A 943,426-nucleotide genomic window follows, 5' to 3' on the forward strand; every position below is an offset into this window, starting at 1 on the left:
CTAGACCTCTCATGCGTAGCTTATGGAAGTGTAAATTATTACAATCACTCAGGAAAACTATCTGGCATTCTTTACTGAGGTTGAAGATAGGCTTATCCTGTGAGCAATTTTACTCTTAAGTATATGCCTAACAGAAATATATGTACCTGTGTACCACAAGGCTGACACACAAGTGTCCCTAGCAACATCATTCATGTTGGCCAAAAATTGGAGACAAACCACATGTCTATCAACAGCAGAATGAATAATAAATTGTGGAATATTCACATAATGGAATGCTATCTGGCAATGAAATTGAACGAACCAAAGTAACACAACAGAGTGGATCCGTCTCACGATGCTGCACAAAAGACATCAAATGCAAGAAGATGCGTTCCTTTGTGTCCTGTATGATTCAATTTATATACAACTCAAAAAAGCAGGCAAACTGCTATAGTGTTTAGGAATGCACACTTAGGTGATATAGCTATAAATAAAATAAGGAAGAGGTTATAAAATTTACTCGTGGTGGAGAGGGAAAGATTAGTAATAGGGAGGGGATATGAGGGGATATGAGGGATCAGTGACGGGGAGGGGATATTAGAGTGTGTTTTTTTGTTCTGGCTACATGGGTATTCAAAATAAATCTGTAGTAATATACTGAGCCATACATTTTTGCTTTGTACACTTTTCTGTATGGATGTTGTCAATCTTGGGTTTATGTTCAGCAGCTCCTGCTGAACCTCTGTGGAAGAGCGATGGGTGCAAATACTATGGAACAGGAAGCAATATATGAGTCCATTCTTATGCCCCATGAGGGATCCACTCTCAGCCTCTCCAAGGAGGAAGTGACTCTTTTCACCAAACAAGGCTTGAAACCCTGGCCCATCTCCAGACCTCGGAAGAAAACGGACTCTTCCAGTCAACAAAACCATCATCATTTGCTTCAGTGGCTACCCCTAAGGAGGAGAGGGGAATGAGGAACCCGGGCTGGGGAGACTGACTTTCCTGGTGGTTTCTTACTATAAGCATATATTACAGTCATTGAAAAAAATTTTTTTAGACATGGTCTTTTTCTGTCACCCAGGCTGGATTGCAGTGGGTTGATCTTAAGCTCACTGCAGCCTCAAACTTCTGGGCTCAAGTGATCCTCCTTCCTCAGCCTCCTGAGTAGCTGGGACTACAGGCATGTGCCAGGCACCCACCTAATTTTTTGTAGAGATGGGATCTTGCTTTGTTTCCCAGGCTGGTCTCAAACTCCTGGCCTCAAGAAATCCTCCGGCCTTGGCCTCCTGAAATGCTGAGATTACAGGAGTGAGACACTGCATCCAGTCTGAGGAGAGAAAAAGAGAGAAAGAGATGATGACAGTGTTAAAAAAGAATGAGGTGAGCAGGGCATGGTGGCTCATGCCTATAATCTCAGCACTTTGGGAGACTGAGGTGGGAGGGTCAGTTGAGCCCAGGAACTCGGGACCAGCCTGGGTAACATAGTGAGACCTCATCTCTATTAAAAAAAAAAAAAAAAAAGAATGAGGCAGAAGACATGAACTGAAATAGAAATCAGATAGATAGGTAGATAGGTAGATAGCCAAGTTCAAAAAGGAAGTCACAGAATGATATACAATTATGTATATATAGGATAATCTGATGATTTAGCAATAAAAATTATATATATATATAAGTATTACAAATTTTGAAACTCATGTCCAGGTGTTCAAAATAATTGACTACTTTGAAATACAACTTAGTGGTAGGAAATAGAGTCATAGTCGATTCTAAGGAAACTCACTCCATAAGATTTTTTCCTCTTTTTATTCCCCCAGGTGGCCTCTGATCTTGGAAGGAAGAGTGCTCAGACAGTGTCCTGCTGCTAGAAGAAGGGTCTCGTCTGGGGGCTGTGTCTGTCCACGCCAGATTCCCTGTTGATGGATGCTCCAGTCTGGCCCCCAGGAGAGGCTCACACCACACCTGCTTCACTGGAGGGATCTCCACTGCTCTCTCCCTACCTCCCAGGTCTCCTGAGCCTCCCTTCTAGCTACTGCAGCGGTCCTTTTATTCACAACAGCAGAGGCGTGTGAGGTTGGCTCTCCCTCAAGCTCTCCTCTAGGACCATGGGACACCCAGTGGCACTGCCTCATGTCCTCTCTGGCCCTGGCAGACCTTGTGGCTGGCTCTATTGTTTCCACACCATGGAGACCGAGAGCTCCTCAGTGGCAGCCACTTCCCAGCCAGGGACCCAGGGGCACAGTTCCACTGTGTTGGTGGATTTCCAGACATTTCCAAGGGAGGGTTCTTTTGCCACCTTCTCGCTCTTGCAGCTTGCTGGGAGTGAGAGCAGCACGTGAGTAGGGGTCTGTGTAGGGTTCACATCCACCAGCCCCTGACTCTCTGACTCCTCCTATTCCTCTGTCCAGACAGTGCATGCCCCAGGCTGGTGGGGAAAAACTCCTCAGCAAGGAAGTTGGTCTCCTGGACTCTGGTTTTTTAATACATAAATGCGAAAATATTTTGATGCCTTTGTTCTCTGCATTTGTGGTCACAACTCTCCCTCAGGGCAACAAGAGGTAGGAAGAAAACGTGAAGAAGAAAGAAATCGACATTTGTCCCTATTATGTGATATCATCCTGCCACCTGTGTGTGGCTGTGGCTGTTGGGGGGAAGATCTGGAAGGAAGCCCAGTGACCCACTCTTGGGGGTTATTATAAGAACAGAAGTGAGCTGGAGCAAGGTGCAGGCAGGGAGAGAGAGAGAGACTTCATTTTTTATCTTATATGTTAGGTTGGTGCTAAAGTAATTGCGGCTTTGCAATTACTTTTAATGGCAAAACCGCAATTGCTTTTCACCAATCTAATACTTCTGCAATGTCTGAAATGTTTGAAATGTTTACAGTAAGTCTATAATCACACATTCTTGCAGTAATTTTGAAATTACAGTTTTTTTGTTTTAAAAGGAAACAAAATTGATAGTACTCAGAGGCTTCTGTGGCTGAATGCAGAAGCACAGGTTAAACTTAGAGGTGGAGGCTCTGAAGGGCATTTTGGAAATATTAATATTTCTCAACAGAGAAATGGATGTTTTCATTCCCATCAGCGTAGTAGTCCCCTTTTTGGAAATTTGTCGTAAGAACTGATCAAAGATGCATAATTAATATACAAAATTTTCATAGTAACATTTATAATGGCCAAAAATTAGGTGCAATAATAGGGAATTCGGGTGAGCTGTGGTGTAACCATGTTATGAGCTACTACATGGTCATTAAAATGGTGATATGGGCCAGACACTGTGGTTCATGCCTGTAATCCCAGCACTTTGGGAGGCCAGGGCGGGTAGTTCACTTGAGGTCAGCAGTTCTGGGTATCCAGCCTGGGCATCACAGAGAAATCCCATCTCTACTAAAAATACAAAAATTCACCGGATGTGGTGGTCAGTGCATGTAGTCCCAGCTACTCAGGAGGCTAAGGCATGAGCATCACTTCAACCTGGGAAGTGGAGGTTGCAGTGAGCCAAGATGGTGCCACTGCACTCCAGCCTGGGCAACAGAGTGAGACTCTGTCTCAAAAAAACAAACACACACAAAAGAGAATAAAATGGTGATATGGAAGAAATGTTAAGTGAATAAAGTAGGGTGCAAATTGCATATGATTCAGATTGATTGATGGGTGGATTAATAGATGAATGCATAAATAGATAGGTGTGTATCAGTCAGCATTCTCCAGAGAAACAGAACCAATAGGAAATATATGTATGTATGTACATATAAAGGAATTGATATTGCAGTCTTGCAGCAGAATTTCTTCTTTTCTGGGAAACCTCAGTTATGTTCTTAAGGCCTTTCAACTGTTTGGATAAAGGCTGTATTAGTCCATTCTTGCATTGCTATAAAGAAATACCTGAGACTGGGTAATTTGTAAAGACAAGAGGTTTAATTGGCTCACAGTTCTGCCGGCTGTACAGGAAGCATGATGCTGGCCATCTGCTTGGCTTCTGGGGAGGCCTCAGAAACTTACAATCATGATGGAAGGTGATGGGGAAACAGGCTCATCCAAGGCCACAGCAGGAGGAAGAGAATGAAGGAGGCTGGGAGTAGGGTGGCACACACTTTTAAACCACCAGATCTCATGAGAACTCTTATCATGAAACAGCACTAGGAGGATGGTGTTAAAACATTGGAAACTGCCCCCATGATCCAATTACCCCCCATCAGGCCCCACCTTCAACACTGGGAATTACAATTCGACATGAGATTTAGGTGGAGACACAGATCCAAACCATGTCAGGGGCCAGCCAGATTATGGAGGAGAATCTTTTCTATCCAAAGTCAACTGATTGCTGATGTTAACCACAGCTGCAAAATACCTTCCCTGCAACATCCAGATCAGTGTTTGATTCAATAATTGGATACTACAGTGTCTTAAAATGCAGGTTTTATTATTATTCAGGTATGGTATTCAGATCAGGAGGCGACTGCCATTGAACCAATGGTTATGCTCACACATCTCATGAGGAGGGGTGCACCATGCCACAGTGGGGACCATGGGAAGGCACACATGGGAGCACCAGGATCTGTCAGGAAGCAGAGAGAGTGAGGGGAAAATGCAGACAAGAGACTTTTTTGTGGTTTCTGCAGGAAGGAATGGGTGAGTCAGGGTAGGCAGGCTTAGGATTGACTCACCTAAATAATTTCACTGGGCTCTGGGGCATGGGGGCTGTCCCTAGTTGCTGACAGCTGGCTCTGGAGTGACTGGAGAAGGGCAGTAGTAAGTAGCCCTGAGTGTAAGAGCCCAGTTTTATTCGTCCATTGTCACGCTGCTGTGGAGAAATACCAGAGACTGGGTAATTTATAAAGAAGAGGTTTAATTGATTCACTGTTCTGGATGGTTGGGGAGACCTCGAGAAACTTACAATCATGGCGGAAGGCACCTCTTCACAAGGTGACAGGAGAATGAGCTGAGCAAAGGGGGAAAAACCTCTTATAAAATCATCACCCCCATGATTCAATTACCTCCCACCAGGTCCCTCCCATAACACATGGGGATTATGGGAACTACAATTGAAGATGAGATTTGGGTGGGAACACAGCCCAACCATATTATCAATAAAGGAGGTGCTTGGGGTGTGGGCTCTAGATTCGTTGGTTTGCCTGTGCAAGGCACTCTAAGTGAATCTCTTGCTATCTCTAGAAATTGACTAAACTTGGAAGAGCCCGTGCCTCCAGGGTTAGCAAGTCCTCAAGATGTTAAAGCATTAGAGTAAAGAAAAGGCGTGATTAATTAAACTAAGCATGATAATAGGCAATTAGAAAAATGACTAGAAAGCGTAAACAGAATTGTTAACAATGGTTATCTCTCAGTGAGCAGTGAGATTGTGTTGTGGAGTATTTTCTTTTCTTTTCTGTCATTTCTACATTTTTTGTATAATCATGAATTGCTTTTCTGATGGGCATGGAGGAGGAACTAGAATAAATCATCATTTTTGGTGTTCAGAGGGACAAAACCATTAAATAGCTAAGCAGCTGCCCTCTAGAGTTCTGCTCCTGTCTGGGCTGGTGGCAGGTGACACAGGTAACACTATGTCCCTGTCCAGCCCTCACTGTCTTCTCTGTCCCCAAGGGCCAGGCTGACCCAAGGATAGCAATACCTTCTCCTTCCTTGCCCGGGCACTCTGAGAAAAAGGGACTCCCTTAGAGGACACTGGGGTGTTTCTTCTGAGGAGCCTGTAAGGAAACCTGGGCTTTCGCAGGGCTGTGTGTAAGCGCGACTGTGTGAGTGCCTGTACATGAGTGTGTGAGTGTGTACAGCTGTGTAGGTATGTGTATATGAGTGTGTGACCAGACATCACAGTGTGTAAGTGTGTGTCAGAAAATATGTATATGTATGAGTGCACACGTGTGTGTGCATTTGTTAGTATGTGTGTACATGAGTGTGTGTGCATACATGTATGTAAGTGGGAGTGACTATGTGTGTGGGTGTTTTGGGGTCAGCAGGCAGGGGGAGAAGGGTGGAAGGCAGGAGGAGGCACAGACACCTGCACTCCAGTGTCCTGGATGAACTACGGTCACAGAACCCAAGAGCCACGGAAGGAGACCAGTCTCAGCGCCCTGCTCTGTCCAGGTTATACCCATGAATTTTCAGGTGCATAACCCCCAGCCAGGAGGTCTGCATGGCTGGCCAAAGAGGCAGGTCTCCACTGTCACTGAGGCCCTCATTACTTCTCAACCAGGAGAGAGGGACCAGCCCCCTCAGGGGACATTTGGAACTGTAGGGGGACATTTCTTGATTGTCACATGTCTAGGGAGGACTCTGATTTAGTAGAAAGAGGCCAAGAATGCTAAATGCCCCTCATAGTGCAATGGGCCTGTGGCAGCTAGGGGGGCTTGGTGGCAGCTGGGGGCTTCGTGCCTGCTGTCTTCCCAGAGCCCTCACTCTATGCTTGCTGGGCCCTGCCTCTGGGGAATGTCAATTAAATGCAAAACAAGACACTGGTGCGAAAACAGTCTCCAGTGAACCTACCCAGCGCCACGAGCATTGCCAAGGTGCAAACAAAAGCACCTGAGGCAATCACACACCAGGAGAGTCCGCGCGTGCCAAATTCCCACCCCTCCCAGCCCCACCCACGTACATCTTCCTGGACCCAGACTGAGTTGACATGAAACAGATGAAACAGGCGGTGGGAGGAGGAGGAAAACAAGGTCTGTCTTTCAAAAGGGACGTCCTTCCCCTCTGCGATGAGAAGGCCTTTCTTCCGGGGAGTCACCCCCAAAGTGCTAAGCCTTCTCTGAGCGGGAGCTGGCCCCCAGTCACACATTATCTTTGAAGCTGACCTCCCGGTGCTGGGGCTGCGAGGGCTTCATGGGATGTCCCAGACCCTTGGTGGGAAAGTATTTGAAGTGTCTGGTGAGGCTGAGCTTCTGAGCAGCTGAAAGTTCTGCATCAGACACTCAGGCAGGAGGCTGGTGTGGACTCCTCAGGTGGGGAAAGGCAGGGGATGGAGAAAGGCGCTGAGCCTTGTCTGAAGTTGAACAGGAGCCAAAATGAACAAGGGGCCAGTGGGCCCTTCGAGGTCCTTGTCCCCTCCCTGCTAGGTTGTCAACCCTGGCAGCTGATCCCCCAGATGCTGGGGAGGCCCCGGGCCCCAGGAGCTTCTGATTCTGACGCTCCTGAAGTCAAAGATGGGGACGTGCCCCCCAGGCCCCCTATCCCTGACAAAAGCAGCCAGAGACACCCACTGAAGGGATTCTCACCCTGTGGGCCCCTCCCCTGGCCCCCCTGTCCTCCAGGGCCCTGCCACTCAGGGTGTGGGCCAGGAACCAGCTTTATCAGCTCCATCTGGGTGCTGGGAAGAAAGGCAGCACCTGGAGCCCCACCCCAGACCTGCAGAATTGGAATGGACATCTTAACAAGATCCCCCCACCAGAATTCAGGTGCACGTGGAAGTTTGAGAAGCACCGCTCCACTGGAGTAAATAAACCCTTTGCCTCTCTCTGGGAAGAAGATATAATCCCTGTCTGGAATAAAAATGCAGTAGAGAGGAAAGTAACCCAACGCAGCATTAACTGGCACAGGACAAGCTTTCTATTCTGCAAAAATGCCTCAATCCTGGTAACTGCTGGTGAGAGTTACTTTATTTTGTTTTATTTTATTTATTTTATTTTATTTTTGAGACAGAGTGTCACTCTGTCGCCCAGGCTGGAGTGCAGTGGCATGATCCCGGCTCACTGTAACCTCCAACTCCCGGGTTCAAGTGATTCTCCTGCCTCAGCCTCCCAAGTAGCTGGGATTACAGACACACACCACCATGCCCGGCTAATTTTTGGACTTTTAATAGAGACAGGGTTTCACCATGTTGGCAGGGCTGGTCTCAAACATTTGACCTCAAGTGATCTGCCCATCTCAGATTCCCAAAGTACTGGGACTACAGGCATGAGCCACCACAGCCAGCCAAGAGTTCTAATATGACGAGTGTTTCCATTTTGGAGACAAAGAAATTCATCTGGGCTTGTGTAGAGGGAGGTTATGAGATTTAATGAAGCCACACACCCCCGACAAACAGATACAGGACTGGGACTCAGGTCTCCTGGAAGGTCAGCAGGCCAACTTTCCACCACCCTGGTGACCATTTATCAGCCACCCCAGTGGAAGGATGCTGGATAGGATGGAGAGTCAGGAAACCTCAAATTGGTCTCAGTTTGGTCCAGGCTTGGCTGGATAACCTTGATCAGGTCAATTAACCTCTCTGGGGGTGGGACCACATGACCTAGAAGAATAATTTCTGCCCTGAAATTATGTGCCTCTTTCCTCTCCAGAGGAGTTCACTAGAGAATATTTCCTTTGTATATTTCAAAAGGTGATTCAACATATCAAAATGCTGTTTACATCCACCCATTACATAAAACATGGCACTTGGATGTCCCTGGAGGTCAACAGGGAAGGAGAGTTAGACTCAGGTTTCATGTGTCACTAACAGGGAGGTGACTGTTGCTCAGTGCTCAAAGCAAGGTCAGGAGGAAGTCTGTCTCAGAAGAAAAGGATGCTTCCCAGGTAACCACAGGTCTCAGTGAATGCCCGCTGGCCATTAACTACAAAATAAACATTCCACGTTGGAGGGAAGCCTCCCCTTGCTCACCTCTCCTCTCCCTCCTGTTTTTGTTGCTTTTGTCCCTGTGACTTTTAAAAAAAATTTAATGAATAAACTTTATTCCTTTTTTTTTTCAGGGTCTGGCTCTGTCACCCAGGCTGGAGTGCAATGGTGCGATCATAGCTCACTGCAACATCTGCCTCTTGGGCTTAGACGATCCTCCCACCTTGGCCTCCTGAGTAGCTGGGACTATGGGTGCGTGCCACCACGCCTGGCTAATTTTTCTATTCTTAGCAGAGATGAGGTTTCACCATATTCCCCAGGCTGGTCTTGAACTTCTGAACTCAAGCAATCCTCCCTCCTTGGGCTTCCAAAGTGCTGAGATTACAGGCGTGAACCACCTCGTCCAGTCAGACTTTATCCTTTTTTTTTCTTTTCATTTTAATCCAAATCCTGCACAAGACTTTCTTCTTTAGAGTGGTTTTAGATTTACAAAAAATAAGTGAAAATAACAGAGTTTCCATATTACACCACCACCAAATTTCTCCTATTATTAACATCTTGTTAATAACTCATTAGTGTGGTAGATTTGGTACAATTGATAAGACAATACTGATACACTATTGTTAACTAAAGTCTATAGCTTCCATGAGGGTTTCCTTTTTGTGTTGTATATTTCATGAGTTTTGACAAACATACGATGATATGTATCCATGACAATATCATAGAGAAGAGTCTTACTGCCTTAAAAATGCCCTGTGCTCCACCTATTCACCCTCCTCCCTCTCCCCCACCACCCCGGCAACCACTCACCTTTTTATTGCCCCTATAGTTTTGCCTTTTTCCAGATGTCATACAGTTGGATTTTTACAGTACATGGCCTTTTCCGATTGGCTTCTTTCACTTAGCAATATGCATTTCAGTTCTTTCCACATCCTTTTGTGGCTTGTTAGCTCATTTCTTTTTAGTACTGACCCTTTCATCTTTTGATATGGGGCTGAAGGTTCTGCAGGTTGGGCCAGGATCTTCATGGGAGACCCTCCAGTGTCTGGCAGTGCAGTCTCAGAACAGCTGCACACAGCAGAGCCTGCCTCCATCAGCTGAGATGTGCCAACATGTGAGGGACAGAAACAGAAGAAACGGGCCCAGGCTGTTGCTAAAGCCCAAACAAAATGGGTAGAAAGAGCTCCAGGGAGAGCTTTTGAGATAGGTTCTTGGCATCCTCCCTGCAAGTGATGCAGAAGCCATCACCTGAATAGAGGATGATGACTTGTGACAAGGGGACCCCTCAGCACCTCCATGGTCCGTCCTGCTCCCTTCCCCCTAACTGGGGAAAGAGAATTCTGGGAGGAGAAAACCCAACTTCCAACCCACATTAAATCACTGTCATCAGGGTCTGAGCTCACCCGCCCATGAGCCATAACAGCTGCCCAGAAACTGGCCGGGAAAAGAGCAGATTGGCTGTCTCCCAGCCCCTCCTCTGGTAGGTGGTTTTCCAGAGGAACCAGACAGTGTCCTGAACACCCCCCAGCATAGGCAGAGTCAGCTTGATCTCATCTGTCTAACTCCCTCCCGGGCCAGGACAAAAGTGTCACTCTGTGCCTGACACCGAGGCCTGATTTGCTCTCACCCCTGCTGTCCCCGTCAATGACTCCCAACTTTCGAGGCCTCATTCCTACCTTTAGTCTTTGGCTGCCATTATTTATCACTGCAAAGTGAACAGAGGAACATGATTTTCACTCAAGGACACCACCTTTCAGGAGGAACTTATCCAAAGTTTTGCAAAACTTGGGCAGAATCAAGGTCTCACCTCCTTCATCTTGGTGGACTCGAGAAGGTCTGGGCTCAAAGAATTTCTGCACAATCAACCAAAGGTGGGGTATAGAGGCAGGAGGAAAACAGAAGACACAGACTGCCCCCAAAAGAAGAAAAGGTCCTTTAAACACCATCTGATAGCTCCTCCGCACAGGGTTTGGTGGAGCTGTTTTTAAAGTCTACATTTAACAATCTGGTGTACCCCAGGCCTGTGTATCTCAGTCTTAATGCCTCTGAAGCAAAAACTACAAAGGTCTCTGATGTTTCTTCTTTCAGACTTTTTTTTTTCCACGATATGAACTTTTTTTAAGGCTCCCGCTTCCCGGTGAACTCGCCTCCATCTCTTTCTCTTGCTGAAGCTGCAGATGTACATTGTGGTAGTGTGAAAAAAGCTAATTAAACTGCAGCGGCTCGGCGGGAGGCACGGAAGGCCCCGCGGAGCACATGGGATGATTGATTTGCACTGTCACACGGCTCTGCTGGGTGTCATAACTTAGTGACAAATCAAGGATTACAGTGGCCCAGAGTAACTCTCTTCCTTTGTTGTTCCATAGACATCAAAGCAGCCAAGGATATTAGTGTTTTTAATAAGTAGCTAAGTCAGGAGTAGCTTACAGTTTGAAATTACTCTATGTACAATTGAAGGTGTTGGGGGAACAGGGGTAAGGAAAACAACAGCTCAAGTGTTATTAGTTAGATTTAAAAAAATTTAATAAAATAAAACAAAACAAAATAAAATGCAGCCCATGCACCAGGAGCAAGTTCTTTGTAGGGGTTGTTGGAGATTTTTGCATTATTTGTGTAAGCCACGTGGAGGCCTGCTGTGGTGAGGCATACCCTCTGGAAATTAGGTTTTCTAGGGACAGGAAAAAAATGACTATCAAAGCCACAGGTCTGGGGGGCTTCATAAGCAAATGGCTTCATCTTAATCAGCACAGAAGGAAGCTGGGAGGGTCACAGTGATGTGTTTGAGGACGAATATCCTGTTCCCCAACAATTAGGATCATAAAATGATTGGGGCAACTCACCTTATCTTGAAAGTACACAGATCCCTGAAGACAGCTGCAGCCAAGGTTTGTTTTTCTTGGGATATTTACCTTCCACCACAGAAGAGAGGCCTGAAAATCAGAGCAAGGTGGGAATCTGAAATTCATTCCTGCCTACTATGCAATTATCATCACTGTGTTGCTAATGGTTTCTCCCTGGATGGGCTCGAGTCGCTCTGGAAGATGCTGCTGGGGCCAGGGCCGTGATGAGATGTTGGAATGGATGGCCACCTCGCTCAGTGGGTGCCCATTTCTCCTTAGTGATTTTAAGCTCGGTTAGCCCTGGACATGGAGAAATACCACCATAATCCCAAGATGCACCCTGAGATGCACACGTTTCCATCGACTGTGGCGCAACCCAGCCCTCTTGGACCCTACCCAGTTGGGAGAGGAGCAAAGGTGACTCAGGACAAGTCTGTCAACCTCCCTGGGCCTCGGTTTCTTCATTCTGCATAATTGGAGATCATCCCTTCTTCCTCACTCACTAGGTTATGAAAATCTAATTAAACAACGCCGGTGGAAATATTTCACAAATTCCTAAGCATTATGCAAATCAATCAGAAAATGGAAGCACAGGATGAAGTCATTTCCCACGCCCACGCTTCGCTGGTGTGGGTGGAGGAAGCCTGTCATGGAATCACCACTGTGGGCACCCATGACAGATTTGAATCTCCAGCAGTATTTTCACTGAAATTCACTTTGGTCTATGTTGTGCATAAAATCCATTTGGGGTTAAACAATGGTCTTGATTTTCTTTTGTGTGTATCTATGAATCTATGCGTTCCTGTTTGCATCATTGTGAACAAAACCCAAAACAATTTAAAATTGCAGTCATATGTTCAGTTTTCATTATTATGAATTAAATGAGGGAATCGGCCAGTTTTACGTAAAACAGTGAGGTTGAGTGAGGCGGGCTTCCCCACACAGAGAGGAGGCTGATAAAACAACACCCATTGGGGGAGATGAGGCTTTAAGGAACTGATGGTCCTTCAAGCAAATTCGCGTTGACTGAGGAGCCAGAGGGGACAGTTCCATCTGAAAACTGGGATCCAGGCCCCAACTAGTTAGTGCCATGGGCAGTGCCAGCATTCCCTGACTCTTTCTCCTTTGGCTTTACCTCAAACACATCACAATTATGTGCATCACACTTTTGCCTACTTAGGGCAGTCCACTATCTAACAGGAGAAGCACCCTGTATTCATCGATGCATCCCACGGCTTGGGCTCCTTCCACGTACGCCAAAGTACTTTGTTTATGTGGATTCTTATTTATTAAAATTGCAGACTTACTTTTTAAGAAAAACTAATAAATTTCTTGTAATGGTTAGAGAAGCTACTTTTGAACCCACCCGGACCTATGTTCCCCTTTCCTAACTACAGAGAGCTTTCTTCAAATGACAGCTTTTCTGGAAAACAAAACAAAACAAAACAAAAACAAAAAAACAACAAAAAACAACCAAACAAAAACAAAAACAAAAAAAACGCTCTGCTTTGTCTGGCAAAGTTGAATCTGCTCATAACACTTTGAACCAGCAATTCTGTTCCCCAGTGTATGTCCATGTGCACCAGGAGGCAGGACAGGGAGTGTTCATTACAGCATCACATGCAATAGTGAAAACCAGAAACTGCCTATATGCCCATCAGCAGAAGGGACAAATTGTGGCATTTTAATACAAAGAAAAACTATTATTTAGAGAAAATATCTAACAGCTGTGGATATGAACATGAATAAATTTCAAAAACATGAAAAAATGATGAACAAAGAAACACATGTCATAGAGGAAGCCATAGCATATGTGTATGATTTCATTAATACAAAGTGCAAAAATGGCAACAGTAAACAATAAATTGATGATGGATACATATGTAAAGAGTGAAACTGTGAGAAGGAAGAAGAAAGGAAACATGGAAAGAGGAAGAGAGAAAGGAAGGAAGGAAGCAAGGAAGGAACAAAGGAAGGAAAGAAAAAGGAAGGAAAGAAAGGAAGGCAGAAAGGGAGAGGGGAAGGGAAGGGAGGGAAGGAAGCGAGAAGTGTTCTCATTTCTGGGGAGAAGTGGTGTCCTCTCCTAACTCAGAGAGTTAGTGTGTTGGGAATGAGAGTAAAAATAATGAGGATTTCCTAGGAACGTGGAGTCCTTAGCATTACTACACAACATTTAGATCTATAGTTAGTAGGTACCAAGAGTTTACTAGCCAGAATGCTTACATAATTGGCTTATTTTCTTCTTCAGTCCTTTGGAGAAACAAAAGAGGACTAAGGTGGTTCACTCCAGAGATGTATTAAAAACAAAGAGCATCTAGAAGACGGTCTAGGGCTAGCAGATGTTCAGGATGGCCTCCCACACTTCCACAATCTCCAACTTGCATCACACACTTTATATATTCAACATGCTGCTCATGAACTCCTCAGATGGGGTGGGGGACATGTGGAGTGTATAAGGACAGGGGAGAATGGGGTCTTAGTTCCGATACAAGAAAGGGGGTGGAGGGAACAATAGGCGGCCCCAGATGGTGGATGGTCTGAGGCTGCCCCTTTGACTGTTAATGTGTGAATGTCAGTGTGAGTCTGTATAAGTGAGAGATGACATACACATGGCATCGGAGCGACTCTCAACATTAAGTACTGTTAGAGATTATAAAGCTAACAAAGAAGGAAGAGATGTACCAGTTATTCATATTATTCACCTTAAAAGCCATCTGCTTATAGAGAGACTGGGAGTGACCACCCAATTACTTACCAGCATATCAGTCTATTTTAATCCTCTGCCTACTACTTAACACTTATCAGTACCTCACATTTTATGATCTGTTTGTGTGTTTGTTTACGGTTGGATTCTCCGAACCTTGAACGTCGTTGCCTGCCACTATTCCCACCGTCAGGAAAGAAGTTTTGTTCTCTTTTTATTCTGTTTTTAAAAAATGTACATATCTTTTTTTCATTTTTCTTTTTTTTTTTTTTTTGCCTCCCAGGTAGCTGGGGCTACAGGCACACACCACCACACCCAGCTAATTTTTTGTACTTTTGTTTTTGTTATTTATTTATTTATTTATTTTTCATTTTTAATTTTTGTGGTTACATAGTAAGTATATATATTTACACAGTACATGAGTTATTTTGACACAGGAATGCAACACGTAATAATCACATCAGGGTAAATAGGGTATCTGTCACCTCAAGCATTTATCTTTTCTTTCTTTTCTTTTTTTTTTTTTTTTTTGGGATGGAGTCTCGCTCTGCCACCCAGGCTGGAGTGCAGTGGCATGATCTTGGCTCACTGCAACCTCTGCCTCCCAGGTTCAAGCAATTCTCCTGTCTCAGCCTCCCGAGTAGCTGGGATTACAGGCATCTGCCACCACGCCTGGCTAATTTTTGTATTGTTTAGTAGAGATGGGGTTTCACTATGTTGGCCAGGTTCGTCTTGAACTCTCAAGTGTTCTGCCCACGTCCGCCTCCCAAAATGCTGGGATTACAGGCTTGAGCCACCACGCCTGGCCATTTATCCTTTCTTTGTGTTACAAACAATCCCATTATACTCTTTTGGTTATTTTTAAATGTACAATGAAATTGTTATTTTTAAAATTTATACTCTTTTAAAAATATTTTAACTTTTATTTTAGGTTCAGGGCTACTTGTGCAGGTTTGAGTTAATCCGAGTGGCATCCCTTGAAGGCTCTCTGCATTAGGATAATATTCAGATATCCAACAACTTTCATCTCACACAGATCTTCAAGAAACATTTTTAAAAATTACCAAGTAAGAATAAGAAAATAAGAATACCCAACATACTGGTAACAGTAATTGTTTCTGGGAAAACAAGCCAAGGAATTGAAGAGTAGGGATTTAAAGATCAACTTTTCACTATATACTGTTTTTTTTATTTTTTTTATTTTTTATTTTTTTTTGAGACTGAGTCTCACTCTATCGCCCAGGCTGGAGTGCAGTGGCGAGATCTTGGCTCAATGCAACCTCCGCTTCCCCGGTTCAAGCGATTCTCGTGCCTCAGCCTCCCAAGTAGCTGGGATTACAGGGGCAGGCCACCGCGCCTGACTAATTTTTGTATTTTTAGTAGAGATGGGGTTTCCCCATGTTGGCCAAGCTGATCTCAAACTCTTGACCTCAAGTGATCCACCTGCCTCAGCCTCCCAAAATGCTGGAATTATAGGCATAAGCCACTGTGCCCGGCCACTACATACTTTTTTAATTGACTATTTTACCAAGCACATGTATTTCCATACTAAAAGTTTACCTTAATTAAAATCTCTTTCTCTTAACTCTCCCTCCCTCTGTGTCTTTTCCTCTGCCTCTGTCCCTGTTTCTTTATGAATTCACCAGAATGAACATTTCAAACTACCTCATTTAAAGTCTCTTGGACCTGACTAATGATGTTTCAAGGGTTCACCTTCAAGTCTTTCCTGCGTTTTCGAATTTAGATAAAATATATGGGTGTTTCTTGGATTTTCTTTTAATCTCCTTCACTGCCTTTTTCCCTGGAGGAGAAAGGAGACATTTCCAGAAGAATCTTGGGAAATGATCTGCTAGTGTGCCCACATCCAGAAGTGATGGCTGGACTTGTTCTGAGCGTTTGTTGCGGTGAACCGCAGCAGGATAAACAAAAGCTTTCTCCTCTCTCTTGCTGATGTCCTGCTGGGTTGGACCTCTGCACCTGAGCACCTCAGCACGAGTCTCCCCAGAGCGGGTCGGTGCCCTCCCGTCTGCACTGGAAAGAGCTCCACTCTCCCAGAAGGAACCAGGTAGAGGGGACTGTCCATCATCCGTGCCAGTTGGCCAAGTTCCTCCCTCAGCGAAATCAGGAAGCTCATAAAAAGACCTTATCTCTGGGTAAGCCATGACTCTTCAGTTCCCACCCGCCTGGCGCCTGGGAAAGGACAACAAAGGGGTGTTGAGAACAATGACCATCTGTAGAGCCGAGCCTGCACCAGCAGAGTCACGGGAACCCCAGGGTCTCAGTGCCTCCCTTCCCCGGCCCCGTGCCTGGCGGGGTCAGGTATCCTCCCTGGTAGACAGGCGGCCCTGGTGGCCATGTGTGCTCTCGGGCTTGTGGTGTTACCCACATCCTATCTTAAGTGTTACACCTCTCCTAAAACAGACTGATGAGTGGCCTAGACTTCTCCTTTTATTTCTTAGAATACTCCTAGTGTCACAGCTCTAGAGTAACTGTGCTATTTCATTTCTTACCACCCCCTTCCTGAACTGGGCTAAAGACAATGTCCAGTGCAACATGTCACACCCTGCCCCTCACTTGCCCCCTGCTCAAGTCGAATCCTCTGTCCACCAAGACCACAGCCCTAGGAGTTAGGAAATGGTTCCATTTTCCTCTGCCTTGCCTGAGCCACACAATTGCCTGTAAATGCCAAGACATCTAGTCCTCTCTCCCATGAGGTGTGGTTTCCCCAGACCCTTCAGGCATTTACGGTACCTCAGTAGGTCTCCAAAGTAGGCCTCCAAACTCCCCCACCAGGGCCCTGATCTCCGCTGAGTAACTTCCTAATCTTTTCTTTACAATTCCCACCTGCTATTTCACCTGTATTTTATTCACCAACCTGAGATATAAATAGATAAGTGTTTTATGGATAAAGAGACTAAGGCACGATTTGTCTAAGGTCATTACGCGTTGCTGACTGAGAGAGAACTCAACACCTTTGACGCCTAACCTAAGGCTTTTTCAATTCTATTACCATTTTGGGCACATGTCACTAGATTTCGGTCCTAGTCCATGTCTCTATTCACATCATAGACTGCTAGGGCTGGGAAAGACTTCAGAGTGTATCCTTGTCTCCCATGCTCATGGTGAAACTAAGCCCCAGAGAGAGAAGTGGCTTCCAAGGTTATGTAATGAGTTGGTGGCCAAGTTCAGATGAAGTGGTTGGGCCAGTCCCCAACTCGGCCTCATGCCAGACCTCCCAGCTCCCTGATGCCAGGATCCAAAGCCCTTTCACTCTGAACCCTCTCCTCCCCTTCCTCCCTGGCAAGGTCAGCAGGTTTGCCAGGCAGTCCTTGGCCTCCTGGCCCACAAGTCCTTCTGCATGGTGCTTGTTGGTGCTGGTACTCTCTGAAGGGGGCAGGAAGCAGGGAGAAAGCCTGGGGGACTCCTGGGGTCCAGGGAACAGAAGGGGAAGAAAGCGTGAGGTGAGAGAGATAGGAAAAAGGACAAAAATTGCAGTCATCAGGGACATGAGACTTTGGCAAAATCCCTCACCATTTATGCTGATTATTGGTTCAGTCCAGAAGAACTAATAAAATGAGAAAAGAAAATAAAAACAAACAAACAAAAAAACTGTATCGGTTCTTTAACACCACCACAAATTACAGGTGATGAAGCAGAATGCTGTTCCCTGGGTCTGACTGCCGTGTGGCTCCATAACTGTACACGTCCTCAAGCATGTCAGATGGACTTGCTGCACGCTGTACTTTAGCAGAATGGTAAGCTGTATCCTACCTGTTCAGTCTTCCAAGCAGGTTGTCTCGGCAACATGGCTAGAGCTTCAGGGTTAGAAGGGACTTGAAAGGATAGACCCCTATTTAAAACAAACCTAAGGCAAAAAATAGTGTCCTTGAGTTTTGCCTGTGGCTCCTTCCCTTTCTGGTTTCTTTCTTTTTTTTTTTTTTTTTTTTTTTTTTGAGACGGATTCTCGCTCTGTCGCCCAGGCTGGAGTGCAGTGGCGCGATCTCTGCTCACTGCAAGCCCCACCTCCCAGGTTCACGCCATTCTCCTGCCTCAGCCTCCCGAGTAGCTGGGACCAAAGGCGCCCACCACCATGCCCGGCCAATTTTTTTGTATTTTTAGTTGAGGCGGGGTTTCACTATGTTAGCCAAGATGGTCTCGATCTCCTGACCTCGTGATCTGCCCTCCTCGGCCTCCCAAAGTGCTGGGATTACAGGCGTGAGCTACCGCGCCCGGCCCCCTTTCTGGTTTCTAAGAGGCCACACTGAGTAGCCAGGGGGCCTGCTTAGGTGACTTATCAGCCCTGAGTTAAGTTCTAGAGAAGCTGGGGTGAAGAGCAAGCTGCTCACTGACCTCTTTCGTTCCTGAGCAAGCGGGGTGAGTCACCTTAAACTAGGGACAGGAGCACCATGAAGCCAGGACGGCAGGGACACGGAGTTGGAAGCATGCAGGGAAAAGGACACTTTCTAGCTTTTGGCCTGGAGGTTGTAAGTTTAGTGGATTTCCTCACCTTCCTTTGATGGGAGGTGTGAAACTGACATCCCTCCCAAATTGTAGCAGCTCTTCCCAAAAGCTGCCCAAGCTATTATGCCGCCCAGTAAACACATGCTTGTTTTGCAAACACAGCTTTAAGACTTATCCTCCCGCCTCCCCTTCTACCAGAACGATGCCCCCAAACTCTCTCATATGTAAATCTGGGAGCCGTCATATAAACCTAGCAGTTATTTCCCTGGAGAGTAAAAAATCTTGTGCAGAAAAAAAAAAAACAAAACCCCACCTAGAGGGAAATACTCTAAATATTAATGGTGATTTTCTTTCTTTGGTTGGTGGGATAAAGCCTAATTTTTTCCCATCTACTTTTTTCAATTTCTAAATGGGCTATAATGAATATATAATACCTTTATGCTATAAAATATAAACTAAAATTTTTAGCAACACTAATTAGCACTGTCGTCCATGTAACAAGAATACAGTGAGCTATCTCCATGCAGACAGGGTCTCGAGAGGGAAAGTTCTTCCCCGAAGGAAAGCAGGTCCTGAACTATATCCCCAGTGCCTTCTGTGAAAAGCTCAGTTTAAGCATGCTTAAAGAGGTTCACATCCTTCAAGAGCTTCTCATTCCCTCCTGACCTCACAGAGACAGGGCCATATGGGGAAAGACAAATCTCGTTATCCTGCTCAGCTAAACGGTGAGAAAACAGAGACTGGTGCAGGCACCCGTGTTTTACTATGAAGTTTCAACAACTGCTTCTAAGTCTTTCTCTGGCTTGCTTCTCTCCCCCATCAGGTATAAATATCCTCAGAAAAGAAATAAATATCTCTTCAGGTAGCTCCAATGCAGTAAATAATTTTAACCTTTAATGTCCTGCACGAGCTCTGATCTTAAATTCTTTAACACATTAAAAGCTTTAGCTACTTTAAACATAGACTTACCAGGGGATTTCTGGAGCAATTCTACTCCTAGGTATATAATTAAGAGAGTTGGAAACATACCTCCACATGAAAGCTTGCATGTGAATATCTATCTGTAGCACCATTATTTATCAGAGCTGAAATGTGGAAACTACATAAATCTCCACCAACTGTTAAATGAATAAACAAAAAGGTTGCATATCCTCACAAAGGAACATTACTCAGCCACCAAAAGGAATGAAGTACAGTCTGTCCTCCTTATCTGTGGGTTCCACATTTGTGAATTCAGCCAACAGTGGATCAAAAATAGAAAAAAAAAAACCAGAAAATGAAAAAAACCATGAAGCTCTAAAATGCAAAACTGAATTTGCCATACCCTAAGTACTACACTGAATCCAAGTGAATGAAGTGATGTGTAGCCTTGTTTCGGGGTATTTATAAGTGATCTAGACATACATGAGACGATGTGCATAGGTTGGATGCAAATATTATGCCATTTTATATTAGGGACTTGGGCCTCTGTGGATTTGGGTTTGTGAAGGGAGTCCTGGAACCAATCCTCCTCCTGGATACCAAGGGATGACTATACTGACGCGTGTTAGAACATGGATGAACCTTGAAAACATTATGCTAAGTAAAAGAAGCCAGTCACAAAAGGCCACATCATATATAATTCCGTTCTTATGAAATGTCCAGAAAAGGGAAATCGATCTACAGAGACAGAAAGTAGACTAGTGGCTTCCAGGGAGGGATTAAGTGGTTGAGGGAAGTAGGGAGTAATAATTCAAGGGACTGGAAGTTTCTTTGTCATCATTGATGAACATATTCTCAAATTGATCGTGTTGGTTGCACAACTCTGCAAATATACTAAAAAGCATTGAGATGTACACTTTCAATGGGTAAATTATATGGTAGGGGATTATAACTTGACTTATTTTTAAAAAGCTTAGCTAGTTTATTCACAAATAAATCACATGCGCACACTTGCATGCAGGTTGTGTAGCAGCTCTGAGGCAGGGCCAGGGAGAAAGTCAAGGTTGAGCCCAGCTCCTGGGCGGCCAGATCAACAATCCATGCAGAAAGCAAACATCCGGCTTAGGATCCAGGAGGCCAGAGAGATGTGCCAAGAAGTCAGAGCAGGCATGGGAGGGCTTTGCAGACATCCTGGAAACCCCTAAGTCAGGTGCACCAGTAAGAGGTGGGAGAGGAGCAACTGCTCAGAAGAAACCAGAGGTTGCAAGAGGGGCTGGATTCTTTTCTCATGAAAAGCAGTGCAGTTCCCTGGAGCCATGCTGGCCCATGTTTTTTCACCTGGACTTGCTTTGCCCAGGGGCTTTTTTGCTCTGGGGTCATGCTCTGTGCCCTAGTTTCTTGGTGCCCTGGGTGGGTTCCCTTCTCCCTGGAAGGCCAACACGCAAAAGGGAAGGGGCAGCAGTCAGATCACCTGCATAGAGTTTTGTGAGGGTTTGCTTTATGGATGTTGATCCCTGTACTTTGGGACATTTTAGTCCTTGAACTAAATTGCAAGCCAGGGACAAGAAGTTCTTTGTACCAGGCAAGGAGCCGATCTTGAGATTCCCTATTTTCCATTAGAGAAAACAGGAGACTGATTCAATGTCACTTCCACACACAAAACCTTTGCACAAAGTTTGCTGCTATGGGGCAGAGAAGGCCAAGGTTAGAATCAAGAGGAAAACCACTCACTATGTGCTAGGCACTGTGCTTTGTAGACATGAACTCATTTGAGCCTCTTAATTATCCTATGATAATTAAGCTTCAGTTTCCTCCTCTGTATAGTGAAAACCAGGCCTCAAGCCTGCAAGTTATTTGAAAGAGTTAAGTAAGGTAATATATGTGAAATTTTCCACCACTCTTAATGCATCAGAAATCTTGGGTCTTATCATTTTACAAGATATTTAGATACTGTAGGCATGCTTTCATTTGGTCCTGGCTGGAAGACATATTATCGATATATTATCTCCTTCTTACAGATGACAAAACTGAGATCAAGTAACCAACCCGTGGCTATACAGAAAACTAAGGAATCATGGAATTAAAACCACCTCACCGAGTGCCCCTCCCATCACCAGGGGTCTCAAAGTTCACTTACGTCTGAACCATGTGGGCACCTGTCAAAAACAAAGAGGCCCAAGACCTACCCCAGACCTATGGAATTCAAATCCCCAGAGTGGGGCCCAGCCACCTGCATTTTTAAATCTTCCTCAGGAGATTCACGTGCACACTATAGTCAGTCTCTGCACTAACAAGAAGAACTAGGCAAGAGAAAACCTAAAGGAAAAAGAAAGAAGTAACCAGAAAAACTAAAGGGTAAAGAAAGAATCTAGAAGATACAACCTGCTTATATATTACAGCTTTTACACAGTTTTTACCAGGTGCAGGGTATGGTGGTAAGTGCTTTGTAAGTCTTATATGAACTTAGTTGAGTCTCAGAGTCACCCTATGACATAGGTGCTATTATTAGCCCCATTTTACAGATGAGAGAATTGAGGTTCAGAGAAGTGATAAGTTATTTGCCCAAAGTCACATAGCCAGTAAAGAAAGACAGGAGATAATTTTTTTTTTTTTTGAGATAGAGTTTCACTCTGTCATCCAGGCTGGAGTGCAGTGGTACAATCTCGGCTCACTGCAACCTCCACCTCCTGGGTTAAAGCCATTCTCCTGACTCAGCCTCCCAAGTGCTGGGACTACAGGCATGCACCACCACAGCTGGCTAGTTTTTCTATTTTTAGTAGAGACAAGTTTTCACTATGTTGGCCAGGCTGGTCTCGAACTCCTGACCTCAAGTGATCCACCCGCCTCGGCCTCCCAAAGTGCTGGGATTATCCAGCATCGTGAGTCATTGCACCTGGCCAGTGAGAGAGAATCTTAACCACCTTGATACACCTGTAGAGAGGAAAGTGAGCCAAGATAATGAGAAAGGAGAAAGGGCAAGAAAAGAGGCACCATGGAAAGCTAGCATGAAGCAAAGCTGTGTCCAGGTCCCAATCTAAGTCTTCAGAAACCCACCTGTGGACTTGGCAAGTTTGAGAATGGGACTTGGGTACCTGTAAAAACATTCATGGTGTGTGGATGGCAAAGCCAGTCCAAATGCTTCCCTGCCACTTGGCGGGGGGCACCCCCCACATTGGCTAAAGTGGTTTGAATGGTGACTCCAAACTCTATGTCCATGTTCTAACCCTCAGAACGTATGAATGTGACAGTCTATGGGAAAGGGGTCTTTGCAAATATAATTAAAGATCTTGATTTTTGAAATTATCCTGGATTATCTGAATGGACTCTAAATCCAATAACAAGTGTCCTCATAAGAGGAGAAGACACAGAGAGGAGGAGAAGATCATGTGAAGATGGAAGCAGAGACTGGAGTAAGCAGTCACAAGCCAAGAAATGCTGACCACCCCAGAAGCTGGAAGAGACGAAAGGAAACTCCTCTGGAGCCTCTGGAGGGAGTGTGGCCCTAACAACATTTTGATGTTGAACTTCTGGCCTCATGTTGTGTTAAGCCACCAGATTCTGGTCATCTGATACACGATATAGCAGCCCCAAAAAACTACACACTGAGCAATGTTCCATTGATAACTGATATATATATATATATATATATATATATATAATTTTTTTTTTTTTTGAGACCGAGTCTTACTCTGTCACCCAGGCTGGAGTGCGGTGGTGCGATCTCAGCTTACTGCAACTTAGCCTGTCAGGTTCAAGTGATTCTCTTGCCTCAGCCTCCCAAGTAGCTGGGATTACAGGAGTGTGCCACCACGCCCGGCTAACTTTTGTATTTTTTGGTAGAGATGGGGGTTTCATCATGTTGGCCAAGCTGGTCTCGAACTCCTGACCTCAAGCAATCCGTCTGCCTTGGCCTCCCAAAGTGCTGGGATTACAGGCATGAGCCACCACGCCCGCCTGGCCTGATAACTGATTTAGTGGACACTGCTGTTTAAGTCTGCCTAGCAACCCTTTTTCATTTTCTCTGGTTATAACTCCTCCCTTTCCCTAGACACCTGTTTCCCAAAACCTCCTGCATGTGATTCTGGTGGCCCATTCTAGACACACGAAGTGCCATTCGTCCAAAACTGGCCAGTCAGAGAACCCCATCTCTTCAGCTACAGTGATTGGTCCAGGGGTGGCTCATGACCCAGGCTGGGCCAATCAGAGTCTTTCTCTAGATTTTTGTAGAAGTGAGCTGTGAGAGTTATACTTCTCTTCCCTTTGGAATTGTTAAGTTGATGCACCACTGAAGGGCATGTTTTTCTATATGGAGAAAGCCCATCCATGTACAGTAGGCAGGAATGAGGCCAATGTGCAAACGGAGACAGAAATGAGCCGTGGAGTTAGAGCGTGAGGGAATCCTGATAGTGTCTAAGTTTTCGGAGCACCTGTAACATAGTACACACCCATTATTAAGTGTGAAAGAATGTTTCGCTCTTAAGTGAAACAATGTTTTGGCTTAGGCTACCTTAAGTTAGCTTCCTGACCTTGCAACCATCAGAGCCTGGACTAACACAAGGGACTTAAAGCAATTGCTGTTTTCTCCAGGCAAAACAGAGGGATCTGAGGATAAACTTTACTGCACCATTTGCATCTCATCCATTTCAGAGAAGTTCTGAGGATAAGATCGAGAGCTAGCGGTGAAGAAAAGATGTGGTGAAGAAAAGAAATGAGAAACATGCTTGAGAAAATCAGTCTCCTTTATCTTGATAGCATCAGGCAGAATGTCCTAAAGACGGAATGGGGACCATTTCCAAGCAGAAGCAGGTTCATTCTCATTTGGCAGAGCATGGAAAAGAGAAGGAAATGAAAAGATTCAGACGGGGAGTCAAGTCAGGCGTGGGCAGAGAGGTCCTGATTCCCCTTTTCATAACCGCACGAAGCTACCTATACATCCAAACACCAGCCTCAGGATCGCAGTGACATCTGAAACTTCATTTAGCCATTTCCTTCCCTGTTCAAGTCTCTTTGGGTTACTCAGCCCATACATTGCTAATTTTTCATCTTTTCAAAGCTCTCCATTGCATTTAAAATCAGAATGCATCCTATTCATCACTTCTGAATTTGAGGGGGTGGATTACAGAGGTCAGCAGGCCCTTTAATATAGAAAGTAAATGAGCAAGCGAAGCCGTGCGTGAACATGTGTGTGCATGTGAGCACACACATAGCTTATTATTTCCTGCCTTAATCCACTTTTCAGCTCCACTGTGCAAGATCACAAGAAAGACTTGGACAGTACCTCTTAGAAAGGTTCCTGGCTTCTCCTTCAAGAAGCTTCTTCCTAAAAGTTGCCTTTTGTAGTTCACCAGGTCTGCTGTGCAGGCTTCAGCCAAGCTAATTACTGGTCAGCCGGCAGTCACTTTGAACTAGTCACACACCAGACGCCCTCCAAGGATCTTGTTTGCTAGGTGACTGTTTTCATACAGTGCCTATTATATCTTCACGTGGCAAAGGGCCTTTCTCTCTCACTTGAGGCAGAGCAGAGAGGAAGCCCCTCCAATTAAAGCAGGGACAAAGAAATGGAGGAAGGCTGGGGCACATGGTCTTCTGACAAGGCTCAACAGAAAAGGGGGTCACAGAGAAACTAAATTTGGCTGCTATAATCCACTTAAAGGAAAAACTAAATCAAAGGAAGAGAGTGTGTGGAATAGGGGTGTGAGCCATTGGTGTCCTTTAGGTATAACCACTAGATTTCCAACCTGTTCATGGCCACCTGTAGAGTTCCCAAGGGAGTTGTGTATAGGTCTGGACGTTTGGATCCTATTCACCTAAGGTAGCTTAGAGTGGGTGCTAGGAAAATAGAAAAGTGTCAGGGGTCATTCCGTTTACCAAATCAGGCCTTTACAAGATAAGCAATAGGGAAAAAATAGTGAAGACCAAAAAGTTGGTGGCATTCAGTCCCAGGCTGTTAATAAATTCGTTATAAATGTGACCTTAATTTCCGAACCAAAAATGAAGACAAATGGTCTTATGACTAGGAGTATACATGGAATTCATGTAATAGAATTTTTAAAATTTGACTGCCCCTGAAATTATAGAGTAGTAGTTCTCAACTAGGGGCAGTTTTGGTGATGTCTGGAGACAATTTTGATTGTCATGACTGGGAGGATAGGGTGTGTGTGTAGTATTGGAATCTCTTGCATAGAAGCCAGGGATACTGCTCAACATCCTCCTAGGCACAGAACAGGCTCCAACAACAAAGAATTATTCTGTCTTAATGTCAAATGTGCCACTGTTGAAAAATCCTGAGTACAGGTTGTATAATTGGCAAACCCATCAGAGCCATCTGATATGGTTTGGCTGTGTCCCCACCCAAATCTCATCTTGAATTGTAGCTCCCATAATTCCCATGTATTGTGGGAGGGACCTGGTGGGAGATAATTGAATTGTGGAGGCGGTTTCCCCAATACTGTTCTTGTGGTAGTGAATAAGTCTCACGAGATCTGATGGTTTGTTTTCCCTTTTGCTTGGCTCTCATTCTCTCTTGCCTGCCACCATGTAAGACATGTCTTTTGCCTTCCACCATGATTATGAGGCATCCCCAGCTATGTGCAATTTTGAGTCCATTAAACCTCTTTTTCTTTATAAATTACCCAGTCTTGGGTTATTTCACACTGTTATCAGCAGTGTGAAAACAGACTAATACACCATACAAGACCGTTTTAACCCCTAGGCAGTATATTCATCTTCCCTAAATTATGAGTGCATTTCTCACTAAAGACCTTGGATGCCTCCTCTCTGAAGAGTAAGATATTTTTCTTACAAAGTCTCCTTTTGGAAATGATGAAGCCAGGCACATTTTAATCATGATTTATCTCAGCCCCAACTACATCTTATTGAACTGAGATGGACAACTGACCCAGGCTATGCCACTCAAATTCTTCCACCAATAATTTATATTCACACAGGGTCTATTAATTAGGAAAGGATAGGATATGCTGCAGCAGTAAACAACCCTCAGATCTTAGTGGATTAAAAAATAATTTATTCCTTGCTCACCTGTTTATTCCTGGCATTACATGCAAAGGTAGGTTGCCAAGTGTGGGGTGGGGGTGGGAGACTTTCTCTCTTCCACATAATCACTCAGGCCCCAGGATGACCGAGGTTCACCCATCTTATGACACTGTCATCTCTACATGAAGCTTCAGGGTTCACCTTAGCAGAGGAAGAAACCACGGAAGGGGTTCATGCTGGCTTTAAAATCTTTGACTGGTAAGTGACACATGCTTCCTTCCTCTCACAGCCCATTGGCCAGAGCTAGTCACATGGCCCCACCTGCTTGCAATGGCGTAGAGATGTGCAGTCTTCCCAAGACCCAAGAGAAGTGAGGAGCCAGTGAGCTGTGAGAAAGTGGGCTGCAAGGCCTGTAGTACCAGGGCTTGAGTGGACATTAGAAGGAGCCAGAACTGAGGTTACAGGAGAGCAGACCTCAGGAGAAAACAGAAGAGGCTGGTCAGAAAAGAGAAAATGAGGCAGGTGTGCAGGGAGAATCAGAGAGCAGGAGGCTCCTGAGAGATCCAGAAAGTAGATGCTTCAGTCTTGGGCAGCTTCCTGCTCTCCAAGTAGCCTGCTATGCTCTGTTTCATGAAAACTCTAGGTCAGTACACCAACACCTTGCTCTGAGCCAGCATGAATAGATTTCTCTTCCTTGCTACCAAAACAGCTTTGACCCATGCTTGCCATTTGTCCTTCTTTAATATGTAATTCCCTGTTAAGATTGTTGGGTTGTGGAAGGAAGCTGGACTCTCACACTAATGGAACTGCCCAAAGATGACGAAACTCCTGGGGTGAGCTTTTCAGAAGAGCCCAACTTTCCAACAGCCCCAGCCTAACACAGCCAACTGAGCCCAGGCAGGTAGCGGCCCCTGAGGCAACTTAAGAGGCTCAGAAGGACAATCCCTATGTCCCAGTGCCACCCCCACATCCAAAAGATGCTGGGCTTTTGGCCTGCTTTGTGCCATGGTGCCCTTCTCAGAATGATGCTTTTAAATCATTTAAATATTTTTAAATGCAAAAAATAAAATACGTAGGATTACAAAGGAAACCAATTACACTGAAAAGCAGTTAAAATATTTTAAAATTGAGACATAGTATTATGTGCACTTGTTAGTATTGCATTTAGAAACTCTAGTGACAGGTTTATACCTATCATAATTTCAGTAACACTGAGAATAAATAACGTCAAGATATTTGCAACGACTGTAACTTCATATGAAAATATTTATTTGTTTTGATGGTAACAAAATCAACAAAATCACAGACACTTTTACTATGTAAATGTTTATTCTGTAAGTGTTTATTATGTGTTATTTTACTATGTAAAACAGTAAAAACCATTTTACTATGGTTTGTTGCCTGCATCTATAATGAAAACGTATGCCAAATTTCCATTAAAGGTTTGTGAATGGAATGATGTATTTTATTATTTAGTAAAAAAAAAAAATACATATTTTGTTGTTAGTGAAAATAAAAACATATTTTCCCAGCCATGTTCATGGACCCCTTGAATTCTATGACCCGTTGGCCATCCATAAACCACAGATTGAGCATCTCTGGCCACAAAGCCCCAGACAAAGCTCAAATAGATTTTCTGAGCAGGAAAACAGTTGATGAAGAGGAAACAGAAATTATTTATTACTGTAAGGCTAAGCAATAAACACTAAACAATGAGTGACACCTAAGGCAGTATTAGTTGATCAGCTTAGTTCTTGTCACCCTCTAGAGACTTGAGTATGAACAGAAGAGGTAAGTCTTAACAAGAACTTGGTGTCTGTAGAGGATGCTAAATCAGAAAACATGAGCGTGGGCTCACTGGGGTGGAACAGCCACTGCCTGCAGGGCTATCTTCAGGAGCAGGGACACACTGGAAGTGCCACCAGACCAAAGGAAGAAATATCTGCCACTAGGCTTCAGGCCTGGCCACTGGAAGGAAATGTTCAAAATGTTCTTCAGAAATTAAGGTGATAACTGAGGAAAGAGAAAAAAAGGTGGGGTGGTGGTGGTGGGAAGTCAAGGCAGATGGAATGAAATTCATGGGAACAAAGTTTGTAGGGTGGGGGTGGGGAGGCTGAAGTCAAATGCCTCAATCACTGCAACCCAACCTCTTCGTTCTTTCTGTGGCTGAAGGCACTTGAAAAAACAAAGATTGTATGTGTTTGGGGAAGAACCGAAATTTTTCTGAACACATTTACAAAAGAAGAAACAATGAACTGGGTTCTAATTTCCCTTTTGCCTCCCTAATCTGCTGGGCCATCTAAGTCAAGTCTTTTCATCTCTCTGGGCCTCGGTTTGCTCATCTATAAAATGGGAGAGTTAGACTAGATAATCTCATGGGCAACCATTTTACAACTTCAGGATCAGCCATCAATACCCTAGCACTGTGATTCCCAATCCTGGCTGCACATGGAACTCTCCTGGCGAGTTTTTTTCAAACAACAAACAAACAAATACTGATGCTTGGGTCCTACTTCCAAAATTCTCATTTAATTGGTCTGATGTGGCTTGAGCATGCAGAGTTTTAAAATTCCCCAAGTGATTCTAACATACAGCCAAGGTTGAGAAACAGTGTCGTAGCACAAATTTGTTAATTAGGTTGACTCTACTCACTTGGGAAAGCACTTTTAGTTGGGTAGAGGACAAAAATCAGACACCTGGGACAGACCAAATGTTCAATAGACTCAGTCATATTGAGACATGGGACCCAGACCCAGAGAAGACAATGGACATCACGTAGGGGTGAGCAGGGAATGAGGTAGTTTTGGCTTGGAATGCAAGGAATGAATCTGTCCTACTAGCTGAATGAACTTGGGCCAGTAACTTCCTTTTTCTGAACCTCCATTTTCTCTTCTGTAAAATGAGCCCTGTGTAGAGGAAGGGGAAACCAACATACGTTAAATACTCCCTATGTGGCAGGCCCTGCCTGAGGTGCAGTACCTATATTATCCAATTTAATTCTCACACTGTATTTGACAGATGAGGAAACTGCTGTTGGAGAGGTTAATTAACCTCTTTCCCCATCTCATTGAGTTACTGCAGGGCCAAATGAGAACAAGTGTCTGAAATAGTGTTGCCACCTTCCACAAATAAAAATACAACATGCCCAATTAGAGTTTTAGATAAACAATAATTTTGTTAGTCTATCTCAAATGTTTTGTCTGACAACTCAAGTTGGAAATCATTTTATCAACTCACAAAGTATCATTTAGAGTTTTATTGGGTTGTTTGGCTTACTAGCAAGAAATTTTTCAGTATTAGGGATATTAACCTCCTGACATGTGTCCTAAACATTTTCTCTAGTTGTGTTTCATTTTTTACTTTGTTTTCGGTGTTTGTTGTACAGAAGTTTTTAATTTTTTATGTTGCCACAAGTCCCAATCTTTTTCTTTATGGCTTATGGCATTTGTGTCATGCCTACACGTTTCCACCCAAATATTGTACAAGTATTCATCAGTGCTTTCTTTGAGTGCTTTCTTTTACAACCTGATTTTTTACATCGAAAGCATCTGGAATTTATTTGGGGGGATGATGGCGCTTCCCCCCAAATGGCTAGCCAGTTGTTCCAATAGTGTTCAATAAATTATCTTTTCCCTTGCTTGTTTGAAAATACCCTTTATCATAGACTGAATTCTGAGATTTACATGTTGATATTTCTGGAACCTCTAATCTGTTCCACTACTTTGTCTTTTCCTTTCTCAGTGACACTATTAAAATAACTGCAATTGTATAGCATGTTTTATTATCTGGGGTGGGGGGAGGGGGCTACTTCTTCCTTGTTTTCCTTCTAAGGATTTCCTGTTTATCCTCACCTTTATATTCTTCCAGATTAATTTTTGAATTATTTTTATCAAGTACCCAAAACACTTGTTGAGGTTTTGATTAATGTTGGGTCGAATTTTCAGAATAGTTGAGAGAGAAAGGACCTCTTAACAATACCGTATGTGCCTATCCAAAAACAAAGGATATCTCTCCGTTTAGTTTCCTCTTTATGTTAGCAGCATTTTCTTCATGTAAGTTCTACACATTCTTATTAAATTTATTCTTAGCATTTGATATTTCATTGATATATTCTATTTATTTTTGCACAAGGTGTTTATCTTTTCTCTCTCTTTCCCTTTCTTTCTCTTTCCCTCTCTCCATCTCTCTCCCTTTTCTTTCTCTCTTCTTCCTTCCCTCCCTTCTTTCTCTCTCCCTTTCTTTTTCTTTCTTCCTTTCTCTTTCCTCTCTCTCTCTTTTTTTTTTGATAGGTTCTCATTCTGTTGCCCAGGCTGGAGTACAATGGTGTGAAGCTTCAAAATCCTGGGCCCAAGGGATTTTCCCGCCTCAGCTTTCAGAGTAGCTGGGACCACAGGCATGTGCCACCGTGCCTGGCTAACGTTTTTATTTTTTGTAGAGATAGGGTCTTGCTATGTTGCCCAGGCTGGTCTTGAACAGCAATCCTCCCAACTTGGCCTCCCAAAGGGCTGGGATTACAGGTGTGAGCCACCACAGCTGGCATGAGTAGTTTTATTAATGGGAAGAAGACAGGAGTAGCAAAGAGGGAAAGAGAGATAAAAGCAAATTTGGTCAACCTCAGAGTGTTGCCTTTATCTTCCCAAGAAATTCTAGGGAAGGTTCAATTCATGATGGTGACACCCATTAAAGGAAAGATGGTATGTTTGAGGACACCATTTTAAAAACTGGAGAGTCAGAAGAACCAGATACAATTCTCCCACATAATTCTATAATAACAGACTATTTCTCAGCTAAGGAGAGGCCCGGAGCGAAACAACCTGGCCCTTCCCACAGGCGCCCGCCATCTTTGCCCGACCACGCCGGGCATCCCGTTGGCTCTCAGTGAAAGCCCAGCCCCTTCCTGCTGAGGCTCCACTTCCGGTTCGGAGGAGCCAGTGTTCTCTGGAAATTCTCTCTACGGTTTTTCCTCTCTGGGCTTATTTCATGATAATTTGCTCCTCTGAAGGGAGTCTGGCATCTCCCTGACAAACACGTTTGCTGAAAGATTTACATTTTCGATTTCCTCGTCGCCCATTTTCTGACTGCATACATAAAAGAGAATTGTAAATGTTTAGAAAAATCAAAGTTCTTCTTAGACACCTGCAGTTCCACCCAGTTAGTTTTCTCGATAATACACGCCAAGAAAAGGCTGAAGAAATGAGGTGGAATAACCTGGCCATTTTCTTGCTGAGGTTTTCCAGACTTTATTTCCTCTCATTCTTCGAGTAGCTTCAAATTCTCAGGGCAGTTGGGAAGCTTGTCAGATAGAGCTCCCTGCTTTCCTGGGGCTAGAGGTAGTCCTGGGAGCCTCCTGGTCACTCCTCGTGGGTATAAGTGCCAGGGGAGGAAGGGCAAGGACAGCAGCCACTACTGAGGCTTGGAACATTGGCCTGGCCCTGGTTAGGGGCTGGCACTCGGCATGTCTACTAGACGCTGCCTTCCCCACACCACGGTGTAGACTCTCTTGCCAGACCCTGCTTCTGTCCGTCCTTCTCTGCCTATTCCTCTTCTTTCTCTCTCTCTGTTTTTTCTCTCTCTCCCTTCCTTCCTCTTTTTCTCTCTCCCTTCCTTCCTTCTTTCCTCCCTTCCATCCTCCTTCCTCTTTCTCTTTCTTTTCTTTCTTTCTTTCTTTCTTTCTTTCTTTCTTTCTTTTTCTTTCTTTCTCACCCTTTCTTTCTTCTTTCTTTTCTTTTCTTTCTTCCTTCTTTCCTTCCTCCCTCCCTGCCTCTTTTTTCTTTTCTTTTCTCTTCTCTTCTCCTCTCTTTTCTTTTCTTCTTTTCTTTCCAGAGTCTTGCGTTGTCACCCAGGCTGGAGTGCAGTGGCATGATCTTGGCTCACTGCAACCTTTGCCTCCAGGGTTCAAGCGATTCTCCTGCCTAAGCCTCCCAAGTAGCTGGGACGACAGGCCCGTAACACCATGCCTGGCTAATTTTTTTGTATTTTTAGTAGAGACAAGGTTTCACTATGTTGCCCAGGCTGGTCTCCAACTCCTGACCTCAAGTGATCCACCTGCCTCGGCCTCCCAAAGTGCTGGAATTACAGGCGTGAGCTGCCGCGCCGGGTCTCTGCATATTCCTTTTCTTTAATTTACTACCTGTGGGGTGCCAGTGGCTCTGCAGAGGGCATTCAGGGCTGAGGAAGGCTGCAAGCTCTTGACAATTAGCAAACATTTGAGTGTTAATAAAACATTTGAGTGTTAATAAATTCACACTCAGAAAAAGCATAAGCTGGCTTCTCATTTCCATTTTTTCAGATGGGCAAACACAAATGCTGAGAATCTTAAGGCTGTCCCTAAGAAGATGTGGAAGGGGAATGCACTTACTGGTCTCAAGAAGGACCAGTCCTAGACTCATGACCTTGGCCCATTGCAGGGAACACTTGCTGAGTGAGTCTAGGATTTCTAGGCTAAGTGACGCTTGTCTGTGGAACACTGGCGACGAAAGCTGGTTGCACAACTCTCTGCAGGCTCCTTGGACAGTGACTTTCAAACCATCCCAACCAAGATTGCTAAGAGAACCGCACTATTAGGTTTCAAGTTCACATCACATTGCCTTAAAAACCCCATGCTGTTCCTACGACCACACCTACAACTTGCCCTTGAAAATGGAAAACTCCATTCCATAAAACAGGTTTCTTCTTTCAAGTGCCCCACCAGGACCCTTCAAGAGAAGTCTGAACTATCATGAATCAAAATTTCCCATATTTTCCACACCCCAGTTATGAAGGAGTGGACCACATTATGATTTCCCCAGGGCTTATATAAGACATATTTCTATTTTTCACTTTCCATTTAAAGGAAGGACCCTTTTGGTCATCTTAATCCTCTGGGCAGAGACAGAAGAAAAGACCTTATTCTCCAATTATTTTCCCTGTTAGACACAGTTCTTTTGAATGTTACAAAGAAAAGATACAGACCAGAAATATCTTTCCAGGAACTGATTTCAAATGTTGATTCCATATACGCCAAGAGACTGCTGGCATCCACAGCTGCAATCTTCATTGAATAATGCATCAGGAGACAATTAGCAAGAGCTTGAGACTGTTTTGATTGCATGGAGAGTTGGTTTGGGCAGTTTGTGCTATAACAAGGTCTCGACAGTATAGTAAGTTTGGAAACACCAAAGTTAAAGAAAAGAATGAATTCTGGACAAGGACCCCACTCCCATCCCTGGGACATTCACAGTGCTCTTCATTTTTGGCCTACTTATGTACCATTCATGGGTCCCAATTTTGTGCAAGCTTCTTATCCTTCAACCTAGCCTATAAAAATGAGAGCAGCTGGGAATTCGAAGGCAGGGTGATAGGGGAAACAATTTCATGGTTCCTCTCCCTCTCCCAACCTCGTAAGTTTTTATTGCTTCACAGTTCATGATCTCGCTCTTTCCCCCACCTCTCACCACTATCCTTCTGTTCACACAGGTCCTATGGGACACTTAATCTGGAGGGGGATTCATGTTCCTTTGGAATAGCCACTGGATGAGAATAGGCTCAACCAAAGGCCCAGCTAGGAATATCCCTGCCACTTTCAACATTCCCTCCATCTGGCTTACTATGGAGCAATTTCAAGGCTCGCCACAGCTAAGGCTTGGGTTGTTTCCTTGATTTCTGCTTCTCATCTGTTGTACATTCCCCAGGAACAGTCTGGTGATAAGAGTCAGGTAGCAACAATGCAGTGAGTCTCTGAGACCAAAAGATAATTGAAAAATCCCAGTAAGTCCATTCCCTTTGGCCTTGAGTTCACATATGGTCACCACATTAGAGACCTTGTCCAAAAGACCAGCTTGGGACATGGGGTGGAGATGATTTCTGTCGTTAACACAGCCACATCTTCCCCCAAGTCAATGGGCAATCAGAGCTCTGTGTACTCTGATTCATTGCAGGACTGACCATGTCACTGGTTTTAACCCAACATGATGTCCTTTCTAGCATGGTCCTCACTCTAGGAGATAAAGTAGCTGTCTTCATGAGTGATTGCTTCCAGACCCAATGAAGAGAAACTCATGTGTTTGAAATGCCTGCCATTCTTCTCCATTTCACCATAAAGTAGCCAACTTAATTTTGCACAATACTGTTTGATAACAACCACGTGTGTGTCTTCTATATTTATATACTCAGGAAAGGACCTACTTGGTCAGTGTGAGATGATTTCACAAGAAAAATGGAACCAGATGTGACTCCTTTTTATTTGGCTCTTCAAGCTCAAGCATTCTAATTCCAGGGTCAGCCTTTACACGGGTTTTCGGTTACCTTGCAGAAGAGGATCCTTTTACACTACAGCGTTTGCTTTTCCAAGGTCCCTGACAAGCAGAAGTAGGCAAAAGATTTTAGGGAATTTGTTCTCAGCTTAGCACTTTCCAACATTTCCAGGCCTAGAGATTCAGTGGGACAGACTGTATCCTCTTTTGGAATAATGGAACATGCCTGTTCAGTAGTAGACATCCCCACCTTTAATTCAATCATTCTTCCAACTTCCCAGAATGCACAAGCACTTTGGGCCTGGAACTCAAGATCAGATAGTGCTAAAGTGACTCATTCAAAACTCCAAAGCCAAGGAGTGGGCAGGACTGACATCAGAGAAGGTCAGGCTTTACTCCTTTCATCTTGGTTCTTCTTTTCCTAAACAAACAAACAAACAAACAAACAAACTTTCATCCCAACTTGTGCTGGCAGGCCTGCCATGTACAGCGGTACAGTTTGTGCACTGCACAAAAATGCTTACTGCCAAGGGAGCAATTAGGGGCTGAAATGCAGTCCATGCTACACTTATCAAGACATGTACCCCAGAAAGTGATACATCTTCTTGGAAGAAGAAGCACCCCCCATGAAACGCCTCCCCGCCAAAATATTAACTGCTCACCAAGTTGGCAACCGTGTGCGTACATCTTTGCAGCAGTGCACTTTTCTAAGAAGCAGCATGTGCTAGTGGTATCTTGCATACTGGTGACAGCCTGAGATATGAATAAATATGCAAACTGCAGAGGATGTGTCATCTAGTCCTGTGTATATTAGTACTGCTCAATGAGCCACACTCAGCCCCAAGATAAGTCATCTAGAGAGGCTTTAGATGCAGGATAACCACTACATGGCACTTGTGCCACGACTGCTACAGCAGATGTGACTCATAAGTCCTGGAATTCTTTCATAGCCCAAATTCGTCACAATCCTTTTCCACTCAGTGGAGCACTCTGCTCAATCACTACCAATTAAATAGAGTTGGCATTCAAGAGAACACCTATCTGCCATCTGCCCCAGCTAGCTCTTGCCACAATAATGCTCCATAACAAATTACCCCACAACTCAGTGGCTGAAGACAGGAATCATTTATGTTTATTCTCCTATCTCTATGGGAGCTGTGCTTTGGCTAATCGAGGCTGACAGGCCAAGAGTGCTCTGCTTCGAGCTGCCGTCCAGCTGGGCTTGTCTTCTTGCTGTGAGTTGGACTTGAGTCTGCTCAATATGTATCCATTCTGGAGTCTGTGCTGAAAGGTTGCAGCCAGCCAGGGGCCATTCTTCTCATGGCAAGAGAAGAGGCACAAGAGGGCAAGCCCAGCCACACGAGCACATTTTCAGTCTTTGCTTATGTCGCATCCACTAACGTCTCATTGACCAAAGCAAGTGATGCAGCCGAGCCCAAAATCAAGGGGTGGAAAGGATGCCCTCTCACTCCAACATAAAGGCCAGGGTGAAGAATTGTGAGAAAGGCTGGGCATGGTGGCTTATGCCTATAATCTTTGCATTTTGTGAGGGCAAGGCAGGAGGATCATTTGAGCCCAGGAGTTTGATTCCAGCCTGGGCAACATAGTGAGACCCCATCTCTGCAAAAATAAAAAAATTGGGCATGGTGGCACAAACCTGTATTCCCAGCTACTTGGGAGACTGAGGTGGGAGGATTGCTTGAGCCCAGGAAGTCAAGGCTGCAGGGAGCTATGATGGTGCCACTGCACTCCAGCCTGGGTGACAGAGTGAGGCCCTGTCTCAAAAAGAAAAGGGAGCAAGACTTGGAGCTGCCACAGCATCTGTGCCGTAGGCAAAGGGGCAGGAGAAGTATCAAACCACATTTGGTGTGATGTTCCCTGCTTGGCTGGTGCTCCTATAAAGCTGTCATTAAACCCACCTTCCCTAGACAGCCAATCAACCTCTTGGCCTAGGAAGGGAAATAACAGGGAAGGCTGAACTTCAGAGCCCAGGATGAGGGATAGAGTGGCTCTTTATAAAGTCCAGCTGGTGAACCTGGTGAATAATAATTAAGCTGGATCTGAAACAGGTGTTTGCTCTAGGAAATGGGTCCACGTAAATAAGTGAGAGGGCCAGGTGGATTCAGGGTGCTCAAGCTTCAGGGTGTGTGATTTGGAAGAAACAAGAGAGTGAAGGAACAAGAGCAGAAGTGATGGCGGTTTAGGACAGAGCAACCCAGAGCTTGGAAACCCTTGCTGGGCCGCGCCCGAAGGGCTTTTCATTTTCACTCATCAAAAGGAAAGCATCCCTTCAGGCCACAACATCTCTGATGATGGTGACCGTCATCAAGGGTTAATCTAGAAAATTACAGAGCCAATGTCCTGCCCTCCAGGACTTCACAATCTGAGATGGAAACACAAGCAGCAACTCTAAGGAGTAAAATATAAACAAAGAACCAAGATGATGTGAGGCAGACAGGCGGCAAAGGGAGTTCCAGCTGTAGAGAAGGAAAAGCAGGGATCGAACCCAGCAGGCTACTGGGAAAAATGGGCATTCAGAAACTCCTTACGGGAGTGCTGCGCAACCCGAACAAGGATGTGACTTAACAGAGGACAAGGAAGTAGAGGTGAGGGGTGGGGAGAGAGGACATTTACTATGGATCTGGAGAGAAGAGAGTGGAGGGAAGGGGCTGGATCATGAGCTCAGTCATGTGCTGCTCAAATGATGGTCAAGAGCTTTGCACTGGTCTGACAAGGAGGCTTTAGAAGGGTTGTAAGGGGCTGGGCATGGTGGCTTACACCTGTAGAACCAGCACTTTCAGAGGGCAAGGCAGAGGGATTGCTTGAGGCTGGGAGTTCAAGACCAGCCTGGCCAACATGGCAAAACCGTGTCTCTACAAAAAATACAAAAGTCAGTCAGGCATGGTGGCATGGACCTGTAGTCCCAGCTACTTGGGAGACTGAGATGGGAGAAAACGCTTGAGCCCAGGAAGTCGAGACTGCAGTAAGCCATGATCGTGCCACTGCACTACAGCTTGGGCGCCTGAGTGAGACCTTGTCTCAAAATAATGTAAAAAATAAATAAATAAATAAATAAATAAATAAAAGAAGGGCTGTAAGGATTTCCCTATAAGAAAAGTTTAGCTGCCTGTTTAAAAAAAAATTACAATGCTGAGTACAAAACAAAAAGGTTGACAGGAAGACTTGTTACCTCCCAATCGGACATCTTAGAAAAGGGAATTAAAAAGGGAGGAGGTCACCAGGTCTGCATAACCCCCACCCACAAGGACACCAAACCAAATCTAACCCGCCTGTATCCCATCCTAATTGTGTGGATCCATTAGGCCAGGCTCTGTGGGAAGTACTTTATATATTACCACAAAACTGTGAAGTAAGTACTATTATCATCCCTTTCTACATATGAGGAAACTGAGGCTTCCAAAGTCATGTGGTTAGAGAATGCTAGTGCTAGGAGTTGAACCCAGGCCATCTGAATTTAGAACCCACATCCTTAACCACTGTATAATACAAACCCTAAGAGGCTTCACTTGCTTAAAAGACACAACAGACCAGGCCGGGCATGGTGGCTCACGCCTGTAATCCCAACACTTTGGGAGGCCAAGGCAGGTGGATCACCTGAGGTCAGGAGTTCGAGACCAGCCTGGCCAACATGGTGAAACCCTGTCTCTCCTAAAAGTCCAAAAAATTAGCTGGGTGTGGTGGCACACACTTATAATCTCAGCTACTAGGGAGGCTGAGGCAGGAGAATCACTTGAACCTGGGAGGTGGAGGTTGCAGGGAGCCGAGATCGGGCCATTGCACTCCAGCCTGGGCAACAAGAGTGAAACTGTCTTGAAAAAAAAAAAAAAAGACACAACAGACATTGAGTTTACTTTAGCTAGGCCCAGCCAGCAACTGTAGGACGTGTTTGCCAATCAAGATGCCAAAATATGGCTAGGAAGTTTTCAGCCACCCAGAAAATTGATGTGGCCTCATTTTCCACATTGTTCTGAAAAGCATGCTTACTAAAACATCCAAGACCCTTGGGAATGTTCTTTTATCAAATGGGTCCCAGGTTTTTCCCTCTGTGCTGCAAAATCCTGGTGTGTTTTCTTTAGGAGAGAAGTAAAGTGTTAGTGACAGGCAAAGAGAGGCTGAGGGAAATATACTCTTCCCTTTCAAGCCAGGTTAACCAAGTCTGGTTTGTAGGCAGGTGAATCATTGATTTTCCTCTCTTCTCCAGAGAGCACTGCCATAGTTACATGGATAAAAGCCGAGGAATAAAGACAGAATTGAATGGTCTAGGTTGAAAGGAAACTTTTGAAACAGGTTAGAAGCATCCAGTCGGGGGTTGGTTTGCAGTGTGAAATGTCTACTATCCAAGCAAGATGCCCAACATTGTTTAGTTGTGGTTGAGAGAGAGGAAAGGTTACATAATTATCATGCCTTCTGAAAGCTTAAAGGAAACCATTTTCTTTTGTCTTCTTTGTTGTTACTTGCAGCTTGTACCCGCTGTTCTGCAAGTCTGACTTTGAGCCTGGATTTTTCTGAAAGAGTTTAGGGTTTTTGCTTTTATAATGCCAAACTTCACACAACCCACAGTCAACTTTCACTGATGCTGAGGCTCCCATCTTGCAAAGAACCGTCTCAAAATCATCAGAGAGGGACTGACAATGCTAGGACAGGTGGGTGGGAAGGAAGCCACTTTGCCTGGATGCCCGGTGAAGCATGACCTGCTCTGGGACCCTGGGAAATATTCTTGGAGAAACTGTCTTCCAGTAGAGATCAGTCAAGACATTATCACATCTTTCAAGGGAGGTAATTCGTCTTTGGTAAAAAGAAGGTAGAGGAAGGTGGTGGGTGGGACTGCAAAATAGGAAACATCAATTCACATCCACATATATTCTTTGAAGGCCAGAAAATGTACTAAATAAAGCAAAGAACCAAATGCATTTTAGCCAGTTTTCATGAGAACCTCAAGAAACAATCTTAGCAAAAGGTAAGAAAACAAATGAGCAAACTGGGTTTTCTTTCCAGGCCAAAGAACCATAGATTTTTTTTTTTTTTTTTTTTTGAGATGGAGTCTCACTCTATCGCCCAGGCTGGAGTGCAGTGGTGCAATCTTGGCTCACTGTAGCCTCCACCTCCCAGGTTAAAGCGATTCTCAAGCCTCAGCCTCCCAAGTAGCTGGGATTATAGGCGCCCGCCACCACACCTGGCTAATTTTTGTATTTGTAGTAGAGACAGCATTTCACCATGTTGGCCAGGCTGGTCTTGAACTCCTGACCTCAGGTGATCCACCTGCCTTGGCCTCCCAAAGTGCTGGGATTACAGGCATGAGCCACCGCACCCAACCAGAACCATAGATTTTGAATGGAATCAGTTAGGAGAAACAGAATTCTATGCATAAAAGTTTGTGACAGTTGATGTGAGGGCTGCATCCCTGTAGCCCCATGTACTCTCTGAAATAAGCCAGAAAAGTCAAGATAAAGATCATTCTGTGGACCTGTCATCAAAAGAGCACAGACTGGAAGGTGATTTTCCAACACTAGATGGGGTAAGTTGTGTTGAACCATCTGTGCTTCTCCACTGAGTGTGTCTTGTGACAAACTGCAGATATTTGCCAGGTGGAAGATCAAGGTTAAAGATTTGATCTGAGCAAAACTATTTGATCCATCTGGCCCAAGGCAACCCCTCAAGTCTTGGCCGCATTAATGCTGTTCTCACTTGTCAACCAGTTCATGCTCTAATTTGCTCACTTCCTTTTTCTTCTAGGTTTCTTAACACATGAAAGAATTTTCACCCCAGTTCTTCCTCACTAAACTCCATTGTGATTCTCTTTGGAAAATAATGACTCCCCTTCAGCCCTTAGCTGGAGAGACTCAGAGATTGGACCAAGTCACAGAGATCCTTTGGGCTCAGCTTGCAAGACTACTTCACAGGTCAAGCCAAGTTTTGAGGGTGAATGAAAATTAGAACAACCTGTGCAGCCAAGTATGTGGGGGTGAGGACTTTGGGACACACGAGAGTCCTCAGAGCCATCTGCCTGGACTGCAGAAGGAAAGCCTGCAGATGGCAGGGCCACTTCTCATGAGCAGGAATATTGTTTTTGCACTTTTCACTAGTAGCAAATGCTGCTAGTAGCCTTTCTTGCCTACTTTCTCAGGAATGGCACTCTACTTAGCTCTTTCGAGTTGGGCATGTGGCCTGATGACTATATTGACCATCCTTTCTTGCAGCGACTAAGCACTAGCCAATGAGGTACAGGAAGCTGTAGGTGCCATGCTGGGAACATCCTCAAAGGGAAGGGAGTGTGCTCTTATCCTCCCTCTTTCCTCCTTCCTGCTGGCTGCAATGCAGACATGATGGCCTGAACTAGAGTAACACTTTCATTCTATGAGGACAAGGGTCTTACCCTAGGTCTTCAGATTTTTTGCTCTTAGGACACACTTGTTATGGTCTGAATGTCTGTATCCCCCCAGAATTGCTACGTTGAAGTCATGCCCCCCAAAGTGATAGTATTTGGGAGGTGATCTGGTCATGAGGGTGGAGTCCTCATGAATGGGATCCAGGGTGCCCTTATTAAAAAGAGCCTAGAGGGCTAGCCCCGCCCTTCCCTGTGAGGACGCAGTGAAAAGTCACCATCTGTCATAGACAGCCAGAATCCAGATTCCTCATGGGAGAAAAGTAAATGAAGCTTCTTTGTAGTTGAAGAGGCTGCTATTTGGGGCCTTTTGTCCTTTGTGGAAAAACATAAACCTAAATCATCTGCTCTTTGAGGGGAGGGTTAGTGGGATATACACAGTGGCCCTATTTCTGTGATTTTTTTGTCTCCCCAGAGGCTAAAAATAACACATGCATTCTTACGCAATTTGAGCAAATTTTTAAAAGACAAAAATTTTCAGGAAGGCATTCCTTTTTCTCTTTTGTCAGCTTTTAAGATAAAATACCTTCTTACATGCATACATATGTTCACTGCAGCACTATTCACAATAGCAAAGACATGGAATCAACCCAAATGCCCATCAATGATAGAGTGGATAAAGAAAATGGGATACATATACACCATGGAATACTATGCATCCATAAAAAGGAAAAAGGTCACGTAATTCGCAGAGACATAGATGGAGCTGGAAGCCATTATCCTCAGCAAGCTAACACAGGAACAGAAAGCCAAACACCAAATGGCCTCGCTTATGAGTGGGAGCTGAACAATAAGAACACAGAGAGGGGAACAATACAAACAGGGGACTCTCAGGGAGTGCGAGGGGAGGGAGAGCATCATGATAAATAGCTAATGCATGCGAGGCTTAGTACTTAGGTGATGGGTGGATAGGTACACCAAACCACTATGGCACACATTTACCTATGTAACAAACCTGCACGTCCTGCACATGTATCCCAGAACTTAAAATAATAAATAAATAAATAATAATAAAAATATCATGTTCACTTTTCCTACATAATGAGGGGAGCTCTACATGGAAATTCTGAGCCATGGGGTTCACTTGATGTGCAGTTGCACCACATTCTAAACATCGTTCCTGAATTTAAAAGCACAACACAGCACAGAGTTAACATTGATCTTCCCAACACCCCTGCGAGATGAGTGTGGTTATCCCCATTCTGCAGATGAGGAAGCCAGAACATGAAGGAGCTTGGCTATTATTATAATATCATGCTTACCATTTTCAAAGCTTCCCTGTTCATTAATTAGCACATCCTCTCAATAAGCCTGTCAGGTACATAAGTGTACTTTGTCCTCACATCCAAGCACTCCTATATCCTTTATGAATCCGGAACTCATTAGTAATCTTCCAACATCCTCTGAAGCTTGTGGAGTATCTGGAAGAAAGAGGAGTAGGTATGTGGAGGAAGGAAGCTGCAACCCCCCGGGTTAAAAAGGAATGAATGAAGTGGTCGGGTCATGCCTGAAGCAAGATCACAAGATGGTTAAATATCAACCTGTTGTCCAGATCATTAGAATGCCCATCTGGGACTCTCTCTACTTCTACTATGAGCTCCTCTCTCAGAGTCCGATACCAGTTATATTCAGGGTAGGACCTACTACAGCTAGCTCCCCATGAGTGTGTCTTAAATACAGATCCATGAAACATTGCTGTGAGGCCCAGCAAGCCTCCAGCTTCACCTGCATTCTACTGGAAGCACCCTTATTGAAGAAGTACTAAGACCATTCAGTGGTCCCTCCCAACTTCTCTGAAGGTATATTTCAGTGGGTTTAAAATAGACTAGGGAAAGGAAAAACCATCAAGCTATTGATACTCCTCTAATGGCTATAAGTGGTTGAGAAAATGACTGCCAAAAAATCTGGTAGTGGATCCTGCTGTAAAACATGACATGGTACTTACAGCATGCAACATACTGCCATAAATTGTGCAAGCTCCAATGCCATAGGGCATGAAATTTAATTTTTTAGTGAGGGAAGGAAGAAATGGAAATAGTGCAGCCTTCTGGGGGTGGGCATGGTATTCCCCGAAGCACTTTATAAGTCTATAAGGAATTAAATAGTCAAGTTACAGATAACATAATTGGTCATATTACAAGGGAAAATGAATAAAATAGGTTACCATAATTTTTCAGAAGAATGAACTTTAAAAAAATATGTGTTGATTTTTTCCCCATATCTCTACTCCACAGATAATTTCAGCAAGGCAAGAATGTATTATTGATGAATGAGCAAAGATGAATATAATATTATGGCTTAGGATAACACATAGAATTTACTCATTTTCTATGTGATAATGCAAATAATATTATTCTTGCTCATACTTTCTTCATCTCTCCTTGCCTTCTTCCTTGCTAAGAATTTTTTCATGGGAAAAATAAAAAATACCTATCTCTATCAAAATCACAGCTCTTAAGGGCCATAATAAGTCACAACTGGCACAACTCTCAATGATACATCAGTATTTGTAATTCATGACTGGCTTGGCACTCTTACAGAGCTACATTGGAATCCATCCTAATCCGTTGATTAACATAGAGACCAAGAGGATAACCTCTTGCATTCCTTCCCATTATTACGATGTCCATCACCAACAGAATTATGCATCCATTGTATTATGAGTAACAAAGTAACCTGCAACACTTGAAGTAAAAATTGGACCTACTGAGAATGCCTCCTCTAGGCCAAGGCACTCAAAGCGTGGTCCACAAACTGATGTTGGCCCATGAACTGATTTGACTTTGCCACAACATCTTAGATGATCCCAAATGATCAGTGGACTTGTCTCATTGAACAGTGTATAGATCATTTCTGGAGCTGTCTGACTCCCTTGGTGAGTCATTTTGGTGATGCCTGACACCAGTCTTGTGCAGTAGAACTGCATGTTGGTCTGTAATTTGCTGAAAATGAATGCAAACTAAAATAAAATAAGTAACCACAGTGAGGTTAAGAAGCACCATTGTAGCCCATTTTAGTCATGGAACCAATATTCTCTGCAGAGGTGAGTGTCTTGCTGCTGGACAGAGTTGAATATAGAGATTTGAATTTCTTTCTTTTTGAGACAGAGTCTTGGTTTATCACCCAGACTGGAGTGCAGTGACGCGATCTTGGCTCACTGCAACTTCCGCCTCCCAGGTTCAAGCAATTCTCATGCCTCAGCCTCCTGAAGTAGCTGGGATTACAGGGGTGCACCATCACACCCAGCTAATTTTTGTATTTTTAGTAAGGACAGGGTTTCACCATGTTGGCCAGGCTGGTCTTGAACTCCAAGTGATCCGCCCGCCTTGGCCTCCCAAAGTGTTGGGATTACAGACATGAACCATGGTGCCCAGCTGAGATCTGAATTTCTAATAAGTAAACCCCTTTGGGTAAACATGTCCCTCCAAGCTAAGAAGCGGGCATTTGGGAGAGAATGGAATTGATTTAAAGGGGAAGGACATAACTCTCTTGTTCTGGAGATTGCCAGGACAGTAAATGGAACATGAATTGAGTCCATTATGTGGATCAAACCCTAAGCCCAACAAATCTAATTTCCCAGGTACATCCAGATCCCCAAATTTCCACTTACTGGAAATTGTAGTGCAAGGCTCAAAACCTCCCCCTTTATACATCTGTTTACAGACATAATATTTGATCAGAGAGAAGTTTAAGTCAGTTGTTTTGTGATTGAGTAGCTCAAGAATATAACAGGTTTGCTCATCGAGGACAGGTATCAGAGGTGCTTCATGACGGTGTGGTGATGGCGAGCACAAGAACAGTTCTTCCTGGTCCCCATCTTCGTCAATGAATTTCCTTGATCATTTCCTAGGTTTAAATTTGTAAAGGTGAGTTTGCACCAATATGTTCACTCAGGGGACATGCCTCAAAAGGGTGTTTAGAAACTTCCAGCAGCTGGAGGCATGGTATCCAGTGTCATTCTTCTTCACACCACCTGCCAATCCCCTTTGTCATCTCCAGATCCCCAGATCTTCTTTTTTGTTTTTTCTTTTTTTGAGATGCAGTCTTGCTCTGTTGCCCAAGCTGGAGTGCAGTGGCACAATATCGGCTCACTGCAACCTCTACCTCCCCAGTTCAAGTGATTCTTCTGCCTCAGCCTCCTGAGTAGCTAGGACTACAGGTGCGCACCACCACACTGGCTAATTTTTGTATTTTTAGTAGAGATGGGGCTTCACTATGTTGGCCAGGCTGGTTTTGAACTCCTGACCTCAGGTCATCTGCCTGTCTCGCCTCCCAAAGCGCTGGGATTACAGGCATGAGCCACCGCGCCCAGCCTACTCCCAGATCTTCTAATAGCCAAGTTGGAATCAAACACCCAAGAGAAAAATATTTTAAACTACCGTCCAAAAACAGTATGTCTGTAATTAAGAGAAGATTTTAATCTTTAAACAGGCAAACCAACACATGTTAAATGCACAGAGAACCAGACCAAAAAAAAAAAAAAAAAAAAAAAAGCTGAAAACTTGAAACGTTTCATTTTTTTAAATATGCAGATTTCTAAGAAAATGTTCCTGCTGAGGGCATCTTAAATTTTGGCTTAATATTAATTGACAGTCACATCAGTGTGAAAACAGTGGTTTGAAGAAAATTTCTTCGGCCAGAGTGTTACATACTGCTTTGTTCTTTCATACTTTTCAGCAATCAGGAAAGAATGGTTAAGTATCTCTTAGTATTGAATCACAACAGAAAGAACTAAAATTCAAGAATGATCTTAACAGGAATAAGTTGGATACAGTTCTGCCTAGAAATGGGCATGACCCAGAAATGAGAGCTCAGCTTCCTTCCAAGTTTAAACTCCCAGGATAACTAACTTGAAACTAAGGATAAGTCTATTGATTGATTCAGATAAGCTTAATTAAAAATGCTTTTCCTAAATGTACTTTGAACTTGAGTTTTTACAGAGCCCTTCTCTTGAATACCTTATCAACAGGCAGCCAACAGAATCTTCCTTCCCTTCCTTCTTCCTGCCTTCCTTCTTTTGTTTCTCCTTCCCTCCCTCCTGTTTCCTTTCTTACCTTTTCTTTTCCTTTTTTCTTCCTTCTTTTTGTCCTTTCTTCTTTTTTCTTTTTTCTTCTTTCCTTCATTCTTAATCCTTCTTTCTCTTACTTTTACCTTTCTTGCCTTTCTTCTCTTCACCCTTTCCTCTTTTCATCCTTTTTTTCTGTCTTTCCTGCCTATTTTTTTGTCCTTTTCTTTAACCCTTCCTTCCTTCCTTCCTGCCTCCCTTCCTCCCTCTCTTCATCTGTCTCCCTCCCTCCTTCCCTCCCTCCCTTCCTTCCTTCCCTTCTTCCTTCTTTCTTTGCATTATTCTTTCTTTTTTCTGCTTTATTTCTCTCCTTCGTGCTTTTCCTTTTTTATCTTTCTTTGTCAGCTTCCTTTATTTTCTTTCTCTTTGCTTTCTTCTATTACGTCTTTCTCTTTATTCTTTCCTGCTTTTCTTTCATAGCCTTTTCCTTTCTCCTTGCTTAATTTTTTTTTAATTCTAGATGTGTGGGCAAAACACTTTCTCCAAATTGGTTCCATGCAGTACTTATTCATCAGCTCCAAGCTGCGAAAACAAAAGCAAAAAGCTTACAATCACTTCTTATTTCCAAGACAATAAAATGTTTTGATATTATAGAACATAACTTACTAAAATTAGTAAAAACATTGCCCCCTACTAACACTTTCCTTTGAAAACTTGCTCTGTGCAAGTTTCTTTAAAACCTCAGAAGCATTAAATCCTCATTAATATAAACCCAGTGTATTTACGGTGTCAAAATATGTTTTAGAAAAGCCAAAAGCAACCGTTACACAAGTTGCCTCATTATCAATAATCTAGCATTATGCCTTTTATGTGTCATTTCTTTACACAATATACTATCATTGACGACTTTTAGCAAATACATCATGGCAAAGGATTACTCTCATCAGAGGCAGCCTTTGAAAAGGATATGCTAATTTCTAGGGAGCAAGAAAACATCAAAACAGTGCCAGCAAATAGCCAAGGGACTTTTATGTCTTAATATCCCTCAGAAGTGCTTTATCTCCTAGTGCAACGTGTATCATAGTATAAACAGGAAATGAAACAGCCACAGCATCAAAGAAGCGCCAGGCCATGGCTGTAATTTCAGATCAGGTTTAATAAAGGTTATCTATAGTAGGCTAATCAAACAAAAGGGTGCATGTTTTAAAGAGCCATTTGATAATTTCCATTTAAGGTGCCCTATCAAAGAGATCCTAACAATGTCTTAAGACTCCCGCTGAGTCCCAGCACCTCCTTTCCAACACGACTCCCTTGAATGGTTGCAAGCCTATCTAGATCTCCTAATTTTTAGTTGATTCTAATTTTGAGGTGATCAGCTTAACAGAATTTGACTTACTTTCTTGCAGGCCTTGATTTAAAATATATATATATATATATAATTTTTTTTCTGTGTATGTATATATATATTATATATATGAACAAAAGAATCAAAACTGGAACAGAGTGTGAGCACCAAGAGAAGAGTATCTGGAAAGGCACCAAGCAATTATATCCAGATCCACAGCCAAGCAAAGGCAAGTTATCAGGCAAGTTTTTCCATAGAAATACTTGGTGCCTCCAATACGGCACTGAATTTAAGTCCAGCACAGCATCAACTCATGGCTTTCACCAGAGCCTGAACTTGAGAGCAACCACATGAAACAGTCCTTCTTCTACTTATCAGTTAGGTAGAGGAAGTGTCATTAAGTAGTTCAGCCTTCAAGGTTCTGATTTAGGTACCAAAAACGTGTCTTGGTATACCCGTGTCAGTGAATGACCAAGAAAACGAATCCAATTTTCTCTCTGCTCCATACTGACCATAAACGCCTTGACAATCGTAAACCTGAGATCTGCAGACAGAGAGCAGAAGGCAGATGCTTCAACATCGGGCTCAGCCCTGAGCTGGGAGCCATCCCGTGTCTTGGGTGACACAGCACCACACCTTCGCCCCCATGCAACCACTCTGCAGTCCAGCCGGGACTCGGCCCCGCTTCCTAGCTGGGCAGAGAATACCCCTAACATTTGCAAATCAAATGCCTCATTCAGCTCCTCCCAGTTGATGACCATGGAGATGCTGGAGGACAGATGGGCCACCTGTCAAAAAATCTCATCAGGGGAGAGACAGTCAGGAGGGAAAATGTCATCTGCTTAGAGGAGGTCCTGGCTCAGCTGGGGTCCAAGTAAGTCAGTCTGCTGAGTCCTCCCCTCCAGGCATTCCCAGGAAAACTGAGTAGGCTATGGCCAGTCTCTGGGCTTATTCTGTTCCATGGGGGATGTCGGGGGTAGAGTGGGTAGGGGAGTTTCTGGCTGGGGACATCTACACTTTTGGGTCCCCCCACCCCCACCAATGTCCCAGCTGTAAGCCTCTCCAGAAAACAAGGCCTTCCTGCTTTTCCCTAGGCTGTGCCTCCGAGCCCCTCCACAGACCCCAGGGAGGGGGAGAAGGGGGCCCTCAGGCACATGGCCTGCAGCCCATCCATCTCAGCCCATCAGGCAGGCAGGGCTGAGCTGCATCTCCCCACCACTCCCACCCCCCAGCTGTTGCCATGACAGGCCTCTGTGCAGTGGAGATCCAGGCAGCCCAGACACTGGTGGCCAGGGCACGGAGGGTCAACGCCGTGGCTGGGGCAATGCCATATGCCAAGGCCCGCGGCTCCGGGCTCTATCCACCAACAGTCGCCCACTGGGACCCCTCCAGCTCATTGTTGAAGCAGCTGGGGGGCGGGACATTTTATGCTTTGTTGAGAGATAGTCTGCCTTTTTCATCTCTTCCCTAGACCTCTGGCCCCCAACAGAGGCCTAACTATGTTCAGCCCAAGCGCACCAATTGGCTACGAGCCGGGGCTACGTGAGGGCAATGTTGATGCGGCCAGGGTCGCAGAGTGGAGTCAATGGTCCACACCCCCCACTCCCACCCAGGCCCAGAATCTAGCCCCCACGAGCAAAACTCAAGTTTGACAAATTCCCACAGCACAAGCGACCCAACCCATCCGAATTCCAAACCTGTACTGTAATTTCTCCACCCTTATATTCTGTGTGTAGGAATCTGATAAAACAAAAACTCAATCACTCCCACAAACAATGCCTGCTGCCCCATCCATTCAGGGTAACAGATCAAAGGCACCAAGGACAGACAGAGTCATAAACATCAATCTCAATCCCCCAAGAGCTTTATCCCTGGATCTCCACCCCACCCATTACAAACGTACAAATGTGGTCTGGAGGCTCTGGGATGAGTTTCAGGACAAGTGTCTTTACTTTCTGTGCAAGCTGGCCAGGGGAAAAGTTCTAGGGAAAATAAGCTTGTCAAAGTCAATTTTTAAAGGCTTGCTTGTAACTGGAGTGAAGCTTTTAGTTTTTTCCTTCCTTATAACTTAACTTTTAGCCAATAGGGAAGTTGCCTGGCTAATAGGTAAGTTTGTGTCAGTTGGGGCTACAGGAAACTACCTATTACTATCATTTTTAATTTTATTCACTCATTAAGTATTTCTGGAGGGGTTTCTTTTTTTTTTAAGACAAGGTCTCACTCTGTTCCCCAGGATGAAGTGCAGTGGCGCAATCTCAGCTCACTGCAGCCTAGGCCTCCCGAGCTCAAGCCATCCTCCCGCCTCAGTCCTCCAAGTAGCGGGGACTACAGGCGTGAGCCACCATGTCTGGCTAATTTTTTAATATTTTGTAGAGATGTGGTCTCACCATGTTGGCCAGTCTCAAACTCCTGAGCTCAAACAATCCTCCTGCCTTGGCCTCCCCAAAGCACTGGTATTACAGGCATGAGCCACTGAGCCCAGCCAGGGTTTCTTTTTACATAAGCTCAGAAGGACACCTACTAGAGTTCAGAACCCACTCTGTTTTATGTGAATATAATATTCCACTCCTCAGAGGGCCGTTACAGCAGTGGGTCACTCTAATTGCTATACTGCCATGAGAGTTTCTTTGGGGAGTCCAAGCGACACATGAGAACTAGAACTTGGATAGACCTGGATTTCAATCCAGCACTGCAATTCATTATCTGTGAGAGCCTTGATCTCCTCTTCTATAAACCTTATAGGACTGTTGTGAGGATGAAATTGTCAATAATTATAATGGCAAATTCATTGAATTCTTAGTATGGACTAGGCATGGTGCTAGGCACATAAACCTTTCTTATTTAATCTCAACTACACTATGAGATAGGTATTACCATTATTTATATTTCAAAAATGAAACAGGAACAGAGAGGTCAAGCAAGGTGCACAAGATCACACAGCTACCTAATGGTGTAGTTGAGATTTGAACCCAGACAAACATGCATGAACATAAAATTACAATGTGGAGAACAAGTGAAAAAAAGATGGACCTGTGCTATCTGATACATGAAGACAGCACAGACAGAACATGTCCACCATCACAGAAGGTTCTACTGGGGGCCAGGCACAGTGGCTCATGCCTATAATCCCAGCACTTTGGGAGGCCAAGGCAGGCAGATCACCTGAGGTCAGGAGTTCAAGAGCAGCCTGGCCAACTTGGCGAAACCCTGTCTCTACTAAAAATACAAAAATTAGCCGGGTAGGGTGGCAGGCACCTGTAGTCCCAGTGATTCAGGAGGCTGATGGAGGAGAATCGCTTGAACCTGGGAGGTGGAGGTTGCAGTGAGCCAAGATAGTGCCACTGCACTCCAGCCTAGGTGACAGAGCAAGACTCCATCTCAAAAAAAAAAAAAAAAAAAAAAAAAAATATATATATATATATATATATATTACATGAAACCTCAGTGTATTCCATAAACAAAAGTGCCACATCAATTAGCATTTATTAATTTTCTAAAGTCAAATTAGACCAGGCACAGTGTTTCACGCTTGTAATCCCAACACTTTGGGAGGCCTAGGCGGGTGGATCACTTGAGGCCAGGAATTCGAGACCATCCTGGCCAACGTGGTGAAACCCCATCTCTACTAAAAATACAAAATTTATAGCTGGGCATGGTGGCATGTGCCTGTAAGCCCAGCTACTCGGTTGGCTGAGGCACGAGAATCACTTAAACTCAGGAAGCAGAGGTTGCAGTGAGCCGAGATTGCGCCACTGCACTCCAGTCTCCACTGCACTTCAGCCAGAGTAAGACTCTGTCTGAAAAAAGTAATAATTTTAAAAATAAGGTCAAATTAATAACATTTACTAATTACAAAGTCGGTGATAAACATGATTTTTATATATGGTAATTTATATACTACTTATTTTTAAACAATTTTTATTGTGAAATATTACATATGCATATGAAAATGCATAGAAAATAAATGTGGAGCTTAACGAATAATTACAATGTCGATGCCCAGGTAGCCACCATCCATGTGAAGAAATTGAACATTGCCTGTAATTGAGTCTCAATTTCCTTTCCACCCCGCTCCCTGCCCCTTTCCAATCACATCCCCTTCCACCCGCCAGAGTTTTCTGCCATCATGAAGCTGTTTCAGTTGATGAAAACAATGTTAAATTTAGGGTTATAGATGCAAAATCAGCAAACAGCTTGTGAGTTAAGAACGATTTCTAGGGCTACAGTGGCTCACACTTGTAATCCCAGCACTTTGAGAGGCTGAGGTGGGAGGGTCCTTTGAGTTCAGGAGTTCGAGACCAGCCTAGGCAACATAGTGAAACCCCGTCTCTACAAAAAATAACAAAATTATTCAGGTATAGTGGAACACACCTGCAGTCCCAGCTACTCAGGAGGCTAAAGTGGGAAGATTGCTTGAGTCTGGGAGGTCAAGGCTGCAGTTAGCCCTGATCTCGCCACTGTACTCCAGCCTGGGTGACAGAGCGAGACTCTGTCCCAAAAGAAAAAAAAAAAAGGCTTTAACTTTTTACGTGGTTGCAAAAAAAAATCAAAAGAACATTTCATGACACATGAAAATATATGAAATTCAAATTTCAAGGTCCACAAACAATGCTTTATTGAAACAAAGCCATAATCATTCTTTTACATATTGTACGTAGCTGCTTTTCTGCTGCCAGGGCAGAGTTGAGTAATCAGGACATAAACTGCATGTCCCACATGCAATTTATCACCTGGCTCTTTATAGAAAAAGTTCGCCTATCCCTCTTCTAGATGATAACTCATTCTTAAACCAGCCTCAACATCCAATGTATAAATTATTTCTACATTTTCATTTTGGCTATACAGTAATAAAAAACTTTTGATTCACACAGACTAGAGGTTGAGAATGGTTTGTTTGTTACACACCTCACCTTGCAATCTTAAAATACTCTTCAATTTTAAGAGGATCTGAAGACTCAAAAGAGTAGCCTGAAACTTTATTTCCAAGTTGAAATACACACAATATCTTACCTTGGCTTACATTCTTTATCGGAGATATAGAAGTGAAAGAGGAAGCATCTTTAACCTAGGATAAGTGCAGAAAACATCTATAATACCATATTATCAGGACACATATTATGTTTACTCATTATTGTGCAACTGACAAGACAATGCCAAGAACATGCACTGAGCAGATGTGCCTGAGTTCTGTCTGCCAGTGAATGGAGTCGAGCCCACGTCAGCTGTGGCAGTACAAAATTTCATGTGAGCAAACCTGCAAAGCCTGAACTTAGGAAAAAAGCAATTCATTCTTTCTAATCAATGACACATTGACAAGGATTTAAATTGACCTACAGAGACAATAAGTTACGAAAGACATTGGTGGTTTCTGATGTGTTACCATTTGGTAGATAACACTCATGTGTAGACCTGTTGTTTTTGATAACAGTTTTTGAAAGTCTTGATTTTTTAAAATAGAAATTGAATGCAGTGGTTGGGGAACCCCCAGTTACTCACACATGTTCCACTGGAATGTTCCCAGGATGAGAGAAAAAGTTGGGATTTGTTGTTGATGATTCTAAAGTAGTAATTTTCAGAGTCCAAAGATGGAGATGACTCTGCATATCAGAATTGGGGAAGGAGATGTTATATTCATAACACAGACCGCACAGAGTCAAGTCCAACAAAGCCTTCTTCTTGGGGCCTATGTTGTAAAAAGTTAATGAGCTCTGCCCTGGGACAGAGCTGAGCTGTCATTAGCATGCTTTGTGAAGAGAGGAATCAATTAGCCCACGGCAATGGCTCCATCACCTTCCCAGCACCTTCTAGAACGGCTCCTAACACTCCTTCACTCAGCCAACTATCTTTTCCCAGTCTTTTTCTCGGTTCTGTTCTCCAGCCCCACAACTCCACTGTCCTATGGACCACAACTTTCCTGACCTCCTGCTGCTCTTTCCTCTCTCAGTGCCAGGCCCAGCTGCACCATGTCATCTGCAGACTGATTCCAGAGGCCCCTATCCTGTACCAGGTGATGCCTAACAACTGAAACTGGCCCAAGACCATCAGTTCTTGCTCTGTCCCACTCCAAAACTACATTTCCATGGACTGATTCAGTATGCATCCTTGTGCTAGCTTCATACCTTCTGCCGTATATAAGACTCATGAATGGTACTCAAAGATTCTCATTATATTTTTAATGATTAAAATACTATTAATTGACATATTTATTTTAAAATATTATTTAAATTTTAAAATCAGTTCAATATTATTAAAATACTTATTTTAAAAGGAAATGTTATATTCATCCCTTTGATGGAAAAGAAGCAGGACTGCCGTGCATAAAAGATACCTCATAAAAATCAATGCAGTGGGAACAAAGCAACATTAAATTAGATTCTACATGGGTCCTACTTCAGCTGAGGGTTCTAAGCCTGGATCTTGTTCTCTGCCGTTTAAAGGTGGGGGAGATTAACAGGTTAGAGGGGTGTTAAAGCCACTCTCATCCCAGGCTGAGCCTTTCTTCTTGCCTGAGATCAAGAGGATTTAAAGAAAGTTGCAAGGAGGGGTAACTGTCTTGCTCTGTGATTCGACACTATTTAGGCTGTATTCCTTTACAGTCTAAAATCATCTCTCCTTCCTAGGAGTCACACACATCCCATAGATTGGGAAGCAACACACAGGCATACCTCGGATATTGCAGGTTCAGTTCAGACCACAGCAATAAAGTGAGCCACATAAATTTTTCTGTTTTCTCAGTGCCTATAAAAGTTATGTTTACACCATACTGTGGCCTATTAAGGGTGCAATATCATCACTTCTGGGGGAAAAAAAGGCCATAATTAAAAAACACTTTATTGCCTAAAAATGCTAACAATTATCTGAGCCTTCAGCCCGCCATCATCTTTTTGCCTCGATGTTGATGGCTACTGACTCATCAGGTGGTGGTTGCTGAAGGCTGGAGTGGTTGTGACAATTTCTTATAATAAGACAACAATGAAGTTTGTCACATCAATTGATTCTTTCACAAAAGATTTCTCTGCAGCATAAGATGCTGTCTGAGAGCATTTTACTCACTGTAGAACTTCTTTCAAGATTGGAGTCAATCCTCTCAAACCCTGTTGCTGCTTTATCAATTAAGTTTATGTAATCTTTCAAATCCTTTGTTGTCTTGTCAACAATGTTCACAATATCTACACCAGGAGTAGGTTCCATCTCAAAAAACCACTGTTCTGTCAATGGAGCAGAATAGAGAACCCAGAAATAAATCCACATATTTGCAGCCCACTGATTTTGACAGAAATATCAAGAACACACTTTGGGGAAAGGACAACCTCTTCAAAAAATGGTGCTGGGAAAACTGGATGACCATACACAAAAGGGGGGAAGTAGACCCCCATCTCACACCATACACAAAAATCAACTCAAAATGGATTAAAGACATAAATGTAAGACCTGAAACTATGAAACTGCTAGAAGAAAACATAAAGGAAATGCTTCAGGACATCTTCTAGGCAAAGATTTTATGAGTAAGACTAAAGGCACAGGCAACAAAACCAAAAATAAACAAATGGGACTACATCAACTAAAAGCCTTCTGCATAGCAAAGGAAACAATCAGCAGAGGGAAGAGACAACACACGAAATGGGAGAAAACATTTGCAAACTATTCATCTGACAAGAGACTAATTATCTAGAATTTACAAAGAACAGCATAAAGGTAAATAATTCAATTTTAAAATGGGCAAAAGATCTGAATAGACACCTCTCAAAAGACATACAAATGGCCAACAGGTATATAAAAATGCTCAATACTACTAATCATCAGGGACATGCATATCAAAACCATAATGAGATATCATCTTACCCCAGTTAGAATGGCTATTATAAAAAAAGACAAAAAATAATAAATGCTGGTGAGGATTCAGAGAAAGGGAAACACTCGTGCATTGTTGGTGGAAATGTGAATTGGTGTAGTCATTATGGAAAACAGTATGGAGGTTCCTCAAAAAACGAAAGAGAGAACTACCATAAGATCCAGCAATCCCACTACTGGGTATTTATCCAAAGGAAAAAAAAATCAGAATACCAAAGAGTTACCTGCATCCTCATGTTTATCGTGCACTATTCACAAGAGAGAAGATGTGGAATCAACCTAATTGTCCATCAGCAGATTAATGGATACAGAAAATGTGGTATGTATACACAATGGAATACTATGCAACCATAAAAAAACATGAAATCCTGTCATCCACAGCAACATGGGTGAGCCTGGAGGACATGAGGTTAAGTGAAATATGCCAGGCACAGAAAGATAAATATCTCTTGTTCTCTCTCACATGTGGGAGCTAAAAAAAAAACTTGAGCTTACAGGAGTAGAGTAGAATACTAGTTATTAGAGGCTGGGAAGGGTGGGTGAGGGGAGGATAAGGAGAGGCTGGTTAATGGATGCAAAATTATAGCTAGATAAGAAGAATAAGTTCTAGTCTTCTAACACAGCAGTCACCAACCTTTATGGCACCAGGGACCAGTTTTACAGAAGACAATTTTCCCACTGACCAGATTTGGGGTGGGATGGTTTCAGGATGAAACTGTTCCATTTCAGATCATCAGGCATCAGTTAGATTCTCTTAAGCAGTGTACACCCTAGATCCCTCAAATGTGCAGTTCACAATAGGGTTCATGCTTCTATAAGAGTCTAATGCTATCACTGATCTGAAAGGAGGTAGAGCTCAGACGGTAATGCTTGCTGGCCTGCTGCTCACCTCCTGCTGTGTGGCCCTGTTCCTAACAGGCTGGACCGCTATCAATCCACTGCCCAGAGGTTGGGGACCCCTGTTGTATAGCACTATAGGGTATACATGGTTAACAATCATTTATTGTATATTTTCAAAATGATAGAATTTTTTTATTTTTTTATTTTTTTATTTTTTTTGAGACAAAGCCTTGCTCTGTCGCCCAGGCTAGAGTGCAGTGGTTGCGATATTGGCTCACTGCAAGCTCCGCCTCCCAGGTTAAAGTAATTCTTGTGCCTCTGCCTCCTGAGTAGCTGGGACCACAGGCACCCACCACCATACCAGGCTAATTTTTGTATTTTTAGTAGAGACGGGGTTTTGCCATGTTGGCCAGGCTGGTCTTGAACTCCCGACCTCAGGTAATCCACCTGACTCAGTTTCCCAGGGTGCTGGGATTACAGCCGTGAGCCACTGCACCCGGCTCAGAAGAGAGATTTTTAAATGTTCACAATACAAAAAATGATAAATGTTTGAGGTGATGGATATACTAATTACCCTGATTTTATTTTTACATATTGTATACATGTATCAAAATATCACTCTGTATCCCATAAATATGTACAATTATTCCATATCAACTAAAAGGAAAAGAAGTTTTATCATGAGATTGCAGCAATTCAGTCACATCTCCAGGCTCCGCTTCTAATTCTCTTGCTATTTTTCCTACCTCTGCTGTAACTTTCTCCACTGACATCCTGAATCTCTCAAAGTCATCCATGGGGGTTGGAATCAACTTCTTCCAAACTTCTGTTCATGCTGATGTTTTGACCTCCTCTCATGAATCATGAATGTTCCTAATGACATCTACAATGGTGAAGCCTTTCCAATTTACTTTGCCCAAATCCATCAGAGGAATCACTATCTATGGCAGCTACAGCCTTATGAAATGTATTTCTTAAATTATAAGACTTGAAAGTCAGAATGACTCCTTGATCCATGGGCTGCAGAATGGATGTTGTGTTAGCAGACATGAAAACATTAATACCTTTACATATGTCCATCAGAGCACTTGGGTGACCAGGTGCATTGTCAATGAGCAGTAATATTTTGAAAGGAATCTTTTTTTTTTTTTCCTGAGGAGTAGGTCTCAATAATGGGCTTGAAATATTCAATGACCCATGCTGTAAAGAGATGTGCTGTTATCCAGGCTTTGTTGTTCCATTTATAGAGCACAGGCAGAGTCGATTCAGCATCATTCTTATAGGGTCCAGGGTGTTCAGAACGGTAAACTAACGTTGGCTTGAACTTAAACTCACCAGCTGCTTTAGCCCCTAACAGGAGAGTCAGCCTGTTCCTAGCAGTTTTGAAGCCAGGCATTGACTTCTCTCTAGCTACGAAAGTCCTAGATGGCATCTTCTTCCAATAAAAGGCTATTTCATCTACATTGAAAATCTATTTGTTTGGTGTAGCCAAGTACATCAATGATCTGAGCTAGAGCTTCTGGATAGCTTGCTGCAGTGTCTCCACAGCACTTGCTGCTTCGCCTTATATTTTTATGTTAAAGAGATGGCATCTTTCTTTAAACCTTATGAACCAACCTCTCCTAGGTTCCAACTTTCCTTCTGTAGCTTCCTCCCCTCTCTCAGCCTTCATAGAATTGAAGAGAGTTAGGGCCTTCCTCTGGATTAGGCTTCAGCTGAAGAGAATTTTGTGGCTGGTTTGATCTTTTATCCAGACCACTTAAACTTTCTCTATATCAGCAATAAGGCTGTCTCACTTTCTTGTCATTTGTGTGTTCACTGGAGTAGCACTTTTAGTTTCCCTCAAGAACTTTTCATTTGCATTCGCAACTTGGCTAACTGGTTGGCACAACAGGCCTAGCTTTCAACCTATGTCAGCTTTCAACATGTCTTCTTCATTAAGTTTAATTATTTCTAGCTTTTGATTTAAAGTAAGAGATGTGTGACTATTCCTTTCATATGGACACTTAGGGGTCATTGTAGGGTTATTAACTGGCCTAATTTCATTATAGCTGTTTCTCAGGGAACAGGGAGGTCCAAGGAGAGGGAGAGAGGTGGAAGAACAGCTGGTCAGTGGAGGTCAGAACACACACATTTATTAAGTTTGCCGTCTTATATGGGTCCAGTTCATGGCACCCCAAAACAATTACGATAGAAACATCAAAGATTACCAATCACTGATTACAGATCATAACAGATAAATAATGAAAAAGTTTAAAAATTGCAAGAATTAGCAAAATGTGACACAGGGACATGAAGTGAGCATATGCTGTTAGAAAAGTGGTGCTGGCTGGGCGTGGTGGCTCACACCTGTAATCCCAGCACTTTGGGAGGCCAAGGCGGGCAGATCACCTGAGGTCAGGAGTTCAAGACCAGCCTGGCCAACATGGCGAAACCCTGTGTCTACTAAAAATACAAAAAATTATCCAGGCATGGTCATGCACACCTGTAGTCCCAGCTACTTGGGAGGCTGAGGGAGGAGAATCACTTGAACCCCAGAGGCAGAGGTTGCAGTGAGCTGAGATAGTGCCACTGCACTCCAGCCTGGATGACAGAGCAAGACTCCATCAAAAAAAGAAAAAGAAAGAAAGAGAGAGAGAGAGAAAGAAAGAAGAGAGAAAGAAAGAAGAAAGAAAGAAAGACAAAGACAGAGAAAGAAAGAAGAAAAAAGAAAAGAAAAGTGGTGCTGATATATTTTGCTCTACACAGGGTTGCCACAAACCTTCAATTTGTAAATAACACTTTATTGCAAAATGCAATAAAGTGAGGTGTGCCTGTAGTTGCGAGCACAGAGGGCAAGGCTCCAGGACTGCTGCTGCCACTCCTGAGCTCTGTGTCCCTGACAAGTTCTTACAGTTACTGTGCCTTCCTGGTCCCTTCTGGACAAGGACAATAACAGCCTCTACTTCAGAGCGACAGTGCCAGCATTGAAGTTTTTAAACACAGCTCCCATCACATAGTATGTGTGCAACAAATGCATTCATTTATTCAACAAATATTTTGTGGCTACCTGAAATGTGCTGAGCACAGCTCTGGGCATTGGGGATTGTGGCTCATGCCTGTAATCCCAGCACTTTGGGAGGCCGAGGCGGGCGGATCACCAGGTCAAGAGATCGAGACCATCCTGGCTAACACAGTGAAACCCCATCTCTACTAAAAATACAAAAAATTAGCCGGGTGTGGCGGCGGGCACCTGTAGCCCAGCTAGAGGCAGGAGAATGGCGTGAACCCAGGAGGTGGAGCTTGCAGTGAGCCGAGATCGCGCCACTGCACTCCAGCCTGGGCGACAGAGCGAGACTCGGTCTCACAAAAAAAAAAAAAAAAAAAAAAGCCTGAGGAAACTCCCTGTCCTCGCGGAGTCACATGCTGTTATTTAGCTATGACAGCCACAGACGATCTGATGAAAAGCACTTAGATTACTGCTGGTCTTCAGAGTGACATCATTTTAGTCTGTAACTTGAGGCAGGCTTAGGATCTGATGACAGTCTAGTGTTCTGTGCAGTTGTCCCTGCATCATCCTCTCCCCCTAATGCTCTTGTCACTGAGCTTACAGGGGCATCCTTTGTGCATCAACTGAAAGCTTCATGGTAAAGATGCCTGCTCTCAAAAATGAGATCAAAGACTCCAGGTAACCAAGGCAACCTGTGAGAGAGACTCCAGGATGCCGGCCTCCCATTCTGAATCATCTCTGGCTGCAGCTGAGCTGTGTGGCAAATGTTTTCCTAGTGGGGCTGGCATGCTTGAAAGAACAAGGTCTGTGGAACACACAGAACCTTCCCCTTTTCCTCTTGTGAGGAGGGAGGGCCTTACCAATACTGATGATGTCTAAGTTTCAGGACCCCTCACTCACATGGGCCCCTCTGAGTGCTGGCAGGTGCTAGGAGTTCTAGAATGTTCTAGTGGGGAGGAGAAGCCAGGTGGCGATGAAGACACACTTCTCTGTAAGCATTTCTGATACTTCAGTAAAAATTTGTGTTCTTTCTTTTTATTTTTTTATTTTATTATTATTATACTTTAAGTTTTAGGGTACATGTGCACAATGTGCAGGTTTGTTACATATGTATACATGTGCCATGTTGGTGTGAAAAATTTGTATTCTTTCCCTTAAAGAGAGACCCCAAAACCCTTACAGAAGAGAGGGTCTGTAAGCTACAGACCCTAGAAAATCTGAGTTTGGCCCTAACTGGGGGTTCCTAGACATGCTCTCTGGAGGATGCCAGTCCAGGGAAGAGCAAACCATGAGGCACCACAGACAAGCTGGGTGAGCATGGGCAAGCCCCTCTCTGGACAATCACCGGGTAAAGGGGACAGGAAGGCTGGCTTCTCTGAGCCTTCTTGCTCTGTTTGTTGAGTCACTCTTCTCTGCCCTGGCAGGCCCTGGAGCCAGGGGAGCCACAGGCAGAGCGATCACCAAGAGCGTGGCTTCCACACCACTATGAACTGGAGGAAGGTGGGGGCTTCTCCCATCCCAACCCCACTATATGGACCACACCCACCCTAGGCATTACTATGGGGTTTCTGTGCAAGCATTTTCCACAGCACTGTCTCCAAACTGGCAAATAACAATCTAGATATTAATAACCACTTTATATTTTATTCATCAGAGTATGAATTGAGGTGGGCATCTTTATTTTTTATTTTATTTTATTTTATTTATTTATTTTTTTGAGACAGAGTCTTGCTCTGTCGCCCAGGCTGGAGCGCAGTGGTGTGATCTCGGCTCACTGCAAGCTCCACCTCCCGGGTTCACGCCATTCTCCTGCCTCAGCCTCTGGAGTAGCTGGGACTACAGGCGCCCGCCACCACGCCCGGCTTATTTTTTGTATTTTTAGTAGAGACGGGGTTTCACCATGTTAGCCAGGATGGTCTCAATCTCCTGACCTCGTGATCCGCCCGCCTCAGCCTCCCAAAGTGCTGGGATTACAGGTGTGAGCCACTGCACCCGGCCGAGATGGGCATCTTTATAACGAGTATGAGTTGAAATGTGCATCTTTATAACAGGCAGTATACGATTAAAGGTTGCTGATACACACAAGCATGCTCCTGTGTGTGGAACTTTTCTTTCTTTTTTTCTTTTTCTTTTCTTTCTTTCTTTTCTTTTTTCTTTTTCTTTTTTTTTTTTTTTTTAGATGAAGTCTCGCTTTGTCGCCCAGGCTGGAATTCAATGGTGCGATCTTGGCTCACTGTAACCTCTGCCTCCTGGGTTCAAACAATTCTCCTGTCTCAGCCTCCCAGGACACAGGGATTATAGGCAGGCACCACCACGCCCAGCTAATTGTTTATATTATTAGTAGAGATGGGGTTTCACCATGTTGTCCAGGCTAGTCTCAAACTTCCGACCTCAAGTGATCCACCCACCTTGGCCTCCCAAAGTGCTGGAATTATAGGTGTGAGCCACCACACCCAGCCTGTGTGTGGAACTTTCATGACACGTGACATCTCAGCTGAACCAGCCCAAGGTCATTTTGGTTAAGCAACTCAAGGAAATTCCATATAAAGAAGGTGTTGCCGGTCCTGAAGCTTGCATGCATGACTTCATTCATTAGTCTGGTATTTAATACAAAAAATGTTATTTATCTAAATAAATGGATAGATAAATCCCCGTGTAGCAGTGAGGATGTTTTTGGCTACAAACAACAGAAAACTCATATCGAGCTAGCCTAAATACAAAGGGAATTTGTTGGTTCTTATAATGAAAAGCACAAAGGTTGTGTGAGCTTCAGGAGTGGTTTGATCCAGACATTCAAACTATCATAAGGACTCGACTGATTTTTTTCACGAATGTATTTTCTCTGCCCTTTATAATATGTCACTATCTTTGGTTGGGTGCCTAGAGAGGTAGAGTCTGACAGCAGGATTCTCAGAGGCAAGTGGTTTATTTGGGATTCCCATAAAACTCCAGTAGGAAGTGGGGAGATGAGACAGGAACAAGGAAGATGGTGAAAACAGGTGTGTTGTCAAGCAAGTGACCACTAACGGCAACAGGAGCATAACCCATGGAGCAACGCAAGGAGACAGTGTAGAGCGTGCATCTTCAAATTACCCTGCCCAAAGAGCAAGGGAGCAGGGCATTTATCTGCCCATCCCAGTCAGTAGTTATTGGTTTAGGGTAGAGTTCCCTTATAGTAACAGCGATTCCAAAGCAGTCAAAGGCCTCACTCCTCACCCCCCGCAGAAGGAGAGTACAGCTCTCTCCCAGCTTTCCACACCAAGACTGAGAGCCACTCTGACGCATTGATGAATTGTACACCCAATCAATGCTGAACTAACTGTATGGCAAGGGAGGGGACAGGATGTGCTGATTGGCTTAGTGCATAGTAGTGCTGTCTTTCCCCAACCACTACATGGCTTTCCAGCACGGACTGAGGACTTTAGAAAAGGGGAAGGGAAAAGAGGATACAGGCATCTACTACACAATAATTAAGTAATGGTCTGGACTACTTAACAAACACTAGATTATTAAACTCAAAGGCACCAGAGGTCTCCTGTGTGGTCATAGACCAAAATGCTCCAGTGTCAGGCAATAATGCAAATGGTCAAAGTGGGCCAGCAGGAGGCTGCTGTGTTCTGTAGGTGCTCACACCCAGGCAGAATAACTAGACCCTGCACTTAGCCCTGGCCAATGGCTGCCACGTGAGAATGTGGGCCCAGGGGTGCCAGATTCTCTGATATTTCAAGAGTAGCCAGAAATCTGGATTTTTTAAATGAAATCTCCCCATCTGAAATGTTGGAAATGAATTCAAAATGTTTTGGATACTTCATGGGCCAAATGACACACATCTGTGAGCCAGACGCAATCTTGGATTGCCAGTTTGCAGCCTCTGATGCAGATCCACCCCTTAATTTTACAGAAGGGAAAACGGAACGGTTCCAGAGACACTCAGTGACTTACCCAAAGTCACGCAGCTGGTCAGTGGCAGAGCTGGGACTAGAACCGTTGTCTCGCCATTGTGGTTTGTTATAATTGCTGATCAACTGTGCTTAGGAAAGATCCACTCAGTGCCCAAACTAAGGATGGCAAACTAGAACCCCTGGGGCCAATTCTGGCTGGCAGTCTGTTTTTGTAAATAAAGTTTTATTGGAACACTGCCACACACATTTGTTTACATATTATCCATGGCTGTTTTCCCAATACAACAGTGGGATTGAGTCACTGGAACAGAGATCACATGGCCCACAAATCTTGAAAATACTTACTGTCAGACCCTGAACAGAAAAAGCTTGCCAATCCTTGTTCTAGATTCTTGATATTTTTAGATGTCGTAATTTTTGTTTCAGCTACTCATGAGATGTCTCAATGGTCTGAGGATATTATTTAATAACCCAACTGAATGCTACTTGCAATGTGGCAGGTCTGGGTTGCAGGTCCCAGGAAGGAACAGTGATTGAGCCAGGCAGCTGAAGCTTATCCTATGCAAGTTATTCCCATGAGATGATGAAAAGAAAACCACTGCTATCACCACCACCATCAACGATGGCAACAACAGAAAAACTTCTCTCAATAACCCTGAAAGAAAAAAAGAATTAAGAGGCTGGAGTGCAACGGTGTGGGACCTCGGCTCACCGCAACCTCCGCCTCCCAGGTTCAAGTGATTCTCCTGTCTCAGCCTCCCATATAAAGTCTCTTATAAGTAAATAGAAATTTTAGATAAATAGTAGAATTTGGTCATGGCAGTGAACAGCAAAGACACGCGTACGCACACCCCTCTGGAAACAAGAAAATGTGATTTGTGAAGCAATTTCAGAGACTGCTCCAAGCTGCATAAAAATTATGTGCAGCCAATGAACGAGACAGCATTGATGTGGATGAAAAAGTTGCTAAACCAAGTGAGACTCAGCCAGGACTCCCACCTCTTGCAGGAAACATGATCTCAGGAAGGGCTTCTGTCAGGGGCACTTCATCCCCCTGGCTTCAGGCTTCCACCAGGGTGGTGTCCAAGCCTTTCTCCCCACCCACCTCTGCCCTGCTCCTGGGAGCAGGGCTTGCTGGTCTGATTGGTGAGGTTGGCAGGAGAAACCGGGCATACTCAGCTCAGTCCCTCCTGGGCTCACGTTGGCCACAGAGTGGCAGTGCATTCTCAATGCTTCTCTGACACATGGAAGGCTCTCGCCCTGGCAGAGGGGGCCTTTGCCTCTGCCAGGGTCTGGGTGGGTAGGAACATCTAGCTCAGGGATGAAATATTAGAAAGCCCATTGGGGCCATATGCCTAAGCCATGCCTCCAATCCAGCTTCAATCACTATCTCCAGCCATCTGACTCCTGTCTTGATTTGGAACTTGGAAAAAAGGAAAGAGGTGTTATTTATTAGACACGACTGTTTATAAGGTAGCAGTGTTACTATTTCACAGTGCATTTTGTAGGGGAATTATCTTCTACGGCTGAAGTCACAGACTTGGAGATTTTTATGCTCCCCACTCAAATGCCAAGGGCCCTATTGCTGATCTAGAAGCTATCAATGCAGGATAAGAAGCCCAGCCCACAAGATGTTTATCATCTATCCAATAGTTAGTAGATGGTCAATAAGTTAGTTGATGATCAGTTAGTAGATAATCAATAAGTGTTGTTTAATATATTAAATAAAGTATTGAATAAAATATCAGAAAATAATTTGGAACATCATAGAGTACAGGTTTATATATATACATATAATCTCAAATCAAATAGATATTTATCAGGCATTTTCTGTCTGTGATTTAAACCCTGATATAGCTACTGATACACGCTTTCTTTCATCAAATAAGTATGTAAATAAAAGTTCTTTGGGAGGAAAGGAACAGCTTCTCGGGTCTCATCAACCAAGAAGTAAAATCACGTTGCTTCAAAGGACAGGCATGTAGATAAACAACTAGAAAATAAAAAATACTTTAAAAAATCTATATGCTCCTGGCCAGGCACAGTGGCTCACGCCTGTAATCCCAGCACTTTGGGAGGCTGAGGCGAGTGGATCACAAGGTCAGGAGTTCGAGACCAGCCTGGCCAATACGGTGAAACCCTGTCCCTACTAAAAATACAAAAATTTGCCAGGCGTGGTGGCGGGCACCTGTAGTCCCAGCTACTCTGGAGGCTGAGGCAGGAGAATCGCTTGAACCCGGGAAGCAGAGTTTGCGGTGAGACAAGATCATGCCACTGCACTCCAGCCTGGGCAACAGAGCGAGACTCCATCTCAAAAAAAAAATTTTTTTTCAAAAAATCTACATGCTCCTTTGACATCATGCTCTCCCCTGTAACCAAAGGGTCATTCTTCACTTGGAGTCAATTCATTAAAGCTCTCAGAATCCACCAGAATGCATGGGAACTGAAGTGAACATTGTTCAAAGAGCTATTCCTTCTGGTCTTTCATTCTAAGACTCACTAGAACCAAACAGAGTTAGAAGGCTAATTTGGAAGCATGTGTGTATGTGTGGGTATTTATTTCATCAACATTATCTATATAATACACACACACACATATACACATAAATAGCATTTTCATTCTAACTTTTCTGAGCACAAATCAACTGACGGCCAGTGACCGGGACCTTTCTGGGTGGCCTAATAGAAGTGAGATGTGTTATGAAGATACGTAAATGAGCAGCTAATTGCAGGTATATGAGCTACTTTATCTGGAGAACAAATTAGCAATTTGGATCAAGTGCTCTCAAATTCAAAGACTTGGATGCTGTAGTAGGAACCTAGGGCTCTATGCTACAGGAAGAATCAGGATGCAGAAAAAGATGTACTTTTTTAAAAAAAATCAGAAAAAGATACAAGACTGTTGGTTGCTGCTTTATTTATAATAGAGAAAAAAGGTATTGATCTGAATGTCCAACAAGGAGACAACAAGTAATTGCAGGTTTTGCCACTGAAAGTAATGGCAAAAACCGCAATTACTTTTGCACCAACCTAATAGCCAATCAATTGCAATTTGTTTGCATGGGGAGAGGGAGGGGCAGGTGTCATGATGCCTGACCAGAAGGACAGTGTGGCAGAGTGGTTGAGCATGTGACCTCTTAATCAGATTGCTGGTGACCCCTCATGATGTTAACCTAAGGAAGTTAGCTTTTTGTGTTTGGTTTTCCTCATCTGCAAATTGGGGATAATGTTGGTAACTAACCTCATAAGGTTTGGTGAGGATTAATTCACTTAGTACCAGCAGTCCTTAGAACAGTCCCTGGCATGTGATAAGTGATCAGCCATCATTGGCCATTTTATGAAAAATGGGACATTTTGTAGTCACTGGACAGCATGTTTTAGAAAAATCTCTAGTAATACAGGGAATCTCTGTAAGAGCATTCATAAACATTGAGGTCTAACATAAGTACATAAATCTTAAGCTTACAGTCACTGAGTCTGGACACATAGGTAGTCCTATGTAATCTCCACTGCACACCCACCCAAGAGCTAACCACTATTCTGACTTTATCATCATACATTTATTTTGCATATTCTTGAATATCATGTAAATGGACTCAAACTGTCTGGAGACTTGTGTTTGGCTTCTTCTGCTCAACTTCATATCTGTGAGATTCATGCATGTTGTTATGTGTAGCGGAAGTTGATTTTTTAGTGCTGTATAGTATTTCATTGTATGAATGTATCACGTTTTTAAATCTTTTCTACTGCTGCTGGGCATTGGGTTACTTCTGATTTTTGGTTATTATGAATAAAGCTGCTATGAACATTTTTGTACATTCTTTGGTGAACATAAGCACTTGGGTATTACTAGGGAATAAGTTGTGCCCCCTCATTCATATGTTGAAGTCTTTTTTTTTTTTTTTTTGAGACAGAGTCTCGCTCTGTTGCCCAGCCTGGAGTGTAGTGGTGGGATCTCAGCTCACCACAACCTCCACCTCATGGGTTCAAGCGATTCTCATGCCTCAGCCTCCTGAGTAGCTGGGATTACAGGCGCACACCACCGTGCCTGGCTAATTTTTGTATTTTTAGTAGACTTGGCCAGGCTGGTCTCAAACTCCATACCTCAGAGATCAGCCCACCTCAGCCTCCCAAAGTGCTGGGATTACAGGCAGGAACCACTGCGCCTGGCCCCATATGTTGAAGTCTTAACCCCTAGTACCTCAGAATGTGACCATATTTGAAGACAGAGACTTTACAGAAGTAATTAAGTTAAAAATGAGGTGATTGGGGTCAGCCCTAATCCAATATGACTGATATCTTAATAAGAAGAGGTAATTTGAATACACACACGTATAGAAAGAAGTCCATGCAAACATACAGGTAGAGGCGGCCATCCACAAACCAAGGAGAGAGGCGAGGAAGAGATCCTTCCCTCACATCCCTCAGGAGGAACCAGCCCTGACACCTTAATTTTGGACTTCTAGTCCAGAACCATACAGAAGTAAGCTTCTGTTGTTTTAAGTTACCCAGTCTGGGCTGGGTGTGGTGGCTCATGCCTGTAATCCCAGCACTTTGGGAGGCAGAGGAGGGTGGATCACGAGGTCAGGAGTTTGAGAACAGCCTGACCAACATGGTAAAACCCCGTTTCTACCAAAAATACAAAAATTAGCTGGGTGTGGTGGTGCGTGCCTGTAATCCCAGCTACTTGGGAGGCTGAGGCAGGAGAATCGCTTGAACCCAGGAGGCAGAGGTTGCAGTGAGCCAAGATCACACCATTGCACTCCAGCCTGGGGAACAGAGCAAGACTCCGTCTCAAAAAAAAAAAAAAAAAGTTACCCTGTCTGTAGTACTTTGTTACGGCAGTCCTAGCAAACAAATATAGGCATACACCTAAGAATAGAGTTGCTGAGTCATAGAGTATTTATATCAATCATATAATCATAAGCTCTGATAGATACCACTGAACAGCACACAAGTTAAATTTAAAAATCAGGGGAAATTATACATGCTTTATGTTTCCAATTGTATGTGTGTACATAGATATAAATATAGACACATATATATCCAGATAGAAATATAGACAAATAGATATAAGATAGAAGGAAATTTATCTGAAAGTTAACTATAGACTTTTTTTGTCTTTTTAAAAATAACTAACATGGCTCACTTATGTCATATAGAAATGTAATAGTTACTACAATTTTAATAGTGGTCATTCTGGGCGATGTGATTATCAGTGTTTTGTAGTTAGTATTACACCAGTTTCTGTATTTTCAGATTTTTCTACAGGGGACATAAGTTCCTTTTATAACCAGAGGAGGGAACTGTTCCTAATAAAGAAAAGAGAAAAGGCTGAAAGAAAATATAGTAATGTGTTACTGGCATTGACCTCTGGGTTGTGAAACTTGGGATTATTGTTGCCTGTCCTTCATTTTAATTATCTGCATTTTCCATGTACTATAATGACCATATGTTACTGTTATCATGGGGGTGGAGAGAAGAAACGTTCTTCTAGAAAATCAGCAGGAAAAAAACTACAAATCTACAATAAACTACAAATAGAAATCGTGGTAATATATTTCAACAATTGTTGACATACGACAACAATTGTATGATGCACTATTATATTATTTACTAGTAAGAAGAAAAACACTTTTAATTGAACTATAACCCTTCATCAGTTATAAGATGCATACTGATTTCAGAGATGTTCAATTGTAGGGAAAAAATGCATCTCACCACTGAAAACATTCAGTGAGTAGCATCACACACACTATATAAGAAGCAACGTGATTTCAGAGTCCCGGAGCCTAAGCAGTCCTCACCATACCTAGAAGCAGAAAAGATGGAGGGCTGGGAGGGTCAAAACAGAGCCCAGCGGAAGATTGCAGCTGGAGGAGCTGGAATCCTGGCTCTGACCACCACTCCCTGGTGGCCAAGAGGGGAAGGAGTCACCCACTTGCTGCGTGGTTCCCTCCCTGGAGGACACCCACTGACTGGGCAGGGAACTGTGACGTTTAATTGGCTAATGTCTGGAGAACACTTTGAAGATGAAAAGTACCAGGTGGGTATCATCACCATACACTTCTTAAGATGATGCATGAGAATAATCATAAAGTTCTCCCCAACTGGGCCTTTCATCCACGGATTTCAAAGCATTTAGCAAACCTTAATTAACTCTCACAGCACCTCTATGAAGTAAGCATTAATAGCCTCTTACATTAGAGGGACAGAAAGAGGAGGTGAGTGACTTGGCCAGGCCCTCAGAGAGTTAGAGACCAGGTGGACAATACGCGTTCATCAGGCAGGCATGCATTCAGTGTCTCCTCTGTGGCAGGTCTCATGCCAAGCTCTGGGGAAACCCCAGGGGGTGCCAGAGCTGGTCAGTGCCAGCTCGCAATCTCCAGCTGTCAAATTTTCAAGAATTTTGCAAACCAGTTATGAAACAAAGCCATTCTTCAAAGTTAAATTACATAAATGTATAATTAAATAAATTGTATTGGAAACACAGGTAATGAAAGCTCAAAATGTATCACTCCAAATTATTTTACAACTTTCTACTGTTATCTGCACACTTGGGGTTATTCACCTGTGGAATATCTGCGGGGTGGAAATAGTGCAGAAAGCTGTGCTGCTGTGCACTCCTTCCCAGATCCCTGTTCAGTGACGTCCCAGTGGTCCCTTGAAATTGACCACGGTGAGAGTGTTTACACCATGGAAATTGGCAGATGCTACAGACCAGGGCTTGACTTACTGTCCTCTGGACTTCCAGACTTTAAAAAGTGATGGAGAAAATGTTAAAAATGCAGGTTAATATTAAAAGCATGTCATTTCTATAGCCATTACATTGTGAATGGCACACACAAAAGATTGAGGAAAGACTTCCATGCTTCAAAAGCCATTATCCAATTCAGCAAAGAAATCACTCACAACGTCCTAGACAAATGAGTGACGTTCCTACATACATCCTCGTTGTTTCACTTCCATCTTACTCCAGAGCAAGGAAGATATCCCACCAGTCTCCATCAAGAGAGCCAAAAGCCAAGCATGGTCCCTCACCCAGCAGAGAGGCCCAAGATCTGGGACCTGGACAGTAGATGTGTCTGCCCAGTCCAGTTTCCCATCCTGCCACCCCCTAGCCCCCACCACCGTGTGACTATCATAGAAACAACCATTTTATATAACAAAACCCTGCTGCCTTCCTGGCCACATTTGATTGGTCAAAGGCAGGCTCCTGGTCTCTTCCTGAGAAATGTGGGACTGGCACTGAGAAAGACAGCCAGGCCTTCTGGTAGCTGAAGCTGTAAAATATCAATCTACGAAGCTGCAGTAGCCAGGTCACATGGAATCCACCTTACCGATAAAGCCAATCAGGGGAGAGCAGAAAGAAGGCAGCCACAGCAGAAAGATTCAGGGGAGAGACACGATACAGTTTGGCTGTGTCCCTACTCAAATCTCACCTTGAATTGTAATAATCCCCATGTGCCAAGGGCAGGGCCAGGTAGAGATAATTGAACCATGGTGTGTGTGTGTTGTGGGGGGTTTTCCCCCATACTGTTCTCGTGGGAGTGAATAAGGCTCACAGGATCTGATGGTTTTATAAATGGGGGTTCCCCTGCACAAGCTCTGTTGCCTGCTGCCATGTAAGACGTGACTTTGCCCCTCATTTGCGTTCTGCCATGATTGTGAGGCCTCCCCAGCCATGTGTAACTGTAAGTCTATTAAACCTCTTTCCTTAATAAATTACTCAGTCTCAGGTATGTCTTTATTAGCAGCAAGAAAATGAACTAATATAAGATATCTTGGCAATGTGTTGGTCCCTAGATTCCAGGTGGCCCTGAACTCAGTGCTTTCCTGACCTTCTTGCTACTTGGAGTTCAACTCTTCTTTGGATTCTACATTATGCCCCAGTGATATGGTTTGGCTGTGTTCTCACCCAAATTGTATCTTGAACTGTATCTCCCATAATACCCACATGTTGTGAGAGGGACCTGGTGAAAGATAATTCAATCATGGCGGCGGTTTCCCCCATACTATTCTCATGGTAGTGAATAAATCTCACGAGATCTAATGGTTTTATAAGGGGAAACCCCTTTCACTTGGTTCCTATCCTCTCTTGCCTGCCACCATGTAAGACGTGCCTTTCATCTTTTGTCATGATTGTGAGGCCTCCTCAGCCCCGTGGAATTGTGAGTCCATTGAACCCCTTTTTCTTTATAAATTACCCAGTCTTACATATGTCTTTATCAGCAGTGTGAAAACGGACTAATACACCCAGTATTTTTCCAGCAAGTTCCCCTCTTTTGCTAAGCTAGCTGGGTTTCAGAAACTTCAATTAGAATTGTCCTAACTATTATAACTACCAAGGATGCTAAGTTGATTCTTTCAAAAATCTTCACTGGGCTTCTCTCCAAGTTCTTGGTGTGGTATAAAGAAATGGTGGGCATCCAATCCCTGAACACTGAAGTTGACCACCTAGATATACAGCAGGGGGATATACGCATCCCAAAGACAGACAATTGGATAAAACCCAAGTACAAACAAAAAACAATAAAGGTAATTTCACACAACATGAGAATTAGAAGTGAACTTTAAGGCCACCAAATCCAGCGTCTATCTGACATATGAAATGGCTCTAAATTTCGACTTCCTGAAGGATTTCAATCTATTTTCAGTGCGTTCTCATGACAAAAATATTCGTCTAGGTTGAACCAAAATCTGCTTCCCTGTAACTTTGAACCACTGGTCTTAATTATATGCCCTGGAGCTATACAAAATAGATCAAAGATTTCCTTCACGTGATAGCCCTTTAAATATTTAAAGTCAAAATACTATTATTACTATTCCCATTTATTGAGTAATTACTACATGCCAGCACATGGTTATCACGTTTAATCTTCATCACATGCTGAGAGGTAGATGGCATCTGGAGCCTTATTTTACAAATGAGGATACTGAGACAGAGCTGGGGGTGGGAAGGGAAGGGACTAAGATCTGATCATTATCATATGTCACCACCTTCCAGCGAGGCATTCTGAAGAGTTCAAGAATTGGACCTTCCAGGTTGTTCTGAACTTACATATGTCACAATGGGAGGATGGAACATATTTAATAGTTTGTGGGCTTGATTTGTTCCTTTCAATTGTTTAGCTATGTGGTGCATTGGCCTCTATTTGTACTCCCATCCTGAGCCCCATAAATGTTAGGGGTGAGCCTGGTGGGACATCTTCAGAGGGGCTATCTCTTGGTGAACAACAGCTACACATTCCTCTCCATCTCAGCCTCCTACTGCTTACTCTTTAGAGTTCTAGTCTCCTATTTCCCACAAAGGGGGTTTTGCCTCTTATTCACATTTCCATTTAACTGTCACCACCTTCTGCCCCTTCACTCTTGGGTGCTGAAGGCCAGCTGGGTTGAATTCATTCCCAGGTCAACATGTGGGTAGCACCTCAGTTTTCTATTGCTGCAAAACAAACTATCCCAAAACAGACTGGCATAAGGCAGCCATTCTATCATCCTGATGTTATATGAGCAGCAGTGTGAACATGGCAGTGTGAAGCAGGCTGGTCTCTGTTCCACAATGTCTGATGCTTCAGGTGGGAAGACTTGATGACTAGAGGTGACTGGAATCATCTAAAGATATCACTATTCACACATCTGATAGTTGATATCAGTTCAGTTGAGACCTCAGGGTGGTTGTTGGCCTACACTGGCCTCTCTATGTGGTCTTTCCATATGGGCTAGTTTGTCTTCCTTACAGCATGGTGGCTGGATTTCAAGAGCCTAAAGAGTGAGCATTCCTAGAGGGCAAGGTGGAAGTATGTGGTATTTCTCTGCTCTAACCCTAGAAGTCACACAGCATCACTTCAGTCATACTCTACTGGCAGAGGAAGTGAACAAAGGTTTTCCCAGGTTTAAGGGAGGGGATGTGGGCCCCCACTCAATGGGAGAATTGTCACAGTGTAAGAAGAGCATGGCATGGGAGATCCTGTTGTGGTCATTTTGGGAAAATATTATTTTACACAGGGAAGAAAAGAAAGGATGGAAATGGTGCTTGAGACTGTATTCGATTCTCTGTACTAACAACTCCATTGACCATGCCATGTGGGGGTCCTTATTCTGAATTTGCAGGTGAGGAAACGAAGGCTCAGAATAGTTCAGGTTCTTCACTCCTACACTGCTGGTGGGAATGTCAACTAGTACAACCACTATGGAAAACAGTGTGGAGATTCCTTAAAGAATTAAAAGTAGAACTACCATTTGATTCAGCAATCCCACTACTGGGTATCTACCCAGAGGAAAAGAAGTCATTATACAGAAAAGATACTTGCTCACACATGTTTATAGCAGCACAATTCGCAACTGAAAAAATGTGGAACCAACCCATATGTCCATCAATCAATGAGTGGATAAAGAAACTGTGGTGTGTGTGTGTGCACATGTGTGTGTGTGTGTGTGTGTGTGTATGCATATATATGGTCTCTGTTCCACAATGTCTGATGCATATATATATGCATACACACACACACACACACACATATATACACCCTTTATATACCATTAATTCATTCCTTTTCATGGCTGAGTAGTATTCCAACATATATATTTATTTTATATATATACTGAGTAGTATTCCATCATATATATACACACACACACGTATGTACATATATATGATGTGTGTGTGTGTGTGTGTGTGTGTGTGTGTGTGTATATATATATATGTATATATATGATGGAATACTACTCAGCCATAAAAAGGAATGAATTAATGGCATTCGCAGCAACCTGGTTGGGATTGGGGACTATTATTCTAAGTGAAATAATTCAGGAATGGAAAACCAACATTGTATGTTCTCACTCATAAGTGGGAGCTAAGCTACGAGGATGCAAAAGCATAAGAATGACACAATGGACTTTGGGGACTCGGGGAAAGGTTGGGAAAGGGGTGAGGGATAAAAGACTACAAATTGGGTTTAGTGTACACTGCTCAGGTGATGGGTGCACCAAAATCTCACAAATCACCACTGAAGAACTTACTCATGTAACCAAACACCACCTGTTCCCCCAAAAACCTATAGAAATAAAAAATATTTAAAAATAAATAAAAAAAAGAGAAGTTCGGGTTCTTGCCCAAGATCACACAGAAAGTGACAGCATACACCAGTGGTACTCAAACTTTACTGAGTAGCAGAATCATCTGAGGGGCTTATTCAGACACAGATTGTGGGATACCACCCCCAGGGATTTAGATTCAATCAGTCTAGAGTGGGCCTCAAGAATCTGCATCTCCAACAAGTTCTCGCGTGATGCTGATGATGCCGGCCCAGTGACCACAGCTGGAGAACTGCTGGTATACAGTTTTTGAAGCCATACCTGGGTGAACTTCTGCCTCATTATGCTTGTATAGGAGAGCACTGGTATTCCTCACCCAGGACCAGAGAAACAGAAGAATGACTCACGGCCATCATGTCTTTAATTTTTTTTTTTTTTTTTTTTTTTTTTTTGTTGAGATGGAGTCTCGCTCTGTCACCCAGGCTGGAGTGCAGTGGTGCAATCTCGGCTCACTGCAAGCTCCGCCTCCCCATTTCACGCCATTCTCCTCCGGAGTAGCTGGGACTACAGGCACCCACCACCACGCCCGGCTAATTTTTTGTATTTTTAGTAGAGACGGGGTTTCACCGAGTTAGCCAGGATGGTCTCGATCTCCTGACCTCGTGATCTGCCCGCCTCGGCCTCCCAAGGTGCTGGAATTACAGGCGTGAGCCACTGTGCCTGGCCATCATGTCTTTAATTCTAAGAGAAAACATATGTAGCAAGATAAGATTTTCATTATTCCTTAGCCACTTCTCTCTCTCCCTCTTCCACTCACCCTTGGAGTTCTTCAGTAAAACAGCATAAAAGAACACAGACTTTATCAGCATGGTAACCTACCAAAGGTATTCTCTGAGAGGCCATCAATAATAGCAAAAGCAAGGAGGATCTCATTTAGGGCTTCACTCTGAAAAACCAAAGATGTCCTCTTACGCTAATGCTTAAGATTGAGATAAGATGTAATGTGACTATTAGCATTCTTCACGGAATGGGACTCCATGAAGAGAAAGGAGAGGGGCAAAAAAGAAGAGAGAATCTTGAAGAGGAAGGGATATTAAGTAATTGTACGTGCTTAACATCCATTGTTTCCAGATCTTGTATAGGTAAGATCGCATGTCCTGGCCCACTTCCTGTTGGGTGGGATCAGGTGGCTAGTTCATGCCAACTAAGCCAAGAAGAAGTGATGGGCATTGCTTCCATGCTGGGGTAATTGATTGCCAGTGAGAGACCCTTCAGAGCTCTCTTTTTCTGTTAGCATGGTAGCTGGTGATGTTCATGACTATGGCAGCTAGATCAGCCTGGGGCAGAACACCTGCCAACCCACGATGCACACATGAAGTGAGTGAGAAACTAACATTTGCATATTTTAAACTCCTAGGTTTGAGGGAGTATTTGTTATGGCAGCATAGCTAGCCTATTCTAACTGATACAGGAGAAGAGAGAGAAGGAACATCCAGGTGTCTCTCCAAGGAGCATTATGAAGACACCAAAGTAAGACTGATTAGGAAAAGCAAATAAATCCTTTGTATCATGCCCTGGCCTCTGTGAGATTGATGACCTTCTTACAGTAAGACTCGTACGTCTCTTCCAGATTTTACAAGGGCATCTAAGGACATTTGGACCTGCACTTCCTGTCATTCTCCACTGCATCACTTAGCTTTAACCATGTTAAACGAAAGCTAAACCTTCAGAAGACAGATGCCCTCTGAAGTGTAACTTCAATAAGACATCCTGTAGCCAGATTCAAGGCTGAGATCCTGTGACTCCCGCCCCTCACTGAACCCCAGTTCTGGGTCCTAACAGAGCTTGCTCAGCAACATACTCTGTCTTCTGCAGGTTGGTGAAGGTGCCAAGGCTTTGTCGATGCTGTTCCTGCAATATTTCTCCCGCCACCTACTTACTGAGCATCCTTTGGAAGATGCCCAGGGCTGCAGCAGCCGGCATTCATGGCATTCCTGAAAGTATGTCCTGCCAGGCAGGAAAAAGGGGCAGCTTTGTGCTGCTGGGTTCTCAGCTCCCAGCACTGCACCAGCGACCAAGGGGCCTGGTTCAGACCATTGTCTTACTTGATGGACATAGAGGGCCCGAGTTCCAGCAGAAGCAGCTGGGATCCAAGCCTGGATGGCAGAGGGTGGGCTGGAGCTACCCTAACCCCCCCACCTCACCATCTGCCTCTCTGGGTTTCTATTGCTGTCTGATTTTTAAAAATAAGTTCAAATGGAAAACAAAGCAAACTTGTGAAAAACAATGTGAAGTGTTGAAATAATTTACATTTAGAGTCTGACCCAAAAAATGTATCTCCCGATCTTTTGCTCTATAGTCCTATCTTTTTCATCAAACTTTGTAAAGGAGAACAACAACAACAACAAATTATGGCGTGCCTTTAGTGCACTTGGGGTCACTCTAGGAGTCTCTGTTCGGTATCCTCGCACCCTCATAACATCATCTCCAAACCACTCCAGGTTGGAAACATACCCTGAAGCGTCCTGTGTGAACAGTAGCCACCCACCACCGCATTCCCCACATTAGTTATTTTCCCCTTCATGGTCTGCATCTCACCAAGACAGAAGCCAGAAACTTACTTTCCCATCCTCCTCTGCAGCAGGGGCATGGTCATGTGACTTAGGCTTAGCCAATCAGAAGCACCTTCATGGGATATGGATTCAGGAACGCCTCCAAGAAGTGGGCACAGCACAGGATTCATTTAGTAAAGGATGGCTATGTAAACAAACATCCAGCTTCCAGCGTAGACGTGGAGCTTCCAGAGCAGAGGCTGTGGGGGCAGTTAAGTCCCAGGCTCTGCCTGCCTTTCCCAAGGAAAATGACCAGGGTTTTAGGGTCATTTGGACATTGTGTCAGGCTGCAAAGTTTCCAGGCCTGGTTCTCTGGTTTTCGTTAATATTTTTACGTAAATTTCTTCTCTGTTTATACTCTCTAGAGTGAGTTCTGTTGTTTGCAGTTATGAATGTTGACTAATATGATAGTTAACACAGCACACCTGTTATCCGAAATGTATGTTCCCTCTTACGTAGCCGGCCTCATAACAAAGAGAAAGATATTTTCTCAAGGCTCTTCTATCCCCTCCCATCCTGGTGTGGTCCAGAGAAGCATCTGAATTAGGAGGCTTTAGAAACTTTATTCATGGCTGATGTGGTTTGGCTATGTCCCCACCCAAATCTCATCTTGAACTGTAGCTCTATAATTCCCACCTGTTATGGGAGGGACCCAGTACCCCCAGATAATCGAATCATGGGGGTGGTTTCCCCCATACTGTTCTCGTGGTAGTGAATAAGTCTCACAAGATTTGTTGGCTTTATAAGGGGAAACCCCTTTCACTTGATTCTCATTCTCTCTCTTGCCTGCCACCGTGTAAGATGTGCCTTTCACCTTCTGCCATGATGGTGAGACCTCCCCAGCCACATGGAACTGTGAGTCCATTCAACCTCTTTTTCTTTATACATTACTCAGTCTCGGGTATGTCTTTATCAGCAGCATGAGAACAGACTAATACAATGAGCAGACTAATTCCTTCATTCAAAAGATAGTCACTGAGCACCTGCTGTGTTTCAGGCAGGACATGATGATACCCAGGATGCTAAGTTGATCCTTTCAAAAATCCTTATTGGGCTTCTCCCTAAGTTCATGTTGTGGTGTAAAGAAATTGTGGGCACTCAATCCCTGAACACTGAACTTGACCACCTAAGATACAGAGCAGGGAGATATGGGCATCCCAAAGACAGACAACTGGATAAAACCTGCACTCATGTGGCTCATAGTGTGGTCAGGGAGACCGACTTTAACCAAAAAGCCACACACACTACTGCAAAGCTGCAGTTGTGACAGAGCGCTGAAGGAGAGAAAAACAAAGTAACAGGTGCCTACACATGGGAGATTTCACCCTATGCAGAAGGTAAAGAAAGACTCACTTGAGGATATGGCACTTGTGATGGAAACAAGGCTATGTAGTCATCAAACTTCCATTTTCCTCCTGGACACATAGGAAGACCACATTTCTCAACCTTCCTTACACATAGCTGGGCCCATGTGACTAAGTTTAGGCCAGTGGAGTAAAGGCAGAGTGAGGTAAGCCATTTATAGGCTTGGCCATCAAATATCCTTCATTCAGTCTTCCATAGCCACTCACCACCGCATTCCAATTTCTCTTTGAAATTGGCATCCTCCATTCCAAGATGACAGAGCTGTGCAATGGGAAGATCCTGGATCCTTGAGTGTTTGCTTCAAAGAGACACATCAGCCTTTAATAGTACCAAAAAGGCCAGGTGCGGTGGCTCACACCTGTAATCTCAGCATTTTGGGAGACCAAGGTGGCGGGATCACCTGAGGTCAGGAGTTCAAGACCAACCCGACCAACATGGAGAAACCCCATCTCTACTAAAAATACAAAAATTAGCCAGGCATGGTGGCATGTGCCTGTAATCCCAGCTACCTGGGAGGCTGAGGCAGGAGAATTGCTTGAACCCAGGAGGCAGAGGTTGTGGTGAGCTGAGATCATGTCATTACACTCCAGCCTGGGCAACAAGAGTGAAACTCCATCTCAAAAAAAAAAAAAAAAGTAGCAAAAAATAGACTAATTGTGTTAAGTCATTGAGCTTTCAAGGTCTATTTGTTACTGCAGCTTAGCTCATCCTACCCTAACTAATACACAGTTGAGCAGAGAGCTGAATAATGAATAGGACCTAAATATATGAGAGAGGAAGTGAAAGCATTCTAGCAGAGAGAATGGCCCAATGCAAAGGCTTTGTGGTGGGAGCGAGAAAAGCAAGAAGGAAAAATTGGGAAAGGCCAAGGAAGGTGAACAGAGTGAGAGATGGTGGATTCAAGATAAGGCTGCAGTGGTTGGCAGAGACAAGACTGTGCAGCCCACGTATTGGCCAAGCGAAGGCATAGCACCTGCAAGATTCATGCCTGTTCACATTCCCACTGCCCAGAGACTCTGGATGAGGTCCTGTCTGTTTTCAAGAAAGAGACCCTGGAGTTCTTCACTGTTAGCCTTCCTCGCTTTCAGATGCTGACAGCCTTGAGAAGACGCTGTACTTTTCCGTTCTACAGTAAGCTGCCCACATCAAAGCCCAAGAAGCCACAGGCATTTGGGGGAGTTGTGGGTCAGATATTTAATTATTCTAATCTAGAAGTCTATTTTCCCCACACTGCCAAGAACAGAAAGTTCATTTTGGAAAAAGAGGGTAGTTCCTTGGAAGGGCTGAATCTCATCTTTGATCTGCAGAGCTCTCAGACCCACCTCAAGATTTCCAAAGCCCAGAAACCCACAGACACTATCCCTCGCCCACAATAATGGACAAAACAAGAAGCCGCTAGTGCTTGTGGTAGAGGGAGGTGAGGGATGTCTTGGATGTATTTCATTTTTATTTATTTCTAAGAAAAACCACCTTTAAGATGGGAAGATGTGAGTGGACATACATTTCTAAACAACTTTGTTGATCTGATAAATTCAGATAAAGAAATTACTGTAAAAAGATTGCCTCATCTACAAAGCTCAGGACATTTTTTTCCCTTTTGCTGTTTTTTATCTTTGAGAAAGATAATGAAAGAGGAAGCTTGAAACCCCGTTTCCATTGATGTTCGAACACACAACTGCTGGGTTTAAGAACCAGAGGAGATCAAAGGGAATGGGGCCCATTCCAATAAAATTATAGCAGCGCTGGCAGAGGGTGTGGGCTCATTTAGGAACTTGGAGGCAAGGAGTTGTTGACGCACCTTCATCAGAGCTGAGGACAGAAAGAAAAATGCCTGAAATTCCAAGGGATTAATTAGGAGTATAGCTCATAATGTTACAGCAGCTGCACACACAGTTAGCTGATACGCTTCCCTCAGTGAACACTTCAAGCCCTGGATATCAGTACCGTTCGTAGGAAAAATGGATGGTGGTGACTCCCACTTCCAAAGGAGAGTTCTTCTGCCCTGAAAATGTAACTGGCCTAGGCCCAGTTACATTAAGTCTGGGGTGAGAGATTGGGAAAAACAAATAAATTTGGAAATATAGTGGCAAGAAAGGAACCAAAAACGTTTTGGGTTTATATTATATTAAAGTACCAACATTTTGGTATTTCATTAGCCCCATTTTACAGATGAGAAAACTGAGATTCAGAGAGGCTGAATAATTGTGTATAACTGTGCATAGCCACTTAGCCAGCTTTGACTGAATTCTTATTGCTTTCCACTTAAAATGAGTATTCCAGTGGTTTTCCAGCCCCCTTCACCCACCGGTGGGTGGGGCTGCCATACCCAATACCTGACTATCCAGTGTTTAGGCTGTTGGGGAGGTATGACAAATCAGGTGGGAATGTTTGGGAAAAACCCACCTGGGTAGTCCTTGCAAATGCTATCAACGACTACATAAATCTAGTGCTGCTATTAAGAACTGAGTCTCTGTATTAAATAGTAGAGATGTGAACATTCCACACTGCTGTCCTAATCCTATACTCCTTAGTCCATGCCAATTTAAAGGGCACAGGAAGTTGAAAAGCCTAGCCAACCATTTTTATCCTAAACCAGTCATTGCAAATGAAAATATGCACTCAGGGATGCAACTTCTGACAATCAGTTGAAGTAGATTCCACAGAAACCAAATGACATTAGTATTAGCTTAATTCAAGTGTAATCAGGAAGGTGAATTAATTTCAAAAAGAGGGCCAGGCACAGTGGCTCATGCATGTAATCCCAGCTCTTTGGGAAGCCAAGGTGGGAGGATCATTTGAGGCCAGGAATTTGAGACCAATCTGGGCAATATAGCAACATCCCACCTTTACAATTTTTTTTTTAAATAGCCAGGCATGGTGGTGCACAACTGTAGTCCCAGCTACTTGGGAGGCTGAGGCGGGAGGATCGTTTGAGCCCAGGAGTTCGAGGCTGCAATGAGCTATGATCACGCCAGTGCACTCTAACCTGGGTGACAGCACAAGACCCTGTCTCAAATATACATATATATACATATACATACATATACATATACATACTAAAAACATATTTTAAAGCATAACATCCCTGCTTCTTCACCACCTCTTTAATGGAAATAATAATATTATTAACAACTAGAATTTGCTTAGCTACAAAGGGTACTGTGTGTATAATATGCCATTTAAATCTTCTAACAACCTATTGAATAAAGTAATTTACTATCCCCATTTTAAAGATGAGGAAACTGAGACTTGGAGGGACTAAATCATTGTATATCAATGTGCCTAATCAGACAGTGAGTGGGAGGGCCAAGATTTGAATCCCAGTCTATCTGACCACTTTCCTGCCTCTAATACTCGTCAATGCTCTCAGCTGGCTCCCCACCCTGCCTCTCAAGAGGAAGTTCATCAGGTTTCCAGCAATAGAGATTGTAATGATCAAATCAGCAGAGAGGGGGGCAGAATTGACAGATGATTCTAGAGCAGATGATCCCATTTAGCCCTTGAAAATGAAACTTCTCTGAAGAAAAGTAGCCACCCCACCCCCATACTTTAGTTGGTCAACCTACAGTAGAATGAACTACTGAGGAAAGCAGCATTTCTAACTTAGCAGCAAATAACAGTCCAAATTTTAAACAAAACGAGGCGAGGCACAGTGGCTTATGCCTTGTAATCCCAGCACTTTGGGAGGCCGAGGCAGGCAGATCATTTGAGGTCAGGAGTTCGAGACCAGCCTGGCCAACATGGTGAAACACCTTCTCTATGAAAATACAAAAATTAGCTGGGCGTGATGGCACACACATACAATCACAGCTACTCGTGAGGCTGAGGCAGCAGAATTGCTTGAACCCGAGAGGCAGAGGTTGCAGTGAGCCGAGATCGTGCCACTGCACTCCAGCCTGGGCAACAGAGTGAGACTTTGTCTCAAACAACAACAACAACAACAAAAAGTTTACCCTCCCAGGGTGTACTGGCTTCTTTGCATCTTGGAAAAGCATTCACAGTAAAACATATTGGGATTTAATGTTACCCAATAATAATGATAGGCTAAGATAATGTAGTTACCATGTATCGTGCTCTTGCTAAAAGGCAGGCACAGTGATAGGCATTTGAAATATCTCATGCTGTCTATCTAACTCACAACAATTCCATAGGTAAGTACTTCCTTTCATCTCATTTTTCAGATAAGGAAACAAAGCATCCAAGATGTGAAATAATTTGCCAATTTCATACAGCTACTAAGCGGTAGAGTTGGGATTTGAACCTGCATTGTTCCAAAACGTTTCCTCTCTCCAACTACAGCTGCAGTTCCTGTTATGACCTGCTTCTATCCCAATCAGTTTCTCCTGCCCCGTTTCGAGCAAGGCACCACAATCCGGACTTCCTACCCAGAAACCTGAGAGTCTTGTCTTGTCTTCACATTTGGTAGCGCCCACATCTAATCAGTCAACGTATACTATCGACTCTAATTCCATTATCAGTCAAAAGTGTCCCCTCCTGTTTGGATCCTTTACCAGCAGACTACAGGAATGGAAAGAAATCACCACCACCATGAGGGCGTTAGGAATGATAAAAGAGCATTTATGGTCAGGCATGGTGGCTCACGCCTGTAGTCTCAGCACTTTGGGAGGCTGAGGCAGGTGGATCACTTGAGGTCAGGAGTTCGAGACCAACCTGGCCAACGTGGTGAAACCCCATCTCTACTAAAAATAAAAAATTAGTCAGTGTGGTGGCACGTCCCTGTAGTCCCAGCTACTCAGGAGGCTGAGGCAGGAGAATCACTTGAACCCAGGAGGTGGAGGCTGCGGTGAGCCAAGATCACGCCACTGCACTCCAGCCTGGGCAACAAGAGAGAAACTCCATCTCAAAAAAAAAAAAAAAAAGAGCATTTGTATGTGAAAACCACTTGAAACATAACTACAGGTTTAACTTTCCCCATTACAGGCAGGAGGGGAAAAAAAAACACAATAAATTATATTTTGAAATTTTTAAGTCTTACTCCTACTCTCATTGAAAAATACCCCCACATCTCTTGTGGCTATGAAAATTGATACAACCTTTTTGAAAAATAATTTGGCCATATATATCAAGAGCCATAAAAATGTTCATCCCCTTTGACCCGGTAATCCCACTCCCAGGAATTTATCCGAGGGAAATCATTCAAAATAAGAAGAAGAAAAAAGAGCTAGTTGTGTACAGATGTTGGTTACCTCTTTGTAATCGTAAGAATCTAAAAGCAAAATAAATGTAGAATTATAGTGGAATAGTGGAGCCAATTTCAGTGTAGTTAACTCAATGGTATATTAGGCAGTTGCAAAAATAATAAATATGGGCACTAGGTAGAACCTAGGAAAAATACACAGGAAATAATGCCGAATGAAATATATATGTTCTGTAATTATAACTACATAAAAACATATATTTTTACAGATGAAACATGAAAGGGGTCATGGAGGAATGTAAACAATGCATATGATTGATTAGCGGGATTACAGACACGGCTTCTTTGATGCTTTAGAGTTGGATGAAAATGTTATAAAGCCTTTTGGAAGCTCCCTAATGAAGGGAGTGGTGGTGACCATGAGAAGCGACCCCAGCCCCAGACCTGGGGAGGGAAGGGGCTTCCTGCTGCTTTCTGTGCCACGTGTAGGGAGGTTGGCCAGCCCCGCAGACAAGACCATGACTGCTCTACGGTAGGCACAGCCGGCAGAACCCTCAGAGGCTTTTCCCGTCTTGGGCTGGGATGTTGGTTTAGCAGAGTAGCGACAGAATCAACTCCTTGTCTCCCTGGCTTCTGGGTCTGTGAGAGCAACCTGAGGCTCTCATTTTACCAAGGTCGGGGACTGGATACGGACCCTCCCCTTAGGATAAAGCCTGTCCAAGTTCCAAACAGCAAGCAGAAGCGCGGTCAGGCCTCCCAGCCAAGGTGAGGAACCCCAGATAAGGATCCCGGTGAGGGCCAGTGGAAGATCAGAGAGATGCGGCAAAGCTCCCACAGAAAGGATTCAAACCCCAAAAAGCCTTGAGCCTGGCCTCACTGCCCACTGCCCCATCAGGGGGTGATCGAGCGGCAGTGCCAACCTAGTGCCCAGCCAATCTGCTCCTCAGCTGAGCCCACTCAGCCGTCCCACACGGCAGGGCCCTCTTCCCTCTTGCATGCCTCTCCCTCCATTTTATCCTCCTCTTTTCAGCCCTCCTTGACCCCAGACCTGTGAATGACACACACTTAAGGACACAGCATAGTCCCTCAGTGGGACCCAATGCTGAGTGATGAGTGACTCATTAGGAGCAGTCCTTGCAGATGCAGTGTTACATTCATCCATCATGTCCCTGCTGAGCAATTCCAGATCTGGCCATTTGCTGGAGGCATGGTCGAGGCTCTCCCCAGCGCCATCCTGTGAGTAAACACCCCTTCGTCACAAACAGGATGCGTGCCGACACTGGCTTTCATCTGGCTGCACACAGAAGGGATGGAGAATCCAGGCTTTGGCTGATCAAAACAGTGGGCAGGAAGCCAGCAGGGGTCCATTGTCCCTCTCTGCCACCCTGGACTTTGCTCCCACACAGCTGCCTTTGGATTTTTAAACAGCATTTGTTCAGGAGACAGTGTTTTTGCCAAGGCTGGCACTGGACTCAAAGGAGTTGGAAAGTGGGTAGCTCAGAATCACCATGATTCCTCTTAGCTCTTCCCTCTCTTGGCACGTGTCCTCTGCGTCCACAAGAAGATGGACAGGTCCCACTTACCGAGAAACTTGTGGAGAAGAGGCCAGAATTAATTAACGAGAAGATGTTGTTATAAACATTTGCTTAAGAAATGCACTCATTACTTTCACGCCCAAAGATAAATTAAATCAGGCAAATCCAGGAGAGACTAGGAAAGAAACTGCTTCAAGGATATCAGAAAAATGAGGCGTTTCTGCCTATCGTTTATAGATCGGTAGGTCCACCTAAGTTCTCAAGGGCATTTAAAAAATGAAAAGCACTTTGTTTGTTTGTTTGTTTTGAGACGGAGTCTCACTCTGTCACCCAGGCTGGAATGCAGTGGCATGATCTCAGCTCACTGCAACCTCCACCTCCCGGGCTCAAGTGATTCTCCTGCCTCTGCCTCCCAAGTAGCTGGGACTGCAGGTGTGTGCCACCACACTGGGCTAATTTTTGTATTTTTTTGTAGAGATGGGGTTTTACCATGTTGGCCAGGCTGGTCTTGAACTCCTGACCTCAGGTGATCCGCCCGCCTTGGCCTCCCAAACTGCAGGGATTACAGGTGTGAGCCAACACGCCCAGCCCCAAAAAGCACTTTTACATATTCCATTTGAACTCTTCTTATACTTTGCAGCATTTGGTGGTGGTGGTTTTTGTTAATTTAAGGCAGCATTTCTCAACCTGGGCACAATTGACATTAGAGGCTGGATCATTCTTTGTTGTGAGGGACAGTCCTGTGCTGTCAGGAATGTTTAGCAATATCCCTGGCCTCCCCTCACCTGATCATGTTAACACCCCCTCGGTTGTGATGAGCAAGTATGTCTCTAGACGTTCCCAAATGTCCCCTGGGCAATAAAACTGCCCCCTCCTCCTTTGAGAACCATTGATTTAGGAGGAAGAAGAAGTTAAGGAGGAGAAAGTTTGCTAATTCAAAGTAAAATTCAACCTAGCTCCTGCATAAGATCATCACTTCTTTATAAAGAGACAGATTTTTATGAATGGGATATTGTGGTGCTTTATATTGGAGTTTGACTAGAAAGGCAAAGTTTCTAATGCTGTAATCTCCAGAGGAAAAGCATTCACTGGAAAAGGCAAAGCTGTTAACGTTGGTTGTATAGGCACATCTGAAATGTCCCTGCTTTTTAAATGACCCCTGTTTGGGCAGGTTTGCTTACAAACTTACACAGCAGACAAAGTAAGGACATTTCTTTTACGAAAAAAGATTCATCTTATGGCTCCTTGAAATGAGCCCCCTTAGAACTTTTCTAGTTCTTAGTGTTGGGTGTTATTAACTTGACAGACTGTCTAGGCTGCAGAGAAGCTGCGAATATTAATAGAAATGAAGAAAGCATTTATAAAATTCTTATTCACATCAATTTTGTGTAAAGTGATATCTCTCTAATGGTTTTACCCCTGCCTTTTTCAGCTAACATCTATTGGCCAAACTGGGGTTCAAAACAAAGGATCAGGTCTCTGAAAGTATTGCTCATTTTACAGGGATTCACCCTTTGAACACTGTCTGGGCCTAACCTAGACACTCGGTAGTAATGACAAAAGAGTAAAGTATTAGTTACCCATGTTCAAGGTGCACGTGATCTGTTTGGAGAAGCAGAACATGCACTTTTTAACCAACTATGGAAAACGAGTCAGACAACAAGTGAACTCTCCTTTTATGGTTGGCACTGAGAAGAACATTCTTCCAAACAGGTGAAGTAAATCAAAGTAGACTTCCTGGAAAAGGGGGCTTTGAGTCAGGCATGGATCAGCAGAGAGTCTCTGCATACCCCTGCTGGATCCCAGGGAACACTGCTGATCACCAGAGCCTGAATAAGCAGTAACTTCAACCTTCTCACTTTTTCCTCCCCTCTTTCCTGTGCCTGGCAGATCCTTTTCTGGGGGTTGCAGTGGGTATAGCCGTCTCCTAATCATGTGATCGCATCCTCCTGGCCACAGTTGGTTGGTTCAGGGGGTGGGCATCTGACCCAACCTGAAACCATGCAAATTCCCTCCTCTGGGAATTTGGAAAATGAACTACAAGCTTACATTTCCTGTGACTCCAAGTCACATCCTGTTTATCTAGCAAACACATATAATGCTTACTATGTACCAGGCACTGTCCTAAGTGGTTCATAAATACAAATTCATTGAATCCTCATAAAAGTTTTATGAAGTAGATACTATCATTGTCCCTCATTTTACAGATGGGCACACAGAGGTACAGAGAAGTTAAGTAACTTGCCCAAAGACACACAGCTGGTAAGGGGCAGAGCTACTAACCATGTTGCTTGGGGAATTAAAAATAAGCACAGGCCAGGAGCAGTGGCTCATGCCTGTAATCCCAGCACTTTAGGAAGCCGTGGCGTGTGGATCATCTAAGGTCAGAAGTTTGAGACCAGCCTGGTCAACATAGTGAAACCTTGTCTCTACTAAAAATACAAAAATTAGTTGGGCGTGGTGGCGGGCACCTGTAATCCCAGCTACTCAAGAGGCTGAGGCAGGAGAATCACTTGAACCTGGGAGGTGGAAGTTGCAGTGAGTCAAGATCGCACCACTACACTCCAGCCTGGGCAATAGAGAGAGACTTCTTCTCAAAATAAAATAAAATAAAATATCAGCACATCCAAAGCTGGAATCGGGCTTCTCGTCCCATTTCTGTCACTTTCGATTTGCCCTCGCGTAAATTGCTTAGCTTTGCTGCGCCCAGTTTCCTCAGCTGTAAAAGACAAGGGTGGATTACATCAGTGTTTTCCAAAGTGTGGTGTGGTGTAGATACTGGTGGGATGAGAGATTATAATTTTTTTTCATAGCTATATATTTATCTTCATGTATATTAGAAAGGACACATAATAGATGATAGATGGATGGGTAGATAGATAGATAGATAGATAGATTTTACATACATATAGATATCCCCAAACCTGTGGTATCACAAATAGTATTGCTTGAGATGAAACCAGAGTGGGTAGTAACATCATAGTTTAGAAGTGAGTTCAGGAAACAGTATCGTACAATGGGAAACGTGGCCCTTGACGTTCACATGTACCTGCACTGCCTGAGTCAACATGGTTTCAGTGGGGATGACTCCATTCCTGCACGCCAAGGTGCATTTATGACCCAAGCCGGCCACAGTGATTGTCCTGGGGAAGGACACGTGATTCAAGAGGACAAGTGAGGCCCCCTGGGGACTTTTGCTGGGCCAATCAGGAAAGCCTGGTGCTGCCAAGGGCATCTGCCACCACCCAGAGAGGACAGAGGCAAGGCAGAGACACCTTTAAAGGCTGGAAGAGGGAGAGGAGGGCCTGTGAACATGCCATCTAACCTCAGAGCCAGTGGAGCTGGCATTACATACCCCCGGGGTTTTCCCTTACCTAAGGCAACACAGTTTTCTCTGTGCTTTCCACTGACTCTAGTTTGAATTTGTTTTTTGTCCCTTGCTAATAGTTTTGATGAACACAGGTAGGCAATGCAGTCTTAGGATTTAGTGAAGAATTGCTACTTTCTAGTACCAGGTGGTGACACCCAGTTTAAAAAGCCACAATGACTTCAGTGGAGAGAAAGGACAGACATCACAGCTTCCATGCTGAAAGTGATGACTCTGTCTCAGGCAGCATGGGGGAGAGAAGAGAGGCCAATTTTGGCAATGACTATCCTCAGCCTCGGTTTCCTCCTCTGCAGAGTGGGAATAACAATATCTCCTATGAATGGACATCCTAGGGCCAAATGGCATAACAGAAGCAAGCTATCTAATGAAGTTTCTTAAGTCCACAAAAGGTAGCTATTACTATGTTGTGCCAGGAGTTTTATATAAAGTATTGTACCAAATTCCATGTGATCCTCACCACAATCCTATACTTTAAAATCACCAGCTTTACTCCAGAGAAACTGGGATTCAAAGAGGTTGGGTGACTTGCTGTCAAGCAAACAGCCAATAAAGAACAGAGCTGTCCTTCAAGCCAGCTCTAGCAGACACCACCCAAGGCTGGGTGATGGTGAATATCCCAAGGTTTTGGAAGCAAGACTCCAAGGAGCCAGTCATCAGGGGCAAAGGAATGTGAAAGCCACTGGTGGGGGCAAGTGAACCAGACAAGATAGCAGAGGAAATTCCCCGAGAGCTCTCCTTACTTCCTGCCCACTTTGGAAAGTTCCTTGGAAAATCCTGGGGCTCAGATTTGGAGGAAAGTCAGCTTTGTGGAACAAAGGCATAAAATAATCCAGCAAAGCACCCAGCCCCGATGCATCAGGAGGAACTAACATTAATACACGGCCACAGATCCCAGATGTTGTTATGGTTGGATTACACGGACTTGGAAAGTTCAGGCATGAGATGCCTGAATGATAACAATAGAAAACAGATCAAAAGCCCAAAGAAAGAAATCAAGAGAAATGAAAAACAGAAGGAACTGCAGGGGAAGATGAAAGAGGAGAATTATAATTTGACACTGAAGGGGAGCCAGTGTTTAAGGTTTTTCTGGAAGTTGACCCACAGCCAGATGAGAATTTTGTAGCATTATTGGCAGTATGAAGTTACAATCCTTGAGCTCTTTTGTAGACTTTGGGGACCTCAGGGTTAAAAGACTTCCCTGAGAATCTCCTAAATCCACCTCTTCCTTTAAATCATCCTGGAGGTGTTCAGTGCCTGAATCTTCATAGACCTTGTCATATTCAGCTCGTCCATCAATACCAGGGAGAGCAGCAAGGTATAGGAGGAATTGAAGCTAAGGTTGTACAATCCCCCCGGCCACAATCCCATAAGAGTCTCTTTGCTCCAAATGTCAGAAAACTCCCAGTTTCTCGGTTCAGGTAATAGAGAACCTAATTTACACTGACAAACAAAAAAGGAAATGAATTGACTCAGAAAACCGAACAGTTGAGAGAGGTCTAACTAGCTTCAGGTATGGTTTGATCCAGGAGTTCAAAAGATGTCACAGGGCTCAGTATCTCCATTTCACTCCATATTTGCTTTTGTCTCAAGCTCCACGTGGTGACAAAATGGCAAATTTCATATTTGTATTCTCCCATGTTTGAGTCCAACAGAAAGAGAATATGCCTTTCTCCCAAAAGTCTAAGCACTAGGCTCATCAAGACCCGTTGGCTCTAATAGGGTCTTATGCCCATCCCAGTGGCTAGAGGAATATGATGCTCTGATTGGCCAGGCCTGTACCTAGAACTAGTAGCAAAGTCAACTCCATCCCCAGCCTGAGAACGGAGAGTGGAAGACAAGTGTTTCCCCGAGAAAAAGTGAATTGCATCATTAGGAGTTGGTAAATGAATGCTGGGAATCAAAAAATAATGGGTGTCTACTATTTCCCATCCCACCTCTGTCTCCTGCATGTGACTCTCTTTTGCAATTTTCTCTCCTCACAAGAAAATAAGAAGTAACAGCATTATCATCTGGTCCTGAAATATCAATGGCATATACAATTTCTCCTTGTCAATTAAAAATCTAAAGCCCAAGTCATTTTACATTTGCTTTTCCAAAATGTATTAAATTGGATGCCTTTAAGTCTTTATGTACAGTACATAAATAAACAAATAAAAATATACCAGCAGCGGCAGGGCACAGTGGCTCATGCCTGTAATCCCAGCACTTTGGGAGGCCGAGGCAGGCAGATCCCTGGAGTTCAGGAGTTTGAGACCAGCCTGGGCAACATGGTGAAATCCTATCTTTACAAAAAATTTTAAAAATTAGCTGGGTGTGGTGGCATGCACCTGTAGTCCCAGCCACTTGGGAGGCTGAGATGGGAGGATTGATTGAGCCCGGGAGGTCGAGGCTGCAGTGAGCCATGATCACCACTCACTGCACTCAAGCCTGGGATATATATCATCCACATAAGAACCACTCGTTGACATCTGCTTTTGACCATGCAGTGTCTTAAGCACTAGGGGATACAAAAGGGATACAAGAACCCAGTTCCTGTTGCTGAGAAGCCCACACTCTAATAAGGTTTAGGGGAACATTGGCCTTAACGGCAAAATATCAACCTGAAGTTTCTCATTACACTTTTTCAGTTTTTTAATTAAGTCTCTCAGAAAGAGACCTGTCCTGGCACCCTTCCATCCCTCAAATTTTAACCAATGGCTTGACAGTTAATAACATATTTTTACATTTATTTTTGTATCTGAGACTCCCAATATCTCTAGGAGGGTTGATTCTATTTTTAATTGGCATTTTATGGATAAAGGAGAGAAAAGTTCAGACAGGTTGAGTGACTTGCATGGAGTCACACAACTAAAAAGTGATTATACCCAAACTTGACATCCGCTCCCTCATTCCTACCCCTAGTCATGTGAAACTACCTGAAGTCAAAAACATTGTCACTAACGCTGGATACAGAGGAAGCCAGAGGTCCACCAAGAGGCTGTCCCAAGACAGAAGAGCTCAGAAGCCATCTGAGGTCCATGCTGTTATTTTGCATTCTGTACTACTCAAGTCACATGGATAAAAACACAAGCTTTCCTCCATCATTCTCAGCAAGCTAACACGGAAACAGAAAACCAAACACTGCATGTTCTCACTCATAAGTGGGAGGAGAACAATGAGAAGACACGGACACAGGGAGGGGAACATCACACAATGGGGCCTGTCAGAGGGTTGGGGGCAAAGGGAGGGAGAGCATTAGGACAAACGCCTAATGCATACAGGGCTTAAAACCTAGATGACGGGTTGACAGGTGCAGCAAACCACCATGGCACATGTATACCTATGTAACAAACCTGCACATTCTGCACATGTATCCAAGAACTTAAGATAAAATTTAAAAAAAAACTGTAAACCTTCCTAAAATGGAACAAGGAAACAACAGCCTTTATTTCTTTGTTTGGTTGGCCTGTCTACTGGATGCCAGGCTCTGGGCCAAGCCCTGGGATTACCCAGACGCAATGAGTCCCTGTCCTCCAGGAATACACGTTCTTGGGAAGTGGAAGAGAAGGACTCTTGACAAAGCCATGTGATGAAGGCAATGGTTAAGAAGTGCCCAGGCAGCTCAGGGAGCTGGGAGGAATATACCTGCTCAGACTGGGAAGGCTGCAGGAAGAGGGAGAAGGTGGGAGTCTGTCAGGTAGCAGGGTTGGACATGGGAAAGAAGGTCCGTGTGAACTGAAGTGAAGAGTAGGAACAGGGGTCAGGGAGATGAGGCTGGTGATTCTGGCAAAGCTTAAATGGGCACAAAGGAGATGGCCTGACTGACCCTTGAAGGCCATCGGCAGCTCCAAAGAGGACAGAGGCTTTTATTGTTTTGGGTTCCTTCCAGATGCAGTGCAGTAGGTGGGTTGGACATGGGCACGTGTGCAGGTGGAGAGAGCTGTTAGGAAGCTGTCAAAGTTATCCAGGTGAGAACTAATGGCCACCGAAGCTAAGCAGTGCTGGGGCCATGGGGAGAAATACTCAGGTTGGAGAAGGATTCCAGGGCAAGTTCAGACAAGGCCAGGAGGGCTGCTATGGGGGAGCAGGAGAGTGGAGATTCAGATGTGGCAACCAGGGTCCCAGCACAAGTGGCGCTTTTGTGAGAGGGGTGGAGGGCAAGAGAGAGGAAGATATGAGATATTTTATGATGTTTTGAGATTGTGGTGCCCACAGGAAAGAAACGGGACAAGTCCAGTGCGCTGTGGAATACAGAGGAGTGGGGCTTCCAACCTGGGCTGGAAAGACAGCTGGGAGTCATCCCAGGATGTCCACAGCCACGAATGTGAGTGGTGACTAGAGCACTAGATTGAATGTATCACTCAGGGGAGAGTTTACAGAACAAGAAACAGGCCAAGTATAAAGTCCCAGGAGACAAATAAAGGGGTATGAAGAAAACCTGGAGAGAGGGGTGACCTAGGAGCCCAAGAAGGGAAAGCTTCTTAAGGAGAGGGTAATAGTCAAAGCCTGCGGGAAAATTGGTCAGATAAGGACTAAACAGTGCTTACTGGATTTTGCAATAAAGAAGTCCCTAGCTTTGCTGGCAAGCATGTCAGGGAAATGGTGGGACTGGCAGCCAGCACGCAGTTGATGGATAGGAAGATGGTAGGTGATGACATGGCCTTGTGGCTGAGGACAACTCTTTCAGGAAGCTTGGCAGGGAAGGGACGGAGAGAGATAGGGCCACAGGATGGAGAGAGGGTTTAAGGCTTAGAGGTTTAGGCTGTTGTCATTTTAAGAGAGTGAAAGGCTTGGACATGTTTATAGGATGCCTAAGGACCCTCAGCAGGTGGGAAGAGGATTGATTCTGAGTTTAGAAGGCAGGATGCACCTCCTCTTCTGAGGCTGGAGGAAGGAAGAGAAGGGAGCATCAAGATTTAGATAAATGTGGCCGTGTGAAGACAAGATGTCGAGAGAGGTCAGCCTGATAAGCTGGATTTTCTCAAAGAATTAGGGGGCAGAAGTGTTTGCCAAAAGTGAGGGGACAAGCATGGGGTGACCAGGCTAGCTCTGAGACAGTGGTAAAGATTCTGAGCAGCACCAGAGGGGAACAAGAGAGGCAGCTGAGCAGTGCCAGAACCATGGAGCTTAAAGGCTCTGAGGTTCCTAGTGGACCAGAGCAGCCCAGTTGTATGGTTTTCCAATCTTTTGATCTGGAATTCATGGCAAGATCAGTAGGGACTGGGCCGAAATATCTTGCTTATGAAGAAAGAATGAGCTAAACCAATAAAGACAATAAAATTAAATTAAAGAGAAATGTTTAATCTACTCGAGGGAACAAACTTTTCAGCATTTTGGCAGGACCTGTCTACAGTCCAAGTGATAGGATTATATAAAAAGACACTCATCCATTCATTGAGGTAGGTCTGCAGAATTTCTACTTGACAACACCTCTTAACCTGGATTGCTTTACTAAATGCTTTTGGAAGTAAAATCTTCCCAAATGTACCCTAATTTATACTTTTCAATAATTCAGATGGGGCAATGGGAATTACTAAAAATGCCTATCTTAAAATTTAATAGAATTTTACATTTTAACAAATTAATGCTAAGAACTGAAATACCAGCATACTGGAAAGTTAAAGTCACGTAAGGTATGCAGGCAGCACTCTGGATATGTGCTTTAGACTCGGAGCAACAGTCAACGTACCCCTCAACCCAAAACAGAGTCACTACAGGGAAGGACTAGGGAGGGTGAGCAAAGGCCCATCCTCCCAGCCCTTAGGAGCACTGTATTCTGTAAGATAAGAATGAGGGTGGGGGTAGGAAAGAGACCCAACCTCCCTGATAGAGACCACTGAAAGGAGCTGCTGTTAATTAGCAGGCACCCTGGTTGGTGACAAAAGCAAGAGTCCATGTTTATTGAGGATCCCCTCTAGTTTGACTTTGTGCTAAAGAATTTACACTGGGCTATCTTAGGTGATTCAAACAACAGCTTATGATCTACTTATGGTCCTCATTTTGGAGATGAAAAAATGGCGATCTATTGAGGTGTAGGGTACATCTAAGGTTTCACAGTCAGGAGGGGGCAGAGCCAGGACAGAAGCCCAGATTTATCGTTTTCAAGGCCAGAGTTCTAAACCACGGTGCCTTACTGCTTCTAACCTTACATGAAGTCACCACTGCCCACATTTCTGGCCGTCTCAGAGAGGCCCAAGCACCTACAGACAAGCCCATGGGCTTTGAAGCAGGCACTGAGTTCCGAGCATAAATATTAACATAACTGTGTGGGGGCCACTTAGTGACAGGAACTTTCAATGGAAAAGGTGGTTGCTCTTTTCCAAGCATGATATCTTATAGCTGGGGTGCTGTAAGATGTGAGAGAGGGAGAGTCAACAAGATTGTGTGCCCAGCACAAGGAAGGCACTCAGTTATGTCGTAGAGGTGAGAAAAGAGAAGCAACTTTGGCAGGAGGGGAGGAGGTAAGAAAGATTCCTGGCTACTGAGCTTGAGATAGCAGGTTTCTTCTTTCTACAAACATGTATGCAGTTCCTAACATTTGAGTTCCTAACATTCTTAACTGCAGAAGGAACTTATGCAGTTCCTAACAGGTGCCAGATTCTTTTCTAGGCAATGAAATGATTGAGGGGAGGGGGTGGAGACTGTGCCTGACCTCAGAGAACCACAGTCTAGACCAGCAAGGACGGCACCCTTACAATAAAGTATGAAGATGCCATGGCCAAGGACACCTGGGGCATAGAGTATAAAGAAAGAGTGGGAAATTCAGCTTGGGGGTGAGGGTTAGGGATGGACAGATTTTAAGGGGGTTCCGTGAGCCCCACCTGTTTGTATCTATGCCCTTGTGGGTCCCTTCCCCTTGAGTGTGGGCATAACCTGTTAATCACCTCTGGTCTACAGAATGTGGCAAAGGTGAAGAGATGTGCATGACCACGTGTATGTGACTAAGTTTACAAAGCCCGTCTTGTGAAGAGACTTCCTCTTCTTTGCTAGCTTGAAAGAAGCCTGCTGCCAGTTGTGAGCTACCATCCAGAGAAGGCCACATGACAAAGAGCTGAGGGCAGCCTCCAGCTGACAGCTAACAAAAACAAAACAAAACAACTGAAGGCTTTAATTCAGCAGCCTGCAAGGAACTGAATGCCGCCAAGAAACACATGAGCCTAGAAGAAGATCCTTCCCCAGTTTAGCCTCAGAGGAGACTGCAGCCCCAGATGACACCTCTATTGTAGCCTTGTGAGACCCTAAGCAGAGAACCCAGATAAACTGTGCTCAAACTCTTGACCCACAGAAACTTTAAGATAAAGAATGCCTGTTGTTTTAAGCAGCCATATTTGTGATAATATTGTCACGCACCGATAGATAATTAATATGGGGGCCAAAGGGACCTTCCTAGAAGATGGAATCTTAATGTCTTTCTTTCCCAAACTTTAGCCATTTGGCTCTACCTTTCACAGAAAGACTAGTCTATCCTCTAGGGTGATTCCTCTTCTCGGGTTTTTCGAAACAGCCCAGGTTTTATGTGCTATTCCTATTTTCTAAATAAAAGTGATTCCTTCTATGTACAATAAAATTTAATAGAAAATACATCATTCATGTCCTAATTTGTATACCAGTGTAATACATTTTGGTGGGAAAAAAACCCTCGCAATTCAGGAAAACAATTTTTATCAGCCTATGTTTCTTCATTTGGGGTTTGGAAAATACAATTTCACCTTTCCTTTTTCTGACACTGGGGAAAGCCACAAATGTACTAAAGTTGCAGTTTCGGAAACTGAGTACAATGTTCAGGTAAGAAAGTTTGCTGGCTCAAGCAAATGGCATTCTGTCTAAACTACAGGCCAGTTCGACATGATTTCTAAGGAAAGAGAGGCTATTCTTGCCAAGTGGCCACAGTCATGCCTAAGCGTACAGGAGGCAAGCCTAGTTGGCCAACCCAGAGGGAAAGAGAAAATGCAACAAGTTAGATGGTGAGAGTTTCCCAAGAAGTTACTTTTTTTTGAGACAAGATTCTCACTCTATTGCCCAGGCTGGAGTGCAGTGGCTCGATCTCGGCTCACTGCAACCTCCACCTCCCGGGTTCAAGCGATTCTCGTGCCTCAGCCTCCCAAGTAGCTGGGACTACAAGTGCACGCCACCACGCCTGACTAATTTTTGTATTTTTTTTTAGCAGAGTCAGGGTTTCACCATGTTGCCCAGGCTGGTCTCAAACTCCTGAGCTTAGGCAATCTGCCCTCCTCGGCCTCCCAAAGTGCTAGGATTATAGGCGTGAGCCACAGCACCTGGCCAGTTACCTTGGGTTTTGAAAGCAGAAGGGATAGAAAAGAGGCTCTGGAAGAAACCAGGGCAATGCGGATGCTGGATTTCAGGGAGTGCTTGGAATGAAAACAGTTAAGGGAAAATGCAGCCAGATGCTTGAAATGAACTATGGGTATGAGAAGGAAACAGCAGAGAGGAGGGTCTGGGTGTCAAAAGGACACGGGGATAGATGTGCCTGCCTCTGGGACAAAGGAATAGGCAAAGAGCAGGGCAAGAGAGAAAACAAGTAGAGACACAGAGGGCAAAGAAGGAAGAGGACAATGTTGCCCAATGCAAAAGATTCCCAGAAAGATCAACAAGAATATGCAGAAGCAAATGGAGCACCATAACATAAATGCCACAGAAGCAGGGTTTTATCTATTTTGGTCATTGCCATATCCTAGGCCTCAACTCTGTCTGCCACAGACACTCAATAAATATTACTGACTGACTAAACAAAGACTGAAAGAAGTGGGAGAAGATAAAACTAAGATACCAACGGTGAGGCAGAAGAGAGGTTTTACTCAGTTCATCCATCCATCCATTCCATCCACAAACAGTTGTTGACTCTTTTCTTTGGGCTCAGCACTATAATCATCGGGAATAAAGCCACAATCAAAAGAGCCAAGACACCCTGCTCTTGGGAAGTTCACATTCTACTTGGGAAAGACAGGTGTCATACAGGCAAGCAAAGAAAGTAAATACAAAATTTTAAAAATGCTATGAAGGAAGCGAATCAGGATTCAGTAGGGGAGAGTAATTGGGTAGGGGGCAATGAGCATGTGGTCAGAGAAGATCTGGCAGAAGAAGAGGCTGCTGTTGGAGCTAGAATAAGATGATAAGCAGTAGCCAGTTATATGAAGAGATAGTAAAAGTGCATCCCAGTCAGGGTGAACAGCAAACATGGTCTCTGCTGTGAGCTGAATGTTGTGTCACCCCAGGATTCTATGTTGAGACCTAATCCCCTATGTAATGGTATTTGGAGGTGGGGCCTTTGAGAGATAGTTAGGTCATGAGGGTAGATCCCTTATGAATTGGACCTAGTGTCCTTGTAAGAAGAGACATGCAAGAGCTGATTTCTTTCTTGGCTGTGTGAGGTTATAAGAAGGTGGCTGTCTACACACAAGGAGGAAAATGCTCACAGACACCAAATCTGCCAATGCCTTGATCTTGGACTTCCCAGCCTCCAGAACTGTGAGAAATAAATGTTTACTGTTTCAGACATTCAGTCTATGGCATTTTCATTATAGCAACCCAAACTAAGACACTCTCAAAGATGGAAATCCATTTAGGCACACAGAGGGACAGCAAACAGTCCATGTGGGTACAGTAGTGTTCAAAGCGGGGGGGCGTGTAAGGTGAAGTCCTGATGCTAGCAGGAACCAGATGGTGTAAATGGCAAGGAACTTGAGAAGATAACAGGGGTGAATAAATGATGTCATCTGACTTACTTACTTGAAAGTCACTCTTGTGTCAGGGTTGTGAAGGGGCAAAAATAGAAATGAGGAGACAACATAAGGGGACTGATGAGAGAGGACAGTGGCTTCCACCACTGCAAATGGTGGCCCTGGGGAGCAGAGAAGTGGGCAGGCTTATGACCTGCTTACTGTTATTATCGCCCTCATTTCGGAGATGAAGAAATGGAGATCTATTGAACGTACCTTGGAAAAGGAGTGGACCCATCTTGCTGAAATGTTCAAACAAACTGGAAAGGAAGAGAATAGATCAAGAACGGCTGGCATGTTCCTAGCTAAGAACTGGATGGATGGCAATGCCATAGCATGAGATGGGTAAGGGCTGATGGGGACCATGCTGAGGAGGGTGCTCCTTGGGGAGATATGCAGAGTTCCATTTAGGACTGGTTGAGTTGAGATGTCCATTGAACATCTAAATGGAGACGTCTACCCACTTGGGTGGATTGGGAGTTATGGGCCCATATGACACCATGCAGAGAGTGTAGAGAGAGAAAGCCATTGATTTAAAAACAAGGTTTTTTTAACAAGACAGTTTTTTCCAGGCCGGGCGCGGTGGCTCATGCCTATAATCCCAGCACTTTGGGAGGCCAAGGCGGGTGGATCATGAGGTCAAGAGATCAAGGCCAGCCTAGCCAATATGGTGAAACCCCGTCTCTGCTAAAAACACAAAAATTAGCTGGGGGTGGTGACACGTGCCTGTAGTCCCAGCTACTCAGGAGGCTAAGGCAGGAGAATCACTTGAACCTGGGAGGCAGAGATTGCAGTGAGCCGAGATCATGCCATTGCACTCCAGCCTGGTGACAGGGTGATACTCTGTCTCAAAAAAAAAAAAGACAGTTTTTTCCCCCTTTCAAATTAGCTAAAATGAAAAAGAATGGAAAAGACTCTGTTTCTCAGTTTTGGCAAAGATGTGGCAAAATGGACACTCTTTCAAACACGGCTACCAAGTGAGCAACAGAGCAATGTGTATTTAATGCCTTAAAAGTCAATATATCCTTAAACCCAGCAACTACAGTTCTAGGGATTTGGTGGGGAGGGGGGGATGTGGAATGTGCACAAATATGTCTATCCATCTGTATGCTCATGGTAGCTTTCTTTAAATATTGAGAAATAGAGTAGTTCAGTACAATGGAGTACCACACAGCCATTAAAAAAATGATGTGGTAAAATTTTACTATTGTGTCAGAGACAATAACGAAAGATTTTGAAATGAGCAAAGGGGTATGGAATGTCATTTGCATGGAATGCTTCGTGGCATCTAGTGGGCCCTTTGAGGTAATCTGATTCTATAGGTGTCTCCACCTTGCATTGTCTTTGATGAGGCTGTTTTGCAACTCTCCAAGTTGAAAAAAAAAAAAAAGGCAGTCATTCAAATCAATCTTATTCATAGAAATACAAATGAATTTTGCCCTAATTGTTGCTAATTGTTGTCCACCCTGCAGAAAATATGATTCCAAATGTAACATTTTATGGCCGTGGAGATAGTAACCCGCTTTGCATCTGTTAACAAATCATTTTGGATATTTCTGATGGCCTACAGGCTACAGTTTCAATGTGTCCCCTCCAAAATTCTGGTGTTAAAAATTAATGGCAAGTATGCTAGCGTTAACAGGTATGAGCCTTTAAGAGGTGATTAGGTCTTGAGGGTCTCTTGCTCGTGAATGAAATTAAGACCCTTATAAAAGAAGCTTTATATAGCAGTCAGCTCTCTTGCCCTCCACCTTCCCCACATGAGGATACAGCGTTCCTTCCCTCCAGAGGATACAGCAACGCGGTACCATCTTAGAAACAGAGACTAGGCCCTCACCAGCCTTCATCTTGGACTCCCCAGCCTCTAAAACTGAGAGAAAGTAAATTTCTGTTCTTTATAAATTAACCAGCCTCAGGCCAGGCGCAGTGGCTCATGCCTGCCGGGCATGAGCATTATAAATATTATAATTTATAATATAATATAATATAAATTATATTATTTATATAATATAAATGCTACAGACCAAGGACTGGAAAACTATGGGTTGCCAGGCAAATCTGGCCTGCCAACTATTTTTGTAAATAAAATTTTATTGGAACACAGACACGTCCATTTCTCTTCATATTGGTTTTGTACTATAGCAGCAAGGTTGAGAAGTTGCAACAGAGGCCTTATGGCCTGCAAAGCAAAGAATATTTACTATCTGGTTCTTTAATGTTAATGTTTACTGACTTCTGCTATAAATGAAAAACTATTACAAAGCAGGACTCCAAAAATGCATTTTATGTGCATACACAACACACACACACACACACACACACACACACACACACAGAGTCGAAAGTGCAGGAGGGTATAGGTATACAGTAAAACATTTTCTAGGAATCATTGTGGATTTGAACATCTTGCCTTTATACTCCACCCGCCAGTCATGACAGAATCCTCTGAATACTAAAGGGAAGTCCAACCTTAGAATTCTCATAAAATGTTTAATATAAAGTTATTTAAAATGATTCATGAAAGCTGCAAGATGGGGTGGACTTGGAATCAGGTAACTAGTTTGTCCAAGCTTGCCCAAGACTTATCCAGTTTTAAAACTAAAAAGTCCCATGCCCAGAGAACCTCATCACTCCCAGGCAAACTGGGGCCACTGATCACTCCAGCGGGAAATCGTATACTATCGTGGCTTAGGTCCTAGATCTGCTACTCACCAGCCACTTGACACCATTTACCCTGTCTAAGCTGCACTTACTTCAACTGCAAATATATACTCCCCTGTTCTGATATCACCGTGAGTATGAAGTGAGTTAGTGCATGCATGTGTGTTCAGTAAACCATGATGGCAAACAAAAAAAAAAAAGGTCATTATCACTTGGTCCCCTACATAAAATGATGCAACGGCTGGACATTGTGTGACATTACAACATAGATAGGATGAGAGGAAATTACCTAGAAGGTTGTCATGTAATTATAAGGTTACCACATAATATAATTTGTTGTCTAAACCAGGACAGTGTTGAGAGTGGAAGGGGCACCCAATAATGACATTGGCATAACAGGAGTAAACCAAGCCCATCCTGGGCAAGCCTGTACATAGTGTCAGGGACCACAGGGTAACATGGCGTTAAGGCTGGCTTCATGGGTGTCAACCTGTACAGTCACACACGGCCTCACACTCAGAGGGCCGTGTGCTTGGTTTCATGCTCTGATACTTCAGAGCGTGAAAAATTGCTCTTGAAATGCCGTCTTGAAATTCTTAATAATTTTTCAATATGGGGCCTCACGTTTTCATTTTGTGCTAGGCCCTGCAAATGATGTAACCGATCCTGCTTAGGGAGAATCCTACTGGGCAGCGAGACCAGATGGCATGACCTCTGAAACCCATTCCAGGCCTAGGCAGCTAAGCTTCCCCAAGGAGAAAGTTTCAGTTTTAACATCAGCTAGTTCAGATCCCCTGGAGTTAAAAATAACAGTCCATGATGAAGGAAAGGATGGAGGCTGGGGTCCCCAGGCGTCCTCCCTGCCCACTCAGAGCAGATACCGGCCTGCTGTGAGGAGCCTGCCAACACAAGCTCAGAGGTGCTGCTCAGGTTCCACCTCACGCCTGTTTGAACTCTGATTTCATCCGTGGCCAACTTTTCTGCAACCTGGTAAAGGCTTGGGCAACTCAGCAGCCAGATGAACCCTAGAGGGCACTGGAGTGTTAGCCATCCCTCAAAGTTAAACTTACCAATCTGGCAACCCCCAGCCCCACTAATGCTGCGAATGCCATTTATGGGGCTTTCAAGGGCAATAACTGTAAAATCCAGCTCACTGTCTTAACAAACCAGAACAAAGCCGGGTGGCATTGCCAGAGAACTGCAGCTGCTTGCACTGCAACTAAAAAGTCGATCTTAAACTCTGGGGCGAACCCTAGAAAAGACAGCAAGAAGTAAACCAATAGAAAAACCACTCCAGGTTTATTCTGGAGAAGGGAAGGGGCCGTGGACACTGACCGTTTTCAGGTTGCACCTCCCAGAGCCCCAGTCATTCCCATTAGTTACAACAGACTTTCCCAACCCCAGTGCTACTGACTTTTGGGCTGGATCACGCTTTGTTGTGGGAGCTGTCCTGTGCACTGAAGAATGTTTAGCAGTGTCCCTGCCCTCTGCCCAGAGAGGCCAGTACCACTTCCCCCACTCTCCCACACATTGTGACAATCCAAAACTGTCTCCAGACTTTGTCACATGTCCCCTGGGGTGCAAAATTGCTTTCAGTTGAGAAGACCTTGTTTACGGCATAAAAGATCGTCTACATGAATGTTGATTATGGGAATCAAATGAGTTTAGAATGGTTCATCCTCTTAGGACAGTACCTAACAAGTTAAGCACTATATAAGTATTTGTTAAATAAATGAAAAGATTGCACCCCACTACCCCCACCCAGCCCACATGCCAGCAGGAGCGCCCCACTCACCCTACATAGCAATCATTCCATGCGCTTCTCTGTGTCTCTACAGCACCTCCACCTCTATTTTTTGCTTTTGCCTCTATTTATAGCTCTGCCACTTGCTACCAGGGCAAATGTCTTCACTTCTCTGAGTTTCTCAGCTGAAAACAGAACATCTTATTCATCTCATGGAATTGTTTTGATAATTAAATGTGTTCCTGTATGACAGGCACCTGCAACAGTGGCTTGCACACAGTAGGTGCTCAGGGCCTAATGAAGAGGTATTGTTTTTACCACCCAACATTGCCTGACAGGTGTTTGAACAAAAAATGCACCTACATTGCATGGACACTGTGTGTGTGTTTAGGACTAGAAACTTGGCACTGGATTCCAAAGAACAACATGGGATTTTTCTTTCTCTTCCCTCTCTCGCTTATAAATGAGGGCACAGCTGGGTTCTGTGATAAAATGCCCAACTCCACCTGCTCTAGATGTTGCAAAGGTAAGTTTGGGCTCCTATAATTCTGCTCTGTGACACACCTGCTTCTGCAGCTCCTTCCTGGGGTGGGGAGTGGGGTGGGGACACCTGATCATAGGGTGAGCAAGCGGCTCACCAGGACCGAGGGGGTTTCAGGGAGGTGGGACTTTCAGTGCTAAAACCCAGAATGTGCTGGCCCAACCAGGATAAGTTGATCACCCTCCCTGAGAGTTTGGGATTCTATGAGGACTCCTGTCTAGAGTGCAGCGCCACTGCGAGGGTGGTCCTTTATTGTCAGAAACCTCATTCCCAGAAGGAGACATGCAGTGGAAACTGAGCGTCCTCTGCCCTGCGGTGCCCAGCTCCATTCAAGGCAAGCTTGGTCCCTCTGGCTTTCACGGGGATGTGAACACCTTGCCAGGCTCCTCTCTGCTCCTTCCTCACTCCTTGGCACTGGCCTTGGCATCCTCTAGCTGAGCCCAGGTCCTGTCCCTGAAGAGCTGCCGCCCCAGCCCCACTGCCAGCACAACCCCTCCCACCCCACCTGTCCCAGGGCCACCTGTGCTCACTTCGGCTCTATCTCTGCTTGGGGGCCACTCTAACACTGGTTCTCTTTTCACCTTAAAAAGAGTTGCTGGAACCAAACCCCAGTGACTTGTCAGCATTCACGCCACTCCTTCCAAACCCTCCAGAAAGCACACCTGTGGATGAGAGGCGCAATTAACGTTATCAGTCGTGAAGGATCAGAAGGAAAACCCAGTGGCCGTTGGGAATTGTGAGTGCCATAACCACTTCAAGCATTTGGGGTTTTGTTTTATTTTCTCTGGCCTGGAGGGGTGTGGAGAGGGGCCATATATAAGACAAAGCCAGTTTTCTCTTTTTGAGACAGAGTCTCCTTCCGTCACCCAAGCTGGAGCGCAGTGACGCAATCTCAGCTCACTGCAACCTCTGCCTCCTGGGTTCAAGCAATTCTCATGCCTCAGCCTCCCGAGTGGCTGGGACTACAGGTACACCCCATAATGCCCGGCTAATTTTTTGTATTTTTAGTAGAGATGGTGTTTCGCCATGTTGGGCAGACTAGACTCGAACTCCTGACCTCAAGTGATCTACCCACCTTGGCTTCCCAAAGTGCTGGAATTCCAGGTGTGAGCCACTGTACCCAGCCCACTTCAAATTTACCACTCCAGACCTTTGTTCTAGATGGGGAGAACTGGACCCTATGGGAAATCATACGGATCTGAAATTCACCCCGGAAACTGACCTGGGGTGAGGACAACAGGTGGAATGAAACCCCAAGCAGACCCTATAGAGGCAAGGAAGGAGATTGAGACCCTTCTGCAGAAAGCTGTTATGAGCCTAGAATTTTAACTTATGCTATTGACACCATGCCAAGCACCCAAGGAAAAGGAAAGAGAAGAACCTACACCGCCTCCTCCTTGCTAGTGAGTGAGGTAAAATGATCTGGGGAGGAAAAAAAACAAAAAAAATGAGGTGAGAAACACCAGATGGAGCAGAGAGACTGCCCAGAAATTGCTGCTTTTGTCAACCTAGATTTGTTTGCAGGTGAGTGCAGTGTTGATAGAAAGCAAGTCTATTTCCAGAGGGGATCCCCAGGATCTCCTATCAAAGAGCAAGCTCTGGAGCTAGTCCCCAGATGCAGACAGATCTACTGACCGAACCACGATCACTCCAACCCCAATCTCCCAAGAGGTTCTGAGGATACAATAGTTCTCAATCCTTAGGTACACACATTGTTCACAGGGAGTGACTCGGTGGTTATTAATGGCTTATTAGGCTGTTCTTGGAGGTAATTTACATCTCGTTTGAGCCTCTGCTTTTCAGGCATTTTTCTGCAAATGGCTGTAGGCTTTTTTCTAAAAAAAAAAAAAGAAACTAAATCCATTGAATACTCATGCATATTCTCCAAAATGCCTTAAATCAGTACCTAAAACTTGAAACTAGTTTTTCCCCCATTGAAGAAATTATCTGGCCCTGATCTCTCTTACTTGCTGTCCTGTGATTGAAAAGAACTTTTGTGGGGGAATTTTTAAAATAATTGCCACCAAATACTTCAAATGGAATTCAGATAGCAGTCTATTTCACGTTTCATGCTTTTGTGACATTCTTGCTCAGGAATGAATCTTTTATGAAAGGTCTATTTTAAGTTGCACCTTCCAGAACTTTATTTTTGTCTCTGAAAGAAAGAGGCAGAGCAGAACCTGGATTCTTCCAATTCACCGATTTACTGTGAGCTTAGGATTGGCTCTCCTGGGGGTCGGCGGGGTGGGGGGTGATGGGCTTCCAGCAGAGGTGGGGGGCACTGGCTTTGCACTCAGCCTTGCCGTTTTTTTTCAATCAGGCTGTTTTATTCAACTGAAAACAACCCCCCGAGGATTTAAGCACGCCTTCTCGCGCTTTCTCCAGCTCCTCCCTGAAGGTGGAAAAACTCACTTGATCTTAAGCACCAACTGCTGTCCGGTCAAATTTCTCACCTCTGCCAGGGAGCCATGCCTTCGAGTTCCCAGCGCCTCGTGGGGTCTGCAGGCTGGTTGTGGCCTCTGTCAGCGGACCCAGAGTTGTTTTTCCAGGTGTGGGGGAGGGCTTCCCCTGAGCCTTCTCCGCCCACTCCTGTCTGTTCATTCCACAGATTTTTTTACTACCTTCCTTAAGAGAAAGTATCTAAAAACTCATAAATGAGGCAAAAAGACACCTTCATGCCCTTTCCCCAAAGCCACCCTAGCATTGTGTAATAAGTCCTGTGTTAGATTGGGTTCCCTTGATACCGACTCTGAGACAGGCAGGTGCAAGACCAGGGTGTACTGGGGCTGCTCTGGGGAGGAACTCTTGTGGAAAGGGAGGCATGGGTGAGGGTGAAGCTCACCCGCAGTGAGGCTGCCGCTGAGGCCTCAGCCTGTCCCATGGAAAGCTCTGGAGCCCAGGTGGCCATCGGTGTTGTTGCAAATTAAGGCAAGAGCACCAGGCTTTGTATCACCTGTTCAAGACCAACCAGAAGTAAGGGAGGGAAGGTATACACGTGGGGGAGGAAGTTTCCTTCCATCTCAGGTGATTTCCAGGTAAGAACAGAGCTGTAAGCCATCTACCCATATCAGCAGCTGATACTCCCAGCAGCTGTGGGGACAGGGCTGAACCCCAAAGAGGGGATCTGGGTAATACCCGAGGGTCCGTCAATGTGAAGGGATGGGCACTTTGACTTAGTACTTATTGCTGATTAAGGCCCAGATTCTAGATGCTAACTTAAAGGAAATTGCTAAGTTGCAAATAATGTTTGTCTGGTAGAGATGCAAACAATTCCTGTCTGATAGAAAAGATAGCCCCGGGCTGGGCACGGTGGCTCATGCCTGTGAGCCACTTTGGGAGGCCGAGGCAGGGGGATCACCTGAGGCCAGGAGTTCCAGACAAGCCTGGCGAACATTGCGAAACCCCGACTGTACTAAAAATACAAAACAATTAGCCGGGCGTGGTGGCAGGCACCTGTGATCCTAGCTACTCTGAAGGCTGAGGCAGGAGAATTGCTTAAGCCAGGGAAGCGGAGGCTGCAGTGAGCCAAGATCGCGCCACTGCACTCCAGCCTGGGCCACAAGAGTGCAACTCCATCTCAAAAAAAAAAAAAAAAAAAAAAAAGATAGCCCCGAAGGTTATAGTTTCATTGTCCTATATATAGGACATAAACCAGTTTTGAATTTGATTTAGCAAAACCATTTTCAGTACTCCCTCTTTCAATGGCTACATCTACGTGAGTCTGTCATATACTCCTGGGACCAATGTTACCATCCTGCTGGTTTCCTACTCTCTTGCCTCACCCTAGTCCTGGCCCCAGCCCCCATGTTCCCTATATTTGCCTGAGTCATGTTTTCAACATTTTTTTTTTTTCGAGACAGGGCCTTGCTCCATTGCCCAGGCTGGAGTGTTGTGATTATAGCTCACTGCAGCCTTGGCTTCCCAGGCTCAAGCAATCCTCCCACCTTAGCCTCCTGAGTAGCTGGGGCCACAGGCATATACCACCACACCTGGCTAATTTTTTTTTAATTTTTAGTAGAGATTGGGTCTTGCAGTGTTGCCCAGGCTGGTCTCGAACTCCTGCACTCAAGTGATCCTCCCACCTTGGCCTCCCAGAGTGCTGGGATTCCAGGTATGAGCCACTGCACCGAGACATGTTTTCAACTTTGACATCTGTGAGTGCCTCCTCTAGAAACGGTGTTGATGCAGCCACCCTCTGGTGAGCTCTGGTGATTTGTCAGGGTCTGTACCTCACTCTAGATGTGATCAGAGGTAGACACGTGCCTACTATGATCCAGGCGTTGTCCCAGATGCAAGGATGAAGCCAAGAGGCTCTACAGGTGTGTTGCAGCTGAGACCCTAGGGCCAGTCAAAGCTGGGCTCAAACCTCACTGCTCACTGTTAGCCATGTGATCCCGAACAAATGATTGAGCCTGTCTAAGCCTCAGTTTTCATATCCTTAAAATAAGGCTAGTAACAATGAGTGCCTTGAGGAACTAATGCCCATAAAATGCTTTGTCTAGGGAATACTATATTCAATGAATGGCAGATATTATCAATAACCATTCTCTATTTTTATTGTGGTAAAATGTATGACAAAATTCACCATTTTAATCATTTTCAAGTGTACAGTTCAGTGGAATTAAGTCCATTCACATTGTGGTACAACCATGACCACCACCCATCTCCAGAATGTATTCACCTTTCCAAACTGATCCTTTGTGCCCATTAAACACTAACTCTCCATTCCCCTCTCCCTCCAGTCCTGGGTATTCACTATTCCACTCTCTGCCTCTATGAATTTGGCTACTCTGGGTACATCTTATAAGTGGAATCATACACTATTTGTCCTGTTGTGTCTGGCTTTTTTCACTTAGCATGATGTCCTCAATGATGTTGTAGCAGTATCAGAATTTCATTCCTTTTAAGGCTGAAAATATTCCATTGTATGCCTGTATATCACTTTGTGTTTATCCAATTCCTCCATCAACCAACATTTGGGTTGTTTCTACCTTTTGGCTATTGTGGCTAATGCTGCTACGAACACAGGGACACAAATATCTGTTCAAGTATCTTCTTTTGATTCTTTTTGGCATATACCTAGAAATGGAATAACTGGATTGGATAGTAATTCTATATTTAATTATTTGAGAAGCATCCATACTGCTTTCCATAATGACTGCATTATTTCACATTCCTGCTAGCGACGCACAAGAATGTTAACTTTCCCACGTCCTCATCAACACTTGTTATTATTTTCTGTTTTTTGTTTTTTTATAACAGGCATCCTAATTGGTGCAAACTGGTATCTCATCATGGTTTTTATTTGCATTATTTGCATTTTCCTAATGATTAGTGATAGCGAGCATCTTTTCACATGTCTGTTAGCCATTTGCATATCTTCTTTGGAGAAATGTCTACTCCAGCTCTTTGCCCATGACTCTCATTGGGTTGTTTGTATTTTGTTGATGTTGAGGGGTAGGACTACTAGCTCTTCTTTTTTTTTTTTTTTTAATTGAGACGGAGTCTCGCTCTGTCACCCAGGCTGCTCTGTCACCCAGGCTGGAGTGCAGTGCTGCAATCTCAGCTCACTGCAAGCTCCACCTCCCGGGTTCACACCATTCTCCTGCCTCAGCCTCCCGAGTAGCTGGGACTACAGGCGCCCACCAACACGCCCGGCTAATTTTTTGTATTTTTAGTAGAGACGGAGTTTCACCTGGTAGCCAGGATGGTCTTGATCTCCTGACCTTGTGATCCGCCCGTCTCGACCTCCCAAAGTCCTGGGATTACAGGCGTGAGCCACCGCGCCGGGCACTACTAGCTCTTCTTAAGAGGAGGAAAGCCACTCTGTGTCCTCCCAACAAACACTCATACACACACTCCAGGCGATGGCCATAGAGTCGAGCCAATGGGACAGAACCCTGAAACACAAAGCAAGGAAGTGCTGCAGCAGTGCACGGACTTGCCTGGAAATCAGCCCCATGAGTCAGGGGTACAGGCTGTACTCATAAGCGGGATACTCCAGCCAGCCTCTGAGCACACTGGGACATTGGTTTCATGAGTGCAGCACACTCTAACCCAGTGAGATAAGAGGCTACAGATGAAGCAACTCAAATACCAAGACAACTTGGCTCAGCACCCGCTGGGAGAGGACGTGGTCTTTTCACTCCAGCTTCTGTACTGGGCTCGTCAATCTCACCTTGCTGAGAAGCTGAACAAACCCGGGCCTGCTCTTCTCACCCTACCTGATGCCAAGGCGATGAGGTAGCCAGTGACCAGGAATGTCTGAGCTTAAAATAGAGATGCCCTGTGCCAAAATGAAGGCTTTCCTTTGGAGTAAGTAGAAGCACCCTGATGTCTTCTAAAAGTCTGGTCCGGTTTCTTTGGGCCATGCATCTAGCCCAGAGCCTGGAACATTAGAAGGGGTTTAACAAAAGTTGCATAGAACTTTATGGCCCTGGGTGAAACCTGGGGAGAGCCCACAGAAAAGTGACTCTCCCCCTTTGTAATGAAAATCAAGGCACCCGCCTTCCTGAAAATCTGACATCCTCACAGCCATCTGAAATCGTTTCCATGGCAAAGCAATGAACAACACATTATATTCATATTAATTTTCTAGGGCTGCCATAACAAAATACCACAGGCGGGGTGGCTGAAACACCAGAAAAAGTTCTGGAGCCTAGAAATCAAGCTCAAGGTGTTGGCATGGGTGGTTTGTTCTGAGGGCTGCCAGGGGAAATCTGTTCCGTGCCGCTCACCTGACTTCCGGTGGTTTGTATTCTTTGGTGTTCTTCGGCTTCTACTGCTTCACCTCAATCCTGGCTTCACCTTCACGTGGTATTCTCCCTGTGCTTCTGTGACTTTCCATAGTCATCTTCCTATATGACGCCAGTCATACTGGACAAGTGGCCTGTCCTTCTCCAGTACAGCCTCATCTCAACTTAATTACATCTGCAATTACCCTGTTCCCAAATTAGGTCACCTTCTGCAGGACTAGGGGTTAAGACTTCAACATATGAATTTTGGGGGACACGATTCAACCCATAACAGCATCCAAAATCTATTTCAGCCTGTATCAAAACATCTTACGTACCCCTAAATATATACACCTATTATGTACCCACAAACAATTTTTTTAAGTAAAAGAAAATTTAAAAATGAAATCTATATCTGTCACCTCTTTTCATTCGGAAAAGCCACAAAATAGCAATGATAATATTTCCCAAATAATGTTTGCAGAAGGTTTCTTTTCATTTGGGGAATCCCTACCCCCTAGCACAGGCCTTATAGAAAAGGTAACAACACAGGTTTCAGAGTCAAACAGGCTTTGCCTTGAAGCCCGGCCTCACCATTTCCTTCCTGGATGACCTAGAATGTGTTACTTAACCTCTCTAAGGATCAGATTTCTCATTTATATACAGAAGATAAAAATATTGGGTTGGTGCAAAAGTAATTGCAAAACCCACAATTACTTTTGCATCAACACTAATAATCAAATTGCAGAGTTGTTGGGGCAAAGAAGGTAACATGTATTACTAATCCATAATAAAAGCTTAGATGCATCAGTGTGGGAGAATGCTAATTGCCGCCTTTTCTCGTAGCAATAGAGACCCCAATTTTTAGTGGTATATGACTACCCAACTTCTCCATGCTGCTAAGTGTGATCCTGTGGCCAAGTTCAGCCAATGGCATTGAAGTACACGCGTCAAGTGGCAGCTTCTAGGAATCTTCACTAAAGCGAACGCTGTGCACACTCTGACTTTCTTCATTATCTCTTCCACCTGTCTGTTGTTGATGGACATGATGGCTGGAGCTGGAGCTGCCACCTTAGACCATGAGGTGACACTGGGAATGGAGACATGTATGGTGGACCAACAAGACAGAAGGAATCCAGGTCCATAATGCTTCCTAGAGCAGAGCCCCACACCCATCCTGGACCACCTGCCTCTGAGGTTTTATGGGAGAAAGAAACAAATTAGCATCTTATTTAAGCTGCTGTTACTTGGGCAGGGGCGGCCACTATTACTTGGCAGCTGAACCTAATCCTGACTGATACAGTTGGGTCCTTTCCCTGGCTCATACCAAGTGATCCTTAAATGTGTGTTGAATTGGATTATGCCTGTGGTGTTGCATCCAATTTCACAAGTTTCCATAGTTGGACTTCAGGGTTAGGCGTTCTGTCTCTGAAGAGCAGAGGGGCAGGTGCCTCTCCTTCAATCCATGTCCCTGTGCAAGTAGTGGTGAGTTTGTGACTCAGAATAAAAACCCCTCTAGCCCTTTGAGCACAACGGAGCCTGTTACTGAAGGCCTGTGCGGTAGTTTGTTCTATTTGCAGTAGAATGAGGGTGGGTAAGAGGGACGAAGAGAAAGAAGTAGAGAAAAAGCAAAGCAGTTCTCTGTGCCATTCCACTTTCTCTCCCAATCTCCCAGGAATAGGGATACTATTTCTTTTTTTAATATAGTGCTTTTTTTTTGTAGAAATACAGGGTCTCACTAGGTTGCCCAGACTAGATTCAAACTCCCGGGTTCAAGTGATCCTCCTGCCTCAGCCTCCCAAGTAGCTGGGACTACAGGCATGCTCCACCATGCCTGGTGCAGAGTTGCTATTTCTTGAATACAGTTTATATCCATGATTACCAATCCTGCAGGCCAGAGAACATTTACCCTGCTTTGTACACAGTGTTCTACGGTTTGCTCAAGGCTCACAGCTATGGAACCACAGAGCCAGGATTGGAGTCCACGTCTGCTGGGCTTCAAAACCTGAGCTCTCCTCAAACCCACATATTATACATCTCCCCCAAAACCTATCCATCTTGCTGTTTGGAAAAACTTGTAATCCCAGGCCTGCAATCAAGTTGTTCTGAGTTGCTGTGACAGCAGGAGCCCACCACAATCCAGGACACACAAGGTGGCGGAGAGGATGGGCTTCCAAATGCTGGGATATCAAAGTACAAATCCCTGCTCTCCGGCTCAGCATTTGTGTGACTTTGGGTACATTCCTCGGCCTCTCCATATTCATTTCTTCATCTGCAAGCAGTAAGAACACCCATCTCAAGGGTTTTCCATGAAGGCTAAGTTTTAACCAATGTGATAACTTATATAAAGTGTCTGGCAAAAGAAGGAGCTTGTATTAGTCCATTCTCACGCTGCTATAAGGACATATCCAAGACTGGGTAATATATAAAGGAAAGAGGTTTCATTGACTCACAGTTCCACAGGGCTGGGGAGGCCTCAGGAAACTGACAATCATGGTGGAAGGGGAGGCAAACACGTCCTTCTTCATATGGTGGCAGCAAGGAGAAGTGCAGAGCGAGGCAGGGAAAGGCCCCTTTTAAAACCGTCAGATCTCATGAGAACTCACTCACTGTCATGAGAATAGTATGGGGGGAATCACCCCCATGATTCAATTATCTCCCTGTGGTCCCACCACCTGGGATTATTACAATTCAAGATGAAACTTTGGGTGGGGACATAGCCAAACCACATCCGAGTTCAATAAGTATAACTAGTAACTCTCTTCCCCTTGGTTTTTTCTAGAAATTCTGCCTAGTAAGAAATACGCGGGAACACATGGGGCAAATCTAACTGGTCCCTCCAAACCACCCTCAAGCCCTTTCTGCCTCTTGCATGGCATCCTGGGAGAGTGGATAGAGATGAGTTAGAGAATTGGAAGGCCCACGAGCCAGTCCTGTCTCGGCCACTTGCCAGCTGGGTGACCTTGGGCAAGAAATATAACCTCTCTGGAGACCTGGAGATTGCACACTGAAAGAATTTTATAAATGATAAAGGGCTGGTCAAACAAAGATGGTGGCACAGCTCTCAGATGTAGCGTGGGGATAGAAGCCATCACTCCACATGTTTTATTTTTAGAGGACAGCTGGACAAAGGACTCTCCTCCACAAAAGACTAGGGAAGGCAGTTTGGTTAATGGTCCTTCACCCACAGGCCAAAAGGTGAAAGGTCACAGCAAGGCCTTGTCTACCAGGAGGATTCCTGCTGGGAGGCCTGGGGGCTGGCCGCCCTTGCAGGCCCAGAGCGACTGGTTTTCCAACCAAATAAAAGGACACTTTGTATTCAGGATTCTAGGGAAGAATAAAGAGAAGGAGGAGAGTGGCGAGACTGAGGCTCCCAGAGTCTCCCCCTTGCTTCCTCACTAACTGAGCAGAATCCAGTGGCTCATTTAATGGCGGCCATCATTGCTATTATTAGTTAATACCTACTGAACACTATCTAGGGCCCAGCATGGTGCTAGATAAGCACTGTCTCATTGAACCTTCATGACTGCCCAGTGCAAGGTTGATATACATTAATTAAGCTCCTCATTTGGCTGATCTGGCAACTGAAGTTAGAGGCACTTCCCTGCCTGACTCCAGGTATGTGGCATCCTATGTAAATGCTCACCACCAATGTGCCATCCTATGTAAGTGCTCACCACCAGTGTGCCATCCTATTAGTTGTCCATCACCAATGTGCCATCCTATGTAGGTGCTCATCACCAATGTGCCATCCTATGTAAATGCTCACCACCAATGTGCCACCCTATGTAATTGCCCATCACCAGTGTGCCATCCTATGTAGTTGTCTATCACCAATGTGCCATCCTATGTAGGTGCTCATCACCAATGTGCCATCCTATGTAAATGCTCACCACCAATGTGCCACCCTATGTAATTGCCCATCACCAGTGTGCCATCCTATGTAGTTGTCTATCACCAATGTGCCATCCTATGTAGGTGCTCATCACCAATGTGCCATCCTATGTAAATGCTCACCACCAATGTGCCATCCTATGTAAATGCTTACCCATTACCTGCGTGCCATCCTACATAAGTGCTTGCTCATCACCTGCATGCCATCCTATGTGAGTGCTCATCACCTGTGTGCCATCCTATGTAAGTGCTCACCACCCATATGCCATCCTATGTAAGTGTGGCTCATCACCTGTATGCCAACCTGTATAAGTGCTCACAACCCATGTTCCATCCTACGTAAGTGTGGCTCATTACCTGTGTGCCATCCTATGTAAGTGTGGCTCATTACCTGTGTGCCATCCTATGTACGTGCTCACCACCCACATGTCATCCTATATGAGTGCTCATCACCCGCATAACATCTTATGTAAGTCCTCATTACCTGCATGCCATCCTACATAAGTAAGTACTCATCACCCGCATGTCATCTTATGTAACTGCTCATCACCCAAGTGACGTCCTACATAAGTGCTTACTATAGGTCAGGGTGTATCAGTGAAGCACTGAGGAGATAGAAATGATCCTGCAAAGTGCCTGGGTCATAGTCCATGAAGTGGGCAAAGGCCTAACAGAAAGAGGGTCACACACAGGGCTTACAGGACCCCACATCCTATCTCCTCCTTGTTCCTATGCTCAGTTTTGGAACCACCACCCACAAACTACCCCAGGATTCTAGAATCACGGGGTGCAGGGTCTCCTTCTCCCCTCCCCTACACTCAGCCACTTGTCCAGGCCAATCATTCTGATGCAAGGTCAAGCTGCAGGTGCTAGGCTTAGGAGTGACTGACAGTCTTTATTATTGGGTCCTATCACTGAGCGTCGGAAGGCAACCAGTACCAGTTTTGTTACAAGGAAAGGAACAAGACGGAGAAAAGGAGCTGGGTGCAGTGGTGCATGACTGCAGTCTCAGGCACTCAGGTGGCTGAGGCAAGAGGATCATTTAGTCCAGGAGTTCAAGATGAGCCTGGGCAACCTGGTGAGAACCTGTCTCAAAACCAAAGCAAAACAAAACAAAGATCAAGAAAAGGGCAGGTCATTGCAAATACAGAGTGAACTTCTTGGGCATCTTCACTTAACTGGTGATATCACAGGCTCTCATTTCATCCTCTCAACAGTTCTGGGATGTGATTGGTGTCCCTATTTCATAGACAAGGAATCTGAAGATCAGAAAGTGAAGAAACTTGCCTAGGATCACACAGTGAGGAAGTGGGCAAGCCAGATGTCCCATTCCAGTTCATTTCCATCTAGATCTACAGAGCAGGGAGAAGGAAGCCATTAATCAGGCTTGTAATAGATGCTTGTAAAAGATGCTTCCAAAAAGACTTCTAAGAGGAGGGGCTTCTTGGGCTTAGGGGTAAACAGAATGGGTTTGGAAGTCAGGCTGCCTGGGTTTGAGTCCTATCTCCACATTCACTAGCTTCCAGACCTCAGTTTCCTCTTGTAAAAAAAAGGTGATAATAGCAACTACTTCTTGGGGATTGTTGTGAAAATTAAATAAGCAAATGAAGATAAAGCACTAGAATAATGTTTGAAACACAGTAGCCCAGGCACTATTCTATCATTGAAAAGTAATAATATTATTCCCACTATATGACTATTGAAGGAAGATCATAATTTGTTGAGCATCTATTCTGTGCCAGGTACCATGACTGAGGGTATTTCTATTATCACCACTCCACATTATAATACTACAAAGTAAGTGTGGTTATTATCCCCAGATAGAGAAAACCAAAACCCAAGAAGAATATGGTAGCCAGCCTCCACGGTGCTCCTCTGGTATTCATGTCCTGCTGTGACCTTCTCCCACATCAAATAGGGCGGATCCATGTAACCAATAGGATGTGGTGGAAACAAGGGTGCGTGACTTCTGAGGCTACATCATAGAAGACATGGAAGCTCCCATCACTTTCTTAGATGGCTAACTTTGGGGAGGCCAGCCGCCATGTCATGAGGACACTCAAGCAGCCCTGTGTGGAGGCTGGCATGGGGAGAAACTGAGGCCTCTTGTCAATGGCCAGCACCAATTTGCCAAGTAAGTGAGCTGCCAAGGTAGTAGATTCTCCAACTTCAGCTGACGTGTTTACCACAGCCTCATGCAAGACCTGTAGCCAGAACCACCCAGGAAAGCCACTCTTAAATTCCTCACCATAGAAACTGAGAGATTAAAAAAAAAAATTAAGCCTCTCTCTCTCTTCCTTCCTCTCTCTCTCCCCCCCTCCCTCTCTCTCTCTCTCTCTCCCTCTCTCTCTCTCTCCCTCTCTTTTCAGTGATGGGGTCTTGCCCTGTTGCCCAGGCTGGAGTGCCATGGGGCAATCATAGCTGACTGCATCCTCAAACTCCTGGGCTCAAGCGATCCTCCTACCTGAGCATCCTAAGTAGTTTTTTTGTTTTTAAGTCTCTAAGGGTTGGGTAACGTGTTACAGAGAAAATGACAGTGAATACAGAGGATGGACAATATGCATGAGAGTAAGATTGAGATGCAGGTGTGCCTGGCTCCAAGTCCATGCCCATAAACCCTACATCATGAAAAAGAAGGAGAAGGATATTCGGGTTGTGCCATACGCCTTCCTCCCCTAGCCCCTTTAACCAGAGTCCAGCTGGCTGGGGAATAATGGCACACGAAGACACCATGCTGAAGGCTAGAGCCAGTCCAGACCTGGCTCAAGAGGAGAGGTGGGGCTGCCCAGGGGCTGGAGGCAGCTGGCTGTCTGCCTCCCTCCTTGTTTTGGGAGGCCCTGCGGAGAGGAAGGGGTATTCACCTTGTTTGGAAGCTGCCCACTCAGGCCAGTGGCCATGGCAACCCTCACCATTCAGAGCTACTCCTCCAAGCCTGGAACTGCCCAGAGTACCAGCTGCCACCCTCGTATGTACCCACCACGGCCCAGTCTGCCACCTTCCTCCAGGCAGAGCCTCCCACAGCTGCTGGAGCCTCCCCTAGGAGCTCCACTGGGGAGAAGCAGAGGTCCTCTCCTACCCCTTAGCCCTGGGGTCTGGAATTCAACCCTCCCCCACTCTGTTCCCAGTTGCCCTCTGTTTGACAAGAGGAGCTTGGAAACCACCTCGATCCAGTCCTCAAACTCCCCTTCCCCTGTGCCGCTCTGAATTCCAGGCTATCCCCACGATATAGCCAAAGCACCCTGGCTTGCTTTGAAAGTGTCTGGGGAGTTTTTGATCCCCTGAAAAAAAAAGGCATTTATTATCAGAGACTGTTTGTACCATATTTTAGTGTCCTCAAGAGACAAAGAGAATTCTCTCTGCAGTTGAGTAAGCTTCAAAATAGAAAATCGGAGGGTGGGGTAGGTGACGGCCAAAAAGCAATCATTTATCAACCAGCGGGGAAGCAGGGACCGTAAACCTCTTTGGTGGCTGCAGGTTTCATCACAGCCTGACTTATGCACCTGACTCTGGAGAGGAGGTGAGAATGGGGTGTGCAGAAGTCAGTGGGTCCCGCAGTCTTCCCTCCTTCAGCGTTGGTGGCCACAGTCTGTCTGTGGTCACTTGCCCCCACAGCCCCCTGCTCTGCCTTCCATTTATCGAGACCTTTCCCTTGCATTTGCGGAGGGGGAAGAAGCAGAGGTTAGGTTGCTGACATTCTGCACACCCCACAACTCCCCAGAGAAATCCTGGGGCTGATCAGTAGAATCCAGCCACCTTTCACTGGCAGAAGGCACAGTGTTTTTCTCCCTGGAGGTTTTTAACCTGTTACTTCATGTAAGCCTCCTATTGTCAAATAGAGAGAAACTGAGGGGCTTTGGAAGCAAACAGACTTGGGAAATTCTTGGCAAATTCTTAACTCTATCTCTTTGTGGGTGACCTGGGATATGTTCCCGGTGTCCTCAGCCTCTGAGTGCTCTTGGAAGATTAAATGGGATAAACCATGTGGAGTGACCAGTGCGAGGCCCAGCATGTTCTAGAAGCTCAAAGGAATGGCTACCACAAGTCAAGGTAAGGATGCTACCACTTTTCACAGATGACACAACTGAAGCTCAGAGAGGGTGAGTAACAATCCCAAGGTCACAGATATATTGGGTGCAGAGCCCAAACCAGGACCTGGGGCTCCAGGTCTCCAACCACCTTGCCGTTTGTTTCTCTCAATCAGACAGACATTTTCATTCCCATCTGTAAAATGGGGATAGGGATAGTACCTATTTGTAGGATAGCTGGAAGGACAGTGTGGGAGGTGGTCAGGCATGTGGACTCTGGTACCAAGTTCCTGGGTTCAAATCCCAGTTCTCCATCTACGAACTTTGTGACTTTGTGTAAGTTATCGACATCTGGGTGCCTCATCTCTCCCATCTGTAAACTGGAGCTAATATGGATCTAGCTCACAGGCTTGTTGGAGGAATAACTTGGGCTAATAGTCAGTAAACATCCCTCAATAATCTAAAACCCCGCTGCCTGTGGTTCCCACACCCAGAGGTCTAGGCTAACCAAGGCTGGGGCAGGTTTCTGGGAGATGGTGAAGCTGGCTGCAGACCATCCTGACCCCACAGAGGGCTTGGTGGGATGAGGAGAGGCACTGCCCTGGCAGGACTGGGACTGGGAAGGAAGGCCAAGAGGACTGGAGGCCTCTACCCCATGCCACCTTCAGGCAGTACTACCCGAGAATTGTTCCCTCTCTAGCTGAGTGGAGTGTCGGGCATGCGGGCCAAGTTCTTGAGTAACCCAGTTTTGAGCAATTCTCTAAAGGAGTGTTAAGCCCCAGAGGAATGCATGTCGGCTGTGTTGGTACAGCTTCTGGGTTTGATCTCTGTTTTAAAGACATTCATTAATCAGCCTCCACTCTATTTTTAGACAAGTCATGCCTAGCCATCCACCAGACTCTGGCCCCTCTCTGAGACTGGACTTTATTTTCTGATGTAAAAAAAAAAAAAAAAAAAATGAGAGCGAGAAGTGAAGCAATTTTCTTAATGCTCCTTTAAGGAGGGGGTAATACAGAAATCACTTCTCAGCACATCAGCAGTTTGCTAAATTTACACAAAATTAGCTGTCCTGATAAGGCTGTGTTCATTCCTCTATATTTGGGATGTTTTGCCTGTTTTGTGACTGTTTCTTTAGGAGTCAGCTTCCTCTACCAGACTGAGAATAAGCATAGAGTCTGTTTCTCTTGCTGTTGACATGATTTCTTCATTAGCGTCACCAGCATCCAACGCAGTGTCTGGCACCAAGGATTTCCATGAATATTTGTCAGGCGAATGCCCATCCTTCCTGTCCCCATTCCTTCTTTCTCTTCAGCAAGACATACGGCACCTTGAGGGTGGTCTCTGAGGGATAGAGATTTTGCTGGTCCAGCTAATTCTCTTTCCTCTACTTTTCATACAGAAATCCCCTTTCCACTAGGATTTCCACTAGGGACCCATTTCATGTGGTTCAGACAAGGTGAACCTTGTTCACGGGGTCAGACATGTGACCCAGACCTGGCCACAGTTCCCAATCTCCGTGAACACAGTTGGTTCAGACACGGACCCACGAGCTAAGAAAAGCTGATGAGAGCACCCGCAGGAGAGTGAGGTACAGCACAGTTTGGGATCTAGATCTGTGCTGTCTAATACAGTAGCCACTAGCCGTGTGTAGCTATTTAGATCTAAATTTGAATTAACTAAAGCTAAAAATTAACTAAAATAAAATAAAAAATTCAGCTCCTCAATCACATTATTCATATTTCAAGTGTTTAATAGCCATGCATGGCTAGTGGTTACTGCACTATACAGCACAGATATAGGAGAGTTCTATTATGATAGAAAGTTCTGTCGGACAGCACAGAAATTGCCGTTTCTGAACCCAATCCCAAAAGATTTCTTGATCGATCGATCTTCCTTCCTTCCTTCCTCCCTCCCTCCCTCCGTCCCTCCCTTCCTCTTCTCTTCTCTCTCCTTCTCCTGCCCCTTCCCCTTCCTCTTCCTCCTCTTTTTCCTCTTCTTCTTCTTTTTATATTAAGTTTGTTTGAGTTGAGTTTCTATTATATAGAACCCAAATAGTCTTGACCAAGATAGATAGGACTAATTATAGTTCATCAAGCACTCACAGATGCTGAAGTTCATCCAGATGAGATCATTTAACACCCACAGAGTTATTCAGTTTCCAGACAAGCCCTTATCAGTGGATCACAGAATACCAGTTTATCTTCTCAACTTTGACCAGGCAAATATCTCACCCTTTATTCCAGCTATTGATGATTCCAGATAGATGATTGTTTGATAGATAGATAGATAGATAGATAGATAGATAGATAGATAGAGCATCACTCACTCACCTGGCACAGTAATCTTACACCTTTCTTCACTTAATTGCCTCCATTCTGATCTGATATCCAAGTTGTTCCTATTTGCACAATGAAAACCTCCGGCCTTTGAGAAGCAAGGATCTGAGGCTTAATTGGACCCCCTTAAATTTGAGGGCTACCTCAAATTTAAATTAAGGAACTTGGGTCAGTAAGAAAGAGAATTCTCACAAAAATCCCAGAACAGCTCCAAACTCAGGCTTTCCAAAGGTTAAATGAGATGCAGAAAATGACAGGAAGACCAGGAATCAAGACACTGTTCTCTTGCATCTTCTGTAGCACCTGATTATTAATGTGACTCTATCCCCACTACTAACTGCTAGACTCTCAATTTCTATACCTTCAGCTCAAATTTTAAAGAAAGATACTCTGAGGAACCTAATTTATTTCCCCTTACCCCTGCTAAGAAAGTTCCAGACAAGAGCTCCCCATAGGCTACCAGCCAGCCAATGAACTGGTTGCTCTTGGGTCAGGTGCTTTCCTCTGGTCCAATCAGCTGAGGTGGAAGGTTACATGATATCAGGACAATCACAGGTCTGATCTCTCGACAATCACAGGTCTGATCTCTCAGCAGAGTTGGTAGATGGAGCAATGGTTCTAAATATACGGTGTTAGAAAAGTATCAATGGGATCAAGGTTAAATGTACAGACTGTGAGGCCAGACTGGGCTCAAATGTAGTTCTTCTGTTGGTTAACTGTGACCTTGGGCGAGTTATTTCAACTCTTATCTCTAAAATGGGGGTAATAATACTTATCTCACTAGATTGGTTAGCAGAGAGCCTGTTGGCAGCAAGCACACATACTCTGTTAGCTATGTTTGTATTTATTTGTTGAATTTATTATTTTTTGCATTATATGATTAGCCTATTCTAGATACCGAGGAAGTTGTCCACAGAGGGAAAAAATTATACCAAGAAGCAAGAGAGCCTGTTTTCTGACCCCCTCTCAGTCACTTGGTAATTATTATTCCTCAATCTTCACATCTGAGGATATAACTATTTTACCTGACTGAAGACAGAAGGGGTATACCAGATGGTTTCACCAAGATCCATCAAATTCTAGTCAAAGATTCTTCCATTTTAATTAAGCCCATTGCTTCCTGTTTGATCTTCTAAGGGCAGAGAATAACAATGTAAGCTCTGACCATTTAAAAAAATCATCATTCCTGCTCTAATCATCTCAAACCATTCATTCACTGGTCATCCCGGGAAGGTCAACAGCAATCTCCGAAGAGTCTGGTACCACGTCCTCCTCACAAGTCACTGCTATAAGACTGACACTTATCAAAATGTCTGCCCATCTCCACAGAGACGCTCCTAATGTGCCTTGTTTCTGCTTTATGACAATGACCTTGGTTACAGCCAGTTGGTCCAGGAATAGGCACCTGACCCAGTCTGGGCCAATCTGGCCCCCTCTCTTGGGAATGGTGACCAAAAGAGTCTGTCTCAGCAGAAACTGGAAATGTAACATAAACAGTCATAAGCCAGGGGCCTGCTGGCAGTGCCATGGGGGCTAAAGAACAGAAAAGGCTAGTCTACAAAGAAAGAAGAGAATGAAATTGATGTCCAAGAAAACTGGATTCAAGACACCAGAGAGAAAATGAGCCAACCCATTCACACTTCCAGGCCCTTTCTGAGGCATGACAATGTGGCAGAATGTATTTTCCAATATTTTCCATCCCATACGCTCTTCCAGAACCTTGCCACTGCATCAAAAGATGGTGTCTATATCCCTTCCGCCTGAAACGGTGAGCCTTTGTGACTGCTCACACTTCTAGGATGTGGCAGAAGTGACGCTGTGTGATTGCTGAGGCTAGATCATAAAAGGCAACACAGCTTGCACACAGCTCTATCTCTTTGGACACTCATCCTTGGAATGGCAGCCACCATGCTCTGAGGAAGCACAGGTCACATGGAGCGCCCCACTTGGAGACAAATGGAGGCCCCCCAGCCCTCAGTGCTGGCTGAGCAACCAGCAGACAGCCAGCACCAACCTGCCACCAGGTGAGTGTGCCATCTTGAAAGCAGATCCTCCAGTCCCAGTGAAACCAGCCCAGGTAACACCACATGAAGCAGAGGTGAGACTTCCCCACTGAGCTCCATGTAAATTGCAGATTCAGGAGCAATATATGATTGTCACTTAAAACTGCTAAATTTGAGGTTGGTTTGTGAAGCAGCAATAAATCACTAGAACAATGATGTCTCTGTCTTCAATTTACAAAAGACAGCCCTATATCCTTAGAGCAAAGCCCCCATTCTGGCTTAAGCTAGTTCACTTGGGTTTATTTGACCTACAACTAAAGAATGAAAGCTATTGAAGGCTTCTTTTCCCACTTTAAATAGGAGTGAGAGGAGGAAAAGGAAATTAAGGCTCTCTTTCTAATCTGCAGCCCACCACATGCGTTCAGGTACTCAGGTAAGGGTCCTTAGTCTTTTCCACATGTATGTGTATATTTGCATAGCTGGAACCTTAAGCTTTTTTACTCCCTTAAGCATTAGTTATGAGGTTTTGCTCACTGTGGACACTTAACCCCAAAGACGACTGTCAGCCACAGAGTGTTAACAAAACCAAAAGACTCTTTCCATTAAGAACAATGATCCTGGCCAGGCACGGTGGCTCACACCTGTAATCCCAGCACATTGGGAGGCTGAGGCAGGCGGATCACCTGAGGTCAGGAGTTTGAGACCAGTCTAGCCAACATGATGAAACCCATCTCTACTAAAAATACAATAAATTAGCCAGGCGTGGTGGTGGGTGCCTGTAATCCCAGCTATTCGGGAGGCTGAGGTGGGAGAATCGCTTGAACCTGGGAGGCAAAGGTTGCAGTGAGCTAAGATCATGCCATTGCACTCCAGCCTGGGCGACAAGAGTGAGATTCCATCTCAAAAAAAAAAAAAAAGCTGGGCACGGTGGCTTACGCCTGTAATCCTATCACTTTGGGAGGCTAAGGCAGGTGGATTACCTGAGGTCCGGAGTTTAAGACCAGCCTGGCCAATATGGTGAAACCTTGTCTCTACTAAAAAATACAAAAATTAGCCAGGTGCATTGGCATGCGCCTGTAATCCTAGCTACTCTGGAGGCTGAGGCAGGAGAAACACTGGAACCCGGGAGATGGAGGTTGAGGTGAGCCAAGATCACACCACTGCACTTAGCCTGGGCTACAGAGCAAGACTCCATCTCAAAAAAAAAAGAACAGTGATCCTTCCTGGCACAGGCTGCTCTGCCCAGCCCCCGTCACATAACATGTATCACATGACATAGATCACATAACATGCATCACATAACGTACATTACATAACTTTGTCATATAACATATCACATAACACTTAACGTAGCACTGCATCATAGAACATACATCATGTAATGCTGCATCATATACAACACATAATACCACATAACAACATACACACCACATAACACTGCATCATATAACATGCATGATATAACACCACATCACATACCTTACATCATCATATAACACATATCACATAACACTGCATCATATTATATATCATATAACACTGCAACATATAACATATCACATAACATACATCACATCATATAACACTGCAAAATATACATCACATAATACCACATCACATACCATACATCATCACATTACATATATTACATAGCACAGCATCATATATATCACATAACACTGCAACATATAACATACCGCATACCATACATCACATAACATATATCACATAACATGGTATCCTATAACATCACATAACTGCAACATATGTATCACATAACGTATAACACATAACGTATGTCACATCACACATACCACATAACACCACATCACCAGATGTACATACTTCAGTAATTCATTATCTTGTGCAGAAGAAAAAACAAAGATACAAAGTCTGGGTGACCTGGATGTTGCCCCCTAAAAGTCAGAGTCTGAGCCACTGCCAGGGACACCCAGGACTCCTGAGTACCTTTAGGTTGAGCCGAGCCTTCAGCCAAAGGGACTAAGGATCCACCATCAGGAAAGAGGTAAGAAGGAACTGGAAACAGTTGTGGCCCATCAAGAAGTTTCAGCCAGTCAGGATGGATCCACCATCAGGAAAGAGGTAAGAAGGAACTGGAAACAGTTGTGGCCCATCAAGAAGTTTCAGCCAGTCAGGATGTATCCACCACACATGGTTACCACAAACCCCATCATAACAAAAACTCTATGTCATATAAAGATTTCCAAGCCCTGGCAAGAACCAATATACTGAGTTCCAGGGAAATCAATACATTTCAACAGAGTCTTGGTATATATGGCAATGAGATTTGACCCAGTGTCATCTCCAGGGTTGAAGAAATGTTGGAAATGAGTTCCAGGGAAATCAATACATTGCAACAGCCTTGGCATATATGGCAATGAGACTCGACCCAGTATCCTCTCCAAGGCTGAAGAAATGGCAGAGCAAAAAGCCATTGCTATACCACTCTCCTGACCTGGCCATGGAGTAAGGACTAAAATGAAGGCCAATATTAATATGCCGCCTTGATATCTGGTGAGACTGGGAAGATGTTGCATGGCCTAACCACAAGTTCCTCTCCCCACTCCTATGGGAAAGATCCCCCAGCCAGACAACCCTCCTTGGCAAAGGGACCAGGTGCAGTTCCTGCTTATCCTTGAGTAGTGGGTTTCATTTCTCTGCCAACTATGGACTTATTCAAACAAACCAATCACATCCCCTCATGGAAACAAGGGGACACCTCACCCTCTTGATACTACAAAACCTGACGCCCACAGCCCTGTTTGTTACTTCTGTACCTGCCTCAGCATAACCCCTGCACTCAGCTGCTGTTGGGATCATCTGCCCAGGGTCAGGTGCTATGTATTTGGCCATTGCAGTAACCTTAGTGTGGGAGTCCCCTTCTCACCCATTGGTTGAATAGGAGGCAATTAAACCACTGGCCTTTCAAAAAGGTTCTGGTGCTTCCCATCCAGCAGCCTTGGTGGTATTGAGCATCAGGATTCATTGGCTCTGCAGTCCATTCATTCAACAACAGTTATTGCGTAGGTTTTGGTGCCAGGCACTGTCCTCCAGGGCCATATGCCCAGTTGCTGAGACCTTGTCCTTGACCTGTTGTGGACATTAGTCAGCAACATTTACTGACAACACACACCCACCCAATTCCCAATCATTGGGAAGCAATTGGCCTAACAAAACAGTCCTCCGCTGTGGGATGTGTATGGCATGGGGCTGCAGTAAGGTCCTTGGTGCCATATTTAAGCTTCTACATGTTCTAATCCTGGTTCTTTCTTCCCCTCTAGAAGGCTGGAAACTTTTCAAAGAAGAAGAGGGTGAGTTTCTCTGACCATATTAGCCATGAGCAGCCACAGTGAAAGAATTAATGAATTAGTTGCCTTTGCTTATCTTTGCCCTGGACTTCAGACCTCCTTCAGGAGCAATGGAGGGATCCAAAAGCCAACACTGGAAGATGTGGATGGTGCTTCCAGCTCAAGGACGTGGCCTCCAGCAAGTCCCTGAACATCTTTAAGCCCTCACCTGTCAAACAGGGTTGGTGATTACTTTTTTTTTTTTTTTTTGAGATGGAGTCTCACTCTGCCTCCTAGGCTGGAGTGTGGTGGTGTGATCCAGGCTCACTGCAACCTCCACCTCCCAGGTTCAAGCAATTCTCCTGCTTCAGCACCACCCCCACCACCCCCACCCACCCCACCAAGCAGCTGGGATTACAGGCATGTGCTACCACGCCTGGCTAACTTTTATATTTTTTTAAGTAGAAACGGGTTTTTGCCATGTTGGCCAGGCTGGTCTTGAACTCCTGACCTCAAGCAATCCACCCACCTTGGCCTCCCAAAGTGCTGGGATTATAGGCATGAGCCACCACGCCTAGCCAATGATCACATTTTCCTACCTAACTCCCTGGGCTGCTGGGATAGCAGATGAGAATGGGTGAGAGGTTCTTTGGAAAGTGAAGGTGGTGCTGTCCAGCAGCTATGTCAGACTGCTATGGTCTGAGTGTTTGTGTCCCACTACCCTGAGACAGATATGTTGAAATCCCAAGCCGCAATGTGATGGTATTCACCTTTGGGAAGTGATTAGGTCATGAGGGCTCTGCTTCATGGGGTTAGTGCCCTTATGAAAGAGGCCCAAGCGGGCCGGGCGCGGTGGCTCATGCCTATAATTGCAGCACTTTGGGAGGCCAAGGCGGGCGGATCACCTGAGGTCAGAAGTTTGAGACCAGCCTAACCGACATGGAGAAACAACGTCTCTACTAAAAATACAAAATTAGCCGGGCGTGGTGGCGCATGCCTGTAATCCTAGCTACTCGGGAGGCTGAGGCAGGAGAATCACTTGAACCCAGGTGGCACAGGTTGCGGCGAGCCGAGATTCCACCATTGCACTCCAGCCAGGGCAACAAGAGTGAAACTCTGTCTCAAAAAGAAAGAAAAAGAAAAAGAAAGAGGCCCAAGAGAGCTCATTCACTCCTTTCATCACATGAGGACACAGCAAAATGATGGCTGTCTATGAACCAGGAAGCAGGTCCTCACCAGACACCGGATCTGCTGATGTCTTGACATTGGGCTTCCCAGCCTCCAGCACTGTGAGAAATAAATGTCTGATGTTTAGAAGCCACCCAGTTTATGGTATTTTGTTATAGTGGCCCGAATGGTCTAAGACAGGCACCCAGTAGAAGGCAGCCCCTGTGTGTGGGTAGGTTCCACACAAAGGCAAGCCTAGCCCCAAGGTCGCCACCAACAAACCCCAGAGCCATTTTTCCATGGGGTCTGAAAACTGCACCATTAGATGCTGCTTAGTTTAGGACTTTATATTGGGTTGAATTGTGGCCCCAAAAAAGGATGTCTGAGTCCTAACCCCTGGTCCCTGTGAATGTCACCTTATTTGGAGAGTCTTTGAAGTTGCTATTAAGGATCTGAAGATGAGATCATCTTGGATTAACCAGGTAACCCTAAATCCAATGATGAGTGTTTTTGTTTTGTTTTGTTTTGGTTTTGGTTTTGGTTTTGGTTTTTTGAGACACAGTCTTGCTCTGTTGCCCAGGCTGGAGTGCAGTGGTATGATCTCAGCTCACTGCAACCTCTGTCTTTCAGGTTCAAGTGATTCTCCTGCCTCAGCCTCCCAAATAACTGGGATTACAGGTATGTGACACCACACCCAGCTAATTTTTGTATTCTTAGTAGAGACGGAGCTTCACCATGTTGGCCAGGCTGGTCTTGAACTACTGACCTCATGATCTGCCCACCTCGGCCTCCCAAAGTGCTGGGATTACAGGTGTGAGCCACCGCACCCGGCCTATAAATGCATTTTATAAGTTCAAATTGACATTTACTAGTTATCGAAGCTATTCATTGAGAATAGTTAGTGATACAGTTCGGCTGTGTCCCCACCCAAATCTCACCTTGAATTGTAACAATCCCCACATGTCAAGGACTAGGCCAGGTGGAGATAACTGAATCGTGGGAGCAGATTTTCTGTGCGATTCTCATGATAGTGAATAGGTCTTATTAGATCTGATGGGTTTCTAAAGGGAAGTTCCCCTGCACATGCTCTCTTGCCTGCTGCCATGTAAGACACGCCTTTGCTTCTCCTTTGTCTTCTGCCATGATTATGAGGTCTCCCCAGCCATGTGGAACTGTGAGTCCATTAAACCTCTCGCCTTTATAAATCACCCAGGCTCAGATATGTTTTTTTTAGCAGCATGAGAACAGACTAATACAGTTTGGCTATTCAAATAAATGCAAAAATCTGGAATATGGATTATAGATACAGTGAACATATTGCCCAACCTGGGCGATATTAATTAAATGGGATGACAGGAACTGTCCCCGGATGACCAGGATCAAATGACCCTACTTATGCATGACCTTTGTCTTCCATCAGACCCCAGGGCCCGTTAAACTCAAGTCAAATATTTTCTAGTTTCCCAGGCACCTCTGTGGAATCCAGTTTGAAAAACAGCATCTTAAGCTACTCTTGGCCTGCCGAGGAGATGTTATCACATCACCCAACACCCCCAGCAGATGTGAAGATTAGAACCCTGGGCCAGGAATGTCTGAGGAGGGAGGCTGGGGGTAGGTGAGATGGCAGAGGAAGGAATGGGAAGAACAGGAAAAGAGGAAGAATCTGAAAGGTCTGCTGGGGATAGGTTTTGGAGTTCAGGGTAAGAAAGAAGAAAGACTTCACCCAAGAGAGATGTGGAGAGGACACCACCTCCCAAATCTGTGCTGTTCATGAGGGTACCTGACAGTAACCTTGTTGATCCCCCAGGGCAAGCAAACATCTGAGTCTCAGTGAGTCTGGAGGGAGAGCAAGCTGGTGAGGTTCTGCACATCAGGTGTGTTTTAGGAATTATTTGCCAGGCTTTGAGAGAATGTTCTTCAGGCTTATCAACTGTGTTCAGCTTCCATGGTGTATTAAACAAACTGGGTGGTTTAAAACAACAAAAAGAGTTGCTCTTTCACAGTTCTGGAGGCTAGAAGTCTGAAGTCAAGGTGTTGGCAGGACCACACTTCCTCTGAAGGCTCCAAGGAAGAGTGCTCCTTGTCTCTTCCAGATTCTGGGGGCTCCAGGCTGTCCTTGGCGTTCCTCGGTTTGTAGCTCATCACCCCAGTCTCTGCCTCTGCCTTCACATGGCCTTCGCCCATCTGTGTGTCTCTGCGTGCACTCCTATTCTTATAATATAAAGACTACAGTCATTAGATTTAAGGGCCCACCCTAATCCAGTATGACCTTATCCTAACTAATTACATCTGCAAAGACCCTATTTCCAAATAAAGTCACATTCAGAGGTTCTAGATGGACATGAACTTTGGTGGGGGGTGGACACTATTAAACTCACTATGCATTGCATTCATTGGTATTATAGATCAATAACTTATTGGTTTATCCAGTACTGACTCCAGCTAAGGAGAAGGCAAGCTTTCTATAAGCAGAATCTGCTGCTTCTAGTTCCCCCAGAATATTCTCTCTTCAATCCATCTTCTGAACTCTCCATCTTCCTTCTTTAGAGGTCCCCCTTCTCCTACATTCCCTGTGTTCCAAATAGAGCAACCACATGTTCAGGAACTACTCACGCTAAAAACTTGCAGGTCAGTCTCAATAGCTCATGCTCACTCACTTCCGCCACCACCGATCCTAAAACTCACACAAATCCCTGTGTGATTATTCCCATTTCTGTTATTCCCCTCCTCTCTCATTCCTGCTTTATGTCTTTATTGCCGTTCACCTGGACTGCCATGAAAACGCCGTGTCCCCGTCCACTCTGCACTTCATTGATCTCAAATGCAAGACTAGTCACACACTCCACAAGCCCCTTTAGGAATCACTTGAAATAAACCCGCCTCTCCCTCTCCCTCTCCCTCTCCCTCTCCCTCTCCCTCTCCACCTCCCTCTCCCTCTCCCTCTCCCTCTCCCCACGGTCTCCCTATCCCTCTTTTTTCCACGGTCTCCCTCTCCCTCTCTTCACGGTCTCCCTCTGATGCCGAGCCGAAGCTGGACTGTGCTGCTGCCATCTCGGCTCACTGCAACCTCCCTGCCTGATTCTCCTGCCTCAGCCTGCCGAGTGCCTGCGATTGCAGGCGCGCGCTGCCACACCTGACTGGTTTTCGTATTTTTTTTGGTGGAGACGGGGTTTCGCTGTGTTGGCCGGGCTGGTCTCCAGCTCCTAATCACGAGTGATCCGCCAGCTTCGGCCTCCCAAGGTGCCGGGATTGCAGATGGAGTCTCGTTCACTCAGTGCTCAACGGTGCCCAGGCTGGAGTGCAGTGGCATGATCTCAGCTCGCTACAACCTACACCTCCCAGCCGCCTGCCTTGGCCTCCCGAAGTGCCGAGATTGCAGCCTCTGCCCGGCCGCCACCCCATCTGGGAAGTGAGGAGCGTCTCTACCTGGCCGCCCATCGTCTGGGATGTGAGGAGCCCCTCTGCCTGGCTGCCCAGTCTGGAAAGTGAGGAGCGTCTCTGCCCTGCCGCCATCCCATCTAGGAAGTGAGGAGCGTCTCTGCCCGGCCGCCCATCGTCTGAGATGTGGGGAGCGCCTCTGCCCTGCCGCCCCGTCTGGGATGTGAGGAGCGTCTCTGCCCGGCCGCCCCGTCTGAGAAGTGAGGAGCCCCTCCGCCTGGCAGCTGCCCCGTCTGAGAAGTGAGGAGCCCCTCCGCCCGGCAGCCACCCCGTCTGGGAAGTGAGGAGCATCTCCACCTGGCAGCCGCCCCGTCCGGGAGGGAGGTGGGGGGCTCAGCCCCCTGCCCGGCCAGCCGCCCGGTCCGGGAGGTGAGGGGCACCTCTGCCCGGCCGCCCCTACTGGGAAGTGAGGAGCCCCTCTGCCCGGCCACCACCCCGTCTGGGGGGTGTACCCAACAGCTCATTGAGAAGGGGCCAAGATGACAATGGCGGTTTTGTGGGATAGAAAAGGGGGAAAGGTGGGGAAAAGATTGGGAAATCGGATGGTTGCTGTGTCTGTGTAGAAAGAAGTAGACATGGGAGACCTTTCATTTTGTTCTGTACTAAGAAAAATTCTTCTGCCTTGGGATCCTGTTGATCTATGACCTTACCCCCAACGCTGTGCTCTCTGAAACATGTGCTGTGTCCACTCAGGGTTAAATGGATTAAGGGCAGTGCAAGATGTGCTTTGTTAAACAGATGCTTGAAGGCAGCATGCTCGTTAAGAGTCATCACCACTCCCTAATCTCAAGTACCCAGGGACACAAACACTGCGGAAGGCCGCAGGGTCCTCTGCCTAGGAAAACCAGAGACCTTTGTTCACTTGTTTATCTGCTGACCTTCCCTCCACTATTGTCCTATGACCCTGCCAAATCCCCCTCTGCGAGAAACACCCAAGAATGATCAATAAAAAAAAATAAAATAAAAAAATAAAAAAAATTAAAAAAAAAGAAAGTAATAAACCCTCTGCTTCAGAAAAATGTACATAAGCACCTACTGCACACCACACTTTGAGTAGCATGCATAATAATGCAAATTAGTACATGTATAATCAAGACTCCTTCCATCATAATAATTGTACTCATTATTATATCATCTTATTTAATCCCTCCAGCAACCCTACAAGACTGGCATTATCATGCCCCCTTTATGGATTAAGGAAACAACGACAACAAAACAGGTTTGGGCAGTGAAAGTAAACGGTCCAAGGTCATACCACTAGTAAGTAGCAGCAGAGCCAAGATTTGTACCCAGATCTACCTGTGTCTACATTTTTGGCTCTTAAACCAATAGTAATGCCCCACCCCTCTTGTCATCAAAGCAGACAAGATGTCCCCTCCTTGGTTACCCATAGCAAGGACTTCTTTCAAGCACTGTTAACATTTCAATCCTAATTCCTTGTTCACATATTTGTCTTTGGTGTCTTTGAGTTCCCAGCATTTGGGCAATGCCTGGAACAGAGTAGGTGCTTAACAAATGTTTGAGTGACAGAGTTTCTCTTGCGCCTTACTGAGCTGGGCCCCCATCTATCAACTCAGTCTGAGATTAATTGTACTTTATTTTTAAGTCAGCAGGAGACCCCTTCAGATAAGCTACGTAAGCCTGAAGTGGCAGCCAGGCACAGTACTTGGTCACTGGCCAGGGCGGGAGGCTCTCTAACCCAACAGGTGGCCCCCAGCCCAGATCGTCAGGGAGCCCCACCCTCCAGGAGACCGTGGCTGAGTGGCCCATCTGGCCCAGCCTGCGCCTGAGTGCTGAAGATCTTTGTGTCTCCAAGCTGAGAACTGGGTCCCTGCTCCTTGCCAACCATTCACAGGGGAGAAATGATTAAAACACTGGAGAGACTGACTCATGGGGAAATATGAAAAAAACACAATAGTCCCCAAATATGTTTAGCTTGGCCCCATCACAAAGGGGGGATGTGATAAGGGCTCCAAGCTAAAGGGAGGCAACATAAAGGCGGGAGAATTGTGCAGAGCCTGCTGACTGGGAGGGACCCAAGGGAAAATGAAAATGAGATGGAGGGGAATAAAATGGGGCATCGAGTTGGAGGAAAAAGAGTTTCTGGAGCTCAAGGGCATCTTTCCATAAAGAGATCAGAGTTGGGGACCACTGCCAGAGATTTTAAACAACCTCCTCCCCACTGGCCAGGCATTGCCTCCTACTCTGTGCCAGGCATTGCCCAAGTTCTGGGAACTCAAAGACAACGAAGACAAATATGTGAACAAGGAATTAGGATTGAAATCTTCGGCTGGGCGTGATGGCTCATGCCTGTAATCCCAGCACTTTGGGAGGCCAAGGCGGGCAGATCACCTGAGGTCAGGAGTTCGAGACCAGCCTGGCCAACATGGTGAAACCCCATCTCTACTAAAAATACAAAAAATTACCCGGGGGTGGCAGTGGGCGCCTGTAATCCCAGCTACTCCAGAGGCTGAGGCAAGAGAATTGCTTGAACCCGGGAGGCGGAGGTTGCAGTGAGCTGAGATCACACCACTGCACTCCAGCCTGGGCCACAAGAGTAAAACTCCGCCTAAAAAAAAAAAATAGTTTCTGGAGCTCAAGGGCATCTTTCCATAGCGAGGTCAGAATCGGAGACCACTGCCAGAGATTTTAAACAACCTCCTTCACACTAGTGGCTCCTGGCTTTGACAGCAGGAGACTGAAGTCTCATTCATTCCTTCAGCAAACACTTCCATGCCCACTGCAGGCCAAGCACAGTGCCAGGTTCGAGGTTGCTGAGTGACGAAAACAGTGTCTCTACTCTCAGACAGCTTATATTCTACCAGGAAGAAGCAGCCCCTGAGTCCTCTGCCTTAGCCATGCCATCTGCCTAGAACGTTCTTCCACCAGGTATTCATATGGCCACCTCCCTCAACTTGGTCAAGTTTTATTCAGAAAACCCCTACTCCATGGGGCCAACCCTATTTATTATGGAAACTGTCTTACTCTGTTCAGGCTGCTAGAACAAAATGCCTTAGACTGGGTAGTTTAGAAACCACAGAGATGTATTGCTCACAGTTCTGAGGGCCGGGAAGACCAAAGTCACGGGGCCAGCAGGTGCCACGTCTGGTGAGGAGCTTGCTTTCTGCTTCAAAGATGGCACCTTGCGGCTGTGCCTCACGTGGCGGAAGGGGCTGGGGAGCTCCTTCCAGCCTCTCTTATAAGGGCACTGAATTAGTCAGTTTTGCATTGCTATAAAGAAATACCTGAGACTGAATAATTTATAAAGAAAAGTTTAATTGGCTTACGGTTCTGCAGGCTCTACAGGAAGCATGGCCCCAGCATCTGCCTCTGGTGAGGCCTCAGGGAAGGTGAGGCCAGACCCAGTGCATCCCATGGTGAGAGAGGGGGAGGGAGAGAGAGAGAGAGAGGTAGACGGGGAGGAGGAGGCGGACAGTGGGAGGGGGAGAGGGACCGGGAGAGGGGGAGGAGTAGAGGGAGAAAGAGAGGGAGAGGGAGAGGGAGAGAGGGAGGGAGGGAGAGGGAAAGAGAGAGAGGGAGAGGGAGAGTGAGGGAGAGGGAGGGAGGGAGACAGGGAGAGAGAGGGAGAGGGAGGGAGGAAGAGAGGGAGAGAGAGAGACGGAGGGAGGGAGAGGGAGAAAGAGAGAGAGGGAGGGAGAGGAAGAGAGAGAGAGAGGAAGAGAGGGAGAGACAGAGGGAAGGACAGGGAGAGAGGGAGAGAGAGAGGGAGAGGGAGAGAGAGAGGGAGGGAGGGAGAGGGAGGGAGAGGGACAGAGAAAGGGAGAAGGAGAGGGAGAGGGAGAGAGAGGGAGGGAAGGAGAGGGAGAAGGAAAGAGAGAGGGAGGGAAGGAGAGGGAAAGAGAGGGAGAGGGAGAGTGGCAAGGAGAGAGAGAGGGAGGGAGGGACAAAGAGAGAGAGGGAGGGAGAGAGGGAGAGGGAGAGAGAGAGGGAGGGAGAGGGAAAGAGAGAGAGAGAGAGAGGAAGAGAGAGAGGGAGAGGGAGGGAGGCAGAGGGAGAGAGAGAGGTAGAGAGAGAGGGAGAGAGACAGGGAGAGAGAGAGGGAGAGGGAGGGAGGAAGAGGGAGAGGGAGAGAGAAAGAGAAGGAGAGAGAGAGGGAGGGAGGGAGAGAAAGGGAAGGAGGGAGAGGGAGAGGGAGGCAGAGAGAGGGGGAGGGGGAGAGAGAAGGAGGGGGAGGGGGAGAGAGAAGGAGGGGGAGGGGGAGAGAGAGGTAGCCCCCCCCCTACACAGAGGGAGGGGGAGATTCTCAGATACAGATTGGGAGGGAGAGAGAGAGGGAGGGGGAGAGGGAGAGAGAGGGAGGGAGAGGGAGAGAGAGAGGGAGAGGGGGAAGGAGGGAGAGGGAGAGAGAAAGGGAGAAGGAGAGGGAGAGGGAGAGAGAGGGAGGGAGGGACAGAGGGAGGGAGAGGGAAAGAGAGGGAGAAGGAGAGTCAGAAGGAGAGAGAGAGGGAGGGAGTGAGAAAGAGAGAGAGGGAGGGAGAGAGGGAGTGAGAGAGGGAGGGAGAGGAAATGGAAAGAGAGAGAGGGAGGGAGAGAGAGAGGGAGATGGAGGGAGGAAGAGGGAGTGGGAGAGAGAGGGAGAGAGAAAGAGAGGGAGAGAGAAGGAAGGAGGGAGAGAGAGGGAAGGAGGGAGAGAGAGGGAGGGGGAGAGACAGAAAGGGATGGGGGAGAGAGAGGGAGAGAGAGGAAGAGAGGGAGCGAGGGAGGGAAGGAGGGAGGGAGAGAGAGAGGGAGAGGAAGAGAGAGGAAGGAGGTGCCACACTCTTTTAAACAACCAGATCTTGTGTGAACTCAGAGGGGGAACTCACTCATTATCACAAGGACAGCACCAGGCCATTCATGAGAGATCCACCCCCATGACCCGAACACCTCCCACTAGGCCCACCAACATTGGAGGTCCCATTTCAACATGAGATTTGGAGGGAAAAAAACATCCAAACCATATCAGGCACTGATCCCATTCTGGAGGGTGGGGATCTCATGACTTAGTCACTTCCCAAAGGCCCCACCTCTTCATACTATCACATTGGGTATTAGGTTCCAACATATGAATTTGGGGTGGGGGGGACACCAATATTCAGACCACAGCAATCACCTTATTACTGACCACCTTATTCAATAGGGTCACCCACACAAAGCCCCACCATGCCCGCTGCTCCACTTGTTCTGTGTTCTAGGGGATTTCGCACCCTTCAACACACTATGTAATTGCTCTTATTTTGTTTATCATCTGTTTCTTCCCACCTTGGAAAGGCCCACAGGGCCTCAACTGAGGGCTGCGGAAGTGACCTAAGGAACAGACACAGTTATCCTGTCTCAGAGCTCGTCCCCTCCTCATTGTCTCTGTTACCTGTAGCCAGGCCATCTGCAGAGCTGGCAAGCAATGGGACAGACGTGGAGCTGATGCTGGCATTGTCTCTCTGGTTTTGAGTCTGAACCAAGGCTCCTGTGTGAGAGTCAAAACACCTCTTCACATCTCTTGCCTCCTTCCTCAACTCCTTTGGGCCTCTTTTCTTCCAGCTGTCTGGGAGCCAGGCTGAGTTCCCCACAAATGTAAAGCAATCATAAATAATCATCAGGCTAATGAGGCTGGGGGTGATCATGCAGGAACTCCCTGCCACATGACAAACAGCCGGCTGCTGATTTATCATGGGACAGATGTAAATACTCGCCTCTCCCCTGAGCAGGAACACATGTTCTTAGTCATATGGTAGCTGCTGAAAACACCCCATTGGGGTTGTTCACCCTCTGCTGAGATCAGAAGGAGGCAGAGAGGCCCAAGCTTTGCCAGGAATGAATGGTGGTTAAAAGGGGAGGGTTCTTTCTCTTAGCCCATCAACCTGGCCACCAATTAAAAAAACTCAAATAACCAGTGGGTCTAGCATAGGAGTGAAGAGTGAGTTTTAGGCCCAAAAGCTCAGGATGCTTAAACTCCAACTGCCACCCAGTAGGGTGGGACCTCCATTAAGTTGCTTAACAATGCTGAGCCTCAGTTTTCTCCTCTGAAAATGGGTTAATAATAGTATCTTCCCCATTGGGTTGTTGTGAACATCAAGAATGAATGTCAACTGTTTAACACAGAGTAAGACCTTAATAAACGGATGGCTGGGCATGGTGGCCCACACCTGTAATCCCAGCACTCTGGGAGGCTGAGGCAGGTGGATCACCTGAGGTCAGGAGTTCAAGACCAGCCTGGCCAACATGGTGAAACCCCATCTCTACTAAAAATACAAAAATTAGCCGGGCATGGTGGTGCACACCTGTAATCCCAGCTACTCAGGATGCTGAGGCAGGAGAATTGCTCCAACCCAGGAGGCAGAGGTTGCAGTGAGCCAAGATCATGCCACTGCACTCCAGCCTGGGCAATAGAGTGAGACTCTGTCTTAAATAAATAAATAAATAAATAAATAAATAAATAAATAAAGCACAGTTAGTGTCAGCATGCTCCATTGTTAGTCAACATGATTCTTGCTCTTATCCTGGAAGACCCCTTGCTCTCCCATGGGCACCTGATTATGCTCACTCCATCCCATCTTTGTCCTCACCCAGAGCCCCTCTCCTCTTCTCTCTTCCTGTCCAAATTCTAACCATCCCTCCCAACTGCTGCCCCATTTTTTCCAGCCATTCCCGATTTCTCCTTGCCTTGATCTTGTACTGGAAATAGTAAGTGTCTTTTAAACATTTTTTTAAGCCACAGATCCCTTTCTTACAAGGAAATTGCACACAGAAATAAACACAAATAAGACCAATAAAGGCAGAGCTGTGAAGGCAAGGAAAAGTGAGAACTAGAGTCTCTACCATCCATGGACTTACCTTAGGGTTAGGAAGATGAGCCCCGCCCCCTATGGACGTAGAGTGAATGAGATCATTGGATCATGGTGTCACCATGTTCTGCCTTGGACTTTGAGTCAGGCAGCTGCCATCTTCAGCCCATGGTGCACAGTCCTGCCCCTTCACCCTGCTTCATTCCTTTGTCCACCTTTCTCTCTCCTCCAATAAGCTTCTGGGGCAAGAACCATGCCTCCTTCGTGTCTTCCTACTCACATCCCAAAACTAGGACAGGGCTCTGTACCCCCGCAGGCACCCAACATACATCTGTTAACATGAAATGAGATACATCCAGACAGTTTATAAATACACTAAGCAAAGCCTCTCCTCATTATAGATGGGGGTAAACTGAGGCAGGGCCACCCAGGTATTTATCAAGAGAGTCAGCCCTGGAATAGGAGCCCCCAGACGCCTAGCTCCAGCCTCACCCACTAGCCTTGGAGGCTCCCAAATGTAAGTGACTTGCTGTTCATATTCCCTGGCATCCAGCAACCCAAGAATTTTGCTCTTGCTATCAGGAGGATGGAAAGATAGGAGCTTAGGGTGAGTAAGACAAAAGCTCTCTGAGAAAGAACTGTTGCTGTCTGGGCAAGAGAGACAGGGAAGAGAACCCAAGAAGTTTAAGGCAAGAATGATACACGTATCTTGTTAAATGCTAAGTTCTACTGTCCGGGCCAGGGGTTTTGAAGCCACAAGGACTTCCCAGAGGCAGATGGAGGTAGGAGGGAAGCCAGGAGTGTGTACAACGGAAAAGGCCCCAGTGGGGAGGGTCCCAGACAGCCTCCTCCCCTACCCTAGATTTCATCTGAGCAGGTCTGCCTTTATCAGTCTTACTTGTGTTTATTTCTGGGTACGATTTCCTTGTAACAAAGGGATCTGTGGCTTAAAAAATGTTTAAAAGACACTTGCTATTTCCAGTACAAGATCAAGGTGAGGAGAAATCAAGAATGGCTGCAAAAGATGGGGCAGGCGTTGGGAGGGATGGTTAGAATTTGGAGAGGAAGAGGAGAGGGGCTCTGGGTGAGGACAAAGATGGGATGGAGTGAGCATGACCAGGTGCCCACAGGACAGCAAGGGGTCTTCCAGGATAAGAGCAAGAATCATGTTGACTAACAATGGAGAATGGAGAGGGTTGGGTGTGAGAGGGGGTGGGGTGAGGGAAAGTGTAAGGGTGGACCTTCACTCTATTCTCCCGCAAATGCCTTCCTTAGACAATGGCTCCTGATGGGCCTTGTAGATCCAACCAACAAAGCCCCATTCCCTTCCCCATCACACATCCCTAGTTGCCTCTGAGCCACTGCCAGCCTATCAACTATAGGAGGATGCCTTTCTCATGACCCTTTGTCATGAGGTTGCCAGAGTCACCCCCCTCAACTACCTTGCGTGATCACCTGTCAGCTGTGTGAAACTTGATCAGGTGGCTTAACCTCTCTGAACCTCAGGTCCTCATGTACCAAATGGGGTGACAGTGTTGTGAGAATTATACATGAGATAATTTATGATCGCACATACCAAGGTGCCTGGCCCTTGAGGAATTCTCAATAATTACAAGGTAGTTGGCTCTAGAAGACTTTGGGAAACCAAGCTCGGGTTGTGGTTCATTATGGGTTACCATGGAAACCAGACCTAAAGGCTGGAGAACAGACAGGCCTAGTGTGCCCAGAGCACCTAGGCCTGATTCACATTAGGATCTATTTTCTTGAATCCTTAAATGCACCTTAGAGTTCACGCAGGCATGAAGGAATGGCTCCAGGCATTGTCCTCAGCCCCTGAGCAAGGGAGTAAGCCCAGTTCCACACAGGGGCAATTCCTGAACACACATTCACTGCGTGAAGAAAGGGCTGAGGACCTAGCTCTGGGCCGCATGTAGACAGGAGTGATTGATGAGTTTAACTTCATGCATCTCATTGCAGCCTAAAAGGATGTGACAAGTCCGGGCGCAGTGTCTCACGCCTTTAATCCCAGCACTTTGGGAGGCCAAAGCGGGTGGATCACTTGAGGTCAGGAGTTCAAGACTAGCCTGGCCAACATGGCGAAACCCCATTTCTACTAATAATACAAAAAAATTAGCTGGGCGTGGTGGCACACACCTGTAATCTCAGCTACTCGGGAGGCTGAGCAGGAGAATCGCTGGAACCCGGGAGGCAGAGGTTGCAGTGAGCTGAGATCACACCATTGCACTCCAGCCTGGGCAACGAGAGCAAAACTCCATCTCAAAAAAAAAAAAAGATATGACAAAAAGTCAGGTGAACTTGCTGGTTTCATTCTATCCAAGTTGGTGCCTCTCAGAGGTTCCTTGTTTAGTTGACTTGTGCTGGGGTTAATGGAAGATATGCATCACTAACAGGTGCTTTTCACTGGATACTTTGATACTCATCACCAGCCAGCAGATTCCAAGGTTGAACCACTGCTTGTATGTCTGTTCTTAAGTGTTGAACTGATGGCTGCTCTCTCCCTGGTAATAGGGTATCTGCCCCATTGATAGCTATCAGTGGGAGGCACTCAGATGGAACCCGCATAACTACCACTTCTAGCTCTATGAACTTGGCACTGGTCACTTAATCCTCTGAGCTTCAGTTTCCCGCTCTGAAAAATAGGTATGGCGCTGACACAAGCTACTCTGCCTGCCACTGGTTTGCTGGAATAAAATCAAAGGTATAGAAATGGACCTTGGGAGGTCAAGGCAGGTGGATCACCTGAGGTCAAGAATTCAAGACCAGGCTGGCCAACATGGTGAAACCCCATCTCTACTAAAAATACAAAAATTAGCTGGGCATGGTAGCACAAACCTGTAGTCCCAGCTACTCAGGAGGCTGTGGCAGGAAGGTCACTTGAACCTGGGAGGAAGAGCCTGTTCCCCAATCCCTTCCATTTCTATACTTTTTTTTTTTTTGAGCCAGAGTCTCGCTCTGTCGCCACTGCACTCCAGCCTGGGCAACAGAGCAAGACTCTGGCTCGCAAAAAAAAGTATAGAAATGGAAGGGCTTGGAGAACAGGCTCTGTCTCAAGCCCTCATTACCAGTTGGTCAGCTGATCCCACACAACTTATTGTGAAAACACAGTAAGTGTGTTCCTGAGAATTAAGGGGGTGTGGGGAAGAATGCATCTTTCTGATATTCTAAAAGCCACTCTCTAGAGAGAGTAGTTATAAATGCAACACAGAGGCCTTAATACAACTGTAATATACTTGACCTGTTTGTCACATGGTGCTGGCAAATTGCTTAATGTCTCAAGACCTTAGTTTCCCCATGTGCAAAATAAAGGGACTTGGGTGGATGGTTTGCTCCTTGGCTCCAACCTTCTGTGACTATTGATAGGCATTAGATTTTGAGAGATATGAACCATAATGTCTACCATCCCAACACAGTCTGTTTGAGCACAACTGAATTATCTCAGCAAGCACATGCTTGACTTTGGATAGGTTTCATCTCATACTTCCTCACAACAAATTATCTTGCCAGTGAGAAAAGAGAGGCTCAGGGAAGTTCAACTTCTAAGGCCACATAGCTAATAAATGACTGGGCCAGGACTTGAACCTGGACCTGCTTGTCCCAGGACCTGCTTGTCCCAACACCTATGTATCTTCCAAGACACAGTGCTTTTGCCAAGGGACAGAGGTTTTCCAGATTTGCAATGAGATATTTTTATGTTGTTTGGTAGGGAAACCAGATATATATAATAATATATATAAAATTACATATACATTTATAATTATACATAAAATTACATATACATATATAATTATATATAAAATTACATATAATACGTTTATAATTATATGTTATATATATGACATATAGTATATAATATATATTTTTCTATGTTATATTTTATATGTTATATATGTATTTTTGAAACCCTTTAGAAGGTCAAGACTCTTCAGAAGGTCAAGGTCATTTCACGGGTGAATGGTTAATCCCCCCAAGCAACAACACCGTGTGTATAAACTGCCCCCAGAATGCAGCCCTTTCAAGATGGAGAAGGAGGGGCCTCAGGGAGGGCAGAACGCCCAGCGCACCTGCCAGGTCTGTGAAAGAGGAGAGGTTGAAGAAGAAAGAGTAGGAAAAAGCTTTCTTTCCCCCTCAAGTTAGAAAGCGGGCAGAGCAAGAGAGAGAGATCAAAAACCACTAAAGGTCCCTCATGTCAACCTCTCCCTGTTTTAATTAAGCAGAGTCCACACCCCCACCCCCACTCCCTCAAAAATGCTTTGCACTCAGCAAGAGCTGCTTCACAGCAGGTTGCAGTTAAGCCTTCAAACAACCAGCAGCCTCAGGAAATGCCAGCAGCCCACAGGTGCGGGGCGAGGCGGGGCCCCTCCCCTTCTCCGCACCCAGGCCGAGCAGCCACAAGATGGACCAAGGAGCCGCAAGAGCATTCCCTGAACCCTTCTCCACTGGGCCGTGATTCTCGGCAGCGAGCCTCCAACTGCGGCAACCCTCGGTAAGACAGGCATCTTCCGTGGGGACCCAGCCAACACCTACAGACATCCATACATATCAAGCTCAAAAAAAACTCACAAAACAACTCTTGCCGCTGTTATGTGCGATGCATTCACATTTTCTACTCTTTTTTTTTTTTTTTTTTTAATGCTGATTGCAGCCTTTTATATTAGCGTCACGATTCACTGAAGGTTTCCAAACTCATTTTGAAAACGCAGTCTGCTGGATGGAGGCATTAATGTCCTCCAAGTCAGGCAGAGCCTGACCTACTCTCCTTCCTTGCCTCATTAGCTCTACCCAGCCCAGGTCCCCGCTCCAGCAAACTTGCAGCTCTGGAATGTCTTTAGCAACTCCGCACCTCCAGGCCTGGGCCATACACCTTGCTAAGCCTGATGCCCATTCTCCTGCCCCCCTGTTCTTCCTACAGTTGTGACCACCTACCTCTATGTCTCTGAATTTCTTTTTTTTTTTAATTTTATTTTTTACTTCTTCCCTTTTTTGTTTGTTTGTTTGTTTGTTTCTGCTGGGGTTTTTTGTTTGTTTTGTTTTAGACAGAGTCTCCCGCTGTCGCCCAGGCTGGAGTGCAGTGGCGCGATCTTGGCTCACTGCAACCTCCACCTCCCAGGTTCAAGCAATTCTCCTGCCTCAGCCTCCCGAGTAGCTGGGATTACAGACACATGCCACCACACCTGGCTAATTTTTGTATTTTTAGAGACAGGTTTTCACCATACTGGCCAAGTTGGTCTCGAACTCCTGACCTCAAGTGATCCGCCTGCCTTGGCCTCCCAAAGTGCTGGGATTACAGGCGTGAGCCACCACGCCCTGCCTCCTCCCTGAATTTCTCATGTGTAACTGTTGCAGATTGCAAGCGCCTCTGTTCCCCACTGATCACCCTAGGTGTGGCTGTTCTATGGAGACCAGGTTATGAGTCCTCCAGGGCCTGTTTATCCTGTGGCTGGAGTCCTACTAATCAAAGTTTTTCCATCAACATTTCTAAATGGAAGAGAGAAGGCAAAAAGTGGGGTGGGGGTGGGAGGGGCGCAGGAGGAGGGAGGACTGGGCCCTCCCCCAGAGACAAACCCCATTCCTAAGGAAGGAAAATTGCAATTATTGTCAACTTTCTGTGGGGGACCTTCCATGCTTAGCAGGAAGAGGACAATGGTTTTCAGACCCAACATTGATGGCAACACCTGCCTTCCAGGCGGGAGGCAGGATTCCTCTCAGAGGTGAGTTGCTGAGAGATGCCTTGAGGGACCTTCTCAGAAGAGAAAAGCAAGGCTCGCTGGACCTTCCAGAAAGGCAGGAATGAGGGGGAGGCAATGGTTAGCAGCCAGCCACTGGGAAAACACCGTGCAGGGTGGGCCCCTGGGGAGCGGGGGGGAGCTCCAGCGATGTTGAGGAGGGCATGGCGGGTGCATTGGGGGCTTCGTCTATTCCATCAAGCCCACCCAGAAAGGCAGGGCAGGCTCCGTGTCCCACTGGCCAGGTTCAGTCCTGGGACCCTAGACTAGTTACCAAACCCTGCTGTGTTTCTGCTTCCTGGCCGTCACATGGGGACCTGCCTCTTAGGGTTCTGTGAGGACCCAACGGGTTAAGACAAATAACACACTTAGAGCATGGCCAGATACAGGAAAAGTGTTCTATTCATTTTATTTCATCAACACATTAACTCATGGAGGTAATTTTTTTTTTTTTTTTTTTTCCCGAGACGGAGTCTCACTCTATCATCCAGGCTGGAGTGCAGTAGTGCAATCTCGGCTCACTGCAACCTTTGCCTTACAGGTTCGAGCTATTCTCCTGCCTCAGCCTCCTGAGTAGCTGGGACTACAGGCGTGTGCCACTGCGCCCAATTAATTTTTGTATTTTTGGTAGAGATGGGGTTCCACTATGTTGGCCAGGCTGGTCTTGAACTCCTGACCTCAAGTGATCCACCCCCCTCAGCCTCCCAAAGTGCTGGGATTACAGGCGTGAGCCAGTGTACCTGGCCCAAGGTGAATATTATCCCCATTTTGTAGATGAGGAAACTGAGGCTCAGAGGGCCCCAGGAGAAGTGGCCTCACAGAATCCACTACACAAAGAATGTTTATTTAGCAACTGTCACGGGAAAGGCAGGAAATTCAGAGGAGGCTAATAGGCCATTCTGTCCCAGAGAGGTTTATGTTTCTAGTGGGGTGGTGATTGCAAACCCCAGTAAAGTTTTTCTGCTTTCAAAGGGCAGAGAGATCCCAGGGGAAGGAAAGTGGGAGAGGAAGGGGATTTGGGCTGGTTAGAGGAAGCTTTGCTAGAGGAACTAAGCTCCAGGATAATCAGGGTTTGTGATGGGGTGGGGAGAGAAAACCATCAACTCAGAGGCAGAAGAGGTTTTCATAGTATTTGTATCCTCTCTCCTCAGGCTCTGCATTGGCTGGTCCTGATTACAGAAAAAAAAAAAATGATCTGCTTCAGAGTGGGTCAAGAGACCCACGGATTAAAAGCCTCAAATGTATGAGTACATATGGGCACCAAGAAGGGAACAGGCACCGAGGCCTATTGAGGGTAGAGAATGGAAGGAAAGTGAGGAATGAAAAACAACTATGTTTATTACCTGGGTGGCAAAATAATCTGCACACCAAACCCCTGTGACATGCAGTTTACCTGCACCTGTCCCAGTACCCTTGAACCTAAAGTAAAAATTAAAAATAAAAAAGAAAGTTGAAATGACTAATAACAAAAAAAAATTTTTTTAGAGATGGGGGTCTTGCTATTTTGCTCAGGCTGATCTTAAACTCCTGGCTCAAGCGATCCTTCCCCCTTGGCCTCCCAAAGTGCTGGGATTATTTTTAATGACGTTTGTTCATACTTTGTTTGTAATACTTATGGAGATTCTCACCCACCGTTACCAGTTAGCTTTCCCAAACTGTGCTTTAACTGTTGATTTTGTAATAAAAAGCAGTATCTTCAAATAAATAAATAAAATGAACACATTGAAAACACAAACAAAAAAGGCCTCGGTGTAGGTTTCCAGTCTCTGAGTGAGGCTGTATACACTCAGCCAGGGAGGAAAGGATCCATGATCATTGTTAGAGGTAAACATGGAAAAGATAGCACAGTGACAAGCCAGTGGTCCTCAACTTCGGTGGCATATTAGAATACCCTGGGAAGTCCCACTCCATCCCAATTAAGTCCGAATCTCTGAAGGTGGGGCTGAGGCATCAGTAGGTTTTAAAGCTCCTGGGGGCTGTTGTGCAAAGGAAAACTTGAAGCTCTGTTCCTTCATTTCAAAAAGAAAGAAAGAAAATGGAAGTGGCCAGAGCCTCTCTCCAGGCGAGGAACAGAAAGCAGAAAAGAACTGGCTTCTTTTTGTGATCTTGGTCCAAACCTCTTTTTCCTCTCACTGAAGGATTCTCCCAGCAACCTCCAAGCAACCAGTCAAGAGACGCTGCCCTGAATTTTTGGTCCTCAGCTATAGAACAAAGAAGTCTTTGAGGTTTAACAAGAGGCTGCTCAGCTCTCTGGCCCCTGGGCTACTAAGATCTAGATTGGGAGCCTGGACTGCCACATGTGTAAGGGACGGAGCCTCGGATCAGGGCTGCCAGCTGGTGCCCTCCAAAGGCAGTATCTCACCTCCTGCCCACCCTCCTCCCAACCCTCAGGAGGGTGCTTGCAGTGAGATGAGATGCCGCAGGGAATAAAAACCACCAGCACCCCCTCAGCGTCCCTCCACTGTGTCAGGATCACAGACAGTGAGCCCCAGCCCCCAGCCCAGCCCTCTCTCCCCTGGAGGGAAACCAGCTTAAATTTGACTGGTTAGTAGGAATCCCTCATCTGGTCAGTGCCAAGATATCCCCAGCCTCCTGCTCCCTAACCCGGCTCCTCCGGGAGTGCTCTTCCAAGCAGGTGGAAACATAGCTTGCCTGAAGTGGTGATGAATCTCCTCATAGTAGGGGTTGGGAGGATAGGTGGCACTTGGACTAGAATTGGGAATATGGGAGTGGGAAGGGCAGTGGAAGGGGGATTTTGTTCCATTTTTTTTTTTTTTTTTTTTTTTTTTTTGCTTTCTCCAGTCTCAGAGGTAGGAGATGTTGGGCAGCAGTCAAGAAAAAGTTCACCTCTCCAAGCTTTACCATAGGCAACTGGCCACCACCCCTCCTCACTCCAGCGGTTTGAATGGTTTGCTCCTAACTGTGCCCTCTGCATTTGCCTTCATCCATCTCCATTCTTCTTTACGGTCAACATGCCAGGACCCTACATCTTCTCCCACATCAGTTGTTCACAGGGGCTCCTTCCCATGGAGTTCTGTCTAATGGCTTCCCAAACCTGAGTCTCATGGACATGTCCACTCTTCTTGTCCAATATCTCAGGAGCCTTGAATACTGCTGACCACTATGGTTGTAGGGTGGTGGTAGGGTGGTGGTAGGATGGTGTAGGGTGGTGGTAAGGTGGTTGTAGGGTGGTGTACAGTGGTGGTCAGGTGGTGGTAAGATGGTATAGGGTGGTGTAGAGTGGTAGGGTGGTGGAAGGATAGTGTGATAGGGTGGTGGAAGGGTGGTTGTAGGGTGATGTAGGGTGGTGGTAGGGTGGTGGAAGGGTGGTTGTAGGGTGGTATGGGGGTGGTAGGGTAGTTTTAGAGTGGTAGGGTGGTGTTATGGTGGTGGTATGGTGGTGTAGGGTGGTGGTACTGTGGTGTAGGGTGGTTGTAGGGTGGTAGGGTGGTGGTAAGGTAGTTTTAGGGTGGCAGGGTGGTGGTACAGTGGTGGTAGAGTGGTGGTAAGGTGGTGTAGGGTGACGGTAGGGTGGTGTAGGGTGGTGGAAAGATAGTGGTAGGGGGGTGTAGGGTGGTGGTAGGGTGAAAATAAAGCTACATGTATATATTGAGGTCTGGCACACAGTGTTTAAAACATGTTAGCTCTCTCTTCCCTGCGTACTCTCAAGAGTGTATGTATGGTGTTGAGTGTACCCTGGGCCCTGGCTCTGGGTCATTCAGCAATGACTGAGGAGGGCTGGAAACAAGGAGGTGCCTGTGGAGAACAAATCCACTTCTGGTTACTGGTTTGAGACCTGGTAACAGTGGCCATCCCCGACCTTCTTGGGCTGCCATCTTTGAAGACCACCATCCCTAAGGTGAACAGAGATGGTTCAGAGATTTTTCCTTTATCTTTCCATAGAGGAAGTACAACCAGAAGTTGGGATGAGTCGGCCTTGAGATGGAAGAGATTTGAGATACCCCACTTTTCCCAGTGACTGCTTTGATAAGCAGACAGTCTTCCTTTCTCTTTCCTTTGAAGATTTTGGTCCAATTTGCAAAGGAGCTAGTATCCCAGTTGTTTTAAGAATGTATAGTCCTGGAGGCAGACACCAACTGAGAAAATGGAGCACCTAGAAAAAGGCAGATAAGGGAATAAAAGAAATGGCTAAATTCATAATTTTTTTAAAATTATGAGAAACAGAAGAAAATAGTTATGAGCTTAAGTAGGGAAGCACTTCTAAGCACACACATATTAAGAACATATAATGGAAAGAGTGATAGATTTGAATACATTTAAAAAATGTATTTCTCTATGTTAAAAAAACTTTTTTTTTTTTTTTTTTGTGATGGAGTCTTGCTCTGTCACCCAGGCTGGAGTGCAGTGGCGCAATCTTGGCTGACTGCAACCTCCACTTCCTGAGTTCTGGCAATTCTCTTGCCTCAGCCTCCCTAGTAGCTGGGATTACAGGCGCCCACCACCACACCTGGCTAATTTTCCTATCTTTAGTAGAGACAGGGTTTCACTATGTTGGCCAGGCTGGTGATTCACCTGCCTTGGCCTCCCAAAGTGGTGGCAGGCATGAGCCACAGTGCCCAGCTGAAAAACAATTTCTATAGATTAAAAAGAAACTATATATAATTTTATAGGTTAAAAAACAAAGTATTTGAAATATATATAACAAAATTAATATCTTTAATATATAAACAGCTTTTACAAATTAATAAAAAAGGAAAATCCCAGCTAAAAAGTTCAATGCACGTAAATATGCAATTTACAAATAAAGACATACAGATATAAAAAGTATATCCTTTGAGTAATAAAATAAATACAAACTAAAATAACAGTAAAATTCCTTTTTTTTCCCACTTAGCTTATTGTCAATGATTAAAAATAAATGCTTAATGTTGGTAAGATTACGGGAAACAGAAACTCTGATTCAAACCTACTGAAAACATAAAGCTATGTAACATTTCTGGGGGCAGTTTGCCAGTATGAATTAAAACTTTTATATGATTTACTCACGTTCACTCTTAGGAATGTCTCTTAAGAAAATAACTAGAAGTGGCTGGGCGCGGTGGCTCACTCCTGTAATCCCAGCACTTTGGGAGGCCGAGGCAGGCGGATCACGAGGTCAGGAGATCGGGACCATCCTGGCCAACATGGTGAAACCCCATGTCTACTAAAAATGCAAAAATTAGCCAGGCATGGTGGCACGTGGCTGTAATCCCAGCTACTCAGGAGGCGGAGGCAGGAGAATCCCCTGAACCAGGCAGTTGGAGGTGGCAGTGAGCCGAGATTGCGCCATAGCACTCTAGCCTGGCGACAGAGCGAGACTCCATCTCAAAAAAAAATAACTAGAAGTGTATACAAAGAATTGCATATAAAGATGTTAGTCAAAGCGTTCTTCATAATAATTTTTAAATTAAGAACAACCTAGGCCGGGCGTGGTGGCTCACACCTGTAATCCCAGCACTTTGGGAGGCCGAGGTGGGTGGATCACAAGGTCAGGAGTTCGAGACCAGCCTGACCAACATGGTGAAACTCTGTCTCTACTAAAATTACAAAAATCAGCTGGGCGTGGTGGTGTGCGCCTATAATCCCAGCTACTCAGGAGGCTGAGGCAGGAGAATCGCTTGAACCCGGGAGACAGAGGTTCCAGTGAGCCAAGATCACATCACTGCACTCCAGCCTGGGTGACAGAGCAAGACTCCGTCTCAAAAAAAAAAAAAAAAAAAAAAACAACCTAAATGCTGAGGCAGGATAATCGCTTGAACCTGGGAGGCAGAGATGGCAGTGAGCCAAGATGGTGCCACTGCACTCCAGCCTGGGTGACAGAGCAAGACTCTGTCTCAAAAAAAAAAAAAAAAAAAAGGAAAGAAAAAAAAGAACAGCCTAAATGTCTGCAAATAGGGACTTGGTTTAATATAGTTTGGCATAAATAGATAGAATGCTGTACAGCAATAAAAATCATAATTTCACCAGGTGCAGTGGCTCACACCTGTAATCCCAACAGTTTGGGAGGCCGAGGCGGGTGGATTACTAAGTTAGGAGTTCAAGACCAGCCTGGCCAATATGGTGAAACCCCGTCTCTACTAAAAAATAGAAAAAATAGCTGGGCACGGTGGCGGGTGCCTGTAATCCCAGCTACGCGGGAGGCTGAGGCAGGAGAATAGCTTGAACCTGGGAGGCAGAGGTTGCAGTGAGCCAAGATCATGCCACTGCACTCCAGACTGGATGACAGAGTGAGACTCCGTCTCAAAAAAAAAAAAATATATATATATATATATATATGTATATATATAAAATTTCAAAGAATATGAATACACAGAAATATTCACAATATAATATTGTGGAAGGAAGCTGGGAAACAAAGGAAATGTGGTTTATAAAAAACAGGCTGAAGGAAATGGCCAAGAGAAGAGAGTCCTTGAGTGCTCTGCGTAGATCTTTTGTCCAGTCCTTTGGCAGGAAAGGTAGGGCTCTATGATTGACAGCTCATCAGAGTCACCTGGAGTCCGGCAAGGAGGTTTCCCCAGGAAGGGAGCACAGGATAGACAAATATATAGGTCATCTGTGCAATTGAGAAAGTTGATTGTGGTGGTGGCGGCGGTGGTAGTGATGGAGCTTGGGGGCAGGGGGAGATTGAGAAGGTGGCATCTGCAATACTGGAATTCTCAATGACAGTCGAAGCATGTGCTTTACAGTCACCTACAAAGCAGGGTCCTAAAAAGTAATTTTGCTATATTTCCCAAAAGCTTTGAAATAGGAAGAAATCCAAAACTGCTCATTTCCTTATATTTATTTTGTTGTTTAGCATTCTATTTGTTTGCAGCAGAGTCTCAGTCTGACCTCCGAGCCCACCCAGAGGGCCCGGGCGACTGCAGGAGGGCCACTGCTCCTGCCCGCGGAGCTGGAGTGGGGCCCAGAGACAGAGACTGGGGTGTCCACCAGGAGACTCCCAAGGCTCCCAGACCGGAGCTCCGTACAAACCCTGGAGGGCAAAGCGGGGAGAGGGAGCCAAGATGAAGAGCCCAGGAGCCTGGAGAGCAGGAACCCTTTGTCTGAGGAAGCTCCAAGGAAACGGAGGGGACTCCCTGAAGTAGATTCCTTCATGTCTTCAGGGTGGCTTTTTATGCTAAGCCCCACCTGGGATGCTGGTGTGCTGAAGCATTTAGGGAGCTGGCCCAGCAGAGAGGATGCAGGGAAAGCCTGGGGATGGAGGCCAGGAGAACCACAGACCCCACCATCTGAGAGCCTGAAACCAACAACAAACTTGTGGCCAAAGCACAGTGGGTACTGGGTTTTGTACCAGGAGTTTCTGGCTGTATAACAACCCACGCTTGTGGGAAATAATCCATCCCCTCAAGAACTAATCCAGTCTCGCCAGAGCAAGATCTCACTCACGACCAGGAGAACAGCACCAAGCCAGTCATGAGAGACCCACCCCCATGACCCAAGCACCTCCTGCCAGGCCCACCTCCAACACCACCACATTGGAGATCAAATTTCAACAAGAGTTTTGGCGGGGACAAACAAACCCTATCCAAACCATAGCACATGCCATCGTTGAATGCCAGAAACTGAAAGCCTAAGCGTGGCCCTATACAGTCTAGGCCCCTGCTCTGCCAGGGACCAGATTCAGCCGCATGGCAACGTCCCCAGCTGGTTCATGAGCACATTTGAGAAGCACTGAGGATCGTGTTAAACTGCAGGTCTTGATGCAGTATGTACGGGGGAGGGACTGAGATTGTGTTGCTAAATAGATCCTAGATGACCCTGATGTTGCTGGTCCATGGATCACACTTTGGGGGAAAAAGGGGGTCTACTGTATCTGTTCTATGCCCCACCCCCCATTTTGATGAAAGCTGCCCGCATCCCTCTCACTTGCACCACTACCTGGCTCCACCCTCTAAGTGGAGCCCCTCCCTCTCTCCAGGCTCACAGCTTCTCCACTGCCTCCCTCACCCACTTTCACTGACAGGTTCTCAAAAGGCTCATGACAGTCAGGCGCGGTGGTTCACACCTGTAATCCTAGCACTTTGGGAGGCTGAGGCAGGCTGATTACTTGAGCCCTGGAGTTTGAGACCAGCCTGGGCAACATAGCAAGACCCCATCTCTGCAAAAAAAAAATACGAAAATTAGTCAGGCATGGTGGCACATGCCTGTAGTCCCAGCTACTAGGGAGGCTGAGGTGGGAGGATCGTCTGAGCCCAGGAGGTCGAGGCTGCAATGAGCCGTGATTGCACCACTGCACTCCAGCCTAGTTGTCAGAGATCCCGTCTCAAAAAAGAAAAAGAAAAAAGGCTCATGACATTATCTGCTTCATTTTCCTCACCATTTCCCTCCTACAAAAGCCTAGCAATTAGCCTTTGTCTCAGACCTCTCTCTCTGTCTCTCTCCTCTCTCTCTGTTTGTGTGTGTGTGTGTGTGTGTGTGTGTGTGTCTCTCTCTCCCTGCTGAACAGATTTTCAAAAGTCACCAACAACCTCTTAAAAATCCTGCTTATTGCCGGGTGTGGTGGTGCACACCTGTAATCCCAACAATTTGAGAGGCTGAGGCGAGTGGATCACCTGAGGTCAGGAGTTCACGACCAGCCTGACTAACATGGTGAAACCCAGTCTCTACTAAAAAAAAAAAAAAAAAAAAAAAAAAATAGGTGTGGTGGTGTATGCCTGTAATCCAAGCTACTTGAGAGGCTGAGACAGGAGGATCGCTTGTACCTGGGAGGCAGAGGTTGCGGTGAGCCGAGATCATGCCAGTGCACTCCAGCCTGGGCAATAAGAGCAAAACTCTATCTCAAAAAAAAAAAAAAATTCCTGCTTATTGGTCTTTTCTTAGTCCTCTCTAAGAAAGGGGACTTCTGTCCCATTAAATGCTGTTGACCAAACCCCATACAGTTTAGCATAAAATTTTTGCCCTGTTTTGTCCTGATTTCTCCCTACCTCTCAGGCCTATCCCCTTTATTCCAGTTCTTCATTCTCCCTGAAATTGTATCTCTACCTCGAAGTTCAGAGGGCATGCAGAACCAAATCTGCAGCTCCAACTTTTCTCTGAATCTCAAACCATGCATTTCTGATTCCTGAAACTCAAGGTCTCAAAGGACACTCATTATTTTTCCATTTAATTCAGTGGAATGCAATAAACATGTTACTAGGCATTGTGCTGTGAAAACAAACTGACGGAGCCTTCCTCCAAGGGGTTCCTAGAAGCAAACCTTCCTGATACCAGTGGTATGCTGGTAAACCAACTCTCTTAAAGAAAAAATAAAAAAGCCCCAATTTATAACATTTACCAATCTCCACCATGGCTTATTTAAAGCTTCTGCCATAACACTGCTGAACACAGACAGGAAGAGATACGCAGAATCGGCTCTCCAGAGCCAGAATGAGCCAGCTTCAGCACAGCACTGTTGGCCCTCACACAACTACCAGTTATTGTCCCAGTCATCCACCCTCAAATCTTAGAACCAAAGCGTCCTTGATACAATGCTTTCCCATTCACCCTCACATCTAGTAAATCAGCAACTGTGGTGACTTGTACAGCAAGGCCCTAAAACTCTTTGAAGGTAAGCTATGAGAAATTAGAGAAGAAAAAAGAATAAGTGGCAAATGGAAAAAAAGTAGCAAGATGGTAGGGACTTAAACCCAATCACGTTGATAATTACATGAAATGTAAGTGGTCTAAATACTCTAATTAAAAGTCAGAGACCTAGATTTCTTCCCCCCTGGAAAAAAAACAGCAAGAGCCAACTTTTTGTTTTCTACAAAGACACACCTTACATCATAAGACACAGATAAGTAAAAAGGATGGAAAAAGATATAACATGAATGAGAAAGCTGCCAATTGAACAAAATTAACTTCAGAACAAAGAAGATAAGAGACAAAGAGGGATACTTCTTTTTTTCCTTTTCTTTTCTTTTTTTTTTTTTTTTTTTTGATACAGGGTCATCCTCTGTCACCCAGGCTGGGGTGCAGTGCTGCAATCACAGTTCACTGAAGCCTCGGCCTCCCTGGCTCAAGCACTTCTCCCACCTCAGTCTCCCTAGTAACTGGGATTACAGGCACATGTCACCATGCCTGGCTAATTTTTGTATTTTTTTTTTGTATAATTTTGTAATTTTGCATAATTGGGGGGGGGGTTGGTATAGTTCTATAATTTTTTATAGATAGAGGGTTTCACCATGTTGCCCAGGTTGATCTTGACCTCCTAGGCTCAAGCAATACACCTACTCAGCCTCCCAAAGTTCTGGGATTACAGGTGTGAGCCACCACGCCCAGCAGATATTTCTTAATGATTTAAGAGTTAATTCATATGTACACCGATTATACATCCATTAGAAGATTTTTTAAAATAAAACTTCAAAAAGATATATCAATCAGAAATGTATATGCACATAAAGACAGAGCTTCAAAATGCATAAAATATCAACTGACAGAATTTAAAGGCAAAATGAAAAAATCTTCAAATCTACCTAGAGATTTTTTTTTTTTTTGAGACGGAGTCTTGCTCTGTCGCCTGGGCTGGAGTGCAGTGGCGCAATCTCAGCTCACTGCAAGCTCCGCCTCCCGGGTTCATGCCATTCTCCTGCCTCAGCCTCCCGAGTAGCTGGGACTACAGGCGCACACCACCACGCCCGGCTAATTTTTCGTATTTTTAGTAGAGATGGGGTTTCACCGTGTTAGCCAGGATGGTCTAGATCTCCTGACCTCGTGATCCACCCGCCTCGGCCTCCCAAAGTGCTGGGATTACAGGCATGAGCCACCGCGCCCGGCCCTACCTAGAGATTTTAAACCTCTTCTCAGAACTGATAGAGCAAACAGAGAGAAAATTAGTAAAGATATAGAAGACTTCAACCACCCTGCTAACCTAACTGGCCTAATTGACATGAATAGAACACTCCATTGAGCATCAGGAGAAGACATGTTCTTTTCAAATGAACATGGAACATTCAAGACAGACAGTTTGCTATACCATAAAACAACTTCCAATATATATGAGTTGAAATCATAGATTATATTTGCTGACTACAAAAAAGTTAAAATTTTAAAAAGAGAAAAATATGTTTGAAAAACCCTGAACTAATGTGAAACTAAACAAAATACATTTAAATAGCATATAGATCATAAAAGAACTCACATGGGAAATCAGAAAATATTTTGAACTAAATGATAATGAAAATACAACATATCAAAATTTGGAGGATGCATCTAAAGCAGTGATGCTTATAATAGAAAAGAAGAAAGATCTAAAATCAACATTTAAAGCCGGGCACAGTGGCTCACGCCTGTAATCCCAATACTTTGAAAGACTGAGGCAGGTGGATCATCTGAGGTCAGGAGTTCAAGACCAGTCTGGCCAACATGGAGAAACCCTGTCTCTACTAAAAATACAAAAATTAGACAAGCATCGTGGCACATGCCTGTAATCCCAGCTACTTGGAAAGCTGAGGCAGTAGAATGGCTTAGAGGCGGACGTTGCAGTGAGCTGAGATTGCGCCATTGCACTCCAGCCTGGGTGACAGAGCGAGACTCCATCTCAAAAAAAAAAAAATCTACATTTAAGCTAGTAAATAGTAAGAAACTAGTAAAAGAAAACCAAATTAAATCCAAAGTAAGCAAAAGGAAGGAAACAATAAAAATAAGAGCAGAGGCTGGGCGCAGGGGCTCACACCTGTAATCCCAGCACTTTGGGAGGCTGAGGAGGGCAGATCACCTGAGATCAGGAGTTCGAGACCAGCCTGGCTAACATGGTGAAACCCTGTTTCTACTAAAAATACAAAAAATTAGCCGGGTGTGGTGCACACGCCTGTAATCCCAGCTACTTGGGAGACTAAGGCAGGAGAATCACTTGAACCTGGGAGGTGGAGGTTGCAGTGTGCAGAGATTGCGCCATTGTACTCCACCTTGGGCAACAAGAGCGAAATGCCATCTCAAAAAATAAATAAATAAAAATAAAAATAAGAGCAGAAATCAAAGAAATAAAACATAGACTAATAGTTTAAAAACTCAATGGAACCCAACGCTAATTCTTAGAAAATATCAATAAAATTATAAACCTCTAGCTAGACTAGCCAAGGGAAAAAAGACAGAACACACAAATTATCATTATAAGGAATGAAAGAGAGACTTCATTAGAAATCCTACATATAATGAAAGGATAATAAGCAAATAGCATGAACAACTTTATGTCAATAAAGTCAACAATTTAGATAAAATGGACAAATTACATGAAGGAGAAAAATCACGAAATCTAGCCCAATAAGAAATAAGAAGTCAGAAACAGGCCTAATCTATTAAAGAAATTGATTTTCTAATTAAAAATTTTCCCTGAAAGAAAACTCCAGGCCAGGTGGCTACACTGGCAAGTTCAATCAAACATTTAAGGATATCTAATGCCAGCTTCTCTCGCATTCTTTCAGAAAACAGAAGTGAGATCTCTTCTCAACTCATTCTATGAGGTCAGCATAACCTGATACCAAAACCAGACAGCTATTACAAGAAAAGAAAACTACAGACCAATATTTCTCATGAACATGAACAGAAAATTCCTTAACAAAGTATTAGCAATTTGAACCAAGAATAAATTAAAATAGATAATACATCATGACAAAGTGGGGTTCATCCCAGGAACACAGGATGATTTAACATTTAATAATCATCTAATGTAAATCATCCTATTAACAATAAAGGAGAAAAGCCATGTGGTCAACCTGACAGATATATAAAAAGGATTTGATAAAGTACAACTTGCATTCGTAATAAAAATTCTCAGAAAGCTAGAATTAGATAGGCACATCTTCAACCTAACCTACAGTATCTACAAAAAACCATCAGCAGCAAACTTTATGATGAATGACTGAATACTTTTCACCTGAGATCTGAAATGAGCAAGGGTATTTAATCTCATAATTTTTATTTAACATTTTTAACAGGTTCTCATTTGTGCAGAAAATGATTTTAGACATAGCCAATCTTTATGAAACTTAACAATCTAACAGAAATAAGTGAATTCAGCAAGGTTATATGATACAAGGTCAAAATAAATCAATTATATTTCTGTATGCTAGCATAGAACAATTGAAAAACAACGTTTAAAATACCATTTATAATAACATCTAAAAATCCATAAATACCTAGGGATAAATTTAACAAACTATATCCAAAATATATACATGAATATAATTTTGGTAAACAAAAAAAATTACCAAGAGAAATTAAAGAAGACTTAACCAAATGGTAAGATATGTCGTGTTCATGGGTTGCAAGACTTGGTGTATTAGTCCATTCTCACACTGCTATAAAGACACTACCTGAGACTGAGTAATCTATAAACAAAAGAGACGTAATTGACTCACAGTTCCACATGGCTGGGGAGGCCTCAGGAAACATAAATAATGGCAGAAGGCAAAGGGGAAACAAGGCATGTCTTACATGGTGGCAGGAGAGAAGGAGAGAGAAAGTGTCATGCTTTTAAACCATCAGATCTTGTGAGAACCCACTATCAGGAGAACAGCATGGGGGAAATCCACCCCCATGATCCAATCACTTTCCACCAGGTCCCTCCCTTGACATGTGGGGACTACAATTTGAGATGAGATTTGGGTGGAGACACAGAGCCAAACTATATCACTTGGTGGTGTCACTATGTTAGTTTTGCCCAAATTGATCTATAGATTCAGCTCAGTCCCAATCAAAATCCCAGAGGGTTTTTTTTTTTTTTTTTTTTGGTAGAAATAGACAAGATGATGATAACATTTATATGGAAATGCAAAGGACATAAACTGATACCCCAGAATTTTCAAGTATTTTTTTAAAGAATAAAGTTGGATGACTTACATCTAAACTGATGTCAAAACTTATTATGAAGCTAGTAATCAAGACAGTGTGCTATTTGGCATAAAGACAGATCAATATATAAATGGAACAGACCAGAGAATCCAGAAAAAAATCCACACATATATGGTCAATTGATTTTTAATGAGAGTGCTAAAATAATTTCACACAGAAAGAATAGCCTTTTCAAAAATGCTCCTGGAAAAACTGAACATACACATGAGAAAAAAATGAACCCTGAATCTTACCTCACACCATAGACAAAAATTAACCCAACTTCAAGCATAGAGCTAAACTTTGTAAAATCTAATACCACAAAGAATTCTGGAGGAAAAATAGGCAAACATCTTTTTGATCTTGGCACAGGCAAAGATTTTTTAGAAAGGATACAGAAAGCACTATGGAAAAGAAGAAAAATGGGTGGATAAATCAGACTTCATCAAAATTAAAAATATCCACTCTTTGAAGACATCATTAAATAATTATAAAAGACAAAGACTGGTAAAAAATTGAAATACAAATATCTGACAAAAGACGTACCAAGATATACAAAGAACTCTTATACCTCAAAAATAAAATAAAGACCCAATTTTTAAAATAAGTAAAAGATGTGGTCAGACATTTCCCAAAAGAAGACATACTAACAACCAACAGCACACAAAAAGGTGATCAATGTCATTAGTCATCACAGAACTGCAATGAGATGCACTACACTACATAGACACTAGAATGTTTAAAATTAAAAAGATTTATCAAACCTTAGAGCAGATGTGGGACAACTGGGAATCTCATACATTTGCACATATTGTTAGTGGAAATATAAAATGATACAATCACTTTGGGAAACAGTTTGGCAGTTTCTTATAGACATATACTTACATACAAACCAATGATTTCACTTTTAAGAGAAGTGAAAACATATGGCCATCCAGACTTGTAAACAGATGCTTATTGGGCATTTACTGAGAATCTTCTTTTTTTTTTTTAAGACGGGCTCACTCTGTCCCCCAGGCTGGAATGCAATGGCACACTCTCCGCTCTGCTCACTGCAGCCTCAACTTCCCCAGGCCCGAGTTTTTCTCCCACCTCAGCCTCCCGAGTAGCTGGGACTACAGGCATGGACCACACCACATCTAGCTAACTTTTGTATTTTTTGTAGAGATGGGGCTTTGCCACGTTGCCCAGGCTGGTCTTGAACTCCTGAGCTCAACCAATCCACCCACTTCAACCTACCGAAGTGCTAGGACTACAGGTGTGAGCCACCACACCTGGCCCCACTGAACATCCCAATGGATGAATAAGTCTGAAGTAGTAGACTTACTCATAATATCCCCAAATTTGAAACAACCCAAATGTCCATCAACAGGTAAACATGTTATGTATGGTATAATCATGCAAGGGACTAATAACCAGCAATAAAAAGAAACAAACTATTTACGTATACAATAAATCCCAAAACTATGCTGAGCAAAAGAAGCCAGACATGAGGCTGGGGGCGGTGGCTCGCGCCTGTAATCCCAGCACTTTGGGAGGCCGAGGTGGGCAGATCATGAGGTCAGGAGCTTGAGACCAGCCTGGCCAACATGGTGAACCTCATTTCTACTAGAGATACAAAAAATTAGCCGGGCGTGGTGGCGTGAACCTGTAATCCCAGCTACTCAGGAGGCTGAGGCAGGAGAATCACTTGAACCCAGCAGGTGCAGGTTGCAGTGAGCTGAGATTGCGCCTTTGCACTCCAGCCTGGGCAACAGGGTGAGACTCCATCTCAAAAAAAAAAAAAAAAAAAGAAAAGAAAAGAAGAAGAAGAAGAAGCCAGACATGAGAGAGTAGGTGCTAAATGATCCATTCATAGGAAATTCTAGACTTCTTAACAGTGGATGATTTTGGCCTCCGAGGGACATTTGGAAATGTCTAGAAATATTTTTGGTTGTCACGAGTTGGGATAAGCTACTGACATCTGGTGAAAGGAGGCCAGGGATGCGCTAAACATCCTTTAATGTACATGACAGACCCCCACAGCAAAGAATTATCCAAATTATCCACTACTGACCCAAAATGTCAATAGTGCCAAGGCTGAGAAACCCTGGACAAAACTAATCTATAGTGACAGAAAAAAGGTTGGTGATTGCCACTGGCTGGGGGTGGGAAAGTGAGGGTTGATCGCAAAGGGGCATGTGAGTGGAGAAAATGTTTTAGGTCTTGGTTGTGGTAAAAGGGAAGCATTTCATTTTACACAAATTATACCTTGGAAAAATTGACTTTTAGAAAAATGACCCTGGCCGGGCATGGTGGCTCATGCCTGTAATCCCAGCACTTTGGAAGGCCGAGGCAGGTGGATCATCTGAGATCAGGAGTTCGAGATCACACTGACAAACACGGAGAAACCCTGTCTCTACCAAAAATATAACATTAGCTGGGCATGGTGGCGGGTGCCTGTAGTCCCAGCTACTCGGGAGGCTGAGACAGGAGAATGGTGTGAACCTGGGAGGCGGAGCTTGCAGTGAGCCGAGATTGTGCCACTGCACTCCAGCCTGGGTGACAGAGTGAGACTCTGTCTCAAAAAAAAAAAAAAAAAAAAGAAAAGAAAGAAAAATTACTCTGAATGCTACTTCAAAATACTTTTTTTTTTTTTTGTCATTCCCATCCATCAGTTAACTACCTTGTAAATTAGCCTGAGCAAACATCTCAGTAGTGAAGCTATTTTCTTTATTGGATGAGACCTTAGGTACAGAAATTGGGAAACCCCACACATCCCACAAAATTGAATCCATGTTTTCTAATAGGAATTTGAGGAGAGTGGAACCAACAGAGTAGCAAGAACAAAGAAACCTCCCTGTCAGCCAATAGTATTATAGTATCATATTATTACATACATACACATGTGTGTGTATGGAGACACACACAGCCATTTGCACATGTGCTATTTGCATGGTGCCTGGTACAAAGAAAGGATAAAACGAGTGTTAATAACCCGTGCCTCAATGACACATTCTTTATGCTTTTATTTCTACATCCATTGATGGTTTAATAAAGCCAAAAGGCCAGGCACAGTGGCTCACGCCTGTAAACCCAGCACCTTGGGAGGCCGAGGTGGGCAGATCACCTGAGATCAGGAGTTCAAAACCAGCCTGGCCAACATGGTGAAACCAGGTCTCCACTAAAAATACAAAATTAGCCAGGTGTGGTGGTGCGCACCTGTAATCCCAGCTACTCGGGAGGCTGAGGCAGGAGAATCGCTTGAACCTGGGAGGCAGAGGTTGCAGTGAACTGAGATCATGCCACTGCCCTCCATCCTGGGCAACAGAGTGAGACTCTGTCTCAAAAATAAATAAATAAATAAAGCCAAAAGACTATTTAGCCTTTTAGCTAGGATGCAGTCTTTTGGAATGAGGGTACTGTGAAGAGAAGGCAGCTTCTATCAGAATCCTCTCAGAAACTCACCAGTTTTGGAGTCCTTCTCAGTCGTGAGTTGGAATGAGCTCACACTGGCTTCTGAGAGCTGATCGTGGTCTTCTCTTCCAAACTCCCAGTTTAGTGACCTCAAGTTGGTAGTTGGAAATCGACCATGGTGGAAGTCTTTACACCATGGAAATTGGCAAATGTGACACATCAGGGCTTGTTCCCCTGGAGAGCCAGGCGTGAAGTGTTTGCCGGCACATCACTGCCTCTGACTCAGAGAGAAGTGAAATTCATATGGAAGAGAGAATGCACGTGGGTGTGAACATGAACGTTGTGGTTTGAAATTGGTGATTTTTTTCCTCTTATGTCATGAAGACAGTTGGAATTGCCCTGACGATCCATCTTCCCATGAAAAAAAGCCAAGGGGGTGTGGGTGGGGAGCCTGGATAGGTTCCATACAGTATTTTAATAAAAAATTGTAATGTAGCCTGGGGGCTTCTGGTTAAACAAAACAAAATATTTAGTTTAAAAACCTGTTCTTCACATAGAATAAAGGTGAATGAGAGTATAGAGTTGGGTGAGACCTTAGCCACGTTCTCAAAGGAAGGACAGAGAAGCCCTAATTCAGGGAGGGTTTGGCCACAGTCCCTGTGTGATGTGCTTCAGATATTCGTCATCCTGCAACAAGCTGGAGAAGACAGAGGCGTTTTGCTTAAGGGCCCCAGCGTGAGTGCCAGGCAGGGCTGAGGCATCCTGCCCAGCGCTTCTTGCCCCTTACTTCCTGGCTGCTTCTCCAAGCTGGCAAGGTCAGGGTGGATGGAGAGAAACATTTCCCAGAGGCCAGAGTTGCCCATGAGAAGTGGCTCTGCCCTGAACTGTCTCTCATTTTCTGGGGGCCAGACTGACCTGTGAGGCAAAGTTGACTTCTTCCTGATATGGGGAACAAGGAGCTCAACCAGATATCCAAGTGTGGCTCAGCTTTTGCTGACGCTTGGGAGAGAGCTGGGAGCCAGAGACAGTTCTGTGGCTTGAGGGTTCCTCTATGGATTTTATTTAAACCACCTTTTTTTTTTTTTTTTTTTGAGATGGAGTTTCACTCTGTCACCTGGACTGCAGTGCAGTGGTATGATCTCGGCTCACCGCAACCTCCACCTCCCAGGTTCAAGCAATTCTCCCACCTCAGCCTCCCAAGTAGCTGGGATTACAGGTGCACACCACCATGCTTGGCTAATTTTTGTATTTTTAGTAGAGATAGGGTTTCACCATGTTGGCCAGGCTGGTCTCGAACTCCTGACCGCAAGTGATCTGCTCACCTCGGCCTCCCAAAGTGCTGGGATTACAGGCGTGAGCCACTGCGCCCAGCTAAACCATCTGTCAAATGGGATTTTAGGAACAGTGTTGGGTCACTACAAGATACCAGCCCGTGTCCCTGGGCTTGGAAATGAGACCTGGAAAGTTGAAGGCCTTCTCTGAGCCCCATCTGAGGGCGTATGTAGGAGAGCCTAAGCTGCCTCCATTACCCCAGGCAAACAAGGAAGAGCAGAGAGAAGTGGAGAACCCCACAGCCAGGAGACCCTCTGAGCAAGCCAGAGCTGGGCCCAGAATCCAGCCCACAGCCTTTGCCTCTAAAGAACCTGGAGGTGGAAGCATCACCAGCGCAGTCCCCAGCCTCCCAGCACAACAGCCAACAGCGGGGCAGGGCAACCTGCTCTCCTGGGTGGGGCTCGGGGAGGAGACCTCTCTCTGCGGCCTCCTCCCTCTGATAGTGGGACTTTTAAAACTTGATCAAAAAAATAATAATAAATTAAAAAAGAAAAGAAAAGACAGCAAACAAGCACAAAAGAGCAGGCGGGGAAAACCCTAGGTAGGAATCAATGAAGCCTTTCAACCTTCTTCCCTGCAAAAGTCTGCATTTCTCTTGTCTTTGGGAACCCGCTGAATGGCTGGGAAACTGTTTTTAATAAACAAGAGTTCAAACGCTGAGTCTCCATAGCCAACAGTCACGCCTTAAACTCTAAACTTTACATGAAAACTCTCCCAGTCCCTTTGAACTCTCCTTCCCTCTCCGACGGAGCATTCCAGTGTTTATGCATTTTTCGAGATTGCTGGCAGGATTGCGAGGCGCTTTGAATACTTTCCCTCTCTTTAGCAATCTCCTGCCTTCAGAACCCATTAATGCCCCACTCAGCAACATCAAGGTAATGCTTTGAAGTCCCTTCTGGCTACAGGCCTCTCACACTCTTTGGTTACTGTGCAATCAAATAATTAAATGGATTCTCAGGGAAAAAAAAAATCATTCTTTTCCTTGGTAATTAAATACTCCAGGTTGGACAGGAGCGCTGTGTTGCCAAGGGAGTGAGAATCTATAAAGACTCCAAGCCCAGAAGTCTATGCTGATGGCCCCCAGGGGAGAAAAATAATAACAAGCAAGTCAGCTCAATCCTCACTGCCCTTCTTGGCTGGCAGCAACCCTGGCCCACCCCGGGCTCTCCTGTCTCAGGGCCTCCCTTCCTAGGGCTGGGGATGGGGGCGGCGGGGGCATCTTCTTTTGGCCAAAATAAGCTTGTCAGAGACTGTGGCTGCCGGAGGTCAGGGAGCAGGTTCTACTCCCCTCCCAGGGGGATTATGCCCCTAAGGAGGCAGAAGCGGGGCAGGAAGACAGGGCAGAGGGTGGAGGAAGGGAGGGTAAAAGGAGCAGGGGGGAGACGAAAGAAGGGGAAAGAAGAATGAGGAAGAGAGATGCGGAAGGCAGAGAATGGGTGAAGGGGGGGCAGGGAAAGGGGAGAGAAAGAAAGGAAGGAGCAGGGAGAGGGGTGAGGGAGAGGTGTGGGAGGAGGGAGAAAATGGGGGAGGAGGGGGAGTGAAAAACTGTTAAGGTGGCAGCTGTGGCTATTGGTTTCTTTCCTCTCTGTCTTCCACGCCTCCACCAGGGTCTGCTTCTCCCAGAACAGATCTGACTCCCACCCTTCGTCTGGGTAAAGCCCCAACCTGGAAAAGTCCAGGGCAGCCCCTCACCACCTGCTTTGCCCTTATAGCCTCAACTCTCACTTCTTTCCCACCTTCTTGCCCTTGCCCAAACTGCTCTCTCTCCCTGAATTACCCTTCCACTGTCCTCCTGACCACCCCCAGGACCCCCGAAGTCTCAGCTCAGCAGTGACCTTCCTCTGGATGTTCAGACAAGTTTTATTCAAGCAACTTTTTTTTTTTTCCCCAAGATGGAGTCTCGCTCTGTTGCTGGAGTGCGGTGGCTCAATCTCAGCTCACTACAACCTCCGCCTCCCAGGTCAAGAGATTCTCCTTCCTCAGGCTGGGGTTACAGACACCCACCACCACACTCGGCTAATTTTTGGTATTTTTAGTAGAAACGAGGTTTCACCATGTTGGCCAGGCTGGTCTCCAACTCCTGACCTCAGGTGATCCACCAGCCTTAGCCTCCCAAAGTGCTGCGATTACAGGTGTGAACCAGTGAGCCCGCCAACTTTTTTTTTTTGAGATGAGGTCTCACTAGACTCCTAGACTCCTTGCTAGACTCCTAGACTCCTAGAGACTAGACTCACTAACTCCTAGATTCAAACAATCCACCCACCTCAGCCTCCCAAAGTATTGGGATTACAGGCATGAGCCACCATGCCAGGCTATTCAAGCAACTTCTCCAATGAATCATGATCTCTCAATCAGGTGCTCCTCTGGGTTGGGGACCACATTTTCATGGCCTGTTTCCCCACCCCTACCACCCCCTCCACACCCAGCACAGGCCCATGGTAGTCCTCAGCAGGTGCTGGTGATGCTGGCAATGACAGTGATGTGCAGAAGACTACCAAAGAGGCTTAGGTCCCAAGAAGCACTTTTTAAAATGGCCGCTATATACCCTATGCTTTGTTTATGAGCATCTCAACATGGCATCCTCTGTGACTGGAACTTGGAGCATCTCTTCGTCACTCCCGTCTTGTATTCCAAAGTGGCCCATTCCCCCTCTCTAACCATCTCTCCCCATGTGGTGTATGCACCTGAATGTCCAGGAACTTGGGCTCCCTGACATCCAAATTGGCCTTGAGAATAGATCCCCCCCAACCCCTAGGACAGGAGCCATATTATTAGTCAGAATTATTTGCGTTGGCCATGACAAAAACCCAAGACAAATTGACTGAAGAGGAAGAAAAAAAAAGATGACAGGATTTATTGACTCCCAAGGCTGGGCTTTCAGAGCAGTTGAATCTAAGGACCCAAGTAAAGTCATAGGACTTAGTGGATCTTTTTCTTTACCCCCACCCTGCCATCTTGTGGCTCCTATTTCCTTCTTAGTGGCTTCAATCCCAAAATAGGAGCCTTTCATACCATGGCCCCCAGAAGCCTAAGGATTTGGTTATCCCATTTCAGAAACTTCAACAGGGAGAGAGCACCGCATTCTCTGAATTCATGGCACAAGTCCCAGGTGTGACTCTCATTGGAACAACTTAAGTCACATGTCCCTCCCTGGACCAATCACAGTAGCCAAAATGATAAGCTCTACTAATTGGCCAGATCATATGAGCATCTTTGCAGCCGAAGGGTGCTCCCCAAAGGAATACCAAGATGTTAACATCAGGAGGTGAAAACATGGATGTTGGGCCAGCTAAAACAACAGATAACCACTGCAAGAACAAATCTTACTGGTGCCATTTATGGAGATTCTTAGAGGGAGGTGGCTGGGAAGACACTGTGTGTTAGGGATGAAAGGGTAGAGACAAACTAGGATCAGAAACAAGATCTCATCAGATCTTGTACAAAGGTGGAAGGTGTGGAGCAATGGAACCAGGCAAGTAGTAGACAAGCCGAGCAGGTGACCAAGGAGCAGGACCTCCCAATAGGTAAGGGGGCAGGGCAAGGCGGCAAGAACTCCAAGCCAAATTCTGTCCCAGTCCGGAAGTCAATGATACAATTCCTGGGGAGTCAGTAGCCTATCCTGGGCTCAGCCTACCTCCTGCCTCCAAGTGGGAGAGGCTATGCTATGCCTCTTGTTAGAAAAAGTCGAGGCATCAAAGCAGTTCTAGATGGGGGTGGAGGTGGTTTGCAGAAATGTCCACAAACTCTGCTTGAAGCAACGAAAGTCTTCACACATGGAGAAATTTATCCTGAAAAATTATGAGATGCTCAGAACGCTTTATTTGGTCAAGAGAAGATGTCATCTATTGAAAGGAAATAAACCAAAATGTTATCAGATGGTATCTCCGGGTAGTGGGGATTACAGTTGAATTTCTTTGTCTTTTTCATAATTCTATGTGTTTTCCAAATTTTCTACCATGACTATTTATTTTTGTGATCAGGAAAAATACAAATTGAAGGGGGGAAAACATCCTGAAACTGTTCCTATCAAATGCTGTATAAGCCAATCTTTCACGATCATAATCCACTTTTCCATTTATTTTATTTTCTCGCTGTGTCTCTGCTTCTCACCCTGGGTATCCCTCAGTCTGGATAATTGGCCTCTGGCTGCCTGGAAGCAGTGGCTGAAGCAGTCCTATTCCCTAAAGTGAGGTTGGGAGGGGGCCCTGCTTCTCCCAGCTGAGGCTGGGCCAGGAAGCCCTAGCAATGGTTCCCACTGAGCCCGGCTGCTGCTGATGAAATAGGACTCAGATGTCCAGCAGCTGTGACCCTCCCCAAGCTTGGATCCCTCCCCCTCCTCTCACCTCCTGGGCTTCTTCAGGCAGGATGAATGAACAACAAAGGCCTTGTGGCCAACTCAGCCATGCCAAGAAATGGGTGTCATCTGGAGGACGTGTCAGCCCAAACCTTTTATGTTGACAAACCATGTAGATCAGAAGACTAATTGCTTCTTGCTGTCTTCAGCCCGCCAAGGGCTCAACAATGATCCACAAATCATTTATAAATTGATGATCACAAATGACTTTACCCTAGTGGAACTAGACACCCACGCACCCATTGCCTGATTGGGGATGGGATTTGAGACTTAATTTACAAACAAAGGTCCCAGCCAGGACAGGAAACCCTCCCCAAGAGTCAATAAGACCACTCCCACCCTCAAGCAACCCAGTAGTTAATTCCTTCCCTTGGAAAAAACATGGTGGACTCACACTCACAGGCCTGTGCCAGACTCGGAATCCCAGAGGAAAAGAGATTTTGACAGCTAGTGGAAGACACAGCCTCCAGGCCAGTGGTCCAAAAGCCACGGAAGATTCAATGCTTTCAGTGCTTTATATTATCTCCCTGGAAATCTTTGGAGACAGAGATTTCATAGTTTCTCCCAATGACCTACTGCAGAGTTTTATATCCTGGTAACTGAGATGGTTTTTGGAGGAACCATTGCATCTCCTGCTTTTCTTTTTTTTTTTTTCTTTTTTTTTTGAGACGGAGTCTCGCTCTGTTGCCCAGGCTGGAGTGCAGTGGCGTGATCGCAGCTCACTGCAAGCTCTGCCTAATTTTTTGTATTTTTAGTAGAGACGGGGTTTCACCATGTTAGCCAGGATGGTCTCGATCTCCTGACCTCGTGATCCACCCGCCGCGGCCTCCCAAAGTGCTGGGATTATAGGCGTGAGCCACTGCGCCCGGCATATCTACTGCTTTTCATCCTGTTTTGTCTTCCATGAGCATAGAGGGAAAGGCTCAGATCCTATCTTCATCTTCAGCTGGGCAAAGACAGGCAACTTGGATTTTCCAGTTTGGCCCAGGCTGGGTAGAAATGAAAACTAGAGCTGTGTGTAGTAGTCAGGAGAGAGTAAGTCCAAGAAAATCTGGCTTAGCCCGCTCAGGTTTGTGAAGGGAGGTAGGCAGGGGAAATGTAGTTACTGAGACAATTTGCAGGGAGGAGTGCTGATGTCTTGCACGTGATAATGTAAGTTTCTCCTGGAAGTGATGCTTAAAGTTTTGTTTTTTGAAAAGCTGTCCTTTTCTTTTTCTGTTAGGATGGAGAAAATGACAGCTGTGATAATTTCATCAGTCCAGAGATAGACAGCACTCTAGATCACTGTTATGGGTTGAATTGTGTCCACCCAAAAAGATATGGTGAGGTCCTAACTCCCGGTACCTCAGAATGTGGCCTGATTTGGAAATAAGGTCTTTGCAGATGTAATCAAGTTAAGATGAGGCCAGGCCTGGTGGCTCACACCTGTAATCCCAGCACTTTGGGAGGCCGTGGCAAGTGGATTACCTGAGGTCACGAGTTCGAGACCAGCCTGGCCAACGTGGTGAAATCCCATCTCTACTAAAAACACAATATTAGCTGGGCATGGTGGCACATGCCTATAATCCTAGCTACTCAGAAGGCTGAGGCAGGAGAATCGCTTGAACCCAGGAGGCGGAGGTTGCAGTGAGCCAAGGCAGCACCATTGCTCTCCAGCCTGGGCAACAAGAGTGAAACTCTGTCTAAAAAAAAAAAAAAGAAGAAGAAGAAGAGGAAGAGGAAGAAGAAGAAGAAGCCAGGTGCAGTCGCTCACACCTGTAATCCCAGCACTTTGGGAGGCTGAGGCAGGTGGATCGCCTGAGGTCAGGAGTTTGAGACCAGCCTGGTCAACATGGTGAAACCCTGTCCCTACTAAAAAGACAAAAAATTAGCTGGGCGTGGTGGCAGGCACCTGTAATCCCAACTACTAGGGAGGCTGAGGCAGGAGAATCACTTGAACCCGGGAGGCGGAGGTTGCAGTGAGCCAAGATCGTGCCATTGCACTCCAGCCTAGGCGAAAGAGAGAAACTCCATCTCAAAAAAAAAAAAAAAAAAAAAAAAGGAGGGAAATTTGATTTGATTTGGACACAGACATGTCCAGAGAGACAACTGTGTGGAGGGATGCAGGGAGAAGGCCACGTGAAGACTGGAGTTGTGCTGCCACAAGCCAACAAATGTTTGGGGCTACCAGAAGCTGAAAGAAGTAAGGAAGGCTTCTTCTCCCCGAGGTTTCAGAGGGACCATGGCCCTGTTGATACCTTGACCTCAGATTTCCAGCCTCCAGAACTGTGAGACAATATATTTCTGTTGTTCTAAGCCTTCCAATTTGTGGTACTTTGCTACAGCAGCCCTAGGAAATGAATACAGTATTTTAAACAGAAAGTAAATTAATACAGAGAACCTGGCACTTTGAATTTTGTTTAAAGAGTCGACAGAGGCCGGGCGCAATGGCTCATGCCTGTAATCCCAGCACTTTGGGAGGCTGAGGTGGGTGGATCACAAGGTCAGGAGATCGAGACCATCCTGGCTAACATGATGAAACCCCGTCTCTACTAAAAATACAAAAAATTAGCTGGGTATGGTGGCAGGTGCCTGTAGTCCCAGCTACTGGGGAGGCTGAGGCAGGAGAATGGCATGAACCTGGGTGGTGGAGCTTGCAGTGAGCCAAGATCACGCCACTGCACTCCAGCCTGGGCAACAGAGTGAGACTCCGTCTCAAAAAACAAACAAACAAACAAAATATATTTACTCCCTGTCTCATGGATAAATAAGTATGCAATTAAATAATCACAATTTCGTTACAAATTAGAATGCAGGGAAATGAATGAAGGAAGTTCTGCAATGGAGAGGATCAGACGGTCACACACATGGATCCCATAGTCAGAGAAGACCTCTGACATTCGAGACAAAACCTGAAGGCTAAAAGGAGACAAACGTAGGAAAGGGTAAAGGAGGGTGCGTGCCCAGCAGAGGGGCTGCATACACAAAGCTCCTGAGCAGCAGGTCACTTTAGGGCAGTGGACCCCAACCTTTTTGGCACCAGGGACTGGTTTCGTGGAAGACAATTTTTCCATGGACGAGGGCGGCGTGGGAGAGATGGTTTGGGGATGAAACTGTTCCACCTCAGATCATCAAAGCATTAGATTCTCATAAGGAGCACACAACCTAGATCCCTCGCATACGCAGTTCACACACAGTTTGCACTCCTGTGGCGATCTAATGTCACCGCTGATCTGACAGGAGGCAGAGCTCAGACAGTCATGCTCCCTAGCCCGCCGCTCACCTCCTACTGTGTAGCCTGGTTCCTAAAAGGCCACAGCCCAGTACAGGTCTGCAGCCCAGGGGCTGGGGACCCCTGGTTTAGGGGAACAAGAAGGTCAGCCTGGAGGGAGCACAGAGGATTTGTTTTCAAAACTAGGCATTGGATGAGGTGGAGGAGGCCCTGTTCAGGGGCCGTGGTTCTACCTGAGGCAGACCCTTCTAAAACACTCCCTACACACACGTCTCCTGAGCTGCCAGACCTAAGGTCCTATACCGATTCTCCCTGTTTGGGCCCAGAGACTGTACCAAGCAGGCGGCCTGCTCCCTGGGATAATTCTGGTAATAGACAACATTTATCAAAATGCCTTTCTTTTTTTTCTCCAAAAATTAGCCAGGTGTGCATCTGTAGTCCCAGCTACTCAGGAGGCTGAGGTGAGTTGGGAGGATCGCTTGAGCCCAGGAGGTTGAGGCTGCAATGAGCCATGATCATGCCACTGCACTCCAGCCTGGGAGATAGAGCAAAACTCTCAAAAAAAAAAAAAAAAAAAAAAAGCTTTTTTTTTTTTTTTTTTTTTTTTGCTGGTGGTGGTTGTTTGTGTTTGTTTTTAAACCAAGTCACCACTACCCACTTCCTGAGACAAATCATGGAGTAGAGTCTACTCATATCAGATTTCTAAGAAATACAGTTGAGAAAGTGAGATAATAACCACTAAGAAGGACGTAAAGCATTCTTTTGATCCTTCTGTGTAATTTGGGGTGTTTCTATACAACTACATTATCTACTAAAGGTAAAAAAAAAAAGGGAGAGGAACATTTTTCTAAACCCTAAAACAAAAACAACTTTACCTGATTATTCAAGTAGACTGTAATATTTTCTCGGGGGTAATTGCCAATTTCCTTCTTTTTGACAGCATGATGATGACCCTAAAATTTTCTAGAGTGGGGAGAATAAAATGGGATTTTCCCCCCAAAATCCAACATTTCAGACTCTTTCACACAAACTGCCATCCTGGCTGCGAGCCCATAGAGAATTTCCAAGTACTGTAAGGCCCTGGGCTTGATAAAGAAAAATTTACAGATGCTTTGTGGCCAAAGGCTGCCTCCAGCAGCAAGTCTGTTTCCAAATAAAGCAAGCTGCAAACCCACTCTCCCACTGCCTTGGGCAAGAGAGCAGACGGCAGCCCCCAGGTGGTACAGCAGGAAGGCTGTGAGGGTGGATTCCACACGAGGAGCAAATGGTAACAAGTGGGTGAGACCCTCACCCATGTCACTATCACAGCCACTCTAGACAGAGGACTCACGTATTATCCTCATTGAACAAACGAGGAAACCATGGCTCCCTACGCGGCCCAGCTGCGAGTGGACTCAAACCCAGGTCTGCCCGACCCACAGCCTGCTCTTGACCTCTGATCATCTGGTTAAGAATTAATCAGATAAATAAGGCAGCAACATAGGGAAAAGCCCAGGAAGTGAAGGCGAAGTTATGTGATTTGAAGCTAGAGATGAAAAACAGGAAGATCGGGGGGGATTAAGGCAACAGGACGCTGGTGTGCACATGAGTCCCCTGGAGAGGCGGGAAACACGCAGGTCCCGTCTAGCCAATGGAATGGGGTGAGCCTCTGCCTCTCTCAGGCTCCCACGTGAGTCCACTCCATGGTCCTCAGACCACACTAGCAAGAGCCTGGGGGAGGGAGGGAAAGGTTTCTGGAAGAGTTGGGTCTTAAATTATTTGGGGACAAGGAATAGAGAAGCTGACAGCCCAAGCCATGGGTTTTAGCATTTTCTCTGGAGGCACAAATCCCTTTAAGAATCACATAAAAAATATAGACCCTTGCCTCAGAGGAAGGCATGCGCAGGTGATACTGTGAACAGTTTCAAGGGCTCTCAACTCCCAGAAGCACATCCACATGGGATTAGGAGGCCCTAAGTGTTAATATGACAGAGAAGCACAAAAATGGGCCCCTCTTAGAACAGGCAGAAATATACAGTTCCAAAATATATAAGAGCTCCTACAATTCAATAACAAGAAATCTAATAGCCCAATCTTTTTTTTTTTAATTGGAGATGGAGTCTCACTGTGTTGCCCAGTCTGGTCTTGAGCTCCTGGGCTCAAGCGATCCCCCAACTTTGGCCCCCAAAGTGCTAGGATAACCCAATCTTTAAACGGGTTAAAGACTTTAATAGACATTTCTCGGCCGGGGGCGGTGGCTCATGCCTGTAATCCTAGCACAGGATTGAGAGGCCGAGGTGGGGGAATCACCTGAGGTCAGGAGTTCAAGACCAGCCTGGCCAACATGGTGAAACCCCGTCTCTACTAAAATACAAAAATTAGCCGGGCATGATGGCAGATGCCTGTAATCCCAGCTACTCAGGAGGCTGAGACAGGAGAATCGCTTGAACCTGGGAGACAGTGGTTGCAGTGAGCCAAGATCACACCAGTGGACTCCAGCCTGGGTGTCTGAGCAAGACTCCATCTCAAAAAAAAAAAAAAAAAAAAAAAAAAAAGACATTTCTCCAAAGACACACAAATGGCCAACATGTATTTGAAAAGATGCTCAGTGTCACTAACCATCAGGGAAATGCAAATCAAAATCATGATGAGGTATCATCTCATACCTATTAGGATGGCTATTATCACAAAAAAACGAGTGTTGATGAGGATGTGGAGAGATTGGAACTCTTGTATACTGTTGGTGGGAATGCAAAGTGGTGCAACCACTGTGGAAAACACTTCGGAGATTGCTCAAAACATTTAAAATAGAGCCGCCATATGATTCAGCAATTCCACTTCTGGGTATTTATCAAAAATCATTGAAATCAAGTTCTTGCCAGGTGTGGTGGCTCACGCCTGTAATCCCAGCACTTTGGGAGGCCAAGGCAGGTGAAATACTTGAGGCCAGGAGTTCAAGAACAGCCTGGCCAACATGGCAAAACCCCATCTCTACTAAAAATACAAAAAATTAGATGGGCATGGTGGCGGGCGCCTGTAATCCCAGCTACTCGGGAGGCTAAGGCAGGAGAATCACTTGACCCCAGGAGGTGGAGGTTGCAGTCCATTGCACTCCAGCCTAGGCGACAGAGTGAGACTCCATCTCAAAAAAAAAAAAAAATAGAGATGATCAAGGTCTTGAAGAGATATTGGCACTTCCTTTTTTATTGCAGCATTATTCACAATAGCCAAGATGTGGAAATGACCTAAGTGTCCATCGATGGATTCGTGGATAAAGAAAATGTAATATAAATACACAATGGAATACTATTCAGCCTTAAAAAAAAGAGTAAAATCCTGTCATTTGTGACAACACGGATGAACCTACAGCACATTGTGCTAAATGAAATAAGCCAGGCACGGATTGACAAATACTGCAGGATTCCAGTTATATAGGTATCTAAGTCAACTTTGCAGAATTAGAGAGCCAAATGGTGGTTGTCAGGGGCTGGAGTGAGGGGGTAATGAGTTGCTGGTCAATGTGCGTAAAGTCTCAATTATGCAAGATAAATAAGTTCCAGAAATCTTCTGTGCAACACTGTCCCTATGGTTAACAATACTGTATTGTATACTTAAAAGTTTAAGAGGGGCCGGGTGCGATGGCTCACTCCTGTAATCCCAGCACTTTGGGAGGCCGAGGAGGGCAAGATTCACTTGAGGCCAGGAGTTCAAGACCAGCCTGGCCAACATGGCGAAACCCAGTCTTTACTAAAAATACAAAAATTAGCCGATGTGGTGGCACATGCCTGTAATCCCAGCTACTTGGGAGATTGAGGCACGGGAATCGCTTGAACCCAGGAAGCGGAGGTTGCAGCGAGCTGAGATTGTGCCACTGCATTCCAGCCTGGGCAACAGAGCAAGACTCTTGCCTCCAAAAAAAAAAAAAAAAAAAAAGTTTAAAGATGAAAACAGGGGCCAGGTGCAGTGGCTCATGTCTGTAATCCTAGCACTTTTGGGAGGTCTCAGGAGTTTGAGACCAGCCTGGGCAACATAGCAAAACCCCATCTCTACTAAAAAAATACAAAGATTAGCCAGCCGTAGTGGTGGGCGCCTGTAATCCCAGCTAATCAGGAGGCCGAGGCCTGAGAATCGCTTGAATCCAGGAGGTGGAGGTTGCAGTGAGCCGAGATTGCGCCATTGCACTCCAGTCTGGATGACAGAGTGAGACTTTGTCTCAAAAAAAAAAAAAAAAAAAAAAAGAATGAAAACAGGAGATAGAAACATGAGTGATCAACTAGTCCAGTTCTCTCTCACAAATGCACCTTAGAAGATGCCAGAAACCCGCTCATGGCACCCAGAGGGTGGTGGTGCTGGGCCTTCAGTCCAGTTTGTCTGAGGCCCAAGCCCCAACCTCATCACTCTCCTCAATCAAGAGGCCTGAAGATAGAGATGAAAAGCCATCCACAAACCCCAATCTTCACCACACACAATAGGTTGCATCTCTTCATCCTTTTGTCTTGGAAAGAAGTTTACAATTCGGAAAGTGTTGGACACCCTGGTATGAACCCCCATTCCAGCCAGGAGGGGAGGGCACAGCACCTGCATGGTTAGGGACAAGTTCAAGGCATCAGAGCTCCTCCAGCCTCTTGCCAGATGCCCTCACATCCTCGCCTTCTCAGAGGGTAACTCAGGACTCTCCCAGCAGCCTTGACAACTCCTACTACTGCCACCACTCCGAGGCTACTGGGTTCGAGTCCATCCCTACCCCGCATGGCCAGAACCCTGGCCTTTCTCTATGCTGCCGGCCTGACGCCAGTTGGCAGCAGGAAGAACAAGCCAAGCAGATCCACTGCAGACCACCGAGTTCATTTCATGAAAACTCAGCACACAAGAAGTCAAGTCCAACTGCAGTTACAGATCCTCTGTTTTTAAAAAGGGTTCTTCCTAGGACTCCACTAAAAAGACCTGCTTTCCCAGATCTAAAGTATGGCCTGGCATGCAGGCCAAGTGCTCAGGATACAGGGAGGGCACGTTTGTTGAGCGGGCAACTGCCTGCCGAGGTCCTTGGCCACATAAGCACACCTGTCCACCGAGCGGTGCAGAAGCTGCCTGTGTCGCCTCCTCCTGAACCACCTCCTTGCTATGTTCCCGACACCTGACCGGCCCTGAGCCTGATGGCTCACGATAAAATACTGATAGGATTAATAGTCAGCCTTGTTGATCAGCTCCCAGAATGGGGAGGGTGCCTGGCTAGCTTTGATCTCTAAGTCCATTGGCCCCACGTGGACATTCCAGGTCTATGAAACCATCTGCTGAACGGCTTTCATGTCGGAGACACCTGTTGAAACTCCTGGGAGGGCCTCCTCTCATCCCCTGGTCCCCTGCACCTACCTGGCCGGACTGGAGACAATCTGCCCAGGAGGAAGAGGCTGAATGGAGGTGTTACAGGGAAGAGGACCCCCAAAGGAGATGTCATCTACAGCCTGCTCCAAGGCAAGAAAAGCCTCAGCCAGTAGCCAGGTGATTTGAATAAATGGCTTTACAAAACCTCCAGGTGGGTCCAGATCAGGTCAGGGCTCAAGGTCAGAGACGGGCTTGGGCAAGGTAGGAAATCAAGCACAGATGTCTACACACAAAAGGGCCCCTCGGCCCTGTTCCCACCCTGGGGATTCAAAGACGAGGCCAGTGTTTTGAAAAATATAAAATTTTAATAAAGGCTACATCTCTTAATTACAATAATTATTGTACCAAGTAATTTTCCTTAAATGAACTCTTTATAATGCATAATTTACAGTATAAGTAGAACAAAATGTCATGACAAAAGTCATTGAGTACAAGACTTGTAATAAAAAGGCATAAAATATATTTATACATAAACCCCTTTCAAAAAACAAGGGAAAGCTTGAGCCCTCAATATAGGGCGACACACGGAGCGGGTGACCGTGCAGGTACAGGTACTGTACTGATTTAAAGTCAAGCACTAGAGATAGTGGATTAATACTCTTTTGCCGTACACTATATACAGATGTATAGTACAAGTAACAATGGCAAACAGAATGTACAGATTAACTTAACACAAAAACCCGAACATCAAAATGAAGGTGTGTGGAGGAAAGGTGCTGCTGGGTCTCCCTACAACTGTTCATTTCTTTGTGGGGCAGGGGGTAGTTCCTGAATGGCTGTGGTCCAATGACTAATGTAAAACAAAAACAGAAACAAAAAAAACAAGGAACTGTCATTTCCACGAAAGCACAGCGGCAGTGATTCTAGCAGGCCTCAGGGCCCTGGGCCTGGGGAGGCTACATGAGGGGGAGCCTCAGTCACAGGATCAACCTGGGGCCCGAAGGAGCAGGGTTCCCTGCCTCTCCCTCTGCAACAGATCATCCCATCCAACACAACCCCCAAAATGTTGATGATGACGCAACATGGTCAACCCTCAAGACCTTTAAGACAAAACAGAGCAGCATAGGAAAAAAAAAAACAAAACGCACCAATTTCTGCATGTGTCAATGGTAGGGCACCATTTTAAAAAGTCTGTCTAAAACAGTCTGTCTTCACTTGGAGGGACGTAGTGCAAAGCATAATTCCTCTGTTAGTGAAGAAACCATGAACGCACTCCTAGCTCAACTCCTAAGTTTAGTCAGAACAATTAAAACTTCCTGTCTCCCCCTTCCAAGTTTAAAGCAGCATATCCATAAACTGGGGATGGGGGAAATCAACTGTTCTATAAATATCAGTAAGGATTCCTGTTCAGGTAAGCTATACACAGTTTCTCTTAGTTTATGGATTTCAGATCCCTAGGAAGTCATATATTATGTATGGCAGTCTCTCAAATACAGGCAGCATCTTCAATAGCCAAGAGTGGTCATGTTTTTAATAAATAGTTCAGGCTTTTCTTATCTCAGTCAGTACCCAGCTCATGAATCATGAAAATCAACCTCCCCCCGCCCTCCCGAAGGCCCACTGGCCGATTCTTCCTTAGACTTTGTCTTCTTCATTGGTTTAATTTTCCTTCAAAATGTTTTGTCGCAGTTGCTCACAGCCAAGACAGTTCACAAGAGCTTCGGGCTCCAACAGTTCACCAAAGCCAGACCCCAGGGCTCAATCGATCCGCTCCACTTTGCCCAGAATCCGGCCTTCATACATCGGGAGCACCGTCTCATCCTCCCAGATCTCCTCAAACACCGCTCCACAGGCAAACTCATCGCTTGCTTTTTTGAAGTAATACCTTAAAAGGAAAACCAAAAAAGCTTCTTGGTAAACTGCATTTTCCACATTGTTGAAAAGAAAAGCATACCAACATGGAGGACTGAGGTATCCTAGGAATTTGCTATGGCAGGTGTGCCTGTACACTGTTGCGCACATCTGCTTTAAGACGGCAGCTGGGACTGGCCACACCACAAGAAGCAGGTGGGCCGAGATGATGAAGGCCAGGCACCCACTGAGCAGCAGCCTGGGCTGGGCCTGCCACCTGCAATCTTCAACCCAGCACCTCTGCTGTCTCCTGACACGTATACACTGTGAAAAGCAGAGCTGCTTTCCCCCCGCCAACCTTTTTCAGCAGTGGGGTGGGGGAGGGAAGGGAAGGACAAATGCCTGCAGTTCCTTTGCAGCAGGAGCCAAGCAGGTCCTTCAAAGAGACTCCAGACTATCTCCAGGTTCAGCCATCCTGAACCCATCACACCTGGAGAGCCGGAACCTGCCGAAGTCTGTAAAAGGCTGACTTCCAGATGGTTTAGCAGTCCAAAGGCCTCTCGGCCTTCCCATCCTCCAGGTCCCAAGTGCAACACTCCTGGATGGCCCTGGCACAGCCACACAGGAGGCAAGCCAGCCCAGCGCAGCTTCCCAGGGCCGAACAGACGGCACTGGCCCCATGATGCCCTCCCCTCTTCTCCCCATTTCCAGGCCTCTTCTCCCATCCCATCCCTCCAGGGTCAAACACCAAAGGCCCTTCTATTATGCCCGTTGATTAAAGGCTCCTTTCATCCCTCCCCAGCGTTCTTTCTTCTGAGGCTGTTTAATTGTACAGATGCAAATGCCTGGCCTCTCAGGAGTGCCACATTCGGAAACAACTGCTGTCCTCTTGGGCCAGGCCCACCCCTAAACCCCTTCCGAGGAAATTAAGCAAGGGCCTCTTCCTTCCCTGTCCCCAGCCAAGGGAGACCCCTCAGAGGGATTAAACTTGCCCCTGCAAGCTGTCATTTCCAGCCCATAAAGGCCACTCACAGAGGGAAGGTCACAGTCCCCTGGGGGGATGGGAGAACCTTTCAAGCATTTAATTGTGTCTCAGGGTTATGGTTGGGCTTTGTCTTTTCCCTTTAAAAAAAAAAAAATTAACTCCCCTTGGTTAGAGCTCAATTTTTTCCCTCTTTAATAAAGGCAAGCCAAATACTTTCGTAGGAGATAAGGCTAAATACAGTGAACAGCTGGGTTTAGTCAAGGTTCTTTGTTTTTAGCATTCCTGACCCAGCTAATGCAGTGGGGTGAACAACGGCATGGCTCTGACTAGGCAGCACTGAAGACACGTCATGTCAAGGGGTCAAAATTCTCGGGGGAGCGTGAGAGGAGACAGTGAGAAAATGGGGAGGGGCTCTGTGCACAGGAGACTCAGGACAGTGGGGGGAAAAGTCACTTCTCCACATAAGAGGCTCAAATCCCAACGCCACCCTCCGTCAGACCCCTTTGGCCCCAGCTCCGACCCCTCCAGGGTTTACCAAGTTGGGCTTTCACAGCATGTCTGAGCAAACACGCAGCGACCTTTTACATAATTGCAACCTCCTCCAGAGAGGAGAGAGGCCACATTCTCTCAGCCCCACCCCCAGGACTTCAAACACACTGCACTGCCCTCATTTTCTCCAAGAAACAGGCTTTTCCACTGCAACATGCTTCATGTGGCAAACTTTGCTTTCTTCTGACATCTGGCACCAACAGCGTCTGGCGCGTCTGAAGGGACTGTTTGCTTTTTGAACCCCTGCCATGTTGAGATTACTCAACGCATCCCAGGTCCCCCCCACCTCCCACCCCTGCTCCACGGCCCCAACCTCACTGGGTCTTTTTTATTTTTTTGAAGGGGGGATGTATTTGTACAAATTGAGATGTTGAAGCACCAGCCCTGCTGGGAGGGTGAGGCGTGACACCCTGTGTCCCTGTCCTACCCCAGGAGGACACTGAGTCTAGCTCAGGCCCTGCAGAGATAAGGCAGCTGGGAGGGCCTTCCCACAGCCTGATCCACTCAGGAAAGAACTGGAGAGGATCGGAGAGTTGACCATTTGTGCAAGTCTTTGTGCATTAAAGGGGAGGCCAGGGCTTCAAAGCCAGGCTTATTAACTGTGCCTCAGGGAGAAAAAAAAAAAATCAGAGCCAGATGTGGCCACAGCAGCTGAAGGAGGCACTTTCCCCACAAGCCTATGCCAGCGCCACATGGCTCTTCTCCAAGGTCACCTGCAGTTCCACTCGAAGTCCAGCCGAGACAAAGCCAAGATCAAAATGAATCCCCAGAGGGACACACTTGTGTCATTAGTTTCACCTTGTGTCTTTTCAAGATAAAAGCAGCAGCAGCAGCAGCCAGGCCTGTTCCCCCACCCCTTTGATACCTTTTCACAATTGTCTCTGCCCAGGTATAAAAGGGACTATCCAGACCCAGCAACACGCCCTGCTGGCCAGTTACCTCCAGGGGCTCAGTCCAACCTCCATCCCCTCCCCACTCCAAAGAGAATCACTTTGAGCCCCCGCCCAAACTAACTCCCAGATGAAGGTGGCTGGTAAAACTATACAAGGCCTGCTCTAGAGGGGAGGGTGTCTCAGAGCCCTGCAGGTGGACTCATCCCCGTCCAGGAGCCCATGCCCACCTGGCAGGTTACCAAGTGCTATTCAGAGTTTTCCACTCACACCCCTGGCCCTGGTGGCGGCAACGGGTTCACACCTGGGAATAGACTGTGGTCCTGGCACAGGGACAACAGCACACAGCTGAGGAGTTGGAACTCTGTCTTGGGTGTAGACCCCAGAGTGAGCACCTCCTTAAACTAGGGTGCCCCTGTCTCACCCTTGTCCCAGCCTGGAGCCCTAAACCTGGGAAACCTGGGACAGAACTGGAGCAGAATCCACACATTCTCTTGGGCTGCAGGCCATGGAGAGGGGCAAGGGAGGACTCCAGATGAACTGAGGCAGAGTCATCACCTGCTCCTTACGAGGGAAATGATCAAGAGAAGGAATGGCCTAGGGCTGGCCCTCATCCTCCTCAGCTCTTGAACCCTCTCAAGGGCCCTAAAAAGTCAGCATGGACCTTCTCAAGGGCACCTCCGTCCACTCTGCAGACAAGGTAAGGAGACCAGGAAGTTCCCTTCCTGAAGCCCCTGCAGGGGAGAAGGCAGCGGGGCCCAGGCCTGGACAGGAGGAGTAGACTGCCCTATTCACCCTGTGCCCACCCGCAGGTCCAGCCCCTTCTTTGTTATGGACAAAGGCGCATCTCTGCTTCTAATGGCCCATAAAATCCAGGGAGGCTGTTCAGGTGGAAAGGCAGGGTAAGAAAAACACGGGGGACTTTTCCTAGGCATGGTTCCTGACTATTTGGAGCCTTCAATGTGGGGGTCTCTCCTAAACTCAAGCCAGTAGGGCGGCGCTTCCAGACCCTCCCTCCTAATCAGTGTGCCTGTCCCTCTTTTTGCTCCCTGCTCCCCACTCGCCCACAAGCCCCTCAATTGCAGGTAAAGCCTCTGCAGTGTGGCCTGAGCCCCACTCTCCTGTCGGTGCAAGCAGCTGCTCCTTTTCTCTCCTCAGTCTGGTTCACCTGGTGGAAAGAGCCTGGCCAGGTCCCCCAGAGAACCCTCCACGCAGCCTCCCTCTTGCGGCTGCTGCTTCGTTATTGCTGCTAGCGGTGAGGGGAGAGAAGAAATGAGAAGGGAGCCTCCCCCAGCGCCTGCTGAGCCCCCTCCCACCCTGCCCCACCTAGGTCTGCTCAGCCAGGGGAGCTGCTCCAGGCTCTGGCTCTTGGTTCTGAGCAAACAAACTGAGAGCAGAAAAAAGCCACAGGACTCTTACCTATAATTTCCCTTTTTGCTGAGCTGCTCTTTAAAGTGGCCCAGGGTCAAGCTCTGAGCCTTCAGCATCCTCCGGTATGGAATTTCTTCCCCACAGAAAAAGTAAGTGACAACCAACTCACTGGCCTGGAGCGCGTGGACACCTGCCAGTTTCTTTGGCTCTTTGTGACTGAAAATAAGATGGAATGGAACAAGTTTAGCATTTTAAAGCAGACACACATCTAAAGCAAACACACACGTGCGCACATGTGCATAAGTGACAGGGTATCCAAACACTAGGGCTGCAATTGTAAACCCAAAGTGGGGGCTGGGGCAGAGCCCCACATCCCAGAGTCAGGCAGCTCTGGGGGACACACAGTCCAACCCCACATGTGCTGCATGCAGCATGCAGAAAAGGATGATTTCCTTTTGGTTGTACAAATTGGTATCATTTCCCCCACCGCCACCAAATGAAAGTATACGGCGGCCTCTTTCAGGCTGGCATAAATGGGGTGCTTCCTCAAGAAGATGAGAGAAGAGAAATTATCACAGAGATGCCGGGTCTCACCTGGATTGGAGAGTGCTAAAGAGACAAACCCAGAGCAGGACACCTTTGGGATGGCATGATCTCAGAATGCCTAAAGCCCACCCCTTATTCCAGCAGAATGAGAACAACTAATGGGGGTTATCACACAGTCATGTCCATTTCCCCATTTCTTCTGAGATTTTGTAGAATGGCTTGAAAAAAAGGCTGCTAGGCCGGGCGTGGTGGCTCACGCCTGTAATCCCAGCACTTTGGGAGGCCGAGGTGGGCGGATCACTTGAGGTCAGGAGTTTGAGACCAGCTTGGCCAACATGGCGAAACCCTGTCTCTACTAACAATACAAAAAAGGAGCTGGGTGTGGTGGTGGGCGCCTGCAATCCCAGCTACTCGGGAGGCTGAGGCAGGAGAACTGCCTGAACCCAGGAGGCGGAGGCTGCAGTGGGCCAAGATTAAGCCACTGCACTCCAGCCTGGGCAACAGGGCGAGACTCTGTCTCAAAAAGAAAAAAAAAAGTGGCTGGCCCAGACCCAGAGAGCTGGTACACTTAGGGTCAACCAATTGAAACAATGAAAGGGTCCAGGGCAGTGGCCTATTGAGGACTTCAAACATTGCTCATTGCTCAGGATGAAGACACTAAGAAAGAAAACTTGATACAGACCATTTTAGATCTCTTTAGCAGATTTCTTTTTAATTGCACCATCCAGTAATTAAACGAGCAGGCTCCTCAACCTACTTTGAAAGAGACTAAATTTACAAAAAGAATCACTGCCCAATTTGGGGGAAGATATTCTGTCTTCTCCAAACAAAAACACAAGGATGGTCCCCTCCACCTCTGCCACAGTGGAGAATGATCTTTCTGCTCAGGGGTGACAAATGTTTCCAGTACTACTAAATTGCAAGTTGAATGGGGGCAACTTTTCCAGCTGAATTTGAGGTCCCTTCTACACTTCTGCTAATGGCTTCATGTCCCAGCTTTTGATTTGTGTATGACCAGAAAAACTTTTGCTATGATGCATTTGTCGGCAGGACATGGATGGCAACATCTACGTTTACTGTTCCTCATCACTAGCGCTAAAATCAAAGTGATTTTAAAAACCAAAAAAAGTTTCATGAAAATGAAACTCCAGATAGCGAATATTCTGAAACATAAAGCACTCGGCAGATCTCAGTAATGTCAGGTAAAGACACTCACTCTTCTGGAGCCAGGCTTGGATTGGAGAAGGGTGTGGCTCCCGTCTGAACAGTGGCCGAATGATTCCTGTCCCTCTGCTGACTGGCCACACAGCACCTGAGGACACAGCCAGGGCGAGGGATTTAGAGGTACACTGTTGTCCCCAGAGCAATTGAAAAGCAGACAGAAAATTACTATTTGGCCTCCTGAAGAGACACGAACCCGACTTCCATCCTTACGGAGACCCAACCAAGACCCTGGGTTAACAGTGGCTGAAGAGGCCAGGAAGACGTCTTGGAACAGCCATTCTAAGCCCCCCTGGGAGCCCAGGATGGGACATTCTCAGCCCCAGCAAAGGGCTGAGGACTCTTGATCCTCCATCTCACAGCTTCTTATATACTCAACTAACCAGCCTTAAACAATCAAGACATTTGTAAGGAATGGGATTTGTAAGCAATTGCTGAAATTCATTCTCCCAATTCTAGGCATGACTTGCCTCACAGATCCTGGCTTAACTCTAGTAGAATGAACATAACTGAAGGGAACAATTTCTAGAAGCTGGAAAGCAGCAGCTTACTCATCCATAAGTAATTCTTCTTCTCATGGGAGGGTTTGAGACCCAGGCAGAAAGAGAGGCCCTCCCCATTAGCCACAGACCAGGTCTCCACCCAAACCCAATCCCTGCCTCAACCTAGGACCCTTCACTTCCACTCACCGCTGCTTTGGGGGCTTCGACACCTCAGCTAGCCTGCGACAGGCCTCCTCCAGCTGAGCCAGCGTGTTGGGTGGGGTCAGGGGAGGCATCGCAGGGTCCTGGGTGAACAGGTGGGCACGGGGGGTGGTGCGGGGGTGCCCGCTGTTGCCCCCCCACAGATGGTGCCGGCTGGCTCGTTCGCCTGGAGACGAGCGGGCAGACTCCAAGGGGTAGGCCTTTTTTGTGCTTTGGGCACTAAACAAGGAATGAGCAGAGAGAAAACAGAAGGAAAGAAACTGGGTTAGAAGAACTGGAAAATGTGACTTCAATAGAAACTTGTCTATTCTGCTCAGAGAGAGAGTTAAAAAAAAAACTACCATAACATGAACAGGGGTCAGTGCCAAAACATGACATTTTTGTGGTCTGCTCAGTCCAACGTTTAATATTAAGATGGCAGGAGCAAATAGTCACATTTGTATTCCGCGGACTGCAAAAACAGCCATTCCCACAATACCTCCGTACTGAGTGCCCATGACCCTCGCGGCCGCGGCGGCGGCAAGCGGTGTTTACCTATGGGGCTTGGGCTTGCTCTGCCGCTCACTCTCCAGCATCCACTGCCAGACATCCTGCGACCTGTCTCCTTCCTCCCGGGGAAGCTGCAGGGCCCCAGCTCCGCCGGGGGCCCCTCCTTCCCTGGCGGGCAGGGCCAGGCCCGGCTCCGTGCCTTTCCCATTGCGTTTGGGCAAGGTACTGCCTCTGCTGCCGCTGTGGGGAACCAAGAACCACACCCAACCCAGAGACCCGGTTAAATCTCCGGGACTCCTAGAATCAGACAATTCAGCAAGTCGGGGGGCTGGTGACACGAAAGACCCATGCACCTGCTCCCCGCACCCTCACCCGGCCGTGCACTCTGCCGCCCTCTTAGAAACTAAATGCCTGTAATGCGGCTCCCACCTCACACCTGCCCATGGACCTGGCTGGGAGACAAGCCCCACACGGGACACTGCGGTCCGCCCGGCACTTACCCAAACTGCTCGCTGGGCATGGTTTCCGGAGCCTTGGAGTGGCTTTTGCATTTCGAGTAGCAGTAATACTCGCTGCCCCCAGGGCAGAAGCAGTGCACCCGCTGCGTGGCCTCCGCCTCGATCTCCTCCTTGGTCTTGGGGACGGCATGGTGGTGGATGTAGTGGTGGTGGACATGCTTCGTCGTCTGCTTGGTCACAAAGCCTTTGCCCCCGAGGAGGGGGCAGGCGCCCGGCGAGGCGGCCGCGGGAGGCAGCTTGCCACCGGGCGGGAGCAGGGAGTGGTACTGCGAATGGTGGTGGTGGTGGTGGTCCGGGGAGCGGGAGCGGGGGCTATAGCGGCCTACGCCTGGAGACTGGCAGCCAGGGGTCTTGAGGACCCTGGACAGGTGATCGTCCAGTATCGTCTGCGGGTCTTCCTCGTAGCTGCCGGAGGGCAGTAGGGAGAGGGGGTGCTGCGTGGGCGCCCCCTCCCGCGAATTGAGTGTGAGCTCGGAGCCCTCTCTCTCTTCATCCTGAAAGGGAAGACGTCAGAAGGAGAAGTGACCCAGGAAGCAGAAGGGCCAGAGGCCCTGGGGTTGCAACATTCGGCTCCCTACGCAGGAGCACGCACACCCGTGTGCACGCCCACAGCCACGCCCATGCGCACACGCACAGGCCCGCCTACACAAGCACATATCCACACGCATATGCACACCCACACGCAACCCATGCACATGCGCACACAGCCCACGCCCAGGCACACACCCACACGCAGCCCACGCGCATGCGCATGCAACCCACGCACATGCGCACACCCTAACGCACCCCATGCACATGCGCATACACATACGAGCGCTCACGCCGTGGACGGAAGCAGGAAGAAGGCCTAGGCCGCATTACCTCTCGGATCTGCTGCAGGCGCTCCTCCAGGCTGTGGCGGCTCTCCAACTCCAGCTTCAGCTTTTCCAGCCTCGAGATCAGCTCAGCTGCAAAGGTGGCGGGTTCCACGGGGGTCATCTCCTTGGGCAGGCGGTGGGTTCTCTACAGGACGTGGAAAGGAAAGGGAGGAGGCACGTTCAGCAGGCTAGGTGGGCGGTGGCTTGGCCGGAGCTTCCCGCACCAGGCGCTGTGCACCGCAAACCCATGTTCGGGTGTAGAGTGGATGGCAAGGCGGCCTGGGCTGCTCGGGACTTTTATGCGCTAGCGCCATGGCCTCATGGAGAGCCATGGTCCCCACCAGCGTTTGCCTTGGGCAGGAGCAGTTGGTCGCACTCCGAGAGGCCCTGCTTGTTCTTTCTGTAGTACAACCAGCCCATCAGTAGTTACTTTGAAGTAGAAAATCTTCAAAGACTGTTGTCAACCATCAAAAAAAAAAAAAAAAAAAAAAAAAAAAAAAAAAAAAAGGCAGCCCTCTGAGGTGGGGAGGGGAGAGACCAACTCAAGGAATAGAAAGTAGAATCTAAACAGAAAGAGAGTTGAAAATTTAAAAAAATAAGATTGGAAAGGAGGTGGGAGGAAAGAAAGTGGGGGAAAAGGGAGTCAAACGGCCTGGATCAGAGAAGAAGTGGTAATTTATTTCCTGGCCGCACACTGCGCACCTTTGAGGTGGTGGTGTCTCAACACTGTCCTCGATCTCCCTCGTTTTTCTCCTTCCCTCCTCCCTCTCTCTTTGTACAGAAAATGAAGAAAGCTGCTGCAGGCTAGTAGCAGAACACTGCTGAGCTTGGCTGCCTGAAGCTGATCTATCAAGGGAAAAGGGAACATCTCCAAATCAAGTGCAGAATATAAAAAGGCACCGAGTACGCCTGCCAAAAGCAGCAAACAGAGAGAACCCCTGCTGCCCAGCTTTCTGTCCTTTTCCTGTCATCTCGCTCCCCCCACCCAACCCCCCACCTCTCCAGTTGTTCTACCTCCTTCTTCCTAATCTCCCTCTTGCTTAGCTCCTTTCTTTGGGCTGGGGTGGGGGTAGCAGAAAGCTAACTTGCAAAGGCTAGCATCTCCCCCAGCTGAAAAGATGGGCCTTGCCACGGCAACCACTTAGCTGCAGAAACTGGGGAAGAAGAGAAAGGCTCCTGTGTAGGTGGCCATTCTCACACAGGCTGGCTCCTTGCAGCCCCTGATCAAAGCGCTGCCTGATGGAGAAAGTCGATTTGCACACCCCAGGACAAAATCATCTAATTTACAAGCTTGGGCGATAGAACTTTTCTTTGTTAACTCACATATCCCCCAGTCAAAAAAACAATGATAGTATGTCATCAATACTTGTTATCTGTAGAGGGAGGGGATGCTAGAGGTCCTCAGAAAAGCAATTTTAATATGCTAATTTTAAAACAAGGTAAGTCTGCCCTTGTCTGTGTGAGGAGCTTTCAGAGAAGAGCTATAGTTTGTGCACTAATGCAACATGGGTTTAGCAATTCAATGTGTTAATTTTTTAAACACAACATAACCAGACCAATTAGATTCTCTGAAGCTGGCAGGAAGGATTCATAAACACCTGCTGTGAGCTGGGTGCTTTCTTCCCCTCCCCTCCTTGCAACCTGGATCTGAGGCTGTTGTAAACAGCACAGCCCTAAAATGGGAATGTAGATGGGGAAGTTCTCTTGAGTACAGCCATGTGCTGGCTGCTTTAGCAAGCATGGAAATAAAAGCAGAGGTCCCAGAAGAGCCCTTCATCCACCATCTCAGTCACAGGAAGAAGCTGCTCAGGAGATCCTCACTTCTAAACACTTCGTTCATTCCGCATTTGATAGGCACAGACTCACCAGCAGGTACCAAGCCAAGTTCTGGAGTTGGAAAGGAACAGCTACCCTCCAGGGCTTCAGGAGCCAGGAGGAGAAATGGTCAATGAATACATAAATAAATGACTAAAATCACTGACTAAAATGACTTGGAGTCCTGTGGTTGACACAAGAAGTAGAATGTCCCAGTGAAGAGAGCAGGAGGATGTCCCAAGGGGGGGCAGAGGTTCCTTATTCATTCACTCAAATGTTTATTGAGCACCTATTATGTGTCAGGTACTGTTCTAGTCTCTGTGCATACAGAGGTTAACAGAATAGATAAAACTCCCTCCCATCAGAGGGCTTCCATTCTAGTGGAAATACAGTGAGCTCACCAAGCTGTAGAGAAGCATGGATCATCTAGCATTTCTTAGTTTCTGGGAAATAAGTGCTTCAGTTTCTTTCTGATAGGGAATTTTTTTTTTGAATTCAGAAAATGCAAAGGTTCAAAAATAGGTCATCAAACCTCTCACATAGTTGGGATGCTTGTCCCCTCCAAATCTCATGTTGAAATATGATCCCCAATGGTGGAAGTGCACCTAGTGGGAGGTGTTTCGTGCCCTCCCTGCAGTAATGAGCAAGTTTTCCCTGTAGTTCATATGAGATCTGGTTGTTTGAAAGAACATGGCATTGCCCACCACCCCCCCAACCTCAGCTTGCTGTTTCTCCCGCTATGTTACAAACTGGCTCTCCTTCCCCTTGCGCATCATGATTGAAAGCTCCCTGAGACCTTCACCAGAAGCAGATGTTGGCGCCATGGTTCTTGAATAGCCTGCAGATCCATGAACCAAATAAACCTCTTTTCTTTGTTTTTTCTTTTGAGAAGGAGTCTCGCTCTGTCGCCCAGGCTGGAGTGCACTGGCGTTAGCTCACTACAACCTCCACCTCCCAGGTTCAAGTGATTCCCCTGCCTCAGGCTCCCAAGTAGCTGGGACTACAGGCGCACGTCACCACGCTAGGCTAATTTTTGTATTTTTAGTAGTGGTGGGGCTTCACCATGTTGGCCAGGCTGGGTCTCGAACTCCTGACCTCAGGTGATCTGCCCACCTCCGACTCCCAAAGTGCTGAGATTACAGGCATGAGCCACTGTGCCCAGCCGTAAACCTCTTCTTTTTATAAATTACTCAACCTCAGGTATTCCTTTATAGCAAAACTGACTGATACCTCATAATCACATCACTGTGCTCACCATCACAACCCAAAAAACCATGTAATGCCTATTGTCCAGTTCTTTTCTCTCCCTTTGCCCTAGGGGACCTTAGGTACTGCTCTTTTCTACCTTCCCTATACCTCTCCCCATTCCACCACCCATTTCTTTTCTTTAGGACTCAACATGGCAGAAAACAGCTGTCTCCTCACTCCAGACTGTACTCACCGGGAAATGAGGTAGAGACACTTGGCCATTGGCCTTCACACTGCGATGCATTTCTCTCTGGAGCTGTTTCTTACTGCCCACACGATAAGGAGGAATTCCATCTCTAAGGGAAAGGAAAAGACAGAATCCACAGGCTTACGAGGATGTTTTCAGCACATCACATGGGCTACTGTCATATGCCATCTTGAGATCCCGCCGACAGGGCCACATGCTTCCATAGGAGTGTCACATGTCTCCAGATACCATCGGTGCTCCCACAGGGAAGGACCCACCCAAGGTCAAATTTAAATCCTGCCCATCAATCATCTATGGAAACTTGGCTTCCTTGGATGCAGAAGCATCAACTTGGAAAGAGCCTGGAAAGTTAATCTCTCGGACTGTTGTCTTAGAACTGGGTTACACTCCAGCCAGCCCAGGCAGAGCAAAGGCTCCCCTATTTTACAGGTGCCCTAAGTAGGAGATTCTCAGGCCCCACTGGTCCTCCCACTTGTTCCCACTGCTTCAAACCAGGAACCAGTGCCTTATGGATAGGGCCAGGGCAGAAAGTTGTAGGGATAAGAACCAAACCTACAGAGGGCTAAATCAGGCATTAGTGAAGCATGCATAACTCTCCAAGTCAACCTCCTAGTCATTTCCAAATGTATTTCTTTTTATAAACCAGTACAGCGTGATTAATAAAAAGAATATATAACATTTAGGCCCCTTCTCTCAGCTCCAAACCCTACCACCCCCAACCAATGAATTTTCAAAGACACATGACCAATGTGGGCATGAAGAGAAAAGCCCCTACTATGTGGTGGTCTGTGCAATCCATTTAAAGATTAGCACCTACTATGTGCCAGATCTTCTCCTAGGCACTAGGCAAGAGAGCAGTAGACAAAGTGGATACATAATTCAAACAACTGCCCTCTTGAAGTTTACATTCTAATGGGGAGGCACAGGCAATGAACAAAATAAAAAATAGTATGTTAGTGATATGTACTATGAATAAATACACAGCAGGAAAAGGAGAATCACTGGTGAGTGGGTAAGCTGCAAATTTAAATTGGATGTGGGTGTCAAGTCCTCATTGAGAAAGGGACCTTTGGGCAAAGACCTGAAGAAGTATGGGCCCCTATCCATTATATTTTTAAAAACAAAACATTAACAAGTAGAAGAATTTTTAAAAAGCTGCCACTCCAGCTAGTGTTCACTACAACTATGACCTAGAGTTGCCATGATTTTTTCCAGAAAGAATTTCCTTCTTAAAAGCAGAATGGTCAAGGTGTGACTATTTTCCCATTGATGTCCCTTCAGGAGGCCACTTATTTACAAAAGCCTCAGGGTGCAAACATTTTCATAATGAATCATACTTGGAGGCTGTAAATATTGAAATTGGGTGTTTGGCTACTTCCCTTTCCCCAATGTCTGGTTCATCATAGGGTGGAAGAAAAATAGGATAATTAGCAATGTCTAAAAATACCCAGGGGGCAAGCCAGGAGTAACTAGTCAACCTCTAGCTCCTTATCTGAAATGCCCTAGAATTCTAAATAGCTGCATTTTCAGGAAGTCTACTGACCTAGGTCAGAAAACAGGAACACAAGGGACAATGAAGATTCCAATAGATCAACAAACCAATGTATGTTAACCAAACCCTGGCTAAGGAGTGCATAAACGATAATTGCACTGAGGTGAGTAGGGAAGGGAGAGAAGAGAGATCAGTATCCAGAGCAACAACTTACCCCCAAGTGTGAGTACTGCCCCAAAGAAAGGTAAGTATGGAGCAGAGACAGAGCACTGTGGGAAGGATTCGCAGCAGCTGGCTGACCAGTGCTGGAGAAACACGTCTTCTACTCATGACTGAGAAACAGCCTCCTACTCATGAGGCTCGGCACCTGACCAAGCCCACCTAAAGATTATTTATCAAAACTCTGTGTCTTCACCTTGGGTAGCTGAAAACGGGACTTATAAGCATGCCTGGCTTGACCAGAAACCAAATCGCACCCAAGGCAACTGATGCCAACCTGAGAATGCCAGCTCATAGATACCGAGTCCCTACTGTACGTCAGACATTGGACCTATAATCAGACTTCATTCTCATAAGAACCTTAATGAGCCACATTTTACAGATGACCAGAAATGCTCAATAGCTCACCTAGTGTTACAGTCAGTAGCAGATTGACAACTCATACCCAAGCCACTGCTGGACTCCAGAACAGGCATCTGTAACAACCTACACTTGGTCATTTCAATAAGATGCCCTTCCCAGCCCCAATCAGCAGTCAAGCTTCCTGATGGTCTTAATGTGGAGATGCCATTTCCTAAGCCCCACGCAGTCACCTGACATTGATAAGGCATGAGGGGGAAATTTGTGGAATTTTCTGGGAAGTCCTCCCCAACCACCTAGTACTCACTAGCTATGGGGCTCGCCAGGTGGTTCCCAAGCCATGCTGAATATCCCCATCTCTCACCTAAGATACCTTGTATGGTAGGGGTGGCGGTATCCCACAGATTGGGCTCATGCTGGTCTAACCAAATTCTGCTGCCCTAGGGCTGTAAGACAATGTCTATCCTCCATCTCTCTTCTAGGGACTTAGACAGTGGATGACTCTGCTTCAGCCCTGTTCCTGACAGTCTTGGGGGCAGGAGTCAAGCACTCCATGGACCCCACCATGACACAAGTGACATAAGGCTTCAAGAGTCCTAGAAGAGTCCCCCGTCCACCCCCTCCAAGACTCTTGACATTTCCACTGGTAGCTTTCACTCTTCCTTCTCCCAGATGAAAGTCAGTGGTAGAGCTTTTATGCCTCTTTTTCTTCTTCCATATAATAAGGTTAAAAAAAAAAAACAGGATGGGGGTAGGGATGGGGAGGGGAGTAGATAACTGCAATATTGAAGGCAAAAGGAACAAATGATTTCATAAGCACCTCATACCCCGCCCCCCATCCCCCACCACCACCACCACACACACTCCATTACCCAGGGCAGGTGAAGGACTAAACTGCTGGAAAGGCAACTTGTAACCAGAGCAGAAAAGGAAGATGTCAGCCTGTAGAGGCTCAGAAAGGCTTAACAGGCACCTTCAAGGAAATGTGGCTTTAATTCCCTCCAGCCAAGAATCTTCTTCCAAAACAGCCCCTCATTCCAAAAGGGGGCCTCTCTTCTTTTATTCAAGCTCTAAAAGTCTGTGATCAGTTTCCTGGCTGCTCAAGCCTGTGGGCTGGAGAGCACCAGAGTTGTGGTCCCTATACGGTCTCCTTTAATTATAAACATTTTAGTTAACGAGCCTGCTGCCGGGCCCAGCTGTTTCTGGGGAGCATGGTTTTGAAGTGTGGACTCCACTTAGCTGCCATTTGAGCCGAGCCAATTAGCTTAGCCTTTTGACTCCACCGTGCCCGACCTAACCTGAATGTCATTTTCTGGCGACTTTGAAATAGCAGACTCATGCACACATGCGTCCACTCGCATCTTCATTTGGCAACCACTCTGAAGGCAGCCTCTGATCACAGCCAACATCAAAAGCCTGGTTTGTAGGAAAAGGTTAGTATTTGAAGTTCACTCAGATGCATTTCCTGGTGTCCAAAGTAAACCCCCATAAATAAGATATAAAGAAATACAAATAAATAACTCGCGACATTCCCTGTGTGAAACACCAAAAAATCATCTTGTGCTGATTTGGGGACACTCAGAGCTGAAGCAACATACAAACGTAGCTGATCCTGATTACAAGAGCAACTCCTAGCAGAAAGAAGAGACAAAGGCCTCCACACCACTGACTTAGCTTTCATGATTCCTGGCAACATCTAACCATGGCTACACTTGGGCGGCAAAGAGTCTGCTGCTTCTGACATTTTCACCCTCTTTACTCCATCCTTCTAAGCCTGATGCCCTGGAATGGCCCACAAGCCTTCTGCCTCCAGTGCTGCAAGGATTTTGGTGGGAGTCTGGCAGTTAACGTTAAAAAAATTTTTTTTGGCAGGTTGTGGTGGCTCACGCCTGTAATCCCACCACTTTAGGAGGCCGAGGTGGGTGGGTCACGAAGTCAAGAGATCGAGACCATCCTGGCCAACATGGTGAAGCCCCGTCTCAACTAAAAATAGAAAAATTAGCTGGGCGTGGTGGTGCACGCCTGTAGTCCCAGCTACCCAGGAGGCGGAGGTTCCAGTGAGCCAAGATCGCGCCACTGCACTCCAGCCTGGCAACAGAGTGAGACTCTGTCTCAAAAAAAAATTAAGCCATTTCTTCCGAGAATGCAGGTTTCAGAGTAACAGGCTCATAAAACAGCCTTCTCAGAGGCCCAAATGCCCAGCCATCTTTAACAGGACTTTTTACTTAGCAGGAAAACAGAAGTCAGCAGTAGGCTTTGGGAGAAGGCAATGATTTCTTTAAAGCCCCTGCCTGCTCTGCACACTCAGGCCCCGGCATGTGGCTCCCTGGAATAACCAACCAAGTGCAGGCCAGCACTGCCCCAACTTCTACCCAGGCCTCTTGCAAAGGCCCCCAGGACTTAATTGGTTCTGTCGCAAATGAGACGATTGCTTTCCTGGGTTTGTGTCTAATGAACTCCAACCTTCTGGAGTCTATTGAAGGCTGCCTGTGACCCCCTCTCTCCCTCTCCCCCCCTCCCCAGCCCTGTTCCCTCCCCAGCTCCCAGCAGGGCAGCCAGCCCCCCTCCCCAGCCCCTCACAGCCCGCACTGGCCATTGTGACGGGAGAAACAGCCAGGGCTCTTTTCATGCTTTATGGGGCGCTCCTATTCACTTGTTCAAGGAAATTTCAAAGGGGCCTGCTACCCTCTTATCCCCTCTAAGCTTCCCGGGATGAACAATGGGCTGAAAGCGATTCAGTTCAGCTTTTCATCCCCCACACACTTTATTTCTCGCCCGGCGCTCTCATCTGCACGAGGCCTACAATTGGCAGAGTTCTGAAGAGGAGGTCTGATCCCAGCCCTGGGAATCCCGGGTGACCGCCCGGTGCTGGGCAGGATCACACACACCCAGGGCCAGTCGGCCAGAGAACACATTGCATCGCCAAGTCTGCTTGCAGCAGAGTGGGGAGGGCCCCAGAGACCCCCATGCCTGGCACCCAATGGCAGCTTGAGTCAGTGCCAACAAGTCTGGAGACCCTTCTGATGTTTTCTAGTGAGCCCCACTAGAGGCAGCATGAGACAATGCCCAAGAGACAGTGACCCCACATGGATGCCAAATGCACTCCTAATTAGTATAAATGCCCAGGTGGGCACAACTGTGACAGTTAATCTGATAACCTGCGCACTTGATTGGGAGAGGGCACAGAGCCACTCAACACCACCAGGACGAACAGAGCCAACACCATGAGCCCACGGGTCTCTAGGCCTTGCAGCACTTCCTCCTGGCTTCCTGGTTTATTCACTATCCATCCAAGGCAGCTTTGCCACAGGATAGGCTTATTAATACTCACAGGTTCTGCCACCAGGAACCCAAAGGTATCTACTGTGCCCCAAAGAGAAAGCCGCTACATGAGGGACTTGACCTGTTCTGTCTCTGTATCCAAGTGGACCTCACTGAACTACACACTAACCCTTGCCACCTAGAATAGGGACTGGCAAAGGTAACCTTTCTGATCCCTGAAAAGTGGCTCCCCCATGCTTGGAATCCAAAGTGCTTCAGCTAAAGGGGGAAGGGTGAAAGCTTTAAAGTCACCTCTAAATAAAAGAAAGTTTTTCTTCTGGGAAGGGGATAAAAGAAGAGGAAGTAAATGGGGAGGCTGCAGGGGAGAACTTAGAACCTGCTCCCTTCTACCCCTCCCAGAACCAGTCTTTCTAAAAAGCAGTCTTGATTACTAAGAAATATAAATAAAAGAAACCCAAAGTGGCTCAAAGGTCTCATGACCAACCGGTCCTATTCACAGATCTCATGTTGAGAACGCTCATGCCTGGGGGAAGGGCAAAGCGGGCAAAGTACAGGGCCTGTGTCTGGCCTGGACCTGAAGTCTGTCTCAGAGGTGCATGGCTGTGGAAGCACCAGGCCTTATTTCCTCATCTGTAAAGTCCCAAGTATCTGCCTGCCTGCCTTCCTGATTGGGTCTTGGGAGGATCAAACAGAAATAAGTATGGGACTACACCCAAGTTATCTCATCATGAACCCAGAATAACACCTCAATGATGGGGACTGACATGCAGCCAAGGACCAGGAAGCAAGCCAAAAATAGTCTCTAAGAAAACTAAACAGAAGTCTTATCGTCTGACGTAAACTGCATTTGACTTAGGAGATTCACTCAATGCCTTCAATCAATTTCAACTTACTCTTATTTTACACATAATGCTAAGATTCCCACACAATCCACAAAGTAATATATGCTACAGGAGGAATGCTTGCTAGAAGCAAGCACACAGACAGCAAAACACAACAGCAGGGAGAATGAAAAGAGAAAAGAGAAACTTTTCAAAGGGGAAAGGGTCAGATAACCCTATGCACCCTCATTGCCTATGAGAGAAATACCACAACAAAGTACACAAACAGATCTTGATATTATTTGGATAACTGAGAGATAAATTATGCCCTGTCTAATACTATGCAATAATGACAGAGCAAAATGTATTCTAAGAAATATGTCCACCAAAAAATTATCAAAGCACAATTTTTTCAAGTATGGATACCGAAATTTCAGTCAATATGGAAAACTCACTTCTGTGAAACTTCTCATATCTCCATATTGGATGAAAGATGTGTACTTTCCTGTTTCCATATTGGATGAAAGACGTGTACTAATGCCAAAATGCTATTTTTATTAAAATTCAAACTTTCACCTTGAGGATATCTCTCCCTGTACTAACAAGGGAATTTGAGGTAACACAATAAAAGCCACCAGCAAAATAAATAGTAGGTTCCCAAACTCACCTCATCAACTTTCCCTCCAACTGGTCCCATGCCACAGGCCAGGCAACAGGACATTGGCCAGTAAAAACCAGATAGTTTCAAACAAACTGGAATAATAGATGGTCCAGTTTTAGGAAGCTAAAAGGAACAAACTCTAAATAAGTGTGCCAGAACTTACACGGTTCAATGGGTTTGCCTTTCAAAATTGTTCCTTTAGCAGGCGAAATTCTGACTCCAAAACATTGAAAAGCTTTCAAGACCATTTCTGGAACAATGAATCTCAACCGGGTGTTGGGTGAGAAGCCTTTGGGGAATTTTACCCATCCCCTATCCCCAGGCTCCACTCTGGGTCTCCTGAACCAAAACCTCAAAGGACAGCCGGAGACAGGGATACCCAGGCCACAGCTACACATCCCTCCTCATGAGACTCACTGAGGATCACTGCTGTCCATCCACAGAGATTGCCATGACTTGACTTCAAATGACCTAAAATTCAAAATGTTACCTTGACTAAGGGCCTTCTGACCTCATCGGACCACGCCAATGTCTTGGGTTACTTTCAAAAATCAAAGGCTGTCTGCCAAAGATCCAGATCAGACACTACTTTGGAGAGAGCCCCTACTTAGGGTCCTCAGTATCTAACACAGAGTATCTAACACTCCACCCACACTTACTGAATAAACGATGTCCATTTAAAAACAAAACAATGCGGAACATTACACACTGTGGCTCTTTAGAGATTTCTGGCTTTCTCACCCCCACTTGCAATGCCTTTTCCTCCAAAAACAATGAATACCTAAACACAGACCCTTCTAATGCCACCTTGTCTCCCAGCTGTTGGTTCTGCAGACAGGATACCTGGGTTTCTGGACCAGCCAAGCAACTGTTCCCACAGGGACAACCAGATGATGACAACCAGAAGAAGGTTTTTTAAACTCAAGGAATCTATAAATATTCATTCATCCTAATCTTCTACTGTCCTTTAGTTTTTCTTCTGTTACAATATCCTCCCAACTTTCAAAGCTCTAAGCTTTACCCTACCCAGATGACCATGTCATCCTCCTTAATCAGCACCATACCCTTGTCATACTCCCCTCCCACCAAACTGATGTCCATACATGCACAGGTGCGGTCTGCAAAGCCAGCTGAGGATGACAGACGATTCTGGCTAAGTGCTCAGGTGGCATCCACTCCCAAGCAAGCCCACGGAAGGGTGGCCAGGATACTCACACACTGCTGTCCGTCATGGACATGGAATCATCCGTCAGCGCATCACTGGATATCTCACTGTCGTTGGCGCTGGTGGCTGGTGCAAAGACATAGCCAGAACCTATGTGATAAGGATTAACAGGATCGCTCCTCTTGAAGGACCTATGGGCAAAGTACAAAAGTGGTTCAGTCACTGACCCTCACCAGAAACCCAGGTAATCAGGTGACCCCAGGACAACCCAGCACACTATCCCACAATCTGCTCAACGCCAACCTGCTGCCCAGGTCCAGTTGCTCACCTGGGCAGAAAGCAGGGGCCACAAAAGGGAGGCCTCCTGAGCCACCGGTTCACCCTGGGGAAAGCAAGCTGGTTCCTCTGCCCCCAGTGGTGGGTCTGCCAGGGCAGAGAGTATTCCAGAGGCAGCCCAGGGGATCCTGTGAAGCTCTAAATGCACTTAGAGGAAGGAACTGGACTCTGCTTTAGGAGAGGAGGCCATGGAATAGAAGAGGGGAACGAGTCAGTGAAGATGAAATATCTTTCTCTGCTCCACCTCCCTATCCAATCCTGCACCAAAGAATACAATTTCAGGGCCCCAAGACATCTTAAGTACCTAAACTCCTTGTCTGGGGTCTGTTAGCCCAGTCCAGAGATGCAAACAGCTAGAGGCCAGTGTGGCCTTCTCACTTTGACCCTGGGCCCACAGTGAGCTGGACAGACGGGACAGAAAAGTTCAAGACAACGTTCAGGACTCCAATCCCACCTGTGAGCTCTGCCATGAGCCGTTGCCATGCCCCTTCCCCCAACCCCCAGCTTCCTCTCCCCAGGACTGGCTAGTGCAGCAGGATTGAAATGAGCAACACAGCTGTTTCAAAGGAAGGCCCAGGCCCCTCCTCCGGTATCTCCAGCCCTTTTGTTTCAATGGCCTCTGGCTCCTAATTTCACCCTCCTGATCTCCTTCCAGAACAACCAGTGTGCACATCTCCTGCTGGGCCGCATTCCTCTTGTGTCACCAGTGAGGGGCTTAAGTAGCGGGGAGGGGCAGATAGGTCGGCAGGCTGCACGTTAAGGCCTGAAGTCGCAGGAGGCCTATTTACAAAGACCCTGGCATCCTCCACTGGTCCCACCAAGTCTATGCCAGCAGCAAAGAAATCAAGTGAGGGAGAAAAGAAAGGCTCAGAAAAGAGAATATATTCTATTAGTCCACAGCAGCTGGTCTGTAAAGATGGCCGTGGGGTTGGCAAATGAAAAGGACCCAGAAAGGTGACAGTCAGCTGTCTGCACATGTTCACCAAGCTCCTACTCACTTGCTACATGCTGAACTCTGGTCTTCCAGCACCCATGGCCTGGTGGGGGCATGTCACCATACTGTGGGGGTGTCATGAGGGAGGTACGCTCAGTGTTATCACAGGCTCACGAGGAGGGGAGAAGGAGCACTGGACTGTGCCCATTCTACAGATGAGGCCCTTGGAGTCCAGAATTCCAGCAGCCTGCCCAGATCACACAGCTGGAACTGGTGGGCATGGATTGAGTCACGTGGCTCTCAATCAAACTGCCTCCCAATACAAAGACTAGACTCAACATGTTTCCAAGTTCTCACAGAATAAAAAGCAGGAAAGGAGTGCCTTAGTACAGGTAACCCAGATGACGGATAGAACATTTCTAGGAGGGACAGTTGGGGACGGCTCCCTGGGACAGATGGGACTGATGGGACTAATGGGACTAACGGGACTCCCTGGGACAGATGGCAGATGGGACTCATGGTTGAGCAGGAATTTGAGGAGATGACAACCCAGGACTAGGTAAAGGGAAAAAAGGGAAAGGTAGCGAAAAGCTCTCCCTAGACTAGGGAGAGAGAGGGGTCTAATTAGCCAGGCTAAGAAGGCCTGGCAAGGGACGTAGGTCTTCAGTGCAAGGTCATAGTCCTGTCTTAACTGGATGGGGAGGGGCCAGGAGGCCAGGGGACAGCAGGGGTGCCAGGGGACCGGCAGGGAGAAAGCATTCCCATCAGCACATAGGATCCAAGGTCTGTCACCAGACTGGATGGAAAGGAGGGGTAGGTACAGGCAGGGAGCCCTGGGGGAAGCCACCGCCACAATTTGGTGTGAGGGTCTGTCTCAACAGGGGATGGTGGGATGGAAAAGAAGGTAGGAGAGGCAGTCTCTGCCTTTAAGGAGTTTGCGCTTGTTGGAGTCACCAAACACACACAAAAAGTTACAGGGCCATAAACTTTTTAAGCCAGAAGGGACCCCTGTAATCATCACAACCACCCAAGGAGGTAACTTAGCACCATGTGGGCCAAAGGCCTTGTCAGACTTGGCCAGAGGAGCCGGACCACAGCTGTGCCCTGGATCCTGTCCGACTGCATCAAGTCAGATCTTAGAAATATGCTGTAGGCATAGAACTGACCAGAAGGTGCAGACCAGGAGCACTGCACATGAACCCCTCAACACTTTTGACCAAGTGACTTGTGACCGTCACTTGGACACTCTGACCCTGTTCTCATATCTGTAGAGGGCAAGAAGTCTCACGACCTCCTGGGATTTTTTTGGTGAAAATTAAATGAGAACGGTAAGATCTTCCAGGCCTTCCTCCTGGTCCATGTGTCCTCAATCCGGAATTCCCCAACACCAAGGGCAGAGAGGAGTGGTGAGAGTAAAAAGAACAGTTCATTCTTCTGGAGAAGAGAAGGTTGATTCAGTGAAAAAGGCCTCGTAGTTGAGAAGGGGGACTCTCTGTTCAGCATCCCCACTAAAGGAAGAACAAGGGGAAATAGACTTCAAAAGTTAGAGAGAAAAAAATACTTCTAAATGGTCAGAGGAAATCCATAAAGTAGGTGGGGACAGGCTGTGAAATCACCCAAGTCTTTAAAACAGGCCAAAGTGCCCAGCCATCTGGGTGCGTAAGTAAGGCGTGGATACTGCCTTGAAGCAGGATGCACACGATGACTTCCTTGGGGCCTTTTCCTGTTGTTAGGAATCCAGTGATGAGGCCACATTCTGTAAACTCTCAGTAGGGACCAGAAGTCAGAGGCTGGGCACTGCTGCCGGCTTGGCTGCAGTGCTCACTGCTGGGCTGAGTCACAACCCCTCCAGAGGTGGGCACCCACCTGAAGAGCAGGCAGTTGGATCATGGCCTCTGCACCAAGTTCTGAGGTCCTCCAAATGAACCAACAAAGGCACAGTAATTTGGGGGAAATCACAGGAAAATTCCAAGAAAAAACCGAGTGCCAACAAAAACAGAGAGCCCCAGCCAGGCACGGTGACCCACGCCTATAATCCCAGCACTTTGGGAGGCCGAGATGGGTGGATCACCTGAGGTCGGGAGTTCAAGACCAGCCTGACCAACATGGAGAAACCCCGTCTCTACTAAAAATACAAAACTAGCCGGGCGTGGTGGCGCGTGCTTGTAATCCCAGCTACTCGGGAGGCTGAGGCAGGAGAATCGCTTGAACCCGGGAGGCAAAGGTTGTGGTGAGCAGAGATCACACCATTGCACTCCAGCCTAGGCAACAAGAATGAAACTCCATCTCAAAAAAAACAAAAACAAAAACAAAAAACCAGAGAGCTCCCATTTTCTCAACTGCCCTAATTTCCTTCATCATCTTTATCATGATCTATAATGACTGGACACTGGTGTTTCCATGTTGAACACCTGTCCTGTGAAACCAGACTGTAAGCTCCATGAGGGACAGCCCTGTCCTCACACGAATCTCCGACGCTGAAAGTAGTGAGTGGCACGTGGCAGTGACTGAAAACCTTGCTGACTCTCCTTAAAGGACCTAAGACCATTAGATGGGTCACTGGAAAAGTTTTTTAGTTTAACAGGCATGGTGCAACACCAAAAAAGCCAAAACAGCCTTAAATAGCATTCAAACACTCTTTCTTCCATGCCTTCAGTCCTGCTATCTTGGTGGTATTAACACATCAACCATGTCTCCACTGTAAGAGCTATACTTCAACCTCTGTGGGGAGAAAATGACTCAATAGAAAATTCCTTCCTCCCAGCAAAAAAGACACCTAACTCAAACCCTATGTGTGCTCACACGGCTTTGCACTCGTTGTTTAACACATGGATCCCAAAATAAACTTGTCTCCCTTCACTTCCAACATAGAGGACTACTGTGTGACCAGTAATTAAAAATGGAATATACTGCTCTTAACTCAGTTGACTGCAATAAAGTACTTGGATTTTCCCACAATCATAACAAGACAGGGCAGAGAAAGGAGGCAGGGTTGTGGGGAGAGGCAGAGACTCGGTATTTCAGAACCCAGACCTTTGTCAAAAGTGCCACATAATTTTAAGAAAACGGAGTGGGGCTGTTTTCTTGTGATTACTTAAAAAAAAAGGCGGGGGGGGGGGGAGGAAACTCAAACCACGCTACAGTAATTGTACCCAGATGCTTTATTTCCTCAGGACTGTTGTGCTTCCAGTTGCTGCAAGGATTTTAAATTCCTACACAGAGTAGAGGCCTATGCTGCAGCTTCTGCATCAGCCTCACATCCACAGACCTGGTTTGCAACCTCAGTAAGCAAAGGGTTTTCAGCCTGCAGGTGGCAGAGACCCCCGGAACCTTCAGGGAAAGGAGGTGCCGGCTGCTTTCTGTTTTCCCCTATCCTGTTCTTATCTCCTCTTAATGAGATGCTGTGGCCCTGCCCCTCCCCATAAACCAGAGGGGAGCCTCCAGGCAGGGAGCACAGAACTGACCTGACAGAACTGACCATAGGGGTCCTCCTCCTTCTCCTCCTCTTCCTCTTCCTCCTCCTCCTCCTCACGTTCCCTTCTCAAAACAATGCAACTTCAAAAGTATATGCTTCTAAGTCTGTGCGTTCAGGGCTTTCCAAGAGCCCTCTGAAAATTTACTCACAAGGTCACTGCCCAAAAGGCAATACCCTCTTCAACAAGCATTTTCTAAGGCAAGATCAAGGGACACTCGGCAAGGGGCCAGGACTCCAACAGCACTGGGCAACGGGACCTTTTGAAAACAGGCAAACTTTTACAAGTGGATCTTAGCAAACTGCCCTCACCAGAGCTTCCATCCTCTAATTGTGGACTACTGCTTCCAGCATATCTTTCCTATGGCATCATTTTCTTTGATAATTGAAGCCAAGCTTGATTCCAATGGCTCCGCACAAAAACGGGCCTCATCAGCGAGTTCTTTCAGAGAACTGGAAGCAGCACTCGGAGCCAGCAGAGGGCCATCTGCTGGGCCCGACTTCTTTTAAGGGAGGCCAGAGCAGAGGGCCCAATGGGAGGCAGATGAGCCCCACCTTGGGCAGGACACACAAGGGCCCGTGCAGAAAGGCGAGGACACAGGGAGGGCTCTGTGCACCCAGCACCTTATTCTCCTCCCCAAAATAAATGCTGGGCCCAGTGCCCAATCCCACAACCCCCCTTCGCACACACCTCGACACTGTGCGTGTGTGTGTCTGTGTGCCGGGGATTTTACACGTGCTCCTACCAACAAGTTGCTTTTGCTCTAGGTTATTTATAGCCATTGTCAAAAGCCCAGGCATCCCCCTCAACCACTCAGACCAGAGTCCTGCCCTCTGAGGATAATTCCTGCTCTTCCGCCCCAACTATTTATATTAAACCTGACACCAAATCAGTAAGGACACAAACAAGTCGTTAAAAACGAGGCTCCTTTGAGTGCCCGAGGTAAACACAGGGCTTGCAAGCCTGGCCAGTGCCCCAGGCATCCGGCTGCCAAGACCGCTCCTCAGCAGCTGATGAAGAAAGACCATCCTCAGCAGCACTGACGTTTCTGTTCCATTCATTTTACTAACTTATTAAGCCCATCCCAGATGCCAGGTACTCTGCAGAATGAGTGAGTGTGCGGGAGAGGGAAGGGGGGAACTTAAACCTTAGATGGGATCTCTACATTCCAAGAACTAGCTGGAAAAACAGACTTCAGTTCAATAAGAAAGTTGAGGCATGGGGGTCAGGGGGCCACTCTAAAACCTTACAATGGAAAATGGGCTAAGCCAAGAGTCACCCTTTAAAAGTGACATCCCAACCTGGTTGTCCTATTTACATCATCATTACTAATTATACTAATTATAACACTTTGCGGCGGTTCAAAACGTTTCTCTCTACAAAAGGCTTTCATGTTTATTATTTTGGTCCTAATAACAATCCTATGACACAGACAGAAGGAATGGTGCCCACCCATTTTACAGATGGGCACATGCCATTCAGAAAGGCTTCAACACCCAAGCAGTAAGTGGTGGACCGGGCTGGAATGCAAGCCTTTGAATAAGGAGTCAGCAGACCTTTCCATACACTGTGCACACACTCGAATATCTTGCACGTTAAAATGATGTGAGATCATCTGGCTATGTCTTAAATTCTCTTTAAATATGCCCAGTTAAGACATATGAGCTTCAGAGAGTCCTTTAAGATGCTTCATCTCAACCCAACAGTGGGAGAAGGCACACGTGAATCTCGTATGGAAACTCTCAGGTCAATGACAAGCTGTCACCTCTTTATCAGTGATGTCCACGGTTCACAGCCAAGAAGGCAGCCCTGGAAAACAGGAGCTTCTGTCCCTGCCTTCTGGATCTCAAAAGCTTCATGAGTTGCATCCTGGTAATATCCCAGATGAGGCAAGCCCAGGCTGAGTCGCAACTGCCCACCCACAAAGGGGAGGGTTCACAGCAGAGCCCTGCCTGGGGAGGGCGTCCAAAACCACACACTGTGCTATTTACGAAGGTGACACTCTGGTCCCGGCAGTGGGAGACACAGAAGCCCCAGTCAGGAGGCCCCTGGAGAAGCAGCCTTTACCACGGCTCTTAAGTAGTCTCAGCTCTGGCTGCCAGGCTAGAGGGCAAGGAGGCCAGCGCCAGAGGCTTACCCAAATGGTCTCATAATGGGGCGGGCAGGCGTAGCAGGTGCCCGGCGACTGACCTACTGCAGAGGCCAGACCCAGGATCTTCCTCCCAGACAACTTGACTCCACAAGCATAAAGACACTGAAACACCTCCCTGGAACCTGTGTTTCCTTGCAAAAGTCAACCTGGTTCCACTTAGGTGTAGACCAGATGTCTGAGTAAAACTGGTTCCCAAGCCACAAGCGCGCCCCCTGGTGGTTGGAGAACAAGCCCTTCCTCTCCTCGCCAACAGTCAACTCTCTCTGCCGCCCCTAAAATCATGGCCCGCTAGGCTCAGACCTGGCCACCCTGAGAGGCTCAAGATCAACCATCTGGTGCCCACCTCTCTTCCTGCTGCTGGGCACTAGAGACCACATCCTACAGAGAAAGGGAAATCCAGAGGCAGCTATCAGACCGCATCCTGGGCCCCTAACACACAGAGAAATTCACACAGAGAGCAAGATAAATCATTCAGAGAGCAGTCAAGTGCAGCCCCATCCCCTGCCTGTCATAAAACCACACCCCGGAATTAAGAGGCTCATTCTCTTTTCGGATATTTGGAAGTCGGGAGGAGGGGAGAAAACAGAAAAACTCATTCTAACAAGAGGTCTGAAGTTGCCTCCAAAGGTCAAGAATCTTAAGACTTGGCCATTCTGCAAAGAACTATTTGTCTTTGAAGCCTCAAAGAGAAAGTACTCCAGGGCCCCAGTACTCCCGGGCCAAGATCTCTTCTCCATCAGCACTAACAAAATAATCAACTGAAGTCTGACCCTCGGACTCATGAGCATTTAAAACCTGGATTAATATGCCAGCAAGCTCTAAAGGTAAGGGTCCTTCATTTGGGAAAGTCACAGGACCTTCCCTAGTTAGAGGCCTTTCTTGCTGGGTAAATATCTAATTCTACAAAGGGAACCACAAGCTCAGTTAAGCCAATTGCTGGCTCTTATCTTAACAGAAAAGTTCAAAAAAAAATCCCACTTACCCCTCAATGGGTGCACATATTATTTCCTGTGCCTCCACCACAACCCAGCTGCCTCCCTAGCCACATTAATTCCACCCTCTACTGATTAGTGGTGAAGTGACCCCTTCCAAAACCGGCGCTTAGTGGATCTGGTGACTCAGAGGCATCAAAAGCTGCTGTCCTCTCTCTCTCTCTCAACCTCTTCTGAGACACTAGCCCGGGATAATAAGTAACCCACATTAGTGAATACTGCTTGCCACTGTTTGAAGTCAGCACTGGAAGACTGCAGGTATTTACTGTATGTGCATCGCTTTCCCCCTGTTTCAACAACAAAAAGCAAGATCAAAAAGGGTTCATGGCCAGCAGTCCTAACTCAACAGACCTGTCAGTCTCTGCAGCACACCCATCCACCCATCCACCATACTTAAAACATCTGCAAAGTCCACAGCATCAGCCCACCCGCCCCCGTCAAAGTCTTACCTGTATCCACTGTCAACAGTTTCCGTGGACCTCACACTCGCCGTGGCCCTCAGAGTTTTGCTGGACAAGCCAACCACGGTTGGCGAAAGTTTGCACTTGAAGTCGGCACAAGTCCACTCCTCTTCTTCATTCAAGGTGGGGAGATAGCCACACACGACCTTTAGGCTCCCGAGTCCCCCATTACTCATGTAAGCTGTGTTTTCTCCCCCACTCCTCACATATTCGAGGTATATATCAGAAGTCAAAAACATCTGGTAGGCATTTTCCTCCATCACCGACTGGATCTCGGTCTGCGCCTGGTCAAACATGATGGAATCAATCTGCTGCTTCTTGATGCCATCTCTTATGTAGGTCTTGGTGGCAGGCTTCAGCTGCTTGGAGACAATGCTGTTGTTCTCAATGTACCTTTTGTAGATCGCTTTGGCTACTCGTAAAGTTTTGGTATCCTTCAGGTTCATCTGCCTGAATCCATTGCAGGCAAACCAGAAGTCTAAGGTATCCACGCATTTCTCCCTCTCCAGGAAAGTTCGGAACAGGTAAGCACCGTCTTGATCGCCCAATAAGGAGTGTAAGGACTTGGTCCACCGGGTCAGAGGGGAATCCGGAGATGCCCGCCCCTCCGGCTCCCCCAACCCATCTTCGTTCCGCCTGGTGTTGGAAGAGACAGGCATGGGTTTGGTGACCTGGCCCTTGCCCACCCCTGGCTGACACGGTGGGGTCTCCCCTTCTTCCCCTGGCACTGGGGGCCGCGGGGCATCCTCACGGAAGCTGCTGCTGGGGTCCGGGAGGCAAGTCACCAACATAGCGCTACTCATGGTGAGGGAGCTCTTCCCACTGAGTCTGGGAATTTTTCTTCTTCCAGTTCCTCTCAGCAATCGGCGTGGTCTCTCTGTCTCTCTCAAGTCAGCAGGGGCTCATCTGAACCTCCTCTCTGGAAAGAAAAGGAAGGGGGGAGGTGGGGAGAGAGAAAAGGGTATTGATCTAATCAAAACCAGATCTACCCAACATCAAAGCAAGAAAGTAAACAGGCTTTTCAACTCCTCAAATTCAAATCAAGCAACCCAGCTATCTGCGAGGTGCTCATCTAAAGTATCAGGCGCTGCTTTTCAAAAGCGAAATCTGAGCTCCCTGCACACTTTTCGGGGTTGGGGGTGGGAGGGAGCTGTTGGGAAAGAGGCGGGGAAGGTGAGAGGAAGGCAAGAGCTGGGGACGGCAGGGGGACACTGGAGGTGTAAGACACAACCTTCCAAAAACCCACTCGGCCAGGGCGCACGCAGGGCAGCTCAGCCCGCGCCTCGCCTTCCCTCCCTTCCCCTCCCCCGATACCATCAACTCCAAAAAGGCGCACTCCCAGCCGCTAGGCTGTGTGCAGGTGAAACCAATTTCGGTATATTTCCCCACTCGGCCCTGCACAGATAACTCGAGCTCCAAACGTGCCCTTCCCCGGCATCTGGTTCCCATTCTCCCCACCCACCCCCTCCCTCTGCGCTCCCTCTTCCCACTCCTTAAAAATTCAGAAGATCCTGGCCCAAGAGAAGCCCGCCCAGCATAGGCGGATTGGGCTCCCGGACTCCCAGATTCAGCACGCAAACACCCCCTCCCCAACTCAGATTTGAGTGTTCGCTACGCGCCCCCTACCCCCACCAAGAATCCAGCTCAGTCAACACCTCTGTCTTCCCTGACCTCCCCCCAAACCAGAAACCAACTCACTCAGGGGAGACTTTCATCTTCAAACTTTGAGAGAGAGCTGAGAAGCCTCGGAACCGTCGCCCCCGTGCCCCCAACCCACCTCCCGGATCCGCGAAACCTACAAAACTGGATCACCAGCCGTCTCACGCCACTACTGCCTGTGCCAAGAATCCCAAACTCTACTGATTTCAAGCCTGTCTTTTTTCCAAAGAAAAAAGTCTTATCTAACCAATAAACAAGCTGCTTTCCCTAGCACGGAAAAGATCAAACTAAGAAGGGTAGGGGCTGAACGGGGTGCAACCCCGGGCGAGAAGCCAGGGACCCCGGATCTGGGATGGGTGCACGCTGAACCCGACCAGAGCCTCGAGCCGCGGGGCTGGGCGGCGCGGCCCACGGAGAAGTGGGGCTGCCGTTGGCACCGCGCTACCCGGGCGGTGGGAGGTGGAGCGGCCCCGTTACCTGGAAGACGAAGGCCGCCGAAGCCAGGCTCTCATGTCCTCCGAGCCCCTCCGGCCCGGTCCCCCGGCCCAAATGCAACTGAACGCCTCCAGAGCCCTGGCGGGCACACCTCGAGGCCGGAACCCCGGGACACGCCAGCAGCGCCCCGAGCCCGGGCGGGGGGTCGGTCCCCGGCGCCGCCGTTTGCAGAGGCGCCCGCAGAAAAAGCACAGAAAGCAGCAGCCTAGTCCAGAAATGGCGACGCGCGGAGTCTCTGCCTCTCCGCAAAAGGGGCCGGGGCGGCCACGGGCGAGGGGCCCGGGCCGGGAGGAGGGACGCGAGGGACACGGGCGCCCCGGACTTGGGCCGGTCCTGCGCGCAGACTGAGCCTCCGCCAGCGCTGTGGGCCCCTTAGCGCGGACCCGCGGCAGGGAGGGGAAAAGGGGAGGGGGAAGAGAAGTAGGAGGAGAGGATGGGGCGGAGGAGAGGCGGGGGGCGGGGGAGGGCAAGCGGGGGGCGCCGCTACCCTTTCATCCCACCTCCCAAAGGCACTCCCGCGCGCACTCACACGCCGACTCACATCCATAACCGCGACAGCGACGCGACCCCCGGGGGGTATCTGCCCCCTCTCCGCCCCCGCCACTGCCGCCACTCGGATAAGTCTCCTCTCTGGGCCCCCCGCCAACCCGGTCACCGCGCTGGGGAGGGGGCTCCGGCGCAGGGCGCGCAAGGCTGCCCGGCCAAGCCCCCCGGAACGCTGGGCGCCGGGTCCGCCGCTCCCCTCCGCGCCGGCCCCTAGCGCGCCCCGAAATAGCCGGCCTGCCAACTTCAAAGGGCCGCCCCGCACATCAAAGCGCGCGGTCCGCCCGGCCGCCTCGGCCTCGGCACTCACCATTGATCCCCGCGCGCGCTCGGCGGCGAGACCTCGCAGGCGCCCCTGGCAGGGGCCCGGCCCCGGCCCCCGGCTCGGCTCGCGGCGGCAGCCCCGGGCCCCCCCGGGCCGGCCGCGGCGTCGGGGAACATGGGGAGTCGTGCGGCGGGGGAGGGGGTGCGGGAAACAACAATCCCGGGTTCAGAGCGAAAGCCACCGGCCGGGGAGGGGGAACGGCGCGCCCCGCCGCCCCTTTTATGCAAAAGATCCGAGCGGGCCTCCGCCCCCGCCCGGCCCGGCTTTCAACGCAGGTCCTGTTTCCAGCAGTCACTCGGCGCACCAAATGTCCTCCGGGCGCTTCCAACAAAAACTGCGCTGTGGATTTAACTGTGCACTTCAAAGGCGCGAGCCGAGCGCACGGTCCTGAAAGGGAGGTACGCGCCGGCCGCGCCCCGGGCCGCCCCCCGCAGCCCCGCCACCGCTCCGCAGGGCCGCCCCGCCCGCGCCCCCCTCCAGGCCCGGCCTCCGCCTGGCCGGGCCCCCTCCCGCCCCCCGCGCCCACGCCGCGGCTCGGCGCGACCTCGCCCCCTGTAAGAGGGGGGCTTTCTTTGAAGCGGCTCCGCTGGGGCCGAGCTTCCACCCCCACCTTTTACAGCAGGGCCTTCGGCGGGCGCCTCGGCCGCCGGGCGGCCCCGAAATCCATCGCTCTGAGGGGTTATTTTTATTTCCCGGCTCTCGGGCTGTTACTGAGTTGCCAGGACCTTATCAAAGCGCAGCCGGCTCCAGCCGACTCCCCCGGGCCAGGCTCGCGGAGCCAGTGATCCCGCCGCGCCAATCACAGCCGCGCTCGGCCGGCCCGCGCCGCCCGCCTTAAAGGGACAGCGCCCCGCGCCCGCCCCGCCCCGCCCCGGCCCGCCCCCGCCGCACGCTCCGCTCCCGCGTTAACCCTTCCCCGGCCTCTCCTCCGCCCCCTGCCAGCCCCCCGCGGCCCCGAGGGCATTCTCAGCCCGAGTTCTGATTTCTTCTTTTAAGTTCTCCGGCCTCTTTGCTCCCGCCTCCTCCCCCTGCCTGCCCTCGCTCTCCCCGGCTCTGGAATGCAACAGTTTCTGGTAGCATTATGGCCATCGCAAGAACTGCAAGCAAGCAGATTTTTTTTTTTCTATCATCAAACGCTTTTCTACCTCTATTCAAGTTTCCCTGGGAATTTGGGCTTGGAGGACTTTATAAAGGGAGTTCCGGCCCTGGGGTTGGCTGGCCCGCTGTCATAGGGCGGACTCGGGCCCAGCCGCTGGAGGCGTGTGCATGCCTGTGCGCGCTTGTGCACGTGCATCTGAGTTCGGGTAAATATAGGACTGCAGTTGGTGGATGAATTGCGTTTGTGCATGTGTGAAAGTGGGGTGTGAATCCGCCAGTATAGGCCTGAGTGCTAACACCAGTTAGGAGGCATACCTCAGTGCCCTGAAGACCTAGGTCCAGCTTCCTAACCTGCTGGCCATAAGACCCTCGTAGCGGCACACATTGGCCATCTCTCCCAAACAACTGCATACCCGTTACTCTTCCAAAGTCCCCTCTTCTGCCATATGTTACATATTAAACCGATAGGAATATCTTTTTTCCCACTCCAAACGACAAGGCATGCATGCCGTTTTAATGTATCGAAAACTCCTCACCCCATTGTCACCTTTGAATTTCTCCCACATTTGCCCAAAAACGTTTATAAGGCACACACAACCTTCTCTTCTCCGTTAAAATGAGAAAATATGTCACAAACCCAGAGCATTGTGTATTTATTCTGCTGCTGCTATAGAATGATTCCTTATGTTATGAGCGAATAATTAACTTTTCTTCCTTTTAAAAAACAAAGGGCCGGGGACGGTGGCTCATGCCTGTAATCCCAGCATTTTGGGAGGCCCATGCTGGAGGATCATCTGAGGTCAGGAGTTCGAGACCAGCCTGCCTAATATGGCGAAACCCCGTCTCTACTAAAAATACAAAAATCAGCCGGGTGTGGTGGCACGTGCCTGTAGTCCCAGCTACTCGGGAGGCTGAGGCAGGAGAATCGCTTGAACCTAGGAGACGGGGGTGGGGGGGTTGCAGTGAGCCAAGATGGCACCACTGCACGCCAGGCTGGGTGACAAAGCGAGACTCCCTCAAAAAAAAAAAAAAAAAACACACACACACACACACATAAAGGTGTGAACCAAAGAGATCCAAGAAGTGAAAGGCAGAGTCCTGGCCTCAGAGCTGTGCAAGGCTCTTACTCTCCAACTTAATGGATGACGAGCCCTTTTAAATGCGAGATGGCCTGTCATTAGGCCTTCAGAACTTTAAAACATGCAAGAATTGTGGCTCTATCTAGGTATCCATAGAAAAAGAGAAGGAAGAGGCTGGGTGTGGTGGCTCACCCGTGTAATCCCAGCACTTCGGGAGGCCAAGGCAGGCGGATCACCTGAGGTCAGGCATTCGAGACCAGCCTGGCCAACATAGTGAAACCCTGTCCCTACTAAAACTACAAATATTAGCCAGGCGTGGTGGGGGGCGCCTGTAGTCCCAGCTACTCGGGAGGCTGAGGCAGGAGAATCATTTAAACACAGGAGGTTAAGGTTGCAGTGAGCCTGGGCGACAGAGCAAGACTCCATCTCAAAAAAAAAAAAGAAAAGAAAAAAAGAGGAGGAAGATCCACCACCCATGATCTGCTGGAAAGGGGCAGGTGGCAGGACTGTGCGCCACCTGCCCTCAGCCTAAGGGACTGTGACAAGGGACTAGAAAGCTCTTAGACTTTCTAGTCTAAGACTCTGGACTCTGGCTCGTGGGTGCCATGACAGGTGGCCGCTCCTCCCCAAAACCTGCCTTTCGGTGCCCATGGTCTGCAGCTCCAGGCTCTCGACCCCAGGCAGCCAGGTTGGCATAAAGACAGCAGTACCAGCCCTGAAATGTGGCCCTGAAGCCAGCCAGGAAGGCCAGGGAAAGAGTGTGGCCCGATGACTCATCTTTGCCTTAGGACAACTGCTGGTGTGAGGAAACCAGTGGGCTCTAAAAGCCCCGGCCTGCTGGTATTCTGGGGGGTCAGTGGCCCATGGACCCTCTTAGCCACCAGCTCTGAGCTGGCCCAGGGCCAAGAACACAGCCACCACCTTTGGCCACCCCAGGAGTGCCAAGAGTAAAACTGTCACTGTGGTTCCAGGGAGTCTTTGGGCCACAGAGGGTGTTATTACTGGAACAGAAATGTAGACAGAGGGGTATGGATTGCCATAAAAGTGTCTACCATATAAACAACAGTAAAGTCACACACACACACACACACACACACACACACACACACACACACACAATGTGGGGGGTGGGGGAGAGAGAAAAATCAAAACATCTAAAATCAAAATAAACAATGTTCAGAAAAAAGAGGTTTTCAAAAAGGAAGTGGAAACTTGGTCTTTGTGGGTGGTTTTCCTCTCCTCCCAGTTGTCCCCACCGACCCGTCACTGCCTCCCCCAACCAGCCCTAATCACTGTAGGCTCAACTTTAACCAAAGGACTACCTCATTATCCCATGGCTGCGACTGTAGCAAGAGGGGACTGGGACTGGGACTGGGGACCCAGGAGCAAGGCCCGGTTTGGTTTGGATCTTCTCGGTCAATAATAACTGCTCTGAGGGCCGGGGTGCAGTGGCTCATGCCTGTAATCCCAGCACTTTGGGAGGCCAAGGCAGGTGGATCACCTGAGGTTAGGAGTTCGAGACCAGCCTGACCGACATGGAGAAACTCCTTCTCTACTAAAAATACAAAATTAGTCAGGCATGGTGGCGCATACCTGTAATCCCAGCTACTTGAGAGGCGGAGGCAGGAGAATCGCTTGAACCCAGGAGACGGAGGTTGTGGTGAGCCGAGATCGTGCCATTGCACTCCAGCCTGGGCAACAAGAGCAAACTCCGTCTCAAAAAATAAATAAATAAAAAATAACTCCTCTGAGAGCATGGTTTCCAGAACAGGTGCTCGGGTCACTTTAGGGCAGTGACTCCCTCCACCATCACCCCTGGCCTGTCCCCTTTCCTACAGCTTTATATCTGGTGGGACACTTCCCTCCCAGCAGGAGGCTGGGCCAAGTACTGGAAAGCCCTCTCTCTAGCCTCTGGGTCTCTGACTACTTGTTGATAATATTTCTAGAGGAGAATCCAAAGTCCTGTGCTTATAGCAGCCCGTTTCTCAAGATAGCACGTTTTCCATTTTCCCCTTGTCCCTGGCAGCAGCGCTATCATGTGACTTGTTGTAATCCTGCACGGTTGCCTGGAAACTGGAAAGCAAGGTGATGGATTTCTGCACATGCTCACTCGCCCCCCCGCTCCACCTTTAAAGAAAAACCCTACGGAGGATAAACAGTCCACTTTGCCTAAGTGCAGACAAGTTTAATAAAGCAGAGAGTGATTCTTTGCTGGAATTATATACTGGGCTGAAATCCTAGAATCCCAGAAAACAAGGACTAAGGGCTCCCTGGGAGGCATCTGGCCAGATCTCTGACCTTTAGTCAGCCCCACAAAAACCACTGTGGAGGGGAAGTCACACCAGCTGGGACTTCAGAGGAGCTGAGACCCAGGACACTGCTCTCTCAGATTCAGTAACTTTGTCTTTTATTCCTTTGGAAAAGTGCTGCCTTAGACAATGTACCTTTGTTTGGGGAGGAAGGTGAAGAGAGACACAGGTAACCTTTCCTAAGACTGGAGGTTACCTAACCACACGGAGTTTCCATTTGTTCACCTGTAGACTGGAGGAAACCTCCCCTGCAAAGGCTGTTGTGAGCCTGAGCAATACGATAAATGCCTGGCACAGAGCTGGACACACAATAGAACATGGCGGTTATTTTCACAGAGTAAGTCTGTTCCCTCAATAGCCTGTTACCTATTCTGGGAAGAAACTCCCTATCTCCAAAGCAAAGATACCGTCCATTGGGAGTGACGATCTGGGGAAGAATGACCCCAGGAGGCTGACCATAGGGGGCCTAAAGGAGATAAAGGAGGCTGTGCCCTGCTACCATCTTTCAAGGATAGTCCTATGCAGAAAGAAATAAGCCCAGGGGCCATTCAAGAGTTATCTAGTCCAACCCTTCATTTAAGAAACCAGACAAATTGGCTGGGTGTGGTGGCTCACACCTGTAATGCCAGCACTTTGGGAGGCTGAGGTGGGCAGATCACCTGAGGTTAGGAGTTCGAGACCAGCCTGTCCAACATGGTGAAACCCTGTCTCTACTAAAATTACAAAAATTAGCTGAGCATGGTGATGCATGCCTGTAATCCCAGCTACTCGGGAGGCTGAGGCAGGAGAATCGCCTGAACCCGAGAGGCAGAGGTTGCATTGAGCGGAGACTGCGCCATTGCACTCCAGCCTGGGCAACAAGAGCGAAACTCTGTCTCCAAAAAAGAAAGAAAGAAAGAAAGAAATCAGACAAATTAAGCAAAGAGAAAGTGAGATTTCCCCAGGATCACTTTGCCCATATCAGAGATGAGCTGGAACTTCTGAGGGGTCCTGACTCCTGGCCCAGCCTCTTTTTCCTCCACACCATAGTGAGGAGACCCAGGGAGGGGCTGGCTGAGATGGAGGGGGTGAGACCATCTGGAGGTCTTGACTTTTACAACAGGACTAATACATACAATCTGGGATACTTTCCTGAAAGAATCACAACAGGGCTTCTGTCTGAAATCCCTCTAAGGCACGCTTCATCCAGCCCCTACCTGTAGGTAGGTTGCCTTGGCTCTGCCAGCTGGGCTACCCACAGCCTGATCTGGGACAGTTTGACCCACGTCTTTTAGAGTGGCAGCCATTTACATGGGCATCTCCGTGGAGTTGATCCACCTAAGGAGGAATGGACCTACTTCCTCTCCCCTTTGCAGAGGAGGGACTGGGAATGCCAAGGTGGAGATTTTGAAGCCACAAGGGGAAAAGTAAGGTTTCCCTAAGAAATCCCATCTTCAAGGCCAGGTGCAGTGACTCACACCTGTAATCCCAGCGCTTTGGGAGCCCAAGTAGGTGGATCAGCTGATGTCAGGAGTTCAAGACCAGCCTGGCCAACATGGCAAAACCCCATCTCTACTGAAAATACAAAAATTAGCCTGGTGTGGTGGCAGACACCTGTAATCCCAGCTACTCGGGAGGCTGAGGCAGGAGAATCATTTGAACCCAGGAGGCAGAGGTTGCAGTGAGCCGAGATCGTGCCACTGCACTCCAGCCTGGGCGACAGAGTGAGACTCTGCCTCAAAAGAAAAGAAAAGAAATCCCATCTTCAGAAGTGTTGGGGGAATTTATTTGTTGATAAAATATCTTTTTTTAATATGAAATTTAAAACACAGTTAAACAGTAATTTAAAACTTCCTAATTGGACTGACTTTCAAGTGCTTTTATTATGGATTGTAAATAGAGCTGCAAACTGCTGATTTTTTTTCAGCATCTCACCCTTCGTGGTCTTCAAGTTTGGCTTTTAGGAGTTGGCCTGAGCTTGTAACCAGAGGAGAGCACCGATATACCTATATTAAAACAAATCCAGAAAGAGGTTTTGCTTTCTTTTTTCTTTATTATTATTATTTTATTTTATGTATGTATGTATGTATTTATTTATTTTTGTTTTTTGAGATGGAGTCTCGCTGTGTCGCCCAGACTAGAGTGCAGTGGCATGATCTCGATTCACTGCAACCTCCACCTCCCGGGTTCAAGCAATTCTCCTTTCTCAGCCTCCCAAGCAGCTGGGATTACAGGCACCCGCTACCACACCCGGCTAATTTTTTTTTTTTTTTTGTATTTTCAGTAGAGATGGGGTTTCCCCATGTTGGCCCTGTGATTCCCCCATCCTGACCTTGTGATCCGCCTGCCTTGGCCTCCCAAAATGCTGGCATTACAGGCATGAGCCACCGCCCCCGGACCAGAGGTTCTGTTTTCTTAAGTGATCTTCTCCACAGTGAGAGACACCAAAACAAAGGGCGAGGTTGGGGGAGAAAACAGCCCCGAAAGGTCATTTTTAGAAAAGGAACTGGAAAATAGAAAGGAATCCCCCTAAAGTCGTCACGCCAACCTGCGACGCGTGTTCCTAAACCGCCCCCCGTAGACATTTTTCTCACCTTCTGATATCTTATTTTGCTCATTTTAAACAACTTCTGGAAAGCAAAGTTTAGCTGAGCTTGAAATAAGTTGCCTTATTCACCTCTGGGCACAGTGGCTCATGCCTGTAATCCCAGTACTTTGGGAGGCCGAGGCGGGTGGATCACGAGGTCAGATAGAGCCCATCCTGGCTAATATGGTGAAACCCCGTCTCTACTAAAAAAAATACAAAAAGTTAGCCGGGCGTGGTGGCACGCGCCTGTAATCCCAGCTACTTGGAAGGGTGAGCAGGAGAATAGTTTGAACTCGGGAGGTGGAGGTTGCAGTGAGCCGAGATGGCGTCACTGCACTCCAGCCTGGGGGACAGAGCAAGACTCTGTCTCAAAAAAAAAAAAAAAGAAACCTGGGCCACATCTAGACTCCGCCTTCTCCCTCAAACGCCTCCATTCATTCACCCAGCCCTGTTGATTCTGCCTCTAAAAAAATCTCCCACCACCACCTCCTGCTCTGCAAATCCACAACTGCTATCAGGGCCCTTGCCAGGGACAGCCAAATGTTCTAATGATGCTTCACACCTACAGTTTATAGCCCTAACCCCTGACCCCCCTCACGCAGTGCTGCAATGGTAAACGCTGTGCAGTGCAGAGCCACCCATGTCATTCTCCTGCTTCAGATCCTCCCCGGCTGCACATAACCTTCAGGATAAGGCCCAGAACCCTATGTGTGGTGCACAGGTAGCCGGCCCAAGCCCAGGCCCTTTTCCAGCTCTATTTCTTTTTCTATCTTTTTTTGTTTGTTTGTTTGAGATGGAGGAGCCTCGCTCTTGTTGCCCAGGCTGGAATGCAGTGGCCCAATCTTGGCTCACTGGAACTTCCGCCTCCCAGGTTGAAGTGATTCTCCTGCCTCAGCCTCCAGAGTAGCTGCGACTACAGGCGCATGCCACCACGTCTGGCTAATTTTCATATTTTTAGTAGAGACGGGGATTCACCATGTTGGCTAGGCTGGTCTTGATCTCCTGACCTCAGGTGATCCACCCACCTCGGCCTCCCAAAGTACAGGAATTACAGGCGTGAGCCACCATGCCTGGCCCTCCAGCTGTATTTCTTGCTGACACCCCCTTGTCCCTACCATATGCATGGTGGATTGCCTCTCCTTTTCCTCCCTGGCCGACTGCCCTCCCTCTGCCACTTCTTCAGTCCTCTCCCACCTCATCCCCCGAGACCGGGCTAGAGCCCATCCTCCTACTTCTGTGGCATCTGGGGCTCACCTCTAGCAAACACTGTGGTTGATCTACTTCTCTGTCCCACCCACTCAACCATGAACTCTCTGAGGACAGGGACCGTGTTTTGTGATACTTGCATCCCTTGAACTAGATTGTGGGAAGGAGGGACCTGGGCGATATTTAATAGCTGGTGAAACCTGTGTACCGGCCAATCAGAACTGATACCAGCCTAGGGTCTGGAACAGGGTCTTGGAAACCCCCTGCCAGAGTCAAGCCAGTAGTCGCTGTGTCACGAGGAGCTGTGGTTGGCATCCTCTAAGTTGGGCCCTAATGATCCCTGCTTCCTAGTTCCACACCCTGCATACTTCCCTCCCCTTGAGCATGGATAGCATTTGACTCTCTCCTAATAAATAGAGTATGGCTGATGTGACAGCACATCCACTCCACATTAGGCTATCGAAAGGCTGCGATTCCTTCCTTAGGTGCTTTCCCTAGAATCTTGAGGCATCCCTGTTGAGGGACCCGTGTGACGAGGGACAAGCCCTGCCACCAACCAAGTGATCTCAGAAGCCGAACGCCACCTAGGCAAGCCTTGACATGATGCAGGTCCAGCTGCTGGCTTGCTGGTAGCCTCATGGAAACCTCAAGGAGGAGGCACCCGGCTAAGCCATGTCCAGATTCTGGACCCACAGATGAAGATGTATCCTCTGGGGAGGGGAGTGGTGAAAACTGACCTGCTGATGAGACTTCGCCCTGTCAGTTAACATTGCTAATGGTAAGAACCCAGTTGCAAGACATACAGGTTGTGAATCTTTTCTATACTTTATTTTTTTTATGTTTTCTTTTTCTGAGACAGAGTCTCGCTCTGTTGCCCAGGCTGGAGTGCAATGACGTGATCTCAGCTCAGTGCAACCTCTGTACCCAGGTTAAGGTGAATCTCCTGCCTCAGCCTCCCGAGTAGCTGGGACTACAGGTGTGCACCACCATGCCTGGCTGATTTTTGTAGTTCTAGTGGACACGGGGGTTACACCGTGTTGGCCAGGTTGGTCTCAAACTCCTGACCTTGAGTGATCGGCCAGCCTCAGCCTCCCAAAGTGCTGGGATTACAGGCGTGAGGCACCATACCCGGCCCTTTTCTGTACTTTATGAAATGACAGCACGTTGATGGTCAATGACGACAAGCATAAGCTATTGGCAATAATTATCACATATTTGGGCCAAGCCCAGTGGCTCGCGCCTATAATCCCAGCACTTTGAGAGGCCAAGGCAGGTGGATCACCTGAGGTCAGAAGTTCGAAACCAGCCTGGCCAACATGGCAAAACCCCATCTGTGCTAAAAATACAAAATAATTAGCTGGGAATGGTGGCAGGCGCCTGTAATCCCAGCTACTTGGCAGGCTGAGGCAGGAGAATCCCTTGAACCCGGGAAGCAGAGGTTGCAGTGAGCCGAGATGGTGCCACCGCACTCCAGCCTGGGTGAGAAAAGCCAGACTCCATCTAATGAATAAATAAATAAATATCACATATTTGAAGTTCTTCAAAGGTTACTGGAAATTTCTATTGAAATATATCAAAATTCTAATAGATTAAGAAAGAAATATCAAATTATTTTGAGATGTTACTGAGTTACAGGATAGAGACATTTGGTCACACTCAAAAGCAATATTTGCTTTGCCGCCACCTTTTTCTTCCCAAATGGAAAGAACTCACTGGTCTAGGAGGTAAATGTGAATAGTCCTTGCAAGCTATTGCATTCGAATTAGAGGAGAGGAAATGCATCTTCCCTATGGAGCGACTAGGAACCTGGGAGAAAGGGGCTAATAAGAGGATCGTGTGACTTAAATGTGATAGCAAAATTAGCGGGGACATGGGCTAATTCTATGCATGATGATGGTTTTTAGAAAGCAGACCTCGGAGTCCTTGTCATTGAATTTAGATGGGAATTGGTGGGGGCGGGGATTGGCGGGGATTGGGGGAGAGGATTCCTGAATGGTGTGGCTCAGAAAGACTTTGAAGAAATCTTGGTATTTGATGACCCTTTTAATGACAGTGTGCCCTGGGAGTATGTTCTCTAAACAAACAAGGAGAAATGGTCTACAGATCAGTATGGTTGAATGTTAATAGCTTTCTTAGCAAAAACATTGCTATCACAAACAATAAAATGTGTAGACTGGCCAGGCGCGGTGGCTCACGCCTGTAATCCCAGCACTTTGGGAGGCTGAGGCGGCAGATCACCAGGTCAGGAGATAGAGACCATCCTGGCTAACACGGTGAAACCCTTGTCTCTACTAAAAATACAAAAAATTAGCCGGGCATGGTGGCACGTGCCTGTAGTCCCAGCTAATCGGGAGGCTGAGGCAGGAGAATCGCTTGAACCTGGGAGACGGAGGTTGCAGTGAGCCAAGAATTCGCCACTGCACTCCAGCCTGGGCGACAGAGCGAGACTCCATCTCAAAAAAAAAAAAAAAAAAAAAAAGTGTAGATTGAGACTCACCTCCTGGTAATCATGCTCTTTTGGTAAATACTTTTGCTGATAACTTTTGAGTATAGAAAAAGATACAATAATTATTGAAACTAGAAAATCTATCTTGATAGCTTCAATGAATCACCCAAACACCTAAGGGATGTTGGGGGAAAAAAAATTGGTCAGGTGCAGTGGTGCACGCCTGTAATCTCAGCACTTTGGGAAGCTGAGGCAGGGTGGATCGCTTGAGCCCAGGAATTCAAGACCAGCCTGGGCAACATGGTGAAACCCCATCTCTATAAAAATACAAAAATACAAAAATTAGCTAAGGGGGGCAGGGGGAGAGAGAGCATCAGGATAAATAGCTAATGCATGGTGGGCTTAATACCTAGGTGATTGGTTGATAGGAGCAGCAAACCACCATGGCACACGTTTACTTATGTAACAAACCTGCACATCCTGCACATGTATCCTGGAACTTAAAATAAAATAAAAATTAGTCAGGTGTGGTGGCGCACATGTGTAATCCCAGCTATTCGGGTCAGGGGGCTGAGGTGGGAGGATCGCTTAAGTCCAGGAGTTTGAGGCTGCAGTGAGCCGAGATCGCACCACTGCACTCCAGCCTAGGAAACAGAGCGAGACCTTGTCTCCCTGAAAAGTAAAAAAATAAAGAAAACAAAAGAAAGAAAGAAAAAAAGAAAAAATTCAGTGAAAAACAAGTATTGAGCTAGCCCAGCTTTTCAGATAAGGAAGACTGGAGCAAGACATCCCACCAGCTTCAACGGGTCAAGCGGAGTCAGGTTAGGTGACAAGGCACCACCCCCACTGAAACGAGTCTTTCTTTTTGCAAACTGCCTTGTTTTCAAGACGCTCAATTTGTTAAATGCATTCATCTGTCTACCTTTGTATAACTTTTCACAGGAATCCATTGGTTCACAAAGCAGAAAATGATCAAGACCTGGCAGCCTGACTTGGGGGTCAAAAAATACGGTCACAAAGAGCAGAGTGCAGTGAGTAAGGGGCTCCATCCCCACCTTCTCTTCTACTCCAAGGTCAGAGAAGAGCCAGAGCAATTTGTAAGAGCACAGAGGTGTGAAAGGCAGGTGCCAGACGTGGCCTGTCCAGGGAAGGAGGGGGAGGTAGGGTCGCTGTCTGCAGAGTGGATACTCGGAGAATGCCCTTGGGGACACCCTCAGCTGTAGAACAGATTCCCGAGGTCAAGACCAAGAAAGGCACCAGGGCCACCCAGGAAGGGAGTATGGGGCGCCATGGGGTGGCCTCGGGACTTCACCCATTTCCGCTCGCTCAGGCAGCCACCCACTTTGTGCAGGTCCAGCAGCTGCTCCAGCCGAACTTGGCTTATCTGTAACAGACCTGACCCTCCCCCACTCCATTCCCATCCCTTGAACTTTGACCTTTTCTCCCCAACAAAGGCCACCTGCTTTCCTTTCTCTCGCTGTCCCCAGGAGATGCCCTGCTCTGAATTTCCCTGTGAAAAGGCATCAACCTCAAACTCTACAAGACAATGGAGGGTCTTGCATACGCCTAGGGAGGCAGTTGTGCCTGGGAACATGGGGCTGGGCCTTTTCTTGGGGAGCCACGGTGGCACGAGGAAAGCAGGCACCCAAGGCAGCGGGCACTGGGGCCCCAAAGTGGAACCCAAGAGCAGGGTCTCTGCCCTCAGCAGCCCCCAGTCTGGGGGAGGGTGGGAAGAGGACACCGATAATCCCCGTTTTGATATTTTTTTGTGCCACATGATCGGCAGGAAAGGTGAGACAGACACAGGGCACAGGAGAGTTGGAGGCTGTGGGCAGCTGAGAACAGGAACTGCAAAGACCCCAGGCAAGAGGAAGCTCTGCCTTTTCCAGAAACTCATAAAAACTGAGAACCAGGGAGAGCAGGGAGGGAGAAAGGTGAGGTGGGGCAGACTGGCCTAGGCCGGCTTGGCAGAGCACTGTGGGCCACGGGAAAGTGGTGTTTTCTTTATCCCAAAGTGTCTGGATAAGCCAGGGAAGTGTGGCTCAATGGTTCAACACAGAGGCTCTGGAAATGGACGGCCCCGCCTCCTATGGAGAGTCTGTCATTCCTCTGTGCCTTGGTTTCCCCAAGTGTATAATGGAAGGAATGGCAATGCCTGTCTGGTGGGTTGTTGGGAGGATTAGACGAAGAAGTGATGCAGCTGAGCGTGGTGACTCACACCTGTAATCCCAGCATTTTGTGAGGCCGAGGTGGGCAGATCACTTGGGGTCAAGAGTTCAAGACCAGCCTGGCCAACATGGTGAAAACTCAACTCTATCAAAAAATACAAAAATTAGCCAGGAATGGTGGCATGTGCCTGTAGTCCCAGCTACTCGGGAGGCTGAGGCAGGAAAATCGCTTGAACGGAGGAGGAGGTTGCAGTGAGCTACTGCACTCCAGTCTGGGCGACAGAGTGGGACCCCGTCTCAAAAAAAAAAAAGAAAAGAAAAGAAAAGAAAAGAAGTGATGCAGTAAAGCAGTTAGAACCCCCCTGATGCCCAGGGAATACCTGGTAAGGGTTAGACATCTTTAGAAAAAAAACAAAGAGAGCAACCTGGCCTAGGGCCCTGCTCCCCTGGCTGGGGAGGCCCTACAAGTTATTCGGCTCTTAAAGATGCCCCTCCCTTCCCTATAAAGTGGGAATGAAATATGACAGATTTAAGGTGAGGTTTGAATGGAAATAGTCTAGCCAGTACATTTAGTTTCTGAAAGATGTAAGTGCTCAGCTTTCTGGCACAAATGGCTTCCCAAGGCCCGTAAAGGTCTTGGCGCACATTTAATCTTTTCACTGCTCATTGCAAGTCTTCAGCTAGGGGTAGCGGCTGCAGCCAGGTGACCCCTGGTGAGTCTCCATCAGAATGTGCCCACTCCCATGCTCAAGTCTTGCTGTGATGACAGTGGGGACTTCTAGGTACTTGCAAATGGTCACGTGTTCTTTGAATTCAGGAGCCCTGAACCCTGTACAGCATCACAGCCCCCAGCTTTGCTAGGTGCCCCCATCACCACTACCCTCCAGGCCTTCCTCTGGTGCCAAACGCTGCATTGATGTGTTCTATAATTTTTTTTTTTTTTTTTTTGAGATGGAGTTTCGCTCTTGTTGCCCAGGCTGGAGTGCAATGGCGCGATCTCAGCTCACTGTGATCTCTGCCTCCTGGATTCAAGCAATTCTCCTGCCTCAGCCTCCGGAGTAGCTGGGATTACAGGCCTGTGCTACCATGCCTGGCTAATTTTTGTATTTTCAGTAGAGATGGAGTTTCACCATGTTGGCCAGGCTGGTCTTGAACTCCTGACCTCAGGTGATCCACCTACCTCAGCCTCCCAAAGTGCTGGGATTATAGGTATGAACCACCACACCCGGCCTTGTTCTATAATTCTTGTTCCTTCTCCCAAGAGCTGTAAGATGGGCCCCAGGGGGCACCCAAGACCAGGTCCAAAGGGGACAAAGGAGGGGATGCACAGAGGTAGGAAGCCACAGTGAACCTCTCTCGAAGTATTTGCTACCACGTGTCTGCATGCAGCCCGGGCGAGGCTGTTTGTATTGCATATATGAGGTGCTGGGTTTTTCTTTCTTTCTTTTTTTTTTTTTTTTGAGACGGAGTCTCACTGTCGCCTAGGCTGGAGTGCAGTGGTGCGATCTCGGCTCACTGCAAGCTCCGCCTCCCGGGTTCATAGCATTCTCCTGCCTCAGCCTCCCCAGTAGCTGGGACTACAGGTGCCCACCACCACGGCTGGCTAATTTTTTTGTATTTTTTAGTACAGACAGGGTTGCACCGTGTTAGCCAGGCTGGTCTCGATCTCCTGACCTTGTGATCCACCTGCCTCGGCCTCCTAAAGTGCTGGGATTACAGGGTGCTGGATGTTTTCTAAAGGTGCTTGTCCAGACAGCCCAACCAACATGAAGCCATGAAAGTTGCCAGGGCCAAGCCTTCCACTTGTTTTGTATCCAGCACCATGTAATATTAAGAAACAAGTGGGCTGGGCGCGGTGGCTCACACCTGTGATCCCAGCACTTTGGGAGGCTGAGGCGGGCAGATCACGAGGTCAGGAGATCGAGACCATCCTGGATAACACAGTGAAACTCTGTCTTTACTAAAAATACAAAAAAATTAGCCGGGTGGTGGCGGGTGCCTGTAGTCCCAGCTACTGGGGAGACTGAGGCAGGAGGATGGCATGAACCTGGGAGGCAGAGCTTGCAGTGAGCCGAGATCGTGCCACTGCACTACAGCCTGGGTGACAGAGCAATACTCCGTCTCAAAAAAAAAAAAGAAAAAGAAAAAGAAAGAGACAAGTGAGGAAATTAATGAACAAGAAGTAACACCACACTATGGACTTTGGAGTCAGAAAGACAAATCAGATTTCAAATCCTGACCCCACACTGACTAGCTGAGACCTTGAGTAAGTTGTACATCCTTTTTAAGCTTTAATATCACCATCCATAACATGGAGCTAAGGATAAAGACCCACTTTGTGAGGGTATCCTTCATCCGCTGGGTGAAATCATCTGTGAGCTATCCTTTTTTTTTTTTTTTTAGATGGAGTTTCACTCTTGTTGCCCAGGCTGGAGTGCAATGGTGTGATCTCGGCTTACCGCAACCTCCGCCTCCTGGGTTCAAGCAATTCTCCTACCTCAGCCTCCCCAGTAGCTGGGATTACAGGCATGCGCCACCACGCCCAGCTAATTTTGTATTTTTAGTAGAGATGGGGTTTCTCCATGTTGGTCAGACTGGTCTCAAAATCGCGACCTCAGGTGATCCGCCCACCTCAGTCTCCCAAAGTGCTGGGATTACAGGCATGAGCCACTGCGCCCAGCCGGGCTATCCTTTTTCATATGTTTCCCACCTAACAGGTCCAGGATATTGTGGGTATCAAGATAATATATGCAAGCCGGGCATGGTGGCTCACGCCTGTAATCCCAGCACTTTGAGAAGCTGAGGCAGGTGGATCACCTGAGGTCAGGAGTTCAAGACCAGCCTGGCTAACATGGTGAACCCCATCTCTACTAAAAATACAAAAATTGGCCGGGTATGGTGGTGGGCACCTGTAATCCCTGCTATTTGGGAGGCTGAGGCAGGAGAACTGTTTGAACCTGGGAGGTGGGGGTTGCAGTGAGCGGAGATCGCGCCATTGCACTCCAGGTTGGGCAACAAGAGTGAAACTCCGCCTCAAAAAGAAAAAACAAAAACAATATATGCAAGGTGCCCACCACAGTTGCTGGCACAGAGGGATCAGAACGTTTTGCTGGCGTTGTGGTTGGTGTTAGTATCTTCTTCGGAAGTGCTCTAATCCAAAAAGACCACCTTGGATACCTGGCCGGAGTAATCAGGCTGTCCTGTAAGAATGGCTGCTAGGCCAAGTCAGGCGCTCCCGTAGACCCTTGCAGACTGGCCTGGCACCAGCCACAGGGAATCCACTGCCCGGCCCTCAAAGGGAAGGTGGACCAGCAACACAGCTCAGCTCCTTGGCGCCATCTTCCCTCACAAAAGAGCGGCACTGTCTGAACCCTCAGGGCCAAGGAGCAGTAAAAGGCCGTAAAGGCGGAGGGAGGAGCCGCCATAAACTGGAGGCAGAGTCCTTAGCAATTTCCTTTCTGATAAGGGCTTCAATGGTTTGGAGGAGACCTGCTGTGATTCTCTAATCTGGGCTCACGTGCCCTGGATGTTTGAATCCTTGGGTCAGAGTGCACAAAGGGAAGATCAAGGAGGAGAAACCGTCAGAGGGGACAGGAAAGGACAGGAGGGGGCATCCGACGAAGGCCAAGAGGCAAGCTACAGAAGGGGCCGTGGAATAACACCAAAAGGGTGGCTCGGGCGAAGGCCACTTCCTGCACGCCAGGCCCCTGTGAAGGGATCACCTCATTCGCTCTCCCACCCAACTGAGAGTGAGACGGCCCCCCATTACCAACCTATTTTTCAGGAGACCCAGGTTAGAGGCAGGATCTGCTACATCATGTGCAGGGTACAGTGCAAAATGCAAATGTCGGCCCCCTTTTGCACAATTTGTTAGGAATTTCAAGATGGCAACCACAGAAGGTTAAAGCTAGTGGGCGGCCTTCTGAGCGCGGGGCCCTGTGTGACTGCACGGATCTCATGTCCATGAAGCTGGCCCTGTCTAGAGGGGTTGAGACGCTTGACAAAGGTCACATGATAGTAAGAAGCGGTGGCTCTGATGTAAACACAGTGCAGTGGGATAGGACAAAGCCCCGGGTGGGTCTTTAAGTTCTTCCCATCCTTTCTACAAGATGGACAGTGCTCAGAAAGGGTAAGGGAGCTGTTGAGGGTCACACAGCTCCCTGAGAGGTGGGTTCTTCCAGTAAGGCAGGGAATTCAAGATGGGCCATTGTCTTGGAAGATGTCAGTCTCTACTTGCTTAGACAAGCAAAACACACACCCAAAACACACCCAAACCAGGACACCAGCAGCCTGGAAATGCCAGACAAGAAAATGGAAGAAAATATATAATGAGGCCAGGCATGGTGGCTCATGCCTGTAATCCCATCACTTTCACACCCAAAACACGCCTAAACTAGGACACCAGCAGCCTGGAAATACCAGACAAGAAAGTGGAAGAAAATATATAATGAGGCCAGGCATGGTGGCTCACGCCCGTAATCCCAACACTTCAGGAGACTAAGGGGGGCGGATCACTTCAGGTCAGGAGTTCAAGACCAGCCTGGCCAACAGGGCGAAACTCTGTCTCTACTAAAAATACAAAAATGAGCAGGGCCTGGGGGCACACGTCTGTAGTCACAGCTACTCAGGAGGCTGAGGCAGGAGAATTGTTTGAACCCGGGAGGCAGAGGTTGCAGTGAGCCGAGATCATGCCATTGCACTCCAGCCTGGGCAACAGAGTGAGTGAGACTCTGTCTCAAAACAAACAAACAAAGAAAAATCACAACAACAAAAAAATACATATATATATATATATATATATATATATATATATATATATATATATATGGAGTTGTATAGAATTGTAAGCTCATTTTCTGAGCGAGCACGAACAGATAGGAGTGATAACTTTCCTGGCCCTACAGTCCTCTAGCATTTCCATCCCCTTAGACACCCTGCTAGGACAGTGGTAGTGGCCAGGGCTGGAAGGAGCTGCTGCATAAATGTCCTCCAGGATGGAAGTGTGGACTCCACCACCAGGAACTCACCTGCCTTGGGCCCAGGGCACAGGTCTGCCTGTCTTGTACCCTCTTTTGCAGACAGGCGTTTCCTTAAACCCCTGGTCCCGTGTTAGCTTTTCCTTCTCTGAGTAACAAGCATCAGTGTTCGTAGGCCCCCAACTCTGAAGGCAGCTAGTCCGAGCTGCTGTTTTTAAGAGCAGAGCCATCAAACTAAAGTGGCATTTTTATTAATTTTCCGGTTGACTACATGTTCTTATCAATTAAATGGACAGCCAGGAGGGTTAGTGGTGAGAGTCCAGGTTGGGCTCAGAGGCCTACATTCCAGTGCTGGCTCCAGCTCCTTCTGTGACCTCAGACACTCTGGACTGCCAGAGGTCCTCATCTACCCAAGGAGGGGCTTGAACATCAGCCTCTGCCTCCAAGACTCTTATATTAGCAGCTCTCCTATCCCCATTCTTCTTCCTCACTGCATATCTTAGCCTGGGAGGCAGCTCAGCCTCACCTCCAAGGTGGACAGACTCATCGGAGCAAAGACTTCAGAAGGCACCCACTCACTCTTCCTCCCTTTTCACAGCCTGGGTTGTCGTTGGCCTCCTTGGAGGCTGGCAGGGAGAGGAGAGATCCTGGTCTGGGCCTTGAGTCTAGCTCTCAGGTACAGCATTCAAGGACAACAGCAAGGATATAGGCAGATGCTAAGAGGTTGGGACCAACCAATGTATTCCCGCTATCCCTGTGGCCTCTTCCAAAAAGCCATCATACCTCCGCTTCAAGCGAAAGAGCCAGGTTTCCTAAACACTCCTAGAGTTAGTGGAGTCTAAGATGTCATCCTGTAGATTCCTGAAACCATTCCAAGCATGTGGGGTCATGTATAATCATAGGAATTAGGAAATAACATTTATGCCTATAGGGGATTAAGAAAACCATGGCCCCACATGGGAACATTATATAGTCATTGAAATGGTAATGGCGTTGTAATGATATTGGAAATGCTTATGATGTAATATTAACTCTGAAGAGCAAGGTGCAAAACTGGATAGAATATGTACTCAACCAGGTAAAATACATCGAAAAAAACCACCAGGGTCGGGCGCGGTGGTTCATGTCTGTAATCCCAGCACTTTGGGAGACCGAGGCAGGTGGATCACCTGAGGTCAGGAGTGCAAGACCAGCCTGGCCAACATGGTGAAAACCTGTCTCTACTAAAAATAAAAAATTAGCCGGGTATAGTGTTACGCCCCTGTAGTCCCAGCTACTTGGGAGGCTGAGGCAGGAGAATTGCTTGAACCTGGGAGGTGGAGGTTGCAGTGAGCCGAGATCATGCCACTGCACTCTGGCCTGGGTAGCAGAGTGAGATTCCCATCTCAAAAACAAAAAACAAAACAAAACAGCAACAACAACAACCAGTACAGAGGATGGGATTGTGGAACGTTTTTTTTCTTGCTTTTTGTATTTGCATTAGTATGTTTCTGTTGCTGGCCACCCCAGCCCCTTCCTGAAGCCAGGCCTGGCTGGCTATTTTTTGTACCATGTGACCCCCACCCACTTCCCCCTTCCGCCTTCGCAGGCACCGCTGACTGGGATGTCACTTGTGGGTAGCCAGCTATAGGCAGGCCAACACCATGTGACTTGAGTAATCTGGCCTAGAATGATGAGCTGAGTTATTTGTTCAGCTTTCTTCTTGAGCTCAGAAATGTGAACTGGGAAACAAAGAAAAAATTTTGCTCCACTGGATTGAAGCCGTGGAGGGGACCAGAACACTGCTAGAGGAATGGCCACCTTGGGCGAGGGGCTTGTTGAGGCTATGAGGGGGCAGGGGCCAGAGGCCAGCAGAGAAAGCCAAGTCCTGGGGACAGAGAAGTCAACAGCAGCCACCTTGGCCAATTCCCCCACAAGCAACGTTATTCTTGCAACACACCCACATTTTCCCTTCAGGTCAACTGAGAGGGTCTCTGGTCCTTGCAACTGAAAAATGTTATCTTACACCTTCCAAAATTTCTATGGCTCTATACTATTATTATTATTATTGCTTTTGAGACAGGTTCTCACTCTGTGGCCCAGATTGGAGTGCACCGGTGCTATCACAGCTAACTGTGACTTTGAACTCCAGGCCTCAAGTGATCCTCCTGCCTCAGCCTTTGGAGTAGCTAAGACTACAGTGTGTGTCACCACACCTGGCTAATTTATTTATTTATTTGTTTATTTTTATTTTTATTTTTTTTTGAGACAATTTCACTCTTGTCGCCCAGGCTGGAGTGCAATGGGGTGATCTCGGCTCACTGTAACCTCCGCCTCCTGGGTTCAAGGGATACTCCAGCCTCATCCTCCCGAACAGCTGGGATTACAGGCATCTGCCACCATGCCTGGCTAATTGTATTTTTAGTAGAGACGGGGTTTCGCCATATTGGCCAGGCTGGTCTCGAACTCTTGACTTCAGGTGATCCACCCACCTCGGCCTCCCAAAGTGCTGGGATTACAGGTGTGAGCCACCACGCCTGGCCCTGGCTAATTTTTTTTTTTTTTTTTAATTTTTTTGTAGAGATGGAGTCTGGCCACAGTGCCCATGCTGATCCTGAACTCCTGGGCTCAAGCAATCCTCCCTCTTCACCCTCCCAAAGTATTGGGATTACAGGTGTGAGCCACCGCATACAGCCTATATAACTTTTAATAAAATAGAGAACCACCAAAAAGGGAAATCCACAGCATGTCAGGTGACCCTGCCATTTTGGAATGCCTTCTTATACCCAGTCACATACTATAAATTCGCCTGGTCTTGTGTCTTTCAACCAGGGCTATAGAAGAGCTAGAGTTCTAGGCTGTTGGGACATTGTGCACCCCTGGATGTCCATCTGGGGCTTTGCCATTAGACAGTCTCAGCCAGGCCTGTTGGAAACAAACTGCCAGGGAAACTGGGCCTCGTCACCTTTGACAGGCACCTTGGCATTGCCTATCTTGTGCTGATCACATCCTCAGACAACGTTTGGTGGATCCCCATTCTGTACTGCCTCACACACTCTCAGCTCTCTCTCTGTCTCTCTCTCTCTTTTTTTTTTTTTTTTTGATGTTGTTTCACTCTGTCGCCCAGGCTGGAGTGCAGTGGCACGATGTTGGCTTACAGCAACCTCTGCCTTCCGGGTTCAAGCAATTCTCTTGCCTCAGCCTCCAGAGTAGCTGGGATTACAGGCGCCCGCCACCACATCCAGCTAATTTTCATATTTTTAGTAGAGACGGGTTTTCACCATCTTGGCCAGGCTGGTCTTGAACTGCAGGCCTCAAGTGATCTGCTCACCTCGGCCTCCCAAAGTGCTGGGATTACAACTGTGAGCCACTGCGCCCAGCCTCTCTCTCTCTTTCTCTCTCTCACACGCAGACACTCACACACGTGTGCACACACACATGCATATGCTCACACACACACAGATGCTCAGACACACCCAAACCAGGACACCAGCAGCCTGGAAATACCGGACAAGAAAGTGGAAGAAAATATATAATGAGTTTGATAGAACCGGGAGTCCATTTCCTGAGCGAGGGGACTTTTGTGAGTGAGTACAGACAGATAGGAGTGATAACTTTCCTGGCCCTATAAGCCTCTAGCATTTCCATCCCCTCACACACTTCTTCCCTTGAAGTTTCTGTTCTTCACACTTCCTGCTATCTCAGGCTCTTGGCCAGATCTGCGGACTTGAAAGGCACAGCAGAATGGCCTCAAATGTTCTTCCTCCTGGATAAAATGCACACAACCACGCTTACCTGTCTATTAGCGGACTTTCTTCCTATTTGCCTGAAATGTGGATTGCTGAACAGAAGAGGCCCAGGATGAAGTGGGAGAGAGGGACCGAGGAGAAAAATGGGAGGAGTATGGACTCTTCTGGTTTTTTTTTTGAGATGGAGTCTCGCTCTGCCGCCTGGGCTAGAGTGCAATGGTGCAATCTCAGCTCACTGCAACCTCCACCTCCTGGGTTCAAGCGATTCTCCTGCTTCAGCCTCCCGAGTAGCTGGGATTACAGGTGCCTGCCACCACACCTGGCTAATTTTTTGTATTTTTGAGTAGAGATGGGGTTTCACTATGTAGGCCAGGCTGGTCTCGAACTCCTGACCTCGTGATCCACCTGCTTCAGCCTCCCAAAGTGCTGGGATTACAGGCGTGAGCCACCGAGCCCGGCCATCTTCTTAAAGTCTAGCTTAGCGCACCCACCAAGCCTAGTGCACCCACCACCATCTCCCTCCAGGCAGACAGGTTTGATGCATCCCAAAGAAAACTGGCTTTGGTGACCTCAAGTCTGGGCCCATATCCCAACTTCAGCATTTAAAAGCTGTGTAAGGCAGTGGCTCACCTGTAATCCCAGCACTTTGGGAGGCCGAGGCAGGAGGATTGCTTGAGCCCAAGAGTTCGAGACCAGCCTGGGCAACATAGCCCCATCTCTACAAAAAAAATTAAAAATTAGCCAGGCATGAAAGCTTGCACCTGTGGTCCCAGCTACTTGAGAGGCTGAGGCTGGAGGATCGCTTGAGCCTGGGAAGTCAAGGCTGTAGTGAGTTGTGATAGCGCCACTGTACTCCAGCCTGAGCGACAGTATGAGACCCTGTCTCAAACAAAACAAACCCAACTCTGTGAGCTTGAGCAAATTTCTTTTTTCTGATTTTTTTTTTTTTTTTTTTTTGAGACGGAGTCTCGCTCTATCACCCAGGCTGGAGTGCAATGGCATGATCTTGGCTCACTGCAACCTCTGCCTCCCGGGTTCAAATGATTCTCCTGTCTCAGCCTCCTGAGTAGCTGGGATTACAGGTGTCTGACACCACAACTTGCTAATTTTTGTGTGTTTTTAGTAGAGATGGGGTTTCACCAGGTTGGCCAGGATGGTTTCGAACTCCTGACCTCAGGTGATCCTCTTGCCTCAGCCTCCCAGCTGTAATCCTCAGCTGGGATTACAGGTGTGAGCTACCACACCTGGCCTAGCTTGAGCAAATTTCTCACCCTTCCTGGGCTTCACTTTTCCCAGTTGCAAAATGGGAATAAGCCGTTCTGTTACGGGAAGGATAAAAGGAGAAATGGACATAAAGGTCCATGCATACCGCAAGTGACTTTCTTCATCTTAGGGAGTCAGACTGTGGCTGCCTTCCCCTCCCGCTCCCCTCTGGCTTCCTCCTGGGAATATGTCCCTCCCAGGAGGCTGGTGGGGGCTGGGCAGTCACCCCAGGCTAGGGGGGCATCCACCTTGCAAACCCTTCCATAGCAGACTGACTGCTTGCTTTGCAGACTGTCAACGGGCAGCGCAGTCCGGGCCCAGGGAAGGGCTAGTGGCAGCTGCAGCTCTGCGACCAGGCTTGGAAACACGTGTCAAACCCTATTCCAACCAGATGAGGCTGGCCTGCTTCCAATGGCCGCTTTCCATCCAAGGTCTGGCCAAGGGGAGCTTTGCCCAGATCCCCTCCACAGGCAGCCCAGGCAGCAAGTCCTATTTGTTCCCCTGAGTCCTCGGGTCCAGACTGACAAGCTCACCTCTCTATTCCGGAGGCTCTGTTCAGAAGGTCCAAGCCATGAGTCATGCAGCCCTGCACTGCTGGGGAAGGTGGGAAGGGTAGGTGCAGGCTCCAGGGCACACAGCAACTGGAAGAAGCCATCTGCCCATCCTGTAGGTATGGTCCTCTCCCTGACAAGGCTGGTCCTCTCCCTGACAGGCAGGGGAAGGAGCTGGGTAAAAGAAGAGGACGAAGAGATGCTCTCCAACCACCACAACATGGGGCAAACATAGGCCTCCTCCAGCGAAGGGAAATATCCCATATGCAGCAGATGGGCCTGAGGCAGGTGGCCAGAGAGCCAGTGACTTCTCTTTTTGCTGCTTAGAAATGGTGGCTGAAAAAAACACACATGCCACCACCACCCAAAAAAACTAGAGAATGCAGCATACCAGCAAAGAGTCACAGAAGGAAAGGAAATCCAAATGTTTTGAGTTTAGCTATTAAGCATAGTTTCCAGCGAGTGTACTCATGTCTTGAAATGAAACAGATGAAAGCAACATGTGTCAATGGTTGTAGGAAGGCAATAATGTCATCAACAGGAAATAAAGAAATTGAACACTGAAGCCTCAGCCCAGAACTTAACTCTTCTCTTGCCCAGGTCCCCAAGGCTTTCTGCATGAAGACTGAGGACACTTCCTGCAAGACTAGGTCACTGCCTCTCTCCACCTGCCTGGAAGGTCCTTGAGGCACCCCCTGCAAGGATCACGAGCACCTGAGAAGGACTTGCTTTGTTTCTTAAGGGATGTGGCCTTGGAAGAAAGGGAACCCCAAGGGACCCTGGCCCAGCTGAAGAGGAAGCTGCACAGCCTCTCTCTCCATGAAGAGGCTACAAAGCCTTGGCTGTGGGATCACAGTTCCTGGCAGGGACAGTGCTGGCTGCTGGAAGAGCCAGCAAAGCCAAGGCCAACGTGCTGGCACTAAAAGGGCTGGTGGCGCCACCAGGAAGTCCCGCAGGCCCCAGGAGGCTCTGATTGCTGCTCAGGGCCCAGAAGCTAGGAGATCCCTTCTTAGCCAACCCCCCAACCCGAGGCAGAATGCAGAGCGCATACACGGGCCCCTCTGGCCGATCCAAGAGAACCTCAGGAAGAGCAGGGACTTTGGGCCTTGGAAGGTGAGGCTAACGTTCACATGCCTTGAGAGTGGCCGGGATGACTCTTGCAGGCCAGTCTCGCTGGTTGCTTTTATCTCTGATGAATCCACCCTATTTGGCTTTGGGGGTGCCTGACTCACTGTTGACATTGTATGTCACTTGCAAACAATTCATAAAACTTAAATATCAAACAGATCACACTGGATCAAATAGATCAAACAGATCAAGTGGGATCTTGGAGTGAGAGCATTCATGAGTTCAGTTTCAGACCTGGCCTTAGAGCTTTTAGGTCCAGGGGTGCTAGACAGCACCATGGGCTGCACCTGTTCTCTGCATCAGAGTCCTGGGGGAGGTCTACACAAAGCCGGATTCCAGAGCTTTTCTCTGGAGACTCAGGAGGTCAGGCTGAGGGGTCAGCAGCTTAGCCCAGTGATTTTTAGACCACCCTGGATCAAGATAGCCTAAAACAATGGATGTAATTGTCATTACATACAGGTAAAATTAATGGACAGAAATGCCTCAATTCTTTCTCCCATAATTAAGAAAAACCAACCCTAAAAAATATTTGGTAGGTCTTGACACTGAATTCTAGAACAGGATCTTTGGTATTTGCCCAGAAATGTACATTTGGGTTTACTGTACCCATGTGCATTAGTCAGCTTGGGCTGCCATAGCAAAACACCATACACTGGGTGGTTAAATCACAGATATTTACTTCTCACAGTTCTGGAGGCTGGAAGTCCAAGATGAAGATGCTGACGTCTTTGGTTCCTGGTGAGGGCTCTCTTTCTGGCTTGCAGAGGGCTGCCTTCTGGCTATGTCCTGCTATGGCTGAGAGACAGAGAGAGAGCAAGCTCTCTGGCATCTCTTTTTTTTTTTTTTTTTTTAGATGCAGTCTCACTCTTATTGCCCAGGCTGGAGTGCAGTGGCACGATCTCAGCTCACTGTAGCCTCTGCCTCCTGGGTTCCAGCGATTGCCCTGCCTCAGCCTCCCCAGTAGCTGAGATTACAGGCACACGCCACCACGCCCGGCTAATTTTTGTATTGTATTTTTAGTAGAGATGGGGTTTCACCATGTTGGCCAGGCTGGTGTCAAACTCCTGACCTCAGGTGATCAGCCTGCCTCAGCCTCCCTAAGTGCTGGGATTACAGACGTGAGCCACTGTGCCTGGCCTTTGTGTCTCCTCTTATAGGGGCACTAATCCCACCATGAGGGCCCCATCCTCATGACCTCATCTGAACCTAATCACCTCCCAAAGGCCCCATCTCTGAATATTGGGGGTCAGGGCATCAACATGGGAATTTTGGGGAGACAGATTGGGTCCATAGCACCATGTTTCATGGAGCTCCTCTGGGAGCATCACCAGGTTGTTCTGACCCACATGTCAGGTGCCTGCCAGGTGGGCACTGGCTTAGACTCGGGGGCAGTGTCAGCAATGGTCAGACCCGGACTTTTGCTCTTCAGGAGCTCTCATTGTGTGAGAGATCAACATAGAAACAGGGTAACGACCAAGGTGGAGATGTACCCAGGGTGCTAGGGGAGCAAAAGGGGGCACTGAGTCTACTTTACAGGAGATGACAAGGGGTAAAATCAGCTCAAGGAAACTGAGAAGGGCAAACCTGGAAGATGGAACAGCATGAGCACAGGCTCTGAAGCTCGACGCAGCCTTGGGAGAGGGGATGGCTCCCTGTGGAGCCGGACAGTACGTAACCCACAGGGGGCTGTCTGGAGTGGAAGTTGTTGTGGCCAGATCAAGGAGAAACCCAGGGCTCTGCTAGGAGTATGGCCTTGACTTCGCAGATAAATTGTCTTAAACTGGGTAGTGGAGGAGCTACGTAACCTGAGCTGGGTTTTAGAAAGCTCCCTGTTGTGGGCGTGTTGGGGCTGGATGTAATGAGAGGTAGGATTCAGGCAGCAGGGACCCCATGGGAGTCCATTACACGAATGTAAGCGATCATATTTGTTTAGATATTCACATTTTATTTCAGCAACTGTCTTAGATAGGGCTCCCCAGAAACTGACTCTGTGAGGGGAATGCATGTGAATTACTAGGAAAACTGTAAGGAAAATCCTGCAGGGGAGCGAGGGAATGGAAGGGAAGGAAGCCAAGCAAGGCTGTGACACCGAGCAGTGTCCACAGAGGGGGGACTTTGGTTCCACCCATGGGGAAATCTGGAGACAGCGTAGCCCACTGCTCACCACTGTTCTGGCTTGGGGACAAGGGAGCTGGAGGATTTATACCCCAGCATCTGTCCACCACTAGTTAAGGGCTGGGAGGAGATTAAAGGTATGCAGACACTTGCTGCTCTCCCAGTTGCCAGCAAAACACATTCTAGAAGCTTCCACCAGAGAGGCAGCAGGAAACGCTGCGAGTGAAGCAGGAAGAAGCTGGTCTCCAGGGTGGGGTGGGGGTGGGGAGAGAGGGGGTTGGAGAGCAGAGCACTGAGGGCATCTGGTGCCATGTGAGGCTGCCCAGGGACTTCCAGTGCATCTCATGACTAGCCAGGGCCAGCCAGGAATTCCTGCTTGGGAAGTACTTAGTATGGTTCAAATCTAGAATGTCGAGGAAAGCCCAAAACAGGACAGCCGCATCAGCTCCTTTTCCGGGATTATGGGGACTTTATAACTCGAAAAAATTTTTTCCAGCTGGGAGTGGACAAGGGATTTGGCAAGCAAGGAATGACCCCATACTGACCTCACCAGCTAACCGAGAACCACATCAGTGGCTACAATAGGGCTTTGCTGCAAGAATCGGGGCCCATCCAAGGGCTGCCACTGACTGGTTAACTAATGTGGGGAAGGCCAAGTTCCCATCCATCGGTTACTCAGTGCTCTTTATCTCCACAATCACAACGACTCTACCTGCCCTACTCATCTCTAAGATGGTTATAAAGATAAAAATGGGATTCCAGCTTGGGCAAGTTTTCCAAGAATGTTCAAGGCTTGTTGTAAGTCCATAGTATATGCCACTTCTGAAATGCTGAGTAATGTCAGACAAGGGCCAGCAGGGAGAAAAGTGACATTTACTGAATGTCCCCTACAGGTTGGCGGCTGCCTTTGCAAGCTTCATGCAGGTGATGAGAAGGTGCATAGGGAGAACTTTGACCTTCAAGGCTGGATACTGACAGAAACCTTGGTCTGTCCCTGTGGCTGCAGCTATCACTAAGGCATGTGGTCTCCACCCAAAATGCAATTAATCACTGAGCACGGGCGTTACCTCTTCAGACTTGTGAATAAACAGAGATCAAAGACAGCCAGTCAATGAGACTCTGATAGGCCTTTAACCAGGCCCGGTGCCAGCTCGCTGGCCGCCCGCACTCCTGATCCAGCCAGACACACTCAGCCACCCATATGTCAACTGCCTGTCCTGCCCCCCACCCTCCAGGGCCAGGCCAGCCTTCCACAGTGTCCCAGAACCATTGAGCTTCCAGGTTAACCTCTTCCCTGTTATAATGACGCACGGAAGTCACCTTTCTCTTGGAAAACCAGGACTGTGGATGACATGGCTGGGACACCATCCCTTTCCCCCTTCCCCTTGACAGCCCACTGGGTCCTGTCACTGATAGACCCAAAAGCAGAGCATCTCCCTCTGAAACATTCAAATCTGTACCCTAGGCCCATTTACAAAGCTGACTTGTCTGGAGCCTCAAGACTGCAAGAAAACAACGAGACTCTGACTGTAACATCTGAACTGTCAGGGAACGCCTGTATAACCTCTGTCGGCCTCTCTGCCAGGCAGGGTTTATGCCCCACCTCACTGTGGGAACCCTGGTGCCCCAGATGTGGGGATGAGAGTGAGGGGGACGGGGAGTCTGTGCCATGCTCCAGGATGGCCAGGCTCTCCTGGCCACCCCCAGTGTCTACCTCAAAGTCCCCACCCCATTGCACAGCACGGGAACCTGTGCCCACAGCTCTACAGTGTGAGCTCTTTAAGGGCAAGGAAAAGATTCATTCACCTTTGCATTTCCAGAACTTCACCCAAAGCAGGGGCCCAGCACAGGTAGGTGTCTTTCATGCGGGACCCACCACACACCACCGGGAATACTGAGGATCTGAGAGCCTGTGGGACTTGCCCAAGCTAAGCTGGTCAGTGAACGGCAGGGTCTGGACTTGAACACAAGTCTGTCTGACTTCAAAGTCTGGGCTTGTTCCAATACATTACACATATGTCTGAGCTAAGACATCTGGGTTTACAACATCATAAAAATCAAAGGTTGGCAATACGTTCCCAGCATCCAGTTTCACACATGGACCAGTTTTGTCCCAGAGCCAAGGACTGGCGACCCTGGCTTCAGGCACCCCTTTGCTGACAGGAGCTCTGGGGAAGACAGTGCAGAGGGCACTGTCCATGCAGCCTCTCTGGGGGCAAGGACAGGCCATACTACAGATGTTTTCAGTTACCACCAAGTTCTCTCTTCTCTAAGAGGATGTAGGCTGCCTTGTATAATATCTACATTAGTGGCCAGGCATAGCGGCTCATTATAGACATGAGTTACCAGCACTGGGAGGCTGAGGCGGGTGGATCACCTGAGGTCAGGAGTTTGAGACCAGCCTGGCCAACATGGTGAAACCCCGTCTCTAGTAAAAATACAAAAATTAGCTGTGTGTGGTGGCATACACCTGTGATCCCAGCTACTTGGGAGGCTGAGGCAGGAGAATCGCTTGAACCGGGGAGGTGGAGGTTGCAGTGAGCCGAAATTGCACTACTGCACTCCAGCCTTGGCAACAAAGCAAGACCTTGTCTCAAAAAAAAAAATCTAAATTAGCAGATGATTTTCAAAGTTTTTGGATTGGATTGTGGAACAAATCATATCATTTCCCTGTATCAGGCTACATTGAATATTCGCCATAATTTTATTTTATTTATTTTTATTCTTAATTTTGAGGCAGGGGCTCGCTGTGTCATCCAGGCTGGAGTGCAGTGGTGTGATCATGGCTCTTGGCAGCCTTGAACTCCTGGGCTCAAGTAATCCTCCCACCTCAAACCTCCCAAGTAAGCTGGGATGACAGGTGCACACCACCATGCCCAGCTAATCATCAGAATTTTCCAAGAACAAATCAAATGAATGCATAGCCTATCTGTGATCAAGGAGAGTCTATGTTACACACCGCTACACATTACCTGCCCTTCTTCAGGGAACACTCTCTATGATCTCTGATAATCCAGGCACAGTTGGCCACAGTGTTTCTCTTTTCTTTCTTTCTTTCTTTTTTTTTTTTTTTTTTTTGAGATGGAGTCTCGCTCAGTTGCCCAGGCTGGAGTACAGTGGCACGATCTCAGCTCACTGCAGCCTCCGCCTCCCGGGTTCAAGCGATTCTCGGGCTTCAGCCTCCCGAGTAGCTGGGATTACAGGCGTGCACCACCACACCTGGCTAATTTTTGTATTTTTAGTAGAGATGGGGTTTCACCATGTTGGCCAGGCTGGTCTTGATCTCTTGACCTCGTGATCCGCCCACCTCGGCCTCCCAAAGTGCTGGGATTACAGGCGTGAGCCACCACGCCCGGCCACAGTGTTTCTTTCTGAGCTTAAAAAACCAGAAAGGGGGATAAAAGGTTGGAAGTGAAATTTGGTCAGCTAGTTAGATCATGAGTGTTAAAAGGTAATAAAATCAAGGCGGCTGCTGGCTCTGGCCAGAGTCATCTTCCCAATACAGCCTTTCTGCAAAGGTCTGGCAGCTGCAGGGCAGCCACACCACGGTACAAGAGTCAGTTGCAGACGGAGTAGGAGGTCCCCAGCTCTCTCCTGCCCTCCTTTGATTCTTCCACCTGAGGCCCAAGTATGGCTTGTGTCTTGAGATGCTGCAGTCTCTTTCCCTAGGGTACATTTATACTGCTTCAGAGAAGCTTTTGGTGTTTTTGGTTTTTTAAAGAATAGAGACAGAGGCCGGGCATGGTGGCTCACGCCTGTAATGCCAGCACTTTGGGAGGCTGAGATGGTTGGATCATTTGAGGTCAGGAATCAGAGACCAGCCTGGTCAATATGGTGAAGCCTCATCTCTACTAAAAATACAAAAATTAGCCGGGCGTGGTGGCACATGCCTGTAGTCCCAACTACTCGAGAGGCTGAGGCAGGAGAATCACTTGAACCCGAGAGGCAGAGGTTGCGGTGGAGTGAGAATAAGCCATTGCACTTCAACCTGGGCGACAGAGCAAGGCTCCATCTCAAAAAAAAAAAAAGAAGAAGAAGAAGAAGAAATTATTTCAGCCTGACACGGTCCCTCACACCTGTAATCCCAGCACTTTGGGAGGCTGAGGCAGGTGGATCACTTGAGCCCAGGAGTTTGAGACCAGTCTGGGCAACAGAGTGAGACCTTATGTCTACAAAATTTTTTAAAAAAATTAGTTGGATGTGGTGGTGCATACCTGTAGTCCCAACTCACCTGGAGAGGCTGAGGTGGGAGGATCCTTGAGCCCACCTCAAGCTGCAGTGAGCCATGATCAAACCACTGTACTTCAGCCTGGGTGACAGAGCGAGACCTTCTCTCTCTCTCTCTCCCCCACCCTGCCATACATATATATATTGTTTTTTTTTTCCTACAGAGACGAGGTCTCACTCTGTCACGCAGCCCAGGCTGGTCTTGAATTCCTGGCCTCAACCAATCCTCCTACTCAGAGCTAGGGTTACAGGTATGAGCCACTGTGACAGCCATATTTTGTAAGGAATGGAGTGAGGGCTGCAGATGGATGGGCCACAGTCTTCTCAGGTGTGCTGGTGATTGTCTCCTGAGAGCTGGACAGAGGCCTCTGCACTCTACCTGCACTCAGGAAACATTTACAGAATCACACTCTGTGTGGAGCACTGTGTTGCCCTGGTGGGTCTGGGGTGCATTTCCTGGTCCTTGGAGGACTCAGATGGCTCTCTGTAGAAGCCCAAAGGAGGGTTGGTGGGGCTGAGGCATGTTGGCAGTGGTGAAGATATTCTAGTAACCTCCCCCAGCACCCAGCCTTCCCACTGGTTGGGCCTAGGAATGTGGTCAGAGAGCCCTGCCCCGAGTTTGCAGAGAGGCTATAGCTGCCCTGGCAGCTGGTCAAGCATCTATCCATTTCAAAGGCTTTTTGTTAAACTTCTAACAGCCGAAAGGACAGCCTGAAGCCATGCGCCAGGAAGGCCTCCCAATTTTGGTGGCCAGGAAGTCTATTGAGCTCCCCTCCAACCTCTCCAACCCCTAGAATGGAGACCTGAGCTGGGCAATCAGCCCAATAAATCAGGGGATGGCACCCCAGGGGCCATGATGACCCAGGGGAGGCCCCCTCTGGCTTTGGGATTTACTGAAGGGCAACGCACAGGTGTGCAGGGCAAGAAGCCGCCAGGAGGCCTTGGAAAGATGCTAGCCAGGGCTGATGCCAGTGTCATACAAGTGTTGGGTCTCCCTGGGGCAATGTTCTAGTTGGATGCAGTCTTCCTTTCTTCCCCAGGTCCTGTCTGCTCATCCAGCTCTAGCTGTGGGAGTCAGCTCTGCCTTTGGTGGGGGTTCTGCTACTACCAATTCACGGGTGCTCTCCAGGCAAGCCATCTTGGCTTTTGAAATGTTATTTTCTCATTCATAAAATAAAGATGTTGGCCCGGTCACCAGGTCTGCTTCTCTCTGATGGGTGTCAGGGATGTCTCAGAGGATGCAAGGAGAGTGAGAGAGGTGGGGGAAGCGGGGGAGGCCCCTGAGGGATCAAGCCCTCCTCCCACCCACAGGGCTCCCTGGTCCCTGGGGATTCCCAGCCTGCCCTGCAAAGCCTTCATGGGTGCCCTGGGCGCACCCATGAAGACCCAGGTCCACTGACACCAAGAAAGGAAGGCTTTCCTCCCCTCCGCCCCCAAACCTTGTGCCTTTAAGTGTCTTTGTTTGATCTGAATTCTTGATTGCCGTTGTGGAGGGGTGTGGCTGAGTGGGACTTTTGATCTCGCCTCCCCAGAGTTTCTGGGGTCTGGTTTGGCAGAGAAGTTTGGGGTTAGCAGCAGTCACTGCCATCCGTATGAGGGGGGCGCTCAGGCCCAAATTGATGTCAGGTTCCCGGCCGGGCGGAGTGTTACCTGGAGCTTTGAAGCTTGTAATGTCTCCAGACCGTCTTCTCAAGTCAGCGGCTACAAATGTTAATAAAATTAAAGCCACCTGAGAGTTCAGCTGGGCGATCCTTTGAAAGCAAGTCTGTGATGGGTTATTACCCTCAATTACCTAGTTGTCCACTCTCTTCGCTTGGGGTTAAACTCTTAACTCTTCCCTTTGAAGTCATTATCCTTTTATCTATGACTGGACCAAGGAATTTCAGGACAATAATCAATGGAAACTTCATAAGAATAGAAGACCCGGGAGGGGAAAAGGTGTGAATATCCCTTTAACCGTTGGGGGGAAGGGGGATGGGGGGTGGGGGATGGGGGCCGAGAAGGCCCCGTGTCCCCAACTTGAAGAAGTAAAAAAGGAAGTGGGGGTACCTGATAATGACCCAGCGAGCAATTTTCAGATCTTCTAGAAAATAAAGAGAAAACGATAATTTGGGGGCGATCAGAGAGGTGCAGCCCTCATCAAAGGGGAAGGGAAAGTAATGAAGCAAAAAGACACAATTAAAGAATGGGTTTAATTAGGGCTTTGATGTCTGACATGGTGCATGACACTGTTAAAGGGGGAGGGGGACCAACTATTCAAGCGCCAGGAAATGGCTTATTAAAAAGATCCGTCCCCCAAAGACGCTGCCAGAAAAAGGGGAAACTTCCATGCCGCTTCTCCCACCAAAGAGCAAAGTCAGTTTCACTTAAATCCTCACCATCAGGAGGAAAAAACACCACAACTCTTTTTTTTTTTTCGCAAAAGTCTTTCTGGGTTCCCAGAGGCAGCAGCTCTTTCAGGATTATTATACTTGGTGCTGGCCTCTCCCTGTTTAAAGAGAGAAGGAAAGAGAGAGAGAGGAGAAAAGAAGGAAACAAAACAAAACAACAACAACAAAAAAACGGAGCGTGTGTGCACTAACGAATGTTGGCAATGTGTGTTTCATTTCTCCTTTTCATTTAATCCCATTTGGAATGCTTGTCTACACAGAGAAGACGAAAACACAGGGGGGAAGAGCCAGTCGCACTGGAATGAGCAAGAAGCCTTCTCCAGTAACGAGGAGCTGCCCCAGCTTGGTTTTAGATGTGACAGAGCCGCGTCTGCCCCTCCACCGCGCAGCCCGCACCTCTCAGCCTGACACACACATGCACACACAAACACCGCCAGTTGAGGATTTGAAAGCTCACATTTTGCCCTTGTTACAACTCCCCTACTCCTCATTAAAAAAAGAAATAATAAAATAAAAACTCCTTTTATTGTGTGCAACATCTGGAAAGCTCCCTTCTCCATCTGCTAGGTCCTGACAGTGTTTGCAACCACAAAGCCAGCATCTCCTCCTGCAATGTGTCATGAAGGCTGGGGGTTGGAAGCCCTGGTGAGAAAGCCTGGGAGGGGGTCAGACAAACAGGCCTGCCCTCTGCCTGCTGGATGTTGGAGCCAGCACGGGTCCCCTTGGCCTGGGTTCTGGGGTCTGGGCTTCATGTGACTCTGAGTTTAAGGGAGGCAGCCGGTAGCCCCCTGAGTCTGTTCAGACAGGAAGCAATGGCTGAGCATTCTCATGTTCATAGGAATAACTTGAGTCAGGCCCTCCTGCCAGTGCCGGGAAGAAGGACAAACAGCTTGGAGACCCTAATGTGTATGCTTGGGATTCAATTTGAAATGAGCCTGTTGGGTTTTTATTTCAAAACGCTCCTGTGTTGGGTTTTTATTTCCTCTCTCGTATTTACACACACACTCAGCTAGCACTCTGGGAAAAAAAAAAAAAAAAGACAGCAGGTTTTGAAAAGTAGAGTGGTTTATGTGAAAAGATCAAAATGTTTCTCATACTTTCTCCAAAGGCCTAGGGCTCTTTTCTCCCAGGGACTGAACTTTTTCTCAGAGATAGTAATCCTTTAAAGCCTCAGCCCTCATTTCTTTTAGGTCACTCTTCCATTTCTTGGATTTAAAGAAACCAGAGGGGTCAGAGATGTGGACATGTCACTCAAAATGAGCCACGGGGCTCTGGTCATCCTGCTTTGGGGGATGAGGGTTAGTTAGAATGAGAGCCTGAGTGATGATGGGCTGGTGGACAGAGTCACATGATCCAGGCCCAGCCAATGAGAAGTCACAGAAGTTTAGGATGGCTTGAGCAACGGTCAGGGTGGTGATGTCCTCAGCTGTGATGATCTTGGACACAGTGCCTAGACAGATATGCATGTATTTATATGTGAACCAAATGTGCTGGGCTGTCCAGGATGCTATGATGTATCTGCTCCTAATGAAAGCGAATGCTAAAGTTAGCTCAACAAAAAGCAAACTTCTTCAGATCAAGTGTCATTATTCTAGATACCTAAAAGGGGCTTTATAATACAATTTATGCAGACCCTGGAGGAACTTCTACTTGAATTGGAGGGACTCCTTTGCTTTTCTGCCCAAACTACAACTGCTCAAGCATTTCTACTGTGAAGAAATAAAAGATTTGAAAAGCACGGTAAGGCCAGGCACAGTGTCTCATGCCTGTAATCCCAGCAGTTTGGGAGGCCGAGGAGGATGGATAATTTGAGGTCAGGAGTTCGAGACCACCCTGGCCAACATGGGAAAACCTCGTCTCTACTAAAAAAAAAAAAAAAAAAAAGCAAAAAAATTAGCCGGGTAGTAGTGGCCCACACCTGTAATCACAGCTACTCGGGAGGCTGAGGCATGAGAATCGCTTGAACCTGGGACAGGGAGGTTACAGCGAGCCGAGATCGCACCACTGCACTCCAGTCTGGGCGACAGAGTGAAACCCTGTCTCAAACAAACAAACAAACAAACAAACAAAAAACATGGTAAGCCTAAATTGGCCCACATTAAGAATAACTGTAATCTCTCCTCACTTTAGGATTTTCCATTTTATGGTGGTTTTCTAATCTTTGCATTGTAAGATTAGAATTGGAAAGTAAGATATTTGGGGATCCTTATAGCATCTTATTTTCTATGCGGAGGGGAAAAAAACCATTATGGAGGGCCTGGATTTTGTAAAGAGTTTTTAAATGCCCTGGGTTATTCTAAAAGTTTCTTTCCTCACAAAAGGAAGACGTGACATGAAGTATATATAATTTTTTATTTTTAAAATTTTTTATTTCTTTTTGGGACAGAGAGTCTCACTTTTTCGCCCAGGCTGGAGTGCAGTGGCATAATCTCAGCTCACTGCAACCTCCACCTCCTAGGTTCAAGCGATTCTCCTGCCTCAGCCTCCCAAGTAGCTAGGATTATAGGCATGCAACACCACACCGGGCTAATTTTTGTATTTTTGGTAGAGACGGGGTTTCACCACGTTGGCCAGGCTGGTCTTGAACTCCTGACCTCAAGTGATCCACCCACCTCAGCCTCCCCAAGTGCTGGATTACAGGCACAGCCACCATGCCTGGTCTGAAGTATATTTTTGATGATCCGTTTTGGGACAGTCTCATCTTGGCTTCGGATATGCAATTCTGCTGGGCAGAAAGGACTATGGGGAAAGAGGGCTCTGGGCTGGCACTGAGGCCCCAGGAGTCTAGCTGGGCAACGTTGAAGGCTTTCGGGTAAGTGGGGTCAGGGATTGGCTTGATCCCAGCATCATTTTTCCATATTACCCACTGGAATATGCCAATATTTCACCTTTACATAGTGTTGGTGGCGGGGGCTGTTTGTTTATGTGACAAACATTTCTGCAGCAAGAGAAAACGGATGTTAATTACCAAGTGAAGCTAAACCCCAGTTTACGAAGAGCCTTCTCCAAAAGAAGCTGCAGGCTACAGAGAGAAGTCTTACTTTAGGAACCAAGTAAAAGGCTTTCCTTTCATGTTGTTTGCAGAGAGGAAGTCTTCGTTTGTGATGAGAGTAGGTGTCAGAAACAGGCTCCTATTAAAGGTGGTTTTGCTGGAAGCAGGAGAAGGCCCGAAGCCAGGGATATTCTTTTTAATAAGTCCCCGGCCTCAAAGCAGAAACAGGGCCTTGGTCCCACTCAGGGATGGATGCTTCCCGTCCAGTCTCACACTGGAGGTGGGGTGGGGTGCATGTGAGTGTGTGAGTGTGCGTGAGTGGGGGTGTCATTCTGCGGGAGCAGGGGACACTCCAGAATGCTTTTCACTCTCGTAGAAGGCAAGAGTGAACTTAAGACCCACAGTCCCCAGGGTAAGTCACACCTACCGCCCCAGGAATCCGGGCTTTGCAGAGTTTTCTCTATAGGGTATAGCCCGAGTCCATGCCTCACTCTGCCACATACTGACTGAGGATAGGTTTCCTGGGACAAGTTACCCAATCCCTCCATGCCTCAATTTCCTAGCCTGTAAGACAGAGGAGGACTCCTGCATCATAGGATTGGGGACTTATTAGAGGTGGTGTACTGTCTTTGCCACATTGTATCAGGCACTCAGTATACTCATTATTTTCCCCCCCCCGCCTTTTTTTTGAGACAGAGTTTCACTGTTGTTGCCCAGGCTGGAGTGCAATGGCGCCATCTCAGCTCACCGCAACCTCCGCCTCCAGGTTCAAGCGATTCTCCCGCGTCAGCCTCCCGCGTAGCTGGGATTACAGGCATGCGCCACCACGCCCGGCTAATTTTGTATTTTTAGTAGAGACGGAGTTTCTTCATGTTGGTCAGGCTGGTCTCAAACCCCTGACCTCAGGTGATCCACCCGCCTCGGCCTCCCAAAGTGTTGGGATTATAGGCATGAGCCACCGCGCCTGGCCTTATTTTTCCAACAATTCTTCTGTGTGAACAAAAATAGGTAAGAATGGGTTTTGTTTAGGCTCCAAGACTGTAAGCTTTCTGAGAGTAGGAACTGCATCTCACTCTGTAGCCTCAAGTTCTAGCACACTGCTGGGAGTATGATGGACACTAATACACAGTTGTGGTTGCTGTTATAGATCACTGGAGAACTGCTGTTGGTCAGGAGAGGATAGGGGATGAGAACTACAGTAGTCTTTGCTTTACACAAGCATAAATCTTGGCCGGGTGTGTTGGCTGTAATCCCAGCACTTTGGGAGGTCGAGGCGGGTGGATCACCTGAGGTCAGGAGCTCGAGACCAGCCTGACCAACATGTTGAAACCCCGTTTCTACTAAAAATACAAAATTAGTCGGGTGTGGTGGTGCACGCCTGTAATCCCAGCTACTTGGGAGGCTGAGGCAGGAGAATCGTTTGAACCCAGGAGGCGGAGGTTGCAGTGAGCTGAGATCATGCCATGGGACTCCAGCCTGGGCAACAACGGCAAGACTCCATCTCAAAAAAAAAAAAGCATAATCTTACAGGATTGTTAAAATCGGACCCATTACTTTTATCGAACAGATGGCAAACTTTAAGGACAAGTTGAAGTCTGTGTGTATTAAACAGGGGCATCTACTGATAGAGCTTGGAAATGCAACCTCAGTCTGTTAGATGTTGCAAAGGAGGAGGAAGAGGAGGAGGTTCAGAGTTTAAGGATCCTCAACCCATAGAATCAGTAGAAGAGGAGATAAATGTGGAGGAGGCATTTCAACTTAGGAAGAGTCAAATGCTACCAAGTTCTCAAATTGCTGGTAGTCTGCCACACCTGGGCCATTAAGCACATTCAACATGCCACAGACATCCTTCCCACAAGAATCTGATCCTAGGGAGTGCCTCTGCTTGGCCAGCACTTGAGATAAATCTGCCTCCATCTGCCCTGGCTATCTTGTCTGAGCTTCATGACCCACCACAAACATGTAAAATGACTGACTAGGGCACAATTTCTAATGGTGGCACATTAAAAAATGGGATGTTCCAAGAGCGGTTCAGAACCATGGACTTGATGGATGGTCTGATGGACTGAACTAACCAACTGCAGAGGCTCCTCTCCTCCACCTGGAGACAGTATCTCCAGTCTTGCAATAGAAGTCAATGGGAAAACAGTATTCACTTCGTAGTGATCTTTGCTGGAACCCGTGAGTGTCATGCCCTTGCCTTAGTGTTTGCTCTTGGGAAGAGGCGCTGTGCAGATAATCTGATGAGGTTGTCTATTCACTTGTTTCCATGAACAGTTGCTGAACACCTACTATGTGCTGGGCACTGTGCTAAGGACTGAAGCCCTACTAGAGCACCACAAAAGGGGTACTCTAGGGGACACATTTGTTCTCGTGCTCACCTCGTGTTAGAGTCATTGGAGCAATTCAGCAGTACTGATGATCCCTGGCTAGCCAGGTGGCCGTGGCCAAGCCATTTACATTCTCTGTCAATTAGTTGCTTCTTCAGTAAAGTGAGGGGTTGGACTAGATCATCTCCAAAGTCTCTTTCAGCAAAAACATTCTAAGCATCATGCTCTGTGTGGAAAAGAGCAGGTAATCGCCATCACTCTGGATAAACACAGTGTTACTAAAGGGTGGTAATAAATTTTCTCACTGTCTGTCATAATCATGTTCTGCCACATCATCTCTCTTCACACACAGATGTCTTTTTCCTCTATCAAAAGCCTGCTCCCTCCCTCCTGAGCGCCTCATCACTGTTGGTGCCATCCATTCTGGCAGGCTCCTTATTAGAACTGCCAAAGCACTAAGGCCTTGATGCCATGCCTGTCCCCTGACGCGAAGTGAAACAAGTTAGGTACATGACAGCACATCCACTCTTCTCTGAGCACCTCCTGAAGGGAAGGAGGAAGTTGGGCTATTTGAGGTGGAAGAATAAAGACAGGGAGAGTTCTTTCCCTAAAACAGCCACGTTGATGGCACAGTGGCTCTTCCCAGACGTTCCTCGCCTTTGCAGGGCTTCTGATAGTCACCTGATTGATTGCCTAAAATCTGGGGACTTTCCTGGGAGCTGCTGAATGGCATTTGTTTCCATATCTTTGGAGAAGATTATCAGGCATGAGCCTTAACATCTTAGCATTTTTGTAATTAGTATTTCTCCACTGAAATGGAAATGTCTTCTCTCCTACCCTGTTTTACTAGAACATCGTGTAGGGTAGGTCTTCTGTTGTTCAAAAAAAGAGCGACTGTTTGGAACAGTATGAAATATCTTTAAAGGAACAGTCAAATCATCCATTCAACTAAATAGGAGTCAACTCCCCTAGAAATCACTTCCAAAAACTTCTTTGGAGTATGACATTTTCAAAGCAAAATTCTTTTCTTTTTTCAAAATACCACAAGCAATGCATTGAGTTCAGGGAATACTGCCTGCCAAACTTCAATTTTTATATTTAACCTTTCTTCTTCTTTTTTAATGTCTTGCAAAAACATGCTTGAAACTCTTCAAAAACCTTTTCAGCTTGAAAGTTTGTGAGAGAGTCTTAACTGATGAAATTCTCAGTTCTTAGCTTCCCTGTGTCTTCCCTTCCCCCTCCTTTGGTTAAGGAGAAAAATTATTATTGTCTGTTCACCAAACAAGGTCAACTCTAATCAGCCTGGGAAAGGGACTGGCATTCGGTGCTGGCTGCTGACTTTTCACATCTACATTACCTGAGTGACTCTTAATCAGGTCCCAGTGTATCTTTTTAAAACAAAAACTCATAGGTTCTTGGGCCATTAAGAGTGAGAAACCCTAAAATTGTGATTGTGGTAGAAACATGACATTGAACACACCCAACTCCCCCTGTGTCAGGACAAATAAGCATTGTGTAGTCAAGTTCTGCCAAAGAAATTGAAAATATATCTATAAAGTGGAGCTACTGGCTAGTCAGTAGAAGAATTGAACTTTTAAAAAGGTGTTGATAAAATACTTGTTAGAACAGGAAAATTGGATTAGTGGTGGTGTTCTGGGCATGACGTCCTTTGGGCCAAAAAAAGAAAATGATCATGTTGTTCTATTTTTCCCGGGGCCCAGCAAAGCAGTCTCAGCCCAAACATCAGGCCTCTAATCTTATTTTCTTTTTCTCTAGCATGTATTTTATTAACCCATTTTCTCATTTACCCACTCTGAATAGCTCAGTGGGTAGCATCCTTCTCAGAAAGTGAAAACCTCCTTGGAGATGCTGTGTCGAAGCAGAAATGCACACAAACCCCCACCCTAGTTGCAGCAAAGAAAAGCCCCTTCTGTAATCCTGTCTGGTGAATCCACACATTGTATTCCAGCCTGCCAGGAGTGCTCATGCCTTATTAAAACATGGGCCATCAAGGAATGCAGCTGGCAACAGGCTGGCAGCTTGCAAAGTGATTAACATCTAGGTAGGGATGAAAAGAAGTCCTTCCCATCCAGGGCCCAAGGCAAAGGGTTTCCACATATCTGCCACCTGGCAACAAGCTACTGCCCCAAAATAGGATGGGTCCAGAGCTGATGGTCTTTTGAAGGCATCAAAGTGCAGCTTGCCTTGGACTGCATGTTGTAGGGGATCAGCCATGGGTTTAGATTCAGCCAGGTGACCTGTGTTCACATCTTATTTTTGCTACCATCTTGATTTAATGACCTTCGACAGCCACTTTCCTTCTTGGAGCCAAATTATAGGGGTAGTCCTGAGTCATCGATCTCACTGGACAGATGTGTTGTGAAGAATTCTAGACCCTCGAAATAAAGGGTCTAGAATGCCCAGTTCTAGCACCCTTGGAATACAGATGTAGACATAATGTCCCTATTTCAAAGGCAAAGCCTTAAGGTGGGGAATAGGTATGTATCCCTGCTTCCCCACTACCAATTTCCCATTTTGACTTTTGCAAAAGTCTGTCCCATAGTCTCTTTGCAAAATTGAGATAGGGTGGAGGCTGATGAAGAGCTGCACAGGAAGTGAGCTCACTCAATCAAAACCAACAAACCCTCAGTGCCCACTGTATACCCTAGTCTGTGCCAGTTGCTGGACAACACAACATATACATCATGTTGTACTGGGGAAGACAAAACCGCAATGAGTTAACACTACACTTTCACCAGAATGGCTTAAGTTTTAGAAACTGTCAATACCATGTGTTGGCAAAGATATGAAGCAATGGGATCTCACATACCTTGTTGATAAGGGTGTAAATTCGTTCAACCACTTTGGAAAATTGTTTGGCAATACCTGCTAAAGCTAAACATATGTCTGTCCTATGTCCTGGTAATTCTATTTCTGGTACATATCCAGGGGAAATAATTGTACATGTTCACCAAAAGACATATACAATAATATCCATAGCAGCTATATTCACAATAGTTCCAAATGAGAGAACCAGCTCTATTACTGGAACTGGAACTTGACACAATCTTTATGATCTTTGTCTCTTAATCTTTTATACAATTAACATATCCATTCATTCAAAAAATAAGAAAAATGCTGTGGAGGTGATTCTTTTTTTTTTTTTTTTTTTTTTTTTAGATGGAGTCTCACTCTGTCGCCAGGCTGGGATGCAGTGGCATGATCTCAGTTCACTGCAACCTCCACCCCTCCACCTCCTGGGTTCAAGTGATTCTCCTGCCTCAGCCTCCTGAGTAGCTGGGATTACAGTCACATGCCACCACGCCCAGCTAATTTTTGTATTTTTAGTAGAGACAGGGTTTCACCATGTTGGCCAAGATGGGCTCAATCTCTTGACCTCGTGATCCGCCCACCTCAGCCTCCCAAAGTGCTAGGATTACAGGCGTGAGCACTGCACCTGGCTTTTTTTTTTTTTTTTTGAGATGGGGGTCAGAGTATCACTCTGTTGGCCAGGCTGGAGTGCAATGGCACCACCTCGGCTCACTGCAACCTCTGCCTCCTAGGCTCAAGCGATTCTCCTGTCTCAGCCTCCTGAGTAGCTGGGATTACAGGCACGTGCCACCACACCCAGCAGCTAACTTTTGTATTTTTAGTAGAGACGGGGTTTCACCATGTTAGTCAGGCTGGTCTTGAACTCCTGACCTTGTGATCCACCTGCCTTGGCCTCCCAAAATGCTGGGATTACAGGCATGAGCCACTGCGCCCGGCCTGTGGAGGTGATTCTTATGCCTTGGAACATCTAGGATGTGTGTATGTTTCTGTGTGTGTATGTTGGAGGGGGTGGTGTCAAGGAAAATGGCATCCAAGGGGATGGTTGGGTCTGTTCCTATTTGAAATCTTTCTATGCATCTGTGGGGGTATGGCATTGGGATAAACACTGGGGATTCTTCATGGTAGAGACCTCACCATCTGTGCTTCTGAGGCACTGGGGCCAAGAAAGCATCTTGCACAAAATCAAAAGTCAGCAAATGTTGACCTGAACTGAATTCCCTGCTCTCAGAGATCTTATAACATTGTCATAGAACAACAACAACAACAACAACAACAACAAAATTTCACCCAGAAACACTGCAATTTATGGCAAATCATTTAGTCCCAGTTGAAAACAGCTGTGTGGTATGGTACTTTGGGCATTAAAAAATTTACACCTGTCTTAGTCCATTTTGTGTTGCTATACCAGAATACCATAGACTGGGTAATTTATAAAGAAGAAGAATGTATTTCTCACAGTTCTGGAAGCTGGGAGTTCAATATTAAGGTGTTGGCATCTTGTGAGGGCTTTCCTGATGCTTTCTCCCATGGTGGAAGACGGAAGGGGAAAGGGCAAGAGAGCAACAGAGCGAGCAAATGGAGCTGAACTCATTTTTATACCAAAGCCACTCTGGTGATAACTAACCCACTCCTGAGATAACAACATTAATCCACTCATGAGGGCAGAACTCTTATGACCTAATCACCTCTTATTAGGCCCCACCTCCCAACACTGCTGCATTGGGAATTAAGTTGCTGACACATGATCTTTGAGGGGTGCATTCATACCATAGCAACATCTAATCTTAGATCCATCACTAACTGGCTATGTGATATTGGGTAAGTCTCTTCTTATAATTTGGTCTCAGTTTCCTCATCTTCAAATGATGAGGGCCTAGCCATATGACCTAGATTTTCTTGCTGTGGTCAAACAAGAACATGAATGTGTTTGTAGTTCACAGATAGCAAAGGGGTCCTTGCTGACACTTCTGCTTGGGGACTTGAATTGAAGCTCAAAGCTGCAGGGTGACGTTGGCCTGAGTCAGCTTCCTTCCACAGGAAACTTGCAGGTGGTCAGCTGCAGCTCAGCCCGGGCATGAGATCCACTGGGAGGAAGGGGATCCCCTGGCCCACTCACTTCTCCGATGCATATTCATGAGGACAGCCAGTCACCCGAATGATGAGGATGTGTTTGTGGAATCTGTTTGGTCCTTTCTAAAGCTCTAATCCCTTCAGGATTCAAGGTGGCACAGGAGCAGTAGTGTTGATGATGACAATCTGGAAATAGCAGCCATTACTTCTTGAGCACCTCCTGTGTGGCGCGTGGCACTTTATAAACCTGGTGGGTGCCAGCAAAAGCTGACTACGCATCTCAGACTCATCACAATCAAAACCGAGCTCCTGGTTGTTCCTCTCAATCTGCTCCACCTGCAGTCTTCTCATCTCTTTTTGGGAAAACTACCTGCTTTGGGTTGCTCAGGCCAATCATTTTGTTTTTTGTTTTCTTTTTTTTTTTTTTTGAGATGGAGTTCCCTCTGTCACCCAGGCTGGAGTGCAGTGGTGTGAACTTGGCTCACTGCAACCTCTGCCCCCACGTTAAAGCAATTCTCCTCCCTCAGCCTCCTGAGTAGCTGGGATTACAGGCGCCTGCCACAAAGCCCGGCTAATTTTTGTATTTTTAGTAGAGATGGGGTTTCACCATGTTGGCCAGGCTAGTCTCGAACTCCTGACCTCAGGTGATCCACCTGCCTCGGCCTCCCAAAATGCTGGGATTACAGGCGTGAGCCACCATGCTCGGCCAGGCCAGTCATTTTGGAGCTTGCATTTTCTCTGTCACACGACACATCTCATCCATCAAGAAATCCCATCACAACTGATGTGACACCATGGGCTGTGACTGCACTGCTCTTCCAAATGCCTAAGTCGGCCTCTCATAACAATAGTGATGTATTTGCTACCCTTTGTTTTTTAACAAATCAAAGAAAAGGCATTTTAGTGGTTCACTAATTCAATTGACTAAACAAAGCCACACGACCATGGCTTCAGGCCACATCACGCTCAGCTCTGCAATTTTCTAGTCGGTGAACTCGGGCCAAAGCCCCCTTCATAAGTTCACTGTGGTTGCCTTACCCCATCCACCCCAACTGGCCTTGACCTAAGGATGTCCCCAAATGCTTCCACTTTTGCTTTGCTTCTGTCTGCAAATCTCCCCTCCTCCACCTTCCACAAGAGCTTGGGGAGGCTTGGCATTGCGTGGTCTCTTAGGATGAAATTCCTCAAACTCAGTCTCCACAATATCTGTGGGCAGTGTCTCTTCATTTCCTCAAGGATCAGAGAGCGGGGATTAAATCTCATGGTGTCAGGGCTGGAGGATAGCTGACTCTCAACCCAAATCCCTTCTGCCAGCACTAACCAACTCCATAAGGAAAAAGCCCACTTATTACATTGCATTGGGAATTAAGCTGCTGACGCATGATCTTTGAGGGACACGTTCACACCATGATACCTTGGAATATCTAGAGTATGTGTATATTTCTGTGTGTGTATGTTGGAGGGGGTGGTGTCAAGGAAAACAGCATTCAAGGAGATGGCTGTGTATGCTCCTATTTGAAATTTTCCTAAGCATCCGTGGGGACAGGGCATTGGGATAAACACTGGGGATCCTTCATGGTAGAGACCACATCATCTGTGGTGTGTGTCGGGACTCACCATAATTCTTAGGTCACCCATGAGAGATGCTGCCACTGAAGGGGGAGGGGTATTTGAATTGGATACACAGGTTGTAGATTTAAAGGCAATGCTTGCTATGTTTTCAAAACGGAATTTTAAAATGAAGTTTGAAAAGTCCTGTTGATTTTCAATTAGAAAAATTTCATCTTGGGCTGGGCGCGGTGGCTCATGCCTGTAATCCCAGCATTTTGGAAGGCTGAGGCGGGCGGATCACGAGGTCAGGAGTTCGAGACCATCCTGGCCAACATGGTGAAACCCTGTGTCTACTAAAAATACAAAAATCAGCTGGGCGTGGTGGCGGGCACCTGTAATACCAGCTACTCGGGAGGCTGAGGCAGGAGAATCATTTGAACCCTGGAGGTGGAGATTGCAGTGAGCTGAGATCACACCATTGCACTCCAGCCTGGGCGACAGGATGAGACTCCATTTCAAAATAAATAAATAAATAAATAAAATTTCATGTTAACCTCTGGTCCCTTTTGGTCATTATGAAGACACAGTGAATGGTATAACAGGATCTTTATTTAAATGGATTTGGTTGTACAATGCTCCCTGGGATCTGGAAGCGAAGGAGGATGGATCGTAAAGTACTTTTCATTTGAAAAAATGATGTGCTCTGGAGTGGAAGTGAGGACAAGCTGGGGTTGGGGGTGGAAACTTTGAAGGGGTAGGAGGCAGAGGACTGATTCTAGGAGTCAATTTTAGGGATTTTGATAAAAGGTGTATTTGCCTGCCAGCCCCAAATGTCTGCTCATCTTGGGACTCTGAAGAAAGATTTTTTCTGGGCTAGGGTGATGTGTCACCTTGGAGGGGAAGAGGCAGTGCTAGGCTTAGTACAATGAGGGGTAGGGTAGGTGTAATATCCCTATTCTGCAGGCGGAGAGACTAAACTCAGTGTGACCAAGTTGCCTCCCAAGGTTGCAGAGTTAGTCAATGGCAGAACCAGACCTAAAGGCAGCTCAGGCTTGAGTCAGGTCTGAGCCATGCTCTACCCTGGTCAGGTGCGTGCTGGTTCCTTAGGTTTCTTAGGAGCAGATTCTTATCACCCACAGTCCCCTGGCCAGGAATGGGCCAGTCCCAGGCTGAGCCGTAAGTGAAGAGAGTGATGAGGAAGAGTCTGGGTTGTGGGATGGTGGTGTTGGGCAGGGGACGTCTCAGTAGGAGGGCCCTGGATTGAGTGCCTTCCTGTGTATTCCTAAGAACCTGGTGTTGAGACCCCGGGCTTGGCGGGGTGGGGCAGGGCACCAAAGCAGAGAAGCACACTGGAAAAGTAAACGGCGTCCTCCTCCTCATTGCCATCGCTCCTGTCGCCGTGTGTGGGGTGCTCTGCAGGTGCTAGGCCCTGGCTTGGCATGATGGGCACCACTGCCTTTAATCCTACAGCAACCACAGGTTTTCTGACCTAAGGAGTGAGGCTTACGAGGGAGGGGTAGGGGATCTGAGGACAGTGCCTCTGTTTCTTTGCTGGCACCAAGGGCTGGCAGACACGACTGCACAAGTTCTTATGAGAAGTGGGTATCTGGGAGAGCTTCCCTTTAGGCTGGGAGATGCAGAGGCAAGGATGTGTTCCGTTCATTCCCAATGCAAGGGGTAATGAGAGCAAAAGAAGCATCTGCAGGAAAGAGGGCACCACCTGGCAGCTCCAAGTTCACACTGGACTTTGAAGCAGTGCAGGCCCCAACTATTCATTCCTCCCCCATAGACAGCCAAATGGCCATACTGTGCAGGGGGTCCCCTACCTTCACAGATTTATTTCCCCAGTATCAACAGCAGAGGCAGGGACACACCTCATGAACAGCTCATAGGAAACCTCATTCCACCACAAGGCATCCGCTCCCACCCACCAGAAAAGGCTTCAAAGCGGCAACCAAACCTTGATCTAGTGGCCAGTTTGGGCACATTCCCTCCTCCCGGGTGACTTCCTTCTCTATTCTTTATAAGAAATTCTTGTAAAGCTCTATAAAGTCTAAAATGAGGGCCAGGCACGGTGGCTCACACCTGTAATCCCAGCACTTTGGGAGGCCAAGGCGGGCGGATTACCTGAGGTCAGGAGTTTGAGACCAGCCTGGCCAACATGGTGAAACCCCGTCTCTACCAAAAAAAAAAAAAAAAAAAAAAAAAAAAAATTAGCCGGGCATGGTGGCGGGCACCTGTAATCCCAACTACTTGGGAGGCTGAAGCAGGAGAATCGCTTGAACCCAGGAGACGGAGGTTACAGTGAGCTGAGATCATGCCACTGTGCTCCAACCTGGGCAACAGAGTGACACTCTGTCTCCAAAAAAAAAAAAAAAGAAAAACCAAGAAGTGTGACATCGGAAGGTCTTCTAACAGTGGTTCTCATCCTGGATGCACCTTTGAATCATTAAGAAGTTTTAAAAACATTCGCAACCCCAGCCCTGAGCTTTTAATTTAATTGGTCTGCAGTGGGCTCCAGGCCTGGGTGTGTCTTAGAAGCTCCTCAGGTGATTTTGATGTGCAGCCCAGGGTGAGAGGCACTGTGCCCTCTCCCTAAGTTAGTAGAAGTCCTCATCAGGCCCTGCTGCATCATCACGGCTGCTTCTCCTTGAGAGATAACCTCCCAGACTCATTTCTTCATCTGAAAAGAAAAGCTAAGGGACTCTACCTCATAGAATGGCCATGAAGAGGGTTCAGGGAGCAATGCCTGTAAAAGGGCCATGCCCTCCAAAAATAGATGATTTACAATCAGAACTGATCCACACTTGAAAACCTTGAGTTCAAAGTTTTCATGTTTTATGTTGTTCAAGAACAGGCCGGGCACGGTGGCTCATGCCTATAATCCCAGCACTTTGTGAGGCCAAGACGGATGGATTGCTGAGCTCAGGAATTTTAGACCAGCATGGGCAACATGGCAAAACCCCATCTCTACAAAAAAAGAAATACAAAAATTAGCCAGGCATGGTGGTGCACACTTGGGAGCACTCCCATGCTACTTGGGAGGCTGAGGTAGGAGGATCCCTTGAGCCCAGGAGGTTGAGGCTGCAGTGAGTCGTGATCATGCAACTGCACTCCAGTTTGGGTGGCAGAGTGAGATCCTGTCTCAAAAAAATAAAAATAAAAAAGAATAAACACAGCCAGTGACTCAGGAACTGTCTACACCCCGTTTTTCACCTCTGTGTAAACTATAGAAAGTGGGGCTCCAGGCTTATTCTGAAGGAAACCTGCCTCCTGACTTTCAAGGGTTTGGAAGCTGCTGGCTTCTGAGATATGATTTGCACATTATGCTCTCCTGGAGCATTTTATTTTAAGCAAAACGAAAAAGAAATGTAACATTTTGAATCTGTCTTTGGCCACAGAGAGAATCAAGCTTGGAAAAGAGGGGGCTCAGCTTCTTTCCTTCCTGGCTGCCCTAGGAACCAGAAACATTCCATCCACATCTCTCCTCAGCTGTTTTTCCATCATCTCCAAACAGAAAATCAGAGACATCAGCAATGTGAAAGCCAAATCCTATGGGTCTGAGGTGTTGTGAAGGGATCCAGTTTTAATAATGTCCCAGTGTGGGGACATCTGGCTGGACATCAAAGATCTGTTGATTGCTTCACACTTTCCCCACCCATTGCTCAAGGTTAGCTACTTATCTGCTTCCTAAGATTTTGTCATAGAGTTTTGGCGTTACAAAGACCCAAGAGATACAGATCACGGGCTCACATAATGCAATCTCCCATCTCCCACTGCTTTCCTGACACCACTGCTCCAGGACTTAGAGGAATGAGGGCCCGCTACCTTCAAGGACAAGGGAAGACCTACCTCAAATGGTAACTCTAACCTCGCAAATAATGGGAAAGGCTGCAGCTTCCTCATGGATCCTTTCCCAACTGCCCAGAGGAATCTCTCTCCAGAGAACTGGGAGGAAACCAAGGGCCCAGGCATGGAACAATCAACAGTGAGCGAAGCCATTTGGAAGGGATGCCAGGACTCCCCTCTTGCTATTCCCACTCCATTTCTCAAACTCTTACCCAAGAGCAAACTCTTGCACATACCACTGTTTGGGACCCTGGCCAAGTGCTGTTCTCCTATAAAATGTCTTATCAGATGGTTTATGAAATTAAGCTTTGTTGCTGTATCCTACACTTCCAAACACACACTGTTCCCACGGCCATGGCAGACTAAGCCTTTCAACCCTTCTACAACCCAAGACACATAAAATCCTGAAGAAACTAGTAGATGGACATTGGCCCATGAGTGACCATTGTAAAGAAAAAAGACTTGGCTCATCTCACCATGGGTTAAGTTGATGTGTCTAATACTCCACAGTAAGCTGTGGGTGTGTATTTGTCTGTTCTTGCACTGCTATAAATAAATACCTGAGACTGGGTAATTTATAAAGAAAATAGGTTTAATTGGCTCATGGTTCTCCAGGCTACACAGGAAGCATGGCTGGGGAGGCCTCAGGAAACTTACAATCATGGCGGAAGGTGAAGGGGAAGCAGGTACGTCTTCACATGGCCAGAGCCGGAGGAAGAGAGATCTTCTGATAACTCACTCATTAGCATAAGAACGGCACCAAAGGAGAAATCTGCCTGAATGATCCAATCACTTCCCACCAGGCCCCACCCCCAACATCGGTGATTACAATCTGACATGAGATTTGGGTGTGGACACAGACCCAAACCATATCAGGATGTCAGGGAATAAGCAACAGGAAAGAGACTTTGAAGCCAAAAACTTGGATTCTAGACCTAATTTTAGCAACTAGGTAGCTGACCTTTGATCTCAGAAAAATCATTTTACCTTAGAGATTCTCAGCTTTCTCATTTGTAAAAAAAAAAAAAAAAAAAAAAAGTGTGGGGGCATTATTAATACCAGCTATAAGGGTTTGTCCACACCTTTGGGAAAATTGAGTTAATGGATGAAACAAGATTTTTATAATGATAAAGTCAAATGAAAGGGAGGTGGTATGTTTAATTCCTAAGACAGGAAGACATTATAACAAAGGGGACCAATTCTGGAAAGAAATGAAGGCCTTGGGTCAAAGAACCAAGAAAAGGTTTTTTTTAAATATATGAAAGTAAAAGGAAGGAAAACAAGGGAAAGGCTTCTGGTTGGCCACAGGTCAGTAGAAGCCAAAACAATAGACTTTGAGTGGTTGCAAGGAGCAGAAACTCCTCTGTCAGCCTTGAATAGGCGGGTGGCATCACCAGCACATCAGCCCCATTCCTTTGCTAGCTCTGAGCTTTAACTCCTGTCAATGGGAATCTTCTTGGATGAGGCCAGGCCACAGATCACTGGCCCAGTGACTGAGAAGGGGGCTGGGTTGGCTGCAGCTAGAACAGGGGCTAGGGGAAGGGCAGGTCCCCTAAAGAGGGTGCTGTGAGTATGGCAGGTGTCTTGAGATTTAACCTGACACAGCAACCAGGAAAGTATACGTACCCCTAAGCTGCAGTGATACATGTACAGGATCCAGATCAAAGCAGGTAGAACCGGCTGGGCATGGTGGCTCAAGCCTGTAATACCAGCACTTTGGGAGGCCAAGGCAGGCGGGTCACCTGAGGTTGGGAGTTTGAGACCAGCCTGGCCAACATAGTGAAACCCCACCTCTACTAAAAATACAAAAATAAGTTGGGTGTGGTGGCGTGTGCCTGTAATCTCAGCTACTCAGGGGCTGAGGCAGGAGAATCGCTTGAACCTGGGAGGCGGAGGTTGCAGTGAGCCAAGATAGTGCCATTGCACTCCAGCCTGGGTGACAGAGTGAGACTCCGTCTCAAAACAAACAAAACAAAGGGGACAGAACTCATTCATTCATTCTTCAACAAACATTTATTGAAAGTCTACTATGTGCCAATTCAAATTTTATATCTTTGCTTTCAAAGAGCTCAAAGTCCAGGGAGACCCGGAAATAAACTATTATCACACACACAGTGCATTAGGAGCTACGAGAGTGATGTGGACATCACATTGCGGGAATCAGAGCAGACGTTCTTTATCCTGAGGAGGTGATGGTTGATACAAGCTGAGTCCCGAGGAATGGGTGGGCATTAGCCAGGGGGCTGCCTGGAAAAGGTAGCTCCAGACAGAGGGAATGGCATGTGACAATACCACAAGGCATGAGGCCACATGGCCTCGCCAGAAAGCTGTAAGTCATGTAGCAAGGCAGGGATGCCTGTGGGTGGGACAGTAGAGGTGGCTGCTGGGGGTAAGACTCCTTCGCTTGGGAAATACTGAAATTAGTACCTGTGAAGTGCCTGCTAGATGCCAGGCTCTGTCAATACAAAGATGGAAACAATACAACTCTGCCCTTAGGGAGTTTCGTCCAGTTGGGGAAGACATCCAGGCATGGACAATATTGTGTGCATAGGATGTGCTCATTGCCTGCTATGGACTCACAGAGGAGGCAACTCAGGTTGTAAAGGATATTGAGTACTATGATGCGGAGAATGGCCTTGATTAAGATCAGCTAGACCAGGGGCTAGGGGAAAACGGAGATTAAGGAGTGCAGGCAGGAGAGTAACAGGGTGAGAGCTGGGTTCCCAGAAGATAGGCTGGAGACGGTGGGGAAAATGGACAGCAGAGCAGTGAGGCTGCTGAAGAAGCTACTGCAATAGTTGAGAAATCACAGAGGCTTGGGCTACGGTGCTGACAGTGAAGACAGAGAAAAGGAGAAGAGCCAGAAAGCTCTGTAGACGCTTGAACTTGCAGAAGCTGGGAACTAATTAGATGTAAGCATGAAGGGAAAAACAGGGTTCAAGCATCTGTTGGGCTTCTGATGTGGGTAACTAGTAAAGGGGACAAGTTTAGTTCTAGACATTTTGAAATTCAGTCGCTCACTGCGCATGAGGGTGGAGACATCCAGTAGTTAGTTGAAGAAATGGCTCTAAGTTCAGAAGAAAGGCCTGGGTGGGTGTCATAGTTGATGGGTAAAAGTTGAAGCTTGGATACGGAAATGATCCTATATGGAATGAGGTCTACAGAAACCAACAATTAAGGAAAGCAGGAGGCCGGGTGCAATGGCTCCCAGCACTTTGGGAGGCCGAGGCGGGTGGATCACCTGAGGTCAGGGGTTTGAAACCAGCCTGGCCAACATGGTGAAACCCTGTCTCTACTAAAAATACAGAAATTAGCCAGGTGTGGTGGTGGGTGCCTGTGATCCCAACTACTCAGGAGGCTGAGGCAGGAGAATTGCTTGAACCCCAGAGGTGGAGGTTGCAGTGAGCCAAGATCATGCGCCACTACACTCCAGCCTGGGTGACAGAGTGAGCCTCCATCAAAAACAAACAAACAAACAAAAAAAAACAAAAACAAATGCAGAAGAGAAGCCCATAAAGGAGACTGCAATGGCAGAGACATGGAGGCAGTGGGTGGGGGTCGAGGTGAACCAGCCAAAGGAGAAGAGTTTGAGAGAGTAGAGAGTGGAAGAAAGGCAGGTGAGGCAAAACTGGGGATATCCTTTGGATTTGACAATGTTGTAACTTTAGCAAGAGCAGTCTCAGTAGTTACAGGCATGGGAAGCGAGTCTTTAGTGGGTTGAAAAGTAAGAGAACAGTTGGAGAGCGGAGACCTATGTGTAACAGCTTTTAAGAAAAGCATGGCTGAAGGGAAGAGAGTAACCCAGACCATGTCTGGAAGAAGGCGTTCAGTGGGCACCGCTTTTTTTTTTTTTGAGATGGAGTTTCACTCTGTTGCCCAGGCTGAAGTGCAACAGCGGGATCTTGGCTCACTGCAACCTCCGCCTCCCGGGTTCAAGCGATTCTCCTGCCTCAGCCTCCCGAATAGTTGGGATTACATGCACCCGCCACCATGCCTGGCTAATTTTTGTATTTTTAGTAGAGACAGGGTTTCGCCATGTTGGCCAGGCTGGTCTCGAACTCCTGACCTCAGGTGATCTGCCCGCCTTGGTCTCCCAAAGTGCTGGGATTACAGGAATGAGCCACTGTGCCCGGCCTGGGCACCACTTTTTAAGAGGATGATCAGCAAACCAAGTGTGCCCAGGAGGTCCCACAAGTGGATGAAGGATCTGGAAACAATGGCACTTAGGAGCTACTAAAAGAACTGAGGATTCTTCATCTGAGATGGTGGTTGAGGGAGCCTTCTTCAAATACCCAAATGCCTGTCATAAGGGAGAAGAACTCATTTCCTTTTAGGTATTCCTAAAGAGCAGAAATAGGACTAATGGGTAGAAGTTACAGGAAGGACAATTTTGAGCCAATATAAAGAACAGCTTCCAACCAAGAAGCGTTTCCAACAATGAAATGGATTGTCTTGGAAGATAAAAATTTTACCTTTTGACTGGAAGCCTTTAGCTGATTCAAGACCAGCACATGATGATGCTGGGGAACCATCCAGAAGCAGCCTGACTTGGATGCTACTTTTCCATCATCCATTGAATCCCACCCCTCCGTCCTGGGCCTCATTCCACAAGAGACGGAGCCAGAAGTGACCTTAAGGGCTCCTGGCAACCTAGAGATTTTATGAGCCTAAAAAGTTTCTAGGCCGGGCGCAGTGGCTCACGCTGTAATTCCAGCACTTTGGGAGACTGAGGCGGGTGGATCGCCTGAGGTTAGGAGTTCGATACCAGCCATGGAGAAACCCCATCTCTACTAAAAATAGAAAATTAGCAGGGAGTGGTGGCTCATGCCTGTAATCCCAGCTACTTGGGAGGCTGAAGCAGGAGAATTGCTTGAACCCAGGAGGCAGGGTTTGCGGTGAGCCGAGATCGCGCCATTGTACTGCAGCACGGGCAACAGGAGCGAGACTCTGTCTCAAAAAAAAAAAATTCTAATTAAAAGCATGCAAATGAGGAAATCAATCCACTGCAAGCTTCACCTGTGGGCCAAAGCCTGTCTGCTGTCTGTTTCTGTGAATAAAATTGTACTGCAATGCAGATATACATGGTCGATGACTGCATTTGCACTGCAACTGCAGAATTGAGTAGTTGCAACAGACAGCATATGGCCTGAGGCTGAAAACATTTGCTATCTGGCGCTTTATAGAAAAAATTCGCTGACCTCCTCTCTACATCCCTGAGATAGAATGGTTGAACACACTGGTCTCCCAGTCTAAGCTATACATCTAGCTGAGATTTCTCAGCTTATCTTAGACTTAGTATACATCTTTGGGAACCTGAATTTGTAACACAAAAAAAGAGACCAACAGAGACTCAGGCCTGGAGCTGTCAAACAAACCCAACTACAGGCGCATGTTTTATTAGGTTCAGGCTGGGTTACAAATACCAACTGTGCAAGGCAAACTTTGCATACTCCTTTTTTTTTTTTTTTTGAGATGCAGTCTCACTCTCTTGCCAGGCTGGAGTGCAGTGGTGCAATCTTGGCTCACTGCAACCTCCACCTCCTGGGTTCAGGTGATTCTCCTGCCTCAGCCTCCCGAGCAGCTAGGACTACAGGTGTGTGCCACCAAGCCCGGCTAATTTTTGTATTTTTAGTAGAGACGGGGTTTCACCATGTTGGTCAGGATGGTCTTGATCTCTTGACCTCGTGATCTGCCCGCCTTGGCCTCCCAAAGTGCTGGGGTTACAGGCGTGAGGCACCACGCCTGGCCCGCACTCTTAAGGTAGAAACAAAATAGCCAAAGGAGTCCGGCAGCTTCCCTCAAAGGGGGATGAAGGGGCTTTCTAAACCACACAGACTTGGGTCAGATTTGACGGAAGGGAGTTCTAGCCAAATTCAGAGAATGTTTCTTCCTCCTGGGTCTACTCTATGGCTAACAGCGACGCAGACAAGAGTTCTTGTACAGAGTGTCCAAAATCTGCTCTGTACTGCAATCTAAGAGGGTCTGCTCAGCCATGGGCTTCTGGAAGGTGTATAAATAGGCCTACCTTTCTGACCTGAGTTTTCTCTTCCCTGTAACATTGGGATTGGCTGTTTTCACCAGGAAGTGGCCTTTTCTTTACTCCCGTCCAATTCCACAGAAGTCCATGCTCCCTTACACTTGAGAATATGAAGCTGAGCCTGTAGCTACTCTGATGGGGTTGCACTCATGCAAGGCTGGGAAGGACACGCACTGACCTTACATATACCAGTGTTTCTCCAATGGAACACACTGTTCTAGAAAGGGGACAAGTTCTCACTCATCCTGAATCCTGGATCATTACAGCTACTCTTCCTTGAACTCTCAGGTTAGGAGACAGCACTTCTCCTGGGCTCCTATTTAGAACCCTCTTATGAAATGTACCACCAAATCCTATACATTACAGGTATTTATATACCACTTTATTATTTTTTTTCTAGACTGTGACCTCCCTGGGCACGGGACTTCTGCCTAATTCATCTTTGAATCAGTGCCTGACACACAGAGGATGTGTCTTGAATATACACAGAATGAATCATGGAATCTTTTTTTATTTTTTTCAGATGGGGTCTCACTCTGTTACCCAGGCTGGAGTGCAGTGGTACGATCACAGCTTACCACAGCCTCGACCTCCCTGGGCTCAGGTTATCCTCCCACCTCAGCCTCCCAAGTAGCTGGGACTACAGGCATTTGCCACCATGCCCAGCTAATTTTATCATTATTATTTTGTAGAGATGCAGTCCCAGTATGTTGCCCAGGCTGGTCTCAAACTCCTGGGCTCAAGTAATCCTCCTGCTTCAGCCTCCCAGTGTTGGGATTACAGGCATGAGCCACTGCACCTGGCCTGAATCACTAAATCTTTTTTTTTTTTTTTTGGAGACAGAGTTTCGCTCTTGTCGCCCAGGCTGGAGTGCAATGGCATGATCTCGGCTCACTGCAACCTCCACCTCCCGGGTTCAAGCAATTCTCCTGCCTCAGCCTCCCAAGTAGCTGGGATTTCAGGCACATGCCACCACGCCCAGCTAATTTTTGTATTTTTAGTAGAGATGCGGTTTCGACATGTTGGCCAGGCTGGTCTCAAACTTCTGACCTCAGGTGATCCGCCTGCCTCGGCCTCCCAAAGTGCTGGGATTACAGGTGTGAGCCACTGTGTCGGGCCTCACTGAATCTTAAAATCTGCTAAGTAGTGGCCACCTGAATAGGCTACACCAAAGGGAAAAACTGGCCTCATTCCAACCAGGGTCAATCACTCTACAGGGGGCTGGGAGAACTGGGAGAAATCCATCTCATTAGATAATTATGACTGTGCCCAAATTTGTGACTGGCCAGTTTGGCAACACTAGGCACAGGCTGTGTATTCATCTACCTGCAGGATGAATCTTGGATGAAAAATTAAATGAGGCATGTTATTCTTATAAAGCAAAGGAAGGAAATGAGGAGTCTGAACATGAGCGGTGTATTAGTCCATTCTCACGATGCTATAAAGACACACCCAAGACGGGATAATTTATAAAGGAAAGAGGCTTAATGGACTCACAGTTCCACATGGCTGGGGAGACCTCACAATCATGGCAGAAGGCAAAGGAGGAGAAAAGTCATGTCTTACACGGTGGCAGGCAAGAGAGCATGTGCAGGGGAACTGCCCTTTATAAAACCATGAGATCTCATAAGATTTATTCACTATCATGAGAACCAAACAGAAAACCCTTTCCCCATGATTCAGTTACCTCCCACCCGTCCCTCCCATGATTATGGGAGCTACAATTCAAGATGAGATTTGGGTAGGGACCCAGCCAGACGATATCAAGCAGACTGGAAAACGTTCCCTGAGTTGGTGAATGAGAAAGGGAACTGGTTACGGCCTGGGCAGACGAGGTAAAGTACACCATGCCATGGAGAGTGTGCAGCTCCCACAGTGGTATGTGGAAGGCACTGTGCCCTCTGTCGAGGAACGTGGCCCAGTCTGTCACCCAACTTCTCCTAGACGGTGTGGGTCACTTCTTAGCCAACTCCGTCCTCAGAGTGGTACTGAACCGTTGATGAAGGGTACCTATCTGCCAAAGGAGCAGCCACGTGGGCCGCTTGCTAAGCTGATCTGAGGAAAGGAATCTTCCAGACACATTCTTGGAAAGTTCTTGATTCAGCAAAGGCCATTTTCTCTGACTACCCAACAGCTCTACTCTTTCCACCCTTCTTGGGTTATTACAATGAAAAGTTCTACATGTTTTATCTTTATAAAAGTTGGAAGAAGTGAATTTAACAATTCTTGGTTCCAGATTCACTAAATAAAGACAAACAATCCTCCACAAGCTAATTGGTTACCAAGCTGGTAACAAGTTAAATTATTCTTATTTTTTTCTTTCTTTTTTTTTTTTTTTTTGAGACAGAATCTCACTCTGTCACCCAGGCTGGAGTGCAGTAGTGTGATCTTGGCTCACTGCAACCTCTGCCTCCTGGGTTCAAGCGATTCTCCTGCCTCAGCCTCCCAAGTAGCTGGGACTATAGGTGCCCACCACCACGCCCGGCTAATTTTTGTATTTTTAGTAGAGATGGGGTTTCGCCACATGGGCCAGCCTGGTCTTGAACTCCTGACCTCAGGTGATCCGCCTGCCTCAGCCTCCCAAAGTGCTGGGATTACAGGCGTGAGCCACTGTGCCCAGCCTGAAATATTCCTTTTTGAAGGCTTTTCTTCATGGGCTGAACTGGTTGAATTTTCTAAAAATATGAGCTCAATGATGTCGGGCAGAAAATATTACCTTCATATCAGCATTTTTCATTGATCCAAGGGCCTTGGCATTGCATTCAAAATTAGAGTCATCTCTAGAAAATAGTTACTGTGGACTTACTGTGCATGGATGATCTAGAAATCCATTGAATGGTAACTGCAGGAAGAGAAAAATTCCCTTGTCTCCTTCATTGATTTTTCTGCACAATTCTTTGATGCGTCTGAATAGGTTTTTAAAGCTTTCTCTTGTCTGTTGACATCAAGCCAACAAGTTCATTTTTGGAAGTGATGAAACACTGCTTTGGTGGTGCTAAAAATGTCTACATGTTCTCATGTGTTTAGAAGAGAATTTGTTCTAGGCCAGGCACAGTGACTGGTGCCTGTAATCCCACCACTTCAGGAGGCTGAGGCAGGTGGATCACTTGAGGCCAGGAGTTGGAGACCAGCCTGGCCAAAATGGTGAAACTCTGTCTCTACTAAAAAATACAAAAATTAGCTGGGTGTGGTGCTGTGTGACTGTAGTCCCAGCTACTCAGGAGGCTGAGGCAGGAGAATCATTTGAACCCGGGAGGCCAAGGTTGCAGTGAGCTGAGATCATGCCACTGCACTCCAGCCTGGACGACAAAGCGGGACTGTGTCTCGAAACAAAACAAAACAAAACAGAACAAAACAAAAATTAGGTGGACATGGTGGCACGTGCATGTAGTCCCAGCTACTCAGGAGGCTGAGACAAGAGAAATGCTTGAACATAGGAAGCAGAGGTTGCAGTGAGCCGAGATTGCGCCACTGCACTCCAGACTGAGCAACAGAGTGAGACACTGTCAAAAAAAAAAAAAAAAAAAAAGGAAGAGAATTGGTTCTTTTACTCAAACTGAATTGGTTCTTTTACTCAAACTACTGCTTGATTCTGAAACATATGGATTCATCTCATCTGATTGGGTTTGTAGTATCCTATCAAAATTTTTCCTCTTCCATAAATGAGTCTATCACATTCTCTTATAACTGAGGAATTGGCACTTTACATGCTTCAAATACTTTCTGTGTCCTTCACAATTGTGCTCACCATCAAATGAAACCTCTTACTTTGGACTAAATGCGTTATTTCCAAAACTATGGCCTTTCTTGATCATTTCATTGATTTGAAAATCTGCACATCACATTTACTTTCCTTAAATATAGTGAAGCAAGAAAACATTTTAATACTTGAATTTTTTAAAAAATGAAGTGTTGCCAAAAAGATCTGTTTTTTTTTTTTTTTTTTTCCTGATGCTCAGGATGAATCACTAGCAATCTTGACTTTGACTGGTAAGACTGATATAGGTGATAGTAAATACAGGTTTTTGTGGTTAGTAGGGGTCTTAACTCTGGTTAAGAAAAGACCTTAAAGAAGGGACACATAGGACCAGGCGTGGTGGCTCCCACCTGTAATCCCAGCACTTTGTGAGGCCCAGGTTGGGGGATCACCTGAGGTTGGGAGTTTGAGACCAGCCTGGCCAACACAGGGAAACCCCATCTCTATTAAGAATACAAAAATTGCCTGGTGTGGTAGTACACGCCTGTGACCCAGCTACTTGGGAGGCTGAGGCATGGGAATCACTAGAATCTGGGAGGGGAAGGTTGTGGTGAGCTGAGATTGCACTACTGCACTCCAGCCTGGGTGGCAGAGTTATAGCAGCGCAATTTGCAATTGCAAAAATATGGAACCAGCCCAAATGCCCATCAATTAATGAGAGGATAAAGAAACTGTGCTCTATATATACTACGGAATACTACTCAGTCGTAAAAAGGAATGAATTATTGGCATTCACAGGAATCCGGATGGAACTGGAGACTATTATTCTAAGTGAAGTAACTCAGGAATGGAAAAGCAAACATCATATGTTCTCACTCATAAGTGGGAGCCAAGCTATGAAGATGCAAAGGCATAAGAATGACACAATAGACTTTGGGGACTCGAGGTAAAGGGTGGGAGTGGGGTGAGGGATAAAAGACTACAAATTGGGGCCGGGCGTGGTGGCTCACGCCTGTAATCCCAGCACTTTGGGAGGCCGAGGTGTGTGGATCACGAGGTCAGGAGTTCAAGATCAGCCTGGCCAACATGATGAAACCCCGTCTCTACTAAAAATACAAAAATTAGCAAGGTGTGGTGGCGGGCACCTGTAATCCCAGCTACTTGAGAGGCTGAAGCAGAGAATTGCTTGAACCCGGGAGGTGGAGGTTGCAGTGAGCTGAGATCACGCCACTGCATTCCAGCCTGGGTGACAGAGCAAGACTCTGTCTCAAAAAAAAAAGAATACAAATTGGATTCAGTGTATCCTGCTCTGGTGATGGGTGCACCAAATTTTTACAAAGAACTTCATGTAACTAAATACCACTTGTTCCCCCAAAACCTATGGAAATAAATTGAAAAAAAAAAAAGACTGTCTCAAAAAAAAAAAAAAAAAAGAAAGGACAGATAACAAGACTAAGCTGTTCAGCAAGAAGGGTGAGGGGCCGTTTACAGTCAATATCAGCTGCAGGTAACATTTCTCTTTCAAGATGGCCTAAGCGGGCCGGGCATGGTGGCTCACGCCTGTAATCCCACCCAGCACTTTGGGAGAGCGAAGCGGGTAGATAACTTGAGGTCAGGAGTTTGAGACTGGCCTGATCAACGTGGTGAAACCCTCTCTCTTCTAAAAATACAAAAATTGTTGGGGGGTGGTGGTATGCGCCTGTAATCCCAGCTACTTGGGAGGCTGAGGCAAGAGAATCACTAGAATCTGGGAGGTGGAGGTTGCAGTGAGCTGAGGTCGTGCCAATGCACTCCAGCCTGGGTGACAGAGTGAGACTCCACTTCAAAAAAAAAAAAAAAAGATGGTCTAAGTGATTTCTACAGTGTGGCTTCTACATATTAAACACATCACTAGTTTGATAAGGCTGCAGTCATTATCTCTTGTCTATTTATCTGGACGGAGAAGCTAAGCATACAGAATTTAAGTGGCTAGCCTAAAGGCCAACTTAACCAAAGTGTTAGAAATGGAATCTGGCTATCAATACAAGCTCTCTCCTTAAGTATTGTGAACTATACTTTCACTACAAAGAATTTGATAACATGCCTGAAGACGCAGTAGAATTATACCTTCTTTTCTCCATGGTCAGAAGGCAATTAAGTAAAATTCAACTATCCTTAGGGGTGTAATCACTTTACTAATACAGATAAAACCATTATGACCAAGTAGGAATTATAGCATAAGCTCAGCACATAAAATGGAATTATTTAAATTATACTACAGTGAAGCTAGTCAGGAATAAGACTCCATTTATTTTTGGCCTGAACACTTCTTTCAGATGAAGAGAAATGTTACTTCCAGTTTTACATATATTTCTGGGAACGAAACTCAGGGCTTGTCCACAATACTACAATTTTCCTGTGTTGGGATCCTCTCTACTTGAAGTGCCTGGGAGAAAAGCACATCCTACTCAGCAGTGAGTGGTAAGTAGTCTAAAATCAAGCTCACCATCACCCCCAGCATTTCTTAGCTTGATTTCAGCCAATGCCACCTGGCAGAAAAGTGGCACCACTTTTACGATACCAGCCACCGAAAAATCCCAAGTCCATGCTACCAACCTCTCTCTCACTGTTCGGTCTCTGCGATCGACTAGCTAACTGACATGCTTTAAAGTTGCAACTTGGTCTCAACTTCTCTTTTTCCACCTGGGAGAGGCACATTCTATTACTAAAAGAGAAATCCAGGGCTGGATTCATGGTGGCACAGCCCCCAGTTTTTGGTACATCTACTCAAACCATAGTCAATTCTACAGGCGTTCCTGGTAGGGAATGCTACCCCCAACACGCTCTCAAAGCTATGCTACAGTCAGTTTGAGCTGACTGAATTTACCCAACATCTCAAGGGCATCGGGACAAATTGGCTTTCCTTTGCCACTTCTTTGAAGGACAGTTAGCAGATCAAAAGCATTTACTGAATTTACTTCTATAGCTCCCTCCCCACCCCTGGAGACTGTAAAGTACCCAAATGTCCTGTTCTCAATTTTCGTTAGTAGAAAAAGTCATTTTCCCCCTTCCTTCCTCTAAATAAGCTCACAACCTAAACTATTTGACAGAATTGTAATGTCTTGCCTTGCTTTGTAAGTCCCTATTAATAACTTTTAGTGTTGGCATGAAGGAATTTTGGTGCCAAACTATGAAAAACATAAGCAAAGGAAGATATTTATGACTTCTAGACATTGTAGTAAGCATTTATAAAATTTACTAAAGAATTTAGGATATGAAAATGTTTTTATGTAGTAAGAAAGTCTTACCAGTATTTACAGAATTTAACAAGTTTAATTTCCCTTTTAAAGAGTTGTATTATCTTCTGGTGTTCAATACTAAAGCCCCTTACATGGCTGTTTTTTGTTTTTTTGAGATGGAGTTTCGCTCTTGTTGCCCATGCTGGAGTGCAGTGGCGTGATCTCAGCTCACTGCAACCTCCGCCTCCCAGGTCCAAGCGATTCTCCTGTCTCAGCTTCCTGAGTAGCTGGGATTACAGGTGCCTCCCACTATGCCAGGCTAATTTTTGGTATTTTTTTTTGGTAGAGACAGCGTTTTACCATGTTGGCCAGGCTGGTCTCAAACTCCTGACCTCAGGTGATCCGCCCACCTCAGCCTCCCAAAGTGCTGGGATTACAGGTGTGAGCCACCACACCCAGCCTACATGGCTGTTTTTAATGCAATCTTCTCTATCCCCAAAATGTTTCTATAGTTTGGATGTGTGTCTCTGTCCAAACCTCATGTTCAAATGTAATCCTCAATGGTGAAGGTGGGTGGGGCCTGGTGGGAATTGACTGGATCACGGGGGCATATTTCTTTTATTTTTTTCTTTTTTTTGAGACAGGGTCTCATTCTGTTGCCCAGGCCAGAATGCAGTGGGGTGATCACGGCTCACTACAACCTTGACCTTCCAGATTCAAGCAATCCTCCCACTTGAACCTCCCAAGTAGCTGGGACCAAAGGCACATACCACCACGCCCAGCTAATTTTTGTATTTTTTGTAGAGACAGGGTTTTGCTATGTTGCCCAGGCTGGTCTCAAACTCTTGAGCTCAAACAATCCAATTTGCCTTGGCCTCCCAAAGTGCTGGGATTATAGGCATGAGCCACCACGTTGGGCCAACAGGAAGATATCTAATGTATGATTAAGCACCATCTCCTTGATGCTGTCCTTTTGATAGTGAGTTCTCATGAGATCTGGTTGTTTAAAAGTGTGTAGCACCTGCTCCCACCTCCTTGCTCCTGCACCTGCCATGTAAGACGCCTGCTTCCTCGTCACCTTCCACCATGATTGGAAGTATCCTGAGGCCTTCCTAGAAGCTGAGCAGATGCCAGCGCCGTGCTTCCTGTATAGCCTGCAGAACTGTGAGGGAATTAATCCTCTTTTTTTTTTTTTGAGATGGAGTCTCGCTCTGTCACCCAGGCTGGAGTGCAGTAGCACGATCTCAGCTCACTGCAAGCTCCTGGGTTCACACCATTCTCCTGCCTCAGCCTCCTGAGTAGCTGGGACTACAGGTGCCTGCCACCAGGCCCAGCTAATTTTTTTTTTTTTGTATTTTTAGTAGAGACGGGGTTTCGCCGTGTTAGCCAGGATGGTCTTGATCTCCTGACCTTGTGATCCTCCCGCCTAGGCCTCCCAAAGTGCTGGTATTACAGGCCTGAGCCACTGTGCCCCACCCTCTTTTCTTTATAAATTACCCAATCTCAGGTTTATTTTTTTTTATAGCAATGTAAGAATGGCCTAATACAATGTCTTCACAATCATTTGCCTGGGTTAACTATTGTTTGCTTGTTTTTTGAGGGGAGTGCTGGATAATATTAATAAGAGTAGTTTTGTGAATAAGTATACTAACTTGAGGTTAAGTTCTACCTAAATATCAGCTTAAGTCAAAGTTGACATTCTGTTGTTGTTAGAATAAAAATGCCTGAAAACCAATGATAATTCCAGAATTTAATATTAGTAAGGATCAGAAGCAAAAATATTTTACTGAGTGCAGAGGAACTTCTCTCTCAGAGGATCCATTTTATTATCAGGATTTATCCCGAGGGAGGGCTAGCTGGCAAAGTGGCTAACTTCGTTTAGCAACTCTACAAAATTTATAAATTGGTGCAGACTGTAGGATGAGAGAAGAGCTGAAAAACATTTCCCTAAACTTTCGTAAATAATCCAGGATACCAATTCACATGGCCAGGCCTGTATGAGCTCCAGTGATTTTGTGGGTTTAGTGTCTGCTGGAGCCACCCCCCACTGCAAACTGTTATCTAGCATCAAAGGAACTTCCTCCAATCCCTAAGGAACTCTCAGAATGTCTGGTCCACTCGCCACTAAGCTCAGGACTCTAGATGTCTGGGAGCCACTACACTCTTTAGTTTGGACCCTCAAGGAATTTAGATGTGTCCGTCTAACCCACTGCCCATTCTGACTTCCTCCTCAAAGGCAAATTCAAAGGACTTTATCGTCTTTGAAGTACCCTTTGTCTAACCCTGCTGGCCACCCCTCTCTTATCCACTACTTCTCTTTCAAAAACTCGTGCGGTGGCTCATGCCTATAATCCCAGTACTTTGGGAGGCGGAGACGGGCGGATCACAAGGTCAGGAGTTCGAGACCAGCCTGACCAACATGGTGAAATCCCGTCTCTACTAAAAATACAAAAATTAGCCAGGTGTGGTGGCGTGCACCTGTAATCCCAGCTACTCAGGAGGCTGAGGCAGGAGAATCGCTTGAACCGGGGAGGTGGAGGTTGCATTGAGCCGAGATTGCGCCACTGCACTCCAGCCTGGGTGACAGAGTGAGAGCCCATCTCAAAAAACAAACAAAAACCAAAAAAACTCCTTTCCTCAGCTTCCAGAAAGAACAGTGCACTCTCCCCTGGTCCTCTCTGATTCCTCTTCCTCTCCTTTTCTGTTTTCCCCAAGACCTTCCCCTTCTTGGTGAAACCACTGGCTCTCCCAGCATCAACTGTAACCCAGATGTTCCTGGCTTGACAAATCTCTGGGCCCTGACCCCGGTTTCCAGTTGCCTGATGAAGCTCATTATATCTAAACCCAAACTCATCCTTCTTCCCTGACTCAAACCTGTGCCACACACCTTTTGAGGCTAGAAGGCTTGGCCCCATGTCTTCTGAAGCTGGAAGCCTTGGCCCCACATCTGTTTCTTTTTTGCAATCATCTCATTTATTCAGGTGTCATGGTGGCTACTGAATCTTTGCCCCACTTTCCATTCACAGAGAAACGCCTCTCTCACTGACGACTTGGACCAATTTATGGGAATACTGCACACATTGCTTACATTTTTCTCTGCCTGCAGCCTCTTGTCTCTTCTAATCCAGGGGTCCCCAACCCCCGGGCTGAGGACCTGTACTGGTGTGTGGCCTGTTAGGAATGGGACCTCACAACAGGAGATGAGCCGCCTTGGAGCAAGCATTACCACCTGAGCTCCACCCTGTCAGATCAGGGTGGCATTCGATTCTCACAGGAGTGTGAACCCTATTGTGAACTGTGCATGCGAGAGATCTAAGTTGCATGCTCTTTATGAGTCTAATGCCTGATGATCCGAAGTGGAACCATTTTATCCTGAAACCATCCCCACTGTGTCCTACCCCCTGCCCCTACCCTGTTCGTGGAAAAATTGTCTTCCATGAAACTGGTCCCTGGTGCCAAAAAAGGTTGGGGACCGCTGCTCTAATCCACCCCATCTCCGCTGGGTGCGGTGGCTTATGTGTGTAATCCCAGCACTTTGGGAGGCTGAGGTGGGCAGATCACCTGAGGTCAGGAGTTCAAGACCAGCCTGGCCAACATGGTGAAACCCTGTTTCTACTAAAAAATACAAAAACTAGCCAGGCGTGGTGGCAGGTGCCTGTAATCTCAGCTACTCAGGAGGCTGAGGAAGGGAGAATTGTTTGAGCCCGGGAGGCGGAGGTTGCAGTGAGCCGAGATCGTGCCACTGCACTCCAGTCTGGGCAACAGAGTAAGACTCCATCTAAAAAAAAAAAAAAAAAAAAAAAATTCCATCCCATTTCATGCTGTAGCTGGACACATGCTTATACAGCAATTTCTGATGATGTTATTCCCCTGTTCAAATGACTCTAATTGCTCCCCTCTTGCTTATAAAATAACCTCCAAACTTTTCCTGCATGGAGACAATGCATTCTAGTGAAAAGAGCAAAAGTGAGTGAATCAGAGACACAAGGGTTCCAACTGCTGCTTTTGCCAGATGTTAGATATGTGGCCTTGGACAAATTTCCAAACTTCTCTTTGCTTCAGCTTCCCCAAATAGAAATAAGACTTATAAACTTATTGAGAATTGTCATAAAATTAAAACAGCCTTCATTTATTGAAAGTTTATTGCATGTTAGACTTTTTAAAATGCAACACCTCATTTAATCTTCATAACCATGTTCTACTATTCCTCTATTTTCTTTTTTTTTCTTTTCTTTCTTTTTTTCTTTTTTTTTCTTTTTTGAGACAGAATCTCTCTCTGTCACCCAGGCTGGAGTGAAGTGGCGCGATCTTGGCTCACCACAACCTCCGCCTCCGGGGTTCAAGTGATTCTCACGCCTCAACCTCCTGAGTAGCTGAGACTACAGGCATGCACCACCACACCTGGCTAATTTTTGTATTTTTAGTACAGATGGGGTTTTGCCATGTTGGCCAGTCTGGTCTTGAACTCCTGGCCTCAAGTGACCCGCCCACCTTAGCCTCCCAAAGTGCTGAGATTACAGGCGTGAGTCACTGCACCTGGCCTTATTCCTCTATTTTTTAGGATCAGGAAACTCGGACTCAGAGAAGCTAAGCACCCAGCCCAATTCCAGATCCTTAACTGACCTGTGCTGAGGCCTTGCCTAGTACTGCAGGTAGACAGTACATGTAGTTCCCTTTGTCTTCCATAATCTGACTCTGACACACCTTCAAAAGCTTATCTCATGCTAGTTTTCTCCCAGCAGTTGTCATCTCCATGGTCTGAACTACCTGACCGGCTGCGACTCCACCTACAAGGCCCTTCCCTGCATTTCTACCTATTGAAGTCCTACTGCTATCCTAAACTCTAGCTAAGTGTCACCTCTTCCTAGAAGACCTGATTGCAAATGTTCCTGCCTCCCTGGAAATCTCATAATACTTGCCATTTCTCTTACGCAAAGATCATGTTTTCTCTTATATTATCATTTTTTCCCTTTTGTGCATATGTTTTATTTTCCTTCTTGAATCACAAACTCTTTCTGGGCAAGGAGCATGTTGCCAAAGTCTTATTCAACCTTGTTTGCCTTTTAATTCCAGGCTCAGTCCCTGGGACAGATGAGGCACTTGCAAAATTCTGTAGAATATTTAATTTTTGCACAAATTTAATCCAGCTTTGAAGCGTTGAGCTCAATCTACAGTCTGCATGAAGTGAATGTGTTCCTCACGTGTTAGAGGTGATATCACAGGGAGAACAGTAATTACAATGTGAGATGGAGATGGGGCCAATTAGTCTTTCTTCTTTGCCAATAAAAAGGCAGAGAGAGTGAACATTATATGGTTTTAGGCAAAGTACCTGACAGCAGGGACCAGCGGTAGGAGGTCTACTTAGGTTTGCTATCTTAATTAGCCTATTTAAAAAAGATTTCTGGCACTATAAAGATGTGCGGATTTGCCTTTGAAGGTATATGGATTTACCATCACTCTCGCGTGCACGCACACACACCCTCCCACACACACCCCACAATCCAAATAAGACAGTAGAAAGGGTTTTAAAAGAAAACTCTTAATCTACCCCATTTCTATTTCAGCAGCTTCCAAATTCACATGCCCGAATGCAATAAATAAAAATACTGGAGAAGAAAATCAGATAATACAAGTGGGAACTCAGTCAGAGAAAGGTTCTCTAACATTGTAGGAAATATCACTCTAGGCAGAAAACTGCTACCAGATCCTTAACTCTGAGAAAGAACAGGTGGAGACATGATGAGTCAACGCCGCTGAGGCTTCACGCAGCAGCCACCGTGGCCCGGCTTGGGTAAATATTTTTATTACAAACACAGTGATGCGTAATGGGCCAAACGATCAGTCCTGACAAAGATTGCCCACAGGACTGTGACACTGCAGTAGCTGGGAAAGTGGGCTAGAACCCGAGCTTACACGAACCTGACGAGCAGCATCAGGGTTGATGTCAGGTTAGTGACAGCTGCCGTCACCTCACAGGAAGCAAAACTGGGAAATGCAAAATTCAGTTTTGAGAAATCTCAGTCGATGGCAAGACGTTTCTTTAAAAACTGCAAGATTCGCAGGACCCTCCACGATCCTCTTAGGCAAATATTTCTTCTTAAGGAAACAGTGTCTTTTCTATTTTTCTTTCTCCCTCAAACTCTCACAGGCTCTGCTTCTTGGACTGAGCTGAATTCAGTCAAACCAACCGTTTAGATGTCTTCTTTCTTCCTTCCTTCCTTCCTTTTCTTTTCTTCCTTCCTTCTTTCTTTCTTTCTCTCTCTCCTTCCTTCCTTCCCTCGGTCCCTCCCTCCCTCTCTCCCTTTCTTTCTTTCTTTTTTAGAGATGGAGTCTCACCCTCTCACCCAGACTGGAGTGCAGTGGCGCGACCTCGGCTCACTGCAACCTCAACCTCCCGGGTTCAAGCGATTCTCCTGCCTCAGCTTCCAAAGTAGCTGGGATTACAGGCATGCGCCACTACGCCCAGCTACTTTTTGTATTTTTTAAGTAGAGACAGGGTTTCACAATATGTTGGCCAGGCTGGTCCCGAACTCCTGACTGCAGGTGATCCGCCGGCCTTGGCCTTCCAAAGTGCTGGATTACAGGTGCAAGCCACCTTGCCCAGCCTGTTTAGCTATTTTCAAAACACCTGCGGATCACAGGGTTAGACCAATTGTCTGGTGACTGTGGCATTCAGTAAGATGTGGAGAGTTAAGAGAGCAGAGGGGCCGCCCAGCCCCTGCACCTGGCTCCCTTTACACAGTTACCTTCTCCCCCGACCCCCAGGCTCAGGCTGAGAAGAATGAGATCCAGGAGATGGGCTAAGAGGCCAGGAGAGAGAGAACTGGGCTGTGGTGGTGAGAAAGTGAGAAAGCTAACGGGGCAATTAGAAGGCTGATTCATTTGTTTATCTAGATGATTATGCTCTACTTAGTTGAATAGTTTTGAAGTGCTCTGTGGTTCAGGAAATTTCCTCTCAAAGGCTTATCAGGTCCACAGCCTTCCATGTGCCTGACAGTTCCACGAAAGAAGGCTCCTGAGCACAGGGTATGGGTTTTGAGGGACCTTTTAATAATACGCTTGCTAATATAATTAAGTCAAGTAATGCATACCAAACCTCAAGCCGAGGAGAGGTGAAAAAAAATTCAACTAAGGTTACTTCCATCTTTTAAAAGAACAGAGAAAAAAGACATGGCCTCTTAAATATCCCTAACTCAGGGTTTCCCAAGAAGTGTTTCTAAATCCCCAACTGGACCTGTGATTCTAGAAATGCAACATAGATTAACAGAATTTTTGAACAGGAAGGAACTTTTAAGCAATATCTTAGGTTTGGGCTTCTCTGATCAATATTTCACAGAACTCTACAATAAAATATGTGAGTCACAGAAGAAGCTGAAAGATAATTCCATGGATCAAATCATTTTAGGAAATTGCAGATTAAAGAAAGGTAGGCCGGGCGCAGTGGCTTATGCCTGTAATTCCAGCACTTTGGGAGGCTGAGGCAGGCGGATCACCTGAGGTCAGGAGTTTGAGACCTGCCTGACCAACATGGTGAAACCCCGCCTCTACTTAAAATACAAAATTAGCCGGGCATGGTGGCACATGCCTGTAATCCCAGCTACTCGGGAGGCTGAGGCAGGAGAATCACTTGAACCCGGGTGGTGGGGGTTGCAGTGAGCCGAGATCACCCCATTGCACTCCAGCCTGGGCGACAAGAGCGAAACTCTGTCTTAAAAAAAAAAAAAAAGAAAAGAAAAGAAAAAAGAAAGATAAATTGGTTTCTTTAGCAAAGGGTGTGGCAGCTTACAGACGGCAACAGATTCTTTGCCTTTGCTGGGTCTGCGTCCTCCGCCCTTGTCTCTGGGTAGGTTCTGTCTTTGACAGTTGAAGTGATCCTGCCAGTTTCTGGGCACTGGCCTTATGGGGTTGGTAGCTTCAATGTCTGGTCTCTGGCTGGGCTTGCACTGGAGGGCACCTCAAAGCTGCCATTCCCCAGCAGATGGGCAGCATCAGTTGCCCACCATGTGAATGGGTCTTGTGGGCTTGAGCCCTTGCCTCCCATGACTGCCACACCAGCCAACACCTGACTGCACCTGCCTGAAACCCAAGTGAGAACAGCCTAGCTGAGCCCGATGAACCCTCAGCACTGAGCGAGATGACAGGAAGTTACTGTTTAAGCCATTAAGTTTTGGGGTGGTTCATGTTGCTGTATGGCACACAGCTGGCAATCAGCAACTATTTATTTAATGAATGAATGACTGAGTGAGTGACTGAGTAAATGTGAATCTTCCAGAGGGTGATATAGCACGTCACATTTCCTAAATATGACACCTGAACACTTCAAGACAAATTTTGCAGAACAGGGCTTGACGGAATGCTAGTCTGAGAAACAATAAATGAGAAGGTTGAAATGGTAGAGTTTGGGAAATATTGGTCGAGTTATGCCCTTTTATGTTATAGATTAGAAAAGTGAGCCAGACAGGTCAAGAGAATTGCCCAAGGAAACAAAACTAATTGTTAGACTCCACCTGTGAACGAATCTCCTTTCCTAGCTAAAGTAAAGGGTATGGATACAATGGTCTCCCTCCCATAGCCACATTTTAGCTAATTAAATAGATCAGGCTTCTAACTTGGTAGCCCTCTCTTTCTGTTCCATGATAAAGTCTTTGTGTCCAACTAGCCATTTTCCATGAGACCTCTTTTACGTGGCAGACTTCCAAAGATGATATAAGAGTATGAATTAGGCTAGGTGCAGTGGCTCACACCTGTAATCCCAGCACTTTGGGAGGCCAAGGCGGGCAGACCACTTGAGGCCATGAGTTTGAGACCAGCCTGGCCAACATGGTAAAACCCCATCTCTACTAAAAATAAAAAAAATTAGCTGGGCATGGCGGTGCACACCTGTAATCCCAGCTACTTGGGAGGCTGAGGCAGAAGAATCGCTTGAACCCACAAGGCGGAGGTTGCAGTGAGCTGAGATCGCACCACTGCACTCTAGCCTGGGCAACAGAGCAACAGAGCAAGACTGTCTCCAAAAAATAAAAAAAAATAAAAAAATATATGTATTAGCCTAAAGTCTAGATTAAGCGTTCTCAAAATAGCAGCACCCATAGCAACATCTTGGTTCTTTGGTTCTTTTGGTTTTCGGTCCAGTTCATTTGCCTGGACTGGGTGCGGTGGCTCATGCCTGTAATCCCAGCACTTTGAGAGGCCGAGGTGGGTGGATCACCAGAGGTCGGGAGTTCCAGACCAGCCTGACCAACATGGAGAAACCCTGTCACTACTAAAAATACAAAATTAGCTGGGCATGGTGGTCCATCCCTGTAGTCCCAGCTACTCGGGAGGCTGAGGCAGGAGAATCGCTTGAACCCGGAGGTGGAGGTTGCAGTGAGCCGAGATCGTGCCATTGCACTCCAGCCTGCGCAACAAGAGTGAAATTCCGTCTTAAAAACAAAGAAACAAAACAAAACAAAACAAACATTTGTCTGACGGAAATCCTCGCTTAAAATGTAAATGTCTGGAAGAACAGATTTTCAGTGGAATTAGCTATCAGTGAGGAATCCAGATTTTAAAATTTCTTCAGTCTTATGTTACAAATTTAATTTCTCTTCCTCCATATGAGAAGTAAATCACATGATCTGATTTTAAAACAATATAGTGAAGAATGTTAACACTAGCCAGCTCAAAATCTAGGGTATTCCATTTTACTTTTCTTTCTTTTTTTAGACAGTCTTGCTCTGTTGCCCAGGCTGGAGTGCAATGGCGCCATCTCAGCTCACTGCAACCTCCACCTCCCAGGTTCAAGCGATTCTCCTGTGTCAGCCTCCCAAGCAGCTGGGATTACAGGTGCACGCCACCAGGCCAGCTAAATATTTTTTTGTATTTTTACTAGAGACAGGATTTCACCATGTTGGCCAGGATAGTCTCAATCTACTGACCTTGTGATCTGCCCACCTCAGCCTCCCAGAGTGCTGGGATTACAAGCATGAGCCACTGCGCCTGGCCTCCATTTCCACATTTCAAATACCATTACAGCCTATGCCACTGCTTCCTAATCAAGTCTCCAAAGCCAAGAACCACTTCAATATCAGTTGAAAGAAAGTTTTATCTAATTATCTTCATTCCCCACTTTGAATTGACCAACCATGTATCTTTTTCTGGTTTTATCAAAGGGGCTGCCAGGACAAAAGCACATCCAATTTTAAGTAGGCTTTAGTTAGCAGACTTAAAATTGATCATGTATTTTAGTTTCAGTAACTTGCAATTCCTACACCCTTTGATAATTCACTTTAAAGAGCAAACCGTCTTTAATGACAAGGCTTAAAAGAGACGACCTTTCTGAACAAAATATGAAAGCTCAGAAGAGATAGTTCTTTTAAGGAAACTATGAATTAAAATGACCTTGTGTTCTGAAACTTTTCTCCCACCATTTTTGATGTTTTACCTTTCCTTTTTACTCTTAGAAAGCAAGCTAAGACACCACTGCCTTCTATGGATGGTGATGCACTTCAATAAGAGGGCTGTTAATTGTTAATTCCAACTCACAGTTTCTTCTGTCTGCACTGTCTCTGCAGATGCCTTTAATGAGGTTGCTCACCACTGTAAGCATACACCTGTTTCTGAAGAAATCACTGTTGATATGTGACATCACAGGATAATGTTTGAATCTGAGCTATTTCCCTTTAATCACAGTCAATTCTTTTGTACGGTCTAGGAAGCAAGTCCGTCATTCTCTGTTCCCTCAGTCTTCCTGTTTTCTTCATTATGCCCCGATGGCTGCCTTCTGTGAAGTTCATTGTTGAGTGGGGAGGTTGCAAAATCAGAGCTCAGACCCCTGAAAGGGCGCACTGCTTGGTGATGCAGAAATGGTGGACTCGAACAAAATTGTGACATACGTGGATGACTGAATAGCTAACTTTGCTGTTAGCCCTTCTCTTCCCTGACCCCGTAAGTGGATAATAACAAACACCAAGAACCTGGGGTTGCAGAGTGTTTCTTCTGCTTGGCTTGTTCCAAACCCTTTACCAGCCACTACCTGTTGACAATTACGTGTTGAAATAGAAAAAGCACAGGTGGATGACTCAGGTACAGCAGCCAATAATGATAACTTGAGATGTAACAAAATTAGGTACTTGTGATGAACAATTGATCTTCCAGCAGATAAAAGAACAGATGGAATCTTAGATGATTTTATAATAAGGCACAGTGTTTATAATTTATTTCCTGAGCTCTTTCTTTTTCTCCCAGTAGCCATTTCTATACTCACCGCTCAACTCGGTAAGGAATTTCAAACATGCCAAATGCAATTTTTCTTTCTCTTCCTTTATCAGAGAACGTTCACAAAGACATTAGAGTCAACCATCCATTCCTATCACATCCAATCAAAGTGACCTAAAGTTTCATTCCCTTTACTCCCAGACATACATGACATGGTTCAGAAGGGAAACAGGATCTGGGTAATGTCAAAGGTTCACCAGTGTTTGTAATTTCATAACCCTTGAAATGAGGAAAAGAAAGAATGGCAGGCAACCTTCCAAAACACCTACTGATATTTACTCATGGAAAACAAATAGTCTTGAGTGGGAGTTCCAAAGCCAGCATACAATACAATTCACAAGTATTTTCACCTCAAGCACCTAATAACCTTACTAATGAAATCTGGTGAGCTTCAACTTGTTTTCCATGGTCTGTACAGAAAGAAGTACTTAACAGGAATCCTGTAGGAATCTTTCCTTTCAGACTAAATCATAGTCTGAGTACCAATAATCCTCATTTGTTTTAATAGCATCTGCAATGATTTTGCTTTTTCCTAAATATTCTTGAAACCAGTACTATAATTTATTGTATATGCAGGAAAAACCTCATCTTCCAAAAGACAGAGACTTATATTCCTGAGGGAGGTGTCAGGGTGTCTGAACATTACCAGGCTGAGTGGTAGCCCCACAGAGATGAGTTAGTGCAAGAATCCCAGGCCTCCTACTGATGGCCACAGCCCAGCCCTGTTTATGCCAATTCCCTCCCTGGCTTTGGAAGTGGCTGTAAAACCTGTTACTTCCTTATCATCTCTGTGGCTCAGTTACAGTACAAAAAGGGGTAATTAATCCTTGGGCTGCAAACAACAGACTTGGGCGTGGGAAAGAGAAAAGAATTTTGAAAAAGTGTAAATAAACTTTGTGCCCTGTCCTTTTACAGTAAACCAGAGGATTACAGCCCCGCCCATGGGCCAGATTTTTAGAGAGCTCAAAATGCCCATGGCACACACCACACTGCAGTCGAAAGAACTTGGGGCATCCCTTCACTCATTCTCCGCAATTCAAAATTTCCTTGGCAAATGGGTTGACCAATCATCACAGAACAGCTCTTGGGCGTTTGGGTGGGGAGAGGGACCCAGACTTAACCATCCACTCATGGAAGCAACACCATAGTCTCTCAACCAGGCAGTGACCACATGCAAACCGTACCGAGTAAAGCACATTCTGTGACTACTTGCCAATGTGTTGTGTCCTCATAACCTGACCTCACATTTTTTAGGCTTTCTTAAGGATCATCGATTGATATTATAATTAAAACGACAACCATAAAAAGGGAGATCAAGAAAGTAACAATAAAACCACAGCAGCTATCTAAAATTGTTACACCATATTCTGCCTCTACGGTTCCAGGACGTGATTGGAGACCAACAAGACAAATACTTGGACTGATATCAGATGATCCAGCGATTTTATCCTAAACACCAATTCATGCACTAATTATGGATTTGATTGTTGACATGATATAAGGTATATTTTCCCAAAGTACAATTTGAGATTGCTAACATTTGCTTGGGAAAAATATCATATATATGTCACACTTATTTTAGCAAATGAGGTTTGATAAAAAGTAGAAATAAAACTGGTAAGTACAAAATAATATTTTAATAACATAGGAACATGAACATGAAAACAATGTAAACAGGTTAGAATTTTTGATATGATACTACAAACGTGATTTTGATCGTACGCAACTGGTAAAATTCTATGCAAAAGGATTAACAAGGCATATCATAGGAAATCACTTTGCCCAATATAAGCAGTTCTCAGCACATACTCAAATGCACACAAACATGAAAATCGGAAATAAAGGAATGTTAAAAAAATAACTTAGGCAGACACAAATAAAACCACCCCACTAGTGTATGAATGATGCATGTTTTTATGATCTTAATTACATTTAAGGATTTAAAAAATGCCACTGATCTCACAGTTTACAATATCCAAATCTTCAAACCTGCTGGAAGAAGTCCACAGCACAGCCTGGAAATTGCATCCGTTGCATTCTCTCGTGCAGTTACCTGTAAACCAAAAATCGCAGTCACGACTTTCTCTAGGTTTAACAGGTATGTCAATCAAAAAATAAGCTTCAATTCTGGAGAAGTTGATAGGGGTTGAAAAGGCTATTTGATATCAAAATGTCATAATTTATGCTTATCTATAAGGGATCAAATCTTACCTACACCGAGCAAACAGAATCTTTCGAAAAATGTGTGATTCACAAGATCTTTCCTTTTAATTCAAAGCCAAATAAGTAGTTCAGTCTTTCACTGCACAAACAGGAAGGGCGTTTGATGGAATTACAGCAGGTAAACACAATCTATGTTAGTGATGGCACTGGGAACCTTTGACTACAAAAGGTCTCATGCATCCCCAAAAAGAGCACTGAGGGTACTCAAGTCACTGTGAGTGCTGGATCACTGAGCTGTTGGTCTATTCTGGTCTGGAGAACAATGCCAAACCCTTGGGGGAAAGGACTTTGAAGATGTGAGCTATCCTAGCAAGTACTGCATCATCTCACTATCTTAAAGGAAGATCGTGTCTCCTTCACTCCATCACTGGGCCTCAAGACAACATCTTGTCCTCTTGTCCAGGTAAGGCCTGGACCTGCCATGCCCCTGCAGATCCTTCCATCTTTCATCTTTCTTTTTTCTTTTTCTTTTGTTTTTTTTTTTGGAGACAGAGTCTTACTCTGCTGCCCAGGCTGGAATGCAGTGGTGTGATCTCAGCTCACTGCAACCTCCACCTCCCAGGTTCAAGCAATTCTCCTGCCTCAGCCTCCTGAGTAGCTGGGATTATAGGCGTGTGCCACCATACCTAGCTAATTTTTGTATTTTTAGTAGAGACAACGTTTTACCAAGTTGGCCAGGCTGGTCTTGAACTCCTGACCTCAGGTGATCCTCCTGCCTTGGCCTCCCAAAGTGCTGGGATTACAGGAGTGAGCCACTGTGCCCGGCAGATTCTCTCATCTTGTTTTGATAGTACAGACTAAGCACTGGGATGAGAAGGGGGGTGACTTCTTAAAGACATGCTACTTACTAAAAACAAGTCTTTTTCAAAACTTGTATTATATCCAAGCATTTTAATAAAGACAAAGGCCAGACAAGGAGGCTCACAGGTGACACAACACAAACTAATCAGGAGACAAGACACCTGCTTATGGGCTGTACCTTCTGCCTTGATATGTAGTCAGTTCTTCCTGAAGGATGGAAGCTCTCTTTTGCAGAAAATTAACCTAGAAAAGACACCTTGTGTGAGAAGAGGTGGACGTGGCTTACATGTCAATATTGTGCAAATAGTATGGTAAGATTTTATTTAAATTCAGACAATTCCCTAGATAAAACTCAGAGGATTTGTTGAATGTCAATGTTGTGTTTTTTACATTTGGTCACATCCCATCCTTATTGAAAATCCATCAGTTACGACAGAATAAAGTTCAAACTCCTCATTGCAGAGCCATTTTGATCTGGCCCACCCCCATCATTGTGGCTTTACCTGTCCTCACGCCCTGCCCACCACTGCTGCTTCCACACCGTGTCTTTCTCGCTCCGTTGCTCTTTGGCCCAGGCCATTTTCTCTCTTTGGAACACTTGTCTTTCTGTCTCCCATTCATCCTCCACCATTTGGTTTAAATGTCACCTCTCCTGTGGAATCGTTCACCTCCTCCCCAGCTGCTCCTTGCCTCCTAGCCCCAGGCAAAGCCAGCGGTCCCCTCCTCTGTGTTCCTCCCCTCTATTACTGGTACTTCTCAAACTGCTTTGTGGTTATTTGTTTTCATATCTCTTCCCTAAACCTGAGAGCTTCTCTTGGGCAGGAATGACTTTTCTGTCTTTCCACCCCAGTTTCTTTTACAGGGCTGGGCATGTAGCTGGTTTCACTAGCTGTTGAATGAATGAATGAATGAGTGAGTGTAAGGAAAATTACTGCTTTCTGGAAACCTCAATCCATTCTAGGGATTCCCTGAGGTTGGAGAGACAGAACTTCATAGCGGAAAGAGCCTGAGCTTTGTCTGGAGTTAGGCCAACTTTGGTTCAATTCCTGGCTTGCCATCTGTGGCTCTAGGAAAATTACTTAAGCTCTTGATGCTTAATCTGTGAAATGGGATTAATGACAGCTACTTCCCAAGGTTATGAGGATGACATGAAACAACTATAGAAACCGCCTAGTGCAGAGCTCAAAGCAGGTACAACCCCCAGACCGCCATTCTTAGGGGGCTGGAGGAAACTGGGTTGTTTAGCATATTCTCTTAAATCAGACCTTTACAAAGCATTTGATTATTGTGTAGCATACATTTCTGTACTGTTAAAGATGCCTGTATCAGGCGTGGATTCAAAAGCACCTTACACAACCCAAATGGTTTGGGGCCAACTTATACCATGGCTTAATGTAATCAAGAGTCAGTGGTATTTGATCGTTTCAGAATTGTTTATTCTTACGTCTTTGGTCTGAACTGAAACCATGGCAACGGTTGATCCCGAAACATAGTTATGCAAGGGAGTACAGCTGGCAGAACAGAAAATGTGCTTGAAAGAGAAGAAAACACAGTCTTTCTAAGTGGGTGCATCTCAAAGTGGTCCTCCTGGTTTTGCTTATTTGTATAGCACCCTGGTCTTCATTTTATCCAATTGCTCAAGTGACCCATAGGACAATTGATAATTTTGACAGATGCAGGGATTACACTGATTCAACTTCCCTCCCCCAACCATGCTCTGTAATCGGAATTCCAACAATTCTCAAAAAACACAGGCACCTGTGCTTTCAAACTAAATTTGCTCACTGTATGGCCTGTGACTCCTGCGTGCAGCTGCCAACTCTGAGGCCCTATCGCAGCTGGCAGCACTCTCTTTCTGGGTCAGCATCCAGTTTTAGGAGGCTGAAGTGGCTTTTATTACAGTGAAATGATATGAATGATAACAGAAGCCCTGCAGGTGGGTATCAGATTCCTTTTTTTTTCCTCTTCCTAAAAAAACTCCTCTGAAGGCGTCAGGTCCTACATAGCTGACACTATCTGTAGCTCACCTACAAACTTAATGGGTAAACCACACCTGGAGTGGAGATTTTCATGTAAATAAAAATTATTTAACCCTTTGTATGTTCCCATTCTCCTCCACTACTTATTTTTATATGCAGGCGTGAACAAAATTTCATAGCCCTTAGAAGCAAAATCGCAAACAGTAGCATATGGATTGAGATTATGAACATTTCATTTTCAGATAAGAGAAGTTTTACTAGGGGAATATAAAAGGAACAGCTAAAATGTGTTCCACATTTTATCTTACATACTATAAATAGATAACGTGGATATCATCAAACCATATCATTTATTTTATTCATAAATATATTTATTAAGCACCTGTTATGTGCCAGGCAAAGTACTTGATACAGGGAGTAAATAAATCCTTTCCTTCATGGAATTTTTCAAGGAAAAAATATGTCTTAAACTTCAAAGTGGGCTGGGCACGGTGGCTCATGCTTGCAAAATGAGGCTGAGGTGGGCGAATTGCTTGAGGTCAGGAGTTCGAGACCAGCCTGGCCAAGATAGCGAAACCCTGTCTCTACAAACAAACCCCCGTTTCTAAAAATTAGCTGGGCGTGGTTGCATGCACCTGTAATCCCAGTTACTTGGGAGGCAGAGGCAGGAGAATCGCTTGAACCTGGGAGGCAGAAGGTGCAGTGAGCTGAGATAGCACCACTGAACTCCAGCCTGGGTGACAAAGTGAAACTCTGTCTCAAAAAAAAAAAAAAAAAATCAAAGTGTATTGGAGATGTGAATATGTAAACTCTTTCTCATGATACCAACAATACGTAAAACATTCAAACATGTTAGAAGTTTTTCTCACATCGTGAACCACATCACATTTCTTTTTTTTCTCTCTTTCTTTCTTTTTTTTTTTTTTTTTTGAGACGGAGTCTTCCTCTGTCACCCAGGCTGGAGTGCACTGGGCGTGACCTCGGCTCACTGCAACCTCCGCGTCCCAAGTTCAAGTGATTCTCCTGCCTCAGCCTCCTGAGTAGCTGGGATAACAGGCATGCACCACCATGCCTGGCTAATTTTTGTATTTTTAGTAGAGACGGGGTTTCACCACGTTGGCCAGGCTGGTCTCAAATTCCTGATCTCAGGTGATCTGCCCGCTGTGGCCTCCCAAAGTGCTGGGATTACAGGCGTGAGCCACTGCACCCGACCATATATATATATATATATTTTTTTTTTTTTTTTTTTGAGACAGTCTTTTTCTGTCATCCAGGCTGGAGTGCAGTGGTGTGATCTCGGCTCACTGCAACCTCTGCCTCTGGGGTTCAAGTGATTCTCCTGCCTCAGCCTTCCAAGTAGTTGGGATTACAGGCACGGGCCACCACGCCCCGCTAATTTTTGTATTTTTAGTAGAGACGGGATTTTGCCGTGTTGGCCAGGATGGTCTCAAACTCCTGACCTCAAATGGTCTGCCTGCCTCGGCCTCCCAAAGTGACAGGATTACAGGTATGAGCCACCATGCCCAGCCAAGAACCACACATTTCAACAAGAACTATTTAACCTAATTGTTTGAATACCTTGTCATTATTTTGCCTTGAACTTAGAATACATCTTGTTATCTCTAACGACCATGTAAAATACACCAGAATAAAAGTGCTTCTAACATAACTGTGCTTTCAATTTCTCTGCCCTTCTGCACAGTGAGGAATCAGCCATATGCTAAGTGATGGCATTTTGGACCTGATACCAAGAATAAAAGGATGAGGCTATATTGGAAGGTAGACTGTAAATGAATTGAAGTTATAACTGACTGAACTTTTCAATTTTAAGGGTGCTTTAAAGAAATTCTTATTGAGACAGTGAGTTATTAAACAAGTAAGAAAAAAATTTAAAACAAAATGAAAATTTATCCTGAGTAGTAGGTTATGCAATGACATCACATTGATTTCTGGCAACAATTTGGAATCAGATTTATTTGCAAGTTTCTTTTCAGAGTATCCCCTAAATCCTTGGAAAATGCCTTGATTCTAGTAATTACCTGTGATTTTAGGGAGGAAATGGTGTCTTCAAGTTCTTGTCTTAGGGATGCTGGCATCAATCCTTTCAATTTTGTTTCATATTCTTGTCGTATGTAAGTTATCTAAATTGGAAAAAAATTAAGAGTTATCTTTTTACCACATAAATGATTGTTTTGGATTTAAGAAGTCCCAGAACAGATCTGTTCATCACAATGAAAGGTTTGTTACACGCGGTCAGAAACCAGACAATAAAGATGAAATAAGAAGAAAGAGTTAAAAACTGAAAAGGCTACCCAGTCTGACCCTGTGACTCTGAGAGAGATGGTCCCTGTAACAATGCTTTATTTATTTAAAATCCTCATGAACACAATTTTCAGCATCTGATAAGTAAAATAATTTTTCTCTCCTCTTCACTCATGAGGTTCCCCACTATGCTAGCCCTGCAGCCTCTCCTTGATCAGGATGTGAACTCCAACCATACTAAGCTGTCATCTGAGGACAACTCATAGCATGTCTCTGCTTTGATGAAAATACTCCTTGAGGGGGTGGTGGCTCACGCCTGTAGTCCCAGCACTTTGGGAGGCTGAGGTGGGCAGATCACTTGAGCCCAGGAGTTTGAGACCAGCCTGGGCATCTCTAAAAATATATAAAAATTAGCTGGGCATGGTGGTGCACAATTGTAGTTTCAGCTACCTGGGAGGCTGAGGTGGGAGGATCCTTTGAGCCCAGGAGATCAAGGCTGCAGTGAGCCAAGATCGGGCCACTGCACTCCAGTCTGGGTGACAGAGTAAGACTTTTTCCACCAAAACCCCCAAAAATCCCTACTCCTCCAAACTGTCAGGTAGTTGGGGCACTAAATGTGATTCATATAATCATGAAGACATGAATGAAGGAGAATCTGCATAGCTGTGTCTCCGACCCTCTTTGACACAAGTAGACAGGTAGAGTGCACTGGGCATAGGAAGGTTCCTGGTTCCTGGTTTCTTTCTGCCTCCCAAATACTATCGGGCCTGTGTTTAACTAACTGATGCTCACTGGGCTAGTAAAAAAAATAGGTTGGTGGCTCATCCCATTCATCTCTCTCAAGGCTAAAGGAGTGAGTGAGAGGGTAGAAGAAAAGCCTTTGGAAGAATATGCCTGAGCAGGATGAAGATGTGCATGGATGAGGCGTGAATATGCATGTGTAGATATTGGTGTCTTTTTCCAGCTGTGTTTCTGCATTTCTCTTCCACCTACTGTGAAATAGGATAGAATTAATTATTTTAAAAATCTGTTGCATGTGCTGTGCATGACTTAACCAAACATTAAAGCTGAGTTGCAGTGTATCATACCAAGTGATTCATCATACGCACCTGGAAATAGGCAATATACTATGAAAATTGTGTACGACTGAGTTGAGTTGGATAAGCCTATCAATTTGCTGAAGACAATTTAAAATTAACAGTCTTTAAGACCGAACTTTTCTTACACTAAACTGAATTAAGGAAAAAATGTGCTTAACAATTCATTTCATTACCTACTAAAATCCTGTGGCCACTGTTATAGAACATAAATTTTCAATTTTTGGCAAAGTGCTTTTTTTGGGATATGTTATAATCCTGTGACTTATACCTAAAGGAAAAAAAGAAATAATAAAACATGATCTCTCCCACAGATGCAAAGTCTTTGCTGATGAAATATCTGTTGATTCTCCTGTCTACTGATTTTTCTCACCTTCTCTTCTTCAGCTTACCTCCAAGTGAGCCAGTTCCAGCTACTCACTTACTTGAGTCAGTTAGCTGATTCAAATGAAGGAAAAATGCAAAGCAAAACGCATGCTTTATAAACCAGACCTCAGGGTAACATTTATTGAGGGTTCATGGGTTATATATTGACTATTTTTTTTTCTATCACTCAACACTGGTTCTGAAAGTTTGAGTTTCAACTCTTTTAAAAACAACTCATGCATGCGCTATTTCCTTTTTAAACAAATTTTATTCTGTATTTTACTACTGAAATATGTTGTCCTACCCATCCCACCCCACAGTAAAAATCTCATCCAGGCTCCCTATTTCTTTCCCTTATCCCCTCTTCCACCACACCATCCCGGGACAAGTGCTCCAGGATTCCCTGCCCACTGGCCATTCTGGAGTGTGTCCTTTGGGTAGCAATGTGGAAACCACCAGGGCCTTTGTGGAGAAAATGGAGGGGGCTGAAGGAGTCCCAAGAGGGGCTTATTGGAGGGCCTTGGATCCTTGCTCATAGGTGAGCTTGATCTCATCATCTGGACAGGTGGAGGCAGATTCTTCCTGAGCATAGGCATTGCTCAAGTACTGCTGCACGCCCTGGAAGGCCTCAGGGATGGTGAATCCCTGGTATTTTTTTTTTCTTTTGAGATGGCATTTCAATCTGTCGCCCAGGCTGTAGTGCAGTGGCATGATCTTGGCTCACTGCAACCTCTGCCTCCCAGGTTCCAGCTATTCTCTTGCCTCAGCCTCCTGAGTAGCTGGGATTACAAGCACGCACCACCACACCTGGCTAATTTTTTTTTTTTTTTTAGTAGAGATGGAGTTTCACCTTGTAGGCTAGGCTGGTCTTGAACTCTTGACCTCAAGTGATCTGCCTGCCTCGGCCTCCCAAAGTGTTGGGATTACAGGCGTGAGCCATGACACCCGGGCCCCCTGGTACTTCTTACACACCACTTGTACTATGTGGAGCGTTAGCAACAGGTTGCAGTCAGCCAGGGTGAGCTCATTGCCATCCAGAAACTTCCTCTGAGAGATGCCTTCATCTTCAGCACTGGTTTCATCCACTTCTTCTGAGTGGCAGGATATCAAGTGATTGTCTAAAACCTTCAGGGCTTTCAGGAGTCCCTTCTCCAGATTGTCATTGACTACTGGGTTTGAATTCTTGATGTAAGCAGAAAATTTGGCAAATATGTCCTGCTCAGCTGTGTTGGATTCAGGGTTCAGAGCTGCCAGCTTGGGGTACCTAGGAGGGCACAGCACTGCCTACAGAAATTCCTCAATCTTGTTGGTGTCCTTGTGTTCTTCCATGCCATACAGCAGGAATGGGAGCTGCCCTCCTGGGCACAGCTTTTGCACTATCTTGGTCTGCCTCTTGGTGTCAATGATGGTGACATTGAAGGTGACTCCCTTGAGCCACAGCACCATGAACAGTCTCTAGAAGGGGCAGTTCCCAATCTTGGCCCCATCACTGCCAGCCTTCACGAACAATTCAACTTGCAGTTGTTCTTCAGCTATGGTTGCGTTGGGGACCAGAAAGTGGCCATAGCTGGGGGAACTGGGGCATGAACTGTTTCTTACATCCTTATCTGTTTAGAATGTCTATCTGTTTTCCTAAGCTGGCACTCGGCAAGAAGGCCATGTTCCATTTGAGTGCCAAGATGGTGAAGCCCAATGGTGAGAAGCCGGACAAGTTCAAGTCTGGCATTTTCCAGGGTCTTCTGAAGCTGGAGATGAACTCGGACCTCAAGGCTTAGCTCGGTTGCATTTATAATGCAGTCCTTGAGGATTCGGTCTTCTCACGTGAAACTGGATGGCAGCCAGCTCATACAGGTTAATTTGGACAAAGCACAGCAGAACAATATGGAACACAAGGTCAAAACTTTTTCTGATGTCTATAAGGAGCTCATGGGCAAAGACGTTGATTTTGACTTTCCAGAATTTCAATTGTAAACACAAATTATAAAGTATATTCACAGTAGAAAAACAAAAAAGTCTATCCATTGCCTGCATATTTAAAAGACAACTTTGCTGGGTATAAAAATGCTTCAATCCCACTTTCTTTCTCTCATAACTTTGTGAACACAAAGATCAAGTTAGCTAGGCATGGTGGTGTGCACCTGTAGTCCCAACTACTTGGGAGGCTGAAGTAGGAGGATTACTTGAGCCCCTCAGAACATTTCTCCAGTGTTTTCTGGCATTACATATTGCCATGGTAAAGTCTGAGGCCAATCTGATTTTTTTCATGTTGAATATAACTTTCTTTTTCTGCTTGGATGCTATGATTTTCTTTTTCCTTCATTTAGTAACTTCACTGGGAAATGCTTTGATACTAATTATTTTATATTAATTTTCCTGAGACATTGTGTGCCCTTTCTACCTTTACATTGCATTATTTGAACAGAAGTTTCCTTTGTTAGAATAATTACTTGTATTTTATTATATATATATACTTATATGTATTTTTTTCTGTTGGTTCTCTTCTTCAGAGACACAAACTTTGCATGTGTTGACCCTTCTTTGACAATCTCCCATAATTATACATTTTATCTATTATTACTTTTATTTTCATATCATTTTATTTTGAGACAGGGTCTTGCTATGTTGCCCAGGCTGGTCTCCAACTCCTGGACTCAACCAATCTTCCTGCCTCAGCCTCCTGAGTAGTTGGAATTACGTGCATGCATCACTGCACCAAACTCTTCTTATCGTTTTATATCTATTTTATATTTTCATTTCATTTTGTATAATAGCCTCTAGCCTAATTACTATATTTCCTTGGATGGTTTTAGTTATGATTTTTCTATTTTTGTTTCATCTACTATGGTTTCAATCTCTGTAATCTTTTGCTTTTGTCTACCATTTTTCCTAAGCTCTGAGAGATCACTTTTCATCTGTCTGTTGACTTATATCATCTTTAGATATGTCTCTTCTTTTTTCTATTTCTCTATCTCCCTCCACCATTTTCCTTGTGAGAGAGATGTTTAAATGTGTTTTGTGAATGCTTTGACACTGTGAAGAGCTGTTATAAAGAACTGTAATTAGTCTGAACCTTCCTCCTGTAATTTTCCATTTGATATACAGAACAGTATTTGCTTACATTCTTTCTTCTCCTCTCTTTTAATCCAGCAAAGATCATATGCTAGTTCCTTTTTCTAAAAGAAAAATTACACCTCCTTTTTGAATGGAACCAGCTATTTGCTGAGAGTTGAGGTGTGGTGGGGGCAGCTGGGGTCAGGCCACAGCTATGCTTTGGTTTTGTCGTCTTCATTACACTTTGACCAAATCTATGATTTCATTTGCTCTGGGGGCCTATGTCCCTCAGTTTTCAAGTACTTTGGAGGTCACGGCCAAGTACTTAAGCCCTTTGGTTCACGCTTATGGTTGGTTTCTCTTGACTCTCCTTCCTCCTGCCCTGCCCACTATTCACATGTGATGGTTTCTCTCTAGTAGGAGGCTAGGCCATAGAGAGTAGAAGATTGGGTGTGACTAAGGTTGCTCTTTGATCGCCATTATTCCTTCCATCACTTTTCAAATTCAGAAGTTATATTTTCCAACATTTATTGAAGATTCGTGCATTTATACTTCCTGTCTACTCCTTTATTCTTAGTTTTTGTGATTTTAGTGAGTTTGAATGAATTTAAAATAAGCCTCTGGAAAATATGAAATTACCTCATGTGTGAGTGAGACTGTCAACTGGGAAAATATTACTACCCTGAATTCTTAAACTCAAATGCTCAATTTAAAAATCATTATGTAAAGCTGAATCCTGTTACTTCAATAAAGTCATGAAAAACTTTAACCAATCTGTTTTCATTCTATTTATGAGGTTAATAAAATTATCACGAGCAAACATTTACTGAGGACTTTCTGTGTGCCAGGTGTGACTCTCCATGTTTTTATATGGACTTAATCCTTCTGATGACCCAATGAGGGAAGCATAGAGAGGTAAAACATGATTTGAACTCAGGTAGTCTGACTCTCAAGCACATATGATTGTCCACTTTGCTCTACAGTTTCTCAAATAATCCTTCTAAATGCTGAGCTGATTTTTCCACCCCAGGGGGAAGAGAATGCCAGAGACACGTGGGTTAGAGGAGTCTTTGCTACCACGCTCTAGTGCTTTCCCCAGCACAACAGGGGCCAGGGCCAGGGGATGGGGCGTTGAACTGCAGTGCTTCCAGACATCCATCTAGTCAGCGATCTTTTTAAAAATGTGACAACAATAACAATGACAACAACAACTGGTTCCAGAGGACTCCCCACGCCTTCCCATTGATTTTAAAATTTTAGCTTACTACAGATTTATATACGACCAACTGAAGAAAACCTACACAAATGCAACGTATATGTCTGACCTAAAATAAAAGTTTCACAAATTCCCCAAAGAAGCACATATTCAAAAATCCAACCAGTGAAGGATACATGTAAATTTGTCACATGGCAAAATGACAAAAGAAAAGGAAATAATTAGTTTATATTCCTATATATCACTCTTGATTCTTGTTTTTTTTTTTTTTTTTGAGACAGAGTTTTGCTTTTGTTGCCCAGGCTGGAGTGCAATGGCGCGATCTCGGCTCAGCGCAACCTCCGCCTCCTGGGTTCAAGCGATTCTCCTGCCTCAGCCTCCCGAGTAGCTGGGATTATAGGCATGCACCACCATTCCTGGCTAATTTTGTATTTTTAGTAGAGATGGGGTTTCTCCATGTTGGTCAGTCTGGTCTCGAACTCTCGATCTCAGGTGATCCACCCACCTTGGCCTCCCAAAGTACTGGGATTACAGGCATAAGCCACTGTGCCCGGCCTTTTTTTTTTTTTTTTTTCAAGAGACAGGGTCTTGCTCTGTTATCTAGGCTGGAGTGCCATGGCACAATCACAGCTTATTGCAGCCTCAACCTCCCGAGGCTCAAGTGATCCTCCTGCCTCAGCCTCCCGAGTAGCTGGGACTACAGGTGCGTGCCACCATGCCCAGCTAATTTTTTTTTTTTTTTTCCCCATATGGATAGTTTCTCACTATGTTGCCTAGGCTGGTCTCAAACTCCTGGGCTCAAGTGATCCTCATGCCTCGGCCTCCCAAAGTGCTAAGATGATAGGCATAAGCCACCATGCCTGGCTTTTGCTACTGCTTTTCTATCCCCACCTCTGACCCAGGCTGTGTTTAAGGGGAAACAATGAGAGAATGAGAACTTTTACCTGTGGACTATTCATGAACTTGGAACTGCTTGACTATGAAACAATCTGGCCTTACAACAGACCATGAAGCAAGATGAGGTTGAGTGGAGTTAAGCAATGGGTTTGATGGACACAAAATTCCTTTGATTCAAGATCAAAATTTTTACTCATACATGTATTTTATTATTATATTTGAATATTAAATTCATTAGCATAAAGTGTCCTATTATACCAGTGAGTGATGTCTATTAAACACGAAGGTATTCAAAGGCTGGTCTGCTGTGGTTCATTTCCATCCTCTCTCCATTCCCATCATCCTCAAAAAGCACTGTGGATAATCACGTGCTCTTCCACATCCCTCAACCACATCGCACCAAAGAGAGGGGCTTCCCTCTCTCCACCACGGTTACTTCTCTCTCTACCTTCCTTCATCTTCCTTCCTTTAGCAAAATAAAATTAGGAAACTCACTCAGGACATTGTGATAATGACATTTCTATAACTAGTAATGACTCCTGTAAGCTGAGTGGAAATGGGGTCTTTATAACATGGTGCCCATGTGACTAAAGGGCTGTGCCCTGCTCCATGGCAATAGACTGCCCACTTTTCCCTCCAAGGCACGGCACTGACACTATGATTCCCTTAACTTTTAAAGTGAACTGTGAAGACCAAGACCATCCCTAACTAGAGTTTCATGTTCCAATCAAGTAGAACTGAAATCAAGGGTAATCAGACAAATGATCATTTGCATAAATAATAGACTATAAGGTGTATGGAATGTGCAGTTGACTTGAGCCAAAGGGTCCGTAGAGATAAAAATTCAAAGTGACATTGGAAAAAAGGAGCCTTGAAAATCTATAATTTCATTAAAAATAGCGAAGGGAGAACTAAAACATATTTTATGATGTTTTTATTCAAAAAACACCACATTGACCGGGTGGACTGGCTCATGCCTGTAATCCCAGCACTCTGGGAGGCCGAGGTGGGTGGATCACCTGAGGTCAGGAGTTCAAGACCAGCCTAGCCAACATGGCGAAACCCCATCTCCACTAAAAATACAAAAATTAGCCAGGCATGGTGGCAGGCGCCTGTAATCCCAGCTACTCGGGAGGCTGAGGCAGAAGAATCGCTTGAAGCCAGGACGTGGAGGTTGCAGTGAGCCAACATCGTGCCACTGCACTCTAGCCTGGGCAACAGAGTGAGAGTCTGTCTCAAAACAAACAAACAAACAAACAAACACACACACACACACACACACACACACACACACACACACACACACTGTATCAACCAATCATGTCAATATGTCAAAACCATGTCAAATATGTCAACTGGTTTATAATAAAACAAAAACTAAGATGGAAATGTGCAGCTCTGTGCAATCAGCTTAGGCACAGGCCTCAAATGCAAGTTATTTTATTGCAAGCTCCAATGTGCCTAACACGGAATTGTCTTTTGAGGAGCTGAGAAAAGAGGAACCTCCTATTCCATTGCCACTGGTTTATGCTACAGTGGTGGTTTATATGTCTCTGCATAGTCCTTTATTATCATATTTTGAAGTAAGGGTGAAGCAGTTCAGGAAAATAAGTGTGCATGAGGCCAGGTGTGGTGGCTCATGCCTCTAATCCCAGCACTTTGGGAGGCTGAGGCAGGAGTATTGCTTGAACTCAAGAGTTCAAGACCAGCCTGGGCAACATAATGAGACCTCATTTCTACTAAAAATAAAAAAAAATTAGCTGGGCGTGGTGGCATGCATCTGCGGTCCCAGCTACTTGAGAGTCTGAGGTGGGAGGGTCACTTGAGTCCAGGAGATCCAGGCTTCAGTGAGCTATGTTTGTGCCACTGCACCCAGCCTAGGCAACTGAATAAGACCCTGTCTCAAAAAAAAAAAAAAAAAAGTGTGCCCAATATTACTTTACAAAGCCCAACAAGCATTTCTGGGGGCAGTTCAGCAGAGAAAAAGGGGAACTAAGTAAAAATTCTATGGATGTTATCTCCTTAATCTCTTTCCACTTTGCCACTGGTACCATCCCAATCCAGAATACATTCAATACATTCATCTTGCACCTGGATGACTGCAATATTGGTATGTTGGTTTTGCTTTTCAAGCAGAATTTGCTTAACTTTTAAGATCAAAATTAATATCCTGTATATGGCCAACAAGGCCCTGTACTGTCTGGCCCTATCCACCTGCTAACCTCCTGCAACTCCAGAGAGTCACCTGGCCTCTGGAATACCAGACATGTTTGCTTTCTTCCAATTCATTCACCAATGCCCTGTGCTTTTTCTCACAACAGGATGGTTCTTGTTTTTTCTCTAATTCTTCTTTCTTGTTGTGTGGGGTTTTGCCACTGTGTCCATCTGGACATCTGGATGTTGGGGGCCCCTGCTCTGTGGTGATGTCAGGGAGGGTGCAGATCTAGGCACCCAGGGGGAGGGAGCTTGGCCAGACCTTCATGATGAGGCTGTGTTGGGGCCAACTGACTCCCCTTTAGACAAGCCATATAGCCCTGAGTGTGGCAGGCATGAGCTTCATTAGCAAAAACGGGCCCCACACCAGCCCTTGCTTTCAAGCTGCAACCCAGGCTCCTAGCACTTTCCTGGCAAGGAGCACTTCTAGCATTTTTAGCCCCTGTCATCCCTAACACGTTTCCTCCCAGCTGCCTCTGCTTGCTGCTGGGCTCAGTACCTGGAGGCTGTGGCCTCACTCACCACTTGGGTTCTGCTCTGTTTCTACATCACAGAGATGTTCGTCTTGCTTTTAATACCAAATACTGGCCAGGAGCGGTGGCTCATGCCTGTAATCCCAGCACTTTGGGAGGCCAAGGTGGGCAGATCACCTGAGGTCAAGAGTTCAAGACCAGCCTAGCCAACATGGTGAAAACTCTCTACTAAAAAAAAAAAAAAAAAAAAAAAAAAATTAGCTGGGCATGGTGGTGAGTGCCTGTAGTCCCAGCTACTCAGGGAGGCTGACGCAGGAGAATCGCTTGAACCCAGGAGGCGGAGGTTGCAGTGAGCCAAGAAAACAAATCCATCTTTCTAATTCTCTCTCTCGCTCTCTTTTTTTTCTCTCTTTCTCTATATATTTTTTATGTATATATATATTTTATTTCCATAAGGTTTTTGGGGAACAGGTGGTATTTGGTTACATGGGTAAGTTCTTTAGTGGTGATTTGGGAAAATTTGGTGCAAACCATCACCTGAGCAGTGTACACTGAACCCAGTGTATAGTCTTTTATTCCTCGCCCCCTTCCCACCCTTTCTCCCTGAGTCCCCAAAGTCCATTGTGTCATTCTTATTCCTTTGTATCCTCATAGCTTAGCTCCCACTTACGAGTGAGAACATATGGTGTTTAGTTTTCCATCCCTGAGTTACTTCACTTAGAGTAATAGTCTCCAACTCCATTCAGGGTGCTGTGAATGCCATTAATTCATTCCTTTTTATGGCTGAGTAGTATTCTATTGCATATAGACCACAGTTTCTTTATCCACTCATTGATTGATGGACATCTGGGTTGGTTCCACGTTTATGCACCCCTTGTGAATTGTGCTGCCATAAACATGTGTGTGCAAGTATCTTTTTCATTTAATGACTTCTTTTCCTCTGGGTAGATACCCAGTAGTGGGATTGCTGGATCAAGTGATAGTTCTACTCTCTCTTCTTTAAGAAATATCCACACTGTTTTCCATAGTGGTTGTACTAGTTTACATTCCCAACAGCAGTGCAGAAGTGTTCCCTTTTCATTGCATCCACACCAAAATCTATTATTTTTTGATTTTTTGATTATGGTCATTCCTTCCTTCCTCTCTTTCTTTCTCTTTCTTTCTCCTTCCTTCCTTCCTTCCTTCTTTCCTTCCTTCCTTCCTTTCTTTTCTTTCTTTCTTGTCAAGTCTCACTCTGTCACCCAGGCAGAAGTGCAGTGTCATGGTCTCAGCTCACTACAAACTCCACCTCCCAGGTTCAAGTGATTCTCCTGCCTCAGCCTCCTGAGTAGCTGGGATTAAGGCATGCACCACCACTACACCCAGCTAATTTTTGTATTTTTAGTAGAGATAGGGTTTCACCATGTTCGCCAGGCTGGTCTCCAACTCCTGACCTCAGGTGATCCGCCTGCCTTGGCCTCCCAAAGTGCTGGGATAACAGGCATGAGCCACTGCGCCCAGCTGATTATGGCCATTCTTGAGAGTGTAAGGTGTTATACAAATGGCAAAAAATGCTCAACATCACTAATGATCAGGAAAATGCAAATCAAAACCACAATGTGATCTCTTTTTATATTTTATCAATCATTGTAGAGTGTTTGGAGCTGAGGGGGTGCCTGGTAATATGAGCTAATAGAGCCATCTAGTAGAAAAGGACAGACTCTTTTGTAATCTTTTGATTTAATAAAGTGTAGGGATTAAGAGCCCAGATACTGAAACTGGGGTATCTGGAGTTGGGTCTGAGTTGTGCCCCTAATCTGTGTGCTCCCAGAAAGAGTAACTTCTCTGTGCCTCAGTTTTCTTATCAGGAAAATAACTTTTCAAGGCCACCGTGAAGATTAGATGATTTAACACCTGCAAAATTTTTATAAGTTGCACATAATAGATGTTCAATAAACATTAGTTATCATTATATGACTTAATGGAGATTTTTATTATATATATTTCATTATATTATGTATATAGCATGAATTACATTTATATATATATTCCATTTAGCCAATTCTCTATCATTAGACTTTATTGCTATTTCTAATTATTTGCAACATTAGAAATCCTTATAGCAAGTTATTTGCATAAATTAATGATTGAGGACTCCATTGAAATGTTTTTGTATTTTTTAGTATCTGTGGATTGAGAAAGTACCTTACCAAAAGCTCCTATGAATCCAGAATCAATTTTAAATGAATTTATATTTTATAATTCAAAACAATCTATATATATTTGAAAAACAGTAGTGCCTGTTTATCCAGGATACCAACAATGGCTAGTGAGTGTCTTAGTTTGGGCTGCTATAACAAATACCATAGATTGAGCAGATTAATCAATAAGCATATATTTCTCACAGTTCTGGAGGCTGAAAGTCCAAGATCAGGGTGCCAACATGGCCAGGTTCTTGGAAAGGGCTCTCTTCCTGCTTCCAGTTTACAGCAATGTGTATGTGGACCTCCCCATATGGCCTTTCCTTGATGCGCTCTGGTCTCTCTTCCTCTTTTTATAAAGACATTCATCTCATTATGGGGGACCTACCCTCATGACCTCATCTAGATCTAATTACCTCCCAAAGGCCACCTCCGAATACCATCACATTGGGGATTAGGGATTCAACATATGAATTTGGGAGGGGACACAAACATTCATTGTATAGCAGTGTGCATATGAATTTTCTCAGATCCTTGTCAATAACTCTGGTCCACAGGTGGGGAACCATTGCTTTATTGTAAATGACTTAATTTAAGGGAAGGATCTCAGCTCAAAACTCTCTTTCCATCTGGATTTCCACCAATACATAGGAGGATTAAGGGAAAATAACATATACTTCTACTCCTTGTGGATTATTCAGAAACTGTTCTTTGAATGTCTGGCTTAGCAGAATGTGTTAAGTAAAGTGAGTTTGACTGGTGGGTAGATTGAAGGGGGCAGGAGGAGGGGAGGGAGAAAAAGAGGTGACTTTGGAGCATGGCGTGTACTCTGAGGGAGGGTGGACAAGGGCAGGCACTGCAATTGGCCATCTGGTGTAAGAAGAGTGCAGCAAAAAGACACAGGGCTTCTGAAGGGTGGCGAAGGGCCAGAGGAGGTGGGCAGGAGCTGGGCACAGGAAGGCTTGCTGGGAGGGATCAGATGTAACATAAACAGGAATGTGGAGGATGTTTCTGAGGGATGGGCCTTTATGCAGCCAAACGTTTTTGCATAGGCTTTTTAGGGGAATGAGTATATTTTGGTTTCAAGAATAAGAATGAGGGCTGGGCACGTGGCTCATGCCTGTAATCCCAGCACTTTGGGAGCCAGAGGCGGGCAGACCACAAGGTCAGGAGGTCAAGACCAGCCTGGCCAACATGGTGAAAACCCATCTCTACGAAAAATACAAAAATTAGCCGGGCGTGGTGGTGCGCACCTGTAGTCCCAGCTGCTTGGGAGGCTGAGGCAGGAGAATTGCTTGAACCCAGGAGACAGAGGTTGCAGTAAGCCGAGATTGCGCCACTGTACTCTAGCCTGGCAACCAGAGCAAGACTCCATCAAAAAAAAAAAAAAAAAAAAAAAAAGAATAGGAATGAAAGAAATAGTAGTAAAAGATGATGCCAAAAAAATGCTGTAGTACAGGTGAGAAAATGTACCGCCTTCTAAGAAATTCCATTCTTATTGGGGTTAAAGTATCATGTGTTGCCACAGCAACTGCCAAGAAAAATCCGTTTTAAGAAAGGTGCTCTGCTGCAGAGCTCATGTACTTTGATTCTGAAGTATAAAGTGAAAATGTAGAAATAACTGCAATTTTCTTAACAATCTTAAAAATATTCATTTCCCGCCTTTCTTCAATATCATTTCCTCTTCACTTTCTTTATTCTAACTGGCGTCCTCTCAAACTAAGCGTGCAGCGCAATAGGAGTCCTCCATTCCCTGTTCATAGGAACCGTTCCACCGCAAGGGAGTGAAGCCTGCTGCTTAACAGGCCTGGGACTCCAAGGCAAGCGGGTGGCTGGTGCAGGAAGCAGTTGCCGACCTCTGTTGTTTGAAGGTGGCATGAACTAGTTTCTGGAAAGGGTTATATTTTCAGGACCATTTTCTGATCCTGTGGAGAAAAAGGTGGCTTTAGCATGAGTGAATGGTTCAAACCTAGCACTTTAATTAGGTTTAGGTGCTCTAAATCCAGCTTCAGGTAGTTCAAAAGATTCTCTGACACCAAAAAGAAAACAAAGGTCTGGTAAGTCTGCCTCTAAGGATTCACACACAGAGGAAAGACAGAAAATGGATAACATAGTCAAAGGCCAGAAAATTACTAATAAACTGTCTGAATTTGTTCATGAATCAAAGACTTAAATTCTGAATAAGATTGAGGTTGTCACTGGGGTCGTACCATGGCAGCAAAGACTCAGAAGAGGAACTCGGACAGCGATCCATCCTAAAGCACAAATTATTGCGGAAGCCGGGCCAATAGTGATTGGCAAAGGGAACCTGATAGAAGAACAGGCCCTTATCATAAATGCTTCCTCGGATAGTATCACTCTTGACACTGGAGATCCAGAACCAAAACCTATGATCATTGGCACCAATAATGTGTTTAAAGTTGGCGTCATTCCCAAGCCATGGAGATGGGAGATAATAATGTCATTGAATTAAAAGTGTATGTAGGCAGAAATCTAATATTGACAAGTGGCTGTCTCACTGGCGCTTGTTGCAACCTAAACACTTTTGAAGTCATCCCGGAGAATACGGTGATCTATGGTGCAGACTGCCTTTGTTGGGTGCAGGCTGAGCGACCGCAGCCTCAGACACTACAGCTGGATTTCTCGATGAAAATCTTGCCAAATTACCACCACCTAAAGAAGACTACGAAAGGAAGCTCAACTCCAGTAAAGAACTAAGAACAGTACATGACATGAAGATAACATTTTGTCTTTGACTGCTGTCTTTTGAATGGGCCACAGTGTTTATGTACTCTTAGCAGCTCACAGAATAATACATGTTGACTTTATTTTGTAAAATTGGGTTGAGAGGAAAGTAATGGATTTTCATTGTAACTGTCCTTTATAATTCATGTAAAATGTATTATTTTCCTTTATCCTTGCTTCTTTTCTGATAATTTACAGATTTAGCTTTTCTTTTGTTATATAAACTGCTAGCCACAAATTTTAGTTATGTAAAAGACTACCCATTACAAGAAAGGACATATTGTTATGTATTTATATTCTGGCATAAGCTAAACTGAATAAAAATACTGGTAACAGGAAAAAAAAAAGATTGAGGTTGTGATGTAAAATAAACACATGTGAATATTAAAATTTTGGACAGTATTTTGCATATAAGCAATACCCTTTACTTCCTGATGGAGATGGAAAAGCTAAAACCATATTACAGAGCTCCTATTAATAAATGTGGCCTTGGGAGGTACTCATTTAGAATTTCTCAAGACACATGTAGCGGAGATTTTATTCAGCAGCATTCATTCCAGCATTTACTCCAGCATTATTCACCAGTTTTCTGGTAACTGGAATCTACCCCTCTCCCATTCTCTGACCCACCCAAGGGTCAGGGGTAGAGTATGTGACGGGACCCTAAGGCAATCATCACGTCGCATTATCTGGAGCCATAACTATTGAGGGCCTGGTAACATGATCCAAGTCCAGGTAACCAGAGTCACTGACAGTCAAAGGATGCAGACTCTCTCATCCACTGGACTTTCCCCATTGATGTCATTCTGGAATTGTGACAACCATCTTGCTACCACAGAGTAAGAAGTGAACTGAGGGTTTTGGCAATCCAGGGGAAGAATTGAGAAGTGGAGAAAAATAAACTAAGCCCTTTATCAATCTGTACCTAGAGTTAGCCCTGTCTTTGGATTTTTCAGTTTGGGTTAGATTTTCTGTCACTTGCAACCCAAACGGTCTGAATTGAAACAACATAGAATATGCAAAATATTCACTTACATTTATGCGTGTTGCATCTGTTAGACCAGGGGTCAACAAACTTCAGCCTGCAGACCAAATTTGGGACACTGCTTGTTTTTGTAAATAAAGTTTTACTGGAACACAGCCATGCTCATTTGTTTACTTATTGTCTGTGATTGCTTTCTCATGACAATGGCAGTATTGAGTAGTCTTGACAGAGACCTTATAGCTCACAAAGCCCTGAAACATTTGTTATCTGGCCCTTTATAGAAAGTTGGCTGACCCCTGTGACTAGACCAAGCTCCACTAGGTAGGGACTGTGTTCATTTTGCTGACTGCTATGGCCTCAGCATTTAGCATGGTGCCTGGCATATGGTAGCAACTCAATACAATAAATATTTGCTGATGAATGAACGAATCACACAGAGCTTACAACCTTTGGTGTTAAGTCAGTCTTTGTCTCAAAATGACAAGGTCTTCGGAATGTCTACAGTAAACTCATCACACATGCTCTCCCTAAAGACAAAGAGAAGATTCTGTCATCTCAGTATTGCAGTTCTTAATCAGCACAGTGGCTATTAATAAGTAGGCTGGCTTCAAAGCTGAGAAAGTCGGAGGCAAACACCAGGGCCTACGGGGCTGCTGAGATCAAAGAGGATCTTAGAGATTCACCCCGAAGGAGGGGAGTTGGTTTCATCATGCTCTTTCCTCCTCTGTGCTTCTCCAGTTTACTCACTATCAGACTTTTTATATATGGTTGAGATAGTCAATGACTCATGCCTCTTTTCTTCTAAAACCAAATGCCAGCTCCTTTCTTGCTAGAATATATAATTTTGGTCTCATTTCTAATGTTTTTCTTGTTAATAATAACATTCCTAATATTTTTTCTTTCCTTAGGTTGATATATACTATGAATACTCCATTCTTTTAAAGAAGAGCTGGTACAGGTCCTAAAGCAGTTTGAGCAGTACAGCAATTCTACAGGCATGGGATGAGAAAGGCTGAATGTGGAAAGTCTGGACAGGTACATGTTGAAGAACGTGAATATTTGGAGGACCAAGTTTAAACAAGTTGGAAGGAAGCACCTTCTCTATGTTGCAAGGTACATCCCTGAAAGCGTTTGGGGAAAACCTGGGGGAGGGATAGGGTGTTTTTCACTTCTGTTTACAATGTCTGACTTTCCTCTCAGAAAGAGGGTGACTAGGCCTTTTTGGTTGGGGCTGGACTTCCTAAAAAAGGTAGTTTTCATCAACAAAGGACCAAAACCCCAACCAAAGGGTAGGTGAGACTCTTGAGGTTTATAACTGACTTTGTTAATAAAAGACCCAAGAAAACCTATAGAATAAGGCTGATACTCAGTGAGGCTGATGGGGGTTTTGGAGTCTCCCTGATATTTACAATTTATACATAGAAGTAAGGTTGGAGCACTGGACACATAGCAAATGCTTAGTAAATATTGTTTTAATGAGTAAAAGGCTGAACAAAGTTGTTGTTGAATAGGTAGGTGGCACCTTGAAATTATGGAAGGTAGTAAAGGTTATGTCAACAAATTTAGATTGAATGTAGTAAAAAATAGAAAAAGCAAAGAAAACCCCACATTATGAACACCTTATATGTGCCAGATACTGTATTAAGCAATTGCTGCATAATCTTTTACATACTGTGATGATTCTATTTAATTCTTACATACAATTTGGAAGACAGACATTATCTACTCACTCCATAGAGAAGGAAACAGGTACACAGTGCGTAACTGCTAGAACCACGATTGAAACCTGACATCTAAGCCTGTACTGTGCCCATTTATTACTGGGAGGTGGAGAAGGGAATAGGATTGATCTGGAAATATTGTGATGGAATCTCAGGAGAGGAGATTCTGGGATTCAGGGGGGCAGCTGGGAGCTGCTGGAGTGATCTAGGAAAGTGAGGAACTCCTAGTCTGATCTGAGGTGATGGCTATGGGAAGGTCATAAAATAGAAGCTGATTAATTACCTGTCTCATAGAATAGAAGCAAGAGATGAGTTGTATGAGAATATATGCTTCAGCCATGTGCCTAGAAGAAGGGTGATGTTCCTGCAGAGACAAGGCAATGGGTACAGTACAGGGAGTTGGTCTGGGTGTAAGCAGGACACAAGGTATGTTTGGGGGTTTGCATTTACTTAGTTTGAGGAGCAGAGGAAACATTCATAAGGAAATATGCGAGTAGAGCTCAGGAGAAAAGCAGGACTAGAGGCCCAAGAATCACAGGCCAGAAGAAGAAGCTGTAGCCTCGGGAATGGAAGAGCTCTCTGAAGGGGAAAGGGGAGAACAGGAATGTCCCAGGAGCCAAGGCTCATCTATAAGGGACTTCCACATTTAGGATGTAGAAGAAGGAAGCAGAAGCAGGGAATGACCAGAAATGGCCCCAGAGATGAGACGAAAGTTAGGAGAGCGGGGAGCAAGCCTTTAGGTTTCACAAGGGAAGGAGGGAAAGTAGGTGTTAGGTGCTGCCAAGATCAAGGAAAATAAGCAGAAGACCAGGCCATTTCAGTTGCAGTGAGCCAAGATCACGCCACTGCACTCCAGCCTGGGTGACAGAGCGAGACTCTGTCTCAAAAAAAAAAAAAAAAAAAAAAAAAATATCAGACCATTTCTATCCCCTGCCTTGAATATCACCACCGCATAGGAAATAGAATGGTCTAGATAGCAGATTAATCACGACGGATTTTGGTGATCAACAGTGCTACAGATAAGGGGAGTTTAAGAAGAAATTAATTTGTTGATAAACATATAGTTTCCTATTTTAAAGCAAAACTTAAAAGATCCACATCTAACCTTCAGTTAAATATCGTTCAAAATATCTGATTTAGACAGAGAGTTCTGACCTGGTTTGAGGGCATTTTTCAAAAGAGGCAAGCTACGACTGCTCTTTCTTTTCTGCATATTTAAACTCTTGACAATTATAAATAATCTAAACCTCTCCCTCAAAGTACCAATTATCTCCTTATGTTTGAGAAGGCATGTCTTGCCAGATATGGTATTCTATACAAAACACAAAATAGGAAGACAAAGGCAGCCGTTGTCCCACCGGTGCACCCCGGATTTACTTAGGCAGCTCGATGAACGCTAATGAGGATTTTGTGCATGAATCTCCCACCTTCCAGCTAAAGGGAACTGAGACCCCACAACCTCACAGCAGAACATTTCTTAACACCATTGTAAACACTGACTCCATTCAGGAGTTGTTCACCTTTACACAGCAGAGAGAAAAGAATTTTTTGTTCAATTAAAACTTAGGGAGTGTGACGTCATCAAAATACTTCCTTTAGGCTTTCTGAAAGAAAAAAGCTTATACTTTTTACACGAGAAGTAAAAAGGAGCTTCAGAAATACATAACTGACATATAATAGGCCAGGAAGGGAACAGGAGACATCAGTAACTCCTATGTGGGATAATGGAGGCCATCACAGAGGTGATGAGATTTGACTGGGACATTGAAGAATGAGTAGGAACTTTCAAGATGGATGAGAGGAAGAAAAAACTGCTAGCTGAGGAAAGGGCAGGAAGCATAGAGGTGACTGTGTGTGGCATGCTTAGGGACTGTCACAGGGTAGAGTATGGGTGGAGGTCATGGGGTGGGCAGGGGATAAGTGAGATAGGTGGAGACAAGGTGGTTAGGACTTTGAAGCTTATGCCAAGGTACCTGGGCTTTATTCTGAAGACAATGGAAAAACTAACTCAAGGTTTCTGATTGGAGACTAATATACCTTGATTTCTCCTTCCTTCCTTCCTTCCTTCCTTCCTTCTTTCCTTCCCTCCCTCCCTCCTTCCTTCCTCTTTTTTGTTTTCTTTCTTTTTTCTTTTCTTTTTCTCCTTCCTTCCTTCCTCCCTCCTTCTCTTTTCTCTCTTTCTTTCTTCCTTTCTTTCTCTTTCTTTCTTTTTCTCTCTCGTTCCTTCCTCCCTCCCTCCCTTCCTTCCTTCCTTCCTCCCTCCCTCCCTTCCTTTCTCCCTCCCACCCTCCCTCCTTCTTTCTTTCTTTCTCTCTCTCTCTTCTCTCTCTCCTTCCTTCCTTCCTTCCTTCCTTCCTTCCTTCCTTCCTTCCTTCCTTCCTTCCTTCTTCCCTTCTTCCTTTCTTCTCTTTTTTTCTTCTCGTTTCTTTTTCAGACAGGTTCTCACTCTGTTGCCCAGGTTGGACAGCAGTGATGCAACCACAGCTCACTGCAGCCTCCACCTTCTGGTCTTAGGTGATCCTCCCACCTCAACCTCCCAAGTAGCTGGGACTACAGGCGTGTACCACCATGCCTTGCTAATTTTTGTATTTTTTTTTGTAGAAACAAGGTTTTTGCCATGTTGCCCAGCCCAGGCTGGGCAATCTACCTGCTTGAGGTGAGCTCAAGCAATCCACCCACTTTGGCTTCCCACAGCGCCGCCTGGCCATACCTTGATTTCTGTTACAGGAAGAGAAACCTAATGTCACCATCCTGCTTCTAGTTTTTTCCTTCTCCAGCTGATTCTCCACACTGTTGCATGTTTCTCTAAAATGCAGATCTGATCATCTCACCCCAACCCCACTCCCATATAAAAACACTTCTGTGATTTCTTTCATCTGTAGATTAAAGACAACCTCCTTTGCATGGATCATCTAAGAACCTTCTCATATGGTCTTAGACTAATTTTCCAGGACCTTGTGCTCCAGTAATGACTTGGCATTTTCCCCAAAAGTCCCATGTCATGTTGTGACTCATGCCTTTGCACATGCTGTTTTGTGCTCCTCTGCGCCCTTCCTTCCTCTGAACTGGCTAGAGAACCACTCTCCATTCTTACATAGGACCTTCTCCACCACACCCTCCCACAGCCTTCTAGTCACGGTAACCAACCCTTCCACTAAAATGCCTTGGTATTATGTTCATCTAACAGTTACTGATTGACACTTAAGGGGTGTTTTCTATGTATTAGGCACCATAGTGTACTCTTTTGCATATATTATATTTCATTTAATCTTCTACGAATGCTATATGGTACTTTCATGGCTGTTTACATAAGAAGAAATAGGCTTATCCATAGTCACACAGCTACTTGGTACCTGAGTCAGGACCTGTACAAGGTCTTCCTTACCCGAGAGCCTCCGCTTGTACTTCATTATCAGATACTATTATAACTATTGATTTGCACACTGCTTTCTCCTATTAGACTGTGGGTTCCCTGAGAGTAAGTTCTATGTTGAACCGGAGATCAACGTTATTTCAAAAGTATATAAGATTAAATAATTATTCTTTTGAAGTTTGAGACCATTACATGGACTGTTTTTGCCAATGTAAAGACATTTTTGCTAACCTATTATGTAGGCTGGAGTTTGCATGAAGCAGATCATATACAACCACGTAGACCTGGGCTCACTTCATCGGCATTTCATCTGCTCTAGGTGAGATGGAGAAACGGCAGCCAGTTAGTAGTTCATTTTCCATCTTTCAAGAGAGATTGACATCTATATTTTTTTTACACAGCAGATAAACTGGTAATGAATATATATATGTGTGTGTGTGTGTGTATATATATGTTTATTTATTTATTAAAAAATTTTTTTTGAGATAGGGTCTCACTCTGTCACCCAGGCTAGAGTGCAGTGACGCAATCATGGCTCACTGCAGCCTCAACTTCATGGGCTCAGGTGATCCTCCCACCTCGGCCTCCTGAGTAGCTGGGACCACAGGTGGGCACCACCACGCCTGACTAAGTTCTGTATTTTTTGTAGAGACTGGGTTTTACCATGTTGCCCAGCCTGGTGGTAATGAATATTAACTTGGCTTGGTCCACTTAGACATACATGAAAGGACAATTTCTGTTAGAAACACTTACATAAGAATATGAAAAAGATAAGTACACTGTTACTGACTTAGATAAAACCAGTGCAACCTTAAGAAACAGTACTGGGAGAGCAATAGTCATGTTAGATTGAGCAAGAGGCTGCATCTTCTAATCTTTTTTTCATGATTATTTTCACTAGTGTGCTCTTTCAGGAATGTCTCTGTGCATTCTTTATAAAACTGTTGCCCAGATCTTTTTTTAAATCACATCAAACCAAAAAAGGTCAAATAAAGAGCAGGAAGATTTTGTTCTTTCCGTTGAAGGCATTTCTTTAATATTAAAAATGTACTGAAATGTAGAAATCATATTCTGATGATGTCTGAAAAGAATTCATGGTAAAGAGTAAAAAGACAAAGAAAAAAGCTCTCAACAATCACTGGTGGCTGAGGGCCGCAGTATCCTCATTGGGCCAGCTTTTTTCTTTACTTCAAATGGCAGAAAAAATTCACGATTTACAATTAGAAAAAAAATCCTAAACGTGTGTGGATATTACGATGAATGCCACTCTTCATGTTTATTGGCCCACATGGTAAAACACATTATGGTGAAAATTCCAACTTCATCTATAAGTGAAAACAAACAGAAAGGGCATCTTTTCTTATTCAAATAGAGTTCCAGAGGGTGTGTTTTTGCTTTATTTCCAACCATAAGAGGCTCCTATCTGAAGGATCTTTCTGTGTAGCTTGAGTGCCCAAGTTGGCAACTTAGGTCTCTATAACAATTTCATTCCCTCTCTTTATCTTGAACACGTATTTAAAACTGATGTTGGCAGCAGAAAGGCTAAGATTTTAGGGATAAGGGTACTATTTTATCTTGTATGATGTTAACTTTTTTCATCCAGCTTTGAGAAAATTCTTTTTTTCTCCTTCATTTTGATGAACTGAATTAATCTTGCTTCTTTATGTCCTTAGGAAGCTTTAAAATACTAAGACAGGTGAAACCAAGTCCCTGTACTAAAGGTGGCTTATGTGATCTTTGTCATATCCAGTAATCTTCTGTGATCTTTGTCATATCCAGTAATTTTGGAAATAAAAGGGTTGTTGTATTGTAAACTTAGGTTAATATATACTTTAAATGTCCCTTATGGCAAAGTAGATGTTTGATGGAATGAGAACTTTCAGGAGACTTGCCTGAGATTTTTTTAGTCTACACATGGTATAGCTCAACTTAGTTTGTGGATCACATATGGCAACCATAAGAAGTCTGAGAGAAAAAGGGGGGCGGCCAGTAGAAGGTAGGAGCTCCCTATATTTCTTAAACTATTCTGAGCCAATTGGATGGTAGAGACTGGTGGGTAGTTAGGTGAGAAAGTGCTAGGATGGTGGAGCTGCCTAGGAAACCCAGCCTGCAACCCAGCACAGAACTAGACATCTGCATTTTATGCCAGCTTCCTCCTTTGCCTCCCTGAACAATGCTGAATGCCTAAGAGTTGACCAGAAGTAGCCTCTGTTCTGTGCAGAACACAAAGGAGGAATCAAACCCTGTCTTCAAGGAAGTAACAGTTTTGGGGGGAAGCAAAATTAACCTATAAACATAATACAAGGCCGAGGCGGGCAGATCACGAGGTCAGGAGATCGGGACCATCTTGGCTAACACGGTGAAACCCTGTTTCTACCAAAAATACAAAAACTTAGCCAGGCGTGGTGGCGTGCGCCTGTAGTCCCAGCTACTCGGCAGGCTGAGGCAGGAGAATGGCCTGAACCCGGGAGGCGGAGCTTGCAGTGAGCCGAGATCGTGCTACTGCACTCCAGCCTGGGCGACAGAGCAAGACTCTGTCTCAAAAAAATAAATAAATAAAAAATAAAATAAACATTATACATCCAGCTACAGGGAAACTCAGTATAACAGACATTTGGGGAAAGAAAAAGATCTTTGGCCATGGCATTGCTTGGGAAGGTCTGTGGGAGGTGAGTTTTGAGCTGTGCTCCCAAAGCTGAGTAGCAGCTGAACAGGCAGAAGTTTGGCAAAAGGAAATTCCAGGTGAAGGAAAAACCATGAGCCAAGGCGAAAATGAGTGTGGCTGGTGTGAGAGCTGAGCACCCACACTTGGCTGAGGGCTTGACAGGAGATGCTTGGGAATGCTTAGAAATAATATTGGATAGTCCATTAATTAAGTTTTAAGAGAACTTAAAAGTCTGGCAGAGAGATCCAATAAGTGAGTGTGAGGCAGTTGTTTTTCTGAGCAGGGGAATAACATGATGACAATGGTATTTTAGGAAGATTGCCCAGATGTGACGCAGCTAGGAAGAGACCATTTTGTCCAAATCCAAGGTGATTAAGAGTCAAAGATGTCCATGGGGAGAACGGAGATGATGAATACAACTAAAGTGACATTTTGGAGGTAGAAATAACATGACTTGGTGATGAAATAGTTATAAGATGTGACCGATGCAGCAGGTAGAGCCCAAGACAATGAATGCCAAGGTTTCCAGCAGTCTTCCTCTCAATCCTGATAACACCATCAAGGACACAGCATCCCCACTGAACTATCTCTGTTACCTTTGGTTTCCTGGTTTCCACTTGTCTTAGTCAGCTCAGGCTGCTATAACAAAACACTGTGGATTGGGTGGCTTAAACAACAAACATTTATTCCTCATAGTTCTAGAGGCTGGGAAATCCAAGATCAGGGTACCAGCATGGTCTGGTTTAGGTGAGGGCTCTCCTCCTGACTTGCAGATGGCTGCCTCCTTACTGTATCCTCACATGGCAGAGACAGTGCAATATTTCTCCTATGTCTCTTTTTGTAAGGGCAATAATCTCACCATGAAGGCCCTACTCTCATGACCTAATTACCTTCCAAAGGCCCCATCTCCGATACCATCACACTGGTGCTCAGAGCTTCAATATTTTGGCGGGGTGAGAGGCATTAACATTCAGCCCATAACACCACCTCAATTTTAATGCCTTTTATTTCCACACCAGAGATTTTTTTCACCCCCACTTTGCTGTGTCACTGGCCTCCTTTCCATTGGCAAGCCTAGCCCTACACCAAACTGCTGAGACAATGCAGGTCAGGACAGGAGGTACATTAAGAGCCTCAGTCCATCAGCTGCAGACAACTGAATTCTTCTTGCTATTGCAGACCCAGTATCAGGGGCCTCAAGGCCAACTCAAGGGTGTGCTTCATTAACCCAGGTCATATGCATGGGTTTCTGCCATTCCCTCCTGCCTACTGCTCTAGGTCTCTGCTAGAATTAGAGCACAGGGCAGATGAAAGACAAGCCTAGGATACTGCGCGAGGTTCTGTGGAACAGAACTTTCTCTTTTCTTCTGATATGAGCCTGGAAACATAGGCTCAGGAACTGATAGCAGGTATCTTGCAACCATGAAAAGGACAATTTGTGGAGAATGGAGCCAACAATAAGGGAACAGAGTTAAAAAATGGAGAGAGAATAATTGGCTTTTGGTCACATAATTTGAGCTATTGGATTAAGCCTCCCCTGAAGCCAATGCTACTTCTCAGTTGACATGAAGCAACATATTCTTCTTATTGGTTAAGCCATTTGTTCTTCAACCAATTATTTCTAATAAATTATTTGACTGGGGCTGAGATTCCCTGCCAAGGACCTAGACTTTGTACCCTATGAGCTGGCCCCAGCAGTCCCCCAGCAAGGTAGTAAGGGCCACTCGATTTAAACTCTGCCACACCCTACTGGCTGGACTGGATTGCTTTGGGTACTGACACCTGCCCCAGCTCCCAAACCAACTTCCACATCTCCAAATACCTTGCCTACCTCACTGTTCATCTGCATTTCAACTCTGATCACTCAAAACTTGCCTACTTTCTGAATTAATGAGTTAGTTTCCTTGTGTAGTCTCTTGGTGACTTAACCTACAATTTATACACAAAATCATATGTTGCCAGGTTTTTTGGGCCAAATCCGAACTCTGGGAGCTCCCTGACACCTGCATGCTTTATCCCCAGGCTACCGCCTGTTGCTACAGAAAGTAAACAACAATAATAAAACACACACATGCTGTTTCAACAGGGTCATCTAGAAATTCATGCTATTTAACCTCAATGGACCTTCTCCATTGCTGGTCAACCTTTAACTGCTCTCTGTTTTACATAGTGTAGGGGCCTTTTTCATACAATGTCTACCTCATGGGACACCCACATACTTAGTAGCCAACATTACTGACGATCTGCTGATGACTGACCCTGGTGTAATCTAGGGTTCATTGGTCCCTTGTGCTGGGTGAAGCCTTTGGTAATACTTAGGGAGCACCAGAGAAAATAACTTTACACAAAGACAAAAAGTTTAGTTATTTGCTGTATGTCTTAATTGATGCAAGCCATCAAAGTAGGAATTGCAGAGAACAAGGTATAAATCAATAAAATAAGTAAATGGAAGTGATTGAAGGACAGAGCCACTTTAAAGCAAGTGTCGCTCAATTTCCTGAAAACATAACGAAATTGCTTTGCAAAAGAAATCATAATGGTTTGCTTTTAATTTTTCCTAAAGAGCACTAATAACAAATAATGGAAAGTTCAATTGATAATTAAAGAAAAAAAAAACACTTCACTTTTGAGCATTCATGAGGCAGTATTCTTTTCAAATTATTATACTCTGGCAAGGCATACTCAAGGTACTTGGTTCCTTTGTACTCTTTCCCTCTGTATTTCAGGTTTTATATGAATGAAACACAATGAGTAATTCCTTCTCTTTGGATCCTTCAGGATATTATTTAAACACTGGCATCTGGTCTAAGGGAAACTTAATGCTAAGTCAGAGGAGTATTTGAAAAATAGTTTACATCTGGTTTTGTACTACCCATCCCTGGAAGTATGCAGGGAGGGTGGAGGAAATGAGCACATTGCTGGCTCTCTGGGCTGTGGTGCTGGTGGGGCTGGGTCTTTTGGTGTAATGCATACCACAGCATTCCCTTTTATAAAGTGAGGGATTAGTGCCACCTTCTTTGTAGCAATGTCGTGACCTCTATAATGCTTCTTAAATTGAGGACAATGATGGACCCACCAAGCCTTAACACATGATTTAAATCTGATCTGACAGTACTTAAACCCAGAACTCCAGAGGGCTAATGGTTGAACAAGCTTGGGAGAATGTCCAGGGAACAAAATGTAGAAGCCCGATGAATTACGGAGGAATCACAACTCCAGGGCAATGGAGGGGGGAGTAAAATGACATATTCTGAGTTGGTATCTTTTATAGGATTGACTAAAACTGTGGTCCCACTATAATGTGCTAGAAAGCAAAAAAATATATATTATTTTCACTCGTACATCTATAATTTAAGAAGGATATGAGTTTTAACAACATTTGTACTCTTACACACACACACACACACACACACACAAAACCTATCGAGAGGAATCTCTCATAGAGGCTAAAAATTAGAAGCAATAATATTTTAGGGTGGTCATTAATTTTAGGTACAGGTATATAGTATTTTAAATTTCTCACATTTAGACAAACTTAGAAACCTGATTAAAATCAGTTTGTGATATTTGTATACTGAGGATAAACGTAACTTGTAGAACCATGAAGAGCAAAACACTCAATAATGAGTCACAGCAGGACCCATGGAAGCTCACCTAGCAGTGACGTCTGACCTGCAGCAGCCACTGTGCTCAGAGGGAGGCCGACGACTGCGCCACTCCCTTGGGCACTTTTTTTTTTTTTTTCGAGACTGAGTCTCGCTGTGTCACCCAGGATGGAGTGCAGTGGCGCAGTCTCCACTCACTGCAACCTCAGCCTCCCAGATTCAAGTGATTCTCCTGGTTCAGCCTCCCAAGTAGCTGGGATTACAAGTGCCCACCACCATGCCTGGATAATTTTCGTATTTTTAGTAGAGATGGTTTTCGCCATGTTGGCCAGGCTGGTCTCGAACTCCTGACCTCAAGTGATCCGCCCACCTCAGCCTCTCAAAGTGCTGGGATTCCAGGCATGAGCCACTGCGCCCGGCCTCCTTGGGCACTATTCTTAGGGGACCTACTCCATTTCAATAAACTATAAGTTGGTGACAGGGCCAATGTTTATTTTGTTTTTGGCTTGTAAACAATTCACACATCGAAAACATCTCTGCCCTGCTCCTTCACTAATCCCCAGGGCCCTCCAGGTATGTCAAGCTGTTCAATATACACGTTAAGCCTTTGGCATTAAGTCAGGAACTTTCTACCCACATCCAAGAGACCTTATTACCCCTGTGACTTGTATTTCTGCATTTTTCTTTTCCTAACTCAGATCCCCCACCTGGAAGATCTTCTGTTTGTAGTTAAGTACTAAAAGTCTATATAATTCATAACCGCGAGGGCAGAGAAAACTCTAAAACCACCTGCCTGTATGTGGCTTTCGGGAAGCAACATTCCTGTGATCACACAAGCTGAAAAGGAATAAAAGTGCTCTCTCACAACAGCACCAAGTTGAGGTACTTTCCCTTCTTTCCTGGGATGGAACAAGAAGTGTTTCCTTTCTTTTCCATGTTTGTTAGAATTTGGATGGTTTCTATTCTCTCAACTCAGTGTTACTGATTGGCTGGAAGAGTTCATTCCACCCTTTTAGCCAAAGTCACTTTTGAACAGGCTGTTTTCGACTGCCAGGCAAGCACCACACAAAATTGGCATGAGATGCTTTTCTTTGGTTCCATTGGCCTCTCCTTTCTCTCTCCATCACTCCACTTACAGAATCTTGCCCTCCCCATCTAATGCCCCATATTGTCACATTTTCTCCCAGCTAACTTTCTTTTGGTAAAATCTCTAATGTGTGACAATTTCAACGGGTAACTTGCATTAGAAAGCCTCTGATTGTCAAGTAAAGTTCTAGTCTCGCAGTGAATTTTTTTGGCCCCCATCAGTTCAGTTTTCGGCAGGTGGGCAGGGGAAACATTTTGGGAGAGCGGCAGCTGGCCCTTCTCTCCTCACTGAAATCACACTACCAGTTTGACTTCGCCTGGTGTTAAGATTAATTCTTTTACTACTGCCTATTACTGACTCATTTCTCTTTCCTTTTGAAAATATGTTATGACATCGAGCCCCAAATTCAAGTATAAAACTAGATTTGGTGGCAAGAAATTCTCTTCTAAGGAATAGTTTTAGACTTTAGAGTCTGATGAGCCAGACTGAGAAGCATGTGTTACCACAGGGGTATAAACGTAGGGTTGGAGTTTGAAAAAGGGTATGTATAGCCTGGCGATAACAATTTGAGAATCACCACAATAAATGAGACCTGAAGACAATGGGGATAGATGATATCATTGAGGGAGAGAGAATGTATAGCTGGGAAAGAAGTAGGGAATAGATACCAGAAAACAGAGATTATTTACTGTATGGGGAAGGCCTAAAATCAGAAGACAATAGAAGAGATTGAGAAGCTGCTGTCTAAAAAAGAAGAAAAGGCCGGGTACGGTGGCTCATGCCTGTAATCCCAGCACTTTGGGGGGCCAAGGCGGGTGGATCACGAGGTCAGGAGATCGAGACCATCCTGGCTAACACGGTGAAACCCTGTCTCTACTAAAAATACAAAAAATTATCCAGGCATGGTGGAGGGCACCTGTAGTCCCAGCTACTCAGGAGGCTGAGGCAGAAGAATGGCGTGAACCCGGGAGGCGGAGGTTGCGGTGAGCCGAGATCGCGCCACTGCACTCCAGCCTGGGCGACAGAGCGAGACTTCGTCTTGAAAAAAAAAAAAAAAAAGAGAGAAAAATAGAATTATGCTGGGGTAAGAAGTCAATGCAAATTAACCTTGGGAATCTCTTCTACTTGGCTATGAGCTCCTTCAGGAAAAAGACTCTCTTATTTATCTTACAGTCGAAGGCTAATGGCTCCTGGCACATAGTAGGTGCTGAATAAATGTTTGCTGAATAAGTGCCTTCTCTTTTTAAAAATAACCTGTTTGTCCCTTCAGTGGGGCATATGTTCTTTGAGGTTTTTTTGTTTTTGTTGTTGTTGTTGTTTTTTTTTTAACTGATGCTTAAAAGAGGGTCTGAAACTTTTGTGTTCTGTCATTTTCAAAATACCCTCTAATTATACCCTAATAGTTATATAGGTATCATAGCTAGAATTTCCCAACAGGCAGGATTTCAACTCACTGTTTGGGTCCTGTTACTTTCTGTATATTTTTATAACTCAGTTGTAACTAAAAAAAAAAACCCTCATAATTGAAATTCTCAAGAACTTTTCTATTTACTGGCAGTATATTAATATACACAAATGCAAACACATTTATTATTCTTTGTCCCCTATTTAAAAACTGAATAACAACAAGTGTCAACTTTTAAAACCCATCATGCATTCTTCAGGCTTCACCTTAACCCCACCTTCCTCTAGACTTAGAAGCTCCAAAATATCACAGCTCACAGAGAAATAGAGCCTGCAACAATTAACCAACTTAATTTTCACAGATGCTACCATCAATCAATACATATTACATATTAATTTTCACATATGCTACAATCAGTTTTTCACAAGCTTCACTAAAAAGGTCAGTATACACCGAACCAAAAATTTAGCAGTTTTAAGGATTAATGAAAACTAAGTAGATACTACTTCAGAATTATGAATCTGATTGTCAGCCAACTCAGGGTCTAAAACCTTATGGAATGTATTACTACTGTATTTACTGATCATGCAGTTGAATGCCTGCTTTGTACAAAGCACTGTGGTAGTGGGCGGGGGGGGCGGGGCAGACCAAGACTAAGCTCAGTACAGATAACTGGGGAATCAACTCACACTACAGTCGTTGAAAAAATAACCCATTATTATAAAGAAATGCATCAAAACAACATAATAGATTATACAAAGAATATAAATATATAAATATCCACTATTATTTCTGAAAGGAAACTTATTTCTCAGATGTCTGTTAGGGTTGTTTGGCTGAGAAGGGGGGTGGGTAAAACAAATAGTACGCAGCTGGTGGAAAGAGAAGGACTATAAGCAGGTGGCAAAAGGGAAAACAGTAGTCACTGGGGGTCAGGAATCTGAAGGTCATACCACAGGGTGACATCACAGAAAAGAGAGCCCTGACTACACTTTAAGAGCTCCCGAAGGGGAAATTGGGAGGTAGCATCCATAAGGGGAGAAGTACCCCCATGTACAGGGAATGCTACATCTCAGAAAAGAGGATCTTGCACTGTGTCTACGGGAGCCCATGATGAGTGTAAGAGAAAAGGGTCAAAAAGTCTCTTTGTGACTGATGTACGGACAAGAAGAATGGTGTTTCTATCCTGCATATGCAAGAGGACTTGGAGGCTTTCTGTCTCTCATTGGTACAAACTCCCTGAACCAACTGGAGATAAACTCTGTTCATCTTCTATGTGGTGAAAGTTGACTGTGGAACAAACAGACATACTATATACACCAACACACAACATATATATGTGTGTGTATGTATATATATAGTATGTATGTGTGTATGTACATATATAGTATGTGTGTGTATGTATATTTATAGTACTTGTGTGTGTATGTGTGTGTGTATTCCTACTATAATACATTCACTGCCCTCAGAGGAACCTTAGTCTAGTGGAAATGACAAAATATGTCCACAAGTAATTAGAATGAAGGTGATGTGTCTGAACTCAACAAAAGGTAGCTATTAGAAATCCTCAGGAAGCAAACTCTTTCAGTGAAACTTAGGAATTCTCATTAAAGATAAGAAAAAAACAAGGACACATACTATCACTGGTACTACTTGATATGGAACTGGAGGCCTCACCTGTGCAATATGACAAACATTAATAAATAAGGATGAAATACAGGAAGGAAGATACAAACATTAAATCTGTTTAGGAATGATACAATTGCCTACTTAGAAAATTTAAGAAATCAACTGAAAGATCATTAGAAGTAATGTTGGTAAGAGCTCTGGTGAGACAACTGTAATACTCCTAAATACCAGAATTATCCATTTAGAAAAAACAAGGGAAACCCATGAAAAGAAAATATACCATAATATATTTGGGAATAAGTTTAATAAGAAATGTACAACACATCCATCCATATTAGGATAGATTTCAGTTGTAATGAAAAAACTAATGAAATGCAAAGAGATGTAAAGTTCCTGAATGGGAAGACTCAATATCGCAAAGATGTCAATTGTCCTGAGACTAATTCATAAATTCAATACAGTCCCCATAAGACAATCAGTGGGATTAAAAAAAAATGAACTCTACAATCTTAGCCCAAGATTCATGTGAAGGAGAAAATGCTGAAGAATAACTAAGACAATTTAGTTTAAATTTTTAAAAAGATGATGAGAGGAGTCTTCTCTTTATAGATGATATTTACTACATATTAGTACTCTTCAGAAAGGTTTTGCTTGTAATACCTGATTGAATCCTCACAACAAATTCATAAGGTGAGTACCACTATTAATTCATTTTCAAGATAGGGAAACTGAGGCAAATCAAGCAAGTAACTTGCTTAACGTTCCATAGCAAGTAAGTGGAAGTGGCAGAGCTGAGATCTGAAGCCAGGCACTGTGGCTCTGAAGCTCATGCTCTTAAGTACCCTAATAGATGGCTCATATTGGCACAGGAAATCGATAAATGGGAAAGAAGAGAAAGTCCCAGATTCACACACATATCAAAAATTTGATTTTTGAAAATGATGGCATTTCCAAAAAATGGGAGAAATATATCTCAGTCAATACATGGTATTAGTATTAATAACTGGCTATCTATTTGGAAAGGAAACTAGTAAAATCCCTGTATTAGTTTTTTATCATTGCTGTAACAAATTACCCAAAGTTAGCAGCTTAAAACAACACAGATTTATTCCCTCACAGTTTTGTAGGTTGGAAGTTTGAGGGAGCTCAGCTGGATCCTCAGCTCTGGGTATCACAAGGTCAAAATCAAGGTGTCAGCTGGCCTGGGCTCTTATCTGGAGGCTCTGGGGGAGAATTCACTTCTAAGCTCATTTGGGTTGTTGGCAGAATTCACTTCCTTGGCACTACAGGGCTGAGGTTCCCATTTCCTGGCTGGCTGTGAGCTGCGCGTCCCTCTCATCTCCTTGCGACTGCTATTCCTCATCATGTTGTCCTCTCCCTCTTTAAAGTGGCAATGGCGCAATGGTTCTTAGGCTTCAAATCTCTCTAGCCCCCCCGCCCTCTTTTGCCACATTTGCCATGTTCTCCTGCCTCCAGCTGCAGAAAGTTCTCGGCCCTTAGTGGTCATGTGTCTGGATCAGCCCCACCACTTGGATAATCTGGGATCATCTGCCTTTTTTAAGGTTACTTATTAGTAACCTTGATTATATCTGCAAAATCTCTTGCAATGCAATGTGCATAGTCACAGATGCCAGGGACTGGGGTATGGACCTCCTTCAGGGGCCATTCTGTCTACCCCAATCCTTCTCCCACATAATATATCCCACATAACATAACAAATTTGAGGTAGATTAAAGAGTTAAATGTATGAAACGAAACTCTCAAAAGTATAAGAAAATAAAAGAGAATATATTTCATAATCTAGGTTAGAGAGTACCTTCCTAAGCAAGCTTGGAAACCATAGGGAAAAAGATAGAAGGTAATCTTCTCAAAAAATTAAAATATTGAATAAAAAATTAAAAGATAAGCAATTCTGAATTCTGAGAAAGTATTTGCAACTTATCTAACTAACAAATGATTAACATACAGACTATGTAAAAAATAAACTTTCTTTTTTTTGGAGTTGGAGTGTCACTCCATCACCCAAGCTGGAGTATAGTGGCACAATCTTGGCTCACTGCAACCTCCACCTCCTGGGTTCAAGCCATTCTCCTGCCTCAGTCTCCCGAGTAGCTGGGATTACAGGCGTGCGCCACCAAGCCCAGCTAATTTTTATATTTTTAGTAGAGACAGGGTTTCACCATGTTAGTCAGGTTGGTCTCCTGACCTCAGGCAATCCGCTCGCCTCAGCCTCCCAAAGTGCTGGGATTACAGATGTGAGCCACCATGCCCAACCAAAAAATAAACTTCTATAGATCAAATTAGAAAAACAAATCAATAGAAACAATTAGCAATAAATGTGATCAAGCAATTCATGGAAATGCAAATACTTTCCACTCTTAGTAATGAATGATTAGATAATCCATTCCCAGGTCTGTTTCAAAATGTTAGGCAAGGCAGGGAAGAATTATGGGGTCAAGATCCTGGAGATGACATAAAGCAGAAGAATTTGTAAAGCTGGCATGTGGGGACATTTTTACATGGTGGCCTTTGCCAATTCTAGAGTGGTTGGTGAGAGGCTGAGAAGCTGAACAAATCTTTCTTTTAACAGTTTCACACACAAAAAATCCAAAGAGACAAAAATTGCAGTCCAGGGCTCACTCAGGAGGAGTGTCTGATAAAATCCCTATACTTTGGGTGGATTCCAAAGGGCTACACTCTAGGAGTAGGAGTGAATTGGAAATAAACCAGCTCTCTCCAGAACTGAAGTTTAGCTTCAAGTCATCTCAATCTTTGAAAATAAATTAAGGCTATTCAAGATTACAAGTGCCACTACCTGTCTATCTAGAAACAAATCTAAGTTCTCTGGAGGAAATTAACATCATCCTAGGTCTTAAAATTGTTTCTATAAATTTTCATATAAAATATCTGGCACTCAATCAAAAATAGGCAGACTCACAAGAAGCAAGACAACATGCCAAGAGAAACAAAAGACAATGAAACAAGATCCTTGTGAGCTCCAGATCATGGTTACGAGACTTAGACTTTACAAGAACCAAGACATAGGTCCAACAGAATAAGAAAAATGATTGTGAATTTTGATATAGAATAAGTAATTTAAAAAGAACTAAGTAGAAAGTCTAGCTCTGGAAAATATAATAAGCAAAATTAAGAATGAGTTTAACAGTAGGTTAGACACAGCTAAGGAGAGAATTAGTGAGCTAGAGACTGGGTAAAAATAAAATATCCAGAATAAATACAGACATAGGAAACAGGGCTAGAAGGTCTAATATATACATAATTGTATTTCCAGAAGGAAGACAGAGAGATAGAGTTAGACAGAAGTAAAAGTAGAAAAATCTAAATACCGTAACTACTAAAAAAAGTATATCTATAATTAATTACAAATCTTCCAACAAAGAAAAGTCTAGGCCCAGGTGGCTTCATCAGTGAACTCCACCACCTATATTACAGGTGTTCACCACCATGTCCAGCTAATTTTTGTATTTTTATTAGAGATGGGGTTTCACCATATTGGCCAGGCTGGTCTCGAATGCCTGACCTCAAGTGATCCACCCACCTCGGCCTCCCAAAGTGCTGGGATTACAGGTGTGAGCCACCATGCTCGGTACCCCAAATATTTTAAAGGAAGAAAGACTATCAACTTGATACAAATTCTTCCAGAAAACAGAGACAGAATAATTTGTTTTATGAGGCCAGCAAACTTTAACACCAACATCCGATGAGAATATTATAATAAAAGAAAACTATAGGCCAATATCCCTGAGAAACATAGATGCAAAAATCCTAAACAAAATATTAGTAGACCAAAATCCATCTACAGGTTAAAAAAAAGGGATAACAAATGGGATTAATTCCATGAATGCAATATTATTATATTATTAATATTATTATATCAATAACATTAGAAAATAAACCTGTAAATTTTACTGCATTCACTGAATAAGAAACAAAATTCATATGATTACTTCAAAAGATGGAGAAAAGGCATTTAAGAAAATTCAACATCTACTTGTGATTTTAAAAATGGAAAATGAACTCTTACTAAGAATAGAAAGAAAATTCCTTACTGTGATGAAGGCAGTCTATACAAAATCAATTGTATTTCAGTATGTCAGCAACAAACTGTGAGAAAATGCAATTTTTAAAAATGCCATTTAAGGCCAGGCGCAGTGGTTCACGTAGCACTGCACACTCTGGGAAGCCAGGGGTGGGCAGATCACTTGAGGTCAGGAGTTTGAGACCAGTGTGGCCAACATGGTGAAACCCCATCTCTACTAAAAATACAAAAATTAGCCAGGTATGGTAGCATGTGCCAGCTACTTGGGAGGCTGAGGCAGGGGAATCGCTTGAGCCCAGGAGGCGGAGGTTTCAGTGAGCCAAGATCATGCCACTGCACTCCAGCCTGGGTGAAAGAGTGAGACTCTGTCTTAAAAGAAAAAAAAAAAAAAGAAGCCATTAAAAATAGCATTATAATGTGTTAAATAAATAGGAGCAAATCCTACCACCCAGAAGATGTTAAAGATATCTTCATAGAAAATGTAAAACAGAAAAATTAATTAATGTTTAAATAAAGTAGAGGGATATACTATGTTCACAGTAATGACTGGAAGACATTAGAAATTGACAAACCAAGTCTAAAATTTATATAGAAATCAGAAGAACCTACCACTGAAATGTAAACTTCACAAGGGCAAAGATTTTCATTCGGTTTGTTCAGCAACGTATATCCAGGCCATATAGTAGGTGCTCAGTAAATGTTTGGTGAATTGAAGTTTCAAAGTGTCTAAAGAGTTTACAGTAAGAGTTCACGCTGAGCTTCATTCAGTTACCATGGCACATTCTGATATACCATCTCATTTACCTTCCTGTTTATGAAATCACACAAAGCCTCAAAATCTTATATGCTGAATGGAGCAGTTGGGATCATTCGGTTTAGTTTTTCATTCTTTCTTCAGGGCATTCAGGCAAATAAAATCTTAAGCTGAAGAGTAGAAAAATAAGATAAATTGCTGCTCTGGTTTCAACTGGGGGAGCCTGGCCTGGAGCACCACCCCTTGGATTATCAACCCTAAGAAACAGGACAAGCATCTGAACATGATATCTGTGCCCTTCCCAACATGGCTGCTACCTAACTGAGCTGAGAAGAGCCCCCCAAATAAGTTTGTCAGGGCCAAGACAAACAGATTGCAAATTCCTTCTTATTAATAATAAAAAACTGGACAATCTGGCTGTCAGCGTGCTCTTTACCTCCTATTTCTTCTCACCATTTTAGAATAAACCTGTCTGTAAATCTCACATACAAAACCTAAAAAGGATCTTTAAACTATTTATTTTCCTTTATTATAATAGAAGTTCCTAGAGTATAACCACATTTTCTATGCTATTTGTATATACTGAGAGCTAAGTACGTATTAAGTTGCTGGATTCAAAACAAACTTTGTACTTAATAAAATTTAAATGATGCCAATTACATTATATTCTTTACTAATTCTTAGTTTTTCATTTAATTCAATAAGTTACATGCATTTGAACACTTTCTAACTATATATTTTTTCTACTGGAACTATGCCTTCTAATTTTGTATATAAATCCAACAGGATATCTACATGGAACATACATTTAAATGGCCTTTTAAACTTCTGAATTGTCTGTTGCATTGAAAAATCAACTTTCTTTCCTTGTTTCTAGTTTAAACTGACGTACATCTGGTACCTTTAAAACATCTCTACTTCGGCTGGGTGTGGTGGTTCACGCCTGTAATCCCAGCACTTTGGGAGGCTGAGGTGGGTGGATCACTTGAGGTCAGGAGTTCGAGACCAGCCTGGCCAACAGGGTGAAACCAGGTCTCTATTAAAAATACAAAAATTAGCCAGGTGTGGTGGCACACACCTGTAATCTCAGCTACTCAGGAGGCTGAGGCATGAGAATAGCTTGAACCCGGGAGGCAGAGGCTGCAGTGAGCCAAGATTGCGCCACTGCACTCCAGCCTGGGAGACAGAACAAGACCTTTATCTCCAAAAAAGATAAATAAATAAATAAATCTCTGCTTTTTCATTTGTTTGCCAATAAACAATTGCAATTGCTTCTACCTCAAAATAGCCCTTTCTCAACAGAAAAAGGGCTGGACTATAGTAAAAAAAAGGAACTGCAAGTTAAGTGGCCCCTCGGAATGTTTGATACGTTTTTCCAAACATGACAAGCACAATCAGTAGTCATCAAACATTTCTCTCTGCTGACTCAACCCCACCCTCTTTTTAACATCACTGTGTTGATCTCTACTTTCTCTTTCTACCTGTTCACTGAATTCTATGAATTCAGTGCTTAGTAGCTGTCAGAACAGGAAGCCTTGATAGAATACTGTGGGAACATAAACATATATATTCCTTTCTATCTTCCTGGGAAACTATATTTGATCACCCAGGTTAATACTTGATAATTCTATTCTGCTTGCCCACCAATTTTAAAAGGTGGGATAGAACACATCTTGGTTTTAAGTTTCTTCTATTTTATTCTTTAAGAGCCTCCATAATTTACTTGTTTGGAGTAAATCATATGTCTTGATCGAAAACATAATTTTTAATAAGGCTAAAATGAAAGCCAAAACTGTCTTAAAAATTAAACGAAAAGACATGAGACTATACCACAACATTACTCCATTCTAAGAATAGAAGATGAGACCCAGCCCCAAGGCAGGCAAAGCCTGGCTTTGAACCCTCCAGTCCCAGGTCAGAGATCTGTGTGCTCCTGCGGCCCTCCCCGTGGTCTTCGTCATCCGTCAGTATTCATTGCAGGGACGAAGAGCCACTTCAACAATGTAGAAAATGCTTTATGGAAAAACAGCTGCAGTGATGCAGTCGGTGCTTTGCTGACACGTGGATTTGATATGTCAGCAAAGCACAGGATTAAAAACATGCAGCAAGCACATAGAGGATCCTGCCTCTTCTCTCCTCCCGCAGCACACTCAGCCCAGTGAGGTTAAAAACAAAGAGAATCTCAAGAAAGCAAAGATGAAACAGAGCACGTTAACACCAGAAGAGTGCTTTAAGTGATCCTTTAAAAATGGCATTGCAATCATTGTGTATGGTTTTTAGTGAGGGTTTTGGGTACAAGTGTTTGACTTGCTTTGGCGCTTTGCCACCAAAATCTATTAGAATAACTGATTTATAAGAAATATTTTGATAAGATGTGTATTTAATAAAAATACTAATGTCCTTGACACTGTGGTTCAAGCTTTTTTTTTTTTTTTTTTTTTTTTTTTTTTTTTTTTTTTTTTCAGAAAACAGAGGCAAGTGTTCAAACTGTCACGGAGAATAACATGTGGCCAAAATTACATGTGGTTCTATCTCTCATAACAAGTCTTAGAATGATGCATCATACCAGCTGTCTGGGAACAAATGTATTTTGTTGGCATGGGAACAAAAGAATTAGTCTGAATTTTGTAATTAAACTGTGGTTATTAAAATTACTCGAAACAAACCAGAATAATAACCATTAAACATGAAAAGTCAATAAAAGTCTTTGAATTACATTTCTGTTGCAATTCCTGTTTTCATAACGTGCTTTGGGATGAAACATAGCTTTGAGTTGTTAGTACTTTTAAATAGACTTCACTGCAGATGAGTTAGCCAACAGCAGCTAAGACTGTGAAGTTTTAAAATCCTTTATGGAAAATGAAAATTAAAGGCTTGGAAATCTGTAGAAGACCAATTCTTTTTAACAATTGTCACAATTATTGCACAATTGATTTTCTGTCTCTATAGCATCTTCTTCTTTAAGGCTGCCTGTGACTCCATAGATTTGTTGGTTACCCTTGATGATGACTGAGGTGGTTTAAAGATAAGCAGTGCTATCCACTGAAAGCTTTAAGTTTATTGATTTTGGTTCTCCTAATAACCATGCTACTCCTGGATAGATCACTGGGCATTGTGGGAGGCAAATCAACTCTTTGGGAATACAAATGATACTAGTTGTAACGGTATAACAGGCGGAAGGAGCTAAGGAGCTTCCAGAGTCGTCTAATATTACCCGAAAGCTACTTATACTAAAGGGACCAAGTTTTATTCTTTAAAAACCCAGAGACCTAGGAAGGAATCAGCAGAATGCTAAGTTCATCTATAGAGAAAAATCAAGGACTTTTTTGGTGTCTTTTCTGCTTTGGCCTTCTTATAGGAGAGATTTGAAAGAAAAATCTGTCTTGTTTTAGAGGAGAGCAGAAAGGTGGGTGCCACGGGCAGGGCACTGGCATTTTGCTTTCTCTTCATCTTTCCCTGACCTGTGAATGCTTTTTGGTGCTATAATGTCTGAGGAATAGCTGAGGGCCCAGAGAAGCCATGAATGATCCTACCAGATGAAATGACCACCCCGGATGAAAATGATAAAAGAATATCTTTAATATTTGTTTTGATAAAAGTCTAGACAAGAATACACTGAGAAAAAGTCACTTAGAATATGTTTAGGAGGCCCAATACCAAGGGCCTGTGATCAGTACCCAAGTTCAGCAACTTTTGGAACTCTTCGTCCTCAAAGTCCCTGTGGCCTGTGATGCTGCTAATTCTTCCTCCCTCCTTCTCTCCATCTGTCACCCTCCCTCTCCCTCTTTCCATCCCGTCCTTCTTCCTCCCATTAATTCACCGAGCACCATTGGGCCTGATGCTGGGCTAAACGCTGGGATACAAGGATAAACATGACACAGTCCCAGCTCAGGTCCCACCCTCAAAGTGTACCACCTACTGAGGGAGTTTGATGGAAAAAGCTTTAATGCGGAGGGCGGGGAGGTGCATTTTAGTCCGTTCTCACACTGCTATAAAGATACTACCCAAGACTGGGTAATTTATAAACAAAGGAGGTTTAATTGACTCACAGTTCTGCATGGCTGGGAGGCCTCAGAAAACTTACAATCATGGCGGAAGGGGAAGCAGGCACCTTCTTCACAAGGCGGCAGGAGACAGAGTGAGTGAGACAAAGGGGAAGAGCCTCTTATAAAACCATCAGATCTTGTGAGAACTCACTAACACAGGAACAGCATGGGGGAAACTGCCCGCCATGATCCAGTCACCTCCCACCAGGTCTCTCCCTCAACACCAGGGGATTACAATTCAAGATGAGATTTGGGTGGGGACACAAAGTCTAACCATATCAGGGGGCCACAGAAAGTGCTGCAAAGGCACAGATAGATAAAAGTGGGACATCAGGTGGGCAGGGCTGTTTTGAGGATAGGGGCTCCGGAAAGCAAAGGCCTTACAGAGTGATTCAATTCAACAAGCGCTGGTGGATGCCATGAAGATGACAGATCGGGTCCTTACCCTAAGGGGCATAATGTCTAGTAGGAAATTCTCTTTGGTTTTCCTGCCTTTAAATTCTCCTGGCTCTGCTCTTCCTGCCCATTCCTTTTCAATCCTCTTTGCATCCTCCTCTATCTTCTCTGGTCCCTTGGCTGTGACCCTGCCTACCAATCTGCTCATGGCCCTCTTATATCCCTCTATGCTCTTCTTTGTCAATATTATCCACACATTCTGGGCTTCTGCTATATCTGCATCAAGACGACTCTGACATGCTTAAAGTCCTAGGGCTCTTTCTTGACTTCTGGATTCAGATTTTCATTTAAATGCCTCCAAATGAATGTCCTCCTGCTAGCATCTAGGATGCAACATCTAAAAAAATGATAGTGTCATTGTCCACTATATACCAGCTTATCAATTTAAAAAGGCATTATTTTCAACACATTCCTTTCTTCCACTCTCTAAATCTCTATATTCTGTGAATTTTTCCTTTTTTTAATTTTTTTTTTTTTTTTGAGACAGGATCTCTCTCTGTAGCCCAGGCTGGAGTACAGTGGTGCAATCTTGGCTCACTGCAACCTCTGCCTCCCTGGCTCAAGGGATCCTCCTACCTTAGCCTTCTGAGTATCTAGGACTACAGGTGCACATCACCACACCTGGCTAATATTTTTGCAATTTTTTTTTTAAGAGACAGGGTTTCACCATGTTGGCCAGGCTGGTCTGGAACTCCTGGGCTCAAGCAGCCTGCTTGTCTCAGCCTCCCAAAGCGCTGGGATTACAGGCATGAGTCACCACGCCAGGCCTGAATTTTTCTTTTCTTTCTTTCTTTTTTTTTGAGATGGAGTCTCACTCTGTCACACAGGCTGGAGTGCAGTGGTGTGATCTCAGCTCACTGCAACCTCTGCTGCCCGGGTTCAAGCAATTCTCCTGCCTCAGTCTCCTGAGTAGCTGGGATTATAGGCACCTGCCACCGCGCCCAGCTAATTTTTGTATTTTTAGTAGAGACAGGGTTTCAACATCTTGGTCAGGCTGGCCTTGAGCTCCTGATCTCGTAATCCACCCGCCCCGGCTTCCCAAAGTGTTGGGATTACAGGCATGAGCCACCGCGCCCAGCCTGAATTTTTGCTTTTAAATGCATCTTCACATTTACCCTCTTCTTTCTACCCCTTTTGACAATATCCAGCTCAAGCCTTCCGTATTTCTCTTGTGACCAGTGATGTGAATTTTAGGCCATAACCTCTGAATTGGTCTCCTTTCATTTCTTGTTCATCTTCCCTGCTGGACTAATCTTTGTAAAATATAACCTCAGTCATCTAGCACTCCCCAGCAAAGAAAAAGTCCCCCATTGCTGACAACTGCTTTCTAACGAATGACTGAACTGCTCAGCATTCCATCCAGAATTGGCTGCTGGTCCTGACACACAACACAGCGCTCAATAAAGAGTAGACACTCAGTAACAAATGATCCCTCTTCCCTTTTTTTAATGGATGAAATGAACAAAACGAACTTTCTGGTCTTGTTTTCCTCTTCACTGATATCACACCTTCTGGCCAAGATGTTACTCAATGTCCCTTGAACACTCGGCATGTTCTGCTCTTCACTCTGCCCTCTAACTAGAATGTCCTTCCTCTCTGTTAATGCCCAGGCCAGATGTTCCCTTCTCCGCTATAAACAACTATAATCACACACGTTGCATCTCTATGATGTTTGATAGTTTTTGAAGTATTTTTACACACTTTATCTTGTTTTGATGTTCCCAAGAACCCTGTGGGAAGATATTTTACTAACATTTTACTGATTAGGAATCCATTATCCAGAAAGGTTGAGTGGCTTACCCATGATCACATGATTAGTAGTGACAAAGGTGGACTGAGAACCAGCAGCACTTTTCCCACTAGATCACGACAGTCCTTGAAGCCTCTTCTGGTTTCTCTCCCTGTGCCTTGGTGAGGGTATCTGGGACTCTGCAGCCCACGAGGGAACCTCTTTCCCCACCCTGCAACCCCTAAACACACACAATTACCATGGAGACCGTCTTTGGTCACTAGTGTCTCTCCTAAATTAGTTGATGTGTCTAGGCCTTAAATATGAAGTTGGTTGCTGCAAAGCTGTGATCGAAATGTTAAAGTGTGACTTTTAGCTATTTTAAAATAATTTATGAGTCACTTGTGCCTGCACAGTCCAGACCTTTAATGCTTGCAAAACCAGATGAGACTTACAACTAAACCAGCTGGCTGCAAAAAAATACTGAGCAGAAAACCAAAGAGGACCCCGGGGGCAACCCAAGACAGCAAGACAAGGTAGAAGCCAGGAGCCTTCAAGAGAAGGCTGGCAGAATGCTGATTCCTGCCGAACAGCTTTGGAAGGACCCGGCTCCCCGGAGGGCTGCAAGCTCTTGAAACAACCCCAAATTAGCAAGTGCCACACACTGCCTAGGCAGTGGGACCCTAACCTCTTCCTGGTTAAAGATCCTCTCCTTCCTTCCCATAGGATCAGGGAAGACGGAAGGAAGGACCAGTGCTTGCATTCTTTCTGCATATTGTGATTCTGAGCCTCCAAGCCATTTAGTAAAAGAACCAACTTCCAGCTGGGTGCGGTGGCTCAGGCCTGTAATACCAGCACTTTGGAAGGCCGAGGCAGGCAGATCACCAGGTCAGGAGCTCGAGACCAGCCTGGCCAATATGGTGAAACCCCGTCTCTACTAAAATACAAAAATTAGCCAGGCATGGTGGTGGGCGTCTGTAATCCCAGCTACTCGGAAGGCTGAGGCAGGTGAATCACTTGAACCCGGGAAGCAGAGGTTGCAGTGAGCCAAGATAGTGCCACTGCATTCAGCCTAGGCAACAGAGCGAGACTCCATCATTAAAAACAAAAACAAAAACAAAAACAAAACCAACTTCCATTCCACACCTGGGGTCTACATTTTATACACATCCCATTTACTCTATCAGACTGTAAACTCCTTGAGGGCAAAATCTATAACTTATTCATCTTCGTTTCTTCTCAGACCTAACACTGTTTAGCAAAATACACCTGTTAAAAGAATAAAATGTTGAGTAAAAAAAGACTGAGTCTCCTGTGAAACACTCAGCATTGTATTTTATTTATTAGAACATCTCTAAAGTATTGTTTTTTTCTCACTAATTTGTTTAATAAAATATCCTTCTGGGAAACTGAGTGATCAATGTAATTAAAGCTATTCATACTTTCAAATTTTAAGATAGCCAGTTTGAAGCAGGGAATTTTGCTCTGTGTATGTTAATATCCACAGATTGGTATGTTAGAATCTGACATTTTTTGGTGTCTTTGTTATAAATACATGCTTTACACAGTGTTAAGAATAACAAGAAAACTTTTAGACTATTTATTTTCTTCCTTTTCTTTTCTATAATTTATCAAACCAAATTATCTAGTCTCACTGTGAATAACGAAACATTGTTTGCTCCCCATTGTGAATAATGAAACTAAGTGAATTTTAGTTTTACCCAAAATATTTTAATCTGTACCTGCACCCGAGTGACAGATGGCATATATCCATTTTACGCAGTGTTTAACGCAGTGGAAAATAATATTCTGGGAGTAAGCAGACCACTTACAGACCTACCCTGGGTCTGCCACTAGTGTGTTGTACATTAGGGAAGTCACATCCTTCCTGATGACTCAGTTTCTTTGCACAATGAAAAAGTCTGACTCAAGCTCTGATCTCCCTTCTTTGATGAAATTATGGGGTTCTTGCTCAGAATAAACTGGAATTAGAAATTATTACCTCCTCCTATGAATAAAAATAATGGTGATTTTAAATTGCTGTTTATTGATTAGAGAAAACATCACGTTTTTGTAAAGCTGACTTAGAAAATTTATTTTCTGATTCTATTGGTGTTATTTCTCTTGAATCTGCCCAAGGAGAAAGTTAACCCTTTGTGCCCCACAATGAGCACATCTTCCCTGGGGACTCTGTGTGCTGATCTGTCCGCTTGAGGGGACAGAAGGGAGAGTTGGTGGCACCAAGGCATGTGGTGGACAGCAAAGATGCCACCCATCAAGACCTGATGAGAAGCAGCTTTTGGTTTTTAATTAAAAACATAACTTTTACAATGCCTCATTCATTTCTTGTTTTTATAGAATCAAAACATAGACATTTTTCTTAAATGAAAACCAGAAACCATTTAAACATTTTTAAAGCAAGCAAGTTAAAAAAAGCAGCTTAGGATTGTCTTTTGTAATTCTGCCAGTTTCAATTTTGATTCCTTAATGCAACCAGTATCAGGATAACAATATTTGCTTGAAAAGAAAGAGAAGATAGTCCTCAGGGGCTGTTTCAAACACATTTTAGTTGTTCGATTGGCTGATGTGAGGCTAGCTACTGTTATTGAAGTTGCTTTGATGAACAGTGAAAAATACATTCATAATGTAACAATCTCAACATTTTAGATATCCTTAGTAAACTCATATTTAGCAGATCCTAAAAAGTGTCTGTGACAATAGTTCTAATTTTTTTTTTTTTTTTTTTTTTTGAGATGGTGTCTTGCTCTGTCGCCCAGGCTGGAGTGCAATGGCACAATCTCGGCTCACTGCAACCTCCACCTCCCAGGTTCAAGCGATTCTCCTGCCTCAGCCTCCCAAGTAGCTGGGATTATAGGCGCCCGCCACCACGCCTGGCTAATTTTTGTATTTTTAGTAGAGACAGGATTTCACCATGTTGGACAGGCTGGTCTCAAACTCCTAACCTCAGGTGATCGGCTTTCCAAAGTGCTGGTATTACAGGCATGAGCCACTGTGCCCAGCCTAATTCTAATTATTTTTGACTACTTGTGTTAGTGTCACAGATTTAAAGGGGGACATAGGTCAAATTTAGATAAAAGATTAAGTTAAATATGGATGAATAGTATTTGTTAAATATCTATTATTTGTTATGCAGTTTAATTGAAACAACTGGCTTTTTTTTTTTTTTTTTTTTTCAGCTACATCCTAGGACCTTGTGGAAAGAACCCAACATCTCTTGGTTACAAAGATTATGAAATATTCAGCTTTACCCATGGGTATTTCCTGACATTTCTTTGGTAAACTGTAGCCTAATAGAAGATATCAGGAATTAGTGTAAGAAATATTCTAAAAAGCTATTGTCACTACAAAGATGAAAGTAACTTTGATGATCAAAAAGAAGTCAATAAAAAAAGACTGAAAGTAGTTCCTGAATCCTTCTCTATTGTTCATTTGGGATTTCTTAATTTCCCTACTCTCAATATATTATGGAATTTTCTGTGTGAAGTTTTGCCATGAATTAAATTGATGTCAACAAAAGTTTTACCTTAAGTCATATTTTACCACAAACTAGAGAAGCCCCAGTCCTCCAGGGAGCACCTTTTCCTGCCTTTAAGAAGCTTGTCTCTTCTTCTTCTTTTAATTACAAGCATCATCTACAGAGGATGGGGCTCAGTTGACCTTCAGTGACAATTAGACCTGCTGATTTGACATGAACAAATCCATGCTCCCATCCGAGGAGGCATTTTCATCTCTTTGACTTGGCACACGATGGGCAAGTGTGCTGTGCTTGTGTTTCCTTTGCTCGTTGCTTTTCTCTGCCCATGGAAAGTCAATGGCATTTGCTCCTCTACCAGGAAGCAGGAATACAATGTCTGTTTGCCTGCCATCCTTGATAAGTTTACTTTCTCTATCATTGCTATCCAGTTTTTTTTTTATTTGCTAGATATGTAACTTGAAAATTGTCATGGAAGGAGCAAAAGTTTGGAGTTCAGATAAACCTGGATCTGAATACTCTTCTACTACTGTGTGATCTTGGATCTACTGCTGTGTGATCTTGGATGAGTTAATCACTCTGGATTTTGGCATGCTATTCACAAAATGCAGATGATAATACTGATCTTACATGGTTATTGTGAAAATTAAATGAACCAGTATGTGTAACATTTATTGTACAGTGTCTGTCATCTTGTCAGCATTTGATAAGGTATAGTTATTATTAATTTTTTTTTTTTTTTTTTTTTTTTGAGATGGAGTCTTGCTCTGTCTCCTAGGCTGGAGCGCAGTGGCGTGATCTCGGCTCACTGCAACCTCCGCCTCCCCAGTTCAAGCAATTCTCCTGCCTCAGCCTCCTGAGTAGCTAGGACTATAGGCACCTGCCACCACGCCCAGCTAATTTTTGTATTTTTAGGAGAGACAGGGTTTCACCATGTTGGCCAGGCTGGTCTCGAACTCCTGACCTCGTTGATCCGCCCACCTTGGCCTCCCTAAGTGTTGGGATTACAGGTGTGAGCCACTGCGCCCGGCCTAGTTATTATTAATTTTTTATTCTAGTATTATTCTATTTTGTTATCCTATTGTTGGGTGTATTACATAGACATTATATAAAACGTATATGTATATATGTATATTTATGCATCTCATATACATGATATGTACATACATATGTGATATACATATGACACAGAGTTCATTAGAGAGTAGGAAGGAATTATAGGAAGGCAAGTCAATTCAGTAAGTATTAACAGTCAGCATCTATTAGGTGCTTACTTTCATCATTTTGTACAATCCTCTATCGTGGGATCCTGTTTGTAAACATCTCCAGAGATTAAAGAAGAAAAGAAAACCTTCCCTATCAGCCTTACTTTTGTGTTTTCCCTTCCCCCAAATTCAGAATAAGCTAATATAATATGCCAATATTCCTGTACTGAGTTTTACAACCAATGTATAAACATCTGTCAATTCCTATGACTGTTTCTGTACATAATGGATTGGTGGCACTTAGATCAATATTAGCAACGCTACACTCAACAGCTGAGGGCAATGCATTTATAAAGGGTTTCATCAAGATTCATGGTCTCTAGTGATACATGTTGACTTTTTAGTTTAAATTGTCAAAATTACCACTAAGTGTAATTTATTATAACCAGAAGAGTTGGGTGAAAATAATGCTGTCATTTAAAAATAAAATAGGTCATTAGCTATTGTCACAGCCATACTATTCTGGGTTATATTACATTATTTTGAAAAGAATGGAAAGAAAAAGGAGAAAACTAAAATTCAAAAGAAAATGTGATTTATGCCTCTAAGCAAAATAATATCCATTTATTTTGAAATGATGACATAGCAGACACTGTTGGCTGCATACTCAACACTCCATTTCCCCTCCTTTTTGTTCCAGTTTTCATTCTTCTCCCAGTTTCATCACCAGCAGGTGGGTCCTGATTATTCTAGGCTAGTTTTGTATACTCAGTTCTTTAGCCAGGGACTGGGTATGCCAGGCTAAGCATGTGACCTTCTCTGGCCAATGACATGTAAAGGGAGGGGGTAGTTTCCAGGAAAGATTTCCTTACTCATTAGGCCCTAGAAACTGGCAGCCCTTTTCTGCCTCCGAATAGTGCAGATCTGGGCAGAATGCCTGGCACTGCTGCAGCCATCTTGAAGTTGGTTCTAGAATGAAGCCAGCACCGGAGGGAGAGTCATGAGAATGCTTTACTTGTGGACTTCTTGTTCTGTGAGGTAATAAATTGCTTTATTTTTTATGTGAACCATGGGTGGGATATTCTGTTACTTGCACCCAAAGCATCTTAACTGAAACAGGCAATGTGTAAACTTGTTTTTTTTTTTGAGACGGAGTTTTGTTCTTGTCACCCAGGCTGGAGTGCAATGGTGCGATCTCGGCTCACTGCAACCTCTGCCTCCCGGGTTCAAGTAATTCCCCTGCCTCAGCCTCCCAAGTAACTGGGATTACAGGCACCTGCCACCACACCCAGTTAATTTTTGTATTTTTAGTAGAGACAGGGTTTCACCATGTTGGCCAGGCTAGTCTCGAACTCCTAACTTCAGGTGATCCACCCACCTCGGCCTCCCAAAGTGCTGAGATTACAGGTGTGAGCCACTGCACCTGGCTGCACACACTTCTTGACCTAGAGAAAGTAAACAAGAGAGTCAAATAGTAAAGGAGAGGGTACCTGTTCCTGTGACTCCAATTCTTTGTGTTGTAATTTTTTCTCTGCACATCGCACCTGATTAGAACGGTTTTCTAATTCATCTTGTAAAACCTGAAACGGTATAAAATAAAGATATCATTAATAATTAGCACACTTGGAAAAATAGTTCTACACCATGAACTGGCACTAAAAAGGCCTCAGATCTCTAGTTTATTACTCTTGTTCCAAAGCATTCAGGCAAACAATACCAGACTTTTGTGTGTCAGGCCAAGATGTTTTCTGCTTTAAGAATACCTAGTATAAAAAATTCCAAAGTTATAAAATAGACAAATTGGCAGATGTCAATCATATATTAAAATGTCTCATATTCCCAGCACAGAACCACAAGCATGTAATAAAGCATATGTAATAAAGCATAACACTATTGCAATGAAAATGGCTCCCTCAGGACACCTGCAATGTACACTTACACTCTGAATATCATTGTGACGGATAGGAATTGTAATATCTGACCAGCATAACATTTTTCAAAATTATATTATGATAATTTGAGTAAATTATAGCAGCCTTAAAGGAATTTCTTTATAAAGTCAGAGAGGATGGTATGGAACTTGAGGAACTTGTAAGAAATGGAAAGAGGTGAACTCTTTCCTTTGCCAAGTAGCTGTTTGAAATAGCATTCAGGTTAATATGGGAAATGGAAACCACAAAGACCAATAATTACCACTGCATCAATTACTATGTTAAGTAAAGAGATGAACTAGAAAAAGAACTTGTAGTTTCCATGTGCTATTTCTATAATGACACTGGATTGTCCATTCAAACAATCCAATGTAATTACAGAAATACTACATGGAAAGTTACAGTGAGCAGAATGCATGGGGTGGTAACAGCAAAGGTGCCAAATTCACAAAATTCATTTCATCCAGTCAATATTAGTGAGTTCCTGCTGTGTGTCAAGAATTACGATAGGTACTCTAGACATAGCAATGAAAGAAAACAGACCAAAAAAAAAAAAAAAAAAAAAAAAACTCCGGTCGGGCACAGTGGTTCACATCTGTGATCTCAGCACTTTCAAAGGCTAAGGCAGGAGGATCACTTGAAACTAGGAATTCAAGATCAGCCTGGGCAACATAGCAAGATCTTTTCTACAATTTTTTAAAATTTAATTAGCTGGGTGTGGGGGTGCAAACCTGTGGTCCCAGCTACTTAGGATGCTGAGGCAGGAGGATCACTTGAGCCCAGGAGTTTGAAGCTGCAGTGGGCTATGATTGTGTCACTGCACTCCAGTCTGGGTGACAGAATGAGACCCTGTCTCAAAAAAAAAAAAAAAAAAAAAAATCCTTGCATTCACATGCTTAGATTATAATGGGGTGGAGGTAGGCAATAAGCAAACAGTAAGTGTATTATATAACCGTGATGAGTGCAGAAGAAAAATAAAGCAGGGAAGGGGACATTCTGGAGTGGTGTGAGGAAGAGGGGATTGAGATTTTAAATAGATGGTCCAAGAAGGCCCAGCTGGGCGAAGACCTGAAGGACAAGAGAGAGCAAGTCACATGTAAATTTCCACAGGAAGAGCCTTCCAAGCAATAGCCACTGCATGTGGAATGACTCCGAGATGGTATGTTTGTGGAAGCCATAAGGTCACTGTTGAGAGTGATCAAAGCAGCAGCAGTGAAGTCAAGGACATAACAGGGTTCAAGTCACATCAGGTTACGTGGAGTCTTGCAGGTCAAAGGCTTTAGATTTTGCCCAGAGATAGACAGGAAGTTGCTGGGGGGTGGGGAGCAGGTGCTGCTTTCATTGTTGTCTGAAGAGCAGACTGAGGGGCAAGGCAGAGGCAGAGAGCAGGGGAGAGGCCACTGTAACACCAGGAAAGGGAAGATGGAGAGCGGGGCCAGGTGGTAGCAGCTGATGAAGGAAGGATCAGGTCCAGGTATGAAATAGAGATGATGGCCCTGAAGGAGTGGAAGCAGAGAGAGGAAAAAACAGGACCCCAGGGATTCTGGCCTGAGGAGCTAAGACTGCAGTTGGCATTCACAGAGACAGGGCAGGTGTTGGGGGAGAGGAGCCGGAGCTCAGCCTCAGTTGGCTTCAGTTTGAAATGCCTATTACACATCCAGGTGGAGACACGAGTTCAGACACAATGGCTAAATTAGTGTCCATTAAAGATTCCTGCAAACACAATGCCAGTCTTTTTTATGTCCAGATAAACAGTGGTTCTTAACCTTTTGGGAGGTTCTAGACTCCTTTGAGAATCTGATGAAAGCTATGTAGTTACTCCCTAGAAAGAGAAAAACCATAGTTTTATGATTTTGCCTCTCACTGTAGGACATTCATAGATTGCCTGAAGCCCATCTGTGAATGGACCCCAGGCTAAGAACTAATTTAAAAAGTGAAATGGTCTGTGAATGAGCTTGCATGCTTTAGGGTGTCTTTGATATTAGACTTGATCATAAATCTACAACTCAACCAGGTCTGAGAATGAGCTTGGAAATCTCTCCATTCTTGAATTGTCTATAATTCTGTTGTTGTGTTCTACTTCCAAAAGGATGAATGCAATAGTTCCTGTGCTTGTTGATGAGGTAGCCTTTCCCCCACCCCCTACTTTCATAGCTACCAACAAATAGGATCTTATCAGCTTCTTTTATTGCATAATTGGGGAAAGTAATGATTACTGTATTGGGAAGAATAGTTATCTATTTTTTTTGTCACCACTTTTTCCTGCTCTCTAATCCATCCTCACACCACTGTCAGAGTGAACTTCTTAAACTTAAATCTGATTATGTTGTTCCCTGACTGAAATGCTTAAACAACACTCCAGCCCCGCTGAGAGACAGCTCTCACTCCTTAGCACAGCATACAAGGGGCTTCATCAACTGGCTTGGTCTCCAGCCACGCTGTGCCGTAGGAAGCCTTGGCATGCCGTGCAGATGTCATTATCAGCAATAACAACAGGAGCTATCATCCACGGAGTGGATTTTATTTTTAACCCTTACGACAATTTTGTGCACCCAGTATTATTCCATCTATGTTAGAGAGGATGTAATTGAGGCTCCATGCAGTTAACTACCTTGCTCAAGTCCATGTGGTTAGCAGTAAGACACTGCACTGGAATTTTTTTTTTTTTTTTTTTTTTGAGACGGAGTTTTGCTCTGTCACCCAGGCTGGAGTGCAGTGGCACAATCTCGACTCATTGCGACCTCCACCTCCCGGGTTCAAGCGATTCTCCTGCCTCAGCCTCCAAGTAGCTGGGATTAAAGGCATGTGCCACCACACCCGGCTAATTTTTTATATTTTTAGTAGAGACGAGGTTTCACCATGTTAGCCAGGATGGTCTCGATCTCCTGTCCTTGTGATCCACCCATCTCAGCCTCCCAAAGTGCTGGGATCACAGGCGTGAGTCACCACGCCTGGCCTGGACTGGAATTTTAACATATTTTTGTAACTTCAAATTGAATATGTTTGTGCTACTCCATGCTGCCTCTTTCCCACTCTGTACTGATTTTCTCTTTTCTTTGCCTGGAAGTCCCTACCGCACCTACTCTGCTCAATGATGTAATTGCCCTAATCTATACAAGAGCTAAGTATGGACTTCTCTGGGCTTTCATCCATCTAGTGTTTAAGAGAATTAATTTACATGTCTGGGTGGCATGCAACTGCAGCTCAGGGCTCTCCTCTCTTCATCTCTGCAAGCCCAGTGCCAAGCCAGCTCAATGCCTGGTACACAGGTGACACTGAATTCATGTTTGTGGAAGGAACTCATAAACATTTGAACTCTACTCCCTAAAGATATTTACTTCAATCATCAGGGCTTCTGACTGTCCTTCATGTGGCACATTTAACCAAAGGTGATTATGTGTCCTGAGACACAAAATACACAAATATATCCTCCAAATGTCTATATCTATCTCTGAACACACACACACATATCATAATGATAATAATTGATAATATATTATCTGGTTTCTGCTACAATAAAAAATACTCCTTTAATTTTATTTCACAGAAGAGAAAGATGGCATGCCTCTCCCTTCTCTTAAACGAAGAGTTGTTCCCCACTTCCTGGCTTCTCTCCCTCCTTGCCTTCACCTGCAGAACCCTGAGAGTGCTACACTCGGCGTCCCACACCCTGCCCCATTCACTACATACCCCGTTACACCTGCCCCCTGTCCCCACTGCTCTCCTGAGTCAGTTTTCACACCAGTCACTTGTCATCTACCAAATGCCAAAACCAGAAGCTAACTTTCTTCCTTTTTCCACAGAAGCATTTGGCCCTATTCACGCCCAATTGTGTTTTTCTCTTGAATCTTGAGGAAATAATTCTGCTCAGTGAAGTCAAGGGATTAAAAAAAAAAAAGAGGATGCTGCAAAAGTGAAGGCCAAAGACAACAGGCCTGGAAAGAGGGTGATGGATATGGAGAAGGGGATGGGTGAAGTGGAACCGTTGACAGGGAATTGGAAAAAAGGGACTCAGAGATACCCCAAGGCTTTAAGATGGAGTGACCAGAAAATAGTGAATTCTTGCTAAGCACAAGTCAGAAGCGGTGGGGCAGTGTGCTTTCTGACATGCTGGGTTGAAGGTGCTGGCGGGACTTCAAGGAGGAACTATTGCTAGACTCCAAATATTGCTAGACACTATCCGTGCCCCCTCCAAATTCGTATGTTGAAATCTTAACCCCCAAGGTTATTAGGAGACAGGACCTCTGGCAGGGAATGTCCTCAAGAATGGGACTGGTGCCCTTCTAAAAGCTCTGAGTGAGGTCCCTGGCCCCTTCCACCATGGGAGGACACAGTACAAAGATGGGTGTCAACGAACTAGGAATCAGGCAGGCTCTCCCCAGACCCTGAATCTGCTGGTGCTTTGATCTTGGATGTCCCAGCCTCCAGAGCTATGGGAAATAAGCTTTTGTGTTTAGGAGCCAACCTGTCCAAGGGATATTGTTACAGCAACCAGAGCTCACTAGGACCCCTGGCTAGCAGATCACGTTGCTCAGTGGGTCTGAACAGTGGGGCATGCTCTCAGACAGAGGTGCAAATGCGGAAACTTCCTTAGGGAAGTTTCCTAAAATGAGAAGAGGTTCTAAAACCTGCCCTTTGGGTGATGCCCACACTCAGACAGGCAGAGGAGGAGATGGAGGCCAAGAAATCTGGTGGAAGTCCAGATAGGCAGGAGGCAATTGAGGAGAAGTTAGGATGACATATTACGGAAATCTAGCCAAAAGAAAGTTCCAAAGAAGGCAGGGTAACATAACTAGATCTGATCCTTTTTCCATACTTCACATAGTGAACAGACTACGAAGTCAACCATATTTTATCAGTATTATTAAAATGGAATTCAAATTACATTTGCTTTTCAAAAAGGCAGGCCTTTAAAAATTTCCTTATAAAGATGTAAAGTGTGATCTTTCTAAAGTTAATCAGAGAAAGCAGTTGTATTTAGAAATGACTTTCGTTACCTATTAAAGATCAGTTAAAAAACTGAAAAGTCACCAAATAATATTTCACTTTCAAAAAAGTTAAAATGTACGGCATGAAAGGAAAATGACAGTTTATATTGGCAGCTGGTCCTGGTTTTATATTCTAAAAGATTATTAGGTTATTAGAGTTCCAACCTCAGAATTTGACATAAGGACTATGTGAAAATGACCACAATTGCTCAATAAGTACAACCGCGGACTTTAAGTTGTGTCATCCTTATTCAAAAAAGCTTCAAATTTGACATTTCACACACACACAAAATCACAACTTTTAGTTTCTTCCTGAGAAAAGCCCAAGATAATTAAAGAACAGAATGTCCAACACTGGGTCAAAAATATGAAACAAAACCCAACTTGAACAGTTAAATTGTTTATTCTGCAGAACTGTCCCTCCTCTCCTAGCTCTGCAGTGTTAACTGGCATCATTACTGAAAAGACAGTTCTTTTCTCCCAATTAAATCTGCCTTTAAATATACTGTAAGTCAGCTGGCTGTGGGAAGCTACACCGCTCCTGACTTTCAGAGTGCTTTCTGCTGGTCGGGAATAAAGAATGACACTTTCCAGAAGAAAAATGTAAACGACATAAGCAGCTCCACAAGAACAATGAGCGCACACCGCACTCTTTAAAAGGGAGAGCATTGTAGGATAATTTGATTTGTTCCAAATCTGAAAATAATGAGAGCAAATTAAAGTGTCAAAAATTGAACATGTTAATGGGCTCTTCAGGGTGAGGAAAAGGACCTGGTAGCTAACATGCCCATTGAATGGCACTTGTGACAGTACAGGGCTTTTCTGTGAGTTTGGGGAAAAAAGAGTATCTAGTCAATGCTATTTTAATAATATGTATGAACATAATTCAGCTCAAGCCACTCCTTAACTTGTAAAACCACACATTAAGGAATTATGTATAGTCTTACCAAAGTTTTCTCTTGTAGTTCTGCGTCAATTAAACAAGAATAAAGTGATGGCAGATACATGCCTTTTAATAATGAATAAATGAAACACAAGTTCATTTCAATTATAAAGTGGTTAAAAGGTTTTTTAATAAAGGAAAACTTTATTGGAAGAGAGAAATACTAGGTCACAATGATAAAAACAATTTTTTAAAAAATGTTCCCAGAATACAAGGTATATAACAGAGAGAGGCTTTCAGATGTAGTACTGTAGCAAGACCGGACGTCTTTCTAGAGATTTCTGCTCTCGCCTTTGGCCCACTTCTTAGCCAGCTCCATTCCAGCAACCCAAGAGCTGCTACCTTAGTACCCTTTTCCCAACAGGCTGTCTAAGCGTATAAATTGGTCTTCAGCTTATAGCTCAGAATATTGGTACTCTAAGTTCGTACTAGAGAATACAATTTCAAACTCTACTTTCCCGTCTTTATCAAAACTCCATTTATGAGACATCTGGAAAAATCCACTTGCAAATCAAGACAGAATCATCAGCAGTATAAAAGTCACCCTTCTGAGTCAGTGGTCCTGGAAACACTGTCCTAGCAGAGTGGACTGCAGAGACACATTCTCTTACACATTTTCTGTCATGCAGCTTGTAGAGTCGCATTCTTGCCCCCTTTTAGAGAGTTTCAAAGCAGTTCTCATTGAGTTGAAATTTAATGTGTTTGACACATATTCTGCCTCATTCTATGTTGTTACGTCTTGGTAAAATGCTAATAGTGCCTGGCCTTTTCACAAATCATCATGAGGTCTCTGAGCACGTTTTTCTGGGCCTGCCCTGCATGATGGGGCAGAGTGTAAATGGATCTTGTCCTTGGTTCTGTCCGTAGGTTCACCCACATGTCCTTTGGGAAGTGGGAACCTTGAATGCTATAGTGTTCTGTTATTTAAAATAAACTGGATTGAATCATATGTAAGCAAAAAGAGTGTTGATTAAAGTTTTGCCCTATATAAATACAAAACTGGGGTCGGTAGAGTTGTGGATTTTAAGGGCCTTGGGTACAGTCTGTGGCCGTGAAACAAGGAACCAGATGAACCTCCGCTGGGTGAAACGCAGAAAGGGGACTTGCGAGCTGCAAGCTCTGCAAAACTGAGTTTTAACAATAAGAAAAAGCCAGAGTATTTATACTGAAGATGCTGCCAAGAAGAAGTCACCCTGGCAAACTGCGGGCAACTGCTTGAAGCGGGGTGATGGGTAGATGGCGGATCTGTGTACTCTTCTCCCTACTTTTGTGTATGTTTAAAAGCTTCCGTAATAAAAAGTCAAAACATTGAAAAAAGAAAAAAAGTCCCACTTAAAAAAAAATGAGGTCATCATATCCTTTCCTTCACGAGGCTTGAATTTACTATCCTACTTTGGAGAAAACAGATGATTCATTTGCCACTCAGTGGGGAGGAGGGATGCGGGAGGATTTACCCCATGAATGTTTTGAACACAGAATGAAGAGACCAGGGGGGTAGGATGTGCATATTTTGACTAAAGGAGAAGATAACTAGAAGAGGAAGGCCTATTTTTATTTTTATTGAGGTATAATTTACATACAATCCAATTCAATGTTTATTTTTTCATGGTAATGGTCTGTTTTCCATTTAAAACATGTAAGATGATTTTTAAATGTGTGTCATCAAATATTTGTTAAGTTATAAAATCTTGACGTAAACCTCTCTTCCCCTGGCTGCTTGGTCCTTCAGACAGACGTGATGCCTGAGCTGTGACTACAGTGAAGAGACACTAATTATAAAGGTGAAATAAGGGTGACTCTCATTTAAACCTTAATTGCCTTCTTAATAATGCCCACATTTGTTTAAGCAGCATTACTCCAATTCAGTCTATTAACTGGGCTGATAATATTTCTGATGAGTAGGTCTCCTTTTGCCATGTAAATTGACACCGAAACAGTAAATGTTTTTCTTTCTACTACTGCTAAATGAAGGCTAAGGTAAAATACAAATAAAGCAGTAAAATCTCACTCTATTTTCATGTGAGATTTACAGACTTATTTTTTTTTTAATCATATTGTAAACGACTAGGACAAAGCAAGAGGATCAAGCCCTGTCATCCACACAAGGAGCGATAAATGTGGGGCTACCGAAAGTGACACAGTGGCAGCGTGACATTTTTACTGGGTGGTCTCACGGGCTATTTACAGAGGCCACTATAGTTTCTGTTTTATTATCATTTTTAAATAGGCTAAATCTACTAACAAAAGTAACTAGTCTTCTTCAACTGAAATGCCACTCAAGATTTCTTTTAAAGCGATTTCTTCATTCAGACCTACCCAGGATGAATAACAAACCATAAAAAAAGTTTTATTAGTGATTCTACAGTCATGGAAAACAGGTTATGCTGCAGATCTAAAGCCAGAGCCGCAGCTACTACTGCAGAGGCCACTAATGCATTCACAACGCAACTGTATAATTATTTTCCCCTATGGCTTATGTTCAGGTTTTCAGTTTTTTTTCACATCCAAGCAACACTTATTTTTTGTTCAGGTTTTCAGTTTTTTTTCACATTCCCAGCAACACTTATTTTTTTTTCTTAAAAAAACAAAACAAAACAAAAAACCCTGATAATTCTGTCTCTTTTGTGATACTGATGTGAAGGTTTTTACCCAATACATATGTTACTCTTCACATAAGGCAAAATTCCTTCCACGTGAAAACTTTTTAGTTGTTGCTGCGACAAACCACATGCATGAGAAACTGCACTTTCATATGAGCTATTGCTATAGTACTTATTAGGCTACTGATTCAACATCAAAGGCAAAAATACTGTGGCCACTATATAAAGCAAGAGTTTTTCTTGTTTGTTATTCTCCAAGTACGAAAGTTTTCACTTTTTCTCTTTCCTTCTCTCGCTCACCTATTTTCAGTCCTTTAAAATTCCTAAAGGACTTCCTTTAAAGGTCTTAAAAATGCACTTTTTAAAAAGTTAATGTTTCCTGGTCTTAACAGAGGTTCCAGGAAAAGAAATCATGTTATTTCAAGACTTTGATGATCTAAGGAAGCCGGAATCTCCTAACGCACCTCATTCATGTTTTCCTAGTCACACAAAAGACCATCCTGACATTACCCGCAGCTCCTCTTAAAGGGGCCAGTCTATTTCTACTCAGGAAATTCAAAGCACATTCCCCCGCTTCGTGGCTCTAAACAGCTTCACTTGTGAACAAGTTCTTATCTCGGGTGGTAGAAATCTAGGATCAAATTCAAGAACCACAGCTAGGATTTTGCAAGATCATAGAGGAATTTCCTCGTCTGGCCAGGATGATAAGCACTCAAACTTGAGTTCAGTCTCTGTGGAACAGAGTGTTAACTGTTAAATCCTCACAGACCACCCCTCTTCAGTGCAAGCCCAGGGAAGAGGGAGGACCCATAAGCCATTCATTTAAATTTCGATTTTCTTACAAAGACTAATTCACACATGCCGTCCCCTGAACCTGCAGTATCATTTCCAATCCCCTCCACCAAACTGTGTATTTCTCCTCCGTGAAAACTGAAGATTCATTTCTTCCATGAAATATTTCAAATACAGATTAAACTATTTCGCATTGTTATTATATTCCCTATATGATAACATATTTATAGATCTCTTCCTATTGTGAATTTATCTAACTTCTTTTCTCATTTTAGGCTCTGAACTTCACCAGAGCAGCGGCCTTTGCCCCTCCATTATTTGTTAAGTGGTCTCTGAAATGCTTGGCAAAGTGTTATTTACACTACGGTAATGAGCATTTACTGGTAACATTAACCAACTCTATAAAGAGCAAGTTGCCTTTCATTTAAAACAGTTGGGGTACTCCCATTAAAATTCTCAGATTTTTTTTTCCCCCTTAAGCTATATTTCCTCTCATTCTGTCCCTAGAGAAAAATAACTGAGTTTTACCCAGTCTGCTCCCTCGAGTGTCAGAAGTGGCCTCCCTTCTTGTTTTTTAATAATAACACATCTATCAGTGCCCTTTTTTCACGATCTAGAGGGCTGGTCACCACTGTTGCTCTCTCCCTTTTGCTAAGTCCCTTCTCAGTGTCTACACTGGCACGTTGTCTTTACCCGTTTGCCCTTCAAGAAATTGGCCACATTTCTTTTGTTTGTTTGTTTGAAGAGATGGGGGTCTCACTATGTTGCCCAGGCCGGAGTGCAGTGACTCACAGGCATGATCATAGCACCCTATAGCCTGGAACTCCTGGGCTCAAGTCATCTTCCTACATCAGCCTCCCAAGAAGCTGGAACTACAGAGGCGCACCACTGCACCTGGCTGTTTTTGTTGGCCACATTTCTCAAGTGTTTGACTCCAGTACCCTTATTTCTCCCCCATTAGTGAACTCCTTCCTCATCAGTGATCTGATTTTGGTTTCTAACCAGTTATGAGACTTGTTCTCTGCAAGGTCAGCGATGATTCTCTTACTGATGATCCAGTGGCCTTTTCCACAACTCTATTCTCCTGGACCTCTCTGTTGCACCGGGCACTATTAGAACACTCTACTTCCAGAAATCCTTCCCTTTGACACCACCATGTCATGCTGTCCTCCTCCTCCTTCCCACATGCTTTCTGCTCCTCCTCCTCTTCCTCCTCCTCCTCCTCCTCCTCTTCTCTCTCACTTGCGGATATTTCCCTAACTAGGTTCTTACCTCTCTAGCCTTCTTTCTATACACTGTGTCCTTCAGATCATTACTTCCGTAAGTTAATGGAAGTATTTCTATAATCTGGGCATATCGCATGTACCAGACGTGGTACTAAACATTACCCTCAAAAAGCATCTAATCTAATGTGTACGGCAAGCTTATAAAGGAACTATTACAATACCACATGAGCACTGCTAAAAAGAAGTCTTACCAAGCATTGTGACTGAACACAGGAGGAAAGCAACAAACGCCAGGGAAAGTTTAGACAGTGAGAACTTCCTCAAGGAGGTAATGTGGGAGCTGGAGGGTTTCCCAGGAGGAGAGGAGAGTGGTCCTGGGGAGTGAATCACAGAGGGAAAGGCATGGTGGCATAGACCTGCAATGCTTGTTGGCTACACCGAAGGCATGGCCAAGCAGAGGGGTGGCACTGAAGCAGGAGAGGCTACATGGGTTGCGGCTCAAACTTATCAAGTCCAAGACTAAACTCAAGGGTCTTGTGTGCCAGGAGGACTATAGATTTTACCCTGTAGGAATGGGAACCACAAAAGGGCCTAAGATGATCAGATTTCCAATACAGGATGAACATTCAGGTGACAGTGTGGAAAATGGTGGCAGGGAGGCCTGCTGGGGACAGTTAACAGAGTCTTGGCAAGACATGGGTGAATCTATGGGACAAGACAGAGGCAAGGATCAGATTCCACTCAGCCCTCTCAGCATATAGGAGAAAACCAGGCCCAGAAAAATACACCTGTAAGCTTCACGATCATTTGTAAAAAGTCCAGGAATACAGAATGAGGCTTAGGACATTAAATTTTCGGTCAATGAGAAATGCTTTAGAAACTCTAAAAATGAAAAGAATAAAAAAGCACAATTTTACAGACTGTGTAACCAAACATGCAAGAAAATCTGTCTCAGGAGTTCACTCTGCCATGGCTGGGAGGCCATTAGGAGGCCATGTAGTATCACGTGGGAGATGAGCTTGATTTGGACAAGAGATGGCGAGAAATGATGGGCCCGGGGGAATGCATGTGCCGGGATGGCAGCAGAGCCACAAGACAGGTTGCAGGGCTTGGTCATGCAACGAATGTGCCAGGTGCAAGAAGGAAGTTTAAAGAATGACTCTGAGGCTTTCAGAATAGGTGGCTAGGGTGCTGTCATTAACTAAGACAGAGAACACAGTAGAATTAAAATATACAGAAAGGAAGGGGAAGAATAAGTTTCTGCATGACACGGATTCAACAGGAATGATGATGCCAATGGCTTGACCATTAGAGTATGGTGTCAAAAAAGAAATCATGGAAGGAACAGTTTTGGGGAAGTAAGATCATGAGTTCCATTTTAAAGTCACTGAGTTTGAATGCATATCACGACATCCAGCTCTCCTGCCTGATATGGGCAACAGAAACACTAGCTCTAACTAGGGCTTGCCTAGTGACGACTCCTATACTCATCTCCATACCCAGGATCGCACAAATCCTCTAATCTGACATCTCCAACTGTCTCTCTTATGTGTGTATATGGTGGCCTTACCATCATCTCAAACTTCCAAGTCCAAGACTAAACTCATAATTTTCCCCCTCAACCAGCTTCCCTTCCACCTGTCCTGCTGATCAATGACAAAGTCATTCATTCAATTACCAAGTTCCTGGTTTTAAATCTCACAATCATTTGTAAGCCCTACTCTCTCTGTTCTCCCTCCTAGTTAGTTGCCCACATTCCTTCAACTTCTTTTTTTTTTTGTTTTTTTTTTTTTTTTTTGAGACGGAGTCTTGCTCTGTTGCCCAGGCTGTCACTGCAACCTCTGCCTCCTGGCTTCAAGCAATTCTCCTGCCTCAGCCTCCTGAGTAGCTGGGATTGTAGGCACCCGCCATCACACCTGGCTAGTTTTTATATTTTTAGTAGAGATGGAGTTTTGCCATGTTGGCCAGGCTGGTGTTGAACTCCTGACCTCAGGTGATCTGCCCGCCTCGGCCTCCCAAAATGCTGGGATTACAGGCATGAGCCACTGCGCCTGGCCTAACTTCTATTTGAAATGACTCCACTCTACGTCCTGATTTCTGCCCACCAGGATTCCAGACTCTTTCCCAGTTGTGTCCTCCTGCATCCTGGCATGTAGGATGTGTTAAGATTAGCATCCTGCACCCTGCATCCTTATCCTGTCAAGGTTAAAATTTCTTCCCTGGCTCTGAATCCCTTCCTAAACTAGCTTCATGTATCTATCTGGACTTCTTTCTTACTGTGCTCAATATACAGGAATCCCCATTTATCTGTGGTTTTATTTTCCACAGTTTCAGTTACCCATGGTCAACTGTGGTCCAAAAAGAGGTGAGTACAAATACAGACAAGAATATATATTGTGAGAGAGGAAAGAAAGAGAGAGAAAGACCACATAATTTTTATCACAGTATATTGTTGTAATTGTTCTATTTTATTATTGTTGGTAGTCTCTTATAGTGCCTAATTTATATATTAAACTTCATAATAAATGTATTAGTCCATTCTCATGCTGCTAATAAAGACATACCCGAGACTGGGTAATTTATAAAGGAAAGAGGTTTAATGGACTCACAGTTCCACATGGCTGGGGAGGCCTCATAATCATGGCGGAAGGTGAATGAGGAGCAAAGGCACGTCTTACATGGAGGCAGGCAAAGAGACAGAATGTGTAAGGGAACTGCCCTTTATAAAACCATCAGATCTTGTGAGACTTATTCACTGTCACAAGAACAGAATGGGAAAAACTCGCCCCCATGATTCAGTTAACCCCCTTCCAGTCCCTCCCATGACACGTGGGGATTATTACAATTCAAGGTGAGATCTGGGTGGGGACACAGAGCCAAATCATATCAATAAGTATGTATATACAGGAAAAACATATGATACATCAGGTTCATTGCTATCTGTAGTTTCAAGCAACCACTGGGATCTTGGAATGGAACCCCTGTGCATAAGAGGGGATTGGTGTCCTAACTCAAAGCTGTCATGCTAGGTCCAATATGCAGGCACTGTGCTGTGGCTGTAACAGCTTTACTGACTTTCACAATGTCCCTCTGAGGTAGAAACCTCACCTTATAAGAAAGAGTGAAGGGCCAGCCACAGTGGCTCACACTTTGGGAGGCTGAGGCGGGTGGATCATGAGGTCAAGAGTTCAAGACCAGCTTGGCCAACGTGGTGAAACCCTGTCTCTACTAAAACTACAAAAATTAGCCAGGCATGGTTGCAGGTGCCTATAATCCCAGCTACTTGGGAGGCTGAGACAGGAGAATTGCTTGAACCTGGGAGGTGAAGGTTGCAGTGAGTCGAGATTGTGCCACTGCACTCCAGAATGGGCAACAGAGTGAGACTCCATCTCAAAAAAAAGAAGGAAAAAAAAAAAAAAAAGCTAAGGTTCCTAGAGGCTACTCAAGGCTACCCAGCTGCGAAGTCTTGCAGACAGGAAATGGCCCAGGTCCCTCTGCCTCTCAGCCTCTACGTTTTGCCACCAATGGGCCCAGCTCCACACATTGCCCTGTGAGCTCTGTGGGTCTTATCTTCATCATATCTAGAATGCCATTCTCCTGCTATTACTTCCATCCTTCAAAAGCCTTCTTTGTCCCCAAATGCTCTGGATTTACTATTAAGATATTTAGTCTTTAATCTAACAAATTAAAATGTACAAAAAAAAAAACCCAGAAAAACAAGTTTTTGTGTCACAGATTCAACAGTCATAATGATTCCGAAGGCTTCCCTATTAGAATGTGGAGCCAAAACGACAGGGTATTACACAAAGTGATGAGTTGAATTATATCCTCCAGAGAGACATGTTGAAGTCCTAATCCCCAGTACCTCAGAACGTGGCCTTATTTGGAAATAGGATCCTTGCAGACATAATCAGACGAGGTCACCCTGGAGTAGAGTGGGCTCTTAATCCAGTATGACGGACGTCCTCACAACAAGAGACGCACAGGAAGAGGTTGGCCCTGCGACGACAGGGCCACAGATGGGAGTGATCATCTAGAAGCCATGGACACCAAGGATTGCTGGGAAACATCAGAAGCTGAAAGAGACAAGGAAGGATTCCTCCCTAGAGCCTTCTGAGGGAGCACAGCCCTGCCCACACCTTGACTTCGGACTTGTGGCCTCTAGAACTGTGAGATAATAGCTTCTCGTTGTTTCAACCCACCCAGTTTTTGGTTCTTTGTTACAGCAGCACTAGGAAACAAATACACATGGGAAGAAACGTCCCTTGTTTTCCACATTTTCTCTTGTAAAACGTGTAAAATACACACACACACACACACACACACACACACACACAAACATTTCTTTCAACTACCCAGTCCTACTAGACCTCATTTTACCCATGTGAGGGCCAACAGTCCAATCATTATGAGACAATCCGGAAAATGGCATTAGGGTATTACTATGTTATATTGATCTATCGGTATTTTCTTAATTTTGTGTGTGTACATGGTCGTATCAGATCATTAAGGAAGCCACTCCAATAGAATAGATGGCTCCTTCTTAGCTGATGAAAGAGATACTGCTTGAGGTGCAGAGGTGGAGATCCTCAGGTGAGCCTGCCTCTCACACCTCACATTCACATGACGGATAGAAATCATTCACGCCAGATAAAATGTTTTTCTTTTTTTAACCTTAGGATTCTGTGATATCTGGAGCCAATACTCATGAAGGAAGAAGTTTAAAACTTTCCGTTTAAACCACTTAGAATGAGAGGATTTACAAAGATCCTGTTTAATGTTCAGCTGACACATTGTCAAAAACGTTTATCATGCAACCTTTTGAAGTTTCTTCCACTCCCTCCTAGTTATTAAAGCTTGGATTGCAGTTAGTTATCAACAACAAAGCATACACGTGATGGTGTTTTTAGAGTCAGCCTTTCAGTTTGATTTCTGAACTACTAAGCAAAATTCAGTTCTCCTGATCAGAAAAATGATTAGTGACCTACTTTTCATGCTGAATGCACAAAACCGTTGATTTCTGAAATCACTTCTATATGGACCTAGGGATAATGCAAGGGACATGGAAATTTCATTTGTATCATAATGCTCCAAACTGCAAGAATTTTCAGATATAAGAATCTGCCACTTCAAGTGAGGCTGTGATTCTTTCAGTGCAAATGAGGAAATAGTGACCTACATTATTGAGAAGATTCCTCTGGCAACTTAATTCCTAATGTAAATTTCTTCAGATTGAGAATAAGCTTCAGTTCGTGTTTTGGCAAGGGGAATAAAACTCTTTCTGAATAATTCAAGCGAATACTATTTTTTGAGTCTGTACAATGTATTAGAAGGTACAGAGTTGGGTAAGACATAGTCTCACCTTTTACGGCACTTACATTATCATAGAAAGTATGTGATAAGGACAAAAAGCAGGAGAGCATGGTAAGTGTGTTAAGTGTTCAATTGAGAGAACAAAAAGAAAAAGGAAGGACAGAGGAAGATGTTCAATGACACCACAAGGAAGCAGGCAGATAAATCCAGAATGTGGGACATTCTACAGGACAACTGACTTGGTTTCTGCAAGAAGTCAATGACATGGGAAAAAAGTGAGGAAGGGTCTGCTTTAGATTTGAAAAGACATGAGAGCTGTAACAATCAAATGTAATGTTTGGATCCTGATTCAGACAAATCAACTGTAAAATGGCATTTTAAAGTTAATTTGGGATACTTAGTTATGAAGTAAATATTAGATGATACTAAAAGATAATTGTTCACTGTCTTAGGTATGACAATGGCACTGTGTCTGTGTAAGACAATGCCCATGGTTTCTGAGAGGCATTCTGAAATACACAGTGTAAAACGACTTGATGTCTGGAATTTGCTTTAAAATATTTTAGCAAAGAATGAGGGGGAAATGACAGAGTAAATGTGACCAAATCTTGATAGTTACTGAAGGTGGGTGACAAGCACACAGGAGTTCATAGTACTATTATCTCTACTTTTGGGTATGTTTGAAAATTTTCATAATAAAACTAAAAAAGAAACAAACATTTTATGTACAGTAAAATGATATAAGAAAAACACAAAGAGACTGGGAACGTCTTCAGGAAGGACGCAGTATTTGGGAAAAGCCTTGAATAATAGCTACAGTTCTGACAGGCCTAAGGTGGAAAGGGGAAAGAATTGTCTGCCAAAGAAGTTGCATTTGCAAAAGTAAATACAAGGAAAATGGGGGTGTGCTCAGGACACCCTGGTGCAGTCCCTGGAGCAGGACCTGGAATATGTGAAGGGGAGGCAGACCTGAAAAGAGGAGGCCAGAGCACAGTGAACTTCAGAGCACAGGCTTTAGTTACACTTAACTTGGTGAAAAGGAGAGGGGCTTTTGTGCAATGCCTAAAATCAAGAAAGATACACACAGTTACTTCCTAGACATTTACAACATGCGTCCCAGGCTTAACAGGTTCAAAACTGGACGTATTATCAGTTTTCCCACTTTATTTCCCTCTCCTTCCACTCACCCCTTTGCCTCAATCTAATTATGTTCCTATATATTCAGATCTAGATTAACGGAACCCATATTCACCTAGTTATCCAAATCAGGAACTGCGAGGACACCCTTGAATTTTCTCTGCCATCTAACCATTTACCGGCCTTCCAAATATTTCTCCTCTTCAGCCCTATGGCTATTGCCCTTGTCTCTTTTCCTCTGGATGATGACTACACTCATAGATCTCTTCGTTCCAATTCATTATTGCCAGAGCAATATTCCGCATCATCTTCAAGTTTCTCTATCTCACTGCACAGTACCACTACCACCCACATGATCTATCACATTATCCAAGGCAAAAACTCAGGAGATCTCTTTGACAACTTGCTTCTATTCCACATGTTCCCTCCCAAAGACTCCTGTTTATTTGCCACTAACCCCTGTGGATTCAATCTCTTTTAATTTGGTCCACTTCATGCCATTTTTACTGACATTCTCTGATTATATTGTCCCTTTTCTGGTCTCCATCCATTCCTCCGGGCTCCCCTCGGTCTCATCTTCATACAGCAGCCACTTACTTTGGAAGTCATTATGTAGGAGTTATCATTGAATCCCTTTGTTCCCTCACTTTACCCTGCCACATTCAATTTTCACTAGGAGTGGCGCAGGATGAATAGAAAATTATAAGTCTTTGACAAAGAAAAACCTTAAAAACATGCATAACCTACCCACTTCTCTCCATCTCTAGTACTACCTCCTTGGTCCAAGTCATGGCCATCTTTTACCTAAAGATGACTCCAATAGCATAGCAGTCTCCATCTCCCTCCCATACATTCTACACGTCAGGTCTGTCCATTCATCTCTCTTACCTGCTCAAAGTTCTCCAATGACTTACAATTACACTTAGAATAATATCTAAGCTCCTCACCATGCTTAGAAGGTCCTACAAGGTGTGGCTTCCACATGCCTCTCAGGCTTCTCCTTGTACCAGTCTCCACTTTGGTCCAGCCACACTTGCCTTCCTACTATTCTCTGAACCTTACAAATTCATTACCATTAGCACTTCCCTTCTTTCATCTTTAATCTTTCTGATTAAAGTTTCTTGTCAGGAACGTATAAGCATTTTCTTGTCACACTAGCAGTATATAAGGAATAGAAAAATGTGTGTTTTACAAAGAAAAACTCTTAATATTGTTTTAACACCTTTCAAAGTAACTTTAATTAAAGAGACAATGTGCAAGGTGAATCAGAACTTCATGTACTGTGAAAGAACTGGTGTGATTCCAAACACCCAGCATACTTAACAGAGGAATGCAAATAGTCAAAAATATATTATTAAGCACAAACCAAGACTGGTTCTTGGCAGTGTAGCCAAAATTTTAACAGTGTAGTTGAAAATGTGTTCAACCTTAACCTTTCATCTAAGGCTTTCCTTTGCTAATGAATCATGCCTGTAACTAAAACGCTAAGGTTAGCATGGCTTCTTTGAAATGAACCACCACAAACCAAACATCTAAAGCTTAAGATATAGTGTTTCTTTTCAAAACTGACAACCCCCCGCACTTTTTTTTTTTGTATTACATGACCAGTCTTCTTGAAATAAGTGTGGTCTAGGAAATCTGACTTTTAAAATTAATTCTCAAAAATTCTATTTCCCCATTGATGTGCTGTTAGTATGGTTTGTCAGTCCAATTTCTGAAATGCTAAGTCCATTTGATCTCCCACTAAGGGATCAAACCCTATTTTAGGACCTAATATCAATTTTAAAAATTTATGTTTTACCTCAGATTATAAAATAATACAGGCTAATTGAAGAAAAATGGAAAAGCATTAAGAGGGAAAAAGATTTCCATAATTCCTGCACTCAGATATAACCACTATTAGCACAGTGCCTTCTTTCCACGTCTTTTTCCTATTCATATGAAACTGGCACGTTGGCTCTGTAGGACTCCCTGAGTGTAATCGTAGAAGCTTCTCTCTCTCATCTCCCACTGTTCCTTTAATCCTGCTTAGTGGAGACAGTTCTTCTCTTGCCCCTTGGTGAAAATTCAGAAGGGTGCCTTGATTTTTCAGGTCACTCTAGTCCTACAGTCACTTTAAACTGCAGACAAAGTTTTAAAACATTTAGATCGTTCTCAACCGAAATTTAAATGGTTCTTAAGAGCAATTTAACGTAAGGCAAGACATATCTAAAGGATTCCAGAACACCGTTATTTGACCTATCATCAAGGTACTTTTACTTCCTGTTTGTCTTTGACCCAGGGACTTGAACCCCAGTGGGGTGGTCGTGGTGCCTGCCTCACACACCAATGTCCCTAATGATGACTAAGATTGGACTGGATGTGTAGGTGTCTCCTGGCCTCACCCTCCTACTTGTTATATTCTGTTCTCCTCTGGGAGTATCCCTCAACGTCTGTTTTATCCTATTTCCCCGGCTTCAGCTCTTTGTTGCAGGTCTCTGTGCATTTTTCTTGGCCTGCTGGATGAATACTCCTCTTCACTCTCATCTCCCTTCTGCAGATAAAGGTCAAAATAACAATAATCTCCCCTTTATAGGGAAATAAGCTGCCTGAACTCCAGGTTCTTGCAAGAGAGTAAAACATCAAATCTGCGGCCTAATTATAATAAAAAGATTACTTTAATTAACTAACATTAATAAAGATTTGCAATATATATGTTACAACAATTCTTAGATATTTGTATCAGTCTGGTTTCACACTGCTGATAAAGACATACCTGAGACTGGATAATTTATAAAGGAAAGAGGTTTAATTGACTCACAGTTCCACATGGCTGGGGCAGCCTCACAATCACGGCGGAAGAGCAAGGGACATCTTACATGGAGGCAGAAAAGAGAGAGAATGAGAGCCAAGTGAAAGGGGTTTCCCCTTATGAAACCATCGGATCTCGTGAGACTTATTCACTACCATGAGAACCGTATGGGGGAACTGCCCCCATGATTCAATTATCTCCCACTGGGTCCCTCCCACAACACGTGGGAATTATAGGAGCTACAATTCAAGATGAGATTTGGGCAGGGACACTGCAAAACCATATCAATATTCAAATTTTAATTCATGGATAAAACCATCATCTGGTTCCAGGTGGAAGCATGTGCTTTAGGTGTGTGCCATCAGTCCACATTGAGCGGCATTATACAAAATAGCTCTGAGAAACTTGATACTGCTTTTCCTTTAAGAATATTCTTAAGAACATCAGCTACATCTTACAGTTTTTCTTCCACTGATCTTTCTTTGCTCTGCAATGTCTTCTACATTGCTACCAATGATCTTTCCAAAACAAACCTGACTGAGATCCTCTGCTGAAAAATCATCAGTAGTTCTGCTCTATCTACAGAATAATTTCAGACCCCTAAGCATGGCATATATACTTGCTACTCAACGCCTGCTCTGAGAGCCAGCAGCGTTGTAGGATCTTGAGCCCTACCCCAGACTGACAGCATCAGAGCCTACATCTTAACAAAATTCCCAGGTGACCTGCAGGCACATTCAGGTGTGAGAAGCACTTATACAGTGCACCCTTCATGAGGGTCCTACAGCTGAAATTCCTCTCTGGTGTCAGTGCTAGGAAAAGCTGTGCTTCTCCTGAGCACTTGACTTGGTTTCTATTAAGGACACGGGCTACTGAAATTCGATTTCTTCTTGTCTTTAGCTGCTATGAAGCCCAGGCCAAACATGGAGCTCTCCTTATAGCAGCTTTATTGGACTTCATGGCAGGCATTTTGTTTATGAATTCTATTCTTGATTTCATATTATTTTCATATCTTTTTTTCTGTGATTTTCTTATTAATTTTTATCCTTTTGTACCATATGCATCTCTCTAAGTCACCTGAAATACTTTTAGGGATTTGGTGAGGTATGAGCCCATGATATTTGTATGCGTGTAAGACAGCAAGGAAGTAATAAAGTCAACAAATATTTCATTTCCTGGCCTTTCCTTGCCCTAAATGGTATGTTTAACACCAGTGCTAACTTCTCCCAATCCAACATGTCTGTGTGTGCAGAAGCCTCATGTCAGATACTTTCGTCACAAACCTAGAGGTATTTTCCATAGAAACCTCTTATGTAAGAGGAACTGAAGATATGAAGGCAAGAGAGCATTGGTGTTAAGGCTCGTGGCAGGCTGGATGTCACAGTGGGAGGTCTAGGTTTCTCTGTAGCTTAAGAAGTGCACTGGCCATCCAGGTCCCAGCTTACTCTGCGTCCCCGCTCTTTTCTAAATAAGGACTTTCTGCTGTTGGTCTTTTCTGTCATGAGCTGGGCTCCAAAGTGGCAACCTTCATTAAAAAGTGAAAACTGGGCGCTTCTGTCTAAAAACTAATTAATTCCTGTGGAGACATAAGACAAAACACAAACAGGTTCATGTAATGACAGTCAACTGCTTGTCATGGCATTCCTGGGTGAGACAGCATGGCTCGTTGGTGGCGACGAGTGGGTGGCGAACTGGAGCTTCACTTTCTCTCTAGCAGCGTGGCTGGAGGCAGGACATGTGACCTCTTTGAACCCATGTTTTCATCTATATCACAGCAAGACATTTGAGAGGTCATCTCCCAGCACTAAATTCAACTGTCATACGATCAATTGAGTTTCTAGTATTAGAGAGGTCATTAGTCTAGTGGTGAAACCTTCAAATGCATGGTAGAGTAATGAAGCATTCAAGGTTTCCAGTCTGGCTGCCTGAGTTGGAATCTCTGCTCCAACTCTTTGCTAGTCATGTGACTTTGGGCAAGTTATTTACATTTTTCTGGGCCTCAGTTTACTCATTTGTAAATAAAGGAATAATAACAGTACCTATCTCATATGGTGGACATGAGGATTATTACATAAAAACACAATGTTAGCACATATAAGAGCTCAATAGATGTTAGTTGCTATTTTATCACAACTGGGGAATAAGAAATGGGCAACCATATTTACCTATATGTTATATATCACACTTTTGTTAAGTTTTTGTGATTATTTTTCTTATGGAAACTCTATATTAGGGCCATCTAACTGTATACTGCTGACCAAGCTGGCACTCTCCAGCTTTTTAGAAATTCATCAAGATTTTATCAAATGCCTGAGTCAAAGCATTTGTGAAGTCAAAACATTTTTAACATAAATTTCCATTCCCTCTATCTCCCCCTGCTATAGTCACAAAAATGAACAAATGGCAATAAAGTACAAGAAGTGCAAGAGGGTTGGGAGCTCATTCACGATCTTCTGGTAGAGCAGACAGATTCCACTTTCTGTTTCAGGTACCACGTCCGTTACCAAACAACCACACGACTGAACACATAACTCCCCCGACACTTTGCCCATTACCAAAGTAGCATGTACTCACTGCATGCATTTTGGCAAAGTACAAGGGTAGAAACAAAGCAAAAATAAAACACCACTATCACTTTCCCCACAGCCAGAGGCACCTACTGCTCAGGTTAATTTGCATCACAGAGTCCATCGACTGCTGCGAGTGCTGCATGCCCAGCAGCCCTTCCCTGCTTGGTCAGAGGGCACTGCCACCCTCACACCAACATCTGAGAGTCAGCATGTTGAAAGGGAGACTTACCACCACCCTCTGTTCATTTAATGGATAGGTACTTGAATGCCCACTGTGCTCAACAAAATAATTTTTGAGATGCCATAAGTAAGGAAAATCAGAGTATGAAATTAATGGTCTGGCCGCCATGGGGCAATTATGATCATTTCTTCTGTAATTCATGGCTATGATATACAGAAGATGAATAGCGGAACAAAAAATAAACACCTCCTTATCCACTTCTTTTAGATCTCTAAGGAGACTGAAATATTCTGTATTTATATGTCAGGTGGAACGCTGCCTGGAGAAATGACGGCTAACATTGCTTATATCTCAGGCAGAAATAGTTTCAAGTACTTTTGATTTATGGCATATTAAAAATGCTTGCAGAAATAACATAAAACAGGACAGGGCTATTCGCGTCACTATCCTCATCATGTAGTTACCGCCCTCTTCTATCTGACTGGCAAAGCCCAGACAAACATATAATTTCTGCTGTGCTGTGGGGCTTCAAAAGGGCTTTGAGCAACAACAAAAAAAACCCTCTGCTTTTTTCACCAGCAAATGTAAATAGTGACCAAAATAGTACTAGAAAGTAAGTTGGGTTAGAACTGTCTGGGTCCTGCTCTAATTTTCACTTTTGATGAGGAGATGTGAACAAAGACTTTGCCCTCTGTGTAGGTGGGTGCTGTGGGCGATACTCAAAAGCAAGAACCAAGTAAGGCAGAGAGCTGTGCTTATCGGCAGTGCAGAACTATAATGAGGCTTGCATTCATGCCAAAAATCACCTTCGCCAAGCAAAATTGGCTAATGTTGGGTCAGGAAAGAGAAAACTGGACATAAAAAGTAAGAATGGCAGACATAAGGCACAAAATAATTGGAAAACACATTCAAAGTATAGCACACTGACAACTGAAACCACAGTATAATCACCATACATTGGTCATTCTCACTTTCCCTGCATACTGTTTCCATTGCTGTGCTTTACAGAAAGGTAGGTAGACAGTACATGGCAACTCAGGATTCTGGCAGCTTTATGGAAATGCATAATATGTGAGTAGGGTGTGTCTTTCTACCAGCTAGTGGTGGTCCGGGGGGTTACCAGGTAGGCAGACAATTAGAACCTGTGGAAATCATTAAAATTATTACGTAGCCTTCTGAAATTGCTGTTTTTATTCTGGGGAACAGCAAATCCAAATCTGCACAGGATACAAATTATATTAACTTTGGAAACAAAAACATAATAAAATCTAAATATAGCTAATGAAAACCTATACTGTCTAAAGAACAATTTAGAATTTATTTTAAGAGCTGTACCAAAGTGTTGTGCTACACATTGGTTCCTAGAAAACATACTCTTGTGAAGGCAAAATTCAAATATTTCACAAATAATAGTTCGTTTCAATCCCTCCATTTCTTTAACAGCTATTATTCCCTCTCACGTCAAGTCAATTGACTTTCTTTTTTTCTTTTTTTGAGATGGAGTCTCGCTCTGTCGCCCAGGATGGAGTGCAGTGGCACGATCTCAGCTCACTGCAAGCTCTGCCTGCTGGGTTCACACCATTCTCCTGCCTCAGCCTCCCAAGTAGCTGGGAATACAGGCACCAGCCACCACGCCTGGCTAATTTTTTTTGTATTTTTAGTAGAGACGGGGTTTCACCATGTTAGCCAGGATGGTCTCGATCTCCTGACCTCGTGATCCGCCCGCCTCGGCCTCCCAAAGTGCTGGGATTACAGGAGTGAGTCACCACGCCCAGCCGTCGATTGACTTTCCTTCTTCCATAAATTCATCTCCAAGGAGCTGAAGAACACCAAAGCCACCTCTTCTCTCTCGGTCTGGCCAGTCTTCATCTGTCAATTGGATTTTGTTTTCTTTTTTAGGCCACACTTTGAAAGGAGCCTTTGAATGTCAGTTCTCTAAGCCTTGAATATGCCCCTTGCCTAAATTATGCAAGTATCCTCTACCTTCCCCTCTTCAAAAAGGTTTGATGATTCCCAAGAGAATGTATCCCTTTGAGCTCCAAGCATCATCTCTCTCCTGTCACTCTCTTCCATACATAGGTAAACACACACACATATACATATACACGTGTGTATATGTGTATATATCTCTCTTCATGTACATATGTACATAAATCTTGCCCACAATGTAAAGATGTAACATATTTAGTTAATTCTGCTTGTTACATCTAATTTATTCTGGGCTGTGATAACCCAACTGATCAAAATGTGAAAAAGTCAACACTACATATTTTATGGATCTTATTAGTTTTGGATCCATATGAATATCAAAGTTTTTTTTTAATAATTATTAGCCATTTAAATGAAGATGAACATCTTTAATAGTATATATATCTGTCGGTTTACTCTTGTCACCTTACTGTCAGTTCAGAATGTGAGCCCAGACCTAGCATCGCTTTCCCCAGCTCCTAAAAATTACATGACTTTGCCGTCTTCATTCATTAGCCACCTGCGTACCTAGCCATACTATCAGTTCTTTCATTTTCTCTCCTAGCTTCACCTCCATTTTGGAAACCCATTCAACTACTCACAACAGTATTGTATTATTATTTGGAATTGATGCAAGTCTGAAAAATTAAGCAATCCCATATTCTGGTAAAAATAGCATTACCAAATATTTATATACAAGAAAATATTGGTATATTTAGGCAGAAAAAAATAGTCTACCCTAGATGATGTTTAGGGCACATGTAGGTACAATGGAGGATGAGGGGTAGGCAGGCTAGTGGAGCTGTTAGGCAGTGGGGAGCAGTTGAAAGCTTTTGAGTAGGGGAGCTGTATGAATAGACCTGAATGATGATACATGATTGACTTATTTGCAACGGTAATACTACAAGCAGCAGGTGGAGCAGAAGGAGCAAGGAGACCCAGGAAGAGTCCAGGGGAGAAGTAGTAAGTGTAAAGTGGATTAGGGTAATGGTAACAGAAAGGAAAAGAGTAATACAGAGCCAGGAAACAACTCATGTGATGTAGGAAGAGAGAAGGGAAAAAGTCAGCTGACACTCTCAGTCCAATTTAAGTCAGGAGTAATAAGGATGGAGGGGAAATATGCTGAGTTCTAGAGGCCAAAAGATCATCCACGCAGAGGTGTCTATTCAGTCTGGAACCTGAAGAGAAGCCAGGGTCAGGTGCTCAGTCGGGATTGTTCTGCAAGAGGAATTAGAGTTGAAATTGTAGGAGTGAGTGAGTTTGCTAAGAGAGAAAGAATAGAGAGAAAAACAACATAAAACTTTGGGGCAGAATTTATAGTTAGAGTCCCTGAAGAGAAAAGAAGAGGCAGCAAATGTATTAATAACCATAAAAGAAATTTTTTTTTTTTTAGACGGAGTCTTGCTCCGTCGCTCAGGCTGGAGTGCAGTGGTGTGATCTCGGCTCACTGCAAGCTCCACCTCCTGGGTTCATGCCATTCTCCTGCCTCAGTCTCCCGAGTAGCTGGGACTACAGGCTCCCGCCACCACGCCCGGCTAATTTTTCATATTTTTTAGTAGAGACTGGGTTTCACCATGTTAGCCAGGATGGTCTTGATCTCCCGACCTTGTGATCCACCCGCCTCGGCCTCCCAAAGTACTGAGATTACAGGCGTAAGCCACTGCGCCTGGCCAAGAAATTTTAAGTGTAGTGTAGAATCTGGGGAGTCAAGGGAGAAGAGGATTTCCAGGAGGTGGTTATCAGAGTTGAATGCCGATCAGGGGAGTTAGGGGGATTTGTGATGAACATTATCCTTACAATCATCACCCACATAACAATGATCACAAGAACAGCAACGACTACTACAGTACTACTGTTACTGTTGCTAATACTAAAAATATGTAGGAGGAAGTTGATTACTTCTAAGCATGTAGTTTTATTGGTTGATAGATGTAAATAAACAAATCAATTTCTTCATTCAACAAAAATGTACTGAGTACTTATACCAAACCGAGCACTGGATATAAAGCAAAGAATAAGAAACGAACGCATGGTAAAAGCAGAGAATATAGGCATAGCCCTACTCTTTTTCTTTCTTTGTTTTTTTTTTGTTTTTTGAGACAGAGCCTCGCTCTGTCGCCCAGGCTGGAGTACAGTGGCGCAATCTCGGCTCATTGCAACCTCCACCTCCCAGGTTCAAGCAATTCTTTTGCCTCAGCCTCTCGAGTAGCTGGGATTACAGGTGCCCGCCACCATGCCAGGCTAATTTTTTTTTGTATATTTAGTAGAGATGGGGTTTTACCATGTTGGTCAGTCTGGTCTCGAACGGCTGACCTCAAGTGATCCGCCCACCTTGGCCTCCCAAAGTGCTAGGATTACAGGCGTCAGCCACTGTGCCCAGCCAGCCCTATGCTTTTAAGAGTTCGATGGTTGAAAGAGACTGAGCGGGGAAGGTAGAGCGGGGCAGGGGAGGGACTACTTGGAGTCAAGTCAAAGTTTTAGGGAAAGACCTGAATCTGAAAAAGATTATTTAACCTTTATGTGTCTGAAATACTATATTGTGCGAATTGTACCGTGAGACTCATCCACCATTTATAATAATGTTTCTGTTGGAAAATGTGTTCAAAGTTTCCATCTGGGATACAAGGAACACATCCTTCCTTGCAATAGTCTTGGTAGCGTAATCAATTCAAAATGTGGGGATAATAATGAAAATGAGAAAAGGAACCAGGAGACTATGAGGAAAAAAAACAACTGAAGTGCATGATGCTGTAGAGGGGCATTTCAGGGACAAAGGGGTTCCAAGGCCCTTGCTAGGAACAGGCTGGGGCAAGAAAGTGACAGGAATGGAAGGCTGGGAGTCATGCTTTCCTGACTACAGGTCTGGATTCTAGAAATCATTTATTATTGCCATCCCCTTTAAATATGAAATTGCATTTAGAACCTTCAGAAGCCAGGAGTCTGTAAACAATGGTGCAAACAATTCAAACCCGAAGACATTCTCAGCTGCAATAAAATTTCTATTTACATGTTCCATTTTTTAAAATTCCTAGAAAAATGCTACTTTTATGACTGGGCTCTCATTGGGAAATATAATTTGCTCAGCTAAATAAATCTGTATATTTCAGGACATGTAACCACATCACACTTACAAGTCTTTGCTATGAATTTAAAAAGGTTCCTTGCCCCTGGAAACAGCCTTTTAAAGGCTGTTGTGGGCCTCACGCAAGTGGCTAGATGGGCGGTATTCAGCACACATGTCCTGTCTTTAATCTAGAATGATCTCACAAACACAAAAACAAGTCAGTCCCAGAAGAGAGAAGATTCCGCCCCTCACCCACAAAAAATACTAGAAATAGGACAAAAATAAGGTTTTGAAACTTATTTGCTGGTTTTCAGAACTGCCATATTATGACGACTATCCTTAATACTTATCTTTTCTTTTGGTTGGTTTTTCCTCCCTAGCTTTTGAATCCTAGCTCTTCCTTCTGGTTCCAGGGCTTAACCAAAAGGCAGATATTTGACACTTGAACACGAAGTTCAGTGTCCAGCACAGTGGGCCTACTTTATGGATGCTATACAGTAAATACAAAGCACTGCTTTGCAAAATGTTTGTTTTTCTTCTCAAACCCTGTATCCCAAACTCTCACAGCTTTTGAGTTTTAATTTTCCCACTCATGATTTCTTGGAAAGCCAGCAGGTAGAGAATGTGTGCTCAAGTGAAGGCATGGGTGGCTGAAGGTGAAAATGTTTAAAAGGGTCCCTGACTTCTTGGCCAGGAAGAAATAAGCAACACAAAAGCAGGGAAGCCAACTGAACTGAACCGTCCACTGACAGTCATTTAAGGTGGTGGGCTCACTCATTAAAAACCAAATGGAACAACAAAAAAAATCCTGTACATTTTTTTTCTGATAACTTTTCTCTATTAATATAAAATTTGACTTGTCTCTTCAACTATCCATATATAACTAAACAAAAGCACGGGGGCATAAAAGTGAAATTTTGCTATATTTTAACTGGAAGTTGCATTTACTATTTAAATTTCAATCAAATATTTACTATTTTTGGCTGGGCGCGGTGGCTCACGCCTGTAATCCCAGCTTTTTGCGAGGCTGAGGCAGATGGATCACCTGAGGTCAGGAGTTCGAGACCAGGCTGGCCAACATGGTGAAACCCCGTCTCTACTAAAAATACAAAAAATCTAGCTGGGTGTGGTGGTGGGCGCCTGTAATCCCAACTACTCAGGAGGCTGAGGCAGGAGAATTGCTTGAACCTGGGAGGTGGAGGTTGCAGTGAGCCGAGGTTGCACCATTGCACTCCAGCCTGGGCAACAAGAGCGAAACTCCATCTCAAAAAAAAAAAAAAAATTTACTATTTTTTCTGTAGAATATAATCAATGATGGGGTTTTTGCAAAGTACCTCCTTCAACTCATCCCATTACAATACTATGTTTTCATGAGCCCCTTAATTTTAATGTCTATTTCAGTGGAAGTTCAATGAGTATCTCCTAAATTCTATTGACTTTATTTTGGGAGGGTTTAGTTTAGCTTTCTTTCTTTTTGTGATCTATTTGTTTATGCTTATTGATAAAATCAAAGGGATTTTTATGTCATGAAATAATATGGCCTTAACATGGATGAAAGAAAAACTTGGATAAACATTACAAGAAGAAAGGAAAGGGAAATCCAACATTGCAGACCTTCTAGATAGTTTAGGGACTGACGATTGAGAAGGGACAGACCAGAAAGTGTTCTTATCTTGGGGTTAAGCCTGTAAGTGTGATTGTTCTCTTAGCCCTAAAAATTTTGTCAGATGTTTCCACGTGAAACCTTCAGAGAAACACTATAAATAATTTGCATCAGAGAGAGGTAGAGAGAAAGGGAAAGAAAAGGCAAGTGGGAAAACAGATCTGAGGACTCACCCCCAAGCATGGAAAATCGAGGATGTGGGGATACTTAAGAAGTTAAATTTCTTGTTTTCTCTGCATATGTGTTGTCACATCACTGAAGAAAGAAAGTGCTTTCTGAAAGGAACTCTTTCTTGTTGCATGCCTTTCACACAACAGTGGGTTTACTTGACAGTGAACACTAGGCACGGGGCTCTGCTGTGAACAGCCCTGTTCTTGCCAGGATTAGGGGCCAGTGGGAGGTGCAACAGCACCCAGTCCGTTGCATCTGGCTCTACTACAGCAGGAGAACCAAAGGGCACAAGAGGTGAATAAAGAATGGAACATTAGTCCGGGCGCAGGGGCTCATGCCTGTAATCCCAGCACTTTGGGAGGACCAGGCAGGCAGATCACTTGAGGTCAGGAGTTCCAGACCTGCCTGGCCAACATGTTGAAACCCCATCTCTATTAAAAATTAAAAATACAAAAATTAGCCCGGCGTGGTGGTGGCCAGCTGTAATCCCAGCTGCTCGGGAGGCTGAGGCACGAGAATCACTTGAACCCTGGAGGCAGAGGTTGTAGTGAGCTGAGATCATGCCACCGCACTCCAGCCTGGGTGTTAGAGTGAGACTCAGTCTCAAAAATAAAATAAAGAACATAAACCAGTCCTAGAGGCTGGAATGGTCCAGGAAATCTGTCTAGAAACAGAGACATCCAAGATGGGACCTGTAGGAAGAGTAGGAGTTGGCCAGAAGAAGGGAGAAGAAACAGCATATGCCAAAGGCTGAAGATGAGAGAAAGCTCATCCTAACTGAAGATTTTTTAAAAGATCAGCACTGGTAGAGGGTGTGAGCAGCAGGAAAGGAAGAGGAGACAGAGAGGACTGGGGCAGGCAGGGCAGCCTTGCGAGCGCATCTGGGCTGCATCCTCAGGGCCGTGGGGACCCAGTGAAGAAAGATCACTCTGGATGTGGTGTGGAGGAGAGGTTGGAAGGGGACAAGCCTGGGGGCGGGAGCCTGTTCAGAAGCAGGGGAGGGCTAGTACTTTCCTGAACTAGGGGAAGGGCCTTGTGAATGCACAGAAGAGGATTAGCCAAGCTGAGGCTCAGAGGGCTGGGTGATGGACTGCTCATGGCAATGAAAGAGAGGAGGAAAGGAAGGGTTGGATCAAATGGGTGGACACTGACATGAACCGCATTTGGGAACACAGGAACGGCAGCAGCAGGTTTAAGGGGGTTCAGATAATTATTTCCATTTTGGACATGGAGAGTTTCAGTTTTCAGTAGGACATGTCATCTGTTTTGATATCCAGGGAGGTTTTGGAAAGGGCTAGAACACACTATGATCTAAAAGATCTGGGCTAGAGATAGAAAGTTGCCAGTTGTCAGAACATAGGTGGTAGTGACTGAGGTTGCCTAAGAGAGATTGCAGAGCCTAGTAAGAAAAGGAAGCCAGGAACAGTTTCCCTGTGGAGCAACAGGGTTTCAAGGCAAGAGACAAAGAGGGGCCGTGAAGGTTTCTAGGAAAGAGCTGTCAGAGAGGCAGAGGGCATCCCATTGTGTCAGATACTTCAGGGGAGTCAAGCTGGTAAAGACAGAGGCAGCAAGGATGTCACTGGCAACCGGAAGAGCAGTTTCTGTGGATTGATGGCAACAGAAGCTGGACTGTAAAGTAATAAGAAATGAGCAGGGATGGAGTACAGACAGAAGCTAGAAGGGAAACGGGATTAAGATAGATTTATTTAATATGGGTTACACTTGAACATATCTCAACACTTATTGAATAGGGCCTTTTTCAGTAATTTAACAGTTACATAAATATATGTAGGACCTATTAAGTAGCAGACACTATTCCAATGCTTTTCAAACATTAGTTCACTCGATTCTTGCAATTCCTATGAGACAGGCTTTATTGTTTCTCTCATTTTGGAAATGAGGAAACTGCTGCACAGAGAGGTTAAATAACTTGTTTGAGATCACATAGTTTCTAAATGGTGGGTCTGGGATTTGAACCTAGGCAGCCTGGTTCCAGAATCCATGCTTTTAAGTTTTATCTCTCTCTCTCTCTCTTTTTTTTTTTTTTTTTTTTGAGACGGAGTCTCGCTCTGTTGTCCAGGATGGAGTGCAGTGGCATGATCTCGGCTCACTGCAAGCTTCGCCTCCCGGGTTCATGCCATTCTCCTGCCTCAGCCTCCAAGTAGCTAAGACTACAGGTGCTCGCTACCATGCCTGGCTAATTTTTTGTATTTTTAGTAGAGACGGGGTCTCACCGTGTTAACCAGGATGGTCTCGATCTCCTGATCTTGTGATCTGCCCGCCTTGGCCTCCCAAAGTGCTGGGATTACAGGCATGAGCCACCGCGCCCAGGCTTTAAGTTCTATATCTCTCTTTAACGCAACACATGGAAGATAATCTAAGAGGATACTTTAAGCCTTAAGAAAAATGCAACAGTGGTAGCATTTAAAAAGACTGGGCTCCAGGTAATACTTCATAGTTTGGCAAAGGTTGAAAAATTACTTAAAGTAGCACAGAGCCTGACATCTTCATACCACTGTGCTGGTATCCTTCCAAAAATAAAGAATGCTGCTGTATTGATCTCTTTTATTTATATATTGATCATCTAGCATCATAGAAACAAATCATTTGAACTAAATGGATTCTCAAAACAACTGGCTTCCTCTTAGAAAACAAATTCCTCAGGCTTCTTGCAAATAAATCTTGGCATAAGTGTCTTTGCTGAGCTTCCACATCTATGAGGCTGCAAGAGATCGTTATTGATCAACAGTTCCTTCCTTTGGAACGCTCTTTAAATTAGTTAGTGTTTAAAAAGATGCCTTTTCAAATAATAACCTCTTTTCTAAATTGGCCTTAGACATTTTGTTTGCAAGGACCACTAGCATAATTAAAAAAAAAAATCACAGCAAGCAACAAAGCCAACTATTGAAGGAAAGAAACATTTCTCAGACTGCCCACATGAGAAATGGCTTTGCTGAGCCCCACTCTAAAAGCCAAGGGAAATTTCTGCTTGAATTGCAAGGAACCACAGTAGAGGTGAGAAAGATGCTCCATCCATTTTAGCAGCTCACATATATTTTAAAGTAAAAGTAGTGTTTTCATTTTCTTGCGCATTTGACTATGTGGAGTAGGAGGGGAAGACCAGGCTTAGAAGTTCTGGATTTGAGACTTGGTGTTGCTAAGAGCTGCCTAAAAAGAACCAGGCACTTACCCTCAGGTGGGCTTAAGATTTTCATTTTTGAAGTGGGGGATGAGGGTAGAAAGACTGGGAGGTCAATAGAGCCAATTTTCTTTCTTTCTTTCTGTTTTTTGAGATAGAGTCTCCCTTTGTTGCCCAGGCTGGAGTGCAGTGGTGTGATCTTGGCTCACTGCAATCTCTGCCTCCTGGGTTCAAGGGATTCTCCTGCCTCAGCCTCCCAACTAGCTGGGATTACAGGCACACACCACCACACCCAGCTAATTTTTGTATTTTTAGCAGAGACGGGGTTTCACCATGTTGGCCAGGTTGGTCTCGAACTCCTGACCTCAGGTGATCTGCCTGCCTTGGCCTCCCAAAGTGCTGGGATGACAGGCGTGACCCACCATGCCTGGCCAGTAGAGCCAATTTTTTAAAGATTCTTTTCAGCTTCAAGATTCTGTTAATCAATGAAATAACATGGAATTATGATTTCAGCTGGTATAAAAGAAAACAGATTCACATGAATCCAGTATAGTTAATACTCTGCTTATTAAGCTTTGTTAAGAACAGAAGAAGAACGGATGAGAGAGAACACGATGTTTGAGAACAGAGTGATGGTGAGCTTAAGTGGAAAACTGCCATTTAGAAGAAAAGAAGATCAGAATAAAAACCTAGCTAGAAAAAATGGGGCATAGGATCTGAAAGACAAGTCTGATATTTGAAGTGATCGGAGCTCAGGATCAGTCTTCGTGAAAAAGCATTAGGTCAAGAAGTGAAATGGTAGATTTGTGAACAGCAAGGCTGAAACAGAGGCCACAACATGGAAGAATATCCATTGTCTAGCTGGGAGGGATTTGAGGTCAAGCGCACATTCTGAGCTTCTCCAAATAAGCCTATCTACACAGTATCTAACCAAACACCATACAGTGTGTTCCGAAGAATACATGTGCTTCAGATGTAGAACACAATCCATCTTGTGATGTTAATGACACACTTGTTTTATATTCAAACAGGGAGCCCAAACTGCTTCTGTGTTCTGTTCCATGGTAGGTAGACATGAACTTACAATGAGATGCTATTTATTAACCATGCCAAAGAAAAAAAACTGGCCAAACTCGGAGACTTTGTAAACAAGAATTTGCTGACGCTATTTTTAAAAACAAAATGAAATCAGATAAGCCAGCTTGGAAAATAGAGAGGAAAGTAAATATATCTCTCCAAAGAACATCAATATTTGCTAAAATATGGAATAATTAGTTTTTTAGGCAGCAATGAAATACTACCTACAAAAATGATTCACTGTATTAAAACTGGCAGTCCAGTTGAGGTCTTGTAAGCGTTGTACAGGAAGCCAAGTTTATTGGGAGGAACCTGAGAAGAGCTCAGTTCTCCAGATGAGAGAATACAGGCTAACATCACTTGCGAATTTGGAATGAATCTGCTACTAGAAACGGCAAGAATATAAAAGATGGGAAAAAAGTAATTGGGAAGAAAAGAAAAATAATGCTTGTCTCTAAGAATGCTGCTGCTTTGTTTTATGAACTAGTCTATTTGTTTTGGCTCCAACTAAACTCAAGAATGTTTCTGCATATTTTACAGTGTAGTTTATAGACATCAAAGGAACAATCTCCCCTTTCATCATTATTTACACATAAAAATAATGCAATTTGTGGTACATGTAAAATGTTACTTCTTAAAAAGCTCTCGAGTCTAATTTATTAATTGCTTGAGATTTAAAGTTAAACAAGGGTGAGATGCAAATCATCTGTTACTCTGAAATATTTTACCACCAAATCCTGTTTTATTAATGAGATGTTGAGCAGCCATATGAATATTTATTTAGGTGGTTAGAGGGCTTTATGAAGAATCCTACAGCAAGTGACAGAGACATAAAAGCTGAAGGGTTCTGCTTCTCTTGAAAAAATGGGGGTTGTTCTTTTTTTTAATTCCACTTTTTCCTCTGTGTTTCCAACATTAAAGCATTCCTGTAACCCACCAACCATCCCGGCCTTCTTGCTCCAAATCTTTTGCCTTTGCTGCTACTACTGCTGCTATTATAGCAATAGCCTCCCATTGACAACTCGGGAAATAACAGCCTGGTCTTTTTGGGTGGCAGGACAGCATCACATTAATTTTTGCCAATTACATACACTTGAAAAACATGATATATGTGTACTACTAGGTTTATTTTGCTTAATTTATTGATTTTGGTTCAGTTCCTTAGAAACTGCATAATTTACCATGCGATATTATAGATTTCCTGATGCAGTAGCAACAAGTCCCTTAAAAATAACTATATAAATGTAAAATAGAATGCGCTAGAAATGTCTTTAAATTGTTCCATGATTTATAAGGCACAGTTATGCAGAATCAGTTATGATAATACAACTGTTTATTCATAACTTCACTTTTCTCTCAGTAGCATATAACTACTATTGGAAAATATACTTATATATGCATATATTCATTCTTTTTCTAGAAATGTTTACACACATGTACAACATACGCATACATTCTACTTTCTTTTAAAAAATTATACATATGTCTCAACCTATACATGTAAATATAGGATCAGGCACAATAGTGTCCGAAAGACTTCTGAAGTCAGGTGTTAAAGTTCTACAGCAACAAAGATGATCTGAAATGAAGTCCACCAACAGGCTGGCTCTCAGCCTAGTCCTGCCCTAGGGGTAATTCTTGCCATTTCAGTCTAGCCCCTTTACCCCTCTTCCACTGCACAGCCCCTCCTGCTGCCCCCAAGGCTGCCCGCTCCCCACTTGCAGACACCTTCAAGCTCTATTCCTCAGGTTCCTAAATGACTTCCTTGCCCTCTTCTTCTCCCTTCCTGCCCCAAATACCTCCTCCTACTCCTTCAAGTGAGATGATCTCATCTAATTGTTAGGAACAAAGTCTCTGATTGAACAGTTTCACATTAGAGTGTGAATTACTTCAAGTGGTTTAATATGTTAATATATCAAGGATGTCTGAATCTTAAAAGAGGAGTTTGTTAAACTGAAGGCTTAGATATTTAACTAATCCAAGAACTAACATTTTGTGGGGGTGGGGATATGGGGTCCCTACTTCTTTTAACAGTAAGGTTGGTGTTGATGTGTTTAAAGCTGCCTTGAAAACAAGCAATAATAGGTATAAAATAAATTAATATATTTAGTAACCAGGGATTATATGTGTATATATATATTTTGAGACAGAGTCTCACTCTGTCACCCAGGCTGGAGTGCAGTGGCACAATCTCAACTCACTACAACCTCCACCTCCTGGGTTCAAGTGATTCTCCTATCTCAGCCTCCTGAGTAGCTGAGATTACAGGTGCGCACCACCGCGCCTGGCTAATCTTTTGTATCTCGTAGAAATGGGGTTTCACCACGTTGGCCAGGCTGGTCTGGAACTCCTGACCTCAAGTGATCCAGTCGCCTGGGCCTCCCAAAGTGCTGGGATTACAGGTGTGAGCCACTGTATTAGTCTGTTTTCATGCTGTTGGTAAAGATATACCCAAGACTGGGAAGAAAAAGAGGTTTAATTGGACTTACAGTTCCACATGGCTGGGGAGGCCTCAGAATCATGGTGGTGGCAAGAGAAAATCAGAAGGATGAAAAAACGGAAACCCCTGATAAACCCATTAGATCTTGTGAGACTTATTCATTACCACTAGAACAGTATGGGGGAAACTGTCCCCATGATTCAAATTATCTCCCACTAGGTCCCTCCCACTGGGTCCCTCTCGCAACATGTGGGGATTATGGGAGTACATGATGAGATTTGGGTGGGGACACAGAGCCAAGCCGTATCAGCCACCATGTCAGGCCAGTATCCAGGGATTATATTCTTTAAATCAATGAAGTCTTTATGTTTGAGCACCCAGTACTGTGGGTGTTATGAAGAAACGAAAAGTGTGAGGCATGAAATAATCAAATAATTATTGGCTGGGCATGGTGGCTTAGCACTTTGGGAGGCTGAGGTGGGTGGATCACAAGTTCAGGAGTTTGAGACTAGCCTGGCCAACATGGTGAAACCCCGTCTCTACTAAAAATACAAAAAATAGCTGGGTGTGGTGGTGGGTGCCTGTAATCCAAGCTACTTGGGAGGCTGAGGCAGGAGAATCGTTTGAACCCGGGAGGCAGAGGTTGCAGTGAGCTGAGATTGCACCATTGCACTCTAGCATGGGTGACAGGGCGAGACTCCATCTCAAAAAAAAAATTATTATTAAGGATTAATAACAGGACCTCATGAAAGTGTAAGGTTCTTGAGGACTGGGGCAATCAGCAGAGCTTCATGGAGGAGGGAGATAAGACCTTGAGATGATAAAACTTGACAAGTCTGAGGGTTAAAGATGCTGCTGAGGAGGAAGGTGAACAGCATGAGAGAAGGCAGGTTGCGTGGCTGGCAAGGTGCTTGTGGATAGTGAGAACCAGCTTGATTGGAAGAGAATGTGTGTGTCAAGGAATAGTGAGAAACCTGGATGGGCTCTGAAAGCTAAGCAGAAGAGTTTGATCATGATGTTATAAGCAACCCTCTAAATTCAATTTAGTCATACGACGTTTTCAGAAATTAAGACATCATCAAAAGATATAAAATAAAAAATGGAAAGTCCTATTGCCCCCAAATAATCACTATTACCCATCTGGAGACCTACTCAGGACATCTTTTTATGTATATGACATGCTGCACTCTTTTCATTTATTATATATTAGCAATCTTGCCTCATTTTCAAAGAGATCTACTTCATTCTTTAAAAATGGCCTCATAATATTCCATTGTGTGGATGTGTCATAATTTGCTTTCCCCAGCTTTTTGCTCAAACAATCCTGCAAAGATATTGTATAGACTTGCAAGTATATCCAGAGATAGATTCCTGTCAGGGGGAACTGCTGGCCCAAAGGTTATGTGCATTTGAATGTTGGTAGATAAGACCATACTGCCCTCCACAGAGGCCACACTGGTTTATACTCCCAGAAATGGGGCACGAGCCTGCTGGTTTCCCTGTATCTTCATCATTGACCACGTTTTCAAAATGAAAACTTATACTGGTCGGGTGGCAGTCAGTCTCTTCAAAACTTTGGACTTCTGATTTACATTTATTTGATTATGAGTAAGAATGAGCATTTTTTTTTTCATAAGTTTGCTGGACATTGATGTTCTATGAATTCTGCTTTCATGTTCTTTGCTCTTTTTGTCCACTGGGTTGTTAGTTTTCCTATTGATTTCCAAACCCTCTTTGTAAGACAAGGACATCACAGTGATTTAAGATTTCTTTGGCAGAGTTCTTCACACTGGACTGAAGCTGAGAGCCTTTTGGCAGGGATATCGGCTGAGAGGAGGCTGTTTTAAATCAATCGCAAGTTGAGAAGGGCTCCAAATAGGGTCATATCAGAGGAATAAGAAATACATTCAAGGACTCTGGTGAGAGACTTGAGATAAATTGGGATGAAGGAAAGAAAGGACAAAGATGAACTCAAAGTTTCTAACAGGAAACAGAAAGACTGGAGGTAACCCTGATAGACTGGAAAGAAGGGCCAATTTGGAAGGGAAGATCACAACTCAATGTTGTAGATGGTGACTCTGAAATAGTAGTGCATCTTCAAAAGAAGATGATTTACAGGCAGTGCAACATATAGGACCCAGCTAGGAATCAGGCCAGGGCTTCTGGGAATCATCTCTATAGAAGTGACAGCTGACATCACAGAGGAGATGATCTTAGTGTGGAAAAGAAAAGGAGAAGCAAAGCCCAGGACATAGACTCGAGGAACACCCACTGGGAGGAAGAGAGACTAGCAGAAGAAAGACAAGTAAAAGAAGTATCATATAAGCTAAGATAAGATAAGGGTTGGCAAACTACAGCCAGCTGGCCAAATCTAGCATTTACCTTGGTTTTGTCAATAAAGTTTTATTGGAACATAGCCATGCCCATCTGTTGACATACTGTCTATGGCTGCTCTCAGGCCACAACGTTAAAAGCTAAATAGCTTCAACTAGGACTATATGGCCTGCAAAGCCTAACATTTTTACTATTTGGCCCTTTACAGAACAAGCTTGACAATGCCTGTTTTAGAAGGAAAATTGTTGGTCAATCAATATAGTCAAATGCTGCATAGAGCTAGAGGATGATTAGAAGTAGAAAAACACTGTGGAATTTGGAGAAGAGGCGATAGGTTACTCTGTCAATTTTCTATATTATGGTGGGATTACAAAAGGGACTTTAAGAGAATAGATGGAAGAGTTGAATCATATACACATCAGAAAAAGAACAAGAGGTTGGTAGCTAGGAAGGGTTGCAAGAGAAACAACGCCATACAGTCTATCCACTTGTCTAGAGACCACACTCTGCTTGTTGGGCTTAGCTATGACTATAGGGCCTGGAGCTGTGAGTCAATTTCATCAAGGACATGGGAGAAAGAGAACTGTTGTACCAGTGGTACTTGAGTAAATGTATTCAAGTACATTTCCTGCACCTTATGCCATTGTGGTATAATTGCCTATAGTACAGCATGTTACTATACTGTAACATTACTGTATCATTACTGCACTATAGGCAATTATATAAATATATCTAAGCAAAGAAAAGGTACAGTAAAAATACAGTATAAAAGATACAAAATGGTGCACCTACATAGCGCACTTACCATGAATGGAGCTTGCGGGACTGGAAGTTGCACTTGTGAGTCAGTGAGTGAGTGGTGAGTGAATGTGAAGGCCTAGGACATTACTGTACACTACTGTAGACTTTAAGATACTCTACACTTAGGCTATGCTAAATTTATAAAACAACATTTTCTTTCTTCAATAATGAATTCATCTTAGCTTACTGGAACACTTTCACTTTATAAACTTAAAAAAAAATTTAAACTTTTTGACTCTTTGGTAATAACATAGCTTAAAACAGAAACACATTGTGCAGCTATACAATATTTTTTCCTTTCTTAAAAATTTATTTTTATTTGACAGATAATAATTGTACATATTCCGTTTTTCTTTATATCCTTATTCCATAAGCTTTCTTCTATTAATTTTTTTGTTTTTACTTTTTAAGCTTTTTGTTAAAAATAAGACAAAAACACACACATTAGGCTAGGCCTACAAAGGGTCAGGATAATTAAGAAGTTACTAGGTGGTAAGGTTTTCTCATCATTTATTTCATTGTAATCTTATGGGACTACCATCATCTATGTAGTCCATCTTGACTGATATGTTGTTATGTGACATATGACTGCATACATAAATATGTGCATATACACCTATGTAGCATATATGAGGCTGGTGCAAAAGTAATTGCGGTTTTTGCCATTACCACAATTACTTTTGCACCATCTAATACATATTAAATTGATCATTCAGTAATTTTGGTTGCTAAGGCTTACATTTATGTCATTCAATGATCATTACGTTCATTATACTGCCTTTGAACTATCTCCGATACAGTTTAGCATTATTAAAGATTAACAATGTCCAAGTAGTTTTTTGTTAAATTTTTAAAATTAAAAAACTAAAATTATCCATATATATTCCAATAGTTTACTAACCAAAGTACTTCATTTTGGACCATGCAATAATACAATTAACCACCAGCCTGGGCAACATGGTGAAACCCTGTCTCTATTAAAAATACAAAAACTAGCTGGGTGTGGTGACGCACATCTGTAATCCCAGCTACTAAGGTTGGGGTCTGTGGAGGGAGGATCGCTTGAGCCCAGGAGTTGGAGGCTGCAGAGAGCCAAGATCGTGCCACTGCACTCCAGCCTGGGCCACATAGCGAGATCCTGTCTCAAACAAACAAACAAACAAACAAACAAACAAACAAACAGAAAAACCAATTAACCATATATAGTCACCTAGTGACTTCCAAAGAGTACAATTTAGCCATTGGTGAAGAGGAATCTACTTTCACCTGTGTTCTTTTGATCACACTCTTCCTACTCACATATTCGTGTATTCGCTCATCAAACCTTAATTGATTCCTTAACGTACACAAGGCAATGTTCCAGGGGCTAAAAATATCTCTCATAGCACTTGAAGGATTTTGTCCACTGAACAAAGAATCTTATTTGACTAGTTTTAAAATAAAATAAAAACTGCCAGAGAATAGAATCGGAGGGAAGCTTTGGGGTAAAAAAAACTTTTGAGAGAGAACTGTTCCTTTCTTCTCCGCTCATTTATTGCTATTGCTTCTCCTTGCTCTAGGAAGCAAGGTCATAATTCACAGCCACAGCATATCCAAGCCTATCTTCCAGAGCATTCTTCCTGAAAAATGGCACTTACGCTTTATGCTACTATGACTGAATGGCTCTGTCTTTCTTTCTGAGTGAGCAGGCAAACCTTCTTAGGTGGGATGGAAAATACATTTCTATTCTTAGCATTATTAATTCTAATTCAGGAGGGCACAAAGAAAATGCCACTTTCCTTGTGCCCTACGGACGTGCATACAGGGGAGACAGGAATTAAGTAATGAACAGGTCCCAAACAATGCCATTTGATGCTAGGCATCGAGATTTCTTCCTGTTTCTCAATGCTACTAAAACACCACAATGAGGTTTGTAATTTTATTCCTTGGGAAATTGATTCCTGTAAGCTTTTAGGACAGTAAGAATTGCCCAATCTTATGAAATATTCTACAACCCCCACCCCCCGCCCCCAACCAAGCCCTTCTGGTAACACAGACCAGATTGCTAGATGTCCTACTGGCAGCTGACCTTGTCTTGTGAACTCCAGTCAGTAGCCAAGGGAGAGAAGCATCAATGCTGTAAAATCTCTTTTCTATGCCTGCAAGCAAAAATTTTACAACATTTCTTCTTGACATGAAATCTCTGCTTGGACATCTGGCTTCACAGTGAGAAACTTTCAATACGCTAGCTTCAAAGAAAGGACTTAGCCCTGGTGGTGCAGTGATGCCAGAAGAATGTTCCACAGTCTCTTTAAAGAACTATTTCTAACGTTTCCCCAAATGAACTTCTGTGAGCTCAGTGGATAGTGCCAACTCACATTTAGATAACTTGGCTTTGGCATACAGCCTTTTGTGGGCATTGCCCCTGGAGTATACAAATTGTGTTCTTAGATAATACAGGCATACCGCGGAGATACTCCAAGTTCAGTTCCTGACCACTGTAATAAAGTGTATACCATGATAAAGAGAGTCTCGCATATTTTTTTGGTTTCCCAGTGCATATAAAAAAGTCATGTTTACACTATACTATAGTCTATTACGTGTGCGATAGCATTATGTCTAAAAGAACAATGTATATACCTTAATTAAAACTTTCTTATTGCTAAGACATGCTAACAATCATCTGAGCCCCCAGAGAGTCCTAATCTTTTTATTGGTGGAGGGTCTTGCTTTTGATGCTGATGGCTGCTGACTAATAAGGGTGGTGGTTGCTGAAGGCTGGGGTGGCTGTGGCAATTTCTTAAACAAGATAAAAATAAAGTTCACTGCACCAATTGACTTGCTTTCACGGAAGATTTCTCTGTAGCATGCGATGCTGTTTGATTTAACCACAGTAGAATTTCTTTGAAAATGGGAGTCTATCTTCTCAAATCCTGCCACTGCTTTATCAACTAAGTTGATATAATATTCTAAATCCTATGTTGTCATTTCAGCAATGTTCACAGCATCTTCACCAGGATTAGATTCCATCTCAAGAAAACATTGTCTTTGCTCACCCATAAGAAGCAACTCTTCATTCAAGTTTGGTCATGAGGTTGCAGCAATTCGGTCGCATCTTTAGGCTCCATTTCCAATTCTAGTTCTCTTGCTATTCTACCACATCTGCAGTTACTTCCTCAAAGTCATTTGTGAAAGTTGGAATCAACTTCTTCCAAACTCCTGTTAATGTTTATATTTTGACCTCCTCCCATGAATCAAAAATGTTCTTAATGGCTCTAAAATGGTGAAGCCTTTCCAGAAAGTTTTCAATTTACTTTGCCCAGTTCCATCAGAGGAATTACCATCTATGGCAGCTACAGTCTTATGAAGTGTATTTTTGACATAAGAAGACTTGAAAGTTGAAATGACTCCTGGATTAATGAGCTGGAGAATGGATGCTGTGTTAGCAGGCAAGAAAACAACATTCATCTCCTTGTACATCTCCATCAGAGCTCTTGGGTGACCAGGTGCATGGTTAATCAGCAGTAATTTTTTTTAAAGGAATCTTTTTTTTCTGGGCAGGAGGTCTCAATAGCAGACTTAAAATATTCAGGAAACCATGCTGTAAACCAAGCTGCAGTGCAGCCTTTCTTGTTCCACTGAAAAAGCACAGGCAGATTAGATTTAGCATCATTCTTTAGCATCCTAGGGTTTTTGGAATGGTTAATGAGCCCTGGCCTTAGTCACCAGCTGCACTTGCCTTGAACAAGAGAGTTAGCCTGTCCTTTGTAGTTTTAAAGCTTCTCTAGTAATAAAAGTCCTAGATGGCATCTTCTTCCAACAGAAGGCTGTTTCATCTACACAGAAAATCTGTCATTTAGTGTAGTCACCTTCATCAATGACCTTAGCTAGATCTTCTGGGTATCTTGCTGTAGCTTCAGCACTTGCTGCTTCACCTTGCATTTTTATGTTATGGAGATGGCTTCTTTCCTTAAACCTTATGAACAAACCTCTGCTAGCTTCAGACTTTTCTTCTGCAGCTTCCTCACCTCTCTCAGCCTTCACAGAATTGAAGAAATTTATGGCCTTTGCTCTGAATCAGACTTTGGCTTAAGGAAAGGTTGTGGTTAGTTTGATCTTCTACTAGACTACTACAATTTTCTCCATATCACCACAAAGCTGCTTTGCTTTCTGCCATTCATGTGTTCACTGGAGTAGCACTTTTAATTTCCTTCAAGAACTTTTCCTTTGCATTCACAATGTGGCTATTTCGTACAAGAGGCCTAGCTTTGGGCCTGTCTCGGCTTTCAACATGCCTTCCTTACTGAACTTAGTAATTTCTAGCTTTTGGTTTAAAGTTAGAGATGTGTGACTCTTCACTTGAACACTTAGAGGCCATTGTAGAATTATTAATTGACCTACATCAATATTGTTGTGTCTCAGGGAAGAGGGAAGCCCAAGGAGATGGAGAGAGATGGGGGAATGGCCAGGAAGTGGAGCAGTTAGGATACACACAACACTTATTGTTTGTTGTCTCCCATGGGTGCAGTTTGTGGCACCCCAAAACAATGACAATAGTAACATCGAAGATCACTGATAACAGATCACCATAACAGATATAATAATGAAAAGGTCTGAAATATTGCAAGAATTACCAAAATGTGACACAGAGACACAAAGTGAGCACAGCACATGCTGTTGGAAAAATGGTGCCAAAAGACTTGACACAGAGTTGCCACAAACCTTGAATTGTAAAAAACACAATGTCTATGAGGTGCAATAAAATGAAGTGCAATAAAACAAGGTGTGTCTGTATATACAAGGCGCACGATATTTTTTTAGAATCTGCATAATTAGGCAAAATATATGACGGTTACCACAAGATCTGAGTTCTCTCCCCATATCTGCTATACCATTACAAAATATTTATGAGCTTGCTGCCACTAAAAATAAAATGACATGAGAATAAATGACACTATTTGTTATCAGAACCTTTTATGATTTATGAGGGAACATCATTCATTTATTCTGTGTATTTCCAGCACTTCCATCGAAACAAACATTGCACTAAAGCTTGCTCTCAAAAACCTCACAGTCTAGTTGGTGAGAAAGACAATTCATCTAAATACAGGTCCACAATGTTCTATCTGCAATCCTGAAATCCAAAAGTCCTCCGAAAAACACAAATTCTTTTTGAAAGTCTGCAGTTAACTTCTTTGGGAACAAAACCTGACTGATGTTGGGTGGGTACTTATAATCTCTACTTGTCTCATTCACTGGGGACACTCACACATTTCACTGTTCCTGTATGTGTCTGAGTAGACTGTGCTGTCCCAGGACCCACTGCAGATACAGCACAAGCACCACTTTCCTAGAACCTGCAGATTCGGACTGGGTGAGGGATTGTGGGTCAGCACTGTAATACAGCAAACACTTCATTAGAGGGATGAACGAGGTTGGCACGAGTTTCTCACTCTGATGCTTCGCAGAAAAGATGACCTTAAGTCAAAGGGAAAGGATACTTTACAAAGAACTCATGGGCATTTCCCATGGGGCATGGGATCATAGAGAACATGGCATCTATGTTGAGCACTGGCAGCTGATGAGGGAGACTGGAGGGTGATGTCTAGACAAGTGGTTCTCCAAGTATTGGGTTTCAGGATTCCTTTCCACTCTTACAAACTGACAACCCCAAAGAGGTTTTGTATATGTGGATTACATCTACTGAGTTTATCATATTACATATTAAAACTAAGAAATATTAAAACATTTTACTCATTAAAATAGTAATAAACTCATTATGTGTAAACATAAATATAATATTTTAATAGAAAAATAACTATTTTCCAAAGCAAAAAAAATTAGTGAGACAACTAGCTATGTTTCATTTTTTGCAAATCTTTTCAATGTCTGATTTGATAGAAGGCAGCTGATTCTCAAATATGCTTCTGCTTTCAATCTCTTGCAAGATGTTATTTTGATTGAAGAATAGGAAGAAAATCTAGTCTCACACAGATAAGAAGTTAGAAAAGGGAGGAGTATTTTAGCAGCCTTTTTAGATGACTGTGGATATTTTTGTTAATATGCCAAAACTTGACAAGTGGTAGCTTCTTAAAAGTTAGTTACAATGTGGAATCTGAAACTCTATCAGTGAGCTTTTCATACTATTACACTAACATCCATTGGTCTCTTTTGTATTTTGAATGGATCTTTTACTCAGGCATGGTTTTGTAACATCAGGTGTTTGTCATTTGGAAAACATGGTTCTGTGAGTTATACAAATCTTCCAAATGTTGATACACTTCATTCTCTTCCTTCCCCTTTCTTCCCATTCACATCACTGATAATATCACTGATCTTATCAGAAAAGTCTGTAAGTATTGTGAGGCTGTCAGGCTCACAGTGGTGGTATTAGTTTTCCAAAATTCTAATTTTGGCTTGAAAGCTTAAATTTTATCATTAGCAACAATATAGTCAGTTGTTATCCTTGAAATGCCAGGCTTGTTTCATTTCATTCATTTTCAAGAAAACATCTGCCAAATACTCAATTGTGAATAAGCATAGCTTGCCTGTCAATCGTTCTTTCAGAGTGACTAGAGTTCAGCTCATACTCATACAGACACAGAACTACTTTTCTCTAAGACAGCCATCCTACTTCAGTATGCAGCAGAAGTGCTTCATGTGTACTTCCTACTAATGTTAAAAGAGATGTATCCTCGAGGTTTGAGATTTAACAAAATCAATACAGACGCTCTTCAACTAAGATGGTGTTAAGTCTCAATAAACCCAATGTAAGTAGAAAATATCGTTAAGGTGAAAATGTACTTAATATCCTGATTAACCTATCGTAAAGTTGAGAAATTGTAAGTTGAGCCACTGTAAATCAGGGACCATCTGTATATTTTATTGCTTTTTATTTTTAACCATAAGTACATGGTAGTGAAGAAAATAATGACTAGTCATATGGTTTCATGTTAAAGCCTTGTTTTGTGTGAAGCCACCAGCAGTTTTACCCACCACTGCTTCTATATCATCTATGCAAGTATCAATATAGTAAAAATGGAAAGTGATATCTTTGTGTTATTATGAAAATAGTTTGACCTTGTGGGGCCATTGTAAAGGTCTCAGGGACTCATCGGAGTCTGCAGAGAATACCTTAAGAGCTGCTGGTTTAGATCATAAAGTGTTTTGTATGCCATATTGACAAGTATAGGTTTTATCCTGTAGGTAATGGAAAGCCATTGATGAATTTTAAGAAAAAACAACATGCCCATATTTGCGTTTTAGAAAAGTTACCTTATCAGTAGTGTGAGGCATAGATTTGAGAGGGTCGAGTTATTGGCAGTGATTCTAGATAAGGGTGATTGTGCTAGGCAAGGTCAAAGATGATGATGATCTGACCTAGAAGGTAGGATCTAGTGATTGGGGAATGGGGTATGAGTTTGGAGATATTTAGGAGTTTTCTCTAGGAACTGACCTATGAGAGGTAAGGGAAGGAAAGAATTAATTCAGGGGGATTTCTAGGGAATCTGACTTCCGTGAGTAGGTGGATGACGGTGGTACTTTAATTCAGATAACCAATACAAGAAGAAGAGCAGGCTGGGGCTGGGAGAAGAGCAAGAGGAAGATTAATTCAGTTTATGACAGCTCTAGATTGTACAGTCTATGGTCCATCCAAATGGAAATGCCCAGTAGTAGTCAGAAATGCGGATTGAGGGCTCAGGAGAAAAGTTTGAATGGTGATGAAAATTCAAAATTCATTTGTCTGGAAGTTAACATGAAGGGATGAGATTGTCCAGGGACAATCCAGTGTATATAGAGAAAACAAAATAGGCCCTAACTAATACCATTATTTCAGTGCAAAAAAGAGGAGATGGGAACAAGAATGGGAAAGAGGGGTTCCGAAAGGTAGATGCCCCAGGAAAGTGCTGCCATAGAGCTAAGGAAGTTTTTAGAGGCTAGTCATGTGCAGATTAGATCGTTGTTCACAGATGTTCACGGTCTTCTAACTAGAGTTAGTATGTAATTTCCCTGCCTCATTGACGTGGACAGAAATGAGGCTGAGGATGCAGGGATTTCTTTCAACCCATCCTCTTGCACTTCTGTAATCTACCATTAACAGGATATTCCGGACAACTACTAGTCCAAGCTGACTGTACAGACATCTAGAGCTGGCCTGAATCTGATCTAAAGCCTGGAGTCAAACCCAGTCAGTCAATGCACATTCTGAATTTGAGCCACAACAGCGACCCGCAGACATGTTCCAAGAAAAATAAATGTGAGTGAAAGTCACTGAGTCTCCAAAAGTGTTTGTTAGGCAGCATTATTGTGGTAATATCTGAGCAGCAGAAGATCCTTGTTAAATGTTATAAAGAAGTCAAATAGACTTCTCAAGATTAGATAGTAGATTGAATGTTCCTCTCCCAACACCAAATAAAATGAGTAAAGAAGAGTAAAAGCTAGCAAAAATGCACCAACAGAACAATATCGGGTGGTAAGGTAGACATCATACAAAAAACCATCAAAAACCTGGGGTCAAGGAAAGAAATGTAATTCTGGAGCACAGTGAAGAGTTGCACAGGGGCTCAACTTCAAAACTTGCCCATGCCCCTAGGATCATTATGTTGTTATGAGTCAAAATTCTGAGAATTTTCAATACTATCACCAAATCTGGAGAGAAGCAAATGGCATGGCAGCCTCATTTTTTCCTCTTCTGGCTGACAGTAGGGGAGACGGATGTGGTAGAAAAACAGATAAATATCAGGGCTGGCTACCTCTGAGGAAAGGACTTCAGAGATGTACACCAAATTGGGATCATTACAAACTCAAAGGAATAGAAGATGCCGCTTCCATGTAGGTAGTGTGAACCCTGAAACACACTTAACATAATCTCAAAGTGAGAACAGTCAGTTCAGCCAGATGCATGCTGGCTTGTGCGCCAGCTCTGCCTTCCCCTTCCCTCAGGTCAGAGAACACACAGAGACACTACAAGTCAGTTTCACTTACAAGGAGAACCACTATGCTTCAGAACCATTTGCTATTGAATACTGAACATGTAGACATATCTCAGTCGCTTACTGAATTTATCCTGGTTAATCTACTAAACTTACATGAGAAAGAAAGACTTCTTCAGGAATGCCTCAGAAAATGCAAATCACTTCTAAGGAGGTGCATTCAGTCTATGTCTGTTGGTCTGCAGACAGAAAAGTCTGCGGGGTCATGTCTGCTGGTCTGTCTAGCCCAGGCTTCTCATAGCAACCTTAAATGCTCGATGAGCCGTGTTTACACATAGGAAGAAAATGTGAACAGAAACACCGCACCCATGTAACATGCCATTCAATCATACAGGTTAGCCAGAAGACATTCTTAAACATGAAAAAACTCAGGGAAGACAGCACCATCCAATCAATTAAGAAACAAATCAAAGTAAAAACTGTGGGAATGGCGCCACTATGGTAAAAGGCCTAGTATAAACACTGCATAGATTGAAATATAGCATGAGAATTAAACTATAGGATATGGTTTAAAAATTGTGAATATCATAAACCCGGACAGTGTGAAAATACTACTACTATCCAAGGTAGGAGGTGGCAGGGAAGGGTTACGGCAGAAAGTATAAGGGTGCAAAAGTACACATTTTTCAGCCAAAATCAACATGTTCTGTCCAAAAATTCAACAATTCCTCTGTTTTACTCTAGTTTCTTTTGTCTGTTGAATTAAAGTAAAATTAAAGATTTTTCTAAAACAACAAAAAAAATCAATAGTATTCATTTCAAAAGCCTACTCGGCTTTCTGTTCTTTTTCCCTTATACATAGTAGGATATCAGAAATAATGTTTACCTTAATTCTATGGTGGTTATTTCTGGGTGATAGGATTTGGGGTGACTTTAAAAACTGTTACAGTTTTTTATTCTTGCATTTTAAATTATTTATAAATGAGCATATGACATTTCTACTACTTCAAAAACAAGAGAATAGATTTTCTTTATAAAAAAACATGGATGCAAATATGCCGCAATGTTAATTAATGTTGATTACAGGTAGTAGGAATATAGATATTTTCCTCTTTGTACTATTTTGTATAGTTGAGGAATAAATGGGAGATAAAAACCGGACCTTTAGTATAGACTACTGTGGTAGATTTAAAATGGCCTCAAATTCTATGCCATTCCTCCCACTATTTCTCCTCTCCTAGATTGGCCACTATTTCTCCTCTCCTAGATTCTGGGCTGGCCCTATGACCTATCTTGATCAATCGAATGTGGTGGAAGTGACTTTGTGACTCTTCCTAGGGCAGGGCTTAATGGAAATACAGGTTCTGCTTTTACCCCTTTTAATTATTTCTCTTTGACATCAGCTACTAGGTGAAAAGTCTGATTAATCTGTTAAAAAGGCCATATGGCATGGGCCTGAAACCAGCTCAGACATTCCAACCCCAGCCAAGCTTTCTGCTGAATGTAACCTCATGAGGCACCCCAGCCAATGCCACACATTGAGCAGATGAACCACCCAGCTGATCCCTGCCCAAATTTCTGATCCAAAGAATTATGGGCAGATAGATGTTGCTCTAAGCCATCAAGTTTTTGGAGTATGCAGTGGTGATAATTCTTTTGAAAGGTGTGACTTTGAACATAAGGAGTGAGCTAAGGCAGTAAATAAGTGATAAAGAAGATTTTTTTGCTCTTGATTTTTAAAAGATAGGGTGTTACAGCATAAAAGATCTACTCTTGCCAGGTGTGGTGGCTTATGCCTGTAATCCCAGCACTTTGGGAGGCTGAGGTGGGCAGGTCACCTGAGGTCAGGAGTTTGAGACCAGCCTGGCCAACATGGTGAAACCCCATCTCTACTAAAAATACAAAAATTAGCCAGGCGTGGTGGTGGGCACCTGTAATCTCAGCTGCTTGGGAGGCTGAGGCAGGAGAATTGCTTGAACCCGGGAGGCGGAAGTTGCGGTGAGCTGAGATCGTGCCACTGCACTCCAGCCTGGGCAACAGAGCAAGACTCCATCTCAAAAAAAAAAAATCTACTCTTACGAATTTTGTTCGTTTGTGTAACTCTTTTTACACTAAAGGAATTCTGTTTTCTAAAAGACCTTACTTCATCTGTTGTTTCTTGGACAGTGAGGATCATGCCTGCTGTTAGTCTCACCTACCACTATTCCCATAATGTTCAATGGATTTCTTCAGGCTGGTAGCTTTTCCCTTTTTACCAAACAATTTTTATTGCTTCTCTGTGCAAAAGTGCTATTATAGTTTAAATATAGATAAAATTAAAAAATCATAAATTCTACCACTCAGAGATATCCATTAGTAAAATTTTGATATAACTGTAGTCTTTTTTTCTCTTGAGTTATACTTTTGTTTTGCAAAAATGAGCTCATATCTATATGTTTTGGGATGTGCATTTTCACTGAAAAATATCATGTGAACATTTTCAATATCCTTATATATGCTCTCCAACGTCATTTCCTATAGTGCACAGTTTTCAGTGTATTTGCTATAGTTAAAAATATAGAAAGGATATAGAGAATGCTGGTGTTGCAGGTACCTGTCACATAAGAGGAGCTAAATAAATAACTATTGACTGAAAGGATGAAAGCTAGAACAAGCATCTTTTTGATTAGCTAAAGCTTAGTGCGATTATTAATTGCCACCTTTGGGCAAATTCTGAAAATGGTCAAAGGCTAGGTATATCTCTCAGGCAATTTAATAATGATAGGTATTGCCAAATTATCCTCAAGAAATGTTTTATCAAGTTATATTGCACCTGACTGGTGACCCTTTAAGTGGGTTTCAGTATACCTCAAATTTTCTCTAGAATTACTTTAATGATTTATCTGAGGAAGCATTATTATAAGCTCTGACAGAATGAGTACTAGGTTTACTCTCTGTCTCCATTCTTGATCACCAGCTTGAAAGAGGTCAGTTCATCATCAACCCAGAAGTGGAGTGAAGTATGTCTCACAATTAGCATGCACGCTACTTTTATGGCATTATTGAATATATCTGCAGACAAATGTATTTGGTCCCAGAAAATCAAGCCTCATAGTGGCTGTGCCTCTCTCTGAGTATCAATATCTATTCATGTACCTAAATCTATGTGTACAAAACACTTAAATATAATCAGAATGTCCAAATCAAACACCTGTTGCAAAAATGTTATATCATTCATGCAGAGAGAAGAATAGAATGAGAATATCTATCTAGGTTCATTTTGGCACTTGGTCATTTGACTCATTTTCATGGACAGAATGTAGTACACTGGGGTATGGTATAATAGTTAATAGTTGAGGCTCTCAAGTAAGACAGATTGTGGCTTGAAACTGCCTCTGCCAACTGTTCAGCAGGATGATCTTGGGCTAGTTATTTAACCTCATAGTCACAGTTTCCCCATTTGTAATATGGGGATGACAGAAATACCTTCCTCATGAAGATTACCATAAGGCTTAAATGAGATAATGGAACATGAGATGAATGAAAATGGCAGAGCCTGGAACATAGTACGTGATGAGTAAATATCAGCTGTTATTCACAGTATTTTTTGTGATACAGCCTTAAAAAAAGAGCCAAGGCAATAAACACTAATGAATCAATTACCTTAGCAACTTTAATATAGGTTAGTAAAAAAGAAATGTCATTTACTTTATGTATAATCTAAGTGAGTGAATCAAAACTTAGCTATATCTTACCTATATTGTAATTTTAATATTTTTCAGGTAACATATGGTACATATAGTTTTTATATATATTATAAAACTGTAAGAATTAATAACTAAATTATTATTAAATAATTTAAAAATTAAGTAATTTAAAAATTAAATAATTAAAACTGTAAGAATTAGTTTAAAATGAGCAACTGTACTAATTATAATTCTTTCAAGATTTTTTTAATCATCAAGAAACAATACCAGAACTATGCTGTCAGGAGTATATTCATATTTTCCATTTTTGCTTATATTTAGATTTGATTGCTCATTTAAAATTTGGATATTACCTACTACTTGGTATTTGGACATAAAGTGAAACAGAAATGCACTTAATATTTAAATTTTATAGAACTAAAACAATTTAAACAAAATATGCAATGCAGTTTATGTGAAGCAAAACAGTTATATAGATCAATGGAGGCACTTCCTGTGCATTTGTAAATGAAAAAAACTTGAAAGATGTTTTTAAACCACCAGAATATGAAAAAAAAATCTCTCTTTTTTTTTTGGTCTTATAACACAGGTAGGGGAAATAAGCTTGCAGGTGGAAATACATAGGAAAAATGTCATTAAAAAAAAAAAAGTCCTCAATGGTAAAGTGAAGAGGCCGGATGTAATGGCCTTGAAGGTTTTATCCATCTGTTAAGGCTTTTTATTCTATCTAGTGTTGTCTCAGCTTAAAGGGAATATATAAAAAGCAACTGACATTAACACTAACTCTTCCCAACGTTACTCAGATTGCCTGCAACAGGCTATAGAAAAAGAAGATGCAGAGGTGAGGCAGGAAAGGGCAGCTGTAAAACCCCAATTTTTCTTTTATTGTTCTTTGCTTTGTATGATTACTCCACACGCTTTAAGTATTGTTATGTCAAACTAAAGTCGCTGAAAAATAATCTTTTGCTGGGAATTCTTTAAAAATTTTTTGTTCTCTTTTAAACCTTATTTATAAAGGTTTCCAGATGCTTATCCTCACACATTAAACCCAGTATGATGTAGACACATACAATAATATTCACTGCTATGAAGCCAAGAAAAAACTACTTGAAGATCTAACTGCCTATCACTGAAAGAATCGGGGTCCAGAGAATTTTCTGGTGCTATTAAGGGTGTGATTCTCTGAAGTCATTTGGAAACAACCTAGTTTCTCAGCAGCAACACATCTATCCTGTACTGTGTCAAAGCACATCAAATGGTTGGCATTCCAAGCATCGAACAGGTTATTTCTCATTATGCGAATACATAATGAAAGGATGTGGGCAAAGAACAGAATGCAAATTGGAAGCTGACTTCTGACTTTAACAGCCAGCAGTGCTGGGCTCAAACAGTCATTCTAATTTCAAGAGACAATTCCAAAGTGGTTCTCAAGAGAAAGGACAGAGTATTTTTAAAATATTTGTTCAATGTGAATGGATTGGGCTTGCCAAAAATGACTTTTTATGCTGGCATGCGATCTCTTAGAGGGAAGTCAGCCTGAGTCACTGGATACATCAAAGGTAGAGTCCAGTGAATGGAATTACTGCAGGCTGTGTGAACAAGCCAGATACCCGCATTCATCTGCCCACTGCTGGGATTTCAGCCCTCCTTTTAATTACATTAAAGCAGCTGGTACCACTGGTTACTGAAGTCTTCAGATTACCTTGATTGCTTGGTCATTATCTCTAATCAGCTGCTTCTTCTCATCTTCAAACTTTTGTCTAACATCCTGGAGCCGCCTTTCTGCAGCAAGCTGCTGCTGGCTGTTCTCTTCTTTCAGAGAGGAAATGGTTGTCTGAAGTTCTGCTATGATCTAAAATGAAAACAGCATGCTATAACTTCAAATTCTTCTGGGAGAGGCATCTATTTTATATGTATTGATGCTTAACAAAAGAATGGATTTGACAAAACTCTATTCCACAAATTAAATATTTTCAATTAACATATCACACACTATAATGCATGAAATACCACACAATAAAAGACTTTAATAAAAATGTGAATGGTGAACAACTGCTGAACCAAATATACTTGGAAGACGTTTCCACTCTAACATTCCACAATATTTACTCATCAGAAGAAAGAACATCTGTGATCTCAAAAATATGAAAAGTGTCAGATTTTATTTTACTGAGAAATATACTTATTAGAATGAGAAAAGCTATTCTGCTTTTCATAATACTTTGAACTGTAATAACCAAAGAAAATAATGAACAGAGTTTATTCTTCAGTCACCTAATTCTATACAGTAATTTTTGGGAATTCACTAATGTTTGTGTATTGTGTTTAACACTTTAAGTTCTTATGTCATTTACTACTGTGAAACAGGTATTATTATTGCCTTTTATTTTTTTTTTTAATTTTAATTTTTTTTGAGATGGAGTTTCGTTCTTGTTGCCCAGGCTGGAGTGCAATGGCGTGATCTTGGCTCACTGAGACCTCCACTTCCTGGGTTCAAGTGATTCTCCTGCTTCAGCCTCCCGAGTAGCTGGGATTACAGGTGCCCGTCACGATGCCCAGCTAATTTTTTGTATTTTTAGTAGAGATGGGGTTTCATAATGTTGATCAGGCTGGTCTCGAACTCCTGACCTCAGGTGATCCACCCACCTCGGCATCCCAAAGTGTTGGGATTACAGGCGTGAGCCACTGTGCCCGGCCTGCCTATCTTTTATAAATGAGGAAACAGAGGCACAGAAAGAGGACAAATACCTTACGTTGTTGAAAATGACATCCAACTAAAGAGACAGGCAGGATTTGAACCATGCAGTCAGACCAATCACTGCACTAATTGGGTCCTTTAACCTGCCGACTTTATGGGTTTTTTTGTGTTTTTTGTTTGTTTGTTTGTTTGTTTGTTTGTTTGTTTTGAGACGGAGTCTTGCTCTGTTACCCAGGCTGGAGTGCAGTGGTGCAATCTCGGCTCAATGTAACCTCCACCTCCCGGGTTCAAGTGATTCTCCTGCCTCAGCCTCCTGAGTAGCTGGGACTACAGGCCACCAGGCCTGGCTAATTTTTGTATTTTTAGTAGAGACGAGTTTCACCATATTGGCCAGACTGGTCTCGAATTCCTGACCTTGTGATCTGCCCGCCTTGGCCTCCCAAAGTGCTGGGATTACAGGCGTGAGCCACCATGCTTGGCCACTCCGTTATGTTTCTTTAAAACAAGGTTTTGGTATTGCAGGGAAGTTTATACTTCCAAATAGGTTGTCCTCTTCCTAACTCATGGATAGTTATTTTGGTTTACATGGTGCCATTTTCATTCACTCCTGTAGTATTCCCTGCATTTAAGAATCTGTTCTCTCCAGACAGCGTTCTTCTAACTTCTCAAATTAACCATCTGATGAGAAACTTTTATATTTAATTGGCCTTATGAGAGCACTGTCCTTCCTTTGGTTTGGATGTATCCATTTCCTTGCAAATTCAATAGTGATGACTTTTTAAAAGCAGGAAATAGTTGTTTCTTCTAATAAAAGAAACAACATTAGACCCACGTTAGAATATAATTCTTTTGGTCCTAAGCAGAGGGGAGGGCAGTTGGTGAGAAACTCTGGACAAGTTATCTTTCTTGAAGCTCAGTTTTTCCAACTATTATTTGGTGACAAAACAAGATTACAGCATTATAAGGCAATAAATAGAAACTGTCTGGAGTCCCCCAGAGGCCAAATGCTATAGAAATACTAGTTGTTACTACTGACATAAATAATAGCATCTTGACAATAAAATATGGAGTATTTATGCTTTGAGAAGTGAGCAAATTCACTATACCAAAGTTTGACACTTGGAATTTGTCAATAATCAAATATTTAGCCGATTGTGAAATGACAAAATATATAATAACAACATGTCAATATTATTACATGCAAACTTCAGCCTTCTGCTATGAGTGGAGGCATTCATTTACTGAGAATGAAGATGTTTTCATCCATTTTCTGAATTTTGATTAAATATTGTTTCCATTCTGGCATCAATTCAATTAATTCTCATAGCACTTCTGTGAAACAGGAAAGGTTAAATTCTCATAGTAAATGTCAAAAATTGATGCAGAGAACAATCAACTCACAGTCACAGAGCCAGAGGAGCCAGGGATAAAAAAGAGTCAGATTTCCTTGGCCTAATATGAAATTTAAGATTGATCTTTTATGAGAACATGGGGCCAAATAGTAAAAAACAACTTACTATTTCAATGTTTTAAGCTGAGTAAACTATAACTTTGTAGAAGTGGGTTTAATTCTGGAGAGAGAAGGAGGGCAAGGCAGAGAATGACAGAGAGAGGGTGCGTGTGTGTGTGTTTAGTTCTGCGCAGTTTAACACATGTATAGATTCATATATCCACAACTGCAGTCATGTGATATATTTTTAAAGTACAAAGTAATTTTTTCTTTAAAAAATACTAAGATTGAGACTAGCTTGTAACTGACCAAAGAATAAAGATAAAAATATCCTGGGATACTTCAAACGGTCAAAGGCCATGGAACAGGGACATTTCTCATTTTCAGAACATTTAGGACAAAATAATTCAGGTTTTGAGGCGGCCGGATCACCTGAAGCCAGGAGTTCGAGACCAGCCTGGCCAACATGGCGAAACCCCGTCTCTTCTAAAAATACAAAAAATTAGCTGGGTGTGGTGACACATGCCTGTAATCCCAGCTACTAGGGAGGCTGAGGCTGGAGAATCACTTGAACCCGGGAGGCGGAGGCCGCAGTGAGCCAAGATTGCGCCATTTCACTCCAGCCTGGGCAACAAGGGTAAAACTCCATCTCAAAAAAAAAAAAAAAAAAAAAAAGAAAAGAAAAGAAAAAAATGCAGGTTTTGGAAAGGACTACAAGTGAAGTCCAGGATGTTCTAAGAAGGACGTGCTTGCTTTTGTGTGGAAAATAAAACCTTACATTCTTTGGGGGAATAAGGAGAGATTCCTCTGGGGAAAATAATGAGATTATTTTTGGAAAGATATTTTTAAAACTTAGGAAGGCGATATAAGGGGCAGAATGTTAAAACACTTCAGGTGAAACACTTGGCTAGATAAATAGATAAATTATTTGGTTAAAAGACTCACAGGTGATACGGATATGGAACAGTAACTAAAATAAGGATAATTAAAAAAACAAGATTTAATACTTTAAGATTGAGAAATAATCATAATAATCAGATTAACATGCTTCAGGTAAGGAACAAAACTCTACTGGTTGTAGACCCAGAGTATAAGAAAATGGACTACTTTCTCCTTAGCTCAGTGTATGTAATAACTGGCACCCAGTTTAAGTGGTAGAACTATAATCATGGTAAGTAATAAAAAGCCATCACCTGGCAAATTGAATTCAGATAACCTACCCTTCTCATAGAATAATAATGTTAAAAGTTTCTAAGAAAAATGAAAGCTAATATATACAATCATAATCAAAACCCTCCAGTTTTGATTGAATCATAATTAAAAACCATAGAACAAAATGCTAGCACTCAACTAAATGTTTATACTGTATTAGTTTCAATGAAAGAAGCAGATTAGAGAATTTTCATATGGATATTAAAAATTAGTATTTTCAGAAACAAAAAGGAGAGCTATTTTGAGCTGATGGTGTAAGCATCCGAACTCATGAAAGTCATAATAGTTAATAATAATTGTTAAGCAATTAACGCTTTGCAAAAATGTTAGTGGTCTTAAAAAAAAAACAAAAACAGGATCCTAAATAGGGGTTAGGATTTCATCTTCAACTCATTCTATTGCTTTTCAGTTTGTAGTACAGTTTGAGACTTTTATAAAACTCTTCTTTAAAATATAATACAATAAAGAAGACAAGCTACTTAAGAAGCCATGCTTAGGAACGTTAGGTGAACACTGACGCTCCTCACAAAATAAGTGGATGCCTTGTGCATTCTGGGTTGGCCCCCAGGAGGCTGGCATAGAGATGGGCACAGGGGTCATGTGGAATATTCCCAGGTACTAATATGCATCAGGCATTGGGTAGTGTGGGACAGTGGTAGGAGACACTCGTCCCTTGGCAGCAGGCAAGCTCAACTGACATTCCAACTTCAGTCCTGCCCATGTTTCTAACTATGGACATTCTGGCAAAATGGCAGTATCTTTCCTTGAAAAATGGCCACTAGGTGACTAGGCTGAGTGGGGAAAACTATATTAATATTGAAGAGGCAAGGTTAATACATAATCACTTATTATTTCAATGTTTTAAGCGGACTAAACTCCAGCACTCACCACCACTGCAGTGTATGCATCGTCTCCATTCTTTTCTTAAGATAAAAAAAAATGTGATTCTGATGGAAATGATATTTGGGGGCGTGCCCAGAGATGATGCAAACACTGCAGTGGTGGCGAGGGTGAGTGCTGCAGATCTCAGAACGGGGCACAGGTCTCAGGTGTGCCAAAGTTTCAGTGTACACGGTCTATTAGGTCCTACAGGCTTGATAAAATCATGAAAAGTAAGCAGCTTCCTCTAAAGGAGGAAAATCTTTAAAATATTTTCCAAATTTAATCTTATGCTCTCTGAGGTACCAACACATTCATTACTAATGCATTCATTTTCTTTTTTTCAGAGAGGGATTTTTAAAAACCCAACAGAGTTAAGCACTTTGCTTTTAGTGTTCTCATCAGCCTAATGAGATATGAGTTAGAGATTCCAACAAACTATCACTTAAATATGGAGAGATCCAATCCACAGTCTTGTTTTATAATGCTCATTTTTAAATAATCTGACATGCTTCTCTGAACTGACTGGCATTGTAGACTAATGCTTCTCAAATGCCAGTTCACAGATATAAATATTTAGAAGTTGGCAAACAAAATATTATCAATGTAAGGTTATCATCCTAACTTTTATGAGAAGGATGGACTATCTTTGATTATATTACATCCTTTCTAAGAATTTTTTGGTGTTGCGCTGTCCCTTGATTAATGAAATGATGGTAATAGTATATGATAGTTGTTACTAGTTGCTTTTTCCTTCTCCACCTTCAAGTCTTTTCTTGGGAAAACAGTTAGCAACCCTGTGCCTCTCCAAGCTTTTCAGGGAGATTTTATCACCTTGTGAACACCCAAAAACATGGTGTCTGAAGCAATAATTTGTTCCACCTTCCAAACCTTTTTTCATTCTTCCCTGCCTCCTTTCCTCTTTCTCTATGGCAATTTTAGTGCTGATACTATAATAATTCACATTCGTTAAGTGCTTTAGTGTGTACTAGGTACTATACTGAACACATTTTTGGCATTGTTTTACTTAATAGTTAAAACCATCCTATGAGGTTAGTACTGCTCCTCCATTTGACAAATGAGGAAATTGAATTCCAAAGAGGGCGGGTAACTTGCTCAAGGTCACGGAAGTGGTAGGGCTGGTATTCAAATCCAGGGGTGCTGGACTCCAGAGCTCAGGCTTTCTTCTGCATTAACTTACATTTAATTTGTTTTAACATCAACTAATCAGGCTTCTTCATACATTCCTTTAGATAAATACTCCTGTTTACACTCTCATTATTTAGGCATTTTTATTAGCTATCTTATATCTCACTCTCGGTCTGCTTCCCCCATTTAACGTAAAGCGAAATAAGCAGGATGTTAGGATATGCCAACTGGGGATTTTTAATGTTTTAATTTAAACTTTAACTTTTGGCCTAAATAGATTTCTTTTGATTGCAAGAATCTTTTTCAGTGGATTAAAAGGATATTTCTCCATGTTCCTTCCTCAAGGAAGGGCTGGAATAATGGCAATCAAGACATAATCATCATTTCTTACATAAACATATACGACTCTTCATTTGGACAAAGACTTTTTGCTTTTCTAATGGGATGTGAATTAGTAGAACTGAAATTTTAGGCCAGGTGCGGTGGCTCATGCCTGTAATCCCAGCATTTTGGGAGGATGAGGAGGGAGGATCACCTGAGGTCAGGAGTTCAAGACCAGCCTGACCAATATGGTGAAACCCTGTCTCTACTAAAAATACAAAAAATTAGCTGGGCGTGGTGGCGGGCACCTGTAGTCCCAGCTACTCGGGAGGCTGAGGCAGGAGAATGGCGTGAATCAGGGAGGTGGAGCTTGCAGTGAGCCGAGATTGCACCACTGCACTCCAGCCTGGGCAACAGAGCGAGGCTCTGTCTCAAAAAAAAATAAATAAATAAAATAAAATAAAATAAAAGGAAGGGATTGGGCCAGGCTGGTAGTGTTAAGGTTAAGAACTTCCACTTTGAAGTCAGATCCAGACTGGGTCCTGGCTGAGTCACTTGCCAACTTGTGTGATCTTATCTCTCTAAATCTCAGTTTTCGCAAATGGAAAAATGGCACCAGTAATAGTTCCTAATTCCAGAGTTATTGTGAAAGACTGAATGAGTCAACATGGTTAGTGCCCCATGAACATTAGATATTATTATCTTTTTGTTGTTGTTGTTACTACTATTATGTGGCATTATGTGGTAGTATGGTAAATTCTAGTTTACTAACCAAATACCACTGTATATATATATAAAAATATGAAGACAAGCTGATTTTAACAATCATTAGATATGCTCACAAAACCAAATGGCTTAACTTACCTACCTGCAAAGTAAAGATAAGTAGTATTTATTTGTTCTAGAATCACTTATACAAGTAAGGAATACTTGGAGTTCCTTAAATGATACTACTGGATATCACTATAATAACTTATGCTGAAAAAGTACTCTGAGCATCATATTTCAAATAGAGACAGGCATTCAATTATTGGCCTTTCTTATACTAAAACTACAACAGTAAGTACAAATAGCAAGTTATGGATGTAGGGACTTAGAATTCTCTTTGTCCTAAAAAGAGTCAACAGTTGAGCCGCAGACTTAACCTAGAATTATTTGTCATTTTGAATTTTGTTTGAAGAAGCCTTTGGTAGAGCAAAATGGAGTATTACCAAAAAAGCACAGATAGTACCAAACTGCTTACATCACAAATGTAGGTGTGTATCTCCTGTCCTTGTGAAGTATGTTTCAGCCTGGGCTTGTTCAAGTGTATAGGCTGGTTTTACAACATCTGAGAGTGTGTGTATGTGTGTGTGTGTGCATGTGTGTGTTGTTTCAAATGGTTAAATATGCCTAATTTTTCTTGATTTTTAATGACTGAAATATTAAAACCATATTGTTTATTTGTATACCCATAAAAATATGATACCATTCCACAAAAAAAAACTGAAAAGAATGAAGTTTAACTTGAAAGTGCCAAGGCTTTTATGTGGAGGTTTCATTTTTGTTTTGGTTTTACCCTGTTTTGTGTCTTTTAATGTTGCTTACCTGTGAAGATTTGGCAAGCTTCTGAGTGTATTCCTTCTCAATCTGCTTCAGCTTGCTGTTGGCCTGAAAAACACATGTACATGAACACATACACAGTGACCTGTGAGCTTGGTATCTCTTCCACATGCCTATCACCAGGCAGCTGGGATGCCTGCCAGCTGCACCGCCCTTCTGGGGCAGCCAGAAAACCACAGGGCTTGTCTTTGATGTTACGCCAACTATTCATCACTTAAAAAGCAAAAAAAAAAAAAAGATCTCTTCTGCCAATTATTAGACAAACATAAGACTTCTGTGGATAGAAAGAGAAAGGGAGAAAGAGAGACAGAAATAGACACAGCAAAAGTATGAAGGCTCAGAAGGTAAAGTAAGGGAAAGAGAGAAGAAACAAGAGGGGCAAGGAAAAGGGAGAGGGAAGTGAAGGAAGAAGAAAGGAAGGTAAATTTAATACTTTTTCACCTTAATTAAAAAAATAAAAGGAATAGATGCTTCTGGACAAAGGAGATATGGGATTTTGAGAATCACTGAGCAGAGGTGAGCCCCTACTCTGCCAAATACATAAGAGCTAATTTTTACAGTGACAAATGTATCTAAATCAAACAAGTTTTAAGTTTTATGTCCTGGAAATAGGGTGGCCTTTCCACAATCAGTCCACATTGCTTAGAACTTGGTTATCCCCTCTGCCACTCAAGTTCCAATTCTTTTTATGTGATCTGTTTTCTGCTCTCTGGAAACTTTTGGGATCTTTATTTCATCGTCAAGGTTTAAAAATGTCACAGTGACGTGCCCTAGACTGTGTCTTTTCCCCATCAATCATGCGGGCACTAAAGAGGCTCTTTCACTCTGAACTTGTGTCCTTTACTACTGGGAAAGGCTGGTCATTACTCTCATGATTTCTCTCGTCTCTCTGTACGTCTGTTTCTCTCCCTGAGTATGTCTCTCCCTGCAACTCTGATTTTGTACCTCTTAGATTTAGTGTCTCTTTTTCTTGTTGTTTCTATGTTCCATTTGTCTTTTTGATTATTCTTAGAATTTCCTCAACTTTTACCTAAAACTTTATATTCTGCCATCATATTCATAATTCCCAACAGTTCCTTTTTGTTCTTTGAACAGCATCATCATTAACATCCCTCTTTTTACAGATGAGAAAACGAAGACACAGAGAGGGTAAGTAACTTGCCCAGCATCACACAGCTAGGAAGTGATGAAGCCAGGACACAAACTCACACTTTGGCTGCAGAGCACAGGTGCTCCACCAGTGAGAGCACTGCGTCATGCCTTGCAATACAGTCCTTCTATCTATCTATCTATCTATCTATCTATCTATCTATCTATCTATCTATCTACTGTTCCTTTCATCCATCCATCCATCCATCCATCCATCCATCCATCCATCCATCCATCCATCATCTGTCTATATGTCTATAACTATCTATCTACACATATATTTTAATTTTTTTCTGCTCAGTAGAGTGTGTGTGTGTGTTTCTGAGTTCCCTTTGTTTATTTACTTTCACCTGTCTGTTTTGGTCTTTGTCTTTCACTTTAGATACTTTCCTCAAATATCTGGTGATCTTTGATGTCCTTTCTTATTCAAAGTGAGGTCTCCAAAGCTGGATAGAAGAATCTTGCATATATGTATGGGTTTGTGGATGGGTGGGCATCACTGCAGGGTGTGTTACAAAGGGGCCTGGACTCTCCCATGCCAGCATCTGACTGGATTTCCCTCTTGGATCAGTTTGCCCAGAGCTGCATCCTCCAGTTTCCTGCCAGGCAGCACAAATCTGATGGCCAGTATTTTCAGAAGGGCATCAAGGTGTTCAGGAGAGTGACTCTCGTGCAAGGCTAGCCTCACATTTCTCCTCAACTGTACCTGAGGCCCTTTCTCATTCCACCTCTCCAGAGAACAAACCAGGGATAGGGATGGGGGCAGTCTTGGGATAAAATCTGGGCCATCTGTCCCAAATGCAGACTTTCAACCAATCTTCCAGTTCTTCACTTCACCCCATACCCAGTCTCTCCAATTCCTGAACCTTCCCAAAGTTCTACCACAGGAAAGATCTTGCTGCTTCTAATGGGTATCCTTCAGGTCTTCCTTCCCCCAGAAATTGTTCAGTTTTTAGGATTATTAGTTCTGCTAAGTTAATTTCAGGCCCAGCCTTTTTCAAGTTCTCAATGCTATTGATTTCTTATGTGTATGGTTGTCTCTTATTTTCTTTGAAAAAATATATAGTATAAAAATCTTGATGCCTGAGTCTCATCTGCAGAGGTTCTGATTCAATTTATCTGGGCTACAGGCTGGACACTAGGATTTTTAAAAATCTCTGCTGCTATTTCAAAAGTTCAGCCAAGGTTAAAAACCACTGGTTCATGCCTTTTTCAATTTCCTTACTTTCATTTTGATGGGACTTCCTCAGGGAGTAGAGATAAAAACAGGTGAGTTCTGTCCACTACCTTTAGTTGGAAGCAAATGATTTGTTTATTTTCATATCACAAATAGGGTGAGGAAGCAATCCCGTGCTCACAGCCCACTCCAGGCTCACCTCTATGGTAGTACTAAGGCTGAATTAGTCATTGTTGGTTAACCTGTCTTTTTCCCACTAGATAATGAGATCCTAGAAGGCAGCTCCTAGCCCCTAACATAGTGTTTGGGGCATAATTGTCCATCTAATGAATGAGTGGATGCCGTACAAGCCCTTTGCCTCTTCTATCGCCTCAGTCCATACCTTTGAAGTTTTCTTTTCATAACCATTTTTTTACGGACTTAAGTTCAAAACCAATTCTTTAGAGTTCATTCCATAAATCTCTTTGTATCTATAATCCCATCGAGTACACAGGGTAGTTCTGTTTCTTCCAGAATAGAGAGGGCATGTGACTATTGCTATTTTTCTAGTAAGTCATCAGACTTGACTCCAGCTCTATTATGATTAAAGCCACTCTCCACCAGAATTAGGGCTACTCTGAACCTCTTGAGGTTTATTTGTCTTGGCTCACATTCTGTCACTATTTTTTTTTGTCACAAAATGCTTAATAAAGTATTTGTTGCTTTTAAAATAAACGCTTAATAGAACTCATACCATGTCCCAGGCACTGTTCTAAGTGCTTTAAAAATATTCACCCACTAGAAAATCTAAAAATTAATTCTAGTGTCATAAAGATGAGGTTACTTTTCCCTAAAAATGCTAGAGTCACGGATAATAGTTAGTGCAGGAAGGCCTGTGTCTTGGTGTGAGCTACTCTTCATGAGTTTATGGCCAGCCCCCAAATCTCACAAACCCAATGAAGCTCCTTTATAACTAAATATCCAATTCATTCATCCACTCTAGGCAGCTGGACAGCAGCAATGAACAAAACAGCCAAGAATCTCTCTCCATTTTTATGAAACATCTAGAGAGTAAACAAAGTAACTTTGAAAAGTTACATGGTGCAAGGCCTATGGAGAAGTATCAATCAAGAAAGAGAGAGAGGAAGTGATAAAAGTTAGGGGGTACTTTATAATTTTAAAAATACTGAAGTAACAGATGGCCTCCCTGAGAGGGTGACGTATGAACAAAGACCTGTAGGAGATGAGGGTAACCTCTAGGGAAACAGCATTCCAGGCAGAAGGAAGAACCCATGCAAAGGCCCTGAGGCAGAGGCATGCACAGCATGTTCAAGACACAGTATGGAGGCCAAGAGCAGTGGCTCACACCTGTAATCCAGCACTTTGGGAGGCTGAGGCTGGCAGATCACTTTAGGCCAGGAGTTCGAGACCAGCCTGGCCAAAATGGTGAAACCCTGTCCCTACAAAAAATACAAAAATTAGCCAGGTGTGGTGGTGCATGCCTGTAATCCCAGCTACTTGGGAGGGTGAAGCAAGAGAATCATTTGAACTGGGAGGCGGAGGTTGCAGTGAGCTGAGATCGTGCCACTGTGCTGCAGCCTGGGCAACACAAGCTTCTGTCGCAAAAAATAAAATAAAATAAAATAAGATAAAATAAAATAAAATACAATACAGTGTAGAGGTCAGTGTGGTTGGATCAGTGCAACCAGTGGAGCACTGGCTCCTTCAGACAACACAGGGCTGTGAGAGAACCAGGTCCTGCACGGTGTTGAACGTGATTGTAAGGAATTCGGCTTTTAAGATCACTGAAACAGAGCCACTGAAGGGGTTTGTGTTAGTCCATTCCTGCACTGCTACAAACCAAACACTGCATGTTCTTACTTGTAAGTGGGAGCTGAACGGTGAGAACACATGGACACATGGGGGCGGGACCCACTGGAGCCTGTTGGGGGTTGCGGGGAGGGAGAGCATCAGGAAGAATAGCTAATGCGTGCTGGGCTTGATACCTAGGTATGGGTTGGTCTGTGCAGCAAACCACCATGGCACACGTTTACTATGTAACTAAACTGCACATCCTGTACATGTAGCCCAGAACTTAAAATAAAAGTTGAAAAAGAAAAAAAAATACAAATAAAAATAATAAAAAGAGAAATACCCAAGTCTGGGTTAATTTATAAACAAAAGAGGCTTAATTTGCTCATGGTTCTGCAGGGTGTACGGGAAGCATGGCTGGGGAGGTCCCAGGTAACCTGCAATCGCAGTGGAAGTTGAAGGGGAAACATGCATATCTTCACATGCCCAGAGCAGGAGAAAGAGAGGTGGAGAGGTAATACACACTTTCAAACAACCAGATTGCATGACAACTCACTCACTGTTATAAGAACAGCACCAAGGGGGAAATCTGCCCCTATGATCCAACCACTTCCCACCAGGCCCCACATCCAACACTGGGGATTACAATTTGACCTGAGATTTGGGCGGGGACACACACCCAAACCATTTCAGGGTTTCAGTATAGGAGAAATATATCCTTTGACATAGGTTTTAATAAGGCCACTCCAGCTTTTGTTTGGGGCAAGAATGAAGCAAGTAAGACAGTTAGGAGGGTACTGCAAATAATCTAGGATGGCAATAGAGGAGGTGGTGAGAAGGGGTCAGATTGGAGAAAAATTAGAAAGTAGAACCAACTGGACATACCGTATAATGGAAAGAGATGAGTCAAGGATGACTTCAAGATTTTTGTCCTAAGCAACTAGATGAATGAGGTTGTCATTACCTAACATGGGAAAAGTTACAGGTGAAATAGGGTTTGCAGAGAAGTTTAATAAGTTTGTACTTATTAAACTTGGAGATGCCTATTAAATGTGCAGTATTGAAGTATCTGGGTATTCAAGTCTTGAGTTTATGGTTTAAGGTCTAGGTTAAAACTATGAATTCAGAAGTCATCAGTTTATATAGGGTGTGTGAAACCATGCTACTGGATGAGATCCCAAGATATCCAGTGTATATACTGGATGAGATCCCAAGTATACACAAGAAAGCAGAGGTCTAAGTATACTCAGCCCTGGGCCTGCAAATGTTAGGAGGCTGGGACATGAGGAGGAAACAGACAGAAGTAATAGCCACAGAGTCAAGAAATCAGGATAGGCTGGTGGCTCATGCCTGTAATCCCAGCACTCTGGGAGGCCAAGGCAGGTGGATCACCTGAGGTCAGGAGTTCGAGACCAGCCTGACCAACATGGTGAAACCCCATCTCTACTAAAAATACAAAAAAATTAGCTGGGCGTGGTGGCGGAAGCCTGTAATCCCAGCGACTTGGGAGGCTGAGGCAGAATAATCACTGGAACCTGGGAAGTGGAGGTTGCAGCGAGCTGAGATCGTGCCATTGCACTCCAGCCTGTGTGATGCAGCAAGACTCCGTCTCAAAAAAAAAAAAAAAAAAAAAAAAAAAAGAAATCAGGATAATACGGAATCTTGAGCCAACTGAAGAAAAGTGTTTCAAGGACTACTCAGTTGTGTCAAATGCTACAGAGAGGCCATAGAAAGTGAGGCCTGAGAATTGATCACAGTAGTTTGGCAACATGGAGGTCACTGGTGATAAGGATAAAAGAAATTTTGTTGTAGTGGGAGACATGAAATCTGGATTAAAGGAAATTCAGAGAGGAGAGGCATTGGAATTTGTTCAGAATTTTATTAAAAGGGAAGGTGAGAAATGAGATGGAAGCTGCCCAAGAAGCGGGTGAATAGAGAGGTGAATTGTTTTGTTTTTTGGTAAGTTGAGGAAATTAACAGCATGTTTGTAGGCTGATAGGAAAGATCTAGCAGTAGAGAGGGAGGAAAAAAACCAGATGATGCCAGAGCTTTCCTAGAGACATGTCCTTGAGTTAAGGGGAGGGCTATGTCATGGAGTGAACTGTGTCCTCCCCAAATTCCTATGTTATGTTGCAACCCTAAACCCCAATTTGACTGTATTTGGAGATAGGGCCTTTGGTGAGGTAATTAAGGCAAAATGAGGTCATAAGGGTGGGGCCCTACTCCAACAGGATAGGTGTCATTATAAGAAGAGGAAGAGACACCCATCTTTCTCTGCCTGTCTCTCTGTATGCACACACAGGAAAGGAAACAGCAAGAATGTAGCAAGAGGCCTCAGGAAAGCAATCCTGATACCACCTTGATCTTGGGCTTCTAGCTTCCAGAGCTGTGAGAGAATGAATTTCTATGGTTTAAGCCACCCAGTCTGTGGTGTTCTGTTATGGCAGCCCAAGCCAGCTACTACAGGGTGGGACGAGGGGAGGAGATGGCCTCTGCTGGAAGTGCAGGCAAATGATCCCCCAGGAACAATGATGGGAGCTTCTGATTGCTCTCATTATCTCTGCAAAGTAGGAAGAAAGATTCATCAGCTGAGCATGAGGATGGTAGAAAACATCTTTGGGAAATTTCAGAAGTGAAGGAAGGCATAAAATAGTCATCTAAAAAAAGCAGGAAAGGGAAAAGACAGAGAAATCCAGTATGAGTCCCAGGACTCCAGGAAGCATCAGGACCCACTTGAAATTGCCAATGCTGAATTTAAAATGAGGCCAGTCTGTACAGAAGCACTTCTGGAATTTGCTAACAGCTAAATAGAGTAGAATCAATACTTTAGAGAATACGAGTAACCAAAGGAATAAAATTAACTGATCAACTTTTGTGGTTTTTACTATTAATATTTTCTTCAGTGTAAATCATAGCTGCCTGAATTCCTGAACCCCTCTTATATAAATCTAAAAAGCTCTGGTTTATCATGGTTGAAAATTCATGGCTAACTTATCAGGCAAACTGTCCCTAAAGCATTTTTTGAATAGCTTTAGTATCAAGATGGTACTGAGTGTACATTTCATTTCCCTGCTTAAAGGAAGGCTTAGTTATTTTAAACCAAGTCTTATTTTTATAGCTATCATTTGTATATAGAAACACAATTTTTAAACAACTACCAGCAGCATAACTTGAACAAATATATAACAGAAGAGGAGGGAACCACAATTTGGGAACCACATAGTGAGACAGGGTCTCACTATGTTGCTCAGGCTGGACTCAAACTCCTAGGCTCAAAGGATCCCTCAGCATCGCAAGTAGCTGGGATTACAGGTACATGACACTGCCCTTGGCTCTGCTCTATTTTTATTATTTCCTTTCTTCTGCTACTTCTGCAAAGTAGTAGTAGAAATAGTAGTAGTCATAGTAGTAGTAGTGGTCGTTGTTTTCATCTTTGGTTCTTTCTGACTGTTGCCATTTCTGATTGGTTGTGCCCGTCCTCCTCCAGACAGTATTCAGTTCTCATCTGTTTTTCTAGGGCTGCTTCCTCAGATCATTCTCCTTATTAAAGAGCCCAATGTATTGGTTCACTTTTAATTCCTAACAAAAGCTTGGGTTTAAAACTCAATTAGAAAGGGGGAAAAATACGACCAATTTACAAAAGTGTCCATGGTTGTAATTATCTTAATGTGCTACCCTTTTCTTTGCATTATGCCTCAATTTTTAAAAAGTCCTTCATTCCTTCATTTTCCATTTCCTATCATTAATGGTGAAGGTTCAGGCATTCATGATTTCCAGGAAAGTGATTTGGAGAGAAGAAAATTAGGAGATTTGTCTAAAATATTTATATTTAAGGCAAGCCCAGATCTTACTATGATAGCTTTAAAATATAATAGCTATGTCTTTAAAATCTTCAAATATCTTTAAAATATAATAGCATAAGTTTCTGAATAAAATAGTTGTTTTAGGCTGAAAGAAAGCAAGAATGCTTCCCAGATCCTAGAAACATGGCATAAAGCTCAGATAATTATGCACTACTACTTTCTATTCAAAAGCTTTGTAGGCATCTATTTGAACCTTCTTGGAACACTATTGTCAGAGGCGTATGAACCAGAGCAACTCCATCTTGAATAGGGGATGGGTAAAATGAGGCGGAGACCTACTGAGCTACATTCCCAGGAGGTTAAGGCAGTCGAAGTCACAGAATGAGAGAGGAGGTAGGCACAAGATACAGGTCATACAGACCTTGCTGATAAAACAAGTTGCAGTAAAGAAGCCAGCCAAAACCCACCAAAACCAAGATGGTGATAAGAGTGACCTCTGGTCGTCCTTGCTGCTACACTCCCACTGGCACCCTGACAGTTTACAAATGCCAAGGCAATGCCAGGAAGTTACCCTATATTGTCTAAAAAGGGGAGGCATGAATAATCCACCCCTTGTTTAGCATGTAATCAAGAAATAACCATAAAAGTGGGCAACCAGCAACCCTAGGGGCTGCTCTGTCTATGGAGTAACCATTCTTTTATTCTTCTATTTCCTTGATAAATTTGCTTTTACTTTGCGGACTCAACCCTGAATTCTTTCTTGCGCGAGATCCAAGAACCCTCTCTTGGGGTCTGGATGGAGTCCCCTTTCATGTAACACTATGAATCCAGTTATGGCCAGCCTGGTAAAACTCCGCACCATCCTACCAGCAAAAATATTTAGAAAATTTATAACAAATATTTGTATTTAATTTTAAATATTTACAAAACATTCAAACTTGAAAATAATCTGTATTTTACTTCAAAATAAATGTGCAAATTTGTAAAACAGTAAAATTCATGACTGCTGCCCTGGCTGTGATGAAGTAACTGCCACAGTAAACAATGAGAAAACTGGACAAAACAAAGGAGAAACTGTTTTAGGATATCAGGCAACAGGAAGCAGAGGATTGTGACCCAAAGAGAAGGGAAACAAATGAGGTAAGCGCTCATTTAGTTGTTCTTTGATTTATTTAATTCTTCTCTGATTCTTTCATCAGAATTCTGTAGATTTCATCATATAAATCTCATACATACAGATGGTTCTTGACACGCAATGGCATTTCACCCCGATAAATCTGTTGTAAGTACAAAGTATCTTAAGTAGAAGATGCATTTAATACCTCGATAAACCCATTGTAAAGTCAAAAAAATCATGAAGTTGAACCTTTGTAAGTCAGGGACAGTTATTATAGACGTATACCTAAGTAGTTAATTTTGGGGGTACTAATGTAAATAGTATTGTGTTTTTGGTTTAAAATTCCACTTATTCATTGCTGGTATAAATGAAAGCAGTTGATTTTTATTTATTAACCTTGCATCCTGTAAACTTGCTATAATCACTTATCAGTTCCAAGAGTTTGTCGATTCTTTTGGATTCTCTATATAGACAATCACATCATCTGCAAACAAAGAGAGTTCTATTTCTTCCTTTCCAATCTGTATACCTCTTATTTCCTTTTCTTGTGTATTGCATTAACTAAGATTTCTTTGATGTTAAAAAGGAGTGGTGAGAGGGGAATCACAATCAATGCCCTGTTTCTGATCTTAGAGAGAAAGCTTCTACTTTCTCACCATGAAGTTCAATGTTAGCTGTAGGTTTTTTGTAGATGTTCTTTATCAAGTTGAGGAAGTTCACCTCTATTCCTAGTTTGCTGAGATTTTTTTTCATGAGTGGCTGCTGAATTTTATCAAATGATTTTTCTGCATCTATTAATATGATCATATGATCACACAGATGCGATTGATTACATTCGCTGATTTTCAAATGTTGAGACAGCCCTGCATAACTGGGATACATTCCACTTGGCTCTGGTATATAATTCTTTTTGTACATTGTTAGATCAGTTTGCTAATATTTTGTTAAAGATTTTTTCATTTATGTTAATGGAATATAATGGTTAATAGATTTTTTTTCTTATAATGCTTCTGTCTGGTTTTGGTATCAGGGTAATGCTGACCTCACAGGATGAGTTAGGAATTATTTCCTCTGTTTTTATCTTTTGAAAGAGATTGTAGAGGATTGGTATAATTTCTTCCTTAAAAGTTTGGCAGAATTTACCATTGAATCCATGTAGGCCTGGTGTATTCTGTTTTGGAAAAGGAGGGTCATTAATTATTGATTCGATTGCCTTAATATATATATCCATTCAGATTATCTTTTTCTGCCTGTGCGAGTTTTGGCAGATTGTGTTTTTGGCAGATTGTGTCTAGGTTATCAAATCTATAAGCATATAATTGATCATAGTATTTATTTATAATCCTTACAATACTCGTGGGCTCTTTAGTGATACCTCATTTTTCATTACTTTTATTAGATATTTATATTCTTTTTCTTTTTTTCTTAGTTTGCATGGCTAAAACCTATCAAATCTATTGATCTTTTCAAAGAACCAGCTTTTGGTTTCATTGATTTTCTCTATTGATTTCCTGTTTTCAAGTTCATTGATTTCTGCTCTAATTCTTTTAAACTTTTTTTAAATTATTTTTATTTTTATTTTTAAAGACAGGGTCTCACTATGTTGCTCAGGCTGGATTCAAACTCCTAGGCACAAGGAATCCCTCAGCATCCCAAGTAGCTAGGATTACAGGTACATGACACTGCCTTTGGCTCTGCCCTATTTTTATTATTTCCTTTCTTCTGCTACTTTGGATTTAATTTGCTCTTCTTTTTCTTGTTTCCCAAATGAAAGCTTAGGCTATTGATTTTAGATATTTCTTCTTGTCTCATAAATGCATTCTATGTTATAAATTTCTCTTTAATCACTGCTTTCTCCCTATCACATAAATTTTGGTAAGTTCTGGTTTCATTTAGTCCAAAATATTTTTAAATTTATATTGAGATTTCTTCTTTGACCCGTGTGATTTTTAAAGTGTGTTATATAATCCCAAAGTATTTGGGGATTTCCACCTATCTTTCTGTTGATTTCTAGTTTAGTTCCATTGTGGTCTGAGATCAGATATTGTATGATTTCTACTCTTTTAAATTTGTTAAGATACGTTTTATGGCCCAGAATGTAGTCTATCTAGGGGAATGGTCCATGTGAGGTTGCAAAGAATGTGTATGCCGCTGCTGTTGGATGAAGTAGTCCAAGATATCCATTATTTCCAGTTGATTGATGGTGTTGTTGAATTCAACTATGTCCTTACTGATTTTTCTGCCTGCTGGATCTGTCCATTTATGATAGTGGGTATTAAAGTCTACAACTATAATAGTAGATTCATCTATTTCTCCTTGAAGTTCTATCAGTTTTTGCCTCACATAGTTTTTGTTTGTTCGTTTTTGGTTTTTTTGCCTCACGTATTTTGATGTTCTGTTAGGTACATATACACCTGTTAAGGATTGATATGTCTTCCTGGATAATTAAACCCTTTATCATTATGTAATGGCTACCATATCCCTGATAATTTTTTGTCCTAAAGTCCACTGTATCTGAATTTAATATAACTACTAATTCTTTCTTCTGCTTAGTGTTAGTATGGTATATATTTTTTTTGATCCATTTACTTTAAACCTATATATGTCTTATATTTAAAGCAGGTTTCTTGGAGACAATATATAGTTGGGTCTTATTTTTTGATCCACTCTGACAATCTCTGCCTTTTAATTGGTATGTTTAGGCCATTGACATCCAAAGTGATTACTTGATATAGTTAGATCATAGCTACCATATTTGCTACTACTTTCTATTCATTGTCCTGGTTCAGTTTTCCTATTTTTGTCTTACACTGTTTTTCCTGCATTTTGTGGGTTTTAATTGAGCATATTCCATTTTCTCTCCATGCTTCTTTTTTAAAACATATTTTTTACTGGTTGCCCTAGAGTTTATAATATATATTTATAAATAATCCAATTCCACTTTCAAATAACACTATATCATCTCATGGATAGTGGGAGTACCTTATATGAATGAAATAATCCTAATTTACTCCTTGTTATTTTTTGTATTACTGCTGTCATTCATTTCACATATATGTAAGCTTATGTAAGTATATATGTCTGTATAAATATATATGAATATTGTTGCTGTTAATATTTTGAATAAACTGCTGTTAGGTCAATTATGAAGAAAAATAAAAGTTTTAATTTTATCTTCACTTATTCATTCTCTGATGCTCTATGTAGATCAAAGTTTCTTACCTATATCATTTTCATTTTATCTAAAAACTTCTTTTTAACATTTCTTGTGAGGCAGGTCTACTGGCAACAAACTCCCCCAATTTTTGTTTGTCTGAGAAAGTATTTCTCCTCCATTTTTGAAGAATAATTTTTCGAGGTACAGAATTCTAGATTCGTAGAGGTGTTTTCTCTCAACACTTGAGATTGTTCACTTCTCTCTCTTCACGCTTGCATGATTTCTTAGAAAACTGATGTAATTCTCACCTCTCCTTTTTATACGTAAGGTGTTTTTCTTTTCCCTCTGGCAGATTTCAATACTTTTTAAACATTTTTTATTTTCTGCATTTTGAATATGGTATGCCTAGGTGTGTAGCATGTTTTTTCTTTCATTTATGCTGATTGGTGTTTTCTGAGCTTACAGATCTGTGGTTTGGTGTCTGACATTAATTTGGGGAAATTTTCAGTCTTTATTTCATTAAATATTTCTTCTGTTCCTTTCTCTCTTTCTTCCCCTTCCTTTATTCCCATATGTGTACATTACACCTTTTGTAGATGTCTCAACTACAAAAGATATTTTATTGTTTTTTTTCAGTCTTTTTTTTTCTCTTTGTTTTACAACTTTGGAAGTTTCTACTGAGATATCCTCAAGCTCAGATATTCTTTCTTCAGCTGTGTCCAGTCTACTGATGAGTCTATCACAGTCTTCATTTCTGTTAGGGTTTTTGATCTCTAGCATTTCTTTTTCATTCTTTCTTAGAATTTCCATCTCTCTGCTTACACTGCCCATCTCTTCTTGCATGCCATCTACTTTATCCATTAAAACCCTTAGCACATTAATCGTAGCTGTTTTAAATTCCTGGTCTGATAATTTTAAGATCTCTGTCATATATGAGTCTGGTTCTGATGCTTGCTCTGTCTCTTCAAGCTGTGTTTTTTGCCTTTTTTGTATGCCTTGTAATTTTTTTTTCCTTATAGCTGGACATGATGTATTGGGTATATGGAACTGCAGTGAAAAAGGCTTTAATCATGTGGTGGTAACGTGTTAGGGAAGAGGAAGTATTCTACAGTCCTATAACTAGGTCAGTCTTTTAGTAAGCCTGTGCCTCTGGGCTGTAAATGTCACTGTGCTTCTCAGTTTCTCCCCCTCCTAGCTCAACCAGGATGGTTCAAGAATGGAGGGATCTGGACTTGTGTATTTTCCATCCCCCATATAGAAGGCTAGAGTTGGCTGTAGGTGGTTATCTCCCTTCCCCCAGATTGGTTAGGCTCTGAAAAATCCCCAATAATTTAGGTGCTTGTAAAACCATTTTTCTTGGTATTTTGTTGCTGTTGGATACAAAGTTATATATAGCCCATTTTGTCTAAAGCACAATTCAATGTCAGTATTTCCCTTTTAATTTTCTGTCTCATTATCGGTCTGTTGTTGATGGGGGATATTGAAGTCCCCACTATTACTGTATTGCTATCTATTTCTCCCTTCATGTCCATTAATATTTGCTTTATATATTTAGGTGCTCTAATGTCTAATGTCTAATGTGCTCTAATGTCTAATATATATTTACACTTGTTATATCCTCTTGATGAATGTCCTCTTTATCATTAGTGACTTTTTTTGTCTCTTATGAAAGTTTTTGACTTGATGTCTATTTTAAATCTAAATATGGCCACTTCTGTTCTCTTTTTTTTTTTACCATTTGTGTGCAATAGCTTCTTCCATCCCTTCACTTTCAGCCTATGTATATCCTTAAGGCTAATGTGGGTCTCTCATAGGAAGCATATAATTGGATCTTGATTTTTTATTCATTAAACTACTCTGTGTCTTTGGATTGGAAAATTTAATCCATTTGTAATTATTGACGTTTAAGGACTTACTACTGCTATGCTGTTTATTGTCTCCTGGTTGTTTTGTATATCCTTTGTTCCTTTTTTCCTTTCTTATTTGCCTTCATGATTTGGTGATCTTCTATAGTGTTAGGTGTTTATTCTTTTTTCTTTATTTTTTTGTGTATCTGCTATAGTGTTTTGCTTTGTGGTTACCACAAGGCTTACGTAAAATGTCTTATAGTTATATAATAATTGACTATTTTACACTGATAACAACTTAATTTTTTCCACATACAAAAACTCTAAACATTTATCCTCCACCCTGCTTGATCTAGTCTGCTGTTGAAGCTCTCTATTGCATTTTTAAATTTCATTCATTGAATTCTTCAGGTCCAAGATTTCTGTTCGGTTCTTCGTTATGATACCTATCTCTGTTGAATTTCTCATTCAGATCATAAACTGATTGATATCATCAAATTGTCTCTCTATATTCTCTTGTAATTTTTTTGAGTTTCCTTTTCTTATTTTGAATTGCTTTACAAACAATTCATACATTTTCTTTTCTTTGGGGTCAGTTACTAAAGAATTATTGTGTTCTTTGGTGGTGTCATATTTCCTTCCTTTTTTAGGTGCTTGTAAAACAGTTTTTCTTGGTAGGCTCTGTTAAGTGCAACAAAGTGCTCTGGTGTATTTCACAATGGTCACTTTTCTCCTTCCCCTGCCAGAAGCACAAATGATTTTTTTCTACAATATTCATGACGAGAACCTGGTCAAGCTCCTGGGGGCAAAACTCACAAAAGCCCAACACTGCTATGGCTGCTTGCAAGCCATGTTAGACCCAATACCAAGAGAGTTTCCCTCAGCTAAGACTCTCCATTGTGGGGAACATTTAAACAGAAGGACCCCAAGAGCCTGTGCTACTGTGAACTCTCACAATATGTTGCTGCCACTGATTCCCTAAACTCTTATAGCCTATGGCACTGAGGTACCCACAGTCATCTGTGATACTGATCACAGCTGAAGAAGCTGCATGGAGGCTTGACCACTGCATCTATCCAGAAGCAGGGCCAGCACACCCTTTTCAACCAGCACATTAAGGTCTATCTGCAGATGAAAATATTTTCCTATGAAAGTAACTCTGTAAAGTTTGGAAGTGGTGACTGTTTCATCAGATGTGAAGACACCAATTCAGAAACACAAGAAACATGAAAAAGGAAGGAAATATGACACCACCAAAGAACACAATAATTCTTTAGTAACTGACCCCAAAGAAAAGAAAATGTATGAATTGTTTGTAAAGCAATTCAAAATAAGAAAAGGAAACTCAAAAAAATTACAAGAGAATATAGAGAGACAATTTGATGATATCAATCAGTTTATGATCTGAATGAGAAATTCAACAGAGATAGGTATCATAACGAAGAACCGAACAGAAATCTTGGACCTGAAGAATTCAATGAATGAAATTTAAAAATGCAATAGAGAGCTTCAACAGCAGACTAGATCAAGCAGGGTGGAGGATAAATGTTTAGAGTTTTTGTATGTGGAAAAAATTAAGTTGTTATCAGTGTAAAATAGTCAATTATTATATAACTATAAGACATTTTACGTAAGCCTTGTGGTAACCACAAAGCAAAACACTATAGCAGATACACAAAAAAATAAAGAAAAAAGAATAAACACCTAACACTATAGAAGATCACCAAATCATGAAGGCAAATCAGAAAGGAAAAAAGGAACAAAGGATATACAAAACAACCAGGAGACAATAAACAGCATAGCAGTAGTAAGTCCTTAAATGTCAATAATTACAAATGGATTAAATTTTCCAATCCAAAGACACAGAGTAGTTCAATGAACAAAAAATCAAGATCCAATTATATGCTTCCTATGAGAGACCCACATTAGCCTTAAGGATATACATAGGCTGAAAGTGAAGGGATGGAAGAAGCTATTGCACGCAAATGGTAAAAAAAAAAAAAGAGAGAACAGAAGTGGCTATATTTAGATATAAAATAGACATCAAGTCAAAAACTTTCATAAGAGACAAAAAAGTCACTAATGATAAAGAGGGCATTCATCAAGAGGATATAACAAGTGTAAATATATATTAGACATTAGAGCACACTAGACATTAGCCATTAGAGCACCTAAATATATAAAGCAAATATTAATGGACATGAAGGGAGAAACAGATAGCAATACAGTAATAGTGGGGACTTCAATATCCCCCATCAACAACAGACCGATAATGAGACAGAAAATTAAAAGGGAAATACTGACATTGAATTGTGCTTTAGACAAAATGGGCTATATATAACTTTCTATCCAACAGCAACAAAATACACATTCTCCTTTAGTGCACATGGAACATTCTCCAGTACAGACTACATGGTGGGCCATAAAACAAGTCTTAAATTTAAGAAGATCAAAATCATGTCAAGTATTATTTCTGGCCACAATGGTATAAAATTAGAAATCAATAACAGAATTAACTTTGGAAAATTCACAAATATGTGGAAATTAAACAACTGGCTCTAAATAATCAATGGATCAAAGAAGAAATCAAAAGAAAAACTGAAAACGATCTTGAGACAAATGATAATGAAAACACAACATACCAAAACCTATGGGATGCCCAAAAGCATAAATGTCCCATAAGAGGAAAGTTTATAGCAACAAATGTCTACATTTAAAAAGAAGATCCCAAATAGCCTAACATTAAGCCTCACAGAATTAGAAAATGAACAAATTAAACCCAAAGTTAGCAGAAGGAAGGAAATTAATAAATATCAGAAAAGAAATAGAGAATAGAAAAACCACAGGAAAAAAACAATAAAACTAAGAGTTGGTTTTTGAAAAAATGAACAAAATTGATAAACTCTTAGTTATACCAGCTTAAAAAAAGAAAGAGAAGATTCAAATATATAAACTCAGATATGAAAGTGGAGACATTACAAAAGATGTTCTCAGAAACAAAATAGATCATAAGGAACTATTATTAACAATTATATGTCAACATAGTTGATCATCTAGGGTAAACAGATTAATTCCTAGGAAAATATAACTGAAGAAGGTTGAATAAGAAAGAAATAGCTTGAACAGGCCAACAACAAATGAAGAGATTGAAGTAGTAATTTAAAATCTCCCCAAGAAAGAAAAGCCCAAAACCAGATGTCTTCATGGCTGAATTCTACCAAACTTTCAAAAAAGAATTAATACCAACACTTCTTAAATACTTCCAAAATAAAAAAGAGCTGGATAATACAGCTGACCCTTGAACGACATGGAGGTTAGTGGTGCTGACCACCCCCCAAATGCAGTCAAAAATCTGCATGTAACATTTGACTACCCCAAAACTTAACTACTAATAGCCAACTGTTGACTGGAAGCCTTACTGATAACATGAACAATCAATTAACACATATTTTATATATTACATTTATCCTACACTTTATTTTTACAGTAAAGTAAGCTAGGGAAAACAAAATGTTATAAAAATAATAAAGAAGAGAAAATATATTTAATATTCATTAAGTGGGAAGTGGATCATCCTAAAGGTCTTCATCCGTGACATCTTGATGTTGAGTAGGCTGAGAAGAAGGAAAAGGAGTTGGTCTTGCTGTCTCAGGGGTGGCAGAGGCAGAAGAAAATCTGCAGATAAGTAGACCCATGCAGTTCAAACCTGTGTCGTTCAAGGGTCAACACTACTTCCTAACACATTTTATGAGGCAGCATTACCTTGATACCTAAGCCAGAAAAAGCAACATAGGAAAACTATAGGCCAACCTCTCTGAAGAACATTGATGCAAAACTCTTCAATAAAATATTATCAAACCAAATTCAACAACACATCAATACATCGTGATTAAGTGGGTTTTACCCCTGACATGCAAGGCTGGTTTAATATACACAAATCAATCAGTGTGATATATCACATTAACAAACCACATGATCATATCAGTTGACAAAAAAGCATTCAATACAGCTCGATGTCTGATTTGATAAAAACTTTTAACAGTTTAGATACAGAAGGAAAGTTCTTCAACATAATAAAGCCTATTTGAGTAAAACCCACAGCTAACATCATAATCAATGGGGAGAAACTGAAAGCTTTTTCTCTAAGATCTGGTATAAGGTAAGGATGCCAACTCTTAGCACTTCTACTTAGCAGAGTACTGGAGGTGCTATCAAGAACCATTAGACAGTAAGAAGAAATAACAGGTATTCAAGCTGGATAAAAAAGAAGTAAAATTATGTCTATTTGCAGATGACATGATTGTGTATGTGAAAAATCCCAAAGATTGCACACAAAAACCTATTAGATCTAATAAATTAACTCCATAAAGTTGCAAGATATAAAATCAATATATAAAAATCTGACATTTCTATACACAACAATGTAGCCAAAAAGGAAACTGAGAAAACAACCTCATTTACAATCACATCAAAAAAATAAAATAGGAATAAATTTAACCAAGGAGAGACCTGTACACTGAAAACTATAAAACATTAATAAAAGAAATTGAAGAGGACACAAAGAAATAAGATATTCCATGCTCTTGGATTGGCAGAATTAATATTTTTTAAATGTCCATACTACTCCCAAAGGAATATATAGATGCAATGCAAACCCTATCAAAATTTCAATGACAGTCTTCACAGAAATAGAAAAAAAAACCTAAAATTCATAAGGACCCACAAAAGACCCCAAATAGCCAATGCAATTCTGAGAAAAATAAAGTTGGAGGCATCACAAATCCTGATTTAAAATTGTATTACAAAGCTGTGGCAACCAAAATTGTATGGTACTGATATAGAAACAGATGCCTAGACTAATAGAACAGTATAGAGAGCCCAGAAATAAATCCAAACATATATGGCCAACTAATTTTCAGCAAGGGCAACAAGAAAACACAGTGAGGAAAAGATAGTTTCTTCGATAAATAGTGCTGGGAAAACTGTATTTCTACATGTAAAAGAATAAAATTGGACCCTTATCTTACGCCATACATAAAAATCAACTGTCTCTCCAAATTTGGGAGCAGCAGTTTTCCCTGTGAGTTTACTTCTCTGATAAATATAAAAAATGCTGATCAGTTTTTTTCCTGCTTTTTACTTGTTGTTAGGATGAATGGCAACTTCCAAGCACCTTACATGCCAGGGCAGAAACTGGAAATTAAGCTAAAAATAACATTTTAAATATCCAAATGGTTCCCAGAGAGACAAGGAGTAAGTTTACTGAATAATCTCAGTTATCTCTGAGATAGTATCACATCATCTAACATATGTGTAGTTGTATCCCAGAAAGAGAAAGAGGTTTGGAAAAATATTTGCAGATGGAATGGCTGAAAATTTTCCAAAATGAAAAAAAAAACCTCTAAGACCACAAGTCCAAAAGATCATCAAACAAACAAACAAACAAAAGATGAGATAAATACAGAGAAAACCATATCAAGGCATAACATAATAAAATTGCAAAGAAAAGAAATAAATATAAAATCTTATAAGAAGCCAGAGAAAACAGATACATTAAAAAGACAGGAATCAATGAAGATTTCTCATCTGAAAAGTCAGAGAACAATACAATGAATCTTTAAAGTGCTGAAATTAAAAAAAAAATCTGTTAATCTAGAAATGCATATCCAGTGAAACTATCCTTCCAAACTGAAAGTGAAAAGCACACATATTCAAAGAAAAATTGGAGAGAATTTGTCACCAGTAGATGTGCACTACAAAAAAGGTTGAAATAAGTCGTTCAGGCAGATGGACCTGATACTAAATGGAAACCTGGATGAAACCAAGGGAACAAATAGTACTGGACATAAAAAAAGTGTGTAAATATAAATTACTTTTTATTCTCACGTTAAAATTTCTTTAAAAGACAATTGAATATTTAAAGCAATAATAACAAATTGCGAGGTTTATAATACTTGCAGAAACATAGAATATGAATGTGGAAATGGAAGTATACTGTTAAGAAACTTACATTTTATATGATCTGGTACAACAGTAGGTGAAGACAGACTGTAATTAAGATGTATATAATAAAACCTAGATCAACAACTATAAAAACCAACAGTGAAGAGGTATAGCTAATAAGCTAATAGTAGAAATAAAATAAAATGTTAAGAAATAATTAATTCAGCCACTGCACTCCAGCCTGGGCAACAGAGCAAGACTCCGTCTTAAAAAAAAAAAAAAAAGAAATAATTCAATAAAAGGTAGGAAAAGAGGAGAAAGAAACAAATATAAAAGAAATAGCAAAATGGTATATTAAAACCTAACAATATCAATAACTATGTTAAATATAAGTAGCCTAAAAATTCCAACTAATCGGCAAAGCTTATCACTGTGTTTTTAAAAAAAAGTTTAACTACATGGTGCTTTCACGATAAATGCTTAAAAATCTTTTAAAAAAGGTTAAGATTAAAAGGATGACAAAAGATGTACCATGCAAACAGTAATCATAAGAAAAGTGGAGTCAACATATGAATATCAAACAAAGTGGATTCCAGAACAAAGAAGCTGCTCTGTATCTCTGTAGAGATACAGAGGGGCATTTCACAATGATAAAAATTGAATTCATGAAAATGATCTAACAATCCTAAATATGTATGTACCTAATTTTAAGGGCTTCAAAATACATGAAACAAAACCTGACAGAAATGAAAGGATAAATAGGCAAATTCACAAATGACAACTGAAGATAATTCAAAACTCCTTTCACAGGAAGTGATAGGACAAGTAGACCGTATTAGTGAGGATATAGATAATTCAAAAACTGCTATCAACCTACTTGACCATTAATCAAGATAGACCATATTCTGGGCCATAAAATAAATTTCAGTAAATTAAAAAGGATTGATCTCATACAGACTAAATGCTCTGACCATAAAGAAATTAAATTAGAAATCCATAACAGAAATTTATCTTAATTTTTGTAAAGTAAAAGATAGACATATACTAATATTAGAGTCAAAGAAAGAATCATGGCTAGGCATGGTAGCTCATGTCTATAATCCCAGTGCTTTGGGAGGCCAAGGCAGGAGAATTGCTTGAGGCCAGAAGTTCAAGATGAGCCTGGGCAACATAGTGAGACCCCATGTCTAAGAAAAAAAATAATTTAAAAATTAGCCAGGTGTGGTGGTACATGTCTGTATTCCTAGCTACTTGGGAGTTGGGAGGTGGGAGGGTTGCTTGAGCCCAGGAGTTTGAGTTTATAGTGAGCTGTGATAGTGGCACTGCTCTCCAGCCTGGGCAACACAGCAAGACCCTGTCCCTGAAAAAAAAATTGCAAAGGAAATTAGAAAATATTTGGAAATGAATGAAAATGGAAGCATATACTTATACAATGCAGCTAAATCAGTACTTAGAGGAAATTTTTAGCTTCTGAATTCTTTTATTAGCAAAGAAGGGAGTTGAAAAATAAGTGGTATAAGCTTTCAATTGAAGCAACCTGAAAAAGAATAGCAAATTAAAGACCAAGTAAGCAAAAGAAAGAAAATAAATATAAGAGTTGAAATCAATGAATTAGAAAAGAGGAAAACAATGGAGAAAAATTAATGAAACCAAAAGCTGGTTCTTTAAGAACAATAAAATTGATAAATTTCTAGATGTATAGATCTGAAAAAGAAGACACAAATTACCAATATCAGAAATAGAGACAGGGGACATTACTATCAGATTCTGTAGACATTAATAGGGTAATAAGAAAATATGAACATCATATTTACAAATGTTTGATAATTTAAACAAAATGGATAAATCTCTTAAGTGTTAGAAATTACTCAAAGTGACTCAAGAATTAGAAAACTCAAAGACCCCTCTATTTATTACACACACACACACACACACACACACACACACACACACACACAGACAGCCCCTTCTGAAACCCTGATATACCCCTCTGCACTGTGTTAGTTTTGCAAACATTTACTTTGAGGACCTTCTCCGGGTTAGGCACTGTATGTTTACAGAAGTAAAAGATTTAATGCAGTTGGGGAGGGAAGAGACAGATGAGTGAATAAATAAAATACTGCATAATAAGTGTCATGAAAGAGATCTGCACAGGGTGTTATTAAGGAAAAAATATGAGATACCCTACATGAGAGAAGACTTCCATAAGGAGGTGAATATTAAAGGGTAATGATGATAATGATGATGATGATGACAATGACAATGATAGCAACAACAACAAAATAACTGTTTACTTTTCTCTTGATCTATTGACACATATTGGCTAAATGTGTTACACATATGAATGAATCTAAACCTCTCAAAAACTCTGCAGTAGGCACTATTATCCTCACTGAAACCGAGAGACCCAGCAGATAAAGAACTTGTCTACGGCTATGCAGCCAGGGATGAAAACGAATCAAGTGACTGAAAGAGAAGAAAGTTTCAGATGACAGGAGTGACGTGCAAAGGTACAGACGCTTGAGGAAGCATGGTAGGTAGATTTGAGGCTGCAAGCTTCTTTCCTTCCTTCACAGGCACATTTCTTGAAAGGTAATATCTACCCCCTGCCTTCATTTTCGTTTCCTTATTAGTTCAAGAAATATTTACTGAGCTCCTTGGTGACTACCCAGTCTTTCCTTGATGACCTGAAATTTGACCCTGTCCCTTCTATTCAACTTGCCAACAACCTTTTTACTGCTGTAATAAGAGGCCATTTTTTTATAATACTCATTTTCTTCTGATTATAAAAGTAAATTCAGATTGTGGTGATGGTATACAATTCTGTAAATCTGTTAAAAATCATTGAACTGGACACAAAACAAGAATGTCTCCAAATGTAAATTATACTTCAATAAAGATGGGTTTTTTTAAGTAAATAAATGCTCATTGTAGAAAAACCAAGAAATAGAAAGAAATACATATGGTGACTATCTCCTGTAATCTATCACCGCATGTAGCTAGTGATTTTTCGGTGCAATGTTTTTGCACATTACCTGGATATTTCTGAAGTCTTAAACCTGATATTTTCTTCTACTCAGCCCTGCCCAGCTTGTCATTCTACCTTCCCTGCCTCGTGGGAAAGTATAGAAAAAGCAAAGGAGGTTGGGCACAGTAGCTCACGACTGTAATCCCAGTGCTTTGGGAGGACGAGGCAGGTGGATCACCTGAGGTCAGGAGTTCAAGACCAGCCTAGCTAACATGGCAAAACCCTGTCTCTACTAAAAAAATACAAAAATTAGCCAGGTGTGGTGGCACACGCCTGTAATCCCAGCTACTTGGGAGCCTGAGGCAGGAGAATCACTTGAATCCGGGAGGTGGAAGTTGCTGTGAGCTGAGATTGCACCACTGCACTCCAGCCTGGGTGACAAAGTGAGGCTCCATCTCAAAAAAAAAAAAAAAGTCCATTTTTGGATTTAAACGATAACCAGGGCTGACTGGATCCAGGGCGGGGAATAAGAATACTACTTGAAAGTCGGTTTTATCTCCCTGCTTCCCTCACCCCCAGACTAGAAAAGAGGGATGGGGCATAATCGGGAATGAAGGAGAAAATGTTTACCTGCGGTTTTGTTCCCGAGAAAAGACCCTATTTCTTACCCTGCCTTCTCCATTAAGCCTGGGAGATGGGGAAACAATAGAAGCCCCATATAGGTCAGGGGTCCTCTGAGAGCAGAAGGAGCTGGTGTTCACAGACAGGTCAGGAGAGGTGAGAGGCTGTGGGGCCACACTGTAGAGCAGAGAGACACAAGCAGGGATGAGCTTGGCAGCGTGTGTTCAAGCTGGCCAACAAGACTGCAGGACCCGTTTCCTGTGGGCTCCCCACTGCCCCCTGACCACACACAGGAAGAATACAACATTTCCTGGGTGTCTGAGAGCAGCACGGATGTAGCCAAAATAATGTCCAACCAAAGATTAGTGGGGATAATCGATGTCTCCGTGGGTGCTGGGTGCGTAGGTGACATCCAGGATCGGAGGCCCTACCCCATGGCATGATAGAGCCACTGGGGCTTACATGCCATCCTGGAACCAGGGGAGTGACTGAGGCCTGAGGTGATGAAAGGCAAGTAGCAAGTTTCTGCTGCACAGCCAAATGGTGATTCAAAACAGAAATGGATTCCAGTGAAGCAGGCACCTCTGACTTTATGGCCTGAGATCCAGACCCTTCACAGCATATCAGCAGGAAGGGTTCAGCGAGGCTTTGGTGGTATTTGGCTCAGATCCTGGTTTGCTGCTCTGCTTCCTCTTCACGAAGGAGACATGCAGGAAAGGAGTAGTAGCAGCGGAGACACAAAAAGCTGCTTTATTACAGGCTGCTTCTGTGCTCAATACCCTTGATGTGGCGAGTGGGCGGGAACATGAGGCTCAGTTTCTGAGCCCCATGAGGTCAAGACTCCCTCCTCCCAAGCTTGAAAATCAGCATTTGACCATCTTTTGGTCAACATAGGGGAGAGGAACCTGAAGCCGTAGCAAGCTCACTTAGGCCTAAAGAGAGAGCGAGCCAACTGGGCCTGCCTGGAAAGACTCCAGCCCTGTCATACCCTCACAGCTGGGACACGGAGTCAGAGGAAGCTAGGGCCATGCAAGTGTGACACCAGGGACCCTGCTCACCCTCAAGCATGGCAGAGACAATGTCCTCACCAGATCAGTGCTGCCTCTGCACGCAGGGGAAGGGGGTTGAGGAAGTAGAGACGGCAGGAAAGCACAAGCATTTTTATCACGGTTTTCCCCACTTTGCATTATATCATAAACATTTTCTCATGTAATTAAAATTATTTCAAAACCTAATTTTTAAAATTTTATTTTAAATTTTATTTTTTTTTGAGATGGAGTCTCGCTATGTCATCCAGGCTGGAGTGCAGCGGGTGCGATCTTGGCTCACTGCAACCTCTGCCTCCCAGGTTCAATCTATTCTCCTGTCTCAGCCTCCCGAGTAGTTGGGATTACAGGCATGTGCCACCACACCCGGCTAATTTTTGTATTTTTAGTAGAGATGGCATTTCACCATGTTGACTAGGCTTGTTTCTAACCCCTGACCTCAAGTGATTCACCCGCCTCAGCCTCCCAAAGTGCTGGGATTACAGGCATGAGCCATTGCGCCCAGCAAAACCTAATTCTTAAAAGCTTATTATTTCATCATGTGAGTTGAGACTTTTAAAATGTTCCCATAAATTCAGGAAAAAACTGATTCTTCCGTAGCCACAGTAACATGTAGCCATCAGAACTGGTTTTAAATCCGTTCAATTAATCAGTGACGACTGGCTTTGGTGAACACACTTTCGTAATCAACCAAGAGGTGTCAGCCCCTGACTTCGAAAAGCCAGCTAATCAGAGATGAACTCGCTGCAGCAAACATACCTCTGAGGCCAACCAATCGGCAACAGTCTCACACAAGTCGCTGGACTTCTACTTCACAATGTCAAGCCGTGGCTTCGAAAGGACCTCCCACCTCCATCTCTATGCCACCCCAAACCCTGTACAAGATCTACCATCTGCTCTATTCAAAGGGACTGTGCCTGACCGGCATAGCTGCCCGCCCCCATCCCCTTTTTTTTTGAGACGGAGTCTCGCTCTGTCGCCCAGGCTGGAGTGCAGTGGTGCAATCTCGGCTTGCTGCAAGCTCCGCCTCCCGAGTTCACACCATTCTCCTGCCTCAGCCTCCCGAGTATCTGGGACTACAGGTGCCTGCCACCACGCTCAGCTAATTTTTTGTATTTTTAGTAGAGATGGATGTTAGCCCGGATGGTCTCGATCTCCTGACCTCGTGATCTGCCCGCCTTGGCCTCCCAAAGTTCTGGGATTACAGGCGTGAGCCACCGTGCCCGGCCAGCTGCCCCTTTTTATAGTTAGTATGTGATCACCTTTCTCTTTTTATTTGAGATACTGACAGGAGATAGCATGACTTATTGAACCATTCTTCTATTGCTGGATATTTAGATTATTTCCAATACTTAATCATAAATAAAACTGTGGTATTTATCTGCACATAAAAATGTTTCATTGCACCACTGATTATATTTTTAAGATAAATCCCAGAAAGTGAAATGACTAAGTCAATGGATAGAAATGGTTTTAGAGATTTTTATAAATATTGTCACAGTGCTTTCCAGAGAGACTGTATCAATTTACACTCATATATATCATTGTCTGGGGTGCCCATTCTGCTATATGTTTGTAAGAATTAAGTATTTCAATTAATACAATCTTTGCCAATGTAATAAGAATAGTTTCTTATTTTAATTTGTATTTATTTCTGAGAATGAATATGCTAGTTGTTTCCATAACACCTATTCTCCCTTCTTCCATAAGAATAAAATTTTTGGTTGGGCATCTGCTGTCCAGAATAAAGACTACATTTTCCAGCCTCCTTTGCAGCTGGACGTGGTCATGTGACCGCATTTAGGTGGCATGTAAATGGAGGCACTGTGTGGCAGCTTCTGGAAACTTCCTTTTGAGGCGCCATGTAGGTGAACTTGGATTCTTCTCTGTCCACTTCCCACTCCTCATTCTGATGCCTAGGCTTTAATGCAAGCTTGGACCACAAAGTTGAGGACTGCACCACAGGGATGGCATAGGGTAAGCCAGACTGTGACCTGAATGTGAGAGAAATAAACTCTCTTGTTTAAGCCACTATTTAGATTTGGAGTTTTCTGTGACTCACTGGTGATTCTAATCATAATGAATACACCCCTGGTTTATTGGCCATATTTCCTGACCTTCTGTTCTGATTTGCCACCTGCTGACTTGCCGCTTCCATCTAAGCTGTCCCCCTGAGAACATAACAATTTCACATCTCAACAGTTCTAAGTACTTTGAGGGTAGGAGCTGTGCTATAGTCATTTATCATCCCACTACCCACACCCTACACACCAAGGCCAGTGATCAATAAGCAGGTGCTTATCGTAGTACTCAATATGTGTCTAGTGGTTGAAGTTCTCCTCCCCTTCATGAATATTCTTAATCTGGAGCTATAGCTAGGCTTTAAGAGTCCATAGACCACTCCCTAAAGTTTTATTCAAACCTTTTATTTTAGTTTATTATATTTTATTCATATATAAATTTTTTACATATATCCTATATTTTTTTCTGGAAGAGAATCTAAATATTTCAGCATATATTTTCAAAGGACTAAATGACTCAAAGAAGTTTGAATGGCACTGTACCTATGACACACTGGAACCACCATTCTGCCCCACCAATAGGCTTAAAACCATTACTTTTTCTTCAGTTCATTGGTCCATCACATTTCCACTGCCTTACCCAATTCAGTTATTTCTCAGTCTCACGTTGACAGTATTCTCCTGACCTGTCTCCCTACCTCAATCATTAGCCCATCTCTAATGTGCCCTGGACCTCTATGGTGACTGTCCTGCCGAAGGATCAGTCCTGCTTACCAAGTCCACAGTCCCCACCCTGGTACTCAAGGTCCTTCGTGATAAGGAGCCCATGTCTCTTTCAAACACCACCTTTATCCTGTTGGAGATCAACTTCTCAAAGACAGGAATCTTTTGTCTGTTCTGTTCACTGATATATCCCAAGACCAACACACAACACAACCAATAACTGCTGAATGAATGGAGGAATGAATGAATGTTTTCTAATATGGATTAATGGGGCTTTTCCAGATCACTTTTTTGCTTTGCAGTCTCTGTCCCTCTGCCATAATCCTACCAATATACCATGACTAGTTCATATGCTAACATTGTTTTCTTTGCTTATTTCCCTTAGAAGTGATTTACTTTTTGCCCTTTAGTATTTAGAGTCCTGGTAACATGCATGGCTGTTCTATAGTCTTTTGAAAATGTGTCTTCTTTCTGAATAGGTTATTAACACAGCTCGTGGCTTTGGCATCATTGTTCAGCCCTTAGTAGTTGCTTGAAAAATACTGTTTAATGAATTAATTAAAAAAAGAAGGCTGTATGGGCTGAATTGGTGAGATTTTTATAGCTTTTAGATAAAAAGATGGCTATTTCTTTATCTCCACTTAGCATATTAAAGGTAAGGCAGAGGGAGAGGTGGAAGTGAAAAAGTTTCTAAGTATAGAAAAATATGATTTACTATACTTTTTATTTTTTGTTATTTCTTCTAAGTGGAGATAAAAGAGAATTTGGGGTAAAATGAAAATTGGACATAAATTTACCCAAAAAAAGGCATCTTTCAGGGTGCAGTGACTTGCACTTTTAATCCCAGCTACTTGGGAGGTTGAGGCAGGAGGATCATTTGAGCCCAGGAGGTGGAGCCTATAGTGAGCTATGATTGCACCACTATACTTCACCCTGGGTGACAGAGCAAGACCTTATCTCTTTAAAAAAAAAGGCATTTTTTTGTCTTGGTAAACAATTTGTTTTATATGCCATAAATAGTTTAAGGCATTTAAAAATAATTCAAATATTTAAAGAAAGTTGATGATAAAAAATAACCTTTTAAAGACATAATTTAATATCAATTCAAAGAAAAAACTCTCACATTGCAGTTATAACTTCCCCAAACATTGTACTAAACAATAAAATCTTACTAACTTAGTTGAAAACACAAAAGCTAATAATTGTTCCTAGCAAGTTACTATTAAGTAGTAGGCAGACTGTCATTTACAACACTTCTGATTATCACATTTCTAATTTGAAAGCCCCTTCTTGAAAAGAGTAATCGAGACAGGAGAGTGGTAGGAAGTGAGCAAACATTTGTGTACTATCTACTAAGTGTCAGGTATGAATAAGATTGTTCTTATTCTTGATGTTGTATCCTAAGACTTTTGAATCTTATCTTAAGTCAAGGACAAGTTCTCAGTTTGATGTCATCATCACAGGAAAGGGTACTTTAATTCAAGAATTCTTGTCCTTTTTCATCATTACATATAAATCCCAACTCAAGAAAATGGCAAACTAGTTTAAATAGCAAAACATCTGCAAATGTCACTGATCCATATTTAGTGACTCCTCAGTTTCAATTCGTTTCTAGAAAATTGACTGAATCATGTTAGATGGTTGCTTTACCCAGAAACAGAAGCTAATAATTAGGAACTACAAGTGCTCAGGTTTTTGTCACTGCCTATTCATTTTATAAGAATCCCATAGGAAAGCCACATACTTTATTAAAGAAGGAATAAACAAGACCGTTTTTGAGAAGTGTTGTAGTGTATGCTTATCAATACCCCTATTTACTAATACTTAACAAAAGCTCTTTTTCCTATACTGGACCTACTGAGTTTTCCATTAAACTCAGTACTGAGTTTCTCATTAAATACTGGACCTACTGAGTTTCTCATTAAATACTGATGAATCCATTCTAAGAAGAAATGCCCATATATTCCTGAATTTGGTCCTATTTCTGAATATGTCTATTGGTACTGGATACATTCCCTGTCCACACAGAGTTAGTAACTGTGGTCAGTTTTGTGGACTTTTATAATATTTATTTAATGGCAGTTAACCTAAGGAATAGCATGGGACAGTTGATTTTCTTCTCTCACTATAATTCAGGACTAATTTTCTCACCATTGCAACATATATTTACATGGCTAACACCCATAAATGATCACATAAGATTTACATGCATTTCCCCACCCTGCTCACTGAATAAGAAAGCAAACTGTGAAACAAGCTTATGGAAATAGTTAAAGAATTAAGATCTAATCATATTTCAAAGCTCACCCTCAGAGAAGCTCTCTGAAGCAAAGGCCGCAGAAACTGAAACTCATTTATTACTTGGGCTGAAATACAAACTTTAAGAGAATGAGGGAGAAAAAAACCTTTACTTTGCTCTAGGGAAGAAGCAACTATTCTCTGATGTGCAGAAAATAATTTATCCTCAAAGACCAAATGTAAATGGGGTCAATTAATTTTTTTTAAAATCTCTACCTTCTGTAATATTTTTCTAAGTCTTTGACACTGTTACACTTTATACTAAAATCTAATGTGTGATTTGACAAATGTCAAAGGAAACTGACTACTGTATTTAACAAATTTTAATAAGCATAATGTATACTTTAAATATACTTAACACAAAATTTACATGAGTGGCCATTCTGTGGTATAGTACTCTTAGGAAGCAGATAGAACACCTATGTCAAATTTTGACTTCAAAGATTTAAAAAATAGTGACATTGTTCAATGATCAAATGACATGAATCAGCCAAGTAATAAATTATTTGAATTATAAGCTTTGAATCTAGGCATTAGATGCCCCAATTTGGCATGCTCATAATGTCTTATTTTTTGTTTTTAAAATTTTTTACTTTTTGGTTCAATTGGGTAAGAAAAAAAGTAATGTATATTAATTGGAAAGTTTATAAAATATATTTGCACTAAGCTATGCTATGTCAGATTTGTAGACAGTTCAATATAAAACAGTGGTCTCAATACTTAACAAAAGCTCTATTTCCTATACTGGATTATTTTGAGTTTAGAATAGCTGCTGAAAGGACGTTCTTGAGATTTAAGCATTAGCTGTTTCTAATTTAAAATGACCTAGACTCAAGGATACAAAATCAATGTACAAAAATCAGTAGCATTTCTATACACCAATAACATCCAAGTTGAGAGCCAAATCAGGAATGCAATCTCATCTACGATAGCTACATACTCACAAAAATAGGAGGGGAAAGATCTCTGCGAGGAGAATTACAAACATTGCTAAAATAAATCATAGATGAAACAAACAAATGGAAAAACATTCTATGATCATGGATTGGAAGAATCAATATCATTAACATGGCCATACTGCCAAGGCATTTTACAATCTACAGATTCAATGCTATTCCTATCAATCTACCAATGTCATTTTTCACAGAATTGGAAAAAAAACTGTTATAAAATTCATATGGAACAAAAAAAAAAGCCCAAATAACCAAACCAATCCTAAGCAAAAAGAACAATGCTGGAGGGATCACATTACCTGGCTTCAAACTATACTATAAGGCTGTAGTAACCAAAACAGCATGGTACTGGTACAAAAACAGACACATCGATTCATGGAATGGAATAGAGAACACAGAAATAAAGATGCACATCTGCAGCCATCTAATCTTCAACAAAGTCAACCAAAATAAGCAATGGGGAAAGAACTCCGTATTCAAAAAATGGTGCTGGGATATAGATAGTGGGCTAGCCATATGCAGAAGAATGAAAATGGATCCCTTTTACCATATACAAAAATTAACTCAAGATAGATTAAAGACTTAAATGTAAGACCTCCATCTATAAGAATCCTAGAAGAAAACTCAGGAAACACCATTCTGGACCTTGGCCTTGGGAAATAATTTATGAATAAGTCTTCAAAAGCAATTGCAACAGAAACAAAAATTGACAAGTGGAACCTAATTAAACTAAAGATCTTCTGCACAGCAAAATAACTACCAACAGAGTAAACAGACACACTACAGAATAGGAGAAAATATTAGCAAACTATGCATCTGACAAAGGTCCATCCAGAATCTATAAGGAATTTAAACAACTCAAACAAAAAACAACCTCATAAAAAATGGGCAAAAGACATGACCAGACATTTCTCAAAAGAAGACATACAAGTGGCCAACAAACATATGAAAAAAAATGCCCCATATTACTAATCAGAGAAATCCACATCAAAACCACAATGAGATACCATCTCACACCAGTCAGAATGGCTATTACTAAAAAGTCAAAAAACATGTTGGTGAGGCTGCAGAGAAAAGAGAATGCTTATACACTGTTGGTGGGAATGGAAAGTAATTCAGACACTGTGGAAAGCAGTTTGGAGATTTCTCAAAGAACTAAAAATGGAACTACCATTTGACCCAGCAATCCCATTACTGGGTATACAACCAAAAGAAAGTAATTCATTCTACCAAAAAGACACATGTACATGAGTGCTCACTGCAGCACTATTCACAATAGCAAAACCATGGAATCAACCTAGGTGCCCATCAATGGTGTATTGCATAAAGAAAATGTGGTACATATATACCATGGAATACTATGCAGCCACAAAAAGGGCGAAATCATGTCCTTTGCAGCAACATGGATACAGCTGGAGGCCATTAGCCCAAGCAAATACCACATGTTCTCACTTATAAGTGGGAGCTAAACATTGGGTACTCATGGACATAAAGATGGCAACAATAGACACTGGGGACTACTAGAGGTGGGAGGGAGAAGAGGGTAGGGGTGGGAAAACTAACTGTTCAGTACTATGCTCAGTAACTGGGTGACAGGATCATTTGTACCATAGACTTCAGCATCACGCAATATACCCAGGTAACAAACCTGTACCTGTACCCACTGAATCTAAAATAAAAGTTGAAAAAAAAATAAAAATAAAATTGAAAAAGAAATATAAGACTATGCAAACTTTTAAGACAACATACATTATCTGCACTAAAAGTTTACTACTTTTCAAGAAAATATTTAAAAAAAAAGAATAATTCACATTTAAAAAATGGGTAAAGAACTTGAATAGGCATTTCTCAAAACAAGATACACAGAAGGCTAAAAGCACCTGAAAGTTATTTAACATCATTAGTCATTAAATAAATGCAAATCAAACACATTGAGGTACTGCTACATACCCAGTAGAATGGCAATAGTAATAATAATAATGATGATGATGAGAATAACAAGTGTTGATGAGAATGTGTCAAAATTTGAACTCTCCTAGATTGTTGACAAAAATGTAAAATGTTTCAGCTGTTGTAGAAAACAGTTTGGAAGTTTTTCAAAAAGTTAGGCATAGAATTCTTATGTGACCCAGCAATTACCACCCAGGTAAATACTCCAAAGAACTGAAAACAGGTACTCAAACAAATACTTGTACACAATTTATCATAACACTTCTATTCACAATAGCTAAAAGGTGGAAACAATTCAAATGTACATCAACCAATAAATGGATAAGAAAATTGTTGTATAAAAATAAATAAAATAAAATGACTTAGAGTGTATCTAGTTTTCCAGAATCATCTACATCAAGGCTGAATTACTTCGCCACTTCATTTTAATATAATATTCAAAATGTTTGAAAGCAATAAGTATGATGCCCATACAAAACATGTCTTATTTCCCCGTTCAGTTGACAAAAATAAGGTGTCCAGTTGGCTCTGTTGCTTTATAGTTGAATTTCCCATCACCCAGACCCTAAAATCTACTTCCACCATCTTTTTCATTACATAAAGTTCCTTTGATCGACTATTTCAACTGTTGCCAGGTGGTAAGCAGTAAAGCATGTGGTTAACAGCATGGGCTATGAAGTTAAACCAACCTGGGTGGTGTGACCATGGGCAAATCATTTAACTTTCCTGGGTATTATTTTATAACATGTAGATAAAGTGGACAATAAAGATTAAATAGGACTGAGGTTTAGCAATGTAGGAGTGATGCAAGTGCAAGATGGCAATGGATCAGAGAGTAGTGAGTCAGCACTGGAATGAAGACAAACACTAGGTTCTTTATGCGTGAGAAAATGGGAAAAATAAAATGCAAGGCAAGAGCGATCAAAAGGAGAATTTGGTAGACTGAAATCCTGGAGGTGAACTAGGCGAGTAATGTTAGGTCTAAGGCATGGCTGCATTTTTGCATGGTCTAAAGTGGAAACAAGATATAACAGAAGTGACTTTACTACAGCTGAGCTTATAAACTTGCAGGGTCAGACTGTTAGAAAAGACACCTACCAAAACAGTCTTTTACAGTAGATTCTGGTTACTCTTTCTTATTCATCTTTCCACTTTAAACCCAAAAGAACTATTTGCCTCAGCTTCTTTACTGGGGAAGCAATTTTCTTCCTGGCATGTCCCCAAGACTGGGGTGCTCTGCTACTTTTTCTTTTTGTTTGAGACGGAACCTCACTCTGTCGCCCAGGCTGGAGTGCAGTGGTGTGATCTTGGCTGGCTGCAACCTCTGCCTCCCGGGTTCACGCCATTCTCCTGCCTTAGCCTCCTGAGTAGCTGGGACTATGGGCGCATGCCACCATGCCTGGCAAATTTTTGTATTTTTAGTAGAGACGGGGTTTCACCATATTGACCAGGCTGGTCTTGAACTCCTGACCTCATGATCCGCCTGCCTCGGCCTCCTAAAGTGCTGGGATTGCAGAGTGAGCCACCATACCCAGCCAGATTTTCTATTTTTAATAACAGCTGTAGTAAGATATAATTCACATATCATAAAGTTCATAATTTAAAACTGCACCATTCAGTGGTTTTTAGTATATTCATAGATCTGTACATTTATCACCACGACAAAATTCTAGAATATTTTCATCACCTCAAAAAAACAAAAAACAACAAAAAAAGAACCCATCCCTATTAACAGTCACTTCCCATTCTCCCATCCTTTGAGCCACTGGCAACCACTAATCTATTTTCTGTCTCTAGGGATTTTTCCACTCTGGGCATTTCACGTAATTTAAATCATACAACATATGACCTTTCATGACCAGATTCTTTCACTTAGCATGTTTCCAATGTTCATCTATGTTGTGGAATGTATCAGTACTTCATTCCTTTTCCTAGTCAAATCCATTGTGTGGATATACCACATTTTGTTTATCCACTCCTCAGTCAAACATTTGAGTTTTTTCCACTTTTTGACTACTATGAATAATGCTTCTGTAAACATTCTTGTACAAGTTTCTTTGGGAAATATTTTTTCAGTTCTCCTGTGTGTACTTAGGAGTTGAATTGCTGAGTCATGTGGTAACTATGTTTAGCTTTTTGAGGAACTGCCAAACTATTTTCCAAAATGACTGCACCATTTTACAATCTCACCAGCAAAGTATGAAGGTTCTAATTTCTCCACATCCTTGCCAAAACTTTCGTCTGTCTTGTTGATTACATCCAGTCTAATGGGTATGAAGTGGTATCTCATTGTTGTTCTGATACATGATTTGTGATTATTTCCTTCTATCTGTGGGTTGTTCTTTTACTTTCTTGGAAGTTTCCTTTAAAGCTTTTCATTTTGATGAAGTTCAGTTTATCTATTTTTTCCTTTGTCATTTGTGCTTTTAGTGTCATATCTAAGAATTCTTTGCCTAATCCTGAAATGTCATGAAAATTTACTTGCATGTTTTCTTCTAAGAGTTTCATAGCATTTTTCTCTGATATTGCTTTTTTCTAAAAGTTTTATAGTTTTACCATTTATTTTTAGGTCTGTGATTCACTTTGAGGTCCTTTTATGTGTATCTTGTGAGGTAGAGGTTGAGCTTTACTCTTTTGCATATGGATATCTAGTTGTCCCAGCACTATTTGTTGAATTTCCATATAAATTTCAGGATCAGTGTGTCAATTTATACTAAAAAAGGCAGTTGGGATTTCGGTAGGATTGTGCTGAATCTGTATATCAATTTGGGTAATACTGGCATCTTAACAACGTTAAGTTTTCTGATCTGTAAATATGAATGCCTTTTCATTTATTTAGATTTTAATTTTTTCATTGATGTTTTGTAGTTTTCAAGATACATATTTTGCACTTCTTTTGTTAAATTCTATTCCTAAGTATTTAATTATTTCATGCTATTTTAAATGAATTTGTTTTCTTAATTTCATTATCAGATTGTTTACTCCTAGGGTATTGGAATACAATTGATTTTTCTATATTGATCTTATATCCTGCAACCTTGGTAAACTCTTATTTTTCAAACAGGTTTTTTTTTTGGTAGGATTCCTGAGAATTTTTCTGTACACAAGATTTTGTCATTGGAGGATAGAATTTTACTTCTTCCTTTCCGATCGGGATGACTTTTCTTTTCTTGCCAGACTTCCTAATTTCTGTCAGTCTATTAGATATAACATTTCATTAGTGTCTTATTTTTCATTTCCTTGGTTACTGACGATATGAGCAGTTCTTCATGTATTTATGGGCTACTGATATTTACACCTCTGTAAAATGCTGTTTTGTCTTTAGCCAATTCTTTTTTTTTTTTTTTTTTTTGCTGTTGTTGTTGAGGCAGGGTCTCACTCTGTCACCTGGGCTGGAATGCTGTGGTGCAATCACAGCTCACTGCAGATTTGATCTCCTGGGCTCAAGCTATCCTGCTGCCTCAGCCTCCTGAGTGGCTAGGACCACAGGCATGCACCACCACACCCGACGACCTTTTTATTTTTACTAGAGATAAGGTCTCACTATGTTGCCCAGGCTGGTCTCAAACTTTTAGGCTCAAGTGATCCGCCTGCCTTCGTCTCCCTAAGTGCTGGGATTATAAGCAAAGCTGCTACACCTGGCCTTAGCCAATTCTTTTACTAAACTCTTCATTTCTGACACATGCCAAATTTCTATGGCGTGTGTCAGAAATGAAGAGCTTAACAAAAGAATATTATGCCAAGTTTCCATAACTACATCTATATCATCTATATATATCAATATATGGCTTTATGTGCTCTCTATTCTGTTTCTTTGGTCAGTCTATCTATACTTGTACCAGTGCCAAACTACTAACGTCCATACCTTTGCAACAAATTTTGATTTTGTATGTGGTAGGAGGGAAATACTTTTGACTTTTTCTTTTTCAGAATAATTTTGGCTGCTCTTGGGCCTTAGGCCAGGCACAGTGGCTCACACCTGTAATCTCAGCACTTTGGGAAGCCGAGGTGGGAGGACTGCGTGAAGCCAGGAGTTCAAGGTCAGCCTGGACAACAAAGCAAGACCCCCATCTCTACAAAAAATTTTAAAAATTCAGCTGGGCATGGTGGTGTGCAACTGTAGTCCCAGCTACTTGGGAGGCTAAGGTGGGAAGATCACTTAAGCCCAGGAGTTCAAGGCTGCAGTGAGCTATAATCGCACCAGTGCACTCCAATGTGGGTGACAGTGAGATCCTGTCTTTAAAAATTAGATTTATTTTTGTCAGATAAATCCAAGGAATTGCATTAAATCTATAGGTCAAATTGAGGACAATTGACATCTTTAAGATACTTAAGGTATTCAAGATTTAGTGGGTATATTTCTCCATGATTTAGGTCTTCTTTAATTTCTTTTAAAACAGTTAAAAGTTCTCCAAATAGGACTTATACGGCTATTCTTAGATTCATTCCTATACACTTTCTATTTTGCTGTGTTAGCAGAATCATTTTTTAAATTATGTTTTCTGTTTCTTGCTGGATTATATATTTAGACAACTGCTAAACTGTCTTATTATTTCCAATAGTTTACTGATCCACTTAGGTTTTATGTATAGATTTTATGTACAGACAATCATATCATCAGTGAATAATATCAGGTTGCTTCCCTCTTTCTAATTTGTATCCTATTTCTTTTTCTTGTATAGCTGTGACCAATGGCATCTGTATTTCACTGTTGAACAGCAGCAGTGATTAACGGGCACCCTTCTCCTTTCCTGATTTTAAAGGGAATCCTTCTAACATTTCACCCTAAAAATGATGTTTGCTCTAAGTTTTTGATTAATATTCTTTATCAGGGTAAGGATACTCCCTCCTATTCCTAGCTTATTAAGATTATCACAGATATGAGTTGAATTTTGCCAAATGCTTTTCTTTACCTGAGATGATCACATGGTTTTTCTCCTTTCAGTGTGGCAACGTGATGGATTATATTAATGGATTTCTAACATGAAATCACCCTTGCATTCTTGCATTCAGTCCAGCTTGGTTGAAATGTATAAACATTTTTATGTACTGCTAGATTCTGTTTCTAAATTTTGGTTAGGAATTTTACACTTAAAATTAAATGTAAGATTGGTATGTAATTTGCTTTTTACTGTTCCTGGCTGACTTTCATATCAAGACTACACTGGCTTTAGAATAAATGGGGGATATTACTTCTTTTTTTCCTGTCACAGATTTTGTTTATTATTGGAGTTTTCTGTTCCTTGAATGTTTGGTAAGAACTTGACCAAAATCATTTGAGTCTGATGTTTTCTTTAATAAAATATTTAAAACTAAATGCTATATTTATTTAATTTCTACAGGACTATTAGAGTTTTCTATTCTTTCATTTAATCACGTTTTCTAAAAATGTTTCCATCTTATCCAGATTTTCAATTTTATTGGCATAAAGTTATTCATTAAATTATCTTTTCTATGTTTTTTGACTCAATCAGCAGTCATTTTTCCTATTTCCTCCTTTCCCTATTTGTGTCTTCTCCCTATTTTTCTGACCGGTCTTCTAAAAAGTTTATATTTTACTAGTCTTTTCAAAGGATCAAACTTTGCGTTTGCCGAATTACTGATTTTTAATTAAAACCTCTAACTCCTATGGCATCTATGTCCTTATTTCCTCCTGGTTCTCCAGGGACCTCTCTGACAATTGCTTATCGATCTATAGCTGGTTTTAAATAATTGCCCCATTCCATCTGCCCTTTCCTTACCATAGCAACCTCTCCCTTTTTAATCCATTCCGATAGTAAATCATCTTTTTGTTGATATGACTTCCAAATTCATCCCTAGCCACTACAGCCTTGGTACCCAGATCCAGACACCTCTCTGTGATGTCCCAAAGGCACTCAACTAACTGAACTCGATCATTTCTTCTTGAGTCTGTTCCTTCTCATCTTAGTTAGTGGCACTTACATTTAGACACCCAAATAAGAAACTTAGTAGAATTTTTTAGAATCCCTCTCTCTCGCTCTTGACAGTCCTGCCAACTTTTACTTCTAGATTTTCACCTTTCTCTCCTGAATTTTTCTAGTAGCCTTCTAACTTATTGTCCTATTCACTCTAGATATTTCATTTTTGCTGTCTGATATAGATCCACCCACCATCTTTCAACTGATACTCTATCTAAAGTATAAATATGATCATATCACTTTGTAATTAAAGAAGCAATTTTCATTGCTTCTTAGCAAATACTAAAGTTCAAGTTCCTTAATGGGGCATACAGTACCATTCAGGGCCAGGACTTTACCTCTCCAGCTTCATGTTTCTCTACTTCCCACTCTACCTTTTATGCCTCTGTGAACACCAGACTTTAGTTCCCTGAATATGCTATTTCACACCCTGTGTTTTTGTCCCATTTTTTTTTTCATGAATATCATTCATTTCCTTGGTAGGATCTTAATCATCTTGCAATAATCATTTGAACATCAGGAAGTCTTCCACAAAACCTCAAGAAATCTCAGTTTGGGCCAAGTCACATTTCTCTATCGGCCTATACACAATTATTTTATTGCTTATTATATTAAAATTATCTATACAACTAGACTGACAACTCTTTAAGGGGAGGGGGAATATGTTGTACATGTTAACTCCAAGCATCTAGCATATAATAGGATGCAAATTTAGCTTCCTTGAGAGAACTGGATCATAGCCCACCCTTCTACTCCAAGTCTATATCCTAACTGTTGCCTGACAGGCTCAGTGTGCCTCACAGGAAGGGAGTAGCAGCTGAAACTGACCAAAGGAACAGAGGAAAACAAAATGGGTAGCCTTGCCTCTTCCCTGCCTGTAGAAGAAGCTGGCAGCTTAAATCCTGGGCAAGAGTAGATTAGACAGTTTGCTACTGAAAGTGCTTAATTTGAGAATGCAGTATGGGACTTGGAAGGCAGAGCTTCTAGACAGGGGTAGTTCTTGACATTTGTGTCCTAAAGGAAAGAGAGCCATTTTTGGCTTTATAAGAAGAATCAGAAGCAAAGACTATAAGGGATCAAGGTTTCCAATAAACCAAGCTAGGGATCAGGGCCTGATTCAAATCCCAGCACGGATCTATGATGGGAACTGAGACCAAGGACCCAGGTAGAAGCCTGGGGAATAAGGAAAAAGGTGAGCAGTAACTAGGGAAGATGCAGATCATGACTACAAGGGCTCCTCAGGGGTCAGTTCAGTCGAGGCCCAGCAGGTGCTGAATGTGCAAGCTGCATTTCTATACTCTTGAAGCAGCAGTCCTCAAAAACCACCAGCTTGGGCCCAGCTGGCTTCAGTGACTGGGCCCAGTCTAAGTGCTCTAAATCATTCTCTCTTCAGTCTTAACCTCTCCAGTCCTCAGCTCCTTCGATCCTCGCATGGAAATAGCCTTAATTAGGACCTATATTTTCTAAACACAGGGCTCAGGCCATTTTCTGAAAGCTCTGCTTGCTTTTGGCTTTTCACAGTGATGCTCTAACATAGTGGCTCCCACCCAGGGGCCTTAGATTTAGGAGGCATCTCAACATTATCAGAGGACCTGAGGAAAAGCCTGTTAGAAGAGCTTGGGGCTTGTAAATAGAATCTCTGTGATCTTCTGCTAAGTTCTTCAAACTGTTCAGTCTCTTCTAACTAGGCCTTGGCAGAATCACTGCTAAACCTTCCATCTTAGTCTAACACCCTTGCGTTGGGGATGTACCTGACATACAGGCACCAACTGGCATTTTATTTCCTTTCAGACCAAAATCAGCACTGCAGGCTACCCTATCTATATCCCAATTACACTTTATTTTGATCCCATTTGGAATGGGGGGGAGGCTTAATCTTCATATGATTTTGGGGGGGATTTGATTAAGTCTAATGTCAGACTGATTTATTACAGCATTAGTGTAAATCTTTTAGATTTCACGAGAGGAAAAATATCAATAAAAGGATGACAGTAGGGGATGAAAAATAAAACAAGAAACCAAAACCTTGAGAAATAATTTTGTAAAGCTTAAATGTCTGTTAATGGGCTATAGCATTTAAAAATATTTCTCCAAACAGGATTAGAATGAAGAAAGAAAGTAGGAAAGATGATGCCAGAGTAACAGGAGAAAAACGCTTTTGAGCTTTTTCTACTGAATCAGCCACCAGGATCTTGTGGCCCAGGAATCTGATTTAAAAGCTCCCTGGTTGCTTCTGATAATCAGCTTTAGGTGAAGAACCACTGTTCTAGCTAATGAGGACAAAACAGAGGGCACTTCCCTAAGTAAAAGTATAAGGACAGTAATTGATACAAAACACATGATTTCTGCTAACCACTTCTGCCATATTATCTAGTTTCTATGAAAACTTTTTCTCTGAAAAGAACCCAACCAGTTGAGATTATCTATTCTAAATAAATGAATATCATCAACTTTGATAACCCCTAAAGAGTTTCTATAGTAACACAGAACAAAGATAATAACCATCAAGATCTAGGTAATCAAGACTGCTTAGTGTGCTTAAACTGGCTTACTTTAATGGTTTTAAATGCAGTAAAAACCAAAGAGCTCAGCTCTAAGGAATCAGACAGCATCGCTACAAGAATATTTAATTATGTGGTTCCCCCTAAAAAAACCCAAATAAAATACAATGAAATATATTGTTTAATCACAAAAGCAATTAAAATACATAAAGACAATTTTCACTGAGTCCGCAACTCTCAGCATGTAATTATTTATCTAATTCAAGTCATGCAGCTAGGTGTTGGAATTAACTTCTCTGAACTAGATACAAAAATGGAAAGTCATTTTGGGATTTGATCCTCATTCATTTTCAACCAAATATCCAAATTCATTTCCAATTCACACAAGAACTGCCGCAGCTTTACCTAAATCAGTTTTCTACAAGTTAAACAGCGCTCCTACACTCAGATGTGATTGTGGAACTACTTTGATCTTTATTCCCAAACTTATTGCTCCATGTAATCCATGACAAAATATAATGTGATTTACTATATCTCTATATGACAGCACAGCAGCTGACAGAACTTAATAATTTAGCATAAGAAAAAAACCTTCTGGCACCAAAATACACAGATCGTAATGGGGACTCTTTAGTATCAGTTTACAATGAAGCCTATACAAGCTGATCCTAAGAACTTCAAAACAATTCTTTTTTTTCATCATGCATTTAATGAAGGAGATTTTTATTCCTTAAACATGCTTTGTAGCTGCAAGCAAGTAATTCGGGAACATTTTGTTTTTGTTCTCATTAAAACAATGCAGAACAAGTTACATACCGATGTCTCTTTCTCAAAGAAAAGTACTAAATTTCTCCATTTTCAAGTAAGTGAAGAAATACATCATACAGGAAGCTAAAAACTCTTTAAAAAAAAAAGTAAATTTACGTTGTGTTATGTTACATAAAAAGCAGAGATTAGATAATTAGGTACTGTATAGAGAACCATCAGAATTAGGTGAAATCAAGACCTGTCTCTGAAGCTGCTAGAGCTGAATTTTCTCTGACCTGCACATGTACCCCTGAACTTAGATGTTTGAAAAAAGGAATAGAAGCTATATACCAAAAGAGGGTACTGTTAAGTCAGAACATATGGCTGGCACTGATATGTTTTAGTAGTGGGTATTTAAAAAAAATATTTCATGGAGGAAATTGCCTATACCAAAGATTATATAACTTCCTTAGTAATCTAGAAGGTACTGTTAATTCATTTTTAGTAATCAAGAAAATACACGATTGAACACCTCTTTTTAGCTGGACGCCTAGTGGGCACTGAGGATGTAGCCATGTCCAAATCGAAGCTCCTGTCTACAGAAAGCTTACCCTGCACTGGTGGGGGGCGAGGGAGGGGGCACACACAATAAACATATAGACCAATAACGGAGTAACAGAGGGATGCATGAAATATGAAATAATAACCCAGAGTAAGAGAGTGGAGGGTGAAGATAGCTCATTTCTTTTTAGCACTGAATAATATTCCATTGTTTGGGTAGTACAGTTTATTTACCCATTCATTTATTCAGAAAACCAAATACCGCATGTTCTCACTTATAAGTGGGAGCTGAATGATGAGAACACATGGACCCATGAGGGAGAACAACACACAATGGGGCCTGTTGGAAGGTGGGGAGTGGGAGAAGGGAGAGCATCAGGAAGAACAGCTAATGGATGCTGGGCTTAATACCCAGGTGATGGGATGATCTGTGCAGCAAACTACCATGGCACATGTTTACCTATGTAACAAACCTACACATCCTGCGCATGTACCCCTGAACTTAAAAGTTGGAAAAAATAAACAAAAAATAAAAACTAAAAATGTCTTCCTCTAATTCCTACAAGAACTCACACTTTATCTCACATATTCTCTCTCTCTCTGCCCTTGAGGCAACAGGTGGCAAACTTACCTAAATCTGCTTTGCTAATACTTTGAACATAGACACATTTTCCTTTATTTCTCAGCCTTACTTAGTCCATCATTTATGAAAACTGGATCTAAAATTGAGATAAATCTGTACCCTCTAGGTTTGTTAATATATTCTTCTGCTCCAATAATTGTTCTACAGAAAAATAGCATTTGTGTATTCCTGGAAAAGTTCTTCTGGAAAGGATAATCTTTGTTGTACAATAATCCTAACTTCATTACCTTTCTCTTATTCCTTCAGTTTGACCTATATCTTATTTCTCTGTGAGTGCCCCCATTCTACTCTCCATAGCTACGAAGCAGTGATTATGGAAAAGAACTATTCCTGATGAAACAAAAAGAATGATAGTTTTCTTGAATAATTCAGATATTCTCTTTCCACTGAAACTTCTGTCTATTCAACATTTATGGAATGCCTGCTATATTCTAGGTAGTCTTCCAGGCACTGGGGATACAGCAGTGAACAAAACGGGCAAAATTTCTGTTGTCATAGAAGTTACACTCCGATGGGGAGTAATAAAAAGCTGTATTGGCATGTATAGTCTTCTGTTGTAGGGTAAACTCACTTAAGGCCATATTCTTAATAATCATTTTCATCTTTGTACGCATCCCCATGACAAAATATTTCGCAAACCATAGAAAAAGGATAAATATTCATTAAAAGAATAGACAAATGATCTGTTTCATAGCTTCAATCTTTCTCCTTCCACTGGCTCATTTCCTTTGCCAAATCTGAAGACAGAATAAGCTACTTCTCAAGCTGCTTTCTCCTTCTTTCCTTTCCTTCCCTCTATAATGCATTTAAAGGTTAGTCTGTGCCTACAATTTCTACTCTCTAATTTCTCCACATCCCACCACTTTACTGAAATTGGTTTACTGAGGGTCACCAATTACCTACAGGAAACTCCCCCTGGCGAAACTCTCAACTTCTCTAATTTCAGAAAAATATTTCCCATTGCCTACTAGAAAGCTCCAAATGGGTATCCTGATGGCATTAAACATGTGAACTCCATCATTTTCTCCTTCGAATGTACCTTTCCTCTATGCTCCCTCTGTAGGTTGATGGACGGCATGACAACCTTGGACACCCTCCTCAAGTCTCCCTTTCCTTTCCACCCACACCCAGTCAGGAATCGCACCTGCGGCTTCTACCGTCTCCCCTTCCACCACCACTGCCTTAGTCCAAAACCTGTGTCACTTCCCAAGACAACTGCAATAGTCTTTCAACCAGTGTTCCCTTTCAACAATAACAGTGGTCACTTAGAATGTGAGATCCACAAGGGTGGGGACTGTGATCTGTTTTGTTCATTGATATATTCCAAGTACATGGAACAGTATCTGACACAAGGCAGGTATTCAACAAACGTGTTGAAAGAACGAATAAACTAAGTGCTAGGCATATAAAGCCCTTTAATATATACTCTCTCATTTGATCAACACAAAACCTATGAGGCTGGGATTGTCATCCTTATTTTATAGATGGCAACACTGTCACTTGGTAAGCTGTCCTAGTCACAGAGCTCATAATAGTGGGAGGTAGGATTTGAAGCCAGGTCAGCCAGTCTCACTCTGAAACACCAGCTCATGATCACACTACTAACTGTCTAAACCACTGAGATTCTTAAAAATTGGTTATTATGATTAAAGGGGTAGCTACTATTTAATGAATTCTTACTAGGTGCCAAGGCTTTGCATAATTACTTCACCAATTACAATTCTACAGGAGAGGTATTACCCCATTTTACAATTATGTAACCTGAGGCTCAGTGAGTTTAAGCAACTTGTCAAAGAACAGTAAGCTATAAAGCAGGAATTCAGACTCCAAAATTCTAGACTACCCCTGGTTTCTTACAAGTACTATACTAGAATTATTTCTCTAAAACTCACCATTTTGGCTGGGCACAGTGGCTCATGCCTGTAATTCCAGCAGTTCAGGAGGCTGAGGCAGGAGGATCACTTGAGGTCAGGAGTTCAAGACCAGCCTGGCCAACATGGCAAAACCTCTTCCCTACCAAAAGTACAAAAATTAGCTGGGCATGGTGGTGCGCACCTGTAATCCCAGCTACTCAGGAGGCTGAGGCATAAGAATCGCTTGAACCCAGGAGGCAGAGGTTGCAGTGAGCTGAGATCACGCCACTGCACTCCAGCCTAGGCGACAGAGTGAGGCTCTGTCTCGAAATAAATAAATAAATAAATAATAAAAAATAAAACTTACCATTTTATTCCACTAAAAAATCTTCAATGGTGCCTAATCCACAAAAAATAAGGCCCAACCCCCTGAGTAAGGCATTTAACACTGTTCACACTTCGGTAATTAGCTCTCATTTACCCATTTCAGGTAGAGTTTGCCCTGGCCACACGGGGTCTGCCCTTTGAATGTTTTCTGGGCCTCTATATTCTTCCTCGAGTGCTCCCAACAGTTAGAAAGCCTTTGCCACTTGTTCCAGCCCATCCTAGAAGAACCAGTTAAAGTTACATCTCTCCCAAGCTTTCTCAGATTCCACCACTGAGAATGATGAATTCTGCTTTCCCCTTGATTACATGAGCCCTGTGTACCTCTAATGATGGCTTCTGTAACAGTTTGTCTGTAGCAGTTATGTAGATATGTTTGTCTTCCTTTATTAGACTACGATTCCTCAGAACACAGGAACCTTCTCTGAAACCCTTATAAGATTAGCACAGTTCTTTGTGCAAAATCAACCACTGCAGCCTGCCGAATGAACTGAGAGAATGGCCTGGGGCTCATCTGTTGCAGGTAGGATAATACATCAACTCTGTATATGAGGGTATTTTTCTTTTGTACTCATTGATCATTACTTTAAAAATTAGCAAACAATACTTAAGCAATATAAACATTTAAATTTCTTCTACGTAGAAATCAGATACTAAACTCTATTTTTTAAAAAACCTCACTGAAGCGGGAAGATCCCTTGAGCTGAGGAATTCAAGGCTGCAGTGAGCTCTGATTGACCCTGACTCTAAAAGCAAAACAAAAACAAAAATGCCTCAAACACCTCATACAGTTTGAAAATATCAGTTAAAGTCGAATATTGTAAAAATGTATGTGTCTTTAATATTGGTGCCTTGGTCATTCATTATATTAATAATATCTTGGGTTGGGCATGGTGGCTCACGCCTGTAATCCCAGCACTTTGGGAAGCTGAGGTGGGTGGACTGATTGAGTCCAGGAGTTCAAGAGCAGCCTTGGCAATATGGTAAAACCCCATCTCTACAAAAAAAAAAAAAAAAAAAAAGACAAGAAAAAAAATTAGCTGGGCTTGGTGGTGCACACCTGTAGTTCCAGCTGCTTGGGAGCCTGAGGTAGGAGGAACACCTGAGCCTGGGGAAGTCGAGGATGGAGTAAGCTGTGATTGTGCCACTGCACACCAGCCTGAGTGATGGAGTAAGACTCTGTCTCAAAAACAACAACAACAACAACAACAACAACAACAAAACCCATCTTTGATAGCCATCATGGTATGTACCATGATATTCATTTGGATATTAAGACTGATGATCAGTACCACAGATTTCATATTCTTCTGTTCCCATTCCTTGGCTTCCACAAGAGTGACTGGTTCTGCTGGAGCAGCATAACATCTGGAGTCATACACTCACCACCCAAGCCCGGACACAACTTGTTGATATTCATCTGCAAAGGGATTGTTGAGATGTCCACTGATTACAATGGTAGCTTCTGGACATAGATGCATCTTCTAGTACCCAGTACCAGCATCTAACCCTGGCTCATTTGTTACTGCCTGTTTGCTAGCTTATTCTTGAGTACTTAAACAGTTTGTTTACCATTTGGGAGGATAAAGATACCTGCTGATCTCTTAGGCTGTCATACCTACCTCACTAGCATGTTTGTTTATCCTATCTGCAAATTCAGCTTATGATTTTCCTTCATCAAAATGTCTTGCTTTTCCTGTATGACCTTGACTCCAATGTCATGCTGACAGACATGAGTCATGTTTCCAGTTTCAAAATATCACTTGATTATAAAAATGTCCAGTAGCTTCATACCACACACCTGAATAGTTTAGAAAGGAAGACACGGCAGTTCAAGGAAGGCTCATTGACTTTCTTCATTGAATCTGGTTAAGTTTGAAGAGGATTAAGTCATTTTTTAAGCCCAGTTGAAAGCTGGTTCAGTGCTTATGCTAGTCACCTCTTCTATCCACTTGTGAAAATCTTCTTTTGCCTGACAATCATATTTAATCTTGTTCTTGACCCTGATAAATCAGTGGAGGGACCCTTCATGTAGAGTATCATTGTGGTTCTAGTAGTGGGGGAGGCTGCACACGCATGCGAGGGTCTCTGATGCTACTGGCTAAAGTGGAAACTGGTGGGAGATGCTGGCATCTTACTTGCATAGCGCCCCCTGGAGATGACTGGGTGGTATATGAGTGTGGGCCTCAGTCATATGGTCTAGCTGAGTTTGCAGAGCTTCAAGGTCCCTTCTGGAATCCCACTGGTTTTCCATCACTATGGTTCTCAAGAAAATGCCCCCAGCCCTCTACACTCCTTAGAGCTTTAGGAATTGTCAGCCTATGACCCTGATCAATGGAGAGTTACCTCCTGATCTCCTCTCCAGGTATTTAGTCATAAAAAAAACACATTATATATTTATAACTTCAAAAATTTGAAACCTATTATCTTCTCATATGTATCTGAGTGAAATATTCTTTATCTGAATTAGTGTATACTGGGGAAAGGCTAGCTGGCTGGCTGGCTTCTAAGAATACTCAAGCACCTTTTCTGAAGTCATCAGTAAGATCCACCATGCATCATAATCTGGTTCCCCATTTTTGTACAAAAATTCAATGTTGTGAGTACCCCTGTGTGGTTATTTTAAAAGACTGACTCACGGACTAAAGTTATAGTAGACCTAGGTTCTAGGGATATCTCCCTACTCTCCTATGTTCTACTCATTATTCAATTTCATTTAGATTTGCACATCACCTTGCTTGCATTCTAAACCAGCCTGATGACATGCTTAATACCTGTTATTTGTCACAAGCACTGATCTCCAGTACTATAATCGCAGAACAGAATTTGGAAAAATCCGAGAATTTTTACTGTCTCTTGTTTAGAAAGGTTATAGTTAATTGCTTTAGAATCCAAAGCTACTGACATCCTTGAAGTGCTTTTCTGATGAACTATGTGACCATGGTTTTCAATCCACTAAAAAATTAAGAGCAAATAAAATTCTACATGAAAATGCATTAGGAACCAGAATTTGTTCCGGAGTGCTTTAGTGAATCTTAATTTTTATTAATGACCGAAAGCCTTCAGAATATTAAAATACACAAAAAATGAACTAACTCATTTACTAGCCAAAGAGGCAGAAACCAAATGTTTGAATTTCCTTGACTGGTCAAAGGTATAATACACATATTTTACCCTAAATTAGACTCAAAAGTTGTTCCCTTCCACTTGGTTTAAAAGGTTTAAGTATATGATAATGTAGTATTTAATTCTCTAGTGTTACTTCCCTTTTATTTTGAGGTGAAATTAAGAGAAAATATTTTCTAGGCAAAAAATTTCCTGAATAAGGTGTATTTTCTTTCCCCTCCAATTCTGAAACAAATCTGTGGCTAACAAGAATATCTACCAATAGAAACACTTTCCTCTTGACAGCTTAAAGAAGCTTCCAATGCTGGGATACGGAGCTGGGAATGTAAGCTGGCACCGGATCCTCTACCTTACCCACATACATCTCATTGTTGGTTATATCTCATGTCTGTCTCCCACTCAATTCTGGGGCTTCAGGGTCAACAATTCAGGGTTTTAGTCAAATCAAGGGGTCACAGGCCAAGAAACTGGATTTCATTTTGGATGCAGTGGGATGGGGAAGAGGTCTGTGAGCAGGGAATAAAATGAATAGAAGTCCAGTTGGGAAGATGAATCCTCTGGCACTGTGGAGAATGATCCAGAAGAGCAGAGGAGACAACTGTGGCAATAGTCAAAGAGCACTGCTGCCCTTAGGCAAGTCCTAAAGCAACTACAGTTCTGAGGAGGCAAAGGCAGTGAAAAGGGGCTATCTCAGCCTTGTGCCTCTTTCTGAAACAGAAAGCCACATTGACGCAAGTCAAACAACTGAACAAAAGGAAATAACTAAACAAAAGGTAATAATCCTTTATGCACCATCTACCTTTCTACCCTTCTACCATTGCTCACACACACACTGGCACCCACACACTGTCACATTCACAAATGGATTTTTCTATAGTTGTTTTATGTTTAAAATTTTTTAAGTTTGGGTATATTTCTCAGAGTACATCTAGAAAAAATGCAAGATGATGTATTAAGAGATTTATATAAACTACAGGTGAGTCATACATAATTCCTCGGAAACTAAGAATAAGAAACTTGTCCTCTGAACATGAAATCAGTTTCTCACATGTTCTTCTGCTTCTTGATAGACTCTTTTTCAATATTACTAACTGCCTTTTCTTCCATAGCCATCTCTTTAAAAAACTGAGATATAACTCATTTACCACAAAACACACCTTTTAAGAGTATACATTTTAATGGTTTTTACTGTATTCTTAAAGTTGTACAACCATCACCACAATCTGATTCTGATTTTTTTTTTCACTACCCAAAAAGGAAATCAATAGCCATCATTCCCCATTTCCCTCGACTGAAACTCTAATCCACATTCTGTTTCTACGGATTTGTCTATTCTGAACATTTCATATAAATGTAATAATACAATATGTGTGCTTTTGTGTCCAGATTTTTTTTATTTACATAGTATTTTCAAGGTTTATCTGTGTCATAGTATGTATCAGGAACTCATTACTTTTTACAGCTGAGTAATCTTTCATTTTATGGATATACCACATTTTGTTTACCTATCCATCAGTGACTGGGAATTTGGGTTGCTTATACTTTTTGGCTATTTATGAATCATGCTGCTTTGAACATCTGTGCACAAGTTTTAATGCAAACCTACATTTTCAATTATCTTGGTATATCCCCTAGGAGAGGAAATGCTGGATTTTATAATTCTAAGTTTAATTTTTTGAGAAACCATCAAACTGTTTTCTAAAGTGGTTGGGCTGTTTTAAATTCCCATTGTAAAATACGAAGATTCCAATGTGTATTCATGTCTTTTCCAACACTTCCTATTGTTTGTCTTTTTTAATACAGCCATCCTAGGGGGTGTGAACTAGTGTTTCACTGTGGTTTTGGTTAGCATTTCCATAATGACTAATGGTGTTGAGCATCAGTGGTGTTGATCTGCTTACTGGTCATTTGTATACATTCTTTGGAGAAATGTCTATTCAACTCCATTGCCCATTTGTCAGTTGTATTATGTCTTTTTGTTGTTGACTTGCAAAATTCTTTATATAGTCTATTAGGTTTTTATCAGCTGGATGATTTTCTCCCATTCTGTGGGTTGTCTTCATTTTCTTTCTTTCTGTCTTCTTCATCTTCTTTTTTTTGTCACTCTGTCACCCAGGCTGTAGTGCGCTGGTGCACTCACTGCAACCTCTGCCTCCTGGGCTTAAGCTATCCTCCAACTTCAGCTTCCTGAGTGGCTGGGACTACAGGCACATGCCACTACATCTGGATAATATTTCTAATTTTTGTAGAGACGGGGTTTCACCATGTTTCCTAGGCTGGTCTGAACTCCTGGACTTAAGCAATCCTCCTGCCTTAGCCTCCCAAACTGTTGGGATTACAGGCATGAGCCACTGCACCCAGCCATCTTCATTTTCTTGATGTTGCTGTATTCTTTGAAGTACAAAAGTTTTTAATTTTGATGAAGTCCAATTTACCTCTTTTCTCTTTTATCACTTCTGCTTTTGTTGTGATATTTAAGAAATTATTGTCTTATCCAAGGTCATAAACATTTTCTGGTATGTTTTACACTTTTATAAGTTTTATAATTTTAGTTCTTACATTTAGGTCTCACAAGTTGCTATTGACAAATTATCTCGGTTTGTGTTTATCTGAGAATATTCTTCATTTTAAAAGGACATTACTGGAAGTAGAATTCTTGGTTAACAGTGTTTTTCTTTAAGGGCTTTTAGTATTTCATTCCACTGCTTTCTGACCTTCATGGTTTCCAAAGAGAAATTAGCTGTTAATCTTTATTTCTTTAGACATAATATTTTAGTTCTTTGAACATATTTCAAGTAACTTATTTAAAGTCTTTGTCTATTAAATCCAACATCTGTGCTTCCTCAGGAACAGTTTCTATTATTTTTCCCCCTGCCCACGGGAAATAAAGTGTGCCCATGCCACACTTTGTTTCTTTGCATGTCTCATAATTATTTTGCAGAAAACTGGACATTTTCAATATTTTAGTATGGCAACTCTGGAAATCAGATTCTCTTCCTTCCCCCAGGGTTTGTTGTTGTTGATGGGGACTTTTGTTGTAATAGTGGTGGTGATACTGTTTATTTAGTGACTTTTCTGAACAAATGCTGTAAAGTCTGTGTTCTTTGTCATGTGTGGCAGCTGAAGTTTCTGCTTGGCTAGTTAGTGGTCAGCTAATGATTGGGTAGAGGTTTCTTTAAATGCCTGCAAACAATAAGTCTTCCAGTTTTCTCATTGCTTTTATGGAAAAGAGACTTTGTGGAGGCTTTTACTCTGTCATTTTCCCTGACATCCTCTCAGTACACTTGTTCACTGTTGTTTGCTACAGGGTTACATTCTTTCCCCTTTTCTCTTATTCCACAAAATTTCTCTGGGCAATATCATACACATCTAGGTCTTAAAATTCTACCCCAAATTTATTGACTTGCAAAACTACATCCTCAGCATAAACATTTTCCCTGGAAGATGTATTTGTAAATGATCAATAGTCATTTCTATGTGTATGTTTTACAGATGTCTCTAGCTCAACAGGTCTTAAACCACTCACCCACTCAGTCACACAAACTAGAAAACTGGGAGGCACGCTAGACTACTCCTTTATCTTCAATTCTTCACTAAAACACCTCCTATCAAATCTTACAACATTCCACCAAGCTCATCATTATCTTATCACATTATACATACCCCATGGAAAGCATTTATTTACATGGATGTTCTTACTAGACTATAGGCATCTTGTGAGCAGGAATTGTATATATTTATCATCTTATTCTAGGACTCATCGTGATGCCTAACTCATTATACTCAGCCAAATGCTTTATCTGTGTAGCAGGATTGTATTTTCCAAAGATGGCCGCATCAATATATTCCTCTTCCCACACGCTCTTTTCCCTATATAGTGTCGATGCTCCATCAAGGGGTGGAGTCAAGGAGCTCTCATCTCTTGAATGTGGGAAGACCTTTACAAGTGCCTTCACCAAATGAATGTGACAGAAATGACACCACTTGAAATCTAAGGCTAAGTCTAAAAGGTGATATGAATTCCACCTGGCTTTCTGTCCCAGGACATGAGCCATGGAGTACTGAGCTAACATGTGAGATATCCAGGTACCCTGAAGCTGTCATGTAGACAGACTACATAGAGATAGAGATGCCAGAGGAGCTCCAGCTATATGTATCTTCTCTCTCCAAGTACCAGGAGCGTAAGTGAAGAAGACTTCAATATGACCTCAGTTCCAGTTACTGTCTGACTGAAACCACATGAGACACTCAAGGCCAGAACCATTCAGTTAACGAGCCTCCAAATTCCAGAAACAGTAAGAGATAATATTGCTGTTTGAAGCCACTACACATTTTGTGGTGATTTTGTTATACAACATTAGATAACTAAAACAATAAATGAAGAAATGAAGATTAGAGTGGAGATATATCAATATCCCCTTTCATTTCTCTACCATGCATCATTTTAAAGTGGAAAATAGTTTTAAATATGTGCTTAAAACAAAAGTATCTCAAATTTATATCAAAAAGTTTCAAGATGTAATTAATGTGGATATAAAATGAACATACATCTAGCAAGGAAGTCCTTTCTCCAAATACCTTAGGTGTTACATTATTTTCTCAAAATATAAATGACTGCACTATGTAATCAAGTATCACATGCCATCTTAAAAGGTAAAACCCCTGTTCTTTACTCCCTCCCAATAGATAATTTCATGAAGATAATTTCTGGATCATCCACGTTAGAAGTTTCTAGTACTATAATATCTAAGTGCATCATGTTCATGCATTGACTGCTCTTAGGCAAACTTTTGCTAAATTAAATGTCTTACTGTGTTTTTGTAGTTTCCTAGTCAAAAGAGCATTTTTATGAATCATGAGCATTTCTGTTGATTCTTATTTTTTACACAGCAAAATTTAATAAACTTAAAAATAGTTTATAATGATGGACTATTCAATATATCCTAGATGTAGACAAATCCACTGTGTGTGTGTAGCACAAGTTTAACCTCAAGCTAATAGCTGTTAATATCTTAGGATTACATTTCTTTAGAACAGATCCTTATTTAACATAGATAAAAGAAACAACATTAAATGAAACCTCATCCAGAAGAATTTTCTAACTTTCAATAACCTCTCAGCATGTTTTAAAAAACGAGTTGGGATTAATTACTTTTAATTTTTAAAAATGTGTTTCGTCTGGTTTCCCTAAGCCAAAAGACATGTTAATTTAAATAAACACAAGAGAAGCTTTGTATTTTGATTCACAAATATAAAAGAAAATTTTTCTGAATTATTAAAATTAGATGAGCCGCTCATAACACTGTTTTGTATTCTATGTCTATAAAGCTCTTTTCAAAAGAACAAATTTCAGTCATTTATCCATTTCAAATGTAGATGAATACATCTAATTACTCACTCAACACGTATGTTTGAAGCCCCATATCGACACAAAATTTCTCCTAGAAGAGATATTAGGAGAAATTTCCTTAATTGACATTTCATTTTGCTTAATACATTAATCATAATTTCCATTAAGTGTGTTTCTGATGACATCATTTAAAAAGTATCTTCTCTGAGTTTTAATTTCTAATTCCAGTCTGCTGCATTCTGGGCAGAATAAGAAACTGAATGAAAAAATTACTACTGCTTTGTGAATTATTTAAAATGCATTATATAGAGGGTAAATATAAAATTTATTTTCAAAACTAGACAAATTTTGAGAATAAAAGTAATGTTAAGAATTATACTGAAAAATAAGCATTGAAACTGGAACCTGTGGTCATTCTAAATATGAATCATATCCTCAGTATGATATTAACAATATTAAATATCACCATGTTAGGTGAGGGCCACAGTCCATCTAGCAAAGGACAAACTCTGTACAATTAATTTTTTTTTTTTTTGAGACGGGGTCTCACTGTGTCACCCAGGCTGGAATGCAGTGGTGTCTCAACCTCCACCTCCTGGGTTCAAGCAATCCTCCCACCTCAGCCTCCAGAGTAGATTGCAGTACAGGTGCACACTACCACATGTGGCTAATTTTTGTATTTTTAGTAGAGATGGGATTTTGCCATGTTGACCAGGCTGGTCTCAGACTCCTGAGCTCAAGTGACCTGGCCACTTTGGCTCCCAAAGTGCTGAAATTACAGGCAGGAGCCACCATACCTGGCCTACAAGTAATCTTTATAGTGGCAGGAAGAGTCATAAGTGTCCTCATTAACATCATCATTTTCATGTGTTTTATGATATTTTACTATTTCTATGACTACCGTAATACCTCACTTGCCCAGAGATCAGAGTTCCAGTGGCAATGGTGTGTATTATTTAGGAGCTGCCCTTAGTCCCTTGCTCATGCTACTTGTTGTATAAACTCAGTCAACAAATTAAAAGCAGCTGCCAAAAGCATAAAGTAACAACTGAAAGAAAAGGGAGGAGACGGAAGAACTATAAAAAGGAGAGAAAACTGGGATAACAATGTGGGGTAGATTTTATTGTAGGGAATCTTTTATGTGGTATCAAAACATTCTCAATGATGACTCTGAGTTGATGTCTTTAGCATTTTTCGTTTAAAAGAGTAGAGGAGTAAGTAGAGCGTGCTAGAAAAATATCCTTCAAAATGGTAAGCTTTGGCACATATATTGAGATTACATTTTAGTTTTTTGGAAACTGACTTGCGGAACATTTTATTCCTGGACAATATCTGATAAATGAGGTATTCCTGTACTTCCTTTTATTTGGCTTGAAACAATCTCTTTAAAACTCTTTTAAGCAGTGCTTTGTTGAAAAAATAATCTGAATTAATCCATCCATGGTTTTAGCAAATTTTGCCATAGAATCTCTCAATGTTCTGCCTAAAATCAAAACTTTAAAAAAATCTTCATATGGAAACACCTTCATTCTCTTTATCACTTTAGTTTTCCTGTTTCAAATGTTTACCAGTTCTGTATTATTTTCAGAATTTTAAGCTGCATTATGGATCCATTCAAATAATATTTGACACAAAAGCAGAAAAAAATATTTTATTATTTTGTCCTATTCTGTTTCCAGAGGGTTATAAGTATCTGTGTCAATACTACTGTTTGGTGAAATCAAGACCCAAGAATTATTCTTGACAGAATCTTTCCAGTCTCAATTAGGGTGCTATAGTTGGAAAACATTAGAGATTCATCCATCTATCTATTCAACACACTTGTACTGGTGCCTAAAACATGCCAGGCATGTGCCCAGGGGAAACAAGCATGCATAAACAAGTAAAACAATAACAAAAACAGTAATAATAAATCATAAGGATTGAGAAGTAGTGTAGAGAAAAAAGGTAGTGTACAATAATAGAAAGTGATGGGGGATATTCTAACATTTGGGTGGAGAGTAGGTAGTCATTGGAAAATACAAGATCCACTATGGTTTGAACGTGTCCCACGATATTCATGTGTTGGAAAGTTAATCCTCAATGCAACTGTGTTAAGAAGTGGGAACCGTAAGAGGTGATTAGATCATGAGGGCTCTAATATCATTAATATGGTTTGGCTCTGTGTCCCCACCCAAATCTCATCACAAATTGTAATCCCCACATACTGGGGGAGGGCCCTGGTGGGAGGTGACTGAATCATGGGGGTGGAATTCCCCTTGCTGTTCTTGTGATAGTGAGTGAGTTTTCATGAGATCTGATGGTTTAAAAATGTGTGGCACTTCCCCCTTCTCTCTCTCCTGTTCCACCATGGATGGGAAGATGTGTCTTGCTTCCCCTTCACCTTCTGCCATGATTGTAAGTTTCCTGGGGCCTCCCAGTCATGCTTCCTGTTAAGCCTGCAAAACTGTGAGTCAATTAAACCTCTTTTCTTCATAAATTACCCAGTCTCAGTTCTTTGTAGCAGTGTGAAAATGGACTAATACAGAAAATTGATACTAGGATTTGGGCACTGCTATAAAGATACCTGAAGATGTGGAAGTGACTTTGGAACTGGATAACGAACAGAGGTTGGAACAGTTTGGAGGGCTCAAAAGAAGACAGAAAGATGTGGGAACGTTTGGAACCTCATAGAGATTTGTTAAATGGTTTGACCAAAATGGTGACAGTGATGTGAACAATGAGGTCCAGGCTGAAGTGGTCTCAGATGGAGATAAAGAACTTATTGGGAAGTGGAGTAAAAGTCATTCTTGCTATGCTTTAGCAAAGAGACAGGCTGCATTTTGCCCCTGCCCTCGAGATCTCTAAAACTTTAACTCAAGGGAAATGATTTAGGGTATCAGGTGGAAGAAATTTCTAAGCAGCAAAGCATTCAGGATGTGATTGGCTGCTTCTAAAAGTGTATGCTCATATGCATGAACAAAGAGATGTTCTGAAATTGTAACTTATATTTAAATGGGAAGCAAAGCATACAAGTTTGGAAAATTTGCAGCCTGACCATGTGGTAGAAAAGAAAAACCCATTTTTGGGGGAGAGATTTAAGTAGGTTATAGAAATTTGCACAGAGGAGCCAAATGTTAATAGCCAAGACAATGGGGAAATGTCTCCAGGGCATGTTAAAGACCTTTGTGGCAGCCCCTCCCACCATAGGCCTGGAGGACTAGGAGGGAAAAATGGTTTTATGGGCCCCTCTGCTCTGTGCAGCCTGGGGACATGGCACCCTGTATCCCAGCCTCTCTGGCTCCAGTTGTAGCTAAAAGGGGCCAACATACAGCTCAGGCCATTGCTTCAGAGGGTACAAGTCCCAAGCCTTGGTGGCTTCCACATGGTGTTGGGCCTGTGTGTGCACAGAAGGCAAAAGTTTGGGAGCCTCCACCTAGATTTCTGAGGATGTATGGAAATGCCTGAATGTCCAGGCAGAAGTCTGTTGCAGGGGCAAAGCCCTCATGGAGAACCTCTAGTAAAGCAGTGCAGAGGGGAAATGTGGGGTTGGAGCCCCCATACAGAGTCCCCACTGGGGCACTGCCTAGTGGAGCTGTGAAAAGAGGGCCACCATCCTCCAGACCCCGGAATGCTAGTTCCACTGACAACTTTCACCTTGCATCTGAAAAAGCTGCAGCCACTCAATGCCAGTCCATGAAAGCAGCTGCTGAGGCAGTACCCTGCAGAGCCACAGTGGCAGAGCTGCCCAAGGCTGTGAGAGCCCACCCCTTGCATCAGCATGCCATATATATGAGACATGGATTCAAAGGAGATTATTTTGGAGCTTTAAGATTTAATGACTGCCCTGTTGGGTTTTGGACTTGCGTGGGTCCTCTAGCCCTTTTCTTTTTGCCAATTTCTCCCTTTTGGAATGGCAGCATTTACCCAATGCTTGTACTCCCATTGTATCTTGGAAGTAACTAACTTGTTTCTGATTTTACAGGCTCATAGGTGGAAGGGACTTGTCTTAGCTCAGATGAGACTTTGGAATTGCACTTTTGAGGTAATGCTGGAATGAGTTAAGACTTTGGGGGACTGTTGGGAGGGCATGATTGGTTTTGAAATGTGAGAAGGACATGAGATTTGGGAGGGGTCAGGGATAGAATGATATGGTTTGGCTCTGTGTCCCCAACCAAATTTCATCTTGAATTGTAATCCTCACGTGTCAGGGGAGGGGCCTGGTAGGAGGTGATTGAATCATGGGGGTGGACTTCCCCCTTGCTGTTCTTGTGATAGTGAGTTCTCATGAGATCTAATGGTTTAAAAATGTATAGCACTTCCCCCTTCTCTCTCTCTCTCATGTTCCATCATGGGAAGATGTGCCTTGTTTCTGCTTAGTCTTCCACCATGATTGTAAGTTTCCTGAGGCCACCCAGTCATGCTTCCTGTTAAGCCTGCAGAACTGTGGCCTCCCAGTCACGCTTCCTGTTAAGCCTGCAGAACTGTGAGTCAATTAAACTTCTTTTCTTCATAAATTACCCAGTCTCAGGTAGTTCTTTATAGCAGTATAAAAATGAACCAATACAATCATGAATAGATTAATGTCATCATTGCAGAAGTGGGTGTGATACAAAATTGAGTTTGGCCCTCCTCTTTTTCTCTCTCACCATGTGCCTTCTGCCATGTTATGACACAGCAAGAATGCCCTTACCAGATGTAGCACCTTGATCTTGGACTTCCCATCCTCCAGAACCATGAGCCCAAGGAATTTCTATTCTTTATAAATTACTCAGTGGTGTTCTGTTATAGTAGCACATAATGGACTAAGATAAGATCTGAGGGGGGAAATCCAGACAAAGAGAAAAAATAACTTCAAAGGCCTTAGGTAGGAACAAGCTTGAAATACTTACAAAAGGCAGGAAAACCACATGCTGGATCCATGTAACTGAGGGGGAGAGGAGTAGGGGATAAGCTGAAGAGATGGGCAGGGGCCAGATTTCCATTTTGTTTCAATACTGATGAGAAGCCATTGGAGGGTTTTTAGCATGGAATTATATAATCTCATTTATTTTCCAACAGATTTGATTGTTGTACAAATGAACTGTTGGAGGAAGTAGGTATGAAAATAGGAAGACCAGGTGGGAGTTACTGCAACAGTCCAGTGAAGAGTCAATTTAGATTTATTTTAGACTTGGGTGGTAATGACAGACGTGATGGGAAGTGGTTTGATGTAAGATATATTTGAAGCAGCAGGAATTTTTGGTAGGAAGAATGTAGGCGTGAAAGAAAGAAATGTGTCAAGTATGACTCAGTACTAGTTATGATATGAAGAATATTGGGGAAGAATTAAGAGCTCTGTTTCAGAAATATTAAGTGCCAGACATCTATTAGAATTTCAAGGAAGGTGTTTAGGAAAAGGTTGAATACCAGCCTGGAACTTCAGAAAGAGACTAGGACTAGAGATACAAACTGGAAGTCATCAGCATATAGATGGCATTTAAAGCAATGAGACTGCACAAGATGAGTTAGGGACTGAGTAAAGGAAGTGGGGGGGGGAAGATAAGGTGGTGTTACTAAAGGAGATGGAGTAGGAGCAGCTAGCCAATTAGGAGAAATTCCTGGAGACCACGATGTTCTTCCTAACTGATAATGTGATTAAAACCTATCAGAGAAGGAGTGATCAATGGTGTCAAAACTTCTGAGAAGTCAACTGTGATGAAGACTAAAGACAGAGCACTGCATTTAGTGCAGAGATCACTTGTTGATTGGACAAATGTTTCAACATATTGAAGTGGCGAAGAGCCTCATTGCCATGAATAAAAGAAGAGAATATAAGGCAGTAGAATAATTAAGTATTAATAGAAAGACCTTTTGAAGACTCTGGTTACAAAGATAAACAAAGACGTGGCACAGTGATTGAAGTGAGATTTGGATTGCAACAGAGCATTTACTGGTAGTTGAATATATACCCCCCTCCCTATTGCATCTCCCCTTCCCCACACACATTTCCTAGCCCCCTGCAGGTAGGTGGAGCCTTTTGTCTAGTTCTGGCTAATGGGCTGTGATTGGAATATGGGTCATTTCTGGGCCAAAGTACAAAGAATTGGGTGTGAGCTCTTCATATCCTGTCTCCTCTAGCCATCGGTGACCAGTAGTGTTCAAGATAATGGAATCTTTCTATCAACCAACATTGAACTTACAATCTGAAAAAGTATTAATCACATTAAATTATTGATAACTAACCAGTTTAGATCTATAAAAACAGCACTTTCTTATGGTTTCACTTAACAAATCTTTGCTGAGTGAAGCCACTGAGATGTGGGGGTCAATTTGCTACCACAGTATAACTTAGAATAATTTGGCATACGTGATCAAAGAATTCTTTAACATATTATTTCATATTTTTATATTTTTGAAATAATGTATCAGAGAGAAAAATATTGATATAAGAGAAATGGTGGATAATTATAGGAGAAAAACCCTTGAATAAGGATGAGGAGTGTAGTGTACTAGTGAAGACCTTAGACAGAGGTACACATTTCCATAAGGAAGAAATCCATCTACCCTAAAGGAGGGAAGGTGGAACATGGATATAGATGCAATTGCAGAGTAGATTTGGGATGGGCAGATAAAGTGGTTCTCTTCTGTTTGCCTCCACTTTTCCAGTGAAATCGAGGTCATCATCTCAGAACAGAAATGAAAAGGCAGTGTTGGAGGTTTGAGAAGAATAGACGGAGATGAAATTTTCTACTGGGAAAATGAATTAACATTGCAGTGCTGAGGGCTCTTTGGCCTTACGTTCAAGGGAAGATAGTTAACATAAGTGTCTTCTCTTGAACCATGGTCAAGTGTTTAGATACTGTAGTAGAGTACATGAGTGTTTGGTGTAGCCAGGGTTGGGGATTGCCAATGAGGAAGGTAGAGGTAAATAGGGGCAAGGAAGCTGAGAGTAGTTCAAGGAAGTGGTTACTCTGATGGACCATGAAATCTAAGCTGAGAAGTGAAAACATGAAGAAGTTAATGGAAAGTGGAAAATGATGTTAATCGATTGTAAGTCCCACAGGGCAAAAAACTGCTAGTGTGAGGACGCTAACCTAACTGAGTTAGAAATGTGGGGGTTGGGGAGGGCAGAGAGAATGGAATGCCAGAAACCAAAATTTTCAAGGTGGTACAGTTACTGGAATTGTTAAAGACTCTAGTCATACCCCTGAACAGGTGGCTGAGGTGGAGAACTGATGAGCTCAAGAAACCGAGAGGCCAATGAGTTGTAATAATCTCATTCATGGGCTAATCCATCCAACATCATATTGGCTATGAGCAATTATGATTTAGGGTAGGACATGCTTTGTTCTTCCTGTGCTAGTTTTATCACATACAAGTTATAGCCATGAAAGTGAAGCGCTGTGAATGAGATAGTGTGAAGCAATATCTAAATTTTTACAAGTGAAGTGTTATTTAAATGAAAATTTCTTGAAAAATTGCTTTTCTTAATTTTATAAATCTCCTATTTAGAACCGAAAACTAAAGAGCCTGGCTTTTCTGTAATAACAGAATGCCTCATTTTTGGTCTACAACTCTAAATTGAAGTGGTATTTTACTACTAAATACCTGTAAATTATTCTCTTTTTCTTTCCATAATTAATACATAATTTTCTGTCATTGCTGCTTTCCAATCCTAATCATATGTATTAAAATACATTTTTTTTTCTTTTTTTTGAGATGGAGTCTCACTCCATTGCCCAGGCTGGAGTGCAGTGGCTTGATCTCGGCTTACTGCAAGCTCCACCTCCCGGGTTCATGCCATTCTCCTGCCTCAGCCTCCTGAGTAGCTAGGACTACAGGCGCCCGCCACCACGCCTGGATAATTTTTTGTATTTTTAGTGGAGACAGGGTTTCACCATGTTAGCCAGGATGGTCTTGATCTTCTGACCTCATGATCCACCCGCCTCGGCCTCCCAAAGTGCTGGGATTACAGGCGTAAGCCACCGCACCCGGCCTAAAGAATTTTTTATTGCTGAAAAGTATCTTACTTTCCCTTGATTTTTCATTTTCTCTGGGATATTTCTCCAGGATATTTACATGGGGAAGAAAATGGCCTTTTCCTCCTTGTAGATGATTCAGTTAAGAAAGGAATAGAATTGGCTTAAACCTCATTGCTCCAAAACGACCCTAAGAGCTCCAAGAAAATTTTTCCACATTCATCAAAATCTGCAGTCTGAAGCAGCTGACAAGGGCACCTGAAGCAATCCAACAAGTCAGCCCGTTTATAATTGAAGGCTTTTATTGAACTATTTTTGGATCCTGTTATATATTATCTCCACAAGAAAACAACCAGATTAAAATGAAATACTACAATGGAACAACAAAACTTCAGTTTTATTTACATAAAAGGCAACCTTCTAAAAAAGCATCCCTAATCTCTCAAAGACAATGATAAGGCAATCTGGCAGCTTGAAAAGTCAAAGTGACTTTCAAGCATTGTTGTTTAAACTGACAAAAATTTCTACAGATGCCAATGCAAAATTAAAAAAAAGAAGTAACACGTTTAAAATATATACACTTTAGAGTTTATATAGAATAAAAGCTTTTTTTGAACTTTTCTAGGATTGAAAACAAAAGCAAACATTGCTCTTCCAAAGCCATTATCGAGCAGAAAAATATTCATACAGAAGTAAAAATCTACAGTGCAAATTAAAGCAGAGAGAAACAATCTAGAATAAAACATTATTTCAAATAAGATAATGTATGCATGAGTGAGCATTTCCTCTGAATCCAGGTGACTAGCAGGGCATGATGGGAAGATTACACTTCTTGTCATCCTATACAGAAACACCAAGAAAAGGTCTGGTGTCTCTCCAGGGGCAAGGACCAATAATTCTTCGAGAAAAGGCATACTGAGAGGATTCTTTAAGTCAAATGGATCTAAGATCAAGTCCAAAGTGATCAATAAGAGCTGAAAGATCAGTCAAGTACCAAATACTCAAGGAAACTCATCAACGTAGAAACAAGAAACAGGGAAGGGGACTTGTGAACAAAAGGTGTGGGCAATGAGGAATTAGGAACCCAATCAGAGCCTCGTTGGGAAATGAGGAATGTGGCAACAAGCATGAATTGGTTCATAAAACCAATGATCTTGTGAAACAGGAGCTGCTTCTATCTTTTGCTCATAGTGACCTATCTGAGCCAACAGATGGTTGGATTTGCTTGGAAATAGCATGAGAAGCCAACATTCCTGACATAGGTGTTGGAGAAAGACACACTAGAATCTTGGTTCTGCAACTTGTAGCTGTGTAACTCTGAGCCAGTTGTGTAATTCCTCTGAGCCTCAGTATCGCCTACAATTCTAAAGCATTCAGTGAGTTGGGAGAATTAAAGTAGATAAGGTGCGTGAAAGTGCTTTACACATGGAAAGCACACAATCAGTATCTTCTTCCATTAGGCCAATACACCTGTATATTGCTTATTGTTTAATTTACACCAATTATTTTCAGGAATTTATTTGAGCACAAGGAAGTGTGGAATTAAGAATCTGTGTTGTATCTGACTTTAAAAAATACAGAGAAGATCGTTCATTTTTTTTATGACATTGACAATGTCAACGTTTAACACAAACAATTCTATTTTAAAATCTTGTATTTCCTGATCAATCTGTTGGGAGTGAAAATTAGAAGAGAGGGTAGTAAACAAAGTAAGAATTTGCAAACATAGTTGAACTCAGATAATAAATACCTATATCCTCTACAGGTGCCCTTTTCTCATAATAGAAAAGAGATGAGAAGACATGAAAAGTGAAAGCTTAAAAAGACAGTACCCATGTAAGGCAAGAGTAGAATCTGTTCAGAGAGGTTACTTGTCTAGGGCTGCTTAGCTAGTTATTGACAGGGGCTTTGCTAGAACTCACATCTCTTGTGGAATGTGTGTCTAACATATTCTCACCAAAGAAGAAGCGTATGCATTATTTCCTCAGTGAAGCCCTTTCTTGGTCCCAAAACCAAGCTGTCTGCTCTGTATGCTCTCATAGCTTTCTCTATTTCCCTTTTCAACACAGTCATCAGGCATATTGTTACCATGTGGATAATGGAGTGAGTGGTTAAAAGCATAGGTTCTGGTGTCAAACTGTTTGAATCTTGTCTCTCCAAATTATTCAAACGATTTAAGCATCCAAAAAGAATAAAAGCACTTAATTTACAGAGATGTAGTGAGGAGACAATAAACCTTTACAACAATGCTTGACACAGTGCAATAAATGTTGGCCATTTGTATTATTAGTAAGGATAATTAAGGCAAGGAGTGTTTAATACTGGATGTCCAACACAGAGTGGTGCTCTCCCCAAAGATAGCACAGGATGTGTCCCCTGTCAAACCCTCAGAGGAATTGCAAACCTATAAAATTAATAAACTTTGAAAGTAGTTGTGTGATTATGTTTGCTAAATAAAGGCAGTTCCAATTGGCACAAATTTCAGTTTTCATGGTTTAGTTTAAACAAACTCAGTGCCCTACCAACATAGTTAAAATTTCAGTTACCACAGTCTATCTTCTGTGGTGAAGAGCCTATTAAACCATTTTCTGATTTTTAAAAGTATGTTTTCTTCTTATTGAGTTCTTTATATATGCTGTATAAAAATACTTTTTCAGGTATATATTTTGCAAATATTTTCTCCAAGACTAGTTTGTCTTTTTATTTTCTTAAGAGTGTCTTCTGAAGAGTAAAAGTTTTATTTCTGATGATTTCTAATTTATCAATTTTTTCTTCCATAGTTCATAATTTCTGAGTCCAATTGAAGAAATGTTTGTCTAAATCAACATCACTAAGGTGCCCTATGTTTCTTCCAAGGGTTTTATACTTGCAGCATTTATGTTGAGGTCTACAATTAATTTCAAGGTAACTTTTGTGTAACTGTGAGGTAAAAGTTGAGGTCTTCTTTATCTCCATGTGAATACCCAATTGTTCAGAACTATTTGTGGAAAGACTATCCTTCCCCCATTCATTATCTTAGCACATTTTTGTCAAAAATTGATTGATTATAAATGTGTAGGTATATTTCAAGACTCTTTATTTTGTTCCACTGGTTGATATGTTAATCTTTACACCAATACCACATTCTCTTGATTACTATAGCTTTATGGTTAGTCATGAAATCAGGAGGTGTAATTTCCCCAACTCCATTCTTTTCCAAAATTGATTTGACAATGCTGTAATGAAATTTAGAGCCAGCTTGTCAAATTCAACAAGAAAACTGCTTAGGTTTGGATGAGGACTGCACTTGATCTAAGGATCAATCTGGGAGAAATGACATTCTTACAAGGTTGAGTCTTCCTGCCCATGAACTTGGTATTTCCTTCCATTTAATTACATCTTTACTTTATGCCACAAAAGTTTAGTTGTCAGCACACAGATCTTGGATATATCCTGTTAAACAAGTATTTCATATTTGTGATGATGTTGTAAATGGCTGATTTTAAAAAATTCAATTTCCAACATTCATTGCAAATACATAAAAATATAACTGATTTTGCATATGGACTTGGTACACCATGACCTTGCTAACTTTAGTTATTGGTTCTTGTAGTTTTGTATTTTTGCAGATTCCTTTTATCTCATGTAGATGACATGTCTGCAAATAGACAGTTTTACTTCTTCCTTTCTGATTTGTATGCCTTTTATTTCTTTTTCTTGCCTTGTTGCACTTCCTACGACCTCCAGTATAAAGTGAATAGAAGTGGTAACAGTAGATGTCTTTTCCTTGTTACCAATCTTGGGAAAAAATAATATGGTCTGTCATCATTAAGTATGATTTTAGTTGTTGGTTTTTCTTTTTCTGGTGTCTTTTCTTTTTAAAAAAGTTTTTAAAAAACATTTTTGCTGAAATATAAATCACATACCATAAAAATCACCCATTAAAATGTCCAATTCAGTAGTTTTGGTATACTCACAAAGTTGTACAACCATCACTACAGTCTAAGTTGTTTTTTAAAAAAATTTTAATTTTTTATTCCCATAGGTTATTGGGGAACAGGTGGTGTTTGGTTACATGAATAAGTTCTTTAGTGGTGATCTGTGAGATTCTGGTGCACCCATCACCTGAGCAGTATACACTGCACCCAATTTGTAGTCTTTTATCCCCCACCCCCTTCCCACCTTTTTCTCCTGAGTCCCCAAAGTCTTTTGTATCATTCTTATGCCATCTGTTCTTTATTGGCTCTTTGAATAGGTGTTAAACTTTTAATGCTTTTTCTACATCTACTGATATAATATGATTTTTCTTTTTTAGTCTTAATATAGTGAATTACATTGATTTTTTAAAAATTTTGAACCAACTCTGCATTCCTGAGATAAACCCTACCTGACCTTGATGTGCTATCCTTTTTATATATTGATGGATTTGATTGGCTAATATTTTGTTAAGTGATTTTTTGTGTGTGTCTGTAGTCTGTAGTTCTTTTTCTCTTGCAATATTAATATCTAGTTTTGTTATCAGGATAATGATAAGTTCATAAGGTGACTTGGAAAATGTTTCTCTTTTATTTTCTGAAACAGTTTGTGTTGAAATGGCATTATTTCTTTCTTAAATGTTTGGTAGAATTCACTGGTGAAGTCACCTGGTATAAAATGCACTTGTTTATTCATTATTCCTAAACTAATTCCATAAAAACATTGTGGAGGCAGTTGCTTATAATTCTTTCTTCCAGCAAATGCTAGCAGTTACTTGCATACAGAGATTGCCAAATAAGTATCTGTGAAAGCAAAAACTAAAATGTTACATACCTTTGTTTTTTTCTGCCTCACTTAAAAATATTTTGTGTGTGAACAAACAATATGAGTGATGATTTATATAGGTATATATTATACAAAATTAATTTTAAATGAAGTATAATATTAAGGGCTATTTTTAAAACCCAGGTATAAGGAGATTGCTACTTATTATTTAACAAACATAGATATTCAGCATATTGACTAATGTTCTTCATTTAATTTGGTGGTTAATTAAACCATTTAGGTTATGAGAACAAAATCAAAGTACTGTCTAGTTAAAAACGTTTCAAAACAGGTGCTAAAATATGGGACTGAAACAACCAATAGCTATTTAACGGAGAAAGATTACAAAATCATTTCCTAAATAACTTTCTTCTTTCCTTCTTGCAAGATCAGATCAAAGCAAAAATCAGATTCCCTTCATGTTCATGCAAGTTCCTGTTCCTGTGATTTTTAAAAATCTGATTCCTCCAAAAATTGTCTTTCAAAAACTGTCCTATTTATTTCTAGCTTCTTGAACAATAACAATTAGGTTTATAAAAATTGGACAAATTTTGTTTTGGCTCTATTCATTAGATCTCACAGGGTACTTCAAAAATAAACCAATTCCAACATCTGGATTTTTTATCAAAGTGCTGTCTAATTCCTTGGCCATATGAGGCATATTTTAAAAAGATGGTACAGAGCAGTTAAAAATCATGCTGAAACACCACTCTGGAAACTTTTATAGTATTTTATTTTCAGCTTATAACCTAGTAAATGCAGATAACATGGAAATTCTACAGAGCCTGACAAACGTAATTTGCTTACCCCAGGTAAGCTTTTTACTTAATTTGAGCTACTATGTTGGGGTTATTTTATTCTTAGCTATATTTTATGTGAAATAAACTAATTTGCATTTTTTTAAAAACCTGTGTTAAAATATATTTTCATCCATTAGGTCCTGATCAATTATGACGCCTTTTCTTCTTCGTATTGTCAACACTTAACACGCTGCCCAGTTTACACTGTCATTACTCAATAAATGCTAAACTTGAACATGAAGTTTAACTGAACTAAACTGGTCTTGTAGCAATTTACAAAGTAACCCAGAAGGTCAGATATCAATGTGACTTACAGTGAAGGAAGTAATTACACATTTTTCTTTCACTTGAAGTGGTTCTAAATATACAAATATATTTACTTTGCTTTCCTCAGGTAGGCAGCCCTTTACCTAACTACCATGAAAAGAGTTTTTAAAAACTTTTTGTTAAAATAACAAAGCCCTCGTTGCAGAACACCAAAAGCCACATATTTTAAGATATCAAAATCTTCAATATTTTTAGCTCTTTAGAAATAGAAAACTAGCAAAAGATAGCACCATCAGCAAATAATATCTCAGCCCCTTCCTTACTACTCCCCCACCATCCTTCCTCAGGATTCAGTTCCAGTGAATGATCATCAGAAGCAAAACCTGAAGCAAAAATCTTTCAAAAATTACAACAAATAAGGTACATTCTTGGCAAGTCTCAATTTTGTGATAACTTTCTCCTCAAGTTTATTATTATAAAACTATCTTGTAATAAGGTTATTTGGGGACCCCCTTAGATGGTCTGAGACTAAATGATTTCTACTTCAGAAAAAAATACTCTATAACAGGGTTTTGGTTATTTAACACAGCAGCATTCAAATAGCAGGAATTCAATTTTTGTTCAAGTAAATACTATCTGCTCATTAATTTGTTTAATCACAAAATGATTTCACAAAACAATACAGTTTGTGACTTCTTAAAGAACTTCTGGTGTTCAGATTGACTTTTAATACATTATGTCTCACACTAATAGTCACTCTATTTTTAGAAAAGTTAAAATCAAAATAATACCTATTACACCTCCATTCTAAGGGAAAAAAATATGTTTCATGAGGATGTTGCTGAAGATGTTAATTAACCATATTACACTTGTCCTCTTGGTGAGAATCTCTTGTAATTTTTTCTCTAAAGATTTCAATCCACTAATTTTTGAAATAATGACTTTTAAAAGTTTATTGCACTGAATCTTGTTTTAATTGTGATGCTTTTTATAAATTGACATTTGCTACTGAAAAATGTGGAGTCAAATATAGGTCCTTCAGCAGAATTTATCCAACGCTTAGAGTGTGTTGTGTTTTCATGAACACTACCACTAGCCTCACCTTATTTTTTCTTTTATTTTCTGTTAGCTGTGATTCCTTACTTTAAAAGAATCTTGCATTTTAAAAGCAACCTTGAGCTTCCAATATTTTCTCTCCTAATGATATGAAACAATAAAAATAAAAACCAAAAACCCCACACCCTCAGCATAACTTAAAGCTAGAAAAATGACAAAGTAACTGTGAGTAAAAGAACAGGTAATTATTTCAGGTAAGATTCACCAATGGTTCAGACAAAATTAGTGAACAAAAGTCTAAGAATATGTGCATAGTCTCAAACTATGTCTCCCAAGATATTTTACCTCTTAGAAATGAAAAATGATTAATTTTACAGCACAGAAACCTGGCAGATACCATCTTTAAAAAGTGATCAATGTTTGCATCACCAATAACAAGATATTTTGATACCATGCATCCTTTGATATAATGCATCTGAGAAAGGCACAATATCACTTCTGCATTATTCTTGCCAGAAATGCATAACCTCAATCTAATCATAAACAAAGTGAGAAAATTCTACAAAATAACCAGCAGCTAGCACACTTCAAAAGCGTCAAAGTCATGAAAGATCAGGAAAGACAGGGGAGGTGTCATAGATTGAAGGAGAATAAAGAGATATAACAACTAAATGCACTGTGAGATCCTGCATTGGGTCCTAGAACAACAAGAAGGACTTTAATGGAAAAGCTAGTGAAATTAAAATAAGATTTGTAGTTATTTAATAGATTGTGCCACTGTTAATTTCCTGGTTTTGGCAATTGTACTATAGATAAATAAGATGTTAACATTAGGGGAAGCTGGGTGAAGGACATATGGCAATTCCCTGTACTATTTTTGTAACATTTCAGTAAGTGTAAATAAAAGTTTAAAAACAAAAATGTTAAAAAGGCATCTTCAATCTTTTTAAAATAAGTGGGATTTTCATAAACAATTACCGTCTGACATTCTTCCGATTTTTCCTAAGCTCATAGCTTCCTCGTGTTATCCCCTTTGACTGCCTCAGAAAATTCTTCATATCTAGTGCCAATTCAAATATTGTCTCTCTTCCATAAAAGATCCCGCTTCCTACAGACCTCAGATCTCCCAGCATTGTACCCTAAAGTAGAAGTTTACCATGCATGACTAGATAGTTTTCTAGTTCTTTTTTTACCTGTATTTCTCATTGTCACTGCAATAAGAAAAGCTCCCAGAATGCAGTGACAAAGTTACATGTCTTTTCATGATTTTCCCCAGCACTGACCTAAATATACAGTAAATGCTTGTTAAATACATGTTGACTCATTCACTCATAAATTATTTAAGGAAACTAGAGATTTGTAAGTTCACATCATCCATTTTACAGCCTCTCTGTGAAATCAGACATCAAATACAGGACTGAATGGGCCATTCGCTATAATCTAAGTATGGCAATTCTGATAATTTCTTATTCTCAGGAAGTCTCTAAAATGTAAAATGTATGATACTTCCTTCAACTTCATAAGGTAGTTGGGGTTGAATAAACACCAGAATCCATAGAAATAACAGGCCTAAATTTATAGAAATATAGGCCTAAATTATAAATCTTTAAAAGGTCATTGAAAACTGTTAGAATTCCGCATTCAATATTAATATGAAATGTACAATAACATAAGCAATTGTCACAAATAAGATTCAAAGATACTGATGTTTGATGAGATATTTTCCATGACCCGGGGTTGCTTCCTTAGAGTATTCCTAGGATGTCTACTGATCTGTTAAAGTCATGCAATGGGAACAAATGTCCATTTTCTTTGCCAAGAAAATACCATAGATGAATATTAAAAACAGTTATGTAAGCCAAAACTCACATCTGCACACACTTAAAATGTAGCCCTTTTTTAAAATAATAATTTGTAATACATTCTGAAAAAAAAAAACAAAAAATGTTGTACAATGCTCTACACCTGGCTGGGTAACCAGTGTTTTTAGCCATAAGTGCAGTGATACAGGCTATGTAATTACTGAAATTGATTAGTGTACTCTAAATTGTGGAAATATGTATGTGTTTGTATATTAGTAACTGTTTTTGGCATCTATTTCAGGCTTGTTTATATTATACTATGTGTATATATATACATATATGTAGAACACAAAGTTCAAAATATACTCTACTGATGTAACCAACCAATTAAAGGAAATAAAATCTGTTTAAGGGGAATATAATGCATGGAACTTAACGGGATTTTCTACACAATCTGGGGCTTCCAATACTTAAAAAATTATCAAATTATTAAACTTATATATATAATTATATATATATATATAATTATATATATATATATATATATATATATTTTTTTTTTTTTTTTTTTTTTTTTTTCTGAGACGGAGTCTTGCTCTGTCGCCCAGGCTGGAGCACAGTGGTGCGATCTCGGCTTACCACAACCTCTGCTTCCCAGGTTCAAGCAATTCTCCTCCCTCAGCCTCCTGAGTAGCTGGGATTACAGGCATGTGCCACCACACCCGGCTAATTTTTGCATTTTTAGTAGAGATGAGGTTTCGCCATGTTGGCCAGGCTGTTCTCGAACTCCTGACTTCAGGTGATCCACCCACTTCAGCCTCCCAAAGTGCTGGGATTACAGGCATGAGCCACCGTGCCTGGCCTAATATTGTTTCTTTAAAAAAACGTTTAAAATGTCACTAATTCACTAAGAAGGTATCACAAACAATGCTCTAAAAAGCTTTTTTAAAACCAATTTAAAAAATATGTGTGGGGAAAAATATATTTTGGTCTGATATTGAAAAAGAAATGATTTGCAAAATTTTTAAAATATTTAAGTAGTCAAAATTCCCAATTCAATGGAATATTTAGCATACATGCATATATAATATTATTTTAAAATATTTCTATATCATTTTATTTTTAAAAGAATGATTACTACAGGGAGTAATGTAGTATACTACATCCTACTACAGTAGGATGAAGAATAATTTGTATCTTAAAAATAGGTATTTAAAAACATAGATCACTTTTCCTATCCATGTTGGTTTATATTGTTGTTATAAAAAAAAAATCAGATGTATGGCGTAGGACACAACAAAGTACAGTCTTCCTTAGGTACCCACAGGGGATTGGTTCCAGGACTCCGGTGATACCAAAATCCAAAGATACTCAGCACCTTTAAACAAAATGGCAGAGTATTTGCATATAACTATCAACATTCTCTCGTATACTGTAAAACATCTCTAGAGTATTTGAAATACCTAACACAATGTAAATGCTATGTAAGTGGTTGTTATACTGTATTGTTTTTACATTTGTATTACTTTTTATTGTTATATTGTTATTTTTATATTTTTAAAAACATTTTTGATCCACGGTTGGTTGAACCCATGAGTACAGAACCTACAGACACAGAAGACAGATTATAAACTGAAAAATTACAAATGCTCATGTATTTTCCCTGGTACATTTGATTCTTCATAGGTTAGATTTGTTTTGAGGAGTCATTTTCCAAAATTCACCAGTTTATTAATAACATATACCACTGTGAAAAATAAAATATGTTGACATATGTGGCATAATTAAAATTAATCCTTCATAGGGAAAACTATTAAGAAACAGGTATTCAGCTAATTATATATGTAGAAAAATTCCAAGGAATCTACCAAAAATAGTGACTAGAATTAATAAATGAGTTTAGAAAGGTCACACTGTATAATATCAACATTAAAACATCTATTATATTTATATATTAGCAAAGAACAATTGGGAATTGAAGATAAAATCATGATTCAATATCATCTAACAAAATATGTGCAACCTCTAGATGCTGAAAACTATAAATGCTGATGAAAGAAATTAAAGAAAACCTAAATAAATGGTAAGATCTTCCATGGTCATGGATCAGAAAACTCAATTTCATTAAGATTTCAACCTTAATGTAGATTAAACACAAATTTAAAAATATCTCGGTAGGATTTTGTGTAGAATTCATTATGCTGATTCTAAGAAAAACAAAGAAACCATCATAGGCAAAATGATCTTGAAAAAGATCAGTGTTGGACAACTTATACTACCTATCTCTAAGACTGACTATAAAAGCTACAGTAATCAAGATAGTGTGGCATTGTAAAAGGATAGACATATAGATTAATAGAAGAAAAACAGAAAGTCCACTAGTAGGCCACATATATGTGGTCAAATGATTTTCAACAAAGCTGCAAAGGCAATTCAATGGAGAAAGGATAGTCTTTTCAACAAACAATACAGAAACAATTGAATCTTAATCCATATATTGCACCATCCACAAAAATCTACTCAAAATGGACCACAGACCAAAAAGTAAAACCTGAAACTGTAAAATTCTAGAAGAAAACAGGAGAAAAGCTTTGTGACCTTAAGTCAGGCAAAGATTTTTTATACACAACACCAAAAACATCATCTATAAAAGAGTAAACTGGTAAGTCAGAATTCATAAAAATTAAGAATCTCTGCTCTTTGATTTGGGAGAAAGTGTTTGCAAATCACATATCTTATAAACAACTTGAGTCCAGAATACATAAATAACTCTCAAAATTTAATAATTAGAAAATAGCAGTAAAAAATCAGAAAAAGATTTCAATAGATACTTCACCAAAAAAGATATTCAGATGACAAAATATACACAGGAAAAGGTGCTCAACATTATTAGTCATTAGGGAAATGCATGAATGGTGAGAAATGTGTATTTGGATGACTAAAATAACATTATTAACTCCACAATATGAAGGGTGCAACCTAACTGGAACTCTCATACACTGCTGGTGGGAGTGCAAAATTATGTAGCTACTTTGGGAGACAGTTTGGCAGTTTCTAATAAAATTTAAAAATATACTTAACATAAAGCTCAACAATCTCATTTCTTTCTATTTACTCAAGTTAAATTAAAGTGCATATTCACACAAAATCTTTATGTGAATGCTTACCAACCCAGATATTTCCCAGCTGGAGAATGGATAAGTTTTGTACTCCCATACAATGGAATACTACTAAGCAATAAAAAGGAACAGATTACAGTGACACACAACAACATGAGTGAATCTCTAATGCATTATGCAAAGGGAAAGAAGCCAGACTCAAAAAGCTAACTACTGAATATTTACATGACATTCCAGAAAAGGAGAACCTATGGTCACAGAAAATACATGAGTGATTACTAGGAGCTGGGACATGAGAAAAGAAGTGGAGCTGATGACAAAGGTCTGGAGAAATGTTTGAGGTGATGGAACTGTTCTTCATCTTGATGTGGTGATGGTTTGTCAAAACTTGCAGAACTGCACATAACCTATATAAGTTATAGTTGTTTTAAAAAGAGGAATAAATGAAGAGTTAGAGGAATACAAGAAAGAGCTTGACTGCTTCTGAGTTGGTGTGGAAAGGAGGAAGGCAGGGACATCTTTGAGGAAGAAAGATGAGTTACCAAGTCTTCCAGGCAGAGGGGAAAATGTGTGTGAAGCCACAAACGGAGATTGTTTACAGCCTATTTATGGAAAACAGAGTTGTCTGGGAGTGGGTACAGCACAGACTGTTATCTGTGGTGGGAGAGACAGTTAAGAAAGGTAGAAGACATCAATTCACACCCATTACAATGGTTATTATAAACAGTGTTGGCAATCATGTGGAGAAACTGGAACCCTTGTGCACTGCCGATGGGAATGTAAAATGATGCAGATGCTATGGAAAATATATGGCAGTTCCCTGAAAAATTAAAAACAGAATTATATCGACCAATTCCTACTTCTGAGTATATACCCCAAAGAACTGAAAGCAGAAACTAGAACAGATATTTACACATCCATGTTCACAAAAACATTATTCATAATGTGACAAAAGGTGGAAGCAATCCAACTGTCTGTCCATTGGCAGATGAATGGATGAACAAAATGTGGTATACACATGCAATGGAATATTATTCATTTTGAACAAAACAGGAAATTCTGACACATGCTACAATGTGGATGAACTTGAAGACATTATGGTAAGTGAAATAAGTCAGTCATAAAAGAACTACTACTATATAATTCCATTCATATCAGGTACCCTAGAGCAATGGTCCTCAGCCTTTTTGGTGCAGGTTTCATGGAAGACAACATTTCCACAGGATGAGGGTAGAAGGATGGTTTTGGGATGAAACAGTTCCACCTCAGATCATCAGGAAGTAGCTCACCTGCCACTCACCTCCTGCTGTGCAGCCTGGTTCCTAACAGGCCACAGACAGGTACGGGTCTGCAGCCCAGGGGCTGGGGACCCCTGCCCTAGAGCATCAAATACATACAGGAAGTAAATGATGCTTGCCAGGGGCTAGAGGGAGAGAAAATGGGAGTTACTGTTCAGTGGGCACAGGTTTAGTTTTACAAAATAAAAAAAAATTCTCGAGACGGATCGTGGTGATGGTTGCACAACAATTTAAATGTACTTAACACCACTGAACTGTACAGTAAAAAAATAGTTATCATAACTTAAAATTAATTAATTAAAATAAATACATAAGAAAGAAAAACAATGAAAGGTACAGAGGGGAAATGAAATTATGCAAATCTTTGGCCAGACAACTAGGAAGCTGTGGCAACTTCACTTTTTCTTGGGCTACAGCACTTTGTAAGCTTTTGAGCAAGGGAGAAAATGCCATTAGCTCACAATCTACCTCTTCCAGAAAGTTCTGCCAGATTCTGCCTGTTGCCCCCAGATGTCAGACACCTCCCTGCATTTCCCAGGGCATGCAGTCCAGCATATCTAGATGATGGCCCTTATTTCTGTTCAATGTGATTGCAGTTTGTTCCATCATCCCTGCCCTATCAAAATTCATCTCCTTGAGATGAATTACCAATGCCTAACTCAGCTCAGCAATGAGATTTATTTTTTCAGCAAGATCCCTATGTCAGGAGGACAGAGGTTGTCTTGTTCTTACCTTCTTCTCTTTGAGGTTAGATTTTCCTGTATCCCTCAGAGGCTTCAAACTTCCTGCCTGCTCTGTCTTGGGGACATTACCATTCTCTTCTCTCATCTCTATCAGTCTCAGGGCTTGGTTTTCCTTGGCAGATGGATGGTCTAAACTCAGAGAAGCCCACATCTTCGTTGACCCCCATTAAGATCTCAGAAGCAGTGATGAGAGCCCTCAGTGCAGGCTGTAGGGCAGGCAGAACTTCTAACAAGAAGCCAGTGAGAGCACAGCCTCCCTCCCCTGATAGAAAGGTGACTTGGGCCCAGAGGGTTAGAGTGTCTGAGATTCCCCACCACAATCTCTTAGGTGGGGGTGAGGTGAGATAGTGACATCACAACCACACTGCCTGGCTCAGTTCCTGATGTCAGCTAATGTGATGCCAGGGCTAAAGGGCCAGCACACCTTCTTTGTGATTCTGGTCTCCCAGGGGCAGAAAATAGGAAGCAGGCTAAAGATGCCCTAGGACTTAGGGACAAGGCAACAGTATGACGAAAGGTTGACTTCTGTGCATCACTGTTCAGCTTACAAAGTGCATAATAGAGAACATTTCGAAATACAGAAAAATACAATTCAAAATTCACATATCCCATCTCACAGAGAAATGAACTAGCATATTTTTTCCATGTTTTCCTGTGTGTAACTATGATGATTAATACTGAGTGTCAACTTGACTGGAATGAAGGATGCAAAGTATTGTCCCTGGGTGTGTCTGTGAGGGTGTTGGCAAAGGAGATTAACATTTGAGTCAGTGGACTGGGAGAGGCAGACCAACCCTCAATCTGGGTGGGCACCATCTAATCAGCTGCCTGCATGGACAGAATAAAGCAGGCAGAAGAAGGTGGAAAGAGCAGACCTGCTGAGTCTTCTGGCCTTCATCTTTCTGCCATGCTGGATGCTTCCTGCCCTTGAACATCAGACTCCAAGTTCTTCAGCTTTTAGAGTCTTGGACTTAAACCACTGGCTTGCCAGGGGCTCTCAGGTCTTCAGCCACAGACTGAAGGCTGCACTGTTGGCTTCCCTACTTTTGAGGTTTTAGGACTTGGACTGGCTTCCCTGCTCCTCAGCTTGCCACAGGCCCATTGTGGGACTTCACCTTGTGAGTCAATACTCCTTAATAAACTCCCCTTCATATATACATCTATCCTATTAGTTCTGTCCCTCTAGAGAACCCTGACTAACACACGAAGCTTATCTATGGCTTACTTTCTGGCTCTCATGACCCCTATCAAATCCATCAGAAAATCATATTTACTCTTACTTAAAGTATATTTTAAAAATATATCCAGAATATGATCACCTCCCCAGCTACCACTCTGGTCTAAGCCACCATCATTTCCTCTCATCTGGATTACCAAAGTTGCCTTCTCATTGGTTTCCCACCTTTGTTCTCATGCAGCTAGAATGATCTTTTAAAGCCTAAGTCAGATCATGTCCCTTCATGGCATAATACCCTCTTACTCTCTCATTACTCAGAGTTAAAGTCAAAGTCATTGGAACAGCCTCAAAGGCCCTACATGACCAGGCCTTGGAATGCCTCTAATGTCTTTTCCAACTCCCCCATGTCCACTATGTTCTCGTCACACTGGCTTCCTTAAGTCCTCTAGCAATGCCAGCCATGCTCTTGCATTAGGGTCTCTGCACTAGCTCTTCCTTCTATCAGCAATTTCTTCCTCCGAATATCAACATGCCTCACTCGACTCCTTCAAATTTGTTTGAATGTTACCTTCTTGATGAAGCCAGCTTTGGCCACACTATATAAATGGTACCAGCCCTGGTACTCGAGAGTCTCCCTGAATCTTCTCTATCATTTCCTTTTCAATAGCACTTTGACACTTAAAAAAATTCTATATAAGTTACTTATGCAGCATGTTCATGGCTAACAATGTATCTCTCCTACTAGAATGAGCTCTGAGGGGACAGGAATATATGCCATTTTGCTCACTGCTATATCCTAAGTGCCTAGGGCCATTGTACAAAAATTAAGCACAAAATGCTGAAAGCAATGGGTGTGTGCCATTAGTCTGTTAACTGTTCCCCAGTACCTGTTCTTCATTTCTTTTCAAAATAGTCTCCCTGCAACTTTTAGCACAGTGCATGCAAATAGGTCCCTGCTTCCCCAGGTGTGCCCCTGGGACTGTTTTCTCCAGTAAAATGTCAGAATGATATGCACAACTTCCATGGCAATTCCCTAAAAGGAAATATTTGTCTTCCTCATCTTTTTCCTCTCTTCCTGCTGGTTAAGAAATGGTGTCCATCAGAAGAGCAGCCTTTAAAGCAGAGATGGAGACAGTATGTTGAGGATGACTGAGGAATCTCACTAGTCAGCCTAGGTTCCTAAGTGACCTCATGAAAGAGAACCATTTGATCCTAGCCCTGGGCCATCCTAATACATCTGGATTCTTACGCAAAACAGAAATAAACTTTCTTATTTCATTTCTCCACTGCATTATGGGGTTCCCTCTTACAGCAACTTAGGCTTACTCTAACTAGTATATAAAGAATCACAAATAATTTTTCTTTTTTGATTTATCAGTATAGTAATTTATATTATTAATAATAGTGCTCCTAATATCAAACCATCTTTGCACTCCTGGAATAAAATCCATGTGATTATGATGTACAATATTTTAAATATGCTACTAGATTCTCCTGCTTAATATTTAGTTTTTTACAATATTCAAAAGTGAGATTAATATGTTTTTAGAGAGTTTTTTTTTTTCAGTTTTGACACTGATATTATGCTAACTAAGGAATAGATTACTAGGTCAAAAGATAGGGATATTTTTAAGGTTCACAGTATAGATAACCACAGGCTTTCAGGAAGGTTGTACCAATTTATATTCTCAACAATAGCATTTTAGAGTGTTTATGCACTGCACCCTAGGCATCTTGGTATTATTAATTTAAAATTACGCTTGGTAATATTTAAACTAATTTACTTTTTCAATATATTAAAAAATAGTATGTCTTAATTAGCATTTTCTTTATTACTTATGAGAATGAAGAGGTTTATTTAAGCCAACTGCAGTTTTAGTGGTCATGTACTTTCTATTTATTTTTTTACCATGTCTCATAATGTATTCAATTTAGTTAAATTACTCAACCACTTTCAATTTTTAATTTATTTAATCTGCACAAAGCTGGATCAGGCAAACCAGGCCCATAGAGAATTTTTTTTTCCATTATGAATATGAGTTAGAACCAGACCTGACTCTCAACACAGAACCCTTCCACTATACTAGACCCATAATGTATCTATGCAGCTTTATGCCCATCAGCTCATTCTATTGTCCTCCCCTCAAAGAAGGTCTAAACATAGGAGGCGGGAGTGTGAAATAAGAGGCTCTGTCCCTTTATCCCAACATCCCTGAGTCTCTTAATAAAGAGAAAATAAGTTTGGTTCTAAGTGCATAAAATGCTATTCGAAATGTTGATGTGGTGTGGAATAAACATCAGAAAGGCTGCTTGGAATATTAAAATAATTACAGTCTAGCTATCTATAAGCTAAATTTGGTATTACTGTCAAAAAAGCACTCATTTAAAATATATATAGTGACTACAATGATATTCAATAATTAAAGTACAGAAAACAAAAAAAGAAAAGGTACATCGTTTACATAAAAAGTACTCAACTTAGCATGAAAGCTGGGACATATTTAACAGTGAAAGGGATAGCAGGAAATGCTAAGTCACACAAGATACTGGGACAACAGGTAAAAGTGAGAATGTTTTGGTCAAATTAAAATGTATAGACACCCTATTAATGGTAAGATATCAAAGTAGTACCATAAGTAATTATTTCTGTTCTTATTTGTAATCATTTCATCACTGATAAAGATCCCAGTAAAATATATTTTTTCATTTTATTAACTTTAGTGTTATAAAAAACAGATGCACTGTCCAATTAGGCTATTACAAACTTAGCCATGAAGTTGAAAGGATCAAAAGATTTATACAGGCAAAGACTGGGAGTGGCATCAGCAAGATGGTGGAATAGATTGTCTGGCATCACTCCTGCCAAAAAATATAACTAAAAACTATCCAAAGACAAGAATACCATCCTGAGTTCACCAGAACTTGGAGGAAAGCAGAGAAACTCCCTGGGCCCCCAGAATCAAGAGAAGCCATGACTGGTAAGAGAAATATTCATGTTGGACTATGCTGCCCTCTCCCACAAGCCATCATAATGTCCCTCACACAAAATTTCTCTAGATTCAGTTTCCAAGGTAAGAGGTTGTAGACATTAGATCTCCTCCACAGTCTGGGAATCTTCACAGGAAGACCATTCTGGTCTTGTCCCACAGGAACTAATGGGAATGCCAGGAATACTGAACCAAACTGGGGTGAACTGGGGACAAACAGCCGGCACTGATTACTTGAACTAGTGCATGGATCTTGGCAGCTACTCTGTACTTCAATCAGTGAGGAAGCCATATTAAAGAGACTGCTTGCTGCTCTATTGCAGCAGTGGGGCAGAATCTGTGGGAAGGCTCGAATTCCTGGCTAGATTTTTCCACAAACCCCAACTGCTCTATGGAGCCTTGACCTGACCCAGAAACAACTAAAAGGTTAAGATTAAGTTCTGGTGCCTGCTTAAGTCTTCCTTACACTAGGAAACAATGGCAGGTCAGCAAGGTAGTTCAAAGGTAATGTTTAACTTCCAATTCTCACTATAAGTCTTCCCCAGACCAGAAAACAGTGGCAGGCAGTGATTTTGTTTCAGAGAAGCATTTAAGTTCTGGAGTCAACTATAAATCTTCCCCAGACCAGAAAAAATTGGCAGGGCAATGAGTTTGTTCCACTGCAATGTTTTAGTTCTAATGCTCACTATAAGTCTTCCCCAGAATGGGAAGTAACAACAGGCCAGCATTTAACTTCTGATGCTAAGTAGTAAAGGTCTGATACCACCAAAGAATACGTGCATAAAATAGAGAAAGTGGATGTCTCCTCAAATGTGCAGCCACCAACATAAAGATGCAAGGATTGTGAAAACTCAGGGGAATATGACACCACTGAAAGAAACTACCAATAGACTCAGAAGAGCTGACAAACTGTGAAATATCAGAGAATTCAGAATAATACTTTCAAAGAATTTCAGAAAATCAGGCCAGGCGCAGTGGCTCATGCCTGTAATCCCAGCACTTTGGGAGGCCGAGGCGGGTGGATCACGAGGTCAGGACATCAAGACCATCCTGGCTAACACAGTGAAACCCCGTCTCTACTAAAAATACAAAAAATTAGCTGGGCGTGGTGGTGGGCACCTGTAGTCCCAGCTACTCAGGAGGCTGAGGCAGGAGAATGGTCAGAACCCAGGAGGCGGAGCTTGCAGTGAGCCAAGATCGCGCCACTGCACTCCAGCCTGGGCGACAGAGTGAGACTCCTTCTCAAAAAAAAAAAAAAAGAACAAATTTCAGAAAATCACAAGCAAACATGGATAGAAAACTAAAAGAAATTTGGAAAACAATCCAGGAACAAAGTGAGAAATTTGACAAGGAAATTGAAATAAATAAAAAACCAAATAGAAATCTTAGAAAAGATAATACAATAATAGAACTGAAAAACTCTTTTGAAAGTTTCAACAGCAGACTTGACAAAACATAGGAAAGAATTAGTGAGCCTAAAGACAGAACATATAAAATTACTCACAGAAGGAAAAAGGAAAAAGAAAATGAGTGAAGAAAGCTTACAAGATTTATAGGGAAAACAACAGAATATACATTCATCTCATTGCCACATAGAACATACTCTAAAATTGACCACATAATTGGACAAAAAACAATCTTCAGCAAAGGCAAAAGAACCGAAATCATACCAAACACACTGTTGTACCACAGTGTAATAAAAATAGAAGGCAAGACTAAGAATATCATTCAAAATCATGTAATTACATGGAAATTAAACAACATGCTCCTGAATGACTTTTGGGTAAATAATGAAATTAAGGCAGAAATCAGGAAGTTCTTTAAAACTAATGAAAACAAAGATACAACATACCAGAATCTCTGGGACATAGCTAAGGCAGTGTTAAGGGGGAAATTATACAGAGCACTAAATATCCACATCAAAAAGTTGGAAAAATCTCAAATTAACAACCTAACATCACAACTGAAAGACTTAGAGAAGCAAGAACAAATCAACCTCAAAGCTAGCAGAAGAGAAGAAATAACCAAAACGAGAGCTGAAATGAAGGAAACTGAGACACAAAAAGCCATTCAAAAGATCAGTGAATCCAGGAGTTTGTTTTTTGGAAAAAAAAAAAAAACTAAAAAGACAGATAGGCCACTAGCTAAACTAATAAAGAAGAAAGAGAGAAGATCCAAATAAACACAATTAGAAATGACTATGGGAATGTTACCACTGACCCCACAGAAATAAAAATAACCATCAGAAACTCCTATGAACACCCCTATGCATACAAACTAGAACACCTAGAAGAGATGGATTAATTCCTGGACACATACATCCTGCCAAGGCTGAACAAGGAAGAAATTTATTTCATGAACAGACCAATAACAAACTCCAAAACTGAATCAGTAATAAATAGCCTAACAAACAAAAAAACTCCAGGGCCTGATGGATTGACAGCCAAATTCTACCAGATGTACACAGAAGAGCTGCTACCATTCCTACTGAAACTATTTCAAAAAATTGAGGAGGAGGGACTCCTCCCCAACGCATTCTATGAGGCCAGCACCATCCTGACACCAAAACCTGGAACAGACAAAACAACAAAAAAAGAAAACTTTAGGCCAATATACTTGATGAACATTGTTGCAAAAATCCTCAACAAAATACTGGCAAACTGAATCCAGCAGCACATCAAAAAGCTAATCCACCACGATCAAGTAGACGTCATCCCCAGAATGCAAGGTTGGTTCAACCTACACAAATCAATGAATGCAATTCATCACATAAACAGAACTAAAGACAAAAACCACATGATTATCTCAGTAGATGCAAAAAAAGGCTTTCAATAAAATTCAACACCCCTTCATGTTAAAAACTCTCGATAAACCAGGCATTAAAGGACCATACCTCAAAATAATAAGAGCCATCTATAACAAACCCACCACCAATATTATGCTGAATGGGTAAAAGCCAGAAGCATTTCCCTTGAAAAACAAAACAAGACAAGAATTCCCTCTCACCACTCCTATTCACCACTGTATTGGAAGTCCTAGCCAGAGCAATCAGGCAAGAGACAGAAATAAAGGACATCCGAATAAGAAAAGAGGAAGTCAAACTTTCTCTGTTTGCAGACATGATTCTATATCTAGAAAACCCCACAGTTTTGGCCCCAAAGCTCCTTCAGCTGATAAAAAACTTCAGCAAAATTTTAGGATGTAAAATCAATGTACTAAAATCACTAGTATTCCTGTACACCAACAACAGCCAAGCCAAGAGCCCAATCAGAAAGCAATCCATTCACAATGCCACAAAAAGAATAAAATACATAATATACCTAGGAATACAGCTAACCACGGAGGTAAAAAGTCTCTACAATGAAAATTACAAAAGAGTGCTTGAAGAAATGAGAGAAGACACAAACAAATGGAAAAACATCCCATGCTCATGGATTGGAAGAACCAATATCATTAAAATGGCCAAAGCAATTTATAAATTCAATGCTATACCTACCAAACTGCCAATGATATTTTTCACACAATTAGAAAAAACTATTTCAATATTCATATGAAACCAAAACAGAGCCTGAATACCCCAAGCAATCCAAAGTAAAGAGAACAAAGCTGGAAGAATCACCTTACTCAACTTCAAACTATACTACAGGGCTATATTAACCAAAACAGCCTGGTACTGGTACAAAAACAGACACATAGACCAATGAAACAGTATAGAAAGCCCAGAAATAAGGCTACACATTTATAACCACCTGATCTTTGACAAAGATGACAAAAATAAGCAACAGGGAAAAGACTCCCTATTCAATGAATGGTGTTGGAATAACTGGCTAGCCGTATGCATAAGACTGAAGCTGAATCCCTTCCTTAAAATAAAAAGAAAAATCAACTCAAGAATAATTAAAGACTTAAATGTAAAACCTATAACTATAAAAACCCTGGAAGACAATCTAAGCATTACCATCCTGGACATAGGAACAGGCAATGATTTCATGACAAAGACACCAAAAGCAATCACAACAAAAACAAAAGTTGACAAGTGGGCTATAATGAAACTTAAGAGCTTCTGCACAGCAAAAGAAACTATCAACAGAGTAAACACACAACCTACAGAATGGGAAAAAATATTCGCAAACTATGCATGTAACAAAGGTCTAATATCCAGCATCTATAAGGAACATAAATAAATTTACAAGAGAAAAACTACCCCATTAAAAAGTTGGAAAGGACATGGACAGACACTTCTTAAAAGAAGACACACATGTGGCAACAAGCATATGAAAAAAAGCTCAATATTGCTGATCATTAGAGAAATATAAATTAAAACAACAATGAGATACCATCTCACACCAGTCAGAATGGCTATTAGTAAAAAGTCAAAAAATAACAGATGCTGGCAAGGGTGTGGAGAAAATGGAACACTTATACACTGTCTGTGGGAGTGTAAATTAGTTCAACCATTGTGGAAGGCAGTATGGCCATTCCTCAAAGAGTTGAAAACAGAACTACCATTCAACCCACAAATCCCATTACCAGGTGTATACCCAAAGGAATATAAATCATTCTACCCTAAAGACACATGTACATGAATATTCACTGCAGCACTATCCACAATAGCAAAGACATCAATCAGCTAAATGTTCACCAATGACAAACTGGATAAAGACAATGTGATACATATATACCATGGAATACTATGCAGCCATAAAAGAATGAGATCATGTCTTTTATGGGAACATGGATGGAGATGGAGGCTATTATCCTTAGAAAACTAACACAGGAACAGAAAACCAAAGACCACAGGTTCTCACTTGTAAGTAGTAGCTAAATGATGTTACCTATGCAACAAACCTTCACATGTACCCCCAAACCCAAAATAAAAGTAAAAAAAAAAAAAAAAAGACTTAATAGGACATCAGCAAGTGAATGAATCTCCACATAACAGAAATTCCCAAGACAGAAAAAGGCCCACAAAGCATATTTTTAAAAAATGACTGAAAATTTCTCAAATCCCAAGAAAAATTATACCATCCACGCACAGGAAGAAGTAATCAATCAAATTTAACCCAAAGGGGAAATCCCCAAGGCACACACTAATCAAATTAGCAAAAATGAAAGACAAAAAAAGAATACTCAAAGCAGCAAGAGAAAAGACACATATCATATTCACTGGAGCCCCAATACGGCTTTCAATGGATTTCTCAACAAAAACCCTGAAGGCCAGAAGAGAGTAGGATGCTATATTCCAAGTTTAGGGGTTGGGGGTGGAAAGGAGAGACTGACAACTAAGAATACATACCCAACTTCACTATTCTTCAAAAATGAAGGAAAGATAAAGATTTTCCCAGACAAATCAAAGCTGGGGTTATTCATCAACACCAGACCTGTCTTACACAAAATGCTAAAGGGAGTTTTTCAATCAGCAAGAAAGAAATGAATGCTAACATGTAACAAGAAAACATCTAAAGATATTAAACTGACTTGGAAAAACAAGAAAACAGACACATTCAGAATAGTCTAATACTGGAATGGAAGCACTTAAACCACTATGTGTTCAGCATGCAGACTAAAAGACAAACTATTTTAAAATAATAACTACAATAATTGGCTAAGAGGCAATATAAGAAGATTCAAATTGAAGCATCAAAGAGTCAAAAATGTGGTGAAGGGGATGCTGTTAAAGTGCAGTTTTTTTCTTATTTTTCTTTTGGTTGTGTTCAAAGTTAAGTCACTATCAGTTTAAAATAACCTCTTATAACTAAAAGATGTTTTTTGTAAGCCTCGTGGTGGCCACAAAGCAAAGTAAATACACTAAAAATAGCACAGAATCAATAGATACACTAAAAATAGCATAGAATCGAAACATACTACCAAAGAAAATCAGTTAACCGCAAAGGAAGACAGTAAAAAAGGAAGGAAGGATTTACAAAACAATCAGAACACAAGTAAGAAAATGGCAGCAGTAAACTCTTTCCTATCAATAATAACTTTGAATGCAAATGGGTTAAATTCTCCAATTAAAAGACACAGAATGGCTAAATGGATTTAAAAGAAAACAAGATTCAACTGTACGCTGTCTTCAAGAAACTCACTTCACCTATAAAGACACACACAGACTGAAAGTGAAGAGATAGAAAAGGATATCTCATGCAAATGGAAACCATAAAAGAGCAGGAATAGTTACACTTATATTAGTTTATGTTGACTTTAAGAACTGTAAAAAGAGAGACAAAGAATGTTATATAACAAATAAATACAGAAAGATAATATAATAATTGTAAATATACCTGCACCCAACACTATAGCACCCAAATATAAAAAAACAAAAATTAACAGACCAAAAGGGAGAGACTGACTGCAATGCAATAATAGTAGTAGATTTCAACATTCCACTTTCAGAATGGACACATAATCCAGACAGAAAATCAGCAAAGAAATATTCAAGGTAAACTGTCCTCTAGACCAAATAGACCTAACAAGACATTTGCTCTCCCTCTCCCTCTCCCCATCCCCTTCCCCCTCCCCCTCCCCCTCTGATGCCCAGCCGAGGCTGGACTGTACTGCCGCCATCTCGGCTCACTGCAACCTCCCTGCCTGATTCTCCTGCCTCAGCCTGCCCAGTGCCTGGGATTGCAGGTGCGCGCCGCCACGCCTGACTGGTTTTCGTATTTTTTTGGTGGAGACGGGGTTTCGCCGTGTTGGCCGGGCTGGTCTCCAGCTCCTAAATGCGAGTGATCTGCCAGCCTCGGCCTCCCAAGGTGCCGGGATTGCAGACGGAGTCTCGCTCACTCAGTGCTCAATGTTGCCCAGGCTGGAGTGCAGTGGCGTGATCTCGGCTCGCTACAACCTCCACATCCCAGCCGCCTGCCTTGGCCTCCCAAAGTGCCAAGATTGCAGCCTCTGCCCGGCCGCCACCCCGTCTAGGAAGTGAGGAGCGTCTCTGCCTGGCCGCCCATCGTCTGGGATGTGAGGAGCCCCTCTGCCCGGCCGCCCAGTCTGGAAAGTGAGGAGCGCCTCTTCCTGGCCGTCATCCCGTCTAGGAAGTGAGGAGCGTCTCTGCTGGGCCACCCATCGTCTGAGATGTGGGGAGCGCCTCTGCCCCGCCGCCCCATCTGAAATGTGAAGAGCACCTCTGCCCAGCCGCTACCCCGTCTGGGAACTGAGGAGTGTCTCTGCCCCGCTGCCACCCCGTCTGGGAGGTGAGGAGCGTCTCTGACCAGCCACCCTGTCCGAGAAGTGAGGAGCCCCTCTGCCCGGCTGCCGCCCCGTCTGGGAGGTGTACCCAACAGCTCATTGAGAACGGGCCATGATGACGATGGCAGTTTTGTCGAATAGAAAAGGGGGAAATGTGGGGAAAAGAAAGACAGATCAGATTGTTACTGTGTCTGTGTAGAAAGAAGTAGACATAGGAGACTCCATTTTGTTCTGTACTAAGAAAAATTATTCTGCCTTGGGATGCTGTTAATCTATAACCTTACCCCCAACCCCGTGCTCTCTGAAACATGTGCTGTGTCCACTAAGGGTTAAATGGATTAAGGGTGGTGCAAGATGTGCTTTGTTAAATAGATGCTTGAAGGCAGCATACTCGTTAAGAGTCATCACCACTCCCTAATCTCAAGTACCCAGGGACACAAACACTGCGGAAGGCGGCAGGGCCCTCTGCCTAGGAAAACCAGAGACCTTTGTTCACATGTTTATCTGCTGACCTTCCCTCCACTATTGTCCTATGACCCTGCCAAATCCCCCTCTCCAAGAAACACCCAAGAATGATCAATAAATACTAAAAAAATTAAAAAAAAATACAATGATACAATTAAAAAACACAAATAAAAAATGGATTAAAAAAAAGACATTTACAGAATTTTCCACCCAACTGCTGCAGACATTTACAGAACATTTCCTCAACAGCACATGGAAGAGTCTCCAGTATAGACTACATATTAGGTCACAAAACAAGTCTTAAGAAATTTTTAAAAATCAAAATCATATCGTCTTTTCTGATCACAATGGAATAAAACTAGCAATTAATAACAGAAGGAATGTTGGAAACTGTACAAATCCATGGATATTAAACAGCAGACCCCTCAATAAGAAATGGATCAATGAAGAAATTCAAAGAGAAATGTTAAAATTTCTTGAGACAAATGAAAATAAAAATACAACACATTAAAACCTATGAGATACAGGAAAATCAGTTCAAAGAGGGAATTTTATAACAATAAATGCCTACATCAGAAAAGCAGAAAGCCATCAAATAAACAATCTAACACTGCACTTCTAGGAAATATAAAAGGTAGAACAAACCAAACCCCAGATTTGTAGAATAAATGAAATTATAAAGATTGGAGCAAAAATAACTGAAATTGAAACCAAAAAAAGAAAAATCAGCAAAACAAAAAGTTGTTTTTAAAAAAGATAAGCAAAAACTGGCAAACCTTTAGCTAGACTAAATAAGAAAAAAAAGAGAAGAGACCCAAATAAATAAAACCAGAAATAAAAAGGGAGACACTAAAATTGATACCACAGAAATACAAAGTATCAGTAGAGTCTATTATAAACATCTACACGCCAACAAAATGGAAAGCCTATTAACAGAAGAAATGGATAAACTTCTGGGCACATGCAACATACCAAAATTCAACTATGAAGAAATAGAAAACCAGAACAGACCAGTAATACATAATGAGATTGAAGCAGTAATAAAATCTTTCATCAAAGAAAAACCCAGAACCTGAGGGCTTCACTGCTGAATTCCACCAAACATTTGAAGAACTAATATCAATTCTACTCAAAGTCAACAAAAAAATGAAGAGGAGAGAATACTTCCAAACTTACTCTACAAGACCAGCATTAACCTGATACTAAAACCCGACAAGGACACACACATACACACACACAAAGAAAACTAGAAGTTAATATCCTTCATGAACATAGATGTAAAAATCCTCAGGAACATACTAGCAAACTGAATTCAGCAACACATTAAAAAGATCATTCATCATGATCAAGTGGGATTTATCCTGGGGATGCAAGGATGATTCAACATAAATATATCAGTAAATGTGATACATCACATTAACGAAACCAAGAACAAAAACCATATGGTCACTTTAGTAGATGCTGAAAAATCATTCAATAAAATTCAACATCCCTTTATGATTAAAAAAAAAAAACCTCTCAATAAACCGTGTATAGTAGAAACACTTCACAAAACAGTAAAGGCCATATATGACAAACCCAGAGCTAACATCATAGTGAAAAGGGAAAAATTGAGAGCCTTTTCTCTAAAATCTGAAATTAAACAAGGATGCTCACTTTCACCATTTCTATTCAACACAGATAGTATTGGGAGTCCTAGTCAGAGCAATTAGGCAAGAGAAAAAAATAAGGGGCATCCAAATTAGAAAGGAAGAAGTCAAATTATCCTTATTCACAGACAACATGATCATATATTAAGAAAAACCTAAAGACTCCACCAAAATAATGTTAGAACCAGTAAACAAATTCAGTAAGGTTGCAGGACATAAAATCAACATGCAAAAATCTGTAGCAATTCTATACACCAACAGTGAACAATCATGAAAAAAAATCAAGAAAGCAATCCTATTTACAGCAGCGATAAAAAAAATCTAGGAATAAATTTAACCAAAAGTAGTAAAAGTTTCTACACTGAAAACTTAAAACACTGATCAAAGAAATTAAAGAGAACACAAAAATGGAAAGATACTCCATGCTCATGGATTGGAAGAATTAACAATGATAAAATGCCCACACTACCCATAACAATCTACGGGTTGATTGCAATCTGTATCAAAACACCAATGAGATTCTTCAGAGAAATATAAAAAACAATTCTAAAATTTGTATGGAACCACAGAAGACCCCAAATAGCCAAAGTGATCTTGTGCAAAAGTTATAAAGCTAGAGGAATTGCACCATCAGGCTTCAAAATATACTGCAAAGCTATCATAACCAAAACAGCATGGTACTGGCAGAGAAATATACACACTGACCAATGGAACAGAATAGAGAACCCACCACACCTTTACAGCTAACTCATTTTTGACAAAGGTGCCAAGAACATACCTTGGAGAAAGGACAGTCCCTTCAATAAACAGTACTGGCAAAACTGGATACCCATATTTAGAAGAATGAAACCAGGACCCTATCTCTCACCATATACAAAAATTGAATCAACATGGATTGAAGACTTAAATGTAAGACCTGAGAGTATGAAACTACTTGAAGAAGATATTGGTCTAGGCAAAGATTTTTTTTGGTAAGACTTCAAAAGCACAAGCAACCAAAGCAAAAGCAGAAAAATGGGATTATATCAAGATAAAAATCTTGAAAAATATTGAAGTAAATATACATTAGTATTGACTTTCTGCAAGCAAAGAAAACAATCAAGAGTAAAAAGAAATGAGAGAACATATTGGCAAACTATCCATCTGACAACAGATTAATAACCAGAATTTATAAGGAACTCAACAGCAAAAAAACAAATAATCCAATTTAAAAATTGGCAAATGATCTGAACAGACATTTTTCCAAAGAACACATACAAATTGCCAACAGGGCATGTGAAAAAAATGCTCCATATCACTAATCATCAGAGAAATGCAAACCAAAGCAATAATGAGAGGATATCTCATCCACTTAAAACTGCTATTATCAAAAAGACAAAAAACAAATGCTTATGAGGATGCAGAGAAAGGTGAACACTAATACATTGTTAGTGAGAATGCAAATTAGTATAGTCACTATAGAAAACAGTATAAAGGTTCCTCAAAAAACTAAAAATAATCTAGCATATAACCCAGCAATTCCACTGCTGAATATATATCCAAAAGAAAGGAAATTAGTATACCAAAGAGAGATCTGCACTCCCATGTTTATTGGAGCATTATTCACCATAGCAAAGATATGGAAACAACATAAATGTACATCAGCAAAGGGGTGGAGAAAGAAAATGTGCGATATATACACAACAGAGTATGACTCAGCTATAAAAAGAATGAAATTCTGTCATTTTCAGCAACATGGATAGAATTAGATGTCATTATGTTAAGTGAATTAAGCCAGGCACAGAAAGACAAATATTGCATGTTTTCATTCATATGTGGGAGCTAAAAAAGTGGATCTCATGCAGGTGAGAGTAGAATGACAGTTACCAGAGGCTGGGAAGGGTAAAGAGGAGAAGACATAAAGAGAGGTTGGTTAATGAATACAAAAATACAGTTAAACGTAAGGAAGAAGTTCTAGTATTTGACAGCACAGTGGGGTGACTATAGTTAATAATTTATTGTATATTTCAAAATAGCTAGAAAAAAAGATTTGAAATCTCCTTAACAGAAAGAAAAGATAAATGTTTGAGGTGTTAGATATCCTAATTTTTCTGATTTGATCACAACACTTTGCAAGAATGTATAAAAATCTCACATACATCTGATAAATATGTACAATTCTTACATATCAACATAAATTTTTTAAAAGTTTGCATAATTATCAGCACTAATCATAAACAAACACACATACAACAAAAAACAAACCAAAAAAGTCCCCCCAGACCTAAACTGTGTGTGTGTGTACACACATACACACACACACACACACGAGACTTAGGGCACAAATATCTGCTTATTTTACTCACTTCCACTTCTCTCCATTTAAATATAAAACTTTGATGATAGCAAATAAGGTCTTCTACTTTCAATAACTTCCCAAGTCGAGTCACTGTCTTTTGCTGTATTGATCTAAGGCATTTTCATTTATTCTAAATAGAATTTTTTTCATCACAGGGCATCCAAAAAGACAAAATCAATAACCTCTGAGGAATACAGAACTCCAATTTTTAATGGTTCTATTAGAATACTAAAAATTAGGCTACAGAAGGACAAAGGAGGATTAATCTTGTAATTTTTAAATGCCTACTTTAAAACTAAACTAATTCATTTATAATTCTAGGTTTTATTTTCAAATAACCTTAACATAAAATATACTCTCTTTTAATTTTCTCCAAGTAAAACATAGTTTTCTAGCTTCAGACAACTAGACTTTGAAGTTAAGCTATTGACTTGCTCTCCTGGATTGCCAGAAAATAAAGTGCTCTTTAATGTGCAGCAGAAGGCAGAGGGAGAAAGAGGAAAAGATTATTCGGGAAACTGTGAAAGCCATTGAGAAGGGAGCAGTCTATTTCCATCTACATCCATGACTCCACACTGACATTGAGCTTTGTAGTCCCTCTCAGGTAAGGATGATAGACCTTTGAACATGTAAATACTCAAGCATTAATGATGATAGGTACCCCTGCTTATTTTGTTAATAAACAGATGCTCCAGATATTATTCTAATACTTGTTTAGTGGACTCACTGTGATACGAGTGCCTCACATACAAACCAGATAAAGTAGGAGAGCTGGGGCTCATGTAAAAAAGGGTCTAAGGAACATCAATTTCTTCTTGTTACATAGGAGATACATAAATACATTTAAAATATTTGATTTGGTTTGATTTGTGTATTTTGTCAAAGTAACAACAAAAGTCTTAGTTTTTCTTTTTAATTATGCCAATAATTATTTTTTAAGGTTTTTTTTGGCTTTTTAATTTTTTATTTCTTTAAATACTTATCCTACAATAGTACTCCAAACCTCAGCATCACACACTATACCCATGTAACAAACCTGCACATGTACCCCCGAATCTAAAAAGTTGAAATAAAAAAATTATCCTATAAAAAGTGTTAGTTTTTGTATAAGACAAGATTATAACCCCTGTCATAGTCAAGAAAGCTTTACAATTTAGGTCATTCAAAAGCACATTAATATAAACCTTCATATAAATGAACACCAATTCATCGCATTCAAATTATGTACACATCCTAAGTTTTCCAAGTTATTTGTGTATGTTTTTACCTGGTAAATTAAATTATTGTTATATTTACAGGTGCCATTATCTATTACACCAGGCTATAGCTTATATATCCAGAGGAAAATGACAACTTTAGGTTCACCAATATTTGTGGAACATAATAAAAAATATACGGGATATTGTTGGCCAATCAATTTTATAATTCTAACCTGAGGATAACATTTAATTTAAAGTTTAAGGATATAAAACTTCACGTTTTTTAGCAAAGGAAAAAGTCATGGAAAAGATAAAAGTAAAAAGAACAAAAGTGAGGTTGGAAATCCATCTTAAGCCAAAATGACAATGTCTTCATAAGTTAATATTAATCCTTTAATTATAAATTTTAAAGGTTTAAGTAGTTTCTATGACCTTAACTTTGAATAATTATGCCATATGGAGCTTTTCTTAAATTTGAAAAAGATGCTGAATTGTTGCTCAAAGCCTTTTCATGATTTCAGGCTGGCAGAATTCCAGTATAATCCTTCAGACACCACTTAAAATTACAGACCAGGAACCCAAGCTGGTAAATGCTATGTCAAAATGCTAAGAGCCTTTTACTGAGTAGAGCACATTGTAGAAAACGTTTGATGTGTTGGTATATTTATAAATATCAAAACATGAAGCTGAAAACAACTATTTATAGTGGAGAATTTACAAAGGAAAAGATGAACAGATTAGACGAAATTTAAATAAAATGTTTGTGTATCATAAAATTAAATCATAAAAGGCAAATGCCAAAGATATTTGCCACAAAGATAAGGGTTTTATCATTCTAAATATAAAAGGAGTTTATTAGATGAGCTGATGAGAAAAACATTAGGACCCTAAAGGAAGAAAAACTGGAAAAAGACATGAACAGGCAATTTCCCGAAAATGAAATATAAATAAATAACAGGTAAATCCATTGTAAATGTTCAATCTCTCACACTTAAATATACAAATTAAAACAACTGTTTTTCACAAACATGTACTACAAATTAGGTAAAACTACTAATAAATCTACAGACTAAGTAGATACTCTACTGAAGTAAATATACATTAGTATAAACTTTCTGAAATGCAATTTGACCTGTTAATTCTACTAGGATTTTAACCTAAAAAAATTGAAATTGAAAATGTCAACAAAAGTTTATGTATGATGATGCCAATCTCCACATTAAACAATTAAAATAAAATCTAAAAGTTTGGCTGGGTGCAGTGGCTCATGCCTATAATCACAGCACTTTAGGAGTCAAGGTGGGCGGATCACCTGAGGTCAGGAGTTCAAGACCAGCCTGGTCAACATGGTGAAACCTTGTCCCTACTAAAGATACAAAAATTAGCTGGATGTGGTGGCGCATGCCTGTAGTCCCAGCTACTCAGGAGTATGAGGCGGGAGAATCGCTTGAACCCGCAAGCCAGAGGTTGCAGTGAGCCGAGATCAGGCTCCATCCTGGGCTACAAAGGAAGACTCTATCTCAAAAAAAAAAAAACCTAAATGTTCTAAAATAAAGAAATAACACAATTAATTACATCTGGCTGGGCGTGGTGGCTCACGCCTGTAATCACAGCACTTTGGGAGGTCGAGGTGGGCGGATCACGAGGTCAGGAGATCAAGACCATCCTGGTCAACATGATGAAACCCCGTCTCTACTAAAATACAAAAAATTAGCCGGGCATGGTGGCGCCCATCTCTAGTCCCAGCTACTAGGGAGGCTGAGGAGGGGAATCGCTTGAACCTGGGAGGCAGAGGTTGCAGTGAGCCGAGATTGTGCCACTGCACTTCAGCCTGGCGACAGAACAAGACTCTGTCTCAAAAAAAAAAATTATGTTATATCAAAGGCCGGATGAGGTGGCTCACGCCTGTCCTCCCAGCACTTTGGGAGGCCAAGGCGAGTGGATCACTTGAGGTCAGGAGTTCAAGACCAGCCTGACCAACATGGAGAAACTGCGTCTGTACTAAAATATAAAATTAGCCAGGCATGGTGGCACAATGCCTGTAATCCCAGATACTTGGGAGGCTGAGGCAGGAGAATCACTTGAATCTGGGAGGTGGAGGTTGTGGTGAGTCGAGATTGTACCATTGCACTCCAGTCTGGGCAACAAGAGCAAAACTCCATCTCAAAAAAAACAAAACAAAACAAAATTTGTTATACCCATAAAACAGGATATCATGAAACAATGAAAACAATATTTTCAAAGAATTTCAAATGACATTGGAATATTCTTAGTATAATGCTTTAAAAAGCAAGAGATCAAATTAATTAGTTTGATCTTGGGCAGCTAAGTTAGTATGGCTATTTTACATATACATTAAATTATTACTATTATATCTGAGTGGTGGTAGGAACAGGGAATTTTACACCTTTCTCCACTTTCCCTATTTTCTAAAATATCTTCTATTTCAAGGAAGGTTATTTTTAAAATAGCTGAATAGGTTTCTAAAACCATTGTCCAATTTAGATACCAAAGTTTAATCAAACTTCTGAAAATTACACACTATCATCACTTAGTAATGTTCTTTAATTTTTCAAAAGTTCATATTTTATGGACTTTGTTTCAATTAGGTTTGAAAAGATTTTAAAAGGCCACAAAAGAAGCTTTCACTTTGCAAAATGTCAATCATTTACTCTCTTGGATTCTTTATTTGAAGCATTTTGACCTTGTGGAGGTATTTCATGTTTCTCTTAACTCAAAATCATTGAAGATATCATTTGGGTCTAAATTGCTGCTGACAGAAACTCAGGTAGGATGTGGACTTAGGAATTCTTTTATAACCTTAACATCGTAAGTGCTACTGAAACAACACAGACCCATATAGAATGTCACACTGAGATTATTTATTATTCTGGTATTATTGTCCTTTCCTCTTTGAACCTCAACTTTATACTCAATGATAGAAAATGAACTTCTAAACCTCTGAATTCTTGACTGGGTTTTAAACTGCTGGCAAATATTTTAAATTTCAGATTTATTTAAATACGATAAAAACATCCAACTTAAAAAGATACTGTGAGAAGAGTTCAAGCAACTGGCAGAATGACATAACAGACTCACAAAAGAATCAGCAGCTTGTTAGTTTTATTCAAACTCACAGTAAAAACTCAAATTTTAAAAAATTTGTGTAGAAAAATTCAAAGTATGTCTCAATAAAGATTAATGCTATGTTTTTAACTTATTAAGTGATATGAAGGAAATCAAAACACTAAAAGAACATATAAATATTTGAATACAAAGATGTATCATATCCTACCCAAAGTATTTATAATGATTTGAGATCAAATGTGGATAAATCAATAACAGTTTATTCACATGACCAGGCACAGAGGCTATCTTGAATTTCTCAGTAGATTATCATTCTTTTTGTTTTGTTTTGTTTTGTTTTGTTTTGAGACGGAGTCTCGCTCTGTTGCCTAGGCTGAAGCACAGTGGCGCAATCTCGGCTCACTACAAGCTCCGCCTCCCGGGTTCACGCCATTCTCTTGCCTCAGCTTCCCGAGTAGCTGGGACTACAGGCGCCCGCCACCACACCTGGCTAATTTTTTGTATTTTTTAGTAGAGACGGGGTTTCACCGTGTTAGCCAGGATGGTCTCGATCTCCTGACCTTGTGATTCGCCCGCCTCGATTATCATTCTTTTATTCACTCACTTAATATTTAATGAGTGCTTACTGTGTGTAAGGCACCATGCAAGCTCCTGGGGCATTAGAAACAAATATTTCCTGCTTTCAGGGAATTCGGAGTCCAGGTCTTTACTGCATTTGAAAATGCTAAACTCCTTTGACTATTTATGTAAAAATATCAATCATTGGAAATACAAATTACTCGATGTGAGCACAGCATTTAGATATCATCATATGGACTCTGAGGTTGGTGAATTCCACCAACTGGACAAAAACCGAACTCATCGCACTCAACACCAGCCTATGTAAAAGAGAGTCTTCCCTTTCCCCAGACTCTCCCTTTTTGTCAACAAGTCCCTCCATTCTGGTTCATCTCAGTACCTCTACCCATGTCAGCTAAAAGAACTGTCCTCAAACCTCCCTTCTAAATTCTGGGATCCCTTGTGTTCTCACTTCAATCCAGGAGCATTCCATTCTTCCAGATGCAGGATACCCATGCTCCCTCCTCTACCTGCAGAACTCCAATTCTATAGGAACAAATTCCCTTATATCTTCTTCCTTTCCAAGGCATTCCACTGTTCAGCTGGAAGCCTGTTTCGCTTTTTTTGAAACTCCTCACCTAAGCAGACTACTCTGATTCTTTACTAAGAATACAGATGCTATTAGCTACAAGGTCTTTTCAAGTCTTGTCAGAGAGCTTCTCTATATCTTTACCAATGCTTGACTTCCTTCCTCCATTGGTGAAGGTCATGCCTCCTGTCACTCATTCATGTCATACCCGGAGGGCACCTGCCCCGAGCTGGGTTTTCTAGGCACTGGTGGTACAGAAGTAAACAAGCTAGACAAGGTCCTGCTAACAGAGCTTATGTTCTAGTGGGTGGGAGGAAACAAGCGAACAAATAAAAGGATGATTTCAGGTAATGCTATGAGCTATGAAGACAATGGGACAAAAAAAGGTGGCATAGGTAGGCCAGACTTTGGATGAAAAGGTCGGGGAAGGATGCTCTGAGGAGTGTAGAATGATGTCAAGGAGGTTGGCCATTGAAAAAATCATGTGGAGAAGCATTCTGGAAGAGGGTGACAGCAGCTGCAAAGACCTGGAGGCAGGGGAGAGTGTGGCACATTCTGGGAAAAGACCAATGGACCCTTGCAGCCTTGTAGCCGAGGGCTGAGGTAGGCCTGTGCTGCGTCTGTGCTGGGGATGCCATTCCCACCTGCACCACCTCACAGATCACAAGCCATCAATGATCTCTGATTCTTCACGTCATTAAGCTGTTCCTCTCCATTAGTCCCTTTGTGTACTTCAAAATGCTCAACCCATGTTCAGCCCCAAAATATATTCTCTTTAACTCCTGCTGCTCTTTGGAACTACATCTTTCTTTTAACATCGTATTTTCCCAAACAACAGGATGTTCCCTCACTTCCACTTCCAGACTTATCTTTTGAAACCCTGTTTCTGGGCACACAATCATTTTCAGCGCACTGTCCAAGATCATCAATGACTTTGTGGTTTCACATCCAGTGACCTTTCTTCAACCCTCATCCTTCCTGAGTTTGGGTCACATTCTTGACAATCCCCCTTTCCAAATAGTCTTTTCCTCTATTTCCATAAAAATGCATTCTTCTCATGTTCCTTCTACCTTCGTGACCCTTCTTCAACTGTTTCCTCCCTGGCCTCTCAAATGGAGCTGTACCCCTAAGTTCTTCCTTCACAGTTGCCCTCTCTCTCCCTCCCTCCCTGCCTCTTTCCCCCTTGCTTTAACAGTCCCACTCACTCTCAAGGCCACTGGCCAGGCCTTCTCTGTGGGTGATTCCCACAGCTGTTTGTCTCCAATCCTGCCTGCTCTTGGGATATCCAGAAGCATTCTTTCAACAGCAAGGGAAAGTGTAGTGTCACTTCAAACTCCACATGTTCTTAACTCAGTTCAGCTTCCTCCTCCTCCGACCAGAAACTTCTACATTCCTGATCGATTTATATTTAACCAACCTAATCAGTGCTATCTCTATGATGATTTTCAAATGTCCTCTTTGTCCCCTTGCTACTGCCGACACTCTCACTGCCTTCTCACGCACATCTGCTGTGCCCTCAAGGACCTCCTGCCTGGATTAATCCAGTCCTTGTTACCTCCTGCTGCTGCTACCACATCTTGCCAACACCAAGAGGATGATGTTCCTAAGAATCACTGGAATCTTGACACTTCATTTCCCCAAAACCTTTGGCAACTCCTCACTGTTTACCCAATGAAGCAAAAATGCTTATCACAGCTTTGGAGACTTTCGATGATCCTGAAGCTATCTTAGCTTGGTTGCTAGCTCTCCCCTGGATCAACCTCTATGTCATGGAAACGGTTTTGTTTGCTCTTGCTTTCCTTATTCTTTTGACTTAGAATGCCATCCAACATATCTACTAATTAAAATCCTACTTATGTTACTTATGTCTCATTCAAGTAACATCTCTCCCAATTAATTTTCCCGATTTCCTCAGCAGAAAATGATTTTCCCCAAATTCACACTGTCTTGCATTATAGTTATCTGTGTAGTGTACTTGCAGTATTTTTCTTGCAGTCACTATTATTTTTCTATTTGAGGGCAGTGGCCCCCTCCCCTGTTTTTTATATACCCACAGTGCCTGGGATAATGCCTTTCTGGAATATAAAAATTCAGGTTTCTAATACTAATTTTTAAATTATCTTTACCCTGTAAATTAGCATCACGTATAAACCTACATTTCACGAAGTTCATCTCCTATTAAAAAGAGGCATTTGGAATGTGAATATATAATGCAGGAAAATTACGGCCTAAATTGGATGTGTTATATGTCTGACTTTGGCATATCCAATTTTCTTAAATCAAGGTGCACAGGTATCTGTGCTATTTAAGAACATTTACTTAGAAATACTTTGAACTGCTAGAAGAGTTGACTGAAGCCAAGGTGAAGTGAGTGTAAGAGTTAACAGAAAAGATAAGTGGCAACACCACTTTCCCTTTCCATCAGTCTCTCTTTTATCTGCTATTGTCAAAGTCTGAGACTATACCATATAAGAATATTTCCTGGCCTGGCGCGGTGGCTTACGCCTGTAATCCCAGTACTTTGGGAGGTCGAGTTGGGTGGATTGTCCGAAGTCAGGAGTTTGAGACCATCCTGGCCAACATGGTAAAACCCCATCTCTACTAAAAATACAAAAATTAGCCAGACGTGCTGGCGGGTGCCTATAATCCCAGCTACTCAGGAGGCTGAGGCAGGAGAGTTGCTTGAACCCAGGTGCCGGAAGTTGCAGTGAGCCGAGATCATGCCACTGCACTCCAGCCTGGGCGACAGAGTGAGACTCTGTCTCAAAAAAAAAAAAAAAAAAAAAAAAGAATATTTCCCTAATTCCTGAACTGTATATTTTAGCATCGAGACATTATTATTTTATCCTGCTGTGAGGGAATTATCACTAACATCCCACTTAGCCTGAACATGTCCCGAGAGGCCCAACCTATTGGTCTTGTAGTCTTCTTCCTTTCGGCAAAGAGGAATTCCATCTGTCCACTGGCTTGGGAAAATAGCCTTGGTGCTGCCCGTGACTGTTCCACCCTACTTCCCACCCCCCAGCATATTCCACGAACCAACAGTGAATGCTGTCAGGTCTACCTTCAGAACATATCCCAAATCTGATCAGGTTTTACTACCTTCATTGCTATTGGCTAGACCCAGCTCTCTATTACCTTTCCTCTATATTTTTGCAACAGCGTTTTAACTGTTCTCTCTACTTCCTCCTTTGCCATCAATTCAGTCTATTCTCAGCACAGCAGATGATGACATCCTATTCAAGTGTGAGTCAAATCATGTCACTCCTATGCTCAAAATCTGCCAACTTCCTCTACTCATAGAGAGTCAAAGCAAAGCCCTCTCACTGGCCTACTCAGACCTACGTGACCTGGACCCACACCCTGAGGTTTCTTCTCTGGCCTCATCACTTTCCCTCTTCTTCTCACTCATCATTTCCAGACACACCACTTTCCCTGCTGTTCTGCCAAGAAGTCAGGCTCACTCCTGCCTATTTACAGTCCTTTTTCCTATTTATTTCTGGGTTCATAGCTATGCTATCAAGGGCCAAATCTGCTGAAATCTGACTTTCAAATTAATTAAAGTACAATAAAGCAAGTACCTTAGGATCTCAGTCTATGTAAAATCAATGTAGTAATGGCTAGTATGGTATTGCATACTCTTTAAAAGCTCAACATTATTTGAAGATGAAGAGGGATAGGTGGAAAGAAATTAAACAAAATTTAGATGATTCTTAAGTTACCCTTTGCAAGTTTCTCATTCCCAAGATAAAGACTGGTCTTAAGAAACTCAAGAGGCAATTTTGGAAACAGCAATTCACATTTAGTACCTGACTAAAATAGTTATACTTTTTCTGAACGTCAAAAGAAAGAATATTTGAGATTGCACCTTTAATATAAGTCCAATCAAAATGTGTAAACATTATATTGACATTTATTCCAATAATATATACTTCTAAAAAGACTTTTCTTATCTCGACTGAAATATCAACCTGGGAAAATAAGTCATCATTTATGTGACACTGTTATAAAAAGCTGTAAAATCTAGAAATGCTTATTAGACAACTGAGGGAAGATCTGAAACTTAGTCCCATTTAGGAAAATTTAGGGATACAGCCCCAGTATTTCTAATCAAAATAATATTGGACAATATTATAATATCACTTTATTACAACGTGTATTTAATTACTATGGAATAGGATATTCCATATAATCCCTTCCATGAAAGCCAAGGGAAAAGTTAGGAAATTCCCTAGATTATTTTACTGGTACTTAGACATAGGAGCAAGATACTTAAATTCCTCGACTGAAGAGTTTATACATTTAAAGAGTAATGCCATGTCTACTACCTTTTGGAGATTAAATATAAGGGTGGTGGCAATGGATTTTAAACATGGATTTCAACTGCCTATTAAAAAACTAGTTAAATATCTTACCTTTTCCAGTGTCATCTCTGTCTCAGCAGCATGAGTCTTTTTCAGCTCTATTTTCATCTTTTCTGATTCAGCCTTCAGTTTATTGACGACAATCTCATGTTCCCTTGTAGCCCTTTGCTTTTCCTCTTCACGAAGAAGACCAAGCTCTACCAGCTGCTGTTTCCGCTGTGAGTTCACATTGATCAATTCTTCTCTCAACTTGTGAACCTGGGCCTCCATGTCGGCAATAACCTTGTTTTTAAAAATGGAAAAATGGGCAGAAGATATCAATAGGGAAGTCACAAAAGAAGAACCAATGGGCAAAAGGCCAATAAATGAAATATGAACATATGGAATAGAAAGCTTAGATTGCACTCCATCCTTCCTTCTTTCCTTCCTTCCCTCCCTCTTTCCCTCTCCCTTCCTTCCTTCCCTCCCTCTTTCCCTCTCCCTTCCTTCCTTCCTTCCGTTCCCTTTCCTTCCCTCCCTCCCTCCTTCCCTTCCCCTCCTCCCTTCCCTTCCCTTCCCTTCCCTTTCCTTCCCTTTCCTTCCCTCCCTCCCTCCTTCCCTTCCCCTCCCCTCCTCCCTTCCCTTCCTTCCTTCCCTCCCTCCCTTCCCTCTCCCTCCCTCCCTCCCTTCCTTCCTTCCCTCCCTTTCCTTCCTTCCCTCCCTCCCTCCCTTTCCTTCCTTCCTTCCTTCCCTCCCTCATTCCCTCCCTCCCTCCCTCCTCTACTTCCTTCATTCCATATTCCCATGTCATTCCTTCCTAGCTCAGAGGCAAATACCACCTGGAACATTTTACCATACTTTTGGATCTTTAAACAACATATTGTTTAGTTTTACTTGTTTCTAATTTCTATGTAAATGGAATATTACATGTATTTTTCTGAAACTTGCTGTTTCAAATATTCAACATCATCATGTTCCTGAAATTCATCCAGTGTTCCCTATTGGATTTTTACTTTTTATTGATTGATTTCTGCTTTTATTTTTATGTCCTTCTTCCTACTTTCCTAAGGTTTATTTTGTATTCTTTCTTCTAACTTCTTATTTTGGATACTTAACTCATTTATTTTTTATCATTTCTTCTTTTCTGATTTATAAATGTAAGACTACAAATGTCTCTCTGGATACTGATTTAGTTCCATCTCTTTGGTTTAGATATGTGGTATTTTCATTATCGTTTAGTTCAAAATACTTTTTTAACTTCCATTATAATTTTTGTCTTTGACTTATGAACCATTTAGAAGTATGTTTCTTAATTCCCAAGCATATGGGACATATTAGTTTCCCAGGGTTGCCATAACAAAGTAGCACAAACTAGATGGCTTAAAAGAACAGAATTTTATTCTCTCATAGTTCTGGAGGCTAGAAGTCTTAAAATCAAGGTGTTGGCAGAGTTGGTTCCTTCTGGAAACTCTGAAGGAGAAGCTGTTCCATGCCTGTCTCCTAGCTTCTGGTATTTCCTGACAGTCACTGTGCCTTGGTGTGTAAATGCATCATTCCAATCAGTGCCTTTGTCTTCAGATGGATTTGTTCTCTCTGGGTGTCTGTGTCTCTGTGGTGCTGTATTTTATAAGGACACTGGTCATACTGGATTTAGGGCCCACCTTAATCCAGCATCACCTAATTTTAACTTGATTACATCTGCAAAAATTCTATTTCCGGCCAGGCGCAGTGACTCATGTCTGTAATCCCAGCACTTTGGGAGGCCGAGGCGGGTGGATCACAAGGTCAGGAGTTCAAGACCAGCCTGGCCAAGATGGTGAAACCCCGTCTCTACTGAAAATGCAAAAATTAGCTGGGCATGGTGGTGGGCACCTGTAATCCCAGCTGCTCGGAAGGCGGAGGCAGAGAACTGCTTGAACCTGGGAGGTGGAGGTTGCAGTGAGCTGAAATTGCGCCACTGCACTCCCGCCTGGGCAACAGAGCGAGACTCCATCTAAAAAAAAAAAAAAAATTCTATTTCCGGTTCTGTGTAGACAGGAAATTTTGAGAGGGACACCATTAAACTCAGGAAATGGACTTCAGTGGTTATTGTTTTGTCATTCACTTCTAATTGCACTGTGGCCAAAGAATGTAGTCTATCTCCCATTAATTCTTTGCAAATTTTGAGAATGTTTGATGGCAAGTTATGTAGCCAATTTTTTAAAAGCTTCATGTATGATTGCTAAGAAATGTCTATGCTGTATTTTCTACAGTTTTCAGTGCTATATCCTATACATGCCTATCATATCAAGCTTGTTACATAGTTGAAATCTTCTGTCACTTACTTACTGCCACTAACACATTAGCCAGCAATGCAACATTTCCCAAAACACAATGATAAATGTTTCATTTCATGCCTAATGTATGTTCAACAAGCACAGCCTAAACCAACATTTCCTTGACTGGAAACCAGAAAAATAAAAAAGTGACAGGAATCCAAATGTCACATTATGATGCTGGGAATAAGAATACAAAGCTAAATGATGAGAAGTTGCTTTGGTCAAAATATCTACAAGAATTATTTCATTTTCAATATAAATATTATATTCATCCAATTTTTAATTTTAACAATTTTGTGATTTCTACATGATAAATAATAATTGCTATAATTTTGAGTGTTTACTTTGCACCAGGCATCTTATTTTGGATTGTGTTCAGTATACATTAGCTCAACTATTAACCCTGTGGCCTCTCTACACTAGACTGGAAAAGACATCTAGAACAGTAACATTTGTGTTAGAGGAAAGAAAATGCTTTATAGTAATAAATCTGAGCCTTCGAGGCTGGAGGTGATAGGATGTCCCATTTTTATCCTGCCTTTCTAAGAAAAGCTTACTTGAACTAGTCCCAAAGGAATATGTGAGAGGACTTTATATAAAAGGCTGATCCTTGTAAACCTGTAGTGGAAAAATTAGTTATTTTTTCTTCAGGAAATCTATGCACTGTTTTAACATCTATTTGTTTCTCTATTTCATAGATTGATATCTGTGTATCAATAATCAGCTGTGGATCAATTGTCCGTGAAAACAGTCTTTTACCTTTTGTTCTTTGTTTTATAATGATTCTTTTGAACCCAAGAGAAGAGATAGTCAATGCAATCAGATTCTGAAATAGAGGATACATCTTCTAAAAACAGATAGACTTTAGCAGTGACAACAGTTATGTGTTTGGGAGGCAGAACATTCTTTTTTTAAAAAAAAGCTCAGGGATATCAACATGGCAGACAAGGATGGGTTGCTGGCTCCCTTCCCCAAAATCAATCCTGGAGAAAGCACAGGAAGCATGAATCTGAGATACTAATAACTATAACAATAATAAACATAACAAAAGCAAATTTTGAGAAGCTCCTGGGTGGAATAAAGACAGTCCTAAGGGGGTACAGCCTGGGGAAGAAAATAATAGAAAACCGCTGTAAGAAGGTGGGTTGCAGGAATGCTTTACCTTCTGCTCTTGTCTCTCTCTTTTGTAGCCAGGTAAAATCATATCTGTTCCATTACCATGTTGGGAGCAAGAACTCAACATAGTGTTGACATCAGTCAGTCAATACCAAGGAAAGCAAAGCCCTCCTTGGGTGAGGAGTTGAAGAAAACAGGCACAGACTTCTCTGAACTTCCTGGGTATTCCCCCTTCCAAAGGCTTCCCTCCAAACTCCCAGGACTAGTGACTCAGTCATTAGACACTCACTTCCAGGAGCTTAGGTAAATTCCCGACCAGCAGGTTTTCCTGATGAAGTAACTGTGAAAGGGAGTGGTACGGCAATGAAGGGCTCTGTCTTGGGGTTCATAATCTTGTCCTTCTATAAGCTCATCCAACAGGTCAGGGACTAAAGGTGGGCTTCTGCTCTTCCCCAGTCAGGATATCTGATAGTCCCAGGGGAAAATGGGCTCCCTGGCCAAAGTAAATAAACCTGAGGAGCAAAACTACTACCAAAAAGAGACACCTAAATAACATATATTATCTGAAGCAGTATAATTGGAACAGATGAAACAAGAATTTTTTAAGTGCGTAATAGGCCGGGTGTGTTGGCTTATGCCTGTAATCACAGCACTTTGAGAGGCCAAGGCAGGTGGATCACTTGAGCCTAGGAGTTCAAGACCAGCCTTGGCAATATAGTGAGGCTCCTTCTCTACAGATAATACAGAAATGAGTCAGGTGTGGTGGGGTGTGCCTGTAGTCCCAGCTACTCAGGAGGCTGAGGAAAGAAGATCAATTGAGCCCAGGAGGCTGCAGTGAACCGTGGTCATACCCTGTACTCCGGCCTGTGTGACAGAAGGAGATCTTATCTCCAAAAAAAGTCCATAATAAACATACAAATAGTAATATATATATACTTAATATACTGAAAAGTGTAATGGAAGAAGTTACAGACATGAAGCTGCAATTAATGTCATAGAAGAAGGAAAAAGTGAAAATGATAGGAAAAAGAGCAAGTTAGCTAAAGCCAAAGAATAGAATTGCGCATTGGAAGGATGGTAAGATTGAAGAACTCCCTGGGAGGCAGCAGAGAAAGATAATAATACAGAAAATGTAAAAGAAAAGCTAATATTTGTGGAGGACAGAGGAAGTGACAACATCTAAATAATAGAGTCTGAGAAAAATAGAATTGGAAAGATTTTATCCAAGCTCAAGCTGATTTGAAAGTCTGCTTTTTATCACATACTGTATCATCTCAAAGTATTAAGAATTTCTCTTAAGGAAGAGTACATATTTATTGTACTTTATTAATTTGTTATTGTGCGTTTCTATCCCCTAATTTTCACTATGGTTAGTACAAAGTTAACATCCAAAAGCCATAAGTCCATAATGTCTTTTTTTGAAAATTAAAAAATACATACATTTTTATAGATTTGGGAGCATAAGTACAGTTTTGTTACTTGGATATATTGCATAGTGGTAAAATCTGGGCTTTTAGTGTAACTACCAACCAAATATTATACATTGTGCCCACTAGGAAAATCTTTAAAAAATGAGCAAAAATGTTAGTTTTCCAAAAGCAGTGAGACCATCCCAAATCGAGTTTCAATCTCTGTCAATGTAAATCAAAGTATTGTTATGCACATTGTCATCACTGTGTAGATACTGTTCTATATTTTCACACACCCAATTTTAATTTAATTCCCATTTATTAGCATATTTGTCATATTTAGTGGCTCCCTAGTATTTCACCCTTCCAGTACAGGCATATCACAGAGATATTGTGTGTTTGGTTCCCGACCACCTCAATAAAGCAAATATTGCAATGAAGTGAATACTGCGATGAAGCAAATATCTCCATAAAGTGAGTCACATAAATTGGTTGGTTTCCCAGTGCATATAAAAGTTATAGACTATTCAGGAGTGTCTGAGGGAGAGAATACAGTCATGGGTTCTTGGTTTCTGTTTCTGGTTGGGCCAGTAAAGCCCCTTCCTCATCCCTCTTTTCTGCTTATCACTAAAGACAGAAACTTTAAAACCATGGCTTCTGGCTGCTAAAAGCCTAAAGCAAAACAAAACAGAACAACAACAACAAAATAAGGTGGGTTGGACAAGCTTGCAGTTTATTCAGTGAGCATTATGTCTAAAAAACAATGTGCATTCCTTCATTTAAAATACATTATTGCTAAGAAGGGTTAATGATCATCTAAGCCATTCTTAAGTCCTAATCTTTTTGCTGGTGGAGAGTCTTGTCTTGATACTGATGGCTTGCTAACCGAACTCCTGACCTCGTGATCCGCCCACCTCAGCCTCCCAAAGTGCTAGGACTACAGGTGTAAGCCACCACACCTGGTCAATGTTTATTATTTCAATGCATTAATGGAGTAAATTATATTATAGGTTATTTTCAAACGTTACATCAACCTTAGGTTACATTCAATTTTTTCCATAAGATAATATTACTGGATTCAGTTTGCTAATAATTTGCTAATGATTTTTGAGAGACTGACCTGAGGGATTTTTTTTTTTGGACTCTCCTTGGCATATTTTTAAATTGATGTTATGCTAGTCTCATAAATTCAGTTGCTGAATGATGCTACCTTTTTCATCCTCTGAAAGAATCAGTATAAGATGAGTTATTTGTTTCTTAAATATTTAGTGGAACTGGCCAGTAGGGCCATCTGGGCTTGATATTGTATATCTGGAAAACATTTTGACTACTATTTCAATTTTTCTGATGGTTATAGGATGATTCACATTTTCCGGTCTTTTACAGAGTCAGTTTTGGTAAATTTTTATAGTTTAGGAATTTTTCCTCTTCCCCTAAATTTGACATTTGTTGGCATTTATAAATTTCTATGTCCTTGCATTCTCTACAACTTGGTGATTACATACGTTATTTTTATACATTATTGGACTTGATTTGCTAATAATTCCAGATTTGTATGTGTGTGTTCATGAGTGAGTTGGCCTGGAATTTTTATTTCTCTTCTTGTACCAGTCATCTTTTCTATCAATATTACAATCTTTTAAATTGGTTTGAGAGTATTTTTCTCTTTCTCGCTTCTCTGGAAAAGTTTGTAAAAGACTACAGTGACCTGTCCCATGGGAGATTTTTATAGAACTCACCTGTAAAATTATATGAACTCAGTGTTTTCTTTGTTGAAAGATTTTTAACTGTTTTTAAAATTTGCTTAATTATATTAGATTATTTAGTTTCCTGTTTTGTCTTGCGGCATTTTATGTATTCCTGGAAATTTGTCCATTTCACCTGGGTTCTCCAATTATTGGCATAATGCTTTTTTAATATCTTATTTTTTTAATCTCTGATGATCTGGAATATATCCTTTTTAAAATTTAATGTTATTAATATCTCTCTTTTATTGATAACATTACCATAGCTTTATTTTTATTCCCAATATTGTTTATTTGCACTTTGTTCTTTGATCAGTCCTACCAGAAATTGCTTCATTTTTCTAACTTCTTAAGCTGGTTGCCTACTTCATTAACAATTAACCGTTTAAAAATAAATGGCAGGTTAAGTGTACCCATTTCTCTCATTTTAGCTTCATCCTTCAAGATTTGAGAAGTACTATTTTCATTATCAATTATTTCTAAGTATTTTAATTTAAATGTTATGAACTTATTTTTGATTAGGAAATACGTTGACATTGATAAGAATTTATAAGCCACAAAAGTAGATACAGTAAACTATCTTCCACTCACCCGGACTGTCATCAATAACCACCTCATCCCCACCCAAAATAGTACCAATGTAAAAAGTGTCAAAAGTGTCTTAGGTCTAATTCCAGAAGATCAATTCTTAGGTCTAATTCCAGAGATCAATTCAAAGTGCTTTTAATTTTACCTTAATTTTATCTTATGGAAAAAACTGAATGTAATCTAAGGTTGATGTAACGTCTGAAAATAACCTATAATATAGTTTACTCCATCAATGCATTAAAAGAAAAAACATTGGCCAGGTGCGGTGGCTTATGCCTGTAGTCTTAGCACTTTGAGAGGCCGAGGCGGGCAGATCACGAAGTCAGGAGTTCAAAACCAGCCTGGCAACATGGCAAAACCCGTCTCTACTGAAAATACAAAAAGTAGCTGGGCGGGGTGGCAGGTGCCTGTAATCTCAGCTACTTGGGAGGCTGAGGCAAGAGAATCGTTTGAACCCAGGAGGCGGAGGTTGTAGTGAGCTGAGATCGCGCCATTGCACTCCAGCCTGGGTGACAGGGTGAGACTCCATCTCAAAAAAAAAAAAAAAAGAAAAGAAAAGAAAAGAAAAAACATTATGATTATCTGAATACACAGAAAAACATCTGATAAAATTAAACAACAAAAATTCTTAGCAAAAGAGAAATAGAAAAGATCACTTTAACCAGATAAAAGGTATTTGACAAAAGACTCATCAAATTTCATTTATTCTTTATTGTGAAGTTTTAAAATATCCCTTTTAAACTAGGAAGAAGAAAAGAAGGTCTACTATCATCACTTGTATTCACAAGTGTATGACAAGAACATAAAAAAAAAAAACTGGGCCAGGTGCGGTGGCTCATGCCTGTAATCCCGGCACTTTGGGAGGCCAAGGCGGGCAGATCACAAGGACAGGAGTTTGAGACTAGCCTGGTCAACATAGCGAAACCCTGTCTCTACTAAAAATACAAAAAAAAAAAAAAAAAAATTAGCTGGGTGTGGTGGCGGGCGCCTCCAGCTACTTGGAAGGCTGAGGCAGGAGAATCTCTTTAACCCAGGAGGCAGAGGTTGCAGTGAGCCAAGATTGCGCCACGGCACTGCAGCCCAGGAGACAGTGTGAGACTCCATCTCAAAAAAAAAAAAAAAACAAAAACCTATCTTTAATCATAGATGCCATGACGGTATATATAAAAAATGAAAATGAATGTACAAATTATTAGAAATAAGAGCTTAGCGTGATGTCTGAATAAATGATCAATGTTCAAAAAGCAACTGCAGTTTTTATACATCAGCAAAAAAATTATAAACATTTACAGCTATGACAACAAACAAAGAATCTTAGAAATAAGCCTATCAAAAGATGTGCAAAACCCTAAGGAAAAAAATATAAGGCTTTTTGAAAGACATAAAAGGAAGATCTAAATAACTAAGAGATATATCAGGGTGATGAAAGTCTCTTCATCAGTTCTCTGCAGATTAATCTAGAGTGTAAGTCCAATTAAAACTTCAAGAAGAGCTTTCGACAAGGTGGATCTAAAATGTACAGGGACAAACATAGTACCATGACATCCCCAAAAAGAACAGGCGGTGTGATATTCCCTACAAGAAATTTGGGTCTAACATAATGTTATCATAATCAACACAGTATAGTCTTATCATAGAGAACAGAAAAAAATTGACCAATGAAACAGAATTGAGAACCTAGAAACAGGCTCACACTGGACAGAGCTGGCATTACAGTTTAGTGGGGATGTGACAAGCCAATGTATTCTAAAAATTACGCTGACACAAGAAGTTATTCATATTGGGAAAAATAAAAGCAAGCCCCTATCTTACACAATGGACAAAAATAAGTTATTTCCATTTTTAGGTCTATATCCAAGAGAAATATAACTTATGTTAACACAAAAACTTGTAACATGAATGTTCATAGCAGCAATTTTCATAACAGCCCCAAAGGAGAAACCACCAAAATGTCCATCAATTGATGAACACGCAAATGAAATACAGTATATCCACACAGTGGAATATTATTCAGCAATAAAGAGAAATGCAGACCTAATACATGCTACAGTAGGAATGAACCTTGAAAACACGCTGAGTGAAGGAAGCCAGTCACAACATATTGTGTGATTCCAATATTTTACATGAAATATCTGAAACAAGCACATCTATAGAGATAGATTAGATTAGTGGATTGTCTAGGTCTGGGAGTGTTGAGTGGAAATGAAGAGTGACCATTAATGGGTCTGAGTTTTTGGAGAGAGGTGACACAGTTAATGGTGAAGATGGTTTTGCAACCCTGAAGATACTGAAAACCACTGAATGGTACAGTGTAAATAGGTGAATTGTATGGAATGGCAATTATATCTCAATAAGACTGTTTCTTTTTAAATCAGTTCTTAGTGGATGAGAAACCAAATGTGAGACCAAACTTTTAAAAATATGGGAGATGGCTTTATGACTTCAAAGTAAGGAAAGGCATGACTTAAAGGGCACTAACTTGAAAAGATTGATGAATTAGATTGCAATACAGTTAAGAACATTTGTTCATCAAAAGACACAAGAAAGAGAATGAAAAACTAAATCACAAACTGGAAGGGAACATCTGCAACATATGTAACTTACAAAAGAATATTATCCAGAATGCCTAAAGTATATCAACAAGTAAAAGATAAATAACCCAACAGAAAATAAGTAAAAACAATACATGACTAGGCACATCATAAAAGGCAACATTTTAATGGTAAACATGAAAAGGTGCCCAACTTCATTAGTCATCACAAATGCAAATTAAGGCTATTTTGATATCATTTTACAATCACCATATTTGCAAAACTCAAGAAGTCTGACAATACCAAATGCTGGCAAGAATGTGTATCAATGGGTACTCTTACACATTATTGATTTGGGTGTAACGTGATAAAACCCTACTGTAAGTTAACTTGGCACTACCTCGGAAAGTTGGACACGTTCATAAGCTATATCTGTTGAGAATCTCTTACACGTGAACACCAGGCACATGCCCAATAATGTACACAGCAGTATTTGTACCATAACTCAACTTGTCCGTCATAGTTGTCATTGATTTATCTTGATACAATGGAATATTATATACAGCAAAATGAATTAACCAGAGCTGTGCACAACACAATGGGTGAATCTTAAACATAAGATACTGAATGAAAAATGCAAATCAGATTACCTACAACATGCAACCATTTTTACAAAGTTCAAAAACAAACAAAAATAATATTTTGTTCAGAGAATATATATATGTACAATAAAGCCATAAAACATTATTAGGTAACTATCAACACACAATTATGAATAATGGTTAACTCTGGGGAAGGGTGGTTAGGAATATGGGAAAGGAAGGAGCACACAGGTACAGGCAGCAATTTTAATAGTGTTCCAATTCTTGGCCGGGCATAGTGGCTCACGCCTGTAATCCTAGCACTTTGGGAGGCCAAGGCGAGTGGATCACGAGGTCAGGAGATCAAGACCATCCTGGCTAACACGGTGAAACCCCATCTATACTAAAAATACAAAAAATTAGCCGGGCGTGGTGGTGGGCACCTGTAGTCCCAGCTACTCAGGAGGCTGAGGCAGGAGAATGGTGTGAACCCAGGAGGCGGAGCTTGCAGTGAGCCGAGATCGTGCCACTGACTCCAGCCTGGGTGACACAGTGAAACTCCACCTCAAAAATAATAATAATAATATGTTCCAATTCTCAACTTGAGTGGTCAGTTCATGATGTTCATTTTGTTGTATGTATTAGTATTTAAATATTAATTATGACATATTCTTTGTATGTATCAGACACTAGATAAAAATTTTAAAAAGATGACACAGACGTTTTAAGCCCAGCTGACAAGAAGAATGCTTCTAAAAGATAATTTCTTAAATTTTAGGACAATAATTATTTTTAATACATTGTAAGAGTGCTACTATTTATTATGGAAATGCACATAGCCCAACAATTTTGCTTTTTTTGTGAATATTTCATAGGAGACACTTAATTCTAATTATGTTTTTGAATATTACATGGCTTCATTATTCCTTACTTTTGTTTAGTATTTAATAAAGTTAATTAAAAAATAATATATTCTCTTCAGAATAACATATTAGTAGTTCTAGTAGGCATTTTAATTATGTATTGTTAATATTAAGGCCACCAAATTTATGATTTTAAATCATATGAAATGTATCAAAATTATTCCTCCATTTTCATTATTCTGGACACAATACACATACTTGGATTTAAGCTTATAAATTCAAAAAAATACATTATTTTAATTTACGGTCTTTTAGTCTCCTAATATTATTTTGTAAATGTCACATGCAAAAGAATTTTCTTTCATTTTATAAACAACTCCCATAAGACCTTAAGCATAAAAGAATTTAACCTTAAAAGAAAACATGGCTTTTGCCTTCCAAAGATAAAAGTTACTACTAGAAATAATGACAGATGGTTAATTTGTTTCTAACAAATTAAATACAATAATTAAATACTAATAAGCTCTGTTTTGAAGCAGGAGAATGGTGTGTCATGAGCACGACGGGTTCAGGCCATAGGCATGATTAAAAATAAACAAAATGGGCCGGGCGCGGTGGCTCACGCCTGTAATCCCAGCACTTTGGGAGGCCAAGGTGGGAGGATCACAAGGTCAGGAGATCGAGACCACGGTGAAACCCCGTCTCTACTAAAAATACAAAAAAAAAATTAGCCGGGTGCAGTGGCGGGTGCCTGTAGTCCCAGCTACTCGGGAGACCGAGGCAGGAGAATGGCGTGAATCTGGGAGGTGGAGCTTGCAGTGAGCGCCACTGCATTCCAGCCTGGGTGACAGAGCAAGACTCTGTCTCAAAAAAAAAAAGAAAAAAAAAAGAAACAAAATGGTAGAAGACAGACTATTAGGAGGTTTTAATTCAGCACAGTCTGAGGCAGAGGTGTTCCTAGAAAGATGAGTGCCTCCACGGCCAGGCACAGTGGCTCACGCCTGTAATCCCAGCACTTTGGGAGGCCAAGGCAAGCAGATCATGAGGTGAAGAGATCGAGACCAACCTGGCCAACATGGTGAAACCCCGTCTCTACTAAAAATACAAAAATTAGCTTGACAGGGGGCACGCACCTGTAGTCCCAGCTACTCGGGAGGCTGAGGCAGGAGAATCGCTTGAACCCGGGAGGCAGAGGTTGCAGTGAGCCAAGATTGCGCCACTACACTCCAGCCTGGGCGACAGAGTGAGACTCCTCAAAAAAAAAAAAAAAGTGAGTGCCTCCTGGGAACTCTGGATTTGACACAGGTTTCAGATCTTTCAGATTTTTGATCCTCGGGCAGTTTGCCACTCCATGTGTCCACCTAACTATCCATTACCTCTTCGAGTCATATTTTAAGATGCTGGGTTGTCTATGTTAATGTGCCTAAGTGTCCCTTTCAGAAGAGCTGTAGCCTTGTTTATACCCACGATGTAGCAAGGAAGCAGAATTTTCAAGATGTGGATTAGATTTCAAGAGAAGCAGTCCAAGCTCCTGACTTCCTCATCACTGGAAATTTCTTCCCACAGTGAAAGGGCAAGGACCCTAATAACTGGAGCCCTGACGCCATTCTTCCACCTTCCTCGACATTCTTCAGCTGGTCACAAACACAATTAGTTAGTGATACAGTATGGAAGTGACTAACCTTTGGTCAGGCATTATCAGAACTGCTTCATTCAGGCTTCTGAGAGCACGATGTCACAGAATTCAAATGTACTTGTGCTTCTTATGTAAATTATGAGTGAGCGTAGACTAGAAAGGCTGAGGCGTGCCTGCTCATGGCTGTTGGCTAAAGGAAAGAGCACTACAACACCACCGGCATCTTTATTATTACAAGGACGTAAATGCCGCAGGACCAAAAACCTCCCAGATGAGTAAAGATGTAAAATGAACATCTAATTTCTCTACTGGTCACATCATGTAGAAAAGGTCAGAGTGCTACTATAGCCACTATAGCCACTCCTGCAGTGGGTGGGCTTTTTAGGGGTAAGCAAGTGTGTGTGTGTGTGTGTGTGTGTGTGTGTGTGTGTGTGTGTGTGTGTGTGTGTGTACATATCTATGTACCTTTTATTCACTTGGTCCTTTCATTTTACTTTATACAGGAAAGACTGTTTTTTTGTGTGTTTTGTGGATTTTTTTTGAGACAGGGTCTCACTCTGTTGCCCAGGCTGGAGTGCAGTGTCATGATCTCGGCTCACTGCAGCCTCACCTTCCCAGGCTCAAGCGATCCTCCCACCTCAGCCTTCCCAGTAGCTGAGATCACAGGTGCATGCCACCACGACTGTCTAATTTTTGTATTATTTGTAGAGACAGGGTCTTGCCATGTTGCCCAGGATGGTCTGGAACTCCTGAGCTCAAGTGATCTGCCCATCTTGGCCTCCCAAAGTGCTGGGATTACAGGTGTGAGCCACTGCGCCCAGCCAAGAAGGACTGTTGCAGTTGGTGTGCATGGCTCGTATATAAGTGAGATAACTAGCTTAGGGTAAGTATCATACAGTGAGAACTAAGCGTACTATATTGAGGAGGGCAAGTTGCTAGATATATATCTATAATACTGATGGCAGCAATGGGCCGTCCAGATCCCCAAGGCAACCTAGTGCACCACCCACACCCTTGCACAGCTGGGCAGGACCCACTTCCAGGCCTGGAGCCTCTGCCACGGCCTCAACCTCCCTCCCCATAGGTCTCAGGAGCCCACCAGCACGTGGCTGAAGGTGCAGCTGGGGACTCCTGAAGCCGGTCCCAAGAGCATCAGGTTTGCTTGGGCAGGGTTGGCTGGGGTTGCCAGGCCACCTGCCCCTCACCTGCCACTGCTGCAGGGAAAATGCAGAGAGAAGGTGTGCAGTGTGCAGAACCCACTCCTGGGAGGCCCCTGGAGCCCGCCACTCTGGGAGCTGTTTTGATGGGGTCCGGCCGCGTCACCTGACAGTGGCGGAGCAGCACGGTTGGGCACAGAAGGGTGGACAGAGAGGTGCCCTGAGGCGGAGCTGGGCCCAGGGCGGTGCTGCGCTCTACACAGCCGGTGGGAGCTGGGAGCAGGCAGGAGCCTCACCCTCCTGGGTGCAGCTGTGGTCACTCAGGTCGGGGCTGTGGACCTGGGCCTCCCTGTGCTCTAGGGGTCTAGAAGCAGGCAGGAGCCCTGCCGTCCTGGGTGCAACTGCAGCCACCCAGACGCAGCCACGTACCCAGGCATCTCAGCACTCTCGGGGGCCTGGGAAGGCCCCCCATTTCCCCAACAGGGTCAGAGATGTCTGCTCCCACTGCCTGGCCTCTCCCTGCTCCCGGCACCCACTCCAATCCTGGAGCAAGGTTGGGGCCGAGCCCAGGTGCTGTTGCAGCCTGGCCGGTTGTGCGCACCCTCGAGGTATCACGGACACAGCAGCCCCCTGCTGCCTCAGTCCCCTCCAGACTTTGGGCACCAACGGGCATGGGAGGGAGGCCAAGGCGGGGCTGAGGGCAGCTTGGCACTGGCCTGCGCCCCTTGGCACAAACAGCCTGGGCAACATGAATGGCAGCAGGAGGCAGACAGGCTTCTGGCAGGAGGTGGGTCCCTGGTGAAGCCCTACCTTCAAGCCAGGGAGGGACTGAAGCCTGGGAGCTGGGCTGCTGGTCCCCGCAGATGGCAGTGGAAACCTGTGGTGCTTTTTCTCGGCCTGCCATAGCCATCCATGGACCAATCACAGGCACTTCCTCCCCTCTGAGGCCCATAAAAAGCCCCGGACCCAGCCATATCAGAAGAGACAAAGGATGACCAGCTGACAAGAGGAGCTACCCACCTCAGGGTCCCCTCTCTGCTGAGAGCTGAACACTCATTGGGACAACCTGCCTGCAGAGAGGAGCTACCCTCTCTGCTAAGAGCTGAACACCTGTCTAGACACCCTGGCTACGGAGAGGAGCTACCCACTCTGGGTCTCCTCTGAGCTGTTCTATTGCTCAATAAAGCTCCTCTTCATCTTGCTCACCCTCCACTTGTCTGCATACCTCATTCTTCCTGGACACAGGACAAGAACTTGGGACCTGCCAAAAAAACAAACCCATGCCCCTTGCTCACCACATTGCAGATGACAAGGAGAGAGGAGAGACGAGAGAAGGAGAAGAGCTGCAGCCCTTCAGGGAGCCCAGACTCAGGAGCTCCCCAAGCCAGGGCTGTAACATCCTCTTTAAAGCTCTGCGGTTCCTGATGTCTCCAAGCTTCTGGGTGCCACACCACATTCCCCTGTGTCAGCCATGGCAGCTGCTTATGGTATGCCCAGTCCAGCTGCAACTTTGCAGGGAGCTAGCACACCTGGAGCTGCCCGCCCCACCGCTGCTGGCATGCCGGCCTGTGCACAGCAGCTGGACCCCATGCTCGCTCACATACTATTCACCACTTTGAGTGGGATCCAGGCAGGTAATGCAAGCTGACACAGCCTGCCAGGCCAAGTGGGTGAAACAAACCCAGTGGACCAGAGCAAAACCCAGGCAAAGACGCCACTGGCCACAGAGGTTTCTGGCTGGTGAAGCAACACCCCAAGGATCCTGTAACAATACTCTAATCTTACTTTGAAGATTTTGAAAATACTCCAGGACCATACAGTAATTCAAAGTCATTATTACAAAGACCAATTATCAATGTAAAGTCACATAAATGTATAAAGTTTAAGAGATTGGGGTTAATCTACAGAAGCCAGATGAATATCCTGTTAAGTAATTTTGAAAAAAAAATTCTTGTTTTTAGCTATTTACTTTAATGGAGCCTATACATTTAAATTCTCCTTACCTCTTTTTCTTTAGATTCTAAATAATAAGGAGTTTATTATTTAATAACTTAGCTTTATTTATTACTATGTATTTCCCATTTTAATGTTTTTATATAAATCACCCCAAATTTGTTCTTAGTTATATGTCCCTAAAATTTCACTGAGACTGCTGTCAAGTTGGAAATACTGAGAGATAACTTTTAGTGTCTGCAGCGGCCAACTTATGAAGTAAAGGGGGAATGAAGTCACCCATGGCTATTTTTTCAAATAATGTTGAAGGGGAAAAAAAACCCTGATGACTAGGTTTGAGAATACATATTTCTGTTATTTATAACATAAAATCGAAGTATATATTTATTATGAGTTTATATTATATGTATTAATAAATTTTTTAAATTAAAATATAAAGAAGAGATATTCTTTCTGTTATATTTGGTTCTTGTTCGTTATGTCAAAGTTATGAATGAGGCAAAACTTCAGATTTTTATTTGTCTAAAACTTTTCCTCCACCAAAATAAAATATCTCATTTTACTTTTTAATAAAAGAAATACATTGATGACCAGGTGCAGTGGCTCACACCTATAATCCCAGCACTTCCCAGAGGGCGAAGAAGACGGATCAATTGAGGTCAGGAGTTCAAGACCAGCCTGGCCAACAAGGTGAAACCCCATCTCTACCAAAAATACAAAAATTAACTGGGCATGGTGCTGGACACCTGTAATTCCAGGTACTCGAGAGGCTGAGGCAGGAGAAACGCTTGAGCCCAGGAGATAAAGGTTGCAGCAAGCTGAGATCATGCCACTGTACTCCAGCCTGGGCAACAAAGTGAGACTCTGTCTCAAAATTAAAAAAAAAAAAAATACATTGAAAGAAATATGCATTTTGAGATTTATCAAATATATAGAATTGATGTTTTGAAATTGAATATGCAGATTTCAAAGGACAGCATACACATTAAAAAACAGAATATATTAGGAAAATACTGTTGTATCAGTAAAAAAGAATATTTTGGATAGGTTCAACCTGTCAATTTATTTCATGGAGACTGAATTTATATAATGCATACAACTATATATATGTTCATTAGCATTTAAAAACTGAAATTCATCTAAACAGTGAAAATTAAAAGCATATTTTACTATACAATTATACAATATGCGTTTTAACATTTTTTGGAAATGATTGATTTCAAATTAAGTCACAAGTTATATAGTTATTTTACAGGTGAGGCAACATTTTGCTGTACGTTTCTGAATTAAAGTTTACATTTCTTATAGTATTTTTATAGGGCTCAAATTTGAACACGTGTTCTCATAAGTTATTGCATAGACAGGTAGCTGGTAACAGTAGAAAAGAGACACATTAAGGGATGCAGGTAAAGTCACATAAAAGTCCGGGCAAGAAACCAGCCCTTCAGATGCCTAGGTCAGCACATTTTCTATTTTTAACCTGCTGCATTCTAACCTGCAAATAGAACTTTCTTCACTAATATTGTCTGTGCTTTATCAAGTGGAAAATATTTTTAAGATCCCTTAAATGACCAAGAGCTATTTAGAAATACAGCCAGCAGATTACCTTTAAAATGATTCAAAAATTGTTCTGAGAGCCAATAAGGCATATTTGGTATTATCGGAAGTGCATGTGTGTTTTTCAACTCTTGTTCTACTATTATTATTAGACCTAGTAATTGGAAATGAAATCATTAGCCCATCTTGTGGTTCGGTGAAAATATTTCCTCTGCAACTTGTAAAGATGAAGAAGAGGCTTAAATTCACCCAAACTCCAAAGAATAGGTTAGCTGTGGAAGGAATTCTATACACAAGACTAAAGTGTGGCACCTTTGTTCACAATGACACTAGTAAACTACAAGATGAAGGAGAGGACAGAACTTAACATATAGGAAAGGCAAGATAAACTTTCTTTTTTTTTTTTTTTTTTCAGACAGAGTCTCACTCTGTTGCCCAGGCTGGAGTGCAGTGGTGTGATCTCTGCTCACTGCAAGCTACGCCTCCTGGGTTCACCCCATTCTCCTGCCTCAGCCTCCCAAGTAGCTGGGACTACAGGCAGGCGCCCGCCACCACATTCGGCTAAATTTTTTTGTATTTTTAGTAGAGACAGGGTTTCACCGTGTTAGCCAGGATGGTCTCGATCTCCTGACCTCGTGATCCACCCGCCTAGGTCTCCCAAAGTGCTGGGATTACAGGCGTGAGCCACCACGCCAGGCCGATAAACTTTAATTTGGTTAAAAACTTTAGAACAATTAATACCCAGGTTTGGAGCACACTACAAAGGTCTAATGTCAAGAAAAAAAAATTATCTTGCCTGCAAAAGAGGACAGTACTCTAGGTAGAGAATAAGAAAGAAAGAAAGAAAGAAAGAAAGAAAGAAAGAAAGAAAGAAAGAAAGAAAGAAAGAAAGAAAGAAAAGAAAGAAAGAGAAAATACAAAGAAAAAAAAGCAATCAGTGTATGTGCTTATCTGAAAGGGGAGAAAACTTCAAAAGGAGAATTAAAACATGTTATGAGTTCACATGAACTGGAAAGCATTATGGCTACATTTGTTTTTTTGTGAGTAATGATACCGGTAAAGATTCATAACTGATGTTGAAATTTCTAGTTTTATTTTAAAAGAACTAGCCACATCATCTAATTAAAAATAGATCTTAAAGAAAGTGAGTTAAAAACTCCATAACAATCTGCTCCTAGGTTAAGTTAAAACTAAAAAAGGAAAAAGAAGTTTCATAGCACATTGATCTATTTTGGAAAATTGCAAATGAAATATCTACTACACGTAAAATAGCTATGTAGAAGCATTTATTATATAAATTAAATGATTTTAAAGGTAATAGAAGTACTATATATTTTTTCTAGACTCAAATAGAATTATAAAAGTAGAAACATTCCAGTTGAGACTGACTGAATGACACTGAAACAAAAATACCTTCAAATTGCACTTTTAATAACCTTATCCTGAAAAATGCAGAAAATCAGTATTAAAAAGCCAATACAGGTGCATTATCCATAACTCACTCTGGTGCAACATCAGGGCTCACAAACAGAAGGACTACGTGTCAGGAAGATGTTATTTGCAGCATCTAGAAACACCTAAAGTTATTTTCTTGACAGAGTTTCCAGGAGTGACAGGTAACCTATTTGGCCTTCGAAGAAGAATAAAATTCAGGCTGAATTCTTCTTCACTAGAAAACTACTTTTATAAAGAATGTCATTCAAGTAATTGGAGAGAAGGTTTTCAACACCCTCTCCACTTACTGTACTTCCCCTTTCCAGGGAAGCAGAGTTTTGACCTAGGTTTTTTGCCAGTTCTGTATTAGCTGCTCAACCCAAACACGATACACACTAAGGTTGCAACCACCCACCCACATTTTATGAGTGTCATTCAGAACACACTAATTACTGTGCTAACAATGGTAGGACATTACTAAAGTATTCTAAAGTTTTGGTTGCTTAAATATAAGAAATTCTACAACACTGGGACACAAACAGTTGAATTTTTAACAATGAGATGAAAGAAAGGAGAGTGCTGCCCCCTGTGAAGTGGATTCCAGTGGCTGCCTCGGTCAGAATCATCATGGTGATGATGACTTCTTATCATGACTTCTAACGGCATTTCCCTCCCATCATGTGCACGTTTTGGTGCACTGTGTTCACTCTGTGCAACTACTACTTTAAATACATGCAGGCCGGGCACTGTGCTGTGGCTCACGCCCAGCACTTTGGGAGGTCAAGGCAGGCAGATCACGAGGTCAGGAGATCAAGACCATCCTGGCTAACATGGTGAAACCCCATCTCTACTAAAAATACAAAAAATTAGCCAGGCATGGTGGCAGGCGCCTATAGTCCCAGCTACTCGGGAGGCTGAGGCAGGAGAATGGCATGAATCTGGGAGGCGGAGATTACAGTGAGCCAAGATCGCACCACTGCACTCCAGCCTGGGTGACAGAGCGAGACTCCGTCTCAATAAATAAATTAATTAATTAAATTAAATAAATAAATACATGCAGAGAGAGGAAATCACTCTAATGCCATTAATGCATTGGTGTTGAATATCTCCAGGACAGCAACATAGTATCCTCGCTAGACAACTTGACCTCAAAGGACAACTTTACTGACCAGGTGGGCCTCCCCAAGATATCTTCAGTGTCAGATGACCTTGCATTATGTTTATAGTGTCAGTAGAGAGTGGAGTTACCTTGCTCTTAATCCCTGCACCTGTCAAAGCATCTTGGATGACTTTTACATCAACGAAGCAACCCCATGGGACTATGCAACAATCAATTTACTATAATAATTTGTACTTTTGTACATCACCTTCTTATTTGCTGCTTTTTTTCTCTATTCATAAAATGAATTCACCTGATATAAAAATAAATTGTGTGGGCAAAGCCAAAGTAAATAACTAGAAAAAATGCACTAACTAAATTCATGGTAATATTATTTGCCTCTGGTTAAAAATATAAAATACATAATTGTTAATTTTAAGTTATTTATCCCTTTTCAACATTTAAAATTACCTTTTAATTATATTAACATTTTTGGGTTTCTTTTAGCTGAGGCTTTTATAAGATTTAACATAAAAAGGCTATTCTTAAATAAATTCAAGTGTATATTCAAAAGGTATAAATAGCTCTATAATAAAAACTGGCCAATAGACATTAGAATCATAATACATGATTATTACATACATACATGAGAACAATAATATAAAAATAAAGGTTTTAAGTTAATTTACAGAGGGATTTAGACTACCAGTTTTAAGAATTCATCTTACTAAATATAATGTTAAATTCTTGTCATTATATTCTTGCATCTGGTAAAACTAGACAGTTATGAAATTTAAGAAAACTTATTCATCTTAGATATTCAACCATTTAGCTACAGACACAATGATCCTAATTATAACAGTGTTTAAAATAAACCAAGGAACAAAAACTACCTAGATCAAAACCATGGACACCAATAGATTTTCAAGACCCACAGAGAAATGCAGTAAGCAAGTTTAGAGATGAACAACTAAAAAAGTAAATGTGGTTTCATTAGCTTAACATTTTAAAATAGCTTTGTGAATTAATTTTTTCACTGAAAACTAATAAACATCAAATGTATTTTGAACTTGACATTTTTGATAACAAAATCTTCTACCCAATTTAGCTCACAGCTCTTCTAAAAACATTCCGCAATTAAAAAGCTTTGTCCATGTAACTTCTACTAGTCCATATTCAATGGGTTTCCAATGCCTGTTAAAACGACTGGTAGCCTACTAGTTGCATGTTGTACTTACCGAGAGTACAGAACAAGGTCACCTGATAGTAGATGAGGTACATAATTTACGAGATTGTTTTCCTTTTTGTTAACCTAAAAGGTCCAGAAACTCCTTTCATCCTCTCTGTCCCATGCAACTTCAGGCACCAGCTTGCACTCTCCCTCCCACTCATTGGATCATTCCCTGGGAAGGAAGGACATACCCACACTCAAGCCAAAATGAATCTTGCCTCCAAGATGGGCTGGCAGCTAGGAACTCTGGTCATGGTCCCATCGGGCTCACCTGCCTGACTAAACCTTTTTGTTACCCTCCATCTCTGATCTGGATTTCTTACCTTACACTTGTCACTAAACTGAGGTTACCACCAGTTTCTCAAATTGTTTTGTGATTACATTCTTGACTTTCGGTAATTATGTTCTTTTATCTCTTGCTTTAACTACCTGGACTCTTGAAGTTCATTCCTTGACCTCTTGATCTGACTTCATTAACCTCAAGCTGACTTACTTGAGTTTCTGACCCATCATCTGACTCTCCTAATAATTTAATGGTCCCTATTAATGCTTACCTTAGCTATCCAGCTTCTATTCTCCTCCCTTTGCCACCCCCTGCAGTACTGAGATTACTAGATTTATTCTAGTAAATAAATATCCATTTATCCCCCAGCACACCTAAGTAAGTTCTAGCAGGAAAATAACTACCTGCAAAATGTTGAAAGAGAAATGCATGTTGCCATGGATACAGACTATATTTATGACCTAACCTTTATTCCATGTAGTTCCAAAGCAAAGAACTAGCCAATAAGGAGGCAGGAACTTAACTAAGAATGTGATCCAAGAAATCAGAAACTACATATTACTTTTATTAGAAGAAAATTATATAAAGTGTTTTTGTTTGGTTTTTGTTCTTTGTCCAGTAAAAGATGCCTTGAATATGGGTATATAGCATATACCAATTTCATGTCATAAGGAAAGAATTTTTCCCAGTCCTGTGTGATTACAATTGAGTGTATATAATAAAGTAGATGCTGTTGATTAAAATGCTCTGCTTAATACAAACCACATCAGTTAAATAATACTCTGCATTTCAATTCTACATTTCAGAAAACCATTATATGTATGCATATGTGTACAGATATTTTATTTGCTTAAAATTTTACAGGTAGCTTCACAGAGTTATTTGAAATCTTTATAAATATGTAGGTATTGTCATTTCCATTGAAAATGATAAAAATGGGTGCTCAAAAAGATGGGATTAAGGTATCTGCTTTAGTTCACAAATCTTGCAAGTAGGAATCAGAGTTGACACCCATACCTTCTGATTTCACTTTTTTGTACTTTTAGACAGCACTGTCTTTTAGTTAACAAAAGCTTATTGCTCTAGATATCATAGAAATTATTTACAGAGGCTTAGATTCCAGTGACGAGGGCACTTTCTTAAATTTTTAACAAAATCTTTAACGACCATTATTAATTTTGTTTTACTTTATCAACAATTGCCAGCTGGACCAATAACACTGATTCAGCTAACATGTCAATACAAAAGAAATCCAAAGTAACATTAGTGGGAAAAAGCACATGTTGGTTTCATCCAGATGAAGGTACTTCCCATGTATTGGCAAATTTTCTCTCTGAAATAATGTCATTTTATTAAAGCCTGTAATTTTGCTTCTCTCTTAAAATTTTATTGCATCATAAAATTACATTTCAACAGGATGTTCAAGATTTATTATGAAAATTTTGACTCAATCTGTCTTTGATTGATTGCCACTAATATTTTGGTTTTCCATGCAGTTTCTATTTCTTACAGCATGCTTCCTAATCCTTCTATTAGATTTGATATCTTCAACTTACTACCCACATTGTAGACAACTATATTACAAGGATTATCTAATGTATTCTCTATATTGACAAAACTATGCCTGTAAATTATTCTTTACATCGTAATCAAAAATGTGTCAATCTTTGTTAAAGTATCTATGGTTTCCCTATGCTACCTTAACTGTTCATGACAGTAATTACCTAAATGATACTTATCCTTGTCTTCTTAACCCTAAAATGTATATACCTTTGTTCCACTGACAGTAGATATATCTTACTGACCATTCTCATAAGAACATAGTAAATGATGGTATCAAAAAATGTTTTACAGAAGGCAAGATAGCTGTATTCCAAAACATCAGATAGAGACCTAAAATGTCTTTTAAATATCTCCAAATTTCTCTGAAAAAAAATTGATGATGAATTATTTAGTCAGAAATTTGTCCAAACCACAGAATATAATTCTTTGGAACATATCAGGAAAGTTGACACAAATAGAAAAAGAACAGTTAGACCAATGCATTGCCAAAAGTTTTCTTTACAAACTTTTTCCACTGAATGTTTGTTTTAATTTAAAAATACACATAATCAAACCAAGTAGTATAGAAATGCCCTTAATAAAACCATTACATTATGACTTATGACTACCCATCTGCAAGTCACTCCCCAGAGGCAGACACATTTTATTCTTTCAGTTATCTGTTTTCAACTCTGATGATCGTGACCTTAATACCTTTACGTACTTCATAAATTAATTTATTCACAATCCATTGATTTTCTGCTATAAAAAATATTTAGTTTACTTACACCATTTACTCTTTTTCACTTCAAAATACAGTTGTGTCACAATTTTTAATTCTCTTATTGGTTATTTCTATAACTTTCAATAGAATAACTAAACTTTCATTTTTCCAGAAATTATGTAGCATCTTTTAATTCCTCACTTCACGCAATGAGAATATTAGTACTGCCTAAACTTCATTTGGCCTATTCATTCTCACAACCCCTATTATCTAAATTTTCACTTCTGTTACCTGCACTTTGGTTAAAGTTGGAAACATTTATGTTGTGTCTGTAACCATGAGTATATTTTCTATGTTTCATGTATAAACTGATTTCAAAATGTGAAATTTAATACGTAGAGTCTAATCATTATTCAAAACACAACCAGATAATATGTTACATAACTACACCTTGTTTCTGGCAGTTTTTTGTTTCTCCTGAGGCTTCTAATTTTCTTCTTTCTCCCTTGCATTTTCTGCTTTTACTGCCTCCTAACATTGTTGAGAATTCTCATGAATAGTATCTAGAGTCTTCTTCCTCACACTCCACTTCTGTTCCAATCTGGACTGGATGTTCTTTCCAGACTCACTGCACAGCTATACTGTGCAACTTTTCTCTTCTCTTCTCCTGGACAAGATCCACTGTTCAACGAATCTTCTGTATTTCTCTTTCATATTTATTCCTCCATTTTATTTAAGAACATCCATACAACCTCCAAAGAAATGCAGAAAATAAACTTTCCAAATCCTTGCATGCTTGTAACGTCTTATCCAACCTGAGATTTCTATACAATATTGAATATTGGCTTATGTATAGAAGTCTGACTTGTAATTTTTCCTTTTCATAGTTCTAATAAAGGCATTTTTCTCTTTTACCATTTATTATTTGAAATCTGATGCCAATCTATCTTGTTCCTACATAGAGGACCTGATTTTCCTCTGGGAGTTTTTGGGATCTCTCTTTTATTCCTTCTGTTCTGAAATGTAGCAATGATATGTGGAGACATGGACCTTTTCTTTTGTGATGCTGGTACTTATTAACCTTTTCAACCTATAGACCTATACCCTTCGGCCCTGTAACTTCATTGACTTCACTATCATTATTATGTAGCTAATTCCTCCACTACATTTTCTGTTTCTTGAACATCTTGGATTAATCATCAATGTCTTAGATTTTTGAAATATATTTTTACACTCTATTTTTGTCTCTGCTTGTTGTTCTGTTTTGTGAAAAATATTCTTGATATCAATTTTGGCTGGCCTTTAAAAAAATTTAATTTCTAAGAGCCCCTTCTTATTTTGATTGTTACATTTTCAGAGCAGCCTGTTCTTCTTTTATGAATATTATATCATTTTCGATATTTCAGTTTTGCTTTCCTTAAATCTTCTTTTTTGTATCCTGAGGTTCTTGTTTTTTCTCTGTGATCATCTGTTTGTTTAGTCTTTCTCATGCCTCTCAGGCCAGCCTTAAACTTCAGATAATCTGCGATTATCTGTTCCTATTCAAGGCAGTAAAATGCAGATGAGAAGCTCTGCACGTGTGTGTGGCTAGAGTCGGCTTGGTAAGGGGTTTACTGCCTGATTGCGGCCCAGCCCTCTGTCTGATTGCAGTCCAGCTGCAATTCAAATCTAATCCAGTTTTCCCACCTTGGGCTTTCTCCAAACCCAGGGAAGCCTGCTAAGCCCAAGTGCAGGTGTGACCAGGAAGTACAGGAAGAGGCAGGAAGTGCAGGGCCATGCAGGAAGAACAAGTGTGGCCAGGAAATGCAGGGGCAGATGCCCTTTGGGAGCACCCTCAAACACAAAGAGCTGGAAGTCCAGGGTTAAGTGCTGTAGACTCCCTTTCTTTGGTGGGACAACTCTGTGTACATTCTAAAAGATTACCCAGGGGTCCTCAGTGGAATGGAGTCTCCCTTACTCTTAAAGTAGTAGCTTGCTCAAGGAGGCACCCTTTATTTGTTGTTCTCCCTTTTCTGTCTCACTCTCCTCATTCCCTCACTTCAGACTCCTACAATTTGCCATAAATGGTCTCAGGGACTCTATTTCTAGAATAACCCAAAACTAAGACAATACCATGCAAACTGAAGCTCTTAATAAGGTTCTTTGTAACACTATGTAACACTATGTAAAAACCCTATGTAAGAACACTATGTAAAAAAACACTATGTAAAACTGCAAAGGAAAATGGTAGGCTGATTTCTATGAATATATCTAGTTATCCTTCATTCCAGTCGATTTCTATGGCCATTAGTTTAAAAATTAGTAGGCATGAAATTATGTGATGTGATATGAGATGTACACATATACACAATGGAATATTATTCACCCTTAAATTTCTTCATATTTGTGACAAAAATGGATGAACCTGGAGGATATTACGCCAAGTGAAAAAAGCCAGACACAGACAGACAAATACTATATGATGCCACTTATATGTGGACTCTAAAATAGTAAAACTGATAGAAACAGAGAACAGAATAGGCAACTCCTCATTCCAGGGAGCATTGGGAAGTGTTGGTCAAATGATACTGTTTCAATTACACAAGATGAATAAGTTCTGGAGATCTAATATATACCAATGTGACTATAATTAACAATACTGTTTTGTATACTTGAAATTTGTTATGAGGGTAGATCTTACCTGTTCTCATTGCAAAAAAAGAAGGAAGGAAGGAAGGGAGGGAGGGAAGAAGGGAAACTGTGAGATGTCGGATGTGTCAATTAGCTTGATTGTGGTGATTATTCCACAATGTATATGTATGCTAAAACATCAAATTATGCATCTTAAACATATAAAGCTATTTGTCAATTATACCCCCAATGAAGCTGAAAAAATGATGAAGCAAATATACACATTTTTTAAAAGTCTGCTTTTAGTGACCTTTAACCAATTTAGTGAACTGCTAAGCGACCTTGAGTAAAACAAAATGATATATGTACAAAACAAAGCCAACCATAAAGACAAAAAATGGGACAGGCGTGTTTGGGGGACACTCATCAGTTAAGAACAGCTTTCCACCACTTTTGGAGGAGAGAAAATAGGACAATATCGAGGTGTTGAGGAATGGAACATGCTGTGAAAGCCGGAACTAGTGGGGAGGCTTCAGCAGATCTAGGAGCCCATTTAGCTATCACACATTCTCAAGAGGCTCTGGGCTCTGGTACTATAAAGATGGAGAAAACAGTGAGAAGTGAAAATAAGGACGAGCCCCCAAAAGCCTGCATACAGAGGGGTTGGACCCACCCCAACCTACAGATTGTAGGCAGTCCAGGTGAAAAACAGAAGGCTCTTCCCTAAAAAAAAAAAAAATGGAATGAACAATCTGGGAAAACCCACAGCTTCTAGTATGGCTTCTACAACCCCAGAATAAAGCCTCTCTTCATTCCAGCCCTTAAGGGGCCTGAATTCTAACACATCTATTCCCCCAAAACCAGAACTCACTCTAAATTCCCACTCAGGGAGAGATATATTGGGAGGAGGGACAGAAAAGAAACTCCATTTACACAACAAATCACTATCCCATCTGCGTAAACTGAATAATGCATCCCTTTCCCAAAATGTTACCTTATATGTGAAAAGGGACTCAGCAAATATGATTAAATCAATGATTTTGAGATGGGAAATTCCCCTGAATTATGTTGTAGGCCCAAGGTAATCGTAATCATGAGGGTCCATATCACAGCGAGGCCAGGAATGACAGGGTCAGAAAGAAGGCATTGTGACAATGACAGCACCAAGAGGACAGGTGACATGACATAGGGCTGCAAGCAGGAATGCTGTGGGCCTGTAGAGGCTGGAAAGTCAAGGAAACATACTTTTTTCCCCTGGAACCTCCAGAAGGAGCCAAGGCTTCCAACAACTTCATTTTAGTTTTGTAAGACTAATTTCAGATTTCTCACCTTCAGACCTGTAAATTAACAAATTTCTGTTCTTTCCAGGTACAAAGCTTGTGGTAATTTGTTACAATAGCAATAGGAAACTAATACCATTTCCCTTTCGTAAATGTGACTCAAAAGCAAGAATCATCGAGCAGATAAGAAAAGCCAAGACAAATAACTATGAAAGATAAACAGAAAAACCAACCCTGAAGGAAAGAGATATTTCAGAGAATAGAACTTAAAAAGCAGTCTAATTCATAAACTTGGAAAGAGGAAAATTTATTATATTTATTAAATGAAAACAAGATGCTCTGAAAAAGAAATAGGAAAAGTACAAACAGATCTTTTCAAGTTTAAAAATATGATTCCAGCACATAAGGGAAAGCAAATCTAAAAAAACATTGAGTGAAAAGACAAAATGAAAAAAAAAATTTGCAAAAAAAAAAAAAAAGTCATGCAGGCAAATCCAGGAGGTTCAATATACAACTGACAGAAGCCCAGAAAAGACAATAAACAACAACAAAGCTAGGATAGAAAAATTATCAAAGAAATCATCCAGGGGAATTTTCCAGACATGGAAAGGAACCTGTACCAAGTCACATCAATAATGAAACTTTAGAAGCCCACATATTTTGTTAGATTTATTTCTGGGAACCTTGTGGTTTTGTGCTATTGTAAACGGTATTTTTTAAAAAATATGTTGTATATTGTTACTCATGTATAAAAATACAGTTGATTTTGTATACAGAATTGATTTTATATCTAGTTATTTTGCCTAATTGTTAATAGATTTAGGAACTGTCAAACTATTATTTAGATGACCTATAATAACAATAGTTCTGTTTCTTGATTTCCAATCTTACCTTATTTTTTCTCATCTTACTATGGAGACAGGGACTTCTTTAAAATATGAGATAAAGTCATGATAATGGATATCATCACGATTTCTGTTACTATGAGCAAATACTATTTTCAAGAACATATGTATTAAAAACAGGTTAAAAACCAACAAACATCAAATTTAAAAAATGGGGGGGGCTATCTTATGGAGGCAGACAATGTGCTGAAGGCAGTTTCCATTAATTCAACTGACTGTGCAAGCTATGACTTCTTTCTTGTAAAATGTGATGACTATTTACTATCAAAGACCTTTCTAAGTTAGGCTCATGGTCTCTTCTAAAGAAGGTAGCATTGTCTGCTTTCTGAGTTCCTTGTCTGCTAAGTTCCTTGATTTAGAGTTAGAACATAACTGACAGAGGCAATGAACCACCTTGTAATTGTGAGGTGTGAAGACGTGCTCTGAGGCTGGGGCTAGCTCACACCTCTGACCAGAGTATGGACACATGTGGCCAGTGCTCAACATCAGTTAAACGTCTGAATGTTTTTTATTCAAGCAATAAAATCTTTTGATTGTTCAACCTCGGGTCTTTACCTAATAAAGGAGCAACACTTATTAATTCCAAAATGAACTCAATTTCAAATGAGAAAGCCTATAATTATGATAAAAACACAAAAATGGGCCAGGTGTGGTGGCTCATACCTGTAATCCCAGCACTTTGGGAGGTCAAGGAGGGCAGATCACAAGGTCAGGAGATCCAGACCATCCTGGCTGACGCAGTGAAACCCTGTCTCTACTAAAATACAAAAAATTAGCCAGGCATGCTGGCATGCGCTTGTAGTCCCAGCTACTCGGGAGGCTGAGGCAGGAGAATCACACTTGAACCTGGGAGGCGGAGTTTGCAGTGAGCCGAGATAGCGCCACTGCACTCCAGCCTGGGCGACAGAGAGAGACTCTGTCTCAAACAAATAAACAAACACCCAAACAAACCCCCACAAAAATGGAATGGAAAGTCAAACGCTCTCTGGAACATGGAGGAATGCTACTTTTTTTTTATAGCTGATGAATTTTTCCTTTTTCATCATTTTTATGAGAACAGGCACAGCCAAGTTTTACACATTAACTTCAGAGGCAAAGCAGAAAACAGGTGTGTGTGTGTGTGTGTGTATGCACATACACATACATTCATGTTGCATGTTTTCCCCTTGGCCATCAGACATAGCTTCAAACAACCATCTTATTATTTTATCCCTTAAAAGTTAATTTATTGCCTTGGAAAGAGCTAAAGAGGTTTCTGAAGATGATCTCAGACAATCTTTTGTCAATTAACTATCCTCAATTATAACATCATACCCACTGGACATGGATAAAAAGAACAAGTGATGGCTCTGTGGTACAGCAGTGCCCCATGACACAAATACCACATTCATCCTCATAATGACAACATGCCAATGGTATAAGAGAAATATCTCTAAATACTGAATTTAGTTTATGTACCAGAGAAGTACCTAAAAAGTCAAACCACATCAATCTCAAGAATCACTACAAGGAGACCACAAAATTAAAAGCATTCTCTATTCTGAACTGCATTTTGAGGATTTCAACATAAACTTTGGAGGAGAAATTAAAACTGTGTAGGAATACTACTGTTCCCTCACTGCGGAATCAGTAGCACAATTCACTCCTTGGTTGATTGTGGTAGCTTTTAGCAAAGAAGGAAATATGGGACTTTTGACTGTGTTCCTGCTTTTCATGGACATGGTAGCCTCCACAGGGAGAAATTATATGGAAGTAAAATAATTTTGTACTTACTGAAAAACATTAAAGGAGTAATAAAGGGGGAAAATTATACTCGTTTTGACTGAAACTAAAGTCCACAAGAGCAGTGCCCACAGGGCATGCACTACTGAAAAACAGAACCTCCCTTCTGCCTGCTGCCTGCTCCCAGAATGGCCTACATCTCCTTCTTCACGGTTGATCTCAACTGATTACGTCTCTAATACTGTACTGAGCACATAATTTTATATGTATGCTTCTTTGCCTTTTGCCCCTTAGGATTAAGTGGGTCTTATTCATTTTGGCATCTTCAACAGCTAGCAATGTGCCTAAAACTAAGAAGGCCCGTAGTACATGTTGGGCAAATATTCTTTCATTTTAATCATATTGCCAGAATGGTTCTCGGAAATCATTATTATTTGGAGATTTAATGACCATCTCTGCATATTTTAGAAATCTGAGGGTTAAAAAATATGATATGGAAACAAGCAAAGCCCAGATCTAAAGCAATCTCTGCAGCATAGTTCAATGTATTGATTTGTGTTCCCTCGTTCACTGATTAAGCATCGGCACTTGGGCCAGGTGCTCTAGTAGGTTATTGGGATTCAAAACAGACAACATATAGTCCCTCCTCTGGAAGACACAAACATGCACAGGATAATGACATTACAGTAAGTATAGGCTTATGTTATACATATGTCTTTGTCACTGTATGTTAAAAATTTTGTGAGAGCTCAAAGAGATGAGAATGATAAATACACTGGCAAAGCCACCATCCACTGAAGAGGAAACAAACAAAACCAAAACACTAAAACAAGTTGGTGGCTTCTCTGAGAGCACAGCAAGCCGTGAGCCTCCTTCCCTGTGACCCTACTCAACTCTTAGTTTGACTCCTCAAGGGGCCCTTCCTTGGCTTTTCTGTGGCTCTAATTCATCAGTGAATCTGCCTTCATTAATACAGCCACATGCATATGTTTGCTGAGGTCACAGTCTGTACTAGGAACCTTTTAGGCATAGGGTATACAGAAGTGAGGAAAATTAGTAAGGTCTCTTTTGTTTCAGTCTCTGGGTGGAACAAACAAATAGAATAATAAATCTGCAATTTAAATGGAAAAAAGTGTTATGAAGTTCACAAACAAGGTGCTCTGATAGAACACAGCAAAAGAAGATGCTGGGAAGGTAACAATTAGGTCAGATCATACAAGGTATTGCAGCTCATGCTAAGAAGTTTACATATATATATATATATATGAAGTGTATATATATATACACACACACACTTCATCTATATACTTCGTATATATATGATGTATATGTGTGTGTATACACACACATACATTTTTTCCCCAAGACAGAGTCTTGCTCTGTCACCCAGGCTGGAGTGCAATGGCATAATCTTGGCTCACTGTAACCTCCGCCTCCTGGGTTCAAGTGATTCTCCTGCCCCAGCCTCCCAAGTAGCTGGGATTACAGGCATCTGCCACCATGCCCAGCTAATGTTTTGTACTTTTTTTAGTAGAGACAGGGCTTCACCATGTTGCCCAGGCTGGTCTCTAACTTCTGACCTCATGATCTGCCTGCCTTCCTTGGCCTCCCAAAGTGTTGGGATTACAGGCGTGAGCCACCGTGCCCAGCCAGAAGTTTATATTTTACTCTAAGTGCAAGCTATGAAAGGATTTTAAGCAGGGGAGTTTTCTAACCCAATGTACATTTTGAAAAAGATCATCATGTCTGTTGAGAAAAATAAGAGATAAGGCAAGATTATCAGTTATAAGATTACATAGAGGCCTGGACTAGAGGAGTGGGTGGCAGTGAATAAAGTGAATGGATTGGAGATCAATTTGGGGGACTGAATCTATAGAATTTACTGACAGGTTAAGAGAAAGGAAAAAAATCAAGAATTATTTCCAAGTTCTGCCTTGAGCACTGAATGTACGGTACATAGGGAGGTTGGGAGGGAGAGGCTTCAGTTCTGGACCTATGAAGTTTGAGGTGTTTGTGAACAAGCTAATAGAAGATGTCAAGAGCACAGAACACAGATGAGAGACGGGAACTTGAAGGTTATTAGCATATAGTTGTTAAGGCCACTGAAATGCAGGTAATCACTTAACAGAAACATGAATACAGAAAAAAAAGTGGGGGTAGACTCCAGTGTTCAACGTGAAACAGAGGAGCTAGTGGAGAAAACAGAAACTAACGTGGAGAAGTAGAAGTGGAAGAAGCAGGAGGAAAACTGGGAAGATACAGATAATTTGGTAAGACAGCATGAAAGCGTTATTTGCAGTGATGAATATCTAGCTACCTGGTGAAAAGCAATGAAGACTAGCTAGTCAGGGTAATAAAAAAGAGGGAACTAAAACAGAATTACAGAGTGAACAGAATTATACTGTGAGAAATCCAACTTCTTCCATGTAATTCAGTAAACTCTTACATATCTACAGAAAATATGTAAGGAGTAGGTAAAATATATTTCCTGATACATCCTATACAAAAGTGTCTTATTTCAGGTTTTCTTCTAAAGAGGGAAAGACAAGTCTATGAAACATTCTAGAATATGAGGTAGGCTATAGACAGTCATCTATAGGACTTTTCCCAACAGTTAATGTTTTGCAAATTTAAAACTATACATATTCGGAATTTATTCCAACTATAGTTTGGATATTAGTTTGTAGTTTCTTTTTTTTTTTTCTTTTTTTTTTTTTTTGAGACGGAGTTTTGCTCTTGTTGTCCAGGCTGGAGTGCAAGGGCGCCATCTCAGCTCACCACAACCTCCGCCTCCTGGGTTCAAGCAATTCTCCTGCCTCAGCCTCCTGAGTAGCTGGGATTACAGGCATGTGCCACCACCCTGGCTAATTTTGTATTTTTAGTAGAGACAGGGTTTCTCCATGTTGGTCAGGCTGGTCTTGAACTCCTGACCTCAGGTGATCCACCCTCCTCGGCCTCCCAAAGTGCTGGGATTACAGGTGTGAGCCATCGCGCCCGGCCTAGTTTGTAGTTTCAAATAAAAATCCTATTTGAAGAGCTTGAAAAGAATGTTGTATAATTATTAAGTCTGCACAATTAAATGGTACCTAACCTCCCAAGTAAATGGAAGAACGATTTTTATATTCTGAGAAATAGCAGATTTCTAATATAAAAGCAGGTGCAGATTATCTTGAGAAAATTTTCTAATGGATTGAGATTATTTATACTGATTTATATTTAGAACATTAAAAATTATCACTTTTTACTTTAAAGTGAACTTGGGTTTATCTTCTAGGTTTGTAATGTCCCTAAACTACTCATTCAGTTACTTAACTATTTGGCTGAAGATAATATTTATCATTCAACAGCAACAGGGCAAAGACGATGTTGAAATCTGCTTTCATAAATGACTTTTTTCCAGATCAATAGCAGAGTAAGGGGAACTATTTTAATGCAAAACAAGTCATTGTTTTAAAGTTATGTTGTTTTCCTTTTTAAAAAAAAAACGGTTTGAATTAACTGCCTATGCTTCATTACCCTGCAATGTACTTCAACACATTTACACTGCAAGAAGAATATGTAATAAAAGAGAAGCTGCATCTTCAAATCTTTCTTGTCAAATTTGAAGAGACACCAATCAACCAAACACCTCACTAATAGTCATGAGACTGCTGTTTTAATTAGCTGGTGATATTTCTGACTAAGACTCTCAGATGATGAAACTGTTTTTCCTTGTATTGAACCAGCTTGGCCCAGACTAGCCTGTCCTGCAGTGACAGGTATATTGAATACAAATCAGACAGCACAGCTTTAAATCTGTGTTGCAGCTCTCATTTCCAATTCGAGAACTGTACTATAATCATAAGCTTCTGGTGGATGAAAGGAAATCAGCTCTCTGAATATTAGCTAATGCCACATTTGCAAGTCCTGAAGAGATCTGTGCTGTTAAAAAAAATAGATCATTTCACGTGAACCTATATATATGAATTGCTTTGTACTGCTCAACTGATAGAAGCAATGCCTGTGCTGGGATTAAACCCTTTTCATCATAAAACCTCATCTGGTTCGGAGTCCAAGTCCATCAAACCTTTTCCCTTTAAAGTCCCGCCTTTGGTTCCACATCAATTTATTCAAACCGCAGCTGGGTGGCTGAAAACGAAAGGACAGCATCATTTAAACCAACCATGTTCCTAACTTGAAAGAGGGGCTATAATTAAAAAAATGGGCATAAAAGAATGGAAATGGGATAATATTTTTTAATGGTAGTTCAAAGGCTGACAGATGTCAGAGCCTTTGAAGATGTCAGTACACTGAGTAAGAAGTTGCCATAAAAGAGCTTGCCAGAGAGGTGAAGCAGCTTTTTAATGGCTAAAAAAACCCTTGCAGACACATCCTTGTGTTTTTAATTTGTCAGAGTTTCTGCAGTATTTTCTGATTAATGACACATGATTATAACGGCATAGCAGGCATATTTTTATACTTGGTTAAATGAATAGTTTATTTCACATTCTTTTAGAGCTAGATAAGAATAGGGACACTTTCCTAGGAAGTCCAAAACTATTCTGATTGATTGACATATTTATGCTAATTTTGTGGGACTGGCCCAATTCGGAATTACTATATGTTGCCAGCTTTTGTTCTTTAATAGTCTGTTTGCTAATAACATTACAATTCACATGTGGTAGTTAAAATGCAATTCACTACAGTTTCATTCTTTTCATGTACATGGAACAATATGTGCCTGAATAATTAATTTGTGCACCAAGTCATGTCAAACCAAATTAATGTTTTAAGACATTCCTGAGCTCAATCTACACAACCGCGGGCTGCCATAGGGTTCAGAAGAGAAAGGGTTGCTTAGGGGAAAAAAATGCAGCTATAACTATAATATAACATTAATGCTTACTCAAAAAAACGAGCTGGAATACTATGTGCAAAATGCTGGGGGACACTCTTCTAAGATTTGGGGGAGGGACTTAGAGTATTTCCAAACTATATGCCCTTCTAAATAGTTCTAACATGTCAATTTGATTTGTTCTGTGAAATTGCCCTCACAATATTCATGAATGTTAACCACAAGTCTCTAGTGAGTAGTAGCAAGAAAAAAAAAACAGGTTTCCCCACCAATGGATATGCCTGTAACTTATAACCATGATGAGGTGCAGGGGAGACAGAGTTCATGGCTTTGAAGTGAGACACATTCGGGTTCACATCCTAGCCCTTGCACTTCAGAGCTGCATAGCTTGGGTCTGTCTTCCCACCTGTAAAAACTGAGACAATACATAAGTGCCTCCTCCCAGAAAGCATGTGAAGGTGTCTAGCACGTAATATTGTTCCTTTCTCAAACTACATGATATACAGAAAATTTTAAATTAGGCCATTTTCTGATTGAAAATGTTTATATATCACAAAATCACATTTTAATGAGAATAACCATTCTTTTAAAAGTGGATGTTGACATTTCCCACCGCTTCAGGACCAATAGATTTTAAGTACTGTCTCCATCCTTATGTTGTAATCTTATATGACCATGACTGGTCAAACCTGCAAGCATACACCTGTTTGTGTCTGACATCTAACCTTCAGCCCAGTGCTACAAGCACACCCATGGAAGCAGCTCAGCAAATGCGGTGCTAGGGCTCAGGCAGGGATGCAGGAGAGAGATAATATTCTCACGCAAGATCAGGCAAGAGACCTAGGAAGCAGAGAGGTGGAGTAGGCAGTGCCCCCAACCCAGAGAGAGCAGATCTTGCAGCAGGCAGGAGCCCTGCAGCCTGATCCTGAAGAAGCTGACCTGCAGTCCTCTTGCCACCCCTCAGGCTTTCTCTGGAAACAGGAGCATCTTGGGGTTTACCTTCCTCATGGAGGGGGTGTTTCCTCTTTCAGGTCTCTATGTGACTATAGTTTTGTATCACTAACACTGGGGACAATTTCAAAGCAGGTAAAGTTTGCCTTAAGCGTCTTTCTACCCCCTTGTTTGCACTTCCCTGTTTTTTTTCTTGCCTTGCTCCAACCCACCTCCAGATGTCCACGTCTTCCAAAAACTCCCCCAGGGCATCCCACCAGGAGGTTATCTTCCGGCAATATCACTCTTCCTTCTCCCTTTACAGTCTTTCCATACATCAGAACTCCCATTTCTTGAGTGTAATGGATTTCAGCTTGATGAGAGCAATTTAATTAGAAATAATTTCACAATATGGTACGTACAATAGCTATTTTCCTGCCCAATTCAATGTTGTTCAGATCTTCCCTTTGCTATGAAGACTCCCCCGTTTCCTTCAGGCAATCAGTCTTCTGGCTTGGGGTACAGGGCAGATAGCCTTTATCCTACTTATCATGCTACATCCACTTGCTAAATTTTCTGCTAAGAATCCTTGCAGGGGAGGCCTTTGTCTTGTTTTTGTATACCTCCTCTTAGCGCAGTGACTGCTACACAAAGGTGTTCAACAAATGAAGGAACAAAGAGATCAATGAAAGAAGATTCAATTTCATCTTTAAGATGATCTTTTTTTTTTACCATATATCATTATTCATTTAAGTTTTAATACTGTTCAGGAATTATCTATTCAGGTATCCATTTTACTGTATATATTTATCCATTTTGAATTTTGGAATGCATTCATGAGTTACTTATTCAAGGCAAATGCATTAAATTAAAATCAAGAAAAGGGCAAGCAAGAGACAGAATGTTACTCAGCCCAAACAAATTCTACTTAGAGATACTTCAAGCAATGTAATGGACAGATTCCGGGCACAGTAAAGTATGTGGGGTAGGAGCATTCTTAAAACCGAGTGACTCAGTCTAGGAATCTGGGCATTTTAGAGGAGCTTCCATGCAGCTTGTGGTTGGAAGCTCCTTATCTCCCATTAGCTGATCCAAGATATGTTCTCCCGCTGATCAGCTCCTCAAACTCTTGGCTCTTAGATAGGCCCAGGCAAAACCTATTCCTTTTTTCCTGTCAGAATTGAGTTTGTGCTTCATTGGGTGATCCTGCCAGTTAATCCCTGCTTCCCTAGGTGAGGCGTGAAGGCTTTCTTAGTACCTAATTGGCAAAGTTCTCTGTGGACATGAAACCTTACTGGTCTCAGGAGCAACCATAGGACTGGAGATGCTGGACTGGTTGGGTGTTGTATTGATCCTCCCCATATCACTAAACAAGCCCGGTTTACTGCTGCCTGAAAATCATGCCTGTGTCTGTCAGTAATGGCCCGAGTTGCTTCCTTCAACTGGATCTCGTTTTCCACCTCTAAAATGGACTCCCTGATCTCACAGCCCACAACCACTTCAGAATTAGGTGAGAAACAGCCAGTGTTCATGGACTGCTGTTCATTTGGTGTAGTAGTCCATTTATGTATAACCACAATTCACAACTCGAGAAAATAAACTAATATTGACAGGGTTATTCAGAAGCATTTGCCCATTCCAAATTCTCACAATAATCCACGAGTTAGGTATTATTGTTACTTTTTTCCTGGCTCATGAAATACCACTTTCTCATGGTTCCCTGCCTCTCTCTCTTGACCTACCTTCCCACTTTCTTAGTCTTCTTGTCCAGCTCTATTTCCTTCACCTTCTCTTTAAGCAGTGTGTCTCTTCTTCTAATTCTCTTTCCCTCCATAGGAGATCTCATCTTCACTGTTGGTATCCATTACCCTCCATGCTCATGATTCTTTAATCTTATTTTCAATAGAGATGGAGAGCTGTCCTTTGAAGTCAGTCCTATACTTCTGCTTGCTTAAGTAGCATCAACACATAAACGTCCTACAGCATGTCAAACCATAACTCAAGGTCTGCTCTCTCTCCCTCACTGCCACATCAACTTTCCCCATTGTCACTGCCTTGGCTAAGGCCCTCATCATCTCTCGCGAGGGTGACTCTAACTAGTCACCCAGGCTCCAGTCTCACTGCCTGCTAATTCTTCATCTTCTGCTTAAAATTCTGCAGTGACTTTCGATTGTTGACAGTTATGGTCTCTAAACTTTTTTGAGACACTCCTATCATAAAATATACAGTGCGCGTATATATATAAATTTGTAACACTATTAATATGTTAAATACATTATACAAATTTGCACAAAGTAAGTATTTTTAAAGACAAAATTCAAACACACATTAACAGAAGTTCTGGGTTTTTTCTTTCTATACCCTAGTGAACCCCACTTGGGAGAACACTGCTCTAAATAATTACTAAGTGGGATAATAAGTGTAACAAGTGGAATATTAAAGTGGAGGAATGGTAGAGGCATTGCAGATGGCAGCACAGACAGTATAAACCACAAACTGGAGATCACTGGCCAAGCGGACCCAGTCCGAACTTCTCAACATGGTACGTGTTCTTCATATATTAATCATGCTACTCTTTCTGTTTAGAATGCTTTTTCCATTCTAATTTGCAGAGAACATTTCAGTCATTTTTTAAAACTCAAAGCATCTGATGTCTACTCTAATGGAACCTCTTCTGATGACCTCCTCAGACCTGATGCCCCCACATCCCATAACTTCCATCTCTACTTTTCTTGGGATCAAAGCTTCATTATGACTTTGTTGTACTTTGCTGTAACTCTGGCAGGCCTGAAGGGTAAGTACGCTAGAGTAGGCCGCAGAATATAACCTTCTATTTCCATACTCCCTCTGTCATTCTCAGAAAGATGCTGGCATTGTCACCAGTTACATACCTGGTGGACAGGCAGGTGTACAGTCAATGTTTCTAGACAGTAGAAATGGACCAAGGGGATATTAATCTCCTTCCATACCAAAGAATGGTAAAGAACATTCCTTAAAGGGCCTGATTAAATCATCACAACAATCCGGTGATATCATCAGCAAAGGGTGCCTTCATAACAATGTGCGAGCGAGGGGAGCTTGTCCTTCTGACCAGGGTTATTGTTACTGTGTCTCCTATACCACGCAGCCTTTGATGTGTGGTAAGATGCGTCCTCTGTCTACGTTAAAGGAAGACATTCTTTACTCATATCTGTTGGTATGAATTATAGTATTCTCCATTTATGACAGATGCACAATGCCTGTTTCCCCATAGACTGTAAGCTTGAGGGAGAAACCATTCCTTTTTTATATACGTAGGTCCGGCATAGGGGCCTGGCTCATAGTAGGAGCTCAATGAATGCCACTAAATGAATGAATGGATATCACAGGTGTGGAAAATGATGATTGGGGGTATTAAGGTAATTAGCTAATATGAACTCAGGTTTATAGAGCCAGTAAATGATAGAGACTGGCCATGAACCAGCATCTCTATCTTAATATTCAATAAGAAATTGGTAATTGCATCTGGGCCCATGCTTTAATTATTATCTATATGCTCAGTTCGCATCTCTGGAATCTCAACCTGCATATCCAACTCGCTGTCTGACACACTTCCCTCTGGATGTTTAACATGCAGCTCACACTTAGCTTGGCAACAAAAGACCTCTTGCTTTTGCTTCTGTTCCCCGGCAATCTTCCTCGTATTTGACACCACCATCTATACAGCTGCTCAAACCAAAACTCTAGGAGTTACTCGTACTTCTTCTTCCCCTCATTCCCCACACCCAACCCATCTGCAAGTCCTGCTGCCTCACATACGCATGCCATATTGGCATCTAGGACTGTTCACAAACAGAGCGATCTGTAAAAAACATGAATCAAATCATGTCACCTTACTGCTTACAGCCTCTGTCTTCCCATCACATTTAAAATGCAATTCAAACTCTTCACCAGGGCTTAAAAAGCCCTGTGTCTGCTACTCCCTGCCCCCTTTCTCATACCTGCTATGCTCATGCCAGACAGGTCTCCTTTTTCATTTCAAGAACACACAAAACTTATTTTCCTACAGGGTCTCTGCACCAATTGTTGCCTCAGTCTGGCTGGCTTCTTATCAATCAGATCTTAAATGAGATATCTTTTCTTTGGAGAGGCGTTCTCTGATGGCCAGCTAACACAATTGTCACTGTATCATATCTCTCAATTTTAATTCTCCACCTACAAGTTATTGCTATGTGATACTCTCCTTGTTAATTTGGTTTTTGTCTTATGATCTGTCTTCCCCAATGCAACTGTAATTTCCTTTAGAGCAGAGTACTGGTCTATCTTGCACTGGGTACAGGAATACCCTTACGGCCATATAGGCCATGCCCTGTACAACTCTGGGGCAACATTCACATAAATCAGGATGTGAAAGGCACCTCCTAAAGGTGTGCATGCCCAGCCCTAGGGCCCGGCACAGGGTAAGCACTCCAAAATTCTTAATGAAATGAAGTTGAAAAAAGTTAATGTCTGCCTCATTTTTGGCCAGCAAACTTACATGGAAATAAATTTGATTTACATATTATCTGAAGGGTCATAATTATAAAATGTCCAAGTCACAGAGTTCCATGTTTTTCTATATTAATTTGAAACAATGAGATCTCAAAAAGCAATCAAAACAGTTAACAATAATTATGATTTTTCTTGAGATTTACTCTACTACTCTTGTTCCTGAATTGAATAATGTTTTTACGAAACACCAACATTATGGCAGTAGATGATGATTTTTTTTTTTTATTGTGTGCCACTAGAAATGGTTAGAGAGGTGACATCACAGGAGCGCATTTCCAAATTTTGCCCCAAGTCTGAAACATCTATGTACAGTCCGGGCTTTAACAGGGGAGCCTGGAACACACTGCAGCTCTTGAACTCATGGCATTTGTCTAACGACAGCTTTGGCAGTAATTGGTGGATAAGCAGTAATTGGTGGATAATTGAAGAGCAAAAGTTTTCAACCCTCACACTCCACTTCTCTTGTTGTGCCTGTCAATGTCACTATAACTGGAGCTATCATTTTAGCCAACAAGTGAGGATAACATTTACATTTCAAAAAATTAGCTTTTCAGGAAACATTTGGTGAACACATGCATTTTGTACATTAAATGACATCTTTGAAAATAACGAAATAAGTAAGGTCCCACTTGACCCTAGGGATCTGGGGTTTGTTTTCGTAATAAATACTGACTTAAGGAGCAAACTTAAGATGAATGAATCACCACTTTAATTTTAACCTTTTTAAAGACCTGCGACTTTCAGGTCTTTCCACTGGAAAATCCCCTTGTTTTAAGATGGTGGGCCTGGCTGAACTACTGGATCTCTGTTCACTGAAGGCTCTTCTGTATCACAGAGCCACAGTTATCCAGTGAAACGACACACACACTCCTCGAGACTAGTGCAGCATTACAACTGTCCCTACAAACAAGGGAAGAGACCTAGATCCAGGTCACATCATTCAGCACACTTCAATCTCTGAGGACACCATTAACTCATATTCAAATGTGACTAATACTTTCAGTATTACTTGACTAATACTTGACTTCATACCTAAGCAAAACAAATAAAAATAAACCAGAAAAATAACACATTTTCAAACCCTGGAAGTCTAATTGTGTATTGTTTCTTTGTGATTTCTTATGATTTTTCCCAACCTCCCAATAAACAAATATCCAAAAGCACTCAAGAGATCAAGACGTAATTTAAAATAATTATTAAAACAAGTGAAAAAGTATAATTTTCCTTGAATTTTAATATTTGTTTCAACTAAAAAACATTATCTCAAGTTGCACACTAACCTACTGATTCAATACTTGGGGGCTCAATTCAGCCCATTTTTATTATCTAAAACTTTCTACTTAATGACAATATTTATAAAATATTTTCTGTACACAAATATTACAATAGTTCGAAAACAGACCATTATTTTCATACAGTGCTGTGTTCTCTTCTCCAAATAGGCATTTAAGGTCTCCCTGACACCAATTTGTGACATTTTTGTCATGAAAAAAGCTCAGGTGTTAAATATCTTTCATATCATGCAAGTAGGCATGATTCCAATTAGTCCTGAATGGGAGACAAAATGACAGTTTAATAAGCTTCAATTTGCCAGCTCTTTGAACATTTGATGATATCACCATTTTGCCCATCATTTCTTGCACTTTGGCTTCAACCTCTCTGTCACAAAAAATTACCACAAATATACAAATGAAGACATCAGGGATGTCTCTTACAGAACCGATTGAGTCAGAAATCCAAAAATGACTTTTCCAAGACATTAAGGAAGAAGAGTTATTCATCCAATACTTTCTCAGAGATAATTTCTGCCAATATTCCTAGTAATTTCTTCGAGGCCTAGGTGAAAAGGAGAAGGAAGAGTAATATGCTAAAAATAACTCAAGGCATATTTCCTTATGTCAATGGAAATGACATTCTGCATGCAGAATAATGCTTTTTCTCTGGAGTATTTATTTTAGAAAAGAATTCATCTTAAAAGTCTTTACTTTGAGCAAAATAGCTCTAGGATGAAGCTAACACTGCATCAACATAAATTGTTTTTGAGGAGTCTAGAAGAAACACATTTTCTAATTATACCCTTGTATCGGTATGAAAAAATCTCCAGGTTTGAACTTCATAATCCTTGACCTCATTTCTAAGTGGCTTTTATTGGATTCTGTCATGCAATAGGATCCTCATTCAGGTTCCTTTAGGAAAAAAATACTAACAAACATTGAACTCTGAGAGTTAAAATTTCATTCTATAAAATGAATGGATCATATGTAATATTCCAAATTAGTATGTGAATATAACAAATATCCACAGATCATAAACCATTCACAAAAAAACCATACCTTACCACTACTAAATGCAAATTCCTACGCTGTTTTTATCAAGACTGGTAGGCCTCATTGACCTAAAAACTTGGTGGATTCTTACTCTGGGCACTCCTTCTTATTTCAGCAATAATGTGAAACCAAAAGTGAACCCATTTCAAAATGTACTCACTACTCACTGTTCTATTCTACAAATTCTGAAACTTGTTGGAAGAAACTATATTCCGAAGAAAATATTAAGGATTGCATATCTCTTTAGAGTTTAATTTACCTCAAAAGAAAGACATAGTCATGGCTTGTGGTCTTGGAGAAAGAGTGAAACTACCGGCTAATACTTGATTTGGATATATGTAGTTTGAATTATGACTATCAGTATTTTAAATCTATTAAGGTAGTGACAATCCAAAATTAGCAATATAATGGATTTATGCAGAATAAATAAAATTCAGAGACAATGTGCTCATACACTAGCAGGCATATGGGGTAGAGGACTTTGCTATGAGTTGGGCAATTTATTTATGCTTTCTGAATCTTTCTTCATTGGTAAAATGAAAATACATATAGTCATCTTCTGACCCAGGTAAAAAGATCAAAACAGAGTTTCTAGATAGGAAATGTCATCCTCATAAGGTATTAAAGGGTTGCATAAGAGAATGCAATGCAAAGGACCCAGCAGAGAGCTTGGCACATGGAAAGCACACCATAAATACTTGTTGTTGTTGTTGTTGTTGCTGTTGCTACTGCTGCTGTTAAACACATACAAACATAAAAACTCAGTGTTGTTGGAGGAGCTACTACATACTCAAACTGGATATCAAGCAGCATTATTCAAGCATTATTATGACTTTGAAGCAACATTAAATATGGCAAATCGCTGAAAGAAATGCAAACTGCTATGAGAAGCTCAGCAGGGGAGCAGAGTACCAGTGTCTCTCTCTCCCACACCAGGCAAAGATTCCTATATAATCCTGTTCCTTTTTTGCCATGTCCAAGTCTCTCCAAAAATCTAAAATCTTTCTTGGAGGAAACTATGATAGAAAGAGCACTAAATTCAGATTAAGAAGCCCTGGTTTGCTAGTTCTGTGACCTTAGGCAAGAGATTGTCCTTGAATCATAGGTTTCTTATCTGTAAATGGAATACAGTTGGATGTGGTCATCTCTTTAGATTACTTTATCTGACTATCCTACTGCTAGATACTTACACACCTGATATAACTAAAGGCTTCATGTTGGCAGAACATATGGTATACAATGACTTGTGGTCCCTTGCAACCCTCCCAGTTCTCACCACTGCAGTGATCATATTTTACTCCCTATTTAAAATCTCTTCCATATTTAATTACCTCTTCTTCAAGAACAATTTTAATATTTCTAAAGAAATCCATTAAATATAATGAGAACAAAAGATAGATTTTTAAAACAATCATTATTAGTTGACACAAAGTTACTAATGCAAATGGAATACTTTATGGTATTATTTAGAAGGTTTGTCTTTAAAAGAAATGCTCCCTATCTAAAAGTGGACCAAATACCACAGAATGTAGTTTCCATGGTAACTGCCACATTTTAAAAATATGCACAGGACTAAAGATACACTGTATCTTCTACAAATGGATCATTCTTAGAGCAATCATTTTTCTTGCCTCATCTTGTATTTTTTGCTTTTTAAACAATATAATTTTCTCCATGATGAGGGCAAAGTTAAATTGTTTATAATAGTTTAATCACAGGTATATATACACTAGTTTTATGCCTTCAGGATGAAAACAATTACAGAACTTTAGAATTATAATAGAAAAAGAAAGCTGGTGACCTACACAAAATGTAAGCTTTACTTAAAGCAGCATTTTCCTATATTTTCTGCTAACTAAATACTTAAGAAATAGTATTATTTTACTTATTAATTTGTATAGTAATATATAAATAATGCAAATTTATTATTAAATTCACATGTAATACTAAATAGACACAACATTATTGCATACTAATGAAACATGATTTTCACATCAGTGCATCCAAGCCAAAATATGCTGAGAATTTTTGCCCCCTCTATTTGGAAAATTCTGTATGACCTATGCTTTTGGTGTCAGAAAAACAGCATCTCCCCCACACACTTTTTTAAATGGCCTAGTTATGAAAAACTCTATCAATATTTTGAATATATACAGAAAGTTCCTGGGCTATCTTAAATACGGCACTTAGATAATATGATAAAACTTCATCTAAAGAAAATAGAGAATTGTAATGTGTGGTTTTACCAGGAGTCCACCAAAAGTATCTTATTTTCTTTTTACAAAATTAAAGTGAAATAATAAAAACTTTTCCCACCAACCTTCTAATGCCTAACATTAAACTTTGTACATTGCAGTAAAGCCCACTTAATACTTAAAACACACTCTGCCCTCTCTAATACAAATAACTCAGTCCATCAGGGGATGAGTAGCACAGCTTGGTGTGTACACAGCTGGAACACCAGGCCACCACTCTGATGTGACCATGTGTGTCACTAGGGAGAAGAGGGGAACAAAAAACAGGGTTACATTAACAGCAACAGCTTCATTAGGCTGGGGGAAAAATAGAGTTTACATAGCTTGGTTTTTCCAAGCAATCAGTCCAGTTTGATCCAAAGAAACAAAAATATATACTACCTCAGGACCAAGCAAATGGCATTAATGGATAAATATTAGTGATGAAATACTATTTTGGTTATGCAGGTAGGATATGAATCATTTTAATACAGGTGTAAGTATCTTTTACTCTTGGAGTGAATTATCATTTGATTTTATAATTTCTTTTTATAGTTTTTCATAACAAATTCAGAGACAAGAAAATCAGATATAAGAAAGAGATAATAACACTTGGAAATTAATATTAGGCATTAACTCCTAAATAATTTCTAATCTCAGCTATGTTTCTAATTTCTACTTCCTAAAGACACTTTGTAAGTATTCCTGGCACAGTGATGAAACAACTGTCCTAGAATTTGCTAGGCTGTGACTTAAAATATACTTTCTTATGACTCATAATATCTACAAAATTATATTTCTTAAAGCACTTTGTTTTTTGATTTGAGAATAATAATATTCTCAATAAATTAAAATGAAATTTTAGCACATTAAAATAAAATCTAGTAATTACATTTTATGAAAGTACTAAAGAATCTAAAGTTTCCCCACCAGATTTTATTTCCAATGTTTTAACATATGGAAAATATCATCAATTATATTGGTCAATGTCCTTTATATTAAGTCTAATGGCATAAATTTCTCTCAGAACTGAGAACTAGAAAAAAAAGAACTGCTATGATTTTTGTCATTACATAATTAGAATTATACAATTCACAGCAAAGTTTCCCTCTTTGCTGTGGCTTCCAGGCAAGCGCAGAGCTAAAATTTCCGCTTAACTGTAATATTTTTTCTTCAGTATAGATTTTCTAATGTGGTGAATATAATTTATTGCTTAATTATTTTCAGTTATTTTAAGTGTATGTTTATTATAAAATGCTGCTTTAGATCCTTTTGATAGTAGCTGGCATATAAAAAAATTAAAATGTTTTCACTAGAAAAATGCTACCAAAGACCAAAAGCCATGTATGTAGGTATAACAAGAACATTCAGACTATACATATTGTTAAATTTACCCTTCGAGTAATCTTTAAAGAATGATAGCCAATGTTCAAGCCCCTGGATGCAGGCACACACTCAGTTTATAAATGGAGATTTTTATCTTGGGCCCAAATTTGCAAATGCATGGAAAATCAGGTAATGCAACTGAGATACAATTTTTAAAATTAAAATTGTCCTATCAATATCTTTCCAGGAAAACTTTTTTCTAAGTAGAAAAGAATTATTACAAATTCTACATTTCGGAATCAGTGATAAGTTCAGCTCTTAATGTGAATCACTATGGCAAAATCAAGATAATCTGTCCATTTATTATGTAAAAATTGTTCATATTAGATTTATGATGCTCAGTGTAGGGAATTAAGAAAGGCATTTGGGTGCCAATGTTTTGCAAGAGCCACTGTACTATATGCAAATGCTAAATTCAATATATTTTTCAGATATGGCTGATGACCTTCTGCAAGGTTGCTGCATTTAATTTGCATGATACTGATGGTGATGCACAATGGCTGCTGGTTACCCTAGGTGCCTAAATGTCTCTACTGCAACAGGTCACAGAGTGGTCCTAAGATGGTGACGCCACCTCTGGGGAGAATCACAAAGGTTCTATGCAACAATCTCTACGGTAGTCACACACACCACTCACTGTGGCAACAAACGTAAAACATCAAGCAATCTCTAAATGGTTCAGGGCCCTAAAAAGACAAGTAAGGGATCAAGGAACCTATGTTCTATTTTTCCTCTAATTCAACAGGATAAACTATAGAAATTCTTTCATTATATTATAGTTCAAAAGCAAAATAAGAATTACATGTAGAACTTCCATGTCAGAAGAAGCTAAGATTATATTTATAAATTTTCTTCATATTAAAATATGATTGAATCAATGAGATCATTCTCCAAAATAATTTCAATAAGAGAGACCTGGTAAATGAGAAATATTCGACAATGAGGTTATGAATTTCTACAAGTCTTGATTTCTACCAGTCTGAATGCTTTTTCTTAAACATATGACCTTAGATAGATACCAGACTGAACATCTTGTATGATGGTGGTAAAATTTAATGTGCACATTAGCAAATTTAAGTATCAAAATATAATATATCCTGCCATTGAAAATCAAAGTACTATAACAAAAATATAATATAGACAAAATAATTACCTAACTGAACCAAATAAAATGAGGAGACTACTTCATTGTTCTTGGTGCATTTCTATGTCTTATCATTGCTCTTTAAAACAGAAATTATTAGAATAACAACCTATAATAATTATAAAACATATTCACCAAAAGGGAGTCCCCTAGTTGGAACGATTCACCTTAAGGTTGGTAACTATACTTTATAATAATGATTTTCTAATCAGCATACAATGTACTACATATTTGGAAGAAGTCAAAAATAGATTTTAAGGAAACTGTACTCATTTAAGAATCTGGTGGAAGGGAAGAGCAAACAAAGCCATAGATTTCAAAATAGATATTTCACTGGTCCTCTTTTGGTTAAGTATTTCTAATAGCCCTTTTTACAAAATGGCCTCCATTGCTAAACTAGAATAGCCACACATTAACTGAAAATCAAATCTCTAACTGAAAATCAAATTAAAAAATTATACAATCTAATATTTAATACGTTTGTTCTGCATCAAACTACAACACAGTGATTTGAAAAAGATCTATTTTGAAAATTATATGCCTACTTTGTTTCCTTGAAATTTGTGAATGAATTTAGAACTTAAAAGGTATTATACATTACATTATTTAGACCACAACCATGAAGAGATAGATTTTGAAAATTTAAGACTTACCTGAAGGAAACTTTGAATTAATATCCTCAGTAAATAACCAAAGATAAATACAAATTATGAGTATTTTGGTACACATGATAAGATTTTTTAAAGTACAGCTCATTGCTAAAACTTTAAAAAATTGTATTCTCTAAGAACGACTAAGTACAACATACACAAAATTATTTTCCTTTTGAGCAAGAATGCATTTAGCCTGTTTCCATTGCTTACTGGCATTCCCTTGACAGCAATTCCAATTAGTAAAACGTTCCAAGAAAGACACGAAATATGAGAAATACAATCCTAAATTACAGCATTTGAGGAGGTCATATAGTCCTCATACTTAATGTTTCAATAGGAAGAAATTCAATTAATAGCCTCATTGTACTATCCCTGTGGCTTTATTATACGTAATAGAACTAAAATTTCCCTTTTGTTATGATTGGATGAACCGCACCCTATATGGCAGACACGACTCATGCAAAATCACAAAGGTTCCCTCTAAATTTGGCCTCCACTTGTATCGGCTTCCCATAGCAGCCCCCAAATAATAGGAAGTTATGCAAATTAGTGTATTTTATTTTATCCATTATACAATTCTACTATGCAAACAAATCCTACACTGACTCAGAACCCATATCTCTTACCATGGGAAAACAATGGTAAGGTTTAACATCATATTTGAAAGAGAATATGAACTAGACAATATTCCTAATAAATTGAATGGCTAAGAGTCAAAACACCAGCATATATTTCATAAAGGCTCTAATGAGGCTGGTGGCAAAAATATAATACACGATGATTTAACAGGAACCACCTAAGTATTCTCGTACCATGGGCACTACAATGACTACCTTTTTAGGTAGCAAGCCAGCGTAAAACAAGTTGAAAATAATTGTACTGTAAATGTATACCATTGACAACAAAACCTGTGCTGTGTATATTCATATTGCATCAGTTATTCTCTGAATATAGAAGACAACTCAAGGTCAAATGAAAAATAACCAATAACTCCTATTCTTTGCCTTACCACCTCCCGCTGTCCACTCAAAAAAATTAACATCTTACTTAATTAGTAGTGTGTTTATGTTTAGATAATCACAAGATTGTTGAAAGACATAATATAACAGAAGGTTTGTTTTGTTTGAAAATTATATTATTTGCGGAGGAAGAATAACTACAGGAAGAAGCTTGTGTGGTGTGGTTAGCATGGTTAGATTTCAATGGGAAAAGGGGTATTTAGACCTAGTATACAATATGTTTTTATTAGAAAAGAACATTATCTTTTTATTGTTATCAATTGCTCTTAAATTTTTCTTTAATGCAATTTCACAGCAATCTCAAGAGGATACACTAAAGGCCCTTGATTATATATACTCTACAGAATGTATTGTATCACAAAGATACACATCCAATAAGATTTCTTTTTTCATCTGAAATTTATAAAGATAATTTTCCATGCTGACAGTGCACATTTCATCCACAAGTTTGAGGAGTCAAATGCTACCACAGCTGGGGGTTATTCTGCCAAATGGCTTCCAACAGGGACTACAGAGATGTGGGCTAGGAGGCATGTGTGTGTGCAGGAAAAAGCAACAGACCTGATGGGAAATAGCCCTTCTCTGGAGTCATTTTTATCAATTACCATCTGAGTGATCTAATCAAATATAGTCTAATGAAAACAGCAACACTAGGAAGGAAAAGCAAATATTAAAACAGCTGCTTGATTACCTACAGAGATTAAAACAAAAAGCAAGGAGTGAGGCTGATATATTTCATAGGGATTTGCTAAGGCTGAAGGGAGGGGTAAGGGGCAGATACCTTAAAAAAATCCATCATGAAAGGAACTGAGACAAGATCATAAAAAAGGGGGCCAAGTTATAGCGCGCCATGGGATTTTTAATCTGGCTACCTGTGGTTTCTGTAGTTAAGGCTTTATTCATCCCAAAACGGGGGGGGGGGGGGGTGGGGGGGAGAAAAACAAAAAAAAAATCACATTTATATGTCAGTTTTGCAAATGATCAAACAGCGTGCATCAATAAGAATAATAAGAAAACATTAAACGCTGATGACTTTTTAAAAACAGATACCCGTTTTATCAAATATTATTGATAATTACCTGTGCATCTCGTTTCTTGAACTCCTGAATTTGATTTTCGTGCTCCATATTGGCAGCGCGAAGCTGTTTTTCCAGGTTTTCAATTTCCCGTTCATGGTCTCGGACTAGGCTATCCTTCTCTGCGTTATGCTGCTGTAATAGGTGCGTCTTCTCCTGTTCATGCTCCAGCTTCAGCTCTACTATCTGATTGGACAATGAGGAGGACAGTTCATCAACAGAACATCCTTGTCGTCATGACAACTCATGTACAGCTTAATTTTTCTCTAATTTGTCCAAGTTGAAAATTTTTATTTTTACATCATTATTACCTCACCCTCGAAATACTCTCATTTGTTGGGGTGGTGGTTATGCAAACCTCCTAATATTCAAAATAGTTGGGCATATTCAGTAAATCCTTCTTCAATCTGTTGACACAAATGTCTGAACATTGAAAAAAATTATCTCGAATGCTAGTCACTTCCTCCCCAAGAATTCGGGTATTACTGATCAGCAATGGTTATAAATGGTTAATAGTACGCTTTGCTTTTTGCTTAAATATACACATGTAAAAAGCAGCAATTAAATCGGTCAGCTTTCTTCATGATTTACAAATAAAAGATCGGAGCTAAATATGCATCTGGATTCTTGTATATACAGTTGTCTTTTAAAAAATAAAATGATAAATTTCAAAGCTCTATTATCTCGTTGTCAGCTACGGTATACCAACATAAACAGATGTTATGTGTTCCAGAAGGGCACCTGCTGTGCTGCAAGCTTGCGCCATGATTTCATAAAGAGCATTCTATTCTCAGGATCCTTTCCCAGTCCACTCCACACTGGAGACTGTGACCTTGGCCAGTCTTAGCCTCTCCCCGCTAGACTGAATGGCAGCCCGAGACCAAGGCCTGGTTGCCGCAGCTTTGATACTAATCCTCCCAGACTGTGCACAATGGCACCCTACCTGGCCTGCAAACTATAGCCAGCCAGGCTGTCTTTGAAGCAGGTGATGAATAGGGGACGGCAGGAAGCCAGCTTCCCCAGTGAACTCCAGGCCACACAGCTGCTAAGAACAGTCACTTGGATTTTTCTTCAGTTTTGGTGGATTTCAGGGGGAAAAACTGCTGTTATCTAGAATATGTTGTGTTATTTTCGGCGTGAGAATCCATCTTCAAAAAAGCTAACAGTAGGAGCCTGCTCCAAATCGATCTTGTTTCGTGCAATGAATCACCAGACTACCTTATCTTAAAGCTATAGCATTCATTTCTCCAGGCATGCACACTGCACTAAATTTCAGAAGTTTTCTTTTTAAATTTGAAATTCTTATCCCTTATGACAAGTCAAGAATCAAAACACAAATGAAATTTGCTTTAAAACATAGGTTTCAAAATGTTTTCTTATTGTGATTAAAGAGTAGCGGGTACCATTCCTTCTGAAACTATTCCAAACAGCGGAAAAAGTGGGACTCCTCCCTAATTCATTTTATGAGGCCAGCATCATCCTGATACCAAAACCTGGCAGAGACACGACAAGAAAAGAAAATTTCAGGCCATTTTCCCTGATGAACATCGATGCAAAAATTCTCAATAAAATACTGGCAAACCGAATCCAGCAGCACATCAAAAAGCTTATCCACCATGATCAAGTCGGCTTCATCCCTGGGATGCAAGGCTGGTTCAACATACGCAAATCAATAAACGTAATACATCACATAAACAGAACCAATCACAAAAAACACATGATTAACTCAATAGATGCAGAAAAGGCCTTTGATAAAATTCAACATCCCTTCATGCTAAAAACTCTCAATAAACTAGGTATTGATGGAATGTATCTCAAAATATTAAGAGCTATTTATGACAAACCCACAGCCAATATCATACTGAATGGGCAAAAGCTGGAAGCATTCCCTTTGAAAACCGGCACAAGACTCTCACCACTCCTATTCAACATAGTATTGGAAGTTCTGGTCAGGGCAATCACGCAAGAGAAACAAATAAAGGGTATTCAAATAGAAAGAGAGAAAGTCAAATTGTCTCTGTTTGCAGATGACATGATTGTATATTTGGAAAACCCCATCGTCTCAGCCCCAAATCTCCTTAAGCTGATAAGCAACTTCAGCAAAGTCTCAGGACACAAAATCAATATGCAAAAATCACAAGCATTCCTGTACACCAATAATAGACAAACAGAGAGCCAAATCATGAGTGAACTCCCATTCACAATTACTACAAAGAGAATAAAATACCTAGGAATCCAACTTACAAGGGATGTGAAAGACCTCTTCAAGGAGAACTACAAACCACTGCTCAAGGAAATCAGACAGGACACAAACAAATGGAAAAACATTCCATGCTCATGGATAAGAAGAATTAATATCGTGAAAATGGCCATGCTGCCCGAAGTAATTTATAGATTCAATGCTATCCCCATCAAGCTACCATTGACTTTCTTCACAGAATTAGAAAAAACTACTTTAAATTTTATATGGAACCAAAAAAGAGTCTGTATAACCAAGATAATCCTAAGCAAAAAGAACAAAGCTGGAGGCATCATGCTACCTGACTTCAAACTATACTATGAGGCTACAGTAACCAGAACAGCAAGGAACTGGTACCAAAACAGATATATAGGCCAATGGAACAGAACAGAGGCATCAGAAATAATGCCACACATCTACAATCATCTGATCTTTGACAAACCTGACAAAAACGAGCAATGGAGAAAGGATTCTCTATTAAATAAATGGTGTTGGGAAAACTGGCTAGCCATATGCAGAAAAATGAAACTGGATCCCTTCCTTACACTTTATACAAAAATTAACTCAAGATGGATTAAAGACTTAAACGTAAGACCTAAACCCATAAAAATCCTAGAAGAAAACCTAGGCAATACCACTCAGGACAGAGGCATGGGCAAAGACTTCATGACTAAAACACCAAAAGCAATGGCAACAAAAGCCAAAATTGACAAATGGGATCTAATTAAACTAAAGAGCTTCTGCACAGCAAAAGAAACTATCATCAGAGTGAACAGACAACATACAGAATGGGAGAAAATTTTTGCAATCTATCTATCTGAGAAAGGGTTAATATCCAGAATCTACAAAGAACTTAGACAAATTTACAAGAAAAAAAACAACCCCATCAAATAGTGGATGAAGGATATGAACAGACACTTCTCAAAAAAAGCCATTTATGCAGACAACAAACATATGGAAAAAAGCTCATCATCACTGGTCATTAGAGAAATGCAAATCAAAACCACAATGAGATAACATCTCATGCCAGTTAGAATGGTGATCATAAAAAGTCAGGAAACAACAGATGCTAGAGAGGATGTGGAGAAACAGGAACACTTTTACACTATTGGTGGGAGTGTAAATTAGTTCAACCACTGTGGAAGACAGTGTGGCAATTCCTCAAGAATCTAGAAACAGAAATACCATTTGACCCACAATCCCATTACTGGGTATATACCCAAAGGATTTTAAATCATTCTACTATAAAGACACATGCATGGCTGGGTACGGTGGCTCATGCCTGTAATCCCAGCACTTTGGGAGGCTGAGGCAGGTGGATCACGAGGTCAGGAGGTCAAGACCATCTTGGCTAACATGGTGAAACCCCATCTCTACTAAAAATAAAAAAACAAAAACAAAAACAAAATTAGCCAGGTGTAGTGGTGGATGCCTGTAGTCCTAGCTACTTGGGAGGCTGACGCGGGAGAATGGCATGAACCCGGGGGGCGGAGCTTGCAGTGAGCCAAGATAGTGCCACTGCACTCCAGCCTGGGCAACAGGGCCAGACTCCGTCTCAAAAAAAAAAAAGAAGACACATGCACACTTATGTTTATTGCAGCACCCTTCACAATAGCAAAGACTTGAAACTCACTCAAATGCCCACCAATGATAGACTAGATAAAGAAAATGTGGCACATTTACACCATACTATGCAGCCATAAAAAATGATGAGTTCATGTCCTTTGCACAGACATGGATGAAGTTGGAAACCATCATTCTCAGCAAGTTAACATAGGAACAGAAAACCAAACACCCCATGTTCTCACTCATAAGTGGGAGCTGAACAATGAGAACACTTGGACACAGGGAGGGGAACATCACACACAGGGGCCTGTCGGGGGGGTAGGGGACTAGGGGAGGGATAGCATTAGGAGAAATACCTAATGTAGGTGACGGGTTGATGGGTGCAGCAAACCACCATGTCACGTGTATACCTATGTAACAAATCTGCAGGTTCTGCACATGGATCCCAGAACTTAAAGTATAATAATAATAATAATAAAGAGTTAGAAAATCAACAATGTATTTCTAACCATAAATGTATTGTTATTTAGAAGAAGAAAAGTATGCAAACTCTTGAACATATACACTTATAACAATAATGTATAAATAATAAGGCAAAATGTATTTTGCATCTCAGAATTGTGATGTGTTATAGTGAATTTATATTTATTTAAAATTTAGGGGTTTTCCCCATATTATTCTACTATTGGCAATATTCAGAAAAAATAGTATAAACATTTTCTCCTAATACATACTATACCGAGTAAGAAAGTTTTCTTTATTTAAAATAAATGTGTATGCTTTGTTCTGTGTCTCACAGAACTATGTTAATCCCAACAAAAGAGAGATTTCATATTGTATTGCTGTTATGACATTTTGCTCAGGAAGCTGAGTGAATGAATGACTGAGATGGAATATTTTTAGTTCTTGGACATGTTATTTCTACTCAGCGTTATACCAACAAGGATCATTATAATAAAATTATAAACTTAAATCAAAATCATTTAAGCATGTAACACACTGAAGGGAAATGGGAGGTAGAAAGTTCTATTGAGATCTTCTTGAAAGCCTCAGAAATATTGGGAGAAGGGATGTGACTTAAAATTGGTTAAAAGCAAAATATTTTACAATATTCTAGAATGAGAAAAGTAACCAAATGAGCTATAATTGGGGCAAAAGAATTGCAGAATTTTCTCCCAACAGAAAACACATGACTAGAACTAGCTGTGAGATCGTTAGTAATGATACCTCCTTGTTCTGTACTCTAGTAGTAATGTACTTTCACAGTAACTTTCTAAACAGAGACATTTGAAGTTTCTTATAGACTCATCAATGATCATGCCCATGTTCAAATTTCACTTTATTCATTTTTAAAAATCAGGAAAAAAAGGAAATAGCGGTTATCACATTTCAAGCATAAACATAAATAGTCATAAATGATTGTTAGTTTGATATTTTGCCAGGGCCTATTGCTCATGATTCTACTTAATGAACAAATCTCAAGGTTGCCAAAGCCTTTTAAATATCATTCACTTTTACCTCTCCTGCTTGAACAGAGAATAAGGAGGATAATTTTCAATTTAAAATGCAATAGCTCAGGCTTGTCTGCTAAGTCCAACACTACATGGCTAACTTCTGGATGTCATGAGCCCTTTCTGGTCTTTTCCTAGGCTTCCGCACCATCAGCATCTTCTAGCAAGGGTGTCTTCTCCAGATAAATGGTAGGGTCCAGAGGAGAAACCCTAATGTTGGGGGAATATCTTGACGATGGTATTCATAACTACAAAGAATGTCATCAAGGTAGATATGTAAATAAAAAGTTTTACTGGTGCCTAGCCCCATCCATGTAAATAAATGTTAAAAGAATCATCTGGACTTTCCATTTGTCCTTTACTTGTGGACACATCTCAAAGGTAAACACAAAGTAGCACATCTTCTTCATGTTGGACTAGTAGATACTTCGGTTGACCAACAATAATGTCTAACGGAGTTAATGATGACCAGGAGGTGGTAAATTATGGACATTGTAGAGGACATAAAAGCAGACAGAACCCACAAAATGAATATTAAATGGTTAATAAGCCTTCTAAGTTAAGGGGTGTGGGGCATCTGGACCCATAATACATGCTACAAGGGAGAACTGGATGCACCATGATCAAGGACCCTGCTTAATTAAGGCTGGCTAAGGAGTTCCCTGTAATAAAAGAGGGAAGGCTTCAAGTTCCATAATCCAAAAGCATTGAGCTATGAGACAGATAACAATACTGGGTATGTGCCCACCCTAAACATATTAAAGAAGACTGGCATGTCTTCCAGGAACACTGGTAGTGTCAGCCCTCATGTGCAAGCACCTGGTGGCATATGATAGTCCTTTGAGAAGCTAGGGTTGACGGCTTGGTGGTTGGGGTTCATTGTCTAGAAAATACTGGGTTGACTCATAGGAAATTGTCATTTTTGAGGTCAAAACAGGAGATGAAAAAGGGACCGGGGCAGTGGCTCACGCCTGTAATCCCAACACTTTGGGAGGCTGAGCCGGGCGGATCATCTGAGGTCAGGAGTTCAAGACCAGCCTGACCAACAAGGAGAAACCCATCTCTACCACAAATACAAAATTAGCCTGGTGTGGTGGTGTATGCACGCAATCCCAGCTACTCAGGAGGCTGAAGCAGAAGAATCGCTTGAACCCGGGAGGTGGAGGTTGCGGTGAGCCAAGATCACGCCATTGCACTCCAGCCTGGGCAACAAGAGTAAAACTCTGTCTCAAAAAAAAAAAGAAAAAGGGTCCTGCTCCACCCACCATGCTACTCCACAACACATGCAGAACTTGAAATTCAAGAGTAAAGTTTTGAAGTTCTGAAGTTCCTAAAAGCATCGGCCTCCATTTCAGAACAGACGAAATCCTTCTACAGCTTGATGATGACGTCTTCATTCCAATTGAACTTTCATGTAAGTGCCTAAGGGCAAGAGCACATTCTAGGTCCCAAGAAAGACCAAGATGGAGCCACTGGACATACAAGTCCCTAGGGATCTTGGGATATATATTTTAAGTCCTGGTAACTGTTTTACAGTGAAATTAGTGCTAGCAAATATGGCCTGAACCACTTTCAATAATCATTTAAAGAAATAGAAAAGGAGATGGAAAAAGTCATTTCTTCTCAATATACAATATGTGGAAGACTAATATACCCCAATAACATAACTTAATGTCAGGAATGCCAGTGCTAGAAACATAAATCATAGAAGGATGTACCACAACACATTGAAAAGGGGAAATGATGGTATAAAATACTAACCAAAATAATCTTGAAGGTAATCAAATTACAAACTTTATATTCTACATAGCCCTGGTGTAAAAACGGGTTATAGCTAGAGAAAGTAGGGAGAGTGGTTCTCCATATTCTCTGGCTAGAAAAGGAGGAAGAGAGGGAGTCACAGTTAGATGCCCTGGGGTTATATTTGTCCTACAACTCAATGATAATTGCTCTCCCTTAAGTGAATAGAAATATGAAAGTTTAAGAATTTGGAAGGACTTAGAGGCTAGCTAATACAATGTTAATCTTAATCTAAAAACCTTCCCTATAAAACCCTGATAGTTGGTCATTCAGCTGCTGCTGGAATGATTTTACCAACAGGAGAATAACCATATTCCAAGAGAAACCAATGCCTCATACTGAACATACTTGGCACTGGAAATTCTGGGTAAAGATAATAGGGAAAACTGAAAATTGTGAAAAGAACAAAAACAAACATTAAATACAGAACATGAGAACATTCACTGGCAGTGAACAAACAAGGAAAGAAGAATAATAACTTGGCCACAAATTTCAAAACAAGGTAGCCAAGGAAAGAAAGAGAAGATTCTGACATGGTTTGGTGAGACATACTCTTTTGTCCCTATACCCTAGAAGTAGAACTGGTAAGTTGAAATTATGCTGAGGATTATTTTCCAGTATCCCAGTTTTAGAGAAAAATGAACTGAAGATGTATCATTCACTTTTCCCCCTTCTGCCTGGGTGGAAGAATAGGAGGACAATTTCAATGGAGTAAAAATGGCTACTAGAGAGAGATGAATCAAGTTAGGAAAGTAGGAAACTTGGACTGATTCTCTCTGATAGAATATAGGAAGGAGTTAGAGTTCACAGAAAAAAGAAAACACTCTCTAATACACAGAAAAACCCCAGTGTAAGACATTAATAAATTGTTAAAAGACAGAGCCAGTATCAGTTTCTCTGACAGAAGTTGTTCAGAACTGCAACTAAGCTCTTTTTCTCCATCCCTATCACGATCTCATAAAAAAGTAAAGGCAATGAAATACCTGTGCCTTCATACTGAAATTCAGAGGAGGACTGACAGGCTGAAAAGTAGTCAAAGAGAATTCATGAATATTATATCAGTCCATTTAACAGATTTGGACACAGGTGCCCACGTTAAGCCCAAGCAAGATGAGGGAGAAAAGTATCTGAAAACTAGAGAAACATTAATTACATTAGGAAAAAGGTGAACTTAGTGACAAAGAAGAGGAAAAGAAGAAAGTAAGGAAGAGGCCCATCATTAAAAACCAAAAACAATTGTAAGAGAACTTAATAAGAACATGAGTGTAATGAAAGAATAATGCAAGGATAACAAGATAAAACAACAGAATTAACCAAGGACCCAAATAACTCCATCACAAAATTGATTCTAAATCAGAAACAATGAGTTGAATAAACATGGTGAAAAATCAAATCATTGACATAGATAAAGGGTTTGAGGTAATCATAATAAAGGTCCAGGAAAAAGACAAAGAGAAGCTAAAGTAGGAAACGTGAAAAGAAAATCCATGTAAACACAGACCGTGGTATCCGAAAATTTCCCTAAAATGAATGAAGAGATAAATGTGTATATCAAAAAGACACACTGTAGACCAAGAAAGATAGATTCCAATTGAGGAAAAGAAACGTGAAAGAAACTCAAGGACTGTAGTCCCCAAACCACTCTTGAAACAAAAAAACACTTGGGGATAAATTTCAAGCAAGAGATGACCAGAGAAGCTGTTTAAGACCAATGTTTGCACCAAAAGGCAATGGATGATGTGTACAAAGTGTCAGGGGAAGAAAGGATGATCAAAAAATTTTATGCCCAGCTAAGGTATCCTTCACAAATAAGAGAACACATAGTGATGCTCAAGCATGCAAAAATACAGTGAATACAACTATAAGCCCTTCTTGGAAAAGCTACTTGATGAAATCTCAGTAGTCAATAATAGATCAAAATAAGAACTCAGGTATGAAGTTGTGCAAAAATCCTGGTGGTGAGCACATAATTGATTTAAATAAAAAGCTAAGTTTATATAACTGTGAGAATTATGGTTATGGAACAAAATATAAATGTTATAAACTTCAACAATGTATAAATAATACTATGGTTGACAAAATAGACTGGTATAAGTAGGTGGAAGGAAATATGGGCAGTTTAATTTTTCTCTAATAAGGAGTTAACTAATGCCCTCAAAATTGAACCACAAAATTTAAAAATTACTCTAACTTCAATGTATTTTTAATTTCTAACATTCTAAAAATAATCTCTTATGTGGTTAAAAAAATGTTTTTCTAAATTTTAGAAATCTTTCCATTTCCACTGGGCACAGTGGCTCACCCCTGTTATCTCAACACTTTGGGAGGCCGAGGTGAGATGATCACTTGAGCCCAGGAGTTCAAGATCAGCCTAGGCAATGTATCAAGACCCTATCTCTATAAAAAATAAATAAAAAAGAAAAAATGAGAGAAATCTTTCCGTTTCCCTTGTTTCTTCAAATAATTTCACATATAATTTAATATTTTAATTAAAAGTGGCAAATGTAGCATGGTCCTGTTTCTAGAAAATTGTTTTTGTCTATATATCTACTTATCCTTCTATTTATCAATCTCTCATAGAAATTTCTGGAATAATGCTCACCTAAGATTAACAGCAGTCGTTTCCGGAAGGTAAGATTTGGGTAAAATTTTTGTTTTCTTCTTTGTGTGCAGGACCATGTCAAATGCCAGTAGCTCCCTTCGGGGGGAATATTTACTTCTGGTGGCAGTACAAGACTCTTAAACAAGGGATGTGGTCTCTCTTAAAACAAACGGGTTCTGGGTCTGCGAACCAACTCAGATCGGGAAACTTGGTAGAGGACTATGATTTTCCACCCTAAGTGGAAAACTGTTTCAGTTTCACTCATCAGTCTTGGACATTTTCTTGATGTTGTACAAGCCAAGTAGTATTCCCACTGGCTCTCTATCTTATCTCTCAGAACACAGCTCATTATCACCACAGATCCCTGCAGGGTAAGACACCTGAAGGGCCTGTCTAGCCTTACTATCCAGTAGAGTAATCGTGTCTACCTTCCATCTATCCAAGTGCCCCATGTAGTGCCTGCCATTCTGGAACCCAACTTTCCTGTTGAAAGGAGGCAGCTCAGTTCCATAGCAGCATCTCCTACTGTCGGCCCCGGAATACAGAGGAAACCACCATGGAGGTGGCTCAGTGCTATCAGTGCCCCTCCCACCAGTGCACCTTAGCACCCTAGTAAAGGCCATATCCTCTAGGCCCTCCCATGCACTGGCTTCTCTGGCCTAAAGCAACAAAACCACTCTCATATTCTCACTTTTCTGATACTTTGACCCTTCCTCCATAGTAAGCCAAGGCAGTTCTGCCATGGCTGAAGTAGCATGGAAGTAAGTGGCAGAAAAACTACTGCCTGGTAAAAATCACAAACAATTATCAACATGCCACATTTTTTAAAAATAAAGATGAAGGACAGTTCAAACATTGTAAACTGTATCCAAAATTATATTGATCATCAAATTAATAGTTCAAGGGGCACATTGCTTTAAAGGATTGGCCATTAATAGACAGATTTTTCTACAGGGCTTGCCAGGTAACACTTTCCTCTCACGTTCTACTCAAGGGCTCTCTGTGGAAAACCTTTGCTTCTAGGTTGTAAAATTTAGCACTAGTTTTATTAGGTTGGTGCAAAAGTAATTGTGGAAGTAATTGTTGTGTTTGCCATTACTTTCAATGGCAAAACCCACAACTACTTTTGCACCAACCTAATATATAGGTCATTAGACTCATGATGTTAAGATGCATACTAAGAAACAGGCAACAGGTACATCAGGCCCTGGTATTTTTCATGCAATGAGATATATATTTAACATCATCAGGTTATGTCTCTGAAAAATTTGCATCTGCAAAATTGCACACTTGAAATGTCAAAATAAGTTACTAAATTTTTTAGAGCTGCAGAAATTTTACGCTAATGGGGCAGTCTACCGCAAAGGTAGTAGTTTCACAGACTGATTTTATATCCTCACTAAAAGATGTTGGAATCTTTCTTTTTAGTCACAGTTATATGATATAAAATGTGCTATTGGATACTTCACTATATGAGAAAAGCTCCCTTAAAGATAAAATAAGGACATATACAATCTTCTCTGAGTCCTTGGAGTCAGAGTAAAGATACATTTTAGCACAGAAAATACTACAATCTGGTCTTACTTTCTGAACACTTTAATAGAAATAGGCACAAAAAAATTGTAAAAAGCAGGCAGTGTGTCAAGAACAGAAATAGAATGTGTCATTTGGGGATGGCCATGTGGCTCCCAGATTAGATGTTTGCTACATCCATGAAATCTGTCAATCAACAGTTCAGTTTACGCATGGAAGTTCTCCTTATTTAAAAGTTTAATGTTGCTGTGATAACCGCTGTTAGAGATGGTACCAGGGCCTGCCAGCATACACTGCTTCTTTATTCCTTTTCCTCTCCAGCCAACCATCAACAGCCAGGACTACTGCCTGCTGAAGCTCCCGAAGCTCATGATACAGGGAGAGCAGAAGGCTGGAAACACAGCTGTGATTAGCAAGCTGATAGATGAAGCAAGGCTGGAAGCAGGCGCTATCTCCTGTGGTTATCTTCCCATTTAACACTTCAAAACACTTCTCCAGCACCTGTAGGTGATGAGTGACAATTATCCTGAGTTTTTAAAACTTTTTGAAAAATGAGCTATTACTTTCTGTGGTTTTATCTGCCAGATCTCAGTTGAAACTCAGGAAGAAGCCAGATAGTCAAATGCTTCAAAAGGGTTTTTTTTTCATGGTTCAATAATGGACAACTCAAGCCACACAAATTGAGAAAATTAACTAAATTTAATTAAGATTAATTAACTAATTAACTAAATTAATGAACTCCATATAGATGGAGTTCAAAATTTTTAGAAAAAAACATGTCTTAACTGCATATTTTAATTCATTTTACTTTATGTGTTTCTCTACAACACATTCAGTTCTCAATGAGATGTCTGTGTCTTAATCTAGTATGTTACTGCTTTTGAATGAACATGAAATATAAAAATCATGTAAGTTTGCCAGCTACAGTTCGTAATTTAGAAGGACAAATAGGTCAACCTGGTTATAAACTCTTCCAATATATAGCACTGTGTCTTTACTTTCTTTTTATTTTCCTTATCTTGCCTACCACAATGCTTCGTAAATTATTCATCATTTTGAATGAAACAAGGTGGCATTCGAAAAACAGAATTACAAGTAGGTGGAAGACAGCTGCTTCATCTTCCCCATCACCAAATTGGCTGGTCCACCTGCAAAGACCCTGCCTTACCTATGGCTTGAACGCATGGCTGGCCTTGCAGCTACCTAAGGCGAGTCCCTTCATCTGTACACTGGATTCCATCCTTTCTTGCCAAATTAAGCATGCTGCTCTTGAAATTATCCCATCACTCTCTGCATCATCAATATTTTCTTCTCTAGTGGATCAGTCTCATCAATAAGCAAACATGTTTTTAGCTTATCTCATTTTAAAAAAACTTTCCTTTGACCACACACGTCCCTCTAGATACCACTCATTTCTCTGCTCCCTTTTCTTTCAAAATTCCTCAAAACGGCTGCTCACAACGCATTGTCTGTCCACCCACATAATTCAGACATTGGTTCCCACATTCTACTGAAACCAGTCTTGTTGAGGTGGCTAAAGACCTCGCCATGCAGCAGTCAGTTCTCAGTCCCCATCTAACTTCCCTTCTTGGCAACACCTGAAACAAGTGGTTACTCACTTCCTCCTTCCTGAAACACTGCACACGGCTTATGGGAAATCCCACCTTCTTAGACCTTCCTTTTACCTCACTGGTTGTTCCTTCTCAGTCTCTTTTGCTGCTTCCTCCACCTCTTCCTCATATGTAAGTGTTGGCAGCCCCTAGACTCAGTCCTGGAAGTTCCTTTCTCTTCTCTCTACTCATGTATCAGTGTCTGTCACCACCATCCACCTGGTTGCTCAGTTGGGAAACTTTTAAGTCACATTTTAGCCCACTCTTTACCTTACATTCTATTTCACAACCATTGACAAGTCCTGCCTGCAAAATAGATCCCAAATCTGACTACTCCCTGTCTCCCCCACCACTCCCACCCTAGTCCCAGCCCGGTAACCTCTAACCAGCCCACTGCAATCATCTCCTAACTAGGTCCCCTGCATCCTCTCCTGCCTCCATCGTAATCAAAGCTCCACACAGCAACTGGAGAGATCTTTCAAAAATGCAAACTAGGCCGGGTGCAGTAGCTCACGCCTGTAATCCCAGCACTTTGGGAGGCTGAGGTGGGTGGATCATGAGGTCAGGAGTTCGAGACCAGCCTGGTCAACATAGTGAAACCCTGTCTCTGCTAAAAATACAATAAAAAATTAGCCAGGCGTGGTGGTGGGTGCCTGTAGTCTCAGTTACTTGGGAGGCTGAGGCAGGAAAATCGCTTGAACCCAGGAGGCGGAGGCTGCAGTGAGCTGAGATCACACCACTGCACTCCAGCCTGGGTGACAGAGTGAGACTCAAACTCAAAAAAAAAAAAAAAAAAAAAGAGAAAAGCAAACCAGATCTTGCTCAAATGCTCCAGTGGCTTCTCAACACACTCAGAATAAAATCCAATCTCCCACCATGGTCCATAGGATGTGACAAAATCTACCCTGTACTGTACTTTGGCTCCTACCACTCTCTTCCAAGTTCACTCCATTCCAGCTACAAACTAACCCATCTCATGGCTGTTGCAACCATCCACCTGGAATGTTCTTTCCTTACCTCAGGTTTTTGTATGGTTTCCTCCTTCACTTCATCCAGGTCTTAATTTGAATATCATTTCAGTAGAGTCCTTCACTAACAATCTTATCTACAATAACACCTTGTATAAAATAATAACCATTTATAAAGTAGCCCTTTCACTCACAAACACTTTAGCTTGCTCTATTTTTCTTCACAACAGTTATCATTACCTCACCCTACCTTAAATTATGTTTTGAAAAAGAGTGTGTGTGTGTGTGTGTGTGTGTGTGTGTGTGTGTGTGTGTATGTGTGGTAGGAGTAGTGGTGGTGGGTAGTGGTAGTGTTTTTCTCTTCCATCACAAGGGTAAAGACTCTATATTTTGTTCACTGTTATATCCCAAGCACTTGGAAGAGTGTTTAGCACATAGTAATTCAATAAACATGTGTGAAATAATGAATGATTGAGAAGGCATTAGTTCCACTTTATATTTTTAATGTACTTAAAGAAGGAATAATGAGTTAGTCCATATCACTATCCAGGAAAACAGCTTCTTTTTTTTTTTTTGAAATGGGTGGGTGGGGTCTTGCTCTGTCACCCAGGCTAGATGGAGTGCAGTGGTGCTATCAAAGCTCACTGTAACCTTGAACTCCCAGGCTCAAACAACCCTCGCACCTTAGCCTCTAAAATAGCTTGGAACACAGGTGCAAGCCACCATGCCAGTCTAATTTTTTTTTTTTAATAGAGATGGGGGCCTCACTACGTTGCCCAGGCTGGTCTCTCACTCCTAGCTCCAAGCAATCCTCCCTCCTGGGCCTCCTGAGTTACTGGAAATACAGGCATAAGCCACTGCACCCAGCCCATCTTTGCTCTTTTAATATTCACTCTAGCTAAAGGTGCCACTTGTTTTAACCTAGATGAGAACAGCTCCAGGCCAAAAGAAAAAAAAAGAGGAAGAGAAGGCTCTTCAATTGCCTTTCACTAAATATCAGCACCCTTTCTATGACTCTAGGCTCCGACCACTGGACCTGGACACAGGGGCCCAGGCTCTATAGCCTCACAGCCTGGGGCTCTGAGTCTGGCAGCCTAATGGCTGGGAATCTGGTACTTTGCCATTGCCTGCAGGACCAATCTGTGACTTGTGGTGTAGCTGCATTCCCTGAATTTGGTGCTTATTCAAAGAAGTAAGTTGAAAGGAAGCATCATTAGATCAAGGATTGCATTTGTCTTGATCACCACTGAGGACCACAGGGGCTGATATGTAGCTGGGGTTCAAAAATGTATTAGGAATTGGAAGAGGAAGGTCAAGCAAAAAAAGACTTTCAAAAAGAGTATGATAAGGTAAGCAAGAATAAAAGAGAGTAAGAGCAGCATACTGGATGTACCATAAATCATACATATCTAGAAATCAATAAGTCATATGGTAATCCATTTGGAAGGGATTTTAGGGAGCCCCACAAATCCATGGTCATTTACCACATTACCTCAATACCGAAGAGAAAGTTTACGAAGTCTTTCTACTTGGATCAGTCTTGCTATCACCCAAATAATTTTAAACAATTCCCACTTTTATTTGCTCTCCTGTCCATGTAATTCCTCCAGTCTCAGCAAATGATTTTGCCGCCTATCTGACAAAGAAAAACCTCAGTAATAAGAATGTCTTCATCTGCCTTTTGCAGATCCACAAACTTCTACACACCTGGCCTTCCCTTCTTTTCTCACGAGGCACAGGAGACAGACCTGGCCATCATCCAAGGCCAGCAGCTCCCCACGTGATGTGGGGAGCTGCCCAGTATCTCCACCTTCTTGGGAACATACACTAGTGAGTGTCTTCCCCTTTCCTCCCTCTCTTCCTTTCCACCATCTCCTTTTCCAGTGTAGACTAAATAGTCTCATTTAAAAGAAACCTGGCTGGGCGCGGTGGCTCACGCCTGTAATCCTAGCACTTTGAGAGGCCAAGGCAGGTGGATTGCCTGAGCTCAGGAGTTCAAGACCAGTCTGGGCAACACGATGAAACCCTGTCTCTACTAAAATACAAGAAAAAATTAGCCAGGCGTGGTGGCGTGTGCCTGTAGTCCCAGCTACTTGGGAGGCTGAGGCAGGAGAATTGCTTGAACCTGGGAGGTGGAGGTTGCAGTGAGCCGAGATTGCGCCACTGCACTCCAGCCTGAGTGACAGAGCAAGACTCTGTCTCAAAAAAAAAAAAAAATTAAAATTAAAATAAAAGAAGCCTAAGCTTGAAGGTTATACCACCTAGCTAAGTAATGACTAGAATATTTGCAAAGGACAAGGATTGGGAATCACGTGCTATCTGCTTTTTAAATATCCCAACTGACCTTCACTTAAAATTTCCTACTTGCTTATCTTGCAGAATTTGTTTTGTCTTTGCTACTGTGTTTGCTAACAAAATATTTTAAGTTTTAAATAATGGCAGCTTGTAAGAAGTTGGCCCTTCAGTGTTTTTTGTTTTTTGTTTTTTTTGTAATCATTGACAATAAGCACTTATTCTTTCTGGAGAAGCTGGCCACTTGTTTATCTGCTGAACTACATTTCTCCTTCAAGGCTTTGTAGTGGAAAGCAAAGATATAAAACACAAGATTAAAGAATGATCTCATGGAGTTGCCAAAGAAATCTCTATAGTCCAGGAAGTCCTAGCATGCCTGGTTGGTTGTTTGTTTCCAACTTGAATGAGGTTTGTGAAAAGACAATTAGAATTGTCTTTTTGTTCCAATGGGTTATACAGGAAAGAAACAGGAAATCTTGATGAAAGCTTGGGCTTTACAGGATATTTGTGTGAGCATTTAGCCCATGTGTTTGATGTTTTTCTTTCCACATCTGCACACTTTATGCCTGGATTTTGGCTAAGATACTTTAAAATACTACTTCGCTGTTTTCACTTCATTACAGTTCCTGGCACGGTGCTTTCTGTAAGAGAGGGGCTCAAAAATTAAAACTGGAGAAGGAAACTGAGGCCCAGAGGCACAAGTCCATTCATTCCCTCTGAATGTCAGTCAGTTCCCTCGTTATAAAATGTGAGGATTAGACCGGATAAGTGCTTTTAAAACTTTTCCACCAAAGTACTCTCAGCAGCAGTGAAAATGAATAGCACCCCCCTGGGGGATCTGAGGGCATAGCCTGAAGCAGCCTCTGCAAGCTGGAAGTTTCTTTGAAATGTCCTATTTTGTCTTCTTCATGAGAACTTTGCATTTTACAAAACAGGAAAGTCTATGTTTGTTTTAATAGGAATGTTACCTCAATAGTAAAACTACGTTGCTTTCCCACAATCGAACTGAGTGGATGCAACACTCCAGGAAGCATGTACGCAGCCTCAGGAACCCCTGGCACTTGCTCACACTCCCCCGGGGATCACCTTACCTGAGTTGGAGAAGCAAGGGCCCAGATGCTCGGCGTCTAAATCCCCTCCTGATGTGAAATGCTATCATCATAACACTGACAATTTTACCTTTTAGAGAAAAGTAAAACAAAATAATAGAAAAATATTCACACTTCCATTTGAATGGCAACTGAGAAAGTAGGCAAGAGTCCTGATACAGGGAAATCCAGCCAGACAGGTACCTAAATGAATGAGTCAGCGGTGGAATCAGAGAAGTCGGTCTGTCAAGAGGGGCTGGGAATCTAATCAGGCAGATGAACAGAAAGTCCCAGAATCTTGGTTTTGGAAGAGACCACTGCAGTAAGACAGCCCCCGGAAGGCACAGTATCCCTCCAGAATACTCCAAAAACACACCGCAACCCACTCACACTGGAAACTTACTTTCTCACAAGAAAAACTGTTGCACATTTGAAGGAGGAGTTCTTTAGAAAAGAACTACCTTGAAACAATTCAAAATATTCCTCATGGTACCATGTATGTATGGGTTCAATTTCTGCCCCCTGGAACTCCGCGGGAGTGCATTTAGAGTGGGGGTCAAGGGCAGGCCTCAGGTTCAGGTTCCGAATCCACCACCTATGAACTCTGTGGGACCCTGGGCCATTTACTCAAATGGATGTACTTCAGTTTCTACAACTAGAAGATGAAAACAATAAACAGTGTAGCTACCTCACAAGATTTCTGTGAGTCAGGTGCAGTGGCTCACGCCTGTAATCCCAGCACTTTGGGAGGCAGAGGCAGGTGGATCACCTGACATCAGGAGTTCGAGACCAACCTAGCCAACATGGTGAAACCCTGTCTCTACTAAAAATACAAAAATTAGCCAGGAGTGGTGGCGTACCACGTGTAATCCCAGCTACTTGGGAGGCTGAGGCAGAAGAATCACTTGAACGTGGGTGGCAGAGGTTGCAGTGAGCCGAGATTGCACCACTGGCACTCCAGCCTGGGTGACAGACCAGGACTCTGTCTAAAAACAAACAAACAAAATATATATATATATATATATATATATATATATATATATATATAATTATAATATATAATATGCATTATACATATATTTTATATATATATATTACTGTGAAGATGGGGAGTGGCTGAATATGTGTAAAGCAAGCAGAGTAGTGCCTGGTCCAGGGTAGATCCTAATAACTGTGGGCTTTTAGGATTTTTATCACACAGACCAAGCCCAGTACTCCCTGAAATTCAGACCTTAAATTTACAAACAGAGAGATATGCAATCCTCCCTTTAAATATTCCCCTCTGACATAGTTCCAGACCTTTCTACACTCTGAAAACTCTTCTCTGAACATGTTCGAGTTTGTCAGTGGCCTGCTTAAAATGTGGTGACCAAAATCGACCTATTCCTTATGTGACCTGAAATGTAAACAATAGCTGGGACCATATCTGCCAGCCCTCTTGTCCCCTGTGTCCCAGGCACCACACTCCCCTTATCTCTGAGGCTTTCTGTCTTCCTTCTACTTTTGCAACTGATTTTCTAAACCAAACCATGGCATTTTATATTCAACCTCAATAAATGTAATCTTCTTAATTCCAGCCAGCTTAAAGCTGCAGAAAACTCATTTTTTTTAATCCTACATATTAACTATTCCTCAGAACTCTAAGCATTGGGAAACTTTAAACTTTTTTTTTTTAATCCCTTATCATCCTCGACTGACTGAGAGACACAGAAATCTCACTTTAGGTTAACACTAATCATTCAGAGATGGCCCTTTGAACTATCACTTAACCACATAAAGGTACCAATATTCAAACCATATTTCCCCATACTGCCTTCATGTAGGCACCGTCAGACGGCTCCACGAAAGCCAGATATATTACATCTACTCCTATTTCCTTATCTACCAGCCTGGCTGCCCTGTTCAAAGAAGGAAATGAGCTTAGTTTAATCGGCTTCATTCTTAGTGTACTCATGCTGGCTTGTAGAGCTCACTACTGTATGCCTATCGTTTGTCATGATAAACTTCCACAGGAAAAAATCCTAACAATTTGGAGTGGTCAGGGGAAACACTGTTACAGTTAACAGAATATTCTGCTGAAAAAAAAAAGCTAACTAAAAAAGTTTGTATATTGTCACATCAATAAATATTCTCCTAAAATGTACTAGCTCATACTCCTGCCTTCATCTTTCCTTAGTGAACTACCACCTGGGATCTTCATTCTCAGCATTGATTCTAATGTATAGACCTCTAGATATAGAAAGAATAAAAACAGGTGAAATCTGCACCCACCTGAGGTACGCTTGTGTGTGTTTTTACATTCCTGTTATATACTACATTTGTATCATCTCTTTTCATGAAAAAAAGAAAGAAAAATGGATGCAATGGTGTATGGCTTCCATTAATAGTATCAATTCTTTAAAGAATTTATCGGTATCCCTTATTGTGTTAGTATTATTTTTGATCAATACAAAGACAAAACTTTGATAGATTTTAAAATCTATCATTCTGAGAAAAGCCTTTGAAGTTTACATGCTTCCAGACAAATTTATATATTTTTTTTACATTAAAAAAGTGAAACTGTCACAATGTGGATAATAGGGGGTATAGAAAAAAAGAATTCACCATGATTCCATCCTCTAAAAAATAACTAGGATTTTTGAGATTAAGGATAATTGGGTCAGAGGGTGTAAGCGTTTTTCATGACTCTTGGTAGAATCTGCCAAAATCCTTTCCAAAAAGCCTGTAATGCCACTAGCATGTATAAAAGTACCAATTTCACTAAACTTTTACCGACTTTAGATGGCACATCATGGTTAATTCTAATTTGCATTTTTATTAACACCAAGAGTAACGATGTTTCTACATGGCTGTTCACTTAATTCATTTCTTATCTCTCTCTTTCCTTTGCCAGGTCACTTATTGGGACATTAATGATTTTCTTATGGTTTATGCTAATTACTATATTTAATCTGCTAATTATTTTTATATATTATACATTTATTAATTTTATAAGGAGAGTTACTCTTTGCCTAAGATATCTGCTTCAATTATTTCTTCAATTACTTTTTTAACTCAAAATACTTTTTATTTAGTCAAATGCATTTCAATTTTCCTTGGCGTTTTTTTCTTATTGTGTCTGACTTTCAAAGTCAGTGGTGTGCCAAAACAATTACAAAATAAATGCAGATCAGGTGCTGACATCATTTGGCCACACTTGGTTATAAATTTGTGACCCATGTGATTATCATCAAAATGAGAATATAATTTTAAAACTCCCACAGAGAACTCTGCAACATCTTACACTCATCCTGTAGTATCATAACCTCTGACTAGCATTTGTGTTACATAAAGAGCTTTAAATTTGGTTTTCCCTTCTCCCCTGTTCCTTCCTCAGTTTACTTAGAGGAACTGACATTTTTCTTATTTTTCTTAGTGCTTCTAATATTGTTTTTAATACAAAATTACCTCAATTATACTTTGTAACTATAGCATAATAAAAAGTAACATTCATTGCCCTTCCTTAATATTTTTATTTACATTTGATTATTACCTCTGTTTCCCTCTTACCACCCCTTCCTCCCCAATTCCAGCCTCCAATTCTTCATCTAGTTTTCTAAACCTAGTTTCTGAAACCAGTTTCCAAGCAACTTCCCCCATCACTAAAGTTGTGGAAAACATCCTCCATGGCACTTCAGATAACAGTGTATTTCAGGGGAAATACCTATTTTTAATTTAGCATGTGTCAGAACGACTTTCAGTTGCCATCCCATATTAATCGGAAATTAACTACTTCATTTTTATATAAAACCATTTTTTTAAAAAAAAGAATCTGATAGAATAACTCCATTGCACCGGCTTTTGCAGTTAGAAAGTCTGAAGTTATCCATACTTTGGCACTGTTGAAAATGATCTGTCAGCTCTATCGTCTACCTTTTCTTCTCTTTTAGGCTTTTCATTTGTTGGTCATTTTTTACATTGCATATAAATTGTCTGAATTTATTTTCTATTTCATTAATCCAAATTTATTACCCACTTAAAATGTTACAGAATATAATATAGACCAGGCACGGTGGCTCAAGCCTGTAATCCCAGCACTTTGGGAGGCTAAGGCAGGAGGACTGCTCAAGCCCTGGAGTTCAAGGTTGCAGTGAGCCATGATCATGCCACTGCACTCCTGCCTGGGAGACAGAGCAAGACCCCATCTCTAAGAAAAAATATATATAATATAAATGCTCCAAAATATTATTCCATTTTAATGTTTCTTAGCATTCATAATTTTAATGTTTTACTTATCCAAGTAATGCATAACATATGATCATTATGAAATTTGAAGTAAAAAAGTTTTATTTAGAGCATACAATGAAAGTCTCAGTTCATCATAACCCTAACCCATAATACCAGGCCAATTCCATAGTCATGTATAATCTTACAGAATTTTTTCACTGAATTTACATATCTAACTTTGAGACACATATGTTTTAATTTTACTTCAATGGGATCATAATATACAAAGTGTTCTAAAAAGCGCTTTATTCCCCTCACCAATATGTCTTAGAAATCTGCATATGTTGGCACCTTCAGATTTATATTAATCTTTTTAATAAGTATATAGTATTCCACAGTAGGTATTTAGCATTATTTATTTATTTATTTTTGAGACAGAGTCTCGCTCTGTCACCCAGGCTGGAGTGCAGTGGTGCGATTTTGGCTCACTGCAGACTCCACCTCCCAGGTTCACACCATTCTCCTGCCTCAGCCTCTCGAGTAGCTGGGACCACAGGCGCCCACCACCATGCCCGGCTAATTTTTTGCATTTTTAGTAGAGACGGGGTTTCGCCATGTTAGCCAGGATGGTCTCGATCTCCTAACCTCGTGATCCGCCTGCCTCGGCCTCCCAAAGTGCTGGGATTACAGGCATGAGCCACCGTGCCCGGCCAGCATAATTTATTTAATCATTCATTTTATTCATAACTTTTTTCAGTATTACAAATAATCCTCCCGAAACATATGTGAACATGCATTTTTTTGCACATGTATAAGTATTTCTATAGGATAGGTTCTAAGAAATAAAATTTTGGGATTAAAATCTATATGAATTAGTTTTTTTGGAACAATAGAACATATATATCCTACATATGAATATGTATATATAGAGTGTACATATTCACATGTGCATATGTGTCTGCATACATGCACACATGATTTTTAAAAATAAAATGGTAAAGATCATCTTCTAATAAAAAGTAACAGGTCCTTGCCCCATCCCACTCCTGTACTGGTGGCAACTCTTTTAAAACATGTCTGTGCTCCTTTCTGTGGTGATTACTTCCCTACCTCTACAAAATATGCTACATAGCTCTTTCTTAATTTACCAAAGCTAGACATTCCTTATAGGCCTTCTACTAGGACAAATGGGGATTTAGCTCATTTACACTCCCTTGCTGCTCTCTCCCACTCCTGTCACCATTTTACTAGTTACTCCACTCCTCTCACTTCCTCCAGTGGTCAACCCTGTAATTAGGAATATACTAAAGCCTCTGTGTTTTGTTTCATGATACGGGCAGCTGCTCAAATCCACACTTCATGATAATACCTCAGTACTCTCACCCTTCCCCTCCCAGCCCCTCCATCCCTTTCTTCCACTTCCATACCTACACCGTCTTAACCTTTACTGTTACAATAGCAAGGCTGGTGATATGGTTTGGCTGTGTCCCCACCCAAATCTCACCTTGAATTGTAATAATCCCCACGTGTGAAGGGCGGGACCAGGTGGAGATAATTAAATCATGGGGGCAGCTTCCCCCCGTACTATACTCATGGTAGTAAATAAGTCTCACAAGATCCGACGGTTTTATAAATGGGAGTTCCCCTGCACAAGCTCTCTTGCCTGCCACCACATAAAAGGTGATTTTGCTTCTCCTTCTGCCATGATTGTGAGGCCCCCTCAGCCATGTGGAACTGTGAGTCCATTAAACCTCTTTCCTTTATAAATTACCCAGTCTTGGGTATGTCTTTATTAGCAGCGTGAGAACAGACTAATACAGTTGGTAACATCTATGTCCTGTTCTGTAACCCTAAGCTAGTTTTTAAAGCTGAAAACAATAAATGTCATCTAATTATTATGTCTATGTATATACTGTTCACTGATGAATATTTTGTCTGCTAAGACTACATTTCCTTTTCTACTGGTCCAGCATCATAACGCCTGTGCTGCTTGATGAAGAATGTGCCTTTAAAATCCAGTTCCAGCATTTTCTACGTTTTTACATTTTCTAAGTTTGCAATCGTAGTCAGCATGGTAAATTGTTTTACGCTAACCCCATTTGATGGTCTTCTCTGTGATACTCCTTCCAGGCGGAGGATTACACCAGGGAGGCCATGTTTGCTTTGGCCAATAAAATGTGAGTAAACTTACTTCTGAGTCAATTTTAGAAGACAGCAAATGCTCAAAATATTTCCTTTTCCATTTCCCATAGCAATGTTCCAGATAGTTCATTCTAAAAACGACTCAAGATGACATGACATGGGTCAGAGCTGCAGTCAATCCTCAAAGGACACGTGACATAAGTATGAAATAAGCCTTTTTTGTTCTAAGCCACTGAGGTTTAGGATCATGTTTACCAAAGCAAAACCAAGCTAAAAATTAATGGTAATCTTAAGTATTCTGGGAATAAGCAGAAATATATTTTTAAAAGAAGAAAATAAAACTTTGTATTACTAAGTAAGAGGCAGAGCACTGACGACAAAATCTCAACTCCTTACACAAACCGGTCCTAACCTCCCTCTTTCCCTTCATCTCCTACAGCAGGAACCTTTCTCCCCATACTCTGGCTAACCTGGTCTTCATCATCATTTATTTTCCTTGAACACTTCCAGCTTGCTCTCTTCTCAGGATTTTTGAACGTGCAGTTCCCTCAGACTGGAATACTATTCCTCCAGAGCTCATGGCTGGCTCCTTCCTAGTTTTTAGAACTCAGCACAAATGTCAGGGAAACCCTGATCAGTTATTCAAGGCTATAATCTCCTTCCCACCCTCCACCTGGCAAAGGCTATAAAGGTACCATCTTTTCTTCTTCATAAGTCACTCTTCAGGCCGGGTGTGGTGGCTCACACCTGTAATCACAGCATTTTGGGAGGCTGAGGTGGGCAGATCACCTGAAATCAGGAGTTCAAAACCAGCCTGGCCAACATGGTGAAACCCTGTCTCTACTAAAATTACAAAATTTAGCCGGACGTGGTGGCGTGTGCCTGTAATCCCAGCTACTTGGGAGGCTGAGGCAGAAGAATCGCTTGAACCCGAGAGGTGGCGGTTGCAGTGAACCAAGATGGCGCCATTGCACTCCAGCCTGGGTGAGAGAGTGAGACTCCTTCTCAAATAATAATAATAATAATAATAATAACTCACTCTTCAAAATTATTTCACTTTTTAATTTGTAGACTGATGACTCATCGAAAAGCAAGCTCCATGAGAGAGGAGGCATGTTCTCTCTGTTGCTGTTCTCCCTCATGCCAGGGACAGCACCTGGCACATAGTAAGTACTCAACCCTATTTCTCAAATAAATGGAGGTTTAACTAGTGCTCTGACAGGATAGAAGAATGACTGATATTGTTAGGATACTTGTTCCCACCCAAATCTCATGTTGAAATGTAATCCCCAGTGTTGGAGGTGCGGCCTTGTGGGAGGTGTTTGGATCATGGGGGCGGATCCGTCATGAATGGCTTGGGCCATCCCCTTGGTGATAAGTGAGCTCTCACTCTGAGTTTGAGTGACCTGGTCATTTAAAAGTGTACGGCACCTCCTCGCTTCTCTCTCTCTCTCTCTCACTGGTTCACTTGCTGGTTCCTGCTTTTGCCATGTAAGGTGCCTGCTTCTGCTTCCTTCTGCCATGATTGGGAGCTTCTTGAGGCCTCTCCAGAAACAGAGGCCACTATGCTTTCTGCACAACCTGCAGAACTGTGAGCCAATCAAATCTCTTTTCTTATAAACTACCCAGTCTCATCAATTATAATCGATGTTTCAATCAAACATTCAGATAAAACAAACAGTCAGAATAAACTTCAGTGGAGTGTTAAAATTCTGTTTATAGATTTTATTGAAACAAACATTATTTTAAATATATTGGTAACAACAGCTCTTAGTAATATTTTCATTATGCAGATATTTTGTGATAGTGATTTTTAAAAGATAAATCATATATGTATTTTAAAAATTTAATGGCAGCATCAAAATGAAAGACCAACCTGTTGTTCATACCGCTGTCTGATGTCCTCCAGTTGCCATAAAAACTCCTTTGATTGTTTCTCACGAAGAGATTTGGATCTAGTTAGATCTGCCTCCACTTTTTCCATCTATAAAATTTAAAAATCAAATATTAATTTTTTAAACAAACAATTGTGTTCCATGTTTTTGTAATTTGTCCATTTGTTTAAATGACAGATTTTAAGCACCTCACCAATAATAATGATGAATTTAAATGTATTAAAATAATGAGACATTTATCAATTCATTTTAATATATTTTAATTATTTAAGGAGGGAAATTAAAATTGGTATATAATTGACTAAATTCTAAAATTACAACAATAATGCAGTGAAAATATAATTTAAGGCATTCTAATATTTATTGAACAAAATTTAATTAAGCCCTTGGTATGTGCTGAATGAGATAAAATATTTCCAAATCATATCTCTAATAAGAGACATATCTTGAATATATAAAGAACTCTTATAGCCCAATAATAAATGGATAATTAAACTCAATTTTAAAGTGGGCAAAGAGCCTGAATAGATATTTCTCCAAAAAGATATACAAAAGGCCAAAAAGCATTTGAAAAGATGCTCAACATCACTGTCTTTAAGCAACTACAAATTAAAACAAGAATGACATATCACTTCATGCCCCAAAGAATAGCAATAATAAAAAAGGACAAATAGTAACAAGTATTGGTAAAGACGTAGAGAAGTCAGAACCTTCAACACTGCTGCTGGGAATATAAAATGGTATAGACATGCTGGAATACAGTCTGTCTGACAATTCCTCAAAACATTAAATAGAGTTACATGTGTCCCAGTAGTTCCACTCCAAGGTAAGAAATGAGAACATACATCCACAAAAAACTTTGTCTACAAATGTTTATAGTAGCATTATTCATAACATCCAAAAAGAGGAAACCACCCAAATATCCATCAGTTGATAAATGAATAAACAAAACGTGGTATATTCTTACAGTAGAATATTATTCAATCATAAAAAGGAAAGAAGTATTAATACATGTACTCTGGGAGGCTGAGGCAGGAGGATCGCTTGAGCCCAGGAGTCGGAGACCAGTGTAGGCAACATAGTGAGACTGTGTCTCTACAAAAAAGAAAAAAAATTAGCCGAGCGTGGTGGCATGGGCCTACAGTCTCAGCTATTCGAGAGGCTAAGGCAGCAGGATCGCTTAAGCCCCAGAGGTTGTAGCTGCAGTGAGCCATGACTGCACCACTGCATTCCAGCCTGGGAAAAAGAGTAAGATCCTGTCTCAAAACAAAAATTAATTATAAATAGAAAAAAAACTAACACATGTTATAACATGGATGAGCCTTGACAGCATTAAGCTAAGTGTCACAACAGACCACATACTGTAGGATTCCATTTATATTAAATTTCCAGAATAGGCAAATCCATAGAAACAGAAAACAGATTAGTGGTTGCCTAGGGTGAGATGGTGATCTGGGACGGTAACTGTTAAAGGGTATGGTGTTTCTTTGGGGGAAGATGAACATTTTCTAAAATTGATTGTGATGATGTTTGCATAACATCCTGAATACATTTTTTAAAACCACTGAATTGTACACATACGAGTGAATTGTTGGTATGTGAATTTTATCTCAACAAAGCTGTTATTAAAAAAGAAAGCGGAAAAAGGAAAAGTCAAAGATTCCACCACACCCATGAGGCCTCACATAATCCAATCCCAGTGACCTCTCACAGCTCATCTCTACTGCTCTATCCCACTACCACCACCACAGTCCACCTACCTGCTGCCCAGGCCTATAATGTGTCAGAAGTGCTCTCACCTTGTGGGCAGGAGGTTCTGCCTGATATTCACACAGTTTCTTTCTCAAAGTATTGAGGCTTTGTTTAGCATCACCTTTGTACTGAGACCTTCTAGACCACTCAATTTTAAATTGTACATTGCAATTCCCCAGCCACTAAGTCCACCTAGTCCCCCTATCCCTGCTTAGCTACCCTTTTGTTCCACAGGATATATCACCTTCAGATTCACTATATAATCTACATCTTCATTAGGGCTGTTTGTAATGTCTCTCCTGCAGTGTAATGTCACCCCATGTTCACTGTCGTCAGTGAAATAGTATCAACGATTTATCACAGTGCCTGGCACATACAGGGAATCAATAAATACTAATCAAATGAAAACAAAGATTGCACAGTGTACCCAACTTGGTTCAAGACTTGCTGAATTTACAATTTCCAACGTTTAGTTCCAAATTCTTTAAAACACACACAAAATAAATAAAAGCATGTTGGATCTAACTTTTTCTATCACTTTGTCCATGTTATGATCAGATGCAATGAGAAAGAGATGTTCTTACAGTCATGAAAAAGCTCTCCATGTCAACAACATGAAAATGGTGCCTTTTATTCAAAGCAATGCAGTATTTTACTTGTCTTTAAACCCCTGCACATTTGGGTATAACTTAAGACAATATTTTTTGTCTGAGGCAATTACCAGCTAACGTGGCAACCATTCTACCACTGGCTACTTTATATTACTTATTATTCTGCTTCACTGGTATATGGAACTACTTGTACTTTGTTCAGCTTGTACACAATGCCTTCTTTCAGGTTACCTTTTGGTAAGCACTAAGATTAGTTAAGACACGAATATTGGAGGAAATGAACTATGAAAAATGCTTCTTTCACAGTTTTTCACAATATATTTGAAAAAAACATTTCAATGCATTTATTCAGACATGATTAGACTTTAAGGTTCTAGGAACAAAGATGTTCAGTGAAAGGCAACGAGTTTCACTGCATGAGAACAAAATGCATATTACCACCCACTACTGTGTCTAACACCACATTCCAGTTTCTGGTTCTTACATTGAAGTTTGAATGCCCTCTAGATTATAGCATGCTATTTAGCACCCAAGTATTTCTTTGTAAATACCAAGGATTGCAATCCCAAAAATATTAAGTCATCAGTGTAAAATTCAATTAGAGTTCTAAGATTACTGATTCATAGATAATTAGTATTGTGGTCAAGAATAAATTTAAGGAATGATTAAAGGAAGCACAGTCAAGCACACTTTGGTTTTTTGTTTCTAACTCAAGACTTTGGTTTCAAGACTCTCTTTCTTTCAGTGCTTTTCATATTGGACCTCAAGTGAGATTCTCCTTAATCTGTCCTCGGCAATCCAGACTCCAGTACCCTTGATATTTTCCAAGCAAGCCATGGCTGTTCTTGACTCTAGGGCCTTTTGCCCATCATACTATCAGTAGGTCTTTTCATTTTTTTTTTTCATCCAGTCAGTCTTTTCAAAGTTGACTCAGGTTTTCCTTCTTCTCTAAGGTGTTCTTTAATCCCACTAACTGAATAAATGCCTTCCTTCTCTCTATGCTCTAGGACTTAACATCTTTATTCTTCTAGCACATTGTGTATTTCTCTATAAAATGGAAATGTTTCAAATATGTAAGCTTTGTTTAGTAATGCAGATAATGAGCCCACAAATAAAAGAACTATGGCAAGTCTTTCTTTTGTATATTTATTAAATAGCTGCCATGGTATGCGAAGTAAAGATGTATTAAATTCTTAAGGATGAGGAGGAGGGACATCAGCAAGATGGTAGAATAAAAGTTCCACAGCTCCAGTCTATCTCATAGAAATCCAACTAGCAACAATTCACAGACAAGAAAACCTTCGTGAATATTCCAGAACATAGGAGTGAGGCTGACACATGCTCTTGGATTACAGAACTAACAAAAGTCACATTACAAAAATAATAGAAATGGTTTCACGTTGACTGTATCATCTCTCCCACAAACCACCATAGTGCCACACAGAGAGGATTCCCCTGGGCCCATGGTTTCTACAGTGGGAAAGAGGTGAACATCCAGCTTTCCCAGCATTCCAAGATGTTTGGCAGGAGGCCCACTTCTGCCTCGCCTTAAAAGGAACATTGGGAGTATTAGCAGGGCTAGAACATCTGAGATCAGCTATAAACAATGAAGGGAAAATGGAGCTCACAGCAACCTCTGCATTCTGGCCAGTGGAGGCACCCAACCAGAGAGAACAACAAATAGCATCACTGAGCAGGAAGCACAGTTGACAGATCTGCCAAGCTCAAGTCCCTAGCCAGATTTGCCACCCAGCCTCAGAGCTTGGCATACTTCCCCAGGCTCAGAGGCAAGCCCAGATCCCTGCATATCTGCAGAGCAGAGCATGTAGTCCAATACAATCTTAGCAGTGATTGCCCCTGTCTAGTGTTGGAGCCCAGCCTGAGGTGCAGGCAGGGAGCCAAGCCCAAAACTACACATAATTGTGGGCATAGCATCTAGCTTTGCCCATCTGAGTGGCTGGCTGAGCAGCAACCCCAGAGACCTTGACAGCATTGGAGTCTGACCTTCAGCCCTGTCCAACTACAGATTTCAAACATGAGTACCACCATGCCAGGGAACCCAGCCTGCAACCCTGCCTAATCAGAGGTTATCACAGAGCCCAGCCAGCAGCTGTGCTTGATTATGCAGCCTAGCCAATGGTCTCACTGGACTGTGAAGCACAACCAGGAGCCACACCTGACTTCATATAACAGGCAGCAGCCCCTCGTAACTAAAGAACCCAATAGCAAAATCTGCTTGCTCATGGTCACTATCAGCTGGTCCATCCAGAATCTTAGGCTAGACTAAATATTGAAAGTGTCCATCCCCACCAAAGGACATCTACAAAGGCCAAAAGAGGAAGCCAATTCATCAAACGTACAGACATGAAGGTAAGTACACAAAGATTACAAAAAAAATCAAGGAAATATACGCCACAAAAAGAAACTAAGAGAGAAAGCTCCAACAATGAACCCTAAAAATATGAGGATCTATAAAATGACTGACAATTCAGAATATTCCTTCTAAGAAGATCACGGATGTATTAGTTTGTTCTTGCATTGCTATAAAGCCCTGAGAGTGGAATTTATAAAGGAAAAGAGGTTTAATTGGCTCACAGTTCAACAGGCTGTACAGGAAGCATGATGCTACCGTCTGTTCAGCTTCTAGAGGGGCCTCAGGAAACTTACAATCATGGCAGAAGGCAAAGGGGGAACAGGTGCATCACATGGCTAGAGTAGGAGCAAGAGAGAGTGAGGGCGAAGGTGCCACACACGTTTAACAACCGGATCTCATGAGAACACCCTCACTTCCACGAGAACAGCACCAAGGGGATGATGCTAAATCATTCAGGAGAACCCGCCCCCATGATTCAATCACCTCCCGCCAGGCCCAGACTCCAAAACTGGGAATTACAATCTGAAATGAAATTTGGTTTGGGACACAGATCTACACCGTATCAATAGAATTATAAGAAAATATGGATAGAAAAGTAAATAAAACTTGGAAAACAATATGCAGACAAAAGAATTAGTTTGACAAAGGAACGGAAATTATTTTTAAAAATAGAAATCCTAGAGATAAAGAATACAATAACTAAACTGAAAAATTTTATTAAAAGCTTGAACATCAGACTCAAACAAATAGAAGAAAGAATCAGTGAGTTCAAAGACAGGACATTTAAAATTATTGAGTCACAGGAGCAAAAAGTAAAAAGAATAAAGAAGGCTTATGAAAATTATGGGACACCATCAAGAGACCTAACTTTCACATAATAGGAGATCCAAAGGAGAAGAGAGAGAGAAATGCCCCCCAAAAAAGCATATTTAAGAAAATAATGGCTGAAAGCTTCCCAAATCTAGAAAAACATGTCAATATCCAGGGACAGAAGATTCAGAGGTTACAATCGAATTCAACCCAAAGACAGTTCACGAAGACACATCATAATCAATTATCAAAAATCAAAAACAAAGAAAGAATTCTGAAAACCAAAAGACAGAAGATACATATCACATACAAGGGAGTTGTAACATGGCTATCAGCAGATTTCTCAGCAGAAACCCTGCATGCCAGGAGACAGTGGGAAGATATATACTCAAAGTACTGAAGGAAAAAAGCTGTCAATCAAGAATACTCTACCTGGCAAAGTTATCCTTCAGAAATAAGAGAGAAGTAAAATCTTCCCGCACCTCCATCTTCCCCCGAAAATGAGGGAGGTCATCACCATGAGTCTTGCCTTACAGGAATTATGAAAAGGAGTTATTTAAGCTGAGAAACAGTCACTTTCATATGCTAATAACATAAAACATATGAAAGTAAAAAACTCAATGGTATAAGTAATACATAGTCATACTCAGAAGACTTTAGTGCTGTAAGTATGGTGTGTAAAGCAATTTTATCTCTAGTATGATGCTTAAAAAACAAAACTTTTAAAAGCAACTATAACTGCAATAAACTGTTAAGGGAGGCCAGGTGTGGTGACTCATGTCTGTAATCCCAGCACTTTGGGAGGCTGAGGTGGGCAGACCACTTGAGCTCAGGAGTTCAAGACCAGCCTGGGCAACATAGTAAGACCCCATCTCTACTAAAAATACAAAAGTTACATGGGCACAGTTGTGTGTGCCTGTAGTCCCCGCTACTCGGGAGGCTGAGGCACGAGAACTGCTTGAACCTGGGAGGCGGAGGTTGCAATGAGCTGAGATTACACCACTGCACTACAGCCTGGGTGACAGACCAAGACTCTGTCTCAAAAAAAAAAATTGTTAAAGGATACAAATTATAAAAAGCTGTAAATTGTGAAATCAAAAACATAAAATTAAGGGAGAATAAAAGTGTACAGTTTTTATATGCAATAAAGTTATTATCATCTTGAAGTAGCCTGTTATAAGTAGAAGATGTTTTATGTAAGTTGCATGGTAACCACAAAGTAAAAACCTATAGTAGTTGCACAAAACATAAAAAGAAAGGATTCAAAGCATATCACTACAGAAAATCATCAAACTGCAAAGAAAGATAGCAAGTGAGGAAGAAAAAAAGAACAAAGAATCTACAAAACAACCAGAAAATAAATTACAAAATGGAAGTACTGAATCCTTACCTATCAATAATTACTTTGAATATAAATGAACTAAATTCTCCAATCAAAAGACATAAAGTAACTGGATAAATAAACAAAACTCAACTACATGTTTCCTACAAGAGACTCATGTCATGTTTATGGACACAAATAGACTAAAAGCGAAGGGATAGAAAAGATATTTCATGCAAATAGAAATGAAAAGAGAGCAAGGGTAGATATATTTAAATTGGATAAAATAGAGTACATTAGTCCATTCTCACACTGCTATCAAGACATACATGAGACTGGGCAATTTATGAAGGAAAGACATTTAATTGACTCACAGTTCAGCATGGCTGCGGAGGCCTCAGGAAATTTACAATCATGGTAGATGGCAAAGGGGAAGAAAGACACCTCCTTCACAGGGCAACAGGACAGAGTGAGTACAAGCAAGGGAAATGCCAGATGTTTATAAAACCATCAGCTCTCATGAGACTCACCCACTATCAAGAGAACTGCATGGGGGAAACCACCTCCATGATCCAATTACCTCTACCTGGTCCCACACTTCATACGTGGGGATTATGGGGATTACAATTTGAGGTGAGATTTGGATGGGGACACAGAGCCAAACCATATCATAGAATTTAAGTCAAAACTGTAAAATGAGAAACAGAAGGTCATCATATAGTGATAAGGGGCTCCACTCATCAAACGGATATAACAATTACAAACATATACATACCCAATATAACAGCACCTAAATATATAAAGCAAATATTCATAGATATGAAGGAAGAGATAGACTGTAATACAATAACAGGAGAGAACTTCAGTACTACACTCTCAACAGTAGACAGATCATCCACATAGAACATCAATAAGGAAACATCAGACTTAAACTACACTTTAGAGCAAATGTACCTAAAAGACATTATGCTCAGCATTCCATCCAGCAGCAAGAGAATACACTTATGTCTCAAGTACAACATGAAACATTCTGCAGAACTATGTTAGGCTACAAAACAAGTCTTAACAAATTTAAGAGGATTTAAATAATATAAAGTGTCTTTTTCAATCACAATGGTATGAAATTAAAAATCAATTAACAGGAGAAACCTTGGAAAATTCACAAATATGTGAAAATAACATAATCCTGAACAACCAGTAAGTCAAAAAAATCAAAAGAAAAATTAAAAAAAAACTTGAGACAAACAAAAACGGGACACAGGATGCCAAAACTTATGGGATATAGCAAAAGGAGTCCTACAAGGGAAATTAATGGCATTTTTTTAAAAAAAGAAAGACAAACCTCAAATCAACAACCTAATATTATACCTCAGAACTAAAAAAAAGGAAAAATGAACTAAGCCTAAAGTTAGGAGAAGGAAGGAAGTCATAAAGATCAGAGCAGAAAAAAATGAAATAGAGACTAGAAAAACAATAAAAAAGATCAATGAAACTACGAGTTGGTTTTTCAAAAAAATAAAATTTACTAAACATTAGCTTGACTAAGAATAAAAGAGAAGACTCAAATAAATAATATCAGAAATGAAAGGGCAGACTTTAAAATCGATAATATAGAAACACAAAAACAAGGGAGAATTACGAACCACTATACATCAACAAATTGTATAGCTGAGGAAACAGATGAATTCCTACACATATAGAACCTACCACGACTGAGTCATGAAGAAATAGAACATCTGAACAGACCAGCAATGACTAAGGAGACTGAATCATTAGCAAGAAACTTCTCAACAAAGAGAAGCTCAGGACATGATGAAAAAGAGAAGCTTCTCAACAAAGAGAAGCTTCAGCTCACTGCTGAATTCTACCAAACATTAGAAGAACTAATATCAATCCTGCTCAAACTCTTCCCAAAAAACTGAAGTAGAGGGAATATTTCCAAACTCATATCATAAGGCCAATGTTACCCTGATACCAAAAACACACAAGGACACAAGGAAAGAACATTACAGGCCAATATCCCTAATGAACATAGATGCAAAAATCTTCAATAAAATACTAGCAATAAAAAAACAAAACCCAGAATTCAACAACACATTAAAATGATCAGCTAACCACGATCAAGAGGAATTTATCCCTGGGATGCAAAAGTGTTTCAACATATGCAAATCAATAAATGTTAGACAACGCATTAATAAAATGAAGAATAAAAACCACATGATTATCTCAATAGATGCAGAAAAATCACTTGCCAAAATTCAACATCATTTCATAATAAAAACTCTTAACAAATTAAGTATAGAAAAAAAGTCTCTCCGTCTACCTCTCCCCCTCCCCCTCCCCCTCTCCCCACGGTCTCCCTCTCCCTCTCTTTCCACGGTCTCCCTCTGATGCCGAGCCGAAGCTGTACTGTACTGCCACCGTCTCGGCTCACTGCAACCTCCCTGCCTGATTCTCCTGCCTCAGCCTGCCGAGTGCCTGCGATTGCAGGCGCACGTCACCACGCCTGACTGGTTTTCGTATTTTTTTGGTGGAGATGGGGTTTCGCTGTGTTGGCCGGGCTGGTCTCCAGCTCCTCACCGCGAGTGATCCGCCAGCCTCGGCCTCCCGAGGTGCCAGGATTGCAGACAGAGTCTCGTTCACTCAGTGCTCAATGGTGCCCAGGCTGGAGTGCAGTGGCATGATCTCGGCTCGCTGCAACCTCTACCTCCCAGCTGCCTGCCTTGGCCTCCCAAAGTGCCGAGATTGCAGCCTCTGCCCGGCCGCCACCCCGTCTGGGAAGTGAGGAGCGTCTCTGCCTGGCTGCCCAGTCTGGAAAGTGAGGAGCATCTCTGCCCGGCCGCCATCCCATCTAGGAAGTGAGGAGCGCCTCTTCCCGGCCGCCATCCCATCTAGGAAGTGAGGAGCGTCTCTGCCCGGCTGCCCATCGTCTGAGATGTGGGGAGCGCCTCTGCCCCACCGCCCCGTCTGGGAGGTGAGGAGCGTCTCTGCCCGGCCGCCCCGTCTGAGAAGTGAGGAGACCCTCTGCCTGGCAACCGCCCCGTCTGAGAAGTGAGGAGCCCCTCTGCCCGGCCAGCCGCCCCGTCCGGGAGGGAGGTGGGGGGGGTCAGCCCCCCACCCGGCCAGCCGCCCCGTCCGGGAGGGAGGTGGGGGGGTCAGCCCCCCGCCCGGCCAGCCGCCCTGTCCGGGAGGTGAGGGGCGCCTCTGCCCGGCCGCCCCTACTGGGAAGTGAGGAGCCCCCCGCCCGGCCAGCCGCCCAGTCTGGGAGGGGGGTGGGGGCGTCAGCCCCCCAGCCCAGCCAGCCGCCCCGTCTGGGAGGGGGGTGGGGGGGGTCAGCCCCCCGCCCGGCCAGCCGCCCCGTCCGGGAGGTGAGGGGCGCCTCTGCCCGGCCGCCCCTACTGGGAAGTGAGGAGCCCCTCTGCCCGGCCACCACCCCATCTGGGAGGTGTGCCCAGCGGCTCATTGAGAACGGGCCATGATGACAGTGGCAGTTTTGTGGAATAGAAAGGGGGGAAAGGTGGGGAAAAGATTGAGAAATCGGATGGTTGCCGTGTCTGTGTAGAAAGAAGTAGACATGGGAGACTTTTCATTTTGTTCTGTACTAAGAAAAATTATTCTGCCTTGGGATCCTGTTGATCTGTGACCTTACCCCCAACCCTGTGCTCTCTGAAACATGTGCTGTGTCCACTCAGGGTTAAATGGATTAAGGGCGGGGCAAGATGTGCTTTGTTAAACAGATGCTTGAAGGCAGCATGCTCCCTAAGAGTCATCACCACTCCCTAATCTCAAGTACCCAGGGACACAAACACTGCGAAAGCCCGCAGGGTCCTCTGCCTAGGAAAACCAGAGACCTTTGTTCACTTGTTTATCTGCTGACCTTCCCTCCACTATTGTCCTATGACCCTGCCAAATCCCCCTCTGGGAGAAACACCCAAGAATGATCAATAAAAAAAAAAAAAAAAAAGAAAGAAAAAAAAATACCATAACATAATAATCAACATGTATGACAAGCCCACAGGTAAAATCCTACTCAATGGTGAAAAGCTGAAAGCTCTTCTTCTAAGATTTGGAATTAGACAAGGATGTCCACACTTATTTTCAACATACTAGTAGAAGTCCTAGCCAGAGTAATTTGGCAAGATAATGGGGAAAAAAGGCATCCTAGTAGGAAAGGAAGAAGTAGAATTGTCTCTGTATGCTGATGACATAAACTATATACAGAAAACCCTAAGGATTCCACACACACACACAAAAACTGAATTGATAAATGAATTCAGCAGAGTTGAATAAAATCAACATTCAAAAATCATCTGTGTTTCTATACAATAGTAACAAACGATTCAAAAAAGATTTTTTTTTTTGAGACAAAGTCTTGCTCTGTTGCCCAGGCTGGAGTGCAATGGCAAGATCTCGGCTCACTGCAACCTCCGCCTCCCAGGTTCAAGCAATTCTCCTGCCTCAGCCTCCTGAGTAGCTGGGATTACAGGTGCTCGCCACCATGCCCAACTAATTGTTGTATTTTTTGTAGAGATGGGGTTTGACCATGTTGGTCAGGCTGGTCTGGAACTCCTGACCTCAGATGATTCACCTGCCTCAGCCTCCCAAAGTGTTGGGATTATAGATGTGAGCTAGCACTCCCAGCCCAAAAAAGAAATTTTTAAGAATCTCATTTATAATAGCAATAAAAATAAAATAATTAGTATTCATTTATTCAAAGAGGCAAAAGATGTATACATTGAAAACTATAAAACACCAATGAAAAAAATTAAGGAAAACACGGGTAGAAACATATCCTGTGTTCTCGGATCAGAAGAATTAATAGTGTTAAAATGCCCATACTACCCAAAGCAATCTACAGATTCAAGCAATTCCTATCAAAATGCCAATGTCATTTCTCACAGAAATAGAAAAACCAATCCGAAAATTGGTATGGAATCATAGAAGACTCCAAATAGCCAAAGCAATCTTGAACAATAAGTAACAACAACAAAGCTGGAGGCATCACACTACCTGACATCAAAATATAATAAAAAACTACATTAATCAAAACAGCATGGTATAGGCACAAGAGCTGATACATTAGCCAGAGGAACAGGATAGAGTTCAGAAATAAACATCCATTTATAGACAATTGATTTCAATAAAGGTGCCAAAATCACACAATAGGAGAAAGGATGGTCTCTTCAATAAATGGTACTGAGAAAAGTGGCTATTCACATACAGAAAAAAATGAAATTGGGTTTTTATCATACACCATATACAAAAATATACTCAAAATGGATTAAAGACTTAAATATAAAAGTTGAAGCTCTAAAACTAGTAGAAAATACAGGGAGAAAGCTTCCTGACATCAGTCTTAGCAAAGATTTCTTGGATATGACAATAAAAGCACAGGCAACGAAGGCAAACACAGACAAATGGAATTACATCAAACTAAAATGTTTCTGCACAGGAAACTAAACAATCAACAAAGTAAAAAAACAACCTACAGAATGAAAGAAAATATCTGCAAACCATACATATTATAAGGGATTGATATTCAAAATATATAAAGAACACAAATAACTCAATAGCAAGAAAAATAAACTGATTAAAAAACAGGCAAAGGACCTAACCAGATATTTCTCAAAATAAGACATAAAAATGCCCCACAAGCTGATGGAACAAAATGCTCAACATCACTAATTAGGGAAATGCCAGTTCAAACTACAATGAGATATCACTTCACAACTGTTAGAACAGTTTTTATCAAAAAGATGAAAGTGAACAAGTGCTGCTGAGGATGTGGAGAAAAGGGAACCCTTGTACACTGCTGGTGAGGATGTAAATTAGTATAACCACTACAGAAAATGTATAGAATTTCCTCAAAAAACTAAAAATAGAACTACCATTTTTTCATCCAGCAGTCCCACTACTCAGCATAAATCAAAGGAATTGAAATCAAAATTTCAAAGAGATATATACACTCCCATGTTCATTGCAGCATTATTCACAATAGACAAGATATGGAATCAACCTATGTATCCATTGAAGGATAAAGGGATAAAGAAAATGTGGCATGTATATATCTTGGAATACTATTCAGCCTTTAAAAATAAGGAAATTCTGTCATTTGTGATAACATGGATAAACCTGGAGGACATTGTGTTAAGTTAAATAAGCCAAGCACAGAAAGACAAAATGGCATGATCTCACTTACAGGTAGAATCTAAAAAAGTTGAACTCAGAAGTAGAGAGTACAATGGTAGTTAGGAAAGGCTGGGCGAGAGTAGGAAAAGGGAATTGGGAGATACTGTTCAAAGGGTACAAAGTTTCACTTAGACAAGAAGAATACTTTCTAGTGATCAACTGCAGAGCATAGCGACTATAGTTAATAATATATATTTCAAAATTGGTAAGAGAGTATATTTCAAATAGTCACCACAAAAAACCAGTAAATGAGGTTATGGCTATGTTAATTAGCTTGTTTTAATCATCTACATTGTGTGCATGTGTGCATTTTGATATATGTATCAAAACATCACATTGTATCTCATAAATATATACAATTATGATTTGTCAATTAAAAATATAAAAAATTAAAATTAAAATTATTTGGGGTCAAAAAAATCTCTTAAGGATGAAATGGTAAGCAAAAGTGACACAGGAACTAAACAGAAGGTAAATCAAGGATGGTAGGCCTGATATATTCAGCATTTTTAAGACAAATCTACATATAAAATTGGTTTTTGTTTCTTTTACTTTGGGCAAGTTGAAATATTAAAAATAAATAATAAACATTAAAATATTTAAAATGTTAAACATTTAAGTACTTAAAATAGAAGAATTTTATGTACTCAAAGTTGGTAAAAATAGATTATCTTCTATCTAAATAATTTAAAACACATTAAAAGGCTTTTGTATCAAAAGATTTTAAAAAATTCAAAGTAAATAACAACTGATATTATAACAAAACAAAATGCATGTTATTTTAGATGATACTGACCGAAAATGCCAGACCCCATTCCATTCTCTTTTCACAATATAACAAAAATTCAAAAATCATCTTACAAAACACTTTGTAGAAAAACACAGCGTTCTCAGTTGCCATAGATACACAACATTCTGCTTCATCATGCAATATTCTGTATTCCATTCAACTTCAAGTAAAAAGAAATACATAAAGGAAACGTCTTTATTGTGTAACTCAGGCTTCAAGAGAACCTAAGATTAAAACCTAGTGGCCAAAAAAGGTACAGAAAAGGGCTTGAGTACATTTCTGTGGCTGTTTAGTGTTCAAAGATAATAAAGTGTGTTAGGTTTTTTTTTGTTTTGTTTTGTTGTTTTTTTTTTGGAGACAGTGTCTTGCTCTGTGGCCCAGGCTGGAGTACAGTGGCACAATCTCAACTCACTGCAACCTCTGACTCCCAGTTAAAGCGATTCTTCTGCCTCAAGTCTTCCAAGTAGCTGGGATTACAGACAAGTGTGAGCCACCACACCTGGCTTGAAGTGTATTAGATTTTCCTGATATGGTGCTTCAAAAATTACTTGTTGGTATACGTAAGAGAAAGCCCACGTATCCATAGCTTTAACAAGGGGTCCCCAACCCCCAGGGCCATGGACTGGTACTGGTCCTTGGCCTGTTAGGAACCCTGCATCCAGCAGGAGGTGAGTGGCAGGGTGAGTGAGCATTACCACCTAAGCTCCACCTCCTGTCAGATCAGTGTTGGCATTAGGAAGATTCTCACAGGAGCGTGAACCCTATTGTGAACTGTGCATGCGAGGGATCTAGGTTGTACACTCCTTAAGAGAATCTAATGCCTGATGATCTCAGGTGGAACAGTTTCATCCCCAAACCATCCTTCAGGTCCATGGAAAAGCTGTCTTCCAGAAAACTAGTACCTAGTACCAAAAAGGTTGGGTACTGCTGGTTTAAATAGTATAGGTGCTTATTTTTTTTTCCCTTATGTTACAAAAAGTTCAGAAGTAGTCTGCTACATTGGCAGCTCAAAGATGTCAGGGCAACTGCAATTCAGCCTTCTCCTAGCAGTTGCAAAATGGTTTCTGTAGCTTTGCATATCTGGAAAAGGAAGGGTAAAGGGTGAAGGGTAAAGACTGAAGGGCAAAGGGTAAGTATCAGGTGAGTTGAATCCCCTTTTAGGGGGCTTTCCTGCAAGTTCCTGCCGATAGCAAATTAATTATCCTATTTGCATCTCAACTTACTTGAACTACATTAAATGTCCAGCTCCATCTACAAAGTAAGAGTATAGTTTTAAAACTGTGTCTCATGTTGCCCTAAGTAAAATCAAGGTTCTATTACTAATAAAGTAGGAATGTATATTGGATGAGCATCTGGCAGTCTCCATCAGATACAGTCATAATAAATCATTACTCTTTCTCCAGTAAAGTACTATTGTGTTATTATACTCTAAGTAATTTGACATATACAATTCATATTATACAATTATGCAATTATATATAAGTACACAATTCAAAATATATTTTGTTGTATTTAATACATATTTAAGGTGTAAGAAATAATTCTTCAAATATTTTCATATGTAGCTAGACAGATACATAGATATGAATAGATAGGCTTAAGGTGTAAGAAATAATCCTTCAAATATTTTCATATGTAGCTAGATAGATACATAGATATGAATAGATAGGCAGGCTGGCAGATAGACATAAATGGCAGAAAGATAAACATTTATTTCTGTGCCTGGCTAAAGAACAAATTGGAACTAGTGTTCTCAACAAGAAAAATCAATGACCATGTTAACTGATGATATCTGTAGTGCATTTGTGAAAGACAATCATCAGTTGATATAAGAAAGACAACATGTCTTATATGTATGTTAGTGTGGGTGAAGAAAGGTATGAAATAGGAGAGGTAGGAAATGTAGAAATATTTCTAGACATTTAACTACATTACTAACACCATAAAAGTTTACCTAAACAAAACAACAAGCCTAACATATCTATTTGTCTGAAAAGGATTTTATTTCTCCTTCACTTATGAAGCTTAGTTGCCCGATAAGAAATTCTGGGTTGGAAATTCTTTTCTTTAAGAATGTTGAATATTGGCCGCCAATCTCTTCTGGCTTGTAGGGTTTCTGCTGAGAGGTCTACTGTTAGTCTGATGAGTTTCTCTTTGTAGGTGACCTGGCCTTTCTCTCAGGCTGCCCTTAACATTTTTTCCCTTCATTTCTACCTTGGAAAATCTCATGATTATGTGTCTTGGGGTTGATCTTCTCATGGAGTATCTTACTGGGGTTCTCTGAATTTCCTGAATTTGAATGTTGGCCTATCTTGTTGTGTTGGGTAAGTTCTCCCGGATGATATCCTGAAGTATGTTTTCCAACTTGATTCCATTCTCCCTGTCTTTTTCAGGTACACCAATCAGTCATAGGTTTGGTCTTTTTACATAATCTGATAGTTCTCAGAGGTGTTGTTCATTTATTTTCATTCTTTTATCTCTAATCTTTTCTGCCTGTCTTATTTCAGCAAGATCTAAATTATTTTCCCTGGTCTACTTAACTTTTGAGACTTGTCGTTGCATTGTGAAGTTCTATGCAGCCATAAAAAGCAATGAGATCATGTCTTTGCAGGGACATGGATGGAGCTGGAAGCCATTATCCTCAGCAAACTAACACAGGAACAGAAAACCAAACACTGCATGTTCTCACTTGTAAATAGGAGCTGAACAAAGAGAACACATAGACACAGGGAGGGGAGAGCATCAGGATAAATAGCTAATGCATGTGGGTCTTAATACCTTAAGTGATGGGTTGAAAGGTGCAGTAAACCCCCATGGCACATGTTTACCTATGTCACACCTGCATGTCCTACACATGTATCCCAGAATTAAAATCAAATCAAATTACATTTTTTAGAAATCCATTAATGAATTAACTATTCTTCCCTGCTCAAAGCACTGCCCCTTACTTCATTATTCTACTACTTTTAGATAATCAGCTTTCATATATCTTAAGAATCATATTTCTTTATTAATAAAAGAAAAGCAATAAAGTTAAATGGGTTATTATTACAGTTATTTTCATGAACATCATAATTGTTGCAGAATATCACTAACATTTTGGAAACACAGTTAAAGAAATTAAAACTCTATTTTTTTTTTGTTTTTGTGTTTTGGAGAAAGGGTCTTGCTCTGTCGCTCAGGCTAGAGTGCAGTGCGGTGGAGTGACCATGGCTCACTATAACTTCAAATGGCTGGGCTCAAGTGATCATCTTACCTCAACCTCTGGAGTAACTGGTACCATAGTTACATGCCATTTTGTCCAGATAATTTTTTAATTTTTTGTCAAGATAGGGGGTCTCCTTCTGTTTCCCAGACTGACTCCTGGGCTCAAGTGATCATCTCACCTCAAAAGTTCTGGGATTATAGGTATGAGTCACCACGCCTGGCCAAAACACTTTCTTACATATTAAAATAATAAATTCCTTTTGGACAAGTATTAACATTCTAAAAAACATTTTATTGAAATATAATAAATCTAAAGAAAAGGGAACATGGATGATTTTCTCAAATTGAATACCTCCATGTAACTAGCACTCAGGTCAATAAATTGTATCTCAGAAGTCATTACCTCTCCATCCAAGAATAACTTGCATTCACTAATTTTGTTTGGTTCTGTTTCTAACATAAATGGATTCATATAATAAAAACTGTTTGTGATCTTTGTGGCTGATTTCGTTCAACTTTACATCTGTGAAATTCAAACATGTTATTAGGTAGATTTGTAGACTCTTCATTCACATTGCTGTATAGTACTCCGTTGTGTGACTAGACCACAGTTTACTTATCCATGTTACTTCTGATGGATTTGGGCATTTTCCAGTTTTTTTACTATTATAAATCATGCTGCTATTAATATTCTAGTACATGTCTTTTTGTCAAGTACATACATATTTCAGTAGGGCACATATGTAGGTGCAGAATAGCTGAGAATAAGGCACGCATATATTTAGTTTTCTTAGATATTGTCAAATAGTTTTCCAAAATGGTTGTACCCATTTATATTCATATTAGTAGTATACATCAGTTTCATTGTTCCACCATTCTTGTAAACACTTTTTATTTTCTGTTTCATTTAAGGCATTCCATTGGATGTGTAATAGTATAGCATTGTGGTTTTATTTTTGCATTCCCCTGATGACTAAAGAAACTAAGCCCCTTTTTATTTATTTTTTTTGAGATGAAGTCTCGCTCTTGTCCCCCAGGCTGGAGTGTAATGGTGCGATCTCGGCTCACTGCAACCTCTGCCTCCCAGGTTCAAGTGATTCTCCTCCCTCAGCCTCCCGAGTAGCTGGGATTACAGGTGCCTGCCATCATACCCGGCTAATTTTTGTATTTTTAGTAGAGATGGGGTTTCACCATGTTGGCCAGGCTGGTCTCAAACTCCTGACCTCAGGTGATCTGCCTGCCTCGGCCTCCCAAAGTGTTGGGATTACAGGCATGAGCCACCATGCCCAGCCCTAAGCCCCTTTTTATATGTTAATTGGCCACTATGAAATCAACTTTTGTGAAATATCTGTTCAAGTATTTTACCCATTTGTCCATTTGAAGTCAGCCCTTATTGATTCACAGTTCTTTATCTATTCTGGATATGAGTCTTTTGTTCAACACATGAATTTCAATTATCTTCCCCAACCTGGAGTGCCCTTTCACCTTTGTACTGGTCTCTTTTGATGAATAGAAGTTCTTAATTTCAATGAAGCCCAATTTTAAAATATTTTGTTTTTTATGCCTTTTTGTTTCCTATTTAGAAAATCTTTATCTATTCCCAACTATCAAAAATGTTCCTACATCTTCGTTTGAAAATTTAATCGTTTTACCCTTCATTTGTATATTTACAATCCTTTTGGAGTTAATTTCATAAATGGGGTAAAATAAGGGGCAAGATTCTTTTTCCCCCCATATGACTATCTACTTGATACTGCACCATTTATTGAATTGGTCATTTTTTTCCCCATTGCACTGCTCTAGCTCCTTTTGACATGAATCAGACTGATCATATAGGTGTGGGTGTTTTTGGTCTCTTTCTTCTGTTCCACTGGTCATCTTGTGCCAATATCACACTCTATTAATTACCATGGTTTAACAGTATCCTCAATATCTGATAACATAAGTTCTCCAATTGCATTCTTCTTCAAGATTGCCTTCACTTTGCATTTCATGTACATCTTGAAATCAGCTTCAGAGTCCCCCTCTGTTCCCCTAAAATGGCACTGTTAAGATTTTGATTTTTTAAAATTTTTTTTATTTTTAAGATTTTGATTTTTATAATTATGGTGATTCTATAGATTTAAGAACTGCCATTTTTATAACATGGAGACTTCAAATCCATACACATGATATATCCCTCAGCTTATTCAGGTCTTCTTTAGTTTCTCTCAACAACACTTTCTAGTTTCAGAACAGAGACCTTGTGCATCTTTTGTTAGATTTATTCTTGGGTAAGTGATGCTTTTTGATATTACTATAAATGGCATCTTCTTCAAGTTTTATTTTGTATTTGTGCTGGTAGGTACGAATAAAATGTATTTGTAAAATGTATTTGTATATTTGTATACAAAATTTACTTGTATATTTATTTATATTTAGTGACCTAAGTTCATTACCAATAACATTTTAACAAGCAAACATTTTAAGAAACTCATAGTCACACAAAGATGTCACAATGCAGATATGTGCATAACTCATTGGGCTACCTTAGATGACTCTCCTCCGTGCTCTCTTAATGACCTGTGAACTCCACTAGTTACACCTTCTATTATAATCATACACCTTTATGCATTGGTCTATCACACAAGCCACAAACATGCCTATAAATAAGCTGTGTATTCCCAGAATCTACAACAGTAGCTAGTAGAGAGCAGGTATTCATAAATTTTTTATGAATAAATGAAAGAAAAAATCCCGTCTGTTGAATCCTTTGACTGGCCAGTAAGTCAATAAAACAGTCCCTGTATTAAAAAATAACAATGTTACTATTTTCACAAATCAGCCAAGTGGAGACATAATGACATGTTTTCTAGCCTGATATTCTCAGTAGATGATTATTTTGCTTATTTTCTTTCTGCAAAAGAGATTAGTCACTGATGAATATTAGTAGGAAAAAGCTTCACTTACTATCCAATTAAGCACTTAAAGATACAAGTTTTCTTTTAAGTGTTTTGTTTATTTTTTGTTTTTCAAAGCCAAATACTTATACATATTCTTTGGAAGCTGTCATTTAGAATTCATTAATTATCATTATAGCATCTATTTAAACGTTTAAAGGTATTCTAAAATTTTATCTCTGCTACCTAATCTTAAAGACAATATTTAATAGAGACATTTCTACATTATCATCAATAATTAACCAAGAGAAAATGCTTCTATTTATATTGGGTCTCTTATTATCATAAAAGTAGTCTTAAAAGGCTGATTTAAAATTACATGAGCTAATACAAGCCTAAAAGGACAATGAGACAAAGGTCCAAGTCATAATGAATGGTTTGTATGATGACTGGTTTTGTTCTTTAAGTCTATTTCTTATCCAATGACACATAATGACACAAACATATCCAGATAGTGTTCTTGCTTCCTTGTAAGTTGAGAATTCCTTTCATTAATTCAATAACAATAATAGGATGATACACTAAAACTTAAAAATCTCTAAGAATGCAAGGAACTGACTAGCCAGTTTCAATTGTGCTACAAACCAGGATAAACCTCACTCGTCAACACCAGCGCTTTTCAGAACTTTGTTTTCATGACAAACCAGTGGGTTTTCCAGGTATAAAGTTAGCATCATATATCTAATGACTGTTAAAAAGAAAAGGAGTAGAATTTAAAGCCAGATATTTAGCAGCAAATAGCATTTAATAAGGATGTATTTTCAAGAGGAGAAAAATAAATTAGGAAAGTCAAGTGGCTAGCGGAAGCCCCAGGAGGAACTAGTTAGCTGACGTTCATATTGCTGGTATACAAGATTTAAAAGATTTACTTTAATAGAATTGCTGCCAATACTTCAGAGAACATAGCTGTCTTTTTCAGTCATTTATGTGTTTCACAGAGAATAGGTAAATATAGAACGCTGTTTCTTTGAAAAATATGATTTTATATATATATATATACATACATAGAAATAATTCTAACGATAATGCATTTTCACAATTAAAATATGTACATTTTACACAGTTAGTTGCTGAGAGCTAAACTGATAATAAATTTCACCATTTCAGTATAAATTAGATTATTTAAGCAATATTAAATGAGATAAATGTTCTTCAAAGCGAAAGAAAGAGTGTGCAGCAATTTTTTAAAAAGTTTAAGTCTGTTACATTTTGTCTCATGGGCTTTATTTTTGAAACAGCAATTCTCTTTCTAAAACAAACTCAAAGCTTTTATTTTTTAATTCAAAATCCCACTGTCTGCAATCTGCAGCAGTTTCCAAATGGAAAAAGATGCCCTACAGCTCTGCTGGCTTTTAAACAAAATATTTCTGTAAGAAGAGAAAAGCGGTTCAAAACAAGAACAGAAAAGGAAGACTTAAAAATATAGACTATGGAAAAATCTAAACACATTATGATTATCCAAATAATGACTGCTGATTGATTTCTTTTAGAATTTGAGTTATATCAGATTCACATTTTTTTAATCAACTGATAATCTGTAATCAAAGACACAATTTACCATGTTTGACATATATATTTTAATATTTTAACATCTGTTCAAATTTGCCATGTAAGAATTACTTGATTTGCGAATAAGCCTAGCTATAAGGATTATGTTCTAAATGGGGTCCCTTGTTACTACACTCACACCAAAGGTGCTTTCTTTATTTCAGAAACCCAACTGCACTTGGCAAAACTACATATAATTGAAACCAGTGAAGAATATTTCTTCAACAGAAGACAACCAAAATAATTTCCTGTTCATGGGTTGCTGTTACTATTAGTTTTCGAGGAGTCCGAATCTAGCACACTAGACAGACAGATCAGGCCTGGTGAGGGCTGCTCAGAAAGATGGGACATAGGAATCAGGTATGTGGGGGGAATTTGAGGGGATCCTAGAGGCATGCGCCAAATTGGGTTCTTCGCTGGATCATTTAACCAGTCCACAGCAATGTAATACCAAGAAGACAGAAACACATGAACTCTTAGATAAAGAAGAAGGAGACTCAAGTAGGTCTGGCAGAATTGAAGAAGTAAGATCGAATACAGACGATGAGCCAGGCATTCAACAAAACAGTCAGAGATGATATGAGGAGTGGACCAATTAAAAGGGTAGTTCTGGAACCAATTCCACAAATAGGATCTTTCATTCCTGGCTATCCTTATCTGGTAACATCCTCATTTTGTCTGGATAGGGTTCTTAAGGTTTCTGAGATTATATTATCTCCGGGGCTTTCAATTCTCCCACAGAAATACAATATTCTTTTTTTAACTTAAAAAAATTAATCATTTCTCCATTCTCTCCAATTTTTGGACATGTATTTTCTAATTTTTCCTCATTAATAAATAACATCACAATACACATCCATCAGCACACATCTCACACACTGTATTTTTTAAAAAATAGCCTTAGAAGTAGAATCAACAGGTAAATGGAGACACAGTGTTAAAATGATCCTTCAAAAAGGTTATACAACTTTACATGCCCAGCAGAAATGCATGTCACTACCTGTTTTCTTAGGCCTTCATGAATTTCTATCTATGTGTTAGGTGGAAAATAGCTTATTGCTGTTTTAATTTTTTTTAAACTTTACTAGTGAAAATAAAGATTTCTTACTGTCAATTTCTACCAAAAATTACATTGGAATTTTGAAAGAAATTGCATTGAATTTGTAGGTCAATTATCGGAGAATTACCATCTTGACAAAATTGAGCTTTCTAATCCATAAACAAAGAATAGCTCTCCACTTACTTAGATCTTTTTAACATTTCTCTTAGGAATATTTTGTTTTTAATGCTTAAGTCTTCAATTTATTTTATTTGTTTACTTGTAAATATTTTATTCTTTTCGACGTTATTATGAATTAAATGGCTTTCTTAATTTCATTTTCAAATATTTCACTGCTAGTATATAAAAGTGTGATTTTTACATATTTTATCCTGCAAGCTTGTTTAAATCATGTATTAGTTCTAGTATATCTTTAATAGATTTTGTGGGATTTTCACTATACAGGATCATAATATCTGATACATTTGTACTTCTTTCTTTCCATTCTGGATACATTACTAGTAGTAGTAGTAGTAGTAGTAGTAGTAGTAGTAGTAGTATTTTGCCTTGATGCACTGGCTAGAAGTTCCAATACAATGTTGAATAAAAGTGGCAAAAGCAGACATCTTTGCCTTGTTCTTAGGAGGAAAAGAATTAAATCTTCCAACATTAATTTTATTAGCTGTGGAGTTTTCATAGATGTCCTTTATTAGGTTGAGTAAATTTGCTTCGAGTCCTAATTTGCCAAGAATTTTTAAAATCATAAATGGTGCTTGAATTTTTCAAATGCTTTTTCAGCCTTTATCAAGACAATCACGTGATTTTTTCCCTTATTCTATTAATATGATATGTAACATTAATTGATTTCCTAATGTTAAAACAATCTTGGATTCCTGCGACAAATCCCGCTTGGTCGTGGTGTATAATTGTCTGTATATGTTGCTAGATTCCGTTTTCCAAAATCTCATGAAGGGCTTTTGTGACTATGTTCATGACAGGTATCAATCCATAGTTTACTAGTGAAATATTTGTCCAGCTTTGATATCAGAGTAATACTGGCCTCACAGAATTAACTGAGAAGTATTCCTTCTTCCTCAATATTCTGAAAGAGTTTTCAAAGAATTAAAATTATTTCTTCTTTAAATAGTTGATGTAATTCGCCAGTGAAGCCATTTGTCTTAGACTTTTCTTTGTGAGAATATTTTTAATTGGCAATTAAATTTCTTATTATATTTCAATTCAGATTTTCTATTCTTGGGATAGTTTTGATCATTTGTATCTCTCTAGAAATTTGTCCATTTATCTATGTTGTACAAATTGTTGGTATACAAAGTTTTTAGTAATATCACTTTATAATCCTTTCATTTTCTAGAAAATCAATAGTGGTATCCTATCCTTTGACTCCTAACTTTGGCAATTTCTAACTCCTCGTTTTTATGGTTTGTCAATCATGCTAAAGTTTGTCAATTTTGTTGATCTTTTCAAAGAACCAGTACTTGGCTTCATTAATTTTCCATATTTTTATGTATTTCAATCTTAGCTTTCTGCTCTAATCTTCCCCCGCCCCCCCCTTTCTTCCACTTGCTTAGAAGCTTGCTTTGCTTTTCTTTTTCTGGTTTCATCAGGTGAAGTTTAGGTTACTGATTTGAGAATTTTATTTTTGGATATAGGTGTTTAAAGCTATAAGTCTTTCTCTAAGCACTGCTTTTAGCTGCATTCCATAAATCTTGATATGCCATATTTTTGTTTCCATTCAGCTTAAAATATTTTCTAATTTCCCTTGTAATACCTTCTTTGACCCATTAGTTATTTAAAAGTGGGTTATTTACTTTCCAAATATGTGAGGATTTCCCAGATTTTCTTTTGTTGTTTACTTCTAATTTATTATTGTTGAGGTCAAAGAACACACTTTGTATTTCCATCCTTTTAAATTTGAGACTTGTCTTGTATCCAAGCATATGGCTATCCTGGAGAATGTTCCATGAGTGCCTGCAGTCATTGGGTGGGGTGATTTAAATCATCACCCAAGTCTCAGACTTACCCATAAGTGGCATAAGTACAAACAGATCCAAAGGAGCACAGCAAAGACTGTGAAACAACTGAAGCTGGAATCCACCCACAGAAGATGAGACAAGACTTTCTCACTGAAAAGAACTGGGAATTCTAACAGGACTCAGAGAATAAAAAACACTCAGTATATACTCTTCTGCTTGCATATTCTTTCATTCAGCAGGATTTTGAGATCCATCCATGCTGTTGTATCAATAATTCATTCCTTTTCACTGCTGAGTAATATTTCATTGTACATACCACATTTCATTTATCCTTTCACCTTCTGAGGAATATTTTGGTTGCCCAAGTTTTGAGCTTTTATGAACAAATCTGCTGTCAGTATTTGTGCAATAGTCTTTGTCTAGACATGTCTTTATTTCTCTTTGGTAAATACATAGGAATGGAATGACTGACATATATGGTCATTGTGTATTTAACATTTTAAGAAAATTGGCAGTTTTCTAATGTGGCTATACTATTTTATGTACCCATCAGCAGTGTATAAGAGCTTCAATTGCACCACAACTTTGTCAGCACTTGGTATTGTCAGCCAGTCTTTATCATCTTAGTCATTCTAATGAACGTGTAGTAGCATCTCATTTTGGTTTTTAATTTGCATTTCCTTGATGAATGATGATGATATTGAGCATCTTTTCATGTGGTTATTAGTCATTTGTATATCTTCTTTTGTGAAGTGCCTGTTCAAATCTTTTGCCTGTTTTTAATTGGATTGTCTTTTTATTATTGAGTTCTAAGATTTCTTTTACATTTTAGATGCAAGTTCTTCGAAATACATGTATTGTAAGCCTTGTCTTCCATTTTCTGGTTTGCCTTGTTTTTGTTTTTTTAATGATGTCTTTCAAAGAGCAAAAGTTTTTAGTTTTGGTGAAGTCCAATGTAGCAATCTTAACTGAAATTTAATTTCTAGTTTAATTGCATTGTGGTAAGAAATATGTGTTCTCAGACATGTTAAGTTTTAGAAATATACTGAGGGTTCCCTTACAGTCTACTAAGTCTTTTAACTGTTTTATGAGAACAGAGATTTAATATGTAGTGTCAAATGGTAGAAAGTTGAAATACAGATTAAGATGGCAGACAGGAGGCAGGACTAGCTTGCAGCTCCTCTCCGATGGCCAGAGAAGTGTATGGAGACTCACATCGTGAACTTTGGCTCCAAGAACTACTACAGGAACATAGCAGGAAAGCTGAGAGAATCCACAGACCCTTTGAAAGAACTGGATCACATCACTGCTGCAGGCTCCCTGAGACAACAAAACACTGAGAGTCTGCTTGCTTTCTCAATGGGAGGCTCGTGATCTGGGGCAAGTTCTCAACCCTGATTGCCAGTTGCCTGGAAATAGACTCGGTGCTGTTGGAAGGACACAGTGGGAGTCAGACAGGCCTTCAGGACTGAGGGCTGTGTGGGAGCAGGGTGAGGCCTTGACTGCTGGCTTTCCCCTACTTCCCTGGTGACCTGTATGGCTCACTAGAGGCAGCCATAATCCCCCTGGAAATATAACTCCACTCGACTGGGAACCACACTCCCATCCCCCGCAGCAGTAACAGCCAGCCCCACACAAGGAGAGGCTGAGCTCAGACATGCCTATTGCTGCCCCCACCTAGTGGTCTTTCTCTGCCTACCCTGGTATCAGAAGACAAAAATCGTAATCTTTTGTGAGCTCTATGGCCCTGTCCACTGTCTGAGAAAACTGAATACTTAAGCCGGTGTCCCTAGGGCAAGTTTGCATCCTCCCTATAGGACCATAGCTGACGCACTCTTGAAGTGCCACCTCCCGGCTGGAGGCCAAACAACACAAAACCAGCGCACTAAACAAAAACACAACCAAGAACCCTCACAGAGTCCACTTCACTCCCCTGCTATTTCCACCAGAGCAGGTCCTGGTATCCATGGCTACAAGACGTAAAGACAGATCATATCACAGGACTCTTTGCAGACACTCCCCAGTACCAACCCACAGCCTGGTAGCTCCACTGGGTGGCTAGACCCAGAAAAACAAGAACAATCACTATAGCTCCGCTCTTAGGAAGCCTCATTCCTAGGGGAAGGGGGAGCCTCATTCCAAATCACCACATCAAGGGAGCACCCCATAGGACAAAAGAATCTGAACAGCAGCAAACCCCAGATCTTCCCTCTGACATAGTCTACCCAAATAAGAAGGAACCAGAAAAAAAATTCTGGTAATATGACAAAACAAGATTCTTTAACTCCTCCAAGAGATCATACCACCTCACCAGCAATGGATCCAAGCCAAGATGAAATCTCTGAATTGCCAGAAAAAGAATTCAGAAGGTCAATTATTAAGCGAATCAAGGAGGCATCAGAGAAAGGTGAGGTTCAACATAAAGAAATCAAAAACATGATACAGAATACAAAAGAAGAGTTCTTCAGTGAAATAGACAGCATATATAAAAAACAATCATAATGTCTGGAAATCAAGGACACACTCAGAGAAATGCAAAATGCACTGGAAAATCTCAGTAATAGAATTGAACAAGCAGAAGAAAGAACCTCAGAGCTCAAAGACAAGGCTTTCAAATTAACCCAATCCATCAAAGATGAAGAAAAAAGATTTTTAAGAAATGAACAAAGCCTCCTAGAAGTTTGGGACTAAGTTAAACATCCAAACCTAAGAATAATTGGTGTTCCTGAGGAAGATGAGAAAGCTAAAAGTTTGGAAAACATATTTGAGGGAATAATTTAGGAAAACTTCCCCAGCCTTGCTAAAGGCCTAGACATGCAAATACAAGAAGCACAAAGAACACATGGGAAATTCATCACAAAAAGATCATCGCCTAGGCACATAGTCATCACGTTATCTAAAGTCAAGACAAAGGAAAGAATCTTAAGGGCTGTGAGCCAAAAGTATCAGGTAGCCTAGAAAGGTAAACCTATCAAATTAACAGCAGACTTCTTGGCAGAAACCCTAAAAGCTGGCAAGGAGTGGGGTCTTATTTTTAGTTTCCTTAAACAAAACAATTATTAGCCAAGAATTTTGTATCCAGCGAAAGTAAGCTTTATAAATGAAGAAAAGACATAGTCTTTTCCAGAAAACAAATGCGGAGAGAATTCGCCAATACAAAGCCACCACTAAATGAACTGCTAAAAGGTGTTCTAAATCTTCAAACAAATCCTCTAAATACACCAAAGCATAAATCTCACAGGACCTATATAACAATAACATAATTAAAAAACAGTAGGTATTCAGGCAACAAATGGCACGATGAATAGAATAATACCTCACATCTCAATACTAACATTGAATGTAAATGGCCTAAATGCACCACCTAAAAGATACAGAATGGCAGAATCGATAAGAATTCACCAACCAAATTTCTGCTGTCATCAGTAGACTCACCTAACACATAAGGACTCACATAAACTTACAGTAAAGGGGTAGAAAAAGATATTCCATGTAAATAAACACCAAAAGCGAGCAGGAGTAGCTATTCTTATATCAGACAAAACAAACTTTAAAGCAACTGCAGTTAAAGAAGACAAACAGGGACATTATATAATGGTAAAAGGACTAGTCCAACAGGAAAATATCACAATTCTAAATATGAATGCACCTAACACTGGAGCTCCCAAATGTATAAAACAATTACTACTAGACCTAAGAAATGAGACAGGTGGCAATGCAATAATAGTGGGGGAGTTTAATACTCCACTGACAGCACTACACAGGTCATCAAGACAGAAAGTCAACAAGAACAATGAACTTAAACTATACCCTACAACAAATGGACTTAACAGATATTTACAGAACATTCTACCCAACAACTGCAGAATATACATTCTATTCAGAAGGACATGGAACATTCCCCAAGATAGACCATAACAGGCCACAAAACGAGTCTCAGTAAATTTAAGAAAATCGAAATTATATCAAATACTGGTGGGAATGTAAAGTAGTACAACCACTATGGAAAACACTGTAGAGATTCCTTAAAGAACTAAAAGTAGATCTACCATTTGATTCAGCAATCCCACTTCTAGGTGTCTACCCAGAGGAAAAGAAGTCATTATATGAAAAAGATACTTGCACATGCATGTTTATAGCAGCACAATTTGTAATTGCAAAAATATGGAACCAGCCCAAATGCCCGTAAGTCAACGAGTGGATAAAGAAATTATGATATATATACATACATACATACACACACACACACACACACACACACCATGGAATACTACTTGGTCATAAGAAGGAACAAAATAATGGCATTCACATCAACCTGGATGTTACTGGAGACCATTATTCTAAATCAATGGAAAACCAAACATCGTATGTTCTTACTCATAAGTGGGAGCTAAGGTATGAAGACACAAACACATAAGAATGATACAATAAACTCTGGGGACTCAGGGGGAAGACTTTGGGTGGGGGAGGTGAGGGTTAAAAGACTATACATTGAATACAGTATACACCGCTAGGGTGATGGGTGCACCAAAATCTCAGTAATCACCACTAAAGAAATTATTCATGTAACCAAGCACCACCTGTGCCCCAAAAACCTATTGAAATAAAAAAATAAAAAATTTAAAAATATATACATAAAAATAAAAATGTTAAACTTGATCAGCTATTCCACTCCTAGGTACAGTAGTCCCTCCTTATATGTTCTAAGACCCTCAGTGGATGTCTGAACTTTGGATAGTAACAAACCCTATATGCACTATGGTTTTTGCTATATAGCTGCATTGTATAGGGCAGGTAGGGTATACAGCATGGATATGCTGGATAAAAGGATGAGTCATGCCTTGGGTAGGACAGAGCAGGACGGCATGAGATTTCATCATGTTACTAAGAACAGTGCACAATGTAAACCTTATGAATTCTTTATTTCTGGAATTTTCCATTTAATATTTTTGGACTGTGGTTGATGGAAGGTAACTGAAACCATGGAAAGTGAAACTTTGGATAAGGTGGGACTACTGTACTTATTGGAATAAAATGGAAACATATATCTACAAAAGTAAACGTAAAAAAATAAAACGCTAAAAAAGAAAAAGTCAAAATATAGCTGTCATATAATTTGTTAGTTACACCCCATTTGGATTTTACCCATTGACCTGTCAGAGATGGAGAAAAATATATGAAAACATCCCATGACTATCTATGTCCATTTCTCCATGTGTTCCTAACATCTTTTCATATTTCGATTGAGTACTCTTGCCTTTAGCATGCAAAAATATATCCCTTTGTCCAGTTTATTGACTTGTATTGATTTAATTTGTATGATAGTGTTACAATCCTACTTTCCTTTTTTTCTGAATATAAGTGATATATTTTCATCATCCATTTATTCTAACTTTTGTGTTAACTTTATTTTAGTTATTAGTTTTATAAATAGTATATTTATGGATTTCAGTCTTCTAATCAATACCATTTTACTAGAAAAATTTAACCTATTAATGTTTATTATTACAATTATATACTCTATCTTATTTTGGACATTTTGTTGTATTTCTGCTTCTGTTCCTTTGGCAGCCTCTCCTCTCAAGCTTTGCTTTTTAACTTTTCAAGACTTTTATGAGAATGTACAACTTGTTAATTTTATTAATGCTCATATTTAAACATTACAAAATTATTTTTACCTACATTTCCCTAATTTTAAGAATCTTATGAGTCTCACATATTTATGACAAAGAGTTTTAGTATATTTTGCTTCTCCAACTCTTGCTATTCATCTACTTTTGATCCTTGTTAATGTAATCTAGGGATACAAATTCAAGTTGTTAATACATTTGTATTTTCTGTTTTATATACCTTCCTTTTCAAAAAATCAATTAATATTAGAATTCTATTCTTAAGTAGATTTGTAACAATTATTTAAATTTGTTTCTACTTCTTTGGGGTTCCAGGTTTCTCTACTCATCCTTTCATATGATGGTTTCCTTATGTGTGGGAAGTCTTATGCTTCATTTCTGGATTGGTTCATGTATTCATACAAATTTTTTCCAGAAAAATGTGGTATATATTATATGAGCTCTTATATATAAGAACATGCTTTCCTATTGTTTTTGTAAGCAAAAAACTCCTTGGTTGTGTATAAAATGGAATCACCACTTTTTTTTACTGCATGCATATTACATACATGTATATTACACGCATTACATTATATGTAACATGAATGGTGCAGTTTCAGCCTACCATACCATAGCTGTGGATCCAGGCATTTCTGTACTCCTGGGGGTTGGGGAAGGTCCCTGCTGCCCTAGCTGGCTCAGAAGTGCTTGCTCCTGCTGTCTGGTTTCTCCTTGCTGTCCGTGCCCACTCCAATGTTGGAGCAAAGTTAGGGCTGAGCCTGGGTGCTGTCGCATGCCAGCCCCCTGCTGCCTCAGCCACCTCTGGACTTTGGCTGCCAATGAGCATAGGAGGGAAGCCAAGTGGGTGCTGATGGCAGCTCAATGCTGGCCTGCAGGCAACCCTTGACACCTACAGCCTGGGCACCATGAACAGCAGCAGGGGGCAGACAGACTCCTGCTCATAAGGGGATGGGTCCCTAGTGAGGCCTCACCTTCAGGCCAGGGAGGGCCTGAAGGCTGGGAGGCCTGGCTGCAAGTCCCACAGACTGGAGTGGGAACTCGTGGTGCCTTTTCTGGGCCTCCCCATGGCCACCCATGGACCAATCAGTGTGCACTTCCTCCCCTCTGAGGCACATAAAAGCCCCAGGCTCAGCCAGAGAAGAGCAGATGTGGGGACAACCAGCTGCAGAGGGGAGCTACCAACTCCAGGGCCTCCTCTCTCCTAAGAGCTGCAGATGTCAGGACAACCAGCTGCAGAGAGGAGCAACTCATCCCAGGGCCTACTCTCTGCTGAGGGCTGCAGAGACATCGGGACCACCAGCTGCAGATAGGAGCAACCCACTCCATGGCCTCCTCTCTACTGAGAGCTGGGGAGATGAGAGGAGGACCTGCCTACAGAGAGGAGTAACCCACTCTAGGGCCTCCTCTCTGCTGAGAGCTGCAGAGATGATGGGACTACCTGTCTGCAGAGACGGGTTTACCACTCCAGGGTCTCCTCTCTGCTAGGAGCTGAACACTCACTGGGACACCCTGGCTGCAGAAAGGAGCTACCCACTATGTGTCTCTGAGCTGTTCTATTGCTCAATGAAGCTCCTCTTTGTCTTGCTTACCCTCCACTTGTCTGCATACCTCATTTTTCCTAGTCGCAGGACAAGAACTCAGGACCTGTCGAATGGCAGGGCTAAAAGAGCTGCAACAAAAACAGGGCTGAAACATGCTCCTTGCTCGCCTTGTTGAAGGCAAAGAGAAGGAGAGAAGAGCTACAGCCCCAGACCTGGGCGCTCCCGAGCCAGGGCTATGACTTCCTCTTTGGGTTCGTGTGGTTCTTGGCTCCTCCTTGGGTTCCTGTGGTTCCTGGCATCTCCAAGCTTCCAGGTGCCACCACATTCCCCAGTGACAGTTGTGGAAGCTGCTTGCAGTATACCTGGTCCAGCCACAGCCTCACAGAGAGCTGACACCCATGCTGGCACCTGGAGCTGCCCACCCACTGCAGCAGGTGGCATACCTGACTGCACAGCGGCCAGACCCCATGCTTGCTCACATACCCCTTGCTGCTCCATGCCTAACTCACCCTTGGCAGGTGTTGGATACAGGCAGTAGCCTGAGCCAAGAGCAGCGTATCAGGCTGAGTGGGTGGAATGAGCCCAGTGGGCCTTAGCAAAACTCAGGCAAAGGTGCCACTAGCCACAGAGGTTTCTGGCCAAAAAAGTGACACCCTAGGGATCCCGTAACACAGGGCTCAATCCTCAGTCAGATTCAAACATGAAACCTTCCTTAGGCACATTTCTCCCACCCAGTGTGTGCTTGGGACTCCTAAGGAAGATAACTATAGTGTAAAATAATAAGTGAGTATTGAAACATTCTTTATAATCAGGAAAAACTGAAAAAAACTAAATATGCTTGAGTAGGGGAGCTGATAAAATATACTATATTCATATGATAAAATAAATTTAGTGTTAAAAAGATTGTACTAAAACAGCATGGTTAGCACACAGATACATAATATTAGATATAAAAGGGCAAACAGAAATAGTACTTAAAATCTGTTCATATTTATATAATTTTTAAAAAAACAAAAAAACATTTATGCCTGTAACATATTAATGCATAAATAATATATACATACATATTATCTATGGGCATTATGTATGCATATAAAATAAACTGAAATAATGCAGCCATCTCCAGTATCCATGGGTGATTGGTTCCAGAACCCCCTCCAGATACCAAAATCCACAGACAGTCAAGTTCCTCATATAAAATGGTCTAGTACTTCCATACAACCTGGGCACATCCTCCTGTGTACTTTATCATTGCTAGATTACTTCTAATACCTAATACAACATCTACATGTCACTTCTATCACATGGATTCAACACAGTCCTCTGCACATGGCAAATTCAAGTTTTACTTTTTGGAGCATTGTCAAATTTTTCCAAATATTTTCGATCCATGGTTGGTTGAATCTGTGGAGGCAGAACCCACAGATACAAAAACACATGGATACAGAGGGCTGACTGTATACACTCAATTAATTATAATGGATTTCTCCAGGGAAGAAAGAATAATGTGATTAGACATGAAAACAAAGTAAACTAAAACTTCACCTGAATTTTTTAGTTTATATAAACCACGTTAACAATTATTGCATCTTTGCGATGGGTACCCAGGTGTTTGTAATAATTCCCTTTATTCTTTTACAAATTTTGTATTTTCTTTAAAAACTAAAAAAAAAAAAACTACCCATCTTATATAAGAATTGGAGACAGCCTTTGTTCTTCACAACTGCCAGTTGAAAATAATTTGCTGTAGCTGATCAATAAGACACTATTTATAGAACATGAAGAAACACAGACATGGTTAACTGGAGCCCCTGCTCTAAAGAAACTGATCAGTCATGGGATTTTTCTCTTAGGATTATCTATCCTTCCAAAGCAAGGTACATGCTTGCCATTACTACATTTATACAGGGGACTTTTAAATGATCATTCTGGCATTGCTTGAAGGATGAATCAAGTGGTAACATCTCTTTCTCATTCTGAATCTCTGACCCGATTGTATGGCTAATTTTGATACAGCTCTTTTAAAAAGTGAAATGTTTCTGTCATATTTAAGATGAGAATGTACCTTCCTACTGAGAGAGTGACTTTCAAAAGGGATGGTGTGGCAGCCTCCTTACCTGCTCTTTCATTTCAGCATAGACTTTCTCTGAGTTCAGTTCCACCTGCCGCTTAAACTCTTCCAGAGCGGCATCTGCCTGCTGGGCCTGCAACCTCTGAACTTCAGTCACACGAGTTAGCTGCTCCTCTTTTTCCCTAGAAAGGTTCAGAGAAGCTTCAGAGTTAAAATATAAAAGAGCTAGGCCTGAATGAAAGAACAATATTTAACCCCCTCTAAAATAAAATCCAGATTTTAATTTTTTTGATCCAAATCCTACAAAACTTCCCTTTAGAAATTTGACAATAAACTAATTTGTCTCAAGAGAAAAAGGGTATAAACATATATTGTGTATTCTGATGAAGGCAAAACTGCTTTCAAAGATTTCTCTAAAAACAAAACTGAGTAAAACCATGTGTCTCCATCAAGTGATGAATGAATAAACAAAATGTGGAATAGCTATCCAATGGGATATTAGTCATTCTTAAAAAGGAATGAAGTTCTGATACCTGCTACAACATGGATGAACCTTAAAAACATTCAGCTAAGTGAAAGAAGCCAGTCACAAAAAGTTACATATTGTATGATTCCATTTATATGAAATTTCCAGAATAGGTAAATCCATGGAGACAGAAAGTACCTTAGTAGTTGCTAGGGTCTGAGAGGCTGGGGAAATAGGGAGTGATTGCCAAGGGATATGAAATGAGGAAAATATGAAAATGTTCTGGAATTAGATAGTGGTGATGGTTGCACATCCTTGTGAATATACTAATATCCACCAAACTATACACTTCAAAGGAGTGAATTTTATGGTATGTGAATTATATCTCATGTTTTTTTTTTAAAACAATGTACAAATAGAAAGATGTATGTCTACCAGAAGTTAATCTGCAGTGAAGTCAATGCAACAGAGAAACATGATGGCCTAAAATTATTTTACTGCCTTCTAGCAGATTGCCTAAAAGAACTGATAACCATCTCATTTCTTCATACCTTAGGCGGAAACTATATAGCTGAAAGGGTCCAACAAAACAAAAGGAATCTTTGCATGTTGATAGAAGAAAAAATTAAAGCCTTCAGTTTATAAATGCATGCCATTTAACAATAGTTAACTTTGAATTCTAACTAGGCGCTGGGTATTGTGCAATGGAATTTTATATGGTTTGGCTCTGTGTCCCCACCCACATCTAATCTTGTAGCTCCCATAATTCCCACGTGTTGTGGGAGGGACCCAGTGGGAGATAACTGAATCATGGGGGCAGGTCTTTCCCATGCTGTTCTCATGATAGTGAGTCTAATGAGATCTGATGGTTTTAACAAGAGGAGTTCCCCTGCACAAGCTCTCTTTTTGCCTGCCGCCATCCATGTAAGATGTGACTTGCTCCTCCTTGCCTTCCGCCATGATTGTGAGGCCTCCCCAGCCACGTGGAACTGTAAGTCCATTAAACCTCTTTTGAAAATTGCCAAGTCTCCAGTATGTCTTTATCAGCAGTGTGAAAATGGACTAATACAGAAGTTTATGTCTTCTCTCATTTATTCTCACAGTAAACCAGTATAAGAGTGTTATTACATCCTTACTTACACAGAACAGGAAACTAGGGCTTAGAGAATACTTCCAAGGTTACACACCTAGAGTAACAACAGGTCAAGCCAGGATTCCAGTCCTGAAAGTGTGCTTCTAGAGTTCCTGTTGTTGGCTGCTATGCCACACTGCTTTCCTGATCTTCCAGATGCCACAGGTAAGATTAACTTAGCTCACCTTCCCTAAATGGGAAAGCTTACACAAGTGAAAAATATGTTCTTACTATTAGCTGTAACACTGAAGGATGCTGGGCGGGGGTGGGTAATTTAACTCACTCAAACCAAATTTTAGAGAAATATCATAAAGGGGAGAAAAGACATTTCTAAAACAAGATGATGCAATCTTTTAAGACTTGGGCAAAAAGTAATACGAGTTTTTCCAGGTTACTCATCTGAGTTTAAAATCCACTCTAAGACACAAAAATTTCTAGGCTTTTCAATAAGAACGTACATATCATATATCAAAATACCAAACTTTCTCCCTCTCCCCCACCAAATTGAAAACCTCTTTCAAAGCTTAAGTGGTCAAAAGACTGATAAGAAAAAAAGTGTCACCTAATTTCTACTTCAGCAAGACTCTCTTGTCCCTTTACAATGAGGTTATCAACAATATAGATATATAGATATCGATATAGATATAGATATAGATAGGGGTGTGTGTGTGTGTGTGTGTGTGTGTGTGTTCTCTCCTCGCACCCATATCCCATCCCCACCCCTGTATTTGGGATCCGCAAACAGGCACATTTTTGTTGACAGGCTGAAAGAGCATATCGTGCATGTTTATTTGTCATTTTAAACACCACCTTGTGTCTATTTATCTTTTCATATCCCATGTATCCATCTACCTGAAGGTGACAATAATCATTGCAATCCCATGATAAACAAAACAGTTTTTCCACTAAATCCCTGTTCCTTTATGTGTCTGTTTTACAGATGTAGCCACCATTTTTATGACCTACAGAGTTTAATACTGCCCCAAGGTGTGTGATGCCCTGCATGACAGTTAAGCCATTCCAGGTCATGAGGCATGCCACATGTGGCTCTCAGTAACTGCATTTTGCAGCAATGGGGTACAGGATTCTGGAAGTTTTTAAAAGCTATTCTTCAACTTGTCTACTTTAATGAACTGGGACCTGGGTATCTTGTTGTTCACCATGTTTCTTACATGTTGTTAAAGCAAAATGGTCTTAATGTTAACTGGCTGTTAAGTTCTAAGGTCCTAACATTAGTGAGGCTTTTTTGCCACCTAATGTGAATATTAGCTCAAAGATAATGGTGATTAATAACTGAATATCATACTGAAGGCTGATTTTGGGGGCACCACTATATGAAAGACTGAGCACTCTGATGGCTATAAAGAATTTTAAATTGTTCTGGTGCATTTTCACTCTTTCTATATTATTCTGTTCAAGAACAGGAGGCTTTAAGTTGTATGTAGGATTTCCCTGCTACAAACATTGAATAATTTGTTTGAATATAAAAATATCTAAATACTAAAACAGCACATGGGAACAACATAAAGTCATATAAATTGTTATTGGGTACCATGGTCTAGACCTGGCTTGGCAAATAGATGCTCTCTGGTGTGGTGGTCCCAATTGACTGGAAGGGGCTGCCTGGAATGTACTATTTAAAGGATTCTGAGAGCAAGCTCAGAGGGAAAGGGTGCTGTGGTTGATGAAAGGGTGCTGTGGCACTGTTTACAAGGCACTGGGGTTAGGCAGTGCAATGACCGTTTAGAGATTATAGTGACTAGTTTATGTTCCTCTTTAATTTTTGAGGCCCTTCTAAAAGCACTTGGGAAGACCATTTTATAATTAAGATTAACATTTATCAAAGGATTACCTTTGGTCAGTTTGTATATAAATACAAAAGAAAGTATATTGAACATGATTTGAAAACTTTAAAAGTTTATATATCACTTACTTTTTAATTATGGAACATTAAATAGCCAAAAGAAAGATAACACATTTTATAAAAATATATGACCTATAGCTGAAATAGCAACTTTGTCCTATCTATGTTGAAAGTCAGTTTTTTATATTATTTGTGCAATAATTCACATGAACTATTTAAACACTTTTCATTTAATAGGATGAATCTTTTTCCCTATAACATGTCATTCTTACCTACTAAGCTTAGTTCATTTACTTTATAACTAATTTATGACCACATAAATCAAAGTCATAAACTTTAGCTATCCGTCAGATAATTAGAGGCCATTTTAAAATATGAAAACCTTGCACAATAAGGCACATTGTTTTCAATTGATCATTTCTACCCTGATTTACAAATAGCAAATATTGTTTTATACTCAATTATAAGCACAGGGAAATATGTAAAATCTGGTTTCCAGTCCCGCCATACTGTCTGAACTAATCTAATAGTAACACTAAATATCAAAAGTGGCCTCATTCAATGTAATTCAATGTTCTTGTCCAGTAAAACCATAATGAATACATTGAGCTCCACTAATATTTAGAAACCTTCTGCCCCCTTTTTTTTTTTTTTTTTTCTTTGAGACAGGGTATTGCTCTGTCGCCCAGGCTGGAGTGCAGTGGCACAATCAGGGCTCACTGCAGCCTTGAACTCCTGGACTCAGGTGATCCTCCCACCTCAGCCTCTGGGTAGCTGGGAATATAGGTGCAAGCCACCACCCCTGGCTAATTTTTTTCTTTTTTGTAGAAATGGGGTTTTGTCAAGTTGCCCAGGCTGGTCTCAAACTCCTGGACTCAAGCGATCCACCCCGGTCTCCTAAAGAGCTGGGATTACAGGCATAAGCCGCTGCACCTGGCCCCTCTGTCTTAATATAAATTAAATCTGTCAATTCAAATAAAGAGGTGATAATCATTTTAGGGAAAGATCCATTTTAATTTCTACATGGTAATGAAGCAGAAATGAAAATGCTGAAGCTTTGAAACAGGCAAAGGTCTGCTCCTAGCACAGGAACAGCGCTCCTTTTTACCATGATCCCAATAGTGCATCCTGAAAGAAGGAGGAAAAAAGGACTGAAGATTTTTTTTTTCCCAGTGGAACTAGTTGTGGGGCCAAGTAGAAACGCATCACTCAAATGCCTTAAAGCTGGGCCTCCATGAAGATAAAAAGGTGGAAAGAAAATTTGCTTTTTAGCTCTGATTTATTCATAAAGTGCAGTAAATTTTCCTCATCTGAGTATATAAAGGATAAAGAAAAAAGAAGCTGCATTGTTAAACAACCACAAGCCAGCTCAGATTAAAGGATGTTCTGAAGTACATGATTATTCCAAAAAGGGCAATAAAATGTAGGGAACTAATGGATGACAGTTTAGTATTTTTGAGCTTTACAAGCTAACATGTATATGTACAGGTGAACCTTAATTTGAAAATCTTCCTTTTGCACATTTCTGTTCCAGTACATTTGATAAAGATGGCTGCAACCCAACATGTATGTATAAGGCTTCACATTACAGTATACTTCATTTCCTGCCAGCTTGGCATCTCCCCTGGAAACTCCAAGAAAAACAACACAAAACAAGAAACTTCAAACAAGTCTGAAAAACAGCTAGAAGAGTCCCCATGCCCTTTCCAGCTGGGCTGGAAAACAAGACTCACAAGCGGCAATATCACCTATATTCATGGCTGCTGGTTGTTACTTAAACTGATTAAATTGAATGACTCAAAAATATTTAAAATAACAACTTTCATAAGCATGACAGATGAATAAACTGCTTTGGCCTCTTCTTCACTTGACTTCTAAAACTAGTAGTCTCTGCTAAATTCTAGTTTAAAAATGGTAAACCCTGTAGACAGCTAAACATTTGATACTTCAACAGTCAGAAAGAAATGCCCAGTAAAATGAAAATTAGTATTGGTCTTAATATTGAATATATGGTAATACTTCCCAAATTGATCTACAGATTCAACATAATCAATGCATGCAGGGCCACAAGCCAAGGAACTGGGGCAGTGTCTAGAAGATGGAAAAGGCAAGGAATGGATTATTCTCATAAGCTCAATGAAACTATGATGATCCAAAACACTAAATCAGAAATTATTCTCTCGCTACTAAGGGAAAAGCTTGAAACAGGTACGATAATAGCATAAAGAAGTTCTACAGAACTCTATTCTGACAAAGACCTTTTATTGTCAACAATGTAGGCTTACCCAGAGAGCTTGCCCACAGGGTCAAACACCAGTCTTAAAAAACCATGCCTGTTGGTTGAAGCATGTTAGTTATAAATAGGAATGAAGAATCTTCTTAAACAATTCAAAAACCTCTTAAGAAGATATGGATGTCAGCTAGGACGTCTATAAATCTATGACGCCAACTGGATTTGAATCATAATTCAAAAGAACTAGTTCTGGCATCAACTTTGTAGCCTTTATTCTCAGTAAGTTAGTTTTGTTCTGGGAGCAGAAACAAGGGTGCTGGCAGCAAATTCTAAGATCTGCTCATTCAAATACTATAGAAAACATAAAAGAAGTGTAAAACATGGTTCCTATCTTGCAAAAACTATAATCTGACTAAGGGAAAAGATGAAAATATAAGGAGAAAAATAAAATGATGCAATATCGTACACATTAAATCTTGTGACAAATTTTAAGTGCTAAAAGAATACAAAGAACGTAACAATGAAGTAAGAGGCTATATAAGAAACAATTCTCAGAGGATCAAATTTATGTGTAAGATAGGAAATAAAGGTATATAAGTAAAATTAATGAAAGTTTTAAACAGTTTAAAGTTTATGTAATAATTTTATGCTAAACTAACTTCTGCCTGTAATATGGGTCCATAAATAAAACAAACTCTAGCTCAGCAAATACAAAAGCAAGTAATACTTCTATGGTAAACTAACAAAATATTGAGAAAATTATCCTTAAAGATAAAGCAGTCATGGTTTATGGTGAAGAAAAATTCCTTTAAAATCTTTAAATTCTTTAAACTTCAAAATAAATCCCACATATGATGCTATTTTCGTTTATGTCCCTATATTTAACAAATGATTAAAACTTCCATTTATAAATTGTACACCATATATGCAGAGTTTACATACAAACTCACTAATGTATTTCATTACAGATGTAGTATTATATCAGTATATAATAAGGAAATTACGTTATTCTTGTAAAATGACAAAACCTAAATATTCTGGAATAGGTGAGGACCACTTCTTGTTATTAGGAGAGGAAGAAAGACAGTATGAAGTCACTCAAGCAGAATGATAAGTAAACCAAAGCCAGATCAAAGGAATAAAGAAAAAAGGCTGAAATGTGAATCTGAAATATTTATTTCCTTCAAAAACATTATCCATGCCTTGTCCCAGGGCAGTTCAATATTTCAAAGTAACTGGAAAATATTCTCACTTACATTCATCACTATGCACAAATAGATCAAATTTCAAGCAGGCAAATTTTCTATTTATCAAATATAAATGTAATATTTATCATGTGACAGAAGCTTTTCTGCTCATTATAGATGATTTCTAAGTGATATGAAATGAAAAGTCGCAATAGATATGTCCCACTACTTTTAGAGAATTGTATTGCTACAAAATATAACATTTATAGTGTAGCCATAATTTTTAAATCTTTGGAAATGATGAAGCAGAGTGAACATTTGAATGTCTACCCTGCTCATCACAGTTAGGGCAGTTCACATATTATTTGACGTTATTTCTATTAGAAAAGTTACTACATTTTTTAGATGAAAACACTGAAACTTAGAATAGTTAAGTGATTTGCTCAAGTTCACATAAAAGTGCCAGAACAAGCGATGAAAACAACCCATCTGACTGGAAGTCCAAAATAGTTTCGCTACATGTAACATTATTTCTTTAAATCTGTACATACATTTTTTATTAACTTACCATTTCATATTAATTAGCTGAATTTATAATAAGTACTTATCGTAATTTATCCTTACATAGCAATATTTGTATATCAAATATCTAGAGTATTTGAAAGCTAAAATGTTCATTAGCATTTACTTAACATCTATCACATGCCAAGATCTGTGCTCAGTATTAGAACTGCAAAAATGATTAAGACATTATATCAGTTTTTTGTTTTTTTGTGTGTGTGGATTTTTTTTTTTTTTTTTGAGACAATGTCTTGATCTGTCACCCCAGCTAGAGTGCAGTGGTGCGATCTCGGCTAACTACAACCTCTGCCTCCTGGGTTCAAGTGATTCTCTTGCCTCAGCCTCCCAAGTAGCTGGGATTACAGGCATGCAGTACCACGCCTGACTAGTTTTTTTTGTATTTTTAGTAAACATGGGGTTTTGCCATGTTGGCCAGGCTGATCTAGGAAAACATTGTAAAGGACTTCTCATTTTGTTAAGATCATTATGAAAAATATTTAAGATTAACGTATTACATGTACATTGCATAATACATACCACATGCATATCACATACAAGCATATTACATGTACATTACATGCATACACATCACACATGTATCACATGCATGTGTAATGCATGCATATTACACACAGGTATACTGTATTTGCATTACTTGCATGTATATTGCATGTATGTTACTTAAATGAATATTGTGTGCATGTATATTACACACAAGTATACACATATATTGCATGCACGAATATTACATGTGTGCCGCATGCACTGCACACATATTGCAAGCATATATGACATGTATAACACTGCATATTGCATGCATGTGTATTGTATGCATATTACACGCATACAGGAATATCACATAAATGTGTATTGCATGCATACACTACACGAATGCTTATTACATGTAAATCACATAGATGCATATTACATGCATGCGCATCACATGTATATTACCTGCATACATATTACAAGCATATCATCTATATATAGCATGCATGCAAATTACATGTGCATTATGTGTAAATTACATGCATGCTTAACACATGCATATTACATGCATATCACATGCGCTACAGGCATGCATATCACAGGTATATTAAATGTATGTATAACATGCATATCACACGCATGTTACACACATATCACATGTGTATTGCGAACATGCACGCCACATGCATATTGCATGCATGCCACATCACATGTGTATTGCAAACATGCATGCCACCTGCATATTACATGTATGCATAGCACATGCATATCGCATGTATATTGCATTTATGTATTTTGCATGTGTATAGCAAACATGCATATTACATTTGTATTACATGCATATATGCTGCATGCATGTCATGCATGCATATACCATGCATATATGCATGTATATTACATGCATGTTGCACACATATTACATGCATGTATGTAGCATGGATGTCATACTGCATGTGTATCTCATATGTAAAACATATTGCATGCATATTACATGCATGTGCACTATGTGCCTATATTACATGCACACATCATGCATATATATTACATGCATGCACACATCATGCATGTATATTACATGCATGCACACATCATGCATGTATATTACATGCATGCACACATGCATGTATATTACATGCATGCACACTACATGCATATTATATGCATGCATATTAAATACATGTATAACACATGAATATTACATGAAAGTTACCTACATCTTACATGCAAATTGCGTGCATTTTATATATTACCTGTATATTGCAGGCATATGGAATGGAAGCATATTACATGCATGCACGCATGTATATTACATACATGCATATTACACGCATATCACACACATGCATATTACATGCATACACATGACATGTGCCTTTATCACATGCATGTGTTAATACATGCACATTACAGGTATGTTACATGTTACATGCATGCATAAAATGTATATTGCACATGTGTATGGCGCATGTATATTGCATGCATGCACATTACATGCATATGTCATGTATATCTGCATGCTGCATCGCATTACATGCATATCACATCTGTGTGCATTGCATGTATGTTGCATGTATGCAGTTATTGCACCCATATTATATTACATACCTATTACATGTTGGCCAGGCTGATTTTAAAAAACTTTGTAAAGGGCTTCTTATTTTGGAAGATAATTATTGGAAATTTTTAAGAGGCTTGTATTACATGTCTATTACATACATGCATGTCACATGTCTTACATGTATATTACATGGTACATTGCATGTTCCTTGCGTGTATGAGATTTATATTGCATGTGCACATGATACATGTACATTACATGTACAGCACATGTACAGCACATGCATATCACATTGCACGTATGTATATCACATGTATATTACATACGTGCAAAACATGCACATCAAATGCGTACTGCACACATGTACAGCACATGCACATAACAAATATGCACGTTACATGTGTTTTACAAGTCTTAAAAATATATTACATGTATATGTATTTCAGGAACACATGTATATCGCATGTATGTACATTGCATGTATATAGCATGTATATTGCACCCATGCAGCATGCTGCATGCATGTTACATGGATGCCGCATGCATGCATATCACACACATGTATCATGCATGTATGACATGAATGTCATACATATCACACATGCACATTACATGTGTATCACCTAAATGTATGTTGCATGTATGTTACATGTGTGTTGTATGTATATGGCATGTATATTACATGCATGCATATTGTGTGCATATTATATGTATATCCCATGCATATTGCGTTATATTGCATGCATGTCACATGCATGTATGTTACATGCATATTACATGCGTGTATATTACATGCATATTACATGCATGCATAAATATATTGCAGGTATATTGCTCTAACAACACTAATCAAAAGAAAGCTGGAGTCGTGATATTAATACCAGACAAAGCCTATTCCAGGGCAAAGAATTTTGCCAACACTAAAGAAAGTAAATTTACAGTACTTAAAGAGCCATATCAACAGGAAACAAATGCTGAAAATAAAAGAAGCAAAGACTTATTGAAATGCAGGGGTGAATAAACACATGCACAATTACATTTCGAGATTTCAATATCCCTCTCTATCAATAATTGATAGGACAAGTAGACAGACAAGAATAAAGAGCTAGGATAACTAGGATTTGAAGAACACTATCAAGCAGCTAGGCCTAATGGACACTTATGGACTATTCCACCCAATCAAAGAAGAATACACATTCATTTCAAGAGTACATGGAACATTATCAACATAGACTATTCTGGAACATAAAACAAGTCTCCATAAATTTAAAAGGATTCACATCATGCAATGCATATTTTGTGATCATTGTGAAATTAAAAATCAATAAAAGAAAGATATCTGGGAAATCCCCAAATATTTGGAAACTAAATAATGTTTTTCTACACAGCCCATGGACCAAAGAAAAAATAAAATGAGAAATTAGAAAGCATTTTGGATTAATGAAACTGAAAACAAATATCAAAATTAGAGAGATGCTGCTAACAATGTACTTGAAGGAAACTTTATAGAATTAAACATTTGTATTAGAAAATAATATACAGGTTTCAAAACAATGGCATTAGCTTTCACTTTAAAGAACAGTAAAACACAAAATAAGTAGAAGAAAGGAAATAATAAAAATCAAAACAGAGATCAATAAAATGGGAACAGAAGAACATTAGGCAAAAATCAGTGAATCCCAAAGCTGGTTCTTTGAGAAGATCAATAAAATTGATAAACCTCTAGCTAGGCTGGTCAGAAAAAAAGAAACAATACAAATTATCAATATTACAAATGAGAGTGGTTATGTCACTACAGATTTTATATGTGTTAAAAGGACAAGAAACCAGTATCATAAAAGAAGAGAAAAAATAATTTTTGTTTTGTTTTTTGTTTTTTGAGACGGAGTCTCACTCTTGCCCAGGCTGGAGCACAGTGGTGTGATCTCAGCTCACTGCAACCTCCACCTCCTTGGTTCAAGTGATTCTCATGCCTCAGCCTCCCGAGTAGCTGGGATTACAGGCACCTGCCACCACACCCAGCTAATTTTTGTATTTTTAGTAGAGACGGGGTTTCACCATGTTGGCCAGGCTGATCTCGAACTCCTGACCTCAGGTGATCTGCCCGCCTTGGCCTCCGAAAGTCTTGGAATTACAGGCGTAAGCCACTGCTCCCAGCCTGAGAAAAAATTTGAATCCTTACTTCTTCCCAGTATATACAAAATTACTAAAAAGTGATCAAAGTCCTAATGTAAAACCTAAAACTATAAAACTTTCAGAAGAAAACCTTTGTGACCTTGGGTTAGAAAAAGATTTCCTAGATATGACACCAACAGCACAATTTATAAAAGAACAAATACTGTAAACACAGTAGACTTCATCAAAATTAAAAACACCTGCTTTTTGAAAGAAACCATTAAAAGAATGAACAGGCAAGTCACAGACTGGGAGAAAATATGCAAAAACATCTATCTAATAAAAGACTGGTAAGCAGAATATATCATGAAATCTCAAAACTTAATTATAAGAAAACAGTCAACCCAATTTAAAAATGGACTAAAGATTTGAACACTTTCCAAGGTAGATAGGCATATGGCCAATAAGGACATGAAAACCTTTTTAACATCATTAGTCACTAGGAAAATGCAAGTGAAAACCACAATAAGATACTACTACACACTTGTGAGCGTGGTGAAAATTTAAAACACTGATGATATCAAGTTTTGGGAAAGATGTGGAGGGACTGGAAAAACGATACATACTGTCTGCTTCCATTTATCTAAAATTCTGGAAATTGAAATATAAGGACAGGAAATCAGTGGTTGCCTGGATATGGGGAGGTGGAAAGGGGTAGACCAGAAGGATGGCATGAGAGCAGGAGAGAACAAGAGAACGTTTGGGGTGATACATATGTTCACACGTATATCTTTTTTGAATTGGTAGTTTCATGAGTATGTACATAGTTCAAAATATATGAAACTGTATACTTTAAATATGTGAAATTTATTGTATGACAATTCTAACTAAATAAGTGTGTTAAAATGGCCCTTAAATGTAATAAAATGTTTAATCTCACTTACAAGAGTACTGCAAATTAAAACCGTGTCATTATTTCTCACCTACCAGATTTACAAAAATGTTTAAATTGTAACAACATTCTACTTGGGAGTCTAAAAGGCTTCGCTGTTTTCTTACTTCTTTTTTTTTTTAAGACAGGGTCTCACTTTGTCACCCAAGCTGGAGTGCAGTGGTGAGATCACAACTCACTGCAGCCTCAGCCTCCCCAGCTCAAGCAATCCTCCCACTTCAACCCCCCAAGTGGCTGGGACTACAGGCACACACCACCACGCCAGTTAATTTTTTTGCATTTTTTGTAGAGACAGGGTTTTGCCATTTGTCCAAGCTGGTCTCAAAATCCTGAGCTCAAGCAATCTGCCCGCCTTGGCCTCCCAAAGTGCTGGGATTACAGGTGTGAGCGACTGTGCCCAGCCCAAAAGGCATCCTCCTTATTTGCAGCCAAGAGAAACTTAAGTCAGTGTAACCTTTATGGAGGAAAATTTGCCACTACATAACAATACTATATACATGTCATTTTGACCCAGTATTCCCACTCCTAAAAAGTTACCCTGAATCTATATCCCAAACAATACAAAAATTCATATCCATTAGGTTATTCATGACAGCATCACATGCAACTGCAAATATTGGGAACAACCTGTATACCCATATGTAGAACAGTGGTTGCATAAACACACTGGCATACTACACTGATGTAAAAAGAACGAGTGACTTCCAGGTTATAATAAATGAAAAAAGCAATGTGTACAAAAGTATCCATGCCTTTCGTGTAAGGAGGAAGAGAAAACAATGAGATATGCATGTATCTGCTTATTTGTGCAGGAACAAACACAGAAATGATCAACTAGAGACTAGTAAGATCATATATCCACAGAAGTGGCTTGGAATGGCAAAGACAACACAGAAGGAATGAAGGTAGGGTGACACCTCTCTGAATATACCTAATAGTCCAGGTCTGGCGTTTGGAATCATATTAATGTTTTATTTACTAAAAAAAAAAAAATGAAATAAGGACAGGAGAGGGAAATTCTGAAATGAACTACAAACAGAAACAAATAAACATACTTGTATTTCAAATGATTAATAATCACACTGAAGGGGGAATAAATAACCAAATCAACTTTAGAATACAATCTTTGGATCATGTGCTCTTGGGCTGAAGACGAAAAGAACACAAAAGAACTCTTAGACTCTAGTTACAGGTTTCTTTCTTCACAGAGATATGGTCTATCAATTGAAAAACCGTTTCCTGCTATTCTAGGTTTGAGCAAATAAGTAAATATATAATGGAAGTCAGGTTTCTCACAGTCAGAGGGTAATAAAACATATAAGAAGAATAAAATAAACTGTTGAATTTGACTAGAAATGGAATTAGTGTGAGTTCATACTTTCTATATATTTAGAGAGATATAGAAATATAGATGTATAAGTATGGGATATGTGTATGATATAAAAACACACATATGTAAATATATAAACAACATACACAAATATATACACACACAGGGATGTATATGTATGTGTCTATATATTCATTTGTTTCCTAATTCCACCTGCTGAAAGGGGCTAAAAGCAATTTCTTTGGAAAGGACAAAAACATACTTTTAGATAATTTCTCAGTGTCAAATAAGAAATCATACTGAAAATCATGAACTATACTGGAACTGAACCACAAAAAATACACTACATATAAAAATGTGTGTGATACAACTTAGCATTTCTTAAAACAATTTAAAACTTTAAATGCATAAGATAGAATAGGAAAAGCAACTGAAAGCCTTTTTTGGAATATTCTGTTTTACTTAAGGTACACTCAGGAGGAGTCCTAATTTGGGACTAAACATAGCCTTGAAATGACATGGCAAAAGCATAACATGTGGAAAAGAAAGGTGATTATCTCCAGGGAAGGAGAGAGAAAAAACCCATACCTATCGTAATTTTTTCTTTAAACAAAAAGAATCTGAAATGAATATCCCAAGAAGTTACCATTTGTTAAATGCGTACACGTGTGCTGGATGTGTTACGCAATCCTCCCGACTTCCCTAATTTGACCTATAAAGTAAGCTCTTCAGCGCTTTCAACGAGAACTGCTGCCCTTTCTTCACACACACTAATCACCATGGACTCGGACAAGCAAGTGTGAACACAGTGTTCAGCCCCCTGCCTCTCTCCCCAGGGAGGGCCTATTGTCAGAATGTCCCCCTCCCCTGCCTTTACAGGCTCTAGTGGGCGGCTCTAGCTGTGACCTGGTGAGCACATTTAATCTAATGAGAAAGGATTCCCAACCTTCACCTGGCCACACACCCAAACCACAACTTCATCTATAGGATTCTTCTATCTTCCTGAATGTGTTCTAAATTTGAGAGGGGAAGAGCATGTTATTTATTGGCCTTGACTGTCTCCCAAATCAAAAACGTTACCCTTTTTTTTAGGTTCTACACAAATTTACAATAACTAGTTTATAGTTGTTTATAGTAGTTTATAACTACAGAAAAAACCTGAAATGTATTGTTCCTAATAAAGCAGCAATGTCATTAATTTTATTTTCATGAATAATCTTCCTTAAAATTTCTAAGGACCCTATAGAAGTATGCCATCTGCATACTAATTCAGACTTTGTTAGTAAGAATTTGTGATAATTTTGACAGGGGTGAGATATTAAAGTTCACCTGTATTTGTTCTTAAAAAGATCTTTTTAAAAAAATACATATTGTAATAACATTATATAGGCCATATTTAATCTATTTTTTAAAGTAAACTTATAACTTTTTCTTTTTTTTTTTTTTTTTTTGAGACAGAGAGTCTCACTCTGTTGCCCAGGCTGGAGTGCAGTGGTGCAATCTCAGCTCACTGCAACCTCCACCTCCCAGGTTCAAGCGATTTTCGTGCCTCAGCCTCCCAAGTAGCTGGGATTACAGGCATGCACCCCCATGCCCAGCTAATTTTTGTATTTTTAGTAGAAACAGGGTTTCACCATGTTGGCCAGGCTGTCTCAAACTCCCGACCTCAGGTGATCCGCCCGCCTAGGGCTCCCAAAGTGCTGGAATTACAGGAGTGAGCCACCAGGCCCGGCCACTTTTTAAACAAATGTTTAAAATGCCTTTTAACTCATGGTAACCAAATAAAAACAGCTGTATATTATAAAGACATGAGATCTCAGCGAAGGTGTCTCTTGAGATGGAACTGGAATAAACGAGACTCTGCTATGCATGGTTGCGTTTCTTACAGCATCTGTGCTTCTCTTTGTGCATCTGCCCCGCTTTCCTCTTGGCATCAACACAACTACTCGACACTTTAGCTTGCGTATGGCCCGTAGTGGCTGCCTAGTCAACCTTCCTCATAGAAACGTTCCAGGTTTTCAGCTTCTGCATTGAGTCAGTCTCGCAGTTTTCCAGTTCCGAATTCCCAAGCTTCAGGGAAGAAGAGCAATGCAGTATAGCACAGTGGTTAAGAATAGAGGCTTTAAAGTCAAACACACACAATTTCAAATCCTGGCACCTCCACCAGCTGTGTGACTTAAGCTCTTTGTACCTCAGAACAAAATGATGCGGCTGCCTTTGGATCAGGTGTCCACTCTAGACCCAATGAATGTGGCAGAGAAGGGAAGATGGTCCTATGGCAGAGAACATGGTGGGCAGCAGTCAGAGCTGTGGGCAGGGCAGATTCCCCAATGTGGGGTTAAGTGAGGAATAAGTGGCTGAGTACAGTGGCTCATGCCTATAATCCCGACACTTTGGGAAGCCGAGGTGGGAGGATCCCTTGAAGCCAGGAATTTGAGACCAGCCTGGGCAACAACGTGAGACCCTGTCTTTAAAAATAAAAATAAAAAGGCCAGGTGCGGTGGCTCACACCTGTAATCCCAGCACTTTGGGAGGCTGAGGCAGGCGAATCACTTGAAGTCAGGAGTTCAAGACCAGCCTGGACAACACGGTAAAACCCTGTCTCTACTAAAAATACCAAAACTAGCCAGACATGGTGGCAGGCACCTGTAATCCCAGCTACTCAGGGGGCTGAGGCAGGAGAATCACTTGAACACGGGAGGTGGAGTTTGTGGTGAGCAGAGATACTGCCATCACACTCCAGCCTGGGGGACAAGAGTAAGACTTTGTCTCAAAAAAATTTTTTTAAATAAAAAATAAAATAATTAGCCAGGCATGGTGGTGCATACCTGTAGTCTCAGCCACCTGGGAGGCTGAGGCAGGAGGATCACTTGAGCCCAGAGGTTGAGGCTGCAGTGGGCTATGATCATGCCACTACACTCCAGCCTGGGTGACAGAGCAAGATCCTATCTCTAAAAGAAAATAAGTAATGACATATCTAGTATATGTTGCCATCTTTGAATGATTTGGATCCAATCATTTAAAAAGCACAAAAGGAAAATACTTTGGTGACATAAAGGTAAACATTGGCATTCTATCAGGAAAAGAGCAATGAAGTAGGACTCGGTGTGCCCCGGAGCAAGGCCCAGCTCGGTCACGTGCCAACTTTGCAATATTGGTCAAATTGCTTGAACAATCGGTGAAATCTCTATGAACCTCAGTTTCTTCCTTTCAAAATGCAGATAATAACAAACAGCCACATAGGATTCTTTGGAGGATAAATATATTAAAACCATTTTGTTAACTTGAAAACACTCAAGGAAGTATTATTGTCCTTTATTAGCATATTTTACTCCCCATAAGGGTTACATTTATTTCACACTTCATTGCTAATGCAAATTTTGACTGCAGTAAAACTCAAGAAGCTAAATATATAAACTGCTAAAAAATGGGTTTTGCAAACTCAATTCCTAAGGAAAGCATCCAAGAAATGTAAAAATATGTTCCAAATTAAACCTGTTGTGTGAAAATGTGTCAAAAATGTCTCTGTCAGTAGAGGCCTCTTGACCATCATATTCTACTGACACTCATTTAAAGCAGTATGTTTTTGTGAGAAGTGCTGAGTTCTCTAAAGACATATCTACAAAGAAATACTTCACAGAATGAAAATTTCCCTCTCAACTGGAAGCAAGGTAACCACACATTGCTCTCTTCTCTTCGAGCTTTACATTGTGCTTCTTGGAGGGTTAAGCCAGCATGTTCACTGGAGCAAAGGAATGTTTACAATAAACTGGAAACCTTGCCTGCTCTGGATCTAAAATGGTTGCAGATGCTCAAGCAGAGAGGAGAAAAGAGAACAGCTGCTCCCCACCCCCACCATTGATACTTAAGAGAGCTATTTTTAAGAAGAAAATTATATTCAGAGGTTTTAGGCATTTTGTTTATTTTTAATTTTATTTATTTATTTATTTTTTGCTTTTTGAGACAAGGTCTCACTCTGTCACCCTGGGTGGAGTGCAGTGGCAATCAGTTCACTATAACCTCAAACTCCTGCAATCCTCCCACCTCAGCCTCCCAAGAAGCTGGGACTACAGGTCCACACCTCTACGCGGGTCTATTTTTATTAAAAAAATTTTTGGTAAAGATAGAGTCTCACTATGTTGCCCAGGCGTGTCTTGAACTCCTGGCCTCAAGCAATCCTCCCATCTCAGCTTCCCAAAGCTCTGAGATGACAGGTGTGAGGCCACTGTGTCTGGCCTTAGGCTCTTTCTAAATGGTAGGGATAACTTTTCTCAGTATCACACAAATTATTATATCAATACAAAACTGAATACCTTAAATGTGCCTACCAGAAAAGAATGTAAATTCTTGTTATTGCCTTCTAGTAATTTAGCTATTATTTTCAACTTAAAACATAACGATTCCAGTTACAAGAAAAGCAAACTATTATATTCCCAGTAAATTTAGAAAATTATTAAAATGAAACATCTTTAATATATAATAAACATATAGTCACATCATAGCCACAACCTGCAAAATGAATGAGTACCCAATATGGGTAAGATAAACCTTGCATGATGAATTGGAACATCCTCTGGTAAAAAATAGTTTGAAACTATTAATAATAGTTTCAAACGCTATCACCATTCTAAACTACACGATTTCGTCATAATAAAGCAAGCTAAGGAACAATTAACTTACCAAGTAAAGAACTTAAAATGTTTCTAATTATAATCACATAACACCCCATTAAAAAAGAAAAAGCCAAATCAAAGAATCAGACATCAAAAGGCCATTAGGTCTCTCGATACAGACCATTTCCAGACCTAGTTTACTCCACATAAAACTCCATTGGGGCGTTTTCATTTTTCACTAAGAATAGAGATATATGGTTCAAATTACTGTTTCTTCAAAGTCCCTCGACATTTGTGTATTCTACAACTAAAATGAATAAATTTTATATCAAGTAATAAAAAACTTGAGGATTCAGGCTTTAACAGTAACCAGTTTTAAAAGACCATTGTTAAAATTCATGACATCAAACTTCAGGGACTATGATTTAGGAAGGAATAAAGGAAATTCAATGAGGAAATAAACACAAGTTTTTGAAGGATAGAAATGTTTGACATTTATTTATCTATTGTTTATTATAATCTGACAAAATCTTTCTTCCAGAAAATTAGGTCTGTTTGCTGTACCTCTAACCTCATGCTTGGACATTAATATGGCATCAGACTCATGCCCTTGGAACATGTTATTCCTTCTGGTTGGAAAATTCTCTCTCCTCCACCAGTTTATTTTCTGTCCCTTCCTTCAAAACTTAGCTTATTGGCAAGAAATATTCAGGGAAGTAAGCTTTTCTCCAATGTCACTTTGATCATATACTCTGTTACCAATTCTTCAACCATTGACCATTTGGGGGAATTTAAGGTCTCCCTCAAAATGTACCACCAGGCTCTGCGCTTTCTGTTCCAGCTGGCTCATCTTCTCAGCTTTTTTTTCTTTTTTTGAGGGGGACAGAGTCTCACTCTGTCACCCAGGCTAGAGTGCAGTGGCACGATCTCCACTCACTGCAACCTCTGCCTCCCAGGTTCAAGTGATTCTCCTGCTTCAGCCTCCCAAGTAGCTGGGATTACAGGTGCCGGCCACCACACCCAGATAATTTTTATGTTTTTAGTAGTGACGCTTCTATTAAAGAAATGTCTTTAGTAGAACATGGAGAGGGGTTTCTCCATGTTGACCAGGCTGGTCTTGAACTCCTGACCTCAGGTGATCCACCCGTCTCAGCCTCCCAAAGTGCTGGGATTACAGGCGTGAGCCACCACGCCCGGCCATCTTCTTAGGTTTCTTCACATACACCCTTGCACTCTCCATCTCTACATATTAGTTCATGATCTTCTAACTTCCTGGGTAATTTTACTATATGGAAGAATAAATCTATAGGGTATACAAGCCACTGTGTTCAGGATATAACTTGGGAACACCATTAGGAAGAGATCTACTATTAAAATTAGTACCAGATTAACAGTTAACTTATGGAAATTTATTACTTATGAAACTTATTTTCTGAGTCTCTATGAAGAAACCAGCATATTCGATAGCTAATAGCCAACATATCTATGAGAAGTCACCAACATGGAAGATGTTTTTCCTATATTTCAGAGCACTATTTAATTTTGCTTTCTTCCTTTAAAATTTAACACACAGGCTTAAGTCCAAAGTGAACCTAATTGAGGTTGAAGAAGTATTGTTTCGGTATGGCTGATCTTTTCTCAGTCGTGGTTTTTGATTTTTTTGTTTGTTTGTTTTTGAAATGGAGTCTTGTTCTGTCACCCAGGCTGGAAGGCAGTGGCACAGTCTCAGCTCATTGCAGCCTCCACCACCCAGGTTCAAGTGATTCTCCTGCCTCAGCCTCCCAACTAGCTGGGATTACAGGCATGCGCCACCATGCCCAGCTAATTTTTGTATTTTTAGTAGAGACGGGGTTTCGCCATATTGTCCAGGCTGGTCTCGAACTCCTGACCTCAAGTGATCCATCTACCTTGGCCTTCAATCATGTTTTGGTTGTAAAACTTCATTTATCATTGTGATTGGCACTATTTTTTGGATTTGCAAATATATAAAAAAATTTAAAATAAATACATAAATGAGCTGCTACAGGAAAAGATGGCAATACTGACATAGTAAAAATGGCCAGCAAGTATAACAACCTAACGATTTATTGTAACTTTCTGGGTATAAGATAATGGTGTTTTTATTTACTATATATTTTTAAATATTTTTCTTTTTAATTTTTGTAGGTACATAATAGGTATATATATTTATGGAGTATATGGAATATTTTAATACAGGCCTAATATGTGTAATAATCACATCAGAGGAAATGGGGTATCCATCACCTCAAGCATTTATCCTTTGTGTTACAAACAACCCAATTATATGCTATTTTTTATGATAATAACTATACATGGATGGATATGGAAGGTAAAAATTCGTCAGAGTGCTTTTGGTACTGATTAGCAGAGAAAAATGTGCTTTATGATAGCTGGCATAAGACATACAGGCAAAATATCCCCGAAGTAGAGAAGGGCAACTTGCCCAACTTAACTGCTTATCCTAACTAGATAGAAACACCATTTAAGAACACACAATTCTCTTAGTTATAATTCTATGATTATCAGACAACATTTCAACTGATGGTTTGAATTCTTGAACAGACTAGCCCACTAGAAAAACATATTTTTATCAAGTGCCTGGAAACCCTTTAAATAATTTTCAATGGCTTTTCTCCTTTTGTGGGCGATAGCTGCAGTTCCAATTAGGGTAAAAGGGAAATGTGTGTGCCAACTGCCAGAGTATTATTTTGGAGACCAATACTGAAAGCCAAGTATACAAACAGTAAGCTGTCCCAGCAATTCCACTCCTGGGTATATACACAAATAATTGAAAATAGGTACTCAAGCGAGTAATTATACATAAATATTCATAGCAGCACTATTCACAATAGCCAAAAGGTAGCAACAACCCAAATGGCCATCAATAGTTGAGTAGGTAAACTAACTATGGTATATACACACAATGGAATATAATTCAGCCATCAAAAGGAATGAAGTGACAATATTTGCTGCACTGTAGATGAACCTAGAAAACATTACACTAAGTGAAAGTAGCTCCGGACACAAAAGGTCACATATTGTATGATTCCATTTCTATGACATATCCAGGAAAGATAAATCCCTAGAGACAGAAAGCAGAATGGTGGTTAGGAGGATCTGACAGAAGGCGGGGAATGGGAATCCACTGCCTAATAAGTATAGGATTTTATTTGTGATGATGAAAGTGATCTGGAACTAAATAGAGGTAGTCATTGCACAACAACGTGAATGTACTAAATGTCACTGAATTGCTTACTCTAAAATGTCAATTTTATGTTATGTAAATTTTACCTCAATTTAAAAATAAATGACTGTAGCTGTAACTGTGGAGCAGGAGTCCAAATTCAAATGCCTACAGGGGCCAACTAACAAAAATGAGGACAGTGAACCAAAGACCGCACGCCCGCCATGTAATTATATTCCTTTAATGTTGTTTAATTTTTGCCTTTTAGTCTTTTATATAGTTGGGATATGTGTCCCCTCCAAATATCATGTTGAAATGTGACCTTCCAATGTTGGAGGTAGAGCCTAGTGGGAGGTGTTGGCTTATGGGAGTGACTCCCTCATGAATGTCTTGGTGTCAGTCCCTTGGTGATGAGTGGGTTCTCACTCTATTGGTTCATGCCAGAGATAGTTGTTTAAAAGAGTGTGGCAACCCTTCCTCTCCCTCCTGCTCCGTCTCTTGCTCTGTGACATACCTACTCCCCCTCCACCTTCTAACCATGAGTAAAAGCTTCCTGAGGTCCTACAAGAAGCAGATGTTGGCACCAAGCTTCTTGTACAGTCTGTAGAACTATAAACCTCTTTTCTTTATAAATCACCCAGCTTCAGGTATTCCTTTATATCAATGCAAAATGAAATAAAGGAATCAGAGAAAATGGAGACTAACAGTCTTTTCTCCGCTTTTCCTGACCAGTCTAACAGAGACCTGTTTAATTTGTTCACTTATTTTATTAAATTGGTTTTGTTATCTCTCTACATTGTGTTTCTGATTTCACTGATCTCTGCTCTTAGTTTTACTATATTTTTCACACTTACTTTGTTGCTTTTTATCTAGTGTTTTGAGGTTAAGGCTTAGCTTATTTCAGTCTAGATACCAATTTAAGATACTCTACAACATTTGATGAGTAATGCTATCATTATCTTTCAGTTTTAAATATTTGACAATTTTATTGTGATTTTCTTTTTAACCATAACTTATTTAAAAATACAATTTTACATTTCCAAACCTAAATCCAAGGGTTTTTTTTAAACTGGCTGCTTATTATTGATTTCTAATTTGATTGCACAGAGAACATAAAATGTTGTCTCTATGACAGTGATACTTTAAAGGCAGTTGTGACTTCTAATATAACCAATCAGTTCCACTTGTTGCCTTGACAAGGCAGGGGTCAGTGGTGCCAGATCTCACATAGTTCAAAAGAAACTAGAAATCTAAAATTTATGTGAAATCTTCTGATTTTATAATGTTGGCAACTAATTGAAAATTTTCGAAACGTTGCACAGGCCAAACTAAATATATATGCAGATGACTCAACCTGCAGCCCAGGAATTTATAACATCTGCTGGAAAGCCTGAACCTGAACAGAAGACCGACAAAACAGACAAGAAAAAAAGCACAAAAGCAGCAAAGATAAGAGTAAGCTACAGGAGAATATTATGAAAGAAAGGAATGGCTTATATGACACAATCCTGGAACTCTGCCTAACACAAATTTTAAAGTAGAATTTTAAAATTGGAACATACATAAAAATATTAAAATATCATATATTAATAAGTGCCATAAAGAAAATTAAGCAAATAGCCCAAGGCCAAGATACACATTTGTATAGCATTGCTGTAAGGATGGCACAGAATGATAGTTACTGAAGCTATACTTTCGAACTGGATTGTCTCATGAAATAATCTAGAGTAAGACAAGAGTAGGATGAACATGCAAAAAAGACCAAGAGGGATGACGAAAACCAAAAGAATGTGTGCCACAGAAAATGAAGAAGAAAATGTCCTGAGGAAGAAAGACTGAACAAAATCCAGATTGGAGGTCACTGGTATCCCTAGGAGGAGAAGTTTTGGTAACATCAGGGAATAACCCAAACTGCATTGGCTTGAAGGTAGATGATGAGAAATCTGAGGCAATGAGTAAAATAACTCCTTAAAGAAACCTGAATATAAAAGCAAAGAAAGAGAGAGAAGCCGCAGTTGAAGGGGTTGGAGTGAGATTAAGAAAAAAGTTTTAAGATGGATACTTACTCATGTCTAAGTGTTGAAAGGACCAATGTAGTTAAGAGATACCAAGAGGGCCCTGAATTAGACTTCAAAATGGAGGAAGATGCAATAATTGTAAGAGGAAGCAAAGAACTGGTGGAAGGATTGGTACAAAGAAAACACCCTATAAATTAACAAAATACAAGAAGGCAAGAGTTTAAAAGAAGAACATTAATGAAACCAGAAACAATATTTTGGCCTGGAGTCACAAGAATAGAAGTAGTATCACTTTTACATCTAACTAGTGGTGGATGACAGGAGAGGTAGAGGAGGACCACTTGTCAGTCTAAAAGTGATGGCTAAGGTTTTACTATACACTCCATGAACAAATGGTGCCAGGAATAATTTTTTAAGGGATAAAAGCTTCAGAAGAAGTTGTCTATGGTCTACTATATTAATAAAGCATATATTCAATGGTGTGAAAAATCAAAGAACCGTTCATGACAACAGAGAAAATGATGATGTTTCTGGAGTAAAAGAAAAACCATTTGGGAGATCATGAGTCAGTCTTTGATTCACTTATTAATTTTGTAGAAAGCTAACCGTGTTCCACTGCTCAGGAGGTCATACAGCTCTGCATGCCTCACTCCATCCTCTTGAAGATGAGGCATAAGACCACAAAGCAAGCTGAGATCAAGGGCTTTTGTTTTTTTTTTTTTTAAGAAATCAAGTTTCAAAGTAATGGAAAGGTCAGTGTGCATTTAGAGTTTAGGCCTACAAACTAATCTGTGATTGAATCTACAGCAAATCACGATAATTTATTCCAAAAGTGATGATGCTGACTTATCCTAAACTTATCCATTATGCAACTGTAAAGAGAATTGAAGTAATAGATCACATTTCAAAAAGAATCCTATCAAAAAATCTCAGTAAGAATAGCTCTAGGTTTCATAGATAAAATGATATCTGGCTAACATCTCTCCAATAGTCTCCCCCAAGTGCTCACTAAAATACCTAGAAAGAGAAAGGGGGAAAAAAAATAAAACATCGCAAGAACAGTAATAACTCAGATAAACAGAAAACACAGTGAAAGAACCTGGGCAGAATCTCCAACAACTATAAAGTACATGGAAATAGACTAATTAAAAATATATCTATACAGATCTACCTGAAAGCAAATGTAAATTAGCTTCAGGAAACAGAACCTAAGAAAAATTATATAGGAAGACACATTCTACCTCCCTCAAGTCAAAGATTCTGTGTTGAAAAAAATCAAAATATTTACTATGTGTGATTCTTCTATGATAATGCTTTTTCCTTCCATGGTGGTACGTTTTTCTAACATCTACTAGTGTTTCACACACAATCATTCAGAGCCAGCAACTCCCAAAATGCATCGGATTAAAGTAAAGTACAAATGATGTTGGTGTACTATATGTAGGGAGCCATCATCTCCACAGCTAAAGGAATATACTTGGACACAAAAAGAGGGAAAACAATCTGAGTTCAAAACATACTGAGAACTATACGATTCATTATTTCATTCAAAAAATCAAAGACTTATAATATAAGTTATAAAAAGATATATCACTAGTAAAGCAGAGTTTCTACAGGTAAAATAATCCTAGAAACTGGGAACTTCACTGGCAGCTGACCAATGTTTTTATCCACCTGAAAATCTTCAAGAGAATATGACCATTATACAAGTTGACATGGAGAAGACACAAGACAATCCATACCCAAAATACACAGTAGACTAATATCAGAAAGTCCCTAGAAAAGTGTACAAACAGTGAGAGCTCAACAAGTGTTTGTTAAATAAACGAAACACCAAGACTTTACAAAATCTCCCTTATTCATTATTGAGTAATGAGAAAAAAATACCAGTTGGAGACTAAAAGCTATTGTAGAACCAGGGGAAAAGAACAACATCCTATAAACACAGAATAAAAATATACCATCAAAATAATCTAATATCCAGAAGAAAATATCAGAAAAGTATGAGGAATCGTAAAGAAGACCGTCTCTATGAAATACAAGGTAAAATCTTAAGAATTAGCTAAGACAAAAAGAGAACAGAATAATATTTAAAAGGGGATATGATTAAGATGAAAAATAGAAAAGAAGCAAAAATGCAGAGCACAATAAAAATTCATAATGGAAGTGGCAAAGAGCAAAAATGCAAATCAGTGATGTTGTAAACCATCCCATATACTCAGAGGACAAAAACAACACATGAAAATATGAGAAAGAAACTAGAAATATGAAAGAATGATAAAAGAGCTACAAAAGTGAAAATGGAAAATAAATGCTAAAAAAAGGAAAACAATATTAGAAATAAACTAAGCTTAAACTTTTTAAGGGAAAATTTAAAATGTTGATGTCTTACTGTATCCTAGCACAAACAGAAAAAAAGAGAATTACATCTGATTCAGATTTCTGGTTTCAAAATGGCGGCATAGAAGCTGGCTTCACTCTCCCACACAGAAAACCAAAAACAAACAGACAGCACTGAGATTATCACCAGCAATATCACAGAACTCAAATATGAGAATGAGGCAGTTCCCAGGACCACAGGGAAGTAAAAAACAACTCTGAGCAGAGAGTAGGAGAACCACACTTCCATGTATACAATGTCCCTCCCCTCCAATCTGCCCAGGCATACAGAAAATTTCCCCTCGACCCAGAGTTTCCACACTAGAAAAAGATCAAGGTGGACAACCAGCTTCTCCAACATATTGGGTTCCCTGGCAGAGGACCTGTCTCTGCCTTAAGCCACAGGAAACATTGTGAGTTCCTGAAGGGAGAAATATTCCTGAGGATAGCCAGAGACAAAGGGAGAGGTGAGTCTATCATTCTCAGTCCTGGAAACTCTGTTCTGTAACTTGGCCAAAAAAGACACCAAATCAGAGTGACTGTTCAACAGCCCAGGTCCCCTAGGCACAAACTCCTAACCCGCCTTCCCACACTACTAGGATATCCCATTTAGGACTTTCCATATTCAGGACAGGTGGCACTCTGATTGTTTACTAGAACCAAGCAAAACCTGGGCTTAAGGTGCCATCTAGTGACAAAAAGGAGGCAGTGATCTAGCGAGATAAGAAAGAAAGAAATCAACAAATCAATTATAATGAATCACTAAAGCAAACATATCCAATAAAAAACAAAACAAGTCAGGCAAGGAAAACTGAATAAATAACTAATCCTTCAATGCAAAGACACAGATGAACATCCTCAAGAAACAACAGCAAACAACGAACCATGAACTCCTCAAAGAGACAGAGCAAGGAACCAGCAACTGACTAGTATGAAATGATATGTGAACTCTCTGACCAAGAATTCAATATAGCATTTTTAAGAAAACTCAGTGATCTCCAACATAACACAGAAAAGCAATTCATAAATTATCAGAGAAATCTAACAAAGAAATTAAAATAATTGTTAAAAGATCAAACAAATCTTAGAGTTGAAAAATACATTTGCTGAACTGAAAAATTCATTTGAGACTCTCAATAGCAGAATGGTTCAAGCATTGAAAGAACCTGTGAGCTTGACAACTGGCTACTTGAAAACACACATTGAGAGGAGAAAAAAGAAAAAAGAATGAGAAAAAAAGATCTCCTACAAGATACAGAAAATTATCTTAGAAGACAAAATCTAAGAATTATTGGTGTCCAAGAGGGAGTTGAGAAACAGTGAGAGGTAGAAAGCTTATTCACAGAAATAATAAAAGAAAACTTTCCAAAACTTAAGAAAGAGATAAATGTCCAGGTACAAGAAGGTAAGAAAGCACCAAACAGGGCCAGACGTGGTGGCTCACGCCTGTAATCCCAGCACTTTGGGACGCTGAGGCGGGCAGATCACCAGGTCAGGAGATCGAGACCACCCTGGCTGACACATGGTGAAACCCTGTCTCTACTAAAAATACAAAAAAATTAAAAAAAAAGCCAGGTGTGGTGGTGGGCACCTGTAGTCCCAGCTACTTGGGAGGCTGAGGCAGAAGAATGGCATGAACCCAGGAGTCAGAGCTTGCAGTGAACCAAGATTGCACCATTGCACTGCAGCCTGGGAGACAGAGTGAGACTCCATCTCAAAAAAAAAAAAAAAAAGAAAGAAAGAAAAAAGAAAACACCAAACAGATTTGACCCAAATAAGACTATCCCAAGGCCTATAAACATTGGGCACTCAAAGGCCAAGACAAAGAGAGAATCCTAAAAGGAGCAAGAGAAAAGAAGCAAATAATTTAAAGAAGCTCCAATTCATTTGGCAACAGACCTCTCAGGGAAAACCATACAGCCCAGGAGGGAGCAGGATGACAGTTTCAAAGTTCAGAAAGAAAAAAAAAACTGTCATACAAAAATGCTATATACAGCAAAACTATCCTTCAAATATGAAGGGGAAATAAAGTCTTTCCCTGACAAACAAAAGCTGAGAGAATTCACCAACACCAGAACCATCTTACAACAAATGCTAAACAGAGTTTTTCCATTAGAAAGAAAAAAATACTAACGGGCAAAAAGAAAACATTTGAAGGTAAGAAACCCACTGGTAAAATTAAGTATATGAACAAACCCAGAATAGTCTAATACTGTTAACTGTGCTGTGCAATTCACTCATAACTCTAGTATGAAGCCAAAAAGACAAACCTATAAAAAACAATACTACCTACAGGAACCTGTTAAGAGACGGGCAATATAAAGATGTGTAATTGAGACAACATAAAGTCTAAATGTGGAGAGATAAAGTATGTAAGTTTTTTCATTTTTTGTTTTTTCCTATACTTTGAGATCTAAGATAAATTTTCATCTCTTTAAAATAACTTGTTATCGCTATAAAATGCTTTTTGTGAGCCTCATAGTAACCACAATGCAAAAACCTATAATAGATTTACTAAAAATAAAAAGCAATTAATTAAAACATACCACCAAAGAAAATCATGTAACCATAAAGGAAGAAAGGGAAAGAGAAGTTACCAAACAACCAGAACACAAACAACAAAATAATAATATTTAAGTCCTTACTGATCAATAATAACATTGAATGTTAATGAACTCAATTCTCCAATAAAAAGGCATAGAGTGTAGGGCAGAGCAAGATGGCTAAATAGAAGCTTAAGTGATTCTTCCCCTCAACAGAAACACCAAATTTTAACAACTATGTATAAAAAGAACCATCACAGGAACCAAAACTCAGGTGAGCAATCACAGTATCTACTTTTAATTTCATATGGCTGAAAGATACATCAAAGAGGGCAGGAAAAACAGTTTTGAATTGCTGATGCCACTCCTCCCCCATCCACCAGCCAGATAGCATCTGTGCTCTTGGGAGAAGGAGAGCACAGAGATTGTGAGGCTTTGCATTGAACTTAGTGCTGCTCTGTCATGGTGGAAAAGAGAACCAGGCTGTAGTCAGCTGACATCTGCCTGCAGAGAGGGCACCTGGACTGGCCCATGCCCAGAGGTGAACCGCTCATCCCAAAGGTCAGAACTTGAGTTCTAGCAAGCCTTGCCACCACAAGCTGGAGTGCTCTGGGACCTTAAGTGAACTTGAAGGGCAGTCTAGGCCATAAGGACTGCAATTCCTAGGGAAGTCCCAATGCTGAGCTGGGCTCAGAGCCAGTGGACTAGAGGGGCACACAACCTACTGAGACACCAGCCAGAAAGGCTGAAGGGAATGCCTGTATCAGCTCTCCCAAGCCCTGGGCAGTGGCCATCTGGCATGGAGAAATCTGTGTGCTTGGGAGAGGAGGAGAGCAGCGACTGGGGAACTTCACATTGAACTCAGTGCTGCCCTGTCACAGCGGAGATCTGGCAGGATTCATCACCTGCTAACTAAAGAGCCTCTGGTCCCTGAATAACCAACAGCAATACCCAGATAATACACCTTGGGCATCAGGCTCTGAGATGTCCTGGCTTCAGAACTCTGGATAGGTTCATTTTATCACAACCTTCTATTACAATGGTATACAAAATAATTCTCTTTTGGATTACCCTAGAACTTGAGTGGCCACGACAAAGAATAAACTTTTTAAATAATTTAACTATAATATAATTCAGCAATTTCTGGTTACTTTTAATCGAACTTTGATATAATTCATTGAATTCTAGGTAAGTGGAATCCAAGTTGATTTCATACATGTCAAATATTTCCCTCTTGCTCCCCAACTCTATACAGTATCTATGTTGTGAGAGGTAACGTTATACTCATATATGAAAATCTGACATATTTTGGTTGAATGATACGTTATAAATTGCATGTGTTCCTAATTTTAGTAATAGTAGCAATAGAAAAAATATATTCAAAAGTTACAAACTTAATTAATCTTTAAATATATATGCATCAGTTAAAAACAGCACCATATCTTCTTTATTAAGTATCATAAGTTATAGGTTACTTTTATATTCTGGTAGAATAGTATTTAGAACTAATCTTTCAAGAATACTTTTTGAAAGTTCGAATTTGTTTTCTAAACAGAATAAAATTTCTTATGAAGGAGACCCTACAAAGGTGTTTTCACTTACATATTAGGTACAGAAATCTTTGTGTTTACTATTCAAGTTTGCAGGCTTCCTTTTAGGCTATTTCTAGATGTCTCCTTAATTCAATTTTTTTTCCATTTTAAATATTACTATTAATTTCTTGAGATATTTTTCACCAACCTTACAAACAAAATGATCAAGTCACAATTCCTCACTTTGGCAATTTTAAAACTAAATTCAGATTTATACTATTCAGTTATACTTTAAAATCCCATACAAGACCAATTTAACCTAGCTTTCCCTGTCTACCAAAATTCAAAATTCAAGCTCCTAGGTAAACTGGAAGGCTGTCTGCTTTTAATACAACTTCATCCAAATTTTTGCAGTAGGCAATGTTCCATTAAAAAAAAAAACAAACCTAATCAAAATGAAGTTCACTCTTTCTATGAATAATCACAAGATTGTTTAGTATTCCATTTAAGTCTTTTATTAAGATTAGCGTCTAGCAAATAAAAGTACAAAAACAGTCATTATGACTTTGCAGTTTTAGTATCTTTAAGGTATTCCTATTTGAAGATTAATCCCTATTTCCCCTAATATTATAAATGTTGATTTATAACAACAAACAAGCAACAAAAGATAAATGAAGAAGATTTAAAAGTGTCATAGGAAAGCTTTTTCACTCATGTTTAAAAATATAACTTCTTTAAAAATATAACTTTAGGGGTAAATAATGTTTTTCCACTGTAATGGAATATTATAAAAACTATGCATATTAAGCAAGAAAAGATATGTTTCCAAGAAGCTATATGTCAGTTTGTTGGAAAAATAACAAGTAAAAGTGAAGAAAGGCCTCCAATAACTCCAATAACTTCTTCCCTTTGGTCTCAAACTGACTGGGTTCACTCACTTCTATTGGTTCTTTGATAATGCCAATGAATAGTCTAAAATTTCTGCTTACTCCAGGGACTGAATTAGGTACAGAAATCTTTATGTTTACTATTCAAGTTTGCAGGCATCCTTTTAGGCTATTTCTAGATGTCTCCTTAATTCAATTTTTTCTCCATTTTAAATATCACTATTAATTCCTTGAGATATTTTTCACCAACCTTACAAACAAAATGATCAAGTCACAATTCCTCACTTTGGCAATCTTAAAACTAAATTCAGATTTATACTATCCCGTTATACTTTAAAATCCCATACAAGACCAATTTAACCTAGCTCTCCCTGTCTACCAAAATTCAAAATTCAAGCTCCTGGGTAAACTGGAAGGCTTAATTCTTCCCACATATGTGTATTCTTTTTTGTTTTTTATTTTTACTTTTAAGTTCGAGGGTACATGTGCAGGATGTGCAGGTTAGTTACATATGTAAATGTGTGCCATGGTGATTTGCTGCACCCATCAACCCGTCACCTAGGTATTAAGCCCAGCATGCATTAGCTATTTTTCCTAATGCTCTCTCTCCCCCACCTCACCCCCTAACAGGGCCCAGTGTGTGTTGTTCCTCTCCCTATGTCCATGTGATCTCATTGTTCAGTTCCCACTTATAAGTGAGAACATGTGGTGTTTGGTTTTCTGTTCCTGCATTAGTTTGCTGAGGATAATGGCTTCCAGCTCCATCCATGTCCTTGCAAATGACATGATCTCACTGCTTTTTATAGCTGCATAGTATTCCATGGTATATATGTACCACATTTTCTTTATCCAGTCTATCATTGATGAACATTTGGGTTGATTCCATGTCTTTGCTACTGTGAATGGTGCTGCAATGAACATATGTATGCATGTATCTTTGTAATAGAATGATTTATACTCCTTTGGGTATAATATGTGTATTCTTAACAAAACATAAAAGCATGATGAAGATATATACCCAGCAGAAGTGTGTATATTTAGTTACCAAAAGAAACATATAAGAATGTTCATTGCAGCACTATTAATAATATCCCCAAACCAGAAGCAGCCCAAATGAATATTGACAGTAGAATGGATAAATATATGGTGGTATATTCACCTTGAAACACTATTCAACAAATGAGCATGTAAAAACTACAATGATACACAACAATATAAATGAATCTCACAAACCTAAATATTGAGCAAAAGAGGCCAGGCACAAAAAACTGCATTCTGTATGATTTTATTTATGTGCAGTTCAAAAATAGATAAAAAGTGAAAATAGTGGCTGCTCTTGAAGGTGGGGCAGTGACGGTTAGGGGCTTGGGAGGGAGGCTTCTGCAATGCTGTTAATGTTCAGTTTCTTGATCTAGGAGCTGCTTACATGGGTGTGTTCAGTTTGTGTGCTTTTTGGTATGTATGTTATACTTCAGTAGAAAGTTATAAAAACCATGAGACTGCAGGATAAGTCCCCTCAATAAACTTCGGTTCATAGGAAAAAAAAAAAAAACTGCATGGAGTCAGAAAAGGGGTGTTATATGTCAATATCAGATACATATGAGCAGAAGACATCTCCAGTTCATGGCCAATACGGCTTGTGGCTAGGGTGTTTTCTAAAACCCATAATCTGAGATGAAATAAACATCCTAATCTGGGCATGACAGTAAGATTTCAAAGGACAGGATTAGTGCAAGTCTAGAAATGTCACCATGCACTTTTTCCCTTGCATAGTTAGGCTTTCATTGAGTTGACCACATATGTGGTTTACCTCTCAATCTGTGGGACCTCAAAACATCATTTGGCTTCTTTTTGTTGTTGTTATTGAGACAGGGTCTTGCTCTCTTACCCAAGCTGGAGTATGGTGGCGTGGTCATAGCTCACTGCAGTCTCCAACTCCTGAGCTCAAGCAATTCTCCTGCCTCAGCCTCCTTAGTAGCTAGGACTATAGAGGCATGTGCCACCCAGCCAGCTAATATTGTTGTTGTTTTTAGAGATGGGGTCTTGCTACATTGCCTAAGCTGGTTTCAAACTCATGGCCTCAAGCAATCTTCCTGCCTTGGACTTCCAAAGTGCTGGGATTTCAGACATGAGCCATTGCACACAGCCCTCATTTAACTTCTAATAGGAATTTTGTCCACAACGTACAGAAAAATAGTTCTAGGAGAATAGGATGTGGGGGAAAATAGGAAACACACGGAGAGCCAAACATGTAAAAAAGAACACACTCATGGCACTTCCTTGAAAGGAAAAGAACATTCCAGTTTCAACACTCCCTGTCAAGTGATTACAATACTAAGTGATCATTTGGGGCAGTTCATTTGTATCCCTGCCTGCTGTGGGGCCACTTTCGGTTCTCTTTCTCTCTCTGGTGCCATTGGCCTAATCACAAGTGAGAATGCTGCCTCTAAGGGCTCCACCATCAACCCCTGAACTAAACATCTTTCATGTGCCCCTTCGGCACACTCATTACCCTTTTGCACCCAGTTCTGTGCCCCAGGGGTGAGTCCCTTTGATCTCCATCAAACCCGAAGAGCTCCCTTGCCTTTGGGTTTCAAGTTGAATTCAGCAAGGAGCCTGATCATCAGAGTCCCATGTTGTTAGGGATTAAAAGAAAATGGAAAGGCTGAAGAGTTCTTGGAGTGGGGTGGGGTGGGGGGTGGGGAGGCAAGTTTTATTCCCCATTCCTCTCGGAATTCTAACCTGGCTTTGATTGTTTTTGTTCTTCCTTCCTTGGGGACAAGGAAGTGGGTAAATTTATCTTCAAAGATTAAAACTTCACAAAATGTTGGACAAAGGAGAATGATATACAGAAGTGCTCATTTCAAAAAAAGAAAAGGCAAAACTGGATCCTGTTCAAATAGACATCTTTGATATAGGTGGGAAAATAGAAGAGGGTACACCTAGATGTTCTCCAGATAGCGGCTCCCTTGGCTGAGGTTCAAGTATAGTTCAAAATCTACTGCTCCATCTCTGGTCCCTGATATGTCTCCAGTTAGAGCATCAAAAAGTCACCCAGGACAAGTGCTCTTGTTCTAGGGCCCACCCAGCACTTCCCTCAGTGGGCTTATTCAGTCCTCGGAGCATTCTGGGCATTTAGTAGGCAATACAAGAAACAGCAACATCTAAAAACAATTTATCTCTCAAGTTTTATTGAAATTTCTCTTTTACAAAATGTCTGATTTTTACCCTAACGACTGCATCCTCACCCAAATCTCATCTTGAATTGTAGCTCCCATAATTCCCATGTGTTGTAGGAGGGGCCCAGTGGGAGATAACTGAATCATGGGTACAGATTCCCCCATACTGTTCTCGTGCAGTGAATAAGTCTCACGAGATCTGATGGTTTACAAGGGAAAACTCCTTTCACTTGGCTCTCATTCTCTCTTGCCTGCTGCCATGTAAGAAGTGCCTTTCGCTTTCCACCATGATTGTGAGGCCTCCCCAGCCACATGGAACTGTGAGTCCATTAAACCTCTTTTTCTTTATAAATTACCCAGTCTTGGGTATGTCTTTATCAGCAGCATGAAAACGGCCTAATACAATTCCTAAATATTTTTTCATCATGGCGTGTTTTGACTCAAATCCTACACCATGGGGAAAAATATACGTGTGTGTGTGTGTGTGTGTGTGTGTGTGTGTGTGTGTAGTACAATAAGTTAAATTCCAGTGTTTCAAAGTTTTTAAAATCATTATATTTGTATCTTTATAAATCATGAAACAGTATTTAAAAATTCAGTATTTCACTAAAGCCCAAAAACCCCCCCATTATGCAGTATATCCATGTAATAAACCTGCACATGCACCCCCTGAATCTAAAAGAAAATATTTTTAAAATCAATATTTATACTTCAGATTTCCATTTACTCAATCTATGTTATATCTATATGAAACAAAAATATAAAACTATGCAGCTTTTCATCAGCTATCTCTTAGAAATTATTTGTCGAAGTTTATTAACTGTGGAAGAAAAGGTACTCAGATGAGACTGGAGAGTTCCAGAGAAGCTCCTTGTCCTGGCACATCTGATCCGCTGTGGCTGCAGCCAACCTCTCCATCACGGGCTCACCACTGTCCCAGAGTCCACTGTCTCTTACATGGACTATTATGATAGCTTCATCTTCCTTATTTTCCTGCTTCCACTTTCTCATTACTTAAATTTATATTTTCATTCCTGCCAGGATAATCTCCCTAAAGTATAGTTCATTCATGATATTTACTTACCCTGAAATGTTAGGATATTTAGGAATCAAAATAAGTATGCTAAAATCAGATTCAAGTTTACAAAGTAAGATTGATAAATTAAAAGTAGAAGATGAATCTATGTATTTACACATGAATTCACACAAGAAGAAAGCCTGAAGCCTCTTACATGGAGAATACTTTTTCTTTTCATTAAAAAATCCTGGATGGGCACGGTGGCCCACGGCTGTAATCCCAGCACTTTGGGAGGCTGAAATGGGTGGCTTGCCTGAGCTCAGGAGTTCACGACCAGTCTGGGCAACACAGTGAAACCTCGTCTCTACTAAAATACAAAATAAATTAGGCAGGCGTGGTGGTGTGCACCTGTAGTCCCAGCTACTCGGGAGACTGAGGCAGAAGAATTGCTTGAACCCAGGAGGCGAAGGTTGCAGTGAGCCGAGATTACGCCACTGCACTCCAGCCTGGGCAACAGAGTGAGACTCCATCTAAAATAATAATAATAATCCTAATTGTACACTTATTAGAAAGCTCTCTTTCCTATTCTATAATCCATAAGCCTCCTAACAGCATCTCTTAACAGGCTGTGGTAGGGTGTCCTTTCATTCTAGGCGAGAAAAACTCTCACCTGTTTAAAAACAAAGTGTGTCATCCCTGACAACTCTCCATTTATTATATGAAATACACAGAAGGCTGTTCAGTCAAAAACTCAAAATAGAGTTTTAGCTATTTCCAGAAACCTGGTTTACACTCTGCTCCACTCCTTACTGGCTTAAGTGATTTGGGACAAACTGAAAGCATCTCAGGACCTTGAGGAATCCTCAGACACGTTTAATTAAAAATATATGTAAAACATAAATACAATTTTTAAAACCTCATATGCTTCCCAACTAGGGTGAACATACAATATTTAACTACTATTAATGTTTTATTATAATTTTTCCTTCTAAAACTTTATTGGTTTGTCTTTATTATTGTCATAAGCTATAAAACATACATATATATGTATGTTTTTATATAAATATAATGTCTAGATCCCTTTCAATGCATTTATACACACACCCTAAACATCCCCCCCCCCACACACACACACAATCTTTTTTCTAAATTCACTCTTGTATCAAAGTTAAAATATTGGAAAGCAAAGTAACCAGGAAGCAACATATTGAGGCTACCTTAGCTTAGGTCTCTACAATATGCCAAAGCACATCTTAATATAATAACTTTCAGCTTTTATTGAAAGTCAAAATAAGAAATAGTCTGCATTTTCTGCAAAATGACTATTGAAGATCTTGTCAGAAAAAAACAATCATTATTTTATTTTAAAATTTGGTGCCATGAGAGATCTTTTTGGGGTGATAGAAATGTTCTAAAATTGTGCTTGGGGTGGTGGCTCACACCTGTAATCCCAGTATTTTGAGAGGCCTGAGGTGGATGGATCACTTGAGCTCAGGAGTTTGAGACCAGCCTGGGCAAAATGGTGAAACCCTGTCTCTACCAAAAATCCAAAAAAATTAGCTGAGCATGGTGGCACATGCCTGTGGTCCCAGCTCCTCAGGAAACTGGGGTGGGAGGATCGCTTGAGCTTGGGAGGTCAAGGTAGCAGTGAGCCGAGATCAGCCCACTGCTGTCCAGCCTAGGTGACAGAGTAAGGCCTCGTCTCAAAAAAAAAAAAAAAAAAAAAAAGGAAATGTTCTAAAATTGAACTGTGGTGATGGTTACAAAACACAGAACTCTGTGAATTTACTAAAAATCATATATTGTGCACTTAAAACAAGTTATTTTTATGGTGTGAGAATTGTACCTCAATAAAGCTATTTTCTTTAAAAAGAAAAAAAACTGATGTCAGGAAAAGATTACTTCTTCTGGAAAACCTGTTCATATGATTTTATAAGGCAATGAGAAACTAAGTAAACAGAGCTAATACACGTATATAATATAGTCGTTATAATAATAATATTAATAATACATATATAACAGACACTATTCTAAATGCTTTATATTAACTCTTCTAAGCCTCTCAATAATCTTAGAGGGAACATCTTATTATCTTATTAATCATCCTCATGTTATAGATGTAAAGCCTGAATCACATGGAAATTAAGCATCATGCCTAAGGTCACACAGTAATTTAAGCTAGAAGTTGGACGGATGACAACCGGGTCCAGAGTCCATGCTCTTAACCCACACTAAATTCAAACTGTTCCCAAAACCACCTAAAAGAGTTCAAGTCAAAGCAAATTTAGAATTTAAATACAGAAATACTTTTATATCTAGTATAATAATATCTACCATTCTCCACGTTTGTTATATTTTAATTACATGTTAATATGTTTACAAGTCATTTTAAGTCTGTTCTAGAAGTAAAGACAAATATTTTATTCATCATTTCTTATAATACTTTCACTGTATCAGTGTTTTATAAATGCAAGAAATATTTACTTGCTGAAATGAACTCCAATAGAAATTACTAAATTCTTTTTTTTTTTTTTTTTGAGACGGAGTCTCGCTCTTTCACTCCAGCCTGGGCTGGAGTGCAGTGGCACTATTCGGCTCACTGCAAGCTCTGTGTCCTGGGTTCACGCCATTCTCCTGCCTCAGCCTCCTGAGTAGCTGGGACTATAGGCGCCTGCCACAGCACACGGCTAATTTTTTGTATTTTTAGTGGATACGGGGTTTCACCGTGTTAGCCAGGATGGTCTCGATCTCCTGACCTCGTGATTTGCCCACCTCGGCCTCCCAAAGTGCTGGGATTACAAGCGTGAGCCACCACGCCCGGCCAGAAATTACTAAATTATTTTTCCTATATTTACTCATTATTTGAGTGATATAATCCTGAAAGCATTTTTTTTTTTTACTTAACTTTTAAGTCTGGGGTACATGTGTAGATTTGTTATATAGGTGAACTTGTGTCATGGGGTTTGTTGTACAGATTATTTCATCACCCAGGTATTAAGCCTAGTACCCGTTAGTTATTTTTCCCGATCCTCTCCTTCCTTCCATCCTCCATCCTGCCATAGGACCCAGTGTGTGTTGTTCCCTTCTATGTGTCCATGTGTTCTTATCATTTAGCTCCCACTTATGAGTGACAACATGCGGTATTTGGTTTTCTGTTCCCGCATTAGTTTGCTAAGGAGAATGGCCTCCAGCTCTAGTCATGTTCCTGCAAAGGACATGATCTCATTATTTTTTATGGCTGCATAGTATTCCATGGTGTATATATATCACATTTTCTTCATATAATCTATCACTAATAGGCATTTAGGTTGATTCCATGTCTTTGCTATTGTTAATATTGCTGCAATAAACTTACATGTGCATGTGTCTTTATAATAGAACACGATTTTCTATTCCTTTGGGTATATACTCAGTAATAGGATTGCTGGGTCGAATGGTACTTCTGCTTTTAGGTCTTTGAGGAATTGCCACACTGTCTTCCAATGGCTCAACTAATTTACACTCCCAACAGTGTATAAGTGTTCCTTTTTCTCTGCAACCTCACTGGCATCTGTTTTTTTTTTGTCTTTTTAGTAATAACCATTTTGACTGTAAGATGGTATCTCATTGTGGTTTTGATTTGCATTTCTCTAATGATCGGTGATGTTGAGCTTTTTTGCTTTTTTGCTTTTTTTTTTAAACTGTTAAGAAAGTGTTTGTGGTTTTATTGTATCATGAGGCATTGAAACATCTGAACAAATCAATGTCTGGGCGGGGTGAGGCAGCTGCTTTCTCCTTCACTTCTTTGGATTACTAGAGCAACTTGTCAGTAGATTAAAAAAAAAAAAAAAGGATAACCTTTTGCATTACTTAAGTCTTTCCAAGGCATGCACTGGTACAACACAAACTTCTCCCGTAGATGGAACTAGTCTAGCGTCCAAACATCATGCATAACACTTCGGTGGCAGCAGAGCACTGCGCCCACTCTCACCGTGGTGCTGCTCATTTGTGCATGATATTTGGAGCATCTGGAGGAGCAGGAATAGTATTGGGAAGAGGAGGGAGGAGGAAACAGCATGTCTGGCTGAGAGGAGGTCAGCTGAAGTTGTGCAGGGCAAGCCTGAACATGTCATTGGTGCAAACCCAAGCATCGTTGATGTTCTTTAATAGGAACATCTGGTGGAACCCCATGATGGGGTCTTCATGTCTTAAGCTGGTCCACAACCATGCTGATGATGCAGCTATCTGGCATGGGCTGATCGTCCTGCGCTGTGATGCTGTGCTGGATTTTCTGAAACGGAAGGCTAGACAACTTCTCTACAATGGCAGCTTTCCATGGAACTGTTGTCCTTCCCACATAAGGCATGACACGTCAATGTAAATTGCGCCTAGTTGGGTTCTATCATTATCAAATAACTGGTAGCAACGTTGAATGAAGCTGGATCCAATCTGCTCCCAAATGGGCTTGTCTCCCACTCTGGAGCGTCACCCGGCCTCAGGGAGACCTGAGGGGCTGGCACAATGGCAGCAGCGGTGGCAGCAAACCAGTGTGGTCTGCGTGAGCTTTTTTTCATATGATGGTTGACCACATGTATGTCTTCTTTTGAAAAGTCTATTCATGTCCTTTGCCCACTTTTTAATGGGTTTTCTTAATTGTAAATTTAAGTTCCTTATAGATGTTCGATATTAGACCTTTGTCAGATGCATAGCTTGCAAATATTTTCTCCCATTCTGTAGGTTGTGTTTCTTTTCATATTCTAGTGAACTACTACTGTACATATACTTAATACTAACTGAAAAATAGAAAGCTTGTCCACATTAGTGTCAGGGTTAAAAATATTTAGAATGTTTATGACAATGCAAAAAGAGTTTAAAATATCAGAATAAATATGTTAAGGCATTTTTGTATTTATTGTAAAAACAGAGTTTGAAAAATTAATCAAACAGATGGTTTTGGAAGTTTTAATTGAATACTTTAAAATAGACTATACACTGTCTCAAAATAATTCTTCATTATGTTTACAGCACCAAAAACTTAAAAAATTAAATTTGATAACACAAGAATATTGAAAAAGGAATAAACCAAACTTATACTATCCACATTTGTTGTTTATGAATTTTAACTCCTCCGAAAATACTATTTGGTTTTATACCATCATTTTCCTTTCATTACAGTCTATTTAGTTCCCCATATGCTTTAATTACTTATCTTTGAAAAATGAAAAATGAACATGTACAACTCACACCATTAAAGTTTCAGATAACTTTCCATTTCTGGAGGCTATTAAAATTATTTTCTACAGTAAAAAACGAAATAGGAAGCAAAAGTATTTAATACATATGTAGAACAAAAATTGAAAAGAATAGTAAGGCAACAACATTAAACTAGTTTCATTTTTAGAAACAATAGCAACAGGCAAATTAGCTTTAAGGAGTTAGCATTTAAAGTGAAACATGCTAACTACAATCCTCCTTCTTAAATAATGATAGGTTCTGAAATATCAACTTGAGCTCTAAACCAAAGATGAGTTGACAGTTTCAATTGCTTGGAGAGAGTATAAATATCAAGCACATCATCCTCTCATAGAAAAATTCCCAGCCTTTGTCTTTGATACAATTACTGTGTCAGAATAAAGCCACTCAACTTTTCCATTAACATCTCAAACACATTATATATCATCCCAATTCACAAGACTATCCCTACATGGTCGCAAAATTCTATAATCTGAGAGAATCAAAGAACTTGACACTTAGAAGTCATTAGGAGAAAAGGAAAGGTATTCTATGGAAGGAGTATATCTGGTCATGTAACAAGGTGAAGAAAGACAGCTTGGAAATAGAAAAGAAAGAGACAAAACTAGTAGAGACCAGCATCTCTACAGAGACAGGAGAAGATGGGACCAAAATCCCAGGATAATTTATTCTCCACTTTTCCTTCACAACTCAGTTAAAGACTTTTCCTTCTCTAAGATGCCTCCCATTACCAGTCCATCTTACTGATTATTACCTTATTATGTTTTTAAAGTATTTTGCTTTATACAGCATGTATCATGTTTTTATATGTATATAAATTCATATTTATATATCCCAGTTTTCTCTGATAGCCTCTCTACTATATATTCAACATGCACAGAAGAAATAAACCCTTATTCAATGAATGAAAGAAATAATAACTACATGGATAAATAACACTACATTCTAAAACTGAGATTTTCCTTCTTTGCATATTTTTAAAGAAAAAATTTTGTTAATAGTCAAGGCAAATTTCTACATCACAAAGCTGTCTTGCAGCAAAATGGAACTGTCTCTGGGCCAACCAGATCTAACGCTATTCTTAGATTCAAAAGCAGCAGCAGTCACAATATTCTCCTTTGGGAAAACAGCCAACTTGTGCTGTTTACTTTGAAGTTAGACCTCACAATAATTTACTCTTTTACTTTCAGACTACATTATTACTACTATGCTGGGTACTGTACTGTTAAGATCATCCAGACATTTAGCCAAAATGAAGGTATTAACTATATGGAAGATGGATAAATAATCTACAGAAGAATTTTATTTAACATGCTAAAATATCTTCTTTTAACTCCAAGCAAAATTCAGTATTTTGGCAAAGACTTTTGAAGTACCTAAAGAGGGTTACTTGGCTCAGAAAATGATTATGTTATATATAGAAAACTGCAGAAACTTCAGGGCTCTTTGACTATCTACCAGCACCACTAAAAGATACTATATTGTTATATACATAAACTCCTAATATCACACTGAAACGATCAGTCTGAACTTTAATTGCTGTTATGGTCAACAAGTTAATACCTAGTTATTCTAAGTACTTCAAATGCCTAACCTGGACTGGAAAATCATTAAGAACATCATTACATCTTGAGCTGTCTTCTAAACCTTTTATTTCCTTTAGTATGATATTACAATGTGTAAACATTGTAGGTACTAAACAAATATTTGTTGTCTTACTGCTATTTAAAGCAAAGGTCCCAAACCCCTGGGCACCATACAGGTCCATGGCCTGTTAGGAACCAGGCCACAGCAAGAGGTGAGCCCCGGGCAAGCCAGCATTGCCACCTGAGCTCCACCTTCTGTCAGATTAGATTCTCACAGGAGCGTGAACCCTATTGTGAACTGTGCCAGCAAGAGATTTAGCTTGCACACTCCTTATGAGAATCTAATGCCTGATGATCTGAGGTGGAACAGTTTCATCCCAAAACCATTCCCCACCCACCCCCTATCCATGGAAAAACTGTCTTCCATGAAACCGGTCCCTGGTGCCAAAAAGTTTGAGGACCACTGATTGAAAGAAATTACCCCTTCCTTAGATTTATAAATCAATAAACCAATGAAGAAATGAAGAAAGGATAAAGAAATTTAAAAAGAACAAAGGCAAAGTGGAACAAGAGAGAAAAAATATGGTAAATTTCATAAAGTTCATGGAGAAATCTTCATGAAGAAAGTAGTTAATTATTTTAAAGAGAAAAAATGAACTAATGAAGAATAGAGAGCATCCTATTCATTAAAAAAAGCAAGACTGGGCCAGGTGTGGTGGCTCACACCTGTAATACCAGCACTTTGGGAGGCCGAGGCGGGCGGATCACGAGGTCAGGAGTTCGAGACCAGCCTGACCAACATAGTGAAACCCAGTCTCTACTAAAAAAAATAAATAAATCCAAAGATTAGCTGGGCGTGGTGGCGTGTGCCTGTAATCCCAACTACTCAGGAGGCTGAGGCAGGAGAATCACTTGAACCCAAGAGGCGGAGGGTGCAGTGAGCCGAGATCGCACCACTGCACTCCAGCCTGGGTGACAGAGTGAGACCCCATCTCAAAAAAAGAAAGCAAGACTGCCCTAGTTTTGTTCAATATTTATTTGACTTAATATCTAATGAATATTATTGTTCTCTCCTGATTTCATCTAATTCATATTGACAAGGTAAACAAATAAGTCCCTCTGTAGATAAAAATATGGATGTCTTGTGATGCCATAGTTTATAAATCGCATTAAAACGTTCTATTCAGGAACTGAGCCAATATATTTTATTAACAAGCAAAGTGAGACAGAAGGAATGGTTATGCAATCTTCCCAGGCAGAATTCGATACTAAATGTGTTTGATCTTGGGTATTCTTTTTGGCCTTTCTTTAAGTCATTCTTATTTGCAGGTTTAGGGAAGCAAGTAAAATAAAATTACTGATTCTCTGGGAGTTAGCTAGGTATATTGAGCTCAAGAAAGCTTCTCCTCTTAAATCACTTTCTTGGGTCAGTCACCGTATTGACCTTCCTCCAATTAAACTCTTATCATTCTGTACCAAATTGCCAAATGTCTTGAATATTTCTCCAACTAGACTATATGGTTCTATGGGAATGTACTGAACATTGGCTGACACATGATGGGAACTCAATATTTATTGAGTTCAGACCTCACAATAATTTATGTTTTAAGTTATCTAAATGAATCAATGTTTTTTCAGCTAAAAACTGCAAGGTCAAACCTAGTAATAGGAGAGCCCAATCAATTTAGTAAATGAATGGAGAAGACAAATAAAATCTAATATTTTAATGTATGCCTAAGTACAGTAAAACATTAAAATACTGAGTATATCATAAGACAAACTCTTTCCTAAATAATGCCTGTATAGTAATCCATTTTCAAATATAACAACTGGAACATTTCATTTCCCAAACTGCTCAACAAAATCTACGGAGGAATTTCTAAATGTCCTAAGACCTAAATCTCATTTTTTAAAAAATATGTTTTCGCTTAAGAGGGAGAGAGCATCTGAAACCACTAAGTTCTATTTTTTTACATTCCTATCACTTAAAAACAGCTGAACTGATTTTTCTTTTAAAAAAAATTACTGGCTAGTAATAAAATCTTGAAGATAGAGATTTGTGATGGGAAACTGATGCAAACGAATCCATAGCAAAGCTCTTATAAAAATATAGTGTTTAGGTCCCAGTTACTTAATTTGGCTCACAGTTTAATAAAGGGTAGTTTTAAATCAAATGCATTACAATTTTACTCACTTCAAAGCTTCCTCAAATTTATGAATTTTCTTTTGAGTATCTTCTTTTCCTTTATCAAGTTCACTCTGCAAGTCATGAGCCTGCCATGACAAGAACATGGAAAATTTATTGGAAGACGAGTAAAGTTTACTTCAAAGAGACATACAAACAATGAAACAGTGATCACAAATCCATTTTTAATATAAAATTAGATTTAGATATTTCAAGATAGAAACTTGGTCTACCATAGAATGATTTCAATACTATACTCAAATACCTATTTTCTGTTCAAAATGAATTTCTTGAGTCTACCGGCAGGTGAATTCTTTTAAAATAAATTCATAACTTAAAAGAAAATAAAAAATGGAATACTTCAGATTTTTTAAATTATATTTTAATCAAAGAAAAGAAATCTTACAAGATTCAAGAGAATACAATAAACAATGTGTCTATATTCCCTGAACACATAATGGTTATGATGAAATGGTCTTCTCTTCCACTGCTGGGAATAATTTGTATAACTATTTACTGAGTTTGGAAGGAAACTGCCACCCCTCCCCACTCCCCGCACCATGCCTACCTCTTTCCTAAATGTGGATCATTTGAGTAAATGAGATGGCAGCATCAATAACAAGGGTGAAATGAAAATTTGTCTTCGGCTGGGCACGATGGCTCACATCTATAATCCCAGCACTTTGGGAGGCCGAGGCAGGCGGATCACAAGGTCAAGAGTTTGAGACCAGCCTGACCAACATGATGAAACCCTGTCTGTACTAAAAATACAAAAATTAGCCGGGCATGGTAGCGCACGCCTGTAAGCCCAGCTACTCAGGAGGCTGAGGCAGGAGAATCGCTTGAACCCAGGAGGTGGAGGTTGCAGTGAGCCAAGATCGCACCCCTGCACTCCAGCCTGGGCAACAGAGTGAGACTCCATCTCAAAAAAAAAAAAATGTCTTCACAAAAAGCTCTTCATATGCATATGCAGATAAACATAGCCAATGTGGACATTTTACGGATCTTAAAATGTAAAAGGGAAACTTTGGTACAGCTGGATGAAAAGGAAGGAATCAAACAGCAGCCATGGCTCTACATACATGGCAACTGAGGATGCAGAGCCCAGGTGGGAGGTGGGAAAGCTCAAGTTACTTGGTGGGGTGGGAAAACCCGCTACAGACCTGCTGGTAAGCAAGGTAAGGCTGAAAGTGAAACGAGTGGCCAACAGGTTTAAGAGAGAAACGACAAGAACAACAACAAAACATAAATACACTATGACAAACCATATCAAACACTGAATCAGGGCTAGCCAAAAATACCTGTAGTTAGCTATTTATATCAGTTTAAATGGAGACCTATTTAACTCAAACCCTATCTTTAACCTCTTCTTTTAAAAATTCTTTTGGATTTCTGCTCTCAGTGTTTTAGTAAATAAATAAATTAATAAAATCAATGTTTGCTTATAAACTGAAAGAAAGTGAGGGTAGACAGGACATTTTCCAAGATAATATCGAAAAGCTTCTATGGGCTGCTATGATGATAATCTCAAAAGTAAGAATACACTGAGAGGCAGAGAAGAAAAAGCAAGAGAATTAGGAACCTGTAGCCACCCTCCCCCATATTTTAAATGGTAAATTTAAAGTATCTCATAAAGACTATTTGTCTTATGAGAAAGAGAAAGAACAACTTGCCTTGCAAATTTTTGCCACTACATTTATTTTATCTTACATGCAGGAAAAAGAAGTCTGCTGTTCAAGTTTTTACCATGTTCAAGTGTTTAATTATTATTTTGGATCCCTAATATGTATTACAGTGTTTGGCACATAGTAAGCATACTATACTAGAGTACAAACATTACTAAAGCAACAAAAGCACCATTTCAACGCAAATCTAGTCTTTTTAATGTAGAGAGTCAAAGACTAAAACCTCAAAATGAAATTCAGATATGACCTAATACAAAGATCCTGGAAACATGTTTTTACATCAGTAAAAAATAAAATCTTAAGTGAAAAATCACCCACCAATTTAGGAAAAACACACAGAGAAAAGTCAATGTATTCAAGTGAAAGGGTGGGGGAAGGACAATTCAGAAGAAAGTTAAAGGGAGAAACTAATATGTGAGATGTTATCTTACACTGGTGTTTACTTATACATATTCACCTCTCCTTTTGCTTTAATCGTTCTTTCTTAGTCAAGTTCTCTCGCAAGTTGAATTTGGCCCAAATCATACATTTTTTTCTTAGATTTATTGCTAGCACTAAAATACTATTTATGCCGTTTTTTCCTGTTTCCTAATTTTTTATGTTACTTTTTATACATGGCATTTTTGTTACTGTCCTCAACTCCTCCATGTTCTGACAGATTGACACATAGAGACAGAAAATGACTTTTCCAGCTTTATTGCCATATAATTGGCAAATAAAATTATACATCTTTGAGGTATACAACATGGTGTTTTTAAAATTTATTTTAATTGAAAAATGACAAATCGTATATACATATGTGTGAAGTTTTGATATATGTATACATTGTAGAAATATTAAATCAAGCTAAGTCACATATTCATATCATACATATACTTATTTTTGTGATGAGAACATTTAAAGTTTGTTCTCTTAGCAATTTTCAAGTATACTACAGATTATTATTAATAATAATCACCATATTATATCTCCAGATACTTATTCCTCCTGTCTAAAACTTTTATTTTTGAGACAGGGTCTCACTGCCACCCAGGCTGAAGTACAGTGGCACAATGGTAGCTCACTGTAACCTCAAACTCCTGAACTCAAGTGATCCCCCCGTATCAGCCCCCCAGGTAGCTAGGACTACAGGCATGCACCACCACACCTGGATCATATTTTTTTAGAATCAGGGTCTCACTATGTTGCCCAGTCTGGTATAAAATGCCTGCCCTCAAGTGAACCTCCCTCGGCATCCAAAAGTGCTGGGATTTTAGTCATGAGCCATTCTGACCAGCCTAAACTAAAACTTTGTACCCTTTAACCAGCATCTACCCATTCCCTGACATCCCTCCCCACCCAGCCCCTGGTAACCACCATTCTATTATCTGATTCTAGGAGTTTGATTGCTTTTTCAGATTTCATGTATAAGGGAGATAATGCAGTACTTGTCCTCCAGGACCTTCCATGTTATTGCAAATGACAGGATTTTCTTTTTTAAGGCTGCATAGTATTCCACTGTATATATACATACCACAGTTTCTTCCATCCATAGATGAACACTTAGGTCAATCCCATTCATCCACAGATAAATACATAGCTTGATTCCATATTTTGGCTCTTGTGAATAGTGCTGCAATGAACATAGGAGTGTAGATATCTCTTAAACATACTGATTTCATTTCCTTTGGATATAAACCCAGAAGTGGAAATTGCTGAATGATACGGTAGTGCTATTTTTAATTTTTTGAGATACTTCCATACTGTTTGCCATAATGACATTCCCACCAACAGAGTATAGACGCTCTCTTTCTTCCACATCCTGGCCTACACTTGTTATCCCTTTGTGTGTGTGTGTGTGTGTGTGTGTGTGTGTGTGTGTGTGTGTTAGCAAAAGCCATTCTAACAAGTGTAAGGTGATATTTCATTTTAGTTTTGATTTGCCTTTCCCTGATGATTAGTGATGTCGAGAATGTTTCATATACCTGTTATTTGTATATCTTCTTTGGAAAAGTGTCTATTCAAGTCCTTGGCCCATTTTTTAAACATCAGGTTATTTGTGTTTTTGCTATAAAATTGTTTTAGTTCCTTATATATTTAGGATATTAGTCCCTTATCAGATAAATGGTTTGCAAATATTTTCTCCCATTCTGTAGTTTGCCTCTTCACTCTGTTGACTGTAAATCTTTGCCACTTTGTATATCCAGAATGGTATTTTCCAGGTAAACTTTCAGGATTTCTACAGTTTTCAGTTTTACATTTAAGTCTTTAATCCATATTGACTTTATGTTTGCTTATGGTATAGGGAAAGGGTCCAGTTTCAATCTTTTGTATATGGCTAGCCAGTTATCCCAGCACCATTCATTGAATAGGGAGTCATTTCCCCATTGCTTTTTTGTGTTGACTTTGCTGAAGATCACACAGTTGAAGGTACGCAGCCTTATTTCTGGGTTCTCTATTCTGTTCCATTAATCTATGTGTCTGTTTTGTACCAGTACCATGCTGTTTTGCTTACAGTAGGCTTATAATATAGTTTGAAGTCAGGCAATGTGATGCTTCCAGCTTGTTCTTTTTGCTTACGATTGTCTTGGATATTCAATCTCTTTTTTGGTTCTATATGAATTGTAAAACAGTTTTTTCTAATTCTGTGAAGAATGTCATTAGTGGTTTGATAGGAATAGTATTGAATTTGTAAATTTTTTAGGGGAGTATGGACATTTTAACAATATTGATTCTTCCTATCCATGAGGATGAAGTGTTTTTTGATTTATTTGTGTCATCTCTGATTTCATTGAGCAATGTTTTTTATCCCATTGTAGAAATCTTGCACCTCTCTGGTTAGGTGTATTCCTAGGTATTTTATTCTTTTTGTGGCTAATGTGAATGGAACTGCATTCTTGATTTGGTTCTCAGCTTGGGTGTTGCTGGTGTATAAGAATGCTAGTGATTTTTGTACATTGATTTTGTATCCTGAAAAAATATAGCTTTTTTATCAGATGAAGTTGTTTATCAGATCAAGGAGTTTGGGGTTTTCTAGGCATAGAATCATATCATCCGCAAACAGGGATATTTGACTTCCTCTCTTCCTATTTGGATACCTTTTCTTTCTTTCTCCTGCCTGATTGGTCTGGCCAGGTTTTCCACTACTATGTTAAATAGGAGTGGTGAAAGAGGGCATCCTTGCCTTGCTGAGGTTTTCAAAGGTATGTCTCCAGCTTTTGCCCACTCAGTATTACGTTGGCTGTGGGTTTCTCATAGATGGCTCTTATTATTTTGAAGTATGTTCCTTTAATGCCTAGTTTGTTGAGGGTTTTTAACATGAAGAGATGTTGGATTTTATCAAAAGCCTTTTCTGCAGCTATTGAGATGATCCTGTGGGTTTTGTCTTTAGTTCTGTTTATGTGATGAATTGCATTTATTGATTTGCATATGTTGAGTCAACCTTGCATCCCAGGGATAAAGTATACTTGATTGTGGTGAATTAGCTTTTTGATGTGCTGCTGAATTTGGTTTCCTAGTATTTTGTTGAAGATTTTTGTATCAATGTTTATCAAGGATATTGGCCTGAAGCTTACTTTTTTTGTCGTGTCTCTGTAAGGTTTTGGTATCAGTATGATGCTAACCTCACAGGATGAGTTAAGGAGGAGTCCCTCCTCCTCAATTTTTTGGAACAGCTTCAGTAGGAATAGTAGCAGCTCTTCTTTACACATCTGCTAGAATTAGGCTGTGGATCCCTCTGGTCCTGGGGTTTTTTTGGTTGGTAGGCTTTTTATTACTGATTTAATTATGTAACTCATTATTGGTTTGTTCAGGGATTCAGTTACTTCCTGGTTCAGTATTGGGAAGTATTCTTGTATGGTTTTTCGCATCTCAATTTCCTTCAGTTCCGTTCTACTTTTGGTTATTTCTTGTCTTCTGCTAGCTTTGGAGTTGGTTTGCTCATTTCTCTGGTTGCTCTAGTTGTACTATTAGGTGGTTAACTTGAGATCTTTCTAACTTTCTGATATGAGTGCTAAGCATTATGAACTTCACTCTTAACACTGCCTTTGCTATATCCCAGAGATTCTGGTACATTTTATCTTTAATCTCATTAAAGAATTTCTTGATTTCTGCCTAAATTGCATTATTTACCCAAAAGTCATTCAGGATCAGGTTGTTTAATTTCCATGTAATTATATGGCTGTCAGCGATTTTCTTAGTATTAATTTCTATTTTTAATGCACTGTGGTCCAAGAGTGTAGCTGGTATAATTTTGCTTTTTTTATTTGCTGAGGATTGTTTTGTGTCCAATTGTGTGCTTGGTTTTAGAGTATGTGCCATGTGCAGATGAGAAGAATATATATTCTGTTGTTTTGGGTAGAGTGTTATGTAGATGTTATACATGCATTTGGTCAAGTGTCAAATTTGAGTTCTGAATATCTTTGTTAGTTTTCTCCCTTGATGATCTGACATTTGACTAATACTGTCAGTGGGGTATTGAAGTCTCTCATCATTATTCTGTGGTTGTCTAAGTCTTTTCATAGGTCTCTAAGAATTTGCTTTATGAGTCTGGGTGCTCCTGTATTGGGTGCATATATATTTAGGATAATTAGGTTTTCTTGCTGAATTGAGCAGTTTACCATTATGCAATGTCCTTCTTTGTCTTTTTTGATATTTGTTGATTTAAAGGCTGTTTTGTCTGAAATTAGAATAGCAACCCCTGCTTTTTTCTGTTTTCCATTTGCTTGGTATATTTCTCTCCATCTCTTTACTTTGAGCCTATGGGTGTCACTGCCTCTGAGATGTGTCTCTCAAAGACAGCATACCATTGGGTCTTGCCTCTTTATCCAACTTGCCTTTATCCAACTCTGTGCCTTTTAATTAGGGCATTTTGCCCATTTACATTCAAGGTTAGTATTGATATGTGCTTATTTGATCCTGTCATCATGTTGTTAGCTGGTTATTATGCAGACTTGTTTGTGTGGTTGCTTTATTGTGTCATTGGCCTGTGTACTTAAGTGTGTTTTTGTAGTGGCTGTTAACGGTCTATCCTTCCCATGTTTAGGACTCTCTTCAGAACCTCTTATAAGGTAGGTCTGGTGGTAATGAAATCGCTTAGCATTTGCTTGTCTGAAAAGGATCTTATTTCTCCTTTGCTTATAAAGCTTAGTTTGCTGGGACATAAAACTCTTGGCTGAAAATTCTTTTCCTTAAGAATGCTGAATATAGGCCCCCAATGTCTTCTGATTTGTACGGTTTCTTCTGAGAGGTCTGCTGTTACCCTGATGGGCTTCACTTTGTAGGTGACGTGCCCCTTCTCTCTAGCTGTCTTTAATATTTTTTTTATTTCGACCTTGGAGAATCTGATAACTATGTGTCTTGGGGATGGTCTTCTTGTGGAGTACTTTGCAAAGGTTCTCTGCATTTCCTGAATTTAAATGTTGGTCTCTCTAGCAAGGTTGGGGAAATTTTTATGAATGATAACCCAAAGGATATTTTCCAAGCTACTTGCTTTCTTTCCCTTTCAGGGACACCAATAAGTCATAGATTTGGTCTCTTCACATAATCCCGTATTTCTCTGAAGTTGTTTTCATTTTACTTTTTTTTTTCTTTATTTTTGTCTGACTGAGTTATTTCAGATAGCTGTTCTTCAAGTTCTGATATTCTTTCCTCAGCCTGGTTGATTCTACTGTTAACACTTGTGATTGTATTCTGAAATTCGTGAAGTGAGTTGTCCAGCTCTATCAGGTAAGTTTGGTTCTTCGTTAAAATGGCATTTTCATATTTCATATCCTATATTATTTTATTTTATTCCTTATAATCCTTGGATTGGGTTTCAACATTCCCCTGAATCTCAATCATCTTCGTTCCTATTCATAGTCTAAATTCTACTTCTACCATTTCAGCCTGGTTAAGAACCATTGCTGGAGAACTAGTGTGGGTGTCTGTAGGTAAGAAGACACTCTGGCTTTTTGAGTTGCCAGAGTTCTTGCTCTGGTTCTTTCTCATCTGTGTGGGCTCATGTCCCTTCAACCTTTGAAGTTGCTGTCCTTTGGATGGTGGGGTTTTTGTTTTGTTTTGTTTTTTGCTTTTATCTCCATTGATGTCCTTGGGGGTTTGTGGCATAAGGTGGGGTCCATCGACTGGCTTCATTTCTAGTAGATTTTGAGGAGCCAAGGCTCAGCTCAACACTCCCACACTGTATACTCTAACTCTAAGGGGCTGGTATCGGGTCACTGGCTTTGTTCTCTGGTCCCTCAAAGTTGGGACCTGCTGTGTTAAATGGGCCAAAGTGTTCCTGGTCCGATGGCCACAACACTCCAACGAGTGGTGCCAGCCAAAGCGCTTCATCAGGCAGTGGCAATGTGATTAATGCTTGTTTGCATGTGCCAGCAGCAGTGGTAGTACACCAGGGTTCACCCTTGTTAGCTGGGGTGGGGCGCTGGCAGACCAGCAACTGCCAGCCTCTGTATGCGCATTCACAGTGGCAGCAGTGGCACCATGGAGGGGAGGGGTCACTGGCATCTGTGTGTGCATTCACACTGGTGGGCAGTGTTGGCATAGCAGTGGATTTCTGGCTGGGGTGGGGCTGGCAAACTCCTTGTGCATGTTCACACTGGTGGCAATCGTGGTGGGAGGCAGGGCCACTGGCCTTCCTGAGTGCTTTCACACCAGAAATGGCAGCACTGCAACACAGCAGCAAGTGGGGGACGGGTACACTCACGCTGGCAGCAATGGCGCAGTGGGATGCACGCACATCACTGCACCAGCATGGAAGGGCAAGGTTCACCCATGCACACATGTGCCAATATGGCAATAGGAGGATGGCCTTGGGTGAGTGCTTGCTGGTAAAGCAGCATGGGGGAGGCTGCAGTAGAGGGAGAGTGTGAGTGGGCCAGTGCATGTCAGTGGGGGCCACTCTGCTGGAGCTCTCTGGCAATCTGGCACAGTCTGCCAGCACAGGAGCTATGATGAGGGCCCTAGGGAGGCATCCTGGTTGAGCATCTGAGTCTGCACTGTAAGCAGGCAAAGCCAGGCTATGGTCCCAGGAGAGGCCAGCCGATGGGAGAGTTCAGGTAAGACTGGCCCCATCTGCTCTGTTCAGGTTCAACAATTCTTTTAAGGCTAAAGTCTCCTAGAGGAACATGGCCAGCCTGAGGGAATGGGCATCCCCGGCCATGCCCCCCTGCAAACATTCCCTCATCAAAACTCTCTGGGCTCTGTACAGGCTGGAGTCCTGCCCCAACCATCTCTCTAAGCAACTCTCTCTGCCAGCTCAAGTGTGGGGGTCATGGGGTCTTCTGCTGCCAGGATTCCAGAGGTCCAAAGCAAGAGCAGCTCACTCCTTGCCTGCTCAACTCACCCATTCCCCAGGAGACATTAGGAGCCAGGAAGAAGACCCAGTGTGTGGCAGCCCCATGCAGGATTCCCAGCTTCCTCCCCTTTCAGCCCAGTGTCTCTGTCCTCCCTCTGTCCACTCTCAGTAACTTTCCTCTGAAGATCGACTTGGAATGTGCCAGTCTTCCCAATGTCCTACCCCCTTGGTGGCAGATATTCTTTCTAGCTGCATCTAGTCAGCCATCATTTCCCACATTTATTGATTTACCTATCTTGAGCAATCCTTGCATCCCAACAATAAACCCACTTGGTCATGGTGCCTGATCACTTAATGTGCTGTTGAATTTGGTTTGCTGGTATTTTGTCAAGGACATCGTCTTTGGAAACAGATTTTAATTACACTAATGATGCCATAAATATTTCACAATTATTTTTAACCTACATCCCTCTAATATTTAGCAAGTTAAAAATTAATACCTCTGCCCTGTTAAAATAATAGCTTGGCATATGTTTACTTCTCCCTCTCCTAGTCATTTTGGTTTTCTTTTATATAATCTTGAGATGCTGAGGCAGATAGTGGTTTTAAATTGTTTTAACTTCACATACCTTCTTTTTCAAGATTCTCTTCTGACATTTCCATTGTTTATATTGTGTACACAATAAATATTTAAATTCATCTCTATTTTAATTTTGGCATTCACCAGTACTTTTTCGTTCTTGAGTATTTTTTTTGTTTGATTTGATCTTTTGCTTATCCTTAGGCTGATTAAAGTCCATCATCCAGTAATTTTATTTTTCAAAAAGAATATCCTAGTGATATATCTTCTGAGGCTTTGCACATTCAAAAATGTCATTCTGTTGCCTTTACACATGAAGGAAATTGTAGGTATAAGATTCTTAGGTCACAACACTTTGGCCTAAAACACAGCACACGTTAAGTTTCTCTATTGTTTTATGACATTTAGGTTTGCAAATAAGAAGACTAAAGTCATCTAAACTTTGCTTTCCCCTCCCCCTGGGGTCTGGACATTTATAAAAATCATTCTCTTTGTACTGTAATTCAAACATTTTTTAATCTTGTATTGAGTTTTAGCTGATAAAGAGTGAAATCTTTAAAATTACATACACAGACCTTCTGAAAAGTTTTCTCATATCTTTAGTTATTTTTGTGTTATTTTATTCTGAGCCTTCCTTCAGAAATATCAGTTGTTATATACTGGTTTTCTATTTTCTGCCTTAATATCACCTTCCTCAAAATTTTTGATTCTTTGTCCCTTTCTTTTGCAGTCTGAAAGGTCATTATGCCTTGCCTTCATATCGCTGATTTAATTCTTTACAAAATCTGACCTAACCCAACCAGCAACTATGTGATCGTAAGTCTGCTATTGTACTTTTGGTTTCCTTACGATTTCCTTATGACAATTTTCACTTCATCCCTTTCTTTCCTTATGGTGTCTGTTCCTCCTTCATAGATATCATATCTTCTTGTATGCTACTGGTGAATTTTTAAACATTTTCTTCCGGAGTAACACATTTTCAGGAGAAACTCCTTCCTCTGAATCTTCTGTGTAATGCTCTCATTCCTTTCCTCTACAATGCTTTCCCACAGACTCCATTTTGGTTCTGTTCTCCTACTCATTCTTGAACACCGTACACCACTCAGACTTGGTGCTTGATATTCAGAACACCATTCAGTTTGCTGCTTGACAAAAACCACAGGGGCTGTAACTGTGCTTCTATTACGTGTCTCTAAGTGTGATCTCTCTCTCAGAGATACAGCTAAAACCAATTCCCAGGAGGGTTTGAACTAGGTTACACTGCTCTACTGAGGAGGCACGTTTCTCCTCAAGCCACAGCCTGCTTCACTGGTACTCTAAAATGATATGTTACACAGCCTGCTTCACTGGTACTCTAAAATGATATGTTATACAGCCTGCTTCACTGGTACTCTAAAATGATATGTTACATGGGAAACCAACAAGGAATTGCTATCAGAGTTGCTGACAAGTCAATAAGTATTTTGCAAATTGGCACTGTGCCTCCAATGTACCATGTACCAGTAGTTTCCCCTCTATTTACTGTTGATTTTTTTTTTCTGGGACTCAGAACTGCCACATAAAAGCACAGTTGAGATTTACGCCTTTAAATGGGAAGCTTCAAAAAATTAACAATTTTTGAGAAAAATCTATCTCTAAAATTATACGATGATTACGAGTCCAAGCTCATAATCAGATGGCATGGATTTGTGTCCCTGTTCCTTCACAAACTACATAACATTCTGTGCCTCAGTTGGCTCCTCTGAAAAACTGGGATAACAATGAGTATATCAAAGAATTGTGATAAGTTAATAAATTACTTGATGTAAAGACCTTAGAACAATATTAGGAACATAATAAATGATCAGTATATGTGAAACATTATTATTACTTCCTCAGATTGAATAACTCAAGGTTATTGTGAACACCCAAAATCACAATGTGCCACAATACAGTAATTCCCTTAGTCTGTCTACCTTTTCAGAAAGTAGTACCTGAATTGCCAATTTTGTCTTTTTGTAACTGCTTTTTATCATTAATTATTGAATCTTCACCTCTGACAAGTTCTTAGCTGCCATTTCTTGACACTGGTCAGTGTGCTAGCACAAGCACCTTGATCTAATTTATTGCTTCTAAAATTATTAGAATGAAATTATCTGGGTGGGAAAATAAGGGACTCCCCTCTGAGGTAAACATCAATGTGTCAATGACCATACTTTTGAGCTGGGGGTTTCTTAAGGTAGAAGCTGTTTCTCATTTTTATATCCCTAGGACCCAGGATAATATCTAGCCCATACTCCAATAGTCAATAAGTATTGTTTTAAATTTGTTTTTTCTTAATTGAATATATCTGTATTGTTTAAGAGCCTTTTTGGATTGCATTTTTAGTTTTTACCTATATTCCAGACAGCTGTGGGTGACATAAGTAAACACCAGAAAAGTGAGAGATAATTGCATACAGATCTTGGCAAAAGAGAACAGATCAATACTTTTGGTGGGTTAAAAAAAAAATCCTTGTTTGTGCTGGGCGCAGTCGCTCACACCTGCAATTCCTGCACTTTGGGAGGCTGAGGCGGGCAGATCACGAGGTCAGGAGATTGATACCATCCTGGCTAACATGGTGAAAGCCCCGTCTCTACTAAAAATAGAAAAATCAGCCAGGCATGGTGGCACATGCCTGTGATCCCAGCTACTTGAGAGGCTGAGGCAGGAGAATCTCTTGAACCCGAGAGGCAGAGACTGCAGTGAGCTGAGATTGTGCCACTGCACTTCAGCCTGGGCAACAGAGCAAGACTCTGTCTCAAAAAAAAAAAAAAAATCCTTGTTTGTACCTAAAAGAAAATTAAAGAACAAACAACCTAGAAAGAGATAATGCTATTTCCACCCCTTCCTTTTTAATGTACAAATGGTAGTAAGCAATAAATGATTTGCTTGTAATCCTTTCCCCACTTTAAATTGTTAATACCAGAAAAGTATTTAAAAGTGATAGGTAATGACAACACAAACCAGATAGTCAAGGATACATAATATATTTTCAAACATGAGAATTTGCTATAAATAATTGATTTAAGTAGCCATAAGCACATTTATTGAATATTCACTGAATATATTTTTTTTGCTCCCTTGCATCCCAAGAATTTAGGTAATCACAAAAGGAATATTGTGTAGATAAGAAAGAGATTGTGCTATATATCAGAAACTAGATATACTGTGGCAGACACCATAGCATAGTAAAGTGCACAGAGGAGGTACTGACCCAAACACTGACTAGCTGAATAACTCCACAATGCTTCTTAACTGCTATGACCTCTGCTTCCCAATATGAAAAATAAGGGTGATTAGATTGCATAACTTCTATAAATCTTTTCACTGCACAATTTCATGGTTTAAAACATCACTAAAGGCACACGTACTCTTAAAAATCATGTCAGTGGTAGTTCAAAAATACTATCCAATATGTTAAATATACGGCTGTGACTATTTTAAACATGATTTAAAAAGCGTGCATGATTGCTAGGCATTGGAATAACTATATTTTAAGGATTGTGAACTCCATTAGACTTCGTATCTCATTTGTTAAACAGTTCCATCAGAATGATTTTAAGTAGATATTTCAATTCAGTACATTTTAGAACGTAGGTGCTTAACATATGTCTGGCATGTTTCTCTAGGTAAACAGCACCATCTTTTACTCTCTGGAACTGTTTGGAAAACAAGCAATAGGTTATCTGTAGGGGGCAGGTGTTTCCTTGCTAGTCAAATCATTTAGTCTAACCATTTCCTGATTTAACAGATGAGGACAATTCATCAACAATGACATTTCGGTTTACTACTTATTATTTGTTTGATGTTCAAAGATCTTAAGAGCAGACAATAGCCACTAGAGATCAATAAAGACCATTACATAATATGTGTGTGCTTAAATTAGGGACAGCATCTGATGCTGTTTCTTTTACCTCAAAGACAAGTTAGAATCCTATGCTCCTGTCCTGCTGCTGTCTCATAGGCAGGATAAAATAATGTCATTCAGATGGCATTTCCTCCCCCTGAAGAGATATTTAGAACTAAGTTTTATACCAAAAGTTATTGAATGTGCACACCTGTAACACTAACAACAACAACAACAACAAAAAAGCCCTATACATCCCATTTAGCTCTACAATTACATAGTCCAGAGCTACGGAAGATTTATGTCAGGTCTTCGAGCTATCAAAAAGGATATTCCCTGAGAGGGATATAAGACATCAAAACTCCAAGGCTTGAGATCACAGCAGGTTTAATAAAGAAAGAAAAACAGATGTCAATGTAAAAGGGGGAGATTATGAAATTAATTGTAAAATAAAAAGTGGCATGCTGAGCAACATTTTCTTCCAATGTAAATAATGTTAGGAACATATGCAATATGAACAATGATGGCTATTTTTCTTTTAAAGATTGTTATTATTTTAAACAAATCTTAGTTACAGTGAAAACAACTAATATACATTAACAAGTAACGTTATTAAAAAGCTAGGCCAATTGATACCGCATGGAAAGGGAATCACTGTAGTTATGACACCTAATAAAAAGGATTTAGGTCTGCTCCTTGAAGTGAAATAGAATAGGAATGGTCAGCAGGCTACTGGATACAGATGAACTGAGCTCCAATATTCCCTTTCTAGTGTACATTCACCAGGGAGGGAGACTGATAGCAGAAACCTTAGTTTACTTCGAGGCTAAATACCCAAGAAAAGATAATGGTAGAAGAAAGATTTCCTTTCTAGGTCTATCTCTATGTGCGTAACAGTCCTCAGCAGGATGTAATGAAGTTTGGGATAGGAATACCTTATTTTACAAATAGCCAGTGCATCCCTTTCTCCTCACTACAGCCTGTCTGTCTCACAGGTACATACATACCAGGATATCAGGAAGAGGGCTTACCAGACTGCAACAGAGCAGGAAGCCAGGAAGCTCTTCCTTAATGGATGGACAGCCAGTGATCTGCCCAAAGAATGAACGGTGGACAAACAATACACCTAAAGGATACTGATGCCTTATACAGGAAGCAAGGATTATGAAAAAGTATGTCCATTTCATATGAAATATACTTAACATTTTGTATTGAGCTGCATTAAAACTGCAACAATAAGGAAATTTATTATGATTTAAAAGAGCACTCATGCAGGTCAATACGTGTTGCTAGAAACACTTTTCCAAATGACAGAAACAGATTTCTTCCTATACACTAAGCTCATGAAGGGCAGAATCTATGTCTAATTCATCCTCAACCCCACCCCAGTACCTAATATAATACCTTCCCCAATATAACCATTTAATGGGTATCTGCTGAGTGACTATATGGATAAACAAGATGGTGGTATTACAAAGTGTTTTTTAACATTTTGTGATATAAACCATATGTAATTTTAACTTGTATGTATTCTAAATAGTTTAAAGGTTAACTTTTTTCATTTTCTATTATTTTTGTATTTTACAAGTAGATTGACTTGATAAATGTTAAAACAGCAGATAGTGACAAAAGCAGCAACAAACATTTGCCATTTAACTACTCTTTTACTTTCTATATCTTATAGCAAAAAAGAATTTAGAAACTTAAGTTTCATAGTCAGAAATCTATAGAACTCTGTTTTTCCCGAGATGGTGGACCAGAGGCCTTTCCAACGTGCCTCATCTACTTGGAAGAATTTTGTCCAAGAAGGAAATGAAAAATCAACAGAAAGTGAAAGAAAACTTCAGATACTGGGGAAGAGAAGGTGAGCAGGGAGACAGTGGCTAGGTCTGGTTGAGAACTGAGTGAAGCTCCAATATAGGAGAGGGGAAGAGAATGTCCCTCTGCAATCTACCTGTCTACTGAGGAACTGTGCAACCTAGGCCATGGGGAACACCCTATCCCTCCCAAGCCCTGGATATAACTAGGAGAGAGGCCAGGAGCGTGTGAAAAGGAATGATACCAGGAAGTACCCCAGGCATTGTCCCAGACCTGGGACCCAACAGGACAATGCCATTCTTGATTCTAACTCATATCAAGCTCGGCGGGTCCCTGAAATCTAGCAGTGGCGGCAGCACCAGCATTAGTCTTGGGCCAGGATTTGGAGTGCTGGATCTGGAGCAGGGGAAGAGCCCCCACAGCCAGAACTTAGAGGTAAGTGTGGTGTGCAATCCAGCTGTGGGTGCTAGAATTGGGATACCCCTCCTTCATAGACCGAAATAGGAGGAGAGTTGCTGAAGAGGCATGGTTTTGCCTGGGTAGCAGGTTTTGTGGCCACAGGCAGCTTTGAAAAATAAAGTAAAAAAACTGCACGTAACATTTCTGAGTGTTGCAACTGGCTCCCTTGCTTGGAATAGGGGTGTGAGCCCCCTCAGGTCTGAAGAGTGAGAGGTGGGTCCCCCTCCTGATCACCTGGAGTAGGCATGTGGGACACCCATCACTTCCCATGCAGAGAACTTGGTGCAGCAGTGGTTGCTCTGTTTCTTGCCCAGCCTTATCTCCAGCCACCTGCTGACTACCTCTAGACCCCTGTCAGGGCTGGTGCTTGTGCCTACTGTTGGGAGATGTGAATGCAGACTTGCCCAGTCCAGCTCTGCCCAGATTTGGCCTCCACTGAGACTGAGCACAGGACCCAGTCCACTGAATATTCCATGGCCCAGCCATTGTCTGGGCAATGAAGTACTTCTCATGGTTAACAAAGGTCAAGCATAAACTTTATTCCTACAAGAGCAACTGGCGTTTTTACCTGCAAGTGCCACCTACTGGTCTGGAGGTTGACCTGCAAACCCCATAGTAAATCTGCTGACACAAATGCACAGTGCTTGGGAATAACGTAAGATTCCCACGCCCCTTGCTACCACAATCATCAATGCCACTGTGGCTTCTCAGGAGGCTGTGAGCCTGCTTACCTTCCAGGTACACCACTACTACAACCAGTATTTGAGAAAGCCACCACACTAAGTCTATTTATAACCAAGGAAATCATACAAAGCCTTAACATTCAACATACCCAGAAGTAAACAGCTCTACCCAACATACTTCATAGTTATATCCGCAAGAAAAAAAGTTACATTTCAATGAAATTCAAAACTAAGAAGTTACTATTTCTCCAGATGTGAATAAATCACCATAATAATACCAGAAGTATGAAAAAGCAGGGTAGTATAGCACCCACAAAGGAACACAGTAATTTTCTAGCAATGGATCTTACCAAAATAAAATTTTTGAAATGCTAGATAAAGGCCAGGCACAGTGGCTCATGCCTGTAATCCCAGCACTTTGGGAGGCTGAGGTGGGCAGATCACAAGGTCAGGAGATCAAGACCACCCTAGCTAACATGGTGAAACCCGTCTCTACTAAAAATACAAAAAAAATTAGCCAGGTATTGTGGCAGGCACCTGTAGTCCCAGCTACTCAGGAGGCTGAGGCAGGAGAAGGGCATGAACCTGGGAGGCAGAGCTTGCAGTGAGCCGAGATCGTGCCACTGCACTCCAGCCTGGATGACAGAACGAGACTCCGCCTCAAGAAAAAAAAAAAAAAAAAGAAATGCCAGATAAAGAAGTAAAAATACTGATTTTAAAGAGATTCAATGAGATAAAAGATATTCTGAAAACCAGCACAAAGACATCACAAAATCAATTCAGGATATAAATTTTAAAAACTTGCCAATGAGACAGATATCTTAGAAAAAAATAATTTCTGGAAATGAATAATTAAGAAATTACAAAATACAGTTGAAAGCTTCAACAATTGACTGGACCAAGCAGAAAAGAAAATTCTCAGAAATTGAAGACAAGACTTTTGAATTAATCCAGTTAAACAAAAATAAACTAAAAATAAATTTTAAAAAAATGAACAAAGCCTTTGAGAAGTATGGGACTACATAAAGCAACTGAAGTTACAAAAGATTGCCATTCCTGAAAGAGAAGAAAAAGCAAAAAGTTTAGAAAACCTATTTAAGGAAATAATTGACAAAAACTTCTGTAGTCTAGCAAGAGATTTAAACATCCACATACAAGAAGTGCAACAAACACTAGAAAAAGATATTGCAAGATGCAGTTTACCATAAGAAATAGTCATCAGATGTTGTCTAAAGTCAACATGAAGAAAAAAATCCTAAACTCAGCAAGACAAAAGCATCTAGTCACCTATTAAGAAAAAAAACATCAGACTAACATCAGACTTCTCAGCACAAACCTTTTCCAAACCAGAAGAGATTGGGATCCGATCTTCAGAGTGCTTAAAAAGAAACTGTCAACCACAAATTTTATATCCTGACATAACAAGCTTCATAAATGAAAGAAATACAAAGTATTTCCCAGACAAGCAAATACTGAGGGAATTTGTCACTATTAGGCTGGTTCTATAATAAATGCTCAAAGGAGTTCTAAACATGTAAATGAAAGGTCAGTATTCACCACCATAAAAACACATTTAAGTATAAAACTCACAGGTCTTACAAAGCAATTGCACAAAGGAGGAAGAGAAAGAAATTAAATAGCAACATGACAAAACTCCACCAACCCACAAAGAGAAAAAAGAAACAAATAATTTAGAAAACAACTAGATAACATTATAACAAGAAAAAAACTCACATATGAATATTAGCCTTGAATGCAAATGGAATGAATGCTCTACTTAAAAGGTAAAGATTGACAAAATTGATTTTTAAAAGCATGAACAAAAAAAGTAAAGACCAATATCCCTGATGAACATATATGCAAAAATCCATAATAAAATACTAAGAAATCAAGTCCAACAGCACATCAAAAACATAATACACCATGATCAAGTGGGTTTTACTCCAGGGAGGCAAGGATGATTCAGCATATGCAAATCAATAAATGTGATTCATCACATAAACTGAATTAATGGCAAAAACCATATGACCGTCTCAACAGATGCAGAAAAAGCATTTGTTAAAACTGACCGCACCCTAATGATAAAAACCTTCAACAAATTAGGCATAGAAGGAATACACTTCAAAATATTAAAGGATCTGTAAGGCAAACCCACAGCCAACATCACGATAAACAGGGAAAAGTTGAAAGTAATCCCAATAAGAACTGGAATAAGACAAGGATGCTTACTTTCACCATGCCTATTCAACATAGAACTAGAAGTCTTAGCCAGAGCAATCAAGCAAGAAAAAGAAATAAAAGCCATCCAAATAGAAAAAGAGGAAGTCAAATTATCTGTTATTGATAATATGATCTTATACCTAAAAAACCCTAACAATTTCTCCCCCCAAAAACCTCTTAAATATTAAAACTGAATTCAGTAAATTTTAGGATACAAAATCAATGTATAAAAATCAGTAGTATTTCTATGTATCAAAAACAAGCTGAGAACCAAATCAAGAAGCAATCCCATTTACAATAGTTATAAAAAAAACCTAAGAATATATTTAACCAAGGAGGTAAAAGGAAAACTACAAAACACTGTTGAAAGAAGTTGTAGATGACACAAACAAATGGAAAAACATCTCATGCTCACGGATTAGAATAATTAATATTGTTAAAATGACCATACTGCACAAAGCAATCTAAGATTCAATGCAATCCCTACCAAAATACCAATATAATTTTTCTCAGACTTAGAAAAAACAATCCTCAAATTCATATGGCATTAAAAAAGAGCCAGAAGAGCCAAAGCAGTCCAAAGCAAAAAGAACAACACTGGAAGCATAACATTATTTGACCTCAGATTATACTACAAGGTTATAGTAACTAAAACAGCATGGAACTGGCATAAAAATAGATCAGTAGAACAGAATACAGAACCCAGAAACACCACCACATAACTACAGCCAAATGATCTTTGACAAAGTCAACAAAAACATATACTGGGGGAAGGACACCCTTTTCAATAAATGGTGCTCAGCAAATTGAATTACCATATGCAGAAGAATGAAACTGAATCCCTCTCTCACCATATATAAAAATCAACTCAAGATGGATCAAAGAATTAAATGTAGGACTTGAAACCCTACAAATACTGGAAGAAAACCTAGGGAAAACTCTTCTGGACATTGGTCTAATCAAAGAATTCATGACTAAGACCTCAAAAGCACAAGCAACAAAAACAGACAAATGGGATTTAATTTTAAAAAAGCTTCTAGAAAGCAAGGTAAATAATCAATAGAGTGAAAAGACAACCGTAAGAATAGGAGAACATATTTGCAAACTATGCATCTGGCCCGGGGACTGATATCCAGAATTTACAAGGAACTCAAACAACTCAACAACAGCAACAGCAACAAAATAATAATAATAATTAATAACCCCATTATAAAGTGGACAAAGGGCATGAGTAGACATTTTTCAAAAAAAGACACACAAAAGGCCAACAGACCTATGAAAAAATGCTTAACATCACTGAATATTAGAGAAATGCATATTAAAACCACAATGAGATATCATCTTATTCTAGTCAGAATGGCTATTATTAACAAGTCAAAAAATAACAGATGTTGGTGAGGATGCAGAGAAAGGAAACACTAACACTCTGCTGGTGGGAATGTAAATTAGTATAATCTCCAAGGAAAACAGTATAGAGACTTCTCAAAGAACTAAAAATAAAACTACCATCTGATCCAGCAATTCCACTTCTGGGTATCTACCCAAAGGAAAAGGTCATTATTCATAGGTTTCTCACAGCATGATTCACAATAGCAAAACATGGAATCAACTTAAGTGCCCATAAATGGATGACTGGATAAAGAAAATGTGGCATACACACACACACACACACACACACACACATATATAGATATATATAGACCACACACACACACACCCCATTTGTATGTACATTATCTTAAATGAAACAACTCAGAAAGGGAAAGTCAAATGCCACGTTCTTATTTATAAGTGGAAGCTATATAATGGGTACACATGAACGTAGAGTGTGGAGAGTGTGGAATGACAGACACTGAAGACTTGGAAGGGTGGGAGGTTAGGAGGGGACGAGGGATGAGAAATTACTTAATGGGTACATTATTTGGGTAATGGTTACACTAAAAGCCCAGACTTCATGATTATGTAATATATCCATGTAAAAAAACTGCGCTTGTACCCGTTACATTCACACAAAAATTTTAAAAATAAATCTATAAAACTCTGCACTTTACTGCCTAAGGTATTAAGTGTGTCAATAACCCCCTAGTTATTACAGGAGGGATATCAACATGTGTCAGTTGAAATAGTACTATAAACAACAAGGAACAATTGCTAATCTTTTTCAAGTAGTAGTCAGTACTTTCATTGTTTTAGGTTCTTTTGTTAAAATGTTTAAAGTTCTTGTTGCACATATGACACAACAGAATACCAAATACATCCCATTGATTGTGTAGTTTTAAACTAGTAGAAAGAAAATATAATTTCAACATGTTATAATGAGAGGTTAAGATAATAATACAGTTGTCCCCCAGCATCCATGGGGAATTGGTGCCAGGGCCCCTTTAGGATACCAAAATCCATGGATGCTCAAGTCCCTTTTATAAAATGGTGTAGTATTTGCATATAACCTACACACATCCTCCTATGTACTTTAAGTCATCTCATAATAACTTATATAGTACCTAATCCAATGCTTACACATCACTTCATTCACATGGATTCAACATAGTACTTGACACATGGCAAATCCAAGTTATAGTTTTGGACCTTTGTGTAATTTTTTTTCCTGAATATTTTTGATCCATGTTTGACTGAATCCACAGATGTGAAATCCATGGATATGAAAGGCCAACTGTACTCTTCACTCATTAAATATAACACACAAGCAGTGTTTTAATGTTGATATAACTAATAATTGAACTGAAGCAGTTGTTTATTATATAAACAGGAAAAATAAGCAAAATTTAATTACTGGTTAGCTGAAATTAACTTAGAAACAAATTATTCTTGGCTGGGCGCAATGGCTCATGCCTGGAATCCCAGCACTTTGGGAGGCCGAGACGGGCGGATCACTTGAGGCCAGGAATTCCAGACCAACCTGGCCAAAATGGTGAAACTCCCTCTCCACTAAAAATGCAAAAATTGGCTAGGCATGGTGGTGCACACCTGTAGTCCCAGCTACTCAAGAGGCTGAGGCATGAGAATCCCTTGAACCTAGGAGGCAGAAGCTACAGTGAGCCGAGATCGTGCCACTGCACTCCAGCCTGGGTGACAGAGCAAGACTCTGTCTAAAAAAAAAGACAAAGAAACAAGTTGTTCTTTAAAGGTGAGAATGTATGGTTTCATAAAAATCAGTCTGCATTAATGCCTCATTTGCTATTTTAAATATTTTATAGCTTCCATAAAACATATTACCTTTTTTTCATAGATGTGTTTTAAATGACTTTTCTCCATCTGAAACTTATTTTCTTGATCCTGTGAATGATAAATGTTTATATTTATTATACTTTAAATTATACTAGAGTCAATAAAATTAGCAACCTAATTAAATCAATCAATCTACTTAATGTCAAACTTCAGTTCAGAGTTTTGCATATGATTAAGTAAGCCCTACAGGTAGAAATTGGAGTAGCTTTGTATTACGAGGCATAAAATCTTAGTCACCTGAAGATATTACTATTCTCAAAAGCACTTGCTTTACAGTATAAGAAAATCTTTCTGACCCTTAGGATTAAGAGATTACTTCAAAAATGACCAAGTCAATAAATATGGAAATGATAAATTTGAAGTTACATCATGTAACAGTCCTTGGTATTTTTTGATCACGAGAGAAAAGAGATCTAAAAGGTGCAAAAGAGAGAGACAGAGGGAGAGAGAGAGGCAGAGAAAGAAAGAGGGAAAGAAAGAGAGAAATTATGAAGATTGGCAGGTAATTTAAAAGAAGGAAATTATTCTAAAATAATGATATATTTAAATAAAATTTATTTTTAAAACTAATCTCAAAAGAGATCATTCCAATTCAAATTATTGTACTTTATTCTCTACATCTCAAAGCATCAATCTCTATTAAGATAAATAAAATGTAAAATTATACAATGCGATAAAAGAATCAGAAAAGATGACCTGCATTTCTGAGTTTTATTTTTTTAATTGACTCTCAATGATACATCTGAATCAAGAAAACTGTGTTTGACCATTGTTCTTCTGTGTAGAAATACAAGACTCACCCTTAGTTGTTGCTTTCTTTGAAGTTCTGATTCCTGTAACTGCTGTTTTAATTGACAGACATTCTGCTCTAATTCTTCAATCATACTAGATGCCTACAAGGATTTTAAGAAGAATAAAAAGCAGAATATTGATTTTTGTACCATATTATACTTTCTGATTGAAAAAATATGCCTTTTGTACCCCTGAAAGTCCAATCAGAATTAAAATTATCTAGAAATTTGAATGAAAAATGTTTTTAAAAGATACTAGAAAAAATAATCTTTTAAAGTAAAAATATAAATTAAATGCAGCATAGTATTAAATATTATGAAAATGTAATGCTGACATAAAAATATAATCTTTTAAAGTAAAAATAGAAATTAAATGCTACATAATATTTAATGTTATGGAAATGTAACACTGACATAAAAATAATAGCTTTACAGAAAACTTCAAAATTTTAATTATAAAATGAAAGCAGAACCAAGATTTCAAAACAATAATAACGCATATAGTTACTCTATGAAATGTATTATTCATACAACTAAGCATTGGAATTTATATGTTTCCTCCTTTTAAGACTGGCACTTAAAATGATTAGCTTATAGCAGAATTCAGTTTATTAAATATTTGTGTTGTGCTATATAGTAGACATTTCGAATTTTAAACATTTTAAATACCAGTAAAAATTCCTGAAGTTCCTGTTAATTTAAGAATAAAGTGAAAGAGAGATTAATTTCAAATGCCAAATAATTTCTACTTGGCTATCTATGGCTCTAGGCTTAGTGAATAAATACTTCATGTGGATTATCTATTAACATAAATAATACCTTAGAAGCTGAAAGAGCATGTTCTTGTTTTAGAAGGTTTATATCAGCATCATATTTGGTTTGTAACAGTTTCATGTTTTGCTCATAATCATTTACAAGATGGTCCTTCTCTTTATGCAGTGTGTTACGCCTAAAAACAAGAGAATAAAATAGACTTTCAATGTATTTAAAACCAATCTCTAAAATGAAATTTTTTAATCAGCTAAATCCAAATACATTTCCATTCAATATATTAAATAAGTATCCACAATTTTGTCAACTGCTTCTAAACATTCTGCTTATGTTAAAAACAGGTTGGGTACAGTGACTCATGCCTGAAATTTCAGCACTTGAGGAGGCCAAGGCAAGAGGATCACTTCAGAAAAAGAGTTTGAGACCAGCCTGGGCAACAGAGTGAGACCGTGTCTCTACAAAAAAATAAAAATAGAAAAATTAGCCAGGCATGGTGGTGCATGCCTGCAGTCCTGGCTACTTGGGAGGATGAGGAGGGAGAATCGTATGAGCCCAGGAGTTTGAGATACAGTGAGCCATGATCACACCACTGTACCCCAGTCTGGGTGACAGACAGAGACCCTGTCTCTAAATAAACAAACAAACAAACAAACAAACAAACAAACAGCAGTATTTAGATTAGAAACTTCCCAAGGCTAAACGCACAAGGTGTAATTAATTTTGGCAGATAACTGATACAGTTAATATCAGTACTTTATAGCTACACCTGATAAATATCTGATTTCAGACAATACCTTGCCTTTACTTCTTGTAATTCACTACACGTTATCTGGTAACATCTTTCAAGTTCTGCTTTTTCTTGAATTAATTTCTGCCTCTGTAAATTACTGTTCTCTGCTTCTCCAGTCAGCTGCTGGACACGGGCCTCCAGTTCTTTGATCATGTGGTTCTAAAAGAACAGGTCATGGTTAAGAAAGTCTCTGACTCAGTTGTAACACTTTTGTATCTGTAAGAAGCTTGAGGAACACGTATAATCTATAAGAATAAATAAAACAAATGTATCATAAACCATGGTAGTAGAAATTAAATCAACCTTGAACTTAACCAAGTCTTTAAAAAAACAATGCATACTACCAGAAAAATAAGAACATCACAGTTATATACTTTTAGCCTTTTGTTCATTTAATGAATATTTACTGAGGCTGGTAATATTCAAGAATGTAGATACATAGCAGTAAATAAGACAAAGTTCCTATCCTCAGGAAGGTTTCAGTCTCTATGCCTCTTTATACGTACGGCCATTAGCTGACTACTTACCAGTGATCTTTGCGTTTGATTTTAAGTTTTTGAAATGTGTTATAAGAGTAATGTAATAGTATTTTTAAAGGAAATCCATAGCCCCAAAATTGTAGCACAAGGGTGTTCACATAAGTGATACACTTATTTTTAAGTGTATAGGAACATTTAATTAGTTGTGTTAGTGTGCAAGATTTTTATTCATTTTTTAACATCTTTGCCGTTTTGTAAAATGCACTTCTCTACTCTTCCACAGTATTAAGATTATCACTCAACTAAATCATTTCTCTATTATTTAATATTTATTTAGAATTTTTCCCCTTTGTAGAACTGCAATTTAAAACGTGGATAAAGGTATTTATCATCTTTTAGATACTTTATCTAAAATTAGGGTAAGCAAGCATTAGATGAAGGGACAGTTAATTTTCAGTTTTAAAATTAAACTTCTAATAAGTGTGAGCAATAAGGATAGGTTAGTATGATGTTGCACTCAACTATTGTGTTATTCTAAGAGAACCATTTTAAAGATGCAGTTTAAGCATTAGATAATATTACAACCCTGACATCCTTTCTTCATCTCATCCTTTCTTCATTACAATACCAAATAGGTATACAAGTTAAATTTTGGTGTAACAGCTTCCAATCTATATAAATGACTTATCTAACTTAAAAGCATGGTTTATAGACTAACTTCTTTAAATGCATACAATTCTAGACTGACAAACATCAGAAGTTCTGATTTCTTCTTCCTGCATCTTATTCACTTTGTCTCTTCATTATCCCTCTGCTTTAGGAGCTCCTTTCAGAAAATAGTTTCCATTTCCTAATATATATTCTAAACACCCTTTATGTCCTGCGTATTCATTAACTGGAAGAAACAAAGAACATATACTTTGCCTTCCAGTTTTAGATGGCGGAATAAAGATGATTTGTATTCCTTCGTCTCTTGGAAACCAAAAACAGACAAGATAAACTAAAAATAGAAATGCAAATTCCATACTAATAAACCCTACAAGAGGATATTCTATTATTGGCAATAAAAGAGTAGCTTGCAGCAGATCACAATCCCAATGCTAACAACTGAAAAACCCAGTTTTGTTTTGTTTTTTTTTTTTGTTTTTTTTTTTTTTTGAGACAGGGTCTCATAGCGCAATCTTGGCTTACTACAGCCTCAACCTCCCAGGCTCAGGTGATCCTCCCACCTCAGCTTCCTGAGCAGCTGAGACTACAGGTACATGCCACCACACCTGGCTAATTTTTGTACCTTTTTTGGTAGCGATGGGGTCTCACTATGTTGGCCAGGCTGGTTTCAAACCCCTGGCCTCATGCAATTCACCCTTCTCAGCCTCCCAAAGTGCTAGGATTACAGGCGTGTGCCACCATGGCCAGTGAAAGATTTAATTAGTAGGAAAGCACTTGAGAACTTCTAAGGCAGTTTGAAAACATCATAGAGATGAGGCATCATCCTGTAAGGTGCTTTTACCCTAGAGGTATTTTTCAATGACGGAAGATGAGGATGGGGCAAGGAAACAAAGGCAGATGGTGGCCGAGGCAGCCAGGACTTGAGGACACAAGATCCCTCAGAAAAGCAACACACAGAGAAGTGGGCACCACACCAGCAGTTTTCTCAAGAGAATTTGTCAAATTCTTTTTCTTTTTCTTTTTGGAGATGGAGTTGCACTCTGTCCAGGCTGGATCTCGGCTCACTGCAACCTCCACCTCCCAGGTTCAAGCAATTCTCCTGCCTCAGCCATCTGAGTATTGGAATTACAGGTGCACACCACCACACCTGGCTAGTTTTTGTAATTTTAGTAGAGGTGGGGTTTCACCCTGTTGGCCAGGCTGGTCTTGACCTCCTGACCTCAAGTGATCTGCCCACCTTGGCCTCCCAAAGTGCTGGCGTTACAGGCATGAGCCACTGCACCTGGCCAAATTTGTCAAAGTCTTAGCATTCACAGGGCAGGAAGCCAAGAAACCAAGTGAAAAAAAAAAAAAAAACTCAGAAAAGCACACTAGAGTTTTCTGCAGTATCAGTGTACTTAGGAGTAAAATAGATTGTCCAAGGAGGAGAGCCCCTAGTATTAATAATATCACAGGCTTTCAGTTGAGACCTGTGTTGAGGACTACCACTAGGAGCGAAAGTTAGTCAAAAGTAGACCAAAGATTACCAAGATTGCAACTCAGCCTTGAGTCAATTCAGTCCCTGAATGGATCCAGTGATCTGTCTCTACACCAGCTGCCTCTCAGAAGTGAGAGAAGAGCCTCTCTGGAAGAAGATAACATCATCCACAGCCTTTATTATTTTTTGTGCACAATGTTTGGCAATTAATCACAAAATAACAGGCATACCAAGAAATAAAATCAGAGGAAAAATAGAAATAGACATGCAGATGCCCCATATATTGAAATTGTAAAACATATGAGGCATGTGTTTTCCTGACTCAAAATATATGAGACATCACACAAAATTAAGTGAAGATCAAATATAATTACAGGAATAGTCCAGAAGAAGAAGTCTCGTGGCTGGAAATCCTGAAAATGTCATCAGAACACACTTGTACAAACTAAGTGGCATGCAAATAACATCGCTGGTTCAATAATAACAGATGCATACATTCCAACTGTAGCTTCTTTCAACATAATCTGGCACGAAAAAGAAGCAAGAAAGATTATGCTGAATGAAAAAAATCACACAAACCATTTTTGCACAAAGCAATCTATGGATGAGATTGATTAAGGGAAAGAAATAACATTATGAGCAAGTAAAAACTGTAAGAGCAAACAACCAACATAGAAGAAAACAAAATGGAGATCCAGCATTTACCTAGTTAGTGTACCTAAAGAACAGAAATGGTAGAACAAGAAAATGTACCTAATGACATACAAGAAAACTATACATGAAAATAATATACAAATAGAGTATACTGTAAAAGTCACACAGAATGAAGAATGCCAAGACATAAGTAAAATTATTAAACTTCAAGGAAATGATCCTTTTAAAGCATTAATCAGACCTGTCACTCTCTTGCAAAACCCTCCAATGGCTTCTCTTATCACTCAGAATAAGAAGAGACTATCATGGCCTCTGATTTCATCTCCTACCACCCTCCCTCTCATTTACTATACTCCAGCCATACAGGCCTCCATGCTGTTTCTCAAAGTCATCAAGCTAGCCTCAAAGCCTTTTCATTTACTGTTCTCTCTGCCTAAAGCATCTTCCTCCAGGGGCCTGCATAGCTCATTTCCTCACTTCTTTCAGTTCTCCACCTAAATGTCATCTTGTGAAGGAATCTTTCCATAGCCATTCTACCTAAATAAGCAGATCTCTACTGCCTATATTTCTGTGGCCTCTTACCCTTTCTTTTGCTTTTTCTTTCTTTGTTGTTTGTTTTCCACAATAAAGTATAAGCTTAAGACAGCCAAGACATTGCTTTATTTGCACTAGATCTCCTGTTTCTTTCTAGCACACTGCTTAGCTTGTAGTAGGTATTCAATAAACATTTGCCAATTATCAAAACAGCTGACCTTGAATGATATGGGTTTGAACTGTATGGGTCCATTTATATGCAGATTTTTTTTTCAACTAAATGGTGATCAAAAATACAATATTCACAGGATGTGAGACCCACTTACATGAAGGGTCCGCTTTTTCTGTACCCAGACTCCACAATGCCGATTGCAAGACTTGAATGTGTGCCAATTTTGATATACACAGAGGTCCTGGAACCAATCCCCTGCATATACCAAGGCACTACTGTATTCTCAAAAATAAAAACAGGATAACTGCTAAAATGTCAAAATGTCCCTTCCATATTCAAAACTGGAGTGATTTCTGGCCATATTATAGAAAATATTAGCATTTTATAAGGTTATAACAGGGTTACAATGAGGAAATAACAAACATCTGTCCAATATAGAATATATCAAAATGATTTTTGCATGTTTTATAAAAAATAGAGATAAAATACAAGAAATCCAACATAGAGGTAAAGATATTCCCCTCTATATTAAAAGAATTTCTGGAAATCTATTTCTTTTTTTCCTTATATGAATCCAAAATAAATGTGAACATCATAAAATTTTAGAAAGTATCAAATTGCTAAAGAAATAAACCAAGGCAAAGGGGGTTGAATTACACAAATAAATAAATCCACAGACTTTGCCTAAAGAAAAAGGGTTTCTGTTAGCCAGAAAAACCAGACAGCTCTCTTTCTACAATGTGAATAATTACAGTGGAGATGAGAGAAAAAATGCTCAGATAAAAGCATAAAACTATTTTTATGAGAGAAAGAAAAAAAGAGATAAAACAGAAAGATATCCAACAAATCAGAGAAGAAAAATGATAGACATTGAAGCAATATTGTGACCTCAGCTATCTGTATATCATTGAACAAAGTAACAGTGATAAAGTGAACTTGAATTTTTTTTGTTTTTGTTTTCGTTTTTGTTTTCACTGAGACAGAGTCTCACTCTGTCGCCCAGGCTGGAGTGCAGTGGCGCAATCTCGACTCACCGCAACCCCTGCCTCCCAAGTCCTAATGCTTCAGTCTCCCAAGTAGCTGGGACTACAGGCATGTGCCACCATGCCCAGCTAAGTTTTTGCATGTATATATATATATATACATATATATATATATATTTTTTTTTTTAGTAGAGATGGAGTTTCGCCACGTTGCCCAGGCTGGTCCTGAACCCCTGACCTCAAGTGATCTGCCCACCTAGGCCTCCCAAAGTGCTAGGATTACAAGCGTGTGCCACCACGCCCAGCCTGAACTTGAAATTTTGACTAAGGAATTATTAAAATGATGAAAAAAATTATCAGATCTGAAAGGAAGAGATTTGTGACTAAAATAGGTAACCCGAGGACTGTACCTGTTCAAAAGGAGCAGAACTATGAGAGGACGTGGTTCCTGTTCATTGCCCTATTAAATGCTGTGGTCTGCACTACTGGCCAGTCTTTTTGAGGATATGCATGTATTGTAAGTACCGACAAGTGAGTACCTCTGTGAACGTGCTACTTGCCCATCCTTATTTGTCTTCACCTGTTGACAAACCTTCAGGTTCCAACAGAAAACAACTGTTGGTGAAGTTGTGGAGAAACTGGTACCCTTGTGCACTGCTGGTGAGAATGAAAAATGGTATAACCATTATGGAGAACAGTATGGAGGCACCTCAAAAATTTAAAAATAGAACTACCAAATGATCTGGCAATCACACTTCTGCTTATTTACCCAAAAGAACTGAAGTCAGGATCTCAAAGAAATATTTGTACTCCCATGCAAAAGTATTCACTATAGCCAAGATGTATAAACGGCATAGCATAAACCAGAGAAAATGGTGAATAGGAGATGGGACTAATGTGCAGCTCTCTCCTGGATGGACAGAACAGCATCTGGAGACTCACATTGTGAACTTTTGCTCCAAGAACCACCACAGAAACATACCAGGAAAACCAAAAGAATTCACAGACCCTTTGAATAAAACAGCTTGCCACTGCAAACACCACAAGACAGCCGAAAAACTGAGCTCCCGAAGTGTGATGGGGGAAAGTCAGCCTCCAAATACACATCCACACTGGGGAGCCTGAACAATGTAAATGTCCATGGATGAATGAATAGCTAAAGAAAATGTGGTATATACATGCAATGGAATATTATTCAGCCATTAAAAAGGGAAAGCCTGTTTTATGTTACAACTTGAGTGAATCTTGAAAACATTATGCTGCATGAAATAAGGTAGTCAAGGAGGGACAAACACTGCATGATTCCAGTTACAGGAAATATCTGAAATAGTCAAACCCATATAAACAAAGTAGAGTGATGATTGCCAGGGGCTAGACAGAATGGAAAATGGAAGTTGCTACTCAATGGGTACAGAGTTTTAGTCACGCAAGACAAAAAAGTTTTAAAGATATGCCAATAATATCGTGCCTATAGTTACTAACACTGCATTGTACCTTAAAAATGTGTTAAGAGGGTAGATCTCACACTATGTGTTTTTACCACAATAAAAAGAAAAAGAGAAAACAATGGCTAAAACTTAACACCACATTAAATGTGCATACATGTAAAATTCTTGCCCAATAACCAAGGCTTCATGGACCACCGACGTATTTTGATGATGAATATAATGACAACAGCCACCACTGAACCCTCATTATAGGTCAGGCACTGTGCTAAGTGTTTTACCAGCTTTAGGCCATTTCTCTTTCCCGCAAAACTATGAGGTAGGTATCATTAACATCATTTTAAATATGAAAAAACTAGGACTTAGGAAAATTGATTAACGTGGCCACAGTTGCCCTACTGGTAAACTGGTAAGCAGCAAAAAAGAATTTGATCCAAGATCTCCTTGAATCAAAACCTATTCCACTGCATTACATCTTCTCCAGGACTTTGATATTCTGCTCATGGAATTAACATAAAATAAATTTGCAAAAATACCTCGGGTAGACATATCATTTCAAAACATAAAGTAAACAAAGAAAAGCTAAAATGCAACACTGCAATACTTGAGGTCTCTTTCTTAACCTCCCACATTATTACTGCTATTATTATCAGTCCCAAGATAAGATATTTTTTAATTGTGTAATTTGAAGGTTGTAGTGTTTTCTACCTTGAACAATCTATTATAATAAAGGGCTGGCTAGTGAAATTCTACTCATTTCTAAGCCCCTTTATTAAAATGCTCATTCCAGGAGAAATGAGACTCATGAATGGGATATTATAATCTATTTGCTAAAGGAACAGACCAGTAGAAATAATCTGTTACCATAAAATGTCTCCTAAATATGTGTGGAAATAAAAGTGGCTCATTATCCAATGATTTCTTAAACATATACTTTAGTTAGCTTAGATTAATAAAGTCAAAAGTTATCAGGTTTAAAATATAATAATTTTTAAGAACTAAATTTTAAAATATACAACCAGAATGCTCTAAAAATAACATTTCAATATCCATCCACTCTCCAGCTCTCCTTCTTCCCGTGACCACCTCTCTCTCTCCTCTCCCTGTTCTCTCCTCTCTCCTCTGGCTCTCCCGTGCTGGTCATGCTAATGTCACTGCGGTATTATGACATTAGCATTTCAAACTACATTGAACAATTCTAACTATAATGCTAAGTAATGATTAAATCATCCTTCTTTCCAGTATTTATGCATAGTCTTTCCCCCATTTCAACAAATTAAACTGCCCATCCTGAATTTTATCATGACTTCCATAGGATGATTTTTCTTATAATACTACAAGATTATGTTTGTCTTTCCGTAACAACAATTCTTACTCTAGTACCATAAAAGTATGAAAAGTACATTCCCAATTACTTCATCAGTAATAGAAATAAAAAGGACAGGCCCCAGAACCAGTCCCTTCAGCACACTACTCACCATATTCCATCAGGCTCATACTACTTTTTAAAATGAATTTTACAACATACCTGAGGCCAAACTTTACTGGTTTGTCAAAAGACTACTTCTCCTGAGAATTCTTCAGAAAATAACTCAAAGAATGTTATGTATAATATAGATTTTAAGTATATACATAGATATGATTATTATATATCTGAGGCCCACCAGATGGACAAAACCAATCTAGCTGGTACTGTCTGTGAAGGCTGACATAAGGTTAGGAAGTCCTGGGGCTGTACCAGATACAACAGGGAGTCGGAGGTTGCAGTGAGCTGAGATCGCGCCACTGTACTCTAGCCTGGCAACAGAGCAAGACTCTGTCTCAAAAAAAAAAAAAAGAAAAGAAAAGAAAAGAAAAAAGAAGATTCTGATACGATTTATTCAAACAGTGAACACCTGCCAAGACATAACTGCTGTTAGAAGCTGGCATGCTTTCTCACATGCAGATAAGTATTACATGAAATGAAAAAGTGGCCTTTGCATTAAGATCTCTATTTGTCAAACAAATACTTTTGTATATACTGATGCCAAGTTTCTGACTGAAGAAGCAAACTATGTGACGTCACTTATTCATTTTATTTTTGATTTTTAAAGCATTTTCTGAACACTAATGTTCTACACACAATTTTACACACAAAGTACATAAATTTTGAACCTATAACATCAAGGGAAAGCCTATAGGCATATATAAAGTATCTTAAAAACAACAACATTTGCCAAATTAATTTTTTAAACGGAATAAAAGAGCTGAGAGGATGCAAAATAGTGGAGTTCTTAAAATGGAGTAAAAACTTAGTCAAGAAAAAGAATGCTGATGTAGAACTATGTTTTGCCGGCTGTAACAGACAATGCAGAAGCAGAATTCAGTGGTATATGACAACAGAATCAGGGAAGAAATAAGTTACTGTACAGAAAATGATGAACAGATTACCTTGTATGAACAGGATATCTTCCCACATTGGGAACTGAAAGGTAGCACTTGGAAAACTAGGTTGGACTTCGTGAACTGATGTAACTTGTAAGCATTAATTATAATAGGCATGATACTAGGAACTCAGATTCTTAATCATGGGAAAATTAGAAAAAAATGCATCTATTGGCTATGGAGTAAGAGGAGACAGGGAAGAGTAATTGGCAGGTTACTGGAAGAGTCAGGAATGAGGCAACAACGGCCAGGACTCAATTGGTAGCTGTGGAAACAGAAGGGAAGAGAGCAGATCCAGGAAAATTTTCAGAGAGGTAAAATGGATGATTCTGTAACATACTAAATAAGGGAGATGAAAAGTGGGAAAAACATAAATCTTCCAGGTTCAAAATTTAATGTGCCAACAGAATGATGATGATGCCAACTGACAAGAGGAAATTTGGGAAAGGGTATTATTTTGGTATTAATTATCATAGGTTTGATTTCCTATAAGTTAAGTCTTAGAAAATATAAAATGTCTCATGGTCTTTTCATCGTACAACATCTACTGACATAAGAAGTCAGTACTGGAGATATAAATGTTGGAGTTTTACATACAAACTTAATTCGAAACCTTGTAGGAGTTAAAAATTAAAAAGGGTTAGTATTAGGCAACTACTTGGTATCCACAGTTCTCCTATGGCAAACCCCTATGGCAAAAAGAGCAACTAATTTTATCTTATTTCACAAACTTCTTATGAAAATAGGACATATTTTCATAAGAAGAAGAATTTATCCATGAAAATAGGACTATTTTCATAAGAAGTTTGTGTGCCACTGCACTCCAGCCTGGGCAACAGAGCAAGACTGCATAAGTCTTAAAGATAGAGTTTATGATTTATAACAAAAGGTGCTTATGTCTTAAAGATACATACGTTTATGATTTGTGAAGTTATAAATCATAAATCTTAAAAATAAATTCTGATAACTTTTTTAAAAATTGAAAACTCATGAGCCACTAGAAGTGTGAACATTGCCAGCCTCCCTAAAGCCTTATTAGTTACCCTCCACCCAAAGGTAACCACTATTTTGACCTCTATCAGTACAAATAAATTTTGTCCTTTTCAAACTTTGTATAAATGGAATCACACAGTATGTAACTTTTTGGGGTCAGGCTTCTTCATGCATATTATATGCCTATGGGATTCATCCATGTTGTGGAATGTAAGAGTAATATTTTTCAGTACTGTATATAGCATGCTAAAATAATTTACCCATTCTATTGATGAGTTGTCTTCAGTTTTTGACTATTAAAAATAATGTGGCTATGAAAACTCTCATACATGTTTTATGATGCACACATGTACAGATTTCTTTTGGTTATACATGTTGCAGTGAAACCGCTGTCATAAGATGTGCCTATGTCAAGCCTCAGTAGTTACTATCAAGGAGCTTTTCAAACTGGATATAAAAATTTGAACTTCTTACAGCAGTGTATGAGACTTCAGACTATTCTGTATCTTTGTCAAAACTTTGTACTGTGATTTTGTTTTTTTAATTTTAGCCCTTTTTGTAGGTATGTAGAGATACTGAATTTACATTTCCCTGACTATTAATAATTTGAGCACCTTTTTAAGTGTTTATTAATCATCTGAATAGCTTCTTTTGTGGGCTGCCTATTCAAATACATTGCTCTTTTTTATTGAATTGTTTTTCTTGATGATTTTTTTCTATATTTAAAATGCAAGACCTTTATTGAATAAAGGAATTGCAGATATCTTCTTCCATTCTGAATTGCCTTTTCCCTTTTTTTCTTTTTTTTTTTTTTTGAGACAGAGTCTTGCTGTGCTCTGTTGCCCAGGCTAGAGTGCAGTGGTGCAATCTCGGCTCACTGCAGGCTCCACCTACTGGTTCAAGAGATTCTCATGCCTCAGCCTCCCGAGTAGCTGGCAGCATGTGCCAACCACGCTTGGCGAATTGTTGTATTTTTAATAGATACAGGGTTTTGCCATGTTGGCCAGGCTGTCTCAAACTGCTGGTCTCAGGTGATCTGCCTCCCTTGGCCTTCCAAAGTGCTGGGATTACAGGCATAGGCCACCATGCCAGCCTCTTTTCCCTTTCTTAATGATACCTTTGGTGATCAAAAGGTATTAATTTTAATATATCCTAATTTATTAGTATCTTTCTTTAAGGTAAACATTTAATTTCCCTTTTAAGAAACCTTTGACTAGTCCAGGCCAAGAAGATATTCTAAGATTTCCTCTTTAAGTTTTATCATTTTATCTGCACATTTAATTCTAAGATGTTCCTAAAATGGGTTTATTAAATGATGTGAAGGTTCAAGATGCATTTTTTCTATATGAATATTCAATTGACCAATTTATTGAAAGAACCACTTTTCACAGTAAATGGCTTGGTAAAAAAAAAAAGTAAATAATTGTAATTTTCATTAAAACTATTATCCTATATTACTAGTCCCCAAAATTCAAAAGAACAAGGAGAAAATGATTTTAGAATTATTATATAATGAATATACATTGAGAAACAAAAAATATAGCCATCACCAAAATAAGTATTGTAGGAAATTAAAATTTTTGTCAAACAAGGAAAAACATTATGTTTGACCTAAGTGGCAAATAGAGCAGAGTTTAAATGTTAATTTATTAAAAAACACCTTTAAGCAAAACAGTGTATAGCAGGTCCTCAAATAACATCATTTCATTATAATAACGAGAAAAAAAATTTGGTTTCATTATATGTCACTTCACTTATAATCAGTTTCCAAAAACCTATCAATGACATTAAATAAGGACTTACTGTATACACAGGCTAGTATATACTGTATACACAGGTCAGTATTTCCTTGGTCAGGTGAGAGGGTGCAAGAGAAATGATACCCCAACCGCAGCATGCATAACTAGCACACAGATATTGGTTTCCAATACCATTTCTCCATATAATCCGTATTGATGGGGCCATGTCCAAGAAGCACAGAAGTCAAATGAAAGAGCTCCCAATGGCCAAAGCTGGAACAATTTGAGCAACAAAATGAAGAAATATTGGCTTATAACCCAAAGCATAAGAAAAATATCCACATTCTCATATTAGTATGAATAAATAATAGAATAAATTGATAAATAAGGAGAAAAAGTCTCCCATGCAGAAAAATTCCAAAAATTTATATAGATACCCCACCCTCAAGAGCAGGGAGTAAAACTCCCTACTTCTTAAACACGGGCTGCCAAACGGTAACTTCCTTTCAAGTAGTACAGTATGGAAAGGTGGGGAGTAACTTTACACTGGAGAAACCTAATTAACACTACCTCAGCCAGATGATCAAAATTAATATGCACAGGTATGATGTCATGTTGATAATATGTATTCATGGCTGGGCACGGTGATTCATGCCTGTAATCCCAGCACTTTGGGAGACTGAGGAAGGCAGATCACCTGAGGTCAGGAGTTCGAGACCAGCCTGGCCAACATGGCAAAACCCTGTCTCTACTGAAAACTACAAAAATTAGCTGGGCATGGTGGCACACACCTGTAATCCTAGCTACTCAGGAGGCTGAAGCAGGAGAATCACCTGAACCCAGGAGGCGGAGGTTGTAGTGAGCTGAGATTGTGCAACTACACTTTAGCCTGGGTGACAGAGAGAGACTGTCTCAACAAAATAAAATAATAAAATAATAATAATATGTATTCATGATATGATACGATGAGAATAGCACTTTAACTCTGAGGATCTTCCTGCCTAAACCCACAACCCCAGTCTAATCATGAGGAAAGCATCAGACAGTTTCTACTAGATGGGCATTTTACAATATGCCTAACCAGTCAATACTCCTCAAAACTGTCACAGTGATAAAAAACAGGGACAGTCTGAGAAATTATCACAACCAAGAGGAAAGTAAGGAGGCCTAACAACTAAATGTCATGTGGTATCCTAGATGAGATCCTGGAAAAGAAACAACATTAGGTAAAAACGAAGGAAATCTGAATAAATGAAAGACTTTAGCTAATAGTGTATCAATATTGATTTACTTATTGTGAAAAGTGTACCAAGATAACCTAAGATGTGAAAAACAGGAGAAACCGAGTGCAGGTTATATGGGAATTCTCTGCACTATCTTCTTAAATTTTCTGTAAATCTAAAACTATTAAAAAAAAGTGTCTATTTTTAAATGGTCATTTTATTCAACATGATGAATTGGTGCTATTTGGAGATTCTCTCGATTATAATCATTGTGAGCTTGGGAGAAGAAATGGTGATAGAAACTATAAAATCAAATTCTAGCTATCTCAGTGTGTCCATGAGTAGTTCTATGAATTATCATATGTCACTACTAACATAGTTAAATATTTCAGATGTCTAAGGCTTTTGGCACTCTTTAAGGTAAAGGATCTTAACCTACCTTAACCTACCATAGAGGATCATGGATGGAATTCAGACTGTCGCTGAATTTGAATTTTTTCTTTAAAGTTCACTTTCATTTTCACCACCCTAACTGAAAGTTAACATTTCCCAATTGTGAATGTAGTCATCAGACAAAGGTAGCATTAGCAATACCTGGAACAAACAGAAATCATGGATATTTTTATAGTTCATTACACTACTGAGCAATCACTATACATTGTTTACCCTCATTAGAAATTACTATCATGCCTACTGCTAGATTTTGATATTTACTGCATTAATTTAGAAGCATATGTATTACTTTATCACAGTTTTGATTTATGAATATTTTAACAACTGTAACTCAATATAATTTTTCTTTGTAATCTTTTATTTTTAAAATACTATTCTGAGAAGGACTACACAGAATTCACCAGATTCCCAGCAGGGTCCATGGTACAAAAGATGTTAAGAACTCCAGTAAGAAAGCCTAGAATCTCAATAAAGCCGCCCACAGATTTTCAGTGTGTCTAAACCCTAATGTCAATAGACCCTATCATTTTACAGCCTTCATCTTCCCAAGCATCTAGCAAGGAAGCTATAATTTTTATATTTACGTTTTAATATTTGTTTTAAAAATCTATTGTTTGCATATTTTCACTATGAGTTTCTCATAAGAAAATCCCTGCCAATACCAAAATGCGTAAGTCTCATAATCTATACAAGTGTCTGCTTACAATAAATGGCAATAAGACAACACTAGACTCAACAAAAAAGAAAAAAGCCTGAAAGAACAGCAAAACAGAGAAACTGATTCTCAGTGACAGTCCCGTCTTTCATCTTAAGCCAGGCCTTGAACTCTACCTTGTTTAATTATTAAATCAGGAGCTGCTCAGCAAGACCTGTCTACTTTTGACGATTCTTAAATTCAATCCTGCTGACAGACTCCGTCCATGTTTCTCTATATTTACTAGTATTACCTATGACAAGGTTTGAATGCTAATTTTTAAAATTCAACTTTCATTAAAAATAGAATGAAAGTTCTCTGACAGGTACCTCTTGGCTCCAAAGCATGACTTTTCTTTTTATCCCAAACTTATAAAAATTAAAAATTCCATTGTGAATGATATTTCTCTCAATATTATTTAATAAATAAAATATACCTATGCAATAAACATCAAAGCAATATATTTTACAAATTTCCATTGTAATATTATTTAATATATTTATTAAATATATTCACTTTGTGAAGATTTAGAATGTTGAAATAATGAAAATGTATTTTAGATTTAAATTTGTTTTTTGTCCATGCCTTTAAATATCAAAGAGGTATCTGTACACCCACGTACACGGCAGCATTATTCACAACAGCCAAAAGGCAGAAGCAACTCAACTGTCCATCTGCCAATGAATGGACACACATGTGGTATATGCATAGAGTGGAATTATTATTTAGCCTTTAAAAAGGAATTTTGACACAAGCCACAACATGAATGGACCATAATGACATTATGCGAAGTGAAATACGCCAGTCACTGAAGGACAAATACTGCATAATTCCACTTACATGAGTTTCCTAGAATGGTCAAATTCGTAAGAGACTAAAAGTGAGGAACTGAATAAAGACGGCAAATGGAGAATTATTGTTTACTGGGTACAAAGTATTAGGAAAGATGACAAAATTTGGAGCTGGATGGTAGTGATAGTTGCACTACAGTGTAAATGTACTTAATGCCACTGAACTATATACTTATAATTATTAAAATGGTAAATTTCATGTTACGTCTATTCAATAAAAAAAGAATGACGAAAAAGAATGTGATGATTTATTTGTATCCTAAATATATAAAATGTTCCTATAAATCAAGGAAAAGAATAACTCAATTTAAAAATAGACAAAGGGGATGAAATGGCTATTTTAAAAGGCCAAGAAATGTAAGAGCCAAAAGGGAAATGGAAATTAAAATAATACATTTTTTCAAGCTAGAAACAAAAAAAAAATTTTTTTTTTTGAAACAGGGTCACACTCTGTCACCCAGGCTGGAGTGCAGTGGTGTGATTATAGCTCACTGCAGTCTTGGCTTCCTGGGCTCAAGCAATCCTCCCACCTCGGCCCCACAAGTAGCTGGGACTACAACGTGCACTACCACGCCCGGCTAATTTTTTTATTTTTTGTAGAGATGGGGTCTTGCTGTGTTGCTCAGGCTGGTCTCAAACTCCTGGGCTCAAGTGATCCACCTGCCTCAGCCTCCCAAAGTACTGGGGTTACAGGCGTGAGCCACCATGCCTGGCCAAAATATTTTAAAATTTGGTAAGTCCAAGTCTTGGCAAGGATGTGAAGACAATTCCTACTCTTGTTGAGCAGTGCCATAAACTGGTATGACCACTTTGAAAAGCTTACTATGGATACAGAAATTACACTCTTAAATACATACTCCCTAAAGCAGTGATTTTCAAATTGTGGGTCTCAATCCATGTGAAATCAAGTTTTAAATCACAACCCAGCAATTTTTAAATGAAATTAAACAAAATGAAAAATACAGAATATGTTAGAGTAAATGGCCAATAGTAAAAATGAAACTTTTGTTTGAGTTATAAATATGCAGACAGATGTGTGCTCATATATGTACTTGTGTATGTTCTGGGCATAATTTATTAAATTTATTTCTTACTGGGAGTCATGGTCAAAAATGAAATGAAAGCCAGTGGCTTAGAGCAGCAGTTCTCAAAGTTTGGTCAACAAACTCCTGAGCTTCCCAAAGACTCTTTTAGTAGATCCACAAGGTCAAAACTATTTCTATAACTATACAAAGACATAAATTGCCTATTTCACTATCATTTCCTCACAAGTGTACAGTGGAGTTTTCCAGAGGCTACATGACACATGATACCACAACAGAATAAATGCAAAGACAGATATGAGAATCCAGTTGCCTGCTAAGACAGACGTTAAAAAGTTTTTTTTTTCTTTTTCTTTTTTTTTTGAGAGAGAGTCTCGCTCTGTCGCCCAGGCTGAAGTGCAGTGGTGCGATCTCTCCTCACTGCAAGCTCCGCCTCCTGGGTTCACGCCATCCTCCTGCCTCAGCCTCCCGAGTAGCTGGGACTACAAGCGCATGCTGCCACGCCCGGCTAATTTTCTGTATTTTTAGTAGAGATGGGGTTTCACTGTATTAGCCAGGATGGTCTCAATCTCCTGACCTTGTGATCTGCCCGCCTCGGCCTCCCAAAGTGCTGGGATTATAGGCGTGAGCCACCACGCCCGGCCAAAAAGTTTTTAAAAATATAGTCCCCAAAGAAAGCATACACCATACTAGTGTGTTTAACTACTAAAAATGGGTCCCAAATTTGACTCTGAGCAACCTAAACAAAATAGAAAACATGATCGTTTATAAGGATCTTCCATGAGCATATTAAGCTTTTCTCCTTCTTAAATCCAATGGTTTAATTTTTAATATTTTCATTTATAAGTGATAACATAATTAAAACAAAAATTAAATCACATTTTTTACCTATTTTGTGAGCTGAATTGTGTCCTCCAAAAAGATATGTTGAAGGACAATCTCCCGTACCTATGAGTGTGGCCTTATTTGGTTGGAAATAGTGTCTTTGCAGATGTAAGCAAGTTAAAATGATATCATACTGGATTAGGGTGGGCCCTAAATCCAACAACTTCTGTCATTATGAGAAGGCCATGTGAAGACATCGAGACAGAAATACACAATGAAAATGCAAATGTTGACAGCAGGACTGCCATGCTGCAGCTGTAAGCCAGAAAATGGCGAGGACCACCCGCAGCCACCAGAAGCTCCACAGAGACAAGAAGAATTTTCCTCTACCAGAACCTTCAAGAAAAGCAGGTTCTGCTGGTGTCTTGCTTTCATTCATACTTCAGGTCTTCAAAACTGTGAGGCAATAAATTTCTGTTGCTTTAAGCCACTCGGTTTGTGGTCATTTGCCACAGCAGCCCTAGGAAATCAACATAACTATCAAACTGGCCAACTTTCGGTTTGTTTTTATTTATTTTTATTTTCATTTTTATTTTATTTATTTATTTTTTTGAGATGGAGTCTCCCTCTGTTGCCCAGGCTGGAGTGCAGTGGCATGATCTCAGCTCACTGCAACCCCTGCCTCCTGGGTTCAAGTGATTCTCCTGCCTCAGCCTCCTGAGTAGCTGGGATTACAGGCACACGCCACCATGCCCGGCTAATTTTTGTATTTTGAGTAGAGACAGGGTTTCACCATGTTGGCCAGGCTGGTCTCGAACTCCTGACCTCAAGTGATCCGCCCACCTTGGCTTCCCAAAGTGCTGGGATTACAGGCGAAAGCCACTGCACCCAGCCTGTTTTTAATTAAAACACCCATCTTTGGTTTGAAAATGTAGAAGAACGGACATTCACATATACTTTCAATTAGAGAGTAATTTTATTATGTAGATATTAATTTTTTTCTTTTTCATCATCTCTTTTCTAAAGTTTCAATAGTGAGCTTGTATATCTTTTTGCAATAACAAAAACTTTCATTTTAAAACCACTATTGTCACCATTATTTAACATTTTTCTGTAAGTTCTAGTCAGTGTATGATAAATTATAAAATACTTGCTACATACATGTAAAGGGTTGAAATTTCTAACACACATTTATTCTTGAGTCTTTTCTACAGCAGAAATATAAAACTTTATACAACAAAAGTTTGAGACTCAGGAATAAATATTACAAAAGATGTCCTAAAGACCCCAGAGTACTGTTTTCTTTATTAACTTGGTAAATTGATTCTAAATGTACAATCATCCCTTGCCATCTGTGGGAAACTAATTGCAGGACCCCCTACAATACCAAAATCCAGAGATGCTCAAGTCCCTTATGTCAAATGACATAGTACTTGCATATACCCTATACACCCCCTGCTGTATATTTTAAATCATATCCAGATTACCTACAATATGTCTAATACAATGTAAGTGCTACATAAATAGCTGTTATGCAGTACTTTTATTTGTATTATTTCTATTGTTGTATCATTTTTGTTTTTTTTTTTATTTTTTTGAATATTTTTATGTGTGGTTGGTTGAATCACAAATGAGGAACCGATAGATCCAGACAGCTGACTGTATTTGTAAAAGGAAAGGGCCCAGAATGGCCAAGACTCTTCTGATGAACAAGGAAGGAAGACTTCCTTATCAGACATCAAGAGTAATTATGAAGCTGTAATAGAGATGACAGTATAATCATTGCAGAGCCAGAGAAATTATCCAATGTTCACATATATAGAAGTTCAATATATAAGAGCAGGCATGACAGATCAATGAAGGAAGGAGGAATTACTCTAAAGTAAAGCTGGGAAAAAAAAGTTATCCACATAGAAAAAAACAAAATTAAATCTCTTATCCTGCATTAGTCACAAAAACTAACTCCAGAAGGATTAAGGCCTCAATGTTAAAGGCAAAACTTTAAAGTTTTTCATAGAATATATAGGCGAACCTTCTTGCACTTACAATACAGACAGATTTGTTTAACAAGACATAAAAAGCACTATTTTGTTTTTTTTATTTTTGAGACAGAGTCTCGCTCTGTTGCCTAGGCTGGAGTGCAGTGGCGTGATCTCGGCTCACTGTAACCTCTGTCTCCTGGGTTCAGACAATTCTCCTGCCTCAGCCTTCTGAGTAGCTGGGATTACAGGTACGCATCACCAAGCCCAGCTAATTCTGTATTTTTAGTATAGATGGGGTTTCTCCATGTTGGCCAGGCTGATCTCGAACTCCTGGCCTCAGGTGATTCGCCCACCTCGGCCTCCCAAAATATTGGGATTACAGGGGAGAGCCACCACGCCAGGCCAAAAAAGCACTAAGTGTAAAAGACTTATACATTTGACTAAGTTAAAATAAGAACTTCTTTCATCAAAAGACCATCTTTCCCTCCAAATCCTATCAGCTGATGTATTACAATCTAGGAGACTGTCGCTCTCCAAAGTTGTATTTCTCTCCCTTAGGATTACAAGGCTTGCTGATCGCACATGGGAATTTGCAAAGGAGAGTTCAACAGTGGTCCTGTGGTATTATGGAGATCTCTCCCTGAGGTTCACCCCATCCTTGCTACTTGAACAGACTCTAATTGACCAAAACAAGGACCTAGTCTTCCAGGTTTTCCCCAATATGCGTAAGAGTAACTTATAAACCCAAGGGACATGGGCTCACAGTCCAAAATATCTAGATACCTCAAAAAAAACACTATGAAAGAAAGTCAGCAGTACTTGCATATATATAATAATATTATCACCTATATTATCATTCATAATACACAGCACATTATGACTTATATAACATTCTGAAGATAAATTATGAGAACAGATGAACTAAGAATTTTAAATAAGCTTAATTAATAAAGAGTCAAATGAGGCCAGCTGCAGTGGTGCACACCTGTAATCACAGCACTTTGGGAGGCCAAGGTGGGTGGATCACCTGAGGTCAGGAGTTTGAGACCAGCCTGGCCAACATGGCAAAACTCCATCTCTACTAAAAATACAAAAATCAGCTGGGCCATGGTGGCACACACCTGTAATCTCAGCTACTCTGGAGGTTGAGGCAGGAGAACCGATTGAAGCCAGGAGGTGGAGGCTGCAGTGAGCTGAGATTGTGCCACTGCACTACATCTGGGCGACAGAGTGAAACTTCATCTCAAAAAAGTAAATAAATAAAGAGTCAAATGAAAATACTAGGTATAAAAAATAATCACTGAAATAAAAAGTAATAGATCCCTAAGCAGGAGTAACTCTACCAAAGAATTAACTGATGAGAGTAAAAACAGAATGAGAAACTATCATAGAAATAAAGAATAGGAAGAAAATACAAAGAGATAGAAAATATAGCATAAGACCTAAGAGGTAGAAGGGATAGATCTTTTCAAAGAAATAATGATTGTAAATACTCAGAACTAAATTAAAAAACTCAAATTTAAAGGGCTCAAAATAATGCCAAAAAGTCCATAACTAGAGACATTATAGTGATATTTACATATATAAAAATCAAAGAGATGATGTTCAAAACTGCTCATCTCAGATCTTCATACTTGAAAACCAAGTGGGGTCACATTTTTTTCTAATGTTTATTTTTTATTAATAGATGTGGCTCCAGTGTCTTCTGGAAATGGATATTGAGATAAAGAAACCTAAAGGTATTTCGCATTTTTTCTCATATTAGTGACTTAATTTTTTGTTGTTTTTTCTTCAGGGTAGGGGAATGGGGAGAGGATGTCAGTGTTTTACAATTTGGACACTCAAAGGATTCTAGAGCCTCAAGGACTCCCAGGGATCTGTTCACCACACTTGGCCAGTTGCCATGGTAAAAACCTCAACTGTGCCTGAAGTCTCCCAATCCAGAGACTGTTGTATTCTCTCCAGAAAATAACCTAGTGTCTTCTGCTGAGTTGTAGAAGAGACAATCCCATGCTTCACAAAATGGGGGAGAAGATATAAAGATTTGGTCATTTTTTATTTTATTATTTTTAAAAAGTCGTATTATCAAATATCTACAAAATTACAAAGAAGAGTATAAAAAAACCCCTTGTACCTAACACTCCAATTAAACATCTAGCTGCCTCTTAAATAGGCCTTCTAGCAATTTATGTGTTGAAGGGCCACTTATCAGCCCTCTTCCAGAGATGCCTGGAGCCTCTGGAGCTCCCATGGTGTAATTCATCTTGCTTCTCAGGTTCCTTCACTGCTGATTTAGGGTTATGCTTTCTTGAGCCTGCTAGATCAATTTCAACAAATCCATTGCCTTTCCAACTCCAAAAATTGTATTGCTCTCTTATTCTCTTTGTCCATCAGGGCTTACACCTTTTTCTTTACCCTATTCCTATTATTTCCATGGAAGGGAATGGAGGCCCAAACAATTTTCCACTCTTCATCAAACAAATGTGTTAATTTTTTCTTTTTTTTGGATCCATTGCCCAAGCTGGCATCCAGTAGCACAATCACACCTCACTGCAACCTTGACCTAATGGGCTCAAGTAATCCTCCTGCCTCAGCCTCCCAACTAACTGGGACTACAAGCACACCCCCCCGGGCCTAGCTAATTTTTTTTTTTTTTAAGAGACATGGTCTCACCATGTTACCCTGGATGGTCTTGAATTCCTGGGCTCAATCAATCTAACTACCTCAGTCTCCCAAAGTGCTGGGAACTTCTTAAACTGAGTCCTTCTTTTTCGTTTGTGTGTCTCTCTTGATTGTCATTCTTGTATGTTTCATTTTTGAACATAATATTAACAATGATCTGAGTGTTTATTATTGTGTATATTAATATAATATTTTATGTATATTAATATATGTATATATTATATACTTAATTTATGTATATTAATATTTCCAACAACTTACATTATATTGTACTACTGTTATTCTATTCCACAAATAAGAACAATTAACATCTGAAGAGCTTACATGACACTCAAGCTATTAAGGAGTTGGAATTTGAACCCACAACTGTCTGACCCTAAAGTCCAGGTTCCAAACAACTGTGCATACCACTTCTCATTTCTTTTTCAATGTGAGGTAGACCTTAGTGCTGGTCCAAGGGTGCAAGGTAACACACTCTAAGATATATGTGTCATACGCCTGCGTAACAACTCTTGTTTAAATTCCACAGCTTTAAATTCAAGAAAGTACTTGGACCAAGCCAGGCTGGCCTGGGGAGGTTGTGAATGGTAAATGAGACAGAGTTCATGCCTGGGATACAACACTTGACCATTCTATGAGGTCATATTACATACAGATGCTCCTTGACTTAAAATGAGATCATGTCCCAATAAACCTATCATTAAGTTTCAAATATCATTAATTCAAAAATGCATTTAATACACCTAACCTACCAAACATCATAGCTTAGCCTGGCCTATCTTAGATGTGTTCAGAACATTTACTTTAGCATACAGATGGGCAAAATCATCTAACACAAAGCCTATTTTATAATGAAGTATAGGGTATTTCATGTAATTTACTGAATACTGTATTGAAAGTGAAGAACAGAATGAATGTACAGATGGATGGTCCCCAGCTTACAATGGCTTGACTTACATGACTTTTTGACTTTACGACAGTGCAAAAGCAATATGCATCACTTTAAGTACCCATGCAACCATTTTTGGAAATAAGCCCATAGTAAATTGAGGAGCATCTGGTATTCTACTGAATGCATCTTACCTTTGCACCAACATAAAGTCAAAAAATTGTAAGTCAAACCATCGTTAAGTAGGGGACCATTTGTATCAGTAACAAGACTGATGCGATGCACTGAACACGGACATGAGGAGCTCTGAGCCACATGCAGAGTAGCCTTCCAGCAAAACTGTTCCAGGCTTATGGATCTTGAGATGTAAGGCAGGTTCCTAAAGAGCTGAAGACAGTCACTTCCCCAGACCTAGACTCCACAGCCATATATATATATAATCAATGAAGATTCTCTTTGGGAGATCCTCTATCTCATCCTGACCAGTGTCACAGGTCTCTCTGCTGTGTAGCCTGACTGTGGTGACCTCCTTCCTGAATTACTTCAGTAAGGACCATTTTGGGCTTACCCATGTGATGTCTATGTCTGGTTCCCGAGTTAATATGATCTATTAAGAACACTGGTCAGAGTGGTCACACTACTCCAATCTCCCTCTTTGATTTCCTTCACATTAGCATTATTTTCAGAAAAACAATCAAGTCTTCCATTTAAAAAAAAATGAAACAAACAAAAAAAGATAGAAAAGAAATGGCCAGGCGTGGTTGATCATGACTGTAATCCCAACACTTTGGGAGGCCAACGCGGGCAGATCGCTTGAGTCCAGGAGTTCAAGACCAGCCTGGCCAACATGGCGGAACCCTGTCTCTACTAAAAATATAAAAATTAATCGGATGCTGTGGCATGCACCTGTAGTACCAGCTACTTGGGAGGCTTAGGCACAAGAATCGCTTGAGCCTGGGAGGCAGAGGTTGCAGTGAGCTGAGACTAAGCCACTGTACTCCAGCCTGGGCAACAGAGCAAGACCCTGTCTCAAAGGAAAAAAAAAAAAGAAAAGAGATTATCTCTGAACTGAAAGTCAATGGAAAAAAAAACAAGAAGAAAAAAGATTTATAAAGGCTTCTGAGGGTTAAAAAATAATAAATAAGACTAGGTACAGGGGCTCACACCTGTAATCCCAGCACTTTGGGAGGCCAAGGAGGGTGGATCACAAGGTCAGGAGTTCGAGACCAGCCTGGCCAACATGGTGAAACCCCCTGTCTACTAAAAATACAAAAAATAGCTGGGCATGGTGGCGGGCACCTGTAATCCCAGCTACTCAGGAGGATAGTTTGAACCCAGGAGGCGGAGGTTGCAGTGAGCCAAGGCCATGCCGTTGCACTCCAGCCTGGGTGACAGGGTGAGACTCCGTCTCAAAAAATAAAAGTAAAAATAATAATAATAATAAATAAAAAGCAGCATTAAACACACTAGAGTCAAATCCCTCACAGACTTCAAGGGTCTGTCCATGGCCACACATAAATCTGTATGGAGTAGGAAGGTAAAGTTTTTCTTTTGATTCTGTAACACACTTCTTTCTACACTGTGCACATCAGGGAAACATGAGGACATGGAAATTGAGAAGACAGGTTCTAAGATGTCAAGAACAGGTTTAAAGACTCACTGTGGACTGTGTTTGCGCCATGTATTCACTCTCCATTTTATTCAGACGCACATTTGTATCCTCAAGCAATTCTTGAATGTTTTCAGTGTGTTGCTTTTGAAGATCAAACTTTTCCTGTTCCATTTCTGCTACAGCATTGTGAAGCTACATCAGGAAATCAAGAGTTGACTCTTTTACTACTATGGAATTGACTATTTTGTAATTCAGCGGAAAAAATGGTTTCTATATTCCTCTATTTATATATATGATGACCTGAACACCAAAAGATACAAAAAACCACCAGTAAACATTCAAGGTAAAGATATCATATAAAAAGCAGGATCAAGAAACACTTAATTTTTCCTTTACTTTCCTGAATTGAAAATTTTAATGGATGAACAAATATTAAAAGGAATTATCTGCCTCAGGTAGAAATGGTAAATAAATCAGGCAGATAATACAAGTGAACATTACTAGTATTAGTCTGAAATGAGAAAACAGAAACATTATAATATTGTAACTAATTAGGAATATTGTCCCATTGTCCCCATTATTCATCCTATTTGCACGGAATTTTGTACACCAGTAATGTTAAAAACTGCTTTCTCCCCTACCTGCACCTCAAACAAGAAATTACTTCTAGTCATTCCCTAATCTATACAAAAACAGACAAAAAGATCACATTTATCAGTCAAACAATATGGGTAGGATGACTAAGCAGAATTGTATACTACATGTACAGAGGTCTTTATTTATAAAAATCATTATGTATATACTGTTTAAATGGATGAGCTTTTAAAATTTCTACACAAACTAAGGTAAGGAAAACAAAGGCAAATACAGGAGGTCCAGACAAGCTTCAATGGACATCTTCCAAAAGGGGTTGAAAATCTGTGCTCCCAGCCCTGTGGGCATTCCTTCACTTATCTTAATGGGGGTACAACTCCGAGTCTAACTTCCATTCCCTGCATCCAACCCCACACCTACCCAATAGGAGAAGAGACCAGGAGTCCAAACAGTCCAAATGATATATTTGGCTTTTTGTTTTTGTTTTTGTTTTGAGATGGAGTCTCACTCTGTCACCCAGGCTGGAGTGCAGTGGTGCAATCTCGGCTCAGTGCAACCTCCGCCTCCCAGGTTCACGTGATTCTCCTGCCTCAGCCTCCCAAGTAGCTGGGATCAAAGGCAGCCGCCAAAACATCTGGCTAATTTTTTATATTTTTAGTAGAGCCGGGGTTTCACCATGTTGGTCAGCTTGGTCTCGAACTCCTACCCTCAAGTGATCCACCCGCCTCAGCCTCCCAAAGTGCTGGGATTACAGGTGTGAGCCACCGTGCCTGGCCCCAAATAATACATTTGATTCACTACCTATAAATAGGGAAGAGAGAAAGGACAAATAGAGGCAGTGTGAACTCTTATTTGACTAGAAAGATACTGGAAGGACAGGGAAAACCTGTGAGAGATGGAAGCTAGGGCAGAATGCAGGCAATAATTATGATAATTGTACTGGTAAAGGTCTCAAGAACGCTTCTTCTAGTTTCTAGCTGAATAGGAAGAATGAGGATGCTCAGTAATAGCCATACAGAAGACTCCTGGATTTTGCAAGTTTAACATACACAGTTTTGATTATTTGTAAGTGGTCCCCGAAATCCCTGATGTATCTAATTTTTAGTTTTGCTGAAATAAACATTGTAAAGCAGTATTAGGTCTGTTGTTCAAAAGTGAGTCACATAGCTGGTACAATGCACCCAAATCTCAGTGCTCCTTCACAGCTGTCGAGTGACATGATAGTAACTCAGATAATGGGCTCTAAAGGAGTCACTTAGAATTTTACAGTTGTACTTACAGGAGCAATTATATGATGTAGTGGTTTCCTCATGTTTAAGGTCTCCCAAAGCCCCTAGAACATATGCCTGCCGAATGTCAAAAATCTAATAGCCCATCAAAACTTAGTGGTTTCTCATGTGTCTTCCACAGTTGTTTTATAAAGGGACCGTCGCTGTCGGAGGGGTGGCTGTAAGTCAGTCTACAACACTCATCCAAGGAATTTGTAGTTGAGACTACAAGGGTAAAAATGGCACTGGCAAAAACAACTATGCTATTACTTGGCTGATGTGTTTGAGGACTAGATAGGCATCTGGTCTCATAGTCTAACCAGAGGTGATTAAAATGTATTCATTCAACAAATTTTATTAGTACCTGCTATGTACCAGGCATAATGCATCAGTGAGCACTTTCCCAAACCTAACAATGAATTGGAGTCCAGGTCACTCAGTCTAGGAGGCTTTAAAGGGCAAACGTTCCTTTAAGGGATAAACTATCTTAGTAGCAAATATTATTAGGCTATAGGATACAAATCTTGCTGGAGTTTATGAAACCATAGGACATAACAATGAGTTGATCCATAGGAATTCTCAAGAAGAATTTTTACCCAGAGTTTGATAATGGGTACAGGAGACACCAATGCCCTTCCCAGCATCCTACATATTCGTCTTTAACCATATAGTTGGCTCATGCCAGAGGAGACCCAGAGGCAACAGAAATCTGTCCCAAATAAAGGGAAAAGTATTACAAAACCCCACAGGTCAATAGCGCAGCCACTGTGGAAAACACTTTGGCAGTTCCTCAAAAAATTTATCAAAAAGATACACAGAGTTACCACATAACCCAGGAATCCTACTCCTAGGACTACACCTAACAGAATGTAAAAACACACACAAATGTTCACAGCAACATTATTCACGATATCCAAAAAGTGGAGTCAACTCAAATGTCTATCAACTGATGAATGGATAGGCAAAATGTGGTCTATCCATACAACGCAATATTATTTGACCATAAAACTGATTGAACTATTGATTCATGCTACAGTGAGGGTGAAACTTAAAAACATTACGGTAAGTGAAAGAAGCCAGTCACAAAATGCCACATATTATATTATTGTATTTATATGAGATATCTAGAATAGGCAAATCTATAAAGACAAACAGTAGATTGATGGTTGAAGAGCCTGGGGTGTGGGGAGTGGTAACTGACTGCTGATGGATAAAGGTTTCTTTCTAGGGCAATGAAAATGGTCTGTAAATTATATTGTGGTGGAAGTTGCACAACTTTGTGAATACATCAAAAAAACCAATGAATTGTATACTTTAAGAAGGTGAATTTTATGGCATGTAAATCATAACTCAATATTTTTTAAAGGCCCACAGAACAGCAAAACGTGTTGACAGCTGGGGCAAAAGTCAAGACAGGAAGAAGAATTGTGAGAAAAGATGAGGCTTGAAAGATCACCAGAGTCTTTATCATGAAAAGCCTTGTAAGTCCTAAGAACTAAGGAAACAATGGGAGCCACTAGGACAATGGGAAACACTAGAGTGATTTAAACATGATTGTGAGGTCAACCAGATTTGTGTTTGTGAAAGACCAATTTGGCTGTATTGTGGGACATGGAATGACGACGGACAGACTGGAGGTAGAGGCCAGTTACAGGTGATCTAGGCAAGAGACAGGGGTCTCCTGAACTAAGGAAGGAAGAGTGGTAGATACATTCAAAAGATGAATAATTAACAGAACTTGGCAAGGCATTAGATGTGTGAGCTGAAGCAAAAAGAAGAGTCTTTAAGTAGCTGAGTTGATCCCTATCCCATAGAGAATACCCTACTGGGTAGGTATATCCCTCCATGGGATAGGCATCTCCATGGGATAGGTATTCTCCATGGGATAGGGAAAAAGGAAATACCCATTTTAGCAACAAACGAAGAAGATGAAGTTTAAGGACAATGATGGAATTCAGACCAAGGAGAGATTTTAAATAGGTAGTTGAATAACTGGGACTTAAGGTGAGAGACATAGGATGCATATTTCTATTAGGGAATATACACACACACATACATATATCACCTTGTCCATGTAGAATACATAATAATTGTTGAATGAATGACTACATAAATAACAAAGTGTATCTAACATGTGCTTATTAATTTTGGTGCCTGTCCTGCTTGTACTCAGTTTTCATCTCAGCCCAGATTTACATAAAATTACTCTACACACACACACACACACACACACACACACACACACACAGCCTTCAGTGAGGGGGCAGGTACAGTGGCTCACACCTGTAATCCCAGCCCTTTGGGAGGCCAAGGCGGAAGGATCACTTGAGGCCAGGAGTTCGATACCAGCCTGGCCAACATGGAAAAACCCCATATCTACAAAAACTACAAAAATTAGCCAGGCAGTGGTGGCCACACCTGTTATTCCAGCTACTTGGGAGGCTGAGGCATGAGAAGAGCTTGAATCCAGGAGGCAAAGGTTGCAGTGAGCTAAGATTGCACCACTGCTCTCCAGCCTAGGTGACAGGGCAAGACTCTAAAAAAAACAAAAAAAAAAACTTCAAGCAGGTTTACGTATTTACACATCCACTATTTATTGTATAACTAGAAAAAAAAGCTTTACTAATCCAGCAGAAAGAAAAAGACGTACCCTTGTAAGTGGCAGAAGCCTCTTCTCTTCAAATACCTGACAATTTAAACTAGAATATATGAAATTAGGGAATTCAGACAAAGGAAAGCAGGGGACTTGCTAGGTACACAATGTCATTGAAGTAAATACAAAAATATGCCAAATTTATAGAAAAGATAAAACCAAAATGTGAGAAAGAAAAACCACATGACTAGAAATAACAAAATAAAAACTAGAAAAGAACCAACTAAAAAGCAATCTATAGATTCAACACTATCCTATCAAATTACCAATGTCATTTTTTACAGAATTAGAAAAAAGATTCTAAGATTCATATGGAACCAAAAAAGAGCCTGAATAGTTAAAGCAATCCTAAGCAAGAAGAATAAGTCAGGCATGGTGCCTGACTCCTGTAATCTCAGCACTACTGGGAGGCTGAGGCAGGAGGATCGCTTGAGGTCAGGAGTTCAAGACAAGCCTGGGCAACATAGTGAGACCCCACCTCTACAAAAAAAAGTTTTAAATTAGCCAGGTGTGGTAATGCACACCTGTAGTCCCAGCTACTCAGGAGACTGAGGCAGGAGGATCACTTGAGCCCAGGAGCTCAAGGCTGTGGTGAGCTGTTATGGTGCCATTGCACTCCAGACTGGGTGACAGAGCAAGACCCTGTCTCAAAACCAAAATAAAACAAAAGAACAAGGCCAGTGGGAATCACATTACCCAACTTAAAACTATGTTATAAGGCTACAATAACCAAAACCACATGGTACTAGCATAAAAACAGACACATAGACCGATGAAACAGAAGAGAGAACCCAGAAATAATGATGCACACCTACAACCATCTGATCTTTGACAAAGTTGACCAAAAAAATGGAGAAAGGACCCCTTATCCAATAAATGGGATGAGATAACTGGCTAGTCATATGCAGAAGAATGAAACTGGATACCCCACAAAACACAAAAATTAACTCAGGATAGATTAAAGACTTAAGTATAAGACTTAAAACTATAAAAATCCTAGAAGAAAACCTAGGAAGTACCATTCTAGACATTGACCGTGGTAAAGAATTTATGATTAAATCCCCAAAAGCAATTGCAACAAAAATAAAAAATGGACAAGTGGGACGTAATTAAAATAAAGAACTTTTGCACAGCAAAAGAAACTATCAAGTAAACAGATAACTCACAGAATGGGAGAAAATATTTGCAAACTATGTATCTGACAAAGGTCTAATACCCAGAATCTATAAAGAACTCAACAATTCAACAACAAAAAACAAATAACCCCATTAAAAAGTGGGCAAAGGACATGAACAAACAATTCTCAAAAAAAGACATACAAGTGGCCAACAAACATACGAAAAAATGTTCAACATCACACGTCATCAGAGAAGTGCAATTCAAAACCACAATGAGATACCACCTCACACCAGTAAAAATGGGTGTTATTTAAAAGATTAAAAACAACAGATGCTGGCAAGGTTGCAGAGAAAAAGGAATGCTTATATACTGTTAGTGGGAACGTAAAGTAGTTCAACCACTGTGGAATGCAGTTTGGAGATTTCTCAGGGAATTTAGAACAACTACCATTTGACCCAACAATCCCATTACTGGGTATATACCCAAAGGAAAATAAGTCATTCTACAAAAAAGGCACATGCGCTTGTATGTTCATTGCCATGCTATCCACAACAGCAAAGACATGGAATCAACCTAGATGTCCATCGATGGTGGATTGGATAAAGAAAATGTGGTACATATACACCATGGAATACTAGATGGCCATAAAAAAATGAAATCATGTCCTTCGCAGCAATGTGGATGCAGCTGGTGGCCATAATCCTAAGCAAATTAATGCAGAAATAGAAAACCAAGCATGTTCTCACTTACAAGTGGGAGCTAAACATTGGTATATATGGACATAAAAACAGGAACAATAGACACTGGGGACTCCTAGAGGAAAGAGGGGGACAAAGGCTGAAAAACTACTGTTGGGCACTATGCTCACTACTTGGATGATGGGATCATTCATATCCCAAACCTCAATGTCACACAATATAACCATGTAACACACCTGCACATCTACCCTCTGAATCTAAAATAAATGCTGAAATTATTTTAAAAAATGAAATAAAGTATCCATAATATTCAAAGCAATATACAGATTCAATGTAATCCCTATCAAAATATCAATGACATTTTCACAGAAATAGAAAAAGCGATCCTAAAATTTGCATGTAACCACAGAAGATTCTGAGTAGCCAAAGCAATCTTAAGCATGAAGAACAAAGGTGGAGGCATCACAGTAACTGACATGAAAATATACTTCAAACTTGTAGTAACTAAAACAGTATGCTATTGGCATAAAAACAGACACACAGACCAATAAAACAGCATGAAGCACCCAGAAAAAAAATCCACACATTTACAGCCAGCTGATTTTTGACAAAAATGCCAAGAACATACAATGGGGAAAGTATAGTCTCTTTAATAAATGGTGCTGGGGAAACTGGATATCCACATGCAGAACAATGAAATTAGACCTGTATTTCTCACCATACACAAAAATCGACGCAAAATGAATTGAAAGACTTAAATGGAAGAACCAAAACTATGGAACTACTAGGAGAAAACATAGAGGAAAAGCTCCATGACATAAATCTAGGCAACAATTTCTATACAGCACCTCAAAGCACAGGCAACAAAAGCAAGGAAAAAAAAAAAGACAAATGGGATTACATCAAACTAAAAAGCTTCTGCATGGAAAAAAAAATCAACAGAGTGAAAAGGCAACCTACAGAATGGGAAAATACATTTGCAAATTATACATCTGATATGGGGTTTATATCCAAAATATATAAGAAACTCAAACAACTCAATAGCAAAAAAACAAATATTCTGATGATTAAAAAATAACCTAATGACTTATTTAGGCCAAGGACCTAAATAGACATTTCTCAAAAGAAGACACAGAAATGGCCAAAAGGTAGATGAAAAATGCTAAACCTCACTAATCATTAGGGAAAGGCAAACCAAACTTACAATGAGATATCATCTAACTGTAGTTAGCATGATTATTATTAAAAAGTCGAAAGATAGCAAGTGTTGGTGAGGATATAGAGAAAAGAGAACCCTTATATACTGCTAGAGGGAATACAAATTAGTACAGCCATTAGGGAAAACTGTGTGGTTCCTCAAAAAATTAAAACTGGAACTACCATATGATCTAACAATCCCCCTACTAGATATATATCTGAAGAAAATAAAATCAATATGTCAGAGATATCTGCATTCCCACATTTACTGCAGCATTATTCACAATAGTCAAGATATGAAATCAATGTAAGTGCCCATCAAAGGATGAATGGATAAAGAAAATGTGATAGATACACACACACACACACACACACACACTGGAATACTATTCATCCATAACAAAGAATGAAATCCTGCCATTTGCAACAACATGGACAAACTTAGAAGGACATTGTGTTCAGTGGAATAAACTGGGAGCAGAAAAACAAATACATAATCACACTCGTGGAATTTTAAAAGTTGAGCTCATAGAAGTAGAGAACAGATAGCGATTACAAGAAGCAGGGGAGGAGAGGGAGGAAAGGGGACAGAGAGAAGTTAAAAAGCAGGTATAATGTTACAGTTATTGATAGGGTTTGGCTGTGTCCCCACCCAAAATCTCATCTTGAATTGTAATCCCCATAATCCCTATGTGTCAAAGGAGAGACCAGGTGGAAGTAACTGCATCATGGGGTCAGTTCCCCCAAGCTGTTCTCATGATAGTGAGTGAGTTCTCATGAGATCCGATGGTTTTATAAGTGTGTGGTAGTTCCTCCTGTGTTCATTCTCCTTGCCGCCTTGTGAAGAAGGTGGCTTGCTTCCCCTTCACCTCCTACCATGACTGTAAGTTTCCTGAGGCCTCCCCAGCCATGCTGAACCGTGAGTCAATTAAAGCTCTTTCCTTTATAAATTACCCAGTCTCAGGCAGTTCTTTATAACAGTATGAAAATGGACTAATACATAGTGGACAATGGACACTAATATAGGAGAAATAAATTATGGTTTATTTATAATAAAAATGGACAATATAATAAAAATGGACAATAATATAGGAGAAATAAATTATGGTTTTCTAATGCACAGTAGAGTGATTATAGTTTATAATAATGTATTATATATTTCAAAAAGTTAGAAGAGAGGAATTTGAATGTCCTCACCAAAAAGAACTGATAAATGTTTGAGGTGATAGAAATGCTAATTACTCTGATTTTATCAGTATATAAAGTATCTATGTATTGAAATATCACACTGTACCCTAAAAAATGTAAAATCATTACATGTCAATCAAAAATAAAATAAGTTTATACAATAAATTCTAGTCCATATTATATTTTCTAAAATTTCAGGAAAGAAATACTCCAATGGCCCAAATACAAAATTAAAATGGCTTAATTTCCAAAAACTGTTTTAGTGCTATTTAACTAATTTTGTTTAAAATCTGTTGGCTGATAAGAAATCCAGAACATTAATTAAATTCAAGAGCTAGTCAAAAGAATATTTTCTAAATGAAAACTATTTTATAGACCATAGACTTCCAGAAGAAAATATACCAAAACATGAACAGTAGCTATTTCTAAACAGCCTGGAATTTTAGTTATTTTTTAAACTTTTCTGTATATTCTGTGAAATCTATTACTTTTATAATTAAATATGTTACTTGGAAGCATAAACTTTTATGTTTTCCATTAGTATTTTATGTAGCTTACCTTTTTTTCCCAGTCATTATTTAGAGATTCCGTACTTTGTTCACATATCTTTTTCAGCTCTGCAATCTGGTCTTCTTTAGTCTCTCTGATAACTTGACAGTCACGTATCAGTGTCTGAACTGTCAAAAATTTTGAAAACATAGTTAAACCAATTCTAGGTACATAGAGTTTGATGATATAAAATTTAGTGCACCAGTTAGTAGGTAATTCAATTTTTCACCAAGTCTTCTCAATGCTTTCTTCTAAAATATCTTTTATTCCTTGCTCTTTTTCTCGATTTCTACCACCACAGACAGCCTTGGTTAAATTCATCATTACTGGCTCCCTAGACAATTGTAACAGTGTATTGGTCTCAAGCATCATTCCCCTCCAAGGAGTCCTCTGTTGCTTTGAGGAAATCTTTCACCATTATTCTAAGTGAAGTAACTCAGGAATGGAAAACCAAATACCATATGTTTTTACTTATAAGTGGAAGCTGAGCTATGGGTATGCAAAGGAACACAGAATGGTATAATGGACTTTGGAGATTGAGAAGCAGGGGGTGGAAAAGGGGGTGTGGGCTAAAAACTACATATTGGATACAATGTACATTACTTGGGTGATGGGTACACCAAAGTCTCAGACTTCACCACTGTACAATGAATCCATGTAACCAAAACCACTTGTAACCTAAAAGCTACTGAAATTTTAAAAATTTAAATAAGTAAAGAGGCCTTTCACTGGTGCAAATCTGGTAGTTATGCCCAGGCTTACAAACGTTCTACAGCTCTTCTCATCTAAAAGATAAGTATAGGTCAAAGCCTCTGACATGGACAAGAGTTCCTCATGGTTCTGGCCATATCTCTTCCCACTTGCATGTTTTAAACCACTATTATAAACACACCAACCTATATGCAGATTCCTGAGTTCATATTCTTTCTTATATCACTGCCTAAATATGATCATCTATCTACATAGAATGCCCTTCCCTCCCTTATTGAAAAACTCCTACTCATCCTTAGACTCTCAACTGAAAAATCACACCTTCTTTATGAACCAGTCATAAAGAATCACTAAATCATGATTCACTCAACCAGATTTCTCCCCTTGCAGGGACAGAAAGAAATTCCTCTTTATTCCCATGAAACCTTGAGTATTTCTCAATTAAATCATTTATTAACATTATAGTGATTTACTTGCCTGTTTCCTCTTTAATGAGACTATGTTCACGGAGAAGAAAGAGATTTCAACTTTTTATCCACAGGGCATAACAGTGCCACACAGGCAAGTGCTCAAAAAGACGTGTACTGAATGAATAAATAAAGGAACCCCTCCTTTCAATATATTGTTGCTGCTAGATACTTTTAAATCATTTTTGAAGTTTATGTTACTAAAATGAAATAGGTTTTAAATTATATAAAATATTTGCCTTATAAATCATTTCTCTATCTTCTTTACTAAAATTATTTAAACAGTCACTGATTTAAGTGAAAATGTGTTTAATATATTCATCTCTTCTGGATAGTAAAATAAATTCAGCTCTATTTTTAATTGGATATAATCTTATCATAGCTTACTAAATATGTTTTTATTCATTTACTTCGAGACAGCAAAATTTTTGTAAACATTTCCCTAAAAATTGTTTTCACTCTTATATCTCAACTACACAACAAATAAGGAGAGGAGATGAATCCAAGTTAACCTAATGTGGGTCTTTACCATCTACAATATATTTTACTTTACACTTCCAAAATTAAACTAAGATCTGATTGCAATTCAAAATGCCTTTAGAAACATTATTTTTAAAACCTCATCATTTTTAAACCTTAGGCATGTTTGAATTACCTATTTTGAATCAGGGTAAAGAAGAAGACCTGGAAATAAATTTAAAATATTTTTCTAGACACTGGTAATATTTGGAGAAAAAACCTAAACGAATTTATAATTGCTTTTACCAACATTTAAGGGTGGAAATGAACCTACAAATATTTATTTAATTGGTTAACTTATCTATGTAATGGCTGTCCTAATTTGTCAAAGCCATTATCATTCACTCAGATATACTCAGGTTTGATCTGGGGGAGAGCCAGTAAGTTCCATACAGAAAATCCTAAATGAAAACCTTCCCTTCTCCTTTTCTCTTATTCATTGCCTAGATCTTCTCATTCACTAAATCATGATTCACTCTTAAAAACTTCTTCTTTTCTTCGGTTCCATTCTAACTACTCCCAGCGCCATCATTCAGAAATCCTTCTCACCTTAACATGCAAAATTACAGCAGCACAGAAGCAGAACATCTCTGAGTTGGCAGGGACTTTATATATTATTTATTCTGATCTCACCATTTTATAATGAGTAAACCAAGACCCAGAGACAACTTGCTATCATACATCGGACACTGGTAACAGAGCTGGAATTACAGCCTATGTTTTCTAATAAGTAGAATTCTCTCTCCTTCACTCCATTCTGCCTCTGCCTAACAGACTTGGAATTGGCCTACTCTGTTCAATACACCCTCCATTACCAGGCTACTCCTCCCAAAACATGAGGTCCTAAAACTCACATCTCAAAATCCTTCCCTGGCTCTTTACATCCAGCATCTACAGGACAAAGTTCAAGCTTCTAAATCTAAAATTCAAGGTCATACTTAATCTAGCCCCAAGTCAACTATCTTAATATTTTAAAATCTTTTTTTTTTTTTTTTCTGAGACGGAGTCTTGCTCTGTTGCCCAGGCTGGAGTGCAGTGGCACGGTCTCGGCTCACTGCAAGCTCCACCTCCCAGGTTCATGCCATTCTCCCGCCTCAGCCTCCTGAGTAGCTGTGACTACAGGCGCCCGCCACCACGCCCAGCTAATTTTTTGTATTTTTAGTAGAGACAGGGTTTCACTGTGTTAGCCAGGACGGTCTCGATCTCCTGACCTCATGATCCACCTGCCTCGGCCTCCCAAAGTGCTGGGATTACAGGCGTAAGCCACCGCGCCCGGCCTAAAATCTATCTCTTAATGCATGGGGTATCCATTCTAGCTAAATAGTTGAGAAGTACCCTTCCTACAACTTACCTATTTCAGCATTCCCATCCCAGTACCTGCAACTCTTCTCTCCAACTAACCAAGACTTTAAAATTTCACAAAATTTTACAAAAGTTCCTTTCCCAAAACAATATTTTCAACACTCTCTCTCATGACCACCTATTGATGTAGATGTTTCGACCCATAATCATAGTCAACTACGGTCAGAGTTAGCTCAAGTGGTTACCTCCTCATGCCGGACTTTCCATCTGTCCATAGTCAACTTAATACTTGATTACATGCTTTCTTTTCCTTCTTAATTAAAGTGCAAATAGGAAATACATTTTAATTTTTTTCTGTCAATCACAATACCAGCAAATACTATCAGACATAAAAGTAGATACTTAATGTAATGAATTTTACTAGATAAAGAAGAATAATTTCCTTTGACTTCCTCATGAAGGCCAGTAAGTCCTAATTCTATGACTGCCCTCAATACTCTATGGCAGCTGTATCCCAATGAGGCTAGAGTTAAGAAGAGGGAGTGAAAGCAACATACTCTTCCAACTCTGTATCTAAACCAACCACCAGTACTACTCCATCACTGTCACTACACAAACACACACACAGACACACACACACACACACAAATAAACACAGTTTTTGCCCCTTCATATGGAAGCCTATATAAATATATCCACTGATGAAACCCCACATAAACATTCCTATCTCATACTATAAAAGGTCAGAAATCAAATTTTTTTCTCCACATCACTAAAATAAAATGGAAATGTTATTAAAAGATGTATGTAACAACACAACATCACCTTTCTTTTCAAGCTTTCTAATAGTCTCTTCAGTTTCATGTTGTTTACTCCTGTATAAAGTTTTCAGTTCTTCTATTTCATTATTCTTTCTTTCTAAAATCTGCAAATAAATTTAAAATATTTCAGTATATTGTACTACTTTACATATAGGACACTTTTTTGAATCCTGATATATTTAATTCTAAAACATAAATAGAAAAAGTGATTTTAACAAATATGACTACACTGTGAAATTATAAACACACACACACACACACACACACACACACACACACACACAAAGTAGTATCTCTTATCCACAGCTTTACTGTCTGCTGTTTCAGTTAGATGCGTGTGTTTTTGTGTATGTCCATGTTAATAATTCTAGCCTAGTCAGAAGTTCACGTTTTGCTCTTGCAGCAGCTAGGAGGTAGAATCTATATGATCTGCCACACTTGGAAGCTTCCAAGTTGCCTGAAATCGTGAGACTTTCCTCCTTTTGACTAGTGAATATTGCCGCAAATTGGCATTGTAGTGATTTAAGTGACTTTTTAAATTGATTCTCAAATGTCAGTGTTTTGTAAATTAGGTAGAAGTGTTTTGTCCTGAAAGGGAGTTAGGGATTCTTTTTCTCAGATTAGCATAAAAATAGCTGAAATTGTATGTGTCTAATATTTCTCTTCACATATTTTTCTTATACTTACGATATCTACTGTTGTTTATCTGCTAGCAAATTCCAGCAGATAATAAGTGAATGGTGAATTAGTAGGTATACATTAATAGAAACTCGTAAAGAACCAATCATATAACTTTTCAATGAGCATAATATTTTTGTAAGTCTATCTCAGCTAATCTCATAAATGGTTTCCCCCCAAACTGTAAAAATTATATTATAGTGCATTAAGAAAATTATTAAATATACAAGAATAATTATTATCTGAAAGAAATACGTTATCTGAGATTTTTGTATAATAATTTTTAAGGACAGTATAAATAATAATTTCAGTGATTCCCTAAAATATAATTCAGAAATTAAGCTGTCATAAAGTGGCAGAGAGAAGTCATCAGAAACTTGCCAGGTTGGGAGAGTATAATTCATCACATTGCACTGGGATAGAATATTCTTCAGCTGGGCATGTCCCTGGATCCGCCCACAAGCACCGTTCTATCCTCCTAGTGCACAGTAAAAGAATTCCCAGATACATGAGGAGATGACATGTAATCAGCCTCCTTTATATCTAGCTCTGCTACTGTGAATCAGAAAAATCAGCTCAAAATATGTCAAAAATTGCATTAAAATCTATTGTTAATTTATATTATGTCAGAAGTTTTAAATGTAATCATTTAATAAAATTTGTGATTTTATACTTCAAAATACATCTATACTCACAAAAACTACAGAAATAACCAAAATGTAAAAAAGATAGCAAGTAAGAGAAAATGCTAATCAAGGGGAAAAAGGAATATCTACTTTTCTTATGGCTGGGGTATATTTCCCATACACCCAAAAGTCAGCTTAACAAGAACAACAGAAAAGAACGGGGCACAGTAGCACATGCATATAGTCAGCTACTCAGGAGGCTTACAGATCACTTGAGCCCAAGAATTCGAGGCTGAAGTGAGCCATGATCATGGATCATGCCTGTGAATAGCCACTGTCCTCCTCCAGCTTGAGCAACATAGCAAGATCCCATCTCTGGATAATAATAGCCATAAAGAAGCAAAAAAGAAAAAGAATGTATACTAATAGGTAAAACACTCTAAATTTTACGCCTTGCCAATTCCTGATGCTTAGAAAATGCCAGACAAGAGTAAACTGATGAATATACTTTTCAAATCTAGCATAAAGGATTTTATTTATATTTTACTTGGCACTTCAAACTAGTTGCACTGTCTGCTGCAAATAAATTTCAGGATTTATTTTAAAGAGAAATTGCTGGAAAGAATTTTATTATTAAATATGTTACTTTGAGTAAATCTTTGTAACAGACATACCAAGAAACCTATTTCAAATTCCATCACCGTAATTTTTCCAAATAAATTTTTATATTCATTTATCTTATACATCAATAGACTCTATTTCAATTGTACATGTTATATTGAAATTATATTACTGACTCTCTAACATACTTATGATAGAGAACTATTATCTAAACAATTTAAACTAAAGTAAAACTCTAGTAAGAGCAAAAAAAATTTGCCTGTAATATCTGAATGGGGGAGAGGAAATTGGAAAAGGAGAGTTCAGTTTTTTTTTCTCTAATATCCAGTCAGTGGTTTCCTCCTTATTGCTTTAAAGGACAAGCCAAATACGTATTTTACTAAATATTAATATATATATATTAAGCTTTTAAGAAAGCTTGGATACATAATCCTGATGCTGTAACTACTGCAACTACCTGCCTCTGTCTCTAGTACTCAGTTTTGGGAAGCAGAATCATAGGCTTAGTTTTGAAACATTAAATGCAAAGTTTCCATTTGGATCAACCTCCATGTATTTCAAAAAAACACATACATACATTATTATCACTAAATGTTTTAATCATTACTAAAATATAGTAACAACCCAAATCCCATATAGGATAACCATAATTAACAATTTTTGCTGTGCCAGCTAAGAAAAAAAAATAAGTTTTATTTGAAAATACAGGCTGAAAGATTAGAAAGCATCAATCCCAATGAGCTACTTGAAAAACAAGCCTTTATTGTCAGTGCCAGCACTAAAATGCATACAAGTCCAAGAGCTCCTTTTTAAATTAAAAAAGAAATTTAATTACCAGAAAACCAAAAGAATATTAGAATAAAACAAATTCTAGTATTTACCATTGATGTCTTATTTCAACTTTCATGAAAGGTAATGACAGAATGCAGATAAAAGACTATAAGAAGGTCAGCCTAAATGCAATAGTTAAAGAAGGACTAAAAGGTAATGTAAATATAAGGTTTTAAATAAACACATATGTTTAGCTAATAAAGTTAAAAAATCAACTTTTGCTGGGATATTAGTTTAGCATATTCCACTTATAACAGAATGTCATAAAGTACATAAATAAGTGGATGGATGGTTGGAAGAATGGATGGATAACTGGATGGATCATCATAAAACCTAGAATATTTTTAGTGTTCAATATAATTAAAACACGAGATATATATCCTACCTTCTGAACATCAGCATCATGTTTCTGTTGCAGTTTAAGCTTTTCTTCATGAAATTTAGCTTCCATCATTTTTGTTTTCATGTCCAGCTTCAAGAAAAATATTTCAAGGGTGTTATTAATTTACTTTCCCTTTGGCAAAAAATACACAATTAAACTAAAATAATTCCCTATAAAAAAGACAGTTATCATTTTCCACCTTTACCTTGTAGTCACAGATTCTAGCAATCACATTACATATACCAATATGTTTATTTCAGTCCTCTAATTACTTTCAAACTAGTTAAAAGTCTTTAAAATAAATTTCACCTGGTAGGCAAAACTGACAATATGAAGTACAGATTCACTACTCTCCCCATTCTCTCCCGCACAAAAGAGAAAGGCATTTTAAAGTGATATTTTGCTTTTACATTTAAATCCACACAGTATTTTACTCTTCATTATTTTTCATTTCAGTAAGTCTCTTCCAACCTTTTATTTTTTTTTCTTTGATCTACTTGCTCATTTTAAAATACTCTAATTAACCTACATATGTAAATATGACTTGAGAATGAATATCCATAAAAATGGCAAATTACTGATTAGTGCATATCTTTCGACAGTTTTTCAGTTCTCTCTCCCGGAATCATAGACCCCCGCTCCCTCAAGGGAGTGACTTTATCTCCTTCCAAGCATTCCTTAACTTCTATCCTCTCCAAACCAACACCACATGCAACGGTGCTCTGAGCAAAGCCAAAAATGTAACCAATCTTCTTAATATAAGAAGGGTATCCTAGAATTAAAAGAGCAATAGTGACAGGTTTCAAGAAGAGCAACATAAAATTGATTATCTCAAATGTGAAAGTATTTGGTCACATGATTCCTCACAATTTAAGAGAGTTAAGTGTTATACATTGGAGTCTGGCAGACCTCTTTTCCAACTCTAATTCCAATCCCACCATATATGCACTGTTGTGACTTTGAGCAAGTGACCCTTTGACACTCTAGTTCCTCTTCTGCTAATTAAGGAAAAGTATCCTTACCTCAGTGGATTGTGAAAATCATATTCAATAAAATAATTTAAATGACCATACCCAGGACAATGTGTGGCACAAAGTAAGTATGCAAAAATATCAGTCAACCACATTTAGGAAAAACATTTTAATATTATTAATGTACCTTCAAAATATTTTCTTGAAAATTTTTGAAATACACTTTATATTTTCAATTACTTTTTCAAATACAAAATAAATTTAGCAAGATAAACATATATATCATATTAACATATCAAACTGAGATTTTATGTTTCACAAACAAAAGTTAACATAATACAAATTCATGACTTAAATGTTATGAATGGTGGAGAAAGAGACAGTTAACCATTTGCTATGCAAAAAAAAAATTCAATTCCCTTGCCTCTAAATCACACAATATTTCTTCTTCGTTTTTGCAGAAAGGAGGCTAGACAATCTAATTCCATGTAAAGATCCTTCACAGAAGCATTTTTGGGGTCTATTAAAAGGGAACTAAAGCCAAAAAACAGTATGACAAAGCTGGCCAGGTCTAAGAGACATGATTCATTGCCAGATCTTCCCATAACACCTTCTAGAGAACTTGTCATACCCTCAGCTTTTGAGGGTAAGCCCTAAATACCATGTGAGTGTGCTACCATAACCCCAACCCAACACCTCTCACCGGCCCTACCTCATTATTTATTGACCAAGTTAGGAATAAATACCTGAGATATGCTTAAGCAATCCATTAGCTAGCAAAAAATCATTCAGATTCTCTCTCAAGAATCTGAACTAACACACCAAGTTAGCTATTTTGGGGAGCAAACCCAAGTTCTAAAGTGCAGCAACCAAGAGAAAGCAGGCCAATCCAGTATATAGAAAAAAGTAGAGCAAATACACAAAGATTAGAAATCACATAGCATCTGAAATACGAGGGAAGCAAACTCAGGCTCCAACAATCTCAATGACACTAGGGTTAGTTGAACTCAAAAGGATTTTTGTGTATCTTTTTATTTTATGTAGCTTGATGGATCTCTGTTCTTACAACCAAAGATATTTATCTAAATTCTATTCTTCTGGTTATAACTTTTTGCCTTGGCATAATATTAAACTTAAAGAAAAGTTGCAATAATAGCACAAGGAACTCCCACATGCCCTTTACCCAGATTTACCAATTTTTTATATTTTGCCCTATATGCTTTGTCATTTTATGTCTATATCTACCTCTCTATATATATAAATGCATACATATTACTTCCTCAATTATTTGTAAATTAGAAGCATCCTGCCTCTTTATCCCTAAAAACTTCAATATATATTTCCTTAGAACAAGAACACTGTCTTTGATAACCAAAGCGTGGTTATCAAATTGAGGAAATGTAATATTAACACAATGATATTATCTACTGCACAGTTTATACTCAAGTTTTACAAATTATCACAGTAATGTCATTTATAGCTATTATTTTTCATAATCCAGGATCCAACCAAGAATCACGCATTGCTTTTAGTTGTCACATCAACTATTTATTTCTCCTTTAATCTGGAACAGCCTTTCTTCGTGTTTAGTGACCTTGACATTTTTTAAGAGTACAGACCGTTATTAAATGTCTCTCCATTAGGATTTGTCTGATGTTTCCTCATGACTAGGTTTATGAGATTTTGGCAAGAATGACACTAAAGTGATACTGTGTCCTTTTTCATTGCATCATATTAGAAGGAGGCTAGTTTGTCCCAATATCTCCAATGTACAGCTCAGTAACTTGGTTAAGACAGTGAGCACCAAGTTACTCTAAGGGTAATATTACAAAGAAAGTCTCTCCACTGCCATCCTTTTAAAAAGTTAAGAGTATCTCATCTCTGGAAACTCTTACCTTGATGCTACAGAATACCTCTATATTTCCACCCTGTACTCTAAAGTAGAAATCCTGGATGTATTATGTACAACTAGGGCATGATGCCTGATGAAACATCAGGATTAGAATATAGAAACAATCTTGCTACTATATTATATAAAGACAGTATAAGGATGCAGATTTAGATATAGATGTAGATATAAATATAGATATGTACCTATGTGTTCATCTATATAGTCTGAAATTGAAAAACATTTCTAATTAGTTTGACCTCCAAGGAAGCCTGACTTCAAAAAACATTTAAGTTTTCTTTTTCTGACATCAGAATATACATTATCAATTTCAAATGTAAGATGTAAAAATTAGGCTTGCAGATCTACTTCAGGCTATAATGAAGCAGGGTACCACACTAACCTCCCACTGTTAACCATAAAATGGGATAAAATATATGAGATAACCATTCTCAAGTATTGGACAATAGGTAATGCAGTACTGTGATCCTCAAGAATTGAAGACCACGATAGTCCCAACTTTCCGCCTGGGTACAACAACTGGAGTCCATGTGGAGCACCACAGGCCTACTGAGCTGAGAAAGCAGAGGTCAGAGTTCTGAGCAGTTAAAGAATCTTAAATGCAGGGTACTAAAAGAGGTATAAGCTTCCCAGAAGATTTCCCTGTCACTCCTCAACCACAGGCTGATGGCTGGGATGTGTGCACCCTGGGTGAATAACAAAACATTACTGCTACAAAGTAGAAAATGTAACAGCTGCTACAGGTTAAAGTGCTGGGAAGCACCAAAGACCTGCCCAGCCAGGTGGAGACAGCTTCCTAACAACTTGCAAATACCTGGGAATTCAGCTGAAACAACATAAAGGCCACACCTTAGGACTACTCTAAACCTACCTACAAGGACTGAAAGCAAGCCTCAGAAAGATAGTTTGTAAGACAGGTCCCATGGTGTTGGATAATATCTTTGGCTTTCTATGTATTTGCCTTAACAGAATGTAAAAACCAAGTCTACACAACTTAAAGGTGATTAACTAGTAATTGAACAGCCTATAAGAACAACAACAACAAAAAAATTCTATGGAGAAAAATAACAGAATCCAGAGTCCCTACAAGGTATCAACCACAAGGTCCTTTATCTAGAAAGTAATAAAGATGCACCAAAAAAATAAAAAAGAAAAGAAAATTTTGTCCTTAGGCAAAATCAATATAAATAAATAAGTTAATAAGGCCCAAGATGACTCTACTTCAGCACACCACAGTTTAAAGAAGTTCATATAAATACCTTCAAAGAACTAAAGGAAAACATATTCAAAAATTAAAGGAAAATATTATTTTAATGAAAGAACGGATAAGGGATCTCAGCAGATAGATGGAAATTATAAAAAGGAAACAAATGAAAATTCCAGAATCGAAAAGTGCAATAATTCAAAGGAACAAAAATTCACTAGATGAGCTTAATGGATTAGAGAGAACAGATAAAGGAGTCTGTAAATTTGATGACAGAACAAGAGAAATTATCTGACAGAAAAAAAGATTGAAGAATTGATTTTTAAAAATCAATAACACTTTGGAAACTGTGAAACAAAATCCAAGAGTCTAATATACATGTAATTGGGGTTCCTATAGAAGCAAATAAGAATAGGGAAAGATTATTTAAAGAAATAATGGCCAAAAATTTCCCAAGTTTGATAAAATATAAAAATACTGACTTAGAGAACAAGATGCTCAATGAACTCTATGCAGGATAAATGCAAGAAAACAACGCCTAGAAACATCACAAACTGCTGAAAAACAAAAACAAAAAGAAAAATCTTGGCTGGGCATGGTGGCTCACACCTGTAATCCCAGCACTTTGGGAGGCCAAGGCAGGCAGATCACAAGGTCAAGAGTTCGAGGCCATCCTGGCCAACATGGTGAAACCCCGTCTCTACTAAAAATACAAAAATTAGCTGGGCGTGGTGGCACGTGCCTGTAGTCTCAGGTACTCAGGAGGCTGAGGCAGGAGAATTGCTTGAACCCAGGAGGCAGAGGTTGCAGTGAGCCAAGATCGTGCCACTGCACTCAAGCCTGGTGACAGAGTGAGGCTCTGTCTAAAAAAAAAAAAGAAAAAAAAAAAAAAAGAAAAATCTTAAAAGCAGCCAGAGGAAAACAGGCATTACATTCAGAGAAACAACAGGCTCCCCAACAGAAACAATGGAAACCAGAGGACAAAGGAATAACATCTTAGAAGTGCTAAAAGAAAAATTCAGATGACTTAACTCATCACCAGTAGAACTGCACTAAAACAAATAGTAAAAGGTATTCTTAAAGATGAAAACTTAGAAACTCTGAAATGAAGGAAAGTACTAGAAATAGTATGTGAGCAGAGATACATAAAAGCCATTTTTATCTTCTCACAATTCCCCAAAACACAACTATTTAAAGATAATACAACAACCTCAAAAGTTAGGTTTCATAAGGTATTTAGAACTATGACAATAGCACAAGTGATTGTAGGGTTAAATTAGATTATACTGTTTTAAAGTTATTAGATTTATGAGGTGGAAATTAGAAAATGGGAAAAGTCCAGTGTAAGCGGCACAATATTGACACTAAAAATTGACTTTGATATGGTAAGGATGCATAATTTTAGCCCAAAAGCAACCAATAAAGAAAACATACAAAGGGAAAGTATAGCCAAGAAGTCAATAGAAAAATTAAAATAGAATAACAAAAAAATAACTAAAAATAAGGCAAGAAAGGAGCAACAGAGTAGTGAAAAATAAAAAAAGGGGGTACCAGTGGAAACGAACACCAACAAGGTAGATTAAACCTAACCATATCGATCAGTAACTATATTAAATTTAAATGGACTAAACACTCTAATTATAAGAGACTGTTAAAAAATTAGCAATGGGATCTTGAATGGGAATCATTATGGTGGATGAGAGGCATGAGGACTAGATTGCAGCTCCAACTCGGACAGACAGAGCAGTGTGCAGAGGCTTGCATCATGAATTTTAGCTCAAGAATGACTGCAAGAATGAACCAGGAACCCCGAGGGGACCCCCAGACCCTCTGAAGGAAGAGGACTGCTCCTGCAGGACGCGGGAGACACCCCAAATACTGTGAGTTCCCAAACTGCAGAAGTGGGAAAGGGAGACCCTCCATTCCCAAACACACACCCCCACTGGGAAAACTCAAGGTCTGGTTTGCAGGAGACATTTCCGACCTTACCCACAGCTGGGTCAATTTAGAGGGCTGAGTGAAATACAGGGGTAGAGGAAGTAGTAGGAAAGGCCCTGGGAGCTCGCTGGGTCCCCAAGCAGGCCATTCCTGCCTGGTACCACAGGGACCTTTTGCGAGGGCAGCTAGAGGCATAGGGGGAAATACCACAGAGAGAAGGAAGTCTCCAGCTGAACTTTGTAACAATTTGAACTGGGCGAGAAGGCTCTGGGCCAGAACTCAGAGAAAGGTGCAAACCCAGTGTGCAGACTCCACAGGCGGCGGGGTAAGAACCAAAGCCCTCTTCTTTTGCAGCTGGGAACTAGGTAGCCTGGGGCAAGTTCTCCAGCCCTGCTCACCCACTGCCTGGAAATAGACTCGGGGCTGCTAGGGGGACATGGTGGGGGTGAGACCAGCCCTGAAGACTGTGTGGGAGCTGGGTGAGAGCTGTGACTGCCAGCCTTCCCTCACTTCCCTGACAACCTGCATGACTCAGCAGAGGCAGCCATATTCCTCCTAGGTACACAACTCCATTGACCTGGGAACCTCACCCCTATCCCCCACAGCAGCCACAGTAAGAGCTGCCCAAGGAGAGTCTGAGCTCAGACATGCCTAGCCCTGCCCCCACCTGCTGGGCCTTCCCTATCCACACTGGTAGCTGAAGACAAAGGGCACATACTCTTGGGAGTTCTAGGGCCACGTCCACCACTGGTTCCTCTCCATAGTACCACAGCTGATGCTCTCTGGAAAGTGTCACCCTCTGGCAGGAGGCCAACCAGCACAAAAATAGAACTGTAAACCACTAAAGCTAAGAACCCTCACAGAGTCCATTTCACCCTCATGCCACCTCTACCAGAACAGGTGCTGGTATCCATGGCTGAGCAATTCATAGTTCACATCACAGGACTCTGTGCAGACAACCCCCAGTACCAGCCCGGAGCCAGGTAGACTCGCTGGGTGGCTAGACCCAGAAGAGAGATAACCATCACTTGCAGCTCAGCTCACAGGAAACCACATCCGTAGGAAAAGGGGGAGAATACTACATCAAGGGAATACCCCGTGGGAAAAAAGAATCTGAACAACAGCCTTCAGTCCTAGACTTTTCTCAGAGCCTACCCAAATGAGAAGGAATCAGAAAATCAACTCTGATAATATGACAAAACAAGGCTCTTTAACACCCATCAAAAAAATCACACTAGCTCACCAGCAATGGATCCAAACCAAGAAGAAATCCCTGATTTACCTGAAAAAGAATTCAGGAGGTTACTTATTAAGCCAATCAGGGAGGCATCAGAGAAAGGTGAAGCCCAATTCAAGGAAATCCAAAAAAACGATACAAGAAGTGAAGGGAGAAATATTTAAGGAAATAGATAGCATAAAGAAAAAACAATCAAAACTTCAGGAAAACATTGGACACACTTAGAGAAATGCAAAATGCTCTGCAAAGTCTCAGCAATAGAATAGAATTGAACAAAAAGAAGAAAGAAACTCAGAGCTTGACGACAAGGTCTTCTAATTAACCCAATCCAACAAAGACAAAGAAAAAAGAATAAGAAAATATGAACAAAGGCTCCAAGAAGCCTGGGATTATGTGAAACAACCAAACCTAAGAACAATCGGTATTCCTGAGGAAGAAGAGAAATCTAAAAGTGTGGAAAACATATTTGGGGGAATAATTGAGGAAAACTTCCCTGGCCTTTCTAGAGACCTGGACATCCAAATACAAGAAGCACAAAGAACACTTGGGAAATTAATCACAAAAAGATCATCACCTAGGCACACTGTCATCAAGTTGTATATTCTGGTTATTAGTCCATTGTCAGATGTATAGATTATGAAGATTTTCTCCCACTCTGTGGGTTGTCTGTTTACCCTGCTGACTGTTCCTTTTACCGTGCAAAAGCTCTTTAGTTTAATTAAGTCCCAACCATTTATCTTTGTTTTTGGGGTTCTTGTTCATGAAATCCTTGCCTAAGCCAATGTCTAGAAGGGATTTTCCAATGTTATCTTCTAGAATTTTTATAGTTTCAGTTCTTACATTAAGTCCTTAATCCATCTTCATTGATTTTCATATAAGGTGAGAGAAGAGGTTCCAGTTTCATTCTCCTACATGTGGCTAGCCAATTATCACAGCACCATTTGTTGAAAAGGGTGCCCCTTTCCCCACTTTATGTTTTTGTTTGCTTTGTTGAAGATCAGTGGGCTGTAAGTATTTGGGTTTATTTCTAGGTCCTCTATTCTGCTCTATTCTGTGCTTTTGTATCTTTTTTTTTTCTTTTCTTTTCTTTTTCTTTTTTTTTTTTTTGAGACGGAGTCTCACTCTGTTCCCATGCTGAAGTGCAGTGACACGATCTCAGCTCACTGCAACTCTGCATTCCTGGTTCAAGGGATTCTCCTGCCTCAGCCTCCCAAGTAGCTGGGACTACAGACATGCGCCACCACGCCCGGCTAATTTTTGTATTTTTAGTAGAGACGGGGTTTCATCAGATTGGCCATGATGGTCTTGAACTCCTGACCTCATGATCCACCTGCCTCAGCCTCCCAAAGTGCTGGGATTACAGGCGTGAGCCACTGTGCTCGGGAAGTTTTATATCTTTTATGTGGAGCATTTAGGCCATTTACATGCAATGTTAGTATTGAAATGTGAGGTACCATTGCATTCATCATGCTCTTTGTTGCCTGCATACTTTGGGTTTTTTTTAATTTTTGTTTTTGTTTTTTAACTTGTATTTTTGTTTTACAGGTCCTGTGTGATTTATGCTTTAAAGAGATTCTGTTTTGATATGTTTCTAGGATTTGTTTCAAGATTTAGAGCTCCTTTTAGCACTTCTTGTAGTGGTGGCTTGGTAGTGGCAAATTCTCTCAGCATTTGTTTGTCTGAAAAAGACTGTACTTGTCTTTCATATATGACGCTTAGTTTCACTGGATACAAAATTCTTGGCTGATAATTGTTTTGTTTGAGGAGGCTGAAGATAGGGCCCCAATCCCTTCTAGCTTGTAGGATTTCTGCTGAAACATACGAGGGGCCAACGAACATATGAAACATCACTAATCATCAGAGAAATGCAAATCAAAACCACAATGAGATGCAATTTCACACCAGTAAGAATGGCTATTACTAAAAGGACAAAAATAATAATAATAATACTTAACATACTGGCAAGGCTGCTAAGAAAAAGGAATGCTGCGGGGCACAGTGGCTCATGCCTATAATCCCAACACTTTGGGAGGCTGAAATGGGTGGATCACCTGAGGTCAGTAGTTCGAGACCAGCCTGATCAACATGGTAAAACCCCGTTTCTACTCTTGCATATGTATATCAGGATACACACACAAGGTTATTCATAGAATTATTATTTGTAAAGGCAAAAAATTAGAATAAAGTTTATCAAAAAAGGCAAGAAATATGACATTCATTAAATAGAAAACAGTGCAAACAAACCTATTACAACTATATGGCACAACAATGCCTCTAACATACTATTGAGCAAAAGAAGCAAGACATAAAAGAATATGAAAAGTTTAGTTCTCTTTGAACACAAACAAATGAAAAAACATTCCATGCTCATGGATAGGAAGAATGAATATTGTGAAAATAGCCATACTGCCCAAAGTAATTTATAGATTCAATGCTATCCCCATCAAGCTACCATTGACTTTTTTTTCACAGAATTAGAAAAAACTACTTTAAATTTCATATGCAACCAAAGAAGAGCCCATACAGCCAAGACAATCCTAAGCAAAAAGAACAAGGCTGGAGGCATCATGGCTACCTGACTTCAAACTATGCTACAAGGCTACATAACCAGAACGGCATGTTCCTGGTACCAAAACAGGTATATAGATCAACGGAACAGAACAGAGGCCTCAGAAATAACGCCACACATCTACAACCATCTGATCTTTGACAAACCCGAAAAAAACAAACAATGGGGAAAGGATTCCCTATTTAATAAATGGTGTTGGGAAAACTGGCTAGCCATAGGTAGAAAAATGAAACTGGACTCCTTCCTAACACCTCATATAAAAATTAACTCAAGATGGATTAAAGACTTAAACATAAGATCTAAAACCATAAAAACCCTAGAAGAAAACCTAGGCAATACCATTCAGGATATAGACATGGGCAAAGACCTCATGACTAAAACACCAAAAACAATGGAAACAAAAGCCAAAATTGACAAATGGGATCTAATTAAACTAAAGAGCTTCTGCCCAGCAAAAGAAACTATCATCGGAGTGAACAGGCAACCTACAGAAGGGCAGAAAATTTTTGCAATCTATCCATCTGACAAAGGGCTAATATCCAGAATCTACAAGGAACAACTTTACAAATTTACAAGAAAAAAAACAAACAACCCCATCAAAAAGTGGGTGAAGGATAGAAACAGACACTTCTCAAAAGAAGACGTTTATACGGCCAACAAACATACGAAGAAAAGCTCATCATCACTGGTCATTAGAGAAATGCAAATTAAAACTACAAGGAGATACCACCTCACACCAGTTAGAATGGCCATCATTAAAAAGTCAGGAAACAACAGATGCTGGGAGGATGTGGAGAAATAGGGACACTTTTACGCTGTTGGTGGGAGTGTAAATTAGTTCAACCATTATGGAAGACAGTGTGGAGATTCCTCAAGGATCTAGAACCAGAAATACCATTTGACCCAGCATTCCCATTACTGGGTATATACCCAAAGGATTATAAATCATTCTACTATAAAGACACACGAACATGTATGTTTATTGCAGCACTGTTCACAATAGCAAAGACTTAGAACCAACCCAAATGCCCATCAATGATAGACTGAATAAAGAAAATGTGGCACATATACACCATGGAATACTATGCAGCCATAAAAAAGGATAAGTTCGTGTCCTTTGCAGGGACATGGATGAAGCTAGAAACCATCATTCTCAGCAAACTAACACAAGAACAGAAAACCAAATACTGCATGTTCTTACTCATAAGTGGGAGTTGAACAATGAGAACACATGGACACAGCGAGAGGAACATCACACACTGGGGACTGTCAGGGGGTAGGGGGCTAGGGGAGGGATAGCATTAGGAGAAATACCTCATGTAGATGACAGGTTGATGGGTGCAGCAAATCACCATGGCAAGTGTATACCTATGTAACAAACCTGTACGTTCTGCACATGTATCCCAGAACTTAAAGTATAATAAAAGAAAAAGTAAAATAAAATAAAAAATAAAAATAAATAAAAAGTTTAGTTCTCTTCATATAAAGTTCAAAATCTGGTAAAATAAAAATATTTCAATTTTCAAAGATGCAGGTATTAATGCTAAAATCAATATTAAAACAAATAGGTGAAAATTATCATCAGAAAAATCAGAATAGTGGTTACTTCTAGGAAAGATGGAAGAGAATATGATTACAAATGGTCAGACAGCAGGCTTCTTAGGATATTGGCAATTATCTAATTCTTGCCTGGGTGGCATTTACAATGGCATTTCTTTGTACAATTATTTATCAAATTATGTGACATTATGCATATCTGAATGCTATGTTTCATATGAAATCTATAACAGTTCTGTCATTTATTATGTCAATAACTGTGGCTTTCTTTATCCTAGAGTTATTTAAATTATATATTTGACTAGCAGACTCACAGACAAAAAAAAAAAAAGGCCTAATTCCAAGCGCAGTGGCTCACGCCTGTAATCCCAGCACTCCGGGAGGCCGAGGCAGGTGGATCACAAGGTCAGGAGTTCAAGACCAGCCTGGCCAACATGGTGAAACCCTGTCTCTACTAAAAATACAAAAATTAGCCGGACATGGTGGCACGCATCTGTAGTCCCAGCTACTCGGGAGGCTGAGGCAGGAGAATCGCTTGAACCCAGGAGACAGAGATTATGGTGAGCCGAGATTGCGCCACTGCATTCCAGCCTTGGCAACAGAGCAAGACTCCATCTCAGGGGGAAAAAAAGGCCTACTTGGCATTACACATAATAAAGAAGCAACATCTCTTTTTAGGCAATAGATGGAAACATTCAATATGGGTGAAAAGAAAGGTCAAAGGAAATTTTCTATTTTATTTCACAAAAAGAGTAATTTTTTACTCCGGTTTCTCTTCAGATTGTATAAATCTTTCGCCTTTTACCAAAGGAGCAATTTCTACCATCTGTTCTCTGAAAAATTGACCTCTTCTTGTTGTGTTGTCTGTTCTTTCATTTTCAGTGAGAAAACTTTTCCAAATGTCATAATGTCAAAAAGCCTTTCTTCAGATTACTAAAAAAAGAAAGAAAGAAAGAAAGACCCGTTGCTTGATGATGCTCACTGTCACACAATTCTGTGATGTGGATATCAGAGAAAATGTGTTAGCAATTACAAAGGCAAGCAAGTCCAAGTATGTTTGTGAATGATAGGCTAAAGTTAAAATAAAGGATCACTGTCACTGAACATGTTTTCCCATAACATATGAGAAATATGCCCAAAATAAATTGAAAATTGTTAAGAACATCTTAAAATATTTAATATGTGGGTCAGGTGCGGTGCCTCATGCCTATAATCCTAGCACTTTGGGAGGCAGAAGCAGTGGATCACTTTAGGTCAGGAGTTCGAGACCAGCCTGGCCAACATGGCAAAACCCTGTCTCTACTAAAAACATAAAAATTAGCCAGATGTCATGGCGTGTGCCTGTAATCCCAGCTACTTGGGAGGCTGAGGAACAAGAATTGCTTGAACCCAGGAGACAGAGGTTGCAGTAAGCCAAGACTGCACCATCGTACTCCAGCCTGGGCGACAGAGCGAGACTCTGTCTCAAAAAAAAAAAAAAATTTTTATATGTGTATCTGTAGCCACCAAAACAAACCACTATAATTCTTTAACTCCAATAAAACTAGATATTAATATTAATATTAATATTAATTAGTAAATTAGGTTAAATAACCATTAATTCTATTAGTAATTTTACATATTTTACTCATGTTAACATCTAAGTATCTTCTGAACAATATGAATTTAAAATGGAAGTTGTATTTTATTAAATAGCTCCATTTCTAAAGGCTAAATATTTTAAGACTCACTAAAACTTCAACAAAATTAAATACTTTAATAAATCCTTCATGACTGATATGGTTTGGCTGTGTCCTCACCCAAATATCATCTTGAACTGTAGCTACCATCATTCCAATGTGTTGTGAGAGGGACCCAGTGAGAGGTAATTGAATCATGGGGAAGGATTTTCCTCGTGCTGTTCTCATGATAGTGAATAAGTCTCATGAGATCTGATGGTTTTATAAAGGGCAGTTTCCCTGCACATGCTCTCTTGCCTGCCACCATGTAAGATGTGCTTTTGCTCCTCTTTTGCCTTCTGCCATGATTGTGAGGCCTCCCAGCCATACAGAACTGTGAGTCCATTAAACCTCTTTTTCGTTATAAATTACCCAGTCTTGGGTATGTCTTTATTAGCAGCATGAGAACGGACTAATACAATGACACAGATAAACTCTATAATCTGTAAAAAATTGGTATCAATTAATTATCTCCAGACTTACTGGATCCTTTAATATAAGTATTTCAAACTCCTAAATTTTTATTTTATACCATTAAGAACTGACTAATGAGGTCAGGCGCGGTGGCTCACGCCTGTAATTCTAGCACTTTGGGAGGCCAAGGTGGGCAGACTGCCTGAGCTCAGGAGTTCGAAACCAGCCCGGGCAACACGGTGAAACCCCGTCTCTACTGTAAATACAAAAAAATTAGCCAGGCGTGGTGGTGAGTGCCTGTAGTTCCAGCTACTCGGGAGGCTGAGGCAGGAGAATTGCTCGAACCTGGGAGGCAGAGGTTGCAGTGAGCCAAGATTGTGCCACTGCACTCCACACTCCAGCCTGGGTGACTGAGCGAGACTCCATGTCCAAAGACAAAACAACAAAAAAAGAACTAACATAGATTACTATCAGTATTTACAGCAAAACCTCTGAAAGAGATCTAATATTTAAATAGAAAAATAAAATTTTTAAATAGACAAAAAAGAGGTAATTTTTTGTTATGTTGGAAGGTGAAAGGCTTTTGTAAGCATAATACAAAAACCAGAAGCCTAGAGAAAAGGCTGACAGATGCAACTATTTAAAAGGAAACTTCTCATGCATATCAAAACTACCAGGAGATATCATTTCAGTCCAGTTAAAATGCCTTTTATCCAAAAGATAGGTAATAACAAATGCTGGCAATGATGTGGAAAAAAGAGAACCCTTGTACACTGGGTTGGTGGGAATGTAAATTAATACAACCACAATGGAAAACAGTTTGGAGGTTCCTCAAAAGAAAATAAAAATAGAACTACCAATCCACCAATCCCACTCCAAGGTATATACTCCAAAAAAAGAAAATCAGCATATTGAAGAGATATTTGCACTCCCATGTTTATTGCAGCACTAATAACAATAGTGAAGATTTAGAAGCAAGCTAAGTATCCATCAGCGGATGAATGGATAAGGAAAATGTGGTACACATACACAATGGAGTACTACCCAGCTATTAAAAAGAATGAGATCCTGTCATTTCCAACAACATGGATGGAACTGGAGGTTACTATGTTCAGTGAAATAAGCCAAGCACAGAAAGACAAACTTCATATGTTCTCACTTATTTGTGGGAGCTAAAAATTAAAAACAATTGAACTCATGGAGATAGAGAGTAGAATGATGGTTATTAGGGGCTGGAAAGGGTAGTGGGAAGGCAGGGGGGGAGTTGGGATGGTTAATGGGTATAAAAAGTAGAAAGAACGAAGAAACCTATAATTTGCTGGAACAATAAGGTGACTACAGTCAAAAAAAAAATTTAATTGTACATTTTAAAACAACTAAATGAGTATAGATTGTTTGTAACACAAAGGATAAATGCTTAAGATGATGGATACCCCATTTACCCTGATGTGATTATTATGCATTGCAGGCCTGTATCAAACTATATCATGTAACCCACAAATATATACACCTACTATGTACGCACAAAAATTCAAAATTAATTTTAAAAAGTTAAAAATAGAAGAAACCTTCTCTACACTAAAAAGTAGCACAAATCAAAAGATATTCACAGAGAAAAATATTTGTAAGACATACAAAAAAGAAGTGATACTTTAACATGCAAATTGCTCGAGTGTTAATAACAAAATGGAAAAAGAGGCATTCTCTATACCATTAATGTTAACTTAAATAGACATAACCCTTCTTAAGTTTTACTGAAATATAATTTATATATCATAAAATTCACACATTTACACAATACAAATCAAAGGTTTTTAATATAACAGAGAGTTATACAACCGTTAGCACAATCTAATTTTAGAACATTTTAATCATCCTAAAAAGAAACTCTATATCCACTAGCCAATACTCCATACACTCCCATGCCTGCAGCCCTATGCAGACATAACCTTATTTTAAGGACAACTTGTCAACGTCAATCTAAAATGCAAATGTGCCATCCTGTGACTGAGCCATTCCATTTCACATCATTTATTCTGCAAGAAAAGACACATAATACACAAAGATATGCATAGGGGTATTCTTGAAATACCATTTGTTATAGAAAAATACTCTAAACAGCCTACATGCATCAATAGCAAATTATATTCATAAAACATGATGTATCAGTAAAGTAAAATTTATGTAATTATGAATAAGAATGGGGTGATATTTCTGATATGGAAAAAATCATCAGAATATATATGTCAGTCAAAAAGCAATGAAATGGGCTGAGCACGGTGGCTCACGCCTGTAATCCCAGCACTTTGGGAGGCCGAGGCAGGCGGATCACGAGGTCAGGAGTTTGAGACCAGCCTGACCAACCTGGTGAAACCCCGTCTCTACTAAAGATACAAAAAATAGCCGGGCATGGTGGCGCACACCTGTAATCCCAGCTACTCAGGAGGCTGAGGTAGGAGAATTGCTTAAATCCGGGAGGTGGAGGTTGCGGTGAGCTGAAACTACGCCACTCTACTCCAGCCTGGGTGACGACAGAGCGAGACTCCGTCTCAAAAAAAAAAAAAAAAAAGCAATGAAATGGTCTATATACAGTATATGATCTAATTTTACTTAAAAAGAAATAATCCTAGAGAATTTTAAAGAGAATACCCATTAAATTTTCAGCAATAATTATCTCTGAAGAATGAGTTGAGAAAGGGATGATTAAATACTTGAGAGCTAATATTTAATTTTAAATAAAGTTGACTCACTTAAAAGAATGCTATTTATTGTTTTAAAAATATTACCCAGCAACAATAAAGGCATTTTTAGATGAGAACATGCACAAGAGTTGTTTTATAGGGACATGTAAGGCTCTAACAAACTTCGAAACAGAACAGCATTTATCCTCATGCCAACAATTAAATGTTGAATAAAAGGGATTTAAGCAAGTAGACATAAGATTTTCTTTTCTTTTTTTTTTTTTTTTTTTTTTTTTTTTTTTTTTTTTTTTTGAGAAGGAGTCTTGTGCTGTCACCCAGGCTGGAGTGCAGTGGCGTGATCTCGGCTCACTGCAAGGTCTGCCTCCCGGGGTCATGCCACTCTCCTGCCTCAGCCTCCTGAGTAGCTGGAACTACAGGCACCCGCCACCATGCCCGAGTAATTTTTTGTATTTTTTTTAGCAGAGACGGGGTTTCACCATTTTAGCCAGGATGGTCTCAATTTCCTGACCTCGTGATCTGCCCACCTAAAGTGCTGGGATTACAGGCGTGAGCCACCGTGCCTGGCCATACCAATTTTCTTAAGGAAAACATATGTTTATAGAACACATAGAGAAAAGAAAAAAAAACGTAAATATATTACCAGTATTTTTTATTTCTAGGTGTTGATTCTATAGGTGATTTTATTTCCCTCCTTACATATGTCTCTATTTCCCAAAATGTCTTTAATAAAAATCTACATAATTTATTTTATAATCAGACATGCTACTTTAAAAGATAGATGAAACTAAGATAGTTTTTACACAGGGGCAAATCAGCAGATACTTTTAAATATTGTGCAATGGAGAAAAATATGATAAAAAAACTTCATCAAAATAAGTCAGAAATGACTGTAATTGCACAAAGGATTATTTTAGAAAAATGTACACTGAATATATTTTAATATATGGAATAAGTTTATGATTACATGCAAACTTCTCAATGATGCCTCAAATATTTTTATAGTATGCCCAAAAGAAAAACAGAAACATAAGGATTTAGGAAAAAATAAAGTCAAACACATTTAAAAATGAATTTCTGATGCAATGCATGATAGCTTTAAATGTTTTTTCTTTGAAAACATATGTGGGTGGCATTGGTATGCTGACTCCTGCCCCAAGTTGTCATCAACAAAATTTTTAAGTGATGATTTCCTTTCAATTCATTTAATTATTTATGGTAAGCAGTCTCAACAGTAAGAATTAATACAAAATAAAATTAAAAGAAAAAATAGTTGGGAATGACTCAAAATGATTTTTATAATTCATGAATGACAATTTTTAGAAAAAGAAATTCAAAACAAGAGCTCAAAGGACAAATATGCTTTTTAAAATGTCATTTGTTTTTATTTCAACAGTTTTTGTAACACCAGGATTATACAAGAAAGAAAAGCCTGAGTCTAATGTCAGCAAGATGGCAGACTAGGACTTTCAAGCCCTCGTCCCTCCACAGAAAAATCAATTTGAACATAAACATGCACAAAAATACCTTCATAAGAGCTAAGTAAACAAGGTGAAATATTACAGCACGAAATAGGAAAAGACATAACGCAGAATGTAGAAAGGACAGTTTTACTCAGAAGTCCGAGGCTGCAGGTTTTAAAATACTCACATCACCCCTCCCCCAACTCCAGACAGTAAAGCGTGGAGAGACCCTCCACTTGGGAGGAGGGAAGAAAGGTGAGCACTAGACTTTACCTCAGACCTCAATACCAGGTCAGTCCCAGTAAAACGTAGGATCAGGCAGGACTCCTCAGCCCTAGACTCCCAGCCAGTACCCCAGGACTGACCCTGCAAATCCACCCTGGTACAAGGAAAAATCTCACAGCCCCAGGCTCCAGACTGGCCCAGTAGATTTAGTCCCTGGGTCCACCTCACCCCACCCCATGCTGATACCAGCAGCCACAGCATCCAAACTAACCCTAGTGCTGGACTGACCCCAGCAGCCTAAACTTCAGCTCCACCCCAGAGCCAGACCAGCCCCTACAGACTAAGGTTCCTGGCTAGCCTCTGTAGCCCCAGGCTCCAGGTCAGCTCCCAAGACCCAAGACTCCAGGCCAGTACCCACAGACTGAGCCTCTAGGCCTAATTTGGCACAATGCAAGATCCCACAGCCCCAGGTTCCAAAGCCAGCCCAGCAGACTCAGTCTCTGGACTCACCACATTGCCAGGCGGGCCCAGTGACCTTGGGCTCCAGACTATTCACAGCACGAGGCTGGCCCCGACAACTTCAGGTTTCAGGCCTACCCAGGAACCAGGCCAGCCTCCAGAATCCCTAGTCATCAGGCCAGCACTCACAGACTCAGCCTCCATGCTGGCCCATGTGAATATAGGCTCCAGACATACCCAATGTCAGGCCAGCCCATCTGGCCCCAGGCTCCAAGCATAACGCAGGATTCAGAGCCAGGTCAGCCAACACAACCCCATGCTTTAGACCCACCCAACCTCCCAGTCAACACCTCTGGCCCAGACTCCAGGTCGGCCACTGGGGCCCCAATCTCCATATTAACCCCTGTGGTCCCATACACCAGGAGACTCAGGGTCTAGACCTGACTAACAGACCCAGGGTCCAGGCTCATCCCAATAAACTGTGGTGCCAAGCCAGCCCTCAGAAAATAAGATTCCAGGTCCATCCCTACAGAATCGTGACCCAGGCCCACCCCTGCACACTCAGGCCCCTGGCCTGTCCCAGTGGACCAAAGAACCAGGTCCATCCCAGAACCTGTCTGGCCCCTGCAGATTCAGGCTTAAACCCACCCTAGAACCAGGTCAGCCCTTGCAGACCTAGGCTTCAGGCTAGCCCTGGTGGATACATATTTCAGGCTTACCATGCAGACCCAAACTCCAAGCTCACTCCCATGGACCAAAGCAACACATCTACCCAGTGGATCCAGGCTCCAAGCTCAAACATGAGGACCAAGATACCAGGCCCACCCACTTTCTGACCCTGCCTGGGGACTGTAGGAGAGAGCCCACCAATAGGCCAAACAGCCTGCCCAGAATCTCTGGATAGGCTCAATGATGACTGGCTTTCTCAAATGAAGCCAGTCTACAAAGACTATAATAATTTCCTACTTCTTCAAATGTGCAGACACCAACATAAAGCAACAAGCAACATAAAAAACCAAGGAGACATAACCCCAGCAAAAGAAAATAATCTCCCAATAGCTGACCCCAAAGAAATGAAAATATATAAACTGCCTGACAAATAATTCACACTAATTGTTTTAAGGAAGCTTAGTGAGCTTCAAGAAAATACAGAGAAATAATTTATTGAAATCAGAAAAACAGTAAGTGTATAAAATGAGAAATTTAACAGAGAAATTTTTTAAAAAATCAAATTCTGGAGCTGCAAAATATAACGAATGAAAAGAAAAATATAACAGCATTCACAACTGAATTGATCAAGCAAAAGAAAAAATTCAGTAAACTCAAATATACAGGTTATTAGAAAATATGCAGTCAGAGAAGAAAAAGGAAAAAGACTGGAAAGGAATGACGAAAGTTTACAGGACGTATGGGACAGGATCAAAAGAGAAAATATTCAAGTTATAGGAGCTAAAGAAGAAAAAGAGAGACAAAGGTGTAGAAAGTTTATTTAAACAAATAATAGCTAAAAACTTTCCAAATTGAGGGAAAGATATATATATCCTGGTACAAAAAGGTCAAAAGTCTCCAATCTGATTTAATTCAAGCAAGACTATACCAAGCCATGTTATAATCAAACTGTCAAATATAAAGAACAAATGGAAGATTCTGAAAATATCAAGAGAAAAGCAAATTATATACAAGAGACTTCCAATAAGACTAGCAGCGGATTTCATGGAGGAAATCTTACAGTCCAGAAAAGAGTAGGATGATATATTCCAAGTACTGAAAGACAATAACTGCCAACCAAGAATATTGTGAGTGGCAAAGCAGTCTTTCAGAAATAAAGAAAAGTTAAAAATGTACCAAGACACAAAAAAGCCTTAGGGAGTTCATGACCACTAGACTTGTCTTACAAAAATGCTCAAGTGAAATCTTGATGCTCAAAGAAGAAGACACTAATGAATAACAAAAAATACATATATAAGGATAAAACTCACCAGTAAAAGTAAGGAAACAATCAAACACAGAATAGTCTAATAATATAATGTTGTGGAAATGACTTATATCTTTAGTATGAAGATATTATATTATTTAAATATAATAGCCACAATAATTTCTTTCTATACAATATAAAAAGATGTAAATTGTGTCATCAAAAAATGAAACAGAGTAAAATGTAGTTTTTATATGTGATAAATCAAGGTTATTATCAGTTTAAAATAGCCTGTCATGAAAATAAGATGTTTTATGTAAGCCTCGTAGTAATCACAAAGCAAAAACCTACAATAGTTGCACGAAACATAAAAAGAAAGGATTCAAAGCATACCACTACAGAAATTCATCAAATCACAAAGAAAGATAACAAGACGGAAAGGAACAAATGTTCTATAAAACAACCAGAAAACAAATTACAAAACAGAAGTAGCAAGTCTTTACTTATGAATACTTATGTTGAATACAAATGGATTAAATTCTCTAATCAAAAGACAGAATAACTGAATGGATTAAAACAAAATTCAACTATATGCTTCCTATAAGAAATTCATTTCATGTTTAAGAACCTACATAGACTGAAAGTGAAGGAAGAGGAAAAGATATCTCATGCAAACGGAAATGGAAAGAGCGAGGGTAGAAATACATCAGATAACACTGACTTAAAATCAAAATTATAAAATGAGATACAGGTCATTATACAGTGACAAAGGGCTCAAGTCATCAAAAGGATATACCAATTATAAATATATATGCCCCCAAAGTAACATCACCTAAATATATAAAGCAAATATTCATAGATATAAAAGGAGAGAAGGAGTGTAATACAATAATAGTAGGGGACTTTAAGACCACAATTTCAGCAACGGACGGGTTACCCAGAAAGAAAATTAATAAGGAAACATCAGATTTGGTCTATTCTTTAGTGCAAATAAACCTAAAAGAGATATACAGATATACAAAATGTACCATTCAGTGGCCACAGAATACACATTCTTCTCAACCAAATGTGAAATATTCTTCAGCATAGATCATATGTTAGTTCACAAAAGAAATCTTCACAAATTTAAGAAGACTGAAATCATATCAAGTATCTTTTCTGACCACATGTTTAATACTAGAAATCAGTAACAAGAGGAATTTCAGAAAATTGACAAATACATGGAAATTAAATAACACACTCTTGAACAGCTACTATGTCAAAGAAGAAATTAAAAGAGAAATTTAAAAATATCTACAGACAAATGAAAATAAAAACACAACATACAAAAACTTATGGGATACAGCAAAAGCAGTTCTAAGAAAGAAGTGAATAGCAATAAATGCCTACATCAAAACAGGAGATCTCAAATAAACAAGTTAATGTTACACCTAAATAACTTCTAAAAGAACAATCTAAGTCCAAAGTTCACGGAAGGAAGGAAATCATAAAGATCAGAGCAGAAATAAATGAAATATAGACTAGAAAAACAATAGAAAAGGTCAGTAAAATTAAGAGTTAGTTATTTGAAAAGATAAACAAAATTGACAAAACTTTAGCTAGACTAAGAAAAAAATAAGAGAAGACAAATAAGTAAAATAAGAAATGAAAGAGATGTTAGAATTGATGCCACAGATATACAAAGGATCATGAAAGACTACTATGAGTAATTATACGTCAACAAATTAGATAGCCTACAAGAAAGGAATAAATTCCTGGACACACAGAACGTATGATGACTGAATCATGAAGAAATAAAAAAGCTGAAGAAATCAATAATAAGTAAGGTGACTGAAGCATTAATTTATGTATTTACTTTTTTTTTTTTTTGAGATGGGAGTCTTGCTCTATCACCCAGGCTGGAGTGCAGTAGTGCGATCTTCTCACTGCAACCCCCACCTCCCAGGTTCAAGCGATTCTCCTGCCTCAGCCTCCCAAGTAGCTGGGATTACAGGTGCACACCACCACACCCAACTAATTTTTGTATTTTTCATAGAGATGGGGTTTCACCATGTTGGCAAGGCTAATCTCAAACTGCTGACCTCGGGTTATCTGCCCACCTCAGCCTCCCAAAGTGCTGGGATTACAGGTGTGAGCCACCGAGTCCGGCCTTGAAGCATTAATTTAAACACACACACACACACACACACACACACACACAGATACACACACACACAACATATGCCCAGGACCTGATGGCTTCACTGTTGAATTCTACCAAACATTGAAAGACCTAATACCAATCCTCCTCAAACTCTTCCAAAAAAAACAGAATACTTCCAAACTCATATTATGAGGCCAACTTTACACTGACACCAAAACTACACAAGAAAACAACAAGAAAGGAAAATTATAGGCCAATATTAAGGATGAAGATAGATGCAAAAGTCCTCAACAAAATATTAGCCAACTGAATTCAACAGCACACTCAGAAGAGCATTCACCATGATCAAGTGGAATTCATCCCAAGAATATAAAGATACTTTAACATATGCAAATCTATACATGTTGTACACCAATTAACAGAATGAAGGATAAAAACCATATAATCATCTCAGTAGATGTGGAAAAAGCATTTACAAAATTCAACATATTTTCATAATAAAAACAACAAATTAGGTATAGAAGAAATGTACCTCAATACAATAAAGGCCATACATGAAAAACCCATTGATAACAATATATTCAACAGTGAAAAACTGAAAGCTTTTCCTCTAAGATCAGAAATGAGACAAAGATGTCCACTCTCACTACTTCTTTTCAACATAGTACTGGTGGTCCTAGCCAGAGTATTACACAAGGGAAATAAATAAAAGGGTGGCCAGGCACAGTGGCTCATGCCTGTAATCAATCCCAGCACTTTGGGGCGCTGAGGCAGGCAGATTACTTGAGGTCAGGAATTCAAGACAAGCCTGGACAACATGGTGAAACCTTGTCTCTACCAAAAAAATAAAATTATATATATATATGGCACACAGTGGCAAATGCCTGTAATGCCAGCTACTGGGGAGGCTAAGGCAGGAGAATTGCTTGAACCCGTGAGACGTAGGCTGCAGTGAGCTGAGATTGCACCACTGTACTCCAGCCTAAGCAACAGAGCATGACTGTCTCCTAAATAAATAAATAAATTGTATCCAAATTGGAAAGGAACGAGTGAAATGGTCTCTATTTACAGACGATATGATCTTATATGTAAAAAAAAAATTTTTAAAGACTCCACCAAAATGCTGGAACTAATAAATGAATTCACTAAAGTTGCAGAATACAAAATCAACATACAAAAATCAGTAGCCATTTTATACACTGACAATGAACTATACAAAATCAAGAAAACAATCCCTCTCTTACTAGGTACCAAAAAAAAAAAACCACTTAGAAATAAATTTGATCAAGGAGATTAAAGACCAGTATAATGAAAACTGTAAAACACTGATAAAAGAAATTAAAGAAGATACAAATAAATGGAAAGATATCTCATGTTCATGAACTGGAAGAACTAATAATGGTTAAAATGTCCATGCTATCCAAAGCAATCTATATATTTCATGCAATCCCTATCAAAATTCCAATGGCATTTTTCACAGATATAAAGAAAACCCTAAAATTTATATGAAACTAAAAAGACCCTGAGTATCCAAGGCAATTTTGAGCAAAATGAACAAAGGTGAAGGCATCACACTACCTGACTTCAAAATACACTATAAAGCTACAGCAATCAAAAGAGCACAGTAACTGGCATAAACCAGACACACAGACCTAATGAAACAGAACAGGGAACCCAGAAATAAACCCATACATTTAGTGTCAACTGATTTTCATTATTATTATTTTTATTTATTTATTTATTTTGAGATGGAGTCTTGCTCTGTCACCCAGGCAGGAGTTCGGTGACACAATCTTGGCTCACTGCAACCTCTGCCTCCCAGGTTCAAGCGATTCTCCCGCCTCAGCCTCCTGAGTAGCTGGGATTACAGGCATGCCCTACCACACCCGGCTAATTTTCGTATTTTTAGTAGGGATGGGGTTTCACCATGTTGGCCAGGCTGGTCTCAAACTCCTAATCTCAAGTGATCCGCCCACCTCAGCCTCCCAAAGTGCTCAATTACAGGCGTGAGCCACCATGCTTGGCCAGGTCAACTGATTTTTGACAAAGATGCCAAGAACACACAATGGGGAAAGACAGTGTCTTCAATAAATGATGCTTGGAAAACTGGATATCCAACATGCAGAAGAATGAAATTAGACCCTTATCTCACACCATATACAAAAATCAATTTAAAACAGAGACTTAAATGTGAGACCTGACATTTTAAAACTACTATAAGAGAAATAGGGGAAAAGCTCCATGACATTGCTCTGGGCAATGATGTTTTGGATATGAACCGAAAAGCATAGTCAACAAAAGAAAAAATAGACAAATGAGATTATATCAAACTAAAAAGCTTCTGCATAGCAAAGGAAACAATCAACAGAGTAAAAAGACAGCCTACACAATGAGAAAAATATCTGCAAGCCATATATCTAATAAGGGGTTAACATCCAAAATATATATGGAACTCAAACAACTCAATGGTAAGAACACTGATAACCTGATTTTAAAATGGGCAAAGGATCTGAATAGACATTCCTCAAAAGAAGACACGCAAATAGCCACCAGATATATGAAAAACTGCCCAACAATCCTAATCATCAGAGAAATGCTGACTAAAACAATACTGAGATATCACGTCACACCTATTAGAACGGCTATCAACAAAAAGAAAAAAGATCAGTATTGGAGGGGATGTGGAGAAAAAAGAACCCTTGCCCAGTGTTGGCAGTAATGTAGATTAGTGCAGCCATTATAGAAAAACAGTACGAGGGTTCCTTGAAAAATTAAAAATAGAACTACTACATGATCCAGCAATCTCACTATTAGGTATAAATCCAAAGGAAATGAAATTGCTATATTGAAGAGCTATCTGCACCCCCATGTTCACTGCAGCAATAGCCAAGATATAGAATCAATATAAAGTGTCCATCAACAAATAAATGAAAAAAATGTGATATATATATACACATACACACACACACATACACACACACACACAATGAAATGTTATTCAGTTTTTAAAAAGAAGGAAATCTTGTCATTTAGTACAACATGGATGAACCTAGAGAACACGATGTTAAGTGAAATAAGCCAGGCACAGAAAGGCAAATACCACATGATCTCACTTATATGTGGATTCTAAAAAAGGTGAACTCACAAAAGTAGAGAAATGGTGGTTATGAGGCCAGGCGACAAGGAGTGGAGTTGGGAGATACTGGTCAAAGGATACAAAATTTAAGTTAGATGAGAGAAATAAGTTCTAGAGATCTATTGTACAGCATAGTGACTTTAGTTAATAACAATGGATTGTATTTCAAAAATCACTATGAGAGTACATTTTAAGTATTCTCATTACAAAAAATAATGATAAGTCTGTGAGGTGATTCATATATCAAGCTCAATTTAGCCATTTGACAATGTATACATATTTCAAAACATCATGTTGTACACAATAAACATCTACAATTTTGTCCAGGTGTGGTGGCTCATGCCTATAATCCTAATGCTTTGAGAAGTCAAGGTAGGAGGAGGATCACTTGAGGCCAACAGCTCAAGACCAGCCTGGGAAAAACAGTAAGATCCCATCTCTACCAAAAAAAAAAAATTTTAATTAGCTGGACATGGTGGCACAGCTGTAGTCCTGGCTACTCAGGAGGCTGAGGTGGGAGGACTGCTTGATCCCAGTGAGCTCTGATCACACCACTGCACTCCAGCCGGACAAAAGATAGAGACTCTATCTCTGGAAAAACAAAAACAAAAAACAAAACAGAAAGATGAACCCTGCCTACCATGCATCATGTTTTATATTTGTTTCAAGTGCAACCTCTTCCTAGAATATACCATTATTTTAACTAAAACCTGAAAACCTAGATTACATAAAATATTAAAACTGTATTATCAATGGGTTTATCAGCAATATCTCATTCCTACCTCTTTCTCACGTATTCGAGAGAGAAAATGATCATCATGGAAACTGCTGGATTTTCTCAGGCTGAATTTCGGTGTCATCTGCTAAATGAACAGGAGTTATTTAACATGTTTTCAGATCTGGTTTATCCTTAACCCCAAAGAAAACTTCTAAATTGCCTGAGGCCCGTACCAAAATAGTACTAACACTGCAGGAAAAAATCACTTCCAAGTGATAAAATTCAAAAACTATTATGTTTCCTAATGTAGATCCGCATTATTTTCTATAAATAACTTAGTGATTATTTTATTTTAAAATACCTGCCCCTAGAAAAAGTCCAATGGATTTCTCACATACCAGAGAAACTGGGATAGGCTTCTGTCTCAGGTATCGAGGATTTTCTATCTGAAAATTTAAAAATAAAACAAAATAAGGATTTATTAATTTTGGAGTTTTAATTATTATTTGATAAAATATAGAATTAAGCTGCCATATGAAACATTTTCTAGATTCTTAATATTTAATTCATTTTTAGAATGGGTATTGTATGATATATTTTTAGCGGCTCCCTACAAGTAAAATATAAAACATAAACTCCCTTGCATGCCAAAATGAACCTTCATGATCCTCTCACTGCCTAACTGCCCACTCTCATCTTCCATTACCCTTCACTTCACATTTTATGCTCCCAGGATCCACAATGATTTATATTACCAGAACATGGCAGATGTTCTCATGCCTGTCCACCTCTGAATTTCTCTGCCCAGCCCTCCAAACCCTGTAAGCACACACCTATTTGTTCTTACAGTCGCAATTTAATCACTGCACTCCCAGATGTATTTGGTACATGAATTCTTAAACATACCTTTCTAATAGCAAAGAGAACACAAAATTCCTTTGGGACTCCCCCTAAATCTCCCTTTCAGATTCATCTATCTTCACCATACCCCACATTCCAAGGACACCAGACAATTTGTTTTAACTTAAAAGCACTATACTGTCTCCCATGTCTGAGTCTTTGCAACCTGTAAGATCATTCCCCCAACTTCTACACATGGTTAACTTACTCAAGACTTGTAGTTTAAAAATCATCTCCCCCAGGAAACCTAGTTCCTACTACTCCAGTAGTACCCTGGATGCTAGTTCCCTTTTACAATCTGGCATCTCCCTGTTTCAAAACAGTGTGGACTCTGAAAGCAGAGACCATGACTGCCCTGTTCACCACTCTATCCCTAGCACCCAACTCAGTGCCCAATTAATATTTCTTCAGAAAGAAGGAAGAAACAAGAGGAAAGAAAGGAGTAACCTGTACCTGATTCCACCTTCTTATCAGCTCCTAAAGTATCCTATGTCCACTCTCTCATAGCCCTTATGTAATACTTTGAGTGTTTATCAGTATGTCTCCACATCTGTCTTTGAACAGAAGGAGTACTGGGATGACATCTTCTCAGTTTTGTATCTCTGGGACCTAGCACAATATCTAATGTATAGTAGCCTTTCAATAAAGTATTTATTGCATGAATATACTATATGATAAAGTAGACATATTGATAGTTATCTCTACTATTTCACTCACAAATAAAGTGATAATTAAAAATCTCTACCGTGAAAGTCTAATTTCTTCATATCACAAACCCACAAATTACTACATGGATAATCTCACAAAGTACAAGAACACAAACTATCACTTCAACCTAGGGTAGTGGTTCTTACACTTGTTAAATTAAGATTCATCTAAAGCTGCCTCCTCACATATTTTTAATTCAGCCTAAAGGTTTCTCCATTCATGGTGAACTGTAACCTAACTGGATGTGTAAACAGACTACAGCTTACTCTTGTGCCACTCACTGAGTTTTGGCAATTAAAGGCAATCAATCGTTCAAACCAGATTCAAATAAGGCAAACGCAGAGCTGTAACCAATCCTGCTGTTTCTGTACCTCGCTTCCATTTTGTGTACATCACTATCCTTCTTCTGTCCATAAATCTTCAATCATCCAGTAGTGCTGCAGCCTCTCTGAACCTATTATGATTCAGGGGCTGCCTGATCCATGAATCATTCTTTGCCTACTAAACTCTGTTCAATTTAATTTCTTTAAGGTTTTTCTTTTAACATCCTGGAGTGTACTATGAGGATCAAGTGATAAACATTTCAAATATAAATTATTGGATTCTAGTTCTCCAAAATCCCATTGTGTTTTCAAAAAGTTCCCCAAACGATTTATTACGGTTAATAACTCTTGAAAATGAACAATCCATACCCAATTTGACAATAAAGATAACGGTGAATGAAGAATCAATTAATCAAAAAATGTAGAAGTCATAACATTTATAATAGAATCCAATCAAGTAAAACTTAAAAGGAATATAGCAATAGACAGGATATAAAGTATAATTATTTTAGCATCTAGGTTAAAGGAAATACACAAAACAATTTTCTTTCGTGTGGACGCCAGATCCTATAAAGTAATGGCAACTGTATGAATTTAAATGTCTCTCCCCATCCTCCAAAGACACATACAGATTGATAAAGAGACCAAATAAAAATGCCCATCATCCATGACTACATCATAAAAAGGAGAAAGGGAATACAAATCCCTGGATTAACATGTAGGTGGCCAAATAAAGATACCAAATCAGCAGAATTAGATCCTGAGCCAGAGTGGTAGCATGGGGAAAAAAGGAAGTACCTCAGGGTCCTAGTAGTGGTGGAACTAAATATCATCAAATACTGACCTGTCAAAGAAAAGTGGCCTACCTTAAGTGGGCCACACAAAAAAACTTAATGGCTCAGAGTGCCAGAGATGGGCACAAAACAAGGGGCTTGGAAACTATGAAGAACCAGAAAGGCAGTTCTAGGAAGGAATCACTTCTGAGGTAGAGAGAAGCACCTTTGAAGGAAGGTTGTTCATGATAAAGGGAGATAAAAAAGCAGCTGAAGATAAGGGCCCTGCAGAAACAAGACAGAATCAAAGAATCAAAAGAAGACAAGCCATGGCCAGGAGCTGTGGCTCTTGCCTGTAATCCCAGCATTTTGGGAGGCCAAGGCAGGCAGATCACCTGCAGTCAGGAGTTCAAGACCAGCCTGGCCAACATGGTGAAACCCCGTCTCTACTAAAAATACAAAAATTGGCTGGGCTTAGTGGCAGGTGACTATAATCCCAGCTATTCAGGAGGCTGAGGCAGGAGAACCTCTTGAACCCAAGAGGTGGAGGTTGCAGTGAGCTGAGATCATGCCACTGCACTCCAGCCTGGGTGACAAGAATGAAACTCTGTCTCAAAAAAAAAAAAAAAAAAAAGAATAAAGAAGACAAGCCAGGCTGACAACCACAAAAGGCACCATTTGTTAAAGAAGTTAAACTTCAGTGTAGCAGAGGAGGAGGGCTGTCCAGAACTAAGAAATAAAGTAAGCCACCCACTACCACTTCCCACACAATCACTGGCTATTACTTGTTCAGAAAAATCTAACAGATAATCATGAACAGAAAAAAAGAATCCAATATCCACAAAAACTTACTATATAAAATAGAAGACCAAAATCAAAACCTGCCAGCAGAAGGAAACACTTTTTTAAAAAGCTAAAATACAGGAAAACAGTAATACAGGCTTCCTTTTGATTCCCATATCTCCCCACTCTCATACACCAGGGTTTTTGTGCAACCCACTTAAAATAGGACGCTCTCCTACATGTCAATACTTAATAATATTTTTGTTCCACCACCACTAGGACAACAGGTATTCAAATATAACTTTTAAATAACTTCAGGCATAAAAATACTACAAATCAAAATAAAGACAAAAATACAAAGATGTTAAATAGGAGGTGACTAGATTCAGGAAAAAAAAACATGGAAGAGTAACAAAAATCATCCAAGAAATGAAGACTAAATTAAGAGTTGTACAAGAGAGAGGCTGGACATGGTGGCTCATGCCTGTAACCGAGGTGGGCGGATCACAAGGTCAGGAGATCGAGACCATCCTGGCTAACACAGTGAAACCCCATCTCTACTAAAAATACAAAAAAATTAGATGGGCGTGGTGGTGGCAGCCTGTAGTCCCAGCTACTCGGGAGGCTGAGGCAGGAGAATGGCATGAACCCTGGAGGCGGAGCTTGCAGTGAGCCAAGATCACGCCACTGCACTCCAGCCTGGACAACAGAGTGAGATTCCCGTCTCAAAAAACAGAAAAAAAAAAAAAAAAAGAGTTGTCCAAGAGAGAAAAGATAACTATAGTAACAGCAAGAGATAAAGATAGGACCTGAAGCCAAAAACCAGGAAATAAAACTGACATAAAAACGTGTTTAAAAAGGATCCAAGAGAAATGGATAAAGAAAATGAGAAACAAGAATACAATAAATGTATAATTGGATTCCCTGAAAAAAATAAAATAAATGCAACTAAATATTTTAAATTATTAAGAAAATATTCTTAAATAAAATAATACCTGAATCATATTAAATACTCTCACTCTTTACCTTGGAAAACTGACCTAAGACCATCGACTGAAACATAAACAGATGGCCCTCCATATTCATGGCTTCTACATCTACATATTCAACCAACCAAACTGAAAATATTCAAAGTAATAATTAGAAAACAAGAAAACAGTACAGTATAACAACTATTTCCATATCATTTATATTGTATTAGGTACTATAAGTAATATAGAGATTATTTAATGATTCATAGGTTATGTACAAATACTGCACTACTTTATCTAAGGAACATCAGCATTTGCTGATTTTGGTATCTGTGGGAAGGAAGGAGGATGTTCTGGAATGAATCAACTCTTGATACTGAGAGATGACTGTACAATATATTGAATAAAATCCGATGTGATATGCCGAATATCTTTCAGAGTATAATATAAAAGTCCAAATATTAAACTTTACGAATATTTTTTAAAAATTCTCTGGACCCTCAGTCAAAAAGATTAGACATTTATAACTTTATTTATTTATATATTTATGAAAAATGAAAAGTATGTATCACACTTCTCAACTGTAACATACATCATATAAAACATTGTATTTAAGGAACTCAGGTAAAGAAAATGCAAATCAAATATTTTACATACAATCTAGATTTCCTCCAAGAATCAAGACCATAAGAAACCATTTGAAACATGCAAGAATTCAGAAAATACTGTATCACAAGGTCCATTCAGTAGACTCTATTAGAGCATGAACATTTTATCTTAGTTAAAAGATAATCAAGAGGGAAAAAAAAGATAATCAAGGAACCTTCAGTCAAGAGACTGATGCTTCCTGATTAAGTATTATAACATCTGCAATTTACTTTCAAATAGTTCCAATAAGGCAAAATCACAAAATTTAAAAGGCAGCAGCAATAAGTTACTGTTGTACTATTCTTTTTCTACTTGAATATTTTCATCATAAAAATTGTAAAAAAAAAAACTGGTTTCTTTAACAAGATAGCATAAACCTAATTGATAATTATCTTATATTTTGATTTTGGGAAACCAAATACTATTGATTAGTCCAGTTAAATGGCAGTTTCTGATTACTGTATAGTTTAAATACATGCTGGAAAAAAATGCTTTTTAAATAATGTTAATTCTGAGAAAAAAAAACAATCATGCTGAGTTTTTGTGGAAAGACACTGCAAAAAACTTAGTGGTTATTTCGGACTAGCTAAATGAAATCACCATGGAATTTAAAATAATACAAGCTATTAGATAGAAGCTATAAATGTATTTTAGAAAGAAGAGATGGCTATTTTTTAAGAAAAATGTGAAAATTATTTTGTGTAGATTAAAAAACATCAAGCTGAGAAAAGTTTCACCATCTCAACAGTTATTTTTCCACCTTATATAGATAAAAGCATGGTAGTTTTGAGAAGACAAAAAATCTGAGAGTACATAAGTAACTAGAAAACAATATCAGAGATCCTTCAAAGAAATAATTTCTTGTGTCACACCTGGGGTTATGTCATATTCTTTCAACAATTATTTACTAAACATCTACCATGTGCCAGGTACTTTGAGAGACGTTTATGACAAGCTGTGAGAAAAAGAACTGTAAACACCTGAAAATAACACCTGATGGAAACTCTACATAAAGTAATAAATAGGCCATAAATGGTAAATGGTTGCATAAATAGATAAGGCTTTTAATTTTATATTTTCAATCCATTCAATCAATATATAACTATTTAAAGGAAAATGAACAAAAACATAATATAATGAAAATAATATATTGTGGAGTTTATAACATTAATAGATTAAAGGAAGAAACTATATAATCCTCTCAAAAGATAAAGAAAAATTCAGGCCAGGCATGGTGGCTCACGCCTGTAATCCCAGAACTTTGGGAGGCCGAGGTGGGCAGATCACAAGGTCAGGAGATCAAGACCATCCTGGCTAACATGGTGAAACCCCGTCTCTACCAAAAATACAAAAAAATTAGTCGGGTGTGGTGGCGGGCACCTGTAGTCCTAGCTACTCGGGAGGCTGAGGCAGGAGAATGGCATGAACCTGGGAGGCAGAGCTTGCACTGAGCCGAGATAACCCACTGCACTCCAGCCTGGGTAACAGAGCGAGACTCCATCTCAAAAAAAAAAAAAAAAGAATTAAAAAATTCCACAACCATTCATGATTTTTAAAAATATCCTGACAAAATAGAGACATTTTTAATTTGATAAATGGAATCTACCAAAAAAACTATAAGTAAGAAAAAACTACAAGTATGAAAAACTAGCCAGGTGTGGTGGCTCACGCCTGTAATCCCAGCACTTTGGGAGGCTGAGCTGGGCAGATCACCTGAGGTCAGCAGTTCGAGACCAGACTGGCTAACATGGTGAAACCCTGTTTCTCCTAAAAATACAAAAAATTAGCCAGGCATGGTGGCGTACGCCTGTAATCCCAGCTACTCGGAAGGCTGAGGCAGGAGAACTGCTTGAACCCAGGAGGTGAAGGTTGCAGTGGGCCGAGATAGTGCCATTGCACTGAGTGAATAAGAGCGAAATTCCATCTCAAAAAAAAAAAACAAACCATGAAAAACTGAAAGCATTCCCTTTAAGATTGGGAATGATACAATGAGTACCACCCACTATGAACATGCTCCTATTCAACACTGTAGTGGAATCCTAAACAGCATTTTTTTAAAAAAGATAAGAAAAGGAAAAAGGAGGAGGATAGAAAGAAAGAAGAGGGTACAAGATTAGAAAGTAAAAACTAGAACACCTCATCATTTGCAGATACCTACTTACATAGAACTCTATAAATGAATAAATAAACAAGTAAATAATAGAACTAATAAGAGTTTGGCAAAGTTGCCAGATGCCAAACCAACATATAAAAGTCAACTGCGATCAAAGAGGCAGAGCAAAATGTTCAAATAGAAGCCTTTAGCAATTTTCCCCGCAGCATGAACATCAAATTGAACAACTATTCACATAAAAAAGCACCTTCATAAGAAGAAAAAATCAGGTGAGTGATCACAGTACCTGGTTTTAGCATATTAAGGAATGAGATGCCAAAGAAGGTAGGAAAGACAGTCTTAAATCACCTGCATCACCCTTCTCCTATCCCCCAGCAGTGGCTACATGGCATGAAGAGAGAATCTGTGTATTTGGGGAAGGAAGAGCACAGTGATTGTGGGATTTTGCATTGAAACTCAGTGCTGCCCTGTCACAGCAGAAAGAAACAGCAGGCAGAATTCAGCTTGCACCCACAGAGGAACATTTAGACCAACCCTAGCCAGAGGCAAATCATTCATCCCAGCAGTCGGAACCTTAGTTCTAGCGAACTCCACCACCACCATGGGCTAAAGTGCACTGGAGTCCTAAATAAACTTGAAAGGCAGTCTAGGTCACAAGGACTGCAAGTCCTAGGCAATCTCTGATGCTGTGCTGAGCTCAAAGCCAGTGGGCTTGGGGGTGCATGTGACATAGTGAGACACCAGCCAGGGTAGCCAAGAGAGTGCTGGTGTCACTCCCAGGCAACACAGTTTGCAGCTCTGAGAGAGACTCCTTCACTCTGCCTGAAGAGAGGAGAGGGATGAGTAAAAAGAATTTTGTCTTGCAACTTGGATACCAGCTCAGCCACAGTAGACTATGGCACCAGGCAGAGTCCCAAGGCCCCCAGTCCAGGGCCTAGCTCCCAAACATTTCTAAACACACACTGGGTCAGAGGGGAACCGACTACCTTGAAAGAAAGGACCCACTCCTGGCAGAATTCATCATCTGCTGACTAAAGAGCCCTTGGTCTCTGAATGCTCAGCAGTGACAGCTAGGCAGTACTTGCGTGGGCCTGGGGTAAGACTTAGTGTCATGCTAGCTTCAAGAATGATCCCGCACATTCCCAGATGTGGTGTCTAGGGGAAGAAATCCCCTCAGCTTGAGGAAGGGAGAGGGAAGACAAAAGGGAACATTGTCTTTCACCTTTGGATACCAATTTGGCCATAGTAGGGAAGAGCACCAAGCAGGCTCCTGGGGTCACCAATTCCAGGCCTTGGGTCCTGGTAGGCATTTCTGGCAGCAGACTTCTCAGTGGAAATGTAACAGGCCAAAAGAGAGGGGCATGACATATTTAAAGTGCTGAGGAAGAAATGCTTTTATCCTGGAATAGTATACCCAGCAAAAATAACCTTGAGGGATTTGATCAACACCAGACCTATCCTACAAGAAATGCTAAAGGAATTTCTTTGATCCGAAAGGAAAGGACATTAATGTGCAATAATGAATCATCTAAAGGTATAAAGGTCACTGGTTATAGTAAGTATTATACTTAGTAAAGTAAGTATATTACTATTATAACACTGTAATTGTGGTGTATAAACTACTCATATCTGAAGTAGAAACACTAAAAGATGAACCACTCAAAAATAATAACTGTAACAATTTTTCAAGACATAGTGTAATAAGATAGAAACAACAAAAAGTTAAAAAGTGGGGGGATGAAGCTGAAGTGTAGAGTTTTTATTAGTTTTCTCTTTGCTTGTTTATGCAATCAGTGTTAAATGATCAGCAGTTTAATATAATGCGTTAAATTACATGCACATTTCATGCTAACCTCAAACCAAAAAACCTACAACAAATGCACAAAAAATAAAAACCAAGAAATTAAAACATACCACGTGAGTAAATGGCTTTCACTAAAAGGAAGACAGGAAGGAAGGAAAAAGGAAGAGAAGACCACAAAACAACCGGAAAACAACTAATAAAATGGCAGGAGTAAGTCCTTACTTATCAATAATAACATTCAATTTAAATGAACTAAACTCTCCAATCAAAAGACATACAGTAGCTTAATGAAAACACACCTGGGCCAGGCACAGTGGCTCATGCCTGTAATCCCAGCACTTTGGGAGGCCACGGTGGGCAGATTGCTTGAGCTCAGCAGTTCAAGACCAGCTTGGGTAACATTGTAAAACCCCGTCTTCACAAAAATTCCAAAAATTAGCTGGGCATTGTAGCGTGCACCTGTAGTCTCAGCTACTTGGGAGGCTGAGGTGGGAGGATGGTTTGAATCCAGGAGTCAGAGGTTGCAGTAGCCAAGATCATGCCACTGCACTCCAGCCTGGGTAACAGAGCCAGACCCCATCTCAAAAAAATGAGCCTAATAACTATTTACAGAACATTTCATCCAAAGGATGTAAACATTCTTCTCATCCACATATGGATTATCCACAAGGACAGACTGTATGTTAGGCCACAAAATAAGTCTTTAAAAACTTTTTTGAATTTAAATTGCATCAAGTTTTATTACCTCTGACCACGAGGTAATAAAACTAGAAATCAATAACAGGAAGAATTTTGAAAACTATACAAACACATGGAAATTAAATATGCTCCTGAATGACCCATGGGTCAATAAAGAAATAAAGAAGGAAATAAAGAAGGAAAATTTTCTTGAAACAAATAAAAATGAAAATACAACATACCAAAATCTATGGGATACAGTAAAAGCAGTAGTAAGAGGAAAGTTTATAGCAAGAATTATCAATATGAAAAAGGTAGAAAAACTTCAAATAAACAACCTAATGATACATCTTAAAGAATTAGAAAAGCTAGAGCAAACCAACCCCAAAATTAGTAGAACAGAAATAATAAAGATCAGAGCAGAAATAAATGAAATGAAAATTTAAAAAACACACAAAAAATCAACAAAACAAAAAGTTTCTTCAAGAGATCAAATCAACAAGCCTTCAACCAGATGAAGTAGGAAAAAAAGAGAGAAGATTCAAATAAATAAAATCAGAGATGAAAAAGAGACATTACAACTGATATGGCAGAAATCAAAAAATCATTAGACGCTACTATGAGCAACTATATGCTAATAAATTTGAAAACTGAAAAGAAATGTATAAATTCCTAGACACATACAACCTACCAAGAGTGAATAAGGAAGAAATCTAAAACCTGACCAGAACAAAAACAAGTAATGAGATTGAAGCTGTAATAAAAACATCTCCCAACAAAGAAAAGCCTAGGACCCAATGGCTTCACTGCTGAATTTTATCGAAAATTTAAAAAAGAACTAATATCAATCCTACTCAAACTATTCCAAAAAACAGAGGAGGAAGGAATATTTCCTAACTCATTCTCAAGGCTAGTATTACCCTGATACCAAAACCAGACAAAGACACACCAAAAAAAGAAAACTACAGGCCAATATGACTGATGAACATTGATGCAAAAATCTTCAACAAAATACTAGTATACTGAATTCAACAACACATAAAAAAAAATCATTCATCATGACCAAGTAGGATTTATCCCCAGGATGTAAGGATGGTTCAATATAGGCAAATCAATCCATGTGATAAATCATAACAACACAATGAAGGGCAAAAACTGTATGAACATTTCAATTGATGCTGAAAAAGCATTTAATAAAATTCAGCGTCCCTTCATGATAAAAACCTTGAAAATTCTGGGAAAGAAGAAACATACTTCAGTACAACAAAAGTCATATACAACAGACCCACAGCTCATATCTATATTGAACAGGAAAAACTGAAAGCCTTTCCTATAAGATCTGGAATATGACAAGATGCCCACTTTCATTACTGTTATTCAACATAGTACCGAAAGTCCTAGCTAGAGCAATCAGACAAGAGGAAGAAATACAGGGCATGCAAATTGGAAAGGAAGAAGTCAAATTATGCTTGTCTGCAGATTATATAATCTTATATCTTAAAAAAACTTAAAGACTACAACAAAAAACTATAAGAACTGACAAACAAATTCAGTAAAGTTGCAGAACACAAGATCAACATACAAAAATTAATAGCATTTCTATATGCCAACTGCAAACAACCTGAAAAAGAAATCAACAAATTAATTCCATTTACAATAGATACAAATAAAATAAAACACCTAGAAATTAACTTAAATAAAAGAGTGAAAGATCAGTACAACAAAAACTATAAAACACTAATGCAAGAATTTGAAGAAGACACAAAAAAATGAAAAGATATTCCATGTGCATGGATTGGAAGAATCAAAATTGTTAAAATGTCCATACTACCCAAAGCAATCTACAGAGTCAATGCAATTACTGTAAAAATACCAACAACATTCTTCACAAAAATAGAAAAAAATAATACTAACATTTATATGGAACCAAAAAAAGACTGAGAATAGCCAAAGCTATCCTGAGCAAAAAGAATAAAACTGGAGTAATCACATCACCTGACTTCAAACTATAGTACAAAGCTACAGTAACCAAAACAGCATGGTAGTGGCATAAAAACAGACACACACACCAATGGAGTAGGATAGAGAACCCAGAAGTCAATCCATATATTTACAGTGAACTTATTTTTGACAAAGATCACAAGAATACATATGCTGGGGAAAGGATACTCTCCTCAATAAATGATGCTGGGAAAGCTGGATATCCACATGCAAAACAATGAAATTAGAGCCCTATCCCTTGTCATACATAAAAATCAAATAAAAATGTAGGAAAAACTTAAATCTAAGACCTCAAACTAGGAAACTACTAAAAGAAAACACTGGGGAAACTCTCCAGGACATTGGAGTGGGCAAAGATTTCTTCAGCAATTACCCCACAAGCACAGGCAACCAAAGCAAAAATAAACAAATGGGATCTTGTCATGTCAAAAAGCTTCTGCACAACCAAGGAAACAATCACAAAAAATGAAGAGACAACCCACAGAATGGGAGAAAATATTTGCAAAGGAGCTCAAACAACTCTATAGGAAAAAAACCAATAATCCGACTTGAAAATGGGCAAAAGATCTGAATAGACATGTCTTAAAAGAAGACATATAAATGTCAAACAGACATATGACAAGATGTTTAACATTACTGATCATCAGATAAATGCAAGTCAAAACTACAATGAGATATCATCTCACCCCAGTTAAAATGGCTTCTATCCAAAAGACAGGCAATAATAAATGCTAACAAGGATGTGGAGAAAATGAAACCTTTGTACAGTGTTAATAGGAATGCAAATTAGTACAGCCACTATGGAAAACAGGGTAGAGATTCCTCAAAAAATTAAAAATAGAATTAACATATGATCCAGCAATCCCACTGCTAGGTATATACCCAAAAGAAAGGAAATTAGTGTATCAAAGAGATATCTGCATGCCCATCTTTGTTGTAGCACTGTTCACAATAGTGAAGATCTGGAAGCACGCTAAGTATCCATCAACAGATGAATGGAAAAAGAAAATGTGTTACTTACACGTAATGCAGTACTATTCAGCCATAAAAAAGAATGAGATCCTGTCATTTGCAAAAACCTGGATGGAACTGGAGATCATTAAGTTCTGCAAAATAAGCCAGGAACAGAAAGACAAACTTGACATGTTCTCAATTATTTGTGGGAGTTAAAAATTAAAACAGTTGAACTCTGCAGATCGACAGTAGGATGATGGTTCACAGAGGTTGGGAAGGATAGAGGGGGTTGGGGAAAGTGGGGATGGTTAATGGGTACAAAAATATCGTTAGAGAGAATGAATAAGACCTAGTATTTGATAGCACAATAGGGTGATACAGTCAAGAATAATTTATTGAACATTTTTAAATAACTATAAGAGTGTAATTGGATTGTTTGTAACACAAATGAAGGATCGATGTTTGAGATGACAGATACCCATTTATCCTGATGTCATTATTATGTATCATATGCCTGTTATCAAAATATCTCATTTACCTCATAAATATACATACCTACTATGCTCCCATACAAATTTAAATTTTTTTTACATTTAACATGTACCCTAAAACTTAAAGTATAATAATAAAAAAAAAATCAACTGCATTTCTGAAATGAGTAAAAATCATCTAGGAGAAGAGTTTACAAAGATATAATTTCTAATATACTGCATAATTCCTAGATAAACTGACAAAATGATACCCTAGACCTTTATAGAGCAAATAAGCTTCATCAAAAGATTAGGGCTAAAGACTGAAAAAAAAATAGAGAGTAGAATCCATTTTGGACAGTCTCGATGTTGCAAAAAATGTCAATTCTTAAGTTGATCTAGCAATTAAATGTGATCCAAACCAGAATTTCAACAGGGTTTTTGTAAAACTTATAATGACCTTACAAAATGTATATAAACAAAAACAGGGCAAAAGTAGTCAAGACATGCCTGATGAAAAAAATCAAGGTGGGGCAATTGGCAATTTATAAAGATATAATAAAACCATCCGGGCATGTTGGCTCACGCCTGTAATCCCAGCACTTTGGGAGGCTGAGGCGAGCAGATCATGAGGTCAGGAGATCGTGACCATCCTGGCTAACACGGTAAAACCCCATCTCTACTAAAAATACAAAAAATTTGCCTGGTGTGGTGGCAGACACCTGTAGTCCCATCTACTCAGGAGGCTGAGGCAGGAGAATGGTGTGAACCCAGGAGGCGGAGCTTGCAGTGAGCCAAGATTGTGCCACTGCACTCCAGCCTGGGTGACGAGCAAGACTCCGTCTCAAAACAAAACAAAAAAACAAAAAGTTAGCCAGGCGTGGTTGTACACATCTGTACTCCCAGCTACTCGGGAGGCTAAGGCAGGAGAATCACTTGAACCTGGGAGGCGGAGGATGCAGTGAGCAGAGATTGCGCCACTGCATTCCAGCCTGGCAATGAAATGAGACTCTAGCTCAAAAAAGAAAAAAAAAAGAAAAAAAAAGAAAAGAAAAGATACAATAAAACTATAGTAATGTAGACAAACCAATTGAACCAACTGGAAATTGGCAGAAAGAAACTCAAGTATACTTATTTGATAATGTGATTTGTGAAAGGTCTAGCATTGCCAATTTTTGAGAAAAGAAGGGAATGTTCAATAAATAGAAGAATATAAAATCAGATCACTTCCTCACACCATATATAATAAATTCCCAATGGATTCGATCTTATATTAAAAGCAGAACTACAAAAACTTTCAGAAGACAATTTAGAAGAATGATGTTATGGCCTCAATCTAGAAAAGATTTGCCAAACAAGAAATGAAAAAAAAAAAAGCATAAATACAAAAAATCAACTCAAGATGGATTAAAGACTTAAATGTAAAACCCAAAACTATAAAAACCCTGGAAGAGAACCTAGGCAATACATCCTGGACATAGTCCTAGCAAAGATTTTATGACAAAGACACCAAAAGCAATTGCAACAAAAGCAAAAATTGACAAGTGGGATCTAGTTAAACTTAAGAGCTTCTGCACATCTGCACAGCAAAAGAAACTATCAAGAGAGTAAACAGACAACCTACAGAATGGGAGAAAATGTTTGCATCTGACTAGGGTCTAATATCCCGCATCAATAAGGAACTTAAACAAATTTACAAGATAAAAACAAGCCCATTAAAAAGTGAGCAAAGGACATGAACAGACACTTCTCAAAAGAAGACATACACGTGGCCAACAAGCATACGGAAAAAAAAGCTCAATATCACTGATCATTAGAGAAATGCAAATCAGAACCACAATGAGATAAAATCTCACACCAGTCAGAATGGCTACTATAAACAAAATCAAAAAATAACAGATGCTGGCAAGGTTGTGGAGAAGAGAACACTTATACGCTGTTGATAGGAATGCAAATTAGTTCAACCATTGTGGAAAGCAGTATGGCCATTGCTCAAACAGCTAAAAGCAGAATTACCATTTGACCCAGCAACCCCATTACTGCATATATACCCAGAGGAATATAAATCATTCTACAGTAGAGACACACGCGAATGTTCATTGCAGTACTATTCACAATAGCAAAGACATCGAATCAACCTAAATGCCCACCAATGACGGATTGGATAAAGAAAATACTGTACATATACCCACGGAATACTATGCAGTGATAAAAAAGGATGAGATCATTTCTTTTGCAAGAACATGAATGGAGCTAGAGGCTATTACACTTAGCAAACTATTAAAAACACAGGAACAGAAAACCAAATATTGTATGTTCTCACTTATAAGTGAGAGCTAAATGACAAGAACATAAGAACACTGAGAAAGAAACAACGGACACTGGAGTCTACTTGAGAGGGGAGGGTGGGAGGAGGGAGAAGAGAGAAAAGGGAACTATTGGGTACTGGGCATAATACCTGGGTGATGACATGTGTTTACCTATGTAGCAAACCTTCACAGGTACCCCCAAACCTAAAATAAATGTTTTAAAAAAGCATCAGTAAGAGAGAAATTAATAAACTTGACCATTTTAAGAACTTCTCCAAAAAATACATCATCAAGAAAATGATAAAAACAAGTCATAAACTGAGAGATGTTTGCACAAATGATTAGTCTCCAAAATGTGTAAACAAGGCCTTTAAAAATCAATGAAAAGGCCGGGTGCGGTGGCTCACACCTGTAATCCCAGCACTTTGGGAGGCTGAGGCGGGCAGATCACCTGAGGTCAGGAGCTTGAGACCAGCCTGGCCAACATGGTAAAACCCCATCTCTACCGAAAATACAAAAATTAGCCAGGCATGGTGGCAGGCACCTGTAGTCCCAGCTACTCGGGAGGCTGAGGCAGGAGAATCACTTGAACTCGGGAGGCGGAGGTTGCAGTGAGCCAAGATGGGGCCATCGCACTCCAGCCTGGGGGATGAGAGTGAGACTTTGTCTCAAAAAAATAAAAAAATTAAAAAAACAATGAAAAAAAGATGTCAATACACTTGAGAAAATTGAGGAAAAAAACTTGGGGCACATTTCACTGATGAGGAATTATGAATGGCTCATAAACATATAAAATATGGTCAATATACTTAGAAATATAAAAAATATAAAGTAATATCACAATGCGGTGATATTTTACAATTTTATAGATTGGCATAAATTAAAAATTTACAATAAAAATGTTCAAGATGTGAAACACTACTAGTGGGTACATGAATTGGTACTTTTACTCAGGGAAACAATTATTAAGATAATAATACAATCTACCTCAACATGGTACCAGAGAAATGCGCATATTCTTCAGTAAATAACACAGTGCCAGCCAGGCATGGTGGCTCACGCCTGTAATCTCAGCACTTTGGGAGGCCGAGGCAGGTGGATCACTCGAGGTCAGGCGTTCGAGACCAGCAAGGCCAACATGGCAAAACCCTGTCTCTACTAAAAATATAAAAAAATCAGCAGAGCATGGTGGTGCACACCTGTAATCCTAGCTACTTCAGAGGCTGAGGCAGGAGAATCGCTTGAACCCGAGAAGCGGAGGTTTCAGTGAGCCAAGATCATGTCATTGCACTCCAGCCTGGGTGCCAGAGTGAAACCCTGTCTCATAATCCCAGCTACTCAGGAGGCTGAGGCAGGAGAATCACTTGAACCTGGGAGGTAGACGTTGCAGTGAGCTGAGATCACACCATTGCACTCCAGCCTGGGTAACAAGAGCGAAACTCCGTCTCAAAAAAAAGTAAATAAATAAAATAAAATAAAAATAAGTAGCCCAGTGCCATATACACACTGCAACTTGAAAAATAGAGGCAGCAAATGTCCAGCAGGCAGCAAAGTACATGCAATTAAATATGTACCAGCTGAAGGTATAAATATGCATCGTCATATATACATATACATATGTATACATGTATGTGTATATATACATATATTAGGTAATAATTTATTTTTGGAATGTTGCAGGGTTTTGTATAAAGCAGCATAGGAAGTAAGTTCTTCAAAGATACATGCAATTCTGCAAATATACAAAACCCAACTCATGAAGCAGAATCAAAATATAAAGGAAAAAATAAAGAGGAAACAGGAATTTCCAAAGATGCTCAAGCACTAATTAAGTTTAAAATTTAAAACCAAAAGCCAAGAAAACCATCTGTGATTTATTTTTATTCAGCTCTACATTTACAAGCAGGGTACAAAATATTGGTTCAGCTAATTACAATGCAGCATTTCAACTATGCAGAAGTAACTCCTATTTCAACCTCTTCATCTTTAAAAGCCATTAAATAAAGAAGTTAAAGACTCATTCTAGCATCATAAATTTCCTTTCTCAAGTTGACAAATAAATAGAAAATGTCTATTCTAATTTTTTAAAGCAACAATGAACACTGTAAACAACAGTGAATTATGTTGTTATTCATTTACAATACACTGAGTTTGTCTCATAACCAATTTTAATATGCAATGGGAATTATTCATGGTAAAGCATGTTCTTGAGTCTATTTGGGGGAAATAAGCAATCTATTTTCTGATTTTGTAACAGCAGCCAGATGTGCTTTGAAGTTCAATGTTCCCACTTTGTAATCCACAAGTAACACGGAACTTGAAGCAATCTGTAAACAGTCTTAACATTTTTTATGCTCTTTTAGAAAAGTTCTTCTTCTCTCATACTACCTCAAAAAAAGAATACCACAATAAATGTCCAAAATGGAAAATAAAAAAGTCTTAAATGAAACACTGAAGTCGAAGAAAATATTGTATAGAAAGCAAAGCTGAAAATAATTAAGTTTCAATGGCACGAATAAATAACATGTTTGCACATTTCTTGCTTAACAGGCAAATAGAATCGCAATAATAAAATATGTAATAACTTAGGCTAGACATGAAAACAGACATCTGAATACTTTTTAATGAAAACTGGCTTTTGACTTTTTATTTTGTTTATTTTTTTTAGCAGATTTCTTTGTTGATTGTCAGGGTTTTCTGTCCACTTGTTTTTTAAAATTACTTGGCATTTGGTCAAACTGACATAAGCAAAGAACCTCTTATAAACTAATGGTTATCAAATAGAGAAGTTTTACATTTCCAGAAAAATTAAAAGGCACTTTATCTGATATACTATCTTAGCAAGAAGGACATTGTCAAGCAATATATTACCAGTAACACAACTAAAATAAATGTTTTTAAATCATAGCATCAGTCAGAAGTGCCAAAACTCTCTCCATAGAACAAAATAAATTCACTCTTCAACACCAAATTGAATATGCTCCAAAATTATGCTTTTAAGTAAATATTTTAGAACTTTAAAACCATTTTTCCACAGAAAATTTACAATACTATATTCCAAAAGGACTCTCATGCAGAATAGAGAAAAAGCTCTTATATAGGAATAGGAAAAGGGCAGACAACAGGAAAACTGACAAAGCTTTCAGTAAACACTTTGAGAGGCTATCCAAATTGACAATAAACATATTAAAATGCACCTAACTGTATTAGTCATCAGGAAAACATATATTAAAACCACACAATACTATGTCACTAACTACTCTCAAGAATGGCTTTTTTTAATTAAAAAAAAAAATTGCCTGGCCAGGCGCAGTGGCTCATGCCTGTCATCCCAACACTTTAGGAGGCCGAGGCAGATGGATCACCTGAGGTCAGGAGTTTGAGACCAGCCTGGCCAACATGGTGAAACCCTGTCTCTACTAAAAATATAAAAATTAGCCAGGCATGGTGGCGGACACCTGTAATCCTAGCTACTCAGGAGGCTGAAGCAGGAGAATCACTTAAACCTGGGAGGCAGAGGTTGCAGTGAGCCAAGATCATGCCACTGCACTCCAGCCTGGGTGACAGAGACTGTCTCAAACAAACAAAAAAAAAACCCTGACAATACTAGGTATTGGAGAACAGGCAGAGTAATGGGCTCTAGCACACAGTGCTGCTGAGAAGGTAGATTGGCACAGCCACTTTGGAAAACTGGCAATATCTATCATATCAGTTAGCTTTTTGCTGCATAACAGATCATCCCAAAACTTCATGGCTTGAAACTACAACCATTTTATTTAGCACCCAATTCTGTGAGTCAGCAACTTGGGCAGCTCATCTACTGGGACAGTGCATTCTTGAAATCGACCCAAGAGTCCCATAGACAGTTCTTTCGGATAAACATAGAAATGTGCTCTTCTGGTCTTAAAGTTTGAAACTTGCATTTGTTTTATCTGAGTTCCCTCCTCAGGCATCTCAATAAAATATCAAAGAACTGAAACTGACCAGATCACCACATCCAGACAATGCAATGCTGGACCCCTCATTCACCATGATTGCTCCTTTATTTCTCCCTAGTTCCTGTTTTCTTACACATTGTTACAGTTCTTCCCTGCTATGTAAACCTCTAATTTTAGTCATTCAGAGAGATTAATCTGAGATTGATCTCCCATCTCCTTGGCTGCAGCACCCAATTAAAGCCTTCTTCCTTGGCAATAATTGTTGTCTCAGTGATTGGCTTTCTGTGCAGCAAACAGCAGGGCCTAGACTGAACCCCTGGTGTTTCAGTAACAATCTCAGCTGGACTTCCTTGTCTGTTGGCTATGCCAGTGTGATAGCTGCCCTCAATAAGCCCCGAAATGAAGGTTAAAGCAGGTCTCAATCAGCCCCAAAATGAAGGCCACACTGAGTACAATGGCCAGGTTTCCACATTTCTTACAGGAAGAACAGAGGAAGAAAATTTTGACCCAGCAGAGGGTTAGAAAAAATTTGACCCAGCTACAAGACAAGGGAAGGGTAAGTAATGAAAAAGTATTTACCAACTTTTCCTTGAAATTTGTAACGTTCCTTACACACTGATGCATTTTATATACCAGCAGATACAGTGCTTACCTATAATTGTGAGAGCTCTGTATCTACCATTATGATCTCTTTTCAACAATTAACATTTTTTTTTGTCCTCTTGTTTCTAGATCACATTGAAGACACCATAAAGTTTTCCGTTTTATTGTTCTTTGCAAAGATCCAGCTTCTGTTTCATTGATTAGTTCTAATGCTTTGGGGGAAATTTTGATTGTTTCTTGTAGGTTTTTGTTTATATTTTGGCTTTGTTTTTTTAATTGATTAAATTAAATAAGGGATCTTTGATCCTCAATATCACTTTGGGCACATCACAGAATGTTTTGTCAAATTTTACCATGATTTATTTTAGTCTGCACTTGGTTTTTATTACTGTTTTTACACAAAGCTATTCAGGAGTGTGTTTGTACTTCATTTTAAGCTTTCAGATGAAAACACGGAAAGGGAACTATCTTTTTGATGTTACTGTCTAGCTTTATTCAAATGAACTCATTTAATTAGAATTTCTTTATGCCTCAGTTAAATCAGTTTTATAACTATCCCATGACTATGTGAAAAGTCTATAAATCCATATCCCATTCTTTTAGTTGGTCTTTGTTCTGGAACCATACTTTTTATTCACTTTTAGAAACTGCCATACCATTTTAAAAATTATATATGAAGCATGGTAATTTCTCCAATCTCCTTTTTTTTTTTTTTTTTTTTCTGAGACGGAGTCTCGCTCTGTTGCCAGGCTGGGAAACAGTGGTGCGATCTCGGCTCACTGCAACCTCCGCCTCCTGGGTTCAAGCAATTCTCCTGCCTCAGCCTCCTGAGTAACTGGAACTACAAGCACATGTCACCATGCCTAGCTAATTTTTGTATTTTTACAAAAATTTTTACAAAAATACAAAAATTAGTAGAGACGGGGTTTCACCATGTTGGCCAGGATGGTCTGGATCTCTTGACCTCATGATCCACTCGCCTCAATCTCCCAAAGTGCTTGGATTACAGGTGTGAGCTACCGTACCCAGGCTCAAAATTTTTTTCAGTTCTTTCAAAAAGGTAACTCTAGGTGAATCATGATTTTTAAAAGGAAACATACTACATAGAAAAACAGAAATTATTAGTCACTCTGATAGGCTTCAGCTCTTTTACCCATCGTTAGCTATAGCTATAAATGGAATATATCCTTGCAGGTCAGGAGCACAAATAATTTCTTTCTTTTTCCTTAAAACAATAAATAAAGCACAAGACCAAAAAAAAAATAAAATGTTGCTCATGGCTGACTCCTCATGGAAAACAGCAGAATATATTAACTTTTTGAATTTTTTAAATTTAAATTCCCTCTATGCCTCTGTGAGCTTTGACAAAAGAATACAGTGGTATAACCAGCAAAATACCAAGAAAACAGTTCTGTTGGTGAAACACTCCAGGATATTGGTCTCTGCAAAGATTATTTGAGTAAGACCTCAAAAGCACAAGCAGCCAAAGCAAAAATGGACAGATGGGGCGACATCAAGCTAAAAAGCTTCTGCACAGCAAAGGAAACAATCAACAAAGTGAAGAGACAACCCACAAAATGGGAGATATTTGCAAACTAAGTATCTGACATGAGATTAATGACCAAAATACATAAAGAGTTCACACAACTTAATAGGGGGAAAATCCCTCATTTTTAAATGGGTAGAAGATCTCAATAGACACTTCTCAGAAGAAGACATACAAATGGCCAGCAGGTATATGAAAAAAATACTCAAATCATTAATCATCAAAGAAATGCAAATCAAAACCATAATGAGATACCATCTCACATCAGTTAAAATGGCTTATATCAAAATGACAGGCAATAAAGGATGCTGACGAGGATGTGGAGAAAGGGGAGCCCCTAGACACTGGTGGTGGGAATGTAAATTAGCACAGCCACTATGGAGAACAGTATGGTGGTTTCTTAAAAAATTAAAAATAGAACTACCATAAGATTCATCAATCCCAATGCTGGGTCTACATCCAAAAGAAAGGAAATCAGTATATGGAAGAGATATCTAATAGTGCTGTAGTAAACATGGGACAGATTACTGCATTTATACTAAACTCCCATGATTATTGCAGCACTATTCACAGTAGCCAAGATATGGAATCAATCTTATTGCCCATCAAAGGATAAATGGATAAAGAAAACATGGTATATATACACAATTGAATATTATTTAGCTATAAGAATGAAATACTGTCATTTGCAACAACATGAATAGAACTGGAAGACATTATGTTAAATGAAATAAGGCAAGCACAGAAAGACAAATATCACATGTTCTCACTCATATGTGCTAATGTGCTAGCTATAAAAAAGAAAATGAACTCATGGAGGTATAAAATAGAATGATGGTTACCAGAGGCTGGGAGGGGTAGTGGGGAGTGAGGGTTAAATAGGGACTGGTAAATAGGTATGAAAATATAGCTAGATAGAAGGAATAAAATCTAGTGTTCAGTAGCATGGTAGGGTAACTATAGTTAACAATAACTTACTGTATATTTTAAAATAACTGAAAAATGGGATTGAAATATTCCTAACACAAAGAAATGGTAAATGTTTGAGGTAAATGATATCTCAATTACTCTGATTTGATTATAACACATGGTATGCTTGTATCAAAATATCACATCCCCATAAATATGAACTAATATGTATCCATAATTAAAAATTTTAAAATAACAAAATAGTTCCATCAAACAAAAAAAAATCCCTAGTGCTTATTCACAATAGCAAAGACATGGAATCAACCCAAATGCCCATCAATGATAGACTGGATAAAGAAAATGTGGTACATATACACCAAGGAATACTATGCAGCCATAAAAAGAAAAAAGATTATGTCTTTGCAGGGACATGGATGAAGCTGGAAGCCATGATCCTCAGCAAACTAATGCAGGAACAGAAAACCAACCACCACACGTTCTCATTTATAAGTGGGAGCTGAACAGTGAGAACACATGGACACAGGGAAGGGAACAACACACACTGGGGCCTGTCAGGGGAGGCTAGAGGGTTGTGGGGAGAGCATTAGAAAAAAGAGCTAATGCACGCTGGGCTTAAGTGATGGGTTAATAGGTGCAGCAAACCATCATGGCACACGTATATAACAAACTTGCACATCCTGCACATGTACCCCAGAACTTAAAAAATAATAAAATAAAAATCTCTAGTGCTATTTATACCCTTGTAGCCAAATTCTAGCCCAACACCTGGAAACTACTAATCTGTTCTCCATTCTTATAGTTTTACCATTTCCACAATACCATATAAATGCAATTTAAAAAACAGCCTTTTTAGTCTGGCTTCTTCCATTCAATATAATATATTTGAAATTCATCCACTTTATTGTGTGATTTGATAATTGAGTCCTTTTCATTACTAAAAAGTATTCTATTGTATAGATGTACATATAATTTGTTTATCCAGTCTCCAGTTGAGGGGCATTTAGGACTATTTGCAGTTTTGAACAATTACCAGAAAAGAGGGAGAGAGAGAACTGTTAAAAATACTTGCATATAAAGTTTTTGTGTGAACACAGACTTTCATCACACTTGAGTAAATACTTAGGAGTGAGATTGGTGGGTCATGTGATAAATGTGTTTTAATTTTTTTTAAGTGCCAACTGTTTTCCAAGTAATATTTTGCAGCAAGAGGTGAGGGTTCCAGTTGCTCCTCATCCTCACCAGCATTTTGTATTGTCAGGTCTTTGTTTGTTTTCACCATTATAATAGGTGTGTAGTGGTATCTCATCATAGCATCTTTTGTCCCATCTTTTAATTAGGTTGTTTTCTTATTGTTGAGGTTTCAGAATCTTTATATATTCTGGATAAAGGTATTTGCCAGATATGTGAATATCTCCCTAAGATGAAACTGGCCTCACAACACAAATTGGAAAGTGTTCCCTCTTCCGGTGGAGATGGTATAGAATTGGTATTATTTCTCCCTTAATTGTTTAATTAAATTTGTCAGTGAAACCATGCAGGCCTGAAATTTTCTTTGTTGGGAGGTTTTTGTTTTTGTTTTTGAGATGGAGTCTCACTCCATCGCCCAGGCTGGAGTGCAGTGGCATGATCTCAGCTCACTGCAACCTCCACCTCCTGGGTTCAAGCAATTCTCCTGCTTCGGCCTCCCATGTAGCTAGGACTACAGGCACATGCCACCACACCCAGCTAATTTTTGTATTTTTAGTAGAGACGAGGTTTTACCATGTTGGCCAGGCTGGTCTCGAACTCCTGGCCTCAGGTCATCAGCCCACCTTGGCCTCCCAAAGTGCTAGGATTATAGGTGTGAGCCACTGCGCCCAGCCTGTTGGGAGGTTTTAAAATATAAATTATATTTATTTAATAGCTATAGGACTATGCAGGTTATCTATTTCATCTTAAGTGAATTTTTGGTAGTTTGTGTTGCTCAAGGACTTTTTCCCTTTCATCTACATTGTCAAATGTATGCCCATAGAGTTGCTTGCAGTAATCTCTTATTATACTTTGAGTATCTATAGTGTCTGTAATGATATCTTCTCTTTCATTCTTGATATTAGCAAATCTATTCTTTTCATTCTTTGTCAGTCTGGCTAAAAGTTCATTGATTCCATTCATCACTTAAAAATCCAGCTTTTGGTTTCACTGATTTTCATTATTGCTTGTGTTCAATTTCATTGATTTCTACTTTAATCTTTATTATTTCCTTCATCTGCTTACTTTGGGTTTAACTTGTTCTTTCGCCAGTTTCTTTAGATGGGGGTTTAGATTCATAATTTAGAACTTTCTTTTCTCTCTTGGTGCTTTCAAGATTTTCTCTTTGTTGGCCGGGTGCAGTGGCTCATGCCTGTAATCCCAGCACTTTGGGAGGCCGAGGCGGGCGGATCGCCTGAGGTTGGGAGTTCGAGACCAGTCTGACCAACATGGAGAAACCCCGTCTCTACTAAAAATACAAAAAGTTAGGCGTGGTGGCACATGCCTGTAATCCCAGCTACTTGGGAGGCTGAGGCAGGAGAATCGCTTGAACCTGGGAGGCAGAAGTTGCGGTAAGCTGAGATCGTGCCATTGCACTCTAGCCTGGGCAACATGAGCGACACTTCGTCTCAAAAAAAAAAAAAAGATTTCTCTTTGTTTCTCAGCAATTTTAGTACTGTGGCTAAGTGTGACTCTTTGTATTTAAACTTGAAGTGCATTGAGCTTTTTGGATGCGCAAATTGATGTTTCTCATCAAACTAGAAATTTTGCAGCCAATCATTCTTCAAACGTATTTTCTGCTCCTTTGTCTCCTCTTGTTCTGGTACCCGCATTACACATATGTTGGTGCACTTATGGTATTCCACATTTCCGTGAGGCAATGTTCATTTTTCTGCATTCTTTTTTCACTCTCTTCTTTGGCCTGCATAATCTCTATCAATCTATCTTCAAGTTCACTGAATCTTCTGCCAGTTCAAATCTATTGCTGAGCCCCTATGGTGAATTTTTCACTTCGGTTATACGGTTTAACACTATAATTTCCATCTGTTTTTTTTTTTTGCTTTTTGTTTTTAGAGATGGGGGTCTCACTATGTTGCCCAGGCTGGAGTACAGTGGCTATGCCTCCTGAGGAGCTGGAACTATAGGTGCATGCCACTGTGCCCAGCTCTGGTTCTTTTTCATAATTTAAATCTCTTTATGATATTCTGTATTTGATGTGATATGGTCATCACAGCTTTCTGTTTTTTGCTCTTGTTTTTGTTTTTTTCAGACAGAGTCTCGCTCTGTCGCCCAGGCTGGAGTGCAATGGTGCGATCTCGGCTCTCTGCAACCTCCACTTCCCAGGTTCAAGTGATCCTCCTGCCGCAGCTTCCCAAGTAGCTGGGACTACAGGTGTGCACCACCATGCCCAAATAATTTTTTGTATTTTTAGTAGAGATGGGGTTTCACTATGTTAGCCAGGATGGTCTTGATCTCTTGACCTCGTGATCCGCCCACCTCAGCCTCCCAAAGTGCTGGGATTATAGGCATGAGCCACTGCGCCTGGCCCATCACAGCTTTCTTTACTTCTTTAAACATCGTTTCCTTTAGTTCTTTGAACACATTTATAATGGCTATTTTGAAGTCTTTGTTTGTTAAATCTGGTCTCACAGGCCATTTCTGTTGCATAATTTTTCTCTGTATAAGGGCCATACTTTCCTGTTTCTTTGCATGTCTTATAATTTTTTTTCTTGAAAATTGGACATTTTAGGTAATACAATGTAGCAACTTTGGACACTGATTCCCCTCTCCATGAGTAATTTTAGTTGTTTTCATTTGTTTATTTGATTAGTGGCTTGGCTAGACTATTTCATAAAGTATATTTCTCCCACAGGGTGAAGACTTTGGAATCACCCCTCAGTGTATGCAGCCTTGGGCATGCATACAGTCACCTGTGATGACAGTGGATTTAGCAGGGCTCCTCTGTTTTTTCCCCTTATCTTTTTGTTGAACTCTATATCTAATTTGATATGACACCCAGCTATTATGTCTACTAATTGCTGGCTGTTTGTTCTATTATTTTCAACAACACCCTGGGTCATAAATTGCTCCATAGGCTGATCCAATTAAATTCAGGCAGGGGTAGATGCTGAGGTAGTCTCTGAGGATTGTTCTGACCCCAGGAGGACTCTTCTTAGCTGTCTCTGTCCCTGGTTCTCTCTGGTGAATGTACTAGCCTGTGGTTTAGCTTACTGCTGTTAATTAGTAGGAACTACCAGTCTCCTCTTTAAAAATCTCCATTGTTTTCTACAGCATCCTTAGGTTTGAACTTCCCAACACTGTTTCCATTAGTCCATTTCTTTGAGGAGAGCTTCTGATCTCACTGGTCTTCAGACTGCCTCTCCCCCTGTACAAAAATCTATGAGCTACTACACTGGGCACTGTGCAGAGGGAGTAGCTTTCTTGTTCCCGGCTTGCATCTCTTGGAGTGAAATCTCTATCCTATGAACAAGTCGAGGTAAGGACAATGAAGGCCACAGTATTCTTGACCTACTGTGTCTGGGGTAGAGCTTCTGCCCTATCAGTCTTGGCTGAGTGGAGGAAAAGAGCCCTTTCCCCCAACCACTAAGCTGCACTCACCAGGAATTTAGCCACCTCCACTTAGACTTCAAAGGGATAAGAAATGCTGGCAGCATGCCCCTCCCAATACAATACTGTATCCCTTGATTGGGAGCTCAGGGGAGAGAAACTTCATCTTCTTTGCCACACCCACTGGGAATGGAATTTCTGTGAAGCTGAGCTGGAGAAGGAACAGGGGAAAAGTGAAAGCGAGTCATGGTTGAAGTGCCAAAAACTCTTGCTGTTCTTACCAAGCTGTAGTTGATTTTCTTGAATAAATGTCTTCATTTGCTCTATGCCTTTAGGACAATTTCCAGATTTAATTACCAATTAGCAATTATGCTTGTTTTGCTAGGGAGCACATCTGTGGAGCTCCTCATGCTACCATTCTAGAAATAGAAACCCCCTCTTCTTTTCTAAAATAAGTATTTCATGCTGTAAATTTCCCAATGAAACCTACTTGGGCTACATCCCACACATTTTGATATGTTGTGTTGTCATTTTAAAATATTTTCTCATTTCCCTTGAGATTTTTTCTTTTACCCCTGGATTATTTAGAAGTGTGTTGTTTAATTTCTAAATATTTGTGGATTTCCCAAATAATTTGTTACCAATCTCTAGTTTAATTCTCTATGATCTGAAAAATTATTATCTTAATCATTATAATTATATTGTAAGGTTCTGAAAAATGGCGATGCTTGTTCATTTGTCTCAGTGGACAGTCAACTGCATTCAGATCAGTCTGCGAATTCCATCTCTCCTACGGACAGTAGCTCTGGTGTCAGTTTCAAGTTTGAAGTCTTTACTATGTCATTTGAGTCTGCCTCTCACATGTACCACTCAAGGGGTGGTCTGGGACTAGGGCAATAGTTTACATGACAGTTCAGTTCTCTAAGACTTCTATGAGGCTATGATTTGGGGGCTATGTTCCACACATGTCCACCTTGGGGAAAGACTGGAACTTGTATGGTTCATACACAGACTACCAATCCCCTTCTCCCACTCTTTCCATTCCTGGATTTCCCTGCATACTCTCTGGCTCTGAGAGCTTCTTTTCCAGTCCCACTGGCCAAACTCTGAAGGAACCTCATTGCACTATTGTACAGTTCCAGGTGACTAGGCATACTCTCAGAGGAAAGTATAATAGCAAGCGAAAATACATGGGAAAAAAAAAGTATATAAAATGTTCCTCCCATATTCTTTGCATGAAGAGAGGTTTCTTTTATCTGTTGATCCAGCCAAACAGATGGGCGCTAACTGCTGCCCTTATACCACAATAGCATAGTTTTTCCACTGGGGCTGGTCTAGAGGCAGGGCCAAGAAAGAAAAAAAAAAATCCCCTCACATTCTTCCATTCTCCCACTTCTCTGGCCAAAAAGATGGGCTGCTCTGTAAGTTTCTGCCATCCATGCCTGCTACACAATCCCTCAATTTGGCCCACCCTGGAGTCAAAGCTGGGAGTTAAGGAAGAAAAAAAACACAAACAGAAAACCAGGAAACTTCCTGCCACTATATCAGTGATTCTTCATATTCCAACTTCCCTCTCAATCGGCCTGTTATTATTGACTTTTCAGAGTCCCCAGTTGGTTTGCTTTTTGTATTTTGTCCAGAATTCTTGGTTGTGGGAGAACCTGGCTGTAATAGATTTACTCATGGCCAGAAGTTTACATTCACTTTTAAAAGAAATAAATGTCAACTTCTCAAATAAAACTCTGAATATAGTTACACTCCCCAAAAGCAAGCTTTGGGGAAAATGCTATAAATACTGTTACGGCTTTGTTTGTTTTTTATGAATAATAAATATTTACTATTTAAAAAAACACTTAAAATGTTAAGAAAATAAGTGCTGATATTTTACCATGTGGAATTATCAGCTACCATTTTGAGTAGATACTTCCAGATATTTTTAAACTCTAGAGAAAGACAAAGAGAATTTGTCTTATCAAAGTATTAATTTTTTATGTAAACCACTCTCATAACTCTTCTTCATTTGGGTAACTTTGTCCTAGTCTCAAAATCTGACACTTTCACTCATTTGTGGAAAACTACAGCCAAATGAGAAGCCTAAAATATCAGAATTTTCAGCTCAGTTTCTCTCCCAGACCATTGCGTAGTATGAAATGGACAGGAGTCAGGCATGGTGGTGTGCACCACCAGCTACTCAAGAGGCTGAGGCAAGACGATCACTTGAACCCATGAGTTCAAGGCTGCAGTGAGCACTATGATCATGCCACTGCACTTTAGCCTTGGTGACAGAGCAAGACCCTGTCTCTAAAAAAAAGAAAAAATAAGAAAATGGGCAGGTTTCTAACCTACATGAAAAAAAAAGCATGAAATTGCCTAAAATAAAACTAGATAAGACAGCTGAAATTAGATGCTTACTTAATGAGAATTGTCCCAACTAATCATACCACAAAGTACCCCATTAATGAACACATTTCCCTTCTCTGTAACCTTAAGTAAAATTACAATAAAGACCCATGAAGAAGAGGAAAAGAAAAGAAAAAAAAGAAGAGAAAAAGAAGAGAAAGGAGAAAAAGGAAAAAATAAGAAAAGAGACTACAAATCTCTGTGTAATTAGAATTGCAAAGAAAATATTATCAATTCAATTACCACACAAGAGTAAGGATAACATAATTTTCTTAGGATAAAAGTTGGTCTTTCTATGTATGGCCATTTTTCTTTTAAACCATCAGTCAATAATGACCATGATTTTTAGTGCTAAATTTAAAAGCTTCATTCAATGGAAGATTTCAATTGTGTCAGCAAGCTAATTTTTCCCATCCATTTCTATACCTATAAGGTAGATAAAGGGATTTAAATTCAAAGAGAGACAGGATGCTTAACTTGTTTCATGATTGTGATTTTCATTGAATGTTAATATTATATGCCTCACTTATCAAAGAAAATTCACAAGCACATTCTAGAAACCAGAATGAACATACTTATGACTTTTTCCTACTACCTTAAAACTGTAGCACTTTACAAAGGAAGCTACAAATAATTCCTAGTCAACATCAAAAACTTCCAATATTCCTGACATAGATCTTAAGATATTACATTAATCGCAAAATAAATAGAATCTAAAACTTGAAAAACCAAATAAGACATAATTTTTAAAGTTTTTTTTCAAATGGGTACACATAGAGTGTTTCACAATGATCCACGAGTCACTAAAGGGAGAATGTTCCAAAGCCTCCATCCATGCAAGCACTCAAATGAACTTACAAATAGCGAATACCCACAGCACAAACATTCAGCTTGTGACTTAGAGAGTCAGACACGAAATAGGTAAAAAATATATTGAGAAAGCAAGAAAGCGTCATAAAAACTAAATGTTGAAAAGTTTAAATATTAAGAAAAAATACAAGAGAAAAATATCATTGCTAGTTTTTAATAAATAAATCTCTATTTGAATTATGTATTCCTAGAAAAAATACTAACATACTCCTGGGAAAATAAAGAATACATTTGGGAATTTGATTTCTGGGAAAATAAAGAATATATTTGGGAAAAATTTGATTTTTTAACAAAAGCTAGAAAATTCAAATTCTACAACATCTAAGGCATCAGAATGAAGGTGTTGACAGTAACATCAGTAATATAAAAAATGTATCCGTAGTCCAGAGCACAAAAATTAACTCTGGCTACTAATGGATCACTCAGAGGAAGAAAGAAAACAAGCCAGTCACACATTCTCAGACAAAACTAAAATCAAAGCAAAATCTAAGCTTTCTAATAAATTGAATACTTAAATTATTCTATTTAAAGAGATATTGCTCAGCCTGATTAATGCCTATATGGTACAAATATATAAAAATGCAAGACTTATATTTTACACTGTAAGTGTATTCTTTGAACAATAAAAATGTGAAACAAAACCCTAGACAGACCTACTTTTAAAGTATTACCTCACAATATCTTAAATGTTTTATTTTAATTTTATTATACCAAGGAAAGATTTAATTCTCAGAACAGTTAAACAACCGTGAAAAGTACTCTATGTGCTAAGTAATGTATATCATGTTTCAAGTGGCTAAGGGCAAAGGTGAGTTTAAAAGGATAGCTCCAGAATTTTCTTTTCCACTTTGATGTTGCTCTCTGGCAAAAGGAATTTGTCTTTCTGAAGGATTTCCTGTGCTCTTCTCCCACACTGGTAACAGGACTTGCCTCCAATGGCAACTTCCCCTGCACCTTAAAACATGAAAATGTTTTTCTTTTGATTTATTATCCTCCTCTCATCAATTCTACTTCTCTCCTTCTCTAGAAAACTCCCAAAATTAATAGGAGGCCCACATTACTTTAATTTCCTATCCATTTCCCAACCTTCTAACTGTGCCCATTCCATGAACCAGACATCCTCCCTTACTCTGCTCTCCACCCAGACCTCCTGACTCTCTGAGCTCTCCAAAGATTAGAGCTGTTCTAGTCTCCGGGCGCAGCTGCCTCCTCAAACAGTGTGACTCCAACATATACCTCCAGCTCTTGACTCTCAGGAAGCTCTAGGCCTTGAACTATCCCATTTAACCTTACCAGTTTTCAAACTCCACTATTTAAATTAAAACCTTTAAAATGGATCCGCCCTCATCTGACAGTCAATTAACTGACAAAAGGCCAACATTTCCGTTTCTCAGAACCAAGCCTTTAGGTGCCCTTCAGTTCAGCCTTTCAATCAGTCACTTAGCACATTTTACTCTCTCAAAAGTTTTTCCTTTTTACCTTTCCCTCCTCCCAGCAATCATACTAACATGGAGTCCACTATAAAGACCTAAAACGGCCAGGCGCGGTGGCCCACACTTGTAATCCCAGCACTCTGGGAGGCCAAGGTGGGCAGATCACCTGAGGGTCGGGAGTTCGAGACCAGCCTGACCAACATGGTGAAACCCCCGTCTCTACTAAAAATACAAAAATTAGCCAGGCATGGTGGCACGCACCTGTAATCCCAGCTACTTGGGAGGCTGAGGCAGGAGGATTGCTTGAACCCAGGAGGCAGAGGTTGCAGTGAGCCACAATAGCACCACTGCACTCCAGCCTGTGCGACACAGCAAGATTCTGTCTCAAAAAAAAAAAAAAAAAAAAGACAGAAAGAAAAAGTATAAGAAAAAAAAAGACCTAAAAGATAATCAAGACCTTGTCTGCATTTCTACTCATATCCAATAGAACTTTCATAATCCCACCAAGTCAATTTCCCTAAAGCACTGCTTTCATTAAAGACCATTATTAGTAGGAAGTTTTTAAGTTTTTTGAAATAACAATCCCTAATGTCAGTGAATAGGTGGAAAATGGACAACTGATATACTGCTGGTTGAAGAAAATGGACAACTGATACTGCTGGTTGAAATTGGTATGAACCTTCTGGAAGACAATGTACCAAAGATGTAATGTAAGCTAAGAAAGCAATCAAATATGTATAAAAAGATTCTTATAAGGAATTTTACTGCAAAATTACTTGTGTTAAACAAACTGGGAGCAATTCAGATGTCCAAAAATAGCAGAACACTTAAAAAGTTTATGGAATATCCATCCGAAAGAAAAATAAATGCTACCATTCACAGTCATTTATATAGAATTCTTATAAATTCATATAAAATGTTAAATTGCATATAAGATAGCATTTATAATAAATTTTGTTGAATCTTATAAAAACACACAGAAAAAAGGGAGGAAAAGATATGTTATATAACAAAATGTTAACACAGGTCTCTGTTGATTTTTATTCCTCTGATTTTCTATATTTTTCAAATTACAAATTATTTTTATAATAAAACATATTCTAAAATCATTCTAAGCACTTTTTGTTGTTTCCTCAAAGCATTTAAACAGTTAGCATTTATGTAAAGTGAAATGAGAAAAAAAAAATGCAGGGCTCAATGTTGCCTAAAATTTAAAAGCTAAACTTCTCAATTTAGCATTCAAAGCTCCAATGCAACGCAGCCTGACACAGTGCCCACAGATTCCATACATAAATTCCAAACACCCAATCACGACAGCTCACTTACCCCACTACATCTTTCTTCGTGCCTATTTCTGCCTCCAATTCCCACCTCTCTACCTCTCCAAATACTTTCATGACCCTCAGCCTCTATAAACTGTTTTCCGTAAGAGCTGCTCATCCATGGGGTCCCCTTGAGTGTTTTTAACCCAAATGGCTGTGTTGCTTCAAGTTCTCCCTTCCCTCCCCTCCACCTCGGGCGACTCACATAACTCATCTTGGTATTCTACCATATACTATCTTTAATTATTATTTATTATTATTTAACTATTTTATGTGCATATCTCTTATTTCACACATAACAAAGTTAGCTTGTTGGGGACAGGGACTATTTTATGTTTGTTCAGAATGTTATTTATTTCCTATACTTAAGCCCTTCTCAAGGCCACACAGTAACATATGTCTAACATCCAACGTTCACTGAATAAAATCAAATTAGTTCAGATATTATACACATACAATATGATTTTGACACATCTATATATACATAAAGCAAATACTTTTTTTTACCCCAAGATTCCAACTATTAAGGCGAGCTTCAATGTCACTATCATCCAAAGAAACAGGAGATTTTTTCGAATAAACTTCCTGAAATACAAAAGGGAAAAAGGAAGAGGAGAGGAAGGAAAGATGGAAGAAATAAAAGGAAAAGATGGAAGAGATAAAAGAGGAAAAGATAGAAGAGATAAAGGGAAATAAAGAGGAAGGAAGTAAAAAAGGAAAAAAGGAAGAAAGGAAGGGATGAAAAGAAGGGAAAGAGGGGGAAGGGAGGGAGAAAAAGAAGAGAAAGAAGTGGGACGGGAGGGAGAAAAAAAGAACAAAATACATGTCATTCAGCGCAATGAGAGTTTTGTGTGCTTGTCTGGTAATGCTGTATTGCCCTCAGAGGAAAGGATTAGGTTACAACTGAACTAGGGTTCTCAGTTCTAAGTAATGACTGCTGAGGGCTATGAGCTGCCTTAACAATATATTCACACAGCAACTAAATTTCAAAAAAAAAAAAATTAAAAATTAATCCAGGCTCTTCTCTTTAAGTTCTTTTACAAAAAGTTTTAATTGTGGTATACCACAGTAGCTTTAAAGTGTATTGTCGGGGGCAGGGGCGACGTGAAAAGATGAATTATTCTCATAAAAATTAGTTAACAGGGAAGTTTTGTGATGATGTCCAAGAAGCTCTTTGTTCTTAAATTAATTCTCACTCACACACTGAACATAAAGATAAATAATCTTTGGACTCACATCATAAAAACACAATTATGGTTGGGCACAGTGGCTCACACCTGTAATCCCAGCACTTTGGGAGGCCGAGGCGGGCAGATCACGAGGTCAGGAGATCAAGACCATCCTGGCTAACAGGCTGAAACCCTGTCTCTACTAAAAATACAAAAAAATTAGCCGGGCGTGGTGGTGGGCACCTGTAATCCCAGCTACTCGGGACGCTGAGGCAGGAGAATGGTGTGAACCCGGGAGGTGGAGCTTGCAGTGAGCCAAGATCACGCCACTGCACTCCAGCCTGGGCGACAGAGCGAGACTCCGTCTCAAAAAAAAAAAAAAAAAACACACACAATTATGGTGATTCTTCACTTTTTAAAACATAACAATTCCATGCTTTTTTCCCTCCTGTATAATTTTTGTATTACACATTTATCAGCCCCAGATGAAAACTATAATGAACTAGAGACAACCTAAGATCTGTACCCAGAAATTGACAATGACCAGAAAACCCTAAAAACTAAGAAAGGTAAGTCTGTGGAAAAGAATGGCTACCTGACAGCCCAGAAAGTGTATTTTAAAATTAGATTTGTTGATACAGCATTCTCATGCTTTTAGAAGGCTTAATTGCTAACAAATGTACCTATTTATATCTATGGTCATTTAAATTACTATGAAGTAATTTTTTTAAATGCACTAAAATGTTCTTCATATTTTACTGAGTTTCTACATTTCTTTTCAATACAATACTGCATTATTATTTATAATACTATATTAAAATTCATTATCACTTCTACTAGTGGTCCTCTGCTTTTTGTATGTTTTTCTCATGAACAAGAATTTCTTAAATAAGACAATGTACCTGCCTTGCTTATTCTGAGTAAATATAATGATTGTAGTTTATCACTATTTAAAATATGCTGCCCTTTATATTTTTTTAATTCCAAATTATCATTCGATAAAATGCAATGAGTTATGTATATAGTGCTATGTGCTAAAACAGTCATGTGTTGGCCGGGGGCAGTGGCTCACGCCTGTCATCCCAGCACTTTGGGAGGCTGAGGCGGGCGGATCACGAGGTCAGGAGATCAAGACCATCCTGACTAACACAGTGAAACCCCGTCTCTACTAAAAATACAAAAAATTAGCCAGGTGTGGCGGCAGGCGCCTGTAGTCCCAGCTACTCGGGAGGCTGAGGCAGGAGAACGGCGTGAACCCGGGAGGCGGAGCTTGCAGTGAGCCGAGATCATGCAGGTGCCACTGCACTCCAGCCTGGGCGACAGAGCAAGACTCCATCACAAAAAAACAAAAACAAAAACAGTCATGTGTTACACATGCTTTCTCTTGTAACTAAAAGTCATGTAACTCAAGACAGCCAGAGTTAGGCAATAAAGACTGGAATAAGCAGGCACAGTGTTTCTCTTTTCCAAGCTAACTGGGGCTGGGTGCAGTGGCTCATGCCTGTAATCCCAACACTTTGGGAGGCTGTGGCGGGTGGATCACTTGAGGTCAGGAGTTCAATACCAGCCTGGTCAACATGGTGAAACCCTGTCTCTACTAAAGATACAAAAATTAGCCAGGCATGGTGGTGCATGCCTGTAGTCTCAGCTACTTGGGAGGCTGAGGCAGGAGAATGGCTTGAACCCGGGAGGCGGAGGTTGCAGTGAGCCAAGATTGCACACCACTGCTCTCCAGCCTGGGCAACAGTGAGACTCCATCTCAAAAAAAAAAAAAAAAAAAAAAAAAAAAAAAAAAAAGCTAACTGGAGTGCTCATTAGCACCTTGTCCAAAGCAAATCTATGTTGAACAAATAGATGCAAGACAGACATTCTTATTTCAAAATATACAGTTTACCTTCATTAGAAAAGCAGTGTTCCCTACTTCACTACAAGTTAATTCCAGCTTCTTCTTAATTTTATGATCACTGGGTATATAATCATTTCCACATAAATTCTGAACAAAGGGAAAATGTTATTCTTTGACACACAGGAGAAACAACAGATTGATGAATATAACACCTCAGAATCATTGAGGAAGTAGAAGGGATACTACACTATATACCAAACACCCCACCTTCTTTAACATCAGGATGTTCACCAGAATCATCCAACTTTATTCTGTTTTGAAGCAATCATTGGTACTTCAACAAATGAAATTAAAACTTTGTTCAGCTATTTTAAAACAACAAGCAAAAACCAAACAAAAGTAAAATCTAATCTTACACAAATCTTTGGGGTAATATTTTGTCCATCTTCTCTGTGAGTTGGACTCAAGGAGTGTGATCTCACTCGGAGCTTCCCAGTGTACTGTTCCCTGCTAAGAGACCAAAATAATCGCAATCACAATTTGGAGAATTCAGAGGACACAGAGTATTAGAATCTAGGATTACCATTTCTTTCCCTTGGAACTGAGATGATAGTTTGTATTAACAATGATGTTCCATAGCCGGGCGTGGTGGCGAGTGCCTGTAATCCCAGCTACTTGGGAGGCTGGGGCAAGGAGAATCACTTGAACCTGGGAGGCAGAGGTTGCAGTGAGCTGAGATTGTGCCACTGCACTCCAGCCTGGGAGACAGTGCGAGACTCATCTCAAACAACAACAACAACAACAAAAAACACACAAAAAATGATGTTCCACATCAAAAAAAAAAAAGAAAAGAAATACAAGTAATAACCTTTTTATTTATATTTCATTTCATTTAAATTATAAGAAGTTACATAAATGCCACAGACTTGCTTATGCAAATGCTATTTTTAAGTCAGACTGTAATAAATCACCTGTATTTAAATCTTTTCTCCTCCTTTCCCATTTTTCCCAAGTGTAAAAAGAGAGAAAATGAAGCATATATTCTACGGGAAGAACATTGTTTTAAGGTCAGCAAACTTGGTTGGATTCATGTTCCACATCAACATGAAGCCTTAAAATATATAAAATAACAAAACCTTCATGTAGTTTAAAGTTTCAATTAATTTGAAAGCATGTCAGAAACCACAGATATATCAAAATCTTCTATTTAAAAACACACCATGTTAATTTAGGTAAAATGTGAAATGCAGAGTAAGTAGGAAATGAGTTTAAATGGACTTCATCAAAAAGACTCGTCTCTAATATAAATATCATATAAAATACATTCTTAAATGGCCTCCTTTAGCCTGGAGTCTCTCTTATATGATTTTATTCAAACCACTTCAATGCAAGTCCCATGATTATGAACACCTATTCTCTGAACAACTGCTTCAAGATATATTAAATGGAAAATAACCATTATACAATGAATTAAAGTCACTAACATTCAACCACAAACCATATTAGGATTTCCTTCACAAACTGTGACCTACACGAAGTATTTCTAAAAGACAGAATGTTAATTCAAAAGACAATATTAAAACAAATGTATTTTGTAATTAAAACTCACAGAATAACATTCCTTAGACTAGTTAATAAGTAATGTAAAATGGCTGAAAAAGCTGTTTTAAAGAGAGCTGTTTTTTTTAATACCCCTATTCAGTAGTACAAACATCCAAATAGTTAAAATCAAATGAGAAAAATGGGCAAAGTTAATATTTTGAGTATAATTGTACCAGTCAATGTGCATCAGCTGATACAAGCATTTAAAACTCTATGAGGAGAGGTAACCTGATATGTCATACTAAGCAGTGGCGTATTCTTAAGAATAGATTAAATAATCATAAAAAGATCTATACTTAAAAATTGAAAAATGCTTAAATATTAAAATTCTTCTCATAAAAAAATACTAATTTAAAAATGAGCCTGAAATGTTTATCTATTTATTGCACAGGGTTGCATACATAAAACGACACACCCTCTTGTTTCACTTGTAGCTGTCCTTCTGTACCAACCTCTTTACCCTCACGATAAATTTTCAAAAATGTTATTGGGTCCATGCTCTAACTTGTCATATATTTTTCAATCAACTACAGTATGACTTGCATTCATCCCAAAAGTCCTATAACTAAGGTCATCAACAGTCTCCTAGACACTCAAGAAAATGAGTCATAATCTGTCCTTAATTTAGTTGATCTCACTAAAACATTAGAGATAGTAGTTTAAAGATGCTGCATTCAATGGCTCCATAAAACCATTCTCTGGCCAGGTGCAGTAGCTCACAACTGTAATCCCAGCACTTTGGGAGGCCAAGGTCAGCCTATTGCTTAAACTCAGGAGTTTGAGACCAGCCTGGGCAACATGCGACAAAAAGCAGTCAGTCGGGCATGGTGGTACATGCCTGTGGTCCCAGCTACTTGGGAGGCTGAGGTAGGAGGATCACTTGAGACCAGCGGGAGGTTGAGGCTACAGTGAGCTGTGATTGTTCCACTGCACTCCAGCCTGGGTGACAGAGTGAGACCCTGTCTAAAAACAAACGAACAAACAAAAACCATTTTTCCATGGTTCTCATCCTATCATTCAGAGATCTCCTTCACAATAACCTTCACTAGCTTTCTTTGCCCATCCCATACATGCTGTGATCCCAGAGTTCTGTGTCTAATTTATTTTCATTTTACATGCTTTCTCTGGATGATCCAATGTATTAGTTTTTCAAATAATAAGTTTTGCTTACAAAATCTACATCTATAGTCCAAATTGCTCCCTTGGCCTCCAAACCCATTACAAAACAAAATGAATAGCCCTACTTCCAATTCAACATGTCCATTATTATTAACTAAACTTACTATGTTACCCCTAATACGTGCTCCAATGAAGCCCAAGTAATGGAGAGGCATTGCAGAAGCCAGCTTCTTGTGAAGGCATTTGAGCCAACTGAAGGAGAAGGTTGGTATCATTGTTAAAATCTGGCTGGCACAAGAAAAACAGGACATTAGGTACAGATGTTTCATTTTCTGCCATAAGACTGTCTCCAGCTGGAAACAACTTAAACTCTAAGTAAGTACAAAGGCTGAAATTCAGTGATGGCACTAGTGGTCTGAGTGAACAGTGAAACAGAAAGTGGGAGAAAAGTTCAACCTTAAAAGCCTTTTTATGAATAACAAGTGCCACACGCCACACAGAATAGCAAGTCCTGGTGCTTATAAGCACAACCTACAATTGGTACAGGGGACCTGATCACAGTGAGCTCATAATATGGTACTTGTGCCAAGCAGAAAAGCGGTATTGTGCCTCAATTAATTTCAGGATGCCAAAACCAACATGGAAAGAAAAAATTCAGTACATTTGTAACATTCCCTGACATGCCCTTTACTACTCTTAAGCCATAAAACTAGGAGAATATAAATTTTCCCTTTCACTTTTTCCTAATGAGAAAATATTTCAACAGGAATTCACAAACACTCTCAAAGTATCAATGCTGATTCTTAATACTAGAAAAATATAAACTTATCCCTGTACAGATAAAGAAATAAGGAATGATACTATATATAGATATAGATATAGATATAGATATATAGATATAAAGCCTAAAGGAAGACCAATCAAATGTCCTCCTGTAAAAGAAAATTACTTTAGGGGGTGACGTCAGATGTCAGCAAGACTCTCCTTCTCTCAATGGACACATAAATTCAACAACAATACATAGACCAAAATTTCCTTTGTGAGACATCCAGAGACCAGATGAGAGGCTCCTGTACTCCAGGCAAGCATGAAACCAACCACACTGAAGCCAGTAGGAAAATTTGTGGAATCCTCTTGCGCCATAAGCAAGGTTACTTAAGGGACTTGTTGCTGTCTTGCCTGAATCTTAGCTGTGACAGGAAAGGGTCCCAGGTTGGGAACTGCTGAGAACGAAGCCTCCAGTTTGGACTAGTATGCAGTAACTGACCATAGCCCCTCCCACCAGCTCAGAACTAGCAGGTGGAAACCCCCAGTCCCAACTTCTCCCTGGGGAACGAAAAAGCTGAAGCATCTGTCCAACATTCTGGCTTTTGGAAGGGGCTGCCTAAGGGACCGGATTCTGCAAGTACTCACAGGACTGGTATTCTCTAAATGCCTGGGGACCACTGAGAACAAAGGTGGTGGTTTGGACTAGTAAACACTCACGGCCAGAGCTCCTACCCCTGGCTCAGCACAATTAGAAAAACTCATGGTCCACAGCTTCTCCCTGGGGAGGGAAAGAGAAAACTAAAGCATATATCCAACATTCAGACTCTTGGGGGACTGCCCAAGGAACTTGTTTCTGTCTCATCTGTCTTGAAGCACTGGTGGGACGCAGCATAAACTAAGTGCCTAGGGGCAGCTGAAACTAAAAAAGCAAGTAATAACCAAAAAAGGATTGAGCCAGTGTGCTACTAGCTCCAGAAGGCCCATGGTACAAGACACAGAATAAGAAGGAACAAGAGATTATGATCTCCTAAAAACAGAAACCAGAAAATCCCACTATTTAGAAATTTACACACAGAAGTCCAGAGAAGACATATCCACAGAAAAAGTTTATGAGGACCCCAGAATCTCTACTCAGGCCGATTCTTGAAGGTCTGCCCCTGTACAAAGCCAATCCATAAAGACTGGGAGAAGCGGCTGTTTTTCAAATATGCAGACATTAACACAAAGGGTCAAGGAAAATGAAAAATGGCCCAAAGAAAGGAACAAAATAAATCTCCAGAAACCAACCCTAAAGAAATGAAGGTAAATGGATTAGCTGGTAAGAATTAAAAACAACCATAATCAAAATATTCAATAAGCTTAGGATAAATTATGCATAAACAAAATGAGTATTTTAACAAACAAAATATTTTTAAAAAGAAAAATTTGAGGGCTGAAGAATACAATAACTGAACTAAAAACTTAACTAAAGGGGCTCAACAGCAGCCTTGATCAAGTACAAGAAAGAATCAGTAAACTCAAAGACAGGACATTTGAAATTATACATTCCACAAGAGCAAAAATGTTTTTAAAAGACTGAAGAAAACATAAGAAACTTATGAGACACTATCAAGCAGGCCAATTTACATATTACTAAAGTTAGAGAAAGAGAAGAGAGAGAAAAGCAGTAAGCTTATTTAAAGAACTAATCTGAAGAGAAAAATGGACATCCAGATTTATGAAGCTCAAAGAATCCCAAGTAGGTTGAATGTAAAGAGATCTACACCAGGACACATTATAATCAAATTGCCAAAAGTCAAAGACAAAGAATTTTGAAATCAAAAAGAGAAAAGCAACTCACTACATACAAAGGAGACTCATAAAACTGTAAAAGGATTTTTCAACAGAAACTTTATAGGCCAGGAGAGAATGGGATGATATATGCAAAGTACTGAAAGAGAAAAACTGCCAGTCAAGGATATTATTATATACCATGCAAATCTGTCCTTTAAAAATGAAAGAGAGATACGGTCCCAGATAAACAAAAGTTGAAGGAGTTCATCACCACTACACTTGACTTAAAAGAAATTCTAAAGGGAGTTCTTCAAGTTGAAATGAAAGGACACTAGTTAGTAGCATGAAAACACATGAAAATATGAAACTCACTGATAAAATTATATATAAAATACAGATTACTCTATTGATATAATAGTGGTGCATAAATCATTTTCAACTTCAACATAAAAATGAAAAGATGAAAGTCTTAAAAATAACTATAACAGTTACTGAAACACCAGGAGTCCAGTCTAGGTCCCATTGCTCACCGCACAGAAAGTCAATCAATGAGATCAATGAGACAATGAGTATTGCTAGGGAAGAAGGCTTTATTTGGGCACTGCAGCCAAGCAGATGGGAGATCAGTATCAAATCCATCTCCTCGCCCAACTAAAATTAGTTTATATAGCAGGAAGAACTGTAACTACCTGTGGGAAAACAGGAATTAGGGACTGGTAAGGAAGAGGAGTTCGTCAACAGGAAGCAGGTGGTTGGTCAGGCAATCATGATAGGTGAGGGGTCTGGCATAACATTGTCTAGATGCAGTGATCTGGTAAGTTTCAGTTCCTTGATACTATCTGGGATACCTGATGGTTGGTTTCCAGAGACAGGAACTCAAATAAGACAAACGTTAAGTTTCTCCAGTGTTAAGACTGGGTGGGTTAATTTCTATGTTTATTCAAAAAAACCATAAACATCCATTTTATGGGACAACTTGGATGGTTTCATACCACAAAATAATTTGTTAATGAATACAGAATATTAAAAGGTGAAAATCGGGACATTAATAACAAAGTGTGTGAGTAAAAGTATTGAATTTTTTAATGCAATCGAAGTTATCAGCTTAAAATAGGTTGTTACAACTATAAGATGATTTATGTAAGCCTTATGGTAACACAAATTCTTTAAATATAGTAAGTACACAAAACATAAAAAAAAAGAATCAAAGCAAACCACAGTAACAATAAACACATCATCAAATCACAAAGAAATATAAGGAAGAAATGAACAAAGGAATTATATAACAGTCAGAAAGCAATTAACAAAATGACTTATTAAGTCCACAAATGTGTGAAAATTAAACAACAAATTCTCATCAATCAATGAGTCAAATAAGAAAGCAAAATAAAGGAAATTAGAAAACATCTTGAGACAAATGAAAACAAAAACACAACATACCAAAATGTGTAGGATTCAGTGAAAGCAGTGCTAAGAGGAAAATTTACAACTGTAAAAGCTTATATTAAAAAAGAAAAAAAACTCTAACAACCTAGATGCACACCTTAAGGAACTAAAAAAAGAACAAACTAAACTCAAAGCCAGCAGAAGGAAGTAAATATTAATAGTAAGGATTAGGGCAGGGATAAAACAGAAAATAGAAAAACAACAGAGAAAATGAAACTAAGAGTTGATTTATTGAAATGATCAACAAAATTGAAAAACCTTTGGCTACACAGAATAAGAAAAAAGGAGAGAAGACTAAACAACTAAAATCAGAAATGAAAGATAAGACATTACACTCAATTTAACAGAAATAAAAAGAATGACTGGGTGCAGTGGCTCATGCCTGTAATCCCAACACTTTGGGAGGCTGAGGCAGGAGGACTGCTGGAGCCCAGGAGTACATGACCAGCCTCAGCAACATAGTGAGCCTCATTTCTACAAAAAAATAAAAATAATAAAAATTAGCTGGATGTGGTGGCACACACCTGAGGTCCCAGCTACTTGGGAGGATGAGGTAGGATTGCTTCAGCCCAAGATGTCAAGGCGGCAGTGAGCAGTGATTGCACCACTGTGCTCCAGTCCGGGTGACAGAGTGAGAATCTATCTCAAGAGAAAAAAAAAAGTTATAAAAAGAACTGTAAGAAAGTACTATGAGCAACAGTATGCCAATGTATTGGATAACCCAGATGAGATGACCAAATTACTCGAAATGCAAAACTTACCAAGATTGAATCATGAAGAATAGAAAATATGAACAGACCAATAACTAGTAAGGAAACTGAATCAGTAATTAAAAATCTCCCAACCAAGAAAAGCCCAGAACCAGATGACTTCACTGGTGAATTCTACCAAACATTTGAGAAGTGATGCCAATCCTCCTCAAACCCATTCAAAACACTGAAGAGGGAATACTCCCAAATTCATTTTACAAAGCCAGCATTACCCTGATACCAAAACCAGACAAAGACACTACAATAAAGGAAAATTACAAGCCAATACCTGAATAACATAGATGCAAAAATCCTCAACAAAATACTAGCAAACTGAATTCCATGGCACATTAAAAGAATCATACACCATAATCAAGTGGGATTTATCCCTAAGATGCCAGGATGGTACAATATATGCTAAATAATAAATGCGATACCCCACATTAACAGAATGAAGAATAGAGATTATATGATCATTTGGATCGATGCAGAAAGAGCATGACGAAATTCAATATTTTTTTATGATAAAAACTCAATAAATTCAGTACAGAAGGAATGTACATCAGAATAATAAAATGCATATATGACAAAGCCCATACCTAGCATAATACTCGAACAGTGAAAAGCTAAAAAAAGCTTTTCCTCTAAGATCAAGAACAAGGCAAGAAGGCTCACTGTCACCACCTATTAAATAGTACAGCAGTCCTAGCCAGAGTAGTCAGGCAAGAGAAAGGCATCCAAATCAGAAAGTAAAAAGGAAAATGGTTTCTATTTGCAGATGACATAATTGTATATGCAGAAAACCCTAAAGACTGCATTAAATAACTATTTAAACTAATAAATGAATTCAGTAAAATTTCAGGATACAAAACCAACATACAAAAATCAGTAGCACTTCTTTACACTAACAATGAATTATCCAAAAAGAAATCAAGAGAGCAGTCCCATTTACTGTTATTTTTGCTCTTGTTGCCAAGGCTGGGGTGCAATGGTGCAATCTTGGCTCACTGCAACCTCCACCTCCTGGGTTCAAGCAATTCTCCTGCCTCCCCGAGTGGCTGGGATTACAGGCACACACCACCACGCCTGGCTAATTTTTTTTTTATTTTTATTTTTAGTAGAGTTGGGGTTTTGCCATGTTGGTCAGGCTGGTCTCAAACTCCTGATCTCAAGTGATCTGCCCGCCTCAGCCTCCCAAAGTGCTGGGATTACAGGTGTGAGCCACCGTGCCCAGCCTTAAGTTCATTCTTTCAGGCTCTTTTCAGTATAATCTTGATGAGCATTGTGAGTACTACTTCTTTATTGCTTCTCCAGTTTCTGTTTGTTTCCTCTTGGAATTCATATTATCTCTGTATTGGGGATTTTGAATCTATATTCTTCATCTCTTACACTTCCATTTGTTATAGCCATCTTTTTATTTTTTCCTTTGTTTTCTCAGAAAATTTTTTGAGCTGGTTTTCTAATTCACTGATTTGATTTTCTGTAATATTTAATCTGCTGTTTTCTGTAATATTTAATCTGCTGTTTTCTGTTTCCATTGTGATTTTCAGATTTAGTAATCATGTTTTTCAATTGTAAGCACATTTTTATGATCAGACTGTTCATCCCCTTTTCACATATGAAATGTCTACTTGAATCATATTGAAAAAAATTAAATAAACATTTTAGAAATTTCTCTTTTTAAAATAGTTTTTTTCTTTTATTGTGGTAAAAATACACAACATGAGATCTACTTAAGATTTTAAGTGTACAGCACAGTATTGCAGCTATAATCACAGTGTTGTGCAGCAGACTTCTAGAACGTTTTCATCTTCTGTAGCTGAAATTTTATATGCATTGAACAGCAACTCCCCATTTTCCCCGTCTGTAAGCCCCTGGCAGCTACCATTCTACTCTCCTCTTCTATGGGTTTGACTACTATATAGTATTTATCCTATTGTGATTGGCTATTTAACTCAGCAAAAGTCCTCCAGCTTCATCTATCTTGTCACATATGATAGCATTTCCTTTTATTAATGTTGAAAAATATTCTATTTTATGTATATACCATATTTTGTTAATCCATTCATTTGTAGATGAACATATAGGTTGTTTCCACATCCTGACTATTGTGAATAATGCTGCAGTGAACACAGGAGTACAGACAGCTTTTTGAGATCCTGATTTTTCTTTAGCTTTACACCCAGAAGAGGGATTTGCTGGATCATAAGGTAATTCTATTTTTGATTTTTTGAGGAACTTCCACACTGTTTTCCATAATGGCTATATCAATTTATGTTCCTACCAACAGTGGACAAAGATTCCCTTTTCTCCAAATCCTGGACAACACTTGATATCTTTTGTCTTTTTGATAATAGTCATTCTAACAGGTGTGAGTGATAGCTCATGTGGTTTTGATTTGCATTTTGCTGATGATGCGTGATGTTGAACATTTTATATATTGTATGTCCACTTTGGAGAAACGTGTATTCAAGTTCTTTGCCCATCTTAAAATTGGGTTGTTTTGGGGCAGTTGAGTTGAGTACTTTATATAGATTGAATATTAACCTATTATTACATATGTGGCTTGCAAATATTTTATCTGATTCTGTAGCTTGTCTCTTCACTCTGTTGATTGTTTGCTGTGCAGGAGATTTTTAAGTTGATAAAATCCCATTTGTCTATCTTTGCTTTAGTTGCCTATGTTTTGGGGTTATATCTAAGAAATTACTGCCTAGACCAATGTCAAGAAGCTTTCCCCCTACGTTTTCTTCTAGTCGTTTACAGTTTCAGATCTTATGTTTAAGTCTTTAACGCATTTCTAGTTGATTTTTGTGTATGGTGCAAGATAAGGGCCAAATTTTCTTTTTATGCTTGTGGACTTCCGGTTTTCCTAACACCATTTATTGAAGTGATTATCCATTAACCATTGTGTGTTCTTGGCACCTCTGTCAAAGATCAGTTGACTGTAAATGCGTGGGTTTATTTCTGGGCTCTTTATTTTGTTCCATTGGTCTATATGTCTGTCTTTACGCCAGTATCATACTGTTTCAATTACTATAGATTTGTAATACATTTTGAAATCAGGAAGTATCATTTCTCCGGCTTTGTTCTTCTTGCTCAAGATTGCTTTGGCTATTTGGAGTCTTTTGTGATTCCATGAATTTTCATATTTTTTTTATTGTTGTGAAAAAAGCCGTTGGAGTTTTGATAGGGATTGCATTGAAATTGTAGATTGCTTTGTGTATGGACATTTTAACAATATTAATTCTTCCAATCCATGAGCACAGGATATCTTTCCATTTATCTGTGTCTTCAGTTTCTTTCACTGATGTTTTACAGTTTTCAGTGTATAGATCTTTTCCACCTTTGGTTAAATTTATTCCTAGGTATTTTATTTGATTTTTGTTGCCAAATGGATTATTTTAGCTGTGTATGAAACAGAAGAAATCAAGAGAAATGAAGCAGAGAAGACAAGGCTCAGATTTCAAGCAGGGTCCAGAGATATATTCATATGTCCAACATAGGATATATAAGATGGTAAAAGCAAATTATTTTTCATTCTCAGCTTCTTCCACTAGCAAAAGGCTCTGAAGGAAGAAACAATCCAAGGGCAAAGATCAAATCCAAGGTTTTGCCAGTAAAATATGGACTCAGGATCAAAATTTCAAGGACACATCTTTACACACTTGGTTAAGACCTCAGAAAGATTTGGGCAGTGCCTGAAAAAAGCAAAACAAAAAGGCTTCTAAACGTTTCCATGTTGTACCTCTTAGAAGCTCTCTGACAGATAAGAGGGATTCTAAGAATCATAAGGGTGTTGTACTACAGTATCCTGATTCCTGGACCAAAACAGAGAAAGTCTGTCTCAAAGAAATTCGTGAATACGGTGTTTGTCTAATGGAATGGATTACAATTCGATACACAGAAAGGTGCAAAATTTTTAAAGGAATTATAGCTTCATTTGAAAGAGTTCAAAATGAAAATATGCATTTGGTTCCCCAAATTCATACAAACAGAAAGCAGGCTGAAAAAACTATTCAGCTGAAAGCAAATTATTTCTTGTGGTAACAGAAACATAGCTCAGAGGGAAGAGCCAAGATCATGAAAAACAGAGCAAACAGCCATGAAGAACCACTCCCAAGAAACAGCACTAAGACCTATCATGAAACGGGCAACAAATGCCTGGCTAGATTTCAGAACTGCTATAAACTATCATTGCAATCTGCCTCCTATTTCTCTGCTCTTTGAATGGGAAAGTTTACTGCAGTTCTCCGGTCCCTCTCTCACCATTGTTGGCTGTGTAGGTGAGTGTGTGGGAAAGAATAATGCCTTCCTTTAGTTCACAGGTTCAGGCTGAAAGAAGCCACACCATGGAAGACAGCCACACCTGTACCTGATTTTTATTGTTTACTGAGGTATAGCTTGCATACAGTAAAACCATATCCTTGTAAAATGCAGAGTTTGATGAGTTTTGACAAAAGTACACACCTGTGTAACCACAATAAATATACATATTATTTTCATCACACCCAAAAATTCTTTGAGCCTGAGAGTTAAGAGTCAACTTACCTCTTCCTCCAATTCCAGACAAGCAGTATTTTCAAGAGTCTCATATGTATGAAATTAAACAGTATGTACATGTTTATGTCTCGCTTGGCCTGGCCAAGAATATTTCTGAGATTTCTCCATGTTGTTGCACGTATCAAAAGTTTATTATTGGCCAGGTGCAGTGGCTCATACCTGTAATCCCAGCACTTTGGGAGGCCGAGGCAGGCAGATCACCTGAGGTCAAGAGTTCAGGACCAGCCTGGCCATCATCATGAAACCCCATCTCTACTAAAAATACAAAATTTAGCCGGGTATGGTGCTGCACACTTGCAGTCTCAGCTACTCCAGAGGCTGAGGCAGGAGAATTGCTTGAACCCAGGAGGTGGAGGTTGCAGTGAGCTGAAATCGCACCACTGCACTCCAGTGTGAGCAACAGAGCAAGGCTCCACCTCAAAAACAAAACAAAAAAAAGGTTCATTATTGCTTTGTAGTATTCCATTATATACATAAACCATAATTTGCTTTTCTATTCATGTGTTTATGGACATTTAGATTGTTTACCCCTTTGGGTTATTATGAATAAAGCTGCTATGAACATTCAAGTATTTATGTGGACATATGTTTTCATTTCTCTTTACCAAGTATCTAGGAATAGAATTGCTGGGTCATATGGTAAGTTGTCTTAAAATTTATAAGAAATAGCCAAACTGTTTTCCAGAGTGGTTGTGCAATATTATACTCCCATCAACAGTGTATGAGACTTTCAGCTTCATCACCTCACCACCATACTTGGTTTTCTCAGTCTTTATAATTTTAGCCATTTATAAATTTTAGTCTTTATAATCCTAAGGGGTATGCAGTGGTATCACACTGTGCTTTATAATTTGCATTTCCCTGCTAAAGAATGCTGTTGGCCATCTTTTCATGTATGTATACTAGCCATTTACATATTTTCTCTTGTGAAGTGTCTGTAAACTCTTTTGCACATTAACTGGATTGTGTGCTCCCTTAAGTTGTAAGAATCCTTTATGTATTCTAGCCACAAGTCCTTTATCAGATATATGTGATGAAAATTTTTCTCCCATTCTGTACCCTGCCAGGTAATTTTCCAAATGGTGCCTTTTTTAAAAAAAGGTTTAGATAGTTCAGTTTGTAAATTTTTTCTTCATTGTTTTGTGTTTTTTTATATCTTATTTTAGAAATCTTTGCCTGTTCCAACGTCACAGAGATTTTCTGTTTTCTTCTAGAAACTCTATACTTTTAGCATTTTCATTTAGGCCTATAACTCATTTCAGTTTTTCCCCAGTGGATATTCAGTTCTTACAGCATAATTTGATAAAAAGACCTTCTTTCCCTCAATTCCACTGCCATCTTTGTGGAAAATCAAATGACCATGTATATGAGGGCTCACTTCTGGAATTTCTATTCTATTCTATAAATCCATCTATCCTTTCACCAATACTACTGTCTTCATTACTACAGCTTGATTTTAAGCCTAAAAATCAGGAAAGTGAAGTCCCCTAACTTTCTCTTCTTTTCTATAATTGCTTTCATTCCTCATGGATAATGAATCAGGCTGAGGAAGTTCCCTTCTATTCCTAATTTGCTGAGAGTTTTTAACATGGATGAGTGTTGCATCTTGTTATATGCTTTTTCTGTATCTAGTGAGATGATTACATTATATTTCTAAAACTATGATGAAATACATAAATTTTCAAATGTTAATCTCAAATTATTCAAAATATAATATTATTTCCATATATTAATAGATCTGATTTGATAATTAAGAATTTTAAAATCTATGTTAATAAGGGAATGCTGCTAGGTAGGTTTCTGTTCTTGTAAGGTCTTTGTCTTCTTTTGGAAGCAGAGTAATACTGACCTAACAAAATGACTTGGGAAGCATTCCCTCCTTCTCTATTTCATGTAGGAAAAAAAACTCAGGGAAGATTGATAAAATTTCTTCCATAAAAGCCTTAAAGAATTCACCAGTGATACCATCTGGGCTTAAGAGATTTGTGAGGTGGTTAATTATGAATTCAATTTCTTTGGTATATATAGAGCTATTCAGATTTCCCATTTCTTGAGTCAGTATTTAGTTTTTCTGTCTTTCAAGCAGTGTGTCTATTTCATCAACAATGTCACTGGTATAAAGTGGTTTATAACATTCTCTTATCTTCTTAACATCTGTAGGATCTGTGTCAAGTCCCTTCTTTCATTCCCGATATTATTATATCTTCTTTTTAAAATGTTTTATTATCAATTGTGGTAAAATACATATAACACAAAATTTACAGTCTTAATCATTTTTAAGCATACGGTTCAGTGGTATTAAGTATATTCACATTGTTGTGCAATAATCTCCACCATCTGTCTCCAGATTTCAACCTGAAAAACTGAAACCCTACAGTCATTAAACAATAACTCCCTATTCCCTGCTTCCCACTGCCCCTATAACCACCATTCTACTTTCCGTTTCTATGAATTTGACAACTTTAGAGACCTCATATAAGTTAAACGGTATCTGTCTTTTTGTGACTGGTTTATTCACTTAGCATAATGTCTTCAAGATTTATCCATGTTGTCCCATGTGACAAGACTTTCTTCCTTTTTAGGGCTGAATATTATTCATTCTAAATGTACCACATTTTGCTAATCTATTCATCTGTAGATAGACATTTATGTTGCTTCTACCTCCTGACTATTGCAAATAATGCTGCTATGAAGATGAATATGCAAATATCTCTTCAAGACCCTGCTTTCAATTCTTTTGGATGTAAAAAGAATTCCCAGAAGTGGGAATGTTGGATAATGTAATTCTATTTTTAATTTTTTGAGGACTACCATGTCATTTCCAACAGCAGCTGTACCATTTTACATTCTTACCAACAGTGCACAGGGCTCCAATTTCTCCACATTCTCACCAACACTTTTTTTTTCACAGTAGCCATCCTCATGGATGTAAGGTAACATCTCATCATAGTTTTGATTTTTATTTCCCTAATGGTTAGTGATGTTGAGCAACTTTTCATGTGCTTATTGGCCATTTTTATATCATCTTTGGAGATATGTCTATTCAAGTCCTTTCCCCATCTTTTAATCTAGTTTTTTTTATTGTTGTTGAGATGAGTTCTTTACATATTCGGGATATTAACCCCTTTTCAAATATATGCTTTGCAAATATATTCTTCCATTCCATTGACTGCTTTTTCACTCAGTTGATTATGTCCTTTGATGTACAGTTTTTAATTTTGATGTAGATAGTTTTTAATTTTGATGTAGTTCAATGTATCTTTTTTTTTATTTGTCTGTATATTTGGCCTCATATCCAAAAAAGAAATCACTGCCAAGACCAATGTCATAAAGCTTTTCCCTATGTCTTCCGTATGTTTCCCTATTATAGCTCTTATGTTTAGGTCTTTGATCCATTTTTAGTTAATTTATATATGATGTAAAGTGAGAGTCCAACTTAATTCTATTGCATTTGGATATCCTTTTTTCCCAACACCATTTGTGGAAATGACTGTCCTTTTCCCAATGAATGGTCATAGCACCCTTATCGAAAATTATGTGACCATATATGTCAGGGTTTATTTCTGGGCTATTGTATTCCATTGGTCTATATATTTGTCTTTATACCAGTACCACACTGTTTTGATAACAGTGGCTTTGCAGCAAGTTTCCAAATCAGGAAATGTAAGACCTCCAACTTCGTTTTTTTTCTAAATTTGTTTTAGCTACTCAATGTCCCAAGTGATTCCATGTGAACTTCAGGATACTGTATTAGTCTGTTTTCACACTGCTGATAAAGACATACCCAGATTGGGGAGAAAAATAGGTTTAATGGACTCACAGGTCCACATGGCTGGGGAGGCCGCACAATCATGGCAGAAGGCAAAAGGCACTTCTTACATGGAGGCAGCAAGAGAAAATGAGAATCAAGAGAAAGGGTTTCCCCTTATAAAACCATCAGATCTAGTGAGACTTATTTACTACCACAAGAACAGTATGGAGGAAACAGCCATGATTCAATTATCTCCCACTGAGGCCCTCCCACAACATGTGGGAATTATGGGAGCTATAATTCAAGGTAAGATTTGGGTGGGGATACAGCCTAACCATATCAGATGCATTTTTCTATTTCTGAAAAAAATACACTGTTGGAATTTTGACAGAGATTGTATGGCATCTGTAGATTATCTTGGGTAGTATTAACCGCCTAATAATATTAAGTCTTCCAATCCATGAATACAGGATGTTTTTCATTCATTGGTGTCTTTTTAGATTCTTTCATCAAGGTTTTGTAGTTCTCAGTGTACAAGTCCTTCACCTCCTTAGTTAGGCTTATTCCTAAGTAATTTATTCTTTTTGATGCTATTGTAAATGAGATTATTCTCTTAATTTGCTTTTCAGATTGTTCATTGTTAGCATATAAAAATTTAATTAATTTTTTGCACTGATTTTGTATCCTGCAACTAAGCTAAATCCATTTGTTAGTTCTAACAGCTTTTGTGAAATCCTTAGGGTTTTCTACATATAAGATCATGTCTGTGAACAAAGATAATTTTCCTTCTTCCTTTTCATTTTGGATGACTTTTTCTTTTTCTTTTTCTTGCGAATTGCCTATGTTGAATACACAAGGCAAAAGACAGCATCCTTTCTTTGTTCCTGATCTTAGAGGAAAAGCTTTCAGTCTTTCACTATAAGAATAATGTCTATAGGCTTTAAATAGATGGCGTTTATTTTGCTGAGGTAATTTCCTTATCTTCCCAATTTAAGTTTCTTCTTATCAAAAAAGGGAGTTAAACTTTGTGAAAAGATTTTTCTACCTCAATTAAGATGATTGTGTGAGGGTTTTCTCCTTTGATTCTGTTAATGCTAATGTAGTATATCACATTTACTGATTTTCATATTTGGAACCATTCTTGCAAGTTACGAATAAATCTCATTTGGTCATGATGTGTAAACCTTTAATGTGCTGTTGAATTCAGTTTACAAGTATTTTCCTGAGGCCTTTGCAGCAAATATTTGTCAGGATATTGGCCTATAGTTTTCTTTCCTTGTACCACATTTGTCTAGTTTTAGTATCAACTTAATGCTGGCCTCACGTGATAAATTTAGAAGTGTTTCCTCTTCAATGTTTTTGAAAAGTTTGAAGAGGGATTGGCATTAATTCTTCTTTAAATGTTTGGTAAATTCACCAATGAAGCCACCTGGTCCTGAGTTTTTGTCTGTTGAGAGGTTTTTGATTATTGATTCAATCTGCTTACTAAAGGTCTGTTCAGATATTCTATTCTTCATAATTTAGTCTTGGTAGGTCATGTGTTGTGAGAAATTTGTTCATTTCACCTAGGTTATCAAATATATTGACATATGGTTGCTCATAGTCCTCTCTTACAACCCTTTTTCTTTGTGTTAAATTTCTCTCTGATTTTAGTTAATGAGTCTTGTTTCTTTTTTTCTTACCCATGTAGTTAAAAGTTTGCTCATTTTGCTGATCTTTTCAAAAACCCAACTCTTAGTTTCATTTTCTCTACTGTTTTTCTGTTTCATATTTTATTTCCTTCCTTCTGTTAGCTTTAGGTTTAGTTTGTTCTTTTTCTAGTTCCTTAAGGTGTAAATTTAGGGTTTTTTTTTTTGTTTGTTTGTTTTTTTTTTTTTTTTTTTTTGAGATGGAGTCTCACTCTGTCTCCTAGGCTGGAGTACAGTGGTGTGATCTCTCAGCTCACTGCAACCTCTGCCTCCCAGGTTCAAGTGATTCTCCTGCCTCGGCCTCCCGAGTAGCTGGCACTACGGGCGCATGCTATCATGCCCAGCTAATTTTTTTTTTTTTTTTTTTTAAGTAGAGACAAGGTTTCACCCGGTTAGCCAGGATGGTCTCGATCTCTCGACCTCATGATCCGCCCACCTCGGCCTCCCAAAGTACTGGGATTACAGGCGTGAGCCACCGCGCCCGGCCTTTTTTTTTTTTTTTTAAGATGGAGTCTCACTGTGTCACCCAGGCTGGAGTGCAGTGGCACGATCTTGGCTCACTGTTAGCTCCACCTCCCAAGCTCCAGCAATTCTTGTGACTCAGCCTCCCAAGGAGATGGGACTACAGACATGTGCCACCATGCCCAGCTAATTTTTTTTTGTTATTTTTACAATACAAAATACAGTACAATACCCCTAGTAGAGACGGGGTTTCACCATTTTGGCGAGGCTGGTCTTGAACTCCTGACCTCAAGCGATCTGCCTGCCTCATCCTCCCAAACTGCTGGGATTATAGGCGTGAGCCATCGCACCCAGCCACTGGAGTGTTCTTTATGTCTGTTAGGTTCAACTGGTCTATTGAATTGTTCAAGTCCTCTGTTTAGTAACCTTCTGTCATTTGTTCTATCCGGCGTATTGAAGTTCCCCACACTGGAGTATGTGCATTCTACAGTTATTGGATGGGGTATTTTATAAATGTCAATTAGGCTGTGGTAGTTCAGAGTATTCCTCAAATCTTCTACATCCTTTTTGACTTTTTGGTCAAGTTGCTCCATCAATTCCCAAGAAAAGGAATAATAAATGCAATAATGTTTATGCATTTGTCTGTTTTTCCCTTTGGTACTATTAGTTTTTGCTTCATGTATTTTTGAAGCTCTTTTGTTTGCTAAATACACATTTATAATCATTACATCATGCTTATGAATAGACTCTTTACCATTACAAAATGACTATTTGTCTTATAATTTTTCCTTGTTGTGAAAGTCTATTTTATCTGATATTCAGTATAGCCATTCCAGCTTTTTTATGCTTATTGTTTCCATGATACATCTCTTTGCATCCTTTTACTTTCAAGCTATTTATCTTTGTATTTAAAGTATGTCTCTTATAAATAATATAAAGTTGGCTCTTGCTTTTTTTATCCAATCCAAAAAGCACTGTCTTTGGCTTCCAGTGTTGAGTTCATTTATATTTAATGTAATTATTTATGGTTCTATTTAGTCTGTCATTTTGCTATTGGTTTTGTCACAGCTCTTCTTTGCTCCTCGTTTTTCCTTCCCTGCCTTATTTTATGTTCACTGAATATTTTATAGTATTCCATTTTAATCCTTCTAGTTACACATCCTTCTAGCTATACCTAGCTATATGTCTTTTCATTATATGCTTAGTATTTGTTCTAAGTATGTGCTAGGCAACATCTAAGATGGCTCCCAATTTTCCCCAACTCCTGGTATGCATGCCCATGTGGTATGTCCTTTCCCTTGAGTATAGTCTGGACCTAGAAACTTGCTTTTAATAAACAGAATCCGACAAAAGTGATAAGCTATAATTTCCAAGATTAGCTTACAAAAAGATTCTAGCTTCCATCATGCTTACCTCTCTCTTGCTCTCTTACTTGTCCACTTTGATGGAAGCCAGCTGCCATGCTGTAGGCTATCCTATAGAGAGGCCCAAATAGGAAAAAACTGAGAGAAACTTTTGGATGACAGCCAGCAAAGACTGACGCCCTCAGAGCAATACCCCAGCAAGGACCTGAATCCTATTAACCATATGAGTGAGAATAGAAGTGGATTCTCCCCCAATCTAGACTTCAGCTGGGACCACAACCCCAGTCAATACTTTGTTTGCAACCTTATAGGAGAACCTAAGCCAGAAAACCCAGCTAAGCCATGTCCATGAGAAAAAAATTAAAAAATTTTAAAAAAATTAAAAAATAAATGTTGCTTTAAGCTGCTAAGATTTAGAGTAATTTGTAATGGAATTTCTCTTAGATGTTGCCTAGCACATACTTAGAACAAATACTAAGCATATAATGAAAACACGTATAGCTAGGTATAGCTAGAAAGACATGCAATAGATAACTGCAGATATCTGTATTATAGATAATACAGATTTTGGTATCTGAAAGTAAAGTACAGCCTAAGAATATGGAAACATCTTTGTGTGTAGTGTGCTAAAGACAAAGTTGATTTGAAGAGGTCATTAGTAGGAATCTGGAATTTGAGGATATTGCCAGTGGGGCTCAAGAGGAAGTAAGAAATCTGTTATCGGAAATGAGAAGAAGGGGGATCCTTTTTACATAGAGATAGAAAGCTATACCATCATCTTCAGTAACACAAAAATTAGAAAATATGCTTGAGGAACTAAGTGAGTAATATAGCTAAGAAGATTTACAAAGTATTTGCTATTGCTTTAAGTGCTGTCGCTCTTAGGTGCAAGAGTAGAGTAAAATTGAGTCAAGGAAAGTTAAAGAAAATGGAACTAAGACTTCATGGTTTTAAAAATTCTCAGCCTCTCTAGATGGCAAAATATCCTAAATTAAGAAAGTCCAAGCAAACTTTGGACACTGCATAGACATAAAGCCAAGGGTATAAATGTAAAATATTTTGTGAAGATCGAAAAGATAAAAGATGGTATATCTCAGAGTACTATGCATTCATCCACAGATCCCCTTAAAAAGATTAAGAGTATGCCTGACAGATCCTCTCAATCAAACAAGAGGGCCTCTACAAAACTTAAGAATGACTTAACTAAGAAAATTCCACTACTTGCCTATCTGGATTTCAGAATTGTTATGAACTAGTGACTTTTTAGAAATGTCTGTGGAGGTTATCCTCTGCTTGGCCCATTGTATGTTGGGTGTGTTAGGAGCAGATAACTATTAGAACAGACATTTCTTCAAAGAAGATATACAAATGGCTAATAAGCACATGACAAGATGCTCAGTGTCATTAGTCACTGGGGGAATGCAAATTAAAACCACAATGAGATACCACTGCATACCAACTAAAATGCACAAAATCAAAGCCACTGACAATACCAAGAGTTGATGAGGACGTGAAGAGACGAGAATACTCATGTGAAGAGACTGGAATATTGGTAATGGGGATACAAAATGGAACAGCCAGTTTGGAAAAGAGTTTGATGATTTTTTAAGTTAAAAATAAATTTACCACACAACCCACTCTTAGATATCCATCCAAAAGAAATGAAAAACATATGTCCGAATAAAAATTTGCAATGAACTTCCAAAACAGCAACATTCATAATAGCCAAATACTGAAAACAATCCAAATATCCATTAACTGGTGAATGGATAAACAAAATGTGGTATACTCATCAATGAAATACCACTCAGGAACACGAAGGAATGAACTACTGATACAAGAAACAATATGAACTTCAAAAACAATATTGTAAGTGGAAGAACTAGATACATAGGACTACGTATTACCCATGAAATTTCTAGAAAAGGCCAAAAAAAAAAAAAAAAAAGATAATTGCTTGCCTGGGGCTCTGGGTATAAGTCCATATTATAAAGATATCAATTCTTCTTAATTTATCTATAGATTCAATGCATTCATAATAAAATATCTCAACATGCACGCACACATGCACACATCACATTTATATGCAAGTAAAAACTGGTGAGCTAATCCTGAAATGTATATGGAAATGCAAAGAACCAAGAATAGCCAAGGCAATCTTGAGGAAGAAAAAGAAAGCTGGAGGACCTACACTACACTATAAAATATCAAGATTTATTTTAAAGCTACAGTATTAAGGCAGTGTAGTATTAGCACATAGATAAACAGGCCAATGAAAGAAACTAGAGACCAGAAAAAACCCACACAAACAAGATCTCCTGGTTTACACAAATGGTGCCAAGGGCCGGGTGTGGTGGCTCACACCTGTAATCCCAGTACTTTGGGAGGCAGAGGTGGGTGGACTGCTTGAGGTCAGGAGTTCGAGACCAGCCTGACCAACAGAATGAAACCCTATCTCTACTAAGAAAAAAAAAAAAAAAAAATACAAAAATCAGCCAGGTGTGGTGGCACATGCCTGTAGTCCCACCTATTCAGGAGGCTGAGGCAGGAGAATCTCTTGAACATGGGAGGTGGAGGTTGCAGTGAGCCAAGATCACGCCACTGCACTCCAGCCTAGCAACAGAGTGAGACTCCGTCTCAAAAAAAAGGGGGGGCCAACTACAGCAGTGTGAATGACATTTAAAAATAATGCTAGGCTGGGCACGGTGGCTCATGTCTTTAATCACAGCACTTTGGAAGGCCGAGATGGGCAGATCACTTGAGGTCAAGAGTTCAAGACTAGCCTGGTTAACATGGTGAAACCCCGTCTCTACTAAAAATACAAAAATTAGCTGGGTGTGGGGGGGGGAGCCTGTAATCTCAGCTACTCAGAAGGCTGAGGCAGGAGAATCACTTAAGCCCGGGAGGCAGAGGTTGCAGTGAGCCAAGATCGTGCCACTGCACTCCAGTCTAGGTGACAGAGCGAGACTCTGTGTAGAAAAAATAAATAAAATAAAATAAAAATAATGCTAGATCAAACACATATCCATTGTGATAGACAGAGGGAATTAGCCATGACCCCTACCTCACTTCATACATAAAAATCAATTCCAGATGTACCACATACCTAAATGAGAAAGGTAAAATAAGAAGCTTCTAGAAAATAACATAGATGAGTACTCTCTGATCTTGTAACAGGCGAGGTAAGAAATCTCAAACAGGAAACAAAAAAAAACAACAGAGTCAACTGACAAAACTATATTAAAATTAATAACATTCAACAGAAGATACCAGTTGCTATGGTTTCTCTGCTCCAAAACTCATATTTAAATTTAATTGCCATTATAACAATATTAAGAGGTGTGACCTTTAAGAGGTAGTTAGGCCATGAAGGCTTTGCCCTCATAAACAATTATTGCCAAAGTGGATTAGTTATAGAAGGGCTAGTTAGGCCCACTTCTCTTTCTCCCTCCCTCCCTCTCTCTCTCTCTTCTCACTTTCTGCCATAGGATGATACAACAAGAAGGTCCTCATCAGATGCCAGCACCTTGATTCTGGATTTCTCAGCCTCCAGAACTGTGAGTCAGGGCCAAATAGAAACAGCTCCAGTCAGGAGCTCCCAGTGAAATCAATGCAGAAGGCAGGTGATTTCTGCATTTCCAACTGAGGTACCCGGCTAATCTCACTGGGACTGGTTAGACAGTGGGTGCAGCCCACAGAGGGCGAGCCGAAGCAGGGTGGGGTGATGCCTCACACAGGAAGTACAAGGGGTCAGGGAACTCCCTCCCCTAGCCAACAGAAGCCATGAGGGACTGTGCCGTGAGGGACAGTGCATTCTGACCCAGTTACTAGACTTTTCCCATGGTCTTCACAACCCACAGACCAGGAGATTCCCTTAGGTGCCTACACCACCAGGGCCCTGGGTTTCAAGCACAAAACTGGGTGGCTGTTTGGGCAGACATCGAGATAGCTGTAGGAGGTTTTTTTTTTTTCATACCCCAGTGGCACCTGGAATGCCAGCGAGACAGAACCGTTCACTCCCCTGGAAAGGGGGCTGAAGCCAGGGAGCCAAGTGGTCTAGTTCACTGGATCCCACCCCCACAGAGCCCAACAAGCTAAGATCCAACGGCTTGAAATTCTCACTGCCAGCACAGCAGTCTGAAGTCGACCTGGGATGCTTGAGCTTGGTTGGGGGAGAGGCATCCGCCATTACTGAGGCTTGAGTAGCCGGGTTTCCCCTCACAATGGGCAAGTTCGAACTGGGCAAAGCCCACTGCAGCTCAGCAAAGTCAATGTAACCAGACTGCCTCTCTAGATTCCTCCTCTCTGGGCAGGGCATCTCTGAAAGAAAGGCAGCAGCCCCAGTCAGGGGCTTATAGATAAAACTCCCATCTCCCTGGGACAGAGCACCTGGGGGAAGGGGCGGCTGTGGGCGCAGCTCCAGAAGACTTAAACCTTCCTTCCTGTTGGCTCTGAAGAGAGCAGTGGATCTCCCAGCACAGTGTTTGAGCTCTGCTAAGGGACAGGCTGCCTCCTCAAGTGGGTCCCTGACTCCCATGCCTCCTGACTGGGAGATAACTCCCAGCAGGGGTCGACAGAAACCTCATACAGGAGAGCTCCGGCTGGCATCTGGCGGATGCCCCTCTGGGACAAAGCTTCCAGAGGAAGGAACAGACAGCAATCTTTGCTGTTCTGCAGCCTCCACTGGCGATACCCAGGCAAACAGGGTCTGAAGTGGACCTCCAGAAAACTCCAGCAGACCTGCAGCAGAGGGGCCTATTAGAAGGAAAACTAACAAATAGAAAGGAATAGCATCAACATCAACAAAAAGGGTGTCCACACAGAAACCCCATCTGAAGGTCACCAACATCAAAGACCAAAGGTAGATAAAGCCATGAAGATGAGGAAAAACCAGCACAAAAAGGCTGAAAATTCCAAAAACCAGAACGCCTCTTCTCCTCCAAAGGATCACAACTCCTTGCCAGCAAGGGAACAAAGCTGGACAGAGAATGAGTTTGACGAATTTACAGAAGTAGGCTTCAGAAGGTGGGTAATAACAAACTCCTCTGAGCTAAAGGAGCATGTTCTAACCCAATGCAAGGAAGCTAAGAATCTTGAAAAAGGTTAGAGGAATTGCTGACTAGAATAACCAGTTTAGAGAAGAACATAAATGACCTGATGGAGCTGAAAAACGCAGCACGAGAACTTCGTGAAGCATACGCAAGTATCAATAGCCAAATTGATCAAGCGGAAGAAAGGATATCAGAGATTAAAGATCAACTTAATGAAATTAAGTGTGAAGACAAGATTAGAGAAAAAGAATGAAAAGGAACAAAGTCTCCAAGAAATATGGGACTATGTGAAAAGACCAAATTTACGTCTGATTGGTGTACCTGAAAGTGACGGGGAGAATGGAACCAAGTTGGAAAACACTCTTCAGGATATTATCCAGGCAAACTTCCCCAACCTGGCAAGACAAACCAATATTCAAATTCAGGAAATACAGAGAGCACTACAAAGACACTCCTCAAGAAGAGCAACCCCAAGACACATAATTGTCAGATTCACCAAGGTTGCAATGAAGGAAAAAATGTTAAGGGCAGCCAGAGAGAAAGGTCACGTTACCCACAAAGGGAAGCCCATCAGACTAACATCGGATCTCTTGGCAGAAACCCTACAAGCCAGAAGAGAGTGGGGGCCAATATTCAACATTCTTAAAGAAAAGAATTTTCAATCCAGAATTTCATATCCAGCCAAACTAAGCTTCATAAGTGAAGGAGAAATAAAATCCTTTACAGACGAGCAAATGTTGAGAGATTTTGTCACCACCAGGCCTGCCTTACAAGAGCTCCTGAAGGAAACACTAAATATGGAAACGAAAAACCAGTACCAGCCACTGCAAAAACATACCAAATTATAAAAACCATCGACACTATGAAGAAACTGCATCAACTAACAGGCAAAATAACCAGCTAGCATCATAATGACAGGATCAAATTCACACATAACAATATTAACCTTAAATGTAAATGGACTAAATGCCCCAGTTAAAAGACACGGACTGGGAAATTGGATAAAGAGTCAAGACCCATCAGTGTGCTGTATTCAGGAGACCCATCTCACATGCAAAGACACAAATAGGCTCAAAATAAAGAGATGGAGGAATATTTACCAAGCAAATGGAAAGCAAAAAAAAAAAAAAAAAGCAGGGGTTGCAATCCTAGTCTCTGATAAAACAGACTTTAAAGCAACAAAAATCAAAAAAGACAAAGAAGGGCATTACATAATAGTAAAGGGATCAATGCAATAAGAAGAGCTAAGTATCCTAAGTATATATGCACCCAATACAGGAGCATCCAGGTTCATAAAGCAAGTTTTTAGAGACCTACAAAGAGACTTAGACTCCCACACAAGAATAGTGGGAGACTTTAACAGCCCACTGTCAATATCAGCCAGATCAACAAGACAGAAAATTAACAAGGAGATTCAGGACTTGAACTCAGCTCTGGACCAAATGGACCTAACAGACATCTACAGAACTCTCCACCCCAAATCAACAGAATATACATTCTTCTTAGCACCATATCACACTTATTCTAAAATCGTCCACATAATTGGAAGTAAAACACTCCTCAGCAAATGCAAAAGAACAGAAATCATAATAAACAGTCTCTCAGACCACAGTGTAATCAAATTAGAACTCAGGATTAAGAAACTCACTCAAAACCGCACAACTACATGCAAACTGAACAACCTGCTCCTGAATGACTACTGGGTAAATAACAAAATTAAGGCAGAAATAAAGATATTCTTGGCTGGGCACAGTAGCTCACACCTGTAATCCCAGCACTTTGGGAGGCCGAGGGAGGCGGATCATGAGGTCAGGAGATCGAGATCATCCTGGCTAACACAGTGAAAACCCATCTCTACTAAAAATACAAAAAATGAGCCGGGCGTGGTGGTGGGCGCCTGTAGTCCCAGCTACACAGGAGGCTGAGACAGGAGAATGGCGTGAACCCAGGAGGTGGAGCTTGCAGTCAGCCGAGATCGCGCCACTGCACTCCAGCCTGGATGACAGAGCGAGACTCCATCTCAAAAAAATAAAAAAAGAAATAAAGTTGTTCTTTGAAACCAATGAGAACAAACACACAATGTACCAGATTCTCTGGGACACAGCTAAAGCAGCGTTTAGAGGGAAATTTATAGCACCAAATGCCCACAGGAAAAAGCAGGAAAGATCTAAAATTGACACCCTAACATCACAATTAAAAGAACTAGAGAAGCAAGAGCAAACAAAATCAAAAGCTAGCAGAAGACAAGAAATAACTAAGATCAGAGCAGAACTGAAGGAGATAGAGACATAAAAAACCCTTCAAAAAATCAATGAATCCAGGAGCTGGTTTTTTGAAAAGATTAACAAAATAGATAGATCACTAGCCAGACTAATAAAGAAGAAAAGAGAAGAATCAAATAGACACAATAAAAAATGATAAAGGGGATATCACCACTGATCACACAGAAATACAAACTATCATCAGAGAATACTATAAACACCTCTATGCAAATAAACTAGAAGATCTAGAAGAAATGGATAAATTCCTGGACACATACACCCTCCCAAGACTAAACCAGGAAGAAGTCAAAACCCTGAATAGACCAATAACAAGTTCTGAAATTGAGGCAGTAATTAATAGCCTACCAACCAAAAAAAGCCCAGGTCCAGATGGATTCACAGCCGAATTCTACCATAGGTGCAAAGAGGAGCTGTTACCATTCCTTCTGAAACTATTCCAAACAATAGAAAAAGAGGGACTCCTCCCTAACTCATTTTACGAGGCCAGAGTTATCCTGATACCAAAACCTGGCAGAGACACAACCAAAAAAGAAAATTTCAGACCAATATCCCTGATGAACATCGATGCAAAAATCGTCAATAAAATACTGGCAAACCGAATCCAACAGCACATCAAAAAGTTTATCCACCACAATCAAGTTGGCTTCATCACTGGGATGCAAGGCTGGTTCAACATATGCAAATCAATAAATGTAATCCATCACATAAATAGAACCAATGACAAAAACCACATGATTATCTCAATAGATGCAGAAAAGGCCTTCAATAAAAATTCAACACCCCTTCATGCTAAAAACTCTCAATAAACTAGGTATTGATGGAATGTACCTCAAAATAGTAAGAGCTATTTATGATAAATACATAGCTAATATCATACTGAAAGGGCAAAAGCTGCAAGTATTCCCTTTGAAAACCGGCATAAGACAAGATGACCTCTCTCACCACTCCTATTCAACATAGTATTGTAAGTTCTGGCCAGGGCAATCAGGCAAGAGAAAGAAATAAAGGGTATTCAAATAGGAAGAGAGGAAGTCAAATTGTCTCTGACATGACTGTATATTTAGAAAACCCCATTGTCTCGGCGCAAAAACTACTTAAGGTGATAAGCAACTTCAGCAAAGTCTCAGGATACAAAAATCAGTGTGCAAAAATCACAAGCATTCCTATACACCAATAACAGACAAACAGAGAGCCAAATCATGAGTGAATTCCCATTCACAATTGCTACAAAGAGAATAAAATATCTAGGAATGCAACTTATAAGGAATCTGAGGGACCTCTTCAAGGAGAACTACAAACCACTGCCCAAGGAAATCAGAGAGGACACAAACAAATGGAAAAACAGTCCATGCTCATGGATAGGAGGAATCAATACAGTGAAAATGGCCATACTATCCAAAGTAATTTATGGATTCAATGCTATCCCCATCAAGCCACCACTGACTTTCTTCACAGAATTAGAAAAAACTACTTTAAATTTCATATGGAACCAAAAAAGAGCCCACATAGCCAAGACAATCCTAAGCAAAAAGAACAAAGCTGGAGGCATCATGCTACCTGACTTCAGACTATACTACAAGGCTACAATAACCAAAACAGCATGGTACTGGTACCAAAACAGATATATAAACCAATGGAACAGAACAGAGGCCTCAGAAATAACAGCACACATCTACAACCATCTGATCTTTGACAAACCTGACAAAAACAAGCAATGGGGAAAGGATTTCCTATTAAATGGTGTTGGGAAAACTGGCTAGCCATATGCAGAAAACTGAAACTTGACCCCTTCCTTACATCTTATACAAAAATTAACTCAAGAAGGATTAAAGATTTAAACATAAGACCTAAAACCATAAAAACCCTAGAAGAAAACCTAGGCAATATCATTCAGGACATAGGTATGGGCAAAGGCTTCATGATTAAAACACCAAAAGCAATGGAAACAAAAGCCAAAATTGACAAATGGAATCTAATTAAACTAAAGAGCTTCTGCCTAGCAAAAGAAGCTATCATAAGAGTGAACAGACAACCTACAGAATGGGAGAAAATGTTTGCAATCTATCCATCTGACACAAGACTAATATCCAGAATCCACAAGGAACTTAAAGAAATTTACAAGAAAAAAAAAACATCAAAAAGTGGGCAAAGGATATGAATAGACACTTCTCAAAAGAAGGTATTTATGCCACCAACAAACATACGAAAAAAAGCTCATCATCACTGGTTATTAGAGAAATGCAAATCAAAACCACAATGAGATACCATCTCACACCAGTTAGAATGGCAATCACTAAAAAGTCAAGAAACAACAGATGCTGGAGAGGATGTGAAGAAATAGGAATGCTTTTACACTGTTGGTGGGAGTGTAAATTAGTTCAACCATTGCAGAAGACAGTGTGGAAATTCCTCAAGGATCTAGAACCAGAAATACCATTTGACCTAGTAATCTCATTACTGGGTATATACCCAAAGGATATAAATCATTCTACTATAAAGATACATGCACACGTATGTTTATTTCTGCACTGTTCACAATAGCAAAGAATTGGAACCAACCCAAATGCCCATCAATAATAGACCGGATAAAGAAAATGTGGCACATATACACCATGGAATACTATGCAGCCATAAAAAAAAGGATGAGTTCATGTCCTTTGCAGGGACACGGATGAAGCTGGAAACCATCATTCTTAGCAAACTAACACAAGAACAGAAAACCAAACACCGCATGTTCTCACTCATAAGTGGGAGTTGAACATGAGAACACATGGACACAGGGAGGGGAACATCACACACCGGGTCTGTCAGGGGATTGGGGGCTAGGGGAGGGATAGCACTAGGAGAAATACATAATGTAGATTATGGGTTGATGGGTGCAGCAAACCACCGTGGCATGTGTATACCTATGTAACAAACCTGCACATTCTACACATGTATCCCAGAACTTAAAGTATATTAAAAAAAAGAATAAAAAAACTCTGCACGAATTTAAAAATAAGTAAATACATATCACATTACACTGTAAAAAAAAAACTTAAAGTATAATTTTCTTAAAAATCAGATGCAGAACTGTGAGTCAATAAATTCTGTTCATTATAAATTACCCAATCTCAGGTATTCTCTTACGGCAGCACGAAATGGACCAAGACACAAGTGAAAGTGAAAATGCAAGCCACAGAGTGAAAAAAGATATTTGCAATACATATATTCAACACAGAATTAGTATCCAGAATATACAAAGACAAATCGACAGTGAAAAGACAGACAAACCATTTTTTCCATACTTAAAAAAGATCAAAGACTCAACCAGAAACTTCACATAAGAGGATATCCAAATCATCGATAAACATTAAAAAAGATCTTGATATCATTAGTCATGAAGGAAAATGCAAATTCAAACTATACATCTGCCATACCAGAATTGCTAAAATTATTAAAAACTTACAAACCGAGTTTCAGCAAGGATGGAGAGCCATGGGAACTTTCAATCTTGCTAGTGGAAATGTAAACTGGTACAGCCACTTTGAGAAATTTTATCAGCAGTGCCTACTATGATTACACTTCTAAGTCAACACTCAAAAAAATGTGTATACTTGTGTACTAAGAGACATGTAAAAGAGTATTCACAGTAGAATCACTTGTAATGTCAAAAACCAAAAGTCCAACCATGGTACAATGGATATATAAATTGTGATATATTCATACAATAATTTTAAAAATCCATTGCTAAATGCAACAACATGGATCAATCTCACAACATAATGTTGAGCAAAAGAAGACAGAAACAAAAGGGAACACGCTTTATGAATCAAAAACAATGAAAACGAATCTATGGTAACATAATACAGAATAGTGGTTCCTTCTTCAAGAGGTGATAAATGACTGGGAGAGAGCAAGAAAGAGTTTCTGGGGAGGTAGCTATATTCTCTATCTTGACCTGGAAAGAGATTTCACAGATATATACATTTTGTAAAACTTCATCAAGCTTTACACTTTGATGTGTCTTGTTGTATGTGTGTTGTATTTTGATTTTAACATTTTACCAAAAGACAAAGAATGAACTATAGCTATATTTATTAACATGGATAAATCTGAAAAATATGATGAGTTAAAGGAGCAAGTCTCAAAATAATATATACAGTATGATTCCACTTACATGAAATTCAAAATAGAGAGGTAAATAACTGATTAACACAAAATACAGGACAGTAATTTCCTCTCAAGCAAAGGGAAGAGGCAATCGGAGAAGGGTACCCAGCGGTCTTCTGGAGAACTGTAATATACTATTTATTGGCTAGGTTGAAAGTATAGAAATGCTTATCTTCTAGTGGCTCTTTAAAGTGTACCTATGCACTGTACATGTTTTTTGCATGCATGCTATGTTTCACAGCTGTAAAATATTTTAAGAGTAATACAACTACTGAATTACAAATTATCAGAAAACCAAAATGAGAACTTCTGATTTTCTGTCTTTTCATTTATCTGAGCAGCAGGTAATATTGTTATATACCATCTGCAGAACAGTCTTCTTTGGGTATATTACTAAATATACTTATGAAACATAAAAATAAATAACAATTAATAATCCAGTAAAGTATCAAATAATGCTGAAAATTAAAAAATGAAAATAACTTCCAAAAATCCACAACATACTTATTTTAATTTTTCAAAAAGAACTTTATTAGAAAGAAAAAGAAAACTAAATGAAAAAAAATGAGATGCTTAACAAAACTAGAAAAAGGTGAGCACAGATCCATAAACACTTTAAGACTTCGTATTTCCAACTACTTACTTTAAAATGGCACACTTGATTTTAAAACTTAAAAATAAAAACAAATTTAAAAATCGTACATTTAAATCATTGTTTATTAATATATCTCTGACTTAGAACACTCAATATTTAAATTTCATTAAAATTAAATGTTAAAATATAAGCTGTTATCCATTTTTGTTTATTAAAAAGGACAACCCAAACTGTTCAATATTACCTGACAAACAGAAACTTGTGAAATTAAAAGATGTCATTACAAAGCCTCACTCATTAAAAGAAAGAAAAAGAGAAATGTGACTAAATTGTCAGAAAGCTGACTTACTGGGGGAGAAAAAAGCCTAAATGGCCCAAGGACCATTATTTTCAAAGCTGCTCCATCCCAGTTACAAATAGTTGCCACTTGGCCTCATCTTAGTAAATACCTAAGAGTGACATTTAATTAGCACATTAATGTTGAAAATTAATGAGTAGCTAAGAGGTTTTATATGTGTGAAATGTTGTATTTTATTGTGTACTCTAACAAGCAGTTTTCACTTCTCATTTATGTAGCAGTCCTATTTCTAGAGTACAAGGTTAAGTGTCTATCAGCAAGTGTCCATTGTATAAAAGATTGTCAAATTAGTCAGATTTGGCCAGGCACAGTGGCTCACGCCTGTAATCCCAGCACTTTGGGAGGCCAAGGCGGGAGGACCATTTGAGGTCAAGAGTTGGAGCCCACCCTGGCCAACATAGCAAGACCCCGTCTCTACCAAAAATACAAAAATTAGCCAGGCGTGGTGGCGGGCACCTGTAATCCCAGCTACTCGGGAGGCTGGGGCAGGAGAATCACTGAACCCAGGAGGCAGAGGTTGCAGTGAGGGGAGATCGCGCCACTGCACTCCAGCCTGGGCGACAGTGCGAAACTCTATCTCAAAAAAAAAAAAAAAAAAATGGCCAGCATGGTAGCTCATGCCTGTAATCCCAGCACTTTGGGAGGCCGAGGCATATGGATCACAACGTCAGGCATTCAAGACCAGCCTGGCCAAGATGGTAAAGCCCCGTCTCTACTAAAAATACAAAAATTAGTTGGGCGTGGTGGCAGGCGCCCGTAATCCCAGCTATTCAGGAGGCTGAGGCAGAGAATTGCTTGAACACAGAAGGCAGAGGTTGTGGTGAGCCGAGATCGTGCCATTGCACTCCAGCCTGGGCAACAAAGTGAAACTCCATCTCAAAAAAAATATATATATATATACACACATATATGTGTGTGTGTGTGTGTGTGTGTGTGTGTGTGTGTATATTTATTTATAAACAGTTTCTTTTTTGTTAGTAGGAGCTCCTCTGACAGCAGAAATTGACCAAGAGCAACTAGATGTTGATCATGGGTGATCATCACCAAAAAAGGGAGCTGCCCGTGAAATGCAAGTAAGCACAGAAGAAAGGTCTCCCATGTGGCAGAGCCAGTTTCTATGCACCAGCACCCAAGCCCTAGTCCCCATTCCTACCCCACATCCCCACCGAGACAGAGAACAGGCCACCAGCTCTCCATCTGGTCAGTCAGGTTTTGCAATGGCCAAGCAGAAGATTCGGATCTGGTACTGTTCTGCCCAACACAGTAGCCCCTAATCACATGTGGCTATTTAAGTTAATTAAAATTAGAAATTCAGTTTTTCAATCACACCAGCCACATTTCAAGTGTTCAATAGTCACGTTTACTGGTGGCGACTGTATTGGACAGTGCCGCCTATAGAACATTACCATCAGAAAGTTCTATTGAACAGTACTGCTGTAGAACACATATCTGCCCAAACATCAGGGTTATTCACAAATAAAATGAATGTACTTTTGGCAGGTAATATTTAAGAAGGTTTTACTAAGAAGGAAAGGTATTGATTGGCTCCTTGCTAAATTATCCAACAATTTCAGGAGGAGCAATTTATAATGTTATATAGTATCATTTACATATAAAAGTGGAGTTTAACAAAGTAAAAAGATTCTTTTGCATGCCCAGACTAAAAAATTAAATCAATATTTTTAAAGTGAAAAATGTTTGCTCACATAGATTAACTTCTTCAACCACAAGTGGGTTTTCATTATACTTGATCACCATCTGCTGGCCATGTTATTAAACTGCACACACAAATGAAATGCTAGCTATATTGGGGTAAGACATACAGAATCCCAGCTTTTTGCCACAATGCATTCCTGGAAAACCATATCATAAAGAGGATCATTATAAAGCAAGTCACATTTTCCATAAGGGCAGGACCATAATTAGAATCTTCATTCCAAACTAAAATCTAGCATCAAATAACCCATGGCAAAATCTCATTAAAGCAAAGATGTAAAAACTATAGTCCTCTATAATTATTTAAAATAGGATAATTATTCTCCAAGTTCTTTCTTACAGGTATGAACACATGTATTATTTAGATGACCCAACATGAGTTAAAAGATAAATATAATTTATATAAAATTAGCCTAAATCTGATATGGTAAAAATAGTAGGTAGTTAATAATAATTATTTGCACTCTCCTAGAAATCCTAAGCAATCTGGTGTAGGCTCCTAATAAAATGGCACCTAATTAAATGCCTTCTTTTTCATCAATAAATTCCTCTCAAATAAGCAGAAGCAACGTGTTTCTTCCATTGTAAAGCAGTGTTTAAAGGTCAGGGTTTATTTAACATTACTCCTCTTCACCCTACCCTAACTTTTAATCAAAGTTTTCAGTAAAAATAATAAGTGCTATTAAATCATTTTTTTACATCTTTCCCTATCCCAGAACCTCACTGCACTTTGGTGATAAGCTACCAGACCACGTATACTTCACTGAAAAGACATAAAATTACTACAAGCCATTAACAAGAAGCTTCAAAACATTTTTCACAGAATTGTAAAGCAAGAATACAACCTATTACTTTTGTGTTCTTTGAGATAAAGCATGAAGAATATATAGATGATGTGAACTAAAATCAAAATATTAGTTACCAGCCGAGCACGGTGGCTCACACCTGTAATCCCAGCACTTTGGGAGGCCGAGGGAGGGGGATCACCTGAGGTCAGGAGTTCGAGACCAGCCTGGCCAGCACGATGAAACCTCGTGTCTACTAAAAATAAAAATAAAAAAATTAGCCAGGCGTGGTGGCACACGCCTGTAATCCCAGCTACTCAGGAGGCTGAGGCAGAAGAATCGCTTGAACCCGGGAGGCAGAGGTTGCAGTGAGCCGAGATCGTGCCACTGCACTCCAGCCTGGGTGACAGAGCAAGACTCCATCTCAAAAAAAAAAAAAAAAAAACACACAGTTACTTAGGCAGCTTCAAATATATGGCGTGAAAAAATGTAAACAATGAGGCCAGCCACTGTGTGTTCCTTCTATCCTTGAAAAAGAGGCCTATTACATTGTTTAAAGATTCCTATAAAGCCTCTTTTAAAATAGAATTACCATTCTTTATTTTGATATTGTGCAGGATTCATACTTACAATCATAACCTTTCTGCAGAGTCATAATTTATTTTTCTCAGGGAATACAAAATGACTTTTAGTAACTGAAAATAATTAATGACCAACAGACTTTAAGATAATACCCTTTGGGAGGATTAGTAATTAGGGAAGCAAAAGCATGGTCAAACAATCTAACAAGCAAGGCCCTGATGAACTATTACAATAATGATCACCATACCAGTGATGATGGTGGTAGCCGCAGCTAACACTTAACAGGCCCTCTGTCAAGGGCTCTACACGTCTTATTTCACTTTGTCCTTACAACTCCATTTGCAAATGGAGATAGTGGTAGTACTAACCCCGAAGTTAGTACTACCACTATCTCCATTTACGAGTGATGAAACTGGGGTTTAGAGAAATTAAGTAACTTGCCTGAGGACAGATGGTTGCCAAGTGTCAGAAGTGGAATGTGAACAAAGGCAAACTGCTTTCTTTCAGCTCAACCTAGAAATAACCAAAAACAAAGGTATAGCTGCCCAGGATTGCTGACGCAGCACAAGTGGAAAAAAACAGATAAAACTGAAATTTCCATATTTGCTGCATAAAGTACTTATGCCTATATGATACACTAGAAAGAACATGGGTGTGAAATCATAAGGCCCTGCATTCCAATATTGGATCCATCACTGGAAAAGTCACTGGACTTTCCTGAAGCTGTTATCTTGTCTATAAATACAAAAGGGCAATGATGTCAGCCTCACTGGACTATAGAGAGGATTCAATCTGATGACTTGGAAAAGATTTCTAGAACAGTACCTAGCATGCAGTAGGAGATCCATAAATGGTATGACTTGCCTCACTTGGCCTCTGCTTTCACAAATTAGAAATACAAGTGGAATCCACAAACATTTATTTACTAGAAAATTTTTTATTTTTATGTTTAAATGTATATATATCTGTTATACAAATTTATTAATTTGCAATGTGTATGCACAAACATTTTAACAAGATGATATTTCAGAAGGCAACTGAACAGTATCTATCAAAATAAGAGTGTGATTATTAGAAATACCATAGACACATTTTTTTTACAAGAACGTTTTTAAATGTACACTCCAAACTAGTCCAAATCCCTAAAGCTAACCACCTTTAACAGTTTCATGTGTGGTACCCAGAAAGATTCCCTGCACACGAACACATATGTATCCACAGAGCCTCTAAAACACATATACACAAACACAAACGGAAGCTTCCTATACTTTATGTACTTCTTTTTAACTTTATCCTATTAGATCTTGCCATAATAACCTATATATATGTGTGTGTATATATATGTGTATATGTGTGTGTGTGTGTATATATATGTATATATATGTGTGTGTATATATGTATATGTGTGTGTATATATGTATATATGTGTGTGTGTATATATATGTATATATGTGTGTGTATATATATGTATATATGTGTGTGTGTGTGTATATATATATATATTTTTAACCATTGCACAAGATGTTGAACCAACTAATAACTCCACCAACAAAGCAATTTCTCACCTAGGAGTCCATAATAGCCCAAAACAGATGCAGGCATATAATAATCCTTCTTGATATTCTAACTGATAATTTGGCATCTTGAAATCATGGACCAAACTAACAGCCAAAGTTGTCCACATCCTTACCATTCCTGTCTTTTTGTGGGCACTTGGAAATTATATTACAAACCCTCCAACTACAAACCCCAACATCGGTATTTCACTTTCTGTCCAATAGGGAACATCCCACCACTATATAAAAAGGCTCTCACCCATGCTTCTCCTTGCTACTTCTGCCTCCTGACCAACCCTTGTGCTTCTCCACATGGCCTGCATGGTGTGGCATGCCTCCCTCCTCTTGGAAACTGTGAGAAATAAACTCTTCTTTCAAAGGCAACTTGTCTCTATGTCTGTCATCGTATAATGTCTGATTAAAACAAACCCTGGGTGCATTTTTAAATAAGGTGCCTGATGATGGATTACTAGGATGTAAACTCAGGCATTCTTTATAACAATAAAAAATTAAAAGCAGAAGAGACAGATTAAATTATAGTATATCCACATTATGGATTATCTGTAATTTAGAAGTCCACATGATACAGGTTTAAGACATAGCTGAGTAAAAAAAAGAGCAAGTCTCAGAACAGTATGTACATTATGAGCCAATTTTTAATTTCTTCTTTTTTTTTTTTTTTTTTTGAGACAGAGTCTCACTCTGTCACCCAGGCTGGAATGCAGTGGTGCAATCTCAGCTCACTACATCCTCTGGCTCCTGGGTTCAAGCGATTCTCCTGCCTCGGCCTCCCGAGTAGCTGGGACTACAGGCACCCACCACCATGCCCAGCTAATTTTTTTGTATTTTTAGTAGAGACGGGGTTTCACCATATTGGCCAAGCTGGTATCGAACTCCTGACCTTGTGATCCGCCCGCCCTGGCCTCCCAAAGAGCTGGGATTACAGGCATAAGCCACCGCACCCGGCCTGTAATTTCTTAATTATATAGGTGTGGATGTCTATTGTAAAATGATATGCACAAAATTGTTAATGGTGATTACCACTCCAAAGTGGGATAAAGAGGACACAGAAGGATTGTGACTTTTTACTCTAAATATTTCTATATTGAGGTTTTTATAAACATGTATTATATATATAGATTGCATACTTTTCCAAAATGAGGATAAAGACTGTACTAGTCATCTATTGCTTTATAACAAATTATTACAAATTTAACAGCTTTAAACAACACACATAAATGTTCTCATGTTTCTGCAGGTCAGAAGTCCAGGCACAGCTGAACTGGGTCTTCTGTTTAGGGCCACAAAAGGCTGCAATCATGATTGGACCAGACCTGGGTTCTCATCTAGAGGCTCAACTAGGGAAGGATTCACTTCCCGACTTGTGTGGATGTCAGCAGCATTCCGTTCCTTATGGCTATCTGATTCATGTATGATTTGTGGCAGCTGCATTTTCCAAAACCAGCAAACGGAATGACAGCAAGTCTACTGGCAAGATGAAGTAATGTAATCCTGGGAATAATATCCCATTACCATTGCCATAATCTATTGGTTAGAAGCAAGTCACAGGACCTGCCCACACTCAAGGGGAGGGGATTATATAAGGGTATGAACACCAGAAGGAGGATCATGAAGACCACCAACAAGACAATTAAGGTCTTTATCAGACCTCCATGGTAAGTATCTGAAGGCTGATCAGAAAGATAATATATATTGATATAGCTCATGATTGTAGATCTAAATGAAATTAACCAAACTATACATGCATGAGATCTAAGTCTATGGTCTCCTTAGTAACATTTTCTAAAGTCATGCTCCAAACTCAAATATAACTAAAATATTTCATTGTCAAGAAAATAGGCAGATAGGCCAGGCATGGTGGCTCATGCCTGTAATCCCAGCACTTTGAGAGGCCAAGGTGGGCATATCACTTAAGGTCAGGAATTCGAGACCAGCCTGGCCAACATGGTGAAACCATGTCTCTACCAAACACAAAAATTAGCCAGGCATGGTGGTACGCACCTGTAATCCCAGCTACTCTGGAGGCTGAGGCAGAAGAATCGCTTGAACCTGGGAGGCAGAGGTTGCAGTGAGCCAAGACTGTGCCACTGTACTCTAGCCTGGGTGACAGAGTAAGACTCTATCTCAAAAAGAAAAAAAAAAGAAAAAGAAAATAGGCAGATATTTGACATAAAAATGCAGTAACAGATATATAATAGCAATGCAATGTGGAACAGTAGTTTTTCTTATAGAAAATATGGGCAATAAGATTATCTTAAACCAAGAAATATGAAAAATGAAAGCAAAGAAGAGAACCAGGACAGGACTACTAGCTAAGTGTTGAAGCTGTTTGGTGTGAAATGCTAAGTACACTAGTATATAATGTATACTTGGTGGAAAAAATAAAGCGTGAGAATAAGCCAGATGGAGTATGACCTCACCATACTTCTAACAAGTTTGGAACAAGACTATATACCATATCCTACAGGAAGAATAAAAGTAAAGGAAAGGTGCCATCTCTACTGAATAGAGAGTCCTAACAAAAAGGCTTCAAAAGGACTCTGCATCTTTAATAATATAAAAAGGCTAGGACACAAACAGCATCATCTAAAATGCCATTAGAAATACTTCACATACAAAAAGGTCTAAGTAAAGCAGGATTTTATAAAGTGATCAAAAAAGAAACACTAAGGGGGAAAAATCTTTTAAGATTAAAGAGGTTTTTCAAAGGACAAGTTGAAGTGGCTGTAAAATTTATGAGGCAGCATTAAACTTCAGTTCTAAGTAACAATAAATTATTCACCATAAAAACATACATGTGTCAAATATTATAAGCCTCTTAAACTTTTTAAAACAATTTCTTGCAGAACTGATTAGATATATTAAGTCAAGATTAGCAGATACTAACTTTTTCATTAGCATACTATGATCACTCAGAGTAAAGGAGGAAATTTAGAAAAGAAATAAGACAGAACCATCAATAGTCGATTCACCACCAAATGTGATCTGATGTCACACATGATACATATTTCACCTTAAGATTAGTTTCCTTGGCTTTAGCTAAAGTAAATGTTAGTTTTATTTTTAAATGTCTTCATGTATGTAAAAACTACAAATATCTGTTAACTAATGTAAATCAAATTAAAATTGTAAAAATAATCAAGTTAAAACTATTAAATTAAAAGAAACATAAGATACCCTGAGATATTTTGTTTTGGCAGCCCTAATTGACCTTAGTGATTCTGACATTTGACAGAGGATATTTTAAGCATGTCCTTTCCAGCTCCTTCATTGTCATTCCTCACAGTGTGTGAAGGGAATCGCTATAAACTACATCTAAGCTTCCCTCTATATTTTCTAAAATTTATGCTTCCCTCAACGTTTTCTGAAATGTTAAAAAGAAAAAAAAATCCTTTTAGGCCATTTCCTCTGTCACAATATACCCGTTTCAAAGGGATTTTGTACAGATTAAATTAAATATGTGGCAGTGTCTAACACAATCTACTTGTTCATGAATGCATTCACTGTTGAATATAGATACTTACAGAATTCCTAACACGTTCCTTCCCAGTGCTAGGGGCTGGAAATATAGCAAATACAGCAAACAGCAAAAACACAAGTTCCTACCTCATGAAATTTACAATCTAGCACACAGGACAGATAGTAAGCCTCTACACATGGGATGAAGGCAGCAAAGAAACACAGAGTACTAAAGGAGTAAATGGCGGGGTCGCCTAAACTGCCCTGGGATATCAGATAAGGCTTTTTTCACGTTGCAATCTCTGAAGGATGGGTAGGACTCACCAGAGTGCCTGCTTTTCCCATTACTTATTATATAACTGACAACGAATGCCTCATACTCTAGCAATCCTTTTGCATTAAAACACCTTTAATAATAGGTGACCAACAAAGAGAATTAAGTTATTTTTTACAATTGTGGGGATTTTACTATGGTTCCATTTCTCAAAAAAGTCAATGGCTAATAGTTGAAGGATATTCTCATTGTATTTTCTCAAACTTTATCCTGTATTCCAAAGAAGAAAAAAATCTATTCACCCGGACTCCCTGGAAATCTCAAGTCTATTTCCTACCCTGAACCCTTCTCTTATACACACCTGAATCCTTGCAAATACTTCCATGACTAAGCATAGCCACTGCACTGAAACTATCCATGTGCTCATCTTTCTCCCCCACTCATCTAAAACAATGGTTATAAATCAAAAGTCTGGAGGACTTAACAGATGAGTGATTATACTACCAGATATAAGGATATCCTTCACTTCTACAAAGACATAGTGTCTGTCTCTCCCCTTCTGTTTTTTGTTCACAGATGAGGTCTCACCCTATTGCTCACGCTGGCCTCACACTCCTGGGCCCAAGCTAACCTCCTGCTCCCACCTCTTGAATAGCTAGGACCACAGACGCACAGGCTGTGCCCAATCCTCTCCCCTTCTTAAATCACATGATCCCTCTTTTCTACCTTTCTTCTTTCACTTGATAGAACATAAAAATAGAAAAACAAATACTTCATTTTCCTCTTAACCCTACTTAAAGGGGAAAAAAAACCTCAAGCTCAATAACAGATGCAATAGACATCAAATTTGGTGTCAGGAATTAGAAGGAAATCATGAAGGCATATGCTAAGGGGGGTAACCAAGCACTACTTAGCTCCAACATATGGCTGTCTCTTAGAAAGATTTCTAGGTGTCCAGTTTTAAAGAGAAGCCAGAAAGTTGGGCTTTTATATGAAATTCCCCAAATGTTAATTTTGACAACTCATTTAAAATTGTTAAAGACATTGTTTAAGTCCAACCAAGCAAATCTACCCACACGATTCATTCAGTCCAGGAAGATCACATATTTTTAAACTATGCTCTAAGCTCTAAGATACAGGAAACTACTTTAGTTCACCTTTATACTGTAAACTCCACATTCATTACATCTAGAAAGAAACCCAGAATTTAGCTGGACTCTTAGCAGATATTTTGGCAAACAACTGATGTATTTTGCAGCTAAACTAAGAATCGTATTTTTCTTTGTATACAGACCACAATCTCTTTATACCTCCATATAAAAAGATTGCTTCAAAGGCTACAAAAATTCTACAATTACACCTCTTCTAATTGTAATTCTCCTATGAATGTAAAAATAAGTATTTTAACACCACACTTCCTACAGACTCATCTATTCATTTCTTTTTACTCTTCTGAATATGCCCTTAATTATTTCACCTCTTCCTTTTTGCCTCCCCATTCTGTTTCTCCTTTCTACTGAAATAATTTTATATGGACTGGATCTCTCACTTTTATTTATCTTTTTCTTTTCTTTTTTTTGAGACAGACTCGCCCTATCGCCCAGGCTGGAGTGCAGTAGTGGAATCTCGGCTCACTGCAAGCTCCGCCTCCTGGGTTCATGCCATTCTCCTGCCTCAGCCTCCTGAGTAGCTGGGACTACAGGCACCCGCCACCACGCCTGGCTAATTTTTTGTATTTTTAGTAGAGGTGGGGTTTCACCATGTTAGCCAGGATGGTCTCGATCTCCTGACCTCGTGATCCGCCCGCCTCAGCCTCCCAAAGTGCTGGGATGACAGGCGTGAGCCACCATGCCCGGCCTGTTTATCTTTTTCGACCATAATATCTCAGGTCTGAAAAACATATAAACAGACTACATCAACTGTGGAGACATTTCAAATTACTAATAACATTTCTATATCTGTTTAAGGAATAAACCAAAAAAATTATAGTGGACAAGAAAGATTATACTGTTAACAGAAACAGATTTCTAAAATTAAAATTACCAAGAGAATGGTGAGGAAGGAATTATAAAGTATGGTACATGGTAATTGACACTGTCCTATATTTTACTAAAACATTTCAAGGAATAAGGCCAAACAGAAAAGTAAAAATTTGATAAAAGTCCAAATTTAAATCTATCCCTTCCCTAAAGCCAAAAACTATGCTACCACAATAATGGCCTTTTTGAACATTTCAAAAATTTGGAAATTTATTTTTATTTGCACTAAAAAAACCTATTTAAGTTTAATACTCTAGTAAGAAAGCACAGTCTAATGGGGTTTACGCTTACATTCATTATATCATTAAGTGAAAACAAATATTGTTCAAGGTGGATTTGCAGGATATTTTGTTCAAGTTATTGATAATGCTTTTAATGTATGCTTGTCATAAAGGAAAATACATAATTGTGTCATTTAAAGATGCTCAGGGACCACTTGTCAAGCAATCAAAAATATATATGAAGTTAACAGGTATCTATTAAATGGCTAAAAATATAAAATAATCTTGAATGTGCAGTTAAGGGAAAAGTAAACTACTTCCATTATAAAAAAAAGGAAAAACAGAATGTATAAATCAGTTCCAAAGACAGACTAAATGATGAAACACATTCAAAATCCCATTCTCTTTACATACCTGTAGACATCAGTTGGCGACTGTACTAAAGTGTTATCTTCTCCAGAAGAGAGTTTCCATGATTCATTTAATTTGTGTTCACTTGTCTCCAGCTCACCCAGTACCCAGGCTGGTAATCCCTCTGGGCTTGAACCTTTTGCTCGTGCTGGATTTGGTTCATCAAAATAGATGGACTGATTTTTTAAAATTAGAAAAATTATTCTTTCAAAATGTACTATAATAAACCACTAAAATTTCCATCAAGTTTCAAGTTTGAAAACAGCCTTTCAAATACTCAAATTCAATTACATTCAAACATTTAAAAAATTAAATGTACATTGAATTATGAGATATTAAAATACATTAAGTGATAACATATTTACATTTTAGTTGCACTCTACTGTCTAAGAAATACAATAAACAGAAGTACATAACAGATAAATCTGATAGTAATGTTTATATTACTAAAGGAATATTAGTTAAATATGAAAAGTTAAATACAAAGTTTTTAATTATGTGCCATCCTATCTCTTTCTGTAATCACTAACTACTTTACATACACAAAAAAAGAAATCAGTGGGATGAGAAACACAAACAGTGCAACCCAGGAATTAAAATTAGGAATCCCTTGATAAGGTGGGAACAGCAGAGTGAAAAACCTGGGATTTAGTTCTGGCCACACTGCTAACTAGCTGGGAAACCCAAGAGAGTTCTCTAAACTTTCACATTATTATTATTTGTTAAATAAAGCCCTTCCCTTTGATTCTATGAAATTAAGTGTGAATGGGAAAACATGATACAATGTACTCATATCTTCACATCTAGATGTGCTTCATAAAATGTTCTACCTTTACACGTTTCTAAAGAAAACTCTGCATTGACTGCACACCTCTGCAACAATTCTCCCAATCCTACAGACAGAATCCTCAAGGCACTGTTCTTTAGGGAGGATGACACAAGACCCTCCACTCCATATGGGACATGCACAGAAATTTCTTTTTAAATGACATAGTCATTAAAACTTTTGGCATTGTGCCATGGAAAACAGGAATTATTCTCTAATGTTCAGCGTGCCACTTGACTAAATTGTGCTTTAAGTAAACTAATAAAAGTTTTAAAATACATGACACAAGAATTCTGCAGTTCATTAAAAAAATACATATATATCCTAACAGCAACTATCAAAGCTACCAATACCTAGTACTCCAGATTTCTTAAGTACAGGCACTCAAATACCAAACAAACCAAGGTATATTTTATGGTTACAAGGACCAGGGCAGTGACAATTTATCCACCAAGCATAATAATAACTGCCTTTGCAATAAAGCTGATTTTGACAATGAAATTAATTTAAGTACAGAAAATGACTTTCAAACTCCATTACTGTCATTTTATTAGAGTAAAAAGGAACTTTTACAAATCATGCACTCCAACCTCTCATAAACGTTTAAATAATATATATGAAAGAGTTTAAAAACTAGAATTTACTGAATTACGTAAAAATTACCATTACAATCCAGTGAAAATTAGCAAAAAGTAAAGCTCAATATAAAAAATTTCGTTTTCAGTTTTTTAGAAATACTGTTGAATACTGAGGCATAACTAAATCAATAAGGATACTCCCCTTATAAGCAATACATGTATTTTATTAAAGGTGGAAAAAAATTGAATCAGGAAGAAAAAAAACAATTTTAATATATTATCTAGCACATACAACCTAATAGTATTACCATTCCCCAAAGGGATGATAACTTGACGCTTTTTTTTAAATGAAACTAATATATACCTTTTGTTCATTGATACCTACCATGTATGAAGGTAGAATTTTTAGTGTCCCGGGTTCAGGTCGGTGTGTAAAAGGGCCTTCAAGCGCACCTCGTTTAAGCATATGCAATAACAATTTTGCATACAGGTTCCGATTCTTCCTCCCCATTATTCCTGCACCTGTTCCTGAAGGTTCGCACAGCTTTCTAATCCAAAGAGCACACCTCTGCCGTTCTATAAATACAGAAGAACTATTAGAAATTTTATTTTTTATAAAATGAAACATTCAATTACAAAGACCTATAATAGCACCTGCTTTAGTCTAAAAGAAGGACCAACAAACCTTTTCTGTTAAAGGCCAGAGAGTATATACTTTAGGCTTCACAGGCCATATGATCTCTGGCATAACTACTCTGCCACTGTAGCATGAAAGCACTCAGAGACCATAAGTAAACAAATGGCATGACTATGTTCCAATAAAACCTGGCAAAAAAAGACTGTGGGCAGGAGTTGGCCCATGGGCCATTGTCTGCTAACTCCTGGTCTACAATTTCACTTTATTAGGTAATTGGTAAATGAGAAAGACAAATGCAAAGAAATATTTTCTCAAAAATAAAATCTCTAGATTATCATTAAATAACTTTAATTTTTAATTATTGTGAGTACACAGTAGATATATATATTTAGGCAGTACATGAGATATTTTGATACAGGCATGTAATGTATAATAGTCGCATCAGGATAAATCGGGTATCTATCCATCACTTCAAGCATGTATCCTCTGTGTTACAAACAATCCAATTATACTCTTAGTTATTTTTAAATATGCCATTAAATTATTAGTGACTGTAGTCACTCTGTTGTGCTGTCAAATACTAGGTCGCATTCACTCTATGTTTTTGTACCCATTAACCATCCCTACTTCCTCCCCACCCATCCTTCCCACCCTCTGGAAACCATCCTTCTATCTCCATGAGTTCAGTTGTCTTAATTTTTAGCTCCCACAAATTAGTAAGAATATATGAAGATTGTCTTTCTGTGCCCAGCTTATTTCACTTAACATAATGTCCCCCAGTTCCAGCCATGTTGTTGCAAATGACAGGGTCTCATTATCTTTTATGGCTGAATAGTACTCCATTGTGTACATATATCACATTTTCTTTATCCATTTGTCTGTTGATGGACACTTAGGTTGCTTCCAAATCTTGGCTATTGTGAACAGTGCTGCCACAAACATGGGAGTGCAGATATCTCTTGGATACACTGATTTCCTTTCTTTGGGGTATATAACTAGCAGTGGGATTGCTGGATCACATGGTAGCTCTATTTTCTAGTTTTTCTGAGGAACCTCAAACTCTTCTCCGTAGTCACTCCACTAATTTGCATTAACACCAAAAGTGTAGGAGAGTTACCTTTTCTCCACATCCTTGCCAGTGTTTGTTATTGCCTGTCTTTGGATAAAAGCCATTTTAACTGGGGTGAAATAATATCTCACTGCAGTTTTTATCTGCGTTGCTCTGATGATCAGTGATGTTGAACATCTTGTCACATGCCTGTTTGCCATTTGTATGTCTTCTATTGAGAAATGTCTATTTAGATCTTTTGCCCATTTTTAAATCAGATTATTTGATTTTTTTGTATAGAGTTGTTTGAGCTCCTTATATATTCTGGTTATTCCCTTGTCAGATGAATAGTTTGAAAAGATTTTCTCTCATTCTCTGGATTGTCTCTTCACTTTGTTGATCGTTTCCTTTGCAGAAGCTTTTTAACATGATGAGATCCCATTTGTCCATTGTCGCTTTGGTTGCCTGTGCTTTTGGAGTATTACTCAAGAAATCTCTGCCCAGACCACTACCCTGGAGATTTTCCCCAATGTTTTCTTTTAGCAGTTTCCTTGTTTGAGGTCTTAGATTTCAGTCTTTAATCCATTTTTATTTTTGTATATGGTGGGAGACAAGGGTCTAGTTTCATTCTTCTGTATACGGATATTGAAAACTTGATATCCGTATACAGAAGAATGCCTTTAAAAATGTTTGCATTTTTGCTGTGAAAATTACGTAATCACAGAACAAACTAATGAAATATCAGGATTACTTTGTACAAGAAGATACAAAAGTGAAACTGATAAACTTAAGTAAATGGCACCATTTATTGAAGAGACTGTCATTTCCCCAGTGTAAGTCCTTCACACCTTTGTCAAAAATGAAATTCCTGTAAATGTACGGATTTGTATCTGAGTTTTTAATTCTGCTCCATAGGTCCATGTGATTGTTTTTACGCCAGTACCATGATGGTTTGGTTACAATTGCTCTGTAGTATAATTTGAAGTCAGGTAATGTAATTCCTCCAGTTTTATTATTTTTGCTCAGGATAACTTTGGCTATTCTGGGTCTTTTGTGGTTCCACATAAATTTTAAGGTTGTTTTTTTCTATTTCTGTGAAGAATGTCATTGGTATTTTGATAGGGATTGCACTGAATCTGCAGATTGGTTTGGGTAGTATGGACATTTTAACAATATTGATTATTCCAATCCATGAACATAGGGTATCTTTCTGTTTTTTTGTGTCTTCTTCAATTTCTTTCATTAATGTTTTATAGTTTTCATTATAGAGATCTTTCACTTCTTTGGTTAATTCCTAGGTATTTTATTTTATTTGTAGCAATTGGAAATGAGATTACTTTCTTGATTTCTTTTTCAGATTGTTTGCTGTTGGCATATAGACATGTTACTGATTTTTGTATGTTGATTTTGTACCCTGCATCTTTACTGAATTTGTTTATCTGTTTTAATAGGTTTTTGGGGGAGTCTTTAGGTATTTCCAATATAAGATCATAGCATCTTTAAACAAGCATAATTTGACTTCTTCCTTTCCAATTTCGATGCCCTTTATTTCTTTCTCTTGCCTGACTGCTCTAGCTAGGACTTCCAATACTATGCTGAATAACAGCGGTGAAAGTGGTCAACCTTGTTGTATTCCAGATCTTAAAGGAAAGGCTTTCAGTTTTTCCCCATCCAGTACAATACTAGCTATGGGTCTGTCATATATGAATTTTATTATGTTGAGGACTGTTACTTTGATACCCAGTTTTTTTTAGGGTTTTTATCATAAAGGGATGTTGAATTTTATCAAATGCTTTTCCAGCATTAATTGAAATGATCATACAGTTTTTGTCCACCATTGTGTTATGATTTATCACATGGATTGATTTGCATCTGTTGAACCATCCTTGCATCCCTGGGATAAATCCTAGTTGGTCATGATGAATGATCTTTTTAATATATTGTTGAATTCTGCTTGCAAGTATTTTGCTGAGGATTTTTGCATTAATGTTCATCAGGGATACTGGCCTGTAGTTTTCTTTCTTTGATGTATCTTTGTCTGGTTTTGGTATCAGGGTAATACTGGCCTCGCAGAATGACTTTGAAAATATTCCTCCCTCCTCTATTTTTTTGAATAGTTTGAGTAAGATTGGTATTAGTTATTATTTAAATGTTTAGTAAAATTCATCAGTGAAGCCATCAGGTCCAGGGCTTTCCTTTGCTGGGAGACTTTTTATAAATAAAATTCTGTGATAAAATTTTGTTATAATTTTGCATCTCTAAAATAATTTTAGATATATTGAAAAATCTTTCTATAATTTTAATTATGTAAACCTTGAAAGAGATAAAATGCAATCTCTGATTTATCTAAGCATTTTCAACTTACTCTAAAATTAAATCTTGAATGTTTTATTTATGAAATCCAATAATACCCAGGGATTTGTAGCTGATTGATTGAGGGTTTTAACATCTTTAAAAATAATTGAGCACTACTGACATGTCATTTTGTGAAATAATTATTCTTTTCAAAATCTACCTAAAAATCACAGCACAGTTTAATCTACATATAATGGTCTATATTATCTTGCCATGACACAGGATTGTTTTAGGTCTCAGGAAAACTATTCTGGTATTAATTTTTTATCAGTCTAAGTCAATTTGAGGATTATATATCTAATGCAAATCATAAATCTGCTCTAATCTTTTAGTTTACAAAGGTCATATTCATTTATTGTTTTACCTACAAAAATACACTAAGACCGGATTTACTATGGTGCAAACATCATTTCAGGTTGGAAACTTATGCCTTTAAAATTTTTTGTATTTTTTGATATGAAAATTATATAATCATAAAATAAACTTCATGAAATATTGGGAACACTTTGAACAAGAAGAAAATACAAAAGTGAAACTGATAAACTTAAGTAAATAGTTTTTCAATCTACATACTTTCCACATCCCATAGCAAACTGAAATCTATATAATATTCTAATGTCCAGAATTTAGTACAATTTGGTTAATGAAAGCATTCCTCTATGTAAAATAATGGGAAAACCCATTATCACAAGTTGAATTTAGCAATAAGATGTAATTTATTATGAATTTCTAGTTCTTGTTTAAGATGTGAGTTTCAGATTGCTTATTATAAACTAATTAAATAAAAGAATGCCATAGATGTACCAATACTGACAATGTGTCAAGGAATCAAAGATTATAATTAATGAATTCTATGTACCTAACTTTTTTTTTTCTTTTGAGATGGAGTCTCGCTCTGTCGCCCAGGCTGGAGTGCAGTGGCGTGATCTTGGCTCACTGCAAGCTCTGCCTCCCGAGTTCACGCCATTCTCCTGCCTCAGCCTCCCAAGTAGCTGGGACTGCAGGTGCCCACCAACACGCCCATCTAATTTTGTGTGTGTGTGTGTATTTTTAGTAGAGTCGGGCTTTCACCATGTTAGCCAGGATGGTCTTGATCTCCTGACTTCATGATCCACCCGCCTCAGCCTCCCAAAGTACTCGGATTACAGGCATGAGCCACCGCGCTTGGCCCCTAAAATCTTTTTTTAAAGAAGATAAAATATGGGGATGGTTTGATTTGAAATACATTTACAATGAGAAATTTTAATACAAATGTTTCCTAATCAGCAAATCTAAGACAAAAAGAAAAAATGTAGTGAATATCAGAAGAGGATGCAATATAAAAATATCATTAGATATCATTCAAATAATCATGAACAAGTCATAGGACATGAAATAGTCATTTGAAAAATAGCAGAGGAAGAAAGAAGAGGTTAAAGCCTGACAAGGTCAAGAGCAGAAGGCAGAGGAGGAGGTCTTCAAGGGAAGACCATGGCAACTTACCCAGGACTAGGAAAGGTTGAAGGCCCTAGAACAATAAGTGAACACGGAATGCATAATTTATATATCATACTCCCTTCTCCTAACACAGCTCCCTGGAATAAATGCAACAGTCTCCACTTATCCATGGTTTCGCTTTCCTCTGTTTCAGTTACCTACACTCGAATGCAGTCCAAAAATAGGTGAGCACAATACAATAAGATATTTTGAAAGAAAGAGGGAAATTACTTTCACACAATTTTTGTTACATTATATTGTTATAATTGTTCTATTTTATTATTAGCTATTGCTGTTAATCTCATACTGTACCTAACTGATAAACTAAATTTAATCATCAGTGTGTATGTATAGGAAAAGACAGAGCATATATAGGTTTTAGTACTATCAGCTGTTTCAGGCAGCCTCTGGGGGTCTTGGAATGTATTCCTCAAGATTAAGGGGGATTGCTATATTTAATACTGAGTCAGTTCCTCACTGAATATAGAGTCTACTCAGACACCTTAGGGAAACAGGCAACTTACAGAAAGTAAAAGCCATAGTTTCTTGGTCCCACTCCAAACCTACCACTCAAAAGCTACCAAGTCATATTTACCTTTACAGACAATCTCACACCTACTACGCCTTAGAGAATCTTCCCAGTCCCCAAAATTCTCCCCAATTGTTCTCTAGTGTCTTAAGTTACATGAAAATTCTCTAACTTGAGAAAAAGACTTTCATTCCATAATTAGAAATAACAGGCCAGGAATTGGAGACAAGATAGCAACAAAACTTTATTCACACTGGATTTTGTTCTGCCAACAAATAAGCATAAAAAACCAATAGATTATTTTCTGCTTTGATAGACAGGGCCGGAGAACAGGAGAACACTAGGCTCCTCCTGTCTCTGGCCCTTTCCATAGAAAGAAGAAAAATTTGCAAGAAAAATTTCCATAGAGAAAAGAAAAAGATGCAAGAAAAAAGGTTGTAGCTAACTTTAGAGATCCATGTGCTATAAGTTCATGACATGTGAGACGAGGCATCACAATAAGATCTTTCCACAGTTTGGCAGGACATTATCACTGAATGTCTATCTACCCTTGAACAACTCAGTGTAAACAGTCCTATGTCAATGGCAAAAATTGTTACTAGAGAAATTCAGTTTTTCTTCCATGTTGATAGTTCATTGGTTTGACTAAATAATATAAAGAAAAAAATTAATCTTAAGAATCTAATCTTCAAACATAATCTTACCTGTCCTATGAGGTAATTTTAGAACAAAGGGCTTCATATCAACCACAAAGTGATCAAATTCTGCATCCAGCTTCTCCCATTTTTCTTCTTCACTTCCCACTTCCATAATCCAATCTGTAAAAGATTTTAAATCAAAATATTAAGGATTTGTATGCTGAAAACTACAAAACTCTGATGAGAAAGATAAAAAAAACTCTTAAGTGTTAGATATCAGTTCTCCCCAAATTGACCTGTAGATTTAATGCAACTCCCATCAAAACCCAGCCGTATTATTTGTAGAGATAAGCTTAATTCTAAAATTTACATGAAAAAGTAAAGGAACTAAAGAGCCCAAACAATTTTGAGAAAGTACAAAGTTGGAGAACTCACATTACCAGATTTTAAGATGTACTCCAAAGCCACAGTAGTCAAGACAATTGGTATTGGTGAAAGGATAGACAGATCAGTGGAAAAGATTAGAGAGTCCAGAAACCAGACCAAAACAAACATAAACAACTGATTTTCAACAAAGGTGTGATCCATGAAGAAATGACAGTTATTACAACAAATGATGTCATAACAATTGGATATCCATATACAAAAAAAAAAGAACTTCAACCTAAACTTCATCCTGTATATAAAAATTAACTCAATATGAATCACAGACCTAAGTGTAAAAATGTAAAACTATACAACTCTTACAAGAAAGCATGGGAGGAAATCTTTGCAAACTTGAGTAAGGCTAAGATTTCTTATATACAACATTAAAAGCACTATCCACAAAAGGAAAAACTGACCAGGCATGATAGCTCATGCCTGTAATCCCAGAACTTTGGGAGTCCCAGGCAGGAGGAATGCTTGAGCTCAGGAGTTAAAGACCACCCTGGGCAATTTGGTGAGACCCCATCTCTACAAAACAAAAAAAAAATTAAAAATTAGCCAGGTGTAGTGGCACGTACCTGTAGTCCCAGCTACTTGGGATGCTGAGGTGGGAGAATTGTTTGAAAGTGTGAGAGGTAAAGGCTGCAGTGGGCCATGATCGCACCACTAAACTCTAGCCTCGGTGACAGAGCAAGACCCTATCTCAAAAATAAAAAAGAAAGCTGACATATTGAACTTCACAAAAAAAAACTGTCCTGCAAAGGACGTTGTTAAGGAATTGAGAAGATAAGCCACAGACCAGAACAAAATATTTGCAAATCATACATCTCATACGAGACTTGTATCAAGAATACATAAGGACTCTCAAAATTCAACAATCAGAAAACAAACTACCCCGATAATCAGCAAAAAAAATTAGTCCCTTTACCAAAGAAGAAATACAGATGGCAAGTAAGCACATGACAAGATGCTCAATATCATTACAGAAATGCAAATTAAAACTATACTGAGATACCACTAACATTAAAAATGCAAACAATACCAAGTGCTGGTGAGGATGGACAACAACAGAAACTCTCATGCATTGCTGGTAGAAATACAAAATAGTACAGGCACTCTGGAAAACAGTTTGGCAGTTTCTTACAAAAATAAACATACACTCAGCCTATGACCCAGAAATCCCACTCCCAAGTATTTAGCTAAGTGAAAAGAAAAATCTATATACACAAAAAAATCCAAATGTGATTTTTTTTAAATAACCACCAAACAACTGAAAACAGCCCAAATGTCCCTCAAATGGTGACTAGATAAACTGTGGCATATCCACACAATAACATAGTACTCAGCAACAGAAAGGAATGAACTGCTGATACACACAAAACATGGAAACTTCAAATCCTTATGCTAAGTGAAAGAAGCCCTTCTCAAAAGGCTGCATACTAATTCCATTTGTGTGACATTCTAGAAAAGGCAAACAATATAGGCATAAAGAACAGATCAGCAGCTCATGGGGATAGCAGTGGGGGCAGAGTCTCAACACAAAGGGATGGCACAAAGAAACGATTTGGCATGTTGGAATTTTTCTGTACACTATCTATGTAGGAAGTTATAAGAACCTACAGTGGCAAGAACTATATGCCAAAAAAAGTGCATTTGCTGTATATAAGTTAAAAAAAATTTTTTTTGAGACAGAGTCTTGCTCTGTTCTCCAGGCTATGGAGTGCAATGGCACAATCTTGGCTCACTGCAACCTCCGCCTCCTGGGTTCAAGTGATTCTCCTGCCTCAGACTCCTGAGTAGCTGGGATTACAGGCACACACCACCATGCCCGGCTAACTTTTCTATTTTTAGTAGAGATGGGGTTTCACCATGTTGGTCAGGCTGGTCTCGAACTCCTGACCTCGTGATCCATCCACCTCAGCCTCCCAAAGTGCTGGCATTACAGGCATGAGCCACTGCGCCCCGCCAAATTTAAACTTTTTAATCCTTTTTAAAAACTGTAAAATATTGGTCATCATACTTCCTTCTAATTAACAAGAAAAACACTGAATACAAAGGGGGTGAATCCCAAAAATCAAAAGTGTAGGTTTTGACAAAATTTGTTAAGTTAAAAATACATACACACACTACATGTTCCTTTAAACTGTGAAATGTCCTGATAGGGATGTGCGCTACCTTTACATTATGAATAGTGCCAATTTGTCATTTATTCCATTTACAAATTCTATATTCGGTGAAAAGCTTTGTTCTGCCTCATAAGCTATCTTGCTCCACAAACTGCCCTCTATCTGCTAAACCAGCTTCTAATATTTACCACATTATCAAATGGTTTCCATCATTTCATCATTAACAACCTCTTCATAGAAAGTTCTCTCTACCCTGTCTCTGTAAGTAAATCGTAGCTTTTACTTGCTGACTTTACTTTCCTCAGTCATTAGAGGTAAGCCAAGGTCTCTCATAATCTCTCTCATTCTCTCTCTCTCTCTCTCTCTCCCCACCCGCTCTCTCATGCATCCTCTGTAGTCTTTCACTTTCTCCACTCAACCATGCAATGGAAGGAAAACACTTACCAAGATCCATCCTGCCACTTCCCAACTACTGCTCTTCCTCCCTCAGCCCCAAAATCCCTCATGAGGCTCAACGCTCCAACCATCTGACTACCATGTACTCCCCTTTCTCATCTCTGTCATCTTGCAAAGAAACCCGTCTGAAACTAGCCTCTTGTCCTCTTTTTTCTTTTCGTTTCGTTTATTTCTTTCGTTTTTTGAGACAGAATCTCACTTTGTAACCCAGGCTGGAGTGTAGTGGCACGATCTCGGCTCACTGCAACCTCCACCTCCCGGGTTCAAGGGATTCTCCTGCCTCAGCCTCCCGAGTAGGCACCCGCCACCACGCCCAGATAATTTTTCGTATTTTTAGTAGAGACGGCGTTTCACCGTGTTAGCCAGGCTGGTCTTGATCTCCTGACCTCGTGATCCGCCTGCCTCGGCCTCCCAAAGTGCTGGGATTACAGGCATGAGCCACCATGCCCAGCTGCCTCTTGTCCTCTTAAATGCTCTCTTCTTATTCCACTAGATCTTTCCTTTCTACTTGGCAAGGCTGCAATCCCTTGATGCCCTCCTTCATGCTCTACAGGGTTGCTGGGAAAAAATGGCACTGCCTTATAGTCAGATGGCTTCCAACATTACCTGAACCCTCAGGAGTCTTGCTATTTCCTACTCCACAAAGCAACTTTAAAACTTTTCCCAAATATCCTACAGCCCCTTGAATAACTCCAGCTTCTCCTAACTCTCAATTTAAAAATCATAAATCTTGCTTCAGGGAAAAAATAATAGTCAGGTGGTACCACCCCAAGATGTTATTCCTCCCACCTCTCAACTTACCTCTCAGAGAAAACACTCTTCCACCTCTGCTCCTGTATCAGACGCAGTAACTCTCCCTCTACCTGTCCTCTATCAATTGCCTATTTGCTATGTAAAATTTTCCATCTCCACTCACTCCTTCCCCTCTGATGGCAGCTGAGAAATATCTCAAAATCTGCCTGCTTCTCTATTCTCACTGCCACGATCTCAGATAGAGGCCTGCCCACCACTTAACTTGAACTACTGTGGCAGCCTCATCATCTGTCTCCCTACTGTCAGTTTTCTCTACTTGAGTCCATTTTCCTCACCTGTTCCAGAATGAGTTTCCTAATGACAAAGCTAAGTCTATCACTTCCTGTTTAAAAATCTCCCCTCATTCTAGCATTCCATTCGCCAAATCCACTTACTTTCTCCACTTCATCAACTTCTATCCAGATCTCACCCCCTGTATATTACCTCTTCTATCTCCATCATGGTAGCAAAAATCTTTCAAAGTTCACCAGTGATCCACTAATTGCCAAATCCAAAGGGCTGTCTTCAGTTTGCATCCTATTTGACATCTCCACAGCATCTTCCACTTCTGACAACTCCCTGCTCCTAAGAAACTCTTCTTTGACTTCAGTGGTTCCATTCACTGCTGGCTCCCCTACTGCCTCAGATCATTCCTTCTCGGTCTCTCAATGGCTCTGGCTTCTCCAGTCAATATGGACTCTCCAGTGCTCTTTCCTTAGTCTCCTTTTGATCTGACTTTTCACACTCGCATAGTGATTGTATTCAGTACCATCGCTTCAAGTATTCGTTTCATGCCATTCACCCTTAAATTTTATTTCAAACTCCAGCCTCTCTTTGCAACTCCAGACTCATTTACAATAGCTCCTGGACCTATTCACTAATGTCCTGTTTATTATCTAGATTTATATGTCCAAGAAAACAATCCTTGATGTTTTTCTCCATAAATCTATGATGTACTCTGCTTGATGACATCATCATCTACTTCATCTCCCAAGCTAGAAGTTTCAATGTTCCCATCCTCTGAACCCCCATAAACCAATACATCAATAAATGCTGAGAAATATCTCAAAATCTGCCTGCTTCCCTATTCTCACTGCCACGATCTCAGATAGAGGCCTGCCTACCACTTATTTGAACTACTGCGGCAGCCTCATCATCTGTCTCCCTACTGTCAGTTTTCTCTACTTGAGTCCATTTTCCTCACCTGCTCCAGAATGAGTTTCCTAATGACAAAGCTAAGCCTATAGCTTCCTGTTTAAAAATCTCTCGTGACTGCCTAAAACAGAATACTATCCAAACCCAAAGTTAGGCATACAAGTACCTTTGCATTTAGGCCTGTCTCTCACACCACACACACAAACACACACACACACACACACACACACACACACACACACACTTTGCCTAACTACACCAACCCACAAATGCCCACTTCCCTCTTGCCACAATGAACTCCTCACCATGGTCAAACCCCCCCCCACCCCCGAGCCCTTATCTAATCCCACCCCCTTTTCATAGGCTATTCCCTCCACCTGGAGTCAGGTAAATGCAGCTCAAATGTCACCTGAGTGAAGCTGGCCCCCCCTTGCCCTAGACTGGCTGTTGCTCTGTTCTCAGTGTAAACTGTTCACATCTGTGTACAGCATTTATCATGCTGTTTTTTTTTTTTTTTACACATCTGTGTATTATTATGCATACATCTTCCATTATCTGTGAGAAGCTCCTAGAAGGCAGGGACCATGATTTACACATCTTAGTAAGTACCTAGCTTATTACCTGGTACTCATCATTTTTTGTTTGGTTGGTTTTGTTTTACATGTATACAATATATTCCATCAGTTATGCACGTGGTAACAGAAGGCTATGATACCAGTGCTGGATGTGAGATCATAATGTTGAAAAGCAACAATTCAAATAGATGAACAAACCAATGGAAAATCATAAACCCAGAGTTTTAAAGCACAGCTCTGGCCTAGATGTACTCCGGGGCTTAAAGACTATATACTGCCCACGTACTCAAACATTTGCCTGAGAACATCTATAGCTAAAGCAAAATAAAAAAGATTCCTCCTAATCACTAATTCTCAATAAATCCTTTGACATGGGCAGGAAATGTTAGTGTTTAACATTAGAGGAAACTAAAATTCAACCATTAAATGACTAACTCAAAATCATGAAATCAAGCACAAAGCTCAGATTAAAATTCTGAAACCTCTAGCCCTCAGATTTATTATATTGGCCATTTACATATAAGTGAGCAATATCTCCAACTAATTAAAAAGTATTTTGAAGGCCAGGCGCGTTGGCTCACACCTGTAATCCCAGCACGTTGGGAAGCTGAGGCAGGCGGATAACTTGAGGTCAGGAGTTCAAGACCAGCCTGGCCAACATGGTGAAACCCCGTCTCTACTAAAAATACCAAAAAAATTAGCTGGGCAAAGTGGCACACACCTGTATTCCCAGCTACTAGGGAGGCTGAAGCAGGAGAATCGCTTGAACCCGGGAGGCGGAGTTTGCAGTGAGCTGAGATGGTGCCACTGCACTCAACCTGTGTGACACAGCAAAACTCTGTCTCAAAAAAAAAAAAAAAAGTATTTTGAAAAGTAGAAAGGCAATTGGAATTGCTATATTGACATGCAATATTGAAGTATACATTTAAAAAAAAAACTAAAGAATCAAAGTAACATTTGGTAAAAACTAAAAATCTGCTTCTTCTTATCCCTTAATTTTTCTCCAAAAAAATAAAGAAATGGAAAAAGAAACAAAAAAACTAACATTTCAAACCTTCAAGGAATTATTGCTATACAAATTACATCTTATTGGCCAGGTGTGGTGGCTCACATCTGTAATCCAAACACTTCGGGAGGCCAAGGTGAGTGGATCATTTGATCCCAGGAGTTCAAGACCAGCCTGGGCAACATAGTGAGACCCTGTCTCTACAAAAAAATACAAAAATTAGCCAAGCATGGTAGCATGCATCTGTAGTCCCAGCTACTCGGGAGACTGAGGTGGGAGGATCACTTGAGCCCAAGAGGTCAAGGCTGCAATGAGCCAAGATCACACCACTGCACTCCAGCCTGAGCAATAAAGTGAGACCCTGTCTCAAAAAACCTGAAAATGGAACGGGTGCAGTGGCTCACACCTGTAATCCCAGCACTTTGGGAGGCCGAGGCGGGAGGGTCACCTGAGGTCAGGAGTTCGAGACAAGCCTGGCCAATTAAAAACACAAAAATTAGCCGGGCATGGTGGCAGGCACCTGTAATCCCAGCTACTCAGGAAGCTGAGGCAGGAGAATCGCTTGAACCTGGGAGGCAGAGGTTGCAGTGAGCTGAAATCATGCCACTGCACTCCAGCCTGGGTGACAAGAGCAAAGCTCCGTCTCAAAAAAAAAAAAATTGAAAATGAAAAATAAATAATTTAAAAACAAATTACATCATATTCACAAATTGTATCTAAGTTCCAACTTATCAAAAGTTTCATACCATTTATCAGAATTGAAAATTTAAATTACTGGAATTGAAAAATAAGTAAAGCAACATCTTTGGCTTAGGCTTAGAGTAATTATAGTGTGCCTATCAGTTATATAAATTATTTCAAAGGTAACCCAGGTGACGGACGTTGCAGTGAGCGTGAGCTGAGTTTGCACCACTGCACTCCAGCCTGGGCCACAGAGCAAGACTGTCTCAAAAAAATAAATAATTCCAAAGGTAAAAAAGAAGTAAATTGGGTGACTCTTGCTTATAGCTACAATCTATATTTGGATCATGTCTTTTATTAAACTCACCCATGCTGCCTTTTTTTAAACTTCTTTTTGGACAGCTACAAAATGGGCTTACCTACCCTACAGTCAGCAAACATAACCAAACCACAAGTATTAAAAGGTCTGGGAAAAAAAGGAGTCACAACTGCCAAGCAAAGAATACACTTCATTCATATCACACTCCTTGCCAAACAAAACAAACGTTCTTGGAAGTTGTGTAAAACCCATTTTGTTCAATCAAATCATATTTTAAATATATTGTGGGTCATTAAAGAAAACTGGAAACGTCGACAAATTAAAAAGGATTAGAGGTGCACGTTTTCTCTGGCTTACACGTGTGGATGTTTTGACAAGAGCCTTCCCTGACTCTACCCGTAGCTCAGTGTGTGCTTTAGAAACAAATCTCAGTTTATTCTCTGGCCCGGCCCTACCATTTCCGCACCATTTCCATGGTCATTTCACAGAGGAAGAAGGAAGCTGAGGCTTAAGTGAGGTGAAGTCACTGACCTAGGTTCTTAGTGGACAGTGACAGCTGGGCCTGAACACTGCACAAATTATTAATACCATGCATTCCACTAAGCTGCAGCCTGACCACTGTGGAGAGGCTCATGGAATTTAATGTGCCTTTTCTATCTTATTTTGACTCATCTTAAAATATTAAAAACAAATAAAAGTAGCCGTGCAATGATCAGAAAAGCTGTTCACATTTACTTATGTCGTTCTCTTGAACACTTAAAAATAATTAACTCAGAAACACAGGGTAGCATCCTACATGCGGCGGTGCTGGGCTTGGGCCTCTCCAAGCGGCCTATGACTTTCTGCAAACCAACCAGCGCCCTGGTTCTGTCCCCGCAAATCCAGCTGATTGTTCTGAGACTCTTTTCTGGGACGGAATTGAAAACTCCAGCGGTGCCGTTCCTGGCAGTCCCTTCCTCGGCCCGCCGAGGCCCAGGCCCAGGCCGCGCTCCTACCTTGTCCAGGACACAGATTTCCTCTCCCAGTCGCAAACCCTTGGGTCAGACTCTTGGACCACGTCAGACCGATCAAACCGGCTGATCAAACTTTACTTAGAACTTTCCCAAGTCGTCCCGGCCTGGATCGCGCTCTGCCTGCCGGGGACACCACAGCGGGCAGCGCCGGGACCCCAGGGGCGCGCGCCCCCCAGGCCCGGAGAACGGGCCCAGGGCCTGAGGGCGACGCCCCTTCCCGAACGGGCCCGCAAGGGCGGGGCGGCAGCCACCGGCGCAAAATTCCACTCAAGAACCTGGTGGGAGGGGCGGGGGAAGGAAATTCAGAAAAAAACGAGAACCTGGCACCACCACACGCAAGCTTTCCGCTCGGCCGCTGCCGCCAACGCCGCCGCCACCGCCGCCCCTGCCAAACGGTTTCAAATCCTTGCGGGCCGCTGGGTCGCCGCCGCCCAGCAGCCCGGGGGCGGGGACTTTCGCGCTCGCATTTCCCCGCCCCCTACTCCACCCCTCTAGCCTGCGGTGCGGTTGCCATGGCGACGTTCCCGGCGGCGGCGACCACCGGCGCCCCAGGCTGGGGGCGGAGACTTCCGCGCGGGCATTTCTCCACCCACAGGTGGCGGCGTGCGCGCGGCCCCGTTGCCATGGCGACGCTCCTGCTGGCCCAGCAACCGCCAGACTCGCACCCCAGCTTGTGGGCCCCTTGGCGGGTCCCCAGTCGAAGCTTCCGGGATAACCCGACCACAGTTTGAATGCTGCTGCCCTCCCGCATCCCGCGCAGAGTCGCTTATGATCACCTTAGGGGCCGTGGCGAAAAAATAAGGGCACAGAAAATGGGGCGGCTGGAGGATGTTCACAAAAGGGGTGATCCGTTATGTGGACAGACATCAGAGTTGAATGGGTCTCAAGTGAAAATTTCCTCACTCTCTGATATATCAAAACCCAAGTCAAATTCTTCAAAAGGTTCTTTTTAAAACCTATCTCACTGGAAGTAAACACCAACAGCTAGCTCTTCCTTGTCTCAAAGACAAATCATGCTAAGGAAAATAAAGGGTACAGAATGCTTTTAAGAATGTTTAGTTTTCAAAAGCATACTTGAACATGTTTATAACTAGGGAATGATATATAATCCAGATAATTAGTACTGAGAATCAAGGATGCAAAATCAAGCATGCAATTGCAGGAATTTAACCAGTCAGTTAATACATTCAAGATAGATAAACTGGCCGGGCGGGGTGGCTCACGTCTGTAATCCCAGTACTTTGGGAGGCCAAGGTGGGCGGATCAGGAGGTCAGGAGATCGAGACCATCCGGGCTAACACGGTGAAACCCTGTCTCTCCTAAAAATACAAAAAATTAGCCAGGCGTGGTGGCACACGGCTGTAATCCCAGTTACTCGGGAGGCTGAGGCAGGAGAATTGCTTGAACCCGGGAAGCAAAGGTTGCAGTGAGCCGAGATTGCGCTACTGCACTCTAGCCTGGGCGACAGAGCGAGACTCAAAAAAAAAAAAAAAGATAAACTACCCTACTCCAGCCTCAGGAGGAGGAGGACATTGGTCAAAGGAAACAAAATTTAAGTTAGATTGGAGGAATAAGTCTAAGCGATCTATTTTACAACGTGGTGACCATAGTAAATGATAATGTATTGTGTTCTTGAAAATTGCTAAAAGAGTACATCTTAAGTGTTCTCATCACAAAATTAATAAGTATGTGAAGCAACGCTTATGTTAATTAGCTTGACTTAGTCATTTCACAATGTTGTGCATAATAAATATATGCAATTTTTAGAATCATAAACTGCATTGCTGAAAGAATATGAAATGAATTTGACAAATGGTGTCTAAATAAACATGAAAAGAAAAATAGAAGATAAATAAATAGAAGATAAATCAAAGAAAAAATGTAACAAGCTCAAGCTCATCTCAGAGGAAATAACTATAGCAGAAAAATATAACTGAAAATGAAAAATGTCTTTAAATATTTCCTCTACTTAGGTGAAAATAAGATGAGTAGATCTCCCTTCCCGCTTTTAAGAACAAGCTGATTGTCATTTTTTTCATTTATATATATCATTTTCATTTATATATTTTTCATTCATATATACACACACATGCAAATAAAAATATTAAGATATGCATAGAGAGTTTTATTATTTATGTTATATGTATATAACATGAAAGGGATACCAGCTTGAGCCTGAGCTGTGTTCACCTTAGAACTCAAGCCTACATGTCATGTTTAGACGACTGGTAGGCAAGTTTCACTTGGAAACTCCTTACCTGAGAACCAAGGAACCTCCTAGAAATTAAGTCATCCTGGCTGAGCATGGTGGCTCATGCCTGTAATCCCAGCACTTCGGGAGGCTGAGGCAGGTGGATCATGAGGTCAGGAGTTCAAGACCAGCCTGGCCAATATGGTGAAACCCCGTCTCTACTAAAAATACAAAAATTAGCAGGTGTGGTGGCAGACGCCTGTGATCCCAGCTACTCAGGAGGCTGAGGCAGGAGAACCGCTTGAACCCAGGAGGTGGAGGTTGCAGTGAGCCAAGATCACGCCACTGCACTCTAGCCTGGGTAACAGAGTGAGACTCTATCTCGAAAAAAAAAAGAAAAAGTAAGTCATCCTAAAGAGATCTGGTTCAATGGCAATATGCAAAATTGAAGGGGAAAGTGATGATGCATGAAGCAAAGTGTTGGCCGTGAGTTGCCCTTCATGTAGCATCTTCCTCTTTGTATAAGAGAGTGATTCCTAATCTTACAGTGTAAAGAACTTCCTTTGAGAATTTTCTTTTTTCTTTTTTTAGAGGCAGAGCCTGGCTCTGTCACCTAGGCTGGAGTGCAGTGGCATGATCATAGCTCACTACAGCCTCCAACTCCTGAGCTCAAGCAATCCTCCCACCTCAGCCTCCCAAGTAGCTCAGTCAGAGACAGAGCACTATGATAGGGTAGTTCCATCATACACAGAGCACCCATGTGACTCACCCTGGGGACCTCTACAAATATTTGGGAAGAAATTGCTGAACTCAGAGCCTATTCAGGAACCTCAAGGATGAAGCCAGGTAAATATTCTCTTGTCGGCCAGGCGTGGTGGCTCACGCCTGTAATCCCAGCACTTTGGGAGGCCGAGGCAGGCGGATCACGAGGTCAGGAGATCGAGACCCGCCTGGCTAACACGGTGAAACCCCATCTCTACTAAAAATACAAAAAAGAAAATTAGCAGGCGTGGTGGTGGGCGCCTGTAGTCCCAGCTACTTGGGAGGCTGAGGCAGGAGAATGGCATGAACCCGGGAGGCAGAGCTTGCAGTGAGTCAAGATCGTGCCACTGCACTCCAGCCTGGGCGACATAGCGAGACTCTGTCTCAAAAAAAAAAATATATATATATATATATATATATTCTCTTGTCACTGTTGTAGTGTAGCTCCAGGCTTATGTGGCCTAAAAAATGCAGTGTCTTATAAATGTTTTATGGCCAAACACCTATGGTAATCAATGAATTTTCCTTCTACGTCTAGTTACTGCATAAAGATAATAATCTTCCAACTCAATGTACATTTATTGAACATCAGGTATATGCAGGCATATTAAGGGAATGTTTCCTCCACTGGAAATGCTATGACACTTTGCTCTTCACCTTAGCTTAAATATCAGTACCTCAGAGAGGCCTTCACTGATTCTCAAACCAGCCCTTATTTCCTTTCAAATCCCCTGGTTCTCTTTTCTTCATTGCATTTATCAAAATTTGTCATCAAATATTAATTAGTGGAATCTATTTATTTATTTATTTATTTATTTGAGACGGAGTCTCGCTCTGTCGTCCAGACTGGAGTGCAGTGGTGTGATCTCAGCTCACTGCAACTTCCACCTCCCGGGTTCAAACAATTCTACTGCTTCAGCCTTCAGAGTAGCTGGGATTACAGGCGCGTGCCACCACACCCAGCTAATTTTTTATATTTTTGGTAGAGATGGGGTTTCACCATGTTGGCCAGGCTGATCTTGAACTCCTGACCTCAAGTGATCCACCCACCTCTGCCTCCTAAAGTGTTGGGATTACAGGTGTGAGCCACTGCACCCAACCCAGGTGTAATCTTTTAAAAATGCCTATAGTTTCCAAAAGAATGAAGACGATACCTGTTAGGTTCACCATTGCACAGACAGCACCTTGCAGGGTACCTACCATATAGAAACAATCCATAAATGTTCACTGAATCACCAAATGAATGAACATTAATTTTCGTGCTTTTCTCTGCACATGTGGTAGAATATGACCACCCTATGCATAAAGCTTCCAGTCTAGAAACCCGGAAGACTAACTTTTCTGAATATAAATCTCTTGCTACGGAGAGTGAAACTGAGTGATCTAATTTGAATCAGGTAAGCACAATTAGTCCAATGAGATATGGCCAGGAGATAGGGCATCCTATTGTATAAACATGACTTTCTTAGCTCATCTTTGCACTTTGGGGAGAGGGTTTGGGGTTATTTTCTCAGAGGACTGAACTGATGGGTAAACCCAAATGGTTCTAACTACAACAAAGATTCTGGACTTATGAGAAAAAAGATAAGTCTCTACCCTCCAAAAATTTATGAGATAGTAGGAGGTAATAAGACAAATACCAAATAACCACATTTCAACTCAGATTATGTCACCTGGCTTAAAAGGTATATAAATAATGCAGCTGGGCGCGATGGCTCACGCCTATAATCCCAGCACTTTGGGAGGCCGAGGTGGGCGGATCACAAGCTCAGGAGTTCGAGACCAGACTGACCAACATGGTGAAACCCCCATCTCTACTAAAAATACAAAAATTAGCCAGGCTTGGTGGTGGGCACCTGTAATCCCAGCTACTCAGGAAGCTGAGGCAGGAGAATTGCTTGAACCCAGGAGGCAGACATTGCAGTGAGCCAAGATCGCACCACCGCACTGCAGCCTGGGTGACAGAGTGAGACTCTGTCTCAAAAAAAAAAAAAAAAGATATAAATCACGTTTTGGGATAGAGAGGAAATAAAGAAAACACCGTGCTGTGCTTATAAAGTCAGCATAGGAAAATATATACAGAACCTTGTTTTATCTTTGATAAAAAGAGAGTGACATTGAAACACTATTTCTATTGAAAATATTGTTTCCTAACAGCTACAAATGACTTAAATGAAAGTAGGTTTGTTTCAAAAACAAATGACATCTTATCTCAATTTTTAAAAATCAAATGGTGACATTGTTGATAATGGTAGTACAAAGAGGACCCTAAAAATAATTGTTTTTATTTTCTGTGTGGGAAGATAACTGTGCTATACTTCCCATGTTGAAAGGGATCTGCTTATTTTCAAAATATAAACTTAAGAATTAGTCTAGATGACATTGAACAATGTGAATTCAATTATTCTCTACAGAAAAAATCAATAGGAAAATGTGAGCTTTTATTAATTAGAAAGATAATTATTCGTCTGTAATTTGAACTAATCTGTATCTTGAAGGATTAAATCTGATGATCTGTATAGATATGTATGTGTGTATATATATATATATATATATTTTTTTTTTTTTTTTTTTGAGACAGAGTTTTGCTCTTGTTGCCCAGGCTGGAGTGCAATGGCGTGCTTACTGCAAACTCCGCCTCCCAGCTTCAAGCGATTCTCCTACCTCAGCCTCCCCAGTAGCTGGAATTACAGGCATGTGCCACCACACCCGACTAATTTTTTGTATTTTTAGTAGAGACAGGGTTTCTCCATGTTGGTCGGGCTGGTCTCGAACTCCCGACCTCAGGTGATCCACCCGCCTTGGCCTCCCAAAGTGCTGGGATTACAGGCATGAGCTACCGCACCCGGCCAATCTGTATAATTTAAACTCTTGCTCCATAAAATTAAAGTAACTATAGTGGGAGACCTAGAGATTACCGTTGTTTGTTTAAGCCACTGTTATTTGGGTTTTTTGTTTTGCTGAGGGAAGAAGAGCCTGGGCCTGATGGAGCCCCAGGGAAATCACTACCGCTGCCGGTGTTTGCAGGTAGCAGGGAGCCAGGCCTGGGCGAGGTGTGTCTCGATGCCAGAGCTGGTAGTACAGAAGGTGGTGGGCCATCCCCGGTGCTGCTCAGCGTGGTGGATCATTTCAACCGAATCGGCAAGGTTGGAATCCAGAAATGCGTCATTGGTCTGTTTTGGGGGTCATGGCAAAAGAAAGTACTTGATGTATTGAACAGTTTTGCAGTTCCTTTTGATGAAGATGACAAAGACAATTCTATGTGGTTTTTAGACCATGATTATTTGGAAAACATGTATGGAATGTTTAAGAAAGTCAATGCCAGAGAAAGAATAGTTGGCTGGTACCACACAGGCCTGAAAATACACAAGAATGGCATTACCATCAATGAACTCATGAAAAGATACTATCCTAACTCGGTATTGATCATTATTGACGTGAATCCAAAGGACCTAGGGCTGCCCACAGAAGCATACATTTCAGTGGAAGAAATCCAAGATGATGGAACTCCAACCTTGAAAACATTTGAACATGTGACCAGTGAAATTGGAGCAGAGTAAGCTGAGGAAGTTGGAGTTGAACACTTGTTACGAGACATCAAAGACACAACACAACGGTGGGCACTCTGTCCCAGCGGATCACAAACCGGGTCCATGGTTTGAAGGGACCGAACTCCAAGCTTCTGGATATCAGGAGCTACCTGGAAAAAGTAGCCACAGGCAAGCTGCGCATCAACCACCAGATCATCTACGAGCTGCAGGACGTCTTCAACCTGCTGCCAGATGTTAGCCTGCAGGAGCCTATTAAAGCCTTTTACCTGAGGACCAATGACCAGATGGTGGTAGTGTACTTGGCCTCACTGATCCATTCTGTGGGCCTCACTGATCCATTCTGTGGTCGCCCTGCACAACCTCATCAACAACAAGATTGCCAACCAGGATGGAGACAAGAAAGAAGGGCAGGAGAAAAAAGAGAGCAAAAAGATAGAAAAGCTGACAAGGGGAAAGATAAAGATAAGGAAAAGAGTGATGTAAAGAAAGAGCAGAAAAAGTAAAACGTGTATTAAATAGCTTTTTTATGCCTGTAATCCCAACATTTTAGGAGGCCAGGGCGAGTGGATCACCCAAGGTCGGGAGCTCGAGACCAGCCTGACCAACATGGAGAAACCCCGTCTCCACTAAAAATACAAAATTCGCTGGGCATGGTGGCACATGCCTGTAATCCAGCTACCCAGGAGGCTGAGGCCAGAGAATCGCTTGAACCTGGGAGGCATAGTTTGAAGTGAGCCAAGATCACACCATTGCACTCCAGCCTGGGCAACAAGAGCGAAACTCCGTCTCAAAAAGATAAATAAATAAAATTAAAAATTAAAAGTAAAAAGTTTTCATGGTTTCAAAGTTTCATTTCCCTTATAAGGAAATTGAAAAATACTGGAAAGTTTAAAGAAGAAAAGACTTATGTGCAATCCTGCCATTAAGTAATAACTACTATTAACATTTGTATATATTTACTCAAATTTTTATATCTATATTATCATTTTTAATATCTACTTATTATGTCATCATATGGATATGATAATTTTCTCAATTACTCTCCTGTGTTTACCAATTCTTGCCCTTATAAATAATGTTGCAATGAATGCCTTTGATTATATACATCTTGGTTGAAATTTTAGCTCTCTCCATAAAAGATATTCTTATGGGCATTATAAAAGCATTAAGGCTTTTGATCAGTACTGCCAAATCACTTACTGGAAGTATTTTTCAAATTGCAACTTCACTCAATGGTCTGTGCGAATGACTGTCTCACATTAATGGTTTTTTAGATCTGTGCTAATTGTGTGTAAAAAAAAAAAGCATCCCTTTTTACTTTGCATTTTTCACTATTAGAGAAGTTGAAATATTTAAATATCTCTATTAGTCTTTTATTCTTCTGCAAAGTATCTCTTTTGTCCTTTATCTATTTTTGTGGAACTTTATATATAGTTATATGGATATATTAGACAGATATAAGTATCTTCCATATTTTTAATTTATTGTTTCAAAATTAGCAATATGCATAAGCTAACATTCAAAGCAATCAAATTTCCGTGATTCACCATTTTGCATTATTAAGATACTCCATCATTAGAGTGAAAAATGTAAATGACTTTTAGCTATCTAGATGGAAAACAATTTGTAAATACCAAGAATTGTAATTATTATATAAACACATTAGAGACAAATATGAAAACAATCCTGTACCTGGTAAATTCCTTAAACTGAATGGTAAGTAATGCAGAACTTTCTATTTACAGACCACAGAAGTATAGATTATACCACAAATGAATGCATTATAGGCCAGGCACAGCGGCTCACGCCTGTAATCCTAACACTGTGGGAGGCCGAGGAAGGCAGATTACTTGAGCCCAGGAGTTTCAGACCAGCCTAAGCAACATAGCGAGACCCTGTCTCTATTTTTTTAATAGAATAAATAAATAAATACAGTATAAAGATTGCAGAAACTAAGAATGAGGAGGCATATTTTCTTTTTTTCACTACTAAGAAAAGAGTCACTGCCTTTAGCACAGTGACTTTGGATTTCTTCCTTATGCTAGAACTAAGCAATATTCACCATTTCATTCCTCCTTCTGCTGCTTTTTCTATCTTAGCCTCTTGGGCAATTCATGCTATAGGATATTAACAGAGATAAACTGGCTACTCTTTCTCCCTTCCCTTCAGTGATATACATATTGCCATAATGCCCTAGCCAGTATCCATAAAAACTAGCAACCTAGGATACTTCCAAGCCTTGAATATACAACAATCTTTTCTACCAACTTGTTTCAGGAGTAGGCTGTAAAACTCCAACTTTAGAATGCAAATATTTCCAGGAAGCTACTGGGAAAAATCATAGCTTAACTAGCAGTATAAAAATGGTACGAAAGAAATCATTCTGAAGTTTAGATATCTGGTTCTGTCATTTATTAGCTTTGTGACCTCGGTAAACTAAGTTACATAATCTTCCTGAGCTTCAGTTTATTTATTTTCCTTATGGGATGATTGGGGAGATTGAATTAACAGAGGTGAGATATGTAGAAAAATGTACCCAGTGCCTGACACAGGAAACTTCAATATGAGGGCTTCTTTTCTTTCCCAACTGTTTTGCCAGCACTTTGGAAAGGAATAGATGCCACTAGGAGGCAGCAATGGCACACAAAGAACTAATTATCATGTGCACGTGCATGCGCAGACACACACACACACACACACACACACTCACATGCATACGCATGGGCACATACACAAAGCACACACACTCAAACCACATACACAAATCCACATGCATGCCACACATACCACATATATACTCACACTCACACAAAAGCAACAAATATTTGCACAGCAACCACATACACACCCACACACAGGCATACTGGCACACACATGCACACAGCTCAAGTTGTTTTCTTTCCTTTTCTTTCTTTCTTTTATCTTTTTAATCTTTTATTGAGAGATTAAAGCAGGGAATGATCCTCAGGTTAATAGATAGGAAATGTCACTGAGGAATAGTACTTATTATTAAGTTTGGGGCACAGGAAAGAGATCCTATATATTGAAAGATTGGTCCATGTATTAGAAACGAGAGAATTATGTTATAAACTTCTTGCAGAAATATAGCATAAGAGATACGTGAAAACATTGATTCCTTTGCATTTAGAACGCCGTCCTGCCATAAACCAAGAGAAAAAAGACGGTCATTGAGAAGCACCTTCAGGGACCAACTTGTCTTGGAAGAAGACCTCCCTAGCCATGTGCATTTATAGAGTGTATAGTTATATAGTTATATGCATTTGTAGAGTTACAGTTATATAGTATAGAGTTCATTTAGTCTATGATTGCTAGGTGAGTAATATTACTTTGGGAAGATTCAGTTCAACTGTGCAAAAATAGAGGATGGGCGGGGCGCAGTGGCTCACGCCTGTAATCTCAGCACTTTGGGAGGCCGAGGCGGGCGGATCGTGAGGTCAGGAGATCAAGACCATCCTGGCTAACACGGTGAAACCCCGTCTCTACTAAAAATACAAAAAATTAGCTGGGCGTGGTGGCGGGCACCTGTAGTCCCAGCTACTCGGGAGGCTGAGGCAGGAGAATGGCGTGAACCCGGGAGGCGGAGCTTGCAGTGAGCCGAGATTGCGCCACTGCATTCCAGCCTGGGAGACAGAGCGAGACTCCATCTCAAAAAAAAAAAAAAAAAAGGAGGATGATAACCAGCTCCTTATGGTTGTGGTTCTTTCTTCACTAGGCTACCTGTGGCGGTTAGTACTTCCTGTACCATCTCCAGTAGGGGGAGATCACCGCAAACTATGGCTAGGGAGGGTACGGCACAACTGTGATGACAGGCAACCTGGTGATCAAAGCATTTAAGAAGAAAAACACTTGAAAAAGGGAATCTACTTATGGCACAAAATAGACCACATAATCACTAAATAGAGGGGCTGCAATTGGGCAGTTTCTACCGATGGACTCCTCAAATCCAAATTGCCTCTTCCAATTACAAAAATAGCAGATTTTTATTTCTGTGAAAATACGATTAAATGAGAGGAATCAGGACTATCGTCTAAGCTCTAAAGTCTGCTCTGATTATTTTTCAGTGATCCAAACCTATCCAGCCCCCTAAAATGCCTTCCAGTGAACAAAATGGCACAAAACACAACCTTCAACAAACTTGCCATATCCCAGGAGCTTCTTTGTAGAATAGGCTGGGGAAGGGAGGAGTGTTGGAAAAGTGCTAAGGGTTTAAAACAGAAGTGCTGAGGTGTCAAAGTTAGGCATGCTGACTATCTGGTGCTATCAAAATGCAGACCTAATTATTGTGTATATGAGTAGTGCATGTGTACATAAATATGTGTATGTATTTCCTAGCTCTGTCTGTTGAAGAAGACCTAGAAGCAGTGATGCCTCTGTATCAATGAGCACTACACCCAGACACAATGCAGACCTTGATTTCTTTTTTTTTTTTTAAGACGGAGTCTCACTCTGTCACCCAGGTTGGAGTGCAGTGGTGAAATCTCGGCTCACTGCAAGCTCCGCCTCCCGGTTCACATCATTCTTCTGCCTCGGCCTCCAGAGTAGCTGGGACTACAGGCGCCCGCCACCGCGCCCGCCACCATGCCCGGCTAATTTTTTGTATTTTTAGTAGAGACGGGGTTTCATCGTGTTAGCTAAGATGGTCTCGATCTTCTGACCTCGTGATCTACCCACCTCAGCCTCCCAAAGTGCTAGGATTACAAGCGTGAGCCACCACGCCCGGCCCAGACCTTCATTTCTAAACACCGTTATCTTCAGTTCATTGGGGAAATGGCTGAGGTTTAGAAAGCTGAGGTTTACAAATTATGACAAGCTTGGAGTATTGTGTTTTAACCAAAAGCATGGTGGTGCACACCTGTTGTCCCAGCTACTGGGGAGGCTGAGGCAGGAGAATTGCTTGAAGCCAGGAGGCAGAGGCTGCAGTGAACCGAGATCGTGCCACTGCACTCCAGCCTGGCTACAGAGTGAGACTCCGCCTCAAAAAAAAAAAAAAAAAAAAGAAGTGGTGGAGCAAGATGGCCACATAGAGACCTCCAGTGATCATCCCCCTCACAGGAACACCAAATAGAACAACCATCCATGCAAAAAAGCACCGTCATAACCAAAAATCCCTGTACCTGGCTTTAAAATTATATCAAGGAAAGGGGCATTGAAGAGGCTGGGAAAGACAATCTCGAGTTGTCGACACCACCCCTCGCTCTTCCCCATCAGTGGCCATGTGGTGCAGAGGGAGAATCTGTGTGCTTGGGGGAGGGAGTGTGAACTGTTTGTTGGACTTTGCATTGGAATTCAGTGCTGTCTGTCACAGCAGAAAGCCACACAGGGCAGAATTCACCTAGTAACCACGAGGGAGCATTTAGACCAGCCCTAGCTGGAAAAGAATCATCCATCCCAGCAGCCAGACAGAACTTGAGTTCCAACTAGCCCCACTACCATGGGGTAAAGTGCTCTGGGGTCCTAAATAAACTTGAAAGGTGGTCTAGGCCACAAGGACTGAAATTCCTAGGCAAGTCCTAGTGCTGTGCTGAGCTGGAGCCAGTGGTCTTTTTGTGCACACAACCTGTGAGACACCAGCTGGGGTGGCCAAGGGTGTGCTTGTGTTACCCCTCCCACGACCTCAGGCAGCACAGCTTGCAGCTCCAGGAGAGACTACTTCCTTCTGCCTGGGGAGAGGAGAGAGGAGGGTAAAGAGAACTTTGTCTTGCAACTTGCATTCCAGCTCAGTCACAGTAGAATAGGGCACCAGGCTGAATCCTGAGGCCCCCGTTCCAGGCCCTGTCTGCTGGACAACGTTTCTTGACACACTCTAGCCACTGTCTTAAAGAGAAGTACCGGTTCAGGCAGGATTCATTACCGGATGATCCAAGAGTCCTCGGACTTGAATTAACACCACCAGTTGCCAGGCAGTACTCACCACAAGACTTGAGTGAGATCCCGCGCCATGCCGACTTCAGGTGTGACCCAGCACATTTCCAGCTGTGGTGGTCACAGGGAGAGACTCCTTCTACTTGAGGAAAGGAGAGGAAAGAGTAAAGGGGCTTTGTCTTGCAGCTTGGGTACCAAGTCGGCCATAGTGGGATAGAGCACAAAGCAGGATCCTGGGGTCCCTGATTCCAGGCCTTGGCCCCTGAGTGGCATTTCTGGACTTGCTCTGAGCCAGAGGGGAGCACAGTGCCCAGTGCATGAAGGAAGAGACTGAAGCCTGGCAGCCTTCACCACAAGCTGACTGAAGAGCTCTTGGGCCTTGAGTGAACATCACTGGTAGCCAGGCAGTGATCACTGCAGGCCTGGGATTGTGGTGACTAGGGGGAGAGACTCCTTCTCCTTGAGGGAAGAAGATGGAAGAGTAGGAAGGACTTCATCTTGCGGTTTAGGTGCCAGCTCAGGCGCAGTGGAAAGAGCACCAGGTAGATTCCTAACGTTCCCAAGTCCAGGCCCTGCCCAGACAGCATTTCTGGACCTGCCCTGGGCTTAGGGAGAGCTCACCACCCTGAAGGGAGGGACACAAGCCTGGCTGGATTCGCCACCTGTTGACTAAAGAGCCTTTAGGCCTTGAGTGAACAACAGACGGTAGCCAGGCAAGACCCAGTGCCGTGCTGGCTTCAGGTCTGACCTAGTACAGTCCCAGTTGTTGAGGCCACAAGGCTGCTTGTGTCACCCAGCTCCAAGCAGTTCAGCATGGAGAAAGAGACTCTGTCTGGGTGAAAATAAGAGAAGAGAGCAAGAGTCTTTGCCTGGTAATCCAGGGAATTCTCTTGGATCTTACTTAAGACCACCAAAGTGATACCTTAAGAGCTCTGCAAGAGTCATCATTGCTGGGCTTAGGGTTCTCCTAGTGCACATATTGTTGCAGTGACCAAAGACTTAGATCACAACACTCGATTGCCTTTGAATACTTGGAAAGCCTTCCCAACAAACAAGCCCAGACTGCAAAGACTGCAATAAATACCTAACTCTTTAATGCCCAGACAACAATTAATATCCATAAGCATCAAAACCATGCTGGAAAACATGACCTCACCAAATGAACTAAATAAGGCAACAGTGACCTATCCTAAAGAGAGAGATATGTGACCTTTCCTACAGAGAATTCAAAATAGCTGTTTTGAGCTTCCTCAAAAGTCAGGATAATACAAAGAAGGAATACAAAAGGATAATACAAAATTCAGAAAAGTACAAAGAAGGAATTCAGAGTCCTGGGCCGGGCACGGTGGCTCACACCTGTAATATCAGCACTTTGGAAGGCCGAGGCGGGCGGATCACCTGAGGTCGGGAGTTCAAGACCAGCCTGACCAACATGGAGAAACCCCATCTCTACTGAAAATACAAAATTCACTGGGTGTGGTGGCGCATGCCTATAATCCCAGCTACTCGGGAGGCTGAGGCAGGAGAATTGCTTGAACCCGGGAGGCGGAGGTTGTGGTGAGCCAAGATCGCACCATTGCACTCTAGCCTGGGCAACAAGAGAGAAACGCTGTCTCAAAAAAAAAAATTTGTTTTTTAAATAAAATTAGGAAGTACCCAAAGGATATGGAGACATATCAAAAAGACACATGAGCCACTTGAAGTGGCTCCCACTGATCAATTCTGTGACAACTCAAGCATCAAAATAATTAATTATATTAGTGAATCATAACTCACTGAATAAGGATCCATGTGTTCACACTAATATTAATTAACTAATTAATTTGGGGAAATGGGAAAGTACTCCCTTACAGCAGAATGAGAAATAATAAATGTAGAAGGAGTGATAAATTTAAAAATTACTTGTTGGCAACCATCACAAAAACAATTGATTTAGGTAAAAATCTAAAATTACTGGATGAAAATTTGATGAAAAACAGGATATCCACATAGTTGTGAAGTATCTCCCCATGAGATACTGATTAATTAATTACAAAGGACAATATAGTAAGATTACAATGTAGAAATCTGGCAGACATCAGATTTCTAGCCAAGTAATCATAGTTAACATTACCAATAGTAATGGCATAAATTGATATCATGTACTTCCTGATATGATGCACTAAGAAGATTACAATCTCACTTCTCTTGTAATCCCGGCAACAATACAACTGAAATCGCGTCATAACATAACTTCAGACAAACCCAAATGATTGTCCTCTACTCTTTAAAAATATTAAGATTGTGAGGGGGCACAGTGTCTCACCCCTGTCATCCCAGCACTTTGAGAGGCCAAGGTGGGCAAATCTCTTGAGGTCATGAGTTCAAGACTAGCCTGGCCAACATGGTGAAACCCTGTCTCAACTAAAAAAAAAAAAAAAAATTAAATAGGCATGGTGGTGGGCACCTGTAATCCCAGCTACTTGGGAAGCTGAGGCAGGAGAAGTTGCAGTGAGTGAGATCACACCACTGTACTCCAGCCAGGACAACAGAGCAAGACTCCATCTCAAATATATATAGATTGTAAGAAAGGAGGAAGAAAAATGGAAGAACTCTTCTAGATCTAAGAAGACTAAAAAGCAGGGCCATCTCATCTACAGTGGAGAATTAGATGCCACTTGAGAAACAATTTCTAATATACTAGATGCTTGGCACCAAGTGACCAGGCAGTTACAGCTGCCCATCACCAGCTATATTCTGTCATACCCACCAAGTCATGAGGTCAAGTGTGCCTAGCAACAACTCATGATAAGATGATAATGGATATACCCTGAAGCTACGTGATCAGAAGGTCAAAACTCCACATCATCCATCACTGTTGTACTAATGGCATTCCTAAGTGCACATCTATAGCCATATGACCCCATATGATCCCGTAGGACCAGCTTAGAGCGGAGGAAAAAGCCTGAGCTTGGTTCATGGATATGAAGGTCTGTACATGTGTGTAGGTAAAAAAAAGGATGACAGCTACAATACAGCTTATTCAAAGAGCATCTTGAAAAACAGTGGTGAGAAAAAGTCCTCCCCATGGGAAGAATTTTGGATGGTCATCTTCCTTGTGTGGAAAAAGAAGTGGCTTATGATTAGAATATATATGAACTCATAGGTAGTGGCTTGACAGAGTCTGAGAGGTGAGAAGAAAGATGGGTAGATCAGGTACAAAGAGGACTAGGAGTAGAGGCATGTGAATGAATAAATGGGGTGGGCACAAAGTGTGAAGATCTTTGATGCACATGTTAACTCCCACTAGCAAGGTACTACATAACCAGATAGAGAAAAAGACTCAGCCAGTTGACAGCATCTGGCCTCTAACACTGGCCACCCCAGTGCTGGCATAATGGCCACATGACTGAAATGGCTATGGTAACAAGGATGGAGATAATTCATAGGCCCAACAGCATGGTCTCCTACTTATATAGATTGATCTGGATGCTGCCTTGGTTGAATGTCCAACCTGGCAAGCAACAGAGACCAGAGGCCAATGTTGAGCCTCCAAGATGACACTATCTCACAAGCAGATCCACTGGCACATAAGGTATCAAGTTGACTGCATTGGACCTACTTCTACTGAAGGAGTACAGATCCATTATGCTGGGAATCAATACTTATTTGGATATGCATTTGTTTTTCCTGCATCACTATCTGAGGACTTACGGAGTTCGAATCCACTGATACAGGATCCCACATAACATTGTATCAGACCAGATAACCCATTTTATAGTAAAGGAGGTATGACAATAGGCCCCTGACCACAGGACCAACTGATCACATTACCTACCAAACCATCCAGAAGCTGCCAGCTGATAGAACCTTGAAATGGCCTGTTGAAAGCATAATCAAAGCACCAGCTTTGAGATATGATCCTCTATGATGAAGTATATACTTTAAATCAAACATCTTCATTGTCTCCCCAGTAGGAACAATACATGGGTCTGGGAATCAAGGATTTGAAGCAGCAGTGGCCAAGTTATTATCTCTCCCCTTGACTCACTTGGGGACACTTATGCTTTTGTTCCACATCTGAAATCTATAAATAGTTTAAAAGGCCTTGTTTCCAAAAGGGAAACACTTCCACTAGGGGCACAGCAAGTCCTATTGAACTATAAACTACAGATGGTGCCTGGCAACTTTGGGCTCCTTTTGCCAAGGAACCAGCAAGCAAAGATCTCACCATCTTAGAAAGGGTCATTGACTCTGATCATCAGGAGCAAATAGGGCTGCTGCCTCCTCAGTACTCCTTGATACAATTTTGATTATAAAAATCATAGAAACATCAGAAAGGCATAGAGGCCTTTCAGACCCCTCAAGGATGAAGGTCTTTGTCACACCACCAGAAGAGCCACTGAGACCAACAGAAGAGCCAGCCAAGGATGAGGAGAATACGAAATGGATGGTGGTGGAGGAAGAAGATGAGTATCAGTTGCAGTTCGAAGGCCAACTGCAGCATCAGGTGTTGTAGTTTATCTCACTAACCTTACTCTACTGAGTTTCACCCAAGAAAAGAGGTCTATCAGAATCCTGGAGGAGCTATTCTCAGAAAGCATACAAAGCAGTGGATCAAGCAAAAAAAAAAAAGAGTGTATTGTCATGGGTACTGTACTGTGCCATCCAATTTTCCTTTAAGGACTGAAGGGCAATGAATTGAGGGAAGTCACAGGTAAACAGTAAAAAATTGAGGCTCTCTTCCAATAGCCCAAAGGGAATTGAATCATGCCAACAACCACTGAGTGAGCTTGGAAGTGAATCCTCCTCCACTTGACCCTTCAGATAAGACTGCAGCCCTGGCCAACCCCTGACATTCTGTAGAAAATCAATTGACTATAATGTGTGAGTTTATTTTTGAACTGCCTATTCTCTTACATTGGTCTATGTGTCTGTATTTTTACCAGCTGATTTGATTACTATAGCTTTGTAGTATATTTTGAAGTTAGATAATGTGATGACTGTAGCTTTGTTCTTTTCATTCAAGATCGCTTTGGCTCTTCAGGGGCCTTTGTAGTTTCATACAAATTGTTTTTTCTATTTCTGTGAAAAATGTCATTGGAATTTTGATAGGGATTGCACTAAATCTGTAGATCACTTTGGGTAACATGGACATTTTAACAATATTAATTCTTCCAATCTATGAACATTAATATTATTCCATTTATTTGTGTCTTTTTAAATTCCTTTCATCAATATTTTATATTTTTCAGCATACAAGTCTTTCGCCTCCTTGGCTAAATTTCTTCCTAAGTATATTTATATATTTTTGTAGCTATGTGAATGGGAGTTTTCTTAATTTGTTTTTCAGACGGTTTGCTATTAGTGTATAGAAATGCTATGATTTTTGTATGTTAATTTCATATCCTGGAAATTTACTGAATTTGTTTATTAGTTCCAACATATATTTTAAATTTAAAAACAATAAAATGAATTATGAAGCATTTGCAACAAAAGGTGGGATAATACAAAAATATTCTCTCCCCTTTTTCAGAGCCAATGCAGTGACTATGTGTGGGCAAGAGAAGACATTCTAAATGCTTACTGCCCTCCTTCCATGTCTAGAGCTGTTAGGTAGGATAAGAGAGGTCTATTTTTAAACTGACATGCAACAAATTAAAGAAAACAATGGTTCTAAAGCTTTGTGCTTTGAGAGGAGGAAACCAGAGCAGATGGTTTTTTGTTTGGCAAAAATCCCTAAATAGGGCTTTTGGTTTACAAAGGGGAAATACCACAACCTCTCAAACTCCACCTTCAACACACACACACACACACACACACACACACAACACACACACACACACACGCACACACACACACATACACAGAGTCTGAAGGAAAGAATTGAGGAAGAAAAAGTAAAATTTTGTTGTTGTTGTTATTTGTTTGTTTGTTTGTTTTGAGACAGAGTTTCGCTCTTGTCGCCCAGGCTAAAGTGCAATGGCGCCATCTCGACTCACTGCAACCTCCACCTGCCAGGTTCAAGCGATTCTCCTGCCTCAGCCACCCAAGTAGCTGGGGCTACAGGCACCTGCCACCATGCCCAGCTAATTTTTTGTATTTTTCTAGAGACGGGGTTTCACCATGTTGGCCAGGCTGGTCTCGACCTCCTGACCTCAGATGATCCACTTGCCTTGGCCTCCAAAAGTGCTGGGATTACAGGTGTGAGCCACCACACCTGCCCATAAAATTGTTTTTTAAGGTTAAGTAAAGGGAATTTGGAGCTTTTGAATGAAAGCCTAGAAGGGAGGGGAGCCACTCTGGTTTCTGTAAAAGGAGGAGGAGCAGAGAAGCATCTTGGAGAAAAGATCTGGTCCACATCACACGGAATCGGGTTAAGTTCTGAGAAAGAGGCATGGGTGGGGAAATCCTATGGAGAATGCAGATTGTGGAGAAGTGATGGGTAGTACCTAGTGCAGATGGCAGAGGAAGTAACTCCAGGACTTTTGTAAAAACAGGGACTAAAGAGTTGGAGCAGTAGCTGGAAGAAAGATGTGAAGTAACAGGGCTTCTTTTTTTAATGGGTGATATTACTGTATATCTGTATGCTGATTGAAGTGTTCCAATAGAAAGGAAAAAATAAACATGGATAAGCATTAATTAGAGGAGTAAAATCCTTAAGTAGGAGAGAGAAAATGGGACCTAGCACATAAAGAGAGGGTTTGTCCTTAGATGTTCATCCATTGTAACCTGACAGAAGGCAGATTCTGTGGTTGCCGATGCTGGTAGAATGATGGATTCGGGAGTGGAAAGATTAAAAAAAAATGATCTTTTGATCTTTTCCATTTTCTCAGTGAAATAAGGAGCCAAGTTATCAGCTAAGGGTGAGGAGAAGGAAGGTGGCTTGAGAAAGGTTGAGAAGTGAAATAGCCACTTTAGAGAGTAAGGGAGTGAACAAACTAGAGAAATATAATAGGATTGTCGGGCAGAGCTGGAGGCCCATGTAAAGTTTGTGTTTATGAATTTAAAATGGGACCTATTGGCATGGTTGTGAGTTTCTCTTTTTTTCCAGCCACGTTCAGTTCCTTAGGTGCAGGCATAAGGAAGGCAGATGGTGCCAGGGATGAGTTTGGCCAGCAAACACTACCAAAGGAGAGAAGAGCAAGGGAGTTGAATATATGCAAAGGAACGACGTCAATGATGGGTCATGGAATTGTAGTGGATACAGAAAAAATTTTTTGGCACTATGTAAACCCAGCATCAAGGATGCAAATTCAGTCCTATTGACCTGGAAGTCCATGCTTACTTCTGTATGGCAATGCTTCTCAAACTTGAGGATGCGCAAGAACTATCTGGAAACTTTGTCATAAATGCAGAACTCTGGGCCATTCTTAACAATTCTGGGGCACAACACTTGTTCTTTGAAATAAGCAGATAGGTAATAGTAACGGAAGGAGGGGGTCTGTGGCCCATTCTATGAAAAATATTGTATTGCAGGTGTTTTACGTGAAAGTGCTTGAAAGTAGGATTTGTTTGTTTGTTTGTTTGTTTGTTTATTTATTTATTTATTGAGATGCAGTCTCACTCTATCGCCCAGGCTGGAATGCAGTGGCACCATCTCAGCTCACTGCAACCTCCACCTCCCAGATTCAAGCAATTTTCTTACCTCAGTCTCCCGAGTAGCTGGGATTACAGGCCCACATCACCATGCCCAGCTAATTTTTGTATTTTTAGTACAGACAGGGTTTCACCATGTTGCCCAGGCTGCTCTCGAACTCCTGACCTCAGGTGATCCACCTGCTTCTGCCTCCCAAAGTGCTGGGATTACAGGCGTGAGCCACCGCACCCAGCCGAGATCAGGGTTACGCACAGGAAAAGTGGGACACCCAGACAATTGTTTATACTGCCAACTTCACAGCCATAGAATGATGACGTTCCAAATATTTGCATTTCTTAACCAAATGACATAACTAAAAGTAAGCTACCATGAAGCTAACACTGCAATGGGTGCGGCAATAAATTCAGTAGCTTTATTTTTAAATTTCAATTAGGTTCCTTGGATGAACAAGAAACAAGTGTGACATTTTGTGTGGAATCTGAAAACCACCTTAGCATGGCTTTACATCGGATGCATCAGTTTTCCAAAAAGCCAGAGAACTGTGTTCTGTTGGGGGAGAAAAAGATAAACATTCTAAGAGAAACAATCATTTCTTAAATGTGGTAAATAGCTAAGCCAAACCAAATACATTTTACGAGTATATAGAATACATGTGATTATGTGAATGAAACCATTTAGTGTGAGGTTTAAGTGATGGGAGAAAACATTAGGGAAATGATAAGACCCTCATTTTCTTTTTCTTTTTCTTTTTCCTTTTTTTAAGACAGAGTCTCGCCCTGTTGCCCAGGTTGGAGTGCAGTGGCACAATCTCAGCTCACTGCAACCTCTACCTCCCAGGTTCAAGTGATTCTCCTGTCTCAGCCTCCCGAGTAGCTGGGACTACAGGCACGTGCCACCATGCCTGGCTAATCTTTGTATTTTTAGTAGAGACTGGGTTTCACCATGTTGGCCAGGCTGGCCTCCTGACCTCAAGTGATCCGCCCGCCTTGGCCTCCCAAAGTGCTGGGATTACAAGTGTGAGCCACTGCGCCTGGCCAAGATCCTCATTTTCAAGAGATAAAATTAAAGGTTCTATATACAGTGAAGACTGTTCTATAACAGTCAAGATTAAAGGGGAAAAAACAGTATCGGCCCTTTACAGTACTGCATCTGTCCAAAGACCATAAGGGAGAAGATCCTGAAGAAATATATCAACAAAGCTAAGACTTTTTTCAATTATTCTTTTCTCACATTTTTTCTACTGATTTTTATTTAAGCTTATTGTATTTTGTCATGTTTTGTATTTAACATCTCACCAGGGCTCTGCTGTCTTTTGAATAATGGCAATTTATTCAGTGCATTTGTAACTATTTACAATTAAAATTATATTCCTCCATGTCATGCATATTTCTAATAATCAAACCAACCCCATGAGGTGGGTATTTTTAATCAGTTATCATTCCCTTCTCTCCCACTAGCTGGACACTTCTCAGACTCCTCTCTTCTTAGCTTTGTCTGCTCCCTACTGTCCTCTCCCACCTGCTAAAACAAGATTGTCAATGTTTTTGAAAGATTTCTAAACCTAGAGCCAAGGACAGCTTCAGCCTCTGGCTGGTTCTTACTTTCTGGCATCAGAGACATTTCAACCCTAAATCTGAAACCTTAAAAGGTTAGCAGCTCTAAACGCTGGCCATTACACACTTCTTTATCTCACACAAACCTGGTATCATTCTCCTTAAAATATTTTGCTCTAATGGATACTTTGCTCTAATGGATACTTTTCAAACTCTACGAATTGCTTGAGAAAGGGGAAATGTTAGATCTTTAGACCAATTATCATTGCCATGAGTTGTTTTGTCACTTGGGGTGAGTTCTCTATAATGTGGGACCAAGATGAGGTAGATATTTTATTATTCAATATTTGGTTCATTATTATTCAAGCTCAACTTGGAATTATACAAGATGGCATCATTCACCTCAGCATTCATTGAATATAACCACAACCCTGAGTTTTACAGAAAAGACTTAGAAAAGAGGCTGGGCGCGTAGCTCATGCCTGTAATCCTGGCACTTTGGGAGACTGAGACAGGTGGATTGCTTGAGTCCAAGGGTTCAAAACCAGCCTTGGCAACATGGCATAATCTCTTCTCTAATAAAAATATAAAAAATAGCTGGACATGGTGGTGCGTGCATGTAATCTCAGCTACTCAGAAGGCTGAGGTGAAAGGGTCACTTGAGCCCAGAAAGTAGAGGCTGCAATGAGATGTGATCGCAACACTGCACTTCAGCCTGGGTGACAGTGAGACCTTGTCTCAAAAAAAAAAAAAATTGGAAAGGAAAATGCAAGTGGGGACGCCATCTGCAGCTCACTGCTTCATATCATTGTTTCTCCCTCTCACCCCTCTTTTTAAAAACCCAGTGGCCAAATTCATCTGTGTTTTGTTTGTTTTTGTTTTGAGACGGAGTTTCGCTCTGTTGCCCAGGCTGGAGTGCAATGGCGCGATCTCGGCTCACTGCAACCTCCACCTCCCAGGTTCAAGTGATGCTCCTGCCTCAGCCTCCCAAGTAGCTGCGATTACAGGCACCCGGCACCACAGCAATTAATTTTTGTATTTTTAGTAGAGACAGACTTTCACCTTTTTGGCCAGGCTGCTCTCAAACTCGTGACCTCAGGTGATCCACCCGCCTCAGCCTCCCAAAGTGCTGGGATTACAGGCGTGACCCACCGCACCTGGCCTCATCTGGTTTTTGACAATCATTATAGAACAAAGGCTCTGATTATGATGACGGGCAAGTGGGAGTCCTAGCTAAACGTTCCAATGCAGACTTACCCTTGAAGCATTTGGGGACTTCGATAGTGCCATCTATACACTGAGCATCCTCTGTATAGCTACACTTCTTTTCCTTATTTTTGCAGAAGAAAGAAACTTTATCACCATGTAGCATTCCATTCTTAAATTTTTCCTGAATCTTTACTCTCTCTCCTTGGTACACCACAGTGGCTTTTTTCACAGGTACTTTACAAGATGCTGAAAGAGAGAATACTTGTAATCAGGACTTAAGAGTTCAGGAAGTCTTTCTGAAAGAGAGTATAGCATTTGAAACAGTAGATGAGTACACCTACACAAATTGGTCAAGGCAAGAAAAATCCAAGAATATATATAGTAAGTAATGGTAATATGATTGCTAATTGCAGTTCTCTGTCAATAGAACCATTATTCATAGCTTCCAAGATGGCCTTCTCTTCCCCTACAGTAGCCACAGAAGGTCAGAACAGAAGCATCAGAGCCTCCATTTCAGTGAAAAAAAAAAAAAAAAGCAACTAACAGATATTGACATTTCATGTAAGCCTACTCTGCCCTCTCAGATTGCATTCATTAAGCAGGTGCATCTATCCACCAGCCATTGTGAGTGTTGGCTGATAACAGCTCATAAATACTCTGAAAAATTGCCTTCAGCCATAGGGAAGCCACCTCTCCCAGGAGTTTATGCAAACCACCCCCAGGGTCAGGGAAGGGAGCAGCTCAAAGCCAAAGACTGACTGATGAGGGAATATAAAAAGCAGGTCCCCTTGGCTCTTAGTGGGATTAACTCAAGGGTGGAATTCACACTCCAGAGCTCCCAGTGGGATCAAACTGAACCTCATTTTAGCAGAGACCACATTTCTCCCTGGCTCGGCAGCATTAGCATCACCAGGGAACCTGGCATAAATGCAAATTGTCAGGCCCCATCCCAGATCTACCAAATCAGAAACTCTAAGAGTGGAGCTCAAAAATCCTGTGTTAAAACAAGCCTTCCAGGTGTTGCTGATCCACAGCGAAGTTTGAGAACCGGTGCCTTACCCTCGCAAATCTGCCTCACTCTTTCTTCTCCTGAGACATTCACTAAATCAACTGTACTCGAATCCCCGTCTCAGGCTCTGCTTCTAGGGAACTGTAACCTAAGATGCTAGTTATTTGTCATCTTGCCTGCTGCCCCAGAGTTCCTCTTTCTGCTTAAACTGTCCAGCCCATAGTGACCTGAGCAGAGTTCTAATGCTAGGCTGTTGTTGTTCTTTACTTATGCATGACACTGATGGGATCAAGGGTAGACACCTAACTCAAAAGGAACCAGTGTCTCCAGGAAAGATGCCAGTTGGTGATGAATCCTGTAACTGAGAGGGTCTGGTGTATATCAAGCCATGTTCAAGATGAATAAGCAGAGAGACGGAAATGGGAGAGACCATTGAGATACGGAAAAAGTAGGAATAGTTCCTGCCTTTCAGTTCCAATCTTCAGGAGTATCAGTTGTATTTCATGTCTTCATCTTCAATGCCCACATGATCGACTTGCCTGTTGCCTCCTTATAATATCCCCAATTTCCTTGAACTCACTCGAATGTGTGGTTGGTTTTTGCAATGAGAAGAGCCTTGGCTAGACAGAGCACAAAAAGGGGTGGGCATGGTGGCTCACATCTGTAATCACTCGAACCTGGGAGGTGAAGGTTGCAGGGAACTGAGATTCTACCATTACACTCCAGCTAGGCAACAGAGTGAGACTCCATCTCAAAAAAAAAAAAAAAGACTCCATGTGTCTACAATAATACTAAAAAATGATGGATGGAAGAAAAGCTCTTCTCTACAGAGGCCGAGGCGGGCGGATCACCTGAGGTCAGGAGTTCGAAATTAGCCTGGCCAACGTGGCAAAGCCCCATCTCTATTAAAAATACAAAAATTAGCCAGGTGTGGTGGTGGGGTGCCTGTAATCCCAGCTACTCGGGAGGCTGAGGTAGGAGAATTGCTTGAACCCGGGAGGCAGAGGTGGCAGTGAGCCGAGATCACGCCATTGCACTCCAGCCTGGGCGACAGAGCAAGACTCCATCTCAAAAAAAAAAAAAAAGAGTGCTCAGAGGCAAAGACTTAAAAGCAAATAAAGAAAGCCCACATGATCTCCCACCATATCACCAATGCTTACAAAGGATCTGTTTATTTCATACTGTTTAAGGTCAAGGATACTTCCTAAGCATGAGGCTTCCCCATGCACCTGTGAGTCCTGAAGTCACATGCCAGCAGTTTCCTAGCAAGTCTGAGCAACAAGTGGAAAAGTGTTGGAACAAGAAAATAGCAAGTAAAGGTGATCCACTGTATCAATTCAGAGATCTTACAGGACCTCGCCTATATTTCCATACCTTTACAACTTGGCATGGCAGACCAGTTTCCCAGTTTGGTACATTCTATTTCTTCCGGGCCATCCAGAGAATATCCATCATGGCAGCCAAATGTGGCTTTATCCTTGTAATAAAGTGTTGGTTTTGCAGGATAGTTCACAAATCCATTGTCTGGTCTTGATGGGAATGGGCATTTTACTTCTAAAACATTTATTCAATAAGACATATTAGTAATAAATAGTGCTATCCAATAGTCATGAAATAGTTACATCCTTGTCTCTGTCACACCACTGAATCACTGTGTGTTCCTGTAACTGGAATGCAATTTATAGTTACCTTGTGCTTAATTCTGTCCCCACTCCTCTTATATCTGTGGTACCCTGGATATTAAAAAAGAAACAACCACACTTTGAAAGTAAATTAATGAGACTTCACTAAGTTCTCTGGGTTTTCACATATAATCATAAGGTATTATTTATTGCAAACTTCATCTCTACACAGTCTAAGATGGTGGGTTTGAAAGAAGAAAAGCAAAGTCTATTTCTAACAAACCATAAAATTAAAATGCAAAGACTGAACCCCCCCCCCCATTCACACTTAGTACACCATTATTTGGCTTTAAAATAGTAAATCTTACTGTTATTCAATTCAGACTATGGAAGAAGCCAGCAGGAAATACGTCAAAGAAAAATGGTGCTGCTTCCTGGCCTCCTTAAGATCCTCAACAGTAGAGGCCCAAACCCACGTCCTTATGAGCTGCAGTGCGAGAAAGCAAGGCTGGAGCCAGGAGCACAATATTCTCAGAGGTAGTTTAAGGAGGTAATTAAGGGTACAAACTCCAGAGTCAGACTGCTTGGCTCAATTTTGGTTCTACCACACATTAAATAAAACAGAATTCATGTGGCCAGGCACAGTGGCTCACTTCGGTCATCCTGGCACTTTGGGAGGCTGAGGTGGATGCTGAGGAGGTCAGAAGTTCAAGACCAGCCTGGCCAACATGACAAAACCCCATCTCTACTAACAAAAATTAGCCGGGTGTGGTGGCATGCACCTGTAATCCCAGCCACTCAGGAGGCTAAGGCAGGAGAATCACTCAAACCCAGGAGGTGAAGCTTGCAGTGAGCTGAGATTGCACCATTATGCTCCAGCCTGGGCAACAGAGTGAGACTCCAACTCAAAAAAAAAATAAGAATCCATGTGTCTATAATAATACTAAAAAATGGTGGATGGAGGGAAAGCTCTTCTCTATAGAGGGAAGCCAGTGAATAAATGTAGAAGGAAAAGATAGAATTAGAAAGTCACCATTTTTCAGCCTCCAATGTCATAATTGACAGATTCAAGGATCATCATTGGATTCTACCATGACTGCCCAACAGTGGATATTCACATGGTTTCAAAGTATCACCCACAGGTTGCTTACTATTCCAAAGAAAAAGCAGTGCCTTTACCAAAAGGTGATCTAGCACCCCTCAACTGACTAAGTATCAAACTAAGCATGGCCAGTGATGGAACAGCTGACACTATGTGCTTCCTGATATGACAGAATGTATTTTTTTTTTTTGACACAGAGTCTCACTCTGTTGCCCAGGCTGGAGTGCAGTGGTGCAATCTTGGCTCACTGCAACCTCCCCCTCCTGGTTCAAGCGATTCTCCTGCCTCAACCTCCTGAGCAGCTGAGACTACAGGCGCACGCCACCACACCCAGCTAATTTTTGTATTTTTAGTAGAGACGGGGTTTCACCATATTGGCCAGGCTGGTCTTGAACTCCTGACCCCATGATCCACCTGCCTCGGCCTCCCAAAGTGCAGAATGTATTCTTAACAGTAATATTTAACATGAATCTAATCATGAGTAAATAACCAATCAAGTTCAGATTATGGAACATTCTACAAGACAACTAGCCTGTACTCTTCAAAAATGTCAATGAAAGACAACAAAAGAGGCAAGGACTTATTCTTAATTATAGGAGACTAGGCTCACGCCTGTAATCCCAGCAGTTTGGGAGGCTGAGGCAGGCGGATCATTTTAGTTCGGGAGTTTGAGACCAGCCTGGCCAACACAGTGAAATCCCATCTCTACTAAAATTATAAAAATTAGCTGGGCGTGGTGGCAGGTGCCTATATTCCCAGCTACTTGGGAGGCTGAGGCAGGAGAATTGCTCAAACCTGGGAGGTAGATGTTGCAGTGAGCCAAAATTGCACCACTGCACTCCAGCCTGGGTGACAGAGTGAGACACCATTTCAAAATAATAATAATAATTATTATTATAGGAGACTAGAGAGACATGACAACTAAATTAAAGGTGTGATTCTTGATTAGATCCTGCATAAAACAAAACTCATGTATAAGAGATACTTCTGGGTCAATTGGGAAAATTTGCATCTGAGATAAATGTTGCATGATATCGTTGTTGTTATGTTATTAGAATGGTTTGGATTATTATTGTTAATAATCCAAAACATATGAAGTGATGATATAAAATGTCCTTGTTCTTAGTATATTCAGGCTGAAGGCTTTATGGGCAAGTATCGTAATATATACAACTTATTTTCAGATGATGCAGGAAATAAAAGGGATCTTTCTATGGAGAAACAGAGAGAAAAATGTTACAACATATTAACAGTTGATACGTCTAGGTGAAATTGAAAAAAAAAGGAACCTACTTTTTAGGACTTGGGAGAATGAGGTCAGATGACACATATGTAGCAGGAGACCAGTGCCTGGCCCATAGTTGAGTGCCCAGAAAGGTACAAGTTACTACTGTTATTGGTAGCTCCTCCATGCTGAAAATCACTTATGTTTTGAATCGTTCACTGGATATCTGTAATATCTACCACTGGAGAAGTTAATAGTCACGAGAATAACTCTTGGCCAGGAGCAGTGGCTTACACCTGTAAGCCCAGCACTTTGAGAGACTGAGGCAGGCAGATTACTTGAGGTCAGGCATTTCAGACCAGCCAGATGATCATGGTGAAACTCCGTCTCTACTAAAAATACAAAAATTAGCCAAGTATGGTGACGGGCACCTGTAATCCCGGCTACTTGGGAGGCCAAGGCATGAGAATCGCTTGAACCCAGGTGGCAGTAAGCCAAAATCACCCCACTGCACTCCAGCCTGAGTGACAGAGTGAGACTATCTCAAAAAAAAGAAAAAAACAAACTATTTGTGCACATGATAAACTTTATAATTTGTCTGTTTGTTATGCAGCTGACAAACTTGAAGATAGTAATGACAGGTCAAGTTAGAGACGAAATAATTTTCATAATTTCTTAAAAATCAAATATTTCTGTGATTCTTAAACTTGGGTAAAGATTTTTAAAATGTGTAACAATCAGACAGCAACCCAGTCTTAACCTTCATCTCCTAGGACTCTCCAATTTAACCCAGGAACTTCACCCAGAAGAGAACTTCACCAGCCTCGCTGAAATGTCCAGCTGTCCATGGATACATCCTGCCTTTCATGTCTCCCCCATGTGTGGTATGCCTTCTCCTCATTCTCTACTGCTCCTCCAAGACCCATTTCAAAGGTCACCACCTATGGGAAGCTGTCCCAGGCAGCTCCAGACAGTTAATTGCATTATTTATAATTCCCTTGGGTCAGAAGCCAGGTCTCATTCATCGGGAATCCACAGTGCCCAGCACACTGCCTGGCACATGGTAGATGCTCAATAAACAGCTGTTGAATGAGTTCATTGGAAACACTCCATGATAGTCAGAATTTTCAATACCTTTCACAAATGGGATCTTGCCCTACCATGCGTATTTTGTCTGATCATTGCACTTACCCCTGCATTCTGGTAATTTAGTCCAATTTCCATGTGTCGTGCAGGTAATTGTATCATTTCCAAACATCGCATGTTGTGGCAAACATTCAAAAACTGCTGTGTCCCGATAGAGGGAATTGTTTCCAGCTGATGGCTTATAAACACGAAGTGTTGCAAACGTAGGTATGGATGGTGGAGGGCAGATGATGGCTGGGAAAATAAAGAACTATCATTTCTATGAAAATAGTTAAGGCTTTTAAATATACTCTTTCCAGAAAGAAAAAAAAAACCCTAAGGATAAACTTGAGAAAATGCAAACTGATCAAATTAGCAGGGTAAAAATTGTCAATTGTGGATGCCTAATAGGAAAATATGACCTGCCGGGCACGGTGGCTCACGCCTGTAATCCCAACACTTTGGGAGGCTGAGGTGGGCAGATCACTAGAAGTCAGGAATTTCAGACCAGCCTGGTCAACATGGTGAAACCCCGTCTCTACCAAAAATACAAAAATGAGCCAGGCATGGAGGTGTGTGTCTGTGGTCCCAGCTACTCCAGAGGCTGAGGCAGGAGAATCGCTTGAACCTGGGAGGCGGAGGTTGCAGTGAGCCAAAATCGCACCACTGCACTCCAGCCTGGGCAACAGAGTGAGTCTGTCTCAGAAAAGAGAAAGAAAGAAGGAAGGAAATAAATAAATAAATAAATAAAGACAGAAAGAAAGAGAGAGAGAGAAAGAAAGGAAGGAAGGAAGGAAGGAAGGAAGTCAGAAGGGAGGGAGGGAGGGAAGAAAGGAAGGAAAGAAAGAAAGAAAGGAAAGAAAGAAAGAGGAGGGGAGGGGAGGGGAGGGAGGGAGGAAGGAAGGAAGGAAGGAAGGAAGGAAGGAAGGAAGGAAGGAAGGAAGCCCTCAAGTCAGATGTCCAAACCAGTCAAAACACCAAAAAAATGAAGGAAATTTAAGTCTTGCCACTGCCTTTTGCAACAACACAATGGTTAGGTTTTATAAAATCTTTTATTCATATACTACCTTGGAAGATGCTTCTGGAAGGCAGAATTTGTCCCTCAGTGCTGAGGGACCATCCTGAAATAATGGCTGGTGACAGCAACTTGGTACATAGTAGTTTGGGAATGAGTTCCATTACCAGTTCAGTCTGTTTCTGCTGAATACCTCCCTGCTTTTGGATTCTTGGTATGGATGGAGCTTACCCAAGTAGCTTCAGGAACCCAGAGAGATAGTAGTGGCTTGTCACCCTGACCTGAGTACTATGGAGCTTCAACAAGTTATACTAGCATAAAAGAAGATAGTGCTGACCAAAATGCGATTTACCTTGACTTCCCTAGATCCCTGCTGCTCAAAATGTGGTCCAGGGGCTAGCAGCACGGGCATAGCCTGGGAAAATAGCTTGTTGGAAATGCAGAAGCTCAGACCCCACTGCAGGTGCCTGAATCAGAATCTACATTTTAACAAGGTGCCCAGGAGACTCATATGTGCATTCAAGTATGAGAAATACTCATTTAAATTAGATTAAAGCTCAAGCAGTCTTTCTATTTACAACCCTTTTGGAAAGTGAGTTTATGGCTAGGCACCGTGGTTCACGCCTGTAATCCCAGAGCCCTGAGAGGCTGAGGCAGGTAAGGTTGCTTGAAACCAAGAGTTCAAGACCAGTCTGGGCAACAGAGCAAGACCCTGTCTCCACCAAAATTTTTAAAAACTAGCCAGATCTGGTGGCGCTCATCTATAGTCTCAGCTGCTCAGGAGACTGAGAGGATCACTTGGCCCCAGGAGATCGAAGTTACAGTGAGCTGTGATCACGCCACTGCACTCCGGCCTGGGCAACAGAGCAAGACCCTACCTCTAAATAAAGAAGCAAATTTACATAATCGGTATAAATCTGTTTTAAGTGAAAACTGTAGGAACCATCGTGATTCCTACTGCTGAGTGAAAATTTTACTTAATTTGTCCTTTAAAAACTTTCGTTTTTGCTTGTTCAGGTCTTCTTAAACAATTATTTATTTGAAATTGCTTTACTTTCCACTTGCTTTTTTTTTTTTTTTTTTTTTGAGATGGAGTTTCACTCTTGTTGCCCAGGCTGGAGTGCAATGGTGCGATCTCAGCTCACTGCAACCTCCGCCTCCCGGGTTCAAGTGATTCTCTTGCCTCAGCCTCCCAATTGGCTGGGATTAGAGGCATGCGCCACCATGCCCAGCTGATTTTATATTTTTAGTAGAGACGGAGTTTCTCCATGTTGGTCAGGCTGGTCTCGAACTCCTGACCTCAGGTGAGCCACCCTCCTCGGACTCCCAAAGTGCTGGCATTACAGGCGTGAACCACTGCACCTGCCCTCCTCTTGCTTTTGCTAAAGACAGACTTCACTGACATGTTGAAGAACTATAATTAGTATTGAAATGCCTGGGCCTCCTGGTCAAAGATGTATAAATCACAAGTTGGGGAACATAAGAACGTCCTTCCCTACATAAGCAAAGCCCAGAGATGACTCTGACAGCTTGGCTGAGGATCCTCTGAAAAAACAACAGTGCTTTTTGGAGGAATGCCAATCAGCTCCTAGGATGCAAGCCCCTTTGATGGGCTGTTGGCTTACTGTGAGGGTGACTTTCCTCCTCGTCTGTCCCGTAAGTCACTAGGCTTACTCTCTGAAGGCAAAGCTGCCTCCTTTGGCCTTGCAGCCTCAGTGCTAACAAGAGGATCCAGCATACAGTAGATCCTCAATTCATGTTTATTGAATAAGTTAATAAATGAATGAATGAATTCCAGAGTGGGAGGAAGATGTTTGTTTGATCTCACTGTTTGCAGAAGTTCCTCTAGTTAAGTGGTGACAGTCCCTGATATACCAATGCCACACATATCCAAGCCACTTCCAAAGCACTATGAGAGCATTGGAGTCAACACACCCAGAAATGACTGGCTTAGATAGAGTAATGACCGCGAGGTGGAGAATACAGAATGTGTCCGTGAGTAAAATGCTTCCCTTCTGTCATTCCAAAGTGGTTGTTTCATCTTCTAGAGCAAGATACCAGGATGAATATCCCCCACAAGGGTGACCATTCATCTCATTGAGCTGTGACTGAAGAGATTCCAGATGTGAGACTTTGAGTGCTAAAACCAGAAAGGTTCTGGGCAAACCAGCTGATCACCTTGCCCACAGACTTACGAGCACAGACAGGAAGCTCCGGGCTCCATTTTCCTTCCTCAGTGCACTTGGCAGAATCAGCGCCATTCAGATAAAACCTGCAAAAGGAAAATTCATTCTATCAAGGAGTAAAATAATCCATCACTGACATCTCAAATATCTTCTCCATTGAGCATTGCTTCATGTTAATGCTATTGACTTCTTTTCCATCGTATAATGCTGTCTTCCTGACAAACTTAGTACTCATCTATGGCTCATGGAGCCTCCCAACCAATGATGCAGGTGAATCACTGCAGGGTTCCACAGCTGGTGAGTGGAGAATCCAAACCCTTAAATCCCTCATCTTTAAAGAGTTGGCCAAGATGACTGTTTCTAATATAAAGCAAAGAACCATCTCTTTTTCAGGATGACAAAAGTGAACCAAACTGAGTAATCTTCATTATTCATTTTCTTACAGCCTACTGACACCAATGAATAAAAGCAATGCAGTCTATTTCCAATGAAAATATAGCATTCTGACTGGGTACTTTGGCTCATGCCTGTAATCCCAGCACTTTGGGAGGCCGAGATGGGCGGATCACTTGAGCCCAAGAGTTTGAGCCTGGGCAATGTGGCAAAGGCCCAATTTCTACAAAAAGTCACCAGGCCGTGGTAGTGTGTGCCTATAGTCCAAGCTACTCGAGAGGTAGAGGTGGAAGGAAGGATTCAAAAGGATTTAACCTGGGAGGTCGAGGCTGCAGTGAGCCATGATTGTGCCACTGCACTCTAGACTGAGCAACAGAGGAAGATCCTGTAAAAAAAAAAAAAAAAAAAAAGAAAAGAAAAGAAGGAAAGGAAGGAAAAAGTAAGGAAGGAGAGAGACAGACAAAGAAAGAAAGAAAAGAAAAGAAAGACGGAAGGAAGGGAGGGAGGGAAAGAGAAAGAAAGAAAGAAAAAGAAAGAAAGAAAGAAGAAAGGAAGAGAAGGGAAGGGAAGGGAAGGGAAGGGAAGGGAAGGGAAGGGAAGGGAAGGGAAGGGAAAGGAAAGGAAAGGAAAGGAAAGGAAAGGAAAGGAAAGGAAAGGAAAGGAAAGGAAAGGAAAGGAAAGGAAAGGAAAGGAAAGGAAAGGAGCAGGATGCCATGGTGGCTCACACCTGTAATCCCAGCACTTTGGGAGGCCAAGGAGGGTGGATCACAAGGTCAGGAGTCCAAGACCAGCCTGGCCAAGATGGTGAAACCCCATCTCTACTAAAAATACAAAAATTATCTGGGTGTGGTGGTAGGCGCCTGTAATCCCAGCTACTTGGGAAGCTGAGGCAGGAGAATTGCTTGAACCCAGGAGGTGGAGGTTGCAGTGAGCCAAGATCGCACCACTGCACTCTAGCCTGGGTGACAGAGCAAAAAGAAAGGAAAAAAAAAAAAAGAAAGAAAAATGTAACATTATGTCTTCGAAGCCAATTTTCTTAAGGTCATTTGTTACCAGACCCATTGGTAGATTGGTGTTTCAGATGAAAGGTGTGTATTTCTCTCTCACATGTAGTATTCCTTAACCTCCAATCCCAGTAGAAACTTACCCTAGTGGATAGCCAATGTGCTCTCAATAATGTCACAGGGGTGCCTTTGCTCCTTATGAGTCTATGCCCACCGTTAAGTGACTGCCTCCCTTTGCTCCCAGATGAGCCTGTGCCCACCACAAGTGATTGCTTCCTGGGGATGTGGAACTGCATTGCATTCTCCACTGTCACACTCCCAACCTTCTCCATAGAATTCTCTTCTAGAGACTACCAGGTTGGTCAATCAAATTAGCCTAATAACTAAAGCCCAAGTCTTATTCCTAAAGTATTTTAACCCTATCCAAGATTTGGCCCAGAGATCATATGGAATTATCATCCAGGTTCAATCATTTTAATGTACCTCCTCTGAGATAATTAATCAGGAGCAGAAAAATTAGATACAGTGGTGACTACGTATTGCACTAGTTGTTATATTCTCCAATCCTTACCCCACCCTCAATGCTACAAGACCATCCTGGCTAACACAGTGAAACCCCGTCTCTACTAAAAACACAAAAAATTAGCCGGGCGTGGTGGCGGGCGCCAGTAGTCCCAGCTACTCAGGAGGCTGAGGCAGGAGAATGGTGTGAACCCAGGAGGTGGAGCTTGCAGTGAGCCGAGACTGCACCACTGCGCTCCAGCCTGGGCGACAGAGCGAGACTCCGTCTCAAAAAAAAAAAAAAGCAGGACTAAAATCGATTTGCATTTGAAAGTCCAACCTAAAGGCTGAAAACAAAATATAGACCAGTCTTGATGTTTAGCTTAAGGATACAAAAATGTGCTCAGTCTGTTAACTGCTTAGTTCCATGAAAGTTCTTACCCAGTGTTACAAGAAAAACTGATCGTGTTGGGATATTCAAAAGTCGTATAGCGTACGGCTCCATTTTCTAAGATTCCAGCAAAAGGACATACTCTGGCTGTGATACAAAGATAAAAAATGTTACTTTTCTTTGGGCTAAAAAAAAACATAAACAGGTAAATTTCTATTTATAGAATTTTTCATTAAATGAAACATATAAATTCATTTTCATCCTTTGGTTCAATAACTTTACTGGTAACTATTCTAAGAAAGCAATTCAAAATAAGACAAGTGATATATGTACAAAAGCGTTCATTATACTGTTTCTCCTAATAACAGAATTTGGACAGGCGGGGAGCAGTGGCTCACGCCTGTAATCCCAGCACTTTGGGAGGCAGAGGAGGGTGGATCACTTGAGGTCAGGAATTTGAGACCAGCCTGAACATGGTGAAACCCCATCTCTACTAAAAATACAAAAATTAGCTGGGCATGATGGTGGGTGCCTGTAGTCCCAGCTACTCTGGATGCTGAGGCAGGAGAATAGCTTGAACCCAGGAGGCAGAGGGTGCCAAGATGGCACCACTGCACTGGGCAATAGAGTGAGACTCCGTCTCCAAAAAAAAAAAAAAAATTGGATAGTCTAAGGGTTCATCAGGGGACTGTTTTAATTAATCATGGTAAATCAAAAGTTGAACTATTATGTAGCCAATAAAATATGAATTGTGAAATATGTGGAGATACAATTTTTATGATATGCTGATGAAAACAGAAAAATACAAAATTATACCTGCTCTCTGCAGTAATGCAAAAAGATATGCATGGAAAATAAAAAAATGAAATTTTTAGTGTTCCAGAGTTATAGCTGATTTTTATTTTATTTATTTATTTATTTTTTTTTTTGAGACAGAGTCTCACTCTGCTGCCCAGGCTGGAGTGCAGTGGCACAATCTCAGCTCACTACAACCTCTGCCTCCCAGGTGATTCTCCTGCCTCAGCCTCCTGAGTAGCTGGGACTACAGGCGCATGCCAGCATGCCCGGCTAATTTTTTTTATTTTTAGTAGAGACGAGGTTTCACCATGCTGGCCAGGCTGGTCTTGAACTCCTGACCTCAGGCGATCCACCCACCTTAGGTTCCCAAAGCGCTGGGATTACAGGTGTGAGCCACCGCACCTGGCCCTGATTTAAAGAAAAATTTTCCCTAATGATGTTACATTGGCTTTTTACTAAAAATTATGTTTAGGCTCTTTAAGCAAAAAAGCATAGTAAAATCAACTTGCATGAACATGCATAACTTTGACAAAGGTCCTGTTCATATAACCAAAATCACCAGATCCATACATCTATTTTTACTGCTTAACTTCTACATATAATTAAATGTACCATAAATTCAATCTGGTTGATTGCATAATACTTGACTGTAAAGAATAATGCTAGCATGATATCATAGAACCATGTTCTAAGAAATAAATAAAAGCAACCATTTACAGTAAAGCCATAGTGAGATTGATATATTTTACGTTATATTATTATTTTAATTTGACCTCTTTTCTTGTATTTCATTATAATATAATATATACATAATGTAGATGAAATTTGTATTCATTTCAGTAACTATTAAGTCCGCTTTCATTTTCAGGTGAAGTCCAAAGATATGATGATTCCCCAAATTTTGTTTTTCCAAATGTCTCTTTGGCATCAGTTGACATTTCAAAGCCTCTCCACTGTTCTTTTAACTTCTGTAGTGTTTCTTTCTCCTTTTGCCACACCAGATCTCATTTTTAAACCTACCCTAGTTTCAGGCTATGATCTTCTCCTCTTCTATCAATAGCACCTATTACCCTTACTCTCTTTGCACAGAGAGAACTCCCCAAGACCTTCTCATTTCTCTCCAACCTGGCTTTCTGCAGCATCTACTGGCCCTCTGCACTCTGAGCATGACGAGGTAGCTTATTCCTCCAAAATACCCAGAATCCAAATGAGGGAAGAGAATGTGAGAGAAGGTACTGACTTACGTGTACATTTCAGAGTGTTGATGGGCCACAGTCCTGTGAGAGGGCAGATAAACTTTCTCATCCCTCCTCGGGACACATAGCCCGGCTTGCAGGAATACGTAATCTCTTCTCCTGGCTCATAGAATGTTTTTAACGGGACCACTGTGGAAAATGGTAAATCATCTGGCTTGGGACAGGCTGAAAGAGGGCACAAAGCAGATGGTTAACAAATCTCTATTTGCATTTTAAAGTTCAGCTAAGCCCACAAATGAAAAATGTGTGTACTGTTACCAATTATAAGCATACCAAGTTGCATGCCAAATACCTCATATACACTATCTCATCTAATCCCCTCAACAACCATTTGAAGGAGGTATTATAATTATCCCCATTTTACAGGTCAGTATGCTGAGGCTTAAATTGGCTACGTATCTTACAGAGGAGCTTTACACATGGCAATATTAAAGAATCAGTATCAATCCAGTCCCTCCAGCATCCACTCTAAAGAGAATTTAGTTATCAGCTGGGCGCAGTTGCTCACACCTGTAATCCCAGCACTTTGGGAGGCTGAGGCGGGTGGATCACGAGGTCAGGAGATAGAGACCAACCTGGCTAACACGGTGAAACCCCGTCTCTACTAAAAATACAAAAAATTAGCCGGGTGTGGTGGCGGGCGCCTGTGGTCCCAGCTACTCGGGAAGCTGAAGCAGGAGAATGGAGTGAACCCAGGAGGCGGAGCTTGCAGTGAGCCGAGATCGCACCACTGCACTTCAGCCTGGCGACAGAGCGAGACTCTGTCTCAAAAAAAAAAAAAAAGAATTTAATTATTCTTCTTCTTATTATTATTATTGTTGACTGAGTTTTGCTCTTGTTGCCCAGACTGGAGTGCAATGGGGGGACCTCGGCTCACTGCAACCTCTGCCTCCCAGGTTCAAGCAATTCTCCTGCCTCAGCCTCCCGAGTGGCTGGGATTACAGGCGCCTGCCATCACGCCCGGCTAATTTTTGTGTTTTTAGTAAAGACAGGGTTTCACTATGTTGCCCAGGCTGGGCTCGAATTCCTGACCTCAACTGATTCGCCCACCTCGGCCATGATGCCCAGCTAATTTTTGTATTTTTCATAAAGACGGGGTTTCACCATGTTGGCCAGACTGGTCTCGAACTCCTGACCTCAGGTGATCCACCTGCCTTGGCCTCCCAAAGTGCTGAGATTACAGATGTGAGCAAGCACGCCCGGCCTACTTATCATTATTGATCCCTGACATATACGAAGGGGTTGGATATATTAATTATTTTTTCAAAAGCAAAAAGTACTTACTCCGTCCTGCAATAGCAACATGGCAGAGAAAACTCGAGAACAAGATGAGCACTGGAGAAATCATTGTGGATGAGTCACACTGGCACTACCAAAGTGGTTTTCGTCTGCTAAAAAGACAGAGCCAAATATGAAAGCGCTTAAACATTAACCATTTTCTGGTGTACTTTTATCTTTGTAAATAGAAGATAAAGTATCATGATTTGAATGGAACTCTGAGACCCACATTCTTTAATCATTTACTTTCCACTTATGTGGCTCTGTTATGAAATCTTTGGGAGATGGTTTCTGTCTTCATAACGTTTTTGTTAATGGCACAAAACAGTTCATTATTGCTTTTGACAGAAACTTGTTGTTTCCGGGGTTGCCTGGACTTCTCATTCTCCATCTTTTGTTTTGTGTATGTTGTAGATGGAACACCAAAAGATCGAAGCTCCTGTTTCACTCACAGCCTTGGCATATAAACTTTGGACAAACACCTACTCTCTGTTCTCAGTCTCCACCTCTCTAAAATGATGTTCCAGTTTTCAGATGTATAATTACAAAGAATGTCTTCCAGGAGGCACTTACAACTTTAATTCCCTACAAACTGAGCTCAACATCCTCTCTTGCAAGCTCCTATAGCTCCAGTTAGGACCTTAGAGCTATCCTTGAATTCTCTATCTTCTCTTACGTCAGATCAATACAAAGTCCTCCTCATCCATTCTTAATATGTCTTGGATCTGTCTAGACAGGTTTCTAGATCTGTTTCAGGAATTTGAAAATTGATTTGAAATTAACAACTTGGGACTCGAAGAAGAAAAAAAAACTTGAGTAGGATAAGATAATGGGCCAGTGCTGATGTTGTTGCTTGAGAGGGTTCGGAAGGGGGGTTGTCTTTGATTCCCTAGTTCTCTTCTACATCATTTGCTCTAAAAAAAAAAAAAAGGATATATAAATGGACAATAGCCAGGCCATATGTGAAAACAGAACTCTGACCCACACATCTGTAGCAACAGGTCTAGAAAGCCAAACCTACAACCTCTATAGCAGTTGGCCCAACTTAAGGCCAACCAGAGAAATCCAAACATATTTCTCTAACCAATCACATGGACACCTCACTTCTAGTTAGTTTCCTTCCATCCTCCCCATACCAACAATCCGTTGGAGCACACCTGAAGCCTTTCCTTTTTTCTATTATAAAGCTTTCCCACTCCTCTGTCTGACTTTGACTTTGAGTCTCTGCCAAACACAACTGTTAATGGCTGCCTCCCTTCCTATAGCAAGCTCTGAATAAATAACCTCCGCTTGCTCTCATTTGGGTGATCTTGGTTTATATCCAGAGGTCTAAAATTCCCTGAGACACATCAGCTTGAGAAATCTCCATCTGTCAGGCAGATGATTCTTAAATTACGATCCTAATGAACATTGTGTTCCATGATAAGAAGAGTGTGCTGCCACTAATGTGAAATAACAGTGGTCCTTCCCTATTTGTCCTTCTAAGGGGAAGGAGATTCTTGTTCTCTGGATAATTCCCAGGTTCCGCTTTATTGTGGAGAATCTCCTTGATGAATGAAGAAGAAAGAAAACTAATGAAGTCAGGAGGAGCCAAGTCGTTCTGTATAGTAAGATCTGAAGTAGAAGGGGAAAAGGAGAGAGAAACCAAAGAGGTCGGGCATCAGTTAAAGAAAATTTGAGAAAAGGTTAAAATTGAGACGAGAATATTTTCAGCAACAGCTACAAACTGAGTGCCTGATATTGAGAGAGGACAAGGAGAAGGGTTTTTAATGATGTTTCCTGGTGGCTGGGCTCCCTTGCATTAGGAAACTTGGGGTAGGGGTGTCGAAATAGTTTATATTCTATTTTAGGTGGTTGTTACTTGGCTACATGCAATTTTCAAAAGCCATCAAGCCAAATATTTAAGATCTGTGTGTTTACTTGATTATACTTCAATTGGAAAACTATGCACTCCTTTCCTCCTTCTTCCCTCCCTCCCTTCTTCCTTCCCTCCCTCCCTTCTCCTTCCTTCCCTCCCTTCTCCCCTCCCTTTTTCCCTCCCTTCCTCCCTCCCTCCTTTCTTCCCTTCCTTCCTTCCTTCCTCCCTCCCTTCCTCTCTTTCTCCTTTCCTCCCTTCCTCTCTTCCTCCCTTCCTCCTTCTTTTCATCCTAACTCAGTCTAAAAGTCACAAGGAAGGCCTCAAGGGGAAAGTCATGCTTATCTGTGTAAGGATGGCAGCGTGATGGTGTCACAAGCTTAGCTACATATAGGAGATTGAGCAAACAAGCAAATATATTGAGGATAATGGGGGTCAGGTTTCTCACTAACAAGAGAAGTAACAATGCGGAAAGAAGGAAAGTTAGCATGAACCTTGAGGTGTTGGATTGAAAATGGAGACAGTACAAATTGTGCGTATATATAAACAGATACAGAAATCAATATAGATATAATGGTATGTACATGTGTGTGAATGTATGCCTGAATATACATATAATTCTTAGTTCTGTCCACTAGGATAATAGCAGTAGTACATCCAGTAGCAATGAGCACACACAGTGCCTAAATATTGGTTGTTAAATGCAATTCTTGGCCAGGCCGTGGTGGCTAATGCCTGTAATCCCAGCACTTCAGGAAGAAAGAAAGATCGCTTGAGGTCAGGAGTTCAAGACCAGCCTAGCCAACAGGGTGAAACCCTGTCTTTACAAAAACTACAAAACCTAGCCAGGCATGATGGCAGGTGCCTGTAATCCCAGCTACTTGGGAGGCTGAGGCAAGATAATCATTTGAACCCAGAAGGCAGGGGTTGCAGTGAGCCAATGAGATTGCAACACTGCACTCCAGCCTAGGCAACAGAGCGAGACACTATCTAAATAAATAAATAAATGCAATCCACCATCGAAAGGCACCAAAGCTCCTTAGAAAATTGGCTGATTCTTGAACTGGGTCAAGGAAAAGTACAAGATGAGCCTGGAACACCATCTTGAACAACTTAGGTAATGCTCAGAGAATGATAGGGACATGTCCAAAGGACAGAGAAGCCATTTGAAAGTGGCTTTCTTGACTGGGTGCGGTGGCTCACGCCTGTAATCCCAGCAGTTCAGGAGGCCGAGGTGGGTGGATCACTTGAGGTCAGGAGTTTGAGACCAGCCTGGCCAACATGGTGAAATCCCGTCTCTACTAAAAATACAAAAATTAGCAGGGCATGGTGGCGTGTACCTGTTATGCCAGCTAGGAGGCTGAGGCAGGGGAATCACCTGAACCCGGGAGGCAGAGGTTGCAGTGAGCCAAGATCGTGACACTGCACTCCAGCCTGGGCGACAGAGTGAGATTCCATCTCAAAAAAAAAAAAAAAAAAAAAAAAAAAAAAAAAGCGGGGGGCGGGGGGTGCTTTCTCTGGTCAAATATGTGACAGTTTGTCCAAATAAGTAATAATAGTAATGGATTATACTCCACTGAATAAAATAGGAATCAGTGAGTCCACAGTGATAGTAATAAACACATTAACAATTATGTGAAGAGATAAGAAAGTTATTCCTTAGAGTATAATGCCAAGCAATTAATATAGAGGAATACTGGACTTAGAGAATTGTAATTTGGAAATAATTATGAAACGATTTAATTCTGGCAAAGAAGTATCAATTGATGCTAGAATCAGGGGATACAAGTAGGATGAGAAATGTTCATACAGCCTTAAACATGTCTCCACATAAAATAACTATTTATTATAAAGGAGACAAAGAGAAACTTAGAGGGGAAGAACCTGGCAGACACCATCTTAATTAAGTAATCAAAATTAATGTCACCACTAATGGGATAAATTGGCATGTATGTCCTCCACCAAGAGGATGCAATGAGAAGGACACAGCGTCACTTCTGTGATATTCCTGCCAAAAGCTTAGTAACCTGGATTGTGTCATGAGAAGGCACTGTACACACACAAATTGAAGGACGTTATGCAAAATGACTGCCCTGTCATCTTCAAAAGGGCAAAAGCCATGAAAGGCAAAGAAAGACTTAGGGAACCCAGGTGGACATGAGAACTGGGTGCACAGTGTGGGCCCGAAGGGGCATTTGGTGACACTTGAATGGAAGGGTCTAGGGTCTCTGGGTAAAGAGAACAAGGAAGTTTTTGTTCTATTCTTACAACTTTTCTGTATGTTTGTAATTTGAAATCATTTAAAAAATAACGAAAAAGAAAAAGAAGAAAGAAAGAGAGAGAAAGAAAGAAGGAAAGAAGGAGAGAGAGAGCACAAGAAAGAAAAAGAAAGAAGGAAGGAAGGGGAAGGAAGGAAGGAAGGAAGAAAAGAAGGAAGGAAGGAAGGACGCTTTTTGTGGTTTCCTTGAAAGTCCTTCTATTGAGATGTGATTTTTAAACTGGATCATACGAGGCCTCAAATTTTATTTGCATCGCCCCCTAAAGAGGAATACAAGCTTGGCCCCCACCCCACCGCCATCATTGACACTCAGCTCCTATTTGCCAGCTACTGAGCTTTGAAAAATTATGCAAAATAACAGTGACAGGAAAATGGAGAAACCACTAAATCAAACTTAGTTTGACGGCTTTTGTGGGCTGTTACATGCATTTGTAATTACAACTTTCATGTTTACTCTTCGGCTGGTAAAAATTTCCCTTGTTTGAACAATTAAATACAAAGATAATAAATGGTAATCTGCATAATTAATAAATTATGAGTATAATTATGATTAATTTATTCATAATCATAATTTTGGGATTATGATGATTATCAGCTGGCCACCATGCTCAGCTAATTTTTGTATTTTTAGTAGAGCCAGAGTTTCGCCATGTTGGCCAGGCTGGTCTCGAACTCTTGGACTGAAGTGATCCGCCTGCCTCAGCTTCCCAAAGTGCTGAGATTACAGGTGTGAGCCATTACCTCCGGCTGAACTTGAACATGTCTGAGAACTACAGGGTATTCCTGGCCGGGCGCGGTGGCTCACGCCTGTAATCCCAGCACTTTGGGAGGCCGAGGCGGGCGGATCACGAGGTCAGGAGATCGAGACCACGGTGAAACCCCGTCTCTACTAAAAATACAAAAAAAAAGTTAGCCGGGCGTAGTGGCGGGCGCCTGTAGTCCCAGCCACTCAGGAGGCTGAGGCAGGAGAACGGCGTGAACCCGGGAGGCGGAGCTTGCAGTGAGCCAAGATTGCGCCACTACACTCTAGCCTGGGTGACAGAGCGAGACTCCATCTCCAAAAAAAAAAAAAAAAAAAAAGAGAGAGAACTACAAGGTATTCCTAAAACTCTTCCAGAAACACACATGGCCCTAATGAAGAAGTCTTTGGAGAGATAAGATGCAATTGCACCTTTCAATTATTTTCACCTTCCAGTTTGTGACACATTGGGCCACATAACTTTAGCACCATCTGGTTGATCAGTTAACTGATCTATCTTCCCTCCACGCACTTCGATTCACATTCCCAAAACTAACCTATGATAATAACTGAGGAGCTGGCTGCTTACCAATGTTAAATGACAGTTTTAAAGACACATTTAAACTTACCATTGAAGTTTTATTTGGCAGAGCAAGTGGAAAAACTGTTAAAAAATATGGAATTTTGGCAAATCAAGTGGCTGTCTTGTATTTTCAGGGTTTATACTCATCAGTAAAGATTGGCAACTCTTGGGTTTAATGTTACACTTAACATGCTATTAATATATTTTAACAGGCCGGGTATGGTGGCTCACACCTGTAATCCCAGCACTTTGGGAGGATGAGGCAGGTGGATCACTTGAGGCCAGGAGTTCGAGACCAGCCTGGCCAACATGGTGAAACCCCATCTCTACTAAAAATACAAAAAAGTAGCCGGGTGTAGTGGCGGGCGCCTGTAATCCCAGCTACTTGGGAAGCTAAGACAGGAGAATCATTTGAACCCAGGAGGCAGAGGTTGCAGTGAGCTGAGATCACTCATTGCACTCCAGCCTGGGCAACAAGAGTGAAACTCCATCTGAAAATATATATATAATATATATGTATATATAATATATATAATATATAAAATATACGTATATATATATACAAGCATGATCAAGAATACCTGAGAATTTAAGAATATATAAAATAACAACATTTTTATCACAAGTAACATGGGACCTCGTCTTTTGAAACTGTTAATGACTTTATAGCGTTTCTTACGCTAATTTGTAAATTAAACTATAGAGACCTGGATTCAGAGTCCAAGGTTTTTGTATTCCTGAAACCACATTGCATCACATGTTCAAAAACTTTCTTATTTACTTCCCAAGCAGAGACTTTGACCATGATATTAAACATTTAGCAACAGTTTAGATTATTTGTTTAAAAACCTACTTTCAATGTTGTCTCCTTCTGAGTTGGAATTCTAGTCAATATCTACCAACCACATTTCAGAGAAAAGATTCAAATGCCTTCTCTTTATGATAAAATATGTCAGGAACTAGATATGCATTTATAAGGGGTATAAACATGTCACAGGGCTTAATGGGCATGATTAAATATGTCTAGAAATCAATAATGGGCCTAAGTCAGCACTGGGACATTTTTGTGTGGACACTGGGATCCTCTGAATACAGGTAGCTTTTACCTTGAAAAAACTAATATCCATATGTTGCAATTTCTATTTTTATCTAGAGTAGTTAGTCTTATCCTTGGCTGCATAGTAGATGTTCCCAATTGTTTGTTAAAAATACCAATACTCATAATTTCTGGGTATAGTGCTTTTTTTTTTTTTTTTTTTTTTTGAGACGGAGTCTCGCTCTGTCACCCAGGCTGGAGTGCAGTGGCGCGATCTCTGCTCACTGCAGGCTCCGCCCCTGGGTTTACGCCATTCTCCAGCCTCAGCCTCCCGAGTAGCTGAGACTACAGGCGCCCGCCACCGCGCCCGGCTAATTTTTTGTATTTTTAGTAGAGACGGGGTTTCACCGTGTTAGCCAAGATGGTCTCGATCTCCTGACCTCATGATCCACCCGCCTTGGCCTCCCAAAGTGCTGGGATTACAGGCGTGAGCCACCGCGGCCGGCCGGTATAGTGATTTTTAAAACAATTGTCCAGGTAAGTATGATTGAAGTAAGGATAAAGATCCACTGATCTAGCACGTCAATGTTCACCTAAGACAAGTTCAGCTAATACGGTTCTACCACATACATTTTCTCCCTTGCCAAGTGAGACTATTTTCTGTACTTTGAATATGACACAGCTCTGAGTCTCTTGTGCATTTTCTCCTAAGTGCCATTAATGCTTTTATTTATTTATTTATTTGGGTGTTTTTTGTTTGTTTGTTTGTTTTTGACAGTGTCTCACTCTGTCACCCAGGTTGGAGTGCAGTGGCGTGATCACAAGTCATTGCACCACCATGTCTGGCTAATTTTTTGTATTTTTGGTAGAGACAGCGTTTTGCCATATTGTCCAGGCTGGTCTCGAACTCCTGGCCTCAAGTCATCTGCCCACCTCTGCCTCCCGAAGTGCTGGGATTACAAGCGTGAGCCACCACGCCCAGCCTTATTTCTTATTTCTTTATTTTTTGTAGAGATGGGGGTCTCCCTATGTTGCCCAGGCTGGTCATAAACTCCTGATCTCAAGTGATCTGCCTGCCTCAGCCTCCCAAAGTGCTGGGATTACAAGCATGAGCCACCGTGCCCAGGCTTTCTTTTTTATTTTATTTTATTTTTTTACAAACTGCTACTAAGCCCTTACTAAGCTGTAATTTGTGGTTGATAGCAGAATTTCAGAAATAAACAAGAGTTGACTACTGGCTATAAGGAGTTCGCAGTTTACTAAGACTGAGGTACAATGCTACAATTACAATCATAGAAGAAAGTGTCAGATGCATGTGTATCCCCGCACATAAGGATGTAGTGGCAATGATGAGGATGTTCCAGGTTGTTGCCAAAGAGCAAAGGCATAAAACAGCATCATGCACCCAACAGTTGCAAATTGTTGAGTGTTGCTGGTGCAGAATATTTCAGGTAAGGAATAGCAGCAAACAAAGGTGGAGAGTGGGTAGGAACTAGATGATAAAGGCTCTTTTGTTTTTTTTGTTTGTTTTTTGTTTTGTTTTGTTTTGTTTTGAGACAGTGTCTCACTCTGTTGCCCAGGCTAGAATGCAGTGGTGTGATCTTGGCTCACTGCAACCTCTGCCTTCTGGGTTCAAGCAATTCTCCTGCCTTAGCCTCCTGAGTAGCTGGGACTACAGGCATGCCAGCACACCTGGCTAATTTTTGTATTTTTGTAGAGACAGGGTTTCACCATGTTGGCCAAGCTGGTCTCAAACTTCTGACCTCAAGTGATCTGCCTGCCTTGGCCTCCCAAAGTGCTGGGATTACAGGCATGAGCCACCATACCCAGCCCCAAAAGTCACACAGATATTAACCAGAAAGTACTCATTCTCTAAGCCAGGAATCGAACACGGGCCACCACTGTGAAAGGAGAGAACCTTAGCTACGGAGCTACAACACTGGGCCTAATTTTTGTATTTTTAGTAGAGACGGGGTTTTGCCATCTTGGCCAGGCTGGTCTCGAACTCCTGGCCTCAAGTGATCCACCTGCCTTGGCCTCCCAAAGAGCTGGGATTACAAGCATGAGCCACCGCACCCAGCTGGCAAAGGCTCTTGTAAGCCACGTTTAGGAATTAGAACTTATCTTGAAGGCGGTGAAGGGGAGGAACCGGATCAGGTTTGTATTTTCGAAAGTATATCGATAGCAGTGTAGAAGACACACTGGGATCAGAGAGTAGTGCAGGGAGAAAGAGAGACTGGAAGAAGAAAAACCGTAGTATGTTGCCACATAAACTCATCTTCCATTCATTCCACTCTCCAAACCAATGGCATCTTCTGTGGTGTTCATCTGTGAGATGAACAATATGAAACTGGCCATTCTGATGAACCAGAACATGTGCTGCTCTTGTGAAGCATACATTAGAAGGAAGGAATTTCCTTCCCCTTTTCCCCGAAATCAAGGCCTGAAATGCCAGAGGAACGGAGTCCTAGCTAGGGGCCAAAGTCTTTACTTAGAAACTGGCAGGAATTTTGCTAGGCAAATTCACCAACCCATATGTTACGTGTTAGATTGGATTTGGAGAAAGGTGCTTAGATATAATTGTGATATTGAGTCTGTGGAGGATGGTGTGCACCAAATAGAAAAAGGAGCATAGTCTCTGGCTCTTCATAGAGTGACCCCATCAGAGAATGGGGGCAAGTTCATCACTGTGGCAAGACCATGGTGTCATGGCTAAGGACAGAGGTTTTAATCACCGTATACTTGAGTTGGAGTCCTGGCTCTGCCTCTTAGTAGCTGTGTCATCTTGGGCAAGTAACATTCTCTAGTCAAGTTTTCATGTCTAAAATGGAGATAATAAATAAAACCCCCAGCCAGGTGCAGGTGGCTCATGCCTGTCATCTTGGCACTTTGGGAGACCAACAGGGGTGGCTCACGAGGTCAAGAGATGGAGACCATCCTGGCCAACATGGTGAAACCCCATCTCTACTAAAAATACAAAAATTAGTTGGACATGGTGGCACACACCTGTAGTTTCAGCTACTCAGGAGGTTGAGGCAGGAGAATCGTTTGAACCCAGGAGGCGGAGGTTGCAGTGAGCTGAGATTGCGCCACTGCACTCCAGCCTGACAACAGAGCAAGACTCTGTCTCAAAAAATAAATAATAAATAAATAAACAAATCCCCCTTCAAATGGGTGTAGTCAGGATTCAATTAGAATGCAGGCAGGATACTTAACTGTAGCTTTATTCATAATGGTGAAAGTAAGCACCAAAATATCCCAAAGCAAAGAAATGGTTAAAATAGAGAGCATCTCCAAGATGTAAGATTATGTAGTCATTAAAGAAAAAAAAGCAATCTTTGAAAACACAAATAATGATCTGGGAAATTGCTTATGGCATGAAAATAAAATACATAATTATATACTGAATATGGTTCCAATTTTGATTATGACATATACAAATGCTGAAAGAAATAACCCTAAGTGGTGATATTATAATGAGTGTTTAATGAAAGTTAGTTCTCATTAACATTCTTCTTGTCATTAATATACATGCCTCTGATGTCTTACTCCAAAGAATTTGAAATTCCTACACAAAATCACACAAAGGTAGGCATGTGGTTCATGCAGGTTAAATGAGCGTCCCATAATGATACTGCTTACCCGGTTTTAGTCCCCATGAGTAGCAAAATTGTAAGTCTCCCCAACTTATCTTGGTATAGAAAATAATATAGATGTTTCTGCGACATTCAGTAGGGTCATTATGTCACCCAACTCTCAGCCAATGACCACCACAAATTGCAGCCAGTCCCTCCAGAGTCAGCTGTTCAGCTGGCTGGATCATCTCAGCCCTCTGTCCAGTCCCAGTGTGAGAGTCTGGTATCAGCCCCCCAGCTCACTTCATTTTCCTGCTTCACAAGAAGTTCTGAGTTAGGACAAGTTTGAGACAAAAAGGCCATGATGCTTTGGAATACAAAGAAGAGAACACTGAGGCCGGGCATGGGGGCTCACACCTGTAATCCCAGCATTTTGGGAGGTCGAGGCGGGCAGATCCCATGAGGTCAGGAGATGGAGACCAGCCTGGCCAACAAGGTGAAACTCTGTCTCAACTAAAAATACAAAAACTAGCTGGGCATGATGGTGCGCACCTGTAGTCCTAGCTACTCAGGAGACTGAAGCAGGAGAATCACTTGAACCTGGGAGGTGGAGGTTGCAGTGAGCTGAGATCGCACCACTACATTCCAGCCTGGGTGACAGAGTGAGACTCCATCTCGAAAGAAAGAAGAAGAGAACATTGAGACCTTTCACACAAGTGTCACGGACTATTTAGAAAAACATATTGTGAGAATTAGAAAGAAATTATGGGGATGATCTCATCACCAGAAAACCTAAAAGGGAATGAGGTTTAACAGATGAGAGCTTGATAATAAGATTCTGGAAATGCATTTGCTGACGATCTGGTGCAGAAGATGAGGAGGCAGCCAGAGAAACTAATATGACTTCCCAGGAAGTTTTTCTGATGAGCTCAGGTTGGGAAAGAAAAAAAAAGGATGGAGGAAGGGGAATATTACATGGGATGAATTCGAAGTACAGCATAGAGGCCGGGCACGGTGGCTCATGCCTGTAATCCCAGCACTTTGGGAGGCCGAGGCAGGTGGATCACATGAGACCAGGAGTTCGAAACAAGCCTGGTCAACATGAAGAAACCCCGTCTCTACTAAAAATAAAAAAAAATTAGCCAGGCATGGTGGTGCACGTCTGTAATCCCAGCTACTCAGGAGGCTGAGGCACGAGAATCGCTTGAGCCCAGGAAGTGGAGGTTGCAATGAGCAGCAATAGTGCCATTGCACTCTAGCCTAGGTGACAGAGTAAGACTCTGTCTCAAAAAAAATTAAAAAAAAAAAAACGAAGTACAGTATAAACCAAGTCCATAAAATGTCAGGAGCTCAGCTGACTAAACTAAATCCAAGATGTGATAAAGATCAGAAAAAATGCAAAGACAATAAAGTGTAGAAGTCAGGATGGAAAGAGGAAGGAAGAGTTATTGTATTTCACAAGGAAGATGATTCGTACATATGGAATTATACTTTTCTCATTATGAGAGTAATACAGTATCATTTAAATCAATCTGGAAAACAAACAGGAAATGACTAAAAATCCTATAATATCACCATTTAGGGTTATTTCTTTTCAGCATTTGTATATGTCATAATCAGAATTGGAATCATATTCGGTATATTGTTGTATATTTTATTTTCATATCATGAGCACTTTCCCAGATTATTATTTGTGTCTTCAAAGCTTGCTTTTTTCTTTAATGTCTACACAATCTTACATCATGTAGATGCTCTCTATTTTGACCATTTCTTTACTTTGGGATATTTGGGTGCTATCTTTCACCATTATGAATAAAGGTACAGTTAAGATTCTTTTTTTTTTTAAGTGAAAGTAAGTTTATTAGGAAAGTAAAGGAGTAAAAGAATGGCTTCCCCATAGGCAGAGCAACCAAGATTCTTTTACAAATTTTTTTTCATTGAAACAGAGTCTTGCTCTGTCACCCAGGCTGGAGTGCAGATGCAATGGTGCTATCTTATTCACTGCAACTTCCGCCTCCTGGGTTCAAGCTGTTCTCCTGTCTCAGCCTCCCAAGTAACTGGGATTACAGGTGCCCACCACCCATACCTGGCTAATTTTTTGTATTTTTACAAAAGCAGGGTTTCACCATGTTGGCCAGACTGGTCTCGGATTCCTGGCCTCAAGTGATCCGCCCACGTCAGCCTCCCAAAGTGCTGGGATTATAGGCATAAGCCACCTCACTCGGCCCTTTTATAAAATTTTTGAATAAATTGTTTCCTTAGGATAGAGTCCTAGATGTGGAATTACTTAAGCAAAGGGTAAAACATTTAAGAATCTTCAAACATACTGCCTAGTTGCCTTCCTGAAAGGTTAGCCCAATTTTTGTTCCGATTTACAAGGATGAAGTTTCTAAACCTAAGGTTGAAAGCTGACAAAGAGAGAGACCGATTATTTAATTGTTAGTTTTCTTCTGACTTATTGGTAGAGTTTGAATATTTGTGCCCCCAAATCTCATGCTGAAGTGTAATTCCCAGGGTTGAAGGTGTGACCTGGTGAGAGGTGAATGGATTATGGGCAGATTTCTCAGGAATGGAGTAGCACCATTTCCTTGGCACGTGTGAGTTGAGTCCTCATGAGATCTGGTTGTTTAAGTGTGTGGCACCTCCTCCCAGCTCCTTCTCTTGCTCCCTGCTCCCTCTTCACCTTCTACCATGAATAAAATTTCCTGGAGGCCTCTCCAGAAGCCCAGCAAATGCTGGCTGTGTAAACAGCCTGCAGAACCATAAGCCAATTAAAACTGTTTTCTCTGTAAATTTTCTAGTCTCAGATATTTCTTCACAGCAACCCAAGAACAGACTAAAACACCTATATAGCAAAAAAAAAAAAAAAAAAGAAAGAAAGAAAGAAATTACACTCACACTGAAAAATAAAAATGTATATCAGGAAGATGGAATAAAAGTCCAGCTAGAAAATAATACAAGAAACTAGCTGTCCAAAATGAATTTAGGGGCTAGAAACCCAGGAAAACATATTCCAAGTTGTTAAAACGTGTAATTGTGACCCTGGGAAGTTCACTATCAACAATATTTACAATATAGGATGGTAAGGAGGACAATCTAATAAAATGAAAATTGTATTTTAAAATTCATGTACAATTGGCTGGGTGAGGTGGCTCATGCCTGTAATCTCAGACCTTTGGGAGGCTGAGGCTGACAGATCATTTGAGCTCAAGAGTTTGAAACCATCCCGGGCAACATAGTGAAACCCCATCTCTACCAAAAATACAAAAATTAGCCACGCATGGTGGCACACGCTTGTAGTCCTAGCTACTCAGGAGGCTGAGGCAGGAGGATCACTTGAACTCAGAGGCAGAGGTTGCAGTCAGCTGAGATCACACAACTGCACTCCAGCCTGGGCAACAGAGCTAAAACCTGTCTCAATTAAAAAAAATACATGTACAACACTGTGATACTGTTAAGAATATATACCCACATACACAAACCTGCACATTCTGCACATGTACCCTGGAACTTAACATAAAGATTTTCTTTTTTTTGAGATGGGGTCTCTCTCTCTGTTGCCAGGCTGGAGTGCAGTGGTGCAATCTCGGCTCACTGCAACCTCAGCCTCTCCAGTTCAAGAGATTCTCCTGCCTCAGCCTCCCAAGTAGCTGGGACTACAGGTGTGTGCCACCACACCCAGCTAATTTTTGTATTTTTAGTAGAGATGGGGTTTCACCATGTTGGCCAGATGGTCTCCATCTCTTGACCTTGTGATCCGCTCAACTCAGCCTCCCAAAGTGCTGGGATTACAGGCGTGAGCCACCATGCCCGGCCTAAAAATTTTTTTAAAAAGAATATATCTAGAAAAAATGCTGGAAGTTAGTGTACCAAAATATTGAGTATTTGAGTTAGAAGGAGATTTTTTTTTCTTGTTTTCTCTGCTTCCAAATTTTATGTAATGTGTTTGTATTATTTCATGATGGGAGAAAAAAACATTTTCAAAAACGATGAACACAAAGATGCCTGAAGACACAGAAGGAAAAGCAATAGATTCTGACAGCCAAGCCTCAGTAAGTTTGACATAAATCCACAGCCCAATGGTATGAATTGTTAAACAAATGGTTTATGGGTATGTAGATGAATGTGAAATGATGACTGAAAAATAATATGAACTCTCTTCAAAACATTTGAAGGTTTCAACAAATTAAATCCAATTATGTTTTTTGACATTGTTATTAGGTTAGTAGAAAAGGGCAACACTTTAGCTACAATGTATATCCCTCTTTTAGTAAAGCATTTGATGAGTTATCTACTGGCATCCTTGGGAGTAAGATACCGAACTGTGGCTTGGGATATGGTACTTCTAAGTGATTTGACAGCTGCTTGTACAAACTGTATATGAAAAGTTCTGCTCAATAGCTATAACATGAAACACCCAAACTCCACAGAGGTTTATTAGCTGCCATAGGTCTAGATTATATGAAAGTAAAATGAGGACTTGGGGAATGATTCATTATTTTTTAAGAGAGTAGAGGCATGAATGTCTCCCACAAATATCATCTATTGCTTTTTGTTTTAAGCTTAAATCTTTTTTTTTTTTTTTTTTTCAGATGGAGTCTTGCTCTGTCGCCCAGGCTGGAGTGCAGTGACACGATCTCAGCTCACTGCAAACCTCCGCCTCCCAGATTAAAGCAATTCTCCTACCTCAGCCTCCTGAGTAGCTGGGATTACAGGCATGCCCTACCACACCTGGCTAATTTTTGTATTTTTAGTAGAGATGGGGTTTCACCATGTTGGTCAGGCTGGTCTCAAACTCCTGACCTTGTGATCCACCCACCTCGGCCTCCCAAAGTTCTGGGATTACAGGTGTGAGCCACTGCGCCCGGCCTTAAGCTTAAATCTTTATATATATTTATTTATATTTATTTTTGAAACAGGGTCTCACTCTGTCACCCAGGCTAGAATACAGTGGGATGATCTCCACTCTCTGTATCTTCAACTTCCCAAACTCAAGTGATCCTCAGCCTCTCAAGTAGCTGGGACTACAGGTGTAAGTCACCACACCCAACTAATTTTGGGTTTTGTTTTGTTTTCTTTTGTTTTTTGGTAGAAACTGCGTTTTGCCATGTTGCCCAGGCTGGTCTTGAACTCCTGGCCTCAAGCAATCTGCCGGCCTCAGCCTCCCAAAGTGCTGAGATTACAGGCTTGAGCCACCCCACCTGGCCTAAATCTTTAAGTTTAAAGTGAGTATGAACACCCACCGATGTTGATTCATACTGGCCTCTTCGAGAGGACCATGGATCTTAAGAAGCAGTCTTATGATATTGTGAAAGTAAAATATCTTCAGCCCCCAAAATCACTAAGGAAACCTCAAGCTGGAAACTGCTTAGGGCAAACTTGCCCCCCATTCTATTCAAAGTCACCCCTCTGCTCACTGAGATAGATGCATATCTGATTGCCTCCTTTGGAAAAACTAATCAGAAACTCAAAAGAATGTAACTTCTCTGCTTTGAGTCTTCCTGCCTTTGCTTCAAGTTGTCCCGCCTTTCCAGACCGAACCAATGTACTTCTTACATAAAGCAATTAATGTCTCATGTCTCCCTAAAATGTATAAAGCCAGGCTGTGCCCCGACCACCTTGGGCGCATGTCGTCAGGACTTCCTGAGGCTGTGTCACGGGCGCAGGCACATCCTCAACCTTGGCAAAATAAACTTTCTAAATTAACTGAGACCTGCCTCAGATTTTCTGGGTTCACAATGTCTGGATATGTGAACAAGCAAAAATACGTCAAGGAGCTTGACAGATGACTGCCCTTGTCTCCTAGATCAAAGGAAATTCAACTTATTATTTAACCTGTCAAGAATATCTGTGCTTTCCCCTTTGTTTCTATGTGTTCTCTCATTAATTTTCTTCACCATGGCATGTCCCCTTCATCTACTGGCTCTGTTTGAAAACCTTCACTTTTGTCTGTCTGCCAATATCCCACAGCTAAGGAACCTCACACTACATACACACAAATATACTCCTCTACCCCCCAGTTCATTATTTTAAAAGCTGACAGTTAAGAAAAAATTTCAGGCCAGGCACACTGGCTCACGCCTGTAATCCCAGCACTTTGGGAGGCCGAGGTGGGGGGATCACCTGAGGTCAGGAGTTTGAGACCAGCCTGCCCAACATGGTGAAATCCTGTTTCTACTAAAAATACAAAAATTAGCCCGGTATGGTGGTGGGCACCTATAATCCCAGCTACTCGGGAGGCTGAGGCAGGAGAATTGCTTGAACCTGGGAGGCAGAGGTTGCAGTGAGCAGAGATTGCGCCACTGCATTCCAGCCTGGGCAACAGAGCAAGACTCCATCTTGGAAAAGAAAACGAAGAAGAAAAAATTTCAAGAATAAGACAATAGGCTGGATGCAGCAGCTCACACCTGTAATCCCAGCACTTTGGGAGGCCGAGGCAGGCGGATCACCTGAGGTCAGGAGTTCAAGACCAGCCTGGCCAACATTATGAAACCCCATCTCTCCTAAAAATACAAAAAATTAACTGAGTGTAGTGGCGCATGCCTGTAATGCCAGCTACTTAGGAGGCCGAGGCATAAGAATCTCTTGAACCTGAAAGGTGGAGGTTGCAGTGAGCTAAGATCACACCACTGCACGCTAGCCTGGACAACAGAGTGAGACTGTGTAAAAAAAAAAACAAGACTATAGAATTATTTCCACAGTCCTATTCTGTTCAATATCTTCAACAAATTGGATAAAGAATAAAAACAAGAGCCAGGCGTGGTGGTTCATGCCTGTAATCCCAGGACTTTGGGAGGCCAAGGTGGGTGGATCACGAGGTCAGGAGTTCAAGACCAGCCTGGCCAAGACGGTGAAACCCTGCCTCTACTAAAACTACAAAAATTAGCTGGGCGTGGTGGTAGGCACCTGTAATCCCAGCTATTCGGGAGGCTGAGGCAGAGAATTGCTTGAACCTGGGAGGCAGAGGTTGCAGTGAGCCAAGATGGCGCCATTGCACTCCAGCCTAGGTGACAGAGCAGGACTCCATCTCAAAAAAAAAAAAAAAAAGTATAAGAACAAAACTACAAATTTTCAGATGTTACGCAACTGAGAGAACGCAGAGAGAGTTGATCTCAAAAACCTTACCACTTCAGCCGGAAACCACAGGATACATTTCACAAGATCACTGCAAATCTCAGCATGCAGGTGAAGTGGAGGAGGAAGCAGCATGAGCTTGAAGAAGTTCCAGATGTTTCCATCAACCACAAGTTTAGCCTGACCTGCTAGTGACACAGCTGAAGTGTAATTGAATTAGGCTGTGTTCAGACACAGAAAACTCCAGTCTTGAACACAATTACTGCTTTGCACTGTGTTGGTCAGACCAAAGTTTGGCAGTTCTTCAGGAGCATACTGAAAAGCCAGACCTCTCTGAAGGACAATGAAAACTCTGAAAGTCATGTAACAGGATAATAAGTCAAAGTATCATGAAAGCCTACCCTGGAGAAGACTAAGAAAGTCTCCAAATATTTCAAAAACCATTATGTGGAAGGAGTTTTAAACTTGTTTTCAGTGGATTCTGAGCACAGACTTTGGGTTAATGGGTACCAGTTTTAGAGAAGAAAGAAAGATTCAATGTGTGAAAAAATGGATTTTTTTCTTTTTCTTTTTTTTTTCGAGACAGGGTCTCACTTTGTCCTCCAGGCTGGAGTACAGTGGCACAATCTCAGTTCACTGCAGCCTCGACTTCTGGGGTTCAAACGATCCTCCTGCCTCAGCCCCCACCCCAAGTAGTTGGGACTATAGGTGCTTGCCACCACGCCTGGCTAATTTTTGTATTTTTTTGTAAAGACGGATTTCACCATGTTGCCCAGGCTGATCTTGAACTTCTGAGCTCAAGTAATCTGCCTGTCTCGGCCTTCCAAAGTGCTGGGATTACAGGTGTGAGCCACGGCGCCTGCCCTAATGTTTAATAATTAAAGACTTTCAGCAATGAAGTGGGTTTCTTCAAAAAGTGATGTGCATCCTGTCAATCATAACATCAAGTTCTAGGCCCTGGAAGTTCAACTGAGTGATCATCCTAAAATAACATATTGGGTCACTCTTCTGCTTAGATGCTCCATGGCTTCACATTAAAATTAGAACAAAGGCCAGGCATGGTGGCCCACGCCTGTAATCCCAACACTTTGGGAGGCCAAGGCAGGCAGATCACGAAGTCAGGAGATCGAGACCATCCTGGCTAACATGGTGAAACCCCGTCTCTACTAAAAAAAATACAAAAAATTAGCTGTGCGTGGTGGTAAGCGCCTGTAGTCCCAGCTGCTCAGGAGGCTGAGGCAAGAGAATGGTGTGAACCTGGGAGGCGGAGCTTGCAGTGAGCCGAGATCACGCCATTGCACCCCAGCCTGGGCGACAGAGTGAGACTCTGTCTCCAAAAAAAAAAAAAAAAAAAAATTAGAACAAAATGCAAACTCCCCATCCTGGTCTACTAGGCCCTGTGTGATCTGGCTCTGCTGACCTGTATCAGCAGCTTTCTCCCTTTTCCTACTTTTCATCCAAGTATTCATTTACTCCAGGACTGTTCTTCAAGGTCAGCCATGTGCTGGCACAGTTGTGAACACAGCAGGCAAAATCTCTACCCTGAAGTTGCTGACATCATAGTGGGAGAAGAAAGACAAAAATAAATAAATAATAAACAAATAGATGAAGGGTTAAGGTAAGTGCTATGTAGAAAAATGAGCAGGGCAGGCCAGGCGCGATGGCTCACACCTGTCATCCTAGCACTTTAGGAGGCTGAGGCTGAGGCTGATGGACCACTTGAGCTCAGGAGTTCAAGACTAGCCTGGGCAACATGGCAAAACCCCGTCTCTATAAAAAATACAAAAATTAGCTGGGTGTGGTGGCAGGTCACGGTTCTCCTGTCCAGCTCACTGCCCCTGGACCACTCCATGTAGAAGTCCTCAATAAACCCTATGTCTCGCTCACTGGCTCTGGGTCTCTTTTTCAGCCTCTCAGACATGGTGCCATCCTTATTATGGCCAATAAATGTCCCACACAACACATGCCTCTCAAGGGCTGACTCTGTCTTTACTGGCTGCATCCCCAGCACGTAGACCAGTGCCTGACACAGTCAGTGCTCCAGAAATAGCTATTAACTGACTGATAAGGGAAGCAATGAGGGAAGTAATGTCGTTGCTCAGAGCCATTTCCCTGGCAACACTTGCCAACTGGAAGTTCACTTCCGCTAATAAAATTCTCTTTGGAAAATACAGATACAGCCTGGGCAACATGGCAAACCTCCATCTCCACGAAAAAACTGCAAAAGAAAAAAATTAGCCAGGCATGATGGCATGCACCTGTGGTCCCAACTAACCAGGAGGCTGAGGTGAGAGAATGGCATGATCCCAGTTCAAGGATGCAGTGAGCTGTGATAGTGCCACCATACTCCAGCCTGGGTGACAGAGCAAGACCCTACCTTAAAAAAAAAAAAGGCCAGGTGTAGTGGCTCATGCCTGTAATCCCAGCACTTTGGGAGGCTGAGGCAGGTGGATCACAAGATCAAGAGTCCAAGACCAGCCTGGCCAAGATGGTAAAACCCCATCTCTACTAAAAATACAAAAATTAGCTGGGTGTGGTGGTGGACGCCGGTAATCCCAGCTACTCGGGAGGCTGAGGGAGGCTGAGGCAGGAGAATCAGCTTGAAACCGGGAGGCAGAGGTTGCAGTGAGCAGAGATCATGCCACTGCACTCCAGCCTGGGCAAAAGAGTAAGACTCCGTCTCAAAAAAAAAAAAAGAAAGAAAGAAAAAAAGAAAATACAAATATAAATATGTCCTGGAAAAGTTAAGCCTCATTCATATTGTAATATGAATGAACTAATTTAATCAGATGACCTACATATAGCAGATAGAGTAGCATTCAAAAGGTAAGCATTTTGGTTGAAACAGAAGGGATTTTTTTTTTTTTTTTTTTTTTTTTTTTTTTTGCAGAATCTTGCTCTGTCGCCCAGGCTGGAGGGCAGTGGCGCGATCTCTGCTCACTGCAACCTCCAATTCCTGGTTCAAGCAATTCTCCTGCCTCAGCCTCTCGAGTAGCTGGGATTACAGGCACACGCCACCACGCCCAGCTAACTTTTGTATTTTTAGTAGAGATAGGGTTTCACCATGTTGGCCGGGATGGTCTCAATCTCCTGACTTTGTGATCTGCCTGCCTCCGCCTCCCAAAGTGCTGGGATTACAGGTGTGAGCCACCGTGCCTGGCCGGGATATCTTTTTATTTTTTTGAGATGGAGTCTTGCTCTTGTCACCCAGGCTGAAGTGCAGTGGCGCAATCTCTGCTCACTGCAACCTCCAATTCCTGGTTCAAGCAATTCTCCTGCCTCAGCCTCCCGAGTAGCTGGAATTACAGGTCAACTGATCCGCCTGCCTCAGCCTCCCAAAGTGCTGGGATTACAAGCACAAGCCACCGCACCTGGCCCAGGAGGAATACCTTGAAGGGAGTTCTAGGCCTCAGTGAAGCTGGAACAAAAGAGTCAAAGTATGGAAGGAGAGCCAGTGTGGTGGCCCAAAGAGAGAGAGGGCAGAACTGGAAAAGATTTAGAAAAGGTGACTGATAGGTCTCAGGACACACCACCCCCAAATATGACTGCAGGAGACCAGAATATGCTACCCCAAAATATGTCTCTTTTATGTATGGGTTATTTCGAGCTGGTTATTTTGAGAAACTGCAGACACAGGAGTATTTCAGAAAAGTCGCCCTTTTGTAAGGAAATTTACATCTATAAAGAAAATCACTAGAAACTCCTAAAGGATGGAGAAGGCCTGGACTTAACTCTGCATAACAAACCTGACCCTTGGCCAGGAGCAGTGGTGGCTCACGCCTGTACTCCCAGCACTTTGGGAGGCCAAGGCGGGTGGATCACCTGAGGTCAGGGGTTCAGGACCAGCCTGGCCAACATGGTGAAACCCTGTCTCTACTAAGAATACAAAAATTAGCCTGGTGCTGTGGCGCATCCTTGTAATCCCAGCTACTCGGAAAGCTGAGGCAAGAGAATCCCTTGAACCCAGGAGGCGGAGCTTGCAGTGAGCCAAGATCCCGCCATTGCACTCCAGCCTGGGCGACAGAGTGAGACTCCATCTCAAAAAAACAAAACAAAACAACAAAACTGACCCTTGCTTTTCAGTGCTTTTTCTGGCCATCTTGAAAGACTGTGGGGTCTTTCCCCACACCTTTCTTTCTTTGTTTAATAAAAAGGGCAGCATTTAAACCTGAAGATTAAACTTTTCCTTGGAGATCTACTCTGGAGGTTTATGCATTTCTCCACGGTTTTCTTCCATGCGTACATGAGGTATACACGCTAATAAACTTTTGTTTGTTTTTCTCTTGTTAATCTGCTCAGGGAGTCCCAGTTAAGAACTATGGAGGGTAGAAAGAAAATTATTTTTCTTCCCCTACATAACCAAAGTTAATCTTGTCATCTTATCACATCTCTTGAGGCCCCAGCAGCAGCTGCTTGCAAAGCCTCAGTTAAAAGATAAGATTGCCACTGAATAGTGTTTCTTAACCTTTCTCAAAGTCATTTTTCAAAATAAGCCAATGCAGTTTATTATTTACTGCTTGTCTTCAGCTAGTAGCAAGATAGAGCTTCATGTGGCTGTAAATGGGGGAAGAAATTACTATAACTCCTGACCCTCCTTTTCTTCCACACGTAGATGTTAGTCCCTGAGATGTATTTATCAAAATCAGCATGATAAATATAAAAATCTCAGCTAGGCATGGTGGCTCACGCCTGTAATCCTAGCACTTTGGGAGGCCGAGGCAGGTGGCTCACTTGAGGCCAGGAGTTCGAGACCAGCCTGGCCAACATGACAAAACCCAGTCTCTACTAAAAAGTACAAAAAATTACCCAGGCATGGTGGCACATGCCTGTAATCCCAGCTACTTAGGAGGCTGAGGCATGAGAATCACTTGAACCCAGGAGGTGGAGGTGGTAGTGAGCTGAGATTGTGCCACTGCACTCCGGCCTGGGCGACAGAGTGAGATTGTCTCAAAAAAAAAAAAAAATCTTATGCCCTCATTTCATGTTATTTGAACAAAAGACCATGGCTAACACTAGATCACAGCAATGGACATAAGAGAAAAATTTTTTGTCTTGAATTTTACGTATTTAACATTTGGGCCATATAGTAGTGTGAATTGTCTATTTCTATTTACATGACCTAAATCAGTCAATAGACTGTGATCTGCATCAGCCAACTGGAACTCAGCAAGTGTTGACCAATCAGAACTACATAAATTTGCATCCTTCATTTGCATAAGCAGACCAGAGTGGGAACCTGGGAGGGAACTTTCTCTATAAAAGATAACTTCTCTCTTTATTCTCTCAGAATGCACCTTTGTTTTGTACCAAAGACTGCATCTCCCTGGTTTACAAACTGTTTACTGGGATGAATTCTCTTTTTTTTCTTTAAAAAATATATTTTTCAGTGAATTTGTTGGTAATAGTCATGACAATCTAGAACTACAGCAGGACACTAGTTTTTAAAAGTTATTTGAACTTTTTAACATGTGTTAGGCAATACTGATGAAACATCTCTATCTATAGAGATGTATTAAAGTTCTGGCCGGGTGTTGTGGCTCATACCTGTAATCTCAGCACTTTGGGAGTCTGAGTCAGGTGGATCACCTGAGGTCAGGAGTTCGAGACCAGTCTGGCCAACATGGTGAAACCCCACCTTTACTAAACCTACAAAAATTAGCTGGGCATGGTGGCAGGCACCTGTAACCTCAGATATGTGGGACGCTGAGGCAGGAGAATCGCTTGAACCCGGGAGGCGGAGGTTGCAATGAGCTGAGATCATGCCATTGCACTCCAGCCTGGACAACAAGAGTGAAACTCTGTAAAAGACAAACACACACACACACACAATGTTGTACAATTTATTTAGTCTATAAAACCAAAATGAGGCTTCAAGTCAGCTTAGTTCATTGTCATCCAAGCATACATATTAGGGTTTGGTAATACAAGCACATGTTAAAAAGTATTTCTAGGCTGGGTGCGATGGCTCATGCCTGTAATCCCAGCACTTTGGGAGGCTGAGGCAGGTGGATCACCTGAAGTCACAGGTTTGAGACCAGCCTGGCCAACACGATGAAACCCCATCTCTACTAAGAATACAAAAAAATTAGCCGGGTGTGGTGGCAGGAGCCTGTAATCCCAGCTACTTGGGAGGCTGATGCAGAAGAATCACTTGAACCCAAGAGACGGAGATTGCAGTGAGTAGAGGTCATGCCACTGCACTCCAGACTGGGAAACAAGAGTGAGACTCTGTCTCAAAAAAGAAAAAAAGAAAAAAGAAAAGTATTTCTACAGTACAATATGTAAATAGTGAGAGAGAAGTTACCTTCTCACTGGTGATCACCTTGGTTCTTGCCCTCAAAGTCAATCACGGTTGCCACTCTTTTTTTTTTTTTTTTGAGACGGAGTCTCGCTCTGTCACCCAGGCTGGAGTGCAGTGGCACAATCTCGGCTCACTGCAAGCTCCGCCTCCTGGGTTCACGCCATTCTCCGGCCTCAGCCTCCCGAGTAGCTGGGACTACAGGCACCCGCCACCACGCCTGGCTAATTTTTTTGTATTTTTAGTAGAGAGGGGTTTCACCTTGTTAGCCAGGATGGTCTCGATCTCCTGACCTCATGATCCGCCCACCTCAGCCTCCCAAAGTGCTGGGATGACAGGTGTGAGCCACCACACCCGGCCAACCACTTTCTTGAGTATCCTTGGTAAACCAAAAAGTATCTGAGTCAAATCTCAACAAATTTAGAAAGTTTATTTTTGCCAAGGTTAAGGATGCAACTGACACAGCCTCAGAGGTCCTGATGACATGTGCCCAAGGTGGTCAGCAGGGGATGGGGTTGGGGGTGCAGCTTGCTTTTATACATTTTAGGGAGACACAATACATCAATCAATACATGTAAGATTAACATTGGTTTGATCTGGAAGGGTGGGACAAGTTGAAGCAGTGGCAGATTAGGGGGTGCTTCCAGGTCATAGGTAGATTTAATTATACTGTGATTAAGATAAGGGATTGTGAAGCCGGGCATGATGGCTCGTGCCTGTAATCCCAACACCTTGGGAGGCCGAGGCAGGTGGATCACCTGAGATCAGGAGTTCAAGACCAACATGGCCAACATGGCAAAACCCTGTCTCTACTAAAAGATACAAAAATTAGCCAGGCATGGTGATGGGCGCCTGTAATCCCAGCTACTTCAGAGGCTGAGGCAGCAGAATCGCTTGAACCCAGGAGGCGGAGGTTGCAGTAAGCCGAGATTGCGCCACTACACTCCAGCCTGGGTGACAGAGCAAGATTACGTCTCAAAAAGAAAAAAAAGATAAAGGGTTGTGGAGACCAAAGTTTTATCCTGCAGATGAAGCCTCCAAGTAGCAGTAACAGGCTTCAGTGAGACTAGATTGTAAATGTTTCATATCAGACTTAAAAGTCTGCATTGATGTTAATGCTGGAGGGGTATAATGAGGCATATCTGACCCCCACTTCCCCATCATGGCCTGAACAAGTCTTTCAGGCTAAATTTTAGGTGTCCTGGCCAAGGAGGAAGTCCATTCCTATGGTTGTGGGGAGGCCTTCAAAATTTTATTTTTGATTAAACCTTCTAGAAATATCCTATGCATTATGAACATTTTTATACAAATTTCAGCATATTACACATGTTGTTACTTTTTTTCTCTCTCTCTCTTTGAGATAGTCTTGCTCTGTTGCCGAGGCTGGAGTGCAGTGGCATGATCTTGACTCACTGAAACCTCTGCCTCCTGGGTTCAAGTGATTCTCCTGCATCAACCTCCAGGGTAGTTGAGACTACAGGCGCATGCACCATGACTGGCTAATTTTTGTATTTCTGGTGGAGACGGGGTTTTGCCATGTTGGTGCCAAGCCGGTCTCGAACTCCTGACCTCAGATTATTCGCCCCCCTTGGCCTCCCAAAGTGCTGGAACTACAGGTGTGAGCCACCACACCCTACCGATACACATTGTTCTTGATCATGTTTATTTCACTTAACAATGTTTTGGTGCCAGGTGTGGTGGCTCATGCCTGTAATCCCAGCACTTTGGGAGGCTGAGGCGGGCAGATCACCTGAAGTCAGGAGTTCGAGACCAGCCTAGCCAACATGGCGAAACTCTGTCTCTACCAAAAATACAAAAATTACCCGGGTGTGGTGGCATGCATCTGTAGTCCCAGCTACTTGGGAGGCTGAGCCAGGAGAATCACTTGAACCAGGGTGGCGGAGGATGCAGTGAGCCAAGATCACACCAGTGCACTCCAGCCTGGGTGACAGAGTGAGACTCTATCTAAAACAAAACAAAACAAAACAAAACAAAATATATATATATACACATATATATGTGTGTGTGTGTGTGTGTGTGTGTGTGTGTGTGTGTGTCTTGGTGATCATTTCATATCTGTAAATATAGATTTGACTTTTTTTTCAAACAACAACATGCTATACTATATCCATTGTAGGAATATGTCACAATTTATTTAACTGGTACCCTACTCATGGATGTTTAGCTTGTTTCCAATCTTCTGCTATTACCAACAGTACTGCTAGGAATATTTTTATATACATTTCTTTGTGCACATGTATAAATATATCCAAAAGATGAATTCATAAAAGTGAAATTGGTACTCCAAGGGTATGTATATTTTTCTTCTTAATATATATTCTCAAATTATCTCCTATTGGAATTTGGCAGAGATTCTGGAATTGCTTTTCATCGAGGTTGTAACACCCACCACCAACATAGGCAACACTGGCTATTTATCTCATAATGCCTCTGTGGATGTTTCCTTCAAAGAACACCAGATGGCAGAACAGACCCTAATACGTTTGCCTTGGGTAACAGGGAACTTCCGGACTTGAAGCCTCATTTTGGTTATGTAGACTGAACAAATAAAGTTGTAGAACCAGTTGTACATTAATAAATCTCTATAGATAGAAATGTATCAATTCCTCAGTAATATCATCAGTAATAGCAGATGGTAGCCTTTGCCTTTTTTCCTGTCTACCTGAAAAAAACACTAAAAAGATCCTCATCTTTCGCTCTGTAATTCTTCCCCATTACACAAACATTACTTTTTCTCCAGCTGAATAATATAGAGAACGTGCGTTAGCAATAATAATTCATGGAGTTTCATTTATGTGTGAAAGTGACTTATTTAGTTCATGTTGTTACAACAAGGAAATGTATGAGCATATGTATGTCACATAAGAATATGTCTTTAAGCAAATAGAAATGAATAATTAAAGTTGATGCCTTTACTATAAGGCTTTCATTTGTCAGAACACCAGCAAACCAATTTCACAGCAGGAAAACATTTTTTTTTTCTTTCCTGGAGAGTATGTCATCTGAGCAGAACAAATTCAATTAGCGTTGTACCTGCTTTGCAACTTATGAGAATGCTTTTATGCCTCTGGGTAGCTGCTCTCAACCCACAGCCCACAGCCCACATATACCCAATAGAGAAGGTACTCATGAACTTGTATATGCTCTTCCGTAAAACTCTTTTCAGTCTTCAGGATGTAGTACTTTTTAAATTAATCCTTCATTGCCCCAGAAGATAAACCGGTGGGAAGTTAATGAAATTGGCGTCCTAAGCTACCTGCTCAGGATCAAAATTTGCTACCTACTACAGATCTTATTATTGTCCTTCTTGAGAAATGACAGATGTCTTATTTTAAAGGTTCTAAGATAAGATGTACATAATTTTAGGGGCAGTATCATCTAGTCGCTGTAGTTCCTTGGAACACTACAAGTCCTTAAGCTAAACAGGAAGAGACTCTGCCACAAAGAAGGCAACATTGAGATTAATGAAGATTTATTGGCTAGGCGCGGTGGCTCACGCCTGTAATCCCAGCATTTTTGGAGGCCAAGGTGTGTGGATCACTTGAGACCAGGAGTTTGAGACCAGCCTGGCCAACGTGACTTAATCCCGTCTCTACTAAAAACACACACAAAATTAGCCGGGCATGGTGGCAGGCACCTGTAATCCCAGCTACTCCGGAGGCTGAGGCAGGAGGATTGCTTGAACCTGGGAGGCAGTGGTTGCAGTGAACCAAGATCATGCCACTTCACTCCAGCCTGAGTGACAAAGCGAGACTCCATCTAAAAAAAAAAAGAAAAAGAAAAAAAAAAGATTTATTAAGTACTAGATCTTTCCCAACTGCCATATCACGTTACAACATTTTATCAGGCAAAAGTTATCGTGCCCCTGTTTCAGATTAGGAAACTGTGGCTCAGAAAAGTTAAATAACTTGCCCAAATTAACACAACTGCCAAGGGGCCAAGCAGGAATTTGGATGCAAGTATATCTACCTCCTAGACTGATGGTTCTCGATGTATGGCCCCCAGACCAGCAGCATCACCATCACTAGTATAACCTGGAAATTTTTTATGAAACATTTTTCAGGACCCAACCTGCTCCTCCTAAAGTAGACATTCTGGGGTTGTGGCCCAGCAATCTATATCTATCTATCTATCTATCTATCTATCTATCTATCTATCTATCTATATCTATATATAGATATAGATATAGATATATTTTTTGAGATGGAGTCTTGCTCTGTCACCAGGCTGGAGTGCAGTGACTCGATCTCGGCTCACTGCAACCTCTGCCTGCTGGGTTCAAGAGATTCTCCTGCCTCAGCCTCCCAAGTAGCTGGGACTACAGGCATGCGCCACCATGCCCAGCTAATTTTTGTATTTTTAGTAGCGACGGGGTTTCACCATGTTGGCCAGGATGGTCTCGATCTCTTGAGCTCGTGATCCGCCAGCCTCGGCCTCCCAAAGTGCTGGGATTACAGGCATGAGCCACCACACCCAGCTCAGCAATCTATATTTTAACAAGTCCTCTAGGAGATTCTGATGCAAGTTCAAGTTTGAGAACTATTGTCCTAGACACATTCTGCCACAATATCCTGATACATGGGAGGGATGCATGAGAGAGGAAACTAGTGTTCCTCGAGTCACCATCACGAGCCAAACACTGTCATGAGTGTTTTACATCCTATTCCCTTTAATCCTCACAATAGCCATGCAAGTTAGGTGTTCTGTTTTGTTTTGTTTATTATTTATTTATTTATTTATCTAGAGACAGAGTCTCACTCTGTCACCCAGGCTGGAGTATAGTGGTGTGATCTTGGCTCACCACAACTTCTGCCTCCCGGGTTTAAGCGATTGTTGTGTCTCAGCCTCCCCAGTAGCTGGGATTACAGATGTGCACCACCACGTCTGTCATGTTTGTATTTTTAGTAGAGATGGGGGTTTCGCCTAGTTGGCCAGGCTGGTCTCGAACTCCTGGCCTCAGGTGATCCACCTGCCTCGGCCAAAAGATGCTAGGATTATAGGCATGACCTACTGTGCCCAGCCTTGTTTTTTAAATTTTACATTAAGGAAACTGAAGGTACACCGAGGAAACTGAGGATGATAAGGTCATTTGTTGAAGCTCCCAATACCAATAAGAGGCACTTTACACTTGGGCCTATCTGATTCCACAGTGTAAACTTCATGCCAAATCCACTGGTAAGTTCTATCCTTCTATCCTAACAGTCATATTGGTTGGCTAAGCGTTTGTCTTAAGGGTATTCTTCACACACAATTGTAATTAGCCTGATTGTGCAGTTTTCCAGCCAAAATCTAGATGAATGATTATAAATGAGAGGGATGCTGCTAGAAATACATTAAAGAGAGACAAAAGTGACAACATGCCAGGCGAATAGTCTAGAAGGAGATAGTAAAAACTACACAAAAAAATGCATAACTTAAAAAAAACTTAAGACCGTATCACTTTGTAATTAAAAAAGCAATAAAGATTAGTTATAAAAGTTGAGGGTCTGAGGCTGTTTTGTGTATGGGTCTACACTTCAACAATTCCTGAGCTTGTAACTAGAATAAAGAATATCGTAATGATGATTACAAAATCCATGGAAAATAGATTGAATTTTCCATATTAAAGTGTGTGAAGTGCATTTCAAAAAGATCTGCATGAGAAATGGTTAAAATGAGAAATGTGTTGACTCAAGACACAAGCTATAGGTTACCTGTGCAACTGATCCATCTGGAATATTACATTCATCAGGGCTGCTATTGCCTGAAACCAATTTGGACTCGGACTGCTGAACCTTCCTGATATGGCTGAATGTTTGTGTGCCTCCAAAATGCATGTCAAGGCCCGGTGAGGTGGCTCATGCTTGTAATCCCAGCACTTTGGGAGGCTGAGGCGGGCGGATCACCTGAGGTCAGGTGTCTGAGACCAGACTGGCCAACATGGTGAAACCCCGTCTCTACTAAAAATACAAAAATTAGTCGGTCATGGTGGCGGGTACCAATAATCCCAGCTGCTCAGGAGGCTGAGGCAGGAGAAGTACTTGAACCCCGGAGGTGGAGGTTGCAGTGAGCCAAGACTGCGCCACTGCGTTCCAGCCTGGGTGACAGACCAAGGCTCTGTCTCAAAAAAAAAAAAAAAAAGGCATAGGTCAGGCGCAGTTGTTCACGCCTGTAATCCCAGCACTTTAGGAGGCTGAGGCAGGTGGATCACCTGAGGTCAGGAGTTCTAGACCAGCCTGGCCAACATGGTGAAACCCCATCTCTACTAAAAATACAAAAAAATTAGCTGGCAGTTGCCTGTAATCCCAGCTACTCGGGTGGCTGAAGCAGGAGAATCACTTGAACCTGGGAGGTAGAAGTTGCAGAGAGCAGAGATCGCGCCTCTGCACTCAAGCCTGGGTGACAGAGTGAGGATCTGTCTCAAAAAAAAAAAAAAAAAAGGCATGTCAAAACTTAATCCCCAATTCAACAGTATTAAGAGGCAGGACCTTTATGAAGTGATGAATGCCCTTATAAAAGGGTTTGAGGAAGAAAGTTCAGCCAGTATTAGCCTTTCTGCCATGAAAGGATGTAGTAAGAATTCATGCCTTCTGCCACGTGAGGATTCAGTGACAAGACTCCATGTTGGAATCAGAGACCAGCCGTCACCAGACACTGAATCTGCAGGTGCCTTGATCTTGAACTTCCCAGCCTCCAGAACTGTGAAAAATGAATTCCTGCTGTTTATAAATGAACCTATTCAAGGTATTTGTGTTATAGCAGCAGGAACAGACCAAGACACTTCTTTTTGTCCCATCTTTATTGTGTGTGTGTGTTTTTTGTTTTGTTTTGTGATGGAGTTTTGCTGTGTCGCCCAGGCTGGAGTGCAGTGGCAGTGATCTCGGCTCACTGCAACCTCCACCTCCCAGGTTCAAGAGATTCTCCTGCCTCAGCCTCCTGAGTAGCTAGATCTACAGGCGTGTGCCACCACACCTAGCCACTTTTTGTATTTTTAGTAGAGATGGGATTTTTGCCATGCTGGCCGGGCTGGTCTCGAACTCCTGACCTCAGGTGGTCTGCCCTCCTCAGCTTCCCAAAGTGCTGGGATTACAGGCATGAGCCACTGCACCTGGCCTCTCTTTTTTATTGGTAAAAGGACCTCTTGTTTCATGCAGCCCTAGAGCTTGCTCTCCTAAACTCAAAGGTGGGAAACAGAGACTGAGGTCCTGACTTGGATCCAATTACATGGAAAAGGTCTGAAGCTCAGGTTTAACTGAAGACTCCTGAAATAAAAGATAAGAATCCTGGAGGAGCTGACCCATCTTTCATCCTTCTGATACAATAAAAAAGGCCCCATGAGACTGCTGTAGAAGAGACTTCAAATGCCTTCTAAGCCATTGTGGCTACTGTGGGATTGGTCACATATTAGAGAAGATTTTTTTTGTTTGTTTGCAACATTTCTAACCAGGATTTTTTTTTTCTCACTGAGTTATACCAGGCTTTGATAGTTAGTTACAAATAAAAAATGAGTTAGCCTACTATTAGAGTCTTGAATGTCCAGGAGAAATAAGACTAAGACTAAGAGTTGTACAGACAATTCTCTTGAATTGGCAAAAAAAAAAAAAAAAAAAAAAAAAAAAAATCAGGCCAGTAGACTTTCATGAGTGTTCTGCCCTACCAGCATCCTTCAGCACAAGATGTACCTGCTCCACCAATGGCAAGCCATAGCTGCTAACAAGATCACGGTAATTCAGAGCTCCTGCTGCTTCTTGCCTGGGTAGTCAATGAAGTCTCACCAGGGGAAGAAAAGAATGTTCCTCCCTGAATTGTTCATCAGGATGGACTCATTACTCGCTTCTTTCTGCTTGGACTGAAGCGACAGGATAGCAATTTAGGGATGGCTGATCTAAAGCACATCAAGGCACGGTCGCTGAGCAGGTGCGGTGGCACCAAATTCAAGGAAACCCCATAGGTAGTTCCCACCAGCAATGTGGGTTTCAGCCTTTATACCAGCACCATCTGAACAAGCCCCATAAAAAGTGCAGATTACAAAGCAGAAGCATTTTCCATGTGGGCTAACACATGAGGTGGTTGAACAAAAAAGCAGTAGAAGAGACAGCCATGCCCAGAGGCCAGCTCAGTTCTTGATCTGGAAGTTACTTTCTGCCTTTTTTCCTGTCTCTGTTTCTACTAGAAGCCCGCTTTCTTCAATCTGCTTTATTTTTTATTTTAGAGAGAATGTCTCACTGTGTCACCCAGGCTGGAGTATAATGGCACAGCCATAGCTCACTGCAACCTTAAACTCCTGGGCTCATGCCAATCCTCCCATCTCAACCTCTGGAGTGGCTGGGACTACAGGTATGCACCATCACACCTGGCTAAATTTGTTTTTTTTTAAGAGATGGGGTGTTCCTATATTACCCAGGCTGGACTTGAATTCTTGGCCTCGAGTGATCCTGCCTCCTTGGCTTCCCAAAGTGCTGAGATTACAGGTGTGAGCCACTTCACCAGGCCCAATCTGCTCTTTTTTTTTTTTTTTTTTTGAGATGGAGTCTCACTCTGTCTCCCAGGCTGGAGTGCAGTGGCACAATCTTGGCTCACTGCAACCTCCACCTCCCAAGCTCAAGCGATTATCTTGCCTCAGCCTCCAGAGTAGCTGTGATTACAGGCAACCACTACCACACCTGGCAAATTTTTGTACTTTTAGTAGAGATGGGGTTTCACCATGTTGGCCAGGCTGGTCTCAAACTCCTGACCTCAGGTGATCCACCCACCTTGGCCTCCCATAGTGCTGGGATTACAGCCATGAGCCACCGCACGAGGCCCAATCTGCTTATTAATCTTAGTGTACAGTTCCTACTATGTGCCAGGCATCGTGCTAAGTGCTTTCTATACCTTATCTTATGTGATTCTCACAATTCGCTAAGTCCTATTATTTCCCCCTTTCTCAGATTCAGAAACTGAGGCTCTCAGAGGTTAAGTATTTTGCCCAGGGTCATGCAGTTGTTATGGGGTAGAGCTAGGATTTAGACTCAGGTATTCGGATTCCAGAATCCCCTCACCCTTGCCATTAAAGGTGTGGTCTCTGGAACAGGGACATCAGCAGCAGAAGCAAGTATCATCCATCACCTCAGAGCTGGTAAGAAATGCAGTCTCCAGGCTCGGCGCAGTGACTCACGCCTGTAATCTCAGCACTTTGGGAAGCCGAAGCAGGTGGATCACGAGGTCAGGAGATCGAGACCATCCTGGCTAACACGGTGAAACCCCATCTCTACTAAAAATACAAAAAATTAGCCAGGTGTGGTGGCGGGCACCTGTAGTCCCAGCTACTCCAGAGGCTGAGGTAGGAGACTCACTTGAACCTGGAAGGCAGAGGTTGCAGTGAGCCAAGATTGTGCCACTGCATTCCAGCCTGGGTGACAGAGTGAGACTCTGTCTCAAAAAAAAGAAAAGAAATGCAGTCTCCAGTCCCACCGCCATGCCCGACACTGAAGGAAAATCTGCATGTTCTTTTTCTTTTTTTTTTTTAATTTTTTGAGACAGAGTCTTGCTGTGTTGCGCAGGCTGGAGTGCAATGGTGCCATCTCTGCTCACTGCAACCTCTGCCTCCCGAGTTCAATTGATTCTCTTGCCTCAGCCTCCTGAGTAGCTGTGATTACAGGTTTGTGCCATGACACCAGGCTATTTTTTGTATTTTTAGTAGACAGGGTTTCACTGTGTTGGCCAGGCTAGTCTCAAACTCCTGACCTCAAGCAATCCACCCACCTCACCCTCCCAAAATGCTGGGAGTACAGGCACGAGCCACCGCATCTGGCCAAAATCTACATTTTAACAAGATCCCCAGATGAGTCCTGTGTCATTAATCTGATCTAGTGCCATATGTCTGCTGCCCACTGATGTGCCTCTCCTCTTCTCCTCCCAATCCACCTCCACACCCTGGTAACTAAGTGCTGGGACAGGTAGGGACCAGGGAGTGCTGGGGGCAGGGATGGAGAAGGGGCAGGTGTTCACCTAGAGCTCAAGGCTGGTACACATGCTGGGTGGGACCCAGAGGGGTGCTGAGTGGGACCCATTACTTCCACAGACACGGAAACAATTTTTATTACTACTTCCCAAGCCTGGCAATGTTTCATGATGCAAATGGGCTGGACTGCTCACCATTTAATATTTCTCTTCAGTACTTGAATCATTACCAAGACACAGCCACCTACCACTGACCTCTGTTCCCCAGAGGATTTGGACAGTCATTAGAGCCCATTTTAGTGCAGACCTTGTCCTTTTGATAAATGAGTTGAAACTTAAACTCCTTGGCTGAGAATGATTATCCAGCCCCCGAATGGAATAGATCTGGTGTTGGGGTGGGGGTTGGCTAGCATCTCATCCACTGGCTACTCACCCTGGAGTACATCTCCAGGTCTCCAAGGGCTTTTCTGAAATATATCCCTGGGTCCTCTCCAATATCAATAAATTAGACTCTGCAGGGTCGCCCAGGAATATACATTTGTTGTTGTTGTTGTTTTGTTTTTCTTGAGATGGAATCTCGCTCTGTCACCCAGGCTGGAGTGCAGTGGCGTGATCTCGGCTCACTGCAACCTCCGCCTATCGGGTTCAAGCGATTCTCCTGTCTCAGCCTCCTGAGTAGCTGGGACTACAGGCATGCGCTACCATGCCCAGCTAATTTTTGTATTTTTAGTAGAGACGGGATTTCACCATGTTAGCCAGGATGGTCTCGATCTCTTGACCTCGTGATCCGCCTGCCTCGGCCTCCCAAAGTGTTGGGATTACAGGCATTAGACACTGAGCCCAGCCGAATATACGTTTTAAATGCTTTCCAGTTGAAAACAGTTATTTTGGCTGGGCATGGTGGCTCATCCCTGTAATCCCAGGACTTTGGGAAGCCAAGGTGGGTGGATCACTTGAGGTCAGGAGTTCGAGACCAGTCTGGCCAACATGCTGAAACCCTGTCTCTACTAAAAATACAAAACAAAAACATTATCCAGGCATGGTGGCACACACCTGTAATCCCAGCTGCTAGGGAGGCTGAGGCAAGAGAATCGCTTGAACCCAGGAGGCAGAGGTTGCAGTGAGCCGAGATCATTCCACTGCACTCCAGCCTGGGTGATGGAGTGAGGCTCTGTCTCAAAAAAAAAAAAGAAAGAAAGAAAAGAAAAAGGAAGGAAGGAAAGGAAAGAAAGAAGGAAAGAAGGAAGGAAGGAAGAAAAAGAAAGAAAGAAAGAAAGAAAAAGAAAGAAAGAAAGAAAGAAAGAAAGAAAGAAAGAAAGAAAGAAAAAAGAAAGAAAAGAAAATAGTTATTTCTATTACATCACCTCCCCTCTCCCACCAAAAATCCTGGGGACTAGAATAAATCAGCCTTGGCACCTGGTTATCTGAACGATGCTTGGTCACATCCAGAGGCAGGTAACACTCCCTAATGAGACAGCCCTGTTTCATTTTGAGTCAGCTCCAAATATGAGAAGTTTTTCTCCAGTCTCTGAGGTTGGACTTTGCCTCTCTGAAACCTCCACTGAACATCTCATTTCTAACTCTTTGACCAAACAAAATATGCTTAATTTCTCTTTTACCTCCCAGCCATTCCAATATTTGGAGGCAAATGGGAAGTGGAAGGAGCAAGGATTTAGAAATCTATTAGAAATGGGCTCAAATTGCTGCTCTGTCTGATACATGTTATAGCATGGATGAACTCTGAAGGCATGCTAAATAAAGTAAGACAGACACAAGAGGAAAATATTGTGTCTAAGTCCTCTTACATGAGGTACCTTGAGTAGTCAAATTCATAAAGACAGAAAAAAGAGCAGTGGTTACTATTGGAGGGATGGGAGAATGGGGAGTTAGTGTTTAATGGATACAGAGTTTATGTTCAAGATGATGAAAAGTTTCTAGAATTGGATAGCGGTGATGAATGTTGATATGGTTTGGCTGTGTCCCTGCCCAAATCTCATCTTGAATTGTTGTTCCCATAATCCCCACGTGTCATGGGAGGTAACCAGGGGGAGGTAATTTAATCATTTTGGGGTCCTTACCCTCATGCTGTTCTCATGATAGTGAGTGATTTCTCATGAGATTTGATAGTTTTATAGGGGGCTTTCCCCCACTCATTCTCATTCTTCTCTCTTGTCTGCTGCCATGTAAGACCTGCCTTTGCTCCTCCTTCACCTTCAACCATGATTGTGAGGCTTCCCCAGCCATATGGAACTGTGAGTCCATTTAACCTCTTTCCTTTATAAATTACCCAGTCTCAGGTACGTCTTTATTAGCAGTGTGAGAATGGACTAATACAAACGTACAACATTGTAAATGTGTTTAAGGCCGCTGAATTTGACATTTAAACACGGATAAATTTTATGTTATGTATATTTTACCACAATAAAAAAAATCAAAAAATGCTGCTGTCATTTACTAGCTATGTTGTTTCTCTGAGCTGCAGTTTTCTCATCTGTAAAATGGGTACTGTTTAATTGTAACTACTGTGCATGTTGTTGTGACAGTCAGATAGGTTTAGTTAATTAAAGTACCATCCTTGTATTTTCATGGAAACTTTGAGAGTAGAAAGTTAATACATGATGACTGATGGGAAATCCGGATTTATAATAGCTGGCATTATTAACACTGCCATAAAATCAAAATTAGCCATTAGTCAGAGAGGGCAGAATTCATGCTTTAAGACATCAGAATAAAAATAAGTTTGAAGATGAAACACCAGGCTTCAAAGACATTTCGGCTTTTAGTGGGCAGTGGAGCTATGGACCCAGACCTGCTCCAGGGACTCCTGGCTGATTCTCCTCTGGGGTTAGGAAGTTGGCAGTCTGAGAAGCTCTGCTCGAGACAATGGTTTCCATCCCCTGCTGTGTTTCAGAACTGCCTGAGACAATTATTAAACTAAAGACACCTGGTCCCGTCCCTGGAGCCTACAATTTAGTCAGGCATTAGTTCAGGATCTGGATGTATTTTTAGTTTGCTCCAAGCGAATCTGAGGCATTACCAGGTTTGAGGACCACTGCGCTAGGGACTTCTGGCTGCCCTGACTGCCCAAGAGTAGTTCAAGTAGCTGAGTGAGGAGTTTTGATGGGAGACCTGAGAGATGGTCCTAACATCCCAGAAGTTCCCCACATGGCTAAGAAAGAGAGGGCAGCCCTAACTTGGGAGCAAAAATCAGTTGAAGGTTTGTATTAATCAGGGTTCTCTACACAAACCTAACAGTAACATTCTGCTTATATATAGGATTTATTAGGTTGATGCAAAAATAATTGCCATTACTTTCATGGCAAAAACTGCAATAATTTTCATTTTTTTTTTTTTGAGATGGAGTCTCAGTCTATCACCCAGGCTGGAGGGCAATGGCACAACCTCAGCTCACTGCAACCTCCATCTCCTAGGTTCAAGTGATTCTCCTGCCTCAGCCTCCGGAGTAGCTGGGATTATAGGGATTACAGACAGCTAATGTTTTTTGTATTTTTAGTAGAGACAGGGTTTCACCATGTTGGCCAGGCTGGTCATGAACTCCTGACCTCAAGTGATCTGCCCACCTCAGCCTCCCAGAGTGCTGGGATTCCAGGTGTGAGCCACTGCACCTGGCCTGCAATTACTTTTGCACCAAGCTAATATTATGAGGAATTGGTTCATGCAATTATGGAGAAGTTCACGATCTGCCAACTGCAAGCTGGAGACCCAGCAAAGCCCATGGTATAATTCAGCCTGAGTGTGAAGGCCTGGAACCAGGAGAACTGGTGATGGAAAAGTCGCTCCGAGAGCAGGGGAAGAGGAGAGAAGAGGAGATTCTCTGGCTGACGCAGAGAGACAGGGGAAAAGGAGCATACTCCTCCTCCTTCTGCCTTTTGTTCTATTCAGGCCTTTGGTGGATTGGACAATGCCTACCTACATTGGGGAGAGCAATTTACTTTACTGAGTCCACAGATTCAAATGCTTATCTCCTCTGTAAACACCCTCATAGACCCATCCAGAAATAATGTTGAATCTGGGCCCTACTTGGCCAGTCATGTTGATACGTAAAATTAATAATCACAAAAATCAAAGACGGAAAGTAACCAGAAAGAGATGACAAGGAGACTGCAGCATAGCTTTAGACCTGGGTCAAGTTCAGATTAAACTTCTTTTAATCGAAAACATGTAATGGGGTCAAAAAACTACCTATCGGGTGCTCTGCTCACTATCTGGGTGATGAAATAATTTATACACCAAATACCAGCAACACACAATCTACCCATGTAAAAGACCTGCACATGTACCCCCTGAACCTAAAGTAATAGTTGAAAAAAGACAAAAGCAACACACACAGACACATATGCACACACACACACACAAACAAAAACAAACAAACAAACAAACAAACAAACAAACAAACAAAACAGGGCCGGGCACGGTGGCTCACGCTGTAATCCCGGCACTTTGGGAGGCCGAGGTGGGTGATCACTTGTTAGGAGTTCGAGACCAGCCTGGCCAACATGACGAAAGCTTGTCTCTACTAAAAAATACAAAAATTAGCCAGGAGTGGTGGCACATGCCTGTAGTCCCAGCTACTCGGGAGGCTGAGGCAGAAGAATCACTTGAGCCCAGGAGGCAGAGGTTGCAGTGAGCCAGGATAGTGCCACTGCACTCCAGCCTGGGCGACAGAGCAAGACTCTATCTCAAAACAAAAACAAAAACAAAAAACATGTAACATAGCTCCACTGTACAGCGTTTGCTTACAGAGGTTGCTTCTGCAATGAAGAGAATTAGGCATCTGACTTGAGGTATGATTACAGACTGCAGTGAAAGCTGGAAGTTGAAAAGTGGAAGAGTTATGTGCTGAGTATAAATTCTGGTGCACCAAAGGTTCTATTACTTTCTATCTCAAAATCAAATTTCAATTGCTCTGGGCTCCTACCCAATGACTAGCAGAAAGTTCAATCCTCATAGATTCCTGAGTCTGTCACTCACTCCTCCTCCACTTGGTCAGAAAGTCCCTGGGCTCCTGTGGCCTTAGAAAAGTGGCCCAGCTGTCTATGGCCATGTCACCCTGAACATTCTCCGTCTGTCTGATCTTGGAAGCTAGGCAGGGTCGGGCCTGGTTAGTACTTGGATGGGAGAAAAGTGGGGCAGGGGCTGAGCTAAGGCCTTCGTCCATGATCCCAGCATCTCTCAAGTTGATCCTTGGGTTCCAGGATGCTACGGATAAGCTCTGGTCCCTGCCAAGACATGGTCTCTGTATGTCAGGCTTTGCTGCTCTGGGGGTGACAATGATAGCCCCATAGAGGTTCTCTTCATTGACTGAAAGGACCTCATGCACAGGGTGTGCTCATACATGCTTGAGGGGCAGTCAATTCCCCTCTGGTCAGTTTCTGCCTCCCACACTCCTTCTAACTGCTCCCATTTGGTTATTTCCACAGAACTGCCCCACCTGCCCCTGCAATGAGTCTTCACACATACCATACTGGCCTCTCCTTCTCAGGGATGGGAGCGAGTGGAGAATGGCGAGTATAACTTAGGTTGGCAACTCTTTTTTTTTTTCTCCTTTTAATAAATCTCCCTGATCCTGCTGTGAAGCCCCAGGGTTGGTTTAGGTGGGAGGGTCGGAGGCTGAGATGGCTCCTTTCCTTTTTATTACCATCAGCATATTTGGGTAAAAGACAGAGCTGCCAACCAATGATGGCTATGGTAGCCTTGCAGTCAGAGAGAATGTGTTTATGAAGACGGCAGAAAGAGAGCAAGCGGACCCAACGCCACTCCCACCCCACTAAGAAGCCACTTCACAGCACATACTTTTCCTGAATCATCAGTTGGACCTAATTCCTTTTAGCTGTTAAGAAAAGCTGAATCTTGTCTAAAAACAGTCCCATCTATAATATTAAGTCTGGCCCTAGGGTTTGTGTTAATAAATGGCTATAGTGTAAAACAACCTGAAACTTCTGCTTTGCCAATTCTATTCTAGATGTGGATGAGTCAGGGTTCTGGGTTGCAAGAAACAGCGAGTAATTGGCAAACGTGAGCAGAAAAGGAATGCACTGGAAGGAAATCAGGGAGCTCATGTATTCTTCGAGAAGGCTGGAGAATCAGGCTTGGAAAAGGCAGAGCCAAGGGAGGTGTGGGAGCAGGAAGCCCAGCAAGGGGCTGCACAGACAGCATGACTCTCCCCCTTCTTTTTTAATAGCGTTTTTTTATTTGTGCAGTAAGCCATTGGCTTAAAAAATGTTTTAAGTGGGGAGCGCCTCTGCCCCGCCGCCCCATCTGGGATGTGAGGAGCGCCTCTGCCCGGCCGAGACCCCGTCTGGGAGGTGAGGAGCGTCTCTGCCCGGCCGCCCCGTCTGAGAAGTGAGGAGACCCTCTGCCTGGCAACCACCCCGTCTGAGAAGTGAGGAGCCCCTCCGCCCGGCAGCTGCCCCGTCTGAGAAGTGAGGAGCCTCTCCGCCCGGCAGCCACCCCATCTGGGAAGTGAGGAGCGTCTCCGCCCGGCAGCCACCCCGTCCGGGAGGGAGGTGGGGGGGGGTCGGCCCCCCGCCAGGCCAGCCGCCCCGTCCGGGAGGTGAGGGGCGCCTCTGCCCGGCCGCCCCTACTGGGAAGTGAGGGGCCCCTCTGCCCGGCCAGCCGCCCCGTCCGGGAGGGAGATGGGGGGGTCAGCCCCCCGCCCGGCCAGCCGCCCCGTCCGGGAGGTGAGGGGCGCCTCTGCCCGGCCGCCCCTACTGAGAAGTGAGGAGCCCCTCTGCCCGGCCACCACCCCGTCTGGGAGGTGTGCCCAACAGCTCATTGAGAACGGGTCAGGATGACAATGGCGGCTTTGTGGAATAGAAAGGCGGGAAAGGTGGGGAAAAGATTGAGAAATCGGATGGTTGCCGTGTCTGTGTAGAAGGAAGTAGACATGGGAGACTTTTCATTTTGTTCTGCACTAAGAAAAATTCCTCTGCCTTGGGATCCTGTTGATCTGTGACCTTACCCCCAACCCGGTGCTCTCTGAAACATGTGCTGTGTCCACTCAGGGTTAAATGGATTAAGGGCGGTGCAAGATGTGCTTTGTTAAACAGATGCTTGAAGGCAGCATGCTCCTTAAGAGTCATCACCACTCCCTAATCTCAAGTAATCAGGGACACAAACACTGCGGAAGGCCGCAGGGTCCTCTGCCTAGGAAAACCAGAGACCTTTGTTCACTTGTTTATCTGCTGACCTTCCCTCCACTATTGTCCCATGACCCTGCCAAATCCTCCTCTGTGAGAAACACCCAAGAATTATCAATAAAAAAATAAATTTAAAAAAAAAAAAAAAAAAAATGTTTTAAGCATTTTAAAGTTACAGTTTAGTAGCATTAAGTACATTCACATTGTTATGCAAATATCATCAACCTCTATCTCTGGATTTTTTTCATTTTCCTAAGCTGAAACTCTGTATCCATTAAATTCTAACTCCTAACTCCTCATTTGCCCCTTCTCCCGGCTGCTGGTAACCACCATTCTACTTTCTGTCTCTATGAATTTGACTATTCTAAGTACTGATGCAAGTACTTAGTATAAGTACTAAGTACTGATGTGATGTAAGTACTTAGTATGAGTACTAAGTACTGGTGTAAGTACTTAGTATAAGTATTAAGTACTGGTATAAGTACTTAGTATAAGCATTAAGTACTGGTGTAAGTACTTAGTATAAGTACTAAGTACTGGTGTAAGTACTTATGTAAGTACTTCACATAAGTGGAACCACACAACATTTGTCCTTTCATCACTGGCTTATTTCACTTAGCCTAATGTCTTTAAGGTTTATCCATGTCGTAGGTCAGAATTTCTTTCCTCTTTAAGGCAGAATAATGTTCAATTGTGTGTCTATACCATATTTTGTCTATCCATTCATCAATCTATAACTTGGGTTGCTTTCATCTTTTGGCTATCGGGAATAATGCTGCTATAAACATGGGTGTGCAAATATCTCTTCAAGTCCCTGCTTTCAACTTTTGGGGTGTATATAACCAGAAATGGGATTGCTGGATCATATTGCAATAATCTTCCTCTCATTCCTACATCTTTATGACCCTCTCTTAAGATGCAATGTTCAGGGAGGAGTACAGCCAACATTCATGGTGCCCTTGACCACACTTTCTCAGGCTGCCTCTCATTGTGGCCACAGCTAGGTGCAGGCATGCTGAGTCTTCCACCTAAAGCACCCACTGCTTCTCTGGCTGAACCCCAAGGAATTCACTCAGTTTTCAGTCTGCAGCCCAGAAGTGATGGGAGAGTTAACACACTCCAGAGTCTATCCTCACTCAGTGCCCCAGTCCCCCTCCTTTAAAACAAAAACAAAAACAAAACAAAAATCCTGCTTCATTATATCATATAATTCACTTATTTAAAATGTAAACTTCCATTTTTTTAGTATATTCACAGAAATGTACAACCATCACCACAGTCAATTAATTTTAGAACATTTTTATCATGCCCAAAACAAACCCTTTAAGCTATCACCCTCCTACTCCCCTAATCCTCTCATCCCTAGGCAGCCACTAATCTACTTCATTTCTCTATAAATTTCCCTGTTGTTAACATTTCAAACAAATGGAACCATAGAGTACATGGTCTTGTGTGTCTGGCTTCTTTTGCTTAGCATAATCTTGTCAAGATTCACCCATGTTCTAGCATGTATCAGAACTTCATGTGGCTCATGCCTGTAATCCCAGCACTTTGGGAGGCTGAAGTGGGCAGATCACTTGAGGTCAGGAGTTTGAGACCAGCCTGGCCAAGAGGATGAAGCCCCGTCTCTACCAAAAATACAAAAATTAACCAGGCATGGTGGTGCGTTCCTGTAATCCCAGCTACTTAGGAAGCTGAAGCAGGAGAAACACTTGAACCCTGGAACCCAGAGGTGAATATTGCAGTGAGCCAAGATCACACACTGCACTCCTACATGACAGAGCGAGACTCTGTCTCAAAAAAACAAAACAAAACAAAAAAACCTTCATTCCCTTTTATGGCTGAATAATATTCCACTGTATGGATATACCACATTTTATTTATCCCTTCATCAGTTGATGGACATATTTGGGTTGTTTCCACCTTTAGCTATTATGACTAGCATTACTATAAATATTCATATACAAGTTTTTGTGTGGACATATGTTTTCATTTCTCTTGGGTACATGACCAGGAGTGAAATTGCTCTAGGCTTCCGTTAAGAGTAACTGTGAGATTCATTCTATATTGTTCATCAGATGGTCCCCAACAGGATGGATGGAGCTCCAGTGTCCACACTGAGAAGCTCAGCAAGACAGCCTTCATTGTTGCCACCTCCTTTTACATCTCACTTTCCTCACTCCTACAGCCTTGCTCCCTAGGATGACTCCCAAAATAAACTCCCGACACCCATGCCCTTGCCTGTTGTTCTGCTTTCAGGCAATCCAAATGAAGATATGAAAGTTCGGCCAGGCACGGTGGCTCATGCCTGTAAACCCAGCACTTTGGGAGGCCAAGGGAGGCAGATCACTTGAAGTCAGGAGTTCGAGACCAGCCTGGCCAACATGGTGAAACCCCGTCTCTAATAAAAATACAAAAAAATTAACCAGGCATGGTGGTAGGCACCTATAATCCCAGCTACTCAGGAGGCTGAGGCAGGAGAATTGCTTGCACCCAGGAGGCGGAGGTTGCAGTGAGCCGAGTTTGTGCCACTGTACTCCAGCCTGGATGACGGAGTGAGAACCTGCCTCAAAAAAAAAAAAAAAAAAAAAAAAAACAAAAAGATATGAAAGTGCATAAGAGTTCAGGCCTGTTCGTGTTCCTGTTCTTCACGTGTCAGAGGCAAGAAGCATGAGGCCTCTTCACCTTCCATAAAGGGAGATGGCGCCCACTGCACAAGGTGTCTGATGTAAACTAAGAAAAACCAAATAACAACAGCAACCAAAAAAAGGTGAAAGTCACAAGGTGATCCCAACGGGTGGAGGAAGAGGACTAGCATGTTAGATGCATATGATGCTAACAGGGGCCCTGTATGCATTATTCTGTTTAATTCCCACAACAGCCCGGAGAGGTTGATAATTTGCCTGGGGTTATCCCAGAAGTGAAGGAGCCCAGATCAGCAGCCAGGTTCCTCCGATTCCAGTGGCTGTCCTCTGTCACCTCTCCCCACCCTCTGGTCAGTGCTCTTCACAGCAAACTGGTAATTTCCTAACTGCCTTTAAGTGAAAGTATCTTTTTGGCTCCACATTCTACTGCAAAGGAAGCCAGATGCTATTTTTCAGTCCTGTGAACTTTCCATTTCTGGCAGGTGGCTGGCTCTCCTTTTCCCTGGATAGAATGTAATTTCCATTTGCTTTCCAGCAATCTTATTGATTGAACATGCTTCCAAATTTTTTCATCTTTGACACGTTTCTTACAATGTAATTTTACAGGGCAGGAATCATCCTTGTTGAAGAGGAGAGTCCAAGACGGGGCGGCATTCTTGTGTAATGAGTTGCTTTAGCTTTTTCTTTTTTTCTTTTTCTTTTTTTTTTTTTTTTGGCTAAAACTAAGAATGTGTCAGTGGCAAACACTAAAAATCCACCCCCATTTACTTCTTGTGGCTGTTCCTGAGGGATGTCAGTGATAAAGTCACCCAACTTACAAACTTTACAGTGAGTCACTCATCCCATTAAAGGCCCTTGAGATGTACGATAACAGCAAAAAAAAACCCCACCTTTCCAGAAGGATATCATAACAATTAGAAAATCAGTCATGATGGCAGTGAACCTCAATGTTCTGATCCACAAAATAAGGCTTTGGTGAAGAATAAATGAAATTACATTTGTGAAAATTTTGCAGTGTGAGCTTTTATTACTCGTATCTTTACAAAGAACATAATAGATACTGCTACATTTTTGCAAAGCAAGCTGACATCTGGAGTATGAAACAATCATTAATAATTATCTGTGCTGGTCAGGCATGGTGGATCAAGGTTGTAATCCCAGCACCTTGGGAGGCCAAGGCAGGGGGATTGCTTGAGGCCAGGAGTTTGAGACCAGCCTGGCCAACATAGTGAGACTCCATTTATATAAAAAAATTAAAAATCAGCCAGGTGTTGTGCCACACACCTAAATTCCTAGCTACACTGGAGGTTAAGACAGGAGGGTTGCTTGAGCCCAGTAATTCAAGGCTATAGTGAGCTATGATTATGCCACTGCACTCTAGCCTGGGAGACAGAGATAGAGCCTGTCTCTCAAAACAAAACGAAAACAAAACAACAACAACAAAAAGCTGGGCACAGTGGCTCATGCCTGCAACCCCAGCACCTTGAGAGGCCAAGGCAGAAGGACTGCTTGAGTCCAGGAGTTCTAGACCAGCTGGACAATGTACCAAGACCCCCATCTCTTTAAAAAGTGTAGCTGGGCCTGGGTGGTACATAACTGTAGTCCCAGCTACTCAAGAGGCTGAGGTGGCAGGATCCCTTGTGCCCAGAAGTTGGAGGATGCAGTGAGCTGTGATAGCTACACACTCCAGCCTAGGTGACAGTGACAGAGCAAGATCCTGTGTCTAAACAAGAAAAAGAAACGGTATCTGTGCAAAAAAAAAAAAAGTATTCAAAAGTCTAAACCTTGTGTTAGAGACAGCCATTGCACAAACAAGAAGAAAGGGAATTCATTAGACCATGCATAAGTATCAGAAAGAGCCTGAATGTTTTTTTAAATCATTATTATTTACAATTTTTTTTTTTTTTTTTGAGACGGAGTCTTGCTCTGTCACCCAGGCTGGAGTGCAGTGACGCGATCTCGGCTCATTGCAAGCTCTGCCTCCCGGGTTCACGCCATTCTCCTGCCTCAGCCTCCCAAGCAGCTGGGACTACAGGTGCCCGTCACCGCGCCTGGCTAATTTTTTGTATTTTTAGTAGAGACGGGGTTTCACTGCATTAGCCAGGATGGTCTTGATCTCCTGACCTCGTGATCTGCCCGTCTCGGCCTCCCAAAGTGCTGGGATTACAGGCGTGAGCAACTGCGCCTGGCCTATTTACAAAAATTTTTTAGAGACAGAGTCTTGCTCCATCATCCGGCTGCAGCCTGGACTTCCTGGGCTCTGACAATCCTCCTACCTCAGCCTCCTGAGTAGTTAGTATTACAGGCATAGGCAACCATGCCCAGCTAATTATTTTTAAAGTGTTTTGTAGAGGCAGGGTCTCACTATGTTGCCCAGGCTGGCCTCAAATTCTAGACCTCACCTGGCATGGTGGCTCACGCCTGTAATCCCAACACTTTGGGAGGCCAAGGCAGGATTGCTTAAGCCTAGGAGTTCTCCAACTCCAGCATAGTGAGACCCCATCTCTACCAAAAATACAAAAATTAGCCTGACATGGTGGTGCATGCCTGTAATCCCAGCTACTGGGGAGGCTGAGGTGGGAGGCTTGCTCGAGCCTGGGAGGCAGAAGTTGCAGTGAGCCAAGATCGTACCACTGCACTCCAGCCTGGGTGACAGAGTGAGACTCTGTCTCAAAAATAAAATAAATAAAAACAGGCCAGGCATGGTGGCTCACACCTGTAATCCTAGAACTTTGGGAGGCTGAGGTGGGCGGATTGCCTGAGCTCAGGAGTTCGAGACCAGCCCGGGCAACGTGGTGAAACCCTGTCTCTACTAAAATACAAAAAAAAAAAAAAAAAATTAGCCAGGCATGTTGGCATGTGCCCGTAATCCCAGCTACTTGGGAGGCTGAGGCAGGAGAATTGTGTCAACCCAGGAAGTGGAGGTTGCAGTGAGCTGAGATTGTGCCACTGCACTCCAGTCTGGGCGGCGGAGCAAGACTCCATCTCCAAAAAATAATAATAATAATAGTAAATAAAATAAAAATAATAAAAATAAGAAATAAATATATCACCTCGTTAGTCCTTACAACAAAGCCAATAGCCTTTGTTCACATAAGTGGAATCCCACTCTCATTTCATAGCTAAGAAAACTGAGGCTCAGAAGAGAATAGGATTTACCCAAAGTCTCAGGAATTCATCTGAGCCCTATGGACCACCCCACAGCAGTGCAGATTATCTTTGCAAGGTATTACGTGCCTAAGACAGTCTTTCCAGTAGATGACTCAGTGAGCTGGCACCACTTGCAGACTAGCCAGTAGAGTGACCACAGTGTATCAGGAAGATGTGTCACTGAGAAAACAAAACCAGCAAGGATTGTGTGATGCCACAGTGACTCACTGTGCCCAAGGTCCCCCACTCTAACTAGGAGTATTCCCCAGTGGCCTTTATACAACTTGCTGATCTTTTCCTACTTGGCTCGTCTACTCGCCGCACAATCATTCCCATGCAGCCCCACCCCACCCCAGTCCCACCCGTCCTCCTGATGGGGCCTGCTTCTCATCCTCCGCTGAGGTGTCAGATTGACTTCCAGAGGCTTCTGCAGAGCACTTCTCACTCCAATCTCCTCCAATTCTCTAAGCACAAGCAGGAACCTGGGCATTTCCAGCTGCTCAAGCTAAGAGGTCCCCCTTCCAGCCTGGCTCGTGCTGGTGCTTAGGTGGGGCTCCTGTCCCTATCCCCTACAGCTCTGTTGTCTCTCGATATGTCACTCTTTGCACCAGAAAGAACAACCAAGGATCATTCTCAATGCTTCACACAGAAACCCTCTTCTCCCAAATGAATTTCCCGTTCCCTTTCTCAGGGACCCCCAAAGGTATAGCTGCAGCCTCCCAGAACACTTATTCTACAGGAGGCTGCTTAGACCACAGCTGTATTCGGGAAAAGGAAATTTCATTAGGATGTAATGATCTCAGGCCTCCAAAGCCCTGGCTGGCTGGAAAAAGGAGGCTACAGTCAGGATCCTGTCCAAGCCGCCAGAAGAAGTGGCTGATGGCTTTCTAGGCTGCCTCTCTCTGTGCATAATCCTGCTCATATCTCACTGGTCACAGCTGCAAAGGAGTTTAGGAGTGTAGTATCTTAGATGGGCACATATCCCTAGAAAAGCATTGCAAAGCAGAAGGGGAAAATGGAGTTGGGTAGACAACAAGTATTCTCAGAAGATAAGGGCATAGCTGGCAATCTGAACAGTGAGTGTTAAGGTTAGCCATTCCAATATCACACAGATAAGAAAAGGCCCTATGATTTGGCAACCAAGAGATTACTCATGGCCTTGGAAAAGACAAACCTAGCAGAACACTGGATTGGGAGTGGGGTTAAGCAATGAGTGGGGGTGAGGAAGTGGAGACATGGGACCCAGACTTTTCTACAGAGATGTTTCAGTAAAGAGAAATGAGGGCTGGGCGCAGTGGCTCATGCCTGTAATCCCAGAATTTTGGGAGGCCGAGACGGGCGGATCACAAGGCCAGGAGATCGAGACCATCCTGGCTAACATGGTGAAACCCCGTCTCTACTAAAAATACAAAAAATTAGCCAGGTGTGGTGGCGGGCGCTTGTAGTCCCAGCTACTCAGGAGGTTGAGGCAGGAGAATAGTGTGAACCCGGGAGGTGGAGCTTGCAGTGAGCTGACACAGTGCCACTGCACTCCAGCCTGGGCAACAGAGAAAGACTCCATCTCAAAAAAAAAAAAGAAAAAAAAAGAGAGAAATGAGAGACAGAGAAATAGACAGCTGTATTATAAAAATATACACATAATTCCTAACCTTTATTTTGACTGCTTCTTTTCCTCTCCCCAACTCAATCTTGGCAACAGTTACTAATAGCAAAATTGACTGACCTGAGTTCCAGCTTCTCTCTGTTCTTCTTCCCAGGGAAGGTGCTAATGAGGAATGAAATGGCCAAAGGCTGAACTGCGGGAGGGAGAAGTGAAGCTCTGGAACATGCAGCAGCTGAGCGTGGAGCACTGAGGATTTTCTCCATGACAAAAAGGAGTTTTATCATGGCCAGGTGTGGTGGCTTATGCCTGTAATCCCAGCACTTTGGAAGGCTGAGGTGGTAGGATTGCTTGAGGCCAGGAGTTCAAGATCAGCCTGAGCAACATAGCAAGACCCCGTCTCTAAAAAATTAATAAATAAATAAAAAGATTAGCCGGGCATGGTGGCCTGTGCCTGTAGTCTCAGCTACTTGGGAGGCTGAGGTGAGAAGATGGCTTGAGCCCTGGAGGTTGAAATGCAGTAAGCAGTGATAGCACCACTGCGCTCCAGCCTGGGTGACAGAGTGAGACCTTTTTTTTTTTTCTTTCAGTGAAAGTACAGAGATTTATTGCAAAGGCAGAATTACACACTTAAGAAAGGGAAGTGCAAGTGCAATGGGGTTTGGAGTCCCTACATTTATGGGTTTATTGAATTAAGGGGTGGAATATTCATGAAGATTCCTGGAAAAAGATGGAAATTTATCAGAACTGCGGTGCAAACCTAATGCTAAGAAAAGTTCTAATCATAGAAGAACAAAACCCCTTGAGAATTAAAATGAATGAAAATCCATTTGCCTCTTTCATTACCCCTACAATAATAGGACTGCCCATAGTTATTTTAATTATCTTATTCCCAAATATTCTATTCCCATCATGTAGTCGCCTGATCAATAACTGGCTGGTTTCTGTACAACAGTGACTAATATTAAAACAGATAATAATAATAATGTATAACATCAAAGAATGAATCTATCTCTTTTTTTTTTGAGACAGAAAATCGCTCTGCTGCCAGGCTGGAATGCAATGCCTCTATCTTGGCCCACTACAATCTCCACCTCTCTGGTTCAAGCGATTCCCCTGCCTCAGCCTCCGGAGTAGCTGGGACTACAGGCGTGTGCCACCACATCTGGCTAATTTTTTGTATTTTAGTAGAGAAGGAGTTTCACTATGTTAGCCAGGATGGTCTCAATCTCCTCACCTCGTGATCCACCTGCCTCAGCCTCCTAAAATGCTGGGATTACAGGTGTGAGCCCATGCACACGGCCACTCTCTTAATTCTTGTGGCAAAGCATTTCTGAACAAGTGAGGGCTATCCTTAAAGCCCTGAGGCAGTACTATCCAGGTGTACTGCTGGGTAAAATTAGTTTCAGGATTAGTCCACCCAAAAGCAAACAAAAATTGAGAGTCAGAGTGTAAAAGGATACAAAATAAAGCATTATTGAAATCTAATATCGTGAATCAATTGGTGTCTCTGGTATTTGGGTAAATATGGCATAAGGATTTGACACTATAGGGCTGGGCGCAGTGGCTCACGCCTCTAAACCCAGCACTTTGGGAGGCCGAGGCATGTGGATCGCTTGAGGTCAGGAGTTCGAGATCAGCCTGGCCAACATGATGAAACCTCGTCTCTACTAAAAATACAAAAATTATCCAAGCATGGTGGTGCGTGCCTGTAGTCCCAGCTACTCCAGAGGCTGAGGCAGGAGAATTGCTTGAACCTGGGAGGCAGAGGTTGCAGTGAGCTGAGATTGCGCCACTGCACTCCAGAGCAAGACTCCGTCTCAAAAAAATAAATAAGTAATTAAAAAGGATTTGACACTATAGAATGTAAGGTAATTACAACCTCATTAATAGCTCCTAAGTCTTGAACTAGATGATTATTCTGCATTTGGTTTTTGGACAGGGACGGAAGGAGTATTACAAAGAGACTGACTGACATGGAACCAGGAGGCCCTGTTTTAAAAACTTCTCAATTAAAGGTTGGCGTCCTCACCTGGCTTCCGGTTTGAGGGCATATTGGCTCTTGCATGGGAAATTGTTTTTGTCTTTAAAGCGATGATCACGGCTGGGCGCAGTGGCTCAAGTCTGTAATCCCAGCACTTTGGGAGGCTGAGGCGGGCACATCACAAGATCAGGAGATCGAGACGATCCTGGCTAACATGGTGAAACCCGTCTCTACTAAAAATACAAAAAAAATTAGCCGGGCGTGGTGGCGGGCGCCTGTAGTCCCAGCTACTTGGGAGTCTGAGGCAGGAGAATGGCTTGAACCCGGGAGGCGGAGCTTGCAGTGAGCCGAGATCGCACCACTGCACTCCAGCCTGGGCGACAGAGCGAGACTCCGATCTCAAAAAAAAAAAAAAAAAAAAAAAAAAAGAGATGATCACAGGCTGAGCATGTATTGCTTTGCAAGGGGTTTCTTGGTCCCATACTTATGGGTCTACTTGAGACTTTATTTTATGGAGGATCTCCTGTTTTTCTGAGGCTGGTTTAGAAAATACAAGCATTGCCAAGAAGGAGGGCCTGATAAATGTAAAGTGGCTGCAAAGCTGGCTAGGAAGTCCTGTCTCAATAAAAGAGTAGGACATTCCAGCATAACTAGAAACCAGAGTTACCATATAGTTTTCTAGCCTGTAGCTTAGGGGTAAAGTGTTTTGATTTGGGGGTGCCATTGACACCCATGACAGTGCAGCTTTTGGAGAATAAGGGCCCAGAGTGGCAGTTCAGGACAGAGTGGCCACTGAGTCAATTAAGAAATTAATATTTGCCGGGCACAGTGGCTCACACCTGTAATCCCAGCACTTTGGGAAGCTGAGGCGGATGAATTGCTTGAGCCCAGGAGTTCAAGACCAGCCTGGGCAGCATGGTGAAACTCTGTCTCTACAAAAAAAAAAAAAAAAAAAAAAATACAAAAAACTAGCTAGGCATGATCAGGGCTGCCCATAGTCCCAGTTACTCGGAAGGCTGAGGTGGGAGGATTACTTGAGCCCAGAAGGTCAAGGCTGCAGTGAGCCCTGATCACGCCACTGCTCTCCAGCTTGGGTGACAGAGTGAGAACTTGTCTCAAAAAGAAAAGAAAAAGAAATTAATATTCTTGGCTGGGCGCGGTGGCTCACGCCTGTAAAGAAAAAATTTAATTTTCTTTTTTTTTAGGCAGAGTCTCACTCTGTCACCCAGGCTGGAGTGCAGTGGCTCGATCTCGGCCCATTGCAACCTCCACCTCTCGGGTTCTCCTGCCTCAGCCTCCCGAGTAGCTGGGATTACAGGAGCCCGCCACCACGCCCGGCTAATTTTTGGTATTTTTAGTAGAGATGGGGTTTTGCCATTTTGGCCAGGCTGGTCTCGAACTCCTGACCTCGTGATCCACCCGGCTCGGCCTCCCAAAGTGCTGGGATTACAGGCGTGAGCCACCACGCCTGGCCAAAAATTAATATTCTTACCAGCCACGTGAAGAATCACTGAGGCTCCTCAGTTGTGATGACCATGCCTTTTGTGGGAGCCACCAGGAACCTTGGTCTAGTTACAGCCATGATGGCATCGGGCATTCTCCTTTCCCTTTGGAGCTGAAGGTAATCCCTTTTCCAATGGCCCTCCTGCTTGCAGGACAGGGTCTAGGTGGGGTCCCCTGACTGGGACAGTCTTCACTCCAATGTCCTGGCTTCCCACACTTGAAGCAGCAACCATTGCCTGCAGGTTTGCTGTTAGGCCTGTTTGGTCCATGGGCGAAGCATCCCCCCGGGTGACCCTGAGGTTACAGGGCGCTGCTTACAGCAACTGCTGTCATTGGAGCATGCTGTCTGTTCTGTTGTTTGCCACGCTGGGTCCTTTCAGCCTCTCCAGCCCCGTCCCTATTACTAAATACCCCAAAAGCCACATCAAGCATTTGATTAATAGGCATTTGGGGTCCTCAAGCCAATTTCTGTAATTTTATTCTGATGTCAGGTGCTGACTGGTTAATAAAGTGTGTCCCTAGTAAAATCTGTCCAGCATCAGCATTGGGGGTCAATGTTAGTATATTTTGTTAGGGCTTCCACAAGGCACCCCGACACAAATCTGGGTTGTCATCCTTTCCTTGAGTTATTCCCCTTATTTTATTATAGTTCACAGGCTTAGCAGTACATTTTTTATTTCCTTTTTTTTTTTTCCTTTTTTTGAGATGGGGTCTGGTTCTGTTGCCCAGACTGGAGTGCATTGGCACGATCTTAACCAACTACAACCCCCACCTCCTAGGCCCAAGCCATCCTCCCACCTCAGCCTCCTAAGTACCTGGGACTACAGGCACATGCCAGCATGCCTGGCTGATTTTTGTATTTTCTGTAGAAATGGGGTTTCGCTGTGTTGCTCAGGCTGGTCTCAAATTCCTGAGATGAAGCAATCCACCTACCTCTGCCTCCCAAAGTGCTGAGATTATAGGCGTGAGCCACCATGCCCAGCCTGGTACATTTTTTTATTCCCTCCACTAAACAAGTCACCATATGATTTATTTTTCTTACATCAGCCTGGCTCTGTTGATCGTTCCAATTAGGGTCATTGTAAGGCATAGATGTGGTCCCCACAGTGTATTGCTCATGGTCCTCAGCTGATGAAATGCCAAGTGCAAGAGCTCAGCCCTTACAATTGGTCACCTCCATGGCCATGACAGAAGACAGGCATTCCTAGACCCTTGGCTGACTGCCTTGGCATGTAGGCATCCCTGGAGCCCTAGTGTTGTCCAGGGATCCATGGCCCCTGAGGCTTTGAAAACGGGGAGGCTTTCAAAGAGAAGCCGGACCAGCTGTAGGTTTCATTTGAAAGTCACAAGCCTGCTGATATCCATCTGAACGTTTATCACCAAGTACCACTTGGAAGTAGAGATGATTCAGCACAGCCAATAAACAGGGACCTTGAAGGGACCCATTAAGAATCAGAGGCCTGGATTTGGCATTCCAGAGGGCAGTATCTAGGAGGCCTATCTTACTGTGTCCAAAATGTTCACTAAACCTTTGTGTGAAGTAAGAAGAAGCAGCGTGGGGAGAGAAAATTGCAAAAGCCGGGGTTTTTTTGTTTTGTTTTTGTTTTTGTTTTTGAGATGGAGTCTCACTCTGTTGCCCAGGCTGGAGTGCAGCAATGTGATCTCTGCTCACCGCAACCTCTGCCTCCTGGGTTCAAGTGATTCTCATGCTTCAGCCTCCCAAGTAGCTGAGACTACAGGCGTGCGCCACCACACCTGGCTAATTTTTGTATTTTTGGTAGAGACAGGGTTTCACCATGTTGACCAGACTGGTCTCGACCTCCTGATCTCAAGTGATCCGCCCACCTTGGCTTCCCAAATTGCTGGGATTACAGGTGTGAGCCACCGTGCCCAGCCAAAAAGCCGAGTTTAAAGAGAGACAGGAAAAATGAAACAGCTCCCAACCAGGGTCAGTGTCTTGCCACAGCTGGTCCCTTGGGAAAACAGAAGATCCTTCCCAGAAAAAAGTCACAGTGCTCCTTGGAAGCCATCTAGCCACTGCACGGTGTGGGATTTTACCCTCCACCCTCTTTAGCCTCCAGTCAGGAAGGACGGTAGCTCCTCAGGGCTACTCAGTGTAGGTTGAAACCTTCCCACCTCCCTCTCATCCCATCAGGATGAACTGGGTTTTCCAGCCAGAGGGAGCAGAGGCGCTACAGCTGAGGGGAGTCAGGCTGCAGTTGACGCCAAGGAACGAGGAAGAAATTAGCAGTAACTCCAGAGAGTGAGAAGACTCCGACTAATATTGGAGTAGGATTTATAAACTGCCAGTGGTTCTAGAATTCGGCAACGACACTCCAGCCTGGATGGCCATAAAGATGACACCAGTGGGCTGAGGGAGGTCCCCAAACACCGATGGGACCTCGACCCCAGCTGGTGTCCAGGCTCTTGACATCATCACAAGAAGGCATTCAAAGGTGGGTCAGAAAATAATGAAATTACAGAGATTTATTGCAAAGAGAAAAGCACACACTCAAGAAAGAGGAGTGCAAACAAACACAAGGAGAGTCACATGAGAAAATACGTTTTACTGATTCTTACTCCTGCTGGCCCTGGCTTTCTCCTTCCTTGTCTTCCTTTTTTTCTCCCCTTGTGATCCTTTCTCTCTTCCATCCCCAATATATATGTCTTAGATAGGGAACTTAGATTTATTGAGCATCTACTATGTGCCAGGTACTGGGCTTTGGGCCTCATGGACTCCATCTCACTTAGTTCTTCCAGCAGCTTTTGGAGGGATGTTCATTATTATTCCCACTTTACAGAAGAGGAAATGGAGGTTCAGGGAGGTTAAATGATCCAGGTCACACAGTCAAATGGATTGGCGCTGGGAACTACATCTAGATCTGTTTGACTCTAAAACACTATTCTCTCCTTTATTTTTTGAGGGTCCATGAAGCACTATCAAGGAGCTACAGAATGTCAATTACGTTCCTCTTTGGAGTCTTTGTTGCCCAGGCTAGAATGAAGTGATGCAATCTCGGCTCACTGCAACCTCCCACCTTCCAGGTTCAAGCAATTCTCCTGCTTCAGTCTCCCAAGCAGCTGGGACTGCAGGTGCCTGCCACCACACGTGGCTAATTTTTGTATTTTTAATAGAGATGGGGTTTCACCATGTTGGCCCCGCTGGTCTCAAAATCCTGACCTCAAGTGATCCACCCGCCTCAGCCTCCCAAAGTGCTGGGATTACAGGAGAGAGTCACCACACCCGGCCCTCAATTGCATCCTTGAGTACAAATTCACATAACACACATGGAATTCCTGTTTGCTTATGAATCTTCCTATCAGGTGCCACTGATCTGCTAGTAGAAATCCTCCCAAGGAAAAGCTTGAAGAATGCAAGTGTTTTGCTGTCTGTCTAGGTTTTTTGTTAGCCTAAGGAGACACACAAGACTCCAGCTGCTCAGCCAGCCCCTCCGGGAGCCTCAGCCTGTGAGCAAAGTGATGGTGAGCAGGAGGCAGAGACCACAGGCTTCTGTTTACAGAATCTCTCAGACAATGGACAAAAGAGTAGCAACTTTCATAACAACTTGACATTGATAGAGTTTCCAATATAGCTGCACATTTTCTACTGTTATTGCTCCAATCTTCTTCATGAAAAGTAAAAGGGGGCCGGGCGCGGCGGCTCACACCTGTAATCCCAGCACTTTGGGAGGCCGAGGCAGGCGGATCACCTGGGGTCAGGAGTTCAAGACCAGACTGACCAACATGGAGAAACCCCATCTCTACCAAAAATACAAAATTAGCTGGGTGTGGTGATATATGCCTGTAATCCCAGCTACTCAGGAGGCTGAGGCAGGAGAATCACTTGAACCGGGGAGGCAGAGTTTGCCGTGAGCCAAGATCGCGCCATTGCACTCCAGCCTGGGCAACAAGAGTGAAACTCTGTCTCAAAAGAAGAAGAAGAAAAAAAAAAAGTAAAAGAGGGCAGGGCATGGTGGCTCACACCTGTAATTTTGGGAGGCAGAGGCAGGAAGATCACCCAAGCCCAGGAGTTCGAGACCAGCCTGGGCAACATAGTGAGACCTCATCTCTACAAAATAATACAAAAATAAGATGGATGTGGTGGTGCACACCTGTAGTCCCAGATACTTGGGAGGCTGAGATGGGAGATCATCTGAGCCCTCAGTGGTTGAGACTATAGTGAGCTGTGATCACACCACTACATCCCAGCCTGGGTGACAGAATGAGACCCTGTCTCAAAAATAAGTAAATAAATAAAAAGTAAAAGAAGGTTTTGGTCCTCACTTGGATAATCAGCAGTAATAAAAACATCTGGAATGAATCCACTCAGAGCCTTTCCAATAACCAGTCTCTCTCTCTCTCTCTCTCTCTCTCTCTCTCTCTCTGTCTCTCTCTTTAGCACAGGTTAAATTTCTGATTGTTCCTTGAGGCTTTTTTTGGTGGAAATCTATGTTAAAGCATATTTTATGTGGCAGAGGAGGCCAAAAGTGATGGCTGCATGCTTACTTATTATTTTTCCATGAAATAGCATTTTAGGGATCCAAATACAACCTATTTGATCCACAGACATGTACTGATCACTTCCAAGGCTGCGTAAACATTTAAAGACGTTCTTTGATGTGGTTAGACAAAGATGCCCTAAGCTATGGGTGCCAGTTAACTAGTTAATGCCAAATGTCTGGAGGAGCCAATTTGTTGGTCATTTTTAAAAAAGATCTGTGATGAGCAGTAAGAGGCTATCTGAAGCATTTTGTCTTTCATTTTTTAAAAACCTGGATCAAGATACCATGTGCAATATGAATATTTTTCTTTCAAAGGCAAGTATTATACAGAAGTTATCTCTATGGGGGCTGGGCATGGTGGTTCACGCCTGTAATCCCAGCACTTTAGGAGGCTGAGGCAGGTGGATCACCTGAGGTCAGGAGTTCGAGACCAGCCTGACCAACATGGTGAAACCCTGTCTCTACTAAAAATACAAAAATTAGCTGGGCATGGTGGTGGGCACCTGTAATCCCTGCTACTTGGGAGGCTGAGGCAAGAGGATTGCTTGAACCCAAGAGGCAGAGGTTGCAGTGAGCCAAGATAGTGCCATTGCACTCCAGCCTGGATGACAAGAGCGAAACTCCATCTCAAAAAAAAAAAAAAAAAAATAGAAGTTATCTCTGTGGGATTGGAGAAGTGGGAGCACTAGGGAGAGAAACATTTCTCTAATATTTGTGTTTGTATTTTATTTTATTTTTAACATGCCCTTGAGTTTTCTTTTAAAAGTTTAAAACTAGTTCAAATGCAAAAAGAGCATACCCCCCCCACCCCCAACCCTGCCACTCACAGAAAGGGAACACAGGAACAGGATGTTTTTGAGGAAACACACTCCCTCTGTGTAGATTCACTGAAAATATGTCAATTTTTTTTTTTTTTTTGAGACGGAGTCTTGCTCTGTCACCAGGCTGTAGTGCAGTGGCACAATCTCGGCTCACTGCAACCTCTGCCTCCCGGGTTCAAGCGATTCTCTTGCCTCAGCCTCCCAAGTAGCTGGGACTACAGGTGTGTGCCACCATGCCCAGCTAATTTTCGTATTTTTTGTGAGAAGGGGTTTCACTATGTTGGCCAGGATGGTCTTGATTTCTTGACCTCGTGATCCGCCCGCCTTGGCCTCCCAAAGTGCTGGGATTACAGGCATGAGCCACCCCGCCCGGCCAATGTAATTTCTTTCAAGCTGACGAGCAAAGCACCTTTATCACTAAGATCACTGAAGGAGGAATGGGGAGAGGAGGGTGCCAGGTTTTGCCCCTTGAGTTGTTTGTTTGCTTCTCTCTGTCCCAAACACCCAAGAGGGGTGAAGGAGAACTACGAGGCGGTGTTCCTGAAATTCTAGGGAACACATTTTTGGCTGTAATTGGCCGACTGTTTCAGGCAAAATCACGACGACTTTAGCTCTCTACTTTGTTTTGTTTGAGAAAGTCTGGTCCCAGCACGCTTAGTTGTAAAGTGGAAATGTTTCTGGTTCTGGGATTCATTAATTCGGAGCCCCCTGCCTGTTCTGTACAGATGAATAGGGCTCCAGCATCTCAGATGACCACATCTGAAATCCACCCAGAATCTTTTCCAGTAAATAGAAATCCATTTTGTACATTCCTACAGGAATACAACTGCAGCATGAAGAGATGGTCTCTCCCTATACTTCACATCCTTCCTTAAAAATATACATGTATCTATTTCTCTATGGATCTGTTTCTCCTATGAAGCAACTTGAGACAAACTGTGGTGGTTAAGCTATTTTATATTATCAAAATAATTGGTGATTGATAGTTCAGTCTAATATTTCAACACTTTTTAGATATTGGAGCAGGTAGAAATGGATATAGCTATAGGTGTATTAAGACACTCTAGATCTGAAAATTCAATTGTGTAAAAGGATAAATTAAGAGTTGTGAATGGTTTTCACTAAATCCTTTTTTTCTTCCCCTAGATAATTTATTTGGATGAGAGCTCTTCCTGTTCACCTTAGTATCTGTTGAAAGATGAGTATTTGGTGAAATAAGTTGGAAAATCAGAAGAACTTAAGACTAAAGTGTGGAAAGGTCATTGTGATGGATGATCACTCAGAAATGAAATGAAGTTAGAGCATCTCCCAAAATCATTGATCACTGGACCAAGACAAATAGATCCAGGCCAGGCACAGTGGCTCATGCACTTTGGGAAGCCAAGGTAGGGGGATTGCTTGAGGCTAGGAGTTTGAGACCAGCCTGGACAACATAGCGAGATACTATCTCTACAAAAAAAAAAAAATTAAAAATCACCCATGGCTGGGTGCAGTGGCTCAGGCCTGTAATCCCAGCACTTTGGGATGCTGATGAGGGCAGATCACTTGAGGTCAGGAGTTTGAGGCCAGCCTGGCCAACATGGCAAAACCCATCTCTACTAAAAATACAAAAATTAGCTGGGTGTGGTGGCACATGCCTGTAATCCTGGTTACTGGGGAGGCTGAGGCAGGAGAATCGCTTGAACCCAGGAGGCAGAGGTTGCAGTGAGCTGAGAATGTGCCACTGCACTTCAGCCTGGGCGACAGAGCGAGACTCCATCGAAAAAAAAAAAAAAAATCGCCTGGGCACAGTGATGTGTGCCTGCAGTCCTATTTATTCAGGAGGTTGAGGTAGAAGGATTGCTTGAGACCAAGTGTTGAAGGATGCAGTGAGCTATGATTGTGCCACTGCACTCCAGCCTGGGTGACAGAGTAAGACCCTATCTCCAAAAACAAAAACAAGTAGACTCTGAGCTCTTTAAAGACAGGAACCTTGGCTTTCACCTTTGATTCCAAGGAGTCTGCAATATGTGTGAGTAAGATCACAAGCCAGGAGCTATGGACTTTGCCCACCATGCTTGAGAGGATATGGCACAAGCATGCCTTCCCTGAGGCAGCTGGATGTGTTTGCGGTGCCAGTGACCTGGAGACTGGCAGCAGCAGAGTAGAGGAAGGCAGCAAGGGTTCAGAGAAAGGATGGTGACAGGGCAAGGGGGCAGCAAAGATGTTCTGTTTTTTTCATGAGAGGCACGGCTGGTTCAGAGTCTGGATTCTTGGGCACAAAGAGGGAAAGATTGGATGATATCCTTTAAAAACCAGGCACTCTGAGGCCTGGCATGGTGGCTCATGCCTGCAATCCTAGCACTTTGGGAAGCCAAGGCTGGTGGGTCACTTGAGGTCAGGAGTTCAAGACTAGCCTGACCAACATGGCAAAACCCAGTATCTACTAAAAATACAAAAATTAGCCAGGCGTGACGGCGGGTGCCTGCAATCCCAGCTACTCAGGAGGCTGAGGCAGAAGAATCACTCGAACCCAGGAGGTGGAGGTTGCAGTGAGCTGAGATCCTGCTACTGTACTCCAGCCTGGGCAACAGAGCAAGACTCCATCTCAGAAAAACAACAAAAACAGGCTGGGTGCAGTGGCTCACACCTGTAATCCCAGCACTTTGGGAGGCTGAGGTGGGCAGATCACCTCAGGTCAGGAGACCAGCCTGGCCAACATGGTGAAACCCCATCTCTACTAAAAATAAAAAATTAGCTGGGCATGGTGGCACATGCCTGTAATCCCAGCTGCTCGGGAGGCTGAGGCAGGAGAATCACTTGAACCTGGGAAGTGGAGGTTGCAATGAGCCAAGATCACACCACTGCACTCCAGCCTGGGCAACAAGAGAGAAACTCCGTCTCAAAGCAAAACAAAACAAACAAAAAAATTAAAAAAACAAAAAACAAACAAACAAAAGCCCCAGGCAATCTGAGTATCAGCCTCCAGGCAGAGGCGGGGAAGCAAGGAAACAGAGGTGCTACAGACAATGTTTATATTTCCTCCCAAATTCCTACGCTAAGATCCTAACTCCCAACCTTCGGGCATCAGGTGGGGAGGCCTTTGGGAGGTGATCAGGTCATGAGGGCAAAGCCATCCTGAATGGGATTAGTGCCCTTACAAAAGAGACTCGGGAGAGTCTCGTCCTCAACCTGTGAGGACACAGCAAGAAGGTGTCATCTCTAAGCCAGAAAGTGGCCCTCACCAGATGCCAAATCTGCCAGCACCTTGATCTTGGACTTCCCAGACTCCAGAATTGTGAGAAATAAATGCTCTTTTTTTTTTTTTTTTTTTTTTTGGTCAGAGACTGAGTCTTACTCTGTTGCCCAGGCTAGAGTGCAATGGCTTGATCTCGGCTCACTGCAACCTCTGCCTCCTGGGTTCAAGCGATTCTCCTGCCTCAGCCTCCCAAATAGCTGGGATTACAGGCACGCACCACCATGCCCGGCTAATTTTTATTTTCTTAGTAGAGACAGGGTTTCATCATGTTGGCCAGGCTGGTTTCAAACTCTTGACCTTGTGATCTGCCTGCCTCGCCCTCCCAAAGTGTTGGGATTACAGACATGAGCCACCCAGCCCAGCTAAATGCTCATTGTTTATCAGTCACCCAGTCTGTAGTATTCTGTTATAGCAGTCCCAACAGACCAAGAGAGAGAGAAGAGACTAATTAACACCCCTTTTGACAATCTCCTGTTTCACAGGCATCAAAAGGGGAATTTATTTCCAAATCCCTTTATGTTAATCTGGAATGATGAGGGGACAAGAAGGCCACCTATCCTCTCCGGTATTCCCCTACTTCCCTGCTGATGGTTCAAGCGATTCTCCTGCCTCAGCCTCCCAAGTAGCTGGGATTACAGGTACGCACCACCATGGCTGGCTAATTTTGTATTTTTGGTAGAGACAGGGTTTCACCATGTTGGCCAGGCTAGTCTCAAACTCCTTACCTCAGGTAATCTGCCTGCCTTGGCCTCCCAAAGTGCTAGGATTACAGGAATGAACCACCATACCTGGCAAAAAAAAAAAAAAAAAAAAAAAAAAAAAAAATTAAATGCAAATACATCAGCTGAAGAAGTTAATATTATATGAATGATCTGGTCAATAAAAGGAGGTCTGGCACCAGATTCTCCTTCTGTTCAGCACAGCAAACTAGAATGGAAGCTCCATAGAGGAGGTACTTTATTTCAGTAACTGCTGTGCCCCCACTGTCTGGTATATAGGGGGCACTCAAGTAATATTTATCGGGTGTGGAGTGAATGGACCTGGAATATGCTAGGTGTTGTACCACAAAGTGGGAGAGGTATCAAGAAAGCGTTTTATAACTCTTGTAGTTGGTGAGACAACATAAAAAGATAATTTCCAGACTGTGCTGGAGAAGCGTGGAGTGTTGTGGAAGCAAAGAGAAAGAACCCAGAAAGACAGGAACTGCTTAACAGCGAATAGGAGGTTCTACTACCACTGACTTGGGAAGCAGTATGCTGAGCAAATATGGCCATCCTGTGGTCTTCTAAAGACCATTTATCTTTCCTAAAAGTCATTGGTTTTCCCCTAAGTTGTCTTTCTCTCCCTCTTCTCCATGAAGACAGTATATAAGCCCCAAATTCTAACCAACATTTTGAGTCACATTTTTTTTTTTTTTTTTTGAGATGGAGTTTTGCTCTTGTTGCCCAGGCTGGAGTGTAATGGTGCGATCTTGGCTCACTGCAACCACCGCCTCCCGGGTTCAAGCGATTCTCCTGCCTCAGCCTCCTGAGCAGCTGAGATTACAGGCATGCACCACCACATCCAGCTGAGTCACATTTTTTTCTGTGTTCCTACACACACACACACACACACACACACACACACAAATACAAATTTACACATTTATATATGTATATACACATTTGTATCTTTGCTTCTTGTCTGTCTTTTGTGAGTTTAATTCACAGGACCTAAGTGAGTGGAGGAAAAGTTTTTTTCTCCTTGACACCTATCAACCATACTTAGCCAACATTGTCATCCTTTCCTTTTGCCCATAACATCATTTAGGAGGACATATTTTTAAATTTCATATTTAATTTACTACAGTTACAGATTTTTAAACATATTTAAGTTTTTAAGTGCTGCTTACAAATCTGACTCTTCTGTATACAGATCACTTTACGGGTGTTTAAGGAAAACAATAATAAACTATCAATTGCCTGACAAAGATTTCCTCATTGAGACTTAACACTTGGCCAGGTGCAGTGGCTCATGCCTGTAATCTCAGCACTTTGGGAGGCCAAGGCGGGAGGATCACTTGAGCTCAGGAGTTCAAGACCAGACTGGGCAACATTGTGTGACCCTGTCTCTATAAAAAAAAAACTGTTTTATAAAAAAGACTTAACATTTAAGTAAGGCTGGGTGCTGTGACTTACGCCTGTAATCCCAAAACTTTGGGAGGCTGGGGTGTACAGATCATGTGAGGTCAGGAGTTTGTGACCCGCCTGGCCAACATGGCGAAACACTGTCTCTACCGAAAATACAAAAATTAACTGGGTGTGGTGGCACACACTTGTAATCCCAGCTACTTGGGAGGCTGAGGTAGGAGAATTGCTTGAACCTAGGAGGCAGAGGCTGCAGTGAGCTGAGATTGCACCACTGTACTCCAGCCTGGGCAACAGATGGAGACTCCATCTCAAAACAAACAAACAAACAAGTAAGTTTTTATAAACCTAAGTAATTAAACTTATACAACTGGTGAATATCTTAAAATTCTCTTAAGTGTTTTAAAAATGTTTATAAAATTCATATGATTTCAACTTAAAATCTCAGTCTATAATCATTACTCATACATTTTAAATTTGAAACACAATTAGTCTGTTAAAACCTCTAGTATGCTAACTTCTCTTGAACACAAGTATACACAGTTTGCTTCTAAACTTAAAAAAACAAACATTTCAGAAGAGAATGCAATGTGGGCCTGTGATACCAGGGTGACTTTTCTTATATCTTTCTTATATCTGCCTGCAAGGTAGGGTCCTTTTTTTTTGAGATGGAATTTTGCTCCTGTTGCCCAGGCTGGAGTGCAATGGTGCGATCTCGGCTCACTCCAACCCCCTCCTGTCGGGTTCAAGTGATTCTCTGCCTCAGCCTCCCGAGTAGCTGGGATTACAGGCACCACGACCACGCCTGTCTAATTTTTGTATTTTTAGTAGAGACGGGGTTTCACCATGTTGGCCAGGCTGGTCTGGAACTGCTGACCTCAGGTGATCCACCCACCTCGGCCTCCTAAAGTGCTGGGATTATAGGTGTGACCCGCCGCGCCCAGCCGGGTTCTTTTTTTTTTTTTTTTTTTTTTTAATATTTGCTTTGCCATTGTCTCCAAAACACAGGCTATGCCATGGTGGCATAACAATTATTTTGAGCTGAAGGCATTTGAGAATGAGCAGATGCAGGAAGAAACTTTTGTTTTCTGGATTCCTTTGAAAGTGGAGACTCCCAAAAGATCTCAACTGATATAAATTCTAGCCCTGACAGTTTCATAACCAGGGAAGATTGGCTTTTATCACTGGAGACAAGTCAACACTGGGATCAAGAGATCACCTAAACAGACATTGACACAAAACTACTATATCTTCCATCTGGTCTTCTAAAAGACCATTTATCTTTCCTAAAAGTCATTGGTTTTCCCCTAAGTTGTCTTTCTCTCCCTCTTCTCCATGAAGACAGTATATAAGCCCCAAATTCTAACCAACATTTTGAGTCACATTTTTTTTTTTTTTTTTGAGATGGAGTTTTGCTCTTGTTGCCCAGGCTGGAGTGTAATGGTGCGATCTTGGCTCACTGCAACCACCGCCTCCCGGGTTCAAGCGATTCTCCTGCCTCAGCCTCCTGAGCAGCTGAGATTACAGGCATGCACCACCACATCCAGCTGAGTCACATTTTTTTCTGTGTTCCTACACACACACACACACACACACACACACACAAATACAAATTTACACATTTATATATGTATATACACATTTGTATCTTTGCTTCTTGTCTGTCTTTTGTGAGTTTAATTCACAGGACCTAAGTGAGTGGAGGAAAAGTTTTTTTCTCCTTGACACCTATCAACCATACTTAGCCAACATAGTTATTTGACACATTCGTTTACTGCTTCCTTTCCTCTCTAGGGCCATTCCTATTTTTGTACAAAAATACAGTTATTTTCCCATAAAAATTTACTTAGATCTCATCGGCCACCCTCTTTTTTCACTCTTCTTTGCAACAGCATTCTGTAGCCTCTGACTTCAATTTCTCCCCTTCCCTTCTCTCTGAAACTCCCTCTAAACAAGCTTTGACAACCTCCCTCCCACTGACACTGTTCTGGCTGGGCACAGTGTACATGCCTGTAGTATCAGTTACTCAGGGGGCTGAGATGGAAGGATTGCTTGAGCCCAGAAGTTTGAGGCCAGCCTGAGCAGTGTGGTGAGACCCCCATGTCAAAACAAAAGCAAAACAAACAAACAAAAAGACACTGTTCTATTTATTGTTTATCTCTAGCATCTATAACAGTGCCTGTTATAAGTGCTCAGTTTATGTTTATTAAGTTCTGTTTCTGAATATTTTTTATGTTCTTCCTGTTTGTTAGAATTGCATTTTGTACAGAAATTTGAATGACATCTGAATAGATTCCAAGGCTTTGGGAAGTATCACCATTCTAGTACTAAGGCTGTGATAACCACAGATACAATGGCAGATTATACAGTTTGCCAAATAATATTATGTGTGCCTTCCAAAGACCCAGGCTGTCATCACCACATTGAATCTTGTGAAATAGCTCTAAGAGGAGGTGGTCATTCTCTGTCACTTACTGATTTATCTATATGAACCTTGTTAGACACACGTCCTGAGGCAAGTTTTGCTTAAATCTCTGCCCTATGCCTATTGATGGGAGTTTTTACTCCCACCAATATGGGGGGCCTGCAACTTAAACTGACAAAAGACAGGTAACAGGTGACAAGATAAATTTGTATTCATGCATGTACACAGTCCCACAGTATTTACTCCATTACTGTGTATAGCATAAAGCATCCAAATTATTATTATTATTATTTTTGAGATGGAGTCTCGCTCTGTCTCCTAGGGTGGAGTGCAGTGGTGCAATCTCGGCTCACTGCAACCTCCGCCTCCCGGGTTCAAGCAATTCTCTGCCTTCGCCTCCCGAGTAGCTGGGATTACAGGTGCCTGCCACCATACCTGGCTAATTTTTATGTATTTTCAGTAGAGACGGGTTTCACCATCTTGGCCAGGCTGGTCTTGAACTCCTGACATCGTGATCCACCCGTCTCGGCCTCCCAAAGTGCTGAGATTATAGGCGTGAGCCACCACGCCTGACCAAACCATCCAAATTAAAACAGGATCAATGTTTTGAAGGGAGTTACACATGTGTTTTTTGTTTTGTTTTGTTTTGTTTTGTTTTTTAGACAGGGTCCGCTTCGTTGTCCAAGCTGGAGTGGTGGCACAATCTTGGCTTACTGCAACCTCTGCCTCCCCAGCTTAAGCGATTCTCCTGTCTCAGCCTCCCGAGTAGCTGGGACTACAGGCACATGCCACCATGCCCAGATAATTTTTGTATTTTTAGTGGAGGTGGGGGTTTCACCATGTTGGCCAGGCTGGTCCCAAACTCCTGACCTCAAATGATCTGCCCACCTTGGCCTCCTAAAGTGCTGGGATTACAGGCATGAGCCACTGTGCCCGGCTGCTCATGTGTATTAAATGATGGCTATTGGCCAGGCATGGTGGCTCACGCCTGTAATCCCAGCACTTTGGGAGGCCGAGGCGGGCAGATCACCTGAGGTCAGGAGTTTGAGACCAGCCTGGCCAACATGGTGAAACCTCATCTCTACTAAAAATACACAAATTAGCCGGGCATGGTGGTGGGTGCCTGTAATCCCAGCTACTCGGGAGGCTGAGGCAGGAGAATCACTTGAACCCGGGAGGCGGAGGTTGCAGTGAGCCGAGATCACACAGCTGCACTCCAGCCTGGGTGATGGAGCGAGACTCCATCTCAAAAAAAAAAAAAAAAAGATGGCTATTATATAAATGAATATAAGTGAACAAATGTGATAAGTTAAATTTTGCTAGGATCCCTATCCCATGCCAATCACCAAAGGGAACACAAATTATACAAAGGTAGGGACTATGTTTTGCTCATGACTGTGTCAATATATAATATACAAATAATATCTTGGTATTCTGGGACTTAGCATTCATTGTTGAAAGAGTGGATGAGAATCTTGGTAATGCCAGCATTTTCTTTCTGCTCAGATGCTGATCCCACTCTAACCTATCCTGTTTACAACTAATTCCTAGACTTTTTATGATGCAAAATTATAAAACAAGGATGGAAGGCTTACCTTAAAGAGAGAAGTGGAGGGATTTTTTGTCGAAAGTCATATATAATAAAGAGTACAAAAAATAATAAAAGAGAGGAGAGGGCGTAAACACTGATCTTGCTATGAGTAGAAGAAGGAACCTATTTTGGCGAGGGTAAATAAAGGGACTTATTTATTTAAAGACTCACTATTTTTTATATTTTTGGTAGAGACGGGGCTTACCCATATTGCCCAGGCTGGTCTCGAACTCCTGACCTCAAGGAATCCACCCTCCTTGGCCTCCCAAAGTGCTGGGATTACAGGCATGAGCCACCACAGCCCAGCCATAAGGGGACTTCAGGAAGCCTGCTGAGAATGTGGGAGATGAGAGTGAATGTTAGGAGGAAGAAAGAAGACGAAAGGCGGATCAAAACATCTGGCTGGGGGTTCTAAATTGGATTGGGCATCTAATTGTTTAATGTCTTTCAAGGGATAAGAGAAATAAATGGCATTCTTTTCATTTTAATTTACTTGCTTTTGCCCATTCGATTATGCTTTTTCTTTTCTTTTATTTTTTTGAGATGGAGTCTTGCTCTGTTGCCCAGGCTGGAGTGCAGTGGTGCAATCCTGGCTCACTGCAAGCTCTGCCTCCCGGGTTCATGACATTCTCCTGCCTCAACCTCCCAAGTATCTGGGACTACAGGCGCCTGCCACCACACTCAGCTAATTTTTTTGTATTTTTAGTAGAGACGGGGTTTCACCATGTTAGCCAGGAGGGTCTCAATTACTGACTCGTGATCCGCCCGCCTTGGCCTCCCAATCTATTGTACTTTTTAAAATGAGACTCCCCTCCAGGCTAAACCTTTCTCCTTTTGGGCTATAGCAGAAAGACCTGAGCTCCTCAGTGACAGGGAGCGTATCGTCTTTATTTTGTTTTCCTGGGACTAGCAGAGTGTCTGCTACAGAGCTGAAGGGTCATGTTTCAGTTTTTGGAAAGTAACTCAACTTCAGCCTCACATCTACTGGACAGAGTGAGCTTATCTTGGCCCTCCAGGCAAAGTCAGCTGAAGGCCATGGTAGAGACACAACTGGTTCTTCTACTAGTCTTCTTCTAGTTTGCTTATTCGTTTTGCTGTATTTAGCTCTTTATAACCTTCAACAAATTCAAGGTTTTATTGCGGTATAATTGATTTGCAATAAACTGCACATACTTAAAGTGTACAATTTGATGAGTTTTATATGTGCGTAATTGTGAAACCAACAGACAGGGAACATAGCATCACCTCCAGGAGTCTCCTCACGGTGGTTTTATTTCAAGGTTTTATTATCTAGAGATAAAGAGATAAGGAAGGAGATAGATCAAATAGGATTCTTCACGATTTGATAATTGTTGAAGCTGGGTGACAAGGATTCAATGAGATTCATTGTTTGAAACTTTTTATATATGTTTCAAAAAATTCATTTATAAAAGTTTTTCTTTTTTTCTTTCTTTTTTTTTTTTAGAAAAAACTTCAGGCCAGGTGCAGTGGCTCACGCTTGTAATCCCAGCACTTTGGGAGGCCGAGGCAGGCAGATCACGAGGTCAGGGGATCGAGACCATCCTGGCTAACATGGTGAAACCCCGTCTCTACTAAAAATACAAAAAATTAGCTGGGCGTGGTGGGTGGTGCCTGTGGTCCCAGCTACTCGGGAGGCTGAGGCAGGAGAATGGCATGAACCCGGGAGGCAGAGCTTGCAGTGAGCCGAGATTTCGCCACTGCACTCCAGCCTGGGTGACACAGTGAGATTCCGTCTCAAAAAAAAAAAAAAAGAAAAAACTTCAATATGTTAACTCCTATTGATGATAGAGGCCACTGGCTCCTGTTTAAAAAATTCAGGAAATGTGCATGGCCAGATACTTCTCCCCAGCAAGGTTTGGGGAAGCATTATGAACGATCTTAATACCCTCTCCCATGTCAATTAAACTAGTCACGAATGAAAAGATACGGGGATTATTTGGGTGGGTCCTTTAGATCCGAAATTTTCTTTTTTTTTTTTTGGGAGATGGAGTCTCGCTCTGTTGCCCAGGGTGGAGTGTGGTGGCACAATCTCGGCTCACTGCAACCTCCACCTCCTGGGATTAAGCAATTCTCCTGCCTCAGCCCCCCAAGTAGCTGGGACTACAGGCGCATGCTGCCACGCCCAGCTAGTTTTTTGTATTTTAGTAGAGATAGGGTTTCACCATGTTGCCCAGGCTGGTCTTGAACTCCTGAACTCAGGCAATTCGCCCACTTCGGCCTCCCAAAGTGCTAGGATTATAGGCATGAGCCACCGCGCCCGGCAGATTTGAAATTTTCAAAGAATTCAAGCATTATGGCTTTGGCTAAAAAGCAATTCATTTATTATTTATTTAGATATGAGGTCTCATTCTGTCACCTAGGCTGGAGTGCAGAGGTACAATCTTGGCTCCTGTAGCCTCAATCTCCTAGGCTCAAGGAATTCTCCTGCCTCAGCCCTCCTGAGTAGCTGAGACTACAGGCACATGCTACCATGCCTGGCTAATTTTTTATGTATTTTTTGTAGACACGGATCTCATTATATTGTCCAGCCTAGTCTCAAACTCCTGGGCTCAA

General features: G+C 41.2%; 3 protein-coding genes, 2 long non-coding RNA genes and 6 pseudogenes across 39 annotated transcripts, besides 34 other annotated features; 5 read left to right on the forward strand and 6 right to left on the reverse strand.

Annotated features, from left to right (window-relative positions):
* Positions 7,970-9,169: an enhancer, noted in NCBI's record as "CDK7 strongly-dependent group 2 enhancer chr17:63358670-63359869 (GRCh37/hg19 assembly coordinates)". NCBI's record gives its function as "activates an origin of replication core promoter dependent on BRD2, BRD4, P300/CBP, MED14 and CDK7 cofactors, with strong dependence on CDK7, by STARR-seq in HCT116 cells {active_cell/tissue: HCT116}" and the evidence as "EXISTENCE:reporter gene assay evidence [ECO:0000049][PMID:35650434]".
* Positions 83,915-84,415: an enhancer, noted in NCBI's record as "H3K4me1 hESC enhancer chr17:63434615-63435115 (GRCh37/hg19 assembly coordinates)". NCBI's record gives its function as "activates a minimal SCP1, AML or CMV promoter by ChIP-STARR-seq in primed H9 embryonic stem cells {active_cell/tissue: H9 hESC(primed)}" and the evidence as "EXISTENCE:reporter gene assay evidence [ECO:0000049][PMID:30033119]".
* Positions 101,295-101,794: an enhancer, noted in NCBI's record as "H3K27ac hESC enhancer chr17:63451995-63452494 (GRCh37/hg19 assembly coordinates)". NCBI's record gives its function as "activates a minimal SCP1, AML or CMV promoter by ChIP-STARR-seq in naive H9 embryonic stem cells {active_cell/tissue: H9 hESC(naive)}" and the evidence as "EXISTENCE:reporter gene assay evidence [ECO:0000049][PMID:30033119]".
* LINC02563 (long intergenic non-protein coding RNA 2563) lies at positions 102,959-103,826 on the forward strand. The gene is made up of 3 exons (NR_131984.1): positions 102,959-103,132; positions 103,452-103,534; positions 103,807-103,826. It is a non-coding gene; the product is annotated as a long intergenic non-protein coding RNA 2563 (long non-coding RNA).
* Positions 105,411-106,044: an enhancer, noted in NCBI's record as "H3K27ac-H3K4me1 hESC enhancer chr17:63456111-63456744 (GRCh37/hg19 assembly coordinates)". NCBI's record gives its function as "activates a minimal SCP1, AML or CMV promoter by ChIP-STARR-seq in primed H9 embryonic stem cells {active_cell/tissue: H9 hESC(primed)}" and the evidence as "EXISTENCE:reporter gene assay evidence [ECO:0000049][PMID:30033119]".
* Positions 106,045-106,678: an enhancer, noted in NCBI's record as "H3K27ac-H3K4me1 hESC enhancer chr17:63456745-63457378 (GRCh37/hg19 assembly coordinates)". NCBI's record gives its function as "activates a minimal SCP1, AML or CMV promoter by ChIP-STARR-seq in primed H9 embryonic stem cells {active_cell/tissue: H9 hESC(primed)}" and the evidence as "EXISTENCE:reporter gene assay evidence [ECO:0000049][PMID:30033119]".
* Positions 106,679-107,311: an enhancer, noted in NCBI's record as "H3K27ac-H3K4me1 hESC enhancer chr17:63457379-63458011 (GRCh37/hg19 assembly coordinates)". NCBI's record gives its function as "activates a minimal SCP1, AML or CMV promoter by ChIP-STARR-seq in primed H9 embryonic stem cells {active_cell/tissue: H9 hESC(primed)}" and the evidence as "EXISTENCE:reporter gene assay evidence [ECO:0000049][PMID:30033119]".
* Positions 140,328-140,960: an enhancer, noted in NCBI's record as "OCT4-NANOG-H3K4me1 hESC enhancer chr17:63491028-63491660 (GRCh37/hg19 assembly coordinates)". NCBI's record gives its function as "activates a minimal SCP1, AML or CMV promoter by ChIP-STARR-seq in naive and primed H9 embryonic stem cells {active_cell/tissue: H9 hESC(naive and primed)}" and the evidence as "EXISTENCE:reporter gene assay evidence [ECO:0000049][PMID:30033119]".
* Positions 141,594-142,226: an enhancer, noted in NCBI's record as "H3K4me1 hESC enhancer chr17:63492294-63492926 (GRCh37/hg19 assembly coordinates)". NCBI's record gives its function as "activates a minimal SCP1, AML or CMV promoter by ChIP-STARR-seq in primed H9 embryonic stem cells {active_cell/tissue: H9 hESC(primed)}" and the evidence as "EXISTENCE:reporter gene assay evidence [ECO:0000049][PMID:30033119]".
* Positions 169,232-169,732: an enhancer, noted in NCBI's record as "H3K4me1 hESC enhancer chr17:63519932-63520432 (GRCh37/hg19 assembly coordinates)". NCBI's record gives its function as "activates a minimal SCP1, AML or CMV promoter by ChIP-STARR-seq in primed H9 embryonic stem cells {active_cell/tissue: H9 hESC(primed)}" and the evidence as "EXISTENCE:reporter gene assay evidence [ECO:0000049][PMID:30033119]".
* Positions 173,329-173,623: an enhancer, noted in NCBI's record as "tiled region #3713; HepG2 Activating DNase matched - State 14:Gen5'". NCBI's record gives its function as "activates a minimal TATA promoter and a strong SV40 promoter by Sharpr-MPRA in HepG2 cells {active_cell/tissue: HepG2}" and the evidence as "EXISTENCE:reporter gene assay evidence [ECO:0000049][PMID:27701403]".
* On the reverse strand, positions 173,981-207,066 carry AXIN2 (axin 2). Of its 12 annotated transcripts, none has more exons than XM_047436870.1 (11): positions 206,983-207,066; positions 203,224-204,154; positions 194,938-195,078; positions 186,873-186,975; positions 183,621-183,761; positions 182,742-183,253; positions 182,287-182,481; positions 181,738-181,971; positions 181,044-181,139; positions 179,330-179,497; positions 173,981-175,520 (listed from the first exon to the last, which is right to left on the reverse strand). In XM_047436870.1, exons 2-11 carry the CDS (start codon positions 204,036-204,038, stop codon positions 175,394-175,396), a joined length of 2,532 nt encoding a protein of 843 aa, XP_047292826.1. In that variant the 5' UTR covers positions 204,039-204,154; positions 206,983-207,066; the 3' UTR covers positions 173,981-175,393. The 12 variants fall into 12 exon arrangements, with proteins under 12 accessions (XP_047292826.1, NP_004646.3, XP_011523621.1 ...); NM_004655.4 differs by having other exon boundaries at positions 206,868-207,066; XM_011525319.3 differs by lacking the exon at positions 206,983-207,066 and adding an exon at positions 206,243-206,595.
* Positions 175,446-175,960: an enhancer, noted in NCBI's record as "H3K27ac-H3K4me1 hESC enhancer chr17:63526146-63526660 (GRCh37/hg19 assembly coordinates)". NCBI's record gives its function as "activates a minimal SCP1, AML or CMV promoter by ChIP-STARR-seq in naive H9 embryonic stem cells {active_cell/tissue: H9 hESC(naive)}" and the evidence as "EXISTENCE:reporter gene assay evidence [ECO:0000049][PMID:30033119]".
* Positions 175,961-176,473: an enhancer, noted in NCBI's record as "NANOG-H3K27ac-H3K4me1 hESC enhancer chr17:63526661-63527173 (GRCh37/hg19 assembly coordinates)". NCBI's record gives its function as "activates a minimal SCP1, AML or CMV promoter by ChIP-STARR-seq in naive H9 embryonic stem cells {active_cell/tissue: H9 hESC(naive)}" and the evidence as "EXISTENCE:reporter gene assay evidence [ECO:0000049][PMID:30033119]".
* Positions 176,988-177,500: an enhancer, noted in NCBI's record as "H3K4me1 hESC enhancer chr17:63527688-63528200 (GRCh37/hg19 assembly coordinates)". NCBI's record gives its function as "activates a minimal SCP1, AML or CMV promoter by ChIP-STARR-seq in primed H9 embryonic stem cells {active_cell/tissue: H9 hESC(primed)}" and the evidence as "EXISTENCE:reporter gene assay evidence [ECO:0000049][PMID:30033119]".
* Positions 188,075-188,275: a silencer, noted in NCBI's record as "peak2942 fragment used in MPRA reporter construct". NCBI's record gives its function as "represses an SCP1 promoter by STARR-seq MPRAs in K562 erythroleukemia cells {active_cell/tissue: K562}" and the evidence as "EXISTENCE:reporter gene assay evidence [ECO:0000049][PMID:32103011]".
* Positions 199,843-200,615: an enhancer, noted in NCBI's record as "H3K4me1 hESC enhancer chr17:63550543-63551315 (GRCh37/hg19 assembly coordinates)". NCBI's record gives its function as "activates a minimal SCP1, AML or CMV promoter by ChIP-STARR-seq in naive H9 embryonic stem cells {active_cell/tissue: H9 hESC(naive)}" and the evidence as "EXISTENCE:reporter gene assay evidence [ECO:0000049][PMID:30033119]".
* Positions 200,616-201,389: an enhancer, noted in NCBI's record as "H3K4me1 hESC enhancer chr17:63551316-63552089 (GRCh37/hg19 assembly coordinates)". NCBI's record gives its function as "activates a minimal SCP1, AML or CMV promoter by ChIP-STARR-seq in naive H9 embryonic stem cells {active_cell/tissue: H9 hESC(naive)}" and the evidence as "EXISTENCE:reporter gene assay evidence [ECO:0000049][PMID:30033119]".
* Positions 207,080-207,229: a silencer, noted in NCBI's record as "silent region_8863". NCBI's record gives its function as "represses an Ori minimal core promoter by ATAC-STARR-seq in GM12878 lymphoblastoid cells {active_cell/tissue: GM12878}" and the evidence as "EXISTENCE:reporter gene assay evidence [ECO:0000049][PMID:35858748]".
* Positions 214,281-214,350: an enhancer, noted in NCBI's record as "active region_12610". NCBI's record gives its function as "activates an Ori minimal core promoter by ATAC-STARR-seq in GM12878 lymphoblastoid cells {active_cell/tissue: GM12878}" and the evidence as "EXISTENCE:reporter gene assay evidence [ECO:0000049][PMID:35858748]".
* Positions 214,471-214,520: an enhancer, noted in NCBI's record as "active region_12611". NCBI's record gives its function as "activates an Ori minimal core promoter by ATAC-STARR-seq in GM12878 lymphoblastoid cells {active_cell/tissue: GM12878}" and the evidence as "EXISTENCE:reporter gene assay evidence [ECO:0000049][PMID:35858748]".
* Positions 217,901-218,739: an enhancer, noted in NCBI's record as "OCT4-NANOG-H3K27ac-H3K4me1 hESC enhancer chr17:63568601-63569439 (GRCh37/hg19 assembly coordinates)". NCBI's record gives its function as "activates a minimal SCP1, AML or CMV promoter by ChIP-STARR-seq in naive and primed H9 embryonic stem cells {active_cell/tissue: H9 hESC(naive and primed)}" and the evidence as "EXISTENCE:reporter gene assay evidence [ECO:0000049][PMID:30033119]".
* Positions 228,918-229,452: an enhancer, noted in NCBI's record as "H3K4me1 hESC enhancer chr17:63579618-63580152 (GRCh37/hg19 assembly coordinates)". NCBI's record gives its function as "activates a minimal SCP1, AML or CMV promoter by ChIP-STARR-seq in naive H9 embryonic stem cells {active_cell/tissue: H9 hESC(naive)}" and the evidence as "EXISTENCE:reporter gene assay evidence [ECO:0000049][PMID:30033119]".
* Positions 239,057-239,872: an enhancer, noted in NCBI's record as "NANOG-H3K27ac-H3K4me1 hESC enhancer chr17:63589757-63590572 (GRCh37/hg19 assembly coordinates)". NCBI's record gives its function as "activates a minimal SCP1, AML or CMV promoter by ChIP-STARR-seq in naive H9 embryonic stem cells {active_cell/tissue: H9 hESC(naive)}" and the evidence as "EXISTENCE:reporter gene assay evidence [ECO:0000049][PMID:30033119]".
* Positions 274,633-275,132: an enhancer, noted in NCBI's record as "H3K4me1 hESC enhancer chr17:63625333-63625832 (GRCh37/hg19 assembly coordinates)". NCBI's record gives its function as "activates a minimal SCP1, AML or CMV promoter by ChIP-STARR-seq in naive H9 embryonic stem cells {active_cell/tissue: H9 hESC(naive)}" and the evidence as "EXISTENCE:reporter gene assay evidence [ECO:0000049][PMID:30033119]".
* Positions 280,955-837,551, reverse strand: CEP112 (centrosomal protein 112). 24 transcript variants are annotated; one of them, NM_001199165.4, is made up of 27 exons: positions 837,415-837,551; positions 828,612-828,725; positions 822,248-822,438; positions 820,462-820,634; positions 778,088-778,181; positions 775,164-775,241; positions 742,003-742,050; positions 741,669-741,746; positions 715,333-715,419; positions 712,196-712,295; positions 708,381-708,499; positions 699,154-699,297; positions 675,287-675,441; positions 674,541-674,670; positions 673,731-673,823; positions 672,919-672,978; positions 651,108-651,187; positions 606,881-607,016; positions 573,000-573,107; positions 547,570-547,752; positions 497,222-497,452; positions 396,080-396,142; positions 388,486-388,635; positions 334,547-334,636; positions 286,382-286,483; positions 282,542-282,606; positions 280,955-281,392 (listed from the first exon to the last, which is right to left on the reverse strand). In NM_001199165.4, exons 2-27 carry the CDS (start codon positions 828,715-828,717, stop codon positions 281,389-281,391), a joined length of 2,868 nt encoding a protein of 955 aa, NP_001186094.1. In that variant the 5' UTR covers positions 828,718-828,725; positions 837,415-837,551; the 3' UTR covers positions 280,955-281,388. The 24 variants fall into 24 exon arrangements, 20 of the variants coding, with proteins under 20 accessions (NP_001186094.1, NP_001340058.1, NP_001340056.1 ...); NM_001353129.2 differs by having other exon boundaries at positions 741,669-741,749; NM_001353127.2 differs by lacking the exon at positions 837,415-837,551 and adding an exon at positions 837,077-837,310.
* Positions 288,378-289,648, reverse strand: LOC100420638 (chloride intracellular channel 1 pseudogene; annotated as a pseudogene).
* Positions 297,425-303,517, forward strand: LOC107984971 (dynactin subunit 6-like; annotated as a pseudogene).
* Positions 302,474-302,523: an enhancer, noted in NCBI's record as "active region_12612". NCBI's record gives its function as "activates an Ori minimal core promoter by ATAC-STARR-seq in GM12878 lymphoblastoid cells {active_cell/tissue: GM12878}" and the evidence as "EXISTENCE:reporter gene assay evidence [ECO:0000049][PMID:35858748]".
* Positions 435,639-436,202: an enhancer, noted in NCBI's record as "NANOG hESC enhancer chr17:63786339-63786902 (GRCh37/hg19 assembly coordinates)". NCBI's record gives its function as "activates a minimal SCP1, AML or CMV promoter by ChIP-STARR-seq in naive H9 embryonic stem cells {active_cell/tissue: H9 hESC(naive)}" and the evidence as "EXISTENCE:reporter gene assay evidence [ECO:0000049][PMID:30033119]".
* LOC100419102 (calponin 3, acidic pseudogene) lies at positions 442,514-443,323 on the reverse strand (annotated as a pseudogene).
* Positions 500,276-501,475: an enhancer, noted in NCBI's record as "CDK7 strongly-dependent group 2 enhancer chr17:63850976-63852175 (GRCh37/hg19 assembly coordinates)". NCBI's record gives its function as "activates an origin of replication core promoter dependent on BRD2, BRD4, P300/CBP, MED14 and CDK7 cofactors, with strong dependence on CDK7, by STARR-seq in HCT116 cells {active_cell/tissue: HCT116}" and the evidence as "EXISTENCE:reporter gene assay evidence [ECO:0000049][PMID:35650434]".
* On the forward strand, positions 524,743-559,218 carry LOC105371867 (uncharacterized). The gene is made up of 4 exons (XR_001752977.3): positions 524,743-524,830; positions 535,564-535,739; positions 557,263-557,313; positions 559,139-559,218. It is a non-coding gene; the product is annotated as an uncharacterized LOC105371867 (long non-coding RNA).
* On the reverse strand, positions 645,790-646,559 carry LOC107984972 (nuclear transport factor 2-like; annotated as a pseudogene).
* Positions 645,864-647,063: an enhancer, noted in NCBI's record as "MED14-independent group 3 enhancer chr17:63996564-63997763 (GRCh37/hg19 assembly coordinates)". NCBI's record gives its function as "activates an origin of replication core promoter dependent on BRD2, BRD4, P300/CBP and CDK7 cofactors, and independent of MED14, by STARR-seq in HCT116 cells {active_cell/tissue: HCT116}" and the evidence as "EXISTENCE:reporter gene assay evidence [ECO:0000049][PMID:35650434]".
* Positions 658,951-659,452: an enhancer, noted in NCBI's record as "H3K4me1 hESC enhancer chr17:64009651-64010152 (GRCh37/hg19 assembly coordinates)". NCBI's record gives its function as "activates a minimal SCP1, AML or CMV promoter by ChIP-STARR-seq in naive H9 embryonic stem cells {active_cell/tissue: H9 hESC(naive)}" and the evidence as "EXISTENCE:reporter gene assay evidence [ECO:0000049][PMID:30033119]".
* Positions 659,453-659,952: an enhancer, noted in NCBI's record as "H3K4me1 hESC enhancer chr17:64010153-64010652 (GRCh37/hg19 assembly coordinates)". NCBI's record gives its function as "activates a minimal SCP1, AML or CMV promoter by ChIP-STARR-seq in naive H9 embryonic stem cells {active_cell/tissue: H9 hESC(naive)}" and the evidence as "EXISTENCE:reporter gene assay evidence [ECO:0000049][PMID:30033119]".
* Positions 756,110-756,647: an enhancer, noted in NCBI's record as "NANOG hESC enhancer chr17:64106810-64107347 (GRCh37/hg19 assembly coordinates)". NCBI's record gives its function as "activates a minimal SCP1, AML or CMV promoter by ChIP-STARR-seq in primed H9 embryonic stem cells {active_cell/tissue: H9 hESC(primed)}" and the evidence as "EXISTENCE:reporter gene assay evidence [ECO:0000049][PMID:30033119]".
* Positions 843,013-844,125, forward strand: PSMD7P1 (proteasome 26S subunit, non-ATPase 7 pseudogene 1; annotated as a pseudogene).
* Positions 854,860-855,425: an enhancer, noted in NCBI's record as "OCT4-NANOG hESC enhancer chr17:64205560-64206125 (GRCh37/hg19 assembly coordinates)". NCBI's record gives its function as "activates a minimal SCP1, AML or CMV promoter by ChIP-STARR-seq in naive H9 embryonic stem cells {active_cell/tissue: H9 hESC(naive)}" and the evidence as "EXISTENCE:reporter gene assay evidence [ECO:0000049][PMID:30033119]".
* On the reverse strand, positions 857,451-874,833 carry APOH (apolipoprotein H). The gene is made up of 8 exons (NM_000042.3): positions 874,734-874,833; positions 873,438-873,614; positions 871,446-871,542; positions 869,116-869,192; positions 865,972-866,160; positions 862,206-862,385; positions 859,871-860,068; positions 857,451-857,606 (listed from the first exon to the last, which is right to left on the reverse strand). The coding sequence occupies exons 1-8, from the start codon at positions 874,795-874,797 to the stop codon at positions 857,551-857,553; spliced, it is 1,038 nt and encodes a 345-aa protein (NP_000033.2). The 5' UTR covers positions 874,798-874,833; the 3' UTR covers positions 857,451-857,550.
* Positions 878,469-878,763: a silencer, noted in NCBI's record as "tiled region #2592; HepG2 Repressive DNase matched - State 5:Enh". NCBI's record gives its function as "represses a minimal TATA promoter and a strong SV40 promoter by Sharpr-MPRA in HepG2 cells {active_cell/tissue: HepG2}" and the evidence as "EXISTENCE:reporter gene assay evidence [ECO:0000049][PMID:27701403]".
* On the forward strand, positions 913,161-913,266 carry RNA5SP444 (RNA, 5S ribosomal pseudogene 444; annotated as a pseudogene).
* Positions 921,949-922,243: a silencer, noted in NCBI's record as "tiled region #14325; HepG2 Repressive non-DNase unmatched - State 8:EnhW". NCBI's record gives its function as "represses a minimal TATA promoter and a strong SV40 promoter by Sharpr-MPRA in HepG2 cells {active_cell/tissue: HepG2}" and the evidence as "EXISTENCE:reporter gene assay evidence [ECO:0000049][PMID:27701403]".
* Positions 941,605-942,045: a transcriptional cis regulatory region, noted in NCBI's record as "candidate enhancer chr17.4440 targeted for multiplex CRISPR interference". NCBI's record gives its function as "positively regulates PRKCA gene expression with high confidence in K562 cells {active_cell/tissue: K562}" and the evidence as "EXISTENCE:mutant phenotype evidence [ECO:0000015][PMID:30612741]".

Source organism: Homo sapiens, chromosome 17, assembly GCF_000001405.40.
Source record: "Homo sapiens chromosome 17, GRCh38.p14 Primary Assembly".
NCBI lineage: Eukaryota > Metazoa > Chordata > Mammalia > Primates > Hominidae > Homo > Homo sapiens.

Bases quoted from the DNA above. Each gene is read 5' to 3' on its own strand.
- APOH (NM_000042.3), bottom strand. From the start codon at position 874,797: ATGATTTCTCCAGTGCTCATCTTGTTCTCGAGTTTTCTCTGCCATGTT. The intron at 869,193-871,445 runs GTAAGAACTTTC...TTCCTTTTGCAG, and splicing joins AGTTTTTCTTGTAACACTGG to GTTTTATCTGAATGGCGCTG. The intron at 857,607-859,870 runs GTAAGTCTGCAT...CTCCCCCAACAG, and splicing joins AGTCCCCAAATGCTTCAAGG to AACACAGTTCTCTGGCTTTT.
- CEP112 (NM_001353129.2), bottom strand. From the start codon at position 828,717: ATGGAAGTGGGAAGTGAAGAAGAAAAATGGGAGAAGCTGGATGCAGAA. The intron at 741,750-742,002 runs GTATGTGAGAAA...CTGTTCATTTAG, and splicing joins AGCCTATCCCAGTTTCTCTG to CAGATGACACCGAAATTCAG. The intron at 547,753-572,999 runs GTTGGTCTTTCA...TTGTCCAATCAG, and splicing joins GACAGCGGTATGAACAACAG to ATAGTAGAGCTGAAGCTGGA.
- AXIN2 (XM_047436870.1), bottom strand. From the start codon at position 204,038: ATGAGTAGCGCTATGTTGGTGACTTGCCTCCCGGACCCCAGCAGCAGC. The intron at 186,976-194,937 runs GTGAGTATCCTG...CCTTTCCCTTAG, and splicing joins TCCATGACGGACAGCAGTGT to AGATGGAATTCCTCCTTATC. The intron at 181,972-182,286 runs GTAAACACCGCT...TTCCTTGTTTAG, and splicing joins AGCAAGCCCAAGCCCCATAG to TGCCCAAAGCACAAAAAAGG.